The 994,015-nt window shown below is 48.2% G+C and overlaps 353 protein-coding genes and 3 non-coding genes across 356 annotated transcripts in view; 174 read left to right on the top strand and 182 right to left on the bottom strand.

Annotated features, from left to right (window-relative positions):
- Positions 1-490, bottom strand: part of EV420DRAFT_1511481 (FAD/NAD-P-binding domain-containing protein) — a 2,486-nt gene extending 1,996 nt beyond the window's left edge. Inside the window, exons 1-4 of the mRNA XM_060471577.1 lie at positions 328-490; positions 152-270; positions 90-97; positions 1-39 (exon numbers count right to left, since the gene is read on the bottom strand). The exon at positions 1-39 is cut by the window's left edge and continues 372 nt beyond it. Of these exons, the coding sequence (XP_060337230.1) occupies positions 1-39; positions 90-97; positions 152-270; positions 328-485 (324 nt within the window). The 5' untranslated portion in view covers positions 486-490. The remainder of the gene's footprint in view (positions 40-89; positions 98-151; positions 271-327) is intronic.
- Positions 491-2,773: 2,283 nt separating this feature from the next.
- EV420DRAFT_1261575 (FAD/NAD-P-binding domain-containing protein) lies at positions 2,774-5,268 on the top strand (the record flags this gene model as incomplete). The annotated part of the gene is made up of 15 exons (XM_060467078.1): positions 2,774-2,854; positions 2,905-3,047; positions 3,108-3,150; positions 3,208-3,299; positions 3,354-3,493; positions 3,540-3,806; positions 3,859-3,929; positions 3,985-4,050; positions 4,106-4,341; positions 4,400-4,523; positions 4,576-4,642; positions 4,692-4,856; positions 4,916-5,018; positions 5,075-5,124; positions 5,177-5,268. The coding sequence occupies 15 exons, from the start codon at positions 2,774-2,776 to the stop codon at positions 5,266-5,268; spliced, it is 1,740 nt and encodes a 579-aa protein (XP_060337229.1).
- A 1,225-nt stretch (positions 5,269-6,493) lies between these two features.
- Positions 6,494-10,363, top strand: EV420DRAFT_1617658 (uncharacterized protein; the record flags this gene model as incomplete). The annotated part of the gene is made up of 20 exons (XM_060475265.1): positions 6,494-6,554; positions 6,687-6,784; positions 6,838-6,855; positions 6,903-6,945; positions 7,004-7,040; positions 7,089-7,196; positions 7,400-7,534; positions 7,596-7,721; positions 7,764-7,820; positions 8,114-8,305; positions 8,380-8,383; positions 8,716-8,777; positions 8,830-8,850; positions 8,900-8,964; positions 9,020-9,107; positions 9,158-9,408; positions 9,459-9,536; positions 9,584-9,618; positions 9,665-9,924; positions 10,021-10,363. 20 exons carry the CDS (start codon positions 6,494-6,496, stop codon positions 10,361-10,363), a joined length of 2,082 nt encoding a protein of 693 aa, XP_060337228.1.
- Positions 10,364-10,475: 112 nt separating this feature from the next.
- On the top strand, positions 10,476-15,925 carry EV420DRAFT_828242 (uncharacterized protein). Its single transcript, XM_060483625.1, has 9 exons — positions 10,476-10,947; positions 11,038-11,555; positions 11,610-11,765; positions 11,824-11,926; positions 11,977-12,188; positions 12,245-12,403; positions 12,457-13,259; positions 13,310-14,805; positions 14,852-15,925. The coding sequence occupies exons 1-9, from the start codon at positions 10,754-10,756 to the stop codon at positions 15,552-15,554; spliced, it is 4,344 nt and encodes a 1,447-aa protein (XP_060337227.1). The 5' UTR covers positions 10,476-10,753; the 3' UTR covers positions 15,555-15,925.
- On the bottom strand, positions 15,750-20,801 carry EV420DRAFT_1617656 (uncharacterized protein; the record flags this gene model as incomplete). Its single annotated transcript, XM_060475264.1, has 15 exons — positions 15,750-15,861; positions 15,915-15,965; positions 16,014-16,179; positions 16,227-16,380; positions 16,433-17,302; positions 17,353-17,545; positions 17,595-17,656; positions 17,705-18,530; positions 18,587-18,792; positions 18,845-19,183; positions 19,230-19,631; positions 19,681-19,902; positions 19,952-20,350; positions 20,399-20,521; positions 20,571-20,801. The coding sequence occupies 15 exons, from the start codon at positions 20,799-20,801 to the stop codon at positions 15,750-15,752; spliced, it is 4,356 nt and encodes a 1,451-aa protein (XP_060337226.1).
- Positions 20,802-20,940: 139 nt separating this feature from the next.
- EV420DRAFT_1261275 (GHMP kinase) lies at positions 20,941-22,101 on the top strand (the record flags this gene model as incomplete). The annotated part of the gene is made up of 3 exons (XM_060467057.1): positions 20,941-21,657; positions 21,714-21,833; positions 21,886-22,101. 3 exons carry the CDS (start codon positions 20,941-20,943, stop codon positions 22,099-22,101), a joined length of 1,053 nt encoding a protein of 350 aa, XP_060337225.1.
- Positions 22,102-22,301: 200 nt separating this feature from the next.
- On the bottom strand, positions 22,302-33,661 carry EV420DRAFT_1710791 (dynein heavy chain protein 1; the record flags this gene model as incomplete). The annotated part of the gene is made up of 22 exons (XM_060479617.1): positions 22,302-22,552; positions 22,607-22,888; positions 22,941-23,133; positions 23,183-23,343; positions 23,397-24,452; positions 24,504-25,119; positions 25,151-26,912; positions 26,968-27,674; positions 27,727-29,313; positions 29,354-29,618; positions 29,671-30,126; positions 30,182-30,532; positions 30,586-30,661; positions 30,712-30,999; positions 31,052-32,164; positions 32,216-32,275; positions 32,329-32,408; positions 32,459-32,553; positions 32,601-32,685; positions 32,738-33,302; positions 33,353-33,599; positions 33,656-33,661. 22 exons carry the CDS (start codon positions 33,659-33,661, stop codon positions 22,302-22,304), a joined length of 10,302 nt encoding a protein of 3,433 aa, XP_060337224.1.
- Positions 33,662-33,722: 61 nt separating this feature from the next.
- On the top strand, positions 33,723-34,583 carry EV420DRAFT_1511413 (Sm-like ribonucleoprotein). Its single transcript, XM_060471576.1, has 5 exons — positions 33,723-33,848; positions 33,898-33,924; positions 33,980-34,042; positions 34,207-34,288; positions 34,339-34,583. Exons 1-5 carry the CDS (start codon positions 33,810-33,812, stop codon positions 34,389-34,391), a joined length of 264 nt encoding a protein of 87 aa, XP_060337223.1. The 5' UTR covers positions 33,723-33,809; the 3' UTR covers positions 34,392-34,583.
- Positions 34,446-35,687, bottom strand: EV420DRAFT_1261363 (Pex12 amino terminal region-domain-containing protein; the record flags this gene model as incomplete). The annotated part of the gene is made up of 5 exons (XM_060467063.1): positions 34,446-34,511; positions 34,562-34,981; positions 35,029-35,321; positions 35,374-35,583; positions 35,639-35,687. The coding sequence occupies 5 exons, from the start codon at positions 35,685-35,687 to the stop codon at positions 34,446-34,448; spliced, it is 1,038 nt and encodes a 345-aa protein (XP_060337222.1).
- A 32-nt stretch (positions 35,688-35,719) lies between these two features.
- On the top strand, positions 35,720-36,568 carry EV420DRAFT_1511401 (reactive mitochondrial oxygen species modulator 1-domain-containing protein). The gene is made up of 5 exons (XM_060471575.1): positions 35,720-35,836; positions 35,890-35,893; positions 35,959-36,030; positions 36,098-36,191; positions 36,247-36,568. The coding sequence occupies exons 1-5, from the start codon at positions 35,791-35,793 to the stop codon at positions 36,388-36,390; spliced, it is 360 nt and encodes a 119-aa protein (XP_060337221.1). The 5' UTR covers positions 35,720-35,790; the 3' UTR covers positions 36,391-36,568.
- Positions 36,569-36,639: 71 nt separating this feature from the next.
- On the top strand, positions 36,640-37,345 carry EV420DRAFT_1261083 (ras-domain-containing protein; the record flags this gene model as incomplete). The annotated part of the gene is made up of 2 exons (XM_060467043.1): positions 36,640-37,038; positions 37,088-37,345. 2 exons carry the CDS (start codon positions 36,640-36,642, stop codon positions 37,343-37,345), a joined length of 657 nt encoding a protein of 218 aa, XP_060337220.1.
- A 2,232-nt stretch (positions 37,346-39,577) lies between these two features.
- On the bottom strand, positions 39,578-42,501 carry EV420DRAFT_1710780 (uncharacterized protein; the record flags this gene model as incomplete). Its single annotated transcript, XM_060479616.1, has 6 exons — positions 39,578-39,900; positions 39,954-40,266; positions 40,321-40,364; positions 40,434-40,507; positions 40,559-40,767; positions 42,436-42,501. 6 exons carry the CDS (start codon positions 42,499-42,501, stop codon positions 39,578-39,580), a joined length of 1,029 nt encoding a protein of 342 aa, XP_060337219.1.
- A 4,170-nt stretch (positions 42,502-46,671) lies between these two features.
- EV420DRAFT_1511385 (uncharacterized protein) lies at positions 46,672-50,546 on the top strand. Its single transcript, XM_060471574.1, has 11 exons — positions 46,672-47,012; positions 47,064-47,150; positions 47,200-47,405; positions 47,455-47,636; positions 47,688-47,970; positions 48,018-48,117; positions 48,171-48,250; positions 48,297-49,708; positions 49,763-49,950; positions 50,001-50,146; positions 50,198-50,546. The coding sequence occupies exons 1-11, from the start codon at positions 46,883-46,885 to the stop codon at positions 50,348-50,350; spliced, it is 2,967 nt and encodes a 988-aa protein (XP_060337218.1). The 5' UTR covers positions 46,672-46,882; the 3' UTR covers positions 50,351-50,546.
- A 241-nt stretch (positions 50,547-50,787) lies between these two features.
- On the bottom strand, positions 50,788-53,370 carry EV420DRAFT_1326872 (uncharacterized protein). Its single transcript, XM_060468762.1, has 4 exons — positions 53,043-53,370; positions 52,859-52,988; positions 51,884-52,808; positions 50,788-51,829 (listed from the first exon to the last, which is right to left on the bottom strand). The coding sequence occupies exons 1-4, from the start codon at positions 53,318-53,320 to the stop codon at positions 51,000-51,002; spliced, it is 2,163 nt and encodes a 720-aa protein (XP_060337217.1). The 5' UTR covers positions 53,321-53,370; the 3' UTR covers positions 50,788-50,999.
- Positions 53,371-53,483: 113 nt separating this feature from the next.
- Positions 53,484-53,951, top strand: EV420DRAFT_1636966 (thioredoxin-like protein; the record flags this gene model as incomplete). Its single annotated transcript, XM_060476653.1, has 2 exons — positions 53,484-53,718; positions 53,767-53,951. 2 exons carry the CDS (start codon positions 53,484-53,486, stop codon positions 53,949-53,951), a joined length of 420 nt encoding a protein of 139 aa, XP_060337216.1.
- A 223-nt stretch (positions 53,952-54,174) lies between these two features.
- On the top strand, positions 54,175-56,342 carry EV420DRAFT_827659 (uncharacterized protein). Its single transcript, XM_060483623.1, has 4 exons — positions 54,175-54,351; positions 54,411-54,518; positions 54,568-54,765; positions 54,815-56,342. Exons 1-4 carry the CDS (start codon positions 54,343-54,345, stop codon positions 56,222-56,224), a joined length of 1,725 nt encoding a protein of 574 aa, XP_060337215.1. The 5' UTR covers positions 54,175-54,342; the 3' UTR covers positions 56,225-56,342.
- A 7-nt stretch (positions 56,343-56,349) lies between these two features.
- On the bottom strand, positions 56,350-57,338 carry EV420DRAFT_1511377 (RNA polymerase Rpb4-domain-containing protein). Its single transcript, XM_060471573.1, has 4 exons — positions 57,245-57,338; positions 56,989-57,198; positions 56,778-56,936; positions 56,350-56,721 (listed from the first exon to the last, which is right to left on the bottom strand). The coding sequence occupies exons 1-4, from the start codon at positions 57,248-57,250 to the stop codon at positions 56,461-56,463; spliced, it is 636 nt and encodes a 211-aa protein (XP_060337214.1). The 5' UTR covers positions 57,251-57,338; the 3' UTR covers positions 56,350-56,460.
- A 12-nt stretch (positions 57,339-57,350) lies between these two features.
- On the bottom strand, positions 57,351-59,878 carry EV420DRAFT_827679 (uncharacterized protein). Its single transcript, XM_060483624.1, has 3 exons — positions 59,682-59,878; positions 58,183-59,619; positions 57,351-58,131 (listed from the first exon to the last, which is right to left on the bottom strand). Exons 2-3 carry the CDS (start codon positions 59,606-59,608, stop codon positions 57,656-57,658), a joined length of 1,902 nt encoding a protein of 633 aa, XP_060337213.1. The 5' UTR covers positions 59,609-59,619; positions 59,682-59,878; the 3' UTR covers positions 57,351-57,655.
- Positions 59,879-60,927: 1,049 nt separating this feature from the next.
- On the top strand, positions 60,928-62,450 carry EV420DRAFT_1261532 (AtMMH-1; the record flags this gene model as incomplete). Its single annotated transcript, XM_060467072.1, has 8 exons — positions 60,928-61,041; positions 61,100-61,145; positions 61,204-61,280; positions 61,345-61,422; positions 61,487-61,751; positions 61,804-61,973; positions 62,033-62,104; positions 62,127-62,450. Coding segments are annotated over 8 exons (1,146 nt in total), but the record flags the coding sequence as incomplete, so codon positions are not given.
- Positions 62,451-62,541: 91 nt separating this feature from the next.
- EV420DRAFT_1617644 (WD40-repeat-containing domain protein) lies at positions 62,542-64,981 on the bottom strand (the record flags this gene model as incomplete). Its single annotated transcript, XM_060475263.1, has 5 exons — positions 62,542-62,982; positions 63,039-63,156; positions 63,188-63,600; positions 63,653-63,736; positions 63,791-64,981. The coding sequence occupies 5 exons, from the start codon at positions 64,979-64,981 to the stop codon at positions 62,542-62,544; spliced, it is 2,247 nt and encodes a 748-aa protein (XP_060337211.1).
- A 318-nt stretch (positions 64,982-65,299) lies between these two features.
- Positions 65,300-66,678, top strand: EV420DRAFT_1261889 (kinase-like domain-containing protein; the record flags this gene model as incomplete). The annotated part of the gene is made up of 5 exons (XM_060467100.1): positions 65,300-65,371; positions 65,420-65,845; positions 65,891-66,106; positions 66,154-66,232; positions 66,284-66,678. 5 exons carry the CDS (start codon positions 65,300-65,302, stop codon positions 66,676-66,678), a joined length of 1,188 nt encoding a protein of 395 aa, XP_060337210.1.
- A 503-nt stretch (positions 66,679-67,181) lies between these two features.
- Positions 67,182-76,931, bottom strand: EV420DRAFT_1636960 (uncharacterized protein; the record flags this gene model as incomplete). The annotated part of the gene is made up of 59 exons (XM_060476652.1): positions 67,182-67,269; positions 67,318-67,372; positions 67,425-67,517; positions 67,567-68,089; positions 68,141-68,375; positions 68,426-68,552; positions 68,608-68,640; positions 68,686-68,764; positions 68,812-68,823; positions 68,874-68,908; positions 68,964-69,006; positions 69,053-69,090; positions 69,147-69,211; positions 69,262-69,314; positions 69,366-69,712; positions 69,765-69,823; positions 69,872-69,947; positions 69,994-70,020; positions 70,071-70,390; positions 70,446-70,546; positions 70,598-70,649; positions 70,697-70,761; positions 70,815-70,863; positions 70,912-71,046; positions 71,101-71,186; positions 71,239-71,254; positions 71,316-71,460; positions 71,512-71,569; positions 71,605-71,654; positions 71,705-71,766; positions 71,820-71,933; positions 71,982-72,078; positions 72,125-72,174; positions 72,224-72,243; positions 72,299-72,675; positions 72,729-72,745; positions 72,795-72,895; positions 72,951-73,055; positions 73,097-73,165; positions 73,223-73,499; positions 73,550-73,693; positions 73,745-73,776; positions 73,834-74,056; positions 74,112-74,143; positions 74,196-74,241; positions 74,289-74,596; positions 74,645-74,706; positions 74,756-74,802; positions 74,853-75,183; positions 75,237-75,276; positions 75,329-75,352; positions 75,402-75,443; positions 75,497-75,619; positions 75,759-76,072; positions 76,135-76,157; positions 76,211-76,252; positions 76,307-76,597; positions 76,647-76,783; positions 76,839-76,931. 59 exons carry the CDS (start codon positions 76,929-76,931, stop codon positions 67,182-67,184), a joined length of 6,708 nt encoding a protein of 2,235 aa, XP_060337209.1.
- A 169-nt stretch (positions 76,932-77,100) lies between these two features.
- On the bottom strand, positions 77,101-79,429 carry EV420DRAFT_1511346 (P-loop containing nucleoside triphosphate hydrolase protein). The gene is made up of 9 exons (XM_060471572.1): positions 79,188-79,429; positions 79,056-79,123; positions 78,592-79,002; positions 78,131-78,249; positions 77,949-78,080; positions 77,791-77,900; positions 77,591-77,740; positions 77,397-77,539; positions 77,101-77,339 (listed from the first exon to the last, which is right to left on the bottom strand). The coding sequence occupies exons 1-9, from the start codon at positions 79,352-79,354 to the stop codon at positions 77,329-77,331; spliced, it is 1,311 nt and encodes a 436-aa protein (XP_060337208.1). The 5' UTR covers positions 79,355-79,429; the 3' UTR covers positions 77,101-77,328.
- Positions 79,430-79,490: 61 nt separating this feature from the next.
- EV420DRAFT_1511341 (von Willebrand factor type A domain-containing protein) lies at positions 79,491-82,704 on the bottom strand. Its single transcript, XM_060471571.1, has 6 exons — positions 82,390-82,704; positions 82,101-82,340; positions 81,991-82,049; positions 81,299-81,937; positions 81,120-81,245; positions 79,491-81,068 (listed from the first exon to the last, which is right to left on the bottom strand). The coding sequence occupies exons 1-6, from the start codon at positions 82,487-82,489 to the stop codon at positions 79,590-79,592; spliced, it is 2,643 nt and encodes an 880-aa protein (XP_060337207.1). The 5' UTR covers positions 82,490-82,704; the 3' UTR covers positions 79,491-79,589.
- Positions 82,705-82,772: 68 nt separating this feature from the next.
- EV420DRAFT_1511338 (ATP synthase) lies at positions 82,773-83,941 on the top strand. The gene is made up of 4 exons (XM_060471570.1): positions 82,773-83,114; positions 83,170-83,340; positions 83,394-83,616; positions 83,690-83,941. Exons 1-4 carry the CDS (start codon positions 82,818-82,820, stop codon positions 83,713-83,715), a joined length of 717 nt encoding a protein of 238 aa, XP_060337206.1. The 5' UTR covers positions 82,773-82,817; the 3' UTR covers positions 83,716-83,941.
- An 86-nt stretch (positions 83,942-84,027) lies between these two features.
- Positions 84,028-85,750, top strand: EV420DRAFT_1511336 (mitochondrial carrier domain-containing protein). Its single transcript, XM_060471569.1, has 12 exons — positions 84,028-84,195; positions 84,254-84,261; positions 84,331-84,345; positions 84,397-84,436; positions 84,492-84,763; positions 84,811-84,953; positions 85,007-85,027; positions 85,082-85,098; positions 85,153-85,271; positions 85,324-85,370; positions 85,421-85,555; positions 85,606-85,750. Exons 1-12 carry the CDS (start codon positions 84,173-84,175, stop codon positions 85,639-85,641), a joined length of 876 nt encoding a protein of 291 aa, XP_060337205.1. The 5' UTR covers positions 84,028-84,172; the 3' UTR covers positions 85,642-85,750.
- EV420DRAFT_1710741 (galactan 1,3-beta-galactosidase) lies at positions 85,606-87,995 on the bottom strand (the record flags this gene model as incomplete). The annotated part of the gene is made up of 16 exons (XM_060479615.1): positions 85,606-85,900; positions 85,955-86,085; positions 86,146-86,176; positions 86,223-86,300; positions 86,363-86,479; positions 86,533-86,764; positions 86,827-86,895; positions 86,941-86,981; positions 87,041-87,145; positions 87,197-87,202; positions 87,249-87,367; positions 87,420-87,460; positions 87,517-87,533; positions 87,583-87,679; positions 87,729-87,806; positions 87,861-87,995. The coding sequence occupies 16 exons, from the start codon at positions 87,993-87,995 to the stop codon at positions 85,854-85,856; spliced, it is 1,344 nt and encodes a 447-aa protein (XP_060337204.1). The 3' UTR covers positions 85,606-85,853.
- A 445-nt stretch (positions 87,996-88,440) lies between these two features.
- Positions 88,441-90,584, top strand: EV420DRAFT_1261194 (P-loop containing nucleoside triphosphate hydrolase protein; the record flags this gene model as incomplete). The annotated part of the gene is made up of 8 exons (XM_060467053.1): positions 88,441-88,962; positions 89,017-89,293; positions 89,349-89,415; positions 89,472-89,666; positions 89,722-90,089; positions 90,136-90,211; positions 90,267-90,428; positions 90,485-90,584. The coding sequence occupies 8 exons, from the start codon at positions 88,441-88,443 to the stop codon at positions 90,582-90,584; spliced, it is 1,767 nt and encodes a 588-aa protein (XP_060337203.1).
- Positions 90,585-90,899: 315 nt separating this feature from the next.
- EV420DRAFT_1261865 (uncharacterized protein) lies at positions 90,900-92,960 on the bottom strand (the record flags this gene model as incomplete). Its single annotated transcript, XM_060467099.1, has 9 exons — positions 90,900-91,103; positions 91,160-91,260; positions 91,314-91,439; positions 91,491-91,958; positions 92,003-92,066; positions 92,114-92,278; positions 92,331-92,432; positions 92,483-92,734; positions 92,781-92,960. The coding sequence occupies 9 exons, from the start codon at positions 92,958-92,960 to the stop codon at positions 90,900-90,902; spliced, it is 1,662 nt and encodes a 553-aa protein (XP_060337202.1).
- A 115-nt stretch (positions 92,961-93,075) lies between these two features.
- Positions 93,076-96,001, top strand: EV420DRAFT_1511291 (armadillo-type protein). Its single transcript, XM_060471568.1, has 12 exons — positions 93,076-93,254; positions 93,326-93,380; positions 93,433-93,669; positions 93,722-93,779; positions 93,805-93,845; positions 93,902-94,024; positions 94,072-94,194; positions 94,245-94,373; positions 94,430-94,804; positions 94,855-94,977; positions 95,033-95,191; positions 95,243-96,001. Exons 1-12 carry the CDS (start codon positions 93,213-93,215, stop codon positions 95,578-95,580), a joined length of 1,803 nt encoding a protein of 600 aa, XP_060337201.1. The 5' UTR covers positions 93,076-93,212; the 3' UTR covers positions 95,581-96,001.
- Positions 96,002-96,020: 19 nt separating this feature from the next.
- Positions 96,021-98,013, top strand: EV420DRAFT_1626809 (glycoside hydrolase family 16 protein). Its single transcript, XM_060476018.1, has 10 exons — positions 96,021-96,552; positions 96,605-96,662; positions 96,720-96,751; positions 96,805-96,980; positions 97,036-97,052; positions 97,103-97,132; positions 97,188-97,419; positions 97,445-97,648; positions 97,698-97,828; positions 97,880-98,013. The coding sequence occupies exons 1-10, from the start codon at positions 96,184-96,186 to the stop codon at positions 97,915-97,917; spliced, it is 1,287 nt and encodes a 428-aa protein (XP_060337200.1). The 5' UTR covers positions 96,021-96,183; the 3' UTR covers positions 97,918-98,013.
- Positions 98,014-98,479: 466 nt separating this feature from the next.
- EV420DRAFT_1511280 (uncharacterized protein) lies at positions 98,480-100,627 on the top strand. Its single transcript, XM_060471567.1, has 2 exons — positions 98,480-99,285; positions 99,340-100,627. Exons 1-2 carry the CDS (start codon positions 98,593-98,595, stop codon positions 100,399-100,401), a joined length of 1,755 nt encoding a protein of 584 aa, XP_060337199.1. The 5' UTR covers positions 98,480-98,592; the 3' UTR covers positions 100,402-100,627.
- A 3,424-nt stretch (positions 100,628-104,051) lies between these two features.
- EV420DRAFT_826857 (uncharacterized protein) lies at positions 104,052-104,687 on the bottom strand. Its single transcript, XM_060483622.1, has one exon. The coding sequence runs from the start codon at positions 104,587-104,589 to the stop codon at positions 104,158-104,160; it is 432 nt and encodes a 143-aa protein (XP_060337198.1). The 5' UTR covers positions 104,590-104,687; the 3' UTR covers positions 104,052-104,157.
- A 104-nt stretch (positions 104,688-104,791) lies between these two features.
- EV420DRAFT_1636948 (acetyl-coenzyme A transporter 1-domain-containing protein) lies at positions 104,792-107,024 on the bottom strand (the record flags this gene model as incomplete). The annotated part of the gene is made up of 15 exons (XM_060476651.1): positions 104,792-104,826; positions 104,883-105,044; positions 105,091-105,156; positions 105,203-105,260; positions 105,309-105,384; positions 105,440-105,776; positions 105,829-105,907; positions 105,956-106,058; positions 106,107-106,233; positions 106,285-106,299; positions 106,355-106,421; positions 106,469-106,692; positions 106,744-106,759; positions 106,821-106,840; positions 106,895-107,024. The coding sequence occupies 15 exons, from the start codon at positions 107,022-107,024 to the stop codon at positions 104,792-104,794; spliced, it is 1,515 nt and encodes a 504-aa protein (XP_060337197.1).
- A 1,460-nt stretch (positions 107,025-108,484) lies between these two features.
- On the top strand, positions 108,485-110,470 carry EV420DRAFT_1710711 (cytochrome P450; the record flags this gene model as incomplete). The annotated part of the gene is made up of 10 exons (XM_060479614.1): positions 108,485-108,727; positions 108,787-108,922; positions 108,973-109,021; positions 109,073-109,210; positions 109,265-109,548; positions 109,603-109,709; positions 109,775-109,948; positions 110,003-110,226; positions 110,281-110,348; positions 110,379-110,470. The coding sequence occupies 10 exons, from the start codon at positions 108,485-108,487 to the stop codon at positions 110,468-110,470; spliced, it is 1,515 nt and encodes a 504-aa protein (XP_060337196.1).
- Positions 110,471-111,162: 692 nt separating this feature from the next.
- EV420DRAFT_1475092 (cytochrome P450) lies at positions 111,163-112,962 on the bottom strand (the record flags this gene model as incomplete). Its single annotated transcript, XM_060469265.1, has 6 exons — positions 111,163-111,229; positions 111,280-111,599; positions 111,650-112,313; positions 112,363-112,437; positions 112,488-112,601; positions 112,649-112,962. The coding sequence occupies 6 exons, from the start codon at positions 112,960-112,962 to the stop codon at positions 111,163-111,165; spliced, it is 1,554 nt and encodes a 517-aa protein (XP_060337195.1).
- A 1,336-nt stretch (positions 112,963-114,298) lies between these two features.
- Positions 114,299-115,467, top strand: EV420DRAFT_826384 (uncharacterized protein). The gene is made up of 4 exons (XM_060483621.1): positions 114,299-114,898; positions 114,950-115,016; positions 115,066-115,321; positions 115,370-115,467. Exons 1-4 carry the CDS (start codon positions 114,686-114,688, stop codon positions 115,383-115,385), a joined length of 552 nt encoding a protein of 183 aa, XP_060337194.1. The 5' UTR covers positions 114,299-114,685; the 3' UTR covers positions 115,386-115,467.
- A 1,534-nt stretch (positions 115,468-117,001) lies between these two features.
- On the top strand, positions 117,002-117,674 carry EV420DRAFT_1511258 (uncharacterized protein). Its single transcript, XM_060471566.1, has 4 exons — positions 117,002-117,165; positions 117,211-117,292; positions 117,341-117,411; positions 117,477-117,674. Exons 1-4 carry the CDS (start codon positions 117,040-117,042, stop codon positions 117,531-117,533), a joined length of 336 nt encoding a protein of 111 aa, XP_060337193.1. The 5' UTR covers positions 117,002-117,039; the 3' UTR covers positions 117,534-117,674.
- Positions 117,670-119,847, top strand: EV420DRAFT_1759551 (pre-mRNA splicing factor; the record flags this gene model as incomplete). The annotated part of the gene is made up of 8 exons (XM_060480591.1): positions 117,670-117,927; positions 117,977-118,771; positions 118,820-119,083; positions 119,129-119,160; positions 119,219-119,340; positions 119,388-119,656; positions 119,709-119,753; positions 119,824-119,847. The coding sequence occupies exons 1-8, from the start codon at positions 117,766-117,768 to the stop codon at positions 119,845-119,847; spliced, it is 1,713 nt and encodes a 570-aa protein (XP_060337192.1). The 5' UTR covers positions 117,670-117,765.
- A 1,873-nt stretch (positions 119,848-121,720) lies between these two features.
- Positions 121,721-125,794, top strand: EV420DRAFT_826072 (uncharacterized protein). The gene is made up of 12 exons (XM_060483619.1): positions 121,721-121,828; positions 121,882-123,173; positions 123,224-123,753; positions 123,807-123,878; positions 123,928-123,958; positions 124,011-124,120; positions 124,173-124,346; positions 124,397-124,505; positions 124,558-124,588; positions 124,640-125,173; positions 125,226-125,551; positions 125,605-125,794. The coding sequence occupies exons 2-12, from the start codon at positions 121,969-121,971 to the stop codon at positions 125,726-125,728; spliced, it is 3,246 nt and encodes a 1,081-aa protein (XP_060337191.1). The 5' UTR covers positions 121,721-121,828; positions 121,882-121,968; the 3' UTR covers positions 125,729-125,794.
- A 425-nt stretch (positions 125,795-126,219) lies between these two features.
- Positions 126,220-127,423, top strand: EV420DRAFT_1511239 (RmlC-like cupin domain-containing protein). Its single transcript, XM_060471565.1, has 6 exons — positions 126,220-126,334; positions 126,406-126,605; positions 126,662-126,714; positions 126,767-126,856; positions 126,912-127,130; positions 127,182-127,423. Exons 2-6 carry the CDS (start codon positions 126,542-126,544, stop codon positions 127,311-127,313), a joined length of 558 nt encoding a protein of 185 aa, XP_060337190.1. The 5' UTR covers positions 126,220-126,334; positions 126,406-126,541; the 3' UTR covers positions 127,314-127,423.
- A 157-nt stretch (positions 127,424-127,580) lies between these two features.
- Positions 127,581-131,812, bottom strand: EV420DRAFT_1261217 (uncharacterized protein; the record flags this gene model as incomplete). Its single annotated transcript, XM_060467056.1, has 11 exons — positions 127,581-128,004; positions 128,059-128,147; positions 128,200-128,807; positions 129,325-129,682; positions 129,732-129,812; positions 129,869-129,932; positions 129,984-130,320; positions 130,368-130,510; positions 130,766-130,839; positions 130,897-131,661; positions 131,717-131,812. 11 exons carry the CDS (start codon positions 131,810-131,812, stop codon positions 127,581-127,583), a joined length of 3,039 nt encoding a protein of 1,012 aa, XP_060337189.1.
- Positions 131,813-133,727: 1,915 nt separating this feature from the next.
- EV420DRAFT_826015 (aminotransferase) lies at positions 133,728-134,803 on the top strand. The gene is made up of 2 exons (XM_060483618.1): positions 133,728-134,155; positions 134,204-134,803. Exons 1-2 carry the CDS (start codon positions 133,907-133,909, stop codon positions 134,735-134,737), a joined length of 783 nt encoding a protein of 260 aa, XP_060337188.1. The 5' UTR covers positions 133,728-133,906; the 3' UTR covers positions 134,738-134,803.
- Positions 134,804-137,808, bottom strand: EV420DRAFT_826011 (U3 small nucleolar RNA-associated protein). Its single transcript, XM_060483617.1, has 6 exons — positions 137,748-137,808; positions 137,553-137,700; positions 136,667-137,505; positions 135,639-136,617; positions 135,447-135,583; positions 134,804-135,395 (listed from the first exon to the last, which is right to left on the bottom strand). Exons 1-6 carry the CDS (start codon positions 137,786-137,788, stop codon positions 134,870-134,872), a joined length of 2,670 nt encoding a protein of 889 aa, XP_060337187.1. The 5' UTR covers positions 137,789-137,808; the 3' UTR covers positions 134,804-134,869.
- Positions 137,809-138,616: 808 nt separating this feature from the next.
- EV420DRAFT_1475085 (uncharacterized protein) lies at positions 138,617-139,836 on the bottom strand (the record flags this gene model as incomplete). Its single annotated transcript, XM_060469264.1, has 3 exons — positions 138,617-139,321; positions 139,374-139,728; positions 139,781-139,836. 3 exons carry the CDS (start codon positions 139,834-139,836, stop codon positions 138,617-138,619), a joined length of 1,116 nt encoding a protein of 371 aa, XP_060337186.1.
- An 88-nt stretch (positions 139,837-139,924) lies between these two features.
- On the bottom strand, positions 139,925-144,239 carry EV420DRAFT_1511232 (fungal-specific transcription factor domain-containing protein). Its single transcript, XM_060471564.1, has 23 exons — positions 144,020-144,239; positions 143,877-143,966; positions 143,809-143,823; positions 143,571-143,758; positions 143,361-143,514; positions 143,061-143,303; positions 142,934-143,007; positions 142,798-142,880; positions 142,552-142,743; positions 142,228-142,502; positions 142,072-142,176; positions 141,997-142,013; positions 141,826-141,947; positions 141,758-141,777; positions 141,648-141,706; positions 141,481-141,589; positions 141,202-141,430; positions 141,127-141,144; positions 140,986-141,071; positions 140,859-140,931; positions 140,788-140,807; positions 140,652-140,725; positions 139,925-140,590 (listed from the first exon to the last, which is right to left on the bottom strand). Exons 1-23 carry the CDS (start codon positions 144,099-144,101, stop codon positions 140,069-140,071), a joined length of 2,850 nt encoding a protein of 949 aa, XP_060337185.1. The 5' UTR covers positions 144,102-144,239; the 3' UTR covers positions 139,925-140,068.
- Positions 144,240-144,604: 365 nt separating this feature from the next.
- On the bottom strand, positions 144,605-145,665 carry EV420DRAFT_1636935 (uncharacterized protein; the record flags this gene model as incomplete). Its single annotated transcript, XM_060476650.1, has 7 exons — positions 144,605-144,673; positions 144,731-144,803; positions 144,856-144,957; positions 145,018-145,187; positions 145,243-145,405; positions 145,456-145,501; positions 145,551-145,665. 7 exons carry the CDS (start codon positions 145,663-145,665, stop codon positions 144,605-144,607), a joined length of 738 nt encoding a protein of 245 aa, XP_060337184.1.
- A 275-nt stretch (positions 145,666-145,940) lies between these two features.
- Positions 145,941-147,730, bottom strand: EV420DRAFT_1261735 (uncharacterized protein; the record flags this gene model as incomplete). Its single annotated transcript, XM_060467091.1, has 6 exons — positions 145,941-146,168; positions 146,222-146,376; positions 146,428-146,752; positions 146,810-147,193; positions 147,248-147,364; positions 147,422-147,730. The coding sequence occupies 6 exons, from the start codon at positions 147,728-147,730 to the stop codon at positions 145,941-145,943; spliced, it is 1,518 nt and encodes a 505-aa protein (XP_060337183.1).
- A 60-nt stretch (positions 147,731-147,790) lies between these two features.
- EV420DRAFT_1301213 (molybdenum cofactor biosynthesis prote) lies at positions 147,791-150,080 on the top strand (the record flags this gene model as incomplete). Its single annotated transcript, XM_060468397.1, has 8 exons — positions 147,791-147,998; positions 148,047-148,161; positions 148,211-148,378; positions 148,428-148,548; positions 148,603-148,829; positions 148,881-149,104; positions 149,157-149,328; positions 149,356-150,080. The coding sequence occupies exons 1-8, from the start codon at positions 147,897-147,899 to the stop codon at positions 150,078-150,080; spliced, it is 1,854 nt and encodes a 617-aa protein (XP_060337182.1). The 5' UTR covers positions 147,791-147,896.
- A 27-nt stretch (positions 150,081-150,107) lies between these two features.
- EV420DRAFT_1511202 (uncharacterized protein) lies at positions 150,108-150,976 on the bottom strand. The gene is made up of 4 exons (XM_060471563.1): positions 150,734-150,976; positions 150,567-150,648; positions 150,428-150,506; positions 150,108-150,364 (listed from the first exon to the last, which is right to left on the bottom strand). Exons 1-4 carry the CDS (start codon positions 150,825-150,827, stop codon positions 150,293-150,295), a joined length of 327 nt encoding a protein of 108 aa, XP_060337181.1. The 5' UTR covers positions 150,828-150,976; the 3' UTR covers positions 150,108-150,292.
- Positions 150,955-152,857, bottom strand: EV420DRAFT_1710665 (uncharacterized protein; the record flags this gene model as incomplete). The annotated part of the gene is made up of 7 exons (XM_060479613.1): positions 150,955-151,641; positions 151,690-151,788; positions 151,817-151,870; positions 151,921-152,274; positions 152,324-152,429; positions 152,481-152,509; positions 152,594-152,857. The coding sequence occupies 7 exons, from the start codon at positions 152,855-152,857 to the stop codon at positions 151,306-151,308; spliced, it is 1,242 nt and encodes a 413-aa protein (XP_060337180.1). The 3' UTR covers positions 150,955-151,305.
- Positions 152,858-153,345: 488 nt separating this feature from the next.
- Positions 153,346-156,436, bottom strand: EV420DRAFT_1617617 (mitochondrial carrier domain-containing protein; the record flags this gene model as incomplete). Its single annotated transcript, XM_060475262.1, has 17 exons — positions 153,346-153,504; positions 153,631-153,740; positions 153,794-153,877; positions 153,928-153,962; positions 154,025-154,276; positions 154,336-154,361; positions 154,418-154,545; positions 154,604-154,734; positions 154,897-154,948; positions 154,998-155,290; positions 155,409-155,533; positions 155,589-155,710; positions 155,767-155,819; positions 155,870-155,959; positions 156,009-156,145; positions 156,192-156,213; positions 156,267-156,436. The coding sequence occupies 17 exons, from the start codon at positions 156,434-156,436 to the stop codon at positions 153,346-153,348; spliced, it is 1,989 nt and encodes a 662-aa protein (XP_060337179.1).
- Positions 156,437-156,666: 230 nt separating this feature from the next.
- EV420DRAFT_824299 (Met-10+ like-protein-domain-containing protein) lies at positions 156,667-159,097 on the bottom strand. Its single transcript, XM_060483613.1, has 9 exons — positions 158,509-159,097; positions 158,362-158,456; positions 158,214-158,309; positions 158,087-158,164; positions 157,970-158,034; positions 157,804-157,914; positions 157,517-157,753; positions 157,088-157,468; positions 156,667-157,036 (listed from the first exon to the last, which is right to left on the bottom strand). Exons 1-9 carry the CDS (start codon positions 158,730-158,732, stop codon positions 156,893-156,895), a joined length of 1,431 nt encoding a protein of 476 aa, XP_060337178.1. The 5' UTR covers positions 158,733-159,097; the 3' UTR covers positions 156,667-156,892.
- Positions 158,747-160,492, top strand: EV420DRAFT_1511196 (TatD DNase family Scn1). The gene is made up of 5 exons (XM_060471562.1): positions 158,747-158,852; positions 158,901-159,096; positions 159,154-159,641; positions 159,698-160,286; positions 160,338-160,492. The coding sequence occupies exons 1-4, from the start codon at positions 158,844-158,846 to the stop codon at positions 160,055-160,057; spliced, it is 1,053 nt and encodes a 350-aa protein (XP_060337177.1). The 5' UTR covers positions 158,747-158,843; the 3' UTR covers positions 160,058-160,286; positions 160,338-160,492.
- EV420DRAFT_824274 (uncharacterized protein) lies at positions 160,111-161,178 on the bottom strand. Its single transcript, XM_060483612.1, has 6 exons — positions 160,910-161,178; positions 160,727-160,858; positions 160,611-160,672; positions 160,470-160,556; positions 160,338-160,420; positions 160,111-160,286 (listed from the first exon to the last, which is right to left on the bottom strand). Exons 1-6 carry the CDS (start codon positions 161,090-161,092, stop codon positions 160,165-160,167), a joined length of 669 nt encoding a protein of 222 aa, XP_060337176.1. The 5' UTR covers positions 161,093-161,178; the 3' UTR covers positions 160,111-160,164.
- A 23-nt stretch (positions 161,179-161,201) lies between these two features.
- EV420DRAFT_1511181 (WD40 containing snare-dependent exocytosis protein) lies at positions 161,202-165,497 on the bottom strand. Its single transcript, XM_060471561.1, has 17 exons — positions 165,319-165,497; positions 165,139-165,264; positions 164,991-165,075; positions 164,909-164,939; positions 164,704-164,855; positions 164,520-164,562; positions 164,393-164,470; positions 163,417-164,331; positions 162,914-163,367; positions 162,797-162,864; positions 162,678-162,759; positions 162,261-162,626; positions 162,103-162,205; positions 161,796-162,052; positions 161,576-161,735; positions 161,455-161,524; positions 161,202-161,401 (listed from the first exon to the last, which is right to left on the bottom strand). The coding sequence occupies exons 1-17, from the start codon at positions 165,476-165,478 to the stop codon at positions 161,351-161,353; spliced, it is 3,201 nt and encodes a 1,066-aa protein (XP_060337175.1). The 5' UTR covers positions 165,479-165,497; the 3' UTR covers positions 161,202-161,350.
- A 17-nt stretch (positions 165,498-165,514) lies between these two features.
- EV420DRAFT_1759537 (uncharacterized protein) lies at positions 165,515-170,614 on the bottom strand. Its single transcript, XM_060480590.1, has 6 exons — positions 170,503-170,614; positions 170,362-170,453; positions 169,429-170,198; positions 167,020-169,374; positions 166,688-166,966; positions 165,515-166,636 (listed from the first exon to the last, which is right to left on the bottom strand). The coding sequence occupies exons 1-6, from the start codon at positions 170,549-170,551 to the stop codon at positions 165,664-165,666; spliced, it is 4,518 nt and encodes a 1,505-aa protein (XP_060337174.1). The 5' UTR covers positions 170,552-170,614; the 3' UTR covers positions 165,515-165,663.
- Positions 170,615-170,753: 139 nt separating this feature from the next.
- On the top strand, positions 170,754-172,452 carry EV420DRAFT_1511174 (uncharacterized protein). The gene is made up of 6 exons (XM_060471560.1): positions 170,754-171,258; positions 171,313-171,558; positions 171,611-171,642; positions 171,696-171,896; positions 171,950-172,234; positions 172,285-172,452. Exons 1-6 carry the CDS (start codon positions 171,021-171,023, stop codon positions 172,402-172,404), a joined length of 1,122 nt encoding a protein of 373 aa, XP_060337173.1. The 5' UTR covers positions 170,754-171,020; the 3' UTR covers positions 172,405-172,452.
- Positions 172,438-173,030, bottom strand: EV420DRAFT_1511172 (Mss4-like protein). Its single transcript, XM_060471559.1, has 2 exons — positions 172,889-173,030; positions 172,438-172,835 (listed from the first exon to the last, which is right to left on the bottom strand). Exons 1-2 carry the CDS (start codon positions 173,004-173,006, stop codon positions 172,495-172,497), a joined length of 459 nt encoding a protein of 152 aa, XP_060337172.1. The 5' UTR covers positions 173,007-173,030; the 3' UTR covers positions 172,438-172,494.
- A 450-nt stretch (positions 173,031-173,480) lies between these two features.
- On the bottom strand, positions 173,481-174,857 carry EV420DRAFT_1511168 (uncharacterized protein). The gene is made up of 6 exons (XM_060471558.1): positions 174,313-174,857; positions 174,169-174,284; positions 174,077-174,109; positions 173,974-174,054; positions 173,767-173,914; positions 173,481-173,707 (listed from the first exon to the last, which is right to left on the bottom strand). Exons 1-5 carry the CDS (start codon positions 174,488-174,490, stop codon positions 173,789-173,791), a joined length of 534 nt encoding a protein of 177 aa, XP_060337171.1. The 5' UTR covers positions 174,491-174,857; the 3' UTR covers positions 173,481-173,707; positions 173,767-173,788.
- A 303-nt stretch (positions 174,858-175,160) lies between these two features.
- Positions 175,161-177,036, top strand: EV420DRAFT_1511166 (S-adenosylmethionine synthetase). The gene is given in 9 exon segments (XM_060471557.1): positions 175,161-175,487; positions 175,537-175,685; positions 175,705-175,752; positions 175,796-175,916; positions 175,958-176,143; positions 176,197-176,371; positions 176,424-176,600; positions 176,653-176,712; positions 176,765-177,036. The coding sequence occupies 8 exon segments, from the start codon at positions 175,603-175,605 to the stop codon at positions 176,809-176,811; spliced, it is 897 nt and encodes a 298-aa protein (XP_060337170.1). The 5' UTR covers positions 175,161-175,487; positions 175,537-175,602; the 3' UTR covers positions 176,812-177,036.
- Positions 177,037-177,310: 274 nt separating this feature from the next.
- EV420DRAFT_1617609 (ribosomal protein L1-like protein) lies at positions 177,311-178,234 on the bottom strand (the record flags this gene model as incomplete). The annotated part of the gene is made up of 5 exons (XM_060475261.1): positions 177,311-177,378; positions 177,437-177,554; positions 177,601-177,822; positions 177,871-178,089; positions 178,142-178,234. The coding sequence occupies 5 exons, from the start codon at positions 178,232-178,234 to the stop codon at positions 177,311-177,313; spliced, it is 720 nt and encodes a 239-aa protein (XP_060337169.1).
- Positions 178,235-178,398: 164 nt separating this feature from the next.
- EV420DRAFT_1511162 (cwf18 pre-mRNA splicing factor-domain-containing protein) lies at positions 178,399-179,082 on the top strand. Its single transcript, XM_060471556.1, has 4 exons — positions 178,399-178,506; positions 178,623-178,722; positions 178,770-178,921; positions 178,969-179,082. Exons 1-4 carry the CDS (start codon positions 178,427-178,429, stop codon positions 179,042-179,044), a joined length of 408 nt encoding a protein of 135 aa, XP_060337168.1. The 5' UTR covers positions 178,399-178,426; the 3' UTR covers positions 179,045-179,082.
- On the bottom strand, positions 179,069-179,918 carry EV420DRAFT_1511161 (uncharacterized protein). Its single transcript, XM_060471555.1, has 3 exons — positions 179,473-179,918; positions 179,300-179,417; positions 179,069-179,251 (listed from the first exon to the last, which is right to left on the bottom strand). The coding sequence occupies exons 1-3, from the start codon at positions 179,888-179,890 to the stop codon at positions 179,107-179,109; spliced, it is 681 nt and encodes a 226-aa protein (XP_060337167.1). The 5' UTR covers positions 179,891-179,918; the 3' UTR covers positions 179,069-179,106.
- Positions 179,919-182,519: 2,601 nt separating this feature from the next.
- EV420DRAFT_1511156 (uncharacterized protein) lies at positions 182,520-183,543 on the bottom strand. Its single transcript, XM_060471554.1, has 4 exons — positions 183,284-183,543; positions 183,154-183,233; positions 183,032-183,107; positions 182,520-182,980 (listed from the first exon to the last, which is right to left on the bottom strand). The coding sequence occupies exons 1-4, from the start codon at positions 183,468-183,470 to the stop codon at positions 182,676-182,678; spliced, it is 648 nt and encodes a 215-aa protein (XP_060337166.1). The 5' UTR covers positions 183,471-183,543; the 3' UTR covers positions 182,520-182,675.
- On the top strand, positions 183,544-184,393 carry EV420DRAFT_1511152 (uncharacterized protein). The gene has a single exon (XM_060471553.1). It carries the CDS (start codon positions 183,573-183,575, stop codon positions 184,170-184,172), a length of 600 nt encoding a protein of 199 aa, XP_060337165.1. The 5' UTR covers positions 183,544-183,572; the 3' UTR covers positions 184,173-184,393.
- A 2,567-nt stretch (positions 184,394-186,960) lies between these two features.
- EV420DRAFT_1511146 (isocitrate lyase) lies at positions 186,961-189,464 on the top strand. The gene is made up of 13 exons (XM_060471552.1): positions 186,961-187,153; positions 187,190-187,471; positions 187,509-187,537; positions 187,587-187,754; positions 187,810-187,901; positions 187,925-188,224; positions 188,280-188,429; positions 188,484-188,530; positions 188,589-188,713; positions 188,765-188,824; positions 188,970-189,025; positions 189,074-189,179; positions 189,231-189,464. Exons 1-13 carry the CDS (start codon positions 187,094-187,096, stop codon positions 189,328-189,330), a joined length of 1,575 nt encoding a protein of 524 aa, XP_060337164.1. The 5' UTR covers positions 186,961-187,093; the 3' UTR covers positions 189,331-189,464.
- A 76-nt stretch (positions 189,465-189,540) lies between these two features.
- Positions 189,541-192,948, top strand: EV420DRAFT_1511144 (P-loop containing nucleoside triphosphate hydrolase protein). Its single transcript, XM_060471551.1, has 10 exons — positions 189,541-189,671; positions 189,728-189,741; positions 189,803-189,865; positions 189,924-190,124; positions 190,177-191,522; positions 191,572-192,018; positions 192,075-192,189; positions 192,240-192,467; positions 192,520-192,587; positions 192,641-192,948. The coding sequence occupies exons 1-10, from the start codon at positions 189,667-189,669 to the stop codon at positions 192,680-192,682; spliced, it is 2,529 nt and encodes an 842-aa protein (XP_060337163.1). The 5' UTR covers positions 189,541-189,666; the 3' UTR covers positions 192,683-192,948.
- A 114-nt stretch (positions 192,949-193,062) lies between these two features.
- EV420DRAFT_1261695 (kinase-like domain-containing protein) lies at positions 193,063-194,282 on the top strand (the record flags this gene model as incomplete). The annotated part of the gene is made up of 3 exons (XM_060467088.1): positions 193,063-193,311; positions 193,342-193,797; positions 193,845-194,282. The coding sequence occupies 3 exons, from the start codon at positions 193,063-193,065 to the stop codon at positions 194,280-194,282; spliced, it is 1,143 nt and encodes a 380-aa protein (XP_060337162.1).
- Positions 194,283-194,334: 52 nt separating this feature from the next.
- EV420DRAFT_1511138 (uncharacterized protein) lies at positions 194,335-197,394 on the top strand. The gene is made up of 10 exons (XM_060471550.1): positions 194,335-194,737; positions 194,794-195,234; positions 195,283-195,440; positions 195,490-195,606; positions 195,662-195,948; positions 195,998-196,087; positions 196,140-196,316; positions 196,365-196,702; positions 196,758-197,268; positions 197,321-197,394. The coding sequence occupies exons 1-9, from the start codon at positions 194,352-194,354 to the stop codon at positions 196,996-196,998; spliced, it is 2,235 nt and encodes a 744-aa protein (XP_060337161.1). The 5' UTR covers positions 194,335-194,351; the 3' UTR covers positions 196,999-197,268; positions 197,321-197,394.
- A 122-nt stretch (positions 197,395-197,516) lies between these two features.
- On the bottom strand, positions 197,517-199,301 carry EV420DRAFT_1261348 (aspartic peptidase A1; the record flags this gene model as incomplete). The annotated part of the gene is made up of 11 exons (XM_060467062.1): positions 197,517-197,753; positions 197,803-197,948; positions 198,002-198,111; positions 198,172-198,214; positions 198,281-198,424; positions 198,479-198,504; positions 198,563-198,589; positions 198,641-198,725; positions 198,785-198,815; positions 198,867-198,964; positions 199,022-199,301. 11 exons carry the CDS (start codon positions 199,299-199,301, stop codon positions 197,517-197,519), a joined length of 1,227 nt encoding a protein of 408 aa, XP_060337160.1.
- Positions 199,302-201,679: 2,378 nt separating this feature from the next.
- Positions 201,680-203,973, top strand: EV420DRAFT_1511127 (uncharacterized protein). The gene is made up of 8 exons (XM_060471549.1): positions 201,680-201,852; positions 201,914-202,059; positions 202,110-202,404; positions 202,456-202,574; positions 202,622-202,997; positions 203,044-203,234; positions 203,284-203,640; positions 203,698-203,973. Exons 2-8 carry the CDS (start codon positions 201,946-201,948, stop codon positions 203,749-203,751), a joined length of 1,506 nt encoding a protein of 501 aa, XP_060337159.1. The 5' UTR covers positions 201,680-201,852; positions 201,914-201,945; the 3' UTR covers positions 203,752-203,973.
- A 435-nt stretch (positions 203,974-204,408) lies between these two features.
- EV420DRAFT_1301176 (uncharacterized protein) lies at positions 204,409-206,940 on the bottom strand. Its single transcript, XM_060468396.1, has 10 exons — positions 206,835-206,940; positions 206,726-206,778; positions 206,602-206,611; positions 206,365-206,548; positions 206,266-206,312; positions 206,154-206,215; positions 205,305-206,104; positions 205,043-205,247; positions 204,825-204,993; positions 204,409-204,773 (listed from the first exon to the last, which is right to left on the bottom strand). Coding segments are annotated over exons 1-10 (1,587 nt in total). The 5' UTR covers positions 206,837-206,940; the 3' UTR covers positions 204,409-204,718.
- EV420DRAFT_1301173 (uncharacterized protein) lies at positions 206,941-207,794 on the top strand (the record flags this gene model as incomplete). The annotated part of the gene is made up of 1 exon (XM_060468395.1): positions 206,941-207,794. Exon 1 carries the CDS (start codon positions 206,961-206,963, stop codon positions 207,792-207,794), a length of 834 nt encoding a protein of 277 aa, XP_060337157.1. The 5' UTR covers positions 206,941-206,960.
- Positions 207,795-207,822: 28 nt separating this feature from the next.
- On the bottom strand, positions 207,823-208,872 carry EV420DRAFT_1261678 (uncharacterized protein; the record flags this gene model as incomplete). The annotated part of the gene is made up of 3 exons (XM_060467087.1): positions 207,823-208,036; positions 208,090-208,345; positions 208,404-208,872. 3 exons carry the CDS (start codon positions 208,870-208,872, stop codon positions 207,823-207,825), a joined length of 939 nt encoding a protein of 312 aa, XP_060337156.1.
- A 668-nt stretch (positions 208,873-209,540) lies between these two features.
- EV420DRAFT_1261189 (S-adenosyl-L-methionine-dependent methyltransferase) lies at positions 209,541-213,596 on the top strand (the record flags this gene model as incomplete). Its single annotated transcript, XM_060467052.1, has 16 exons — positions 209,541-209,707; positions 209,760-209,994; positions 210,049-210,567; positions 210,605-210,672; positions 210,720-210,935; positions 210,992-211,346; positions 211,398-211,804; positions 211,853-212,032; positions 212,089-212,322; positions 212,383-212,646; positions 212,702-212,902; positions 212,953-212,993; positions 213,051-213,125; positions 213,190-213,284; positions 213,338-213,430; positions 213,483-213,596. 16 exons carry the CDS (start codon positions 209,541-209,543, stop codon positions 213,594-213,596), a joined length of 3,264 nt encoding a protein of 1,087 aa, XP_060337155.1.
- On the top strand, positions 213,419-215,159 carry EV420DRAFT_823440 (ribonuclease H-like domain-containing protein). The gene is made up of 6 exons (XM_060483611.1): positions 213,419-213,430; positions 213,483-213,896; positions 213,950-214,004; positions 214,051-214,153; positions 214,213-214,472; positions 214,526-215,159. Exons 2-6 carry the CDS (start codon positions 213,781-213,783, stop codon positions 215,012-215,014), a joined length of 1,023 nt encoding a protein of 340 aa, XP_060337154.1. The 5' UTR covers positions 213,419-213,430; positions 213,483-213,780; the 3' UTR covers positions 215,015-215,159.
- A 1,254-nt stretch (positions 215,160-216,413) lies between these two features.
- On the top strand, positions 216,414-219,147 carry EV420DRAFT_1511085 (RabGAP/TBC). The gene is made up of 6 exons (XM_060471548.1): positions 216,414-217,053; positions 217,091-217,146; positions 217,196-217,596; positions 217,644-218,129; positions 218,180-218,604; positions 218,660-219,147. The coding sequence occupies exons 1-6, from the start codon at positions 216,561-216,563 to the stop codon at positions 218,860-218,862; spliced, it is 2,064 nt and encodes a 687-aa protein (XP_060337153.1). The 5' UTR covers positions 216,414-216,560; the 3' UTR covers positions 218,863-219,147.
- Positions 219,148-219,371: 224 nt separating this feature from the next.
- Positions 219,372-220,524, bottom strand: EV420DRAFT_1261831 (ribonuclease H-like domain-containing protein; the record flags this gene model as incomplete). The annotated part of the gene is made up of 5 exons (XM_060467097.1): positions 219,372-219,802; positions 219,856-219,937; positions 219,992-220,046; positions 220,104-220,395; positions 220,437-220,524. 5 exons carry the CDS (start codon positions 220,522-220,524, stop codon positions 219,372-219,374), a joined length of 948 nt encoding a protein of 315 aa, XP_060337152.1.
- Positions 220,525-222,071: 1,547 nt separating this feature from the next.
- EV420DRAFT_1511079 (uncharacterized protein) lies at positions 222,072-223,741 on the top strand. The gene is made up of 4 exons (XM_060471547.1): positions 222,072-222,735; positions 222,787-223,204; positions 223,227-223,400; positions 223,454-223,741. The coding sequence occupies exons 1-4, from the start codon at positions 222,107-222,109 to the stop codon at positions 223,601-223,603; spliced, it is 1,371 nt and encodes a 456-aa protein (XP_060337151.1). The 5' UTR covers positions 222,072-222,106; the 3' UTR covers positions 223,604-223,741.
- Positions 223,742-224,444: 703 nt separating this feature from the next.
- EV420DRAFT_1636904 (peptidase S28) lies at positions 224,445-226,660 on the top strand (the record flags this gene model as incomplete). Its single annotated transcript, XM_060476649.1, has 12 exons — positions 224,445-224,715; positions 224,768-224,812; positions 224,870-225,121; positions 225,189-225,216; positions 225,270-225,326; positions 225,385-225,569; positions 225,620-225,802; positions 225,862-225,883; positions 225,931-226,040; positions 226,094-226,107; positions 226,155-226,407; positions 226,455-226,660. The coding sequence occupies 12 exons, from the start codon at positions 224,445-224,447 to the stop codon at positions 226,658-226,660; spliced, it is 1,626 nt and encodes a 541-aa protein (XP_060337150.1).
- Positions 226,661-227,023: 363 nt separating this feature from the next.
- EV420DRAFT_1511070 (uncharacterized protein) lies at positions 227,024-228,887 on the bottom strand. The gene is made up of 8 exons (XM_060471546.1): positions 228,683-228,887; positions 228,158-228,627; positions 227,887-228,106; positions 227,777-227,830; positions 227,633-227,725; positions 227,591-227,598; positions 227,446-227,527; positions 227,024-227,388 (listed from the first exon to the last, which is right to left on the bottom strand). The coding sequence occupies exons 1-8, from the start codon at positions 228,849-228,851 to the stop codon at positions 227,351-227,353; spliced, it is 1,134 nt and encodes a 377-aa protein (XP_060337149.1). The 5' UTR covers positions 228,852-228,887; the 3' UTR covers positions 227,024-227,350.
- Positions 228,888-229,024: 137 nt separating this feature from the next.
- EV420DRAFT_1617591 (ras guanine nucleotide exchange factor domain-containing protein) lies at positions 229,025-231,332 on the bottom strand (the record flags this gene model as incomplete). The annotated part of the gene is made up of 4 exons (XM_060475260.1): positions 229,025-229,534; positions 229,588-229,908; positions 229,956-230,284; positions 230,342-231,332. The coding sequence occupies 4 exons, from the start codon at positions 231,330-231,332 to the stop codon at positions 229,025-229,027; spliced, it is 2,151 nt and encodes a 716-aa protein (XP_060337148.1).
- Positions 231,333-232,960: 1,628 nt separating this feature from the next.
- EV420DRAFT_1636901 (uncharacterized protein) lies at positions 232,961-233,482 on the top strand (the record flags this gene model as incomplete). The annotated part of the gene is made up of 4 exons (XM_060476648.1): positions 232,961-233,107; positions 233,166-233,210; positions 233,260-233,377; positions 233,436-233,482. 4 exons carry the CDS (start codon positions 232,961-232,963, stop codon positions 233,480-233,482), a joined length of 357 nt encoding a protein of 118 aa, XP_060337147.1.
- A 1,278-nt stretch (positions 233,483-234,760) lies between these two features.
- On the top strand, positions 234,761-236,029 carry EV420DRAFT_1636900 (DUF292-domain-containing protein; the record flags this gene model as incomplete). Its single annotated transcript, XM_060476647.1, has 8 exons — positions 234,761-234,837; positions 234,916-235,043; positions 235,095-235,185; positions 235,234-235,284; positions 235,341-235,375; positions 235,433-235,527; positions 235,580-235,732; positions 235,793-236,029. 8 exons carry the CDS (start codon positions 234,761-234,763, stop codon positions 236,027-236,029), a joined length of 867 nt encoding a protein of 288 aa, XP_060337146.1.
- Positions 236,030-237,639: 1,610 nt separating this feature from the next.
- Positions 237,640-239,925, top strand: EV420DRAFT_1301152 (S-adenosyl-L-methionine-dependent methyltransferase). Its single transcript, XM_060468394.1, has 7 exons — positions 237,640-238,295; positions 238,344-238,470; positions 238,521-238,592; positions 238,644-238,664; positions 238,714-238,798; positions 238,849-239,202; positions 239,252-239,925. Exons 1-7 carry the CDS (start codon positions 238,010-238,012, stop codon positions 239,519-239,521), a joined length of 1,215 nt encoding a protein of 404 aa, XP_060337145.1. The 5' UTR covers positions 237,640-238,009; the 3' UTR covers positions 239,522-239,925.
- An 88-nt stretch (positions 239,926-240,013) lies between these two features.
- EV420DRAFT_1617588 (antiviral helicase) lies at positions 240,014-244,756 on the top strand (the record flags this gene model as incomplete). The annotated part of the gene is made up of 23 exons (XM_060475259.1): positions 240,014-240,145; positions 240,208-240,324; positions 240,369-240,573; positions 240,734-240,825; positions 240,853-240,969; positions 241,045-241,190; positions 241,236-241,473; positions 241,523-241,629; positions 241,685-241,813; positions 241,867-242,125; positions 242,201-242,252; positions 242,308-242,405; positions 242,456-242,521; positions 242,575-242,748; positions 242,801-242,989; positions 243,050-243,235; positions 243,289-243,424; positions 243,471-243,601; positions 243,655-243,882; positions 243,938-244,117; positions 244,170-244,454; positions 244,508-244,676; positions 244,728-244,756. The coding sequence occupies 23 exons, from the start codon at positions 240,014-240,016 to the stop codon at positions 244,754-244,756; spliced, it is 3,465 nt and encodes a 1,154-aa protein (XP_060337144.1).
- A 137-nt stretch (positions 244,757-244,893) lies between these two features.
- On the top strand, positions 244,894-246,746 carry EV420DRAFT_822577 (uncharacterized protein). Its single transcript, XM_060483609.1, has 5 exons — positions 244,894-245,230; positions 245,290-245,442; positions 245,493-245,584; positions 245,634-246,453; positions 246,508-246,746. Coding segments are annotated over exons 1-5 (1,308 nt in total). The 5' UTR covers positions 244,894-244,989; the 3' UTR covers positions 246,510-246,746.
- A 489-nt stretch (positions 246,747-247,235) lies between these two features.
- Positions 247,236-248,247, bottom strand: EV420DRAFT_1636896 (uncharacterized protein; the record flags this gene model as incomplete). The annotated part of the gene is made up of 2 exons (XM_060476646.1): positions 247,236-248,128; positions 248,184-248,247. The coding sequence occupies 2 exons, from the start codon at positions 248,245-248,247 to the stop codon at positions 247,236-247,238; spliced, it is 957 nt and encodes a 318-aa protein (XP_060337142.1).
- A 1,194-nt stretch (positions 248,248-249,441) lies between these two features.
- On the bottom strand, positions 249,442-249,686 carry EV420DRAFT_1510992 (uncharacterized protein; the record flags this gene model as incomplete). Its single annotated transcript, XM_060471545.1, has 1 exon — positions 249,442-249,686. One exon carries the CDS (start codon positions 249,681-249,683, stop codon positions 249,453-249,455), a length of 231 nt encoding a protein of 76 aa, XP_060337141.1. The 3' UTR covers positions 249,442-249,452.
- A 719-nt stretch (positions 249,687-250,405) lies between these two features.
- On the bottom strand, positions 250,406-251,307 carry EV420DRAFT_1261149 (uncharacterized protein; the record flags this gene model as incomplete). Its single annotated transcript, XM_060467047.1, has 2 exons — positions 250,406-251,037; positions 251,118-251,307. 2 exons carry the CDS (start codon positions 251,305-251,307, stop codon positions 250,406-250,408), a joined length of 822 nt encoding a protein of 273 aa, XP_060337140.1.
- A 349-nt stretch (positions 251,308-251,656) lies between these two features.
- Positions 251,657-253,282, bottom strand: EV420DRAFT_1510985 (uncharacterized protein). The gene is made up of 4 exons (XM_060471544.1): positions 253,106-253,282; positions 252,987-253,050; positions 252,785-252,933; positions 251,657-252,731 (listed from the first exon to the last, which is right to left on the bottom strand). The coding sequence occupies exons 1-4, from the start codon at positions 253,214-253,216 to the stop codon at positions 251,871-251,873; spliced, it is 1,185 nt and encodes a 394-aa protein (XP_060337139.1). The 5' UTR covers positions 253,217-253,282; the 3' UTR covers positions 251,657-251,870.
- Positions 253,283-255,550, top strand: EV420DRAFT_1510980 (uncharacterized protein). Its single transcript, XM_060471543.1, has 5 exons — positions 253,283-253,491; positions 253,571-254,012; positions 254,155-254,571; positions 254,615-255,385; positions 255,436-255,550. The coding sequence occupies exons 2-4, from the start codon at positions 253,584-253,586 to the stop codon at positions 255,296-255,298; spliced, it is 1,530 nt and encodes a 509-aa protein (XP_060337138.1). The 5' UTR covers positions 253,283-253,491; positions 253,571-253,583; the 3' UTR covers positions 255,299-255,385; positions 255,436-255,550.
- Positions 255,551-261,267: 5,717 nt separating this feature from the next.
- On the top strand, positions 261,268-263,517 carry EV420DRAFT_821391 (uncharacterized protein). Its single transcript, XM_060483607.1, has 2 exons — positions 261,268-261,963; positions 262,015-263,517. Exons 1-2 carry the CDS (start codon positions 261,681-261,683, stop codon positions 263,433-263,435), a joined length of 1,704 nt encoding a protein of 567 aa, XP_060337137.1. The 5' UTR covers positions 261,268-261,680; the 3' UTR covers positions 263,436-263,517.
- Positions 263,518-263,607: 90 nt separating this feature from the next.
- On the top strand, positions 263,608-264,252 carry EV420DRAFT_1636890 (uncharacterized protein; the record flags this gene model as incomplete). The annotated part of the gene is made up of 1 exon (XM_060476645.1): positions 263,608-264,252. One exon carries the CDS (start codon positions 263,608-263,610, stop codon positions 264,250-264,252), a length of 645 nt encoding a protein of 214 aa, XP_060337136.1.
- Positions 264,253-265,742: 1,490 nt separating this feature from the next.
- Positions 265,743-268,168, bottom strand: EV420DRAFT_1617584 (uncharacterized protein; the record flags this gene model as incomplete). The annotated part of the gene is made up of 13 exons (XM_060475258.1): positions 265,743-265,964; positions 266,019-266,199; positions 266,224-266,228; positions 266,314-266,387; positions 266,440-266,499; positions 266,551-266,696; positions 266,757-266,980; positions 267,031-267,205; positions 267,257-267,366; positions 267,423-267,577; positions 267,630-267,738; positions 267,792-267,962; positions 268,007-268,168. The coding sequence occupies 13 exons, from the start codon at positions 268,166-268,168 to the stop codon at positions 265,743-265,745; spliced, it is 1,794 nt and encodes a 597-aa protein (XP_060337135.1).
- A 1,278-nt stretch (positions 268,169-269,446) lies between these two features.
- On the bottom strand, positions 269,447-272,909 carry EV420DRAFT_1261099 (uncharacterized protein; the record flags this gene model as incomplete). The annotated part of the gene is made up of 16 exons (XM_060467045.1): positions 269,447-269,938; positions 269,982-270,039; positions 270,092-270,267; positions 270,456-270,662; positions 270,717-270,843; positions 270,898-270,959; positions 271,014-271,087; positions 271,140-271,199; positions 271,251-271,396; positions 271,457-271,680; positions 271,731-271,905; positions 271,961-272,079; positions 272,132-272,286; positions 272,340-272,448; positions 272,502-272,675; positions 272,730-272,909. 16 exons carry the CDS (start codon positions 272,907-272,909, stop codon positions 269,447-269,449), a joined length of 2,538 nt encoding a protein of 845 aa, XP_060337134.1.
- Positions 272,910-274,153: 1,244 nt separating this feature from the next.
- EV420DRAFT_1617583 (spindle pole body protein) lies at positions 274,154-275,758 on the bottom strand (the record flags this gene model as incomplete). The annotated part of the gene is made up of 4 exons (XM_060475257.1): positions 274,154-274,177; positions 274,235-275,341; positions 275,390-275,572; positions 275,621-275,758. The coding sequence occupies 4 exons, from the start codon at positions 275,756-275,758 to the stop codon at positions 274,154-274,156; spliced, it is 1,452 nt and encodes a 483-aa protein (XP_060337133.1).
- A 285-nt stretch (positions 275,759-276,043) lies between these two features.
- On the top strand, positions 276,044-282,063 carry EV420DRAFT_1617582 (Calreticulin family-domain-containing protein; the record flags this gene model as incomplete). The annotated part of the gene is made up of 23 exons (XM_060475256.1): positions 276,044-276,233; positions 276,295-276,493; positions 276,545-276,683; positions 276,731-276,940; positions 276,995-277,161; positions 277,210-277,334; positions 277,387-277,736; positions 277,787-278,049; positions 278,099-278,536; positions 278,595-278,808; positions 278,863-278,950; positions 279,003-279,121; positions 279,174-279,432; positions 279,492-279,644; positions 280,020-280,096; positions 280,153-280,563; positions 280,617-280,735; positions 280,789-280,960; positions 281,010-281,112; positions 281,167-281,275; positions 281,326-281,473; positions 281,528-281,899; positions 281,950-282,063. The coding sequence occupies 23 exons, from the start codon at positions 276,044-276,046 to the stop codon at positions 282,061-282,063; spliced, it is 4,539 nt and encodes a 1,512-aa protein (XP_060337132.1).
- A 574-nt stretch (positions 282,064-282,637) lies between these two features.
- EV420DRAFT_821156 (uncharacterized protein) lies at positions 282,638-285,733 on the bottom strand. Its single transcript, XM_060483606.1, has 12 exons — positions 285,121-285,733; positions 284,616-284,770; positions 284,443-284,547; positions 284,327-284,392; positions 284,210-284,266; positions 284,030-284,163; positions 283,944-283,974; positions 283,774-283,886; positions 283,395-283,722; positions 283,298-283,339; positions 282,810-283,244; positions 282,638-282,757 (listed from the first exon to the last, which is right to left on the bottom strand). The coding sequence occupies exons 1-12, from the start codon at positions 285,479-285,481 to the stop codon at positions 282,737-282,739; spliced, it is 1,848 nt and encodes a 615-aa protein (XP_060337131.1). The 5' UTR covers positions 285,482-285,733; the 3' UTR covers positions 282,638-282,736.
- On the top strand, positions 285,728-286,964 carry EV420DRAFT_1510935 (GTP-binding protein RAB5). The gene is made up of 8 exons (XM_060471542.1): positions 285,728-285,834; positions 285,888-285,912; positions 285,966-286,024; positions 286,077-286,137; positions 286,197-286,224; positions 286,281-286,286; positions 286,337-286,613; positions 286,662-286,964. Exons 1-8 carry the CDS (start codon positions 285,798-285,800, stop codon positions 286,787-286,789), a joined length of 621 nt encoding a protein of 206 aa, XP_060337130.1. The 5' UTR covers positions 285,728-285,797; the 3' UTR covers positions 286,790-286,964.
- Position 286,965: 1 nt separating this feature from the next.
- EV420DRAFT_1301130 (mitochondrial small ribosomal subunit Rsm22-domain-containing protein) lies at positions 286,966-289,005 on the bottom strand. The gene is made up of 2 exons (XM_060468393.1): positions 288,630-289,005; positions 286,966-288,578 (listed from the first exon to the last, which is right to left on the bottom strand). The coding sequence occupies exons 1-2, from the start codon at positions 288,955-288,957 to the stop codon at positions 287,053-287,055; spliced, it is 1,854 nt and encodes a 617-aa protein (XP_060337129.1). The 5' UTR covers positions 288,958-289,005; the 3' UTR covers positions 286,966-287,052.
- Positions 289,006-289,788, top strand: EV420DRAFT_1510931 (Prefoldin). The gene is made up of 5 exons (XM_060471541.1): positions 289,006-289,100; positions 289,156-289,322; positions 289,379-289,469; positions 289,516-289,569; positions 289,619-289,788. The coding sequence occupies exons 1-5, from the start codon at positions 289,071-289,073 to the stop codon at positions 289,640-289,642; spliced, it is 366 nt and encodes a 121-aa protein (XP_060337128.1). The 5' UTR covers positions 289,006-289,070; the 3' UTR covers positions 289,643-289,788.
- Positions 289,691-293,370, bottom strand: EV420DRAFT_821115 (CBF/Mak21 family-domain-containing protein). Its single transcript, XM_060483605.1, has 10 exons — positions 293,144-293,370; positions 292,450-293,093; positions 292,286-292,400; positions 292,111-292,230; positions 291,438-292,060; positions 291,002-291,386; positions 290,818-290,946; positions 290,459-290,761; positions 290,206-290,406; positions 289,691-290,148 (listed from the first exon to the last, which is right to left on the bottom strand). Exons 1-10 carry the CDS (start codon positions 293,339-293,341, stop codon positions 289,768-289,770), a joined length of 3,099 nt encoding a protein of 1,032 aa, XP_060337127.1. The 5' UTR covers positions 293,342-293,370; the 3' UTR covers positions 289,691-289,767.
- Positions 293,371-296,196: 2,826 nt separating this feature from the next.
- Positions 296,197-296,771, bottom strand: EV420DRAFT_820985 (uncharacterized protein). The gene is made up of 3 exons (XM_060483603.1): positions 296,698-296,771; positions 296,596-296,641; positions 296,197-296,543 (listed from the first exon to the last, which is right to left on the bottom strand). The coding sequence occupies exons 1-3, from the start codon at positions 296,747-296,749 to the stop codon at positions 296,411-296,413; spliced, it is 231 nt and encodes a 76-aa protein (XP_060337126.1). The 5' UTR covers positions 296,750-296,771; the 3' UTR covers positions 296,197-296,410.
- A 45-nt stretch (positions 296,772-296,816) lies between these two features.
- EV420DRAFT_1510919 (uncharacterized protein) lies at positions 296,817-297,391 on the bottom strand. Its single transcript, XM_060471540.1, has 5 exons — positions 297,348-297,391; positions 297,267-297,290; positions 297,122-297,214; positions 296,989-297,068; positions 296,817-296,921 (listed from the first exon to the last, which is right to left on the bottom strand). Exons 1-5 carry the CDS (start codon positions 297,352-297,354, stop codon positions 296,904-296,906), a joined length of 222 nt encoding a protein of 73 aa, XP_060337125.1. The 5' UTR covers positions 297,355-297,391; the 3' UTR covers positions 296,817-296,903.
- A 1,096-nt stretch (positions 297,392-298,487) lies between these two features.
- EV420DRAFT_1510917 (uncharacterized protein) lies at positions 298,488-298,888 on the bottom strand. Its single transcript, XM_060471539.1, has 3 exons — positions 298,867-298,888; positions 298,712-298,804; positions 298,488-298,657 (listed from the first exon to the last, which is right to left on the bottom strand). The coding sequence occupies exons 2-3, from the start codon at positions 298,785-298,787 to the stop codon at positions 298,554-298,556; spliced, it is 180 nt and encodes a 59-aa protein (XP_060337124.1). The 5' UTR covers positions 298,788-298,804; positions 298,867-298,888; the 3' UTR covers positions 298,488-298,553.
- Positions 298,889-300,614: 1,726 nt separating this feature from the next.
- On the top strand, positions 300,615-302,677 carry EV420DRAFT_1510904 (guanine nucleotide binding protein beta subunit 2). Its single transcript, XM_060471538.1, has 6 exons — positions 300,615-300,887; positions 300,964-301,137; positions 301,193-301,676; positions 301,735-301,866; positions 301,921-302,233; positions 302,283-302,677. The coding sequence occupies exons 2-6, from the start codon at positions 301,026-301,028 to the stop codon at positions 302,292-302,294; spliced, it is 1,053 nt and encodes a 350-aa protein (XP_060337123.1). The 5' UTR covers positions 300,615-300,887; positions 300,964-301,025; the 3' UTR covers positions 302,295-302,677.
- A 170-nt stretch (positions 302,678-302,847) lies between these two features.
- On the top strand, positions 302,848-305,748 carry EV420DRAFT_1617576 (uncharacterized protein; the record flags this gene model as incomplete). Its single annotated transcript, XM_060475255.1, has 9 exons — positions 302,848-302,895; positions 302,950-303,095; positions 303,156-303,271; positions 303,410-303,637; positions 303,911-304,095; positions 304,152-304,967; positions 305,023-305,180; positions 305,299-305,416; positions 305,479-305,748. The coding sequence occupies 9 exons, from the start codon at positions 302,848-302,850 to the stop codon at positions 305,746-305,748; spliced, it is 2,085 nt and encodes a 694-aa protein (XP_060337122.1).
- Positions 305,749-305,845: 97 nt separating this feature from the next.
- Positions 305,846-307,898, bottom strand: EV420DRAFT_820664 (uncharacterized protein). Its single transcript, XM_060483601.1, has 4 exons — positions 306,907-307,898; positions 306,492-306,854; positions 306,066-306,437; positions 305,846-305,997 (listed from the first exon to the last, which is right to left on the bottom strand). The coding sequence occupies exons 1-4, from the start codon at positions 307,507-307,509 to the stop codon at positions 305,944-305,946; spliced, it is 1,392 nt and encodes a 463-aa protein (XP_060337121.1). The 5' UTR covers positions 307,510-307,898; the 3' UTR covers positions 305,846-305,943.
- Positions 307,899-307,950: 52 nt separating this feature from the next.
- On the bottom strand, positions 307,951-309,209 carry EV420DRAFT_820513 (uncharacterized protein). The gene has a single exon (XM_060483600.1). The coding sequence runs from the start codon at positions 309,036-309,038 to the stop codon at positions 308,337-308,339; it is 702 nt and encodes a 233-aa protein (XP_060337120.1). The 5' UTR covers positions 309,039-309,209; the 3' UTR covers positions 307,951-308,336.
- A 389-nt stretch (positions 309,210-309,598) lies between these two features.
- Positions 309,599-310,814, bottom strand: EV420DRAFT_820422 (uncharacterized protein). Its single transcript, XM_060483599.1, has one exon. It carries the CDS (start codon positions 310,642-310,644, stop codon positions 309,784-309,786), a length of 861 nt encoding a protein of 286 aa, XP_060337119.1. The 5' UTR covers positions 310,645-310,814; the 3' UTR covers positions 309,599-309,783.
- A 447-nt stretch (positions 310,815-311,261) lies between these two features.
- EV420DRAFT_1636873 (putative integral membrane protein conserved region-domain-containing protein) lies at positions 311,262-312,870 on the bottom strand (the record flags this gene model as incomplete). Its single annotated transcript, XM_060476644.1, has 2 exons — positions 311,262-311,420; positions 311,473-312,870. 2 exons carry the CDS (start codon positions 312,868-312,870, stop codon positions 311,262-311,264), a joined length of 1,557 nt encoding a protein of 518 aa, XP_060337118.1.
- Positions 312,871-313,038: 168 nt separating this feature from the next.
- Positions 313,039-314,267, bottom strand: EV420DRAFT_820382 (uncharacterized protein). Its single transcript, XM_060483598.1, has 4 exons — positions 314,050-314,267; positions 313,793-313,996; positions 313,633-313,740; positions 313,039-313,581 (listed from the first exon to the last, which is right to left on the bottom strand). The coding sequence occupies exons 1-4, from the start codon at positions 314,137-314,139 to the stop codon at positions 313,210-313,212; spliced, it is 774 nt and encodes a 257-aa protein (XP_060337117.1). The 5' UTR covers positions 314,140-314,267; the 3' UTR covers positions 313,039-313,209.
- Positions 314,268-314,380: 113 nt separating this feature from the next.
- On the top strand, positions 314,381-315,002 carry EV420DRAFT_1710461 (uncharacterized protein; the record flags this gene model as incomplete). The annotated part of the gene is made up of 3 exons (XM_060479612.1): positions 314,381-314,616; positions 314,671-314,804; positions 314,856-315,002. Exons 1-3 carry the CDS (start codon positions 314,598-314,600, stop codon positions 315,000-315,002), a joined length of 300 nt encoding a protein of 99 aa, XP_060337116.1. The 5' UTR covers positions 314,381-314,597.
- A 123-nt stretch (positions 315,003-315,125) lies between these two features.
- EV420DRAFT_1636870 (uncharacterized protein) lies at positions 315,126-316,927 on the top strand (the record flags this gene model as incomplete). Its single annotated transcript, XM_060476643.1, has 3 exons — positions 315,126-315,981; positions 316,037-316,357; positions 316,398-316,927. The coding sequence occupies 3 exons, from the start codon at positions 315,126-315,128 to the stop codon at positions 316,925-316,927; spliced, it is 1,707 nt and encodes a 568-aa protein (XP_060337115.1).
- Positions 316,928-317,657: 730 nt separating this feature from the next.
- On the bottom strand, positions 317,658-319,095 carry EV420DRAFT_1261576 (terpenoid synthase; the record flags this gene model as incomplete). The annotated part of the gene is made up of 3 exons (XM_060467079.1): positions 317,658-317,819; positions 317,873-318,025; positions 318,079-319,095. 3 exons carry the CDS (start codon positions 319,093-319,095, stop codon positions 317,658-317,660), a joined length of 1,332 nt encoding a protein of 443 aa, XP_060337114.1.
- A 1,034-nt stretch (positions 319,096-320,129) lies between these two features.
- EV420DRAFT_820352 (uncharacterized protein) lies at positions 320,130-321,232 on the bottom strand. The gene is made up of 3 exons (XM_060483597.1): positions 321,156-321,232; positions 320,257-321,096; positions 320,130-320,204 (listed from the first exon to the last, which is right to left on the bottom strand). The coding sequence occupies exon 2, from the start codon at positions 320,995-320,997 to the stop codon at positions 320,374-320,376; it is 624 nt and encodes a 207-aa protein (XP_060337113.1). The 5' UTR covers positions 320,998-321,096; positions 321,156-321,232; the 3' UTR covers positions 320,130-320,204; positions 320,257-320,373.
- A 25-nt stretch (positions 321,233-321,257) lies between these two features.
- On the top strand, positions 321,258-322,043 carry EV420DRAFT_1510870 (ATP synthase E chain-domain-containing protein). The gene is made up of 4 exons (XM_060471537.1): positions 321,258-321,314; positions 321,365-321,455; positions 321,518-321,704; positions 321,780-322,043. The coding sequence occupies exons 2-4, from the start codon at positions 321,435-321,437 to the stop codon at positions 321,848-321,850; spliced, it is 279 nt and encodes a 92-aa protein (XP_060337112.1). The 5' UTR covers positions 321,258-321,314; positions 321,365-321,434; the 3' UTR covers positions 321,851-322,043.
- A 132-nt stretch (positions 322,044-322,175) lies between these two features.
- EV420DRAFT_1617573 (WD40 repeat-like protein) lies at positions 322,176-324,045 on the top strand (the record flags this gene model as incomplete). Its single annotated transcript, XM_060475254.1, has 10 exons — positions 322,176-322,244; positions 322,369-322,457; positions 322,509-322,904; positions 322,957-323,031; positions 323,078-323,156; positions 323,206-323,273; positions 323,329-323,449; positions 323,500-323,725; positions 323,854-323,901; positions 323,924-324,045. The coding sequence occupies 10 exons, from the start codon at positions 322,176-322,178 to the stop codon at positions 324,043-324,045; spliced, it is 1,293 nt and encodes a 430-aa protein (XP_060337111.1).
- A 675-nt stretch (positions 324,046-324,720) lies between these two features.
- On the bottom strand, positions 324,721-326,875 carry EV420DRAFT_1617572 (glycoside hydrolase family 27 protein; the record flags this gene model as incomplete). Its single annotated transcript, XM_060475253.1, has 18 exons — positions 324,721-324,915; positions 324,967-325,053; positions 325,104-325,181; positions 325,265-325,351; positions 325,399-325,407; positions 325,460-325,546; positions 325,598-325,652; positions 325,698-325,750; positions 325,805-325,849; positions 325,903-325,991; positions 326,050-326,088; positions 326,138-326,154; positions 326,207-326,251; positions 326,304-326,365; positions 326,474-326,538; positions 326,594-326,672; positions 326,719-326,798; positions 326,851-326,875. 18 exons carry the CDS (start codon positions 326,873-326,875, stop codon positions 324,721-324,723), a joined length of 1,197 nt encoding a protein of 398 aa, XP_060337110.1.
- Positions 326,876-327,551: 676 nt separating this feature from the next.
- On the top strand, positions 327,552-329,106 carry EV420DRAFT_1510867 (uncharacterized protein). The gene is made up of 4 exons (XM_060471536.1): positions 327,552-327,991; positions 328,045-328,183; positions 328,234-328,286; positions 328,335-329,106. Exons 1-4 carry the CDS (start codon positions 327,616-327,618, stop codon positions 328,898-328,900), a joined length of 1,134 nt encoding a protein of 377 aa, XP_060337109.1. The 5' UTR covers positions 327,552-327,615; the 3' UTR covers positions 328,901-329,106.
- On the top strand, positions 329,107-335,936 carry EV420DRAFT_1759481 (Dopey, N-terminal-domain-containing protein; the record flags this gene model as incomplete). Its single annotated transcript, XM_060480589.1, has 29 exons — positions 329,107-329,270; positions 329,327-329,460; positions 329,508-329,654; positions 329,703-329,783; positions 329,833-329,961; positions 330,010-330,160; positions 330,214-330,536; positions 330,585-330,755; positions 330,806-330,916; positions 330,965-331,069; positions 331,123-331,578; positions 331,634-331,943; positions 331,994-332,126; positions 332,176-332,242; positions 332,319-332,427; positions 332,481-332,538; positions 332,588-333,383; positions 333,430-333,660; positions 333,710-333,861; positions 333,913-334,065; positions 334,118-334,193; positions 334,241-334,373; positions 334,428-334,516; positions 334,569-334,699; positions 334,746-334,951; positions 335,010-335,293; positions 335,341-335,465; positions 335,520-335,631; positions 335,691-335,936. The coding sequence occupies exons 1-29, from the start codon at positions 329,189-329,191 to the stop codon at positions 335,934-335,936; spliced, it is 5,301 nt and encodes a 1,766-aa protein (XP_060337108.1). The 5' UTR covers positions 329,107-329,188.
- Positions 335,937-336,111: 175 nt separating this feature from the next.
- On the bottom strand, positions 336,112-337,434 carry EV420DRAFT_1636864 (precursor to secretory protein Ssp120; the record flags this gene model as incomplete). The annotated part of the gene is made up of 8 exons (XM_060476642.1): positions 336,112-336,156; positions 336,204-336,222; positions 336,272-336,731; positions 336,787-336,961; positions 337,014-337,089; positions 337,141-337,188; positions 337,245-337,264; positions 337,318-337,434. The coding sequence occupies 8 exons, from the start codon at positions 337,432-337,434 to the stop codon at positions 336,112-336,114; spliced, it is 960 nt and encodes a 319-aa protein (XP_060337107.1).
- A 660-nt stretch (positions 337,435-338,094) lies between these two features.
- Positions 338,095-343,917, top strand: EV420DRAFT_819027 (ABC-2 type transporter-domain-containing protein). The gene is made up of 24 exons (XM_060483594.1): positions 338,095-338,468; positions 338,521-338,580; positions 338,635-338,656; positions 338,707-338,809; positions 338,863-339,059; positions 339,114-339,171; positions 339,222-339,550; positions 339,609-340,087; positions 340,142-340,306; positions 340,361-340,626; positions 340,682-340,742; positions 340,799-340,823; positions 340,877-340,917; positions 340,968-341,026; positions 341,085-341,280; positions 341,335-341,498; positions 341,546-341,808; positions 341,860-342,537; positions 342,592-342,775; positions 342,826-342,893; positions 342,944-343,355; positions 343,406-343,644; positions 343,700-343,723; positions 343,775-343,917. The coding sequence occupies exons 1-24, from the start codon at positions 338,148-338,150 to the stop codon at positions 343,807-343,809; spliced, it is 4,449 nt and encodes a 1,482-aa protein (XP_060337106.1). The 5' UTR covers positions 338,095-338,147; the 3' UTR covers positions 343,810-343,917.
- A 3-nt stretch (positions 343,918-343,920) lies between these two features.
- On the bottom strand, positions 343,921-345,481 carry EV420DRAFT_1510853 (cytochrome-b5 reductase). Its single transcript, XM_060471535.1, has 7 exons — positions 345,355-345,481; positions 345,222-345,299; positions 344,959-345,173; positions 344,687-344,906; positions 344,585-344,636; positions 344,492-344,537; positions 343,921-344,418 (listed from the first exon to the last, which is right to left on the bottom strand). Exons 2-7 carry the CDS (start codon positions 345,261-345,263, stop codon positions 344,025-344,027), a joined length of 969 nt encoding a protein of 322 aa, XP_060337105.1. The 5' UTR covers positions 345,264-345,299; positions 345,355-345,481; the 3' UTR covers positions 343,921-344,024.
- Positions 345,482-346,336: 855 nt separating this feature from the next.
- EV420DRAFT_1261791 (mitogen-activated protein kinase HOG1) lies at positions 346,337-348,155 on the top strand (the record flags this gene model as incomplete). The annotated part of the gene is made up of 13 exons (XM_060467093.1): positions 346,337-346,378; positions 346,436-346,475; positions 346,533-346,551; positions 346,628-346,757; positions 346,816-346,859; positions 346,922-347,021; positions 347,073-347,120; positions 347,178-347,242; positions 347,300-347,463; positions 347,515-347,594; positions 347,662-347,740; positions 347,795-347,995; positions 348,049-348,155. The coding sequence occupies 13 exons, from the start codon at positions 346,337-346,339 to the stop codon at positions 348,153-348,155; spliced, it is 1,119 nt and encodes a 372-aa protein (XP_060337104.1).
- A 344-nt stretch (positions 348,156-348,499) lies between these two features.
- On the bottom strand, positions 348,500-348,976 carry EV420DRAFT_1636860 (uncharacterized protein; the record flags this gene model as incomplete). The annotated part of the gene is made up of 2 exons (XM_060476641.1): positions 348,500-348,559; positions 348,752-348,976. 2 exons carry the CDS (start codon positions 348,974-348,976, stop codon positions 348,500-348,502), a joined length of 285 nt encoding a protein of 94 aa, XP_060337103.1.
- A 38-nt stretch (positions 348,977-349,014) lies between these two features.
- EV420DRAFT_1261129 (THO complex subunit 1 transcription elongation factor-domain-containing protein) lies at positions 349,015-353,247 on the top strand (the record flags this gene model as incomplete). Its single annotated transcript, XM_060467046.1, has 14 exons — positions 349,015-349,200; positions 349,254-349,347; positions 349,401-349,841; positions 349,897-350,177; positions 350,226-350,710; positions 350,757-351,147; positions 351,209-351,394; positions 351,812-351,845; positions 351,913-352,172; positions 352,225-352,474; positions 352,531-352,573; positions 352,625-352,768; positions 352,817-353,044; positions 353,103-353,247. The coding sequence occupies 14 exons, from the start codon at positions 349,015-349,017 to the stop codon at positions 353,245-353,247; spliced, it is 3,168 nt and encodes a 1,055-aa protein (XP_060337102.1).
- Positions 353,248-354,039: 792 nt separating this feature from the next.
- EV420DRAFT_1617565 (uncharacterized protein) lies at positions 354,040-355,997 on the bottom strand (the record flags this gene model as incomplete). The annotated part of the gene is made up of 6 exons (XM_060475252.1): positions 354,040-354,218; positions 354,342-354,602; positions 354,699-355,465; positions 355,518-355,579; positions 355,632-355,801; positions 355,931-355,997. The coding sequence occupies 6 exons, from the start codon at positions 355,995-355,997 to the stop codon at positions 354,040-354,042; spliced, it is 1,506 nt and encodes a 501-aa protein (XP_060337101.1).
- On the top strand, positions 355,987-357,012 carry EV420DRAFT_1744051 (rotamase-domain-containing protein). Its single transcript, XM_060480097.1, has 3 exons — positions 355,987-356,126; positions 356,181-356,403; positions 356,458-357,012. The coding sequence occupies exons 2-3, from the start codon at positions 356,230-356,232 to the stop codon at positions 356,722-356,724; spliced, it is 441 nt and encodes a 146-aa protein (XP_060337100.1). The 5' UTR covers positions 355,987-356,126; positions 356,181-356,229; the 3' UTR covers positions 356,725-357,012.
- A 166-nt stretch (positions 357,013-357,178) lies between these two features.
- EV420DRAFT_1510834 (uncharacterized protein) lies at positions 357,179-357,954 on the bottom strand. Its single transcript, XM_060471534.1, has 2 exons — positions 357,557-357,954; positions 357,179-357,503 (listed from the first exon to the last, which is right to left on the bottom strand). The coding sequence occupies exons 1-2, from the start codon at positions 357,864-357,866 to the stop codon at positions 357,259-357,261; spliced, it is 555 nt and encodes a 184-aa protein (XP_060337099.1). The 5' UTR covers positions 357,867-357,954; the 3' UTR covers positions 357,179-357,258.
- A 520-nt stretch (positions 357,955-358,474) lies between these two features.
- On the top strand, positions 358,475-358,899 carry EV420DRAFT_1510828 (uncharacterized protein). The gene has a single exon (XM_060471533.1). The coding sequence runs from the start codon at positions 358,590-358,592 to the stop codon at positions 358,743-358,745; it is 156 nt and encodes a 51-aa protein (XP_060337098.1). The 5' UTR covers positions 358,475-358,589; the 3' UTR covers positions 358,746-358,899.
- On the top strand, positions 358,853-361,060 carry EV420DRAFT_1510809 (MOSC N-terminal beta barrel domain-containing protein). Its single transcript, XM_060471532.1, has 7 exons — positions 358,853-359,519; positions 359,589-359,642; positions 359,709-359,777; positions 359,828-359,973; positions 360,041-360,370; positions 360,503-360,635; positions 360,713-361,060. Exons 1-7 carry the CDS (start codon positions 359,247-359,249, stop codon positions 360,932-360,934), a joined length of 1,227 nt encoding a protein of 408 aa, XP_060337097.1. The 5' UTR covers positions 358,853-359,246; the 3' UTR covers positions 360,935-361,060.
- Positions 361,061-361,426: 366 nt separating this feature from the next.
- EV420DRAFT_1510807 (uncharacterized protein) lies at positions 361,427-365,106 on the top strand. The gene is made up of 9 exons (XM_060471531.1): positions 361,427-361,654; positions 361,744-362,067; positions 362,105-362,231; positions 362,295-362,455; positions 362,509-362,669; positions 362,720-362,917; positions 362,970-363,211; positions 363,264-364,344; positions 364,394-365,106. The coding sequence occupies exons 1-9, from the start codon at positions 361,529-361,531 to the stop codon at positions 364,710-364,712; spliced, it is 2,739 nt and encodes a 912-aa protein (XP_060337096.1). The 5' UTR covers positions 361,427-361,528; the 3' UTR covers positions 364,713-365,106.
- A 386-nt stretch (positions 365,107-365,492) lies between these two features.
- EV420DRAFT_1261605 (DNA glycosylase) lies at positions 365,493-367,173 on the top strand (the record flags this gene model as incomplete). Its single annotated transcript, XM_060467081.1, has 8 exons — positions 365,493-365,648; positions 365,699-365,775; positions 365,827-365,848; positions 365,899-366,114; positions 366,170-366,281; positions 366,347-366,504; positions 366,561-366,759; positions 366,815-367,173. Coding segments are annotated over 8 exons (1,299 nt in total), but the record flags the coding sequence as incomplete, so codon positions are not given.
- A 141-nt stretch (positions 367,174-367,314) lies between these two features.
- On the bottom strand, positions 367,315-369,351 carry EV420DRAFT_1636851 (uncharacterized protein; the record flags this gene model as incomplete). The annotated part of the gene is made up of 4 exons (XM_060476640.1): positions 367,315-368,154; positions 368,211-368,517; positions 368,574-369,055; positions 369,106-369,351. The coding sequence occupies 4 exons, from the start codon at positions 369,349-369,351 to the stop codon at positions 367,315-367,317; spliced, it is 1,875 nt and encodes a 624-aa protein (XP_060337094.1).
- Positions 369,352-369,782: 431 nt separating this feature from the next.
- EV420DRAFT_1636850 (aryl-alcohol oxidase) lies at positions 369,783-372,096 on the bottom strand (the record flags this gene model as incomplete). The annotated part of the gene is made up of 10 exons (XM_060476639.1): positions 369,783-369,884; positions 369,951-370,300; positions 370,354-370,438; positions 370,493-370,908; positions 370,960-371,142; positions 371,200-371,404; positions 371,465-371,571; positions 371,618-371,775; positions 371,837-371,915; positions 371,976-372,096. 10 exons carry the CDS (start codon positions 372,094-372,096, stop codon positions 369,783-369,785), a joined length of 1,806 nt encoding a protein of 601 aa, XP_060337093.1.
- Positions 372,097-372,627: 531 nt separating this feature from the next.
- On the bottom strand, positions 372,628-373,712 carry EV420DRAFT_1636849 (uncharacterized protein; the record flags this gene model as incomplete). Its single annotated transcript, XM_060476638.1, has 5 exons — positions 372,628-372,659; positions 372,714-372,769; positions 372,831-373,155; positions 373,418-373,439; positions 373,485-373,712. The coding sequence occupies 5 exons, from the start codon at positions 373,710-373,712 to the stop codon at positions 372,628-372,630; spliced, it is 663 nt and encodes a 220-aa protein (XP_060337092.1).
- Positions 373,713-374,178: 466 nt separating this feature from the next.
- EV420DRAFT_1759466 (WD40 repeat-like protein) lies at positions 374,179-376,532 on the top strand (the record flags this gene model as incomplete). Its single annotated transcript, XM_060480588.1, has 7 exons — positions 374,179-374,201; positions 374,257-374,525; positions 374,583-374,623; positions 374,671-375,075; positions 375,130-375,303; positions 375,344-375,685; positions 375,747-376,532. 7 exons carry the CDS (start codon positions 374,179-374,181, stop codon positions 376,038-376,040), a joined length of 1,548 nt encoding a protein of 515 aa, XP_060337091.1. The 3' UTR covers positions 376,041-376,532.
- A 1,435-nt stretch (positions 376,533-377,967) lies between these two features.
- On the top strand, positions 377,968-379,248 carry EV420DRAFT_1626737 (ceramidase; the record flags this gene model as incomplete). The annotated part of the gene is made up of 6 exons (XM_060476017.1): positions 377,968-378,111; positions 378,201-378,348; positions 378,382-378,678; positions 378,764-378,789; positions 378,845-378,885; positions 378,997-379,248. The coding sequence occupies 6 exons, from the start codon at positions 377,968-377,970 to the stop codon at positions 379,085-379,087; spliced, it is 747 nt and encodes a 248-aa protein (XP_060337090.1). The 3' UTR covers positions 379,088-379,248.
- An 867-nt stretch (positions 379,249-380,115) lies between these two features.
- EV420DRAFT_1475024 (uncharacterized protein) lies at positions 380,116-382,184 on the top strand (the record flags this gene model as incomplete). Its single annotated transcript, XM_060469263.1, has 3 exons — positions 380,116-381,383; positions 381,442-381,582; positions 381,635-382,184. The coding sequence occupies 3 exons, from the start codon at positions 380,116-380,118 to the stop codon at positions 382,182-382,184; spliced, it is 1,959 nt and encodes a 652-aa protein (XP_060337089.1).
- Positions 382,185-383,090: 906 nt separating this feature from the next.
- Positions 383,091-384,755, top strand: EV420DRAFT_1261507 (uncharacterized protein; the record flags this gene model as incomplete). Its single annotated transcript, XM_060467070.1, has 3 exons — positions 383,091-384,254; positions 384,311-384,516; positions 384,566-384,755. The coding sequence occupies 3 exons, from the start codon at positions 383,091-383,093 to the stop codon at positions 384,753-384,755; spliced, it is 1,560 nt and encodes a 519-aa protein (XP_060337088.1).
- Positions 384,756-384,990: 235 nt separating this feature from the next.
- On the top strand, positions 384,991-389,183 carry EV420DRAFT_818490 (armadillo-type protein). The gene is made up of 17 exons (XM_060483593.1): positions 384,991-385,148; positions 385,214-385,275; positions 385,341-385,427; positions 385,483-385,554; positions 385,606-385,827; positions 385,879-386,103; positions 386,155-386,463; positions 386,513-386,611; positions 386,668-386,929; positions 386,980-387,142; positions 387,199-387,419; positions 387,473-387,753; positions 387,809-388,081; positions 388,134-388,395; positions 388,462-388,700; positions 388,752-388,919; positions 388,973-389,183. Exons 1-17 carry the CDS (start codon positions 385,040-385,042, stop codon positions 389,111-389,113), a joined length of 3,195 nt encoding a protein of 1,064 aa, XP_060337087.1. The 5' UTR covers positions 384,991-385,039; the 3' UTR covers positions 389,114-389,183.
- Positions 389,184-389,252: 69 nt separating this feature from the next.
- EV420DRAFT_1475022 (uncharacterized protein) lies at positions 389,253-390,789 on the bottom strand (the record flags this gene model as incomplete). Its single annotated transcript, XM_060469262.1, has 2 exons — positions 389,253-390,546; positions 390,599-390,789. 2 exons carry the CDS (start codon positions 390,787-390,789, stop codon positions 389,253-389,255), a joined length of 1,485 nt encoding a protein of 494 aa, XP_060337086.1.
- Positions 390,790-391,069: 280 nt separating this feature from the next.
- Positions 391,070-392,929, bottom strand: EV420DRAFT_1710288 (uncharacterized protein; the record flags this gene model as incomplete). Its single annotated transcript, XM_060479611.1, has 4 exons — positions 391,070-391,551; positions 391,610-392,064; positions 392,114-392,816; positions 392,870-392,929. 4 exons carry the CDS (start codon positions 392,927-392,929, stop codon positions 391,435-391,437), a joined length of 1,335 nt encoding a protein of 444 aa, XP_060337085.1. The 3' UTR covers positions 391,070-391,434.
- A 3,227-nt stretch (positions 392,930-396,156) lies between these two features.
- Positions 396,157-396,766, bottom strand: EV420DRAFT_1510775 (ubiquitin-like protein). The gene is made up of 4 exons (XM_060471530.1): positions 396,703-396,766; positions 396,621-396,651; positions 396,465-396,564; positions 396,157-396,413 (listed from the first exon to the last, which is right to left on the bottom strand). The coding sequence occupies exons 1-4, from the start codon at positions 396,715-396,717 to the stop codon at positions 396,338-396,340; spliced, it is 222 nt and encodes a 73-aa protein (XP_060337084.1). The 5' UTR covers positions 396,718-396,766; the 3' UTR covers positions 396,157-396,337.
- A 1-nt stretch (position 396,767) lies between these two features.
- Positions 396,768-398,730, top strand: EV420DRAFT_1326681 (Dor1-like family-domain-containing protein). The gene is made up of 2 exons (XM_060468761.1): positions 396,768-396,830; positions 396,881-398,730. Exon 2 carries the CDS (start codon positions 396,899-396,901, stop codon positions 398,675-398,677), a length of 1,779 nt encoding a protein of 592 aa, XP_060337083.1. The 5' UTR covers positions 396,768-396,830; positions 396,881-396,898; the 3' UTR covers positions 398,678-398,730.
- Positions 398,731-398,869: 139 nt separating this feature from the next.
- On the bottom strand, positions 398,870-400,167 carry EV420DRAFT_818394 (uncharacterized protein). Its single transcript, XM_060483592.1, has 3 exons — positions 400,126-400,167; positions 399,195-400,066; positions 398,870-399,146 (listed from the first exon to the last, which is right to left on the bottom strand). The coding sequence occupies exons 2-3, from the start codon at positions 400,025-400,027 to the stop codon at positions 399,062-399,064; spliced, it is 918 nt and encodes a 305-aa protein (XP_060337082.1). The 5' UTR covers positions 400,028-400,066; positions 400,126-400,167; the 3' UTR covers positions 398,870-399,061.
- A 1,696-nt stretch (positions 400,168-401,863) lies between these two features.
- On the bottom strand, positions 401,864-403,301 carry EV420DRAFT_818246 (uncharacterized protein). The gene is made up of 3 exons (XM_060483591.1): positions 403,002-403,301; positions 402,809-402,951; positions 401,864-402,757 (listed from the first exon to the last, which is right to left on the bottom strand). The coding sequence occupies exons 1-3, from the start codon at positions 403,165-403,167 to the stop codon at positions 402,053-402,055; spliced, it is 1,014 nt and encodes a 337-aa protein (XP_060337081.1). The 5' UTR covers positions 403,168-403,301; the 3' UTR covers positions 401,864-402,052.
- A 290-nt stretch (positions 403,302-403,591) lies between these two features.
- Positions 403,592-405,492, bottom strand: EV420DRAFT_1759456 (uncharacterized protein). The gene is made up of 3 exons (XM_060480587.1): positions 404,976-405,492; positions 404,783-404,925; positions 403,592-404,732 (listed from the first exon to the last, which is right to left on the bottom strand). The coding sequence occupies exons 1-3, from the start codon at positions 405,139-405,141 to the stop codon at positions 403,905-403,907; spliced, it is 1,137 nt and encodes a 378-aa protein (XP_060337080.1). The 5' UTR covers positions 405,142-405,492; the 3' UTR covers positions 403,592-403,904.
- An 89-nt stretch (positions 405,493-405,581) lies between these two features.
- On the top strand, positions 405,582-406,605 carry EV420DRAFT_817960 (uncharacterized protein). The gene is made up of 2 exons (XM_060483589.1): positions 405,582-406,070; positions 406,121-406,605. Exons 1-2 carry the CDS (start codon positions 405,705-405,707, stop codon positions 406,124-406,126), a joined length of 372 nt encoding a protein of 123 aa, XP_060337079.1. The 5' UTR covers positions 405,582-405,704; the 3' UTR covers positions 406,127-406,605.
- Positions 406,267-408,881, bottom strand: EV420DRAFT_1710264 (FAD/NAD-binding domain-containing protein; the record flags this gene model as incomplete). The annotated part of the gene is made up of 15 exons (XM_060479610.1): positions 406,267-406,367; positions 406,421-406,555; positions 406,603-406,678; positions 406,725-406,739; positions 406,796-407,188; positions 407,246-407,322; positions 407,373-407,484; positions 407,541-407,626; positions 407,683-407,851; positions 407,883-408,290; positions 408,346-408,369; positions 408,427-408,456; positions 408,510-408,597; positions 408,653-408,671; positions 408,725-408,881. The coding sequence occupies 15 exons, from the start codon at positions 408,879-408,881 to the stop codon at positions 406,267-406,269; spliced, it is 1,890 nt and encodes a 629-aa protein (XP_060337078.1).
- Positions 408,882-409,191: 310 nt separating this feature from the next.
- Positions 409,192-411,834, bottom strand: EV420DRAFT_818035 (uncharacterized protein). Its single transcript, XM_060483590.1, has 5 exons — positions 411,718-411,834; positions 411,548-411,666; positions 410,832-411,483; positions 409,633-410,782; positions 409,192-409,575 (listed from the first exon to the last, which is right to left on the bottom strand). The coding sequence occupies exons 3-5, from the start codon at positions 411,435-411,437 to the stop codon at positions 409,433-409,435; spliced, it is 1,899 nt and encodes a 632-aa protein (XP_060337077.1). The 5' UTR covers positions 411,438-411,483; positions 411,548-411,666; positions 411,718-411,834; the 3' UTR covers positions 409,192-409,432.
- Positions 411,835-412,835: 1,001 nt separating this feature from the next.
- EV420DRAFT_1510743 (carbamoyl-phosphate synthase L chain, ATP binding domain-containing protein) lies at positions 412,836-416,108 on the bottom strand. Its single transcript, XM_060471529.1, has 13 exons — positions 415,896-416,108; positions 415,787-415,841; positions 415,630-415,732; positions 415,528-415,575; positions 415,439-415,478; positions 415,200-415,317; positions 414,929-414,951; positions 414,521-414,876; positions 414,324-414,469; positions 414,199-414,274; positions 413,707-414,150; positions 413,250-413,654; positions 412,836-413,227 (listed from the first exon to the last, which is right to left on the bottom strand). The coding sequence occupies exons 1-13, from the start codon at positions 416,077-416,079 to the stop codon at positions 412,898-412,900; spliced, it is 2,328 nt and encodes a 775-aa protein (XP_060337076.1). The 5' UTR covers positions 416,080-416,108; the 3' UTR covers positions 412,836-412,897.
- A 43-nt stretch (positions 416,109-416,151) lies between these two features.
- On the bottom strand, positions 416,152-418,528 carry EV420DRAFT_1510737 (NUC091 domain-containing protein). Its single transcript, XM_060471528.1, has 7 exons — positions 418,251-418,528; positions 418,054-418,202; positions 417,847-418,003; positions 417,534-417,796; positions 416,534-417,485; positions 416,418-416,479; positions 416,152-416,363 (listed from the first exon to the last, which is right to left on the bottom strand). The coding sequence occupies exons 1-7, from the start codon at positions 418,498-418,500 to the stop codon at positions 416,247-416,249; spliced, it is 1,950 nt and encodes a 649-aa protein (XP_060337075.1). The 5' UTR covers positions 418,501-418,528; the 3' UTR covers positions 416,152-416,246.
- Positions 418,529-418,966: 438 nt separating this feature from the next.
- Positions 418,967-419,951, top strand: EV420DRAFT_1301072 (mitochondrial ribosomal protein S15). Its single transcript, XM_060468392.1, has 3 exons — positions 418,967-419,019; positions 419,075-419,653; positions 419,702-419,951. The coding sequence occupies exons 1-3, from the start codon at positions 418,995-418,997 to the stop codon at positions 419,917-419,919; spliced, it is 822 nt and encodes a 273-aa protein (XP_060337074.1). The 5' UTR covers positions 418,967-418,994; the 3' UTR covers positions 419,920-419,951.
- A 743-nt stretch (positions 419,952-420,694) lies between these two features.
- On the top strand, positions 420,695-422,636 carry EV420DRAFT_1510732 (Enolase, C-terminal TIM barrel domain-containing protein). Its single transcript, XM_060471527.1, has 8 exons — positions 420,695-420,789; positions 420,847-420,901; positions 420,958-421,053; positions 421,109-421,540; positions 421,599-422,020; positions 422,071-422,108; positions 422,161-422,334; positions 422,388-422,636. The coding sequence occupies exons 1-8, from the start codon at positions 420,760-420,762 to the stop codon at positions 422,473-422,475; spliced, it is 1,335 nt and encodes a 444-aa protein (XP_060337073.1). The 5' UTR covers positions 420,695-420,759; the 3' UTR covers positions 422,476-422,636.
- On the bottom strand, positions 422,637-427,426 carry EV420DRAFT_1510728 (dynactin). The gene is made up of 18 exons (XM_060471526.1): positions 427,114-427,426; positions 426,613-427,065; positions 426,169-426,565; positions 426,021-426,120; positions 425,883-425,974; positions 425,697-425,833; positions 425,523-425,634; positions 425,355-425,472; positions 425,107-425,302; positions 424,885-425,058; positions 424,631-424,830; positions 424,398-424,567; positions 424,245-424,344; positions 424,074-424,194; positions 423,791-424,019; positions 423,373-423,735; positions 423,246-423,322; positions 422,637-423,189 (listed from the first exon to the last, which is right to left on the bottom strand). The coding sequence occupies exons 1-18, from the start codon at positions 427,369-427,371 to the stop codon at positions 422,746-422,748; spliced, it is 3,741 nt and encodes a 1,246-aa protein (XP_060337072.1). The 5' UTR covers positions 427,372-427,426; the 3' UTR covers positions 422,637-422,745.
- Positions 427,427-427,454: 28 nt separating this feature from the next.
- Positions 427,455-432,814, top strand: EV420DRAFT_1510722 (raptor N-terminal caspase like domain-containing protein). Its single transcript, XM_060471525.1, has 10 exons — positions 427,455-427,596; positions 427,645-431,036; positions 431,093-431,201; positions 431,253-431,370; positions 431,420-431,544; positions 431,596-431,813; positions 431,867-432,087; positions 432,142-432,264; positions 432,315-432,526; positions 432,580-432,814. Exons 1-10 carry the CDS (start codon positions 427,551-427,553, stop codon positions 432,624-432,626), a joined length of 4,611 nt encoding a protein of 1,536 aa, XP_060337071.1. The 5' UTR covers positions 427,455-427,550; the 3' UTR covers positions 432,627-432,814.
- EV420DRAFT_1510720 (uncharacterized protein) lies at positions 432,815-434,875 on the top strand. Its single transcript, XM_060471524.1, has 10 exons — positions 432,815-433,000; positions 433,063-433,232; positions 433,280-433,313; positions 433,369-433,400; positions 433,449-433,648; positions 433,700-434,392; positions 434,444-434,460; positions 434,515-434,625; positions 434,675-434,752; positions 434,810-434,875. Exons 1-8 carry the CDS (start codon positions 432,974-432,976, stop codon positions 434,542-434,544), a joined length of 1,203 nt encoding a protein of 400 aa, XP_060337070.1. The 5' UTR covers positions 432,815-432,973; the 3' UTR covers positions 434,545-434,625; positions 434,675-434,752; positions 434,810-434,875.
- On the bottom strand, positions 434,876-436,316 carry EV420DRAFT_1510715 (Ribokinase-like protein). Its single transcript, XM_060471523.1, has 5 exons — positions 436,138-436,316; positions 436,014-436,092; positions 435,785-435,951; positions 435,118-435,730; positions 434,876-435,069 (listed from the first exon to the last, which is right to left on the bottom strand). Exons 1-5 carry the CDS (start codon positions 436,275-436,277, stop codon positions 435,028-435,030), a joined length of 1,041 nt encoding a protein of 346 aa, XP_060337069.1. The 5' UTR covers positions 436,278-436,316; the 3' UTR covers positions 434,876-435,027.
- Positions 436,317-436,332: 16 nt separating this feature from the next.
- Positions 436,333-437,636, top strand: EV420DRAFT_817458 (regulator of chromosome condensation 1/beta-lactamase-inhibitor protein II). The gene has a single exon (XM_060483588.1). The coding sequence runs from the start codon at positions 436,359-436,361 to the stop codon at positions 437,448-437,450; it is 1,092 nt and encodes a 363-aa protein (XP_060337068.1). The 5' UTR covers positions 436,333-436,358; the 3' UTR covers positions 437,451-437,636.
- On the bottom strand, positions 437,637-438,324 carry EV420DRAFT_817457 (DNA repair protein). Its single transcript, XM_060483587.1, has 5 exons — positions 438,254-438,324; positions 438,139-438,200; positions 438,004-438,085; positions 437,940-437,954; positions 437,637-437,891 (listed from the first exon to the last, which is right to left on the bottom strand). The coding sequence occupies exons 1-5, from the start codon at positions 438,275-438,277 to the stop codon at positions 437,823-437,825; spliced, it is 252 nt and encodes an 83-aa protein (XP_060337067.1). The 5' UTR covers positions 438,278-438,324; the 3' UTR covers positions 437,637-437,822.
- A 192-nt stretch (positions 438,325-438,516) lies between these two features.
- EV420DRAFT_1710236 (uncharacterized protein) lies at positions 438,517-444,631 on the top strand (the record flags this gene model as incomplete). The annotated part of the gene is made up of 19 exons (XM_060479609.1): positions 438,517-438,591; positions 438,650-438,736; positions 438,783-439,178; positions 439,226-439,325; positions 439,384-439,423; positions 439,477-439,593; positions 439,647-440,064; positions 440,114-440,367; positions 440,419-440,776; positions 440,876-440,968; positions 441,027-442,121; positions 442,171-442,380; positions 442,429-442,551; positions 442,603-442,716; positions 442,776-443,199; positions 443,319-443,558; positions 443,671-443,727; positions 443,784-443,846; positions 443,894-444,631. The coding sequence occupies 19 exons, from the start codon at positions 438,517-438,519 to the stop codon at positions 444,226-444,228; spliced, it is 4,599 nt and encodes a 1,532-aa protein (XP_060337066.1). The 3' UTR covers positions 444,229-444,631.
- EV420DRAFT_1617537 (glycosyltransferase family 32 protein) lies at positions 444,359-446,735 on the bottom strand (the record flags this gene model as incomplete). The annotated part of the gene is made up of 5 exons (XM_060475251.1): positions 444,359-444,617; positions 444,678-444,785; positions 444,842-445,980; positions 446,028-446,263; positions 446,321-446,735. 5 exons carry the CDS (start codon positions 446,733-446,735, stop codon positions 444,359-444,361), a joined length of 2,157 nt encoding a protein of 718 aa, XP_060337065.1.
- Positions 446,736-446,861: 126 nt separating this feature from the next.
- Positions 446,862-449,002, bottom strand: EV420DRAFT_1510697 (cytochrome P450). The gene is made up of 5 exons (XM_060471522.1): positions 448,338-449,002; positions 448,243-448,272; positions 447,694-448,191; positions 447,149-447,642; positions 446,862-447,095 (listed from the first exon to the last, which is right to left on the bottom strand). The coding sequence occupies exons 1-5, from the start codon at positions 448,611-448,613 to the stop codon at positions 446,915-446,917; spliced, it is 1,479 nt and encodes a 492-aa protein (XP_060337064.1). The 5' UTR covers positions 448,614-449,002; the 3' UTR covers positions 446,862-446,914.
- A 66-nt stretch (positions 449,003-449,068) lies between these two features.
- EV420DRAFT_817267 (uncharacterized protein) lies at positions 449,069-450,858 on the bottom strand. Its single transcript, XM_060483586.1, has 2 exons — positions 450,514-450,858; positions 449,069-450,459 (listed from the first exon to the last, which is right to left on the bottom strand). Exons 1-2 carry the CDS (start codon positions 450,736-450,738, stop codon positions 449,101-449,103), a joined length of 1,584 nt encoding a protein of 527 aa, XP_060337063.1. The 5' UTR covers positions 450,739-450,858; the 3' UTR covers positions 449,069-449,100.
- Positions 450,859-452,924: 2,066 nt separating this feature from the next.
- Positions 452,925-453,029, bottom strand: EV420DRAFT_t63. The gene has a single exon. It is a non-coding gene; the product is annotated as a tRNA-Lys (tRNA).
- A 589-nt stretch (positions 453,030-453,618) lies between these two features.
- On the bottom strand, positions 453,619-454,664 carry EV420DRAFT_817094 (ubiquitin carboxyl-terminal hydrolase). The gene is made up of 2 exons (XM_060483585.1): positions 454,201-454,664; positions 453,619-454,150 (listed from the first exon to the last, which is right to left on the bottom strand). Exons 1-2 carry the CDS (start codon positions 454,562-454,564, stop codon positions 453,768-453,770), a joined length of 747 nt encoding a protein of 248 aa, XP_060337062.1. The 5' UTR covers positions 454,565-454,664; the 3' UTR covers positions 453,619-453,767.
- A 121-nt stretch (positions 454,665-454,785) lies between these two features.
- EV420DRAFT_1261562 (Endoribonuclease L-PSP/chorismate mutase-like protein) lies at positions 454,786-455,292 on the top strand (the record flags this gene model as incomplete). The annotated part of the gene is made up of 3 exons (XM_060467075.1): positions 454,786-454,831; positions 454,890-455,092; positions 455,140-455,292. 3 exons carry the CDS (start codon positions 454,786-454,788, stop codon positions 455,290-455,292), a joined length of 402 nt encoding a protein of 133 aa, XP_060337061.1.
- A 238-nt stretch (positions 455,293-455,530) lies between these two features.
- Positions 455,531-457,361, top strand: EV420DRAFT_817057 (uncharacterized protein). The gene is made up of 7 exons (XM_060483584.1): positions 455,531-455,930; positions 455,976-456,052; positions 456,101-456,213; positions 456,265-456,385; positions 456,441-456,624; positions 456,678-456,864; positions 456,916-457,361. Exons 1-7 carry the CDS (start codon positions 455,716-455,718, stop codon positions 456,991-456,993), a joined length of 975 nt encoding a protein of 324 aa, XP_060337060.1. The 5' UTR covers positions 455,531-455,715; the 3' UTR covers positions 456,994-457,361.
- Positions 457,238-457,661, top strand: EV420DRAFT_1636819 (uncharacterized protein; the record flags this gene model as incomplete). The annotated part of the gene is made up of 3 exons (XM_060476637.1): positions 457,238-457,371; positions 457,424-457,490; positions 457,545-457,661. 3 exons carry the CDS (start codon positions 457,238-457,240, stop codon positions 457,659-457,661), a joined length of 318 nt encoding a protein of 105 aa, XP_060337059.1.
- Positions 457,662-458,734: 1,073 nt separating this feature from the next.
- Positions 458,735-460,838, top strand: EV420DRAFT_817045 (uncharacterized protein). Its single transcript, XM_060483583.1, has 2 exons — positions 458,735-460,577; positions 460,628-460,838. The coding sequence occupies exon 1, from the start codon at positions 458,953-458,955 to the stop codon at positions 460,573-460,575; it is 1,623 nt and encodes a 540-aa protein (XP_060337058.1). The 5' UTR covers positions 458,735-458,952; the 3' UTR covers positions 460,576-460,577; positions 460,628-460,838.
- Positions 460,839-460,843: 5 nt separating this feature from the next.
- Positions 460,844-463,260, bottom strand: EV420DRAFT_1510676 (ribonuclease H). The gene is made up of 8 exons (XM_060471521.1): positions 463,079-463,260; positions 462,955-463,023; positions 462,838-462,903; positions 462,478-462,787; positions 462,213-462,430; positions 462,043-462,161; positions 461,366-461,994; positions 460,844-461,316 (listed from the first exon to the last, which is right to left on the bottom strand). Exons 1-8 carry the CDS (start codon positions 463,253-463,255, stop codon positions 460,970-460,972), a joined length of 1,935 nt encoding a protein of 644 aa, XP_060337057.1. The 5' UTR covers positions 463,256-463,260; the 3' UTR covers positions 460,844-460,969.
- A 100-nt stretch (positions 463,261-463,360) lies between these two features.
- On the top strand, positions 463,361-464,434 carry EV420DRAFT_1510671 (uncharacterized protein). Its single transcript, XM_060471520.1, has 6 exons — positions 463,361-463,451; positions 463,499-463,530; positions 463,580-463,648; positions 463,694-463,855; positions 463,905-464,317; positions 464,372-464,434. The coding sequence occupies exons 1-5, from the start codon at positions 463,366-463,368 to the stop codon at positions 464,168-464,170; spliced, it is 615 nt and encodes a 204-aa protein (XP_060337056.1). The 5' UTR covers positions 463,361-463,365; the 3' UTR covers positions 464,171-464,317; positions 464,372-464,434.
- A 1,908-nt stretch (positions 464,435-466,342) lies between these two features.
- Positions 466,343-468,074, bottom strand: EV420DRAFT_816960 (uncharacterized protein). The gene is made up of 3 exons (XM_060483582.1): positions 467,848-468,074; positions 467,298-467,798; positions 466,343-467,242 (listed from the first exon to the last, which is right to left on the bottom strand). Exons 1-3 carry the CDS (start codon positions 467,919-467,921, stop codon positions 466,690-466,692), a joined length of 1,128 nt encoding a protein of 375 aa, XP_060337055.1. The 5' UTR covers positions 467,922-468,074; the 3' UTR covers positions 466,343-466,689.
- A 648-nt stretch (positions 468,075-468,722) lies between these two features.
- Positions 468,723-471,499, top strand: EV420DRAFT_816895 (guanine nucleotide binding protein, alpha subunit). Its single transcript, XM_060483581.1, has 10 exons — positions 468,723-469,184; positions 469,435-469,528; positions 469,588-470,232; positions 470,283-470,335; positions 470,387-470,539; positions 470,600-470,655; positions 470,712-470,828; positions 470,885-470,969; positions 471,026-471,205; positions 471,266-471,499. Exons 1-10 carry the CDS (start codon positions 468,926-468,928, stop codon positions 471,313-471,315), a joined length of 1,692 nt encoding a protein of 563 aa, XP_060337054.1. The 5' UTR covers positions 468,723-468,925; the 3' UTR covers positions 471,316-471,499.
- Positions 471,500-471,587: 88 nt separating this feature from the next.
- Positions 471,588-472,728, bottom strand: EV420DRAFT_816800 (uncharacterized protein). The gene is made up of 5 exons (XM_060483580.1): positions 472,348-472,728; positions 472,247-472,296; positions 472,105-472,192; positions 471,973-472,051; positions 471,588-471,904 (listed from the first exon to the last, which is right to left on the bottom strand). Exons 1-5 carry the CDS (start codon positions 472,524-472,526, stop codon positions 471,683-471,685), a joined length of 618 nt encoding a protein of 205 aa, XP_060337053.1. The 5' UTR covers positions 472,527-472,728; the 3' UTR covers positions 471,588-471,682.
- A 174-nt stretch (positions 472,729-472,902) lies between these two features.
- EV420DRAFT_1617528 (eukaryotic translation initiation factor SUI1 family protein) lies at positions 472,903-474,977 on the bottom strand (the record flags this gene model as incomplete). Its single annotated transcript, XM_060475250.1, has 6 exons — positions 472,903-473,048; positions 473,099-473,247; positions 473,301-473,582; positions 473,634-474,525; positions 474,577-474,754; positions 474,801-474,977. The coding sequence occupies 6 exons, from the start codon at positions 474,975-474,977 to the stop codon at positions 472,903-472,905; spliced, it is 1,824 nt and encodes a 607-aa protein (XP_060337052.1).
- Positions 474,978-475,065: 88 nt separating this feature from the next.
- On the bottom strand, positions 475,066-476,218 carry EV420DRAFT_1510630 (uncharacterized protein). The gene is made up of 2 exons (XM_060471519.1): positions 475,339-476,218; positions 475,066-475,286 (listed from the first exon to the last, which is right to left on the bottom strand). The coding sequence occupies exons 1-2, from the start codon at positions 476,087-476,089 to the stop codon at positions 475,171-475,173; spliced, it is 867 nt and encodes a 288-aa protein (XP_060337051.1). The 5' UTR covers positions 476,090-476,218; the 3' UTR covers positions 475,066-475,170.
- A 451-nt stretch (positions 476,219-476,669) lies between these two features.
- Positions 476,670-476,958, bottom strand: EV420DRAFT_1510629 (uncharacterized protein; the record flags this gene model as incomplete). Its single annotated transcript, XM_060471518.1, has 1 exon — positions 476,670-476,958. The coding sequence occupies one exon, from the start codon at positions 476,953-476,955 to the stop codon at positions 476,725-476,727; it is 231 nt and encodes a 76-aa protein (XP_060337050.1). The 3' UTR covers positions 476,670-476,724.
- Positions 476,959-477,273: 315 nt separating this feature from the next.
- EV420DRAFT_1261173 (uncharacterized protein) lies at positions 477,274-478,436 on the bottom strand (the record flags this gene model as incomplete). The annotated part of the gene is made up of 3 exons (XM_060467051.1): positions 477,274-477,846; positions 477,869-478,086; positions 478,139-478,436. Coding segments are annotated over 3 exons (1,089 nt in total), but the record flags the coding sequence as incomplete, so codon positions are not given.
- A 1,761-nt stretch (positions 478,437-480,197) lies between these two features.
- Positions 480,198-483,487, top strand: EV420DRAFT_1510623 (growth factor receptor domain-containing protein). Its single transcript, XM_060471517.1, has 6 exons — positions 480,198-480,427; positions 480,478-480,546; positions 480,596-481,375; positions 481,428-481,766; positions 481,817-481,990; positions 482,043-483,487. The coding sequence occupies exons 1-6, from the start codon at positions 480,379-480,381 to the stop codon at positions 483,257-483,259; spliced, it is 2,628 nt and encodes an 875-aa protein (XP_060337048.1). The 5' UTR covers positions 480,198-480,378; the 3' UTR covers positions 483,260-483,487.
- A 614-nt stretch (positions 483,488-484,101) lies between these two features.
- EV420DRAFT_1759430 (Mss4-like protein) lies at positions 484,102-484,840 on the top strand. The gene is made up of 2 exons (XM_060480586.1): positions 484,102-484,408; positions 484,462-484,840. The coding sequence occupies exons 1-2, from the start codon at positions 484,291-484,293 to the stop codon at positions 484,809-484,811; spliced, it is 468 nt and encodes a 155-aa protein (XP_060337047.1). The 5' UTR covers positions 484,102-484,290; the 3' UTR covers positions 484,812-484,840.
- On the bottom strand, positions 484,690-485,197 carry EV420DRAFT_1510619 (uncharacterized protein). Its single transcript, XM_060471516.1, has 2 exons — positions 485,076-485,197; positions 484,690-485,025 (listed from the first exon to the last, which is right to left on the bottom strand). Exons 1-2 carry the CDS (start codon positions 485,184-485,186, stop codon positions 484,960-484,962), a joined length of 177 nt encoding a protein of 58 aa, XP_060337046.1. The 5' UTR covers positions 485,187-485,197; the 3' UTR covers positions 484,690-484,959.
- A 1,871-nt stretch (positions 485,198-487,068) lies between these two features.
- EV420DRAFT_1636808 (uncharacterized protein) lies at positions 487,069-488,331 on the top strand (the record flags this gene model as incomplete). Its single annotated transcript, XM_060476636.1, has 3 exons — positions 487,069-487,581; positions 487,641-488,097; positions 488,153-488,331. 3 exons carry the CDS (start codon positions 487,069-487,071, stop codon positions 488,329-488,331), a joined length of 1,149 nt encoding a protein of 382 aa, XP_060337045.1.
- Positions 488,332-488,668: 337 nt separating this feature from the next.
- EV420DRAFT_1617524 (uncharacterized protein) lies at positions 488,669-491,019 on the bottom strand (the record flags this gene model as incomplete). Its single annotated transcript, XM_060475249.1, has 10 exons — positions 488,669-488,815; positions 488,869-489,080; positions 489,130-489,180; positions 489,207-489,227; positions 489,250-489,282; positions 489,315-489,463; positions 489,569-489,662; positions 489,713-489,744; positions 489,822-490,305; positions 490,362-491,019. The coding sequence occupies 10 exons, from the start codon at positions 491,017-491,019 to the stop codon at positions 488,669-488,671; spliced, it is 1,881 nt and encodes a 626-aa protein (XP_060337044.1).
- Positions 491,020-491,312: 293 nt separating this feature from the next.
- On the bottom strand, positions 491,313-493,106 carry EV420DRAFT_816754 (uncharacterized protein). Its single transcript, XM_060483579.1, has 4 exons — positions 492,904-493,106; positions 492,720-492,856; positions 492,596-492,669; positions 491,313-492,543 (listed from the first exon to the last, which is right to left on the bottom strand). The coding sequence occupies exons 1-4, from the start codon at positions 493,067-493,069 to the stop codon at positions 491,529-491,531; spliced, it is 1,392 nt and encodes a 463-aa protein (XP_060337043.1). The 5' UTR covers positions 493,070-493,106; the 3' UTR covers positions 491,313-491,528.
- Positions 493,107-493,137: 31 nt separating this feature from the next.
- Positions 493,138-495,005, bottom strand: EV420DRAFT_816688 (uncharacterized protein). Its single transcript, XM_060483578.1, has 4 exons — positions 494,702-495,005; positions 494,516-494,652; positions 494,384-494,457; positions 493,138-494,324 (listed from the first exon to the last, which is right to left on the bottom strand). The coding sequence occupies exons 1-4, from the start codon at positions 494,868-494,870 to the stop codon at positions 493,274-493,276; spliced, it is 1,431 nt and encodes a 476-aa protein (XP_060337042.1). The 5' UTR covers positions 494,871-495,005; the 3' UTR covers positions 493,138-493,273.
- Positions 495,006-495,147: 142 nt separating this feature from the next.
- EV420DRAFT_1710182 (uncharacterized protein) lies at positions 495,148-500,021 on the bottom strand (the record flags this gene model as incomplete). Its single annotated transcript, XM_060479608.1, has 15 exons — positions 495,148-495,219; positions 495,276-495,671; positions 495,726-495,911; positions 495,960-496,182; positions 496,241-496,364; positions 496,416-496,940; positions 496,996-497,146; positions 497,200-497,288; positions 497,337-497,445; positions 497,499-498,004; positions 498,059-498,160; positions 498,211-498,312; positions 498,365-498,534; positions 498,589-498,681; positions 498,730-500,021. Coding segments are annotated over 15 exons (4,140 nt in total), but the record flags the coding sequence as incomplete, so codon positions are not given.
- Positions 500,022-500,396: 375 nt separating this feature from the next.
- EV420DRAFT_1510609 (uncharacterized protein) lies at positions 500,397-502,043 on the bottom strand. Its single transcript, XM_060471515.1, has 7 exons — positions 501,851-502,043; positions 501,727-501,801; positions 501,633-501,673; positions 501,432-501,579; positions 500,987-501,381; positions 500,798-500,926; positions 500,397-500,746 (listed from the first exon to the last, which is right to left on the bottom strand). The coding sequence occupies exons 1-7, from the start codon at positions 501,992-501,994 to the stop codon at positions 500,551-500,553; spliced, it is 1,128 nt and encodes a 375-aa protein (XP_060337040.1). The 5' UTR covers positions 501,995-502,043; the 3' UTR covers positions 500,397-500,550.
- A 1,176-nt stretch (positions 502,044-503,219) lies between these two features.
- EV420DRAFT_816637 (ribonucleotide reductase small subunit) lies at positions 503,220-505,060 on the top strand. The gene is made up of 5 exons (XM_060483577.1): positions 503,220-503,415; positions 503,472-503,780; positions 503,844-504,495; positions 504,547-504,793; positions 504,844-505,060. Exons 1-5 carry the CDS (start codon positions 503,314-503,316, stop codon positions 504,863-504,865), a joined length of 1,332 nt encoding a protein of 443 aa, XP_060337039.1. The 5' UTR covers positions 503,220-503,313; the 3' UTR covers positions 504,866-505,060.
- Positions 505,061-505,250: 190 nt separating this feature from the next.
- EV420DRAFT_816421 (uncharacterized protein) lies at positions 505,251-506,388 on the top strand. Its single transcript, XM_060483576.1, has one exon. The coding sequence runs from the start codon at positions 505,312-505,314 to the stop codon at positions 506,014-506,016; it is 705 nt and encodes a 234-aa protein (XP_060337038.1). The 5' UTR covers positions 505,251-505,311; the 3' UTR covers positions 506,017-506,388.
- A 157-nt stretch (positions 506,389-506,545) lies between these two features.
- Positions 506,546-509,385, bottom strand: EV420DRAFT_1510595 (uncharacterized protein). Its single transcript, XM_060471514.1, is given in 14 exon segments — positions 506,546-506,593; positions 506,605-506,779; positions 506,837-506,954; positions 507,014-507,063; positions 507,116-507,176; positions 507,232-507,260; positions 507,319-507,408; positions 507,468-507,655; positions 507,707-507,808; positions 507,862-507,996; positions 508,049-508,106; positions 508,158-508,217; positions 508,280-508,671; positions 508,722-509,385. The coding sequence occupies 13 exon segments, from the start codon at positions 509,293-509,295 to the stop codon at positions 506,762-506,764; spliced, it is 1,875 nt and encodes a 624-aa protein (XP_060337037.1). The 5' UTR covers positions 509,296-509,385; the 3' UTR covers positions 506,546-506,593; positions 506,605-506,761.
- Positions 509,386-510,674: 1,289 nt separating this feature from the next.
- Positions 510,675-513,506, top strand: EV420DRAFT_1617518 (copper amine oxidase; the record flags this gene model as incomplete). The annotated part of the gene is made up of 13 exons (XM_060475248.1): positions 510,675-510,779; positions 510,828-511,016; positions 511,082-511,101; positions 511,158-511,324; positions 511,375-511,511; positions 511,562-511,610; positions 511,657-511,938; positions 511,993-512,146; positions 512,195-512,270; positions 512,321-512,498; positions 512,554-513,204; positions 513,262-513,298; positions 513,347-513,506. 13 exons carry the CDS (start codon positions 510,675-510,677, stop codon positions 513,504-513,506), a joined length of 2,205 nt encoding a protein of 734 aa, XP_060337036.1.
- A 203-nt stretch (positions 513,507-513,709) lies between these two features.
- EV420DRAFT_1474985 (uncharacterized protein) lies at positions 513,710-514,450 on the bottom strand (the record flags this gene model as incomplete). The annotated part of the gene is made up of 4 exons (XM_060469261.1): positions 513,710-513,769; positions 513,830-514,012; positions 514,063-514,129; positions 514,179-514,450. 4 exons carry the CDS (start codon positions 514,448-514,450, stop codon positions 513,710-513,712), a joined length of 582 nt encoding a protein of 193 aa, XP_060337035.1.
- Positions 514,451-515,456: 1,006 nt separating this feature from the next.
- Positions 515,457-517,112, bottom strand: EV420DRAFT_1510584 (uncharacterized protein). Its single transcript, XM_060471513.1, has 6 exons — positions 517,045-517,112; positions 516,622-516,994; positions 516,057-516,563; positions 515,903-516,004; positions 515,803-515,824; positions 515,457-515,507 (listed from the first exon to the last, which is right to left on the bottom strand). The coding sequence occupies exons 2-5, from the start codon at positions 516,981-516,983 to the stop codon at positions 515,815-515,817; spliced, it is 981 nt and encodes a 326-aa protein (XP_060337034.1). The 5' UTR covers positions 516,984-516,994; positions 517,045-517,112; the 3' UTR covers positions 515,457-515,507; positions 515,803-515,814.
- A 2,750-nt stretch (positions 517,113-519,862) lies between these two features.
- EV420DRAFT_1301017 (t-SNARE) lies at positions 519,863-521,285 on the top strand. Its single transcript, XM_060468391.1, has 7 exons — positions 519,863-519,977; positions 520,033-520,131; positions 520,185-520,400; positions 520,450-520,558; positions 520,607-520,803; positions 520,855-520,972; positions 521,032-521,285. The coding sequence occupies exons 1-7, from the start codon at positions 519,951-519,953 to the stop codon at positions 521,130-521,132; spliced, it is 867 nt and encodes a 288-aa protein (XP_060337033.1). The 5' UTR covers positions 519,863-519,950; the 3' UTR covers positions 521,133-521,285.
- EV420DRAFT_1510562 (uncharacterized protein) lies at positions 521,286-522,823 on the top strand. The gene has a single exon (XM_060471512.1). The coding sequence runs from the start codon at positions 521,648-521,650 to the stop codon at positions 522,392-522,394; it is 747 nt and encodes a 248-aa protein (XP_060337032.1). The 5' UTR covers positions 521,286-521,647; the 3' UTR covers positions 522,395-522,823.
- Positions 522,824-523,813: 990 nt separating this feature from the next.
- Positions 523,814-526,194, top strand: EV420DRAFT_1636798 (uncharacterized protein; the record flags this gene model as incomplete). Its single annotated transcript, XM_060476635.1, has 5 exons — positions 523,814-524,059; positions 524,108-525,149; positions 525,202-525,393; positions 525,447-525,628; positions 525,679-526,194. 5 exons carry the CDS (start codon positions 523,814-523,816, stop codon positions 526,192-526,194), a joined length of 2,178 nt encoding a protein of 725 aa, XP_060337031.1.
- A 1,047-nt stretch (positions 526,195-527,241) lies between these two features.
- Positions 527,242-529,560, top strand: EV420DRAFT_1636797 (aryl-alcohol oxidase; the record flags this gene model as incomplete). Its single annotated transcript, XM_060476634.1, has 10 exons — positions 527,242-527,362; positions 527,423-527,501; positions 527,552-527,709; positions 527,765-527,871; positions 527,934-528,138; positions 528,198-528,380; positions 528,439-528,854; positions 528,909-528,993; positions 529,050-529,399; positions 529,459-529,560. The coding sequence occupies 10 exons, from the start codon at positions 527,242-527,244 to the stop codon at positions 529,558-529,560; spliced, it is 1,806 nt and encodes a 601-aa protein (XP_060337030.1).
- Positions 529,561-530,412: 852 nt separating this feature from the next.
- Positions 530,413-531,482, top strand: EV420DRAFT_816234 (uncharacterized protein). The gene is made up of 3 exons (XM_060483575.1): positions 530,413-530,606; positions 530,666-531,259; positions 531,310-531,482. The coding sequence occupies exons 1-3, from the start codon at positions 530,553-530,555 to the stop codon at positions 531,421-531,423; spliced, it is 762 nt and encodes a 253-aa protein (XP_060337029.1). The 5' UTR covers positions 530,413-530,552; the 3' UTR covers positions 531,424-531,482.
- A 2,114-nt stretch (positions 531,483-533,596) lies between these two features.
- EV420DRAFT_1474979 (chaperonin 10-like protein) lies at positions 533,597-534,863 on the bottom strand (the record flags this gene model as incomplete). The annotated part of the gene is made up of 6 exons (XM_060469260.1): positions 533,597-533,797; positions 533,838-533,980; positions 534,003-534,307; positions 534,334-534,410; positions 534,474-534,554; positions 534,615-534,863. 6 exons carry the CDS (start codon positions 534,861-534,863, stop codon positions 533,597-533,599), a joined length of 1,056 nt encoding a protein of 351 aa, XP_060337028.1.
- Positions 534,864-536,422: 1,559 nt separating this feature from the next.
- EV420DRAFT_1510504 (general substrate transporter) lies at positions 536,423-539,199 on the bottom strand. Its single transcript, XM_060471511.1, has 18 exons — positions 539,077-539,199; positions 538,939-538,974; positions 538,756-538,884; positions 538,633-538,705; positions 538,462-538,571; positions 538,332-538,409; positions 538,144-538,278; positions 537,845-538,095; positions 537,751-537,790; positions 537,637-537,703; positions 537,555-537,584; positions 537,456-537,500; positions 537,317-537,395; positions 537,194-537,260; positions 537,015-537,137; positions 536,916-536,962; positions 536,807-536,862; positions 536,423-536,757 (listed from the first exon to the last, which is right to left on the bottom strand). Exons 1-18 carry the CDS (start codon positions 539,136-539,138, stop codon positions 536,635-536,637), a joined length of 1,551 nt encoding a protein of 516 aa, XP_060337027.1. The 5' UTR covers positions 539,139-539,199; the 3' UTR covers positions 536,423-536,634.
- A 421-nt stretch (positions 539,200-539,620) lies between these two features.
- EV420DRAFT_1510492 (uncharacterized protein) lies at positions 539,621-540,585 on the top strand. The gene is made up of 2 exons (XM_060471510.1): positions 539,621-539,703; positions 539,757-540,585. The coding sequence occupies exons 1-2, from the start codon at positions 539,657-539,659 to the stop codon at positions 540,346-540,348; spliced, it is 639 nt and encodes a 212-aa protein (XP_060337026.1). The 5' UTR covers positions 539,621-539,656; the 3' UTR covers positions 540,349-540,585.
- A 3,012-nt stretch (positions 540,586-543,597) lies between these two features.
- Positions 543,598-546,675, top strand: EV420DRAFT_1510486 (exo84 subunit/exocyst complex component). The gene is made up of 7 exons (XM_060471509.1): positions 543,598-543,999; positions 544,048-544,162; positions 544,210-544,886; positions 544,947-545,147; positions 545,196-545,537; positions 545,588-545,718; positions 545,766-546,675. Exons 1-7 carry the CDS (start codon positions 543,648-543,650, stop codon positions 546,456-546,458), a joined length of 2,511 nt encoding a protein of 836 aa, XP_060337025.1. The 5' UTR covers positions 543,598-543,647; the 3' UTR covers positions 546,459-546,675.
- Positions 546,676-546,915: 240 nt separating this feature from the next.
- On the top strand, positions 546,916-548,157 carry EV420DRAFT_1261626 (chaperonin 10-like protein; the record flags this gene model as incomplete). The annotated part of the gene is made up of 4 exons (XM_060467083.1): positions 546,916-547,149; positions 547,211-547,291; positions 547,350-547,916; positions 547,969-548,157. Coding segments are annotated over 4 exons (1,071 nt in total), but the record flags the coding sequence as incomplete, so codon positions are not given.
- Positions 548,158-549,213: 1,056 nt separating this feature from the next.
- EV420DRAFT_1636788 (uncharacterized protein) lies at positions 549,214-549,653 on the top strand (the record flags this gene model as incomplete). Its single annotated transcript, XM_060476633.1, has 3 exons — positions 549,214-549,283; positions 549,332-549,588; positions 549,639-549,653. The coding sequence occupies 3 exons, from the start codon at positions 549,214-549,216 to the stop codon at positions 549,651-549,653; spliced, it is 342 nt and encodes a 113-aa protein (XP_060337023.1).
- EV420DRAFT_1326591 (uncharacterized protein) lies at positions 549,568-551,647 on the top strand. Its single transcript, XM_060468760.1, has 4 exons — positions 549,568-549,588; positions 549,639-550,643; positions 550,695-550,885; positions 550,937-551,647. The coding sequence occupies exons 2-4, from the start codon at positions 549,935-549,937 to the stop codon at positions 551,516-551,518; spliced, it is 1,482 nt and encodes a 493-aa protein (XP_060337022.1). The 5' UTR covers positions 549,568-549,588; positions 549,639-549,934; the 3' UTR covers positions 551,519-551,647.
- A 1,367-nt stretch (positions 551,648-553,014) lies between these two features.
- EV420DRAFT_1710145 (uncharacterized protein) lies at positions 553,015-555,268 on the top strand (the record flags this gene model as incomplete). Its single annotated transcript, XM_060479607.1, has 5 exons — positions 553,015-553,185; positions 553,235-553,502; positions 553,579-554,232; positions 554,290-554,480; positions 554,528-555,268. 5 exons carry the CDS (start codon positions 553,015-553,017, stop codon positions 555,119-555,121), a joined length of 1,878 nt encoding a protein of 625 aa, XP_060337021.1. The 3' UTR covers positions 555,122-555,268.
- A 35-nt stretch (positions 555,269-555,303) lies between these two features.
- On the bottom strand, positions 555,304-556,845 carry EV420DRAFT_1510466 (uncharacterized protein; the record flags this gene model as incomplete). The annotated part of the gene is made up of 7 exons (XM_060471508.1): positions 556,539-556,845; positions 556,297-556,486; positions 556,080-556,245; positions 555,930-556,027; positions 555,737-555,882; positions 555,563-555,680; positions 555,304-555,512 (listed from the first exon to the last, which is right to left on the bottom strand). Coding segments are annotated over exons 1-6 (843 nt in total), but the record flags the coding sequence as incomplete, so codon positions are not given.
- Positions 556,794-557,698, top strand: EV420DRAFT_815476 (uncharacterized protein). Its single transcript, XM_060483572.1, has 6 exons — positions 556,794-557,101; positions 557,154-557,186; positions 557,239-557,273; positions 557,321-557,426; positions 557,475-557,553; positions 557,610-557,698. The coding sequence occupies exons 1-6, from the start codon at positions 556,888-556,890 to the stop codon at positions 557,671-557,673; spliced, it is 531 nt and encodes a 176-aa protein (XP_060337019.1). The 5' UTR covers positions 556,794-556,887; the 3' UTR covers positions 557,674-557,698.
- Positions 557,699-558,150, top strand: EV420DRAFT_815477 (uncharacterized protein; the record flags this gene model as incomplete). The annotated part of the gene is made up of 2 exons (XM_060483573.1): positions 557,699-557,731; positions 557,787-558,150. Coding segments are annotated over 2 exons (391 nt in total), but the record flags the coding sequence as incomplete, so codon positions are not given.
- A 59-nt stretch (positions 558,151-558,209) lies between these two features.
- EV420DRAFT_815525 (uncharacterized protein) lies at positions 558,210-560,348 on the bottom strand. Its single transcript, XM_060483574.1, has 3 exons — positions 560,149-560,348; positions 559,988-560,095; positions 558,210-559,933 (listed from the first exon to the last, which is right to left on the bottom strand). The coding sequence occupies exons 1-3, from the start codon at positions 560,302-560,304 to the stop codon at positions 558,275-558,277; spliced, it is 1,923 nt and encodes a 640-aa protein (XP_060337017.1). The 5' UTR covers positions 560,305-560,348; the 3' UTR covers positions 558,210-558,274.
- Positions 560,349-562,666: 2,318 nt separating this feature from the next.
- On the top strand, positions 562,667-564,870 carry EV420DRAFT_815243 (uncharacterized protein). Its single transcript, XM_060483571.1, has 5 exons — positions 562,667-562,931; positions 562,985-563,324; positions 563,371-563,599; positions 563,657-564,346; positions 564,408-564,870. The coding sequence occupies exons 1-5, from the start codon at positions 562,835-562,837 to the stop codon at positions 564,435-564,437; spliced, it is 1,386 nt and encodes a 461-aa protein (XP_060337016.1). The 5' UTR covers positions 562,667-562,834; the 3' UTR covers positions 564,438-564,870.
- Positions 564,643-566,936, top strand: EV420DRAFT_815032 (uncharacterized protein). The gene is made up of 15 exons (XM_060483570.1): positions 564,643-564,908; positions 564,964-564,997; positions 565,049-565,069; positions 565,127-565,247; positions 565,303-565,331; positions 565,385-565,398; positions 565,451-565,483; positions 565,653-565,712; positions 565,773-565,825; positions 565,877-565,946; positions 565,997-566,207; positions 566,265-566,313; positions 566,377-566,442; positions 566,497-566,615; positions 566,675-566,936. The coding sequence occupies exons 1-15, from the start codon at positions 564,848-564,850 to the stop codon at positions 566,676-566,678; spliced, it is 945 nt and encodes a 314-aa protein (XP_060337015.1). The 5' UTR covers positions 564,643-564,847; the 3' UTR covers positions 566,679-566,936.
- A 1,182-nt stretch (positions 566,937-568,118) lies between these two features.
- EV420DRAFT_1510434 (uncharacterized protein) lies at positions 568,119-569,458 on the top strand. The gene is made up of 8 exons (XM_060471507.1): positions 568,119-568,352; positions 568,413-568,498; positions 568,554-568,673; positions 568,730-568,740; positions 568,801-568,855; positions 568,908-568,969; positions 569,032-569,050; positions 569,098-569,458. The coding sequence occupies exons 1-8, from the start codon at positions 568,277-568,279 to the stop codon at positions 569,272-569,274; spliced, it is 606 nt and encodes a 201-aa protein (XP_060337014.1). The 5' UTR covers positions 568,119-568,276; the 3' UTR covers positions 569,275-569,458.
- EV420DRAFT_1510417 (glycoside hydrolase) lies at positions 569,459-572,764 on the bottom strand. The gene is made up of 19 exons (XM_060471506.1): positions 572,310-572,764; positions 572,249-572,262; positions 572,123-572,197; positions 571,922-572,070; positions 571,487-571,866; positions 571,385-571,431; positions 571,298-571,332; positions 571,210-571,232; positions 571,116-571,157; positions 571,046-571,058; positions 570,791-570,992; positions 570,724-570,739; positions 570,651-570,664; positions 570,478-570,596; positions 570,319-570,423; positions 570,128-570,268; positions 569,974-570,077; positions 569,796-569,915; positions 569,459-569,746 (listed from the first exon to the last, which is right to left on the bottom strand). The coding sequence occupies exons 1-19, from the start codon at positions 572,574-572,576 to the stop codon at positions 569,483-569,485; spliced, it is 2,130 nt and encodes a 709-aa protein (XP_060337013.1). The 5' UTR covers positions 572,577-572,764; the 3' UTR covers positions 569,459-569,482.
- A 523-nt stretch (positions 572,765-573,287) lies between these two features.
- Positions 573,288-574,756, top strand: EV420DRAFT_1617508 (uncharacterized protein; the record flags this gene model as incomplete). The annotated part of the gene is made up of 5 exons (XM_060475247.1): positions 573,288-573,411; positions 573,462-573,560; positions 573,612-574,148; positions 574,206-574,315; positions 574,370-574,756. 5 exons carry the CDS (start codon positions 573,288-573,290, stop codon positions 574,754-574,756), a joined length of 1,257 nt encoding a protein of 418 aa, XP_060337012.1.
- Positions 574,757-576,137: 1,381 nt separating this feature from the next.
- On the top strand, positions 576,138-578,023 carry EV420DRAFT_814572 (uncharacterized protein). Its single transcript, XM_060483569.1, has 3 exons — positions 576,138-576,338; positions 576,394-577,310; positions 577,367-578,023. Exons 1-3 carry the CDS (start codon positions 576,290-576,292, stop codon positions 577,898-577,900), a joined length of 1,500 nt encoding a protein of 499 aa, XP_060337011.1. The 5' UTR covers positions 576,138-576,289; the 3' UTR covers positions 577,901-578,023.
- A 105-nt stretch (positions 578,024-578,128) lies between these two features.
- EV420DRAFT_1474966 (uncharacterized protein) lies at positions 578,129-579,582 on the top strand (the record flags this gene model as incomplete). Its single annotated transcript, XM_060469259.1, has 5 exons — positions 578,129-578,171; positions 578,219-578,630; positions 578,652-578,738; positions 578,795-579,098; positions 579,205-579,582. 5 exons carry the CDS (start codon positions 578,129-578,131, stop codon positions 579,580-579,582), a joined length of 1,224 nt encoding a protein of 407 aa, XP_060337010.1.
- A 483-nt stretch (positions 579,583-580,065) lies between these two features.
- Positions 580,066-582,334, bottom strand: EV420DRAFT_1617507 (kinase-like domain-containing protein; the record flags this gene model as incomplete). Its single annotated transcript, XM_060475246.1, has 12 exons — positions 580,066-580,191; positions 580,275-580,553; positions 580,612-580,786; positions 580,841-581,097; positions 581,151-581,392; positions 581,493-581,601; positions 581,652-581,682; positions 581,876-581,923; positions 581,975-582,085; positions 582,160-582,190; positions 582,243-582,294; positions 582,329-582,334. The coding sequence occupies 12 exons, from the start codon at positions 582,332-582,334 to the stop codon at positions 580,066-580,068; spliced, it is 1,467 nt and encodes a 488-aa protein (XP_060337009.1).
- Positions 582,335-583,056: 722 nt separating this feature from the next.
- Positions 583,057-586,362, top strand: EV420DRAFT_1743995 (uncharacterized protein; the record flags this gene model as incomplete). Its single annotated transcript, XM_060480096.1, has 11 exons — positions 583,057-583,072; positions 583,122-583,248; positions 583,303-583,360; positions 583,418-583,555; positions 583,784-583,815; positions 583,995-584,477; positions 584,624-585,399; positions 585,473-585,508; positions 585,652-585,705; positions 585,760-586,297; positions 586,345-586,362. The coding sequence occupies exons 2-11, from the start codon at positions 583,159-583,161 to the stop codon at positions 586,360-586,362; spliced, it is 2,223 nt and encodes a 740-aa protein (XP_060337008.1). The 5' UTR covers positions 583,057-583,072; positions 583,122-583,158.
- Positions 586,363-586,468: 106 nt separating this feature from the next.
- On the bottom strand, positions 586,469-587,002 carry EV420DRAFT_1474963 (uncharacterized protein; the record flags this gene model as incomplete). Its single annotated transcript, XM_060469258.1, has 1 exon — positions 586,469-587,002. One exon carries the CDS (start codon positions 587,000-587,002, stop codon positions 586,469-586,471), a length of 534 nt encoding a protein of 177 aa, XP_060337007.1.
- A 441-nt stretch (positions 587,003-587,443) lies between these two features.
- On the bottom strand, positions 587,444-588,846 carry EV420DRAFT_814421 (uncharacterized protein). The gene is made up of 5 exons (XM_060483568.1): positions 588,674-588,846; positions 588,361-588,623; positions 588,210-588,311; positions 588,121-588,159; positions 587,444-588,065 (listed from the first exon to the last, which is right to left on the bottom strand). The coding sequence occupies exons 2-5, from the start codon at positions 588,558-588,560 to the stop codon at positions 587,645-587,647; spliced, it is 762 nt and encodes a 253-aa protein (XP_060337006.1). The 5' UTR covers positions 588,561-588,623; positions 588,674-588,846; the 3' UTR covers positions 587,444-587,644.
- A 3,869-nt stretch (positions 588,847-592,715) lies between these two features.
- Positions 592,716-593,470, top strand: EV420DRAFT_1510377 (uncharacterized protein; the record flags this gene model as incomplete). Its single annotated transcript, XM_060471505.1, has 3 exons — positions 592,716-593,015; positions 593,075-593,107; positions 593,161-593,470. A coding segment is annotated over exon 3 (172 nt), but the record flags the coding sequence as incomplete, so codon positions are not given.
- Positions 593,471-594,241: 771 nt separating this feature from the next.
- Positions 594,242-596,918, top strand: EV420DRAFT_1510358 (uncharacterized protein). The gene is made up of 9 exons (XM_060471504.1): positions 594,242-594,372; positions 594,435-594,607; positions 594,661-594,708; positions 594,757-594,885; positions 594,943-595,011; positions 595,061-595,177; positions 595,227-595,277; positions 595,328-595,351; positions 596,252-596,918. The coding sequence occupies exons 2-9, from the start codon at positions 594,507-594,509 to the stop codon at positions 596,727-596,729; spliced, it is 1,017 nt and encodes a 338-aa protein (XP_060337004.1). The 5' UTR covers positions 594,242-594,372; positions 594,435-594,506; the 3' UTR covers positions 596,730-596,918.
- A 1,195-nt stretch (positions 596,919-598,113) lies between these two features.
- EV420DRAFT_1636770 (caspase domain-containing protein) lies at positions 598,114-600,162 on the bottom strand (the record flags this gene model as incomplete). Its single annotated transcript, XM_060476632.1, has 15 exons — positions 598,114-598,232; positions 598,286-598,355; positions 598,407-598,425; positions 598,479-598,524; positions 598,584-598,602; positions 598,662-598,730; positions 598,779-598,945; positions 598,998-599,022; positions 599,083-599,130; positions 599,185-599,221; positions 599,298-599,473; positions 599,531-599,613; positions 599,670-599,730; positions 599,790-599,878; positions 599,928-600,162. 15 exons carry the CDS (start codon positions 600,160-600,162, stop codon positions 598,114-598,116), a joined length of 1,263 nt encoding a protein of 420 aa, XP_060337003.1.
- A 753-nt stretch (positions 600,163-600,915) lies between these two features.
- EV420DRAFT_1326574 (Transketolase, thiamine diphosphate binding domain-containing protein) lies at positions 600,916-604,123 on the bottom strand. The gene is made up of 13 exons (XM_060468759.1): positions 603,932-604,123; positions 603,820-603,882; positions 603,667-603,764; positions 603,433-603,604; positions 603,156-603,383; positions 602,998-603,102; positions 602,731-602,944; positions 602,361-602,674; positions 602,190-602,305; positions 601,998-602,141; positions 601,877-601,944; positions 601,071-601,819; positions 600,916-601,004 (listed from the first exon to the last, which is right to left on the bottom strand). Exons 1-12 carry the CDS (start codon positions 603,965-603,967, stop codon positions 601,239-601,241), a joined length of 2,139 nt encoding a protein of 712 aa, XP_060337002.1. The 5' UTR covers positions 603,968-604,123; the 3' UTR covers positions 600,916-601,004; positions 601,071-601,238.
- A 103-nt stretch (positions 604,124-604,226) lies between these two features.
- On the top strand, positions 604,227-605,863 carry EV420DRAFT_1510323 (NAD-P-binding protein). The gene is made up of 6 exons (XM_060471503.1): positions 604,227-604,520; positions 604,579-604,839; positions 605,044-605,239; positions 605,295-605,564; positions 605,624-605,639; positions 605,692-605,863. Exons 1-6 carry the CDS (start codon positions 604,394-604,396, stop codon positions 605,698-605,700), a joined length of 879 nt encoding a protein of 292 aa, XP_060337001.1. The 5' UTR covers positions 604,227-604,393; the 3' UTR covers positions 605,701-605,863.
- Positions 605,864-609,587, top strand: EV420DRAFT_1510319 (fungal-specific transcription factor domain-containing protein). The gene is made up of 15 exons (XM_060471502.1): positions 605,864-606,379; positions 606,429-606,722; positions 606,775-606,783; positions 606,834-607,084; positions 607,140-607,326; positions 607,387-607,407; positions 607,463-607,513; positions 607,566-607,637; positions 607,696-607,875; positions 607,941-608,059; positions 608,111-608,156; positions 608,214-608,606; positions 608,656-608,797; positions 608,857-608,934; positions 608,989-609,587. The coding sequence occupies exons 1-15, from the start codon at positions 606,068-606,070 to the stop codon at positions 609,093-609,095; spliced, it is 2,262 nt and encodes a 753-aa protein (XP_060337000.1). The 5' UTR covers positions 605,864-606,067; the 3' UTR covers positions 609,096-609,587.
- On the bottom strand, positions 608,828-611,332 carry EV420DRAFT_813376 (SET domain-containing protein). Its single transcript, XM_060483566.1, has 15 exons — positions 611,235-611,332; positions 611,025-611,185; positions 610,847-610,971; positions 610,674-610,790; positions 610,537-610,630; positions 610,454-610,484; positions 610,295-610,398; positions 610,113-610,242; positions 610,050-610,059; positions 609,949-609,996; positions 609,811-609,898; positions 609,565-609,750; positions 609,467-609,508; positions 609,353-609,414; positions 608,828-609,298 (listed from the first exon to the last, which is right to left on the bottom strand). Exons 2-15 carry the CDS (start codon positions 611,044-611,046, stop codon positions 609,203-609,205), a joined length of 1,155 nt encoding a protein of 384 aa, XP_060336999.1. The 5' UTR covers positions 611,047-611,185; positions 611,235-611,332; the 3' UTR covers positions 608,828-609,202.
- On the bottom strand, positions 611,219-612,168 carry EV420DRAFT_813838 (uncharacterized protein). The gene is made up of 2 exons (XM_060483567.1): positions 611,435-612,168; positions 611,219-611,379 (listed from the first exon to the last, which is right to left on the bottom strand). The coding sequence occupies exon 1, from the start codon at positions 611,941-611,943 to the stop codon at positions 611,446-611,448; it is 498 nt and encodes a 165-aa protein (XP_060336998.1). The 5' UTR covers positions 611,944-612,168; the 3' UTR covers positions 611,219-611,379; positions 611,435-611,445.
- Positions 612,169-612,360: 192 nt separating this feature from the next.
- Positions 612,361-613,699, bottom strand: EV420DRAFT_1261089 (uncharacterized protein; the record flags this gene model as incomplete). Its single annotated transcript, XM_060467044.1, has 6 exons — positions 612,361-612,624; positions 612,677-613,005; positions 613,060-613,138; positions 613,197-613,233; positions 613,290-613,536; positions 613,588-613,699. 6 exons carry the CDS (start codon positions 613,697-613,699, stop codon positions 612,361-612,363), a joined length of 1,068 nt encoding a protein of 355 aa, XP_060336997.1.
- A 1,140-nt stretch (positions 613,700-614,839) lies between these two features.
- EV420DRAFT_1510297 (uncharacterized protein) lies at positions 614,840-615,950 on the bottom strand. Its single transcript, XM_060471501.1, has 5 exons — positions 615,862-615,950; positions 615,783-615,804; positions 615,707-615,719; positions 615,239-615,657; positions 614,840-615,133 (listed from the first exon to the last, which is right to left on the bottom strand). Exons 4-5 carry the CDS (start codon positions 615,623-615,625, stop codon positions 614,951-614,953), a joined length of 570 nt encoding a protein of 189 aa, XP_060336996.1. The 5' UTR covers positions 615,626-615,657; positions 615,707-615,719; positions 615,783-615,804; positions 615,862-615,950; the 3' UTR covers positions 614,840-614,950.
- Positions 615,951-616,045: 95 nt separating this feature from the next.
- EV420DRAFT_1474954 (uncharacterized protein) lies at positions 616,046-616,681 on the top strand (the record flags this gene model as incomplete). Its single annotated transcript, XM_060469257.1, has 2 exons — positions 616,046-616,160; positions 616,212-616,681. The coding sequence occupies 2 exons, from the start codon at positions 616,046-616,048 to the stop codon at positions 616,679-616,681; spliced, it is 585 nt and encodes a 194-aa protein (XP_060336995.1).
- Positions 616,682-617,002: 321 nt separating this feature from the next.
- Positions 617,003-618,306, top strand: EV420DRAFT_813068 (uncharacterized protein). Its single transcript, XM_060483564.1, has 9 exons — positions 617,003-617,275; positions 617,326-617,337; positions 617,399-617,464; positions 617,512-617,577; positions 617,634-617,699; positions 617,765-617,830; positions 617,894-617,959; positions 618,015-618,080; positions 618,137-618,306. Exons 1-8 carry the CDS (start codon positions 617,215-617,217, stop codon positions 618,074-618,076), a joined length of 465 nt encoding a protein of 154 aa, XP_060336994.1. The 5' UTR covers positions 617,003-617,214; the 3' UTR covers positions 618,077-618,080; positions 618,137-618,306.
- A 25-nt stretch (positions 618,307-618,331) lies between these two features.
- EV420DRAFT_1261330 (amino acid/polyamine transporter I) lies at positions 618,332-620,492 on the bottom strand (the record flags this gene model as incomplete). Its single annotated transcript, XM_060467061.1, has 13 exons — positions 618,332-618,586; positions 618,638-618,928; positions 618,980-619,001; positions 619,051-619,115; positions 619,168-619,250; positions 619,301-619,408; positions 619,460-619,522; positions 619,580-619,671; positions 619,726-619,827; positions 619,878-620,001; positions 620,055-620,202; positions 620,258-620,312; positions 620,371-620,492. 13 exons carry the CDS (start codon positions 620,490-620,492, stop codon positions 618,332-618,334), a joined length of 1,530 nt encoding a protein of 509 aa, XP_060336993.1.
- Positions 620,493-621,684: 1,192 nt separating this feature from the next.
- Positions 621,685-622,978, top strand: EV420DRAFT_813154 (uncharacterized protein). The gene is made up of 7 exons (XM_060483565.1): positions 621,685-621,874; positions 621,927-621,980; positions 622,034-622,211; positions 622,262-622,337; positions 622,392-622,538; positions 622,588-622,632; positions 622,682-622,978. Exons 1-7 carry the CDS (start codon positions 621,832-621,834, stop codon positions 622,796-622,798), a joined length of 660 nt encoding a protein of 219 aa, XP_060336992.1. The 5' UTR covers positions 621,685-621,831; the 3' UTR covers positions 622,799-622,978.
- A 467-nt stretch (positions 622,979-623,445) lies between these two features.
- EV420DRAFT_1636761 (uncharacterized protein) lies at positions 623,446-624,395 on the bottom strand (the record flags this gene model as incomplete). Its single annotated transcript, XM_060476631.1, has 3 exons — positions 623,446-623,850; positions 623,903-624,252; positions 624,305-624,395. 3 exons carry the CDS (start codon positions 624,393-624,395, stop codon positions 623,446-623,448), a joined length of 846 nt encoding a protein of 281 aa, XP_060336991.1.
- A 1,519-nt stretch (positions 624,396-625,914) lies between these two features.
- EV420DRAFT_812468 (cytochrome P450) lies at positions 625,915-628,389 on the top strand. The gene is made up of 8 exons (XM_060483561.1): positions 625,915-626,522; positions 626,579-626,607; positions 626,660-626,869; positions 626,918-627,526; positions 627,583-627,693; positions 627,751-627,911; positions 627,969-628,043; positions 628,096-628,389. The coding sequence occupies exons 1-8, from the start codon at positions 626,300-626,302 to the stop codon at positions 628,181-628,183; spliced, it is 1,506 nt and encodes a 501-aa protein (XP_060336990.1). The 5' UTR covers positions 625,915-626,299; the 3' UTR covers positions 628,184-628,389.
- On the bottom strand, positions 628,317-629,103 carry EV420DRAFT_1510270 (uncharacterized protein). Its single transcript, XM_060471500.1, is given in 3 exon segments — positions 628,317-628,882; positions 628,902-629,027; positions 629,082-629,103. The coding sequence occupies 2 exon segments, from the start codon at positions 628,957-628,959 to the stop codon at positions 628,479-628,481; spliced, it is 462 nt and encodes a 153-aa protein (XP_060336989.1). The 5' UTR covers positions 628,960-629,027; positions 629,082-629,103; the 3' UTR covers positions 628,317-628,478.
- Positions 629,104-629,508: 405 nt separating this feature from the next.
- Positions 629,509-630,156, top strand: EV420DRAFT_1636759 (uncharacterized protein; the record flags this gene model as incomplete). Its single annotated transcript, XM_060476630.1, has 2 exons — positions 629,509-629,626; positions 629,678-630,156. The coding sequence occupies 2 exons, from the start codon at positions 629,509-629,511 to the stop codon at positions 630,154-630,156; spliced, it is 597 nt and encodes a 198-aa protein (XP_060336988.1).
- A 1,494-nt stretch (positions 630,157-631,650) lies between these two features.
- Positions 631,651-633,682, bottom strand: EV420DRAFT_1510226 (uncharacterized protein). The gene is made up of 8 exons (XM_060471499.1): positions 633,487-633,682; positions 633,321-633,429; positions 633,090-633,159; positions 632,799-633,043; positions 632,568-632,646; positions 632,187-632,515; positions 631,885-632,133; positions 631,651-631,829 (listed from the first exon to the last, which is right to left on the bottom strand). The coding sequence occupies exons 2-7, from the start codon at positions 633,324-633,326 to the stop codon at positions 631,903-631,905; spliced, it is 960 nt and encodes a 319-aa protein (XP_060336987.1). The 5' UTR covers positions 633,327-633,429; positions 633,487-633,682; the 3' UTR covers positions 631,651-631,829; positions 631,885-631,902.
- A 66-nt stretch (positions 633,683-633,748) lies between these two features.
- On the bottom strand, positions 633,749-634,809 carry EV420DRAFT_812674 (uncharacterized protein). Its single transcript, XM_060483562.1, has 4 exons — positions 634,723-634,809; positions 634,546-634,657; positions 633,951-634,495; positions 633,749-633,897 (listed from the first exon to the last, which is right to left on the bottom strand). The coding sequence occupies exon 3, from the start codon at positions 634,482-634,484 to the stop codon at positions 633,969-633,971; it is 516 nt and encodes a 171-aa protein (XP_060336986.1). The 5' UTR covers positions 634,485-634,495; positions 634,546-634,657; positions 634,723-634,809; the 3' UTR covers positions 633,749-633,897; positions 633,951-633,968.
- Positions 634,810-637,347: 2,538 nt separating this feature from the next.
- EV420DRAFT_1261574 (kinase-like domain-containing protein) lies at positions 637,348-638,013 on the bottom strand (the record flags this gene model as incomplete). Its single annotated transcript, XM_060467077.1, has 1 exon — positions 637,348-638,013. The coding sequence occupies one exon, from the start codon at positions 638,011-638,013 to the stop codon at positions 637,348-637,350; it is 666 nt and encodes a 221-aa protein (XP_060336985.1).
- Positions 638,014-638,250: 237 nt separating this feature from the next.
- Positions 638,251-641,790, bottom strand: EV420DRAFT_812714 (adaptin N terminal region-domain-containing protein). Its single transcript, XM_060483563.1, has 11 exons — positions 641,526-641,790; positions 641,317-641,478; positions 641,037-641,271; positions 640,840-640,979; positions 640,577-640,790; positions 640,382-640,527; positions 639,857-640,329; positions 639,565-639,805; positions 639,084-639,515; positions 638,902-639,028; positions 638,251-638,845 (listed from the first exon to the last, which is right to left on the bottom strand). Exons 1-11 carry the CDS (start codon positions 641,679-641,681, stop codon positions 638,529-638,531), a joined length of 2,643 nt encoding a protein of 880 aa, XP_060336984.1. The 5' UTR covers positions 641,682-641,790; the 3' UTR covers positions 638,251-638,528.
- Positions 641,791-641,878: 88 nt separating this feature from the next.
- On the top strand, positions 641,879-644,125 carry EV420DRAFT_1510194 (uncharacterized protein). Its single transcript, XM_060471498.1, has 12 exons — positions 641,879-642,405; positions 642,454-642,592; positions 642,640-642,800; positions 642,849-642,973; positions 643,023-643,139; positions 643,189-643,282; positions 643,335-643,374; positions 643,431-643,534; positions 643,582-643,717; positions 643,812-643,832; positions 643,943-644,006; positions 644,059-644,125. Exons 1-11 carry the CDS (start codon positions 641,928-641,930, stop codon positions 643,959-643,961), a joined length of 1,434 nt encoding a protein of 477 aa, XP_060336983.1. The 5' UTR covers positions 641,879-641,927; the 3' UTR covers positions 643,962-644,006; positions 644,059-644,125.
- A 543-nt stretch (positions 644,126-644,668) lies between these two features.
- EV420DRAFT_1636753 (uncharacterized protein) lies at positions 644,669-646,532 on the bottom strand (the record flags this gene model as incomplete). The annotated part of the gene is made up of 18 exons (XM_060476629.1): positions 644,669-644,734; positions 644,789-644,977; positions 645,028-645,115; positions 645,189-645,292; positions 645,355-645,388; positions 645,445-645,461; positions 645,512-645,523; positions 645,588-645,612; positions 645,667-645,707; positions 645,757-645,809; positions 645,862-645,879; positions 645,941-645,951; positions 646,015-646,060; positions 646,112-646,152; positions 646,204-646,217; positions 646,276-646,312; positions 646,363-646,380; positions 646,450-646,532. The coding sequence occupies 18 exons, from the start codon at positions 646,530-646,532 to the stop codon at positions 644,669-644,671; spliced, it is 897 nt and encodes a 298-aa protein (XP_060336982.1).
- A 1,367-nt stretch (positions 646,533-647,899) lies between these two features.
- EV420DRAFT_1510150 (uncharacterized protein) lies at positions 647,900-649,111 on the bottom strand. The gene is made up of 8 exons (XM_060471497.1): positions 649,058-649,111; positions 648,993-649,014; positions 648,925-648,936; positions 648,858-648,873; positions 648,619-648,807; positions 648,473-648,560; positions 648,222-648,422; positions 647,900-648,164 (listed from the first exon to the last, which is right to left on the bottom strand). Exons 5-8 carry the CDS (start codon positions 648,705-648,707, stop codon positions 648,096-648,098), a joined length of 447 nt encoding a protein of 148 aa, XP_060336981.1. The 5' UTR covers positions 648,708-648,807; positions 648,858-648,873; positions 648,925-648,936; positions 648,993-649,014; positions 649,058-649,111; the 3' UTR covers positions 647,900-648,095.
- Positions 648,702-650,436, bottom strand: EV420DRAFT_1510144 (uncharacterized protein). The gene is made up of 15 exons (XM_060471496.1): positions 650,134-650,436; positions 649,861-650,055; positions 649,784-649,801; positions 649,691-649,727; positions 649,611-649,624; positions 649,518-649,558; positions 649,420-649,465; positions 649,351-649,360; positions 649,280-649,297; positions 649,170-649,221; positions 649,071-649,111; positions 648,925-649,017; positions 648,858-648,873; positions 648,774-648,807; positions 648,702-648,722 (listed from the first exon to the last, which is right to left on the bottom strand). The coding sequence occupies exons 2-13, from the start codon at positions 649,941-649,943 to the stop codon at positions 648,865-648,867; spliced, it is 462 nt and encodes a 153-aa protein (XP_060336980.1). The 5' UTR covers positions 649,944-650,055; positions 650,134-650,436; the 3' UTR covers positions 648,702-648,722; positions 648,774-648,807; positions 648,858-648,864.
- On the bottom strand, positions 650,420-651,605 carry EV420DRAFT_812081 (uncharacterized protein). The gene is made up of 3 exons (XM_060483560.1): positions 651,258-651,605; positions 650,744-651,204; positions 650,420-650,691 (listed from the first exon to the last, which is right to left on the bottom strand). The coding sequence occupies exons 1-3, from the start codon at positions 651,484-651,486 to the stop codon at positions 650,665-650,667; spliced, it is 717 nt and encodes a 238-aa protein (XP_060336979.1). The 5' UTR covers positions 651,487-651,605; the 3' UTR covers positions 650,420-650,664.
- A 37-nt stretch (positions 651,606-651,642) lies between these two features.
- Positions 651,643-652,310, top strand: EV420DRAFT_811848 (uncharacterized protein). The gene is made up of 3 exons (XM_060483559.1): positions 651,643-651,801; positions 651,858-652,163; positions 652,293-652,310. Exons 1-2 carry the CDS (start codon positions 651,740-651,742, stop codon positions 652,051-652,053), a joined length of 258 nt encoding a protein of 85 aa, XP_060336978.1. The 5' UTR covers positions 651,643-651,739; the 3' UTR covers positions 652,054-652,163; positions 652,293-652,310.
- EV420DRAFT_1710023 (uncharacterized protein) lies at positions 652,276-653,473 on the top strand (the record flags this gene model as incomplete). The annotated part of the gene is made up of 2 exons (XM_060479606.1): positions 652,276-652,462; positions 652,518-653,473. The coding sequence occupies 2 exons, from the start codon at positions 652,276-652,278 to the stop codon at positions 653,255-653,257; spliced, it is 927 nt and encodes a 308-aa protein (XP_060336977.1). The 3' UTR covers positions 653,258-653,473.
- A 435-nt stretch (positions 653,474-653,908) lies between these two features.
- Positions 653,909-656,032, bottom strand: EV420DRAFT_1510121 (APC amino acid permease; the record flags this gene model as incomplete). Its single annotated transcript, XM_060471495.1, has 12 exons — positions 653,909-654,110; positions 654,160-654,449; positions 654,501-654,791; positions 654,848-654,869; positions 654,929-654,993; positions 655,045-655,127; positions 655,179-655,286; positions 655,340-655,402; positions 655,447-655,538; positions 655,733-655,737; positions 655,821-655,858; positions 655,908-656,032. Coding segments are annotated over 11 exons (1,126 nt in total), but the record flags the coding sequence as incomplete, so codon positions are not given.
- Positions 656,033-657,095: 1,063 nt separating this feature from the next.
- Positions 657,096-657,554, top strand: EV420DRAFT_1510113 (uncharacterized protein). The gene has a single exon (XM_060471494.1). The coding sequence runs from the start codon at positions 657,112-657,114 to the stop codon at positions 657,355-657,357; it is 246 nt and encodes an 81-aa protein (XP_060336975.1). The 5' UTR covers positions 657,096-657,111; the 3' UTR covers positions 657,358-657,554.
- Positions 657,555-658,026: 472 nt separating this feature from the next.
- EV420DRAFT_1474940 (uncharacterized protein) lies at positions 658,027-658,993 on the bottom strand (the record flags this gene model as incomplete). The annotated part of the gene is made up of 6 exons (XM_060469256.1): positions 658,027-658,137; positions 658,291-658,437; positions 658,492-658,567; positions 658,614-658,788; positions 658,842-658,895; positions 658,951-658,993. 6 exons carry the CDS (start codon positions 658,991-658,993, stop codon positions 658,027-658,029), a joined length of 606 nt encoding a protein of 201 aa, XP_060336974.1.
- Positions 658,994-659,980: 987 nt separating this feature from the next.
- On the bottom strand, positions 659,981-661,842 carry EV420DRAFT_1617498 (CDF-like metal transporter; the record flags this gene model as incomplete). The annotated part of the gene is made up of 12 exons (XM_060475245.1): positions 659,981-660,001; positions 660,055-660,216; positions 660,266-660,427; positions 660,478-660,503; positions 660,556-660,594; positions 660,645-660,752; positions 660,806-660,955; positions 661,038-661,214; positions 661,269-661,326; positions 661,381-661,458; positions 661,515-661,660; positions 661,782-661,842. 12 exons carry the CDS (start codon positions 661,840-661,842, stop codon positions 659,981-659,983), a joined length of 1,188 nt encoding a protein of 395 aa, XP_060336973.1.
- A 1,342-nt stretch (positions 661,843-663,184) lies between these two features.
- EV420DRAFT_811718 (uncharacterized protein) lies at positions 663,185-665,949 on the bottom strand. Its single transcript, XM_060483558.1, has 10 exons — positions 665,783-665,949; positions 665,458-665,735; positions 665,210-665,404; positions 665,079-665,158; positions 664,955-665,031; positions 664,770-664,906; positions 664,630-664,718; positions 664,457-664,572; positions 663,686-664,395; positions 663,185-663,633 (listed from the first exon to the last, which is right to left on the bottom strand). Exons 2-10 carry the CDS (start codon positions 665,695-665,697, stop codon positions 663,430-663,432), a joined length of 1,848 nt encoding a protein of 615 aa, XP_060336972.1. The 5' UTR covers positions 665,698-665,735; positions 665,783-665,949; the 3' UTR covers positions 663,185-663,429.
- A 382-nt stretch (positions 665,950-666,331) lies between these two features.
- EV420DRAFT_1743970 (uncharacterized protein) lies at positions 666,332-669,106 on the bottom strand. The gene is made up of 11 exons (XM_060480095.1): positions 669,017-669,106; positions 668,752-668,961; positions 668,478-668,672; positions 668,359-668,410; positions 668,034-668,158; positions 667,958-667,984; positions 667,728-667,929; positions 666,973-667,673; positions 666,809-666,915; positions 666,710-666,769; positions 666,332-666,655 (listed from the first exon to the last, which is right to left on the bottom strand). Exons 1-11 carry the CDS (start codon positions 669,044-669,046, stop codon positions 666,469-666,471), a joined length of 1,896 nt encoding a protein of 631 aa, XP_060336971.1. The 5' UTR covers positions 669,047-669,106; the 3' UTR covers positions 666,332-666,468.
- Positions 669,107-669,430: 324 nt separating this feature from the next.
- On the bottom strand, positions 669,431-671,807 carry EV420DRAFT_1510079 (dihydroxyacetone kinase). Its single transcript, XM_060471493.1, has 10 exons — positions 671,678-671,807; positions 671,516-671,623; positions 671,378-671,459; positions 671,119-671,265; positions 670,695-670,950; positions 670,592-670,642; positions 670,137-670,563; positions 670,052-670,078; positions 669,935-670,028; positions 669,431-669,878 (listed from the first exon to the last, which is right to left on the bottom strand). The coding sequence occupies exons 1-10, from the start codon at positions 671,784-671,786 to the stop codon at positions 669,521-669,523; spliced, it is 1,659 nt and encodes a 552-aa protein (XP_060336970.1). The 5' UTR covers positions 671,787-671,807; the 3' UTR covers positions 669,431-669,520.
- Positions 671,808-673,637: 1,830 nt separating this feature from the next.
- On the top strand, positions 673,638-674,418 carry EV420DRAFT_1474935 (uncharacterized protein; the record flags this gene model as incomplete). Its single annotated transcript, XM_060469255.1, has 4 exons — positions 673,638-673,654; positions 673,882-674,044; positions 674,103-674,297; positions 674,362-674,418. The coding sequence occupies 4 exons, from the start codon at positions 673,638-673,640 to the stop codon at positions 674,416-674,418; spliced, it is 432 nt and encodes a 143-aa protein (XP_060336969.1).
- A 384-nt stretch (positions 674,419-674,802) lies between these two features.
- On the top strand, positions 674,803-675,698 carry EV420DRAFT_1636744 (chromosome segregation protein Spc25-domain-containing protein; the record flags this gene model as incomplete). The annotated part of the gene is made up of 4 exons (XM_060476628.1): positions 674,803-675,070; positions 675,120-675,266; positions 675,317-675,523; positions 675,574-675,698. The coding sequence occupies 4 exons, from the start codon at positions 674,803-674,805 to the stop codon at positions 675,696-675,698; spliced, it is 747 nt and encodes a 248-aa protein (XP_060336968.1).
- A 41-nt stretch (positions 675,699-675,739) lies between these two features.
- On the bottom strand, positions 675,740-677,746 carry EV420DRAFT_811489 (uroporphyrin-III C-methyltransferase). The gene is made up of 2 exons (XM_060483557.1): positions 676,441-677,746; positions 675,740-676,392 (listed from the first exon to the last, which is right to left on the bottom strand). Exons 1-2 carry the CDS (start codon positions 677,608-677,610, stop codon positions 675,781-675,783), a joined length of 1,782 nt encoding a protein of 593 aa, XP_060336967.1. The 5' UTR covers positions 677,611-677,746; the 3' UTR covers positions 675,740-675,780.
- A 1,495-nt stretch (positions 677,747-679,241) lies between these two features.
- EV420DRAFT_811477 (uncharacterized protein) lies at positions 679,242-680,685 on the bottom strand. The gene is made up of 5 exons (XM_060483556.1): positions 680,301-680,685; positions 679,970-680,249; positions 679,840-679,917; positions 679,725-679,790; positions 679,242-679,677 (listed from the first exon to the last, which is right to left on the bottom strand). The coding sequence occupies exons 1-5, from the start codon at positions 680,452-680,454 to the stop codon at positions 679,593-679,595; spliced, it is 663 nt and encodes a 220-aa protein (XP_060336966.1). The 5' UTR covers positions 680,455-680,685; the 3' UTR covers positions 679,242-679,592.
- Positions 680,686-681,588: 903 nt separating this feature from the next.
- EV420DRAFT_1474932 (uncharacterized protein) lies at positions 681,589-682,199 on the top strand (the record flags this gene model as incomplete). The annotated part of the gene is made up of 4 exons (XM_060469254.1): positions 681,589-681,792; positions 681,852-681,900; positions 681,935-682,011; positions 682,065-682,199. The coding sequence occupies 4 exons, from the start codon at positions 681,589-681,591 to the stop codon at positions 682,197-682,199; spliced, it is 465 nt and encodes a 154-aa protein (XP_060336965.1).
- A 992-nt stretch (positions 682,200-683,191) lies between these two features.
- EV420DRAFT_1261730 (fungal-specific transcription factor domain-containing protein) lies at positions 683,192-685,350 on the top strand (the record flags this gene model as incomplete). Its single annotated transcript, XM_060467090.1, is given in 9 exon segments — positions 683,192-683,686; positions 683,734-683,856; positions 683,876-683,901; positions 683,950-684,018; positions 684,069-684,231; positions 684,279-684,393; positions 684,444-684,664; positions 684,721-684,869; positions 684,993-685,350. Coding segments are annotated over 9 exon segments (1,719 nt in total), but the record flags the coding sequence as incomplete, so codon positions are not given.
- Positions 685,351-686,763: 1,413 nt separating this feature from the next.
- EV420DRAFT_1510029 (uncharacterized protein) lies at positions 686,764-687,261 on the top strand (the record flags this gene model as incomplete). Its single annotated transcript, XM_060471492.1, has 2 exons — positions 686,764-686,826; positions 686,875-687,261. Coding segments are annotated over 2 exons (342 nt in total), but the record flags the coding sequence as incomplete, so codon positions are not given.
- Positions 687,262-689,519: 2,258 nt separating this feature from the next.
- EV420DRAFT_1510022 (uncharacterized protein) lies at positions 689,520-691,279 on the bottom strand (the record flags this gene model as incomplete). Its single annotated transcript, XM_060471491.1, has 6 exons — positions 689,520-690,215; positions 690,265-690,329; positions 690,359-690,473; positions 690,592-690,869; positions 690,924-690,998; positions 691,072-691,279. Coding segments are annotated over 6 exons (1,348 nt in total), but the record flags the coding sequence as incomplete, so codon positions are not given.
- A 134-nt stretch (positions 691,280-691,413) lies between these two features.
- EV420DRAFT_1709953 (uncharacterized protein) lies at positions 691,414-694,504 on the bottom strand (the record flags this gene model as incomplete). The annotated part of the gene is made up of 8 exons (XM_060479605.1): positions 693,723-694,504; positions 692,942-693,121; positions 692,884-692,892; positions 692,806-692,834; positions 692,657-692,750; positions 692,430-692,608; positions 691,806-692,377; positions 691,414-691,757 (listed from the first exon to the last, which is right to left on the bottom strand). The coding sequence occupies exons 1-8, from the start codon at positions 694,035-694,037 to the stop codon at positions 691,414-691,416; spliced, it is 1,722 nt and encodes a 573-aa protein (XP_060336961.1). The 5' UTR covers positions 694,038-694,504.
- Positions 694,252-695,376, top strand: EV420DRAFT_1510004 (uncharacterized protein). The gene is made up of 6 exons (XM_060471490.1): positions 694,252-694,490; positions 694,542-694,579; positions 694,633-694,826; positions 694,879-694,956; positions 695,007-695,072; positions 695,120-695,376. Exons 1-6 carry the CDS (start codon positions 694,454-694,456, stop codon positions 695,214-695,216), a joined length of 510 nt encoding a protein of 169 aa, XP_060336960.1. The 5' UTR covers positions 694,252-694,453; the 3' UTR covers positions 695,217-695,376.
- A 215-nt stretch (positions 695,377-695,591) lies between these two features.
- On the top strand, positions 695,592-696,843 carry EV420DRAFT_1474927 (uncharacterized protein; the record flags this gene model as incomplete). Its single annotated transcript, XM_060469253.1, has 4 exons — positions 695,592-695,722; positions 695,825-696,012; positions 696,109-696,356; positions 696,748-696,843. The coding sequence occupies 4 exons, from the start codon at positions 695,592-695,594 to the stop codon at positions 696,841-696,843; spliced, it is 663 nt and encodes a 220-aa protein (XP_060336959.1).
- Positions 696,844-697,125: 282 nt separating this feature from the next.
- On the top strand, positions 697,126-698,746 carry EV420DRAFT_811202 (uncharacterized protein). The gene is made up of 6 exons (XM_060483555.1): positions 697,126-697,353; positions 697,406-697,730; positions 697,790-697,868; positions 697,921-698,231; positions 698,281-698,421; positions 698,476-698,746. Exons 2-6 carry the CDS (start codon positions 697,530-697,532, stop codon positions 698,608-698,610), a joined length of 867 nt encoding a protein of 288 aa, XP_060336958.1. The 5' UTR covers positions 697,126-697,353; positions 697,406-697,529; the 3' UTR covers positions 698,611-698,746.
- A 142-nt stretch (positions 698,747-698,888) lies between these two features.
- Positions 698,889-700,654, bottom strand: EV420DRAFT_1617493 (DNA helicase; the record flags this gene model as incomplete). Its single annotated transcript, XM_060475244.1, has 9 exons — positions 698,889-699,165; positions 699,217-699,329; positions 699,370-699,456; positions 699,509-699,727; positions 699,780-699,980; positions 700,037-700,230; positions 700,283-700,480; positions 700,534-700,594; positions 700,652-700,654. The coding sequence occupies 9 exons, from the start codon at positions 700,652-700,654 to the stop codon at positions 698,889-698,891; spliced, it is 1,353 nt and encodes a 450-aa protein (XP_060336957.1).
- A 118-nt stretch (positions 700,655-700,772) lies between these two features.
- Positions 700,773-702,029, top strand: EV420DRAFT_1261327 (translation protein SH3-like domain-containing protein; the record flags this gene model as incomplete). The annotated part of the gene is made up of 2 exons (XM_060467060.1): positions 700,773-701,797; positions 701,846-702,029. 2 exons carry the CDS (start codon positions 700,773-700,775, stop codon positions 702,027-702,029), a joined length of 1,209 nt encoding a protein of 402 aa, XP_060336956.1.
- A 416-nt stretch (positions 702,030-702,445) lies between these two features.
- Positions 702,446-703,857, bottom strand: EV420DRAFT_1509982 (putative methyltransferase-domain-containing protein). Its single transcript, XM_060471489.1, is given in 3 exon segments — positions 702,446-702,968; positions 703,006-703,266; positions 703,286-703,857. 3 exon segments carry the CDS (start codon positions 703,694-703,696, stop codon positions 702,531-702,533), a joined length of 1,110 nt encoding a protein of 369 aa, XP_060336955.1. The 5' UTR covers positions 703,697-703,857; the 3' UTR covers positions 702,446-702,530.
- Positions 703,858-708,388: 4,531 nt separating this feature from the next.
- EV420DRAFT_811017 (uncharacterized protein) lies at positions 708,389-709,553 on the bottom strand. Its single transcript, XM_060483554.1, has 2 exons — positions 709,260-709,553; positions 708,389-709,202 (listed from the first exon to the last, which is right to left on the bottom strand). The coding sequence occupies exons 1-2, from the start codon at positions 709,398-709,400 to the stop codon at positions 708,630-708,632; spliced, it is 714 nt and encodes a 237-aa protein (XP_060336954.1). The 5' UTR covers positions 709,401-709,553; the 3' UTR covers positions 708,389-708,629.
- A 391-nt stretch (positions 709,554-709,944) lies between these two features.
- Positions 709,945-710,730, bottom strand: EV420DRAFT_1509969 (ubiquitin-carboxy extension protein fusion). The gene is made up of 4 exons (XM_060471488.1): positions 710,535-710,730; positions 710,371-710,481; positions 710,160-710,312; positions 709,945-710,103 (listed from the first exon to the last, which is right to left on the bottom strand). Exons 1-4 carry the CDS (start codon positions 710,636-710,638, stop codon positions 710,085-710,087), a joined length of 387 nt encoding a protein of 128 aa, XP_060336953.1. The 5' UTR covers positions 710,639-710,730; the 3' UTR covers positions 709,945-710,084.
- A 757-nt stretch (positions 710,731-711,487) lies between these two features.
- On the bottom strand, positions 711,488-714,041 carry EV420DRAFT_1509966 (uncharacterized protein). The gene is made up of 4 exons (XM_060471487.1): positions 713,445-714,041; positions 712,641-713,395; positions 711,798-712,586; positions 711,488-711,734 (listed from the first exon to the last, which is right to left on the bottom strand). The coding sequence occupies exons 1-4, from the start codon at positions 713,983-713,985 to the stop codon at positions 711,582-711,584; spliced, it is 2,238 nt and encodes a 745-aa protein (XP_060336952.1). The 5' UTR covers positions 713,986-714,041; the 3' UTR covers positions 711,488-711,581.
- A 735-nt stretch (positions 714,042-714,776) lies between these two features.
- EV420DRAFT_t62 lies at positions 714,777-714,854 on the bottom strand. The gene has a single exon. It is a non-coding gene; the product is annotated as a tRNA-Asp (tRNA).
- A 5,095-nt stretch (positions 714,855-719,949) lies between these two features.
- Positions 719,950-720,983, bottom strand: EV420DRAFT_810880 (uncharacterized protein). Its single transcript, XM_060483553.1, has 4 exons — positions 720,555-720,983; positions 720,336-720,502; positions 720,197-720,289; positions 719,950-719,971 (listed from the first exon to the last, which is right to left on the bottom strand). The coding sequence occupies exons 1-3, from the start codon at positions 720,872-720,874 to the stop codon at positions 720,276-720,278; spliced, it is 501 nt and encodes a 166-aa protein (XP_060336951.1). The 5' UTR covers positions 720,875-720,983; the 3' UTR covers positions 719,950-719,971; positions 720,197-720,275.
- Positions 720,984-723,901: 2,918 nt separating this feature from the next.
- EV420DRAFT_1256147 (fungal-specific transcription factor domain-containing protein) lies at positions 723,902-726,435 on the bottom strand (the record flags this gene model as incomplete). The annotated part of the gene is made up of 11 exons (XM_060466774.1): positions 723,902-723,947; positions 724,004-724,027; positions 724,079-724,215; positions 724,262-724,491; positions 724,548-724,662; positions 724,714-724,873; positions 724,923-724,991; positions 725,041-725,207; positions 725,256-726,114; positions 726,176-726,248; positions 726,363-726,435. Coding segments are annotated over 11 exons (1,953 nt in total), but the record flags the coding sequence as incomplete, so codon positions are not given.
- Positions 726,436-726,680: 245 nt separating this feature from the next.
- Positions 726,681-727,232, bottom strand: EV420DRAFT_1509943 (uncharacterized protein). The gene has a single exon (XM_060471485.1). The coding sequence runs from the start codon at positions 726,996-726,998 to the stop codon at positions 726,717-726,719; it is 282 nt and encodes a 93-aa protein (XP_060336949.1). The 5' UTR covers positions 726,999-727,232; the 3' UTR covers positions 726,681-726,716.
- Positions 727,230-728,427, bottom strand: EV420DRAFT_1636726 (uncharacterized protein; the record flags this gene model as incomplete). The annotated part of the gene is made up of 4 exons (XM_060476627.1): positions 727,230-727,272; positions 727,331-727,866; positions 728,004-728,234; positions 728,293-728,427. The coding sequence occupies 4 exons, from the start codon at positions 728,425-728,427 to the stop codon at positions 727,230-727,232; spliced, it is 945 nt and encodes a 314-aa protein (XP_060336948.1).
- A 1,187-nt stretch (positions 728,428-729,614) lies between these two features.
- Positions 729,615-732,646, bottom strand: EV420DRAFT_810514 (fungal-specific transcription factor domain-containing protein). The gene is made up of 15 exons (XM_060483552.1): positions 732,456-732,646; positions 732,290-732,409; positions 732,229-732,234; positions 732,094-732,176; positions 732,026-732,042; positions 731,910-731,964; positions 731,177-731,854; positions 730,962-731,128; positions 730,844-730,912; positions 730,637-730,796; positions 730,472-730,586; positions 730,193-730,422; positions 730,009-730,145; positions 729,933-729,956; positions 729,615-729,873 (listed from the first exon to the last, which is right to left on the bottom strand). Exons 2-15 carry the CDS (start codon positions 732,360-732,362, stop codon positions 729,651-729,653), a joined length of 2,037 nt encoding a protein of 678 aa, XP_060336947.1. The 5' UTR covers positions 732,363-732,409; positions 732,456-732,646; the 3' UTR covers positions 729,615-729,650.
- Positions 732,647-734,150: 1,504 nt separating this feature from the next.
- On the bottom strand, positions 734,151-735,377 carry EV420DRAFT_1509903 (uncharacterized protein). Its single transcript, XM_060471484.1, has one exon. The coding sequence runs from the start codon at positions 735,146-735,148 to the stop codon at positions 734,291-734,293; it is 858 nt and encodes a 285-aa protein (XP_060336946.1). The 5' UTR covers positions 735,149-735,377; the 3' UTR covers positions 734,151-734,290.
- Positions 735,378-736,569: 1,192 nt separating this feature from the next.
- On the top strand, positions 736,570-737,191 carry EV420DRAFT_1509895 (uncharacterized protein). Its single transcript, XM_060471483.1, has one exon. The coding sequence runs from the start codon at positions 736,679-736,681 to the stop codon at positions 736,904-736,906; it is 228 nt and encodes a 75-aa protein (XP_060336945.1). The 5' UTR covers positions 736,570-736,678; the 3' UTR covers positions 736,907-737,191.
- Positions 736,570-739,055, bottom strand: EV420DRAFT_1743952 (uncharacterized protein). Its single transcript, XM_060480094.1, has 5 exons — positions 738,175-739,055; positions 737,555-737,703; positions 737,341-737,502; positions 737,160-737,228; positions 736,570-737,108 (listed from the first exon to the last, which is right to left on the bottom strand). Exons 1-5 carry the CDS (start codon positions 738,926-738,928, stop codon positions 737,022-737,024), a joined length of 1,221 nt encoding a protein of 406 aa, XP_060336944.1. The 5' UTR covers positions 738,929-739,055; the 3' UTR covers positions 736,570-737,021.
- A 1,942-nt stretch (positions 739,056-740,997) lies between these two features.
- Positions 740,998-742,310, bottom strand: EV420DRAFT_1474914 (uncharacterized protein; the record flags this gene model as incomplete). Its single annotated transcript, XM_060469252.1, has 4 exons — positions 740,998-741,554; positions 741,630-741,689; positions 741,738-741,769; positions 741,862-742,310. 4 exons carry the CDS (start codon positions 742,308-742,310, stop codon positions 740,998-741,000), a joined length of 1,098 nt encoding a protein of 365 aa, XP_060336943.1.
- A 1,662-nt stretch (positions 742,311-743,972) lies between these two features.
- EV420DRAFT_1474913 (uncharacterized protein) lies at positions 743,973-745,692 on the bottom strand (the record flags this gene model as incomplete). The annotated part of the gene is made up of 10 exons (XM_060469251.1): positions 743,973-744,307; positions 744,360-744,383; positions 744,444-744,497; positions 744,550-744,878; positions 744,925-745,083; positions 745,170-745,268; positions 745,316-745,390; positions 745,446-745,493; positions 745,542-745,622; positions 745,670-745,692. The coding sequence occupies 10 exons, from the start codon at positions 745,690-745,692 to the stop codon at positions 743,973-743,975; spliced, it is 1,227 nt and encodes a 408-aa protein (XP_060336942.1).
- A 237-nt stretch (positions 745,693-745,929) lies between these two features.
- On the top strand, positions 745,930-746,534 carry EV420DRAFT_1636719 (uncharacterized protein; the record flags this gene model as incomplete). The annotated part of the gene is made up of 3 exons (XM_060476626.1): positions 745,930-745,940; positions 745,991-746,210; positions 746,262-746,534. The coding sequence occupies 3 exons, from the start codon at positions 745,930-745,932 to the stop codon at positions 746,532-746,534; spliced, it is 504 nt and encodes a 167-aa protein (XP_060336941.1).
- Positions 746,535-747,396: 862 nt separating this feature from the next.
- EV420DRAFT_1636718 (uncharacterized protein) lies at positions 747,397-748,130 on the top strand (the record flags this gene model as incomplete). Its single annotated transcript, XM_060476625.1, has 3 exons — positions 747,397-747,460; positions 747,509-747,728; positions 747,776-748,130. The coding sequence occupies 3 exons, from the start codon at positions 747,397-747,399 to the stop codon at positions 748,128-748,130; spliced, it is 639 nt and encodes a 212-aa protein (XP_060336940.1).
- Positions 748,131-753,520: 5,390 nt separating this feature from the next.
- Positions 753,521-753,871, bottom strand: EV420DRAFT_1216419 (uncharacterized protein; the record flags this gene model as incomplete). The annotated part of the gene is made up of 1 exon (XM_060466413.1): positions 753,521-753,871. A coding segment is annotated over one exon (351 nt), but the record flags the coding sequence as incomplete, so codon positions are not given.
- A 237-nt stretch (positions 753,872-754,108) lies between these two features.
- On the bottom strand, positions 754,109-754,996 carry EV420DRAFT_1261642 (uncharacterized protein; the record flags this gene model as incomplete). Its single annotated transcript, XM_060467084.1, has 1 exon — positions 754,109-754,996. A coding segment is annotated over one exon (888 nt), but the record flags the coding sequence as incomplete, so codon positions are not given.
- A 144-nt stretch (positions 754,997-755,140) lies between these two features.
- Positions 755,141-755,761, bottom strand: EV420DRAFT_1261422 (uncharacterized protein; the record flags this gene model as incomplete). Its single annotated transcript, XM_060467065.1, has 1 exon — positions 755,141-755,761. A coding segment is annotated over one exon (621 nt), but the record flags the coding sequence as incomplete, so codon positions are not given.
- A 1,938-nt stretch (positions 755,762-757,699) lies between these two features.
- EV420DRAFT_1743950 (uncharacterized protein) lies at positions 757,700-758,483 on the bottom strand (the record flags this gene model as incomplete). Its single annotated transcript, XM_060480093.1, has 1 exon — positions 757,700-758,483. One exon carries the CDS (start codon positions 758,481-758,483, stop codon positions 757,722-757,724), a length of 762 nt encoding a protein of 253 aa, XP_060336936.1. The 3' UTR covers positions 757,700-757,721.
- Positions 758,484-759,053: 570 nt separating this feature from the next.
- Positions 759,054-760,458, bottom strand: EV420DRAFT_1759351 (uncharacterized protein; the record flags this gene model as incomplete). Its single annotated transcript, XM_060480585.1, has 5 exons — positions 759,054-759,663; positions 759,711-759,993; positions 760,046-760,066; positions 760,122-760,151; positions 760,209-760,458. The coding sequence occupies 5 exons, from the start codon at positions 760,456-760,458 to the stop codon at positions 759,054-759,056; spliced, it is 1,194 nt and encodes a 397-aa protein (XP_060336935.1).
- Positions 760,459-761,028: 570 nt separating this feature from the next.
- EV420DRAFT_809921 (uncharacterized protein) lies at positions 761,029-762,826 on the top strand. The gene is made up of 9 exons (XM_060483551.1): positions 761,029-761,270; positions 761,321-761,390; positions 761,442-761,566; positions 761,618-761,694; positions 761,760-761,851; positions 761,905-762,032; positions 762,089-762,177; positions 762,227-762,378; positions 762,435-762,826. Exons 1-9 carry the CDS (start codon positions 761,076-761,078, stop codon positions 762,758-762,760), a joined length of 1,254 nt encoding a protein of 417 aa, XP_060336934.1. The 5' UTR covers positions 761,029-761,075; the 3' UTR covers positions 762,761-762,826.
- Positions 762,827-763,549: 723 nt separating this feature from the next.
- On the top strand, positions 763,550-765,280 carry EV420DRAFT_1626678 (TIP49 C-terminus-domain-containing protein; the record flags this gene model as incomplete). Its single annotated transcript, XM_060476016.1, has 7 exons — positions 763,550-763,816; positions 763,870-764,067; positions 764,120-764,313; positions 764,370-764,570; positions 764,623-764,841; positions 764,894-765,045; positions 765,241-765,280. Exons 1-7 carry the CDS (start codon positions 763,804-763,806, stop codon positions 765,278-765,280), a joined length of 1,017 nt encoding a protein of 338 aa, XP_060336933.1. The 5' UTR covers positions 763,550-763,803.
- Positions 765,281-765,560: 280 nt separating this feature from the next.
- On the bottom strand, positions 765,561-768,457 carry EV420DRAFT_1636713 (fungal-specific transcription factor domain-containing protein; the record flags this gene model as incomplete). The annotated part of the gene is made up of 15 exons (XM_060476624.1): positions 765,561-765,624; positions 765,680-765,997; positions 766,054-766,077; positions 766,128-766,264; positions 766,312-766,541; positions 766,598-766,712; positions 766,764-766,923; positions 766,974-767,042; positions 767,091-767,257; positions 767,306-767,986; positions 768,042-768,096; positions 768,158-768,174; positions 768,209-768,240; positions 768,303-768,381; positions 768,437-768,457. The coding sequence occupies 15 exons, from the start codon at positions 768,455-768,457 to the stop codon at positions 765,561-765,563; spliced, it is 2,169 nt and encodes a 722-aa protein (XP_060336932.1).
- Positions 768,293-769,149, bottom strand: EV420DRAFT_1743946 (uncharacterized protein). The gene is made up of 5 exons (XM_060480092.1): positions 769,023-769,149; positions 768,925-768,969; positions 768,437-768,873; positions 768,376-768,381; positions 768,293-768,323 (listed from the first exon to the last, which is right to left on the bottom strand). Exons 1-3 carry the CDS (start codon positions 769,050-769,052, stop codon positions 768,769-768,771), a joined length of 180 nt encoding a protein of 59 aa, XP_060336931.1. The 5' UTR covers positions 769,053-769,149; the 3' UTR covers positions 768,293-768,323; positions 768,376-768,381; positions 768,437-768,768.
- Positions 769,150-771,122: 1,973 nt separating this feature from the next.
- Positions 771,123-772,960, top strand: EV420DRAFT_1474904 (uncharacterized protein; the record flags this gene model as incomplete). Its single annotated transcript, XM_060469250.1, has 7 exons — positions 771,123-771,133; positions 771,265-771,333; positions 771,401-771,448; positions 771,502-771,554; positions 771,645-772,279; positions 772,328-772,457; positions 772,521-772,960. 7 exons carry the CDS (start codon positions 771,123-771,125, stop codon positions 772,958-772,960), a joined length of 1,386 nt encoding a protein of 461 aa, XP_060336930.1.
- Positions 772,961-774,095: 1,135 nt separating this feature from the next.
- EV420DRAFT_809753 (fungal-specific transcription factor domain-containing protein) lies at positions 774,096-777,166 on the bottom strand. Its single transcript, XM_060483549.1, has 14 exons — positions 777,008-777,166; positions 776,817-776,899; positions 776,749-776,765; positions 776,633-776,687; positions 775,897-776,577; positions 775,682-775,848; positions 775,564-775,632; positions 775,357-775,516; positions 775,191-775,305; positions 774,912-775,141; positions 774,728-774,864; positions 774,652-774,675; positions 774,294-774,593; positions 774,096-774,235 (listed from the first exon to the last, which is right to left on the bottom strand). The coding sequence occupies exons 1-14, from the start codon at positions 777,030-777,032 to the stop codon at positions 774,172-774,174; spliced, it is 2,127 nt and encodes a 708-aa protein (XP_060336929.1). The 5' UTR covers positions 777,033-777,166; the 3' UTR covers positions 774,096-774,171.
- A 1,739-nt stretch (positions 777,167-778,905) lies between these two features.
- Positions 778,906-781,711, top strand: EV420DRAFT_1326523 (uncharacterized protein). The gene is made up of 11 exons (XM_060468758.1): positions 778,906-779,147; positions 779,198-779,267; positions 779,319-779,443; positions 779,495-779,571; positions 779,637-779,728; positions 779,782-779,909; positions 779,965-780,053; positions 780,103-780,254; positions 780,311-781,107; positions 781,167-781,390; positions 781,441-781,711. Exons 1-11 carry the CDS (start codon positions 778,953-778,955, stop codon positions 781,562-781,564), a joined length of 2,073 nt encoding a protein of 690 aa, XP_060336928.1. The 5' UTR covers positions 778,906-778,952; the 3' UTR covers positions 781,565-781,711.
- A 41-nt stretch (positions 781,712-781,752) lies between these two features.
- Positions 781,753-783,001, top strand: EV420DRAFT_1509801 (uncharacterized protein). Its single transcript, XM_060471482.1, has 7 exons — positions 781,753-781,959; positions 782,018-782,187; positions 782,237-782,333; positions 782,389-782,451; positions 782,499-782,640; positions 782,696-782,834; positions 782,885-783,001. The coding sequence occupies exons 1-7, from the start codon at positions 781,821-781,823 to the stop codon at positions 782,903-782,905; spliced, it is 771 nt and encodes a 256-aa protein (XP_060336927.1). The 5' UTR covers positions 781,753-781,820; the 3' UTR covers positions 782,906-783,001.
- EV420DRAFT_1509799 (40S ribosomal protein S9) lies at positions 783,002-783,984 on the bottom strand. The gene is made up of 5 exons (XM_060471481.1): positions 783,911-783,984; positions 783,837-783,860; positions 783,695-783,749; positions 783,325-783,641; positions 783,002-783,274 (listed from the first exon to the last, which is right to left on the bottom strand). The coding sequence occupies exons 1-5, from the start codon at positions 783,916-783,918 to the stop codon at positions 783,097-783,099; spliced, it is 582 nt and encodes a 193-aa protein (XP_060336926.1). The 5' UTR covers positions 783,919-783,984; the 3' UTR covers positions 783,002-783,096.
- Positions 783,985-784,002: 18 nt separating this feature from the next.
- Positions 784,003-784,887, top strand: EV420DRAFT_1509797 (ribosomal protein L21e-domain-containing protein). The gene is made up of 4 exons (XM_060471480.1): positions 784,003-784,205; positions 784,263-784,377; positions 784,435-784,628; positions 784,682-784,887. Exons 1-4 carry the CDS (start codon positions 784,145-784,147, stop codon positions 784,792-784,794), a joined length of 483 nt encoding a protein of 160 aa, XP_060336925.1. The 5' UTR covers positions 784,003-784,144; the 3' UTR covers positions 784,795-784,887.
- Positions 784,888-785,399: 512 nt separating this feature from the next.
- On the bottom strand, positions 785,400-786,871 carry EV420DRAFT_1709868 (uncharacterized protein; the record flags this gene model as incomplete). Its single annotated transcript, XM_060479604.1, has 5 exons — positions 785,400-785,901; positions 785,952-786,478; positions 786,534-786,555; positions 786,603-786,637; positions 786,686-786,871. 5 exons carry the CDS (start codon positions 786,869-786,871, stop codon positions 785,751-785,753), a joined length of 921 nt encoding a protein of 306 aa, XP_060336924.1. The 3' UTR covers positions 785,400-785,750.
- A 305-nt stretch (positions 786,872-787,176) lies between these two features.
- On the top strand, positions 787,177-788,552 carry EV420DRAFT_1261169 (Metallo-dependent phosphatase-like protein; the record flags this gene model as incomplete). The annotated part of the gene is made up of 6 exons (XM_060467050.1): positions 787,177-787,388; positions 787,445-787,570; positions 787,623-787,990; positions 788,046-788,206; positions 788,261-788,306; positions 788,359-788,552. 6 exons carry the CDS (start codon positions 787,177-787,179, stop codon positions 788,550-788,552), a joined length of 1,107 nt encoding a protein of 368 aa, XP_060336923.1.
- A 720-nt stretch (positions 788,553-789,272) lies between these two features.
- Positions 789,273-789,548, bottom strand: EV420DRAFT_1223745 (uncharacterized protein; the record flags this gene model as incomplete). Its single annotated transcript, XM_060466488.1, has 1 exon — positions 789,273-789,548. A coding segment is annotated over one exon (276 nt), but the record flags the coding sequence as incomplete, so codon positions are not given.
- A 1,740-nt stretch (positions 789,549-791,288) lies between these two features.
- On the top strand, positions 791,289-792,334 carry EV420DRAFT_1509774 (uncharacterized protein). Its single transcript, XM_060471478.1, has 5 exons — positions 791,289-791,731; positions 791,766-791,815; positions 791,895-792,097; positions 792,162-792,215; positions 792,275-792,334. The coding sequence occupies exons 1-4, from the start codon at positions 791,719-791,721 to the stop codon at positions 792,193-792,195; spliced, it is 300 nt and encodes a 99-aa protein (XP_060336921.1). The 5' UTR covers positions 791,289-791,718; the 3' UTR covers positions 792,196-792,215; positions 792,275-792,334.
- Positions 792,335-792,888: 554 nt separating this feature from the next.
- Positions 792,889-795,598, top strand: EV420DRAFT_1636702 (fungal-specific transcription factor domain-containing protein; the record flags this gene model as incomplete). Its single annotated transcript, XM_060476623.1, has 11 exons — positions 792,889-793,116; positions 793,172-793,849; positions 793,897-793,956; positions 794,002-794,063; positions 794,112-794,180; positions 794,231-794,556; positions 794,607-794,836; positions 794,886-795,022; positions 795,075-795,098; positions 795,159-795,476; positions 795,535-795,598. 11 exons carry the CDS (start codon positions 792,889-792,891, stop codon positions 795,596-795,598), a joined length of 2,196 nt encoding a protein of 731 aa, XP_060336920.1.
- A 1,300-nt stretch (positions 795,599-796,898) lies between these two features.
- On the bottom strand, positions 796,899-798,122 carry EV420DRAFT_1474894 (uncharacterized protein; the record flags this gene model as incomplete). The annotated part of the gene is made up of 6 exons (XM_060469249.1): positions 796,899-797,224; positions 797,281-797,432; positions 797,482-797,549; positions 797,627-797,754; positions 797,808-797,899; positions 797,980-798,122. 6 exons carry the CDS (start codon positions 798,120-798,122, stop codon positions 796,899-796,901), a joined length of 909 nt encoding a protein of 302 aa, XP_060336919.1.
- A 213-nt stretch (positions 798,123-798,335) lies between these two features.
- Positions 798,336-799,243, bottom strand: EV420DRAFT_1326502 (uncharacterized protein). The gene is made up of 4 exons (XM_060468757.1): positions 798,999-799,243; positions 798,879-798,948; positions 798,703-798,827; positions 798,336-798,651 (listed from the first exon to the last, which is right to left on the bottom strand). Exons 1-4 carry the CDS (start codon positions 799,191-799,193, stop codon positions 798,520-798,522), a joined length of 522 nt encoding a protein of 173 aa, XP_060336918.1. The 5' UTR covers positions 799,194-799,243; the 3' UTR covers positions 798,336-798,519.
- A 561-nt stretch (positions 799,244-799,804) lies between these two features.
- Positions 799,805-802,633, top strand: EV420DRAFT_1636700 (uncharacterized protein; the record flags this gene model as incomplete). The annotated part of the gene is made up of 9 exons (XM_060476622.1): positions 799,805-800,054; positions 800,112-800,141; positions 800,179-800,208; positions 800,270-800,552; positions 800,600-801,385; positions 801,437-801,654; positions 801,707-802,362; positions 802,420-802,516; positions 802,572-802,633. The coding sequence occupies 9 exons, from the start codon at positions 799,805-799,807 to the stop codon at positions 802,631-802,633; spliced, it is 2,412 nt and encodes an 803-aa protein (XP_060336917.1).
- A 2,223-nt stretch (positions 802,634-804,856) lies between these two features.
- EV420DRAFT_1509724 (uncharacterized protein) lies at positions 804,857-805,560 on the top strand (the record flags this gene model as incomplete). The annotated part of the gene is made up of 1 exon (XM_060471477.1): positions 804,857-805,560. A coding segment is annotated over one exon (704 nt), but the record flags the coding sequence as incomplete, so codon positions are not given.
- A 763-nt stretch (positions 805,561-806,323) lies between these two features.
- On the bottom strand, positions 806,324-807,119 carry EV420DRAFT_1509718 (uncharacterized protein). Its single transcript, XM_060471476.1, has 4 exons — positions 806,958-807,119; positions 806,706-806,907; positions 806,444-806,653; positions 806,324-806,391 (listed from the first exon to the last, which is right to left on the bottom strand). The coding sequence occupies exons 1-3, from the start codon at positions 807,085-807,087 to the stop codon at positions 806,569-806,571; spliced, it is 417 nt and encodes a 138-aa protein (XP_060336915.1). The 5' UTR covers positions 807,088-807,119; the 3' UTR covers positions 806,324-806,391; positions 806,444-806,568.
- Positions 807,120-808,256: 1,137 nt separating this feature from the next.
- On the top strand, positions 808,257-810,609 carry EV420DRAFT_1617477 (MFS general substrate transporter; the record flags this gene model as incomplete). The annotated part of the gene is made up of 15 exons (XM_060475243.1): positions 808,257-808,308; positions 808,729-808,770; positions 808,822-808,880; positions 808,932-808,976; positions 809,024-809,083; positions 809,143-809,259; positions 809,313-809,391; positions 809,443-809,586; positions 809,644-809,796; positions 809,850-809,927; positions 809,985-810,028; positions 810,081-810,127; positions 810,185-810,236; positions 810,290-810,483; positions 810,540-810,609. The coding sequence occupies 15 exons, from the start codon at positions 808,257-808,259 to the stop codon at positions 810,607-810,609; spliced, it is 1,236 nt and encodes a 411-aa protein (XP_060336914.1).
- A 1,192-nt stretch (positions 810,610-811,801) lies between these two features.
- Positions 811,802-814,051, bottom strand: EV420DRAFT_1326493 (uncharacterized protein; the record flags this gene model as incomplete). The annotated part of the gene is made up of 5 exons (XM_060468756.1): positions 813,863-814,051; positions 813,026-813,801; positions 812,797-812,963; positions 812,203-812,318; positions 811,802-812,155 (listed from the first exon to the last, which is right to left on the bottom strand). Coding segments are annotated over exons 1-5 (1,548 nt in total), but the record flags the coding sequence as incomplete, so codon positions are not given.
- A 252-nt stretch (positions 814,052-814,303) lies between these two features.
- Positions 814,304-815,754, bottom strand: EV420DRAFT_809208 (uncharacterized protein). The gene is made up of 3 exons (XM_060483548.1): positions 815,392-815,754; positions 814,651-815,336; positions 814,304-814,599 (listed from the first exon to the last, which is right to left on the bottom strand). The coding sequence occupies exons 1-3, from the start codon at positions 815,524-815,526 to the stop codon at positions 814,455-814,457; spliced, it is 966 nt and encodes a 321-aa protein (XP_060336912.1). The 5' UTR covers positions 815,527-815,754; the 3' UTR covers positions 814,304-814,454.
- A 228-nt stretch (positions 815,755-815,982) lies between these two features.
- EV420DRAFT_1636694 (uncharacterized protein) lies at positions 815,983-816,546 on the bottom strand (the record flags this gene model as incomplete). Its single annotated transcript, XM_060476621.1, has 1 exon — positions 815,983-816,546. The coding sequence occupies one exon, from the start codon at positions 816,544-816,546 to the stop codon at positions 815,983-815,985; it is 564 nt and encodes a 187-aa protein (XP_060336911.1).
- A 2,094-nt stretch (positions 816,547-818,640) lies between these two features.
- Positions 818,641-819,164, top strand: EV420DRAFT_1509689 (uncharacterized protein). The gene has a single exon (XM_060471475.1). The coding sequence runs from the start codon at positions 818,733-818,735 to the stop codon at positions 818,925-818,927; it is 195 nt and encodes a 64-aa protein (XP_060336910.1). The 5' UTR covers positions 818,641-818,732; the 3' UTR covers positions 818,928-819,164.
- Positions 819,165-840,686: 21,522 nt separating this feature from the next.
- On the top strand, positions 840,687-842,891 carry EV420DRAFT_1261456 (APC amino acid permease; the record flags this gene model as incomplete). The annotated part of the gene is made up of 13 exons (XM_060467067.1): positions 840,687-840,782; positions 840,835-840,937; positions 840,987-841,139; positions 841,193-841,319; positions 841,375-841,476; positions 841,544-841,635; positions 841,697-841,759; positions 841,815-841,922; positions 841,973-842,114; positions 842,176-842,197; positions 842,247-842,292; positions 842,348-842,592; positions 842,652-842,891. 13 exons carry the CDS (start codon positions 840,687-840,689, stop codon positions 842,889-842,891), a joined length of 1,539 nt encoding a protein of 512 aa, XP_060336909.1.
- A 4,884-nt stretch (positions 842,892-847,775) lies between these two features.
- On the top strand, positions 847,776-849,474 carry EV420DRAFT_1636686 (uncharacterized protein; the record flags this gene model as incomplete). Its single annotated transcript, XM_060476620.1, has 14 exons — positions 847,776-847,927; positions 847,984-848,012; positions 848,064-848,290; positions 848,337-848,395; positions 848,453-848,459; positions 848,520-848,550; positions 848,611-848,675; positions 848,730-848,774; positions 848,828-848,850; positions 848,931-848,937; positions 848,994-849,016; positions 849,084-849,123; positions 849,194-849,249; positions 849,303-849,474. The coding sequence occupies 14 exons, from the start codon at positions 847,776-847,778 to the stop codon at positions 849,472-849,474; spliced, it is 936 nt and encodes a 311-aa protein (XP_060336908.1).
- Positions 849,475-850,111: 637 nt separating this feature from the next.
- EV420DRAFT_1709835 (MFS general substrate transporter) lies at positions 850,112-852,908 on the top strand (the record flags this gene model as incomplete). Its single annotated transcript, XM_060479603.1, has 16 exons — positions 850,112-850,257; positions 850,308-850,345; positions 850,401-850,410; positions 850,475-850,528; positions 850,584-850,610; positions 850,660-850,809; positions 850,862-851,043; positions 851,096-851,113; positions 851,163-851,235; positions 851,290-851,340; positions 851,390-851,468; positions 851,521-851,950; positions 852,003-852,023; positions 852,070-852,205; positions 852,259-852,448; positions 852,510-852,908. 16 exons carry the CDS (start codon positions 850,112-850,114, stop codon positions 852,561-852,563), a joined length of 1,659 nt encoding a protein of 552 aa, XP_060336907.1. The 3' UTR covers positions 852,564-852,908.
- Positions 852,909-853,674: 766 nt separating this feature from the next.
- Positions 853,675-855,287, top strand: EV420DRAFT_1709831 (uncharacterized protein; the record flags this gene model as incomplete). Its single annotated transcript, XM_060479602.1, has 3 exons — positions 853,675-853,812; positions 853,870-854,708; positions 854,761-855,287. The coding sequence occupies 3 exons, from the start codon at positions 853,675-853,677 to the stop codon at positions 854,942-854,944; spliced, it is 1,161 nt and encodes a 386-aa protein (XP_060336906.1). The 3' UTR covers positions 854,945-855,287.
- Positions 855,288-855,332: 45 nt separating this feature from the next.
- EV420DRAFT_1743923 (kinase-like domain-containing protein) lies at positions 855,333-857,302 on the bottom strand (the record flags this gene model as incomplete). The annotated part of the gene is made up of 6 exons (XM_060480091.1): positions 855,333-855,766; positions 855,827-856,183; positions 856,238-856,267; positions 856,323-856,559; positions 856,610-856,956; positions 857,013-857,302. The coding sequence occupies 6 exons, from the start codon at positions 857,300-857,302 to the stop codon at positions 855,456-855,458; spliced, it is 1,572 nt and encodes a 523-aa protein (XP_060336905.1). The 3' UTR covers positions 855,333-855,455.
- Positions 857,303-858,471: 1,169 nt separating this feature from the next.
- Positions 858,472-859,526, top strand: EV420DRAFT_1509643 (glycopeptide). Its single transcript, XM_060471474.1, has 7 exons — positions 858,472-858,660; positions 858,713-858,728; positions 858,784-858,863; positions 858,924-859,040; positions 859,093-859,157; positions 859,205-859,287; positions 859,339-859,526. The coding sequence occupies exons 1-7, from the start codon at positions 858,566-858,568 to the stop codon at positions 859,363-859,365; spliced, it is 483 nt and encodes a 160-aa protein (XP_060336904.1). The 5' UTR covers positions 858,472-858,565; the 3' UTR covers positions 859,366-859,526.
- Positions 859,527-861,132: 1,606 nt separating this feature from the next.
- Positions 861,133-864,045, top strand: EV420DRAFT_1474879 (uncharacterized protein; the record flags this gene model as incomplete). Its single annotated transcript, XM_060469248.1, has 6 exons — positions 861,133-861,819; positions 861,878-862,204; positions 862,370-862,905; positions 862,957-863,231; positions 863,265-863,404; positions 863,455-864,045. The coding sequence occupies 6 exons, from the start codon at positions 861,133-861,135 to the stop codon at positions 864,043-864,045; spliced, it is 2,556 nt and encodes an 851-aa protein (XP_060336903.1).
- Positions 864,046-865,482: 1,437 nt separating this feature from the next.
- On the bottom strand, positions 865,483-866,576 carry EV420DRAFT_1219245 (P-loop containing nucleoside triphosphate hydrolase protein; the record flags this gene model as incomplete). The annotated part of the gene is made up of 2 exons (XM_060466437.1): positions 865,483-866,334; positions 866,388-866,576. Coding segments are annotated over 2 exons (1,041 nt in total), but the record flags the coding sequence as incomplete, so codon positions are not given.
- A 1,729-nt stretch (positions 866,577-868,305) lies between these two features.
- Positions 868,306-869,001, top strand: EV420DRAFT_808776 (uncharacterized protein). The gene is made up of 2 exons (XM_060483547.1): positions 868,306-868,598; positions 868,656-869,001. Exons 1-2 carry the CDS (start codon positions 868,464-868,466, stop codon positions 868,974-868,976), a joined length of 456 nt encoding a protein of 151 aa, XP_060336901.1. The 5' UTR covers positions 868,306-868,463; the 3' UTR covers positions 868,977-869,001.
- A 930-nt stretch (positions 869,002-869,931) lies between these two features.
- EV420DRAFT_1759323 (uncharacterized protein) lies at positions 869,932-871,184 on the bottom strand. Its single transcript, XM_060480584.1, has 4 exons — positions 870,357-871,184; positions 870,216-870,293; positions 870,129-870,161; positions 869,932-870,076 (listed from the first exon to the last, which is right to left on the bottom strand). The coding sequence occupies exons 1-4, from the start codon at positions 871,032-871,034 to the stop codon at positions 869,987-869,989; spliced, it is 879 nt and encodes a 292-aa protein (XP_060336900.1). The 5' UTR covers positions 871,035-871,184; the 3' UTR covers positions 869,932-869,986.
- Positions 871,185-871,260: 76 nt separating this feature from the next.
- EV420DRAFT_1709827 (uncharacterized protein) lies at positions 871,261-872,666 on the top strand (the record flags this gene model as incomplete). The annotated part of the gene is made up of 4 exons (XM_060479601.1): positions 871,261-871,555; positions 871,628-872,372; positions 872,428-872,585; positions 872,641-872,666. Exons 1-4 carry the CDS (start codon positions 871,420-871,422, stop codon positions 872,664-872,666), a joined length of 1,065 nt encoding a protein of 354 aa, XP_060336899.1. The 5' UTR covers positions 871,261-871,419.
- Positions 872,667-873,035: 369 nt separating this feature from the next.
- On the top strand, positions 873,036-873,916 carry EV420DRAFT_808749 (uncharacterized protein). The gene is made up of 3 exons (XM_060483546.1): positions 873,036-873,345; positions 873,394-873,427; positions 873,496-873,916. Exons 1-3 carry the CDS (start codon positions 873,175-873,177, stop codon positions 873,684-873,686), a joined length of 396 nt encoding a protein of 131 aa, XP_060336898.1. The 5' UTR covers positions 873,036-873,174; the 3' UTR covers positions 873,687-873,916.
- Positions 873,447-875,076, bottom strand: EV420DRAFT_1509627 (uncharacterized protein). The gene is made up of 4 exons (XM_060471473.1): positions 874,152-875,076; positions 874,010-874,087; positions 873,920-873,955; positions 873,447-873,864 (listed from the first exon to the last, which is right to left on the bottom strand). Exons 1-4 carry the CDS (start codon positions 874,848-874,850, stop codon positions 873,778-873,780), a joined length of 900 nt encoding a protein of 299 aa, XP_060336897.1. The 5' UTR covers positions 874,851-875,076; the 3' UTR covers positions 873,447-873,777.
- Positions 875,077-875,155: 79 nt separating this feature from the next.
- On the top strand, positions 875,156-876,942 carry EV420DRAFT_1743917 (uncharacterized protein). The gene is made up of 4 exons (XM_060480090.1): positions 875,156-875,514; positions 875,574-876,412; positions 876,466-876,632; positions 876,693-876,942. Exons 1-4 carry the CDS (start codon positions 875,374-875,376, stop codon positions 876,716-876,718), a joined length of 1,173 nt encoding a protein of 390 aa, XP_060336896.1. The 5' UTR covers positions 875,156-875,373; the 3' UTR covers positions 876,719-876,942.
- A 304-nt stretch (positions 876,943-877,246) lies between these two features.
- On the top strand, positions 877,247-878,521 carry EV420DRAFT_1636673 (uncharacterized protein; the record flags this gene model as incomplete). The annotated part of the gene is made up of 6 exons (XM_060476619.1): positions 877,247-877,384; positions 877,443-877,857; positions 877,928-878,142; positions 878,204-878,220; positions 878,277-878,440; positions 878,487-878,521. The coding sequence occupies 6 exons, from the start codon at positions 877,247-877,249 to the stop codon at positions 878,519-878,521; spliced, it is 984 nt and encodes a 327-aa protein (XP_060336895.1).
- Positions 878,522-878,838: 317 nt separating this feature from the next.
- Positions 878,839-880,141, top strand: EV420DRAFT_1636672 (uncharacterized protein; the record flags this gene model as incomplete). Its single annotated transcript, XM_060476618.1, has 4 exons — positions 878,839-878,973; positions 879,029-879,852; positions 879,909-880,063; positions 880,116-880,141. The coding sequence occupies 4 exons, from the start codon at positions 878,839-878,841 to the stop codon at positions 880,139-880,141; spliced, it is 1,140 nt and encodes a 379-aa protein (XP_060336894.1).
- A 236-nt stretch (positions 880,142-880,377) lies between these two features.
- EV420DRAFT_1709820 (copper amine oxidase) lies at positions 880,378-883,196 on the bottom strand (the record flags this gene model as incomplete). Its single annotated transcript, XM_060479600.1, has 13 exons — positions 880,378-880,528; positions 880,580-880,616; positions 880,672-881,322; positions 881,379-881,556; positions 881,612-881,687; positions 881,738-881,891; positions 881,943-882,224; positions 882,275-882,323; positions 882,375-882,511; positions 882,563-882,729; positions 882,780-882,799; positions 882,848-883,036; positions 883,092-883,196. The coding sequence occupies 13 exons, from the start codon at positions 883,194-883,196 to the stop codon at positions 880,378-880,380; spliced, it is 2,196 nt and encodes a 731-aa protein (XP_060336893.1).
- A 986-nt stretch (positions 883,197-884,182) lies between these two features.
- On the top strand, positions 884,183-886,671 carry EV420DRAFT_1709816 (amino acid/polyamine transporter I; the record flags this gene model as incomplete). The annotated part of the gene is made up of 13 exons (XM_060479599.1): positions 884,183-884,269; positions 884,322-884,423; positions 884,478-884,625; positions 884,679-884,819; positions 884,876-884,963; positions 885,031-885,122; positions 885,184-885,246; positions 885,302-885,409; positions 885,462-885,603; positions 885,665-885,686; positions 885,737-885,782; positions 885,838-886,082; positions 886,142-886,671. Coding segments are annotated over 13 exons (1,566 nt in total), but the record flags the coding sequence as incomplete, so codon positions are not given.
- Positions 886,672-887,537: 866 nt separating this feature from the next.
- EV420DRAFT_1743914 (uncharacterized protein) lies at positions 887,538-889,222 on the top strand. Its single transcript, XM_060480089.1, has 5 exons — positions 887,538-887,721; positions 887,772-888,058; positions 888,122-888,190; positions 888,246-888,731; positions 888,793-889,222. Exons 2-5 carry the CDS (start codon positions 887,777-887,779, stop codon positions 888,988-888,990), a joined length of 1,035 nt encoding a protein of 344 aa, XP_060336891.1. The 5' UTR covers positions 887,538-887,721; positions 887,772-887,776; the 3' UTR covers positions 888,991-889,222.
- Positions 889,223-889,807: 585 nt separating this feature from the next.
- Positions 889,808-890,614, bottom strand: EV420DRAFT_1709804 (uncharacterized protein; the record flags this gene model as incomplete). The annotated part of the gene is made up of 2 exons (XM_060479598.1): positions 889,991-890,614; positions 889,808-889,939 (listed from the first exon to the last, which is right to left on the bottom strand). The coding sequence occupies exons 1-2, from the start codon at positions 890,444-890,446 to the stop codon at positions 889,808-889,810; spliced, it is 588 nt and encodes a 195-aa protein (XP_060336890.1). The 5' UTR covers positions 890,447-890,614.
- A 375-nt stretch (positions 890,615-890,989) lies between these two features.
- Positions 890,990-891,071, bottom strand: EV420DRAFT_t61. Its single transcript has one exon. It is a non-coding gene; the product is annotated as a tRNA-Phe (tRNA).
- A 166-nt stretch (positions 891,072-891,237) lies between these two features.
- On the bottom strand, positions 891,238-892,272 carry EV420DRAFT_1509612 (uncharacterized protein). Its single transcript, XM_060471472.1, has 4 exons — positions 892,124-892,272; positions 891,945-892,077; positions 891,815-891,897; positions 891,238-891,770 (listed from the first exon to the last, which is right to left on the bottom strand). The coding sequence occupies exons 1-4, from the start codon at positions 892,259-892,261 to the stop codon at positions 891,459-891,461; spliced, it is 666 nt and encodes a 221-aa protein (XP_060336889.1). The 5' UTR covers positions 892,262-892,272; the 3' UTR covers positions 891,238-891,458.
- Positions 892,273-892,776: 504 nt separating this feature from the next.
- On the top strand, positions 892,777-893,556 carry EV420DRAFT_1636666 (uncharacterized protein; the record flags this gene model as incomplete). Its single annotated transcript, XM_060476617.1, has 6 exons — positions 892,777-892,914; positions 892,963-892,991; positions 893,047-893,060; positions 893,112-893,349; positions 893,402-893,476; positions 893,529-893,556. The coding sequence occupies 6 exons, from the start codon at positions 892,777-892,779 to the stop codon at positions 893,554-893,556; spliced, it is 522 nt and encodes a 173-aa protein (XP_060336888.1).
- A 261-nt stretch (positions 893,557-893,817) lies between these two features.
- EV420DRAFT_808597 (uncharacterized protein) lies at positions 893,818-895,547 on the top strand. The gene is made up of 5 exons (XM_060483544.1): positions 893,818-894,371; positions 894,428-894,803; positions 894,857-894,874; positions 894,929-895,405; positions 895,456-895,547. Exons 1-5 carry the CDS (start codon positions 894,140-894,142, stop codon positions 895,505-895,507), a joined length of 1,155 nt encoding a protein of 384 aa, XP_060336887.1. The 5' UTR covers positions 893,818-894,139; the 3' UTR covers positions 895,508-895,547.
- Positions 895,548-897,558: 2,011 nt separating this feature from the next.
- On the top strand, positions 897,559-898,540 carry EV420DRAFT_1509603 (uncharacterized protein). The gene is made up of 2 exons (XM_060471471.1): positions 897,559-898,033; positions 898,090-898,540. Exons 1-2 carry the CDS (start codon positions 897,677-897,679, stop codon positions 898,357-898,359), a joined length of 627 nt encoding a protein of 208 aa, XP_060336886.1. The 5' UTR covers positions 897,559-897,676; the 3' UTR covers positions 898,360-898,540.
- Positions 898,541-898,618: 78 nt separating this feature from the next.
- On the bottom strand, positions 898,619-900,047 carry EV420DRAFT_808464 (uncharacterized protein). Its single transcript, XM_060483543.1, has 5 exons — positions 899,998-900,047; positions 899,713-899,945; positions 899,579-899,657; positions 899,224-899,519; positions 898,619-899,166 (listed from the first exon to the last, which is right to left on the bottom strand). Exons 2-5 carry the CDS (start codon positions 899,911-899,913, stop codon positions 898,879-898,881), a joined length of 864 nt encoding a protein of 287 aa, XP_060336885.1. The 5' UTR covers positions 899,914-899,945; positions 899,998-900,047; the 3' UTR covers positions 898,619-898,878.
- Positions 900,048-902,043: 1,996 nt separating this feature from the next.
- EV420DRAFT_1617470 (heme peroxidase) lies at positions 902,044-907,942 on the bottom strand (the record flags this gene model as incomplete). Its single annotated transcript, XM_060475242.1, has 20 exons — positions 902,044-902,058; positions 902,112-902,180; positions 902,232-902,438; positions 902,493-902,761; positions 902,825-902,922; positions 903,021-903,271; positions 903,324-903,408; positions 903,461-903,558; positions 903,679-904,055; positions 904,112-904,231; positions 905,844-906,142; positions 906,198-906,370; positions 906,421-906,501; positions 906,558-906,654; positions 906,714-906,835; positions 906,897-907,181; positions 907,239-907,308; positions 907,408-907,592; positions 907,646-907,840; positions 907,898-907,942. The coding sequence occupies 20 exons, from the start codon at positions 907,940-907,942 to the stop codon at positions 902,044-902,046; spliced, it is 3,141 nt and encodes a 1,046-aa protein (XP_060336884.1).
- A 1,818-nt stretch (positions 907,943-909,760) lies between these two features.
- Positions 909,761-912,215, top strand: EV420DRAFT_1709788 (uncharacterized protein; the record flags this gene model as incomplete). The annotated part of the gene is made up of 15 exons (XM_060479597.1): positions 909,761-909,832; positions 909,870-909,948; positions 910,009-910,028; positions 910,079-910,140; positions 910,203-910,312; positions 910,368-910,394; positions 910,452-910,482; positions 910,545-910,563; positions 910,616-910,643; positions 910,691-910,700; positions 910,762-910,909; positions 910,969-911,305; positions 911,361-911,590; positions 911,646-911,737; positions 911,793-912,215. 15 exons carry the CDS (start codon positions 909,761-909,763, stop codon positions 911,944-911,946), a joined length of 1,419 nt encoding a protein of 472 aa, XP_060336883.1. The 3' UTR covers positions 911,947-912,215.
- A 25,943-nt stretch (positions 912,216-938,158) lies between these two features.
- On the top strand, positions 938,159-939,417 carry EV420DRAFT_1636651 (uncharacterized protein; the record flags this gene model as incomplete). Its single annotated transcript, XM_060476616.1, has 5 exons — positions 938,159-938,260; positions 938,308-938,576; positions 938,863-939,151; positions 939,205-939,276; positions 939,328-939,417. The coding sequence occupies 5 exons, from the start codon at positions 938,159-938,161 to the stop codon at positions 939,415-939,417; spliced, it is 822 nt and encodes a 273-aa protein (XP_060336882.1).
- A 949-nt stretch (positions 939,418-940,366) lies between these two features.
- Positions 940,367-942,345, top strand: EV420DRAFT_1636650 (uncharacterized protein; the record flags this gene model as incomplete). Its single annotated transcript, XM_060476615.1, has 7 exons — positions 940,367-940,418; positions 940,471-940,515; positions 940,588-940,698; positions 940,765-941,062; positions 941,125-941,261; positions 941,327-941,507; positions 941,679-942,345. 7 exons carry the CDS (start codon positions 940,367-940,369, stop codon positions 942,343-942,345), a joined length of 1,491 nt encoding a protein of 496 aa, XP_060336881.1.
- Positions 942,346-951,395: 9,050 nt separating this feature from the next.
- On the bottom strand, positions 951,396-952,874 carry EV420DRAFT_1474859 (uncharacterized protein; the record flags this gene model as incomplete). The annotated part of the gene is made up of 3 exons (XM_060469247.1): positions 951,396-951,858; positions 951,887-952,550; positions 952,604-952,874. 3 exons carry the CDS (start codon positions 952,872-952,874, stop codon positions 951,396-951,398), a joined length of 1,398 nt encoding a protein of 465 aa, XP_060336880.1.
- A 5,186-nt stretch (positions 952,875-958,060) lies between these two features.
- Positions 958,061-958,255, top strand: EV420DRAFT_1261279 (uncharacterized protein; the record flags this gene model as incomplete). Its single annotated transcript, XM_060467058.1, has 1 exon — positions 958,061-958,255. A coding segment is annotated over one exon (195 nt), but the record flags the coding sequence as incomplete, so codon positions are not given.
- A 23,755-nt stretch (positions 958,256-982,010) lies between these two features.
- On the top strand, positions 982,011-983,012 carry EV420DRAFT_1636642 (uncharacterized protein; the record flags this gene model as incomplete). The annotated part of the gene is made up of 1 exon (XM_060476614.1): positions 982,011-983,012. One exon carries the CDS (start codon positions 982,011-982,013, stop codon positions 983,010-983,012), a length of 1,002 nt encoding a protein of 333 aa, XP_060336878.1.
- Between the last annotated feature and the right edge of the window lie 11,003 nt (positions 983,013-994,015).

The following is a 994,015-nucleotide window of genomic DNA, read 5'->3' as shown; positions in this document are numbered from 1 at the left end:
ACGCGTTACGTGCTTCATGACCTCGACCATTCCAAGGCCCTATATACACCTACATCAATTCTATGATAGATACACTCCACGGTACATACCGTTGCGCCTGATGCTACGGGTCAGCTTCCGGTGGGTAAGAATGTGAATGTGAAAGACTTACGGAAACCGCCAGGTCCGGCCCCGACAGACGGATCGTCCATGAACATTTTCTCAGCTTGTCCATCATCGTCCAATAACATTTGTTTCCATGAATTGTTGGTGATGAGGCCGTCATAAACACTAAAGATACTGTGTTTAGCTGCGCACTGACAAATGATCATGACAAGATGTCCGTACCTTGAGGGTGACCACGTACCACCTGGTGCTGGATTCCTGTCATACAAAATGATATCCGCGTTCTTTCCTGTACGTTTGGCTGTCTTCGCGATGTTATATGCTGAGGTTAGACCACAGATGCCGGCTCCAACGATGGCGATAGACAACGTGCCGGACATTGGTACAAGGGACAGAAAAAGAGAAAGGCGGCAGAAACACGTACAAAACAATTGAAGTCCATCTTGCTTATTTAAGTATACAAGTGCCTGCCGCGTGCCGAGGCGAGTACGACCTTGCTGAATCTTGTCCTTGAACCCTATTGCTGTCTCTTTCGAGTCGACCTTTTCATTGGCAATGCTCCCGACTCAAAACATGTAAGGAAACACTGAAAGCGACGATTCCTCGTCGGGTTGATCTACGTAAGTCATACCAATATGTTACGAAGTGTTTGCGTGGCACGTCTGCTTCTTTGAACACCGATATACCAGTCGTATACCTCGCAGATCATTTGTACATTGAAAAATCCACACTGCATAGTGCCAAACCATCTCTAATAAGAGTCCCCGAACTCAGACCCATAATCTATTCCAAAATTCCGACCGGTGTCACGACGCCGTGCGCTCGTTCGCCAGATGTCGATACGTCATGTCCGCGCAAAAGTCGTCGTCCAGGGAGAGGCTGGGGTGCGAGGTGTACAATAACAGCTAGACGCAAAGGATCTCGATCAGTAACGAAGACAGTCGACATCGTGCGACGTGCGTACTATGTCCAGTTTACCCTAGCCCTATACTCCTTGTATCCCCAACAATACCCCGACGCCATGCTCTCGCTTGCCGGACGTCGATACATGGCGTCGAGGTAAAACCAGTCCCTCCTAAGACTACCTGCCGTCCCTACCCTATGCGAAGTTTCGCCGTGAGTGTGTTCACCGGTTTTGAATACATCGTCTAGGCGCAGATGTCTTGCTTGCCGGAAGACGATCCATTGTCTCCAGCCAAAACTCGGACACCTGTACACCAGGATGGGGTGGGGTCATATTTCGCGCAGTCTCCAGGCATACTAACTCCCTCCTCGCACCAGACAGGAGGCAACGTCCTCTTCTACTTTCCAACAACGCACGTTACTAGCCATTGAAAGACCAGCGCAGCGGGAACAGGTAGACGTCGTTGAGTGGTAGGGGATGACGCAATATCGGAAGGGAATGTCCGACTGAAGGAGGGTCGTGGGGATGGGTCGTTGGGTTGGGGTTGATGTCGATTTGTCATAGTGTGGTGGATACGTGGCAAGTGGGAGGAGAGAATAGCAGAATCTAGTGAACGGATAAGGATCAATGGCGTAGAGCACTAACAGATGTACTCACCAGTATCATATTGGACTGCGTGCATCATGCGCAAACCTGAATATAATATATCGATGGCGGCTGAAAGCTTCATCAGGACCATGAACAGTAGATGGGCGAGCTCATTCCCATATAGGCTTACGAGATAGGTGGTCCAGGCGATCACACCTAGCTCCGCGGTCCTGGTCATCCTTGGCTATTCCCTCTGCCAGAAAAGCATTCAGTTTCCACTCTGCCTCGCCTTTTCCTGTATTTTCCCCCTGGACGAGCTCCTTTAGTACCTCGACTATCACCTTGTGGTCCTTTTACAAGCTTGTACCGATCCTCGTCTTGCGGGCTGATATACGTGATAATGATCTTGTTGGGTACAATGTTCTCGTGTATTGAGCATGGGATGCCAAAGGGAGACTTTCCCTCTGCAAGTGTCCAGAGACGAAGTTAGAAAGTGTGCTTCTTGTTGGTGGCAAGAAGGACAGATGCAGTGTTAATTGTGCTAGGACAGCACAGCGAGTAGTACTAGTCCTCGTAAGTGGAACAGACTGTAAAGTGCGACGCATGAGCATCAGCGAAGGGAAATACGGAGAAGGTATTAGTCACTCACGATCCAATTCTTAAGCAATTCCCCAGATGTTCAGGTTCAAACGTTCAATATTCAATGTGCGAGGCGACTTTTTGAAGCTAGTGCTGCAGGTGCGATAGAGTCGAGATGGTAAACGGCTGAGTACTGAGTACTGAGTCTTGACATGCTGCACGGCTACGTTGTATTTGTTTGGTTTTGGCAGATGCGAGAGTAGGAAGAGGACTGCTGGATTGAGCACAGCCACCTATTTGTACTTAATTGCTTTTGGCAGACGACGGAAAAGGAAACTTTATGACTGTGGGTTGACCTTGCTTTTCAGCAAGGTAATGTCTCCGAGTACAGTAAATCTAGAATTTGAAGAGGGTTACCCGTAGTAATGGCGAGTCCTTCAGTCATGTGTTGTTTCGCTCCGAAGTCCGGAAAGCGGACCGATAAGCGATCGGAAGGCTCTCCCCCGACTCTCACGGTCAGACTGCCCACCAACCTATTTCGCTCATAAGGGAATAAATGCAAGCTTTCCCTCCGCTTTGCTTTCAGTGTTCTTTGGAATGTCCAGTAACGAACCTGAGCGGCCGTGGCCCTCCGTGAACGCTAGGGGTTATCGAATTCCTGAACAACTCTTCGGTGATGTGCGCCTCCTAGTAATGCTTCAGTAAGGACGTGACCATATTCTTTCTAGATTAAACCTATCAAAGTTATCGCTATTGGCGCTGGCATATCTGGCATCTGTATCGCTCATGATGTCCAAGAGCGCGGCAAGAATATTGACTTAACAATCTATGAGATGGGTTCAGATGTCGGTGGGACTTGGTTTTGGAATCGGTAAGTTTTCAACCTTCAATCTTGTCCTATAGAGATCCGGGCCTGATTTTATGCTCAAAGTTACCCCGGATGTCGTTGCGATATACCTTCAGTAAATTACCAGGTCATTGACTTCGTTTCGTATTGTTGACTATGCTGATTGGGGACGGTGAAAGTGTAGATGTCGTGGTGTCCAAATCCCAATTGGAAAGAATTTTACGGCACAGCAGAAGACATTCGATTGTACTACAAAGGGCTTGTAGACAAGTACATGTCTTTGTCTCTCCTCGACTTATACTTAGTTAACTTGCACAAATTCAGGTTTAGCTTAGGAAAGTACATTAACCTAAACCACGAAGTCATACGCGCTGAATGGCTCGACGACACGAAGAAGTGGAAACTTCGTATCCGGGGTCCAGACGCGAAAGAATTCGAAAATCAATGTGATGTTTTCATTAATGCTGGCGGTAAGCGTCGATGCTTCTCATCGAACAAAGGTCTTGACGATTTAAGCAGGCGTTCTAAATGCCTGGAAATGGCCTAACATTGAAGGTCTATATGACTTCAAGGGAGTTCTTTGTCACACCGCACGTTGGCCCAAGGACCTAGACTACAAAGGCAAGCGCATTGCTGTCATTGGATCCGGAAGCTCTGGAATACAGGTTTTGGCTACGATGCAACCTGACGCTAAGCAAGTATACCATTGGATTCGCTCACCAACGTGGATCACTCCCGCTTTTGCCCAGCAATACGCAGGCCCTGGTGGTATGAACTTCAAATGTCAGAAGCATCTTGGTTCTTAAAAATTTCCCTACTAATGTCAGTATGTCAGACACCGAAGAGCAGAAGAAACGCTTCGCTGAGGACCCAATTCATTCATTAAAATATAGGAAGATGATTGAAGTACGGTTTGTTTTATTACGTTGACATTGGTGCTCAAAAATCTTTCCGCTGATAGTCGGACCTCAATCAACGATTCAAATTTATTGTAATCGGCACGCCCGAGCAGAAAGCCGTACTTACGGTAGGCTCTTCTTACATTATTACATGTTTATAACCAACCTTTGTTTCAATTTTAGTATGCTGACGCTGACATGCGTAGACGCCTTCAAGGTGATGAACGTTTGATCGATGCCATCGTTCCCAAAAACTTCATTGTAGGATGTCGGAGACCTACACCCGGAAATGGTTACCTTGAAGCTCTCCTTCAACCCAATGTTTGTGTAGACACGAAAATGTTCCAGAAGATAACCGAGAATGGTTTTATAGACTCTGGCGGGAACGAAGTTGAGGTCGACATCATCGTATGCGCTACGTGCGTCGTTCATTTCATATATCAGTCAACAACGCTGACCTTTTCAATATCTTCACAGAGGATTTGATACGAGCTTCATTCCCCGCTTCCCGCTGATCGCCAGAGGTCGAAATGTTCAAGATCGCTGGGCTCAGTATCCCGTCGACGTGTACATGTCTCTTGCTATCAAAGATGTTCCGAACGTAAGTAGCGCTCATGTCTTTTTCGGGTTGCTCAACATTTTGATTTACACAGTACCTGATGTACTACGGACCTCATGGCCCTACCGGTCATGGATCTGGGGCTCCCATGATCGAAGCGCGTGAGTCGAACTCACGGTCCGTGCCACTGTATTCAAGAGTAATTTACAGTGACCGGCTGCTTCATGAAAATTCTCAAGAAGATGCAAATGGAGAACATCACGACCATGACGATAAACAGCAAGGCCGTCGATGACTTTAACGAACATCGTGAGCTATATCTGAAGCGCACGGCGTGGTCAGGCCAGTGCAGCTCTTGGTTTAAACCCGGACCGGGTGGCAAGTCGTCCGCTGCAGCTTGCCCATCTCTTATCTGAACTTTTTCCCCTTTCTAGCTTCCCCTATTATGTTCCCCGGGAATCGTGTCCTGTTTATTGAGCTGCTTACCAACCCTCGCTTCGAGGACTGGGACTATGAGTATGATTCTGCCAACAACAGGTGAGCCGCCACGTCAGAATGACTTCACCAATCAGGGTATCTCACGTTGAATTCAGGTTCGGGTATCTCGGAGGTGGGTTTACTATCCGTGAACATGACGGCAGAGGTAGGATGACTATATTCTATATGGGTTTCTCAAGACTGATACCCTCGGGAAGACACCACGTTCTATTACGGTTTGTTGGATGGAAAGGATGAGCAACCAGACTATTCCGACCTTCGGGCAATGTACGTGCGTTCGGATATGTAGACCGCAGTAGCATTTCGTAAACCAGAATTTCTGGAACGTACAACATTCATGTACCACATTCTGATAAACATTATTCAAATTTGGTTTACCTTGCAAAGTTATCCAGGCATATAGAGGAAGCAAGGGCAACTTACGCATATATTCAACATAAATCAAGTATGTGTACATGGCCCGTGCAACGAAAGCATGACGATAACGGGAGAAATCTAGGAATAATGAGAAGTGATCATATGGATGTCATGCCACGGTAAAAAAGAACTTGTTACGGTTGTCAGAAAGTCGACTCTTTTCTCGTTCAGAACCTCTTAGGAGATTTCTGTTTCTCTGGAGATGTCTTCGTTTTCAGACAGTGGCCGCGTAAACGCCTAGGCAACATAATCAATAATTGCTGCGAAATGTCATCCCCGTTGTAATCTTATTGGCGAGAGGAGCACGGGCCGCTAGGCTGCTTCTTTTCCTCAGGATCTTCTGATCATACAAAGATGGCATCGTCATGCCGAAAGCGTTTGAAAGGGCGTTATCCGGTCGTGGAAGTAGTAGAAGGCATTGAAATAGAGGTACGCGAGCAGGGAACTGAAACGCCGGTTGATGTGGGAGACGTTTGCTAGGGGTGCATATAATTCTCTGAGCGCTGTAGCAGCGAAGAAGGCGAGGTATTTACGACCTGGCTTCCAGAACAAACAGGAATTGTGGTCAGTGGCCAACGATTGTGACGGCCGCGTGGGACGTTGACAATGAGGGAGCTGCGTAGAGAGGGAATAAGAAGGACCAGCATTGAATGACAAAGGAAAATGGAGTAACGTCCGGGGAGAATTCGACAGCCGTTTTGACTTTTGCGAATGACGACGGCGGGATCAACGCGATGTCCGCGTTTCAAGGCAAATATATTGGGTGGTAGTGCAGTTCTTGGAAAAGAGAAAAGGAATCAGAGAAGAGACGAGAACCCAAGAAAGCTCGTTGTACAGGCCGGTGAGTCGCTTCCAATTCCGAGTTCCTTGAGGCCTTTTTCAGAGCTGCGTTGGAAGCCGACATCGGTGATGTCCTGGATAGCTTCCAGGGGTTTTGGGGGCCATTTGACAATGAAGAATACTGATGCAATCCTGGATGTAGAATGGAGGTTGAAAGCAGTAAAAAATCAACTTCGCCCCAGGTCTGTCAGATAATCAGGCTTACGCGACGCAATTACTTAGTACTTTGTCGAAGAGTAAATACCTGTGCCATCAACATGAGCCAGGAAAGCATGATGCACCTTGCGTTGGTACACGTCCTCTGTTCGGCCGTGCCAAGTGAGCGTATGTTATCTCAGGTCGGAATTTGAAATGGTACTCGGAGTTATCTTCTGAGGGAAGGGACATTCGCGACTATTTACTCCTCTCCCAACAGAACGTCGACCGTTGGTACAATTCAACCTTCAGAAGCTTTGACCCCTGCAGGTGGTACCGCCTCAGCTCAGCTATCGTTCCCTAGGCTGAGAACAAGAGTATGGCGTGCATGTGAAATATGCCGAAAGCGCAAGGTACGGTCGACGTGATCTCGTGAGGGGAATATTTACTGACCCGAGTCGAACAGATCAAATGCGATGGCCAGGCAAGTGTCTACGCATTCTTTCAGAATTTATGCCAACTCGTTCCTAGGATCCATGTGCTTTTTGTTCTACGAACAAGAAGGATTGTACATGTATGCATTCTGTTAAACGGAGAGCTTTCGGTCTCATGGCAGCCACTTTCACATACAGTCAAAGAAATAACGGATTATGCTTCTGGAAGTCGCCAGTATGAACATTTTTTGATTCATTTCAAGCCAAGCTTGATATTTCCCAGGATAACAAACAATTTTGAAACCCGACTAGCGCAGCTGGAGAAGATCGTTATGCCGATGACGACCGTTTTCGAAAAATGGGCCAAGGAGAACATACCGGAAATGATCATGTACGTCCAAGAATGAACACCATCACTACGCAACGCCCTAAGCACACTGGTTCAGTTCCAGTACGACTAGCATACCAAAATCCTCTGATGATAATGAACCTCCTTCAGTATCCAGCTCGTCTAGCGATGCTTTCTCGTCAGCACATCCAGCACTGTTCACCCTATGTTCCCTCCGTGTCTATTAAAAACATGCTACAGTCAAGATTACCCAGTGAACCAGACGCGCTGACGGAGCCGATATCTTCGCCCGAGACTGCTTTCGAAAGCGGGGAACAAGAAGAACATACATTGACGGACCGATTTTCCCACTTGACAAGGGATTCATTGGGTAACCTGCGGTATGTTAACTTTATCAAGCTGCGCTGATGTTCATAAACGACAAATGTTCAAATTTCCCAGCTTCATAGGCGGCGCGTCGTCCCTAGTTTTAGTAGAGGCGCTGCGGTCATTGCGAGCTTCCCAGACCCCCGATACTTCACCAGTTTCTCTTCAATCCGAAACCGTGAGTAAAAGCACTGAAAACTTGTGAGTCCTATTGCATCCACGTAATGCATCCCTATTCACTAGCCCAAGGGAACTACCGTTCTTTCGACCAAATGTGCATTTTCGACGATTCGATGTCCTGTAAGTAGGTAGTATATCGTACACTTAGGATTTACTTATCCATCACTTAGACCCCCTCCGGAAGACACAGTATTTCCTCCAGCTGATATTGCAGACAAGTTGGTGAGTGACAAGCCTATAAATATAAGTAGGATACTGATGTATGGGTAGGTTGAGACTTATTTCAATAAGATACACTATACTTTTCCGATCTTACACAAACAGACGTCTGTGTTCTACCAGGCTAAAACAATGTATATAAGAACCGATTTCTCATATCCTAGATCTATTTCCCGGTATACTGACGTTATGAGGGCGGCCCACTCAGGAAAACCATCAGGCGATCATGCCTTTCTTTCATCCTTGTTCGCGGTCTTTGCCTGTGCACAGAGCTTGTCTGCTGAGAAAGCTCCAGCTCCGGCATCAGAACAAGGCTGGAAATGGACGGTACCGTCTGAATACGCAGGGCTCGAGTTAGTTTGGACTTATCACTATAACTTGGGACCGTTAACATGTTCTATCAGGTTTTATGAACGGAGTATGGTTCTGTTCTGGATGGGGAGTCGGCTCAATTCCTTAGAGAAGTGTGTAATGATTATGGAAGCTTGGCTCTGCTCATCGATTCTAAATTTCAAGCGTCCAATGTTTGGCGTTACTGGCTATATGATGCGCCGGTTGGAATAGTGAGTTCGCTCTACTGCCAATCCACGTCTCTGTCACTCATCGGTACCAGACCTATCATAGAGTTGGCTTCTTGCTGGACAAGCGTGAGTCACCTGTAGTCAGTCCTTGCGTTTGCTTCTGCTGCTCAAAACCTCTCCTCAGAATCCGCGCAGCTCAAGATCTAGGCCTCCATGTGAGTTGACGATTGGGCTAAGCATGAACTGTGCTAGTATCTGATAGCTTGTACTGACAGCGATCGCCAAAACGACTTCGATTTTCTGAAATTGCAAAAGAACAGAGAAGGAGAATTTGGTGGTATGTTTTAAATTGCTCTACAGGACACTCGCCTCCCAATAAGCATTCATAGGTGTGTATACGGTTTAGATAGGTGCGTAAAGATGTAATTCGGAACGACGACTACAACAATGTTCATGTAGGGTGCTCTCTATTTCCCTTGGGCGTCCCGGAGCAACAAACGAAGACGACTGCGATGTCGAATATCGTCAGTTATAGCGGTTTAATTTTCTTCGCTCCGCTAATTTATCGGAGTGTCACAGCCTCCCAGGTTGACGATGATGACCTCGAAGCATATTGCAGGGGTCAAATCAAAGAATCGCAAACGTCATACATGTGCGGTTTCGTGGCGTAAGCACGTTTTTTATTTACATGACTGTTTCATTAATTGCTTGATATAGCCTGCTCAAGATATACGTTGTCGCTGGAAAGATTGTCCGTTCTGCGCACTCTTTGCAGCTCTTACGAGAGATGGACGGGACAAAAGCCCAGATACCTCAGGTTATACATCATCTAGATGTCATGTTAGAGGATTGGATTGAGTCTCTGCCTCCAAACGTCAAGTATGCTGCGAACGAAGCAGGGAATCCTAAAATGCTCACGCTGTGTTTGATTGCTTTCTTCGTATATTACTCTGCGACCATTAATTTCCGTAAGTGTCACGGCTTTTCCGTGCTCTGTTTATGACGCCGAGGTCTACAGATCGGCCGTTCATTCCCTATCCGAAAGAGGTCCATCCGACTAGCGAAGCCTCGTTGACGAAGTGTGTGAGCGCAGCACGTAAGTTCATGTAATAGGACATTGAAAACTTCTGAATATCATATCAGGCGCTTGTATAAGAATTGGAGATATGGTGAAGGGTGTAGGTGACTTGCAAATCTTTCATTTCATCGCTGATTATCCATTAGACACTCCCTACTTCTCACCATTTGGCATACGCAGTACAACAGGTGTGCATTTCCGGGGTAATACTGTTACGGGTAGTAACCCAAGTGACCGACTCTGTGCTTGTCAACGTTATTCTTGTTGATGCGGAGAAGTGTTGCAGTATGCTGAAAGGCATGCAGGACGTGTGGTCAGGTGCAAAGCGCTGCAAGGAGATTGTCGCGGAACTTCTCAACGTAGTGAAAGCAAAATGGGATCAGATCAAGCATACTTTTACGGTCGAGTAAGTCTTTGGCTATTCTGTGGAACCCGGACCGGAATACTGATGGCGGGATAGCTCCCAACCTCTAGTAATAGCTGACAATGGGAGATTTCAAAGGAAAAGGAAAGCTGAGGATAAAGGATCGTCAAGGGAAACCCGGATGCGCCTGGATCTGCTGGGGACAGATGTATTCACAGCAGAAGATCACGCAATGGAGGAAACGCGGATATCAAACTCCGGTGCGCCACACGCTACCGACGGGCTGCCTGGAGAGTTTGAGCGTGACATGTCTCTGCTGGATCCTGGGGCCTTAAATCCGTCTTTTTACGGTTATGATTTTTTGGGTAACGACTTGGAAGTGATACTGGGACATGTCCTCGGAGAGGATGAGGCCCAAAGCAGTATTTACGATGCTCAGATGCTGTGGGAAGCGTGGGAAGGAGAAAGCTCGTTGTCATGAGAGATGGTGGATAGTACCTAGTACTACGGAGGATTACCTTCTAGGACTAGATGATATGTCTGCAGTCAAGACTTGCGTGCCTGAATGAAAATTGATTTCGTCAAGGATGATGGCAAACAAAGGCAAAGTAGGTTGTTGCAGCCATCACGGACGGAGGTAGTTGAAGTCGAGCTATTCTACCCTCCATTAGTTGTTGGGTCCTGCCCATTTTCCAGGCAGGCCTGCTCACCCTTTCCTTTCTACCACCATTATCACCATTATCGCCATTCTTTGACGCCTAATTCGTCTGTTGCACTCTGCCGCCTTGGACGCCGCACCACCATCACTTAATTCTGTAACCACGTCCAATTTTTCGCCATACCGTCCCTCCTAGGAACCAGGACCCGCAGAATGTCCTTCTTCTCAAGGAAGAAGCATGCGCCTCCCCCGGCGCCGGCCACTGTCTCTGTAGCGCAGACGCCGAGTCAAGCACTGGCCCAGATGTCTTCAGTCGTACCTGCCAGCAAAGATAGCAGTGTTGCTCAACAGCATCACCACCACCAGCAGGCTGCAGGAAATAAGAGGTTGGATGGTCCCCATGATGTGTATGTGGTCGTTTCCCTTACCTGTTCCGAATAACTTATTCCAGAACATGACTTGTGCACCCATTGCTTAATATTTCATCATTTCCCCAGTCCTTCCTCAGGCTCGCAAATCCAGCATCAACGCTCGCAACAGGGCTCAGGCGCTCTGCACGCCCCATCACAATCACAATCGCAACAGCAACAGCAACCCGCCCCACAGCAACAGCAACAGCCACCACGACCGTCTTTCCCATGGTCCGCCAAACGCCTTGCACTTGCCCCGCCTATCGTCTTCAACAAGCCAGGTATTGCCCCGCCTACCTCCCTCTCCCCATCACCCTTCCCTCGATATGGTCATGCCCTTCCCACGACTTCTACCAGCAATGGAGACCTGTATCTCTTCGGCGGCCTTGTTCGTGAAACGCCAAAGAACGACCTTTATTTCTTTAACACTCGTGATTATGTTGCTTCCTTGGTTCAAACCGAAGGAGACATCCCTTCTCCTCGAGTTGGGCATGCCAGTGCTATTATCAGCAATGTCCTGATTGTTTGGGGAGGAGATACGAAAACGGATCCCAGAGCACGGTATCCCGACAGACAGGACGATGGCCTTTACTTGTTTAATCTAGGTAAATCGAATTTCCTGGTCTGTTTCACACCTCGCTTGCTCAATTGATATCTAGTTTCCCGAAAATGGACTCTTCTTACAATGCAGGGACCAGCACCTGTTGGCAGATACGGCCACGCAGTTACAATGGCTGGAACGCGATTCATCGTTTTTGGTGGACAGGTTGACGGAGAATTTTTGAACGATATATGGTCATTTGATCTCAGTACATGTGAGCTTTTCTTTCACTGCTTCTATCAGCGCAGCCTTGAACGTCAAGCCCTACCCAGTAAAAACGGGAACAGTATGGGATTATTTGGAGCCTACCACACCGGAACGACCAGCACGGCGTACGGGTCATATCTGTATGACATACGGTGATCGAATATTTATGTAGGTGGTACGAGTCTGCAACATGTGCACTACCTGATGCATGTCATTAGTTTCGGTGGAACTGATGGTCAGTATCATTACAATGACACTTGGACATTCGATCTTAGCACGAGGTCGTGGTCGGAATTGACTTGCATCGGCTACATACCTTCTCCAAGGGAGGGTCATGCCGCCGCTCTCGTCGACGATGTGATCTACATCTTTGGAGGTAGAGGTGTGGACGGAAAAGATCTATCGGACCTCGCTGCCTTCAAAATATCTAGTCAGTCTCCCCGTCCAGCAAGTGGATCTTACTTATTAATCTGTTCATTGATCCAGATCAAAGATGGTACATGTTCCAAAACATGGGCCCTCAGCCTAGTGGTCGATCAGGTCACGCTATGGCTGCTGTAGGACCAAAGGTGTTGGTTCTTGGAGGCGAATCGTCCTCGCTGTCCAAAGTGGATGACCCGAGTCTAATACATGTCTTGGATACCAGTGCGTCTATTTCTCATGGCAAGGTAATCTTATCTAATTAGGACATCTACTAGAGCATATCAAGTATCCTGATGCCAGTAAAAGCCCGCCTCCGCAGAACCCTGCTCGAAAGTCCTCCATCCCTCCTCAAGCAAGTCAACCTACGAAACTTTCCTCTTCTCCCTCAGGTCATGTTCTCAATGGTTCTCGTTCGGTATCTCCTTTGCAGAGTGACGCCGAAGACCGCCGTGCATTGTCGCCAAATGACTCTAACAAACCAGTGAATGGTGTCGTTCCGCCTTCAGGTGCTACCAAAACACCGATGCGGCCAAGACGGGAAGATGATCACGTCGATCTTACCGAACTGCCAACGAAAGAAACGCTGTCGACACGCGCGCGGGCTACATCTCCTGAGCAGCCGCTTCAAGACCGAGCCAAGAGCCCACATACTGTCGGGAGCCGGGCAGTTTCACCTACCGGAACAGATATCGGACAAGCGCCAAACATGGCATCAATGACGATGAATGGATTGGGTGGCCGCGTATCACCCATTATTGATAGGTCTAAACCTCCACCCGATGGTTTTTATCCTACCGGCGGATCTCCCACTGTCAATGGATTTACACATCATCAGTCTTCTTCTCGGCAAGGCTCGGTCAGTAATGTGACTGCAGATTTACTTCGAGATCTCAAAGCCAAAGAAGTCGAACTTGAGGGAGTACGACGGCAAATGATTTGGATGAAGGAGGCTCTTGTCAAGGCATCTCGTTCAGGTTATGTTTACACTGACAAGGATGGAAGTCAATTTGAGGACACCGTTGAGAGTCAGAATACGGAGCTTCTACTGCAGTTCAAGCAATTCAAGGCGCAGATGCAGGTCAGTTAGCAGCCCACTAGAAGTATTCTTTTCATTGATTATGTATTTAGACGGCATTGATGGAACAAGCACAGCGGGCTTCAGAGCACGTCGCTGACGCAGAGCGCGTGAAAGTTAGCGCATCGCAAGAAGCCGCTTACTATCGCGCGAAGCTTGCTGCGTTAGAGTCCGCGAATGAGTCGGAGGTCCTGCAGCTAGAGAAGCGAAGGGTTGCGGAGCTGGAGAGTGACTTGTCTACCCTGATCAATGAGCGACGAATACAGGACCAAAAGATCAATGAGCTTAGCGACTCGCTTGCAGTACAGACAACCCTTTGTGAGCAAGCCGAAGCCCGGGCAGCCGATGCCACGAAAACCGCTGAACAGGAGCTTGATGCCCATAACCGCATTAAACAGCGACACCTTGATCTCGAAAATCGTTACACCACATTGGAAACGCAGTCTCGAGATCGTGCAGATACGTTACTATCGCAAACATCGGCTTTGGAGCAGAGCAGAGCAGAGGAAAATGCCCTTCGCGAACAAGTTGAACAGCTTGTGCACTCGCGCGAGCAGCATGTCCGTGCGCTGGAGCAAGCCCGGGATGCAGTTGAGGCTGCGTCTTCACGCGCAAATGAGCTGGACGTACAGTATAAACATGCGCGCGAGAAGATCGACAACTTGGAGGCTGATGTAGCGGACCTTCGGGGCGAACTCGAAACTCGTAATACCGAAGTCGAGGCAACCCGCACCCGCCTAACAGATGTCGAAAATTCGTGGGCGCAGTCCAGACAAGAGGCCGATTCGTACAGGGCATTGACGACTGGTAGCTTAGGCGAACTACTTGACACCCATCGAAACATGAAATCTGACGAGGATCGATTCGCGAGAGGACATGCCGAGAAGATCATGGCTATAGAGAACGAGTCTGCGTCTTTGCGCAATATGTTACGGGAGACCAACCAAGCTGCAGAAGACGCACAGCGGCAACTAACCGACGAGCGCCGACGGGCATCAGCCTTCGAATCTGAGCATTCCCTCCTACGCTCACAGATCTCAGGTCTTCGCGCTAAGCTTTCTGCTACTGTCGCCGAATCTTCACGTCTTCGGAGAGATGTCGCTGACAGAGAGGAAACCCTGCGCGGGAAATCCAAAGAAGTTGCAGATGCACAAGTGCGGCTGGGAATGCTTCGTAACTATTTCGCAGAAAATGGCGTCGAGGTTGATGAAGACGATCTTCCTTCCAGATCCAAGGTTAACGGCACCTCGTCGACCACTGCTGCAGATCTGGACCACAAACTCGCCGAACAGCAAGCTCTGCGCGAAGAGACTGAGCAAGAATTATCTCAAGCTCTTCATCGAACCAAAGAGCTTGAGAACCGTATTGGTCAACTCACGTCTCAGCTTGACCATGTGCGCTCAACCCAGGCCCCTTCACGAGGGGACGATATTGCCGCTGAAGCTCGTCTCATTCAAGCCGAACGTAGGTTTGAGGAAACTGAGAAGAGCTACAAGGAGCGTATGGCTCAGATGGAGGATGACTACCAAGTTGCCGTTCATTATGTCAAGTGCGTTGTTGGTCGTTTTCTTTAATCTTTCTTAACATCTCTCTAGGGGTACTGAGAAAATGATGCGACGTATGAAGGACGAGCTAACCAAACAGAAGAACATGAACACAACTCTTCAATCCGAGTTTGATGCCATTCGATCCGGAAAGTCACCTATCGATCCTCGTTTACGCGGTGTAAATGGACGAAGCACGCCCTCAGACGAGGGCAATGATCAGATGCGTGCTCAACTTGTGGAAGCGCAGCGACAGTTGCAGCGGTTGCACAATGAGAACAAGGATCTGCGTACGCGACTGGAGTCGATGGAGAGAGAGCTGGAGGTGTTACGGGAAAACTTGGTGTCATCTCGGCGAGAGTCAGATGATCGTCTTGTCCAGATGGAAGAGCTTCAGCATGAAGTCGACAGATTACAGTCTTCCCTGGTTATAGCACGAGGCGGTAACCAGGAGACACTGCTCGAGAAACTCAGCAACGAGAACGTCACACTTAGACGCGACAACGAGCAGCTGACGCATAAAATTGGTCTCCTTCTCGAGGTGGATCAACCGACATTTGGCCAGGGAAGACCAATGTCAGGGGTGTCCGTTCGTCGAACCAGTACGTCAAGTTCAGAGAATGCGTTGGCGTTTGAGCATCTTTCCAGCGAACTTGATGACTGGCAACGGCAACTAGCCAGCTCCATGAGCAATCGACGACCGTTGAGCGGCTTCGATGCAGAGCCAGAGAGGACACGATCACCGCGGTCATGACATTTCTTTTTTGTTTCATCTATTTGCTATGCATATACCACTCTTCGGCTTTTGGTCGTTTCGCTTGGATTCATTCACACTCTAACTTACATACTTCTTCGTGCTTTGTCTGATGTTATTAGCTTCGCTTCGCCTACTTATATATTTCATGAGCAGTATATGTGCTGATGTGATCCATATATGATGAATATTATATTATGATGGATTGGCTCTTTGGGTCCATTCGACTGCTTTCTGTTTCACCATCGTAGCCCCGTCCTCATCTCCCAAGCGCCGTTCCAGTTCGAGCCATTTCTTGAAAAACGACCTGTAGGTAATTGATAAGAGATAGTTGAACGTTCTGAGGAAATTGGTACGTACTTCGCTTTGTGGCTAGTCATTTTGAAAGTTAAAACACGATCAAACAGTGATCTGAGAATGGCTTAGTCTTTGCTCATCAAATATCAACGCTGGGCTCACCGCAGACTCTGAATGTTGCGTTGTCCCGCTTCCATATCCATATATATTGACCATATATCCCAACGCTTAGGGTGTGAATCGACGATACCCTCAAAAAGGGTTTTTCCCCGTTCAGGGTCGCCCAACTTGTATTCTAGTTGAGCGAACCTTGAGATCGTTTTAAGATCTAGAACTACTAAGTTTATAAGCGAAAGTGAGAAATGTCACACTTACGTTTCCGCTTTTCTAGACTTTGAAGACTACGTGGGAGCAAATTCCGCGAGTTCTCAATATTGTCATGGCGAAGATAGAAATCGGCGAATAAGGTCCAGACTTTTGAACTGCGACCGAATTTCTTGCAGGTCCTTTTATACTGGTCTTCAGTTTGCTGTAGGAGATGCTGATGAGTCATCGATTCAGAAGAGCTAGTTGCATCCCACCTGGAATTTTTCCGACGCATCAAAAATAGATGCTAGACGAAGATGGATCGTCTTGGAATCGTTTGCTCGGGCAGCTTCTTTGAAAGTTTCTTCCAGCGTCTCGTCGGTTCCATACAAATTTTCTATATTGAGCAGTGCAATCCACACATTAAGCTTCTCCTGTTCTTCACGGAAGTTGATGGTTTTCAGAGCCCGCCTTGCTGTTTCCCGCGCCTTGTCGATCTCGGAAAGTTGCACAAGGAACGCCATGTATTGAACCCACAAGTAGGACGAGTTCGGAGAGCCCAGTAGCAAGCGTTCGAAATCCGCAGTAGATTCCGGTGCCTTGGTGTGCATGTCGGCAGTAAGATCTTGCTCAATCTCCTTGCGTTTGCGTTTCCGCTTTTTGCTGGGCTGATCCTCATCGTCGGTATCTTCAGATGCATCAGATGCGTCATCTGACGGTTCTGAGGGTGCCTCTTTGGCGTACCACTCAAACTCGGTGTCCAATTTCAATGTCACAGATTCCGAGATGGTTGCTTTGGGGGCTGATGAGGGCTGCTGGTACTGCGGTTGTGAGGGGGCCAAATCAACATCCATCACATCATGGTCACTGTCGTCAGAAGAATCATCGACTTCATGAGGAGCGAGGCCGTCTTGACCATCATCTTGCTCATCGTCATCTGCATCTTTATCGATGACACCTAGTTCCTCCACAGCTTCCGCCTCATCAGAATCCTGATCAGCGAAGTCCTCTTCTGAGAAATGTGATGGCTTGCAGCTCAGAGAAATTCGTCGATTTGTAACATCGAGGATGACGGCTTTGACGCGATCACCTTCACGGAAACTACCCAGCGCCACGGTAACATCCGCGTCCTTGTTGTCCGAAAGCTATTTTTTCGTGTGAGAGCGGTCGTATAGGAAAAAAGCAAGGAGGAGACCTCTGATTTATGACATAGACCACTGAGCTTTGAACTTTCGATCTGGATGAACAAGCCGTACTCTTCAATCTTTTTGATCGTTCCGCTAATTTTTTGACCTTTCTGCAGATCCCCGTAGCTCAAAGACGACGATTTTCTTGACAGATCATTCGAGCGGAATGTCATCTCGACCTTTTTGGTGTTTGTATCAATGCTAAAAACCATGAGTGCAATCTTCAACCAATTGTTGACCAAATGATCACCTTAAGATGCGCCCTTTGACGACCTGGTCAGTGTGAAATCGTTCCTGCCAATCTTTGACATACTAAACACAATCAGTTACAAAACCGGTAAGAAGAGGTGAGATGCTAACGTCGTCGAAAAGTTCACGAATCTGCACTCGAGCATCTACATCCCGTGAAATGGTAACGAACAGACCGTGGTCTGTTACGCTCTTGATGAAACCGCGCAACGTTTCACCGACGTGTATATCATTTATGCCATCAATGACACGGTCGGCGACTGGCCTTAATTCGTCCGGATACATCTTTGAAGGCCGTGTTGAGAGGGAAAGCTGCTTCTTGGAGACATCAATCCCTATAACGGTAGCCTTCAACACAGAGTCGATGGCCGGGAAGGGTGTTCCCGTCTCATAATCATCAGTAGCATCCGTCGGATGCAGTAGGCCACCAATACGCGAAGGTAATTTGATAAGAGTACCTTGTCGCACTCTTCGGGTGACACGTCCACTGACTACCTGCCCAATGGTCACTTTGTCCATGGACAAGGAGCCCTTCACGTTCGCCTTCCCTTTCGGCTTCGTCGCGACGATCACAAAGTTCTTCTCAGTGTTCCTAGTCACAACGACGAGCTCCTCTAGCTTGTCGTCGACAGAGAGGTCTACACGCAGCTGGGCCAGTGATACACCACGGTGATTGGCTAGATTGTTAAGCGACAAGAGCGCGCGCACTTCGGAAGGCTGCAAAGCGAGGACAGCATTTTCGCCATGAATTTCCGAGAGGGTACCGTTGACGATATCACCGATTCCGACCCCGCTTATATCGGTATTGAAGGACTGTGAGGCGGAGGATTTTTTGATGCTCGCCACGATCCGGCCATGTTCTTCGTTAACATCGATAATTCGTACCTTGACAATCTTTCCCACGGAGAAAGCGTCGGACAACTTGACTGGGACTTCGCTGCAGGGAAGTGTAAAAGCTCCCGGCTTGCAAATCGATCCTAGAGCATGACTTACCTAACTTCTCGTATTGGAACGGTAGCCTTTACATTGTTGTAGAATTCTACCATGAGATGCTTGGGCAACACTTTGAAGACAACAGCATAGGTCACCAAGCCAATTTTGGCATCTTCGATGGAAGAGACAATCGGTAATGTGGACTCCAAGAGTGTCTTCTTGTGAGTGAGAGACAGTCGCTTCCGTACAGTATCCACGACAAGAACCTTGTGAAAATGTCAGCATTCAGGCGATGTTATAGTCGCCTTCCGATCTTACCCGGCATTTGATACTGGCCCCAACTTTAAACCTCTTCGTCGGATGCTTAAGCATGATGTCTGCATAGTGGTTAGGCCACACTACACCATCTATGTTCCCCGACAGCGACACGAAGAGCCCGTTGTCGGCAATTTTCTTGACTGTACCTTTAACGATTTCACCCACTTTGATATCATCGACTCGGAAGAATTGTTGGTCTAGAACAGAAGGCTTAAGTGAGAGTTGTAGGACATCATCGAAGGGGAAGTATCCTATGACGCGAGCTCTGTGTATTGAATCGGGCTTCCAAGGATCAGAAGCAGACACGACGGGCAAATGTTCATCGGAAATGTGAGAGATCTATACGGGATGAAGTAAGACTTATAGGAACTGGCAAGTGACTTACATGTGCGAAGCCCTCCAGTCCATCTTCCACTTCAACGTCCACCCCACGCTCAGGCTCAACTCTGAGAATCTTCGCGCCCTCGATAATCTTGCCAACGGGATAGGCCTCTTGAATACTAACTCCCGACACGGTTTGCGACGTTCCAAGTTCAACGATGTGCTCGTTGAGTGCTAATGCAAATCGTGGGGGTGTCGTCGAATAATCATATAACACCCTTGCTTTAACCTTTTTGCCCACTTTATGGGTCTTTTCTGAGATATGCCGAGGAAGGTGAAGTCGATCAATGGTGCCGTCAAAAAAACCAAGAACTTGGACGTTGAAGCCTGTAGCATGTATTGACGTTATGAGAACCTGAACTGACGTCCCGGGAAGCACCGACGTGACACTTGTTATTTCAGTCAGCTAGAAAAGATTCAGAAGTCCGTGACTGAAGAAAGGCTACTTCACTTACTGAAGAAGAGGAAAACAGGTTAGGATCATTGGTGACATGACATGTCCTGCCATTAGGCGACTGTTTTTGTACTGTAACGTCGACCAATTGTCCCACAATCGGTGCTTTATCATCGCTCAGGCCCTTTGTATCTTTGAAAGTGAGAATACCTGCCATGTCCGGCACACCCAAGTTAAGTTGGTATCCGTGGTCCTCAACACTTCTCACTTCGGCCGTCAGAGTCTACGTGAAACAATGAGGAGCCATTAGGAAATGCAAAAGGAAGACCTACAAATCCCGGGATCAAGTCGGTCTTCTTTACCCCAACGTTGACTTTTTCCGGGTAGAGGGATAGTTCGACTCTCTTGCTAGCCCTGACTGCGTCGTCTCGCGTCCGTCCTATGCCGACGATGTCGGTATGCCCTGGGGCATGGAGTGCAGTAACCACTGCTCGGACATACTGCCCTTCGTGAAAGATGTCAGATAGGCTGGGAACTCGAATTCCATTTTCAGAGTTGGATTCTTCGTCTTCCTCGTCTTCGTCCTCTGTCTTCTCCAAGAGACTCGTGAGTTGTGAGGAGACATTGGTTATTGGAACGTGTCCAAATAGTTGATTGGGAAGAGACACAATAAGGGCGAAGGGTTGGATAGACATGATTTGACCAAAAATCTTCATGCCCACATTCATTCTCTGGAGGGACGTCAAGACCCCGTGTGAGAAAACCGAAGTGCGACGTACCTTATAGTTCAAATGTTCTATCCGTATTCTCTCGCTTTTTCCTGTCTTAGATTCATCGGTGGATGGTCCAGCTTCAGACTTTCTCTTCCGCTTCTTGGATTTCTTGGATTCATCTTGCGCCTCCTACGACGGCGTAAGCAATAGATCATTAATATAGGAAAGAGAAACCGACCTTAAACAACTCTCTATCTGCTTCCTTCAAAGCCTCTGCTCTGATTGTCTTAACCTCCAAGGGCGTATAGCTTGTCCCACCACCACGAGGAAAGTCGATGTCGTCTGCCGTGAGAGTAGAGGCGGCTGGTGGGACATTCTGAGGCTTTTCAGACGTCGAGTCCGATGCCTTTAATTTTTTTGATTTATGGGAGGAAGGAGCGTTGTCGAGAGACCGTTTTTGTGCCGCCATGGCGTTGAGAGCAAGGACAGATTTTTTTTGAATCAAATTTGGACGGAAAAGGAAAGCACGTGGTTATCTAATCTCTGATTCTCCGAAACATTTTTGACGAAAACAGTCATTCAGCAAGTTTTTTGGAAGTTTGCCAAAAATGACTTCGTCGTTTAGAATTAGAGTGCCTGCGACATCTGCAAATATCGGTCCAGGCTTCGATGTCGTTGGTTTGTCCCTGTCCCTCTACCTTACCCTTGCCGTCTCTGTTCCCCAAGTCCCCCCATCCTCCTACGCGCCTCCACTTATCACCTATTCTGGCGAAGGCGCCGATGAAGTCCCTCTGGATGCCTACAAAAATCTCACCACTCGCGTCGCCCTATACGTCTTACGATGTCACGACATTCGCTCCTTCCCCTCGGGTCTCAAGATCCATGCGAACAATGAAATCCCTTTCGGACGGGGCCTTGGATCGTCAGGCGCAGCGGTAATCGCCGGTGTGCTACTTGGAAACCAATTGGGGAACCTCAGGCTTCCAAGGGAACGATTACTAGACTTTGCCTTGATGGTCGAGCGGCATCCAGACAATGTCACAGCTGCCCTGGTGGGAGGATTCGTCGGGTCCTATTTGAGGGAACTGGATGAGGCCGCGACAGAGGCAGCCAGTGTGCCTTTGAGCGAAGTCTTGCCGGAGTACCCACCGGATGCATCTGAGGATTGGGGCCTCAACCCTCCCGCCCCCCCGAGTGGTATAGGCCACTTTGTACGATTCGGCTGGTCCGAGAGCATCAAGGCCGTAGCTATTGTCCCTAGATTCGAGCTTAGTACTGCCAAGGCTAGAGAAGTCCTTCCAACTTCTTATTCTCGCAAAGATCTTGTGCGTTTCTCCTTGCAGCGCAGTGTGGGAAACGTTTCGTTTAACGTATTTTTCAGGTCTTCAATCTGCAGCGCCTGGCGGTTTTGACTACAGCACTAGCTCAGTCACCGCCAGATCCCGATCTCATCTACGAAGCCATGAAGGATAGAGTCCATCAACCATACCGAAAAACTTTGGTCAGTTCCTATACCTTCTGGTAAATGACTTGGATATTCATATTTATTGTAGATACCTGGCCTGCCTGAAGTTACATCAATGATCACCCCTTCAAGCCATCCTGGCTTGCTAGGTATTTGCTTGTCTGGAGCAGGTCCAACGATCTTAGCTCTTGCAACACATGGTTTCGAAGCTATTGCGGAAGATGCACGAGCAATCTTCAAAAAGACTGGTGTAGAGATCGATTGGAACGTATTGACAGTCGTAGGCGGGAGCTCAGTTAAATGATTCGTCCTATTTCCTCTGGTTCATTACAAAACAAGATCATGAGAATACGTGAAATACATGACTAGATGGATAGCTGAGGCATATACGAGTACTATGTTGGGTATTGAGCATTATGTAGCGTACGCAACGGTTGATGTCTAGCTTTCTCGGGGTATCAGTATATAACAAAAGCAAAACAATAACACGTGATAAAACAGCAACTAAGCACTGGCCGTCAGGCATACTGCTCTCATCGAAACGAGAGGACCTGCACTAGTATCGAATGGAAGATTGACAGTAAACATGACGTCGCTACGGTCACCGTTCAGGTATACCGGCAGGTTCACCAAGTTCTGCCTGCTTGAGTCATCCGACTGGACCCAGCGAATTTGTGAAGCATTCAGCCGAACGACTTCTCCGTCATTAAGCACAAGTTTGTCGGTCGCCCATGATGCACCTTCCAATGCAAGCCCTGTGGTCAACAGCGTCAACCTTTGAGTTCTTCTCACGAGAGTAGAGAACGTACCGTCAACAATAAACGCCTCGGGGTCGTTCACTTTTTCAATATCGAGCCGCAAGCTAAGGGTTTCTAAGCTCCATCTTTTCCGGTGTGCAACAGCTTGCCGAGTTGCCGTGATATACGCTTCGGGGAAGAAGAGTCCGCCAAGCCAAACTTCGACATCATTCAGGTTCTGAAGCTCAGCGACACTATCAAGTTGATTCAATCGTCGAGCAAAGTTAGCAATCCATCCAGAGGCACCCATTGCCTTGGGTACTTTGTACTGCCGCCAGTGATTGGGAATAGTAGCTATGCTGGGTATCAAAAGAATTTCAGTCTCTAATTGAACAGAGTTCCGTACCTTTGGTTAAGGAGCTCATAAGGCTTCGCAAATGGTTGGTTTGTTTCAACTCTCCTTGACAGACCTTGACAACGTCAGTAAGATCCCTGCGAACTTGCGTCAACAAGCGGCGACCAATTTCGCCCTCTCTAGAGAAGAGGCGATACAATGGGTCTTGGCTATCATTGCCTTGCTGAGGAAGAGTATTGAATTTCTAAGAGAAGATCAGCACACGGGCGAATAGAAACTAGAAGTGTACTCACAGAAGGCAACTGAGAAAGCCACTCTTTGCAACGGTCAAGAAGAGACCGCATCCAGGCCGGTTGTTGGGATGTTTGAGATTTGGTTGACGCAGCGGGAGTAACATCATCATCATCGTCTGCTAGCATTCGCATCTTCCTCAGCTTGCCGAGCAGCTCGTTTCCTATGTATATGGGTGTCAATATTTATCTATCTTCCGGAGAACAACCATCGCACCTTGAGCAATAGCAATCACACGTTCTGCGCTTGGGGGAAGACTAAGCCAAGAAGGAGGTTCACGATCAGGTAATCCCTGTGCCCAAGATAAGAAGTGCTCCATCTTGGTGCCATCAGGAACACCTAGAACCTGTCTACCGCCTATGCTTGGAACCAAATCAAAGTCGACGTTATACGCAGCCGGGGTGAATAATCCGTCAACGAATGAATCCAATATTCTCTGGTCGAAGTCACTGTCAACTCGACCGCCATACACAGATTGTTTGACTAATGTACGCAAAGCATCCCAGGGTATTGTAACGGGATCAATGTTTGTACGGCCCTTTGAGACGCTGGACAGCCAAGTGTCGATCACAGTGAACGCAGACGACATATCAGAATCGTTGAAGTCGTAGGTTTTACTCCAACCAAGAGGAACATAGCGCAAGCGTTCTTGGACAATGGCATGGAACCAAGCCAAGAGGAAATAGAGTCGAATCTTCTCAGCGGGCCCTTGAGATAAACGAGAGGATGATATGCTGCGAAGAGAGTCGAGGATATTGGCTTTGATACCCGGAGGAGGTTCGTTCATAATTAAACGGGATTGACGTAGAAGATTGACTGGGATGGATGGATTGGCTTCCATCGTGAGGAAAAGGCGGAAGTTGCGGTTTGGATTTAGTGTCTGCAGTTTCTTCTCCAGCTGTCCCAACCACGAAGGAGCAAGATGGACATTCTTCAGGAGAACCCAGGAACCTTGCCGAGCTGCCGCCGCAATCGCTTGGTCTGCCAGGCCAAAACCTTCTTGAGAACCCATTGCGACGGAAGAAGATCGAGCACCCGTGTTCTTTATCAAGTTCTCTACGCGGTAACTGGCATCATATCCGGGGACAGAAATCAATGCAAGCGGCGTCGCAGCTGGAACTTCGTCATTGACCATGGTACCAAGGTCATAATCAGACTCCGAAGACAACTCGGTGTTGAATACAAGGCGGACAAATCGAGCAGTTGCTTGCAAGAGGCGGTCAGGTCGCAGACATTTGATGATCAGCATGGATCGAATGGCTTCCACGGCCGCTAGTTCCGAAATCAGTCCTAGATACTTAAATTAACAGGAATAAAACCTACGTGTGCTAGGTTCCCAGGGAGTGGGAACAGACAGCTCTGGTTCAGGAGACCGCAAGAATGGCAACCAGTCGCCTTCGTGCTCAATGATATGGTTTTGGACGGGCTTGAAGATAGACTGCTTAGCATAGTTTTCCAGGCGCAATGTTTGGTCGGCAGAAAGGATGGTGCTTGAAGTGGCACCTGTAATGACGTTGACTGAAGCGATAACATTGTCCGCACTTTCCAACAAGAACTCCATCTCGTCCGTAATTTCTTCTACGCCTCGTAGCTTGACTTGAGCCAAAAGGACTGCAAGCATGACGTGGTCACGGTAGAGAAGGGCCCGGGAGGTCCTCTTGTACACCACTAAGAAAAGATCGTTGAGAAGAATATCCCGACGCTGGCTATGATCCGTCACATTCTTCAGATTGGGGTTGTGGTGAAGGATATAATCAAAGATGTCAAGGAAAAAGCGCAACGAGAATTGGTAGAAGTGGTTGACAAGATTTAGCTGCTCCAATACGAAGAAAACTGCACTGCAAGCTTGCGCCAAAGGCAGATATTCTGCAGTGACTTCTTCCACCTCCTTCATGACAACGTCGGTCTCTTCGACCTTGGAGGTAATGTCGGCAGGCCTCTCGTTTTAAAGTCTCCAGAGTGTCAATAACTTTGTCATCGTCAAGAATGTTCCCCGATGACTCATTGAGCGCCTGAAGCAGCAATTTCTCCAGTGTTCGAAGTCGGAGACGGAATTCGCCTTGAATCTTCATCAAGTCAGTGCGTTTTCGTTCTGTATCGGGGCGTTCAACTTTGAGGACCTGGTCCAAGGATTGACTTTGGAGACTGCTACGAGTCATGGTGAAATTGACAAAGGTGACGCGACTGCAGATGTCAGGAGAAAATTCGACAGAGGGGTCTCGCGTCGACAGAAACATGGTGAATGAGGGCGAGAAATCGATGTCCTGACTTCCCAGACGAATGAGCACTCGCCCTCCGGTGCGCCTAATTTCCTTATTAAGAACGGCGTTGAGGATGGGATCGAGGTGTTCCACATCTTGTATAAGAAGTGGGTTTCCGAATCGAAGGGCGCTTTCCAGGACTTTGAGGAATGCTTCGTCCAAGAAGCTAGTCACTGTGATCTTCCGTTCCTTGTACTCGTTCAAGAGGAAAGTAGTTGCTTGCCCCGTAGGATCTATGATCAAAGGATAACGATTGAAGCGTTTCAGCATGACAGCATTCTCCGTAGTGAGATTGTCTGCGGGCAGTGCCTTCGATTGCCAGCTCAATCGGTCATCTGCAGTTGAGAGATACTCTGTGAGCGAAAGCTCTGGCTTGAACTTGATGTTAGCGTCGGTAAGGTGGTTAGACCATTCTTGCCACATGACTTCACGGTAATGTTGATCAAAAAATCCTCCGTAAGCCAAAAATGCCGCAGAGAGAAGAACATCGCCAACAATAGTCGACATTTCGGCATCGAATGCACGACTGCCGCCTTCCCATCGACCACGTTCCGACGACAGGCTCTCCAGTAACTTCATGCTACGGTCGACCTTGCTTTGTACCCGCTCCATCTCTGACTTGATGGCCTGTGTCTCGCTGATCAACAATGCATACTCCTCTTTGTATCGCGCAATCTTCGCCTCCAGCTCTGCAATCATCTGAATAATTGCGCTGGCCTGCTTTTTCGTTGTCTCTGCCTGTTTCTCTAGTGACTGCACCTCATTACGGAGTGGCTCAACGCGATCGAGAATTTCAGAGAAGTGAACCTGGGCCAAAGCCCACTTGACTAGGGGACCGCATGCTTTACTGGCACGTTGCACGGTCTCGAAGTTGTACGAGGGGCGACTGAGGAACTCTCTCTTCATGATATCTCGAAGATGCTTGGTCATCTGGGTAGTAGTGTCAAAGTTGACAATGCGCTGGATAAAGTCATCCCGACGGATGATTCCTTGCACAGTACGCCAGCTGTCAATCTTGTGACCAAGAATTGTGCAAACGGATTCCATCGCCAGCTTGACGGCTTCCGGTGGATTGGCCATGGTTCGAACTTCCTGTAGATGCTGCCGCTTGATATTACTGACGGCGGCCTGCGCATCAAGCACCGCAGGTTCTGCATTAGCCAGATCTGCTGTTGCGATGGCACGACGTTGCTCGATGTGCTTATCCTGCTCGACCAGGGCAGCTTGAATTTCAATGGAAGCGGCCTTCTTCTGCTCAGCCTCCTGCTGGTCTGATACCATGCGTTTAAGCTTTTCATTGGCTTCCGCATCTTTAGCCTCAAGTTGAGACCGTTTGATAGCAAGACTTTTGCGCAGCTCCTCGACTTGCGTGACGGTATCTCTGAGCTTGTCAAGACCCACGTGGAGGTGGCGCTGCTGTTCTTCCAGTTCGTCGCGTTTTTCAGTGTATAGGCGGACATAGTGGTTAATGCTAGTTAGAAACAAGGGTTAGGCTGGGACGTGGAACGAAATTGACTAAAACATACAAGTCGAGATAATGACGAGGCGTGACATAATTGTATCGACCTTGACGGCGGGACAAGCGTTGATTGATTTGGTGGAGAGAAGAATGTACATGGACCAAGGCATTTACAACCGCGGTGCGATGAATTGGGGGCATAGAGAGACCGCGGTAGGCGATCGGGAAATGAGCCGGAGGTGTATATGTTGAAAGATCGAGGTCCAAATTGTGGGTAAACTCCATACCCACTTGATAGAACGCCTGATCTGACCAATCTCCAAACCAGTCCAGGACGCAACGATTGAACAGGGCGGGAGAGGTGGCAGCTCTAGACGCCAAACCGTTCTCGGGAGGATTCATGGTAAACACGACGTGAAGGTTTCGGGCAACTTGCTGGGTAAACCAACGATACAGTTCCTCATGAGAGTCCAGCATTAGGCCATCGCGTTGGGATCCTTCTTTGCAAGCGGTCATCAGGGCTGCATGCTCATCGCCTTCGAAAAGACCTGGTACTTCGGCATTGGCCAGAAGCGTGTTCATCCTTTCCAAAAACCCGGAATCCAAGACATTGGACTCGTCCATGATGAAACAGATTTTTTCACCTTTGCATCCAGCCCGGCGAAGAACGACTCGAAGGTCTTCGTCGAAGTCATCGCCTGTATACTTGTTAGACACCTTGATCTGGAAGATGCTTAGACCATTCATCCAAGCAACGAAACGTGATAATGTAGTCTACACCAAGAATAAGATAGTGTTTTGATCGACAAAAACGGCGGATAAATACCTTTCCACTTCCGCTAACTCCAATAAGCAAGAGATGTCCTTGAATTTGACGGAAAACTCGGTCGATACGGAGAACATGATCCAACACATCATTGAACAGGACGAGAGGGACATCGAGCTCTTCTTCGTAGAAAACCCTCAGACGGGCTTTAGTATATTCACGGAGTGTATCTCGATCCACGGGAATATAATCTTTGGAGGTCCAATTCGAGAAGAGGATTGGACGGGTCAGAGCTTCTTCGCGGTTGATAGTAGGGAAGTGTTCCATAGCCGCTGCATCGATATTTTCATCCGTCCATAGCCGCTCTTCCTCGGTGACTAGACGATCTTGGAACAGCCGTAAGGCTTCATGGGCCCACACACGCACTAGTCCTTCGACTGACAGTATTTCCAGAGGTCGAATGGCCTCGTATATGCCTCGTACCCATCGTGTCAGCTCACGAGGACTGTACACATAGTGGGCTTGGATGTCGGTGGTGAATCGTTTTTGAGAAGCCAAATAGAACGCCACCATGGCGTCGGTAAGAGGGTCCGCGTACGCGCGTAAATTTGGGACAACTTTGAGAGCTGCGCGATTGTAAGTGCCATAGATTTGCTTTAAGGACACTTCACCAGGATAATCCACCATGACTAATGGTGCATGACGTAAGAATCGGTGACTGAGGGGAACTCGTCCGGGATCAGTCGGAGGATTGCAGGCACCAACAAATTGGATACGTTCAAGTTTCACCCAACACATATCACTGGCACGCCAGTAGCCCCCACTTTCAACCAGCTGACGGATGAAAGAGATGACACGCTGAGTGCCATATTTGTCAGCCGCCGGTAGATTGATTTCGTCGCAGAATACAACCAGCCATCGACCAATCTGCACAGGTGCCAAAATGACACCATTGGGGGTTTTTCGATACTCGCAATATTGCTCGAATGTTTTGAGGATAAGTTCTGGAGTTGTTGCGCTGGAGAAGTTCAGGCCCACAACTTCCATGTCGGGAAGCTTTCTCAACGCGCTGAAAAGGGTCATGGTTTTTCCGGATCCGGGAGGTCCGCAAAGCATCAGAGGTTTGTGCTCTGATAGCCAGGAATATAGCACTTCTTCATGGCGAACGGTGTCCATAGTGGGAACAACCTGGTCTGATGCGGTTACGGCATGGGCCTCAATTTCTATGACGGGAACTCGAGACTGCCAAGCAACCCATTCACCATTGGCCACCTGGACATCGAAGTCTATGAGGGAGCTACCAGGTCCGAGAGGAGGTAGATCAATGCCGGTTTGGTTTCTGAGATAATCACCCATTTCAGCACGCAAATCTAGCTTCGCATCCCCAGAGAATGCCCAGATGATGCTGACGAGTAAGCGCTTCGTGACGTATTGCTCTATACGTTCCAAGGACAAGGGGAAGTCAGAGTGCTGGAAGTTGTACTCGATGATGTTTCGGACAGTCTTGTTGAGAAGGGAAAAGAGTGTGTTAAGAGCGCGGGTGACCGTATAGTCCATGATGTGCTCGATGGATTCGGCAAATTTGAGTGCTGAACTGACGAGATCTCCTTCGGCAAAATAGCGCTCCAAAATAGAGGCAACCTGCTTCTGTGTAACCAAATTTGCAGCAGCGGCATTGTCGGAATACTGGAATCTCACTGCGTCGTGTAAGCAAATCGCCAGCCTCATCATCATCTGCGTCAAGAGCAACAGACGACAGTGTGGTAAGGTAATGACGATAGACCATAGAAGGTTCTACGACATCGTCCGAGAACCAAATCATGCCGCAGCGGCTGACTGTAGCAAGTGTCGCGTACTTGAGGTGCTCTACCTCGAACATGATCCTCACGTTTGGAGGTAGATTGAGTCGTTCTCCATTCGGCAACGTAAGCAGCTTGTTGTCATCGAGTACACTACGGAAATATATTAATTAGTTTGAGCAATGCCGTGGATTATTAGACCGACCTGTTCAGATTCTCCACCCATTCGGGATCTACATCACCATCAAAGATAATCCAATGTCTCTTGCCGCTCTCCCCACGCACGTCGTCCACAATCTTGCGAAGAATGTGGGTAAAGAGACCATCATTCCACTCGCGGGTGGTCGCATCCAAGGTACCGTATAAAGTATCCTTATGCATGGCTTTCGGATCAATGACATAGGAAACTCCTTCGATACCATCAAGTCTCTCCAGAGCTGCGAGCAAGACTTGCCAAGCATTGGTTTTGCCACTACCTGAGGGCCCCACCATCATCAGTCCATGCTGAATTTTTTGAATTTGATAGAGTTGCAGAATTTTGGAAACCCATAGATCACCATCAACAAGACGTCGTTCAGAACACACTTTTAGGATCTGTTCCCGTAAAGCGTCCAGATCAACAGGCATATAGTCAACGCCGGGGAAGACATCGGCCAAAAGGCTACAGAATAATTAAAATGTCGAACTGAAACTGCAGTCATAAGAGACGGGCTTACTTGGTAAGAAGAGGGACATCGTCAGCAACCAGCTTAGGTACTATAGTCTCTGTGACACTTTGAATTAAGATGATCTGCTCTGAGATTGCGTCCGATAGGCCGACCGCCTCAGAATCGTCCTCCGATACACGGACTGATTGCAGACGTTCTCGTTTGAGAATACCCGCACTAGCGAGAACTGCTTTGAGTGCGCGCAATCCAAAGTCATAATGAGGTTGCGGAGACAGCTGCTCATCACAAAGATTGAAGAATGGCACAATCTTAGATGCCAAAGATTCCGCGGTACGGAAACCTTGAGAAAACAGCATGACTTGAGCAATCAGCTCTCGATCTGGCCGGGTCATTGCCATTCTAGAAAGAAACGCTTCAGGACAGTAGGTCGCTATCAGAAAACTGGAACCTACGGCCGGAAAAGCTTCGTCAAATTAGGGGGAAGCTGAGAACGGCCAGCATAGTTGGGATTCGTCGTGATGAAGATACCTACAGACAATATAGCGATTATGGCTACGCCCCATTTTAAAGCCACTCACCGATGTTCTTGTTGATCTTGAGGTTTTTCCCGACCAGTTCTATCTCTGTATTTGGGTTCTTGACCAAAGACGCCAACCCTTGCTGGATACTCTGAACTTGCTGCGAGACAGCACTAAGAATTCGCTCCTCCAAACGATTGAACTCATCAAAGCAACCCCAGGCGCCGACTTGACACAGACCAACAAAAATTCGACCCATTGCCTGGAAATCGAAAGTCTCGTCGCAGCAAAAAACAAGCACGAAGCGACCCAGCTGCACGCCCAACGCCTTAACGGACTCTGTTTTACCTAGTATTGACAATTAAATCTCCCCATAAATAACATCGGGACAGGAGCATACCTGTGCCAGCTGGACCAAATGGAGCGCCACCAAGTTGGTTGTCCAGCGCCTGTGTCAGAGTGAGGTAGACGCGATCGGTAAGCGGTGTTTGAACAAGTCGATCGGGAACACCAAGGTACTCCCAGCCGTAAGGGAAAGAAGCATCAGCAGCCTTGATTGAAAGTCTTTCTAGGGGATTCTCGATGGCCCTGTCAAGGTAAAAGCGCATCTGATACAGCCATATGAAGCCTTTCGGGTCGAGCACATTCTGCTGGATAAGCGAACGGGTGACATCTCGCTGGTGAACCAGCTCTGTGATAAGATGTTCACATTTTCGTCGAGTGACAGGGCTCAATTCCTGCAAAACGATGTCGGCAAGTAGGTCTAATGCCTGGTGTACAGTGTCCAATGGAGCGTCTGGAGCAGCCCCCGACTCCAAGGCATCTTCAACAGATGATGTCCATGCAACTTGTACCGCAAGCGTGACAAGTTGAGCAGGATACTTCTCCATCCAGGCCATCAGTGGTTCCATAAGTAACTTGGAGCCAGAGCCGTAGAACGTTTGCAGTTCAATAACGGCATCCGTGAGTAGGTTGGCCAGTGACAGCCTCATCATAGCCTCTATCCTTGCCAGCCAATCGTTGATCTTGGGATAGTCGGCCAACAAAATCGGCTCCGTGAACTTGACCTCTTCTCCCTCCCTAGATGCCATCCCTTGTATCTGGCTTAACTCCTCGTCAAGCTTGATGGTAGAAATACCGGCAAACATCTTCTTCAAGTGCTTCATGATCCGAAGAATATCTTTACTGTTACCAATAATCTCGAGTAAATCTTCGTCGCCAACGAAGTAGAAGCGGGGAAAGGATGAACGCTCCCGCTCCAAGTACTCTCCAAGGGCCTTCTGGATCTTGTTCAGCAGGTCTGCCAGACGTTCCAAACTTTTCTGGATGCCTTGAATGTTCATGACATCGATGACGAAAGGTGACTTGTAGACCTTCTTCATCACGGTAAGAAACTCGGAGTTGATATTCTGGAATCGAGCGCTCTCGACAGGAAGAAGGTGCTTGATATCAGCGCTGCCTGAAAATATGCCTTCAAGATAAACCCATTGACGTTGAACATCGATCCAGACATCTATATAGAGCATGAAAAGGCGAAGAAGCTACCTGGTCAAAATATACGCACCGAAGAGAACGTGGATTCGATTGAGCTTTTCCTCCCAAGAACCAGCCTCCTCTTCGAAGACTGCACGTAGCATTAGCGACCAGTCCACTGGAAAATGCTGAAGATCTTCTCACCTTTATAATATGGGGACAACTTCATTGCAGTCAGAGAATTTAGGTTTTCACTGCACTTATTGAAAAGATCATCCCATCCTCTGTACAAGACGATCAACGTCTGACATTTCAATCAAAAAAATGCACGCACCTGATCAAGCGGCATTTATTCTGGTAATTGACAAGGTCAAGAGTGTAGTTGGTCCATATTTCTTTGACTTGCTTGATGTATTCTTCGAGAGCCATCTGATCATTCGTGAAGACAATATCATGAGGATGATAGCTAAGCTTACCTCTCCTTGGGCCTGGATGATGACCTCTTTAATGACCGTTTCGTTCTTTTTGAGGTCCAAGTCGTAAACATGACCGAGTGTCATCCTAGATAATGAATGAGTGATATAGAAGCAGAAATACTTTGAGGTAGGCGTACAGAGTCAGGCTAATCTGCGCTGGGAGCCTCAGCACCTTGAACAACTGCTTCCAATGCCTGTCCTTCAGCGCCTCTGATTTCAGCTCTGACACGATGGAATTGGACTTTAGCAGTCCCCTCAAAACATCCTGGACGTATTCAAAAGCAGCATACTGCCTCATCCTCGTGGGCATCTCCTTCGTAGAGGACAGCAGTCCGTCTATATGCTGCCTCAACTTGCGCGGCTGCACCGTAGCCCATGCCATATCACGGAGCTCAGATATTTGGCTCCAAATGCCAGACAACGCTGTCCATACCGCCTTGAGATCGCGTAACTCCTCGAAAACAGGCTCTAGTCGCGTGTGTCGTGTCAGTTCCAGGTCCAACGCCTCCTTTGCCCTGCAAACGAGGTCGTACTCCTCCTGAACGCGAGTTAATTTGTTCTCAAAGACGCTGATAGCATTCATGGCGGTATCGGCGCGCATATTCCCCTGCACGGGTCGTGTCTGTTCCCATTCGACTAGAATGTCATTGATCTTGTTCTCGACGATCTTGTCTTGGGCAACAATCTTCAGCTGCAATCCAGCTAAGGAGAAAGATGAGGGAAGACGAAGGATTTAGTGGCAATAAATGTACCCAGCTGCTCTTGAATGGAATCATTCTTCCGTTTCAATATCTCATTGTATGCGCTCCACTCTCCTCTAAGTTGGTCGCTGTAAAGCCAGTCGTCAGGAAACTGGTATCTGAATCGTTCTAAGGTCTTCTCTCCATTAGCACAAAGTTCTATCATGGGACCCCATGTTTTAGTTTTCTTCTTGAGGTCTTGCACGAAGGTGATGAATGTGACAGCCGCCGCGGTCGACGAATTCGCTGGAGTGAAAGCCTGAAAGGAAGATTAGCCTGAGCAGAAGTGCTGCAATGCCTGGGGCGAGTACTGACCTCCATGCTGGGAAGGTGTTGACGCGTCCGGCTACTTAAGTGAAGGGAAAAGTGCGACTGCCACAACTGGCCCTGCTGGCTTTGGCCTTGTTGGCACGTGAAGCACTTGCCTCCAGCATCCACCACCTCCGTCTTTGCTCCATTTTCATCCATTATGTCTGGTCGCCAGCAGCGTGTGATGGTACAGCCCATCGTGAGTTTCTCGCTGTAATTTTGTACGACTGCTGACAGCAGTTCCCCAGAATGTAATTTTCAAAAATCTTCAACAGGTGCGTTGCAACCGTGTCTTTAAGCACCTCTATTAACCTCGGAATGTTGGCACAGCGAACAAAAGTTGTCATCTGGTTATACGATAATATTGACATGCGGATTGAGGGTCGAATTATTGTGCGTCTGGGTCATATTTCGTCTTACTCGTCAGTTGTGTGTTGAACATTCCCGCAAGGGCGATGAATAACGCGCTCTTTGCTGGACTGAGCCCCTTGTGCACACCTTTATACACTTTTGTCACGATTGTGATGAGTCCAAGCTCACTGCCCTTCTTTCTACAGGGTTTCGATGAGTTCATGAACCTCGTCATCGATGAGGCCGCAGAAGTTTTCGTGAAAGGTGCACAGCCTCGGAAAGAGCTCGGTTCGTCTTTTTTCCCCTTCTCGCATTAGAGTCTCTCACCTCGATCACAGGGCGTATTCTACTCAAAGGAGACAACATCACGTTGATCCAGCAGGTGGTATGAATGGTGTTGTAATACTTCCTTGCCTGTATTATATATCTATAGCTTTACAAAAATTTACAAGTTGTAGATGGGAAGCAGGTGCGACAAATTCAGAGATTGACGACAGAGAGGACATTCAGCCTAGAGACGTATTTAGGATATCACATTTTGTCGTCATGCAGTGAACGTACCTTTTCTCTCCCCCAGCCAACAATGCAAGTCCAACAAAACAAATGCCCGCATTCTGTAGCGCAGCTATCGGTTCTCTCTTCGAGACAGAGTGTACAATTTCTCCCAACCCTCAACGTATCGGGTATTGACGATATGTCTAAAGCTGTCCCTCCGTCATCTTCAGCCGGCTTTGAGACGTCTGCTTCAGGATCAGCGGGCCCAATAAGAGTCGATACAGCACGGTCATCCAGGAAACTTTCCCGTGAACTTGAAGTACCCGCACCCGCTGGTTCCTTTTCCTTCTGCGCAGATGGCTCTTCTGATGCATATCGCTGCTTCAGAGACGTCGCCAAACGGTGAAGAAGTCTGATTCCTAGCAATATACCCAGAAGAGAGTATGACGGCGGTTGAATATCAGGATTGTCAGGTATGGATGATAGCTGAAACCCATCGTCAGCAAGAAAATAGGACAACGGCAATCACTTACATGTTTGACACGCAGAATTCGTTTCACAAGACTGTAGTATGTCGCAGAAACGTAGAATATGGCCAGATTGACTTCGGTTAGCACCCCCAGCATCGAAGGGAGACTCTTAAGTATGGAAGTCAATGTGGGATGGTTTGACATTGACACAATTTCTGTGGCTCGGGAGAGAATGTACGGAGGAATCGTCGGTATGAGTATCAAAGCTAAACGCAACCATTGAGATGGCGGAGAATGTCCAGTGAAAGCAGAGTACTGCCATATATTGGTATACTCCTCCCCTAATGTCTGAATCCCTTGGCACATTGTGCATTCAGCAAGAAGATATGGCAGGCGCTGGAGACGTACCACGACCCACAGTCATTCCGTAATACACAAACTTCACAAAGAGGTCTACTTCTCTGTCTCGCCTTGCCAACCATCGTGTCCCTAATCCAACGTGAGATTGAGGTTTCCTGTCGGTAAAAAATGGGACATGCCAAGCCATGACCGTAGAACAGGTGTCGGTTTGCTCCCTTAGTGACGAGACATGGTAGAGATCTCGCTGGTGCGCACGAACTGGAGCCAAGTATTATTGGAAGAGACTAGATTGTTAAGAAGCTCTGCCACGAACTGATTTGGGCCTGCTGGGCATCGGGAAAGGTGGGGATGCCAGTTGACATGGCAGTTCCAACAAGGTCCAGGCGCGTGACATCTTTTGAACCCGGACCACCACCTTTTACTTGGGGCATCTAACTTATCCAGCAGTGAAACGCTTTTGTCGAAATGTCTCAATTTCAACGACGCAACGAGCCATCAGTATGGGATAAAAGTTAGTTTTTCCTACTTTTTGGTCAGTAGAGCGTTGTTTCATTTTTTTCCCAGTGAAGTACGATCCTTTCCTGCCGGCGGATGCTGCATAAATTTATCTGCCATTTCACCTTAATTATTTAGAATGGGCGCCGTCATGGGTGCTGGCGTGGGTCTGACCATCGGTTTCATCTTTGGGTCGTGGAGCATCTTCCGGTATGTTGGTCCTTGGAACACACTGAAGACATCATGGCTCATTACTTATTCCCTGAAATACCTGCAGATATGGAGCAGGAACTCGAGGGACGCTCTCCACCCTTTCGATGTACATGTTGAACAGCGCGGCCACATTTTCGTTCTTCCTTTCCATCGGATCTGTCTGTTTTCCTACCCAGGCCTGGCATTGGATACCACTGACTAACCACTAAACAGGTCATTCGTAATGATTCTACGATCCCGCCTCACCTGGAGGCCCAGCTTACGGCTCCAGCCATGATGCTTCGTTCCCGGAACGAGGGCTTGCGGATGATGAAAGCGCGATGGGAGGAAGAGCGCAGGCGTCAAATTAACGCCTGAAATATTCCTTATGTCTTTTGTTGTCATTTTGCGGCATTATGACAGAGTATTGCTGAGACGGTCAGTTCTGAACCGTAAATTTTCTTGTATGAATATGCGACATTCAAATTATGCGTATACACTGAATTTCGATAAAATTTCGACTTTGTGAACTTTGTCAAGAAGCCCCTATCGTTTCACGTGCATGACGTCAGTATCCGCTTTCGTTAATCCCTCGTTGCAGAGGACCACCACCTTGCCAGTGCCACCATGCCGCCGCCTCCAAATCCGCCGACGAATGTGAAGCTGTTGCTCATTGGCAACTCTTCTGTTGGAAAATCGTCACTTCTTCTTCGATTCTCTGATGAAACTTGGCTACCAGAGGATGAAGCCTCCGCCACCATTGGTGTCGATTTCCGTGTACACCGTCTCACACTTCGCAACGGTAAACAGGTCAAGCTCAGTATATGGGACACAGCTGGACAAGAGCGATTTCGGACCATTACTGCAAGCTACTACAGGGGCGCGCAAGGGGTGGTGCTGGTGTATGATGTCAGCAGTAGGGAGAGTTTTGAGGCACTACCGAGGTGGGTAGGGGAGATGGAAACGTATCTCGGCAATGTGGCCGAAGGGCCTGTCAGGGTGGTAGTAGGCAATAAGGTTGATAAAGTGCGTAAATATAACTTACTATTTTGTACTTATACTGACGTTACTACAGGAATTTTCGCGTGAGGTGTCCACTGCCGAAGGTCGCGCCTTCGCTGAACGTATAGGATCCCTGTTTGTGGAAGCCTCAGCGAAGACGTCTGTTGGCGTAAATGAGGCGTTTACGGAAGTTGTCGAACGCATCATAGAACAAGGTGTTAGTGGAAGTTCACCGCAACGGACCGACGGCGGCCAAGGAGGCGTCCCAGGTGGCGTGCAGCTCGTTGGTGGAACTGCGAAGGAACAGGATGCTGGAGGATGCGCTTGTTAATGATGACATCCATGTCTCCCGTACCATTGACAGGCGCGCTGGTAAGTACATCAGGAACTATGACTGGATTTGTAACTACACTTTTCATAGTTTCTCAGATATCTCTATATGTTCATTTTGGCCATATTATACCATAATCCTCTCTATTTTCGGACAGGTCTTTGCTCCAATGAAGATAAGCGCACGTAAGTATTCGCCTGTCTGTCATTGTTCGCATAGCTGTTAATAACGAGGTGGCTTACCCACTTCACCAGAATTTACCCTCTGATCGGTCGCGTCGCCTAGACATTTCGCTACAATATCCTCCTGCAACACGGGTGGAGAATCACAAGTATATTGATATCATCGTTCATAGATGACGGATCATCATTAGCCATCAACAACACACTTTGAACCGAATAGGTCCATTTATTAAGGTTCCATCTCAAAAGTCACACCAAGAACATCAAGAATCTCTCTTCGCATGCGCCTCAGAATACCCAGAAGGCCAAATTTGGGTTCCGAACGACAACGACAACGTGTTCCTTCTGTGTCAATATCTGTCGGTGTGTCGCGAGTTGGACCACCATTTATAGGGTTAACCGGAGAATGCTTCAATTTATGGGTGAGACTCCTAAAAAACTTGAAGATGAGTAGAGACGCGCTAAGCTTGACGAAAGTGCAATGCTCCAAGTTTTAGGATACACCATCAATATCGTGAACTGTGAGTTTGCAATAAAAGAGGTTAACCGCCACAAAGTGCCCAAGGACAGCGCCGCAGTTTGCGGCGGGGCATTTATTCAGTCATACATAGTCTCAAGAAGATTAATGCAATGTCACCGAGCAGCGCGATTAGCTAGGCTCTACGAAGGACACGATACTACACCATGTATAAGTCCGTTACTATATGATGCACTGCACGCCGCCAGAACGGATGAAACCTAGATTCATGAAGGGAAGGTGTAGACAGTAGCACACTACCTCCACCGCGTCTTAGTGGACACTGCACAGGTGGCGGCTAATAAGTGTAGAATAAAAAAGCCGGGCATCGTTACACCTACGAATCCTACCAATAATTTTCCCTGTCAGTGTCATAGCATAATACACGATGTAATACTCAAACTCCAGGTACTTTCAGACTGTCGTACTAGGGTTTGAAGACGCCTGCGCAGGTGTCCAGAGCTGGGTGAAGAAGACTGCTAATTTGTAACGTTGTCGTAAGTTGGGAGTAGATACTACTGTTAAGTTGAACGGATATTGCAAGTTTCAATAAGTAGTGCGTGCCAACAAGTATCCGACATCGTAGTTCTCTCAATCTTTAAAGGTCCTCTGTATCATTCATGGAAATGCTGGTTCAATTGTGTTGGTCCACGTTGGTAGAGCAAAATATTGCGAAGGTTTCGTACATGACAGTCGCCGTGTCGAATAATAAGCACTTAGTAGACGCTAGGCAAGTACTGTCTGCTTCACATCCAGTAGCGGCAGTTGCCGGGTCCCCGATTCTTTCCTTTCGTACGAAGAAACGGCCGCGGCAAGTTGTATCCTTTTTGTAAGTCTGTGTGAACGTGCTTGTTCAGGCCGAAATATATAATACAGCTTGCTGCTTGATTTGAATTAACTGGAAATGTGGTGGTGCAAAAAGCTCGCTCGGCAGCTCCCATTTTGCAGTCTAACATCTAATCCGAGCTGCAGATATGCTATGCTTTTACTCTCCATTCAAGTTTCTGTACATCCCTGCATGTGCATTAGGTCTTGAAAATGAAAAATATTCCCTACTGCATACATTGTACCATGCAATCAAGTGGGTGGCTGTTGCAATCGTGGCAAGTCCAAATCCTCAATCAATTTCATGAATTCAAAAATATCATACATGTAGATGGATGAAAGGTAGCTAAAGGTACACATGCGGCGTGTAGCCGGCGCCGTAGCAACCCTCGCCTCTGCATCCCACCTCAGACATCGACACCACTCTGAATATCTTGCCTAACCCGCATGCACTCAAAGGTAACTCTACTCCATGCTCCCTGCATGCTAAAATGCTAGTCTTAGCTAAGTAGACCATCAGTAACGACCTATCGTCGCAGGTCAGGATTGACGACACCCCAGCCTGCATTACGAGGAGACATGCTTGCTGTACCAACAGGGTGCCAGAGCATGTCGGCTCCTTCGCGAATGGCGGCTTCGGTAGTGTTTGACGCGAACTCGAGGATGTATCTATCCCAGCGGGGGCAGTGACGGATCTCTCAGATGCGTTTATGGCGGCTTGCATATAGTCAAGTCCTGGGGTGCCGAGAGGTTGGGGTTGATGAGCGGAGGGTCGAGAGGGTTCGTGCTGTTAATAGTGATGTCTCCGGCCTGGTATGTCCCTTGTGAGATGAGAGGAAAAGAGGAAGGAGTTGAGACATACGCGCTAGAGGGCAGACTACTATCACTAGTATCATGAAGTAGTTGCCAGTGGGTGGGATGGGCTCTGGAGGGATACCATTCTATACTCGCCTTCAATAACGGAATGCAATGAAAGCCGAGAGAATAGTTACTCGCCGAGAAAATCAGCTCAAAGTGTGCCGTCTCATCACCTGAACATGGCTCATCATCCAGCAGACCTTCAGGTACCCTCAGGAAACCTAACTGATTCCCTGAAGTACTCGCGATATATCCTGTACGGTTTGCCTCCCATTCGGCGAGTGCCTCCTCTGGAATGTCTCGTTTCGCAAGTAAACGTTCTCGATGGTGTCCGTGCTATTGACGGTCCAAGCTAAAGCGTACCTCAGGTGATCAGTGAGGTTCTTCCTGATATCAGGGAGATGTACAGTAGGAGTGATGCCAATGGAACTGAGTTCATCGGCGTCGCCGATACCTGAGTAGAGAAGGATATACGGTGTCCCGATAGATCCAGCAGAGGGAGAGGATTTCTTTAATAGGCGAAAGGGTATATATTGTTTCTTGTGACGGATGGTCAGATTTCGGTTAGAATAGTATAGAGAGTCATTGCTTACTCCAGCATCTTGGGTAAATTCCATGGTATCGAAGGTCTTCACACCTTTAGTAGTGCAGTTGGATTCGAGGATTCAGGTCACGTAGCTGTGGATGACGTGCAAGTTCGGCCTACTCAGGTATTTCGGTCCAAGGAACACGGTTTCTGAGCTACTTCGAGTGCCATTGTGAACTGTCGATTGTTCCAACCTGTAGAGCACGTAAAATCAAACTATGGAGCGTTCTAGGGAGAATTGACACCTATCAATACCCATATGGTAGCCAGAGTTATAATCTTCGTTGAAGGGGAATTCGTCCGGCAGATCCGTCGTAGCCTGGATCATACGCAAGTCCATAGCCCGAGGGTATCCTGGAAGTGTAACAGAGAGAAGCCCGTCGAAACCGTGATCCTCTGGGATAAACTCCCCGGCGATATTATGGTGGTCAATCGGAGTGGTAAATTGTTCCGACTACACATATGACGAAATTAATTATGGACCAACAAGCTACGCGTAAAGCTGGACTGACCTTGAGAATATATGGTTCCAGCTCCAGCCATCATATCAGGTTCTTGATCGTTGTGTGCCTGCGCAAATATCACTACAACAAACTGATTAACAGGAAACAACGTACTTGAGCGATACAAGACACGAAGTCAAATCACATTCTGGAACCGAACCTAAAAAGAAAAAGAATCATGCTAAAGGATGGCAGTGAAAGGAAAGAACAGGAAAGGCATCTGCGAACACCAGTTCGTCGACCAATAGGGGGAAGTCGGAAAGACAGAGTTTTTCAGCCACAGCGGCAATCACTTTCAGCCACCCGGCATTCCAGCCGTAGCGTGCCGCATGCTCGCCAATCACCGCAAATTAGCTAAGCCAACCCGGAGTATAGCCCCTGTCCAGACAGTCTGCTTTCTTCGCAAGCAATCAAGGGGATAGCCCAAATACCGAGCTTGCATCCGCAAGCTCCATCACATTGCGGGAAGCGGTAGGTGACGTACACAGTACACTAAATGATACACTATAATACACTATAATAACATGATCCGGGAGTGGAGGGAGGGTGAACGAAAAAGCGAAACGGTGAAAACTTCTGATGGCTAGTTAAGATCACCGGATTTGCAAAGCTAGGGAAGAGGCGGAGCCTCACCAGGCACACGGGGGCTGATTAAAGGCTTGTAGAGTAAGAGGATAAATAAGTAGGCAAAGCCTACTGTGCAACCTGGTATGAAGGGTTTGTAATGAGTGTAAAGCTGAGGGAGCGAGCGAAGCTCAGCTCACCTTGGATTGCGGGGAGAAGAATGGGTGCAAGTGAGACAACTGCCCCGATGTCTCTCAGTTTTTCGACCTCCGCCAGAATTTCTGGCACCGAAAACTGAGACAGAGCAAAGGCCTCACTCTCCCGGATGAAGCGGCGCTTCTAGCGGAGCCTAAAGGTGACGTGGCGATGCCAGTTAGCCTTGACGAGCCTGCAGAGGCCTACGAAAACGCTCCTTACCCTTGGAACCCGCGTTTACGACGACCTCTGCTTTCTTCGCAAGCAATCAAGGGGATAGCCCAAATACCGAGCTTGCATCCGCAAGCTCCATCACATTGCGGGAAGCGGTAGGCTAAGAAAGGATGCTGAGGATGAGTGTTGTGGGGGGTGGTGGAGGTTCAGAAGTGATGAGCGAACCGCAAGGTCAGAGAGGCAGGTGGTTGAGTACGTCGTAAGGCTGCCAATTCAAATTCGGCACGAATAGCAGGATGTTCCCGCACATATAGAGTCCATGCCTTGGAAGACCACCGACCCAAGGCCTGGATAATGGCCTCTGACAGTCCGAGCGATGCGTAGAATGTAGCTCCACCCGCTCGCAATGAGTGACCACCGAAATCTTTTCCCATAAATGTGAAGAATTTTTTGTCAAACCAAGAGCGAGTTGGGATAGAGCCATCCTCGCAAGAAAACAGAGGAGACCGTGGGCCATGATGGGAGTCCCGTAAGACCACATAATCGTATAGGAGTTTAACGGGGTCAGCACGTCTTGGTGCGTGAATAAGACATCAGACCCGTGATAGAAAGGGTCTGATTTGTGATAGGGCAGATTGATATTGTACGCGGCCATTGTCAAAGAGAAGTGAAGAGCGCTTGATCACCTTGCGATAATCCTGGAGCTGTTTATCATTATTCCAGACCAGTTCTTCCGGATCGATGACAGCCATAGAAGCCACATGAAAGAATAGTGATGAACAGGAGATCGTCGTAAGAACCTGACATTTTGAGCCAAGAGTTGAAAAGTAGCGAGATGTGATTGGCGGAGGGGGAGCTTCCTCTGAACGGGGTCCGCCCGGACCTTTTTTGATCCTCGTATCGTCGCTTGTACTAGGGGAGAACGTCGACTGTCGTCAAAGTAGGATAAATGTCTCGAAGAAAGTGTCGGACTCCTGAAAGATATTTCGGGCTGGAGGGCAATGAATTGTGACGTGTATGCGATTGTAACGGCTAAGCGTTTAAGGGTGTTGGGTCAAGGGGAAGATGGTGGGAAATACAAAAGCGTGCATAGTCCCTTGCACCGTAGCATAACCTTTAATTGATGCCAATTCGAGAGCATGGAGCTGAAGGAAGAGAGCCCGTTCGTCAATAAATGACAACGAGTGGGCCTGGGCGAGCTGTGCGTGGAGCACGCTCAACCCAGGGCAGTTAAAAGCACTCTCTCCATCGCGCCGGCAGAAGCTCCCTTGTGGAGTGAACGTGCGGACGCGGTCTGCAGGGAATTCAGATGGTATTCGTATACAAAAGACGAGAGAGAAGCTCAGCACGGATATGTTCTTGCCTTCAATATGCCGAACTCGGATGTCTATTCCTGACTTCAGGATGAGGGACGCAACAGACTGGAGGGGCGCATGTATGCATAGATTGTGCCACCGCTAAGGAATTGAATGCCGCGACGGGAGTCCAGGCTATCGGTGAAGAGAAGCAACCGGCGGGGTGGTTAGGAAGGAGGTGGCATAGTGAATGGCGGCAAGGATAGCCATGAGCTCCAGGAAAAAGATGTCGATAATGGTACCAGGAGGTGGAGGGTGGAGTTGATACACCAAAGCCATTGCCAGCGAACACAAAGGAAAGCCCCAACCTGAGAGCAGCATCAGTCCAGATGATCATCTCGGCTTGACTATCCATCCAATGTGTAGAGTCAACGAAACGAACGCCAACTGCGTCAGGAATCGTCATCGACAACCATGTCAGATCTTCACGGACTGCCTTGCGTTGATAAAGATCTTCGTAAATCTGAATGATTTTCCTGCCATCTTCCTATATAGCTCGGATAGGGCAGGATGCCCCCAAGGAAAGACATTCAGAGCCCAATTGAGGTAGCCAGCAATGCGTTGCCACTTTATGAGTATAGGAGCACGACCGGGTGTTGCGAGGAAGGACTCGATGTCGGAGACAAGATGGTCGATGGAAGTTTGATCCAAAGAGATGCTTCCTTTATTGGCATCGACCCAGAATCCTATAATTTTCAATGTTCGGCCATGTAGCTGCTTCGGATCGTCAAAGGGGCAGGAGATAAACTCCCAGAAAATCAGTAATTGAACCTGTCGGCTAGGGCGGAGCAGGCCCTCGATAGAACACGAGGTTATTTGCGAAGTCCCATCCGAAAAAATCATCCATATAAACATGGAGGTCCGGAATGTTCAACTTATAGATTCCGATCCAGCAAAGCAGACCGGACACTGAGCACCAGATGCGAGGTGATGCCCGGTTACCGAAGACTAGTCGTCGAACAATGTGATACCGGCCGTCGACAATGACAACCTGTCGGATTTGCCAGAGAGGATGTGCTGGCAGATTCAGGAAGGCTTTTGCGACGTCACTCTTGTAAAGGATGAAGTCTGCATCAGGATAACGCTGTCCGAGCATTATGCAGTGCATTATGCAGTGCTTCTCAAAAGGGTGCATGTCGTCGTATTTCACATGAGCTTCTTCAGGAGGAATTCCAGCATTGAGACCAGAGGCCGGGTATGGTCAGTAACCACCCTTGGCTTTCCCTCTTGCCACACTCCGAACATTGGTGAGACTTTCATCCGGGCAAGAGTTGGAAATTAGCGGTAGCGCAGGGGGACCATCGGCCGGCAGCAACCCTCGCGATCTCTAAATGCTCGAATCTCTGCAAGATCCGCAGGGTCTGATGCATAGTTTTCTGAGTTATCCCTGCTAGACTCCTCCCATTCTCCAAGGTCAAGAGGCCAGAAGCCATCTCGAAGGCCTCTGATAACTGAATCGACAAAAGGTTTATTAGGGTGTAGCGAGAGAATGTTCTCAAGCCGGTCAACGTTAAAGGGAGTATCAACAAGTATATAATCTTTGAGAGCGGCCAAGGGTAGACTGTATAGTTGCGGATCGTTAAGCAACTGTTCAGGGGGTGATGGTAGAGGAGATGCAGACTCAGTAGAGGCTGCCGCTGGGGAAAACAGGCTGCATAGGTGAAGAGGATGATGATTCGGACCATATATAACCACGCTTGAAGCGAGGACCCGCAATTTGATTATCTTGCTTACGCTTCGTCCCTGCCAGCGATTTAGGACCTTCCGCTGCTGCTGCTACCCTACGATGCTACCTGTTCCTCTTCCAAACCTTGTACGACGGCGGGCCTGGAGGAGGGAGGCACAATCGCTGTTGTCTTTTGCTCGGTGGTTAGCTCCACACTCACTACAGGTGCCATGGCGACGACGATTCGTGCACGGCTCCAATGTGCAATACCCCAGGTTCCAATTCTCGCAAGGTACTGCCGCACGCTTCGGATTTGGGAAGGAGGAAGAGGAGGGGCGCTTCGTATTGCGCTGCGTAATCTCTGGGCGGAAGATCTGAGATAGCAACGGGATCTGGACCTCATTCTTGAGATCCATCCTGAAAGGGCGTTTTGCATAGCGTGACCGAATATCTTCATCAAAGCGAATCGCAATTGCTGGGTCATGCGGGACAGCCCTAAAGAGTTCGACAACAGTCTCACGATAAGTGCTAAGCTCAGCCTCTCGATGAGGGTAGAGGGACACAACACCCTTCGACCAGGCGTCAAAAACACGATACCAGTCCGCCTCGGACGTAACTGGTCGTTTTGCAGATGAGGTGTCCTTTTTAACGATCGCAAAACCTGCAAATAATTCCTTAGCATCCTCATTGTGGTCGTAGCCTCGATCCATGGAGGCGAAGAACTTCGGGAAGTCAACGTAGTGGTCCTGGATGATAAGACGCCAGAATGGGCGAGCAATGGGCTCCTTGAGAGGAAGGGCCTGAAGGAAGGCGATAAGGTTGTCGAAAGACTTCTCAGTGGCATAGAGTTGGCGGAGACGGAACGTCTCCGCAATATGTGGGTCAGAGATGCCAGATGAGACAAGTGTCGCAATGTGCGGTGCTTGCGCGAGAACAGTAGAAGAGATTGAAGTTGACTTCTGAGCAGAGAATGTGTCGAGACCAAGAAGACCGGCAAGTAAGCTTGTGGCATCTGTGCCAGGCTTCGCCAGCGATCCTGCAGTCTTGAGTGTGCGGAGCTTCGCATGCAGACTTGCCCAGGCCGCGTCTTCGACCGCACGCAGTCTATTAGCCTCTCGCTCCTTTGCCTCCATGGCCAACCTCTGTTCTCGTTCCCTCCGGAAATTTTCGACTTGTTCTGCGGTGAGACCTGCTGGTGTCCTCCCTCGTTCTGGCGTGTCAGCGTCATCTTCGTCACCATTGCCCTCATCGTCGTCGTCTTGCCAATTGTCTCCTGATCTTTTGGGACCAGCTTGTGTGAGACGCTGCTGCAGTTGCTGGACATAGTCGGCCGCGACCTCGGGAGTGATCCCCAAAGCCCGAAGCTTGAGGGCAAAGTCTTCGACATCGAAATCTCCGTTGACGCAACCTTTGAGAAGATCTTCACATTTCTTAGCAAGTGCAGCAACATTATCAGTGCTTCGTTCGTCCGGCATGAATGATATTTAGATTTCGAAGGAGAAATGAACGAAAAAGCGAAACGGTGAAAACTTCTGATGGCTAGTTAAGATCACCGGATTGAAAGCTAGGGAAGAGGCGGAGCCTCACCAGGCACACGGGGGCTGATTAAAGGCTTGTAGAGTAAGAGGATAAATAAGTAGGCAAAGCCTACTGTGCAACCTGGTATGAAGGGTTTGTAATGAGTGTAAAGCTGAGGGAGCGAGCGAAGCTCAGCTCACCTTGGATTGCGGGGAGAAGAATGGGTGCAAGTGAGACAAACTGCCCCGATGTCTCTCAGTTTTTCGACCTCCGCCAGAATTCTGGCACCGAAAACTGAGACAGAGCAAAGGCCTCACTCTCCCGGATGAAGCGGCGCTTCTAGGCGGAGCCTAAAGGTGACGTGGCGATGCCAGTTAGCCTTGACGAGCCTGCAGAGGCCTACGAAAACGCTCCTTACCCTTGGAACCCGCGTTTACGACGAACTCACGACCAGTTACGGCTTTCTATAACCCTCTGTCGTTTCCTCATTCTTCGGAAAGAATCGGGGATGACCGTGAGGGGCTCGGCACCCGTCTCGGCATCAAAGCTTGTCGCGCTCATTCACTGGACCACCCAGGAAAGCCCACAAGGGCAATGCCAACGATTACCGCTCTTCCCACCGCGTCAATACACCAGATTACCTCAAACCAAGTCGTTACCTCCCTCGAGACAGCCGTGAAAGAACTTGTAGAGAACAGTCTCGATGCTGGAGCAGGAAGTATAGGTTAACTTCAGGCACTTCTGCCGTCACGCGACATTAATTTCTTATCCACAGAGGTCAAGTTCAAAAATTATGGAATCAAGAGTGTGGAGGTTATCGATAATGGATCCGGAGTGGCAGAGGATGACTGGGAGAGTATTGGTGAGTATGTCTCCTCTTCATCAATATCAGAGTGTCATCGATATTGCAGGTCTAAAGCACCACACCTCAAAACTTTCTTCGTTTGATGAGCTTTCAACTGTATCATCATTTGGTTTTCGTGGAGAGGCCGTGTCATCCTTGTGTGCGATGTGTGAGAGTGTGACCGTAACGACGCGTGCGGACGATCCTATAGGCGTCATCCTTGACCTTGATAAGACTGGAAAAATCAAATCAAAGAAAAGGGCTGCGAGGCAGGTGTGTCTATTTTTCCTCTTAAACGACCATCTCCATTCATTCTTTATAGCGCGGAACGACAATAACACTTCTCAATCTCTTTGCCCCACTACCAGTTCGGCGAAAGGAATTCGAGCGAAACGCCAAACGAGAATACGGTAAAGCGTTATCCCTCCTCCAGGCATACGCATTAGTTCCGTGCGCAAAGCAGAATGGCGTCAGACTTCTCGTCAGTAACCAAATAGATAAAGGGTAGGCGTTCATGTTATGCACATTGCGGTAACGTTTTGACGCGAACTTTAGACAGAAGTCTACTCCCATTCAAACTCAAGGCTTACCATCGTTACGAGCGTCTGTGATTGCTCTCTGGGGCAGCAAGTCTCTTGACGGTGTACAAGACTTAGACGTGTCATATTCAATTCCCCGCGTTCAGATTCGCAGACATGGAAAAACAAAGGAAACTGATTCAAGGACGAGCGAGGTCGAAGTCCACATTCGTGGTCTAATCTCAGCCCCTGGGTGTGGCAGGAGTAGCACTGACAGGCAGTTCCTCTATGTCAATGGACGTCCCTGTGGATTGGCCAAAGTATATATGCGTCTTTGCCATTGTCCTCCTCTTATTTTCTCTTCCAGATGCAGAAAACGATCAATGAAGTTTATCGCTCATTTACCCCCAATCATAATACCGCCTCCCAGGCTCCTTTTGTTGTGGCTGATTTCGAGATACCCACTGGTATACTTAGCGTTCTACCTGTTCTATGTGATATCACTCACTTTCAATCTAAGATACCTATGACGTGAATGTGACCCCTGATAAGAGAACACTCTTCCTGCATAATGAAGTCGCTATATTGGAAGGCCTGAAGGTGATTTCCTCTCTCCGTTTGTCCGTTCCGTCTAATATTTCTGTAGTCAAAGCTACAAACATTCTTCACATCTGGAAGTTCTACGTACGAGGTCGGGAGCTCACAACAAATTCGATCTAACACCGGATCATTAGCGCAGAGAGGCAACTCGCAACGGCATGAGTCTATTGCGGAAATGCAGGGCCTATTGAGCACCAAAAAGCGAGGGAGGACGATATCACTAGAGGATACCGAAATCGAGAGACGCAGGACAAGGTCACGAACGGTAACTTCTGAACAGGGTTTCTCACCAGATGTCGGCATCAGCGAAACAACATCTTCAGTTCTTAGCTCAAGTTCTCATTCTCAGCCTCCTACCTTCTCAGCTATGAATGAGATGAATGCGGATAGCGAGGTGGAATGCCAGAGTATACTCTCGTTGACTGACGTGGAAACTTCTCCATCCGGATGTCCCTCTTCTGTTTCCAGGCCCTCGTCGACCGAAATTGCACCTCCGCAAAGAATCATTTTGGATGTCGAACCATCCTCAGCGCCTTCCTCGAAAAGTGTACCATACCTGGCGGTGCCGTCGGTCACAAGTCGGAAAGGCCAAGACAAAGAGGTGGTCATAAACACGTTGTTCGCATCATGGGCCCGAGGGGCTGGTAAAATTTCAGAGAACACTGACGATCAACCTGGATCGGTAAAGAGCGTTCCCTCCGCATCATTGACCACCGATCAAAATAAGCTCAAAACAAAGGCGGTCGAGGCCAAGAAGGAGGAAGAAAAGAAGAGCAAACAGGCTATGTTGACCTTCCGAAGCATGCTTGTCGGATTTGCTCGAAGCGGAAGCGTAGTAACACAAGCCACGGAGGAGGTTGAAGAAGACGCAGTGGATGATTCCGAGGACAATGTTAAAGCTACAGATGCGGGTCAAGGCGATGAGGGTGATGTTACACCAATTGCACGGGTAAAAGACATTGGCGAGACGACGAATGATATAATGACTACAAGTGACTCTCAAGCCATCGATCTCGTCTCTGACGATGAGGATATAGCTCCGATGGAAGTGATGACCCCTTCATCTTCACAGGAGTCCCGGCCCATCTCCCGCCCGGAAGTTGTTCGAACATCACAAGATGGAGAGGGTGATATGGGACTTCGATTTGACCTTTCTGGTGTAGCCGAGCGATGGAAAGCGGCCTCGAACTGCTCTCGTGATTCGATATCTTCCTTAACGAAGAAAGGTGAGTTCGACAACAACGATGAGGCCGCTCTATCCCGCGTCATATCCAAGTCCGACTTTTCCGAAATGGACATAGTGGGGCAGTTTAATCTCGGATTCATTGTGACCCGGAGACGGAAGGGTGAAGATGGGATGGATGACCTTTTCATCGTGGATCAGCATGCTGCTGATGAAAAATACAACTTCGAAACGCTTCAAGAGACGACGAAAATTAGATCGCAGAAGTTGTTTAGGTGGCTTTCCCCTCTATTACTACAATGCTACTGCTTATAATTACTGTGACGTAGGCCTCAACCGCTAGAGCTCACAGCGGCCGATGAACTTCTCGCGTTAGAGCATCTGGACATACTAAAGCAAAATGGGTTCGAGGTCGAGGGAGGCGACCAATATGAAAACGTAGAAGACGTAGGGGGTGACTCAAAACTTCGTCTGATAGCGCAACCTGTGAGCAAGAGCACCGTTTTCAATATGAAAGGTGAGTCACTTTCTGAGCCTCCGCTCGTGCCTAACACAAGTTCTTCCTAGACCTCGAAGAACTTATTCACCTCATGCATGATCGTCCTTCAGGGACGATGGTCCGCTGCTCTAAGGCACGAGCAATATTTGCTATGCGAGCTTGTCGCAAGAGTGTTATGGTCGGGATGCCTCTCACGAAAGGCCAGATGACGACTGTGCGTGCTCATTTGACGTTTGCTTCGTTTCAGCCTGACCATTGCTTTCAGATCATACACCACATGGGCACGATGGATCAACCGTGGAATTGTCCTCACGGACGACCTACGATGCGGCATCTGTGTGACTTGGCACCGAATGTCCATGAGCAGGCAAGGCGAGACTCCGGAAGGAAGATTAATTGGTCTACTCTCGTACCATAATATTCGTTCCTTTTGCTTCATATTCTTTTATACACGTACTAATAGAGTCAGTTCCTGGTTAGTTTTTGTAACTTCCCACTTCACTAGATTGCCCAGTTGTATTTACCGAAGCGTTTGACACATGACATCATTCATCAGGCCATCAGGGCCTTTATAAAGCAGTTTTTTTTCCAACTCGCTTCTTTTCCCAACGCACTCTCGTCCATCCTAGATCCGCCGTTATCTATACCATCTTGACGGTCGGCGCTTAGCTTGGGCTACACTTTCCTCTTCTTGAGGACGTTAACTCCAAGGAAGCGAAGAGGTGGTTTTGTGTGCTAGAGAGACTTGACGCTGAGGTGTCTGATTCACCTTTTCTTGGCTGTACGCGGAACTAGGCGGCGTCGAACATCTTCCATTGTACTATCAGTCTCAATCTATAACTCATAGTGTTATAATGTAACGTCTAGGAGCAGCGCGTAATTCGTATTTTGTATAATGCAAGTACAGTATGTTATTTCGGTTCTATTCGTCAAACGAGTGCTGTCAAGAAGCGAAAATTATCTTCTTCAAGTGAAAATATAAATATATCAAGGCAGAAGCGGCAGTTATTAAAACCACGACATACATAACTTTGAAGCATCTCAGGGAGCCTCAAGTTCCAGCCTGGTCATCTAGTAGCTGCGCTTGCCTGATATGTCCCTCCATTCTGTGCGGTCCTCATATGTAACGGCAACATCGGCGCTTGTTGTGCGTACCCAGCAGCCCACTGTGCCTGTTTCGCACCAACGACCGTATTGGCCACCGCGGGCGTCCGTGGTGGTGGTGTCGCAGCGGCAGTACCCGTATGAGTCGCGGCAAAAAATGATCCATAAGTACTAGGCATTGCTGCTGCACTTGTGGCCGGTTGCGGCGTGCCTCTTCCAGAAGTGGTTCCTCCTGTATTCGGTTGAAAGCTCGAGAACCAGCCTGTGTAGGCATATGGCTGGTGACCAGTAGCTTGTATAGCAGCATAAGCCTGTGCGCTATAATATGCGTTCTGACCTCCTTGTGCCGGCTGCTGGTATTGCGAGGATGGATAATAAGGTGTTGCGGAACCCGGTCGATATGTAGCGGTGTAGGCGGTTGTACCAGGTGCACGGTACTGACCTTGCTGGGGTGCGGCGTACTGATAGTTGAAACCGGAAAATGACGTGGATGGTGTAACAGTAGCTGCTGTTGCTGTTGCTGTTGCTGTTGCTGGTGCTGGTGCTGCCGATGTCGTTATTGCCGGTACTGAAGCGGTAGCTCCTGCTCGGTATTTGATTGTCGAATCGTCACGAAGGGCAACGGCTTGTGCCGCAGGAAGGGTTCCATTCCAGCCGGCAGGGTCTGTCAAAGGCAAGGTACGCTGAAGTGAATGAAGGACTTCTGCGGTGGGCATGAGAGTAGAAGGTTCGCAGTCAGAAGCGCGCGGTCGTAGTGATGCTAAAACAGTCAGAGAATCCAAGATACTTTGCGCTAAACGAAACGTTAAATAAAATGAAGTCAGAAAGATCAGAACCTGATGCGGACCTGTTTCCCATTCTTCCGATCCTTCTTCGGCAACACTCACACCTCCATCCTCTTTCTGAAGTCGCAGGAGCTGGAGTTCTTCGAGCCGATTCAAAGCCTTCCGGTTTCGCTCTAGAAGCTCCTCCACCGAACTTTGCATTTCCAAGCTGTTCAGGGCAGCTTTGACATTCTCCACTTCTTCCGGAGGGAGAATATCCTTGAGTTCACTCTCCACATCAACCGCGACCGATCCACTCTCCTTGATCTTTTCCACTTCATCCATGGCGTGATCCTCTTGGTGCATTCTCTTAACAGCTAGAAGCAGCTTATTTCGCCTTTCTTCAGCGGCCTTCCTCCTCATTTCTTGGCCATAATAAACTTGACCAAGCTGATGTCTGCCAATCTCGGCATACTCAAGCTCAAATGTAGGCGCGAAGCTTCCCCAGACGCCGTAGTCAAGAAAGTTGCCTTTAGTGGCACGTCTCTGCATAGGCATCTTCTGCTTTTGTGATGGTATCACTTTTTTGTGATATGAACCAAGACTTGGCGGTGTTGTACGGGTAAGGGGGTATTGGTAAGGAAATATGGACACCAGCTCTGCATATCCAGTGGGTAGATCCTTCAGCTCGCGAGTATCCCCAGAGGACGGAGTGGGTAAAGTCGAATTCAGAGAAGACCAATAGTCGCCTTGAGGAAGATGCTGTATAAGTGCATACTTGCGCGAGGGTTGGTTAACAGAGGCTGACGTTGCAGGTAACTCGTCATGTAGTGATTCTGCATCTGCTGGGAAAATGGAGTCAGCCTCCAACGGAAATTGCAGGGAACGGGTGGAAGCTTCATCCAGGAGAGAGAGGGCGAGATTACAGAACTGAATCTGCCGCGATGCAGGGGAAGATGGTAGTGCTCGAGACTTGGAGGAGATAGGAAATAGGTTGTGTACAGCCGACTATAAAGTGTGTGAGCAGAAACAAAAACTGAGGAGGACTGGCAACACACTCGGAGAAGAGACAGGGGATGATGTGGCGAATTCTGTAGCAAGAATCTGAGCGAATATGAAGGATTTGAAGAAGATGAAGGATCGTTCGGAAGAGGAAAGAGGCGGTCGAGCAAGCCCTGTGTATCGGTCCTGCACATTGACGACAGTGAGCTCCATGGCTTCATGAGTAGAAAGAAAACAAACATTTTCAAGACATCGAGAATCTTGGCAGCATCCTCCGACCCAAGAGGCACCTCTCCAACATCTTTGAGGGATAGCGGTGATGGCAAAGGCATCTGTTCTTTTTCAGAAAGCTCGGTCCGAGATTGTTTGGCCACTGGTTGGGCGTCATTTTCTGGTGAATTTGAGCGACGTTTTCGTTTCTTAAGAACGGCAGCCGATGATGTGGCAGATAGTTGGGTGGTAGTTGCGGCGTCGTCGAGCCTGTCGGTGGAAGCAGAGGATCGAGTAGCGCGAGCCATGTACGCGCGCGTCGCGTCTTGATGTTTTTGGATTTCCCAGCTGGTACGTGCTAAGGAGAACCGGTGTCTCAATCTATCAAAACTCCGACTATACCTATTCAAACTCCGACACTCACCCGCAACATCGAGCCCACCATTGCGCCCGTCGCCCTCGTCGTCCACCATGGTCGCCGTGCTCCTCCGGGGACAGTTGAGGTCGTACCCTGCCAATGGCCATGGAATATTTCTCCCACAAATTCGGAAGCTTGTCTTCGAGTACTGTGACAAATGGCCTTCCTCTGCAAATACTCGCACATACATTCTCAATCACCTTGAATCTTTGGCGTGCGCCAACCCCCATGTAGAGGTCGTGGTCAGGCAACGCACTTACAAGGAGCCCATTGTTCGTGGGTACTACGGTATGTTATGTTCTTTTTCCGAGATTCTCTCCGTGATCATACTCGCAGTCAACAATCGCGACAAAGTCATCCCGCTGAATGGCTTCGAAGTCACCGGCATTGAAAAAAAAGTAGAGCTTCTCCTCGATTCATCGGGCGCCAAGATCAGAGCCCTGAAGAAACCGGTGGAAAGCTCGACGGAAGCCACCAGGGGCATCTGGAGTGGACTCCATGCCGAACGTCCCAGACTGTAATGGTGCGGATTCTGTAGGCATTTACCTCACGGTGCATCGCTGCATCTACGGCTGAGAATATTCCTAGTCGTCCTCCTTTTTTTCCCCGCGGTGTATGACTCCTCAAAGTACACATGATATAGACATCTTATACACCCTTTACTTCCTATTTGGCATCGTGTTCGACATGCGTCTGATCCATCTAATCGCCTCGCTCTTTACTCCATACGCGAGGTTCTATTACCCTTGCACACGTGTAAATCGCAAGGTTTAGGTATGTCTACTTATATATCGACCCTTTGTCCCTCTCTTCAGCATTGCTGTCGCACCTGTCTGTGAGCCAACTTCCTTCGTTCACTGTTTGTTTTACGCCGCTCTCTTTCTTTCGCTCCGGTCACCGAACATTGCGTTCATGTTCAAGGTGCGGGGTATCCGGCTATGTGGTGGTCGATGTGTCCCACTGACCCTTACCGTTAATAGGACAACAACTCGCGAAGTTCCATTACCAGCGACGAAATTAGATGGCTTGCTGCCTGTTCTACTTTTACCCAAGACACTTTACCCAGTCCTACCTCCCCAATCCCTATCGTAAGGATACCTCTTTTTCCTCGTTCCGTTATTGAGTGTGTCAATACAGCCATCCAAGCGGTCCCGTTCACCGCCACCGGCTCCCGTTGGCATCAACGATTCCCTTACCCTGCTAAGAGCAAGGGGTATGCCGCGTCGTAATTACCAGAGATCGACCAAGTGCAGCAGAGGCAAAGCGATCCCGAAACTTAACGAAGATGCTTATCAAGCAGCAGATCCAGACTGTTCTAGTCTGGAATATGCGGTTGTAAGTTTGGAATCCATCAAAATTCATAGTTTGACATACCTGTGGACAGGCGCCACCAAGTCTTTCCACACCTCTTGCGGCTGCCTCGTCATCTTCTCCATACCTCAGGGCCGGTTCTCCCGCGTCTTCGCGAACGAAGGTGCCAAGAAACGGACGTACGACTCACGCTCTTCTCCTTGCTAACAGACCGATTGAAGTTGACTTATTTCCAAATGTCAATTCAACGCCCCCACGGAAGCAGGCATCGAAACATCGAGAATGGATATACCGTAGCCCGAAGTCTTCATCTGATTCTCCGAAATTTCAATCGCGTATTAACGTTAACCCTCGACCGCATTCGCCTCTTCCGTCCCCTACATCCGGACGTCCCGGGCCTTGTCTAGAACACAGGCTCCCTTCCGGCTGTCATTCAAATTATCGAGCTTCGAACAGGGACACCAGATTTTCGCCTCCCTCCCCGCCTTCCTCTTTCTGGTCTCCGCACCACTTACGTTCTCGTATATCTGAGGACGACGCGCTTGTGACCAGCAACAACGGCTACCCCCAGTGGGACAACTCTGATTCTCGTCCATCATCCCCGCTTTCATCCAAGTTGTCCTCTGGGTCTCATCACACTACCGCAACAGAGCCGTTGCAAAGCCGGTCAGCGTCCTCGTCAACGATATCTACATCATCCTCGTCACGCCCACCCACGCCCATAACTCCCACGTCTTTATATTCTTCATCACCTTTGGATATGATGCAAAACCCATACCCTCCGAGATCTATCCTGACGACGAGCTCATCTTCCACGTCCACCGATAAACACTCGACATCGGTCATGGTCTCGCGACCACATCAGAGTCGAAAACGGAGCGGAAGTAGCAATAAATCAGTCAAGTTTGTGGACATGCCTACTGTTCACTATGCTAGTATCTGTCATTCGGAATTAAATTGGGACTGGGCGACACCGGACGAGAACAGTGATGCAGACGAGACGGAATCGGAGACCGAGGAGGGAGGAGCATACTCACCTATGTTGGGGAGGATTCTTGGGTTTGACCAAGAGGACGATGATGCTGAAGGCACAGAGTCTGAGTCCGTAACGGATCATGGATGCCTCGAAGAAAGGAAAGACGAGACAGGGTCCCTGAGGCGGCTAGTCAGTCTGAAGCGTAGTTCTTCGTCGGCGTCTTCACGGTCCATCAAAGCTCGTCCCTCGATTTCTGGTCCTTTTGTGCTGGGATCTCCACCTTCGGTATCTACTATACCTTCGCCGCCCGCGACATTAACCAGGGCCGCATCGATTTCTCACTTGCGAAGCGCGCCTTCGTATGAAAGCTTCCGGAGTGCCAGGAGCAGCGGCGGGAAGAGCGTTCTCAGTGCCAAGAGTCTGAGAAGCATATCCGGCAGCATAAAAAGTAGTGCACGAGAGTTTCGCAATTGGTTCAAGGTCAGGAGAATGGCGGTCGTTGCGTAGCCCTTTTTTCCTTGGGTCGGTGGATTTTTGGGCTCCCCCTCTATTTTTATGATTTTAGAAGTATGCAATGTACGGCTTATTATCGGTGAATGACGCGCTTGCTGTACTTTCCTCTTGCTTGATGCAAGGTCCTGTGTTATAACAGCGCTGTATTACATATTATGGAGGAAATGGGACAGATGCTTGTCTAACTGATACATATGAAGGGACAAGATACAAGAGAAATATGCTCTCACTTAGTCGTCTTCGACATCAAGATCGCCCTCGACTCCAGCACCTTCTCCCGTATCATCAAACTGTATCTCAGTATCGACGTCGCCTTCAGCATCCCAGAACGACGTGTCTTCCTCGTTTGCTGGCTCAAACTCCTCATGGACAGTAGATGGATATGAATTCATTTCCGTCGTCGTGCTCGCCGAGGAAGATAACGAAGACTGAACGTTCGCAAGGATTTCTTCCATGGATTCTCCTAACCGATCCTCGAGGTCTTCTACAATCTTTGAGGAGACAGATTCAATACAGAAGCATCGTACAGAAAATCTTGAGAACACACCACGTAGAGCTCCACGGGTAAAGTGGGAGCGAGATTTACCACCTGCAATTTCTCTGCTTTCGTCAAGGAGTACTTATCGAGGTCCTTTACAACCCGCGTGATGCCTTGCTCCGTCTGGGACTTGGTGGGCTGATATTCTGCAGATAGGTACTGGATTGCCTGGAAATACAGTCAGAGGGAACGCAGGGGGGAAAAGGCCGTCCAAGCGCACCTCAACTTCGATTGTCCGCAGATTATGAATGACTTCAACATTACTTGGGTGTTTCTCCCCTGGTACGATCGAAGAAACAACACCAGCAGCTTCTTCCTCCTTTTTTATTCGCAAGGCAGTTTTCGTGCGTGCAAGATGGTCGTTCTCGAGTTCGCGTAACAAAGATAGTACTTCAAAGTTTGACAATAGGGCCGACCGCGTGTTTACCACCTAACTTGAGTGCTGTGAGTAATCCTTTCAGAGAACTCTATCATACCTCCATGAAGCAATGAAAAAACAGTGATCGGAGTGGACGGCCCGCTGCGGTCGACAGTAGGGACAGTAGGGCGCGTGACTCAAGGCTTGCCTGCCTTGCCTTTCCTTCCTTGCCTAGAGACCTCAAGGCGACTCAGGCACCTCAGGCAAATGAAGAAAATGTATGATCATTGGAATACAATGCTCAAACCTTACACATGTAACAGTAACCAATGATGATAGGAAGTAAGTATATGCGAAGTCGATTGAATGGAAGAAGAAAACACCGTAACTGCAAATGAAACTAAGCTTAATGAACGGAACGGATTCAATGTTTCCAACGAAAGAATGTGTACATGATGCATATGTACCGAGAAAGAACAGTCTGAGTAAATAAGTTAGAGGTGTCAGGAGGGAAACAGGTCATGCAATGTTATCTCCCTGCAAGGCTGGCGTTCTTATGAACTCGAACGGCGCTCTTCTTTCGTCGCAACGACGGAGACGAAACCATTTCCGATAGAGGCATGGGTAAAGGGTCGACATAGAACGGGACATCTGAACCATAATACTCCGGACCCTCATTCGAAGGCGCGGTATGCCGGCTAGGATAGAGATAATCGTATTGGCCAGGCGAAAGGTCTAGAGATGTCCGATTATATTCAAAAGGATCGCCACCTTCTAGACGACCAAGCCTGACACGAGGCCGTCGATAGATAGTGGCATCCTCGTCGGCATAAATGGACGTCTGAGTAACGGGAATCAGATCAGATAGTCGTTGTGAAGAAGGCTCGATGATTGGCTGTGTCGTCAAACGACGTTCGTGTGTTCGAAGGCGTTGGTGGAGACGATTACGCTCGATCTCCTCTTCCTCGTCATAAGGAATCTCATTACCATCTGCATCAAGGCGCGCTTGAAAGGCAAGTTAGTGCTTGAATAGAGATAGTCAAGTGGTTGGCTCACCCCAATGACGCCGATGAGTTGTAGGTTCCGGTGGGGGAGACGTTGTCATCCTTGGACCAATGATAGTACCATCCCTAGGTCGACGGGTATGAATCCGACTTTGTGCCGATTGATCCTGCTGAAGCCGATCTCTTGTGGGCATCAACCAAGCCATGGCATCATCGGACCAATCAACCTGAACATTGTGTACATGTTCTTGTCCTTCTGAATTGAGTCGTCGACTAATGTAGTATCCTCTTCTGTCCTGGTCCTCCATCCCATCTCGATCCAATACATTACGTGACTGGGAGTTGGAATCTGATGGTTGGACATAACTTAAGGGCTCGTCGAATAGAATGGGCGGATGTGTGAGAATGGAAGACGTTGGAGTCGGCAGATTTTGGATGGAGAAGTTTGATAACAACGATAATCTGTCTGAGGAGGGAGACACTGGGGACTGCATAGATGTTGGTCGTGAATATCTAAACCTACGAGAGCCATAAGAGGTTCTCGGAGTGGGGTTTGATGTATTCTGGCTTCCATTTCTTGCGTTAGGTGTGTCCAAGCTCCGAGTAGGTCGGTCGCCATTTGTCCGACGGATATTTTCAAGTAGCAAGTCTACTCTGGCCGATACACCCGGATCAGAACGACGCTGGCGCACAATTGAACGTAAATGTTCAAAATCACGCTCGGCAGAAAGAGGTAATGACAAAGACTCGTCGGACGCTGATATCGCAACGGGTGAATCGGCATAGTTACTTGAACCTGCCGCTTCAAGAGCCGCAACACGACGGCCAGTGGTTGTACTAGGGTCGTCACTGAGTTCCCGACGACGTAGCAGGCCCGATTCAAGCAATGACCTTCGTGGCAAACGAGGAGGGCTGATAGGCGAATTCAGGATGAGCGGAGGAGGTGCCGGTGCCGGTGGCGGAGTCGTGCTCTCTGAAATGGAGCCCAGCGGCGCGAGGGGAAGACGACTATAACGGGAAGGGACGTCTGGTATGTCATTTTCGCGAACAAAATCAAAATACAGGTTTGACCGCGCTGGTTCAGATTGTCGCCCAATGTCCCGACCCTCCATCGCAGGCAAGGCGTCTCGAAGTCTGTCGACTTCAAAGGGCTCATCTGAGGATTCGCCGGAATCATCGAACATGGAGCCTGTAAGCATGATAGCATCGTGTCTGGGCCTCAGTTCAGAGTCGCCTTCGACTCTGTTTTCCCAATCGCGAGTGGGAATGGCGTCCGACAGCTCCAGTAGGCTTCTCCTCACTTGTCGGATTCGGCGGTATGCTGCTTGCAATGCCGTAGATGCGTGCTGAAGGTTTGACTGCGTTTGATAATGATCTGGCGCTCGAGACGTGGTTGCTGGAGGTTGCGCCACTAGCGCCGGCTCAACATTGGACTGTGTTGCCGACGATGCTGGTGAGGGGTATGTGTTTGCACTCATCTCTCTAGTAACTAGCAAATGCATTGGTTGATGGAAACAATGGTAAAACAAATGACAGAAGGATTGGACGTACCTGGTGAACACCGACGGACGTACTCCGAAAGGGCTTTCAACTCCCTGGCAGCGCTAGACGACCTTGGAACACTTGAATATCAATGCCAAAGTTATCTACCGAAAACGTCTGGGTCTATCCTACACAGAGGAGCGACAATGAGTGGAGAGGCAAAAGGAAAGGTAACCTGGGAAAGCAATCAAAACCGTAACTAGCCGGCGGAGATCCTCAAGTCCGAGGTCCGCTTCATTGGGCCCGAAGTGGCTGTCCGGGAAGCACCCATTATTAATATTATATCGCAGGACGGCAGTTATTTATTCGACAGGACATCTTACATATCGTAGGCGTTGACATTGGTAGCTATAATTACGGTAAATTATCGCTATGTCAAGTGCATTTTCTCGACGGAAAGGGAAGGAGTAGCTGGGCTTTTCTATGAGTAAAATAGATACCAGAACTTAACCAGAACCACAAAAGTTATAGATCCGGTCTTTTCCAATTACCCCAATTACTTACTGGCGACGCCACGGTGCTACCGAGACGCGTCGACCGTCGACGGCCAACTAGACTGACCGGGGTTCGGTTCGGTGCAGGTTCGGTTCGGTGCGATCATGTGACCGAACCCGCGGGTTCAGGTGCGGTTCAAGGTGCACCGGGTTTGCACCTCCCGATGCAGCAGCAGACAGAAAGTCGAGGCTGGATGCTGTACAGCAGGGCGGGATAGTTCTAGCAATGTCTATTATACTGTATATTTATTCAACTTATAGTATATCACCCAATAAATGTCATTTAAGGCCAGATATGAGTGAACTCATCAATGAGTATGACATCACCAACGCTAACCATGACTCAATTCCATCGCAAACGTGGCCAAAGGAGGTGCAAAGTAGAAAAGATGCACCAGAAATAGACCTAAATGATAAATAGTACAGAAAGGCATCTCAAAGATATGTATAAAAGTCCTAATAAGAGCAGTTAAAAATGTATAGTGGTTCGGGGTTCAGGTTCGGGTGCACCCATCTGGCCTTGTTCGAACCTCGAACCTGCACCCACGTAGCTACAGCGAACCTGAACCTGCACCGCACCTGAACCTGAAGGTGCGGTTCGGGTTCGAACCGGGTTCACGAGGTTCTGCACCGAACCGCGGTCAGACTACGGCCAACTCCGAAACCGACTCCGCCCCAGGCCACCCCAGACGCTATGCCAGAACTTCCAGGTGCGTAGTGGATTTGCTTTCACACCTGTATCACATTATCAGTCAAAATCAGAAGTAGAAAGAGCATCCAAGCTTTTCAAGACCGTTGGTCTGGGCAAGAAAATAGCCCGAGTCGAATCATTCGAGGATGACATCGTATACTCCGGTACTACTCACGCAGAATTCGTGAGCTTTGATCTACCATGTGCATGTGGTTTTGACTGATATTTAAAACAACACCAAGGCTCGTGAATTGACTGGAAGAACGATAGATAATGTCGGACGTTACGGTGCCCAAGTTCATCTCTCCCTTCAGCAGTGTGCGATACTTAACAGTAAATCTACTAGGAAAAGTTTTCTATCTCGAATTGAGCGGTGAAGGTCGAATGCCCGTCATGCACTTTGGCATGACAGGAATGCTGCAGGTGAGTCAAGGCTTTGTGCCCCTGTAGACGTACTTGTTGACTTTGGCACCATCGTACTCTCAAGGTCAAAGGACAAATGGCGACATATTATAGAGAAACACCAAGGACGGCTTCGACAGACTGGCCTCCCCGTTTCGTCAAAGTGCGCATAGCTTCAGCATAGTTCTCGGCCACAATTGAGTCCTCATGATCATTCATATATATAGTTCATACTACACCTAGAAACCGTGTCTGATGCCAGTCCGACAGATGTCATAGAGCTAGCTTTCCTAGATGCTCGTAGGCTGGGTCGAATCCGTCTATGTTCCTCGCCAACAAAAGAACCGCCAATCTCTGAGCTGGGATTCGACCCAATTCTGTCTATGCCACCCCTGGAAGAATTCCTCAGGCTTGTTGTGAAACGATCTTGCCCAATCAAAGCGCTGCTTCTGGACCAATCCTTTAGCGCCGGCGTTGGTAACTGGGTAGCTGGTATGTACAGGCAACTGCTGCGTTGATACACGAATGACGCAGCTTCGTCCAGATGAGATACTTTATCATTCTCACGTCCACCCAGAGCAAAGGTGCAACACCTTGACGAAGGAGCAAGTGATGGCACTGCGTGAAAAGATGTCTTATGTTTGTGAAACAGCAGTCGAAGCGAACGCAGATGACACAAAATTTCCTGATAATTGGCTTTTTAAACATCGTTGGGTAGGATGACATCCTATGCATCGTCACAAGCTGATGCTAACAGTTAGTTTGTGTCGCAGGGTAAAGGCAAGAAAGTTTCTCATAATTTGGCACTGGTAGGCCTAGAACTCCTATGTTGCAAATACAATCATGTTTATCATTGGCTCCAAATAGCCGTCTGGTGAACCTGCCACAATCAAATGGATAACGGTAGGTGGTCGCACTTCCGCATTTGTGCTTGAACTTCAGAATGTTCCTTCTGGACTTGCGACAAGCAGGAAGAGAGCCCAAAGACGGGAAAAAGTTCGTGCATGCCCTTGCGTCACTTGTGATGTGTTCACCTTTTTATCTATCCAGAAAACGAAGGTGGAGGATGACAGCGACTTGCCCCCCTTAACAGAATCAGAGTCTGAAGAGCCTCCAACGAAACGTTTGGTATGCTATATTCGTCGTAATGTGAATGATGCTAACACCGTCTTATTAGACTCGATCTCGTAACCAGAAAGCCGAAGCTTCTTCACCGCGGAAGGGGAATCTTTCAAGAGCATCGAAGAAGCGTGAGGAATTGCCAAAGTAGATACACACATAACTATTCACTGTCTGATTCCTCGTCGCTATATTCCTCTGCCTCATCATCGATGAATCCGTTAACTACAAGGGCATCCTCGTCCTCGTCTTCTTCATCATCCCCAGTGTCTTCAGCTTCTTCCTCTTCTTCCGATTCATCACTACTACCCCCCAACTCCACATCCTCAATACTAGTAGCATCGTCATCACTGTCAACTTCGATTTCTATATCCATCTCCTCTTCTTCATCTTCGCTTTCACCCTCGACATATCTTTTAACGTCCTTGTCCTTGACTGCTTTCTTCTTAGGGACAAGAGGAGCAGGCGCTACAGATGAACGCATCTCGATCTGAGATAGGACCATGTCTAGTCGCCCGCTTAGGGACAACAAGCTCTCCTGTAGCGCTATCCGAGCAGTGAGTGTAGCATGAAGACCAGAAAGCCGTGCCACGAGATCAGGTATCTAAAGCAATAGGTTAGGGCGGCCACGACATAAGCGATTCAATTGAGATAACCTACTGTCATCAAATGTCCGCTATGCACGGCCAGCACAGTTTTCACCCACGCAATTAGAGTTGTACCGCGTTGGGAGCTTGCACCACCTCCGCCACCTTTCATGTTGCTCGCCCTTGCACCTCTCCCTAGTCGTTCCATGCAAGGCCGTCAACAACGGAACAGCCAACTGAGGTGGTAGAGCCTTCACTGTATTACGTATCAAGACAGGATCGGAATGTGCCAGACATGTCTCCATAAGCTTTGAATCTGACGAGTGTAAAGCTTGGAGTAACGTCCGCGTTAAGGAAGCAGCTGGGACAACGGATATATCATTTTGTACCTTTTTCCCTGAGGGTTTACGGCGCTTGGAAGAAGAGGCTTCTTCATCGTCACTACCCTCAGGTCGGACATTGGCACCGGAGAGTGCTGTTAATCGTTGACCGAGACTGAGCTCAGCAAGGTCAACATCCAGTTCGCCTTCGGGATGCTCAAAGGCCAAGTCATCCAGGTCCGGATCATGCCCAAGTGCAACCCCAGAGCCAACCGCCATTGAAGACGACTCATTGTATCGCCTGCTTGGTTCCATCTATGAGGTATGAAAATCAGCAAAAATAATACGGCATACAAATGTTGCGAACCATGGCTGTTTCAGTAACGAGGCTGGCGGAAACGTCGCCAATTGAAACATCTTTAATGAATGCGCCAGAATCATCCAAATATGACTGCATGTAAAGAGTTAATTATCAAGTACGGGTAGAAGAAAATTTAACACGTACAACAAGGTCAAACACTGGTCGCACACCACCCACAACTCTTGCTATGCGGATTTGACCAGGATGTCCTTGAACAAACGATGCCGCCAAAAGCTGGGCACCGGATGAGTTTTTGGCAGAGGGTACTGCGAGTGTGGAGCGTGGAAGTAGTGTCGACACTTTGTGAGAAGAGTTGGTAGGAGGCGACAATTCGGTCGGGATGGGGAAAACAGATATTCTCCCGGATGCGGCAAGCGTCAAGAGAACCTGGTTGAGAGAAGCAGCGACGTGAAGAAGAGAAATGGCTCTGGCATCAGAGTCGAGTTGTATTGAAGCAGCGAGCTTTCCCTCCGTTGCGTCTCCTGTAGGTACGGCCCATACCGATACTACTCTATCTGCTTCTGCCATAGAAATGAAACGGTCAGATCGCGTTTGAGAAGCATCCCACTGTACGGCTTTGACGGCTGAAGCATGCCCTGAGAAGGATGCTAGCTGATTGGGTTTTTGTGAATCAACGTCATCAAAAGATAACAGTCGAAGGGAGTGGTTTGCAACGAGGATCTGCTGTTCATTTTCTTTACCGGATGGTCGAAGAGCCATGGCTGAGTAGGGTACTCGGTCGCCCGATTTCCATGAACCAAGCACACCGTTGGTTTGTAAATCCCACTTCCGTACAAACCCGTCGACACTCGAAGTCCATATGTTAGAGGTATTGTCCGCGTTCTCTACGGCAATTGCTGATAATATAGCAACTGTACTTTGAGAATCGGAGAGGGTTCGTATAACCCGGCCGTGAGTGGGAGAGAAGAGAACCAAAGTACCGTCAGAGAGACCCAGGATGACGACCTCTACCATCTTTACCTGTACCGTATCCACGCCTTTCTTCCGCTTCTTTTTGCTGGGTGGTTGGTCCGTGCCGTTTGGCTTGTCTGTGTCGGACAATTTCAGCTGTGCCCATACCAGCGCAGTAGCCCTGGTTGCCTCGAAAAGATGCTCTGCAACGGACTGGCCTGTAGCAGTGTTATAAACGCGTAAACGATGCTTGTCAACAGCCAGGGAGAGGTAGGCGAAAAGATTTCCGTTGGGAGAGAAAGCAGGAAGGGCAGTAGTGGTGGTGGCATCCTGCACCGCAGGTTGAGAAATGGCAGAGTTGGCGGTTGGACGACCGCGAGGCGGTTTCGACTTGGACTTTTTTGATTTTTCTGGAGACGCCATGCAGAAGTTGTCGAGTCGAGAATTTTTTTTGGCGTTGACCACGTGCTCGAAGCATCCTGATTTGGATAGTCGGATTCGAAACGAGATGAGCGCCGTAATCCATCTGGCATAGCTCTCTCTGTTACCACCACCATCACTCTTCCTCTCTTTGTACTTTTAGCACACCTCGCTCTTCAGGCTTTGTATTTCTTCTCTCTATCTCCCATAATTTCGCTGGGCCAGTTCCTATGAATTACATACAGGTGTGTTACAGCTTTTCTGCCAACCGTGAGCTAGACACTTAATTCCCTTCTTGTAGCTTGAGAAACTAGGCGAGTAATGCCGCTACATCTCTCTTGTTTGCCGCTGATACGTACCACAGGAGAAGGCACTTACGCCACAGTATACAAGGTATGACTCCGCCATCATTTCTGGTCCATACATTACAATCCTGCCCAGGGTCGATCGAGAACCACCAATGAGATTGTAGCACTCAAGGAAATCCACCTCGATGCTGAAGAAGGAACCCCATCGACCGCCATCCGAGAAATCTCGCTCATGAAGGAGCTCAAGCATGTCAACATCGTCCGCCTCCATGATGTTATCCACACTGAGACGAAACTCGTTCTCATTTTCGAGTACTGCGAACAGGACCTGAAGAAGTACATGGACAAGAATGGCGATCGGGGCGCGCTTGATCCAAATACCGTGCGGAGTTTCATGTACCAGCTTTTGAAGGGGACCGCGTTTTGTCACGAGAACCAGGTCCTTCATCGTGATCTTAAGCCGCAAAATCTCTTGATCAATCGAAAAGGGGAGCTGAAGCTTGGTGATTTTGGATTGGCGCGGGCGTTTGGTGTTCCAGTTAATACGTTTTCAAACGAAGTGCGTTGTCTTTGGCTTCCCCGGCAACTTTGCTGAAGTTTGCAGGTTGTCACCCTCTGGTACAGAGCTCCTGATGTACTCCTCGGCTCACGGACATACAGCACATCCATCGATGTGTGGTCTTGCGGCTGCATCTTTGCCGAAATGATATCTGGTGTTCCTTTGTTTCGAGGTAGAGACAATCAGGACCAACTTTTGCATATCATACGGGTTATTGGCACCCCGTCAGAACAGCAGATTAAGACCATATTCAAAGACGCAGTACGTCACATACTCTGGGTGCGGTATCCTTGCTGACGCACACTCAGCCCGATATTGCCAACAAACAATTTCCTCGGTATCCGAAGATGAATTTACAGCAGGTCATTCCCAAAGCATCGCCTCATGGTATGGCTTTTCGCTATCTGCCGTATTATGATATTGATGTGTAACGTCTAGCCCTCGACCTTCTCGAGCGCCTCTTGAAGTTCGACCCGTCTGAACGCATATCAGCAGCCGAGGCGCTTTCCCACCCTTACTTCACTTCCACAGCAACGGCTTCTCCTTTCCCTATGGGTGCTCCTCCCGGCTCTATGCCACCCCCCTCATTCAACTTCCCTCATCCTCACGGCCTTGCGCCTCCCCAGCACCAACAACAGCAGATGCAACAACAGATCACTGCTCAGGCGTACCAGAGGCAGGCGCAGAACATCCCCATCTTTGGTCAGCACAGTGCTACAGCAATACCCGTCCATGCACAACAACAAGCACCGCATGTACAGAACCAAGTAACCTTGACACAAGGCGGGTTTGGTGCAATGCAATATCCCGCCCAGTATGGTCACGGGCGGTAACGATTATACCTCTTCTGAACGATATTTGTAGGCGTGTATAATAGAAAATGAGCTAAGACTATACATGCACGACGATGTATTGTATTATCGATTTGGACATTCATAATTTCTCTTCAACCACCTTTCCAAGAGAAGAGTTGCGATTAGCAGTTGCATGGTTCGTGATAGCTACGTGTACAGACAGGTATGCAAGATGAATGCGTATGTTCAAAGCAGATGCGGATATAGTATTATATGACGAAATAAATGGTCCCCGCCTTCTATGTCACTGGTTGTGATGGCCCAAACATCGATAATAATGATATTAGATCCGCTGCCGAGGCAATATTGAGTTACTCATCAAGGACAACCAAATTAACTTACCCTTCTTCAGTGGTTTACTAAAGAATGCGTTCATGCCTGCACTCAAACACAGCTGCTTCGTCGATTCCTGGCAATCGGCACTCAACGCCACAACTGGGGGTGGATTAAGAAGACGAGGTCGTAATGAAAGATATTATATCTTACTTGGTAGCATGACGGGACACTTCCGCTTGTTCTCTAGCATCCGTATCCGCTTGGCCGCCTCCACACCGTCGCATATAGGCATATCTGAAAGAGAACGGTCAATGCAACAGTGAGCCGTACACAAGACTCTACTTGCGATGATCAAAGAGCGCTACTGTGAAATATCCAGGATCCCGTGATTCCCATTCTGTAAAAAAGCTCGCTCAATATAGACAGAGACAGAATCAAATTGAATCTACCTGAAATGGCTTCGTTTCCATTAGATGTTGCTGTGACGTTGAGTTGATACCGTTGCAGTTGCTTGACGAGGAGTTGCTGCGCGATAGGGTTGTCTAAGCGGGTCTTCAGTTGATACATCAATCCCAAGGAATGCCCACTCACCTTCCGCGATGAGGACGTTGCCATACAGAGTACGTTGTGCCGCGGCGACGTTCTGCACAGCTTTAGAAACTTCGGTGGGCGGAACACTCGGAATAGCATTGGGAAGGTTCTTCAAGCCAGCAAGCGTCTGCAGGAGTCTGGCTTGGCGGGGTGGTTTTGTCATTTTAACAACACCTGGAGTGCTGGTTCCGAAAATTGACTGTCGAGATAAGTTTGTTGTAGGAGTGTACAGGTGAATGATTTTTGTGTCTTGCAAAGCGTTGACATGAAGCGAACGCAGAAAATGTGCAAGTTCACTAGCGTGCTCGTCCGACTGATCATCCAGAATGATGAAATCAAGCGGTGCATGGAGGTTGCTAAAGCTTCGAAGAAACATTTCTGCGTCTTGCATGTTTGATATGAGCGTCACGGTAAAACCAGTAAAGAAGGTTTTCAGCAAAGCTAATGTAACAGTGGACCCCGAGCAAACAAGAATTTGAGGCTGCTGCAAACTCGCCCTGAGGTTTTGGATGTCCAATAAAGACTGAACAGTGTCATGAGATGCGGAGAACATATGAAGGAAAACAAAACGTACCCGTTTCGACTCTTCCGAATGGAAGATTTTGACGGGAATTGTGAACCAGAACATTGAACCTGCATGCAGTTCTGACTGTACCCCAATAGCACCATTCATAAGTTTGACCAGTTGTCTCGAAATGGACAGGCCTAAACCGGTACCGCCGAAACGCCGAGTCGAAGAATTGTCGGCCTGCTGGAAAGGTACAAACAGCAGTTCGACGTCGCTTGGCGAGAGTCCTATACCGCTATCCCTGATATATCGTCAGTAAGGGAAACAATGCAGACAGAATCGCACCCTTACTGGATAACAAATTTAAGATTTACTTCATCAGAAGAGGACGCGGATGCAGGGTTCGCAACCGAGCAGGATACTTGGACATAACCCTTTTCCGTGAACTTGACGGCATTGCCAATTAGGTTCATGAGCACTGAAAAGAATATTGAGTACTTGATCGTAGCCAGTAAGCAAGCACCGTTCATTACCTTGGCGGATGCGGGCATCGTCGGCATAAACCCCTGAAAACATTAACGATGAGCTACTGGACATTCGAATAGGCTTACATGGCGGTACATCGGGCTCGATATTGAAAGAGAGGTCCAGTTTTTTTGCTGCTACGGGAAGCAACAATTCCATACAATCCTAAAAGAATAAATGCCAGACCACACTATGATCCGGTGTCGGCTTACCGCTATAATGTTCTACACTTATGAGTCAGCAACCCAGGTGAAAAAGTGACATCGAAACTTACTTCCACCAAAAATCCGCACGGTTCAAGCTTCAGGGCTGATAGTAGAGCTTCATGTCATTGGTTGTCCGCAGAGTGGAATAAGCAGCTAACCTGAGGCTTCGAGCTTGCTGTAGTCGAGGATAGAATCAATGATCTACGGCAAGTCAAGATCGTTGCTTGAGAACAAGGAACAAGCATACCTTCAACAGTAGCTCGCAGGATTGTTTTGCCGTTTGAACTGATAGCAGATGCATAAGTGATCTTGATGAGTAGCAATGTAGGTTCGAATCTCACCAATTTCGCTTTGGCCGGGATTCAGCTCAGTTCCGCTCAGTAGATCAAGAAGACCGTAAAAAGAGCTAAACAAAACCGATGAGTTGTCAACGGCAGGCCAGGAAAACAACCAAACCTGAACGGGGTTCGTAACTCGTGGCTCATTGATGCCAAAAAGTTGCTCTTAATCTGGACACAAAGGTCAACAATAGGTCAAGCTTGATGATCGAACGGAAGCACCTTCGTGGCCTTGAGGGCATCTTCTCGACTCTTACGGGCAGTTTCTAGAGCATCTCGCTGAGCAGCAATCATTTTCAGATTCTCTCTGGTGCTTGCTTGAACAGAACGAAATAGAAGCGCATTAGATATACTGATGCTCGCCTGTTGACATAGAAGTGTCAACATTATCACAATGTTCTGTGAAAACGAGTACTTCGAGGACACATAAACTGTCCCGAACGTTTGACCACGGTTGCTGAAGATAGGTAAACATATGACGGATCGATAGACTGTCTGACGGGCTTCTGCTGCGAATCGAGAGTCAGACGCAGCATCGTCGAACAGAAGTCGCTCCTTCGAGTTGATGGCTGTGATAGATATTAGATCCAATGAGATAGCCTTCATATCTTCACGACATACTGTGCTGAATTATCGCTTTTTGCAAGGGATTTGCAAGGCTTCTGACCGGCCGTGGGTGCCTGTGATAAGTTGAGCTAAATGGCGAAAAAAAAAATTGCAGAACGCACTCATATACTTGGCACTGCTCAGGTGGTGTCATGCTCGTTGCGACAGTATAGTCTCCATCTTCTCGTGTAATAACCACTAAGAGATGTCAGTACACCTTCATAAGGCCAAGTTCTTCGCATACCGCAGGTATTTTGGGAACCCGAAGTTTCTCCAATGTAAGTCAGTATAAGTTACAATATCCTCCTTCCAGAAACTTACCGGTTGCAATCTCTGTCAACCTTTGTAACGCTATAGACGTATTGTCAGAGTACTCTACAACGCGCAATTGAGGTGAAATCCGACCTGAAAACAGGTTGATGTCACTCGAAATATCCTTACTCCATTTCAAGATGGACGCAAGATCAGAGGCACTCAGTGTTGATTCCTGCTCGTCACTCATAGTGGTTTTTGTCTGACCGTAAGGGAAATTCGGATCGTCCACGGTGGCACTCTCGGTTTGAACAGCAACATCAGACATGAATATAGGTCGCTTCAGAGGATACTGAGGCCGGCTTCCCACCACCGTATTGAGATAATTCCTAGTGTATGATGTTATATAGATTCTGTGGGAGGAAACGGAAATACATTGCTTACACGATGCCTTGAGCTCCCCACTGTGAATGTCGAGATATGCCGCGACGTTGTAATTCGCTTCCCAGCCCTTCGACACCTGTGCGTACGAAATGACACCCTTGCTAAATCAATGTGAGCGGAGCAGCAAACTCAAGGGAAAAAAAACGACAAACAAGATAAAGACCCCATCCTTCTTCCAAAAGCCAGTCATGGTTCACTGCTAACCTTGAAACGATCAATACGGCATGATATTGAGCTGGACCGAAACTTACTTGACAGCAGTGTCGTACTGCTTGTTAGCGCTTGGTTTGTTCAACAGCGAAGACAATTCGGCGTCCTGGACAAAATCTTATTAAGCACTCCATGACAAAGAAATTATGTTCGATGTACCACGAGAGCTACCCATGTACTGGTATTCACTGGACTCGGAGATAACCACCTGGTAGAAAATAAGGATGCGATCGATGGTAGATGCAGAGTAATATACTTCTTGATAAACCTCTGATTGAGTTCGATCTGTTTTAAGTAACGGATGCGTGTCTCTTCAGTAACGTTGCGCTTTCTCATGCTAGATATCATGGCCAGGCTGTGGAAAAACAGACCATATCGGACGTGTCGGTGACTGAGACCCTTTATGTCAAGGCAAGCTTTGAAAAGAACCGAGATATATACTGACTTTGGGTGCCTATCTCTGGCATCATAGACGGAGAAACCGAGTTCGGCGGCTTCGTCAAAAAAACCCAAGCAGTAGAAGCCAACAATCTGGTGTTGTTCGCTCAATTACCATAAACGGAGAAAGTCGCGATGCTATCACCTTAAAGGCATTGTACCTTTAAAGAGAGGAAGATAAGAGTCAAATGGCAGTGAAAGTACTCTGATTGACGGTCTCACCAACTGAACGCAAGAGTCGGATTTCCTGACTGCTCTCGTAACTGTGTCAGGTACTCAGCCTCGTTGAATGCATCTGTGTCGAAAGCAGTATCGGCAGAACGAGCATAGGTGTAGCCTCCCAGAGCACGGATCACGTTGAGACAGCCTGACAGACTTGAGATGTGACTACTAGTTTGGATGAGTAGAATCCGCGTACTTTGGGCTAATGCGATGATATCGGCTCCGCTGGCTGCCTGTTTGATTTCGTTGACACACTAAACATTTTCTGTTAGCGATGAGTGTATCATACGAACAATCGTTTAAGACATGCATCTTCCGCCGCAGTGACCAGTTCGTTTACTAAAGCACTTAAGTCTGATTTACAGTCTTGATACGGAACCAATGCTCACTGTGTTCGCAAACGAAAAGGCGCGTTATGATCGCATGGACTCGCGCGAACGCGGTGTAGACCCTAGGCGAAGCCATCAGAACCGAGAACAAGAACTGATGACCGATAAATCTCACCGGTCTCCTGCACTATTGCCGTACTGAATTGCCTCCTCTAAACGGGGGATCATTGTGCTGATGTGCATACTGTCATATCCAGATACCATGCTACAATAGAGCACCTGCGCACGACTGCAGAAAGAGTTGAAACTTATATCCAGCTAAAGAAAAACGGCAAACCATTTTTCACTGCTAGAACCATGTCGTTCTGCTATGCGTAAAGCTAGTCTAGCAAGATCAGCAGAAAATCGATACAACTCTCGTTGCTCTGCGGCACCTACAACGCTTAAGAAGACATAAAGTATAGCATAGCCGCGACGTACCTCCAAGTGCCCAGAAGAAGCCTAGAGCAGTGCCCGGAGCCATTCCATTCCTGATGGCTGCGTTCATCATCAACCCATTAGACAAATCTAGCCACTGACCGTAAGGCTTGTTGGATAGTCTGGAAACAAGGTCACATTCCATTAAGGGTCAAGGGATCTGCCAGTCGTACTCACAGTCAATCCAATGACATCTGCAAAAGCAGGAGATGTACTCCAATATGCATTCATGCCAGCATCATTTAACAGCTCGACGGCTAATAGATGTCTTGGGTCTGTAGTGCGCGGGATAGAGAGAATCTCATCAAAGCCAACAGCTAGAATCTCATTCTTTACTTCTTCGAACATTCTATCGGCCTTTCTTCTGGTCGGAGCAGGATCAATCTCCACGCCAAGAATTTTCAACGCTAGTAAATTGTCACTTAAGGCATCCTTGAAATTTCCTCGCATCCAGTGATTACGGGATCTAAGCCGCAGGAGAAACCCTGTTTGCTCTGGCCGTTGAGCATGCAGCATACAATCTTGGACTAAGTCATTTGAAGTGTTGAAATCCCCTGGAAGGAGCCTTTTAGTGACAGACGACAAGGTCGTTTGAGAGACGTTTTACCTGCCCAGTTTGCTAGCCTGATACTTTTAATCAGCTAAAGACTTGGCAAGGAGGCAGGATACTCACGATGCAATACGAGAAAAAAGGTGGAAAGTTCGTTGGGGATGTTCTGACCACGGATCGCCTCGAAGAAGCGCGCGTGCGCTATGGAAAGATCGGATAGCAAGCTAGGCAAAGGATCATCAATCCCTGCAACCATCTAAGATGACGTCTTCTAAGTACCTCGTGGGCGCCCCTGGTCCACGCAGCCTCGCCGGCTTCAATGAGAACAGACAAAAGTTCGTCTCTTTTGGGATGGTCGTGCAAAAGGGTAAGGCATCTAGAATCCTACGGTTGGCACATGGCATTGGAAAACATATGGAAGATACTTGCCGTTTGGCGTGCTCCGCAATTCGGTAAACATCTACCGGTGTCTCGTGTAACATCATCAGGACGATCTAGGTGGCAGAGAGTGCCTCAGGGTGATGCAGACAAGTGTTCTAAAACTAACGTACTCTGAAAGACATCTTTGCAGCCACGTCCTCCGGCAGATTGGCTGCTTCAGCTTGTGCTGCTTGACGGTATCGATCATGAGCGAAACTGCACATATCCCTAGCTCGCTGGATAAGCCATCCTTCATCAAGCGCTTTTTGAAGCCCTAGAATTGACTTTCGAGGACTATTAGTTGTGTCCATTCTATGAAAGGTCAAATAATCTTCGTGTTCGTCTTCGCTGCTGCTGCCGCTTGCATCCTCCAAATGCATCATCAAGGCAACTTCAGTAACTTTGAATCTATATGAAGAGGTGAAATGATGTCACGCGATGTTCTCGAGAAAACGTACGATTCTCCAAATAACGCAGCCCAAATCAAGTATTTCCTAGCTTCTTCAGGAAGTTCCCTGAGCTGCGATACGAGAAATGTGAGATCTGTAGGATCCAAAGTTTTTTCAGTATCAAGGCTCGACTCAATGGCAGCCATGTCATATCTATAGGGTCGTTAGACACAGAGATCAAGCCAGCCGTAGTTGGAGACGTACTGCCAAGAATTGCGTTCCCAATTGAATGTGATCTGTCCGACACTGCTATTAGTGGGAAATCTACAGGAGCGAGATGAGTGTCATCGTACGAAGTTATGCCGGTGAAATGCGTTCAAAATACTGCGTGCCGAAAAGGCGTTTCCTGAAGAAGCCGAGTAGATAACGCGAGACAGCGGCGCACAATCTTCTTTGGCCCGGTGGAGCGTTTTAGAGACCAGGGACGAGATTGCATTGTACGATAGCGGTTCCAAGGTGATCCAAGTTGGCTTGGAGCGACTACTGAACATGGACCGGACTCGCTCAACGACGTCACTAAATATATAATTAGCATAAAGCAGACAATGTAACACGATGTGGATAAGCCCACCCTTTATCTGAGCGGATTGTGGTAAAGATGAGCTGTTAGACTGTTGAGACAAGGAGGCAAACTATATAACGTATTCAACCGTACCATTCTACTCTTTGAGTTGATGAATGAAGACACAAGATCAAGAGTTCTGTCAAGCCATTAGTCCCTTACAAGGAGCAAAAAGGAAAGGCGTACGATTCATCTGCTTCATGTAAATCATCAAGAAAAAGAGCGAACAATCGCGTCTCAGCAACGACAGTAAAGACATTCTCCACCAAGGTTTGGAACCGAGCACGCAACTCGCGACTTGACAAGCGTTCCTTCGGAGTATCAAGGTGAATATCTAGGAGCGCCAAAACATCCCTGAGCTCCGGGGTTCCTTCATACAAAAGGGGCGCATTTTGAATTTGAGGGCCCAAACGCTCCTTCAGAGCCGTGACAAATCGATGCACATCCGTATGAAAGACCATCAATTGCCGAAGGACGGAAGAGAGACAGCTAAGCTACGCTTCGTTCATAAGATGTATCGGGTGAGGACAGATATGGCTCACTAATGCCGAGAACGGCGCCGAATCGACGTTCTGAAATTTGGCATGGCCCCATAGTCCATGTGCTAGGCAACCTGATCAGTCAGTAGTAATAAATCTAGAAAGATGACGCACATCGCCATTTAGCTTGATTGATCAGTATCATGGAGCTTTTTCCGATACTGGACGGACGTTAACCTATTACCATAACCAGAAAGCGGAGTTCACTAACCCGGGAGGTCCAGCAACTACCACCACCTGAGCTCGAGCCGTTCGGGGTCTTGAACGTAATGAAGTCCTGAGTAGACCGTCACTTGTTTGTAATGACGAAGTGATGCTCGGCGACACGGAGCTTTGGTCGTAAGGTGTGCTTCTCGACACGGATCTGGTCACTTCAGTATTCATTACGTTGGACTTAGATGATACACCACTGCCCGAGGACCTGGAATCGGTGTGATCCTCGCCGTTGCCTGTTCCTGTACCCTGGCTCCCAGAAGATGATATCGATATGTATCCTTTTGATGCAGAAAAATGACGCGAGAAGCTGGTGGACGTATTTCGGACTTGATTCTCAACTTCAATCGACGATTCTTACGAAACAACAAAGTGCACTTACTAACGTTCCTGATGAGCTCTAACTCTTTGTCGCGTCCGAACTGAAATATATTTAGTGAGCCAATAGTGACGTCAGCGCTAATTAAATCGTACCAAAGCCAAAGGTAAAGTGAATTCCTGTCCAAAACGTAAATCAACGCATATCAACGAAAGGCTGCTCGCGTACCATAAACCTGTCCTGTAACGCAATGTCGAAGTGAGGTATGAGCTACAACCGAGATTAGTATACAAATACACCAAGTACAACCATCTCGTACTGACTTCGGTAGCAGAAGTATCAGCAGATGCGGACACCGACACGAGTAGTCGTCTCTGACACTCGATCAGGTCGGTTTTGAGACCATAGGCGCTCTGATATCGTGAATCTGGATGTTTGGCCAGAAGCTGAGACGATAAGAGTAGTGTCATTGTCATTAAATGACCAGAAATGTGAAAAGTTGAGACATGCCTTATCAATTATAGAAGCGAGAACTTGAGGCACATCGCGTCGCACGTCGTGTACAGGCATTGGTCTCTTCTGTACAATGGAATGTAAGAGCTCAAGCGGTCCGCCTTCAAAAGGCATTTGGCCTCGTCCGACGAGCAAAGTCCAAAACAGTATCCCAAGGGAGTATAAATCCGTCCTGTGGTCTTGGGTCGTGGTTTCGATGCCGCCTGTTTGCTCCGGAGCAAGATAACACAGGGCTTCTTTCACTTTAACTTTCTCGGATTCGTCGAAGGCTTTGAGCACGAGTGAGGACGGAGAACCGGACTTTTCTAATGAGATAGCTCGGTTTCCAAAGTGAACAAAGCGAACATTTCCAGAATGTGCGTTGAGATGAAAGGCATTAGCGCGGACTTGCGGAGGTAAAACACCGGTTAGTAATAAACCTACTGGGAATGAAGGACGTGTCCGTTACCTTCGCGGTGTATTATGCTGGCCCTTGATGTAACATTATTGAGACCTATATTTTGGAAACATAGAAAATAACGTACTTGTGCAGGCTCTCTAAGCAATGCGTTGCTTGGATAGCAAACCTGTAACGTCAATTCGAAAGGCCGAACATGAATCGCAAACGACCATGAACTTACTCTAGAAATGAGGCCAAATCCATGATATCAAAAGCTTCCATTTCCTCGGTGAAATCGGGCTCCTCAATCCCAAGCATATAGATGTCCCCATGGGACGACGATGGCCGGACACGCGACATATCAGCCAGAAGTAACTCGTTTATTTTGGATGGGGGTAGATAGCGTCCGAGCAAGTTCGGCCCAGGGTGAAACAGCAGTAGCACGACGACATCGCCGTTTTCCTTGGGTATACTGATGAAATCTATCATGCGCAAAGCAGGATTGTCAGACGATAATGCCATTCTCCCAAGACTAAATGTTTGTTTTAGTTTTTTCTGCGAAGAAGTATACTATGACACACATGTGAGCCTCCCTCTCCAAACACATTGAACCGTTGGACTGGGCTGGAGAAATCTTTGCTAGGACGTTCGAGCTGTCCTTCAGACTGCTACCCTCCGCGAGATAAGTCATGCTACCAGTGTCCTCCCATGGCATGGCCTAGATAAATACCGTGTTTGCTGAGTCTGTCATCATGAAGGGGCGATCCACACACCTTCTCGAACGTGTATCCAGGAACAGAGAGTATGCCATCTGCCGGCCTAAAGTAGAGGTTGGGCAGTGTTGGAAGGCCAAATTTTCTGCGCATAGGTCTCCTAGAGTCAGCAGGAAGCCTTGATGGCAGACGTCCCTCCTCTATGAAGTCGGACAAAATCGTGATTGGTCGTGTACGAAGGCAAGAAAAGCTGCTCTGACTGGCGAGCACACAACAGTACGATGCAGAGTCAGCGAGGTCTAGCCAGGTCCAAATACCGTTACGGGGCAAATATGGCAATATTGACATTCACCGTACGTCATTATAACCTTAATCCTTAGGCGCAGTTCTAACTTCTTACTTGGTACCTTTCGGTCAATAAATGTTCGCGTTATACTCTACTGGAGAGAAGTGTTTATTCGTGAAACATTTAGAGTAGTTTTACAGCGAAAAAAAAAGTACCGAAGGACAAAGTAGACAAAAGGATAACAAGAATACAAACATAATCACCCTAAGATGTCACTAAGAGCAGTCGGCAGTCAGCAAATGTAGGAGGTTCCGTTTATCGAAAGCACTCACTATAGCTAGCGGGGTCAATGTGGTCTGGCAACTCAGGTATAGCCACCTCAAACCTTGACTGTATGGATTCCAACACCTGCTGATCACTGTCGGAAGAAACAAACGAAACAGCAAGACCCTTAGTCCCAAACCGACCAGCACGGCTAGAACCTCACGTCAGTGTCATCCACTTGATCTGACAATATGACACGTACCCAACACGATGCAAATAACTGTCGGCATCAGGTGGACAATCGTAATTGACGACGATGTTTACTCGCTCAACATCTATACCACGACCAAAGATGTCAGTAGCGACAAGAATGCGCTTCTCGAATGCTTTGAAAGCGGAGTATCGGTTGATGCTGCAATTTCATTGATGCGGCTATTAAAGATGAAGGTGAAAGCCACTAACCGCTCCTCCTGCTGAAGACCAGAATGGATACTGATGCTAGGAAAATTGCACGACACAAGCAGTTTGTCAAGCTCGATTGCACGGGCAACAGACTTCACGAAAATGACAACCTAAAAAATATTAGACAAGGGGATGTCAATAACAAATGATGTACTCGCTTGGTTGAATTCTAACGTATCCAGCAAGTCGTTCAACTTCCTGTTCTTCCCACTCTCCTCCAATTTGACGTAATGCTGTTGTAAACCATGCAGGGTAAGTTTTGTCTCGTCATCAACAAAAATTTCAAGGGGCTAGAACAAACTAATCAATAATCGCGATTACGCAGAGAAATGAGGCTTACGTTCGCCATGAATTTTTTGCAAGTGACCCGTATCTCCTTCGCCAGTGTCGCGCTGAACATCATGACTTGCTTGTGGTGAGGCGTAGCTCGGAAAATTTCTTGGACGTCTCGTCGCATGTCTAATGGGTGGTGTCGCAATTAGATGAAATGGTCCATACGGTGTGCAAACGAAAAAAGGAATCGAAAAGAAAAAGGCGCCCAGACTCTTCGGTAACGGCGACATCCTCGAGTGCTCGATCGAAACCTCCTCTGACTCTCTTTATCTCGGCGAACCAGAATTCGCACAACCCTCAACTAGTCAACGACTATTCCCGAATCCTGCCCATAGCTACTCGGGATCGAAGGTAGGGGACAAGTCCCATGTGCGCCAACGAAGGTCGAAGCCATGCCCATTAAGGTGCTCGGCAAAGACGAGACAAAAGGATGATGGATGATGTGGGTCCGAAATTCGTATGACTAACCAAGCTGTTCCAGCATTTTATCACACTCGTCCAAGACGAAGTGCTTCACGTTTTTAGCATCCAACACTTTATCCCTCGCAAGGGCATTCAAACGACCAGGGGTGGCAACGACGATGTGAGGGCACTTGTTCTTGTCGCGAAGGGTCTCGGCGTCTTTGGAAACTGGAGTGCCGCCATAGAAAGTGCTGACTCGAACTTCGGGCATGTACTTGGCGAACCGGGTGTATTCGTTTTTAATCTGGAAGGCAAGTTCACGGGTGTGGCACAGAACGAGAACTGAGATTTGTCCGTTGACAGCTTCCAGTTGCTGGAGGGTGGCAAGGACGAAAACAGCCGTTTTGCCGTGGCCAGATTTGGCTTGACACAAGACATCCATTCCAAGGACTGCCTGAGGAATACACTCTTGTTGTACTGTGGTTGAAAATGTCAGTAAAAAAGACTGCATTTCAGGTAGATTCACGTACCCTCTGAGGGGTGCTCGAAACCAAGGTCACTGATGGCACGAAGAAGTTCAGGCTTCAGCAAGAAGTCTCTACGCAAAAAGTGTGATTAAGCATGAAAAGAATCTCTTCTCAGTAAGAAAAGATGTAGCTTACCTGAACCCTGTAGAATGGATGCCAGAAAAGTTTTTCTTGTCGTCTCCATCAGCTCCTGCACCACCTGTGGCTGCCCCGTTGGTGGCTGCCGCTGCCGCTGAGCCATTGGGAACAATGTCATGCTCATCTTCGTAGTCGATAAGGTCTTCGTTATCGTTAGCACTCATGTTGTTATGGAAGTTGATAAAGCAAGGAGAAAAGGTGATGAAGAGACGAGACAAGGAAGGTTGGAAACGTCGTGCACTAGTTAGCTAAGCAGTGCCAAACACAGCCATGCGGCGACGCACGGACCACATGCCCCTTGATTTGCTTTTGATCAATCGTCGTCGTAAATTTTGAGGGCGCATACCTATTTAAAATCAAAGTAATTGTACAGTGGGACCTATGTGCTACGTTAAACATTCAAGCAATAAGATTCTTCGCCCTTTCTACCAAACCAACGACATCCGGTTCGTCCTTCAGGAATTCACGAGCTTTCATCAAGAGATCATCCCGTAGCTCTTTCTGGTCGTCCATGTGTTTCATCAAAAAGGCAACATACAACACCGTCGCCCATGTCTTTTCATCGATTGGTGACAACTCCACTTCGCGAACGGCGCGTTCCCCAAGTATTTTCCGGAAAGGATCATCCAGCCTGAAAGATCCATCACACTGCTGCAACCGCATCAGGTCAATAACGTTCGGTGGTACGAGGGGAGGTGCATCTGGTGGAGGTGCAGGATGTTTAGGACGCAGAATATTATGGTGTTCTGCTTCCGAAGCCAAGCTCACGTGCTCATACTGCGGAGACGGGCTTCGCTGGAGGCGCGCATCCTCTTCAGACATTGGTGGAATATCACTCCATTCTGACCACTCTGAGCTCGAACTTTCGAGAGAGCTCATGGTTGAGTACGTCTCGTACCCATCATCCTCTGACGGACCAGGGCGGTCATTAGAGGATGTCCTTGAACTCGGGAGTGAGGTAACCGAAGGCGATTCGTTGGGCCAAGCGCCGGGTACAATTCGATTGTTTCTAGGTGTAGAACTCGAAAGAGCATTCCAAAAACCAGAAAGAATATTCGTGATTCCAGACGATAAATTTTGAACATTGGATATCCTACCATCAGTTGCGGTACGCGCATTGTTAGCAACGGTTCGGTCAGAAGAGTCTCGTCGAGGTCTCTCGTTATCAGGATCAACAGCGACAAAGGATGTGTGTCGGCTGGTAAGCTGATAGTCCGTTCCAAGTCTGATGATGGCGGCTTTTCGTATGTCCGAGTCAGAAACATTTCGGTCGAACGGAATGGGAAGTGGTGCAATTTCAGCTTCGTGCTCTTGAATCAACCACCAAGCAGCTAGAGTATGCACCATGGGATGTCCCTGATCGGGATCGACAAGCTGAACGAGACGTATGGGAACTGAAAGCTCAAATGGTTCACTGGTATCGTGCCTGCGCCCACGAAGGGTCACTACTCTAGGAGCGACAGCCCCTTTAACTTGTATGATAGCGTAAACGACAAGACGGACTCCGGCGTGTATATTGCTGATAACGGTGGGTGCCTGTTGAAGCATGGGCGGAGGGCGTAGGACCACTGAATGTGCATCCAGCGTAGAAAAATTGACAGATACAGGGGATGCTGACGGCTGGTCCGGAATGCCCCAATCTATTTCAACGTCTTGTACCAACGATGATCGACCCGCCCGAACGAGACGCGCACATTTCCCCATGATGTCCTCCGCCGCTGTTGCAAACAGGCACACACCGTTACCGGCTCGAGCGATGCCTTCGCACATTGCAGAGGAAACAGTTGACCCTATTCCTAGAGTATACACTCGGAGCGGAGAAGGAGAGCTTTGGACGGTGTCACGAATCAACTGCATTGTTTCATCGATGTCATAGGCCTACAAGATATTGTCAGTGCCCAGATACTAACATGGTCAAACACGACAAACCTCTCCATCTGTCAGAACAAAGATTGCAGTTGGGTACTGACGCTGGCGGGACTCCAAGGTGAATTTCAAAGCTTGACGAATCTCCGTGCCCCCATAGTTGGCATCCATTCTGTCAATGTGTGTCGTCTGTAAAGCAAGATAACTGAGATCATTACAATTCGGAAGAGATTAGAACTTACGGCATCGTCAAGTGTACGTTGACTATAAGCCTGACTTATGGCCCATAATCCATCGACGCTGCTACCAAAGCTCATAATATTAAATGTTGTGCCCTGCGGCGGGAGAACCCTCAACAGCAATGCCAACGTATCCTTTGCGGTTGCAATTCGTTCGTTCTCCATACTGCCACTCCTATCCACGAGAAATAGATATTCCTGAGCACTGATGGGAGGTAAATTGAATTTGGGTACTATCGCGAACTGCAGAGCAAGGGTGTCACTCTGCCGTCTGCCGCGACCTCGACTAACCTCAGCGAAGCAGCGTGGCGCATCAAGCTTATCTGCTTGTACGATGAGGACAAAATCCTTTGAAAGAAACGTCTTGGAGCGGAACCTGACCGTTGACCTACGACGAGATGGACGACCGCGATCGCTAACATACTTCGTCTCGGAAATTTCATCCGGATGCGTTGGGCTAACGATTTGTCGGATCTCACCACTGGTCTGAACGTCAACTTTGACACGAATGCGTGTGGTTGCGGAAGCTGTCGCTGCAGAGACCAGGTCTGGAGGTAGCAGCCCATATCTTTCACCAACACACATGGGGAGTTGGAAGCGGATCGAATCTTCGCGGGAATCGTTCATGAGACTCATAACAAACTGCATGCGACGATCAGCCCACACAACCCCACGCGGTCAAGGTGAATACATACAACCAATTTAATTACGGCCGTCTCCCTTGGTAGAATGGAACCGATGGATATCGTGAAGACTAAGCGAACAGTCAACGTCAGTTAATATTTCATCGCTTGTGTTACCGTACTATCGTCTGAGACCCATTCCACCAATGCAGTAGAACGCCCGCTGGCAACTGCTTGTTCATGCTCTTCGCGAGCCTGTAACTTCTCTTTCGCGATACCAGTGATAACCTGGCCCCTGGATGTTCGCATTTCGAAGGAGCATATTGCGGCACTGGCGGGTACGGGGAAGTAATACCGTGCCTTACTGGTAGGATGGTCTGAAGGGTTGACGTAGGTTTGGCTTAGGGTCACTCTGCTGCTCACTGCTGAAGATTAATAAATGCTCATAAATACCGATAAAGCTGTACAAACCATCAAGAATCAGGACCTTGGCAGACATCTCTTCGAGAGGCAGGTGAATCGTATCTTTTGGAACGCCGCCATTGTGTACTATTCCACTGAACGGTTCCATGATTGATGTGGGCAGTGGCTAGAAGAGTCCCCCCTATGTCCTGCTTTGCATCCATCGATAGCAAGAAGCTTAAAACACGAGTCCACGGTCACGTTTGGATCCGGAATAAGCGCCTGGGCACACGCGGTATATTTTGCGCCGCTTTCTCCCGTTTACCACAGAATGCATAGACATTAAGCAATCATTCTGATGATGGTGGTGAATAAGAGCTCAAGTAGTAGTATTCAGGTTAAGTCCGACAGTTCTGTCTATGGGCTTTCAGTCCAAACAGCGCCAAAGCATCCCTTCCGGGAACTCCCTTCATTACTCTGCGCTAACATTCACCGTCATGGCCATGGCATCCCGTCTAGCTCTTCGCGCTCTGGCCCGCCCCCATCCCCGTATCATTTCATCTATTCCTACTGCATCCCGGTCACTCGCGACTCAGCCACCCAAAGACCCAGATGCGAAAGCGAGCGAAATCATCAACAAGCTCCCTTCCGCGCCCGGTCTGCTCACGAAGACTGGTACGGCCATTCTAGGTACCGGTTTGACGGCTGCAGCAATCTCGCAGGAGCTTTATGTCGTTAATGAGGAAACTGTGCTACTTGTGGGATCTGCCATTTTCTTCACGTTCTTGGTAAAGGTACGGGACTTTTTTCTACGTCGCAACAGGATCGTAACGGCATCGTGAATTTTAGGCCATCAAAGAGCCCTATGTGAACTGGGCAGAGGGACACATTAGTCGTATCAAGAAAGTTTTGGACAGTGCGCGGGCCGAGCATACGCAGGCCGTCAAGGAGCGTATCGACTCCGTTGGCCAAATGAAGGACGTCGTGCAGCTTACGCAAGGCCTCTTTTCACTGTCAAAGGTGTGTTCCTATCTGAACATGAATACTTGTGTGTTTACGTATTTTTCTTCCAGGAAACTGTGACACTGGAAGCATCCACCTTTGCTCTCAAACAACAAACTGTACTCGCTGCCGAGCTTAAGTCGGTGTTGGACTCGTGGGTCAGATATGAGCAGCAACAGAAGGAGAGCGAGCAAGCAGAGTTGACCAAGACAGTCATTGACAACGTGATGAAGAGCATCAGCGATCCCAAGGTACAAAAGGATGTTTTGACTGAGGCCGTTGCAGAGATCGAGAGTGAGTTCATTTCAACATGCACTTACTCGTTTCAGTTTCTCGCTTGCTGATGCGTGTGTTCTCTTCCTTCCAGGGTTGGTCAAGGCAAAAGCTGTTTAGACTAGTACACACAAATAAGCAGAGCTGTAGCAGGATGTATATGATCAATGACGTCCACTACATTTTGAGCTGTCATACATGCGACTATTTGTAAGTTAAATGATTTGTGATATCGTCCAGGACACGAAGCTATAGGCTCTTGAGTGTTTTTTCATTGTTTCCAACTATCAAATAGAATGTGGACCACTGGTGTTGTGAATGGAGGAAATTTGGAAATTGAGCCCAATGTGATTGGTTCGGCCGAAGGGCTCCGACGGGCCGTTGCCGAAAAAAGTGCGCGACCCTGAGTAGTAGATGATGGGCTCGGTCATTCCATACTAGGACAGTGTGCCAGTACCAATACGAATACCCTTGAAGGCAGGCCCCAGCTTCGTCGGGCAGGAACGGACAGGTCTCCATTCGCGAGATATTCCTGCGCGAGTCGTTTCTGCTTAGTTCATTCTACCGCTTTCTCCCCATGGCCAACAGTTATCCATTCTGGTAAGTGTACGGCTGTTCCGTTTCTGCGCGGTCAGGATGCTGACTCTGCTTTGCTTAGGCTTGGAGGTACATACGGTTTCTGTATTTTGTGAGGATCTGGCAACTGATGGTTCAAATGTTTTCTCTGAATGTCAGGTGTTGCCGCGTCCAGTGCGTGAAATCTTCATGTCGTCTGAATCCTGCTAATGCTGTTTTTATCAGTGGCCGCCAGCTGCACCCATCCCTTGGATGTTACGAAAGTGTGCGTTCTTTCCAACTCTGTAATACTGCAATCGTCGTTCATCTTCGAATTCAAGGCGAATGCAGACAACGATCAACGAAGCTGGGTCCAAACGTCCTTCTGCATTTTCCGTAATACGCGCCAATGTCGCTAGTCATGGTATTCGTAGCATGTACCAAGGCTTGACTGCTTCACTACTTCGGCAAATGACCTATTCTATGGTGCGCATCGGAGCCTATGAAGATTTCAAACGTCGTCTATCAAAGAACGGCCGTCCCTCTACGATACAGCTCCTCATGGCTGCTACTGTCGCCGGCGCTCTCGGTGGTATCTCGGGAAATCCAGCGGGTTGCGTGCTTTCCGTCCCAGTGTCGAATGTAACTGATGATTGTCAGATATATTATTCGTTCGAATGACTAGCGATATCACTAAGCCGCCGGAGAAACGTTATGGTTATTCCAATGCACTCAGTGGACTAGTCAGACTTGTGAAGGAAGAAGGCCTCAAAGGACTGACAAGAGGATTGGGTACTAACACAGTTTCGTCCTTCCTATGTCCATCGAAGCCGCTCGCTGACGAATTTACTTTTAGACGAGGGCAGTACTTATGAACGTACGTGTTATTTCCCTTGACTTGAGACGTTTGTAATTCTATTTTCCCCACTAGTCATCTCAGGTGTGGTCGTAAGTTGTCGTCACCTCTAACAGGCTCAGTCTACATTGACCTACTCGTAACAGATATGATTTTTTCAAGACATCCTTGTTGCGGCACCCCATACCTATGACAAGTTATCAATTCCAAGACAACCTCGGAGTCCATGTTGCAGCTAGTATCCTTGCAGGCACATTTGCCACCAGTATGTACACTTGCTTTGACGCTGATTGTATTTCTAACACCTGCTGGTGAAGCCGTCTGTTCCCCTGCTGATGTTATACGATCACGCATTATGTCATCCGTATGTTATACATTTTTGATAAAGTACTGAACTCATATTTTCTGTACCAGTCTTCCGGAGACACGTTCCTTCATGTATTGACAACTTCTCTTCGGAACGAAGGGCCAAGGTTTCTATTTATGGGCTGGACTCCTGCATTTATTCGTCTCGGACCCAATACCGTCTTGCTCTTCGTTTTCTTCGAGGTACAGGTTCTTCTGTTAGGACGATAACTCGTACTGAACTCGTTATCTAGCAACTGAAAAAAGGATGGAGCACGCTTGCATCATAACACACTCCTTGGCTTGTACGGAAAGCATAACACGCGTAATTCATACTATCCTTCCGTCGCACATATTCACCCTAGACGTATATAGACAAAATATGACTTATTTACCGTAGATAGTTTAAGGCCTGTCGTACCCCAATTCATAATGTTATTCACCTCTGTAATGATAACGTAAAACGTTGTTGTGCTAAAACAAAACCGAAGCTACCAAAAAACTACGTTGCTGTATACACAATAATCTTATCCAAGTCTCCTGCATAGTCTATCACCTATTCGTTAGTACTGTGCATATACTGAATAGTTCACAGGCACTGACTGATTTGACCAGAACCAAAGGTCAACGAATTCACACCACTTCGGAGGGTGAGTTGGACGGGGACAGACAAAATGACATGTCCGCCGCCTGTATCTGGCTGATCCACATAAACGCCCGTGCCGCCATTAACACTGGTCACAATGTACTTGCATCAACGAGATTGCCTGCGTAGGAGAAACAGAAAATCCGACCTGACAGTAACATTGCGCCACGAACTATCGCCTATCCAAATGTTAGTAATAACATCATAGATTGGTGAAGGCATTACCATTGGCATAATACAAAGAGATCCATTGAGGAGAGCCGGTTCCCTGGACATTGTTGATAGTGACCGTCCCACCATTACCTTGAGACCATGTTGAAAGGATCAGACAGAAACGTGGAATGGAAGGTTAGGATCTAACGAACCCAGCCACCCCACTCCACCACCCGCAGAAAAAGCTGAATCACTAATTAGTGTGGCAGCTCCACTTCTAGTTCCGGCTTCAGCCTCGTAAGTTGTGCCAGTAGCTACAGTGTAAGTTCCTAACGCAAATTCAGCGTCGTTATATATCCATAAGGATTCACTGCGAGCACACCTGCAGCAAGATTCACACTCCAAACGTCCGCAGCGACTATTTGTGGAGATCCAGACGACCACGATAATGGGAACCACATATAACGACTGCTTCCAAGCAAGGATGGCCTCCATCGGTCGCCCATGTATATCGCATCCGATCCCAAAGGAAAGTCATACGCGTTCTGTGAAAAGTATGTTCGAACAGCTTGAGGTGCTATATCAGCCTGGGATGACCATGGCCCTGACAATGACTTTTATAATGCCAAGTAGTGAGAAGCACTCTTTAGTCGATGATAAGAATAGAGGAACTCACCGTTGCAGAAAAATATTTGTTCGGGTTGGGAGCCCATCCAGACGTGTGAGAGGCAAAAAGATAATATACCTGTCAACTATGAGTCTTCGTAGAGACGATCAAAACAAACTATACTCCGTTGCGCTTGATGATACCAGGAGACTCCAGAGTAGAACCTATCCGATAAGGAGTTTTAAGCAAGTCAAAATGATGGAGTAGCCTGAGTCATGCATACCAGAAAGGACGCTAACTTGTGCAGACACATTGTGATAATCGGTAGTCAACCGGGAGATCTTGAAATTCTGATTGTTATCCGATGCATATAGCAGATAGGCAGTCGCTGATACATAAAAATCAGTTCAAGATTCAGTTGCGCCTTCAAGACACATACAATTATCTGATTATGATTAGGATAAATTTATCAGAAGGAACACGAGACATACCGTCGACGAACAGTCCCATGTCCCTAGAATCGGCTCCGAGCGGTTTCCAGCTTGATCTGTACGTATAAGGGCCACACGGTGTGGTAGCGGTTGCGACGCCGACCATGGCGGCGCCGTAACTGGTTCAAATCAGGGAGTGCTCGTGTCTGAAATTCGAAGGGGTGTAATCACTTAGACGAATCAGAGTGGAACCACATAACATATTCGGAGTTCTTAATACGGGGTCAGCGAGAAGGAACGCTACGAACAAAACTAGCGTGTACGATACCTGGGCATTATAGATGACTAGTACTGGTAGTGAGCAGAGATCAAGGATAGTATCGATACAGCAGACCTTTTGGACGTTCAACTATATTCGAAGTCGATATATCCGTACCGGATATGGGAGAAAGAGCATCATTTTGACGGGACCACGTCATAAGATCACTAGACTATTTTCTGTTAGTTCCATGGACCAAACAACGGATGGAATCATGTAACCGTGTAGCATGACACTGCTTTGAACAAAGCACTGTTGTGAGACTTGTCCTCTCCAAACCAGTAGTATGTAGATCCGACCTGATATGCATGGTCTCAATGAGATGGCTACTTTGGGATGGACATGTAACCAACTTTCAAAAATCCGCCTCCGTGCGCCTGTATGACCGCTCCAGAAGTATCAGTCCATGTGGCACCAGGGACAATAACCGCTGCGCGCGCAGTGAAAAGGGAAAAAAGAGAGAACACGGGCAGAAGCCAAGTCTTCATCGTTAGGGTGGAGACACAGAGCGGCAGATCCTAAGAATGCCCCTTTTATGTTTAATCATTGAGGGGGTCAATACGGCGCGTGAATGCCGGAGAGAAGCATATATATCACGAGAAGATGCCCAGCAATAACATCGGAAAGTGCAACAATGTCGCGGGTGGGCATATGCCCCCAGTGTTTAGCCGTCTGACTGTCTATCGGCCCGTTGTCGCATGTGGTTCTAATGAGAGCGATGCGAATCTCGCTCTCATCCGGCCAAGAACACACTTGCAAGTTCCTGCATGACATAGTAGAATAGAGAGTCCCTCCTGCGGGCCGTAGCAAACCAGAGTCACCGGGCTGGGATGCGTGTGCGTGGGAACATCAACTTGGAAAATCATTGAAGATCTAATCTACATCTCTTATCTAATCTATTTTTTTGTTCTCATTCTCTTTCCACCATCCTTCATGGAGGCTTTCCAGTTGTTGTCTAGAGGCGGCGCACAGTTCAACAAGAAGCGTTTTCAAAATGATGTGCAAAGGTTCAACGTGCGTTTCCTTAATCTTGCAGATTCCTCATGTCGCTCAATGGTCAATCAGTCCAAGACAGCATCCAGTTCTTCAAGGAAAGAAGGAAACTCGCCGCTTCCCACTGAGCTTGATTTCTTCAAGTATGCGCAAGGAGGAACCGGAAAGCGCAAGACCAATGTTGCCTCTGACGGGAGGCAAACCAAGAAGCGGAAAGTTGAAGATGCCATTGAGGAAGGCAATGACGACGAAGAGCCTACGCAACCCAGCAATGTCTCGAAATCACCAATACATCGGCATCGTGTTACAAGCAAAGGAGAAGATGTACCAGAGCCTGCCGATAGCTTCGAACAACTGGCAGAACGCTACAATATACCTTCCCTTCTTGAGGTCAATCTGACAAAAAGTGGTTTTATAGAGCCCACTGGTATACAAGCTCACGGAATGCCAATATTACTCGAGGTACGTATTCTATACTGGAATCTACTGCATTGATATGCAACATGAAGGTAACAGTCTCGAGATCTTGCTGCCATATCGCCGACCGGAACCGGAAAAACATTATCATACCTTCTCCCTGTGATATCCTCTCTTGGTGCACCAATATCTGCTACGGAAAATGAAGAATATGGTTTCGGAGTCAGAGCTGTTGTTCTTGCTCCGACAAAAGAATTAGCGCATCAGATTCACAACGAATGCCTGAAGTTATGCCATGGACGAAAATGGCGAGTCATCCTGTTCAGCAAAGCAACCGCGAACACGCTATCCGACAAGCGCGCTAGGGACAAAGTCGGTGCGTCTAAACGCGCTAACCATAAAGTTTCGTAGCTGAAATCTTTTTGCTGCAGATATCATCATTAGTACCCCATTACGATTGGTATCCTCCCTGAAATCTGGAAGCATGGAGCTAAACAAGTACGCTTCTCTGTTCGCCTTCCATTCAAATTGAAGAATAATACCGGCATTTCCAGTGTCCGTTTTCTTATTCTCGACGAAGCCGATCGAATGCTAGATGCAGAGTTTTTGCCGCAAATTCAAGAAATTGTCGCCGCTTGTACTCACTCAAACTTGCAAAAGGCAGTCTTTAGTGCGACGCTTCCTGCTGGTGCTGAAAAAACCGCCATGGAAATGCTTCACAACCCCGTCAGGATAGTCGTGGGTCTTAAGTATGTGCATCGGCTTTAGTTTCAATGTCAGTAACAAACTCAGATTCCTCCGCAGGGACACGCCACTTCCTCTAATTGCACAATCTCTCACATACGTTGCCGATGATCCCTCCAAGCTACCCAGTCTTCTAACCTATCTTGCTCAACCATACAACCCTCCCGTTTTGATCTTTACGTCGACACAGCCCCGAGCGACTTCACTTGCAGAAGAACTAGTCCTCAATAGTGTACCAAACGTCGACTGTCTTCATGCCGGAATGTCAGACAAGGAGCGTGAAGATGCCATCACCCGTATGCGGCAAGGCCAAAGCTGGGTAATGGTATCGACCGAAGTCATGGCCCGTGGAATGGACTTCAAAGGAGTTCGTGAAGTCATCAACTACGATTTTCCTACCAGTGTGCAGAGTTATATACATCGGATAGGTACGTCGGTCTGTCCGGCTGCAATCATATTCCTAATCCCTTCTAGGTCGAACTGGACGAGCTGGCAGAGAAGGGAAAGCGGTAACCTTCTTCACTGACGAAGATGCGCCGTATCTAAAATCGTGGGGATCTCTTTTGAAGTAATACGAAAACCCGACTGATTTCAATCCTGATAAGTATTGCAAACGTATTATTGCAATCTGGTTCTCCAGTGCCAGAGTGGATAACGAAACTACCTAAACCTTCCAAGCTCAAGCGAAGGCAGATGGGAAAAGTGGCGCGGGCTGAAGTGGTCAACGCGGCTCGTAGAATAGGCCGCCAAGCCGCGATCAAGAAAAGGTAAAGAAATTTGGCTTGAAGTTGACATTATAACGGCCATTTAATCCTTCTATTAGGGATATGATTGCCGGATCCAAGAGACGGAAAGCGAAAACCGAGGCAGAGGCAAGAGACAAAGGTTCTAAGGAAGGCGGCGGAGATACGTCAGATGAATAATTAGGGATGAGAACACTGTCCCCGTCTTCTATCACACACGAGGACCCCGCAGAATGACAGATAAGGATCACAATTTTATCTTACAAAATGGAATCAGACCAACAGTGAGTAATGCGAGGGTTAAATAAGGAAGGCTGTTATGCTTCAGTATCTACTCCCAGCATCTCCCCAAGCTCAGCAGTCCCATACGACTAGTAACGGTCCAACACACTTCTTCCTTCCTTCACTGCACCCCTCATCTTTTACCCCTTTTGTTGTGGTTAAAACTATATGGCATAACTCTCACTGTAAAATTGCTGCTCTATCGCATTTTCTTCAAGCTGTTCTTGCTTTTTTCCGAAGGGGTTCTCCAGAGAAATCGGTTCGAACCAGACCCATTGAATGTGCATGCGTTAGCCATGCTGTGCAATCTTCCTTCGTCTGCTCTGGATGTTCGAGTTGCCATTCCATCACTTGTGTAAGGACCTGCCCCGTCCAGGGGCCAGGTTTAGCATCAAGGATCTTCACAACGTCTCGTCCCTGGGATGATATGTGTCATATGTCAAGTATACTTTTTTCAGTAATAGGTAACTTACATCTAGAAGCGTCCTTGCATCTGCAGCCCCCAACAAGTCAAGCTCTTCGATTCGAGCTAGAAACTTATTGTAGATATATATTATTCTCTCGGCTTCCTCTGCTGAAAGAAAGTCAGTTCAAACGAGGGGCACTGCATACTGTGAATTCGATCACCGTCTATAATATCTGACGAGGGATCATACAGAGGCCCCAGTTCTCGTACGAGAGAAAACAGTATTGAGCTAGTCCAGTGTGACCCCGTGCTCGGATTGTGAATCGGCTTCTGACGCAGTAACATACCTACCAATGACCTGTTGAGTACATACAGAGAAGGCTGCTGACGGTACTGACCAATTGCCACTCTCTCAGGCTTTGTCTTGAACCGTTCATCATCTAAGCTCAGAGACTTCAAGAGATCTGAGGCAGCGAAAAGCGCAGGTATGCCATCTGAGTAATGATTTTGTGTCCCTAATTTGAGCGAATCATGGATGACAGAGAACGCGGCTGGATAAGTCTTCTTCTTCTTATCTTCGTAGGTAATACCGATATATGGTGCGATGGCACAAGCAAGGTACAATCGACTTTTGCAGGTCACGTCGTTATTTACTGCCGTTAGTAATGTTCGGTGTAAAGGAGGTAGAGGAGACGACTCGGGGTGCTCTATGAGAGCTCGCAATACGGCTGTACACTGTAACGACAGTATAACCTTTTCAGGAGTACGAGAAAAAGCGTGTTTGATTTCCCGCGGTACTGCAGAAAATATAGAGTCGTAAAGCTCAAAGTCGTTAATAAGCTGAATTGCATGGAGAGGCGAGTGTCCTAAGAAGCATGAGATTGCATGGCGTGATGACGGAAAGGTATACCTTTCATCATTTTCGAAACTTCTTCTCCTACGCGTTCCCGTGACACCTTCGACACAAGAGCATTCTGGAACAGAATTAAGTCAGTTGACTTTGATGGTGGGAGACGCGCACATGTATTTGTGTCTTTTTAAGACACTCCCCAACTTCTGGGACTGTTTCAAAGCCGAATCTACTGGCAAACCTTATGCACCGCAAGGCGCGCAAGGGATCATCCAAAAATGTTTCCTGAGGCGGAAGAGGGGTGCGAATAGTGCCTTGACGGAGATCATCTAGGCCCTGACCAAGAATTATATTTTGCTACGCTACTAACAAACAGTAAAACACGTACCCGTCCCGTGAAATCTTCAACGGAACGACTGTGAACATTGTAGAACAGTGCGTTTATAGTGATATCACGTCGCAAGGCATCTTGCAGAGGAGTCCCGAAGGCCTGGGACAGAGTGAACAAGGCATATAGTTGTACTATCCTGCGATGCTTACCACACCGGTAGGTATTCGACTGTTGGTGGCATACTCCTCGCTCCTGAGGTTGACAAGGTCGAGCTCCAGGCCTAGTATTTTCAGGGTCGCCGTTTCGAGATGTTTCGACTGATCAGGATTCTGTGCAATTTTACTGATACTTCCGGTTTCGATGCCACGACTATTGGCGAATGCGGCGAGATGCTCAGCAAAAGGATATCCCATCATGTCCATTAGGGCAATATCTATGTCATTGCTTTGGGAACCAAGCAACTTGAATGCTAATGAGAACGCGACAGTGATAAAGAGAGAACCTCACTTTATCTCGTACCCAGCCACCTGCTATCCGGCACGATGTGCTGATGCCTTTTTCCGCCTTCAGATACTGAGTGCATTCGTCAAGTAGTGTGCATAATCGGTCTTCCCCTTCGGTCAGCTCAACCTTGAAATCCGCTGGCAGTTGAACACGGCGAGGAGGCGCGACATTGAGATGGACCATCGTTGAGAGACGTCGAATCGATGCTGCCCCGCGTCTGAGTAGAGTCATTTGCCGCATTTACGCGCCGACTGCCGGACCCAAATAGGAAGCGTGACAGTTGCGTATGTGACAGTCACGGGAATTGCCGGTTCGGTTGAGACTCGAGAGACGGTGTCCATAATTTTGAACAGCCAGGTCTTCTCCCCCTTCCCTCCCTTTCTTGACTACCCTCCCTCCTCCCTTAAGCCTGTATACTTCGTCGTCCTTGTCGATATGGGCAATGCATTCAGCTGCTGCGACACCTGTTGTAAGGCTGTTTTCAATGCTCCCTGACACGACTAACCACCTGACAGTCCACTCGCGCAAGTCGCAAGCATACGAGCCAGCTGCTCTTGGAGAATGAGCGAGAGGCTGTAGCAGATCTCCTTCAGTACCTTGAGAGTGTGTCTATCTTCTGTCCACACAAATTGCATATTGAACGCAGTATCCGCAGACCGCACTACCACCAACTTTTTTACTGGCTCGCCTCTTAATGCGTTGACAACACTTTCGTTTTCTGACAATGTTGATCTGCAAAGGAGTGCGGCTCTCGCGTTCGCAGAGATCACTGAGAAGGAAGTGAGGCCCGTTGGCCGAGACACTCTAGATCCCATTCTTTTCCTGTTGAGCAGTCACGACACAGAAGTGCAGCGGGCTGCCAGCGCTGCGCTTGGAAACCTTGCAGTCAACAGTGAGTCAAACTTTTGAGCGTTATGTTGACGGAGTTAATGGACGCCTTCTAGCCGATAACAAGCTTCTCATCGTCAAACTCGGTGGCTTAGAACCTTTGATTCGCCAAATGTTAAGCCCCAACGTCGAAGTACAGTGCAACTGCCGTTGGATGTGTAACAAATTTGGCTACTCATGGTGTGCCTTTTCATAAAGTTACCCCTTTTACGAATAGTGAACCTCTTCTTCGCCAGATGACAACAAGACCAAGATTGCGAAATCTGGTGCTCTTGTTCCTTTGACACGCTTGGCTCGTTCGAAAGATATGCGTGTTCAAAGGAACGCCACTGGTGCCCTACTAAATATGACACATTCTGGTAAGTTGGCATAATCTCAATCCGACAAATCTAACATAGCATTCTAGACGAGAACCGGCAGCAGCTTGTCAACGCAGGCGCTATCCCGGTGCTTGTCAGTCTCTTGAACTCGCCTGATACTGACGTTCAATACTATTGCACAACTGCCTTGAGCAACATTGCCGTAGATGGTACGTTATATCGGCTTTGAGGAAGTTCCAAATCGAATTAATGCTTGCAGGTGCCAACCGGAAGAAGTTGGCTCAGAGCGAACCCAAGCTCGTCGCTAGTTTGGTCATGCTCATGGACAGCTCCAGCTTGAAGGTTCAATGCCAAGCAGCTCTAGCGCTTAGGAACTTGGCGAGCGATGGTAAGTCGGTCATTTTATCTTTGCCCAGTCGGAGTAATGTGAAAATTTTTTTACAGAGAAGTATCAATTGGAGATTGTCAAATCAGACGGGTTGGCATCACTACTTCGGCTCCTACAGTCCACATATCTCCCTTTGATCCTGTCTTCGGCAGCTTGTGTGCGAAATGTGTCCATCCATCCGCAGAACGAATCGCCAATAATTGAATCCGGCTTTTTGCAACCTTTGATCAACCTCCTTTCGTTCAAGGACAACGAAGAGGTGCAATGCCACGCTATCTCAACTCTGCGAAACTTAGCCGCTAGTTCGGAGAAGAACAAGACAGCGATCGTGAAAGCCGGTGCGGTGGAGTCAATCAAGGAGCTTGTTTTGGAGGTTCCAATCAATGTACAGAGTGAGATGACGGCGTGCGTAGCAGTCCTGGCGTTGAGTGGTTCGTCATGAGCTTTTTTTTCCTTTTCGGTCACTGATGCCTCCCTATAGATGAACTCAAAGGGCGACTGCTAGAAATGGGCATCTGTGAAGTTTTGATTCCTCTCACCAATTCACCCAGCTCTGAAGTGCAAGGAAACAGTGCTGCAGCTCTAGGCAACCTCTCATCTAAGGGTGAGTGACCCTTATTGCCACTTTTAGTTCGGGGACTCATTGTCGTGGGTGTTAGATGGCCGGTCGTCCACAGATGACTACTCCGCTTTCAATGACGTCTGGGACAAACCTGACGGCGGGATGCACAAGTATCTGTACAGATTCTTGACGAGTCCTGACGCAACCTTCCAACACATCGCCGTCTGGACGATTGTGCAGCTCCTCGAATCTAACGGTATGGAACGATTATTTAGTAACTGTGAATGTAATCTGATATCTCGTTTAGACCCGCAATTGATCAGCAGTATTCGAAGTTCCCCTCTGCTGTTACCCAACATTCGAAATCTCGCGAACTCGGGAGCATCATCACCTTCGGAGTCCGTTGACTCCCGTCACTCGCACAACCAAATGTATGATGACGAGACAGATACTGGTGATGGCCAAGGTGAAATCCAGCTGCTCTCGCGAAGAATCCTTGAATTCGTCGAAGGAGATGAAGGGATGCTATCGTCGAGTGTGCCCGGGTCGCATATACAGCCTGGATCATCCGTGGGCAGCTCCCGTGAGCACGAAGAGCTTCGTCGAAGTGTTCGGGAGGCGTTTGCGCCGGGTTCGCATCGCTAGTCGTTCTTGGCAGGTCTTTTTGGTTGATGAATGGATGCGTGCATCTTGGGACTCCGGGCTGTCGTTCTTACGCAGGTCGGCAAATGGACAGTTTGTTTTCGTTACTATAATCTTTATGTCTACACCGCTGGTGGCTGACTCGTCGTTGTTCGATTGTAACATCTTCTACATACCATACCTATTATGAAGAACGCTCCTTTCGGTTGATTTTATGCTACGAGGTGTTTATGTATTAGAGCTATGAATATTACTTATGACCTGTTATTAGGATTTTTGGTTGTGATTGATCGGTATGCGCAGTGAGCAAGGATCCATGCAGAATCTGTTGTGCAATTGTAGCAGGACAGTTGCACAGGAGAACGGAACGGGCATGAGAACAGATGACCTCGTGGACGAGGAGCTTGATCAGATCAAACTTTCCTTTCGGGGTCTGCTTATTCTTGGTGCCCGCATTGTCCCTTTTATATTTGTTGTCCAGGTTGTTCTGCGAACAGGTGCCGGTTGTCTTTCTTTACCACCACATCCTACATTACATCCCTTTCCTTTCGCCTCTTAATTCTATTATACCTCCTTCAACAACTATAGACAGGCCCTGCTTTCTAGATGCTCCTTCTCAATGTGCTACCTGTGTACCTCGTCGTCCTCATCGTCTTCCATGACGTCTCAGCAAGTCTCGTCTCCCGTGTCCATGATGTTGCCCTTCGACACACCAAGAGCATAGCACGCGACCTTCGCCTGGCCTTTGGCTCGGTCCTTGTCTCCCAACAGTCCCTGGTCAACCCGCAAACGCGTTTGACTTACTGCAAAGCTGGATCGTCAAACAACAATAACACTGGTAGTGGTGGTGGTAGTGGGAGCGGCAGCGGCAGTAGTAGCCACTCCGGGACAAGCAGCACAAGGACTGCATCCACGTCCGGTGCTTCTGCCACTGCTTCCTCTTTTTCGTCCCCGTATAATTTGGTAGAGTCTCATGTGCGTTGCCATCTTGATCAGCGTGAAGTATGTCTTTATATGTAACACATAGGCTGGCACAGACTTTTTTAATGGCTGGACCTTCTGGACGACTTCGGATCCTACTCATGGTGAGTTTTGCCAGGTTTACCAGTTTGGTCCGTGCATATCATTGAGCAACTTTGTAGGCATTGTAGATTATGTTGATGAGAGCACGGGTGTATGTCTTCCAGTGTGGCGGCTTGTGTTTGTTCTAACGGTGAAAAAAAACAGAGATCAAATGGGTTAGTGGAGGTGAACTCGGATGGTAATGCTATTATGCGTGTCGAGACAACGGGAACTGTCTCTGGGAATCGTCAAAGCATTCGTATCACCACGGAGAGTACATACGATGGTGTATTGGTGATCATGGATTCTGTGCACATGCCAACGGGCTGTGGGACGTGGCCGTGAGTCCTGTTGTTCCCTATATTCGATGGTGGCACTGATTCTTTTGTCACGCAGTGCATGGTGGTCGAACGGTAAGATATACGCCATTTATCTGCCTGTTTCTTCTGAGACCTTTTTATAGGACCTAATTGGCCCATTGGTGGGGAAATAGGTTCGCCGTGTCTAGACTGTTCTTTTATTGTATTATTGATCTTATTGCGCCATAGACATCGTGGAGGGTGTAAATGACTACACGAACAACCAGGCAACAGTTCACACTGATGTCGGATGTTCCTTGACATCTTCGAATGCGAACGTGCTTAATATCACAGGAACTATAGTTGGCGGGACCAACTGTGCAGCTTCCGAGACGAGCAATCAGGGCTGTGGGGTACGCTCTGCTTCTGACGTTTCGTTCGGTGCCGCTTTCAATGAGAACGGCTGGTGGAGTATATGCCAGTAAGTATGATTTTTTTGACAACAGCCTACGCTCATTGGCTGTAGTGAAATGGGACGATGAGGGCATCAAGATCTACTTCTGGCCCCAGGGCTCCGTTCCGTCTGACGTTGATGCTGGGACGCCCGTTCCCGACAGATGGGAGACACCATTAGCGAACTGGCCTTCATCGGCTTGCAATTCCAGCAAGTATTTCTACCAGCATTCATTTATCTTTGACACGACTTTATGGTGAGTCATTTTTGTTTCCGGACGGATCAAAAGAGCTGATTGGGGTCAGCGGTGACTGGGCCGGTGGAGTATGGAATAGCTCGGGAATACCAGGTCAAGAACAAAGCTGTGCTGCTCGGACAGGATACTCAAGCTGTGAAGACTTTGTCCGTGCAAAAGGAGCGTCGTTTGACGAAGCTTGTGAGTGGCATCTTATATTACTATGTTTCTTGCGAGTTTATCCCGCCGCAGACTGGGAAATCAAGAGTGTCAAATTTTACGAACTCTAGTATTTTCTACATATCAATGCAACCGGATCTGGGGATTTATTGTGTACATATCTAGACATACATAGTTGAATTTGCAAAGAGTAAAGACACCGCCACTGCTGCTGAGTCAGATAACGCGAGTCGGAGTCAGCGGCTGACTAGCCCGACTCTGCCACGGAAAATGCTCGAAAACTCTAGTCGCGACGCGCGTATACGGACGCGCGGCCTTGACTTATTCAGCCACTTTCCTGTTCTCTATAAAAGCCATGCCCGCCTTCCCCTTGTCTTCATTATCCCCTCATCTTATCAACAACCATGTTCCATTACAACACACTCTACCCTACCCAGTCTTCGCTCAGTCTCAGAGACAAGTATTTGGCTGCCCTTGCTATGGCTAAAGAAGCCGAGGAAGAATACTTGTCCGCTGAAGCTGCCGTTGAAAACGAGGAGTTCGCACTTCGTCGTCGTCTTGAGGAACTAGAACTCCAGAAGCGTCGTCTCCGCGGCACTGAACGCTACCCCTCGTACGGATATTACGACCGTTCTGCCCCACTACGCCGTCAGCTCGAGGAAGAACAGCGTCTCAAGGTGCTGGAGGAACAGACCTTAGCACGAAGAGCCCTTGCGCTGAAGATTGAACAAGAAAAACACGAGAGGCGCCAACGTGAGTATTACAAGCTCATTTCGGGGGGCCATATGGCGGCACTGGAAGCAGAGGCAGCCCACCACCGCGCTCAACTAGCCAATGTCGCGTCCATCCGGGTACGTTGCCAGGTCGATCTGCACCAATCATTTCGTTCTCATTATCCCTTTCAGTCGCGTCCTGATTACCCATCGGTTGGCCCTGATAGCATTTTCCCAGAGGAATCCAAGGTTCGTTACCCAGGCTCTCGAAGTATCCGCTGTCCTCATATTTGCCTCCAGAGGCCTCTATCATTCGGAGGTTATGCCAACGTTGTGGCAACCCTAGCTGCAAAGGATAAAGCAGTTAGGCATTGTCCTTATGTCGGCAAGATTCAAGTCAAGCGCGATGATGCCAAAAAGCCTCTTTCCAGCGCTCTGTCCGGAAAAGCCGAGACTGTTTTGTTGTCCCGTGCCAACGACACTGACGAAGCGCCTGTACGTAACGGCATTGTTGAGCTGCTAAAAGCCATTCTTGGTGACGCAGCCGAGGTGAAGACTTCCCCTGTGGCATCTCCTTCGCCAGCTCCGTCTACTTCCAAATCCTCCGAGATTGTTCCCAAGAGATCCGAAGTCGAGCCCCGGCAATTGTCGCACACAACCGTTGAAGAATGTTTAGGTGCAATGCTCGGCCATTTTGCACAGAAAGTAGAAGCACCAGCATCTCGCGCAGGTGCCGCGACATCCGGATCCAAGCCTGTGGAGAAGGTACGCTTCAGTTATGGTGGAGCCTTTAGCTATGAGCTTATTCGTTCTTTTCAGAAGGCCTCTGCGATTGAATCTTCTTTGAAGGCCGAGCTTGAAGCACGCTTGAACAATGATCAATCCAACGAAATCAAGGACACCATCCATGCCATCTTCGCGTCACTCAACAGTCAGACTTCGAATGTTCCTTCACCAGCTAGCGTCAAAGGCAAGGAGAAGGCCCATTCCATCAGCACCGAGGACGCCACCTCCAAAGACGTCGTATCATCCATGGAAGCTGTCCGAAATGTCGAAGCGGCCTTCCATACCCTCGAGTCGGAGTTCGTCTTCCCTGTCCAGTTGGATTTCACCCCTGCTCCATCTCCAGCCTCATCAGACTCTGAGTCGTCTCTTACGGGGAGATTGGCTTACACCTCCCGTAACGCACCCGTGCGATATTATGAACAGTCCTTGAGTGGGCTGTTGGCCCAGTTGGATTCGGTGGAAAGTTTCGGGAACGAAGCATTAAGAAGTGTTAGGAAAGAAGTTGTTGGAAAGGTGGAGAGTGCGCTCGAAGAGCTAGAGCGAGAGGTTGAAGGTCGGTGGCGGAGCAAGACTGCCAAGGAAAGCAAGGTAACAGAGAAGCAGGGCCTCGTTGGTGCACAGGCTGCTGAAAAGGTGGCTTCTGAAGTCGCCTCAGAGGGCATTGCACCAGCTGAAGAGGGGAAGAACGATGAGCCTGTTGTAGTTGATGCACTAGCTCCTGCTGAAGCTGTTGCTGTTCACGAAGACGAGGCCGTTGCTGTTGATACGACACTTCCGACAACTGCTCTCGTTACACCTCAACCTGAATCAACTGTATTGGTTGTCTCTGACAGTATTTCCGAGGCATCGGCTGACAAGAGTAGTGTCATCGAGGACAAGGAGCTGGACACCGAACTACCACTTCAAGCATCCGCCTATCCTCCGTCCTCGGCTTCCATCGACACAGTCCGACCGTACAACGTAGAGCCTCAGCCTTCTGAGGATCCTCGAGAGTCCTTCCTCCTCTCAGAGGGGAACTCCGCGGACCAGGAGACTGCCACGAAAAAGAAAGTAGATGACGACACGGGAAGTGATTGGTCAGAGGTCGAAGCATAATCCCGAATTGATAATACTGGACTCGATTAATACATGTATACTACTACTTTCCCTTCATCTATGCGTATGGATCTGTATTTTGCATTATAACACGTTTGAACTTATCGTTCTATGTCGTGACTAAGATTCCTTAGATCGGCTCTGACTCTCGTGCAAGAGTAACTTGTGTGTTCCTGTATATTGAACGAACGACGCAAGGTTGTGTATGTTGGTTGAATTCAAAGATGGGTGCAATATTATCAGGAATCAGGCAAACGAAGCAACATCATCGTTTGTGGTAAACTAAAATCATATATGTAGCACATATCCATGTACAGAACATTACAACAACAATAGCGTGGTACTTATTAGCGACGCCCCACGCTTTAGAGATCAGAAACTCCAAGTTCAAGGAAGACTTATTAGATGGCCTGCGCTGCTTTAATTTACCAACCGCCAAGCTGCAGATCATATTACGATCTGCCACCCTTCTTTTTCTTGTTGACCACTTTGAACCCACCCCATTCGGACGCTTGAGGTTTCGGTTGCGCCTTGACTACCTCGGCAATAGACACAGTTTTGTTCGTCCCAGCCGCGGAGGACGCTGATCCCTTTCGCACAGCAGCGTCGGCTTTGCGCTTGCTCACAAACTCCGATGCGAATCGTCGACCGTCCAGTATCGTACTGTTGGAATATATCAAATCCGAAATTAACTCCACGGTTGATGGATCGGGGTCCATCGAGAAGGACAAGAGCATCTGCATGATCTCCTCGACTAGAAGATAAGGAAAAAATAAGAGAATGCAAGTAGCGTCATCTTGGAACACACACCATTGACAGAACTGTTGAGTCCTTTCAGGGATTCATTAAGCCACTTCAGAAATTCGTGCGATGGTGCGACCGGGTAATCATCCACCTTGCCTCCGGTCGCGGGTTTAGCAGGTGCCGGGGTCGGTGCGGGTCGAATCGCAGCTGGAGTGCCATTGGCTCGAGGAACAGCTGCTGATGAGGATGTCGCCAAGGATACAGCTGGTCGAACGGAAGCAGCCGGAGAGGTAGATTTACCGCTGGGTCCCACGGTTGTCCAAGCTCCCCCACCTACGGTCATGGTAACAGGACTCTTTGCAAGGTATAAGCGTATACAAAATCGTAGAGATATATCACTCACCTTGACGGTGGTTTCCGCGTAAGCCCTTCGGGAAGCTACAGAAGCTACTGTCTCCTTTGCGGCCATCTTCCTGCGTTTCTCTTCCTCTTCCTGAATCTCCTTCATTGTTTTCTTGGTTGTGGGAGTCTTTGTAGTTGTTGTCCAAACGGGTTGTGCTGCAGTTGGTGCCGGAACTGATGCAGAAGGCGTTTCTTTGATCTGAATAGTGTTTGCGCGCGAACCAGCCTGAGACGTAGGAAGTCCCCAAGAAGCAACAAATGGCTGAATCTCATCGTTGGCGGCTGAAGCGGATGCCGCAGCACGGGCTCGTTCTCGTTCTCGTTCGATAGCTTTGCGTGCCTCTGCCTGCTTGGCTTCTGCCTCTTGGATTTCACGCAAACTCAATGAAACGCCCGAGAGTTTGCCAGCATCATCATCTTTGACCCAGGCAGGTTTGTGAACTGGAATAGAGGAAGAAGCCGCAGGAGACGGAGGCCGTGGAGAAGGCTGAATAACACTTTGCTTAGAAGACACCGACACTTTGGTTCCCCTAGACTTCTTGTTAGAAGATGCAAGGAGAGTATCTGCCTGCATTTCTGCAGGAGTTGGCTCTGTTGACTGCGCGATGGCTTGAGGGACGGTACTTTCAGCATTCGATGACTGATTCTGCCTGAAATCGTCTTTCGGAAGACTCTGGGGAACAAAGACATCCTCCTGTCTATTTTCCGTAGCGGGTCGCACAGGTGCGGGCCAGGAAGAGGAGTCCATAGCCTTGGAGATGCCTGCTCGCGGCAACGACCCAGACGTACCCCAGGGTGAAGGACTGATTGTCTGTTCAAGCAGTGAAGGATTAGTCGATACGGGATGGTTCAGGTCGAATGGGCCCCCGCGTCGAGGCGCAGAGGCCGGCACATTTTGAACATTTCCCCATGGCGAAACGGGAGCAGGAGAACCACTGTCTGGTATCGGCTGTTGGGGTATGCGGGTGGCGACAGGTTCAGATGGTTGTTGGATGAATGGCTGATTAGGGAATGCATTGTAAGTGTTAAACGTCGATGGAGAGGAAGCATCTGGGATAGGATCCAGCGAGCGGAAGTCAGTACCCACAAAAGTACTAGTGGTATGCGGATTATCTTGGGACGCGACAGGCACAAAACCGCCGGGTAAAGAGGATCCTAGTCCGTTGTTGTGGAATGATGACGGTAACGGAGAGAGTTCCGCTGACGCTCGCCCCGAGTCGAAGCCAGAACCGATGGCGGCGGCATTGCCGGTGGAACTTGGCCATGGGTTGGAAGCGAACGATCCGTTGACTGAGTATGTGTTATCCACAGTGGAGCTTCTATTTGGTGTAAATTGTCCGTATAATCTGTGATCCATGCCGCCATCGACAAAATTATTTCTTCGCCCTGACACACTCGGGTCGGGTGGGATGAAATTTCCTGCACGCCCTCCGAAAGCACTGGGATCCGGAGATCCGTTACTGTATCGGCCCGCTCCAAGTGACGAAGCGGGGGACTCCGATACGCTCGAACTCCCCAAATAACTGTCCAGGGTCGAACTGCGCAATGAACGGATGGGTGCAGGCTGGAACGGAACATTGAATTGATCTTGGGGAATGGCGTATATATGCTGAGGAGAGTCGACATGACGAGATAAACCAGGAGGGAGAGTGGGGATTATTGGAGTTAGGAATATCTGGGGACCACCAACACGACGAATTAGTTCGCCCACGGATGTCCAGTCGGTGTCGAGGTGTGTACGTCTCATGAGTAGATCGGCGGTAAAGTATCCTTCGTCATGCCATTTTTGCATTACATTCGCACGGAAAGGACCTGTAAACAAAGGTTGAGCAATTCAAAAAAAGGGAAAGGCAAAACATACCTTGGACTTGCCCTTGAGGGTCCAGGTAAGACCATTCAACGTTAGATACATCCGTAAGACCCGGAGGAGGATATCCTGTACTACTGTTGGCGGGTGATGCAGAAGTACTATGTCCATTGTCGTTTCCCAAGGACATCTGAGCGACGCTTGCGTCGAGATTCTGAGTTTGGGAATGGGACGCTTCAGCAGCTACCGTAGTCTCACCATCAGCGCTATGAGAAATCAATCCATCCGGATGAGGGTCAGGATCTGTGACCTGCACCGCGCTCTCGTCCTCTTCCTTAATCTCTGAGCTCTTCCCATCTGGTTGATATTCACCGCCAGGATCCCGTGTCGTTCCTCCACCAGACTTCACTGGGCCCTCTGAGGCCCGCCGTCGAGCCATCCACGAATCTCCACCATTCAACACACCGTCAAAGCCTGTCCCCATGCGAGAAAGACGAGGAGACGGAAGACCTGTATCACGAGGAGACATTGGCGATTGCATAGAGGACAAGGAAAGCTTGCGAGGTATAGTAATTTGATCTGCAAACGCATCGGCATTAATTCCATCTAAGAAAAAAATAAAGTCTGACCGCCAGTACTATCACCTCTCCTTCTACCAGCTAAAGAACTGAAACGTTCTCGAAGAGGACTAGCGGCTCCCGTAGCTGAGTTTACGTGGGCCAACCTAGGTCTGTCTGCTCCAGAATTCTGGCCGGACGAGGCAGGAAGGTAGTCGGTGGACTGGCGACGGCGTAAATCTGAGTTCAAGGAGACCGAAAAGAGCTGCAGGACATGAGGCCCCAGTCAGCAGACGAAAACGCGACAGTACGGACTGAACATCTTGGGGCTGCACTCACCTTCTTTTCGGCCTCTCCCATTTCGCGTAGGGATGTAGGCTCTGTTCCTATTTCACGAACGACACCTTCCCAGCGCTCGACTTCCAGGCCCAAGCCACCCTGTCCACCTCCATCACGGAAAATTTGAAGGAGCTCCTCTTTGGAATACCTGAAAGGGTGGGCCTCATCTCGGCTATCGGAGAGTGGTGGTGGTGCAGAAGAGACAAGAGCAGAATATGTGGACGCGTATGAAGCCGGAGCACTTGCTGGCGGTGGTGGAGTCGGCTCGGCCTGCATCCGAAATGCTGGTTGCTTGGTGCGCATCCATTCGGGGCCAAAATGCATCGTGCTGGTCGACATTTTGTGATAATTTGCGTTGAGAGTGTGTAAACTCGAAGTCACGAAACAATTGAGTTCGCGGCTTTTTTCAGAAATTTAAGATGTCTTTCTCACGTGGTAAGTAGACCTTTCGGGTACTAGTAGGTCTTTAGGGCAGGCGCAAGTCTAGTCAATTATGTATGGCAATGATAGTAGTCTACAGTAGCGGCATCCCTCAATATGATCACAACTTTACACGCCATACTGACGAAGGGAGTTCTGTAGCACAATATCGTCAGCGGCTGATTAGCTCAAGTCTGTCAATCAGTTCTGACCTTGTAGCTTACGCGCCGTAGGCATGATGAAACCTAACAGGAACAGTATACCAAACGTCATACAGACAATAGAGACGATATAGTATCCATCAGTCTCTGTGATGCATTCCCCGTTGATGTCTTTACACATCGCTTTTCCGTAGTCGGAAACACATTCCGTCGCTTGCCAAACGTCAGGAAATTTTTCTTACAGAAAAGAATAATTTACCTCTGACAGCGATTTCAGTGCCAGCATCTGTTACCTTGCATGTGGCCACACTGAAGAGATCAACACCTAGGCTTTCGGTGAGCAGTGAAGGAATCAGGAAAATCAATCTTACCTTTCAAAACGAACCATTTGGGCCATGTGCCCCCAAGGTTCGTAAATGTGTTCAATAACTTGACTGAGGTAAGAGCAATACAGGGTGAGAAGATTCTGGGACTTACCGTCATGTAGGTACCTCCGATTAGAGGATCTGACACCCGAGTGTGAAAAGCCGAAATACCAACAAACTGCACAGTGCTTTATACAAAGTTGAATCGGTGCACGCTACGGTTCGTATTGAACGTATACTGACCTTGAAAACGACGCCAGTACGGTTTGCACTATCAGGAAGACAAAGAAACCCCCTGATATCGGTGGTGTTGGGAACCAATACACGATCAGCGTGCCCGCGAGACAAAAGAATAGCCGCGGCACAAAGGCTATGACCCAAGGACGGAGAGGTCGATCACCCCGAGACCAACGTGCAGCCAGCCATCCGCCAGCAATTTGGAAAGGAAAGTCGATGAGGACCGCGACGGCAAGTTCTTCGCGCCTGAATCCCTTTTCGACCATTTTTAAAGAGGTAGCCGCATCATTGGCGGCAAAGCCTAGTTTGGCAAAGAAATGCATTATAATGAGCTGTTGGATGTCTAGATACGCGCATCATGTCACTGTTCAGAAAGACCATAAGAATAATCATACGCTTGAGTTTGCAAATTGACCATATGGTCTTGTAAACACCGGTTATGCTCATGTCAGCCTCGTTGGCAGGCTCTTTGTCCTAAAATCAGGGATCAGAACTGTATTTACATGGTTTTGAAGTACTGACCTCCTTCTTGAAGAAGAGAAGCCACATAGTCACTAAGTAACTGGCCACACCCCAGAACTTCAAGTACGCACTCAAGGAGAGATGCGGCAACCCCCATTGGTCGCTGAAAAGAGATGTCGAGAGCGTCAAAATGAGAAGGAGGGAAACGTACGTGAACTCTCTGCTGTTGAAAGCGAGGAAGACTGTGAATGAGGCAAAATAACCAGTATTGAGGCCAATTGTTTGGCACGTAGATGCATATGACAAGTTCTCGTGTGAGAGAAGGGTCAAAGCCCAACCTACAGCCGCTTCAATGACACAGGAAGAATTCACGTCCGAAAATAACATACCATCAACGGCGATGTCTGAAAATCAAAAGAAGTCAGATTTAATATAGAATAAACAGCTCCGCAACAGCACCTTGAGTGGCTGAAATGAACACGAGTGATGTAAAAACAAACGTGAGTTCATAAACATACTCGGCCGCCTGTAGATCAATCAGCAAAGAAGCCAGGCGGTACGAGAAAGGCGGACATCATCCATAAGCCTTTGGACGTTGAATGATATGTACAACATCAAGGTCCCAACGATGAGTTGCATCGGTATAATCCATGATTTTCTGCGGCCTATGGAAACAAAGAAGACAGAGTCGACTACGGGGGACCAAAGAAGCTTGAGAGAATAAGGATAGCTAGACAAAGCGAATGTTGCTAGCTGAGAATATGACAGATGATCCTTGAGAAGGAAGGGAACAGAGCCTAAGGCCAATTAGGATTAGGAGAACTCGATGAGGAAGAAATGCAACAGACCTAAAGCGAGCCCTAGCTGAGTAATATGATTCAATATGGTCTTAGTGCAACTCTCGGAGGATCATAGCAAGGCATACCGGGACACCCTGGATTAGATCTGGTCGGAAGGTGAGTTTGGCTGACCTTGAGCGCTAACGGCATAGAAGCTCACACAAGACACAAAGCAGGACCATTGCCCGCTTATCCTTGGCGGACATGGGATGTTTGAGACCGTCATCGGAAGCATCCTCATCAACATCGCGCGCAGCCTGTCGCCGCTCTTCCTCACCAAGCAAACTCATTTCGAGTCCTTCCTCCGCGTCATTCTCCATTTCCTCGCGGGTACTGTGGTGGGATCTAGATACAATTGGCGTTCTTGGAGTGACATGTATACTATGCAGTGACGAAGACCGTGCCATGGAATCCTTTGTCGAAGCTTTCGTTGGCATATCCTCGTCGGCCCGGTGAATTTTGGTGGAAGCCCTCCGAGAAGACGTTCTTGCTCCCGGAGATTTTTTGCGGCGTGTTGGCATGCACTGGATGGATCAGAGGCTGTCGATGCGATACTGAAGTATGTGGGGAAAAGGAATTAAGGCTGAGTGGATACGTGGTGGTCGGACATGTGACACGTGCCCCGATCGAGGTTACGATGCCGACTTTGATCGCAGTCGGCATCTGGCCGCAGTGTTTCCTAAATTCTATCTTATCCAGTCCCGTCCCCTGCACCAATCCTCGCTTGGATATACGTGCCTTATGATTTATTTTATATACAGAGAAAATTATACCGTTGCTGGACATAATCTTCCCCGGTGCCTCACTATCCGGGATCGTCAGTCGTTCTACGTTCTACAACCGCAACTACAGGTCCCGATGCCGCTCTGCGCGTTTTCTAACAGACGGAGCGCGCTCCGCCTGTATTGTTCGAGTACTGGCACTTCTTTAAATATTTCGTAGCACCCATCGACTGACGCTCATCGGCTCGGCTTCATCGTGGCGGCTTTTCACAAGGTCAGAGGACTAGTTTCTTTCGTACTGATCCCTTCACTGACGCGTGCTGGCGTTTCTGTTTTTCGGGTGGAATAAAAACTGTCATTCCATTTATATCTTTGATCCGTGGCTCTCTGCGTTATCAAAGAGTTCAGCATTACTCGATACGGAGTTCCAACGATGAAGCGCTTTTAAATGTGGCTGCCCGCAACGTTAATTCCCGCGGTGACGAGCATAAGGGGCGCCCCTTGGCCATCTGGCGTGCAAGTCGTGTCCACCTGTTTGCAAGGTAGTGCTTCCCCGCCCGCATTTGGCAGCCAAACCAGGGACCGTTTACGAAGTACGTACGTATTTCACGCGTTCTGGAAAGAGCCTCATCAAGTTGAATACCAGGGTAACTCATTTTTTGTAAGATAGCCAGTAACAAATCTCGATCCGTAGAAATATCTGTGAGTTCATAACAATTTGTACAATACAATTGGACGCGACGGGCACTCCATTTATTTCCTATTGCGGCTAATAAATGGGCTGCAAGCGACGAAACTACGAATCACGGTAAACAAGCCACAAGTTCGAGATCCAAAACGCGATGTTGATTCTCAGGAGTGTATTGACGTGGAAATGCTTTCTCATCCAGATTCCGGTTTGACACAATTCATACATGCATCATCGGAGCAAAGTTAACTGCTCGGGCGTTTACAGTCTGACATATAAAGGGGTCTTGCCCAGCAGCAGCCGCAGTCAATTTTGAATCTCCCTCCGGCTTGTATTCACGATGGCGTTGACTATTTTCACCAAAGCTATCGCTCTCTACCTCGGTTGTCTTGTCGCATTACTTCTGCGATACAGCATCCACCTTTTCACTGCTCGCCGGTCATTGAGACATGTCCCTGGTCCTCGATCATCGTCGTTGTTCTGGGGCGAGGAATGGCTCCTATACCACGCCCTGCCAGGCTCGCACTATGTTCGATGGCACCAGCGTTTCGGAAAAATTGTCAAATTTACCGGAGCCTTCGGGGTAAGATCTTTCAATGCACCGTCGGACATAGCATGAACTGACTATTTTTACTCTGCCAGCATCAAGTTCTTTCCATAACCGACCCCCGCGCTATATCGTACATACTTGGAGAAGGGATCTACAACTTCCCCAAACCCAATGGAGTTCGGGAGTGGTTCAAGGCGACCCTCGGGGAAGGCATCCTCTGGGTGGAAGGTATCCGTCTTCATTATTTGCATGTGATCCATCCTCAGTCTATGTCGTAGGGAAAGATGCACATGAAAAGCAGAAGCGATCACTTGCACCGGCTCTCAGGTATCTCCTTGTTAACGACATACATCGCGGGGTCTTCTGACATTCAACTAGTCAGCAGTCAGTCAGGATCATGGCTCCGATATTCTACGAAACTTCCGCTAAGCTCGCCGGTCAATGGTCCAAACTTTTCGATCAAAGCACCAGCGAGGACGTTGAGATTGAGATGACGAACTGGGCCGGCCGTTTCGCGTTTGTCCATTTCCAACGATAGCAGATGTGGTACTCACACGCCCTTACTTTTAGCCTTGACACCGTTGGGCGCGCCGCGTTCTCCTATGATTTTGGGTGCCTTTCCGGTGAACCGCATGCCCTCGCAGAAGCTCTGGATGGCCTCACCAACAATGAGAACAAGCTGTCGTCCTTCTACATGCGAGCTCTCTTTTGGATTTTCCCGTCCATTTTGTCTGTCGGGACCAAAGGCGAAATGATCCGAAAAACGAAGCAAGAACTAGGTTCCATTGCCTCGAAGATGTGGAAGGACGCCAAGGTTGTCGGTGCTGATGGAAGGAACATACTTGCTGTCATGTGTATGCCTTGTCTTTATCATGCGGTGGCCTTCTCCTGCTGATTAATATTAATAGTGGAAGTTAATTCTACTGATGGGACAATGTTTGGAGAAGAGTATATCGTTTCGCAGATGCGAACGGTCATTTCCGCAGGATACGAACCCGTATCCGCCCTTATCGCGGTATGTGTCTGTTATATATAGTGATGTCGGTGTTTGATTGCTCATTACGGTCATATCCTTACCAGTGGATTCTGTATGAACTCGCGTCAAATGAGCGTCTTCAACAAGAACTTCGAGAAGAGATATGGACCGCGGGAGATGCATCATTTGACGAACTGAATACGAAGTACCCCCTCCTTGACGCTGTTTTCAAAGAGACGCTGCGAATGCATCCACCAATCTTAGAAAATCACCACGAGGTAAAACCGCTGTAACCTTTCCGTCCGTTGTTTGGTTCATGAACGTTATTCCAGGCAGCCGAGACCATCGCGGTGCCCTTATCTGAGCCCCTTCCGGGAACTTCAGAATGTTATCTCATCATACCAAAAGGAACTATTCTGGAGATTCCCGTGAACGTCGTCCAGACCGATCCAACAATATGGGGATCTGACGCGGAACATTTCCGCCCCGAACGTTGGCTGGAGCGTAAAAGAGAAGGTATCAGACATGGGCGAGAAATTTTTGCTTTCAGTGAGGGGTAGGTCTCATCCGCTTTCAAACAATAGTAGCGTGCTTCTGATCGCAATCACAGCCCTCGCTCGTGTATCGGGAAGGCATTCGCGATGTGTGAGATTAAGGAAAGTTTGATGCCCTCGTTCGGTTTGCTTTATCATGCTGACACCACAATAGGTTCTGATGGTCACGCTGCTTCGCCAATTTTCGTTTACCTGTTCCTACGAGATCGAACCTTTCCAGAGCTTCGTCATTCGTCCTCGTATTAAGGGCCAAGGACCAAGTTCTTTGCCGCTCAGAGTTCGCAAGCTCTGAAGACAGAGCAAAATAGAAACTTGAGGAAACTTGATATTCTATGTACCTGGATATACTGTTCATTTTATTAGGATAGAACGTAATTACTGAAGATGATTCAGGTCGATTTGAAATTGCTCTGCATCTACTGTACCATTTCGTTCAATTCGAACGTCACGCGTCACAGCCAAAAAATCTGAGAACGGAAATGATTTTTTCTCGATTATTCCGATTTCTTTTGGAATTTTTTTCGCCGAAATTTCATGGATCGCGTTCGAATTGATCGAAATAGTACAGTATTAAGTATCTTCCTGCAACTTAATGGATCCGTGGTGTCCTATCTACGACTTATATAGTTTATATAGCACTTGGAACAGAACGAAAAGAGCGCATAGATACTGATGTATTGATCTTCAAGGTCTTTCAGTCAATGCCGTGATAAAACCAGCCCCTGAGGGCGATCAATATGTGTAAGCTACGATCGGTCAGTTGGTATCCATATGGACCCATAGCTAAAACAAGGTCCCCCCCCTGGTGCCCGGCTGCGATATCTATAACACCGAATAATCTAACGTAAATGCCAAGTCGAAAAGGGACCTAAACGAGTATTTATATCGACAGACTGCTAGGTGAAAGCGCATCATAGCTACTCAAGTACTGACAACAATTATACATATGTGCGCGGCGTCAATTTAAGTCTGCAACCGTCCTTGGGGAATAGCGTTGCGATAATCCTGTGAAAGAAAAGTCAGCGTCATTGAGGAACTAAAAAGATTACACTCACTCGACCTGTTCGCTCTTGGGCGTTATGTCATGCTCCCAATCAAACATTACAGCAGCAGTCCCCAACACAAGCGCAATGTTCATCATAGCATATTCTAAACCAATACACTTATGCGGGCCAGCACCAAAGACAAGGTAGTTCTTTGGATTGGTATTGGCAGAGCTTTGGGGGTCAAGCCAGCGTTCAGGCTGGAGGGCATCGGGATCGGGGAAAATTTCTGGGTCATGTAGGGCATTGTAAAATGACGGGATGATCATGCTGCCTGCAGGCACGGTGTAGTCACTAGCAATAGGGAAAGCTTTAGTCGTTTTATAAGGGACCTTGGAATTGCCGATGAGAGAGTAAGAGTCACGTAGAGAGGGAGGCATACCATGGTAACCGGAGGCTTGATTCTCATGCTTTCCTTGACGAAGGCTTGGAGGTAAGGCATTTCATCCATCATCTCGATCGTGAGAGGAGCATCATAGTTTCCTTGACGAACACGCTCCTGCTCCTCTCTGACCTTTGCTAAAATATCCGGACGATCGGCAAGGTGCTGGAATCCGTAGATTAATCCACTGCTCATAGCATCTTGAGAAGCGAAAAGGAAAGAGAAGACAACCATGGCCATCTCATGGTCGCTAAAGTCACGTCTGCCTTTCCAGCTGGGATCCTGTAGGATGCGGACCCATTCATCAAGCAAACAAGCAGGTTCGCCGCCCTTGGCCATCGCAGCCTTGCTACTAGCTGCTGCGAGTTCAAGCCAGTACATGGCCACCTTCCTGGACTGGATGGCTTTGTAGACCTTGGTTCCGGGAAGTGCGAGGGGGAAGTTGACAAGTTCGAGGGCCAAAGTGATGGCCCAATATTTTTCGCTGATTTCCCGAGTAGCATGATCTGGAATATAGTTACCACAGAAAACGCGCAGGGAAGTATCCATATTAAGATGACGAGCGGTCATCATGATAGGCTTGGGAGATGGATCCTTGGCAGCCTCAGCGAGCCAGCCCTTGAAATGTCGTCGAGTAATGACATCCTGAATAGCGACATACATCCTGAAGGTGATGATTAAGAGATGAAAATGAAATTGCTGGGGTGACTAACCCAATGGCTTTCCGCGTAAATAAGGCGTTAAGACTTCGTCGGTAGTCAACGTGTTCTTTGCCCGTCAAAAATACCCTAGTTACGCATAAGACAAGTGGCGTAGCACAGAACCTGGGTATGCATACCAGTTGTTCGGGAGAAGGACTTGTTTTGCCGAGTGCACAAGACAAGGCTCAGCGTAGGTAGGCGAGTTGAGAATCTTGCGAGCGTACTCCGTCGATGATGCCATCACAATGAAGCTTGCCAGAGTCAACGACGCGTCAATATATTTGCAGACGCCTCTTACATATTAAAGACGCTGATAGCACTAAGGGCGCCAGAATTCCATTGTTTCATGTAGCCCTCCATGGATGGCTTCATGGAATCCGCAAACTTGCCAATAATAGGAATTGTCCATTTATCACCAGGCAGATGGCGTTTTTTATATCGATATACCGACTGCTCGAGGATCAACAAGGAAACCAAGATGGCCGTCGTGGTGACAAGCCATGTGGTGGACTGGCTCGAAGGGAAGGAAAACCCGGACGGAAAGGAGTCGAGGGACGCGCCGGATGTGGAGGACGAGATGGAGGCAGACCGGGAAGAATCGTTGAGTGCCATGGTGGAAGACAAAAGACAAGGAGAGGTCCAGTGTATAAGTACGACTGGGCAGCCTGGGCAGTTGTCTGCCCAGAACGGAAACTCACTATGGCACGATAACTTTTTTCTCTCCGTAAAGCCGGCAACGAGCCGGCCAATCACGTAGCCGTTTTAACTTTTCACGCCGTTTCAATGCACGTGACGAATTCCAGATCATCGATTCATTGTCAGGTCATTTTTGTTGAGTGGGCCGCACGAAATGTACAACGTTTGCGTGCAGCCCACCCAAGCGTACGTCACATCCATTTCTTTGCAGATAACTCATCTGCAGTTGAATCCATTATACGTCCCAAACGTAGACCAGGCCAAAAGCATGCAACATTGTTCTTCAAGATAGCCACAAAGATCCTGGAGGATGACGAAGAAACAACGCTAGAGATAGCATGGGCGCCAGGACACCAAGACATACCTGGAAACGAAAAAGCAGATGCTTTGGCAAAGGAAGCGTGCACGATGCATCACCTACAGCGCACATATGCAAACTCACGTAGGCGAATGAGGGAACGAACAAGGGAAGTGGGTACAGGAGTGGGAGAAGACAAACCCAACTGGACGCTTTGGACTCGCAAACCGTCTCGAACCAAAACTCAGACCGACGCAGAGATTTAAGGACACACCACGTGAGGTGTTTGGGAGACTTGTACAGTGCAGAACGGGACATGCACACATAGGCGAGTACTACGAACTTTTCAACATTCCAGAGGCAACTGACTGCGAATGTGGCGAGCGATTACAAACACGAGAACATATCATACGAACGTGCCCAAGATACAGCGATTATCGACACATCCTACGGGAAGGGTCACAGAACCTAATCATGTGCGACCTCTTGGGTACAAAAGAAGGCATCGAAGCAGTGGCGAGCTTCCTAGCAGAGTCAGGAGCCTTCACGAAGACCGGAAATCCGAGGCAAGAAGTGGGCATGCCGCTATGGGAAGACGAGCCCGAGCCGCATGAACCAGAAGACGAAGAGTGATAGAACCGACGCAGCGTCAACTAGGCCTGAGCAAGGCCCATCTCCCACCCAACTTATTTATTTTTCTCCCCCTCAGTAGTTAGAGTACCCATACAACGGAAACAACGAGACCACAAAAAAAGTTACGTAGAATTTTACCAGATAGTTATACAGTCCATAGAGCCGAAAAGTAGAAGAGCATTCAAACGAGTAGCGGTATAGGCTTACATTACAGTAGCGTACTATACCCCCGTCTTCGCCCATTACGAGGCGTGTTGCGGGTAACCAATCCAGATCATCATCATCATCATCATTTTTGTTGATTATAAATCACCGCATGCTGATGCGATAAAGTGATCATCAGTTACTAGTCGACACCCTTCGACAGCACCATAATCTACAGGCGGTTGTTCAAGCAGCGACGTGGTGGGAGACTCAACTAAGCTTCATTCTTATCGTGTCATCGCTCCATATGTTTGCAAGCTGCTTGAACAAAGTTCACGAACCCCCCCAAGGCTATATCCCATACCCAGGCTCGTCCTGATATCCCCTGGTAACCAAGTATCAGAAGGATGAGCACTGATGAACACTGGATCGTGATCCGCATTTAGCTTCGGACCCAAATGTGGACCTGCGGCCTTAGACTGCTTTGATGGTTTCAGCCTTCGTTCACTTATAATTACTCGTTCATGATATGCTACATCTTCCTTCTTCGTCCACCCTCCAGCAATGAAACGTTTGGACCTGTTCTTAGTCCTCTTTTACCTTCATTCACTCGGATTTCTGGTCGAAGCAAAGCTCGTAAATGTCACCATCGACGATCAGAGTGCTGGGTGGATTTTCTCTCCTGCGGAGGCATGGAATGATGGCGCATCGTGCCAAGGTTGTACTGCACACCCTGAGGCCTCGCTAGCAGTTGATGGAACATGGCATGATTCTACGGTGAATGCGACACTATCACTCAAATACTTGTCACTCATACGGAATGAGCAGTTTAATAAGGATACTGGCAGTAATGACTATCCCAATCAAGTGCTCAATGCATCTATTTCATTCAACGGTGAGCTTCGCTTCCTCGTGCATGGGCATTTGGCTCAGTTTTGGGCAAGGTACGGCTATCTATGTGATATGTATCCTGGCCAAGACCACATCCTCCCCAACTGGAAACTCTGATATGAGCTTCTATATCGACAACGATCTTGTTGGGGAGTTCTATCAAACCGCTCCTGGTGAATCTGGCTATCAATACAACTTTACCGTATATTCCAACAATTCCATTCCCGATGGCCTTCATACTTTTAAACTTCAAAATGGTCACGTTGATGGAATAAAAGCCCTAGTCATCCTTGACGCCATCATCTACTCGTATGTCCTTCGTCATTTGCGGTTACCACAACTTTCTATTCACTCCAGTAAAAAGATACGATGATGGTCAGTCTGACACTCCGAGCACCATAGCCGGTGTTTCCGATTCGAGCGCGACAAGTACATCTACCTCTATCGCATCCTCCTCGACTACATCCACTTCAGCTGCGAACATTGGTTCTATCGTGGGACCTGCCGTTGCCGTTCCTCTTGCCGTGATCATAGGGATGGTTGCGTTTTTCTTATTTTGGCGTAGAAAACACCATGCGAAGCCTGAGAACGAGGTTGAATCCTTCGTTGTCCCTGGTTGGAATTCGGAACATGCGGCTCCAGCATTACTGACCCCATCACGGCCGCTGACGAACCCTACTCAATCAACAACACCATTCTTTATGGATGATGGTCGTACGACAATTAGTGCTGCTGCTACGTCCTCTGTTGCAGCTAGTAGTCAATCTGACTCGCGATACATGACCGAATGGAGTCCATATTCTGAGGACACACTACTGCGTGACCAGGCTACCGCCTATAGTAGCAGGCCTACTCCACCTGCCACGCGTCCGGATTCCAAAGAAGCGCCTCCATCGTATAACGAGGCCCAAGCCACTGCGTCCATAATTATGGGTAGTAGGGATGGTCAGTCGTCACAATCCTGATCATAAACCGTTGTCTTGAGCTGTTTTCATAGGATAAATACCCGAGGGTTTTGCGGTCTTTTCCCTTGCTGATCTTTCGTCACGAATCACGATCTTTGATCGTTCTTTGACAACATTTGTGCTCCTTGGACTACTATCTACGTCTGTGGCAGTGGTGGAGCCTTAGCAGCTAGCTATAACTGCACCTATATGTATCACCTTGTGATACAAGCATTCTGTATCATACGACACAAACGGCAGGCCCACCAAAAATGTTTTAGTGGTCTTCGTACCACAATGTGAGAAATAATACTGCCGATATTCTACGAGGAAGGTACCGCGAAATTTGAACCGTGATTCGAATGTGTAACCCAATTGCATCGTGGGTAGGAACAACGTTGCTCAAAAAACTCAGGTGTTACATAAATGATACGAGCCACCCTCGTGGCGCGTCATAGCTGTATTGGTCACCTTCTACACTATTCTCACTCATAAGACATTCTATATATACATGGCACAACTTGTCGATATATCCTGGATTCGAGACAAGCTTAGAGCGTCTGAAAAACGTATAGATACAACTTGGTATAAGTATGTGATAGTGGCCCGAACTTCACTGTCTCCGGCATGCCGTTGCAAGGTCCTTGAATTTGGTTGTTTACAGTTCTTTTCATGCTCTCGATAAGCTTGCCCAATTTTCGGACTTCGTCGAGATGGTGAGAGAAAATTTGAGCTTGCGAGTGGAGAGAAATATAGGTGCGACCTGCTCATGAGCCTGTTTGACATCACGATGATTCCCCGCATGCTTGCTAGCCGACCTTTTGGGACAATTTTTGACCTGGATGTACTTCCGGCTGACGAGTTCTGCTTATTTATTTAGATTGCCTCCTGTTCTCGATCACGATCTGTTTGGGGAGCAGGTATAAAAATACCATTACATCAAGAACACGTAGACGTCATGACGCGCCTGAATACGTCATAGACCCGCCAATCCAGCGCATATAAAGGTGGTTCGGACGGCGTCATGAATTCTTCCATTCTGTTAGCATACATCCGCCTCCCGCTTTATCCGAAATCTCTATCATGTATCGAGCATCCAGACTCATCCTTTCCGCGGCTCAAGCACGCCCATCTGGGTCCTGCCTCTTGCATACGACGTCTGTGACACGCAAGTCAATGACGGAGAAAGTTTCTGATGTTGCCGACACAGTACGCCAGTACAAAACTGCTCGCATAGATGCTTACTCCTCACAGGTAAACAAAAAACTCGGCAAAGGTTTGGCTTCTGCTATAGAAGGAGGTGAGAAAGCGGCCACCGCTACCAAAGATACATTATGTATGGACATACCAGTTTCCTTCTCTCCCGTGCTGATGATCGTATCAGCTTCAGTAACAAACACGACGAAGGAAAAAGCCAGCGAGACCTCGAAAGTAGCCGGCCAAAAAATTAATCAGGTACGGCAATACATTAACGTTTAACTCTTTTCACGTCTATTGCTTGATACATAAATAATTCTCAGGCCGAATCCGGAGCTCGCGAGGCGAAGGAAGATGTGGAAAAGAAATTGCGAAAATAGTCAGTATAGGTTGAGGACAATGTCAATGTATCAGTAGTCGCCCCAGGATAATGTAGAACTATAATTTCCGTGGCATTGGCAATCGATGAATATTAGCAGCTGGTATAAAAAGAAATGTCAGGAGTAAGTAGACGGGGAGGCGGTGATTCTAGTTTTAAGTCGAGCGGAGCGTTCGGCCCGATAATCCGAGTGACCATGACTGTCACGGTCACACATTCTGCTCTCTGCCATCATGTCTCTTGTCCAAGGCTATTCTTCCGGGGAGGACGACGACATTGACGTTTCAAAGGATGTATTTGGTCTCTCTTCAATACCTCATGCGAAGAAAATGCGCACAGACGAGCCCCCCAGGACGCCGCTTGTGGTTCAGGCCGCGCCTCACGTTTTGTCAGAGGTTGGTTTTCAAGCAATAACTGTTCAATCGTCCTTAAATTTCATGCTAGGATCCTCTACACCAAACGTCTCTTATTACGCGACCAACAGACACGCAAATGAACGTGAATATTCCCTTCAGCGACATGACTTTACCGATTCAAGGCCCGGAGAATCCGTTTGGCGACAGAAACCGATTCATCAACCAAAATGCTCTTGCGGGACATGTTGAGGAGCAGTCAATGACAGAGCATGCCTTTCGTTCTCAACATCTAACACATTCAATTCTGGGTTATTCCGCCAACCCTTCTATAGATCCCAACGCCCCCGCACTCCTAGGCTCAGTAGACAAAGCCCAAGCTAATGGTTTTGCCACTATTGATTCCCTACGGGCATCCAAGCGCCAAAGGAATGAATTGAAGCGGAAGCGAAAACAGAAGGGCGATCTAGAGATCGTAGAAGGTGATGGGGCATATGTTGGACCTTGGGCTGATTGGGAAGGTGACGAACCAGAAAGTACGTTCCTTGCTGGTGTTGAGGCACCTGAGGATGGTGAGGAGGAGGAGGAGGAGGAAGAGGAGGAGCCGTTTAAAATCAAAAAGGCCAAGAACAAGCGGGGCGGTTACGGTCAAGAGTATTCCGTTTTCCACGGCAAGTCTATGACAGACTACCAAGGCCGCACATACATGTCGCCTCCTCTTGCGGATGCGCCTCAACTTGCGGCTGAGGCAGGTTCTCAGGACTGCTTTATTCCAAAAGTATGCGTGCACACATTCACCGGACACAATCAAGGTGTTTCAGTACTTCGTCTTTTCCCTCAGACCGGTCATATGTTCTTGAGCGGATCCATGGATACCAAAATAAAAGTACGCGATCCATTTTGTGCAGATGAATCGCTATTCACTTCCGTGCAGCTTTGGGATCTCTATACAACGCAAAATTGTTTACGGACGTTCCATGGCCACACGAAGCACGTCAAAGATGTTTCATTCTCGAATGATGGACGGCGCTTTTTGTCTTGCAGCTATGATCGTCAGATGAAATTGTGGGATACAGAGACTGGACAGTGCATAAAGCGTTTTAGCAACGGCAAAATACCTTATGTCATCAAGTTCCACCCCGATGAAGACAAGCAAAACATATTCCTCGCAGGCATGTCGGACAAGAAAATCATCCAGGTATGCTGGTGTCGTGTTGTCCAATGTTTCTCTAACATCTTTCAGTATGACATCAACTCTGGGGAAATCACTCAGGAGTACGATCAACATCCTTGGGCCTGTGAACACGATCACCTTCGTCGATGAGAACCGGAGGTTCGTGACGACGTCGGACGATAAGACTATCAGGGCCTGGGACTTTGATATACCAGTGGTCATCAAGTACATTGCTGAACCGCATATGCATTCCATGCCCGCCGTTACCCTTCATCCTTCGAGTAAGTCATGGAACATTTCTGCTCAACCTGTACTAAAAGTTGCCCAGATAAATATTTTGCCGCACAATCTCTTGACAATCAGATTCTCGTCTACAGCACAGATAATTTCCGGCAAAACCGCAAAAAACGTTTCGCGGGTCATTCTGTGGCAGGTTACGCGTGTCAAGTGGGTTTCTCTCCCGATGGAAAGTGGATAAGCAGTGGGGATGGGGAAGGAAATGTCGTGTTCTGGGACTGGAAGACCGGTCGTATCAAGTCAAGACTGAAAGCTCACAACAAGGTGGTCATTGCTCATGAATGGCTCCCTCACGAGACCGTACGTTTCCATTGTTAATCTATCATGTTCACGCGCTCACAAGAAGACACAGTCAAAAGTTTTGACCGGTTCTTGGGACGGCAACATCAAGCTTTGGGTATGTTATATCATCTGGCAATATGGTATATACTTATTGACGTGACTTCTTAGGATTGAACTCAACCTAGTCGATATCGATCTGTACTGCGTAGGGCGAGGCGTTATATTATTGCATAGATCAGGGTTAGTTGTAATATATTGAATTTCGCCATCTCAAAGGAAGACTGCTACAGATACGTTGGCAGTGATTCTGTTCAACATGCGTGCACTTTTTGCTTTATTGGAGATTCTTTGGCCAGAGCTAGCGATCATCTAGACACTTCTCTTGACGGTCAGCATCCAGCACCTGAAGTGTCTATCGGTGGCATCCGGAATGATATATTGCATTATATAGTGAACAGTAACAGCTGCTTCCCCTCGGCGTTAGGAATCTGTGTCTTGACTTTTATCTATCTATTCCCCACCGCTAGACTCTCAACTGCCTATCTGGATCCTTGACGTTGCAGGAAAGAAAGACAGCGCCGTCGCAGCTATATGTTTCCTCTAGTCCTGAAGTTTGATCCCCCGAGTCTTAGCCTAGAATTAACCAGGGCATCATTCGTGAAAAGATAGTTTGGGCCAGCAATCAAAATAAAGGCATAACCATGATAGTATGTACTACATGAATCCCAATACAATCAGCATGAATCAACTGGCAGGTCGAAAGATCTTACTGCCTCAATTAAAGTTTCGCTTTCACCATTTCTTCAAGGGCAGGGGTCTTGAAATCCTCGGTCACTTCTTCTCCGCGATCCCAGTCGTAGCAAAACATAATTGGACCAAAGGCCATCGGAACCCCGCCAAACAATTCTCGCGAATCAGCCGTCTTTACCCTGCAGGTTCGCGGTTTGGGATGCTGGTCGAGAATGGGTAAGGGAGAAGGCTGACGAGTTAAGGAGTGGAGATCGAACTGCTGCGATGGTGGAAGGCTCGAGAAAAACTGAAAATCGGAGTCCAGTGAATCAACTGAAATTTGCTTGTCCAGTAACGATGTCATGGTTGTTGGTTAGGAGCTGTTAGGAGGCTGGACTCGGGACAACCTGGAATCACGAACGATCGGCCCTGACTCGAAGGGCAGTGCTCGACTAGCACTACGTGAACTTGATTCCCGACCATTGCATAAATATGCAGGCGCTACGAATGAGTAAGGGATTCGTGCGTGTTGAGTGGTTGGTGGGCAATCACTCGATGAGTTCACTGAATCAAGACGAAGGGTGCAATACTTGTATACTACCAGCACCATTCTAGGTTATTACACAGAAATTCTGCAGAAAAATATGCCCTCTTTAGGTTCCGTCGGTGCTTTCTTGAATGTGGTAGCATCATCGAAGATCGCAGATATTCCCCCCCGCGAGTACACCTGACGAGTACTTACGCGAACGCCGTCTCTTTGTAATAGAGGCGACGAAAAACCAAAGCCAACTGCCCAAGGCAGCGATACAACGATGCTGAAACTAATGCCGGGATCTGACATAGGCCAAACCCGGATTCATATATCTGTAGACATCGCTCAGTGAACGATACTGTAGCTCACTGTATAAGTTATTTTTTACAGATGAATTTGATCTCGTTGGCCAGTGGTATGGATCTCAGGGCAACAGCAACTAGGTGCAAATGGAACAGGGTGGCTTCGTTTGTATTGATTCGACGAGACCGAGCTTAAGCGAAGTGTAGGTAGAATTTCATTGTCATTACAGCTGTGGCCAATGTAATTGTAATCTTGTACGCAGCTTTACATGTTGTAGACAGCTTAAAAACGAGACCGCTTCCACAAACGATGGCAGACAATAACCACTGCACAAAACTGACTCCAAAAATATCTAGATATCCAAGTCAATACGTCGTACAACAAGCAAGTGCTCATTGAATTCCAAGACCAAATTGGTATAGGAGTCAATTCGCGTCATCGAGTCGCAGTGAACACGGCGATACGATTGTGATGGTTCACAAAAGACATCTCCGCATTTCACACGCCGTCAACGTTGGCTCCTGCCACCATCGTCTTCCTACCCCTTCTGTCCACCGTTCCTTCGCTGCTCAGCATCGGCGGGACGCGTACCATTACGCGTGTCTTGGGTCGATATCCATTTCTCGGCAAGTGTTATTCTAATGTGCTGCACAACAAAGCTTGACTTTCGAATCTTCAGCAACTTTTTAGTGATACCAGTACCGCCGTTATACCAATCTTTATTTTCCAGCTTAACACTTAATATTTGTCTTTATCATGAACTCCAATGCATCGACGACGTCCCGCTCGCCCGCAAAACCGCCTAGTGTGGCAGCACCCAGGACGGCCAAACGATCTTCCATTCCTTCATTATCGTCTAATTCTGCCATTAAGGACAGACGTATATCAGCACCTCCTGGAGAGAGCGTTATCAAAGTATTGGCGTCACCATCATCCATCGCTTGCCACACCAACATCACCTACTCCCAACGGCGGACGCGCACCGACAGGCGGAGGCATACCACGGCCTAGAGCCACCCCATCTATTGTTTCGACGAAACGTTCCCTGGTTAGGACAATCTACGCTCCTTCGAGTACATCTCCCCAAGCCCGTGTTACAAACGAAACTTCAACTTCGACAACTACTCCACCACGTGCCCAGCTCAGTCCACTGGCCACACCACCCTCACGCACACGCAAAACACCCGCATTCTCCCCTGAACAGAGCCTTTCGCCTTCTAGCCATCTTACCTCACCTACTCCCCAAACGACACCAAGATCTCTTCTCGATAGGCCCCCCTCGACTCCCAAGGCTACCCCATCGCGTTCGATGCTCGGACACAGCCCGTTATCCAAGAGCAGTACTCCAAATTCCACACACCGTTCTCCCATAGTGCTGTCCACACCGATTCTAGAGCAGCCAAAGTTATTGTCCCAATCTGCTGCTCTGCTTTCTCTCACTGAAAATAGCACCAGCTACGGAAGCCCTGAAAACCACTTCTTTTCCACCTCGGCCGTGATTCCTTCTTCCTGGGCTATCGATGACGATAATGCGACTCTGGACATGATTACAGAGGACGGAGACGAGCACGAAGGTGACGAAGAGCTTGCAGGTCTTTTGAGCCAAATCTCGACTCTTCATTCGCGCAAGATCACATCATATAAGAGATTATTGGAGCGCGCGCAGCTTTCGTCGGCAGCTCAATTGCATGCACTGCAAGCGGAGATCCAGGTTCTCAAGGAGCAATTACAAAATGGACGTGGGCATGCTCACAATCCAGTGCCCATGATATCCGGCGAAGGTTTATGTCGACAGTGCCGGAGGAAGAAAGGATACTGGGACGGATACAGAGGAGTCGAAGATGATGAGGACGACGAAGGAGTTGAAGATGATCTTGCAGTCATTTTGAAAGGGAAAGGGAAGTCCAATTTCGACGAGAATGCAGTGCGGAGGATAGTTCGACACATGGGGCGGGAAGCCAGAGGTCGATTGTATGTGTCCTCGACCTCGCCTTTACACCTTTATCCTAACAGTTTGTTAGAATTGGTATCATATTAGAAGCATGTCACCCTGGCGATATCCCACTTCAGATTCTTCTCCTCCAACGCTACCTAAAATCGACATACGATGTCCTTGGGAATCTCTCCCCAGAATTGTCTCTTCGGATTCTAAAGGAGTTTAGCGTGTCACAGATGCTTGGACTTACGACAGTCTCCAAGAAGTGGTACGCGACGGTACATCATCCATCTGTGTGGAGGTATCATTGTCTGCGAGTAACGGTGAACGATCCTGTCCCGCTTAAATGGCCTGACGATGATGCGGGTTGGTTCCCGCTCTATCGCTCACTCCACCACCTCCACTCTAACCTTGCCAATGCACTTCCTCAATCGATCTTGTTTTTGAATGGGCATACTAACTTTGTGACGACCCTCATATTGAAGGGGAGGCGGTTGGTTAGTGGGAGTTACGATGAGACGATCCGGTTTTGGGAGTTGCCGGAGAGAGGTGTTGGGGTAGGAATGAATGCGGCTGCCACCAGTGTGTCTGGTGGGAGTCAAGTGGATGTAGCCGGTAAGTTTACTGAGTTAGATAAGATGGTATCGTGGACTAATGGTTTACCTCAGGTCTCGCCCAATGTAAAAAAGTATTGAGAGTTGGAAAAGTTGTTAGTTGTATCGATTGGCTAATCGAAGAAGGCAAGCTCTTCAGTTCTTTACACTTCCGATCACCTAACATGTACCGCAGAGGTATTTGTAGTCGGGTTCCATGACGTTGGGTGAGTCTCAAATGGACTAAGATCAATCAATACTGACCGCATTCGCCGTTAGACGCGTTCATCTATTCTCTTCCTTGACATACACACCTCTTCAACAGCTTGCTGGACATCTCAATGGTATCCGCGCTGTGGCGCTGAGCTCCAAGAATTTGGTTTCGGCAGGTGAGGTGGCTACGAGCTCCTGAAATGTTTTATTGTTGATATTTTCATCAAGGTGCCGATAAGGCGCTCGTTTGCTGGGATTGGCGTGCGGGGACGAAAATTGTTCGCTTTGGGCAGCAGACTACGATCAATATTGGCGTCCAGATCATCGCTGGCTCGACGAGTAACGAGGGTGAGCGGGTTGTCAGCGTCACCATTGATGGAGTTGTACGGGTGTTCAGTATTCGTAAGTGCCATTGGCATCCTTTTTTGGTTGACAACTAAGGAGCTTCTCAGAGCGGAGAGAGATGATGTCACAATTCAAGTTATCTGATCTCGGTGGTACTGATCCTGTACTGAACGCAAAATTGCATAACGTTGGCGCTGCCCCTAACAACATGTTACAGTATGTGAATGAATGCATAGGGTTCATGGTTATAGACCTGATATATCGGCAGATGGTTCGCTGCCAAAGGCACGCAGATGACCGTACGTTTCATTTTGTGTCTGTTTGGCGTGATCGCTCACGATATCTTGCAGTGTGCCACCAAGTCAATCATCATGCATCTCCAATGGCAAGAGGAATCTGAAGACGCTAGTACGAAACCTACACCCACGTCCAGCAAATTAATGGGGCCGCCTTCTCCAAAGGTCACCTCTCCGATATCATTGTCTACAAGCCTGAATACAGTTCCGGCTGCTCCTCGCGCTCGTACAGTTTCATCTCTGGCCCGTTCTACATCATCTGTCATATCCAGCTCGCAATCTTCCTCTCGGCGTACATCTCTGATAGCTAGCGTTTCGAGTGTCTCTACTGCTAAAAGCAGATTAAGTATGAACTCTACCACGCGGGCTAGGACACCTAGTACATCTATCAGCCCCACGTCGACAAGGACCGGGACACCCGCAGGGTTGTTCCCCATCAGATTCGGAAGAGCGGCGATATTAACTGCGCCACCAAAATTAGTTGCAATGGTGGAGACGCCCGACGTAGCTATGGGAGCGGTCGACCCAAGGAAAAAGAGAGTCGTGACTGCTACGAGATTCAGTTCTCGGGCGGGTGCCGATAGAAGGGTAAGGGGGTGCCTTTTCTAATCTGTTCTCTGTTGATGTGCATTCTGGCTAGATGTTCATGTCTATTCATGAAGATGCTAAGGAGCAGCCCCATGCCGGAAACGACTCTTTGGAAGCTGATGCGGACCTCGATTTAGTTCTAGGGATTTCATCCAGGAACTCTTCGCCTTCAGTGGATATAGATACCACTGTGACCCCCGTTACGGGAGCGTGGGCTGCTTTGGCCAATGCTGACAACGCGACTGGTGTCGGGGTAAAGGGCTTGATCGGACCTCTGCCTCCTAAATTCCAAGGATTGGCAACGCCTGAGAAAAATCCAATGTCAATGCAGTTAAGTCATGAAGAGGTTGTGATAGGGTGTGCAGATGGGACTATATAGTACGTTGTTTCCTCTCGGCTTTCGTAACACCACTGAGTCAACCTTCAATAAGTGTCATGAACTTTGTTGGTTATGAGTATCAGAAGCCCAGACAGCGGCCAGAGACTGTCGAGGTGTCTGTTGACGATGTCGATGACGAAAGCATCAGTGCATCAGATCAAAGCTCTGGTATCTAAAAGGACGTAGTGGAACCTTCCCGTGTCGCTTCAGCACTTTATGGGCATCTCTATACACTACTTGTCTAATGGACATTTGAATACCTATGGTTTGTCGCAGTTATGCTAGAGCTTACTCAAAGCAACGATCTTTTAATGCGAAGCAAAGAATGTCACAATCACGAGGCCTACGACGTCATAAATACCGCTCGGCGTCCGCCGCAGTGCGGACTGCGATTGTAACTTCAATCCAAGCTGGAGGATAGAATAGTCCTTACAAGTTTGACCTTGATGTTCCAGACTTTTTTCTTTTCCCTCTGAACCTACCATTGCCAAGTGATATCCATCCAAAGCTACCTCACAGCGGTTTAGTGCACTTGACCGGAGTCTTCGTCCCTTTCTCGATCTGCCACAGACATGCTGAAGGACAAAGATCACCTCTGTCGATTCTATCGGACCCATCCCTTGTCCCCTATACTACGAGATCGGGTGGTAAAGCCCTCGGGATATTCACTAAGCAGCATCTTTGGGACGCCTCGAGTCAATGAATTTGTGTCTCCCCCGGCTTTCCTTGACGATAATTAACAGTGACTACCTTGCCTGTATTCTGACTCATGTCCATCCTGGGTATCACCGCTTTTCAATAGTCTCGCAGTAAAACTCGGACACTGATTCAGGCTCTCTCGATGCCGTCGCAGGTCTGGAACAATTACGATTGAGAATCACTAATGCTCTCCTATATATTCACGGGCGCTGGTGGTGATATAGTATCCGCTTATCAAGCCTTAGATTTATAAAGGCCAGCGCCAAAACCTATTGCGACCGATTTCCCCGATGACTTCTACCCCTACCCATGAGCTTATCGACAAGCTTCACCTCGTCAAGCATCCCGAAGGCGGTGAGCAGTTTATTCTCTAGACCTAGCAGGCTTGACTGGATATCAAATTTTGGTAGGCTACTATGTCGAGACGGATCGGCAGGAAGGCAAAGTACCGTCTCCGTTCGCCTGGTAAGTAATCCCTCTGGTAGTCGAGGCCTTTATCAATAACACTTATCCCAGATAACGCCCCTCGATCACTCTCCACCTCGATCTACTACCTCCTCACAGCCGACAGTTCCGAAGGCGTCATCCACATGAATAAATCCGTGGCATGTATCAAAACCCTAAATTAAACTATATATGCCCACTAAGCCAATAAAACAGACATATCATGTCCTGCATCAAGGACGCGCAGAGTATACTCTCATCACGCCTCGTCCAGGCGCGCCTCCGAAGATAGAAACAGCAATTATGGGCACGGATGCAGATAAGGGAGAAACTAGGCTCCTCCTTGTGGGCTCAGGAGTTTGGAAAATGTCGCGTCTCCTTCCCGAAGACGTTGAAGATAAGGAAAAGGCCAGAGTAGGTTGCTTGATTACAGAGGTAGGTTGGTCATGACAATTCCGCTTGACACTTCTGCATTAATATAAACAGGTCGTAGTTCCCGGGTTTCACTGGGAGGATCACAAATTTCTGACCATGGACGGCCTCATGGGTCTATGCAAGGGTTTCGACATAGATAAGGAGCTTATGAGCCGTTTAGCGAGGTCTGTAAGAAGGGCATGAAAGGTACAACGATCATTGATTCCACCCAATTTACATACCCTTCATACCTTTTGTCGGTTCAAAACTTAGTCTGACTTAGAAAGCACAAGTGTTAATAATAATACTGAACGAAGTCTCATATACTATCCAATCGTCGTATATATTCTGCAAATAAATCTTTGTACAAAGTCACAAGTTACATCATAGTAGTACAAGAATCCTCCAAAGGATCCCAAGCGATCACACGTTCCAGCTATTCTACTTTCGGTAAAGCTTCTTTCTTGAGCTTTAAGCATCATCCTCCGATGAAGAATTCTCATCGTACAACACCACGTAGTCCAAAGCATTCGCTCTTGGCGGGACAGCGGTGCGTTGACTATCCGCAGTTGACGCGTTCATCCGGCTATCTTCCCAGAGTTCCTCATCAGACGAATCCGACGAAGGGGCGCTAATTAAAGACGCGCCAGAGAAGGATTCGTCGGACCCAGCAATAGAGACAACGTCCACAGACGACGGTGCGATCACCGGAGAAGCAGGGTTTGAGTTAGAAAGGCTCAGTCGCTCGAGTTGTTGTTGAGTGACTTCCAGCGGTGGTTGCAGGCTCGCAGGTGCGTTAGGCATAACAATCACGGACGAGGATGTCATCGAAGAGGGTGCTTCAGAAGCCGCATTCGTATTCATCTGTTGACGATAAGGCTCTGCAACAACGACACTAGAGACAGCATTAATAAATTATGATGATCAGGACACAAGTTGTAAAACTTACTCGATCCAAATGCTCTCGCCAAACAACAGGCCAGTCGAGCCATTCTTCAAGCGCCAGTAGCCAATATATCTTCCAGGAACCTCAGGGGCCTGTCAAAATCATCAGGTCAGCTCCTTTTGGTTCCATTTCTCTCAAACATACCTTCAATTCCCCGGTCCAAACATCGACCTCATCACCAGCATCCACAGGTCCGACATGCATAACATATGATCCCGAATCACGGATAAACGACTCTCCCGCTACGAACACTAGTTGCGTGTTTTCTTCCCAGTTGTTCAAACCGCTGTTCTTCATGCGCCAGCACTTCATAAACTCAGCACCCGGGGGAAAGACTTGACCATCCGGTGCGGTAACATCTCCGACGAAGTCAGCTTCGGCCTCAACGATAGCGGGTAGGGTGTCATCAGAAAATACGCTGAGACTCTTTTCTTTGTTGGGTGTCACAGTTTCAGACGCGAGTGATTCCTGAGATGATATGAGCAAGTCCGGGATACTGAGATGCCGAGAGGTAGGTGGCGGTAGAGGAGGAAGTGAAGGAGAATCATCCTTCACAGACTTTACGACTGGAGAGACAGATGATTTAGCCTCCGCAACATCGACGTTAGGAATATTCGAGGGCTGATTAACAGGCGTCATAAAGGTCTCCGGGGTTGGGCTAGTTGGCGAGGCAGGTTCCATCAGATTGATCAATTCGGGAAACGACAATCGCGGGTATGGCCGAGAAGCTTTATTCGACTTAGTTAAGGGCTCTCTGGTCAGCGGAATCGTGTAGTGGTTGTCGTCAGGGAATAGACCATGAGATGCGTAGTCGTCACCGTCGATGTAGAACCTCTGACGGAATTGCTCAAAGAGCGAGGGCAAGTGGGAAGAGCTGTTGGGAACGACATCAGGATATTGCACGGAACGAACTTCACCATCAGTTGCCGAGATGGTTGAGGAACCCGCCATGGACTGGAAAGGAGAAGACGGAATGGGGGTTTGAGCCAAACTCGGAAGGGAAACTACATTTGTATCCGGAAGGGGAAGTCTCTCATTGAAAGCTGGGTGGTAAGGCGGAGATGGCGACCTGGTCATGTATGTGGGGTTGTAGCCCGGTGTCGTGAAAGGAGACCGCTCTACTGGGGTGATACAAGGAGGAATGTACGGCGCAGGGGAAAGGAGGGGAGAATTAGCTTCAGGTAGAGGAGTCGGTAAATTCAGCGACAGGAATAGGAATAGATGTAGGAGGCATAAGAGGAGACATGGGAGTAAATGCCGGGAGTGCACCAGGGATTGTCATAGGAGGGGAAGGGTGAGGAGATGGGGTCCTCAACGCGAATGGGTAAGCCCCAGAGTGAGGAGGTGCCTTCTCCCAAGACGGATTCCGAAGGACACCGCGGTCATAAGAGTGGGAGCGGGAACGCGACCGAGTCACATAAGACAGGGGAGTACTCAACCTGAGAGGAGAGCGACCTCGGCCTGCATCGACATCAATCAACGTGGTTTGGCCGACGTGGTAAACTGTAGGAATAACAGTATTTGCCGACTTCATCTTCAGAAGAGGGTGGTTGGGAGGATGGACAGAAATCGGCATAGCTTCACAGCGTTCGCAAAGGTCAAAATCGGGGCATTCGTGGTGCATGCACTACGAGCTAGTGAGAAGATGTACAACCGTTACTGTACCGTGTACTGACCTTGTATCGTACGCCGAAGATGCTTCTGTTACAAGCGTTGCAAACCGCCATATGCATGGCACCTAAGGGCTCATTGGAACGCTGCGATGGTGGTCAGACATTGAAGGTGATATGAGCAAGTAACAACCAAAACGTACCAAGTAATCAGCGGGGTTGGAAATCTTGACGAACGTATGATGAGGGTGTTGTTCCTTGGTAATACTACAAACATTACATTAGCACCAAAACCGACATATGAGCAGAAGGACATACGCGTAGCACGAGCCGCAAGTGTCGAAATCCGGGCAGTTAACACATTTCTGAGAGCGAACAGTGAGTACGGGGCAAGGCTTTCTTGAGCACAAGGTACTCACATAACGGTCACCTCGAATGCGAGAGTCACAGAGATTACAAGTCGCACCATGAACAGCAGGAGTAACGGCTGGCGTGGGAGCCTGCGGCGCGGGTGCCGGAGTAGGTACCGGTGACGCAGTACTTCCGATACGGGAAATGATGACGCGGCTTGGTTCAGTGACCTCCCAAAACTCGTGGAAGGGGTCATGTTGCTCAGCACCACCCGTAGTAATGCATTTAGTGCATAGATCGTAATCTAGACAAATGTTAGGTAGAGAATAAAAAGTAGGGTAAAATGCATACCGGAGCAGTCTAAGCACTTGTGTCTAATTCCCTCAATCTGCTTCGAGCAACAGTCACACATAACACCGTGGTGGATGATTGGCGGTGCAGAAGGTGTCCCTACCGGTTTCGGAGACTCTATGACACGAGGCCCTGGGGCGAGACTGGGTTGGACAGTCGCAGGAGTCTCAGGAACCATGGGAGGGATAAATGGTGTCACGGGAGTCATATTGTTGAAGGTGTAGAAGGGCTGCATTGGCTGTGCGAAAGGATTGGGAATTGCTGGAAGGGGTGGAGGCGGCGGCGGCGGAAGAGGTGGGAACGATACCGGCGCGAATGATTGCACAGGTGGAAAGGGATCCAGAAGATCGAACGGCTGCCAATCTTTAGGGCATGCGGCGCATCGTTCCAGCTTGTACGGGTGGCGACCAAGGGTTTCAACGCAAGGGCTCTCGAGCAGAGAGGAGTTGGGATGCTGGTAGCATTCGTTGCACTACACAGAGGGATAAATACAGTCAGATGACGTAACATGCGGCAATGACATGCGTACCACAATACGGGCACACTTTTGGCAGGCCTGCCACGGTCCTTGGAAGAGCTTGAAACACTTGGCACATGTATGGTACATACAAGCCATTGGTGGAATGAAGGGCCTTCCAAAGACGCTCTGAGGAGGCTGAGAAAACATGTTCTGTTCCAAAAAGTTGTCACCAAAGGTACCCTTGAGGATTCGGTCAAGGTCCCTCTTAAAGGTGTCCATGAGGGTACGAATTTCATCTTTGGCCTGGTCGACGGCGCAGCACGAAGTCTGCTTCTGTGACTGGGTGGCCCACTGCGACTGGGACCGTGGCTGCGGGGACGGGGATCGAGTCGAGAATGGCTGTGGAGGTACGGCAAACTGATCGATATCCATAGGCGCCAGTGTCTGAGGTCTGGGCGGCGAGGAGAAGAGGATCGGCGGCGGGGGAATGCCGGCAAAGTTGGGCGGGGGCTGTGCTGGCGGCAGTGACGAACAAAGCGGGTCAAGGGAGAGGCGGAGTCTGGGCGAGTCGTACTCCCGGGCGGGAACACCCCAATGAATCCGTCCCGAGTCTCCGGCAAACGGCGGCTTGTGCGGTGACTGGTCGAACACGCTAAACTTGAGCATCGGACTGGGCCACCTGCCCACTAGACTGGGATTTGAAATAGCCGACTTGTACTCGTCGGCACTGTGCACCTCTCGGGCGACCAAAATGCGAGACGCTGAAGAATTGGGAGAGAAGAGAAGCTTGGAAAGAAAGTAACTATGGCTGAGATGGGGAAAAACACGGTAGAGCTGTCGAGACAAGATAAGCGCCACCGACGAGGTTGCGTGGACGGCGAGTACTCACCTGGTTGTACAGTTGAAGGAAGGAAGGGAAGGCATGAGTATCAGCAAAGGTAAACTTACGGGTTTCCCCGCGGTAGGTGGCTTTGACGGTGAACATATTGGTTGGCTAGTAGTCGTAGGCAACCAAGACGATGATAGGGACCCCGCAGCCGAATGACTAGTTATACTCATCGGCTCTGCACGTGCCCCACCGTCCGGCCGACCCTCCGCCGCACTCCTTTTTGGGCGCCCCCTCCTCTATTATGACGTCCTCATGACGATTCACCTGCTACACGCAAGCCATTCTGGGTAATTGACGCGAACGATTCTTCTTCGGACGCAATAGTAATGTTACTTACAACACGACGCGAACGCGTGGACACGATTAACTGGTTATCCCTTCACCCCCTGGTCTTTGACAATGACAGCGGTCACCAAGACACGGCACCGCGATAGCATCATGGTCGGCTGTACAGTGACTGAGTCAGATTAGTGATGAATACGGCGTCTATCCGTCAAAAACAATGGGTTAAATAAACTTCCAGAGTATACCATATTACACACACAAGCGCACAGAAAGGTATCTATGAGAGCTTCAAAGCAGCACAAGATCAAAGACGAACAAGGACTAGAACCCACATAGTCTCTTCACCTGTTCACTGCAGTTAATCACCATCATAAACCTTCCGACTACGTCGGACCACCCCGAATCAAGTCGGCCATCAAAACTACAGATTGTAGTCGTAGCCAGATACAGGGATATTCATCTAGACCGCGCCTAACGTTACAGTAAACAGCTTGACAATGATCGCCTGCGCTTAACGCCACACCAGATATGTGGAAGCATCTGAACCTATGGAAATGTTCAGACAGCAAGTATACGCGCTCAACGCAGTCTTGTGAGTCGTTACAGGCACTTGAAGTGTAATAAATTATATACCTACCCCAAGTAGTTTGAGTTCACAAAGATATAAGCCAGCCGATAAATTACATCAAACTTCAACTCCCATATATGAAGATCAAAAACTTAACATCACTCAGCACTCATTCCCCCAATATCAGACTCGGTAACCTCACTGCCGAGCCTATCAACATCTGACCACTCCAGCGCCGATGAGATTAACTCAGGTCATACAATGATGCGAAAGACAAATCATGGACGTAATATTCTGTTCTCATACACACCAGGTACGCAGGGTAGCATGCTCTGTCGGCATAACAGGCACTTCGAACACATTCTCCTTCAGTCAGTAGAGGTCTAATTGATCATAGCCCATTTTATCCTGTTTTCACTCCCTAAAAAGCTAAGAATCAAATCCATCAAAAATCAGTGGAAACCCGTCCTTCCAACCACTTACCAAGCTTATCTCACTATGAAGATGAGCGTCTATAGTGGCATTCAAGAATAGCGCTTGACTATGTTGACAGTATTAACCAGGCAAGCAGCAATTTAACGTCGAAGGGCAACTGCCGACTCAGCCGCCTCGCTTTACTTCGCGCTCGAAATGACGTCATCTGGCGTCCATTTCCTCTTTCGGCCTCCGAAGATAAGAAAGCGCTACGTCCAGGCCTTCCTGTTTATCGGGATTTGCGCACCATTACATAATTAGTATGTACAAGGCACCAAAATCTGTTTTGAGAACGCATGGAAAGCGCTGGGTTACAGTATAGAACTCGTTACGAAGCACCCAAACAAAGCAACGTGTAGGGTCTTGACAGCGACTCAAGGCGAGAATGTCGTTATCCTCGATTTTTTTCTCACACTGACGACAAGTGTGGCGTTTGTCGGCGGACCAAGTACTTTGAAGGGAAAAAAGCTGCCCGAAACCGGGATCTCTGGTAGTGCTTGCCATTCTTCTTCAAGTACATGATTTATATGTGGCGGTGGGTTCTTGGTGTGGCGCTACGATATCTGTGTTTCAGTCATATTAATATTAAAAGGATCTGTCAGTAGTAGGAATAGCAAACGCAAAAATAACTCTAGAGTGTTGTTGACATGCCCGATCTGCTCCCTCGCGTACATTGTTGCCCGAAGACCCCGAGGAACGGGTCCTTGGCGAGAATCTTCCCCCCAAGAAATGGATCTTCCAACGTGAAAGAGAAAGGCGGAATTACGGCCAGCGTGAACCGGGGGGAGTAATTAATATCAAAAGCTTGTTAAAAGGGTGACAAGTCACCGCGTAGTACTTTGCGTGTGACAACTTACTTAGCAATGACCACCGCAGACTACGAGCTGCTACTGGCAACGCGATACGACCCACTGCTAGAGCGGCTGGGATGGAACTACGACGAGTTGCAACCGTCCCCATTTCTGCTCCTGCGATATCACTACGATCGCCTTGTTGCTGCTGCAGAGCAGCACGGCTGGACAGAGGCTGTGAACCTCTCATATGCTGCATTGAAGACGGCGGCGGAGGAGGCGGTAAATAACGCAGCAGACAAGTCAGCAAGGGCATACAAGGTGAAATATTCTTGGCTCGTTGTCGGTATAGAAACTGACTCGAACAAGGTGCGCGTAACCCTCTCAGAGTCGGGTGCCCTCACAGCCTCTGCGACACCCACTCCGCCACTGGCTTACGATCCGACGTCGCCTGCGTTCTTCAAGCCCAATTCGGACAGCGGCACCCTCTATGGCCAGGTCTTCGCCGTCACCCTTGACACCCAGCCCACGCCCACTTCTCTCTTCACATCGACCAAGACAACCCGTCGTCAGGTCTACGACGACGCCAGATCGCGTGCTGCCCTCCCGCCAGTCGGTACCTTGTCAGCCCTCTCAGAGGTCATCCTCCACAACGAGCACGGCGACATCACCGAGGCATCTGTGTCCAACGTTGCTTTCTACCGCTCCCCTCATTGGATAACACCTCGACTCAGCACGGGTTGTCTTCCCGGTGTCCTCAGGCGGTGGATGCTTGAGCAGGGCCGCATAAGAGAGGCCCCAGATGACCATGCATTCACCCTTGACAACGTCAAGCCTGGTGACTGGGTGCTCGTCCTTAACAGTGTCTTCGGTTGCCGCGTCGGCAGGATACAGGAGGGCTGACTGTTCTCCTGTACAATATTCTGGGCTTTGGGTTTGGGTCCTAGAACATTTTGGGCTCACTAGATGGGGACTTTGATTTTTGAACAGAAATATATCTACTGTGTATCAAATACAATATTTTTAGTGGCACCGTTATACATACAACGATTCGTCGACTTCCATGCTACCATCATCTCCGTCGAACATCCCATCATCCATCTCGCCCAAGATGTAATCCACCATGTAGCTCTCTTGCACCAGCCTCTCCGTTCGCGAAAGGTGTCGCTCCGTATACGGTATCAGCGCATCAATCAGCTCCTTCAGGGCCGAGCTGCCCTTCTCACCCTCTTGCCCAAAGTTCACCTGGAATGCCTTGCTCACGTCCTCCGGTGACCTCAGCTTGACAATGGCAAACAGCACTCCTTGCGCTACCGCACTCGTCTTCGCATTTGCATTCCAGTCCCGAACGTACCGCAGCAGCTTGGCGAGATCTGGCCCATGCAACGTCCGGATCACCTGGTCCAATGAGGCATTGCCCGAAACCGAACCTGTTTCATCTTGAGATGATCGCACGTCCCTGAACAATGACAGCAATCGACCGGGTTGCTCCATCGCCAGGGCGAGCTCAATGGCCCGGCGGTAGTCTTTCAGGGATATGTAGTTGGTAAAATCCTGTTCCCTATTTTTATATCAGCACACAGCAGACCAAAAAATAGAAGAAAAAATTCACTTTAAGACTAGGTCGGCCTTCTTTGACTCCTTCGCTTCGTCTTCCTCCTGAGTGCTATCTTGCCAAAAGGTAATGACAGAATCTGCGGCACCGGAAACGATAGTTTGGTCGTCGGCGCTTACGGCTAAAGCCCAGACCTGGAAGAAGCGTCAGTCACAAGACCGTAAAGCACCCAAACGAGGCACAAAATACCTTATCTTCATGATTATCCAAAGTCACCATACATTCCTCTTCCCTCACGTTCCACACCTTCACCAATCCGTCCGACCCTGCACTGACCAGCTGCATTCCCAAGTTTAGGAAATCGACCCTCAAAACAGAATTCGTATGACCCTCAAAAGTTTTGACGCATGAAAAATCGTCCAAATTCCATAGCTTGACGGTCTTGTCCCCGCTCCCTGTAGCCAGCACCCTCTCGGCCCGGCCAAACTTGACACTCCACACGCCCCGCTTGTGACCCTTGCACGTGCCCAAGAGCTTCAGCTCCCCGTTTGCACCACTGTACTCAATGGCATACACCTTAGCGGTACGATCCTGCGACCCCGACACAAGCATACAATCATTCGGAGCTACATCCAGAGAATTGATGTCCTTCTCATGCGCTTTCAGCGTCAACAGACTCTTGCACCGAACGACATCCGAACCCTCCGTGTATGTGGACGGTACCGTGGAAAGATCCCACATTTTTATGGTCCGGTCTTGACTGCCTGTGAACATGAATCGCAGCTTGGTGGGAGAGTTGGTTTCATCAGCCTTGCGAGACATGGCGATAGCCCCAACGCTTTCAGCGTGGCCTTCACACAGGCCAACACAGCGGTAGGCCTCATCTGATGCGCTGGGCGCCCATATCCTTGCAGAACGATCTTTGCTTCCGCTGCCTAATACACGCCCGTCGGCACTGTGGTCAACCGACAGAACGATTTCTTTGTGCCCTTCGAGCAGACGAGCATCGAGAGACGAGGTTGAATACACTCGAACGAGGGACGAATTAGTTGCAATGGCCAGGTGTGAGTCTCTGGAGGACGCTCCAAGGGGTGAAAGGAATGTTGCGTCGACAATTTCGTCATTGTATCCAATGAGTTGACGGGTGAGAGAATGCGAGGTGAGAGAGTGGAACAAGATATTTTGATCAGCATGAACAGATACGAGGGTTGATGTTGCCGCATTATATCTGGCAATGCTATCAGCACACTGTCGAGTTATCAGAGTGAGTAGCTTACTGAACATCAACAATCTGGCGCTGCTCTTCTTGGTCAGCCGAAATTTGAGAATGCTCGGTCCCGAGAGTGAACAGCACGTTGCCTTCCCTTGCATCCCAAATCTTTACGACACCATTCTCTCCTCCAGTATAGAAGCGTACATTCTTCGGGTCTGACGAAGTACCTGTTAAATCCTCATCATGCAACAGTCCCACCGCTTCCACTCTTTCCAGAATCGGAATCGTCTTCAGCAATCGGGGAGCAGTTTCCTTGCTCTTCCCCTTTCGTTTGGCACTAGAGTGGACAAGACTCAACGATGAGAGGTCCCATAAAAGAACGACTGAGTCTCGCCCTCCACTAACCAACCACTTCCCATCCAAAGACACGTCCAGACCCCGAGGGACAGAAACATGTCCTTCAAGCACAGCACCCGGTTTGCTAGTTGCTCGGGATGCCTCTGAGAGCTCAAAAATCCGTATACGAGTGTCTACGGATGCAGTAATAAGCTGCATTTGGGTTCTTTGGCTTACAGACGAGTCCTGGGGATAGTTGAACGTCAAAGCGCTCACTACGCCCCCGTGACCCTTGAACACATGCGTCACATATCCACGAAGGATATCCCATACTTTGACGACACCATCCGCAGAGCCAGAAGCGAGGTAGGTGGACGTAGGATCAGTTTTACAAACGTGGACCGGGGCGTCGTGGGCTTTGGCTATCACGCGGATCGGCTGTATCGGTTTTTCGAGGGAATCTAGCGACCGTGGAAGTTCAAAGATACGAAGGGAAAGCGAAGAAGTAAAAACGAGAAGGTGTGTCGAGGAAGGGGAAACACATATTGATGTTACCGATTGTGTGTCCTATGCACATGTTAGTGTCAAGTCAAAAAATAGTACCAGATACTCACACCCGCAAAGGTGCATATTTGGGTGCCCGTCGACACCTCAGTCAATAACAACTCTTCTCCAGTGCAAGTCACGAGTCTCTGTCCATCTGGAAGGACTGCAACGGGTCCTCCCGTGTACAGCGGGGGAACCGTACGCGCTTTTTTGAATCTGTATTCATTTCAGCAGATGTAACACAATCACTGAAAAATACGTACGCGGTCTTGAGCTTCGGACGCCCCGCAGTGGGAATGGCCATCGTCGAACAGAAAAAAGCTGAATGAGTTCGGAGTTACCCGATAGTGTGACTCTCATAAGTCGGTGATTTCGAAATAATTGTCACATCACCTACTTGCCTTTTTCGACGGCAGTGTAACAAACAGCTATTTCTGGCTGGGGCGCTCGCTCAAAATGATTTTGGCTGATGTTTGGTTGGTTCTCTTTCCCATGTCGCCGGTCCAAAGGAACTTTCGAACTCCAATATGGTATTCATTAATATATATCCGCTGGCTAGCGTGAGTTTGGCCACTTTATTGTTTCATCAAATGCCCTAGTACGGAGTACCGGCGGAGTCACCAGCTGAGAGCGCATGGTTTCCAGAGTCAGGATGTATCAGAATGTATCACTGTCTCATTCGTGTACCCACATCACCCACTGCTAGCGTGTCCGGAGACCGCAGGACTGGATCATCATTCCTTTGTTCCACCTCAAATGCCATATGCAGCATTGGTAGCACACCTTTCCCAGTCATCTATTCAAGAAGGGTGGTGATCTACAGATATAGTCCTAGGCCTTATCGGAGTTTCCCCCATCGGATTCCATGCCCAAGAGTCACTACGTTCCTTGACTCACCAAAAGCGATAAGTGATCAAGGCACTTGAGTGGATATCTGCGCCGTACGTGTATTGACCGATATTGACCGAACATTGCGGGACACAGGTGTAAAAAATACAAAAACACACAACTTGTGTGACACCTGTAGAAAGGAAAAAAGCCATAAGGTCCCCTGGACTCCGAAATAAGCTGAAAACCTATAGTGATAAAATTAATTGAATAATGCTTCTGGTCGACTGCTCCGCGTTCACCGTTACGAAGGTCGTGATGCACTCGACCAACGCATGCGAAGTGAGTCCAGTTGCTCCTCTGCTTGACGCCTTAATTCTGCCTCCTCGTCTGCGTCCCTCTCTGCTTCTCTTCTCTTCCTCGACTCTTCTTCCAACATGGCCTCCACCGTCCGCAACGTAGACTTGGACCGGGACGCCTCCGCCTGTGCTTGGGCGAGCTGGTCAGTGAGTCTTATGGATAGGGACACAGCCTCTGCAGACTGGCGTCTAAGCCCGGCCACCTCGATTTGCAGTCGCTCGATGATGTTTTTAGCTTCGTCGTTTTGTTCGGGGAATGGATTCCGAGACGAGGAGGTAGAGGGTAGCGGATAATGGGTCGAGCCGGCAAGAGATGGACGTCGCTCGTATGAATGCATAACGTCATCTTCGCTTTCGAATTCATCTTCATCCGAAACCTGGCCGTCCTCTTCATAATCATCATCGTCATGCATAGATCGGTCTGCGTGAGTGGATTCGGAATACGGACCATCTTTACGAGGCCTTCCTCTTTTCTTGGCCTGATTCTCTGCTTCTTTGTCCTTGTTGGGCCTACCCCGCTTTCGCGGTCGCTTCGTACCCGGCGGAGCCAAAAGATTTACAGTCCAATATGAGCCGAAACCAGGGTCAGTTACGGGGCGGGGTTGGCGTTCAAATAGACGATTCAACGATAGATGATGTCGAACGGATTGCTAAAAACAAATATAAGATCTACTGTGGCACGGCAAGGGGGAAATCACGTACTTTCCACGTCGGACCCGCCGTTTTATAATAGGCGTACTTCCCCTCCATCGCGGCATAAATTTCCCTTATGGTGAGACGCTTGCGTGGGCTACCCAAAATGGCACATCGCAAGATGACGGGGAGAGTATGCTGAGGGCGTCCATCTGTATCAGGCAAACAGTCGAGCGTGTCGGGGCAATTGGGGTGCGGTTCGTGGTCTTGGTACTGCCATGGCGGCATCTCGGGTTCGGGATCCAGCTGATCCACGTCTCCAACATCGCCTAGGGCGTCAACTGTATGTGCACTAGCTACTGAGGCGGGCGAGGATGGCAGCTCCAGGGCGGACGGCGAGTGAGCCTCGCCGTCTATGTGAAGTCTAGAATGGTGAGTAAGGGCGGTGCACGGCGAGCACGACGGCGGCCGCCTACCTAGACGACGCCTGTCTTGAATCGTCGGGATTGAGTATGCTACGGAGACTCGCCATGGAGGGGGATGAAGAAGCTCCTTTGAGATAAGGGTAAGCTGGACCAAACTGGACCCATAAGCCCACCCACGGCTTATATAATATGCCCCATAGATCTCGATCTCTCCGATCAGATTCGTCTTCGGCTGAGTCACACCGCCTATTCTCGTAGAAATACAATGTGACAAGAAAATACATAGGACAACACAACTCACAACAAGCAGCTACTGTATATTACAGCGCGTCTAGGGGTCTATAGACCATACTGATTAAAATTATATGGATACGGGAGCCCCCCTGCCCCTACATTACTTTGCAGCCACTCATCGCCCTGTCGCGAGTCTCCTCCTCCAAAGTCTAACTCATTCAGCGGCGGAACCACGGGATTCGCATCCACTGTGGGCCCTTGCGCTACTACAGGAGACATGGGCTGCGAGCCCTGACTCTGCCCGTTCCGGGGCCACCATTCATAGCCCGGATAAAACGATGTGGAGGGTTCGATTCCCGGTATATCCAGGCCTAGCATGTGTGCCATGATCCGCGTGCTCAGGTCTTGCACCCCTGTTTCTGCCTGCTCTTGCTGCGGGGGTCCATTGAGATCTCCAAACGCCTCTCGTTGCAAATAGTCAGACGACTTTTCCTGAGCGAACGCGATGTCTGCTTGTCGCTTATGTCGCCCAGGAGAGTTTGAGTCCTCCGATGTCTGAGCATTGTCGAAGGTCAGCTGTACCCCATTTAGTAGATCCCATGCGCGTGAGGCACTGGGCCAAACCACCTATTATAAGAATATTATAAGCCCCGCATTGATTCGTATCACGGCTCTTGCCTAAACATACCTCCATGTCCTTCAGTGCTGCCATACATTGACGCAAGCCCAGAGATGCCTGGACATTCGACGGCCGTAGAGTTACTAGTAAAGGAAAGATCAGCCCTTTAATCACCCAGTGAAAATTGAATATGTAATGAACGAACATGTCAAAACATGCATGATGCTGCCATTGTGATAAGCGCTAGTAAACAATCTCATTCGCGAAAAGACGTACCCAGCGCTGAATATGTACGATGTAAGGAACGGGGAACAGCGTTTGAGTGTAAACGTTTCCCGGTATACCGTGACTGGCGAGTGGGAAGTTTGAATAGCCAGAATTGCCGACTGCACGGCACACTTACCGATGGAACCAATATGGCTAGCGGCGCCTTGCGCTAGGTCAAATGCCTTCAACTCCAATGTGGAATGTCGGGAAGTGAATTCTCCGCTGGAAAACAAGGTCAGTAACGCTATCCAAACTCATACAATAACGAAATAATCACCCTTTCCAGTTAGGAATGCTAGCCGGGAAAAGTGAATGGACGTTTCTTAACAGAAACAATACAGATATGGCTTACAACGCTCGGTTGAGTAACAGGACGGACCCCCAATACCTGATGTGCAAGAAAAGAATGTGCGGCGGCGGGACTTTACGCCGATTGGCAGTATCGTATCGCAGATGTTCAGGTAAACTGATGTACCATTGATCCAGCTGGGACTCAAAGCTAGACAACAAGGCACGACGAGAGACCCCTGGTGTGGCGCGTACAGGATAGATTTTGGATATTATGGCACCTAAAATAACGCCTAGAAGTCTCTGTTAGTAGCCGCGAATATCATTTTGCAGGAACGGTTACAGAGGGTGGCGGTGGCGCGGAAACAGTACATCACCGCATTGGGAGTGGGGGGATAGGCAGCACTTGTCGAATCTGATGGTAGCGGTCGCCAAGGTTGTTGCTCATCAGCCTGATCATGAAGTGATATGTCAAACGTTCATTGTGTTACCCCTGAAATTCAGACTCACTTGGTTCACCTCCGGTAAGGGAGTATCAAAGTCATCATCTCTGATAATAATTGGACGCCCTATTGAATTGGTAAGTTCCGAGAGAGATTCAAACAAAGATATTTCCTTACCCATGTATATTGAACCATACCTGTATCATGTCAATCTTTGTTTAAAATGCCGAGGAACTATGGCCCACCTGTCCGCAAGTGTACATACCCACCAGATCTGTCGTCGAGTCTGGGTCTCTTCGGGCGAGAACATGTCTTCGCCGTGAATTTTCCAATGATCGGAGTTACGATTTAGTCCCAAATCAATCGCCTGTCGGCACCGTAAGTGTCTATTCTTGTGACAAGCTATCATAATATACCATGCGTATGGCCATGCCTGTATTATCGAGGTCAACTGCTGTCTGTCCATGATCAGCCAAAAATAAGAAACATACCAATATATATCCATCCTTGCTCCATACTGCCGATGCCAAACTCACGATATCCCAATAGAAGAAGAGCCTGAACGGTAGTAGGTCGTGACCGGTGGAAGATTTTGGCTATTCGCTTATATGAGAAATAAGCCGTCGCTGCAGAAACCCCTAACTCACTGAGTATGTTCTTGGCCGATTCCTGATAATTACGGCCAGCTTCCCACATCTTTCCGTTCGTAGGGAGGGGCATGTCTTGATCAGAAAATCGAGCAGTGATAGCGAACATGGATAGAAGAAGCAACGCGGACAGTTTCTGAGTAGCTTCTGGTTTTGGCGATGATCCAGTCTCTGACGGCTTCGGACTATCTTGTTGCAACGATTCGCTGTTAGAGTAAGTCAGAAACCAGTCACTGTTTTCGTGCAATTGCGTCCATCTTGCATACCCTTGTCTCCTGGGAATATTTGAGCGCAGTTTCTCCAATCAGAAATTATGGCACCTACAAGGCACGATACTCCCGTAAAAAGCGACCTTTATGTATAAGGGGAAACACGGGATGAATGTACACGAAGTACAGTTCGATGAGCCGATCTTGGATGTGCGAAGGAGGCAGCTGCACTTCGATATCTTCTTCTTGAATGAGGTGTAGTATATGATCCTTAGACGGTGGCCAGACCCTTGCCATAGGCAATTTCCTACGTCAAGTTTGTTTTAGTTCGGACTAGTTCCTTGAGATTGATGGCTCTCACCATACGCCTCCGTCGTTTCGATCATCGGTCCGCGAGTTCCTGCTAAGAAGATGAAGACCGCTCGCTTTGCCATGATATCGAAGCTTGATAAAAAGCACATATTAACTCTGCAACGTAAACACGGATAAACCGGTACCTCTTGGTTTTCGTCCAAAGATAATTGGCCCATATGTTCCGTGGCGTCTTTCAATGATTCACGGTCTTCGCTTTCTATAAGTGAACGATCAGAACTTGCCCTGGGTTCAACGTAACCGCATGCTTGCCGGATAACGGTTCCATAGTGTACATCCGACTCCAATCGGGATTCGCAACACGAGACTCAGTAGAGGCAACATTCAGTCGACGCCTCTGGGTGGCCGGCTCCGTGCCATCAATAGAACTGGAGGAACCAGAGGGCGCTCCATAAATAGATGGCGTAGATGCCGACGAGGATGCCAACCCAGAAGCTAGCCGGGCGGCAAGGTTATCCTGCCATTCTTGGGTGGGGACTACAGAAAGTCCTCTATCTGCAGTTATGACGAATTACAACTGTCATGGATCTGAGACAGACTGGGAGGACTTGCCTTGAGCTGAGGAGACTTTTTCTCTCGATACCCTAGATTGTCTTCGCGACCTTGAAGGATCCCGCGCAGGAGACGTCTCGTTACTTCTCAGGACAGACGCAAAAAAGTCCTCTTTGGTTGCACCTGAGCGTTGATTTCGACGACCGGAAGGACCCTACAGATATTGACAGTAGGTTCGGCAGGAGCTGAGTGAAGAAACCCGAGGCTCACATAAGGACCTGAATCAACCCTTCCTAGAATTTCCCGAGCGAGGTCATCTTGGCGCAAATCGGTAACGATGCTCTGCACACGAGGGTCGTTGCATTGCATGAGCGCGCCTAAGAGGGACTCGACTTGGTGCCATCGCTGCTCAATGGCATGGATATACCCCTTCGGCGGTCCCCGCTTATAGCTCGGGCCTAAGAAAAAAGTAAAAAAGCATCGATGACTGAATTATGTAGGAACGTACCAAGAAATGTACAAGCTGCTCAAAAACCAAGATAAGTCTTCACACACAACGTAGAGACTGATATTGACCTGTTCCTGCCTGCGCGCAGCTTTTACACTGAGTAGAGTCTGCAGCACCTCTTTCACATTTACTCTTTGTCTTTCTGCACTGGTCGCAGGCTGCGAAAAAAAGAGGTCAGGGGACTCCTAACTCAGATCGCCGAGTCATATACCTCTACTGCTCCTCTTTCTGGAGGCTGCCTGGGAGTCGTGGTTGACTTCGTCGTCAGAGGGGTCGGAATCATGCCAGTCCATGTTGGGAAAGACGGGAAGGTGATGGTGGTGTCAAGAAAAGAAAGCTAGAGCCGGTTATTAATGGACATTAACATCGAATAGGATGTCGATCCCGACAAGTGTCTCTCTTCAAAACTCACGTGCCCAACGTAACATGGGGCTTGACAAGCCAATCAGCGTGAACTCCGGTCCGACGTGAGCCGATCGGGCGACGTGTCCGAGCACTGAGCCTGTGACGTATTTTCCGTCCTGACCATGAACCGAATGGACTCTTGCAATCACCGTCGGCTCCCGTGTTGCTCGACGGCAGAACATGGTTGCCACTCGGTGCCTTCTGGCGTCACTTCGCTTCATTGTCAGTCCTAAAAAGAGATGTATATTCACATATTGCCGTCGTAACGCATGCTAATACAAGTGGGTCCACATTTGTCTTATCCCATATCGTGTTCAGCGCACAGCCAGCCACCGCCCAGAGATCCATGACAGTTCATTCATTACGCGTTGGTTCCTGTCTGTTTCGACCCTTACTTCAATGGGCTATACGGCAAAGGGGCGAGAATGAACGAATCCATGAACTTGGCCAATTGCGACGTCTGAAATAGCTGTTTGAGCGGAATTACACAACTAAATTCAAATCGATCAAAACGCACTTTGTCTACCGTTTCTGCCCACCCATCAATTTGCCACGCATTCTCTCTTGTCTCTTTCCGAGTCTCCAGATTTCTGCGCCAAGAGAGATAAGTGTCGGTCCCGAAGCTATATGAGTGACACTCACGGATACTGCCACATATGGTGGACCTGGTTGAGTCTTCCGACCTGCGAAAACCATGCACCAACTGGAGCGACGTGCTTGCGCCGGGCCTCGATGCCCCTTCGCCTAATAAATACACGTCAATTTTCATTCCGAATAGAAACAGGTGGACCGCTGGCAACGGACCAGGTATGTTCCCATTCCAACAGAGTGCCTGCTTTGAGCTGATACGTTCGCAACTCGAAAATACCACCTTGGGCACGCGGTGGAGCGGTCGGGAAGAATGCAAACTCCTGGTTTAGCTGAGAGGAGCGTGAATTGATGAACGGCAACATCGCTCGATACGCTTTCAAGTGCTGTGAACATCCTTCATGATTTCCGAGACATCACGTTGAATCAACAGACAGATACCTCAGACGTCCGCGCCAGTGCACTCGATTTGTCATATCCACCATAGTTCTCATACTCGAGGATGTGAAAGAACGTGTCTTGTTCCCCGACGAGGGTCTCCCAGCTACCGGTCAGTTTGACCTTCATTTCTGGGTCTTTGAGAAGACCAGTGTAATATCTCTCGCTACTCGGAAGTCAAAATAGGGTATTGGTGAGTGTCAAGGCTTTACTTACGCTGCAACTTTGTATTCCTCTGTTTTGTCGGACTTGACGCGGTGTACTAGTGGATTCCAGACACGTCACCATTTGGGAAACGACAAGAGACTTACCTTCAAAACCGTGAACATACTTGCCGCGACCAACAAGACGGGAATGCTGGAGAATGTCAACCTCACCAGCCTTCTTGGCCTCTGGGGACCCGTGTAACAAAGACTGCGTTGCCATGAGGTTGAAATCTTCAGAACATTCATCTAACGATGGATAGCTACCTGGACTGAGATGGATCGACGCGTTGCAGCAAGAGAAGACGCTGCTCTGGAAGCTGTAGTGCAATACATCGTGGTAGAAGTCAAGAGACGTATGAGTGAAACCCCGCTATAACTCCAATCAGTTCGTGACGTATTTCCGCAAGAGTAAGGTTAGGGTTACGCGCGATCTATTATCCATAGTACTTTCTTGGTACTTTCCACGTTCTCGAAGCAAGTATTTAGCATGTTCTACTACTGCTTGGCAATACCACGCATCCATATCTCGTAGATACACCACTTTTCTGAATCATCCATGTCATCTGAAAGCATAACTCTGAAAGAATGCCCATTGACCTCGTATAAATGCCTCTTGTCGCTGAATTCTGGTGACGACATACGGATACTACACTCTCTCATAGCCGCTGGGGCGTATGTTCTGCCTGCTATGTCGACGCAGGACATATTATGGATTGTAGACACCTGACCTTTCGCAATTAATGACACCGGCTAGTACAATGATGAAAATGCAGTACCCATGACTTGGTGAAAGGGGAGTACATTTCAAAATGCGACTTATGAAGAATCGCCACCGTAGCATTATCCGTCAAAATCACCATGTGAATTTCTGTCCAGGCACTATCCAGGTCTCGTAGCATATCTAGAGATATTGCATCCCCTTTTTTTCCACCTAAGGACTAGCTCAATTCATTGAATTTTAATGTCCGGGACGGTACTTCACCTGTTAAGCTGCGGAAAGCGGTATCCGCTCGAGTATCAACTGCATGAGACAGAGGGTAGAGCAGATAGTGCTTTGTATCTTCTTCCAACAAGAGACTGCTGTCTTCTCGAGTGAAGACGTCCGCAGAAGATACATCGACTATCTCAGGAAGAAGTCTGATTGAGGTTTCTAGAACACAAGGCAGTCCCCTGCAAGACGTGCGAGAGACAGATGTCCTTGGCAAAGACGGTAAACTGTACTGAATATACGGAATATCTCCAACACCGGGTAGACAGGGAGTCCTCTCGCAGGCAATAATCGAGGAAAGCAACTCCGTAGCCCTGTTCTGAGAGTCAAAAAATCAGCTGAACAGCTGATATTAGGTACAACGACGGTAACTTACGATATGTTTTCGATTACGTTCGTTCCCTTCGGTGCCTACAGTAAATGGCTTGCCGCCCTGGAGTTCAATACCCTGATCAAACCAGACTTCTGGATACTCATTGCGTAAGATTGTAAAGTAATTGTCCACCATCTTCATTTCATCTTCTGTGAGATGAAGAAGCCTCAAAAGAGATAAGAAATCCACAGCAAGGGATCGAGGAAATATTGCTCCATGGCCGAGCCAAGCGAAGGATGTGTGGATGCTTGATCCGACGTCAAGTCTTCGCAGTTGACTTGATAGTAATTCGTGTGCAGGCAGCAAATGTATACCTGTCTTCGATGACGAAGACATACGTGCGCGCATCGCAAGGATGACTTCCGGTAATACTATGTAGTCATCATCCTAGAAATTTGGCTTGGGTGACCGACCCCACCGGACGGTACGAATCCCACGCACCTGAACAAAACAAAAAGGTGTCGAGACTTGAGCACATGCCATAAATCTGGCTTGGAAATACAGATTATCAGGTGCATTGTACACCCTTAGCCTACTCCCTGTACATGGAGCGAAGTCCTATTACGAAGACGTGACTTTTGAGAGAATGTAAGAACAAACACAAAAAAGGCAAACAAATTCGAAGATTTGATTCGGACTGTTGTTCCACACAAATACGGTATGGATTGTATTTTCAAGAGAAGGACCACAAAGCAGAGAAACTATTTTGACGACGTTGGTAAACCGAGACCAGTTCAGAATCACCGCGGTGGTATCAGGGTGTCCGTTTGGATCAGGATCAGGAAATCCAACCCGTTCAAAAGAACCGTTCACTCCGCTCTCGACGTATGTCGCAGGAAATGACGGTGCGACGTCTAACCGAAAAGAACCCAGCAGAAGCGATAGCAGAAGAAAGACCAGTGGCCAGAAAAAAAATCCCGACATGATGATGGTACAGGACACGCCCCTATGGAAGCTTTGTGGCTGCTTACGTTCGCGTGGACCTTGATAGCTTCTTACTGCCACGACCAGCGAGGCTGCCCGTGCTAGCTATCAATGCCGTCTCCATAATCTCTGGACATCAGGAATAGCGTGCTCACTTATCGCGACGATGCAATGGAGCAGAATCCGTTCGGTGTCCCTTTGGACCGCTCATCGGCGCACCCTTATGACCTCGTTGTGTTTGCAATCGGATCTCAAGGCTCAAGCACAGGTAATATTAGGACCTGGATGATCGCTGTCTTTACTGACAATTGTATAGGCCAGAATATCCCACGTCGACGCCGTCTCTCCCTTTTCGCCCGCATTAATTGACACTTTCCGCCGACGACACGACTATCTACGTATCTCTCTGACGGAGAGGTGCAATTTGCGATGTACGTTATATTCGGCCTCATATATGGAATCGTGTCTCAACGGACTCAGGTTTTTACTGCATGCCTGAGGAAGGAATCGAATTGTCCCCTGAAAGTCATCTTCTCACAAACGAAGAAGTTCTTCGTCTTGCGGCGTTATTTGTTAAAAGTGGTGTTACAAAGATACGATTGACCGGCGGAGAACCAACAGTCCGAAAAGGTTTGAATGAGATCATTGGTGTGTTCTAAGTTCTCATCACTATAGCTCCTTCATTAATCTGGGCTAGGTGGTCTGAATGAACTGCGCCCATATGGTTTACGATCCATAGCTATGACTACAAATGGACTCGCTCTTCCAAGAAGACTTCCGGCCTTGATTGACCAGGGTTTAACCCATCTTAATTTAAGGTAAGAGACGTCCTGCGTTGTTAAGTTATGCGTATGGAATCTGAGTGTTCCAAGCCTGGATACTTTGGACCCGTATAAGTTTGAGTTCATGACTCGCCGAAGAGGCCACGAGGCCGTTCTGAAAGCTTTGGATGTTGCCCTCGCCTCACGGGTACTTGTTTCTGTAAAGCTGAACGTTGTTGTCATCAAGGGCCTCAATGATTCGGAGGTACTCGACTTCATTGAAATGACAAAAGAGCGATTGCTGTCTGTCCGATTTATTGAATTTATGCCATTCACAGGTCCGTGTAACTCTGCATATGACCTGAGGCATATTTGATATCGGTGCATAGGCAATGCTTGGGATAAACACAAGATGGTTCCGTCAAATGTACTTCTCGATAAAATCATCTTGCGTCATCCCGATATCGAGAGAGTTTCCGACGATGCGAACGACACTGCACGTTCATGGCGAGTACCTGGTTACAAGGGAACCTTTGGCTTCATCAGTAGCATGTCAGACCACTTTTGTTCCTCCTGTAATCGCCTGAGGATAACTGCAGACGGTCAGATCAAGGTCAATGAGTGGATCTTTGTTATTACCAGTGTAATTTTGACCTTCTTTGTAGGTTTGCCTCTTTGATGCGAAGGAAATATCTCTTAGAGATGCGATGCGAGACGGCGCCACCGACAACGAACTCCTTCAGGTGATCGGCAAAGCAGTATCTGGCAAACAGGAAAAACATGCAAATATGGAAGATATTGATGTAATTACGAATCGCCCGATGATTCTGATAGGTGGTTGAGTGCCCATTCATTGTTCAGTAGACAAGTCTTTGATGGATTTGGCCATGTTTCTGATTTTATACCCACTGTCAGGTCCGTCTGCCTTTTCCTTTCCCCGTCTGTCAAGTCGGAAGGTCAACCTTAAACTGCATGGTCTTCGATGTCGGCACTACAGTTCCCCGGTCCCTCCATCACTACCTCGTCTCACTCACATCAATGACCAGGGACGTACCAGCATGGTCGATGTGTCCTCGAAGGAAGTTACACAGCGTACTGCCACAGCAACCGGGCGTATTTTCATCCCTCTCGTTGCTTACGAACTCCTAACTTCGACGTACCCGGGCGGCGAAGAACCTTCGGCGGTCTTGGAGAAGGCAAAACAGAAAGTTCGCCGGAAAGGCGACACGCTTACTGTCGCACAGCTTGCAGCTATAATGGGGTCCAAGAAAACATCAGACCTCATCCCGCTTTGTCATCCCCTTCAATTGTCCAACGTTTCCGTATCGCTGACACCCGAGTCACCATCGCACGACATCCAACGTCATAGTGTTTTGTGTCGTGCGACGGTATGTTGTGATGGCAAAACTGGCGTAGAAATGGAAGCTCTAACTGCTGTGTCAGTTGGATTGCTGACTGTATGGGACATGCTGAAGGCTGTGGCCGGGAAGGAGATGGAGATCGGAGAAATCGTTGTTATGGAGAAGTCAGGTGGAAAGAGCGGGGATTTCGTTCGAAATGTAGATACTCATCATGCACTGTCTAAATGACCCTTTAGTCTTCAGTTACATATGTATGTAGAATCAGACTGATCGTCATAAACATATGGTATTCCCTACAGGTCCTAGAGATTGTGCTAAGATCGTCAGGATTAACCAGTAAAATATAGACAGCTCTGTCATATATAATATTCTCCTGTGACTAAGGGATGATGGACATGACGCTAATAGTCAAAATACGACTTTTCATCGTGGTACTTGGCTCAGGCGGACTGAATAAATTCTTGGAGACCCGCCGAAATTTCACTATCCACGAGGCGCGACGCCTCGATGCCCTGCAAAGATATAGATATTGACTCAACGTACAACACAAAGAAAAGAGGACTGGAACAACATACATCTTTCAATTTAACGATCGTAGGGATGGACTCTATTTTCCAAGGATCTCCACGAAACTCGTTGGCTGGAGTTTTCCACCTAGCGACCAATGGCTATGAGCACGGATGTATTCCCATTGCTCTGGAAAACAAGACAAACGTTGGTCTGTCTCCAACATAGATGATCAATGCGCTCGGAGACTGATCTGATCCAAAGGTATCTTTAATGAGCCCATCGACGACTCGACAGTCCTGTAGTCAGGGTGTTAGCGCTCAATCTCAAACGTGCCAAGACATCTTTACCGGGCACCAGAGCTGACCATCAACTGATGGAGGAGTAGAAGATCAAGTAATCGTGCTTGATCTCTTCTGGCTTTGGTGTGGATCCTGTGAAGGTATCGTCGGCAATATGAAGAGGCATTTTTGCGATCGACTTGACGGGAAGATAAGTGCTGTGCACGGACCGTTACACAGTAAGTACTTCAGTCTAAATAAGTGTAGGCAAATGTCGACAGGTGTCGCAAGCAAGGCACGACATGTCGTGACCTAGCCTTTGTGACCAAGACCATATGCTATTAAGAAGAGGAAGAAGAGATATGAATGCAACGCGCTTCTCAAAGCATTCCATTTTCCCATCAGTATAACGAAAGTAAATACAGTGCAAGCTAAGTAATCGAAGCAAACGAGGAATCGACCCTATGAAACCCTTTGCGAAACGACAGAATACGAATTAAGCGTCGTAATACTGTTAAAAGCAGTCAAAAAATCAGAAATCGATGGTATAGATAGAGTCCATGGTGTATAAAGGTTGGTTGTGTAAGCCAAAGCGAATCAAAATTCTCTACAGACGTGAATTGGAGACGTGATAGCAATGCAAATGCAATTGGATGGGAAATGGCTTAGTATCCGCCATACGAGCCGCCGTATGAATTACCGGATGAACCATACGTGGCTTGTGCAGCAGCCGCACTTGAACTTGACTTATCCCAGGACACCGACGACGTAGCAGCAGAACCATACGTGTTGTATGGATTACTGTTGCCTGTGGTGAGTGACCAAGACGACTTGCACTTGCCCAAACAATCAGCGAGACCGGTATTGTAAACTTGCTGTGTCGTAGTAGCTGTGGCAGTCTCTGTCTGAGTCGCAGTCGCAGTCGCAGTTGCCGTGGAGGTTTGGAGAACTGTCATCTGGTCTGTAACAGTCGCGGTTTGGGTTTGCAGAACAGTTTTAGTCTACGAAGAATCAGTGTCTTGTCTTCAAGGAAGCGATAATAGACATACGTTGTCAATGACCTGGGTACTGACCCACACACTAGTGTACGTGGTGGGATATACGACAGTCGACACTTCAGTTTGAGTGACAACAGCTGTTTCTGTCTGCTTCAGCGTAGCGGTTGCAGGTTTGAACAACAGTCATCTGATCAGTGACGGTGGCAGTTTGGGTCTGTAGTACGGTCTGGGTCTGCACGGGGAAATCAGTCTACTATTAGGATGGTAGTCACCTATACTCACATTGTCAATGACTTGAGTGCTAACCCAAACACTGGTGTACGTGGTGGGGTACACAACAGTCGACACTTCAGTCTTGGTGACAAAGTCTGTTTCAGTCTCCTTTTGAGTTTCAGTCGCAGTAGCAGTCTGGACTTCAGTCTGGGTGTAGACGTTGGTCTGAGTCTGAGTCTCTGTAGCCGTAAGAGTGTGCTCTTCCACTGAGGTTTTGTCGATGGTTTCTGTCGACACCCAGACGCGCGTAGTCGGGACCATCTCAACTGAGGTAACGACGGCAGTCTGCGTCACCATTTGGACGTCGGTCTGCGTTTGTGTAACATATTGAACGACCGTAGTTGGGACGACTTGTGTCTCGGTCTGCTCAGTATGAGACGATAGGCCACCAGAAAGGATAATGAATACATACTGCCGTATAAGTCACAGTGTTATACGCTGTCTCAGTCACAGTCTGAGTAACTGTTGAGGCATATTGATTGCAATCCGATTGGTAGCCATATCCTCCTCCACCGTTGCTAAAATCAATATAAGAGAAGCACAAGAAGTGAAAGGTTTAGCTGACGTACTTAATGATGATAGTGGTGGCGTAACATCCCTGCACCGCAGTGCTATCATACTTAAATTGATAATGAATTTTAGACTTTTGACCTTGGAGCATCAAAGAAAAAAAAATACGAACCCACGATTCAGTCTGACAGGAACCATCGCCACCTTTGTAATAACCATATCCACACTGCAGTGATTTGTAGCCCCCGCTCGTGTACGAATCATAGGGCATCACATCATAAAAGCCGGAAGAGGAAGGAGCTGCAGTAGGAGCAGAGTACGCGGCAGCACCATTATCGACCGGAGTTGGGGTTGCAGGAACCATGGACACTCCACCATTCACCACCTGAGCGACGGCAGTGCTTGCCAGAGCTAGACCAAAGATAATTGACTTCATGATGAAAAGAGTGAACTGCGAAGGGGCCGGTGTGGTATTCAAACGAAATGCGAATTTGGAGAACGAAAAAGCGGTCTACGCGCTGTCAACTGTCTTGCAGTGAAAATGGGAAAATGTGCGGAAAGCTTGAGACCAAGCGCTCTGTGGATCAGCGCGTCAGATCATGGTGCACGGATACCGCAATAGATGCGACGACCTACCACTAAAAAACGAAAGAAGGGGGGAGAGAAAACGAAAACGAAACCAAAAAGAACGAAAGGTGAGAAAAAGGGTGAGAGAATAGGGTATCGTGGACGGCGGTATTTGAGGCGCTCCCGGGCAGGAGTCCCACACGATCTATCTGATGGATCGGATTCGGCACTGCCCATCATGCTGGCCATCTCGGTGTCTCCAGGGCCCCAACATGTTCAACATCATTCCCTTCCCTCGGGTCTCGCTTCACTATTGGTCAACCGCGGTAGCCAGTCATAATCAATATATTGGCGGGTCTATCTACCTTCTACCTTGAGTGCTGATGCACGTCTACCAAAGTCTCCATTTACATCCAAGAGAATTTTCAGGGCATTACGCGCCCGTATCCTAGACAGTTCGTCGCGACGGGACGTCAGGACGGTCTCAACCTTCGGGGGTGCTTCCGCCCATGGATACTGCAAAGGGGTCGTTGTTAGCCAATCAAGTTTAGCGCACGCCAAGGAATTACTCACGGGCAACTAGAGTAAATAGGTCCATCACGTCAGAATACCCGGTTAGATGTGTACCGTGGATTCACTCACCGATTTCTTGAGTTCCTCGTAAGCCAATAGCGTGAACCCAAACTGAGGACTACTCCGAAGAATACGAGCTGGACCTCCTTTGAACAAGGCTTTAAAGCCTTCCTCTCGATCTTGGATACGAAAGTTAACGATCAGCCACGTGCATGAGAAGAAAATGACACACAGATCTTTACAAACGCATCTTGAAGCCCCTTGTAGTGTGTTTGTCCTTTTCTGGCCTCAACTTGAAGACGAGTCTTTACGACGTCTAAATTTAGATCAGACGCGAAGGTGCATAGCTTCATAGAAGTTCTATACCTGCAGGTGTCGTGAAATACGCCGCTGGCATACCGCTGTTTCATCCGCATATGCATCGATCAATGAAGTGTCAATCAGTGGCAATGAAGATGCTCACGCAATCCCAGCAGCACTTAATGTCTCCAAAAACGACAGCTGTTTGCCATTATATCCTTCATTGAACACGTCCGACTTCAAGTGACCATACGCAGGAAAGTAAATCGCGGAAAAAGGAATGTCGCGCATTAAGCATGCGCTGGCTCCCTTGTATAAACCGAGGACACCAAGTTGCCGAATGATGTGAACCGCACCCTTCGGGACTGCTCCTTCAAGCTTAGCAGTCTCACCTTGAACTTGGAGTCGGATCTTTCTGTGTGCACGTCATCTCAGTTGGATTGAACACTCCTAAAAGGGCTTATTTGTACGAACACAATCTCCAAAGGGTTGGTGAAAACCTGATTGATGGCCGAAATCAATCATTCCATCCATTGAATCAAGACATTGCACGTACCACTTGGCATCCTCCGGCAGTACCACCAGCCACTAGCTCCCAAATTAACTTGATACGTCCCGTCTCGGGATCCATAGTCTTGGAACGGACAAGGTCATTGACAGTTAACTTGATGGCCTTCTCTGGTGCTACACCCTATAACAAAAATTAAAATCGCATTCCATGCAAATAGAAATACCACGCTACATACGATAAGTTGAGGTCCAAGACCACGGTAAAATCCGAGGAACCCTTCGTTACGGAATATCTTTTGCGCACAATCAATGCTGTTTTTATAAAGAAGTTGTCCGACAACAGTGCTTCGTTGATTTTGCATGCTGATGATGTCATTTAAATCCTGCCATCATTGTATGAAACCCATATTTTGCTTACCGCGTCTAAAGAAAAGATCAATAAAGTTAACTGGAGCAAAACTGGAGTACGTGTACCTTAACTAAACAAAGCGTGAGTGGTGTGAAGGACTCAAAAAGTTAAGGGACTTACCCATATCGATAGGGTATACAATCGTTGCACCAAATGCACCAGCCACGCCTATGCAGTATGAGTGAATGAACTACCGTAGAAGGACCATTTCACAGACCGCCCAATACAAAATTGTACGAGGAATGGAGCACTGAATTGAGGAAAGATTCGGTATGAGGAGCTTTAGCTTCCACTTCTTCGCGAGGGGCCTTCCACCTTGGGTCAAGTAATTGAGCGAAATCAATCAATGCCAGACGTTGAGTACTACTTCCACGACCTGCGAAGTGGAAGATGATGGAGGCCTCCATTGGAGTAAACAGAGAGTAACGAGAACTTGACGCGGAATAGTTGAGGAAATCTGATTGGTCGATCCTCCCATCTTTGCTCTTCGCAGTAGCCTCACGAATAATGCTGTATACAGCGTGAGAATAAATACGATTGACACTAGTGAAGACACATCATACCGTTCCACCATATCCATTTCTAGTGACACGGTCTTAGTACATGCTTTGAGGCAGTATGGAATGACAAACCTCTAATAACATTATGGAAGGCGATTACTTCCGAATAAGATATACGTTGTCCTGGAGTAAGTGTGCAAAGGGTCGGGAGCCTGTCTATAACTGCATCCGACAATTTATGTCCAGCAATTTCCTGCAATAGAGTTGTTCAGAAGTCCCATTATACGAACACGAACCATAAAACGTACTAGAATGATCTGCTTAAACTGTTCGGGCCGAATAAATCCGTCCTGGTCGGTGTCTAAAAATCTAAAGGCTTGTCGAAGACGTTCGCCTTGCAAACCCTTCATAAGTTGTGTAAACTCGTTATCTGTACGAAACGTGACATTAATGATGGTGGAATTCGAGGAGGTCCTGGGTGCTTACATCCCAATACACGTGTCCCGTTCTTTTTCCCGAGATAGAGTTTAACCCAGTCACTGGTTATGAGTAAATAAATTTGACATGGTGGACATAGAAAATATCGCACCAATTGAAGTCGAATGGAATCGAGCCTGGGGGGATATTGGCACTGTAGACGGTCTTGAATTCGTCAAAGTCGATGAAACCGGAGCCGTCGCTACGAACATATGAGCAGTAGTTCGGATACGGACTACCAGAATACTGACACGTCAAAGTACTGGAATGCCATCCAGTAGTCAGCGTCCGGGCGCTTCAAACCGGTTTGGAAGACCACAAAGTCCTCCCAAGAAACCAATCCCCGTTTTGCAGTGTCCGCCACACGGAAAAAGAATAGAAAACTGGGCTCGACCAATTTTTGACGAGTCATCTCTTGGCGCAATAGCGTTGACGAAGCTTTCGGGATCCAAGTACCTGACGGGTGCAACGTCACACAAGGCATGTCTCTGGCGAGACGAAGAACTTACTTGTCACCGCCGACCTCCTTCGAGTTGACATCGAATGTTCGCCGCCATCGTCTAAGCTCGGACTCTGGCACGGCTACCGCGGTTCGAACAGAGTTGAGAGCGCTAGCAGCAAGCGAAGACGGGTGGGCATTGTCGCAGTGAGCAATTGGAAAAATTGAAGGGAACACCATGCTGGCCGTTGTCTAAGGTAGGGAAGGAGAGGGTATCGTGGAAGGGAACGACGGTGGAGGTAGAGAGGAGAGAAATTTACGCTGTGATCGTGTTTTCTGTGGGCTCCAGAGTCGGACCGAAAATAGAGATGCGGGGTTAACTCCTAACTCAAGCCATGTGACTTGTGTCAAAATGCGAACGGAACAATGGACGGAACAAAGCGGCTGCCTCTTCCTCCAAATATTTTCAGAGCAATTCCCTTTCGTCGGTATTTTTTTGCATACAACAAAATATGAGACCCTTTTCTTGTATTTCCGCTCAATTTTGGACCTTTTCACCATGGCCAGAGTTCAGAAAACCTCTCCGTGAATCAGCGAAAGCATACCGGTATCTTCCGGATACCTCCGTCCATCTCCCGTTATCCAAAGCATTCAACGTATTCGAAATTCTTATCTACACGAGTAGCGACACGCTTCTTAGGACTCCGCTACCTCGCCCAGGGCCACTTCCCGAGGCAGCCTGAAGCTGATGCAGTACATCTCCTTACCTGGTGCTACGGATCGTATGTGCACGATGCAAACATCTTCTGATACAGAATGGCCAAGGACCTGCTCAACTCGCTGTAGGCAAGAGTCAGGTACGCGGAGGCCGAGTATTAAGGAAATTCCCACCTTGAGAATGTCGACTCGGGCATTGTCTTCCTCGAGCTCCCGAGTAAAACAATGGCAATGCACCATGGGCATTCTCGTGTAATGCTCGGTAAGGACTGGCGTGGAGAGCACCCCCCGGAAGGCATCCAAAAAGCTTATGGCTGAATCTGGCAAATTCATCACCAAATGAGTGATTGTTCGACGTAGTGGCAACACAAGACGATCGCTTTGATTTTGGGGGGTCGACGAGTTCTTGGCGGCTTGCTTCTGCAGCTTGCGTTCCAGTGTCTTGCTCTTCCGGGGACCGGTATACGGCTGAAATGGATTTTCTATGGGTCGCATGAAAACATCTCGAATAAAGGTTCGACCATCCTCGCAGGACACTCGTACAAGGTCTTCCACCTATGGCGTGTATAAGCCATCGTTTGTTTGGGTTGCATCAATGCTCACGTTATTATTAACGACGTTCTGAGTCAAATATTTTGCACTGTTCGGATTGAGATCGTTGGCAAAGATACCACATCCAAGTTTAGCAGCTGGTATAGCAAAGGGACCGACACCCGCGAAGACGTCTGCCAATATGTCTGAAGGGTCCAACAGTTTTACAATTCGGTCGTGCTCCGGATGCAATCGGGAATTCCAATATACTTGAGAGAAATCAAACGTAAAGCGACAATTCGACTCGTGCTGGGGTACGAAATGAGCTGAGAACAAGAAGTGATAACATTTGGACCAACATGTGTGACAACATAATCGGGTTTCCCTGCTAGGAGTTCCATCCGAAAGAATCGAAATTGGGTGTCAATTTCATGAAGCTTATTGACGACGGTCTCGATTTGCTTGTTTTTCTACGTGTGATCCGCTTAGAGGGGGAACAAGAATGAAAAAGGGCACACAACGTACATCAAGGAACACTTGACCAATTGCGTACTTGTATGGCAAGTACTCATCATTTAAATTGAAGTGCGCTGCGAGAAAGAATAAATGAAATCTCCCCTGAATATATTGAACACGGCGTACCGACATGACCTGTTGCCGCAAAACCAACAGGTGACCCTTCTACTAGCTCCTCGGGGAGGACCGCGGCAAGAATTTCGCCTTGAAGAGTTTAGAGGGGTACGCCCAAAGCAGGAAACGGGGCACGTACTTGCGGTCCAATAGTCGTAATCAAGGTCCACCGTGTAATCGGCAAATCCAATGCAATCACGGTCGACAATTTCTTGTGCCTCAGGGGAAAGCTGAGCTGGCTTGTGGTTGTTGAATCAAACTATACGCAGCTCTGGATGAGATTATACCTTTTTCTGTGATTCTGAGTAACACTAATCGATCACCGTCGGGATTGGATGGGTCCTTGACCACGGGACTAAGTTTCGGCGCTCCGACGAGGAACCTAGATGGTGTGTGTGTAAGCACTGCGCTCCGTCTACTGATCAAGAGCGTACCTCCTCAGCGCTGTCGATTTTATGATGCTGTTCGTCTTATTTGGAGGTACACGAAGGGCAAGAACTGAAATGCGTTTTCGGAATGCATCCTTGTCAAGTGGATGTAGAGAGCCGTGGTATCTTGGCGGTGTGGTGTCAATCGGGGGGATGGAATGCATGGAACGAAAAACAGAAAATTGAATGAATAGTGAGTTTCTCTTGAAACAGCTCGTCGCTGCAAGCATCAAGGAACTTTTTCGACATTGATTCGGACCGGAGCCGCCAACGCCCTCCAGATCAAATATGCATCAATATGTGCGTCATCTTCTGTAACTCGAGTCTTATCGCTTGATATCATGTCTGGGGTTAGCAGTTTAATATTCAAAAAACCAATTCTGCTTACCACTTTTTAGGCCTCCCTCCCTGATGAATCTGTACTACAGCATATTGTGGATGCGCACTGCCATCCTACAGATGCCCCATCAATATCCGCCGAATCCATGGATAAACTCCAGATTACTGTATGTGCAATGGGGTCGAGAACATCAGACCAAGTCCTTGTAAAAAATTTGGCCTCTTCGTATCCGCAGAAAGTTATTCCTTGCTTTGGTGAGCGGTCCTCACGATGTGTTCGACAGTTATTCTGATTCGATCACTGTATTATAGGATATCATCCATGGTTTACTCACTGTATCGCTCTACACTCTGGCGTGTCTAAGGATGAACACTACAGAGACCTGTTCACCATCAAAAACCTCGATGAGTATCAAGCCATATATGACCTTCTTCCAGAGCCAGTGCCTCTCGCCGACGTCATTGCGGATGTGCAGGCCAATCTAGAAGCCTTTCCGAACGCGATGCTTGGAGAAGTCGGACTTGACAGAGCTTTCCGTATTCCCTATGATTTCGCCGCGTTCCCTCGAGAATTGACCTCTTTTACGGTTCCTATTGACCATCAACTTGCCATCCTTGAAGCCCAGGTCGACTTGGCCATTAGACTACGGCGTAATATCAGTCTTCATAGCGTCAAAGCACAAATGAACACCATGGACCTTCTCAACAAAATGAAGCAAAGACATAGCGAAAACTGGAGTAAGATTAGTATAGATTTGCATAGTTGTGGGTTGAGCCCCCAGCTATGGCGCGACATAGAGGTACGAGTTTTAAAATTTGCGACTGAACTGTGCGAAAAGCTGACCTTTCTACACAGAAAAAGCACAACAACGTTTTCCTCTCTCTGTCTACGGTCATTAACGGTCGCTCGTCGAATCACATTTCCTTAATCCAGGCCTGCTCGCCGAATAGAATTCTCGTCGAGTCTGATTTTCATGATGTAGACATGTGCACCCAACGGACTTGGGATATAGTTCTAACCGTAGCTCGTACAAAGGGCTGGCCAGTGGAAGAAGTTTGGGTCGACGAAGTAGATCCGGAAAAATGGGGTGTAGTTCGAAGGCTGGAGGAGAACTGGCGGTGCTTTAGCGCAGGCAATCACCAAGCGCCTGAGTCGTCGAAGAAAAAGAAAAAGAAAGTCGAAGAGTGGATAAGCGATTCAGAGACAGATTTCTGAATGGAACGTAACACGTCCTTGGTGCAAGAACCGAAATATTGAAATCCAAACATCCTTGCAAAATGGATCCAAGATATGACATGAGAAAAATGGGCAACGTCCCGCGACTACCAAAGATATGACAGGATAAGAATAATGCATATACCGATAATAACACCTAATATGACGGAATCTCGTCTTCGTCGTGACTTGATCATGGAAACGATATTGTTTATGCCGGGCATCGTGTCTAGAGGAACGCGTCAGCAACAAATAGTGTGACAAGTCTCCAACAGCTCACTGATGACGTTAACCATTCGCGTATTGATGCCCGCCAGAGACGAACGCTGACGGGCAAACTCTGAACGTGTCTCGTATGCTTGGCTGCAATTATATGTGAGCAACAAGCATTCCAGTTCACGAGGGGACTAACTCTATCATATCGTCCGTCATGCGGTGCGAACCATCAATCCTTCCCCTTTCCGCTAGAAGAGAATCCGCCGCCGATGACTTGTAGGCACTAGTAAAACAATGAGGAATAATATTTCCTGGAGGTGCTGCGGAGAGTTCTCACTCTATATCGTTGCGAACGCCGCTCAGTAGGTTAGCTTGCTCCATGGCTTGCTTGACACTGGCCTTTTTAAGGACGTTAATCGTTAATGCACAGCAGAAAGAAAGGTGGATATTCACTTTCGTTCTCTTCACTTCCCGTACATTGTCCTGGAATAATTCCCGATGTCTCTGAATCGCACGTAGCATTGACTGAGACACGATATCAGGCTCATTGGCTAGGGCTCCGAGTTTCTCATTCGTTTCTTCAAGCTAGCATGCTGTCAATGGGCAAGGCCTGCGTAGAACCTGACGAATACGTACCTTCTCTAGCAGATCGTCCACCTCAAGCTCCAGGTCTTTCCACCGCTCCGATGAGCCGTTCGCCTCGACGTCCTCATTAGGCCTTGAAAGTGCAGAAACGAGCTGAGAGTACGAAGTGAGCTTGGAATCGAAGAGGCTCTCCAAAGTACGGCATTGTCTGTGCAACTGTTCGTAGTTCGCCATATGACGATGAAAGCGTTGGTTAGCGGCAGGGTTCCGAATCGGCAGTTGCCGAGCTACCTGAGGCACCGCTTTCTGCACGTACTGACGTGTAGATCTGGAATCAACTTAAATCATTCTACTGGATTTCCACTCAGGTATTTACGACATTAGATAGTAAAATAGGGATCATCAAAAAGACTACTACAAACCGGACCTCACAATGCTGGGTATCGTAAGCAAGCGCCAACAGTCTATATCTCACTGGAGTTGACGAAGGTATCAAAACCGAAACCATTGCTTTGCGGTCTGCTCAGCAGCCAACCGCTTCGCCTACCAGAGATCATCAGTCAAACATCCACAATGAGCAAAGAATATCTTGTCACCTGCGCTGCCATGTTTCTACTACCTTGTTCGAGGGAATTGAAGCTGTCCTCCAAGTTACCCAGCATCTGCCTATAACGCATATGTCAATAGCCTGCCAGCAATAGTTGGAAACGATATCACCCTCGGTCATTGAGAGCAGATGATAAGCGCTCGTATAAGCTACTCTGAGTTGCGGTTGCAGAAGCAGCTATTGCAGAGGCGCCTTGTGATATTCCCTCATAGGAAACCCCTGCAGATGGTTCGGTTTTTGGCTGCGGAATAGGCCTATTTGGACCACCCACTGGTAATCAGTGTAAGTAAGAGTGGAATATAGCCTTCTAGCGCGTTCATCGGTGCTCACATAGTTCATCAGCCTGGTCCCCGGTTATGGACTGATTCCCATAAGTCAACCAAGATCCTAGAAAAGACGTCGGCCCCATAGACACTGGCTGCGGCTGAGCAGGAACCGGGACTTTAGTACTTGTCAGATCAATATCCGGCAGGGGAATGGAGCGTCGCATGTCGAACAAAGTGCCGTATACAGCGCGTCGCATTAAACTAGAGCGAGAATGGCACTGCCATCCAATAAAATCCCCGGTTTCATCAACCGTAATGGTTCTGAGGCAAAAGTCATTCACGCAGGGTTCCGGACAACGTGACTGACGTACGAAAATGTCAGAGGTAGCGGGAAAGCGTTGATGAATTCCAAATGAGGAATGGAGTATACTAGCGCTTCTTGCTTGTCCGTGAATGCAACAAGGGCGCAGGAGCCTGTAACTTTCGAGTCAGCTAAATCCTCAACAGTAGAGATATTTCGGATTATCACCGAGCTTTTCTACGACTTTGACCTCTTGTACCGTACCAGACTTGCTGTTCCAATCAACCTTGCCTATACGATCGCCATCAATGTCTATATAGCATCTTGCTCCTTTGATGCCCGTAGTGACGAAGTATACGTGCCCTTGTACTGAAGATGAATTGAAAGCATCGCTCAAACCCCGCCGAGTAGCATTGCGGTGAGTGCCTGTTTTAGCATCCACTATATATGTGCCCTCGGGAAACGGATCGCTTACACCATCCACTTTGACAAATTCTTCACTGCATCTCCACGACGAGCTCACTCGGGATATCGTATACACTTCGCAAACCCCTGATTTTCTGATAGCAATGAGCCGAACACCATTATGATTATCTGTGCATTCAATCAATCAAGGATGCAACGCGAACGTTGATGGATGCAAACCTGATTTCAGTGCGCTTATTGTCCAGGTCAAAGAAACAAAGGGTTCCAAAGCGTGGCCACTTAGATGTAGACCGATAGAATGCTTATTCCTCGCTTTGCTTTCAGGTTTAAGATGGAACAGGATTTCTTGGTTCGCGCAGGTCGATAATATACAATGATCCGTCCCCATATGCCACAGATAGAAACCCTATCATAGGTTATTATTGCAACAGCAAGAACCATGATACTTTGCGTACCGATATCTGATATTGCGCAAGCAGTCACTGGTCCTTTATTTGGCGATAGAATGGCATAGGGTGCATACTTGTAGCCAGCGGAGATGCTAAGATGCTCCAAACATGTGAGTTCTCGGTCTTCGCATTCCCGGTACGGCGGAGCGTTACGTTGCCCATCCTGTAATCGAAACACCAGTACGTTGCCAGTTGAGAGGACAATTGCAGGCTCCAGAGACTCCGACGAAAACAGGATTGATTGTATAGACAATGGTGCTGCTGTTGTCGTCGATATTTGCTTGGATACCAGTGGATCCAGTAAGAGCAAAGACAAGTTCATTGTCAGATGAGGCAGCGGAGTCGGGAAATCGTATTGGATAGGATCCGGCCTGACAGCAATAAGCAATTGGACGCTCATGTCATAAAATCGTATGGAGAGATCTTGATGGCAAGTAATCAATATACGATTTGTTTGGAACTTAATGAAAGGTAAGTGACTTGGCATACGAAGGCAAAGAAATGAATACTTTAGATGATTTCATGTCATTCGATTCATCATTCCACGCATAACCACCTTTCAGCGGTAGTGCCTTTTCAGCTAGTGGCTCAGTAGCAGTAACCAGTTTCTGGTATGTATCACGATCAACTACGCCGAGTCGGCCATGCAATAGCTCACTGCACAAGGACCAGGGAAGCTGCAACCGTAGAGGGTCACTACTCATCTGCAAGGATTTGAGTGTAGCCGTTAACTCGTCCAGAGTATCCTCGTTTTTATCATCCTCTGAAGCATCGGAACTGGCCTCTTCTTGGGTTGAAAAAGATGGAGGGGGAAACTCGTACGCCTCGAGTGCTCGCGTATCATCCGTCGATTCGGATAGTATCAATATAGATACGGGATCAAAGGCACCTGATAAATGGGGACTGTTCCGAGGAATGAGTAAGTAGTCTTGTACTGTGTTATTACTAGAATAGAAGTAAGATCGCGTGGGGACAAGAGAATCCCGCATAGAAGATCTGTAGAATGGATGCAGTGCTCCTTCGGTAACCGGCGTTGGCGGTTCGGGTGGATTAAAGGCAGGAAGCCAAAGCACGCTAATTCCGGGGGGTTCCCCAAAAAACAAACCTCCAAGGACTGTCAGAGTTGTGCATCCTCCCCTAGGTTCCGAAGAATCCGAAAACGAGCTCCACGAAAGCTTGAATATCGGTTCTCTCTGCAAAGACGGCGGTGCTTGATTGTTGGGTTTAGCCAGGTGCTCCTCAAGCTGATGGCCATCGACTACATTGACGTCTATTAAGTCAAGTGTTCGCACCATGAGAGGTTGATCTTCATCTTCCACAGCCCAGTAGGCAATAATGCCGTCTGTATAGCCAACGGCAAAGAAGTGTCCTGCCGGATGGATAGCTAGACATGTAACTTCTGGCCTTCTGTGCGTTAGGATGTCCTGTAGGAAATATTTTTTATGGTAAATAATTATGAAACCATCGACGAAGACATGATCATACTTCAGCACCATATCCAGTTCCACCGGGAGCTCCAGGAGGTAGTACAAGGTCATAGACTCGTAGCGTATTTCGTTGCGTCTGCCACAAAAGATTAACGACACGTTGAAGACCAGAGAGACCGACAAACGAGATCAGATAGGACTATCCCTCCTGGAATCCCAGTTAGCAGGCTCTGGAGTTTTGCAATCCAAATGAAACAGACCTGCATATGCTACGAGCAGAAGATTTAAATTCCGAGGGTGTATAACAGCATCAATCGCCAAAGAGCTGTTAAATCAATGAGAGCAGTTCAAATTATTAAGTAGAAAGACTTGTACGAGCCCGCATTTGTTACTTCAGGCATCTTGCTAGAAGCCAACTTGTCCTCATAGAGCTTCCACATGTTCGGTATCGTGTAAGGTGACTTCCGATGACAGATTAGGTCGTACGTTCGAACTTCTCCTGATTGCAAAACGAGGAAAGCCTAGTGCGATCGTCTAAGGAAAGGGCACGAAGATAGAGAAGATGATTACACACATGGGAGTGGGAAGGCGACAATGTCATGGCGCTGAACCATGATAGTTAAATACAATCCTCGTGTTCATCACCGAAAGCTCACTTTGTCTGATCAAACAATGCTGAACAGACGTATTTGGGGTATCCATAGTTTGAGAGATCCCAGACGTGTAGGCGATTCGTGTTATCTTGAGGCGGAATATTATTCAATGATGGAGCGATAATGCGTATTAAGGATGAATAGAGCATACCCAGACAAACGATTTGGAACGTTGAGACTGAAAATTGAACAAACTTGGCACCTATTCGCTCCGGAATCGACAGTTTAATCTCGACACCAGGTTTTCCCCATATAAATAGGAGACCATCGGCAGTACCTTGGGGTGTTTATGGTCATTATCTAGCCATCCAACGGCAAATAGACTCCATACCAGCTGCTAGAAGACCTGACAACGGGTCCACGGCAAGAGCGGACACCTCGATGGCAAAATCAAAAGATCTCAACTCTGCCGGTTTCCAGTCTTCTCTTTCGCGTACATCAGAGGAAAGGTCGGGGAAATTAACGTCATATCGCTTGAGGAATCTGCTCATGACTGTTGGTGAGGAGGGTTCCCTAATTTGTCAATGACGCGACTGAATTTCGACGGTGGCAGTGCTGGCTATTCACAAGCGAAATGATTAATGGATACATATTATACGAATAATGGTATACACGCAGATAATAGATGAACAAATCAAATGGCTAACAATACACGTATGAGAGATAACAAAACCAATTAATAACGTTCGTGTGAAGGCCCCGTTCTCTCAGTTGTCTGTGCAGAAGATGCACCTCTAATCCTCCCTAGCCAGCTCGATTTAAGAGGCTTATCCTCAGAATCTGGCCGCGAAATAAGGTGTGGATTATTGGTCACGTCAGACATGAAGGGTGAAGGCTTTGCTATTGCTCTACGCTTTGGGGACCGTTTCGGTGATAGAGAAATGATTGGACGGCTGAGCTGGTGACGCACAGGTGTGAACCCTGAATTGATGCTGTTCATTACTTTACGCAGGCGAGGCGTTCCCGTTTCGATGCGATCTCCTGGAAGACTGTCAACGGTGAAACCTTGAGGTGGAACAGCATCACAGTCGGCAAAGTCATCGGGAGCTGCTCTCTTCTTGCCGATTGCCGAGTTCGTCACTGTGTCGGGAACATCAAAGCGTCTGTTAGGCGTTAGAGGCTGGGATTCCATTCGTGATGCTGCGTGTCTTTCAGGCGTTTTCGGACGGGGCAGGGAAGACTGACCCGATGCCGTACGGCTCAAAGAGCGTGGTGTGGAAGGTATGTTGACTGGGGAGGGAATCGCTGAATCGAAGAGGGCAGCGGCTCGGGTTCGAGAGGTTAATGACCGGGAAACAGGGGGAGGAACGACTTGTGAAGAGGATGAGGACGCGGAGAAGGTACGGCCGGTGGGCGTAGACACGGTATTGGAACGAGCGCGAGGGAAGGAGGATTGTGGAGGCGAGACTCTTGATGAACTAGGGAGAGCCGAAGGTCCGACGCTATGTGAAACTGAAAGTGGTCTGGACGAGGATTGAGTGGGGGGAGGTGATACGCGAGAATGGGCCGGAGCCTGAGACACTGCAGGTTCCGTGGTGTCAACTTTGGTCGCCGATGCCTTTGCTGCAGCCAATTTGGCCTGCAAATTTTGTACCTTGCGACTCAAAGACTCAACCTTCGAAGTAAGCTTCTTGTTTTCTTTCAACAGACTGCAGAGGAACGTTAAGTTGTGCACTGCCTTAGTAGGTAAAGCCACTCACTCGAGCGTACGATCGTCGTTCTCTTCAATCTCTGCACACTTGGCTCTGAGCAACTCTTCCATCTCATTGTTACGTTCTTCAAGGCCAGCAATGACCGTGTCAAGGTTAGGTTTTGCCTTGAGAGCTGCTAGTTCACGCTGCATTTCCGCAATCTCACGTTTGTGATGCGAATTTTGCATGCTAAGACTGACTTCCGCGGTACTCGCGGCCTTCTCAGCGCGTGTGAGCAAGGCCCGACATCTTTCATTGTCCGTCTCGAGCGTCTTGACGGTTTGCTCCCTAGTCGCAGCATGAATATCAAGGCTACACTAAGAATGATTTCGAACACGTACAATTCTTTGACTTGGCTTTCCAGATAACGAATGAGAGATAAGCTTCGTTGATTCTCAGCTTCCAAACCGGTGTTATCCTGCTGATAGTTCGTGTTTTCAGTCTGCAGACTCTCAACCTGGGTTCGAACATCCGCAAGTTCCTTTCGCACGGAAGCGACCTCTTCTTTGAGCTCTTCGACCAACTCCTCCGCCTGACTATATCGTTCGTTGATGGACTTCAGCTCCTTAGAACGAGCTTCTTGCTCGGAAGTATGATTCCTTGCATCGACGATCAACTTGGAGCGTAGTTCCTCAGCTTCGCGAGTCGTTGAGTCGTGTTTCTGCTTTTGCTCTTCAAGGTTCGAACGGAGCTCAGTCAACTGTTGGTCAAGTTGGTGGAGACGGGCTTCGTTTTCTGTCTGGCTTTGAGAAATTTCCGTCTGATAACGAGCATCCAGCGCGTCTCGGGCCACCTTGGCGGTGCGGAGCTCTTCCTTGGCCGCCTCTAGATCTTTGTTCAGCTGACTCCTCTCGTTATCCCCATCCTTTTTGACCTTCTCCAATTCATGAGAGATCTCTCGATACCTTCGGAGCCCACTCTCTACTGCGAGGAGTTGCTTCTCAACCTCGGCCCGAGACTCCGTTAGCTCTTCCACACACGCAACGCGAGCGGCCTCAGCAGCTTCTTGACGAGTCTTGGTCTCCTCAAGCTCGCTAGTAAGCTGGACAAGACGCGATTGAAGACGTCCCATCTCCTCCACATGTTTAACCTTGAGGTTCACGAGTTGCTCGTGCTCGACATTGGTGTCCATGAGAAGCTTGTCCTTCAACACCAGCTGGTTTTGCAGGTCTTTCAACGCGATTTGATGACTAGACTCCATAACAGTCATGGCGTCTTCGACGGACTGCACCTGAGTCTGCAGTTCTGCCATTTGAGATCTGCTGGTTATCTCGGCGTGGGAAGCAGAGGCTTGAACATCGCGTAGTTCATTAGCAAGGGCGTCCTTCTCGGCAAGATGTTTGGCAAGCCCATCCTGTAGCTCACGTAGACGAGCTTCGAAGTTGGCTTTGGCCTCATCTAAGGAATGACCAGACGAGGCGAGGCGCTGCACTTCGGTCTGGGAATTTGCCAGTGCAAGGGTCGTTTGGTGTATGGCCTCCTGGGACGACGCAAGGGTCGCTTGGGCTTCAAGCAAGGAAGCGTTAGCCTGTTCAGCTTGCTGTATGGCATGAAGACGATCCGCTGCCAGACGCTCGACTTCCTTCTCGGCGAGTTGCGTCCTTTCCATGGACGCCTTCACGGTAGATCTTGCGTTCCCTGCCACCCCAAAGATCACCTTTATCAGAGCTTCCGTTGCTACGGCTTCTTCGCGGAGCGCTTCCACCTCTATCTCGATTGCCTCAAACTTGGCAACAGCATCATCCCGGGCTTCCCTTGCGTCGGCGCAGTCTTCAACCATGGCATCCTTCTGACTCGCGAGCAGCTCCAGCTCTGCCGTTAGTTCGCCAATCCGCTCCTCTTGAAGCCGCATGTTTGTCTCCAACCTTTTGATGTCGTGTTGATGGATGCCAATCTGCTCTGTGCGACGCATCACACGCCTCTCCAGCTCTTCAATTTGACCACTTAGCGTGCGAGTAGCCTCATTCGAAGACATATTGGAGAGTTGATGGAACTGCAGCGAGCTATAACGTCTTTCTGCCTCGCTGAGATCGGCTTGTGCTGTAGCAAGATCGTTCGTCAGGTTGGCCACTTGCACAGCGAGGGAATCCCGTTCGCATTCCACCTCTTCGAAAGTAGCCGACACCTCGGTGAGATGAGCGTCGAGTCGATCCAGAGAATCTTTCGTTTCCTCGTGCGCAGCCTTCACTTCCTCCAACTCCTTCATCCATGCTGCTTCGCTAGATTCGAATTGCTTCTCCAGTTCGTCGCGATGAAGAGAAATATCCTCTAGAGTCTGTGTTGCAATGGCGAGCTCAATCTCGCTGCTCCTCAATTTCTCCCGGACTGCTTGCATATCTGCGTCCTTGGAGGCGAAAGTTACCGCCCAGACATCATCCTGCTCTGCCAAATATCCTACGACGATGCTGAGGGCGCTAACACTAAGGTTCGCCCGTGCTATTTGTTCGCGGTGCTTGGAGGAATCGACCACAGTCCAAGCTTCGGAGTGCCTCTTCGCTTCAAGAGCTTCCGCAGTGAATCTGCTCTCCGTTTCCAAGAAACGAAGTTTGCGGCGGAGGTCATCCCGCTCATTTCGCAGGCGGTTAACAGCCGAAAGCAGTCGTTCAATATCTTCTACTGTTTGTTGCGTAGACATCGAAAAGCGCCGGTCAGATCCTTCCGACGCTGCAACTTGGGCTCGAAGGTCGGATACTTCCCTGTAGAATACTATCAGCTCTGAATACAACGATGATACTTCTCGACAGACGAACCTTTTCAGGGCATCAACATGCGCCTCCCTCACATGAACAGTCTGTTCAAGGAATGCCACCCTCTCTCTCACCTCTTCTAGTTCATCTAGAGCTTCCTCTTTCTCCTGTACGAGTTGCACTTGTCTGCTTGTGCATTCAAAGGCCTTCTGCATCTCCGTCTGAAGTCGATGCTCGGCGACCTTCAGCTTCTCGGCAAGCACCTTCACGTCCTCGACATCTCCTAACAGGAGTTCCAAAGCCTCAATCTTAGCGCCATCCTCTTCAATCCGTCGTAGTAAGTCTTCTTCCCTCTCACTGCCGCCACTCGAGCCACCGCGCAAGAAGTCCAACTCCTCCTCCCTCTCCTCTAGAAGGGCCTGCATCTCGTCCAATTGTTTCTGCACGGCTCTCTCCATAGCAATCTTCTCATTCTCAACCTTCATCGCCTCATTGCCAACTTTCTGACTCAACACCCGAACCTCGCCTTCCTTCTCAGCGAGAGCCGCCTTTGCATCTGCAAGTTCTATTTCCAAACTGGATATCTTCAGGTTCGAAAGCGAAGATGACCGACCACGGTGTAGAGAACGTTGTCGAGTGGGCGGCGACACCGGTGTCGAACTCAGCTCCTGCAGTCGGGTTTCCAGCTCCCTCATCCGTGCTTCCAGGGTGTTTTTCTCCTTCTCCATCTTCGTAGCGCGTACAGCGTGTCCGTCAGACTGACGTGAAAGATGATCGAGGTTGGATAGCAGTTCTTTGTTCTCCAGTTCCTTCTCCTTGACCTGTTCGCTTTGCTGCAAGAAGCGAGTTAGCTGCATTTTGCGACGTCAGCTTTTCGTTGCGTAAGTCATCGTTGCACCGTGAAAGGTCAGATTCAAGTAGTAAAGCCCGATCGGTTTCTGTGCTTAGCTGCTGAAGTGGTTAGTCTGTTTCATGTCGGACGGCGTAGGCACGCACTTTGTACAAAGCATCATGCAGGGAAGCCCTTAAGTCATCCAACTCCTTCGTTTGCTTTAATAGTTGTGTCTGTTGAGCGGCAATTTGACTATCTAGAGAGCAAAATGCGTCACTAAGTTCCCCGATAAAAAGATGACGTACCTTTGCTTGCCAGCTTGTTGCGATACATTTGTGTTTCCTTCTGATACATCGTCGGCGCCGATGTTCCAATGCGACATGCTTGGAGCGGAGGACGTTCGTCGACGTCAAGGTGGAGGTGGCAGGCTAGAGAGTAAACAAAGTTTGTTACACGAACGCGTATGCACGTGACCGTATTGTAGACCGGAACTCGGGCCGCTAAGCGAGCTTAGTCATCGCAAGCAGACTTTTGCGACCTTGATAGCAACGCCGGTCTAAGAGTTCCATCTGATGAGCTTTATCGCACGAAATCAACTATTTTCGATCCCTGAAGCCTGAGCTGATATATCAGCTAGATATGGTCCCGCGGGTCAGCAGGAATTACGATCTCTTACCAAGATCAGTTTGGCTTATGCAAGACGGCGTAATATGTGCTGACGCAATCCAGGGGCTTCGCTTTCTTGAACGCGAAGCTATAAAATGCTGCTTCATCACACCACTATGTCCCTGCTTTCCCTCTCAACCTCCTCTCTCTCCCAAAAATGTCGAAGAAAACTGAAGACAAACTCAACGTCGTCGTCGTCGGTGGTGGTTACGGCGCTACTGCCGCCCGTCAACTCTCCGCAAAGCTAGATGCCTCGAAATACAACCTCATTCTCATCAACTCTCGTCCATACCGCTTCCATCTACCTGCCTTCATTCGGCTGGTCGTCTCCGATGTCGACAACCTCGAAAAGACCGCCATGGCAGGTTACGAGAAGCTGTTCCACAACAACAACGGTATGCCTTCTTAAATGCGCTGTCAGTACAGCCCTTTCTGACTGCGTTTTCCAGGTACTTTTATCCAGGCTTCGGTAACTGGTATCCAGAAGTCAGAGACTGTCGGCGGCAGCGTTATCCTTGACAACGGCGAAAAAGTGCCCTTCCATGTTTTGATTCTAGCGACTGGATCGACGTGGAGCGGACCCTTGGATTTCCCAAATTCCAAAGGCGACATCTCCGCCTTCTTGACGAGTGAACGCTCCAGATTCCAGGATGCCAACGACATCGTTCTCGTTGGAGGTGGCTCTGTCGGTATTGGTGCGTATTCGTATCTCCTCCGCTCGAATATCATACTGACCTCGTTACCCAGAGTATGCGGGCGAAATTAAGGACATCTGGCCCGTGAGTACTTAACTTTGATTGACACCATTCGGCTGTCTTGACCCTGCTTCCAGAACAAGAAAGTCACCATAATACATGGCGGAAGCAAGCTGTTGAACGACACATACCCAGATCGATTCCGGAACAAGATGGAGAATGGAATGAAATCCCGCGGTGTGGAAATTGTGTACAACGACTATCTCGACGACATACCGACCTCGGGTGCTGAAAGTGTCACCACTCGGAAAGGAAAGACCATCAAGGGTGATCTCTTCGTACGCTCGCTTATTTCCGCCAGTCAAATTATCTTTCTAATTTCGCCTTTCAGGTTCCAGCTTGGGGTCCCAAACCCAACACGGGTTTCATTGCCTCGTCTCTCCCGGGCGCCGTCACAGACAAAGGGTTCGTGAAGATCAAGCCCACCCTGCAATTCGCTTCTTACCCGGAAATATTCGCTCTGGGTGATATTCTGGATTGGAAGGAACAGAAGCAAGCTGCCAAGGCGAATGCCCATGCAGCTTTGATTAGCACTAATGTTCTGAACTACCTCGATGGAAAACCTTTGAAGGAATACAAGGGAAGCTACGAGCTAATTTTGGTTACGAACGGAAAGGTGCGATCATCTGAATTTCCCTGCACATCGGACACTTACCCCGGCTATAGAATGGTGGTGCCGCCTACTTCGGTGTACTTTGGGGCATTGTTTTGGGAGATTGGGCTGCGAGATTGACCAAGTCCAAGACCCTGCTCATACCCATGTTCCAGGCTGCTCAAGGATTGTAAGACGTAGATTATTTTTTCCATACTTAAATTATTGGTTTAGATATCACATACTAGAATGATGGCGTAATGGTATTTCTTTGTTATCTCGGATTACATGGGAAGTCTGTTTGATAAACCTTCGTATCCGTCCCATTTGCCCAAGTCATCAGCAATGTCGACCATCCTGGTTTCGTAGAAAATATGGGCAGTCGGTTTCAACAGCTCCCAGTTCTTTCTCTTCCCTGCATCGTCTCTGTCCAGCTGAGCACCCCAAACGCTCCATTCATCTTTCTTCGTGTTAAATGAGGCGACTGTGCAACCGCAGTTTGCACAACGATGACGCCTTTTCCATGGTTTATCCGCGACTTCGTAGATATGGACTTTGTCCTCTTCGAATCGTGTCCAGGAGAATGCCGCACTCGAGAAATGGATGGTGTGAATGAACACTGCAGCTGTGGTGAAATTTAATTAGCTAGTGCTCGTGGCTCGTGATCTCACAGCGTACAGTTGAACCTCTGGCAAAGTGTACAGTGACAAAAGGCGCTTAGAAGAGGTAGACCTCTGACTGTGTAGCGCAGCTGTCCGCAGTAGCACCCGCCACTGGTTTCAATATCTTCACCCATGGGAGTGTGATGATAAGCCTGAAGGCTATCACGTGAGAGGCACAATGCGCCAAATTTATACGAAGTGATCACATTCCAGGTATGCATGAGTATTGCATACTCTAAAAAAAGAATTGGCACGAAAGGATAACTATAAGGGCGTAAATCCCCGCGATGCCCGGTCCTGACTTTGGGACTGATAAAATTAGACAACAGCAAACCCCGAGGAGCCCGCTGGTCCGTGCGCAGCTACCACCGTATAAAAGGAAGGATCCGACATCCGAAACCCCTCATACTTACCTTGATGGCACAAGCCCCTTCATGTACCCGGGTTTGTGGGCCGTGGAGATCCTTCATAGCACGGCGACCCTTGTCCCCAGAGGGTGTCTGCGGCTTGTATAGGCTCAGGCTTATGCACCGTCTAAATATTTCCCTGTCCCACTTTGGCCACTCTGGCTGGGTGGGCCTCCTTTTTCTTTGCTGTTGACGAATGAAGACTTCCATTTGGCGGTTTTCGAGTTGCAGCAAACAATTGGGAGCTAATTTAGGTAGTATTTTGTTCATTCTACTTATGAGATTGCTCTAATGGAAATGTGCATATTTCCATGGAGTTGGCTACATGAACTATAGTTAATCTTTCTACGCGCAGAGGTGATAGATGTGGGTATCCATGCAGTATTGGTGATGATGTACATATCAGTATTTTCAAGAAGTATAATGCACTGGAATAAAGATAAGTATCATCAATATATACGAGCGTTCGTGAGATGAAGTCTCCTACAAAAATCATACAACATCGCACCCTAAGTTCGGACAGGCGCAGGTGAAGCTATAGCTGATGTAGTCGGCGGCGTCGAAGGTTTCCGTACGACAAGAAATTCGCGATACTTGCTCAGCGACCTCGCAAGATGACTAGCAACAAGTTTTCCCTACAAAGAGATCCATCAGAACAGCGGTATAACGCAAAAACGCCACATCCACCACGCACCTTGGCTTGCAACTCCGTCCATTCCATGGACTCATTCGAATTGAGAGCAATCAGCATCAACGGCAACGGATCCTCCGCTGTCTGACCCCGGCTTCCTCTCCACGTCCTCCACAGGCACAACGACGATACGACCTAGCTTGATGGGGACCACTTCAGCGTGCGCCCTACAAACAAGATCCCAGGGGACATATATACCTCGCTATCAACCATCCCGTACCCTTGCTCGCGCGTTTCCTGCCATACTTCGCCGCTCAATCCTACGATAATCCGGACTTCGTCCTTGGGGCGTATGGGCTCGGAGACAAAGGTGACTAGTTGGCCAGCGGGGGTGAAGAGTACAGGCTGTGTGGAGGGCGGGGAGGGAGAGGATCTGGGAGAGGAGGTTCGTTAGGTTGGAGAGGACGAGCATGGATGGATGGGTGTGGATGAGATTTTTGGGCGGAACGGGATATCGATCCGGATGGGAATTCCGAGGACCGACAGAGCCGACGGGACGGCTATTTAAGCTGAGGTCCATATTTCACCGATGTTGACTTGGAACTCTGGCTGCTGCTAATATATCTTGGTGTTGTCAGTTCCTGATTGCTTTGGTTCAGCGGTACGGATCATAATTGCTCATTGCCTATACTACATGGGGACACGGACTCGGAGTGGGGGATATCCATATATGTTTGGAATAATTTATTCGTACAACGTAAACGCTTCGACTGCAAGGTACGTTCAATAACGCCCATCTCGGTGATTTTTCATTGAATCTGGCCATGTTTTTTTGGGATACTGCATTTTATTAACTGCTACAATTACACTAGCGTGGTACCGTGGAGGTACCCTTGATGAGTTTAGTTTTCTCTAGCGTAGTGTGGTTTTGCATCCTTCAGTGTAGGGTCTCTCTGACAGTTGACACACCATTTCGTAGTTCATGAACGTTAAGCTATATACCTGTCCACGTTATTCAAATCGACTTTCGGCCGTAAAACAACTAACAGGGTAACTTCATTTTAATTGGCTGTCCAAAACGGTCTACCCAGAAAGCAGCTTTCACACGATTTGAAACTCGACGCGGGAGTCTGAACTAGATTTTATCGTTCGATGCTATATATTTATATATACCAGTAGCTGTACATTCAACATCCTGGGTGAGTAACTCGGGGCGTCTTCGTTACGTGCGACTTGCAACTTGATGACAGGATGGCGTGATAACACGTATTATGTAATCACGCGACTGTCAATAAATTTGAAAGAATCCAAATTTCCTTCCCTCCCTATCCCTTTCTTCCCCACCTTCCTCCGTAGGACTCTTTCCCCTTTCCCTTTTATCTCTAGATTTCCCGTCATGTCTGCTAACGGACACGCTATTCGTCCTGCCTTGGCTCCTGGTCACTTCTTAGTTCACCTCTGAGTCTGTTGGTGAAGGTCATCCTGGTGCGTCGCTAAGAGAAGAAAAATATCGATAATCCTATCATAAACTGACTGCGCGTACAGATAAAATCTGTGATCAAGTCTCTGATGCTATCGTGAGCCCATCGCCTCTCCCAATAGCAAGCGCTAAAATTTTCTCCCCAGCTCGACGCCTGCCTCGCCCAAGACCCATGGTCCAAAGTCGGCTGCGAAACCGCCTCCAAGACAGGAATGATCATGGTCTTTGGTGAAATCTCCACCACCGCCCAGCTGGACTACCAAAAAATCATCCGCAACACCATCAAGGAAATCGGGTACGACTCGTCCGAGAAGGGTTTTCGATTACAAGACTTGCAACATCCTCGTCGCTATCGAGCAGCAGTCGCCTGATATCGCACAGGGGCTTGACCATGGGGATTTGGAGAGCCATGGAGGCGGGTGATCAGGGTATCATGTTTGGGTATGCGACAGATGAGACGGAGGAGCTTATGCCTCTTACTATTGTCCTCGCGCACAAGCTGAACCAGGCTAATGGCCTGCCGCTCGTCGTTCGGGCCTGCTCCCCTGGCTCCGCCCCGATACCAAGACCCAGGTGACCATCGAGTACAAGAAGGACGGTGGAGCCACTATCCCCCTCCGTGTGGACACCATCGTCGTTTCGGCGCAGCACGCCGAAGAGATCGCACTCGCTGATTTGCAAAAGGATATCCTCGAAAAGGTTATCAAGCAAGTCATCCCTGCGAACCTTCTTGACGAACGGACTATCTACCACGTTCGTTGCATATCACCTGCGCATTTGTTATTTTTAACTTATCAAGATTACAGATCAACCCCACGGGTCGGTTCGTCATTGGTGGACCCCAGGGCGATGCGGGTTTGACGGGTCGTAAGATTATCGTTGACAGCTATGGAGGATGGGGAGCTCATGGAGGAGGGGCTTTCTCTGGAAAGGACTTTTCCAAGGTCGATCGCTCGGCTGCGTATACCGCTCGCTGGATTGGTGCGTGTAGCCGTCATCTTTATCACCCCTCTTGCTTATTAGATGGTTGTAGCCAAGTCGTTGGTTGCGGCTGGAATCGCTCGTCGTGCTCTTGTCCAGCTCTCCTACGCTATCGGTGTAGCTGAGCCTCTGTCGATCTACGTCGACACCTACGGCACAGGAAAGATCTCGGAAGAGGAGATTGTTGAGCTCATCCGTAAGAACTGGGACCTCCGGCCTGGTATCATGGGTACGTGTTATGTGTTTTATCAAACACCCAATGAGACTGACCACTATCGTAGTTCGTGAACTGAGCCTCCAGAAGCCTCAGTACCGCAAGACAGCTTGCTACGGCCACTTTGGTAGGACTTCAAACCCATTCCCACATTTTCCCCTACTCACGCACCTTCTTAGGTAACCCCGACTACAGCTGGGAGAAGCCCAAAAAGCTCGTACTCTAAGCTCCCTATCCTCTCTTTTCGTTTTTTTAATACCCCCATTACGTTTACGCTATCTCGCATGGGAAGTTCATCCTTCCCCTCATTGTTTATCATCGCATCGCATTGTTATATTACTATCACTGCTCTGGATTGTAGAAAGTTTCCTTTAGGGACGCAGTTGTGCTAAAAAAAACGTAGATAATAGTTAGTAAACCAGAGAATCTATCGCGCTCAACCGCGGAGTTTTCTGTATTTTTGGGTGGTGGTTTTGAGTAACTTTTCTGGTGCGATTGCTTTCGGCTTTTTGATACGGTGAACTTGCAGCGTTATCGGGAAATTCGATTTGAACGACGCTCCGCATACCACAGAGTTCATAAGGGAGCGCCAGTTTTCTGCACTTTCCGTCTTGAAAGCCGTATCTCAATGATAGTGCATCCAAGTTTAAGAAGGCCTGCCGTTCTGAATGAGTACGATAGATCTTATTCAACGATCCGTTTCAAAACTGGACTTTCATTCGAGACTAAAAGTTCGATATTCTAATCCCCGGACCCTGTGTCGCGCTGAGCATGACTTTTGTAATCGGCGCCGCTGTAAAAAGAAAGCACTGAGTCTACAGACGCGCACAACGGAAGAAAGTTGAACCTACAATGACTCCCCACACTCGCCTTCCCGCCCTCCTTGACACTCAAATTCCCCGTAGCTCTCTTTACCGAAGTCATCACATGCTCGAAGTTTTTCACAACGTCTTCTGCCGTCCAATCCGTCTGCACTGTGGTAAATATGAGAACTAGAAATGCTCAATGAACACACCTTTGCTATAGGAAGCCTAATAACCCCCTGCTTATCCGCCTTCCACTCTGTCGTACCCACCAGTTTGCGTATATACCCCCCGACATCATCCGTAACAGTCCCCCTCCTCTCACTAGGCATCAGGCCCTTCGGACCCAGGACCCTGCCCAGCCTCGGGGTGATAGCCTTGATGAGCGAGGTCGTGCACAGGAAGGTCGTCGCTCGTATCCTATTCGACACGATCTACACAGCATTAGGGTCAGATGGAAATGGAAGGGACATGGAACGCACCCCCTCGATGAGCTCAATCCCCCCAACGATATGCGCCCCAGCGCGCTTAGCCTCATCCGCCTGCCGGCCCTCCGCAAACACGCACACGATATCCTCCGCTGCGTTCGTAGCCTCCCTCGGGAGCTTATACCTCCCCCTCGGGACAGCTATACCCGTCCCGAGCTTCGTCTTGACTAGGAGGGACACCGTCGATGCGCGGGGGGAGGGTACACTCACTGCCTACCCAAAAAATCAATCAATTCCCCATCACCGCCCAAAAAAACAAGCATACCTTCAACACGCCCACAGCATCCTGCAGGGTAAGCCTAGTGCTCGTATCCTTGGCGGCGGCAGCGGCGGCTTTCCGCTTGAGTTTAGCAGCCATGGCGCGTTTAGAGGGCGTCCGGATCTGGGAGACGAGGCCTTTTCGGGCGCGGTAGGAGACGGCGGCATTGGGTGTTGAGTGGAAGGAGCGAGTGGCGGGGAGGGTTTGGCGTAGGCATGATTGCGCCCACACCCGTAGCATGGTAAGAAGCAAAAGCAGTGCTTAGTCAGCAACACTCTCCTTCAACTTAAGATGGCATTGGCAGAGGCCTCGGAAGCGCGCAAGGCGCGTCTTTTGGCGTTGAAGAGACGCAAGGATGGGGAACCTAATGGGTATGGTTGTTCTCTGTGTTGATTACTGTCTATACTAACGCTCTTGGACTTGCAGTGATGTAATAAAAAATCCGCAACTTTGATCCCGAATCTCGTACGCTCAAAAAACGAGCAAGGCAAGAAGACGTAGAGATGGAGGACACGGTGGAGAAGAACGTGGAGGGTGTAGCTGAGAAGATCATTGCAGAGGATGAGCAGAGGAGGGCTCAAGAACTCGTGAGTTTGTGTTTTGGTTATGAAATCACTGTTCATAGCGGGTGTAGGACGTGTTCAACATTGCGCCGAAAAGACCGAATTGGGATCTTAAACGTGAGACGGACAAGAAGCTGGCCAAGTTGGAGAGGAAGACGCAGGAGGCGATACATACGCTGATACGTGAGTTGTTTGGCTTGGGTATTGGTAGTGATACTGATGGGTTACTGTAGGGACAACGGTTAGCGGCTGAGAAGGGTGGTCAGGAAGGATATCGTTCGGTGCGATGCGAGCGCAGGAGAAGGTGCAGCAGTCTGGAGACTTGTCTGATGAGGAGGATGAATAGACTCGTGAGTCTGCAGCCATGGATTTCTCTATGTTATTGTATTATAGAAAATGCGACCTCTTTTACAGAGAAGATGTCACCAGATGTTCAACGTAAAACCTCCACAACTTGTGCAGCTGGCGTCCAGTCAACTCTTTGAACATCTTCTCGTTCCACTCCCGATCCTTCATCACAGCATTAAGCTCCCTGACCGTCCCCTTTCCATACCTATCTCACCGTCAGCCCCATCCCATCCAAAGCAAAACACACACGCACCTATTCTCCAGCCAATCAAGGAAATACGCCGTATGCTGATACCCAGCATCCCACTTATCCGGCACAGAACCCGGCGACCAATGCGGCGGCGCAAGATCAGCATTCAACCGCACAAAATCTACATCCTTCCTTTCAGAAAAGCAACCACACAACCCAACCCAACCAAGACTCACCCGCAATACCCTCCACCAACCCCCCCGGACACGTCCCCCTCCCATTATACTGATAACAATGCACCATCTCATGCGTCAACACTCCCATAATCTCCCTCCCCACCTCCTCCCCGTCCTGCTCCCCCTTCTTCGTGATATAATCCACACTCAGATGAATCTCCTTGTGCGTCTCGCTCCCCGTCGTATGCGCCACCCCATCCATGCTCCGCAGCACTAAGAGGACGCTCCCCACCGTCTGTGGGACGTCGGGGTTCGCAGGAGTGTGGTATAGGTGCGTGAGGGTCGATTCGACGGCGAGGGTGAGGGCGGTGTGCGGGTCTAGAAGGCGGAAGAAGGTGTGTACGCCGGGGTGGGAGAGGTCGGGGATCCGGAGGGAGAGGGTGGGGTACGGCCAGGTGGAGGGGGGTGTTGGCGCCATGGTGGATGAATGTCGATGAGATTCGGAGTATCGGTCCGGTTTACCGGGTTTGTTCTTGCCTACCTTCGCTCGCCAAACTCTATCGAGAACTGAAATACCTTGTTCTGGAGAATGTGGAACCTTTCTCAGGTATTCAAATATTCAAGTCGAAACATCTCTTTGCGTCTTGTTCAATGTTCGTCTGCGCGCGTCTCGGAGGCTTCTCAGGCTGTATAGAACAGTGCTGGTGCTTTGAAATATTCCTTGCTCGTAGAAGAATTAGTACAACCGTACCTGTCTACTGAGTATAAAGTCAACAGTCTCACAGCGAGAATCTCACCTTCCAAGTCACTTATCCTCTTGGGTTCTCCGCCTTCTTTGTGCTCCCTTTGATCATCGTCTCCCTCACTCCAGTCCCGGATTCCTTTTGCATCAAGGCACGTTGTCATTCCCCAAAGCCCCATTGCTCGAAAGTTACGTTCAACCTCCAGTGGTACGGTGGCTGCATTTCGATCTCGTGCGAAGAATATGACCAGACGCGCTAAGGACGTAGATAACGTTGCCGTTCCATTGGAGTTGGGAGTCCGGACCTGAGATACTAGATGACAATATGCTAAGCTAACTAGACGAGCTGATGATTGACATCGGCAGTTCGAATACCTGGGTTGGTGCAAGGACCAAATACGCACTACAAACGGGTGTATCTTCCTCTGCTTCCTGATACGAGTCTTTAAGCTATAAGCTTCAATCTTGACGCCCGTCCAGTCACCTAATCTGTTTATTCTCGGGTAAGTCCCAGGTCGATCTTTACCTGCCCATCTTTCTAGATGATAATGAAAATGATAGAATCAGTCCCGTGGAGCTCACTATATCTCATCGTCTCACGTCTCATTGGGACAAGTTCCGGGGGAGGGACTAGATCTTATCGGCGGCTGTACCTTCTTGGAGCGCCCTTACACGATTTTCGATATAGACATTCGATCGGGGATTGAGTTATCTGCTACGACGCTGACACCATGCTACTTCGAGTCAATCATCGATAAAGAGAGAATGATGACCCCTCGGGACAAGAACGACCCCTTCGACAAGCTCCGCAGAGCACTTTACGCCAAAAGCACACGCTGGTCTCCACACTTTAGACGATGAACTTCTTGACAGCCTCTCTCCCTATTAGGTTCACATTCCTCAGCATCCCGTCCCCCTACACACCGTTCCAATTCCCAGCCTCGCGGAGCACCGGCTCGCTCCCATCAAACGTCAAGTAAACTACTCAAGTACCCCGGGTAACCGAAAATACCAAAGGATACGCATACCTAGGTTGGTGGAAGGCACTACAGTCGGTGTAGCTTCCTGATACAAGTCTTTTAATCTTGACGCCTACCCACGATCACCTAATCCTTTGACGGTATTCTGGGCGATCATTACCTGCCTATCTTTCTAGATGATAGAATCGGACCCGTTGAGCTCACTGAGGGTAAGTTCTTATTCATTCAAGTCACATAGGCACCTTGTCTCCGGCTCTCCACCGCGTCGAGTTCCGAGGGAGGACTAGATCTTATCACTAAGTATACTTTCTTGGAGCGCCACTACACAGAGGATTGAGTTTACGCTGACACGTGCTACTACGAACCAATCGTCGAGGAAGAGAGAACGGTGACCCCATTCGACCACCTCTCAATACGCCAAAAAGTACACACCAATGACATTGAAATTGTTGACTGCGGGAGCACCGGCCCTTTCCCCCATCAAAAAGTCAAGTAACCAGCAAGAACCGTACAAGTGTCCGTGTCCGTCGCTCAGGCTCGTTCCCAGAAGTAAACCGAATACCTCCCCTAAACGGTGCTCGGCAAAAGTTGACGTTGAGGTGCTACGGGGACTCGGCCATTTGAAATAAAATATTAAAAAAACTTTTTGCTACGAATCAGTCAATGAAGAGAGAATGGTGATCCCTCTAAACTAAACACGAACGGCCCCTTCGACAAGCTCCGTGCACCAAAAGTACGCGCAAGTTTCCACACTTTAGACAGCCTCCCCGTTAGGACTTTGTCCCCCACTATCTCGTCCCCCTCCCCAATCTTTCATGGAACACCGGCCCGCCTCCATCAAACGTCAACTAACCTACCCCGGGTAACCGAAAATACCAAAGATTACCTCCCCTAAACGATCCCGGCAAAGTTGAAGGAGAAAACGCCTCCGCTACCGGGACTCGGCCATTTGAAATATAAACATTAAAATCTTTGCATTTTATTGCCGACCGGAGGGATGCCTGCTGCGCCACAATCGGTCAACGGCCTGGGTCCCGAGTGCCGGGGGACGAAACTCGAAAGGTGTCGGAAGAGCGATGAATTGAGAATCGCATGGACTTGAAACTAACGTGTGGGAGTCGAGGCCTCTCAATTGAGAACTGTTCCTGGTGCGTAATGAATGAACAGGAAGACGAAAAGTCGAGATTGTGCTGTTCTCAAACCTAACAACGCAGTGACTGCATTGGGTGGAATCTATACGCCGAGAAATGGCGCGTGGGTAAACGATACGAGGCGTATGGAGGTGAAACCGAGGCGCGAGCTCACAATTGAATTGTAGTACTGAAAGTTCGTGTGTTAGAGTTGGAAATCAGAGCTGGGATGGAAACCATCAGACCTGGAATGGCGTCCCTGGTGTGTGAATATAAACTTGAAGTTGAGTGACCGTCTCAGTTTATACGCCGAGCGGATAAGCAGCCGGTGAGAGTACTACGAACAATGTTTCGGAGACAGGAAAAGCGTAACATAAACGGTACTCAAAAATATACAGAATATTCATACAATTACACCAAAGCCTCGCCAACAGTAAAATGCACATGGTCCCCCTCACCCAAAGTGAGCCTAACAGGCAAACGAGGATCAATCCTAACCGGAGCACTGCTTCCAACGTAAAAATCGCCTCTGCTAAAATTGCGGGTGATGGCGGCAGCTTCTTCCTCTGTGAGGTTGCGAGGGCGCTTTGATGGACGGAAAGTGGAGGAAGAAGCGCCGGTAAAGGCGCCGTTGTAGTCGTAGTACTGGGTGTGGTTGAGGTTTGGGGTGGGGGCGTAGATGGGGGGCGGGGCGTTGAAGGCGGGGGTGGCCGCCGCTGGAGAGGTGTGAGCGGCGAGCAGCGGGGATGGGATAGGGGTGAACATACGGGGAGGGTGGCTGTGGTCTTGGGCGTCGGGATCAGGGTACGCGCATGTTGCCCCAAGACCGCGCTTCAAGCAAGACTGCAAGTCGTCAGTAGACAGTTTAAGATATATGATAAGCAGCTACCTGGCAAGGCAATACTTCGCTACATCTGGTCTTTCCAGTATGGCAGGCAACACAAGCCCGTCGAACAGACGGGGCCTTGGCTACGGGGGAAAAGAGTTAGATGAGATGCTGCGTCGGTAAGATAACACACGTTTTCTGGGGGTGTCAGAAGCTGAACCGGATTGTTGCTGGGGCTGGACTTGCTGTATGTTCTGCTGCTGCTGGATATCCAGGGAAGCGTCGATTTCGTCGGTCGGGATGGCTGACATATCGGGTCGTGCGGACGGTCGACGGGGGGGTCGCGGACGGGCGGAAGGAAAAGAGAACAGGGTCCCCATCAAACCACGGGCTCGGCTTATGTCAGCATCACGGCACAGAATAACCCGGAGCCGGTCATATATAAACCTCGACCACCACCACTACTCTCCCCAGTCAATGTCATGGACGAGTTTGAGTTTACGTTTGACCATGCACATCTCCTCCCGACTCCCCCGCCTCTCCCGCCCTCTGCAGATCTATTCAGTCCCGCCGAGACTACAGACCTCCTCGGCTTCCTCGACAATTTTACTGCTTGGGACACATCTACCCAATTCGACACTTCCTTTCTCGATAATATGATGCCGCCATACACGCCTATAGTCCCTACACATCCTATGCACCCTTCCTCACCTGTACCCCCAACGCCTAAATCAGCGCCCCCTTCAGTACCTCCACAACCAGTACCCCGTGCCAAACCACTCCTCAGCACACCCCAGAAACGCCTAAACCATATCATGTCAGAGCAGAAGCGCCGTAATGCCATACGGGATGGGTACGCCCAGCTCATCACCCTCCTCGCACCAGAGGGCTCAGAGCCTACGATACCCATGCCGTCCCGGGGTAGACCCAAGGGGAGCGGCGCACGTGGAGGTGCAAAGGGCAAAGGCAAGAGCGGTGTCCTCTTCCGTGCTGTCGAGTATGTGCAATGGCTTGAAGAGGGTCGGGATGCACTAAAGGAGGAGGTCGCTAGAGTGGAAGCTGCAGCTGGAGTGCAGGCGTGAATATTACATTTTTTATCGGTTAATTGTTTTTTTTGTGATACCCTGTTCTGTCTTTTACTCGAGGAGTGTACTTTATCATGTGAATTCCCCACAATCATACAAGGACCCACAAACTAGCATGTGAATTCTGTCCTCTTCGTTTAAGACAGTTAGGGGTAGATCTCCAGACATTGTCCGCACACTTATTGTTCATGCGACCATTCACTAGCCTCGAATTCATGTGGTGCTTGTTCAACAAGCTCGGATCCATCGCGGCTTGCCGGTCCGCCACTTCACGATAGCACTGGGTGGCGTAGTCTCATACGACTGAGCTCGACGAGAATGTCCACTGTTGATGGTCTCGCTCTGCATAATTGCCGGCCTTCCATTCGCTCTTCACTACTGCCGGAGCTTCCATCTTTCCACAGCCTGGCATCTTTCTCTTTGCCCTTACTTCCTTCCACCGGATCCACTCCGAGCTTGCCAGATGTCCTTTGGCCACTTGACTTTCAAATATATACCCAAGGACGTGCCTGGATCTATTTTCCACCTGGGATTGAGTCCGTCCATCTTCTCGCGCGAGAGCTACATTTCTATCCGCGAGCTAGGTGTGCCGGACCGGCCGCTCCATATTCAACTCTAAACTCCTACTCCAGTCCCTTTCGCGGGATACTCGAGTCCATCCATTCCGTAATGCCCAATTATACGAGATTGATACCAATGGACCGAAGCCGAAATACTTAATAACCTCCACCGTCTTCCTAATTTCCACCGGTCTCTTGCTTCCCCCGGGAGACCGGCGATTCAATACTCGACATTTCACCCAGGCGCCCAGATTCAATATTCAAGATCTGCATTCCCGAAATTACGAGTCCTAAGAAACAAAGAGGTCGTAACCACCACCACCTGCTCCGGAATGATCGCAAAACGCAAGTTTACGCTTTCCTTATGCAGCCTCCTTGCGTCTCCTCCATCCGATTAAGCTTAATGAACACGCGCTCATGGGACCGTTGTGCTGTAATGAAGGGACCGGATCGACGTTGTCGTACACCGGAGGAGATAACTGTTTAGCTTCGCGTGCTGAACTCGACGAGAATGTTGTGTGCCTGTATTTGAGTGAGGAGAGTAGGACAATTGTTCAGGCGCGGAAGTCCATCTGTGCAGGGGGTGGGATGGCGAGTCTAGGTTCGTTACGACCTTGCTTGTGGTGGTCACCTGCGTGGGTTGAGCGTGAACGCTTGCTTTGCCTGGGTGTTGCGATTCTCCATCTGTGAACGCGAGAGAACTTGCCCTATCGCGAAGTGAATTGTCATGACGGCACGCGTCTTATCTGCTTGATACTCTCTGGTTTGGTGGCTCGGGCTTTGTAGGAAGACGTACCCTATGTGCTAGGACAGATAAGCCTAAATCTCGCGTACGGGAAGGGAATGACTTGGGGTTTAGTCCTAGCCTGGGGTGTGTCACTGCTGCTGTATCTGCCTCAGCAGTTGAGACGCGTCGAGGGTGGTGATTTCGCGTATGTATATGATGCATGTGGTTATTTATTCCTCATTCCGAGGTCACGAGAAAGGCAAGGAAACGTACATACAGCAGGGCAATCGTTGAGGTGCTTTGAAATCAAGTACATAGGTACAATCGACTTCGGAAAGTAGGTTGTATCATGATGAACTACTGTTCACGCTCTACGGGGGGGAGCCTTTGCGCCAGCCTCTGTTCAGAGCACCGACCAACATTTCCATTGCCTCTTCGCGAGTCTTTTCCTTGTTGACAATCGGAACCTTCATCCCGTGTGGGCCAGCAACCCAGATCCCGTCCAAGTCATTCTCCAGGCCATAAAACGTCTCCTTAGATGAGAAGTCGCTGGTATGACTTTCACAGGAAGTTTGATAAAAGGCAGGGTGAAACTTACGAAACGGAATGCATCATGAGCCTTTGAAGTTACGTTACCATTCACCTTTATATTCAGCCAGGGGCCACAAAGAGTGAATAATTGTTCTTGATGAGCCGACCATAGATAGAGAACGCAAGCATTCGCTTTGCCTGGATGACAAGGTCTAAGGTAGTCGCATCCACTTGTCGATGAAACGTCCTAGGGCTTCACCGACTCGCTACGGAGAAGTGTAACATTTACTAGTGAGAAGCAACCACCGCGGAGACACATCTACACGATGCTTTCTTGTGGATACGTGGAACGATAACATGTAGGATCCAGCTGGCAGGCACGTTCACTTCAGAACGGTAGCGAAAGCTAAGCTGCCGAGGGGGAAACTTTTTTGCCTTGTAAGTATGTAGGGTTTGATTAAGTACAAAAATTGTACCGCGTAATTTGAAGATGTAGTATATCCACTTGACAGAAATATCTGGGATTTCTCAGAGATCTTGTTCGGTTGGGGGATCGCTAAGAAAGCCTGAGTTCGTGAAACGGAGAAGAGTGTGAGGCCCAGTCGAAGCTCAGAGATTTGGACATGCTCATAAGATGGTTGTAGGACGCTGTGCGCGAAAGATGAGAGGTAAGCTCAGGATCGTTTGATTCCTGCTGCCAAGTTGTCGTCGCGTTTCGTCTGAAACTGCATCTTTCGGACCAGTTGAACCGAGCCATACATTGTCCTAACCTTCACCTTCAATCGTAGCGAGCCCACTGACACAAGAATGCAAGCATGAACACGCTTTTCGCGACGTGTTGAGATGAAAGATCAAACTTGAACGCGACCGCAAGCCATCCGGTATCCGGCATACATTCTGGGAGTTGCTAGCCGGAAATGAAATTGTCCCCAAATTACCCCGCTTCTGTCATGGTTGTCTGTTTTGGACCTCCTCCCCGGATTGTCTATGAACCGGGACACCTATATCGGATCCACCTTGGCCCTAAACCGATTATAAAGGCATGTTCGTCTCGTGCTCATAGGGAGGCCATGTATTTCACCTTTGAACAGTGAACACGAATGCTCTGTTCTCGCACCTTACCCCGCTACCTACCCGTAGGTCGCGTCGCGCGCGCCTATGTCTTACTATCACCCCGTTATCCCTCGACCCTCCAGTCTCTCGACCAGGAATCCGCCCTGTTCGACCAGCGGGTATCCGAGATGGAGGAGTTCTTCGCCCAGCCCCGGTTTGCTGATATCAAGCGGCCGTATACGGCTGCGTCTGTTGCGTCGAAGCAGGGGTCGTTGCCTGTGGTGCCCCTCCCGTCGTCGTTGTTGGCTGACAAGCTCTTTGCTGTTTTGAAGCGGGCTGCGGATGCCAAGAAACCGGTGCATACTATGGGGGCTATCGACCCTGTGCAGATGACCCAGATGGCGAGGTATCAGGAGATTGTGTATGTGTCTGGTTGGGCGGCGTCGAGTGTCTTGACGACAGGGGAATAATGAAGTGGGACCGGACCTTGGGTGCGTTTGGTCTCTTTGTTTAATGGGGCGTGGTGCTGATTGTACGTAGCGACTATCCGTATACTACGGTTCCGAATCAAGTTCATCGTATTTTCCGTGCTCAACAGTTACATGATAAAAAGCATTATGACGAGCGTATGACAGCTACGCCCGAAGCGAGGGCAAAGATGGAATACATCGATTACCTCCGTCCCATTGTCGCAGACGCTGATACCGGGTGCGTACCCTTCTCTTAACTCTCAATTGGTTCCATTTATTAATTCGTCAATCAGACATGGTGGTCTATCTGCAGTCATGAAGCTCACTAAACTCTTTACTGAATCCGGTGCATCGGGTATTCATCTAGAAGACCAACTGCACGGTGGTAAAAATGTGGACATCTGGGAGGAAAAGTGCTCGTACCGACGTCAACTCACGTCTCGCGCCTTATTTCAGCCCGGTTCCAGTTGGACCTTATGAAGTCTACGATGTTGCTTATTGCTCGTACTGACTCTGAATCTGGGAAACTGTTATCCTCAAACATTGATGTTGCCGACCATGAGTATCTTTTGGGTACTACTACTGAGGATAGCAAGTCTATGGCACAGGTTCTCGCTGAGGCTGAGGCTTCCGGTGCATCTGGGGCTGAGATCGACGGTCTTGAGCAGCAGTGGACGAAGGACCATGTGATGTGTACTTTCAACGAAGGTGGGTTTTTGCTTTGGAGATGAGGTAGCACGGCTGACTTGATTTCGTGCTTTAGCGGTCGAGAAGGCCATCAACGAATCAGCTATCGAGGACAAGGCATCTGCGTACCAGTCGTACCTCATTGCGGTGGAAGGCAAGTCGACCAATGAGGCACGCGATATTGCCAAGGATATTCTAGGCAAGGCCGTCTTCTGGGATGCTGATCGTGCGTGCATTTTATGATCCCTACTTCAGTATCTCTGAGTTTTTTTCCCTATAGTGCCACGAACAAGAGAAGGGTACTACCACTTCACGGGCGGTGTCGAGGTGCGATATCATAACATGTTGTTGGTGGGCTCTTTGTGCTAACCGATTTATACGACAGGCGGCTATAAAGCGATCGATGACCTTTGCTCCGTATGCGGACCTGATCTGGCTGGAGACAAAGACGCCCGATCTCGAACAGGCACGGTATTTCTCTCGGAAGATTCGTGAAAAATATCCTGGAAAGTGAGTCTGGGCTCTGGAGTGTGATGTTACACGTAAGTTAATTTGCTCCAGGTGGTTCGTCTACAACTTGAGCCCAAGCTTTAACTGGTCTGCCCATGGTTTCACTGGTTCGTAATGCCTTCCTCTGATGAGGGGTATCACCCTGACAAATTTTAACTTAGATGCTGATCTCAAAAACTTTGTTTGGGAGCTCGCAAAGGAAGGGTATGAGGTCTATTTTTGTTATGCTCAACGAATGCTTATGCTTGCTCTGTAGATTTGTCCTTCAGTTGATCTCCTTGGCTGGTCTTCACAGTGGTGCTGTAACAACAGGTATGTGGCCTTCCGTTGGTTGCACGGATTAATCTAAATATGCTATAGCTGAGCTCGCGGCCCGTTACAAGGATGATGGTATGTTGGCGTACGTGGAACTCATCCAGCGCAAAGAAAAGGAAATTGGTTGCGACGTCCTCACACACCAGAAGTGGTAAGAATGTTTTATGACTGCTGTCTTGGTCAAATCCTCACCCTGTGTTAGGAGTGGCGCCAATTACATAGATCGCATTCTCCAGACCGTCTCATCCGGATCTTCCAGTACCTCGTCGACAGGGAAAGACTCAACTGAGCACTCTTTCTAATTGAGTAGTACCTTTCTTGCTCCCGAAACTGACTTGGATATGACTACGAATGATTTGTCGCGTCTTGTACTAGTATTGAGTAGAAACCAATGAATACATCGCGCTTCCGCATGCGGATTTGTTTTGACTCTGGAACGGCACCGTTCATCACGTGATACGTTATCGGCCTGCCCTAAAGCTGATCGATAAGACAGGCTTGGTAACGGAAGTGAAGAACAACCCTCCCAACAGCTCTCACAGTCGCATCACAGGCTTGTACGACTTTTGACGACATCCTTCCTTCAGAGGTTGTTCTGTACTCATATTCTCATCTGACAATTGTAAAATTTAGACGCCATGGTGTATGTGGTCCATTTCGCTCGCATTATTGGCGCTCATTAAATTTTCTTCATGGCAGTAACTTCACAGTAGGCTAGTGCTCTCGTTCTGTTCTCCTTTGCTCCTTCATGACCTTCATTTTCCTCTCACCCAGATCAAATCCGTGGCCTCATGGACCGGCCGACAAATATCCGTAACATGAGTGTCATCGCTCATGGTGAGTCCTATCAGTAGCGACTCCCTCAGAGCTAGGCTGACACTCAGTGTTTCGGTAGTCGATCACGGAAAGTCCACCCTCACGGACTCTCTGGTATCGAAAGCGGGTATCATTGCGTCGTCCAAGGCCGGCGACATGCGGTTTACGGATACGAGAGACGATGAAAAAGAACGTGGTATCACTATCAAATCCACGGCCATCTCCATGTATTTCGAGGTGGACAAGGAGGAATTGCCTTCCATCAAGCAAAAGACTGAGGGTGCGTTGATGTGGCTAATTTTCGTGAAGTTTTGATGCGAATGTGTGTACAGGCAACGAGTTCTTGATCAACTTGATTGACTCCCCCGGGCACGTCGATTTCTCATCCGAGGTCACGGCAGCCCTCCGTGTCACCGACGGTGCTCTCGTCGTCGTCGATTGCATTGAAGGTGTCTGTGTCCAGACTGAGACAGTTCTGCGACAGGCCCTAACGGAGCGTATCAAACCCGTCGTTGTTATCAACAAAGTTGATCGTGCCCTGCTCGAACTGCAAGTTGACAAGGAATCCCTCTTCCAGTCCTTCTCGCGTACCGTTGAGAGTGTGAACGTTATCATCTCCACGTACCATGACGAAGCCCTCGGTGACGTCCAGGTCTACCCCGACAAGGGTACCGTCGCCTTCGGTTCTGGACTCCACGGATGGGGTTTCACCCTCCGACAATTCGCTGCCCGATACGCCAAGAAGTTCGGTGTGGACAAGGAAAAGATGATGGCCAAGCTGTGGGGTGATAACTTCTTCAACCCTGCTACGCGCAAATGGACCACCAAACCTACTGGTGCTGATGGAAAGCCCCTCGAACGTGCTTTCAACATGTTCGTTCTCGATCCCATCTTCAAGATCTTCGATTCCGTGATGAACTTCAAGAAGGACGCTATTGGTCCCATGTTGGAGAAGCTCGATATCAAGCTTGCTCAGGATGAGCGTGATCTTGAGGGTAAAGCTCTCCTTAAGGTCGTCATGCGAAAATTCCTTCCCGCTGGTGATTCTCTCTTGGAGATGATAGTCATCAACCTTCCTTCGCCCGCTACCGCGCAGCGCTACCGTGTGGAGACCCTCTACGAAGGTCCTATGGATGACGAGTCCGCCATCGGTATCCGCGACTGTGACCCCAAGGGTCCTCTCGTCCTCTACGTCTCCAAGATGGTGCCCACCTCCGATAAGGGCCGATTCTACGCCTTTGGTCGTGTCTTCTCTGGAACTGTCCGCTCAGGACCCAAAATCCGTATCCAGGGACCCAACTATCTCCCCGGAAAGAAGGACGACTTGTTCATCAAGTCCATCCAGCGTACAATTTTGATGATGGGTCGTTACATTGAGCCTATTGAGGATTGCCCAGCTGGAAACATTGTCGGTCTCGTTGGTATCGATCAGTTTTTGTTGAAGAGCGGTACCCTGACGACGTCAGAAACTGCGCACAACATGAAGGTCATGAGGTTCTCCGTCTCCCCTGTCGTCCAGGTTGCTGTTGAGGTCAAGAACGCTGCTGACCTTCCCAAGCTTGTCGAAGGTCTTAAGCGTCTCTCTAAATCCGACCCTTGTGTCCAGGCTTGGATTTCTGAGACTGGCGAGCACATCGTTGCTGGTGCTGGTGAGTTGCACTTGGAAATCTGTCTCAAGGTATGTACTGTTGTCCTAAAAAATGATGTGGTGCTCATTTAGAGTGTAGGATCTCCAAGAAGACCACGCCGGTGTTCCTCTCAAGATCTCCGACCCTGTTGTGCCTTATCGTGAGACCGTGAAGGCCGAGTCCACCATCGTTGCTTTGTCCAAGTCCCAGAATAAGCACAACCGTTTATATGTCAAGGCTATGCCCATCGACGAGGAGCTTACGAAAGCTATCGAGGAGGGTAAAGTCAGCTCTCGTGATGATTTCAAGGCTCGCGCCCGTGTCCTCGCTGACGAGTACGGCTGGGATGTCACCGATGCCAGGAAGATTTGGTGTTTCGGTCCTGATACCACTGGACCCAACTTGATGGTCGATGTCACCAAGGGTGTGCAGTACCTCAACGAAATCAAGGATTCTTGTGTTGCTGCCTTCCAGTGGGCGACCAAGGAAGGTGTTTGCGCCGAAGAGAACATGCGTGGTGTTCGTTTCAACATTCTTGATGTGACGGTAAGCTGATAGTCACTACAAACGTTGGGAATAGTGCTCATAATCCTCTTTTACAGCTCCATGCCGATGCTATTCACCGTGGTGGAGGACAGATCATCCCTACGTGTCGTCGTGCCTGTTATGCTGCTTGCTTGCTCGCAACTCCTGGTCTCCAAGAGCCTGTCTACCTTGGTACGTTGTTTTAATCTTACATAATTCAATTCTAACGTTTGTCACTTTAGTGGAGATCCAGTGTCCCGAGAACGCCATCGGTGGTATCTACAGTTGCTTGAACAAGAGGCGTGGCCAGGTCTTCAGTGAAGAGCAGAGGCCAGGAACACCCATGTTCACCGTCAAGGCTTATCTCCCTGTCTCCGAGTCCTTCGGCTTCAATGGTGAGCTTCGCTCGCATACGGCTGGACAGGCCTTCCCCCAGTGTGTGTTCGATCACTGGGAAATCATGAGCGGATGTGAGTATTTCGGATTGGTCGCTTTTTTTGCAGCTGTTAAACATCTTTTTAGCTCCCCTTGACAAGGGCTCCAACATCGAGAAAATCGTTCACCAAATCCGAACACGCAAGGGTCTCAAGGTTGGTTGTCTGAGTCTGTGGCTATTCTTTCCTTCACTGATTACCGTTTACAGATGGAGATTCCTCCCCTCGATACTTACTACGACAAGCTGTAAATGTCCAACTTGTACTTTTCATCTTTTTCCCATTTGTACACCGTGGAGTATCGAGCTGCCAGTAGTTGAATTTCTTTGTACTGTGACATGAAACAATCAATCGCACTGATATCTGTTCCGTCAACAAATTAACGTGAGCAGGGCATTCATTGAATGATAAGCTAGAGTGCGTTTACATTGAGTAGACTGTTCCATCTGATTTCGAACAATCACAATTGTCATTTGAATCATCGACACTTGAATATACATGCAGGTCGAGTGTTGCCAAGTGTATGGCCAGCAAATATGACTCCTTCATGGTCACCGGTACCGAAAGTGTCAATGTTATATACTTTAGTTGTTTTGTTCTAGCCAACTACCCACTACTCGAGCGCTTAGCCATGCCCCCCCAGGGCTCGGATCTCTCAAAAATCCCTGATATACAAACCTACCTGTCTGGTACTCCTTTCGATGCGGTGCATATCGAATCATTACCGGGCGGATATGGCAACTCTACCTTCCGATTACACTTGGCACAGGTGTATAAAGGACAGTCAACCGTAATTCTTAAGCATGGCAAGCCTTATGTTGGCTCGGGTGAAGGAAGGTTACCCTTTGGTTTGGATCGCCAGGCGAGTGCAAATTTCAATGTGAGAGTCAAACCCTAAATGCGCACGCAGACGTTCGAAGTGAGAGCAATGGGATGGATCACCAGCTGGCTTCCCGAAGATTCGCCCGTGACTGTCCCGCGTGTCCACTTCTTTGACGACGAGGCGAACGTGATTGTCATGGATGATTGTGGCCTGGGGACCGTTACGCTAAAGAAATTGTTCACCGATGGGAACTATTCTCCCGCCGCGGCAAAGATGATCGGGGAGGCATTAGGTCATTTCATCAAGCTGGTTCATACAAACGGGAATGCGGACAAGCGTATCCTGGACCTGTTCAAAACGAACGTTCAGGCCAAACAGATATCGGCGTACGTCACGTATGGGCGGCTAGTGTCGACGCTCAGTGGGCAGGATCGGTTACCTGCTTTGTCAGATCCTCCCCTTGATATCGAAGCAAAGGACTTGGAGGTGGTAAAGGATGTAGCATCAAAAATGCAGAGCGAAATTATGTCTGCCGAGAGTTCAGTGAGTCCAAATTTGCTATGCAAGGCCTTGTACTTATCACTGCGCAGTTCGTCATGGGGGACTTTTGGCCTGGAAACGTCCTGGTGAGCCTGGATGAAGACTCCAACATAAAAAGTATATCAGTCATCGACCGGGAGCTCGCAAAGACAGGCCTGCCTGGACACGACTTGGGCCAGTTCTGCGCAGAGTTACGTTTGTTAGGGCATTTCTACCCGACGTGTGCGCTTGCGACTTACGACATGACCCACTCGTTTCTGAAAGCGTACTCTCCGTCTAAGGACATACCATTGGCTCGGTATGTCATTACGCATATGGGAGCGCATCTTGTGGCTTGGACTCCCAGGATTCCCTGGGGTAGTAATGAAAAGACAAAAATTGTTGTAAAAGAAGGCGTGGGATATATAGTTGGGGTCGATTCTGATGATGAAAAGCTGGATAAATGGTTCTCAGAAACCCCGATTATTGCTCTTACAACCAATAGGTGATAACTTATGAATCGTAGTAGACGAACGCAGTATGTTGAGAAGAAAGCCAGGAAGCTGGCAAGAAACTTCATGATCCGGCAAAGCGGGCCTTTGCACTCCGAATCCGCCACCACCATGACGGAAGAAACACCCACTGAAATCTTTCTCCCGCCTTCATTTCCATACCCAATCAAGATATCCTCTATTGACGCGCCCACAGCGAGCACCGTTCAGCGTGGAGTCCGTCTGCTGAGCTATTCCTTCCTGTCCACCCCTCAAGGTGGCCACCCAGAGACTCGGTTTGGGACCTGGGACTGTGCTATCGATGGGGACATTCAATCATGGAATATCAAGGCTGGAGATGTCATTACTGCAGCAAGGGCGAGAGATAAGCCTGTTGTGGTAATACAGGAACCATGCAAACACGGGATGCAGCTTGGTGGACTGTGTGTTTTGTGCGGCAAGGACATGACCAAGTGAGTCCCATGTTCCATCAATAGTAGGCACAGGCGGTCCTGAGATCCCATGCTAGTTCTGATTATATCGGATTCTCGGACACTTCACGCGCTTCTATTCAAATGACACATTCTGCTAATGGCCCTACTGTGTCCTTCGAGGAGGCTCAGCGCATCGAACGCGAGACAGCAGACCGCTTGATCAAAGCGCGCAAGCTGTCGCTTATCGTGGATCTCGACCAGACAATCGTACATGCGACTGTGGACCCCACTGTTGGGGAGTGGATAGCAGAAGGTGAGGCTTGGGAGGAGAAACATCAACAGAAGAATGGGAACGGTGTACAGCCGGACGAGGAATCTTCTGATACCGACGATGAGGAGTGTAATCCCAACTGGGAGGCCCTCAAGGACGTCAAGAAGTTCAAACTGGGGCCTGAATCATTCGGGGCACCGTATGAAGTCAAGGGCAAGGGCAAGTCCATTGAACAGGACGGATGCATGTACTACATTAAGCCTCGGTTCGTTTCTCATTTGCCTCTTTTTCTTTCGCTCACTTTCGCATGTAGACCTGGGTGGGAAAACTTCCTGCAACAAGTCGCGGCCAAATACGAGATGCACGTATACACTATGGGCACGCGTGCTTACGCTGAACAAGTGTGTGCAGCTATTGACCCGGACGGCAACCTTTTCGGTGGAAGGCTGCTCAGTCGAGATGAGAGCGGGAGTGCGTCCCAAGCCAATTACTATCATATTTCTTATTTACATGGGAGTAGGCCTAACACAGAAAAGTCTACAACGACTGTTCCCTTGTGACACATCCATGGTAGTGATCATTGATGATCGAGGGGATGTATGGGAATGGAGTCCCAACCTTATCAAAGTTGTTCCCTGTATGTTGTACCCGTCTTCCCACCCTGTACCACTTATCTCATGGTTTTTCCCCAGACGACTTTTTCGTGGGTATTGGAGACATCAACTCTGCATTCCTTCCCAAAGTACCAAGTTCTGCCCTCGCGTCCTCGTCCACCCAAGCGCTGATAACACAGAATTCGATCGCACTTGAAGCTCAGGTAGAAGGAAGGCCACTAGCAAAGATGCAAGAGCAACTCGCAGACAGTGACGACACAGCCAAAGAAAAGGAGGTCAGTCCAACACACGATCACAAACAGACCAGTCACCACAAAAAAGCTTTGTTGAAAAGTCAAGACAACGAATTGGAGCGTGTTCTAAAAGTAAGGTTTCCGCACGAAGAGATAATTCAAACGTCTGACGAGGTATAAGCTACTTGACGAAGTCCACCAACGTTTCTTTGATGCCCATGACGCTTTGTTGAGCAAACAAAAACGCGAGGAGGATGAACGGGATGTAACGGTAGGGAGAGTGAGACATACATCGGCTTGCACTAAACCCTTCCCTTCGACAGAAAATTATACCCAGCATACGGTGTAAAGTTCTTCAAGGAGTGCATATTGTATTCTCTAGTCTCTTCCCGATGGATACGAAACCCGAATCGTCTGAAGTGTGGAAAATGGCGCGCACGTTTGGCGCAAAGTGCTCTGCGGAGCTTGTCGAAGGTGTCACCCATGTCGTCGCGGCCAAGGTCATCCTTTTCTCTTCCTTGTCCCCATGACACTGAACAATCCCATAGCCTGGCACGGACAAAGTGAATCACGGCTCAAAACGACCGGGAGTCAAAGTCGTCTGGGCCCAATGGCTCACTGATTGTATAACGCTTTGGCAGCGGGTGGACGAAACTCCGTACCTGATGGATCCTGGGGTGGATAGAGAAAGTGTCCTCACGCATGGCGTCGTCGTGCGGGATAAGGATAAACACCACCATGAGGTGGGAACTGAGCTGGAGATTGGTGAGATTGATTGGAATGATATCAATGACGAGGTTGACGCTGCCATGAATGAGAGCGATGATGACGAGGATGAAGATACACAGAGAGAGGGATATAGGGTCTGGGACCCAGATGACGAGAGGTATGTGTGCCTTATTGTTGCTTGGCTTTCGCAGGGGGATGACAAGGGATCGTAGCGCACCAAATACACCAAGGAAACGAACAAGGTCGAGAAGTGCGACACCATCGACATCTGGTGACGGAGGCAGTCCGGAGTCGAAAAAAAGGAAGCTCGAGGGATCCTCATTAAAGGAGACGGTAAGCGCTACGAACTTGACAGAAGCGGAAGAAGACGAAGAGGATGACGATGAAGAGGAAGAAGAGGTCGAGGTCGATGACGATTTCCTAGCCAAAGAACTGGAAGAGGACTGGGGATAACAGACATTCCCTTCTTTTGATATGGCTTTCATACTTGTCGGGTGCATCGCTAATTTCCTTCTGTCATTGCTCCTGTATCTATTAGCTGCGGGTATGGTTTTCTTGGTGCCAAGAACTGGTCTGTATAATCTACTTTCTTTATGATCTCTTTATTACGCATAATTCCATCCAGGTACATGGATGATAGCTGTATAGTATTTCAGAGTAAATCAAAAAACCGAAGGCACACGATGGTTGAGTAGTGGATAACTAAGTGCAAATCGGGACTTGGTTGGTAACATCGCATTGACGATCGCCATGGTGTTACTGAAACCTCCATCAGTATATCACCATATGAGCGGTGTACACTGCACAAGACAGCGACTCTTGGATATTAACTCTGGTCAAGCAAAGCATCGCAGTCAGCTCGCGAAATCAGATGTGACATTCCCTATTTGTAAGACCGCATAATCACGACAATATTTAAATATTCATTGGATTTAGATAGAGGCTGCCTTAGAATATGCACTCGTGTCTCCCTAATTCGTAGTAGCATCGGTCTGTGACGTCGCTGCAAACCCGACCCTCGAGTTTGCTGTGTCAAAAATCGTGTAGTAACGCTCCAAGAAAGTGTATCCGTTGATGAAATCGAGACCTTCTCCGGTATTCGTGCCAATGTCGTTGACGATCAGATAGACGGCACTGGAACTGCCACCGATAGCCGTGTTCAGCGAACGAGGCCAGATTTGAGCATTGGGTGTGAGCTCGTACGATACCTGAGGGCAAAATTAGCCACGGCTGACCAAAAATCGGTACAAAACTTACACCGTTGATATGGAAGAAGAGACTGGAAAGGCTGGCGTACTGAGCGGTGGTGATACGAAGAAGACCTGTGGTACTGTCCAGGGTTGCCCCAGTGGCCGTCCTGTACCGTGCGAATGCATCAGAAGCGATGTAGACGAGGGTAGTTCCTACGTTCAACTCAGTTAGAACGTAACAGGAAGGCCGATTTGAAGATTCTTACCGGTATCGACAATACCAGCAGTGGAAGTCAAGATTGATGTCGAGGTTCCATACGTAATGGACTCGTCAATACCCCAGTATACGCTTGCGGGGTAGGTAGATGTAACTGGTCTGTTGTATGAACGGCCCTCAACATGAAGCCAAATATCCCACCGAGATAAAAATACGTACGCATAGCCAATACTGCCGGTAATTTTGGAACTATCCGAGCCACCTAGAATAGAATCGAAATCAGTATGCGACAGAAACTATGTGCTACAGCAAAATTTTAGATACAGACCCCAGGAAAGTTCTCCGTTGACGACCTCCTCTTGTGTCGTAGGCGCAAAGTACACGCCAATTTCATCATTTGTGATTGAGCCCTGACTGTAGAGATTATCGGTGACAGTGGATATGAGTGTAGTGGTAGCCGGAGACAACGTGCCTAGAACAAACTTAGACCAGAGCACATGAACAACGTGGTAGAACAATAACTTACCCTCAGTGAGCGCCACGGGTCCGATTCTATCATTTGCAAATCATTCAGGAAGATCGGCATTGCAATGACCGATCCGTGACTTACCCAAGAATACCGTCAAAGCCAGAAAAGCTATAATAAGATCAGTAGGTGCTTGTGGGCGCCAAGATTCAAGACTCTTACCCGGAAGAAGTGGAAGCCACACCGATTGACTGCGATTCGATGATCAAGTCTGAGGTGATAGTAACTCGGTCGATGTATTCCCTCCCTGGAGAAAACATATGATTAGCAGAGATAACAAGTGTGTACTTAGTAGTTATCAATCACCAGAGAATGATCCGGAACCATAGGTAACAGACTGCGTAGATACCATCAGAAGGTTGAAGAAGATGAATATGAGACCACTTACGACTCGATTGGAGGTCTGGGTACTGGTGGATGTCTGTACGTAGCTAGTCCCTGCACCAACCCAAGTATTTGAGCTGCCGGTGTCAATGAGCAAGTCGTCTAGTATATGTACGGTTAGTATGCGAAGGAGTTAGCGGCGGAGGGGGAAATGCGCACAGGATGTGGCAGGGCTACCAACACCAACAGAAGCTGAGTAGACAACGGCAACGTTATCTACGTCCTCATTAACGACAGCACGTCTCGTCACATTCCTTGCCCCATCTGCGCGGGATCGGAGTGCAGCCACTCGTGCCCGATCTCGTTCTACGATGGTGCTCGTCCCATTGAAGTTGAATTTCCTCACAATGGGAAGGGTTACCGGGCTTCGGGGAATGACGACAGGGCTTGAAAGCCCGGCGACGATGAGCGAGGAGAGCACGAAGAAGGCAGAGAGCATCTTCAAGTGAGGAGAGAACCCAAGAGGATAGGTGACTTCAAGGGTGGGATTCTAGCTGTAATACCATTAACTTTATACTCAGAAGACCGATAAGCGACTGTCGGAAGAAGAGATGCACCATACGATCTGAACACAAGGTACGGTTGCACCATCTGTTTTGTTTCTTTTATGAGTAAGTGCCATTTCTATGCACCGGTACTTTTCTATGCATGAGAATCATCAGATATGAGAGGTCACAGTATTTTTAGCACGCAATCTATTTCAACGCCATAATGATGCGCGTCACTGCAAGCAGAAGTTCACGAGTAGCATCAGCTTCTTGAGTACCGTGATATGAGGACGGCAGCCAGAGAGAGATAGCGATAGCAAGAATAGAACAAGACCATGAAATGTCTGCAAAACCGAGAGGTCTAGGATCCATGTATGCACGCGTACCAGCATGGCAGTCGGTTTCATACCCTTGATGATTCAGGTGAAGCATTGGTCTGCTTGGGGGCCAGACATACTTCTGTTGCACGCGTTATACAGAGCAATGATGTCGACAACTGAGTCTATTCGCTAGCTGCTAAATCAAACAAATCAGTAGGTAGGGGTCCGTACTGAATAACTCATTATTTACCGCTGTACCACGAATAATGCGTAGAGATTTCACTGTTATGTCAGAAACTCTCATTGAAAGTTCGCTCACAGCTTCCATTCTACGGCATCGCAGACGTCATTGATTCGAGCCACTGGACGCGACGAGCGCTAAATACTTTGAATCCAATGGTATTAGACCGCACACTTACAATGACGAAACGGTAGTAAAACGAAGAACCAAGCAACTGGACGTTAGGATATGAAACGGCAGGTACTTTACCAATGGTTCCCGATTAACCCCGTCAAGTTGAGGACGAAGGAATAGCTCTGAGCTAGTAGGTGTTGGTCCATTAGAAGGGCACGTGAGCTTCGCGTGAAAGGTACTACCGGCCCTAATTCCATCTAATCTGCACGGGTTCGCCCTTCTTTAAGGCACGCTACTCCCCGGTACCATTAGTGGCAGCCGCACGACGGTTTTGCACAAAATTGACATTATGTTGCAATCATGTAACGTTAGAGCACATGTAGAGCCATATGGTTAGAGGTCAGTACTTGCCGACATGGATATTCTATATACCCCAGGTCTTACGGTAAATACACTCCAGATATCATACCCTATCATACCCTAGCCGATACCTCGCATGTTCCCCTCAACCACAGCACGATTTCTTCCCATGATTCCTAGTCTAGCGAATCCGTGACGAGGAGTACTTCCGACAAATATCCAAGGTTATAGAAAACCGACAGTAGTGCACTGATAGTGACAATGCGCAGTCCTACCCTCTACGTTCTGTTCATGATTTGTGATGGTGCACGGGTTTTATTTTTCCATGTTCTGGGAGAGTTCGAGAGTCTTTGTTCCTGTTTCTCAAATCAGAAAGGCAGGCGCGCACTAAATGAGGAGCCTTCGTATATGGCTTTGCAGCAGAGTCAAAGACTAAGCCAACCTTCAGGCATAAATCCTATTATTTCTCTTACAACTGAAGCGAAGGACGAACCTTTGTTTCATGGACTGGAGGACACGAATTAGTGCACTCCCTGGGTATTCCGTATCAGATAACTGAGATTTATATACGTGGTCGAAGCGCATGCTATTAAGGATGGTCGTAGTCGATGTTACAACGAGAGGCCTTGAGATGGAGAACTGCCAAGATAATCAGAGTCGAAGAGTCGAAGATAGATATGACTAATCGATAGTTCTTCTGTCAAGTACGTACAGAAAGAAAGCCGAATCGCGCCGTAGCCAGGTTCGTTACAAGACAATCAAACCTCGGCCAGTACCTTGCCTTGCAAACGTTTGATCAGCGACAATATATAGACCTGTGAGGAGTGGCGATGCTGATTCACAACGAAGCTTCAGGTAGGAAACGAATAAAGCCTGGCTGGCCCTGCCACGTCAAAATGGTGTTCGAATGAAGAAGCATCGATAAGGCCAGCGGGACGGAACAGGAACTAAGTATGCGAATTGGAATTTATCCATTATACGACGCCAGAATCGGGAGAAAATGAGGAACGTTTGATGGATTGTTGAGGATACGTCAACAAAGATGACACCGCTACTACCATAAGTAGGAGGAGAAGGGCTTCCGATGATATCTTCTCCTTAATATCTGTTTAATATCTGTACTATATTGGCACCAAAAGGAAAAGAACCACTCAACTATCACTACGTAGAACTCTTATACGGATGGAAGGTTCAAATTTAAATGGGCTCAAGGTTTCTTTGGAGCGCCGCCGCGTGGGAGTCGATGACGTCAGGGGTGAACCCGGAAAGATTCAAACGCGCCCAGAAAGTTGACAGTTTCGTCCAACTCGGAAGGCGGACAACGGCTATAAAGCAAAACAACACACCATCTCGCCTTTCTCTTCCATACCACCACCATCCCGTTTCATCGTCTGCACGACGCCGCTTGTCGTCTCCACAGCAATACATCACCATCATCCAGCTGCATCGACAGTCTTTCAGTATATAGTAAGCATCGTTCTGCTGGATCCCCTCTACCATCAGTCATTGACTTTGTCGCCTTTCACAGTCTGTTTGCTTTCATAGTGCTCATCATTCATCATGGCCACCGCGAACCCCTCGTCCTCTGCAGCGCCTTCACGAGTAACTCTCTCGCTCGGCCATCTGCCTAGCAAGAAAGATATCAAAGCGCCTTGGCCCAGAACCCCGACCCGCGTAAGCACTTACTATCGTATGGTAACACTTGTATTCTTATCGTGTCTTAGGTCGACCCGAACAACCCTCCTTGGCCCGCCTACCGTGGATATCACGAATACTCTTTTGCCCATGCTACTATGCAGTCCCGTTTGCCGACTATCCTCGGAAAGGCAATCGAGGATGCTACTCGCACTCTTAACGAGCAGTCGTCCGAAGAAAAGATTATCGACCTTGTTCAATGCATAGAACGCATGGAAGCCCTCATGGTTGACCTCAGTGGCAACAAGAAGCTTCGTCCTATTATAGACGATAACGAGGCCGATGTCGCTCTTTGGAACAAGGAGATTGCCAAATACTTTCAGGGTTTGTCATTGTCGCTCCTAAGTTTTCAACTATTCACATACATCACCGCAGGCAAGGACTTCATGAATGCGCCTTGGCTATTCGCTGAGGCATATAAATACCGAAGGTTACGCGAATGCTTCAGCATCAGTAAATTCTGGTCCGATTATGATGTCTTTTATAGGCAGAAGGCACGTTATTTCTGGCTCTATTGAACAGCTTTTAATGAATCACATAGTGTGATACATTCTCCCGTTCCGCAGAAGCCGTGTTTGAATTATCCATGCGCTTCGCTGAACCTTTTACACTCTCCGAGAACCTTACGGCCGCTGAAAAGCTCGAAGCGGAGCGTCATATGTTCCTCGAATTGACTCAGGTCTGCTTATGGGGCAATTCCACGGACCTTTCCTTGCTCATCAATATGACGGAAGAACAAATTAAGGCGTTACAATCTACGGGAGGCGATCATCTTGCAGCAACCGAGAAGAACATCCTCGGAAATCACCTCAACGAGCTCTGGGATGTTGTTAAGCAGTCTCGTGACAATACGGGAGGTAGATTTGACTTCGTCCTTGATAATGCAGGTTTCGAGTTGTACTGCGATTGTGTTTATGGTTCGGTTCTATTTTCCTGACTGGTGTCATACTCACAGTTCCTTAGCCGACTTTTTGTTGCAAAGTGGGTTAGCCAAGCAGGTACACTTCCATGGGAAACGATACCCTTGGTTCGTGTCAGATGTAACACGGAAAGATTGGGACTGGCTGCTCAACTCTATGGTTTATGGCCAACTTTTCCCGAAGGCATCTGATGTAGAGATAGAGTCTCTTCGAAGGCTGGGTCAGCGTTGGAAGGTACGTCCTTTCATTCCTATTGTCTAGCATAGACTGAACAATCATGCAGCGCTACGAGAAAGAAGGAAAGTGGGTATACGAACAGCATCCCTTCTGGTGCACCGGATACACTTTCTGGGATCTTCACTCCGAGGCTCCCGATCTCTTCCTCCATCTGTCGCGATCAGATCTCGTCGTCTTCAAGGGAGACCTGAACCACAGAAAGTTGACCTACGACTGTGCGGCGCCTGCTAGTACACCCTTTGACGTTGCTATTGGTTCGATGGCTAGCGCAGCCGGGGCCCCTCGCGTGGCCAGTCTTCGAACAATCAAATCTGATGTCGTTGTGGGTCTCGGCGTTGATGGTGACGAGATTGCGGAGAAGCTGGATAACGACGAACCAGGCTGGAAAATCAGTGGAAAATACGTGAGTCTCTTGTTTTTTTTGTGTGTGTATTTTTCGCAATCTCATAACTGCACCTAGGCTGTTGTACTTCTGTCAGAAGGTCGTCCCGGAGAGAAAGTTCGCTTTGCTTAGTGGGAATTGGATTGAAGTTGTACTTTATAGATTGTCATTGTTTAAACGTTTACCGCTCAGCACTGCATTGTAGGATTCTTCACCGCATGTCATGTACTTAGTCTTCCTATTGGGACACACATGCTGGGACTAAATATTCAAAGCTCGGGGCAGAAGTTTACCGGGTTTCTACAAAATAATGAAAATCGATCGAACTTTTTTTCGGCTGCCCAATATAGTAATTCATAGGTACCGGTTTTCTTTCAACAGCGACTCAACACCAAGAGCAACAGTAATGATAGAATAAATGGTTTAGAATTGATTCCCGAAGCAGTACACAATGTTTTGGTGCCATCAAGTCATGCAATGGAGCCTGCAGTGATGAAGAAAATACCGCTGATTTGGGATTTGACAGACCAGATTAGCGGATTCATGAGGATCACAAACCAAAGGCCCGGGTGGTGATATCAGAGCCTTTGATGGATAATTCGGAGGAATATAGCCCAGTTGTACGTCAGGAAGGTATAATTCGCAGTGCTTATGCATTTGGTGGAATCCAAGATGGGGAATTACTATATTGGGCAGCCGAAAAAAAGTTCGATCGATTCTCATTATTTTGTAGAAACCCGGTAATATGACCGAACAACATGGTGATTTGTCTTGCAATTGACTTCGGGTAGTAATAGCTAAGAATGCATTCATGCTAATCTCTACTACATACCCAAGTAAGCAAAGCGCTGACTATTTTTGACCGTAATCTTGTTTTTTGAAGCTTCGGTAATTGGTGAGGAGCAATGACAATATCGTACCCAATGAAGTCCATTGCCTATATGCTAAATTTTGTGACGATACGAGAGGAGGGGTTGAAGACAAAGGGGAAAGAGGGCACCCAGGGTCTCATCTGTACCATCAGTGGCCCGTTCAGTTAATCATCGAACGCAGGTGCATTCATATTATGATAAAAAAAATACATGAGATGAAACACAGATCAGCGTCGCTTCGAGCTTCGACCGTCATCCAATCCTGGAGAGCTCCTGCGTTTTCTGTAACAATATATGAGAACTTGTTTACACTATAGCTATTAGCGTACATACCGACTCGAACCTTTATCTTCAGGCTCCCCGCTCCCGGTCCGGCCACTGGTCCCTCCATAATCCAATCCGTCAACGGCCGGGGCATTTCCGTCGCGATCTTTGTACTTATTTTGATTCCTGGGCCCGGTAGGGACCCCAGGGGGCAAAGGAGATGCAGGACGGACTGTTCCTGAACAATCATTCGACAAGCTAACGCGAATATAGGCTATTGTACGCACCAACTCCCTCATATCCTCCGCGTCCTCTTCCTCTGACAGGAAACCCTCTTCCACGAGGGCCAGTAGCCAAACCACGGCGGGGATACTGTATAGGTGTTGCAGCCTTTGGCCCGCCAGGAGGTTGAGCGGGTGCAGGTGGCTCCATGACAGGATACATCTGTTGCTGTTGCTGCTGCTGCTGCTGTTGAGCCATTTGGGCTTGCTCCTACAAGCACCCTTTAACACACGACCGACTGAACGTAGGTAGGTAACTCGTGCTGACCTGCATGCCATATTCCCCAGTCATCATCATCCCCGGACCGCCATATCCTTCCTGCATCATCGCGACTCCTGGTTCCGGAGTGCCATTTGCACCAACCACAGGTACACCCTGCGTTGGCGTACCATCTGGCATCATACCCATGGCTCTCCCGTCTACTGGCATCATGCCCATATCCCCATTCATGCCCATTGCCATAGGGTTCATCATCCCAGACATATCCATCATCACTCCCGGACCCATCATACCAGGATTGGGACCCCCACTGGTCAACATCGCGTTTGTTCCAGTCATAACCATCTGCCTAACTTCGGGTGGAAGGGCGGTTAGTTGGTCTTCGGGCATGCCCGAAAAGTTCAGTACGCTCGTCTTGAGCACATTGGCGAGCTCGCCAAGGTCTCTTCTACGGTAACAATACGCCTCCCAGGAGATTTCATCGAAACCGTAGTTGAACCAGTCGCTAATGTCGGAGCCAGGTTTACGCCATGGCTTGTCCGACATAGCCGCGATGTCGACGTCCAGGATAGAGCGACCGTCCAGTGTACCCACAGCTGATGGGTCGATGGTGGGATGGGAAGGCGGGGCTGTCGCTGGAGGTAACGTCGAAGTGTCTATGCCATCGTCGAGGGCGGGCGTCTCCTCTGTCTTCGGCGCAGCTACAGAAGCCTCCAAGGGTTTTATTAACTGGGGCGCGGGTACTACTGGCTGGCTTTGTGATGGAGGTGGTCCGCCTATTGAAGCATTGGAAGCGCCTCGAGATATGGGAGTATATTCGGTCGTTAATGACGGACCAGAGGTTGGCGCTGGTGAGAATATAAACAAAAAAGAACCAGAAAGTAGCATACTACAAACGTTTTGGGGCTGGAGGTTGCGAAGAACTCCCTCCACTTCGAGTCAATGATGGTCGACCTTGCCTAATAGAATGTGCATCCGTGCCCGGAAACAAAACAAAGGAACTACTTACCTGAGATCAAGTGTCCGTGACGGTTGATCCATGATGAACTCGATATCCTGCAGCGACGATATGAGTAGAGAAAGGCATGAAAAACGCGAATGAACACACATCGTCGTCGTCACTTTCCTCTTCCTCTTCAACTTCCTCAGTTGCCTCGTCTGCCTGTGGCACCTCTGTATTATCCTCTTCCACGGGCGGTGTGATTTGCAATGGCACATTGGTTGTATTTTCGGCTTCAGCTTCCAAATGAGATACGACGCTGTTGGACACTCGACCGGTGTCTAATGGGGCCCTACCATAGAAGATTCAACGACAGTCAACAGGACAGCATTGAACAAGACTCACGGCTGGGACACTAACAAATCACGCGCAATGCAAAGTTAAGACCATGTTATTAACACGAGAGTATAGAGAGACAAGAGAGGAATACAGGTGCTGACGCATGCTGAAAACAAGGATAGGCTCTTACCAGGAATGCCTTCCGCAGCGGAACTCCCGTAAAGAAACTCATCATCATCATCCCTGCAGTAAAAACAGCCGGTGAGTAAAAGTCAAGGACAGTAATCGTAGAGACAAACATGTCTTCGTGGTTGGAAAGTTAAGGTGAAAGCCAAGAGCTGCGCGTGACAATAGGTCACATAGAGGTCACGTCGTTCCAATTATGCGTAATTTCCTAATTTGCTCCCTTTACAATCATCCTCAAAATGTTTTCGCTGGGCCATATACGGCATCGAATACCCCATCTGTCTCGAGGGTATGCTATGTCTTTGCAGCCAGGACGGCCACTGCCAGGTCAGACAGCTCCCCGCGTCTTTTCGGGAAGAAAAGGCTTCCAGTACAACAATTACATGCAAATCCTCAAAACGACTCATACCTCTCCTCTCATCTTCCTCAGTCGCGAAGATTTTTCCGCAGAACGGCTGAAAAAGCTACGCATTGACCTCCTGGTTGCCTCCAGTCGAGTACCACCACCGAAAGACTCCCAGCCCATCCCTAGTCCCACTTTGACTGTTATTCACAGTGGTGTTTTTGGTGCCGCTCTACGCGATTTCCCTGGTATTAACATCGCGGAAGCCGAGAAAATGATAGAGGGTGTTACTGGGGGATATGCCATTCTTTCGATTCCCATGTTCCATCCGCCATATCTTAGCGCTATTCTACGCGCTCTTGACCGGAGCGTTCCGCCGCGGCCCAAAAAGACAGAAGAGGAGATTGCGAAGCAGTTGGCAGCGAAGAATGCTGATCCTGCGACACCAGGAAGGAGGATGAAGCGACAGCGGGCAGTACTGGTGCCGGAGATGAATGTCCTGGGAGCTCTCATTGAGGGGAAGATTCTCCTTCCGCCGACAGTGAAGGATGTCGCCAATTTGCCAACATTGGACACGCTCAGATCGCAGATAGTGGGCTTGTTGAGTACACCAGCGACTCAACTGGCGGCAGTGTTGGGTGAAGCGAGTGGTGGTAGACTGGCAAGGACATTGGAGGGATACAGGCAGGCGCTAGAAAAAGCAGAATCATTGGATGATGCTTCATCATGATATCTACTACATCTAATACTATCTCTATTCAATCCTTAAGGCAGAATTCCCAAGTACGATCCTCGCCTCCTTCTCCAGTTTTACCCGTGCCATGAGCTCGTTCGCCCTTCGTCATTCGGTGTTCGTAACCTTTCCAAATGTCACGATGAAAGACGAAAGACCTTAGAATTATGTACGCAGGATTTGGTGGTGTACTCCCCGACGTTGGTGGAGGCGGATGCTTCGCCAGCTTGGGAATCTCCCTGGACCGTTACAATCAGCACAGAACACGCATACAGATTATATATAAACTTACCAAAGAGTATAGGGTGGAACGTTCCGTAGTGTTATAAGGATTGTGCCCCTGGTGCCAGTTTCCACAGATTTATCCTCATCTGCGTCCTCCACTTCTTCGTCGTCGTCGTCGTCGTCGTTCGCGCGTTTTTTCTTCTTGGAACCAGTAACAGAAGGCATCGGTCCGATTTTCAGCAAGCTGGCAGCTGCCCTCAAAAAGTTCAAAACAAGGACCTGGTTGGATAGAATATTCCTGTCCTGGTCAGTGATGCCTTTACCTGTCATCTCAAGAAGCAGTCAGCGTTGAAAGAATATGTTTGAGAGTAGTATACTCACCAGCATGAGGGAAATTCCAACATATCCTGTCCCATCGTCGTCCTTTCAACAATGCTATTTTATCCAACTTCGACGCATCCACACCGAAATGAACCTCGACACCCCGCTCTCGCAAGAGAGCAACAATCTCTTGAGCATCTAGGTACTTTGAATAGCACTCCTCCTCAGAGTCATACGCCGTTGCGGTGATGTTACCGGGTGGAATGTGAGTCAATGGTAGAGGAGCATCTTGGATTAAAGCGCGCGCGAATGAAAAGTTTCCTTCCCCGATGAGCAGAATCGTATCTGTTGCAGAGAACGGTATTGTTGGCTTGGACGTCGAAGGAGCAAGAACTTTTCGTTTTCTAGGCTGTTTTGTACTGTTCGCTTTTTGTTCCGATAGCCGAGCAGCTTTTGTTATCTGCTCCTTGTGCTTTTGGCGTGATTGCTGGGACTGGAGAGCGGATTTCAGCGATTTTCCTTTGCCCATGATCGCAAAGGGTGAACTGGATGCACAGCCACGCAGGACCCACCTCGATCGATTATTCACGGCGGTCAGCCTTGAAGCTTGACCTCGTACACAGTACCGCATGGCATTACATTAACCGAACTGTTCAACATGCCGCCCAAATCCAACAGGCCTAATGCTTTCGAAGTGTCTTTTCCTGATGAGGCTTGCTGCCATTCGACGAGAAGAACAGGCGCGTCTCACAGCCAAATTCGCACCGACGCTCCAGACATTAAAGAGACCGGCAAATGCTAATCAGCGAAAAAGGAAGGACGAAGAGCGACGTCCTCTGGTGCAGGTTCAAGGAGCTTCCAGATCTGTTGAAGCACCGGTATGTTGGATATAATGGCATATGATCCCTTAATCAACTCTTGTATTCAGCCTCCCAAGAGGCGAAAGCGCAATCTTGCTCCCAGTAAATTCTATCAGTATATCCGGAACTTTACATCTCTTGACTCAGGCATGCAGTTGAACATCCAGTGTACTACGAACCACCTGCCGGCATCCAGACATTCGAGGAGACAAGACGCTTGGTGCTTCCTGGAGAAGACCCCGAACAAGTCGACAACGAGCTCAAAATCATAAGATACCTCACCAACTTTGCGTTCTATGACGATAGCAACGGCAAGGCCCTCGTTCCACTGTCTCTAATGGAGGAAAACGATGGGGTGGCCCGGATCTTTCGTGCATCGGGTTTCGTCAGACCAACCTTCGTCAACGATGAAGACGAGGGACAAGAAGACGGAATGGATGAGGACGCGTATCTTCACCTTAACTCTATCATAACGTTCAGTTATAATTACACTAAAATGGATGAGTATGACACTTCTCGTCTGTGGAGTTTCACCTTGGCTGACTTACCTACCAAGTCCCGTATACCTTGAAACAGAATATGGTTGGTATCGCCTTGAACGCCCTTCTCCCAAGTATCAGCCATTTTTCGAGAGATTTATAGTCCCGCGTCGAATAGCGCAGTTTGTTATCTCTTCAGCTGTAGCTCGCCGACCTCCAGCCACTCGCCAGGAATTCCTTAGACTCTTGGAGGACCAGAATGATGCTTTTGGTGGTAAGTTAACCAGAGATGATTTGACAGAACCGGCGACGGTACGTTCTCATACCTGGATTACGTGCGTTCTTGACTCCCTACCCCTTCCTTAGATATCCCAAATTGAAGAGGCTTTGGATGAGCATGAGCGTGGAGAGGAGCTTCGCCGTCTCCCCTTTATTAGGGCGATCTTTCCGAATACGGACGTATCTGCGGCCAAGAGGAAGCGCAAGACTAAACGGCATCTTCTCAACCATCGTCCCCCCGAGATACCAGAAATCGCAGGCTTAGATCTTGATACCGCCGTACTCCAGCCTAAGAATCAGACACCTACCCATGCTACGCCTGCTATTGCCACCCTGGCAAAAGATCTATTTCGCGAAGATCTACAAGTCCTCGGCGCTCCTCCTCCTCCAGTCGACGAGGAAAAGAAATGTCGGGAACAGCAAGAAAACCGCGACATTCTGGAGGTTCTCATTAGACGCGCCAACCGCCGCCACAAGAAGACTGATTGGCGTCGCGATCAACGACTTTCTACTAGCTCAAGGTATCTGAAAAGCGTTTCAATAGACGATGTGACAATTCGCGTGGGTCCCCTTGTTCGTATTTGTTCTGCTAGTCTCATAGGACGTGTAGATCGATGATGATGTTGTAATCTTGTCCGAAGAGAATCGCGAATGTTTCCCAGAGAAGATTGCGGACGTTGTGTTTGGTAATGGCATTGCAGAGTACTTTCGGTGGGTCTGCAGTTTAGTCTGAGTGTCTCGTAACTCATTGTTGGAAGGTTCGCAAAGGTATTATTCATTGACTTCGAATCAAATCAGGCGCATGTCCTTTGGTATGATCATGGATCCAGTACCATCTTGGGGGAGCTTGCGCATCCCCAGGAATTGTTTGTGCTCGATCATTGCACGAGCATCCCACTTGCCTCGATATGTGGAACCGTAAAAGTGCATCATTCACCAGAAGGATCTGTGCCTTCAAATGACTTTTACTGCCGGTAGCATCCAAACCTGTTCTTAACCGATAACCGTTCACTTACAGTACACATCCTAGGTTCAAATACGACAAGGCAACCGCGGCTTTCGTGAACCCCGATCTTGAAGCCTCAGAAACGGCCTCGACACTCCAACCGCCGAACAATTGTCCCAACTGTCTATTACGGGATCAACGTGAGCAAGAAAAATCTGCTGTCAAGATAGCGGACGGTATCGCATCTGGTGGAATTCATTATCACATCGACGACTTCGTACTTTATGCATCCTCCGGTGGACCTGCTGCCATTGGTCAAGTCATTGATATCAAGACCTCTGATCGTCATACGGCCTCAGCTCAATCGAGCGTCAGTGTGAGGCCAGTAGGTCGGATCAGCGACCTTGACGTTCTACCTGAATCGGAAATAAGAGATGAGGTGTGATTGTCTTGTACTCTAGCAAGTTGTTCCTGACCCAGTCCCGTGTAGCGGCATGTCTTCCTCACCAGTTCGAAGAACTTGGTGTCCGTTGATGCAGCGGATCTGCTACGCGTTTGCTTCGTTTTTCCGTATACACATATGACAGAGGAAGATGATTGGCTAGCTATGTCCGCCGATCATTTCTACGCGAAATATACATTTCCCTCTCTCAAAGTAACTTCTTGGAATGCCAAGACGGTCATCGACCCGTTTGACGTGCCCGTATGCAAATCCTGTACAGCACTAGAACTCAAGCGGTTCCAGGATATCAAGGACATCCATGAACGGGTGAAACTTCCTACTCTGGATATCTTCGGTGGTGTTGGAGCATTTGCCTCGGGAATGGCTGAGGGATGTCAAAGTATGAAGGTTACCCATGCAATCGAGATTGCACCATCACCTGCGGAGACATATAAGTGCGTGTGAGGTTCTTGTCTGGTTGATTCCACTGACACAACACGTAGGCGCAATTTCCCTAGTACAACGGTCTATAACCAATGTGCAAATACCATGCTCAAATACATGGTCAAGCATCACCATCGGCCAGGTCAGATGAACCCTCCCCTCCAAATTTACAACAAGAAGCCTGTGCCTTTACCTCCTTCCCCGGGCCAGATCAAAGTTATTGTCGCTGGCTTTCCCTGGTGAGACTTCGTTGAGTTCCTCCTGACTGTTCATTCTCAACCTCTTCCTTCCCTAGTCAATCACACTCAGCTCTGAACATGTACAAACACGAGCACGATAAGAAGAGTAATCTTATTCTTACAACACTGTCGATGATGGATTTTCTTCGGCCAGAGTATGGCTTCTTTGAAAACGTACCCGGATTTATCGATTACAGGCCCGATGCATCCCAGTTTGGACCGCACAAGCTTCAAGGTGGCATGGAGCAGGGTGGGCTCAAGTTCATCCTCCGTGCTTTGATAGACATGAAGTGAGCTCCCTATTCGTCAACTCAATAATAATTTCTTATGAGTGAACGTGCTTTTACAAGATATCAAGCCCGTTTTGGCATCTTAGATGCAGCTCATTATGGGACTCCGCAGCGGCGAAAGCGGTTCGTCATGTGCGTGGCGCAGCAAAACCAAAAGCTACCGTCCCTTCCACAGCCGACGCATGACTTCCCCAACACGGAGAAATTAATTATTAAGCTGTCCAATGGCGATTCTATCACCCCGATTCGAACGACCAATGGAACTGCGTCGCATCGATGCGTCACTATTGGTGATGCTATTAGTGATCTGCCAAGATATGACTAGTGAGTCTCTCCTATTAAACTGATACTGTTTTACAGGCTAATGCATTGAAAATAGCAAGCATCCAATTCCAGGAAAGCACGTTGACCGGGGAATCAAGAGTCTCCACTGCAAGTCCACAGATGCTCGGTGTGGTTATGAAGGCAAAATTCCTTATCATCACGCGCCATCTACCCGGTACCAGAAGGAAGCAAGAAAGAACGCAACATCAAATCTCCAACATTTTACAAGGCCTTTGAAGGAGAAGATAGTGGAACGGTATATTCAATTGTTTACGCCTTTTTCATGGGCTAATGAACCTTCAACAGGATAGTCAATATTCCTTTGAGCGCTAATGCTGATTATCGTTGTACGTATCTTGCTATAGGCACACAACCTCTGTTTGCAGTCTGACATTAGCCATCAGCTTTACCGGGTGATCTCCATGAGTATCAAACAGTGAATCCAAGGTCTGCGAACGCGAGAGCAGGGTTCCGTCCTGGTATGTTCCTGAGCTTTGTCCGGCGGAATGTTGTAAATTCCGAACTCATTTCTTCCATTTTCAGGCATGTACGGCCGTCTAGATGCTAACGATGTTTTCCCAACAACTGTTACGAATGTCTACGTCACTGCGAAGCAAAGTCGAGTACTCAATCCCTGGGTATTCTATTCTTTATCCTGTAAAGCTTCGGTGTACTGACTGTGGTTGTACAGTGTCATCGAATGGTGACAGTCAGGGAGTTGGCTCGTTCGCAAGGATTCCGCGACGACTTTGTGTTTGAATCGCTGTACAACAATGTTGTTACGGTATGTTTAAAGGCACCATTTACGAAGTACGTACTAATGCGATGCTCCTTAGATCCACAGGCAGATAGGGAATGCGGTGCCCTGGCCTGTGGCTACGGCCCTAGGACGGGAGCTACAAGCCGCCGTCCTTGAAGATCCAAAGTACAAAGTTATTAATATAACATAAAGTGTTTTTATTGCAATGCATAGTCAGCATTATTTCTCGTTTCCAGACGGCCTCTATGGAATTCCTCCTAGAATCACTCATGCCGGCTGTCGCACACCGTATCAAACAACCCTGACACGTCTTGAACCGAACGCGTTTGCATTCTGTCAAGCTTGAAAACCGCGCGTCAACATCTGTTTCCATTATGTCTGAGGGGTCCGCAGACCCAACCATCGTATTCTTTAGCGGTTCCTGCAGGAACAATGGCCTCGTCGACGGTGCTGCCGGTTCAGGTGTTTGGTGGGGTACCGAACAGCCCAAGTCAGTCTTTTCCCGATTTATTGCCGACGACATCCAACTTTTTTTTTTTGCAGGAACCTAGCTATTCGCACACCAGGAAAACAGACCAACAACTGCTCCGAGCTATTCGTTGGTATCTTTCAAAGTGCCTGAACACTCTTGACATATTCATCAGGGCCTGCTGAGCGTACTGGAACAAATACGGCGAGACGATCTAGAAAACGCGAACAATTCAGACGCGTTTCTCATAAATACGGATCGAAAGTATACGTTCGATTGTAAGCCATGCCTGACCAGGTCACTTTCAGCTGCTAAAGACGCGTATTTTGTCATCCAGGCTTCACCAAATACCTCCCAAATTGGAGAGTAAACAATTTCAGCAAACCCAGTGGGAAGGGATCCATTCAAAATGTCGAACTCATTCGCTATATTGCTGCTCTTCTCGAGTACGTGTCGTTGAGACATGATGTAAAGCTCGCATTGGTATCTTCGAGTGAAAATCGTCAGGCGCGCCTCTTGGCGGAGCAAGCAGTGAATTTGGAGAAAGTGCAGGAGGTTGTATGGTCGGATTGCAGGAAGGAAGTTGAGAAAAAGCTGGTTCGAATTGTTCATCTTCGCGCTCTTGTTTCTCGACTGATGAGGGAAAATAGGCACTAGCTCGTGAAGAAATTAAGCATAAAAAGGCGCAGATGGGACGTGAAGCGTTTAACAAAGAAGAAGAAGCTCCAGAATCCTCGAAGAAACGCAAGAAGGAGACAAAGAAAAAGAAGGTCGCTCAGGAAGTGTCAGTGATAGCACCAGATAAAGCGGACGAGGGTCAGGGCGGACGGCCTAAGAAAGATAAGAAGCTCAAGAGGAAGGCCAAAGATATGGACGTTGGCCAGCAGCAGGAAGTGGTTATACGAGTCGAGGAGGAAAGACCAAAGAAAAGAACGAAAAGGAAATACGACGCAGAGGAAACAGAGCTGGAAATCGAGAGTAATCCTGCCCGGCCTCCGAAACCAGAGAAGAAGAAACGATCAAAGAAGGCGGCAAAAGTGGTGGTTGTGTTGAAAATTCAGGTGGAGACCAAGGAAAAGAAACATCGACGAAAGGAGGGGCGGGAAGGGAAGCGGCGTCGGCATGATCAGACTGAGTAGTTTCATGTAGGATATGAACATTGGGACGCCCTTGTTTGACTTTTCTTATTAACCTACGCATATCTCGACTTGTAGCAAGACCTTCGGGAATGGATCGGGGGAGGTTTGCTTGATAATACCTTGGCTTCATTCAAGTCGGGGAACTCGGTGACAGGATTGCCTTGTAACCATCCATCATTGCACTTTCAACGACGTCTGATTTTCCCTTGTGGGTAGTAATTGTCTCAAGTAGGGAATTTCTGATGTACATGCACTGCAGGTCCTGCTGTTGCAAAGCAATAACTGGACCATGGTGATTGCTTTGAATGATGCAGCACGTCTGTGGATCAGTCTCGTTAATCATAGACTCGAGCACTCGACCCACCGGTTCCCAGCTCGACGACAGTGGAATATCCAAGTTGCATCAACCGCCCGTAAGGTTGGTTCGAGTCCAGGAGAGAACAGATTGAAAATAGTGACAGATTTCGCGATTGGCCTATGATGGAGATTATTTTGTCTCTCTGCCAAGTCGTAAGGACTGATGGGCTAATTTCTCGGAGAGCACTCAGTATGCAGGCTGACTTGCTCCATCCCCCAAGCTCCCTAGAACCAGATTTAGCATCGATAAATCGATAAGAGTCCGAACCCGCCTAGAGTTTTACATGGATCTTGCTCCATTCAATACAGCAAGGTGCGACTGCTCGACGTCGACGGTGGCAGGCAAAGTGCGACTCGCTTCTGAACGCTAGCATGCTACTTAACTTTCTACGCCATGTGTTCTAGTCGACGTTGGTACCATTTGACTTGGCAACCCCGAGATGTCACGGTAATTCACGACAAAAATCCGAGTTTTATGGATTCTCCTTCCAAATTCGTTGTCCTCTTTGCATCCGGCCGCGGTACATCATGTATGTCACTAAGCTGACGTGCTTAATTGCCACACGATTCGGCTTCCCTATCATTCTCAAGGAACCTCGACGTGTTAACACCGGCAATTGTTGTTTCCACCGAACCCTATGCATGTGTTGGGTGTACTGCTCCTGCGCTGGTACGGGCGAAGAGCGGGATATGTTGAGTCACCTGCCATGCTGTCCAGTCGCATCCGTGTCGGAAACCCGCAAACGATTAATGGTACGTACATATTTGCGGTCACCGTTGAAACACTGCGACGAGATAGTAGTGTTGAGAAAGAGAAGACAGAAACTGTATGGGTAAGGATCCGGGAGTGGAGTAATTATTCTAGCGTTGAGATGATACAATTACTACGGACTTGAGATTTATAGATGAAACGAGCAATAAATGCAATTTGGTTTGCCAGCGGTAGCATCTGACAATCCACATTTAGACGGTGGAAGATAATGTGGGTTCAGTACGTGGCCGATAAAACGCCCGTGAGAGCATGCAGCAATCGGCGAATAAACCGGCGCCCACAAGCTCCCGACGGTAACTCCCAAAGAGATCAAAGAAATCAGAAACAATTCTTAATAATATTCCCGCCACCGACGAAGCTTGTCTTCTTACCACCATCTTCGCTATCCTTCACTCTCCTCTTTTATCTTTTCTTTTCATGGAGGCCCCCGCGGTGGTGCTGGCATCATCGTCCAAGCATCATTCAGCGACCCTCGCACCTTCACCTTTCTCTTCTGCCACCACCTCCTCCAGGACTTCTTCCTTCGCTGATTCTCGGTATTCCACCGTAAAGGCATCCCGCCAGTCCTCGGAGACTGCCATCGTCTCCATCTATTCCATGTACGGCGATGACCACGGCAGAAACAGTTGGGCCGCCTCTCACGCGCTTTCTACCGATATGGCCAAGACCATGATTCCTCAGGTCACCCTGGCTCTCCCTGAAGACACTCTGGACGATGATTTTGACACTGAACTCGCCTACTATAATACAGACAGACCACCATTAATAGATCTCACAGACGTCGCACCCAAGGCCAATGGTTCGCCCATCACGCATTCCTCTTATTCGCGCCCTGTATCCAGCTCTGCGACGCCTTCCTCCTTCATGTCAGAGTATAGCAGCCGACGTGGCTCGTCCGGGCATTTTCGTAGTAGCGATGTCACCGACTTCTCCTTGCCTTCGACCAGTGTCCCAGTCGGACGAACACTATCCTTCATCTCCCAACTCCAGGTGCCTATCTGGCGTTTCGTATAATTCGCCAAATCGAAAATCCACGACTTTCCGCTCGCGAGACCCTCTCTCCTAAACCTACCTCAGCCTCTTCTTCACCATCCCAGTCGTCAGAAAGGGCAATAACTCCGGTACCAGTACCAGCAGATCGACTTACGGCTAACATGATTTCTCCTATGTTACCTCTCAAACATCCACTGGAAACGACTCTGCAAAGCAAAACCTCACTTGTTCCGTCAGAAGGCGAAGACATGGATGCGTTCCATGTACGTAACACCTACGCGCAGTTGGACATGTCGGGAGTAAAAGGCGATGGCTATGAGGAAGGAGTTGAGCGGACACGAGCTCGGATAGGCGCGAGCCGTGCGAGCCAGCTTTGTGCAGAGGCAGCCTTGGGTGATGGGACGGAAAAGTCGAAGGAGTTGGATGAACAAGAAATACAGACGTTAGCCAACGTTGACCGGTGCGTACATTCCTCCTCTATCTGCTACCCTTCTCACCGTGTTCTAGCTATGGGTTTTTTAATGTCCCATCGCATGACCGGTTAATTTTGCTGCCTGCCGCACCTTTACTGAAACGGCTTAGCCGGACAACTGCGGGCCCACCCTCCGCTTCCACGTCTGCAACTTCCCTAGATTCATTACCACCTACTCCCACCCCTGTTAAAGAGGCTTCTCGTATCGCTAAGTGGAACCGAATGTTAGAACCCGAACAACGCGACGAAGGCGCCAACGTCCAAATATGGCGGGTGAAGCCTTCTAAGGGACTGAAATTGTCAGAACGCACGTACAAAGGCATTCCTGACCGGTGGCGTTCTGCTGCATGGGAGTTACTCTTGAGGAGATTTTCGAGGACCGGGAACGCAGAAACGACCAAGTTATGCCAGGACTATCGCAACGCTCTGGACAAGCCATCGAGTTACGATATCCAGATCGATTTGGATGTTCCACGGACAATTGGAGGGCACATAATGTTTCGAACAAGATACGGCGCAGGGTGAGTCATCTCTCTCGCTTACTGTCCTCGTTTTTCTAATCTTTGACCAGGCAACGATCACTCTTCCATGTCCTTCACTGCTTCTCATTACGTTGTTCGCAATGCGGCTACGTCCAGGGCATGGGTCCCATTGCTGCTACATTGCTATGTTATTTCGATCCTGAACGCGTCTACGCCTCGTTGGTCCGTTTGCACGATTCGTATACGCTGCATAACATCTTCAGCCCCGGGTTCCCTGGTCTACTGGAAGCAATATATGTTCAAGAGAGAATAACAGAACACATGATGCCTGATGTTTATGCCGCTTTCAAAAAGCATATGATCTCAACCACGTCCTACGGTACGAAATGGTATATCACGCTCTTCGCCAACTCGGTTCCTTTTCAGACACAGCTGCGACTATGGGATGTTTTTTTATTAGAAGGACAAGACCTTTTCATTGCTGTGGCCGTGTGTATCGTCTGGGTATATCGGGGTACGGGTCTTTCCGTGCCATTCTCAGGTTCATCTCTTAATGCTACCTTTGGCAGATCATATCACATCGTCCAACGCCAACTTCGAAACTGTGCTATCGCTTCTATCGTCCTTCTTTGTTCCCGAAGACGAAAACGCTGTTCTATTCTGGATAGAAAAGACCCTTGGGGACAAGAAGCTGCGATCGAACATGGCCAAGTGGAGATTGGATTGGCGAAGGCTGGTTGCAGAGGGCAAGGATGCCAGCGCGCTGCTTTGAGGAGTCCGTTTCTTCTTATCCATTATTAAGTATCCTTATCGCACTTCTTTCGTATCTCGTCTGCATTCACAACTGCATCGTTTCATCCTCATGCATTCATGTACATACATACACTCCGCAAACACATACGTATACCTTAACCTTACTACTCTCGTTTCGTTTTTTCAGGTCCTGGGTTCGTTCTTTCTGCAGTCGCATGTTTTCTGATTTACTATCTGTTTGATTGCTTTGCTGTTCTACTTAATCTTGGTAGCATGCATCTGTACAACTGCGCAATGAGATCATCATCGCATTATTAGGGCTTCAGTCGCCGGTATATACACAATGTACTACTAAAAGTACACGGGTGTGAGAAAACATACACAAGATATAATACATTCACAAAGTTCAAAGTCAGCACGAAGTGCATCAGAGGAGATCCAGCTCAATGTCATCGTCGTCTAAGAGCCCATCAGCGTAGAAGGCTGCCTCCTGAATTGAAAAATGTCAAAGTCTAACTCTTCTTTGACCTAAGAAGTACTCACTTCTTCAGTCAAACGTGGGGCGGGCGTTGTTGTTGTTGTCTTCATCGGTGAGGACTGTTGCACGGGCTTCGGAATAGGATTCTCCTTACGAGATGGAGTGGCGGGTTGTTCTGATCGACGCTTCATGTTCTTCAACTCGGTGTTCATTTTATTTGTCAAGACTTTCTCCAGATTCTCCCAGTTGCGTTCTGGAACCTCCGGAAGTGTAGCACCAATGTTTGCTTGACGGTCTGCTGCTTCATTCCCCTCGATACCCATATGTCCCTGAACATACTCAAGGTTAATCTTTCGTCCTAGCCGATCCGATCGTTCAAGAAGTCTTGCAAGGTATCTGATGAGAGGCGCATTCTCTACTGGCGTGCCTTTGGCAGTCATGAAGTCGTTGACCACCCATTTCTGTAACCATTGTGTCACGCCTAGAGAACCCAGATAAGTAAGGGTGTCAAACAAGTTTCGAAAAGGCCTATACAGTTTATTGAGTATCTGGAATCAGTTTTGATGCGAAGAGGATTGGTTTCAGTCTGAGATTGTTCGAGTACCCGCACAATAGCCTGCATATTTCAGTTTGAGCGACAATCGCTGATAGCTGAGAAAAAGATACTAACGATAAGCTCTGCGCGATTGTTGGTCTGTTTGCCTGGACAGCGTTCTGCCAAGTTCCTATGTCGGACAACCGCTATCAAGCACCATAAAGCACATTAGATACGTATCACTTACCTGGGATCGTTATGACCCCACCACACCCCGACTCCTGCCACGGCTCCGGTCTTGCCGTTGCCTTTACACGCACCGTCCGAGAAGACGGTAATTTCACCAGGAATGTTGGCAACCTGAGATGTATCCGAAGTTGATGGTACTGATTTTGATCCATTTGTGGCAGTTGAGGTGGTCTGCGCTGATGAAGGAACGATGTTGGTTGATCCTCCTGACGTGCCAGTGATGAACTCTTGTGCCAATTGCGCCGTCGGAAGTTTCTTGTATTTGGCTCCGGGAAAGCCTTTAATTTGTTCTTCGCACTCGTCCCTAGAATGTCTCAGTTCGAAGCTGGACCGAGCTGGGTCATGAGAATGTACCAGGTGGAGTATATGCCAGGACTACGTCCAACTCTTACGGCGTAGAATGCTGGACCTTTGGCCATTGATGCAGGGGTAATTGAGATGGGGAACGGAGGCCTGCGTGGGAGAGCACGAGAACAAGTCGGAGGTGGCTGCGAGTCAGTGCAGGAAGTCAGACGCGTGTATCGCGGCCGCGAATATTGAACCGCGCAGCACGTGATGTGAATCTTGCGAAAATATTTGATGACATCCCAATATGGAATTCGCTTATGACAGGCTATGACTCTCTTGTCGAAGCAAGTAGACCGTATAGCCCGTGAAACGGAAGAGGCTCTGCTTTGTTCTACGTTTTCAGCAAGGTTTGGCCATTGAGACTGGCCATTGTCCTCCGTTCTGGTCGCGGCTGTCACTTCGAGGCAATACTATCGGCTGTAAAGCGCTTCTCTTTCCTGGTCGTCTGTACTCCCCAAGTATGAAATACCTCGTCAGAGACGGGATTATCCTGGCCCTTATTCTATCTCAAGCGGTGATGGAACCGGATGTAGAAGGATTCGTACGCTTTCGAGCACAGCCCTGATTTCTCGGTCAGCGCTTCTCTTTTCGACGACAAGAACAGCTGCATGTCTTGTTCCCAACTCGGAATACAACGACTTGGTTACGCAACACTCTAACCAAGCTTGGAGTCACCCTGAGCTGTATGACATTAAACTTGCTGTACTTACCATTCGTAGACAAGGACACTTCCTAATTTGGGCTTTGCCTTGTCTTTCCTCTATAGGTCCAGAATTTCATGGAGTATCTCTCCATTGCTATATAACAGAGCGCCAACGCTTGAGTTTCTTCAACAGCACCGACTGGTCGATTGGAAGGGAACCGACCATCCACACCATCACTTGTGCAGGACATCTCTTGCCAAGTCCTTCGTTTGACGTTAAAGTTCGCAAGCACATCGGTATCTCATATTGAAACGACCATTCTATCCTTCCCATCCTTTACGGTCTCAGTCTCCCACACGCACCGTACTATTCTTGCCTCTGCCCACGCAGTGCTCTTTCTCTGACGCTTTAACGACACCACATTCAATGATGTCCTTCTCTTCGTCGCCTTCATCGCCTTCCTTCTTCCCTACCGGCTCAACGTCTCCAAACGCATTCTCATCCTTCTACCAGTCTCCACGAGACGCACATGCCATGTACGCCTCCCTGTCTAGCAAGGGGTCTAAAGGCCAGGCGAGAGGAGCGTCACAAAACCGGACTCATGGGGTCCCAAGTGGGTTGAAGAAGTTGGTGTGCTGCAGGAAATGATTGGCGGAGAAATGAAGAAGCCGCGATACCATTGGAACATATGGATTGTAGAAGCCCTTGCTTGGGCGCATTTGGAGATTTCATTGTCAAGTAGCACTTGAGGGAGGTTCACGGAGGTTGCCGGCTGCAGGACAGGAAAACGAACGAGACGCCACGATCATCACATATTTGTAGCTGCTAGCATTTTCATTCGACCTTCATCGTAGCATATTTTTTGATTGTATTTTTAAATAATACTTGCCTTGCTTTCGCGAAATCTTCGGGGCGCCGGACCGGGTCTGCCGACCGGTCTTTGTTGTGGTCAACAAATGTAATGGCCTTTTTAGCGCTGGCCACAACGTCGTGCACGACATCCCTAACGATGCCTCAGCAATCTCGCTCTGCAGTGATGTCCTCGAATTCACACATCGATACGGCATACTCTCTTTCTCTGCTCTCCGAGTATAACCACACACTCGACTCTTTACCACTCGACCTCTCACGCAATTTTGCGGACCTTCGGGAACTCGATGCCGTCCTCTCCACTGCCATGGCATCTATAACAACCAAAATCCACAATCTTACGCAGATGATAGAAGACGGCAAAGGCAAAGAAGAGCGCCTTTGGTTGTTGTCCGAGATTGCAGAGGAGGCGAGAACCCTCAAACCGGGGGGTGAGGATAAGATTCGTGTCGCCTGCCAGGCTGCGGATAATCTCAAGTCCCATATGAGTCACCTCCGTACTTTGGCAGAGCACATCCCCGGCTTCGATGCTTCCATTCTCAATCGACAAACCACCTACCCACATGTGGCGAGCAAGACCTTTATGCCGGTCACGATGACAGAAGGTGGAAGAAGACGACGAGGCAACTATGGCTCTCTGTTGACGAGCGCGACGGACCCTAGTCCTGTCAAACGAAAAAGAGCCCCGCGAGACGATGATGGGACTCCGAGAAAAGAGCGAGCAGTAGACGGACCAAGCAGGCCGCGTAATGGCGGTCGAGGACGCAGGTACGCCGGAAAATTCTGTCTTAAACATATGGTTTTCATTACTTTCTACAGAAACGAACGTGCCGGTTCTCCAGCTGACTCGGTCCTTTCTGTCACTTCGTATATGCCGCCCCAACCACCCCAGGCATCTTCGCGTGGAGGTTCGACACATGGACGAACGAACGGCACCGGTCATACTCACGGTGGCAACAGGAGGTCGCGTACTGCTGCTAATAGCCACCGTGGTGGATCGCCTCAGAACGAACATTACCCTAACGGCACGTACGATCACGGTCTGCCCAACCACGGATCGCGTCGAGAAGCTTTCAATGTCCCGCCCTCAGCATCGCATCCATCTCTTCCCCTTCCGTATCATACCAATGGCAATCCCCATCCCTTTGAGCTTCATATACCGAACGGTGGCCCCCTGGGAGGTGTAGTTGCAGGCCCGGGCGAGTGGCCCATGCCCAGACAGCTAGAGGGCCCCGGAGTGCCTGTTCCAAGGAATCCAGCAAGCCTACTCTGAGGCTGGTATGCCAATGAATGTTGGCTCAGGTGCAGAGGACGAGGGTACTGTAGAGCAAGACGGCGAAGCAGATGGCGACAATCGCAGATACTGTGTCTGTGACGGGTACAGCTACGGTGACATGATAGCATGCGATGACTCGAATTGTGAAAGAGAATGGGTAAATCATTTGTTATCCCTGATGAACGAAAGGCTAATAATTTTTTCCCCAAGTTCCATTTGACCTGCATCGGTCTAGAGGTACCCCCCGAAGGAAAATGGTATTGCGATAATTGCTCAAACAAGAAGCCGGTAAAGCGCCCGGGCCGCGGAGGTAAGCGGCGGGGTGGACATCGTGCAGGCGCTGGGCGAGGGACTACATAGGGCAATCAACTGCAATATATCATGAATATACGATAGAGTCGGACTTGTGATGACGTTATTTATTTGCCTTTACCCCCAGGGACAAATTGTCATGCTTAAAACGTTTTCCAAATTCGAATTGATGGTCAATCAAGGCAATATCTCATCCTCTGCTGGATCATTCATACACCGCCTGCCAGCCTCCTAACTGTCCCGCCTCAATCTGCATGTTGTTGGAGAAAATGACTTTTGATTCGCCATGCTGTTTCTTCGGTCCGAGTCCGGTATCGACTTCGAATTTTCTCAGGAATCTGATCCTTAAAATTTTCGTTCTGGACCAGCTGGGACTTGGTACTTGCTCTGCCAGCTCAAGTGATCTGGCGTTCCGTACTGGTTTAGTTGCATACGCAGCCATACAAACCATGTGAGGGCCATAATTGCTCACAGTTCGCGAAGCCGCTATCTTCGATGCATTATTGTATCCAAGGACGCTGTTGAACGGTTACTACATCAAGAACGCCTGGCTCAATTGGTCCCGTCTGGTCTGTTCCGCTGATTTCGAAAATCGCGGCTCGAAGCTCATTCAGTTGCTGGACATATGCGGCGGCGCAGCGCGCGATTATGACCGATTCTCTGACTCGGAGATGATGGAAGCACACCGCCCAGAAACTACGTCTACATCAGTTATAGGTTCCATCACGATGTTTCTGACTCGACCAAAGGAACCCTGAGCTTCCTCAGACCGGTTTGCTTGGTTCTACAGCCCCTTGACCATACGACGCCGCCAAGGCTTAATGAGTATTTAAAGGTCGAGTAATACGACTAGTATCTTCGCCCCAGAGTTAGTTCTCAATTCTCCGCTATGCGTTCGATCCCACTCGCTCTCGCTCCTCTATCATGCTTGCTTGGACTTGCATCTGCTATACTCAAGGACGGCCGTCCTCATGCAAATATGATGCCTATGCCCATATTTCCCTCAGTTGAAGCCCCGTACCTCGCTTCGACCGCTCAGGCGAAGGCCACTGTTGCCTACGACACCGTGTACTACTTTGACCAGTTGATCGACCATAATAACGCGTCTCTGGGGACGTTTCAGCAACGTTATTGGCATACTTCCGAGTATTATGAATCCGGTTCGTGTGGCGTGTTTTTCTCCGCGCCGATCTGCTGACCCGCACCATTTAGGCGGTCCGATCATCCTGCTTACTCCCGGGGAAAACAATGCTGAGAGTGCGCCGTTTTCATTTCTTGCATGCTTCTGTAATTAACGGTTATCACATCTGTCAGCGTACTACCCTTTTCTTACCAATATCTCAATCTTTGGCCAGATCGCACAACAGCAGCATGGAGCGGTTGTGATCCTGGAGCACCGTTTCTACGGTGCAAGTAACCCATACCCAGACCTTTCATCGCAGAGCCTTAAAGTGCTCACCATTCCCCAAGCCATTAACGATTTCGTCTACTTTGCTAAGAATGTTAAATTGCCAATGACAAATGGAGATCAACTGGGTCCTGATAAAGCACCTTGGATCTTGGCTGGTGGAAGCTACTCCTGGTCGGTGTCTTTTCTGTTCTGATTGAAGACTATAGATCTGATCTAGAATAGGTGCCTTGGTGAGCTGGACTATGGTAAAGTGAGTAAATCGGCTTGGTTTTGAAACAAATTTTGTTAATGGTTCACCACTAGCAACCCCGGATTGTTTTATGCCGGTTATGCGTCATCTGCAGTAGTGGAAGCAATAACGTAGGATCCACAAAATTCCGTACAGCCTCGTGCTCATTGAAATGGACGGCTTTTACAGGGATTTCTGGCAATATTACGAGCCTATCCGCCAGTACATGCCTGCCAATTGTTCCGCCGATGTGGCTGCCGTGATTGCCTATGTGGATGAAGTTTTCACTGGCGATAATACCACGGCCATTGACTCCGTCAAGGAGACTTTTGGCATGAGCAATCTTACTCATCTTGATGATGCTGCGGGTGCCCGTACGTCTGTATCCGGTATACGCGTGCTCACAAACTTATTTCGGAGTTAGTACGAAACAATCTCTGGGATTGGCAGTCTCTTCAGCCTACGTCAGGGCCAGATGCACTATTTTACCAGTTCTGTGATGCACTAGAAGTAAAAGATGGTATCAGCGCCCCTGCAGAGGGCTGGGGCCTTGAACACGCCCTGGCCTCCTGGGGCGCTTACTTTAAGGGCGAGTACCTTGAACATCGTAAGTGCTTACTTCTGGTCCGTGTTGTTCTATTGATTTATCGGTGTTCCGTTCATTAGTGTGCGGTGATGTTAGCGTAGTGTAAGTGACTGATGATCTTGTACTTCTGGCACTGACATCCAAGACAGAGAATGTTTGGGCACTTACGATGGGACCCTGGATTATTATACCAATACTTGCGGTGGGCAACTCTTACCGTTCCTGGATGTGGACCGTGTAGGTTTTCCTGGCGCCACTTGTGAAAATGATTGCATCTTTATCTAATGATTCTTCTATTCAGATGCAATGAAGTCGGCTGGTACCAGGTAAGGGCGCTTTGTTCAACTTTTCGTTCGACTGACACCGTGTTTAGGGCGGGCCCCCAGAAGGCCACCCCGCAATTGTCTCAAGACTAGTTAATGCCGATACTTTGTATGCTCAGGTCGGTCACTTGATCTCTCTGATGTCGCTGGTTTTCATGCCTGTGTTCCTTTCCAGCGTCAATGTGTTCTCATGTTTCCAGACGCGTTCTCGGAACCGTCCTGAACCCTCGGTCGCTAATGTCAACTCACGGTACACCGGTTGGGCCGTACAGGCCGATCGATTGTTCTTTGCCAATGCGAACCGTAAGTTAACCCCCCTTAGCCATGTTGTTGTTTCTTATGCATTCCAGGCGACCCATGGAGAGGTGCCACCATGTCCGCTGACGGTTTAGACATCCTAGGAACGCTGCTGCAGCCCATCTTCGTGGGTGATGGCTTTCATTGCTCGGACCTGAAAGTTGCAAATGCGGAAGCAGACAGCTCCATTGCCGAAGTCCAGACTCAAGCTCTGTTATCCATGAGCTCCTGGCTTGGAAGCTGGGCAGCTTCAATCTAAACATAAACATTATTTATTTGTAGTTAAACAAACATTGTTCAGTTATTATAAATCAATTCTCAAGTTCGCTTGTTTTTCACCGTGCCAATTTGCGAAGGACGTTCAGAATGCAGCCAATACCGGTAATATCTTTGAATCAGTATTCTCGAGACAGATGAATGAAGATTGATGCAGACCGCCCTGCGTTTCAGCCGCCCCCATCCCCATCGCTGGCCCCACTGCACTATATCAAACTCGATACTTTCCGAGTCTCTGGACGTTGACAATATCCATGGAGATAGCCCTCTTATGGAGATGACTCGCTGCCGCTCTACCATATGAGCCTATAGTAATGCGACTGATGCAATCCGTTCAAAGTCCTTCAGAGTAAGTGCCTTCGTCCTTATTCCTGGGTTGGGTTTCCAATAATAGATATCTATAATTATCACACTTATGACACTCTTTTTCCGACGTTATTGACTCGGAGATCTTTGTTTCTGGAAAACGACCAATGTGAAAAGTGAACCGTCCTGGGAACGGTTCGGAGTGTTAAAGAGCTACCTTCTTCTTCTTCCTCCCTCGAGTTCCCATGGGTGGCGATGTTTGTCATGAGGAAATGATTTATTTTGTGTTTGAGAGCCCTGCCCCTGCGGTTCCTCTTTACAATACGGCAGACCGGATAGTGATGCTCTTGTTCCCCCAAAGGCTTTCTCAGATCGTACATACGGTAAGCCCAGGAGAACCCAGACCTGCGACGATCGCGTGTTAGATAGAACCAATGAAATTTTCAATACAATGGACTTTACCATGGAGGTACAGTCGACCGCGTCGAGAGTCATAGGCTGCCGTACTAATGAAAGAAGCCAAGCTTCCATCGTCTTCCAGCACCTAAAATCAGATATGAAGCACAAGGATTAAACTTTAGGACCACGTTCAAGGTTTTGTCCGTACCTTCTCTCCTTTGTAGTTTCTCGCCGAAGAACGAAGACGGACCGGTGTTTATAGAAAACCTGTAAACTGAGACAGGACATGGGGTTGTGAACAGGTTCATCATTGCTTTGAGTGCATCCTGCGCTCTCGGAATACCTGGATCCGACGCGTCAGATCAAAGCCAAACGGGTACGTTCGGAAACTAACCAGCCGCCCACACAGCCCCAGTTTCATCCATGGACAAATTATCGATGATAGTTTCTGGTTCGTCTTGTTAGCAACCGTGGGTAGAATTGAAAAGAGCAAGAAATCTTCACCGGAGGGGATCACGTCTGTTAGAACGAGTGTATTGTCTTCCTGCTTCTCTAACACGCGTATTCCACTCGAGAGGGTGCTGGAGACATAAATGGTTCCGTTGTCAGCTTGGACGATACCGTTGTTATTGAGCATTCCAGATATCGATGTCTTGCAGCCTTCTTCGACGTGACAGTAGCCAACAGACGAAGATGGCCTCAAGAACTCGTACAAATCTCGTGTCTAACCCCTCGTTGAATTGCGGTAAATGGGTGAAGCAATGTCTAAACTCACAAGGCCGGTTTTTGGTCCCCCTCGATCATTGGTGAAGAAGAAGCTCTTGCCATCGGCGGAGCCAATAACGTCGTTGGGGGAATAAATAATGTGGTGTTCAACGGTTCGTAGATGTGTCAAAATTGTGTTTCCAACGGAAGTTTTGAATATTTCAATTGAGGAGTCGTAGCCCACTCGTGCAGGGTCTTGAAAGCCCAGAGGCAGACGGTGGTGCACGAGATATACAAAGAGTTCTTGAGTATTAGTGGATGATGGAACGACGTCCATGCCGTGGAATACGACAGTGCGAGACATGTCAAAATTTTGTAGGGAGAGACGGGTAATACGTCCGTCTGGACTATACATCGCAAAGTAGTTGGTTTCAGAGCTCGGTATAGTAGCTTCTTTTGATGGATGCAACGCATGGAATCGTTGTTTCAGTGTCGAGCAGGCCATATACACATTTCCAGTTGCATGGTGAAGCACTATCTCTGTAAACGAGAGCCCAGTTAATGACTATACAAAAGAAAAAAGACAATGGTTCACTTTCACACCCTTCTACCTCAAGAATGGTTTTACATCGCCCATTATGTTCGTATGGCCCGACAGTTCGACCGATGCCAAATGTTGTCAGCGTGGGACTTAGATAAACTTGATAAAATATAGCGAGAACGAGAACAAAGATCACAGTCGTTGTAGCCAGAAGGCCTGCCATGTCTTAAGCAGTCGTGGCAGAAAGCAAGAATGATCGTGACTTTCAGGGTCCATAGTTAGGGGCTATACAGCCCTATGTTGAATATTGAATACCTGTCCGCTATATACGCATGCATAAATCCAAAAGCATTAAAAAAACACAAGAAAGCAAAGTTGAGAAAGCAAAGATGAAAACTAAAAGCCAGCAGCCTCCAACCCCCTACGGATATCTGCGTGTTCCAGCTCCGAACGCTGTACGTCTTGACTTTTTGCCCAAGCCAAACTCCAGTCCTTCGTACCAGTTGTCCGTAGATTTAAAGAAATAAAGCCCCGAATAGACATACTCTCTCCAATATTATACGGTTTCGACTGGTGCCGTAGCATCTGTGTTATAGTCTCATACCACCGCTGCCGCTTGATAAACACAATTCGGCCATCATCCTCGACGTCCTCAAACTGATCCTTGGTGTGGGCAATATCGGTAAGGTACATCCCTACAAAAGGTACGCAGGGACCCTCGGCGTTACTTTGAAGATTTCGAAATGCGGCGAAGCCTCCGGAAGGTTCGTTATATTTCAACAGCGCGTCAAGATTCGTCTTTCGCCCCACATGGGCCCATGTGAGATGCAACCGCGTGATGACAACACTGCTGAGCGCTGTAATAAGCGCGCTCATAGATGCGAAGTTATTCATATTTCGGCATTTCTAGGGCGGCGATCAGAGTGATTTCTGTGGTGAAGATAGCAATGAAGTCATACCTCGGCGACCTTGATCCAGAGGTCAATAGTATCCGCCCGTTTTCCTAGTGCTTCGTTGTTCAGGATACTGAAGGTTACCCAGGACGCCAGTTTATCATGGGTGGCGCAGAAAGTGTTGAGATTCGGGGCCAATTGAGGCGACTTTGCATACAACAAACAATCTTGAGGAGTTATCTTGTTGTAGAGAGTATACTCAAATAGGGACAGCTGTTCGGCCAAATCTGTGGGATCAAGGCGGAGAAGGTCGCCCTTATGATCGCGAGATTTTTTTCTCCGACGAGGGGATACTACGGGCGATTCCACGTAGGGACTAGCAAATGTCTGAAGGATCTGAGTGCCGTGAAAGAGTCCGATTTTGATATACTCACCAGCCGCTCGATAGATTTGACAATTAATTTAGCCGTCACGGCAAGGGGAGGGGTTACGTCGTTGAGGAAATCAGTGAGGTGCTGGGCTATGTGTGGCTCTTCCTCAAGTAACCGGTGATCTTCAAGCCACATAGTAAAGACAGTCAGCACTATGCGTTGTGTAGGGAGAGAGCATTTCTCCCTCCATTCTTCATATTCTGGATCCGTTATCTTGCTAGGGTATTCCATAGCATAAATACCCACAAGTGCGGTGAACAGCTGATCGGCGGTCATGAACGTCCGGAATGTCATCAGAAATGCGTTCCGAAACGTGTTTTCCTGTGCGGCCTCTGTAGAGGTAGTTATGAATTAGTAGATGGCGGATATGCAGGATAGTTAAATCTTACTGATAACATCTTTGGAGGTTTCCGACGTGAGTTTCTCCACCAAAGCCTCTGTGGTCCCGGAGCGGACCTGGCCTTCGCTGTCAATCCTTAGCTGATCTGAGTGCCGTGACTTCATATACCATGGGGAATTGGCCTGAGCTTGGACAGTGCTGATGAACGAGACCGCTTCCTCGCTTCCCGTAAGCTGCTTAATCTTTTCCAAACGGCGTCTGTCAGAGGCAGATGGAGATTCAGCGTCTGAGTCATGTTCCGAAGCCAAAGGAGAATAATGGCGCCGTGGGGGATTTCGGAGAGGTGAGAGTGGCTCGAGGGTGGCGAGCTTATCCCTGCATGAGATCTCGGACATGCTGCAAGGGTTCCTTAGCTTGCGTCTGACAGGCACGGTTATCAAAGGAGGATGGGGTACTGGCGTCTTGGGAGAGGGAGGGTGGTGTGGTCTCTGGTGGGTCTCCGGCGAAGACCATGGCGACCGAGCAGATACATGTTTTTCTGCCTCAATAAGTAAAGGAGACTCGAGGACACTAGATATCTGTGAAGTAGGTGCAGAGTTGTAGAGCTGCTCAGCGTCATATTCAAAGACGCGAAGTTCTTCCAGAATACTGCGCAGTCTCTCCGCCATTTCCCACGAAAGCGGGCGCACAAAGGCTTGTGGTATCCAGCCAACGACATTGCCTCCACGTCGCATTGCTGCCCACCATCCGGTGGCTTCCTGTGTGATGATATCGAGCATTTCGTTCCTGCGAAAGGATAGGTGAATTGGATTGTCCGACTGGAAATCATACATGCACAACACTGTGCATATGATGCTGCTTGGTTCGGAGACAGAAGAAGGTGGAGAGCTCTCCATGGTCTCTGAGCTGGTCATTGCAGAATCCGAGGATGATGTATTTGAATCCGATGATGAGGCACGAAAGTGGTGGTAAGGCGATGGGTCTATGGACAGATGAAGAGACTGGCGAACTCTGGTGGTGTGAGAGAGGGTCGTGCTCATCGTGGCGGCAAAAGAGCAGAATAGAGATGGCGTCGAGTCAGAAGATGCAGAGAACCGAAAGCAGTACTAACAGAACGGTCACTTCATCATGGATGTATTGGATCCATAAGCGGCAACCGTCATCCAAACAACCATCACAGGGGCACGATCAGATCACCCCGCTTTCTGCCTCCGTAAGGACCACTAACAGTAAATATATTGCGACACGGATCCTTTTCCTAGTACAATTGAATATCCTGGAATATCCTCGTAGGAGCTTTCAGCTCAATTCACCGTTATTGTTATCATATCCTTGCCGTCACACTGCACATGCTGTCCAACTGATGTTAGAGTACAGCATTGAGTATTTGCTTCTGCTTCTTGTTGACTAACAGGACGGCGAGCAGCATAAATCAGAACCCGGAACACCGAATTACGGTTAGGATATCAGATGGTCAGAGTTCAAGACATACCAGGATTATTTAAACGCTGCTTTAAACATGGTGTTTTTTGGGTGTTTTGATCGAGCTTTTATAGTTAACCTAACCGAGGGCTGGCAGGTTGTATTAGTGTGGTGGTGCTTCACATTACTTCCCGGACGCCCATTTTTCAGATCTGTCTGAGACCTTTGTTAAATGCAGCTGGTTCCAAGTGTCACTCTGGACTTTAACGGTTGAAAATGAATGACTGGAAAGGCCATAGATCAACAGTAGATTGATCTTCTTGTCCTCAACGGTGGGTTAGCGCCGACGGATGTTAAGGATGACGTGGTTGGCGTATCGGTTGAACCGGTCAGAGCGATACCATATACACAGGACGAGTACTATGTTTGGGACGGTGGCACTGGGCAGGTAATAGTAATGCTGCCGTCGATTTCATCATGGGTGGATTTATGGGTAGCATAGGCAAAGTAGTGAAATGGATGAGAATAGGTAATGCTGGGTCAATTTATAAAGATAGATGTTCGGAACCAGAGGAGACCAGTTGGATGCGACACTGTGGAATCGACAAAGGTGGTTCGGTTATCGGCATCGGTCATTCCCAACGCAAAACTGTGTACTGCTATGCCATTGTTGGGAAAGGTTTTACACAACCGGAGGCGGTACGAAGAATCCGAGGACCCCAAGACTCTGAGAATAAGCCCTCACAAGAAGCCTCGTCGAAATCTTCAGAAGCTAAGGTTCCAAGTCAGAAACGGGTACGGGCGTGGTTCGATGTTAAATATGTTCTTTAAGAAATCGCTCAGGGAGGTGAACGTCTTCGCAGACTAGACGGCGTTCACAATTTTAGAGAGATCGTTGAAATGGGATAATGGCCTAATCAATGCAAGAATTAGCTGGGAAAGTCAGGAGCGACGAGTATTCGGCACATACGGCAGGCGGCTAGAAGCCATGGATGGGTCACTATGGCTGACATGTGCGTTTGAAGGGTACTAGCAGTTGGTCCGTGGTTCAAGGCAAAGAGAAGGGCTCTACTTCCATTTCTTCCTGAGTAGAGTTCTTCAGCGATTTTGAGAGTTTTGAGGTAAATTCGTAAGGCAGATTTGGGCGGATATAAAAACGGTGAGACAGTGGGGCTGCCGATCGAGACAATCAAAAGCCATGTTCAAAATCCTCGGGTCAGTTCCAGGTTTCCATTTCTCAACCATCATGCCGCATTCAGAACCAGATCCATGCGCCTCCTCTATGGGCTCTATATTGAATCCCACTACCCGCTCAAATTCCAATTCGAGTGCTTTATTTGCAGCGGCGATGTTGGAGAAGCATCCAATTCTTATAGAATTAGAAAAGTGGAGGGTATGTAACACCGGCTTCAGCAACGCCAGATTCTGTCATTCTGATGCCATCTTTCCAGGAGCGTCTCTTTCCCCCTTCTCCTAGAGATCTATTCGATGAATCAGTAAGATTCATACTTAACATCTCACCTTTTGACGTTGACGATTCTCTAGGTAGACGAAGCCACGCGGCAAGCTCGTCAGCAAGCGTATGCAGCCAAGAAGGATGCTGTGAGGAAGGATGTCCTTGAGGAATATAAGAAATGGTGGGTTGACAACGCGGAAGCACTTGGTCCGTTTTCATGGCTTTACCCCTTTCAACCCGCAGTTTCTGATGATTGTCTGATTAGAAGAATGGCTTGATAGCGGTGAGGAAAATGAGGGACCGTGTTTTTGAGGGACCTCTGTTTTCGTCAATTACACGAATTGTATTCGTGGACTTGAATTACTACCACATCTTCGTCTTTCCGGGTCGCTTGGTTTTGCTTGTCCATACTATCGTATCAGCCCCTATCTTCCGGCTTGCGACCCGATCGTAAAGTTGCGCGCGAGCGGGCCCAAATATGCGTCCAGGTGATTTTCGATACACCATCCATCGGAGTAAACATGTCTCCGGTGCGTGTTCGCCTTTCAAGCGAGTATTCTCGATGAGCTTAACAGCTCAAGGCATTCTGACAGCCATCCCGGGCCGTATTGTCTGGAAGTTTGCGATGCGAGCCAGCTTGGCTGTGCAAATCCAGTTAACCAGAATTCTGAGTTGTAAAGATCGATGACCGTACATTCCTCTGGTCGGACACTTTTGTGGTGGCCGCCCACCTCATATACCGGCAATCCGCATATGCTCACTTGTGGTGGCAGTCGAAGTTATGAGTCCGATATTAAATCGCCAGATGTCTACTAGCGAAGCAATTTTAGGTCTGTCTGATTGGGAACCTGTCACCGTCAAGTGCCTTTGTAAGAAACCTTAGCTACACCGAAGAGCATGAAAGACATTGTAGAGACAACCTCGAGTACGTATAAGCAACTTCAGTATACATGTGAACCAGTTGCGACCTCTTATTAGCGTGACTTCGTCCGCGGCATCCCTAAAAACTAGTGGACCAGGCAATAACCATATGGGATGTAACAGCCATAGGCACCCAGCTAAGATTTACAGGAGCCGGAAGTTGTTGTACCAAGTTATTTCAAGGATTCAGCGCGACGAACAGCCAGACGTGACAAGCGGGGCAGCCGTGAGTACTTTCCGGTTGCAAACCGCAGAAAGAAAGTGGGGAAAGAAAGGGGAACGAAGATCTGGAAGCAGGAGCCGTTTATCCAGGCGAGGGTGGTCGTACAGTGGCCGCATGCGTCATAGAATTCGAACATCATCAGTGCCGGTACAATCAATATTCATCACCGTCCGGCCTGCCGATGCAGGTGCGTAGAGGCACATATCAATTATTCGCTTTTACCCTTTAAGATGATTATTTACCCTCTCGCCTAAAATCTTGGGCAGGGCAGAAAATCTTACCCTGTCTCCATCCCCATTGACACGGTCAATAGTCGAGTAGTCAAGGAAAGAAGTACGGAAGCAAGTTCCGATATACGGTTACCCTTGGCTTTATTATGCGGAGTAGACTTAGCACCCCATAAACAAACAGAATCCACGTGCCTTGTACCTTCACCATCATCCGACATGATTCCTTGGAATTCTACCAAAGCCAAGGTAGATCCAGTTCAAACCATCGTTTATCCGTCGTCGACTCACTTCTTGTAAGGTGCAGCTCCGGTAATGATCGACTGTAATTACTGGAGTTAATGATCCTCCATTTACACGCCCTCTGTCAACAGCATATCCGTACAACGACTCAGGACTTTACAAGAGAAGAAGGGGGCCCAGGCCAAGGCTTCGCGTCGAGACATTGCCACTCTAATTGAGCGGGGAAAGCTTGAGACCGCCAGGGTTAAAGTGGAGACCAGTATGTCCCGCATTTCAACCTCCTTGTTATTATTGAACCGGATATTCGTAGTAATCAATGAAGACATCCATATCGAGCTTCTGGAACTGCTTGAGCTTTACTGCGAACTTCTCATAGCTCGCTTTGGGCTTCTAGACATAAAGTAAGCGAGCGAAAATCTGTGGCGTCCGCCGCGGTTGATTGACACCAGTCATTCAAGTTCCCGAGAACCCGATCCGGCGATCAGTGAAGGCGTTTGTTCGTAAGTAAGGGTCTTGCCCCACCACTCTTTCTTCTAATCTAGGCTTGCTGATCCAGGATAATATTTTCTGCACCCCGAACCGAAGTCAAAGGTATATACCAAAACCCTCTTCACCATGTCAACTGCTTTCTCAAACATACACTTCCAGAACTTCATGTACTACGCGACATTCTCATGCACAAGTACGGTAGAGAGTTCTCTATCGCCGTCATGGAGAACCGTGATGGACGTGTCAGTGACCGCGTAAGATTTCTCATTTACGTTTGAGTATGCCTACAGACGTATTCGTGCGCAGGTCGTTCGAAAGTTGGACATTAATATGCCTTCCCCAGAGCTCGTCAATGCTTATTTGGCGGAAATAGCGAAGGCATATGGGGTTTCCTGGACGTCTCCGAATACCCCAAGTTCGGACGATAACATAGACGACGGCTCTAACGGAGATGAAAAGGTCGGTATTCTACGCTAGCTTTAAATGTCGTGTGGGAGACTCCATTGCTTTATGTTATAGCAAACGGCCGCAGGTGAGGCAAATTCTCCACCTGCGTATAGACCAGAATCCGCGGCAGAGCCCGGTCCTACACTCCCTGCGATTCCACCGAGCAACATTGATGGTCCAGGCAACAAGAAATCAAAACCGGAAGATTCGACAACACCCGTTTCAAAAGCCCCACCGGCGGTAACGGACACGGTAGAGGACGAGTTTGAGGCATTGAATAGACGGTTTGCGGCGCTGAAGAAGAAATAGCGGTAGTAGGTAAGTTGTGCTGTGAACATGTATGTAACGTGCAGGCCAGGCATGCTGTATTTGAATATTTGGTGCCGCATGCTGCGAAGTTCCTATGTGGCGAATATCATCGTCACTAATTCTGTTCTTCGGTTGAATCCCTCAACCTATCGCTTTGCCGGATTCGCAACCCTGTCCTTCACGGACATAAGCATGATACCGACACTGTGTGATTGTCCTCAGCATGTTCCTACCGTGCCTCGCCCGGTGTTCGAACGAGCGTTAATATTGTAGGATTATTGACCCTTCTCCGCCGTGATCTTGCAAGTTTGCTTCCATACTGTAAGGGGACTTCCGAGAACGAGGGCTGCTCACACCTGCAACACCCAAGGCCCACCGACGCCAATATCACCGGGGAAAGTCTACCCTTACCTCACCTACCCTGTCGTGATTTGCTTCCCTTTGTGCATAATGTCAATAATAGACCCTCTCGGCTATTCTGGTCTACGTACGGCGGTACTGGAGTGCTCTCCGATGCTTGATAGGGGATGAGCGACACATAGTAGTTGGGACTCAAGTTTTGGCGTCAGGCTGGTCTTGAACAGTAATACTATCCCTAGAGGCGGGATTCGAGGACGACTCCGAGGATATAACGCCCATCGTCGGGATTTACCTCCCTCACCTGATGAACATGCGTATCCAAAGGGATTAGTATCTATAGATGGAAAAGATCAGGGCAGTATACATACTTATGTAGAGGAATCTCTGATGTCGCCGGTCTCATGCTGGCTTTTCAGCATATGGGTACATGAAGGCCGGTAGGGTCTCAGCGAATTGGATGCGCTCTGTTACTCCCTATGTGTAGCATCATCAGAGAACTGTCATTGCGGCATCTGAATTGTATGCACGGAGGCGAAGCCGCTCGAAGAAGTACTATAGAATTTGAAGGCACTACTGAGAGTTCCGAAGATTCTAAGCTCTCCGTGGGCTGGAACACTGATAAGATTAAAGGCGGCTTCGGCTGGCCTATCATGAGACCTAAAGGCGCAAAATAACCGTACATGGATTCGTGACCGCGCATGCATGCGGAAGAGGTCAGAAGCGCTCGGACCCCTAGTTATAAACGTAGTCGCAGTCGGCGGTCGTGGCGTACCGAGGTAATGGGGCAGCAATATGAGGGGCTTAACTTCTTGTAACCCAGCGAACGGGTCTCAGAAGTCAAAAAGAACGGGAAGATGTCCGGTGACCATTGAGTGAACGACGCGTAGCACAGGGCAAGCGCGTTTTGGGAAATTGAAACCAATTGCTACTCCGAGTCGGAGATGATGACATCGATTCCAGATGGTCTTGGCAGTTACACCAGATTTTTTCGAGAAATTCTTTCGAGTCCCAAGGAATCATGCAGGAAATCTGAGGTCGGTAACTAATTGTCGATGTCATGATTGCCGCTCTACGGGGTTTCTTGTTGTCATCGGAGAGGTCAACCGACGACGACGTGAAGCCTGTGAACCTGAGAAAGGAAGGCATGCCGTTCAGGCGGAGTTGGTGATGAGAAAGCTGAGTTGAATCTGAGGGCTAAATATGGACATATATGAATATCTGTCTCCGACAGGGTACGCCTTAGGTAGCTCCCCATCTCTAATTTGTGCTATGCTCTCCCTCCTCGCAACTTTTGAAATGCTTGTGCTGTATATTTTTCGTATCTTCTGTATTATTTTATTGCTCTGAGTATATCGATTCCTATTTTGCAGGTATTTTCCCCGAAAAATAAATAAGTATTTTACCTATTTATTCAAAGCGGAAGGGGCTCGGAAGAAGTTTGGATGCCATCGGAATGGCTGGTTGATGTCCGCCGTACGCCTGAAAGGCTACGATCTCACGATCGCACCGGGTCTATCAGCCTGAGGGTTATAAAGGGGTATTATATTTACTAACTGATGTTTATTTCATCGCGATTATTTTTCGACTCTCTCCATTCCGTCGTCAACCGTCCACCCCGCCATGGTTTCTCATACGTTCCCCAAGCCTCTCGACGGCGACAGTGACGATGATAGCGACGTCTGCTCAATTTCCTCAATACCGCCTTTCAGTCCCGCTCCGAGTGTGGGAGGGAGTTCATTTACTTCGTACGATGCTTCAATGCGCTCGCTATCACCTACGCCTTCAGTATGGTCCATGACGAGCTCCCTACGCGCCGAGGCATACAAGCAGGAATTTGGGCGTGGCCTCAACAACTACTCGGAAATATATCGGTTGCCCGCCGATGCTGAAGAGTTGGATCGTCTTGGTGCGTCGTCACAGTCTCGGTCGCGGACACTACTGACCTGCTTTTTAGACCTTCAGCATAACATGTTCATTGAAATTATGGGCAAATACATCCCACCACTTCCGGAGGTCATGGCAGACGATGTACCTGGGGAACAAAAGGCCGTCCTGGATTTAGGCTGTGGCAGCGGGCGTTGGTTAGTCCCTTCCATATTTCGCTAGCCGGTTCGCTAACGCATAAGTACAGGATCATGGAAGCGGCGCTTGACTTTCCACATTGTAGTGCCGTTGCCGTTGATCTTGTTCCTATGCAATCTCCGTAAGCCTTGCTATCTATATTCAATCTACCATAATATAACCTCGTCCATAGGTACATGCCGCCAAACTGCAGGTTCGTCTCTATATGATCTTAATATCCCGGTCGCTGAAACTCAGGCCAGGAGTGAAGTTGATGATATCAATCTTGGCTTGGAACATTTTTATGGTGACTTCAACGTTGTCCACTGTCGCCTTATCTCCTCCGGTGTAAGATAAGATGCATTTCCCGAAAGTGTTGCCTCTCATTACTACAACAGATTCGAGATTACGCACATCTCATCGATCAAATAAGTCGTGTTCTACGGACGGGAGGCCTCATTGACCTAATGGAATTCGATTTCCATTGCTACGATGAGAACTATCATCGAATAAACTTGGATACATCGACCTTAGCCTCTCCATGGTGGCCAAGGTGGTTATCGTTCCTGGAAATGGCAGCACGAAACCGAGGCGGCGATGTCGATGCAGCAACACATCTTCATGATTGGGTTTCAAATCATCAGTCCTTTGAAAATGTTGCTTACAACCAATACTGGATTCCTGTAACACCTTGGCGGACTGATAGCGCATTCGACATGCGGATAGGAACGGCGATGAGAGATGATATATTCGTGCGTAGCCTTGCTTTTTTATATCGTTTCATGCTTAAAGTCCTTTTAGTCATTTCTGAAATCAGGACGACCGTTGCTATTAGGAAGCGGAGTTCCTGAGCAACTCGTGAACGAACTCGAAACGAATGCTTACAAGGAGCTAATGGAAGGGAATATGCGTCACTATATTCGAGTGCAGTGTGTTTACGCCTCACAAACGACAACCGCGAAATCGCCAAAATCCAAACCCCGCGAACTGATCCCACAACTTTCCCTGGACTGCTCTTCTCTCGTTTTATCTCGCAATGTTCTTAGCATCACATCATCATCCTGCATTTAGTTTTCTGTACTGATACCTTAGCATATACAATACTGACCTTCTGACCTACTTAATGGATTTAGTACCCCAAGAAGCCGCGGAGATTCGGAGTTTGAGAGTTTTTCTCCTGGGTACATTTGAAATACTGGATCCTGTCTTAACCCTTTATGTTGTTGTGGGTCCACCCGCACCTAGCGGCATCTTTAGAGAGGAAACGATGTTACGGCTCCGGGAGAGGGAATGCGGCTTTGCAAACTCGAATGCTTGGCACGAGAGCAAAGAGGCTTGCAGACTGTCCTGGAGTTCACCCCGGTCCCGATTACACACTAACTTTAAGGTACCCCCTTGTATTTCTGGAAAGTCCGAGGTCGGACATTCGAATCAGGGCTGTTGCGGTGTGTTTGCTTCTGAAGGCTTTCATTGCCTGTTTAGTTTTTGAACTCCATCGTCGTTCCATGGATCCAGATGCTTATGTCGACATTGTCGACCAGATCCTTCATCCACAACGCGAAAATGCTGCTCGAATCTTGGAAGAGCTTGGCCTTTCCCAACCGCCTACGCAGGGAGCACGTCCATAAAGCCTTAGAAGTAAAAATCCTTGAGCCAGAGGATCGACTACCATCGCATTGGCTTCCGACTTACCAAGTGTAATTGAATGACTCTGTACGATCGACGTGGGTTTTTATGATTTACCAGGCATTGGAAAGATTCCGCTTTCAATCCCATCGCTACTCAAGTCCTCCCCTTCACCACCGCCGACGGGTCTGACATTTGTGAGGACCGGGTTAGAAGGTCGGGTTACGGGATATATTGAAGTCAGTCAGGTCAGCAAAATTGTTGGGGCGATAATAAATGATTTTTTTGTTAGACTCCCAACCCCCGAGTCACCACAGGAGTAACATCCACATCGCTGGAACGTGCACCTGGCCCCAGCACTAGCTTTGTCCGAGGAAAGTCGGGCCATGTTCCATTTTGGCCCGGGGGATTAGATATCTTGCTTGACCCTGACGCGTCGCTTGACTTGACTACAAGCAAAAAGGGATTGCGGACCGTGCCGCCTGGATTCAATAGAGGTTTACGTCTCGCGGGCGAGGAACTAGACGACGATTGCGCTCCTTGCCTTCGATGAATTGACGCCGACGAAGTCGTCGACAGACGAAGATTCTACGGTACTCTATATAGTCATTTCATCAACGTTATTCACATTGAACGCGTTTCAGCTCTCCGATGAAGATGACCAAGATTCTAATCTTCCATCCTCTCCCAATAACATTGCGGAAATTGATGAATTACTGCCTTCCACTGTAAGCTCAGGCATTTCCGATGTTTCTTGACCTTGACATGAATACCAGAGATCACATTTGCGACCAGCGAAGGCTCCTAAGAGGAGTCGAGCCCCACATTTGCAGAAACGCGATTGGGCTCATGTCATTGATGTCAATACGCCTCTCAGGAACTTCCACGAGCTGGTACCAGATATGGCTGCATAAGGTTTGTATTCTAATCTCAGTCATAGAGTGTCCAGCTCTGAGAAGCGTGCGCAGTATCCGTTCGAATTAGATACGTTCCAAAAACAAGCTGTCTATCATCTTGAAATGGGCGATTCGGTCTTTGTAGCTGCGCACACATCCGCTGGGAAAACCGTAGTCGCAGAGTATGCAATAGCTCTGGCGGAGAAACATATGACACGGTAAGTTAATTTTAATAGCACCGGCTATCGCTTATCCTGCTGTAGGGCTATCTATACATCGCCTATCAAGGCGCTTTCTAACCAGAAATTTCGCGATTTCAAGCAAACATTCGCGTCAAACGCCGTGGGGATCCTAACTGGCGATGTCCAAATCAATCCTGAAGCGAGCTGTCTCATTATGACCACGGAAATCCTCCGGAGTATGCTCTATAAAGGTGCTGATCTTATTCGAGATGTAGAGTTTGTTATTTTCGATGAAGTGCACTATGTTAATGATGCGGAGGTACGCGTATTGCGTCTTTCAGATCAAATGATTCATTAAAGTTTTTTAGAGAGGGGTCGTGTGGGAGGAAGTAATTATAATGCTTCCAGATCATGTTACCATAATCTTATTGTCAGCGACGGTTCCGAATACTAAAGAATTCGCGGACTGGGTTGGGTGAACGCACCTTTTACCTGGTGTCACATATCTTTACTCATACCACTATCTATAGGCGCACGAAGAAGAAGGATATCTATGTCATTTCCACAGCCCAGCGGCCCGTACCTCTCGAGCATTATCTTTGGGCCGGGCGTGATATGTTCAAGATCGTGGATGCACAAAGGAATTTCTTAGGCCAGGGGTGGGCATTCTTTGAACTTTCGTTCTTGCTTCTCATAGAGTCGGTTGCCACAGATACAAAGATGCTGGCGAGGCCGTAAGACGGAAGCAAGACAAAGAGCGAGAGGCGGCCGGTCTGCCGCCTGTGCAACGTGTGGGTGCTCGCGGCGGAGCTGCGCAGAGAGGACAGCAGCGTGGCGGTCGTGGTGTATCAACTCCACCGCGAGTCTCACGGGGGGGAGGCTCCTCCCATAGGACCATACACACCGCGGACAAGAATCTCTATGTGCATCTACTAGGACATCTCCGGAAGAAGTCTTTGCTCCCGGTGGTTGTGTTTACTCTGTCGAAGAAACGCTGCGAAGAAATGCTTCCACTCTTACCAATGCCGATCTATGTACCTCTGTAGAGAAGAGTGAGGGTACATGTCGCTATCGAGAAGGCGTTATCCCGATTGAAAGGTGTGAATGAAGGCTCGACTTGTCCCTGGAGCTTTCTCTGATGCTCACATGCTAGGTTCTGATAAGAAACTCCCACAAATTCGTCGCATGCGTGACCTTCTCAGCCGTGGGATTGGGATCCATCACGGCGGTCTTCTACCAATTGTTAAGGAGGTAGATTGACCATTTCGTGGTTTTTTCTTCTATCTCACTCGCGATGCAAGCTTGTAGAAATATTGTTCGCAAGAGGATTGGTCAAGATCTTGTTTGCGACCGAAACTTTCGCCATGGTGCGCAGGTTTTTTTTTGGCTTCATGCGACTCCGACCCACTCCTTATTATAGGGCGTTAACATGCCCGCAAAATGTGTCGTATTCTCCAGCATTCGCAAGCATGATGGCCGGAGTTTCCGTGATATCCTTCCCGGAGAATATACACAGATGGCCGGTCGTGCTGGCCGTCGTGGTCTTGATCCCATCGGAACAGTAATCGTCGTAGCCGGTGATTCATTACCTGAGGTGAGTCTTTGGACTTCTTCCAGAATATGTCAGAAACTTGACCCTTTTGCAGCAAGGGGCGCTCCACACCATGATGTTAGGAAAGCCTGGGAAACTTTCGTCTCAATTTAGGCTCACTTACAACATGATTCTGAACCTACTTCGAGTGGAAGCCTTGAAGGTCGAGGAAATGATTAAGAGGAGCTTCTCGGAAAACGCATCCCAGAGACTGTTACCAGATCAACAGAGAAAAGTGACAGAGGTGTGGCGCTGTCAGCCGATTATGTTCAGGGTGGAATTGCTGATATCTTCCGTGTTCTAGAATGAAAAAATGCTCTCGGCTATGGACAAGCTCCAATGTGATATATGCGACGCAGACATCGAGTTATTCTATGACACGTCTCGTTCTATTGTAGAATTTAACGAACAACTGCTGTCTATGGCAACAAATAGTCCGCACGGACAAAAGGTAATGTCACCTGGACGAGTAGTGATCCTACGCGACCACGTAAGCACATGTGTACCCTTGAACCACTGGAATGATGCTGATTCCTATACTAGCATTTTAAGACGAACAACGTTGCAATTCTGCTCAAGCAAACACCGATACAAGCATCTGACCCCGGAAAAGCAGACGAAGTTAAGAGGTATTTCGTCCTTGCCCTTGTGGATGAGGCCACCAAAGATAAGAAAAACGGTAGGGCCTTAATGCTTCACACCCACTTTTGCTGAACATTTCCAAGACCTTTCTCTTCAAGGTATCACCCCTCAATGGCCGCCATTACCTGGCACATTAGCTGTGAATAACTGGACATATGAACTAACTTCCGTCCCGCTGACAAGTATCTGCTTGGTAACTACACGCACTGCAAAAGTAAGTCATACTATGTCATCGTTTTCTGTGAAGCTCAATTCCAATTCGGCAAGGTCGATGTAAGCACTATTGTCGATCGGCATATTATCTCCGCCATGCGTGAAGGAGTGGCAGCCCTGGCCTCCATGGTTAGCGAATGGTCTAGTTCCGGGAACATTCCTGAAGTAGAGTGGAGTAAAATGCGTTCTCTTGACTTCCAGGAAGTCTTGAGAAGTCGTAGTGCCTACGTCCAGAGGATCCAGAATCGAGCGTGTCTCCTTTGCGAAAAATTTGAGGATCATGTGGGTAGTTATTTTCCCTCCATTTGCCAAGAGCGAGCATCCTTAATGATTCTAGTATTCCAAAATACACACGGAGAAAGTTTTACGAGCAAACATCGAGGATTTGAAGCTTGCTATCTCAGACCAAAATTTGGAGCTCATTCCTGATTACGAGCAGCGGATAGAAGTACTCAAAGACCTTAAGTTTATCGACGCCAATTCCACTGTTTTGCTCAAAGGCCGTGTAGCTTGCGAGGTGCGTGATCCTCGCTGCCTATCGTTGACTCGTTAGATAAATCTGGTGATAGATCAATTCCGCCAGTGAACTAGTGCTCACAGAGTTAATTCTTGATAACACGTTGGCCGGTTACGAACCCGAGGAGGTTGTGGCATTGTTATCATGTTTTGTCTTCCAGGAGAAGACGGACATCGAACCTGTCATTCCGAAAAAGCTGGAGGAAGGCAGGGATGCCATTTTGGCAATCAGCGAACGCATTGAACGGCTGCAGGATAAACATAAAGTCCCGGTCGAAGACTTCCGTAAGCTCAAATTTGGGCTAGTAGAGGTGGTTTACGAGTGGGCGAAAGGGATGGTGCGCTTTGACTGACATCTCATATGCTAAAAACCCTTACACTACCGCCGCAGCCATTTGAACAAATTACGGCCCTGACAGATGTTGCTGAAGGAAGCATTGTTCGAGTCATCACGCGTTTGGATGAAACATGTCGTGAAGTACGGGATGCAGCTAGAGTAATCGGGGATGCAGAACTGTTCAAGAAGATGGAAGAATCACAGATCAAGATAAAACGAGATAGTACGTGTCCCTGGTTAAACTCAGTCCCATATGCTCACTATTTTTTCAAAGTTGTATTTGCCGCAAGTTTGTATTTTTAGCATTACTGTACTACTGGATTTCCATTTCCATCTTAATGTGCATTCAACGTCTCTGTCAATCAAACAACCTGTTTCTTCTGTTCTTGCTGTTCATAGAGAAGACGTCGCTTCTGTCAATTCGCTGTCAGGTAGAAGGTGGTGAACCTGGCATCACCTCTTCCGACCTCAGATTCCGAAATAGGCAACTCTTCTTTCACGTGGTCTGCATACCTCTACGCGACGCGTCTTAGTCTATGACGTCACCTGTCCTCTTTTCACATTGGACTACGATGCAAGCGAAACCCGACGGCCCACGATCTACCTCACGAATCACCAACAACTCATCCCAGATGGGTGATTTCTGCACTGTACAACCCACAGCCTGCAAAAAACGAAAACGAACATCAGGACAGAACGAATCTCCAGGAACTGTCGAAGTGCTACTTCCGGATGGCGCTGATGACAATACTAAGCCAAGAAGGGTCAATCCTCTCCGTATATGCGCTATTTCTTCTATTTTATAGCTATATGCTAACGCTACAATCGTCTTGTAGATCTGGCTGCTCGGCTTGGACCTGACCTTGTTCGCGAAATGGAAGTACACATCAAACCGGGCGCATATATGCCATCTTTTTCAATCAGGAAGGACCTTCAAGAGCGTTACAACGTTGACCGTCGTCATTTATATGATTACTTCCATTCAAGAGGTACGTTTTAGGCGTTGGTAGTTGCGGAACATTGTCTCATTTATATTTAGGTCTTCGGGTCGCTAAAGAGGAGAGATTCAACAATCTCACTAGAAGTAGGATGCAGAAGGCTCAGCTTGCTGCTTCTGGGGCACAGGTAGAGGTTTGTAGCCTTGCTCCCATCTTTGATTGTTCGCTGATCGTTTTGCAAGAACTCGGCTTCCACCCGACCAGCGAAGACAAACCGGAAGCGACCCGTCAAGGCGAAACGTACAGCCTTAGCTCCCATGACTACGAACGCTCCTGCATCGGCTCCGAACGCGACAGCAAATACCGACTCTGCTGGCGCGCAACATTGCTCTGCTTCTCCTGGTCGTCCTTTGAAAAAGTCTCGCCTTCCTAATTCTCCTATATCGACTCATCATATTAATGCATCTCCGCTGCGTTCCCTTAATATCGCCGATGTTTACACGCCTCAGCCGGACACGTCCTATAACCCTAGCGATGCACCTGAACCATCTTCCCTTCAATGCGAAAAACCTGCCTCTTCCTCGGCGCTATCCAATCCTAGCGAAACATTTGATTCTTCTCTGTCTCGTCGCGAAAGATCTTTCCCACCTGCTGCACTGTCATACCCTAAATTATCGGAGCTAAGCACCGCAGTACCCTCCCTCGACTCCTCATTCGAAACATCTTCCGTATCCTGTGACACACTAGGCGACTCCGGCACCTTCATCCCTCCGTCAGACGATTATTTCTCTCCTTTCGATTCCGTCATTGAGATAGATACGACTGACTACCTGGCACCATATGATTACGATACGTTCTCCCCTTGTGATGAGAAGGACTATTTGATGCCGCCTGAAAGCCAGCTTCTCGAGCCAGAACAGCAAGCGAACATCTACGAGTTGATTAACCAGGCTGCAAAACTCTCCCTGAAGGCGCAGGAATCACTTGGCTCGTATAAAGCATACATGGAGCTACGGAGGCGTGTTTACTACGACGCGTTGGTTCCAGGAGACGAACAGTATTGTGAAGATCAAAGTGAAAGCGTCGGAAATAGCGTTGACTTTTTCAATTTTACAGAAGTTGACCTCGGGAATTGGATCCATGCGGCATTCATTGACGACCCACTTCGTGTAACTGCCAGCCCTCATCATCCCTCGACTGCCTATGGTCGCACCACCCCGGGCTTCGCTTCCCGTTTAACCATTCCAGACGCTATGGCCTCGCCCGCTTGCATCCCTTTTCACTCATTTACCAAGCAAGGTTTACCTGGGTACATCTCTTCGTCAGACACCATTGAGACCGAAAAACGGCATCAATCTGCACTGCATCGACGATTCGCATGGCCAGATATTTTCTCCGTCGGCTCTGGCTATCGAAGCAGACCGATGAGAGCCAGATCTATGTCTACCGGCGGTGGTATTTGAACGAGGTAGTAATGTTCTCCTTACAATGCACATAACCTTTTCTGTCGATAGGCGCCGATATGGCTTCTTGGTGTAACTCCGTTGCTCACGATATCCGCATGCGATCCCCGTTTTACCTCTATATACACAATGTCTCTCGCTCGGAACTTGTCAAGGACACATGGTTCTCCGGAATATTGTAGACACCTCGCTACGTTTACGACAGGTAGAACTATATTACTGTACATACTATATCATCATTCATGTGACGGGAATCAATCAATACAGCAAAGGGTGATGATTATATGCTACATGACATGGTCCGAACTGAAAACCAGGCGTGTTCTTGAAAGATGCTATGCGAAAAGTTGATGGAAAGAAGAAAGACATGAGAATGAAAGACTAACAGCGCCCCATGCCGTCACGGTCGACAGAGTGAGTCATGGGTAAATCAGACTGTGGATGATGACTCGATGAACCCTGCCAAGGAACAGGATCACAATGGGAAGAAGAGCCGACAGCCGCCTCTAGCGACGCAGCAAACTCCATCATGCGAAAATTAGGTTTACGGATAGGACGCGGTTGATGAATGGGAATAGATAACGGAACGGTGAAGGATAAAGGTGGCGCCTGTTGTGCTTGTTGTTGTTGTAGGAATGGAGGCTGGTAGACAGTCCGCCAGTCAGATGGATCCGGCAGATTATAATCCATCGATGTCAACGGCGAAGGAGTGACATCCGAAGGAGAAATCTCAGCGTGGTCATCACGCTCGAAAATGATGGGCGGTGCACACCGAGTATCGATGATGAGGTCCTGGTAAAGGCCCTGCTCCTCGGAAAGGACCGAATGAATGCCATGCTCGTAATCGTGAACGTAGAGTGGCTCGAATGGAGCGAGCTTGTCTCTGAAGAAGGGCTCCTGGGAATCATGACCAAGTGATTCGAATGATGAGCATGGCGAGTCCGTCATTGGGGAGTAAGCCCATTCTGTCTGTCTATCGTGCGCCTGGGTGCTGTTATGTGACGTCGATGCCATACAGGCGTAGTCATCCTCCATCTCCTCGTCCACACCGTCCAGCCCCATGGGTCCTGACGAGAATACCGTGCCCGACGTCATGCATGATGAGGTGGGTGAATAGAAATCTGTGTAGTATGATGGGTGATGGTTCATTGAAGACGAGGAACCCTGGTCCTGTGGCCGCGAGCTTATGTTTAGAGAGTCAGGAACCGCATAAACTGCACTGCTACCGGCTAGGGGGTCAGTCTGTGGTTGCCAATAGTCTGGCATATGATGCCCTGGAATGAAAATGTGAGGACCGGGTCTGGAGAAGGACAAAGGGCATGAACATACCTGAAGGAGAGAGGCGGGACGCATGCCGTGAGTTCTCGGGAGGATAGGGATAATAGTGGAGCATCTGCGGATGAGTGAGAACGGGTCCTGGGTTGAAAAGAAACAACCGTGAAACCTTGACGGATAGGACTTTATAGTGACGCGGCGTTTCAACGCCTTAATTATACATTCGAAAACCTTCCGCGTCTTCGTTGGGACACATATTGTGGCGCTGATCAGGGATGAACATTGAACAATGGGAAATCAGGCAACCACGTTGTGTGCGCGGCAGAGTGAAAGTTTAAATGGGAGTCCGCTGATGAGTTCCGGGGAGGTTACCGATTCTGAGACGCCTGGGCAAGTGTGTTTGAATGACATGTTCAGATTACAGGCGACAACAGAGGGAGCCATATCGGGGAAATCACTGGAGACGTAGTATGATGGAGCGGGGTACTAGTACCGAAAGGCTATGAGTGCCATACTATTAGGGTCACACAGAAGGAACAAAGGCTCACCAAAGGGCGGATTCGCGGAAGAAACGATACCAACTGATTGACGTAATGTATAATTATAGTTGAAGAACCATTCCACCAGAATCCGATGCCGTTCACAAGTCGCAGCTCTTGTTCTGTCCCACCTCAAAACATTTGATCACAAGTGTAGCTTCTCCTATAGCATCCTTGACGACGAACCCTACGTCAGACAATGGCCCTTGTCTTCAACATGCCGCTGAGTACAATCGAATCCATCGACCTCTGCGATGCGTGCTGATCCTGTCTCCTGTCGCTGTCATGCCCTGAGATAGGTCAGCACTGCGGAAAACGGTGTTAACCATCAATTACCTAGCCCGCGAGCAGCGTCAGCCAGTGACAGAATATTGCATGTCATGTCCCCGGTAGCCCCGGGACCGTAGCTCCCCCATCTTTACCCTGAGAGATACCAAAATTTAGTACTTCCACGGAAAAGGACAGAATAAGTATATGGAGATAGTGTGTTGCTACGACTCTTAGTCCGCTTATGTAACAACTATCGTGGCATTATTTCGATCCAATTCACTCGCAGACTTCCATCTCGAACGTCGAACAGGAACGGAGTTACTATACTTATTTACGGTCAGAACTGGATATTACTGTAGTTCCAATTGGTTGGATTGACTAGGTTTGACGAAAACGTGTATTTGCAACAATAGAACAGTAAAAAAGATGCTCAAAGGGCGGGTATACAAGTCCACTTTCATTATTGTGGCTGGGACTTTTGGGTCATGAACACGCCCATGTACAACCTCATTAGTCAGCAACTTGGAATCACTCGAGTGCTATAAGAAAGCGAGATCTCCTTTCCAGTCTCCCTCTGATATACAGCCTCGAAATCTTTGCAGATTTTTCTTGCATCTTTCTGAGGAGCACCGGGTAGTTTGGCAAGCTCATTCTTGTGTGCAATGACTGCCTTTTCCATTAGCTGGTCATGGCATTTGCGAGTAATCTGGCACTTTTTCAAGTTTGATTTAGCATGTCCAGGCATAGTAAAAAATTGAGCAAGAGGAGAAATAAAATTTGGAGGCAATGGGGCAATAATAGGCGCATTGGACTGTCAGACTGTCCATCAAAGGCAATAGCTTGGCAGAACCACACTTTTATCTATGCCCTAGACTCCTCGGATAATAGGCACCTGGTCTCAAACTTGTCATACAGGTTCTTCAGAAGGTCATTAACATTATTGAGGCCTTTGTGGGTGATTACATTCAGATGGAGGACACACATTTCTGGGTCAGATTTTGAGTTCATGAGAAAATAGATATTTTTAGAACAGAAGCCTCAATTTCTTGGAATATTATCCATGTCACATATGAAGAACTACTGTAGAACATGAAGATACAATACACATCAGCAATGTAATACAAATTAATGATGAAGGATGAAGGGAGGGAGAGCAAGAGGCTAAGTGTTTCATTGAACCATGGTGTTGCAATGACCGGTAAATAACTGTAATTCGATAAAAAGCAATTATTTGAACGAGAAAAGGAATGAGTGGTTGCGAGTCAACATTATTATCGCTTGTCAGCACCGTCAACTCCCAAATAATACCGCCGGAACTCCACAAAAAGACAGCCCCACGCCATTTCCAGTTAAAAAAGTGGGAAACATTCGGAATAAAACCTCCGCAAACGACATCTTATCTTACAAAAAAAAAGCAGAAGCGCGAAAGGGATTTGGGAGAAAAAGTGAACGTTGCACACTTGCTGCTCACTCAGCCACTACCAATCCTCCCATAGCTCTGTTAACATCACCCATGACGTTGTCGACGCCGCCTTTCGCACCACCATTGGCGGCGCTACCTCCATTCACAACCCTCGGTCCCAAAGCTGGATGCCTAACGCCCAGCGCAGCACCCAGCATCCTCTTTCCAGGGTTCCCAATCCTTGGACCTCCCGCAAGACCATTCATATCTGGGTTCAAGCTCGTCGCAAGAATAGCCGGATCCGATGGGGGATTGACATTCTTCACAGCCTCACCCAAAGATGAGCTAATCAGGGAGTTGAGCGTTGGATGGCTGGGAAGACTGGGCAAGGTAGGCGACGGCTGATCGCGCCCATTCTGTTGCGACTGAAACTCCGGAATACTGACGTTCTGCACGTTGCCGGGACGATAACCGGTATTGGCGGAGATGGAACCTCGGTTGGGAAAGACGGAGATGGAGGCTGAACGGTTATTATGACGAGATGGGTTGTTGGGATTGTGCTGGCCGCGCGAGTTGACGTTTTGGATAACGGTCTGGGCGTCTGCGCCATCGTATGGCCTTACGCTGGCGCTGACCCCGTTCGGTGATGTGAGAATGCGAGGTGGGAATGCAAGGGTCTGGAGATACGCCCGCTTAGCTGAAGGAAAGAGAATATCAGTGTACAGCGGAAGAAAAAAGATGTAAAACGGGAGCAACGGGTAGGGACCGGTGACTCACCGGTTGGTGCATCCTGGAAGACAATCAACAAACTGGTATCGTCAAGCCACTTGATCTTGAAGCCACCACTGACGCCCTCCCAATCCGAGAAGGCACTCTGGATGTCCTTCGTCTTCAGCTCTTTGGGGAAGCCACTGAGATAGAGAATACGCGTGACTGAGGCGGAGAGTCCTGCTAGTGCGGCAGCCATGGGAAATGATAGGACTTGATAACTATTAAAAACGTCGAAAGCGAAGGGGCGAAAGGCGAGGAATAATGGGCTCCCCGACAGCGGCTGGTTCTAGTGAGCTTTCAAGTGAATAAGCGGTTCAATGAAGCGCTGGACGTTATGTAGGTTCCGATAGAGCTTGCGCACAAGCGCGAGGCCGAAATAAAAGGGCAGATAAGGGTAAGCTGGTAGAAAAATGACCTGGTGAAAGCGAGTGGGAGGTTTTGAAAGTTGCGAATGTTTTACAAGGAGGCGATTTGTCTCAAGCCCCTCCACATCAAAAGTATGTAATACAAACTTTCCCACGAGCCTATTCCAGGGGTGGCATTTTCCTCACACCAAGAATACTTGTAAATTATTCTCGGCGACGTGTCCACGACAGAGGGGACATAGAAAGGCTACGCAAATGATAATATCTGCAATCATAGCAAAAATAACAATCTCTATCCAAGTACACGTGTCCCTGTCTACATAAATTAAACTGCATGATCCCGTCGTACAATCCAAAATGAAACAAAAAAATATAACCATAAAACGAACGACTTTCATCTGCTCAGGTCAAGCGTCGATCCACCTTGTGATGGCCAAAGGCGATCAGATATGACGGGTGGTGCAGGCGATGGAGGTTGATTGGACCAGAGGCTTTGAGGCGGGGGCGGCGGGGCACCGCCTATAGCACCTCGACCCAATCCCCCTCGCTGTCCAGTAGTACCAAACATTCCTGGACGTCTGCCTTGAGTACCAGTTCGCATGCCGGGGAAATCCAAGGCTCTCTGGAGCCTTGTACCCACATCATTTGTTTGTCCCGGCTGGGGTGTGGTAGAGGCCTGGTACGGCTGCGGCTGCTGGCTGGCGCTATTAGTTGGCCAGTAGACATCACCGCTGTCCTCTCTACCATGCCCACCCGCCCTCTGGCGCTGCGAAAGCTCCGGATGCCTCCGCCGTTCCATTCTCTCCACCTCTGCGTCCATATCGATGCCAGTCTCCGCCATACTTGAAGGGTCGATACCTAGCATTCTCCTCAACTCGCCGTTCTCCCGCTCCAACCGTGCAATCTCGCATTCGCGTTCTATGGCCCAATCTTCCCTCCCAGCAGCATTTGTGTAAGTTGCATGCTCGTCCAACGCATCCAGAAGTGACTGGAGTTCGACGGGATCAATGAGCTGGTCCGAGGAGCCATCTTCATATTCAGCCTCGGACTGGGACCGCAGATGATGGGGTTCTGCATCAGGGTTCTCCCCGGCCATGGAGCGAAGTAGATTCCGGAGGTTGTGTGATAATCGCTGAAGTGATCGTGCCATGTTAGTCGATGAGGACAGGTCTGCAGATAACGTCTGATTTTCACGAGCCATAAGCAGGCCTTCATAGTGTCTCGTAAGCGTCAGCTCATGTTGTTGAGCTGCCAACTGCAAAATTGTGGTTAAACGAATGATATAGAAAGACATGAAACAGGACTTGCAGCATGGTTTCTGAACTTGGTCATGACAGTGTCCATCGTGCCTTCATACTCCTTGAGCAGCATGCTCAGTTGCTTGTTCTCGTGTAACAGTGTCTGATTTTCGATGATGATTTGCGCGTTCATTCTCTCCAACTCAGACTCGAATACCTCTGTGGTGCCGTCTGAACACCACCCCCGCAGAATCATGATAAACCTAACACACCTTTTGTAATATCCGTATTAAAGCGTCTCAGAACGAAACCACTGCTATTGTGAGAGGCCTGGGTCTGGAAAAAAAAGCGTTACGGGCATGGCGGTGACGCTTTTTACAGATCAACGCACCTGAAGAGCTCTAGCCTGAGACTGGAGAGTCGCAGTAAGCTTTTGGTTGTGCGCGAGCTGCTCGCTGAGTTCGTGGACGAGCTGCCATACGCGCAAGAGCTCGCCATCCATCTTGTCGTCGAAAGAGTGAGGCCGGAGGGTACGAAAGGTGACGAAAGAGGAAGGCAAGACCCCCGGTGTCAAACTCGAGACAACATCACGTATTGGTGGCATCTTAGTGCCCCTAGGGATTCGGTCCTAGTGCTAACCTCTAGGTATTGGAACAAGTCGTCTGTTTAAATGCTGTAGACGCTTATTCTTTGCTGCGAACTCGGCGGAACTATTTATCGAGTTCGACAGCTTGAACAGCCAATCATACTTCGATTCTGGAACGCAGAAGGAACCAGGTAAGCAATTTTTTTCAAGGGATGCTGGTACCCTTTCTTTCTATCTGTATTAATTTGCTACCACGTTCGTTTGCTCTAGATCCTTACCACACATGTCTCTTTTCCCTACCCTTCCCGCAGAACTTTACGCGGACATTCTCTCCCACGTACCGGAGCTGTTGCTCCAGAAGACTATCTTGTCACTGTCTCGCGCCCTCCCTCATTCACCCGTACCTCTTCACGATATTTTCAGAAACATCAGGCTCCATCATCCTGACCGAGTCCTCCAATTATACCGCCGTTTACGCACAACCACCACAAATGATGACAACTCTACAAGTGTAATTATTGATCCTGCGGCGTCATGGGTCCGTAGCTTCTCACTGGAAACTTGGGTTGCTGATGCAAACATTGTAATAAATGTCGTTGGCCTCTTGACAGAGATCACGAAACTGACTTTATGGGTCGGCCCCATGAATTTTGCCCCAGAAGATCTAGAAGAGCTGGTAACCAAACTGAAAAGGGATATGAGACAGCTCAGGGTGCTTGAGTTCCGATTCAGACCTTAGTAAGTTGCTAGGGGCACGCTGTCTTTTCAGATCACTAAATCCCAACTTGCAGCGTACAAAAGGCTTCATACCTTCAGTTCTTGAAGGTGGGCTGGATATTACTGTCTGGACTCAGCACTCAGCATCCAATATTCGTTTCATTCAGGGTTCATATTTCGACAGTACGCTCTTGGCTCTTGCGCTCTGGCCTCACGCATCTCTACACTCCCTTTCCATAGTCCAAGATCCCTTAGATGTGATTCAACTACAGGTTGCGCCTGGACAGTCGTTTGCTCAACCGATCGTCTTCTTTCGTCTCGACCATACTTTCTCTTCGCTTCTCCTTTGCCCTCACATCAGCGCCTTGCGGTTTCGTCTTCCTTCACGGGCATTGATTCGCGCGGTCACAAACAACTTGCCACGCACCTTTTCTCATACTCGCGTTCTGGACTTGTCTACGACCAGCACCTATGACGCGGATATCGATACGATAGTTAGCAGATTCTCCAAACTAGAACATCTTGTATTGGATGGATGCTCTACACTTCATAGTGTCCCTAGGCGGCCCGACCTTGGAAGGACCTAGTGTGCGTGAGGAGTGGTATGACCTTGGTAAGCGATGCGCTCTTGGGGGTGCACGACGTGCCAAAGAGCGAGAAAAAGTGGTTAAGCAGTGGCTGGAAGCCAACTGGGGAGAAGAACAGAGAGCATTAGCCGCGTCAACCGCAAAGAAATCAGGAAAGGGTAGGAAAGGGTTAGCCACGGCTACCATATCTCTCCGGTCCGCGCCACCATCTCCGTCCCAAGTTCCAGGGCCTTCGAGATTATCATCGACAGTTGATCTTCCCCAGAAAGTCCGCATAATTCCGTCTGCGCCGACACTCAGATCGCTCTCAATTGCCCTCCCTAATGCTCCGGTAAACCTCCATGAAGATATTCTCTCCGCGTTTGAGCTTGGCTGGAAAGATGGTCTTGCTCAGCTTGCAACTACAAGACGGAGAATGCTGCATGTGTGGGTGCGAAGGAACAGAGAAACCGAGGAGGACAAGGAGGACAAGATCGATACCAAAGTTGCCAAGTTTGATGACGACGAGGATGAATGGGATGGATTAAACGGGCTAGAAGACGTGGAGTTGGGGGATTTAGAGGTTGAGGATCGATTTGTGGAGGAATGCGGGGTTCCGGTGCTGTGCTTGCTTGGCCCTGACTCGGAAGATAGTCATCAAACGGGATGCGGACATCGAATGTCGACTTTGGCAGAGCTTGCTAGCATGACTTAGGTTCACTCCTTACATATATAGGCTCGCTCTAAGTGCCTTGTCCTACATAGTGCCCGCAGCTTTCAGTTCTGGAAGCAACTGTAAACGGTTGGTCTTTCCGGCCTATTATAAGTTTCAAGTGCTTCATCAAAGATAGCCTTATTCTTGCACAGAAACGCCGTTCTCAGCGGCCCGTCCTCTACAGTTATTTACCGGTCAATGAAACAGCAAAATTGAATATTCGCTGTAAGTTCCAATTGGTTTGGAATTATGGCTATATTTGAATGTAGAAATATGTAATGCTATGCAACAACAAGATACAGTAAAGAAAGGATGCTCGAAGGTGCAGGTACAAGTCCGTTTTCGCAGCATTATTGTGGCGTGGGTATTCTGGACCATTTTGAGTCATTGAAACGGTCCGGCCCGCGTACCCAGGCATCATTGGTCAGCTACTCGGAGTCGCTCTGATCGCTATCAGATCCCCCTTCTCCGTCGTCGTTGTCATCCTCCACTGCCGTAGCTGCTGGCTTGGGTATAGGACCAGCTAGTGGGCCCCTCACAGGTCTCTTTAATGTGAACTTTTCCCCCCTGGACCTTGCCTCTGCCTTCTGCTCCTGCCATCTCTTCAATGCTGTCTGGTAAAGTGCTGTTTTCGTCTTGTTTGCTTGCTTTCTCTTTTCATCCTGCTTTTTCCAGACCTCTAGAGCTTCAGATCTAGCTTCCCTAGCAGCTTTACGAGCTCGCTTCTCTTGCTCCGCCACCCTCTGCCTCTCTTCATGGTCGCAAACAAGCTCATAGAACACGTCACTTGACAACAACCGTGGCAGTCCATCCCCCACTAGCATTCCAGATTTCTTCGCCTGTTGCTTCTTCTTATCGTAATTTGCCAGATGGGTCCTCAGCACTTTGCAGTACATCTCATTTAGCACGTTAGCTGCCTGCATGGACACCAGGCGCTGTCGCAATGCCTCTGCTTCAGCCTGGACCTCTCGTAGTGAAGCCAGGAGCTCTAGCTCTGTCGCGGTTTGTGGATGAACACCATCAAGACAGTGTGACGTTGCGATAAGAGAACGAGCTCGGAGATCGAGTGGCGAGTTTGGGGGTGGAATGTCATTGGAGATGAGGTATGCAAGTGACGTTTCGTTTAGCTCTTTCAATGTCTCATCGAAGGAAGCCGGCAGAGATTCTTGAGTTGTATCATGATCGATGGCACCAGTGGGTTCTTCAGCCTCTTCAACGCTTTCCTTGATGCTTAATTTTTGCAGCAGCTTCGCAACAGTGCGTACCGGTGTGGCAGGTGGAACTGGGAGGTGACTTTCGCAAGACGTGGTTCGGCTCGGAGCAAAGGACTCTTCAGGAAGAATGTTCGGGTTGAATGGACATACGCCTGTCTTTCTGAATGCCGCCTTGATATTCACGGGTGTGAGAGCACGGAGGTGAGCTTTTCCGTAAACTGTCAGAAAGTTCCTCTTATCAACCTTCTCCCCTCTCTCCCTTTCCCAGGTATCCCTTTCGTCACTCCAGTATAGCTTCAGTGGACTGAATATGACCACATCGAGCCCTTGGTATACGTGCGTCGTGTGAGATGGGTAGCAAAGGACACGGATATTGTGAGTGCGTGCATATTGCAGAAACCCCCTGGTGTAATGACTATTGTGTCCATCAACTAGTAAGAGGCGGCGACGGCCATTTGCTTTCCTCGACGTTTGGCGATCAAAATCCTTGATCCATTCGACGCCAATTTCTCTGTCGGTCCAGCCTTTTTTAGAGTAGCCCAGACTATCAATGCTATTAATATATGTAGGAGGAACATGTATTCATTTGTACTCACGATGCGTTGGCGGGATTGTCCTGCTGCCATTTGACTTGGTATGCCTGTCCCTTGAAGATTACAGCCGGTGCGGTCGAAGTGCCATCAGCACAAATAGTTACAAGAACGGTGGTGTTCTCGCGACTACCATCACGCTGCTGATATTGACGTCCGCCTTTCTGTCCACCAATCACCCTCTCTCTCTGTCCGCCTGATGGCTGAATGCCAATCTCGTCAACTGCATATATGCAGTCCTCGTCAACACCTTTCAACACCTCTCCCAGCAATTCAAACCATGCATCATTGTTTGTATGGTTCACGGCACGGCCCCGTTTATTTTCGAGTGGCGTTGACCATGCCGTCTTCAAGCAGGTCGGAATGCTTCTCTACAAAGCGTTGTGTGAACTGTTTTCCAACACCGGGAAATTCAGGACCAAGTCGTGCTTGTAATACTTCATTGATGTGTTCCTTTAGACGTCGGTGGCTGAGAGGGAAGCCTTCGGAGGCTACAGCCAGAACAAAATCAACAATATTGTTGGCCTCGGCAGGGAAAAGATGGCTCTTCATTGCGTTTGATTGTGCCTTCGTTTTGCCACCATTGGCTAGGCGGATAAGAGTGCTATAAGAAAGTGAGATCTCCTTTCCAGTCTCCCTCTGATATACAGCCTCGAAATCTTTGCAGATTTTTCTTGCACCTTTCCGAGGAGCACCGGGTAATTTGGCAAGCTCGTTCTTGTAAGCAATGACTGCCTTTTCCATTAGCTGGTCATGGCATTTGCGAGCAATCTGGCACTTTTTTGAGTTTGATTTAGCACGTCCAGGCATAGTAAAAAATTGAGCAAGAGGAAAAATAAAATTCGGAGGCAACGGGGAAATAATAGGCACATTGGACTGTCAGACTGTCCATCAAAGGCAATGGCTTGACAGAACTGCACTTTTATTTATGCCCTAGACTCCTCAGATAATGGCTGTCTGGTCTCAAACTTGTCATACAGGTTCTTCAGAAGGTCATCAACATTGTTGAGGCCTTTGTGGGTGATTACAATGAGATGGAGGACACACGTTGCTGGGACAGATTTTGAGTTCGTGAGAAAATAGATATTTTTAGAACAGAAGCCTCAATTTCTCGGAATATTATTCGCATCACATATAAAGAATCACTGCAGAACATGAAGATACAATACACATTAGCAATGTAATACAAGTTGACGATGAAGGATGAACAGAGGGAGAGCAAGAGGCTAAATGTTTCATTGAACCATGGTGTTGCAATGACCGGTAAATAACTGTACCATTTGACTCTATTACCGCGCGTCAAGGTTCAAGCTTGACGCGGACGTTTACAGCCGCTCTCCGCTAGAAGTTTCCAGAAGTAGTGAGCCACCGGCCAAGGCCAATTATTTCTGACGCGAAACTTCAAATATTCGGAATTTCGGACCTCACTTTGAGTGCTAACCGTTTATCGTATTCATTATCTAGTATTATCCCGGCTACGGGCAGCCGAGCCACGGCTCCTTCCGTCGCGGCGACGACGTGGCGGAACAACACGACGCGGTGTACAACAGAAATGCCGAACATTCAAATGTCAGTTATCTGCTTCTTGGACCGACGACCTGGAACTTCATTTTCAAGGATGTGCTTCCCTCAATTCTTCCGGGAGAGAAAATTCAGTTTAGATGATCATCTGTTGATTATGAGGATTACTTCTACGAGGGAACGGTACTTACTGATTTTCCGAGGTGGAAGCGCCGGACCGGCCGGCTCGGGGAGGCGAATTTGAAAGTTCGACATGGCGACGTTGTACAGTATTGTTTCCCGGTTCATGGTGACAATCATAAACTGTCTGAGTTTGAGGGTGCACTGCAAGTCACTACATAATGCCTCTGCGTGTGGCGTCCGTCGACGTCCGCAGGCCAACAATATTCTATCCTTCTTGGATGACATCAGGCGTTCTCAAAGATGTTCATGGTTCTCCTGTGGTTCTTAACACGAAAGCGGTAGATGGTGTCTTGGCTTGGGCTTGGGTCCGACGCCGAGGAAATTATGTACGACTTCAGCTTCACTGCCCCCAAGACCAGTCGAAGCCGCACCCTGCTTCATCAGTTCTCAGTTCGATGTCCAACAAGACTGCGGCAGTTACGTTTGCAGGTTATCTAGGGAATACAATTATGGTTAGTACGAGTCCTAGCGCCCACTCTCAACTCAATACAGGAGCTTAACCACTGTTCGACACCTATACTCACTATACACACTTGGCACGGGCGTTAAAAGCCCGAATATCGTTCTTCTAGTTCTTACCAGCTTTGGTCGGCCATCTCGTCCTGCCTTTGACGCTATTGTTGTAACAATATCACTATCAGCTTCCTGGCTTCACGGACCATAAGCCACATAACCATCTAGCGAAACGTTCCCACCGCAATCCGCTCTTCCGGGAGGATATGACTAGTCTAAGACTCGGATTTAATATCACTAAGCCAATAGCCGCACTGTCGTCGCATCTTGGGAACGTTCTGTTGTTTTCTATCTTTCATATGGGTTTTTCACATGTCGTATTGGAGGACTGTACATTGGGCTATCTTTAGGTTGTACATCTTTGTTGTGATAATGACGTCGATGATAATTGGTTGTTCAGTAGTGTTGTAAATATGGTTATCTAGGTACCCTCAACTCTTCGTGCACGGGGGATAGCCTACGGCTTCATTTCCGAGTACATTCGTGATATCAAGGTCCATCCGTTGACAGAGATGGGGGGATGGTGATCATAGTAAGTATTCTATAGCGACCCGGACACTCGTACTAGATCCCTCTCGTTGGCAGGGCAGTGAACGTGGGGGTGATGAGGAAGCCGCAAGGCACTGGCAGTCAAGGAGAGGATACCTTTCTCTTTTGCGTCGTGTTTGAGAATTGCTCGTAAGATATTGCAACATGTTCTGCCTCGAGGCCTGCTAGTTTACCTGAAGACACCTCTTTTTGGATGCGGGTTTCGCATAGGTTTGGATATCTGGCCAGGGTGGACTTGACGAGCCATAGCATGGGGTTACGATCATTATCGATTTTTTGACACAAGGACGCATGCTGACTGGAGGTTGAATGTTTGTGACGAGCACAAGGACGATGTGCTCATCTTTCAGTGACGACAAAATGACGATCCGGAAATATTTACCTGAGGTGGGCTCGGAGATCAGCGAGAGAATACATTAGTAGATAGGCGAGATAGGTGGCGTTATTCTGTTGTTCCGCGTAGGAGATGTCGGAGATTCTTGTGCGCCGTACCATGCCGTGAAGGTGCGCTGTATCATGATGCTGTCCCGTCGCTGACTGAGGCTGTAAGAGATGAACAGCCAGGGCTGTTTACTATGTGCCGTTAAGAAGGGAGTCCAAATGTAGGCGGCGCTAGGTAACACGAGAAGGAGTAGTGGAAGTAGGGTGGTGAGAATAAACGACAGTTCCTCGTTCGACGTAACAGCAGGGTCAATTTAAGCTCTGGCGCTGAGAAAATGCGTTCTATTTTTCGAAGTACGGACTTGGCTAGCCTTCAAGTCGGTCGAATGAGATGATAACAGCCAATATAATATCCCTGATGTGGCGGGCCTCGAGTGTTGATAGCATTGATGCGGATCGTAAGAGAGGCATACGGCGTATTAAGAGATAAGGAGGTGGATACAGGCCATCTGTCGGATACGAGAGTGGCATCCATTAGGGAATGGCCGACCGTAAGGAACACTGACGGGGCCATATGGAGGTCCAGAAGCACTCGTGGGCACATCTTGGGACTCAGAAGCTCTATTATGAGACAGAGTCACACTGACAGCATCAGGCCCGAAAGTTAACTCAAAGAGAAGAGAAAAGGGCGGACACCAACTGAAAAAAAAAACTGGGAGGGACTAGCAATACAGGGACCAATCTTTCGGTGAGACAATGTGATGAGATTTGAATAGCCCTGAATCCGTATCATGACTCAATGTCCGTGGCGCTATGAAGAATAGACAGAGACAAAACGAGACCGCGTAAGGAGCGAAACGGTCGGTAAACGATGGAACATTAATATAGACCGGAAGAGAGAAACAAGAGAGAAAAAGGAAAGAGGAAGAAACCAGCTGTGGGTCCATGTATTCTGAGCGGACACGGTCCGATTGGCAGATAAGGAGACTTCTATTTGTGTCGTCAGACAATAGTAACCCTGGGCAATTGCGCTAGAAATTGGTCGTCGTTGGATACGACCAGGAGGAATGACCGACTCGGGTCTGGCCAAGAATATCGGCAAGGGCGGACATAGTAGGCGTCGATAGATATGGGCGTAAAAGAAGAGATAATGTCGAATAAAGTTTGCTTCCGAGTAGGGGACAAGATAGCGGGGACTGATGCCGGAGTAAAAATACAAATTAAAGGTTCCTAAATAATGAGTATTCATAGGTCTCATCAGGCGCCGTGTTGTCGGCCTCGAGGCTGATAATCAGTGTGATTGAACGTGGCATCCCTGTTGGTTCCCTGAATTTCCTGCCGGGTTCCCAAGGCTATATCTGTGCCTTTGTATCTTTCGTCATCTTTTTCCACCCATTCCCATCCCGCCGTCACTCCCGCGTCCCTCTTCCCATGATAGCGCGCGGTCGTTCTCGCGAGGTTTCGCGAGCAGCGCTGGCCAGGAAGTCCTCTGAAGAGAGGCTTTCTCGTGCCCATGAGGTAAACTTCCGTCAGCATTCCGGGGGGATCCCGGGGCATGCGACCACGAGAAGGTCACCACCCAAGTTGGACATACCTCACCAGCTTTTCGTCGCACCGGCAGCACACGCACCGCAACCTTTGGGCTCAGTAATAATCCGAAATTCCGAGGTTAAACAGCCTCTCGCCCCGGCCGAGGTCGTTCCGACGCTCATAGGTAAGCACAGCCACATGTTATGCAGCATATGCTCAATATCATAAGTGGCAGAACCTATGCCCGTCGCATCGTTTCCACCGTCTCGTGTACCGTCACCATCCACGTCAGCATCGGAACCCATGTCTCCTCAGCCGTCGTCCAACGACCCTGACTATTACGACTATTTCTACTGCGACTCGCCCCCTTCACCCCCTCACACGATCGAGGACCAACTACACGTTGCTTACGCACACGATGACATTCATCTCGCCAAGATTCTGCTTCTCAAATTAAGAGGCATCGAAGTCACGTCCGATGATGACCCTCGCATAGCCGCGGTACAGGACGAAGATTTTGACGAGTGCTTCATTCCAAATGGTATGTTGCTGTTGACGGAAGAGGAGGAGAAGAGAGTAAAGGAGGCACAACGATTAGAGGCTGAGAGGATACAGATGGAATTGGAGAGGAGAGCACTGAGAGAAAGAGAGCGCAAACGCGAGCTCTGGGAGAAACGGTGCGAGAAGATTTGGGAGAACGAGAAGCTACGTTTGCGGGAGGAGAAAGCACGGATAAAGTTGGCAAGGCTGAGGCAGGAGGAACAGCGCAAAGCTCAGCAGCAACAATTCGAGTCGCGTCGACCAGTCACGCTCAGCAGGTCGCGCAAGCCAAAGCTATCATACAGTTCATTATCGCAAACTCGCGCTTCGTCGGCCTCGTCAACATCAGAAGCATCATCCTCTGGCTACGCTTACAGCTTTGTGGTCACTCCAGCCTTGCAGATGCCTCCGTCGCGTCACAGGAAGATGAGGGCCGGTTCGTCTTGTTTATCCGAGTCAAAGGCGCGCCGAGAACACCTCTCTTCTACCTCAGACTACAGTACTGATACCGCAAGTGACGACACCGGATTCGACGCGTCAGGACCTTCAGTGTCGTTCAAGGAAGTGATTACGGCCATGAACGGTTCTCTCTTTCCTCTTACCGCGTCTGAGCGCACGCATTCACTGTCGAGGTCGTCCAAGTCCGTCTCTACTTTGAAGTGTCATAAATTGGACCCACTGGACGTGCTTTTGGATTCTGAGGTAACTAGCTGGGCACCCGAGGAGAGACTACGGAGAAGGCTCGATAAAGCGCCTCAAAGAGATGATAATCAGCCTTCCGGGTGGAGCAAGAAAGGTCTATGTACCATATGCCGGACGAATTCGTCGTCTAGCTCAATATCATCTCCAACATCGACTACCTCCGATAACAGCGACCTATCGAGCTTCTCATCGTTTACGTCGACGATGACTGACTTCACGACTCCACCGGCATCACCACCTCCCTCTTCTGATATACTTCTCGTAAAGTCACTTGCTGACGCCATGCAGCCATTTACTCTGATACCAGACCCTGGCCCCTCATCATGTCGATGTATTCGGCCCGTTTCGCGTCTAATCGCGATACATCCATCCCAGGACCCGCTCTTCGTACCCCCTACTTCCTGCCAAGTCTGAGATCTTATCATCTCCGAAGTCTGTATCTCCCCAACGACTTCCAAAGACTCGCAAAGCATCGATATCATCGATATCATCTATCATCTCCACACGATCCAATTCAAAGTTGGGCCAACACGTGAGCAGATTTATTCAGCTTGCGAAGGGTTTTCAGAACGCGTATATGCACGCGATGGTATATTCGGTTATTCCGAATTGCGATGATTCCTACCGTGATGACCCGATCCAAACATCCGCGAAGATGAAGAAGATGCGGCTAATGCCGGATGGCTATCGCGCTAGTAAAGAGCAGGTTGCGATGTTCTTATGCAACGTTAATGTTGACGCTTTGGAAGAATCTTCTTCGACACCTCCGACGTTTATCGCACTCGGGAACGGAGCAGATGCGCCACAGCACACTGTCCTCAAACATCCACTTCCCTATCAGACGCCGTTCAAGCGCGGCCTGGAGCCTTTTATATCACCCTTCTTACGAGCACATCAGCAGGAGCATGTGGCTAAATCCCGGATCCGGAGGAATGAACCAATGCTGGACCCGCGGGACGACAGCGAGTTTCGCCGAGTGATATCGCGGAGTAGATCTATGTCACCGGACCTAGGACCGAGGAAGAGATTTATCATGAATCCGGTGTATCTGAGGATGCAGGCGGTACAGGGTGCTGTGTGGGAGCGGGGTGGGGTGTGGGACACTCCGAGGGTGAGGGCTGGCAGGTTGGGTTGTGCAAAGGAGAAGATCCTTGTTTACACGACGGCGTTCGTAGGTGATAGTCCATTAGGCAATCATCATCGACACCGGAAAGATATGGACTGGGACTGAGGGTTCAATTTGGATTGTTGTTATGTACATTTATTGCTGTCGCGTTATCATTTTTTTTGCTATTTTGTTATCTACGTTCGTATAAATACTTCTAGTTCTACAAAGTAATCAGACATGCTTTTTGAAAAGTTTGAAGTCGCTTTATGTTTGAGCATCAAGTAGCAGTCACTGCAGCTCCTTAAAGTTTGACTTTCATCGCCGTGGCAAGCTTGATGGATGTGTTATTACTCGATATTGAACGTGTGTATAAATAAATAACAAAGAAGCTACACTGGTACAATAGCAATGGTCCCGCAAAGAAAAGAATGATGGATACAAAGGATATTACAAGGCTTCATGTGTACTGTGGTGGAGGCTCATAGAGTCCCCTCGCCCGCATCTCTTCCATTTCTCTGCGTAGATTCTCCACCTCATTCCGAAGCTGGACCGTAGCAGTATTATCCGAATCGGATCCCCCGCTCCGACTCCCACCAGATGATCCCGGGCCAGAGGTTGTCGTAGGTGCCACATCTGTTGGTCCAGAAGTCGGTGTTGACATTATGATTGGTGGCCCTCGTTTGCCCGAACGTTGCTCAGGTTGGGGATAGGAATCTACCAATGCATTCTGCTGTCCGGGACGCAATGGCTGTAAAGGGTGCTGTGACGGATAAGAACTTGTATGGGTCAAATGGCTGGGGAGTAACCGGCTCTGACAAAATAGGATTGCTGTTGTCAATCATCGTGTTTTGGAGATCCCCGTCTGCGAAAGATGCCCATGAAAAAGGAAGCATCACTGGTGGAAGAGGACCAGCCATATCGCTGGTTATACATGCCCTGCTTTCGCCGTTGCCGTCTTCGATACAGGAAAGAATCCGCAAACGAGAAGTGTAAGAACGGCGAGTCCGCCGACTACGCCACCCGCAATTGCACCGGCATTCGACGAGCTTGAGGATGAGGAAGTTTGATCATTATTACTAGATGAACCGTCCCCGCCGGAGACGATTTGATTCTGAAGACTAAAGACGAGACTGCCTAAGTGACGAATTAGGGACATATGATAACCTAACACACCTCAAAGCCATTAATGAAAACATGGCCCCTTGGACCAGGACTGATCAGGAATTCGTTAACGTCTGTGCTTTGCAAGGATTGATGCTGCATACCTTGCTTGGCCGCTAGTCGTACTGCCATTATTAGGATTGTATGTCAAAGGAAAAACACCAGCAGATACATTCGAGCCTGCTTTCGTGTGAACTAATGATATAAGGGTATCCCGCACGGCGGTATCATTCGAAGCTCCAGCAGCAAACATAGTCCAGTCTAAGAAGCCATTTTGAGATTCCAAAAGAGGAAGAAAATAAACTGGAACATACGAGATTTGGCTTCGTCGGTAACGCTGCTGTCATACTGTATCCCATATACATCGGCTTAACTACGATTGAGACGCGACGAAACAGGTTAGAACGCCAAACTTACATATACCGGCCTCACGGGAGTAGAAGGTATCTTGGTTAGTATAGATCTATAAGGGAGATTAGTGATATAGATATGGTACTATTCTTGTTCGCACTGACACTCGAGTCGACAAGTGACGTTCCTAATAACTTGTCCGCAAAAAGATTATATACAAGAGACCAAGATGTCGAGTCCGCTGTTGGTCCGTACGTAGAGAGCAGGTGGCCCGTCGAGCCTGCCGAGATCTGCCATTGCTCAACATACGATTGGGCTTTGGACTATTAATGAATCAGCACAGGACTAACGAAATCATAGTCATCGAAGTGGCGCACCGAGTATGTTTCAGCATCCTGGCTTCTCCCTAACGCTTGACTGATTTCTGACATAGCCTTGATGCCAATGATGCCCTTGATGGCTAAGTTGGTCATGTTCGTGTTGTCTAACCCATCTGCATCCGTGCTAGAAGAATGATGCCGATAAGAGTGGAGAGCGGTTGGAGTTGTGTACGACGCACTAGCCAGTCTGGTTCAATGTGACTGAAACTAGGTAGTCAGCCCATTGCTTATACAGATCATACTTTGCACTGCGTTAGTCTTGACAATCAGATGAGAGTGGAGTGTAACGCACATATCGTGATATCATTGAACCATCGCCAGAAAATCTAGCATGAGCCCAGCCCATGATGAGCATGTCTCCTGAATCTGCAATCTCCATCAGGTGAATTCAGCGATTTGGAGACGTGGCGTGGCTTACCCTCTATTGCTCCGGATATTGATGGACTATTGTTTCCTTTGGCATTTGGATATGACGAGCCTTGAGACGAGTATCAGAACATATCTCAAGTAACCTTAGAAAAGAACAAACCGAGATCTGGAGCGGCGTAGGTTTTCGTATACTGCGAAGACTGTTGATATCGTAGCAGTGGCTCGAGAAGATATCCAGCCCATGTTGTATTAAAATAGAGATAGGCCGGGAAGGATGCATATAATATTTCGACGGGATTGACGCGACTAAAAGGCATAAGCAAACCTGCTTACTGACAAGATATGTCCTAATTTCGAATTACTCACCGGGAATCACCCATGTCCCTCATGAAAGACATAACATCCGACGTATTCCACTGTCCATTACTGTCTCTGGATACTGTGATATCTACGGCCAAGGCCTGACGGGCTGCGAGGGCGACAAGATCCGCATAATTATCAGAGACCCGACGGGCATCGGACATGATCTTATTATCGAGGTCAATAGCTCTCTGCTTAGCATTGGAAAAATCATCGAGAAAGAAGTCGATCTAGGTGGTACGTCAGTCTGGAAACTATATCTTAGCAAAAATTTACATACCGCATCGTTGACAGTATTGAATGTGGTCCAAAAGTATGAACTACGACTGCTATTTGTGGTCGTCGAGTAAAGACTAATTACTGGATCACGGACAAGCCCTATTGCCCAGACAACCGACGATGTTGTACTAGCAATGTTACTGAGATTGACGGCATGACCGAACACAACAAAGTGGCTGAACAAAGACATCAATGAACGTATATGTGTGTAAAATGAAGCAGCTTACTCTTGAATTGCACGGAAATTTGTGTCTAAACTGCCGAACAAAGTACCGTTTCTTGTAAAATTACCCCGAACATCGGCGTCAATACCGGACTCATACGTCGCATCGTTGCTCTGCAAAATATCCCTGTCATTAGTCTCTAGGTAGAAGATTATAAGAACACACGTACGATAGGAAAAGCGTAATACACCGTCGCGTCCTCAGCCAAATTATTTATTTCTGCCATCGATAAAGGCGACTGTCTATCAGCTTCGTGGATTGTTGAAGAGCCTGTTCTAGAGGTATTCCACTTGGCCAAAGAATTCGAATCACCAGAGATCCATTCTGTATAGCAAAGGGTCAGCGAACATAGCAGTCGTGCATATAGTATATGTACCGGCACTAATATCCGAATAGAGCTGTATTGAATGCTCTTGTCCATCGTTCGACTCTACATCAATATAAACGTACGAAAAGGGCAGTGACTGAAGAACTAAATTTGTCGGCTATACCTGTAACTTAGTAAAAACAAAGGATGTATGAACCGTAAGGAGCTCACCTCTATCGGACCCAAAAATGTCACATTCACATTCGTTGTGTTGGCATGTATGGATAAAATGGTGCGAGTGGGAGTAACCTCGAAGCTAGTTAAGTTCGTGGCAGTCCCGGATTGTCCCCACAATTGGAAGGTTGAGCCGTCGATGCGAATCCATCCACTCCAACCCAAAATCTTGAAATAATCAGACGGTATGCACAGGAGGAAATACGACATACAAGAGCGTACCCTACTCTCAGTCCAGAACTGGGGCCATTGGTTATTAACATTGTTACCAGCGCGAGTGTCGGCGTAGCATTGGAAATATGGGGAGCGAACAGCCAATGGAAGGGCAGCCGGGAAAAAGGCTGAGCGGACAAGAGTCGGATAGGGCGAAGCATACAACCAAAAAAAGGGCGGAGAGCAGCATAACCAGTAGGCCCTAGTAAGAAAAACGAGAGACTTCGTGCTGCAGTTGGTCCCGACGTAAGCGGGGGTGGCCTAGGCTTTCGCCCAGTGAGAATGTCGCAAGGGTTACGGAAAGATCGAAAGGACAGGAAAGGACCCTGAGTTTTCTGGGCATCAAAACCATCAGTTTTATTCAAAATGAATTTGATGACTGTGACCGTGGCTAGCGATCCACTGTACTTACATATGCTCTGGCCTTGGAGAGATAGTGCAAAGAGATGAACACACTGCGTGAGGAGTGTTGTAGAGATTGTTGAATCCATTGTTACCGTGAATTTTGTGGTCACCGCCTATCAGCTGATCCCTGCCCTACCCGTCACAAAAGATGATCAGTGACAATTAGTAACAGAGTACTTGTAACTAGATTCGGGTGCCCTCAAACCCGAACTAATTCAACGGCGCCTATATTTATTATTCATCCAGCAGTTGATTGATATCAGTATGGATGTTAGTACTTACTTAATAACTCACGGAGCCATTTAAAAAGTTATGGCGCAGGGCTCGCTCTCTTCCAGGTTCTGGCTGACACCGGTGAATGTCTATATGAAGGGGATACTTAATCGCCTTGTTCAGACAGTAGGGCGAAGGGCAGTCTCCCGCTTTAATGACGGTGAATCGAATGGAGCGGGCCGCGATCAAGCGTTGTCATGGTAGCCATAGGAGGCTACCGAACTTTGTCCGGATTTTAGGATATATCCAGCTTCGATAATTTCGTAGCATACTATGGGTGGTGGCTGTGGATGGCGAGCCTAGAACGACTCTCTGAAGAACTTCCCAATGAAAGTTGCGGTAAAAACCACGAGAACTTCAAAGTGGGAACGAGCATATTTCATCACTTAAACGTTGAGAATTCCTTATAGTTTACCTTCGTAAGAGTTCTGGGGGCCTAGAAATTTATGAGGATGGATGATGGTCAGTACAGATTGATTGTAGACCCGTTACATGCACCTGTAGGGCTATACATTGTCCTCCTTCACCAAATTGCGAATGGGGCACCTGTTTTGTAGTCTCTTTAATCTGCAGCTCAAGGCGGCTAACTAGGCTCTGCAGATCGTTTAACATTGGAAATTGTTCTAATTAAGCGATGACTCGCCAATATGAGGTGAGATGATTGGAGTGATATCCGACAACGCACACTAGATTTACAAGGAAAATTGCACCGGTACAGCCGCAAAGAAAAGAGGGATAACGGATACAAAGGATCTTACACTTCACGTGTATTCCGGTGGAGGCTCGTACATTCTCGCCCGTATTTCGTCTACTTCTCTCCGTAGGTTCTCCATCTCGCTCCGGAGCTGGACCGAAGTGTTATTATCCGAGTTCGATCCCCCACTCCCGTTCGCATTTGGTGATCCATTGGCTGTCGTAGATGCTTCAGCTGTTGGCACAAAAGTCGGGTTTGACAATATCATTGGTCGCCCTCCCTTGCCGGATGGCTGCCCACCATAAGAACCGTTGTATGGTTGGGAGACAAAAAAGGGAGTATAGCTGGTAGAGGAAGACCAGTCAGATCGTTGGTTATACATGCCCGGCTTTCGCCGTTGCCGTCTTCCATACAGGAAGAATCCGCAAAAGAGAAGTGCAAGAGTGGCAAATCCGCCGACTACGCCACCCGCAATTGCACCGGCATTGGACGAACTTGAAGATGAAGACGTTTGATTATTACTACTAGATGAACCATCTCCACTGGAGACGGTTCGATTCTGAAGACTAAAGACGGGACTGCGTAAGTGACAAATTAGGGACATATGATAACCTAACACACCTCAAAGCCATTAATGAAAACATAGCCCCTTGACCAGGGCTGATCAATCATCCGTTAATGTCTGCGCTTTGCAAGGATTAATGTTGCGTACCTTGCCTGGCCATTAATCGTACTCCCATTATTAGGATTGTACGTCAAAGGAAAGACACCAGCAGATACATTCGAGCCTGCTTTCGTGTGAACTAATGATATAAGGGTATCTCGTACGGTGGTATCATTCGAAGCCCCAGCAGCAAACATTGTCCAGTCTAAGAAGACATTTTGAGACTCCAAAACAGGAAGAAAATGAGCCAGAACATACGAGATTTGGCTTCGTCGGGAATATTGCTGTCATACGGTATCCCATATCCGCTGGCTTAACCTCGATTGAGACACGATGAAACAGTTTAGAAACGCTAAACTTACATATACCGGCCTCATGGGAGTAGAAGGTATCTTGGTGAGTATAGATCTACAAGGGAGATTAGTGATATAGATGGGGTAGCATTCTCGTTAGTACTGACGCTCGAGTCGACAAGTGACGTTCCTAATAACTTGTCCGCAAAAAGATTATATACAAGAGACCAAGATGTCGAGTCCGCTGTTGGTCCGTACGTAGAGAGCAGGTGGCCCGTCGAGCCAGCCGAGATCTGCCATTGCTCAACATACGATTGGGCTTTGGACTATTAATGAATCAGCACAGGAGTAACGAAATCATAGCCATCGAAGTGGCGCACCGAGTATGTTTCAGCATCCTGGCTTCTCCCTAACGCTTGACTGATTTCTGACATAGCCTTGATGCCAATGATGCCCTTGATGGCTAAGTTGGTCATGTTCGTGTTGTCTAACCCATCTGCATCCGTACTAGAAGAATGATGCCGATAAGAGTGGAGAGCGGTTGGAGTCGCTAGGACGCACTAGCCAGTCTGGTTCAATGTGACTGAAACTAGGTAGTCAGCCCATTGCTTATACAGATCATACTTTGCACTGCGTTAGTCTTGACAGTCCGATGAGAGTGGAGGAGTGTAACGTACATATCTTGATATCATTGAACCATCGCCAGAAAATCTAGCATGAGCCCAGCCCATGATGAGCATGTCTCCTGAATCTGCAATCTCCATCAGGTGAGTTCAGCGATTTGGAAACGTGGCGTGGCTTACCCTCTATTGCCCCGGATATTGATGGACTATTGTTTCCTTCGGCATTTGGATATGACGAGCCTTGAGACGAGTATCAGAACATATCTCAAGTAACCTTAGAAAAGAACAAACCGAGATCTGGAGCGGCGTAGGTTTTCGTATACTGCGAAGACTGTTGATATCGTAGTAGTGGCTCGAGAAGATATCCAGCCCATGTTGTATTAAAATAGAGATAGGCGGGGAAAGATGCATATAATATTTCGACGGGATTGACGCGACTAAAAGGCATAAGCAAACCTGCTTACTGACAAGATATGTCCTAATTTCGAATTACTCACCGGGAATCACCCATGTCCCTCATGAAAGACATAACATCCGACGTATTCCACTGTCCATTACTGTCTCTGGATACTGTGATATCTACGGCCAAGGCCTGACGGGCTGCGAGGGCGACAAGATCCGCATAATTATCAGAGACCCGACGGGTATCGGACATGATCTTATTATCGAGGTCGATAGCTCTTTGCTTGGCATTGGAGAAATCGTTGAGAAACGAATCGATCTAGGGGGTATACGAGTCCGGGAAATCTATGCGAGTAGAGTTTTACATACCGCATCGCTGTCCGTATTGAATGCGGTCCAAAAATATGAACTACGAGTGCTATTTGTGGTCGTCGAGTAAAGACTAATTACTGGATCACGGACAAGCCCTATTGCCCAGACAACTGACGATGTTGTACTGGCAATGTTACTGAGATTGACGGCATGACCGAGGACAACAAAGTGGCTAACAAAAGATGTTGCTTAATAGACCCATACACATAGAAACCACAGTAGCTTACTTGTCAATTGCACGCATATCTATGTCTCCTCTATTGTCCAAAGTACCCCTTGTTATAAACTCAGCCCGAACAACGGTGTCATTACCAGTCTCATAAGTTGTATTGTCCCATGTGTTTCTCTGCAATAAATCCTTGTCAGAAGTGTCAGGAAGATTCTCCAAATAGGCCTACTTTAGGAAAGGCGTAATAAACCTTTGCGTCCTCAGCCAAATTATTCATCTCTGTCATCGAATAAGGCAACTGTCTATAAGCTTTATGGATTGCCGAAGAATCTGTTGTAATGGTGGTCCACTCGGCCAAAGAATTCGAATCACCAGAGATCCATTCTACACAGCGAAGGGTCGGCAAACACAGGCAGTCGTGCATATAGCACATGTACCAGCGCTAATATCCGAATAGAGCTGTAATGAATGCTCTTGTCCATTGTTCGACTCTACATCAATATAAACGTATGAAAAGGGCAGTGACTGAAGAACTAAATTTGTCGGCTATACCTGTAACTTAGTAAAAACAAAGGATGTATGAACCGTAAGGAGCTCACCTCTATCGGACCCAAAAATGTCACATTCACATTCGTTGTGTTGGCATGTATGGATAAAATGGTGCGAGTGGGAGTAACCTCGAAGCTAGTCAAGTTCGTGGCAGTCCCAGGGGAATCTCCCCACAATTGGAAGGTCGAGCCGTCGATGCGAATCCATCCACTCCAGCCCAAAATCTTGAAATAATCAGACGGTATGTAGAGAAGGGAATATGACATACAAGAGCGTACCCTACTCTCAGTCCAGAACTGGGGCCATTGGTTATTAACATTGTTACCAGCGCGAGTGTCGGCGTAGCATTGGAAGTATGGGGAGCGAACAGCCAATGGAAGGGCAGCTGGGAAAAAGGCAGAGCGGACAAGAGTCGGATAGGCGAAGCAAACAATCAAGAAGAGCGCAAATAGTAGCATAACCAATACTCCCTGGAAGAAAAACGAGATACTTGGTGCTGGACTTGGTCGATCTGAGTGAGGCCTTGGTCCGCGAGATGATAGTTGTGGTCTAGGTTATAACCCCCTGTGAGAATAACGAGAAGGTTACGAAAGTATCGAAAGGACAAGAATCCTTGAGTTTTCTGGGCATCAAAACCATCAATTTGAATTCGATGGCCATGGTTGTGGCTAGCGATTCTGCTGTACTTACATACACTGTAGCCTTGAGGAGATAGTACAAAGAGATGAGAGCACCGCTTGAGAGTCGTACCGTGCAGTTGAATCCAAGTTACTGCCCGAATTTGCGCTTTAGGTCCGTCACCTATCTGATCGTAGCCCTTCAAACAAGATGATCAGTGGCAGTAGCTGTATTCCCAACCCCCGAGTTAAATTTAAGCGCGCCTATATCTTCATCCTGCAGTTGATTGATATCAGTACTGGGAAGTTACTACTTATTAAATCATTTTGTCTAAAGGAATTCTACGGCACAAGGCTCCTTGTCTTCCAGGTTCTGGGGGACACTTTTGGATGTCTACATGGAAAGCGTACTCACCTTAATCGCCTTGTTCGGACATGTTGTAGTCTCCGGCAGTCTCAGCAGGTCTTCAGCCTTCTGTGGCGGCTTGATGATGTCCGGACAATGTGATCGAGCGAGCCGCGATCACCTGTAACACAAGGAAGTAGTAGTAATAGTCGTCTCACGCTCCCATCTCTTCTGCGGCAGAATCCTCCCATCGCATTCCAACGTCAGACTGAGTTACGGATAGCCGATAGACAGTACCTGAATGCTGTATAAGATCGGGCCTGTCATATGCACTACTCATTAGCAAGAGGCTCCAGTGTTGTGCCGTTCACCGACTAGTCACAAAGTCTGATGCAAGTCATAAGTCAGCGAAAGGCAGCACTTTTTGACCTGACCTTCCTTATGTCTGTCCGGTTCTCGACCGACCGCAATAATTGTGGAACGTTGGGAACAACATCAAGTGATGACATTCCTTGGCCGTATGACAGTCGTCGAGGCAGCGACTTGGGATTTGTGGTCCATGCCCTTCCAATGCTGCTGAGTAGACTCTACCAGCCATTTATTGGAAGCTTTTCCGATCGAGCAATGAGCCGATATGAGGTAAGATGAACGGAGTGGAGTGACAACACTTACTATAATCGCGCATTAGACTTGCAAGCGAAGCTAATATTATTGAAGAAGAAAGGATACAACATGTCAGCTACTCTTTCCGTCTTTCCCAAATCTACGAGAAAAGATCAGGCACTTTATCATACAAACTTGTAGACATGATTTTTCTCACCTGTAACACCGTCTCACCCAAAAAGATCATCTCTTTTCTCGTTTCCTCCACGATCAGATCCTGGATCTGGTACCATCTCTCTCCAGCACGAACGTGAACCTTCCATACCGTATTGATTTTGTCCCGCGTCGTGCCCGCGACGGATTCATGAGTCACATTGGCAACGAGATCGTACAACAGAGGTGTTGGTGAAGGGGTGGAAAGGTACTCCTTCATGTCCAATCCGTTTAGCGGGAAATTGACGATGGTTGGGTTTTTCTCTTCCACAAAGGCGTTCTTGGTGAACCTTTTGAAGTGAAGAATAACATATGGTGGCAAGGATTGACACTGGTATCTTCGCAAATTTCCCAGAGACTCTTGCGCTGTCTTTCCGTCATACTTTGCCAAGACCGACTGGAGTGAGACCTGTGGAATGATGTTTTTCTCTATGGCATCCTGGAATAGGGGAGGTGGGGGGAGGTCTATGGAAAGGAAGAGGAATGGCGAAATAGTGGACTTTATTTCTCGGTCGATGTCGAAGCGCGGCTTTGCCTCTCCGTCTCCAGAAACCACGACTTGCTGCGTATCGACACGTAGCTGACCCTGGAATGTGGAGAATATGATACTAGAATTCTTCTTCTTCGTACCCCCCAAGTCTTTATGTAAACGGTTCAAGAGCCAACCCAGAAAATCGACTGGATCACCCCGCTGTTCCAGTCGGAACTTGCCACCACTCGCACGATTCACCTCTTGGAGAAATTCATGAGGAGAGACCTGGGATTTGAATAGACGAGGGTTCCAAAGCTTTTTCGCTAGAGCTGAAAACCGCCTGGTCAGCTCTGTTCCACTCTTCGAGTTGATAGAAGACAGAAGTAACGTGTCGCGGAGGGGTGGTATGTGCAGAAGAGCATGTATGATGACGTTCATGTGGTCATTGTGCTTAATGTTGTTAAGACCAACGTATCCGGGAACGTATGCATTAGAGGCCAAGTCATAAGCTGGTTTGGCAGGAGGCGGTTGTGAAGGAGTGGGTGGCAGATTGGATTTTGTGAACGTTGGGTGCAGGACGTAGGCAATATCGTCTAGAGATGGGTCGGAGACTGGATAACCATCTGGAAGCACATATACCTACACAAAATCAGCAGATAAAAGGAAAGAATACGACAAGCATCGTACTTTTGTCGTCTCTAGGTTGATGAATACATGGTGATCATCATGGATGGAATGCGAATAAGCGTATGATTTCCGTCCGCGTCCTTGGAAGTATTTTCCGCATACAAGACAGCCATAGATGTTGATGTTGGAGGTAGATACTGAGCACACTTTTTCGAAGTCAAAATCCAAGGCAGCACGGTTAATCTACCAGAGTGGTCAGACGAGGGCCATTTCATACACAGGGAAACATACTGTGTCCAGATACAAATCCGAGGCGCGTACTGGCTCGTCCATCACCGAATCCTCTTCCTCTTCTTCCTCTTCCTCTCGGTTGTTCTCTTCTATCTTGGCTCTCTTCGCAGGTCGTTCGTCTGTAGATGTCTCGGCCATGCTAGTTCGAAGACAGGAAGTAAAGTATAATTCTGGAGCTATTCAAGGAGTTGCTTATGATAAAAGCCGATGGCCTTATGAGACGCGAACCAGAAGAGGCAAAAGCCACTTGACGTGCGAAGAAAGACGAACAGAGGATATGTGGCTGTGCCCTCCTTGTCTGGTCCGTCTCTCACTTCTCAACGCTCGACAACGCAGGGAAACCTATACGTTCTACCTTTTCTTCAACAGAACAAAACGTAGAGCTTTTTTAGCTCCTGCTCACAAAATCACACGCGTCTTTCCATGGCTTCTCTCGACGATTATGATGAATTTGGGAACTACATTGGAGCCGACCTCGACTCCGACGATGAGGACGATGTACCCCAAATTCCTTCGTATGCTCAGCCTTCTGGAAGCGCCGCACCATTAGAAGGATATGATGAGGACGTGCAGATGCCAGGACCAGATGAAAATGCGCTGATGGAGATTGACGGTTCGTGTTTTCATCTTTCCAACATTATGCTTGCCTCGTTGACCAACCTTTCTTTGAATAGAACCTGTGCACAATGCCGTTGTTCTACATGAAGACAAGCAGTACTATCCTTCCGCGTCAGATGTCTATGGCCCCGACGTCGAAACTATGGTTCAAGAAGAAGACGCCCAGCCTCTCTCAGAACCCATCATTGCCCCCGTAAAAGTGCGAAAATGGACAGTAGAAGAGAAAGACATGCCTGAAACAAGGTTTGACAAAGGGTGAGTCTTCGTGTAATAATGTTAATGGTGAGAGTCCAATCGAGTTTGCAGGTTTTTGTTGAATATGACCGCTTTTCCGGATATGATTCGTAACGTGGCAGTCGTTGGACATCTACACCATGGAAAAACGGCATTGATGGATATGCTTGTGTTTGAGACGCACAAACTCATTTGGGATTCTGACCACCCGGTGCGTTTCTTGTATCGATACCTAGGTGATTTCTCATCAGATTTCAGACCCGGTATACAGATACCCATGTCCTTTCTCGTGCCAGGGAGGTTTCCATAAAATCATCTCCAATGTCTCTCGTTCTTTCTACGACAAGTGGGAAGTCCCATCTTATTCATATGATTGACACACCTGGTCATGTCAATTTTGTCGACGAAGTTGCCTCGGCTATCCGTCTTGTTGACGGCATATTGTTGGTAGTCGATGTTGTTGAAGGCGTGAGCAATCCCTTGTAAACTTTTATCTAAGCAGATTCTGACTTTTTGAGGCAGCTTATGGTAGGCGCTGAATCGATTATCCGACATGCTATTCAGGAAAATATTAAAATCACGCTTGTCGTGAACAAAGTTGACCGATTGATTCTTGAACTGAGAATAAAACCTCAAGATGCTTACTACAAGATCAAGCACACGATAGAGGAGATAAATACATTTATCAGGTGCCGTCATTTGTAGCAAACCTTTTCTTTTCTGACCTTGTCTTCTAGTAACATTGATCCCGATCCTGAACTCCGCCTTAGTCCAGAACACGGCAATGTAGCCTTTGCCAGCACTGACATGAGTTGGTGCTTTACCCTGCGTTCATTCGCGCAGATGTACGCAGATGCGTTTGGTCCGTTACTCTTTCCGCGAATCCTCGTGTATTCTGATGAATCTTCAAAAAGGCAAACTTGACGTTAATGCATTTGCTGACCGATTGTGGGGCGACATCTACTTTGACTCAGAAACCCGGAAGTTCACTCGGAAGCCCAAAGATCCTGAGCACAGCCGGAGCTTTGTGCATTTCATTTTGGAACCCTTGTACAAGTTGTACTCCCAAGTGCTCAGTGAGGACACTGAAACTCTGAAAGAGACGCTTCAAGGCTTGGGAATTCAGCTGAAGCCGGTCATGTACAAGATGGATGTCCGACCATTATTGAAAGCTGTTCTTGATCAATTTTTTGGTCCTGCGACTGGTCTGGTTGATGTAATTGTGGATCACATTCCTTCTCCTATCGAAGGCGCAGCGAACAAGGTATATCATCATTACAGTTTGTTGATAATGCATAGCTAACGATGGATCAGGTTGAAGGCACGTATAGTGGCTCTCAAACTTCAAGCCTAGCCAGTTCAATGAAGGCTTGTGATGCTGATGGCCCTGTGATGGTTCAAGTTTCCAAACTGTATCACACAACAGACGCCCAATCTTTCCGCGCCTTTGGCCGAGTGATGAGCGGTACGCTGCGCAAGGGTATGAGCATCAAAGTGTTAGGAGAAGGGTATTCTCCTGAAGATGAAGAAGACATGGTAACAGCCACCATCGATGATATTTGGATCAGCGAGGCCCGGTATGTTCCCCTGCCACATATTCAATGTGGTACTTATCCATCGATTCAGATACTTTATTTCCGCTGAAGAAGTTTCTGCCGGGAATTTGGTTCTAATAGGCGGCGTGGATACTTCAATATCAAAGACGGCAACGTTGGCTGCCGCCGATATTGAAGAAGACTTGCACATCTTCCGGCCAATCAAGCATATGACGCAGTCCGTCTTGAAAATTGCCATTGAGCCAATAGCCCCATCGGAATTGCCGAAGATGCTGTCAGGTCTACGCTCAATCAATAAATCATATCCATTGGTATCCACCAAAGTCGAGGAGAGCGGCGAACATGTTGTCATCGGGACGGGAGAGCTGTACTTGGATTGCGTGATGCATGACCTGAGAAAACTGTTCTCAGAAATCGAGATCAAGGTTTCAGATCCGGTGACCAAGTTCTGTGAAACGGTCCTAGAAACAAGCGCTCTCAAGTGTTATGCAGATACACCGAACAAGAAGTAAGAAATGCCCGTCTCATAAATATCGCAGCATAATAATCAGGTTTTGACTTTTTAGGAACAAGATCACTATGATTGCGGAACCTCTTGAACGGGGCATTGCAGAGGATATTGAACGAGGACGTGTTCATATGCGCATGACTGCAAAAGAACGGGGGACGTTCTTCCAGGAGAAGTACCAGTGGGATCTTTTGGCGTCACGGTCAATATGGGCTTTCGGTCCGGATGAAAACGGACCGAACATTTTGCTGGATGACACGTTACCGTCCCAGGCAAGTACACCTATCTTTTCACCGGCTATCTTGTTCATCTGGGAAATTTTTCAGGTCGATAAGAAACTCCTGGGTACGGTTAAGGAGCACATCAAGCAAGGATTCCAATGGGGCGCCCGAGAAGGTCCGCTTTGCGATGAACGTAGGTGCCCAAAACGATTCCTTCAATCTTCAGACTCACAATTACTTGACAGCCATGCGAAATGTGAAATTCCGGGTGCTGGATGCCAGCCTAGCTCAAGAGCCAATCTATCGTGGAGGAGGTCAAATTGTACCCACGGCGCGGCGAGTCTGTTATTCGTCGTTTTTGATGGTGATTATTTTTCTTTCAAGTAGAGATCCTCATGCTTATCACTACTCATAAGGCGACACCTCGTCTGATGGAGCCCATATATTACGTGGAAGTTCAGACCCCCGCTGACTGTATATCAGCCGTGTACACAGTCCTGGCTCGGCGTCGTGGTCATGTAACGCAAGACACACCGAAAGCTGGATCACCGCTGTATACAGTGAAAGCTCTCATTCCGGTCATTGATGCCAACGGGTTCGAAACGGATTTGAGAACTTCTACCCAAGGGCAGGCATTCTGCCTACAAGTCTTTGATCATTGGTCAATAGTTCCAGGTAAGATTGGTTAATTGTCCCCGTGGATATCGACATGGTTCCAACGAAGTATTCTGCAGGTGATCCCACGGATACAAGCATCAAACTGCGGCCACTCGAACCTGCATCAGGCCAAGCGCTGGCCCGTGATCTCGTACTGAAAACACGCCGGCGAAAAGGTCTCGGTGATCAGATTGCCGTGTCCAAGTATCTGGATGACGAGTTTGTGGTGAGTACTATTCGGTTCGTACCTTTGATCTGGCGTGTTGAATATAACTGTTCGCGTCGTAGTTGGCTCTTTCGGCCTCAGGACATGCTGATCTTTTAGGTTGACGGAGTAAATGTTGTAGTAATGTAGAGCTGTCGTACGGTACTTGAGGAGTATGACCCACGTTCCGGAAGTAGGGAAATTCATTAATGTCAACGTGGAATTTGATCACGTGGAAAGAGAGTACGTGGCCACAACCATAAAAGGTTCCTGCCCCTCCGGAATTCGTATTTAGGACCACGCAGGTACACTTGCAACTTTCCAGCTGATCCCTCCCTCCTTTCCTTCCCCTTGTATACGGTTATCTTCCTTGACCTTCGTATCACTATGCGAAGCGTAGCGTATTCTGTGCTTGCTCTTGCAGCAACCACTGCCCTGGCCCAAACAGACTCAGACGAACCGAAGCCTTCCTTTACTGTGAGTTTCCTTCCTTCTGTACCTTTCTCGCATGCTCAACTAATCTTGTATCATAGCCTACTGAAATCAAAGCCCCCTTCATCGAACAATTCACGGAAGATTGGTCTGGACGGTGGACACCCTCGGAGGCGACGAAGAAGACGCCCGTTGGCGGAGAGACCTTTAGCTATGTCGGCCAGTGGGAAGTTGAAGAACCTTCCATCTCTGTCATCGATGGAGACCTAGGTCTTGTTGCTAAGACTAAGGCTGCGCACCACGCTATCTCAGCACCCTTTGCCGAACCTGTTGACTTCAAGACTGAGCCTCTTGTTGTTCAGTACGAAGTGAAGTACCAGAAGGGAGGCAACTGTGGCGGCGGTTACCTCAAGCTTCTCGAAGATGGTTTCCAAACCAGCGGCAAGGAGTTCTCTGACACCACGCCTTGGGTTGTTATGTTTGGACCTGATCTTACGTGTCCTGGAACCAAGGTGAGAGGAATATGTACTTGAATGTGTCACCAGCTGCTTAACCTTCGGCGTAGGTTCACTTTATCTTCCGTCATACGAACCCCAAGACTGGTGAGACCGAAGAGAAGCATCTTAAGCTTCCCCCCAAGCCCTCAATTGAGAAGAAGACCAACTTGTATACCCTCGTTATCAAGTATGTGTCTTCTCATGTTCTTATACTTTGGCTTATTCATGCTCGAAAATTAGCCCCGACAATACCTACGAAGTTTTCTTCAACGGAGAGAGTCAGAAATCAGGTTCCCTACTTGAAGACTTCGAGCCTCCTGTTAACCCGCCCAAGGAAATCGACGATCCCGAGGACACCAAACCAGAGGACTGGGTTGACACCAAAAGGATTGCTGACCCTGATGCCACGAAGGTAGAGTCTTCGCTACTTTCTTTCTGCCACGTCACTCACAACATCCTAGCCTGATGACTGGGATGAAGAGGCCCCCTACGAAATTCCTGACGAAGAGGCAGAGAAACCTGAAGGCTGGCTTGATAATGAACCTTTGACCATCCCTGACCCTGGTATGTATCGTTTCGTTTCGTTGTGAAGTAAGCTAACACCCTTCTCTATTGTAGATGCTGAGAAGCCCGAGGAGTGGGATGACGAGGAAGATGGTGACTGGATTGCACCCACCGTTGCCAACCCGGTCTGCGCTGAGGCTCCTGGTTGCGGCGAATGGAAACGGTGAGTCGCTTTCGTCCTGTTCAATGGAGATATCTAATAAACGCCCGCAGTCCATCTAAGGCCAACCCTGCATACAAGGGCAAGTGGTATGCACCAATGATCGACAACCCTGCATACATTGGTGAATGGGCTCCTCGCAAGATTCCTAACCCCGACTTCTTTGAAGACGCGACTCCGGTTAAGTCTCTTGCAAAGATTGTAAGTCATTACATCCTCAAATTTGGTCCTGGCTTATTCAATGATGTGCGTCAGGGCGGTGTTGGAATTGAATTGTGGACCATGACCGAAGATATTCTATTCGATAACCTCTACGTCGGACACTCGCTCGAGGATGCAAAGGCTTTGGCCGCTGAGACTTTCGACATTAAGAAGCCTCTCGAGGTTGCCGTTAGCAAACCCAAGGATGATGCCGATGAGGATGAGCTCACGTTCCGTGAGGATCCCGTTGGCTACTTGCGTGAAAAGGTTTTCGACTTCATCGACCTTGCCAAATTGGATGTCCTTCTCGCTTTCAAGACCCACCCTGAGACCGGTGCTGCACTTGCCGCCGCTCTGCTCACGTTCTTCGGCATGGTTGGCACTCTCTTGGGTCTCATTGGCGGTCAACAAAAGCGCGTCGTTAAGGTATGTTATCATGATCGGTTTGGTTCTGCGTCATGCTCATGTTTCACTAGTCCTCGAAAAAGACTGATGCTCCTACTCCCGACGACAAGAAGACCGAAACGGCTCCCGTTGCCCCTGCTGGCGGTGAAAAGAAGGAGGAGGGTGGTGCCAAGAAGCGGAAGTAAACGATTGCATGGTCAGGCTGCTGACTACGTACGCTACATGCTCGCTCCGCTTTGTTCATCTCACATTGTTTTCAATGTCTGCTATTGGTATTACAAGGTATCTCGATAACTACCGACATATGGGGAGCCCGTCAGGTTGTAAAAAGTACTGGAAATATATTTTCATTCTTCTATTCCCTGTGGTTGAGTCGGTCATAAGTCCTCTATATCCGAATGTTGATCCTCGATCCCTCTTCTGTTATCTGTAGGCCGTCATTGGCTAAGCTTCGTAATCATTTGGCCTGAAAGTGGAGTTGGTGGGAGTTTTTACGGCACCATGTCTGGCGCTTATGTGGAACGGATGCGCCTGTATCCACTCTCTTCTTCCGCAATACGGTGGTATGCCTGTATGAATCGATGAGAATCTGAGCTATGAAATGCCACTACGCTTACCTGTTCTTCAGTCCACAGGTAATCTGCGACGCGAAAACAATCATATTTCACAAAGGTAAGAGTCCTCGGCTTACTACTCTATAATACTACTACTAAAGTCAATTACGACGACAGTTTGGTATTACTGATAGCAAACCTCCAAGTAGCGTAATCCGCTATTTTTTTCGTACAATAAAGCAAGAGTGATACAACTACAGTATGTATGGTCACCACGCTGATATGTACAGTCACATGAGAACGTTTAGGAACGTTTCGCCGTTTGCTAAGTGGACGCCTATTTAGGATTTAACAGAAAAAAGACATGTAACACTCACAAGATAAGACATAAGTTGTTGATAACTTGCATTAGCATTTGCTGCAGCAGATTGGGCAGTAGGCATCATTGCCCCTGGTGGCGGCATACCATACAGAGGAGCACCACCAGCGGGTGGTGGTGTTTGTGTTTGTGCTTGTTGCTGAGCCGACTGCAGAAGGGCCAGGACATTCGGAGGGAGGCTGCTTAGAGGATTAGCAGCGGGGGGCGGTACGGAACCAGTGGGCTGCGAAGGAGGCGGGAGATAGGAAGCTGCCGGAGGTGCAGCCGGGACACTAGACGGAGGAGGAGGGTAGAAGCCAGGACTGGGACCAGAGCTATGCTGTTGCTGCATCGGCGGTGGGGGCAACGGCGGCATATTCGACGGAGGAGCCGCAGGCCTGTTCGCCGCTGGGGGAGGTGTATTGCCGGCAGGTTGTTTGAGTGCGGCAAGCAGCTAATAAGGATTAAAGTTTAGAAAGAAAAACAAGATACAAGATAGATTCTTACCTGCTGGACTTTTCGTGCTTGCTCGAGACGATCGTCAGAGACCTAGTATAATCGAAAGTGAGTTACAGTAATTGACTCGTCAAGGAAGGCGACTAACCGGCGGTGGAGGTGGTGGTGCTTCACTGTAGGAAGACACCGAACCATTAGGGTAGGATTGAGGCGGACCATATCCTCCTCCGCCTCCTCCACGGTGATCTTCATAGCGATCATTGTACCCACCTCTGCCACCACCACGTCCTCCGGAGTGATCATCGTCGTATCGGGCACCTCCGCCACGGCCGCCCCTATCACGATCTCGCCCATAGTCGTTGCGGCGGTCAAAGTCATCATCATGACCGCCTCGGCCGCGGCCGCGACCACGCCCACGCCCACGTCCACGCGAACGGGCCCCGGCTCCTTCATCCCACTGATCACGCCCGCCATCCCTAACAGGTTTGTTACTACAAGCGTTGACACGCTAGGATGATAACATTTACCTGCCACCGCCGCTGTGAGGACCATCGCTGTTAATATCCCACGCAAAAACAATATCCATCACTCCGTCTTGAAGGCCTTGATGGCGTAATCGATCATGGGCTTCGAAGCATGCCTTCACACATTACTGTGTGAGCGGGGACGCGAAACGGTACTGAAGAAATGGGCTTACTCGAGTGTCATAGAATTCAACATACCGAGAACTGGGTGTTGATTAGCGACCTTGCCGAGACGAATCGCGAACACACGGGTACTTACTCGATTCTTTCGCCTACAGGTCTCACAGATTTCACATCACCGAACTGCTGAAATTTCCGCCGCACTTCGTTGTCATCAATTGGCTGACCTGACGGCGAACTTCTGAGAGTCACTTGTAAACATCCTTGCATTTCCTGGGATACAGTCAGATAGTGCAAACGCAGATGTCAGCCAGCATACGTTATTTTTGGCATCCTTCGCATTGTCGTCGCGGGGAAGAGAATAATGAACATCAATCTAGAATGTGGACTCATCAGACCGAGAGGAGAGATATAAGTCATCATTATAGGAACTAACCGGGCGTCCGCTGATTTCAGATCCTTGTAGACGTTCTCGGGCACGCTCTGCGGCACGTAGATCATACTATAACCCCAGGACTCAGTTGAGGTTCATGATTACGTCAAGAAACTCACGTATGACACAAAAACCATCCCTCGTGTTGATATCAAGTCAAAGAAGGTCTTAATATCACCATGTTCCTCAAACGAGCGTCGTACATCATTGCTATTGGTTTCATACTAGAACGATATTAGTCACGGTCTGATAACGCCCGACTCTTACGAGAGTGGGCCGCGTGTAGACTTGCCTTAATGTTACGAATGAACAAGGTCCTACAGGGACGTTCGCGCTGAATTCGCTCTTCAATGATGGAATCGTGAACTTTGTCATCTCTTTCCTTGCGAGGGGGTGGGGGACGTCGCCCGCGACCATAAGCATCATCATCGAAAGCACCTGGAGCGTCTGACAACGGAATGATAGACAAAGTGAGATTTACATCCAAAATTCACGGAAGACAGACAAAGGCAGTATCCAAAAGGCTTGGGCACGCGGACGCACACGACGGCGCTTAGGACCTCAGGATTCCCATGGATAAATTATTGGGCATATTCAGCGCCTTCCTGGTTTGCAAGCTAGATAGCATGTGCTCATCGGCGTGGTCATGCTTAGCGTGGCAAAGAACAGATTCGCCTTAAGAGATAACGGGCTCAAGCGATTCGCCGGATTTCCGTGTGCCTTAACTTTACAAGCCGGACATGAAAAGGTGCGAGCTGCCACAGCGATAACATTCAGTCTCAGATTTTCTAGCGCACCTTCATATTTAGGATAGCCCTGACTATAGCCTGCTGAAGGAGTAGCAGGGTACGAAGCTGACGAACCGGCGTCATAGTTGCTTTGGTAGTACGGGTCTTGGGGAGCGTTTCCATAGCTGCCATATCCCAGGTCGCCTTGAGGTGGTCCTTGATCATAGGCACCATAGTTCATGTTGTCATAGTATCCCCCGCCTCCTCCAGGCCCACCGCCGCTGCCACGACCACGACCATATCCTCTCCCACGCCCAGGGGGCCCACCTCTGTAATCCGAAAATCGGTGCGACCGCTCAGGCCCTGGGCCAGGTGGAGATCCTCCACGGCGCCCTATAGGACTGTCTCCGTACGGATGATGACGATTCATGGCTTCTTCAGAACGTTGCGATGCAAGATTTGGCTCAGTGACGTGGATGATGCTGAGAGACGAGTGGTGCAAAGATACAGTGATAATGGATCGCTATGACGAGGATATAGAGCGCAATGCCAATGCAACTCAACTCAAAGATAGGCGACGAGCAAGTCAGACGCTGCTGGCTGAAGCTGGCTGATAGTAAAAAGACAAAGCTGATTCAATCTCCGGCGTGGTGAAAATTCACCCTCGGCCGTTGCCGCGTCACTGCGGTCCCTGAACACCACTTTGGTATCGTACGTACGTATCCTACTATCAAACGGCCACAACTATGTCCAAGCAATTCCAGTTCAAGCTTGTTCTACTGGGTCGGCTATATCCTGCTAGCTTTATTCACAACTGACATGCTTCGCGTTGCCAGGGGAGTCTGCTGTCGGCAAGTCAAGGTAAGCACTTCCACCGCATACATGGCCTCATGTCAACCTTGTGACGGGTCTAGTCTCGTGCTACGTTTCGTGAAGGATCAGTTCGACGATTACCGGGAGAGTACGATTGGAGGTGTGCCCCTTCGCTGTATAGTGTCTGCTACACTGGGCTGATGTCGTTACAGCTGCGTTTCTGACGCAAACGGTGACTCTAGAGGACCAAACGATCGTCAAATTTGAGATATGGCAAGTCGGTTGGAATCTTTCATCAAAAGAGACTAACTTCGTCGTCGTCGTCTCGGCAGGGATACCGCTGGCCAAGAACGGTACAAGGTGAGCACAACAGCTATCGAGCAGTAGCCTGATAACTCATTTCTATCAACATCCAGTCTCTCGTGCGTCTTTCGGTTCTCCAGATATCTATCACTCGTTGACACCGTGCTAGGCGCCAATGTACTACCGTAATGCCAACTGTGCCGTCGTCGTTTATGACATAACGCAATCAGCATCACTCGAAAAGGCACGCACATGGATCCGGGAACTACAACGTCAAGCAGACCCTTCGATAGTTATCGCGCTTTGTGGCAACAAGACAGATCTTTCGGCGCGCAGGCAGGTCACAGAAGAGGAAGCGAAGAAGTATGCCGACGAGGAGGGTTTGATGTGGGGCGAGACAAGTGCTAAGACGGGCGAGGGTGTTTCGGATATCTTTATGGCCATCGGTTGGTCGTCGTTTCTATATTTTATCCTGCTGCTCAACTCTTTCACAGCTAAGAAACTTCCGCTGACGGCGCCTCCAAGAGCGGGAGCAAGCCGTACAGCCCCCGGTGGACGAGCAGGAGTCAATTTGAATCAACAGTCCGGTTCGGCAGGTCAGAATGATAATTGCAATTGCTAATTTCGTTACGACACCATCACCCTTATATTCCTTGTCTCGCATGTTATGTTTCGCCTGTAATTTACCTTTAGCTTTTACTTTCGGACTAAGTATGGGATGCATCTTCACTTGATCCAAAGTCCCGTTACACCCCTCAAGACGAAGACGTTGCCTTTCTCAATCACTGATACGTGCTTCTTTCAATAAAAGTGAAGGGAGTTGAATTAACAGGGGTACTGAGTGGCGCGACGAAACATGTACACTACTTTTAATAGTTATATCCATTAATACGTGCTTACCACAGGCTCACCATCAACGTCTTTGGCTGCGCCTCTCGCTCGTCGGAAACCCCGCTCCTTCTTTCGGTCTTCCTTCAAACGCTCTTGCAATTTCTCATATCCAACCGACCCCTTCGAGCTCTTCCCCTTCCGCTCCTTGCTACGACCCTTTCCTATGTCTGCTCCTTCTACCACCGGACCCTCCTTCCTAGCCCGCTTGGGTTGGAACCGCTCCTGGCCCGGTTTCTTGGGCTCATGCGGAAAAACATCACCCCAAGCTGACTTGCGTGCATCGTAATACTCCTGCTTCCCCTGCGACCTCGGGACGGTCATTCGCACGATTTTCCCTTCCTGAGTGCACCCGTCGAGAATGATATGACCACCTTTTTTTAACGGAGGAAAGACAAGTCGTGGCCAGGAATAAGATTCCTCTCGAAGAGCAGCTACGAGATCCTCGTGTGGTTCTTCGTCAGGTAGCTCTGCTTGCGGCTCGAGCTCTCCAAACCCTTCACTGAGAACAACTTCTCGGACCTCGTTAGCTTCTTCCTCAGCCTCCTGCCGTCCAACGCTGCCCATCCGACCCACACCCTCGTTCAACGGAACTCTCTGAGGCCTTGGTCCACGGCGGATAATAACATAAGCATATCCCACATCCTCGTGCCCACGGCCTGAATGCTTTGTCTTCCTCACGAATGCCGGTCTCTGAAGTCGCTGCTCAAACATACAGTGGAGCTTCGTGCCGAGTAGAGGACACTCTTTATCGTGGGCACACGGTGCAACGACATGTGCGCCTTCCCCAACCTTTCCAGAACCTTCACCTCTCAGCACTTCGTGCTCCCAGTCGAATACGGAGTCACTTCCAACCCTGGACATACGAAGCAAGGCTTCACGCCCTTCTGCGACGGCAGTAAAGCCGTCCCTCGTCCCATGGTCAATAAGTATAATCGTCTCTGCACCAGAATCCCACATCTCCTTGACCATTTTCTTCCGGAGGAGGGGAGTAGATTGTGCAGAGAGCGTGAAAGCACTGATGGCTAGTGTATTTGGAACTTTGTCGAGCGAGGGGTAGGGTAGACCTCGTCGAAATGAGATATCGGACATTGGTGGTACAGGTATCCCATGCAAGATTCGCTTGCCCATTTCGACTAGCCCGTCGCGTTTGTCGATTCCAAGGTAAGAATCAAGTGTCGAGTCAGCCGCCTTGAGCTCCTCGACGGGCTTTTCGATATCTGACTTTTGAAAGACATGAAGGGCGGCCCATAGGGCGCTTCCAGTTCCCGCACCCCAATCAACAACTCGTTCAACAAGCCATTCTGGACCCATCCTATGTTTCGCGTGAGACAGGACGGCTGTAATGGCACTGTAGTGGGCAGGAAGCGCAACGCTCGCAAAGGCTGTTCCATCCCGCTCCGAGTGACGCATACGGTGCTCCCACGATTTGTATTTTTCGTCGTATTCTGTGTCCCACTTGTGGGTGTCGGGATTAAGGAAGAGACGTTTTGCATCTTCGTGTAGTCTGTGCTTGTCAGCATCTAGGAAATTTTAGCGTTTAATAAACTTAGAGTTGATGTGGGGGTCCGTACCTTCAATCAAGGCCGTTATAGCATTCTGCAGTTCCAAGGGAAGTATCACTGCGCCAATTTGCTTGCTGCCAAACGTAGCGGCGGGTGATTTTCGAGTGGACTTTTCACTGGGCAGCTCATCTTCTTCGTAGTCCAGCGAAGGGTCGGCTTCTTGAACGACTTCTAGTTCTTTGTGCACCAGCTGGTCCTGTACCTTGTGGTTGAGCAAAGTGATGTCGACGTCGTTGAGAAGGGCCTGAAGACTGGGATCAAGGCTGAGACGAGGATTAGGACCACGATGAGAAACACAAGTGCTAGCAAAGGATCTCCGAAGGATGTGACGGAACATAAAGACCTTGCAAGGCCGCCTCCGTGGTGTCCAATATAAGACGCGCTCCAATATTTTTTGAACTCCGTCACGCACCTCCGTCTTGCGAGCCGCCACTACCGCGACAAACGACAATGTCATTGTCAGACGATACCTTGAGAAAGGCTTGTCTATTCCGTTGCTATCGACAATACTGGATTAATACTCCCAATTCTTCAGATCCTGGTTCAAATCCAGCAAACGGCTGTTCAATCACAAAGAGCATTGAGTCTATCCCAGCAACAAACCCAAGCAAAGGAACGAGACAGGCGGAAGATCCAATTGACGATAAAGGAGCTTGAGACCATCGAAGGCGACGTGAATACGTATAAGGGTGTCGGGAAGATGTGCGTACGCTTTCCACATTACGAGGGGTGCATATTTCGACACTCTTCTTGTCTAGGTTCATGATGGTCCCTCGCAAGGAAATGGAGAACGATTTGAAGGCTCAAGAGAAAGAGCTGAGTGATGATATCAGCAGTCTTAATAAAAAGGTTCATTGCGTCTCATTCGTTACTTATTCGCTAATACCGTTGACAGTCAAAATATCTCGAGAAACAATTCAACGATGCGCAGGCTCAGTTGCGCGACATCGTACGTCCGTCGACCTGCTAACCACCCTTTCTATTGACCGTTAAACCAGTTCCACCATTCACCGAAGCAATAGGATGTCTCTATCTTTCCGGTCTCTTTCTAGCAATGTACCATTACAATACGACATTTTACGTCCTCACTGAGATTCCGCTGGAAACAGATATACCAGAGCAGTTGTATTGGTCGACTCTACAGATCTTATATATCATCTTCTGGACCATCCTCGATCATCTTCGCATAATCCTCATAACTGGCAAAGGTGGGCAACGACTTGAACTTCTTCCGCTTCTCCTTGGTCTCTTCCGTTCGTTTTCGTTTCCCATTTCCAGAATCGATACCTCCCCACTCTTCTTCCTCGCCGGACCCATCGTATTCAATCAGGCCCTCAGGCATATCACCATCCAGTGAAATTAGATCGTCATTGTCGGAGCCTTCAGCTAACGAAAGACCATCATCGTCAGGTTCGTCGTCGTCGTCTTCATCGGCGTCAAAGTCCGATGGTAAGTCATCTTCGTCGATGTCGCTATCTTCCATGAGATCGTCATCGCCTTCCGCCTTTGGCATGCTAGCTTTCATAGCCTGATTTAATGAATTAAGTATACTGCTGCTGCTATTCGAAGGTAGCAGAAGTCTTACCTTCCAGACTTCTTCCTCATCCTCGCTCTCACTGTCCTCAGCAATTTGTTCTCCGGCAGCCGCAGCCTCATCACCGGTAAGATCCATCTCCTCCCCGCTTCCATCATCTCCTTCATCTTCGTCTTCATCTTCACTGGCATCTTTTTCGACTTTTGATTGATTCCTTTCATTCTTTCGGGCGAAGAATTTGTGAAAGAACATCTGAATCATAAAATTGTTGGTATGTATCCAGAAAAAGGAAGTGATGACAAACCTCGTCCACAGGAACATCCTGTATTCTCATTTTCATAAATGCCGCATCGTTTACCAGAACGTTCCCGCTTGTGTCACCTTTCATCAACTTGACGCCGGTTCCATCAAGCCCGCTTGCAGCAGGCTGCATTGCACTGGCACCCTTCGTGGTCGCGGATTTCTTGGGATTCTTGTACACAAATCGGTCCAAGAAATGCGAGAGGGTATTCAGCGACAGATCGGCACTGGCCGTCAATGGCTGCGAAGAAAGAATTTGACGTGCATGCAGAGATATCGTTGGATGATAGTGGTGCAACAAGGGAGTCTGAGGGACGCTGAATTCAGCATTTCAGAGTCAAGGACCATATAATGGCAACCTACCAGTTCCCAAAGCGGCGAAGAGGACGCGTGAGCATATTGTGGGTCCCTTTTGCGAGGGTCATAAGCTTCAGCATCTGTTTTGGGAGGATCATATATCATCTCCTTCAAGCCGGGTGTAGTGCTGAACAACTGAACAACCGATGGGTTTCAGTGTCTGGAATGGGGAAGAAAAAGAGAAATTTACCTCTCCCAACAAGAAGAGCCCTCCAGCAACAAACTCCGTAGCACCGTTACCACCTGAGACCAAGACTTGGACAAAACGTCGTACTAAAGCCTTGACGCGCTCTCCCTCGACCTTTCCCACATCCGCTTTGATGGACTTGAACAAAAGATTCAAGTACATGGCTTGTTTTGAAGATGATGCCAAGCGTGCATCGTGAAGAGAGTCGTACAGGGTGCGGTAGAATCGATCAATGATTGACTTCGACAGAGCGGATGATGAGGAAGAGGAAGCTTTGACTGTGGATAAGGAAGCTGCAATCTGCTGAATGAGCACCAAGGCCTGCAACGAGATATTAAACGTTGAAGTATGCGTGATCAAGAACAAGGTGTCGATATGTTTTGAAAGTCTATTGTGATGATTAGCGTTATGACCATGTTGAGTGATAGTGAGGCTTTACCTAGCATCCCCAACATCCATTTTCGCGAAAGGTAATGCGCGATTTACCCCAGTCAGAATAGCAGAGATGAGTTTTGAGTTTGCATCTTCGACTTCTGTAAAGCCAGCAGCACCTCGTATCTCTGCCATCTTCCCTTTCCCCTTGCCCTTTCCCTTGAGCTTACCTTTTCCGCGCTTGCCATCAATGAGCCGACCTGATTTGTCTTTTACTACCTCTTTCTCCTCAGGATCATCATGGTCTGCCCCGCCATCATGATCGCCTTCCCCAAGCAGCTCTTTGAAGATCTCGAAATATAGATCGATCAGTTTAAGTGCCACTTCCCGGTCATCAGGAGTAAGCACGATCTGGTTGAACGTGATCGTCGCATAATACCGGGCATGCGGGTTTCCTACTTTCTTCTCGGTGCTGGGTTTTGGTTTTGGTTTCTCTGCCTCGTTGAATCGTATGCGGCGGTTCGCCACTTCAGCTGGTGTGGTTGATGATGATGTAGGGGGTGGAGCAATGGGGCGCAGAACGAAGGACGTGATCTCGTTTACAATCACCGATTTCATTGACGGGTGAGTTTGGAGCAGTTGAAGAATATGATGGGATGCTCGTGAGCAGATAGCCTTGTCTGTATCACCCTAGTTAAAGTATGAGTGCGGTGGCAACAAGATAAAAGGAAAGTGCGCACGAGCTTGTTGACAAGCAGTCGAAGTAGATTCTGCTCCTGCTCAGGTTTATCACGTAACAAGGTAGAGATGAGATTCAGGGACTGTGTTCGGACATAAGGCAAGGGGTCCAATGACAGCGTCTAAATCGCAGTATATTAGTCACTTCTTTTTCTGTAGTCCATCGTACGAACATACCTCTAAAATCTGGAGAACGGAGAAGAAGTACTTCTTCAGCCAATCCTCAAAGTACCACAGTAACAGATGCTGGTCTGTTACAGATGGATGTCGAACTGGTCGGTCCCGAAAATACCTGAATTACAGTAAGTTTCGAAGAGGGTACAGTCTCACGAAAAACGAACTTCAACTTCCGGTTTGGTGCACCACCACCAACCCACCAGTCAACGATGCATCGCAATGCCTTCAAGCTCTCTTCTCTTCCGCCTTTGCCTTTACCGCGTTCCGCCATGCTCTTCAGCGTCTCCAATGCCTTGACATTATGTATCGGTCCACTCTGAACAAGTAGCGTCAAGGCACTTAAACGATCAGATAGTGTACCGGATTGTATGATCTTGGACAGGAAGCTCGCTTCCGAAGTCTGAGAGGATGATGAGGATTTGAAAGTTTCGATGTCGCGAGAATGCAATGATGCGGCGTGGGACGTTTGAGACCCAATATCAGCAGAAGAAGGAAGTGAAGACGTTGCTGGTATTGCCGGGAGGTCCAGAGAATACCACTGAGGAGCAGGCTGGATAATAAACGCGCTTTTCGAACTGAAGGTGATCTTTTTCGGCAGTTGGGATATTTCAGAAACTTCAGCCTGAGGAGGTGCATGATTCTCCACTGGAGGAACCTTCTTTTCGGTACCGACACTCTTCTTTTTCTTCGACTTTTGAGTGGGTTTTTCTTCTTTCTTTTGACGTTCCGTAGATTTGACTTTGCCGCTAGTCTTCACTCCAGTTTTCAAGTCCTGGAGGAAGGAAGAAACATCCTTTGCTAGCTTTGGCTACAGGCAATGGTTTGATCAAGGAGAAAGAGTAGAAAACAGCTACTCACGTCTACTGGGACCGACCCCGTCACGGATACAGGTCCCACATTCTTCACCAAATCATAATCGTCCGCTGTTCCACCCAGGGCAGAAATTTGCTGTTGTAGGACGTTGTGTTTGTCCTTTTTGGCGGTAGAGTCTTGCTTGGTAGACGTCTTGCTATGACCCTTAGATGGGCCCGCCTTGTCCTTTCGAACGCGAACCATTTTGGAAAAGTGAAATTTGAGCAGGAACGGAAAAAGTTAGCTGTGGCTGTGACGTTTAGTTGCTCATGCTTGCCATGATGCAAGTTCAACTTCAACTTCGAGTTAAGGCATATCACCGTTCTCCAATTCTTGGAAGGCTGACATTCCAAGTTAGAGCTTAAAATATCGCCAGGACTCGAAGCTCTTTTTGATCAACCCGTGTAAACCCGGGCCCTAAGCGGGCACGGTGCTTGATACCTATCCTTCGAATGATGCGAGAACCTGTCCCTTGGTTTTGGCGGCTTTCTGTGACCTGTGCTGTCACTGAGAATTGTATATATCTCCGCTTTCAAGCTATTCTTGGCGATAAACATGGTCTGCGACTGGTCCGATTCGCACTTTCTTGGACCAACACGGGCTGCTTCCTTGCGAGTTCGGAACTGGACTGCGAGCCGAAATAGTTGGACCTATCTAGCTCGCTTGTTCTGGCTGTACCTTTGCGACCATCAGCATCTCGGAAGGTCTCTAAAGGAGTTACAGACTGACGGCGCGCCGATATTGGTATCTTAACTCCCTGATTTCGAAAACCAGATCTTTCTCTTGTTTTCATGTACGTGAGTTCCGTTCTCACTGTCGAATTTTAAGGATCCGAGGCTTTCGCGGCCGCTTCTATTGTAACAGATAGGAACCGTATTTGCTTTACACGTCTTGTCTGGTTATCAATATCTTGGATTCCCGTCTCCATCACCTGTCGTCCTTTTCAAGAAGCAGATGTTAACATGGATATCTCCTGGGCCCCTGAAGACTTGTCCCAATCTCCCCTGCGGAGAACAGCCGTTCACTCTTACTTCCATCTGTGCATTACTGAGGAAATTCTCATTTCCCATATGTGGCGTCCCGCAAATAATATCAACGTAGCACGAAGTATCTGATACACCCTTCTGGGGTTAACATTCAGTACTAGCTGCCGCTGCATTGCCTGATAGCCAGTCATAACCTGTTCCCCGATATGCTCTTGTCCTAGCTTGGTTTGGAGCTGGAGATGACCTCCATTTGGTGACGGCCTCTTTACCGTACCCGAAATCGGACAAACCGACACTTGCTATCCGAGTCCGAACCTTCCAGTTCGTCTTGTTCTTACTTCTTTCCTCAACACCGACAGCGTCGAACGGGCTAGCGATTGGGCTTAGGATGGTCGTTTAAAGCTGTAATGCCCCAAACATAAGGTATGCCTCAAGCGGAACCAGGGACACCGCGTGGCGTCCGGCATCGTATTTATGGGCGTGTAGAGGCAAAATCTCCAAAATGGCGTCTGAGGCATTGTTCCAAATAACAATTGGGAGGATGCCTCGGAGCTATTTCCCCCCAAAATGCCCTCCCGCTACTGCTGATAGCAAGCCGACTTCTACGTGGTGTCAAGGAATCCGCTTGAGGCATACCTTATAAAACGACAGCTGCTTAGAAGCTGTATGGAGGAAACTCTAGGTGTGTACGTCCCGGTCGTTCGGTGGTTTCGTCATTGTTCGATGAACCAGCACTGGGCCGGGCTCTGTCAAGGACACGAATAGGTCTATACATGTTCGCGGCAAAATGGGGTGATACAATTTGGCATGTCATTTTTGTTTATCATGCACTGATCACGGTACAATAGGCGCCATTGTGTTACAAAATCCCAGCCTGCTTATGCACTGTGACATGTCGAGTTTCAGTTCTCAAGTGATTTGAAGGACATACCTCGTATCCTTACTTCGGTACCTGTTGCTAGCGCGATCAAAAAAATACGGTGGAATACAGGCCACGGTCCAACGATCATAGCAACGGTTTTTATTGCCGGCTTTTGATTTGGCCCGGAAAGCATCGCGCAAGATATTTTTCTGGCAGGTATAGCGTACCTAATGAACATAATACACTCGGGCAACTTCTATGTTTTCTCGCTTTCTGAGCTCTACCTGGGTAGAGCGGTGCTCTATGCATGAAGTCTTGACGCAGAAAATCTCGACTAAATGAAACTGGACAGATCCATGTCTTTCGGGCCACCCGTGCGTAGCCCTTTTGAAAACAGTTTTGTATTAAAAGCTTTCATGCTCACGGTTGAAATTACTCAAAGATAACAGCCTTCCAAGGACGAGTCACGTCCCGATACTCCATTCTTTGTTTCCAATAAGACAACTACAACACTCGTCACTCGTGTTTTATCTCCCACCCGGCCTGTGCCTATTCTCAGGTGTGTAATGGATCGTAGGACAGCCCTCATTCTTATAATTATTGCTCTAGGCCAAGCAGCATTGATCAACACTTTGTTTGAGAGGTGTGTAAGTGCGAAAGCGAACCATGACCAAATGTTGCATAATTCTCGTCCTCCTTGGGTCAACTCCGAGATCCGTCCTTATCGCTAGGATGCTTACCGCGACGCGACTTAGCCCTAATCCAAACATTGACTTGCATAAAGTAATAATGCATTCACATCGTCTTAGGCTCGATCAAGCAACTATGATTGCTCAGTATTCTATTTTGTTTATAATTTCTTCATCAAGGAACGTGCTTTCATCCAAATTGAAACACGCAGACCCCAGAAAATGATCATACTTCACTAGGAAATAATGTCTCCAGTCTGTGGTTCCAGAAGCAATATAATCATGTAATCACCAGGTCCGAGTCCCTGAGGTGTTCATAACGAATTAGAGGATCTCTTGTATCTCTTTGAGTGATGTTCGTGAGGCCAAATAGATCAATTCCATCAGATTAATGAAACGGGCGCCGAAGAGTAACATCTGAGGTTACCTGAGAAAGGCCAGAACTGTTATTGCGAAAAGCATTGGTAATTATTTGAATGGGGTTGGCAATATCAAGAAAGAATAGCTTTCTTGCTAGCCAAAACACGCCGTCGACGGTTTATACCTAATGAACATCATGCCAACGGAATAATTGACCAGTGTCCTACATAATACATGTCGTGTCATCCGCATCTTGTTGCAACATTTGAATGGACTAGGGATTGTCCTTGGAGCCTGGCCTATTGATAGAACAGGGTCTTGGATAGTAGCGAAGTTCGAGACATTTAAGCATGTGCACAGGCCCTTCCACTGCACATCATTTAGATTTGCTATCTCCCTGTTTCTCGCTATTGCTGCTCGGGGTTGCGGACTTATGATCTGATATAGCGTCTACTTGAACGGTCACAGGATCAGGGAAGCTCTTGGCTTTCGTGTGCGATTGGCTTGCTCTTAAGAGCATCAATGAGTTAATGGTAATAGCTCGTAGCTTTCCTGACTTACGCGTCTTTGATCAATGGTTCGAATATGTACATCCCAGAAACGACCCCTGGAAACAAAGCCTGTCAGCAGATGAAAGATGTCCTTGTATGGAATCCACAATACCTACGGCTGCCGCTCCAAGAGTCAAAACAAAGTTCAAAGATCGAGGCGCCATGTTGAAAGTAGAAACTTAAAAGTGCTCGATTACGTAAAGTGCAGTCACCACGGAAAATCATTGAATCGCCGAGGATAAACACAGGTATTATTGTAACGAAGCCCGTACATAGATTATTTATACAGTCAAAAAGTTCCTATTAGACGCAGGCTGATTAAGCTACACCGAGGCCCTAGAAAGAAGGATAGCAATATTCATCGGTCAAAGTTAAATCGTGGGAAGAGGGGTGATAACCTCACATGAAGCGCTTGCTTAGCTGCCATTTCCTTAGCAGCAGATTTGGAAGGAGCCACGCCTATCCCTTTGATTTCACCAGATACTAATTGCACCGTCATGAGCTCGGTGTGGCTTAAAGAAAGAGAGAGCCCCTGCCTTTGCAAACAACAGTCCACTCGGCCCTGTCGGAGGGCCCGACGACCGACTCTTGATAACTTAGAACACTGGTATCGCCCCGAGCCTGGAAGTCTAAGGAATCATGGTGAGCATCGAGGCGGGCATTTCAGTCAAGACGGCTTGCAATTGTTAAGCTGGGTGACGAATTCTACCCACACCCCAGCAGGTGAGCCGTTGAACAAAATAGCATACTCTGACCACTTACTAGGCATAATATCACTCTGATAGAGAAATGAAAGAATAGTAGCTCTGTGTTTCGAGCCCTATACCTGACCCTTTATACGATAAGACTCAGGCTGTCTCCCAAAGTGGCGAAAAAGTGACCTCTATCGTAAACAGATAGCATCAGCCGCCGAAGGACAGAAATGTGCTTATCTCCTTCTCCCACATCCCAGTAGTAAGGAACCGCCGATTTATCTCAAACACGGATATGTATCAACTCCTCTAGATTGGTGCCGGGGACAAAGGAGTGCGTTACCAGAGACCCTTGACTGAGAAATGAGAAATCAAACTGACGGCCAGGTTCACAGCCGTGGTTCGTAACTGGTCCATTGGAGCTGGTTGTAACATTTATTACGGATCATCGGTCACAGACACGCCAGTTGAATTGGATTGACAGGTAGACCCTATGCCAACAGTACCGCTGAAAAATCCGCAAAGATGGCGCGGAGGACATAGATACAGCGGGCCTGCGTTATACGAAGACAAATGGAGCGCCCCACGTTGTAAGCGAAGAAACTGCCTGCTTCTCTTCTCTGGGCCAGATTTAACCAAGGGATCGGACTTTGACCGTCGGCTAGATGTAGACACAGTTCAGTTTATATTTTTTATTTTGTTTATGGACCGCTATACCGTATTTCAAACCGTTAGCCTGGTTTTTAGCGGTTCGAGCTGGACATGATCCTTGATAGCAACACTAGGGCATCAAATGCGAACTCGGAGGTGCCTAGTCATTAAGCAGCCAATCAGCAATAGCACGAGAGCACAATAGGACGCACCAAACCAGTTCTTATAACCTACCTGGAACGAACGAACGAACGGTTTGTCGGCCGGGATACGGCCTGGCTGTGATGTTACCAATAAATGATCCTTTGTGAGCTTTCGGGCTCTCTTGCTTTCAAGCCAGTGTTGAGCTGTGCTCCGAACAGCGCCCTGGTAGCACTTAGAGTCATCAAAATTTTCACACATGCCTTACATACAAAACGTGCAAATCCTTGCTTTTGGGATTGAGTCTTCTTCGCCATCATAGCTAATGTCAACGAGGATCGGTCAGGCTCGCTATCGGGAACGAAACCACGGAGTAGATGCACCTCTGATCTGGTGCTTCATTGAGTCGATGGAAGAGGCTCAGGTAAACAAATAAATTTCGGGATATCTGCACTAACCACAGTCTGATGAAAGTTAACCATCTCTATTGATGGCCTTCAATCAATGCGTCTAACGCCTGGCTCGCGGCAATGTCCCTGGCGACATGCTTCTGAGCTCCTGTACCAATCCCACGGACTTGTCCATCTACTGAAACGAAAGTGAAAAGAATCCGATCTGAAAAATGGAGATGCCTAGACGTACTTTTGCATATACATGTCCAAGTTGGTCCATAGAGAGGGCCTGATGTTGACTCGATCCAGCTCAATGATGCTAACATTCCCTTGCTCTGTAGATCTACATGGACGGCGTTTGTTAGCCCGCGGAGGTGCCAGCCGGAACCACGGGAAAGCGCATACAGTTGTTGAGCCCAACGGTACCTTAGGTAAATAAATCAGAGACGAAGGCGTCAAGGTAAAGAAATGAGGACATACCGCGGTTACTCGGCATATGTAATAACGTGCGCAACGATGCGTTACTGAGGTAGGGAAAGTCTCTTAGACATGGAAGAATCCTGTGACTCTACCATAGCGAGATCAAGTGTAAGGAAACCGATTGGTCAGGCATTGTCCGTTCTCTGCTGCTTGTGATCATTCTCCTGCGTGGTTGGACCAAAAACATACCATAGAACCACCGAGCCAAGGAAGAATGTAGATCCGAGCACTTCTGAAGTATAAGAGAAATTTGAATGGGAACGAAGAGGTGAAAGAACAAGCCAAATATATCGATTTCATCAGCATTGAACACACGAGGTGCAGCAGCGGTCGAAGCTCGTCGCGGCTGTTCAGTGGGAACTACGCGGGAGTCGAGTCTTGCAGCAACTTGAGAGAAGACGAAACTTGGTCTCTGTCTTTGGTCAGTCACGCCATGAGGCGACTTGGACGGAACGCGCGAAGCATCTGCAGTGTCACAGGCCAAGAAGAAGGAAGACGGTACAAAGTGAAGCCTGTTAGAAGAGAATAAGCATCCAAAATAGGTTTCACTTGGGGTCAGATAACAATGTGAAGCACAGGCGTAAGCGAGGTAATCCAAGTAAGCCGGTTGCCTCGCCAGACTCGAGCAACAACTGCGAACCTGGATCGTCGCACATCACGTGAATATCACGACCGCAGTTCAGTACTAGTAAGCTTACTCTGTAAGCCAGCACTGAACATGTAGGTCAGTTTGCGGTCGAGTTGATCTGTTAATAACAAAGAAACAGAGAAAATACTTATCATGATCTGTGTAATCCATACTCAGACTGCAGGAAAGTTCTACGCTCTCGGGAGAGTTGAAATCGGGCTCCTCCGGCTTGATGGATCCACCAGGGCAATGATAATAGATCCACACGACAATTCCGGGACGAAAGCAGTGATTTCCATAGCCAGTGTACGATATGGATCCTGGCTTGATCCCCGTCAGTTGCTTCTATACGTGCCTTGGTCACTAACCGGCATACTCCGCAAAGAACCAAAGTAGCTGTGCAGTGGAGCTTCGTATAATGTGAGCTTCCGACATATATAGTTTGGAGATCAAGAATACAAAAGTATACGGTTCTGACACAAAGAAGTACGCTCGAGGTGCATCGGTACCTTGCCAGGGGTTGCAGATATCGGGTCACAGATCGTATGCAGATCAAAAAGCCTGTAAAAAGTACGAAATTTACAGGAAGGGGACCAAGTTCTGTTGATAAGGATAGCATGCATGATCCGTCATGATGGTGAAGCGAAATCAATCAATCCTCATGATTCACCACGCCCAACGCTGTGCATTTGGACCAAGCTACAAGTAGTATTGAGACTTCAGTTAACTTTAGAACACCAATAGTAACTTGCGAAGCAAACTTTGCTGTCGGAAGCCACCATATTTCTAGCGCTGCATCGAATGTTGCTGCCCATCGAAGAATGCCGACGTTTTTTTTGGGATAAGCCGCAGGCCACATGTTCCTTGAGGGTCCAGATCACCACGACGCAGTCAAGGATAAATATGTGAAGGGAAAACTGCGTCCTCTCGAACCAGTCGGTTGAATAAATTGTAGCTGTCAGGCGGTTAAAATATATTGATATCCAACAATTTAGGGGAATATGTGCGGCGCTGACGATTGACGTTCGATTAGAAGGGGAGGACAGGAACGGAATAAATTGAAACTCCGCCTGACGGAGCCTGTAATTTCCTGGTGCTCACTCAGATCATTCCATCAACTGTGTCTCCCGTAAGGACGCTGCCCTCAACCCTTACTTCATCTTTATCTTTCTGGTCGCTGTACTCGGCAGTGCTGTCGTTGCGGGTACCGCCTCTCGCTGTCTGCGTCGACGTACAACCCCTTGACCGACTACACCCCTCTTTCTCACATATTCTCGGCCCCTCGCCCATCTTTTTAGGCGATTTTCTCGTATCAAGCGTGAGTGACGGTCCAGCGGTCTCTCTTATCTACCATCTTAGTCTGCAAGCATTGAAGACCCTGCTTTTTTATCCAGCGCCGACTTAACTCATTCGTGCCAAGTCTGACTTTACTTCTGACGTTTCCAAATATCGAACCATGTCTCAAAATCAGGGTGACATCCAGGAGAGGATTGCTGCTGCTCGTAGGGAGGCGGAGAGCTTGAAGGAAAAGATTCGTGCAAAGAAGGAGTCGTCAGCAGATACCAGCTGTGAGTTGCTACCCCTTTTCTTCGGCCGCTATCAGTGACCCTAATTCAATTTCAGTGCGTGCTATGGCCGCAGAAGTTGATGCACTTCCCCGAATCGTGATGCGTCCGCGTCGCGCACTGAGAGGTCACCTTGCTAAGATATACGCCATGCATTGGGCAACGGACCGGAGACATCTCGTATCTGCCTCGCAAGATGGAAAACTGATTGTCTGGGACGCTTACACGACGAACAAAGTGCATGCCATTCCGTTACGATCAAGCTGGGTGATGACCTGCGCATATGCCCCATCTGGAAACTACGTCGCTTGTGGCGGTCTTGACAACATTTGCTCCATTTACAATCTCAACAGTAAAGAAGGCGGCGCCAGCGTCAAGGGCGCTCGCGAGCTCAGCGCTCACTCAGGATATCTCAGCTGCTGCAGATTTATCAACGACCGACAGATTGTTACCAGCTCTGGTGACATGACTTGCATGTTGTGGGACATCGAGGCGGGTGTCAGGGTGGTTGAGTTTAGTGATCACACGGGCGATGTCATGAGGTCTGTGTTGTCGTTTCTGCGAGTTTTAAGAATTGCTAAGAGGTTGCTTTATCATAAGCTTGTCATTGGGCCCGAATCAGAACGTATTCGTTTCCGGCGCCTGTGACGCCACAGCCAAGCTGTGGGATATTCGGAGTGGCCGTGCGACCCAGACGTTTACCGGTCACGAATCAGATATCAATGCAGTCCAGTCCGTATCGTTTTAACACAGGCGCTTTTGTTCTTACCAATCCCTTGCTTATAGATTCTTCCCTAACGGTGATGCGTTTGCCACCGGCTCCGATGACGCCTCTTGCCGTTTGTTTGACATTCGTGCTGACCGGGAACTGAACACTTTTACACATGATAACATTCTATGCGGTATCACCTCTGTCGCTTTCTCAATCTCTGGACGTATTCTATTTGGAGGTTATGATGATTGGACATGCAACGTCTGGGACACCCTGAAGGGTGAACGTGTTGGCGTGCTAACAGGGCACGAGAACCGGGTCAGCTGTTTAGGTGTCAGCACTGATGGCATGGCACTTTGCACTGGTAGTTGGGACAGTACGCTCAGGGTGAGTAGTTTGTGATATTGATTTCTGCTTTGTTTGATACTGGTTCCAGGTCTGGGCATAACGTACTGTACATAGTTTCCCTCTCCCGGATACCCCCTGCCGCTTGTGGCCTTGTGTCTCTACACGAAAAGTTTCATTGCGCCTCTGATGTGTTTTTCATGGCACGGTATCTGATCCTTTATATGTTCATCCTATACCCTTAACCGCGCTCCATCGTAACTGTCGGAATGGACGCCTCGAGTCATTCGTTAGATGCTTTGCTGCCCGCAATTTTCACAGCCACGGTCTGGCCTTTCTCACTTGTGGTTTACATATATCTCCCTGCTATCCAGTTTGCCTCTGTTTCATTTTCCCTCTCTCTCTGCCTCTCCTACTTTTAGGTCTTATATATTGTGAATTCATAAATTTCTCTTCTCGTACATGGAATTTGGAATAAATACACATGCTTGTGTTCAAACCACTGACAGTGAGGATCACGTTTGACAATTGCTTCCGTCCAAATGCCGGTTCATACTAATTTGGTTCACGTCCACTGAGTGGTCTTCACTTTACTCCCAATTATCTCGCCACTGGCTCGCTGCTAGGTATTGTTTTTGGAATTCACTGCGGACACCATGTCGGAAGACGATAGAGCTGCTAAGGCAGCGAGAGCTAAAGCCATGGTATGTATCTGGCACCTTGACTACATTGAACCCGCCGCAACTTAACTCTCATAGCTCAAGAAACGACAGCAAAAGAAAGTGCATGGTGCATCCATTACACCAGAAGTTGCCTCTCCTTCTCCACCATCTTCACGACCATTTTCTCCTGCTATTCCAGAACCTGCACCAGTTGAGGATGAGAAACGAGACGTGGCTGACCTGTAGGTGATTTCACCTTCATTGCAATGAATGTCTGTCAATTTGGATTTATCGACTGCCAGTTTCACGACAAAGGAATCAAATGACACGTCATGGATATCTTCCTTGCCTCCTGCTGCGCCTCCACCAGCTTCAAGCCCATCCAATCTCATTTCCTCTCCGCCGCTCAAGCCTAGTGGTCAGCCTACAAGCTTCTGCAAGCTCGAATACAGATGGGAGTGCTCTTAAGGCGCGCATAGATGTGCTTGAATCAGAGAATGCGTCGTTGAGTGGTAGGATGCAAGAACTGCAGGCGTCCGAGGATAGTGCGTGGTAGCCTGGTGTCAGAAACGTGTCTTTACTCATGGTCTTACAGAACTTCGGGAAACTGAAGCCATATTGGGTGAAGAGCGAGAGCGTTCGCAGCAGCTGTCCCAAGACCTGCAGCAACTACAGGCTGAACGGGAGGCATTCATGCGGAATGAGCAACAGACCATATCCTTACTGGTCTCCGAGAAGGCATCTCTGGCTTCGGAGCTGCAACGATTAGAGGGTCTCGAGTCTGGTATGGATTCCCTCAGTGGATCGTGATTGCTTACTGACATCGCTTAGAGGCGCAGTCAACAAAAAGTCAGCTTGAGGAAGAACGGAATCAATCCTCAATTCTCCGAGGTCGTCTTGAGAAACTCGAATTGGATCTCCATGAATCATCTCATCACAACGAGCAGCTGCGGGCCAAGGACAAGGACCTAACCTGAGAAAAATCGGGAACAGGTACGTTGCTAATGATATTACAGTTCCTTCGTTAATTGAAGCCGGCTCGTCATGCAGGAACGAGAGCTGCAGCTATCCCATGCTGCTTCTAGTAATCTCCAGAAGGAGGTTGATGACTACAAGCGCCGATTGCGTGAACTGGAAGAGCAAATACAAAGCGATGACCGTGCCGAAAAGTTGGAGATTACTCTGAAGAACACGCAAGACCGCAGTGATGAACTCGAATTCCAGCTCTCGAAGCTCAAACAGGTACCTGGTGCCTTACTTCATTATATTTAGCCTTGGGAACTAACGAAATGCGTTAGGCACATGCCACACTAAAGGACGATCGCGACCGGACTGATGCTGAATTGAAACAACATCGTGATGACGCAGAGGTGTGGAAGTCAAAGTACTCCACCCTAGAAGCCGAACACGAAGCCATTCAAAAGCTCCTGGCATCTAACGAAACGGAAAAGACTGCCCTGAACCACGAGACTGTCGCGCTACGCTCCGAAATAGATTCTACCCAAAGGGACATTGCGCTTCTTCAGGAGAAACTTACTCAGGCGGCCGTGGAGCTCGCATCTAGCAACCGTCAATTACAGGCTGCCCAGAATGAGCTGAAAAATGCCAAACGTCGTGCAGAGGAAGCCGAACGAATACAGACTGATCTTCAATCAGAAGGCACGAATCTTATGCAGTCACTCGCTGAAATGCGGCCTAAGATAGTGGAGCTTACGGGGGCAAAGCTCGAGTTGAGTGATAAAGTGGATAGCCTAGAGGCCACTTTACGAAGTCGTGACGCTACTATCGCGCAACTCGAAGCTACTCTGGACGAGGGTCAAGACCAAAAAGAGCAAGCCGAGCTGAAATGGAGCGAAGTTCTAGCCCGTCATGAAAAGGAGCGTCTCTCAGAGCAAGAAGCGGCTAACAAGATACAAAAAACCTTTACGGAGTTGCAGGATGAGCTAGAGAGCGCATTTGCCAGTATACGGGCGCTCGAAGCGGAACGTTCCGGTTATCACCACGATACCACGCGCCAGCTGCAGGAGATCGAACATTTGAACCAGTCAACTGTCGCGCAAGCGCAAGAACTGGCGGCATTACGGCAAGAGATTGCGGAGCGCAATAATGTCCGGGTTCGTAAACCAATTCAGTTTTGTGGTGGCTTCATCTCAATTGATTGCTTTATAGGAAGACGAAGAGGAGTTTATATCGCAGGCCCAGAGTGAAATCGAGGACCTCCGACAGGCAATTGAGACTAAAGACGAGGAGATTGAGCGTCTCCTCGCTGCCGCGAATTCCTCATCAGGACCCGAGGGCCCTCGCTCGCTTGACGACGAGATAGTTGGGTGCGATTAAGCAGCAGCATTCTCTCGAGCTCTCCGCGTCGCAATCAAAGATCCGGTCACTAGAGACGTCGCTTTTCGAGGCTGATGCCCGCGCTCACGCATTACAGAAACAGATCAGTGCTTTAGAGGATCAGCTGGGCCTCCGTCCGCGGTCGTTCTCTCCGATTCCGTCGAGACCATCGAGTCGCGGGTCGGCTATCGACCCTGCACCGAGCGTCTTTCAGCTCGCACCGAGGGTACTACACTTCCGCCATCCCTCTCTCGGGCCGCGGTGACTCGTACAGCCGTTCTGGACCAGGGCTTATCCCCCGAGACTAGACATAAACGCAAAGTCAGTTTGAGCATGCTCAAAGCACGAATCGAGAGTGAGAGCGCAGCCGGGCTATTTCACCCCGCTTCTCGTAATCTGTCACCAGTCCCATCGGAATCTAGCCATGGACGAGACTCTCAGCCCTCATCACCTCCACCCAATCATCCACATCACCATCCCACACCCAGACCTCAGTTCCTTGATGATTCGCACGTTTTCTGGTGTCACTCGTGCCGTGGGGATCTGGTAATACTCTGAGTCTGAATTATGCAGCAAAGCCACTTGTACGAATACGGAGTGATTTAGCGAAGTGTTGCAACAGCCCTAGGGTTTATAGTACAATTGAGGGAGATGGAAACGAGAGATAAAAACGATAAGATGGAATGAAAGATGATGTGTCATGAGATACCGTCCGTGTACTGGAGGAAGGTGCATAGAAGAGATCATTAGCAGTCAAAAGATACCATCACGCTTCGTCTTGATTTCGCGGAGTTTTTGTAGCAAGTCCTATGAAGAGAACAAAGTGTTTCAGCGCAGTTCGAGCAAACAACGATGAAAAAAGATGATCGCTGTACCTCTGCTTCTTCAGGGTTGATAGTACCCCTCTTCCTTTCGTGTTCTAAACCGTTCTCGATACTATCCAAAACATCCCTGATGAGATCACGGTAGTCCACCCCGAAAAAGTTTGTCAGTTTCGCGGCTCTGCGACGACGGAGCTGGAAATCTGTTACTTCTGGTTTGGGGGAAGCGATGGTAGCGGATATGCTGTACTCTGATGCGAGTGAGGTCATCGAAGTACGAGTAGGGAGGGAGCGTCGTCGCTCCGATTTGATGGAGGCGATCGACGTGCGACGGTCCCTGGTGAGAGTAAACTCCTTCAAGGGGGGAGAAGGCGACTCGCTGCCGTTAAGGTATTCATGTAACTCTGCAAGAGATTCTCTATCATCCTAAACATAGAATGAGGAGAAGATCACGAGGCAGATGGGTAACAAAGGACGTACCCTGTCAATGATATCGACCAACGAGTTGAGAGAGTGTTGGTAATGGGTATAGACGAGTGAACCGCTTCTGCCACGAAGTCTGATGCGACTTGAGGGACCTTCGTTGACATCGAACTGGTCGCTGCCTTTGGAGAGAAGATGCGTAAGAGATTCGGAGGAGCCGGGCCGATCCTCCTTCCTAGTCTTATTCTTGTAGGGGGATTGGTTCATATTCTTCGGGGATGAGGGTGGAGAGGCCATTGGACTAGAGCCTGGGATGGCTGGACGTGGCTTTGGTGGGGCACCTAGGCCTACAAGGGATCCAGAGGGGGAAGCACCGTGTCGGGTATGATACAGCGTTTGGGGCGGTGCAACGCCGAACATCTAAGGAGATGTAAGTTTGGACGGTCAACAACGTGAGGAAGCATGGGCGGACCTTTTCCATTTTCTGTGCTCGACGTACGTTGATCGCCTTCTCCTTGTCGTTGAGGTCCTCTTTGACCCGGTCATGATCGTCGGACCAGTTGGGGGGGAAGGCTGCAACGGAGCTGCTCCTACGTCTTCTGAGCCAAGCCTTGCGAGTGACTTCGTCTGTAGAATCCATTTGAACGTCGAGAGGAGGTGGTAAGGAAAGGAAAGGGTCCTCTAAACCAAGAACGAGGTCTGTAGGAATGCGAGAGCCTAAAAAGCGATGGAGCTTCGCAAGCTTCTCCCTGTTACGTCTTCTGAGGTCTTCAGCCTGCTCCTCCGGTGATAAGTGCTCGAATTGAAACAGGGAGCGAGTTGAAGGTGATGGAGACCGGTCCTTGCTCGGAGTGGTATGTGAGATGATGGCCGAAATATCATCATCAGGCAACTCTTCCTCAGATAGGTCGATGAAAGATTTGGTGTCGTCTCCATTAGGCCGGTCGCTACGAGCATCAGTTGATGGTTCTCCTTCCTGAGATCCAACTTGGATGATATACTCTTGCCTCGAATAGCAGCTGGATCTGTAGTCGCTTCCGGCATCATGGAGGAAGGAAAACTCGTCCGGTGTCATAGGCGTTGAATGGCGCCGACCTGAAGGCCGTGAGGTACTGGGTTACCTTCAGGAGGCGGCCAGACGGGAAGAGGTACAGGTACAGGTACAGGCGGGTTTGAAACAGAGGCGGACCCACGAAGGTGACGACCCAAAGGCAAGTCGAGGAAACTGACCCATGAATCCTGCTGCGGCATAACACCGGCTCCAGGCGTCTGTCCAAACACCTGGGCCAGTTTCCGTGACTTGCGAATGAGGTCCGCCCGTTCTTCCGCTTTGAGATAGTTGGTTGTCGGTGGGAGGTCATTACTATTATTATCACTGGCGTTGTGTCGAGTGAAATCTGGTTTGGGAGTAGTGGGGATAGGGGGTTTGGGCGAGCGAGCGCGTGATCCGTCCTCGGCGCTAATACTAATAGGCAGCGAGCATTCGTCAGGTCGTCGAGGTCATCACTTTCAACTTGGGTGTCGGTAAAAGGTCGATAAAGGAGCTTCGATCATTCCCTGTGCGGCCGCCTCCTTCTATCAGTGCACCTGTAAAGGTTCGAATGCGACATCTCGGAGGATCCCTCGTACGCCTGTGCTCGATATGCTGATTCGTGTGTCCTCAGTGGTGGAGGCTGGATAGAGGGATGGTTCAGTCTCTGTCGAGCTCGACGATGATGATGACGACGACGACAGCGACGACCCCGTTCGGGCGTGAGAAAGAAAGGGTCGCGGCTTGACAACATCAGGGTCCAATTCCAGTCGCGGTGCTTTGTCTTGCCGTCGAATATCTAACACTGGAAGCTCTGCTGTTGTCATCGCGTCGGAATCTTTGTCTCTTCTCAGTTATTTACCTCAAAATCATCAAATTTTAGAACCCACCTGCTCTGCCCTTCTTACTACTCCGTCCTCGTCCCCGTCTCGCAAGGTAACCGTAGGCACACTGAAAGACCTTCTCTGCGAACCTGCATGTCCCTCGTCGTCTTTAAGTCTCTCGCCATCAACCTGAAACCGGAAAACAGATTCCAGAAATTTACTTGGACTGAACACCTCCGATGAGACCTCAGGCGATGATCTCGACTGATGATGATGCTCTACCCGTTGCTGGGAATTTTCATCCACCATCAATACCCTGCTATCACCTCTTGATGCATTACCGGCACCCTTCCCTCTGCTCGGCCCCCTTCCAACTGCGTGGTCCCGCTTTCCCTCCATGCTAGTATCGGTATTGAGAAGAAGAGGCCCGTATTCGAACTCTTCTCGTATCTTTGGCAACAAATCAACCCCGGCGCGAGAAGTGTTTTCCTCCAGGAGGCCGTGCAAACTCGCCTTAGATGGCCAGGCGCCACCGCGAATCGAGATCTCCTGTCCTTGATCTTGGGGAGGTCTGCTCGTCAAAGTCTTGCGGACCCGCGGAGGCGGCGGCGACAAGGGGATTATTCTCCCCTCTTCGCTGGGAGCAGGTGGAACGGTAAACTCCATAATAGGTGCAGGTCTTCGCCATGATATCGCTTCGAGCTCGGATATCGGGGTTTGGGTATTTAAAGCCCTCGGTATCGATGGCATATAACGTCCTGAAGGGGGAGGGAAGGTCAACGAACGACCCCAAACAGAGATCCTGGCTTACTTATCCTTTCCGAGTCCGTTCAAGCTGTATAATGCAACAGCAATCAAGTTTTTCTTTTCCTCCTCGTGCTTTACAGCAGGCTATTTAGTGTGAGATAAACAAATAATATCACAAAGGCTAATAAAGTCGTCAAGACGACGATTCCCACTACCTGGTCGAGGCTATGTTTCATTTCGACAGGACGACCGATTGCACTCTCTGGCTGTCATGATCAAGGTTAAAATAAAACACCATCACTAATTTCTCAACCGGCACCCCGGCGTATAGAATACGAAGGAGAATGCCGTTCGTACGAGTACGAGGATCCCCGCTAGCGCTGGTGATCGACTGCCGTGATATATGTACAGCCGATAATAACTACTTAGTAGGCGGAAACTTCCCAACTACATCACGGAAAGAAGCACAAGCGAAACAGGGAATGATAGAAAAATGCACCGGATTGGACGCTCTAGCTTATACTTGGAAGAGCCGAAAAAGTTGGAATGGAAAACAGTGCATAGAAGCACCCTTGCGAAAATAAAATTCCATATGCATCACACCGTAGAAACTCAATCGTGCGCATGAAATACCATGTTACAGCAAAAATAACGACCGACCGACCAACTATGCGTAATATACAAATGTGTGCTGGAATAATTATTGAACAGTAGCGATATAGACGTGTATAGTGTCAAAAAGCCTCTCTCATGAAGAAGCGATCTCGATTTGCGATAATGATATTGTTTCAGTGACGTTTGGATCCGGGTTGGGAGGAGGAGGAGGAGGAGGAGGAGGAGTCGGGTCAGATATCGAAGGCCGTCCAGTCCGTTTCTCCTCCTTGTCTACAATAGACTTGAGGCTATCTGACGCGGACTGGGCTGAAGGATCCGATGCAACTCTAGTATGCTGTACCGGTGGCCGTGTAACCGAAGGTCGAGGAGGCAGAGCAGGAGGAGGAGGCCGAGGAATAGGCACATTATTCAGAGGAGGCGCAGGCTCAAGAGACTCGACACTCTTATTTCCCTCCGGCAGAGACATCGCAACCGAGCTGTCCGTAGAACCAGACAGAACCGGGCTCTTCCACAGACGGAGGACCGGGTTCTTCTTGCTCTCAGGCGGCGGGGATACTGGTGGAGCTACATATCCCATCGACATCACATTTCCCCTGTGGCTAGCGTGTATCCCCGGGATGGACATCGTTTTAGCTTGGGGCTGGACGTGTATTGGGTTTTCGGGAGCGTCGTCAGGAGGTAGGACATTGTCGGATATATCGGGTTCATGGTCTCTTCGGGAGGAAGACTGGGCGGGGCTTAGCATTGAAGATGAAACCGTCCGCGTACGAGACAAGGTATCTGGTGCAGAGGACGGCCTGGGCTCTTCCCCGCCCCTCAGTCGCTCCGCTACAGCCGCTCGGACCTCCGCATAGCTCGTTCGAGCTTTATGCGACAGGCTGCTAGTACTCGCGGGTCTTTCCTGAGAGTCGATTGGTCCATGATCTGGCATTTCGTCACCGCTCCCCGTGGTACCCTTACGCAGATTACTCCAATTGACACCCCACTTCCTCATAGTCTCCTTTGCTGAGTTGCTGAGGGCCTGTTTATCTCCCGCTTTGGACTTTAAGTGTAGACAGGAATGAAGAAGTGGCAGCTGGGGGATGCAGGAGGTACTCGAGCAGGTTCTGGAGACGGAGATGGTGGTACGTCCTTATGCGACCGTGAAGAGGATCGAGAGACAGAAGGGAGGTCCATTTCCTTGATTATCCGAGGTAGACGAATGCTCGCGAGGGCGAGCGACGGCCATCATTTACTAAGAGATGACTCTGTGGGTTACTGCCGGAAGTCATCATCGGAACCATCTCCAATGCGATTGACCTCCGGTTCACCAGGTGCCGAATGCGATCTGGCCAATGTAATCTTTCCAACATCCACCGAACGACCACGAGCCTCATCATCTTTTGCAGTTGAGTTTTCACGATCATCGGACAGCAGCTTCTCATCATTTCGGGAAGTCGAGAACCATGTTCGCCGTCGGTTTAGAGGAGAAGATTCTTCAGAAAAACTTGGCTCTGTTGATGAAAGTGTCATAAGTGGGGGCTCGGTCGACGACGTTGTCCGTTCCTGTAAAGACAGTTGCCTTCTGAAGCAACGGCACTTGTTCCGTTTCTGTGGGTGCCTCAACTGCTGTCAATTTCCTGTGCCTGTGTCTTTCGAGGATTGATCGGGGACACGCTGAGGGCCGACACGCCTAGCGGCATCTGGCCAAATACCCCCTCGATGCTGATGTGATAGACTTTCAAAGAACGCTATGTCATCCATGTTGGGAAGTACTACACTTTCTTGTATCTGTGCAATCATGAATCACTGTCCACGGTCGATAGATGGATATGAAACTCACGACTTCCTTAAGTCTCGATTCAATTGTGCTGAGAACCATAGTCCATGTTATCTGACGGTCGCTGACGATAGGCTCGACCTCCAAAACCATCCGAGGCATCTGCGTGAAGGCATACCATATGCGATTGCTTGGTGGACGTTTCACTTTAAATAGTAGATTTCCCTCTATCTCCTTCAAGACGACCGCCAGAACGAGCTTGACATTATAGGACTTGAATGTGCCCAAATTGATGTTCGCGGTGGCTTCAACAGTAAGGCGTACTTCGCCCTTGTATAGCAGATGAATCTCCAAAGACGCGTCTCCTTCTTTGGTCAGTTCTTTGAGCATGGGTTTACTGAAGGTAGGCGCCGCGTTTCCTACGGACACCTGTGTGACGACGATATCAGCAAGAAAGGTGGGCCTTTTGATCTTTGACAGCTTCTTCATGAGACGCCCAATGATAAACGCCTCGAGAAGGTGTGTCTTGTAAAAGCTGTAGAAGATGCGACCAACAAGGGCGTTGAGCCAACGCATGGGAATCACATCGGGCTGTTCATCGAGAGTTGTGACAAGAAGATTCATGTCGGAGGGAAGAAATATTGCTTGGAGTGGAGAAAGATGGTGTGTCTGTGCAGGATGATCCGACGCGTGAATTAGTGACAGATACCAGTCCTCCATCTCAACATTGGATCGAACGAAGATGAACCAAGGGGTATTTGAATCAATTGCTTCCTCCTTTGCAGCGAGAGTTTTCAGCTTTTCAGCCTCTGTCGCTGTCTCCACCGCTTTTGTGCTGGTCTCTGCATCCTCCGATCCCTTTCCTACATCATCTTCGTCCAGCTTCATGGCTTTTGTCACGCTCGGCATGCCATTGTCTGCGTTGGAGCCCTTGGGCTGGAGGCAAATAGCATTCCGTTTCGTAAACAATTCGCCATCCAAAAGGCCTTCTGGATAGATGATGACGTCGTGTGCTCCCAATTGAATCACCGCCTCGCATTCCGTCATGCCCTCATCCTCGTAGAGATAGAGGATCTTCCCCTTCAAGACAACATACCACATGTCTTTGGGTCGCGAGCGTTTCGGGTCCTTGGATCTAGCATCCAAGAATGACCGGACAAGCGTGACATATCCACCGTCGAAGGCAGACTCTTCAAACGTCCTCCGCATCGTCAACCATCCCTTCCGAGTCTTGGGCAGGTCATTGATGTCGCCTATTGTCAGAGCTGCCAATTCAGGAGCGGTGTCTGCGTCTTCCTCCTGTAATCTCCCCTCCAAGACGCTCTTGCGCTTCTTGGAAACATCCAGGTCACCTACAGGAACCGAGGTGTAGATGGTGAAGAGAATAAGAGATGCAAGGAGCAATGGAATGAATGTTAATCCTCCAAGAACATAAGCATATAGGATAGCCTTGAAGGTCATTTCCAGTGGGTGATGGATATGAAAGGGTGACTGCAGCCAGAGGGACGCGCGTCACTGCGATCCGGGAGATTTGCCTTTTGCGAAACAGCAGCAGATAGATGATGGTGATAGTACAGGAAGCAGACGAAGCGAGGACGTGCCCACTTGGATTGTGATGTAAGTGCCGTTCACCCACGTGTCAGACGTGTCTCCTAAAGGGGCTTCTGATTGGTTGCCACACATAGCCGGTACCGGCAAAAAGTTCTGACTAGAAATCCTAGTTTGAAAGTACTCAATACATCTTCGAAAGGTATCTACTAATACACAGGATCCCTCAGATAACACGGATGCATTCTGGAGTCATGAGCGGTGATGTCCGCATGAATGGTGCAAAGCTCGCTGAGGAATATTGCAGCACGTCCGGCATCGCGACGCCCTCCGTCTGACATTCGACGACGGACGCGAAAACATCCCTCGTCTGGCCTGTTCATCCAAGTCAGGGAGGATCGCTTGCCAATGCCCATCTCGCCATACCCAATCTTTTACTGACTTTACAGGAGGCGACCGTGCGCGCATTGGAGGGAAGACACTGTTGACTGTGGTGTGCGTAGGGACCGTAAGGCGTTGATTGTAGGCACTGTCTTGTATCGGAACGCGGCACGAAACTTCGTGAGGTTGTGAAGGACATAGAGTTAGGACAATTTTCGGAACTTGAAAGTTGGGTGGCGAAGGCTGGTACATGTCAAACGCGGAACCAAAAGAGATACTAGCGGTTTGACTCACCGAACAGGACCGTCGCCGCTGACTCCGGGACGTGGAGGCATCATTAGAAGAGTCACGATAGATGTCTGGCGTTAGGTTCATGGGACACGGGGGATCCAAATCAGAAGCCTTGAAAAACTGCCGTCAGTGAAGGAGCCAAGAATATGCGAGTCGCTCGCACTGAAGGATCAACGTCGTCATCATCGTCATCGTGTGTCTCCAAATTAAGGAAGAGCTTTTCCATTCGCTCAACATCGTCGCTGAGCATGGTCCGAAGGTTGCTGCATGCAGGATGTATGGACTCCCCGTAGAGCGCTGCCACGCGTCGCCACACGTCTGGTACTTGCAAAGACAGGTCCTGCAGTAGAACTTCGAGGTTTATGACCTAGAAGAACGTTATTATTTGAATTCCTTCAAGGCGTGCAAGCAACAACCCACCAGTCGTTGATCTTCATCATCATCGCCCCCTGTTAACCGAGAAGAAAGTTCTAATACTTGTTTTGCGCCAACAGAGAGCTGTGCTAGCATTTTGGGCCCTCGAAACGAAGGGAGAATAGTCTGAGTGGGAGGTTTGGGAAGAAAGCCGTGCTTCTTCGGTAAGGGACTGTAAAAGTACAGAAACACGGGCACCCGTGATCATTTCCCGGCTATAGATCGTATCCGGGCCGAGCCGAAGGCTATTTCAGCTTACCCCGCAATCCCCCAGAATCATGTGCACACCGACATTTCACCAAGGGAGATAGAACGGGATTGTTCTTTACTTGGAAGTAACAGCTCTAGTCCAGGTCACTTCTTAAGAAGAAAAACCAGAAAAAGGTAGCGTTGGCTCATCATGACCATTGGAATTCAGGTCCATCAGAAAGCTTTACGTTTCCTGCCAAGTACAGCATTGATGCATCCCTGGCAATTGAAGACGATGATGAGCATAGCAATCCTTCTCGTCTTTCCTTTTCTCTCTTCTTCGCTACTCGAAGGGAATTGCAGCTATGATGAGTGCTTCAGGAGGTACGCAGTCGGCGTGATACTCTGCCCGTTCCAGTTTCTGACTCTAAAGCACAGATGATCACATGAAATCGCCCCGCTACGAAGATCCATCAGCAAAGCTCTGGTATTCCTATCTCACAGAAGCAGAAAAGCACGATCGCGCACTAGCGCACAACTGGAAGGGCGACATGGACTCAATTCTGATATTTGTAGGCCGACGCCATCGCTTTATCGAATCACCTTTAATAATCAAATTGCAGGCTGGTCTGTTTTCTGCTAGCGTGACTGCATTCATTATAGAAAGCTACAAGTCACTGTTACCCAATACAGATGACAAGGTCATATTCCTGCTTGCCCACATTTCCGATCAGCTAGGTGTCCGTGTCCAACGGGTCGCACCCAGCTAACGTACCAGACCTTCTCGATGCGAAATTCACACCAACGGCATCCGCACTAGTCTGTAATACTCTATAGTTTCTCAGCCTTGGCTTCAGTCTCATCTGTGCCTTGTCGGCCACGCTAGTTCAGCAATGGACCAGGAATTACATCCAGGCGACGGAGAACCGATCTACACCGCAAAGGCGTGCGAGAATATCCGCATTTCTATACCAAGGACTCAACAGGTTCAAGATAGCTGCTCTAGTCGAAATAATACCATTGTTACTCCATATTTCTCTCTTACTCTTCTTGGCCGGATTATTCGCGTATCTGCTATCCGTGAACTAATGCTTTGGCGTATCTCATTCTTGCCGACCACCATCCTCTGTGGGACACTATATGCTCTCATCACTTTTCTTCCCGTATTCCATTATGACTGTCCTTACCGCACACCTCTCTCCCTCTTATCCTGGAGAATTCTTTGCAGTCTCCGACTGCTTCGACGTCGAGACTCCCTCGGCGTTTTACAACCTATTGTCTGTGGAATGTCGGAAGCCCAGGAGACCGCCGCTGTAGAAATATCACCACAGCGCGATGCACGAGATTTCGATGCAATGTGCTGGGCTATTGAGCTACTACGCGTCGACAACGAGTTGGAACCTTTCATCGAGGTTATACCCAACGTCGTCGCCTGTAGCGATTTGAGCGCCAAGCTGCTGCTGTACAGGTTGCTTAATCACGACGCGGTGACGATACGCCTGGGATATCGTATTCAACGCCTTCTCGTGACATGCACCCAGAGCGAGCTCGCACCAGCAACAGTGCAGAAGCGGGCTATAACATGCCTTAGTGCAATATGGTCCTTAACAATGATGTCCCTCCCAGCGTCACCTGTTACAACAACTTCTGCGACATATCGTTCACGGGAAACACTCCACTTTGACGAACAAACGCTGAAATACATAAACCTTGTACAAAGCAGCATACCAAGTGTATCAGATTATTCCGGTCAGTAGAAGCGAACAACAGGACATACCCCGGAATACTCATGATTTACTCCCAGTGTCCGCTCTCACCGTCGTATCCAGGAATCTACTCGATATGTATGTCGATCAAATTCTCAAGCTAGAAACAGAGATTGGGGGGTTTGTCATGACTGGAAAGTGGTGCCATCGTCAACTTCAAGTTGACTTGACCCACCGTCATTCCGACCTCGTGCTCAAGAGATTGCATCAGCAGCTTGATGAGCTGGAAGAGCATCTTTTCTGCTCCCATCAAAAATTCGTTCTGCCCTGCACGACGATGGAGGCTGTTCATTGGCACTTGGAGGAGCTCATCAATACCGGCGGCCTCCACGTCCGACATCAGGATCACAGAGAGCCTTGTAGAACTGAGTTTCAAGTATATTAACCGATTTCGACCAGCTCTCAATCAAGCAGGATTTTCCCTGACGACTGAATTCATCGCATATCTACTAAAGAGTCCGTCCCTTCCTTACGAGGCATCGAACACCCTCCGCCGGCTCTTCCTGGCCATCGATTATGATATCCCTCTTTCGCTGGAGTCTCAGAGTCTCTTTGTTGAACAGCTTGATGAGGCTCTCGAGCCTCACCCATTGCTCACAGGATCACGATTACCAGAAAGTATAATTAACATTCTGCAAGGAATGGTTCCAGCCGTCACCGAAGCGTCCTGTAAACTGAAGGCTATGAGGACTCTCCACCTTTACAGAAACCGTTTCCCATCGAATGATGCCGCGTCAAAGGCGTTGATACATCTCCAAGGAGACCTTCCGAGTCCACATCTGCCATCTCCCCCGTTGGATCTATTTGGGTCACACATGTATACAAACACCAAGCTGGACAAACCGGTCACTTTGACCAGAATACTGGGTGAGAGTAGGGATGCCGCAGGTTTGGATGTTGTCCTGCAAGGACCATCAATAACACGGTAAGATGTCATCACGAGTTGCTAACTATGACTTGGGTTGACATGAAATGTACAGCCTACCGCTTCTCAGAGTAAAGCATTGGCCAGATGCACAGTAGGAATACCGGAGAAGCTCGATTTGTGGCTTTCTCTACTACATTAGCGGTGCCGATAATATTCCTGCCCCTCCGCTCACCTTCATTCACCAACAATTGACCCTTAACTACACACACTGATCCTACGATCTCTCTATACTCATTTTCGACGGGAAGAAGATAATGATTGCCCGCTGTGTTCACATCACAATCTCGTTCCACCACGACGTGACTTTCTCTCCATATACTACCCTTCATTGCAAACCTCTCGCAGCTACTTTCATCTTGGTATCTGTTTTTAGTGAGCTGCAACTCATTCCTTGAGGCACACTCGGCGTTCATTGATTCCTCGGCCATGCGTCTTCATGGCGGCGTGGTGGTGCCCCAGAACTGGTACCCTCGATCCAATCTCGGGGCTTCGGTCCTCTACCAATGCAGCGCTTTCGCCGCCTCCCGCTATTCCTAATTCCGTATAAGAATTCTCTCCAAGTGCCTCCTCGCAGTTCAGACCGGCGCGTGTACATCATGTTTGATACGTTGCTTCTTGTTCTATTGTACCCTCAGCGAGCACCCCAGACGATATTCGTAGGATTTGTCTCTCGACTGCGGTAACTATACATCATCCTAACACGTTTAAGAGTTCGTGCATGAAAAAGCTAATCACGGCGTCTGTTCCGCTATGCGTTGTGTAAATAAGTCTAGTGCCAGCCTCGTATCGCTATCCGGTAGATATCGAAGAAGATTGCTGGCCCTGTTAACGTAGTCACGGACGAGTTCCCATGTCCTCTCGATGCCACAAGACCTGCGCACCAGGTCATTTGCCTGATAATATCATAAGTTGGAGGTATCACAATTCGGACCACGTTTTAGCTTACCACTGCAGCGTCTTCTGGTTCACTAAACCCGCGTTCTATTAGAGGTCCCAAAGCAGGATGCTCCTCCCATGCAAATAAGATGGGACTTGTTGCAGTTCTGGGTCGCGTACTGGTTGACATGCAAGACTCATGTTCTCTGGTATCATCAACCAACTGTACAAGACAGATATAGTTAGCAATGAATGATTGGTAGATAGATATCCTACCTGAAGTGCAATACCAATATTCCGCCCGAACGCGTACGCGACCTCTTTCCAAATCTCGTTCCTACATCCACCTAGTATCACGGCAGAGCGTGCACCATTCGCCAATAAACTCCCAGTCTTCAGGTATGTAGTTTTGAAGTAGGTATGCCAAGCATCTTGGGGGGTGAGAGGGGAAGATGCATACTCGGTCTTGAGTTCTATCACCCGGCCCTCTACTAAGTTTGAGATAACACTCGCGACAAGTTCAACCACCTCACTGTCGCCTAGTCGGGAGAGAGCGGCACTGGCACGTCCGAGCAGGAAATCGCCACCAAGAATGGCAAGTTTGTTGCCGAATACGGGCTGTGAACTCTGTGGTGAGGGCGACGAGGTGGCCGTCACGGATACTTCGTCGTGAAGCATCGAGGCAACCTGAATCATCTCGACTATTTGGGCGACGCGTATTTGTGTTGGTAGGAGATACGGGCGAGTGGAAGGAAGGTTCGACGAAAGGGATTGAGGAGAAGGTGGAAACGGCGTTGGTGTTTGTAAAGGAAATATAGAGTCGAACGATTCAGCATGATCAGGCATGCTGGGATTCCAGTAGTGCAGGACGTCGCTACGCGTCAACGGCTGCTCGAACTCTTCAGTCCTTCCCGACGCAGCCTCCCTTGCTGCATTCCACTCCATCGCCTCCCAGTCCTCTCCCAGTCCATTTGTCGCGCGTGCAAAGAGTAGAATAACGAGTGAACGTACAAGTTTTGTCGGGTCGAGAAAGTAGCATTGTGCCAGGTCTTTAAGACCTGGATGAGCTGAGCCAAGGAGAGTTAAGAGGTTTCCACGTAGCTGGGAAAGCTCAGAAGCGAGAATAACATATGGATCTGGTCTTCTGGAGAGTATTATCGGTGGAGGATGTATCTGGGATCGTTCTACTGGGGTATGCTCGATTTTTTGGGCCAAGGCGCTGTGTCTCCGGCAAAAAGTTGTAAAATTGGGGAATGAGTGCAAAAACTTTCTACGGACTGGCCATCGTCGCATGCTCTACTCGTATCTTTGGTCTGGGGCCAAAGATTGAGTGAAAATTCAAAAATTCTTGTTGACGGAGGAGAGGAAGCGGTGGTAAGGGCGCGAGCTTACTGACGTACGTTCGTCATCAGTAACCGATCCAACCCGGCGTACGTTTGCCGGTTCCTTCTATCGCATTGCGTGAAATTCCCACCAGAATTAATATTTCTGATGTCGGATACAGATTACAGGGGACACCGGCAATATATATTTCTGCTTTCATATTTCTGGTGGTGGTACTAGGTGGTACTGCGCGCCGGCTGTGCCCCGTCATTAGCCGTGATAGTTCCATGCTTTACCATACGCCTGCAAATGGACAGCCATAATGCAGTCGTACCTCACCGGCGATCAGGAAAGGAGGCAAAAACTAGGCTTGGGACACTGTTCACTTTCACCTCACTTACAACGCGTCGCTTCTTTTTTTTAAATAGCTGATTTCATTTTTAACTCTACAATTTTGCAAGCGAAGGCAAAAAAGATGATGCATGGCTCGAAAGGAAGCCATACGAGAAACACGCCTGAAAATATTCTTCTTCCAGTTCTCAGTCATAGTCGTCCGACAAGGCATCCTGGATTCTCAGATCGATAGAAATAGACGAAAGTAAAATACTCACGAGCATGAGGCGGGCACGAGACCATCCCGGTGTTTTAAAGATCACTTGCACTGTTACACCTTGGCTCTCTAATGTCGCGAGTTTGCCCTCAATACAGTCGTACATGGAGCAACACACGGATGAAGATGGAACGGGCCGCAGACCAACGCCTGCACTGTGTTCAATACGAATTTCAGCCTTGAGTGAACGAAGAACGGGCATCCGAGGTTTCGACAAGGCATGAGCTACTCTATCCCACACTGCTTCATGCTCGGGATTATGCTGCACATATTGCAGATAGTCATCTTGTTCTGCGTGCACAAGAAAGTGGATACCTGTAAGAAAACAATTCCCGTCTGCGCTTTCGAGGTTGGAAATCCACCAATCGAGGGGCTGAGTACCTCTAGAATGGTATGGGGGCAGTTTTGACCGTAAGCTTTCTTAGGTGCGAAATAGGGAGGGGGGAGACCGTCGCCAAGGGCACTGGGGCTATGCATCAGTTGGTGAGAGTGTCCATTTCAAAAACATTATTACGACATACCACTACCAGAGTGCCTGAATGTTAGCTCTTCTAGTTTGGTTGCTCTTTTGTATAAACTTTGGAATAGGGAGAAATAATCTCTGCCACAGGGGATGGATCTCCAAAGTTCTGAGTTCTTCAATGGATACCGGGCATTGACGTGAATGAATAGCCACTCAAAAGATGATACAGACAGCCATCGAGGTCAAACAATATCAGGTGATCGACTGGCGGTCCCGGAGATGGATGCTGGTGAGTACAGGAGGAAGGGTCGGTATCACGGAAACAAGGCTCATATTTGTATACTGCCAACCTTTCCAGATGCGTGGAGTTGGCAAGCAAAGATGCCAGTTCGGAAAAAGAGGTGAATTTAGAATCAGACAGAACGATTGACGCGTATGCTCTGGAGTGAAGAGCCTGGAGAAATTGTTCCGGCAGATCGCCCCATTTCCTCCACGATATCACTAGATGAATCGGGTTAACCAATAGTTCGATGATAGCTATGAGTGCCGAGTCATATGAGCAAAGGTATAAGAAACGAAGTCTTCTGATATGAACGATGAGGGAAGGGGAGGATCGAAGAAGATCCAGCATTCCCTCATTCCACTGAGCTTCCCCTGGAGTGATGGAGTAGAAGAGATGGACCCTCGTGCGAGGTGTAAAGCAGCGCGATATCAGTGAAAGCGCTTTCAAGGCAGGCTTGTCATCTTTCAACAAGTCTACAACAGCATCCAAAATTTCCTGAGGAACACGTTGATCCATCTGGTCAAGATAAATCAGAGGAAAATCGGGGCGACAGTAATAATATCACTTGGATCAGATAAGATTCTCAAGTGTTTGCGTGTCGGGTGGATATAAGTCCTTCAAGACCATTCCTCTGTTAATAAATGTCACGGAAGGAATGGTGATCACCTACAGACAAGAGAAACTCAAAGGCACTGTACAATTGCGAGAAAAAAATAAGTTGGAAAAAGGAAGGTGGTCGGTGAAGACAGGGAGCAATGCTGACTAATACAGCGGATTGCCATTGCCGAGATCATCCGCCAACGAGCACTTCCAACTCGCTCTCTATAATTCCAGTCAGTCCGGTTGTGTCTTTCTCTTTCCTCTCATTGACAGACGCCAGCAGCGCTCACTTGAAGCTATAGGTTTTTAGCCTTCACCTGTTGCGCGGCCGGTCGAGAAAATAAGGCAATACCATGGTTTCACCTACTGTGAATGTGCGCTGTCGTTTCTCCTATTTTTCTTTCGTCTGTCGCTAATTCTTCGCCAAAATGAACAGGTTGCCCGATACACGGCTCTCTTTTCTGGTGTTGTCTATGGCTGGTACCACCGTCGATCCCTACAAGCAGCACACAATGTGCACAAAACTCAGCATGCGGAGCACGAGCGAGAGCGGTTGATTGCAGAGGCAAAGGAGGCATGGAAGAAGAAACAAGAGACAGCAAAGGCTGCTACTACGGATTCCCGTGAGTGCTTCTGCTCGTCGCCATCACTGGGCGCGTTGTTGCTGCCCGCAGTGCTGACAATTGTGGTTCCTTCAGTCATCACAGATCCAGAAGACCCACGGTTCGACCTGGAGAAGCTGATTGCAAAGTGGGAGAAGGCAGCATAACAGTGTTACCCTTGTTCGTCCATGGATTGCTTATAGACATGTTAAGCCGCCAACAAAAGACGCATAATATTGACCCTGGCAGTATACCTTGTCTGACTTGCAAACGTTGAATATGTTCGTAAATACAAGTATTTTGTTCGATTCGTCTTGGCGTATACTCGTATACAAAAAATCAAGAAAGTTTATGCCTCCGTACGACGTCTCCTTTGTGGCTGTTTGTGAGCGTGGGAAAGATTTCAAACGCGTCGCGTCTTTTCTTCTTGCCACCACCTTCAACGACGGTAATTCCTTTTACTTTGTATCTATACCAGCTTCCGAGTCGAAAATGAAGCCGCAAGTCGAGGAGATAGAGGATGATTTTGCGGCAGAGGAGGAGAACAAGTTGATCAATGAGGTGCATCCTTTACTATAGTGCTGGCCATTCTTTCTGACACTGCAAGCCCATGAACAGGAATACAAAACATGGCAAGCTTGTTTTTCCATTTTATGCTACCTTTCACTGACATATTATCAGGAAGAAGAATGCGCCATATCTCTATGACCTCGTTATCACGCACGCGCTCGACTGGCCCAGCTTGACTTGTCAATGGTTCCCCGACAAAGAATCGTGCGTCACTATCCAGCATTTCACTTCGCTCGACCTTACGTAGCCACATAGTCCACCCAACAAGCCCTATTCCATCCACCGCCTCCTCCTTGGGACCCATACCTCCGGCCAAGCACAAGACTACCTCCAAATTGCTACCGTCTCAATCCCCAAGCGTGACAACTCCCCAGGCTCCGACAAGTTGGACCGCAGTGACTACGATGACGAGCGTGGTGAGCTCGGAGGTCACACAATCCCATCTGCGCCCCGCATCCAGGTTATTCAGAGGATCAACCATGCCGGGGAGGTCAACCGAGCGCGATACATGCCTCAGAATCCTGATTTGATCGCGACCAAGGCCGTGACGGGAGAGGTGTTGGTATTTGATCGTACGAAACATTCGAGCGAGCCTGAAAGAGGTGGGGTGTGTAAACCCGATATACGACTGGTGGGACAGACAAAGGAAGGGTGAGTGTACGCAATCTTAGACCTTACAGTCGTTTGCTGAAATCTCTCCTAGTTTTGGTTTGGCCTGGAACCCAGTCAAGGCTGGTAACGTGCTTGGCGCCTCTGAGGACATGACCGTTTGCCACTGGTAGGATCATTGTCCTTTTCAGAAGACGAGGATTAACGCAATTTAGGGATGTAAACTCATATCAAAAGGGACAGTCAACAATCCAACCGACCGCAGTCTACAAGGGCCATACTTCCGTTGTCGGAGTTAGTGTATATTGCTTCTGGCTACTTTCTGCTATTGACAACTGTGCAGGACGTAGACTGGCATGCGACAAAGGAAACTGTATTTGCCAGCGTTGGCGACGATAAGATGCTTATGCTGTGAGTGAGAAGCGCATTCAATTCCTGGCCTGTTGACATTTGATATTACATCAAGGTGGGATACGAGGACACCCGCAGAACCAACAACCAAAATACAAGCCCATGACCGTGAAATTCTGGCAGTATCATTCAGTCCGGCAAGCGAGCACCTACTGGTTACAGGGAGCGCTGATAAAGTTTGTTTCTTGCACTTTCAGAGTTTCCTGGTTTGCTCATTTGGTGGTAGACCGTAGTACTCCACGACACGCGAAACCCGACGAAAAAACTGCATACATTTGAATCTCATACAGATGACGTTCTACATCTCGCCTGGTCGCCACACAGCCCTACAATTTTTGCTTCCGCTTCCAGCGACCGCCGTATAAACATCTGGGACTTATCCTTGATAGGTTCTGAACAGACACCCGATGACCAAGAGGATGGACCGCCCGAGCTGTTGTTCATCCACGGAGGTAAACATTCCTTCGCCTTGCATATTTGTATCCTGTCTTAATGCGCGTACAGGACACACATCCCGACCATCCGACTTCTGTTGGGCCCCTGGCAAAATGGAGAACTGGACCTGCTGCTAGCACGTCAGAGGACAACGTGGTCATGGTCTGGCAGCCGACCATGCGAGTGTGGGCTGGTGATGAGGTCAAGGATTGAAGAGAAGGAACTGGAAAGCGACGCTATGGAGGGTATCGAGGAAAGTGCTGCGAGTGGGTCCAAGGCGAAGGCTAGCGGAAGTATGAGCAGCAAGAGCATGAGTGTCAGCCCCACCAGCGACTGACGCGTTGATGAACATGCTTGTATTTTTGCTTTTGATTATTGATAAATGCGCTCGAGTCAATATAAGACGAAACCGTGATGATGTACAATGCGCTCCAGGCCAAAAAAAAACTAATGATAAGGATGTGCTCCGGTGCATGTTCAGTTACAGGAATAGAAGCCTCGCCAGCTCGAAGAGTACTGTCGGGAAGAATTAAGTACGTTGGAAGAGATAGATGGAATATAACGTACCTCCGCCCATGACAACAAATACGACGACAGCCAAAACCCAAATGTTTACCGGGCTTCGTTTTGCGAGCTTCTCTTGCCGCGACAAATGTGTTGGCTTTTTGCCCGATCGCGCGTCTTTGGCGAACTTTTCGTTCCGTTGACGCATTTCAAAAGCGGTAGGCTGCAGCCGTAATAGAGCATTCCGTGGATGAGATAACGATAGCTGAGAAACGCACCATTTTGAAGTATAGGTGTTAATGAGTGGCTTGGGTTACACGTAGGTATGATTGTCGCGGTCGGGTTTAAGTATCGGAAATGTACAAACGTGGCAGTTTGGATCGATGATGTGGTTTGTTAGAGTTGCATGTCGTCGACATCGAGGACAAACTAACCAGCAAATCTCGTACTAGCGAGCTATATAATATTCGTGCATACTACTGGCAGAGTCTATAGAGTCCTTTGCTACTCAAGGTACATGAGTACCGTTCTGATCGGTACACCAATTATCTGACCAAGGTTCCATCGCAGCACATTTTGGGATCAACCCTTCAGGCTCGTTACCGGCATCCTTCAGCAACAGTGCTACGACACTGTGAGGTGGAACCGCACGGGCAGTAAAGTTGCGGACAGCGGTTCCATTATCAGTGTGGGTCCAGAGATCCTGTGAAAATCAGCGCAAGAACGGCAACGTGTACTGTAAATCGTAACTTACTCGCACAGCGTATTGTCTCCCTGAGCGTATCCACGGGGATTCGGTCAAGTTGAAGAACATGTCAGCTGGTTCGTCGAGGGTGTTGATCTAGCCAGAATGTAAGTCGCATACAAGCGTACTTCCATATACTACTTCACCAACATAAAAATTGTTCCGTTTTGACTGTCCCCACTCCAGTACTGGGCCGGATGGGTTTTGTTGAAAGACCAATTAGGCTATTTTTTGAAAAGTGAGACAAGCTACGAAAAGTGTAATGAAAAAGATTGCTTGCATTGAGACCCCATCTGAAAGGCGTCACACCAGGACCGACGACTGGGTCTTGATTAATTGCGATGACTTCGATATTCTTGAAGATACTCAGCGTTTCTTGGGAGATCGAAGCAAGCTGCTCTAAACGTTAGACAAGGCGAAAAAAGGGCATATAAAACCCACATGGGTCCCCTATATAAAAAGAAACTTAGTGAACTGACGTCAATCACGAAGTGATACTCACGATAAGTAGAGGTGACTTCATGAGGCTCCAGGCCGTGAAATGGGTCTTGGATTCTTCATATGTGAGGTCACCGTTTCCAACTTCAAGCTGTACATCTTTGTCAATGCGTATAGCAACGGTGCGCCTTTCACAACTCACGACATCCATATCGTTATGGCCATAAAAATCTGAAGCCCATGCATAGAAGGAGTTTCTAGGTATCGTTAGCCCATGATCTGACTGAAATTATTGGACCCACTGGTTGATGATACTGGCGATGGACGGCCAGTTGGCACCTATATCATCCGTTGTCTATAAAAGCGAGTGAATTCAAACCCCGGACCAGGGATGCGTGAAACGACCCACTCTCCAGGTTGGAGCTAGGTTACGTGCCCACAGCCAGGGTTCAAGCTGCGACGATAAATATTAAAATAGGTTTGACTTTACAGCACAAAAGGACCTACACGACCCCACTGACACAAAGAAAAGAGCATTGGCGGCTTTCCAGTTGACTTGGCCAGGTCCTTGATCGCGTTGGCCATAACAGTGAACTCTTACAAAAAAAGACGATGGTATCGCGAACCTTCAGAATAGTAGAAAAAGAAACTTACTGCCAATCATGCCCTCTCGAATAATCTCATCGTAAGGTACTGGCACAAATGTTCAGTCATTGGAGTAGGGCATCAGATGATGCAATACCTGCACAATTGTCATACCTGACAGTAATATATCAGCATTGGACATGAAGTAGATTGCAAAGAGACTTACTTCAATAAGTCAAATCCCCAATCTTCATGGAACAACTTTGCATCCCTATTGATGTAGGCTGAATGTTTAAAGGTGTGAATGACTCAAAGCATCGAACCTTGCTTCATTCTGGAACGAGCCTGGGTAATATTGACAAGTATACCAACCGGAATCCCCATACTGTAAAGAAGTTAATATATTTCGAAATTTCACGAAATTTCTCGTACAATTCCGGCTTTCCTAGATGGTTGTTAGTGGATAAGAATGAGGTGAGAACATCGAAAATACTGACATTCCAAGGCCATGGATATGATCAGTCAAGGACCTCATTCCAGAAGGAAAGCGCTCTTTGTCTGGAAGCAGAGGTCACTTTGATGAAGGCGTAATGAGCATAAGAGAATCACGGACGGGCAATGATGTCCCCGTTTTCATTTCGTTTCTTCTCCGAATAACAGTCATCAAGGTTTACGTACTCGTAACCTACATCCTGCACATGGGTAAGCGCAGAATCATAGCGAAGAGATCAGACTTACCCTCAAACCAAGAGAGACCATGAGGTCGGCAGTTTCAAGGATTAGTGTCTCGTTGATGTTGCACCAGTATGCATTCCAGGCTAGTTGGCACGTCAATGCTATATGCGAACTCCATTACTTGGTACGACGCACTGTTGTATCCCATAACTAGCCACATATTTCAGCACGCGCAAATTGTTAAAGACGAAGCAAACGCACATGGTAGTTTTCCAACTCTCAGTTCTTCAGCATCCTTTACAGGCGCTGTCCTTGTGGCGTACAAAACGAGCGCAACAGCGATTGAGACGGTGAGTATGAATATGCCCCATATAGCGGTGGCCGTGTTCGACTTCCAGGTGCGATCGTAGCGACGATCTAACAAGTCCGTAGTTGACCCGCCATCGAGAAAGGCGGTTGTCTCGTAGTCGTCTGGGGGCTATTAAGTTTGGAGAAGTATTTGCTTCCGGTTGCAACATACCCGCATTTTCATCTACTCCGTGAGCAATCAAACGATGGTAAGTAGATTATTTACCTAGTGAAGGAGCTGGGTACGTCAGTAACGGAGGGTTATATCAGTAAGAGACTGCCTTACCCATACCGAATCCCTCCAGACGTACGTCTTCTCTGCTTTCAGACAGATTGTATCCGGTTTAATAAGTCGTTTGTTAGAAAATTTGAGCCTTAGCTTCAGACCTCGATATTCTAGTTGAAGTCTTGCAGGCGTTATTTAGATGGAGATCGATGTTGATGGTTGCAATAATGAAGGCGTTACCCCATTTTATGCCCGGCTTCGCACATTACGTCATGAGACAATTTACAAGCGTGAGAAGTTCAAACATTGACGCGTGCCGTTGTGGCCGTGTCAGCTTTGCTGTTTCCTATATTTTTCTACATCATTATCAAACGTCGCACTTCGCCATGGATGAGGACGTGGACATGGATGCGCCTCAGATTTCAACACTCAGGGAAGAGGTTACGCCCCCACCTCCTCAGCGTACGGGTATTCGTGTCAAGCTCGTCGTAGGCAAGAAAAGCGCGGGTCCGACTGTTACGGTACCATCGAAACGGTCGCACACAGAAGACGAAGCTGACGAAGATGAAGACCAAGAAGACCAGCTCATCGATGATGATGACGACGTCAGCGCTAAACCATCAAAAGTGCCCGCGCGCCCCGTAGAAGCGACGCCTAAGCGCAAGGCTCCGGTGAAGAGAAAGGCGAAGAAGACAGAGAAAAAGAGCTCAGAGGAGAAGCAGGAAAAACCGATACCCCCGCCTCCAGCGTCTTCGTTGCCAGGTATGTCCTTCCATGTATCACTGCAAACAGCCAATCTAACAACTGGTATGTAGAGGAAGGATTTGACCCAAATCACATATCTTTGACTGTCGCCCCTCCAGTAGAGCCAGCACCTGCTCCTGCCAAGGTAGTGAAGAAGAAACCTGCAGCGAAGAAGGCCCCTGCGAAACCAAAAGTTACTAAACCACCAAAGTCCTTATTTCATATTTCCATTCTACGTTCTTCGCTAATGGCATGTTTAGGGCGAAGAATGTCCTGCCTCAACTTGCTGACGATGCCAGTGTGCTGAGCGAAGGTGCGTAACAAGACTACTTGTACTGAAATATATGCTGATTGGATATAGGGGGGTTTACCGGCACTGCTGCTTCATCACCCGTAACAACTCATTTCGCCAATAGTCCTGAGCCAGAACTTGGCGATGCGCCTGCCGAAGAAATCAACATCGAGGCCCTCCTTCTCCCAGTATACCCGCTTCCGACAAAACCATTCCCTGTCCAACCTCCTCCCAAAATTAGTTCCGGGTTTGCTCCTGTCATGCCGCTGGACAGAAGCGGCAAAAAAGTGCGGTGTTGGCGTGTAGCCAACAGAGAAATTCGAGGAATTGCTGGAGGTCGCTGGTTTGCCCACGCATGGGTCGGGGAAAAAGATTCGGAATACTCTGGTTCCAAAGCCGGCGAAGGCGCGTTGACTATTCCGAAGCTACCGGCCATGCTTTCGGCATCAGGAAAGGGTAAAGGAAAAGTCAATAAAGCACTTTCTTTGACAGGAACTTCGCGGTCAGGATCACTTGTTCCTGAGGGGCCAACTCTTCCCGGAGTCCGTAATCTCACAAAGATGCGGAATAGCATGCAGTTCCCGCCACCGCCATCTTCCGAAGCGGGAGATTCTGATATGATGGGGCCAAGCTGATGGCCTGTTACCATGTTTATAGTATCACGTATATATTTTCGTACAGCTAGCTATTCATTCGTTCCGGGGACTGTCGTTACCTTGTTATCTATGCACTATATAATTTATTACAGACTACTACTATTACTATCTCTGCATGACGTCGCGGCGCAGTTAGTTTGAGGTCACGGTGTGACGGTAATCGACTTTTGCTTTTGCTAGTTTCTCCGTCAAGTCCAACGCTCTCAACAACGTCGACCACCCCATATCCAACGACGAGGGCGCGACGCTCTGTTCTCTCTCGCTGCCATGGCATCGACGGATTCCACAGAAGCAGGCACGGCACCGAAGAAAGGCTCCACGTGGATCTCTGAGAGAACGAGTGAACGTGGTGCGTCAGGCCTTCGCCGACTTTGCTAATCCGGAGGTGCTAAATGACACCATCAGCTGCTGCCCAACAAGCATATGAATCGGATCCCAAATACAAGAAATACACCCAGCAGGTCGAGAAGTGCCTCAATTCGTTCGATAATGTACACGAATGGGCGGATTGTATCGCGTTTTTGAAGCAGTTGCTCAAGGTGCGCTTATGTGTCGCCTCTATCTACCGTGTATTCACTGCGAACAGACCTTCCAATCGTACATGCAGTTCAAGGAGATCCCACGCAAGCTGATTGTTGCAAAACGGCTGTCTCAGTGCTTGAATCCCGCTCTACCTACGGGGGTGCACCAGCGGGCACTGGATGTCTATGCTCATATTCTCGCAGTATTGGGGGTGAGTGCACCTTGGCCTGGTATAGCGTTCCTCTAATGGCGTATCCAGTCGGAAGGACTCAGGCGCGACCTCGCACTCTGGTCATCTGGTCTTTTTCCCTTCTTCGAATACGCCGCGACATCCGTCAAGGTATGCTCTACAATCTTTCGCTGCGCATCCATCAGTAACGTTTATTAAGCCTACTCTTCTGAACCTATACGACACACATTATCTGCCCTTGCAAGGGGGCCTGCGTCCCGTAATGAAATCATTCATAATAGCGCTGTTGCCCGGGTTGGAGGAGGAGACTGGGGAATTCTTTGAAAAGGTACGTTTATTTCCACTGGCAATTCGATAGGATCTCATTCATGAATAGGTACTGAGTTTACTGGATCGTCTGTCTGGGGCCGTATCAATGTCGTTCTTCTTCCAAAATATCTGGCTGGTCATGCTAACAACGCCAGCTGCCCGTGGAACATCCCTCAATCTTCTTTCACGTCGACTCCCGCGATTAATGGACGATGAAGGTGCGATATGTCCTCCGCAGCTCTGTGACTACTAGATGTCTAACTTGTATCAGATATATTGTCCATCATTGGCCGAGACATCGGTTTGATGATTCGCGCCTTTGCTGCTGCCTTGGAGGATGAGAATCTTCTTGTACGAAGAGGAGCCTTGGACCTTCTACTGCAGTCTATGCGTTTGGATAGCGCGGCTCTACACAAAGCCCAAGGAGAAGATCGCACAATCTTGATGAGGGCAGCAGTGTCTGTTGTCCTACGACGCGATCTCTCCCTGAACCGGCGGCTATACACTTGGTTACTTGGTCCTGATGAAAAACCGGATCATCAAATTACTTACCTACGGACAAATGCGTTGAATCTGCTTAGCTCCACCTTGAAAGTAAGTACTGTCACGAGCTTCATACTGACAGAACTGACGGTACGGCAGGAGGAGATGACATCGCCTTCCAGTGAATATTCCGAGTCAAGGCCATTCAAGATTTTCATCTCTCTTCTTGATAAGTGGGAGATAGGTGCACCACTAACGGATGTGCTTGTATTCGATTCTTTCAAAGCTCTTAAAGCTCTGGTCTTGGCGAGCACTGATAGCAGCGAAGATGTTAGAACCCCTCTCTTGTTCTCAACTGGACACTTATCGTTGCATTCTAGGTGACTATGACAGCTAGCACTCTGTACGAAGCGGTGGAGCCAGGCATCATATGGAAGCAGCTACTCCAAGCAGTATTTGATGAAATCATCAAGGATGAAGAGAAATGCGAAGTAGGCTCTCCGTACCAAGTCTTCTGATAGAATTTTAACCATTTCTAGGCAATTTCCATGGTCCAATTCATCCTCAAGACATTCTCTCAGGACGAGGAGATTCAGACCATTCATCTACCTGTAATATTTGCAGCTATCGTTGATCTTTTGCATGCAAGCCAGTCACTTTCTCTCAATATTATCTATGCTGACTGAGGTTTGTCCAGTTTCGATTGAGTACGACAGAGTCTCCGCCTTTGTCCATCACCACTAAGGAAACTCTTTCGCTCTTGGAGACCATACTGCACCAGGTTCCTCATGTTGCTCTTATGCAGCGGCCGGAAGCAAGCGAAGGGGACACCTCTGCGAGGGATTCACAACGGCCATACATCTTTGCTTGCACAGTTTACGGAATTGGACCTCTTGCAATCGAGCCTGCCCCCTCTTCTAGGTCTTTCAGGATCCCTTTCGCATCATCTTTCGAGAGCTTGGTGTCCCTGAGCTCCATCTTTTCTCATGCATTGGTTTCAGCCGCAGACAAGGTCGTCGCACTCCGTGAAGCGCTCTGTCAGACCCTTCTTCTCCTTGATACGCTGGTCGGCAGACTTGGTACCTCTACGATAAAGGTTACGTGGCATCCTTCGCACTGGCTATCAGTGGTTCTCGATTGCATCAGTCACGGGGTGAGATTTACTTGTGGGTATGGCAAAACTAAACTGACCGGCGTTGATTTGCTAGTCTGCCAATTTCACAACCGTAGATCGCGCCGTGAGCCTTGTCGTTGCGCTGCATCATGCCTCAGGGATGGAACCCAAAGTGCACATTGATGAACGCCCTACGATGTACAAAATGATGACCAAACTTCTTCGTTATCTTCGCTCGGATTGCGCAGCATATCATGTACGGGCGGTTAATCTCATTTGGGCATTAGAAGCTGCCACTAAGAGACCCCACGTCGAGTCGATCCTGGCTCAAACTATGAACTCACCCGAGTCTCGGAACGTGCAAGAATCGTATGAAGCATTTGGTGTTCTGTGGAGATTAACAGGTTCGATCGCAAAGACTTCAGGCACGGTAAATGCTGATTCTTTCATCCAGAGGACAATCTCCTTCCTGGTTTCCGGTTCAAGGTTCCTATGATGATAGTTCTGGATACACTGAAAAACGATGACCCCAGTCTTCGACGGATTGGCGAAACGTGGATGCGTTGTAGTCTCAAGTCTTATTTGAGGTAAGCATCTAGACAGTTAGAATTTCTGTATTACTAACGTCATCTTCAGAGTACTGGACCCGATCATCTTCGAACTGTTAGATCCATCCATTCGCAGAATACCCAGCACCACAAAAGTTCGAGGGAAAGGAACTGCAAGGATTCGTTTATGGGCGCCCCTTCGATCAACGTTACGTCCAACATTTGCTTGAGATGTTACTGTCTGTAATACGATTTGGCGGACAAGGATTTGCTAAGACTGCACGGAACACATCCATCAAGCGTGCACAGCATTCGGGGCTTGTTCAAAGGGTTCAATCTGGTATGGTAATTTCAATACTATTCTCCCGCATCGCGGGCTGACATCTTAATAAGGGGGTTTTCCTGAGCAAGACGTCACATATATGGAAGTTCTTGTGGAACTGTTGCTTCGGTACGCGAAATAGTTATCTTACTGGTGCTTGGGTCTAACAGGCCTTCAGTTTCCTGCAATCTGAGCCTAGTGTGCCTTGGGCTCCCGCGATGCGACCTCAGAATGCAGTGATACATTCAACCACTGTCGAGCTTCTTCAGACTATCGTTGCTCGCGGCGAAATAGAGCTTGCCGTGGTTGAATCTATTGAAGCAATAGTCGTCGGAAAGCTCTATTATTGCATTCACACGAACAGACTGGATCTGCAGAACAAGCTGCTTCACCTCCTCCATTCAGTGATCTCTGCATCCACCGCCGATGATCTTGTCAGGCCATTCGCTGGCAAGCATAGGCAAGGTGAACGGCCTCCGGAGACCTTAACAACTTTTGACAGCACCCAGGAAATACAACCCAGAGCATATGCCGTCAATCCTCTACTCATTCAGACCCTAATGGATGGTATATCTGTCCCAGCCAATCGGCCTGTTCTACAGCACTGGCTGGACTTTGTCCTCATGGCCGTCCCTCAGTTCCAGCCGGCTTTACACGCAGTTGTTGCCCCGCTAAATGAATGCATATGTCGCCAGCTTCAAACGTCTCTTGATAATGTCTTAAAGGCGTCAAGTCATGATGACACATTTAGCGATGATACAGGTTCCACGATCACCGACGCAGAGTTCATCATGCTGCTGAATGGTCTTGAACGTCTCGTACTACTTAGTCTTGCGTATACATCAGAACCGCAAAGCCCGGAGGAGGATCAAAGCGGGGTAGAGAAATCTGCTGAGTCTGGAGGCCTTTTTGGTTACGTTTCCACCGTCTTTAGCTCTGAAAACACGCTGCAAAACGTGGATGAACAGTTGACGGTTCGTCTCTGGCTGAAAATTTCCGCAATGGCTGACCTTCTCTCAGGTTCGATCACAAGGGTACCGCTCGCTACGAGATTCAGTGCAGGTTCTGTATTCGATATGGGGTTTGCTATGTTGGACAGATCCTGAAATACGTGCTCCGAAAGATGAATCAACATCTCTCATCTACAATCGCGTACGCCTCCGGAGTCGCAGGGTGCTGGAGCACCTGTTCCGAGTGCAGTCTTCTGAGGTTTTTGAAGCTATTGTAGATTGCTGGAATAGAGATACTGGGGTACGCCTCATCACTATCACTTATTGCTTAAGCTCTAAAACTCATCTAGATTACTGTGGCCACGTCGAACTCGGCATTTGAGTTGACAGATGTATTAATAGCGAACGCGCAGAGCGCAGTCCAGATGATATGTGACAGTATCTCAGGTCGCATCTCAGGTCTGTTGGAGAAAACGAGGAAGCAGACAATGAATCCTGAACTGTAGGCTCCCTTTTCCCTGCTCTTTGGGAAAACATACTGATGTCGACATAGAACCGATGGCGTGCTGTTCAAGTTCCTTGAGCAATACCTACAGCGTCTTGAGGGTCCTCTGGCCGTGCAAGTCTGGGGCCGTTTTCTTCAATTGACGAAGGAAGTCATCGGCGGTGGAAAGGACTATAGATTGCAGAGCTTCCCGACCCTGAGGTGTGTCATCATGATTGCCCAAGTGGCCCGTATGATAGAAGCCATATTCTAGATGCTTGACCGTCTTAGCGGATAAGTTAACTCAAACGACGGCCATAGAAGACAGGCGCATACGCAAGGACCTTCAGGTAAGAGGTTTCCCCTTCCCGAGAGGCTCTGTTAAAATTCAAAATAGGAAACTTTTGGAAAACTTCTCGACTCGTGTGTGGTTTATGTTGGCCGATCATTCGATCAAGGTTCCTGGATTCGGCGGACTACCAAAGAGGCTCTGACCACCAATGGCAGAGAATCCCCAGCTCCACGTAATGGTGAGACTCGAAATCACAGATTTCCGACCTTGAGGTCTTAAGTGTCAACTACAGAAGCAAAGATTGATGAAAAGTTCAATTCAAGTAGCACCTCATTAACGCCGGAAACACCCAAACCTGCTTCTAACGAAGTCATGATTCAGGTAAGACGAAGCATGTAGTTATATGAAGTGCTTGAACTTAACGCGTATGTAGATTAATGACTTCATCGCGAAAACCATACTTCCAAACCTGCGGCGTTTCCTTGTGGACAACGACAAGGTTGCGGCAGCATGCAGCAATATCGTGTATTACATCGTCAACCCAGCCATGAAGGGCAAAGCTAAGTAAGTAGAATGTTTCAGATAGGTTACGTTGTTAACTCTTCTGCAGGCCAATGGAAGTGGATGCTACCACTGTTTCCATCCTACATCAAATGTCCAGGCTTCCAGCAGCCCTGAAAGCGTGGCGAGCACCGATAGCAGAGTTGTTGAACGATAACAGGGTATTCAATAGTACTGCGGAGGCCGCTGAGCTATGGAAACCTATAGTCAAAGCTCTCTTCGATGTTGACAAAACTGCATTTCCCGAGTTACTTGGTACGTTTCAGATCCACGTTTGCGTTTAATACAGCTCACAGACGTCACCAATTCACAGGCAAGGTGGCCACCGCACCATCCACGAATATTTTTACAAATAGGGAATACGAAATGTTGTTACGGTCGCTCAACCTTCGTAGACTATCTTTCGTGTTGTTCACTGGGGATAAGAATCATTTCCTAACGCAACTACCATCGATACAGGAGAAACTGGTGGATATTCTTCGTAATGTGTCAGCCCCAAATGTCCAGAGTGACGTTTACCTCTGCATACGCGTCCTATTGTGCCGTCTATCGCCCCACAACCTCACCAGCTTCTGGCCGGTGATTCTCACAGAATTAGTATGGTTCTTTCCATCCTGAAACAGTAGTCCGCTGACTGTGCCTAGTATCGTCTCTTTGAACAAGTCATGTCCACGTTACCGTCGGATGGATCGGATGATCTACAACTGATATTGTCTGTGTGCAAGTTCCTAGATCTTCTGCTTGTCCTACAAACTGAAGAATTTCAAATGTATGTATTTATCTGTCCGGCCCGAATTCCAACTTACTTCGTGCCTCGTTCTAGTCATCAATGGATCTTCATAACCGATACTGTGGATGCGATATACCGACCAAATGATTGGTACCCGGAAGCGATGTTTGACCAGTTGGCTGAGATTGTTGGTAATCTACCCAGCGTATGTTCTTCCTTTCTTTTGCTCCGTGATGCGGCTTAATTTTTTCGACGGCATCGTAGAATCCTACTTCGCAAAACGGATCAAACGTCCTAGACACTGGTGGGGCGTCGTCATTTAGTTCCCAGAGGGTGATGCGGCGTCCTTTGTTGAACGGGATCCATCAGATAGATAGTATCCGTGATTTGGTCCCCTTCTTTTCTAGCGTGAGCATATCATCTTACGAGAGTGTCTACGCAAGTGGTGGTATTGTGGATTGGGAGGCAATAGAGAAAGGGTTGATGAACGATATGTTTGACGGACGGTAATTATTTAACAGGCTACTACATGTACTGATACCTCCCACTTTGCTTGTGATACCTTAATTCTACGTCTCTTCGGATATCTTACGACTATCAACTTACGCAGTGGATTGACAATGAAATCCGAAAACAAGAATAATATAACAGTGGTATATGGGAATGAAAAGTTACATCGTGGTAGCTAGAAATCATTCCAATTGCGTTTGAACTTGTACTGCATCCGATTCTGGTCAACCTCAGCGTGTTTGTAGGACGAAGGATAAACTGCTTTACCTTGTAGGGCATATTTTTACTGTCGCCAAGATAAGTAAACGTGGAATGACCGCAACAAGCTGACTCACCGCATTTTGTCACCAGCATTTGATGGAGGCAAGTATCCTTCCTCCCCAGATCCCCACGCCCCCTTCTTATCACCCTCCGACTTGGCTCCACGGAATCTGACATCGGGGTCTTGCTTTTCCGGCGGCGTCACTCTTGTAATTTTAGGGTTGGGAGGTTCGGCTAAGGGAGTGGCTTTTTCGCGTTGCTCGTCATGAGGATGGGCTGCAGCCAACGGTTCTTGATCCGTGCCTTGCAATTGGACGTGTTGATCTTCAGGATGTGCACCTTCGGGAGGGGGCTCGTGGGACCGCAAAACTTCCTCAACCGTGATTCCTTGGTAAGCCGCCTCCTTCTCCGCTTCTTTAAGTTCGATGTCCTCATGGTGGGCAAAGTGTTCAATGTCTTCCGGATGAATATATGCTTCATCACCTTGAGTTTCGGGAGTATTATGAAACTCTTCCTCGTGGTGCAGGAAAAACTCTTTGGACGTATACTCTTAGAAATGAAATGGTGACGGGATAGCATTGGGGCTTACCGCTTTCAACGTCGTAATGGTGACCTTCAGCGCCCAGGTCGTCGAAACTTGGCAAACCGCTAAGCCCGGCGTCTGCAAGCTCCCTCGCGGTGACCCTTCCGTCCCCATCCTTATCAAGCTTTTCGAGTACGACCTTTACTATGTGGTCGGCCTTTTGCTGATGCTCTATGTCATCCTATGATGCAGATGTAGGTCATACGGCCCGCCTATGCTCGGTATACACGTACCTTGGACTTCTTTTGAGAATAGACATGATGAACACCGTAAATAGCTTGAATCTCATCCTTGTTCCAGTACCCATCCCTGAGAAATACAATTCAATACCGTATCGTGAAGGCAAGTGGATGGGCATACCGGTCGAGGTCGTGGATCTGGAAGAAACTGTTCGAATCAAAAGACTCTCTGCAAGGGAACGTTCTAGACTTCAACTTAGTATAGAATGAATAAGACTGATTCACATATGGTGCTCCTTGGCCATCTGGAATAAAATCAGTGCAACTACCCTACATTGACAATCCAGTGAGAACATACGTGTCTCTGCGCATACTCCTGCAGAGTCTCGCCATCAGAAGGACCGTCGTGACTGTGTCCATGTCCAAGGACACTGAGGGAGGAGAATATTAGGGAAAGAAAAAGCGAGGTCTTCATCGCGACAGTGAAACTCTGCAGCAGCATGTGCTTCTTGATGCGGCAATGCTTAGTCAGTACTCTCACGACCCTAATATGGACCAGTCATTTCGTGGCCGACTAGAAGTTCACTCGACCACCGTGAAAGCCCTCCAACAGCGTTCTTTGACTTGGCATTTCCAGATATAGATATCTTGCTGGAAAATCTAACAAACCGTGGGCCCGTGGCGCTGAAAACATGTTTGCTTCGTAAGCATTTCCCTATGATTTCGGGACTTGGAAGTCGCCCCGTTTACGACGTTGGTTTTACGTGCATAGGCCGCGTTTTCCCGCGTTCTCGGTGGAAAAAAATCGTACGAACGTCGCAGTCATGCCGTGACATGGATATATCGGCGGCCGGCAGCGAAATTTTTTGACTCTGGCACCGCGTCCGAGTCCGTTCTGACTCAGTCACTATCGTTGCGCCACCTTCCAAAAGGATTCCCCCAGCTGTTATGGTGGCACGCTAATACAATTCCTGGTACACGCCCTTTTGAGTCGGACTTGCTTACTCTCCAATTGACGCCAAGGATCAACCACCGAGTCAGACCTGACAAGGGTGCCGCAACATGGCCGCAACTGCCGGACCGGACCTCAGGCTTCTCTTGCGAATCCCGCGATTGTCCCTTACCTGAGAAAATATTATAAATATGTAGGTTTATCAGCCAACAGCTCCCTGCTCTCCTCCTTCCTCCATGTCCTCTTCATTTCTTCACCCCGGCGGATCGCCAGCAGACGGGGTCACCTTGAACGAGGCAGAAACTCAGCCTCCTAGTCGCGACGAAATCGAAACACATGTCGATGTTGACAGAGCCGAGCAGGAGTTTAATGCCCTTTCACGACAACTGACTATTCGTTCTGAGGGCGGCGCCGAAAATAACAAATGGAAGACCGCATCTGTGAAGGACCTTGAAAAAGGCGTCAACGAAGCCATCGACGAAGAATCCGGGTTTGACCTACGCGAATACTTAACCTCTTCCAATGATGCCAACCAGAATGCCGGAATAAAACACAAAGTTTGTCTCTGGTTTCCTCACTTTCCTAGATTGACTAAATCAGGCATAATAGCACGTCGGTGTTACGTGGGAAGACCTCCAGGTCGACGTTATCGGCGGTGTTGATAGCAAGGTCTGTTAGCAGAAGTTCGATAATTTTCTAACGCTTTCTAACTGTCTTTCGTAGATATACGTGGGAACTTTCGGAGGTTTGCTTATTCCCTTACTCTTTTGGCGATAAGTACTCATGTTAAGCAAGGTGCAATCGTCTCTTTCTTTCTCACGCCTTTTCTATGGATATGGTCTCTGTTTGCGCCGCTTTTTCCTTCCAAGAAAGTTCCAACGCGCACCATTCTTCACAAGTGGGTCTACTTTCATCATACCAACTCGCTAGTCTGACAGCTTGCTTTGGTAGGTCCTCGGGTGTCATAAAACCCGGAGAAATGTGTCTGGTGCTTGGTTGTCCTGGTTCCGGTTGCAGCACATTCCTTAAAACTATTGCTAATTGTCGAGATGAGTATGCAAGCGTTTCCGGGGAAGTTCTTTACGCAGGCATGTCCGCCCAAGAAATGGGTAAATACTACAAAGGCGAGGTTGTATACAACGAAGAAGGTACGCTATCAGTGATTACACGTATTTTCATACTGGTTCTTACATTTGTCCAAGATGATCGTCACATTGCAACCCTGACTGTTGCCCAGACCCTTTCTTTCGCGCTGTCTACGTGAGTATTCGGTTTACGGCTCATTCAGTGTTTGCTGAATGTTATTTTAGCAAGACGCCTGGTCCCAATGGCCGCCTTCCTGGCGTAACGCGTAAAGAGTTTGATCAAGAAGTTCAAGATACGCTTCTCCGAATGCTGAACATTTCCCATACCAAACAGACATTGGTTGGAGACGAGTTCGTACGCGGTGTGTCTGGAGGTGAACGCAAGCGAGTCAGTATCGCTGAAATGATGGCGACTCGTGCCCGAGTCCAGTCCTGGGACAATTCCACTCGTGGCTTGGATGCTTCAACTGCCCTTGACTTCTCTAAAAGCTTACGGATAATGACTGATGTTTTGGGCCAAACCACATTTGTGTCCCTCTATCAAGCTGGCGAAGGTTGGTAATTCTTGGAATCATTATTTTCCGCTTTCCATTATTGATTGCTCTATTTTAGGCATCTACGACCTCTTCGACAAAGTTATGGTACTAGATAAAGGACGGCAGGTATTCTTCGGGCCTCCGGCTGAAGCTCGTGCTTATTTCGAGAGCCTTGGGTACAAGTCTCTTCCCCGACAAAGCACTCCGGATTACCTCACGGGCTGTACAGACCCTAACGAACGCCAGTTCGCAGCTGGACGCTCTGCGCGTGACGTTCCGTCTACTCCTGAAGCTTTAGAGGCCGCTTTTCGTTCTTCCGTTTACGGTCAAGCTCTCGATGATTCTTTGTGGAAATACAAGTTGCACCAAGCTACCGAGAAAGCAGACCAGGATGCTTTCCGTGCGGCTGTATTGGCGGATAAGAAGAGGGGCGTGTCGAAGAAGAGCCCTTACACTCTTGGTCTGATTGGGCAGGTTCGCGCGCTAGCAGTCAGAGCATTCCAGATGAGGTTGCAAGACAGGTTCCAACTGATTACTAGCATGTCGCTGTCGACGGTGAGTTCTCATGCATGTGCCCTCGGTGCCCATTAACCTGACTTGTGTACTCAGATCTTGGCCCTTGTCATCGGTGGAGCCTACTGGAGTCAACAACTGACTGCGGCTGGCGCGTTTACCCGCGGCGGTCTGATCTTCGCGGCTTTGCTGACCACATGCCTTGATGCTTTTGGAGAACTGCCGATGCAAATGTTAGGAAGACCCATCCTCCGGAAACAGGTCCGTTAAAAGCGCGCTAGAAGCCATTAATTTATCTCACTAACTTGGATTTAGACCAGCTACAGCATGTACCGACCTTCGGCTACTGCATTGGCAAACACTATTGCCGACCTCCCTTTCTCCGCTGTTCGGGTGCTGATCTTCAACATAATCGTGTATTTCATGACAAACCTGAACCGCTCTGCTGGTGGATTTTTCACTTTTCACCTATTCAATTATGTGGCCTATTTGAGCATGCAGGGGTTCTTTAGAACCTTCGGATTGTTATGCAAGAATTTCGATGTTGCGTTCCGGTTGGGCACATTCTTCATTCCCAATTTGTGAGCCTTTACTTGCACCCTCTGAGTATTCAGTTTTTTCTGACAAGTGATGTAGCATCGAATATAGCGGGTACCTGATCCCTGTACCAAGTATGAAGCGATGGTTGTTCTGGATCGTAAGTGTGATACTCCGTCCTGCGTTAGAAGGGGTTTATTTACTTTCGCTCCATAGTACTACATTAACCCGATTTCATACGGTACGTACCTTGTAATAACCTCTCTATCCCGCCTTCTCAGCTTCCATCAACAGCGTGGCAGGGCTCTATTGAGAATGAATTCATGCGTATCAACGTGAGGCCTCTCTTCACCTCCATTTTACGTATCTCATGCGATCTTGACAGCTGCTTTGCGACGGAAATTATGTGGTTCCTAGAAATGCGCCCGGAATGACGAAGTATCCGTAAGTAATGAACACTCATCGAGGTTCCTGCGAGCACTAACACTAAGCCGACCACTAGCACTGAACTAGGTCCTAACCAAGCTTGCACTATCTTCGGAGCTGTCAGCGGGAACGATATCGTTCGAGGCGACGATTATATTAGCGCTGGGTATGGACTGGATTCCAAGGATATATGGCGGCGCTGCCTTCTCGTCCTCATCGGGTTTATGATCGCGTTTCAGATAACCCAGGTTATTGCATTGGAGTACTTCCCCGTGGGTAATTTTCAGTTGACCATGAAATGGGGGTACTGATTAGTTGTGTTATAGCAATACAATGTTAGCTTGTCGGTCAACATCTTCGCCAAGGAGGATCAAGAGACCAAAAAGCTTAACGCTGTTCTTCGTGAGAAGAAAGCCGCCCAGGCCAAAGCGAAGGAGATCGACAGCAAGGAACACGACGTAGAACAAACCAACCAGAAACCGGAGAATGGGTATGTGTTTCAAAGCTCGACGCTTCCGGTCGCTCACCTGTGAATAGAACTATGCGTCACAAGAAGACGTTCACTTGGGAAAAACTCAATTATGTGGTTCCTGTTCCCGGCGGGACGCGCCGTCTTTTGCACGATGTCTATGGGTACGTTAAGCCGGGAACTCTGACGGCGCTTATGGGTGCGTCGGGCGCTGGAAAAACTACGTGTCTGGATGTCCTTGCTCAACGAAAAAATATTGGTGTCATTACCGGAGACGTTTTGGTTGATGGACGTCCTCTTACTTCGGACTTTGCCCGGGGTACTGCTTACGGTCCGTCAGTTTCTCCTTGTTTATTCCTTAGTTTGACACGGTCGTGCCCAGCCGAACAAATGGACGTCCACGAGGGTACCGCGACTGTCCGTGAGGCTATGCGCTTCTCCGCATACCTGCGTCAGCCCGCTGAGATTCCCGAATCCGAAAAAGACGCATACGTCGAGGAGATCATCGAGCTTCTGGAGCTCCAAGACTTGTCCGAAGCTCTGGTGTTCAGTCTTGGCGTCGAAGCACGTAAGCGGCTTACTATCGGTGTCGAGCTCGCCAGTAAACCTGAGCTCCTCCTTTTCCTGGACGAGCCCACGTCTGGTTTGGACGGCCAAAGCGCATGGAATTTGGTTCGGTTCCTCCGTAAGCTCGCTGACCAAGGCCAAGCTATTCTCTGTACCATCCATCAACCGTCTTCGCTTCTCTTTGAGAGCTTCGATCGCTTGCTGCTTCTCGAGACAGGCGGCGAGACCGTCTACTTTGGCGATATCGGAGCAGATTCGCACATCATTCGAAACTACTTTGGTCGTCACGGTGCACTTTGCCCTGCTAATGTCAACCCGGCCGAGTTCATGCTGGATGCCATAGGTGCGGGTGTCAGCCCCAGGATTGGCGACCGCGATTGGAAAGATATCTGGTTGGATTCACCGGAGTATCAAAATGTCCGCAGCGAGATTGACACGATCAAAGCCAAGGCCCTCGCTTTACCGGAGACTGACAAAAAGACGCTTACTACTTGTGAGTTGACTGTCTTTGAGTTTTCAAACTAAGGTTTACGCTCAACGTTTTCAGATGCGACATCTTTCTTTTACCAGTTGCGCATGGTCGTCAAGAGGAACAACCTTGCACTTTGGAGGTCTCCGGATTACATCTTCACTCGTCTTTTCGTGGTCACTTTCATTTCGCTCTTTGTTTCTTTGTCCTTCTTGCAACTAGGCAACAGTACTCGTGACTTGCAGTTCCGCGTTTTCTGCATGTAGGTCCTTCTCTTCACCTGGGATTCCCTATCTGACTTGATGGTCAAAGTTTCTGGGTTCCTATCCTTCCCGCTATCGTCATGGCCCAAATAGAACCCTTGTTCATCGCCAACCGAAGTAAGGACATCCATATTATCACCTGTATTGTTTGCTCACTTGTTTGTTAGGAATATTCATCAGGGAGTCCTCTAGTCGCATATACTCTCCCTACGTCTTCGCGATCGGACAATTGATCGGCGAACTCCCATACAACATCTTGTGTGGTATCGTCTACTGGGTGCTCATGGTCTACCCCACGGGTTTCGGAAACGGCAGTGCGGGACTCAACGGTACTGGTTTCCAACTATTGGTGATCCTGTTCTTCCTGGCCTTTGGTGTATCGTTGGGGCAGCTGGTCGCGGCGATCTCCCCCAGTATACAGGTTGCGGTGCTGTTCAATCCTTTCATTTCGTTGGTCCTGATCACGTTCTGTGGTGTCACTATCCCGTACCCCACGATGATCAAGTTCTGGAGGAGCTGGATGTATTATATCAGCCCTTACACGTGGAGCATCTCCGCTATGGTTGCTACCGAGCTTCAGTAGGTTTTGCGTCGCCTCGGTTGATATGTTATTGACAATCGGTGTGTAGTGGTCTTGAAATCCGGTGCAAGAGTGATGAATTCTCGGTGTTCAATCCACCTTCGGGTGAGACTTGTTATTCTTGGGCCAATGACTTTGTGAATGCATTCGGTGGGTACCTCGATAACCCCAACTCTACGGATACATGCCGCTATTGTCAATACTCTGTTGGTGACGAGTTCTATACGCCCCTCAATATGAGCTATTCGGACAGATGGAGGAACGTGTTCATTCTGTTTGCCTTCTTCGGTGAGTGTGGTTCTATTGCCTCCTGCGTTTGCATACTGAAGAAGGATGCCCCTAGTGTTCAATGTTTTGGCTACGATAGGTGAGAAAATTTGTGCCTTCCATAAAGCACGAGTTCTAACGGTTTTTGTAGTTGCATCACGTTTCTTACGATACGCAAAACGCTAACGAGTGTTGAATGAGTGCATGCCTAGAAATACATAGAATCATGAACACATACCTACCATACACTAATAGCTTTATCAATGTTCCGGTGCCGTACCGATATGATATAATGTTGGAATTCAATCCCAAGATTTTGAATGTGTAAACAAATTGTTTTATAACTTCAGCAAGTATAAAGATTTCTGTATCTACTCAAGATAGTCCACAGGTTCATCCATCTAGAATTTGAATACCTGATCCTCGGTGTATCCTAACTCCTTGAGAGCACCGCCCAGCTCACCCTGTTTATACCCATCCTTCTTCCCCGCCACCGCAGCAACCTGACCAGGAGGCCCGCACACGAACACCTTCACTTTCTCATTCAAACTCGCGGGTGCGACATACTTCTTCAGCAAATCCTTGCTGATGAATCCAGTCGGTCCGGTCCACCCAGCAGGGGGCTTATCAAGCGCGTAAACAATCTCGAGCTTGTTAGGGTACTTCTTCTGCAGGGTATCTAGCTCGGGCCGCAAGAGGATATCGGCTTCCGTGACGTTTGAGTACACAAGGGTGAACTTGGTGCGGTTTGCCGGGTCAGGAAGGGCGTGACTGATGACTTGGTACAGGGGGGTGCTGACAGAGAGGAATTGTTGGTTAGTAAGTGGGATGACATGAGAATTAGTAAGGGAGGGTATTTTTTGCTTACATTCCACTGCCTCCGCCAATGAGGGCGACTTCGTCAAACTCATTGTCTGAGGAGGAGTTAGAGGGAGAGGTGGAGGGAAAAGATGGGACGTACGCTTGTAAGGCCACTTGGGAATGGGGCCTTTGACGGCAAGGGTATCTCCCTCCTGTATATAGTATAAGGCTAATGAGCGCCTTGATTGACGCTAGCACGTACCTTGAGGGAATGGATGTGTTTCGACGCGTTACCATTCTCGTATTTCTTGACAAGGAGAGAAAGAATGCCCTTTTCGTCAGGCTGGGAGATAGGAGTGTAGGGGCGGATAATGGGATTGCCCTTGGCGTCTACAAGCGCAGCGGGGTCGGAGGACTTGACGACGAGGCATGAAGTGACGGGAAGAAGAGAAGCTTCGTCGTTGGGGAGCTCAAAGATGAAGCTACGTTGGTTTTAGATGAGTAAACTCTCAATGGCGAGGCAGCAGTACGTACGTAGAAGTATTGTGGTTGTAAGGAATAATCTTCTTGAGCTTGAAGTCCACAAAGTTGTTGGGGTCTAGGGGACTCTTTTCCTGAGTCGACATTGTTGCTTGCGATTGGTTCAGGTAGAAATATGTACCCAGTCCGACTACACCCGCACCAAGAAAGTAGTAGGGCGAACTGGAGGATTTCTCGGCTGAGGCACCGGTAGAATACGCTCGACGCGTCTTAATACTAGTTAGTATCAGAGTAATAGTACACAGAAAAAGCCTCACAAGGAAACGGGCAGAGGCAGAAGCGGATCTGAGGAACGACATTTTATTTGAGGCTTAAGTAGCTTTTTCAAATTATTTCTAAGCAAATGATGGCGTCATCCAAAGTGAAGTGTTGCAAGAAAGAGCTGCATACCCTGGGTATTGATTCCCTGTATATTTTCCAGATATCTAGGCTGCTCGTCGTGGTGAACAGCGTTGAGCAAACGATGGTGATGGGTGTGAAGACAGAAATTGGCGCAGCGATGCCGTGTCCAGCCGCGGCCCGGAACGGATGCTATCCCGATTAGCCGCAGCCTGCTAACGACCACCAGTCGAGCACATCGCTGCCCCCATCTAGCTGGCTGCGCAGTTTGGTGCGCTCAGGACTCATTCTGGATTGCACAGACCGTTGTGCAGTAAATGAACGTTGTCTGGGCGAGATAGAAGCTCTTTATCTCGTCTTCTCTGGCAGCAAAAATGGTTTTCATTCGGCACCGATAGCAATACCATGGCTCTGGAGCATCGTATCTTACTATCAAGGGAATCCGCTTGCCTCGGTTATTTTAGAAACGTTTGAACGAGGCAAGACAGCTGCAAATCATGTCGAGAAGGAGCCCTCGGCACGTGCAACGGACTCGGCAGCACCCCAAAGGCTAAGCTCAACAAAAGTAGCCGCTACCGAGCGGCTCCGCATGCACCAAGAATTGTTGAATTCGCCTTGATGGACAGCTCAATGTGCTCCCATTCAAGTCAAGAGAGATTCCACGAAATGCCAGCCGGTGGATTCAGGCTCGAACTGATGCATGAAGTCACCATCCGACACGCGCTCAACTTTGTGGAGTTCCCCTGCGATGTCAGTATCTAAGCGAGCATCAGTTGCGTCATACCATGGCTTCTGTGACAATGAAAAAAAGGAGAGAAATGAAAGAAAACATAGAACTTCGCGTTGAAAGCGTCGACCTAGGCCTGCAATGCGTGTAAAGAACCAGAGATGAGGTACAGGCGGAAGCGAAGGCAAACTGGGTGAGTCTTCGTCGATCGAATGCGGTAATCATACCTTTTACGGTCACGGACCCACTACACCTCTTTACAACAGGCGTCCATCATCCTGCCCTTTTTCCCGCCCAGTCATGTCCATGTCCTTTGTTAAGCTTTCAATCTTCGGGACTTCCTTTGAGGTCAGTGCTCGTCGTTCACGACAGTGTAGACCCTCTTGACCTTCATCGATGCCATAGGTTACTACCCGTTATGTCGACTTGCAGCCCGTTGGAATGGGTGAGTCTTCTTTACTTGTGCTATCGCCCTTCTCACCGTCTGACTCTTCCTCTTCAGGTGCATTTGGGCTGGTCTGGTACGTTTATCCGTACTCGAGGGGCCAAGTCGAGCTACCATAAAGTGAAAGGATATCATTAACGCTGGTTCCACAGTTCTGCCAAGGATCAGCTTACAGGGTCATCCGTGGCGATAAAAAAGATAATGAAGCCGTTCAGTACGCCCGTGTTGAGCAAGAGGACCTATCGAGAATTGAAACTCTTAAAGCACATCCAGCACGAGAACGTACGTCAGCCGCTCCGTCTCACACCGCACTGATTCCAAGCTCCACTGCATCTTACAGATCATCAGCCTGAGCGATGTTTTCATTTCTCCCCTTGAAGATTTGTGCGTCACGCTTGTGTCTTTCAAGTTCTTGTTCTACATGATAGACCCTATCTCTTGCGCAGATATTTCGTGACGGAGCTTTTAGGCACCGATCTTCATCGACTACTAACCTCACGGCCCTTGGAGAAGCAGTTTATCCAATATTTCCTGTACCAGATTCTCGTGCGTCTTTATCCTTGTCGCGATTTTCCTCGCCTAACCCGATTTCCACAGCGTGGCCTTAAGTACGTGCATTCTGCCGGTGTGGTCCATCGAGACCTCGTGCGTGTTTCCCACCGGAATGATCTGTGCTCTATCTGATGACGTCGTGATGGATAGAAACCAAGTAATATCCTCGTGAACGAGAACTGTGACCTCAAGGCATTTATCTCACGGCTTCTACCGTCGCGCTATTCGCTAACGCCAATGGTAATATAGATCTGCGACTTTGGTCTCGCCAGAATTCAAGACCCTCAAATGACGGGCTACGTGTCTACTCGGTACTATCGGGCTCCTGAGATAATGTTGACTTGGCAAAAGTACGACGTTGCGGTCGACATCTGGAGTACAGGGTGTATTTTTGCAGAGATGCTGGAAGGAAAGCCGCTGTTCCCGGGGAAGGATCGTAAGTCCTAACGTATCTGGGCTCCATGCACATGCTTATAAGTATTCTTAGACGTGAACCAATTCTCGATTATCACAGAGCTTCTTGGGACCCCTCCCGATGATGTCATTGAAACTATCGCCAGTGAAAACGTGTGGTACCTTGTCCTGTCGTAATGCTTACATGCTGATGGATAGATTTCCCCGTTTGGTTTTGCAGACACTGCGATTTGTACAGAGCCTACCCAAGCGAGAACGAGTACCCTTCAGCTCGAAGCTCAGAACGACAGATCCAGATGGTGAGTCCGGACATGTCAATACGAGAATATCGCGTGTAACGCGAATTGTTTTAGCTATTGACCTTCTCGAAAAAATGCTTGTCTTCGACCCGCGAAAACGGATAGACGCGACTGAGTCGTTGGCTCACGAATACGTCGCGCCTTACCATGACCCTAGTGATGAGCCCGTAGCAGCAGACAAGTTCGACTGGAGTTTCAATGACGCCGACCTACCAGTTGATACATGGAAAGTCATGATGTACGCTGAAATTTTAGGTATATTTTACTGGATATTTAACGTATTCTATGCGCTAATCGTTCTGTGATAGATTTCCATCAAGTCCCGGACTCCGGCCCTTCAGGTGTACCGGAAGGCGCGTTAGCAGGACCAGACGTTCCGATACCAACAGGGGAGGCTTCTACCGCAACGGATTAAGTTAGTTCCTCTTCCGTCATTGTGTGCCGTCCTTGTTCTCTCTAGAAGATGCCTTTATATCCTTACTTTCCCTGTACACGGACCGGGATTTACGTGCAGTTCCTTCACTTGGCCATACCTTATTGCCTTGATGGAAAGTTTACTCTAGTTTTATGTACGAGCTTTTTTGAGTAGGAAAGAGGTTGAAGAAGCAGAGAAATGTATCTCGTACTTGCCATGAAGAAGAATACAGTATGCTACACGTACATTTAGTATTGAATACGAGCTTTTAAGTACATGTTGAGAAACGTAATAAAGGAACCGAGGACATTCGAAATGCGAAATGACCGTATCATGCTTTTCTCTTAATTGATATCTATTGGCGGAGGTTGGTAATCGTTCAGAATACTGTTCTGAGGTTGAGGCTGGATTCATTATCAAAGATCCGTAGCGTACCCAAGTGCTCCGTCTGCATTGCCGGCAAAGCTAAGATATGTAGGGTATTCTTCACTGAGATATTAGTGACGCCTTCAGTGACACTGGTTAATTTTCTCAACATAAGGATATAAGATACGACACCTGTATCAGACCGATTCTCCGTTTTTGTCACCGCTTACTTCTTCCTGCTTCTCCACAGGCTCATTCTTCTCGAGGACAGCAAGAAGGGTATCCAAATTCCCCAATAAATCATCCAGCTTACTCTCCATGCCCTTGGCTACCCCATCGGCACTTTCCAGACGTTGCATGAGCTCTGCAATACTAGCCTCATCCGACTCATCGAGGTTATCCTGAGACAACAGGGAATTCAACAGAGAGATATCGTCGTCGAGAGACCGCGTCATGGAGGGGCAGAACGAAACGCGCTTCGGCATCTGCCGTAATGGTTTCTCTCCAGCCCACCCTCACTGCCCTGCTCAAATCCCTACCGCCTCCTCCCGTCAAACCGGATGTCATTAAAGACAATATACTAAAGGCTATCAAGAGCGAGAAGCAGGTGAAGATATCGGCGGAGAATAAACGGGTGCAGTGGGAGTACTTGTTGAAGAATGAGATATTCAAGCTGGCTGTATGTCTAACTTTTTCTGTGCTTGCCTGGCGGTATTTTTGACGACGTAGTAGGAAACGGAGGGCAAGGCTTCGAAGGAGGATGCTACGGCGTACTATACCCAGTTGCAGCACTGGCTTGACTTGGTCTTGACATTTAGTGACCTTGGTTCGTTAGCTTCACAAACGACTAATGAAGGCTCTCTTATTCGTCTCTGACAGAAATATGCGACCCGACATTCACATTTATCATCCTTCAAGACCTCTTAGAGACGCAGACCATTACCTCGTGCTCGCATATATTCTCTTGGATAGAGTCCCGCGCGCCTCGGCTCACTGCAGGCATGGTGCCCCAGAAGGGCAAGTCGCTCTACCTGCTGAGGACTCTGAACGACCTGCTTCGGCGCCTGTCGAAGATGGGGTCCACAACGATGTTTTGTGGGCGGATATTGACGTTCTTGAGTGGCGCGTTTCCGTTGAGTGAGCGGAGTGGCGTTAACCTGAGGGGAGAGTATGGGCCGACGTGGGAGGGTGTGAAGGATATGTCGAAGCGTGAGGAGAAGGAGAAGGAGGGTAACGGGGAGACGAAGGATGAGAAAACGGATGAAGACGACAAAATGCAAGTTGATGATGACAAGCCTGCATCGACGACGCAGGCAGACGGTAAGTATATTCAATCACCTTTACACGAAGACTAAACCAAATTTTATATGCCTAGACTTCTATCAAACATTCTGGTCTTTGCAACTTCCTTTCTCCAAACCACCGCTATTCTCCGACCCCTCGACTTTTCCCGCATTCAAGGATTCTGTGGACAAGGTCCTGCCTGTCCTCAAGGAGGCTACTGCGAAGGAACGCGTAATGATGGGCAGCAGAACGGCTTCCGGTGGTGCAGGCTCGCTTAAACGAAAGCGGGAGCCACAGGATATTGGAGAAGAAACAGTTACAGACTACTTTTTCGCCAAATTCTTGACGAGTCCCGATCTCCTTGATCTTGAGGTGAGCATCGACCACATTGGCTGTTCATAAGTTACTGACCATTTCTAGCTAAAAGATACACACTTCCGACGTCAATTCCTCTTCCAGCTTCTCATACTCCTCAGCCATCTGCTTACATTCGTCAAATCTACCAAAGAAAAGTGGGCGACGGTGCGCAATCGGTCGCTACACATGGATTTTACACTTGAAGCTGCCGACATCCAATGGGTCCAGGAAACCTTTAACAAGACAATGGAGGAACTTCGGCAGACTACCCCCAATGGTCGTGCGTTTGCAGACACCGTTAGTGTCATACTTGATCGCGAGAAGAACTGGATCAAATGGAAAAATGAGCTGTGTGCTCCATTCGACAAGGCGCCGTGGTCCACAGAGGTCAATGGAGCGACGGCTGGGTTTGAAGAGGCCACGAAGCTATTATGGCAAAAGATGAGAGAACCGCCTGAAGATTGGAAGTGGAAATATGGTAGCGAGTACTTGACGGATGTCTGGGAGATGGGGTACAGAGACCTGGACGACTTGGCTTTCCCTTTCAAGTTGAGTGTCCGATTCATCATCTTTCATATGCTTATACCTTTTTAGACCGGGAGAGGTTAAAGATTTTGTTAAACGACTGAAATTCGAAGATGTGCAGATTGAGAGACGTAAGAGACAACTTGCCCAACAGGCTGAACGGGCCGCTGCACTTGCTGCAAGTCAGCCAACACCGGCTCCAGTGCCACCCAAAACGCCCGAGACAGCACCTGTCTCTGGTACCGAATCGACCCTGCGTCCAGCACCAGTTGCTACTCCCACAAACTCGTCACTTCATCCGTCTCTCCCCGCAAAACCCGTGGCTACTCCAACACCGAAACCTGCTCAAGATCCGCAACCAGCACCGGTATCAATTCCTGAGCCCTCGCCCGTTCCACCCCCTACTGTATACACTAGACCCAGTCCACCAACTGATCCCAAGATCATCAAATATGAAGAAGTGCGATATTTTTCCGTTATCGCTTGTCTCGACCTCACTAACCCATGTAAATTATCCCCAGAACAAGCAGAGAATCGCATGGCTCGCGCTCCGGGCGGCCCGCGAACAGCATTTGAATCTGTTCGGAAAGATTGGAACCGGAGACATCGAGCTTTTGGTTGAAGAGATTGAAGCCGCTAAACAAAAAGAGACAGTTCAGCTCCTCAGGGATGTCCCGCCGGAAGATACCGGGTCGGCAAGTCCACTGGTCGCTGTACCAACTGCAGCAGAAGACTCGAAACCGGTCGAAAAGGTTGACGGAGAGGGGGATGTCAAAATGGACGGTGAACGGTAGCATACCGGTGGAAGCAAATGTAATGTAGGAGAGGTATCTAGGCGTCGTCGAGCAACCTGGAATCGTAATTTTTTGGAGTACCGAGTGTGAAAGTATCACACGGAATACGGATCATGGTGGAGGTGCCCCTAAATATAGACACGGCCCAACGGTAACTCGCGTGATCCTCTCAATAGTACGATCGATAAAAGGACTCGACTTTTTTCCTTCCACTCCCTTTAACTTGATTTTTACTTTTCTTCGATACGACTCCCTTACGACCATGTCTACACCTCTCAAAGTATGCAGATGCTGTTATCGTCGTGTTGCGTTTAATAATTCGTGTTTCAGAACGTGCTCGTTACGGGAGGAGCAGGTTACATCGGTTAGTCCTCCTCCTTTTTCCTATTTTTTTTTTTCTATTCCGACCATCTATTTTTCTTTTTCTTTAGGATCACATGTTGTCTACTGCCTACAGAAGACTCGGCGATACAAAGTTATTTCTATAGATAATGGCCACAATTCACTGCCCGAGGCTCTCGTTCGAGTTGGACAGCTATCTAGAGAAGAGTTACCTCCAGATGCCTCCGAACAGGATATCCAGTCCACTGAAATCGATATACACAACGTCGATCTGACGAAGGCGGAGGAGGTTCGAGCAGTGTTTGAGAAATATGGCAAAGGTGGAATCTGGGGAGTGATACATATAGCGGTGAGTTAGAGGCAGTATCATTCTGCTGCAGGGCTCTAACTATCCTTTGTAGGCATATAAAGCCGTCGGAGAATCCACTGAAATTCCTCTCACCTATTATCAAAATAATGTTTCCGCGACCATCTCACTTCTTCAAATCATGTCAGAATTCGAATGCTACCGGCTGGTCTACTCATCATCTGCTACGGTGTATGGCACTCCTCCCATCGTACCTATCCCAGAAACCACTCGGTTACAAGCACATAGTCCTTATGGAAAGACAAAAGTAATGGCCGAGACAATAATTGACGACCTATGTCACGGTGCGTCGCGTTTCTCCCCTCCTCAACCGCTCCATCTGATCCCCAATGAACCCTAGCTGAACCCGAGAAATGGCAGGCCCTTTCTCTTCGCTACTTCAAGTAAGCATCCCCAATATATCAACTTTGAGGCTTCTCATCGATACTCTTTAGCCCCGCTGGCGCACACCCCTCAGGTCGGATCGGCGAAGATCCCAAAGGCCGACCTGGAAACCTACTACCACTTCTTGCCCATATGGCCGTAGGGCGCGTCAAGGAATCTGTCCTAAAGGTCTTTGGAAATGATTATCCCACTCGGTGTGTGGTGTCTTCTCTGCATCCGTGTCCCGCTAATACATGTTAAAGCGATGGAACATGCGTTCGGGATTATCTCCACGTCTTAGATCTCGCTTCCGGTCACCTCTTAGCCCTTGACACCCTCAACGGCAATAGTCAGGTTTTCCATGACCGACCCAACGGCCGTTTTAAAGCATACAACCTTGGCAAAGGCAGAGGGATGAGTGTACTGGAGATCGTTGAAGCTATGAGAGCTGCCACCGGGTTCAACTACCAAACCGAGATCATAGGAAGACGGTGAGTTTCTGATATATCTGTTCCGCTTTTATGTATTCTAACTTTAAATCTGAATAAGACGCGGTGACGTTCCGGACCTTACTGCTGATCCAAGCCTTGCCGAAAAGGAACTAGGCTTCAAAGCTCCTCAGGACCTTGAGACTATGTGCCGGGACCTGTGGAATTGGCAGAGCAAGAACCCGCAAGGGTACGGAGAACAGTAGACCTCGCTGATTTAAATTCATTCTGGACGCGTTAAATGTAATTATCTATCTGCACTGTTTGTATATCCTACGTGGTACGACCTTGTAGAGTTTTCCGTTCGCCCTTGTGTATTGCTGGATAGATCTTACTACCACGTCGTTTGGGACCAGGGCCCTGTTCGTCTTGATTTCGGTTATTTGACCCCATTACTACCCTGCATAACATAGAAATTATCTCCCTTCGAACGTTTACCTTCTTTTTTAAAGTTTCTTCCTAGCTCTGCTTATTTGCTGTAACCGCATAGATTTAATGATGAATACCCTGCTAGGCAAACCAAGTGCTAACCTTTTGAAGTTTAGTTTTCTTGATATTAGAACTGTTTCAGCCAACGAGAAGCTGTTCGTTTCATCTTATCTTTGACTTTATGTGGGGTAACAACCACTACAGTATAGACTGAGGAGACTCCAATCTAGTCCAGACGCGACTTACCATTGCACGTGACCCTAATTTGTGCTTTTGGGCTCATGTCAACTCCCGGGGATAGACTGCGTTAAACGTTGGTGTGAATGCGAGCTTGTGTAAAACCAGATCATTTGGAAAGACCAGCCCCAGGAAGCCTAGGACTTGAAGATGGTTACAGATGAATTTGGAGCGTCCATTCTAAACTTTTGAAATACAGTTGCTGAGCTTCTGAGGCAATTGCGAATACCACAAGGAGCTCCGAAACGCTCCGATGAATTTCAGTGCGAGGTGCATCCATTCTGACGACAAGGGTCATCTTTCGTGTCGTTGAAGTTGATGAAGCAACGATCCTATGGATATAGGAGAACCTCTGGACCATTAAAAACATCAAAAGGTATTGAAAAATAATGGTCGTCGTTGTTCGAAACGAACTCCCGCCGCTCCTGCAACATCTCCTCTCGGAGACGCGCCATCTCATCTTCATCTACGAGCCAATCCACGTGCTCCATTATCCTCGCCACGACTTCCTCTGGGAAGCGCACGTCAAGAAAATCATCCTAACGCTTCTCGGATCCACGCCTTCTGTTGTGGCGGGACGCTCGAGGTGGACGGGATCGGCGGGATGTCAGGGATCAACTAAAAGGAATGAAACCATACGTCTGTGACCCTGGTTTCCTTGGGTCAGCTAGTTGAATTGGTGTATGTCGGTACTGGTAGATGTTTGGGAAGACTATAGCTGTTCCTTGACGGATGGACACGTCGCCTATGAATTGGTGGCACGGAGCAGCATCTCGCATACCCCAGGTTCGAAAAGTGGCGCCGTTGTCACCGGCGTTGAAGCCTCTGGGGTAGGTAACGGCCATACGAAATTCAATAGAGCTGTTTACTACGTTCTCCTGGATTAGGTGCGTGACTTGAATACGGGACCCTCTGACAAATGAGTATCACGTACCACGGATGTATAGAAGAATCCACAAGCGACGATTCGCTCATTTTTCATACCCTCGACTCTCCACGGCTCGATGGTGCCGTGATGACCTTGCCCAGGAGTCTGGGTGTTGACCAACTTCAGTAACGTGCCCGCCAAGCAAACAAGAGTGACTACGCACAAGCCGCGTTTCCGAAGCACCTATGACAACTTGTAGTCTTCTACCTCCGAGCTTTACGACGTGCTTTCTCTCTTCCAGGCCACCCTGATAACCATCTTTTGGAACGTCAGGTAAATTGATGGGTCTGTGAGACATCCAGTGCCACATGTCAAGCTCGTATAGAGCCCAGCCCTCTTCATCATCAGAGAACTCCGGTGGCTCCGGTTCGGTCCATTGGCTGTACCACGAGCGACCGGGTATGCGCTGAGGTAAAGGATTATTTCGGTGGAGATCGCTAAGAGTATGTTCAAATAATGGAATAAAGGCTGATAGGGTTGTGCTGAGGAGGCCATAAAGGGATGTGTGCCTGGGATGAAGGTCGTTGATGTAATACAAGAGTTCCAGGTGGTTGGAAGCAGTCAGCTGGACGTCTGTGGGCAATAACGCGAATTTGCGAGACACAGAGTATGTGGTATCGGCAGGAGGCGAGATGGGAGTAGGATTACCTTGAAGGTCAGCGGATATCGATCTGTCGTAAACGAGGGGACATGTGTAGGGATTGATTAGCTTCGCAGTCCCTTTGGTGGAATTCGGTGCCAGAGAATAAAGCTCATGGTCAAGCGAAGAGACAATGGAGTGCTCTAGAAGAGATTCTGATTCCCATATGCGCTCGAAACAAGAAACCTGGCTAGAACCTTTTCAGAGTAGGATTAAGATTGACAGACTGGGGTAGTGATTACCACTTGTTCGCTTGATCGCGAAGTAAGGCGTACCCTTCTAGCTCTTCAAGAACATATTCGGCCTTGTTGGCAGATGAAACAAACTGAAAATAACTGAAGAAAATTTGCACGCGCCTGTCTTTCTGATAATTTTACCTTGCTGTGTTCTCCACAAGGCAGAGGGATTTCCCACACGCGATCACATGCTTTTTGTATCCAGTCGCTTTTGAATGTCTTTTGACGGTAAGATAACCACCAATCCTTTTGACGACGAATGGTAGCAGAAAGGCGACTCATGGCCAGGTCTGCAAGCTAATAAGATTATCGTTCTTCCGATGTTCATCTAAGTAGTTGGCACTGAACCCACAGTTCGAGGGTTATCTGAGTCATTGAAAAGATAAGATTATAAAGTATAAACATTCAAAGTATCTCACCGCCGACGCCACCTAGATAGTGGGTGCAGTCGTTGAAAGGATGGCGATAACCACGAGAATCCGACATACTGTGCCTCAGTCGTACTGGGGGTCGTCACGAAAGGTTGATTGCCGCCGGCAATTACCGGAGACGGTTTAATCGTTCACTGCATCAGCAACGTCAGCTTCAGTGTGAACATACTAGAATAACACTATGGTACGTACCATATCTTCGACACTATCATGGTCAACTGACTACGATCTTGCTTAGGCTTGGCAGGTCAGAATGTCCAACTCACGGGGCAAGCCCTACTTCTTCGATGCGGAAACCCAACAATCGTCGTGGGATCCGCCTGCTGGCCTTACACAGGAGCAAATTCAGCAGCTCCCGGGCGCTAAGCTATCTCACCCAAGATAATGTCAGTGACAGAGTCAGAGCTAGCCACTTGCTGGTGAAGCACAGCGGTAGCAGGCGTCCATCCAGCTGGAAGGAAGTAAGTTGATGTTTAAGCCATCCAGTCCAAATATTGATATGAATTTGGTGACAGGCGAACATAACGCGCTCAAAAGAAGAGGCGATTGAAATCCTGAAGACGTATCAGGACGTCATTGGCGATTCTGCAGACAAGTTTGCACAGCTTGCGACAAAACATTCCGACTGTTCCTCTCATGAGAAGGGCGGTGACCTTGGATACTTTGGGCGCGGTCAGATGCAGAAGCCGTTCGAGGATACTGCCTTTAGTCTCAAGGTTGGAGAGATCAGTGATATTATCAGCACGGACAGTGGCGTCCATTTGGTGCTGAGAACTGCATAGGGCGACGCTAGGGACGGAAGTCAAGGAAGAACAAATTGTACAATATTTTACGGAGAGCAAAGAATAACTTAACATATGGTCCGTTCTTCTATAGACTGCCTAAGCTTTCCTTACGGGAGCTGCAGTACTTTTTCTCATTCTCTATCGTTCTATTTCCTTCTCGCTTCTGATATCAAAGGCCACAATAGTAAGACTTACTCCGGTCAACTACCGTACAAAGAGTGTCTGGTTTAAGGATGTCTTTGTGTATGTCTTACCCGACGACTAATAAAACCTACTTCCTTCCTTCCTTACGGGAAGTGTGAGCTGATGTATTCATCATGGTTGTGGCTTGCTGATCAATAGGAACATTATATCGGAACAGACAAAGTCTTTCCAATCCCGTGGTAACTTCTCTCCCTCGATTCCTCTGGCAATTATCCATTTCAATTAATGGATGCTTGGGACCATGCATGCGAGTTAGCAATTATACTGCATTGGAAAAGTGTCGCGATGTCTCAAGCTAATATACAATAAACACGACCGTTGAGCAAATCACAACAGCTTTGCACATTCCTCCTTTATCTCTTCAACAATGCTACGAAACCTTTTCTCTCCTTCGGCATCTAGGACATCACAGTTCCACCTCTTCTCTGGTGCAGTGTCGTTTACCCTCGTAGGATGCCGAGGAATGGCAAGTGGCTTGATCTCCGCCTCCTCGTCTGCGGTGTCCAGTTGATAAAAGCAAAGTCGTGTCCCAATAGCGCTAACTGCGTGCAACGTTGATATGGGGCAATAGGCTGCATGCTTTGGTGTGTATTCAATAAAATTCAAGGAGTGACATGATACTGACGACGTAAATCACTAATTCTCCGCCTGATTTGGTCGTCAGCCTCTCCACGCGATGAAACAAATTTTAAAGCCTCCGGATTTTTCAGTTCCAAGATGAACACGGGCCGGTTGTCGAAGACTATTTCGAACGTCATTATCCAGCCAGATGAGTCCCGAGAGCCAGGTTTCAAATACTGCGGGACAACGGTGTAGGGACTATCAAATGGGAAAAGGCAATAGAGGAGCTTGTTGTAGGACCCATGAAAATCGTTTTCGGCAGGAGTAGGTGGAACGGATTGAAATTGGCGGAGCACCGGGTCTGGCCAGGTCATGGTTTACGCGTACGTTCCAAGCATGGTTGGTATGTTCCAAGTTCAAGTTCCAACGCCTTCGGCTTCAAATTCAAACTCCGGACACGCGTCGGCTTCAAGTATTTTAGTCTCCGCTATCGTCATTCTTTCAATCGTTACTTTTAGCAAATAGTTGGCCATGGATAATAGTAAAACCTGGGTTATGCCAGATTATTCCCTGTAAGCTACCTCGTGGTATCGAATTTCTATGTCTGGGTGCCTATCGACATCATTCATCATAAGATTCCACTCCCAAGCGCTGCGTATACCTTTATCTGAGTGAAATCTGTGCTTCACCGTTCTCATGCCCCAGATTTTTTGGCCTCATTCCGGCCACTCAGGGGGAGATCAGAACGCTCACATAGTAATTGACACTGAACTTACAGTTCGAGGGTTATCTGAATCGTGCACTAAAGGATAGTATAACCATGCAAGGTATCTTACCGCCGACGCCACCTAACTAAATAAATAGTAGGTGCAATCGAAGAATAGCAACCCGACGTAAGTACTGTGCCCGTACTGGGGGTCGTCACGAAAGGTTTGCCGCCGGCAAATACTGGAAGCGGTTTAATTATTCACTGCATCAGTAACATCAGCTTCAATGTAAACGTACTAGAATAACACTATAGTACGTGCCCGGTGCCGTATCTTCGACGTTGTTATTATTGACCGGCTTTGATCTTGCTTCAGGCTTGGTAGGTTAGAATGACCAACTCACAGGGCAAGCCCTATTTTTACGACGCGAACACCCAACAATCACCGTGGGATCCGCCTGCTGGCCTTGCGCAGGAGCAGATGCAGCTTCTGGGTTACTTCCCCACAATGTCAGTGACAAAGTCGGAGCCAGTCATTTGCTGGTGAAGCATAGCGGTAGCAGGCCCGATATGAATTTGTTTCGCGACAGGCAAACATAACGCGCTCAGAAGAGGCAATCGAAAGAAACTCTGAAGATGTATCAGGACCTTATCGACATCAACAATAACTTTGGCGAATCAGCAGACAAATTTATATAACTTACGGCGAAACATTCCGACTGTTCCTCTCATGAAAAAGGCAGCGCCCTTGGATTCTTTGGACGCGGTCAGATGCAGAGGCCGTACGAGGATAAGTACTACTTTTAGCCTCAAGGTTGGAGATCAGTGATATCACCAGCGGCATCCATCTGGTGTTGAGAACTGTATAGGGCGACGCTGGGGATGGAAGTGAAGGAAGAAACCACTTGTACAATATTTTTTGGAGGGGAAATAACTTGACCGTCAAATAACAGGCGATTATGTAAAGTCCCGCTACGCCAGGCACGCTTCTCAGTCAGGACTTGCACTTGTTCAAACTTCACAGACCAAACTTCTTGTGACCACCACTATGCTGGACCCTTTCTTCGATAGACTGTCTTTAGACGGAACTATAGGAACCGAGACTCGCCTGACCTTCCTCGTGGGAGCTGCAGTACTTTTTCTCGTCCTCTATCGCTCTATTCCCCTCTCGCTTCTGATACCAAAGGCCACAATGCAACGGCCCCCAGTGTTAACGGTTCCGGTACAAGGTCGAGAAATAACCATAGACTCATCTCGCCTGCACAAGCCAAACTTTGGCTACAATGTGACTGTTTCGAAACTGTTGATCCACCCGATCAAGGTGAATATCCTCGTTTTTCTGCATTGTTCCCTCTTTCTGGTAGCGTAGCGTGCTCACGGCCGCGACCAGAGCTGCCGAGGACTGTCTGTTACAAATGCTCGGTATACCCCTGAGGGTCTAGAGGTGAGTCATCTTCTTCGGCCGTGGTGCGCCGTCCTGCAGAGGAAAAAGACGAATTACCTTTCATAGAACGATCGGCAATGGTCCATCGTGGACGCGGTAACTAAAAGCGTTATAACGGCGCGTGAAGTGTCAAAAGTAGGTTTAGTAGGCTTGCGGGCGGATATCAAGATCTTACGAATCTCCAGATGGTGCTAATCACACCGCAGATTGAAACAGACGATAATTCACCATACGGTGGGGTATTGCATGTTTCCTTTCCTGAGGACTCGAGGTGCGACTCATTTGACGTGCCGTTACGTCCATCCAAGGAGATGTTGAAGACTTGGCAATCGTATGAACCGAAGCTTCTCCTCTTGACATGTAATAATGATATGGTTTGTCCTCTCGAACCTTCACAGGTTTGATGTCGCGATGTGGGGGTCCGACATAGATAGCCATGTCTGTGAAGCCGTCTCGCTACCGCCCGAGCCCTCGAAATCGCCATCAGCCATCCTTTCATCATACTTCGAAAAGCCTGTACACCTGGTGTTCAAGGGAAAGCGACCGCGGAACTGTGCCCCAACTGCGGCATTCCCAGAACTTAAAGCCACAGCGGTGTACCAGGATGGATACCCTCTTCTTGTGTTGTCTCAAGAAAGCATGAATGTATTGGAGGAAGAGCTACGCAATCAGGTGGGTAAACAAGGGATTGATGAACACTGGAGAACAGATAAATTGATGATAGAGAGGTCGGTGTCTTTAAAACAATTCTTCCTTGCAACATGTGGGCACTGGCTTGTATTGAATGCGTTCAAATTGCTGCGCGGTGTTTCATTGATGGTGGTGCTTTGTTCCGTCAGCTGATAAAGCGTGCTTTTCAGGTTTAGACCCAATATCGTTTTCAAAGGCGCAGGTCCGTTTGCGGAGGACATGTGGGAGGAGATTGCTATCGAGTCCGGGCCGGTTTCAGATGCACCTGGGATTCTCGTTGTATCGAAATGTGTTCGATGCCTGGTAGGTGCCACCACTCCTGGAAATATCACTACGTCACCTGGGTGCCTGTCCTTCCGATCGCTGACTATTTTACCTAGTTGCCCAATGTTTCTCCAGACACGGGTGTCAGGGATAAAGCTGTTCCGTATAAGGTTCTCATGAAGGTCAGAACCGGTATTGATCCTGCGAACAAGATGAAACCTTGTGTTGGATGCAATGGGGTTCCCTTGGGAGAGGGTGTGATAAGGCTGGGTGATAAAGTGGTTATCAAACGGATGGTGGGGAACGTTGGAAACGGTGTTGATACTAATAGCTCCTAGATAAGGATATGCCGATTATAACACTAATCATTCCTTACAGTTGTGCCTAAAGGCGTAATCAATTTGCACAAGATTTATAGGGTCTCAAGCGTGCCTACGATGGATCTTGAGATACAGTTATAGAGATTAATCATCCTCGTTCACTCAGCTCCGCGTTCTGGAGGGCTGCGGGAAAGGTATCTGGGATAAAATGAAATGGCAGCAACCCGATCCGGAAGAGGATCCGAGAGTGCGGACCGGAAATTATCAGGAAGAGTATCAGGAAGAAAGGCGTCCAGGGATGTCGAACCTCTCCAGGTCCTGCTTTCGGGCCTGCCGACAATTAACCTGCACCTGACTTTGAGGTGCGAGCGACAAGAACTAGACTGGACCATGTGGCATGTGGAAGGGGAAATGGGGACGATGTGATCGGGATCAGTGCATCACGTGCTTCGTGCTCCGAATTTAGAAAAGCTGTGCCTGACCAGGCCAAAGCCGTAATTCTAAGTGCCTCTGGATCATTTCTAACATCAACGTCCAGACGACGACTGTCCAACGACGAGCAGCGTCGCGCTCGCGCCTCCCCCCGTTGGGTACATAACTTTGCTACTTAGCATGGCAAGAGCAAGAGCGAAATGGATTTTTGGTACTCAGCAAACCCCGTCCCAAAGAGACAGCTCGAAGCCCATACCTATTCCGACGACATGCTCTGCCGATGGCAAGAAATTTGGCCTGGAGAACGTACGTGGCATACCTTTCGCTCTTTAATTAGCGCTCATTCCAGCTCTCTAATGACTGCAGTTTGGCAATACTTGGTAAGTAATGTCCAGCATTCTGTGGGATACCACTTACGACATCATTGCAGTTATGCCAACTCGGTAGTGCAGGCTCTGTACTTCTGCACTCCCTTCAGAGACCTTCTCTTGCAGTCAGAGGAGCATTCCGTCGCCCAAGGATCCCAGGACGCTCTCTCCGGATCCCCGGCTCTTGTACCAGTTCGTCGACCCTCCGTGTCTGGCAGCGCAGACCACCCGATCGCGAACGGAATTCATCCGCACGAATCTCATACCATTCCTTCTTCTCCCCCTACCCTTTTCTCCGCACTCCGTTCGCTTTATTTTTACATCTCCACCAATCCATCCGACAGCGGTACCGTCGCTCCGCGCGCCTTCATCGACAAGGTCAAGCAAGGCAACTGATATATTTCGTTCTACTATGCATCAGGATGCACACGAATTTCTTAATTATCTCCTTAATAAGATCGTAGAGGAAATAGAAGAGGAGAAGAAATTGCAGAACGACGCTATGGGTGAAGACTGTGAGTCGTCTCGCTGTCATTCCCCGTGTCCGCTCATCCATATGGTCATTTTTGCCTCGTCAGTGTCCAACTCGGTCGCCACCTTATCATCAAAATCACCCCCTACAATTATAACCGCCACTACGAGCTCTAATTCTGGTACATCACCGCAAGATGCAACTTTAGTTCATAAGCTTTTCGAAGGTGTTTTGACTAGCGAAACCCGTTGCCTCACCTGCGAAACGGTTGGTTACCTCCGTCTGCGTAATTCCCTAGCCTTATTTACCCGGTACATTAGGTTTCGGCCCGCGACGAGTCCTTTCTGGATCTTTCAATTGATATTGAGCAGAACTCCAGTGTCACTGCATGTTTACGCCAATTTAGCGCCAGCGAAATGCTCTGTCAGAAGAACAAGTTTTTCTGCGACGCTTGTTGTGACCTGCAGGAGGCGGAGAAACGGTAATGTGTATCAGGTACCCTCGGCCGGCATTACTCATACGTTACTATAGAATGAAGATCAAGAAACTACCCAATGTCTTGGCTTTGCACTTGAAGCGGTTCAAGTATCAAGAGGACCTGCAAAAGTACATCAAGCTAGCCTATCGGGTAGCTTTTCCCATCGAACTTCGGCTGTTCAATACTGTTGACGACACGGAGGACGCGGACCGACTGTACAACCTATTTGGAATTGTTGTACACATTGGAACGTGAGTATCGTCGCTTCAATGTAGTGCTCGTGTTGATGAGCTTTTTTTGCAGCGGCCCACATCATGGACACTACATCTCCATCATCAAGACTGGCGGGTCATGGCTTGTTTTTGATGACGATAATGTCTACCCATTACCCGAAGGCGATATCTCCAAGTACTTTGGGGATTCCCCCGCTGGCTCCGCCTACGTACTCTATTATCAGGCTGCCGACATCGATTTGCCGGCCCTTGGACTACGTAACCCCTCACCAGCGCCGCCTGAGATATCCGAACAAGCGCTCTCTCCGACTGGTTCCATTGAGGCGTCACCTGTTCTACCAATAAACCCCCCCTCTACCCCCAGGACTTGCGGAAGAAGGTGACTCTTCAGACATCAGCGATCCGCCTTTTCCAATTACGCCGTCGCAATCCTCATCACCTTCACTCCATCCAACCGATAAGAAATCATCTCGACAAACGCTTGATGTCAAGATTCCGGTATTGGACGAAGCTTCGTCCCCACCCAACCCGTCCATTGCATCCTCTCCTGCGATTACGCCCACTACCTCCAGTAATACCCGGAGCAAGGGGTTCTTTACTAGACGCAGACCCTCAACGTCAGCGGGGGCCTTGCACGGGCCGGATTTCCGCCAGTCTTCCGAGAGGTTCACTGCGCCTTCGTCGTTACTTTCTACGGCAAGCTCGGACGAGCCGAATCACAAAGCGCCAACACCACCACCTTTACCAACAAGTCCGGATCCTGGTGTGAACGTTCCTGAAAACGGACATCATGACCATCCGCATCCTCACCCCGAGCGTAAACCAAGTACATGGTTTAAACGGAAGTCGTTTAGATTGGGAGATAAGTCGCGACCAGCCAGCCAGGCTGGACTGCCTCAAATTCCTCAATCTCCGACAGTTCCCTCGAGCTCAAAGGAAGAAGGTTCTTCACAGTGGTTCAAGACCTCAGGCCCCCCGTCGCCTCAAGAGAGGAGGCGGCGTCCATCGGAACCTGGCATGTTCGATGCGTCCGCATTTCATAATCTAAGTTCAACGTCACGTCCGAAGACTTCGGGTGGTAGCCTTAGTGTCAACGCTAACCACCATCATAGGCATATTCATGATTATGAGAGTTCCTCGCCTGTGTCTCCATCATCTTCTCTAGGCTCAAACTCACATCTTCTACCTCCTCTCCCTGCGACTCCATCATCCCATGCGCCATCCTCCTCTTCGCCTTCATCTCCTTCGCGGAAGTCTCTGGAAAAACATTCTTCGCCGACCAAGGCCCCTGAGCACAAGAAGTCGTTGTCAAGTTTGATCCATCATAAGGACAAAGCACGAGATCACTCCTCACTGCGCGCTTCGCCCCCTCCGCGACCTTCCACTGCTATCGGCAACGGCCATGCGACTTCACTGCGGCAACTACCCCCTGTTCCTCCTCTACCGTCCTTCGTTTGCTGCTCCAAATTCCCCTGTGCGGACTATGTACGCAAGCAATGGTCATGCCTCAGTCGATCATGTTGTAATGACCAATGACAAAGGCAAGATGAAGTCGGAACATCCTGATACCGATGAACACCCTAATGGATGGGGTACGTTCCCTGATGCGAACCATAGTTCTGTCAGCACATCCAGTAGCAGTAACGCCAGCTCGCATTGGAAGCGAACAAGTAGGAAGCTGAGTCTCGCTGTGCCCCTCCTTCATTTCGGCAGGAAGAAAGAGAAGGATAAAGATAAGGACCGAGACAGGGATAAGGAAGGCAAGGGCGCTCCAAGCTCGTTCCCTCATTTTTCTATGCCCTCGAAACACTGATCGTGTGTACAATTTCAAGGCAGGATGGACGGTTCTTTATTTTTCTTTGTAACATTTCATCCGTGAGTAGGTGGGTGCCGGCGTATGGCCATCTATCGTCCTTTGATGTCGACCGTGTATTGCTTTGTTTCGTTAGTCCCCGTCAGGGTGACTGATACACTAATCCAGTATTCCTACTATTACTACATACCACAAATGCAGTTGTATAATATCAATACCATTACTCCTCAGCTCTTTAGGGCTAATTCGAGACTACTTTGCGACTGTCGCTGATAGCAGCTGCCAACTGTCTTCTAACCGCAACGTTATAAAGATACATCTCACTGCAGGTAGTCTGGGACCATAGACTCTTCTTAGGAATCACCCAATTTTTGTATTCTTCCATAAATCTGGGAAATATTCAATTCGCCGGAATTTTTATGTGCAACATCTGCGTCTGTTGATTAAACGATGCCTATTATCAAACTCTTTACTGTATGCTACACTGAGCTGAACCGTCAGCTTGTACGCGATGTGATTATCATCCCACGCCACTGGGTGGACCGGTCCGAGAATCACAGAATTGGTTGTCAATGCCATTCATCTCCTTTTGCTTTGCGCCATCATGGCCAAACGTAGACGCGTCGAATCCGACGAGGACGACGACTCCGAATTTCTGCAGGACGAAAGCGACGATGACTATGGCTCGAAAGTGAAGAAACGCAAGGCGGTGATACCCAAGCCAAAAGAAAGCTGCCTGCCAGAGTATCGGAGCCATCTAGTGCTGAATATTGCAACGACCACTCCAAATCTCAGCATGTCATCAGTAATGCGGACGATACCTGCGATGCACTCTTGCTGTGGTATTCTGGTGTTCATGCGACGCGTGGTATGCCGTGGCGGAAGGAGTACAATCCCAATTTAGGGCGAGAGGAACGCGCACAGAGGGCCTACGAAGTAAGGTTTTTCTAACGTGTATTCGTCGCGTTTCAATGCTTATATCGTAGGTCCTTGTATCAGAAATCATGTTGCAACAAACTCAAGTTATCACTGTCATCCCGTACTACGAGTCTTGGATGTCTAGGTGAGTCCAATGTTACGGTACTCAGACTCAAACCGTAACTCATTTTTATAGTTTCCCGACTATACATGACCTTGTATATTCCTCTTTCTTGCAAATTTCGATCCATTTATGCTATTTATTCAGGCTGCTGCGACCATTGATGATGTTAATGCCTTGTGGAAGGGCCTCGGATACTATAGACGTGCCAGTCGCCTACTCACAGCATCTCAGATCGCCGTTACGAAGTTAAAAGGGATGCTACCAGACAACGCGCGCGACCTGGAAGCAAAAATACCAGGGGTTGGGCGATATACAGCAGGCGCTGTCTGTTCTATCGCCTACGGAGAGCGCGTTCCTGTCGTGAGTTTCAGGGTATCTACGCGTGGAAATAATTAACCGTACATTGAGCTTATAGCTGGACGGCAATGTGCACAGACTACTTAGTCGGCTCCTGGCGCTCCATGCCCCTCCTAAAGCGGCGGCTACCCTTAATATTCTATGGGCAGCGGCGACTGCACTGGTTCAGAGTGAAAACCGAGGCAAGATTCTTCAGTTCTTAGCTAAATGTGAACCATTGATTAAGACTGCATAGGCAAGGGCCAAGAATCTGATGATTCTATGGTACGCAATCGTTACCCAGGAGATATCAATCAGGCTTTAATCGAGTTGGGAAGCACGGTTTGCAGAGTTCATACTCCCGACTGCGAGCAGTGCCCTTTAAAGTCACATTGTGCAGCGTATCAGAGTGAAGTGAAGGCATGTTGGCGCTTTCTTTCCTGTATGCTGGATTCTGACACAGCGCGCAGTCAGCTCCACTTCAGCAAGATATCGAGGACCTCTGTACTTTGTGTGAGCCACGCTCCGAACGTGGCGTCATCGGTTATCCTATGAAGGCAGAGCGAAGCAAGCCACGAGTGGAACTTGACCTTGTGAACGTCATTGAATGGCGCTCCAAATCGGATCCTGAGAACAGGCAATTCCTTCTCGTTCGCCGGCCGAGTGAAGGTTCGCAGTGCTTGAAGAAGGCCGTTGTCTCATATCTAACCGATTACTATGATAGGATTGCTAGCCGGACTGTATGAGTTCCCCACAGAAGCCAATATTTCTGAAACAGCGTCAGATACTCGCCTTGTGGAAATTCTTCGGGCGCAGCTCTCTTCTTTGTTGCAGTCGCCTATTCGGGTCCCAGAGTCCACTGACAAGAAGCGATCTGATGCATCGTGCACAGTGGTCAAAATTAAGTCCGCAGGCGATGTCTCCCATGTCTTCTCCCACATCAGAAAAACATACAGGGTACAATGGGTCATCATCGAAGGGGGAGATGAACCACCAGAAACTGCAGCGCCACAGGGGCCCCATAACGGTCGTTTTAAGGATAGAATGTGGAAGTCTTTGAATGAGATATCTACTTCAAAGTAAGTACAAGTACCACGCAGCCATGATCCCTCTGACTCTCCATCAGCGTTGGAAAGAGCACCAGTAAGATATGGGACCAGGTGAAGACGTTGTGGACGATTGAATCGTGACTGTCATATCAATTTAGGTTGTATCTCATAGTTATTACATACATCGGCCTGATCTGCTACTCAGACTATCTACTGACATGCCTGTGGCCACTTGATCTAGAAATTCAACCGTTTCATTCGCCGGAAGGGCTCTCCCCATGTCCAAAATTACAACTTTCCCGTCCCGCGAACTAATGCACACACGTCCCGTGCCCTCGTCCCAAGTAATTGTACCCATGCCTACCGTTCTTATCCGTTGCAGAATCTCGTTCGGTAAGGTAATGGATAAGTAAACGGGGATCGGCCTCCAGGTCTCCATTGCATATCTGCGCAGTAAAGGCTCCCTCACTTCTCGAAAGCCGGAAATATACGCCGGGTGAGGCCTTTTCTTGTTCAAATAGCGTCGCAGCTCCACGATACCCTGTGTTTGAGTGGAGTCATCGTAAATAGTCTTGTAGACTAGAGCACGATGTATGCCAGGCAGGACGTCGTACTGTTCCTTATTGTTACGAGACTGCTGATTGAACGATTTTCCTTCTACAGTGTAGTAGACATCGTCGGCTCGGTCGCTCATAGGCATCATCGTATAATGAAGCAAGCCGGGCGGATCGTTCGTCTGCACAAAGATGGAGATGGGCGGAGGATCGTAATTCAAGCTCTGGAAATAGTTCGGATGGCCGGGGATGTAATCCATGGATTGGTAATTATCCGATATCTGAAAAGAGGGAATAAAACCGTGAATGTCCAGGATCCGTGTCTCGTCAGGCTCTTGATTGTGTTTGCCGAATTTTGGCATGCGATAGAGCTGGGCCAAATGTTCGTTTTCAAGAGAGGTTTGAATCACCAAGAACTGGTTCTGTCTAGGGATGACACGGAGAGCTCGGATGCGAAGGTGCTAGATATAGATATAAATTAGTTCAGAAGTCATCAGGTAAGGAGAGAAACACTCACTTGCATAGTGTTGGAAGCCTTGCAGACCGCTATGTGTGGCAGCGCTTCGCCTTCCGCTAGTAGGTTGGTAAAAACGACTGTGTGCGGCGCTTGAACAAATGCAACGAGAGGTACGTCGTTGATCGCAAAAAAGCCTACGTCAAAAATGGGAGACTCGCACGCGTACCAGTCGGTCCACGTCAGCGTCAGCGGTGGCTGGCTTGTAGTGTCCTTCAGCTGGTCCATTTTGATATACGACCATCGCCAAATATATCGGACAGATGAGTTGCCAGGTGTACAATTATAATCGATCTCAGACAAATCAACGCTGTCATCCAAGGTTAAGGCGGTCTTCAGCATGCCATTACCAACTTTAGTTCTTACCTGTTATTGGTATGCCCCAGGCTATAAGCTCGATAGACATATCCAATGAATATACATGAATCATTTTTGAAGGGCATGAATCTAGTTTGAAGCTGGAAAGCGCGATGATGGAGATTGGTGGAAGAGATGAGCTTGAAGACCATGTGGTCGGGACGATCTCCGTAAAGTTCGAACACTGCGATAACATGTGTCGCACTCGCACCCTTCGCTGCGACGACGAGGTATTTTCCTCCTGGTAGTAGCTTCATGTCGTACACTATTGCGTCGAGGAACATCGTGTTTGCGTGGAAAGCTCTCGTAAAGTCACATCTCCAGTTATCATCGGCCGACGATGTCTGGGCTAGTAGGCGTTCTGGCTCAAAGTCTCGAGGACCGAAACTGAACCGCTTGTCATTAAAGTATGGAACGGGCCTTTGGAGACAGTTCAAAAAGCGTTTCCAGATCATGGATTCGTGAGTCAGGACGAAGAAGGCTCTATTAAGCTGCGAGGCGGTGAGTAAATGAGGAGTGATATATGGCGAGAAATAAGCACACCCTGCGTAGACGGATGATGTCTGCCACGGACAAGTATATAAAAATGTGGTCCACCAGAAGGTCGAAAGGTAGTCGACTTATAAAGCATTGGGGGATTCTTTCGAAAACCCAAGTTTAAGCATGGTGATGAAGTCGACCAAACTCCGGGCACTATTTCGGCCTTGGAAGGCTTTGAGGTGCTGGGAGTCGGGGCCAACTCAAGTGGGCGCATCCGCATAGTCAGTCCTCTTCCGGTTCGTGGCATGAGAGTAAGAGTAGGAAGGAGCAGAAGTTGAGTGTGAGAGATCCCCTGCAGAAATCTATTGGCATCCTACTTGAGGGACCGACGCCTAGCAACCTTGTCCCAATACTTACAAGGAAACTTCAACTTCAACGTTTACCTTTTTGGGTGTTTACTTTCTTGATCAAAACTCCGATCAACACCGTTCTATCTCGCCTTGTACTTTTGTACTACAAGTTCCTTGTACTCACAATTTGGGCTCTTCTCACGGGTATAGGTATAATAGCCGCCCTCAAGCAACAAAGTAGCTTCGGAAATTAAGAAAGCTAGAAAATGACATTTGGCTCCACTTGAAAAAAAAATGGATCGCAGTTGGCATGGAAGTAAGTACTTGATACAAAACAGAGTCTCCGAGAGAGAGATCGTAACGAACCTCATCCTGATGTAGGTTGTCTTCACAGATTGCGTTGCTGTGTCCACTTTGACTTGATGAAATCTGCTGCACGTTCCGCTATTATATACGTTGGAACCTGGGTATGACCAGCGGGAACGAATGGCTGTGATGGTTTGAAGACGCTCAATATCAGCAAAAAGATGGGTGACAGTGGGTCCCAATAACCTACAAAGATAGATGCGTCGACGACACGCAACCCAGAGACGCCCTTTACAAGCAGGTCTGGATCTACAACGCCGTAATCTGCAGACTTTGGGGACATACTGGCGGTCCCAACGGGGTGAGCAGCCGAGCCTGCATTGTTTCTGACATACTGTTCCAGTGCTTCGTCTGTCGTTGCCTGTGCTAATTCACCGTATGGCTCCAGAACATAGTCATTCCACGCCGACGCCGACACAAACCGCAGAGCGCTTTTTACTGCTTCTACCAACGTGAAAACGTCGAATTCACTCGATAGATATCCTGGATCGATGAGTGGAGGGCCCAGAGGATCGGAAGAATTGAGTTTGACCGATCCACCTAGATGGTTTAGGCAGTCAGATATATGGGTGGGTTCGAGCCGTCTTACGCACGCGAGGTTGGGGATACAACACAGGTTGCTATGCTCATGAAGTATCCGGATTCTGGGATAGTAGTAGCTGGCAAACCCCATCCATTCTACACCGCTTTGCATGAGCCCGACTAGTTCTTCACACATAAAAGCGAACTTACTTGGATGCCTAGTTCAATATGGGGCGTGTTCAACCCAGCTGCTGGATCAGCAAACCGCTCAAAAATTGGCGAATCGTTTGGGAGACGAGACCACATGATATGACTCTGCAATGTGTCCACCAAGGGTCCCATCTGCGTTTCATTCCACTGAGCCACGAATTCATTCCGGTACGTCAGGTTCCGGAGAATGTCGTCCCAGGTATTCGTAGTGTCGACATACCATTTGTTCCAAAATTTAGGCTGGTCAGACAAATTTTTTCCGACATCAGGAAGATCGACAACAACTTGTACCCCAGCTTCAGAAAGTTCCGCGGCGTCACCGATCCCAGAATTGAGCAGTATGTGGGGCGTTCCTATTGTACCAGCTGAAAGGATTATTTCTTTGACCGCTGTAACGTTGAAGAGGCGTGTTGATCCTACGAAGGGTTTTCATCAATGGATGCTTGTACAGGGAGAAGGATGTATACCCTCGGAGAACGCAGAAAATTCTACGACATCGAAGTTAAGCTCGGCCCTGTTGCTCCTGAGAATTCTGGTCACTTGTGCATTGAGCAACACGTGCAGATTTGTCCTATTGATAAATTCCGGACCCAGATACGATACGGCGGAACTACTTCTCCTGCCGCCGTCGATGGTGGCTTGCATGTATCCTGTGGTATGACAGTAAGGAACAGAGTTGCAATGTAAATGCGAGTGTAGTGGTGCACCTATACCGTGGGGTACCCCAGAGTTAACATCAAGCAGAAGCGGAAATTCGTCAGGGAATTCGGATGTTGTTCTCAAAACCCGTTTATCAGTAGGGTGGGGATAGCCCGCTAGGCTGACAGCATTCATGCCGTCCAAGCTATGTATAGCTGGGTCATATTGTCCGGTAGTATTGTGACTATCGGCAGGTGGAGTCCATCTTTCATTCTGGGAAAAGAAGAATATTAACCAATGAGGTTACAAATACCAAAATTACAGGTGGCTGACCTTGAAGACATACGGCTTAAGGTTCTCCCAAGACCAGCCTTGATCTCCTGTAAAGTTTGCGTAACGGTCGTAATCCTCTGGAGAAGCGCGAGTATATATCATCGAATCTGCAAGCCAATGAGAATTGAATCTACAAAAATCAGTAAAACATACTAATGGACGTGCTCCCTCCAAGCACATGGCCTCTTGGAAAAGCAATGGCCTTGTTGTTGAATCCAGGCTGCACTACGGTCGTGTAATTCCAATCGTATGGGGTATTTCCTAATAATCCCACCAGCCACGGTATTTCAATCGACAGCACACTGTGGTCGCTGGGAAGCAAAGAGGCGGGCATTAGAATAATCTGCATGACTGTTCTTTTTTAATACTTACGATGGACCAGCCTCAAGAACAAGAACCGAAAAGTCTTCCTCAGTCAACCGATTGGCCACAACCGCGCCTGCCGCTCCGCCTTTAAGTACGTTCAAGATCCAAATAAGTCGGTGACGGAATCAGATAGGAAAGGACGTACCGCCAACGACCAGAAAGTCGAACTCAGTACCGGGGAGTTCAGCTGCATCCTGGTATATTGCGCCGTAGCAAGAAAGTGCGCTGAGCAAAAGGCTGTACAGTACGATTAAGCTGAGGCGCATTTTCATAACATTCAAGGAGGGTTTCGCATATCGGCTGAGACTTCATAAACGATATCACCTGAACAGCGAAGCAGTCAGAATATAGCCCGAGCTTGGGAATCGAAGTCCTTACAGCTACCACGGAAACAGTTCACCGCGTATATCGCTATGGATGTCGCAACGTCCCTTATGATCTGAGCTCACGATTGACAAAACAACCGGGAAACTTTGTCACCTTGATAGACAGAAGGGTACGTACTTCATTTCACAGCGCAAAACAAAAGCTGTTCAAGTCGATACGTTACATTTAGAAGCAGAATTGTCATGGGTGGTTGAGAATAGAACGTCACAGTCAGAACGTCCCATACAAGGAAGGAAGATGATCAAATGAGCAGACGGCGGGCCGAGTCCCCGAGCCCTGGTTAAGGATGATACTCTCAGTCATCTCGAATCAAAGAGTAGGCTTGATATTATAATTTAGCACATAAAGCAGAAGTTCAATCTTAAAGACTGGCACGAGATAGATACCGAGTAACCAGTCGTGTGAAAACTTTAGTATCGTTCTAGTTTATTGACTTCTTTTTCTAAAGTCATCACGATTAATGGATGTAATCTGTATACTTTAGGCTAGGGCTCACCACGCGGAGACGCATTTGATTCGACTTGTCCATTCTGATATGATTGTTGAATAGATCTGCATAAGGCAAAAGTTGAATAATGTTTGGAAAAACTAAGTCCAGACCAAAATCACTTACTCTCTAAGTGTCTCCGCTTGCATGGGGTGCTCGCTATCACCTAGCATTGATGACCTGAATTTGATTGTTCCCTTCTCCTTGACATAGTTCAACATGCCCCAAGGAATCTCCATGGTCTTGGAAACTTCACCCTGTGCTCCTCCGCCGTCCTCGGTCGTAAACCAAACAGTAATAACGGGCATAGATCCTTTGTAGGATTGCCGAAAGGAAGTATCGCCTTTCTGGGTTCTCTCCGGCGTGTCTTCTCTAGGAATTTTCTCGATTTTACTGTACGCGACCATTTGCTCGGGATTTTCATCCTCTGATCCGCCAGGAGAGGAGTCCGCTGCAAGTATGAGCTAATATCGGCGGGTTGCAAGGGTGCAATGAACGTGGATGAAGTGTGTCCCTGCGTTCTCTGGTGCTGTTACGAGGTCAAGGTGGAGAATTGCAGGCAAATATGAGGTATTCCATGAGGGTTGGGAACTGCAAGGGAGCGTTCGGCCAGTTTGAGGGTTGTACAGTGTCCAGGTCCACAATTAGCTTTATGCTTGCGCCAGTCGGACTTCTGGCATTCAGGAGAGCAATAACGCGCCTGGTTATCGTACCATGACTTAATATACCATCTCGCTATAGAAATGTATTAAAACTCACATTTTTGCAACGCGAGCACACCTTGATGTCAGCGCGACGTAAGGTTTTTTCGCAATTATCACAGGACACAGTGACATTGTCCAAGTTCTCTCGACGTTCCTTCTTTGTGGGGACCGAGTCGTCGTACATGTCCTTGATCTTGGAGTCTTCGAACGACCAGAAGGCACGGGTATTACCATCTTTACCGACCACTGGCTTGACAGTAATTTTGGTCTGTCCATCCTCTGGCTTGTCGTCGCGTGAGTCCATCGTGTTTCAACGCGTTCGTGGTCGTCTTGAGATGCTGGAAAAGCGACAGGGTCTGAGAAACTTCTATTTTCATCGAAGTCGGCAGCGACGGCACGCTGCGGGCCCAGTCAGCCCTGCCTTGTATATTTTATCCCAGACCTGCCAAGGTCTAACAAGTCAAGCAACCATACCCCTATGACAGCCAGTCGTGTAGTCTGTTGATAGCGCCAAGTCTTATGTCATGAACGGGGTCCTGTCATGTCGTCGGGACCGGAGCAGGGAGATTGAGGGCGCAGTCAGGGCAAAGCCAGGGGTTTTCCGATGCGCCGGGGCGGCGGGGGGCGCGCCGAGTCGGCATATCAAAGCGGAGTTTAATTCAACAAAAGCTCGTTCAACCCCGACAGGTGCCGCAAGCACGTGCCACTTGTTTGTCTGGCGGTTGCGCGTCGGACTCGAAAGGCGCTCTCCGTTCGCACTTACTCCCACTATGTCAGGGCTCAAAAACTCGCCGTTCGGCAAGCGTTTACGAGCGCAACAACCCGACGGTGACGACGAAGCTCCCTAGACGAAACCGTCCTCGGTTCAATCCGATATTTGGCACTTCCGATTTATCTTCAACCCCTTCTTTGGATTCGAGGCCGACGACAAGTGAAAGCAGTGGTGCACCAGAAACGCCTGTTGACTATCCAAGGCATTCAAGGGATTATGGTGATAGATTTGTGCCAACGCGAGACGGTGGTGATATGCGGACGTCGTACCATTTGATGGACCATGGCCCGGCCACTCCTTCAAAGAAAAACAGGATAATACCTTCGGAATTGGACGCGTTGAAAGGTGCGTTGGTGTCTTCCTCAACATTTTTCGAGTATTGACCCCCTTTCTAACTGGCAGAACAAGCCAACCATCTTTTTACCGACATTCTCCATAACGAAGTATCACCAGCCATCGCCTCAACGACCTGCTTTCTCCAACGCGCCAGCCAACGGCCTCCACATCCACTCTTCCTGCAACACCATCTCGGAAGCGCTTGTTCACGTACCATTCTCCATCTATTTCTAACCCATCCACCCCTACCCGTCGTCTCGACTCACCCAACGATGAAGCCTATTCTATGAGCCCAGTGCGCGCTGAGAGCCGACATCTTCTAGAAAGCCCACGCAGAAAGCTCCGGAGCGTATGCAAAACCCCTTACCGTGTTCTGGATGCTCCAGAGCTGGCCGAGGACTTCTATCTCAACCTCGTCGACTGGTCAAGCACCAATGTCCTAGGTGTTGGCTTGGGCTCTTGTGTGTATCTATGGACCGCCCACAATGCCGTCGTATCGAAACTTTGCGATCTTACCAACACGACTGATGTCATTAGCTCGGTCTCTTGGGTACAAAAAGTAAGGTTATCAAGCTATAACAGCGAGCTTCCATATCTTATTGTCTTTTGACAGGGATCGACACTAGCCATTGGTACACTATCTGGCCGCCTCCATATCTACGACGCGGTAGCACTCAAGCTCTTACGCACCTACCAGGAGGCGCACACCCAACGGATAGGTGCCCTTGCTTGGAATGCTCATGTCCTCTCGTCCGGTTCTCGAGACCGTTCGGTTCACCATCGAGATGTACGCGATCCCACCTTGAATCCCTTCAAGCGATGCACAGGTCACCGACAGGAAGTTTGCGGCTTTGAAATGGAGCGCGAACGCTGGACCCATGGAAGCCAACCTTGCTAGCGGTGGTAACGACAACAAGGTGTGCATCTGGGATTTGCGAGGGTCCAGGCGAGCCGCTACTTCGAGAAATCCGACTAATGCGGATGACTCGATGTCCGGAGATGCGCCGCTGTGGAAATTCCATGAACATACTGCTGCGGTCAAGGCTCTGGCGTGGGATCCTCATATTCCCGGGGTTCTTGCAACAGGTGGCGGAACTCAGGACAAGCATATCCGATTCTGGAATACGATCAATGGTACCATGTTGAATGAGCTTGATACTGGTAGTCAGGTAACATCCCTTTCCAGTTTCTCTTGTATTCATCGTTCATCACTAATTTGTTCTGTTTCAGGTGTGCAACCTCATATGGTCTTTGACGTCGCATGAACTTGTGTCCACCCACGGCTTTTCGTCGACCACCGCCCAGAACCAGATCTGTATATGGAAATATCCAGCCCTTAGCATGGTTGCGTCGTTGACAGGGCATACCAATCGTGTCTTGTACCTGGCCATGAGTCCGGACGGTGAAACAATTGTCACGGGTGCTGGTGACGAGACGCTGAGATTCTGGAATGCTTTCCCCAAGAAAGAGTCCAGCAGGCCCGACGTGGACAGTGTCCTAGACTATGGCAAGCTCATTCGATAACCCTATGATTCGATTTCGGTTCTCCTCGTGCTGCTCGCATTTCATTATATCCCCTACTGCAAACTTTGCTTCCATCTACGTATTACACTGCATATTTCACTCTCTACGCTCGCATCCATCATCGCATATCAACCTGCACAACTACATATATGCCTCGTTCTAACAGAAAACCGATGTATTACCGATCCCATAGTCCAGTAAATAGGTCCTTTTAAACAGTATTCCCCTTCGTTATGCTCCTTTCCTCTCTTGTCATGTTGTGATTTTTCTATTGGCTTGTAGGCTTAGTTTTGCGTATTATAGTTATGTCTCTTTGGTCTTTTCTTATGTTATGTTGGTTCTGTACTGAAATTTCGTTGCTCCAAGTTTGGTTCGTCTGAAGGTAAGGGCACTCATTGTACACACCAGCGGGTCGAAAGAGTCCCTTTCGCAACTTGATAATTGTACCATCGACTATGGAGTTTCAAAGGAACCCATTTGAGTCTACATTCCTTGTTCTTGGCGAATCCCCGGCTGATAGTATTCTATAATCTTTCAACAAATGTCCCCAAGTTTCCCCCCTTCAACGCACTTACAATGCCTCGACATAAGGACCGCAAACTCCATCATTCAGAGTTCAGGACAAAGTCGACATGTTATTCATGTACAGAAGAACTACCTCGAACATCCGAGTTAGTTTCAAAGGTTACCCAACCTTCGATATATCGATTTACCAAGCTACCAAAGCTTTACACTATGTAAGTAATGAATCTTCCAAACTCCAAAATGTTTGCTGCAACTCAAAGACCGCCAAAGGGAAGTCCTCGTTCGTGAACAGCAAAGAAAAAGGAGGCCCACCCAGCCAGAGTGGCCAAAGTGGGGACAGGAAAATATTTAGACGGTGCATAAGCCTGAGCCTATACAAGCCGCAGACACCCTCTGGGGACAGGGTCGCCGTGCTATGAAGGATCCCCACGGCCCACAAACCCGTGTACGTGAAGGGGCTCGTGCCATCAAGGTAAGTATGAGGTATTCGGATGTCGGATCTTGCCTTTTATACTGCGGAGGCTGCGCACGAACCAATACTGGAAGAGGTTCGCTCCTCGATTGATCGATCTCACTTCGACTTCGCTTCGACTTTGCTTAACTTGGATTCTGCGACTAAGTACCAGCGAGGTTCATAGTAGAAGAAGCGGACTGCTACTGTGATAGGATCTTATATGCCATATCCACTGTAATGCCAAGGGGATTTAATTTTTGCCTAGTTTTCTGGAGCATCGAAACGAGACCCACCTGTCGCGCTGCAGCTGTTACTTTGAGTCATACCGTCCAGTTTCCTGGCCCTTCGTTTACTGGTCCCACAGCGCAGCCATGGGTGTGTAACATGCAACTGTATGCGGAGAATGTAAAGTCTATGGCGGCCGAATCAAGAGCCGGAAGGATCATCGATTCGGGAGCTTCTAGTAGCAGCTTCTGAAGCCCACTTTCCATGACACTTGGCGACGCTTAGCGTCTCGATGGTTTGGGCAAATTGGTTGTGTATCAGAATAGTTCGAACAGACGCTGATGGCTCCTGTAGTCTACGCAGCTGTCGGTTTAGATATATCCGCTGTCTAGTCAGACCATTTCCCCCTGCATTCGTGGAATCTAGCGGACCTTCAACCCTCTCTGATGATCACATAATATACTGTCAATTACCCTTCACGAATAGTTTGTTTCACTTCATGGTACAAGCAATCGTTTGGTTTCAGACTTATGTCTTGAGCACTGGGCCCCTCATATAAACTCCCTGTGCTCTGGCATCGACACCCCACAAGTATGATCCCCCATTCCAGCAACTGTCCGGAATTTCGAAGGTTATCATGGGCCAGTCACCGCGACTCTCGACTGGTGTGAGGTAGGCTACTTAGTCCCTCCCTATCATCCTGGTAAGCATTGAACGAGTTTCATGCAGGCTAACTACCGATTCTCCCATTACATCGCCGAGTTTGCCAATACGCTCTCCACCACGATTTTCTTGATTCTTGCTGCTTACGGGACCTTTAGAGCTCGCCGTGAATCTCTCCCGACGAGATACGTGCTCAGTTATGCCGTACGTCAAAAGCGGAAAGTGAAGCATGCCACTCTGATGAACCCCCACTTGGTAGTGCTATGCTCTAGTTGGAATCGGGAGTATGGCAGTTTCACGCAACCCTGCTGTTTCATTTCCAGCTCGCAGATGAGCTACCTATGATATATCTCGTCTCCATCAGTTGCTGGTTCCTTTATGACCGCATTCCTGGTTATAGGATATCCTCGGCTGCAAACCCTCTCCTCCCTCTTAATCGTGGTAGCCTTCAATGTCTATTTCACATCAAGCTAGTATGTATTCTCATATTCCATCCGGCGGTTGACAGTATCACTGACATCCTTGCAAGTATCGCCAATCGTAATCCCATTTATTTTCAATGGGTTTTTGCAATCCTGTGTATCGCCAAAGTCGCCCTCATTACACACCTTCTAATGTGGTCTAAAGAACATTTAGCTATCTCGGAAGATGCAAAATACAGCATTGCGAGCATCTTCAGCATCGGAGCCGTCCTTTTTGTTATTGGCTTCGTTATCTGGAACATTGATGGTCTGTGCTGTGATTATTTGACTGACTGGAAGTCACCGGTGGGTTGGCCCGTTAGCTTTTTTACTGGAAGGCAAGTTGATTTTATCTAACTTGTTCTTGTTGCTGTTTGTTCTGATATGACTGTCAGGGCACGCATGGTGGCATCTGTTCTCGGTGATTAATGAGTTTCTCGCGCGAAATTTTTCATTATTAATGAGCCATCGTAAAGGGATTTGGTGTATATTTCATGTTTGTCGGAACACATTGTGAGCACATCTTTTCTGCGCTCAGCATTCTACCGTTTCTCACGCTACGATCTTTAGTTGCGTGAGTACTTAGTCTGTGTATTACCAAACTGCTCCCTAATCCTCTCCCCTCGAGTTCACTTTGTGTCAAGGACCATCACAAAAATTATGCAGTTGAATATCGTTATGGAATCCCATTCATCGGGCACGTACATAAGGAAGAATAGTGATATACTTCGATCTGCTATCATGGTGTACCGCCAGCGTTGAGCAGAGATGAAAAACACATGAATTAAATTAGTCGCTACATTGCGAAGGTATATCTGTTCTTAACTTTCTAGTAGAAGTGACCGGCATAGACTTCGAAAGAGCAATCACACTCTACAAGATACCTGATTTCGGTGTTAACGATGCGTGTGGGAATATCTTATGTTCTTGTTCGAACCATCATCGCTGTCGTCTACTCAAGCTAGTACCTCATGACCCATGGAGCCCTCTGATGCAATTGGCTCTGTTTAATGAACATTCAGTGACAGTGATGATTGTTGTTGCCCTTCTCGCACTATTCCTGCACGTTGCCATGCATTTGACCGCTCGGGACCAACAAATCTTGCTGGAACGATTCTCTCGAGGACTCCCTCAGCTCGCCTTGTTCTTTGACTTTCTTGTTCACCGTTACTTGCGATGATTCCAGATCTCTATCGCTGCTGAAGATGCGCTAAACACCTCTCAGGTGGTCCGGGTTCAAGTTGGGTTGATCTCCCCTTTGTTGTCAACAATGGTAATACAATATGCCGCAGGACATCAGGATACTCACAGCTCTATGGGAAAAGTTGATCATATGGCAGTGTATCCTTGTATCCTTGAGGGTGTGACACCTTACTGATCTGAGCTGGACTCGTACTTCAATACCCACTTTTCTCTCGTTCTTTACTTCCTTTTTTCATCACGCTCATTTCAAAGGTCTACGTTCTATCTGGAAATGCTTCGAAGACAAAACAAATGTCTCGAAGCTCTTAGAGGTGAGCTTTTTTCTCGATCAGCGTCGACTCGTGTTCTCAGCGCAAACTTTTATGCCAGTGGCACGCCCGTTCAACTTGCAGTCAGAATATTCTGGAAATACTTCTCTTAGTATCAGTGGACGCGGTGAACCAGGTGCGTTCGTTTTAAAAGCGTAGAAAAAGTTACCAGGGTTTAAGGTTCAGATTCGCAAACAGGTCCAGTGAGCGACTCGATATCCAAGGGAGAATCGAATATGGCATTTTCCTCCTCGAATGGTGACAGTGGTAATCCAAGTGCCGCTGATAGAGGCTCTCTCAGCTCTTGGGTTGATCACTGCATTTTGCTTGATGGTGGAGTCAAGGCAGACGGAGATGACATTGGCATCAGTATTGGAATCAGTTCCGCCAAGGACGTAGGATCGCAGGAGCAAGGTGGCACCGACGATGATGGGATTCAAGGTGGCGTCAACATTGAAGGCGAGGCAAAATGCTCGTATGGAGACGGAAATATCTCGAAGTTCTCCGGGGACAGTGGGACCGCTATCCCATGTAGCGGAGACGGGAATTGCACTGAGAAGAATCCCCACAACGTCGACAGCCTTGCGACATCCCACAACAGTCAGAACCTGTTGCCCAGTCATACCAACGACGATGCTTCTGGTAATGGTCTTAATTCCGATTACATTGGGAGCACCGGTGCTGGTAATTTGTTTGACGGGATGAATGTCGGTGTTCACACAGGCCCTCCGATCCACACCCAGAACCAGAATCATAACAAGAACTCACCTCGGGATACAAAACTCGGGGATCCATTGAGCAATCAGGGTTCACAGAGAAATAGAGGCGGTGATCAATTTGATGTCGACCAGAATACATCTCTCGATGATTCTAGCAGCAATGCCCCAGGCCTCGGTTCTGATAATTCAGCCAAAGCCAGAGGACTTATCGATCATATCCCCCAACCAATCAAGAGTATACTTGGCTTGGATAACGGCGATGACCGCAACTCAGGAGGGAACTCCGGCGGTTCTTCTACAACCGGACATCATCATGACCAAGGTTCTGGCGACAAGACGAGCTCAGGTGGTACTAGGCCGAGCAATACAAGTCCTCCATCGCCCCAACAAGGGGGAGGTAAATCCAATAATCCAGAACCTGGATCGAGTCCAGGAAATGGCGGCGATGGTGACTCGGGACCTCACAATGCAGGAAGCTCCGGAGGCGCCGCAGGTCAAACTGGCAAAGGTTCTCAAAATGGACCAGGGGATGACGGTGGGAATAACAATGAGGGCGGCGGAGGTGGCTCTCCGCGTAGTTCTGGTTCGCCTTCTCAAACAATTCCACCCATCTCTCGTACTCAACCTTCTGCATCAACGTCTACTGCCGACGTCGGATCTCCGGTGAATACCGGAGATTCTTCTCAATCTGAAACTTCAATCTTGACGAGTCCCCAGTCTTCGAATTCCGCAACGGAAGCCGCTGATAGTATGGATACTGGAAGTTCTGCCAGTGTCGTTGGCGTGTGCGTATCGTTTATAATTTTTATGGACTATAAAACTTACGCTAACATAATGCGGTAGATCCTCGGCTTCAGTCTTCACTTCGACGGTTACAAAAACTTATGCCGGGTCGATCAGCGGAAGCCCTACTACGGTCAGCGTCTTCACAACTACAGGTATAGCCACCATGATCAGTCCATCTGAGACCAGAAATAGTATTAAGTATGTACCCATCCCTGATATTCTTCCGAATCCTGAGGTTTTGTGGTTATAGCATGCCAACAAGCTCGCGCCCTTTGATTGGCGGGATTATCGGGGGTATAATCGCCTTCCTGGCCCTTTCCGCCCTACTGTTATTCTTATTCATCCGCAAACGACGGCGCTTGAGAATAGCCAGTAGTTTATTCAACTTTGATACGGAGAACTTCGTCGGGGTCAAACGCTCTGCGGAGTCTACTCTCGAAGCTTCTGTTTCTACGCCAGCGACTCATATGGGTTCTCCCACCGTGGACAGGAGGAAGTCTACTTTTGGATGGGAGGACGATAAATTCCATGACCACGAAGTGTCCGAGCCAAGGCAGACATCTCGAGACAATACTGAGAATCCATTCAGAGACGCAAGCCCTGTTGCGCATGCTCGAATGTCGATCATTTCCAACCCTTTTGCTGACCCCGTTCCTGTCGTTGAAGATCCCTTTCGCGACCCTGCTCGGAGGTCCAAGCTTACTCTCCGCGATTCCGAGACTGGCTCTCTCGTGTCTTTTGAGGAAAGTACAGTGCAGAAAGCCTCTCGGGTACCAATTGTGTCACCTCGAAGGCTTTGAAGGTAATGCAGTTTGTGGAGGTCCATGTTAAATCGATGGCTAATTTCGATGCTAGGGTTTTGCCGAATATATGATATGGTTACGATACATTCCGGTGTTGGTGATACCTAGAGATATTCGCAGAATTTTTCCCGGCATGATTGTTTAATTAAATTCGAAGATGCGCGTACTTCGTAGCATTTCAGGGTCTAGATAGAGCAATGTTATCTTGTCATTAGCTGGACGTAGCAACGGTACCACCTCCTGTTACCAACGGTTGGAGCTTCAAATACGACAGTTACAAGTTCTAAATACATCATGATTTAATTATTGAAAGACGACCGTATGATAGATTGTAACGAAGGAAGGTGTTAGGTTGTTTGTAATGTTAGGTTCATCTCCACACATCCTTGAGACTTGGTATCCACTACGGGGTTCAATACATATTTAGAGTTTGCTTCGTTAGGACACGGATGTACGGCAGTAACCAAAGTCTTGGCAAAATCACTCCAGAAAATTTCGCTGGACGAGACAGTACGACACAGGTTTGGCCTAGAGAACCGACATTTCATACGTGAGGTACAGATGGAATGTTCTCGTTTCTCGAAGCTGAAAAACAGGTAAGTATGGGTTACTCGGAGGAAGAAAGTTCTTCAGAAAATGGTTGCCAAGACTTTCATTACAATTGAAACATGGTTCGCACATCGTCATTTATTGTTACATTCGCCGTAGAGCATTTTCAGTACAGAATTGGGGGCTATGGACCAGAATTGCAGCGCTTTGCACCAAAAAGCGGGTGATTGTTCAATTTTGTTGGAGAGCGATCGTGCGGAGATGTCATGACCTAATATGGTCAACGCAGTGATGCCAACGACCGAGATCACGCCCTTGACCGGGATCCACCACCCCTCATCTCGGTCGGTGACGATGTACTCGACCCAACAGCAGCAGCGGCCATCGTCACAGTACACGCAACCGGACCAAGCGTACCTACAGAATGACAGCCAAACAGATTCCCCGTACAGCTCAGTACGGTCAAGGGCCACTTCTCAACAGCCTACACCACAGACCAACGGGGAGGAGCAAGAGTTTGACGATATTGATGATGAGCGCGAGTATACTCCACCCCAGGACCAGGACACGGATCCAGACGATTTCTACAATGGTGATAATAATAACAGCCATCCTCCTTCGACATATATGCCTGACCAATACGCTCCACGGTCCGTGGCGACGCAGTCTATTCGTGCTCCCTCTCCCCCTCCGGGACCTCTTCTCGACCATTCACATCTTCGTCCCGGCAACCAAGCCGCCTTGCTTTCCCATGAACGTACTCTTGAACTCTACCGCGCAAACGCCAAGAAAACGCAAGACCCAGATCTCCAATTCGAATTCGCTGTTTTCATGATAGACGCCTCCAAATCTTTGCCGATACCAGAAAATATACCAGGAAATCTTCTGCAGGTGGAGAAGGCGATGGAAAAACGTGAAGATCTCGTAAAGGAAGCGACTGGCTTGCTAAAACGCCTCGCGGATCGTGGTCATTCTCCTTCACAATATTTCTTGGCAGACTGCTTCGCGAATGGCATTGGGACAGTGAAGGGAAAGCAAGATTTCGATCGAGCATATCCTCTATTTGTTCTCGCTGCGAAGCATGGCCATGCAGACGCGGCTTACCGTGCCGGGACGTGCTGTGAAAACGGCTGGGGATGCAGACGGGAATCGGCAAAGGCGGTCACTTTCTTCCGGAAAGCAGCAGCAGCATTGCATCCTGGCGCGATGTATCGGTTGGGCATCGCTGAGCTCAATGGGGAGCTCGGCTTGTCACGGAGTCCCAAGGAAGGAGTCAAGTGGCTAAAGAGGAGCGCGGAGCAAGCTACGGCCGAGTTTCCTCATGCTTTGCATGAGTTAGCGTTGCTACACGAGCGGGGAATCGACAATGTGGTTTTCGTGGATTATGAATACTCCATCGAGCTGCTAGCACAAGCTGCTGAGCTCGGGTATGCGCCGAGCGCTTATCGACTCGGTGAATGCTACGAGTATGGGAAAAACGGTTGCCCGAGTGATCCAGCATTATCTATTCATTATTATGTGCGTCCTTTTCCCTTTTCCCTTCATTTTTCGTCATGTGCTGAGGTATCTCTTAGAACATTGCTGCACAACAAAATCATCGGGATGCTTGTTTTGCGCTGACCGCATGGTATCTTGTCGGATCGCCTGGCGTGTTGCCCCAATCAGACACAGAGGCATTTCTGTGGGCTCAAAAGGCTGCAGAAGCCGGCCTCGCTAAAGCGATGTATGCCGTTGGATACTTCACTGAGGTGGGAATAGGGACACAAGCCGATATGTCACAGTACGTATTCCCCTTCCTTGACTACTGTTACCTTTTAACGTCATTATAGGGCTGTATCGTGGTACAAGAAGGCGGCAGAACTTGGTGATAAGCGAGCGGCGCAACGGTTAAAGGCCTCTACGAATTCACCGATGCCTCAGCCTGGAGGTCCCGGTTCCGTCTTAAATCGTGGAGCCTTCGACTCGAGCGATAATGGTAGCTCGGGCAAGGGGAAAGACAAGGAGTGCGTGATAATGTAAGGGAGCAGTGTGTATGCGCTCATCCCCTTGGGACACTTTTAATTTTGGCGAACGATGTAGTTATAATATTATGCTTTCGGGACCCCATTTCTAGATTAGTATAGTATACGCATCCCTATTCTAAATCCTTCATTTTTTCACGTTCGGATGGATTTAACTTATTCCTGTAGTATAGGATTTGTGCAAATTGACGCACAGGCCTTATATTGGTCCCACACGTGAACGCGCTCTTTACATATGTTTGTCCGGATTCCCGGTCGCGCCCTTCGGACGCTCTTTGTACTATGGCTTCCACGACCCAGATTTCCGAATGCCTTGCTGCGACACTGAGCCCGAATGCCAACGAGCGGATGTCCGCAGAGCTCAAGCTCATCGAGTATTTCTCACAGCCAGGCGCGTTTTTATCGATTTGATATGAAAATTGACGTCTGACCTGTTGACACTTGTTCGTTCGACAGGGACATCTCTGGCTTTATCAGAGCTCATCGCATCTCCAAATGTCGACATGCCACTACGCCAGATAAGTTGGCCGCGTTTTTCTCGGTTTTTGACGCGTCTTGATGGCTTTCTTGTTGGTCCAAGCACTCTGCAAGCATCGTCTTGAGGAAGTATGTGAGAGAGAGGTGGTCGCCGTTCTTCCAGGGATTTAAGGGAGCGGCGCCTCCCCCAGAGGTGTGTTGCCTACTTGTCTGCGCGGTTGTAGTGGCTGAGACCAGGAACCCACCAGATCAAAAGCCGAGTGCGACAAGCTGTATTCCAAGGCCTTTCAGACCCCAATCGAAAAATTCGGTCTCTTTGTGTGCGTCTATGCTTGTTCTGATGACGGTGCGATTGAAGACAATCCAATCAGGCCCACACTCTGACATCCATTGCCAACTCCGATTGGCCTGATGAATATCCCGAGCTCTTGAATGACTTGATCAACCTGCTATCTTCAGGGTCTCCAGGCTCTGTTCACGGAGCCATGCAAGTCTTTACTGAGTTCATCAAGGCAGATTTGACAGAAGATCAAATATTACCAGTTTTACGAGACTTACTGCCCTCTCTGCTCTCAATCTTGGGTGCCACTGAAGTAGGTATTTCGTGGTGACAGCAGGTGGCGTGACTACTAACGTCGTTCAAGCAACATTTGCCTTTGACGCGCGCTAGGACGATTTCAGTGTTTCGCCAATGCACAATATCATTGTTCATGGTGAAGGACCAATACCCTCAGGCAGTGAAAGAAGCCATTGCCTCGGTTCTTCCTGTGTGGCTTGAAGCATTTAAAGTTCTCTTGAACATGGATCCTCAACACGACGCGAACAGCTCCAACTGGGATGGTCTTGCTATTCGTATCCAAATCTTCAAGGTGATCTTTGCTACCAGGCGTTGTTTGGTTCAAACATTTATTCTTTCCTAGACCCTCGAAACCATCCACACGAGTTTCCCTAGAGCTCTGGTGCCCTACTTTGGCGATCTTCTTAACACTTCTATCAATCATTTAAACTTACTATATCCAACGTTTGATCGATATTATCTCACGTCCAGCGAGCCTATTCCTTCGTCCTCTGAAGATGATCCGGTGCATCTGTCTCACCTTATCAGCTCTATCCTAGATTTCGTTGCTACTGTTATACGAGGAGGAAAAGCCAAGCAGTGGTTCACACCTGAACACTCGACTGCTTTAATCGCCGCAGTTTTCAATTATGCGCAAATGACCGATGAAGACGTAAGTGTCGGAGACCCTGTTTATTATGTTATCACAATATTTATCATAGGAAGACACTTGGGGATCCAATGCTAATACATTCGTAGCACAAGAGGATGACGAAACTCAGGATTACAGCGTCCGAGTTGCTGGATTTGATCTGCTGGGAGTAGGTACCCATCTTCTACAACGTAAGTGTCAATGCTAATACGGCGGTATTTTCAGGCAATCATTGACCGAGCCACGGTTCAAATCATCGCAACTTTCCATACTGTTATACAACAAGTAATACAATCGTCGGGACAGGCACGCAATGGCGGCAAAGAAGACTGGTGGCGGCCACTAGAGGCTGGCCTAGCTGCTATTGGTTCACAAGCCGAGTCTATCCAAGACTGTCTTGAAGATGAAGATGACTCGGGACGACCCAAACCTATTGACATTGAGAACCTACTCCGGGATGTGATTCCCTCAGTTCTAGGTCTTTCCGGTTCGTGGCATTAGTCTCCTTATGTTTTAATTACTTATCTCGTCCCATAGAATTCCCTTTCTTGCAAGGTCGTGGTTTCGTCTTTGCAAGCCAATATGCCAAGCTGTTGCCTATACAGTTAGCGGGCCAATATATCAATGCGGCTGTTCAGGTAATCGAGTCAAATGAAGGCAGTATCCCTGTAAAAATATCAGCGGTCAGAGCGGTCCACAAGTAAGTCTTTTCCCGAAGCGACCCTGTTGATATTAAATTAATATTTTGCTGCTCAGCTTCTGTAATGGCACGGATGACGCGGCATTGACGCCTTTCATGTCCCGTATTGCCAAAGATATGGGTCCGTTCCTGCTGCACACATCCGAGGACACTCTCTCCCTTGTTCTCGAAACTTTATCTGTCATCGTCGGCGTAGATGAAGGTAAATGGATGACTCCAGAGTTGGCAGACTCCCTGGTTCTGGCCATTCTGGAAGTGTGGGCTAAGAATAACAAAGGTTCGGCAAAAAGTTGATTGATTAAAATTGATCTCAATTAGAGAATGTCATAGATCCTATCCTTCTGTCGATCTTCCCTGATATTCTGGAGTCATTGGCATCGGCTTCTGCGCCAGCCATCTACGAGGTGGTCGTAAAGCAGGCGCTTCCTTCGTTATGTAACTCTATATCGTCTGCGTCAATTGACGAGTCCTGGATCACCAGTTCGGCCATTGACCTTGTCAACAGTCTCATCAATGGTTCGAAAAATGGACTCGGTGACGGATTCTTTGCTCTTCTTGCTCCTCACCTATTCAAATGCCTTGGCGAGGCAGAAGACCGGGATGTGTTACAGGTGCGCCTTGTCCACATGGCGCATGTCTCATTTTCTAATGATATCTTTACGGTAGAATGGAATCATTTGCCTAACACTTATTGTCCGGAAAGACTGTAAACAGTTATTGTCATGGTCCGACAATAATGGGCGTTCGGGCTTAGATTATGTATTAACCCTTGTTGCGAAAGTGCTACAGGGCGAGGATGAATCTGCCGGCCTAACAATTGGTGATCTGATCATCCATTTACTCCGGAGAGCAGGCGATGCTGTTCTTCCGGTGCTACCTGACCTCCTCCAAGCTATGGTGAACCGTATGGTCACAGCCAAAACAGCGTCCTTTGTCCAGGTACGATCTCAGTTTCAGGACCGTTTTGAACCATACTAAATAGCAGGATCAGAGTCTTGTCATCCCGTTTGCATTTTTGATAACACATCAGCGGGATACAGTGTTGTCTTTGCTTGAATCGACAAACGCACAAGGCCGTTCGGGTTTGGAGGTCTTAATTCATACATGGTGTGAAAATGCGGAAACATTTCAGGGTTTCTGGCCGTCACGGATCAGCACCATGGCCCTTTCGCAACTTTTCGTCTGTGAAAGGCCGTCGCTTCAGAATCTCATGGTGAAGGGCGACCTTATCGTTAAACCGGAAACAAGAAATGGTTAGTGTCTTTCATCGACTTGTCGTCGGTCCGGTGCGCTGAGGTTCATTTGTTTTAATCACAAAGTCATCATGACACGATCACGTACAAGGACGAGTGCGCGCATTCTCCCTTCCTCCATCAGGACGAATGCTAGTAAACATTCTGCTGACTCGTCTCCTTCCGCAGCGCCCACCGAGTTCACATCCATCGCTTTCCCGGTCAAAGCACTCAAAATTTTGATTCACGACCTTCAATCCAGCGGCGAATCAGCTACGTTTGCTGCCTCTGGCGGCAACCTACCAGATGCCGACGATGACGATGGTGTACGCACTTTGGTTTGCCTAGTCTCCGAAAACGATCTAACCCAAATATAGGACGAGGACTGGAGTGATCAAGGGGATGGCAGCAAAAGGGACGCCGAGCTGCAATATCTGTCAGATCTCATCGGACCCAAGGGATTGGCTTTCGACAATGATGATATTTTCGAGGATAATGACGATGAAGATCTGAAAACTGATCCAATATCGCAGATGGATATGCAGGTGGGTCTCTTTATTATTGTCCCCCTCGGTAGCGCTGTACTGATATAATTAAGGAACATCTCACCTCATTCCTGCGAGAATGCGCTTCCAGGAACACGTCCAATTTTTCTACGCTAGTAGAACAATTAAGCGCGGAGGAAATGGCAGTAGTTCAGGCTGTTGTCTCCCAGCAATGGATCCCCAATAGCAGCTAACGTAGATCTACCGAGTTTGTTTAAAATAATGCCTCTATGTATTCATGACCATGATGATGAACGATATGCGTGTGCTCAATAATGCTACAAACTTGAGATATCCAGAAAAAAAGATAATCAAAGTGAAAGATGCGTGACTCTACATGGTATCTTTTCCCAGATCCCACTCCCTTACCGTTCCCCGTTTCTTGTATTCGATGTCCATGGCGCTTGCACCACCAGAATTCCACCTGTCGCCCACGGCTTTCGAGGAAGAGATCTCTTTCTTGATCTGCTCCTTGCTCAAACCCATCCTCTCCAGTCTCTTTTTCTCCTCCTTGTCCTCCCTTCTTACCCGGATGAGCTCCAGCATAGCATCCCAACCCTCAAATTCAGCATTATCGATGAGACCTGTAGCCGGGACCTTGGGGGCACTAAGAGGCGCAACGTCCAGGCGGGGATCATACGATTCTTCAAAATACTTGTCCATCTTTGAAGGTAGCTGAACCGGAGGCTCCGGCCCAGGGGAAGCAGAAGGAGATATCGACATAGGCGAAGACAATGTCGACTCCACAGATGGAGCGCGAGTCTTCTGTCGCTTGGAAGGTGGTGTTAGGGATCTACGGCGACTTTCGCTCTCAGGTAACTTGGCAGCAATCGAAGGTGCTTTATCCTTTGACGCCCTGAGCTTCTGCCGTAGTTCAGCTTCCTTCGACAGGTTACGCGAATCAGATAGGTTACGGGCATCAGAGGGTGATTGGTCGCGTGCGCGCTCTGACCGCGACGAAGACCGGGATCGTTTCCACCTGGAACTTTCCCTTATTGACGAAGGACTGCGGGTACGTGAACGCGAGCTGCGTCGACGTCTTGACTTGGAATGATGGTGTCTGCGGGTATGTCTGTGTCTGTGTCCATCAGAAGACCACGACCTGCTTCGGGAACGGCGTGACGTGTGTCTTGTTGAACGGCGGGATCGATGAGAACGGGTCGTATGCTTGGAGTCGTGGTCGTCCTGATCGCTGGAGCTTCGACTGCGACTACGCCGCGACTTGCGTCTCGGCTCGTCCCGACTGGCGGAACGACGCCGTCTGCCACGATGCTCATCGCGCGATGATGACCGCCGTCGCCGTCGTCGCTGCCTGTCCTCATCCGAATCGTCCCCATTCCACGTTTCCCACTCCCTATGCTTCCTCTTTCTATCTCCTGTCCGCCCATCCCACCTGTCCCAACTCTCTTTCTCAGCAGACTTTCGACTGTCCATCTTAGTTCGCCGGGCAGCAACCGCCTCCTCCGCACGCGCGCGACGTTGCTTCCTCTGTAACTCCTCTTTCTCCCTCTGTATCTCCTGAGCGGAAAGAGCCTGCGCTTTTAGAATGGTCTTGTTGTGTTCATCCGTGCTTCGAATGATAGAGGACAGGAATCGCTTGTTAGTCTTTGGGGCATTACTATCTGAACTGTAATTTTATGTCAATATTGAAGTCCCCGAACAAGGTTCTTACGACTTACAGTTGGCTGGAAAGGTAGGCGCGGATACCTTGTTGGCCGTACCGTTCAGCCCTCTTCTTGGCATCTTTAATCAATAATTCGGCAACATGGCGGTCCAAGTCTTCGTCAGTCACCGTGGGCGACACAGAGGTGCCCATAGAGGCCCTCACAAGATTTGACACAACCGAGGATAGCGACGACGACGACGCCATCGTGAACGTTGACTCCAAGTACGAAAGTGGCAACAGTCCAATTAGTCGGTGTTTGGCTTTGTTTGCGAAATGTGGCGACTAACTTTTATGACTTAGAACCGTCAATTACAAGTCCCCACGCTCATATATTAAATCTATCGAGGCACCGACGGTACTAGTGCTGTTCCGCTCAAAATGAACGGGAACTAAGCTCTATGGTTATAATCCACTCTCGCGTAACTTCCGCCATGCCCAATCACCAGTCGAATCTGCCTTACGCCAAAAATCATTCCCCTTCAGCCTGAGTTAACGGTGATGACTTTAATGTATTGAATGGTAACTACTTAGTACCTAACACTGGCTATAAGAGTAACAAAGCGAATATAACTAAATCCATGATATGCTAAACTGATTGTATAGTTTGAACGAAAATGTAGTAGAATCCTCCGATGTATGTAGTATCCAAACGAGCCTTTTGAGAATTATTGGCTAGTAATGAATGAAGCAGTGGTGGCGGGCCCATAACAGTGAACATATCGAAGGATGACAATGCTGCGTGACTCGAGACTTGCATTATAAGATAATGATGCGGGTGATGTACAAGTGATGATGTATCGTAACGGTCATGATAGGGCGTCGTGGCACAGTTAAGACGGTGTGCCATCCTTAGTGGAATGATACATGTGGTCCGGATGCATGGAGAGAAGATTGTGCGCGCATAGCATATAGATTGGAAAGTGTTTTCCCGCGGGGATAAGTCTGCTGTTCGATTGGGTCACCTCGCTAAAAAAGAAAAAAACTTTAGAAAATGTGGCGTTTTCCATAGGATTAAGCGACGTACCATCCATGTACGGAACACCCTAATATCCGGCGTTATTCGAAGCTCAAGGCCCCGGTAGGCGCAGGCCATCTGCAGGGATGGAAAAAGCGGGTGCTGTTCACCACCCCAAAGATGAACCGTGACAGCCTTGAGGGACTTCTGAGTTTTGACAGTCTCGATGACTGATTGCAGCGCAGTCATCTTATTAAGCCCAAACGCTATGTGCTCCAGACGCTCTGAGACTTTTTTGAAGAGAAGGGGTGATACGAGTGGTCTTTCCACGCTGATCTGCCGTAAATGCGGGCAACGATGCAGGGAACGGGCCGTATCTTGCCAACAGACAGGAAGCGAGACGGATTCCAGAGTGTTTCCGTACGTGTCGACAAAATACTCGAGCAGCTGCATGGACGGTTCTTGAGCGATGCCGAGCACGCGGAGACTGCCGACGGAATGATGTAGTAGCCAATCCATGAAATCTAGTGAAGGGAAATGCTTGGAAGTTCATGTGAAGCTCATGGAGGGCACAGGGGAAAGGGGAGAGCGTGTCAGATGGTAACTCTGGGGCATTGCCACTAAGAGCCAAAGATTTCAGCGACGGCCATACGCTGAGCAACTGGGAAATGGAGTGGCTATTTTCAGACCAGTTGGAGAACTGGAGGGCGGAGATGGAAGGACCGCATCGGAGAAGGGATAAGGTGCTCTCGTCAAAGGAAGGAGCTGGGCGTCGCATGCGAAGGGAGTCCGGAGAGCCAATGATATCCTTGCCGGGTGACACAGAACCATACAGAGCCAAGTTTAGCTCGAACAGGTTCGGGCAGAGGACGACCGCCTGGGCAAATGACTGCTCGGCAATTCCAAAAGGTTGGTTGTGATCCAGTATGACTCGCATTCGGACAACAGCTTCACCTAACATGCGACCTTGTTCCGTGATGGGGTCAACTGCGCTCTGGAAGGAGAGACAAGCCGACTGGGTGCGCAGTGTAACGTTATGGAATAAGAGCCTCTGGGCAGCTGCAGACCATTCCCTGCAAACGAGAGAGCAGGCCTTGAGCAACGAATAATCGATATCGAAGGTCTCATCATAGAACGCCATCTCCATAATAGTCATGACGATTTCTAGTGGCATTCGCGACTTGGGGGGGCGCGACATGTAGGGAGCGGGAGTGGTACGTGAAGAACGGGAAGACTGGGCAAGGGCGATGTCGAAGGAGATGTCGTGTTCAAGGACCTAGTAGGAAAGTGGTTAGATCGTGAAAATAAAAATATTCGAACGCAACTCACTCGTTGCTGAGCACCCGTGAAGATGTTCAAGGTGGGGAGAAAGGCAAATCCCATACCCATGTCGGTAAGTCAGGCGTGAAACAAGAAGGTAGTTCGTTCAGATTCGTCGGCGAGCCAACGTCGGCCTAGAGAGCTGTAGGCAGAGGCAGAAAGCGCGACAGAAGGAAGGGGCCGCTTATATAGAAAGTGAACGACTCCTTGTCAGCGCAAGACAAGTACCGAATTTAGATTATGACCGTGAAACAACAAAAGGAAGAAGACGCCGCCGAAATCAAGCCTATGAATAGATATGGATCGTTTTTCGATCGTGTGAACTATCCGGATCCTTGGGTCGCACTTTCCCCTTTTGACGCGCCACGGCGATCTATCCTATGAACCCAATCTCCGGCCACGCGCTCGCTCCAAGTGGTCGACGAGGCCATTCAAGCGAGTAATCCATTTGCCACTGTCTATCCCCAGCATCCAAGCACTTCCCCCCGAATGAAGAGCCTCTTTGAGCACGGATCTTACGTTTCTCTGTCTTGCCGTCCTTTACGACATCCTCGACACAGCTGTAGACACGCAGCATCTCAGTGCCGAGCCTCTGACTCGCTCGTCTCCCACTTGGGATGAACCATAATGAACCGTATATTCTACTCAGAAAACACGCGCCTGGAAAAAAAGTGGCTTCTCTAATTACCGCCATTTCCTGATTGGCTGCAGGGTCCTAAAACATATCACCCCGTCTTAAATCATCCCGGATTGGAATGTCATAACGACGGCGCCCCGAGGTTTCTACATTCTCCGTCGAACTCAGATGATATCTCCATCTGTCCAGAGCCATCATGATTTTCCCGTCATGCACAGCATTGTCCCTGTATTTCTTGTCCCACCCCGTCGGACACACACGAATGGATTTGTACACTCATTTCCCGGACTAGCCCCGTCTGCCACCGAGTTCTGCCACCGAACTCTAGATGGATCGATAAGTAGTAATCCAAGGAACGACTACGAGGAATAACAGGGATCCCGCGATACTTTACCGGATAGTCTAAAACTCCCTTCGATTGTCTTGGGGGTCGCCCACGGTCCTTGTGCTGCCTACCTTTCATCCCGAATCCCGACGTAATTGAGGCCTCCACTCAACGATTGTGTCGGACATTAACTCGAGGTTATCAAGATTCCTGGCCCCAAGGGTAGTAATACCCACCTTTATGCTCTTTTCCAAGAAACGACAGCACCGTGCGTACGGATGTGGCGCATTCTATACATTCCACTTGGAATCTTGGGGTCGACCTTTATCCAACCAACATTTGTCCTTCCCGTCAACGCACCTGTCCTCGAAGAGGCACAATGCACCCGGGCCTCGCAACCAGTCTGTCTTCGTTGTCAACTTGTTTCTCACAGACGGGTTCTGACGGATGGAAACTTTTTGGAAAGTCAGCCCACCCTGGATCTGAAATTCCAGGTCGGTCCCGGTAGTTGTCTACCATCATGTCGCTCGTACCTTTCATTACCCTTTCTCTTCCTTAGATAGACGTGTGCACCCATCTAAACCTTTTGACATTTGAATACACTGACCCGATGTGTATCATCCTGTGACAAGCGCATCGCGGTCCGCCACATTCGCTAAGACACTATTCAAGGACCATATCTCGACAGAAACCATAACTTCCATCATTCACTAACGTCCAGAGCGTATAAGTAAGCTCTTTCTCACTGCGAATGCGCAGGAATAGTACGCCACAGCCTCTAGAACCTCTTCGCGGGGGATCATATCCGTCTGTTGGTTCTCAGTAACTTACCGAGGACGAATAGCGTACCATTGTTCCCAATAAACCCAGGGACCTTTATCACTTTTTGGGGTGTGGGCGAAGAACTCGGAGGAGACTGCGCTTTGGGAGAAACTGAGTACCAGCGATGCGGCTCCAAACTCAAACCCAGACCTGAGAGCATGGTGCAGAATTCCACTGAGATCATGCCTTCCTCCGTGAACCGAATAAATGTGGCGCAAGAAAGTCCAAGTGCCTCAGTGCCTGCATCAAATTCCACATTCCATGCCTTCATGCAGGGCGACATGGAAAAAAAAGACACGACCATATCGTTGACAAGAGAGGTCTTAGTAGCGTGCCTAAGTATGTTGTTGGTCGTATCCGAGAAGTTAAGCTCATGAATACCAGTAGCAACCTCTCCCGTTAATGGAGAGGATCTGACTGCACCCGAGTCACCGATGGATGGCCGGAAATCGAAGAAGAGAGATACAGCTCTGCGCGGTTCGATAGCCGCTCGTCTCGGCGTCCCTGTGGGCTCTGTGCAGATTGTGCGCCCGACAGACTCGGTGCCCCCCGCAGTGCTCAGAGACTAGAACCCGGACTAGAAGGCAACACGCAGACGCCGTTTCAACAACCTGACATTATTTTCCGTGACAATGGGGCGGCGTTGGAGCGATGAGAGAAAGAGGGCCGCCGAGGAAAATCAACTGCTGGCGATCCTATGTATGCCGACGGTTCAAGGGAAGAGCGCTGAATATGTTTCGCGGCTGGCAATCCGTTCTCAATGTGGAGCGTCCCACGGGACTAGGCCTAGATGCAGAAAAGGAAGTGCGCGCTACCGAATGATCTTTGGCTGACTGACAGACAATACAACCTTCGTAGGTAGGCAAGGACCGAGGGATCAATGTCTTATGGAAGAGTTACTTCCAAACGTGAAGGGACTATCACATTTCGGGTAGGAGTCGCCAAAAGATTCCCATACGGCTGGTTGGACACCGCAAGACAACAAAGGCAAGGTGTATGCTGGACCGATGATAGCTCAATCAGTTGGACGAACGTTGACAGACGATATCATTACCCCACCACCTGGCCGGCCACAGTACGGATAAGAACGAGTTCATAAATACATAGACGTGTGCACAGTAGAGATCGCAACAAGATGCATAGCAAGCGTTGCTGAGAAAGAGACTTCTAGACATTATCTGGGGTAAGGAGGATCAAACCAAGAACAGAACCAGAGTTAACAATGAATCTGTGTCTTGAAGGAGAGTAAAGCTTGACGCGATGATGATGTCCTGCAGTGATAACGATCGATTAGAGCCTTTCATTGAAGATACTCTAAGCATATACCCACAACTAAAGGTACGGCTGCCTGAAAAGGCGAGTTCCATTGCTCGCAACGCCGCAAACGCATGTAGATGCCTGCATGCATTCTCTTCCCTCGAGAACCCAATGCAGACATCGCGATGAGATAGGAATAGCGCTCGGTGACTCAAAATTTAGAATGCCCGAGCGAAGTGAGAGTGAAGTATTGAACGGCATTCAGCGATGACAGCATGACTGTATGCATAGGGATAAGAGCGGATCGCCTGGAGATCGCATTTCTAAAACTTACTTGCGTTCCAATCAGTTATCGAAGAAATGTTTACAATACATGTACACGCCATAATACACGTTCATCCTTAGCAAATGAAGAGTCTAGTAGTCTTATCGACATTCAGTACATCTCCAAGCTCATTCCGTCGTTAATCTCGTAGTCAGAGAGGGTAATGTGGTCCTTGTAGATGGTGTACCTGCTCGAGAGATGAGTTCCGATCCGGGGTGCAGGAAGAGAACGAGCGCACCATTTCTTCAACTGGATCTTGGTGTAATCAGTTCCGGTTTGAGCAGCAATTAGTTTCTTGAGGTCCCCAACGGTGTCATCGGGGCTACACTTGACGCGAACTGCAGAATGCAGTCAGATGGAATGATTTAGGATACGTTCTGCGGTGACGGCTGACCTTTGCGTCCAAGACGGTCGTTGGCGATAACCTGCAGGCGTCGTCAGCACCCGTTACAGCAGGGATATTACCGAAGGCGTACCTCAATCAAGGCCATGTCGGGCGGGGTAGGTTAGATGATGGATGTTGAGGAACAAGCACTGTTGTCGTCGCTCAACAGCCGTCAACAACGCTATATTTGCTTCCACGACGATCATGGCATAGGGCAAGGTGAGTAATCCCTCGTGTTCACTGTTGAATATGCTCAGAATTGTTGCCAGATAGCGACGACAATAAGAATGGAGGAACCAGAGCAGCAGACAAGCCAAGATCTCGACGGAACGCAGACCACGTTGCCCGAGTTGCTGGGTGGCCCAGAGCTCACTTCTGCGTCGTCACAGGCATACTTGTCGTACTTGACGACCCTTTCCTTGCCAAATCTACTCGCAGAGCCGACGTTGTTGCAGACGCAGTCACATCACCTTACCTCAAGCCTCACTTCGTTAACGCATACTTCTTACCCGACCTTTCTCACCTTACACAGTACCACATCCTCGCTTTCCGAGTCTCTAGATACCCTCTCTGCGTCTCTCGATGCCCTGGTCAATGAAAGCTTGCCAGCTTTGGAGGAGAGCGCGTCCAATTGGCACGACAGAACAGACACAGTTCTCACCGAACGGAACAAAGCGCGCGTCGTGCTAGAGCAGCATGATAAAATACGTGATTTACTCGATATCCCCGTCCTTATCGACACCTGCGTGCGCAATGGTTACTTTGCCGAAGCGCTGTCTCTTGCATCCCACACAAACTCCTTATACTCCTCGTCCAGCTCACCTCCGTTGATCCTCACCTCTATAATATCTGAAGTCCGCAATTCCATAACGCAGATGCTTTTCTCGTTGCTCTCTACGTTGCACGAGCCGAACCGGAAACTACCCGCATTATGGAAAGCAGTTAATTTTCTTCGGAAAATGAACGTTTTTGATCCGGAAGATGGAGTCGAGTCAGAGGAACAAATCGCATTGGCGTTCCTCGGTGGTAGAGAGGTGTGCTTGAAGGCCTCGTTGGAGGGTTGCAATCGTGACATTCAACGTCTCGCCGGTTTGAGCTCTGCCGAAGTAAGGGAGAAGGATAAAGAGGACTTGACGCGGTACCTCAAAAAATATATCGATATATGGAGAGAAGGCGTCCATGATATTATCACGCAATTTTCGACAATTTTTCTTGAACGACCAACATCCACCGCGACTTCTCCAGCTCCAGCTCCACCACTACGTTCCTTATTGGTCAGCTACGCGTCCCATTCTCTCCATAGACATCTTCTTCCCCTCCTTCGAATTACATTACCTCGTATACCCCTGCCCTCCCTATCCTCTCTACTGACACAACTGACGTATTGTGCAACGGCGTTCGCTCGTGTCGGCTTCGACTTCCGAGGTGTTCTTGGCGATTTGTTCTCGGACGCTGTCTTGAGCTCTGTCACCGAAGAACTCCAAGCGGCTACCTCTAAGTGGGTGACTCTGTTTAAACAGAAAATGGGCCGGCCGGTATCCACCACATCAACACATACGAAAAATATGGTTCCACCTTCTGAATGGCTCGTGTTACCAGCAGCTGTTGCCTCCCAACCAACATCTTCCCCGTCCTATTTGAAGGCCCCAGCACACGTGCCTCCACATATATTAGTGTCGTACCCACCGCTGGCGCAGTATACGAATGCACTATTGTCCACTCTCAATAGTCTTCGCCTACTGGCGCCGACGTCTATAATGCTGCCCCTCCTAGCCAAGCTGGAGGACTTCCTGTCCGAGGGTGGCGAAGTGTTTCTGCGATACGCCAAGAATGCCGCTGGGCTCCAGGGTCAAGAGGTGAAAATAACTGAGGCAGTCGGTGACGTCTACTTCAACACCTTTGTGCGGTTCATGAGGCGTGCTCTGGGTGAAGGTGTATATGGCTTAGCCGTAGATAATTGCGAAGCTTTAAGAAGGGATGTGGAAAAAACGGAAGGTGGATCTCTGGATAAGGTGATCAGGGATTGGGAAGGTTGGTTGGAGAGCAGAAAGACCAACGTAGAATAGTAGCTCGTTCTAATTTATTCTTGGATGGAAACACTTCTGAATACTGAAAGTTAACTTCATTTATAAAGGTGAGTGTATTAAGCAAGGCAGTTTACATGAAGCAGCTGTCGTTCATGTAGATATTGAAAGCATGTATTCGCTGCTTGAATAAACCCCTCCGGTATCTGAGAGCTCCATATCACGAAGATCAAATTGACTTTCTTCAGAGTAGCTGCCAGACCTATCGCCGCGGTCCTCAGCGCTTCCGCTAACGAGCACCATAATGTGTTGGAGAAGTCCATGAGGTCAAGACGAGACGAATAAAACTTGAGGGTAATCTCCTCAATGCACCTGTCGCCAGAATTCAAAGTCTGAGCGAATAATTCCTCTAAAGCCTCCAATTGGCTAATGCATTGTTGCTCGGCTGGAAGCGACAGCGCAAATGCGAGAGACCGTAAATTGCGGGATAGAACCACATCTTCTAGACCCTCTGTTTCTGTGATTAGTTAAATATATTTGGAGATTGATAACTGATTACCCACTTGAAAAATCAATAAAGCCGATATCTAGATAATCCAACTTATCTATGGTCGTTTTGAATAATGTATGGAGAGTCCAGGAATCTAACTTGCTGGATTTAAGGCGCAAGGACTCTAGCTTTCTCAGATCTACATAGTCAAGAAGAAATTCTAGTAGAACCTCCATGACCATAGGGAACACGACCATTGAAAGCGAGCGAAGCTGGGGCCGACAATGAGAAGGTATTGGAGCGACACGCGGGGGAAATTCGGGCCGTGAAGGGAAGTCAACGAATGAGATATCCAGAGTCTCCAACGCGATACAATCACCGATAACGGAGAAAAACTCTGCGAAATTGGCGACAGCAATGTGCATGGCTTCCATTGTCAAGCAGGTCACGCTAGGAAGTCGGAATGAATTATACATTGCTTGGCGAATAGAAATTGGCATAGTTTGCCAGGCGAAGAAATGGCTACCATTGATAGCGATGTGCCTCAGGTTCGTCATGGCATGGAACACGCTGACAGAGGCAGGCTCATCCCACTGGATCATTCCTTCATCACCCAGCGCGGTGCTTTTTACACGCACTTCAACCTTCTCCACGCAGGGACCCAGGAAGGCATATTTTTCCAATAATAGGTGCAGCCCGTGTACGGACTTTGGAACGAAGGGATTATCGCGCCGTTCTGATGAAGCACTATACTGAATTGTGATGGCGGAGAACAAGTGGGGCAGAGCGAGTCGGTGCCATGCCTGGCAGACACGGGTGCAAGATGATAGAGTTGGACGGTCAAGTGCTTTGTCTAATTTGCCGAAGACACAGTCCACAAGTTCCGGAGGCACGGATGTCATGATAATTGAGTGGCACTTCGACGTCAAAAGACACCGAGCCTATTTTAATAAAGGAAAACGTTAGAATGACGATAGATAATCAACGTGAGAAGACTGACTGGAACAAATAGATAGCTCGCTTCGAGTTCTGACTTTGCTGCTGGCGTCGATGGAAGGGGGGTCGTGAGAGTCAGCGCATCATTTTAACGGACAATGTGTCCGTCGGCGATTACCGCCACGACCCTAGCTCGACTATCAAGTACTCAGCGCCATCGGATCCCTGCCAAGAAACGCCCTCACCCTAGGGTACCGCTTGCGTAGGATCAGTCTCTTTTGGTAGGAAAGGGTTACGCGCTCTGATTCGCGCTCGAAGGGATGTCTTAGGTCGTCGTGATTGAACCTGCCCGCCCAGATCCGCCTTCTGCTCCATCTTGGCGATTCGCAAACTACACATCCGTCCGAAATCATATGGACGACGGAAGTTTGGGCGCCGATCGTGCTGATTAGTACGCTGTTATTTGATCTCGACGAGTTTTTCAGCACATTCTAGAATTGCCCAAATTAGTAGCACCTCACCAGAGCTACACACATTACGCTTGAACAAGCTGGAAAAAAAAACTGTCCTCGCTTATCCTTGCCTCGTCTAATTTTCTTGGGTTTGACTCTTCCTCCTCGTCGCAGCTGCTCCATGACTACCGATCGTCGTCGTCGTGCGGAAGTGAGTGCCCGATCGTTTGTCAATGGCTCCTTTCCGTAGAGCAGCCTCCTATGTCAAATTTTGTCGAAGATACAAAAGTGGTACTGCCCTGCTCCAGACAAAATTCAAGGTTTGCTTCGTTCCCTTCCTTTCCTTACCCCCAGGCAGTTGCAATGAATCTTTTATCCGTACTCACATTCTGCGCCGTTGCTTTTACCGCTGTGTCTGCGGCCCCCGCCGAGACCAATGCGCGCCGCATGGCTGAGGGACTCCCTCCCATGAAACCTCGTGCTCTATACGGTACTTTTCTCCTGCATTTCTCTTCATGCTATTCTAGTGCTGATCATTCTCTAGAGCGGGAGGATCACTTCCACTTCCGACCCCGTCCTTCATTCCATCCATTCCATTAAGCGTGAGTTTTTGGCATGTGCATGCATGCATTGTAACCGTCTAATATATGCGACTGCCAGATGAGGTGGTGGTCATCAGACCTCTGTCACCTAGCTATCGCCCGCGTTGCCCCATTCACGCTCGTTATAACATTATCAACGGTTCCCCCACCGATACCCATCCCTCGATTCCACGCTCGTTAAAATCCATGCTTCCTGCACCCACAGTCCTTGAGCCCTAATCGGCTCGATCTCTAGACCCTTTCGATCAAAGCTCCTCGCTTTCCATGAGGATCTCGATCTTGTACTTTCTACCCTTCCGCGTCACCAGATTTTCTAGAATCCTTTGTTCAATATCCGCTACCTACCAACGTTCAACTTCTTGTTGTATTGATAAATACGATATATACCTACGTTCTTTTAAACAGAGCATGCTCTGTGACAATATGCACACCTTGTTCGTCCTGAAACTGTAGGGTAGCTTCAAGGCGGCCCGGGTCGGCGGCCTGTGAAATGCAACAACTTCGCGAGCAATCCACGCACGGGTACAGCAAGGCTTAGCACGGTACCGCACTAGGGCCATGGAAGCGGATTGTATTCTGTGACATCTGCATTTCAGGTGTTTCTCTTCATGTTCCTGCAGCCTAAAAGAGCCGCGGCACTCATGATTAGCAGCTGACGGCGGGCCTGTCACTTGAGAATGTTATCACCCGCCAACCTGCAGCCTGAGATCGATGGGTATAGATAACCAAGATGTGTGAACTGCTATTAAGAATAAAGAACAAAGCAATAGACCCATTAAATCAAGCCCGTGAACAAAGGAATCCCACACTGTTGCGAAACATCAGAATCCTCGGACCTTGGATGGAGGGTGTGATATCGAAGGTTTACCACCGGTACTCACAGGTTTGCCTTCATCCGATGAAGAACTTCAAGCATCAAGTCTAGGCGTTGTCTGAGTCAGCTCTCACGGATTCCTCGCCAGTCACCGCTGAAGATCTCCTCATACTCAGGCGGGAGCGTTGCAAGGCTATTGCCACCATCACCATCCGTGTCTATCCGACCTGCATCAGTCTCCCGTCGCGGTGGATGTTCGCGGGAAACCAGGTGTGACGTAGATGTAGCTTCGAGGGGGAAAGCTGGACTATGGTTTGCCCTCTGCGACATGTCACCATGATTGTTTGCACTCGTAGTATCCGTATCCTCGTGCTCTGGTTCAGTTCCGCCACGCCAACGAAGATGCTTCAACAAGTATATAACCAAGCATAATGAAATGGCCACCAGGCCTCCCATAACTCCACCTACAATGGCGCCTACGGGGGGTGGGGAGGCCGAAGAGGTAGCCGCGGATGGTTCCGATGATGGTCTCAAGGCTAACGTGGATAATGAGGTTGTGGGCGAAGCTGAGGCTCGCTCGGATGCTGATGCGGAAGTTGAGGTCGGAACTGCGCTGCTCAAGTTGGATGCCAAAGTACTAGTAGAGGTCAAGGTCGAAGCGCTCGACGTAGATGTCGCTGACCCTGATTGAGTAGCATGAGAATCCTCAACCTGGAGCTCGAAACGATCCAGAGTTATCTGTGACTTCCCATAGCGAATGTCATTGTGGTTAGCCAGGGTGACATTATGTATCCCTAGTTTATCAAAATTCTTGGAGTATAGAATGACCTAGCAACGGTGTAGGGATAACAACTCAGATGCGCATAAATTTCTACTCACCGGCGGGTTTTTGCCATCGTCCGTGGAGTTCACCGCATCTATGACCTCGAAGTTAGGATCATCGGGGTTGCAGTCGATACATATAGTGTAGTTTCCCCCACAGCAACGGCGAATACCGTAGTAATAAAATGCATTGGCTGGGTCTGAAGATGGTCGGGATCGTAAACTGGAAGGGACGCTGGTAGAGACTCACCAGGGAAAGTGAATGTCATGCGAGCACTCAAGCTGTTTGCAGAAGTCAGCGTACCAGCTTCTCCAGTACTACTGGCATTATAGAATCCTCTGGTGAACCACTGATTGTTGTATTTGAGTACATCGGTGCGCCTGTCATCGTAAGAAATGTTTTGGAAGCCTGCCATTGTAAAGAATGGATTAACGCCAGTGACGATACGCAGCACAAACAGCTTGAAGACATGGCAACAGGGCGTCGCTGTTTTTCATGGGCAAATAGAGCAATGTCTGAGGATCATCTTAGTTGAGCGTCGCCTGTAACTCAAATGGACGGGTTCTCGGACCGGAGTTGCGGACCGGTCATGAAGCGCAGGTTGGAAGAAGCTTTAAGTCATCGAGGAAAAGAGGGATTCAGAGAACTTGTTTACTTGTAATCTCGTTGCCCCAAGTTTTTTCGACCCTTCCTCGGTGCTCGCATCCCTTTCTAGTCTCAGTTACGAAGGGTAGGTCATCGGGGTCTGTCGTCTCTGAATCTCAGTTGCGAGAAGCGTATATAAGCAGCTCTCTCCCATGGTGACTTGTACTCAGTGTCATCAATATGTTCAATTGTCGGTCGCAGTATCCGTGATACAAATAGCTTTCCGAAACCCTCTGATCAGATGCCTCGGCATGCACGGGCAAAGCTAGCAACCAAGCCACTGAACAGCGTAGTGGTAATTGAAGCTTAATTCCCGAGTAAATATCATATTCTGTACATGCTCTACATCAAAATGCAAGTCGGAGTGTCGGAGAACTGATGGAAAACAACAACTTTCTGGAAGCTTAAGATAGATACTATAGAAGTGGAAATTCCAAAATAACTAACAAAAGGTTGTCCCCATCAAACTGGACAAGTTCGCGATGGAGTCTAACTCGACAACATACATCAGAACTTGGATGGTTGTGATGGAGGTTGCCCAGAAGGTGAGGGAAGAGGCCTTTGAGGCTCAGGTCTAGGCAACCTGCGGCTCGGTCCTCTGGTGACAGACTCGGATTGTTCGCCATTAAGGCGTCCACCGCTGAAAATGTCCTCGTACCCAGGCGGGAGCGTTCCGAAATCGTCGTCGTCATCAACGTCTATTCGACCTGCATCAGTTTCTCGCCGTGGCAGGCGTTCACTGGAGGCCATACGTGATGAAGAAGGGTGTATACGTCCCGACGATGGATCCGAAACTGATGGACCTCCAACTAGGGAAGCCCTGTTCGTTCTCCGTGACGTGTACTCAGAGGTGGCGTCCGTCACGGTGTAGGCGGTGGGGGTCTGCGTATTCGCGCGAGGTACAATGAAAGGGGAATATTGATTGGGACTGGTATAGAAACTTGTATTCGTGTTGTTGTGTTCTGGTTGGGTGCTGTGCTGGGTGTGATGACGACGTCGCATAAAAAACCATATAATCAAGCAGAGTGAGATAGCCGCGATGCCCCCCAAAACTCCTCCGACGATAGCACCTATAGGCGGTTTGGAGGCGGGAGATGAAGTTGTGGTCGACTGGGATGCCTCCGGGGCAATCAATGAGGTTGCAGGGATGAAGGAGGATGCTCCAGATGTCGACGTCGAGGATATTGAAGCGGAACTGCTGTTATCTTCAACCTGAATCACAAAACGGTCCAGTGTTAATTGCGAATTTCCGCCGGGAAATCGTGTGTCGTTCTGGTTGGTTAAGGTAATCTTATGTACTCCTGGTGTATCGAAGGTTTTAGAGTACAAGACGACCTGCCAAGTGGTGAGAACGATAATGCAGACGGATGGATGCTTGTACTCACTGGAGGATTTTTACCATCGTCAGTTCTATTGACAGCATCGACGGGCTCAGTGTTAAGGCTGTCGAAATCGCAATCGATACATATTGCATACAACCCCCCACAGCACCGAGGAATGCCATAGTAGTAGAATGCATTAGCTGACTCTAAAAAAAGGGTAAGTGCCATTTTCGCAAGGAATATGTAGCAATCTCACCAGGGAAGATGAAGGTTACGTTGGCTGTTGGGTCCTTCGTAGAAGATAGCGTCCCGGTTTCACCAACACTAGTAGCATTATATGACCCATTGTTAGTCCACGATCCCGCATATTTGAGAACATCGAATCGAGTGTCATCATAGGTTATGTTCCTATAGCCGGCCATGACGAAGTTGCATTGCGAGGCTGCGAGAGTGAGGCAAAGAGCAAGGCCAGCGACCGACGATGGAGAGCAAGAACTTTTGGAAATGGCAACACAGCATCTTTGGATTGAACAGGGTGAATGCTAAGCGGCCTGAATATCGTTGACATGATTGTAACCAGGGGCAAGTAAATGATGGACTTGTAATGTCCGGTGTTCAAGGTTTGAAACAGCCTGGTATGTACAAGCCAGGTATTACAAGCAAGAAACCACATAGTCCTTCAACATAATTCATGACAGAAGTTCGCGAGTACCCAAGGATATTTGCGCGTCTCGCAGTACATGTAAGTAAACTTGAAGGGAATCCCAAGATTGAAACTTGATTGAAACGACGATCGAGATCATCTGATGACAACCAAGGCCGGAGATTCAATTCGGAGATTCAATTGGGTTGTTCGGCATGGAGGCACAACTTATTCCTTCTCAGTATCGTCAAGCTGGAGTCCTCGCGAGATGTGGATTTTTATCAAGTTCTCTCCATATCTCGGTCGGCGCCGCTCTCAGAAATAAAGGCTGCATACCACAAAATGCTTCTACAGCACCACCCAGACAAGAGCACCCTTCGCAAGGAAGGCCAGACCCAAATAGATGTCACGGTAATCAAGGAGGCGTACTTTATCCTGTCAGATCCTGTTTCACGGCACAGGTATGATGTGGAGATCCTTCAGAAACGAATCAGGGGACCACGTCCGGCACAGGTCATCTCATTGGATGATTTCGATGAGCAACCGTCGATAAATGATTCGGACCATTCGGTCTGGACGTACAAATGTCGCTGCAGCGGTGTCTACACAATAACAGACGGAGAAATGGAACTCGGACATCATTCTATCGCTTGCAGCAACTGCTCCGAGGTCATATGGGTTGGATACGAGCTTGCAGGGCAGGAAGAGGTCAGTAGAGCGTCTTTCACGGTAACTTTCTGTAGGCTTATGTCACACAGGCTTGAAGGGTGGATCACTACCAATTGCAGTACTAGTTTAGTTCTGTATTGTTGGTTGTTACTTGACGTTAAGGTCTGGGAAGTCCCTTTGTAACGAAGTTTGTGACTAATGTGCAAAAAATAGCAGCCCAAATTCTAGATGGGTACTAAACAGCGGGAGTCCATCGGCGAATTGCTCTAATGACTAGACTGCGTATGCACTCACTAAGCGGATAGTCTATTTCTTCATCACTGAGGTACCACGTTTCTACAAATGATCCTATCACACCGTCATTCTCAAAGACCATATTAAAAACTCACTGTCACTTCCTGGTGTCTTATCTGCAACCGTGTTGCCATCTCCAAGCCAATGAAGCCGGTTTGGGTCTAATCGCTCGTAGTTGAAGTCTTCCCACCGAGGATGCTTCAGGGCCTTTGTCGCATGTAAAGTAGAGCCTTACGCGGATCAGCAGAATTTCAGCAGTTTGTTCTAATCTTCTTACCTGGCCACAGCGCGGAAACGCGTCCCTCCTCTCGTCCAGCTTTATACCACGATCTACATTTTTCGCCAAATACGGTCTGCGAAATCTACTAGCATCCCACGATGACTGATTGGCAGACTCACCGTGGGGAAATAGCTCTGGGAATTAAAAACGTAGTGAGTCTCGTCAATCACGTTTTGGAAAAGCTACTGACCATTAAATACTCATCAAAGTCATCCACGGCCTTGGATTTGACCTCGATGCTCTTCAATCTTTCTCTCTGCACTTTCAAGGTCGCTGCAACGGCATAATCAACTTGTCGTTCCATCAGCAGTAAAAGCGAGCCAGCCCCAACGCCACTGTTTGGGCCCAAAGATTGAAACCAGTTTGGGAACCCATCGACGGCCACGGAGAGGTATGTTCTCGGATGAGAAGCGAACTTGTCAGAAAGGTCGATCCCATTTCGCCCAATGAAAGGGAAAGGGAGGTGCCAAGAAGTATCGAATCCTGTGGCACAGACGATCACATCCAATTCCTTGTGATCCCCATCCTCGGTTTCGATGCCTGTTGGTGTAATTTTCTTGATAGGTGAGGGAACAAAGTCAACCTGGTGCAAGTATATTGGTTTCCACCTTTACGCCTTTCACAGAGAAGAATTACGTACATTCTCTTCACAGAGCGCTTCCAAGTATCCAGGTCCTGGGGTCAACCGTCGACATGCGACTCCAAAGTTCGGAATTACTGAGGAGTATTATGCGAATCAATCATGCAGAATGCATTGTAAGACTCACGGTGATCTGCAATCCACGACTTTTTCGCCAGTCGTTGGACCATGATTTCTTTGAACGCCGTTTTTGCCATATCTTGGAGGGGATGGCCGCGAATCGTGGCGGCGTGAGCATCCTACGTCCATCTCGTCTTGGTTTGTATACCAAAGGTTACGATTGAAATATACGTACGTTCAGTCCTGATTCAAGGTCTCGCCTGAATTTCTTGTAGTACACAGGATCTTGGAACCTCTTCTTATCATCTTCAGTGAAATCATCTGTTAACACGCGCTTAGCGAAATCGTGGTGGGTATGTATCAGGAAGCGTGCTCACAGTTCTCAGCATCTTCTCTCCCGGACAATTGTACGAGGGGTTCACGTACAAAGATGGATGCTATCCACGTTTTTCCACGAACATAGTTAACGACCTGAGCTACTTTTGGCTGGATAGCGGGAACGATCTGTATTGCCGAAGATCCCTTGAAGAACAGCGTTGGTGCCATCTGCAACCTCCCGTTAAAACGTAACACTCACCACACCAATAACGCCGACTCTTTTGTTTCCCCAACTTTTAACCGTGTCTTCCCAAGGAGCATCAGGACCGCCTTCCCCTGTCTCCCACTGCGCACTATGGATTACTTTGCCTTGGAATTCTTCCAACCCTGGTATTTCTGGCCAGTTCCATCTGCTAAGAACTCCTATTCCGGTGAATAAGACGTCGCATGTGTCCTCAAATTTTTCAAATCGTATGGCCGTTTCTCCCGGGCTTAGTTCGGCGGGCCGCTGGATGGTAACGATCCATTTGCCATCAGATTCAGAGTATCGCGCTTTGGTCATTCGGTGTTGAAGTTTGATGTATGGCATGAGCTTGTATTTGTCGACGATGGAGTCGAGATAAGCACGAATTTCAGGACCGGAGGCATAGAAGGACGACCAGTTGGGCTAGCGCGGATTTAACTGCAGATTCGTCAAGCAGGAGAGGTAGGATGATGCGTACATTCTCCTCGAAAGTGAGTTGGTACTGAACGAGGTAGATCAGATGGACGTATCAGAGGAGGCTACCCGAAACCACACTCACAGAATGCGAGGGTATATCGCATTTCAAACCCTAGGACGGCTGTTAGAGTTCACATGAATTTGCACAAGATAATGCCGTCTTACAGGGTATTTATTTACGAGCCAGGTTCCACCGATGCCTCGTTCAGCTTCGTATATTGTCAAGGTCAGATTAGGAACTCGTTGAAGGTATCTGGATTGATTTTTGTAAATCAGTATTCCTAGTAAAGTATGAGTATGGCACTCACCTGATTCCAGCTACGATACCTGAAAACACTGTTATCGGCTTTGAAACGGTCTAATGCTATTCCACGACGTACCACTGTAACCGGCGCCAATGACAATGACTTTAATTGGCCGTGCCTCGTCGATAGAAAAGTTTCCGAGCTTGAATGTGTTGCTCCCATCTCCATTTGTTAGGCCGTTAAGACGGTGTTCGACCTCTGTTGCTTTATGCTCTTGAGAGTGTGAAGACATGACTTTGTTCTGGGGATCAGTCAGACGACTAGCGGTGCGACTGACTATTTATTACGAGAGTAGATGGTGGAAGGCTTACTTATTACGCGACTACAGTTTCAAATTTCGAGACGAGCTGAGAAAGCAATGATGTTCTGTGAGAAGGCCATGGCATGCTAGGCGATAAAAGAAGAAGAACTCGGCCTATACATGGCCACAATTTCCTCTATGCGATCACTAGATCCATTAGTTTCCCACCTTTACTGGAACGGTATAAGGGAATTACTGCATCTCGCAGCAGTCTGATGACGACCAGAAACCTGCTGACTTGTCAATGGTGCTCCAAATACAGATAATCCTTCCCATCCGGCCACCGACATGATAGCATGGAAGTGTCTATAGTAAGTTGATCATATATGTCTACTGATTACTAGTACAAGTACTACATCGATGGCTATTAACAACGTTTAGCGAAGAATACAAATGAAATCCAACTCCTCCGAGGCCCCAAATGGAAAAAAAAGCATTGGTACATAAAAAATAATTAAATAGCCGGGTATCCAGCCCAGCGCTCATTTGTTTTTTGTGGGTTTGTGCAGGAACGCGGCATTTCCCTGAGCTCTATCACATTTCTGGGCAAGAGAAATAGCGGCGCTCATTGCCTTTTCTACACCGTCGCGAGAAGAGTTGCCGACGGGGGTATGTGAATATAAATCTTGTAGCGAGCGTCAGTCTTTCGGCAATTGCTTAGCGAGTGTCCGTTACAACACACCTTTGAATAGCAAAGTGTATCGCATGACACGCTGGGTAGGTAGAATGGCCAAATCTCGAACGGATGGCCGACCTCGTTCCCGTTTTGAGGGCAACTTGGTTGACTCCAGGGAGGGGGTGGGAGGAGCGCTGCCTCCAAGAGCTTTAAAAGAGTTGATCCTTTTGCCCCAAGAGTTCACTCGACGTTTGATAGTACTGTTGGCTGCATCTGCATCCACTTTTCGCGTTGTAGCACTGCTTGCACGCTCTCGCTTTGCCACTCCTTCGTCAGCACCAACGAAAAATCCCCCAACGACGCCGCACCATCCAACCAACGCCGCATCTAGTTTATCTTCGCAGGAAAGAAAAGCATTAGCAACACCTTGTGCGCTCGGATTCGCTTCCAGCCCCTTCAGGAGCTCCTCGCTAGCTTCTAGGAGAGCCGGTAGGTAGGTGAGCATTAGAGCCGGAGGTGAGGTCAAGGTATCACCGGATGAGAGCCTACGAATGGCCAATAGATAGTGTCGCTCGGTGCGAACAAATTCCCTACAAATGAGCAATGCTCGTCGGGCACTTTGCCAAACCGCGCTAAGAGCTGGATCGGACAAACAAGGCAAAGAAGGTTTGAGCGTAGCATGTTCATCGTGCGAGGCATCGATCAGAGGCATCCTTGGATCAGCAGTAGAGACAGTGGATGTCGTGGAAGGAGTCATGACGTTCCTTCGCCACTCCCACTGCCACATCTTCTCTACAGTCCTCATTCTTTCCAATTCGTCCATCAACATTTCGTCGGAAATTCCATCGTCTGTGATTGCCATTGCCAGGGTCCAGCGCCTACGATGACCCTTGGTAGGCTCTCCTCGATATTGCGGGGACAGAAGAGGGACGGCAACTGGCGGCGACATAACCACCATGTCGTTGTCTTCTGTGGTATCATCCCAATCATCCGCCCGCTCCCCGGAGAAACTCCATGTCGATTTCCATCCATTTTTGAGGGATGTGGTGGCAATACCCATTGAAGAATAGAAGAACGTGTCGCCCATGCTTGACTTTGCGTTCACAGACGCAGAGGATGGGAATTCGCCGGTCCAAGCAAGGGACACGAGTGCATCAGTGCTGGCATTCCTGTTTGGATAGGGAGAACGGGCACGCCGACGGTGAGAGCAACGGGACTGATTATCAATTAGCAAACGACAGATGAACGGATGAATGATGTCTCACATTCTCGTGAAGGGGAGATTGAAACTTGACAGCCCTCTCGTTCGCACGAGTTCGGACATTGTGATTATGGATAGGGAATGTAGAAGCAGAGGGAATGCTGGGCAGTGAACTGCGACGAGTCCTGTAAGATGGTTTTATGGGCGCATAGCCTGTTGCCCTACGGAGAAGGCCGACTGGTCGTGAAAAGAAGGAGGGTGAAGATGGCGCTGAATCGTCAGAATCCGAAAAGGTACGCCTGGGCTTTTGCAGCTTTCGCGGGCGACTGTACGTGGGAGAGGAAGGGAGAGAGTCCACAAGAGGCAGAGGAGCCGGTCTGCGAGGAGGAACTCTGGGTCGGGTATTTTTCCCAACGCGAAATACTTTCTCTGGAGAGGTATACTGGATGTTCATGGTTGGAAACTCTAGGGCTATAGGAGACTTTGTCTTTGAGCTGATATGAACGGAGATATCAGTCATGACATCAGGTGTCTCATCAGAGGAGGAGAGGGCGGAAAAGAAGGCGCCATCGTTCGATGATTCAGAGTCGGAGGCGGGTGGAGACAATTCGGGAGTGGAAAGGTCACTTGAGTCAACAAGAGTGGGTGCCGTGCTGCATTCGTCAGACATGTCGCTGGTGTCTAAACTTGTAGTCTGTGGATGGGTGGTGTTCACACTGACGGCGTTGCAGCGACCGCACATTTGTATAGTCCTGTAGTTATGAGCACTGCTGAACGAACCATTATGCGATCAATTAAGTTGCGTAGCACCGGGATGCTAAGTCTGCCGCGGGAGTAGGAGACATAAGCGCCCCGATTGCTGAGTGACATCAGATTTGATCCAATCACAAAGATTGTTACTACATTTCGAAGTAAGCATCAGAGATATAAAACGGCTAAACGAAGCTTACGAGCGACAAGACCAATTGCGTGTCTTGGAGGTAGGCATTTGAGTGTGATTAGACGTTGGGATTGGAGGATAAGTGAACCGTTAGCATCGGGGTCTTTGACTTAGTCCGTTAGGTCCGCTTATTCTTGATGCGAAATCCGGGAATCATAATGCTTCGACGAAGAACTTATCCTCACTTTGGTGAACATAAGCTTATAGGAGGCGGCAGAAACAAAGGTCCGTAGAAACGTAGCATCCCGAAGGTCATCTCAAGAAAGGCTTCGAGTACTGCCGATTACTAGGACTACGACAACAGCGCAAAGAAGAATTGTTCGATGATATTTCTATGCCACCCTATCACTGCAAACTTGGTCGGTCGTAGATCATCATCCGTATACATTCGTAACAATGTTAGGATGTGTTAGGTTGTCGGTAGGTTGTAGCGCTCTCGATAATCCAGCGTTAGGTGTGGACAGACGTCCAGGCTGAAGACCAAGTCCTTTCCTGTCGAGTTCATCGGATCAGGCTAGCAGTTCTTTAGACCTAGTTTAGAGCCTTTTAAAAAAACGACACATTCACTATGAAATGAGTCTTCCCGAAGACACCAGAAGGCAGATCACACAGTGAGTAGTCCGAAGGCTATGGAGAAAAGTAAGCAACGGTTATCGGCATCGTCCCGAAGTGATTGGATCACTTAACAGTACAACTAGCGTCGCAGAGTTCCGCCAACATTTTTACTAAGGCAGCGTATGTGCATCAGGGCATAGACCCGCGATGTGAGAGTGCACGATGGGCCGAAAAATCAATGGGGCCCCCAGCATCTGGATTCCGCAGCCAGGAGAACGGCGAACTTGAAATGCCACGCTGGCAGGGCTGAAGGTAGTGAAACATCGGTGAATCCCAATTTACACAACATTTAAGGGAAGACGAGAGCACCTTGAAAATGTCGTACGCTACAGGCTGCTTAGTCGGTAAGTACTAGGCGAAGGAAGTCGGGATTTGAAAGGATGCGAACGAGTCGCGTGTCGTCGGAAGGGTGCCGACATCAACCGCGGCCCGACCGGCATCCATTCCGCGTCCAGTTTCCGTTAGACCTTGCCGAAATCCCTTGACACGCGTCGTCTTCTTCTTTAGTCGTTAGGAATCTCAACGGAAATAATTTCATCCTTAACAGAAAGATACAGATAATTCTGCTAAAGTAGCTATGCAACTGTTACCGTCTCTGCTTCAACATCTACCAATTCCCTGCCCTCTTCAACCATTTCTCCATTCTTACAACTCACCATCTTGACGATACCAGCAACATCAGTCCTCATCACCGTTTCCGTCTTCATGCTTTCCAAAATCATAACGGCCTGTCCCTTCTCAACGCGATCGCCGACTTTGACTTTAATTTCAACAACCAAACTAGGCATGGGGGCCTTCAATGCTCCCTTGGTTGCAGCGAGCACGTCACCCCCAAGGTCAAGAAGCCATTTAGGCGACGGCAATACAAGGGTCGTCTTCGAGCCGCCACTGAAGACATGCAAGCGCTCCATAGTGTTATGAGAAGACGAAGCCGGTACTGCCCCCCGGCGGCGGTTGGGAAACAACGGTGGTTTTACAATTAGTCGAATTTAAAGTCGCAGAGAGCTTTGTTGGAGAAAGTAGCTGAGCAGGCACAGACAAAAATTCGGTGCCAGAAGCGGAGCCAGTGCGGAGGAGTACGTCGAAACGCCCTGGCGTCGTTGATTTCACCGAAACGCCTACAGGTTGGCTCTTTCCAGAATCATCTTGTAGAGTGATGAGCCGCTCGTATGTATCTCCGCCGAAACGACGAGAGGACAAAGTAGTCCATGGTGTCGGATCCGAAGGACCATTTGCAATGGGATGGTCACGAAGAACGACATAAAGGGCTGCCAACGCTAGTGTTTCTGCGGAAGGTTCTGCGATTGGCGGGAAGAGTTCATTGAAATGTCTCTGGATAAAATGGAGTTAAATCCAACTCCATATTTATGGTGAAAAACTATACCGGAATGAACCCTGTTTCTAATTCTTGGTCTATGAAGGCTTGATTTCCGGCAAGGGTTCTCAGAAACTCTACGTTTGTTGACACTCCAACAACATGATATTCGTCCAAAGCCTTCCGTAGAATCCGTAGAGCTTCGGTACGGTCCCTACCGTGACTGATAAGCTTAGCAATCATAGGATCATAAAACACGCCAATCTGTGATCCCTGAGCAAAGCCTTGCTCCAGTCGAAGCGACGGAGTTATGTTAACGGGACTGAATTCCGAATGTGGCGCATAAGAATCGGCGAAAACATGCGTAGGCGTTGGAGTAGAAAGGTAGAGCAGAGGCCCAGAATCCGGAAGAAATTGATTGCGTGGATTCTCTGCATATATTCGGGCTTCAAATGCATGACCAACGAGTGGAATTGAAGATTGGTCTAGAGGAAGGGGATTCCCTGCAGCAATCTGTCCCGGGTGCGTCAACGATCACGGAAAGAAGAAAACGTGGCCTACCTCAAGTTGCCATTCAACCAAATCGAGTCCAGTTACCATTTCTGTTACAGGGTGTTCGACCTGAAGACGAGTATTCCTGTAGGGGACGTAAGAAGACTTTCAAAATCGATAGACATGTACCCCACATTTCCATAAAATAAAAATCCAGTGTGTCATTGTCAAAGATAAACTCGACAGTTCCGGCCCCGACATAGTGAACAGCGCGTGCAGCTGCCACTGCCTTCTCACCAAGATCCGCACGTAACTCTGGAGACAAGCCAGGCGCTGGTGCCTGTAAATGTGGTTAAGTACAAGATATGTGTAATGAATCAAACATAATCACCTCCTCGATGATCTTCTGATTTCTCCGTTGTACAGAGCAATCTCGTTCCCAAAGACTGACGGCACCTCCATGTGTATCAGCAAAAACTTGAACTTCTACATGCCGTGGTCTCTCGATATACTTTTCTATGAGTACCACGTCATTTCCAAAAGCCTTCAAGGATTCTCTCTTCGCAGAAGAAAGGGCTTCGTAGAACGCCTCAGCAGAGGGGGTGGCTACGGTGCGCATGCCCTTGCCACCGCCGCCGTGAATTGCCTTGATAAGTACTGGGAATCCAATATGTTTCGCCTGTTCATACAGAAACTCGGGATCTTGGTTCTTTCCATGATATCCAGGCACACAAGGCACCCCCGCAGCTGAACCAAAGCTTAAGACTAGGTTTGGTACCGTAAAGAGTGGTCCGCATACCGGTCATGATATGCTTTGATTCACTAAATGAATAACGATGAGTGAATATGACCTTGTGAAGTCTACACCCGAACCGGAAGGTGGACGAAAAAGACAATCATGAAGATGGCATTTCTTCGCTTAGATTACGCCCTTAATGAAGAAGATTTCAACGGCAAGTAAACTGTGCCAAGTGGGTAGTCCCCTGGGAAGCAGCAAAGACATGCAACTTTCTGATTGCTTTTTCGTCCCCGAAAGGCCCAGCCATAGACGTCCATTGTGAAAGACGAACCTTTTCGAGCCCATACTAACAATAGCACTAGAGGGAGGTCCGATGAAAACAATCCCTTCTTGATCCAAGCGTTCAGCAAAGGTTGCATTTTCGCTTAGAAAGCCATATCTACAATGGCCTGTTAGCTCATGATCCATACCCAGGTCATCTTATTCACCCGGGATGAACGGCCTACTCAAAGAAGGGCAAAGTTGAGAAAACGGTAACCGGATACGACGTTAAGATTGATACCTGAGCACCGCTGCGATGACATATATCAATAATCTTGTCCATTCGCAGCTGCGGGCAGACATGAGAACAAGAAGTTGTGATCAATTTCACAGCGCACATAGCTTTCCGCGGAGGGAGCTGGACCTATACAATAAGCTTCATCGGCCTGCAAGGTGGCTTGAAACACGCGTCAGGAAGCAGAGACATGACGGAAACACACCATCTGTACATGCAAAGAGTCCTTGTCCGCATCGCTGTAGACCGCAACGGTCTTGATTCCGAGCTTCTTTGCCGTACGAATTACACGACATACTATTTCACCTCTGATATCAAGAGATGAGTCGAGCCCTCCCTCCATCAGAAATCGATCGTCACACCTGTTCGCAACCAGAATCTTATCAAAATGAGGTTTCCGTGAAGCAGAGATGACTGCTGGGAGGTCCGGTGAGCAACACGACTATGGTTACAGCATAGATTGGAGCAGACCTGTTGCAAAACTATGTCTGGAAGATGCTATCCTGTTGGGTAGAGGGGCCGACGGTGCTTGTCGACCATGGCCTGTTGACGACACAGGTCTGGAGGTAGCTTTGTGGAATCTGGAAACGGCAATTCTGTTGATAGTTCGTGTCTTTACACATCGCGACGCTAGGGAACGGTTGGATTGAAGCATAGCGCGTCGTTGTCGTGGTTCACTGCCAAGCTCCGGATTGCGGGGTTCGATCATTATTAGACCTCACGTGTTGCGGGGCAGACAGGTAGAATTATGATACCTTGTAAACGGCTAGTCTAGATATAGATCTATAGCGGATATACACTAGAAACGTGGTCTGATTCATCTCATCTACGACGATGGCCAGATGCCTTTTTGCCAACAGGCAATGACCTAAGCAGTGCGGCCTTTTCACGGTTTTTATTTTTGACATTCGCGTTTGAGTAGAAATTCGTGGCCTTGTGCTATTTGAAAGACAAAACATAAGTATTGAAAGCAACATGGAACGGTACACATACTTTGTTTGTTTTCATGCGGGCCTCTTTCTTGGGTGCAGGAGGCTCTTTATTTTCTACAGAAGCTGAAATTGATATAGCATTAGCATGCAGCAAAGAAGTCGAACAGAAAACTTCACCTTCAGGTTCCACTTGTTCCTCTGGAGACTCCTTGATACCTTCAAACACGTCATCCCAGGTAAGATCTTCTTCTTCCTCTTCTTCAGCTTCGTCCTTCTGTTCTTCCTCTGCATCTTCACTGCTGTCTACTTGAACTTCCACATCATCCTGGGCTGCATCTTCTGGCTCAAGAGCCCTGACGTCCTCCGCCAAGAATGAATTCTTTTGCATAATCGATCCCAGATTCTGCTTCACCCCTGGAACAACAGTATCCTCAGCCTCAGCCTCCACGGCCTTGCCCTTGCCCTTCCTCTTCTTCGCTTCGGCCTTGTTCAGCTCCTCCGAGCGTTCAGGAGGAGGAACAAAGAACGGTATCCTTCCCCGCACCCAGTCACTCAGAACGATTTTGGCAACAGAATCCACATCAGGCTCTCCCTGCTTCAGGAGTCGTCCCTTCATACGCGCTAGTTTATCTAGGAAAACTTCTGGCTCCCAGGCTTGCGTCGGGTCGTCCTCGTTAGGGAGGGGGACACCGTACGTCCTGGAGAGATACAAAGGCTTCACTCGCTCCATCAAAGCCGGGATATGCTCCGACGGGGTGGCCAAAGCCTCCACACGCACAACACCCTTCAAAACGGTAGACGTCTGGCTGTCATGCGCAGACGTTGGCACGATCCCAGGACAATCGATCAAGTAAATCCTCCGTGTAAGCGTAATGTATTGCCAGACCTTGGTTTCGCCCGGAACAGGTGCAACCTTGCATACTTTGCCGCTTTTGAGGGTGTTGATGACACTGCTTTTGCCTACGTTCGGGTAGCCGACGAAGCCGACAGAAATTTGTTTCTTGTCAGAATGCAGTTGGGAGAATTGACGCAGAAGTTGAATGAGGGAGCCTTTGCCAAAGGAGTGGTTAGGGGAGGCATGAAAGGCGATGGTAGGATATCGGGGAGTGAGGTGCTGGATATACCGAGCCTAAAACCGGATGAGACGGATAGAGAGAAAAAATGCAAATGCACGTACTGTGACCCAATTGGGTACCAAATCGCACTTGTTTATGATCAAAACGACTTGTTTATGGGCTTTCTCCTTCTTGATAAATTCTAGCACAGATTCGCATAATGTACCCAGCGGGTCCCGAGCGTCGAGGATATGTAGAATGACATCTGAAGAATCGATAACCTTGTAGAGTTCTCCATATATTCGTCGTGAGGTTCCTTTTGCGTAGATAGGTTCATTGTAGTCGGCATGTGTTTGCACCTCAGTAATAGAGGATGCCAGCGGTTCTGAAACAAGGAAATAAGAAAGATAAAAATGCATGGAGGACGTTCCACACCTATAACAGTTTCGCTTCCCGCTGCAGCTTCGTCCACGGCCGCGGCACCAATCTTACTGAGCTCTTCAAAGTTTCCAGCATCGATCCTCGGTCGCTTCCTCTGTGCTTTTGGTCCAAAGGTCTCCTTGAATGGTTCGGTTTCCACTATATGCGGCCTCTTGGAGTGTGTATAAGCGGCAGTATGTGGGTAAACTTTGGTACACATACTTTCCGCAAATTGGGATTGGCGGCATCGTCCAACAGCGCCATAGGAAGCTTATTCCGCCGCAACAAGACAGAGTAGGGATCATCTTTCTTGGATGAGAGACTTGTACGGAAGTGGTCAAGGGCAGTTTGCGATATAACCCGTGTATTTCCTGTTAGAATGATGAGTGGAATATACAAGGAAATGGTTCTTCACACACCAAACCACCGCCTGTCGGGCTGCACCCTTCCTGGTTTTGTCTCGTCTTCACCCTTCTGAAACGCAGCGGCTTGGATGATCTTTCCGTCCTTGTCTCGTACAGGCTTGCCGCCGTTGAGCATCTTTAGTCGGGCAACTTGTTTCGCATTTCGATAGAAGTTTTCGCCTTTGACTTTGGCTAGGGTGACCTTTGAGGACGAAGAAGAAGATCTTGTCTTGGGCACTGGCCCTGCCTTTTTTGTGGGTGCCATGGCGGTGACCGTCGAGGTATGGGTTATACGGGAGTAAAAAAAAAGTAGATATATTCCCACGGTTTGAAATACCTTGCTCACCGCTCGCGATATTGACAAGGATTGTTGTATCGGACAAAGGCACTGATCAAGTTGGTATAAAATTATATTTTATTGGCAAGAATACAACTGTACAAAGCTACGACAGAACGAGAAAAAAATGCGTGTACCAGGAAAAAATCGACATGCCGTTTCCTTCATGCGTCAAAACGACACTTCCTAGACTGGGTTGATCTTGGGACTACAGGACGAGCTGAAAAACAAGTCTCTGGCACTGCATTGACGGTCGAGCGCACTACATCGAGCAGCGTGGCATGATCCCTTGGAAGAAAAGCAAAAGAGTAAAATTGGGCCTTATATATGCTCACCGGAGCATTCCCACAGTCGCGTGACTGCAGGACTTCCGTTTCCGACTTCAGCCTTGCTCAAAAAATATCTCGTCGACGAGGGAAGTCATGTTCAGGGCGTGTCTGGCACAAGGTCACTTCGGTTTATCTACTTTCATTCTTATTGTCTGACAATTACTGTGCTTTAGTCTCCCGGGCTGGCGCGTCGACCAGTTCCTCAAGTAGCTCCTTCATCCATACATCCTCAGTCCTCTTCGCCAAGCAGAAACTCACGAAAAAAGCCAGAAACGTAAAGAAGGTCGAGAAACGAGAGCGGGAAATTGCCAACCGACCGAGTCCCATCTTAGGCTACCGGCCAGGCCAGGAAGAGAAGTGGATCAACTGCGCCTTGGCAAAAGTCTTGTTAGACGAAGATGAGCTTGCATCGCCCCCGGTCTACGATAAAACAACCCATCCTGTCGGGACAGTAGATATGCCACAGAAGTTGGCGTATGGTGTGACAGACAAGGAAGCGCGCCTTCTGTTCGACGAGCTTCCGTCAAAATCTTCGGAACGTGATGCTATGGGCATCACCCACGCCCCAGGGATTCTGTCAAGTCTGAACGTGGGAGTTGAGAAGGAGTTGAGGAAGACGAATATGTTCGCGAAAGTTGTGGACCTGCGTAATGCCAATGCTGCTGGTATTGCCTATGAGAACAAGCGGAGGATTATCATCGAATTCTCGACACCTGAAAATCCTTGGGATCCTGGTCGCACCGAAGTTCAAGGTACGTGCTTTATGCAAAGTTTTTCATTCTCTGACCATTCTTGTGTAGCTGCCATTTTGACATACCGAATCCGAAATATGTGGAAACACCTGGCAAGTCCGCGGCACAAGAAAGATGTAGCTGGGAAACGTGCCCTGAAGATGTTGGTTTACCAGAGGGCAAGAACGTTGAAGTACCTTAAACGGACGGATCGTGTGCGCTATGATATTGTACTGGAACGGCTGGGGTTGGAGCCAGAGAGTGTAGAAGGTGAACTGATGGTTTAATTCGACCGCATTTCTAATTCAATTTTCATTCCATATACAACTTTTGAACGGGTGTTGCATCCAAGCCATTTACGGGTCTCATTTTTCCAGCTCACTACAGAAATCGTCAAGGCAGACTGTGGAGGATGTTCAGGATATATCTGCGCGTTCTTGATATCGAGTACCACGCGAAACACGACGGGATCTGGAAGGCATAGATACTTTTGGACCAGTCAGCCTCGGCCTACAATCTTTCATTTCAATGGCTCGGTTTCTAGCTCCAGATGGAGCAATCGCCATGGGAAGGGTAAAGGAGTCTCGCTATACGATTACAACGCACTTTCTGGTAAGCAATCCCCGACCCCGTACCCTTCTAGCCTCGATACAACTCACGACAGGGCAGGCACTGAGGCCTGAGGCCTGAGACTAGGTAAAAATTTCTCTATGTTTCCATAAGCTCAATCATTGGTCCAGAGGGGTCCCGGTTATCATCGGAGAAAAGAAATCAGGAGAAGGACCTTAGAGATAATCCTTGCATTTCTCCAAGACGTCAACATTCCGTAGATGCCCGTATCTGATCATTACACTTCCTCGGAACGCTGGGGACTGACGGTGCTCCGTGTCGCGCTGCACTGAGCGCTGGACAATTACCGAACTCTGAGCAACATAATATGTAGTCTACTCTGTGCCTCAATGGCCCTTGGGAATGAGCACACGCAGGCCTAGTCGCGAAGCAATCCAGAACGCCTGTCGAATGCTGGAGTCGAGCCATCAGTAATGCGTGGGAAATACCGGATGACTTCATTAAGGCGGTCAAATCGATGACCTGCTCTTGCTCCTGAACCACCACCATCTCTCATCATGTCCATCACTAAAATCCACGCTCGCCAGGTAAGGCTACATATATATATCATTCTACTCTATCAGGTAACATCGTCCGTCGCGTAGATCTTTGACTCCCGAGGCAACCCTACCGTTGAGGTCGACCTCTATACCGCCAAGGGTGCCGTATTCATTGCATATATGTGCGGTTTTCTGGCTCATCTAACTTCTTTGTAGGCCGCTTCCGTGCTGCAGTGCCCTCTGGTGCGTCCACTGGTATTCATGAGGCCGTAGAGCTTCGTGATGGCGACAAGAGCAACTATGTCGGAAAGGGTATGTGCTCTCTTTTCTTCCTTACCTCTTCCATATCTCTTACACATGTGTTCAGGTGTCTCCAAGGCTGTTGCCAATGTTAACGACACCATCGCCCCCGAGCTCATCAAGTCCGGCCTTCCGGTCACCTCTCAGAAGGACATCGACGATTTCCTCATCAAGCTCGACGGTACCCCCAACAAGGGCAAGCTCGGTGCAAATGCCATCCTTGGTGTTTCCATTGCTGTCGCTGAGGCTGCTGCCGCGGAGAAGGGCGTTCCTCTCTACCAGCATCTTGCTGATCTCGCCGGCGTTAAGCCTCCATTCGTCCTCCCGTGCCCCGCATTCAATGTTATCAATGGTGGTTCCCACGCCGGAAACAAGCTCGCTTTCCAGGAGTTCATGTTGATGCCAACTGGCGCCACCTCGTTTACCGAGGCCATGAAGATCGGCACGGAGACTTACCACACATTGAAGAAAGTCATCAGCGCCAAGTACGGTATTGACGGTATGTCACCATCAAATTGGAGTTATCACTCAGCACTTACGTGCGCGCCTTCATCAAGCCGTCAACGTTGGTGACGAGGGTGGTTTTGCTCCCAACGTTTCTGGTGCCGAGGAGTCTCTTGAGCTCCTTTCAGAGGCCATCAAGAAGGCCGGATACGAGGGTAAGATCAAAATCGCCCTAGATGTTGCGTCGTCCGAGTTTTACAAGGAGGGCAAGTACGATCTTGACTTCAAGAACCCCAACTCGGATCCCAGCAAGTGGATTTCCGGTGTTGAGCTTGCTGACTTGTACTTGGGATACGTCAAGAAGTACCCCATTGTCTCGATCGAAGACCCCTTCGACCAGGATGACTGGGAAGCTTGGACACACTTCACTGCCAACAGCGGTATCCAGATCGTCGGTGATGATTTGACGGTGACCAACCCCCTGCGAATCAAGACCGCCATCGAGAAAAAGGCTTGCAACGGTCTCCTCTTGAAGGTATTTCAGTAGCCATTTCTGTTGATATACTTTGTTCATTGTGTTGACAGGTCAACCAAATTGGTACCATCTCGGAGTCAATTCAAGCGTTTGTACCCTTCTCTCAATTCAATGCGCACGTTGGTTGAAACGTGTTTTAGTGCTCAGCTTTCGCAATCTGATGGTTGGGGTGTTATGATCTCTCACCGCAGTGGTGAGACCGAGAACACTGTTATCGCGGATCTCGCCGTTGCCCTGGGTGTCGGCCAGATCAAGACTGGTGCTCCTGCTCGTAGCGAACGCGTTGCCAAGTACAACGCGCTTCTTCGCATTGAGTATGTTTGGCCTGAGGCTCTTTTCCCATACTTTTACTAATGCAACTCTCAAGGGAGGAGATCTTGTCTTCTGGTGCCACCTATGCGGGTGACAAGGGTCTGTCTGCTGGTCACACCGCCCCCGCTCTGCTCAAGAAATAAAGAGGAAGTACTCAAAAGAAGAAGATAGTTGTAACAAATAGACATTGCTCATCTCTCACGCATCATGTATCATGAAAATACGACAAGCTAAATGCCCATGTACGCTTTTGACAGAAGGGTCGGCATTCTTTGGAGGTACGTGTCTAACGTCGTCCCTGACTTGTTTAGAGTGAGTCTAAGTTATCCAATATGCATATCATGACAATAGATCCAGTAACGAGTGTGGTATGTATCATATGCGAGGGTATCATGAGCATAACTTGGAGGCTGTCATAATCCTGATACGGCACTGGCCCTATCCAGAAGACCCATCATACGTCTACTCAAGCGCTCCGCCTCTAACTTACGCTCCAGCACCTGGTGAGCAGGTGTTTTCTTCTTGGGGAGCCATACTTTACCGCTCTTGGTTTCCGCGCGCAGCGCATTGATGGCGGACAGGTCTACCACGCGAGGCGAGGTCGAGAACTTGATCACATCTCGATACAACAATTTCGTCTCCGTCGTGAGAGAGCGTAGCGTTGGAGGTGAAGGAGACCGGTCCGAGTCTGAATCGTCCGTATCAGAGAATCCGGATGGGTCGAGGGGTGGCGTTGGCGAGCGCACAAATGGTTCCGGGAGCGGCGGGAGCGTCTCGATCTCGCGTAGCAGGTCCTGTCCCTTGAGATAAGAGTTCTCCGTCCTGAGGAATCGGACCGTTCCTCGAAGAGCCTCGATCTAGGCGAAAATTTGTATTGGTCTGTTTTATTTTTAAGGAGAGACGGCCGCCTTACCTGCTCCAACAAATAGGACGTCTCCAGGCTTCCTTCGACGGCCATAGGTTCAGCTTCCACCGGTTGGACTCCCAGGACTATGGGAAGTGAATCATATTTCTTTGATAAAAGAAGGAATAGAGAGTACCTTGACGGTCATGACCAGCTGTCATGGTCTTCAGCTTGGCGTTGTCTTGCTCTAGGGCATCCAAGTCGGCTTGGAGTTGCTCCATAGCTTCTTCATAGGCGCGCTCTTGCTTATGAGCCTTGGCCAGCTCGCCTTCAAGATCAGCGATCGTATCTGCCTGTTTCTTGACCGCCTCTATTCGTCGTTGCATGAGCTCGATCTTGACACCTGACTCTTGGATATTTTGGTCCTTGGTCTTCAAGCTCCGGACAAGCCCTTGAATCTCGTCGTTCAGTTGCGCGACTTTCCTCTCCGCTTCGATATTGACTGCTAAAGTGGCCTTTATCTCGTCAACCCGAGTCACCCATGGTGCTATGCTCGATGCTGGAAAATGGAAGGATTCAAGATGCATTAACATAGAGAAAAGCGCATTACTCACACTTTGCAACATTTTCGGTTTCCATAATTAGTGGTAGGAGCTTCCCACCCTCTTGTACGAGCTGGTTGAGAGAAGCTCCGATAGGCTCCCAGAAAGAAGCATCTATCTTCGCATCCATACCCACAGTCGTGGTAGTCGCCTGCTTAACATAACCGAGAATCGTGTTAAGCTGGAAGGGTGTCTTCGCACTTCTCACATCACTCAGATGGGGCATTATCTGTTTCGCCAACTGAAGAGGACAGATTAGATGATGCGGTTGGTGATAAAAGGAATTGAAACTTACAGTGATTGCGAAATTGACAGGCTCTTGTACAGCATTGCTTAGAGATTGCATATGGGGCACGACGTGCGACTTAAGATGTGCAGATTCTTTAACTAACTCCTCCGTCCGCTTGGTCAATTTCCTGGAAAAGATAAGTTGAAAACTTCATAGGCAACAGAAAGTTTCAGATACCTAGACAGGCTCTTAGCGCTCTTGCACTGATCTAAGAGCTTCTGCAATGGCTCAAATAGATCGGTATCGATATTCAAACCACCCATATCCAGAATAGCATCTGTCCAAAAGGCATGTAAGTGGCAACAGTTGAATCAGAAATGCCTAGTTGACCTTCATCCTTGAGAATGGCTTCTACAGATGTTTTCGTAAGACCAATGGCAGCAGCAAAGATATCAAGGTCAAGATCAAAAGCCGTAACATATCCTTGCTCCCGCTCTCCCAAGTCATAATCAAAGCCATCGAAATATTTGTCGGCGAGATGATCAAATTGTGCTTGGATCCTGAAGTCAGAGATGTACAGATAAGCTATCTCTTCTTCATGTACAAAGTGAAATAAAACTGACTTTTCAATATCACTAGCACATTCCATTTCCCGGAACGCATCTCGTCGCAAAAGATCGATATGCATGTCAATCCGCTTTTCCATCGGTGCAATCTCGGGATATATCCGGCCTTTGTTCAAGAAGGTTTCCACGTCGCATTTGCGCAATATAGCGGCAAAACGCTTGCAGAGAATGGATACAGCGGAAATTCGACCACGGAGCTGTTAACGCATAATTTCAGTATTGCACAGAGGAATTATCGGACGCTTGCTCACATCGCAGATACCGACGAGGACATCGGAACCTGGTCCATTGAGTGATTCAGGTAACCCATGCGCCTGAGCGACGACGGTATTTATTAAGTCTGCTTTGTATGCTAGGCGCTGGAAGAACAGATAACAACTAGTTGCATCACTATCTGTCTCGAGATACAATTGAGGCAAGTAGGGCTGTCATGAACTCAGCGATAGGTAACACATATCCAACAAGATACTTGCCTGGACGATACTCAGTAATTCTCTGCTTTCTCTTGCTTCCAGTTGTTTCAGCTCCAGATCAATATTCCTAGCCTGGTTCTTAGAAGCTGAGGATTGGAGCTTCAGGTTCAAGGATATCATAGCAGCCGTTTGGGATGCCGCTGTGGCGGACTCGCTTTGGGCAGTCTGCGTTTGTAACCGGAGAGCGTCAAGCTCCCTATACAAAGCATTCTCAGCATACAGTTGCAAATTTCAAGTATGATACTCACGTCTGAAGCTGGAGAACGAGTTCTCTGAATTGAAGAATGGTACCTTCTAAGTCAAGAGTAGCTTCCTCTAGGGCCTCGACCTTTCGAACGTGTTCTTGAATTTGCATGTCCTTCGATTCTGCGAGAATGTAAGGCACACTTGAAACTTCACGAGGTCGAAAAACATACGTAGGTCTTCATGGAGGGCCTTCTCAGTCTCAACGTGGTTTTCTTCAAGCTCGTCGCTAAGTTCCTTTAATGCCTCGAGATCTTCGATCGTAATCCGCATTTCTTCAATTTTCTTGTAATAACAAAAGAATTGGTAAACGGTCGGAGTTAGACTTGAAAATAATAACAACCTACCTCGCCAAGCATGAGATTGCGCTCTGTCAGCTGAACGAGCATCTCTTCTACGCCCAAAGCATCGTCAAGTTGTAGCTTGAGGTCTTCGATCTGGACTTCTGCATTAGATAATTTGATAACGACGGAGTCGTACTGGGCTAGAGGACCATGAATCAGGGAGCTAAGTGGGTTTAACGAAGTACGCACACTGAAGATCTTCAATCCCCCCGACGTCCTTTTCCATCTCCGATATCTTCCTCCTTTGTTCCATTTCTGTTTCCTGTGTCATATCGCGTAGCCTAAAGCAAATGAGACCGAGTGATTGAGGGGTACGATAAAGGGTACCTGACTAAAGCTTCTTTAAGTCGTTCATTCTGCTTCTCAAGGTGGAGATATGCCACGGAATCTTTGCCGGCATTACTGCTTTCTTCATCGATGGAGATATCTGCACTTTATGAGAGAGTGGAAGGAGCGCGAAGGCGTAAAAACAGACCTGCGTGCTCTTCCTTGTAGACTTCCAGTTCTACCTCAGCGAGAGACAACCGATCCTTGAGTTCCTCCAGCTCTGCCTCTGCCATCTCCGCTCTTTCCTCAGCAACTTCTTTATCCAACATCGCCATCTCTAATAGCTCTTGACCATCGAGAAGGCGCGTCTCGGACAACTGCGCCAACTGTTGAGCATCGGCGAGTTCGCGTTTAGTGGCTATGAGATCAGTTTGAAGAGAACTGAGTTTTGCTTGGAGCTTGGGACGTAGAGCGACAAATGACTCTGCTTCAGAAAGTCGCGTTTCTAGTTCACGGACATGCCTTGCGTCATCAGCACGTTTGGCCTCCAAGACGCGTACCTTGGCGCGCAGCTCATGCAGTTCTTGCTCGTCTGGAGGTGGTGGCTGCAAAGAAGGTTATCGGAGACCTTTCGGTAGAGAACTAAACGTACAAGTGGAACCAAAGGAGAAGGCGCCCTCGCGGAATGATGCAAAAGTTGAGGTGACGGAGGCGTAGCTGGTTGAGATGGAGAGTGAGAAAGGGGAGAAGAGACGCGTGGAATTGTTGTGCCATTCGGCGGGGATGTCTGTTTCTGTATAGGTGATGGGCCATTCCGTAGCAATGTCTTTGTTGAAGGTCTTGAAGGAGTTGCTGTCTCCGGCGGGCTGGATCGTACACTGAGTGACTTACGGACTTGCAGGGTGGTTGGAGGCTGCCTCTTCGTCGGTGACGGCTGTCCTAATCGACTTGTTCGTGAAACGGGCGTTGCCACAGGTTTCACTGGACTATTTGACCGCACTGACGAGGCTGGTGAAGCCGTCCGTACCGAATTTGACCGAGGCACTCCAACACTGGGAGTTCGCTGGTGGCCAAATGACGGCCTAGTTGCAATCGGTGCCGGTCGCTGCGACGTTCGTCAAGCCAGAATGCATACAAGGAGGCAGCTACGCACACTTGGTCCCGCTACTGGCTGCTGTTCCATACCATGCGTTCCTTTTATCTGTACAGGCCTCACGAATAAGCCGTAATTCATCCTACATTTGAAGTACGCCTGGCCCTCGAAGGTCCCATCATTCTTCCCATTGGGCTCGTACAATTCGATACCGAAGAACTTCCCTGGCTTCCCACTTAACGATCCATTCCATCGAATTACCCCGCGTCCGACGGGGACGTCGACGATGGTCCCAATAGGAAGATTAACTGCACTCATCGTGTCGGACAACGTCCAAAGACATTGGCAGTGGTTGACGCGAGAGGAAAGGGTGTCACAGGTGTGACCTTAGCTCCTTCCATCCGCCCAGTGGGGCCTCCATTGTATTAATCGGTCCGACTCCAAGCGCCGGCGCTCCTTTGCTGACTTGGAAGCGTTCTGCTAAGATTTGCAGAACGATGCACGACCACGTACCTTCGAGGCCGCCACCAAAATTCCACACCGGTACGACTTTTGCCTATCCAGACGTTTTGTGCTAACGCGTAATGTCAGGCCTCAATTCGGACTCGGAGAGCGAAACAGATTCGAGTAGGAAGCAGTCTCATTCAAGGACGAGGACAGAAAATCATCTTTCTCATCGCGGGGCGTCGCTCGAAACGTCCGTGGATGCAGCCGCCCCTCCGATTCCGTACTGGTCAGCAAAACGGCATCTAACATGTGGCAATCCTACCCCTCAGCCTCCGTGGTCCGCTCAGCTCACTCCCTGGCGCAATTCTGCCCTAGGAAAGCTCAAAACGGCCAATGCAGCATTGATTCTCTGCCTCAACATCGATGTCGACCCACCCGACGTTGTCAAGACTCAGCCCTGTGCTGCTTTGGAATGTTGGGTCGACCCTAGGCTCCTTCCCTCGAACCGTGCAGTCGAGGCTATTGGCGCAAATCTGAAGTCCCAGTATGAAGGTCTCAGTCTCAAGATCCAGTATAAACCAATACTCGACCCTTCGCAGGAAGACATCCGGAAATGTTGTCAACAGCTCCGCCGACAGGCCAAGGATGACGCCGTGTTATTTCATTATAATGGACACGGAGTTCCCAAGCCTACATCCAGCGGAGAGTTGTGGTGTTTCAACCGGAACTACACTCAGTACATTCCGGTGTCTCTTCAGGACATACAAAATTGGCTGGGATCTCCTGGCGTGTATATATGGGACTGCTCTGCTGCGGGCCATCTTCTGCAGAATTTCAACACGTTCGCGGAGCGCCGCGACAGCGATGCAACTATGTCACATGGTGGCTACGCGCCGGAACGTACACCATACTTGCAGTCGATACAGCTAGCTGCGTGTGCCGCGAATGAGCAATTACCCTCGTGCCCAGAGCTACCTGCCGATGTTTTTACGTCATGCCTTACCTCTCCCATTGACATGGCGCTTCGATATTTTGTCCTTAACCAAAAGTTACCAGATGGCGTCGAGCAAGATATGATCATGCAGCTTCCAGGTGATCTTAAAGATCGTCGTACCCCTTTGGGAGAATTGAACTGGATCTTCATCGCCATCACCGATACCATTGCATGGACTTCGTTTTCCCGAGAGACATTCTCACGATTATATCGGTGTGACCTCCTGGTTGCATCACTTTTCCGCAACTTCCTGCTCGCAGAGCGTATCCTGAAGAATTACGGCTGCACTCCACATACATACCCTCCCCTTCCCGCCACTAATACACATCCTCTGTGGGCAACGTGGGACCTAGCTGTGGACGCATGTCTGCGACAGCTCCCTGATCTTCTTCGTAATAAAGCGCCCGCGAAAGCTAAGAATTCCGCGACAGGACAGCCACCAGCGCCTACGACAGTGATCACAGATGAGAACGAAGTCTTACCTGGTCGCATTGGGAGTCTCCGCCATGTGACTAAAGACGAAGACGCTTCGCAGATCCCACCATATACCTATATCCCTAGTCGGTTCTTTGCAGACCAGCTCACTGCATTTGAAGTATGGATATCTCGAGGTGGTTCTGCCCTGACGAGACGTGGTCCTATGTCCATGCCAATCTCAAAAGAGAAGGGACTAGAGGAGAACGGAACCACTGTTGACGGTGTAACCGAGGACAAACTTGTTCCTCGGAAACCGCCAGATCAGCTGCCCATTGTTCTCCAAGTCCTGCTTTCCCAGCCACATCGCCTACGCGCACTTATTCTTCTCTCTCAATTCGTAGATTTGGGACCATGGGCTGTTAACATGGTCCTTTCTATCGGCATATTCCCCTACATGGCGAAGCTTCTGCAGGCTGCCGGGCAGGACCTCCGTCCGGTGCTCATCTTCATATGGACCCGCATTCTGGCTGTTGATCCATCCGTACAAGTCGACTTATATAACAACGCCCAAGGATACCGTTATTTCTCCAAAATTCTTGCGATGCCTGATGACGGCGTTCTGCCAAACTCATCCGAGCACCAGGCGATGGTTTGCTTCATTCTCGCATCCCTTTCCCGCGACTTTCCCAATGGACAATCTGCATGCTGGGATGAACGAGTCTTTGATGCTTGTCTTAACAAGCTGGATGATCCTGATTTTTTGCTCCGCCAATGGGCTGCCCTATGTATTGCCCAACTTTGGGATTCAAATGACAAGGGTAGAAGGGACGCTATACAACGTACGACCACCGATAAGCTCAATAATATGCTTAATGACGAGTCTGTGGAAGTACGTTGTGCTGTGCTCTACGCCATGCAGACATTCATGGGAGCCAGTGGCTCGTTAGATCCAAATAAGAGAGGAGGCGGAGGCACCGGAAATTTGATGGGATTGTTTGAAATGGAGGAAAACTTCCACATGCGTCTAGAGGTCTCTTTGGTCATGGGCGCCACTTTCATCATCAAGGATGATGCAAGTCCCATGGCACGGAAGGAGCTTTTGGTCTTGATTAGCTGTCTGGTAAGGGAATGGAGAGGTCACTTTGTTGTCTGTGCGTGGTTGTACTGGGAACAGGACCAACGCTGGCGCACGAAGGGCCCTGGTCCCTATTCACCGATTGACGACATCAGCGGGCAGGCAATCGAAGAATGGATAGAAAGTTTCGATTTTGCCAGCCAAGAAGATAATCGAGTCATCTTGTCATCTTTCTTCACAATCTTTGTTGTTCTCCTCGACCTTTCGGAGGACCCTTATTCTGAGGTTGCTGCTAATGCCCAGACGGTCGTGGACTATATCATGGCTCTTCTTTTGGATTCACCGTTCAGTCAGCATGATGCGACTAGTCTCAGACGGCAACCCGCTGTATCTCCCGACTACCGACCACCAGTCATTGAGACTGTACCTCGATCAAGAGTACCTTCCAGTCATTCTCCTCTCGCGTCCACCCCGCCATCTCCAAAACCACCTCGTCCAGCGTTCCCTCGTACTGATACGATGTCCTCGATGACTACGTCTGTATCGAACACCCTCCGGCGTACGTCCTCCTTTGCTAACGCTCTGAAGACCTTCGCGAACGGTGTCACTTTTCCTTCTCTGGAAGATGGGCATTCTGCACTGTTTGGATCATCGCGTTCAGACTTTGACATATCCCGACCACCCTCCCCTAACCTGAACCTAGCGCGGTACACACCGCCTTACTATCGCACGTCGCTACCCATCTATCATCAAAACGGACATCCATCTTCACCATCATCTCAACAACCGTCTGTACTGGACTACACTCCAAAAGATGTCATGGAGGCGCTGATGCTAGAGGATATGGAGCGATTGAGAACGCGACATAGAAAACACCGACGTGGCGGTGGTTCCATGCCCAGCCCAAGTAATAGTACCTTTTCTACTGAATCTTCGGCCAGCAGTTTGATGTTGGGGCTGGGAACAGGTATGGGACTACGGGACGTGCTTCCGCTGAAGAGCACGTACTTTGATTGGTGCACGGAGTACTTTACGGAACCACAAATGAGGGTGTGTGCTACATTTTACACGTATTTGACTTTATTAAACTGATGTTGTTCTTGTAGCAAACGGAAGCGGATGAACCAGGCAGTATACAATACAATCATCAAGTCTGGAGACAACGGCGAAACGAGAAGGTTGAGGTTGAGACCCGTTCTCAAGCAGAAGTAGCGCGTAGGTCTATCGCTATTGTATGACCCGATTGATAACCAACTTATCCACTAGCATGTCACCGATGGGACAGACCAGTAGCAACGTTACAATCCATTGGACACCCGATGACCATGGCATTCCATTCTTATGACCAACATCTTGTAGTCGCCAACGACCACGATATTGTCGCGTAGGCTTTCCTGCCAAGTTGTTTGATTTTTCGGCTAATCGTGTTGCAGAGTTTGGGACTGGTCGCAGAAAAAGAAATTGAATCAGTTCTGCAACGGTAATCCCAGAGGAACTTCGATTACTTCTATGCATATCATTAACCAGGATGTTGGCGGTATCATAATGACCGGGTCCGGTGCGTGTCCTTGATTTAGATGCTAACATCGTACTGAATTGCTCCAACCAGATGACGGTATTGTGCGACTCTTTCGCAATTATGATCCTACCCTAGAACAAGGACCCATACAGCTGGTCAGTGCGTTCCGCGGCCTGCAAGAGGTAATATCCATCAAACGCGGGTCTGGCCTTGTCATGGATTGGAAAGCCGCTAACGGAACTCTGCTTATTGGCGGAGATTCCCGCATCATCAAAAGCTGGGATGCTCAGACAGAGTCTCAGGGAATGGTAAGTGGATATACCGCGATGCGTCATCTCCAGCAACTTGAATATTCAAATAGGACATCTTGACCGATTCCGAAAGTCCGGTTACAGCTATTGCCTCGGATCGCCATGGTTACTCTGAAGTCTTTGCTGTCAGTTTTGCCAATGGTGCTGTAAAGCTTTTCGATGCCCGAATCGATGACGAGGAGCCTGTGATCATGACATTCCCCGGCCACACGACATGGGTTCAGAATATTTGTCCGCATCCGGCATCGGGCTTTCAATTCCTGTCCGCTGGGTATGTCTAACCTTTCGGTGTCTTCATTTTTGTACCTTATGCATGAATGTGTAGCGTGGACGGTGTTGTCAAGCTTTGGGATCTCCGAAATGAAAGGCAGGCCGCCGAAACATGGGATCTGAACTCAAGGGGACTATCCACCTTCGATGTCCATCGCACTACTGAAGTTTTCGCTGGGTAAGTGGTGATAGCCTCAGAGCTCATTCCGCCATTGACCACTGTATAAGATCTTCCGCTATAACGCCTCACCAATGGAAGGAGCAGAAGATAACGGTGCAATCTATCAAAGGACAGATGCCGCCTTCCAGCGTTTCGGTTCCTACTGGGCACGTTCTTCAACCGCCTCGCGTCCCGGCGTCGCCCTTTTCGCACCGACTGACGTCTTTGGTGTTCCACCCTACGGAAATGTTGTACGGTGTTGGAGAACCCGATGGTACCGGTAAGCTTTTCGTTATTTACCTGTGTCGTACAAGGCTGAGACTGTATCGGCAGTCCGAATCCTGGGGTGCAATTTAACGTCGGACCCGTCCTCCAACTGATCGGGAACCGCATTTGGTGGAATATATCTACGTTTATCGTCTCGTAAAATTATTCTTGCTTTGCTTTCACGCATAATACTGTATAGTAGAATCTGTCGCAATAATGTATTCGCTTAGCTGTGATATTGTACCAGTAGAAAATGTAATGTACATGTCTTGTCCAAGCCTAGGGCTAGACAGATCGGAGGCTTGTTTACTTAAGGGGGCTCTTGCGTTATTACCACTACTAGCACCGACATCGGCACCTAGGATCTGCTCCCCTTCTGCCTTTTCCCTACGGTGTATTCCATCTAACAAGACCCTTTGGCATGTGCTCATAGAGTACAGACACATTCTGGCAGTGAAATATGGTAAAAGCAATCACAGACGAGCAGGTGAGACCTCGGTTCTTCTCGAAACCCCACAACTGACCGGTATCTACCCCTTGCACCTCCAGCCGCCGTCCGAACGGAAGGACACGACGAAGAAGAAGGTTACAGCAAAGAAGAAGAATGTAGCTACAGGAGTATGGCCTTGCAAGATCAACGGATGCAACAAGCAGTTCGCGCGGGAGGCAGACTTGAAGAGACATCAGAGGACAACGAAACTGCATTCGATGCCCGGATTGTGCGTGTATGTGCTCTATAAATCGCGTCTATACTAACATTCTGCAGCTCATGTCCCCAATGCGACGCTACCTTCACCCGAGTGAGTACATTCACGTCGTATTTTCCAGTACCGAGGTTACTTACTCCGGCGCTAGACTGATGCTCTACGGCGCCATCAGAAGTCAAGGTCGTTCCGTTTCAGTCTTTCTACGTGCAGTTGCTGAGGGCATCGTAGACATAATGGCATCGTGATCGAGGCAATGGAACAGGAGCTATTGAACGAGGGTCCTTCAAGGAGTAGCAGTATTGCACCGTCCCTCAAAGGCAAGGAACCCATGTTAGCGACGTCACATTCCGCTCAAGGGAAATCTGTGGTGTCTGGACCAGCTACTGGCCATTCCAGCTATTATCGTCAACACACAGCCCATTCAAGCAGTATCCTTCTTTTTCCTCTTCCGATGAGCGTTGTCTAATCAGTTGTACCAGCGTATGTACCTGAATATACACAGGTAGGCTTGCCGACGTCTGCAACCCGGCTTAACGGCGCGACGAATTGGGCTCAGTCACAGCCATGGCCTGAGGGTTTACCACCGCCTGCCGCTATTGGATACCCTATATACTACACACCCTCTCCATATTACCGTCAGAACGGAGTTTCCCCAGCTCCTCAGCATCAGCATCAACCTTCGACCGAAACAGAGTACCGCGCAGGATCCTCATCGAGAACCCAATCACCCCATCATACCACCCAATCCCGCTTGGGGACTCCCCAAAACGATTCAAATTCCTCTCCGTCTGGGCCAGAAACTCCCGATGGCGATCAACAAATGTCAACCTCGCGCGAGCCAGCTGCGGTGAACCCTTCAGATGTCGACACTCTTACAGAGGAGGAGATGAAGGTTCTGTCAATGCAGCTCACCCATGCAGCAATGGAGGTCGTACTCAACAACGCAAAGTACCCGCGGCGGGAAAGTTTGCATGGTGTCAATTTGGAGGATATTAATTCACGGTGGTCAAGTCCAAATCAGCCGGAGAGTGATCTGGACCACGGCGAGGATGCAAGGATGTCTCCCGATGAGCGTACGGGGTCGGGTTTGCTCTCGTATGGGACGCCTCTCGATCGTCCTGAACCCATGGAGCATATGCTAACAGAGGATGGCGAGCCGATGCTTAACCCTGGTATGTTTTTGACAATATCCATGGTCCTGTCCGACTGACGGCTGTATACAGCGGAACTCCTGACACAGGTAAGAATCAGTTAGAGGCATCCATGTTGAAACCAGCGTCTGATGTTTTAAAAGGAATCCCTTGCTTCTCCCCCTCCTTCATGACTGCACGATTGGTTGGACATGTAGTGAATTTAACGCTTTACGATATCTGTATAACACTATTTCCTTCCCTGCGTCGAGCATGTAAGCTTTTTTTGTTACTTTAGTATCGGCGTAGTCGATTTTTTGTTAGGTTCCGTGTTATGGTAGCCTTTGGTGATTTTGGTCAGACTCATGTACAACAGTATGAAGCGTATCGCTCTACATTATTGTGAGTGTTTGTATTCTCGTGACCCACACTAGATCTAACCCGATATGATATGTTCAGGGTTATAATGTGTAACGGACTGATTAATAACTAAGACGTCTTCCAAATATGCTCCCAGACGAAACACCTAAGGCACGCAAAAATACAGATTCATTTGTTGATGTACTATATGCTACAGATTAAAGCTGTGGAGAGCCAAAATTGCGCAAAGGTATAGGCTCATCGTTACCATCTGTTGAAAGAGAGACGACAAGCAATGCACTATGTGAAGTTTTACATTACAAGATTTGTACTTTGGGCCATTTGAACTGTGGTCCGACCTATGAACATGGATCAGTATTATTCGGTACAAAGCAAGATAGACATACCTCTTGGATGCTCAAAGACGCGAGTTTGTGTCCAGCCTCAACAGATTCTTCCAAGGACTTGCCAGCGACGTAGGCACCCAAGAAACCGCCAGCAAAGGCATCCCCAGCTCCATTGGTGTCCACGATTTCCTCATCTTTAAGAACATGGACAGCAAAGGTCTTGGGGCTATCAGGTTCCGCAAAGCTTACAAGGACTGTCGACTCGGCACCGTGAGTAATGACAACGATACGGGGTCGCGACGCGTTAGACTTGGGCAACATAGCAATAGCCTTGCCTACAGCGGCGAGATCAGTAGGTGCGGGGTGCCCATTGGCGCTCGCCCAGGCCTCCGCCTCTGCCTCGTTACAGATGACGATGTCGGTGTGTGGGAGGACGGTTTGCAGGGCGGCGTTGAAGAATTGGGGGATAAAAGGCGCCGAAAAGTTGAGGACGGAGACTTTGCCGGAAGCACTGACTTCTTTGCTGAGGTCGCTGATGATGGACGCGCCGTGTGTGAGGAAGTAGCCCTCAAAGTAGAAGACTTTGGCGCCGGCGACTAGGGGGGCGACTTCAGGGGAGGAGAGATGAAACTGGTCGTATTTCTCGGCGACGCGTAGGGTTGTCACCAACGATCTATCTCGCTATTTAAAAAAAAAAAGATATTTGGAGGCAGGGACGGCACCATACCGATGGTGTCCGGTAATGACGACGGCACAAGCACCAGTTTTTTCGCCTTTCTTCACCTGGTAGGCCTCGAGTAGTCCTTCCCTCTTATTGGCAGCTTTAAGCTGCTCAGCAAGATCGTCGTCGCCGACGCATCCGGTGTAGACAACCGAGTTTGGAGGGAGAATATACTGGGCAAAGGTAGATGATATTCAGTTTGCGGTTCCCCGATTTTGGCGGTTGGAATGCTCACCGCAGCTCCACGAGCAGCATTCTGTGCTGCACCTCCGGCAACGTAGGTCACCTTGTAGTTCTTTACGATGTCTTCGTATCTGTGCAAATGTCAGACAGAAGGCGAGGTAAATTTTTGGTCGTACATGGGAGCCTGCTTCTCCTCAGCGAGGATGGCATCGTTCGCCTTCAGCCCATACTTGGTCAATAGCTCTTCGCCATTCGTGACCTGCATGTCAAGCAGGGGGTTACCCATACAGAAGAGGGCGGGAGTCGTCGAGGCCATGGTGGAAGAAAGGAAGAAGGATAATCGATGATCAGATCAGGCCATACAATTACGGATGTCATCCAGTACGTCCACTACGTTATGCCCTGTCTCGTGTCTGCTGGCTCGAATGCTCATGGACAGCTTGCCAATGGAACAATAGATGATTCTCATGCATTTGCGACGTGTATATTCAATGATCTACCTCCCGACTGCCAGATTGTCGACCTCTGCTGTGGTGCCAACCATACCTTGCTCCTCCTCGAGAATAGGGAGGGGATACACGAGCTCTGGGGGTGTGGAGACGGGCGTGCAGGCCAGTTAGGACCAGACTGGGTCGAGCCGGGCATCTCATTTCATCCTATCATGCTCAACCGCGATGGATACATCCCCAAAATGATATCGGCATCCTGGGAAACGTCGTACATTGTTCTGACGCGTCTTGGGCAGCGGGATGTGCTGATCTCGATGGGCGCCGATGACTTTGGCGATCTGGGAGTAGGGACGTCTCATTCAGCTGCGGGTACCCATACCGTTGAGCTGCCCTGCGAAGGAGAGATCATCACTGCGCTGTATGCGGGCCAGCATCATGTTGTCATCCAAGTAGATGGAACTCATTTAGTGGGTTGGGGTCTATCTCGGCATGGGCAGCTGGGAGAACCCAAGTCTAAGGTCGCAATACCACGAATAATACCCATTGAAGGCCAGATCGTGTCAATTGCCCTTGGCGCTCAGCACACTGCCCTCCTTCTCACCTCTGGTCATGTCATAGGGCTAGGATCCAATCGGAAAGAGCAGTTGCACGGGCTGGAGATAATCAGTAACGTTCGGATGGTGGGTTGTACGTGGAATGGCACGTATGCGGTCGTAGATGACCGGATATGTTCCACGGGGAGCCATTCCAAAGGACAGCTTGGTAGGAGTCTGACTGGTCCGTATGTCGAGTTCCCACATAACCATCATCTGAAGAAGCTGGCATGTGGTACGGAGCATGTCCTTGTTCTATTTGACGTCGTCGAAGGGGAACCTGAGGTATGGGGTTGGGGGTGGAACGAGCACGGGAATCTCGGTCTTGGTACAACAGAGGATATACCGCGTCCTGTGAAACTCTGGCCTCGAGACTCGGTGCCTAGTTCAGGGAAAGCTGTGGACATCTGGGCAGGCTCCGGCACATCTTGGATATATGTCCGATGAGATGGTCAATTGCTTTCTTTTCTTTTCCATTAGGTGTAGGACAGCCTTGAGTCAGTTTACATATCTCGGAAATCGTTGGTCGGCAGAACCTCGCTTACCGACCAATACTCCCAATATCGAGCCTATCATTGTTCAAGGCTGTTCGATGCGCTTGGTCTTGACGACGTTGGGCCTGGCTAGCAACTGGATCTACCAAATGACACGGGGGCGAGTTCACCGAGTGACTGTTGACTAAGTTCAAGTACGTAGTCGAAGTCATGCGTTGACTATTCACAGAAGAATAGGTTCTATGAAGATCGGCGGACGAGGGACCAAGATAATACCGTAGCAGCAATAGTTACAACAGCATACATGCATGTCGCGGTATTGATATTAATCTCCGGTAGGCAAATCCAAATCCACATGGATTTGAGTGATGGTCACCTCTTTCAGAAGGGCAAGCTAAAATATGGTGAGGTCAAGTTACCAAGAAAGATTTGTATAGCGTACCTTTCCGATAAGTATCTGGGCATCCCTTCAGTACCTATTTAACATGGAGAGGTGGATTAAATACCTGTGCAGCGTCCTTCGATTCGTTGTATTGATGCAGTAGCTTTATATGCCTTTTAACAATGCTGTCGGCATCCTCATTTTCCCTGTAGAAATTTCAGCGGAGAATCCTCCATAGAAATGAAATATCGGAGTTTACCCCAACTCCCGTTTCAAGTTCTCCACTTCGGCCTCTAGAGCGGTTATGCGGGCTTCCTGTTTCTGCCAAATATTTAAAACAGATGGAATAAAAAAAAAGAGGCAGTAGGCTTGACCTTTGCTGAAAAAGCTACGTGCATGGTGGTATTGGGAAGACAGTGTGAGCACTGAGCAATGCCACTGGTCACTATCACGCGTTATTTACGCGTTGTTTGGTAAGTGACGTCATGCACACGCCATTCTCGGCGAATTGCGATCACCACGGTCACTGCGCCGTATTATTAACCATCTAACCGTTATTTTATTTAAATTCCTGATGCCGGCCTCGAAAGCCCCTTGGCCCTGTATCTTTCTTCAATCCGACTCTCAGCATTGAACAATGAAAAGCGTTCTCTGGCGGCAGTTTACCATTCTCTTCTGGAAGAACTGGATCGTTTTGTTCAAGCACCCATTCGTGCGTGTTCAAAACGTTGCCGACCTGGGAGCTGACGTTTATGTTCTTAATCGTGTAGCTGAATTTCCTTCGGTGCTTCGCCTTGCCTATCGGATTTGGGATATTTCTTGCAGTTGCGCAGTTATTCCTAACAAAACCCAGCAACGTACGTGCCTTCCGTTTGGTCTTTTCTTCTTACTGACCACCAGTAGTTTGGCATAGGAAATCCCATATCCATATATTCTCTGACACAGGCGCTTAAACCTGACTACGCATTGCTATGGGCTGATGGCACGGACGGAACTAGTGACCCTTCGCCAGCAAGTATCATCGCTCGAATCACACAGAATTTTACGACATCACAGTTAGCAGCCGTTCGACAGCTAGATTCTCCGGACGACATTCCCTCTGCATGTCCTCAAAACTTCAATCTATTCTCGGAGTGTTTTGCCGCCATCGCATTCTATGACATCCCTGCTAACGGAAACGCTACGAATCCTATCAACTACACTATCCGTGCCGACGCTGGGCTTGCTCATATAGACGTCGTCAAGCACTCGAGTGATTTTGAGGAGCGCATCCTTCCCTTACAGTGGGCAATAGACCAAGTAAGCTGATTGTTATCAAGGCCACACCACATGCTCATCAAATCTAGGCTATCATTGAACTCAAGACCGGTGAACGAGCTCCTACCCCCATTCAGTGGCCTTTCACCCAGGAAACTAACGAGGAACGAGATACACGTACTCGTCTGAGTGCGTTGCCGTGTACGGCGGTCTATGTCCGTCGTTATTGACATGCCATCCGTTCTAGGTTACATTCGTGGGCTCCGAACGCTACTTGTATTACTACTGTGAGTTTCTATCAAAGTTCAGTAATGCTTCCGGTGTGAATATGATTCTATAGGTTTATATGTTTTGTTGGGATATCCTATCAGCTGCCTGGTGCTGTTACTGCAGAGCGCGCTAATCTTGTCACTGCGCATATGAAGGCTATGGGTCTCCTAGACTTGGCCAGAATCTTGTAGGGTTATTCCAATTCGACTCTTACCCTCTAACCTCATCTCATATTCCTAGATCTTGGCATATAAGCCTCTCCCTAGCGTATCTTCCAGCATGGGTCATTGTATCTTTGATCTGGCACTACCGGATTTTCTCAAAGACCAACGCCGGATTGGTAGTCGTTGTTCACCTTCTCCTTGGCCTGTCATTAGCTAGCTGGTCCTTCTTCGTTGCAGCACCATTCGGGAAGAGTCCTCAACTAGCTGCAGTGGCATCGACATTTTTGGCCATCCTCTTTGCCATAATAGCTCTGGTACTTAGCCACGCCGGTAATGTGGCGGGGTTCATCTTCACTATACTTTTCCCACCCGGATACTACATTTTTGCCATACGAGCTATGTGTGGATTTGAGAATAACATGCTCGCAACAAACGTACTGCAGGGCGACCCAGATAATGGTCTTCTCCTACTGCCTCTTCTTATTGCGGCTATCGTGAGCGTATTCACAATGCTCTAAACCTTTCTAACGAAAACCTTGGCAGGTTAACATAGTTTTGTGGCCTATACTCGCTGCTCTCCTCGAAAGACGGCTATACGATGCTCGAAACCCTTCGAAGCCAAAAGATGTCGAAGAAAAGCATTCTATTCCCGACAACGTAGCAGTCTCTATCAAGAATCTTGGCAAGACATTTTCGGCATCTCTGCTTAGGCCCAAGAAGGACATTGTCACCGCGGTCGACGACCTGACCCTTGACATACCAAAGCATGGCATTTTTGTTCTTTTGGGATCTAACGGGTGCGTGTATCCGCTATTCTACAGTTCCCGCTCTACATGATGATCACTCAGGGCCGGGAAATCAACAGTGCTTTCCATACTGGGAGGGCTTACAGGTCGTACCCGGGGTTCCATGCTTTTTGAGGGTGCAGTTCAGCGTCCGCGGCCTGGGACAATTGGCATAGTTTCCCAGAAGAATGTCCTCTTCCCAGAGCTTACGTGTTACCAAACCCTACGTGTTTGGCGGGCAGTAAAATGGTCGGGTGACAACTCCGGTGACGAAGATATTGAACAGCTATTGAAAGATTGTGACCTGGAGCAGAAGATCCATGCAAATGCGAGCACCCTGTCCGGCGGACAGAAACGAAAACTGCAACTGGCCATTGGTCTTATCGGAAGCTCTAAAGGTAGTCACAGTTTATGTTTGTGTGTAACTAATCTTAATTTCTCTCCTACAAGTCGTTCTTGTCGACGAGGTATTTACCCACATATTCATGTTTCGCTAACAAATGTACTGATACTTCAATAGTGTACCTCCGGGGTTGATCCTCTGTCGCGCAGAGCACTTTGGAGGACTCTGACTTCTTTTCGGCAAGAGCGGACTATCATATTCACCACTCACGTATGTCGATTCATCCGAAGCCTGTTATTAAGTTCCTCCAACTTACTATACAAGATAGTTTTTAGATGAAGCGGATCTATTGGCGGACAACATTGCCATCCTCGCAGCACCAGGAAAACTGGTCGCGAATGGTTCCCCGGTATCTCTCAAACGCGACCTTGGCGAAGGGTATGTCATCCAAGTAACATTCCGTTCGTCTCCGAAAGGAGAAGAATCGCAAGTATCGACCCATTTGCTCCATCAAATCCGCAATGATGTCCCGTCCGCATATTTGTCCACGCCAGCCCCCAATCAGGTATCATATCACCTGAAGTCCAAACATTCAAGCGACGTCGAAAAGGTACTCCAGATCCTCGAAAATGAAAAGGATGTGTTGAACATCGCATCGTACGATGTCACAGGAACCACCATTGAAGACATATTCCTCGACCTTATGGCAAAAAACGACCCTCAAGCATTCGACGAAAAGTGTACACACCACAGCATGCCCTCCTCTTTTTATGTAGAGGATCTACCTTCCTTGCAGCTTTCAAATGGACGTCGCATGTCTCCACTTCAACAGGCCAAGACGATATTTGTCAAGAGGACACTGATCGCTCGAAGAAGCTGGCTGGTTCCGACATTGTCTGTCCTCGTGGCTATCGCAGCGTCAACCATTCCCTTGGTGTTCATCCGTGGACGGCAACCTTCATGCGTAAAAATGTTCTCCAATTCGACCAGCATCCCACTGTATCTTCCGATATCTCCTATGGCATCTGTGATTAGTCTCGGTGCTCAGGTTCTGAACGCACCTCCCGGTCTTATTTCCACCCTGGGGAATAGCACGTTTAGTCTATCTGCGGCGGACATTCTCGACAACAGTACGTTCGTTGACACAATTCGCCAAAATTATCGTGCTTTAGCCTTGGGCGGGGTATCTATGAACTTGAGTACGGGATCATCGCTACTTGCTTGGGAAGCAACACAGCCCGGCCTCACAGGTACTGCTATGCTTAACCTTGTGAGCAACATCCTGTATAACAACGCGTTGAACTCCACCGGCCAAAGCGCCAGCTTCCCGACGATCATACAAGCGAGCTACGAGAGTTTCCCAGCGATCGCAGCTGGAACACTCGTTGCTCTCAAGTGGGTCGCGTTCTTCGGTGCTGCTATGGTACGCGATGCGCTCATTTCTTTTTATGATATTGACTTTCTGGGTCGAGTCTGTGTATCCAGCTTTCTACGCCTTGTATGTATCAAGAGAACGCCGTTCAGCTGTTCAGGCGATGCAATTTTCCAATGGGCTATCAGACCCTGTGGGTCTTTGGATAGGCCACCTTCTTTTCGATACCATTTTCGCTGTCATCTCTTCTACAATTATCATTATTATCTTTGCAGCTGCTTCGGACCAGTTCCATGGATTGGGATTATTAGTAAGTGCTATTGGTGTCAACCGTTGAGTGAAGCTGATATCTTGTTAGTGGCTTGTCATGGTATTGTACGGCATCGCAGCGACCTTGTTCGCATACTGTGTATCCTTGGTGGTGGCCACACCACTAGCTGCTTTTGCTGCTGTAGCCGCTTACGAAATTATCGTGTTTGTGGTGCGTACCTAGCATAGATAGCAAGTCCTTCGTTGACCTGTCATCTATCAGCTGTATCTGGCCGGTTATCTACTGACCCTCACCTATGCCAAAACGTCTGAGGCCAATAATATCATTACGATCATCCACTTCACCCTCTCGGTGTTGTCACCAATCGCTAGTGTGGTGAGTTTTCCTATTTTTTTTTCCCTTGTATTGTCAATACAAACTTTGCCCCAACTTAGACTCGAGCTGCGCTGGTATCCGTCAATCTCTTCTCGCTGCTTTGTACAGGCAGCGGGACCGTGTCTGCATCGCATATGGCGACTATCATGCGATATGGAGGACCTATCGTCTACTTGATTGTGTATATCTTTGTTCTTCTCGGCATTCTGGTATGGGTGGATTCCGGCTCATCGCTACCTCGAATCTGGTCTCGAAAAGCCTTTCAAAGAAAAACCTCGGTCCCCCTGAGCCAACAGCTAGACGTTCTCGCTGAAGCGGATCACGCTGCATCTTCCAGCGACCTCCTTCGCGTTCTTGGGATTACTAAAACATTTGGTGATAGCAAAGTTGTAGATGATGTCACTTTGAGCGCCTCCCCTGATACGGTTTTTGCGCTTCTCGGACCGAATGGCGCTGGTAAGACAACAGCTTTCAATGTCATCCGTTAGTGTGTCCATGAATATATGTATCCATTTGAACTGACTATTCCATGAAGGTGGGGACGTGACGCCCGACAGAGGTGACGTTTATATAGCTGGAGAATCAATCGTTCATCATCCGAGGAAGAGCGCGATTTTCTCTGGGTGTTTGTCCTCAATTTACCGCTATAGACTCTCAGCTCACTGTCAGGGAACACCTGGAGATATATGGAAGATTGAAAGGTTTAGGAAAAGAAACAGAACTTCTTAGTAACGTGGACTCGTTGCTTAAGGCGACCGCTCTTGCCGCATATGCAGATCGGCTAGCCAGTAAACTTTCAGGCGGAAACCAAAGGAAACTGTCTCTTGCAATTGCTTTGATTGGTATGTCTACTACCGATTAAAAGGCCACTTGTCATGACATTTCTTTAGGCAATCCCCTCTGTTATTCTCATTGATGAGTTTTCATCTGGTGTTGACGCAAAGATGAAACGAGACATGTGGAAGACTCTTAGGAACGTCGTCGTAGGTAAAGCAGTCATGATCACTACGCGTAAGTAACATCATAGTCTCACGGTATGATGTGCCTTTTGATTGATTTTGTGTCAGATTCGATGGAAGAGGCATCTGCTTTGGCAAATAAGGTTGGCATACTGGCGAAGCGCCTTCTCGGCGAGTCTCTTCTTGTGTCACCTTCATACACACTAACGCCACTTTAGCTGTCGGCACTACGGAATCCCTATCAGCGCGCTATCCCACATACGAAGTCCACTTCACCTGTCGAACGCGTGAAGAGATTACCAAAGCTCAAATTCTAATGGCGCATATACCCGGGACACGTATGGCCGATGATGTCGCCACCCGATTCGAGGTTCCTATAAGTGATGGCTTCTCACTTGCCCAGCTATTCCAAGTCTTATCCAGACACGGAGACTTCTCCGAATATACGGTGGAGAGGGCAACTCTGGAGAGCGTTTTTCTAAAAGTTATTCGAGAGAATAACGTGTCGGAGGAGGATCATGTTCGACAGCGTAGACGATGGTGGTTCCCATGATCGTTTTACAATAGCAAGCAATAATATTAACAAATCCTGGCGTATATCTAGTGATGGTATGTGCATGCCCTATAGATGTTCCGAATACTTACATGTGGTACGTCCCAACAACATACATAAATTACCATCTCTACCACTGAAGCCACTCTCCATACATGTTCGGCCGCTCGCCTCGAATGTACGACTCGAAAGTTCTTTTAATGACTGTCGCCCAGTCCAAATCCCGTTTATCCTCCGCCACCTTGTCCTGCCACGGTTCCTCATTTGTATCCGTCGTTGATGTTGGCATCGCCGATTCACTATTTAGAGCTCGTCGGGCCTGCTCTTCGACCGCCTTGAACCGTGGTCCGAGATCAGGCCAGTTTCGTGAGGGATCAAAGGGTCGCCACCTTTTCAACGAAATGAAATCAATCTCTTCTCAGCACGGCGACGGAGGTAGAGATGCTTACCATTGATTATGATAATGGTACGAGTACGCGCCCGAAAAGAAACCTTCGAAACCCACTGCTTGGGGTGCAGCACTACTCACTGTAGGAGTCTCAAAGAAGTCGGAAAACCTGGTAATAAGCTCAGCCTCGGCTCATGTGTGGTATGATGAACGCATCCAACGTACTCTGTAAAGTAAGGTTGTGGAGGCCTATCTCGTTGGAATTCTTCTGTATTCAGCCATGCCGAATCAAACAACGCGTCCGGTAAGCGCAGCAATAGTCCATTCATCGCGGCCTCGTTCATATACTTCGTAATTGTCATCGGATGGAAGTCCAGCCCGTTATTGAGCGCCATGCGGAAGAGAAAAGTCCCTAGAGCCGACCCCTTGCTCATGTGAAGCACCGCAGTGTTGTAGTTCGGTAGCCGTGACCAGCGGTAAGCAAATGCACCCTTCCACCCAAACAGCTCTTCCCAGTCGCGAAGCAGGATCGTGTCCGCGTCAAGATACACCCCACCAAAACGATGACAGAGGATAAACCGCGCCATGTCAGAGAGGATAACAGACAAACGGTCGTACTCTGACGACGATTTCGACCCAAGTCGGTTAATCATCGGGTCGCCCGCCGCTTTCTTTGTGGCCAACGCAGTTGCATTCGCCGATACCTGAGGCTCGTCCTGTGGAACATGCACCACGTGGGCGCCCGACTTAAAAAGCGTTTCCATCGAACGCCATTCGTTCTTCAGCTCCGGAACCCCATCCAGTTGCTCCGTGGTATTCCATAGTTTAAACTGAATGACATCTTTAAATCGCGGGTGGAGGAACGGAGAGGCCCATGGGTTGGACTTGAGTTCCTCGTACATGTCATGGAGGGCAGATGGGTTGGGAACGGCTGCAGCTGGACCAGGATTAACCCAAAGCCAAAACTGAGCGCGACAGGCTGAAGTTTCGGGGTAATTCTTGACGTAAAGACCCGTATTCTGAGTGAAGAGGAAGGAGAGGAGGACCATATAAGGTTTGTCCGTAATCGGACCAGCCCAGAACATGTGGAATATACGAGGATTTTCGGGATCACAAGGGGACTCAAGGGTGGAGTATGGGCGGTATTCAGCGGGCGGAGGTAACGTCAAGGTTTCCCATTCCCTGGAAGTAGTCGTATCGTCATCAAATGTGGGTGTCGTGGCAACTCGTGGGGGAACGGTAGGAGATATCTCGCCCTCTTCTAGAAAAATGTATTTCCAGTCATCCATGGTGCCACGACGTACACGTTTGCCATTGTCCAAGCCAGCTCCTACGCGAAGAACCTCCAGGCAGTCGCGGACATACTGTTCCAGCCGTTAGACAAATACCAATGAAGAGCAGGGTAACTCACTTTTTTCTTATCGAAATCACAATGGTCCATAATGACGTCCAAGTCGGCTATACTCCCTGGTACAGGCCTGGGTGGGTACGAGATATCTGGTGGACGGCTTTGTATGTCAAGGTAAACACGTCGAGGTCCGATACCATTCGTCGTTGGGGAATACGGAACCAGCGAACCCGGATTTTTTCGTGAAGGAGGCAGAGCAGGATTGACAGGTGGTTCCACGAATCGCAAAGTGTCCGGCACTAGATAAAAATCTATAAGAGCTTGCGAAAAAAAAAGAAAGAAATCTCGACACGCACATTTCCGCCGACTAGGATAATGACCGCTCTGTATCTCCCACTCCCATATTCTCTGCAAGTCCTCTGGCTTGTAAACAACGCTATTCCGCTGGGTCGACTCTGTCGGCCACGAAGGCGGTGTCCAAGGCTTGTAGTCATCTTTGGGCCGTGGATGAAAAATGGCGTATATCACCATCACTAACACCACAAAGAGAATAAATGCACTGCGCCTACGTCCCAGACGAGGATTCAGTATCCATACCGGTATTGCACGTCGAGGTACCCCAGGAATGGGTATCGAAACTCGGACGAACCACGGACTCGGTGGTCGATGCCCTCCAAGACGAAGTTTTTCCTCGACGGCAGAGGTATAGGCAGGCAGCCCGATAGAAAGACGGGTTTTCTGCTGGCCATAGTACCTAGGCGGAAAGGCCATGAAGGTGGGAAGTGAGAACAAATGGTAAAGAAGAGAAAAGGCCGAAGTGTATGTAATTACTGAATGATGGCATTGTAAAGCGGGGAAACTGCGCGTGGCTCTGCTGATCGCGACATAAAAATTCCAAGTTGCCACGTATCCATGGTTGAAAGATTTAAATAAATAAAACATTCTCTTTGCTACACTGTCCGTGGTCGAATAATTACGTTCAAATCTCCTTTAGGGGGCATCGCACCCACTCCCATTCGATCTGTGCAAAGTTCGACGGCAGGCTGCGGTCCCCTCTCGGAGTCTATCTCTATCTTTGTATGCATCAGTAGCAGCGTTAACATTATTTTTAGTTCTGTCAATGCGAAATGCCTAGCCGGTCGTCAGCAACTGTACATACCTTAAAGTCGAGTAGAAACACCGACCTGCCCTCGCATATAGAAACACCACCCCCGAAAGGCATCGAATGGTCCCTAATCTCTTTACCACCTTTGAACAGCCTCTGACCTGCGTCAATTTTCATATACCGATCAGGGATGAACCTGTGTGCGTCCTCGTGGATCTCTTCGTCCATATGCACCGCCCTTGTCACACAGATCACTCGTGAATCCTCCTCGAGCTCATACCCAGCAAAAACCGTATCCTTGGTGACTCTCCGGATGGAGAACGTCGAAGTGGTCAGCCGCAATGTTTCCTTGATGGTGGAGATAAGCAAGGGCATAGATGCGGTTATTATCCAGTCATTATTCTCTGGATGTGCTGGACGAGCCTTGTCAATTTCAGCAACGAGAGGTTCCAGACCGAGTCCGTCTGGATGTTGCTGCAGCGAGAGCACAATCACCCAAAACGCCACCACTATTGCGTTAGCTTCCAGTGCCCATAACTCTGTACCCAAGGCACTGGCAACATCCTTCCTACTCTATGTTTTACGCTCAGCACTGTGAACCCGAGCGCATACTGAAACACTTACCCAGCCAGCTCCTTCAGCACGCGTCGATAGCCAATCAATCAACTCATAGGCGTCTTCATGTGGCCCCTGCGCCAAGTACTTGTCGATGATATCCACAACACCTTCCCAAGCCTTTCTCGCATCCTTTACTAAAAAGTATGGCATCTCGCCCGCAATGAGATGGAATTTATTGTCAAACGTGCGAAAACCTGGGTAAGTCTCCTTCGCCGGGAACTTGGTTCCGAAGAACGCATACGCCGCCGCATCATACGATGCCAACAGAATGAATTCGCTCAGCAGCGCCTTTCCCTTGGCCGTCCTCGTCGTGAGGGACTCGATAATGGACTTTTCTGCGAGTTCAGCGTAACGGGAGAGAAGAGGAGGGATAGCGGTTTGCGAAAGGAGTCGATGGTGCATAGGAAAATATTCCTGCTGCATGAATCCATTATAGACCGCTTCGTGGGACATTTCGAACACCGTTATGGACATTTCCTTGCGGATGGGTGCGAATTCGAAAGTCTGTTTACTGCGTAAGCCAGGATATAGCAGTATGAATGCAAATCTGCGTACCTTTGAATCACGATAGATCGCACTGATAAGCTATATGAACGCCAGCGAAACGACGTTTAGTTGGGGGGTCGTAGACAAGTAATGAACATACGCACATTAGATGAAGTGATATAAGTCATCGTCCTGCCAGCGGCCACCACACGAAACACAGGCCCAAAGCGCGCAGTACAATCCGCAAAGAAAGCGTCAGGGTTCTTGCCCATACTGATAGCAGAGCCCAACCATGGTATGATATACGGGACCGTGGGAGCCTGTGAGGACCGAGACCATTGCGACCTTCGGTAGAGAACAAGAAAGACGAGAACGACTGGTATTCCTGAGAGCAGTAAAGGCCTTTCTTGCCAGATATCTTGGAGGAAGTAGTAGAACATGACACCCAAGCCGTAACGGTGATTTCAAAATGGAATTTCGGAAACATTAGTAGCCCTGAGTGTCAATAAAGGTTTATTTGGCTGTCCGTAATCTTAGGAACAGCGACCAGTATAAAAACACCTTCCTTTCAGCATGATGGTCACACCACTGGAAACGAGTCAAAAACATCAATCGTGGAACTCATGAGACTTTTGTGCAGTAAAGGGAGTTGAAAGGGAGGAACGGACGAGATGTCCCCACGCAGAGGCCATGCCCGGCTCTGCGGCCCGTATCCCTTTACAAAGCGAGGCTACCAGGCCGTTACCTGAGTGGGACCTTGTGCCGGTACCAACACTAACACCAGCCTTAGCTCTGAATGCCATTACTGAACGTTGCCTCAATTTTTTCGATGTAAGAGCTGCGTGCTCTCCCTGTTGCGAATGAATCTCGAACACTAACATGCCTTTTGCGCAAAGAGGTTTTGAAAGAAATACAAAAAAGCCAGCATCAAGACGCCAGCAGCGCTTCCAACTCCATTACTCGCCCCTCCAGCTCCTTCCTGGCCTCACGCTCCTCTTCCCGGACCTCCTGGAATGCTGAAACAAACGGGACAATCCGGTTCCACGTAACATAGGTCGCCCCCACCGGGGTTGGAATGATTGTACAACCTGAGGGCAGGATGTAACTCAAAAATCGTGCCTCGTTATGTGTGCCTCTGATTTCAGATGTGCCAACATAAAGTTGATCCAATCGAGCAAACGGGTAAGCATCCTTGTTATTAGGAATGTCCACCAATCCGTTCATGTAAAGACCAAGGGTACGAAGGTTACTTCCATACCAAGCAAACGTGGCAAGAGTCTTCCATTCGGGCAAGGGAAGGTTAATTTCCCGTGGAGGCAATGATAGAGGACAACTGTTGAGATTAAGAACCTTCAACGCAGGCCACTTTGTCAAAAGAGTCTGGATATCAGGATTGGATAAGAGCAACGGAAATGCATGCTCAATGGTAAATTCTTCCATCGCAGAGCAGGAAAACAAGGGTGCGATATCAGCAATGGCAATACAATCGGGTATGTTTCCGGTGAATCCCTGCGATGCCCCTTGTGAATTCAGCTGAAGCTCACGAACATTGTGACAACTCTGTGATATGACCTTGGTCAGGCGATGCACCGTTGGAGGAGCCTCGCACTGTCCTGATTGCAGAAAGATATCCAAGAGGTTTGGTAAATCTGTATGGAACAATCTTGTGGCATCTTTGAAAGCCATAGAGACGTGAAGTGTCCCCAATTGAGAAGGCAGAGTACACGGAAGTCCTGACGGGAGGAGGGGTGTATGCACAGGATACGATGAGCTGTCTTCGACAAAGATAGTCGTAATGTGTGGAAGGGTAGACGTTGCGGAGAGGATAGAAAAGGTGTTAACGAACGGAGGGAAACGGATGGTTTTGAGACTGGTTAGCTTCGAAACGAGAAGCTCCAGTGCTGAACCAAGTTGCGAGATGTTAGGATCTCTGTGCCGCATCGTGTCAATATGGAGGTATTCAAGACATGGCAATCGAGCAGCGATAAAACTAAAATACTGGACCATGTGTGTATGTCCGTCTTTGTAGAGGTCCCATGGGATATAAAGGAGGAAAGTGGTGATACCCTCGTGCATCATGAATACAGAAGATTTCCAACTATCTCTTTCACAGTTAGACCACTCGAGCTCTTTGAGTCTAGGCAGAAACACCTTGCCAGACCGCAACATGGCAACGTCATTTAGTGCAGGCTGAAAGTCGATGACTGATCCGCCAAGAGAAAGAACTCGGACGTGACGGCTGTAGAAATCAAATCTGCTCCAGTCTTCATACAGAGAACTAAATTCCTGATGTACATTGTTAAACCAGGGAAAGAACTGATAATAAGGAAGCAAACATACACAGATCTCGGAAAAATCACTTTCTCGTTCTGGATGGTCGTTCAACTTGATTTCGCCAATAAGACGCAACAAAGGCCTGAGATCATCCAGTTTATACCAAATGATCTCAGCGCTGACGTCGCTCCATAGTTTACTGACAGTGTTGACACCGAAAGCGAGGACGCTGGGGCTGACATGGAGGAGGATTTTATGTATAAGCTCGGGAATTGTGAGTGCATGGTGCATTTTCTATGCCGGTACTTTTTTTGGTAGTGGGCGTCGAATGGCTGGGAAAATGAAGGAAACAACCCACAAAACGAGAACGAAGGATGGATAAGGCGTGTATTTGAATTGTGCGGCCCGGGCCGATGGTGCTATCTCTCAGAATTTACATAACGTTCTGCCAGTTATGTACGTCGTCGTAAACAATCGGGATAGATGTGAGAAAATCGTAATAACCTGTAATTCGACGCTTCAAAGCTTCACGGCTCAATTTATATTCAACAAGAGAGTTAAGTCAGTGCCACGTCTGTTCAAGTACTTGCAGCATTAAAACGGCCATCGATGATCAGTCATTTTATAGTCTCCAAGAATTCTACATAAGAACCGCTTTCTCGGCTCCGTTATGCTTCCCTCTCCAGGTGGCTGTAAGCCTCACACTCTTATGCCTGGACCTGTTGGAATTCTGAAAGAGCGGAGTCATCCCATGCTGCATCGATTCGCACCTGTGCTGTCGAAACCGTATATTCCAAAGGCAGGATGTAGCTCATGAAGCGAGCATTTGAATGGGCGCCTCTGGTTTGGGAAGTATCGGCATTTTAATTTCTCCAACTGGTTTAATAGACAGGCTTCTCTGCTTTCAGGAACACTGTGCATCCATGTAGAGACTATTTCATTGCGCCTCTGGCGAAATATCTATTTGGTAGGTGTTGTAAGCCGAAGAAAATTTTTCCTTCAAAAGAGAAACCCCTGCCAGAGTTATCCACCCAGGCAAGAAAACGGTGATTTCTTACGCATGTGGCGATGAAGGGGCTATTGAGGTGGAGACTCCAGCTCAGGCCAACTCACCAATAACATTTGGATGTCAGGACTGAAGAAGCGACGGGTGAGCATGCTCGATGGCAAAACCTATCATTGCAGAGAACGAGAACGAGGGTACGATATCGGCAATTGCAACGCAATTATCAGTGGTGTCTATAACTCTAGATGGTGTTGCAGCAGAAGATAGATGCAGGTCATAGACCTCAGTTCTGCAGTCCTGGTGAGGTGGCTGATAGTCAACGAGCATCGGCCCGCTATGATATGAGTTCGATCTCTGAGAGATAGGGCAAGGCCGCGTGGAAAATTCTCGTTGCACATCTGAAGGCCATGTGGACGTGGAGTATCTCGAGTCGGGAGGGCAGGATATATGGAGGTTCTGAGGGAAGAAGAGGTGTATTTGAAGAGTCATAGCCGTAATCAGTGAAGATAAGGCAGAATGACGGTGCCAGAACGTAATCAAGGCAGGCCTATAGTTTGACCGATTCGCCAAGGATATACTAGACTGTCTGGCCAAGTATTCAGTACGGCAATGGGAAGGCCACCTGAATGCTGACGTGTATTGGTTGGTTGTCGAACGACGAGGGCCTGGAAAGGCCGCGAGTTTCTCTGGGTTGTTGTCAGAGAAGGGGAGGCCGATTCAAGCTGTAAGTCAGTGGGTGAGAATGCAGCCCGACGACATAGAAACCCAAATATGACCCAAGCCTTGAGCGTCCGGGACCAGAAGAGTGAGAGGAAGCTGAATATAGTACTATAGGGAGTAGGTGGGTGGGACGAAAGAAAGAAGAATACGGCCTAATACTAGCCCGAGGGAGGCAGACGGCGTTGGAGAAATTATTCTATGTGACTGCTATAGAAGTCAAATCTAACCCAGTCCTTATGCAGCGAATGAAATTTCTAATGTTCAGTGTCTAGGCGGAGAAAACACAGCTAGTAAAGAAAGCGGACGCACGAAGATGTCATTTCAGGCAGTGCATAATCTTCCAGGTTAACCTTGCCTATAAGGTGCAGCCAAGGAGTGAGGTCATACAGTATTCACCAGATGATCTCAGTGCTGACGTCGAGCCAGTGTTCGCAAACGGCAGGCAACCAAGGACATTGATGCAAGAGTTCACGAGCTCAGGGATTGTAACGTGCGATACATTGTTGGCTGTCATTTATCATACGAATTTCTTCAAGACCATCCAAGGAAGAGGGAAAGTGATGTGTCAGGGCAAAAGGGTGGGAGGAGGTGTAAAGGTTACTGCACGTCCATGCACAAAGATCTACGCAAGTTACAACAAGTTATAAAGGAATGACCGGACTTAGTACCAGTTACGGACCTTGGAAGTTGGAAGTTTGCAAGCTTGCAAAAAAGGCTGAGAAAAAGAAAACATACAAAGTAAAACTAAACTAGCCCACCGCGAGGGTCGAACTCGCAGCCTTCAGATATTATGTAATCGCAGGGTTCAACCCTCGCCTTAAAAGTCTGACGCTCTATCCGATTGAGCTAGGCGGGCTTGTGGAATTATTATTACTATGTAACTAGACTAGAAACAACGCCAGAGAGAACCTTCGCTTCTGCTATCACAAAGTTATCACATCAGCTGTGTTCCGAAGGGGCTCAACAAGGATTCGGAGAATTATTAGAGGTTGCATTAAATCTCCGATATGCAGCCATATTCCTTACGATGGGAAGTTTGCCTTCATACATGCGTCTCCAGTGCACATTGACGATGTCGATATCCCCAAGCTCTTGACGGAATGGACCTTTCGAAAGCCGTCACACTCGACGAATCTCCTCCTTCATTGTCTGCAGTACCTGATTTCCCGTTGCCTAGATGGACATCGCTCGCATTGTCTTCATATGGGACAAAATCTTCAGGCCCTTGCTCTCTGCACGATAGGATTGGTAGATGTACCCGTTGGAATTGAGAACATTCGCGAGGCAGTTTTATGACAGTAGTAGTCATACTGAAGGTACTCATTCGAAAGATCGGAGCCATATCCTACCCTTAGAGTGTAAAATCCTCTCAGGATCACCAAAGATACAAAGGTACCCAGGGTGGGGACTGGACTAGTACAGCCGTAGAGGAAGGTCACTGCTTAGGATTGCCAGATCGAAGAAAATGGAGAGGCAAACATGAGTGTTTGAGGTGCTGCAGGATTTAGTTCATTTGCATGTAAAGGAACAACTTGCTTTTGATCACCATTGACATTCGCTTCGTCATATCGTACACACGTCCTGTGGCATTATTTCAAACGGGACTTCCTGCAGGAACGAGTGCCATCAAACTGAAGTTGGGATTTCCGTCCTGCTCCCGTTTGATGAATTCCTTCACCAAGCTCAGACCACCTTCGCTGAATAGGTCCTCATCTCCCTTCAGCTTTATGCCCTTGTCAACGGGACCCTTCTTTCGACCATCCATCTCGTACAATCGATTGTTCTTGTGCGACTTGACGAAAGCCACATAATGATAATCAACTTCATCATTGGCATTGGGTGCTGCGGTCGAACCCTGAGCCGCTGCGCGCGCATGGGCTTCTTCGAGCTCTTTAGAATCTTCAAGAGCGCGCGCACGCTCGACAGGATCCAACGGGACGACTTTGTCAAGCAACGCAGCCAATTTTGAAGATGATGCTGTAAAGACATCAGTGGGAGTGTACGCATAGACATTTAGGAAAACGCACGAATCATATTCTTCGCGTCCCCATTGCAAACAGAATGAAGGATCGCATACAGCCCACAGGCGTTGTTGATCGTCTGCCTGAACCAGACGACATCCTCCCCATCGCCCTTCCCAGCGTACGCTGATCGCGTCGCTTCGTCTGCCTTCTTTTGATTTTCGTATGCGTCGCTAGTTGGGAATACCAGCACAAGCGCATAGACAGGTCGGGGCACCATTGCCATTAGATCAGGCTCCTCGACGGAATAGACATCCTGAAACTGGAAGACGTCGACGCCGAGATTTTGGATGAGCTCAGTGAAGACCTCCGGGTTCGACTCGAGGGGAACGTAATGTTTGCGGTACTCTTCTTTTTCTTCGGTCGCCATTGGAGATGGAGGTGAAGAGAGCCATGATGATGGGGTTTCAGTGCTGTTTCAGTGAGCATCCGGGCCGTCTGAAGTTGATATCGGCTTCGGAACCAAATAGTCTGCCGAACTTTCGCCGCGGCCTGGCTCGGCCTCAATAAATGTCTTCCACTTTACTACGGACAAGCAGGTTACTCATTCGTCCCACCGTTACCTTCAGATCACCTGTTTACCGTCACCAAATGTCTGCTTCGACCCACCCATCCTTGACCACGGTCTCCACTGCTAGTGCGTCGCGTCGCGCCGCGCTGGATGAGTTACTGACCTACTTACCTGTCAATGTTAGATGCACCTGCTGCTATAGGCCCCTACTCCCAGGCCATCGAGGCGGGTGACCTGCTCTTCTGCTCTGGATGCATCCCTCTGGACCCGACATCTATGCAAGTAGTCGAAGGAGGAATCGAAGCACAGACAAAACAGGCGCTGAAGAATCTGACCTCTGTGGTTGAAGCTGGTGGATCAGAGCTAGGAAAGGTCGTCAAGACGACTGTGAGTGCTCGATGCTCAGTATATGCGCTCTTATTGAGGACATGCAGGTCTTCTTGAAATCGATGAATGACTTTGTCGCCGTCAACGGCATTTACGAGGCGACTTTTGGCTCCCACAAGCCTGCACGGTCTGCTGTTGAGGTGGCGAGGCTACCAAAGGACGTATTGGTTGAGGTTGAGTGCATCGCTAGGTGCGTCTGACCTCCCTGTCGACCTCTGATCAATATTTGATGCCATTTTGTAGCCTGAAATAAATGTACTGATAAGAAGAGAATTTAAAAAACCTGATGATTGGATATCAACCTAATGCCGTGCACAGGGAGATAACAAGTGATACTACGACCATCATATTAGCCAGTGAGAAGAACAGTTTGGATGTGGTCTACGTCGCCACTTCTCCATAGAAATGTCCGACTCCCGTCTTGTCTGATTTACGTAGGTAGAGTAATCAGTGCATACACCTCTTGATCACCTACCACCACCATCCCAACTGCCTACACTGTACCCACACATCCTTGAGCACGCCATGCACGTTCATAGTTACGGCAAGGATCGCATCGGACGAACGTGGATTATCATCGATGTCATCTATTATCGATCATTAGTATCCAATCTCCTACAGCCATGTCAGAGCTTGACCTCCAGTCCATTCTCAAATTCACCGTTGCTCTTGCCTACGAGGCAGGCCATGTTATTCGCCAAGGCTCAGAAGCAATCCAGCTGGCTGGATCTAACGTAGACGAGAAGAAAAATTCGGTAGATCTCGTTACAGAGTACGATGTCAAGGTCGAGGAGCTTGTAAAGAAGAAGATCAGTGAGACGTATCCTTCGTTCAAATTGTGAGTGCTACATCTTCTGGTGTGCTGAAACTGACGATATTTCAGTATCGGAGAAGAAACCTACGCTGCAGGATTGCGGCCAGAATGGACAGATGAGCCCACGTTCTGCGTTGACCCCATCGGTATATAGTCCCGAATGTCCTCGTCTACAGGAACTCATGCTTGAACAGACGGAACGACAAACTTTGTTCATGGTTTTCCTTGGGTCTGCATCTCTATTGGGCTAATTTACAAGCGCCACTCCGTCTTGGGCGTCATTTACAACCCCTTCCTCGACCTTCTTGTCAGCCCCGATTTGCTTTGCTGCGAGAAGATGTACTTACGATAGTTCTAGTATACCGGCGTCAAAGGATCCGGTTCCTACGTTACACACAGCGGTCCTAACGGTATCCCACGCAAGCTCCCATTTGCCAGTTCACCCAAACCCCTCGCCTCGTTAAGCCAGGCCCAAATAGGTCGGTACTATTCTACCTTTACCCGAAATAGCTGAATCCGAACGTGTACGACTAGCTGTTGAATGGGGTAATGACCGCGCCTCGAAACCACTCACCTCTCGCTCGGAAAGCTTCCATCTTATTGCAGGAGACCCTTCGAACGGTGTCGTCGGAGGCCGAATGGCGCACTCGCTGCGGTCTCTAGGGAGCTCGGCAATGAACTTTGCTATGGTTGCCCAGGGTGGACTGGATATGTACTGGTGCGTAGTTCTAACCTATTCTAGGCTCGCATCCTCAAGCTTTATGTGTGTAGGGAAATTGGATGCTGGCCCTGGGATGTGAGCGCTGGGGTTTTGATAGCCCAGGAAGCGGGCGGACTAGTAACAGGATCGCATAAAGTGTATGCTGAGACGAAAGATACGCCGGCGTTTGGCGATGTTGGTGAAGCTATCCTGACGGGACGAAAATACATCGTTGTTCGTGCGATCGGGGACACCGAGGTGAGCTGGTTCCTTTACTTATTTCGTACATCGGTCTCATTCTATTGTTAGAAGGAGACAGGACGTGAGGCGCAGAAAAGGATCATTGGCGAATTCTACGATACTGTACAAGACTACGACGCATTGTAAAGATGACCCTCTAGAGAACCCTAGCAACTAAGAAAGCTAATGCCACAAACCCTCATCTTCGGAGGGTGCTCCATTCCAAATAGCGCAGCCTCCGATAACATCAGACACAAGGAACGTCAACACAGGGTATGATTCGATGTTCCGAACATGTTTTAGGACCTTTACAAATACCGGTGGATATATAATAACACGGCTGGAGCCCTGCGCATTACTCTTTCTTTCGTTCATCTACGACCTTGTTATTATGAAGCTCACCTTCGTTCTCACATTCGCTGCTGCCGCTTTTGCCATCGTTGGAGCTGCTTCTCTTGAAGGAAGCACAAATGCTGCTAGGATGGCGCGTGGATTACCGCCGAACCCTCCTGCGTTCATGAGTGAGTGTGTTTAGATTTCAGATCGCCAGGTCTAATATCGACGTTTACTTCTCTAGAGCGCGTTGTACAAGCCCGCGCATCGCCAACATACCATCCGTAAGAGGTGTCGTGTTGTATCTGCTGGTAAGTCGATCTCGATTCCGTAGAGCGCGCGCGCGTATTGATTTCCAAAGATAGTTAAAGTCATCTAGACTCCCGTCCTCCTCCACTATAGACATTTTCACCCTCCCTTATCTACCTATCATCGTTTTTGCGATGACCGCCCACTTTCCTTTCTTTCTCCTTGTACCTTAGGACCTTTATTTCGTGATGCCTTGAAGGCTGTGATCATCTCGGTGTGGTGCATGTGAAACATTGATTTCGAAAACGATATACAAATGAGGCGGGACTTTCGAGTTGCACTGGTCACTAAGCAAGGCGGTGCATGAGCGTTTGAGATCGCCAGCGCTTCAATTTACCTGGATCCTGGACCGCTCGAACATCTCAGTGATTGCTTTGTTCCATGGAAAAAGATGGCTGTGATGATCATCTTTGTTTTTGGATACTGCCCGAGTTATCATCAAGTAAATGAACCAGGAGCAAGCACGCTGTTTAATAACCGTTTGAGAACAAGGATTCGTTTGCCAACTATGAATGATACGTATGCATTTCGGATGACTTTTCGTTACTGGACACGAAAATTTCCCATCAGAGTGCGCCAGCTCTCTTTCGTGGATCCAAGGCTTAGGATACCATCAAAAATAGCGCTGCATGTTTATTTGCGGTGCTGGGGCTCGGGGCTGGAAGCCTGAAGCCCAAAGGAAAGCTATGTTTTTTATTGGTTCATAAATCACTGCTCCGCGAGATTGTCTGTATCGTGAACATGGGAGAAGGAGGGAAGCTGCTTATACGCCTGTAGCGAGAGAGATTCTAGAGGAATAAGATGTCAGACTTCCCTTTATCAAATAATTATAAGACTTGAATGGGCTAGTCGGGAAGGTCTAAAATCGGTAGTGATGATGTTCAAGTCACTAGTTCCTCTATCGACATCCTTTGAGCGCCTTATCCCGGTTCGGTTGACCGGGCCGGATTGGGACAGCCTTTTGACTTCTAATTCCATGAGGACCTATACGCCATTCCTACATGTCCGAGTAATTCCAGTTCATTAGAGCCATATTATGAAAACAGGAACAGCACAAGCCCCGTGGCCGAGTTCCCAGGCTGTACGGCACTTTCTACGTACACGAAAAGGAATTAGGTGAATACATTTCTATCTTTAATTTTTTTCCTGCCCGCTCATCAAACGCTGTACGAAAGAAACTATATGATAGTCAAGGGAGTTGTGATACTACATTCAATTGGTAGTTAAGCAAGTTGCGTTATTCCACGAGAACAGGGCTCTTTGGCAGGCGTTAGACTCAAAAAAGGATCCATTCGTGGTGTATTCCTTCCTCATTCGAGCCTCGAAGCACCAGGATGACGATGATATGGAGTTCTGCTGCCCAATTTATTACCTCTCTTACGACCTCCATTTCGTGGCAGGGGAGAGAACTCACTCATCCGTCCTTGCTCCAGTGCGTGACACGCAAGATTCCTTTGTCGCACTATGCTGAGCAAGTATCTTGAGCGACGCGACTACCCTCTTTATGTCTCTGTTTATGCCTCTGGCTTCTCCACAGAGACTTCTCTTGTGACGAACTTTATTTGGGGGAGCAATCAGCACGGAAATTATCCGTCTACTGGGCCATCGACATCGGCTACTACGACCTCAGTTCCCACAGTTACACCCGACAGTGGGAGCAAGGTCAGTCCAGACAGCATGACAGATGCAGGTGGTAGCTTCACAGGATCAAATACCGGAGCTTCGAGCACTGGTCCATCGTACAAATCAGTCACCTATGCATCGACGAGCATTCGGGGAGGTGTTTCTAGCACCACTCAGAACTGCGAGCATGGTAGTTCTTCGTCGTCCACCGGGAGCGGCAGCTCGCCAGCGAATACCTTGAGCGCAACGTCTAGTACTGTGTTCCGCCCTACCCCCGTAACCACCTCAGATACTACCTCCGAGCCAGCTTCCTACTATTCAGCACCTGGCAGTAACTGTATCCTAACTACGACCACCTACAGTGTTGTTAACGGCATTCCCGTGACAACATTGATGTCTAATGTGCTGTCGAGTTCGACCTTGAATCGACCCAACGGGCAGAATACAGGAGGTTCTCCTACCTCTCCTCCAGCAGGCTCACCAGAAACTCCCGCAGTGACGGGTGATGGTTTCCTTCCGAGCTCATCTGATGTTAATCAACTAGGGAGGATTTCTTCGGGTGCAGTTGCCGTGGTCTCGGTAATTGGTGCAGTCATCCTAGCAATACTCCTTCTACTTCTCATTCGACGATATCACCGGGTCAGACGGCAATGGCGGCTTGCCCATATTCGTCGCGCGGGGTGGAATACTACTTTTAGTTCAGGAGGTAGAACTGACGACGTTTCTGCCGTCACCTCCTATGTAAACAGGACACCTCTGTCCTTTACGGACCCTGTGCCCCCTCCCATGGCAGAAATCCGTGATGATCATGGGCTGTCGACGCACAACTCTGGCAAACCACGATACTCCACGCACCCTCCACGACCCCTTCTCCTCGACGTAAAGGTTTCTTCCCATTCAGACACTCGCGGCGCTCACTCAAATGCCATTCCAAGCAACTTCGACTCATCTTATCTTGTGATGCCTGACGGCCTTGCCCAATTGCAACCAGAGATTGCAACACCCATGTCTGTCCGTCCTTTCACTCCTTCAGAATCCTTCTCGTTTCCTAAGCCACCTTCAAATGGGGAGTGGATTAAAATTCCAAACAGAGATAGTCATGGCACGGCCCTCAGCTCGAGCACCGAGATGTATCCTCCGAGTCTCACAAATCCCTCCTCTGGGCCTGAGTCGCCCATAACCTCTGGATTCTGCCCAGTAGAAATGATCCACCGGACATTCGTACCCTCACGTTATGACGAAATGTCTGTGTCCATCGGGGACCGTGTCAAGATCTTAGAAGTCTTTGACGATGGCTGGGCTATGGTGGAAAAGGTTCCCGAGGGAAATGGTAAAGGGAAGGATGTGGACCTAGAGCCTGGGTTAATCCCCATTGATTGTCTAAGGATGACGGGCGATCCTCTCCCGCCTTTTTTGGCTGCGAAGAGGATCAGTAGTCAGATATCGCCAGACGTTGCTGTTTGAAAGTGAGGGTGATTTCCTATTAGTCTATTCATGGCCTCACTGTTTCTAACAGATTTTCGCTTTCGGGTTTCACGGATACGCACCGTTTGAAATGATTGCATTTATTCCTTTTTATACCATAATTCTAATTTCATCCGAGTCATCGCTGCAGGCTCAGCGCCGACTTTATCAGTGCTTTCCACTCTGCTTTCGACAGCAGTTTGTATTTACACCAACAAAATACCACTTCGGAATCATATAAGCGCCTGAACTTGGAGCTCTAACCATGCGGCGTCTTAGGAATTTCAGGCGTGGCACAACACGCAGGGCCGTTCCTTCGCAATAATTTTCGCAATAATTTCAGCATATCAAAAGCAGGGCTCAAGCATTAAGTCAAACCAGTCAAAACATACAACTAGGGTTTTACACCCAAAAATAACAGCCCACGCTTCGTCACCTCAACAGCTGACTCTAGCTCTCTTACATGCGCTGCCGTCCACCGCTCTTCGGGTTGCAGCCCATCGCTGAGCTTGCCACTCCGTATGGCAGTCTCAAAAGCTGCTTTTTGTGCATTTAGCGCGGCCATACGACGTGGATCGGAGTGACCAGTGAAGATTATTAACGCTGTTCGCGAAGGAAGCGCACCGTGGAGCGTCTTAAGGTGCGCATTGAGGACATCTAAGACCGCGCCGAGTTGCTCGGCTGACGGTGGTGGTGCTGGCTCTGAAGGTGGGGAATCAGGAGATTGTTTCGGCGTAGTCCCTACATCATTATTAGAGTAAGCTCGAAAAACAAACTGGGTGTTACTCACACCCTAGTATATTAGCCAATGCCATGAACCTCGCAAATACGAAATGATGCGATGGGACAACCTCTAGCAGGGCTTTGAGCACCTCATCGTCGTCCTTGCACCCTATACTTGTTGTGGCCTTATTTCCGTGCATCACACTCGGATTCCCATGGTCAATCACAGCACCTTTGATGCTACCTATTGGTCCTCCTGCCCTCCGTTTTGACCTCGCCAATCGTTCAAAGATCGATTCATAATCAGTCTTGAATTCACCAAACGAGGGGCCGTTGTCTAACTTTTTCTTCAGCAAATCTACGCACGCGCCCGCATCTTCTTCCGGATCATGTCCACCCTCACCGTGCGTTTGGATTTCGCGTCCGCACCACTTTTTAGTGAGCCAAGCTAAGCCGGGTTTTAGAGGGCGGCCACGAGGGTGGTGGAATATAACAGCTGTGTCAATGCAGAAAGGGTGGCAGAGCTTAAGCGCTCGTAGATCCGACTCGAGAGAATGACCAAGAAGGATGGGGGTTAGGAACGGAGTTGATGAAGGGTCGGTGGCTGATGGGCTCAGGATGCGGAGAAGGTGCGCTTGGACTTGCGACAGCGTCGTCGTCACGGGAGCCAAAGCTTCGGCTGTGATACCTGACCATCTACCGGGATGTCAGTTAAATTCTTTTAGTGCCGTAAAACCATCCTACCGTGTCAGGTAGTCCGTGATAGGTTTGGAAGGCTTGACTAGTTGGTCATATATCACGGTTCCGGAGCGGAAATCGATGATGCAAACTCTCGCTAGCTCTTTACCGTCTTCTGTCATGCACTATATCAACATGGATCAATAATGGATGGATCAAGGGAATGCAGACTCTACCATTTCACAATCTAGGGAATATATTTTTCGAGCAAGCTGCTTCTTCTGATCTGGTGCTGTCAAGAGGCTTTCCCGGGGCTCTTCCGGTGTTTCCAGCCAGGTATCATCCGGCTTCTGGAATACGTCTGCCATATATGATGGCAGAGGGTAGTCATGCTCAATCATCTGCTCTTTGGTTAATAGATACTGCGCAGGGTCATTGATTTGTAGATATTCTGCTGCAGCTATGCGTCAGAAGGATGAAAACAAGGAAAGTGAGAATTACATTTTGCTTTTTGCTCCTCCCGCTTCTTCTTCTCCGTCGCGCTGATCGGTACAGTAAAGAATGTGTTCAAAACGCTATGCATGCGGGTCTGGTCACCAGGTGCACGAGTTGGACAGGCATGGCTAAATGTAGAAGCAATGAAAGGGACATTGGTAGTCGGACCTCCAGACACGACCTTGGGTGGTAAGGGTATCGGTATGGGAACGTTGGGATTGACTAGGGGAGACGTTGGAAATGGAGGTAACGAGAGAAGTTCCGTGGTAAGTCCTGGAATGAGGAGGACAATAATCTTTGGAATCAAGGGTGCATTCTGCATCAAATATGTGAACATGGATCCACCGTTTACGACGACAAACTCACGTCTATTCGTAACCAGTTCGGCGGTGGCGCATCCGCAATAATGTGCAAAGAAAGATCGCGAATTTCCTGTTATCTAAATATGAAAAAGTATCAACAACGTGAACCGGTAAAACTCACCTCTATCCCTACGGCACGGTGTCGCTGAGTGATATCCGCATTCGAGTACATGAATCGCGGTACTGTCATCTGTACACGTGCAAGGATAAGTCCTGGAACTAATCGTAGAAGAACTTCCACGTACATCCATCTTCACCGCTGTTTTCTTGGCCTTCTTGTGTTTTCTCCTCTCCACCTTTGTCCATTCGCCGTCGTCCTCCACGGCAACATCATTCACCACCTGCTCCGCAACTGCTGTCGACACTTTGGCCTTCTTTAGCTTGGGTTCTGCCCTATTCGGCGAGAGTTGGGCCCTTTTCATGAGAGTTTAGAGGAGTTGAATTCGAAATTATTTTACGGATTGTTTCTGTTTGCCATCAGCGTGGGATTTCTGCCGTAAAAGGCATTCAACGCCAAATTGAAATCTCTCTCATGTCGCGCTCAACTCGACGTCCGGTATGTCAGATCTGCTCTTCCAATGAGTCCAAGTACACATGCTCCGGGTGCCGTGTTGTGTAGTAAGTATTTTTAAAATATTTAATGACACTCGCTTATTCCTTCGAAGCTGCTCGGTCCCTTGTTATAAGGAACATAAAGGTGTCCATACTTAGCTTTGCTTCCGTTTTCAAAGTTGACATTTTTCAAGCTTCGTCATGTGGTACTTCTGTCGCGTCTACCGCTACCGAAAATGTTACCCCTCTTGAATCATTGACGCGTAAGGTCTATCTGACGGAAATCAACAATGTTTAACGCCTTCCAGCACCGGCCGCAAAAGACATATCTGCAGATATTGAAGATCCAAAACCGTTGCGCTCCCTGTCTTCGCTTAATTGGCCTTACGTCCCAAAACAAAGTGCATATCCCGACCCGTTGCAAAGAGATGACCCTAAACCTCTTCAATTGCATCAATACGAAGCTATAGGTGCGAATTCACCTCCCTCATCAGAACCCCACAATGAAATATTGAATAGCAACGTCTCCGGAGATTCGCAAAGTGCTATCAGCTCACTCAAACCTCCCTGCCCTCCTGACATCGATCGACAATCTCCGCGGCCAGAACCGGGACATTGCCCTCCAGCGTGCTCTCGGTGTCACGGATCCTCAGTTTGTTGACAGAACACGCCCAGTGCAATTAGAAGAAGATGTTCTCGCTTTAAGAGCTCTCGCGGAAGCCGTAGAGGACGCGGTTAGAGGGGAACAGAAAGATGCACTAGGCCTCAACTGGGGGGACGACTGATCCTTTAAGACGACATATCCACCATAGTCGTTCTTGTATGGAAGAACTCGGCTATCTCTACAGCCCTGTCGTACAATCTTCTCAGTGGCCATAGTAAGGGACCTGGCTTATGGACCGCTAAACCCGTTAAAATACATGGTCCGAAAGGTCAGTGATCCAAGGATATCATGTTCTGAGATGGGTTAATTTCGTGCGCTCTAGGACATATATAGATTCTTGTATATAATGAATAACACAATTATTCATGCTTGATCTAATCCCACTGTCATCAGAAATGGAGTATACGCGCATCATGAATCCTTCATTTATCAACCTCTGGGAATGTGGAGACCGGTTGTGTGCCTATCGTGCCTATCCGTTTATCCAGCCCTTGATGAACGAAGATTCATCCTTCATCTCTGAGTCGCGACTGGAGGGGAGATCTCTCGGACATTATAGAAGATCTGGCGTCCAAATGACGTTTCGTCATATGGTGTGTGCCTCTCGCTAGATTTGGGGTCCGTTTTCTCTAATCATACAAGACGTATCCTCTAGCAGGCTTTGTAGATTTATTTGCATGGATGAATGCTATGCGCTCGATGAACTATGAGGATGCCGAGGTCTTCCGAATGCACTCGTAATATACTGAAAACTATGGATGCATCTTAAGGGTCCTCACCTTGCTTCCATCCTAAGCACATTCGGGTCTATCTTCGAAGTAGTACCGCAGCGGATAGATTGGTTCATCGGCGGTACGTATATGCATACCATCTACTTGATGTTGATCAAAGCACCTGCAGCAAGATTTCTTTGCCCACGGGGAAAGACGTACGGACGGAATAATACTCTGCGCCGTTGACTATGCATCGGGGAATGGTTTTGTTCATCTCCGGGAGTCCTGTCATAAACATCCTTCGCGGACCGTAGGTTGTCAAGGCCTACTTTCTAGATACGTACGCATCCGAAAGGTCATGGCGTGGGACTCAGCAACACGAGGCTTATATGCGCAGGTGGTCTGTGGCGCCACGTATTTGACAACTACTTGCTTTGCTGGGACAACAATCTGACAATCGGCACGACTTAGGGTTTGGAATGCTCGGATAGTCTAGACTTGGTCTCGAGTACTTGTCCATTGGTTGTTGGGTTTACATCTGGAACGTTTCGTGCCCTCCACTACATCCGGATTTTAGTTTCCCGTAGCCATGCGCTTCGCTTAGGTGTCGTTACGCTGAAGCCGCACATTCTTCCGCGAAGACCTGCGAGCGAAGCATCGATCTTCGTCGGTAAAAATCTACGCATGCAACACTATACTTTCCATCTACGAGTACGTCCAATAAAGTTACAGCGCGTGCCTCAAGTCAATGCACTGCTCGTTTATTAGCACCGTCTGTGCCCATTATGGCTTTCATAAAACTCAAAAACTGTTTCTGACGTGCTTCTATATACTGATTATGGTAGACCGCTTGGTGGATATTATGCTATCTGTGTTACGGCCCTTGCACGCTTTCCATCTGGGAAAATAAAGATGCCTGCGCTTGTAGTCACGGCCGCCAGTATACTTATCGAAACTTATCTCTCTTGCCGCTCGCACTTACCGCGCCTGATGTAATATATCTCATCTTAGATAGTCTATAGGTATGTTCCATGCCATACGATGCGCGTATTAACCGGAGGTGCTCAGGTGGTAACAGTACTTATATAACCACACTTAAGATACTCTGCACCAAGTGAGGATTTCTGGGTGGATCGTAGCTTCATTCTGCACATGACTGAGCATTGTGTCTTGGGTAGAATTATACCAACTTCCTGGTGGGCACTTACCGGCTCGCCTTCAAGTTATGCTGACGTAGACCATGGATAGTATCAATCTGACTCGTGGGGCAGTCTTTTCTGTAACAAGACTGTTGTATCGTGATCGGATACTCTTGTGGGAGATAATAACATGGTTATCGCAGATACTCATCATGTTGAGCGGGCATCGTGTACTTACTTACGTGCTTATGTGCATGCGCAGCTTCGCCTCATGATCATGATTCCGTCATGCTCCCGACGACATGATAATATTCGTCAATTTGTAAGATCAGGTTGCCGCGGGTATGAGGACCCATGGCAGCATATACACCTAGATGCGTCAAAATATTCGCAGCAGAAAGAAAAGAACTCCTGCTGGAATTCGACACTATTTCGGAGTTTCCGAGCATTTGTGTGACGTTAGTTCTATAATTTCTCTGGCACAAATCTGACAAATCTGGCGTCTTGTACGCTCGTATATTCTAATTTAGGTGATAACACGTCCGTCGGAGCAAGCTAGGGCTCCACAGGGTCCCACCTATCGATACGCAGTTCAATAGTGTGAAGTTATGACATGATGAGGTACGAAGCTGTACGAAGACAAGTTAAGTTACCCCTGGAATTTATTGCCTGAAAACAGACATAAGATCATAAATTCAAATTCGTTATGAAGCGCGAAAATTAATTCCCGGAAATATCCTAGTATAGGCATGGACGCCGATCTCGATCCTCGGCTGTGGGTACATATGCTAACAATTTGAAGCAGTACTCTTTCTACGGTCGAATCCCCTAATGCGAAAGACAGACCATAAGCTCTTTTTCCTGGTGGTGCTGAGCTGTCCCGACGAGACTGTAGGGTCCGAAAACCTACTCCGTGGCGTACTGGCCTCTCTCGAGTCCATACCCTGTCTTCTTAACCCATAAGTCCATTCCATGTCTAACGGACCAGCAAAAGTGTTATTAGAAGGTCTGTATTCTGCTTCTGATGGGCCTAACGGTAGATCACCATTTGGAATCATCGAGACACGGCTCCTAGTACCATCATGTCTGATGGTTCTTGGATACGGATCGTCACGGCTTCTCACGGAAGCCATGAATGTCGATGAAGAAGGGCTGTCGTGTGAGCGAGATAGACGGGACACTGGCGAAGGTGGGATGTTCGACACGTCAGAAGCTCCCCGGTTTTTGCGTCGCCGAAATAGGTATCGACACAGAAGAACGAGCAGAATGATAAGGTCCAGGATTACTAGCACGATACCGGAGATACCTCCAGCAACAAGTATCTTACTGACAGAGTCTTTTCTGAAACGGGGCTTCAGAACGCATGGACGTTCCACGCGAAGACATGATGGCTTACTGTGGAGAGGTAGATTTTGTTGGTGGTGTTGCTGTCTCAGTTTGGGTGATGGTCGTTGTTTTAGTCTCCGTAGATTGAATCAGTATGATTTCGGTCTGTGTTGTGGGAGGGAGCGTCGTCGTAAGGCGAGCTGTTTCAGTAATGGTCGCTGTTATGGGGGGCAGTGTTGCGGTTATGACCAGAGTCTTGGTACGAGTCACAGGAGGCTCAGTAACGGTGATAGTTCGGAAAATAACATTCGTCGGAGAAAGTGGTGAGGGTGCAGAAAGTGGCGTGTTCCGCGAGGACGATGATATGGAGGTTGCACTGGTACGGTGGGGGGGAGGGAGGGCGAAAGGCGTTGGAAAGATAGGCGAAGAAGGAGACGGGCTTCTTATTGATCTTGCGGAAGAAGTATCTGTATCATGATGTTCGAAAGAGGGACGTGCAGAAGTGAGTGATAAAGATGAAGGGAGAGATGAATGACATTTTGGACTCCTGGTTTTGGGATGTCCTTGACCACTGACTCCAATGATTAACCATGATTGAAACTCGCGGGAAAATGACTCACAACGGACTCGCAGAGAAGGATAAGTCAACTATCCCTTTGGGCCTGCCTTCTTCTGTGGTACTAGGATCGCACATAGAAGAGAAAATAAAAAGGAGTGGCTAAGGAATAGATCCTAACGTCGTAGTACCAGACTAAGCGTCTCGGCACTGCAACTAGCCATCGTGTAACGACGAGGCAACGAGATCATAGGATGAACAGATTGAGTCGTCAATAGCGGTACAAGCGCATCGACCGGCGGTAGAAGGAACAGTCAACGCAGCCGACAAAGCGAGGGTTACAAAGATCTCTGTTCGGAAAGTTGCTGATCGTTCATTATATGGGCCTGTCATAAACAGTGATGCAGATTGGCGTAGATCTGTAGGAGATAGATAGACGTAGGAATGGGAAATCAAGGAGGACAAACCCGGAGGAATCCCGAAAGCTCTTCAATCATCCACGATTGGTCCGAAGAGAGTTGTCGGGGTAAATGCCAGGAAGACCTTGAACCCGAGTCAAATACACATGCATGTATTTCCACCATGCGAATAGAAAAGAAACTCGTGTCTAGCACGTCGAGGCAAGTCCAAATGTTAATTTCTGAAGTGAAGGCCATCTGAAGTTGTCTGTCCCGGCCTCCGAGAACTGGCGCCACAACTCGTGCGGGAGCTGCTAGACTTCATACTACCACGTAGTACTAACGAAAATGTGCACCAGAGCATCGTGTACTGAGCACTTCTTTGTACCATCCTCATATAGTTAGCGTCGGAAGATATTTGGGATGCTTACGGAACCCAACTGAGTACTGAAGGAAAAAAACAGGTGACCCTAGATAGTACCGGTGGTAGGATCATGTTAAAATGTTACCCAGGCGACGAACACACCAATAAGAACTTTTACGAGTTTATTTATTTATTTTCACCGCTTGGTTATAATAAGAAAACCTAGATTAGGCAAATTAACGATCCTTCGAAAGAAGTAAGATCGGTAGATTCTGTTTAGCTCCTTCTAGGTCGCTTCTCTACCTTAGAAAGCCTCGAAATCCGCCACACCATTCTTGTCTACAAACCACCACCATCCCCTCGCCTCGCTGCTGCTCACCATGGCGAAGAACAGAACAGAGGCCCCGAACCGTCGACGCTCGCTTTCCGATCCCCTGGCAGCGGCCCTGTTGCCTCCAGCAAACGAGACACCCGCCGAGAAGGAACTCAGGCTAAAGCGGGAGACAGAGGCCAAGCAAGTCAGTGACCACATCGATGAGATGATCAGGCAGGAGCGAATACATCGCAAGAAGACACGGGCGGAGGTGAACGTGCTGCTCTTGGGACAGTCGGAGTCGGGAAAAAGCACGACGCTTAAGCGTAAGTATCGCTTATTCTATATTCTGCTACGCAGTGTCCTGGCTCTGGTGGCTCTCGACATAGCGTTTGGCGTGTGATGCTGTGGGTAAATGCTCTCTATTGTTACGACAGCTCCACTCTCCCCGACGGATCGCGGGCCAACGGAATCTATCTTCCGCCGGATGAAAATCACGCTTTACAGTCGATGTCGATGAGCCCTGAGCGGGACATAGCGTCGAAGATATATGCCATCACTAACGCCTTCCACTAGAATTCCAATTATTACACACCCCAGCTGCATTTCACGCCGAACGAATTGCCTGGCGCGCGGTCATATACCTCAATCTTGTGCGCTCAATTAAAAGGTACGATGCGTAGGCCTTCGCGACTGATACCTCTCATTTTTCACCATGTGTTGACACAGGATACTAGACGCGTTATCGCCTGAAAGTGAAATCGTCGAGGACCACGATGATGTCGACTCCCTTGAGATGGCTTCTGTTATCATCTCATCGAACGGGCGTCCGCCGTCGGCAATCTCAGGCACTAAAGTGCCCAATTACGAGATATATCGGAGTCGGCTGGAACCTTTGACCGAGTTGGAAGAACGACTGATCCGCCTTCTTTCTTCTCCAGATGAGGATGAAGCAACGCACCTTGCTTGGCAGCCCTTTCCCAAAAGCTCCCCTCCATCCAGTTATCCTTCCATTGGCAATGGCCGGCCCGCGCCTACCATTGCTATACCGCAGATCAAACCGTCCGTATCGTCCCCGGTGTCTCCGGTGGGGGACATCAGCCCTGGTGGCTCCAGCGGGTCACAACCATCAAAGGGCAAGGAAGTTTCTGTACATACATCCACCAACTGGAAAAAGGCTTTTGCCCTAGGTGGCAAGTCCAAGAGCCCGAAAAGTGCGCATTCCGGGGAGATTGAGGGGTGGTGGGAAGATCCCGAAGACCCTGTTCATGCCCTGAACGCTTGCGCGCCCGCGATGCAAGAGCTTTGGAAAGATCCTAAGGTACGGCAGAGGCTACAAGAGAAGCGACTTCGATTGGAGGAGAGCAGTGGATTGTATGTACTCTGTCCTTGTTCTTGTATCTCTTCGGTTGACCATTCGACAGCTATCTCGACGAGATCCCCAGAATAACTGCGAAGAAATACATACCTACTGATGGTACGTGTATTTACTGTCCGAAAGAGCATGTTCACTTAACTTGGTCCGCAGCGGACGTGCTCAAGGCCCGACTCAAGACGATGGGTGTCGTAGAACATACTTTCCTCATCCAGTCCGGGAGTAACCGCGGTGTTGAATGGCGGATATATGACGTTGGCGGGGCCAGAAACCAACGACAGGCGTGGGCACCGTATTTTGAGGACGGTCAGTTTGTCTTCTCATCACGTCCCGTAACCAACTGACATCCGATCCATCGGTTTACAGTGAATGCTATAATATTTCTCGCGCCAATCTCGGCCTTCGACCAAGTTTTGACAGAGGTGCGTGGGCTATTATCAGGAAGCTTCTTCGCCGAACTCTTTCCATTTGGGCGTAGGACCCACGCGTTAACAGACTTGAAGATTCGCTATTATTATGGCAGGCCGTGACCTCGAATAAACTTTTGGCCAAAGTCAACATAGTACTTTTTTTGAACAAATGTGATCTTCTTCAGGTATGCGGAACCTTGACCTTACTTTGGGTCAACGACTGACGGATAACAATTCCTAGGCCAAACTTGACGCCGGCGTAAGATTAAACCATCATATGACATCCTACGGCGACAGACCTAACGACTACGATTCCGTGTCGAAATGCACGTCTCCGTTCTTTACATGGAAATCCCCCTGGACTCTAACAACATCTTCATAGATTTCCGTAACAAGTTTGGTGCTATCCATCATTCGGCCACTCCTAATAAAGAACGGGAGTTGTATAGTAAGTTCCGGTCATTGAGGTATTCATTAGTGATTCCTCATGATTGTTTTCCTTTCGTAGTACATTTTACTGCCGTCACGGACACACGTCGTACGGTTACTATAATATCGACCGGTGAGTCCTTCGGACTTCTCGGAAAAATGTACACTAGTGTGCTCACGAGACGCTTTGCAGTAAGGGACATCATTATCAAGGGCAATCTCAGGAACCTCAAACTTGTGTGAGGATCCTTGTTCTCCGCGAACCGCAGATATTTCCTCAGTACTCGTCGAATCGTCGCAATTATTTTCACCTTTCGCAAACTCATTAAGTTCCGTTGCATAAGTCTTCCATACACCAAGGCTCGATGTCTGTCTGTAGTATCTACTTTCTCCGTTGCATTTGTCGCTTTTTATTTGCATGTTCTGAAATTCCGAAATTATGCTTTATGTCCATACATACATATAATACCTTACAATGACAGCATACTTATATCCATTTGTAATTACTTCGAGATACCTTGCATTGTTTACTATAATCACAAGTCAGGACAAATGAAAAAGTAAAAATACCAGGTCTATTAGGGAGGTGCTAGACTGCGTCCAGAATTAATCAATCGCTCTTCCGGTGCGGACCGGTGTCGTACAAACCACTGTCGCTTTCCCAATTCTCCGCTGCATTGTCAGTCGCGGATCTAACTGACCGCTTCTGCTGCATGCCTGATATGCCAAGCACGTAAGCAACTGTAGCACACATGTTCGACATGGTGCTTGCAGCGCCCAATGCTAATCGCACCAGGGGAGCCAAAGGCGGAACAACGAGCGACATGAGGTCCTGATAGGGATTCGATAGGAGACGTCAGTCATCTTGGCACGAAGGGTGAAAGGAAGAATTTTCCTTACATCAGGATGATAAAAGTCTTCTTGGAATGCGATATAGTAGAGCCTATCAACTTCTTTAAGTGTTAAACGAACAACGAGGCTAAAAGCAATTCCTTTAGCCACGCAGCATGGTACACGTACGAGCAAACTTACCGTGAAGGAGCGGGCTTAAATGGCGATAGTCGAATGTGGAAAGACTGAACTACCTCCAAGATAAGTATTCCTTGTTCCTTGTCATATACTATCCGAGAAGGATCCATCAGAAGAACCCCACTGGGTGGGACGGCTCGCTTACCGACGCTTTTTACATCTAGTTCAACTTTAGGAGACATGACCCGGTACCACCTGGTCTGGGGTCAGACGAGCGCCGAAGAAGGAAGACCCTGGACAACGAACTGATATATCCCAAGAACACGCTCCCGCGAGCCTGGCCCCGGGCTCACTGCACATAACGGGTGTCGGAGGCCAGCATCAGGCGTAAAGTACCGTTGAATACCGGCCTTCTGTATTTCCGGTGCCACGGCAGTCGTGATTAACGACACGACAGAAGATATTTCGTGTGCCGGGTGCTGCATCTTGGTTGATACCAGTCGAACTTGCGGTTCGATCACGATGATGGAATCATGACGTCGTTGGGGGGAAAATTTTGCAAATATTACAATCTTGATATATTTTATTTGTAAAAAGGATCAATGATCCATGGCTTATTCCGAGATTTTTTTTTGTCGGCGGATCTCAAAAGAGATGTTGAATCTTTGCTTCAAGGGAAAAGGGAATCTGGGCCCTTGCTGGAAGCCGTTGAGTGGTTAACGTTGACTTCCTTTCTTCTCCCCAAGGCCACCGCTACCGAAAGACTTGCCAGGAAGAGTCTCAGCTTCGTCCAGAAGCCTATTTACAGCAGCGCTTCGAGAAGAGATAATGCTTCGACCGGTTATACTCGTGTCTGATACATTATTTCTTGCCCGCCGCCTCTTTCACTTCTATCCACCTTTTAGGGACGCCCTTTCCAACAAGGTAGTCCGTAACCGCCTTTGACTGTTTCCCCTGCACAAGAACTTCCAAGCCGGCATTGGCTCCTTTACCCTGGATCGGCGTGACTGAATACCAGCATCAGCCCTACATCTTGAGAAAAGCGGCCTGTACGTACCAGACGTCGCCCCTGCACAAGTTTTTCTCAGCTCATCAGCCATCTCATCAGCATTGATCAAGAAAGGCTCGAATCCTGTGATAAATGTCGACGCTTTTCGTCCTTGTCTGACCTTGGTTTCAACATGAATCGGCACCAGTTTTCCTTTCCTGGATGGAGAAATGAGCGGTTGCAAACGCTTAACAAACGGTGGAGTTCTTACTTGACGACGGGATCTTTCCCTTCGGCGCGAACCTCGTACCAGCTTTGCATCCGTTCCAATACTTTCTTGTACAGCTCGTCCCGTCTCATAAACTCGTGAGACTGCTGGGGAGGCTCCGGTTCTTTGCCCTTCTTCGACAAAGGCGCTTTAGCCACAACGCATGAGCGAAGGAGATCATCGAGGTTGATGTATGCCCGATCATGTTGGTTTATGATGTCCTTCGACGTGATGTAGTTGTTTAACAACGTCCGAATCTCCGGGATTGAGTAGAGATCTGATGTACTGCAATACACTTGAGTTCAGTTTGACAACCTTTGAATATATCAAGTTCACCTCGCGCCCATGACTTTGAATAGATCAGCGGTGACTAGATGAGGCTTCCATAGTTCGCAGACACCCAGTTCGTGGTGGGCAAGGGCTTCCCTCTCTTGTTCCTCCTCTTCTCGCTGGGTCTTCTTCGCTGCCTTGAGCTCCAAGTCTCTAAGAGTTACGAAAGGTTTATGTTGCTGTACGGAGGGATGACTTCCATTGACACCCGTCACGACGGCTTCATTCTGCTGAGCGTGCTTCTGCGGAGCCTTAGTAGCCAGAAGCGAGGCCTTCTCTGCCACTTTGAGGAACGCGGTGAATGATTTGTGTGTCGAGGCCTTGATGGTGACATCTTCGGGATTTGGCTTACCGTTCGGACATGTAGATGGAGGAAGTACCAGGGCTGGGAAAACGGGACGATATGGAAGAATGTAGGCCGTATGGAAGGTGCTTATCGGTATGGGAAAGGATGAAGTTGGTAACGATTTCAGAGTTGTTTCGATAGCTTGCAAAAGCGACATGTGTAGAAGCAGAGAGACTTCTTCCCGTGTATATGTTGCTTCTTGCAGCGGCGGTTCTGAAGGTGGTGGCCCATCGACAAGTGGTGGTGCAGGCTCTGGCTCTGGCTCGGGGGACTGTTCTTCATCTTCCTCTGGTACATCTGCATTCGACATTCCGATAGGAATAGGTTCTGCAGGTTCTCCTTTAGATCCCATGTCCCATAGATGATCCTTCCAGGTATGAATGACAAGCGCAGCCTTGCCTTTCTCCTTGCCTCCCTCATTTAGTTGATCACTAGACACCGCCATTCGGCCAACAGCTAGAGGGGCAGACATCGTGGGGACACCGTCTCGTCGCTGATATTGGCATACGGCGACCAGCTGTCCTTCGACAAGCGATGAACTGTGATACATCACTACCATTCAAAATGATATAGAAACAGCAGGGAGACGACATGATAACACACCCCCCGGGATCATCAAATCTGCGCCTCCGACCAATATTGGGATTACTGCGGCTGGTGTGCAGAGGAATAGCAGCAGTCCGGGTTTCTTCCATAGCGTGTATATCGTTGGGATGAGTTCATCGGATCCCTTGCCCAGTGTTATCCATAGAGGATCGCCATCTGACGACAGGTAAGCGACCTAGGGACATGTAAAGACCTGCAGATGCCACCAATAATGAACGTACCCCAGGCAAATCTAGATGAGTACTAAATTTTGCAGTCAAGATGCCCTCAGGAACGAGCAGGTCGCCATCTTCTGGCGAGACTGAAAAGGCTGCGACAACGCGTTGCTTGAGTTTTCGTCTGTCTGAGCTGCGAATTGGCGCAGAATTCTTGAGTCCTCCGAGTGGCTTTTTGAACATGGAAGACAGTGGAAGAAAAGGTAATGCAAACGGTCGAGAGTTGAGATTTGAAATACTAGTCAGAAGACGCAGGCGATCAAACGACCGCTTTGTTTCTCATCTGTATTGTTCATCACGTCGCTGCAAAATTGAAAAGAGTAGATTGTCCTGTCCATGATGATACTACTACATGCAAGCTGGAACGTATACCAGATCAACCTCCTACTGTCCCCCAAAAGTGGTCGTAGCAGGGTGAGTACAGAACAGGTAAAGACCACTGCGACAGATGATATTTCAAGTAATAGAAGGGGCTAGCAAGACACCTGAATCCTAGAAAAACCGATGTTAGACAAATTACTTGAACGGTGATCTGTCCACGAACCGTGGACTTGTTTGGCAGCCATCCACAAGTGTAGATTAATACCTTCCAGATCTCCCTTCGATTGATGTACGTAGACGGTCTGACGGAAATGTAATGCACCGCTCTTGGCATGACCATCGTACGGTAAAACTGAGGAAACCAGTTTCGGAGGGATACAGATTGTGCGCAATGCAAGGAACGTGGAAGACCAATTGCTGCGGTACAACCTGGAAAAAGGATCTGGGTCTGTGATAGAAACACACACGTCTAGCCGAACTTCCTCGTTTTTTTGCGTAGATTTAGATAGGTACCGACAGCAACGAAGGTGAATGGGAAGATCGTACACTTCTAGTTCATCATTTGCCAGTCGTGTACCGCCGATCCATCTGAGCTCGAAGAAAATCAATTCAGCGAGCGGGAAAAGCGCCCTGAAGCCCACGTCGTTAGGTAGATTTGCCAGAATGCTGAAAACCTTGTCGTCTCCAAATTCCTCTTGTAGGAGATCCACGAAACAAGTGATGGTACGGGTTTGTCGGGAGAGATCATCGTAGATAATGGAGTTTCTGCAGCGAGCTACGTCGCATAGGTAGTATAGATATCCAAGGTTGGTGATGTACATATCTCGAGAAGCAATAGACGCAAAAATGTCTTTCCACGTTCGGTTAATCTGTGGGCAAGTCGTCATGAAAGACTGGCGGCACCATGAAAGCATTTCGGAGTGCCATATATCATAGATAATCAGTTCTACAAGCTCTGGAGGAAGCGTGCTCATGGTGGAAGAAATAGAGCGAGACGCCACTGCGTCAATAAAAAGGAGATGGAAGATGTTTCACTCCGCAGAGACATCCAGAGGGGTTAGACGGAAACAATGGATCAACTAACCGGTCAGTAGCATGAGGCTTCACTTGAACTAATGAACTGAACAAGGCTGGATATTTTAACAGTCTAGAATACTTTCAACGCCTATCAGTATGAACAGGGGTTTGTAAGAACAAAAACGCGCCCTAAGTGGCAGCTACATGTGTGGACTTCTGCCTGTTCTGATCATCGTCCTCGCAGGGTCGTTTGGTTCCACCTCCAGTTATGAGCTGTTCCTTCGGACCATCATTTGAGGGCCATCCATCCATATTTAACGCTTTCTGCAAGTAGGCCTCGAAACTATTACAGTTATTTACCGGTCAATGAAACAGCAAAATTGGATATTTACTGTAGGTTCCAATTGGTTGGGAATTTTGACTAGGTTTGAATGTAAGAATGTGTAATACTATGCAACAATAAGATACAGTAAAAAAAAGATGCTCAAAGGTGCAGGTACAAGTCCGCTTTCACAGCATTATTGTGGCGTGGGTATTCTGGGCTATTTTGAGTCATTGAAACAGTCCGGCCCATGTACCCAAACCTCATTAGTCAGCAACTTGGAATCACTCGAGTGCTATAAGAAAGCGAGATCTCCTTTCCAGTCTCCCTCTGATATACAGCCTCGAAATCTTTGCAGATTTTTCTTGCATCTTTCTGAGGAGCACTGGGTAGTTTGGCAAGCTCATTCTTGTGTGCAATGACTGCCTTTTCCATTAGCTGGTCATGGCATTTGCAAGTAATCTGGCACTTTTTCAAGTTTGATTTAGCATGTCCAGGCATAGTAAAAAATTGAGCAAGAGGAGAAATAAAATTCGGAGGCAATGGGGCAATAATAGGCACATTGGACTGTCAGACTGTCCATCAAAGGCAATAGCTTGGCAGAACCACACTTTTATCTATGCCCTAGACTCCTCAGATAATGGGCGCCTGGTCTCAAACTTGTCATACAGGTTCTTCAGAAGGTCATTAACATTATTGAGGCCTTTGTGGGTGATTACATTCAGATGGAGGACACACATTTCTGGGTCAGATTTTGAGTTCATGAGAAAATAGATATTTTTAGAACAGAAGCCTCAATTTCTCGGAATATTATCCATGTCACATATGAAGAATTACTGTAGAACATGAAGATACAATACACATCAGCAATGTAATACAAATTAATGATGAAGGATGAAAGGAGGGAGAGCAAGAGGCTAAGTGTTTCATTGAACCATGGTGTTGCAATGACCGGTAAATAACTGTATGATCGCAGAAAACTAGCGTTGATGGGGCTCGTTGGAATAAGAATGTGAACTCTTTGAGCTCTTCCTCCAGTGTGTATGTTTCTGACTCATAGTAGTCGCGCCATTGGCGGATGGAAGCGATTCCTCCCCCGATGCAACGGTTGATAGGCTCACACTCAAATCGAAAGTCCTTGCCCAAAACTCCCCAACCACACGCGAGACTAAGCTTTGGGGCACCTCTGTACCACGTACCATCACACCTGTGTATGCTGTAGTCGAAGATATAGGTCATAAGGTTCGGGAGAGCGGGGCCAACCTTGCTGTGCTGCAAGTAGCGGAGGCTGTAATACAGCATCACATATATGAAAGATTCGAAATCGTCTTGAGGTTGATGTATCTTCGTCCCGTTTCCAAGAAGTCCAATGGGCATAAACTGCCATGTACCCTTTGCGTTCATGAGGAAGGACAAAAGTTCCAGTAAGATGAGCACTAATCATGGGTTTGCCTTGCGACTCTGCTTTGTCTAAGTCGTCTGTGTGTATAGCTAGATCCCAGTCGTTCAGCAAACCGCGACCTCCACCATCATGGTTATCGTTTGGCGCCTTGTCATCGTACACGATCAAGATGTTCCCGCCGCTAACATCACGATGAAGAATTTTGCATAATGTGAAGGCATCTTCGTGAGCTAGGTAGGAAATGAGATTAGGAAAAGATCAAAGATCAATATTTTCACTCACCTAAAAATGCCTCGTATACGATTCTGGTAAGTTGCTTTGAGGACTTGAGATAATCCAGAGGTTGTCCGATTTCTTCTGTCAGGATCCGTTGATGTTCACGAATACAGAAGACCGACGGGCATGCTCCGAGGTTCCAGTCTTCGTTGATATACTTGTTGGAGGTAGTTATCTGGCCGGGAACGACGCCACCACAGATGAAAGTTGGGACGTTCCAGACACCAGCATTATTGAGCGTTCTCAGCGTCTCAAATTCTTTAGGCAGATTGGCGTCTCGCCAAGTATCCTTAAGGAACCCAAGACTGAGTATTCACATCATATACAGGAAGCCCCAAAGTAGCTCGCCCTGAGATGGTTGTTGGCATAGCGATAGCGGGACCAGCAATAACCTCCCTTTCGCCGTCACCGTCAGGTACACGAATCTTCACAAACGCACGTTGATACTTCCCATCCATCCAGGGCTTCAAGAACGGCTTTGCCAGAGACGCTTCCTCTTCCGTAGCAAGTGTTACTGTCTTGTCGATGCCTCGGTCGCTATCCGTCAGAGTAGAAAACCAATAGAGAAACTCGATTAGGTATTTGCCGTCTGTCGATAGTATAAGTTCTCTCCCATTTGAAGAAGCGGACGCCGTCCGGTCCAAGACTAAGTGAGAACAGGTGTTGGCGATATTGCGCATTCAGTATACGAGCAGCAGAATCTGCAAGTCGATCCCGGTAGGCAATCGAATGTTCTGTCGGCACCACCCATTCATCAGAGCTGTCATCATCCTTGAATCCGGAAAGAGAGGGAGCATTTCTGAATTCCAGCCAGAGATCTGCTCTATCCCGTTGAGTGGGACTAGTTGGTGTGTCGACGTCGGAGTTGTAGACAAAAGCGTCGGTGACATTGCCCAAGGTAGTATCAATGTTGGTAGTGATGGTGTCCCTGTACTCCTTTCCCAGAGCCAGTTTCAAGCTGGACGTGAGCTCCGAAGTTTTGGCTTTGATTATGCTGACCTGGAAAGCGTCATCAAAACTTAGTCACAGACAAACCACAATCAGTAAACTCGCAGCCGCTTTCGCGTACTCTCTATCACTGGAGTAATCTTCGGGTGATTTAATCGACACGAAGCTGTCGTGAAGGTGATTAGGAGAACGCAGCGTGAATGGATCCTCCGGCGATCCCAGAAGGTCGCGAAGAAATAGCTCGACAGGCATAGGTCCAATCCAATGGTCTTCCATTTCTTTCTGTTCTTTTTGTTGAAGTGTTTCGTTGGGATCTGGTGGCAAATGAAGAAGTTATTCCTCTGGTGCTTGATAGGGAAACCTGAACAAATATCAGCCGCAACATCCACCACCAGGCAAGACACATGTACCGGTTCTTGACTGCTGTCCGACATAAAGGGTGTTCTACTATGGACTCAATAGATGTAAGTGTTTATACGGCGACAGCACAAGAAAATGTGGGTTCTTTGTACGAACGAAGTAGTAGTACAAACAGTTGACAACTGCGAGTCGGTTAGGCGGGTCACGTGTCATCATAAGGGCAGGCCATCTGGCGTTATATACCCAGGCCTATACTCGGACTCGTAACTCTGTACTATATTGCCATGCTCCATTCGAGTTCAAAAAATCTCGCTTGCCCGTCGCCCACAAATTGCCATGGCGACGGGATCCAAGAAATCTAGTATTAACTTCTCTGAAGATGATCGATGAAGGGTTAGTCGAATCCTAAAAATTACAATATGCATAGGCGACCGTTGAGAAAGCCTCTTTATTAGATACCCAATTTATATTCGTAAACCTTCAGTACGGAGGACTGGTCTCTGCTAACGACAAATTCGGTGTGCGTGAAGGCTAATGGTACGTTACTGTGTATGTGATTTTTCTGACTCGAAGATCCAGCCGATGCACGCTTCAATGTCAACAGGAGGCTTACTGGAATGTTAGTAACGATGGCAGTCATAAATTCAACGAATTTGAAACCGAAATTCATTTCTAGACTGTATGCACATACCGGAGCATGATGCTATGGAGATGCCGGTGATGCCGTTCATTTGTAGCCAAACATGGCACAACAAGTCCTTTTCAAATTCCTTATTCTCTTTCAACGTTATTGTTCGCATCGGCGACAAGAAGGAGAACAATGACCATCAGAACCAAGACAACAAGGCCCGACTCCGGGCCCTGCGCTTTTCTGGGATCCGTCGCGTCGTCGTTTCTTCTATTCCTGCATCCACCACCACTTTCCTTTGGCTGAAGCCATGTTGGCTCTTCCCATTTTTTTGTTTATTTTTTCCGTCGCGTCTGTGGGTAAGTAGGTTGTACGTCATGGCCGCTCGATATCTGAAAATTTTTTCCAGTCGCGGCATCCAACTCTTCTGTAGTTTGTATTGCGGGGCAATGTTTGCAGGGCACTTCCAACACTACCCGTGCGTCACAACCATTTTACTATTTTTTCTGCCACTAACTCTCGCCTAGTTGGTGTCACACTATCTGCTGACGGAGAATCGACAAGTCTCCTACTCCTTCCTGGCCAATATTCGGCGACGACGAACCCACAGCTTTTACACAATCTGCTCACGTCTAAATCCGCATCTCTTTCTCCTTCACCGGGCTTTGAGAACTCCTCTAAATCCCTTAATCTTCCTTTGAACGTGGCGCTCTCGTCTGGAATGGCCATTTACTCTGAATCCCTTTATTCCGGCTCCGCCGGGTTCACCGCTCTCCCGTCAACTCCTCCATCCAACTCAACGACGTCTTTGTCCGCAGCGTCACTCTCACTATCGTCCAGTGTGTGGGCAGCCATTAATGTCGGGGACCACCGTGTAGTATTCTGGGATTCCGTGCCAGACTTTGGGCAATTGCCGCTTTCTGGCTCCCTTGCCCTCGCCGACCTTCAGTCATCTGCATGTTCTCCAAGTTGTTCGAGTTCTGGAGTGTGTTCTGCTGCGGGCAACTGTACTTGTCCAACGGGGTTTACGGGGGAGTCATGTGAATCTTGCGCATCAGGCTTTTTTGGTCCCAGTTGCCAGGCTTGTCCGTCTAATTGTACGAAATGTGATGAGGGGATTTCGGGGACCGGGAGGTGTTTAGTCACGCAAGTTGCTAATGCTCCGTCGACATGCAACTGTATCAACGGTGAATGCGGTTCTAATGGTGTATGCACCTGTACCGAAGGCTTCACGACGGCCAGTAATGGGACTGCGTGTGCAAAATGTGCATCTGGATTCTTCCTTACATCCACAGGCGATTGCAAACGTGCGTATTAATCGTCTTTTGTTGTTCATTCACGTCCTGACTCCGAGCCTAGTCTGCGAGTTGGGTTGTTCGTCGTGTGCGGATTCAACAGGTGTCTGTCTTACGTGCAAAACTGGCTTTACCCAAGATGCGAATGATAAAACCAAGTGCGACGCGCCTCAATCAACGACATCGTCGGGCACTGTGTGCCCCGACGGCAGCTTCAGCAGCGGGACGAATTGTACCGCATGTTCGTCTGCTTGTCAGACGTGTACTGGTGCTACGTCGAACGATTGTACGCTTTGTGCCTCTGGTTCCTACACGTTCAATGGTAGTTGTGTTTCTGCCTCCTCCACCGGCGTTTGCGAAGGCACGGGTCTTATTGCGGATAACAACAAGCATGTTTGTGATGGTCAGTTTATCTGTTACAAATTCGGTCTCTAATGCTGATGAAACCAATAGCCTGTGGCGCCAAATGTACTTCATGTGAAATCCAGAACTTTAGCATTGCTTCTACAGTTGATGAGCTGAAATGCACCGGTTGCATTCCTGGCTCGTTTCTTTCTAACGGGCAGTGTATCGACAGCTGTCCTACTGGCACCTTTGTGTCTCCTAAGGACAATGTTACCTGTACTAGTGAGCCAATCATTTCTTTACTCCACAGTTCAATTTGTTAACGTTTTGACAGGTTGCGATTCATCCTGTTCTACCTGTTCGGGATCGTCGACTTTTTGCCTGACTTGCCCTAATAACCAACTCGCCTCCGACGGCAGCTGCGTTAGCTCGTGTCCGTCTGGCACCTTTTCATCCTCTGGCACCTGCCTAACCTGCCATCCCGACTGCGCCACTTGTTCGGGATCATCGTTCAACCAATGTTCCTCCTGTCCTTCCAACCGTCCCGTTCTCAATAACGGGCGATGTCTCCCTACATGCAGCAAGTCCCAGTATTTCGACAGCACTTCTTCGTCATGCATATCATGTCATTCATCCTGCTCCACATGCTCTGGCTCCAATGAAAACGAATGCTTGTCATGTTCTAGCTCCGGTCAATACCTGAGATCCGGTACCTGCGTGAATGCAAACTGTACCAGCTCGACAAGTATCGTTTCTGGACTAGGGGTCTGCCTGTCAGACCTTGTGCTCGTAGCTTCATCGACTAGTAGTTCTGGCAGTCCGGTGCCTTCCATCACGGGGGTTTCAGATCCTACAGTCGTGAGAACCACCACGAACAAGCTGACATGGTGGCAGATCCTGCTCATGGCATTGGGATGTGCATTCATATTCCTAGTCATAGTCTGTTGGTGGCGCCAGCGGGCCCGTAAGCGGCGAGCCAAACAGACTGCTTTATTCGCATCTGCGAAAAAACTGGATCGTAGCTCGAACTGGCGGTGGCGACTAGTCAAGAAGGTGTTTGGCCATTGGCCGAATCATCGAGCCCAGCGCTCTGACCCAGATAGCGACGTGATCAAGCTTGTTCAGTTGCGTGACGCTGAAGAGGCACGACATCATGACGAGATTAACAAGCTAATCGGATCCTACGCAGATCCTATGTACGACCATTCTCGGAAGACGCCTTCATCAACCGTGCGCAGTCGTAATCCGTCGAGGGCCGGGCATCGTACGCCAGATAACCCCAGTCGGCTCTCTGGATCTTCAATATACTCACAAGTCACTGGTATGCCGAGACGAACACCAGAAGTCCGGCAGCCTGTGAAGAAGGACCATATGGAGAGATTTTCAGCGAGCACGTTTAGTAACTCGCTGAACTCTCGTGATCGTGATTTGCTACCCCCGCCTGCGCGATCCGACGCACAGGCGTATGCTCATGCCGTTCGTGTAGATTCCCCGAATGATAGGCTGAAGCCGAATTATACTGGGGGTTCACGAAATCCTTTCTGGAGATGAGCGACACATCCAGCATTAGACTATCCTTATACTTGTGCTTCTCTTTCATCTGGGACAGTAAATTATCTACTCTACTCTTGTATGTTTATCCGCACACGAACTCGTCTCATTCATTTGGTTATGACGTTTGATACTTATACCATCTTATTATCTGTAGAATCTCTGTAGCAAGTAGTACTAGGTGTAGATGTGATACGGTGCTGAAATATCAAAACCCAGGCTTGGTCAATGTGTAGACCGTAAGATGTTCGGTGCAAGGGGAGAAATTTGGCTCCGACATGCACCTTGTAAATTACTACCAATCATATTTGTATTTGAGGGTATGCCAGTCAATACTGAACATGCCTACAAGTAAAGGTGTAACAGTGATACTTGGATTATGCCAGTTACCTTGCCTATCATCCACTTGAGTCTCACATCTTTCCAATCCTCCAAATTACTAGTTACCATCATCAAATTGTGAACATTTGAACAAGCGACAGTCTGCTGAAAGTTACAATCTACAAGACAAAGTTGCACTCCAAAATGTTTGCTGCAACGCGAAAGACCACCAAATGGAAGTCCTCGTTCGTAAACAGCAAAGAAAAAGGAGGCCCACCCAGCCAGAGTGGCCAAAATGGGACAGGAAAATATTTAGACGGTGCATAAGCCTGAGCCTATACAAGCCGCAGACACCCTCTGGGGACAGGGTCGCCGTGCTATGAAGGATCTCCACAGCCCACAAACCCGGTTACGTGAAAGGGCTTGTGCCATCAAGGTAAGTATGAGGTGTTCGGATGTCGGATCCTTCCTTTTATACCGCGGTGGCTGCGCACGGACCAGCGGGCTCCTCGGGGTTTGCTGTTGTCTAATTTTATCAGCCACCAAAGTCAGGACCGGGCATCGCGGGGATTTACGCCCTTATAATTATCCTTTCGTGCTAATCCTTTTTTTAGAGCATGCAATACCCATGCACCTGGAATGTGATCACTTCGTGAATTTGGCGCATTGTGCTTTTCACGCGATAGCCTCAGGCTTATCATCGCACTCCCATGAGTGAAGATATTGAAACCAGCGGCGGGTGTTACTGCGGACAGCTGCGCTACACAGTCAGAGGTCTACCTCTTCTAAGCGCCTTTTGTCACTGCACACTTTGCCAGAGGTGTAACGGTACGCTGTGAGACCACGAGCCACGAACAATAGCTAATTAACTTCCAACACAGCTGCACCGTTCATTCACACCATCCATTTCTCCAGCGCAGCCTTCTCCTGGACGCGATTCGAAGAGAGCAAAGTCCACATCTTCGAAGTTACCGATAACTTGGATAAACCTTGGAAAAGGCGTCATCGTTGTGCGAACTGCGGTTGCACAGTCGCCGCATTTAACATAAAGAAAGATAAATGGAGCGTTTGGGGTGCTCAGCTGGACAGAGATGATGCAGGGAAGAGAAAGAACTGGGAGCTGTTGAAACCGACTGCCCATAATTTCTACGAGACCAGGATGATTGACATTGCTGATGACTTGGGCAAATGGGATGGATACGAAGGTTTATCAAATAGACTTCTCATGTAATCCGAGAAAACGAAGAAATACCATTACGCCACGATTCCAGTAATGTGATATCTATGTAGATCAATAGTTCAGGCACCGAAAAAATAATCTGCATTTTACAATCCTTGAGCAGCCTGGAACATGGGTACGAGTAAGGTCTTGGACTTGATCAATCTCGCATCCCAATCTCCCAAGACAATACCCCAGAGTACACAAAGTAGGTGGCACCATCATTCTATAGCCGGGATAAGTGTCCGACGCGAAGGGAATTTCGGATGACCGCACCTTTCCGTTCGTAACCAAAATTAGCTCATAGCTTCCCTTGTATTCCTTCAGAGGTTTGCCATCGAGGTAACTCAGAACATTAGCGCTAATTAAAGCTGCATGGGAGTCCATGGCCAAGTCCATGCCGGCCGGAACTTACTGGCGCCTTTGACGCACGAACCATGTCCGAATATGGACATCACCGCCGCCAGTGCTTAGTACCACTGGAATCTTTCGATCGATTCCGATCAGCGCTACGTCAAGAAAAATTCAGGTACTATCGTCTGGGAGTCGAAGGACCATCCTTGGTGGATCTCTTCATCAGTCATCAACAATAACCGCCAGTATCCCACGTCGAGTTGATACTACCTTTCGTGATATCATATCATTGTCTACTTTCCCTTTCATAGTTGAGCTACTAATGAATCATTTCAAACTCTGTCAAAGACGCAATAGTATCTTAAAAGGTCAGAACAAACAACGAACCTGGTATTGCATCTTCCCCGACAAGTTCGCCTAGCGCAAATGCTCTTCCTCGAAATTTCCAAAACAGATTTTTATGCGACGACTTTTTTTGTAAGTCTCAGTAAATTCGCAACAACATTTTATGTGTTTAAATTTGGAGAACATGAACATGATTGGCATTAAATAGAGCACCGTGACCCCCTTAGCGATGGCGCTGCCCCTTCCTTCAATCTCTACCTCTACCACAGACAACACCTACACGGAAATTAACTCACGGGGTATCAACAGAGCGGGAGAAGGCGCTAAATGAGACGGGGGGGAGCGTTGTCAAGGATGTAGAGTTGAACAAATGGTGTAGGTTGTAATCCGAAAGAAAGCTCGTGATATGATGGTATCGTGTTTACTTACTCGAGCAAGTTCCGTCACGGTTTCATTGATCGAGCGTTAGTTCCGCCAGTTGGGTATCAGTTGCTGTACGAAAATGGGATGCTCTGAGTAGAAGTGTAACATTGGACGCTGTCACCGTTCAGGTTGTCGGGCTGGAAAGTGAACCGATGAGGCCTGCGAAAGAAGGGTGAACTCCAGCCACGGCACCTAGAGTCATCTTGACTGCCCATTTAGGTGATCATCGTTTCATCACAAGAAACCGTGCTCAGCGTAGGAAGAAATGCAGATCAGATACGGATCATGACTGGTTATTGATTCTCGTCGAAGATATGGGAGTCACTACGCGACTTCACCGTGGCCCCCGATTGAATCATGATGTGCTTCGCTGGTAGATGAAAACTGCCCATCAGCAAGAGAAGATGCTACGGGCTGCCTGCCATTCGACTCGAAGATGGTCTGTTCGAGATCAGTGCGTGGAAGTCCAGTATATCGTCCGAATGATCTCGAGCCGGCTCTGGTTATGTGGCCAAAGCGTTCCAGCTAATCCAAGGACCGGACTAGAAGTAGATGGATCCGGATCCATACCAGTGACGAACATGCTGTTCTCATCAACACCAGTGAACGCGATTAATTGAGTTGGTTTCTCAACAGCTACCCTAGGATGAATGGAAAAAAATTAGCCTTGCTTGATCGTGTAAGTTTTTCGGTGATGGAACGTTTGAATAAATCAAATTCACGCCGCCGCCGCGGATGACCCTGTTCCTGCACTATCGCACATCCAAACTGAGCATAATGATATGGCTGCCCAAATCTTGTAGGTTGAGGGCCAATGGAGGGTATTCCTACTATTCAAGCGGATTGAACACGTGGACTAATGCTCGGTATCAAAATTCCCAAATTTCTCATCGTGTTTCCCCTTTGAAGCAGCCGTTTGATGCAGTTGACGGCTGTGCCCTGAGCGCTGATATCTCTGGACCTGTAGCAACGGTAACGCCATCGATGCAAAAAAACCAGAGATGGGCAACTAGTAGTACCCCTCAACCCAAATATAAAGACAATCGTAGAAAGATAGATGGTTTCCCACGTAATCGAGGGGTGAAAATACAAAGTCCGCTGGAAGACACCTTGGCAATCTACCACCATCATCCTGGGCCATTGTTCCATGCCTTCCCACTATTCCCGTCTCCCCAATCCCTCTCTTGACGCTGAGCGTGAGCTCGAAGATGCTTTCGAATCTGAAAACGAGGACGATGGGTTCAGTCACTCGGAACGGACTCCCCTGAATAATAGTTCGAGCAATGTCGTAGTACCCGGTGCTTACGACTTTGAAAGAGACTACGACTACCCACCCCCGGGTTCACCACCGGGCCCGTCGGCCTTTGCACTACCCAACGATTTTGGCAATACGAATGGTCAGATACCAGCTTCCCCAGTAGAGACCCGTTCTGCGCCACGACAACCTTCGTTTTTTCGAAGGGTGGTGGGCGCCGTGCTACCTACACACTACGTTCGTGTCCCTACACAACCAGCAGCACCTTCAGTCAGAGGCGGTGGCACAGAGAATGATGGCGTGTTCGCAAATGTGATGGCAAAGCCTGGGAGACAGCGGGTGGTCCGGGCGCATGATGGAAACGTGCATATGGTCCCTGAAGATATTCAAAAGGAACCTCCACCAGTGTGTTTGCCTTTCGTTTCTTTTCTCGCTCACATTCGTTGACTTCTCTTCCCAAAAAGTCGTACAATGAAGCCCAAGCTGATGCCGTCCCACCTTACTGGGAAACCACCGTTCACGCACCAGCGGGCCCCGAATCAGGTTCTGATATGATCATCGACGACCTTCCTTCGGGCTCTGTCTGGATGTTCTTTGTCAACATTTTCATCTCGTTCTTCTTCCAGATTATTGGGTTCATTCTTACGCATTTACTGCACACGTCCCATGCTGCAAAGTTCGGGTCGCGAGTCGGTTTGGGCCTTACGCTCATTCAATACGGCTTTTATTATCGTTCGATGGAATCGGACGACGCGACGGGAGGAGGGGGAGGGGATGATGCGATAACGTGGCCTCCTATTCCTGTTGAGACACCCGATAATACGGATGCCTCAAAGATGGCTGTAACAAACCCTGATGATGTCCAAGTTATATCCGGTCTGTCGATGAGAGATTGGATTTCCTTTATACTCATGACCGTTGGTAAGTGATCCTCGTCTTATTCCTCATGAACCAGCTACTTAGACCTGCAAAACAGGTTGGTTCCTTGTACTATCATCCACCGTTGGTTTCTGGCGCGTTAAGCGCTGGGAAACCTCTATCCGTTCTACTACCACCCCCCCTGAGCGCCCTCAAGTCACCACTCGTGAGGAAGTCGAGCGTGATATCGCTGTTCGTCGGAATCTGGAGTCTGTGTTTGGGGTGGCGTTTGACTGACAGTGATGCTATGCGCCAGCCCAATCCTCGGATGGTCCATATGGATGAGAACTGGTCATGTTATCGTGATTCCTGCGGCAGAAGCGCTGGAAGAAGCCAGGCTAGCGAGGGATCTGAGGGCTGCAGGTTTACTGTAGCGTTTTACTGACATTTACGTGAAGCTGATGCCTTTTTATTTATTTATGGAGGATATTTACTAGTCCTATTTAGTTTGCTTCATCCGTCCCTTCACTTTGTTTTTTTTTTTAATTTTGGTTTTAGGCTAGATCAGAATGGTTGGATGGTGGAGTAACGTTAAATGAATAACTGCTGTACAGACAGCATGTACCTTTACTAATTAACTTGAACAACTGCACTGGAACCCGAGCATGCTCTTGTCTCCTAGACCACAGTATCTTCGTTCTTCCCGTTCTTCGGCACTGAGCTCTTCATCTGGTCGCGGGTCGTCTTCTGCGCCCCAGGGGTCAAACGGACTGCATGCCATCTAGGAGCAAATTAACATAAAACGAAACCAATAGTATCTGATATCCACCGCACCTGTAAAACCTTCGCCATTACTCTCTTTCCCATATCAGGGTCCTTCTCCACCTTTGCAATAACCTCCTCCAACACCCACTGCCTCAGAACAAACCTCGGGTTTGCCTTTTTCATCTCTTCCAGCCTCTCTGCCCGACTGGACCACTCATCCTTCTCACTCTCAACCCGAGCCTCATACGTCCCTACCCAGTCCTTCCCAGTCCTTCCTGAACCTATCATCCTTATTCGGACCAAGCAGCTCCTCAACCACAGCGCCCCTACTCAGTGCCCTAAACGTCCCGTGAAAGTCAAGAAGCCTGGTCCTCCATAATCCTGAAGCAGCGGTCGAATAATCGTACTCTCGTCGGACTCAGTCTTGCCTGCGGAGCCCTAGGCGTCGACGCATGAACCGGACATATTCTTCAGATATGACAGCTTGTGTAATACGCTCCTAGGTCGTCTTTCACTGGCGTTAATGCCCTGCTCTTTCCATGCAGCGATTTGATCTTTCGATACTTCGGACCAGCCTGGAGAGACAGCCTTGGGAGGACTTGAGGACTGCTCAGCGCCAATTAGTGGTGCAAGCGCGTTCAAGAGAGCACGGAGAGCGTAGATGCTACGGGTAATCAGAGAGGTGTAAACGAGGTAGATAGGTACACTGACATCATGTCGGGTTGGCTCTTTTCGATGCGAGATGAGTGACTCGGCTCAATAGATGTACAGAAGGGAACTCACTTTGTAGGAATAACGACCTTCGCTATCCGTATGGTTGCAGATGTGGAATGGGTCAAAGATGTCCATGAAAGCATAAGGACCTGACGTGAAATCAGAAAAAAGAGAACTTCATCTCTGAGAAGAACATTACCATAGTCGATAGACAACCCCAAGACCGAAACACTAGAACAGAGTTAGTCACACCTGAACTGGAAAACAGCGACAGCATACTTGTCCGTATTGATAACCCCATGCATAACCCATAAGCTTGCCATGAGGCTACCATCTTCGCATTGCGTTCAGCCACATCAAGAACCAACTTCTTCCCCCAAGCTTCTCCATCTTCCAACTCAAGCCTCAAGACACTCTTACTAACCCACTCTCCAAGAATCCTCAATGCTTCATAATTCGGCGGTTGCTGTCCTCCGCCAAAAAACATGATATTCTGTGGACCGTTCAGCGCCTCGAATGATCCAATGCGAAGGAATGAAGGAGCCATGCGTGTTAAGATACATGCAGATTCCTTTCGTTCCCGATAGACCGGCACATCGGGAAGAGAAATAAGCGCGAGGGATCGCGACGTAGGAATGGAAAGTGCTTGCATTGCCTCGGAGCAGAGGAACTCGCGAATGGATGAACGCACGACAGCAAGACCATCTGCGCTACGGGAATACGGAGTGCGTCCGGCACCCTTTAATTGGAGCTCGTACATGAGCGATGGGTCGTCAGGGTGCTGGGCTACCACTGTTGAGCAAGTATTGTTAGTTTGTGCAAAGTGGGAGGGCAGCGGAGAAACGTACAAATAGTCACCGCACGTCCGTCACCCAGCTGACCGGCCCAAGTGCCAAATTGGTGTCCACTATAGCGAAGTGACCAAGGAGCAAAATCATCCGACATAAGAACAGCATGTCCACCTAAAATATCTACAAGATTCTTTCTTGCTGATACGTCCGAGTCAGACGCAGGAGACGTCTCGGACTGTAAATCATTCTCCTGGCTGACCGCCAAGGCAGGTCTCCCTAGAAGATTAAACGCGTCTCCGACGTCTAGTTGTGGAACACAGTCTCTTATACCCGTCTCCGAGAGGCCAATAAGCGTTCTAGTCTGCTCCCTATTCCCGGGGATATACTTCTTTAAAGCTGTATTGCTCTGTAACGGAACCTCCTGAATAGCTTCTCTACGGGAGAGCCATTTTTCAACGACAGCAGCCTTGTCGGTGATGGTATCCGATGGATCCGGTTCAATCTCATACGGAAATGACAGAGGAAACGGAGAGACGTAGGAAAAGTGGGCTTGACTGTCAACTAGCCTGGCCCGGCGCTGGATACTGGGTGATTCGGCGAGGACTTTACGAAAAGCAATTGGAGAGGGTGTCTTGAGATCTGCCGTCAAGTTGTGGTTCAGTAGTTGCGTAGGTGGTGGTATAGAGAATGACGAAAGTGGAATCTTTGAAGTCATGGTGTGTAATAGCGACCTCAGCTGCATACAGAGCTGAAATGAATAAGATTGTGTCACGGGGCTCGTATGGTGACGGTTGCTATTACCTAGCGGGGTACCCTTTGAGTTTAGCGTCAGTTATCAAGCATAAGGTATTTTCTGCGTTGGGGTTGTCTGTGGTGGAGGTAGAGAAGGAAGGGGTAGCGTCATTGCTAAGGAGGTCACGGTGCTCTGACAAACGCCAATCATGACATAATCGTTCTCCAAAAATTAAATCAAGGCACGAAATGTTGTTGCGAATTTACAGAGATTTACAGAATTCCTAAAGATCTGTTCCGGAATTCTCGATTTACTTTTATCCACGGCGTCCTTCATCGTCTCCAGTTGGATATCATGACAGATGTAGATTACAACAAGAAACCATTGCCAATTTTCAATGCCGTCTTCAATATTTATTCCAGTAATTATCGCTTCACCGTCAGTAGTGCTTAAATCTGTATCGTCGAGAATCACAGCAAGGTATTATTCATTTAGACCCGTCCTTGAATAATGAAGCGAAACTGGTTAGAGTAAGTAAACACAATACTGTCAAGCGTTGACCTTTCCTTTGGAACAGTTGGACTGAGCCCCTGCCACTTATTCAGCTCCGTACTCCTAACGACGCGCGCTCCCGTATCCTTCATCGTCTTCTCCTCCCATTCCGCTTCCATCTGCGAGTACGCAGTGAACAGCGCTGGTTTCCCACTATCCAAGATCACCCGCAACGAAGCCTGCCAGCCCCCCGTTTCCATCTCCGTAAACCCCGAATTAAGAACCGCGATGAGATCCGGAGGATGCGCTTCATCGTCAAAATCTGCATAAGACCCTTCGTGGAATACAGAGGTACGCGACCAGCCACGGTTCTGACATTTGACGCAAGCCAGATTTTGGGGACTTGGGGGGAGTGTGATCTCTGGACCGGTATAGACCACTGTAACATGCTCCAAGCAGGGGAGGAAATGCAGCAGTTCTTCCATCAGGCCCGAACAGGTCAGCTCCCTATGCGCCGCACCGGCTATATGGATACAAAGACGCGTACGACGAGACAAGTCCGGTACAGTGTCCTCAAGTGCAGCGAGAATAGTGAGCGTCACGCTAGCCGCTTCCTTAGCCATCAAAGCAATGGCCTTCTCAGCACTAGGATGAACGTGCTGGAACTCCCTAGCGTTCATATGCACGGAATACTCAAAATCAGGGAACAAACGGCCATATTCTGCCCAGCCGCGAAGCTCCGAAAGAGGGAGGTACGAACTCCTGGGGACGTGGCTTCGTTGCATGAATTGTCTGCTGGTACGACGAGCGAGAGCGTAGGCGATGGTGAGGTGCTCGACGGCTTCGACGTCGCTCATGTGAGCGCAAAGTTTCGGGGTGTGGTATACGGAGAATTGCTCGCCGCACTCTGGCGAACACCACCAAGCCAGTTTACACGTCGGACAGGAGTTCATGTTGAAGTAAACCTCGCTGTGAAATGGGGTCCGTAAGCAGACAGCGCATTTTATCTCCTGACTGTAATCGATGGTGAATGCAATACATAGAAAAAAATGAAAAAATCGCTCACGATATGTATGCAAGAGGAAACGTCCCATATTCATCATTAATAGTGGGAATCGAAAAGGCGTTTGAACAAATGTCCTAACCAATCATGACTATAGGATCGAGTTAAAGGTGTCGCAACCACTCACCCTGCAGAACATGCGCTCCTTTCGGGTCGCTGACGCGTCATGTCCCATAGTACGATCCCTCTTGTTCGCACCTTGGAAAGCTTTGCAAAGAGCTTTATGTTCTATTCTCCAATCATTCTTCTGACACTCTTTGCTACCTGATGCGCCGTAAGTAACGACAACAAAACAAGAGGTATTTACTCACAATACCAAGCACGCTTGCAACCAGAGCAGGTAGCTCGATTCAACCTGGATTGACCAGTAGACAAGTCTGTAAAAGGACGCAGACAATACCAACAAATATGCCCTGCAATTAGTATAGAGGGAGAGATGTGACTGAGGAATGATCTGGGAGATACGGCTGCGTCCATGGATACACCTTTTGGGATAGAAAGAACCTTTTAGAATTATATAACTAACGCGACAAAGGAAGCGTCGTGCCATATTTAGATCATCGACCCTGACAAAATGTACAGCTATTTCGGCTTAGGGGCTTTGATCCTCAGCGTCCTTTGTCGTCTCTAGGTTGGATATCGCGAGAGAAGTAGATTTCAACAAGAAACCGTTGTCAATTTTCAGGTTAACGAAACACCGTCCTGCCCCACACGACCTTGAACAATCAGGCGGTACTGACTAGAATAAGTATACACGATACCCTCGACAATAGACCTCTCCCTCGGACACGTGGGACTCAGCCCTCGCCACTTATTCAACTCCACATCCTGGATCACACGTGCACCCATGTCCCTCAGCGCCTTCTCCTCCCATTCAGCCTCTATCCGCGACTCCGCAGTGAACACCGCCGGTCTACCGCTGTCCAGGATCACCTCCAACGAAGACTGCCAGCCTGCCGTTTGCATCTCCGTGAACCCAGAGTTGAGGACGGCGATCAGGTCTGGTGGGTGCGATTCGTCAGCGTCAGCATATGGACCGACGCGGGACACAGAGGTACGCGATCGGCCACGGTACTGGCACTCGGCGCAAGCTAGGTTTGATTGGCCTCGTCCAGGTGCAGGTGGCTCGACGGATGGACCAGCGTATACCACTACGATATCTTGCAGGTCGGGGAGGAAATGCAAGAACTCCTCCATCAACCTCGTACAGGACAGCTCCCTGTGCGCCGCACCCACTACGTGAACACACAGTCGCTTCTTCTGGGCCAAGTCCGGAATAGTATCTTCCAGCGCAGCCAGGATGGTGAGAGTCACACTAGCCTCTTCTTTAGCCATGATAGCGATGGCCTTCTCTGCATCAGGATGAGCATGCCGGAATTGCTTTGCACTCTCATGTACGAGGCGGTCGAAATCCGGGAATAGGTGTCCATATTCCGCCCACCCACGGAGGCTCGACAAAGAGAGATGGGAACTCCGGGGTTGCTCGGTTCGGAGCGTAAATTGACGTCTACTCTGACGAGCAAGGGCATAGGCAGTTGTGACATGCTCGACGGCACCAACGTCGTGCATATGAGCACAACGTCGCGGGGTGTGGAACTGGTAAAATCCTTCAGCACACTCCGGTGAACACCACCAAGCTAATTTGCACGTCGGACATGGGGTCATGTTGTGGTACGTCGCACTCTGAAACGGTGTGCGTAAGCAGACAGTGCATTTTATCTCGTTGCTGCATCGACAATCATGAAACCAGTGAGTCTAGTTGTTTTTCCAAAGATAAAACGAGGTGCTCACAATATGAATCCGAGAGGAAATGTGCCGTATTCACATTTATCACTGGGTTTTGAGAACGCGTTTGCACATATATCCTGTTGTGATATACATACGATCAACAGATCCCCTTTCAGAATAATGAACATCGCTCACCCGATATAAGATTTGCTTTTCCCGCGTGGCCGACGCATCGTGTCCCATCATCCTGTCTCTTTTGTTCGCTTCTCTGAAAGCCATACAAAGAATTTTGTGCCCGATTTGCCAATCTTCGTTCTGACACTCTGTACTACCTGAAACTCTGTAAGTATTACAGACAAGATAAGAGAAACCTGAGCTCACAATACCAAGCACGCTTGCAACCCGAACAGCGATTCTGTTCGAATCTTTTTTTGCCAGTGGCCATGTCCACGAAGGAGCGCAGACAGTACCAGCAAACATGACCCGCATTCAGGATACAGAGGGTATCATAGCTGAGAAAGTCCCTGGGATGCATATGTTGTGCAGCCATAGTTTTAGTAGCCTCTAAAGGAGGGCGTAAATGAAAGAGGAAAACTGACCAAAACCGCCTATATATACACGGCGAAGACGGCGAACTTTACATAAAAGAACCTTGAGTTTACCGTTGTAATATACAGTCGCAGAGTGCTGATTACATCGATAAGACGATTGAGTTCGAACCACGCATTTTAAGTTGAGACCAGAGAAAAAAATGTGTTGTGATGGCCATATGATACAATTGCATGCCGTGAGATTCGTATCAGATATCCAATGGGTTAGTACTACTCTTCAATCAAGCTCGAAGGGTCAAATCGCTTGACGGTATCAACCACCTCGCTGCCCTTTCGGGTATAAACCAGCTAACATGAAAACGAATCAACTTCACATCGACCTACCAAGAGAATTATAGACGTACCAGGTAAGGATTAGCGGTGGAGCCAGTCGTGTCCGCCAAAACTTCTTCCTTAGGTATAACCGACACGTCCGAATCGTTGTATCTGAACCACTCATCCGGACTATCAGGAAGATGTCGTGAATAGAAGAAATAATGCCCAAAGGTCGGCGTCGACCCCCGGTGGATGAACACCGACGTAAGCTCGTATGCCACCTCAGTTTCATCCTGCCAAATCGCCTCGAGATCCGCTTTAAGGATCTGGATGCGCGCCTGAAGGCCATCGATTTCGGCTTTCAGGTGGGCTTCCTCTTCATTAAGCATTGTGATCATCTCATCATCGACGTCTGGAAGAGAGACACTATCCTGCTTGGAAAGGAAATCACGGGTGTTGTCCATAGCAGTAGCAAAGGCACCATTCTGATAGGAATCACAAGTCAGCATGGCGAGCAGATGTCAAATCATTCAACTGACTTTGCCTTGAAGTAATATTCGTAGACGCTCTCGACAGATGTTGAGCTCATCTTCTATAATACGTGACTGAGCCTTTTTCTGCGGATTCACGTCGTCCATGAATCGGTCCATGTACAAGGTTTCTCCAAACTTCACATAAGCTTGAGACTTCCAGGACTGACACAATTCTCGGTCGAATTGAACCCTCTAATTGAATGGTCAAAAACGAGAATCGCATGATGGCTCCAGACCTACCTGGAGCTGGATGTGAAGCAGTGGTGGTAGCGATACAAGAGACAGCTGCATCGGGACTTTCTGACTCTTGTAATCAACAACATCGTAAAAGTACCGGCCAAGACCATCGTAGATGTCAAAGCCCTCGTCTGCGACGTTGACAGGGAGATGCGAGAACAAATCCTCTTTCTCGTGCGTTTGATCAACTGTAACAACATTCTGACGAATTTTGCCATAAAACAACCTTGTAGGAAGGGTCAGAATTCAGTTAATGATACAAAGGGAAAGAACAATCTACTTACCGTTTGACGACACTAGTCTTGTCTTCGTCGCTCTGGGACCCGATCATGGAATCAAACTTCAACAAAGCAGTTTCAATCTGGAACATGCAGTTGTCCATACACTCCGCGACGTCATGCTGTTTTCCTACAGAGCTGATGAGAAACATAACAATAAAAAAGGGATACACATATTTACCGAACATCATCTCGGAACTGGGTGAGTCGATCGGTTTCCGAGGAGGAAGCGGAGGAGGATTGTTTGAACTAGAGACAGCTTGCATCTCAACATCCTCATCTTTGGAACCTGACGTTGAAGCTTCTGGATAATTCAGGGGTATCAAAGGTGGAGGACTATCATCATCGGACGATCTAGGCGAAGGCTCTGAGGAGTGGCCCTCTTTTGGGGAGTATGATGGGGTATCAACTTCCATTTCGCTGGGCTGTCGAGGAATATCGCGGGCGCGCTTTCCTAAAATGGAGCCGGGAGAGCGTGAGGGAGACTTGGGCGACGATGGGGGTTCAGTAGGATACCGAACAGGTCCATCATCGACCAAGGTGGCATCTGTATCATTGGAAGAATCCGTCCCACCTTTATCTACTTCATCCTCCTCCTCATCCCTGGACGTCACCAGAGCAAGTTTGGCTAACTCGATGGTAGGAGTCACAGCTGGGTTGTCGGCATACTCCATATTCCAGAATAGGTCGGCTAATTGACTGACAACTGCAGGCTTCGTCAACAAGAAAACAGTGATACAAGTGTGTGGGAAGCAACTCACATTTCTTTGACCTCACGATTTCACGACGCGTCACCAAGCGTCCACCAACCCTATGTCGTTTCAGGTCGTCGTCGCTTAGTTTTTCATCATCATCCAGTCCCTTCTTCCCTGCTGAGACTGCATCTCTAAGATCCTTAATAGTATAGAAATACTAGAGAGCAAGTTCGTGAACACAGACAACTACTGATGGAAGAGGTGATATACCTGCAATAATGAGTTCAGATAGCATGTGTTGCCTAGCTGATTGAGACCCCTTGGCCAGTCAGGACGAGTAGGCGCCGTAATCTCGCCGGCTAGATCTCACTAAATATATGATGCTCGCAAGTAAACAAACAACTTACGATCAGATCCCAACTCCATGAACTTGCGCAGCCGCTCGCTATCTCGAGACTCGGCGATAACCAACAGCGCTTCACGCATCTTGTCCAGCTGCGAAGGCTGCTCTTCGAGCTGCGGATAATGTTCAATTCCCGATATACAGCCGAGGGGGTTAGGGCGCTTACCCGCATATTGAAGACAGTGATCAACATCGAATCATCCACGTCCTGAGGGATCTCCAGAGTCAGATAGGCGCGATCAGGAGTCATCAGACTGTCTTTCGAAGCCTCCCAACACCCCCGAAGATACACGCTCCCTCTCGCTTCGGCAAGAACTTTCAGAGCATCGGTGGCCTCTCTTTGAAAATCGCTGCCCCCAGTCGGCATTCGGAATGACTCCTTAACGCGCGCCTTCCAGGCATTCTCGATGAACTGATCATCAATATCATTTTCAGAGTATTCCACCCGCAAAATGTTCTCGGAGCCGAAACCGAGAACTTCCACACTGTCGTCTATGTCCCTTTGAGTGATCCTTCCACGAGACCGTTCAACGGCAAGCAGTTCCTCGAGTGGTTGCGGGCAAAGTTGGAAGTTCTGCATTTCGCTGACAGCATCGGACAAATGCGTGAAATATTGCAGAGTATGAATTGGGTCACAACGGCATTGCGCCAAGTACGCAAACTCGATTAGCTCTAAGAGGATGCGGCGTCAACTCTGCGCGGGCCCCTGATGTAAGAAAAGCTCACCGGTGGAGGCCGTCGTTCGTGTTAGCCCCAAGTCGGGCCAAAACGTGCTAGGCAAACTATTCAGGGTCATCTGGATAGTTTCGGGCAACTCGTTACGGGGTACTATTGCCGACATTGAGATATAGCGACACGGGAAATAGATTTGCTCTTACTTTGATCAGGATGAGAACCGATGGCATTTTGATACATCTCTCTGGCACTATTAACCTTCACCGATAGGGGATTGATCGGAGTGTATTCCTTGAAAGCATTCGCTGTGATAGAAAGTGAGATGAACCCCAACGCTATAGACATGAATGCACCCACGATGGACGCGTTTGAAATCAGCCAACCAAGCCCCAATCTCGACCCAACCTCGCAGTAGCTTAGCGCGAGCCAATCGTCCTCTAGGAGAAGAATCCAGGGAAGGCGATTGAAGAAACACATCATTTGGTTGTTCATCCCACGCGAACCCAAGGGACTCAAAGATTTGTTTCCTGGGGGGGGACTGTCGATCAGTACTCTTTCTCAAATACTGTGCAAAGACTAACACGTTGTCGTTATTTCCGATTTTCGTTCGGAAACTTGAGCCACTGGCGCGCAAACTACGATTATCCAATCTCCATAGCTTGTTCTCTAGAGCTCTTCAATCAACAGTTTAGCACTGTCAAGCGGACAAAAAGAGAGCCTACATGAGAGTTGTCTCTACTGCGGTAGCGACACTGTGTTCTTTTGTTTTCCCTAGAAGAGGATTCGACCATCTGTCGTCGATGAAATGGTACCACAAGGTTCGTGATATTACCGCGGGTATGATCTTGGAAGCAACGCAGTAAAAGGAGCATTGGCAACAGACATAGAGATCGAGGGGGATGCCGGTCTCGTCCAAATCCTGGTCCATCTTCTCATCATCTTGCATCTTCGCTAGTTGGAGCTCTCCTTGTATGATCGTCCCGGCACGCCGTTTTTGCTTCAGCCCGTCTATTCCATCCAACCCACGGTAGGCAGGTGTGAGCTGACTAGAATCAACCGCATTTTGATATCGATGGAAGTGGTGAGTCTTATTGGCGGCACCAAAGATGTTATCGTCTGGGGAAAGGCAGTTGGAATTCTTTTGTCTGAAACTTTGGTCAGGAAGCGTGTGCTCTTTTCGGCCACTACGCGACAAAGGCGGAGGTACAGACGATGACTTCCAACTGAGCAGCATCCAGCCGTTGTCCTTTGGACAGAAGTATGCATTAGGATGGGGGATGGCTCTTCGAACTTCTTCTTCCGTAGGCGGCATGTGAGAGGACCTCTGAGGGGCTGACCGCTGAGATGACGAAGATGCCTGCGCAGGATCCCGTTCAGCGGGAGGAGGGATATTAGGAGTGATATCCGGCGCGGATGCAGCAACGGAAAGTAGGGAATGTTCAGTGTTGTGCAGATAAGTCTCCAATACTGGCGGAAGAAATCCTCGACCAGGCCGCTTCTTAGCCTCTCTGTCCCACCAACACAACTCTTCTACATCATCTCTGTTCCCAACTGGCACCGACGAGCTAGTTCTATCGCCCGTAGCCAACATGTTGTTTTGCCAGGCAGCGTCACTATTGCCCCAGGTGCCTTCCCACGACTTGAAGCCCTCAGGGTCTGTCAGTGCTGGATCCCATGCCGAACCAGACCAGGTCGGAGAGGCCCTTTGCGTAACGGTAGGGTGGCCATCGTCAATCATGATGTCTTCGGTCACTAGACGTGACTCTGGCTCGCGATATTCCGGTGCGCTAGGACCAGAGGTGGCCGAATAGGTTGGAGGCTCTTCAATGGTTTGAAATGAGGTGCGATTCGACCCTACGCCGCGGAGTCTATGGGGCAATGGTGGCGGATTGGAGCCGTAGAACCTGGCAGGCGGTATCGGCGAACTTGTTGGAACTGGGGTATTGGGCCGCTGAGCAGGAGGCGAACCGGGCATTGGAAGTGGTCTTCGTGGCTTCTGTACATCTTTATTATTCATTATTGCGCCTAGAAAATATCAGAAAAAACATACAGATAGATGTCGTTTGCTACACGAACTGGTGATGTTCTCAATCTTATGCAAACTGATGTCGGCAGATGTCAGCAAACGCCACTGAGCACACAACGGAGAAAGAGAAGCCTCGAGGGTGACGACCAGAACGAAGATGAAGCCCTCAAAGGATTGTGTCCTTTGAGGTGGTGGAGATGGAAACGGCGACAGTGGCTTGTTGACGCAGTACTGAAGGTATTAGGTAAGCATCGTGGGCAGTGCGTCATTACAGCGCGTACCGACGGTAGTAACCGTAAAGCGCGTAAAGGTGCGCGTTAATCAGCAGAAATAATGGACTTTCAGAATTCTTAACCAGTACTGCTCGAAGAAACAGAGGTAGAAACGGACGGATCCCGGAAAATGAATAGCTATCTTAAAGGTACCGTGGAAATCACCGCGTCTCATAAGGCAGTACAATCAAAACTAGGATTTACATTGCAGTGGTAGTGCTACTGTCCACATGTTCTTAATTTTACTACGCTCGTGCATCGATCACCAGCTTTCCAGTGGTCTTTCCTCCCGTTAGATCCTTCTGTGCTTGCTGAACAGCCTCAGCCGTGAAGGGGTACACCTTGTAGATGTTGATCTTCAGAATGCCCTTCGAAATGAGGTCGAACACTTCAGTGACATAGTAGTTCGACTCTTCCGGGGTGACCAAGTAATTGGGCATCCTGTCATGTCATTTAGTATTGATTTTCAAGGTACCAATAACAACAACTTACGAAGGCCGGAGGAATTTGAGGTTCTTCTCAACTAACTTGAGAGGAGAGAACGGAGCAATAGGCCCTGAAGCATTTCCAAGGCTGACAAAAGTACCCTTTCGTCTCAACAGCTTGAAGTTATCTTCGAATCTGACAGGTACGGCATGATCAGTTACGATATCTGATATAGTGACACAAAAATAGACATACGTATCCTTTCCGACGCCGTCAAAGACAGCGTGCACACCCTCTCCATTAGTGAGTTCCAAAACTCTTTCCGCGGTGTTTTCGGAGGTATATAGAATGACATGGTCGGCACCGTTCGCCTTTGCTATCTCTGCTTTCTCTTTGGTCGAGGTCGTTCCGATGACCGTAGCGCCCCGGTACTTTCCAAGCTGGGCCATTAGAAGACCGAGACCACCTGCTACAGTGTGAATCAGAATAACGTCTCCTTGCTTGACATTATATGCTTCAGTGAAAAAGGACAGTGCGGTAAGAGCCTGAAGGCCAGCTGCCGCCGCTATCTTGGTGTCAACGGATGCGGGAACGGGGGGTGCTTTTAACCAAGGAATAGAAATGTAGGTTTGATGGACACCCATGTTGTTCTGCTTGCGGGATGAGCTCATACATTAGGCAGATAAACATAGATACTTACGGCGATGACCTTGCTTCCAATCGTGTAATTCCTCTTCTTGAAATCCGGATCGTTCAATACTTTCTCATCGGTGGGAAGCGCGACAACAGTTCCTGCCGCTTCCATTCCCAAGACGGCGGGAAATTCTTTGAGGGGATACAATCCCTTCCTGTTGGCGCCGTGATCAGATCGGAAACAATTCTCAGGTGCAAGGGTGCTCACCGGAAGTATGTATCAATAAAGTTGACGCCGAAATAGTCCACCTTGGTTGAAACTATTCACTGATGACCACGATCATAGTACTCTATGTTCATACCTTTACGACGAGGTTACCGGGAACATGCTTAGGAAATGGCAGCGTTGCCTTTTCGATAACATCAAAGTCACCAGTCTAGAGGCGACGGTCAGACCAGCTCTACACCAATCAAATAGACCCGCACCTTCTGAATGCTAACAGCCTGAACGGTAGAGGGTAGACCGGCCATATTACTCGAATATGTCGCAGAGAAATGCCGGTAGATTTGGGTAGCACGAAGAGCAGAGATGGTCTTGATAAGAGCAGAAGGGAGGGTAGGGAACATCATTAGATCAGTGGACTCCTTTTATCCGTCAGAATAGCGCTTGCATTACTCACGATGGCAGTCGATGTCAAATGCTATAAACGGCCGACCCACCAACTGTCCGATGACCTATTTGTTTTCCAAGTACAGCTAGAAGTCTTCTGCCAACAGTTTCCGTGGCGCAATTAGCACCAAAATACCCAGCATTTGGTACATCAAGGTAAAAATATATCCTAACCAGCCTTCTGGACGGATCCCTTTGTGGGTCAAATGGATTGGTCAGGCAAGTGCTTTGTAATTGTCGAAATTACGCAGCCAAGGGGCCAGATCACTCCGGGAATGCAGAAATTTGAGAGAGTCTGATTTACTTGCCTATACCTAAGATTTCATGTGAAAAACAGGACTTACTGATACTGGTAGCCATACTAAAGGTTCAAGAAGGCTTTGAATCATCCCCGGAATGTAAGATATCGGATTTGAATCCAGGCTGCCGTAATCGAGTTCTGAAAGCAAAGATTCAGGAATTCCCTGAACTAGTGACGAAAGCCTCCGTTCAGGACAAAGTTTCGGCAGATGGTAAACCTAAGGTTTGCGGGGTCCCGGAACGCATGCCTAGACCTTTAGTTCCCGTGCCGACATCGAGTATACTAAAATTAGGTTTTGGGACCCCGTTCCGGCCGAGGACCCCCCAAACCTTAGTTTCGGCTTTGCCTAACACGGATACCGAAATAAAGTATTCCAGACGGGATTTCGGTAGCACTCACATTTTCGGTACTGGTCTTGCCGAAATATGTACCGAAACAGATGCTTTCGGCATTGATTCAGGGTAACTGGGAACAATTAGCTTCGGCTCGAGTACCGGAATCTCATGATCCATTCCTGGTTTTTTTGATTTGAGATAAATTTCACGGTGTCTTGGAACTTTTGATATCGGACAAAATTTCAGCAAGTCTCATTCACTTTCCGAAAACTTAGGTATAGGTACTATAGTCAGGATGTCCTAAATTTCTAGATTTCCGGTGTGGATGGTTCAATGGTTGTCTGTCTGGTTCTGGCCTCTGGGTAAATCTGGAGGTCCTGGGAGCGTGTCATGTGCGAGTTCGAACCCCAGTGAAAAACAGCCTATCTTTGGGAGGTTTAGTGGGTATTACATAATGTTGAGTCCCACACTGTTCAACTGATGTTGTTCGTGCGTAAATGCATTCCTACCCTGTAATGGGCATGCTCCTTACCCAAGCGAGTATTCTGGGTTGACTTGGTCAGTTGCAGTCTACTACGTACAAAAAGTACACGCTCTACCAAAAAGAAAAAAAAAAATTACGCAGCCAGACTCCCATCACGTGATGGTGTCGCGAAAAAACTTCTCAATAATTCCGCCTTCTACCACGAAGCTTGGGCCACCTAGCATGCCGGCGTTGTCAAGGGAGCATTCACTTACAGTAGAGGTGCATCACTACTCCCATCGCATGATTTTCCAACTTCATCTTTTCCCGGTTTTTAGGTAGCTGAGTCATTTGGCTCTGCACTCACACTGACTCCTTTGACGAACGCAGCAAGTACTTCAAAGGACATTGGTACTGCGAAAAATGTAAACGGGTCTTCCAAATTCAGCAATAGCGATAAGCCTGATACCGACTCGTATCTGGATGTCCTCCGGCGAAGATATGTTGGCGAGGTGGATCTTCCCGAATGTCAGCATGGCTTTTCCGTACCATCATATCATCAACAGACTCATCATCATCTAGCCGAAGAGCCCTTATTAAAAAAGTCCAAACGCCGTTTTGTTCTTTTCCCTATTCAATACCCCGAGGTACGTACTATGCAGCTCCCTCCAATCTCGATTTCTCTTTCCCAATCCCCTTCCCTTTTCAAGATATGGCAAATGTACAAGAAATCTGAGGCCTCATTCTGGACCGCCGAGGAAATGGACCTACAAATGGACCTCTACGACTGGAACAACAAACTAAACGAAAACGAACGACACTTCATCTCCCACGTCCTCGCATTTTTCGCAGCATCCGATGGCATCGTTAACGAAAACCTAGTGGAACGCTTTTCAAAGGAAGTGCAGGCAGCCGAGGCGCGTTGCTTTTACGGCTTCCAAATCATGATGGAGAATATCCACTCTGAGACATATTCCCTCCTGATTGATACTTACATCAAGGACCCTGCACGGCGAGAGTACCTGTTCGATGCAATCGAAACAATACCATGCATAAAACTCAAGGCTGACTGGGCTTTACGTTGGATATCCGACCACCGCTCCACCTTTGCGGAGCGGTTAGTCGCTTTTGCTGCCGTAGAGGGTATCTTCTTTTCTGGATCGTTTGCGTCCATCTTTTGGTTAAAGAAGCGGGGACTGATGCCTGGTCTGACTTTTTCCAATGAGCTCATTAGTCGTGATGAGGGCATGCACACTGACTTTGCATGTCTGCTGTTCAGTCACCTGAAACGTCGTCCGCACCCAGAAGTTGTAGAGCGTATCATCGTAGAGGCTGTGAACATAGAACAAGAGTTCTTAACAGGTCCGCTCTGTCTTTCCTAAGCTCTTTGTCACTCAGTTTCCCAAAACGCAGATGCTCTCCCTGTCGGTCTCATAGGAATGAACGCAAAACTTATGTGCCAGTACATAGAGTTCGTTGCTGACCGTCTTCTTGTCGCCCTCGGAAACAAAAAAGTGTACAACTCAACCAACCCATTCGACTTTATGGACATGATATCCTTGCAGGGCAAGACTAATTTCTTCGAGAAGCGGGTGTCGGACTACTCAAAGGCTAATATCAATATGTCGGGAACTGCGGAGAATGCTCCGACGAAAACCTTGTATGTTCTAGACTGTTGACAGTGATTCATCAAGGCTAACATCATCTCAGTTCTACTGATGAGGATTTTTGATCCGTCCTTATCTATGGATGCTTGTTCGCATTTGTATCGATATGCTGTAAATTATCTCACCTACCTGCATTCCACCCTTCACTCCTGCTCTTCTTTATGATCCTGATAACCCTACTCAACAATATCATCTTTGTATATTATTCATAACTTACAAACCTCCCCGCTCACTACTTGATTTAACATTATGAACGCAACCATTAAAACCTATTGTGAAATTTCAAATCAAACCAACGACGAGAGCACGACATTCCCAAACGGTGTGTTTGCCAAAGCTCTGCGTCGAACTGCCAACGTAGACCTTAGTTTTAGTTATTCAAATATTCAATATTCAAGGGCCCACGCATGTAAGCTTGCCCTCATCTTGTCAGAGTAACGTTCTGAATAGCATCCGCACAGGCTTGAGCGTTTCGCTTTTTATCTCGTGGCCGCCGCCCTGACTGTCTTGGATGGCCCGTTTTGGGTGTATGACTTGCTTCGTCGAGCACCTATCCGAGTGCGTTACCACTCAGGCTCAGCCCTATACTAATGCATTGGGGCAGTTCTCAGAATCCAATACCTGGACAGACGAGGAGATAATCCGCGCTGTTGAATCTGCGCCATATCTCGAGGGCTCAGACGACAAGCTTGTCCAAATCTCAGAAGACACAGTCGTGAAATTGGGCCACGACTGGGACTCTACCACCTCTGAAGCGCTCGCCATGGAACTCGTCCTCAAGCAAACACGGATTGCCGTCCCACGTATGAGACGCGCCATACGTTATCATCACCCAGAAGGAAACGGCCTGATTGTCATGGACTTTGTGCCAAACAGCCGGCAGCTCCGGGTGGCCTGGCCCTCATTGTCCGTCTTGAGGAAGCTCAGAGTCGTTTTGACAATGCGCCTTTACCTCCGCCAGCTTCGACGCGTCCAGCACTCTTCGTCCAACAACACACCCGGTCCGCTGGGTCCGACGCCCTTACCTTGCAACGGCCTTCAGTTCGGCTACGATGCCAAAGGTCCATTCCCAACCATCTCCGCACTCGAGACTTATTTCCGAAAAGAACATAACGCTGCTGAAGACCGTGCCTCTCGAGGTTGGGCACCTTCTCCAAATTGCAACCACTCGATGCTTCCGCGTTTGCCTCCTTGGTTTTTACGCATAACGTCCTGAACATGCGCAACTTGCTGCTGGATAATCACCGTGTGCTGTGGGTCGTTGACTGGGGTTTTTCAGGGTTTTATTCACCGTAGTTTGAGTATCTTGGGATGAGATACGCCGCGCAGAAGGATAAGGATCCGGAGAGCTGGCAGAAATGTATCAGATATATGGCAGATCCGGCATTTGAGGTTGAAGAGTGGATGAAAGGATAGGCTATGACTTCACCGACCTGCCGCAGTGACACAGTTGTAGAGTCAGGTAGTCTTATCTTACAGACTATGCAAAAAGGGCGAAAGTGTTCATAGATTCCTCAGGACCCGAGAAGCTCCTGCACTTCAGAAGGCAGAGAATCGCCTCAGGCAGGAGGGAGAAAGTCAGGATGAAGGCCCTGAAGAAGTCGGGGATACCGTCCCCAAGGCCGGGAAGCATTTTGGCGTTCTCCCGAAGAGGCTCGGTTGGGGTGGAGAAATGGGACAAAGTTCCCATTAGCAGCGTTGAAGAGAAGGATAACGCCCACCTGGTGCTTAAATAACCCATTTTGATTTTCAAAGTAAAATCAACGACGAGAGCACAGCGAACAGCACGCGATCCTATAAAATAAAACCCAATGGAATAAAAGATGTCCTTAAAGAACCTAAAGAAATAGAGGTGTACGAGATATGTGGATGCAACTATGATCATGAGGACGTGTCTAAATATATGGTATGGGGTATATAGATGCAAGTGAGATGAGAGCTAGGTAAGCATAACGGTTGAACTATCGCCGACGATATCTCTGAGGAACAAACCAATATTAGAACAATACACATTCAGACATCGGACCAAAACAAACCTTTACGGCTTGACGAGTTAGCATTTTCTTCTTCACGTAATGCACCATTCTCATAAGGTCCGGCCAGATGGCGAGAGGTATAACGAGGCACATAACGGGGATAGCAATCTCCCAGAATCTATTAATTACCCCTCATCAGTATGCTGGTGAGATGGAAGAAATATGGGGGTGACGTACAGACTGTCCGAGTTGTTTTGGACCGACCACATGACGTTGAAGTTCATTCCCTACAAACACACTGTAAGCATTCAAGAAAAGCGAAACAAGACAACAACGTACAAAGTAACCCGTGAGCAGTGTCAGCGGGAGACAGATGATGGTCGCTATCGTCAATCGACGCCTGCGAGATAAGTCACATCAGAAACGCGGCAAAGCTTTACGAAAGTGATACATGCATGATTTCATTCATCTCATAGGAGGTCATCTATTGTTCATCGAGGTGTTAGCTCCGTTATCATCAACACGAGTAGAAACGCACTGACATTGAACGTGTAGTCGATCAGATTTTGCGTAATTCCTGCAAACATGTCCAGGCTTGACAGGATATACTCCACATGGTCGTACACATCGGCCTGTACGATAAAGGTCGTAAACAAGATGGCGCAATAAGAAGAAATAATGTGCTAATCACCAGATAGATTTTGGATTTGTGGGACATGAAACCAACAACCTTGACGTTTCCGTTTGCCGTCTCAAGCTTCGATTCGTCGATGAGAGCGGCGCATCGGTCGACGTCGTACCGTCGTAGACCGTATACCACAGTCTTAATTGGTTCCATGGTACGTTTGTGGAGAATGAGATCCTCATTAAGAAGATGCACTAATCCAGGAGTGAGCGAACAGCATGATAAGCAAGAAGCCGAAGACCTACAGTTCCGTACTGTCTTAATTTTAGGTTTATAGAGAATAGCACGTTCGAACTTCTGGATTTTGGCGTGGTAAACATCAATGACTTCTAGTGCCTTGTCAACAGCTAATTGGAGAAACCGTGTGAGCACGTATATGCTTGAAGGCGGAACCGCCTACTCAAGTCCAACAAACTCTGAACCAGCAGAGAAGGATCAGCCGATGCCCTAAGCCCGGTATCACGCTGATGAAGCCGATTGGCGATGGGCTGAGTGAGTTCAAGCGATGCGTTTCCGTGCATCGATATAACCGTGCCTTGGAGGAACGAGGTTACCACAGCTATGATGAATCCACTACAAGAACGTACCATCTCGGAACAGAAAGATGTGCAGAGGGTAGACCTTGACATTTACCCGGTCACCGTCCTGCAAGGGGTACATCAGCTATCATTGATCGCCGACAATTGAATGTCAAACCTTCTTCAAGGCCTGAAGCGCGATTTCCTCTTCCGCCTGCCGCTTAAGGGCTTCTTCCTCCTGTCAAAGTGTGCAAGTTAGACTCTGGTGGAAAGAAAACGCGATGTAAATGCAGTTCTTACAGCGTCAAGCATGCCGAGTTTGCTCAATCTGCTGAACTTGGAGCTTCCCTTTTCCGGATCTGCCGACTTGAAGGTACTGCGGCCCTTTCTGTTCCTCATGGTAGACATGGGTGTGATCTCTCCATACACCGTTCGATCATCTTCAGCAAAGCCGCTGTCCTTCATCTCGATGCTATCACCGTCTTCGAAGGGTGATGGAGATGAAGACCGTGGCAGACCCGTGAGAGTAGAGCCATAAGCTGCAGTCGCATGTAAGGGCGTGGGAGTGTCGTCAGGGTCGCCTATCTCGTGGACAAGGATACGGAGGAAGAGGTGCTTGAGGTAGTAGTCAACCTTGGAACGTGTTTGACTCCGTGTATGGAACACGTCTTCAAGAGCCAAAGGATGGAGATCTAACCAGATTGTTGAAGATATGACAGAATTAAGAGTCGAATACACGTACCGTACTTGAGCGACACGGCCTTGATGACGTCCCAGCTCATGCCTCCAATGTTGATCCATCTAACCTTCACCCATGGCTCTGGCTTGCTCGCGCCGGGGTCATCAAGAAAATTGATGAATTCCTTGTTCGTCATGCGCCCAAAACTGTGACGAACGGACGAATAGTCAAAGAGCTCGATGACACAGTTCTGCCTGATACTGCCGTACTGAATGTCGGCAGAGGCGCGACGAGGATCCACACCCGGCTCAGCGCCCACCCTTCCTCGCGTCGTTATCATGCTCGTGCCTCGATGCATGGCAATGATTTTGCGAACGGCCGTTCGAAACCTGTCCTTGGGCTCCACTTTTCTTCGACTACGCGTGGTTTTTCGAGAATGAAGGGAATGTGTTGAAGGCGAGGCCAGCAAGCCATGGGAATAAGCGTGCTCTTGCGACGGTGGCTCAGCGAGGAATGGCGGTCGAACTGAATAGGTCGGTGAGATGGGCGGGGCGCCTCCATTTGCCTCCTCTTCTTCTGAGAGGTCTGGCGTCAAGGAACGACCTTCAGAGTCGGAGAAGCTGTTTTCGCGAGGCATGGCTGTCGCTGTCGTCGACGGCAGCGGTGAAGATTGTGGTTACGACGACGACAAGGTCGAATTTGGAAACTGATGGGTGCCCAAAAATACATTTTCAGCCTCGAGGCGAATAGTTCCCTACGGCTCATTTTCCGATAGCCGGCAATCACTGGCCTCTCTCCCCTCTATGCTCCCTCCTTTCTACTTGCTCAATCACCACATGCTCCTGATCTTTCTTTTTATATTGATACAAAACTTAGAGTGAGAAAAACGGCTTACTGGTCGATTGCTGGCCTCCTTTCACCAATAGCCGCCCACCTGAATGTCAGAAACTCAGGCAGTGCTACGGGCGGCTATGTGACTGCCTGCATGGTCGAGGCCCTGATGTTGAAGAATGAAAACATACTACCCCGCGAACACCGCTTTTTCGTTGAGTGAGTCGGTTAAGTATTGTACCAAGTTCGAATTTCTCACCCTAATAGTGTCGCCCTTAATCTTTGATATAGTTTTCATCTTCTCTCGCAGCTCTTCGTCTCTAGGCCTGGAGTGGAGTATCAGAACTCAGTGTAAGAAGTAGAAGGTCATTTCCGACGCACAATCGTCGCGGCAAATTTCACTTCGAAGTCGTGGCAGCTATACCTCCTTGGCGTGGCGTGCTATTATGTGGCCTCATTTGCTTTCAAGATAGCAGGCTAATACTAGCTGACTGTTCACGGGGATCCACGTCAAGAAAACGCGTGCATCACCGCGAATATCGTTCGATAAATTTGAACTGCGTAGCACCAACTGGGTAGGTGCAAAAATGGCTCTCCGTATCCTTGCCGTTACTAATCCGAATCGCTCCTATTGTGCCAAGAGGTCGCCGCGGCACAAAAGAAACAACTCGAATATAGTTACCGCAACCGATCATGACCGATCCTCGTGCAGACCATTAGAACACTTGTAGGCGCCGGCTACGCCAAGGCCACTACCAAGTCACCCAATATTGAGGGAACCACAAGCCATGGTGAGTTAACCGTCAAACTCACGTCTTGGCTCGAAACCCCATTTATCTACGACCACACCCATGATCAACTGCAGATCATCAGGTTGTGTGTCTCGGGGTATAACGAGAGCCCGCCGCGGCGTGTATTGCTTCAGCTTTGAGCCTTTTTCTGACATTCACGCATAGATAGCAGGGCTCATTTACCTCTAAAGTCGCAAATGCACGTCAACACCCGCTTCGACATACGCCTGGAACCCGAACGATAGGTTCACACAAGCTTACAATCCATGCGTTCCCGTCAGGTGACCTTCTAATGATCTTATCTCCTTGCCGTGATTTATGTGTCATGGCCCGGAAGACCAAGTATTTAAAGGCCTCAAGAAGAGGAGCCATTTAACCTACCCGTGTCCCAAATATGGCTTCGACTGTAATCCCCAGTACTGCAACCGAAATTCAGACTTCTCCTCATGTCCTTCCGCCAGAGTTCAAGCATCCTTTGGACCCGTTGACCCCTGACGAAGTCTGTGACGATGTTATGATGCATTATGCTCCTGCTGACCATCTCCAGATCACAGCCGTCACCTTTACTGTTCGCAGTCATGTCGCCACCAAGACTGAAATCAAGGCAATCAAGTTCATAACCTGCAGCCTCCTTCCGGCGCCTAAGAAGGCGGTCCTTGCTTATCTCGGCATTCCGCTGACTCCGGGAGGAAAACCAGAAGCCCCCACCCCCATCGTTAGGAAGGCAGAAGTCGATGTACGTACTAAGACTTCGGCCCGTTCACATTAAAGTCAGATGGGCTAATATAACGCGTATTTCAGTTCCTCGACGTTGTTAACGGGTGTGTATTCCATCGCTGCTAGTACCAACCATTGGTCTTATTGTCCGAGAGTGCAGACATTCGTACAATGTGCTCCTCGCTCTCGGCGACGGGAAATGGAGTATTCAGGCCTTTGAACGTCTTCCGGAAGGCGTACAGCCCCAGATATCGGTTGAAGAACTCGTCGACTGCGAGAAAGTCGTGAAGAATGATCCTAGAGTCCAGCAATTGGCCAAGGAAGTTGGTAAGATGATCCTGTTTACACGTAGGCAGTTGACTTAATGTACTTGTTAGGTGTTCTCCCCGAGCAAATCTTCTGTGACGGCTGGGCCATTGGTTATGATGACCGTTTCCCTCACACTCGTCGTGTCCAGCAGGCTTTTGTGTTTGCAAGATATTCGGAGCATGAGAACCTGTATGCTCATCCATTGGTATGCAAACGATTGGTGTACGAAAATGAGGCTTATTCTTGTATTTCCAGGACTTCATTCCCGTCATTGATTCAAATACTGACAAAGTAATCCATATTGGTACGTATGAATGTCTTAGCGCAACGTGTCCTAACGTTTTCCCCAGATTTTCCTTATCAATACAAGCCCGCCGACGAAGGTGGCGCTCTCAGTGCTCCAAGTACCAAATTCCCGGAGCTCTCCGAAGACTCCTTTACGGTAGCAAACCGACCTCGTATCCCTCCTCCCAAGAAGTCCTTTGATTTCCTCCCTGACCTCATGAAGAAGAACGAAGGGGGTTACAAGCCCAGAGATGACATCAAGCCCCTGCATATCGTGCAACCCGAGGGCGTCAGTTTCAAGATGAACGGACACGAGTTGGAATGGCAAAATTGGAAGATGCATATTTGTAAGGAGGAGCTTTTTGAATTTCACAGACGTCATACTGATCAGGCACTCTTAGCATTTACTCACCGTGAGGGTATTGCTCTTTCGACTATCACATACAATGATAACGGCGAAATAAGGCCCATCTTGTATCGTTTATCGTTGGCTGAGATGGTTGTACCTTACGGTGCCCCGGAATACCCTCATCCTAGAAAATTTGCTTTTGATTCGTACGTCCGTTCTCTATCCCAATCAACATGATCTCATAAGTCCAACAGAGGTGAGTATGGGATGGGAACGATGGCGAATGAACTATCATTAGGATGTGATTGTGTCGGTCAGATTCACTATCTGGTATGTAGAAGCGCGCCAAGTATCATCCTGGTGTCTGACAATGCTCATAGCCCGGTTCGTATGTCGCACACGATGGGAGTGCTGTCACAGTAAAGAACGTCATTTGCATCCACGAGGAGGATAGCGGTGTGCTATGGAAGCACACCGACTACCGCCCCGGAGGCCGCGGGCAAACCGTCCGCCGCCGCCGTTTAGTCGTCAGCATGGTCTGCACGCTCGCTAACTACGGTGCGTCTCAAATACCCAACGCCACGTCTTAGCTCATTCTCACCACTTGCTCCAGAGTACATCTGGAATTACCAGTTCTACCAAGACGGTACCATCGAACTCGAAGCTCGCCTAACAGGTATTCTCCAGGTCTACGTCGCCCAAGACGGCGAGAAGAGCAAATACGGAACCCTCGTCGCGCCAAACGTCAACGCCCAGTACCACCAGCACCTCTTCTCCATCCGTGTCGACCCCATGATCGACGGTATCAACAACACCGTCATTGAATCCGACGTCCTCCCCATCCCCGACGCAGGGACCGGCTCCACGGAGAACTTTGCCGGGAACGGGTTCCTCACACAGGAAACCGTGTTGAATAAAGAGGCTGGGAGGCCGTATGATTGGGAGAAGGAGCGGAGGTGGAGGATCGTCAATACCGCGAGGAAGCATTATAGTAGTGGGAAAGACGTCGGGTACGTTGTCGCCATGAAGGGCGGGATCACGCCCATGTTCGCGAGGAAGGACGGGTGGGCGCTGAAGAGGGCTGCGTTTTGTAATTATCCCATTTGGGTGTGCAAGGACGTTGAAGATGAGCAGGGTAGTAGGATGTGGCCTGCGGGTAAGTTCGTACCTCAGACCAGGGACAGTCCGGCAGATGCGATCGACTCGTGGGTCAAGGGAGAGAAGAATATCGAAAATGAGGATATTTTGGTGTATCTCACAGTCGGTGCGTCTTTTCTCATGCTTATTTGGGTTTCAGAATGATTGAGCGCGTTTTTCTTAGGAACGACGCATATTCCCCGTCCGGAAGATTGGCCTGTGTACGTCTTTATTATTTTCCTGGGTCATCATCGCTAACGTTTGAGTAGGATGCCCGTGGAGCACTTGAGTGTCACGCTAAAACCTCAGTCGTTCTTCACTATGAATCCAAGTATGGACGTCCCTGGTACTCGGGATCCGAGAAGTGTTGCTGCCTTCTCTCAAGATTCTTCAAATACTGAGGGCCAGTCAAATTGTCATTGTAACTGAGGGTCACCGGATGCAAAGGGTCAATTGCCGACATATGTAACTTGTAGTTAAATGCGAATTCAGAAGCTTGTGTAGAGCACAGCTAACGCGATCGAATAATTCTGTCTTGAAACAGAAGTAATTCAGCCATTGTTCAGGGAGCTATGGTCCGAAGTGTACACAATGTCATTCATTCTGAATATCTGGAAGTATCCTTAGTAGGTTTATAATATCACGATGCATATAGCCACCTTGATCAACGCTCCAATAGTCAAGCGCCACTTCTAACAAGTGCAAAGATGAAGTCAGTTACTTTCAGACGAAGCCGGAAATAAGCAACTCACGCGTGAACTCTTAATCCTTCGCGCCTCCGAGTATAACAATAAGAGGAATACGAAAGCAGCTTGGTCTGAATAGAGGTCCTGAACCCATACCCGACACACAGCTGGCTCGGATTTGCTAAACAGGTGCGAGTCCCGAGGGACCAAGGTTCCCACGAGTCGGAAGTCTGACTGCATTTCAGTCACCTAGAGAGGGGAGTTATATGGATTTCTAAAACCTGGAACGTTGCACTTACGACCCATCCGACCTTCTTCCTATATGTCACAACATACTGCCTTCCAGCCCACTGCCACACACGAGGTCTACCGAACATATTCAGTTTCAGGCAGGTCAAAAAGTGGATAAAAAGACCTTTTACGAAACACCGAGTTACCCTCCTTCTCTACTTTCATCCAGTCCCACGGAACACTCTGTCCATTGATCACAAAGGACTTGTCCCGCCAACGTATCTCTGCCCAACCCGCCTTCTTCCGAGTCTCGTCCTCATAAACAGAGGTAAGGACCTTGCGCATATGTTTTCGCTCAGTCGATAGCGCATACACGGTTTGGTTCCTCTCATCCACTACGGCTGTGTCAAGAAACTTGCTTGCGACGAATGTGAGGGTGTGTTCCTGAAGTGCCATTGGGTATTTGGGGAGGGGAAATACTTGCAGAGCATCGTTTTATGTGCTCTTAAAAGCAGCCAGGACTCGCTTTCCCAAGGAAGTACGCCTGTGTTCACTCGTGGTCTTGTCCGACGGGCCGTCGGAGGGTGTGCTGCGAATGGATCCTCGGCTACAGCAAATTATATATGTTTGCAGGTATACGTTCCGCTGGAGGATTGTGGGGTAGACCGAGACAAACAGCAGATAACAGACAGATATTAGAAGATGGAGGAGGATGAGGTCATCCAAGTCCTCGGTCCATGCAGTTAAGCGAGAGGTCCGGGGTACCAGAATTCAGCGAGAAGTGTATAAAATTCGTTGTAGCTGCATGCTAATCTGAGAACTTGTAAAGCCTGCTCTGAGAAAAAGACAAGCACGGCTTCGACAATGGATATGACCGCAACCCAACTAACATGAAAAGTGAGTGTGGCCGGAATTCAGTCCAACACAGTATCCGTTTCATGCAGTCCAAGAGCGGCCTCTACTTTGACCACGGCCTTTCGACGGTTGGACCTTTGAATAAGACTGTAGTTGGTCAGAAGGGCGACAGTGTGCACGGACTAGACCTGTAACCGGTCGTCTTCTATATATGGGAGCAAGCTCACGATATATAAATATATGGGAGCAAGCATCGTGAGCTTGCTCCCATATATAGAAGACGACCGGTTACAGGTCTATGCACGGACCATCACCGCGTCTGGCCTAATCGAGTCATGTCACGTGAATCTCCCGATATAAAAACCGAGCAAATTTTTTTCTCGTCTCCATCTTCCTGCTCCCTCGTTCATTGCAAGGTGTGTACCCTTCTATACTGCATCTTTATGATGACTTTATTCTCTTCCCCGTCTTACACGACCATGCCGAGGAATAGAGCTTGTTTGTTCGCAACAGACATGCGTCCTACGGGGCGCCAGTGTACTTGCCAGTGCCATTTCGTCTGATCTCTTCTCTTCTACCGTTTCTTTTGTGAACATTGTACTCATCTTTCACTCCTAGTTTGTCGTTGTTACCCTTAACTTCAGGATCTCTTATCATGGTGAGCATTCCATCCACTTATCTTCTTTCCGACACGCTCTCTGTCGCACGATGAAAAATTTCCGTACATTCGCAGTTTCCACTCTAGCGCCCATTTGAGTACTCCCCCAATGTGAAACGTTTATATTCCTCCTCCATACCATGTTGAACCCATTAACATGCGTCGAGTGTGGGCCGCCCTTTGGGTGCGCTGGCGCGGATCGAGGGTCGGCGCGATGCGAGTTGTAATGACCTTCCTTTGGATGTCTGATTCTTCTCCCAGTCGTCGCTGAATTTGTATGCTGACTTTCATCCAGGCGTTCTTTGTACTAGCTTCTGGTAAGTATTATCTGCGGCAATCAATATTGTTATTCTTTCAATTGTACAACACATAAGGATTCTGAGTATGAATAATAGGTATGATTGAGGAATGGAGGCGTAGGTGGGGGCCAGGCTTCTGAACGCAGCGATATGTTGCGTTGTTGGAAAAATGTGGTCGGATATCGTCTAGAAATATTTGTGAGTTTCGTCGCGTTCAAGTGCCGCATATATGGACATACCTCTTCAGTAGGTCAACGTCTTCATCTTCAATAAGTCATTCAGCGTGTTCTGTACGACTTTGAACCTCGATACACCACACTTCTCGCTCTCGATGTGCTGCAACAACGCACTCAATGTCGTGAATCTAGTCCTGCAAGATGGCAAAGGACAGATATACACCTTCTCTTGGTGTTTGGGACTGGTGAGATGTTGGTTCAGCGCGCGCAGAGTACTGGCCATCTGGTGGCACAAATAGCACTCGTACGCATATCCATTCCACGCGTTGTCGTTGGCGGAGTAGACGATCTCGTCACGCGGCGCACCGCCAGGACCAGTGAGCATACGCGAAGGGTCAGTGATGATGTTCTGTCTGTCGTACTCGCGCACGTAGCGGTTAACAGCGGCACGGTCGGCCCCCGAAACGCAACCGCCAGATTCGAGATGGAGGACGACAGCCGAACGAGAGACAAAGGCCTCGTTACACCTGGCGCCAGGGCATTTGAAAGCCTTGGGCATGTGGATGGAAGAACGGCGGTGCTGTTACATGACGACGCGTCAGCGTATATATGATCAAGAAAGGACGATAATCATTCACCGAATCGAGATTACTCTCACTGAGGAAGTCACGCTTGCACAAGGCGCAGTAGTGATGAGACGGAGATTGCCTGCAATGCTCGTGCAACCCATACTCGTTCTTGAACAACTTGCTGCATTTCCCACAGTAGGAGTGCTCATCATCGTAGTGCTCCTCGAGGTCCTCGTCGTAACTGAAACGAAGGTCGCAGTACTGGCAATAGGCGTGGTTCGGGCTCTGGACGTAGTGCTCTTTGAGGCCCACCCAAGTGGAGAAGTCGATATCGCAGTCGTCACAGATGTTATGACTGGAGGAATTGCTTTCATGTTGGCGAAGAGCCGTCATGTGCTTGAAGTAACGGTCGCAGCGGTCGCAGTAGGCCATTGTTAGATCTGAAAGAAAAGGATTAGATAGCTTTTACGGTAAGAGAACTGAAGACGACCTGCAGGCTGTCGACGTGGGTGGTGGTGGTCGAAGTGAAAGAAGGGAACCCCTGACTTGCGAATATTTAAGGCTGTCAATTGTCATATCGGCACGGAGACAAAGTCCCGAGTCCTATTATTCGCGACTAGGGCGATACTTCCTTTGCATTGTTATCAATTGTACTTCGAAAAGGGTGCCAACAGTAGTTCTTCTGGGAAGACACGAGTATTACAGCAGGAAAACGCGCTTTAAGACTTAACGCTCGTGTGAATAGGGTTCTGCCAACTTCGGAAGTCAATACTCCTAGGCTTCACCATACCTGATATTCACAATGTCAACGTTCACGCATCCGAAGTATATCCTTACTTAGATACGCCTTGAGTCAGGTCTTATTAATATCTCGCTTCGAAAACGTGAGGATCCAATATCCATAATTGTAGCTATATTGTTCATGCTTAAATTGTTCTAGCACGTTGAGATAGTTACTAGCTACGTGCGAGTCCTTGTTTTCAAGTCACTATCCTTTAAAAGTTCATCATTCTGTGACAGGTTGTCATCCCTACATGCACGGAGAATGCTGCCTGTCTATAGGGATGTGGATGTTCAAGTCAATAAATAATAAGTCCGATATCTTGCGCGAACAGAAGTTCGTGTCCGTCCTTCTCACTTCCCCTGGGAAAGTTCGGCCAAAGTTTCTCCCCTCATCCTTCCCTCCCCTTCCTTGGACGTCTGGGTGCCTGCAATGTCGTAACTTGATGCTACAAAGCAATTCTTTATGCCTCCCTTCGATGGTGCCAGTAATGCATCAGTCAGTGAAATAGACCCAATGACTGAATGCACTTAACCGAATAATACGAGGTCAGCTAATGGTAGGACTTGCGCTTAACAAGCCCCATCTTATCAAGAAATTTCTCCCATTTCCTCCAGGCCTCATGGTCTCTCATCAGGGGCACACCTTCTTTGTCCCCAGTCTCCATATGCTGCGCCAGCCCACTGAGCGTCGAGAAGCGCGAGCCGCACCCAGCCACAGGGCACATCAATAACCTAGGCTGGTGCACCGGGCTCGCGCGGTGTCGATTCAGTGCGTCGACATCGTCGAATGTTTTTCTACAGGTGGCGCAGCGAGTACCTTTGTACCAAGATGGTACGCGCTTGAATTTCGACACCTCAATATCAGGATCGACGAAGTCGTTGCCTTTGTCAATGATTTTGGCTTGTCGGAGGATCGACCTCCAGGTTATGGGTTTGCATCCGCCCATGTCAAGGTGCAATAGCACATTATGAGTTGAATTGAATTGTTGGCCGCACAGAACGCACAGGGCAGCGTCATACTCCCGGTGGACAGCGGCTTGCCTCAGATGCTCTCTCAAGCCGTTCGGCGAGCGGAAACCTCTTCCCCTACACCTGATATCTTTACAGACGTAAAGATGATCATGGAAAGATACTTTATGTTTATTGAGGCTAAATTTGTCTATGAAGCACATACGACAGAGCGCGCAGCGCCAGTGATAATCGCAGGTCGATCGCCTACAGTTTATGATTGTCGTTGAATCAGAATGATTCATGGTTGTTGAATGTTAACGTTGGGTGGTGATGATAGTGGCGGTGTAGTGGTGGGTTTGGTGTAAGTTTGTTAGTTGTAGCTACGTGAAGGTTACGTGTCCTTATATAGCAGCAGAATTCGTGACATACGTGGACATACGTGGAGTCGGGATTTTGCTAGAAAGTTCTAGAAGAGGCAATTCGGCATCATGCCGAGAGTCGAGAGGAAGGAGAAAGTAAGTACTGTACCATTTCAACAAAGTGCGGTTCTACGCCTTAAGCATCGTTCTTCCTCTTTATGAGATAGCCGAATATCCAGGGGGGCAATTGAGCCGCTCCCGAAATTGAATTTCGGCAGTCCGGAACCGGCCCGTTGTGGGCTAATTCAAGGTTCGACCTTACGCGGATGTGAGAGCGAAGACCAGTGGGACGAAGATGGCGAAAAGATCTACGGCGAGGGAAAGGCCTTGGTCAGAGTTTTGGCCAGTCGTATTTATACATGTAAGTAGGGAGCAAAGGAATTACCATTTGTTTCTGTAAAGTTGGAACAAATCTTGGATTAGAAGTAGGCAGGACTGACTGTGTAAGAGCGGTATGCAGAAAAATACCCTAAGGTGGGCTGTTTGAGGTACCAGACTGCCAGGAGGAGTCAAGATTGATTACGTTACCCACCACTAGCCAATCGCGGTCTCACTATGGCAATCTTCGAGCAAGCGAATAAAGTAGGTATCCTTGACATCAGAATCACATGCCGAAAAGGTGGTCAGTACTCCAGTCTCGGCGTGAGGATAGTCCTGGTAAATATTGAGAACGTAGACATGAATGGAGACCTGAACTAGGTTAAAGCGTTGATGATGGAAACAGCATGTCCAGAGATACATTGTGGGCTTCATCGTCTTAAATCGATCCACAAGAAATTGTTAAGGAGCCATAGAACAGCGGAGCACCGTAGACTCAAGACAGTGGTACGTAGCTGCGTAAGGATAGGTGTCACTTTTCGACAGGAGTTCGTAAAATCACAGGCAGAGATAATAGTGAAAACGCGAGGTGACCACCTTGTTAGTGACGTCCACCCTTCTTCTGATAGTCAAAATAAACGTTTCCGAGGTGAAGCGCGAGACCGCAAGCAAGATTCGAGCCTTTGAGCCTCCCAGAGTGCCAATAAAGGAAAAGATGAGCAAGATAAAATCAGCCATATGGACACCTTGGAAGCCGCAGACAATGCACGAAGAGAGGGAGCCCAGCAAGACATGGTGGTATCAAGTCAGCCGGGTCTGACATCCGGTAATAACGTCATCCATACATACCTAGATCTCACAGCCACCTGTGTTTCAACCCGCGTTCAGTTGCGGCAGGTCCAATGGCCCTGGTCCTCTACAAACGTCCATGACTGACCGTCTGGCAGCCTATCGTGTCCGTGTATCTTGCCCGTCGCCTCCCCCGTCTATCTGATATTGTTCTACCACAGTCGCAGCACCCCGAGCCAGCCCATGAGCTCACCAATTTGCCTGCGAACGGCTCCGGTTCTGGCACCGCGGCTTCAAGCAGAGCGGATTTCTTGAGTGAGGTGAGGTCCCTGAGTAGTCGATTCGCTGCGTTCTTTTCTGACGTGACGGTTAGATATCCTCACTGCAAGATGCGATAAACAGCTTGACGAACAATATACGCTACATTTCGACGCTTCACACGCGCTCGTTGAACTCTGCGTCAGAGGATGAGACTATCACCAGGGAGCTGGGCATTATCAAGGAAGAGACGAGGAAACTTCAGAATGATATACGGGATAGGATAACGTATCTGGCTAACCAGCCTGGGGATGACATGAGGGTTAACCAGGTGCGTTTGGCCGCCTTCGGGGTCTCAGAGAACTGAATGTCCTGCATAGACGAAACTCATACGGAAAAGGTTCATGGATGTCCTCCAAGACTACCGACGCGCCGAGCAAGACTTTACCAATAGGTCGAAGCAGCGTGTCGGACGTCAGTTCAGAATTGGTGCGCTCGTTACGATGTGTCAGTATTCGTTTCTCACTCTATTTCCAGTAAAACCCGATGCGACAGACGATGAAGTCAAGCAAGTCATCGATGCCAGCGCGGCCGGGACGCAAATATTCTCGGAAGCCGTTCTCTCCTCATCGTATGGTGAGGCACGCTCGGCCTATCGCGAAGTACAGTCCCGTCACCAGGATCTCGTCCAAATGGAAAGGACTATGGCTGAATTGGCGCAGCTTTTCAATGATGTAGGATTCCCTGGCTGCGGTGACACTTTTACCATCCTGATGACCTGTTAGATGCAAGCAATCGTCGAACAACATGATGATCAAATCAAAGAGATTGAGCACACGGCGCAGGAAGTGAACGTTAACACTGAGAGGGGGCTGAACCTTACGGAAGACGCTGTACGGATTGGTACGCTCTCGCTCCTTGACTATTATCATTTTCCTTCTGACGAATGATTCTGGGAACAGCGCGCAGCATCCGCAAGAAGAAGTGGATGTGCTTCTGGATCTGCGTTTGCATCATCGCTATCCTCGCTCTCATTCTCGGCCTATACTTTGGTTTGAGGTGAAGATTCGTTGTCAAGAACATTGTATTTGTTCCCTTGGCTAAGTTCCTATCTGTATCTATATATGCCATAACACTTATAATACTAGTAACACGTCTTTTTCATTCCGGGCCCGTTGCATGTGATTGATTTTAATTTCGACGTCGATACCTCCGCATTATTCCTTTGCGGCACCGCAAGTCTTCAGCAATCGGCGGTACTTTGTTCTTCGGTGCTGCGTTCCATATCTAGACTCTCGTCTCCATTGATCGGCGACACTATTTTTCCCAAGTCAAAGTTCTGGATCATTGCACTCTCAATTGTTAATTTCATCAATTCACGCTTGAGTTCCTGGCCATCGCACATCATGCACATGGATCAAATATCATCCGATCAGCCTATTCTCACGTCTATTGTCCATGCTACTGTCTCTTATTCCGTTTCCACTTTCGTCTTCTCTTTCGCAGCCGTGAAATCGAAGCGACAAACAATGACTCGAATCTTCGGGAATGTCCGAATTACAGGGTATATAAAGAGGTATGGCAGTGTTGCGCAGCCTCAAAATCCATCCGTCAACTCAATCGACAACCTATCGACATCTAACCAAGCATCCAACATCCACAATGATTCAACACAATTCTACCCCTGGCAGCTGGCTCTGCCGATCTTGTGACATGTGTTTCACAGACAAATACAGTCTTTTTGAACACAACCAATCCTCGAGGCATTTCGTGTGTGGGGATAGTAGGTGCAAGGGCAGGGCCTTCCGCTCAGCTCTAGGCTTGAGGGAGCATCTTCGGCAGGCTGCCGTGCACCGCGAATACGACCACGCTCAATGCAAGAGGTGCGATCGACAATTCACCTCGACCCATTGTGTGCTCTTGCACCTCGACATGGGCGGCTGCAGATCCGTTAACTGGGAGTGGGTCCTTAAACGAGTCAAGCGCCGGGATCGACGTAATATCTATGTCGATCCCGATGTTGACTTCGAGGCTGCATCGTGTTCGGGAACGGGTACCTACTGCACCACGTGTAGACGGCCCTTCAAGAACCCGTTTGCTCTCAAGCAGCATCTCACAAGCCCTGCACACCAGCCGAGGGTACTCAAGTGCCCTGTGGCTGGGTGTGGATCACGATTTGCAACACTTAGTGCTCTGGCTCAGCATATTGAGACAGGGACCAAGTGTGCAAAGAGAGATAATAAGGCTTTGAGAGAGTGGAAGAAGTTTGTTGGTAAGATTGGCCTTGTTGCTAAGGTCACTCCTGCACGTCCGTCGACTCTGTAGTGGTCTTTTTGACTACCTGGACGCGGGCGTGCAGGTATTCTCCTCACATATGTATAACATTTCCATGCCTTTGATGATGATTTATGCAAAACACTGTCATTGATATCTACTGATGACAATTCATCTCCATTTCATACCCTTCACTTCCTACATCTATACCTCATTTCATTTCCCCATTCCTTTCATGATGCCCTCATCATCTTTCTATTGGACTTGTTGCCACATAGAGTAGCTACCCATGTGGTGGAAAGACTGGTGCATTCCGTAGCTTAAGACAGTCATTTTTACCTAGTATACAGTCACTCCCAACTCTTTGTATTTCTAGGCTCGAGTCAGTCCCCGTTTCTGACGATGATGATAATCCATCAACTCGGGCAGGACTGGTTCGAGTCTATTGTATGTATTTCGTCCAAGCAATATGACACGTTTACATGTAATAACCGCGGCGCGCTGCTGCAGACTTCGGCAACCACCTGACTAAGCAAAGGCGTTTCCTCTCACCACCATGGACGTTCTGCGTTTGCATGCTGTGACGGCCAAGTCCCATTTTCCTTATGCGATTCACCTCTCAGCCATTCGAACATAGTCTGATGGCAGGGGCCAAGCAGAATCAACCCCACGCAATTCTTCCAAACCTCCGAACAGCTTTATAACGCCGGTATAAGTGACCATTGAATAGAGGGTCCAGGAGCATATATGCCAAGAAATCACATAAGGATGGAGCTTGGAGGAACTGGTGAGCATACTTCATCAGTGTCAGGTGATATAGAGCTGGTATATTCGTTTGCGATGTAAAGGAACTTTTAGGCGCTAACCTCGTGGCCTTGAACATAGATGGTATAATCGGAAAAGCCAAAAACGCGTTGGTATCGAATTTTATCTGTCACTTGTATCAATGTGTATTCGTGTCGTGGGACCGTGACGAGAAAATCCATTAAATCTTCCATCAAATCGAGAACGATGCATCTCACACTATGCAGTCTTTCCTGCGCACTTCTTCTTGCTACGGCGTGATTTATGATGGAATAGCGATCTTCCTGGCACTGAATTTGACTTTGTGGTCGTTGGTGGTACATTCGCTGCCTCTTAATCCACATGCACTTTAAAGTGGTGCAGGAGGCGCAGTGGTAGCCAGTCGGCTGACTGAGGAAGACTTTTCCCTCTCGAAGCTGACTCACCGTGAGTGTTCAAGAAACAGAGTATCCATCTCATTTTGACACCGTTTCTCTCAGCGATGCCGTCGATTGAAATACCATATCATAATGTAGGAACGCGTGTATGACTTCATTGAATGTGAATTTCCTTTCTCGTCTCTGGGTCTCACTTCACCTCCTCTTCACCTCATATCCGCAGCGCCAGGACCACTCTCACACAGTAAAGCATCATTCATTGGCCTCGAAGACAACGAGCACAACGATAATGTCGTCAGACGATTCTATGTCAACAGTAACTGACGACCTAGAGGCCCGGAATCTTCTCCTCGGACAGGAGATGGTTCATCACACTCTCGGAAGAATGCCTGTCGATGATTTTCTCGATACATCTCTGCCTGAATGCTTCGAGCATCCGGACGAGAATATGCCCAGCTGTAATAATGCGTTCGACGCGATTCCCAAGCCAAGGAAAAACAGGACATTCCGCGAGACCTCCATGTATAGAAAGATCGTATGTCTCGTCTATATCTCATTTCTATGATATAACTCATTCCCTTAGACCGAAGCCTTCAACGCGGGAGAGACGAATGAAAGCAAACGTTGTCCTAGTATCACCTTCTTTGATACCTCCACTCAGCCGGGGCCGGGACCTTTCTGCACCAAGGTTGATGTTAGCGGCTATGCTACAAAGCATGAAAATGCTGGCATTACCATCCCCGATCCCAGCCTGTGGCAGATGTTTTGGGAAGGAAAGATCGTGGATTTCGCCAGCGACGAAGGAAACGACTTTCTCTTCGAGCACATTACCGACCAAGAGCAGAAAGAGCGAGCTATAGTAGATTTTGGTCAGATGTCTTTCTACGCCTTCCAAATGCTCAATATGCAGTTCAGAGACTTTGCGTTCTCTGTTTCTATGACCCCACACACCGCGCGCCTCCTTCGGTGGGATCGGTCCGGCGTGATTGTGTCGCGTGCGATCGACTATCGCAGGAATCCTCGACCACTCTGTCTCTTCCTTTGGCGCTTTGGGTACGCTACGGATGCGCAGCGAGGAATCGATGTCTCCGTCCACAAGGCCACAGGAGAGCAGGAAGCACTCTTTGAAAGCCTCATCAAAAAGCATGTCATCCTCCAGGAGAGCTTGGCGGAAGACTCAGAGGCAGTGAAAGATCGCCTAGATAGGCACTACGAAGCAGGAAATGTGTTTCTGGTGGATGTCTTTGATGAAGGGTCGGATACTGGGACAGAGGAGCTCTTGGAACCTGGCAAGATGACGGAGTCAAAGCAGGAAGCGTCCGACGTGTTTTCCACGGCACCGATGCCAAGCTATCCATCCGCGGCTGCACAGGAAGCAACGAGAAAACACCAATTTCTGGTTTCAAGACCGGTTACTTTACCACGATTGCTGACCTCGCGTTCGACGAAGGGATATTGGGCTGTCGACGTCCAAAGGTCCAAGGTCGTGTTTCTAAAGGATTGTTGGCGGTTTTCAGTCCCTGGTATGACGAAAGAGGGCAATACTCTGGCATTTCTACGGGAAAAAGGTGTGACGACCGGCATACCAACTGTCATTTGCCACGGCGATGTTCAGCCTGTTGATGGTGCGCTATCCCGAATGCTTTACTAATAGCACACCTCATCGTAAATTTTCAGCGTCTTCCATGGTGACTTCAAGCTACGTCGACAGCCGCTGGTGCCAAGAGTATATGGTTCATGCCCCCAATCGCTGTCACATCATGCCCAGAGTTCATTATCGCCTTGTCAGTAGTGAGGTAGGATATACACTTGATGAGTCGGTCGCAGGGACAAAGGAGCTCGTCAAGAGCTGTCAGTCCGTGTTCGATGGTATGTCCTATATTCCATTCATCTTTTTTTCTCCCGCCAACAGGTTCATTTAGTTTTGTGTGCCGCTGAACAGAAAGCGGGAATCATCCACTACGACATCTCTGCCAGCAACATATTTCTTGTTGCTAGTGACAAGAATACCTCCTTTGGCGCACGTGAAGCAGTTTTGATAAACTGGGAATCTGCAGGCCCAGAGGGACGCAATGATGGTCATATTATAAAACGGGGGCGAACTGTATGGTATATCCTTTCTCACTGTTTATCTGCTGAAATCCATCGCTATAGGAAAGCGCTGCATTCAGGTGCATTGCGTCGCTTCCGTCAGTAATGGGCAATCCGGGTGAACTACGACACTATAGTCATCTCCTTGTCCACGATATCGAGTCGCTGGTCTACGTGGCATTGTACTGCGGACTCTTGCGCCTCCCATGGAATTATTCGCCTACGGCATCCTTACACTGGCTTCAAGGATTTTTCAGTCTCAACACTGGACAAGTTTGGAAAATGTCATACGTACGGAATACGAAGGAGGCCCGAAGTATTTGGAATGTGGTCTTTGCTGACTTGGTTTTCAACTCGTGGATTCAGAATGCTGTGGGGCTTGTCACTGAATGGTACCCGCCCCAGATTACTTTGCCGGCTCCTCAGACTGTCTATGATTTGTTCCACCGGGAAGTCCGGGTCGATCCTGACCTCTGTCGACGAGATGATCGTGTTCAACATCGGAAGGCCATATCAGATGCGTTGGAAAGCAACACATGTCCCTGGACGGGTGACAGAGCAGATGAAATTCACATCTGACCTGTAGACACCTTTGCCGGAATAGATGTAACATCTCGATGTTGACTTTTTGAGGCCCTAAGACACGAGCCACATTGGGAGAACCGGTACTCGCTGTACCACTGGCACGTGTGAACGTTCCTTCAATTCAGGCGCTCTCAACCAACCCTGCGAGGGTACTCAAGTGTCCCGTGGCTGGGTGTGGCTCACGATTTGCGATACTTTGTGGTCTGGTTCAACATATTGAGGCAGGGATCAAGTGCGCAAAGAGAGATAATAAGGCTTTGCGACATGATGCTCTCATCATCTAGACCTGTGACCGGTCCCCACAATGACTCACATCGACGCTTGCTCATTGTGGGGACCGGTCACAGGTCTACTCATCATCTCTCTGTCGGGACTTGTCGCCACGTGGTTGAAAGGCTATTGCATTCCATAGCAAAAAACTTTCATGTTTTTTTTTCCCTATACAGTCACCCCCAGCTCATTGTATTTCGTTCAAGCAATCCGACGCGCTTACTAATGCCATGCTACGTTGCAGCGCTGCCGTAGACATTCGGCACCGATTCTGACAACTTGATGACAATCTTTTCTGCCGTCACCGCCATCATGGACGTCTGCGTTTCCATACTGTGACGGCCAAGTTCTATTTTCTTCCATACGATTTAGGATGTCAGCAAGCCAAGCAAAGTCCAATACGTCGGAATGAGATGGCCTACGCGAGAAAGTGAACAGCTTTATAAGGCACGGGTATAAATGACCAAAGAGATTGCTGATATACATGCCAAAGCGGTGGATAGAAGGGTAGAACTCGGAGAAATAGAGGGAGTCCCGAGAACGTATCAGCAGGTCAGGTACGTTCGTTTACGACGTAAAGAACTTATGAGCGCTAAAGTCTTCTAAGACTTGGCTGATACATCTTCCATCAAATTACACTCCACAGCGCTGCGTTAATTCTCTCAGGCTGATAGTCTTGGCTATAATACCTTTGTCCAGATGATCTTTAGGCCGATGTTGAAATTTGTGCGCTATTTAAGGAGTGTCAATGCCGTTTTGAAAGCTGCAGCGATGCACCTCCATGCACCTCTACTGTTCAGCCTTTTCCTGTGCGCTTCTATTTGCTACGGCGCAATCTATGAGAGCGTAGCTGATCTTCCTGGTACGGAATTTGACTTTGTGGTCATTGGCGGTACGTTTGCTTTGCCCTTAATTCTCCGTAAATCGATCTTAACACAACACGTACTTCAAGGTGGTGCAGGCGGCGCTGTTGTAGCTAATCGGTTGACTGAGGAAGACTTTTCCGTCCTTATTCTTGAAGCTGGACCATCGTGAGTGTCAAGAAACAGAGGATCCATCATATTCTGACATTGTTTCTTAGCGATCGTGACCTGCTGTCGATTGAAATACCATATCTAGTGGGGTTATTAGGGAACGACCCATACTATTGGAATTACTCGACTACCGTGCAACCTGGCCTCAACAACAGGACTACTACCTTTCCAAGAGGTCATGTGCTCGGCGGAAGTACTTCTATCAGTGCGTTGTTATTGTCATTGGATTTGCTTGGAATTAATATTCCATCAATCTATAGATGCCATGATTTATACCCGCTGCTCTCCAGAGGATTACGACCGGTACGCAAATTTCACCGGGGACCCAGGCTGGTCTTGGGAGAGTCTCAAGCCTTATGTCTCCAAGGTTGGTATCTCCAAACCTTCCGTAAATGTCGCGAGGTTCATATTCATCGGCGCTCGTCGTAGAATGAAAAATGGGTACCGCCTGCCGACAGTCACGACACTACCGGACAATACGACCCAGCTATACATAGCTTAGACGGCATAAACGCAGTCAGCCTTCCAGGTTACCCTCAACCCACTGATGAACGAGTCTTACGAACAACATCCGAGTTACCCGACGAGTTTCCCCTTCTACTCGACGTCAATTCAGGGATGCCTACTGGCGTAGGTGCGCTAACATTACCTCCACACTCAATACATGTAACGCACCTCACGTCACTTCCACAGGATATATGCAAGCCACAATCAATGACGGCAAAAGAAGTAGCTCTGCTGTATCGTACTTAGGTCCCGATTTTATCAACAGAGCGAATCTTCACGTGTTGCTCGGTGCTCAAGTGACCAAGGTCATTCAGAGTGACGAGGCCGAGCTCAATTTCGATATTGTGGAATTTTCCGCCTCTTCAGAGGGTACGTGTCCTACTTTCCGCGTGCCTACCCAGTCCCAGATTGACAAAATTCCGTGTAGGATCGACGCAGCTTTTCACTGTTACAGCAGCCAAGGAAATCATCCTTTCTGCAGGAGCCATAGGAACGCCGCATATTCTTCTCAATTCCGGCATCGGCGGTGCAGTAGAACTTTCGGAGGTTGGCATACAGGCCATTGTCGACTTGCCGGATGTAGGCAAGAACCTGTCTGACCAGCCGATACTCTGGAACAAATGGTACGTTAATGATACCAACACCTGGGACGACATCTTCCGAAATCTGACGTACCGAAACGAACTGGTGACGCAATGGAACGAGACGAGGACAGGGCCGTTAGTGGACACGCTTCTCAGTCATATCGCATGGTCACGTCTTCCCGACAATTCGCCGATCTTTGAAAGGGTCAACGATCCGGCGGCCGGACGAAACACTCCTCATACCGAGCTTGAAATTCAAGTATGGAGTTCCCATCCGGCGATGCTTGAATGTGGCTGATCTCCCGCCTGGTAGAATGCATGGAGCATACCAGTCTCTGGTATTCCAGACACTGGAAACTTTATGAGCATAGCGACTTGCGTTGTATCACCGGCTTCACGTACGTGAAATCCCTGTCATGCCTGTTTGCAAGTCACATCTGATTGAACTATCCAGGCGGAACAGTCAAATTAAACTCTTCGAATCCATTAGATCCTCCACTGATCGACCCAGCCTATCTCGCAAGTGAATTTGACGTTTTCGCTATGATAGAAGCAGTGAAAAGCGCTAAACGATTTCTGTCCGCGCCAGCGTGGGAGGGTTATGTCCTAGAGGCGTATGGTGGATTGGTCAACGCGACAACGGACGAAGCTCTAGAGGAGTATGTGCGCGAAAACGTTGGGACGGCTGCTCACCCTGTGGGTACTGCTAGTATGTCCCCGAGGTTTGCAGATTATGGTGTCGTAGATCCAGATTTGGTCGTGAAAGGCGTATCTGGGTTACGCGTGGTTGACGCGTCTATCTTTGTGGGTTGTCCGGATTTATTCTATCTAAGTGTTGGACTGATGCTGGGGTAATGCTGCAGCCCTTTGTGCCGGCTGGTCATACTCAGGTTCCAACGTATATCATAGCGGAGCGCGCGGCAGATCTCATCAAGGCGAAGTGGTTGGAAAACACTAGCTTTTGATATTGCGCGTCCTTCAGGGGGTAACAGGTTACCGTTACAAAATTCCTTGCCGTGCAACCGTCAAGGGTAGGATTCACTGCAGCAAGATAATTGTTTGCTGATAGCGTCTGTGGCACCTAATCATGAGGGTTGTCATCCTTGAAACCGTAGAAGAAGGAAGCTTTCTTGAACTCCAACCAGAGCTCCGCTTTGTTCCATTGAGTGGGACTATTCGTAGTGTCGACATCGGAGGCATACACGAATGCGTCGGTGACAACGCTGGTGGCTGAATTACCGTCCTTGAACTAGTTTCAATCCGGGAATGAGCTCTGACGCTACATCTTGAATCGCGCTCTCCTATAAAGCATCATAAAAACGTTGTAGACCGATCACAAGACAAACTCACGACGGCGTCCGCGTACTCCTTTTCATTGCCACACTTTGCCGGTGATTGGATCGACTCGAAGATGCCGTGAAGATGGCTCGGTGAGAGATGCGTCAATTGACTGGCACCAGGCGTGCCCATAAGCCCGTGAAGTAAGAGCTCGACCGACATGGGCCCAATCCAGTGACTGTCCATTTCTTTCGATCTGTCTTGTCGAAGTCGCGTCGGGGGGATCCTGACCGAAGTAAACTGATTGTAAGTCTGGTGTTTGATAGGAGAGCCTAAGTATACGTCAGCCGCTGATCCCACCGTCGCCCAAGAAATGCGTACCAGTCGTCGGCTGTTCATGTTTGCTCTGATTGGTTCCACTACGAAGATTGTGAGTATCCGAGGGCGGCATGGCAGAGAGTGAGGAACTCACAGAGGTCAAGGTACCGCAGATATTATACGGCAGCAGAACATCCAATCTTGGGCTCTACTTTGTCATGGCCGCCACAGACATTTACGGACTTTGCCGGTGTCCAAATTAGGGAGGTGTTTCTGGATTTGGGTTTTGGTGTAGCTACGATCATTTGAAGTACATTGCTTTCACGTCGGGTTAGAGGGCTTGGTTATCAGGCTACTAGGAATGGTCGTCCTCATCCTAGGCCTGATAGTACTTTTGATCCTGCCAATACTCTTTGTAAGCACGCTCGTCGCGTACATCCAAACCTCGTTTTTAACATGTTTACTGTTTCACAGTTGTTTTGGAACATATCCCCCAGGTATCTCGGGCGCCATCCCCTTCAAAACCCGACTCACCGAGGAGGACACCCCGGCATGAGTATCAACCCCGAAATAGGAAAGCTGTCCAAGTCAGTGGTTGACCGAATCCCTCTCGCTACGTACATCCCACCACCTCCGAAACCCAAGGTTCCCAGAGCGATATGTAACATCTGTCCTCCGCCTCCCCCAGGTTCCAGTACTACCGCTTCATCAAAACAGCGATCTAGATTCCTCAAAATCAAAAAGAAAACAGCCGGTAAACCTCCAAATAAACCGTCCACTCCAAGTAAAAGCAAAGGTAAGAAGCCTGATGCTTCTGAGACATGGGAAGACCACTGGGAGCAAGGGGGATACCCTTTTGTCGTTTTGGAAGGCAATCGTGCTACCTGCGCCATTTGCTTAATGGACTTTGAAGAGCCAAAACAAGTAGTAAGCACGTCGGAGAAAGACAAGGGGTTGTCACTCAAGGCGGGACGCTCACCTACACATGGCAATGCCGAGTTGAAGTTAGAAGATGCCGGAGATGGTGCGCAACCATTAAGGCTCTTAGCATGTGGACATGTATTTCACGTACGTGCCTACGTTCTCGTCGTTTTGTGATAGAAACTTACTCTTAGTAGCCGACTTGTCTGGACCCCTGGTTAACTGGCGTCTCTGGTCGTTGTCCTGTTTGCCAAAGGGCCGTAAAACTTCCTGGACCTTCATCAAAAAAGAAGAAGCGCAGCGGCTACTAATGAATTACTATCTGTATTGTACTGTATCATATATGTACTATCAAGTTGCGACTGTGAGGATCTAAGATTCCGTAACATATACTCGATTCTGAGTTTTGATTCGGGGTCGATGGGCGTTAAGTAGTCCCATTTATAGACCTGGAACATTATGTGCATATGTATTATGGGCACGCAGCCCCATTTTACAACACTTCACGGGTCCTCTGGACCATCCTACTTAAACCACTGACCATGCATTCGGCTTGTCGCGCCGCTTTATCCAAGTCGGCAGTGTGTACACCCGTATCCCAATCGTCCAACAAGCCACGACCTCTGCCATCATGGTTATTTTTCGACGCCTTCTCGTTGTATACGATCAAAATATTCCCGCCATTGGCATTACGATGAAGAATGTTGCATCTTGTGAAGGCATCTTCATGAGCTACATTCGGGGTTAGATTAACAAATGTGACAATCAAATATTAATATCATCGCTCACCCAAAAAAGCCTCATAGACCACTCTCGTAAACTGCTTCTAGGATTTGAAGCCCTTTACAGGTTGTCCAACCCGTACCGTCAACAAATGCTGGTGCTTACGGATACAGGTGAGCGGCAGAGGTGCTCCGAGGTTCCAATCGTTGTCAATATATTGGTAGGACGTAGTTTTCTGGCTAGAAACGACACTACCGCAGACAAAAGTCAGAACATTGCGGTCGCCAACTGCATTGACGAATCTTCAGCATCACGGATTCCTCCTGCAAGTTATCCTTAAGGAACTGGAGGCTTTTAGTCTTCACGTCGTATACTGGAAGACGCAACATCGCTCTACCCAGGATACTTTATGGAACAGCAATGGCCGGACCAGCAAGGTCTTCCCTTTCGCTGTCACCATCAAGCACTCGAGTCTTCACAAATGAACGCCGGTATTTGTCGTCCAAGGCTTCAAGAGAGGCTCTACCAAAGACATTTCTTCCTCTGTGGCCAGTGTTACCGTGTCATCTTTCCCTCGATCGCTATCAGAAAACCGATACAGAAACTCGACGAGGCATTTGCCTCCGGTCGGAAGATCGAAGCGATACGATCGTGTACGCCCTCTCCGACTTGATGAACCGTGACTTAAGACTAAGTGTGAACAGGTGTCGTCGATACTGCGCATTCAGAGTCTCCTCAGCAAGCTGACCACGATCTGAGAGCGTCTGCGACACCCAATCATGAGGGTTGGCTGGGCCATCCTTAAAACCGTAGAAGAAGAAAGCTCTCTTGAACTCCAACCAGTTCCACTTTGTTCCAGTCGTAGTGTTGACGTCGGAGGCGTACACGAATGTGTCAGTAACAGTGTTGGCGGCCAAGTTAGCGACCTTGAATTCGTCGCCTTGAACAAAATTCAATCTGGGAACGGGCTCTGACGCTACTTCTTGAATCACGCTCTCCTTCAAAGTACCATCAAGACAACCATAAGACATAAACTCACGATGGTGTTCGCGTATTCCTTTGCACTGCCATATTCCGTCGGTAGTTCAATCGGCTCGAAGATGTCGTGAAGATACCCAGGAGATATAAGCGTGAATGGATCACCAGATGCGCCCATAATCTCGTGAAGAAAGAGTTCGATCGGCATAGACCCAATCCAGTGTGCAGCTATTTTTTTCGATCTGAATATTCGCAGCTACTTCGTGTCAGTGGGGGGGCTTGAAGCAAAGTGAGCCGATTTTAATTCTGGCGTTTTATAGGAGAACCTAAACGGATATCAATAACTGATCCACCGTCGCCCAAGAAACTCGTACCAGTTGGTGGCTGCGGTTCTGCTAGGAAGATTGTGAGAATCCGACGGCGGCAGGGCAGAGAATTAGGAACTCACAGCGGTCAGGGTGCAGATTTATACGGCGGCGAAACAACAGACGCCACTCGCTCTACTTTGTACACAATTTGGAACAAGATCAAAAGAATAATTTCAATTCGCAACTGTTAATGCGGTCACGTGCTGACATAAGGGCAGGCCATGTGGCGTTTGCCGTCATTCGAACAGACTGAGCTGACAACCTCAAGCAATATTCATCGATCTCATTATAATTTCCGAGGATTCTGAATTTCTCCCACTCATGAGGTCATTTAAGCATCCTTGACGCACTTCCGATAATAAATGAAATACTATTGTCTACTTGCTAAGTTGCATTTTCGCATACGAACGGGGTATTAAACCTCAATCTTGACTACCAATTTCTCCCCACTGACTTTGTTATGTCTCAATAAGTCTAAGCCTACAGCTACCCTATCCTTGAAGCTGCCTTCATCAAGTAAATGAACCCGATTAGGCTGTATAATTCCCTTCTCCAGTAATTCAGGAAGAATCTTAGGCATCACATTCTCTTTCTGAAACCCATTCTTCACAAACAGCTTTCAATAAAGGTTTGACAATAAACGGAAAAGAACTCACTTCTTGGTAGAGGAACGTGCGCACACCACAAACATTCACACTTTTCGGAAACGGATTCCGGCCTTCAGGTATTTCCATATACATCTGGGACTCTCCCTCCCCTCGAACGTTGTTTCCCTCCTTCACAGGTAAAAGCAACGCCACTGTACCTGTCGGGCTTATCACCTTCAGCAACTTCAGCTATCGTTCCTTCAGCAGTGATACAATCCACAGCAAGCATGACTTTTCCATCGCCCCCAGCTGCCTTCGCGATGTCCTCGGCAAGCGAAGGACTATGGTAGTCGATGGTTGCAGTAGCACCGAGCGAGGTCAGATATGCATGATGCTTCGAGGAGGCAGTGACAATGACATTTTTATACCCGGCGGTATGAAGAAGTTGGAATAACATATTGACCGGTTGTAGATCCAGCGCCATAGATCCAGAATTGGAGCAGAAGAAAGAGGGAGGAGATTCGACAGGCGGGAAATGTCTTTGGGACAGGAAGTCCAAGTTCACTTGAAGAGTGTATGGAACGCCGCTACAAAATGATCTGGTATCGTAGCCGCGGCAGCTAACGGCATAGAATCGGGTACCTAAAATTCAGTTACAAGCTCTGTCATAGCCGACATGAATTCAGCAACTGAGCTGAGCGATACCTTTGCACAGACTGTCCGCGATTGGATTGAGTATTCCTGCATAGCCTTGGACCTGGAACCCTGGTATGCGAATGCAGTGACCTGTATACATTCCAGAAATTTTGAGTAAAGAAAATGCCTCGCATATTAGTTAAAGCATACCCTGTCCCCGACTTTAAGATCATCGACACTGGGGCCAAGCTCGACGATGGTTCCCGCGGCACTGGATCCAAGAACAACGGGGAACGTGTCGGTTGCGTATCCGAGATCCGTAACATACGTGTCGAAAGCGACCATCGACGCATATTCTGCCTTCAAAAGAACCTCCCCTTGTTGAGGTTTCTGAGTTGGAACATGTACTTCGTCGAATTGACCTTTCGCGACTGCAGCGATAGCGACGTGGGTAGACATCTTATTCCGGGATGGGATAGAAACGTTTTAGACCCGCCCTTTTTCAAGTGTAGGTGAATTTCCCCGTTCTTTGTCATCAAATGGGTTACTAAGTGGGGTGGTACTGATTAAGCAAGATATGAAACGAAGCACCGCCACAAGTCTGTGGAAAGTATGACGCATTGCCACGGAAGCATCAATCCAATACAAGCTGTACAGAGACGCACACCCAACCTAAAAGACTGTGGACCGTGCAAAATAATGATCCTGACCTGAGACGAGGGCAATAACAGGTTAGGAACGAGAGCAGCTCAGTGTAAGCAATCATCCAGAGGAAGTAAGTAGAAGACCGATAGCTCTGTCATGGCTGAACTTGCGCTTGGCACAGGAGAACCTCTGACCGACGGAGGATGTGAGTGAATGGGACGGTCTGCACGAGGACTTGAACAACTAGAATTACCTTGCTTGCCCGGAAGGTCTCTCCAGGTCTATTACCCGTGCTTATTAATCGGGAGATATCACGTGCGACGGAATCACCCGATACTAGCCGATAACACATGTAGACTGTAGTCGTCAGTCCTGTCTTCGTGAGCCAGCGGGTATTGGTGTACTACTTCCTCAGTAATTATGATACCTCACTACAAGATGCCTTCAGGGCAAAAGGTGTCCATGTCTATAGCATCGTTAGCAAAGACATTGTCAAACAACTACCAGGGATTATCCTAAATTTCCTCATTGAAACACAAACAAAAGGTATGATTCATATCACTCCATCGTCGATGCTTTTTCTTCAAAGCTTCGTAGAAACTATCCAGGGCAGACAGAAGGATATCTACAAATTATCTTTGGCCCTCGGAACCAGGAACATCCACATCCTTCAACTTATCCATGAACACTGATTGCATACCTGGGCTATCACGAACCGATCTTTTGTGATAGTATAAATGTCTGTACTGGGGCCTTACCGGTGGAAATGATTTTCAACCAGCACCAGGGAGGTAAGTATGTGTACTTGCAATTGACTTGCAAATATTATAAATGTCCTACCAATTCAACATGAATTTGAAGTGCAAGAGCCTCTTTGATAACCGCTAAAGCAAGGTATCAAAGTCGTCAAACGACGACCGCTAGTTTTCAACTCCGAGTCTCCGACCTGCGAGCGGTGAAGCGATCACGTGATAACATAAGGGCAGGCAAATTGAAAGTGGCGTTGGCAATCCAGGCAATTCAACTTGCAGTTGCTGCCTCGGTCACACACGAGATTCAGTAACCTTGAACGCAGTAGCAGTGGGCATATGTACTGAATAATACAATGCGATTTCTTTGGTTATATTGAGACTCGCGGCAACCAGAAAGTTGCATAAGACGCGGTAGCATTGACACCCGCCGTTGCACCGTTCGCACCTGGGGAGTAGTTGCGAGTCTACTTCTCCCGACATTGTCTGACTAAACCACTCGTTTCTGTTTTTCTCTACTTCCAAAAACTCTTTCGCTGTTGAAATACCAAATGCGCCGCGCTTCCGACGGCCACCCCTCCTTTCCGTAGTATATTTTCTAAATTTAGCATTAGTATATAAAGTAGGATACCTTGTAATCGAGCCCCTCGCGCGTTTGCGAGGGTTCCCTGCTAATCCCGGAGTCCCGCTTATCTGAGCTGAACAGCGTACTCCAACATTCGCTTCAAAGAGAAGGGCCAGGGCAGGGGCAGAAGAGAAGACACAAGGCCCTGGCTCACAATGAATGTCACGATGTTTATATTCATTGAAATGTATTATACTGCGATAGCCATTTCTTAAGCTGAGTCCTTCTCATCAACCTTAACTTCGGCCTGGGCAGCATGCATGTGGTCAAGTAGATGGGGTTTCCAGGATGGACTGTTCCACGGCTTAACACCAGAGCGGTACATCTCATCAACCTAAAGGCAATGATCAAAATAATCCTCACGGTGATGTGTAACCATTTACCTCTTCCAGACTGAGGCCCTCGGTCTCTGGAATGAATAAATATACGTATGCATATCCTGAACAAACATAATGACTCTTTGACGAATATCATAGTACAATATATACGTACCGAAGACCAACATCCCGAAAAATATCAGCAGGATGAGAGGGCCAATGCTGGCGGACAACAATTTTAGATATGCTCGCAAATAGATGAATCAGCACCTACTCATTCGCAATTCGTGGCGAGAAGAATGAGAGCAAGAAGTTCCATAGCCAATTCGTGGCACTTCCGAGTGCTATGGCTTTGGGCCGAACTCGAAGGGGGAAAGATTCACCGAGGTATACCCACCTAGTAAATGGCAGGTCATGTCTCTGTCTAATATCGTCATAGAATTCTAAACGTACGGAACTGGTCCCCAGAAGATGGCGTAGGAGAAGACATGTAGAACTGCGAATGCGATTAGTGCATCGCCTGTAAAGTTAAGTTTCAAGAGTGGACGGCGACAGGACAAATAAAAGAGGCGTTACCTCCTTGTTTATTACGCTGAGTTAACTGGTTTGCGGGGGTCCCTGATGGTGCGAGAGTGAAGTGGCCAACGAGTCCCGCCTAAGAGGGATCGGATGTGAGTTGGTTTCTCATTGCTCGCGGCTAAAAAGATATGCGAACTATGAGGGAACAGATTGCTTCCAACACGGAACCAACAAGAAGAGACTATCAGGCGAATATCAGTATTTCGTTTCACAGATGAAATCACATATAACTCACACGACGGCGACCCCACGCTTCAATTAGATACTGCGTGTTCAAGCGTTTCAGAGCATGTGAATGGACAAGGCCGAGAACTCACCAAAGCGGGAACGGTACCTGCAACGGAGACCGCTCCCAGGATAGTTTGAATAACATAAGGTGAGAGCCTAGGCAATGTAAGGCTGAACCCAATACTAAAATAATCTTCTCGTACTCAGTTCCGGCACTCTGGAAAAATGTATCTCCGTAGTAATCTATAGATAGTAAATCAGGTCAGCTCCCTCGTAGACCGGAAAACGAAACCTTACAGTAAAAGTTCTGTCCATTGAGCTGCTGAATAAATTGCAGCATCATGCCATTAATTGTACGTTTCCATAACGCGTTCCTCGTTGAGAAACATTCGAGCCATGTTGCCTTTCCGTTCTCATTCTCGGCTCTAATGCTGAACATTAGTTCTTCGACAGTCTCTTCGGTAAGAGGATCGTCTAAGGGAACGCCATTTAGCTCAGCAATAACTTTCCGAGCTTCCTCCATTCGATCTGTACCCAAAAGATGCCGACTAAAGGAGATCAGTACCGCTTATCTGATTCTAGTGACACAGACGCACGGTGACTCTGGTAGGAAGAAGATTCCAGACAAGATAATCAGACCCCAAAGCATCTGCAGTCCGACGGGGATTCGCCAAGATGCGGAACCAGAAATCGTATGTGTCCCGAGATCGATGATGTAGCTGATGAATATACTGGAAGTAGGTGATTCAAGACATGGGAGGAATAAAATAGTGCAGTGACCTACCCCATAATGATTTGGAGTTGATATAACACCAAGAGCATCCCTCGCAATGCCTTGGGAGCCGTCTCTCCATTATACAATCTTTATCCCACTAGTATATAAGATCGCACTGTTAAAAATGCGAGGAACGTACGGGACAATAGCTGACATAGCCCCGACACCAAGACCTGCAATAAAGCGGCCAATCGAAATTTGGGCGATAGACGTTGTCGTCCCAGTTTGTATGGCGGTCCCGGCCGTGAACTGGGAAAGAGCGAGCAAACCATTAGTATTATGTACAGGGCATCGCTAGATGGAATTTTACAATGGCAGCCCAGATAAGGATAGAACCACGGCGGCCGAATCTATCAGATGTGAAAGCTTGCGCCAAGGCACCGCTACAAATGCATTAGTAGTACACTGAGCGGTAGCATACAATAAACCCTACACGAATGTTCCTGCTGACAGAAGGGATGTGATAATAGACTGCCGATTGCTGTCTAAGATATATTCTCCAGGCTTTGTGGTATCGGGATTACCAAAACGACGTATAAAATCAGGCATGATTAGACATCCTCTGTAACGACGTAACATGTTAGTTCGATTATTGTTGTACCCGAGGAACACTCACGAGATGACTCCGATATCGTATCCGAATAGAAATCCTAGCAAAGAAAGTCATTCATGGTTCCTACTTGAGGTATAAGTATCGACTTACCTCCTATATGATCATCAGTAGGTACGAGCCTCGAAACAAGGAGTGCACATACCAAAGGCAACGAAAATGGCGAGCAGAATAGCACGCTTGGTGGTTGGCACCGTTCTAGCCATGAAATAATTTCGTTAGACAGAACGCTAGGGGAAAGAAGGATCATGAGAACCTAGATTTATAATGTTCGCGAAGACTGGGTCCGGTGCCAATAAGTGATACCGGTCTCGCAGAAGTTCGGTTGTTGTACTGAAGAACCAAAGTCATCTGATGGTGTGGCATACACACGGTCCGCCTGACGGTCCGTTCTCTGTACATTTGTAGTGATCTAAAATGTTTTTTTAACTCCGTAACACCACTTCCACCACGCGGGGGTAACGAAAGAAGCAAACCTGATTGAAAATGGTATCATATGGCCAATCCAGAGCTAAAAGAAGATTTCTTTCAAGTCAGATGAGCAAATTAGCATCATTTTCCGTCGGTATAGTGCGCTGCCTGGACAAAGCAGGCATGCGAACATTGCGAGCCCTGAGGCCTGAGGGCGAGGGACTCGGGTGAGGCGAAGGTGATGGCATGCACAGCCACAGCATGACGTCTGTAGGGCGCATGGTTTTGGATTTTCTCCACATCGTCACTTACAATGCTTCTTCCATTTTTCCTCATCTATCCGTTTATTTTTCTATACAGGTACAAATATTCTGTTGACAGAAAAGAATTAACTGACACGATATCCATATAAGCCTATGGTATAAATATGTCAGCAGCAACTGGTTGGAAATCACCATTGCTAAGATATATTTTGCCGGACATTTTCCAAGACTTTCAAATCCTAGAATAGGATTACTGAAGATCCTTGGCTACGAATATCGGGATGATGCTTGTCATGTCTCTATCGCTGAGCTAGACATCACCCTCTGGATCCTTCCGCAGTCGTTACGCTTTACGTCTGGTTCTCTCGCAACCGTGGAGATACATGATTTCCGGGTCCGCGTTTTCTCATCCTCAAAAACACCAATATGGCTGCAGAAGCTGCGTCGAAACCTCGTTTTCACTGTTCTTAATTGCCACACCATCCGTCTCGACGACCTTCTCACCGAAGTCGTTCTCAACGACGAAAGTGATGAAACCAGAATATCAGGCTATTCTAACCAATGGCATATCCATAACGTATATAATCAACGGATGTATGCTTTTGGACGGCTGGACGCCCAATTGCGGCGTAATTGGCTCGATGATCATGGATCATTGGCATTCATCGCGAAGGAATGTCGGTGGATCAAGCTTCCTACATTGCAGCAAAGCGAGTCTCGTTGGCAGTTGAGCCCCTTCTAACACCCGAATTTTAACCATCCTGAATAATCATTGTCTAGGTATTTGCCTTATCGCACCATCTCTTTGTTTCCCAAGATCTTTGACCCAATATCCACGGTCGATATCTATATATCGCGGACGGACATCACTTTCGATTATTTCCGTGTACGAGATGTCGGGTTGTTCCGTCAAGGAGCCGTGATGTTCAAGCTGAAGATTGAGAAGCTGCGGCAAAGAGGATCACTGGAGAGTTTTACTTGGGACGCTTTTATGGATACTCTAGTTCGAAACTGTACGTGATAGACGATACAACAGTAATTACGGAAATAGTACGAACTCTATAATACATTAGATAAATAATAGAAAGATAGAAAATAAAAGTTAAATACATAAGGTCCCACGAGTTCAAAAAGTAGAGTGGTATGCTGCCAGCGGCAGACGGGGCGTTGTGGAATGCCCGACCCGCTAGCAATGGAGTATCAAAATAGCTCACTTGGCGCCTTAGGCCCGCAGAATTCAAACCATGTCATTTCTCCGACACGCTTTACCTCGGCTGCCCTGTCAGATATGTACCTGCGTTGTTTGAGCTCCCCACATCGACTGGATGCAGTTCCAGACTGAGTTTCTGAAGAGGACTGTCTTTCATCGCTGAATGACGAGACATCGTCTTCCTATCGGTCCAGCTGGAGAATCGATTCGGATCTTCCTGTGGTGATAGTTCAGCAGAGGCGGTCATAGAGAGTCGATTTTCGGGCGGAGACGAGACAAGTGGGGTTGAACGACGCCTTTCTGAGATTGTTGTACCTGGTAGTAGTGAAGACACTCGCTCTAAAGGCGATGAAAGGGTGTGGGTATTAGCAGAAGGATCCACCGGATCGTCAAATGGGTTTGATCTCATGGTTTCTTCTATTACTCCAGTCCCCCCCTGCAGTGTAGGATGGACAGAGACATAGCTCAACCAAGAGACTCGAGAACTCGCAAAAGAAGTAGTCTCGGCAAAGGGATTGTGAATAGGAGTTTGAGCGCGGCTCTCCGCAGGACGTGCAAAGGGCCGAGGGCGTATGAGAAGGGACGATACTCGATGGAAGATACGCATCATGGGCGGCGGAAGAATCTGTGACGGGGCATCGCCATTCTGGCTACTTGGTGCTTTTTCGTCTTTGAACGAGTTGTACGGAGCGAAGCCAGAGTCCACCTTGGCACAGTGCCTCTGTCGCCGTCGACGAAGGCAAAAGAGTATGACAAGAAGTACCGCAGAAACGGCGACCACGGCACCTACAATCCCACCAATTATGGGTACAAAAGACGTGCGTGACAAGCTAGAAAAAAGAGTTTTCGTTAGAACGGGAGCAATGCATATGAAAAAGACGGCATTACTCAGAAGACGGGGAACTGGGATTACTAGGTGATATGGGGACTGCGGTGAGTGTTGGCGCTAAACTCGTAACGGCGATGGGCGCCGACGTCACTGTTGACAGTGGAGTGATAAAGGTTGAGGAGGCGGATATCGTGGAGGGAACTGTAAAGGTCGGTGATGATACAACCACCCGGACAGGAGTTGATGAAGATGAACTCGAAGAAGTGATAGTAAGTTCAGTAGAGTTTGCCGTAACGGAGACTAGGTCGGCGGAGGTACTGGTCGGCACAATATCGGATGTAATGGATGATAGCGATGAGGAAGACTGGGACTCGGATGCTACGGAGGACGACTGGGATAATACGGAGGAAGACTGCAATGATTGTGACGTGCTTTCACTAGTGGCGGGACCAGGGGTTGTTTCAGCAATGCCGACGGAACTACTGCCGGTAGTAGATGACGCCGCGTTTCCTCCCCCAGTCGCGCTTCCTCCATCGTTGGAGGAATTATCACTGGTCTGAGGATCCGGGTTGCTGGAGTTGTCGCTCCCGTTACCATCGTTGCCGCCATTGTTGGGTGCTCCACCATTCCCGCTTTCAATGCCATATCCGCTTCCATGGGAAGCAGACTTTGAGCTGCCACCGCGACCAGACTTCTTGCCATCACTATCATCACCGTCGTCGTCATCGCTGTCCGAGTCATCATCTTCACTGTCGTCGCCGTGGTGGCTGCCATCGTCATCATCGTCGTTTCTCTGGTGACCAGAGCCTAGATAGTGATGTCGCCCGCCATCGTCGTCCGCAGCGCCTTTCTTATGGTTCACTTGTCCGTCGGCTTTGTGTTTGCCATCTAAATGAAAGGTGAGAGGATCGTCATAAGTTCAGAACGGGGATACTCGCTCTGTTCTTGAAGTCCACGGCGCAGACGCTGATGGGATTCGCTCAAACCGCGCTGATGAGAAGGGAAGGTGGGTTGAAACCTTGACCCATCAAGCTGCAGCTTCGACCGTGATGATTTGTTGGAAAAGCCTGGGGAGATATGTCAGTATAGAACTGACGGAGCCGTAATGGAACATACCTGAAGGAAGACCTTTCCCTGAGGCATTACCACCAGAGGTGGATGGTTTCTGGCGCCTCCAGGGCATCTGAAAAGGGACCCGTAGGGCCACACAAAAATTAGAAAGGAGAGTGGGGGGAGAAAGAGTGTCGTGGTGGTAGAAGACCAAGAACTTTGGAAGAAGCGTAAAACATAAATGGCATCTATGACATCCTCATGATTGGTTTTGACGGATCCTTGTTGACCATATGTGGGAACATGCCCTAAACTACCATAAATGTCACCGTACCACGGTGAGTGACGTGTTGGTAACCGGGGCGCAGATCAACGAAGAGGCCTCAGTTTAATGGCGCTTAACTTCTGCATAAATAAAAACGTAAGATGCAATGCATACACAATTTGAGATGGGAAATCAGCTCATCACATCGGCAGTACAGCGATGCTTGAAGTATTATCGAGTTATCGAGGGCAACATAGATCACACGCTGTGGCCCGTTCCCTCGGAAGGTTCACTGTGACTTGAGGTCATCAGGAAGTTATCATATCCCGAGTACGCCAGAAGGGGAGGGCATTCATATATTCATGTATCAAGCCTGTGCCTCAGTACGAGAACCTTTGAAACGGCAGCTACGTACACACGATTCAGTAAGTAACAGAAAGAAGAAAGATCGGGGTAAAACAGCCGACCTTATATCCTGTTTATTCCCAGCAAATGTCGGCCAAAGAAGAGAAAAAAGATTGACAGAGCCGGTGCTCGCAGTTCGTTGGAATTCAAATTGCGGCGTTGAGATCGAAACAAGAGGCGGATCAGGGTTCGGATTTAACGGACCAATATTGAATCTCCGAAACTCCGGCATGTGTGCCGTCTCAAGCCGTTCCTTCGCTCTACCACCACCTTCAATAAGCAATGCAGTCGCTACGGACGCGACGCTCTCAAGCGCCGGCGCGTAAAGTGCAGCGCTCTGGAACGAAACTTTCCAAGATTGCCCAAGGTGTAACACCCCGCCCTCGCGATGCCCGAAAATCTCGTGTCGATGACAAGATTAAGAAACGCATGTCGATGCGCTATGCCGACATTTCAGGACCTACAGAGCTTAATGTACCCCCAATGCCCAGCATCCCTACTGTTGGAGTAATCACGGATGGATTTCAGAATGAAGTCGTTGGGGAGAAGATTGGCACTCGGGATGATGGAGCGGCGGTGGCGGCAGAGAACGATAAGAAACTGTTGGACAAGGATGATTTTGACCCGGATGCCTGTGAGCGCAACGATTTTGGACTATGGAAACATTTCTTACTTTGTATAGACTTGAAGCTTAAGCTGGCGAACTCGACGGAAGCAGAAGTCAAGTCCCTACAATCGTCTCTACGCGGAGCCAAAGATGATACGGCTACTGATCTCCAGAAGAACGTTTTTCAAAAGTAACTAGAAATATTTCTACTCCTCATTCTTGCTAACGGGCTTGCAGTTATGCAGAATTCGTGCTGATCTCCAAGGAAATCTCGACTCTGGAGAATGAGATGATTGAATTGAAGGAATCCCTCTCGGAATACAAATCCATGCCGTCCTTGCTTCACATTCCTGACCCCACTTCAACATCATCTTCAACTATGACTTCGTATCGACGCTCCTCCGTTGCCGACCTACGCATCATGTATTTCAACCAGATGCAGGCATTGCATACTCAGATCGAGGGATCCGCCAAATTCGCGCCTACTACACCAGGAAGACATGTCGTAGGCGAAGTGGAGGGTGTGTTATCATTGAATGCGGCAACATACAAGGTCGTCGGCAAGGTGAAGTTTGTTGTCTTGGACGACGCTGTGTTGGTCGCCAGGAGACGACGCCGCAACGGTGGTCCCGATTCCCGTAGTGGTGGCAGTGTTAGCGAAGGCAAGCTAGTTGCGGAGCGATGTTGGCCATTGAGTGAAATGCTGGTGTTGGACACCAAGGACTCCCCCAGTATGACAAATGTCTTCAAGATCAGGCACGGCAAGGAAACACACGTCTACCGGACAGAGTCTCCAGCAGACAAGAAGTCGCTTCTTCAGCAACTACGTCATGTTGCCGAAGAGCTAGCTGCTAAGAAGCGCAAAGAACGTGAAGGCGAGCATGAAAGGAGGAAGAGTTTATGGCAAGGCGCCGGTGATGTAAGCTCCACTTCTGTGGGCGCGAACTGGTTGCTAAATGGTATTTGTTATAGAGGTCATCTGGATACAATGCGGAACTGCATGCCTCAAACTGAATGGATGAGGGAGCTCGCTGCAAAAGCGGGAGAAGCTCCTGGCGTTGATGCTAAGGAGAAACTCGAGCGCGATGCTCGTTGGACCAGCGAATGGGCGGACGATCTAACTGTTGCAATTGCTTTACGGGAATGGGAAAAAGCTACGAGGCTTGTCGAAGAAGGTCAACTCAACCTCTTCTTTGCTTCGATCTATACTGATACCCCGTTAGGTAAAGCGAAGTTGGCTGCAGTTCCTCCTCTGGCACCAAAGCTCCCTGGTTTGACCTCGCAGCTGATTGCGGCTCTCTTGTCTTCTTTGTCTTTGGTCTCGAACAAGAAGTCTACTGTTATTTCACTGATCTCGCTTCTTTTGCGTCTCAACGCCGGCCCTGCCGCTCGCGCAACGTTCCTCAAAATGCGTACTCAGGTCATCAAGAATTTTGTCAGAAAAATCAAATTCGAAGGACACATTGGTACATATATTGCTGACTTGGCTATTGTGACTTTCACTGCCATCAAGCATACCGCCGATTGGTTTTTGGCGAGCTTTAAGGAGAATGAAGTCGCTAGTGGTATGTTCAAAAGGTTACATCCGTTGAACTGTATTGACACAACAGTTTAGCTTTCATTGATTGGGCGAAAAGTCAGATCGAGAATTACGCAGATGTGTTCCGAAGACAGGTCTTTAGCTCGGATGTCGATCCGAAGGTAGTCGAAGAAGCTCTGAAAATCACATACTCCCAGAGCAAGAAGGCAAGGATGCCGATTACATGAATGCTCCCATCTAATATTTCTCGCAGTTACTTGAAGACTATGGACTTGACTTCCGTTTCTTACTAGAGGAGTTGTTAGCAGAAAACGTTCAAGAGTCGGAGACCACCACCAAACCCGCTAAGCTGGACCTGCAAGATATACGCATAACAGCACCTAAATTATCAAAATCATCCTCTAAACTATCCCATTCACTCACATCCTCTGTCAGCCGGCGTTCTCCTACGCCAAGCGCAAGTTCAGCCATGACGCAGTCATCATCTTCTACTTCCTCTGGTGCGACTACCACAGCAGCCGGCGCCACGCCGACTGCGTTGTCCTCAGCGCCACCTTCGGGTTACTCATCAGCTTCATTTTACACCCCAACACCCGCCACTGGCATGTTCCCTCCGTCTCAGACCCAAATGCCTCCTGTACCCGCTCTTCGCCGTGCTCGTACTCCCTTGTCATCGGCAATGCCTACATATGGTACCAGCACGCCGCCGCTCTCTGCTCCAGTTCCCCCCGTCCCTTTAGCGTCCCCACTTCCCAGGCGGACAAGGTCTCCGCCTCCCAGTGCATCCCCTTTGCGACCAGGTACATCGAATAGCATAAGGGACAGACCACCTCGGTCGGCTAAGGCCAGTCCGGCCCCGCCCCCTCGGTCAACGAACCGACCTGGCAGCTCGGCAGGCCATAGGCCTCCGCCCGTTGCTGTTCCATCTCGAGAGGGTATGATCTAGAAACGCATATATCGTCGCGTTTCTTCACGTTGGATTCTTCATAGTTAACTTATTTCCTTGTATTTTGCGTTTCCGATTTGTGGATGTCATCGTCTACAGAGTTGTCGTCTGTACCGGTAATTGAATTGTTTAACTGCTTTTCCCTAGAGAAGTTCATTTGAGTTGCTCTCATCCTGAATCCGACTTTTTACTGCTGTTGCTACAGGTCAAGACCATTGTTTGGTACGGTCCATGCTCTTTTCAGTTGAACAGACTTCTGACTGCAAGTGCAGTTCAATACTTCGGTCATGCGTCATATTTTACGCGGACTTGTGGCGGTGCTTCGTTTCACATCTTGCTTAATCAGTACTTAACTTAGTAACACATTCGATGACAAAGAGTGGGCAAATTCACCCATACTTGAAAGGACAGGTCTAGGACCCGTTCCTACCTCATCCCATGATGTCTACCCACAGTCGCTATCGCTGCAGTTGCGAAAGGTCAATTCGACGAAATACGTGTTCCAACTGAGAAACCTCAGCATGGGGAGGTTCTTTTGAAGGTAGAATATGCGTCGATGATCGCCTTCGACACGTATGTTACAGACCTGGGATATGCAACTGACACTTTCCCCACGGTTCTTGGTTTCAATGCCGCAGGGACTGTCGTCGAGCTTGGACCAGGTGTTGATGATCTCAAAATCGGGGACAGGGTAGGCTTTAATTAAGACGTGGTGCTTTGGTATCTACTAAAGTTATCTGAAATGTATACAGGTCACTGCATTTGCTTACCAGGGCTCCCGATCCAAAGCCATGCAACAGTATTCTATTCAGTCCCGAACAGTCTGCGCAAAGGTATCGCCTACTCCAATCCTCCCAGATCGGTGCGAAAGAGCTTGAAATTCAATTTCAGGTGCCTGACTCTATGTTGTTGGCGGCCGCCGCTACGATACCAGATAACTTTGTCACGGCGTTCCATACACTCTTCAACGAACTTGGACTTCCTGTCCCAAAGACATTTCCCGCCCTCGAATCTCCTCCTCTTTCTTCTGCTCCAATTCTGATCTATGGTGCTGGATCTACGGCTGGCCAGTATGCCATCCAACTTCTTCATTCCGCCGGGTATAAAAACGTCATTGTCACTGCCTCCTCGAAGCACCATGAATATCTGACCTCGCTCGGTGCTACTGCAACCGTCGACTACCATAGTCCTTCGCTTGCCGAGGACATCGCGAAAGCAGCTGGGGGCGATGGAAAAGTCATGCTTGCCGTAGATTGTATTACTGCTGAGGGAACGATAGCTGAAGTTGCGAAGGTGATAAGCTCGACAGGTACGGTGGCCTTGCTTTTACCTGTGAAGGAGGGAAACAATGTTCGAGGGGAGGGAGGTTCCCAGATGTATATGGAAATACCTGAAGGCCGGAATCCGTTTCCGAAAAGCGTGAATGTTCGTGGTGTGCGCACGTTCCTATACCAAGAAGTGAGTTCTTTTCCGTTTATTGTCAAACCTTTACTGAAAGCCGTTTGTGAAGAATGTGTTCCAGAAAGAGAATGTGATGCCTAAGATTCTTCCTGAATTACTGGAGAAAGGAATCATACAGCCTAATCGGGTTCATTTACTTGATCAAGGCAGTTTCAAGGATAGGGTAGCTGTGGGATTGGAGCTATTGAGACATAACAAAGTCAGTGGAGAGAAAGTGGTGGTTAAGATTGACGTTTAAGCCTTATGTTTTGAGGAGATGAAGGTACTTCCACTCAAGATGAATATTGTATTACTTATTAGTCGATGCAGTAGTGTGTTGCCAAAATTTCATCATTAGGAAGGATCCCTAACTTAGGAAGCGTATCGTCGAGCCAAATGTCAAGGGGATTTCGGGGCAGGATAGCGAGAAACGTTTATAAGATTTCGAAAGGCTCTACAACGTTGACTTTCTCAAGGGTTTACTCCGCTCAGCAGATAAAAGCATTACATTCATTATCGGATATGCGTAAAGGATAAATGCTTTTCTAAGTGAGGAGGACCAAGAGATTCGGAAATTATGATAAGTAAGAGCGATGAATATTGTTTGAGGTTGTCAAGCCAATTGAGTTCTTGTCCTATTTATCGGAATTCTGTCCAGTAGTATTATTGAGTCATGATAATTAAGTGTTGCTATTCGGAAAAAAATCCGCGAAGAGAGAGTGAGATGTTAAGGTTCATCCCGGTTTTGGAAGCCTGGGGCTTTTGCCGTTGGTTAAGACGACGCCGCGCATGGTCCGGACATTCCTGATGCGATTTTAGTGACGACGCCAGTTAGCGCGGCGTTCTCCAGGGTGATCTTAAGTACAGTTCACCCTGACTTTGTCGACGAGCTTCACAAGGAAAGGACCCTAGAAGCGGTAGCAATGCCATGCCAAACAATGCCTCTGAGGAGACGTGGCAAAAATAATGGTAGAGACTTCGATGGTCCCGATAGAACCGACTGATTATCATGCTGTGATTATGGGTCGAGTATATTTCGTAACACGCCCTCTCTTTGGCATGTCCTATTGTCACAATTCCCTTGCACGTTGTTCATTAAAATTCTCGAATAAAGCTGAATAAAGGCAAACGCCACATGGCCTGCCCTCACGTCAGCACGTGACCGCATTCACCATCACGAATTCAAATTCTTCTTTCGATCTCGTTCTACATTGTCTGTACAAAGTAGAGCCCAAGATTGTACAGTGGCGTCTGTTGTTCTGCTGCTGTATAAATTTGCAGCACCCTGACCTCTGTGAGTTCTTCATTCCCTGCCATGTCGCCCTCGGATACTCACAATCCTCATAGTGGAACCAATCAAAGCAACCAGGAGAAGCTACCGACTAGTACGTGTTTGTTGGTCGACGTTTGATCAGCTACTGATATCTAATTAGGCTCTCCTATCAAACGCCAGACTAACGGCCAGTTCACGTCGGTTAAGCCCTCCCCAACGCAGCTTCGAAAAGACAGATCGAACGAAATGGACGGTCATTGGACTGGGCCCATGCCGGTCGAACTCTTTCTTCACGAACTCATGGGCGCGTCTGGGGATGAATTCACGCATCTGTCTCCCAGCCATCTTCACGACATATTCGAGTCGATCCAATCACCGGCGAAATATAGCAATGAGAAGGAGTACGCGAACGCAGTCGTGAGTTTATGTCTTATGGTTGTCTACAACGTCTTGATGGTGTTCTGCAGACGAGCGCAATTTAAGCCGTGGCCTCAGATCTCATTCCCGGATTGAAACTAGTCCACGGAAACAAGTTAAGGACGCTGATTCGGCCACCAACACCGTTACTGATGCATTTGTGTATGTCTCAGACGTCGACACTACGAAAATTCCCACCCAATGGAACAAGGCGGAGCTCTAGTTGGAGTTCAAGAGAGATTCCTCCTATTACGGTTTCAAGGATGACAAGCCTCGTGAATGGGTGGTAATGACACAATCATCAAATAATTATCGTGGTCAGCTTGCGTGATACGCTGGGGAGACCATGAATGCGCAGCATCGACGACACTTGTTCACACTTAGTCTTGGGCCAGACGGTGTTCGGTTCTTCAAGTGGGAGAGGACTTATACGATCGTATCGCGTGCTTTTAATCTTTCGACAGAAGGCAAATACCTCGTCGAATTTCTGTATCGGTTTTCAGCTCTCACGGACAGCGATCGAGGGAAAGACGACACAGTGACCCTAGCCACAGAGGATGAAATATCTCTGGCAAAACCGCTCTTGAAGCCCTGGATTCACTCGGACGACAAGGATCGGCGTTCATTTGTGAAGATTAGGGTACCTGATGGAGACAGCGAAAGGGAGGTCCTTGCCGGTCCTGCCATTGCTACGCCACATAGCATTTCGGGTAGAGCGACGTTGGGTCTTCCTGTATACGATATGAAGACCCAGAGTCTCCAGTTCCTCAAAGATAGCTGGCGGGATGTCGAACTCCCTGAGGAATCCGCGATGCTGCAGACTCTGAATGAGGCTGGCGTCCGCAACGTTCCTACTTTTGTCTGCGGTGGTGTGGTTTCTGGTCAGGAAACTACCTCCCATAAGTATCTCGACAAAGACAGGAACCTTGGGCCGCGTCTGCCGATCACTTGTGTCCGAGTACACCAACGAACACTGACTGAAGAAGTTGGACAACCTTTGAAGCGGTTCAAGTCGTCGAGGCAGCTTACGAGAGTGGTCTACGAAGCTTTTTTAGGTGTGTGACAATATTGACCTTTGAACTTTAACTAATCTCATTTTCCACTAGCTCATGAAGACGCCTACACGTTATGCCAAATTCTTCATCGTGATGTCAGCGGTGGGAATATCTTGATTGTATACGATGACAAAGCGTCAAAGGATAACCGTGATGGAGGAGGTCGTGGCTTGTTGAACGACTGGGATATGGCGTTACACACGGACCGCTTAGAAAAGGCAGCACGACAGGCTGAGCGTACAGTGAGTACTTGCATTTTTCCATTGCTTCCATTGTTTCTCATCAAAGCGCAGGGCACATGGCAATTTATGTCCATCGGGCTTCTCAGAGATAGAACAAAGATTCATGAACTTCAAGACGATTTCGAATCTTTCGTATATGTCATGCTCTACCACGGCCTCCGCTACTTGCGCCACAGCAAAGTCGGCTCCGGTCTCCAGTTCACCATGGACCGCATCTTTGACAGCATCGTTGACAATGGTGATGGGACGTGGAGTGGCGGTGACGCGAAGACCTCCTTGGCATATGAAATGGGTCCTCTGGGTGTCGATTTTCGGTTTGATAGTATCCCTCTCACTGCATGGATACACCGGGCACTTGCAGGCATCGGTGAATGGCGCCACTCTTTAACTCAGAAGGCGCTGTTCAAAGCACTTGGAGGTGCCCCACCCATTACAAATCCCTCGGCCTTGCTGTTCCGTGATCACACAGAGTTGAAAGGACTCTGGAAGTGGGCCCTTGACATGGATAGTTGGCCGTCAAATGACCAGGCCAGATATCAGCTCGAACCCACTGGTACGAAGCGGAACCGCGAGGACGACCCCCAGCCGACACAGAAGAGGCAGAAGTCAGGACGTTCCGCAGCTCGAGCATAGGCCTCGATACCTTGTTTGGGTAAACATTTCCGGACATGGGCGATCATCGTAGTTCACCGTGCTCTTAACATGTCTGGTGATGTATCTTAGAGCAACGCCCTCTGGTACCTTTGCAATGTCTATCTTCCATGTTATTCTCCTTCATATGATAATAAGTTATCGATCTTGTTGGAAAGTGTAGTCGCAGATTTAATAAGAACCTTAGAAAAGGTAAGGCTTTTGAAGACAAAAGTAGGTAGTATTGGCAGTATTACACAAATGCAGACGACTATTCAAGTCATGCGTGAGACAGCTGCAATCAAGTCTTTCCTGCTTTGAAATAAGCTGCTGGCCTCCATGGTCAGGATTAGGGAGCATGCAGATATGGGAACGATGAGAAGCATCCAATACATACCGTACGTCGTAGACGAACATTTCATCGGTACATATAACTTGATGGATACCTCGATGTACCGTCGTGAACCAAATAAATTCAGTATCCAGAGTTGATCTCTTAACGCGGGCAAGAAAATGACAGCTCGACTTATGACTGAAGAATATGGAAGTTGGACGCTGAATTCATCCTCAGAGGAGAACGATGGATCGATAGAAGAGTGTAAATTACGAAACAGAGCCAAAGGATGTCGATGATGTCGGGTACAACGGAAGTCCGAACATACACACATAATAACAATTCAGGATATTCCTTAGCTTTTGGTCAGTTCCTGTGAATGAGGTCAGTAACAAAGAGGTCACTGGGAAAAAGGGGCATACAAGTAAGGTCGATTACTTCTCCTGACGTGATATTGGGCTCCAATTTCACCTCTCTCTTGATGCGTTTCTCCGGCCTGACTCTCTTGGTCTCTTATCAGGCCACTATTTGAATCCTTGTCCTAGTGATCAGGGATTTGTCCGTAGTAGCCAGATTAAATTTTGCCGTCCAGGAGAAAATCTGTGAGGAAAAGAGCACGCTTAGTGTTTAGATGTCGCGGTTCAAACTTCATACTGACAAGATGATAGATTTTGACACGATGTTTTTTTGTCCAGAAGTCAGCGCACAGGTTTAGACAGTTCTGAGCAGTTCAAACATTTCTAAATCGACTTTTACAGTGCTAGTTAAGATCGTTCTTTAGTAAAGCGGAGAAAGAATTCTCCACTATTCTCCAACTAATGCCACCTGACTTGCCATTAAGTTATCACGTGATCGTGTCTCTTCAGCCACACTGACAGTTATTTATACTTACTGACTCCTTGTGTTCAAACCAACAGCCATCCCGGCTTCGACGCGACGCCTTTCATTTGCTGCTATAAACTACGGTATTCTCCCCTCTGTAAGTCCCTTCTTTCTTCCTTGTTTCCCTCGGATACTCACCGGCACTCCACAGCAGTCACCGACTGGTACGCGTTTCTTAGATCAGCTACTAATATCCATTCAAGCTTTCCTATAAAAATCCAGATTTACAGTTCACTTCGCTTCAGGCCCCGCCAAGTAGCTGCGAATACTCAGATCGAAAGAAATGACTGCACACTGGATTGGGCCCATGCCGGTCGAACTCTTTCTTCACGAACTTATGGGCACATCTGGTAATCAATTCACGCTTATCTCTCCCGGAAATTTTCACCATATCTTCGAATCAATTGAACTACCAGCGAAATATGTCAATGAAAAAGAGTACGCGATCGCCGTCGTGAGTTTATTCTTGTGGCTGTCTTTAACGTTTTGATGGTGCTTTGAAGCAGAGCATGATTCAAGACGTGGCGTCAGAGCTCATTCCCGGATTAAAATTTGTTCAGGACGACGAATTCAAAGACGCTAACTCGGCTGCCAATACTGTTCCTGACACATTCGTGTATGCCTCCGACGTCAACACTACGACAAGTACCACTCGATGGAACAAAGCGGAGCTCTGGTTGGAGTTCAAGAGAGCTTTCTCCTTCCACAGTTTTAAGGATGGCAACCCTCATGATTGGGTGTCGCAGAGGCTCTCAGCAAAAAATTACCGTGGTCAGCTTGCTGGATATGCCGAGGAAACTGAATGCGCAACATCGACAACACTTGTTCACGCTTAGTCTTGGATCAGATGGTGTTCCGTTCTTCAAATGGGAGAGGACTTACACGATCGTATCGCGTGCTTTTAATCTTTCGACAGAAGGCAAATACCTCGTCGAGTTTCTGTATCGGTTTTCCGCTCTCACGGATCGTGACCGAGGGAAAGACGACGCAGTGACACCTGCCACAGACGAAGAAATATCTTTGGTCGGGCCGCTCTCGAAGCCCTGGATATCTGGAAAGTACCCACATGCATTTGTGAAGATTCGCGTGCCTAATGGTGACGGCGAAACGGAGGTCCTTGCTGGTCCGATGATTGCTACACCACAAAGCGTCCTGGGTCGAGCGACGTTCGTTCTTTCTGTGTACAATGGGAACACTGACAGCCTGAGATTTCTTAAGAAGAACTGGCAGGATGCTGATCTGCCTCAGGAATCCGTGATCCTTAAGGCTCTCAACGTAGCTGGTGTCTGCAGCGTTCCTACTTTTATCTGTGGTAGTATCGTTTCCGGCCAGAAGATCGCTTCCCGCAAATATATCGACAAAGACTGGAACCTTGGAACACATCCGCCGCTCACTTGTATCCGTGAGCACCGGCAAGTACGGTTGATAGAAGTTGGACAACCTTTGAACAAGTTCAAGTCCTCGGAGCAGCTTACGAGAGTTGTCTACGAGGCGTTTTTGGGTCAGTGGTGATAATTCATGTCTGAGCTTGATATTATTGATCTAATTCTGAACGTAGCTCACGAAGCCGCCTTCACAACATGCAACATTCTTCATCGCGACATTAGCTGCGGGAACATCTTGATCGCATATGATGACAAGGCGCCGAAAGATAATTATGATGGTGGAGGTCGTGGCTTGTTGAACGATTGGGATATAGCTATGCATACGGACAACTTGGAGAAAGTGACGCGGGGCTGCGAGCGCATGGTCAGTGCTCACGTTCTAATATTATATCCTGTCTCATTCACGCGCAGGGCACATGGCAATTTATGTCCATCGGGCTTCTCAGAGATAGAACAAAGGAGCATGAACCTCGAGACGATTTCGAATCCTTCGTATACGTTATGCTATATCACGGCCTCTGCTACTTGCGCCATAGCAAAGTCGGCCCTGGTCTTCAGAACATGATTGCCCGTATCTTCGCCGACAACGTAGACAACGGTAATGGGACATGGAGCGGTGGTGACACGAAGACTACCTTGACGCAGCGGGATAGAGGACGTCTAGGGTCCAATTTTCGGTTTGACTGTCGCCCTCTCAACTCGTGGATCAGGAAAGCGCTTATGGCCATTGGCGAGTGGCGGAACTTTTCACCTTCGGAACCACAGTCCGATTCAGACAAACCGGGCAGCGACGTCCTGCCGGCCATCGATCCCCAAACCTCGCTGTTCCACGACCACACAGGACAGAACTCGCTCTGGAAGTCGGTGCTTCGGATGGATGGATGGCCCTCCAATGATCAGGCCAAGTATCAGCTCGAACCCACTGGTACGAAGCAGACCCGCGAGGACGACACTCAGCCTACGCAGAAGAGGCAGAAGTCTACCCATTCCGTGAACCCAGTATAAGACTAGGGTTCCTATTGTCGCTAGAGTAGATAATTCCAGACATACGTGTATGATATTGCTTTAGCCACCACACTCTTCATATGTCAGGCGATGTATCTTAGAGTAGACGAACATTGCACCGGTACATATAACTCGATGGATACCTGGATGTACTGTCGTGAACCAGATAGATTCGGTATCCAGAGTGAATTTCTTCAATAATGCGAGCAGCTCGACTTATGACTGAAGGATATGACGCTGAATTGACCCTCAGGAGAACAAGGGATCGACGAAAGAGAGTAAATTATTCACTAAACAGAGCCACAAGATGTCGATGATGTCGGGTACGATGGAAGCCCGAGCATACATATATAATTACAATTCAAGATATTCCGTAGCTTGTGGTCCGTTTCTGCGAACGGAGATTAGTAACAAAGAGGTCACTTGGAAAAACCGGCGTACAAGTAAGGTCGATTACTTCTCCTGACGTGATGTTGGGCTCCAATTTCACCTCTCTTTTGATGCGTTTCTCCGGCCTGACTCTCTTGGCATCTCGTTTCCTCAACTGAATCAACTCCTCCTTATATGCGCGCATCAACAGTGAAATCATTCATCATATGGAACAAGGAAGGTTACCTCTAATTTCGCGATCCTAGAAGAGTTGTCTTCTTGATCGGAATCATCGTCAGATATATCAACTACATCATGCGGAGAGGCAGCGCGTTTACGACTCGCTGGAGTGGGCTCGGGTGGAGGTGCGATGTCGTTGGCTTGCAGTATTCCTATGCATAGTTGAGCGACGTGACTCATCCCGTTACAAGAAGCTCACCGAGAGGTCGGTATCGGAATGTAAAGGTGACTAGGTGGTTCACCTTCTTCACGTCGCTGAAAGTCTGAGGCTTGGTGGTGGGAATTTCATCGCCAGCCCTATGCATATATGCTGAGAACGACACGTATGGCACGGATGGAAAACCCTCACTTAGCACAATGCGTTATAGCTTTCTTAGAACGCTCGTGGATCTTCCCCACCTCACCAAAGTCTGGGGCTCGGAATGGTATAGATGCTAGCTTTTGGACATACCAAATGTCAATCTTTATCTCGCCCAACTCTGACAACGTTGAATTATGTAGGAGCTCTTCGTCGTCTACATCTGACGTTCAGAAACTACAACAAGGACTCAAGGAGTGTACTGCACCAGTCAATTCTAGGCTCGTAAACATTATCGGCCGCACAGTTACAGCTGAAGTACAGACGCCTGTCACGCAGACATCGTTTCGTCCGGGACCGGAAACCCTTCCTGCGACAAATTTGCCGTCGGTGTATACCCATCCAGTTGCAAAGTCGACCCGAAACGAATCTTCGTATTTCCAGTTGATGCAGAATCTCTTGCATAAATTTTGAGAGAGAATCACTATTTCGTGTAGGAAGAGGTCGCACCTTGCCAGTTTCTGAAGGAATCCAACACGCCACTTTCCTGTCGGCGTTGAACACCTCTTCGCCAAACTCTGGTAGTGGCACGTCGTCCACTGATATCCACGCTGAAACGGAAGCAAATCTTACCATCCCAAGCTCGGTGCAAGGTCTTCAAATGATGAATCACGCGTCAAAGGATGGAGTGACACGAGAAAGAAAAGGAGGTATGAACGATTTGAAATGAGAAACATCATGCACGTGCGATCGTGGGAAACATCCTATGTCAGTTTGAAATTGAAATTGAAAATAGATCTTCTGAGAAGACTCGAGATGACGGAGATGATCAGGTTTGCTCATAACCGCAACCGCCATCATGAATTCAGGAGATAATCTAACCTGGTACAACGTCGGCCTGGCATTTTCTTTCATCCTGTTGAATGCGGCCATATCCAAAGTATTCAACCTGAAAATTGGTGTTTCTCTGGTGACTGCTGCGGTGCGCTGTATCTTACAGCTAGCATTCGTTGCTACTCTTCTGCAAAGTGTATTCGAGACGGATAACCCATGGGCAGTTGCGGCAATAGCATGTGAGCTGCTCTTTGTTTTATGACTCGTAGCGATTTTCTTAGCACGTTGCAGTCTTGCTTAATGTCATGGGGACCTTTGAGACAGGTGAGCATCGGGACATTTCCTTTGATGCGCTGCCTGGCTGACCTTTTCGAAGTGGTTAACAAGGCAAAGCGCCGTCATGAAAGAATGGTACCATTGATGTATCTTTCAGCTTATCCTGTCCTGACTTTCGCAAGTTCCGGTCGGTATTATTCGGCTTTATAGGCTCTACCATCCCTGTCTCGATTATTGGCGCTCGATATGCCATGTCAGTGAAGCCATTCTGGGAACCGTCGCAATACAGTATGATCTCTCCTTTCATGACTGCATGCTTGTCTTAAACTGTACTAGTTCCAATTGTTGGAATGATGTGTGGAAGCACTATATCTGGAGTTGTAATCTCGCTGAACTACGCTCTAAAAGAGTTACAGTGAGTCATCATCTATTCATAGTCATCACCGCTTTCAATTACTATCGTTTCCTCAGGGAAAATCGCCGACAAGGTGGAGATCTACCTAGCTTTTGGTGCATCCAGAATGGAAGCGTGTAAACCAATTGCCATAGACTGCCCTCATTATGGCACTCACACCTCCCATCAATCAGATGAGGTTCGTCTCAGTACACAATTCGCCGATGTTCTCGACTAATTTGACCTGATTTAAGTGTCCTTGGAATAATCTCAATACCAGGGATGATGACTGGCGCCATACTCGGTGGCTCATCTGTGCAGCAGGGGGCAAAAATGCAGATGATTATAATGTTCATGATCTGTGCCAGCACCGCGCTTGCGTCTATCTTTACTACGGCATATGCTATCAGCGTCGTGGTAGATGAAGAGCACCGGATTCGGTTGGACCGCATTGATTCGGAACAACTGGCGTTATGGAAAGCCAGGTCGGCCATTGTTGAATATATGAATGGGTCTGTCCAACGCGGCTATCTCTGGGTGCGAGGTTGGAGGAGCCACATGGAAAGCCCCACCCAAGAAGAAGGGGATGTGTTGCTGGAGACAAGGCATTGAATGGCAAGATCTTTGCAAGCAAAAAAATGATCTTCTGGACACGAGAAATACAGTGTAGTTTACACAGCATGTACCACGTAGTCAAAACAGTAGCAGCAAACTATGATATCTTAAGCTAAATCTTACACATCTACCTCCTCGACCACGGTGTCGGACTCGCTTCTACTTGCCCCAGCTGTTCCGTTAACCCACCTGTATCGCCATCTACAAATAACTGATTTCCATGCAACACCAAGTCATTATTATCCGCATCTATTATCTGCCGCATCCGTTGAGCAGGGGGCACACCAAATAGTGTCTCCTCTTCTGGCTCTCCATCGTCATCGTTGAATGAATCATCGAACGAATCCTCAAACGCCCGGTTCAGATTGATACCGGCAAACGGATGGATGGGACCGCCTTCAACTTCGATATCCTCACGGTCTAACGAATCAATTGAAGATTCCGTTGAAGCAAACGAATCATCCATCGCACCACTCCCTTGCATGAGAAGTTTGAACGCGGAAGATGGATGAGCGGTGTTGTTCACTTCGTCGTCAGCAAACGAGTCAGCGAAGGAATCATCGTCTCCCTCGTCAGCGTTTCCAGACGTGACGAATTGTCCCACAACAGCGTCGCCGTAAGTGTCGGTAGTGAAACCACGGTCGTCAGCATGCTGGGGAGACAGCGGCGGTGGAGAGGGTTTAGGGATCGCAGGCGTACGAGTTTTCGGTCGCAGTCGCAAACCTGGCGTGGTAGCGATGTTGGCCATCCCTAGATCTGCCCTGTGCATCATGCTCTCCAGACTGGATTCTCCGACGATGCTACTGCTGGTATCTGTCCCTCCTTTGTACCGTGACAGTGACGGAGGAGTGGGGACGGTGCTTGACTCTGTGCTGTACCCGTGGAACATATGCCGACTGTCTCCGCGACGATGTGACTGGATGTCCTGGACTAAGTCTTTTGTAATCCTGGCGGCAGCTTCTCCGGTTGGTGCTCGAGTAAGTATCGTCTTTCGGGTTGATTTGGGTAGACGGGCAGGGGACATAAGGACCGGTGGTGACATGCCTGGTGGGAGGCCGTCAAAGGAATCATCGTCAGAATCGTCAGCGGGAGTACTAGGCCCGGCGCGCCTCTGAGTGTATCCGAATCGCTTTCCACGCTGGGGCGTTGTTGTAGAAGGATCCCGCAGATCGACAACGCCATTCCACTGTGAGGGCTCAGTGTTGGAAGGAAGGTATGGATTGAGGGTTTTAGGAATGGGAGTTTTTATCTTCCTTCTGGATTTTATCGGTGAAAGTGCTGGTGAACGGGTAATGGTAGAATCTTCACTGATAGAATACATATTCTGTCGAAGAACATTTCGGAGAAGTGGCTGGGGTTCTTCCCTGGACTTTCCTTTGTTCGAAGGTGGTGGTCGGTCGCGCGACCGCTCTGGTGGGAGGACAGATGGTTCGTCTCTCGAGAACTTTTGAAATTCTCTGTCCAGACGAACCAGAGGAGATTCAACTGAAGCAGACCAAGATGCTTCTGATTCCTGGCTGGAAAGGGTATTGAATGTCGTCGATGGTCTGGCAGGCGTCGATGAGAACGCTGCTTGGCCGGGATGGAATGAGCTTTCAGTTGATGCGATGCTAGTCTCGAAAGGACGTGCTGTAGCATTGCTGGCCTCTGCCTGAGAGTCCGCTGTCGCATGAGAGTCTGTTTGAGAACCAGATTCGTGCTCAGAGGTCTGTTCGTTGACGGTTGAATAGTCGTCGGCAGTGGGTATGCGAATCTGCGCTGCTTGCTCATAGAAAGACGTCCAGAACTGAGGCCAGATAGATGAGCACCTCGATTCGCTTGACAGTAAACAACCGCGTACCTGCGCCGCCTCCCTCACCGGTTCCGTCGCCACCGCGTAACGCTTCACAGCAGGCAAAATCTTATTCGCAAGCACATTGTGGATCTTGGAGAAGTTTTCGTCAATCGTCTGAGTCCGCCCGGCGTTAGGTTACTGTAATCTTGAAGTACCGGGCGACGCACCTGCAGTTTGATAGTGATGAGTTGCTCTATCTGGTCAATCTGGTCGTTCACTGAGGCTGTTGTATCCAGCCCGGGAACTTCGATGGACGCGGGATCCGGATTCGGCTGCCATCTTGGTGGGTGAGGCGGTATCGGTCGGCGTTGGTGCTCTGACATGGGGTAAATGTCGGAGTGGCGGTGAATATCGACGCGCTCACGCGTCCAGTTACCACGGTCATTTTCTCACGTTCGAACTACCATCACCTCCGACAGCGTATCTGGTAATACGATTCCTTCTACCATCATACGAGGCTCTGGCTTTAAGAGAAGATATTATAGGGCCCAGCCTTGCTGTGTTCATTCGTTCGTCTGCTGGTGAGTGGAGAGTTATCGACGAAAAACATAGGTCTAAATCAATCTTCCAAGGACATAATTAAATACAGCTAGTATTGGCCAACAATAAATTAATAACAGCCTTTCAATAAGGATAAGCGTGTTTGTAGGGAGTTATGCAAGAATACGCGAGACCAGTCCTGCGCGGCCCGACTAAACCGTGGACTTTTCCGACACCGACACAATGTAGGCTGTCATCAAATGATGAGTAGCCTCGGAAGGACATATATTACAGCAACTGTAAGCACTTTTTATCCTTTCAGGCAGTCGATGACAAAACTTGCCCAGGAATGTAGGAACACGGAGTTATCACATCACATTGACAGACTGAAATAGTATCGATGACGGTGCATGCCTCAGTATTGGAGTATTCAAATGCTTCGTGACCAAGTTGATCGGACAGGACGGCCGTCCATAGCTTGATAAAGTCGACGATATCAAGATTTACATCCGTGAAAGTCGTCGCATCGTTTATACCCTCGAATAGTTCCCGCTTCTACGCCTCGCCTTCTTCGCTCACGTTATCTCTCCAATAATTATCGACGATGAGGATGTTCTTGGTGTATAGCGGTAAAGTTTTTAACTCCATTAGTTCAAAGATGACAGTAGCTGCTATGTCAGGTCGTCCGAACTTCGAAGTTGTTTAGTGTCAACGGCGGTTTACCCTGACGAACACGATGCGCCATCGGCTTTGGTGAAGTCCCTTTGAGATACAAGTGAGTACAGCGCCTATGTGCATCGCGTATATGGACTTAACCCATACCCACAAAGATGACATACAGCGTTGTACCCAGAATATATTTGCCCACCTCATCCATGACGAAGTTGGCCAATTTTACGAGTCAGCACAGACTATGTCGCGTTAAAAACGATGTCCCAGATCGGTATAGAAAATTCCTTTTGTCAAGAAATTTTAACATTGGATACCGCGTCTTGTCCACTACTGATCTTATGCTTTGTGAGTCCCCGATGCGCATGCTGAAAATTAATTTACAATATAATCCTTCAGCGTGGCTCCCATGTAGAAGGACAGGTCTTCAACCCAAATGGGACCATTGGATATCCGTCCACCAGCTTTGGGGTCTGTCCCGATCTGTTGAGCTAAAGCGCTACCGTTCTTCCTTTCGGCTTCAGTGTATTCATCCTGTCAAATGTTAAGTAGAATGGGACCATTCAAACTCCGGCATGACACTGACTCAGAAGGCGACGACAGTGGTCTAAGAGCCTAAATCGAGAACAGCGTTCATATCTGCAATGCTTCCAGACAAAGTCGCACAGGGCGAGACAATAGCTAGCTGGACGCCAACTGCGAGTGACACGAAATAACAGCAAAGGGAACAGTAGAATTCTCTGGGAATCCGTTGTTTTCCCAGTTCTAAGGCCGGTTCTTACATCACAACATGTTGGCTCTGCGACTTCTTCAGCAAATCCAAATAGGTGTATCCTTTGACGAGCTTCCAAGAAGTTGTTGCTTACGTCTGTAAGTCCAGGCAAATGTCAGTTCCATATTGTTTAATCATGATGTCTCTAACGAATTGGCGAAGTTACATCCTTGTTCGAGGCCGCTACTCTCCGTCAGCAATAACTAACGCCTCAGCGAGCCCATTGTGCCTATATTCACGGACCTCTCCATAATAACAGCGGAGCCCCCGATCATCGTTAGACGGCGGGTAGAATCCCCCGACGGTAGCCTCGCATATGCAGATGGCTAGAAACAACTGGGCTGCTTGGTTCGTGAGCGCTGCGTATGGTGCGTATACGTACAGCAAGGCTGGGTGCTGCGGTCTGAACTTATGACTTTCAGGTACAGCGAGTTGTCCAAGACCTGAGAATTCTGGGAGCGAATCGCGCTCCGCAGGCTGAGGCTGCGTGCATACTCGCTTAATGGATCTAGGAGGAATATTCTCGTTAGCCTTGGCTGGATGTATGCCCCTTGGCATCGGTACCGAAGCCCGTTCGGCTGCGAGGGAATACTTGAGAACGTCCACTCGGACGCTTCCCAATCGAGTGTCCTTCATTGACCTGAGGAGGACGGATTTTTGATATTTATTCTGATCGATGTCCCTGAGAAGGCAACAGACCGTCGCAAATACATATGCAGACTGATAATTTTCAAATAAAATAATTTTGAGTAACCAAAATAACAGTCAATTCCTCGACGCGATTCATGGTCGCCGCGCCAATCGTCGTCGGTTGAGTCCGTTTATTTCTCTGCGATCAATGGGGAGATTACGTAAGTACGAATAGAAGTGGCGTCCTGTCCAATACCATCACCAGTGAGCTGATTTCGTTTTTTTCAAGCTGAACCACCATCATGTCTCTCGACTACAGTCACGGCGTCGAATATGCCCCATCCACCGTGTCCGCTGCGACGGCCCTCAAGGCTGAAGATCTAGAATACTTAGGCATAGGTAAGAGCCATGCTTAATCCTAGGGAACTCCAGCCTAATCGGGTCTCATCAAGCCTATGTTCGTCTAACATGGATCGACCTTACCAGCGTTATCAGATACAGGGTTATCCCCATCGCTTACTTCCTCAAAATGCTCAAATCCCGGCGACCCGGCGTCGCCACGGCTAAGGCTGCCTTCGGCCTGGTATATCTGAACATGGCGGACGAGTTTATACCTATGGGTGAATATCTTTACGTGATTGACCTTTCTACCTTGAGGCTCTGCCCGTATGAGGAAGGAACGGCTAGCGTTATGGGCTGGTTCCAGGAAAAGGCCCCCGTTACCGGTGCAGATGGTCAACCTACCGTCGAAGTCAGTGTCTGTCCTCGGGGCACCCTGCGCCGTGTCGTTGAGTAAGTAATCATCTGTTGACACCTGCCGTAATCTCATTCCCCGCAGACAAGCCAGGAAAGACGCCGCCGTCGAGTTCCTTGTCGGGTTTGAAACCGAATTTATCCTCTTGAAGTCGACGAAACCTGTTGAAGCTGTCAACTATCATCATTGGAGTGCCTCTGGTGGCCTTCCCTCTGGATGTGTCGAGACCAAAGTCCTTCGTGAAATTTCAGATTCTCTGATCAAGGCTGGAGTCGATGTTACGATGTACCACCCTGAAGCGGCGCCTGGTCAGGTTTGTACCTCCGCGGTTATTGATCCGAGTAATACCTGACCATAATCACTATGCCAGTACGAGGTTGTCACTGGACCCTTGCAGCCGTTGGAGGCCGCTGATGCGCTCGTCTATACCCGCGAAACTATCATCAACGTGGCTGCAAAGCACGGACTCCGAGCTACATTTGCCCCTCGTGTCTATATGAACAGTACGGGCAGTTCTGCCCACGTTCATGTCTCCGTCCACCCTATCAATGGGCCCAAAAAGACCGCTAATGCGCTTTCCCCCGCCGAGTCTTCCTTCATTGCCGGAATTCTGAAGGAAATGCCCTCCATGGCTGCTGTCACTCTTCCAACTCCAGCATCATACAAGCGCGTCGTTGATGGCGTTTGGTCTGGAGGAACTTACGTTTGCTGGGGTACAGAAAACCGCGAGGCGCCTATCAGGTTGACCAACCCCAAATCGCCATCTTCGCGCAACTTTGAGCTTCGTTTCCTCGATGGCACCTGCAATCCATACCTCGCTCTGGCTCTTGTTTTGGCGTCTGGAACGACTGCGATCTTGAGTCAGGAGGCGTTGACCCTAATAGATTGCCCTGGACCGCTGACTGCTGCACAAATGAGTGCGGAAGAGCGCGAGGCACATGGTATCACGAATCGCTTGCCCTTAGATTGGGACTCTGCTAGGGGATTATTTGCATCTTCGAAGTTGGCAGACAATGTCTTTGGCAAAGAGCTCAAGGTCAAGTACCTCTCTGTGAACAAGGTACGTTCCAACTGGTGCCTCCGGTGGTCATAATCGATTGATCGGTATTTTTTCCCTTTAGCTGCTTGGACAGATGTTTAGAACAAGATAAGGAAGAATCAGACAGGCTGACGCGCATGGTAGAATTCTATTGAATAAGTATATCACATTTTGCCCGCGGCCATGCTGGCCGATTGTAATGCTATTCATATTGTGTGCTGATGATTATTGGCTGTGAAGTAAACGCCGATCCTCCTTTCTGTCGGGAATGAGAGCAAGCGCCGCTCTTTCGCAGCTACATGCCGATAGTCAGCCGCGCTTTTAGCCTCGGGTAAAGGCCAATTATTCTGATGCCGGCAAGCGCATCATTGAGGGGGGGTAAACAATGCTTACTGTTATTACACTCATAACCTTTCCCAGGTACCTAAGGGTCGACGCACCTTGCTGTTGGATACCAACTTATTGCTCAATATGCGTTGCTAAACACTCTTAATTCCCTTCTTGCAGCCTCCTTTCTCTGGAATGCCATCTTTTGATGGTGCAGAGTATTGGGTGGAGGCGAGAGCAGAGCAGAATGCTTATGGTAGGACATGCTTCTCTATATCAGGGATTCCTGTGCTAACGGTGCTTCATATCAGTTGCATGTGCCTGCACTGATCGTATACGAATACTGTAAGGACCCTGCACCATTCCATGTTGGTAAATGAAAAATTCTCCGCACAGTTCTCCAGCTTCGAAGCGGAGGCATGTCATTCATTAACCATCAAAGGGATCGCTTATTGAACGGATTCTATTGATCAGGTTGATTTCTTCTGGGTACAGAAATCTTCGGTCTCAAACTGGTCCGGCGTTCTGCCCTTACTCACTCGTTCGTATTCTACAGCAACGACGATGGTCTCTGGTGAAGATATTATTTTTATGGGTACTGTAATTGTTCATCTCCGAATATTTCGCATTCTCACCGTTGGGGAATGCAGAGCCGATATTACGGCGTTGCCTTTAATGTGTGCGTATTCCCGACAGTCAAGAGGCCATGGCTGAGTACAGACCCACGTGCAGGTCAAATGCTGTTAGTACGTGCATTTGTGGTCCTGAATCCGCCGAATATTTGAATTTTGTTATCAGTTTATCTCTATTTGTATCCTTCTTTGAATGTCAGTCGATTCCAAAGGGATTTCTGCGGCCTACTGATTTCTTTGCAGCTGTACGTATCTCCTTGCTAACTACGATGGCACAAGGCCTTACCGTGATCCGGTGTCTCCCCAGATGCGAGTCCCATCATTTTAATATTCCATCAGTTCTTTTGATCCGAAGCCGGCCCGTCTAGGTTCTACATTCTTCTATTGGCAGAATACCGGTGCTAGCTTACAAGTCATTACTTCCCATGGTAAACAGAAATACCTGGATTTATCTCCATGGACTCAACGAAGCATTCTAGTTATCTTAGAGCTACGGCTGTATGCAATGTACGGAAATTCTTGCAAGATACTCGGATTATTTGTATGATTCATTTTTATCTTCTGTTTCACACGTGTTCTTGACATCTTCTAGGTCGTAATGACCGTGCTAGAATGCTTAACAATGGGTCTCATATTCGGCCTGCCAGGATCCGGAACAATAGGTGTGGATTGACTTGGTGTCGCTGAAGGAGTACTTATGAGCATTGTATAGGCACAAATGAGCCAATCCCCGGTTTGTTCATGTGCGCTGACGCGGATCCTCCGGACCACCACTGGATCGTGTATTACTGGGTCGCTGTCTTAATAATCGAGAGCATCTTACTCTCTCTTGCACTCCGACAAGCATGGCTACATCGGCCATCTGCGTCAGGCAGTGACTTGATGCGGAAATTAACACGCGATTCCGTTATTTATTTCCTTGTGTAAGTAGGGCCTGCTACTTGTGTTTTATTATTATATTTTCCTTACGTGCATCATAGGCTTTTCGGGATATACTTGACGAATCTCATATTCTGGATTAGGAATCGCGTGCGCTGGCCATTCCGGTATACTCGGCCTTAGGAATACTGTCACTGACTATGCTCTTCTCAGATTACTCTCAATGAATTTGGGACAGCCTTTGCCTTCGTCATCTCCTCTCTCTTTGCCAACAGACTAGTAATATCTGTTCGCCGGGCTCATTACATGTCCTTGTTTGAGCAGGAATCACAGCTTTCGGAGGTAACCACTGAGATACGATTTAGAAGGGAGACGGTGACTGGGGATGTCGATGATTATGATACCATGGAACTACGGAATATCACGAGGGACTTTAACGAGGTTGTGGGCGTGTAAGTAACAACCTCATAGCTCCTGTATCTTCTGGCTGAATGAATCCTTGGGAATGCAGATGATTGTATAACCCGCCAGTGCGGTTTCTCCGGCCCAGGGTATCCTTTTCTGAAACATCTTTTTCACACGTTGAAAATTCATATGTTACTGTTCGTCGCTTCCGAAGTCCTGCCTTCACGAAGCTAGATACCTCGTCTTTTTTTTACCCATGCCTGCGACAGTGGCGAGGTTATTAGCTCTAATTCAACGGAAGGATCTATCACACGTCGTTGGGTTGTCGCTAGCCTAATGATGCTGCAGATAAATCAATCACTGCCCATGTAAGATCCAATTATACGACACCCGATTGCGTCGCTGGCTTATGGCCGTAGCATCTTTGGAGCAACTTTCATGATCACATTCACCCGCCTAGCTCGGCTAATACAGGAGCAGATCGATACATCAAAGCGCCTATGTGTGGCTTTGCTGCAGCATAGACCCACCCAAGTATCTCCAGTAAGCGGATCTTTCCACGGCCTCAGTTTCATACCGCTCCATATAGCCTTTCTTTTACCGAAGCCCCGGTTGTCAATGATTCGATCAGTGCCTGAGACCCTTCCTTTTCATTATTTCATCGCGGACCAGAATCAGAAGAGACCTAGAAAGAGCATTTTTGCTACCCTATGGCAGTATCTATCAGCCCGAGGATGAAACGGAAGGAAAAGATCTAATCATTTTTTGTCCATGCGGACATTCGAGTCTATATCGTTTCACCGTTCCGGGCAACTTAAGTGCTGTATTCTTGCGTAGCAACAGCCTCGACGAGCGTGCCACTCCACCCATCAATTCAATCACGGGCGTGTATGACCATAAGGTCCTCAAACAGGATTTCCTCTGTCGGCTGCGTACCCGACAGGATTCCCTCTGATCTCGGGTCAACTGACTGGTCGAGCTCTCGGGAAATACTGGCTATACCCAGGAGTTCTTGCACTTCGACTCATTAGGACATCCCGATCGCATGATTGCTCCCGTCATTGGTCAACGAGCTACGCCACTTCGCATTCGCCTTATTCCCTGTAGCGACGTCCATTGATTACCCGATAATGATATCTTTATCTGGACCGCAAGGTGCATGATGCCGTTGCAGCTTCTCTCATAGCTTAAATACTCGCAACCCAACACATTACCTCTCCAGCTTCCCTCCATTCGTTCAACGACCACATCGAAGCTTTCTCTACCACTCTTTTTAACAAATACCCATCATGCTCTTTACTCTGTCGTCCATCGCACTCTTCGTTTCCGCAGTTCATGCTGGAAAACGCGGCCTAGCATGGCCCTACTGTACGTTAAATTTCTAGTCCATCGAAATATGCCTGACAGCCTTCTCCTTCGTCGACAGACAACAGCCCCTTGTACGGTTAACAATGCCCTCTACATGTCCCTAAACTTCATTATCTTTCACAGAAATCCTGGAAAGTTCAACACCGGGAACGGGAAGGCGAGTTTATGACCACAATTTTTGGCGTTGCTTCAACCCTATCTAATCATTTCATGCAGGTTGTCGCAATGTCCGTCAAATTTTACTCCTTGCTTTCAATAATCTCACATCGTACATAGCTATGATTGGGAAACTTACGCCCCCCCTTCCACCAATGGTAACGGCGGGTTGGGATTTATCGGCATGCAGCGTTGCATGGATTGTGATTCAAGCCCCATCGCGCAACTGTCTGCCCGACATGCCGCTCAAGGCTGGGCTAGTACGTCCTTTTAGTTGCTGGAATTGCTCGCACTGCCGTCTAAGATCCCTTCGACATTAGCCGTATTCTCCCTGAACGAACCTGACGTTTCCGGGATCAGTGCAAGTGATGCTGCGGCTTGGTACATTACCTATATCAACCCGCTGGTGAGTGTATAATTTCACACGTTCTTGGAAACCAGAGGTTAACTGCGCAATTTAGTCCATTAAGAAGGCCTTTCCCGCGGTTACCTCTAGTTCCTCTTCTGGTCAAGGTCTAGATTGGCTTGCGCAGATGATTAGCGCCTGTGCTGGTCGGTGTTATGCTGATTACATTAACCTGGTATGTTTGGAACTCTCGTTTCCGCATTCTTCGATCTAAATTGAAGCTTACGTTAGCATTGGTATGGGTGAGTTGATTTCGTTAATCGTGTCGTCGGGCATGCTCTCACGCAGCACGAACCCTACAGCACGAGCTTTTCTGATTTCCAGAGCTACGTCCAGAAGGCCCGCGCGAAGTTCCCCGTTAGTCCTTATCGGTTATCATGCAAATAAGCGACTTACGGTACATCCCCAGAGCTACGGCATCGTTATCACCGAATTCGCTCTAACGAACCCGTCCGGTGGAGCGTCTGCTCAGTAAGGCACAGTCATCTGGATTTCTCCTAAGCGATTGACTTCTTTTCTGCTCTTCTCTCAAGGGTGTCATTCTTCACTCAAGTAAGCAGACCGCGATTGTACAAGAGGTATAGCTAAACGTATGACAGGCATTCTCTTGGCTTGACTCTCAAGACTACGTCATCTTGTACTTCCCCTTCGTTGCAACATCACCCTCACTCTTGTCCTCCTCCGACCCAAGTGCTGCTTCTTACGTCGGCACCGGATCGTGCCTCTACAACAACGACGGTTCACTCTCGACGCTTGGCAACCTTATGTTGTCCTAAGTTGTCAGTATTTTTTTATCTACTTATGTACTTACAAAGAGGCCATCGGTCAAGATTTTTCCGAGCCAAACCGTTTGTACATGGTCAGAATATTTCGTGGTCAACTCATGTACATACTTATAGTATATAGTACATACATCATCATTCATATTCTATAAAATGAACTGGACCTTCTTTCGATCGTTCGATCATCAGGAACGACTCTCGATCAAAGTCCATCGGATGCCTGTAGAGAGACAACGGCTACACTCATAGCTGGGAAGGTATAGTTGAATCTCCCCAGTTCGGGTATGGCAAAACTCGAAGCAACGGGTATAATAAGATCAGGCTCATCGAGGGTATTCGCTGTATCGAACTGTCCACTAATGGGGCTTAAAGCGGGAGTGCTGATGGAAATCGCGGTACCGAATAACGTAAAGGAGAAATCCAAGTAGACATGAGCCACCAAGTCAGTGGTACCCGCATTCGCGACCTTCAAGAAAATTGCTAAGATCAGAAAAGAAGCTATGTGGACTTCATACCTTCAAGAAGACAACTTGGGTTTCGTTGTTGTAGCTTGCCACCCAGAACAAGGGTTCTGTTTCGTTAGTTGACGCGGGAGATGTCTCTAAAACATGCGTTCCTCGGTTGACGCTGAACATCTATATGTACCGATAATTAAGAGCAACACCGATGACAGAATGCCGAATAATAACCTACCTGTTGCACATAGTAAGACGTAGACTTGACGACGCGGCTTGAGTCATATGTCAAGATGTCTGGCGTCCATTGATAGTTCCTAATGTGCTGTAATGATGGTGCATCTGAACATCCGAGTGAGGCCGCAGTCTCGAGAAGGCTAAAACTTGCGTACAAGCACTGGCAAAGACAACATCACAGTTGCGTTCTAGTCCAGTCATAAAAGCTGCTTCTGCAACAGCGCCTCGAAGACTGGGGTAGGGTAAGCGGCCATTGGGAATAGTGCCTAGGAAGTCGGAACTATTTGTCGAAGTAACTGGTTCCTTGTTACCGGAAACGAAGACACGGCGTAGGCACTCAACGCACCAGCATACTCTCCAATAAAATATTTGGTGCCGTTACGCGGGTAGTCATCAAACATGAAAGCATGGGTTGTGAACCAACTCGGGTCGGCGTATTCGTGGAAATCAACTTGGGGGTTATGTTTGTCAAAGTTTGGGACATCGCATAGCAATGTTAACTCACTCTTGAGATACGCCGGATTGAGTTCTGTCGAAGGATACGTCGTCGCAATGAATTCAAATTGTCCGGGATATCGTTCTTCTATAGCGGAGACAAACGAATTCCAGCGGTATCCAGCGTATCTGGGAGTAAAAATTGCGTGAGCAGGTATTTGGGCATCAATCGACAAAACACACGATTCTGGTTGGAACTACGGAACGTGACATCAAATGAGGTGGTTAGCAATACAAGGTTCATGGAATTCCCTACCTGGTCCTCGTTTCCTCTGGAAATGTTATTCAGCACGATATAGAAACCGAGCGGAGAAACCACGTACACTTCAATCAATCGGAGCTGGTAAGGCTCCGTCCTCCCTAGGCTAGCTCGGAACTTTCCCCACACAGTCGTCTCTGCGTCGCCAACAATGAATTCAAGCTCGTTCAAAACATCATCTATGTATGGTTGAAGGTCCTCTTCAGGTACGATCGGCCAGGTTGAAAGATCAGAGTAATTAGATATTGAGATGCCGCTCCAGATGCCTTCGAAACAGGCCATTAAACTGAAATCATTATATCACACCGATACTACGCACCAAGGATGGGCTCCTGTAGCAGATAAGAGGTCAGTGCAACCGACAGTATAACCCTCAGTAAAACTCTTACTGCACCGAGGTCCTCGGCCCAGTTCAAGTACTCCAGGAGACCCTGATTGCCAATGCTTAACTCGATTTGATGTACCACGAACGGCTCTGCCTACCAGTCCATCCGTATTGGGATAACCTGTGGAATGCACATTAGCAGGATTAATTAATACTATCGTATCAGACACGAGAAGTTGCACATACCCCAATCGCCAATGCGACCAGGACGTTCTTCAAGACTAAAGGCGATATCAGCACCGAAGAAGGGAAAGTATCAGATCTGATACTAACGGTCCTAGCGTCTCGTTCCATTTCCAACGTGTATCAAAGCTTGCTCCCTGAACATGATCCATCAGCACAACACTCAGAGCTGGCCGCATCTTAATGGCGTACTTCAAGATTATTGCCTCCTGGAAACCTCCAAACAGAGGGATGGGTGGCAGCCATGGCCTCCGCCAAGTCAATTCGCATACCGTTTTCACGCCCTCTAAAAGTCGGCGGGAACAGCGAGAACAGGCCAAAGAATATCGTTTGCCCTGCGGCTTCGCTTCCATTGAGGACAACACTGAATACGTTGTCATCACTCGGGGCAGAGACATCAGGCTGTAATTCAAAAGTAAGCTTCTGCCATTCCGAGGATACTCCGCCCAATGTTTTTGACGCATATATTGTGCCTTGAACAGACTTCAAGGCCACTGTTAATGACCTGGTGAAAGTGCTTGACTTCACATAGAAGGATCCTTTATAAGTCCATCCTGCTTGGACCTTGATACCTTGCAGACGATTGTAAGCTAAGTATACGAGACGATCGGTGACAAGCGAACCTACCCCAATAGCCAGTATTTTCGAACCCAATATCTCCGAAAACTACTTTGGGTATCTGGACTTGCAGACTATTCGGTAGAGAAGATGATACGCCGTCGGTTTTGGAAGTGACCGACAACCGTGCACCGTTATATGGCTGCCATGCATTTAACCTGGAGATCATTCAATTATAAATACGATGGTCCGGAGGTCGGATGCGCTGACGCATTTAGGGTACCCGGGATAACGCCTTGGAATGCCCTATTCTGCAGCAGTTCACCGTACAGACCACCGTCCCCACTAATAGGCGTATATCAGACAGGAACTTGAAAGACTGATGGCGGAACAGACCTGTGGTTTATATCCTGCACGAGATGTAGATGAGTAGAGGTGATGAATGAATATGACTTACTTCCCACATGTATCCGTATAGTGTTGATGGAATTTTGTGGACAAGGTTCGTCGTAATCGTCAGATCAAGAGCATTAGGAGCAACCAAAGTAGATAGAGCCGGGAGAGCAGAGAGTACGACAAGCGTTAGGCTGGCCAGATACATGTTGCGAGCGTTTGGATGACCTCTGAAGTGATGGAAAGACTTCTCATTATAAACACAGCGACATTGGACACGGACCGCTCGAAGTAATATGGGACTTCTATGATCAAATAAAATCAATCTCATGACCGCAGATATTGGTGATAGTTCGCCCAAGTCCCGAACAGCTGAGCACCCAGAAGATCACTGAAAGCCTCTGGGGCTTCTCCGGACCGTATTTTGAAGAAAACATCGTCTTCTTAGATGCCCTGAAGTGAGGACTGGACGCCAGTGTCCTTGCCAAGAAAAAGAAGCTTGGTGTTGACAAAGAACACTGCCCTGGCTGAGTTCACCAGCTGGACAACAGCCCAAGTCAAATTAAGGATTTACCATATCTCAGCCAGAATTGGCGGAAAGAGGAGCGTAGCGCTGCTATTCACGAAGTGCGACTTTTCATGATGGTGGTCGAATCGCAAGTTACCGAAGTTGGCCGGATATACGGTCCATGATCCGATGTAGTGTTGCCGCGGCTCAGCTTATCTCGGCTTAACGCCGAAGTCGGTTTTGAGCCGTTTGCTCTGACTGCACCAACGTGCAAAATGACAGGCGTTTTGATGTTTTCATTCACTCAGGAGACTTATTGGTATTAACCGAAACTGTGTTCTTGTTCCTCCAGTACCCTTCTATCCTCGGCGGCTCAAAACCGACTTCGGCGTTAAGCCGAGATAAGCTGAGCCGCGGCAACACTAATCCGACGAGTGGCTGTGCAAGTGTTGACTAATGCCAAATAATATTTGACTCTTGCTCTCTCCCTCCTTGATGAAAAAAAGGACGAGCGTTTGCCGCATCGTCTTCAACATGTCACGACGAGCTCATTCCACTTCTCCGCCTAGAAATGCAAAACGCGCTAAAATAGAGCATTTGACATCCGATGACTTCAAGAATGGCATTTTTCTGGCACCAATGGTGCGCTCTGGTGCTCGTATGTTCACTTGACAATGGTTTCGAGGATATACTTACCTTTTATCACAGTTCCTACCCGTTTATTTGCGCTGAAGCATGGTGCTACTTTAGTATGGGGACCAGAAACCGTGGACAAAGCTATTCTTCATGCGACAAGAAACGTTGATCGTATGTACCACCTCTCTATGCTTCTTACTTCCTTCTTGAAATTATTTTCAGCTGTCACTGGCGTTATAACGTACGACGGGAAATCCAAGGCTATTTTCTCCACCCACCCAATCGAAAAGCCCTACTTGATCTACCAGATTGGATCATCGGACCCTGAATATGCTGTCAAGGCAGCCCAGACTGTCATGAACGATGTTTCCGGTATAGACCTCAACTGTGGATGCCCCAAGCCATTCTCCACCCACGCCGGAATGGGAGCCGCTCTCCTCACCAACCCTGATCTCCTATGCTCGATATTAACGGCACTGCGGACCGTTATGCCCCCGGAAATCACAGTCTCCGCCAAAATCCGCCTATTGCCTTCTCAAGAAGAGACGCTGAAGTTGGTGGAACGGATAGTTAACACTGGTGTTTCCGCGCTGACGGTTCATTGCCGGACGAGGAATATGAGGGATAGGGACGCGGCTCTGATTGAAAGGCTGAAGGAAATTGTTAATTTTGTTGAGGGATTGGGTAAAGGCATTGCAGTCATAGAGAACGGCGATTGCCTTAGCGCTGAAGATGCAAAGAGAGTAAGAGAAACTACAGGTTCGTCAGCTTTTCATGCTCGTAGAGGATCTAAATCGAGTGTCGTTTTTGTTTCAGGTGCTCACTCAGTGATGATTGCACGAGCCGCAGAAGCTAACCCCACATGTTTCTCGAATACTCCATTAACTGACGTGGAACAGACCTTGGTCCCGGATTACCTTCGTCTTGTAGGTTTTTTGAATCCTTTTAGTGTATCCGGTGTATTCTGATATATTTTCCAGTCGCGATACCTTAATAACCATTGGAGCCTGACAAAATTTTGTGTTTCTCAATTTAAAGGCCACCACGTCAACTACACCAAGAAGCAGGAACATGCCTTACGGGAAGCCATTGTCAAAAGCCGTAGCTTCGATGAGGTCGAGAATATCGTTGGGTCCTGGACTGGAGAACAAGTATTCCAGGACATTGCAGCTGCTATCGAGGCGCGTCCATCAAGACGGGTCGAACACGAGACCGAGATAGATGGAGATGTCACACCGCAAGGCACGCAGAATCCCGAACCCCCCACATCGAAGGCTCCATTCATGACTGAGTTCATTCGCACCGCCCTCCCAGCCCTGATATCTGGTAGAGATCCGCTTACACCAACGCCCGGTGTCACATCGTGAACTTGCTGTCTGGGATATAGGGGGTAGCTTTTCCTGCCATTACTGCCCTTGTCACGGGCCAATATGTCCTTCGGCGTACCATAGAGGTCGGAACATCTGCCCAGCTTTCTTCTCCGAGTCCTGGGAAGGGTTATCTTGTGATCGTATTAACAACGATAGTGATAATAACATTGGAGGGGATGGCGATAAGAGGCGGGAGGTGGGACTATTGAGCGCATTATGTAGAGCTATTCTAAACGACTGACGAGATTGTAACTCGGCGCAGGAATGGGCCAGGAGAATTTTGCGAGCGACACTTGCGAGCTTGCGTTCAACTGCGTTCATTTGCGTTCAACTCAACTTGAACTGCGTTCGCTTGCGTTTAAATTGCATGCATTTGCGCGCATATGGATACCTTTGTTTGTGTTTCATACAAATACTTAGTTCTGTTTTAAAGTCATTAGTAAAGTGTGTCTTATCTTGAACATTTACTTACTCTTTCCGAGTTCCTGGATATGTCCCACCAGGTTAATGTCACTTACTATGACTCAGGGAAGCCGTTGAATAATATTTTAATGCTAGAAAGGTATCTGTGTTCACTACAAAAAAAGCTCCCTCCATCACAGCGATATTTCACTTCGAAATGACTATGAGATCTGACCTTTTTTTGAACTTGGCAGGATGAACAGGTTCTCAAATGAATAAACCTTGCTTACGTATCTCACAAAGATGTCACGCATGCATCCCAAAGTCGAACGCAAGCCTTAAGAAGATGCACGCATGTGTTCTCCAAAATAACGCATGCGATTGGAAATTAAACGCATGCGAGCGGTAGCGGCTCGCAGTTGACTCGCAAGTGTGATGGATGTGTGACATCGTGTAACATTTGCGTTCGACTCGAGTTGAACCGTCTTAACTGTTGGTCGCTTCTCATATTTCTGCGGCATGTGCTTCCTGTCATTATATCTTGGTTCTTTTGATATTTTTATGATGCTTACTGTATTGAACTTAACCTTCTCTGGCCCACGACCACTGTTTGGGTTCTCTTCTTTGGGCAGTCTTGAACTCCTTCCTGTGAGTCTGTCCGCATTGTACCTCAATTTTCTTCGGATTATACTCTACATCTGGACACATCTGGAATGTATTATTGATCTACTAGAATCTCGAGTTGAATAATTACTCTGGAACTCGATGTTTTGGCTCTTGATTTTGGACTTTGAACTTTGAGGGAGGATTACCTCAAAAGAACCTTCAACGTTGTAATCGTCGGCAAAGGGTATTATATCATCTTCATCTAGAAACACTGGCTAACGTCTGCCACTATTTTTAGATAAGAAATTCCGAGACAGTTCCTTGTCACGCTCGCAAACGCAAACGCAAGTGTGACAACGCATGCGAGAGAACGCCAACGCACGCTCGCAAGTGTGCTCGCAAAATTCTACGTGCCCCGCAGGAATAGTCTCCATTTCTGTAGCAAGACTTTCCAAAACGGGAGATCCCATTTTGAAACAGCTTTCACAACCACTACTACTGAGTATTCCGCGATAATTGGCTATGCCTATCAAGAAGGTTCTTATCAGCCAAGATTGCCTACTGATCACTCGTAGGTGCTATATTTCGCAAGTTCGAACTGAAATATTCAAATCATAATGGGATAGGTCTTCCTGAGGAACCGCATGAAACTAAACGACATATCGCTGAAAATATTGAACACGTCACAGAAGAAAATGAGCAGTATATCAGGAGTTATCATCCTGCCTTCGAAGATGCGAACTCCGTCATTGTCTACTGCAACCCATCGAGTATCAACGAGTCTGTGTGGATGATTCACCCTACAATTGCACAAACGAACGCTTTCCTGCTGGACAATCTCTCCGTCGCAGGTCGAGAAGTTCATCCTTTTGAATACATCCCGCCGTGGCCACCACGGATGGTGATCTACCCGCGTCACATAGAAGATCCACTGCGAGGCAAAAGTCTGAATCCCCGTGTCCCACTATCAGACGATGATTTATCGGTTTTGAGACAGTGGTGGCCCAACATAATTGGAGTCCGAATGTACGTGTGCGGTGTTATTAGTCTCCTTCTGCACCAGTGGGCCGACTGGCGACAGGTTGCAGCGTATGGATGGTCATGGACAATAGGGGGATTGCGTGCTCAAATTGAATCCGTCCAAGCTATCGAGCCTTCGGTTGACAGGACGCCTTACGGACTGCAGGATGGTACTCGGCGATATTCACAGACTGGCACAAAACAAATTGGGTCGACTGGGCTTCGGATTCGAGGTCGATTTGGGCCAGACAAGAGCACTGTATCGGATGCGATAACGACTAACACGCATTCCTTCGTTTACACACCATGCGGCATGTCTATGCACTCTTCACTCACGGATGTTCCTATACGAGAGATTCTGTTTGACATAGTACACGACATAATCATGCTGGTCAAATATCGCATCGCGGCAACAAAGACTTACCGTACACTATGTGATTCGCCTCCCGTATTCCGGGCCTTGACTCGAGTAGTAGGCGACACTTCTCCCCTTGAAAAAGAGGTACGCATGGGAAGTCGGAAGGCAAGTCTTGTCATCGCACTTTCCTCCCAGCATGCACTAAATCGCACGAAATACAGGTTGGCAAAATAACCAAATGCTACGACTTTCCCTCCTTTGTGTTTATGTATCCTTTCGGATATCGACATGATTTGTCGCTGATCACAGATGCAGCACTACCACAAGTTACGGTGCCTCCAGGGCTGCCAATCATCACCGGCTTTGAACCTACATTCGACGCCGCGCTTCGTCCTGGATGTCCCCTTTTTACAGCAAGATATTGCTTAGATACGCAGACGGCAGAACAACCGGTTCCGGTGCAGGCGGTAGCCACACAGTATACTTGGGAGCCCGAACCTGGATCCAGTGCCATTTCTCGCTGCTTACTGTGGAGATCAAGCAATCAAAGCGATACTACGGGTTCTGTGCTCTGCTTGGGTTCACCAGGAGACCATGAGACGCGGGCAGTTGTGTTTCAAAATTTCGAGGCAAAGATTCGGCATACTCAAATGGCCACGACTTCGGTGAAAAGTTATTCAAAATACAAGGGCGGTTTTGCATTGCCAAAGGAAGTTCTTGAATCTGAGGTTGTGATGCAACGACTGAGAACATGATAAACGAAAAGAGCCCATTCCATTGTTCTCGTGGAATCAACACGCCTCATCACGATACTATCGTCGCTATACCATGTACATAATACAGCCCTTAGCAATAACTTGGAGCCCATGGTAGGTTATGGGGAGGACTATTCACGAACTCCTATAACTGCCCGGAATTACCCGGGGTTTTGCCTGCCGGTCACACATGACGAACATTGATTGCAACTACTACTCTACTTCGTTATGTCTAGAGGGAGCGTTCATAAGGATTGGCTGTTGGTCCCTCGTAAGTTTTGTATTTCACAAGTTTGGACTGAAAATATTCCGCAACAGGGCTTCCTGAGGAGGTTGATGAAGTCAAGCAACATATTGCTGAAAATGTCAAGCATGTTACCGACGAAAATGAGCGGTATATCAGGAGTTACCACTCCGCTTTCAAAGATGCAGACTTTGTCTTCGTCTACTGCAACCCGTCGAGTCTCAGCGAGTCTGTGTGGATCGTTCACCCTGCATTTGCACAAAGGAATGCTTTCTTGCTGAACAGTCTTTCTGTCGCAGGTCGAGAGGTTCATCCTTTCGAATACATCCCGCCGCCATTGGGGGATGGCACGCTGTCGATAGGGCGCTCGAGTTACTATCGTTACATAGACGATCCACTGCTGCGAAATCTGAACGTTAACCCCCGTGTCCCACTCTCAGACGACGACATCAGAGGATATTGGCCGAACATGATTGGAGTCCGAATGTATGTGTGCGGTGTCATTAGTCTCCTCGTACACCAGTCGACCGACCGTCTGGAGGTTACAACATATGGATGGTCAAGCAAAATAGGGGGATTGCGCGCTCAAATTGAGTCCGTTGAGGATATTGAACCTTCCGTGGATAAGACACCTTTTGGGTTTCACGAAGGTACTCGACGACATTCCAATACTGCCAGCACAAAACAAATTGGGTCGACTTGACTTCGGATCCGAGGGCGATTTGGACCAGACAAGACTCATATCATATCGGATGCGATAACGACCAGCACGCATTCCTTCGTTTACGCACCACGCGGCGTGGTCACGTACTATCCACTGACAAATGTGCCGATGCGAAAAATACTATTCGACTTAACACACGAGATATTTACAACGATCAAATTTTACGTCGCGTCGACAAGGGCGTCCCGTACACTATGCGGTTGGCCATCAGTATCTTGGGCATTGACTTGGTTAGTAGGAGATACCTCTCCGCTAGGAAAGGAAGTATACGCAGGAAGTCAGAAGGCAAGCTTCATCGCTCTGTCCTCATGCGCGCTAAATCTTTCAAAACAATAGGTCGGCAAAATAACCAAATGCTATGACTCACCTTCCTTAGTGTTTTTGTATCCCTTTGGATATCGGCATGATTTATCGCTCATAACAGACGTAGCACTACCGCCAGTTACGGTTCCTCCAGGGCTGCCAATCATCACCGGCTTTGAGCCTATATTCGATGCTGCACTTCGTCCTGGATGTCCTCTTTTTACAGCAAGGTATTGTTTAGATGCGCAGGCGGTAGAACAACCGGTCCTGGTACAGGCGGTAGCCACACAGTATACTTGGAAACCCGAACCTGGAGCCAGCGCCATTTCTCGCTGTTTACTGTGGAGATCAAAGCAACCAAAGCGATACTACGGGTTCTGTGCTTTGCTTGGGCTCACCAGGAGACCATGAGACGCGGGCAGTTGTGTTTCAAAATTTCGAGGCAAAGATGCGGCATACTCAGAGGGGCTGCGACTTCGGTGAAAAGTTATTCAAGATGCAAAGGCGGTTTTACATTGCCGAAGGAAGTTCTTGAATCTGAAGTTGTGATGCAGTGAACATGATGGAAGGAATAGGTTCACTTAGGCCATCTCGTGGACTCAACTTTTCATGATTGAATGTCAGGCCCTGACTGCGTCACTATGCCATTAACACAACTGTCTATATCTTTGTTTGCTTCCCTTATTAGAGATCGCTCAACATGACGTCTCTGAACCCGACGGCAACGAGGTCTGATCGTATATATTTTGTTTGTACATACATTGTCCCTCACGATATCAAGGTACAGATCGAATTATATATGCCCGGGCTAGCTATAGGTTTGCAAGATTGATGTAGGTGTGGAAAAAAAGATGGTGCTAGCAAGAGAAAAGAAAGACCTGCACTACGATTAGATTATCTGTCATCATCAACATGCTCAACGGAATCGACGATCTCGTTCACGAGCTCCATCGTCATTCCAGGTATGACTCTCTCTGCATGGGTAAATGCTCGCTGGAGGGCACTCAGAGCGACTCGAGCCTCTTGGGAAGGTTACTCGGGGGAACAGCTACACAGAAAATATAGTTAGTAATAATAATGCAAGAAAAATCCATCGGACTAACCGAAGCGATAGCCGGTAAGATTACAGAATCCAACATGGTCGTATCCGGCACGTCATCCTCCAACTGAGCCTGGGCCAGCTTCTCCTCTATCACATCGGGTTCACTATTGGCATAAGATGCATATTGACTATCTTGATCATCGTCGTATTCATCCGAGGGCTCGCGTTGCACAGGGTGATGAGCCAACTTGGATCCATTCTCCGGTGGAGGCGGAGGTGCGTGACGCACGGTAGCTTGCCGGTCATACTTACGCTGCGTATGAGGAGTATTAGGAAGTGGCTTTGTGGCGGCGGCGGTTACCGTGAGCGTGGAAGACGTATGATTGGATGAGTCCGACGATCCCAGACCTACGGCTGAAAGAGGATTCAGCATCAGACCGTACTGAGCCATCATTCTCCCAGGTCAGAGGCGGGCCTGAGTTGGGTATTGCCCGTCCTATGGTGGCAGGGCGTCCACTTGCATGCCGAACGGTGCCGAAGTCCCACAGATCCTCGGGGTCGCCGCTTGTTGGCCTGATTAATGCAGCACATCAGAAGAAGGGTAAACTACAAGCAGTCCACACTTACAGATCAGGAACCATATCTTGTTCTTCGTCATCCATGCGGCCACCTCCATCAGCCCTCCATCGTTCGTGGCGCTCAATGAGTTCTGTCAGATAGCTAGTTTTCTTCGCCATTCGAACGAACTTGTGCTTCAAGAGGTCACGAGCAGAGGGCCGGTGCTGAGGGTCCCGCTGGAGACAAAATGAAACGAATTCCCGAAACGGCTTGGAGAAATTGCCTTCCAACATTGGCGGTGGATTTTTTGGAATTAAGAAAAGGACCTGTATTGAGAGATAAGAAAGAACGGGTGTCATCATGGGCACTGAGGTTGTACCTTCATCGGATGCAACTCTGCATAGGGTGGTTCTCCCTTAGCTAATTCAATTGCGGTGATACCAAGACTCCAGATGTCCGCTTTGTGGTCATATCCACTCTGCTTGATGACTTCCGGGGACATCCAGTATGGCGTACCTACGAAGGTATTTTTCTTCGCGGAGAGCGTTCCTGACAGCTGACCGGAAACCCCAAAATCGGCGAGTTTGACTTCGCCACCCGCGGACAGAAGGATATTGGCAGCTACACGGTCAGTGTGTAGTAGTAATTGAGAACAGTTCATAAAAGGAAAAAATCGCACAATTCAGAAGTAGTCGTAGAAACTATTAGGACGTTCGCGTACCTTTAATGTCACGATGGAGTTTACCCTCACTATGAAGATACTCTAACCCTCGAAGAAGTTCGCGCACAATGATGGCAATATATTCTTCTCGGAATACGCCCGGTTTCATCTGAAACAAGGAAGTTAGATTATCGTCAGAGGAAGCTGATGAACATGTACCAGGTCAGAACACGATCCTCCAGAACAATACCTGACACAGAACATTGATTAATACAAGCAAATGATCAACATGGGAATGCATCCCCAGGCGCCTCGTGAGCACCGTTAATAAATTTCAAGAAAATCGCTTCCCCCGTTCTTCGATTTTCTTCAAAGTTGCCAACGGGCCCAGAGTTGAAGGTCCGTTCCACGACGTGAATAGAGAGAGAAAGGATTGTACATACTCCATGACAATCCAGAGATTAGATCCTTTTAGATAAGATCCGTGGTATCTAGGAGACATTGACACGATGGAATCAACCACTTGAGCGGGCGGAACGCACTTTGTGACATGCGGCGAGTCGAGCTGGGAGAGTATTTGGATCTCCTGCTGTATGTCTTCAATCTCATCCTCTGCGCTTTCGAGATCAATTATCTTGATTGCCACCGGTCTTCTGGGTCCGTTTGTCGTAGCTGGAGACGACTGTAGGTTGAACCGCAGTCAATAGGAGTCCATTGAAGACCGTACCCTTTGTAAACCTCGCCAAAGGATCCCTTTCCTAAAGAAACAAAGGTTACTAAGGTGGCGAGAAAGAAAGTTTAGCTGCGCACCTATCCTGTCCTGCTTAACATAGAACTCCTCTGGGTCTTGGTGGTGTGCATCCTGTCATCGCAGAAGGTGCTTGCATGAGATCCACAGCCATCGCGCAAAAAAGAAGAATTCACCATGCCACTGCGTTGCTGGTTAAACACGGTCTATCGTTGTGAATGTTCGTGTCGCGTCGTAAGGTATAACGTTAAAGGTTGGATTCTCAGCTTGAGAGCCCGGCTGTGCTTTGATCCTAAAAGAAGGCAATGATGATGGAAAATCTGAAGGTATTACAAGATTTGACAAAACGAAAAGGCGAGAAATGAAGAACGATGGTAGGAGTAGGTCGAAGCTGTCATTTACTGCCACCTCCTGGTAACGGTAATCCAATCGGGAAATGCCGCTCGGCTCTACACCAGGTACGTCGACCTCGAGGATTTTGCCGCTGACTGACGTCCTTGAAAACTACTGAGAAGGGTATCGGGCAATTATTCAACTAATTTTTCCTTGGGATCGTTGGTTCGAACTGAGGCAGAACCGTGAGGAAGAATAACAACTATCATCTCGAACAGTGGTCACCTGTTTGCCGTCAATCAGCCATGATCCCCACGGCTGTAAGCATTCCCGTTGGTTACAGCTATAGATTTTTCACAGCCTTTTCATCTCAGTTATCATTAAAGAAAGGCACAGGATAATGCCAGTTCTTTGACGATCAACAACAAATTGAAAGTCAGACTTGTTACGACGCGATCAACTTCCAAGTTGACTGTTTATAAGAACGGAGATTGCGAGCCATGTCGTGCCCCTTCCGTTCGTTAAATGTTTCTTTACCATAAACTCGGCCCTCCTAATTGTAAGCTTGTATAATTTCAGCTGATCTGGTGTTCACACCACTTTTACAGCCCGAAGTACGACGCTTGATGTCTAAACTGCGTCTACATGTTTAACTGGTTCATAGGATCAGAAGGAGCCAATAATTTTCAACACAAGAAGGCCTTCGCAATAGCTGAAGAGTACGTTTCCGAGAAGGTAAGGTTACCTTTATGATCACCTTTAAGTTACATCAACCTTATGCTATTCCAGACAATTGATGAAGTTCGGCAAGGGGCCAGCGTTGTGTCTGTATCACCTAGCGGAAGAAGTGATGATTTCCATCGCATTATCAGGAATTTGATACCGTATGGTAAAACAGATACAGGTGAGAGCACTCCACCAACCACTGCCACCACCGCCACACCAGATTTCCCATCCACAGAGGACTCGCCGACTGGACACAGCAGTATCATGGACAGTCAGACTTCCATCCACCGACCGTTCGAGCACTTCAGAGATGTCGGTTGTATCAACTCCTACGACGTCTCTCATTTCGACAGACAGCTCGATTACACCACCTTCTATCGCTTCAGCTACCGACGCGGCTACTTCCACTACCAACTCATCCTCAAATTTTGAGCCTACAAGTTCAAGCTCGTCGCGGGCGACATTCTCTTCTTCTGATGCCGTCCCGACACCATTCCCCGGCAGCTCGGCAGCTCCCTTAACCTCGGACTTATCTTCTAACCAGGACGCGTCTACATCACCACCCGGCCTCCTCAAGTGAGTCTTCGGCAACAGCTTCCGCTGTCACCGCCTCGCCGTCTTTGGGTCCAAGTACTTCGCCTGCCGACGTCACGTCATCGCAGACTACAGTTACCTCAGATATATTCACCTCTTCACCCACAGAAACTGTATCGCAAACCTCGTTTTCTGATGCATCAACTATCGATTCATCACAGGCGGAGGCATCATCCAGTTCAGCTACGTCTAATCCGTCGGATAGTGCATCTTTAGACGCGAGTATTTCATCAATCAGGACCGCTACAACATCGTCGCCCACCACGGCTGTTCCAGAGACGACGTCGACTACTACCCCCGCCCCCGTCTCCCAGGGTCCTAACAATGGAATCACGTCGCAGACAGCATCATCTCTTGCTCATACTCGTTCATCGGGCCCTCCAGCTTCTTTTCATCATACTAGTCAGGATACAGGCGGAGATACAACTTCCACCATCACTTCGACCCACACAAGTTCAACTTCCACTACTTCCAATAAAGAAAACCATAGAAATGGTAACAAGGGAGCGCAGTCTCAAACATTAGGCGTGGCGACTGACACCAATTTTGGGTCTTCTCAGTCGGTTCATGGAACTCCTACACGAGAGCCGTTGCTACCGATTCTGTTCTCCGGCACTTTCGGTTTACCTCATGGATCAATAGGAGTACCGGTTGCAACCCCCACTGCAACTGCAAGCTCCATCTTTTACCCCTTCTGATCCTGGAACCGGTAAACATCGTCCCTTCAATGGAGAAGGGCATACTTCAAAGCAAGACGTAGCAACTGACACCAACTTTGAGTTGCTTCAAGGAACATCTACACAAGAGACATCGCCTGGGGTCGCAACCTCAGACCTCCACCGTTACTACACCTCCTCAGGGACAAACGGAAGTTCTAACTACTACTGCTTCCCCATCTCCTACTCCTTCCGATCAGGAAACAAATAACAATGACTCCCCCGATTCGGGAGGGCAGTCTCCAACTGATAACTCTTCTCAGTCGCCTCAAGGGTCACCTACACAAGAGCCGCTTCAGTCCTCTGCTTTCACCTCTTTGCCTCAGCAATCAACCGAAGAAGTGAAAACTACATCCGCCACTGCAGCTGCTTCCCCATCTTCTAATCCTTCCGGTAAAGGAGACAATAATGATGGATCCTCCTCTGGTGAACAGCCCCCACCCGTTGGTAATAGCGATCCGGGTAATACAGGATCCCCATCCACTCCCATTGTTCCTGGCTCTTCCTCCACTCCTGTCCCTCCTAAAGAGCATCAGCCTGATGGCGGATCACCGTCGGTACACGACCCTAACTCTACCGACTCGTCCCTTCCCCCTGCCCATAATTCCGACGGTAACAGTTCGACCTTAAATGGGACTCCTCCCCTTACACATCAACAAGGTCCCACTTCCACACCCGCAGGAGCGACCAGTACAACTCCCAGTGGCACAGGTCCAACTGATGGACGTGGTTCGGTGGCAACTCAAGTCCCACATCCCTCCAGCACCCAGTCGCAAGAACAACCCGCGAGCAAAGATGATGGGCTTATCAGCCCCACCCCCACTGGTTCAGATACAAGTCTCAGCTCACCGTAGTGCTACAGCTGAATCAGATATATCAACATCTGCCCCTCTGTATGTTCTTCATTTGTTGGTTTTTGTCAGGCGACTAAATACCTCCGAACAGCGTCCGGCTAGGAGGTACGGTGGACTGGTATGGGGGACGATGATCTTAGTACTTATACGACTACTTACACAACCTTGGAAACCCTCTATGAGTTAACGACCATAACTACTTCGCCGCCTCCTACAACCATGACAACATCCACACCATACACAACCAGAACGGAGATTATTACGGCTACGGTTACAACGTCCGTTGCAGGTGCTCCTTTTCGGTATGCTTTCCATGTCACTGTGTGCAACCCATGTATCTTACCTTTGTCTCCAAGACCTTCGAAAGGCCAGATTGGCGGCATAATTGCAGGAACCCTAGGCTTCTTCGCTTTATTCATAGCCATCCTGATCTACCTCATCCGGCGAAAACGCAAAAGGATGGACTTCGTCCTTGTCTCCCCACACGATAGTCGTTATATCGAGTCTGACGCCGAAATGGTTGAAACTGGCGATGGCCATGATGTACTGCGGTCGACGACTCAGACTCTACCTGGCAAGGCTAGTGCCTCTGACAGCTTTTCATCTCTTCCCTCTCAAGGGATCCTCGGCTATGATACCCCGAAAATCTCCAACAATCCTTCCACTCTCAGCTTTCAGCCTCCATCGCGTAGGATGACAATTAACTCGGTGGATGACGTGGAGACTGTGTATTGGAGGTCATACTCTATTGATACCGCCGACTATTCCGAGGAAGGACACAGTGTTGAGTCGGAAAACCCTCGAAAGACGCACCACGGGGATGTTCCTTTCCAACCGGTTTTGTGTAAATCACCGACAGTCATAAGCCGTAACGGCGATACTTCAGACCACAGAGTAAGTTTTGTGTTTCATCGTGAATCTCACTGATGACTCTTGTCTAGTATGGTTACGCCGTTTGAGACGGTTAACAATATCTATGTAGCGCAGGGACACTGCATTAAATCGAAACAATACCATATTGACCCGAACTTTTGAGATACATTTTATATACCATATGGGAAAATATCACACTCTTTCCACCTCTTTCATATTATCGAACGTCAGAGTGAGCGACGGCAAGGACTGCAGGTGACAAAGTGAAAGCTCCGGCGGATCGTCAGGAATTTTGACCAACACAAATGTCGATTCTGCTTCTTCGTTCAACCTGAGCTCCTCCAGTTGCGACTTTGATAGACCGTCAAATCCAAACCCAGGACCAGGATCAGGATGGGTATCTTCTGTTGGAGCTGGTGCAGTCACTGCGGCTTTCTGGCGACGATGTCGAGCTCGGATTCTAGTTATGTTCGACCTAATTTTATGGCAAAGAGACGGTCCAAAGTAGTAAATGGTAAAGACCATTGCAGAGAGCAGGATAAGAGAAATGACGGCGATGATTGAAGATAGATCAATGTGTCGTGCTGGTCGATCCCGAATTTCCAAGAGCAGGTTGTTATCGGTGTTGGATTGGTGGGCCAAATCGCCTTGAGAAGGAAGAGCTCGGACGCAACACAACCCAGAAAGAGAAGCCAAAAGGGCGAGGCAGCTAGGCTCAAACTGCATGCCACGGAAACGGACTAGAGCCAGTTGCGAAACGACTGGATATCCCTACTGAAATCATCAGAACGCGTTGCCTCAGTCAACTTCTTCGCTCACCACAACGGCCCTAAGAATTCGGAACTGGCGGGGTAAATTGTGCGAGGGTATTATGTGCAAGGCGCGGAAAGAAAAAATACGTAGATAAGCCGCAAAAATTCACGCTGTTCTATGTCCTGCACGAATGATCCACGGAACCGGCTCGGATCTACCGGAGATGAAACCAGACAACTAACAAAACAAAAATAAGAACCACAGCGAAGATATGATATCAGCGGACTATTATGGCGGGATGTCCACGTAATAAATGGAAGATATACGCCTTCATCCTGGGGGCTCCTGGGGTGCAATAGAGAAAAAGGAGAATGACTGGCTACTTCGCATCCGACTTATCCAAAGGTTCGCTTTCTCATTCTTATTTTTATTTCATTTCACTAGTTTGCTACGTTCAACAAGAATTGTGCACCTAGTATAAAACAACTATCAATACTATCGAGCATCCGCAAATTTTTCATTAATGGATCCCAAACCCGGGCCGGAGCTGCCAAAGCATAAAACACATGACTAGCGGTACCATCAACTAATGAACTATTCGAGCTAAAAAAAAAATCAAATTTTTGGCCGTAGAACCCTACAAACCGCGAAATGCCTGTACAAGTGGTCGACCCTCGTCTGCCGACCCAGACAAAATGGACACAATGAATGCGCAAGAGAATGCATCACCATGAAATGCTTCAGGAAATATCTCTCTTGAACAACGTTCTTAGGGGGGCACTTGCTCTTTGAGTGGGACTGCGTGCGGCAACATATATCTTTTCGGCTACGGCTGTTGATATTAGGATGAAACCTTCCAAGATGAGCCTTGATAGACTGTCCGATAAACCGTTGCCCACAATTCAGTGGACAGGTATGGTCGTCACGGTCTTCGTCTCTCCAGTAATAAAAGACGTGGTGAGCGGGAATATCGTAGTCTCGAATAAGTTTTTCGACCATTTCTGAGGGAAAGGATCTTTTCCGGTATCCGGGAGGGCTGGGAAGTATATCAATTTTAGCGAGGCTTATGATACTTACAAAGCGACACATACCAACATTGTGGGCGAATAGTATCCATACAACAAGTAGAACTACATCACAGTAAGAAATCTGAGATTTAATCGAGAAGAATGTCACTTACAGTTCTTCTCGAATGCTTTCGCTTGAAGTATTATCGCGAGTCATGTTTTCATCATACGTGATTGGGCCAAGGGACTTTTGTGGAAGTAGAGCATTGTGTGTGCTGAATGACCGCATCAGAAAAATGAGTGAAACTTAGCATACTGACGTACCAAGGGGTTTCCGTCGTCATATCTGGTTGCGACGCGACATTTGACGCGATCGCTAGACATTCAGAAGAAATGGGCGGCCCTTCTGACACGGGTGTGCTTCTCATAATCGAAGGAGGACTCCCACTACAAAATAAATTCCAAGGAGGCCTTCGAATAAGAAAGCACATACAACGAAGGGGAAAAGGCCATTTTATCTGCATCGTCAGCGAGGTCGTTCACACTGAGGCACGACGCTGGCATAGGGATGATAACAAGCATCGTTTCTGTTGTTGTTCAAATATTGAGATAATGCACTTAAGCAGATTACACACACCTCTCTTTCAGGCATTTGTGTCCAACCGTTGAACTCCTGGCGCAACCTCTACCAGCAATTCCATTTGTATGGGGTAGAGGGGCCTCTAGGTCCGTGATCCACTCGGTCCAGCTCGGCCAGACTGAATCTAGGTCAAAGCTGTCCACGGACGGACGGTTGATTTCTTTGTAGAAGAAATCTGGGGGATCTCCGAGATCTCCAATACTAATCACGAGGTGAGATGAGGATAGTGACGAGCTCAGCGATAGACCTGAACACACCTGCAGCCATATATGCCAGTACTGTCAGAAGAATCGGCATAGTGGCGCGAGGAGGCATAAAGGTTCGGGAAGCTCTGCCAATGAGGCATGTTAGAAAGTGTAGAGGATGGAATTGAACAAGATGGTTCGTATGGCCTGTATTTAAGGATCAGGACGACGAATGGTGCTAGCCGCTGACATAGGTGTCTAGTTTCATCGACCAAGTTATGAAAGGAAATATGCCACGGGTTGCCGCAATGATTCTTCGTCGACAACTTTGAGGGGTTTCCATCACGCAACGCCGCAAGTTCGGATGGAGATATGAAGCTTACAAGAAGGTCGACAAACTTGTGGGCAAAGATGGATGGCATTGCTTACGGCAGTCGACAACTTTGCGGAATGAATTGAATCTACAATGTTGTCGATCGTGTCCTATCACCACGCGCTCTGAAAGCGAATCAATTTTGCAATGATGTTGATCGTGTCCTATTGGCACCACGCGCTTAGGACTCGGAGGAACATCCTATATCAGTTTCATCAGTCGACCATTCAGGGTACGAAAATGGAGCATGCCCTTAGATTTCACGGTTGTCGGTTTAGTCGGGATGTTTTCGTGAGCCGCTTTTGTAGCACAAAATTGGACGTTTATTTGTAGCATATTCAGTATACAAGGAAAAACGAACGCAACAAACTGACATAGACAACGATGTGCGGTCACGGAAATGAAAAAGCGACACTGAGCTCGAAGGCGATTTGGACTCAAGGTAGCGGCAGGTTCTGCTTATCCTCCGACAAGGGTGCAAGTCAGTCGTAGGCGAGTCGGTAGACTGGATCAGGGCTATCTGCAGAACGGGATCGAGGTTGACAACGAGGAAGCCTGGGCTGTCTTTAGAACTGTAACAGGAGGTGGGAAATGAGGGCATCTCATCCTGGTCCTTGCTATAGGCGCCGCGGGTAATGCATTGATAGGCGAACTTGATAACGAGACCGCATAAAAAAAAGGTAAAGACCAGGCGTTCATTAATGTTGACCAGCTGACTGTTGACATGGACAAGGGTTAGTCTCGTTACCATCCTGTATATGAAGCAAGCTGTCGTCACTTGGCACATAGGAGGACTACAAGGGAGCGACGTGGTAGGCCCGACATGCAAGTTACAACTTCCCAATTTGGAATAGACCAAAAATCTTGTATCAAATTAATCAAATTACCCACTTCAATACCGAACACACCAAGCTAGTGAATCTGGACTAGCGAGCTGCACTTATACAACCATCTTTCAGCTTGTTTTTCTGAACTCAATGATCTTTACGAAAGTTTAAAATTCGGCCCCAGTAGTGAATTCCTTTCAAACACGTGTGTCTATTTTATTACAGCATCAAATGGTACCGTGTCGTGTATGTAGCGTCTGTCTACGAGAGACTAACCACAACCAGCCCTGCCAACAGTGTTGTGTTCTTTTTACACTCCATGCGACTCGGAAACATCATAGTGCTACTTAAGGAATGGCAGGTTTCAGCTCAGGAGATCGCTATTTCGTTCACTTTCTGAAGTCAGCCTGCTGCATGAAATAGATGGAACTCACGCTAGGATACTCAAGCTCGTTGGTGGTCGTCTTCTTTGACTTTGTATATTTGCACTGACATGCCTTTCATACTAGGATCTTTTCTACGGTGCTAGCATCGTGTTGTGTTCAGGTGTCCTAAAATCTTCAGCCAGACTACGCTCTTCTTCGCCCGCCTTTCTCAACAGTTGCCGACATTGGCAACTTGGCATAATACTACATACGAACAGGTGGTAAATTTCCTTCTCGATCTCGTTCTACCGTGTCCTTGCCGTTTCTCAGTCAACTTATTAAATTCATTCTCTAGGACTAAGGTTGGTCAAGTTACTTGGTGCTTGTTTCGACAAAGTATTATCATTGACGGGTCCGGCACTCTTTTGTCCTCAATGTTGACGCATGCTCTTAGCGAGTGCTGATCTTTGGTTGACTTACGGGAATTGGTAGAAAGGACCCTAGTAAAGCATCCAGCCGCATGACTTGCTTCGCGCGCTTATATATTGTAGCAGCCCTTAAAACTTCGAGCGCGGGAACAAAGCCAAGACTCTTGGTATGACATCAAGAAGTTACTACTTTGCCCTTACTAAAATTCAGGTGCAAATTCAGCCGCCTGAAGATATGGGTCTTATCTCGTGGTCTGTTGACGATGGGGTAGATCGTGCATCAACACAATAGAGAAAGGCAACCCACTGCCAGGCTGCCGGTCCAAGGCTTGTGGGAATCGAAAAATAGAAAGATATATAGGCGCGCCGGTCAAGGTAACGAATCTGGCGCTAATCTTCGCAACCTGCAAGCTCCGGTAATTGAATTGACTTGACTATGGCTTCTTATCCACTGTGAGCTCCGCGCCTCCCAATATAAATTATCCCGCCACTTGCACAGATGGTAACAGTCAGTCGCATTGTGCGAGACCAGTGGTTCAATTGCAGTTGTGGCCTACACGTACATTTTGTATAGACGTATGTCCTTTCTTTTCTCCCTAAGGCCCTCCCCTTGGTTTCTATTCTCGCTGGTGCAAAACTCAGAAACTCAAAAAACTTCTCATGTTCGTAATATTCTGTGCAGGTTCTTTCCGCCCTTCAATTATGCACCGGGGTTAGGACCATTCTTGTTTTAACGCCCCAGAGCTTTGACCATGGCGGTGACTTCTCATCACGTCATTGTGTAGCGCCCATGATAGTTGACAGCCTTATTTATTTTCCTGACAGGGCAAGGGATAGAACTACTAGAAGACAGCAGAGTACTATTGAATCAAGCGAAACTTTCCTGCCTCATTGCAGTGCTAGGCCTCTTGATTCACATTCTCCTCTGTCTCTTTCTGCTTATGTGGGGAGACGTATCGGCGATTTCCCCCGGGTAGCCAGAAGTATGAGTATTTCCGCTTACTTACGCCTGTTCTAATGAACTATGTTTATAGGTAATCGCTTGGAGGCATTTAGCGATTTCGACCTGCGTTTGTGAGTCTTAGCGTTGCCAACACTCACACCTGATTTTATGCGTCTGCTGATTATTAGCCACAGTTTAGAAACCGATGACTGTAACACGAATTGTTGAGATCCGCAACACAGGCTTGCTCGCCTATCTATCACCCTTCTATCCTGATAGGTCGGGCATTCCGCTACTTTAAATATATATCAATCAGAGGTGCGTTATTGCGAGTACTGGCCGTCATATTACAATGGCTCCTCAGTCCTGCTTCTCCCTCGTTGTTCGTGTTCAGTGGCACCATGTACAATCAGTTACTCTCGGTCTCTAGGCGTAGGCAACATCAGGAAAAACCCTTTTGCTACGTATCTGCCACTCAGATATACGTAGCTTATGTATCGCCAGTAGTGATGGTAGAGGGTGCACAGCACTAGGTAGGGTAGGTAGCATTCTGTATATACCACCGGTAGCTATGTACACATCTGTATACTTGAGTGAAACCTACTGAATGCTACAATATTGGTCAGTATTGTCTCTTTTTTTGGGTCTTCGATAGTGGCTGATGGTATAAGTCGAGTGTCAGCTAAAAGAGAATATTGAGTCTGACTGAAATAGGGACTTGAATAAGGATAGGAAAGTAACGCGAAGACGAACTCAGTACATCGGAAGGTAATTAGAACGATATATGCCTTGTGAAGTATGGAGAGCTACAATGGCAGTGCGACGAGCCGGGGGGAGTTCTGCTAAGTTCGTTTGAAACTCCGATACAGAGTCCGTCCATCACGTGCATAATCAACCAAGATCACGCCATCGGATTCCGACTAAATCCAACCACCCTTGCTTCCTTTCCTCCATCAACGTTTCGGCCCACTTTTCTCGTTCCTCTTCACGCATTGCTGTTTATGGTTCTATTTTCCTTCTGGCTTACCGGTGTGGACAACCTATATTCCCTTCAGATGATCCTCTTCGCCATTCGTGCGCTCCTTGGATATGCGTCCCTTATGCTTTGAATGCTAAAGTTACTGTTCATTGTGCGTGTTCTTTCTATCTCTTCCACTTGATCTCACATGGCCTCGTTTCACAGCACTTGGATGAGATGTCTTGTACTCAAGGCTGCCGGTGAGTACCCAAACTGCAACCCCGTGTTTTTTTGCTTACTTGCCTCGTGTTTTTTATAGGAATAGTGTTCTAAGGGTATTTTGTACTGGAATGTATGTAACTTGAATTGTTTTGACATTCGTCATATTTATACCATAGCACTTAGGACTCGGAACAACCCATGAACTGTGATGGTGCCGAAGACCAGGTGCGACAACTGCGGTTATTGCACCGTCCTTATATTTCTCATTTTCGTAGCAACGCGATCAGTTGTAAGTGCTGTAGCCTTCTTCCTATCGGCTACTATTGATCTCGCTGCTGTTCTGCTAGGATTTCAGTCTGTTTTGGTGTACTTTGTGATGACATGATGGACCACGATGCTACTCACAGTTCAGATGTTGGAGGTGGTCTAGTGCATACGATGTCGTACAGCTATATTGGTGTAGTAGCCAGTAGTAATATATTGATTCCATTCATTTCATGGTCTGCCCTCTTCTGTGTTCGTCAGAATATGTCTTCGTAGGTATCGATACGATGCCCGCTACTGTAGTGATACAATAGTTCGGGTGGGGTGCTATCACTTGATACAGACTACTACGTACTCTTAGTGGTGTGCTACAAACTGCTACATATGGGGGACTGTGCTACGGCGCTACAAGTGCTACATAGACTACATACTGCGATGTAGCAAAGTAGTTTTTTCCTGATGAAGGCTACGCGTTCCGCTTCGTCCGCTATTAGGGCTGCGCACCGTACCGTATACGGTATACGGCCGTAAAGCCAATGTCCCAGACGGTCACGGAACTATCCGTATACCGTGCCGTATGATCAGTTTGAATGCCTTGTCGGCGTCGGTACGGGTACCTTACGGCCGTCTACGGTCGTTGACGACCGTGCGCCTGAGTATGAAATTGATTTGCTCATAAAGAAGTTAGTCAGATGCCTTTAAGATTGCCAAAAATCTGTAAAATGCACCTGGTTTTATAATCAGCTATGCCGCATTGAGCAGGGCTAGAGATATCGAAGACTTAAGATAAAGTCATGTATATTGTCTTGAATGTGTATGAAAAATTGACAAGACAGCTAAAAGAGCAAGTTAATAAAGCTACGAAATTGAATGATGGCTATTTTGTGTCATAGACTTACCCTAAAAAGGACTCTTGGCTGAGTCAAAAGTAAGATTAAGCAATAAGCCGTATTACGACGTTGTACGGCCGTCTGTGAGAGGTCTTGACGGTGACGGAACAACCGTACACCGTACCGTACAAATGGTCATTGGGGTGCGTTCGGCTTCGGTTCGTATTCCGTATAACGGTTACCGAAAACCGTATAATACGGTGACGGCGCGCAGCCCTATCCGCTATGTGAAGACCCATAAGTCCGTAAACCCGCGTTGATGGATCTCTTTCTGGCAAGTCGCTGAATGGCAGAACTCCAAAGGACGTTGCGTAGAGACGTGTTGCGTGTCTGCTGGATGATTTAAACCCCCTTGCTCTCAATGTCACTTCAGAAATGTATCGCCCTGAAAGTGGTCACTCCTCCTACACTTATCCTTTAGCAAATGACGCTGACCCCGGCTACCATGGATCTACTAGCGTCGAAGAGTATAACAGGTGCGCCCTATTATCTAGCCGAACCCTCATCGCCAATCGCAACACCGTTATAGCCGATACTCGATGATAATGGGGCCCCAGGGAGTTTTGCAGGCGACCCCGTAAGTCTCTCTTTGACGATGTCCTGACAATGCCGACACAGTGCGCAGATGGAACCACCCAACCGAATACTACGAGAACCTGCTGTCGCCCTTGTACAATCATGGCGTTCCGCCGATGGCAGTTGAAAACGGTGGCTACAGTAGCCATCCGCAAGGATCCTGGGTGCCAGAGCTAAGGTAACATGTGTCGTTGCCTTTGTCATTTTTTCGATTTCAATGAATATATGTATACAGCAGCCTTTATGGGGCGGAGGGTCGTTTTTTTCCCGCCTTCGTCGGGGAAGACTTTGAGGCCACTCTTGCGTAAGTGCTTTTACTCAGACGTTCACTTTAATAAATTTTGGTATTGCAGTCCTCCCGTTCAACCTGGGGACGGAACGCGCGCGCGTGCGCCAGTAGCCCCCAGCAATCTGGTTCACGTCGTTCCTCCGATAGAATCGCCTTCAAGGATAGCAACGTCGCCCCCGCCGTGTGTTGTTCCTGGTTACTTTCTCACGGATCTATTAACTCAGAAATAGATTCCATGACGCTCCAGATTCGTCTTACCATGCCAATAGCAAATTAGAAACGTACGCAGCCTTATAATTAGTCCATCTTCAAGTAACTCATAGAGATGCAGTGCTATCCGCGGCCATTACTCCTGGTACGCATTAGGGCTTCGCACCGTCCCGTATACGGTATACGGCCGTATAGCCACGGTACAGTGACGGGCGACGGCTGGTCCGTATACCGTACCGTCAAGGCTCTTAGAACTAGGTTGACGGTACGGTACGGGTATATAGACGGCCGTGCCGGTCGTCAATACGGCCGTTGAATAATACATACCTGATATTTCAGGCTTCGGAGCAGCTTCAGGTCCTTCCATGGGCACGTCGTCATCTGCATCGTGATAAACATTGACTTTCGAGGAGGATTTCAAGTTTCCGTTGGCATCGAGGGCGCACTGATCTGTCATGATGCCCAGAATGTGGTCGTAAGTCTGCCCAAAAAAGGACAGGACCATTATATAGTAGATAGTCTTTCGTGAACTTCTCTGGCTTAAATTCAGCCATATTTGAAAGGTGCACAGACCAGCGGAGGCCAAATTATTGCGCAACATGTGCTTGTAGTCAAAGGATGAAACGGGAGTAGAATAGAAGCAGCAGAAGCAGGAAATAGAAAGTATTCTATGCTGGTAAGGATTAGAGCTTGAGTAGAGCGAGTGAAAAAAGATCGGGTGGTAGCATTGAAGAGCTTGCGGTGCCAGCACATCGTGGTACAATGTTAAGTGTATGGCAAACACGCGTGCAGCGTGATCTGATGACGGTTATTTTTAGATACATACACGGCCGTTGATTACCGTATGACGGCCGTGTTTATACGGTTGCTAACGGGATACGGGATGTCCGTATACCGTCCGTCTCTGGGCAAATTATTTCGCCAGACGGAACGGGTACGGTACCCGTACGACGGCACCCGTATAACCGTACTATACGGTAACGGTGCGAAGCCCTAGTACGCATCCTTTGTTCGTTATAATTGCAGTCCACTGAATACTCCACAGCGCTGCCGGGTACGTAGAGAGAAAGTTCAACGACGAAACAAAGAGCAAGTTCGGCAGTGAGGCAGTCCAACAAATCGCTCAGAAATTCGGCATCGCTTATGAAGACCTCTTTTACTACCATCGAGTCGTTGGTGAAATTGACTGCATCTGTCCTATCGCCGACTGCCAGTCAGGGCAGACTACGTTCAAGGGATACGCCATTAAGTCCCACATCAAGAGCTACCACCCGAAGGTTATTTCTAGTAGGGAGAAGGTAGTATGTGCCAGGATGTCGAACAAGGGTAGCAGATGCCCGGCTGATCATGAAGTTCAGGGAAAGCACTTTGTGACGCATTTCTTGGGACGTCATCTTAATGCTCATCAGAGGTGCCCGTTTTGCGATGTTCAAGTGGGGAGGGTTCAGAACTTTGTGGCGCATTTTGATGTGTGCCGAAAAATTGAGGTGCCTAAGAAACATGTATCGAAGAAGGGTGTGTAGATATAACTTGCAATGTCTCGTGTGTAAGCAAACAATTTTGGTTGAATATGAATATGAATGAGAAGAAATAGGTTAAAGGGATGAGAAAAACATTTATTAGATGTTAAGTAGAAATATTCAGGGTGTTGTGGCGAGGAAGTATGGAACAACATAGACGAACGGAAGGTAACACTGGTACGTCGATAAGCGCATAGTAAGCGCAAAGTAACCGGCGATCTTGAAACGAGAAGGCCCTGTGACGTCATGTGAAATCCCCAGCCAATCAGAAAGCCCGGTGAGGCCGAATATGATATTAAGGACAATTTAGTCGAAATCTGAACTGGGCTCAGGGTTCGTAGGGTATTGTCTGGGGTCCTATGGTATATCACGAATTGATTACGAGCAACTTTGCACGTTGGCCAGTGCACTGAATGGAGGAAACCGCGGGATGCGCGCGAACGGTCTGACCGGAGTAAGTAGTCTCGTAAACCAGACTCAACGAGACTCAACGATTCGTATGAAGATAAGTCGTTCAATGAATGTAGCGGAGAAAGCCTGAGAGGCCTTTCAGTATGAGGTCTCCTTCGCCTTATATCTGTGAAGGGTCGGGCAGCGATTTCATCTTACCGCCACAAGTAACACAACCTAGCTACTCCGTCTGTGGGCGCCAATTTTTGAACTCCGTGTGTAAAAGTACCATGAGCCAGGTGGTAGCAGCTATTATAGTATCAAAGTACGTGTTATGGATATCGGGTATTTACCAGTCTGTGTACGAGTCAACACATACCTGCCCTCGGTCTTCTTTGTCTTGACCTCGGCCTATTAGTACTCAAGTACTTTCTCCATTCAAGTTCTTGCCGATGCTAGAAAACTACGGAACCTTGTATAATAATAATGACACAAGTCCTTGCTAGTAGTATATAAATTTGCTCATCTTCGAACGTCCACTGAATTGTGTGAACTAAGCAGCCCTGATCGGTTACGCCTAGCGCTTGCAGACGCCCTCGTTAACGATGCCTACCGCTTGTTAGCGCCCCCACGAATCCCCCTTGGTGATCGGAACTCGGCTTTCGGACATAGTCCTCGCTACGACTCAGGCTTTCTTCGAGTATTTAACAACTCGTATATTAGCCCAAATATTTATATTCTTAGCAGTACGCGGACTGTTCGAATGAGTCGAAGAAACCAAGAATGATACGCTGTTCAAGTTGTGAAGGTGGATAAGCATAAATATTAAACGTCCGAGCTAAGACACTCTATTGTCAAATACCCAGGAGCAGCTAACTGCTAAGGCGAGGACACAACGCGGGTCACTGGTCACTTGCGATGAGGTCAATGCTGTCTCGTTCCTCCTCCCCTTGCCGGTCCCAACAAATCACAAGGATAGGCACGGAGCAAAACGGTTTCAATGGGTATGATTGTCCGGAATAGGCTTTTCAGGAAAATCGAGGGAAAAATCAAACCAGAAAGGTAAAACGGACATCAAGGGATCTGCTCCTGAAGATCGAAAGCCTTGCTCATGTTCTAAGCGTACACCATAAGTTGATGACACTGATCAGAGAAAACGTCAGATGTACTAAGGGACATATACTCGAGAACTACTGCCACATTAAGATGTAAGCCACCCTGAGAGAGTGAGATACAGACCTGGGGTTTTTGCGAAGCATTCTTGAATTTAAGTCTCACCGACCTACGTACCAGCGAATAGACACTAGCGCTTCAAGAATAAGAAATAAGGTGGAGCATAATTTAGACCAGAACGGAGCATACCTGATACTTCGGTACAAGACCTTGAGGACCGGATGGGGGTCTTTCTCTGGAGAGGACAAGGGTATTAATTGAAAACGCTGAAATAAATCCGAAATTGGGGCCTACTGAGTGTTGTAACAAGTGCCTTGAAAGAATCATGATAAGTTGACTATTTGTATCTCTATCAGGAATAACAAGACTTACCCGCGTCAGCGATCCGCCCTCGATATTTCCAAAGGCGAGTTGCGAATCTTTGCATGCGGAAATACAAAGCTACCGGTGACTGATAAGCATGATCCAAGAGGACAGAAATAGACCCACCACGTTCCCTCCTTCAGGACGATTGATCCTGGGACAGTAGCCGTCACAAAATTCCGTATGCTTCATCGGGTCCGGGATGGAAATTTGGAGCCATTCCAAAGCCAACGCCGTCCACGGCTCGATGAGAGCCCGAACTGTCTTACCGGATTCTGGGAAAGCCTCCCTGACTGGCGAATATAGTATTTAATAAGCCGCGTCCAAGATCCTGTGAGGGTGAACCTGCGTCTTCTGCGCACACGACGGTCTATAAGTTAATAATAAGTCGTTGATAGATCCACGCGTATAATAGAGATCTGCAACGCACATCTGCTCTTGAAGCTGTAAGTTCTGTTACATCGGTGGTGGCAAAGATCTGTGGCATTGTCCTATCAGACCGTGCTCTTGAAGGAACGGGAAGACATCATACCCAAAACTGTTCCGCTATGACAGCAATCAAACACCGCCTGTAATAGATCAGTTAAATGAGACCTAGATCTATTATTAGAATAAATAACTCACGGTTAATCTAGCTTTCAGAACTTTGGCGATGGGGTCGACAAGGAGGGACTTTCACTACCTAGAAGCCAAGAGATTTTGAATTCCGGGATATGGACGAGTGGACTTAGCAGCCCTACATCATCAACGATGAAATTCTCCTCGATCGAAACAATTAGTTCCTGATTCTTGGTGGCGTACTGCATCCATCGGAACCAGACCTAGGAGAGGAAGAAACCGATCAGTAAGGCCTCGACAAAGAACAGCCAGATCGATACGTTACACTCATTCAGCCGATCTTCTTCTTCGTAATCACCTGTTTCACTCTCAGGTTCCTCGAGTTGCTCACAGTGCCCCGAAACTATGTATGTACCGCCATGAGATTGATAGGAATGCAAAATGATCAAGAAAACTCACAGAAGACAAAGTAAGCCCCGCCAGGTTCTGCATCCCGGACCAGCGCACCTAGTTCTCGCATCTGCGAAAAGAAATTAGTGACCAGGCCAAACAGCGCGAGGAACTTGAGAAACTACATACGATATTTTCTCTTGTAGGCTTGAGTCTGTCTTCAACGCTGTCATGATCCATGAGAACGGTGATACCCTCTGATGGGAATCCGTATGTCTCTGAGATGTTGCCGGTCAGCCAGGGCGTTGAACTGCCAGTCGTACGCACTGGTCAGCAACTCTTTCGTTGCGCGGACGTCCTCATGCGCCCCAGCGACGCGCAACGACCGGGGACCATGCGCGTACTTGATACCAATAAGGACGGCCTTCCGAGCGGAAGAGACTGCGTGGAGGTTGTCCTGCTTCTCCACACTTGGCCGTGAATCAGGCCGTTTTGAACTGTGGGAGGGAGCCAGTGGACAAGACGGGCTGCTGAAAGCCTGCACGATGATAGGAAACCGCATTGGTGGGTAGTGACGATGGGTAGGAGTGTATGGACCCAAAGGTCATCTTTTATTGCGGTCGAAGAGCAAAGGAGCGGGAATCAATGGAGGCGCTGCTGGGGGATGCACTGGCATGGACTCGGATGCCTGACATATGCACCGTTTTGGTTTTCTGAGGCTCAGTGAAAGGACATGGGCTGTAGGATTTTTACAGCAGGTATACGGTGAAATCAGTTCCGGTGGGGCTTTCGGGTTTGAAGGAAATGGGTGCGTGAAAATCCGAGAGACCAAAGAGATGCAGCTAGTTGGGAGGGGAGGAGAGGGGGTTGAACGAAGAGATGGAAAATCGCCTTGAAGAATGGTACCTGTCAATCAGTTAACCTCTTTAATTCGCACGCTAACTCGTGGTATGATGCAGGCCATCATATGTAAACACATCAGACGACACGAAGTTGTGTATGAGAACTGAATCCGTTGTCGTCGCAACTTGCTAATAGAATCAGAGCAAGTCGCGGACTGATGAGGATACGTCAGACAGCAGACGAGGCACGAATTACAGCCGCTTGCATACATGTTATTCAAAAGTGATGATTTTGCAGACGAGAAAAGAAGCATCGAACTTCGTCATGAACCGAGATTTTGGGTGTAAAAGGCACCCCGATATTGTTGACATAGTCTCAAGCCACCGAAAACTCGTGTTGCGTTGTTAACGTTTGCAGAACCTGGAATTATGACAAAGTTAAGACCTCTCTTTCCACTCACAGAAAAGTATGTCACTGTAAGCTATGCAAACAGCTGTATTTTCAATCTCTGGTCTCGCAACAAAGCTCGAGCTCACTGCAACTGTACTCTCAACTTAGAGTGTAGACGGCAACGATAATCTGGAGTTTCAGTCAGATTACCGTTGCCGTCCGCACTCTTAGAGAAAAGCGACAGAGTAGTACAAGATGGGCACCGAGCGCAAAAAGGTAGACATTTCAAGAAGACTTACCTAAACTCACTCTATCGACGATATATAATTTATTAGAGGTACAAACATGATGATACATTCCGTAGGGAAATTCCCAGATGGATCTATACGAATCCGTTCTTCAACCTTAATGCTTGTGAGGATCCACATAACCTAAAAGCAGTTCCTCAAATTGGCCCAACCTCGGTAGCACAATTTCCCCGTTCACCATCTTGCTTTCTACCCACGCCTTCACCTTCGCCACAATATTATCGATACCAAATCCAAAGATTTCATACAGCGTGGCCTGGGGTGCGCTCTGCCCAAAGGTGTGCATGCTAAGGGATGCATGCGCATAGCGCGCCCATCCATATGATGACCAAGCCTCGATGGCCACCACGAGTGCTTCGCCGTTCCCAAGTACGGAATCACGGTACTCATACGACTGCTTGTCAAAGTGCGCTTGACTCGGCATCGACACAACGCGTATACGGAGATTTAATTCATCGCTAAGACGCTTAGCCGCTTCGATGGAGCGTGTGACCTCGGAGCCAGAGGATACGATGATGAGCTGCGGATGGGAATCGTCGGAAGACGTGGAGAAGATGGAATACGCGCCAAGCTTGACCTTAGATCGGTCAGAGTTTTTGTGTAGGGGAACGGGCTGACGAGAAAGAGCGAAGAGAGAAGGGGTATGTAGAGAATCTAGGGCGATTTCCCAAGCACCCACTGTGAAGAAGATTCATTGGTGAGAACAACAGAACGTAGAATATCCTTAGCACATACTGCATTCCTCAGCATCTGCTGGTCGAATAAAGTTAAAGTTGGGAAGACCACGGTAGAATGAAGCCAGTCTGACACATTGTTGAGGAAGCGATGCGATGCATACTAATATAATGGGACATACGCAATAGGCTGATGCGTAGGACCATCCTCACCGATACCAATGGAATCATGAGTACCAATTCCAATGATCCGGAGACCTTGAAGCGCTGACATACGAGCCGCTGGAGCAGCATAGAGCCAGAATTGGAAGAAAGTCGAGCAGATACTGGGGATATTATGAGAACATTTGACTCGGAATCACACGTCGACGTACGGGATAAACATGCCATTCTGATATGCGCTTATACCGTTGGCTAGGCCAATCATAGCGAACTCCCGAATCCCATATCGTATCTGGCGACCGGAATAGTCGCCTAAGGCTGTATCAGGCTGTTAACAGATGGTTTTTCAGTTCAGAGTATTATGAAAGAGGCGGGAAGCTGACGTGCTGGAATTCGACTTGGTTCGGGAAGCTGACGAACGTGGACTCCAGCAGATCAGCGGACCCAGCAACAAAATGTTTAAACTTGGGAACCAGCGTAGTGACTGCGATACCTGACGATTTTCGCGTGGGCTGCTCCGTCGTGGGAAGCTTTGACTTGGGAGGAAGGAGTTCCCGCCAGCCGTCAGGAAGGTTTCCAGTCAAACGCTGCTGTAATTCAGCATATTCTGCGGGATAGGCCTTAGCGTAGTTCCTGTACAGAGCCTTCCATTGTTCCTCGTCCTCATGACCGCGAGCAACGACAGGGCGGAAATATTCTAGACACCGGTTAGTTCTTAATTTAGATCACATTGAAAAAAAAGTGAGGACGGACCATAGACTTCATCTGGAATGTGACATTTGATTCTGGGATCAAAACCGAAGACGCCCTTCACGTATTCGACTTCTTCGATGCCAAGAGGCTGTCCGTGAGCCGCACCCGTATTAGCACGGTGGCTTCCGTACCCAATTACTGTGCGGATGTGGACGAAGACAGGCTTGCCTTCGATGGTCTTGGCTTCATTGAAAGCCTCTAAGATTGCGGGGAGCTAAATATGACTGAGCCAAGGAAAAGTCAAATTCGGACCATAGGAAGGCATACGTCGTTCGTGCCATCTTGCACGTCAACGATGTGGAATCCGTTAGCAGCGATCTTGGCGGAAGAGTTATCAGTAAAACAGTTAGCAATGCTGCCATCGACGGTGACCTAAACGTCAATATTCAAGAGTTGCTGTATACACTGAAGGGCCCAAGGTGCACCTGATTGTCATCGTAGACAAGAATGAAATTGTCTAACCGAAGGTGCCCTGCGAGAGACAGCGCTTCTTGGCCTACCCCTTCTTGTAAACAACCGTCACCGGTAAAACACCATATCTTGTTATCCACGATATCGAACCCAGGTTTATTATACGTGGCTGCTAAATTTTTTGCGGCGATAGCAAGGCCAACAGCATTGGCGATTCCCTGGCCAAGAGGTCCAGTGGTGACCTGGAGCGGTCTACATTCATCGCTTCAATTCAATGGACTGCAATCCCACCTCAATTCCAGGGAACTCGATTTCGGGATGTCCCGCTGCCATGCCAAAGTTCGGGTTATGATACGTCTTGAGCTGATCAGCAGTCCATGCATCGTAACCGGCCAAGTGAAGATGAATGTATTGAAACAGACAGGCGTGTCCGGCACTAAGAACGAACCGATCACGATTGAACCTGGGGAAACCGTATCAGTCTGACAGAGAACTGCGGGGTACGCAGGCCTCCGGATCACATACCAGTCAGGATCCTTAGGATTGTACCTCATCGCAAAACGCCATAAAGCAACGCCGATGGCGGCAGCACCCATGACCGTGCCAGGATGACCGCCTGTGTGCTAAGTAATGCGCATATAGTGAGCCGATACTGAAACGCGACATCGAGATGCGTACCTCCTGTGTCAAGTCCGCACCTAGGCATCGTATGGTATTGATAACGAGTTTCTCGATTGAGTCCTAAGAGATATAATAAGAACTGTGAGAAAACAACCGATACCGCGCATACATTGATAACTCTGTTCACAGCAGCAGATTGGGTCATGATACGTAGTTCCAAACGAAATGGCTGAAGACAAGAGCTGCTAAGTAGCTCGGGGTAGCAGAACAGAACTCCATTTCTCCGAGGCGTGAGGAATTACGGGCGCCGTAGACGTTAACGAGAAGGAAAGATGACGGAGAAAGACAAGATGTGTCCCCGGGCCGGCACAATGGACGGATCTTGTGACCCTGAGCACGTGCACGGATCTTGAATGCCATCAAAAATGACATAACTCCGATGCTGAATGCCGCCGCGCTCTCGTTTTTCCCATTACCCCGCCGGCCCCATATCGTCTACCCCGCAAAAATTAAGTAATGTATTTATGGCCGGGTGTTGAGATAAATTGGCGGGATTGTAACAGTCTTGCTTCAGCATTCTTTCCCTCTCTCACCCTCTACCTCGTTTTTGCATTTCTTAATTTTTACAATAATGGCTCCTATGGCTTCCTCTGGTATCGTTGCGCACCACACCATTCTCCAAGCGCCGGTAGTCGCACCTATATTACAAGACCCTACGGTTTCTCAGCTATTCACGCTGGGCGGCCGAACGGCTGTTGGTACGCGTAGCTGTTAATCTTTGACCTTGAAATTCTGGACTGACCGCGCTTTTGATAGTTACTGGTGCCGCTCGCGGCCTCGGAATAACTATTGCTGCAGCCCTGTTAGAAGCAGGTGCTCATGTTTACTGTCTCGACATTCTACCGGAACCGTCTCCGAAGGAATGGGCCGCTCTCGTCGTAAAGTCCAAAGAACATAACCTAACCGTCAACTATCGCCAAGTCGACGTCACGAAATCTGACATGGTCAAGTCAGTTTTCGAATCTATAGCCGCAGAGGCTCCTTGTCCCGTCCGTGTGTTGGTCGCCGCTGCTGGAGGTAAGTCTCGTGGTCACGTTCTACACCCACGGGGATAAGGCGTCCTCACTTAACTTGGACCGAATGCAAGCTCCTTGGATGCGCTTGCCGTGCTCGTTGTTGCCAAGCGCCTCCAAGAGGGTTCGTGCTTGGGTCCAAATTCCAGTTGACCTCAGAAGTTCTTCTCCGTGTGATGAAACCATTACTCAATCCTTTTTTGTACAGTTCAACAGGAGTGCCCCGCGATTGACTTCAAGACCGAGGACATGCGACGAATAATGGACATCAATGTTGTCGGCACGTTCAACACCGCCCAAGCGGCTGCCATCACCATGTTCAAGCATGGCCTCGGTGGATCCATCGTGATGATCGCATCTATGAGTGGCACCGTGGCCAACAAGGGGCTGTTCTGTACTCCATAGTACGTGTATCCATTCATACGCGCCACAGAGTAGTTACTAATATTCGAACCATAGCAACTCGTCTAAGGCGGCCGTCTTGCAGATGTGCCGTTCATTATCCATGGAATGGGCTGGGCATGGAGTTCGTGTCAACACGATAAGCCCCGGATACATCAAGACGGCAATGACGGAGATGAGCTTGGCAGCAAAGCCAGAGCTAGGGAAGCAGTGGGCAGATGACAACCCCCTTCATCGTATCTCCCTTCCCTGGGAATACAAAGGCTCCGTAATCTTCCTTGCATCTGATGCGAGTTCTTTTTGTACTGGGGCCGACTTGCGGGTTGAGTGAGTAATCTTCGCCGCTCTCATGATCCGTCGCTCACATGGTTATTCACACGTTTCAGCGGCGGTCACTCTGGTGAGTACAAGTCCCGTTCAACACGCGTTCCTGCATCTCATCCAATCATTCTTAGCGTGGTAGCATTCTCGTTTCTTTTCATTTTCTTTGGGTCTTCTGGGATCATGGGACTAGCGTACATTCTCTGTAATTCATTACCACTGTTCCTTGATATAGAATGCCGCAAAAAAGCCGATACTTTTTTAAGCGTTTCGCTGCCTTGATGGGGTCTCGATCGTAATACACGTCATGTGGCAAAAATTTATATGCAAGCCGTTCTCATCTGCGACCGGGACAACCCTACCCCACTATTTCTTTACCCCAACCTTACCCCACCTTTTTCTCTTCTACTTATTACTTCCTCTCTAATATCCTGTCATTTCGATATCTCAACATCACTTCCTTCGACATTTGGAGCCCTTTTAAGGCAACAAAATTGTCGTATTTAGACATGGAGACACAAGCAGCGCCCACCGACGGCCCTTCTCCGCAGTCGGTCAATGGATCATCGTGCCCAGCAGAGGCCCACCAGTCGCAACCACGGTTTCTTGCCTGCCTTCGATGCAGAGCAAAGAAGGCGAAATGCGACAACATTCAGCCTGTATGCGGAACATGCGCCAAGGTCAACGCAGAATGCCTCAGACCGAGCGGGCGGCGGCGAAAGCGCACTCGGAAAGAGATGGAGGAGGCTGAGCGGGAGGATCCGTCCTTGAAGCGGTCGCGAAGCGCATATAATGGCCAGAGCTTCAAGCAATTATCCACGGTGAGTAGCTCGTTCAGTATTTGCTTCCGGGCACTGATTTCTGCAGCAGCAGCAGCAGCACGGCAATGTGATTCAACAAATACAGTATCCTATCCCCTTCACATCGGCGCCTGCGATGTTCTCCCAGCCCCGCCCTCCACCATCGTTGCAGCATGGGCAGGACTTCTCGCAACCATTACTCCCGAAGCATGAACAGGATACTCAGGGCTCTGCGTCACCGCCAGCCACTTACGCGACCGCTGCAGCGCATCCGGACGCTGACAAAATGGTAGAAGCTCTCAGCCGCCCAATGGCATACCTGGAAGGCGATCCTGGAGAGAGCAAAACGCTCAAAGTTCGCTATGTGTGTCCCCTCCTTTCTTCTATTGCCTCGTCACTCATATCTTCGGATCTAGTTTCGCTTCGTATGTCTTTGACATTTTTATTTTACGTGATTCTAACGACGATGCCGCAGTCTGGGTGTACGGCAATCCATCCTGGGTTCAACGAGATAGTTATTAAGCTCCGGAGCTCGGCAGCAGGGTCGCACTCAAACTCACCATCCGGGAGAACCACAGGGCTAGACCATCTTTCTCCCGCGGAGCCTATACTTGAAGATATATCGTCTTTACCTCCGGATGTCTCACTGATTGATACGTTTTTCGACCATTTCTGGCAGCACTGGCCCTTCCTTCGGAGAGAGAAAGTAGAGGAGCGCATTAAGAGGTGAGGTTCATATCCTCAATGTTTGCTTCATCCTCATATTGACTATAACATGCAGTGGGACAATGTCAGCTTTCTTGCTGCACGCAATGAACGCGCTAGCTGTCCGATTTGCGCCTCATCCTTCGCGTAAAGCGTCCCAGTACATCGAGGCTGCCTGGAGCTTAGTTCCGCCGCTTCTGCGATTGCCGTCAACTGATGTCGTGGGCGGCTTGATACTGCTGTCGTGGGCTGAGTTTGGCGAGGCGAGCGCATTTGTCATGAATGCTGCATTTTCATCTTTAGCTGATCTCGTTTGAATTCAGAATTCGGAGAGTGGTCTCTGGGTAAGTCAAGACTGCATAAGGTGTGATGATTTTTTGTAACACCTCGAGTGTGCAGAATTTTTCGGGACTAGCCATGAGAATGGCCGTTGATCTAGGACTTCATAAGGTTGGGGTTTACGCTATGGATTACTTGCTTTGTATGCTGACACGTTTTGTAGACCGATATCGAATCACCGGATGACGAGGATGTGTGCAACGGGAAGATATTGTTCTGGTGTCTTTTCGTAATGGTAGGCTCCCAGTCAATAATTTCATGCCCTTACTGAATGCCTAATCTTCTCATTCCAGGACCGAGTGTTGGCGTTCGGAACTGGTCGATCTGTAACCATTAGCGAAGATATAATTGAGATCCCTCTACCCACAGAGAGCGATTTCCTTCCTTCCAGTTCCTCGGCACCTTCAGTCTTGTCCCCGTTTGTCGGCATCGTTAGGCTGTTCGCCCTAGCCGGACGGATAGCTGACGTGATGGTACGAGTTTTTTTTTCTTGTTTCGAACACATTTTCTCAGCGGCCATTTTATCCCATCCGTCCAGAACGGGAGTAGATGCCCTCGTACGTTGGTGTCAAACCCGGTCGTGCATAGCCCCGAAAGCTTGCAGGAATTGCAGAACCAGCTAGTCGAATTCCTCGGAACCTTGCCGCCGGGGCTAAGGTTTGTCCAAGTTTTCTAAGCTAGATCTTCAACTAATCACGTACGTCTCAGCTGGTCGGTCGATAATTTCCGAGCACAATCTGCTCGACATCAGGGCGTTAGTCACAACATTTTCTCCGATTGCTTTGACACTGATGGCGGGCCGCGCTTGCAGGGCAGCTTTCTCTTTTTACACCTTTGGGCAAATGCCGTTCTGGCGTTAATACATCACCCTAATCTGGGACATAGCCTTAGCGGTCAAGAGACCCCCATTTCAGCCGGTGTTAAACGGTCTATAAAGCTGTCTCTGGCTTCTTCACGTCAGATCGCAGACTGTCTTGTTTTTGCGGATCTATTCGATGCGGCGTCCTATTGTGCCAACCCGTTCCTTAATCAGTGTATTTTTATTGCTGGTGTCGCGTTCATTCATGATGCACAGTCTGAGGATCTCACGGTTGGTGCACATTCAACGTTTCTTAATGGGTTGGTGAAGCAGAATCTATCGGCTCTGTTGAAAGCTTTGAAGAGGATGGAGGTGTATTGGAATGGACTCGGATATGTCATTAGTGTACGTCTTCGATGTTTGTTTGAAGTAAGATGTGACTCATGTTCTGCAGGTCTTGGAGCAACGGGCCAGCGGTCGTGGATGGTCAAAGGTTGATTTTTCGATCACTTCCGATAAGGCTGATAATTTTATTTCTCTCCCGGATGCTGGTCTTCTGCGGAGACTCACTCGTGTGAAGGAGCTGTCGTCTAGTAGTACGTTGTTCTTTTCTCTTCTTCGATGATGGAGATTGATTTGATTGTCTCTACAACAGGCAATAGTCCTCGAGACGATATAACTCCCACCGATAGTATTCCGCAAGTCCAGTTGTTGGCACCCCCCGAATCGACCAGTTACGCCTCTCTTTTACAATGCACATTCTAAATGGACTGACCTCTCAATGTAGATTGGTCATTCGAGTCTCTGCTTTCTTCCTACCAGGTTGAAGAGGTGACTGCTTCGGACACCGGATATGATTTCTCTGATATTTTTCCTGAGGGCTTTGCATGGTAGATCGGTAGATTATTTCTTTTTTTATGGGTTTATACATGGTTTATAATGTGATTCTTGTATGTATATTCGCTTTTTAATTCTCGGATAATCTTCTGTGGACAAGGTCCCTAGATATATTCTAGGTCGTCCTCCTCCGGTTCTCCTTTGCCGTCTTGCCTGTCTTCCTCCACCGGATCTTCAGGGATTGACGAACTGTTTCCATACTAATAGATACGTTCAGTCGGTATTTGCGGCTCAGTGGATGCTACCGAGCTCACCTGCTGCCAGTATCTGGGCCCATAGTCTAGAAAGAGTTCTTCCCCCTTGTCGACGTTTTCGCCTACATTCAGTCAGGACAAACATGGAATAGCCTAGGCAGGAAGAATACGAACAGGTGAAGATAGCAATGCGATGTTCGTCGTTGACATTCTTCACTGCGTATGAATGCGATAAGCATCATTCATTAGTCTATGCTAGGCGCAAGACGGACCAATGACATCACAGTTAGGCTTGTCTGAATGGTTGAGATATCTCGTTTCGTTACCCCGACGAGCAGCGTCCAATGTTAGCGATGAATTTAGCTCAAAGTTATAATTGAGCCCTGTGTACTTGTTGAGAATATTGGACCTCTGAGAGCTTTCCTCCGAGCTGAGATTCCGGATCTCGCCAACGTACTCTGGAGGGTGGAAGTGTGCGTGTTAAGAATCTACTCGAAAACGGGGTCATTTGACCATACCGCCGATGTAGGTCCAGGCTCTCAGTTCCCTTGTCGCAAAAGCGCCGAGTCCGTACTTCGCAGGCTTGGTAGGTTGAATCTTGATATGCTAGGAGGAATCAGTAGAACAAACGAACATACGATGCCCCGAATTCTTACTTGAGTTTGGTTTCTTTGTATCCTCGTATTTTGACACTTGTTCTTATGCTTTGCTCCTACAGGAAAGGAGAAATTATTCAAGTACTTTCTCACCGACATACCGGCTGACCTCTGAGGCAATCAATTAGTACGCGTGAAGTGCCAGGAGGCAAACCAGGACTGACCGGGCATCACATTTAACACACAGCTCTGGATCGCATTCCCTGCCTGCCTCGATGCAAGGGCAATCAGCTGTTAAACAGTGATCCATGACTCGTTCATGGGAACATTTACAACCCTTTCTTCGACGGGGACCTTCAGTTGATCAGCCCTGCTTTGACATTCCACCAATTGAGATTTATCTTACATTTCAAGCTGCAACGACAGCTCCGCTTGCAATGGTGGGATTTCAGGTGACATTGGCATTCAGACGTTTGGTCGCATGGTCCGTTATGTGAACATGGAGGGAGGCTGAGAACCGCTATTTAGAGATGTGAAGAAGTTATTAAGGGAGAGTGGCACGCACGGCGTAAAATTGCAAGCACCCCCGTCATCCACTAGGAATCTCAGTTAAAGAGTGTATGAATATCTATGAGAAGAATAACTTACCGAAAACTAGGGGCGCGTGTCGATGCTTTTCCTCGATGATTTGTTCTTTCAGAATTTTCTCATCGGGAAACATTCTTGTCCGGTAAATGAATACCTTTAACAAGTTAGCAGCATTTAATAACGAATCGGGAGCCAACCTCTAGGCACGGCTTGCGACAGATGATAGCAAGGGCACAAGGTGACATGTCGGCGTCAACCTTGAGGACGCTCTCCAAGAATTCCACATCGGCAGGATCATTCCAATGTACGCCTTCCTGTATCAGGTTCAGTCTATACACAAAGTGCGGATATGCAGAAAGACATGATATACCATAACTCCGTCCAGCGTTTCGTCAAAACTTCGAAAACAAAGCTCGCCGCAGGGTTCTCCATCTTTTAGCTTGAAGCCTGCTTTAGTAAGTGAAGGCTTGGAGACTTCGAGTAGAGGAACTGTGTCTATGTACTCAAGGTTATCAACAGAGAAGGCAAAACGCATTAGGATAACTCACAGCTGTGTACCCTGCAGTTCATGACAAGGCAATTGATGTGCGAGCAAAATCGTGAACTAGAGAGATTGATTTCATGATGAATATTATCCTTCTCGAACAACCTCTCTAGACTGAGGGTGGGAAGATTGGTCAAGGCGCTACCTGGCCAAAATGGGATATCTCTAAACAAGGGGGTGGTTCAGTGATTACGGGACGAGACCCAAGTCAGACCTTTGAGACGTCTCCCAGAGAAAACCTGCGGGACCCGAAGCTTCGACTTTATTATGGAGGATTCCAAGGGTGTCTATGCTAGAGAAAGAAAGTCTCAGGTCACCATAATGAAGTCGCCTCGCCACTTCAAGCTCGATAACATCAACTGAATGGGATTCAATCAGAGACAAGGTTTTCTCAAGACAGATTTCCATACATACCATCAGGGTCTCTAAACTCTTCTGTCTGCCATGCAAAATTCCGAAACGGCCTCAAGTTTTCCTGGATTCAAAAACTCCTCTAACGGAAAGGCCTCATCGTCTGCATAAGGAATGAAGTGAAGAACCTCATCAGAATTGAAAGAAGTGGATTGTCCAGCATTCCTCGAGTCCGGGGTGCACATCTCGTACTTCAACGGATGCTGAAACTCGAGGGGGATCTGCGCTTGAATTTCAACACACGGAACTTTATAGCGATCTCGAATCGATCCGTCGGGATCGAACGATCGTATCAGGAAACTCCGATCGTCATTATCGTCGCCTTCATCCATTACGGAAGATAACTGGTCGTCGACCTTGAAGAAATTATCATCCCATTCTTCACCGTCGTCCGATTCCGCATCAGCGGCGAGGTACTGGATGTAGGTCCGAGTATCGTCTTGCTCCCAAGCGTAAAACTCGTCAAAAACTTGTTTAAAGACGCTCAGAGCAGTGTCGAGGTGGTCGTCCATCAAGTGAAGACGAGTTCGACGGTGGAGAACAAGGTTAAAGTTTCGAGTTCCCACGCGCGCAAGGCCTTGATCTCTCCAGCGGACACTGGCGAACCGTGATTACGGCGTTAAGGCGCTTAGCAACAGATTTCTAGCTACCCGAGAGCGAATTACTGTGGGGCTCCCGCCAATACCGGGCTCAATCATCGGACGCAAAAGGTGGGAGCAGGATTCGATATCCATGTCTCTGATTGAGTTCGAAGGTATTCAGTGTGCGGGCGGTTCAGTATCCGTATGGACAATGGAAAATCATGCTGACTTTTAATGTTTTACATGTCTGTGTGAACTGTCATACAACCGAATAAATCAAGTGTGGTATCGCGATTGTTCCATCAACTAAACATACAAATACAGTGCGCTCCAAACGTCCCCGACCTGCTATCTGGTATTGGCCTCTATGTCCTGGTTTGCGGCAGGAACGGCTTTATATATGTCAGATTCATTGGAAATCGTAGGGATGGCACTCGTCTCAGCCGTCCACCGGGAGCAGGACGACAGATGGTTCAATGGAACGACATTACTGGGCCCACTCCTTTGGTAAGATGCTGGTCTAAACTGCATTGATGATGTATTGAGGTCTGTGCTTTTACTCCAAGCCCTTCCACTGACAACCCTCATGATGATAAGCAAAGGCGCAATACCCTGTACAGCCATTAATAAAGAAGACTCGGAAGCGACTCACAGAGGAACGAACCTGTATCTGACCCAGAGGAGGAAGTAATATGTTCTGAACCCAACTGTCACGAGCGTAAGTGATCAGAAACGCCAGCGCCCACGCAGAATACAGCGAAGCAGACTCGACCAGGATCGCGACGATAGAAGTGTAGTGTGTTCCATGGCTGGAACCTATGATAGCTTTAACTTGTCTGCGTATTATGAGAAGTCGGATGATGATCAGGCAGGTAAAAATGATGTTGAGAGACGCAGATATCGCCCAGTATGCAATACCAAAGCGGACGGTCGTATGCGCCCAAAAGCTCTCCTCGGCTTTGGAGAGGGAAACAAGGAGACCGACAGAGGTACCTGCAGATCGAAGGTTCAGCACTTAAGTATACGCCCCGAGAATGCATAACGAACCTATTCCGGCCAAGAAAAGGATAGCGGGAATGATGGCAACCCAGATACTGCGGTTATATATGACGAAAAATCGATATAGCTATGGTCAAGACAAGTTCAGTCAGTGCGCATTGGATCCGCCAGGTGTAAGCACGTACGACAAGGCCATCGGCAAACCAGCCCAAAGAGGTATAACTGTTCCAAGTATCACTACAGAGCCATATGCATGCATTATAATGAAAATGACAGACCAAATGAAACCCATTAAATTTACAGGTGTTGCGTAAAAGTCGACAGTAAAAGCGTTGGGACCGCCAGGGTAGTTCCGGTAATCGATGAATGTCATTTGAATGAATTTCTGGTTCCCTCCAACCCCCACAGTCGCTAGCACCAAAACAGTGGTGACGTATATCCATAACCACCATTGCGTCGTTCCCCGCCGTGCACGCATAGATAAAAGACCGGAATAACATTGGATAGCCATAGTGAAGAGAATCCCTAGGTATCGGTCACATATGATTGGCTAATAGGGCGGAGAAACTGCTTTACCGTAAGCAACTAAGGAAAGCGCCATGCCATTAAGATTGGACCGCTCCACCCATAAATCAGCCGTCGATTCTCCGGCGGGCGCGTAAGACGGCTCAAGGCGGGGACCCGTCATAGTCGTTGAAAATATCTAGGTAATGGAAGAAAGGACCGAATTGTCGAAGCTTCAAGCTCCGAAAGAGATATAAGTGGTGCGCGAATAGCGACTGGACGGACGATGGCCAGGTCGATGTCCAGCTATCAGATGAGTATTTCGAAGAGAAGACCAGGACGAGAGATATTCACTGGAGTGGCATCGAACCGTGTGACGTGTCTTCAACATGTGGAATTGGCCTTGTCGATATAAGAAGAGCCCCAGACGGAACGTAACGGTCCAGCCAACTTCTGACCGAGCGGCGTTGACATCATATCCAAAAGTCATCACCGTCAAGCATACTGATATAGAATCCCTTCCAATGTCTGCCATGGTAAAGTCACTACGATTATCTTCGATTTTGCGATAGCCATTACGCTGGCTGTGGGTCTACAGCAGCTGAACGTGTTCCAAAAGCATACGAGGTTACCGTTGTGTCTATTGTCCTATTCGGGGCGTCGTGCGTTCTAGTAGATGATGGGCAAGTGTAATCTGTCAAACGATAGATGTATGATTACCGGAAGATGGCCCAATCACTGGTCCCCAAAGAGATATCAAAACGTGACCTGATCTATCCCGCCGCATCCTCATTTGAGGAGGAAATATAATGGTTCCGAGCCGGATATTATTGTTGAATGATTAATTTCCATCCATGCCTGTGGTTGCGAGCGTAGGACCCAGAGTGCGCCACAGATGAATGATAGGTATTTGAACGTTCCATGTAGCCTAGGGGTTCCGCAGAAATGGGTTTCCTTGGCTCCCGCCAGCCCTGGTGAGCTCTGCCACTAAATTCAGGGCGCTCAGGGAGTGCAAGATAAGTGGCTTCCAATGCCGCCGTCTTCGGTTAGTGATACCCGGGGATATTTTGTGGATAAATTAGGATGCCGTTATACGGGTGGCACGACAGTGGGGATGTCTAGGGATGTCCGCCATGACAGTCCACCTTCCAGTCGAAGAGTGATGTTGATGGGGCAAGACCCTGCTGCGATATTCGGAAGCCCTCAGGGCTTCATTGCGGCAAGGAACGGCTTTTATGAAAAACCATAGATGCAAAATCAGAGCAGTGCACCAGTCGTCTTCCATTGCGTCCTTTCGTTAGGCACTCAGGCGCTTAGAAAAAGTTGAGGGTTATGTAGGAAGTTCAAGTACAAGGTCCGAGCGTCAAAAAAAGAAACTAATCGATCGAATGTTCGGGAAATCCCGATCCCCCTTCACAGCCACTGATCACTTTTCTCACTGCTGCGAGTCTGAATCTCGACTCGTCGTCGCATTCACGTTTCTTTCCATCTCCTCGTACACCCTTGACCAGTCTTTGCAGACATGTGTAGCTCCCACCCGCTTGATTTCGTAGTTTCGGGTTAACATATCTGCCGGCTCCAGCGTAAGGTCGGGATTGCAAAGAATCATTTGTCGGATGTAGGTGAGACAGTGCTGCATGTGCCCTCGCATTCCTGCATCATGATGCCCCTCCATGGCCAACCGTATCGTTCGCAAACAATGTAGCTGATGCCACATCGACAGCGCAAATCGCCTTTTCTCCTCACCGAGGCGTAAATACCCAAAACCGTACGCAGCGGAAGACGCCCACTCTTCACGGTCATCAAGTCCTGAAATCCCGTAGTGTCGGCTCTCCTCCATCGTGAGGAAGACGTCAGGAAGGTCGATCGGCATCAGTTCTGGGAAGTCGTTGTCTATGAAGGCTTTGACGCGTCCCGGGTTAGGGTAGTCCTCTGCGGCACATACAAATGGATACTTACTGTAGGTTGGGTTATCAGAACTCTCTTCTATCGAGAAAACATGAGTCGAGACGCTGTGAAAGACTGTAGCCATCGAGAAAAGAAGAGTAAAGGTGCTGGCTGCGAACATAGCCATGTATCTCCATCTTTGCGACTGCAACATCATGGGCATAGGTCCTCATTCGAAGACCTTGGAGCTCAATGGTAAATACTAATTGAATCGATCAAAGCTCGTGTTGAATCTTCTTAACAGATCCAACAATAAGGTCTAATTACGGTCCTTGACATTCATTCCAAGGCCCGTATTCTGATGTTAACCTGTTTGCCAGGATTCACTATATCAGGAAACCAGTTTAATTCTTTTCGTTGTCTCGACCACAAAATATTGACACAATGCTTCCGCTGTAGCGAACATTGGGACGCTCAGTCTACTGCATGTCGACAAAGCGGTCAGGAACCGAAAGGAAGCAAACGAAGTGGCAGGGGAATTTTTTACGACATATCAAGTATAAGCCGCTGAGTGAGGAGTCTTGACAAACCTTTCAAACTTACCTTCGTACTTATTCCATTCTTCGACTCTCGACCGGTAGTCATGCGGAGTCAGTACAAAGCGTTAATCGCTATCATACCAGCATCTATCTGCGCGTATCTTTTGATGGGAGGTGCCTTTGCGACATCTCAGAAACCTGATCTCTCAGCAGATTCCTGTAAGTTACATTTCCTTCGTCCAGTACGATGAATGTTTAACAGGGTCACAGGGAAAGTTTTGACCGACTCCGTTGCTGTTTGGGACATCGGTCCTCTTCCATCCGTCATTATGGATCTTGAGAACACAATCAATTACCAGCTGAACTCGACAGCATATAACAATGCGCAATGGTCAGCTCTAGCACCGGGCGGAGGAATCGTCTATCTCGGTCCCAATCACACTCCCTACCTTCCATCCTTCTTCCACCAACTTCGTTGTCTTGATATTATTCGATTGTTCTATGTCGCACAAGAGCAGGGCGTGGACAACCAGGACGCCAAGGAAGCCGCGGCGGCCAGACACTGTCTGAATTACCTTCGTCAGATGCTCTTCTGCCGCTCCGATCTCAATCTCGAAAGCGTCATTTCAGGCGACCCTGAACATCATGCCGTTGCCGGTCGTCGTACTCAAACCTGTCGGGATTGGAGGGTTGTATATGAGGCGTTGGAAAAGAATCAAGTGATTGGAGGAAGCGTATAGCACGTACTAAACAGGCAACGACGGGAGAAGAGCGCCCACAATTCGTCTCATTCTTTTCTTGAACCCACGCCGCAATAACATTTGACTTCATGATTGTCAGCTTGTCCTAAAGTTATGAAAAGTGAAATATATGTGTGAGTTTCTGCTTATTCTTCTCGCGGCATTGACACGCGGTCCTCCTTTTTTTAGAATCTTTCATTGCGTCGCGATCGACAAGGTAAATTTTGTGATTGCTTAAACAATTTGACGGTCCGGAACGCCGATGCCCAGTATTCGACTTTCCATCGATATGGATACTACAACCTCGGTGGCAACATACGTACTGGCAGGCGCTTCTTAACACGATTGTCCAGCGAATACGGTCTAATAATAATATTCCGGAAAGTTCATTCATTACTCGGACATACCATTTTTATATTACCGAAATATCCCTCAGGAAAGGATAAAAGGCGTAGCATCACCTGGTCGATATTCATTCACCACTCCTCTACAACACAATTACTGGCTCTTTATTCTTCTCATTGTGTATCAACATGAAGCTGTCCTTGATCAACGCCGTCGTCTTGTTAGCTGCCTTCGTACATGCTGCGCCCGGTAAGTTTACAGTTTAATGATGAGTCGCCATGCTGACATAGTTTTCTTAGCACCCAGTTCCAGTAAGCAGACCGCGTAAATCAAGTGCCCGTCCGAACTGACCAAACCTCTATCTCACTATAGGCGTCGATGTCCCCACTTCGATGGAAGGGCTGACCGCGGCGTCCCCCGATACTGCCTTTAGACGAAGTGAGTAGCTCAAATAATTTCAAAGACTGACTTATCATTTATCGCAGGCGTCGATGTTCCCGCTTCGATGGAAGGGCTCACCGGTGCATCTCCCGATACTGCCTTTAGACGAAGTAAGTGTCCTAAATTTGGAACCTGTTCTTCAAAAAGAGTGACTTATCATTTGTAGGTGTAGACGTTCCCGCCTCTATGGAAGGACTTACTGGGGCTTCGCCCGACACTGCGTTTAGACGAGGTCAGAGTGACCCGAATTTGGAAACCTGCGCTTCGACTGACTGACTGACTGCTTCTTGAACATAGATGTTGACGTTCCTAGCTCGATGGCAGGGCTCACGGGAGAAACCCCAGAAGTGGCATTCAAGCGAGGTGAGTACCCCAAATTGGGGAAATGAATATTGGAGTTCAGGACTGACGGACAATCTATCACAGGTATCGACGTGCCCGCCTCAATGGAAGGCCTTACCGGGGCCTCTCCAGAGACTGCTTTCAAACGAGGTCAGCCGCCTAATTTTGGCAATTGTGTTTTCCAAGAGACTGAACTACGTCGTAGGTATTGATGTCCCCGCTTCAATGGAAGATCTTACCGCTGTGAATCCGGATACTGCCTTCTAGGGAGGTCAGTAGGAACAGTTTGATGCATAGCTCAACGTTGACCAAATTATGTTGTCACAGGTTGCGGTCTTTCTGATGTCTACAACTGAAATATCATGATGTCCCTTCAAAACGTAGAGAGCCTAGAGTAGAAACATGATCATTACTATAGTACCTCGATAATATATAAGTGTTCAACAACTGGTACATGACCTGGCTTCTGCTAATGTTTCGGAGAAGCTTAGCAATATGGAGGTAGAGGAAAGACTCTGAATTTCATCTAGACGCTTGACTTGAAGTTCCTACGCTGACGCGCTTCTCCATGCACTCATCTTGAACAGTTGTTACAGGCCCAGTAAACCAGAACTGCCCACTAACAAAGTAATACATCGACGCCAGTACGATGGTTCCCCCGACAACTACGCTAGAGTAGTTCATATCTTGAGCAAGAGGCGCCGGTGTAGATGGGAAACACAACACGATTATCATGAATATCATGAAAATCGATGCCATAAATGAGACAGGACCGCTCTGTATCAATGACCTCGTAAGAACCCGTAGAAATAAGTAGAAAGTCCATACCGCTTTGCCGAGGTTGAAAGGGCCAGGGGTGAACGTTTGTCCGCCAAGGAAGCGGGCGACGACGGGAGTGCAGTAGCAGATGTATTGACATGCTACGCCCATGGTAAAGATGGCTCCGATTGCTGCCGAACCTGCAAACGATAAAAGGCCCAACGTGGCGGCAATAAACGCGCAAACACAGACGCAATTCGTAGGCGTGCCTGTGTGAGAATTTATCCGGTACAAGACTGCCGACAAGGGAAGAGCGCCATCGCGGGAGAAAGCGAAGGTTTGTCGGGAAGCAGAAATGAGCTACGATCATTGTCAGCAACCGGATCACTGGAAGCAATCATGGATACGTACGAGGTCCATTGACGCCATATACCTAAAGAACGAATGAGAGTGATCCTAATTAATTCTTTATGAAGTCTTACAAGGTCATGATGATGAATACCCAGAACGCGATTGTACCCCTGGTCCCTAGACTATTGAAAAGAATCTGACGTATGTTAAGTACATCTGAGGAATCATGATGAACTGGTTGTACTCACGGCTGCCATCGGCTGTCCTATGGGACTAGCAATGATGGATACCAAATCTGTACCCATGTTTAAGACCAAACAGATGTTAACAGCTGTAATGTCCGGGTAAACAGGATGAATTCAGGGCAGAAGATGGTCTAACCAAAACCAAGAATGCATCCAAGGCCAGTGGCGCTCATGATTGCGAACGGTACGGCAGTACGTGCATTCTTTGCTTCTTCAGATATATGCACGGGAGCATCAAAGCCACCTGGACGTGTTCTTAGGTCTAACGTGTTCATTAAGAAGAAACGACAGTTACCTATTGTCCAAAGGGGCGCCAAGAAGCTCATGAAGAACGCAAATCCGTTGGGATATCCGGAAACTACGGAAGACATCAGCCCACCGAAGACATGACGTCAACAGGGACGAAGAAACCCACGATTTTCAAAGTGACCAAATGCATATTTTGCGTCGTTCTTGAATTCTACGGGTGTAGCCGCTGGAATAGCGATAACGATGGCAAAGAACACCCTAGAAAGACTTCATGAGAAGGAATTCTTCAGCCCAAAAGAGAAGGGAGCTGACGCAATATTGAGCAAGACATAAACGAGCTGTAGCCTAGCTATGACCTTTGTTGCGAGACTGGCCAGAAGCGCATGAGAAGCTAGCAAAGCGCAAAATACCCCGCTGGAAAAGTGGACTTAGAAGCGACTTGAAATGAAAAGAATGACACTTACTAGATTTGAGCGGTCGTCGGTGCGTACGTACCATTCGAGCCTAGAGTGGCCGCTGTTAATATCGCTACAGCGCAGCTGTAATCTGTACCAGCTACACCGGCTATATATCCAATCGTATTCACGTCTAATACGAGTGCTCGTGAGTGACAGCCTTATAAAGAGAACCTAGCTGCTTACAGCCAATGAGCCAGGAAAAAAATTTACGATAACGCGGGGACGAGTACTTAAAGGTCCAATAGTATAGGCCACCGGAGGTAGGCGCAGACGATCCAAGCTCTGAAATGGCGAGAGCGATGCAGATTATAAAAGTGGATCCGGCTACCCACTGGGGAAGGCATGAGCTGGCAGATCTTTACTGTGAAGAATATTGAGAGCGTTACCCCCCAGATCATGGAGACAGGACCTCCATACGGAATCGAATAGGAAAGTATGGAGCTATATGACGAGAGCTGAACTGAGTACCTCGCTACACCCGACGGACCATGAAACCTACGCGATCGACTGGACGATGCCCATGATACTGAATGACAGCCCGAAGAGCTCGAAGCGAGAGAAGTCTCTCTTGAACTCTTGTCTGTAGCCCAGATCAGCAAGGACGGTTTCGTCAGATGACATGGTAAAGCAACGATGAGCAGTCGGGGAATTCGTTATCGCGAACGTCTGGATTAGTACGAAGATTTTTCGAACATCAAACTGCCGCGAGGTGCTTGCTGCAGAAGTCTTCGCAGCCCTGCTATATATACATGCACAGGAACCTTGCATATCAAAGAGGGTGATGGCGTGGCGATCGATGATGTATCAATACTTCTCCTTTGGTAATGCTACTTTGTCTATCGAAAGATCCTCCAGTTTGTGGAATCTGTGCGGCCGCCGTCTGCATAAAGTGGTATTCTCGAGGCACCAGAGCAGCAGTATAGAAGGGCACGCCGAGTGCAAGAAGTCTAGAGAACTAGTTTCTTCGGATAGAAAGCGTTTATGTTGTCATCGGTGGCGTAAAAGGGACCAATGAGCTGCGAATCCTTTCGAGATGAGTGCATCCCCAACTGAAGATTCTCCGCTGTATCTCGAATGGGGTCTCACAGCATATCGCGTTTCACAGTGACCCAGCTGTACAGAATTCGAGTTCCTGACAATAGGCAACCAAGGACCGAGAAAGCGACACAGATTGCTCGGCGTTACGTAGAAGCGGAGTGAGAATAACTGGGTTCGTGTCAATGCTTATCTTTGCGACCATGCACTTGCCTTGCGGTGTGGGGTGGATGGTGGCTGGTAGGGCAACACGAGTGTTATTCATGACTATCACCTAGGTCACTGACAACTTTGAAGAGCGGCGAAATGTTCTAGATAGCGGCAGCCCACAATGAGGTAATTCGAGAACTATCCTCTATTCTTAGGTCATTGGCAGCAAGCAAAGGCAGGCAGTCGCGTGCGACGGATCTACAGGAGGACCTGTCATGACCGGGGAAGAGCTGTTATGTTATCCCTGTTATGTTGTCAAGGGCTGCCTAATTCAACGTCAGACTTCCAAAAAAAACGCGGTCAGGGACAGAAAATTCCCAGCTTGAGGTACTTTGTCCCGGAGACTATAAGTAGTTTCCTGTGGGTTTTTCAAGGCCACCCTATTTCATCGCATTATTCGGAGCAACCCCAGGGTAAATGATCCGACTGAATGAATCTACTTCGGCCATATTGACCAAATGTTTGTCGACCCATGTAAAATGCGAGATTCCGAGATGAACGAATGTTCCTAGAATATACATTCGCAGGGTTGGACGTCGGATGCCCGAACTGGAGTATTTGTCAAGACTTGTTTCACGCCTCCTCCTGAAGCGTGCTACGGAGCCGAGTGATTAGACCGTAAATTTAGGACTTCTCCCGAATCAAGACAAAAAGGCCCGGGCGGGAAATCGCATATATAGCGGTGAGGACAATTTTTAATGTCTGCTTTGCACCCATGTCGCCAAGCTTTGCAGTCAGAAGATTTACTGGGGCGCCAGGTACCAGTTAAATTATCCGATTTGGGCGTCACTGACAGTCGATAATGCGTAGGCTCAGCGAAGTTCAACGAGGTCGTAGAATGCTTTAAACAAGCATACTCGGATGGTACTAACGTCATGCGAAACCACTTGGTGTCGTACTGAAGCCATTTACGACAGATCATTTCGCTCGTAGCGTGACTGGGGGGAAGGCCGAGATATATCATCGCCTCAACTACTCCGTCCTTCTTTCTGGTATCCTGTCTGGCGAAGTGTATATCATTGAAGAGGTTTCAAACGGGAACAAAGTTGTGGCCGCCGCTGTCTGGTTCCCTCCAAATCGCGAGCTGTTCGAGGAGTTAGTGTCCCTTTTTTTAGACATCACTGCTTTACTTACCGACATTGTAGGAGCGAACAAGGCAGGGCAGTCGGGCCGTTCATGGCCAGTCTATTCCCCGAACTTGGACAGTGGTGGGGGACAAGAGTAAGTTATGCGAACTATGTCGGTTTCGTATAACTCTGACACCATCCGGTTTAGTTCCTTCCAGAATATAACGATTTCGCCAGGACCAAATTTGGAGAGGGCGTCAGGAAAGCGGCCTGGCATCTCCAGTGGATAGGAACCCTTAGATCGTATCGTCGCAGAGGTTTGGGAACGATGTTGATTGATGTGATTCGCGACAAGGTTCCTTCCATATACCTATTCCGTAGCAAAGTCTGACACATTTTCACAGAAGAAGGACAGGAAAATGTGTCTCGAGGTGGAAAAGCCAGAAAATGTGCGTCCCCCTAAAGCATTAGTACGCCTGATCCTAACTTTGCGTATAGCTTAAATTCTATCACAAGTGCGGTTTCAAGGCGATAGACCAGAAAGCACAACACTTTGAGTGTTACAACGTTCATCAGGAGCCTGGTTTTGTTATGTGGGCAATGTTCTCTGATTGAAGAACAAGCCGTCGTCATCTGGTACCTATAATAGTCATGTAATCTTAAATATATGCCATGTATAATGTTCGAAGCTAAACATTGGAATAAAATCAGTGAACCAATAATTTGCGAGAACATTGGCGATGTCACCGCAATTACTCTGCGCCAACCGGACGTCGATGTGAAGAGAAAATTGGAGACGAGCGGTCATAAAAACAAGGCAGTTAAGCATGTAGTAAGCGCGTCTTCTCAAACGCCATCTGTAACATAGGAATAGAAGAGACTTTGATGGCCTCCAGAACGTGTCGTAGGTCTACGGCTGTCGGGGCCGCCTAGACGCCTGCGACGCTCTACATGAAAAATATTGACGTGTATGAATGCATATCGATAACGTTATTCATATAGAGACATTTCGGCCTGGTGAGAGCATAAGGAAAGGAAGAGACGTCGAGATAATTGTAGACAATGATGGTGGTCGCTCGCCAAAAGAAAAGTTCTCACGGTACCAAGATAGGGGCACATTCAATAAACATCTTATTGCAAGTACGTATTCTCATGCTTCCTCGAACGAAAGTCTCGCTAGATCCTATATACCTCGATCTGTATTCCTGATGCTCGATGCTTGAGATATAAAAGCGGCTGGATGGAGAAGAGACTTCAGCATATCATGCAAACAGAATAGAAATATAAAGCGGACCCATGGTTGGTTCATCTTCGTCTTGCTTGAAATGGAGATAACACTCAGGTTCCGTGCAAACAAATTCGACAGTAAGCAGGGATCTCGACGGGCATTCAAAGGTATCGGATATCTGCACCCTTTGGTCCATTGTCGCCCCCCAAACGCCCGCCAGGGCCTTCCGACGGGGCCGATTCGAATAAGAAAGTGTCTCGGCATTTAGTTGGACATCGTTGTCGTCAAGGAACCAGGCCTCCAATTTCGCAGCCTCACTGGAAACGACCGGAACCGACTTTGCAGAGCGCTCTAGGTCTGCGGCGCTTGGAATGGCGCCCATCAAAGTACAACGTTCCATGCCGAAGTCCATGACACGAAACTGGAGAATCATCGATACCTATGTGTGACGGTCAATCGCGTGCAATACAAGCTCGATAGATCTAAATCACCCCAGAAGACACCGTAAAGTTAGTCTCTCTTGGATAAACCGTACCGTATGGCGTTTTCAAACTCGGAACATCGAAGTAGACCTTGTTTACTTCCTCCGAATTGACCTGGGCCGCAAGAATTGGAAAGTTTATGATGGGCCGTGGCTCTGGGGACAACGGGTTGAGGGTCGCCCGTTCTAAGCCGATGTAAGGGTTGGGTCTCGGTAGATCATGCAGTAGTCGTGGTATTGGTGTAGACCCTCGGGCGCTATAGATCCACAAAATGGTGATGTTGCATATCCCCGACAATACTGCAACGACTGAAGCTACAATGACGAATTTACACGCGAGAACTTCTACGCTCTTGGGCCCTAATAGATGTGAGGCGTGAGCACAATATCAACAAGGGAGGATCTTTTTCACCTAGCTGATCCGAACATTTCTCCTGGTCGTCGGAGCCCACGGAAGGATCCTGGGAAGACAAAACAGTATACCCGTCGTGGCCTTCTGGCATACTCACGATAGTGACAAGGAAGATATAGACGGAGAAACGTTCGGGGCGACGATAAAGCAGAAAGCTATGAAATATGGATTAGTTCATGATACGTTCTTCCGCCCATCTTGGCGCCGGACGTAGTCTGATTGATTGAGATCACGAGCGCGACTGAACCGATCCTTTTGATCAAACGCCATCGGTAGCGTTCCATCGCCATGTCGTGGCTCCACGGGGATCCGAACCCTTCGAGGACTTGCCAGAAGGGTGGATATTCCAAAGAACTTGCGGACCGCAAAGTGGCGTGGAATGATACCTAGTGAATGGAGCTATTTCAAATGAACCTTGAAAGGCAAAGAACGTTAAATACTCAGGCTGATTTATGAGATGATCGCACTGTGCATCGTTATTTGAGCTATATGTAGATTTATACTCTCGTCTTGAGGCGTTGGGATTAATTCGGCATCTTAAACAACACCGTTATCGATATCATACCCAGAGGAAGGAGAGAAAACCAATGATAGGTTGTTCTGACAGAATAATGGCGTTGCATGATGTTGAATGCCTGTGATGTCTATCAGTAAGTTACGCGACAGTTCATAAAATGGAATGTTTAACAGAAAAACACCGCGGCATCGGCTCCAAGCTGGTACATATTTTTCGAGAATTCGCCTCGTGTTTGCTGTCTCACGGCCCGTGCTTTTCCAAGGGCGGCGGTGGCGGCGACATCTCGAGCTCAAAAAATGTCAAGATTGGACCCGATTCTCAGCTGTCTTCCTTGTTCTTCCCTAGGGGATTGGTGGAAAAAACCCAGTTTTGCCACTGCTACCTTTCTAAACACACATGGATTTAATTAGTAGACGGTCAGGGCAGGTACAGGCAAATCCCTACCTCGAGGAGGTCCCTGAAAGCGCCGCTCGAAGCAGACTCTTATTCAGTCACCATGCGCTTTCCCATCGACTTTCACAGGGCCACATCTACAACAAGTTAGCTCCAAATTGTTCGCCTGCGAATGCCGTCTTGGTGTACGATTGACGCCCAGGGACCGATATCGCCGATGTACACGAGAAAGAAAAGTCTTTTTTTATGATACGAGAGTGCTACAACCGATTCAACGACCTTGTTCGCATTTCTATTGTGATGTACAGATTCCAGGCCAGACAGTCACAATGTAATGTCCATCAAATTCTATAAAAATGGTGTAGCGTGAGAGTTGGAAGTTAATAGAACAGAGGAGAAAGAATTTCCGGTTGTTGAACAGATAACGTTGTTCGACGCGGTGCGGACTCCGTAACGATAGATTCGACGTATGACCGGTACCATTGACGATTGACGAGTGACAGGGGAGAATTGAGCCAAGCAATAGCATAACAGTTGAATTTTCAAAGAAGCTTAGCGGCGTCGATAGTCGGTCCATACTTTGATTGGATTGATTGTGTTGGACTGTGACGCATCAGATTCAGAATCAGAGCTGAGAGCGGCAGGCAATCCACGTGGTCCTCAGAGTACTTAATTTGGTCGGCGGCTATTGCCGAGCGTCCTCAAACGAAATCCTTCAGCTTCAACTCGTAGATTCCTGTTTTAAGCTTCAAAATCCAACTTGGGCGAATTTCTCTGTTATTCAACGAAATAATATCCATCATCCTTCTCAGTGTTCCCGACATCACCGGTAATGTGTGCGGCTTCTCGAGAACCCAACATTTCGTTACTATGGAGCCCTTCGTGGGCCCTTTGGCCACACTTTGGCTACTTCGACGTGCAGATGAAAATGCGGCAATCCTTCGTACTCAAGACGTTGTGGGGTTTCGACGGCCCCGGATATATCTACATCTTGACGTGAAATGTTCATTGCTGGGATCAGAGATTAGGTATTTTCAGAGACAAAATATAACTGATACCTTGAGGAATGCTCTTACAGCAACCTCATGATGCAGTTTCAGTCAATGACTGCACAGGCAATCCTAGTGCTTGGTATTTGCTCTATCTTGTCAGCGTTGTGGACTGCGTGGCAGAGGCTCTACCGACATCCTTTATCCAAGGTTCCCGGCCCGAAGCTAGCAGCGCTAACTTGGTGGTATACAACATACTTCGATGTGTGCAAAGACGGCGGGCTTCTCGAGCAGCTGGAAATACTTCATCGGATCTACGGTAAATGGTTCAGCCATAGTCACTGAACAGTCCTGATTTCGCGACCTTTGGTGTAGGTCCAGTCGTCAGAATCGGTCCAGAAGAAGTAAGTCATGCTCTACTATGATGACGGAAATCGAAGTGTTAATGATTCTTAGCTCCACTTCAGTCGTATTTCTGACTACAATGAAATTTACGTCCAAAATATTAGATTTCCAAAGGATCCTAGGTTTTACAATGCCTTACACGAAGACGAGTCCTCCTTTGGATTTTGTGATCTCAAAGAAGCGAAGATTCGAAAGGACGTCCTCAGTCCAATGTTTTCTCGCAAGTCGATTCTCAAGTTGGAGAACGTTGTACAGGAGACGGTAAGCGATCGCCGGCATAAAGGCACTCTATCTTACGCTTGCATTCAGGTCGATACTCTTATAAAACGAATTCTTTCCTACAGCAATCAGCCAGCCGATATGCAAAGAGCGATACGATCGGCATCCTTAGAGATTATTGTATCATACTGCTTTGCTCGACATTACAACACTCTAGACGTTCCTGACTTCAAGCACCCCATCCTACTTGCCTTTGAGCAGTCCTTTCCTTTTTGTCTCGCCTTAAAACATTTTCCGTACCTTTTCGATATCCTTACCTTCGTCGACCGATTAGTCTCCTGGTTTAATCCGCCTGTAGCAGGGGACGCCTTCGCTGCGATGAATCGCCAGATCGACGAGCTTCTTGAAAATCCCCTTCTTATGGAGAACGACGAGCATGAAACGATTTATAACCATCTAATGACGCCGCACCCGGTTAAGGGACAGTACACTACGCCCTCGCGCAAGTCTCTCGTCGAAGAGGCTATCAATCTCCTTGCCGCTGGAAGTTTTACTGTAGGGAATGCAGCCATGGTTGGGACATTCTACGTCCTCAATGATCCTGCGGTATACAACACATTAATTCAGGAACTGAGGGACGCTTGGCCTAATAAAGACGAACGTCTCTCTCTAGCGCGGCTGGAGAAGCTACCTTACCTGGTTCGTCCAGCTCGGTCTTGAATAGGTTTAGTCTTTACTCACTTTGTCACCTTTAGACCGCCGTGATTAAGGAATCCTTGCGTCTGTCTCACGGAGTTGTGCTCCCCTTGCCAAGAATTGTTGGACCAGTGGACACGAAGATCGGGGGTATCCGTGTTCCCGCCGGGGTTTGTCCGTTCAATCTTTCTAAATTTATCCCTCACCCTAATCTGTGATAACTGAAGACTGTCGTGTCGATGGGTGTCACCTTCGTTCATTACAACCCGGACATTTTCCCCGAGCCTTTCAAGTTCCAGCCGCAGCGATGGATCGGTCCTGATGTTCGCGGGCTGGACAATTTTTTGCTGTCGTTCGGTAAAGGTCCGAGAAGCTGTCTTGGTGTCAAGTACGTCTACCCTTCTTACTCTTGTTGTGCTCTATCGTAATCGCGACCCTCATCTAGCCTTGCCTGGTGCGAATTGTATATAATGCTAGGCAATATTTTTAGACGTATCGACATGCAATTGGATGATATGAAGTGGGTTCCATCATCTTTTTCCATATCATTTTGATTCTATTTTTCTCGATAGAGTAGAGGACCTTGCGTTCAGGTGCCACCTGACGCCAACATACCGAGGCAAGCGCTTGAGCGTGCGAGCAAAGCCCATTGCAACGTGATACTTTCTGTCGCAACACGACGACGCGCATGTAACCTTTGTTTTACTCAGTCTTCAAGTTCATACTCGAATTTGAAAGGCGTATGTGTAGCCTCCCTGAAATCACGATAATCCGCCGTTACTTTGTATACCAGATCTTCCTTGCGTTCGCATCAACTCTTTGGGCGAATATCGTTTCAATTGAAGACAGAAATATATTGTTGTTCATATAAATCCTCCAAACCGGATCCCTTCCCAGACAATTCATCGAATATCGGCCATCATGGCCATCATGCTACCTTCCAGCTCTCCGCCTCTCAACCACCTTGAATACCCTGCACCTTTCTATGTATAGTATCGTTATAATTTTCTTCCATCGCATTGTACACTTTTGACCAATCTTTACAGACATACGTAGCACCCTTTCGTCTGATCTCATAGTTCCGAGTGAGTACATCCGCCGGCTCGAGCGTCAGGTCGGGATTACAGAGGATCATCTGCCGGAGGTATGTGAGACAGTGCTGCATATGCCCTCGAACGCCTTCATCATGATCTCCGTCCAAGGCCATCCGCATCAGCCGCAGGCAGTGGAGCTGATGCCACATTGATAGCGCAAAGCGTCTTTGCTCCTGGCCCAGACGCAGGTATCCAAATCCGTAAGTTGCAGTTGTCGCCCACTCTTCACCGTCCTCAGGTCCTGAAATCCCATAATGTGAGCTTTCTTCCATCGTCATGAGGACTGTCGGGAAGGTCGAGCAGCAAGTGTTCCGGGAAGTCATTGCCTATGAAGGCTTTCATGACGGATGGATTAAGGAAATCAGTCGAAGCCAAAAAAAGTGGTTACTCACAATACATTGCCTCGCTCGGCACGTTCAGTTCTTTGCGTGTGATAGTCAAGATGGTGTTCACGAACGTCGCAGCCGACAATGCGAGTATGAAGATACCCGACGCTAACATGGCTACGGTTCCCTGTCGAATGTGCCTCTGTAGCATCTGGTAAAAAAAGAGGAAAGTATCAGTGGAACAACCTTAGCCTCGAGAATCTTATGCTGATTTCCGCCCACAGAATTAATTATAGAACGGACGATTCCTTGCACCGCTAATATTCTCGTTCCTGCTGGTCAGTCTGGCTTCATCGCAAGGCCCCCTCAGCGACGCTCGTCTTGAAAGTCCGTGCATCGAGAACGTGGTGTTAGCATCAAATTTCTAGGTCCGCTTTTGCTCTGGCGGGTTTTCGCTAGCTTCAAGAATCTGTAGATTTCATGGCCGCTTTACCGCGGACATGCAAAGTCGGAACTCACCCAAGGTGGGCTGAATTTCCTACGGCTCTCCTCTCAGCACTTGTACATGCACAACTGGGACCGGCAAGCAACTCTTGCTATCTTGCTAACAACTGTTGGCTTGTATCCTTTCGTAAGGGACACAATCACCACAGCTCGACATGGTAGTAGTCCGGAAAGACGTTGTGCGTCGTTCATTCCTTCGTTACCCGTTCAAGTTATTAAAAATTCCTCAGGGAAATTTGTGGCGGGCTCCGTCGCCGTATGGGACATTGGCCCACTTCCTCTCGTTTTGATGGACGTCGAGGATACAGTCAATTATCAGCTCAACTCAACGGACCACAATAATGCACAATGGTCAGCTCTTGCTCCAGGAGAAGGGATCGTCTACCTCGACCCAGACCACACTCCCTACCTTCCGTCCTTTTTCCATCAGCTTCGTTGCCTAGACATCCTTCGATCAGCGTACACTGCTCAAGAGGTGGACATGGGCAAGCAAGACGTCAGGGAAGCAACAGTGGCTAGGCATTGTCTGAATTACCTTCGACAGGTGTTATTCTGTCGCTCCGATTTGAACCTCGAGAGTGTTGTCTCGATAGAACATGGCCACCACGCAGTTGGTAGACGACGCACACAGACATGTCAGGATTGGAGAGTGGTGTACAAGGAGCTTGAAAGAAATCAAGGTCATGACTTAGCGCGAAGTGCTATGTAGCTGGCATTTACTACAGAATAATATGACAATTAAGCTTCAGAGGTGCCTAGTGAATTCGTGCGTCGAATCAGACATGGTATCCGCTAAAAACTCCGTATCTTTCAATCCCGCGATATCGTGCACTGTCCCAGCATTCATGGCACCACGATCTCAGATTTGGACGGACCAACTAGCTCCGTCACTAGCCCTTGCGACCAATGGGAAGAGGGTCACAAGACTGTTCGGTGGTAGATTGCGCACATTCGTGAAAGCGATGACAATACGAAACCCGGTGAACCAGGAACAATGGACCGCGGTGGGCTGCTCTTTCCGCATGAAACGCCATTAGAATGCCTTTTGTGAGCGGACAGGAGAATTCAACTTTGATAACAGTCACCGAATCTGCCGTATGGGAGAGGATAAAAGACAACCCGCTTCCACTAGGCCTATCCATCTCATGAAGATGCAGCTGCCTTTCATCGTAATTCTGTCCGCTACATTCGCTCTGGCTGGACCTGGTCAGTCCCAATTATTCAAAGTAGTTGTCTGGAACTGACTTGACAGCGTCTAAAGTACCCAGTAAATTGAACGGACGAATGCCAATCGCTAAGCCACACGTTGAAGGTTTCATTGGGTCAAGGAACTCGGTCGCGATGCCCTTGCCATTGAAACGAGAATTTGATAGTAAACTCCTGGTCCCGTTTAAAAGAATAATTCGCTGACCAAAAAATTCTAGTTGATGTACCTGCTGCAATGGAAAAGCTGACTGATAGTGGAGCGGTGGCATACTCTTTCAAGTAGAGCCAAGATAAGAAGCATCTACCTGGTAAGTCTGCAATGACACCTGCTTAATTCTGGATACCAAAAAATGTCGTATTAGCTCAACTGTTGTTTTGGCTTGCCTCTACAGTCGATTGTTAGAAAAGCGCACTGATTGTGATAGATTGGTTCCGTTTACGCTAGATCCCTACGTTATATTTTAAAATACAGCTGTTTTCCAAGAAAATGCCCTCAGTGATAAATTTTTCATCAAATTAAATCCTGCTCACTCAACGTAGTGGAAATACGATTTGGACTTGGTTTGAAGCAATCTAAAAATCAACAGCAAGCTACAGCGAGCTGCTTTCGAGTGGGTCGCTGTGACGTGTTCCTGCCAAGTCACAAATTAACACTCAGAGCGCTCTGCATGACGGTGTAGTATACTTATGCGATACCGATGATGGCATCGATGGATTTGGGAGACGGAAGGGTTGTCGCCAAGTTGCCGCAGTGCCGCGGTAGGTATTTTCTCACAGTTTTGATTTGGGTCGATCTAAAAATAGGAGTGTGTCGGTCCGACATCAGCTAAGGGCTCTCATGTCCTCTGGTAGTAATCATTCGATTCGTTGAGAATTTCTGGAGGCGACATCCAGATAAACAACCACAGTTACATCCGAGTCATGCTGGTTCTGGATGCAGGAGAAAGTTGCATACCCTTCCGTTAGCTTGTTGAAGCGTTGCCAAAATAGAAATTGGCGTGTGTTCTACACAGTCTATTTAGAATCACCAATCAACATCGTCCCATTGGCAGAAGATATTATCCCGGCTTGCTTTATTACGCGTACAATTAGCATTTTGGTAGCAGTATAACTCTATTTTCTTTTCTTGAGTCGGTTTTGCACAATGCGTAACTTCGTTCCTGATACGGTGTCCACCTGTTTGAAGAGGAATCTTAGCATTGAACCATGTATAAAGTTCGAGTTTGTATACCAAAGCTTCGCGCGCGCACTATTCATGGAGTGGCGTCAATTTACCGGTATCTCTTCGGGGATTCTCAGTGGGAAGGCTTGTTGGGGTCGAGCCCCGAGAAGCAGGGAAGTCCTTCAAGGGATTCTCATAGTGTTCCGTTTCAGTGCGCCCATAGAGAGACTTGGCCTTATATCGCGAAGGGGCTACAGTGGTCGAATTCCAGGCTCTTCCCCTGGTAACCCTCAGGATAATGAGCAACGGTGCGATTCCCTACAAGTTTACCCTTCAGGAACTCGCTCTTAAGAAAATGAAAGAACACAGACCTCTATCTGACCGAGCGGCGGAAGTAGTATGTTCTGAACAGGATCGTTACGGGCGTATGTAATGAGGAATACCAGAGCCCACAGTGAGTACAACGCAGCCGATTCAACCATGATTGTGACTACAGAAGTGTAATGTGATCCGTGGCTGGGTCCTAGAACTGCGTCAGCCCTCCGACGGAGGAGGAGAAGGCGGGAGGCAATCAGGCAGGTAAAAATTATGTTGAGACCTGCAGATATTGACCAAAATGCGATTCCAAGACGTACAGACGTCGTAGCCCAAAAGCTATCTTGGGACCGAGCGATTGAGATCGCTAAACCCAAGCCAGAGCCTGGAAGGAGGTCTATCAACGTTACGAGAATCAAGGGATGGAAAGCCAATACCTATATCCCCAAGATAGACGATAGCAAGAGCTATAACTGCCCAGAGATTACGGTCGTATATGATAAAGAATCGGTACAACTGCGCGTATCAGGAAGCGTTGAACAAACATGGACGATCGGACACATAGTAGACTAGCTTACAACGAGCCCGTCGGCAAGCCATCCAAGGATGATATATCTGCAGAATACCGTAAGAAAGAAAGAAAAAGTGCTATAAAAGGGAAAAATGACGGACGCGATAAAAGACATCAGATTAGAAGTCGTCGCGTAAAAGGAGAGCGTAAAAGCGTTGGGGCCACCAGGATAATCACGATAATCGATGTAAGTCATTTGAATGAACCTTTGGTTCCCTGCGATGCCGATAGTCGCCAGGACCAAAACCGCACTGACGTAGATCCACATCCACCATTGTTTTTCCTGTCTCCTAAGAGCAAAGAGACCCTGATAACATTGTAGGACCATACTGAGGAGGATACCTGCACATTATGAACAATTGATGAAGCCTGAACAAAGGTGAAGTACCGTAAGCAATCAAGGCAAGCGCCATTCCGTTCAAATTTGTTTTTTCTACCCAGAGATCATGGGTTCGATTCTCCAGAAGGCGCGTATGCCGGACTGAGGGAGGGTCCCTGCCATAATGGTAAGAAGCCAAAGGAAAAATCCGAGGAGTGTACTCTGACCAGGACGTCAGAAGCTGATCACTATGGTCTCTGTACTGGCGTTGTGCCACCGTCGGAAAATACAATGAGGTACGGTCATGCCGCGACTTCGACGGCGATCCCTTCCAGAAGTCGTGTCTCCGGTAGTGATGCGTTGGATCCTCGAGGTCCTCTGCATTGTTACCAATGTGTCGATTGCTACGCTAGAACAGGCAAATAAATCAAACTTCTGGGTAGTGAATATACCATGGAAGACGTACAGAAATCGACGGGCGTAAACGCCATTCCCGAACCAAGCTCACCTGATAATATTACGCCTTTTCTTCGCATTATGGCCATCGTTTTGATTCTCTGAAAATAATAATAAGTAGGCTAGCGAAGATATGCTGACGCACGTCAATAACGCCGATCCGCCAGGTGTCACTTAAAATATCGTCTCAGCGGCTTCATACTCATTTGATGCGACGTCGTACACGGAACCATCGGCCGCTGACAAACCAGAGGTATGTACAGCGGTGGCTAGGTCTGCGTGGCGTTTTGATTCTCGATGTATAGGCCTTCTTGGGAAGGCGAACCTTTCGTTGAGTTCAGTGCTTTGTGTGAAAAAATAAAATGGCATTTTCGTAAGCATCGTGTTCACAAACATTTGAAAAAAAAATCGTCCAAAGTATCTGTGCGACGGATAAGCAAGCAAACCAAGCGGGAGAGAAGAGCATACCGAAACCTAAAAAAACTAAAAACATTACTCTTCACCTCCCTTCCTTGCCCAGGCAACGGCGGCGGTCCATTCATTATTCGTAACAAGACCCGCCTGCTCCGCCTTCTTCAGGACAGTGATTATCCAATCTTGGCAGTTCCACTCCCCATTGGGCTCCTCCACCCTAACCCCCGCTGCAATTCTCTCCAGCTCTTGTCGCTGGGAGAGACTCATCGTAGTGACGGCCTTTCGAGGCTTGTTCCTATGACTATTATGCGTCTCCACCTGGGTGATGGCGCCCCAGTTGGTAAGGTAGTTATACCCAATCTCCTGGACGACCTCCAAGAGTCGACGGTAGACGTGCTTTACGCCACCTTTCTCTTCCGTCTTTACCACCCAAAAGAGTTTCCAGTGAAGATCTCGTAGATCGGCCACGATAGGAATGCGAGTGACCATTATTTGAACTGTGAGGTCTGCGTCAGGATCTGGGTACCAGCGTTTAAGATCGATCGGTGGTAGGCGACCAGAGGGACGGCCCATCTCGTTAGGAAGGATAGGCATATTATATTATCCTATAAATTATCGTATCATCATCTCATCGCTGAATCGACAAGAAAAATACCTGGTAGGCGTTTGAAAGAGTAGTTGGACCCGGCTGATAGTGCTGTTCTATCACATGGACTCCATCGATATCCAGCGGGGCGACTGATACAGACAAGAATTCAAAGTCAGCCAGAAACCCCAGAGGGAAATTGTCACTTCATTCTGCGGACATAGACGACGATGAATCAAATCTTACCTTTTTATATTCAGGTCATCAAGAACCGGCTGACTGTCGTGTAATAGATTCTCTCTGGTTCAAGATTATGGCAGAACCACGGCTTGGCTGGCATCCCACCAAGGCCGGATCTACACAAGTTACTGTCCCAGAATCGCGGCCACACTGAGTTCAAAACAACACATCACAGTCCAAAATAGCCGTCGTGAGTTGCCGACAACTGCATTGCATCATGAAGAACAGTACGTATCAGAACGATTTAGACAGATAGGCCCTGGACCTGATCGTTAGAGGGCAGAAGCATCGTATCGTGTCCAGACGAACATACTAGCAGATACGAAAGTGCCGGATGGACCCTTAGCTCCTTTACGACCATTAGAATTTCCGGAAACGCCAGCTTGGAGTATGTCGTACAGTAAGACCTTATGACCAAGAGCATAGTGATTCAATGCACGAGACATGGGTACGAAATAGGTATCCGAGCAATTCCCCGGACGGTCGACGCGTCAGAATCTTCCACATAAGAGCTTCGGCCATTGACTCTGTTCCTGACAGCATATTAGTGATAAAAGTCCCAGTGAACACGGGGAATGAAAACGGTGGTATAATGCTGTCGCGAATGCGTATTCCAGACGTGTAGAACACCGAAAAATAAATAAAAAAAGACAGTCGCGTGTCATCGAGATAAATACTGTCCTCGTGATCGAAATAAATGTCTCTTGTAAGAGTTTTGTTTTGGGAAAGCTGAGAATTTTGTCAGAATCCCGATCATAGTGGCAAAGATTATCAAAAGACGCCGTACCTTGGGGGCACGTGCCATGAAGAGCAGGCGTTCTTCAGATATTTTAGCATTGCATAAAGGGGCGAGGATGACAGCAATAACCGGAGACTTGAAGCCTTGAAGAATGATAGAAACTTGTCGCTGCCAGTAGTACTAAATACGCGTCTGGCAAGCAGCGTCCGGCGAACAGATATTTAAAACCCCGCTTACGAGAAAGCGGATCGCATTCCGGAATCAATACCAAGACTCCAACTTCTGCTTGTACTGATCACAGTAAGATTACGAGTAGATGAATACTTGAAGGCAAGCATGATTCATAGATGCTCAGTGAGAATACCGGAAGTTTGAGCCGATTCCTAAGAGGGATCCGTGAGTGGGATTAACCAGTGCGTAGTACTTCGAGAAGGAAATAGACAGCCCCTAACCAATCAGAGATGCGTAGTTATTCACATGCAGTAACGGAAATCTGAAGCTTAGCTGACTGCATAGCACATCGGCATGTAGTACATTTACGGTACTGAGTCTTCTACTAGATATGCGAGAAATCTAGAGAAGAAAGAAATATCGAGCAATTTTATAACTATGTCGGGAGGACGAGAGACGAGGGGAAGTGAAGGGCCTGGTCATCATCCACATCACTGATCTTGGATCAGTCTTCCCTAGCTTTAGGACATCCATGACGGATTTACGTATTAGTGAGTGTGTCCGCAGAAAGGAATGCTATATCAGGGAAATGAAATGTTCGGGAATGTAATATATCTAGACGGGATCCCACAAAGCTGTACAAACCATAGAGTCACACCTGAATGAGGACTGGAAGGAGTATCGAAGAATATAACGTCCGAGTGAGAAAGAAAGACATCATATCGACTTTAATGTAATGCAACAGCAATGGATCCGGGTGCTGAAAGTGTACGACTTGCTACTAGGTTGAGTATTCAATGAGATCTGTCGAGACATCGAAGGGAAAAGACATACAGAAATGAATCATGCAAAAATATGCATTCCTAAGCCAAGCACATGTTAGCATTCTCCTCCGTTCCTGGCCCAGGTGACGGCCGCCATCCACTCATTCTTGGTGAGGAGGCCCGCTTGCTCCGCTTTCTGAAGCACGGCTACAACCCAGTCTTGGCAATTCCACACTCCATTCGGCTCCTCAACTCTAACCTGCGCTGCCAGCCTCTCCAGCTCTTTTCGTTGGGCGAGACTCATCGTCTTGATCACCTTCCGCGGGTTAAACCTTTTGCTGGTCGCGGTCTCTACCTGTGTGACTGCGCCCCAGTTTGTAAGATGGTTACACCCAGCCTCCTGCACCACCTCCAGCCGTCGATGGAAGATCTGAACATCCCCGTCTTTCTCTACTATTTTCACCGCCCACACCAACTTCCAGTGCAAATCTCTAAGATCGGTGAAGCCGGATATACGCGTAACCATGATGTGAACCGGGACTTCGGCGTCGGGGTCAGGGTTCCAATAATTAAGGTCGATCGGCGGCAGACGACCGAAAGGGCGCCCCATCTCGTTAGGTAGGATAGATCTTCGCGTCATACTTGTATATGTTATCTCAGTATCGGGTGGTGATAGCACAAACTATAAGTACCTGTGTGGAGTGGGAGAGAGAAGGTGCTAGAACCTGCCGACACTATCCCACCCACTTATCAGCGGCCCACATGGATGAACATGGACGTCATCGCTTTGACCCCGTGGCAGTCCCGTGGATAGGTAATTCACGTACCATCTATAGAATGGGCGGGAAACCTCACGGCTGGGGCGGTACAAGTACAAGTGGAGATCCTGAACTAATACACCGGTTGTCAGACACTTGCATCGAGCAGTCTTAGATAAAAACTACCGTATCACTTAATTCATCCCATGGACCAGAACCGGCCCAATGCCGCGGAGTAGCTTCTTTCTGGCTCCACCATCTCGCCCCACACAAAAAAAATGACCTCAGACCAAGGCCGTGACCATACGGCCCCCGAGCGCAATAAGAGACTATCCCAGAAGCGCGGGTACCACCCAAATGTCTCCCAATCCAAAATGGCGGTAATGATTCCGTTATCAACCATTATATTTTGGTCATTGAGATCGGCGTGCATCAGCACTATATCCGCCGCGGGGCCGTTCAGGCTATCTTCGGGAGGCAGCAGCACCGCACCATGACCTAAACGAACGTGCCAATAGTTGTGAAAGTCCACAACTGACTGAAAATCACCTGGCTCCTCTATTCCCAGCATGGTTTCCTGGAGCGCAGGCTTGAAATATGAATTTCGATAAGGGCCCTCTGGCCAAGACCCCAGGGATTGGCGTGAAGTGCCAAGAGTTTCCAGCTGGCGCTGGTAGGAGTTGATTGACTGAGCAATATTACGGAGGGTCGCTGGGTCAGAAATCTTGGAGACGCGAAGAGTTTGACCCTTGACTCTATCCATAACGATGTAACACCTGCTGTCGCGCACAAAAGCCCAGTGGACACGAGGAATAGGAATGGTGGTGAGCTGGCGCACGTGTTCCATGGCTCTGGCTTCGCGCATAGAACAACGGAAGCGCTTCAACACTCTCGTGTCATCGAGGTAAATGATAGATGCCCATTGTAAGGAGGGATTTCCCTGCACGATTTCCTCCAGAGAGCGAAGAATTTCGTCAACGACAGAGTCGGGTGGGTTGAAAATATCAAGTGAGGGTGTGGTGGGTGCTGATTTATGCAAAGCAAAGCGAAGAGGGCCCCGTAAAGCAGAGAATAGTGAAAAAATATGACCAAGAGCTGTGAACAGATATCGCTGCGAATGGTACAATGCCATGTTGTATTTCTGTCCTTTGCTCGGCATGGAGTTCCGCTTCGGAGTTTGCCGGATCAATGACCGTGGCCGGGACCCTGTATCATGGCGTGCCTCTTTTATCCTCGAATTGTATCAAACTCGTGAAGCGGTCCCATTTAGCACTTGGCACGGCATGATAGACATCATCTTACGAGCCAGGGGGGCTTGGTTTTGTCTTGGTTATGTACCACACTAGGTCTGTGATATGTAAAGATTACAGTCCAATTGTATCAAGACTGTTCAGATATTACTTGCGTCCGTTTCTTCTTCCCCGTTCCCGCCTTCTTCTTCTTTGACCTCGTAACCTTTATAGGTTCCGGGGCGCTTGTCTGAGGATCATCCTCCGGCACATCATATTGAGCGAAAGATGATGTCGGTGGCGGCGGTGTGCCCCGCGAAGGTGTTGATATGTTTCTGGGAGTTGGCGGTGTTGATTTCACCACAGCACCCTGAGGCATTTCGCCATCTTTGTCGATGACGATCGGTTCCAAGGATACTTCAGATATGGTGCGAAGTGTGGGTATCAACGGATCAACAATGTCTGGTTCTGTCGCGAAGAGTAGGTCGGCAAGGAGTCGTGGGTAACCGTGTGAATATACTTACCTGCCAGGGATGGCATCCCCTCAAGTTGAACGACGGGTATTAACTCTACATCATCAGGGGGAGTAGGTTGGTCTTCAATGATGTAGTACGGGTCATCTTTGAGCTGCTTCAGTCTCTCCGCCTTGCGCTATAAAACGAAATACGTCAACGAAGTTGGTATAAGTACAAAAAGAGGGAAATACCCGTTCTCGTTCTGCACGATCCTCCGCGGTCTCCTCAATAACAGCAGGAGTCAACACGTCCTCATACAATAGGCCGTCGCCCTCCCTCCGCTTCTTCTTACTCCTTGCACCGTTCGTCTCTTTTTCCTTTCCCTTCTTGCTCTTCCTTACTTTACCGTTGAGCTCGTCATTAGGCTTTGGCGGCGGCGGAACGATCCACGCATCCAGATCCAAACCCTCCGGTACTGGGACGCTTTCCTGCGCTGCGGTACCGACTGGGTTGAGTTGATACGTGCTGAAGAGAGGCTGGATGAGGTAAAGACTCTTAGGAAAACGAGGCTCGGCAATAGGATCGAATGACGAGCTGGCCTCGCCAAATGACGTCTCCGGTATCGGATGGTGTGAGTCAAGGTCCGCTTGTATGAAGCGGAAGAGCTGTATAGTATTCGCTGCCTGGAATATCATCAGAACGAAGTGAAATGAGAGTGTGATGAATTCGCACCCGTTCTTGCACCTCTATATGAGGACTGCTGACAAACTCGCTTCCTCGACTTATAAAAGTCGCAACAAGGTCTTTCACCTCGGGCAGATCGTCCTCAGTCCAACGCTGCGCAACTTCAGTGGCCCAAAATCCAAAGATCTTTGTTGCTGCTTGAATATAAACAGCGATGATATCGGGCGACAAACGCGATATATCGGGCTGCAACAGATAGGGAAGCAGCTTCTGGGGTTCAGCCAGCTCACTAAATTCTATTGTCAACGAGAACGCGACATTGATTAGAGAAAACGCAAACCTGCAGTATTCACCACATATCCAAGCAGCTGCCCATAGTACCTCAGAGCAACTACCCTCATCGTAAGCATTCCGAAGCATCGTATCGTCGATAAGCAGTGTGTACATGAGCTTCACAGCATATCGCCGTGCTGCTCGAACACGTCCCACCACATCAACCAGCTGGTCTCGAATTTGGGATCCAACATCGACATTGGCGACATGGGCCAAATCGACGAGGACTGACAGGTACCATTCAAAGTTTGTGACATTATCGTATGTGTCCTGAGAGCACATGGTGAGGATTCGTTGTGAAAGGACAAGTCGATACGCCTTGGACTGTGATGGTAGAATGTGAGGTCTGGCGCTCTGTGGAGACAAAGGTATTAGGTGCTGAGCAAGAGACTGCGAGGCAGTTGGTATTGGCGTTGTTGTGTCGGATACTAGATGCGAGAGAACTTGCTGCACGATCGATTGAAGGTTATCTCGATTGACCTACAGTTTATGCATGAGCCTCTGACCGCCTCTAATGACAAGGACTAATTACCATGGCCGATACCAAGTCAAGAGCACGCATGCGGATACTGATATCCTGGTCGCTCACGCTTGCTAGAATAGTGTCTTGGTATTCAGCCACTAGGTAGGGGTGAGAAGGGACGATCTTGACCATTGCAAGGAGAGCAATGTACTTCACTATTACGCCATTAGGTATCTATAATATGCCTGCATCGCGGACACGTACGGTTCTGATCCGCGTCTTGAATGAATGTTGCGAGCTTGGAAACACACAATCGAGCTAGAGAATCACCAGAAGGCCCTCTGAGCATTCCTCCAATGATGCACGTATGCACGCATTCGTAAAGTAAAGAGATGGCCGACGTTGTCGATATGAGCTCCGTTATGGGCGGTTGCAGCTTGCGGACTAGGCGAGGTTCGTGAGGAGAAAGGGAACCAAACTAAAGACGGGAATCAGAGTAAGAAAGAAATGCGTGACATGGTAATTACTAGTTTAATGATTTTGATCAGCATCCAGTTGTTAGATGAAGTAGTCATTAGATGAAACAGGACAGGCGCCAAAGTAAGATAATCCTGGGGATTCCTTCGCGCTAGTTCACAGAGTACGTTCACAGTTGCAGCAACGACACCTGACAATGTTATTACAAAACTATTTAAGCCCGTAGCAGTTACCGGATGATGCTTACTGGGATCTGCATCCTCTAATCGTTCCTTTAGCTTCGATATTCCCTGGGTTGATATCTCTGGATATTTAAGCATTGCCTTAAACAACGCGACGACTGCGCGTTTTCGAATATTCGGGCGTGAATGGCTCAGCATTTTGATGAGCTCTGGCGCAAGATCTCGGGCCAGATCCGGAGTAGCAATATGAGAGATTCCATTCAAAGTTACTGCGATATCAGCTGGCGTTGAAATCAAGTCCTAGGGCGTGTCAGGGAGGCAAATGAAACATGCCGTACAGCATACCTTCTTCAGCAAATTCGTCGTCAGCATCAGGACGTCAGTATCTTGGTCAAACGACTGGACGGCTGCGAGATATCCAACACTTTTGAGATGAAATCTGGGCGATGACATGACTTCTACAACGTGGAATGAGGCCCAGCTCATGTCATGACCGAGCATATCAAGCTATGAGACGTCAGATTCGGTCCATCGACAAGGATAAAGACACTCACGTAGGTGAGCTTCAGTACTGCACCAGCCTTGAGCTCCATATCCTCGCTCTTGATTTCACGTCTTATCTCCTCGACGGCCTTGGCAATGAACTTGGCCTCATCCTTCTTGTTGGCTCGAAGCCCTCGAATGAGATCCTGCAGCGTGCGCTCCCACATCCGTAGTTCTGGCACCCGCGAATACACCTTGCAAGCGTAGCAGATGAGGAAGAAGGTGAATGGTTCTCACAAGACGCGTATAGACAGTAAATGCCCGAGATGGGTCAATATCGAGGCAAAACTATAAAATAAAAAATAAAATACACAAAATCCCAGAAAGGAAGGCAGTGCCAAGTTCGAACTTTGTCCTTTTGTTTCCCACTTCCATCTTTCTATACCTTCGGTACCTTACATAGGACGTGTCAAATGCATATAGACCGCGACGTTGCCATATCCACGCGCAACGACGTATTCGAACAGTTTTATGCTTGGGAGCAAGAAGATGCCCGTGCTCGCATCTTGTCTCTCGCTGTCGATACCGACAGCGATGATGATGACGAATTTGATGTTAGCTTTGAAAACAGCGCGCAGACATCTAATGCTGACTTGGAGGCGACTGGGGAAGCGTTCTTAGTGTGGTCTTACGATGAGGGGGGAGTGCGAACTCTCAGTGGCACTGTCTCTTGCATAGAAATCCCGGTGCCAGTGGATTTTGAACCACATCCCCCATATGTGTCATGCACACCTGCCTCGAGAAGCGCAGAGAAAGAAACTTTTGATTTGACGCTTTCTGCTGAATCTCTTCCTTTCATTCCTTTCGCTGATAATCCCAAGTTCCCGTTGGCGGAGTACTTGGCTTACTACGAATCTTTCGAATGGCAGGTCGATTTCGTGGATCCAGATGGTGAGCTTTTCTTGCACTGTTTTCAGATCTAACACGTTCCCCTTGCAGCTGAGGTCATAGAGATCGAAGTCGCTCGGCGATTGCATTGTGACCTTGGTTTGTCATTAGATGCAATAGACGAGCTGAAGGTCTTAAGACCCATGAGACTCTCGCATGATTCAGGGTTGATCTGGGATACCTTTCAGAGGTTGGCGGATGAATAGTGCCTTGCGATCTTCGTTAACTTTCTTGCAGAGACATACCAGATCTCCCATGGTTGGACGAACCTGTCATCATGACCCTACCGCCCCGAAAGTTACCGAGTGAAAATGATTTGTTAAACGATATCAACAGATTCAGGCCACAGCTCTGTCCAAATATGAATTGTATCCACCTCGCCTGCAAGATTCATCAATGTGGGTTTTTTTTTCGATGTTTGAATCATTCTAACAGGCGCTAACCAGTTGAGTACCCACCAATCAACCCTGTCACTCCGACAAAAACAAACCAAAACCTCAAACTACGACAGGGAGCTCCCTGTGGGCCAGACTGTTACTTTCACCTCGATGAAAACCATGATGGCATGATAGTAAATTTCCCACCAATAGATCCTTGGTAATCCACTGATCTCTCTCCAGGAAGGCGTCCAGTGGACGAATCCAGAAGACGAAGAGTTTCTTCATGGTGTATTGAAGCTCGACCCAGACATTTCGCCCTGTGCTTTGGCTGTCATCTGTCGAAAGAGATGTTTTGAAGTATGTTCTTTTCTGTCTGTTACCTTCCTCTGCTTATCCTGGATATGAGGTCTACATTTACCGCACTCGGCTCATTCCCGATGAAAAGGTCTTCGTAACTGACCCGGAAGAACAACTACAGAGACAATCTCAACTGGTGTTTTGTATGAAAAACAAAGTTGGCCATGCTAACGAGACCCTGATATCTTTCTACAGATGACGACGATGCTACTGATGATTCATTGACATTTATCCCGTCAGTCAACGTTTATCCCAGTCATAGCTGATAGTACCTGATATTAGTGCTGATAGCATACCACCTTGTGGCCATCCTGGACCATGTGACGCGAGTAATAATTGTCAATGCTATTTTAAGTCCTACCACTGTCAAAGAAATTGTAGATGTGGCTTAACATGTGAGTACATCGATATCTCAAAAGTCTTTTCGTGAACTTCAGTATAGGTCCGCGTCGCAGGAAAGGCTGTGATTGTACCCACGAGAAAAAGAAGACTGGACTTTGCGAGGATGAAAAGAAATGTATTTGTGTAGCCAGTGGAAGAGAATGCGACCCAGAGCTCTGTCTGGGTTGCGATGCACGGTACGTGTTTCTGTTGTTGAGGGGAAAGTCCGCTAAGCATTGGCTTAGAGGTATGTTCTCCATGATTAGAATCATACAATAATCCTCACTATCTAGGCGTCAAATATCAAAATAAGTGCGAAAACGTCCCCTTTCTGAGGCAGAGATATGCTGTTCGTACTGCGTAGCTCTTCATCCGAATTATATCATCATATTCACTTCGCTTCCCAGCAACTTGAAATAAAGCGAGGTGCATACGGCCTAGGTGCCTTCACGAAAAGGGAAATTAAGCGCGGGACAAACATCGGCGGTGGGTGGACCGTCTTCGATTTCCACAATGCTACTAACGTCACTGTTGTAAGAGTATGTTGGAGAAATTCTCTACCTTGGTTTCGACGGCGCTCTCGATCTGACTGAGCTAATCCACGACCATACGGGTGTCAACTATGCATTTGATGCAAACGCAGGTGACAACGTCCGTACCATTGATGCAGGTCGACTCGGAAACGAAACTCGATACCTCAATCATTCAAAGAGGCCGAACTGTAGTACTAGTCGTGTGTCGTCTACTTCCCAAACCTTACGCTGAAACTCACCTCTTTCCTGGGAAAATAGTCAGATTGGTCAACGGAGAGTATCGACTACTACTCACCGCGCGTCAGTATCCTTTCTTTTCCTCTTATGATGAAGATATACAGACCCCGGGATCGCAGACAAGAATGTGAAAAAGGATCAGGAACTTTTCTTAGACTACGGGAAAGCCTACTGGAAAGGAGTACGAGTCTTTCCTTGTTTATACGTCCTTACACATCTAACACCGACATCCTCAGAACGAACCCGATGCAGAAGAAACTGAGGATGAAATCGAAGATTGAGCACCGCGCTATGTGAATGATTTAGGAAGCAAAAGAAAGCATATTCGTAACCGTGGATAAATATCATACATAAGATCACCAATTAGTATTTGACAGTCTACACTAGACCGTCTGAGGCGTTGCCAAATTTGCGAGAGGCAAACTGGTCATTTAGAGGAATCGACTGCACAAGCTGAGATCAGTGGGCCGCTATGTGAATTGGAGTAAAGAAACATACTTCGCAGCGACTCGTAGTATGAGTGTCAAGCTGAAGGACAGACGTTGTCCCGGCTCCCTTGTTGCTCGGGAAAATCCCTTGTCGAATGTAATCGCGCGTATTCAGGTTAGCGAGAAGAGTGTTACAGTACAAGGGACACGTGATGAAGGAAAGGGCAGCGTAAATATCCTGCTCTTCCCAGATTACAAGCTAAGGATATCGAATTAGCAGGGGGAGACGAAAAAAAGCAATTGCCATACGCCGAGGAGAGTCAATAGTGTCACCAAGGAGGTCCACAAACCCGTATTCACAATAAGAATGGAGAGGCGGTGGAGTATCTGGGTTGTGCTGATGTACGCAGTTCAGTATTTTAGTGTTCGTCCAAGTTTCATAATTTCCCTTGTACAGGATGGAATCTTACCTTCTTAATGCGTCCTTTCTTCCTATCCATAGTATCGAGAGAAGGGAAGCAGATATTAGTATATCTACTGCGGCGCTAATCGCCCATACTGATTCAAGGAGTTTCTGCGGATGATGATACGTCCGAGAATTAGTAAATGAGTAAGACATAATGCTCGGATACGCACCGTTACTGAGGACATCGTCGACCCTGGATCCTGGCTGTATAGAGTGTATTGACTACCAGACCGAATATCTATAGATAGATGATAGCATACCAGACGATCACTAAAGGCTTGTGTGCGTAGGTTAGTACAGGGTTGAATATGCAACAGAAATCCTCACCGATTGTTGCAGCTGAAAAGCAGTCAATGACGAACGTAAGAGAATCCCCGATCAAATAATGGATGAATGATCTCACGAAGGGTATAGAAAGAAGCCGGAACCTGATGCACCGCGTCAATTCGATATTAACATCATAGATGTGATGGCGGACTCACGAATAGCAGGATAGCGGGTCTCCAACGGGATTCAGAGCAGACTGACCAACATCTTCAGAGAGTTATCGGCGAAGGCTTTTGGACACCTACATCGCCAAATTCTCCACGTGAAAAAGAGCTGCGTAGTGGAGGCAACGAACTGCCTATCAATCAAACGAGTTAGCTGCAGTTTAAGACCGAATCGTCTTTGCCTACCGTAGGAATTGATGTATACTGGATTTTACATAAATCAGTTGGGTACGCGATGAATTTGAGTGGAAAAGGGAGCACTTACCTAGGTACCAGCTTCGTAGGAAGATGACTTTGAGAACGGTTCCACGTGATAGTACGACTAGAAATGGCACTTACACTTCAATGGTAACTGGAGAAACGTTGTTGTCTATGACTCTCCAAACTGTACGTAGGCGTTGAGCATGGAAATTCATTGAAAAACCGGGTATCTCACATCCGTGGCTCAGGAACGCCGTGTGTAGCGTGTCAACAATCCTGAAAATAGAACTGAGTGAGAACTCTCCCGCCGACAAGGAAACAGCTGACCAAAGGAAGATAACCTAACATATGGAGAAAATTCTCATGAAGAGATAGAACATCATAGAAAAAAAGATTAACCAGTAGCTTGAGTGAAGGGTGATCACGACGGTGGTGACTGCATAGGTGCTCAGTGTTGAGGGTCCATTCTAGAATACCGAAGCTCACTAAACAAAATATTGGAAACTAAATGACCCAACGTATGCGGGTTCGAGTCAGTGCAGGGTTCGCTGTTATTTGTGACGGAATACACACGTTTGGACGCAGGTCAAACCCCACAGTGCAGCGGTTATCACGACACTGATATACTCGATGTATATACCGAGAGGGTGATTCATGGAGGGTACTTGGGAGAAGTATCTGATGGCACCATGCTTATATGGGGATCCTAAAGCTAGTGCTTTCGAAGCGGAGCTACCCCGCACCGAACATGATGGATCAGTGTCAGGTTGATCCAAGAATGGCACTACGCATAAAAGTGCCGGTCCAGATCTTGATTACATGGCCAGTAAAGCAATAAAAAGTAAGGCATGAAAAGCTCGAGGATTGTTGACGATGATCATGGCCATGTTGAACTTTGTGGTCTAGCATTAAGCAAGCGCTTTGTACGAAGACGAAGGATAGTGTCGATAAAAAACAAGTGCACATTCGGACGACTCCAACTTGAATTGATAGCTCCATCACTCTGACAGCATGTTCTAGAGCTAGATACAAATGACCAAAACCATCAGGTAGTGATGTACCTCTCACCTGGGACGATAGTACCGCAACGCATGACCCTATATCGTGGATGAAAACTACATCTGACCTGAGTATCTGTGTCTTCGATCGTCTGCTGTCACCGTTCATGCCGAGGACTATGATGGCAAATGTGAAACCTCGAAAACTTCGTCTTCGAGGCTAATTCTCAGGCTGTACCTTGTGCATTGATGTCTGTTCTGATTTAAGAATTGATGGTGATTAATGCTCGCTCTAACCGTCTCATTGATTGATATCTTTCATGCTTTGAATACACTTGCACCGCCGAAACTTGATGAATACACGCGGACGGGCTTAAATGAAGACTACCACCGGCGCTGAGCACTGCTTGGCAGAGAGGGCCGATATGCGACGATCCATGCATCGTTCCGTATTTCTCTGAGTAGAAATAAATTGCAGCAGACTTGAGAAAACCAAAGTAAGCGGGACGAGCGAGATAGATATACTAGAGCACTTACCGGATCCCATGATGGACGTAAAGAAGACCTAGAATGAAGAAAGGACATTGAGGAACGCACAAGCACTGCTCGTCAGTTCCCACGGCTGGCAAATCATGCACAGAAAAAGGTGGTTACAGCCCCTCGATGGATATTCAGATGCCGAGAAAGCGCGCGCGCGAGATCTACGCCTCCGGCTACAACATTTCCGCAAACTGTTTGGAGATCAGACTGTTCGATGCAGGTTGGTACCGGGGTCTGGCACATTGTACAACTTCGAGTTGTGTTCCTAAAATATCGGAACGATCACGTGAACATTTAGGGCAGGTTGACAACCCATCGCGCCAAACCATCTCCCGTTACGATAACTTCCAACGGAAGCAATGTCGAGACAAAGATTCCACAGTTAAAACAAAGACGAATAGGAAATCCAGCTCGTGGTGCAATGCATGAAGGGTTCTTCGGTTCATGCTAACAGGTCGATTATGAAAGCATGTTTGCGATCAACAAGTCACCTCACATGCTAAGAGTAAGTAGTTAAGGGACCTTCAGTGAAACTTGCATAGAAGACGTCAGAACTCCGTTCAACTCGCCACTGTGCCTGGTATCAGCAGGAAATTGAATTTTGGATATGAAATAAGCATGCTCCACCACGGTACGAATCATAAATGGTATAACCACAATGGTTCACTAGCATCCATGCTTTCACGCTATTACGTTACTGACCTCAACTTTACTGGGGTCCCACTGGTCATTTGTTTCTAGGGGATTCGACTGAAGTTCAAACAAGATCACTAGGTTGAAGACAGATAATGAGCGAAGGAAACGTACAGTTTGACAACTCCTAAAAGAGTCAAACTGGACGAAAGAAACCCTCTCCGTCCTGATAGTAGTGGCGTCTTGAGGCCGACCCCCATGTCGGATGTAATCGCGGATGTTCAGGTTAGCGAGAAGAGTATTGCAATACAGGGGGCATGTAATGAATGAAAGAGCAGCATAAATATCCTGCTCTTCCAGAATGACAACTTGAAGCTAAGGAGTGCGATCAGTACCATAAAAGGATGGAAGGAAGGCAGCCTTACACCAATCAAGGTAAGAACGGTTATGAGAGATGTCCATAGCCCGGTATTGACGATAAGGATGGAAAGGCGATTGAGTATCTGAGTCGTGCTGAGATACACTCAGTATCTTCCGTTTCACATATTCGAACAGGGACCGAAACGCCTACTCTTTGAACACATTGTGTCTTCTTGTCCACAACATCGCAAGTAGAGACGCCGAAATCAGTATGTCGACTGCAGCGCTAACGGCCCACATTGATTCAAGAAGTGCCTATAGGCATGCTAATTTGACCAATAAGTAGGGAAGAGGGTTGGGACGCACTGTCATTGGATAGATAGTCGAGCCTGGCCTCTGGCTGTATACGCTGGTATTATTTCGACGGAGATGATCATGTAATTTACCTACCAGACAATTACAAACGCTGTGTAAGAACGCATCAGAAATTTGAGACTGTAAACGGTAGAAATCATACCAAGAATGGCGGCTGGAAATTAGCACGAATGAGAAGTTGTACGTCAGGTCCCATAATACTAGTCTCGCGAAAGGAATACAGAGAAGCAGGGACCTAGCATAGTCGTCAGCTCACTAGAGATTCATGCATGCGAAATCTCGCCTCACGAATAGCAGAATGGTGTACCTCCAACCAGATCCGGAGCAAACTACGTATACATATTTCAGTTATTTTCAATGCCAGCTTGCTGGATTTGAGAAACTCACATCGCCAAATACGCCAGGTGAAAAAGTGCTGTGTTGTCGACGCGACGATTCCCTAATGACAGATTAGCGACTGTGTAACTTTCTTCTAAGACTCGGTTATTTCTGCGTACAGTAGGGATTGACGCGTACTACAGTCAAGTCAGTGACGCAGTTAGGGAATGGCATGGGTGGAGTGTCTTACCAGATACCAACTTCATGAGGAAGGGATAATGAATACTAGGAACAGTTGTAGGATTCGGACGATACTTACACTTCGATCATAGTCGGAGAAGAATTGTACTGAAGGACTCTCCAGACTGTTGTAGAGTATCAAGTTTCGAGCCGAGCGGAGCCCGAGAGAGCACCTACACCCATGACTAAGGAGCACAATATGTAAACTGTCAGCAACCCTGCAAAGCTGCTCAGCGAGAATGTTTAAGTTGCAGTAAATACTAAATATACCAGAGGAAGATGACCTAGGAAGTCAAGAAAAAAATCAGTCAGCTTGGATAGGACTATCAAATTAGCATGAATGGACTGACCAGCAGCTCGAGGAAAGCATTATCACGTTGATGGTGACTAAACAAGACAACTTATTAGCGAAGATCATGTCGTCACCCAAGACTTCAGCTTACTAGACGAAATATTGAAAGCTGGTGGCGTAAAGTTCAAGGACAAGCGTAGGAAATCCACTAAGAAAGAGAATGCGTACGTTTGGACACAGGTAAAACCCCACAACGCAGCGGTGATAACAACACTGACATACTCGATATGAATGCTGACTGAGAGTTCCATGGGGATGTTGTGGAGACCTTTCCGGCCAATGGCATACTTATATGAGGATCCGGGAAGGTTTGATGCGATGATCAGGATAAAATTTGGATCAGTATCCTGATAGAGCGGGGAACTTGAAAAAATCGCCGGTCGATGATGCGCGTCAGCATCAATCAGCATCTGTAGAGCATTTAAGCGAAGATAAACGAACCTGGATGTGTAGTCCGAGATCTGTACATTGAGCTGCTCTATCTGAACGTGAAAGGAGACTACATCTGACTTGTCGAATAATCAACTATGTACATCTTTTCTTCCTCGTGGTGATATCTGTATATCGCGTCCCAAAATTGGATGTAAGGCAAACGTAAGAAAAAGACCGAAACGCATCAGAAAATGATACATCGCTCACTTGTGATCGTCTTTATATTAGTTGAGTAAAATGGGACAGTCGGTGAGTCTAGCCTAGGTAGTTATGTGCGACCTCACGCACCTGCAAACGCGTAATTCCGTGGGGCGCGTATTCAACGAGATACCGGTATTCTGTTGAAAGAGACTCGAACCATTGGGCCCATCGGAAACATATACAAAGCAAAGAATGTATAGGTAAAATCGGAACAGTGCATCAACGCAAGTGGATGCGCGTTTCAAGACATCGTTTACGGTGATAGACCCGATGATTCGGTGTGCACACATATAGACCTCGATCAAGATAGATGAGCATCGCATGACGGGGACTTGGAGCTCACCTGTTGTGCGCGCTGCCAGCAATCTGGTATCGACGTCAAAGCAAGGACACGAGGAAGGTCAAGACAAGACGCTACCGTTAAGGCATAGGCGGGTGAAAGGCAAAGTTCATCAGCCCTTGAGACGCTGTTCCGCCGGCTCGAGTCCATCATTCGCATCAGGAGATCGGATGGTTTCCAGTGATCCTCGTCGTGAACATTCCGGAATGCGGCCGTGACGACGAGACCGATGAAGCTGACTAGAATAGCAGCTAATATGCTGGAGTTGGATCGCAGGATATATCTTTCTTGACTTTCTATGACAAGAGGGATATGATCCTTGGCCATGCACAGAACTGTGCTATCCACGCGGGGATTTATGCGGTTCACGATAATCCATGATATAGACCACGGAGAGATGGTTCGGGGCGAGTAGACGACTGGATACGCACCTCTGGTCACTGAAAAAAATACCATATCTTGTAGATGATTCAGTTGACGGAGACGTATAACGCCTCCGGCTACACCATTTCCACAATAGTTTTGGAAGCTAGACTTTGCTACGAAAAATCAGCATAGCATACGGAAGCAATGTTAAGACAAAATAGTCTACCGTCAACGCAAAGCAGAGTGAGCAGAGTGAAAGGAAAAATACACCAGCTCTTGCAGCGTTGCTCCCCTACATTCGCATAAGGTCGGGAGGATTCCAGAAATCTTTGTAGTTTAAGGGCGCGGTGCATAGTCAGAACACGAAGAAACCAATCATCTTGGACGCTATGGCGGAAAAGCCGGCTGGTAAATCTAGATCTGAAAAACGGAAGATAGAGCCTCAGAACATACATTCGCGAATTGTGCTGCGACCGCAATAATACAGGCAGCCACAAAACGTCCGCTGTTCCAATACTAGTAAGCTGCGTTCCTTCACTTTACATGCAAGCCAACTCCCACACTGGCAGGGAAGCGGTGGCAGAGTCCGATCGGATATTTCGGACCGGTCCAGCGATTGCTCATCAGAGGGACTCCGGCCACCTCTAGCTCAGCACCGCAATCTTCACGCCTCTTGGTCGTTGATTTGATTCCCTCAAGTGCTCAACCATGGAAGCAGATGAAAGTCTAGCAGCTTTGATGCCTCTGATCTACGTCCTTGTCTTCTTAATGTAATGGCCTTCTCTCTTGCGAAATTTGCATTCTGTCGACTGACCGGATCTACTAGTACCGCATCCATCTTCTGGTGCTTCCTGTCGTCCTGTATGGGCCTGTCTCTCCGTCAATTTGGCGCCAATCTCTGGGAGTACTGCGTTTTGAGCTCAAGGACTGCAGCGGGTGGACCACAGAGCATGAGGCGACGCAATCACGCCTTTGGTGAAGAAGAGCTCTGGGAGATGGAGTACAGGGGGCGGGGTGGATGATTTTGGACATTATCGTGTTCAAAAACCCGTCAAAGAGGGATATATTATTTGACCAGGATCTGCGTGCATTCTCCGATTGGTTCTGTTTGGTCCCTGGGGTATAAATACGAGTACGTGTTGGTTTGCCCGCCTTTACGCGTCTTTGACACGAACCACCACATCCATCCTATTGTTTCTTCATTGCTATCACCTCGCCTTTGCTATTACTCTGCGTATACAATCATGAAAATTTCATCCAGTTCATCGCTTCTCTTTGCTACTCTCGCCATTTCGTCGTCGTCGTCGAGTCTCGCTGCGCCTACTGGTGATACTTCCCAGGCTGAAACTTCACTCCCATCGTCCTCGAGCAACCACCATATAGCGTCGCGGCGCGGCTCTTTCAATATGGCTAGGTCAGACGCGGAAAGTGGTGTGTAGTCTTCGCATATCTGAGTATATGCGCGTTTTTTGATTCGTCTCAACAGCAAGAAATGTTGTACAGAAGCGCGACAATATTATCGGCACCATCCTTTGTCCCGTAGAAGGCCTTCTTCCTCTCGTTGGTTCACTTCTCGATCCAATTATCGGAAATCCCTGTTCCTTGAATGGTGCCGCATCAGCAAAAACGGTGGAGGATTCAGCAGTCAACGGGCAGTCTCCGTTGGGCGCTTGGGACAAGGCAGCTTCGAGCGCACCTTCAACGCCATCACCGCCAGCGCCGCCTAACACGCCAAAGCCTCCTATAGACGCTACGGTGCCCGCGTCTTCGCCCTCTTCTCCCAGTCCGCCCTCCCAGCGGCGAGATGTTTATGGTCGCTCGTTGCCGCCAAGGGCTGTTTCTGCAGACGCCGACCAGAAGCCATCGGATCCCGCTTCATCCGCCCCTCCTGCGACAGAGCCATCCAATACGGAAGATGGTCCTACTGAAGACAATTCAAACCAACCGTCCGCTGGCGCGCCCACCGCCGAGACTGCAGGAGCGTCTGTCAACCCTCCCAATCCTCCAGAAACACCCGCTGGCGCCCCTGTCAAACCCAACGCACCGGTCGACTCTTCCAAAGCCAAAGCGCCGGTTGGCCCTTCGGAAGCCAACCCTCCTGTTAAACCTTCACCGCCAGGCCAGGTACCGGTACCAGAACCAGCACAAGGCAAAATTCCGAACTCACCAGCTGGAACGCCGGGTCCTGCGCCTTCGAAGCGGGACAGTGGTGTGCCTGAGTGGTGAGACGTTTAGCTGGGAATTTTCGTACGACGCTATCATTGTATCTGTATTGTCTTAGCTGGACAGACGCTCGTTATTTTACATACCCTAACTAAATTTAATGTTGTTCTTTGTGTAGCACATGAGGTACATGTCCCTTCCAGAAAACGTCGCATCACACAAGCTTGGCGTTCAGCTTCTCATCGTTCTATGGACGTAATAGCGTGTAAAAAATCACGTAGGCGCAAGTCGTGTTTTTTCCGGTCGCAAGTTTGTTATCACTGTCCAAGTTCGCTGGAAGCTTCTCACAAGCTAAGTTTGTTTTTCGACAAAAGTTGGCTATTGGCGACAGTCTGACCTAGGCCGCGATATTTGAATATGGTACTATATGGCGCTTATGCCGTTCAGCTAGCCATATTACGAAGTTTGACCTCTCCAGAAATTAGAATTTCGTTCTCACCGCGGCTCACCAAGCTCAATCTTCATGGGCTCGCAGTATGCAGACCATAGAGCATTTGGATCCAGAGCTGAGCGCTGATTGTCTGGATGATGTCGATATATATGCCAGTTCTCAAACGGCACAAACAGCATGCCCACCTTTACTTCGAAGCATCGAGGATAGCCAGCTACTCGGAATAACTTCATATCCTGGAAATCAAATGCTGAAGGGCAATAAATCTGGATTCATTGCGTGAAACAGTGATGGGAAATAGGTAAAGCAGATGAATAAGAAGATGAAGGAATGCGGGCCACCACGGCAATGGAGGAAAACACTTTGGAAATACTAACCACTGAAATAATGTCAGCCCGCCGCTGAACCACCTCGTCCCGCTCCCCAGATCTTCAAGATCCAGACATCGATGGCTAGTAACTGGCGCTGACGAGAGTCACCTAACTTACAGGGAGATGCGGACTTACGTACTCACAGTGACTTGCAACCGGGAAAAGACAACTTGGACCGGCCTAAATTTTTACACGCAAGTTATACACCCATATCGCTCTTTTCCACAAAGCCGTCCGCAAGAGTGATAACAGGGCCGGTGAACCAGAAACGGCCACTGATCAGGTAGTACCCTGTGGCAAGGGTGATTATCCCTCCAATAACAACGACAGTATAGTTCATGCTTTGGGCGACAGGCGCGGGCGCGGCGGGGAAAAGAAATACAACCATCATGAGAATCATGAATGTGGTAGCGACAGAGGCCACAGGGCCGCTCTAAAAAACCGGTTGGTTCGAGTTTTGCAAGCAAGTAAGCGAATGACATACAGCTTTTCCTAGGCTGAATGGCCCTGGTGCGAGTGGCTGCCCTCCGAAGAAGCGCGCAATGATGGGTGTACAGTAGCAGAGATACGGACAGAACACGCTCATGGTGAATATCGCCCCAATAGCTGCGCTTCCTGCAAAGGAAAGAAGTCCAAGAAGTCCGGCAACAAAGACGCACATGCATACGGCGTTGGCTGGTGTACCGGAGTAAGGATTGATGCTGTAAAAGAGGGAGGAGAGGGGTAGGGCGCCGTCTCGGGAGAAAGCGAAGACTCGTCTTGAGGATGCTATGAGCTGGGATGATGCTAGTCAGGATGGGAGAGGTGAGGGCGGTTGGGTTGGGTACGTACGACGTCCATTCCGGCGATGAACCTGGAAGGAAGGAAGGGTGAGTGAATATACAATGGAGTGTGTTGCGTTATGGGTCTTACAGAAGGATCGCTACAAATACCCAGAAGGTTATCGTTCCACCGGTTCCCAAGCTGTTTGCGAGTATCTATCGGGTGTTGAGTAATGGCGCTCTTGGAAAACTTCAATTGGTACTCACGACAGCCATAGGCTGTTCTATTGGACTGGAAAGGAGGGCGGTGAGGTCAGTGCCCATGTTGAAGACTAGACATATGTTGACGGCTGTTACATCTGTAAGGAATGCGTAAGTGAAGAACATGCAAAAAACCTCACCTAATCCGAGAACGTATCCAAGACCGATGGAGCTCAGGATGGCGAATGGGACGGCAGTAGGCGCGTCCCGAGCCTCTTCGGACGTGTGTATGCTGGAATCGAAACCGCCTTTGAAAAGAGTTAAAGACATGAGAGCAATAATGAGATACATGCAAACTCACATATCGTCCAGCATGGAGCGAGCAAGCTCAGGATAAAAGCGAATCCATCACTATAATCCGAGACTACGCAAGTCGGTAACTACTATAAAGACAGTCTGAGCACGCACGATTCTCAAAGTGGCCCAAGGCATACTTGGCGGTGTTCTTGTACTCCGAAGGTGTAGCTATTGGGAGAGCGACGATGAACGCGACGAAAACACTGTTAAGGATTTATTGGGAATGAAAGTAGCAGGATGGACGAGAGACATACGCGATATTAAGGAAGTTGAAGGCGGGCAATGATTTTCGTCGCCAGGCTCGCTAATACTGCGTGAGAGGACCAGAACGGCGCAGAAGGTGCCACTATGCAAGTATTTTTAGAGTTGCGCAGTATTTGTGAGCAACGGGACATACTATATCTGCCCCGAGGTTGCCTATATAAGCCCCATCTGTGCCCAGGGTGAGGGTTGTTAGTATCGTGAGGGCGCAGCTATAGTCCTACTGCTGCGACTGCTGCTATGTATCCAATGGTATTGACATCTAGAAATTGCACATCAGCGGAGCAAAGGGAAGAAGGTAGGGAACTCACATCCGATAAGCCATGCAAGATATCTACGGCACGAAGGAGGGAAGAATTTAAAAGTCCAGTAATACAAAGCGCCAGAGGTGGGTGCGGATGAGCCCATTTCTGCCATTGTGAGTGCGATACACATGAGAAAGACGCAGCCGGTTAGGTACTGCTTTGATTATCGAATCAGGCGCCAATGGGAGAGGATGATAGACTTACACCCCAGACCATCGATACGGGGCCGCCGTAGGGGATTGAATAAACGAGTATAGATCTTGAAGAAATGGTTAATCTGGAAGTATACGAGGAAGGACAGTAGAAGCTCACGCAATACCCTAGACGACACCGTTAACACTGAAAGCCAAGCCGAACAGTTCATAACGGGAGAAATCACGTTTGAATTCCTGCTTGTATCCCAGGTGTGCAAGGACGGACTCGTCGGATTCCATAGGGACGAGAACGGGAAGACGATGAAGAGGCAGGAGCGAGGGGTCGTATTTAAGCCTGTGACTGTTATCAGTTCTTATTTTGTTTATAGTAATGAGAAGGCCACGCGGTGACGTGAATAAACCCGCAGCTTACTTCGCTATCTCGAGAAACTGACCGAGTATTAGGTGCGGGGCCGTTTAACCGCGTCGGTGATTCCAAAGAGGTCACCGACATGCTTGAGAAGGGAATACCGACGCTGATACAGAGTCAGCATTTATCACACGTGGATAGAAGTATAGGGGTCAGCAGATGTCGTTGCTTGATGGAGGGGTAGAATCACGGTAAGTAGCGTTACCGATGAGTCCGTTCTTGAAGCAAGAAGAAGAGGAATAGACGTCTATTGGTGCATATCTGCACCACTCACTTGTAAGAGAATGTATTAGTGACCGCTGCTAGAGCGAGCGGGGCATTATTTCGCCATTAATGCTGTGATGGACGAAGCTCTAGTATTTTTCAAGCTGTCAGGATCAATCCCCATTAGCGCCTAACCATTTAAGATTTTATAGGAACCGACGTACAGCTGATTCTACTTATCGGTCGACCATTGTTGGCTTGGCAAGGTCAGCGGCATCTTTACCGTGCAGATAACAAATTCGTTGAATCGACATGACCGTTACTATTCAGGCGAACTCGATGTCCATATTCGGACATGGTCCGTGCGTAAGTGGCGCAGGTATAAAAGGCCAGATCCGACATCCGAACACCTCATACTTACCTTGATGGCACAAGCCCCTTCATGTACCCGGGTTTGTGGGCCGTGGAGATCCTTCATAGCACGGCGACCCTGTCCCCAGAGGGTGTCTGCGGCTTGTATAGGCTCAGGCTTATGCACCGTCTAAATATTTTCCTGTCCCACTTTGGCCACTCTGGCTGGGTGGGCCTCCTTTTTCTTTGCTGTTTACGAACGAGGACTTCCATTTGGTGGTTTTCGAGTTGCAGCAAATATTTTGGAGTTCGGAAGATTCATTTTATTACTTTCTAACGTCCTAAAGGTAGTCTGCAATTTGATTGATTTACTGGTGTATTCTTTTATGGCTTGCAGAGATTTAATACTTGGTTTCCATGTCGGTAAAGATTCTTAACAATGACTTGGTTACATGAACATTGTTGTTTTATTGCTCGAAAGGTGAATGTATCTTGTAGATGTGTGAACCTGATTCTTATGTGTCCAAGTTATATATCACTGTTTTGTCTGCGCATAAGCGTTCGAATCATTTGCAATTTGCGGGAATAGTGCTTATCTTTCGTGACGTTGGCGTATCGACCTACGCGTCAATTCGAGCTGATCAATGCAGCTCTTCTCTACTACATGAAGCAGTTAAACTCCGTGGCTAAGAAGAAAGGCACAAGAAGACTAATGCTTGGTGTAACCGACGCCCTTCCTAGTAGGCGTACTTGAGGGCTTACGGACAATGTTGACGATCATTACTTGGGGCGGGCTCCGATGACAGATTGAATTTACGCTCCAGAATCGGTATGGCCTTTTCTATCGATACGGCAGGCGGATATCGATTGGATACTCATGGGAACGCGAAGGAGACATTCTTTGTTGCTGCGGCGAAAACGGCTCAACTTCATCGATGTATACCGGGTTAACCTGGCGTTTCCTCATAAAATAACGGCTATTAATTACAAAGGAATGGCCGTTTCTTCAGTCAGACATCATCGCCCACATGGGAAAGCCAGACTTTCCATTGTAGCCTTCGAAGTAATGTGCTTCCTCACTCAACGTCTCAAATCCACACTTCTGATAAAATCCAAGCTGGACAGACATTCATGCATCATGAGCAGCTATCGTGATCTTCTTTAAGGCGAACGTACATTCTCTGGGTTTTCCCACCTCAAGACACATCTTCGCTTTATCCTTCTATGGACCGCTTAGAACATGACAGATAATCACAAACGCGTATAATACCTTGTCCCGAATCACGTCTATTAGCATGGTTGCCAGACCTCGATGACGATACGATTTGCGGGTTCCTATCCACTGAAGATGCCAGGTCGCTTTCTTTGTCCCCTCTCCGAATTCATTCGCCGCAAAGTCATTATATTCTGGGAGGAACTTGTACCAAAGGACTTCACAATTGCAATAAATCCGACATATTTTGTGACTTACCCTAGTGCGCCACCATTCGCCAAGCATAGGGCACAGACTGGCCATGAAGGGGTTTACTGCCTTGCCTTTCTCAGTGCTAACATAGTGAGTGAGGTACTGGCATATAAAGAGGAGACGCTTACTCTTCATATAGCTCACGACTTGGAGGGAACCAAACCGCGCTGGCTATGACCTTGCCTTTCGTAGCCTCTTCAACGACGTAGACCTCGCCTGAGAGAAACCCAGAAACAACGACAGAACGATTTAGATGATGATATACATCCGTCTTTCCTCCAGTAAGAGTACGGGCAAAGTCATCTATCGCAGATTCATCTTCTAACACGATAGAATATTACGGGTGACGCGAGTACCTTCCGAGAATGCGTCCTTGAAGCATTCTACGACTTCATTGAACTTAACAGACTCTGTATAAAATATAAAATCAGCGACGACTCGAATGCAAACGGATAAAACTGGGACCTGGCGCCTCGGTTAGCCTTCTGACTGCAAAGCTCGACGACATGGAATCAACGCGGGGCTTTCAACCCGACGTCTCTGCTATATATGCCCCCACGCCTCGTGGGATACATTTGATTAGAAGGGCATGAGTCTCGCCGATCCCCTTCACCGTGCATTTGCCTGTGGCGCCCATACCTAAAAATGGAGTATACGGTTATTGATTCGCTTCATCATGGTCGCTCTTTTCGGGAAGCTGCCCGTACCAGCCCGATTTTAATTGTCCTCTCAAAACGTAATGCCTAATCTCTGGGCCAAGCGATGCTCCGAATCTTAAAAACTGCTGTGTTCGGACTACTCGCATATCTAAATTCCTCCAGGAAATGAAAGAAATCGACGCTGTACCCACTACTCCTCCGTGATAGAAGGACAACGTTCGTAAACAAATTCACTTCCACTGCTGATTTTCACGTAAATCTTGTCAATTCCACTGTGTCTCGTGGTTGATCGTCAGGACCTCAATCAGGATATCATCCTTCGCGATGCGCCACTGTAGTTTACCAGCAAGCACCTCATGGTAGGGAGCCTCCCCGCTTCCGAGTCGCGATAGCTTCGCTATGCGCTTCCACCGTCTTCATACCGTGGCATTTCGGAAATTCGAACACCAGTCTCTACCTCCGATCGTCCGTAGATTCCTCGTCGCGTCACCTTGGACTTGCTGATACCATACTGCGATAACAGCCAGCGGCCTCTTGACATCCTAGCGGTTTATGTCATGACTTGCTTGCACGCAATCCACTACCGACAAATATTTAGGTCAGCAATTGCTTCCTAGATAAGATGGCCTCCGTTGCGAAATGATTAAACGTTATTTTCCCCCTAACCAGTTCTGTTCCCCAATGACGATATGTCAGGAATAGCTCGGGTAGCTTGGTACAGTAACGTTCTCATTATTCAATAAATAGGTTACCCAACCTTTAGATCATGGAGTCCTTTCCTAGATACCAGCACTAGAGATAGGACAACGCATTAGTGGCATTCATCTCATCGCGGATCATGAATGCTTTCGATGTTCCTGAAATGGGCATGAGACCTATCTTCTTGCACACCAAGTCAGGGCAGACTCACCGGTGTATGTGTCGTTTCATAGTCAACGTGGACAAAAGCCCTTTCGACATCAGGCAGCTCCTCGATCTTGTCTTGCAGTTGTTGACTAACGTCGTGTGCTTTGTACAACGGGGTTGTCGCGTCCATGACAATATCAATCTCGACGAAATAATCCGGGCCACTCTATGAGTCCGGTAAGTCAAAAGCCGAAGTCGGTTTTCAAGGAGCTCACATGATACGCCCGGACGGTATCTATTTTCTGAATATCCTCGTTGAACGTCATCGAATTGTATATCAACAGCTGCAGAAACTCGCGTGGTGCTGATTTTCCAGCTAACAGTTCGAATTGCCCGTATATTGTTCTTGACCATGAAATGATGATGCCAAGTCCGATCTAATCCAGAAATCAATAGCCGCGAGCGTCAATCGTGTAACACCGCTTACGATGATGGCACCCATGGGATCAAGGTCTGTTCAAATAAATCAAAACGTACCCAGCACCATGAGAAAAAGGACACGAACACCATCTTAATTTGCTACCGCCGGTAGACATGAGAATACCTTTAGGAACATGGTCTCGCATCGCAGTCGGATGAAGAAGACCAACGCACCAAATGTATTAATCCACAAGTCGTTACGGTGGTCTTCCCAGAGCACTCGTACTTGGCTTGAGTTCTGGCGGAACGGATAGCATAACAGAAATAACAGAAACTTCACGCCTAATCTTCCCAGTCAGCTCGCGGTTATATGAGAGAGCGAATATGCGGCGCACCTAGGGCGGAGGCCACTGCAATAATGGAAGGCAGATGGAACGCTTTCAAATCACCGTTTGACTGTGATATAAGCGACCGGACGGCTTCCACGACAACAATAAGATTTACACAAGCCATTCTGCACCGCGTTAGAAAATTCCCGGACACGGCTGAAGAGACAGACGTCGTACAAAGAACCTGCTCGGAATGATCAGAACAACGACCGTTGATGAAGATTTCACGAGGACCAACCATATACGATATTCCCTATGTTTTCTAGCCGGGCACCGCCTACAGGCCATTTACTGCTATCGAGCCTTTCGGCCTTCCGATGTAGCCAGAACAGAAGAATATTGCTGCCAATGTCAAACACGGAGTCTATTCCGGTAGCCAGAAGCGACAAAGAAAGCGACGAGACAGCAGCATACACTGCCAAGGTAGTTTTGGGTCAATAGAAATGCATTGCAATGTGTTTGGACCTACTCTGAATGACGCACAGCGCGAGATTCGAGAGCAGACTTGCCCATACTGCTATCTTGACCTGCAAAAAGTAAGCGTAAGCTTGCAAGTTCCAATGACATGCACGGGGACAGACGAAAAGTCGTGCTGAGTCCTCCTCGTCCTTTGCTTCAATAGTGTGCTTTTCCATAGGTTTCAGCAAATAAGAGATAAGCTAAAAACACCAGACGGTCAGACGACGACAAGGAAGCGCGTGGACTTCGAACTGACATCATTCTGCTTATTCTGATACTTCACGATCGCCTTGCCCTTTTTCCTATGTCGAATTTCCTCCAGTTGTGAATGGGTCCTTAGGCCTTCTCGCAGGTTATATGGGTCAGTCACCAGCTCCGTCGACGATGCCCGCTCCACGTCGGCTTGAAATCCGTCCTCGCTGCTCAAATTCGACTTCTGATCGGTGCCCAGCGTATTGGGATCCTAGACAGTGGGCGGACCCGTAAGTTCGGGTTAGCGCTACGACATATGATGCGCTCACACTCGATGCCGACAGGCTCCTTGTAGGCGTCGGGGACTCTGAGATCTTTGAATCAATGAGCATAAGTGCATGAGAGAAAAGATAACAGGAGAGACAGCTTACTGTAAAGTACAGTGGGAAACCGGGACAAAACCGAAACAGTGGATCCTAGCTGACAGCAAGCGAAATCTGATCAATGAAATCTGAGTTACCGTACCATTGGATCCTATCTCAAATTCAACGATGCCAAGATACAGAAGACGAGGGCGACAGTCTATGTCTGCCAGATCAGTCGCCGGGGTAGAGAAAAAAGAGATAGCTTTCGGCTTGATGGCAAATTTTCGTTCTCCGTCCAAATTGTGCCTTGAAGCAACCTCACACAGGTTTCTCGTTGTTGTCCCATGGTCGCTAGGCGTAAATTACAAGATGATTGATTGTCCATTATCAAGGCGAAAACAAAACACTTAGACTCAAACGATTTTCTCCAATGACCTATACAGTTATTTACCAGTCAATGAAACAGCAAAATTGGATATTTACTGTAGGTTCCAATTGGTTGGGAATTTTGACTAGGTTTGAATGTAAGAATGTGTAATACTATGCAACAATAAGATACAGTAAAAAAAAGATGCTCAAAGGTGCGGGTACAAGTCCACTTTCACAGCATTATTGTGGCGTGGGTATTCTGGGCTATTTTGAGTCATTGAAACAGTCCGGCCCATGTACCCAAACCTCATTAGTCAGCAACTTGGAATCACTCGAGTGCTATAAGAAAGCGAGATCTCCTTTCCAGTCTCCCTCTGATATACAGCCTCAAAATCTTTGCAGATTTTTCTTGCATCTTTCTAAGGAGCACTGGGTAGTTTGGCAAGCTCATTCTTGTGTGCAATGACTGCCTTTTCCATTAGCTGGTCATGGCATTTGCGAGTAATCTGGCACTTTTTCAAGTTTGATTTAGCATGTCCAGGCATAGTAAAAAATTGAGCAAGAGGAGAAATAAAATTCGGAGGCAATGGGGCAATAATAGGTGCATTGGACTGTCAGACTGTCCATCAAAGGCAATAGCTTGGCAGAATCACACTTTTATCTATGCCCTAGACTCCTCAGATAATGGGCACCTGGTCTCAAACTTGTCATACAGGTTCTTCAGAAGGTCATTAACATTATTGAAGCCTTTGTAGGTGATTACATTCAGATGGAGGACACACATTTCTGGGTCAGATTTTGAGTTCATGAGAAAATAGATATTTTTAGAACAGAAGCCTCAATTTCTCAGAATATTATCCATGTCACATATGAAGAATTACTGTAGAACATGAAGATACAATACACATCAGCAATGTAATACAAATTAATGATGAAGGATGAAGGGAGGGAGAGCAAGAGGCTAAGTGTTTCATTGAACCATGGTGTTGCAATGACCGGTAAATAACTGTATAGCCACATCCGACAACGTCTCATCAGCATCCACAGTGTCCCCTTTGACTTCCTCGACAACTCCATCGCTCCCGTTTTGGCCATCGGATTTTTCTTCAGTAGTTAGATGCAAGACTACACCCCTCCGACCTCTGTAGTCCGTCGTGTTTACGGGCCACTCCCAATCGTCAGCGGAAATCTGGCTTATCAGGTGACTGAACGTGATCAGAAAAGGTCAGGTAACTACGCGAGCACTCACGCTTCAAGCAGATGATCCTCCAGATCACGACCTCTAGACCTCAGAACATTACAGTGACTGCAAGCAAAATTCTCCGACGAATAGCAGTGGTACCCACGCTCCTTCTCTGACTTTTCGAGAATTTTGACTCGCTTGATCTCTTCAGGATCCTCGAGGAGCGTCCAACCGTTTTCATTAGCATTTGTGTATCCAAAATGGCACTTTCAGGAGAAGTCAGACTGTGGCACGCGGTTTCTGAGAAGAAGAACTCACCGCTGCGTTTTGCCATCGCATGACATACTTATACTTGGAGCCATCTATGCTACTGATGCTGCAATGGTTGCATATTACACGGCAATCTAGAGCGTTCATATCCTCCTGCGTCGCAGTTTCTGGGTCTAAGCCGCAAGTCTTGATAAGATACTCCACCTTCTTGATTGATTCTTCATTGGTCGTGAACAGGGTTGCGGACCAAGCCACGCCAGAGGATATATACCTCAACGCGTAGGGCTTCCAGTCTTCAGGATTTAAATCTTTATAGGGTTGCCAGAACGAGCAGTTATGTGCCAAGACATAAGGATATTGGAAGATCTGGCGGCAATTGGTGCAGGTGAAGACGGTTGTGGCAAGGTTGATGTCAAGTTTCAGACCGGCTTCTTGCATCAGTTTCAGGAGTTCGGCAGTTTGGACCTCTCGCCATTTGGACGCAACACCTGGAAGATGGACCCACATAGCCTGCAGTGAATCGGCGATAGACAAATTTAGTGGTGTATCGAAGAAAAGTGTAGAAAAGGGTTCCTGGATCACTACCGACTCCGCTTTAGGGAAGATAGGAAGTAGGGGTTCGTCTCGCGTAACGTCAGAGTAGGCATCTGCAAACAAATCGGCCCTTCCTTCAACTGCGCGAATCATCTCCTTCTTTAGTCTATCGGACTTGTGCCACTTTGCTAGAGCAATGATATCATCTGACATATTGGACCAAGCTTCCCCACCAAGCCTCTGAGTCAGCGTTCAAGTGCATGGGAGGGTAAACAAGAGGCCTACCTCGTTCAGTCAATGCCCTTGGATGGCGCATACTTTTCTTTGAACGCAATTTGTCGATGAAATCAGGATTTTTCACCTCGTCGTCCCATCCTAAGGCGGTCAAGCGTTCAACGACTCTTAAAGCAGGAAGTTAGACAGGGAGGTAACCAAAAGCAACAGAGATTTGGAGATACCCTTCAAGCCTCTGGACACGAGCATTTTCAAGCTCATTGCTACGATCTTCTGCACGTCTCTCAGTCCAAATTTCACATTGCCGCGCGTGCTACGATTGTTGGTAACATGAAGAAAATGAAAATATCGCAAAAGGACGTACAGAAAGCAGTTTTTTGTAGGCCTTCTCCCTTTCCGCTCTCCAGACCATCCGCTTGATCCTGTCCTCGCCGAAAGAATCGGATTGCTCGCGCAGAGATTTGAGAGCTGGCGCATAGGCATAACAGTAGTACCGACGTCCTGCAATGAATAAGTCCGAGTGGGGACGCTAATATACAGAAGGCTTACGTCCGGAGGCACACCTAAACTCGAAACGGGGAAGAAAACCTCTAAATTCGCCGTATGGGTCGAACGTCGTGACGAAACTACGAAAGTTGATAAGAGAAATAGGACAAAACAAAGGTATACGGACAGATCTGAAGTCTCCAGACATTTTCGGCAATATTTGGTCCTTGCCTCCCACTGCACAAATTTCGTCGGGTGTAAACAGTTCTGTCAATGATGTGAGATTGATGAGAAAGATACATGAGACGAGTTTCTTACACTACAGGTTTTATCAAAGGCCAAATGAGCAAACTTTGGTTCACTCAGATCGTCTGGCAACGGTGGCAACCCTTCAACATTTTGTCGCGCTCTCTTCCAAACAAAAGAGGAAGTGCGTTGAAGGAGAAGTGCGCGGAGGTCTTTGGTGGTGCGAGACAGTCGGAGGAGGTCGAGGGGGTCGAGGTTGGAGAAGATCTAGAGAAAAGTAATTGTGACTTAGCTGTGGCGCAACACGACGCTAGACCTGCCTCGAAAAGTACATCCAAAGGTGTTTCTGCAACTTTTTGGAGGAGTCCACGTAGTCGACGACGCTTCGGAACAGCCTGGGTGACATTTTCCGCGTCTTGGCTGACTTCTTTGACGCGAGCCTTCTTCTTGATAGGGGCGTTGCCTGTATAATCTTTGCTGTGGTCGTCTTCCGGTTCGGAGTCGATGCTCTTGTAGGTCCTCTTGGTTGCTGAACGCTGAGACCGGCGCAAGGGGGCCATGATAGACAATGGGAACAAGGTGGACACTGCAAAACCGACTCAACACAAATTACTAATTAGAAATGAAACCGTTGACTCCACGTACACGTGATCGTAGCCGCGTTATCGTTGGTCCAAAAAGGTAAGGTGGCAATCTCCGGACCGGTTCTCCGAGATCCTCCAGATAATATCTAAGAAATAAATCACGATTACATATTCAGTATTGGGCTTTTTCACCAGTATATGAATGCCTGTTGTAGCCGCACGCATAGAAAAGAAGAAAGCGGCGTATTGCACCATACATGATCTTACGGAAGAGGCGCCCGGTGAGCGCAGTGAAAAAAGTTCCGTGACGGACGTCAGAGAAGCAGGTTTTGGGATTGAATATTGAATCCCTAGGACTTGCATCAGATGCGAATGCGTATGATCACTGTTCACGCTGTATAAATCGTGTTGCACTGTGAAACCTGAGTCTTTGCTAGTTACTCTGGCAAGGGGGAGAGTATAGGGGATGGACGACGGGTCTCTGTCACTGAATCTGTCAGTGATGGACACAATCTGAGTTGGCATACCGTGATCCATTTCCACATGAATCTATCGTAGAAATGCGATATAGAGATTCGAACTTGTCGGCAAATTGGAAATAGAGGAAGGCATTGGCGCCGGCTTTTCATATTTTCATTCTCCGACCAAATACAGTTCTCCCGCAAGTTTATTTATGTGGCTACAGCCATCATCCAATAAGTCCGAACACAGTCTCTAATTAGCGCTAGCACCAGTGGAAGCGTCGGACTAGGAATCGGTGGCCACACTGGAATTCGCAGCTGTAACCCCATCCGTTTCTTCGGATACTGTGGATGGCTTTTGCTCTTCAACGCGTGGGGAAAGATATATGCCTTGACTTCCTGCATTGGTACCGGGGCATCTCGTGTTCACAGGCCGGTCCCAATCATATGAAGACACTGTTTTTATGTTGTGCCTGTGAAGGGACAGATCGTATCAGGAAAACGCGGAAGTGTATTGCGGCACTTACACTTCACGCAAATGCTCTTCCAGCTCGCTACCTCTTCTTCCGATCAGAACTTTGCAATGGCTGCATACAAATGGTTCCAAATAATGTCCGAAAGCGTACTGCATTCCTTTTTTCTCTCTCTCAAGACTTTTGACACGTTCTAGTTCCTTTCCGTCGTCGAGTAATCTCCACGAATGTGGACCGACACTCGAGTGGTCTTGGTGACACTGTTGAAGCACGATCATTACAAATGGCACGGCCCCACTAATAGCAAGAGAACCTACCGCAGCATTGTTCCACTGCATGACGAACTTACTCGTGTTACTGCAATGGTTACATATTACACGGCATTCCAGCGAGTCCATATCTTCGCGCGTCGCAGTGTCAGGGTTTAGGCAACATGTTCGAATGATATCCTGCACCCTTGTGAGCGCTTCTCCGTTGACCGTGAAGTGACTCGCTGACCAGGCCACGCATGGGTCAGGCGAAATACGTGTCAGTGCATAGGTTGTCCAGTCTTTAGGGTCGAAGGCGTCCCCAGATGTATACTGCAACGCACAGCGATGGGCCAAGACATAAGGATATTGGAAGAGGTGATGGCAACAGTTACAGTCGAAAAAAGACGTAGCCAGATTGAGATCGGGTTTGAAACCTGCCTTCTCCAGCAGTCCTTTAAGCCCGGAAGCTTGGGTCTCCCGCCACTCGGCTGCAACTTCAGGAAGATCGACCAGTGCTGCTTTCAAAGATTCGGTGATATCCTGGTCCAACGGTGTGGCAAACATTATTTTTGAGAAAGGGTTCAACAATGCCGCATCCACCGCTTTTGGAAACATAGGAAGCAGGGGAATATCGCGTGTAGCATCTGAGTAGGTACTAGCGAATAAGCGAGCCCTTTTGTGGATGGTCCAAACCATATCCCGCTTGACTCTGTTGGCTTTATGCTCTTCAGCTAGGGAGATCAGTGTATCGGACATGGCGGACCAGGCTTAAACAACGAGCTTCAGTCAGCAAGCATCACTGAAGAAGATATGAGCCATACCTCGCTCTGTCAAAAGTCGCGGCTGCCACACTAATTTGTGATTGCGCAGCTCATACTTAAGCTCACAACGTTGCACTTCCTCGCCCCATCCCAGGGCAGTTAGGCGTTCAATGACTCTGAAATGCTCGAAGTGAGTTTGCAGGACAATCGAAGCAAAGGTGTAGTTACGCTGCGAGCCTCTGGGAGCGGAGGTTGTGGAGGTCTTCGGATCGATCTGCTACGCGCCTTACGAACCAATTGTTGCATATTCGCGCATTCTGAAAACCCATCACATAAAAGCAACGGCAATTGCACAGATGGACATACAGATTGTAAGGTTCTATACGCGGCCCGTTTGCTCGATACCCAACTATCCAGCGCTTGATCGCGCAATGACTTGGATTCTTCGCGCAGAGCATTGATGGCCGGTTCATAATAATAGCGAGTGTATACTGCAATGGATATGTCCAAACATAATATCAGTGTTATGGAACGTGCTCATGTCTTCTCGAATACGGGAGTTCAACGACAGGAACATAATCCGTAAAAGGGTCGGGTTTGCGGGTGGTAAAACTACAACACCTGCATCAGGTAAATAGAGGCGGAAAGGCGGAAAGGACATACTCGCTATAACTTTGTAGACATTTCACACAATATTTGGTCCTTGATTCCCATTGAACATGTGTCGTGTGGCGCAAACAATTCTGCCAAGAACGCGAGATCGTTGAGAGAGAAAAACAGGAGAGAAAAACAGGAGACGACTTCGCTTACCGTGCAATGGTTATCAAACGCCAAATAGGCGTACTTAGGCTCACTCAGGTCGTCTGGCAATGGCGGCAGCCCTTCAATATTTTGTCGCGCTCTCTTCCAGACAAAAGTGGCAGAGCGTCGAAGCAGAACTGCGCGAAGGTCTTTCGTAGTACGAGAAAGTTGGAGGAGGTCGAGGAGATCGAGATTGGAGAAAATCTGGAGATAAAGTAATTGTGGCTTAAGCCTTAGCTGTGGTGCAACACTGCGTGGTCGTCAGACGTGCCTCAAAAAGTACGTCCAGAGGTGTTTTCGAGACCCTTTCAAGGAACCCACGTAGTCGACGACGCTTTGGAGGCACTTGAATGTCATTTTCCGCGTCTTGGCTGATTTTCTTGACGCGAGGCTTCTTCTTGACAGGGGCCTTGCCTGTAGAATCTTTCCCGTGGTCGTCTTCAGGCTTCAAGTTGGATTTGATGACCTTGTAGGTCTTCTTGGTTGCTGAATGCTGAGAGCGACGCGATGAAGCCGTGGCGGACAGAAGTTGGATGTTGTTGGTTTACTGTAAGATGCAGAGAATTGGAAATGAACATGGCTTTACGCGACACGTGATCGCTCCTGCTCTATCGTTGTACTAAAAAGGTAACATCAAGGTGAAAGTCCAAAGACACAAAAGGAGAAACCAATTCAGGATACTGTAGCGTCTGTCTACCAACGAGATGGTGGAAGTTCAAAGTTGAACAGAACGAGCATTCCTAGTACACCGGAAAATTCTTAGAAAATTCCGGATTTCTTTCCCCATCATCGTCTTTTCCGAAATTTGGATTAAGTATGGGTACATATATTTATTTCATGCTGTTCGTAAACGTATCCAGGAATCTTCGAGACACGCATATTATTCTTTTGGGGGTCGGTTCGTCAAATGTGTTGACTGTGACCTGCCATGGCTTAGTTTCTTGAGCTGACACCATTCAATATTCCTATCAGAGAGCTCTGCTGATTTCACAAAGAATACATCTTGGATACAAATACAACTACTTTCCGTCTTTGATATCGGGGGTACACATCTACAAAAACAAGGCCTGCAGAATAGCACGAACGCCCCACGCTCCAGGATCAGGCACTTGTTCCTTCGTCAACAAATTGCTATCGACATATGCGCTCCTTCCTGCCTTCGCCTTGACGTTTTTCGTATACTCTGCAGCGTCCGAAGCTTCCTTCACCGCAGATGGGAATCCTTGACCCACATTGGTGATGAACGCCGCAAGGGGATCGATGAGGGTACGCGAAGGAGGACGAGCACGGGTGTAGGTGTAGAGCTTCGCCAAAGCATCCGACAATGCCAACTTCCATATGTCGTCTGTCACAGTGGTAGAGGAACCAGCATTGGCTTGGAGCCCTTGCGCCAAGCCAGAGAAGAATATCCTTCGTCGAAGGTAACACGTTATCACGGCAAAGGAAATCAAGGGAAGACAACATACGAATAGAGGGCACCACTAGTTCCACCCATCTTCTTTTCGGCGACTTTGGCAATGTCAACGATGTCGTTGACAAGATCAATTCCTTTGATGTTGCCTGCAGCGATTCTTCGCTGACACCTTCAGAGCCGGCTTTCAATGTAAGTCCTGCAGAAAACCATAAGTTCCATCCAATGTACTGCAGCTACAGTCAGAAAGGGCGTACCACAGTCTCCATCTCCAGCAATAGTGTCCATTCGAGTAATTTCAGGTTCCTCCTTTACCACAGCTTGGCAAGCGCGTTTGATGGCCTCGATGAACGCTTTGGGATCTGCCGCTGAAAGGCTGCCAGCTTCTGTTGATTTGGTGGCAGCTTTTGTCTTGAGGTCCTTATCCAACGTGAAGGATGCGTTGGGCTTTGAAGTCGACGTCCATTTCCACCCCGGAGTCTCAGCCTTCGCATCGAGAAGGGAAAGGATCTTCGAAGCCTTTGGCGCACCCGAGTCTTCATCCCGTGGAAGGAGGACAAGGGAAATCGAGAACCCAGGCATGTTCAGACTGGTCATGAAGGTGCCTGAGATGATTCGTGATACAACGACTTTGCGGGTCTTCAGTTCTTCATTGGCAGCGTGTGCGATACCACCCAGTTCGAGCTCACTTAAGGCCTCCGAGATTATTGACAAGAAGTACAACTTCATCTTTGCCGTCGTTCTTGAATGGAAGGAAGGAACGCTCTGTGTCGGTTGTGGACATAATGAGATCAAGTAATTGCGGGATAAGGTACCTTCAAAGGCGGGACAGGCTTGATACGCTTGTTTCCCGACTCATTGTGGATCCCGAGTCCGATCTCGATCTCATCCGCGGACAAATGAGTTTCACCCGTGGCCGTACCTGGGACATGACAGTGCTCGAGGCCGACCCCAATGGTTCCGATGCGGGAAGAGACATATTGGGCGATGCTGTATACTTCATCGAGGCTGCCGCCCTGAGCTGCCAGAGCACCGGCAATCTTGTAGACGAGGACAACGCCAGCGAGACCCCTGGAAGTCACATTAGTACGTTTCGTTACAAATCCTCAGAGAACGGCGGAGAGAATAGGCGTCACTACGTTCGTAAGCAATAACAGATACCTGGCCATAATCCCAAATGGAGAGATTTTGGAAGGCCGACGACAACATGGAATGACAAGGGCCTCGGATGCAATTCACCTTCGACCGACAATGTCTCCTTGCGTTTTCCCGACTGCAACGTCGTCACCGACAACTAAGAACTTGACTTGATTCGGTTTCTTGCCATGCTCAGCTGCATATTGTTCCTTCGCTAAGCCGAAGTTCAGCACGTCACCGGTGTAATTCCTGCGTCATTGAGATACGGAAGATCCTTAAGTGGAAGTATGATACGTACTTGACGACAATGAGGGTCCTGGATCGACGTTAGCACACAATTATGCGGTCCACCGCGACTCACCTGGCATCGTTCTCAACGAGGTCAATTCCACGACGGACCTGGCTAGCGTTCGGGGATGCAAAGACACTTCCACAGACAGCCGCTGCACGTGCTGTCAGTCTCGGTTCACAATCGGGTTATCATCCTGTCATTACATACCGCTCAGTATACCCTCTCCAACGAAGCCAGCATGCGACGGCTCATGTCCTGAGCCTCCACCACATATAACGGCTACTTTGGATGGATCAATAGTTCTTTTGTAGACGACTAGGCAATAATTCTGTATTGTGAATCAAATACCATTCAACTGATATCACTTGCCTTGATTCTCCGGGTCGTATGCGAGCTGGGGATTAACCGCACAGAGGCCCTGTAAAGACTCTGATACCAGCGTTGCGGGGGCGTTCAAGAGGTGCTTCTGCAAGGACATGGTGCAGGTTCAAGTTCAAACAGGTCCCGAGTGCATTATTTCACCTGATGGGAGGACGGTGGCGTTCCGGCCCGGTGAAGGAACCTCGGTCCGGGATGTTTTTTGAAGTCCGTGATATCTATGCAGCGTAACCTTATATTTTCTGTGCATTCTTCCTGTCGATTCTCGAAACATTTTGTATCATCACCCAATCGTGCTTGAGTTGCCCTACACAATTTGATTTTGAGAACGCCGCAATGATGATCACGTGCGCGGGAAGATCAAATTCAGAATCATTCATTTGACATTTACTCCTTGTACCACAACCACGAGTACTTCGCTCGCCTCCATGGAGGTACCACGACATCCTCGATATCCAGAAAGTGATCCCAGTCCCAACTATAAGGCCCCTCGCGCAGCCAAGACCAAGAAAAAGTAACTCGCCAAGGAATCTCATTCCAAAGTACCAGATGAATGCCAAGTATTTCGAAAGCGAGTTCGTGGGAGAAAAGGATTGCTTCAGAAAGTTGCAGAAGCGCCTCTGGAGCTGGTGCCTGAAGTCAGTTCTTCCTTGAGCCTCCGGGTCTTTATGTACTTGCCTCTAACGACCCGTTAGATCTTCAGCTATTTGGATCCTATTAATCTCGTACGACTAAGGACATCCGTTCCCTTCTTCTACGGCGTTCGTCCGGGTTCGTTTGGAAGAACATCCACGAAAACGTCACGGGTTTACCTCCACTGCCGAGTTACATGAGCGAATCATTTAGTATGCCAACCTGGTTTTCGACACTCATTGCCATGTAAAATGTTACTTTTGTTTATCGCCTGCCTGTTAACTGAGCATATACTCATAGTGTTGCTCGCAACCTACAACAATCGTACAGTGGGAGGCCGGCGTGAGATAGTAGAGGATGTCTAGAATATTCCGGAACGTACGTCGATTTTGATGAAATTCACGCATTTTGCTCATGCGTGTACAGTTTTACGACGCATTATCCGGACCTGTGGGACGGTCTCCTCCAATTAGTGCCTCACTTTGAACAAAGTGTCTCGGTTGGACGCTGTGCGATTGTCCGTCTATCTGACCCTCGTACGCTTGTGTTAACATTGTTGTCTTTTTTACCAGACTCTGACAGAATTCGCACTTGGCTGCACGTTCCGTTAATACGTCTCTTAAAAGAAGAGTCTCGCGAGGGTTTCGATAATTCCTGGCTGATGCGCAAGAAAGAAGAGCATTTGTCACGCGTTACTGTAAGATCCTCGATCTCATAGCTTCATCTAAACGTGAAGAATTTTATCACCCCTAGAAGGCCCGAGCTCTCGAACAGTAGGCCAGAGAGCGAACTTCCGATCGTTCATCTGAATTGGAATCCGCCCGATGCGAGAGATTCAAAGGGTGTACATGATATTCTGTGCATAACCATGTATATGATCATACCTAACTTCTATCTAGAGTCACGGATCGCCTGACCACTTGTCGACATGTTAAAATATCACAAGCTTGTGTGGCAGCCGAAGCCTCTCACCGAAAGAAGTACGTCGCGTGTTATAATGGTTTTGACAATGGCTAATCCGTCTGCGGAGAGTCTGGTCCAATATATAGGCAGATCTTGTCTTTCATATGAGAAGCCTCAAAGAGATGTGAATCGAAAACGGGAAACGTACTGCGATTGATCGACGGTGCAAGTTGTTTTTATCGATGTATCGAAAGCTCGTTTCTGCGCTCCCCGATATTCCTGTAATTCCGAAGTCAGCAGACGTTCCTCTAAGCAAACCTTTTTCTGTTGTCATACTGAACACGCCTCTGTTGGAAGCCGTGACGGAAGAAAACTTAAAGGAACCTTTTTCATGCCTTGAGGAAATCGCCGTTTGATGGCGAGAGAAGAATCGTGAGCTACAGGAGGTGATGAAGAAATGCAGCGTTGAACCCAACCTTAATCTGGCGACGACTTTTTTTTACCTGCGAGTCGTGCGATTATCGACTCGCCTATCCTGACGTTCTGGGACACCACTGCTGCACCAAACCGCCATGGAACAACAATCTCGACCTGAAAAAGAATCGAGACAAGGCTTTGTATAATCTGCCATGTCATACATGACACGCGGACAAATTGAGGTTCGACCGAGTCGGTTTCTACGAGGCTGCCGTCGCAGTCAAGCTTTCTGGGCTCGATACTGAGATCGCAACAGCACAAGATAGGGACGATACGGATCCTCGATTCATATGCTTACGGTGTTCGATCGACCGACGCAGTGTCATCGGTTGGCGGGCGGCGATGGTCAGTGACTTTGCTTTGATCTCACAGCTGGAATATGCGTTAATATGTGACTCCGTAGGTAATGCATTGTCATGCAATACCTGACAACTGGGTACTTCTTTCAGAAGAATCCGACATCCAGTTGGCTCTCGAGCTAGAGAAGCAGGCAAAGATCTGCATGTTCCAAGACCACTGGTCATACGACATCAAGTGTACCTATTGCTCACTTATCAAGAAAAAATCGGAATTTCTACCACACCTAAGTAGTTTCAGAGTGCGTATTGCCATGAGGGGCGGCAACCTCCTTAATCTCACAAAATCTTCAGACATAATATCAGCGAAGTATCCCCAGAGGATTGGACGTGGCCGCTAGCTTCCGGACACCAATACTGTAAAGTTATGCTTCCGTCGACGATGGAAACACAGAATCAGCGGTTGTAACGAAGCCTGGAAGTGAAGATGTGTTGACTATCTAGGAAGAGTAACGTCTGTTGTATCTGGAAGGGTGCTTTCGATAGGAAGGAAGCAGTACGATCAGCCAACACTTTATAATTCGCGACTGGGTAAATAAATGTTCTGTCTTGTATAAAGTATGAGCTATGGATGAACCTTACAATACATCATAAGCGAAAATGTAGTAGTAAGTTGAACGTAGGGGGATTGCTGGGGATTGCCTCTGTTTATTGTTGCAACTCAAGCGCAAAATAGGATTCCCATGTCACGTGTTCGTGTTTGCGTCGTTCTAGTTGGATGACACCTGTTTCTTTCACTCGCCCACCATGGCCACCGGATTTCGCGTCCCACAAATCGATCTATCCACCGTTCTGCAAGCAGATCACCCTATAATCGATCTCAGACTAGAATCTTATGAAGATGAGACGCGCAATTTTCTCAAAGACCTCACCGGATTCAAGGAACTGGTCATAACGCAGGAGACAGAGGGACGGGCTGCGTTTGCAGCCGAAATGAAGAGGCTAGCAGAGAAGAGCAAGGAGATAGAGGCAGAGACGAACCAGTGCAAGGTTCGCGAGATTGAGCTGCTTGCAGGTGCGTTCCTTACCTGCTGAAGGCTGTTCATGCATGACCTTTCTCTTAGATCTTGACAGGGAAGCTCAAGAGAGGAAAGACGCAGAATATTCTGTTGCCACTTTCAGACGCCAGCTCGCGTCTCTTAAGGAGAAATGTGCAGCCATTGACGGCGAGCTTGAAGAGTATCGTGCTATCACGGCCAATCTAGAGCGAGGTAGGCTCGTTTATGGTTGCATGGGCTCTACCGATACCCACTGTTTGCAGAACGGGAGAAGGAAAGGTCTACGTTGCAAGCTCATGCCTCAAGCGTACAGCCTGACTACCAGACACTCGAACGAATATTGGGTCTGACGATAGAGGGCATCGACAAGGAGCAGCAGCAGCTTCTTGTGCGATTTAGGCGTATTGATCTCGATGATCTCGAGAAAGAATTCAGTTTCGTGTTGGACGTCTCCGGTCCTGGATATAAAGGTACTTACCCATCGGTTTGCCCCGGGAGGAATGCTGATTTGGAAGCTCAGTTCTTACTTCATCGCCACCTTTGCCTCAACTTCCTTTCCTTGTGGAAGAGCTTAACCTTACCAAGGACATCTTTGCGTTTATACATGCTATAAGACAAGCTTACGTCAAACTAGTAAGAGGTTGAGGTGTGCGCGTGAGTGGCAGGCTTCTCAATTTTTTATTTTATTAAATATATCTGTATCACTGCTTCGTAAATGTATGCTATGCTACAATCCGTCATCCCATTCATTCTGCAGCCCTTCTCGCACTCTCCAGCTGTCCTGACCCAACCATTTAGCAATCCGACCCTCGTCCAAGTCAGCACTTTCTTCCAAAACTTCAACGTCCCCCTTCCCCCAGAGCGCTGGTACAGCCCATCCAACGACGAGCATACCTGGTGGTCTCTGTTCGCCAACGCTATCAAGTGCTCTGACAATGTCCTTGAGCGTAGAGTCGACGACACGCTGGTCTGGCATCGATGCTCGCTCAATGAGGGCAATCGGAGTGTAGGAGGGGTAGGCGGGACCGTTGCGTCGTGCACACTCGGCATCAATAAGGATACTGACGACTTGGGGTAACCGAGCTACGCCCATGAGTATGATCAACGTCCTCCCTCGCTCATACCCAGGCAGCTGGACTTGTTTTCCTTTTCTCCCAACTCCTGTGCACACGATGAAAGACTCAGCTGCACCACGTTGTGTTATCGGAATTCCTGCAAATGTGGGTCCTGCCAGCGCCGAGCTAACACCTGGAACGACGACAGGCTCGAAGCCGTGTGAGCGGAAGTAGAGAACCTCCTCCCCAGCGCGTCCATATACTACAGGATCACCTTGCTTGAGCTACTCACAGTCAGTCCCTGCTATACCCTACGGCGAAGAGCCACTTACCCGTACTACAGTCAACCCCTTTCGAGCAGCCTCAACCGCAGCCTCCATCATCTCATTTTGCGCACCATCTGCGTTCCCCGGGAATTTTTTGGCAATTCGCACTTCCACTCCCGACGGAATAAGAGCCAGGACTGCGTCGGGAACAAGCTTGTCAGATAGGACAAGATCGGTGAGCTTCGTAAGTGCGTTGTGGGTCGCTTGTGTGAGCAATGATGGATGCCCAGGCCCTGACCCCACCAGAAGAATTCGACCTGGTCGCCGGATGTCCAACGAATGTAATGATGGAGTGTTCACTGCTACGGACCCTTCCTGGTTCTCTCCCGACAGTACCTGCTCCATATCCTTTTCTGTCAAGCTCGCAAGCTTAGACAATGGCCAATACTCGCTGACCTGCGCCACCCACTTCATCCTCCTCCTCGCACTCTCCACAGCAGTCTCTAACGAACTCCGTTGTGGAACCGGTCGATTTGGTGTCGACACGCCACTATCATCAAAACAATCCTCATATACAGCACTATCACTCGATTTCGCCAGAGATCTGAGCTTTCCAACATTTTCAACCGCCAATCCTACTTCCTTTGGCAGCTTCGCTACGATCTCCCTCCTCAACCTCCCTGCCAACCGGCACCCCTGCCCATTCGTGGTTACCCCGATTTGGAGAGGTGTGCGTTCCCCCGATGGATCCTCAAATCGATATGACGAGGTGAAGGAAAAGTCGCATAAGTGCGGCATGTCGGTAGTGTTGACGGGAATGTTTCGCGATGCGCAAGCTTGGTAGATGCGTTCAGCTGAGGAGCCGGGCCGTCGTAGGGCTTCATCGTTCAGGATAGTATCAGTGATGACGACAAAAGCAATTCCAGGAGTCGAGTCTAAGAAGCCCTCGAGGGCTTGGACGTCGTCATCGTCATCGTCCGTTTTGGAGGAACCTGGAAGGGATTCCCAGTCTACGAATGCGACTTGACCATGCTCGACCCGCCACTGGATTTCATCACATGCCGTCTTCAGGCCTCCATTTGCTAGTACGACAACCTTGGAGTCAGCTTCGAGTGCTGCGAAAGCTCTCGAGGCTGCTAATGAGCCGGAACCGAGTATCAGGGTCGTTTTCTGCTCTAAGCGAAAGGAGAGGACTAGGGAGGCGCCGCCTTTGGGGCATGGGTACGATGTCTGCATGATAAAGGAGGGAAGCGTATGAGAGTCATCGAATTTTTTGGCGAGTTTGAAGTAAAGTTGCAAAGATGAGCAATCATGAGCAATTTTTGTCGGCCCGGAATTCCGGGCCAATAGTTAATGCCCGATTTGCAGGGTTAGGGTTACTCCTTCCTGCACCCGGATTCCCACATACAAGCAGGCCCCGGCTTAAGATGCGTTGTATGCTTTGGGGTGGGTAATCCTCAGAATCGGTCGGCAATACATCGATACTAGGTTTTGTACGCACATTACGCTATGATTCTTGGTTTAATTTCTCAGTCTGCAGCGTATCTTACAGCGCTTTGTGAAAAGCTTGGCATAAACTTCGCGAACAAAACATTTTGCGAAATTCTGGTTCAGGGGTTGGTGTGGTTTATGAGCGCGTTATGGCGGGCTTCTGCCGAGTTGCCGGGCCCCGATCCAGTCCCAGCAGGCCAACATCAACGAACGAAATTTTACGAAATGTTTTTGATTCGGAAAGGTGATGCCAGCCTTTTCGCGAAGAGCTGTAAAGTGTACGTGCTGGATACAAACTAACGTCGAGCTAGTGCCTTGTGCTATTCGGAACACCGTGTCCAAAAATCTAATAGGCACAAGTCTTGAATTATTGCGGGTGTTAGCGAACATACATTGACTATACACGAGGCCCGGCCAAATTCATTCGCCAAGCACGAACTTCAACAAACACATGCGGGGCAGATTCAAGTTTCCGCCTCCCCTGGAATCGTCTTTTTTTGCTCGCCTCTTCTTCAATTCTTTAGGGATTCCTTATTAGTGCGAGATCCAGGTGGTGAAATGGAGTATCTATCGCTGTGCGGTCTCGACGAGCGTTTTCAAGTTTATCACTGCTGGCTTGTTCTTTTCTGTTTCTGCCACTGTGTTACAAGAACACAACAGTCGGTCCCATAAGAACCTCTCATATACCGAATGCTAACGCTCGCTCCTGTGGGTTCCCCATTATTCATATTATAATACAAACACTCGTAGCAACATCCAGTTAAGCATTGATCACCCATTTAAACGCTTGCCTGAGGACGATCCCACCATACGTATACATGTAGGATAAAGTACATATAGTACAAACATGGAACCAAAAAGAAAAAAAGAACCCTTGCCTATTAATATTCTACCTCGAGAAAGCCAAAAGACGGTAACCTGTTGATCATTATTTTACAAAAATAACCGCATAACAGACGAACGGGCCCTAAGTGTTGTAACTATTATCTTACAATTCAAGTTGCATATCGTTCCCAACGGAAAAAGACTGGAAGACTGGAGCGGGAGGGCGAGGCTGAAATAAGAAGTCCGGTACACTGTCCGACCGGCTGTCCGGGTCCGATTGTCCGGCTATACCAAAAGTCCTTGTTCTTGTCAGCGTTGGTTTATCTTGCTATTACGTTTACAGTATTTGCTACTTGTATATCTTCAGAGGAAGTATAAGCGGGTTTTTGACCCCAGTAACCAGTGCGAAAAGCACTGGTGCCGGCGGCACCAAATTTGACAGTTGGCATCTCGGCATCTCAACAATGTTCGAAGTACTCTCAAGCATGAAAAATGCCCTCAGACCACTTTATGCTGCACATTTGAGATATTTCATAAGAACTATAAGTATCTGTAATATTTCGGAGTCAATCCTCAAGTATTGCTTACGTTAGAAGGGCTAAACGGAAATGATTGTGGCTGTGAGGCTCCTTTGCCGGGTGTTCGGCAGTGAAACAGGACAGGTGTCCTTTTTCAAGAAATCGGCATTCCCTCCCCAGCTGCATAACATACAAGGTACATAAAAGATGTAAAACTTCTCAGTTATTCATCTAAATACAATTATCCCACCCGGACAGGTTGGGTTCGGACGGTATCCCGGACTAGTCATTTCGGCCCCGTTCCGCTGGAGCGGTAAAGTTCGACCGGCAATTGCCGCAGAACTTTCTGGGTTGCGTTAGCAGACGGCGTGCCTACTTATACGCTTACAAGACCTCCTCGGCGGTCACCTTCACCGCTGGCCTGAATGCCTGGAATATCATGATAAAGACAGCCAAAGTAACCAATATCCTGTATTTATGTTAGAATCGGGTGCATCTGGGCGTATAAATGCCTACCATTCTATCCAACAGAATGCCTCAAGCGCATTGAGTTGACCACAATAAACGAATACATCCTGAGTTCTGCGAGAACACGTGAGACCTCGAATAGCATATAAGGCAGCTAACTCACTTGCAGTTCAAACCTCCTCCAAGCATCTGGGTTACAGCGGCTGCAGCTGCGATCCAGATAACCCATGTAAGGAAAAGGCTGGATGTATCCTGATGAGCATGTATACAGCGGTGACGCAAATGGCATGTACAAGATGAGGTGAGACGCGATGCTAGTAAGCACTGATCCTGTAGTGGAATACAAGAATAGAACCAAGTAGAATGTGCAGAATACGACAGTCCACATTGAGGCGAACAAGACGTATCGGACACGGTCCCTTTGGGTTATTCCGTTCTGATGTCCATGCTTATTGAATTGGGAAGTTAACCACGCAGATATTGAGAGCTGCGAGGGGTAAAAAAGATGTGCCCAGCGTCGAATAGATATGCTTACTGTGATGATTCCGGACCAAATGAGGAGACGGAAGACGACTACAAAATCGATGTCAGTGGGCACGCAGAAGCGAGAAGCTGTCGATGTACTCAGATGACTGAATTGTACAAGCGAACTGAGTGACATTTCAAAGGCGTTACTGTAGATATTTCGTTTGTTGTAAAAAGAAGGAGTAGACGGCGCAGGACGTAATAGTGGTGATGGGAAATGCCCCCGAGGGCGTGTGTATATCATTCCTGGCATGTGACTCACACGCGCTGTTCAAAATGCAACAAGAACGATTGAAATATAGATGAAAATTTGGCAGTCCTTTGACCACAAGTTATCAGACTTTGGCAGGGAGAATTCTGTTTTCGACAAGTCCGAAACTGTATATGGAAAACTTCTCAGTGCTACTGCACATTTCCTTCACGTAGAAACTTGGACGTGACAGGAGTGATTAAGAACGAAAAGCTTGGCCGACTCGCAACGGTGGTGATTATGCAGGGGTTGCACAGCCATGTGCCCACTTAAGGGCCGGACACGTGGCGTTTTCTTGGCATTTTCCCTCGAGCGATCTGCTTGAATTTTTGAAATCGCTAGCCAGTGGCGTCGTCAGGGCTAGCAAAGAAACCACAATCTAGTAAACTCACGGGTGATTGGATTGGAAGATTGTTGTGAAGATGGACAAGAGAGTTACGAGCAAATTTATCACCACGGGCAGGCATTCCTAAAGTAAAATACTGAATGCTTAGGTAACCGATGCCGCTTGGAACAGGACTTAAGTGAACTGACACTAATACCAACACCAACACTTACTGCCCACACGACCGTCGCGAAGAAGACGAGTCGTCGCTTTACTACCGGACTGTATAGGCTCTCATTGCACCAAATTTCTCAGGATGCCTTCCTTACGCCCTCTAGTGATGATACTTCACTCCGACCTTCACATATGCGAGCAAATTTTTACAATCATCTGGTGTTACAGACAAAATACTGACTGGGTTAGGAACATCATTTACCAGTCCGTGGTTCCTACTTCACCCTAAAATTCGGATTCCTCAGCATGTCATAGAAGCGACGTTACGACAAAGCTTTATGAATCAGAGATGGACTCGATAACAACCTCCGCGAATGGCGGTACTGCGTTGTCACGTCTGGGAAACCATAAATGGATGAATGTAATAGGCGGCTGGAGGTAATACTACTTGTTCCATGTTTGAGTCGCGTTTTCTTATGTCACATTTTCCAGATAAGTATATCCCTGCGAGATCGAGACCTTTGGCACCGTCGAGAAATTCTTTCCACGGGCTGGCCAGGACGTTCTTGGGCAGTAAATTACACTAGAGTCTCCCGAGTTCCTCTTCATCCTGCAGTGCCTTGGGTCCACCGAACACAATGTATCCTCCAACTTCGTCAAGTCCAGATCGTTCTCCCATTCTGCGGTATCGTTGGTCCCACGGAGGCTTATCTCCAACATCCCACGGTCTATCGCCATTCCCTTCATACATCAATTCCTCTCTGATTCTCTCCGGAGAAAGCTTCAATTCAGGGGACAGCCTGAACCGCACCTGCCCGGTCCATATGTCGGACTTCCTCCTGGTCAGTATTTACAGTGCACAGAATCATAATGGTTATAAGTAGCTGACTGTTAACATTAGGTACCCGTCCTGAGGAAGCGGAGCTGTATAGCTCTAATGGTTACCCGTGGTATCGAGGCTTGGCGAATGGAACCGAATACAAGCGTGCAAAGATATCGAAGCCGCCCTTGAGAAGACCGGGACTCGTAGAATGATTATGGGACATACACCAGACTTCGAAGTAAGCGTTCCCTTCGACCATTATTGAAAGCGTTGACATACCATCTTTTGTAGAATAACAAGTCCTATTGCGGTGAAAAGATCGTCATCATTATCGACACTAGTATGTCTGAATCTCAAAACACGTTTATCTCTGGTAATGACATTCTCCCAGGCATTTCACGTCAATACGTTACCGGGCCTGTGTAACGGTCAAGTTGCCGCAAATCTTGCCCTAGGACTAAACATTTTTCTCGAATTGTATTGTATTGAACATGCGCCATACATCTTCGCATATTTGATCACTATCATTACACGACACGGAACTCTTGTTCCAAGTACATAATAGGCCCTTGTCACCATCGACGAATTGAAAAGACTTCTTGACCCGCTGCACATCGAATAGGTCCCGTAACCGTCCAATACTTATTAGCTTCGAACATCCATGACTTCCTAGTAGCCCTGACTTTGACTCTGTCTCGAGCTATCATCTAGAGTCCATAAAAATGGAAAAACACGCTGCGGAAAATGGCAAGAAAAATGCGTTGTAGCCTGCGATGTCTGCAGACGCAGGAAGAGTACGTCCCATTCTCTACTATTTGCTCCTCGAAGGGCCTCATATTTCATTTCCAGCTCGGTGTAGGGCGCACTGGTCTTCACCGTATCTACAAAGCTGAGGTTGTATCATCAGGTGACGGGAATCGGATATCTGGTAGGCGATGCTCAAAGTGCATCGCATGCAAGTTGGACTGTACATACATCGAGTCCATCAAGGCAAGTATGATGAACTCGGTGACACTGACGTTTCCACTAACATTGCAGCCTAGGTCGCTGCCATCGCAGCGGTTCGTTCCTGCTACTCTCACATTCTCCAACGTATGACTCAACAGTTCGACTTTACCAGTCCAGCTACGTCAGGAGCTTGGAGGACAAGGTAGAAAAGATGGAAGACCTTCTTCGCAAGGTTCGTACCGACGTTTTTTCCATGTGGTGGAAGAGATATCAACCGACCCTCGCAGATCCTTCCTCCGAAAGCAGATTTAACGGAGGAGCTTGAAGCCATTCAGCCACTCACAGAGGACGCCCCGAGCTTGTTATCCGCTTGCGTACGCTTGCTGAGCCTCGAAGCACCCGAAGTAGAGGATCGTGACAATGCACTGGAAAGCAACCTTGAAGAATTCAAAGACTACGTCCTTGGTTATCGGTATCACGGGAAGTCAAGCTCTTTCCAATTCATTCAAGAAGCCTTGGATACCAAAGCGGGGCAACCGGGAACGCTGTACCATGTCACAGATTTCACTTCTCTGCGAGCCGAGTTTTGGGATTTCCGTCCGTGGAACAATCCCCACCGCTATGTTCCGCAAGGAATGCACTTCAGATTTCCACCTGGGGAACTTATGCCGACGCTCATCGACGTGTACTTTATGTACATTAATCCGTTTCTTCCCATCCTCCATCGACCGACGTTTGATAAATCTTTGAAGGAGGGGCTGCACTACAAAAATTACCAGTTCGGAGGAGTCGTTCTGGTCGTCTGTGCCCTCGGGTCCAAACACGTAGATGATCCTCGAGTCCTCATGGAAGGTGAGCAGTCAAAGTGGTCGAATGGGTGGAAGTGGGCAGCTCAGGCCACAAGTCGGCGTCGTGCGTTTCCTTCCTTGGATCCTCCAAACTTGTATGACATACAGGCCTGCTGTGTAAACCCGATATTCCCTCTTCACTATACGAGCTGATGAACTGACAGCTTCTCTCTGAATTTTACCTGAGTTCCTCAGCACCGCAGCAATCCTGGACCATGGTAGACGTCGGCCTGCGGATTGCGCAAGATACAGGAGCTCACCGAAAGAAGACAACACGTAACAGTCGGGTGAAAAATACTGTGGAAGGCCGAACTGTGGAAACACGCATTTTGGTACTTTTCCATAGACTCGGCCTTCAGTCTTTGTTTACCTCCTGTCAGGTGTCTTGTATGTATAGATAGTCTCCTTAGCTCGGCATTGGGTCGAGTGTGTACCATATATGATGAAGAGTGCGTGTAATCTCCCTCTTTACTGAAGCTTGAGCTAATCACTCCCATAGCATTGACATTGACCTGCCCACAGAGTGTGACGATGAGTGTTGGGAACATCCTGACCCCCAACAGGCTTTTAAGCAGCCTCCCGGGAAACCGTCAAACGTGTCGTACTTCAATTGTACCCTGCGGTTGACACGGCTGATTATGATGTGCTGCGCACTATTGTACGTCCCTCAGCAGCGCTTTCCTAGATGTCCTTTGCTTACTGGATGTAGTACTCAATCCATAAATCAAAAGTCCTTTTTGTCCTCAAGAAAGACTGGGAACAGCAAATAGTCGTCGAGCTTGACTCTGCGTTGGACAAATGGGTAGACTCTATTCCAGAGCATTGTATACCTTGTCATTTTTCCTACTTCCTCACGCTGATCATATTTATCCAGTACGATGGGATCCCGACCGTGCTGACTTGTTGCATTTCCATCAATCCGCATACCTTCTATTGTTATACTACCATCTTCGAATGTTCATTCACCTGCCCTTTATCACGGCTCCAAGCAGCGGCTTTGATTCCCCCTCCCTATCTATATGCACAAATGCCGCACGCTCGTGTACTCGCATCGCAGAGCTACCAATTCAGAGGAAAAACAATCACTTTCCCTCTGTACCTAGTGTAAGGTTATTCATTAGCCTGTGAATTATATTCATTTTGGTGTGCAGGTGTTGTCCTTCAATGCGGCAATTGTTCTCCTGATAAATATCTGGGGCCGACGGCGGGCAGGGTTGGGCATTGACGTCGATAAAGAGATGGAGGGCGTGCATAAGTGCATGCGAGTACTTGCAGATCTAGAGATACGGTACGTATATATGTATTGTGTTCGACTTCATTGGCTAATTACAAATGTACAGGTATCAATATGCTGGTGTATTATGGTATGTCTTTCTCTCTGAACTTCTGGTTGGTTACGAACAAAAAATTTTTCATTCTCCAGGGACATTTTATACGAGCTAGTGTCCGCTGATGATCTTCCGCTTCCTGGCTCTAGAGAAAAAGATGTAGCCGAATCCTCCGAACTTGCAGAGTTTGCCGACCAGAAGCCGTACCCTGATCCTCAACAGTCACTATACACCCTACCGATAAATGACACCCACCTTGAACGAATGCCTCTCCACGGACAGGTTGATCTGTCAGATCACCCCTCTGATTGGTCCAACGCTAATCCGTACAACTGGTCCGCGGCTCCCGTTACTGCCAGCCAAGTTGATGATGTCATGAGGGCGATATGGGATAGGGCACCCAGCGGATTAGAGTACGTTCTCGTTCCTCTTACGTTGGATAGGGTGAACTGATCTTGGGTGTACGTATAGACCAGATTACTGGAGGGATTATGCCGAGTTTTCTGAAAGTCATGCTACGGGAAGGGAGTATTAGAGGTGGTTTTATCACGGATATTTTTGGTGGCATGAGCAGGATTGGTGCAAAGCGTGACATATCAATGGTCTTGGATAATTGTATCATTACAACGTACGAACTTAGTTGTATTTTTCGAATAAAATAGGGTTTTGGGATCTAGAATCAACGGAACCATAGGCAGTTTGACTAGTTGCTTAGCGCTCCACAGTCCCAGGATTTTAGATGACGCGGCGCGTCAGCGTCTGTACATCACTCCACGGTCACTCGAGAGCCCGAGAACATGATGATATCGAGCACTGGTTGAAAGACCGAAAATGCGTTCCGTTCATTTTCCAGGATGATCCTCTCTGCTTCGGCTGCGTTTTCGTCGAAAATTGAAGGATTCTAATGGTCATGGTACTCTGTTCTTTCTCTAGGATAGAACTGACTATGTCTCTACAGCTAGACTAAGAAGTAGCTGACACAAATTAAGAATGGCAGACTGCACCTGATCGTTGTCTACAGCGGTACCAAAGATATGAAAGACATAAGAAAGGGTCGCCTTGGATTTGTGACGGAGGCAGAGTCAAATGTTGTCATATATAGTTGATGAAACGGCATCGTTGAAGATTCAAAGATGGAAAAAACATCGCCATAGAGTGGTTCGACGGGATTTTTGGCGGAAGAGTCGTCCCGAGGAATGATGAACACGGAAAACGGCAGGAATGGGCGACGATGGCTAGAAAATAAATCATAAGGTAGCTTTTAATGAGACCAGATTTTGTATACACAGAAGGGTAGGTACACAAATTTGAAATGATGGTCTTCGCGACGGGGATGAAAAGAATTCAACAAGAATTCTGGGTAGCGTACAGGTTGTTTCTATCTGGAAATCAGATTTTAGCAAGGAAAATTCTGTTTCCGACAAGTCGAAAACTGTACATGGAAAATTTCCAGTGCTACTGCACATTTCCTTCACGTAGAAACTTGGAAGTGACAAGAGCGATTAAGAACGAAAAGCTTGGTCGCGACGCGTGGGAATATCAGAGCCGCCGACCACGTGGAACTTTCCGCCTCTTGTCCTGCTACCACTGTGTTCGATGCAGCATGCAGCTGGTGGACAACGACAAAGCAAGTATTTTCTGCTTTCATTGCGGATCTTTCTGATACTCTTTCCAGTTTCTCCAAAAGCTTTCTGAATTGTTCGAATCGTCGAAGGACAAAGGATCGATATGGCTTACGCATAAACGACGTACGTGTTGGATCAGTCCGTCCGCTACCAAGTCAACCTGAGGAACGCGTTCTTTGTTTTTTAGTTACACACGATGGTGAAGATTCCGCGATGAAATATGAGGAGGGTGAGGAAAGATGTGCGAGAATATCCATGTCTCGTTCGCCTGTCCGACGGCGGCAAATTCAAATTTTCGACCAGGGTGCGTGGTCTCCAGTATCTTCACAGCGTAAACTGACAGCGTATTCAGGTGTCCTCTGGAGATCTTCATAAATTTCACAGCGCGTATGGTTCCTTGCTGAAGGCGTCAATGACGACCCTACGGAAAAGAGACAAAAAGCGGGAGAAACAGCGCGCGGAGGAGGCTGCTCGCCGGAAAAAGAAGCTTTCCGAGCCCATCGTCGTTGAGGGTAAAAAGCGAGGGAACGGTCGACGGAAACGGCAGAGGAAGATGAAGGCTGCCATTAAGCAGCAGACATCGATTCAGAAACTCCAGGAGAGAGAGGAGGCGAAGGCGAAGGCTTCGTAGTCCTTATTTTTGTTGTGTATATGTCGCGTTGTATGTATTCTATTGTTGTTCACATAATGGATATATTGATAGCAATCCGATACAGTTACATTTTGCCGCCTTTCCCAAGTATGCTCTGAAGTAGCCTTCTATACTCCATAACTTCAGACCAGCGTACACGTGCCCATCATGGCGTAGGTTTCTGCAAGCGCCATCAGGTAGAATGATATGTGTCGGAGGAAACTTTTTCAGCTCGGCAAACAATGTGCTGACATCTCGCAAGGGCTGATTCCGGAGTGACGTCCAGACAGGATGTTTAGCGTGCGAGCCGGAAAGACACACAGGAACGCTCGTTATACTTGTCTAGATCCTAAATCCAATGGTCGCGAGCTTGGGCAAAGTTATCTGTTTGAATATTGTGCCTAAGAGGAAGATTAGAAGCACTTCGAAAGCGGATTATTTGCATGTACTGTTCAAGCAGCTGGGTCTCGACTATTAAAATATTCAGTCTTCAAGTTTCACCTCGCGCTGAATAGACGAGAGTGCGACTCTGAGACTTGGGGTAGATCTGGATACTGCCTGTGCGCAATTTCGACAAGACATGCAAATTTCTGACACGGCTCCTGCTACAGAACGTACCGGGCACTGTCATGCTTTGTATTCTTGCCAATTAACTCCGTTGAATAACAATTGCGCATAAGGACACGGGTATATATCAATTGAGAACTACAGATCGAACAGTCAAAGGCTAAGGCTTCTGTATCAAGATTGAAACTAACGTTCAAATTCGCGAGTAGAGTTTGAAGTTCAAAGATCTTGACTTTCTGCCGATCTGCGAAAATGTCTTCGGTGTGCGTCCCACATCATTTTGCTTTCAATGATTCCATCAATTCAATCATAGCTGGTTCTATCGTAGCCCAGTCTAGGAATAGACACGAGAGAATTAGTTTCAAAACGCGTCAGAAAGCAAGACCTACTTCGATCAGTAAGTGGCTTGACTTGCCAGACCAACTTGTGACGGCGCAGCACATTCTCGTCGTCCATTTCTTCAATCTCTTTACCCCAACCAAGGGCTGTTAAGCGTTCGACCACACTGTTTGACTAGATGAGCGGTATAATCTGCACAAGCGACAGACGACTTACCTATCAGCTCTTGCAGCACGAAGTGACTGGAGCTTGTCTGCATGTTCAGCAGCCCGGTCAGACATCCACTTCTCGCAGGCATCCGAATGCTGGAAATTTATGTTTTCAGTGTCTCGTCGTAGGACAGAGATCTCATCATCCTACTTTAGCAAGTCTCCGATGAGAAGTTTCTATGCGGTCGAACCATCTTCCACGACCATGACAGAGGCCTTCCTCTAGTTCATTGATGGATGGCGTATGGTAAAATGTCTCGCAACGTTGTCGGTCTATTACATATCGTCAGCTTTTGCCAGGTGATGGAATGTCCATACTCACGGCCTATCTTCTTATTCAATTGGAAACGAGGAACACACTGTAATAACTCGTAAGGAAGTTCGCGGGGGTCCGTGGTGCTGAGAGTGTATGCTGAGAGTGTACAGATAAATGCGAAGATGGGCAAGTATAGCCGACTCCTGGCATAAATTTGTTGGACGTACATATCATTGTTCCAATACAAGCATGTCCTGCAGATCCGCATCCTAAACTGCCATTGGACGAGTTTTGTTGCTTTAAAACAGTTCTGACATTGGTGTAAGCAGTGAAACATATCAGAAAAAGGACCACATACTTGACAGTAGTTGTCAAAGGCCAGGCTCGCATACTGCGGCTCGGTCATATCGTCTGGTAACAGAGGTAAGTTGACATTTTCGCGAGCGCCTTTCCAGATGAAACTGGATGAACGCTGGAGAAGAATGGCGCGGAGGTCTTTCGTCGTTTGGCTCAGATGAAGAAGATCAAGGGGCTCGAGATGCCGAAAGATCTAAGCCAATTTTTAGTTAATGGGTCGTGCTGCTACTCTGGTCTTTCGTCGTAGCTCACCTCAAAGAGTACATCAAGCGGAGTCTCAGCAAAATTTCCAAAGAGTCCCTTTCGTCGACGGGTTGATTTCTGCTGGCCCGAATCCGAGTCATCTTTCAGCTGAGACTTCGGCTTTTCAGCACGCTGCTTCTTGGTCCTGGTCCTATGCTTGACTAGAACCAGGGGGATTGGCTCTGGATTGTCCTTAACTTCTGGAGTTGGCTTTCTTTCAATTAGGTTTCGAGCGTCTTGAAGAAATCATAGGGAACAGACAAGAAACCAGTCTCTTGTTATCGTCGTGGTGGTACCAATTCAAGGGGTTAATCCCACATGACGTAACTTATGGTCATACACGATCACATGACTTCCCCGAATTGCCCAAGTTAAAGTAAAGAATGAACTTGTTTTGGACATCCTGTTTACAGGCAAGCTATATATTCAATTCATTGTACATCTGTTACTATATCTTCTCTACTCAATTTTTATATTACAAAAATCAATCCAACTCTTCCAGACCCTCTTGTTCCACAGCTCCAAGTTCACTTCCAGATTCGACATCAACATCCTCCTTCCAAACTACTAGCGTAAACCCATTCACCACATTAGGCAAACGGTACATCGGTATACCCCGCTGACCCGGCGTCTGGAACGGGTTCAGCGCAATCTCATACTCCTTCCTCGCAGGCACACGAGGTCCTAGCATCCGCGGAATCGTAGAACGCTGTTGTTCACAGGACTGTTCCGCGTATTCCGTGACAGCAAAAGGAATCGACGCCAGATGCGCCGCCTGGATGACGGGAATCCATTCTCGGTACGACGCAAGCCCGGCGTTAAATGCGATGATCGCGTCAGGGCGTCCAGAGCTGGAACCCATCAGGTCTGGAGACCAGGTAGGCGAATCTCCGTGCAGGAATATCTCGATGGAACCGCTCCCGCATTCCTTCGGAGTTTTATACGCAAAGACTGGCGAAGAAGTATTCGATTTGGCGACAAGGGATTGTGGATGGGATTTCTTCGCCTCTTTGACGAGTTTCTCGACGCTCTGACCAAAGAGCACAAGCTTGATATCATGATACGGCAACAAGAGTGCTATTTCAGAAAACCTATTCAAATATCGTCAGTCCTCGCTTGATGAATAAATATTCGACTCACAATGGAAGATAGTTCAACTCCACTTCGGCACCAATCGCATGGATGCGAAGCTGTACTCTCTTTCCCTGCACTCCCTGCAGTAGGGACGTGTCACCTTCAAACAATGCACAATCAACCAATACGCGCTCAGAGGAAAGCTCATAAGCAGCGCAGCGGGGGATTCCTTGGGAAGCCTCCGCCATTCGTGCCACGCGTCCCAACCAATCCATCTCCCGCCCCCAGTCCGTCACCAACCTGAGGCCTCTTATCCACAGATTCAAAATGCCGATACGGAATCAAGTCTATCAGGTAACTTCCATCCCTCAGCATCAGTGAGGTGCTTGGTACCCAAGAGGTCTTTCCCATCCGAGATGGTCGAATTTCCCGAGCATGGATTTAAGCATAGAAGCATAGGGCGATCCCTCGGCCAAAGATTTTCCGAGCTCTCCCATGTTCTGGTGGGGAATCGGTCCGCCTCTGTGACTCCAGAAACCAAAGCCGGACCCTCCGAGTACGTCGAAGCGGCCCCGGGCGATGCTGTCGTTAAATGTGCCATCTGTTTCGAGACGGCCCCAAGGAAAGGAGGTTAGGATCGCTTGAGTTTCTGGGAGACGTAGCATGTGTCTCTATTGTATGAACAATCATGAATAAATAGGTTTTTGAAGATGGTTTTCTTTCACCTTATTGTCAGGACATAGCTGCTTGTGCGTAAAGAACTTTAGCCCTGTTCCGTTGTTCCAGTCTTGCTTGCTACACTGCAGACAATGAATAATTCGTAGCCCAAGACAGATTCGAAATAGCACAAATCTCTTTGCTACAATATATAACTGCCTTGCACGCCGTGCATCGCAAAGGTTTCTTTGGCGGAATGATGTTCTGCTTGCACGACGCGCAAACAGGCATGACACCAAAATCAAGGTCATCAGGGATATGGCCCTTCTTTTCAGCAGCCATGAGCTTCTTTGCTCCCTTTGTGAGATCTCCAAAGAAATCCATATTCCCCATCATGCTCAGCATCTGGCCCATGCTCGCCATGGTTGAAGTCAAAGGAGTAATCCAATTCGAATTTGCAAAGACCACGCGACGCGACAATAATTAGGGCCGGCTGCGGCCAAAGTGAATTGTTTCGTTTGCCAGTGCGAACTACTCATACTGCTACTACTAGTCTAATTACACAACTTCCTCTGGTCTAGGCTTCTCCATGCTTATCGTACACATATTCCAGCATATACATGGCTCCCACAACTTTGCCTTTGCCTTATCTCGCACTTCCTCCTTCGACCAATCAACACCCGCACTCCCCTCTTCGATGCCCTGCTCAGCGACAGCGACAGCCACCTCAAAATTCACCTGAGGCGCGTCTCCAAAGTCAGGCAAAAGTGCATCGTCTGGATCTTTCAGTGCCGGGGACAGAGACGCCAGTCTACGTGCGCCTGCAATGATCATCGTGTCTGTCATCTTGCGAGACTGACAAAGCATAGCGCCAAACCCAAGTCCAGGATAAATCAGCGCATCTAGGATCATCAGAGCCAAAGTAGAGGAAACGAGAAAAACAGACGTACTGTTACACTCGGCAATGATATAATCCTTCCCATTCGGCATCTTAGCCGGAGGGAATGGACTACCCGTAGCCAACAACGCCTTCCCACCCGTCCACTCATTCGCATCGCTCGGATCGACCTCAATCAATCGACTCGGGTTCGACAGAGGCAGGATGATCGGTCTCTCACAGTGTGCCGCCATCGTCTTCACAACCTCTTCCGTGAAAGCACCCGCGTGAGTCGAGCACCCAATCAACACCGTCGGTTTTACTTGCTTAACTACATCCAGGAGACCGACCTCACCGGTGAACGATGCCCATTCTTCGTCCGATCGAATGAATGCGTGAAGGTCCTTGCGAACGTCAGGTGTGCTCTGTTTGATGAGCCCGTGCTTGTCAACGAGCCAGAATTTGGCATTAGCCTCTTCTTCTGAAGTGCCATCTGTAGCGACCATGGCATCACGTAGCTGTTTCGTGATGCCCAGTCCGGCGGAGCCGGCACCGTAGACGATGAATCGTTGATCACAAAGTTTGGTCTTCGTTATGCCAATTGCAGACATGACACAAGAGAGAGTAACTGCACCAGTTCCTTGACTAAATAGAAGAATGGTCAAAATTGATAACATCAGTGACCCGGCCCTCTTACATATCATCGTTGAATACTGAATGAGTGTCCCGATAGCGTTCGAGGATACGTTGGGCATTCGTCACACCAAAGTCCTCGAAGTGGAGTAGGCAATGAGGGAAGTACTTTCGAACAAGCTGCACAAACTTGTCGATAAACTGGTCGTATTGCTCTCCACGGATACGTTTGTTGGGCCAGCCCTAACATCATAATGAGTTTTCGTTGAAGTTTGAAAACGGTATACTTACCACGTAAAGCTCGTCATTGAGAAGATTCTCGTTGTCTGTCCCGACGTCAAGCGTAACGGCAAGAGCTCTAGAAGGATCGATGCCTCCTATGAGTCTAATATCATAATCAATCGAACTGTTCACTATTTCGATGATGGTAGTCGACGCACGTGTATATCACCGACTTGGCCGCAGAAATCTGTAGAACAGATAAATCATATTATTTGAACTATGTCTCAGACACCTACCCCGATTCCCTGCAACAAAATCAGCACGATGATAGAGCAAACAGGCGGTGAAGCATACCCCAACACCTTGATCACCAATGCCCAGAATAGCCTCCGCATCGGAGCATACAATGAGATCAATGCTTCGACCTCTGATCTGTTCGAGAAAGTCTTGCTCCATCGTGTCTTGATCAGGAAAGGTCAGATACAATCCCTCGCTCCTCCGGAAGAGATGGGAATAGTTGGCGATCGCATCAGCCTGTTAGAGAAATGTTAGTTGTCTGTGTATGGGCTTGCCACCGCCGCGGATAACCAACGTGAACGCGAGGCGAATGTAGAATGAACGGTGCATAGCACTAGTTTACGAAATGGCGACGATAGGTGTTACCGGTGTAGCCCGAGAAGATTAAAAGAAGACGTCACTCCTGGGAGGCAACCGGCCAAAATGCAAGGGAAACAATTGGAACACAGATAATGTGTCGGTTACCATTAAGGGGAACCCCGATTCATTTTGCTATGACCGAAAGCCTTGATCAGAACTTGATCAGTTGTCCATCCATTTTCACAGGCTTTTGTCCAGTTTGAAACAGTCGCTTACCAGGAGTGCATAGTATGCAGAATTTCCTGCCGCAAGAGACGCTCATAGACTGAATAGGGCCGCATCATTACATGCTCGCTTGTTGCCCTGAGTTCGCTGAAAGCAGAAAGTTGAACGTGTCTCTGAGGCCGGAACGCCCACTGACAGAAGATTGCCGGTTGCGTGGGTGATATTGATGACCAAACAAGACCAGGTTTATCGCTGTTCCCGCGTATCGAGACGACGTGGCAAGCCCACTAGTGAACAAGTCTGGAACACTCACCTCGGTGGGGGTATAGATGATAGGCACGAGTTCTCTGAGATGCCTCGATAGCAACGCAAAGTAAAGCACCCAGTTCTGGTCCTTTAAGCTCTGCAAGAAGGAATTCTTGCGTATAGGTGAGTCCCGAGACTGTAGTTGGTCGTAGGCGCGTTCGCATTGCTCGTCAAGAGTATTGACGCGATACGGCAATCGCCCTGTGAGACCAAAAGCCTTGCGCTCAGCAAGGGAAAAGGCAGTGCCCTTGTTCCATCGGGAGCTGGTGAGTATCGCGTCTCCCCGAAGAGAGACATTGTACTGTGTCTTGGAGGAGGTCATGGTGGATGAACACCAAGGACAATGACCGAATTTCAACTAAGTACTCCATCGGAAGTATTTTTAGCGTTCCTGTTTATGATCCACCGCGGCCCGAGGGGATATTTGAATTGCTTTACTCTGGTTCCCTTGCCAGGCTCTCCGTCAGAGACCGGACTGGCCATCGTTTCTTCGAGAGACAGGTGCTCCGTGGTTTCCGAGATGGAAGAAGAGAACAAACAAAGAGGGACCGTCGTCACTCCGGAGGAGTTTCTCCATGATCTATAGTCACGTGTCGGTGCCGGATATCTCGGTGACGTCATGTTGAAATTGCGATCTCACCACTTGGCTTCATAAAAGTCTGACGTTTTCTATTACGCCCCACGCCATCTGTTCCTCCTTTCTACGACATACGAAATATCCTCAGTAACGTTTTCGAAATGCCGCTCGATACTCATGTACGACGGGGTCATCCGGGTACGTTGACAGCTTCTCGCTTCTGCACGCCCACTAACGCCGTTTTTGCAGTTGTCTTCGGTCTCCTCATTCTCTTCGGAATCATCACAGTGAGCATATCTCTTCGACATCGCATACACAGTTCTTATACACATTCTCACAGCTCTCAATATCCGCGTGGTTAACTTCGCAATTCAATAAGCATGGACATCAGAACGGAATATCCCAAAGGGACCGTGTCCGATACGTCTTGTTCGCCTCAACGTGGACTGTCGTATTCTGCATATTCTACATGGTTCTATTCTTGCATTCAGCCACAGGATCAGTGCTCACTAGCATCGCGTCTCACCTCATTTTGTACGTGCCGTTTGCGTCACCGTCGTATATCTGCTCATCAGGGTACCTCCAGCCTTTTCCTTACATGGGTTATCTGGACCGCAGCCGCAGCCGCCATAACCCAAAACCTCGGAGGAGGCTTGAACTGCAAGTGAGTTAGTTGTTGCACATACTCTTTCGAGGCCTCACAGATTCTCGCAGAACTCAGGATGTGTTCATTTACTGTGGTCAACTCAATGCACTTGAAGCATTCTGTTGGATAGAATGGTGCGTATATTTGCGCATATATGCGTCTAGTTCTGACATAAATTTAGGATATTGGTTACCTTGGCCGTCTTTTTCGTAATTTTCCGAGGCATTCAGGCCGCCCGACGCGGCGATGGGTACCGAGGAGGTCTTGTTAGCGTATAAGCAGGTACACGGTCATTTTACGCAAGCCATTCTTGGATAAAAATGATGCGTCTATGCGATTGTACGATAATATTTATGACACATATTCACCTTATTCAGTTATGTGGTTATTCCTGTTCAATAATGATCAACTGGTGGCCGTATTTTGGCTTTCTCGGGGTAGAGAACGTTCAAATGAGCGGTTGATGTTTACCTGGACGTTTCCACGAGCACTTGTACATAATATAAGTCCTGCGTAGGTGTTTACCCTGATCCCGCACAAACCGTGCATGAGCCATCGGCTTAGCACTGCGGGCCGACTGAGATTGGTCATCGTTGTTTCTTGACCTTAAACTGTGATGACTCTCGTATTCTTTCCTTCCCTATAATGCACCCATGCCCCAAACGCGGCGCCTCCCTAGTCTTCTCCTTTCGATTGGAGCAGAAAATGACCCTGATACTCGTCTCCGGCTCATTAGCGGCCTCTGGACTCTCGGACTTTTTCAGCACTTGAAGCTGACTCGAAGGTTGTTGTCTTAGCAAAGAGATGCATGAAGACGGCTTACGATGAATATGATGGAGGGACAAGTATGGACAGGTCTCTTTCGTAGACTGCGATTCCCTTCTAGGTTCCTCCAGACCGACGACGACGTCCAAGCACTCGAGGGATTCTTAGATTCGACTCCTGGGTTGCCTTTTGCCGTCACCACCGATAGCATCCTGAACAATGAAGCTCAACTGCGACCGCATTCACAGCTGAATGCATCTGCCAAGCTTGCGCATCACGCAACATCCCTGTCAGCACTACTGGCATGCAGTATCGGCGCGACTTTTTTTTTCACTATACCGGTCTGGGCCATCTAGGGAATGAAATTGGGTTCCGGCTAACTAGTAGCCTCTCGGGCTTTCTCAGCATTCACGACTAACCCGAAAGTCGTGGTACTAGTAAAGGGAAGCTCGAAGACGGTGGTGGGGCAAGGTGTTTTCCATAAACAGGGGCTCTCTGGGACCTTCCGAATGGCCGATGATGACGACATTGAGGCCTTCGAGGACTTCTTAGAATCGACTCCTGGATTTGTTTTTGTTGATGGCAATGCCGCAAGGCTCAGCGGACGTATGGATGTAGGCGGTGAGAAATACCTTTCGGGATACTGGGAGCAGGTGTGAATGATCTCTGAGGTGGATAAGTTGACGTGATGAGCTCAAATCAGCATGCTTGGTATGCTATTTCTCTTCGTTCGTCAGAAGCCGACTCCCGATAGCGTTTGAGTTTATAGATCCGAGAGCCTTAACTCTGGCATCGGTTTCCATGGACCCGAGACTGATTCGAAGGATACTGCGAGTGGAGTTCTTCCCATTTCGGCGTGAAGCAGCTATATATTCCTCCTCCAATTCATCAGGTAGGCAGTGCGCTTTTCTGGCTCCGTGTTGTATCTATCAATGGAGGTGATCCAGTGCTACGGCCAATATACATTGTGTCCTAAGCTAGCTAGGATAGGTATAGAGACGATGACTATGCCTGTGCTTGCTGATAATTTTAAGTCATCCACAGTCGCCGCGAGACCCGTGGCTATTCCAGGATAGTTTTACAATTCCGCCATCTAGGAGAATGATTTACGGCATTAATGAGCATTTGATGTCGCAATGAGGTCTCGCTCCAATGAAGGTGGTCGTTTCAGCGCCCCTTTGAGGCTTTGCCAAACATGGAGTACATATCACTCTCATTCAGTGTATTGCATAGAGGATTTCTTGTGCTTGGTGACGGGCATTGGGTATGTTGAACTCCTTTGCAACTCCTTTGTCACAACAATGATGCTCAAAAGAATCAGCTGGGTAGTCGGGCTCAGTATACACCAATGCCTATTTATTGATGCTGTAAGATACCAAAGATTCTCCAAAAATAAACCATGATAGTTTCAATACTTGAGGCTATTTGCTGTGTTGCCATAGCCTACACACTATATAGCAAAGGGTGGTTTCCACCCTCAAGTCTTACATCCTCAGGACCCCCTTGCTCATCATTCTACCTTTACTCAGACTTCCTCAATGGCTATTCAGACTGATATTCCTGCAAATCTCACCAATGCTGACAGGACTTTTATATTCCAAGAACTTGATGGTGAATTGAATTCAAGGATCCTCTATGCTCTATTGCAAGGTCTGCTTGTTTATTTTTTCAGATATTTATAAGCATTTAACTATGCACAAAGGCATATATACAGGAATCATTGCTATCACACTATGGAATGCCTGTGAGAGGAATATCCTTATCTTTTTGTCAATGCTGAAGTGAATGGCATAGTTACAAGCAAGTTCCATCCAGTTGGATGGGCTATGGTCATTGTCATAACTCTCCTCTATATTGTGACCACTATCAACTTTGCCCTTGCTTGGCTATCCATCTGCTCTTTATATATCAACCATGGCCAGAGTATTTGGACAAAGTATCAGTTTTATACTATTCCTACTGCTTTAGTAACACTGGGGTCTGGTATCTCAGCCACTATCTGCACTATTCTTGCAGATTCTACCATAGTGTGTGACATTTTATTAGAAATTTCTACCACAGATTCAAGCTGCTAACTAAACTGTAGATTTGGCGTTGTTGGATGGTCTGTGGACAGCAGTGGCTGACTATTTTGCTTCCTGTCCTTTTTCTTATTTCTGCAACTGGTAAGCTCACCTACATCTCTCAGCTGGATGATTTACTCAAGCCTTAGTACAGCATGCAACACAGTTGTTGTGTACAAAAATTGGACCACTCCTTTCAAGCCATACATTCTTGGAAACATACTTTATTCATCATTCATTCTTGCCACAACTTTATGGTGCACCTTACTCGTCATCTACCATATTGTCACTGTTACACAAGCAGGAAACAATATGGGAGGTGGACTTAGAACTTATCGCCATGTTATTGAGCTTTTGGTTGAATCAGCAGCTCTTCATGCTGTATTCTCCATCTTATTTACAGTCCTCTATGCTTGTAGTAGTCCTGCATTCTGGTACTTTAGTGTACTTGCTGGAGTTGCAAAGGTATGCTCATATTCTTCCCCTGTCTTTGGATTTAACAGACATCATATAGGGAGTTGCACCAACACTCCTTGTTGGGCGCATTGCAGCAGGTCATGCCCGCCCAGATGACTCTTGGCAGGGAAGCATGATATCAGGCTCACTTCACTTCAGGACACGCTCTGGAGGTCAGAATTCGCAGCAGGATTCTATGGTGAGTGAGGACTTCAAAAGCTAGCATGAATATTGCATGTTGACAGGCACCCAGGATGATACTGGTGTCGAGACTGGCATCTATGAGACTACCCCCATGACCCAGCTGGAGGATGATCATTGCGATAATAAGAAAGTTGACAATCCAAGGGAGGACATCCAAGTCGAGGTTAGACTGAATGATGATTGATGATCCCGATGCGACAATTGTATGAGCTGTGAAGCTTGCTAACGAGGCTTCTGACCTGTACTAGAAAGTACGCATGCTTTATCTACTTATGACAAAATATGAAGTTCCATCTTTGCGACTGCCAACGAAGTCTTACTCATTCAATTACCTCTGACCGAACTTACCGAGTCCTGAATTTTCCCTAGAGCTGTTGTTCCCATGGTGCGAAGTAAAACAATGACTAGTCATATCATAGAAGAACACAAGAAAGATCAGAGTATACGCAGCTAGGAATAGTATCATGAGCTGTCCATGTATTCGCTGGCCGTTGGTATCTCCTCGAATACAAGCGACCCTTGCTGCTCCTTCAACCACTGAACACTTCGTTTCTCGTCCATGAAATACGTATATGCTCTCCGCAGATCCTCCACACCCACTTGCTCCGCCTTTCGTTTCCGAGCTAGCATCTGAGCGCATGAAATGAGGTTGAGCGAGTACCGCAGCGTCGTTTGCATGGCCATAGATGTCAAGACACTAGTAGCTTCCGAAGTAAGCGTGACATCCTCCTCTTGGCATCTGTGTTCTCGTCAGACCTGCGCGTAAAAAAGGCAACTCGCATTTCCGTACCGTATTTGTATGATTTGCTCGATGTCTTCTTCGCTGTACGGCTTGGTGCTGACAATGAGGACACGATCGAGAAGATCCACAGGTAGCCCATGGGGGACTGCGGAAAGTTGTCCCTCGGATACGAGCCATGCCTCGATTAGAAGCCATAATGACCAAAGGAGCTAGATCATTTTCCAAGGCGCGGTTCAAGAATGAGAAGCATTCAATGTCGAGCATGTGAACCTCGTCGATGAAAAGGACCTGCATAGTACTCTTGTTAGCGCAGATATTTTGATGCAAGGCGCGTACGTACACCTGGTATGATCTCAGCCTTGCCCTCCTCGCGCCACTCCGCCACCTTGGTGTTGATCTGATTCCGTAGCTCTGGCTTGATTTCACCTGTGTCGCCTGCAAACAAAGCTAGGAAGCCCTGCGTCCTACTGTTGATGACGTCTATTTCGTGCAAAGACACCGTATGCACGACCTCTCTCCGTTTTTGTATTTCACCTTCGGGGCATTGAACGAATTTAGTCTGCACATCGTTGGTCAGTCCAACGATCTTGCCGGGAAAAAATAGAACATACATCAGCGCCCATAGCATCATAATCTCTAGACCGTGCAAACGAACGGCCGAGTTTAGTGATTTTACCAGACGTCTTGTCGATGGTAATGATGTCTCCTGCAAGGACTTTTTCCTTCGAGAGAGCGTCGATCATTTTAGTACCCAAGTCATAGATAGTCTCCATGTCGGTAGTTTTGATAGTGAGTTTTCCTGTTTTCGTAGCCTAGAAGGTGATACCTGTCAGCGCCTAAACTTGGCTAACAGAAAGTTCGTGCGTACGCCAGTCAGACTCCGGTCGATTTGGATCTCGACGACCTCCCCTTCGACGAGTTCTGTCTCTTCCTTGATGCGTATTCCAATGCTCCGTCGGAATGCCTGGGTCAACGCCTCAGTCTTTGACATCGATAGCGAGAATACCTCGCTGGCGGCAATCATGGTGAAGGGCACGTCTGGACCCAGCGTCTGTGCCATACCTATATCTCGCATTCAAGACGAAGTAAGTAGTATAATGTAGCAGAGACGCACCCAATGCAATAGCAGTCTTTCCCGTCGACGGAGGCCCAGCAAACAACATCGCTCGTCCTGCTATCCGTCCTTCCTGCACCATCTTGAGAATCATTCCAGCAGCCTTCCTAGCCTTGGCCTGCCCAACCATTCCCTGCGAATTAGCCCTTGGCTCTAACCGGTCGTCGAGTCCCAGTCCATGGATGTGCGAATGAACGCCTGCAAATCCTGGTGAGAGAAATTTCCCAAACAAACGCGTCAAATAACCCGACCTATGCGCTCCATCTTGGTGATATCCCGAAGTTCGGACGTCCCGGTCGTGATTTGGGTGGTCTGAACAGGAGTGAGCACTTCATTTTTGTGAGTTAGAAGGGAGAAATGGGTGCATACCATGATGGAAAAGTACAAGTGCCGTCGCGTCTTTGTTTGCGGGAAACATGCTTGCCAAACAGTGCTCAATTTCTTACTTTTGACTTTACCTCCTTTATCTCGCGTACTTGGGCGTCAATCCATGTTTGCCTCGACAAGGGCGAGCAATGGGCTCCTACGAACGCTGTTGACGGCCACTATCCCGCCTTCTTCTACCCTTTGTCGTAGCAGTCTACCTTTATGGATTCAACGTAGCTCGTACGCTACTGTTGTCGACAAAGTCACCGCCGCAGCGAAAAAGAAAGAGAGGGAAGCCTTTGTTCAAACATCTTCGTCGCTTTTCAAGACATACAAACCCATCACGCCCGGTACTCGTCACCTTCGACGACCTTTAACACCCGACCTGTACGAAGGACGACCCGTACGGGCCCTTACAGTCGCAAAGCGCAAAACTGGCGGTCGTAATAGGACAGGCCGGATCACCTGCAGACACCGTGGAGGAGGCCACAAGCAGCGGATACGCCTGCTCGATTTTCGTCGCGAGCAACCGGGTGTACACGATGTAGTCCGTGTCGAATATGACCCCGGCCGTTCCTCCCATATTGCGCTGTTGAAAAATCGTGACCCCAGGGCAGAGGGAAAGGCAAAATGGAGTTATATCCTGGCGACGGATGGGATGCGTGCTGGGGACACGGTGCAGAGCTTCAGGTCGGGAATTCCGGACGGACTCGTCCCAGGGTTCGACCTCAAGGCACTGAACAAGAAAAAGCCTGAAGGAGCCTCGGAAGAGGAAGTAGCTGCGTACGAGTCTTCTCAGTCACTCGCACTCGGTGTTTTCCGTTCCATGACCCTCAAGTCGGGCAATGTTCTTCCCTTGCGACTTATTCCTCCCGGCACCATCATCCATAATATCACACTCTCACCTCAAGGCCCCGCTATCCTTGTACGCTCTGCGGGTACATCTGGGCAGGTCATGGCCCATGAAGACTCAGGCCGGTACACCCAAGTCCGGTTGCAGAGTGGTGAAGTGCGCAAGGTTCTGCAGGATTGCTGCGCGACGATTGGAAAAGTGTCGAACCCCCTTTGGAAGCACAGGAGCCTCGGAAAGGCTGGGAGGCGGCGTTGGCTAGGCTGGAGGCCAGAGGTCCGTGGTGTTGCAATGAACAAGTACGTCTTTTCAATTTTACAGTTGTATTGTACTGACTTATTCTCTAGATCTGACCATCCTCACGGTGGTGGACGTGGAAAGTCAAAATCGAACAAGCATCCTGTCTCGATATGGGGCTGGGGTACAAAGGGTACAAGGACGAGGAAGCCAGGTCCCAAGGGTCCCAAGAACAGTAACAAGATGGTTATACGCGAGCGCCCGAGAGGCGTTGAGAAACGGGGCGCTGTATAATAGCATCCTGATATTTTATTACGCTAATCCTATCCCATCAGAATCAGACCTAGAACGTTCATTGAGGTCCAGAATTTACCTGGTTACTCTTCTTCTTCCTCTTCCTCTTCTCCTTCCTCTTCTTCTTTCAATGCTTTCTTCGTCTCCTTGTTTAGCTCTGCCTTTCCTACTGCATCTCTCCAGGCCGTAAGTTCGTCGCCAAGCTGGTTCCTTGCCAATTGTATGGCATCCTTCAGCGCGGCATAGTAAGCCTTCTGCCCGTCTGCAGGTGTCTTTTTGAGGTTGAATGTCGCATGTTTGGATTCTACCAGCGTAGGTGCATCCACCTCTTCAGGCGGGTTGAGATCATAACTCACGGTGATGGAGGTTGACATGAAAGCGTTATTTATGTTTGCTGTGCACCGTCGTCACGGACCTTCAAAAACAGAAAAAAATCTAACTCGCGATTAGTAAAAAGACAGACATTATGGCTGTAAGCATTAGTAGTCTACGTGTCTAACTCTATATTGCCCACCCAATCTTGAAGAGCTTATAGCCTCCTTCGTCAGCTCTCCCGACACCTCCTTGCCTCCCGATGGTTTCCTTCTCCAAAACAACCAGCCCAGAAGTCATCTCAGACTCTGGAAAAACAGCCTCGACTGTATGGTCCATACCCTCATGTCTTCCCGTCGAGCGGAGGGGGATCATGAGCCAGAACGTCCCGTTCAGCGCCAGAAGCTGCTCAACACATCCCTTTATCCATTCCGCATGCTTGGCATGGTAAATCACGTCGGCGGCCAGAATGATATCGAAGGGCTTATCCATAGGATGGTTAAAATCTGGAGACTCCCAGTCGAAGCGTCGGACATCGATTGTAGATGATGAGCAAGGAAAATTGGTCTGTACGTTGGCGCTAAGATTGGCGAGGACGTCTGGGTGATAGTCTGTGGCGACAATGGTCTGTGGAATGGATAGCCTCCGAGAGCTTGGCAACGACGATGCTCAACAAGCCCGTGCCGGCGCCCAGCTCCAAGACGCGCAAAGGCCGCGACATGTCCAACCCGAAGGCTCCCGGCGATGCGCACATCTTCTCTGCTAGCAAGATCGAGCTAGCCCAGCTCTGAAGGCCGACGGACGTATGATCCTCGCTGGACAATGGGGCGTCATTCAGCTCTACTTCGACGGATCCGCTGAACTCGAAAGTCCTGGTAACAGCGCATTCGGTCTCCTCGTCGTCGCCTGCAAAGGCAGAAACAATCTGTGCAGGCTTCTTCCACCAAATCCCGTCTTGTCTCTGCCTCCGCCTCATCCAGCGTATCCTCGATCCAGATATCGGAGCGCGAGATAAAGCCTGTGATCCACTTGATAGCGAACTCACGTTCGAAAGGATCTGCACGTAGGACATCCTCGTCTTCATCTGTCAGATAATCACTCTCCTCTCCTCCTCCTCCTCCTCCTCCTTCCTCTTCATCGTCATCTTCCTCAGCCGAAGCATATCCCGAATCCGGTACAGACTGATCATGTATCCGGGTACTGGCTTTGCGTACAGGTACCGTCAACCTCGAAGGAACCGAAGGCCAATAAAAGTCTCTTAGCAAGCGAAGAGAGGCCGATACGTGCGCTCCAGAAAAAGTCCTCAGTCGGGCGAGAGGCGGCAAGAAAGCGGTGGGCAAAATTATGTGGGACATAATTGACGTTCTAATGGGTATCGTCTAGGTCGAGAAATTCTTAAAGCAGTAGTAGATTTCTATGGGGTTGGCAGCGTAGGTTGTTGGGCCCACGCTGCTAGCGTGCAAGGACAGGCATCGTGAAGGTGGTGGTAAGAGTCAGAGAGGCAGCCACCGAAAGGAACGCAAATTAATCAACTCAAAAGTTCCCACGGTCCCTGCATAGCGCTTGCGCCGTACTTTACTACTTGCTGTCGTGACTGCAACTTATGCTCGTCAACTTGGGGGCGGAAATCATATTTCAAACCAGTGGTACTTGTATGCATATTACTGGAAGAATTTCTAATAGCAAAGATAGTGTGTTCAAGGTATTTAAGTACCAATGTTTTTTGTTACATTTCCTCGAGTTTTCAAATCGTAATTACAACAACAGCCTATAGCTGTTAAAGAATTTAGTATCACTGCGCTGAATAGGTCCTTTGACAGAGTCTGGTGAAGCACGCGGAATAAGAAAATTTTTTGGACACCCGGCCCGTTAGTGACCCAAATCTCAGTACGTGTCGCCTACAAACTTAGACTGAGCTGAAATATATGTCGGCGTTTCAGAAGGCTAGCAAGCACGACACGTATACAAGTAACAGAAAATCTGTCAGAATCCACTGCTACCAAATAGAGCAATTTCTGAATGTAGCTTGTTGCCTTATTGTTTTCGAACCATGTTCTTTCACGCCAACGCCCCTCTCGTATTTTTGGTAACACAGACACCGCGTTCCAGGCCATGGAACTACAAACCCATCTCCGCCAAAGTTTTAAACTTCCGTCGGATATTGACCGCACAGAAGGAGCGGCATCATTATGGTGGAGACCTATAGATTTGGTAGAGAGATCCGTCCGGAAAGAGCGACACATGGGACTTACGTCTCTTTCAATTGGTTCGCAGCGTATGGGAATTTGAATGCACGGCGATCTTCAGTATACTTATGGAATAAGACTACCTGAGCTTTGACGAAGATTTCGCAGTGGGCTAGTAGAATGGCCACGGTATCGCTTCTGTGCCTGCAATCATCGAAACATAGAGGCTAATCGTATATGTCGCCAAGTTCCAGGACGAGTGTCCCCGCGAAAGTTTTAACCTTTTGTCGCGCACGGAGGGTGCGGAATCAGTATGGCGTTAACCTATAATATAGGCGGTAAGACGGTCCGGAGGGAGAAGAGTATCTCCTTCGAATGTCATTTGAATGCATGTGATCGTCACAGTGGTGATTTGCTAATATGGGATAGAATTCATTGAACCTCGACAAAGGGTCCACGATGGGTTAGCACCAACACTCGAAAGTCCCATAGCCTTCCGTGTGGGCGTTCATTAACATATGGAGGTGGGGGCTAGAAGGAGAGGGTGGGAAACCTGATGCCCAGTCATCCACTCGATCACAGGCCAGGGGCCTGTAGTAGAAAGGCAGTCGAATGATTTTTGGTTTTCCCAACAAAGATCATTCACATTCAAATTTAGACGTGCCCTGAAACTGAAAAACATTACTGACGATCGTACCGGTCAAAAAGCAACCCCGTAACAACCTTTGCAGATGGTCAAGTTGACAAGTGACCACAGGCGAGTACGGGTGCCAGTCGAGTTTGTAATTTCACCTATAGTCATGCTTCGCGGAACCCTCAAGATTCAAATCAGATCCATATACCCACGTCCGCTCTATCCTCCATCCCGAAACAGGGACGAAATTGAAAGCCCCGATCCTAGTTTGAAGACTCATTCCACTATTCAGACGAGTGAAAGAAGCGTCAACATGACCTATGAAAGGCTTCCCGGATTTTTGGTCCAATAAAAGACGCCAAGCCCCTAACCCTAAGACTACGGACTCATTTCCGCGAAAGTTTTTACTTTTCATCGGGCATTGCCCGCATGTAAGGGGCGGCATCATTGTGTGACCTATAGATTCAAAGAAAAATTGGTTCGGAAAGCGCTCGGAGGCATGGGAAGAGATGTCTCTTTGCGAGGCCCGCAGTTCATGGAAAGGTATGCGCTTGGATGCACCGCAATCTTCTTCCACAGGCAGAATGGTGCTTGACCGATATGGGATAAGAATATTTAGGACCCGACAGAAAGATATTCCGCGATGAGGCACAACGATCCCATGCAGGCCATAGATGCTGGACTCCTGGAGCAGAGGGCAGGAACTTTGATATCATAGCTGTAGGCTCAACTGAGGTGGCCGACTGTTCTTCGGATGTCCGAACGAAAGTCAAGCACTCACCGAAACGGAAGACGATCTTCTAGAAGTCCGTTAATGGCCCAAAATTCACTGCTTATTTACCGCCCACCCGTTTACCCTGAGCTGGAGTATATGTCGGCATTTTAGAAAGCCAGAAAAGCACGGCACACGTCCAAGGAGCAGGAGACCTGTCAGTATCCACCGCCACCGCTCGTAAGTAATAGAGAAACGAACCTCTGTCTTTCACACGGATGTCCTCTCGTATTTTTGGACGCCGAGGTACAAAGGGACTACCCCCGTCTCCGTGAACGTTTTGACCATTTATCGGGTACTGACCTCACGAAAAGAGCGGTACTGGTGTCGACTGATAGATTCAGAGACCGGCCCGGCGGAAAATCAAGACACATGGGATCCTGAATCCGCCCTGCATGGAAGATTTGAATGCATGGCGTCGTCAGAGTGGTGTTTCGAGACATAGGTTCCGCGATAGGTTAATAGAAGTTCCATAGGCAGAGTATTTTTTCCGTGCGTCCATCGATACATAGAGGGGCTGGATTGTATGTAGGAAATGCTGGCGCCAGTCACAAGCAGCCCACCGATTTTCGAATTTAGGAACAGACAGACAAATTCAAAGAGATCGTGTTGAGCTGTCGCACCGGTCAAAACGCGACCCCATAACAACCCGATAAATAGTCGAGTTAACAAACCACATGAAAGGATGAGCGGTGGGGGGTGTTGTAATTCATGAAGTGAGTGGATCTTCAATATCTCCCATGCCAAGGCCCTCTCGTATTTTTAGTTCAACACGAGATGCCGAGATGACCCGTCTCCGCGAAAGTTTTAAGCATTCATCGGGTATTGACCGCACGGAAAGAGCACATCTCTATAGATTCATAGAGATGTGAGCGGCACTTCGATCCGGAAGGGCGGTCTCTTTTAATTTACAAGGCCCACGCTGCAGGAACGTTTGAATACGTGGAAATCTTTCACTACAGGCAGAATGGTGTGTTGCCAGTATGTGATAAGATCACTTCAATCTTGGCAAAGCGTTAACATGACTGAGGACTAACGCCAGGAGATGAGTCCCATGACAATAGTAGCACGTCAAGCTTGGCCTGGCAGCTTGAAAGTTTAAGGATAGGCAGAACTTCGTACCACAATCCTTCGCATTTCTAAATGACAGACATTCGACTTATTGGTTTTAACGACTCGAAGTTCCGAAAGCGACTCTCCGCAGACATTCAAATTGACGGAACATGCTGGTGAGCGGTCGAGTTCGTAATTTGAACTACCGTCATACGCTCATGTTGAACCTAGAACTTTCAAGTTAGATCAATACCACAGCAAGAATTCCACATACGGTCCATACGTCCACTCTTCTCGTCACCGTTACTACCTATCCCCCGTTCCTTAAGTAAATGGTCTCTTTCTGGGTGAACGTTTGAGCCTTTCATCGGGTGCTAATCGGTGTCATTCCACAGCCGTCTCTGCAATGGACCACGTCGTGTAATATGATGATGATGATTCCTATAGATTTAAAGAGATGTAGGCGGCAACTCGGTCCGGAAAAGGCACGACATGGGAAGAAACGTCTCTTTACAAGGCCGGCACTGGTTGAAAAGGCGTGCTTTTGAATGCACGGCAATCTCAATAGAGATTTTGTGACGGCCTCAGAGCGACCCCAAGTGGGTTATATTGACATATAGACACTACTGAAATCTTGAGGCACAATGCAGGATCGTTGATACGGTAACCACGGCCTCCACCCAGGCAGCCGAGGAAAAGGTAAGCAAGCGCGGAAATAGAAAAATGCTACTTAGCGCTGAGGAGCGGACAGGTCAGGACAGGCGCTGAGGTGCCGTACTGGTCCAAAAGCGACCCCGTAACAACCCCGGCAGATAGTCAAGTTGACGAACCGCAAGCAAGTACGTGCGGTCGAGTTTGCAATTCGAGCTGTAGTCACACGCCTGTGTCGAATCTGGAACCCTCAGGGCTCAGGAATCAAGTCAGACCCATATGTCCATACGTCCACACTTCTCTCGTCATCCTCCGCTCCCGAAAACAGAAGAAAATTAGGAAGACAGTGTGAGATTTTTTGAAAAGTATCACAATGTTGTAGAAAACATCAACATGTGCGATTAACTTCACGACATTCTCGGTTGCAATCCAATAAGACAGCTTCCGTGAAGAAATCTCCGTCGCAGCAAGAGGGTACAGAGCGCCCCAGGGCCTAACCAAGGTAAGCATCAACTGTCCTCAAGTCGTAAGGATTTCAGGGGCAGGTTGCCAGGCCAAAGTCATCGAACCGAAAAAGAACTGCCAAATTCCTCATCGTATTCAGTTTGACTATGCAACATTGAATAGATCATAGCCAACAAGAATGTACACCGTCCAATGGTCCTTTTGGAGATTCTATAGGCAGACTAAGCCCTTTTCTGGATTCTGAGGCGTGGAAGGAAGCGAGGGCGTGTAATTTTTTCCGACAAGAGCGTACGACTTGCTTGAAGCGAAGAGAGTTGTCTGAATCGAGGTATTAGAAGAGAATCGAAGAATGAACAAGACACAGACCTTTTTCAAGCGACGAGGCGCGGTGCTTCAGTATTATCCGTTCCGCGAGCTCGCTATCAAGTTTTATAGCCTTCTCTATAGCTAGTCTGTGTCGTTTCTTGTGGTCATATACAAGCCTGTAAAAAATCATCAGATATGGAAACTTTCTCAGCAGATTATGCTCACCTCTCCAGAGCTTGCACCTCCTCGAAAAACTCCCAAGGATCATTGACCACGTCCACTGATTCCAGATCGATCGACATCTCGACCACAGGAACAATCTCGGTTAGAGAACCATGCCCCGCGACAGAGTCCGTGCACACCGTCTCATCCACGCTCCATCCGGCGTCGCTGCTCGCAAGAGCCGTACATGAAGACGACGTCGCGCTCTCACAATCAACAGCTTCAGCTTTTTGACGCGCTCGTACCAGATCCTCTCTCCTGCACTCGTCCACCTCCTGGCCTAGCAAAAGTTCGTACCGTTCGCTAATGCTCAAAGCATGCGGCGATTGCTTTCCATCTGCAGGGACATTTCGGAAGCGAATCTTCGCCACCGCCTGCGTCTGCTGGTACAGATCTGGCCATGGCAGCGGCTCCTTGGGATCGAGCGGCTCGCGAGACTCGGGATGAAACGTGTTCGGTAGAATGGGCAAGCTCATTGCCGGGGTAACATCCTCGATGGGATTTCCCGAGGTGAGGCCTTGAGAGACGAAGCAGACGGTCCCAGATAGGTATTTGCTCGTTGATGGAAGCGCCTACGACGGCTGTCTGTCAGGAAACGTCGTGAATAGATCAGTTAAATGAACACGCACCCAGGTAAGACAGGCTACATATTTCTTGTTCCTCATCGCCTGGCATGCTCGGATTACCTCTGGATCGTACAGCGACGACGACTCGAGCGAGGTAAAAGGATCGATTTGAATGACCACGTATTCGCCCATGCAAGGATTCATGGTGACAGACGGTGTTGACGAGGTTCTCGCCCGACCGATATATAGAGAAAAGAAAGAGCCACAGATGTCATTGTTGTCGTAAATGACCAAAAACAAAGGGTACGAAGAACGTAGCGACGTCAAGAAAACGTGGTGGGAGTACGGAAGAAAGAAGTTTCGGCCACCGCCACTGGCACGGGACCTTTCCCTTTCGTTCGTCTCGCATGAAATAGAGAGCAATTTCAGCTGTACTTTTGCTTCTAATCTAACTTCGTCTCAGCGTGCTTATCTCTAGGGTCCTTCAATGTTGAAATACTTCGAACATTGCTATCTTCGAAGGACTTCGAGCACAGCATGTCCTTTCAAAAAGCGACGCTTCTACTTCTCTCATCTAACTGGTTACGAATGGCCTTGAGCTTTACTTGCAGGGACTGAAGAAACATGCAAACATCAGTACACGTCGAACTGTACAGCAAAAGTACGTACCATATTCAACCAACCCTGACAATGTCGTGATTAGCAGTCAGCTCCTTACTGATAACTGTCCATCTTCATCTTCACATTTTCACGACAGGAAATAAACGCGCATGTTCGACAAGACATTAGCATACAAACGGCATATGCATAAATTCTGTGAAAGCATATTCCCAACAACCCCTTGCATGCTCTGATCTTTCCAACACAAAATCGCCCAAAGTGAATGGACTACTTCAGTTTCTTCTTGCTAAACACCCAGCATACAATCAGCCTCACAGCAAAGAAAAATATCGAGAAACTCACGGGCGGAGCTGCGACGAGTGGCCACAGGAGCGCTTCCTGCAGTTAGTCGCACGAGGGGGCAGCCGTGCGTAGCACTTTCGGCAAATCTGCTTGTCGCAGTTGTATTTTGAGGCCAATACCTTGAGCGAGGGCTCGATGATTCCACCACGGAGACTGCACAAAATAGCTATCAGTAAGACCAAAACATATACGCCAGAAAGAACAGACGGACCGGAGAACCAAGTGGAGAGTCGATTCCTTCTGGATGTTGTAGTCGCTCAAGGTACGGCCATCCTCGAGCTGCTTGCCGGCGAAGATGAGACGTTGCTGGTCAGGAGGAATACTAGTAGCAAAAAATCAGTTAACAACCTTCTCACTCAATCCAGCAGTTCTTACCCTTCCTTGTCCTGAATCTTGGCCTTGACATTGTCGATGGTGTCCGAAGACTCAACCTCGAGGGTAATCGTCTTACCCGTAAGGGTCTTGACGAAAATCTGCATCTAGAAGAATAGAAAAGGACCCCAGTCAGGCAGGACGACGAGATAGAAATTTGCGAGCCTCCCACTCACGGTGCTGGTTAAAGGTTATCCTGGGAAAAACCTGACCAACTGTACAGTTTGTCGTTGGTGGAGTCACTGTCACTGTCACGGTGGCTGACTTGAGGGCCGGAGATCACGTGGAGATACGATGACGTCAGGGTTAATATTACTGACAGTGGTTAAAACTTTACTTTAAAGTTCTGTCTGGGTTCGTTTGCTTTCATGTTGTCGCGTAACCCTGCAGGTCCAATGTGGCGCTCACTGCATGCAGTTTACGTCCATGTCCGGATCACCCACTCTTACTAGGCCATTCAATACTCGAAAACTCCTTTAGAAGTTGAGGAATACGAACCTAGCCGAAAGGATTTCGTGCTCAGCGACGCCTAGGGTCGGGATTCGGGCGGGTCGATTTCGGCATCCATACATACTGAGTGAGATTTCGGGAAACGTGGGTAGCTTGCCTGCACTCTGTTTCACGTCTTGAATACGTTTACACGACGTCGCCGCTCTCCTCCCGTACTTTCATGAATCTATACATAACTCTCTTCCATTTTCGCCTGAGCTTGATTCCCATTCTGCGCCACCGCCACAGCATCATATCTCCGTTGAAGAAAGGGTAGAGATCTTACAATACATTGAGTTGTGTTCGCCGTCGATGAGGTCGCCGCTCTGGCGCTAAGAATACGAACGCTGAGGGGGATTGGCGATCTTCATATCTTCATATCTTCATCTATGTCCCTAGATCTTCATTAAATATGTATGAAATGATAAGTATTGTACAGAATGCGACTATTAAATTAATTAGATGTAATGCCATATAACCTCCAGTCCGGTCCAAAATACATGCGAGTACATACATTTTCCAAGATATCACCAAAAAAAGCAGAGTCAGTTAGTATCATGATCAAGCGTTGTTCTCCGTCACCTTCGAGAGCGTGAATGGACCCTCCCAGGCTGGCATACCGGGGTCTTCATGCGTTATCCTCCAATTCCCAACAAAATTCTTCCCATCGACAATGTATCCATAGAAGAACAAGTTCCCCAAACGACGGTCGCGCTGCGAAGGAAACACACAGTATGAGAACCCACAGAATGGAAAAGAGAAGAACAAAGCACCCACCGCGACCCTAAGAATGCCAATCATCCCATCCCAACGCCTGACCCGGCCATAATACGTGTAATGATTCCACGCTTGACCATGCCTATCGTCAGTCTTTCCCGTAATGATCACATCCTGTACACCGGTGCACGGCGGAAAAGGAACATTATCCAGAGGCGCATCCTCATCGTTTACTGCCGCATCAGCACCCGCTTCCCGCCGTTTCCTCGCCTGCTTCTCCCGCATCGCACAACCCATGCATGTCTCTCGGTCATGAAACCTCCCTTTTGTCTTCGTCTTCGACTCGCTTCCATTCCAATTTTCGTACACGTATTCCTGCTCCCGAGCCGTCACCCGTATACCATTCCCGTCAGCAGTGTCTTGGAAAGCGACACCTTCGGGGAAATAAGCGTTACGCATGCCTTGATCAAATTCGTCAAGGAGATATTGCCCGTCGATCTCGGGTCGGTCTTGCTCCTCGTCCACGGGTATATCGTCGTCCTCCAGCTCGCTCTCACTAGCCATTTCCACATCATAAAGGCTCTCCGCGTCGTCCTCGTCCATGTTATCCTCTTCCTCCTCGGCGTCCTCGTAACACAAGGGTACAAGTCCCTCTGCATTAATAGGAATGATGTCTCCGCCCGCATAAGATACGTGCTCTCGTAGGCGCATATATACAGGCGCGCTTATGAGCCCGAGGTAATCCTCGCTAAACCCCTGGGGCAACGGTACCGGGTTGTCGTTTTGAGGTTGTTGGGCGATATTTTGGTTCGCGATCAAGAGCTGCAATAGTTGATGTTCGCCAGGTATCTGGAGCGGGGAACTCAATGAGAATGATCTAAGGCAATTGGGGAAATAACCTACAGCCATACGACCGGCCCACAAACCGGTGAGGGATCCCAAGACGTACATCTCGGCTTGACGAAATCTGAGCTCGCGTACCTCATGGGCCGCAGTCTTGACTCTCATCCGTTTGTCCAACTTGGCTCGCCGCCAGGTCTCATCATCGTCACCAAGATCATCAGCCCACGCATCCGTGCAGAGCCGAAGTCTGTACCACTCCGAATCGTAGGCCTTGCTTATGTCTGGCACCTCATCCGAGGAATCTGGAGCGACCGTCGGAAGCTTCGTGCCCCCATACTTACCGTCAGGGCCGCCGAGACGGTGCAGATTCATCTCTTCGATGTCCTCCTGCGTCGGGGTAATCTGTCCGCCTAGGCCTCTGGCTATAGCCTCAGACCTGTTCCTAGGAAGGCTATAGTTCATGCCAAATGGATACAGCTCCCTGCGTGAGAAGAAGAGGAGTTTAGCAGCGGTAGTGACAAGGGGACACGTTAAACTGATACACCGTGAGAAATGAACCTGTGACCAGACACGAGAAGGAGAAAGGTACACTGGATAAGGGCCGTGGGGTGTAGTCACAGAGAGGAAATGAGCCCGTGTGCGAGAAGGGACTCGAGATGATGTGCTGGAAAAGTTATAGGCTTTGGAGTGGAGGGGTAGGACAAAGTGGTTCGGCGGTGCAAAGGCAGAGGCGTACCGAAAAGGTACCGTAACGAAAGGTAGAATCAATTGAATGATATGTTCGGACATCTCGTCTGTTTCGGAAAGCAACGACACTACGGTTAAGTTCAAACATGAGATCATCACATCAGGACGACAACGTACATTTTGTGGAAAGTCTCCAGAAGATCCATAATGCCAATGCATTCACATAGTTGTCGAGCGGCCAGCCGCCGTTATCGCTTGCTCCGTCATATAGGCGCAGGGTCACGAAGTCGTGGATCCACTCGTACGCGCCTACCGCGGTTAGCTGCCGCAGATTGTAGCCGTCGTCGTCGAGGCACATAAAATACACGATCCAGAGAACGTCGGAAACATCGACGTCATACGTGCTCCTCAGCTCGTGCTCCCCATCCAGTCCCCGTCGCTCAAGAATGAACCGAAGCGTCTTGCGATAACAGCACAGCTGGTGCTTCAAGTCCCGCGACGTTAGTTCGAATGCACGGCGACTGACAGCACCGTAACTGTACTTGTAGATGAATATTTGGCGATAAACGGCATGGGATTCATGGAGGTAGTTGCCAATGGCGCGGCAGGTGAGAATGAAGGGTAACAGGGAGCTGGGAAGGCCGTCTCGAGTCGGACAGGCGACGTAGAACGCTATGAGGTCGATTGTCTCTACGGGCAGGGAGAGGAGCGAGGGCATGGCAGAGGACAGACAAGGACGAACAGCACGTCGGATTCATCGCGAGTGTAGTCTATATAAACTAGGTGGGAAACTAATCTCCGATGCTTCAGAGAAAGTGAATCATGCCCGGATATAGCCGTGTTTTATCCCCGATCGTTCACCCCATATTTGTCCTATTTTTCCTTCTTTTCCATACCTTTTCCAGCCCTTTTCTTTTCCAGTTTCTGATAAAATCGCGGCTACCCGGCAATTTACCTTCATACACACTGCTTTTCATACTTTCGCAAATATCCATGCACCGAAGCACCCCAAAACGGAAGTTTTCCTTTTGTTCTTGATCGCCGCCTTGATCTGTCACCATTTACATAAGTATGTATCACCGCGACTTTGCGCTGCCCAGACTTGCAAACTCGCACGACCTTTCCATCAGCTCTCAGGCCTTCCCCTTTGTGATGTGACAAGTCCCAAATCTCTCCCACCTGATCTCAAGTCTATACTCAGCGGCGCTCTTCTTCTGCCCTTCGGTCATGTCCGACTCTTTTCAGGACTTCGACATATCGACCCTGCACAAGGATGAGACTGGCCGCCTACTATTGGTGTAAGTAGGAAGCGGAGAGCAGACGATGACATCCATTCCTTTAATACCTGTAACATAGAATACACGTATGATCCGACTACTGAACTGGAGGAAAGGCAAAAAACTTCAAAAAGTTCGGACGCAAGACTCAATGTTCTTTGACGGATGAATATTTGAATCATTGAAATGGTTCAAAAAAAGGACAAAATGACAAGAGTGGACTGCCGACACACTCTCTGACTGGGAGTCGAACCCAGCTTTCGCGCGTTCTGATGACAGGCGCGTGTACTAACCGATATACTATCAGAGACAGCTTTTACTCAACTATTATATTATAAATCCTTTCGCTTTCACTCCCTGGTAGCACGCCGTTGACCGCCCTAAACCATCATCATTAATTCGAATCCCAACAAAATCGTAACCTCTTCGTTTCTCGCATCTGGAAGAAACCGTTCCCACACCAATTTATCCTCCCTGGATACTCAGCGGTAACCTAGGCCTGGAACTTCCCGCCGGTAGCGCCCCCGCGGCCCACAAATCTTCGGCACAAGTATTTCCAAACATTGTAGACTACAAATTCGAAACTTGGAAAGCCCCACGTCACTTCAGAACTAGTAACTTATCCCTAGATCATTAACCCGGGACATGGCCCATGGGGTCATTAACATTTCGACTCCGCGAGTATGCCTTCAAGTGGTCTCCGTCTCTTCTTTTCGTGGCCGTATCTCCTTGGATAATTTTTGTTCCACAAACCTGGCACGGTCCAGTTATGGTACCTCAGAATTTCTGATTGATGCCCACTATGACGATCGGGTCGCAAATACCGATCAACGAGTCCTGCGAACACAAGAGTAACATGAATATTAATATACGAAAAAGCTGGAACAACATGAATGAACCTGCATTGTCAGTTCACCTCGATCCTCCTGCAAGACAGGTTGGAGGAGGACGTCGCGACTCGAGTGAAATGAAAATGGACCGCCATGGCGGCGATGATGACACCCTCATCTTCCATTTCTCACTCCCACCGTAGTCCAACGAGTAATACCGGCGACGGCGGCTATCTCCTCGAACGGTCTCGGATTTATGTGCTATCAGAAAATTTCTCGTAATGACTTTTCTCATCGTCAAGCCACTATCATTCCTCACACTCATGTATTCTCAAGAACAGCGGCTCGTCATTTCCGTGGAGTAACCCGTTCATATAACTCTAATAACAACTGTATCATCATGGATGTCATCCTCGAGCTTCATAGCGATGAAGAAGTTTGGTATTTCTACCGCTTCTGTCTTCTGCATGCGGAGCCTCTCGAAGCAGCGACCCGTGTGCACCGATACCCATCCAATCACACACCAAGCCCATAGGTGTTCTATCGCTACGGATGTGATGTTTCCTTTGTCACAAGGACAATGAAATCTTTCCTCCTCTCCCGCCCCTCCGGATAGCCGCCTGTCTTCGATTTCGCACGTCCTCTCCCACCATCATCATTGCCATTGGAATTTATTTGTGAGTCCGCGAAGCCTGCTTCCTGCCAGTAACACAAATCTACAGCGGCTTTGTGTTCCGATAGTCGTGGTCTTTTCGTCTTTGCTGCTCTAAGTACAACTCCCACATTGTGGAGGTTGTGGGAAGGTCGGTTTGACGGGGATCATTCTGGGGTACCACTCCACTTTCCGAATTCTTAGGCTTGGGGTCCTTGATGGGTGCGCCGTTGTCCCCTACTGCTACTTGTTTCACCATATCTATTCTTTCGCTATGAGGGGAAGGATGATGTTCGCGCCTCGGAACTGGAGCAATTCCGGTATCTGTACTCGCCTGGACTCGAATCCCGGAACACACTAGGAATACAATCCAAGGATCATATTCAGTCTTCTATGATTTAAAAGCACTGCGACCTGCGAGCGACGTTGAGTGTGAAACGCTAAAGTGTTGCTCTACGTAGTTATTTAACGTCCCTATACAATTGCGGGGAGTCGCCCCCGTCAACATAGCAGCTAGTCCTTGAAGGCTTTAGTTCGATATTAATAGCATTTAGGTGTCTCCCTCGCTCTAATTGGTCCCTCCAATCAATTCTAGGCCTAAGAGAATCCCAGAACTACAGGCGTGGCCCGCGAGAACATATATGTTTAATTAGACCAGCATTTGCATACATCCATGGTGGCGCAATTCATCGGGATCATCTCAGATCACACGCGCTCTAACAGTGATCATTTTGTGAAAATATAAAACACAAAGACGGCGACATGCAGAAAAAAAATAACCGCCCCGGAGCGGCCCTCGGAACTCGTCGGACGGCGCATCAAAGGTCTATACCCGCCCTCTGGCAACTTGCCTTTCGAGGATGATAGTAAGAACCTTCTTCTGCAACGAGCGATCACACCCTTGGGCTGGGCATGTCACGACCTGATTCCAGAGCCCTGTGGGAATTGAAACCTCGCTCGCGGAGTCTGGATTTTGGAACACGAAATATAGGAAGGTCTTGTGTTGTATTTTTTGAAGGACGGTATCAAAGATGGACGCTGTTAGCTTGTTTCCTTTGGAGGAAAGAAGCTGGCTGTAAGTGCCACGACCTCGCCGTCTGACGCGGTGCGAAGTTCTTATTTATGTTACTGCCTATAAACTGTTTGAGATAAGGCTCTAGCGGTGTCAGTAGGAACTCGTATTTCATCAGAGAGAAACATTAGATCATCTCTCCTCTTGAGAATGTTTGAAACGTCGCGTGTTCAGTCCAAGTCTGAGGAATCATCACCAAATGTCAAGAAGAGAAAATTTTCAAGGTCGATCACAACGGAAGCCTCAGGATGGGAGATTACAGTTCAGGTCCGTCGAGGCAAGGCGTCTTTCAATCACCACCTGCCTTCGTGCATGTTGACATCCCTTCTATTCCACTAAACATCGTCAGATTGAATTACTTCAGAGAACAAATGAAGCCCTGCCTTTTTCTTCGCCTCAGGCTGTCCCCTACCGAATGTACAGCGACCCTGACCATAAGCAAGGACTAACGCATGCCGTTTGTGCGAATAAATGTAAGGGAACGGCCTCATTCCCGTCGCCATCGCCATCGTAGACTTATCCACCTGAGCAAAAGTACGTTGCAATATGCGACCCTTGATAGGAAGGTACGAAGGTTCAGATAGCAAGCCTTGCGGCATATGTGTAGACCCGCCCTCAAAGTAAGATCTAACGAACCGCAGTCAGAAGACTCTGCATCATATTCCGGAGTACAATCTGGACAAAGGACAGAATCTTCCTAGTACCAACGGTAATAACATAAAGGGAGAAACGACGGTGGAAATACACCGCTCACAAGGCCACATTGTGGAAGCTGACGGCATAAACTTGGGTGAATCCGACGTGACAATTGATCCCAAACCTAAGGTAGAGCCTTTTTCCTGAACCTTTCGACGGTTCCACTGGCATATCCGTTCGACAAGAAGCAAGTGGGAGTGTGAGTCAGCTTGCGCCCATTTATCCCCCCGCTTAAAAGTTTCGAGACCACGAACTTCGACTCATACCATTATCCGAGCCCAGGTCGAATGATAACGGTCTGAAAAGGCTTCAGACTCTCCACGGGAACTTTGAGCCAGACCGTGTCTAATTTTCCGGAGTGGGGAAAGCGGCTAGTGCAGAGGCCGCGTATCCTTGACGTCCTTTCTAGAAAAGATTAGGAACGATTGCTGTTCAATACAAACAGGAAGATGCGCACGCCCAGTCTGGAGATAAGCATCAAAGTAAGTGAACGCCGAAAACCCGCCAACTTAGTTTGGTGCAGAACATTAAGAGAAATTGAGACTGCGGAAGCTCATCAAGCGATTTGACAGCGGCAGCGGACGTTCGCGTTCAAATTACTACACTTAATTTTTAGCACTTATATCGAATACACAGGTGAGCCACCTACAGCGAACCTCGAGAGCTATGAAAAAAAAAACCGTTGAAACTTCATAGGTAGGAAGCGTATGGTTTAATTAGAATGGGAGGTCCAATATACTGATACTTGGCCTATCTCTATTTATCAACTTCTTCACCTTACGAAGATCGGAATCCACGTTAAATCGCTGCACCCTTGAAGTTTACAGAAGCGATAAGCCTCAGACGAGCTCGCATCCACCTCGGGCGGGGAGTCATGCTTGGGCGTTTGTGGCCGGAGTCGGGCGTGGAGTTCTTCGTCCTTTTCCGTCTCCGTTCAATGTCAGCTCGATCTTTTGCCTTGACACGTTCCTGATGCCCTGCTTCGATTCTACGGAAGTCGAACGGGTCAAAATAGGTGACCAATGACTGACATACCTTATACCGCGTTGACTTCCGCGAGTGAAGTCCTATGGATCGTTAATTTATGTGCCTGACTCCATGCGTTTGAGGAGGAGGGAGGGGGGGGTTCATTCTGATCGATGAGAGTCCAGAGTGACCATTGGGTGTCATCATACAAGTCCACTTATAAATAGAGGACACGAGGAGCTTGAGGAAGCAATCGTCAAAGGAACGACAGCAGAACCGAAGGCCACTTTAATGCTATCGACTTTTCTCGGTGGTTTCATTAACCTTAACTTTCCAATCAACCGTCCTGGGTTGTTGCACTGAACAGAAGCGAAGGTTCGAGGTTCGCCCATCTGATCGTCGGGGACATCGCCGCTAGCAGCGTTAGGCACAGATGAAGGCTCTTTTCGATTACCCTGCGGCTATCGTCCTCCCTGCCAGAGCCCTGGCTCAGGAGAAAATGTTCTCGGCCATTCAACTGGTATTTAGGGTCTCGCCGATAGTGACGTCGTTTCGAATGCGGCATATCGCGACAGCCTGCATTAGTTCGGCCATGGAAGAGGCATAGTAGGCACCCGGCCGACATGTCGGGCATGACGAGGTATTCAGTACTTTGACAGGGCAGGCCTTGTGAAAGCAGGAGATGCGCTCGACGCGAGGTCAGATGGCGGAGAGAAGCTGGAAACACCGGTCGTCAGCGATATGAATGCCCCTAAAGACATTTGCCCTACGTAGCTGAAGCGGACGGCATACTTGCTCCTTGAGGCAAAAGCTCTACAGGCTCCGGTCACCTCAGGATTGTCTAGAATCTTCAGGGGGAACCAAGGTCAATATATTCTCCAAACCGATGCAACATGGTAGAGAAGGGTAGGGTAGTCCCCTCAGGGCTTGTTTATCGACTCCTCAGATCACCGTGTCCAAGTGGACAGAGCAAGGAGAAAGGAACAAAGTGAATAAAAGGTAAGCCGACTGCGGTATCTGCCGAACCAGGGCAGTGACCCCGGAACGTGCACTGGCTCAAAGCCGAGATACAACAACCTTCAGTATATGAGTCCTTCGCTTTCCAATATGACAAGAATGGATGTTTGTCGTTGAAGAATAATCATTTGCGACGCTGCAAAGTCACTGAAAGCCTCTATTGCAGCGCAGGCCCGTCGATACCTGTTTCGAATCTATGAAAGTAGCCCGAGTCAGTCCGGAAGAGCACGAGAATTATGATAATGCGTGAAGGGAAGAAAATGCCATGGTGGAGCGAGGAGAGCTACGATTCTTCCGGTATTGTCCGGGACCCGGCCCGGAAGCAAATTAAAGCGGCCTGTGGCTGCTCGCACAATTGCAGGATCAAGTAAAGGAGGTTATGTACTCAAGATGAGGGTTTCAGATATATTCACACGTACTTATCGTGATTACTGTACAGTAGCTCAGAATCCTCCAAGGTCCATTTCGATCAGGTGGTATCTAACTTGTATTTTGAGGCTACAATATATAGACTATATATTTGATTCAGAAATCTTTTACTGCGCAATATTGACATACCTGTTGTACCCGAAGCAAAGGGTTGTACTCTTGTCTCCTCTGGCGTAGAGACACGTTTCGGCATTTTCGAATGAAGTCGAGCATGGAGCGCTTCGTCTTTTTGGCGGGCACGTTCAATTGCGGCTTGGGTTTTTGCCTTCATTCTTTCTTTGAAATCTTCCTCGTTTCTACGAAATCAAGCGATCAATGAGGCTTTTTGATGAGGAGGAAGGTACATACCTTTTCAAAGCTTCCAGTTCTTTGAAAGATGCCCAAGGATCATTGATATCTTCCAGCTTTATTGACTCAAGATCATCTAACAGAATGATTACTGATATAGTGTCTAGCGGTCGTTTGCCGAACATGGGGTGCGACCAGATTGGGTCGGAAGGAGATACCGAGGCCACTTCTTCGTCATCATAGAGGTCTGCTCGCAAACATGGTACACAAGGAAAACATTTAGCGAGGAAGGAGCGAAGGGGGACGCGATAACAGGTGTTGGCCGGGCTTCGGCTGTTGCGCTGGCCGAAACGAAAATTTGATTGGAGGTATCTGAACATCCACTCCCGGCCACGCTGACGGATGGAGCGTATCCACTTTGAGCTCCATTGACTGAAGGGCAGTACCGGCCCTCAGCATCCTGCTCAGGAGGGCGAGTAATTGAAGAAGCTTTCGGACACTCTTCTGGCATATCGGTAGACACATCATTACCTGCAGCATCTGTAGATGCTTCGGGGGGTTCTTGTTCTCGTTTATGACCCCCCCTAAGTTCGCTGTCCTCAGAGAAATAGGTCTGCCAGGAGAATCTGATCCCAGCCAGTCAATCGGTATTTAGGATCCGGCCGGGCACCACCAATCACGGCGTCGTTCCGCATTCGACATCTCGTCATTGCTTGAGTGGGATGGTAGCAGTCGGGCCAAGGGAGAGGGGTGGTGGGCTGTAGCGGAGGTTGCGATAGTGGGTTAGAAGTGTTGGGCAGGACGGGCACCGACATGTCCGATGCTATAAAGGCATCTACCACATCATTGGGAAGACCCCTTGCGAGCAAAATCATGTTCCCGTATATGTATTCGACGCCAGGCAGCGGAAACGACAGAAGCTAGTGAACAGCGGTATTCAGCAAAAGGCAAGATTTCATACAAGCAATGAACACACATAAGTTACACAGGAAACATAAGCTTTACCGCTCTCCAAAGCTTCGCATGCTTTAGTTACGTCAGGATCATGAAGTGCTTCGAGAGAAGCAACAGGTCGAGCTTGAAAGCAGCGTATTTCCCGAACCGAGGAAGCATGAGACAGAGCGCAAGTGAGATGCCGGCGCCAAATCCAGACTTATATTCCGAAATGAAAGTCCTGCCACATCTCTTTGCATTGTTTTTGAACAAAGGCACGACGGACAAGAGTGTAGATCACAAACCGCTTCCGGAACTTACCGTGATCGGCGCACCTTTGATCTTGGTGCCGAACAACCCAACGAACCATACAAAGATGGAACTGCAATTCAACTTTTTCCGTTTTACAAAGTGAATGGGATGCTCACGTCCATTTATTTGTGGCATTTTTCTTGGTCTATTGTTCTCTCGGGCGGCAGCTTTGTGCGACATATAAGTTATGGTGAGGCTCCAAAGCTTTTTGGCTACGTCCCATTTCCTTCGCAGCGTCGTGCCATTTTCTGTGATCGTCATTCCAAGGAATGACCCAGCCCCCAAGAAACCACCCCACGCCATGGCCAAATTTTTGCTGTCCATGAATCTCTGACCCATCTATTCCATCAAATGTGCATGGCAGCGCTACAATCTATCTCCGCCAAAATGACTCCCGCCTGCCGAAAAATTGTTGAGAGTATCTGCTCTTCTCGCTGCTCCAAGACAAACCGTTGTGCGTGGCAAAGTACGACTAGGAATTCTATGTCCTCCACCGATGGCGAAAGCGATCGCTAACCATGGCTCTATCTAATGGGGACCTTTGACGGAGAAGATGAGAACTCACTACCCCAAGTTTATAAAGAGTTCTCAGTCATTTTTGCCACAGGGCCCCTCTACTGAGGAGGGAAATTTTACTATTCGCACTGTTCCGGAATAACAGACCTCTTCGCCAGACAAGACCCAGTTTCTCGTAACAATCTATTCGACCCCACCAAGCGGGAAGTTTCCCACTGAATTCTGGATAGCTTCCGGACATTACAACTAGCCTATTCTTATCGAGCTACTAGTGATAATATCTTGGCACTCTTTACGTACCCCAGAAACTGAGAACTTTTGTTGCCCTTCTGCCATGCGTTGACCCCCTTGACTTTGAGGAAACATCCATCTTTAAAGCATGTGAGTTACAAGTGCTACACATATAGACAGCAGGAGGTGTCGTCTTATTCATCAGGTAACAAACCGTGTCACCGATATTCGCGCCTACAGTCTGACATGAAGCTCTTCATCCTTTCCCCTCGCACATTCAATGACTGTTTGAGTCTTAACCTTAATGTTCTCACGTAATAGTCCTCCCCAATTCTACGCAAGTCAAAAGAAATTGAAATGGCAGTAAATGAATGACGAACTTCAAGTTTTCGGAAATCCTATGGGTCATTTGCTCTGCTCTATTAACTCCAAAGATGACCATGACCGTGTCATCCGTGCAATTCTTGATTCCGCACTGGAGGGATTGATACTGGTCTCGAAAGAACAAACAGTAGTGGATTTTATGGATGAGAAGCGAAAGCGTTCACCGGTCAGAGCAGTGAATGAGCAGCAAAGATCAGTCGTATTCGAGGAATACTAACAATCAGCGGGATCCTCAATCATAGTTCATACCGCTCCTAGCTGCGTATATTATGGTCTTCTTCGTCTTCTATGATCTGACTAGTCATTGTGTACTCCGAAACCCGCAAAGACAGCTCCAAAGGAATTTAGGATCCAGCAGGTCGGGTAAGAGTCGGTTGAATGAGTAAGACTTTGCTGCATCAGATAGCTTTGGCGACGGTAAAGATGAGCCTTCATATGTCATAGACAAATAAAGCTCTCGTCGTTGTTACAGACCGGACGTATCTCCCAGTGATGAATCTAGGTCTATAATAATAGTACAATATTAGTACACTGCAACTCATACAATCAATCAAGACCGTCCAACAATTCAATGTCGCGCTCCCGTGGCAACAGAGTAAAAGTTGTTCGTAATAAAACCAAACCTAGATGTCCGTTCTCATAGCTTGACTCTGCGCAAACTCCAAATAACTCTTCCAATCACTCGGCCTATATAAACACCGAAGATCAGTTTATCCAATCCCAAGTGGAGATAACAAAAACACAAATTACTCCAATCCGCTTGGCGCCCCATCCCATATCGTAAACAGAGCGCTACTAATATCGTGTTCGCTACCAGTTGTCGCAGAAGCCGTAGCCCAATTGTACGGATTAGCGTTGTACCAATCAGTAGTATCATCTGCCAGATCAACGTGTCCACGGTAAGGCGTTCGTCCGAGATCGGCGCTGTTGACTGGCAGGCCGTATAGGTGTTGTTGAGGATCCGTGTATGGCATCTGGTCTGTATTATCTAGAATTTCGAGGGACTCGGTCACCTCCTTTTCTATAGAACCAGGAAGCGGAAGATCACCAGCAGATGCTAGCTCGTATAAGACATCCCTTGAGAATAGAAAATTACTCGTTGGTGAACAAGTAAAAGATCGGAGAACGCATACCATAGTACGCCGGCATATTGATACCTTCCATTATAATCAGCCACGAAGTCAAATGCATGGTGCATGTATACGCACCGCGTCTCCAGACGTGCGAGGACCCGCATGCACTTGTGCACGTCCTCCATCTCTTTGTCGATATCAAGGTTCAACCCTGCCCGTCGTCCGCCCCAGATGTTTACGAGGAGAACAATTGCTGCATTGAAGGACAGCACCTACGCGCCAAATAAATAGAACTCATACATGAATGAAAAACCTTACACCGGATAAAGGAGGAAAATATTCGCCTTTCCTTTGAATTTGGAGCTCTGCGATATGTGAACATGAGCGCGCAGCATTGGTGCATATAGCGAGGGAGGGGGAACATAAGTCACTGCGTGGAGACGAGATAAAAGGTCGGTGAATGAGGATTTGAAGGTGATTATACACCAGCAGGAGGGATGCTGATTGATGAAAATGTACTAGATCAGCGCGGTTGGGGTCCCATCGCACTGGACTGGACCAGTCAGCCATGAGTAGAGAGAAGGCAAAAAGACCATGTGCCTACGGTGCTCGGGTATAGAGTCAACCCATTTGTTCAACGCTGAGTCAAGTTCGACAACTATTTGCTGTTCCCAGTCCTTCTTGAGGACATAAAGAACTTTCGATTTATGAATTGAATACTGTATCCGGTAAGCCAAGGATATCCGGTAAAGTGCTGCCGAGGGACATACGATGGTCCGCATGCATATCATAATCAGCCGTGTCAGCCGCAGGTGACAATTCAAGTATGACACGTCTGACGGTTTTCCGGGAGGCTGCTTAAAGGCTTGTTGAGGATCGGGATGTTCCCAATACTCATCGTCGCACTCGGTAGGTAGGTCGCTATCAATACTAGCAGAGCAATTAGGTCAAGTCTCATTAAAGATGGGAATGCACGAACTCTTCATCGTATAAGGCACAAGACCGACCAAATGCTGAGCTAAGGACCCTATCCAGAGCTACAAGAGACCTAGGCGAAGGTAAACAAAGATCGAGAGAACGAATGCGCGGGTATATACCAAAATACGCGTCTCCACAGTTCGGCGTCCACGGTATTTTGCACTGGGCTATTACCCGATGACTTTTTTCGGTGAGCTCCTGCATCTTGTGCAATCCGCAAACCAACGCCCGCCATGGTCCAGGATTGCTGCGGGACTGAAGAGCCTAGGTAAAATTCAGATAGAAGCTGTTACTTTTATCAGTTGACATACAGAAACAGGAATAGCAAGCTTACACAACAGAGCTGCGCATCATACAAGTTTGGAGGATCCAAAGAAGGAAACGCACGACGCCGACTTACAACCTGAAATATCCACTTCCACCCACTGGACCACTTTGACTGCTCGCCTTCAATGAGGACACGCGGATCATCTACGTGCCTAGACCCAAGAGCACAGACAACCAGAACGACCGCCCCGAACAAGGGACTTCTGTAATGCAATCCTTCCTTCAAAGATTTATCGAATGTTGGCCGATGGAGGACAGGAAGAAATGTATTCAGGTACATGAAGTACGCGTCGATTAGCTTCGGCATCAAATCCGCTGTCGGGAATATGAAGCCCATTGGTTGCGAAGCATAGCGGTAGGGATTGTTCCATGGACGGAATTCCCAAAACTCGGGACGCAGATGTTGGAAACTCGTGACATTGTACAGCGTTCCAGGTTGCCCCGCTTTGGCATCCAAGGCTTCTTGGAGGAACTGAACGGAACTTGACTTCCCGTGATATCGATAACCGAGGACGTAGTCTTTGAATTCCTCAAGGTTGCTTTCCAGTGCATGGTCACGGTCTTCTACTTCGGGTTCTTCGAGGCTCAGCGAGTGGACCAAGGCAGATAACAAACTCGGGGCGTCCTCTGGGAGTGTCTGAACAGCCTCAAGCTCCTCCTCTAAATCTGCCTCCGGAGGAAGGATCTGCGAGGGTCGGTTGATGTATTTGCCACCACATGGGAAAACTTCGGAACGTACCTTGCGAAGAAGGTTCTCCATCTTTTCTACCTTATCCTCCAAGCTCCTGACATAGCTAAACAGCGAAATCCCTGAGCAATATGTTAGAATGTCAAGGAAGAAAAACGAACCGCTTTGACGGTGCGCCCTAGGTTGCCGTTTTAGTGGGAAATAGTGTCTCGGAGCCGCCGTCACTCACTTTTATGGACTCGATGTACGTACAGTTCAACTTGCCCGTGGCACACGTTGAACATCGCTTACCCGATGTCCGAGCCCCGTCACCTGATGATACGACTCAGCGTTGTGTAGACACGATGAAGATAAAAGCGCTTTACATCGAACTGAAAACTAATATGAGAACTTGTTAAAAACAAAGAACAGAGAACAGAGACGTACTCTTTCTGCGTCTACAAACATCGCAAGCCCTCTGTCCAACACGCTTTTTCTTATTGCCGTTTGCTGAGGCGCTTTTCCCTGTTTCCATGAGCTCTAGATGATAGTTAGAGTCAAAGTCGGAGCAGGTAGAAATCCATGGGAGTTCGAAGCCAAGTACTGAACGGGATGCATCAATGTCGTAAACATAGGTGTGATAGGTCACGAGTATTTCAAATCATTGACGACCAGGGTCTATTTGGTCCATTTGTTGCCCTTGATGTGTTACCAACTTGCCCGTGTCTCTACATATCAGCGTCTGCCATGTAGTGGTTTTCCCGGGCCGCAGATCCAGATCGAATCGCGCTGAACTCCAAACTAGTCAATATATAGATACCTGGGCAGCCGCATACTACTGGAGCGGCAACTGTAAGCTGATAAGATCGTTACGTTAAGTTGACTATCGACGTCAGGATGTCGAAATGATGTAAACAAGGCCTCTTTCTTGCTTAGCTTCACTCTACTTGCTGGCGTTCCTTCCTCTTGTATGAAGGCACCGGCTTCCGTGCCGGACGTGACGAGGTAAGCATTACGACGCAACCGTAGGAGATGGGATGTCATTAAAGGGAGCACAATTAGTATAAATACCAGCATAGTCATCGCAAGTAGAGCTTCTCTGCAAGGTCTGGCTTGATCAAGGGGATTTGGGTACTATAATGTATGGTCAACTTCAGAAATATTGTTCTACAATAATGTTGACATACCTTCTGCATCAGTAATAATGGGTTTTGCTGCCGCTGTCTCTTCTGGCGGGGAGGCACATTTTGGCATTTTTGATTGAAGTTGAACATGGAGGGCCTCGTCCTTCTGCCGCACGCGCTCTATCGCAGCTCAGGTTTTTGCCTTCATTCGCTCCTTGAAACCTTCCTCGATTCTAAGCGCAAGCTAATGGTCAGATAGTGCATTTAAACGACGAGAACTGAGGGACGTACTTTTTCAAAGCATCAATTTCCCCAAAGAAATCCCACGGATCATTGATCTGCTCTGCTTTTAGTGACTCGAGATCGCCCAATACGACCATGACAGGCAAGGTATCCGGAGGACATGCGCCGAATATGGGGTGGGACCAAACTGGGTCCGAAGGAGAAATCGATGCTACTTCGTCGTCATCGTCATGGAAGTCTACTCGAAGACACGGTAAACAAGGAAGCAGCTTCTCAAATAGCGATCGAAAGAAGGAGGAAGAAGCAGGCGTTGCTGCGGGGGCATGACCCTCGCTGGCTTCGCTGATTGAATGCGAATACCCAGTTTCAGCACCGCCTGCATATTGAGCGTACTGACTCTCAGCCTCGTTGGCGGGGCGAGAATGTTCACTGCCGGCATCAGATGCTGAACGAGAGCATTCACTGAGGGGACGGCAGTCCTCGCTTTCTGCATCGTGCTCAGAGAGAGGCAAGGTAGCCGAAGACGCCTTGCCTTCGTCTGATTGATTTAGCGCAACGTCGACATCCGTAGCAGACTGAGGAAGCTATTGCTCTCTCCTCAGGACCTCCCTGCGATTGGAATCCGTGCCATGATACCTTCGGTCAAGGAGAATCTGATCATGGCTGTTTAACTGATACTTGGGTTAGGCCAATCTCCGCCAATGGTGACATCGTGCCGTACGCGACATTTCACCCTTGCCTGGGTTGGGTGGTAGCAGTCAGGCCAAGGAAGAGATGTGGATAGCTCCAGAGGTGGTCGCGACTGCGAGTCAGAGCTCGAGGTATTTGGTAAGACTGGTACAGACATATCCGACGTGATGAAGCGATCAGGATCAGCATTGGGAAGGCCTTTTGAAAGAAGAGTCATCGATACTGAGACGTATTTGACACCAGGGAAAGGAAATGAGAGAAGCTGGTATACGGTAGGAGTCAGTTAGAATGGTCGTGGCCCACAGTAATATTCTACGCACGTAGGTTACACAGGAAACGTATGTCTTGCTTTCTAGAGCTTCGCAAGCTTTGGCGACCTCAGGATCATCGAGCGCTTTGAGGGACGCGACTGGGTCGAGCTTGAAAGCAACATATTCTCCAAAGTGAGGGAGCATAGGAATATCCTGAAGCTGATCGCTGGAACGGTCAAACGGGGAGGTTTGGTTTAAATAATACCTTTCAGTCTTACATGCTGCCATCTTTCGTTTCATTGTTCAAGAAAACAAAGGAACCAGACTTGACCGCCACACGCGTGATGGTTGGGAGTCAACACCGCCACCGGGACTTACCGAGATCGCCACGCAGCCCTTACTGTACGCTACCCAGGGGCCAGAATTCTTGTCGAATTCTTTTCATCCCCGTCGCGAAGACCATCATTTCAAATTTGTGTATCTACTGTTCTGTGTATATAAAATCTGGTCTCACTAAACGCTACCTTATGATTTATTTCCTAGCCGTCGGCCCCTATTTATGGTTCACTTCCGCCAAAAATCCCGTCAAACCACTCTATGGCGATGTTTTTTCCATCTTTGAATCTTTAACAATGCCGTTTCATCAACTATACATGACAGCACTTGACTCTGCCTCTGTCACAAATCCAAGGCGACCCTTTCCTATGTCTTTCATGTCTTTGATACTGCTGTAGATAACGCTCTGAAGCAGCCTGCCATTCGTAATGTGTGCCATCTACTTCTCAATCTAGCTGTAGAGACATAATCAGTTCTATCTAGAGAAAGAACAATACACATACCTTCCAGAGTAAGTACCATGACCATTAGAATACTTCAATTTTTGACGAAAACGAAGCATAGACCTCCTGAGGATCATCCTGGAAAATGCGAACGCCTTTTGGGTCCTTCAACCAGTGCTCGATATCATCATGTTCTCGAGCTCTCGAGTGGCTGTGGAGTGATGTACAGACGCTGACGCATCGTGTCGTCAAAAATCCTGGGAGTGTGGTGCGCTAGACAAAGTCAAACTGCTATGGTTCCGTTGATTCTAGATCCCAAAACCCTATTTTGTTCCAAGAATACAACTACAAAGTTCGCACGTTGTAATGATCAATTATCCAAGACCAATAGGTCGCGCTTCGCAGCAATCCTGCTCGCGCCACCAAAAATATCTATGATTAAACCACCTCTAAAACTCCCTTCCCGTAGCGTGGACCCCAGAAAACTCCGCATAATCCCTCCGGTAATCCGGACTATAAGTGCACCCAAGATCAGTTTACCCGATCCAACGTAAGAAGAACGAGAACGTACTCTAATCCGCTGGGTGCCCTATCCCATATCGCCCTCACGACATTATCAACTTGGCTGACAGTAGCGGGAGCCGCAGCCTAGTTGTATGGATTAATGTTGCGCCGATCAGAGAAATGGTCTGACATATCAACCTGTCCGTGGAGAGGCATTCGTTCAAGGTGGGTATTGTTTATCGGTAGGGTGTGTAGTGACTGTTGAGAATCGTCGTACGGCTTCGGGCCGGCATACTCTGCAAGTTTGGAGGATTCGGCTCCAGAAAGGGGGAGATCACCAGCGGACGCTAGCTCGTTTAAAGTGTCCCTGGAGAAGGTAAAATTTTGTGTTCGTAGCCAACCAGAAGTTCAGAGAGAATGACATACCATAATACACCAGCATATTGATACCTATACATTTGTAATTAGTCAATGAAGTCAAACACAATACATGTATACGTGCCGTATCTTTAGATCTGCAAGTACTCGCATGCACTTATGCACGCCCTCCATCTCTTTATCGACGTCAATGCCCAACCCTGCCCGCCGTCGGCCCCAGATATTTATCAGGAGAACAATTGCCGCATTGAAGGACAGCTCCTAGACATTAAAATAAACATAATTCACAGGCTAATGAAGAACCTTACACTGATTACAGAAGGCAAGTAATTGTTCTTCCTCTGGATTTGTAGTTCTGCGATGTGAGAACACGAATGTGCGGCATTTGTGCATATAGATAGGGAAGGGGAATCAAAGTCGCTGCTTGGAGACTTGATAAAGGGACGATGAATGAGCATTTGAAGATGGTAGTATAACAGTAGAAGGGTTGCGGACTGATGGAAATGCAACAAGTCAGCACGATCGGGATTCCATCGTACTGGATGAATGTGATCAGCGTGAGGAGTAGGAGAAATGACAAGGCCTACAATGCTCTGGAATAGAGTCTACCCATTTGTCCAATGCAGAGTCAAGCTCGACGACTATTTGCTGTTCCCAGTCTTTCTTGAGGACAAAAAGGACTTTGGATTTATGGATTGAGTACTGTATCCGTAAGCAAATATCATCTGAGAAGGCACTGTCGAGGGACGTACAATGGTGCGCATGCATATCATAATCAACCGTGTCAACCGCAGGGCACAATTGAAGCACGACACGTTTGACGGTTTCTCGGGAGGCTGCTTAAAGGCCTGTTGGGGGTCAGGATGTTCCCAATACTCATCGTCACACTCTGTGGGTAGATCGATGTCAATGCTGTGGGAATAATCAGCTCAAGCTTCAGTAAAGGAGATAAGACGCACTCTTCATCATATATGGCACACGCTCGACCCAATGCCGAGCTAAGGAAACTATCGATACCTACAAGACACCTGACAGGAGGTCAACAAAGACCAAGGGCCGAGTTTTTGGAAAATTTACCAAAATACGCGTTTCCACAGTTCAGCCTCCACTGTATTTTTCACAGGACTGTTATGTGTTGTCGTCTTTCGGTGGGCTCCTGCATCTTGCGCAATCCGCAAGCCAGCGCCTACTATGATCCAGGACTGCTGCGGTGCAGAGGAAGTCAGGTAAAATTCAGCGAGAAGCTGTCACTTTCATCAGCTCGTATAGTGAAGAAGGAATATTGGGCTTACACAGCAGACTTGTGTGTCATACAAGTTTGGAGGATCCAAAGAAGGAAACGCACGACTCCGACTTGTGACCTGAGCTACCCACTTCCACCCATTCGACCACTTTGACTGTTCATCTTCCATGAGGACTCGAGGATCATCTACGTATTTGGAACCGAGCGCACAGACGGTCAAAACAACTCCCCCGAACCGGTGATTTCTGTAGTGTAGCTCCTCCCTCAAAAATTTATCAAACGTCGGCCGGTGGAGGATGGGAAGAAACGTATTAAAGTACGTAAAGTACGAGTCGATGAGCGTCGGAATAAGATCTCCGGGTGGAAATCTGAAGTCCATCCCTTGCGGAACATAGCGATGGGGATTGTTCCACGGGCGAATTTCCCAAAACTCGGCTCGCAGAGAAGTGAATTTCGTGACATGGTACAGCGTTCCCGGTTGCTCCGCTTTGGCATCCAAGGCTTCTTGGACGAATTGAGCACAACTTGACTTCCCGTGGTACCGATAACCAAAGATATAGTCTTTGAATTCACCGAGATTTCTTTCCAGTGCGTGGTCACGATCTTCTATTTCGGGTTCTTCGAGTCTCAGCGAGTGTACCCAGGTAGATAACATGCTCGGGGCGTCCTCTGGGTGTGTCTGAATGGTCTCAAGCACCTCCTTTAGATCTGCTTTCGGAGGAAGGATCTGCGAGGGTCGGTTGATATCTCTTCCTCCACATGGGAAAAACATCGGTACGAACCTTGCGAAGAAGGTCTTCCATCTTTTCTACCTTGTGCTCCAAGCTCCTGACGTAGCTGGACGGTAAAGTCGAACGTTGAGTCATATGTTAGAGAATGTGAGAGTAGCAGAACGGACCGCTGCGATGGCGCGACCTAGGCTGCAATGTTAGTGGAAACGTGGTATCACCGAGTCATCATACTTGCCTTGATGGACTCGATGTATATACAGTCCAACTTGCATGCGATGCATGTTGAGCATCGCCCACCAGATATCCGATTCCCGTCACCTGATGATACAACCTCAGCTGTGTAGATACGGTGAAGAACAACGCGCCCTACATCGAGCTGGAGAGAAATATGAGGACCTTCGAGGAGCAAAAAGTAGAGAATGGAGACGTACTCTTCTTGTATCTGCAGACATCGCAAGCTACAAGACATTTTTTCTTGCCATTTGCTGCAGCGTATTTTTCCATTTGTGAACTTGAGATGATAGCTCGAGACAGAATCGAAGTCGGGGCAACTGGGAAGTCATGAACATTCGAAGCCAATAAGTACTGAACGGTTACGGGCTATTCGGTGTGCAGCGGGTTAAAGTTTTCGACTCGATGATGGCAAAGATCAATTATGTACTTGAAACGAGAGTTGCCACGTCGTGTAACGACGGTGATCAAATGAGCGAAGATGTACCGCGCGTGGTCAATACAATGGAGTTCGATAAAAACGTTTAGCCCTGGGACAAGATTTGCAGGAACTTGATCGTTATGCAAGCCCGATAACATACTGATTTCTCCCTCTGACAAGCGACAAAAACACTGTTGATACGCGTAAAAACATATTTCCGAGTTCCAGAGCAATGCAATAAGAAATGAAAGAGATACGACGCGACGAAACGGCGAGGACGACATCAAGACTGTTATCTGGGACTGTCACATTGTATAAATGGACTCCGAGGCACTATAATGGATATCACCGTCATCATGCTACACCGCACGGGACTGGAATCTCACGTTAGTCCATTTGTATCAGGATCATCTGCCGTATCAATGGGCTTCGAGTCGAGTGTATAATGAATGGACAAAGCGGAAAGAGCACCGCCATACGCGCGCGAAATGCCTGGGAGAATGTCATCACCAATAAACGCGTTTTGAGATTCAGACATACCAGCGTCGATGATCGATAATGGCCGGAGGGAACGCTTACTTCAAAGTCTGGTGTGTCCCATAGTCATTCCACGAGTTCTAGTCTTCTCAAGGACAGCTTCGACATCTTTGCACACTTGTATTCGGTTCATGTCGCCCAGCCTCGATACTACAGAGGACCATTAGAGCTATACCACTCCGCTTCCTCAGGACGGGTACCTAATGTTAACAGTCAGCTACTTATCACTATCATGATTCTGTGCACTAAATACTGACCAGGAGGAAGTCCGACGTATGGACCGGGCGGATGCGGTTTGCCCGGAATTGAAGCTTTCTCAGGAAAGAATCAGAGAGGGAATTGATGTATGAGGGGAATGGCGACAGACCGTGGGATGTCGGAGATAAGCCTCCATGGGACAAACAATATCGCAGAATGGGAGAACGGTCCGGACTTGACGAAGTTGGAGGGTACATCGTGTTCGGTGGACCCAAGACACTGCAGGATGAAGAGGAATCCAGGAGGCTCTAGTGTGATTTACCGCCCAGGAACGTCCTAGCCAGTCCGTGGAAAGAATTTCTCGACGGTGCCAAAGGTCTTGATCTTGCAGGGATATGCTTATCTGGAAAATGTGACATAAGAAAACGCGACTCAAACACGGAACAAGTAGCATTACCTCCAGCCGCCTATTATATTCATCCATTCATGGTTTTCCAGATGTGACAACGCAGTACCGCCATTCGCGGAGGTTGTTATTGAGACCGTCACTGATTCATAAAGGGCCTGGCCTTTGGCCTTCATAAAGCCTTGTCGTAACGTTGCTTCTGTAACATGCTCATGAATTCGAATTTTAGGGTCAAGTAGGAACCATGGACTGACTGGTAAATGATATCCCCAGTCTGTAGGGAAAGTTGGAGTGCGTTCTCCCCTGATATCGGGACTCCCGGCATAAATGAAGAGAACCGCAATCGCAGGTGACTTGCAAGGGAAATATTCATCTTGATAGATAAACGGTAGTTGGATACCAGTCATACGATACAGGCTGTTGGAGCCGGGCAAGAAACAGAAGAAAAATGTGGCAGCAAACATGTATATTTACCATGCAGAATAAATACACAAGGCTAACTCATCCGTGTAGAGACTCGATGTTGGGCTATCATAACCCTCATTAGCAGCGTCCTCCTCAGACTGGTAAGTATCGTTCACCAAGCCCTCGTAGCAGTTGTCGTATGCATCGTAACCGGCCGAATAACCCTCGGCGTCATCACCTGATTCCTCCAGCGGCGAGTCGTTGTCTTGCTGGCTCTCTCGATCCATTCCGCATATCCGTGGTCAAAGGGTTCATCGTTGATGACAAACTCCTCCCCGTCAGACAAATCCAGATCGTCACTCGGGGAGAGTTTGACGACAAGGTCTGCGTAAGGAAAACTTCACGGGAAAACTGGGCGAAAGTTGTAGCATCGAGAGTAGGGAGCGATACCCCTTCATCCGGTAAAGGGAGATCCTCTCTTCGCTCAGAAGGACCTTGCGAGGTTTTGATGCACAGAACAGCAGAGATCTGAGTGTCGGGATGCTGCACGTGAGGGAAAAGGGCCGGAGGCCTGAGCATTGGATGAGGTCGCATAGAGGATGTTAACAACGCAGTAGAATAAGGCCCTATGTCACCGGCTGAAGTGGAATCTCGCGCCTGCACTGATGAACAGTTAGAAGAAGATATCGACATTGATGGCGAGACAACCATCGGTGAGGGAGGAGGCGTGAGGAGAGAGTATAGAGCACCAATATGTCGAGGAACCCAATCTGTGTTCCCCCAGTTGAAACGGGTTGCTTGCGACGCCCTCTGCCCAAAACGATTCTTCATCAGCGATAACTCCGCCTCATCCGGCACGCGTCCAGCCTTCCCAAGCTTCAGAAGCGACGTCGTCAGCTTTGGTGCATGAGATCGAGCACATCGGGTAAGGTCTTGCGTGGTGGTTTGCGTAAGGCCTGAAGAGAGTTGCGGGGCAGACGATGTGGCCGGTGTTGGACTCGCACCGTCGGAAAACATAGCATGAGCCTCCTCGGTGTTGATGACGCGTATATCTGATTCTGAAGATGTCAGAACGACAGAGGAAGGGAACATCATTGGGAAGCCCCATCTGTGCTCCCTGAGTCGAAATGGGCTATCTTCAACGCCCTCTACCTATAAGGGCCCTCCATCAGCGATATCAGTGTCGTATCTTGTACGCATCCACTCGTCCTAGACTCCAGAAGAGTTGTCTTCCGCTCTTGAGCGCGAGATCGGGTCCATCGCGTTGAATCTTGCTGCGAAATCCCGGGATTGCGGATGGTTGATGCATTCTGGGGGAGCGCAGGAACTGCTGGAATGGTCGCGACAGCAGGTTTTCGATAATTGCTAGCAATATCGCGAGAGGTGAGATAAAAGTGAGCAGAGAATGAGGGAGAGTCGCTGGCGGGAGAATGAGACGTATTTGACGTTGCCAGCATGCTTGGCAACAGTCGTTTCGTTACCGGCCGGTTATCTATGTCGGTAGCGGCGCAAGCGCCGGGTCCCCGATTCTTTCCGATTCCGTTGGTACTAATCACTGATTCCTTCATTTTATGTAGCTCTGCCCGGAACGGTTACTCAAAATTCTGCTTCGGTTGTACTGTAGTATTTCAATGAGGGGAGTAAACAACTCAGGGACTTGTACTTCTGCTGCGAATCGCTGTACAGGTTTTCTCCTACGATGGAGTTGGCAGTGGCGAAAAAAGCCAGTATATTCTTGAACGCGCGCGCGCATATTAGCGATGTCGTGACATCACGAAGAAGTTACATTTATCCAAACCGGAAATACAGGTACATTTAGATATTAATTACAAACGCATTGCCATTCTGTACGCCATGTAAGGTAGCGCGTACGCAAAAAATAAGAGCTTACCTGGAGCATTACGGTAAATGTCCATAAATCCGTCATCTGAGAACCAGTGAACAGTCAAACGACGCAGAGCGACAAGGTGATAAAGACGTCCATATATTATGCCTCCGTAAACTTCGTGCATTTCTTGTTGCTGAGAGCCGGAAGGGCAGATAAGATGAATGTGTACTGTGCGACTGTTGTGAAGCACGCCTTGTTTTGCGGCTTCATTGAGAGTGTGAAGAGCTGAGAAAGACAGACTTAATGATGTTAAAGGAATATAGATATGGAGTTGTTCGAAGGTGGGGGTTGAGATTGAGCGAAACGACTCGGTGACGTCGGCTACACGGGAGTCAATGCATAGGACGTCGAGGCGTCGTAAGTTCTGTAGGTACATGAGGTTGAGGTAGGCACTGCCGACATGAGTTTCTGAAGGACGAAAGGTCAGTTAGTTGCGAGGCGCTAAAAATATCAACAAACCGAAGAAGAAAAGCTTTAAATTCCGAGTCCTATGTATATAGGATTCTTGGTCATTATGCAGGTGGAATTGGCCATGGGAAAATCTATTCGAGGTATCAAACCTTAACGGACTTTGCCGATTTCCCTACCTGAGCTTTCCGTGGGAATTTTTTTATTCAACCCCGCTTTCGTCCGTGTCCTTGTCCGTTGTTTTCCGCTTCACTTCTCGTCCACTTTTCTCTCTCCTCATTATCTTTCCGTGCGCTTCTCCTGCTTGTTTCCTTCGTACCTACTTTATGTTTCTCCATTTTTTGTCTTCTCTTTCTTCCTCTTCATCGTCTCCCTACCCGTCTTCGCCTTCCTCCCCACTCCTGGAGCTCTCCTCTCTTGCGCTTGCGCTTTGTCCCACTTTCATTTTCTTCGTATTCGAATCCTACGTGGTGCTTCAAGCTTCATTGATCATCCTCAGGGTGTGTAGTGTGCCCTTTTTACCCACAGTACTCTTATTCTTTGCCGCATTCTAAAATACATCGCGTTTGTTATTCCTTTCTCGTCAATTGTTTGATCGTTGCTTACCATTGTGTGTGGTCACAGTTCACAGGTGCAAGTGCCCTCAATACCATGTTCATCTTTACACTTCTACTTCTGCATTTTACGAATACCACTGAACATTGTGTCTCGACGATATTCCCTATCCTGAACATGCGTGGTCTCCCTTTCGCATATCTGTTGGTATCCATCAGATGGTGTTCACGGCGCTTCGAATACAGCACTCACTTTTACTTGCCTCCCTCGATTTTCCTCTAAATGCTTGACTTCGTAGTCCTCAGTGTGCCGTATTTGTCCCTGCCAGTATCTTCGGAGTCCTTTTGGGGTGGGTACTTACACTGACCTTGTCTCCCTCATGTGGCTATCACTTCCTTGGGCTGGGGGTGTGAGTTCGGGAACTCCACCACACTGTACTCTTGTGCTTTGTAGGCATCCAATCCTGCAATTGACCCTGCCAGAACTCTATCTCTCTCTCTCTCTCTCTCAGCGCAATCATTCTACCGAATCCCTGGCTGCTCAGACTGGACAGTGTCACCGACTCGCTGAGAAAATGATCTCGTCTCTCATTCCCCTTGAAAAGGTATAGTTATTTATTCACCTCATGTCAACATGTGGGCGCTCACGGAGACTCTTTCACGATTGGCGGCAGATCCAATGCCACTATTACGCCGGTGGTGGTGAAAATCATTTTGTCCATTGCATCTGCACTCTCGCCATGACAACACTGCATCATCATCGATACGAGCTCTGCTTATTCCAACATCGTTGTATCCTATGGTTCCGTTAGTACCAATCAATAAAGCTGTCTGTTCATGTTCATCTACCCATCTGCGCGAGATGCTGAGGTTCTTCCTTCATCCTGTCTTCGATGAGTGTGTCAATGGTGCTTTCTGTTTTTCTTTTGCTAGAACAGGAAGGTTGCCGTGGTCCACGATGCACTGGTTCTTTGATAATCCATTGTGCACACCATTATTGATCTTTGGCCGATGATGTGACGGAGTTTCGGTTAGTGGATATTATGCACTACTATGGCTCGCAACGCTTCAGCGTGTGGACCCATACAAATGGTTTAAGGATACTGGGAAGATAGGCATTGCAAGAAGGACTGCTCGACAACGTCAACGTGACGCGAGACAAGATGGGAAAAGATCATGATATGTTCATACATAGGCAGGCTATTATATGATCGGATGCTTATTTCTGACATGAACAACAGATTACAAAAAAAACATAGGACTCGGACCTGCCACGCGGATGCGTCGGCCCTCACCCCACTGGTGAGTCAGGGTTGCTTCGCCCAGAGATATAATTTTTCTCGGTATCCGAACATCGTTTGTGAATACCTTACACTCGAAAACTTTGATCGCTATCGGGCCTTTGAGGCAAGCGAGCCAGGACAGCATTCGTGGCCTAAGTGGGTTCCTCAATGGGTTACCTTCCCAGCTCACTATTGCGCATACGTTCAGGTGCAAGTACTGCAAAGTAGGAGGGAAGGAAGGAGGAGGAACAGCGAAATCATGAGATGCGTCTGAATCTTCTTCTACTCGTGATTGTTCTCCGCCGAATGCAAAGTGGGTTAACGTAGTGGTGCTCCGTACAAGCAAATATAAACCCTGAGGAGATGCGCGACTGTTCCATACGCATAGCCGCTGCAAGTCGTCGAGATTGTACTCAAGGTTTTTGGGGGGTTTGATAGCAACCGAGTTAAGCTGAAGGGTGTGCAGGGATGGCAGCGGCGAAGTCAAATGATGGAGGGGACAATCGTCATCTAGGTTGTGATAGTCGCCGTGAACGACCAAGTGAGTGACTTGGGAGTCTTCTTCGTCTTCTTCATCGTCGTCGTCGGCGATATCTATCGGATTCAAGTCCGGCCAAGTAATCAAAGCTGCTGCTGCCATGAAATCGGCGTTAATGAGGGGACGACAAGGATGGACGGTAATATCACGGCAATGATGCCGCATATTTAGAGATACATGGTCGTGAGATACTGTTATCATCTTTGGTGGTGTTGAGGGGGACGCATCGACAAAGAAAGTTCTCGCATGCAGCCTGAGTCATGGGTGTCAGCATGACGTAGCGTATACGTTGTAAAATGACGATGATGACATCACCATACGTTTCGATGATGAAAATTTTTTTTTTCAAAACATTCCCTAAAGTACACTAAAGTACACTATTGTTATGCTAATTTACACTATTGTTACACTAATTTACACTAGGTGACACTATTGTTACACTATTGTTATGTTGGAATGTCAAGTGTCGCACATCATGGTGCAGTCGACGTCGGGATCTTCAGTAGGAAGCACCGTTCATCTGTTCTCCTCCTCGGCTTTCCTTATTACATCATATTGCTTCTATTAGTGTACACGGCATGTAGATAAATAGGTAGACGAACGACGATGACCCTCGCCTGTTTGCGAGGGTTCCCTGCTATATCCGGGTGAGCGGCTGGAGAATTACCGCTTATCTCAACACAAACAGGCAGCATAACCCACAGTCCTTGTCGCTCTCGTTCTCTGTGCTGACTCTCGAGACTATCGCTACACCGCCACCCCGACACTGGTGTCGAGATCACCTTTGTCACTTGCTAGACCACGAGACGGTCTGGTCGTTCGCTTTGCTGGTCCACGAGACGGTCCGGCTGTTCGCTTTTCTGGTCCACGAGACGGTCCAGTTGTTCGTTTTTTGCTCTCCACATTCGTTGTTTGCCGCGTCGAGATCGCCTATAGAGCAAAATGTCGGACGAGTTGTTTGGTGCGCGTTTTCCCAAGTTATCGGTCGGAAACTTTGCGGAATGGCGAGTGATGATGGAGGCCGAGCTCACGCGTCGGAAGCTCTGGACCGACATTGTCGAGATTGAGGTTGATGGAGATGGGAAGTCGGAGTCAGAGATCTTGGTGGAGATCACGACGAAGTTGAAGGCACGGGATAAGCAGAAGATGGCGGAGGCTAGGGCCGAGATGATTTTGAGGGTGGATGTCGGGCAGCTGGCGCACATGGACTCGAAGGACCCACGGGAGATTTGGGGGAACTTGCAGACTGTGCATCGTGCACAGGGCTTTGCAACGAGCTTGTCTTTGCGAAGGAAGTTCTTGACGGCGAAGATGCTTGAGGGCCAGGGCATGGAGGCTTGGGTTGGAAAGATCAGGCGAATGGCGAAGGCGATGGAACTAGCCGGTATCGACGTCAGCGACCAAGATCTAATCCTCGCACTCACCATGGGACTCCCCCCTTCCTACGAAAATGTCATTATCAACTTTGATGCGACCCCTCCCGACCAGCTCACACTCTCGAACGTGATTATTCGCTTGCTGAACGAAGAAACGCGCCAAGCGTCGCTTGCTCCTGAACGTTCGGAGAAGGATAAGGATGGGATAGGTGATGATGATGAAGTTGCGGCAGTCGCCTTTCGCGGTGGCAAGGCATCCAGGGGCCTGAAGGGAAACAGTCAAGTCGAGCTCACTTGCTTTTTCTGCGATAAGGCCGGGCATTTGAAGGCGGATTGTGAGGAGAGGGCGAAGTGGCGGAAGTCGAAGAAAGGGAAGACTGTGGCGGCGGACTTCGCCGGGTTGGCTTATGAGAGTGACTCCGATGTCACTTTCTAGGTTACTCTTTCCCACCACGGTGTTCACCTTCCGGGGGTGTACATTGTATGTTTTCTCCTCTCATTTTTCTCTTCTTTTCTTGGTATTGATGCACGAACTTGCGGGGGTGTGTTGGAATGTCAAGTGTCGCACATCATGGTGCAGTCGACGTCGGGATCTTCAGTAGGAAGCACCGTTCATCTGTTCTCCTCCTCGGCTTTCCTTATTACATCATATTGCTTCTATTAGTGTACACGGCATGTAGATAAATAGGTAGACGAACGACGATGACCCTCGCCTGTTTGCGAGGGTTCCCTGCTATATCCGGGTGAGCGGCTGGAGAATTACCGCTTATCTCAACATGTTACGCTAATTTACACTATTGTTACACTAATTTACACTAGGCGACACTATTTCATACTAATGTACAGTTACAATAAGAGAATATCAGTAGTTACATATGACAGTTCTGATTATACCTACATGGGAAGCGACCAAACAGAATAGAGCATATCAACAGTCAAGTCTTGAAGAGCTTTATCCGGAGTAGCAGTCTCGAGCTGGCCAGCGACGTAGCGGAGAGTCGTAGCTAGTACACCACGATTGGTAGTGATAGGGAATTGAGATGTGACTCCGGAAGAAACTGAAGCGTTAGAGCAAGGGACGTTGGCCAGCACGCATTGACGGCACTTCGGAGGAAGTGTATCAGGATTTGTGAAGTAACATATGGTTGCATGGCGACGGCAATAATCACACTTAAACCAGTTAGCAACAGTACGTGTGATGAACATGCTTCGTACTCTGGGTGCCATTGGAACTGGCCACACTGTCCAGTCGGTCATATCGCCTAACCTATCGGCATAATCATGGATTCTCCTATGGCCGTCTGCGAATCCTAAGTTGCACAGCAATATTCTCGATCGTGCAACCTGAGGACAAACCACATCAGTGAGATGACGTTCTTGTGGACCCATATCCAGCAAAAGCTGATAAAGGTTCAATAGCCACTCGGACGTCGTTACTGTTGATGTACCGCCTTGATATTGCGAGGACAGTTCATGGAACTAAGCACCGTTAGCGAACGAGTTATTCATCTACAGCATTTACGTACCTGTGCTAGCAGTAAGGAGCGATACACTCGCTGCCGTGCTCTCACGCTCACTCGTGGAACCTTGCGTCATTGTTAGCCAGAGTAGACGGTATGCTGTACGATACTCACATTCGTTACCTTGGATTTCCAGTGGTATATCCCTTGTATAGGGTCGAAGGCAGTCAGCTGATGGTCCGCAAGGTTCACGCACCATGTTTCAGAGGAATTTCTGGCACATGCCAAATCGACGTACCCAGCTGCTTCAGCTGCAGCAACGAAGTCATAGTCTTCCTCGTTGCTGACATTGAAGTGGCTAGGTTCATCACCAGCCAACGGGTAGTCGCTTGCGACAACTGCTGTCTGTGGTTTCACCCAGGAGAGTCTGGAGCTCGCAGTTCGGGTGTTGGTGCAAGCAGTTCCAGGGGTAATGGTTGGCTGGGTTCCGTCTGTGTGCATGTGCGGTTCATCGATTGACTGTGGTTGGATGGTGTTCCATGGGGAGTGAGCAGTCGGCGTCCCTAGGAATGGTGCTGCAGTCCCAGATAAAGGTCGAAGAGGAGACAGCAGCAGAGGGTCGTGGTCTGAAGCAAATGTAGTATCAATATCAGTCAGAGCCGCTGCGAGAATGGACTCTGAAGACATTATGTTGTCAAAGTCGGTTGAGGAGATGGAGCAATCAGTTTCGTCTGAATCTGAGGCCATGATTGTTCGAGAAGGAATGGTGATGCATGTCTAAGACCACAGGGGGGGTTTTAAGGCTATTTACCTGTAGCAACGTGGTATTCGCGTGGCACCAGTCCGCATAATGGACTGACATCTTTGTCAGGATTCCGTGCCCTCTTGTCCTCAACCTCATCCGTACGTTTATCTTCTGGAATGCTCTGTTCGCTCTTTGCTGAAGATATGAATCAGATGTCTATAAAGTCATTGCCGAATAGACCCGGTGACTGTCAGTGTCATATGTTACGTTTGCCTACAGAAGTGAGAGATATTATAATTGACATTGTCTGTGGATATTCGAAGACAGATGCACAGTCTTTGAGTTTGGTCTGCAGGTCATTGCAAATGAAGGCACAAGGGTGGTTGGTCAAAGTTGTTCGACTGTATTCGTGGAGCGGAGGCCACCGTTCAGCAGAGTTTTTGGTTGATGCTCCTCACTTGTTGCGCTACGTTGAAGAAATCCATTTGTGGGGTCCAAAGAAGTATTGGGATACTGACTGGAAGTGAACTGTGAAGATGTGTACGAGTTGTGGGCGGTTCCTCAAATTTACAGGAGAAAGCCTAGCTTTACAGGAGCTAGTGAACGAAGAAGCAAGTTGGGACGTGTTTTCAGCTTGTGAATTTATCAGCTGTTCGTATATGGCAGCTGATATCCTTGTTTGGTTCACCCTCGTTCCGAGGTTATCAACATTGTCGTTTTCGAAGGAGAGACTGTGCACTCTGTTATCACCTGGATCTCAATCGTCATCGTTTTCTTCGAAGGAAAGCATTTGCCTCACACGCCTGTTATCTCCGTCCTTGTCTCCATACTCGAGGACTTCATTGAAGGAGTTCACTTTTCATCATGAAGACAGTGCAAAGTCGCTACTAGACGACAGCACTTTCATGGAGACTTGCGTGACCAGAATGAGCAGCCTCGTCCGGTTGGAGGTATCGATAATGAGCTGCTGCTGGCATGAAGCAATACGCTTGCTTTCTATTTGCCAGGAAAGTCTGAAGTACTTCGAGGCAATGTTTCATCATTGTAAGTTCTCCTATTAATGATATCACGAGCGTGTTCTTATGAAGATTGAAAGGGCATGGAGAAGATCAGTATCCGGTGATATCTTTAGAGCACTGTGAAAGCCTGGAGGAAGTGCGCTTTACATTTCTTAACTCGCTCTCCAAGGGTGTTCTCGACTCTATTTTCACTATCCCAAAAGGCAGTCGAATTACCAGCATTCAGCTTGACATCGGCATCGTGGGTTTCCATCGAACAAATTGGTCGGTGCTTGTAAAATACCTCCAAGACGTCGACACACTACCAAAGCTAAGAACTTGCCATTTACTTTTCCACGTGTTCGGTGAGGATCAACAAGAACTCGTCAATTTCATGAGCAGTGCGACTGCAGAGATACATTCTCTGTTTAGTATACACGATACCGCAAGTCTTCAATATTTCGTTCACGAGCAAGTTCACCCAATCTTTCGTGATCGATATTCTCCATTTCCGTTTGATCAATTTCGCAGACGAATGTTAAGTTTCGATTGAGCGATAGGTTAAAAGGTAGCACCACTACTACATAATAATACACTAAAAGTACACTACTATACAACTTACAGGAATCAGTACATATTATACACTAATATACAAGTTACATGAATTCAATACGACGCTTCTGCAGGATCTACTGCTTCGTTCTCCGGTGGAATAAAGTCATCTGCACCTTCATCGCTTCCACAAACTCCTATAGGTTCCAGAGCCGATAAATTCGCTGATAGAGGATTACGAGCTGGCTCCCCATCACCTTCTGTGGGCGAATTCGTCAGCTTCAAGATGACCTGAATGTTGTAAGAAGCGACTTTATAGCTCAGCTCCTTATAGCGTCCAAGGGTGAAGATGATGAGAACAATACTGCCGTTCTCTGGATCTTCGGTATATTTCGGAGCTGTGTTGTAGGTCGACAATTTGAAGCGCGAACGGCAGTCAAATATGGGAACTGATGAGAGTCTGAGCAGCGTCGAAAAGACATACGAGGGCTTGAAGCTTACCAGGTTCATTCCAGGGTCTGATGGCTATCAGGAATGGCAGCGATAAGCAGAAATGCGAGCATTGATATTCAGAACGAGACGTACTTGGTCCGTGCCATCGTCTGTTGACAGGAAAGGACTTAGCACTAGATGACTTGTCTAACCAATAACAATAAGGAACGTCCATGAACCAGTAGCGAGGATGACTTACTACGATCCCCCTTCAGCCAGGATGAGAACGATAATCCACCTTGAAAGCCGTTGTTGAGTAATACAGATCCCGGAGAAACATCGAATATCCGCCCGATAACTGCAGCCACACGGGGCCAAAGAAAATGAAGTGGCTGTATACAAATCTGCTTAGTGTTACCGACATTAAAGAGGTCGCTGTAGACAACGGAACCGATGATGAAGAAGCTTTGAGCTACGAGAGTGGTGTGCACAACTCGCTCGCTATGAAGGGCGAATTCCATCGGATCAATGAGTGCGAGGTTCACTAAGTTTTCCTTTGAAGGTGCAAAGGCGAGGTGTATTACGTGCCTGCGTTACATCAGTACACATAGCAGGAAGAAGAAGATAAACGTACTGAACAACGGGTAAGTTACTACTAAAGAGATGTCCGATGTTGACAGTAGGAACTCTCTCTGGCATCTCCCTCGATTTGATGTAGTCTTGAATGCGTGGCAATGGAACAAGAGTGTTAACGATGCATTGGTAAGGGCCCACAAGAGCTTCATGTGTATGACTGTGGATGGACGTTAATATGGGAGGCGTTATGCGAAATAGTCCGGTAGCATTAGTAAGTATAGGAATTAAAAGCGTTGAACTCACTTGTTTCCAGCCGTATGTTCAGCAACAGAGGGTTCACCGCTTGCGTCTTTGCTTGTACCATCCGTAAGGGGAACGCCGTCTCCATCGTGCGAAGCCTCCCTACCAGTAGCTTTAGTAAGCATAGGTATCGAAAGAGTTGAACTCACTGAGACTGTCCAGTGTTCCCAACCGTACGTTCAGCAACAACGGGTTCACTTTTTGCATCTTTCGAAGGCTCCCTACTAGTAGCACTTGTAATCATATGGTAAAAAATAAAATAAAAAATGCTGTACTCACTGTGATTCTCCAGAGTTCAGCGTACTTGTTGTGGACAAAGGAGATTCCCTTCATAGGTGTACTTCAGTATAACCTCATGTGCGTAGGCTGGAATACATGAACTCTTTCGTCTCCTTGCATACACGCTTAGCTTTTACTGGACTGTCCTCGGCTGGAGAGAGATCCCTCTTTGAAGCACTGCAGGAGCATCAGATTAAGGTCCAAACGAAAGCACGGTGACCTACTTAGAACGATGTGCTGCTGGCATGGAGAATGTTTGATTTGTGGCAAAGGTCGGCACGCGGATTCATATTTTAGGTTAATGTACGTGGACGCTGGCAAAACTGACATCAGCTATATGCATCACTCGACATCTAGTATGACCATGTCTCGAGTTGATATCACTATGACATCATGGGAACATTAAGCCAAAACAGCTGTTTCAGCCCGTTATTGATTGTATCAGCTGTTTACAGCGAACAATCATCGAGTACTCAAACGAGAAATGGAGAGACTGTGCGTGGACCACACAACTACTAATGTTACATAACTTACGAGATTTCAAGGCCTGCGGAGCTCAAGGACGAAGTTTTTAGTCATCTTGGGGTAGGAGACGTTGTCCGGTATTCCGCGACTTCGCGTCGTTGCTTCGAATACGTCGCAGACTACATTTCTCGACGGTTTTCCGTATTATCACTTCTACGGCGTTTCTTCTCGACAGATGCCACCCTGAAATTATTCTGTCGCGTGCAAAGAGATCTTGGTGTCCTAGTATCAGGATCACAGGTGAGTAGTTGCTCTGTTCTGAAAGTAATCTTCTCTGTTCATTTTTCGCAGGTCACTGGTCTGTTTACTCGTAAGGAGCATCTCTTTGGCAGCAGCGATTTGGACGTCTATGTCAATACGAAGAACGAACGTGCTTTTGTTTCTGTCCTCGGAAAGGCCGGGTACCGATTATTCGTGGACCTTACCAAGCCAGTGTTTTTCGTAGACAGCGACGACAACGACGAAGACAAAGTGCTGACGGTAATGATCCCCAATGAAATGGTCTTTCGGAGCAAATACGTCGACAGTGCGATCGCGTCTGTAAAAGAATATCGTAATGACTGAGGAAAAATCGTGCAAGTGATAGCGTCTCATGGACCTCCTATGGATATCATACTTGGCTTTCACTCCAGTACGAGGACGTCTATTCTTTCATGGTTCAAGAAACTAACGGTGGTCCAGCATGTGTAATGAATGTTATCAGCTATCAATATGCCTACTGTTTGTACCCTTGAGCGACAGCGGTAGAGAACATGGCGGTGGCTCACGTTGGAAATGACATCAATTCTATTTGAGCCCACGAGAAGTGGATCGGGAGAGGTTGGCAAATGCTGATGCAGAGCACGTCAGACGTGAGGCTGGACCTTCACAAAGTGAACCGCTTCGTCGGCGACTGCCACTCTTGGTGTATTCCTTGTGAAGGACCACTCACGATCTCGGATATAGTGGAGAGAAGTGTCAATAAAGTGGATGTTATTGCAGGACACAGCTGGTGATTACTCTACTCTCCGGAATCAGACAAGGGCTTTTACGCCATTTACGCGTGGCTCCAACTACCCAAGTTTTCCGACTACGTGTGTATTTCCAACAAGATTATGCGCAACCTCAAGCCGGTGATGCTTACTTGGTGAGCATGATATATTTCACATCTGTAGTGAGCTGACGGCTGCGTATTCAGGTCAGAAGACAAATTCGTTCGATTTGTAAAGAAAACACTGTATGATAATTGAACTCTGTTACTGGATGTACTGTAGGTCCTCAGTAAATGAAATTTATTATTATTATTTTTTTTTTGCCCTCAAGCCGCGCGTCAGATGAGAAATAATGACGTCTCACTGTTCGACGATGACGAACATCACACATCAATGTACGTCACACCTATTATTCGCATCTTGGAAGTCCGTGGTGCTTCACAAGTCACTCAACAATGTCTCTTCCTTTATATCGAGCAAACGAAAGCATTATCGCAGCCCTTCGAGGAGATGATTTCAGTCAGTGGTTTATGAAGACGCATAATAGATTTTCTCAACACATTACAGAAAGAGGATACAGAGAGGTTGTCTCCAAGTTGAAGGATACGCCGTCACGCCTGTCGCGTTACAACTCAACGGAGATCATCATGGACAATTTCACTGTGGACTATCGCTCGTCGGATGACTTTGCCTTCGTTGCTAATGGGGAAACAGGAGAAGAGGAAGTCTTCGATGTATCTGGAGTGATTTCGGAGGCAAGGTTACCTCCTGTTTTGAAGAGCCACCGGTATAATTGGATATTCAAGTCGAAATGCTTATGCTGACGATGATCAGGGTCAGTATGAATGAGCTTATGCAAACAGTGAAGCTCGTTGGCCCGGAGGACGATCAAGATTTCCATATGGCAGGCTACGCCATGTCTCACATGATCGAATTTCTACAACAATCCGTAGGAACTCCCGTTCAAGCTCTGTACGGTATTCAACACAGTACTGCCCGTGAATTCACCTTCACTAATCGTCTGTTAATGCCCGCACACTCAGCATTTCCTGAGGACATCGTGGTTCTTCCATCGTCCTACAATCCGAGCGAGACTCTTCAAAGCGCTATTGGTGAGGGGAAGTTTGCGTACACCAAGGACAATCAAGTTTCCTATGAGAAGTTCAGTGTAACCGATGAGAACGAGTAAGAATGTTCTTCTCCAATGTTCACAGGTATTTATCTCATCTGTAGAGCATGACGCATCGTGGGCATTAAGCCTGGGATATTTTGACCTGGTCAAATCGTCAATGTAGGCTTCTCCTTCCGATTGATTAAAGCTAAATCGGAGGCTTCTCCTTCGATGCGTTTTGCTGCTCATCTCAATTCGGTGTCGTTATTATCATGGGGAGTGAGAAAGGTGAGTCTTTCCTGTCCACCATACATGCTACGACATTCACAAAACATATCTTAGATTCTGGATGAACGCCGTTTTCAAAAGAAGCATCCCACTCAAGCTTTGCCGGCGAAGTGTCGCCTCTGGTGTTCATCGTCGTCAAACGGAAGCAAGGTAGCCAGTTCAAGCATGATAACTGAGGACTAATATGTAATGAATTAATGTATTTAGTACTGTATACAAAGTATTTTTTCATTTTGTATTCCTGCGAGAGCTATGTTTAGAGTAATTCACATGATGGCATCATATTTTTCGGGGAAAGTTCGGCTATGAGTTGCAACTTACTACAACAACACATTTGAACTACTTCACTCATGGATCTGTTTCAAGCCTTGCGAAGGGGAACGAGTATCAAAGTTGTTCATGACATTCGGCAGAGTACGGGCCCAAAATGTACTACTATTTTTTATTTTTTATTTTTTTCACTAACTCATCCACTTATTTGCAGCTGCAGGGCTTTTGTAAGCCCCACAGGAGCCTGCCTCGATGAATCTGTCACCCAAAGATACTTTTGCTTGCCTTAGAAAACCCGAATCCAATATGAGGACGTGTTATTTTGTCTGCCTTTTCGTTTAGTGACTGCATGTCTCCATACACCCATTTGCGTCCCATGCCGTACGAAGTCACTACATGGATTGAAGAGAATTTGTTCAACTCAGTCGTCTGATGATAGGCCTCATCGTATGTTTCTGTGTAGCGCAGCGCGGCCGATATGCGCTGGATAGCGATCCTCGACTTTACCTCCATCTGTCGATCTCAAAATCTGCAAACGCATCGTTCAAGACGACTCATTCCATGAATGCGACACCCCATGCCCTGACATTGAGGGATTCAAGATAATTGAGCGGTTCAGAGTGTATGACCACAACTCAAAGTACTGGCGGAGCGGTAACAAGACCCGACGGGAAGGAAGACGAGTAGCTAGCTGGTCAGCTTATGGATACTCGTGGTACATGAGCCCCATTCACTGTGCAATGGTAGATAATGGTATTTGAACAATTTTGTGCAGATTACGTTCCATACGGACTGTATTACCTGCCAACCAGACATCTGGATGCGCTCTATTCTACAAGACTGACACCGACGCTGCAACTCATCGTTGCTGCTAATGCTACGCTGCATAAATGGTGCTCGGAGTAAATACAGAGTGCAGAAGACGGTACACTTTATATCAAAGCACTTCATAACTAGGATTATGGTACATGATAATATGCTGCGATGTGTGCACGTCCTGATTTGAAGTGAGTCAGGTCTACTCCAAGGAGATCTATGGTAGTAAGCGATCCTCCGTTCACTTGGCTATCGTATTCATATATCTGGTTCAGTAGGAATATCCTAGCCGTGAAATGGCTACCCATATAATATATGATGAATGCCAGCCAGTAAAAGCAGTTTTCGGTTGAAGTGCGTGTCAATAATTCCAACGCAATTGCCGTCGTCAGTGCGTACTCAGGATACAACTGCAGGTAAAGCAGAGAAGGCGGTCGAGCAAAAGCGATAGTCCACTGAGCGTAAGCTCCACATGTGCGAGCGTGTTCAGTACTTTCACGATGCAACGTACGGGACGCAACAGTGTAGCCTTGCATGCATGCATTCAACCACTGTTGTGTCATCGCAGTAGGTGCTCCTACCATAGACTCGCTGAAAGTCGACCAGATGTTGGGGCTGCAGATTCCAGAAAAAACTGCCTTTGATTCCGGGAACTGTTTCTGGCATCCAAGAGCGCAAGTATATGCAGGTAGAAGCATATTATCATCCGACTCCGTTAACAGATCCAACAGATCTGTCGCTGCAATCATCTTTTCGCCATAGCATGGAAAGTTAACAGGAGCTACCTGAGAAAGAATGTCCCATACATCGTCTCGAAGTCTATTAAGGGCCTGACTGCTAACATGCGTATCATTTTCTGGAACCGTTCTGAAGAACTGACACAAGATTCGGCCGAAATCAGTGCTCTGGGCGAACTGTTCCTGCCAGTCACTCCCGTTAGAATGATATAGTAAATGGAGAGATGTCAATATTGAATCATATGTGCAGGACCAATTTTGATTATCCCAGCTGCATCCGAAACGAAATATTCTCTGTCGGAGATCCGACCCAGCCAGACGTCTTTTCTTTGGATGTTCCTCAGACGTCTCTTCCCGCTGTGTCGGTTCTATCTTCCGTTTTCGTGGATTGGTGCCTGACGTACATCGCAGCTTTTTCGGAGAGGGTTCTTCATGCAGTGTCGATCCTTCGTCATCTCTTTCACGCTTCCGGTCTTTGAACACCTCAAATTCTACGGGGTAGGGAACTTCAGGAGCAGGTACATCTAACAGCACGCCTTGCTCGAATCCATGAGTGACCGAAGTGTTCCAAGCAATAGACTCGATTTTACGCATCTCTTCCACTAAGTCAAATGGCAACGGCTTATTCAGATCAGTAATCCGTACTCTGTTAGCTAAGAAAAGAGCCTGATGACATGTTGCTCTAGATGCTGCAACATACGTGGCAAACCCGCCTTCATCAATGAAAGCTAGAACGCTCGTCATCGTTTGTCCCTGAGCGACTTGACCAGTGCAAGCGAAGCCACCCTGAAACGGCATTTGCTCGTGTGCAATGGAAATATTGACGGTTTTTCCTTGCTCATCTACAATGGGATGTTTAAATGTCCAGATAACAGGTGAAATCGGAAAGCATCCTTGTGGCAGCCCGTTAAGCTTAACATTCGATCCAGGAAACTCAACCACAGCGTACTTTGCATACGTATATCCATACCTGTCCACATCAACCTCGACATGGCGAAGAAATCCTTGCGCTCTGTTAGTAACCTTTAAATCAGTAGATAAATTTTTTGAACGGAGGATGACAGGCATACCTATGTAGAAGGACAATCTTCCGGGCAAAGCTCCTTTGTTCATAAGACTTGACACATCTCGGTCTAACAAATCTCTTCGATTGTGGTCAGACAGAATGCCTCCTCGAATGTTATCGACAGTGCAGCAAGTAATCAGCCTCTTCCCGCAAGTGTTACTCTTCGCTTTATAGGAATTTATCGTGTGGCGTAACAAATTTGTGCGAACGACTGCCACTGCTTCCATGCCTTCCATATCAATACCATTCAGTTCTTCCAACGATTTGACGACTCTACTATTGAACAATTCGACGTCCCCATCAGTACATTGACGCAAACGAAGATGTTTTACTGCCGCGGCGTATTCTGGATCTTTCTCCATTCTCTTCTGCCTATATAAGCATACAGCGTCTGTCAAAGAGTTCCAAACCATTCGACCCAACTGTTTGCTTAGGTTATGATCATTGACTGGGGTTCTTTCCTTGATCCTTGAATAAACAGGAGTACCACGGACAGGCGGATACTGATATAGATCTCCTGTAAATATAACCATCATTCCGCCGAACCACCAATGTGGCTTATCCTTAGCGTATTTGCAACAAGCGTCGATGTCTGGTAGCAATGCTTGATCGAGCAGTGAAACTTCATCAATAACTAAAACCTGTACGTCCTTAAAGTTCTGGCGAAGAGCCTTATGGGCCTTAACAGACATAGTAGACATGAAGGTCTCTTTGCCTTCGACGGATCGTGTCGTATGTTTGGACGCCTTATCAGACACTCTGAGACCGAACGCTTTGTGGATCGTCATACCATCATTGATAGCTGCAGCTGAACCAGTAGGCGCCAAGAATCGCAAAGCATGACCATCACCGCAATGTTCCATTATGGATATCAGTGCTTTGATAACGTGAGTTTTGCCCGTACCTCCCGGACCCATGAGAAACATCCGCATCGGATACGGTTCAGGAGCATGGCTGTCTTCAGAAGGAGGGAAAGTCTTCCGGTAAACGTAATTTTTCGCCATTATCCTGAATGCCATATCTTGCTCACGATTTAGCTTGAAAGCCTTTGACGTCCGTGAAATCAGGAGTCCAATATCACTGGTTTCTCCAACATTTGTCTTGGTATCCTTCGGAAGACCATTCGCTCCGAAGTTCCATGTACGACAATCAAGTCCAGATGCTGTAGTCGTCGTCGTCGGAGCATCGGTTTGCACCTGATGAGATGCATCAGCAGCATTCAAACGTGATGCCGAGATTATGTTCTCGTGTTCTCGAATCTCAGCTTGCCATCTCGACATCATTGTAGAAGTAACGCACATTTCCTTGAACAGCGGGTCCTGAGGATTTACAATCTTCTCTGTAGGATGAAACCATCCAGACTCAGTCAGATGAATGAGGTCATGAGTAGCTTTGGCTTCGACAGAGACATCACGTTTCCCAGGTACAGGCAATTCCAGCAAGTTATCCAGATTATTGTCGAAAACTCTTTCTAATAGAGCAGAATCTCTCAACAAAGACTGTCGCTTCCTCAACCTGTCCGCGTCTCGCTCATCCTCGCATTCATTCATAGCTTCCCAGTTCTTCATGCACTCCTTCGCTTGTTTACTGAACCTGTAAGAATCAAAGCATTCAGTGATTGATTGCCCTTCATTAACAAGAGGTACAGTCCTATGAAAAGGCTTAAAATGAGCAAGCATAAATGCTTTATAGCACCGATCGTGAGCTCGAGGTAAGTGGTAACCAACGCTTCGAGGTACCATCTTTGACATGTACTCTGCTTCCTCTAGGCTAGTATGCTCAGCAATTTCATGCGTGTCGAACAGTTCAAATCCAGGCGAAAACGGAAAACGATTCATCTTATCAATCCTATCGCCGGTAACATAGTTGGACAATACTTCCTCGTCCTTCGTACCCTTGCGAACAACTTTGAAATGATGAACAAACTCATAGAACGAGATCGGAAGCAGCTCGAGCGATCGATTCAAGTATTCGGCAACTTGACATCGCCAAACAAGTGATCCTCTCTTGTTTAAACGAACAGCAAGATACACATCTTCACTCTCCTCTGTCTCATCCTCTTCACTGAAAGGCCACCGCTTCTGAACGTACTTCATCAAAAATCCGGATGTCATCAGTACCATTTCATGTGAACAAAAGACTTCTCGCTGGCCACGAAGTACTCTCGCTGCTTGCTGCGCATGTACCTGCTGCATTTTCACAAATTGAGCAAGACATTTATGCAGAACGGTGCGTGCCTCCAGCTGTTCGCCTTCAAGAAGTGAGGTATGCGCATTCATCAATGCATCTGCCATTAAGGAAAGCATTTCGTAAGTCTTCACACTCATTTTGGTGATATAATCAGTGATATAGAACATTGCAGCCTTGCAGGATTTTCCAGACAAAATGCATCTCATATCATGGTTGTGTCTGCAGTAAACTAACACAAAGTCATTGAAGTAATTAACAAGAATGTCTCGACAGGCTGCAACAACCGAACGAGTTTCCTTCTCGTAGTGCGAATGCGCTACATACTCGTGCGGAAACTGAAAGCGACAAGTTTTATGACCGTACTTATAACAAACATCATGATGAGAATGACGTTGTAACAGTTCCCCACAGTACTTAACCTCTTGCTCAAAGCGCATCAAAAAATCTCTAATTTCTTGTGGCTGGGCGTCTTCATCGGGTGGTTGTGGAGGCCTCTCCGTTTTCGGTTTCCCGAGCTTATCAAAAGCGATATCTTCAGGCAAATCGTGTCTGATTATATCATCATAAAACTCAAAAAATCTGTCCTGAAATTCCTCTGATTGCTCTAGACGACGATGCATTTCTTCAGGATTCAAGCCCCCCATTAAAATGATGAGGAAGTGTACGTGGTACGAACCGCGTTCGGTGAGTTCAGTCGTTCCATAAAATGCTTTCAAATGTCCTAAAATTCCGCCTTCTCTTGAAGATCTCCTCTTTTTAAAATCCCATCCAAAAAGGCAACACATCATAGCCTTACAAGAAAAATTGAAGAAATCCAAAGCTGCCACAGGATCGTCCGCTAACCTAGTACAACGTTTTACATAATCTGCCATCTTTGGAAAACGCTCATCGAGATTGATAGCAGTGTCTCTGCACATCAACTGAAAAACAGGACTGTTCTGTGGAGACGGATTAGCAGTGAAAAATATATGAGGTATGCCAAAATGTCCACAGTACGACCTTATCTCGTTTCGATAAGTAATCTTTGAAGCTTCTGATCCAGTTACTTTCGCAGCGATCGTCTTCACCTTAGACAAAAGCGTGAACACCTTCTTCTCTTCTGCTGTCAAGTCAGCAACCTTCCCTTCTTCCTCGAGATGCTTTGCCACCACCGCCTTTAACGTCGCCGGCTTTATACCTTCGATGACATCTGATACAGCATCAAAGTTTGCTGAATTGACGGTGAAATGTGTATGCAGATGAGCCTGACGCCGCTGAATAATGTTCATAGCAACGAAGATGAAGGAGTTATGACACCAGAACGATCGGTCTCCAATATCAAGAAAGTAATTCGCGTGCGTATCAAAGGCAACAGTAACTTTCCGTTGTGGTTCTTCAAAGCCTCCTTTGCCAAAAGGAAATAAAGTAGGAAACATACCCTTCATCAAATCGGGATTGTTGTATTCACCTATAGCTTCTGATCCAGAAAAGATTGTCAGATCTGGCTTCTCATCGGGTGGACGTATTAAATTTCTCAATGCAGCGGCTTCAAACGTTCGTCCCTGTATCTTTACAGATTCAACATCTGAGACTCCCATTCTCTCCAACAACGGCATACGATTATCGTCCTGATCACCGTCTACACGTTCTTGACTGTCGTTCGATAAATCCATCACAAAGTGTGGCTCTAATCCTGCTGTTTCCTCTGCGAAAATCTCGTGAACGGAAGACGGGTCGACTTCGATGAGACGTGCATCTAACCCTGGTATCTCGTCGTTCTCATACAACTCCAGGTGAGCCCTCGAAAGCCTGATCTTCTTGTACAACGGATTATTTTCGGACAACCATTGTAAGAAATCCCAAACTTTGTCCTTTCGAATACGATACATTGGTTTCAGACAATCTTTATTGCTCTGTTTTGGACCGAGGAACACGACACTTAACATTCCCTTCAAGTCAGCGGGAACCCGTGGCAAAACCGATGCGGTGGAGACAAAGTTCAAATCGTGTGCGCATGTATTACCATGAGATACGCGTGGCTGGTCTTCAGCACCACTGTGAAATAAACACGTAACATGGCAGGTACATCGATAGATTCCACAAGCCATTTCTTCGACCCAGGTCAGATCCCTGAAACATTCCGGCAACGAACCTCTGTATAAATCATTTCGCAGCGAATACATAGGAAGACGACCACCTCTGAGACGTGAATCACATGTATGACATATATTTAGTAAACCATTTTCAAACCCTCGAGGATCTAGCAGATACTCACTCAAAAGGGGATGCTGAACGATATCCTCTTCCGGGCGCCGATCATCATCAGTTGCAGACAAGATACTGAAATGAAGCGCCTTAAACATTCCCTCGAAAGATTTTTCGTCGTACCGCTTCACCAAAAGCGGCTCTCCACCTTCCAGTTCTCTGCCACAAACAGAACAGATATGTGTTTTCGGCCATTTCGTTCGTTCCATGTATTGACGTGCGCACTCCAATTTCGTATCCAAGGGAACTACCTGAGGCCACGATTCTGTTACATCTTTGTATACATCAGCTAAACGAGCACTGCTGTCCATACGATGGCTTCTCCGAACCGTCTGGCGTGAGATTCTACGATGCTGTGCACGCATGGGAGCGACGAATTTGTTGCATACGCCTGAACCATACTCGTATTCAAGCAAGTCAAGGACTCCGAACTTACTATGCAATATGACAGAATTAGTATACGCGTTCATCAAGTCTCCGATAACCGATGGCGGAAGGTAAACAAGTTCGTTCCATCTGGAGCACATACTGCGGCGCAGCGCTTCCAACTTATCCGCTCGTCTATCAGTCAATGAACAGTAACGCCGCGAGTGATGTACACGCAGGAGTGTTTTGTTTAGAAGCTCTGTCGACAAGCTCCTGGCTCTTGCTCGAAAATGAGGTCCATCAAGTTCCGGATCCAATGCTCGAAGTAAACCACTTCCGCTTCAAGGTACATTCAAGTAGGTACGCACACGAGGCCTTATAATCTTTGGAAATATCTTATCGCTGAACCTACTTCGGAAGATCTCGAAGCACATCCACCTTCTGCTGTTGACTTCCGGACAACCATCGATAGCTTTCTCCTTGCACAAGCGAAGAAGACAGTCATCATCAGACAATAGTACATTACGTGCAAGCAATAAAAACTCATTAGTGACAGCCTCGATCACACACTCGCGATTCTTCACTTTATGCCAGTCTCCAAGGACGCGGCCCATGTCTTTCACAGTAATACCATCGAAGCAATCCCGGATTTCGTCCGCAGTTCTGTACAACCACGAAGGATTACAGCTTAAAATGGAGGCACCGACGCGATAAAAGTTACGGGGATGAAAGTATTCATTCTCGATATCCTGCGGCGTAACGAACATTTGAATGTCGCACGATACATCTTCCACAATGAAACAGCCATTGGAAAAACTCACTTCAACTCCTTCCCAACCACTCTCAGCCGAGAACGCATGCTGAAGCCATGAACCGATGCTCTCGGCATCACGAAAAACAGGTAAGTTGAAACCCGGAAAGTACAAAGGATCATAATACTGAGGAAATTCTTCAACGGAATGTTCCACACCATCAGGCGGCAACAGACACTCATCCAGAACTCGAGTACACTTACATGGCAGCTTCCAAACTGGAAAAGTCATCGCGACGATAACAAGCCAAGCGTTTATAGTCCAATCAAAAAACTCCCAAGGAGCAGTTAACGCACGCAGAGCGTAGTCACCGAGTGACGTCCCCTTAGCAAATGCTTCAAGGAGACCGTGTGGCGAAGATTATCACCACAATAATTAAGTGTTATTTCGTTCTTTATCTGTGGTAGGAACGCAATCCGGGACCATAAGAAAGGGCGCATATGAAGAACAAGTCAGAAAGTTACGAACATTTCGAATAGGCATCCCTACATCCAGAAAGCCGTTACTTACGCCGCTAAGCACAATACTGATATGCATACCTTGTTCGATCAATCAAGCTATAGACCTCGCAGCAGCAGCCGTCGTTAAACGACCAGTATGAGCAGTGTAAGTGTTTTATAAGTCAGGTAGCTCAGTTATGCCTGCGAGAACGGACGCCGACGACAAGTCAGAAGCTGAAATTGAACATGCTGACCAACGTCTTCCCAGAAAGTGCACGTCTCGGAACCACCGTGAGAACAGTGGTGAGACCGCTCCACATTTTATCTTATCAGTGGAGCATTATGTCCACGAGGACTCACATGACGAGCATTTATGGTATAAATTCTGACTAAGATAGCCCCTAATTTGACGAGTTGGCAGGAGGATGGTCGTTATCCATCTATGTAGGGCCCTCTGTCGTTTCCTCCTTATCTCGGAAAGAATCGGGGATCGGACCGGTAGGCATCGGACCGATAACCGGCGCTGAGTGTCGTCCTCTTTCCACCAAGCCCCCACTCTCTCGATTCCGAGGCTTGCCCGTGGCAAAGTCCGTTCCCTTTGTCCCTTCGGAATGCCTCGTTATCGGACACAGAGGACCAGCCTTGCCCTTCAACATGTGCGCTCGAACTCTGAAAGGGTCTCGTTTCAGATTTTGGAGTGGATAACTCGGATTTTTGGGGGTGGACAATTCAGAGGAATAGGTGGATGACTCAGTGAGACCTGCTGGGTGATGGGGAAGCGAGGTGCGTAGAGTCACAGCTCTTTTCGGCTGTGTCGTACTGACGTCGTGGGCTGCGTTAGTGTTCCGATGTACTACAACAGGCGGGTTCGAGCTGGCAGTAGCGTCTTCGTCACTAGGTGCATAGGCACCTAGACTGAAGTAAAATTCCTGTAGCTTCTGTATGCAATATACCTCGTTCAAATTCCGATACGCCCTAAAGCGGGGCATAACCTGCAAAACTGGCAACAGACAAGCAGCGAACAACCAGGCCACACCTAGATGCAGATACATTCGGCAAATGTCCCACCTTTCTTCAATCTGCACCCATGTATTAGCCCTCCTCAAGCACTCTATGAGTATTACACCATCACTTTCGAGATCCAGCACCCTTAGCTCTTCGCGGACAGCCCCAACTTGCCAATGACCATGCAGGCGGCACATGGCGGAGATAGTCACCACGCTACCCAGGTATAGCAAAATTCAAACAGAATGAGCGAGCACAAATGACGCATCACAAGCGAGACTGTCCGTGGGCATAGCGGTGACAACAAGCCAAATCCTAATACAGCAGTTACAGCCTTGGCATGTCAGTCTAGACCTCACCGAGCAACTTGCACGGCCTCCTCTTTATTGACACCCGAGTCAATGGTCGTATATCAGAAACTACGAGTGCAGGCATAGTGCACAGCGAGTTGACCGGGACTTTCATGAGCAGTAAGCAGTGAGGACTCCGCTCTGAGTTGCAGCCAAGTACATCTCTAGCAACCTCGCAATAAGTCGTGGTCTGGACACCAGTAAGCTGACAAAATTCGATAGTAGCATATCAGTGACTCGCCGAGGAAATAGCCACATCTTGATTCTTTCAAGAAGCCTAGGAGGCACCACTTTCAGATGACGGAGAATATACTCTTCCAAATTATCACTCTGGAGACGCCGGGTATTCGTTGCGTAGCTCAAGCCCACTAATCCCGGGTACAGTGAACCGATATTCAGCATATTAAGGGAAATCTTTCATGCCGCACACACGACCGTCCTTGGGTGCAAAGAGAAATCCATCATCTCGAGCATCCGTGGAAGGATTGAACATCTTTGGGAGAGCCAAGGATCACGAGTGGCAATGTGCACTTCATCAAAGGTGACATGTATCCGCAGTGAGTCGTTGGTGCCGTGCACGATTTTCTTGATGGAGTCACGAAACTTATCCAAGAATTTCCTAGCGGCACGGCGGAGTGTGTCGCCATCAAACGTCTGAGCTACTTTTGCGATGTGGACGAAGATATCCTCTGAGTTCGCGAGGTATGGTGGACAGGCTTGGAGAAGCAAGAGGCGGCGGCGGGCATCGAAAGGGGCCGGGTTTTGTGATAAAACTAGGTCCAGGAAGGAGGCGAGAACGTACATCCTTGTGTAGACAAGGACGTAGAATGCTCTCCGCACTGCCTTCGAACCCTCATGCGTGCTTTTTGAAGTCGTGTTAACGGTTTCCACCACCCACTGTACATCACCTGATCCCGTTGTCCAAGTCGCTTCCTCCCTAGAGCAAGTGAAATATATCAGAAAATACTTCGCAACTGCTTCAAAGAGCAGTCTGGTCTTTCCGTATCCAGGTAAATCGATGACGGTCCTAGATATGATTAGGAAGAGGGTAGAGGAAGGAGGAAAGAGAACTACGTTGAACAAGATTCTCGCATATCTTCCTCGTTACAGCGATGAAATACGTCTTCCCAGCTGGTGAGGCTTTCGTTGGGATCACCGAGGCCGGCAAGGAGGAGGTGGACCCTGTCCGCGTCCGGATGATGGACATTGGCGTGGGGTCCTTTTCCGTCGTGTTTCGAGGAAAAATGATAATCAAGGCCTCCTTTAGCATAGTCCTGCAGGACATCAGAGAAAGTGTCGATGACTTTCTTGGACACGCTCTCGAGCTCTTCCACGTCAATTCTATTCTTAGTAGTTCCTTGAAAAACAATGAGTTATAGGTCAATAATAGTGAGATTAGTGGGATGTACGTTCTAAACCATTATTAATTTCTGTGGTGACCGTAGACGACGAGCCAATGGAAAAATTTCAGAACTTAGGACGTACCCGGCTTCAGATTTCTACCGAAAAACCATGCTGCAAGAAACGATATGAGCGCATATAAGAGGTCCAGAAATGAAAGCGAAACTCAACGGTGATTCAGTAGCTCCCTATAATTCCCATCTATCCTTCCTTGTTCTGTGAGCTCATACAGTTTTTCTGGTTCGTCCGCAAGGGGAACCCTTGGCTCGAAGAGAAGATCCTCTATTAGTGCGAACAGCCTTATAGCGGACACCCTTGTGTGTATGCCAGTTTCCTTGGCTATAAGTAGATTGTCGAGGAACATCCTATTTAAGAATTCTCTCTGGTCTTCTTCGAGAGGTGCGCCCTCTTGTGCGGCCATTGTCAAACGGTCAACATACTGTATTAGGAAGAATGTAAGGACGTACCGAGTACACATTCTCTATCCATTCTGTTCACTGTCAGTCAGTACTTCAACTGCGACTAGAGGGTTGATAATCCGAAGGATCCTCTGCAATATTAATGTATCCAGACAACTTTGAGATCTGATGAAGTTGGGTGGAACGTGCGAGCTACCTGCCATTGTCTTAGAATCTGTCTAGCATTATTCGCAGTTGCCAATACAGTTCCGAGCAGTATCTGAGTTCGATCAGTGCTAGTATGTAACACGACGCCTGGCGTTGAAGGATCCGAATCGTAGGTCTCGACGATTCAGGCCTAACTGCGAATGATGACCATCAAATAACCGTTGCGATTTCCAGTCGGTATCAGCTGGTCAAAACGGCGACGTGTGGACTTAGAACGTTAATGTGATAGGAACACTTGGAAGTCCAAAATCATGTAGACACTGTACCAGGTAACAGAAGATTTTCAAAATCAGACTTGATAGAATCGGGACAACCCGGCTTACATAAAAGTCCAAGCAGTCGAACGCGACAGGTCACACTTGTGACACCTCGCGTTCTTCTCCGTCTCTTGTCCTCTTGGGTCCTATCAAAAATGTCGACATTGCCGACGGAAAAAAATTCCGAGATCGACTCCTCCTCACCTCCAGCGCACAAAAAGGTCAAAATGACTTCTTCAAATGGCCATGAAGTGGTGTACAGGCAGACCTCGACGTGTCGCGTCGTCAATCTTAAACGACGAGCAAAACTATCGATGCTTCCTACTCTGCCTCTGGACATCTTATTTGAGGTACGTTATTCGTCTTTCTTCATTGTGACATGTTCATATAGGATGTTCAGATATTCGGTCATCTTAATCCATTAGATTTGCTCCATCTGACACGGACGACGAAGGAGTTTCGGCGCGTCCGTGCGTGATTTTTCATACTTTCCACGACCTCCTTTTAATGAGCGTTTGCAGTCACCCACAGATCATCGACGACTGTCTGGAAATCTTCGTTGGCCAATGTTCCCGGATTACCACCATGCCCAGAGGACATGTCCCACCCTGCCTGGTCTAGCCTAGTCTTTGACCACTTTTGCCATGTACGTATCCCTCAAAATCTATCCGCACACTTCACTGAACAGATAACACAGGAATGTTTTGCGTCGAATATTCGCAACATCGACTGGTGCATACGTGTCCGGTTATGCTCAAAGTGCGCTAAAACCTGGTAACGTCACCGGTCTTGTTCCGTTTATGGTATCCTCATTGCTCCATTGTTTCCTTGTCCCTTAGTCTATTGTCCGAATCTGGATTTGATGAGAGTAACAAGAGCGACAAGATCATCCTTCGTTCTGTCCCATTCCATAGCTGGCCTGGCCGTCATCGTAGGTGGTATTATATCTGCGCAATGACCTTGGGGCTGATAAACAATCGCCAGCGAAAGAAAAATTCTGCTTCGTCAAAGAAAAGGACGGTTTCGTGAAGGCCTTCAACGCCTGTCAAGGGAAAGACTCAAGGAAGGAATTTTTGGCGAAGAGAAAAGCGGGCATAAAGGCTCGTAAAGACGTAAGCATGCCCCCTCCTGAATTCCCTCTCGCTACTGACAAAAAGACACAACCAAGCATGCGAAAAAATGTGCACAGTGGGCTGATTCCGTGAGCGAAAGCCGTAGCAAAGAGCTCGAGGACATTCGAAAACAGAGGAGCCAAGCGTGAGTGGGTCAAGATTTACGTCCGAGTAGTTTATTGACATCCTGCCAGTATCGAGAGTAGACTGACGTCTCTGGGGCATGGCCAAGAGATTGCATATCTCAAGGATCTCGAAAAAACCGGTTCGTTGTCTGAACGGAGAGGACTGATTCTTTTCTCCGACCAGTGGGAGGTGAAGCAGTCCAAACCTCTCACTGACAAAAGTAAGTCTGCTCATCCTTTTCCCCAAGAGTCACCACCAATACTTAACTTCTCCCAGACTGGAACTTTATCGAAGGCACTATGCTAGAATACATGCAGGACGTCAAGACGCACCGCCTCAAGAAAGAACGGAACGAACTCCTCAGCGCGCGCCGGTCCCTCATTGCAGATGAATGGCGTTCATGTCGCTCTCCGTCAAACGAGTTCCAACCAAGCCTACTGGACGTATGGCTATGGAAGGAAATGAAATACTTCATCGACCTCCCGCCGAGCGTCACCGTAACTACAGAAATGGTCAGGGATGCTATGACGTCGCGCCTTCCTGCCTTCATTACTTCGTGGCGTGACGAGCGGTTGCTAGAGATGTCATGTACGATGGGTTGAGAAGTCCGCGGGGGAAATATGAGTCACCTGCATCAGGCGACGTGCGTTCTTGTGTGTACGAAATCGTTCGCTGCCCAGAATTCCGTTCTCTGATGACACTTTGCCATGAACAAGCAGCTGGGACAATCATGTCAATATTCCTCTACGCATGTCCTTTCCATTGTGTAATGCCCTTCGTCGCGTAAATGGTGACCAGTGCACGTGAACGTTACCCTGATGGTGACTGCAAAAGTCTTATCGGTTGGACTGTGACGCGCGTTTTTTCTCCGTCGCTTCTCAGTGTGAGCAACTGTCCTCTGGCCATCTATATTCTTGCCTCGCGATATGGATCAGTCTGTAGGTCAAATAAATAATTCCATTGTTATGTGGTGTTCTATCCTCATTGCTTATCAGGTCGGTTTTCATGATGGACACCGGTTCCGAGAACAGGGCGCGTGAGCTGACCAGCCCACCCTTCTCCGTTTTCGTTTACGTATCATCTATACCAACGCCTTTTCCTTAACCCACTTTGGTCTGAAAAATACGACATGAAGGAGATCAGTGGATTTTCCTACGTTCACTCGTGTCCTTGGCAGGCCCAGGCCGAACTCATGTTTTTCATTTCGAACAACTTAATTGCTCGCGCTGATCCTGAATTGCTTGAAAAGGCCAATCAGCTTATCCCTTTCCCACTGTACCAATAAAAACCATCGATCATTGTTGCTTGTCGGCACTTGATAGTCTACATCGAGGTATTATCGAACTCAATTTTTATTGACCAGACCAACAGACGACAGGAAAACCGTAAACAATCTACATGCAGGTGTAAAGACCAGCTGATTTTTCATGGCCAGCCGGTCCGACAGCGGCTCTATAAGTTTGCAGAAATATTTTGCCGTCTCAGCTGCTGGTCATTTTTCCCCCTTACCTCATGTCACCCTTCTCTGTAGCCGTCAAGCCGTTCTTGGTCTTCTTGGTTCTTGCGATATGCCCTTTGTCTATCAAAAATACCGAAATCGACTTCTCACATCCAATGCACACAAAAAGTTAAAACGGCCTCTTCGATGGAGCGCATAGGTTAGGATATTTGACGTGTTTGTTTGGGAAAATTCTCTCACCAGGATTTGCAGGCGTTCATTCGCATATCCACGGGCTGGGACTCGACGACCGGTTAGAGCCAAGGGCTAATTCGCAGGGAATGGTTGGGCAGGCCAAGGCTAGGAAGGCTGCTGGTATGATTCTCAAGATAGTGCAGGAAGGTCGCATAGTAGGGCGAGCAATCTTGTTTGCTGGGCCTCCGTCGACGGGAAAGACCGCTATTGCATTGGGTGCGTCTCTGCTACATTATACTACTTACTTCGTCTTGAATGCGAGATATAGGTATGGCACAGACGCTGGGTCCGGACGTACCTTTCACCATGATTGCCGCCAGCGAGGTATTCTCACTATCGATGTCAAAGACCGAGGCGTTGACCCAGGCATTCCGACGGAGCATTGGCATACGCACCAAGGAAGAGACAGAACTCGTCGAAGGGGAGGTCGTCGAGATCCAAATCGACCGGAGTCTGACTGGCGTACGCACGAACTTTCTGTTAGCCAAGTTTAGGTGCTGACAGGTATCACCTTTTAGGCTACGAAAACAGGAAAACTCACTATCAAAACTACGGACATGGAGACTATCTATGACTTGGGTACAAAAATGATTGACGCTCTCTCGAAGGAGAAAGTCCTAGCAGGAGACGTTATCACCATCGACAAGACGTCTGGTAAAATCACTAAACTCGGCCGTTCGTTCGCACGGTCGAGAGATTATGATGCTATGGGCGCTGATGTATGTTCTATTTTTTCCCGGCAAGATCATTGGACTGACCAACGATGTGCAGACTAAATTCGTTCAATGCCCCGAAGGTGAAATACAAAAACGGAGAGAGGTCGTGCATACGGTGTCTTTGCACGAAATAGACGTCATCAACAGTAGGACGCAGGGCTTCCTAGCTTTGTTTGCAGGCGACACAGGTGAAATCAAGCCAGAGCTACGGAATCAGATCAACACCAAGGTGGCGGAGTGGCGCGAGGAGGGCAAGGCTGAGATCATACCAGGTGTACGTGCGCGCCTTGCATCAAAATATCTGCGCTAACAAGAGTAATATGCAGGTCCCTTTCATCGACGAGGTTCACATGCTCGACATTGAATGCTTCTCATTCTTGAACCGCGCCTTGGAAAATGATCTAGCTCCCTTGGTTATTATGGCTTCTAATCGAGGCAGGGCTCGTATCCGAGGGACAACTTTCCGCAGTCCTCATGGGTTACGTGGAAGATCTGCGGAGAGCATATACGTATTTCATGGACGAGAAACGAAGTGTTCAGTGGTTGAAGGAGCAGCAAGGGTCGCTTGTATTCGAGGAGATACCGACGACCAGCGAATACATGGACAGTTCATGATACTATTCCTAGCTGCGTATACTCTGATCTTTCTTGTGTTCTTCTATGATATGACTAGTCATTTTTTTTACTTCGCACCATGGGAACAACAGCTCTAGGGAAATTCAGGACCCGGTAAGTTCGGTCAGAGGTAATTATGTACAGGCAGACTTCGGCGTGTCGCGTCGCCACAACCAGGCTCGTTAGAGCCGCTTGACAAAAGTCAAACCGCCTTTGGTTCCGTTGATTCTAAATCCCAGAAACATATCTTGTTCGGAGAATACAGAGTCGATAGTACTACAAAGTTCGTACATTGTAATGACACGATTGTCCAAGACCAATAGGTCGCGCCGCAGCAACCCTGCTCACGCCACAAAAATACCCGTGATCAAACCATCTCTAAAACTCCCTTCCCGTAGGGTGACTCTCAGAAAACTCCGCATAATCCCTCCAGTAATCTGGTCTTTACATGAACCCAAGATCAGTTCATCCTATCCAATGTAAGAACAAGAACGTACTCTAATCCACTGGGTGCCCTATCCCATATCGCCCTCATGACATTATCAACTTGGCTGGCAGTAGCGGGAGCCGCAGACCAGTTGTACGGATTAGCGTTGTACCAATCAGAGATATGATCTGACAGATCAACCTGTCCGTGGAGAGGCATTTGTCCAAAGTCGGTATTATTTATGGGTAGGGTGAATAGTGATTGTTGAGGATCGGCGAACGGCCTCTGGTCGGCATTCTCTGAAAGTTTGAAGGATTCGACTATATCTTTCTCTCTAGAATCGGGAAGCGGAAGATCACCAGCGGACGCTAGTTCATATAGAATGTCCCTGGAGAATTGATTTTCTTGGTTAGTAACCTACCAGAAGTTCGGAGAAAGATGTACCATAGTACACCAGCAAATTGATACCTATCTGTCTGTCATTGGGACGAAGTCGAGCACAATACATGCTTACGCACCGTATCTCTGCGTTTGCAAGTACTCGCATGCACCTATGCACGTCCTCCATCTCTGTATCAACATTGATGCCCTGCCCTGTCCGCCGTCCACCCCAGATATTTATCAGGAGAACAACTGCTGCATGGAAGGACAACACCTACACGCCAAAATAAATATAATCCACAGGTTAATGAAGAACCTTACACTGGATACAGAAGGAAAATAATCGTCTTTCCTCTGAATTTGTAGCTCTGTGATGTGAGAACACGAGCGTGCGGCACTCGTACATATGGATAGGGAGGGGGAATCAAAGTCGCTGCTTGGGGCAGTGATAAAGGGCAGATGAATGAACATTTGAAGATGGTAGCATAGCAATAGAAGGAATGCGGACTGATGGAAATGCAACGAGTCAGCACGATCGGGATCCCATCGTACTGGATAAATGAGATCAGTGTAAGGAGTAGAAAAAATGACAAGGCCGTGCGCGTACGATGCTCTGGAATGGAGTCTACCCATTTGTCCAGCGCCGAGTCAAGCTCGACAACTATTTGCTGTTCCCAGTCTTTCTTGAGGACATAAAGAACTTTCGATTTATGGGTTAAGTACTGCATCTGGTAAGCAAAGGACATCTGGGAAAGCGCTGCCGAAGGACGTACGATGGTCCGCATGCATATCATAATCAACCGTGTCAGTCGTAGGAGACAATTGAAGTATGACACGTTTGACGGTTTCCCGGGAGGTTGCTTAAAGGCCTGTTGGGGGTCAAGATGTTCCCAATACTCATCGTCACATTCAGCAGGTAGGTCGACATCAATACTATAGGAGTGATTAACTCAAGCTTCAGCAAAGAGGGAGATTACACGCACTCTTCATCACGTATAGCACACGCTCGACCTAATGCTGAGCTAAAGAAACTATCTATACATACAAGACACCTGACAGGAGGTCAACAAAGACCGAGAGCCGAGTCTATGGAAAAGTACCAAAATGCGCGTTTCCACAGTTCGGCCTCCACGGTATTTTTCACAGGACTGTTACGTGTTGTCTTCTTTCGGTGAGCTCCTGCATCTTGCGCAATCCGCAGACCGATGCCTACTATGGTCCAGGATTGCTGCGGTGATGAGGAACATATGTAAAATTCAGAGAGAAGCTGTCACTTTCATCAGCTCGTATAGTGAAGAAGGAATATCGGGCTTACACAGCACAGTTGTGTGTAATACAAGTCTGGAGGAGCCAAGGAAGGAAACGCACGACTCCGACTTGTGACCTGAGCGGCCCACTTCCACCCATTCGACCATTTTGACTGCTCACCTTCCATGAGGACTCGAGGATCATCTACGTATTTGGAACCGAGCGCACAGACGATCAGAACGACTCCCCCGAACTGGTAATTTTTGTAGTGCAGCCCCTCCCTCAAGGATTTATCAAACGTCGGCCGGTGGAGGATGGGAAGAAACGTATTAAAATGCATAAAGTATGAGTCAATGAGCGTCGGAATAAGATCTCCGGGTGGAAATCTGAAGTGCGTCCCTTGCGGAACATAGCGATGGGGATTGTTCCATGGGCGGATTTCCCAAAACTCGGCTCGCAGAGAAGTGAAATTCGTGACTGTATTGTACAGCGTTCCTGGTTGCCCCGCTTTGGTATCCAAGGCTTCTTGGACGAATTGAACAGAACTTGACTTCCCGTGATACCTATGAGCAAGGATGTAGTCTTTGAATTCATCAAGGTTTCTTTCCATTGCGTGATCACGATCTTCTATTTCGGGTTCTTCAAGGTTCAGCGAGTGTACCCAGGCAGATAATAAGCTCGGGGCGTCCTCTGGAAGTGCCTGAATGGCCTCAAGCTCCTCCGTTAAATCTGCTTTTGGAGGAAGGATCTGCGGGGGTCGGTTGGTGTCTCTTCCACCACATGGGAAAAACATCGGTACGAACCTTGCGAAGAAGGTCTTCCATTTTTTCTACCTTGTGCTCCAAGCTCCTGACGTAGCTGGACGGTAAAGTCAAACGTTGAGTCATATGTTGGAGAATGTGAGAGTAGCAGAACCAACCGCTGCGACGGCGCGACCTAGGTTGCAATGTTAGTGAAAACGTCATATCACCGAGTTGTCATGCTTGCCTTTGTCATGCTTGCCTTGATGGACTCAATGTATGTACAGTCCAACTTGCATGCGATACACATTGAGCATCGCCTACCAGATATCCGATTCCCGTTACCTGATGATGCAACCTCAGCTTTGTAGATACGGTGAAGACCAGTGCGCCCTACATCGAGCTGGAAAGAAATATGAGGACCTTCGAGGAGCAAAAAGTAAAGAATGGAGACGTACTCTTCCTGCGTCTGCAGACATCGCAGGCTACAACACATTTTTTCTTGCCACTTGCTGCAGCGGAATTTGGCATTTCTATGAACTCCAGATGAAAGCTCGAGACAGAGTCAAAGTAGGGGCTACTAAGAAGTCATGGATGTTCGAAGCCAATAAGTATTGAATAGCTACGGGACCTATTCGGCATGCAGATGGTCAAAAAGTGATTTCAATATGTCGATGATGACAAGGATCCATTATGCACTTGAAACAAGTCGCCGCGTCGTGCAATGATGGTGATGAAATGAGCGAAGATGTATGGCGCATGTTCAATACAATGGAGTTTGATAAAAATGTTAGTCCACTTTTATCAGGATCATCCGCCGTATCAATTGGTTCCTAGTCGAGTGTATAATCAATCCACAAAGCCGGAGGAGCACCGCCATACGTGTGTGAAATGCCTAGGAGAATGTTCACACCAGAAATAAACGCGTTTTGGGATTCAGACATACCAGCGTGATGATGATTATCTTTCCACCACAACGGGACTTGATATTCTACAAAGGACGGTATGTCAACGCTCTCAACAATGGCCGAAGGGAACACTTACTTCAAAGTCTGGTGTATGTCCCATAGTCATTCTACGAGTTCCGGTCTTCTCAAGGACAGCTTCGACATCTTTGCACGCTTGTATTCGGTTCCATTCGCCAAGCCTCGATACCACGGGTAACCATTAGAGCTATACAGCTCCGCTTCCTCAGGACGGGTACCTAACGTTAACAGTCAGCTGCTTACAACTATCATGATTCTGTGCACTATAGATACTGACCAGGAGGAAGTCCGACATATGGATGCGTTGTACCCGGAATTGAAGCTTTCTCAGGAGAAATTCAGAGAGGGAATTGATGTACTTATGAGGGGAATGGCGATAGACCGCGAGATGTCGGAGATAATCCTCCATAGGACAAACGATGTCGCAGAATGGGAGAACGATCCGGACTTGACGAAGTTGAAGGGTACATCGTGTTCGGTGGACCCGACGCACTGTAGGATGAAGAGGAATCCAGGAGGCTCTAGTGTGATTTACCGCCCAAGAACGTCTTAGCCAGCCCGTGGAAAGAATTTCTCGACGGTGCCAAAGGTCTTGATCTTGCAGGGATATGCTTTTCTGGAAAATGTGTCATAGTGGAAACCATGGACTGACTGGTAAACGATGTCCCCAGTCTGAACAAAGACGTCAACGTCCCCAACCCAGTGCCCAGTGGTTATTTTGTCTGTAACACCAGATATAATTGCAAAAGTTCGTTGGCATATGTGAAGGTCGGAGTGAATGATGAAGAAATAGACGAAGATGGCCATAAGGTATCATCGCTAGAGGGCGTAAGGAAGGCATCCTGAGAAATTTGGTGCAATGAGAGCCTAGGTGGTCCAGTAGTAATGAAGTGGTGGGCCATTGCGAGGCGTGGCATATCCGAGTCCTGTGCGAAGAGCGGGAAATACTTGAGTAACAAAACCTGGTAATATTACAAATAACATGTCTAGTTCGTATTCGAGGTTCGCCGGGGGCTCAAGGATTTTTTGGCGAAAAATCGCCCAACAGGGCCTACGATTACAACCCTAGGCGCCTTCGTGTATGAGCACTAATAGGGTATTTCGGAGTTTGGGAGATGGCTGACACGATACAGGAACAAAGACCTGGCAAGATGAGGAGAGCGTTGAAGGGGCTCATCATCTGTACCAGGTTTATGAGGGAAATTACCTTGCTTGTCAAGGTCTCTCTAGGTCTAAAATCTTCGCTTACACAAGCCAGGGTCTTCCCGTGATATGACATCATTCTCCACACGTAATCAAAATCCTTGCCGCTGACGATTTCACCCTTTCCATCACGCATTGAATGTCTTTTCACAACGGATATCAAATCGCCAACATATTAAATCCTCTAGATCTACCGGTCATTGTAGATATAGTATAGCGTTACGGGGTAGGTACATTAAGTCAAATAAAACTGTATGTTCACTCGGTGTGTACTCAGATCAATGTGTCAACGGTGATATCCTGTCATCGAAGTGCAGTGTATTGTTTCATTGAACAATGCAATATTCCTCTTCAAGATAGCATCCAACGGGTAGCTCTGCAAGGATCTAACCGAATCAATGAAAATTGTGGACATTGAAAGAGGTGAGGCGAAGAAAGTTCGTGCTTAAATGTAATGAGTTCAGGTAACTAACAGTTCGATTCTCTTAAAGGCATGTATGTATTATTATGGCGGTGTATGATTATTTTCAAAGTGTGCCTGACATAAATTGGATTCTGCAAATTTGGGATGGGGATGAACTGTTTGATATTCGAGCTCACATTGTCACCAAGCGACAGCGCTGATCATTAACTGTCGAGGTGCTCGTCATTCCAGTTGCCGCTTGTTATTATTCTCTCATTAGTTCTACGTATTCGTTGCTTATACCCGTGGCCTTTAGTTAGAACTGTCGTATAAAGGGGCTGTACTCACGTAGTATCCACCATCTCGTTTGCAACGGATATATACTCCCTTTTCTCTCGCTCATTTCGCTGTCCTGAGCCTCGCGATTCCAATATGAACACCGCTTAAGCAAGGTATGATAGTCGTCGACCGACGACCGCTAGTGTGAAACTATGACGAAGACCTGAGACTTTAGCAAGCGTGCTAAGGACAGAAATCCGACACTCACATGACATGAAAGAAAGGTCAGCCCTCAGCGGAGGTCTGAGTACGCGCTAGACAGCGGATATGCGGCAGACGTGAGAGAAGAAAGAGAGCAATTACGAAACTCTCACCAATTAGCCTTGCATAATCATTTTAAACCCGATGAACATAGGGAAAGTTGGAGTGCGTTCTCCCCTGATATCGGGACTCCCGGAATAAATGAGGAGAACCGCAATCGCAGGTGACTTGCAAGGGAAGTATTCATCTTGATAGATAAACGGTAGTTGGATACCAGTCATACGATACAGGCTGTTGGAGCCGGGCAAGAATCAGAAGAAAAATGTGGCAGCAAACATGTATATTTGCCATGCAGAATAAATACACAAGGCTAACTCACTCATCCGTGTAGAGACCCGGTGTTGGGCTATCGTAACCCTCATCAGCAGCGTCCTCCTGGGACTAGTAAGTATCGTTCACCAAACCCTCGTAGCAGTTGTCGTATGCATTGTAACCAGCCGAATAATCCTCGGGTACATTGGAACACTAACGCAGCCCACGACGTCAGTACGACACAGCCGAAAAGAGCTGTGACTCTACGCACCTCACATCCCCATTACCTAGCAGGTCTCGCCGAGTCATCCACCCATTCCTCTGAATTGTCCACCCTCAAAAATCCGAGTTATCCACTCCAAAATCTGAAACGAGACCCTTTCAGAGTTCGAACACACATGTTGAAGGGCAAGGCTGGTCCTCTGTGTCCGATAACGAGGCATTCCGAAGGGACAAAGGGAACGGACTTTGCCACGGGCAAGCCTCGGAATCGAGAGAGTGGGGGCTTGGTGGAAAGAGGACGACACCCAGCGCCGGTTATCGGTCCGATGCCTACCGGTCCGATAGATAACCGGCCGGTAACGAAACGGCTGTTGCCAAGCATGCTGGCAACGTCAAATACTCCCGTCAGCGACTCTCCCTCATTCTCTGCTCGCTTTTATCTCACCTCTCGCGACGTCGCTAGCAATTATCGACACCCCGCTATCACGACCATTCCAACAGTTCCTGCCTCGCTCTCTCAAAATGCATCAACCATCCGCAATCCCGGGATTTCGCAGCAAGATTCAACGCGATGGACCCGATCTCGCGCTCAAGAGCGGAAGACAACTCTTCTGGAGTCTAGGACGAGTGGATGCGTACCAGATACGACACTGATATCGCTGATGGAGGGCCCTTATAGGTAGAGGGCGTCGAAGATAGCCCATTTCGACTCCGGGAGCACAGATGGGGCTTCCCAATGTATGTTCCCTTCCTCTGGCATTCTGACAACCTCAGAATCAGATATACGCGTCATCAACACCGAGGAGGCTCATGGTATGTTTTCCGACGGTGCGAGTCCAACACCGGCCACATCGTCTGCCCTGCAACTCTCTCCAGGTCTTGCACAAACCACCACGCAAGACCTTACCCGATGTGCTCGATCTCATGCGCAAAAGCTGACGACGCCGCTTCTGAAGCTTGGGAAGGCTGTACGCGTGCCGGATGAGACGAAGTTATCGCTGATGAAGAATCGTTTTGGGCAGAGGGCGTCGCAAGCAACCCGTTTCGACTGGGGTATCGCTCCCTACTCTCGATGCTACAACTTTCGCCCAGTTTTCCCGTGCGGTTTTCCTTACGCAGACCTTGTCGTCAAATTCTCCCCGAGTAACGATCTGGATTTGACTGACGGGGGGGAGTCTGTCATCAACGATGAACCCTTTGACCACGGATATGCGGAATGGATCGAGAGCCAACAAAACAACAACTCGCCACTGGAGGAATCAGGTCGGGTTCGAGCTGGCAGCAGCGTCTTCGTCACTAAGCGCATAGGCACCTAGACTGAAGTAAAACTCCTGTAGCTTCTGTATGCAATTATACCTCGTTCAAATTCCGATACGCCCTAAACCGGGCATAACCTGCAAAACTGGCAACAGACAAGCAGCGAACAACCAGGCCACACCTAGATGCAGATACATTCGGCAAATGTCCCACCTTTCTTCAATCTGCACCCATGTATTGGCCCTCCTCAAGCACTCTATGAGTATTATGCCATCACTTTCGAGATCCAGCACCCTTAGCTCTTCGCGGACAGCCCCGACTTGCCAATGACCATGCGGGCGGCACATGGCGGAGATAGTCACCACGCCACCCAGGTATAGCGAAATTCAAACAGAATGAGCGAGCGCCCGCCAGAAGCAAAATGGTTATGCAGCTGTTCGGAGAACGGCCAAGTCCCAGATACAACAGCTTGAAGAAGGAATGAAGGTGGGTTTTTGAACTTCATGGTTTTCCCCTACCGTTGAATTGGTATTCTAGTTGATTAGATTGAATGACTCCACGAACTCGGTGAAAGTAAGTCAAATTCTCATCCATCAGCAAGCTTCATCCCTGACTCCTCTGTACTAGGGTCGTATCTCAAATAACCATGCAAGGGGACATTCTTCGTCGCAAAAGAAGCTCGCACCTTCTGCATGTAGCAAACTGTCAGCCCGTGTGTTACTCTAGTCAGGGATTTGTCAGGGAACATAAGACGTCGTAACTTCTGGTTCTATCGGATTTTATGATCGGATTAGGACGCATACTTGATTCTTTACGAACCAAATTCAGACTTGATTTCGAGACAACCCGGCTTGAACGCAACCCCGAACGAACGCGACAGGTAGGCCTCGACAGTTCACACATTTGTAATGCTTCGCGTTCTTGATCTTCTTGGTTCTTGCGATATGCCCTTTGTCTATCAAAAATGCCGAAATCGACTTCTCACATCCAATGCACACGAAAAGTTAAAACGGCCTCTTCGAATAGCCAATGGAATAATGTACAGGCAGACTTCGACGTGTCGTGTCGTCAAAGCCAGGCTCGGTAGAGCCACTGGACAAAAGTCAAACTGCCTATAGTTCCGTTGATTCTAGATCCCAAAACCCTATTTTGTTCGAAGAATACAACTATAAAGTTCGTACATTGTAATGATACAATTATCCAAGACCAATAGGTCGCGCTTCGCAGCAACCCTGCTCACGCCACAAAAATATCCATGATTAAACTACCTCTAAAACCCCCTTCCCGTAACATGACTGTCAGAAAACTCCGCATAATCCCTCCAGTAATCTGGACTATACGTACACCCAAGATCAGTTCACCCTATCCAATGTAAGAAGAACAAGAACATACTCTAATCCGCTGGGTGCCTTATCCCATATCGCCCTCATGACATTATCAACTTGGCTGGCAGTAGCGGGAGCCGCAGCCAAGTTGTACGGATTAGCGTTGTACCAATCAGAGATATGATCTGATGAATCAACCTGTCCGTGGAGAGGCATTCGTTCAAGGTTGGTATTGTTTATCGGTAGGGTGTGTAGTGACCGTTGAGGATGGGCGTACGGCTTCTGGTCGGCATACTCTGCAAGTTTGGAAGATTCGGCTCCAGGAAGCAGAAGATCACCAGCGGACGCTAGCTCGTATAAAATGTCCCTAGAGAATGTAAATTTTTTGTTCGTAACCAACCAGAAGTTCAGAGAGAAAGACATACCATAATACACCAGCATATTGATACCTGTACATTCGTAATTAGCCAATGAAGTCGAACGCGATACATGTATACGTGCCGTATCTCTAGATCTGCAAGTACTCGCATGCACTTATGCACGCCCTCCATCTCTTTATCGACGTCAATGCCCAACCCTGCCCGCCGTCGGCCCCAGATATTTATCAGGAGAACAATTGCCGCATTGAAGGACAGCTCCTACACATTAAAATAAATATAATTCACAGGCTAATGAATAACCTTACACTGGTTACAGAAGGCAAGTAATTGTTCTTCCTCTGGATTTGTAGTTCTGCGATGTGAGAACACGAATGTGCGGCATTTGTGCATATAGATAGGGAAGGGGAATCAAAGTCGCTGCTTGGAGACTTGATAAAGGGACGATGGATGAGCATTCGAAGATGGTGGTATAACAGTAGAAGGGTTGCGGACTGATGGAAATGCAACGAGTCAGCACGATCGGGATTCCATCGTACTGGATGAATGTGATCAGCGTGAGGAGTAGGAGAGATGACGAGGCCTACAATGCTCTGGAATAGAGTCTACCCATTTGTCCAATGCAGAATCAAGCTCGACAACTATTTGCTGTTCCCAGTCTTTCTTGAGGACAAAAAGGCCTTTTGGTTTATGGATTGAGTACTGCATCCGGTAAGCAAAGGACATCTGGGAAAGCGCTGCCGAGGGACGTACGATGGTCCGCATGCATATCATAATCAGCCGTGTCAGCCGCAGGGCACAATTGAAGTATGACACTTTTGACGGTTTCCCGGGAGGCTGCTTAAAGGCCTGTTGGGGGTCAGGATGTTCCCAATACTCATCGTCACACTCGGTGGGTAGATCAATGTCAATGCTATAGAAGTAATTAGCTCAAGCTTCAGCAAAGGAGATAAGACGCGCTCTTCATCATATATAGCACACGCTCGACCCAATGCCGAGCTAAGGGCCCTATCTATACCTACAAGACACCTGACAGGAGGTCAACAAAGACCGAGAGCCGAGTTTTTGGAAAATTTACCAAAATACGCGTTTCCACAGTTCAGCCTCCACTGTATTTTTCACAGGACTGTTACGTGTTGTCTTCTTTCGGTGAGCTCCTGCTTCTTGCGCAATCCGCAGACCAACGCCGACTATGGTCCAGGATTGCTGCGGTACTGAGGAACTCAGGTAAAATTCAGAGAGAAGCTGTCACTTTCATCAGCTCGTATAGTAAAGAAGGAATATCGGGCTTACACAGCAGAGTTGGGCGTCATACAAGTTTGGAGGATCCAAGGAAGGAAACGCACGACGCCGACTTGTGACCTGAGCTACCCACTTCCACCCATTCGACCACTTTGACTGTTCATTTTCCATGAGGACTCGAGGATCATCTACGTATTTGGAACCGAGCGCACAGACGGTCAAAACAACTCCCCCGAACCGGTGATTTCTGTAGTGTAGCTCCTCCCTCAAGGATTTATCAAACGTCGGCCGGTGGAGAATGGGAAGAAACGTATTAAAGTACGTAAAGTACGAGTCGATGAGCGTCGGAATAAGATCTTCGGGTGGAAATCTGAAGTGCGTCCCTTGCGGAACATAGCGATGGGGATTGTTCCATGGGCGGATTTCCCAAAACTCGGCTCGCAGAGAAGTGAAATTCGTGGCTGTATTGTACAGCGTTCCTGGTTGCCCCGCTTTGGTATCCAAAGCTTCTTGGACGAATTGAAGAGAACTTGACTTTCCGTGATACCGATAAGCAAGGATGTAGTCTTTGAATTCTTCGACGTTTCTTTCCATTGCGTGATCACGATCTTCTATTTCGGGTTCTTCAAGGTTCAGCGAGTGTACCCAGGTAGATAATAAGCTCGGGGCGTCCTCTGGAAGTGCCTGAATGGCCTCAAGCTCATCCGTTAAATCTGCTTTTGGAGGAAGGATCTGCAGGGGTCGGTTGGTATCTCTTCCACCACACGGGAAAAACATCGGTACGAACCTTGCGAAGAAGGTCTTCCATCTTTTCTATCTTGTGCTCCAAGCTCCTGACGTAGCTGGACGGTAAAGTCAAACGTTGAGTCATGTGTTGGAGAATGTGAGAGTAGCAGAACGAACCGCTGCGATGGCGCGACCTAGGTTGCAATGTTAGTGGAAACGTCATCTCACCGATTTGTCATACTTGCCTTGATGGACTCAATGTATGTACAGTCTAACTTGCATGCGATACACATTGAGCATCGCCTACCAGATATCCGATTCCCGTTACCTGATGATGCAACCTCAGCTTTGTAGATACGGTGAAACCAGTGCGCCCTACATCGAGCTGGAAAGAAATATGAGGCCCTTCGAGGAGCAAAAAGTAGAGAATGGAGACGTACTCTTCCTGCGTCTGCAGACATCGCAGGCTACAACACATTTTTTCTTGCCACTTGCTGCAGCAAATTTTTGCATTTCTATGAACTCCAGATGATAGCTCGAGACAGAGTCAAAGTTGGGGCCACTGGGAAGTCATGGATGTTCGAAGCTAAGAAGTATTGAATAGCTACGGGACCTATTCAGCATGCAGATGGTCAAAAAGTGATTTCAATTCGTCGATGATGACAAGGATCCATTATGCACTTGAAACAAGTCGCCGCATCGTGCAATGATGGTGATGAAATGAGCGAAGATGTATGGCGCGTGTTCAATACAATGGAGTTTGATAAAAATGTTAGTCCACTTTTATCAGGATCATCCGCCGTATCAATTGGTTCCTAGTCGAGTGTATAATGAATCAACAAAGCCGGAGGAACACCGCCATACGCGCGTGCAATGCCTAGGAGAATGTTCACACCAGAAATAAACGCGTTTTGGGATTCAGACATACCAGCGTGATGATGATTATCTTTCCACCACAACGGGACTTGATATTCTACAAAGGACGGTATGTGAACGCTCTCAACAATGGTCGAAGGGAACACTTACTTCAAAGTCTGTTGTATGTCCCATATCATTCTACGAGTTCCAGTCTTCTTAAGGACAGCTTCGACATCTTTACACACTTGTATTCGGTTCCATTCGCCAAGCCTCGATACCACGGGTAACCATTAGAACTATACAGCTCCGCTTCCTCAGGACGGGTACCTAACGTTAACAGTCAGCTGCTTACAACCCTCATGATTCTGTGCACTATAGATATTGACCAGGAGGAAGCCCGACATATGGATGCGTTCTACCCGGAATTGAAGCTTTCTCAGGAAAAATTCAGAGGGAATTGATGTACTTATGAGGGGAATGGCGATAGACCGTGGGATGTCGGAGATAATCCTCCATGGAACAAAGGATGTCGCAGAATGGGAGAACGGTCTGAACTTGACAAAGTTAAAGGGTACATCGTGTTCAGTGGACCCAAGGCACTGTAGGATGAAGAGGAATCCAGGAGGCTCTAGTGTGATTTACCGCCCAAGAACGTCTTAGCCAGCGCGCGGAAGAATTTCTCGACGGCGCCAAGGGTCTTGATCTCGCAGCGATATGCTTTCTGGAAAATGTGTCATAAGAAAACGCAAGGAACATTACCTCCAGCCGCCTACTACATCATTCTATTCGCGGTTTCCTAGATCTGACAACTTGAACGCAGTACCGCCATTCGCGGAGGTTGTTATGGAGCCCGTCTGTCACTGGTTCATAAAGCTTTATCGTAACGTCGCTTCTGTAACATGCTCATGAATTCTAATTTTAGGGTCAAGTGGAAACCATGGACTGACTGGTAAATGATATCCCCAGTCTGAACAAAGATGTCAACGTCCCCAACCCAGTGGTTATTTTGTCTGTAAGACCAGATATAATTGCAAAAGTTTGTTGGCATATGTGAAGGTCGGAGTGAATGATGAAGACATAGACGAAGATGGCCATAAGGTATCATCGCTAGAGGGCGTAAGGAAGACATCCTGAGAAATTTGGTGCAATGAGAGCCTAGGTGGTCCAGTAGTAATGAAGTGGTGGGCCATTGCGAGGCGTGGCATATCAGAGTCCTGTGCGAAGAGTGGGAAATGCTTTAGGTCTCGATGTCCCAGGCCTAACTGCGAATGATGACCGTTGCGATTTCCAGTCAGTATCAGCTGGTCAAAATGGCGACGTTTGGGCTTAGAACGTCAATAATAGGAACACTTGGAAGTTCAAAATCATGTAGACACTGTACCAGGTAACAGAAGATATTCAAAATCAGACTTGATAGAATCGGGACAACCCGGCTTAAAAGTCCAAGCAGTCGAACGCGACAGGTCACACTTGTGACACCTCGCGTTCTTCTCCGCCTCTTGTCCTCTTGGGTCCTATCAAAAATGTCGACATTGCCGACGGAAAAAAATTCCGAGATCGACTCCTCCTCACCTCCAGCGCACAAAAAGGTCAAAATGACTTCTTCAAATGGCCATGAAGTGGTGTACAGGCAGACCTCGACGCGTCGCGTCGTCAATCTTAAACGACGAGCAAAACTATCGATGCTTCCTACTCTGCCTCTGGACATTTTATTTGAGGTACGTTATTCGTCTTTCTTCATTGTGACATGTTCACATAGGATGTTCAGATATTCGGTCACCTTAATCCTCTGGATTTGCTCAATCTGACCCGGACAACGAAGGAGTTTCGACGCGTCCGTGCGTGATTTTTCATACTTTCCACGACTTCCTTTTAATGAGCGTTTGCAGTCACCCACAGATCATCGACGACTGTCTGGAAATCTTCGTTGGCTAATGTTCCCGGATTGCCACCATGCCCAGAGGACATGTCCCACCCTGCTTGGTCTAGCCTAGTCTTTGACCACTTTTGCCATGTACGTCTTCCTCAAAATCTATCCGCACACTTCACTGAACAGATAACACAGGAATGTTTTGCGTCGAATATTCGCAACGTCGACTGGTGCATACGTGTCCGGTTATGCTCAAAGTGCGCTAAAACCTGGTAACGTTACCGCTCTTGTTCCGTTTATGGTATCCTCATTGTTCCATTGTTTCCTTGTCCCTTAGTCTATTATCCGAATCCGGATTTGATGAGAGTAACAAGAGCGACAAGATCATCCTTCGTTCTGTCCCATTCCATAGCTGGCCTGGCCGTCATCGTAGGTGGTATTATATCTGCGCAATGACCTTGGTGCTGATAAGCAATCGCTAGCAAAAGAAAAATTCTGCTTCGTCAAAGAAAAGGACTGTTTCGTGAAGGCCTTCAACGCCTGTCAAGGGAAAGACGCAAGGAAGGAATTTTTGGCGAAGAGAAAAGCGGGCATAAAGGCTCGTAAAGACGTAAGCATGCCCCCTCCTGAATTCCCTCCCGCTACTGACAAAAGACACAACCAAGCATGCGAAAAAATGTGCACAGTGGGCTGATTCCTTGAGCGAAAACCGTAGCAAAGAGCTCGAGGACATTCGAAAACAGAGGAGCAAAGCGTGAGTGGGTCAAGATTTATGTCCGAGTAATTTATTGACATCCTGTCAGCATCGAGACTAGACTGACGTCTCTGGGGCATGGCCAAGAGATTGCATATCTCAAGGATCTCGAAAAAACCGGCTCATGGTCTGAAAGGAGAGAGTTGACTCTCTTCTCCGACCAGTTGGAGGTGAAGCAGCCCAAACCTCTCACCGACAGAAGTAAGTCTGCTTCATCCTTTTCCCGAGAGTCACCACCAATCCTTGACTTCTTCCAGATTGGAACTCTATCGAAGGCACCATGCTGGAGTACATGCAAGACGTCAAGACGCACCGCCTCAAAAAAGAACGAACTGAATTGCTCAGCGCGCGACGATCCCTCATTGCAGCTGAATGGCATTCATGTCGTTCTCCGCCGAATGAGTTCCAACCAGGCCTGGTGGACGTATGGCTATGGAAGGAAATGAAATACTTCATCGACCTCCCGTCGTGCATCACCGTAACTACAGAGATGGTCAGGAGCGCTATGACGTCGCGCCTTCCCGCTTTCATCACTTCGTGGCGCGATGAAAGGTTGCTCGAGATGTGGTGTATGATGGATTGGGAAGTCCGCGGGGGAAATATGAGTCATCTGCAGCTGGCGACGTGCGTGTTTGTGTGTACGGATCGACGGGGGCTGCACCGTGATATGGGTGCGGCGGGGTCCGATACAGCTGGGTGCAGTATGTGGTTCCCTGAGTATCTGCATCACCCTTGCAATTCGAGGTGCACGGTCTTTGAAGAGAGTGACGAGAGTAGGATTGGGAAAGGGATGTGCGACCATAAAGAGCTGGGGCTGACGCACGATTCGGAGACACGCATGACGCGCAGGAGGGAATGGTCGACGGACTCGTTGGTGTTCGACTTCAAGGCTTCGCGCGTCGTACGGAAGATCCTTGATACGTGCAACTTGAACCCAAAGATTACAGTGGAAGAATTGGACAAAGTCGATCCACGGGTGGTCTGTCTCAAGTGCAGTTTTGGTGCCAAGTGTGATGGGGGGAGGATATTCCCCGTTCTTACTTGGAGGACCGCGGTAGGTCACCAACGTGGACCATGGAAGACGTATCTGATCTTTTTGTTTTTTGGATATAGGTCCACCATTGCATGAGGAAACATTGGGGAGACTTGGGAGTCACATGGCAAAAGATTTCTGACGAAGAGGCGGAGGTAGCGAGGGAGCTAGAGCAAAAAGAACCGCAGAGACGAGGTATACAGCCACAGGCTAAGAAAATTTGGCGCTGCTCAACGTGCATGGGAACGTCGCTGGACAATGGACGCCTGACTTTGGTGGATATCAAGGCACATCTAGCCAACGAGTGAGTCTCTTGATGTCATGAGCTCGAAAGTCGATTCAAATTTGGTCTAGACACGATGCAGATACTCCGGTAGAAGGTGTCGACTACTTCCGTGCGCTTGACTTGCCTCCAGAGCAACCTTTGATTGCGAGAATGGTTCCCAAAGCTCAAGCCGTAACTTCAAGTTCAGAGTAAATAGGGTTCCCTGTCTTCATGAACGGTCTTGAACACTAATACCATCATTGGACCTGTATATGCCACACATGTTATGCTATGCATCAAATATTCCTTCACAATGTATTTACTTACCGGGCGCTTGACAATAAAAGTTGGAAGTGACTCAAAACGTAACGTCAACGATTTGGGTCGAAGTTGCCGAGCCCCGAAACAAACAGATACAAACCTTCCTCCTTCCTCCTTCCTAACTCTACATCCTCTATTTCGATTCGACATGGCCGACGTAGCGACCCAACCACCGCCCACCGACACTATGGAAGGTATCGACGCTGTCCCTATTCCCACCGAGCCACCAAAACCCAAATGCGAAACCCTCTACATTCAGAACCTCAACGAAAAGATAAAGATTGACGGTACTATGCCATTCACTTCTTGCAAAGGAGTGCTTTGCTTACATAGAAGGATATTCAGTGATGAAATCTTCGCTACGGGGTCTCTTCAAGCCGTACGGCGTACTGGACGTGGTGGCGCATAGCAATCTCCGGATGCGAGGGCAAGCATTCGTGTCGTTTGAGACACCAGAACAAGCTGAGAAGGCGATGAATGACGTTCGTGGGTTCCCTTTGTACTCCAAGTCCATGGTGTGTTATTCTCGTTTCAAAAGTGTTTCCACATACTGATGTCTGCCAGCAAATATCATTTGCACGGACACGGGCCGACGCAGTGGTGAAAAAGCTGGATGAGGAGCATTTTGAGGAACACAAGGCGCAGAGGGCGGAGCATAAGAGTGCGTTGCGTTGTTGTTTCTATGTTGATGTCGTTGGCTGACTGGTAGATGACAGAAGCGACGCGGTACAATAACCCGCTCAAGCAGAAGTTCAAAGCAAAACGGATGGCGGCCGAAAGTATGTGTTTCCAAAGTTTACCTTTATAATGTGCTAATGGCTTCCAGTCGACGGTGGTGCTGCTCTACCTATATCGAAACGTCCCAATGTCCAAATGCCGGACGAGTACCTGCCGCCCAACAAAATCCTCTTCTTGCAAAATCTTCCCGAAAGTGTTACGAAAGAGCAGCTCGTCAGCTTGTTCTCACAGTGCGTTGCTGTCTTGATGGATATATGCATACATGTTACTAATCCTATGCTACAGATACCCCAATCTACATGAAGTTCGTCTTATCCCTTCAAAGAAGGACATTGCGTTTGTGGAATACCTGGACGAGGGAAGTTCGGGCGTTGCAAAGGATGCTTTGCACAACTACAAGCTCGATGGAGAGAACAAAATCAAGGTCCGTCCAGTGCTCATTTCTTCAAACACAATTAACAGTCTTTTTGGCAGATTACCTTTGCTCGGAAGTAGGCTACTGCGCACAGTTTATCTTATTCTGTTCGGATTGCACTCACTACTGTATCAATACTTTGATTTTTAATGATGTATGTTCAATTGAGGCAGACATCAGATACAGCAATGAGGATAGCTCGAAAGGTTTCGATTGCATGATAACATAGCGACGACATATATAACGAGCATAGGAGTAGGGATGTATACATCTACTCGTCCTCCTCATCGTCACCACCCTCCTCCTTCTTGGCAGCGGCAGCGGCACGCTTCCGCTTAACGCGACCAGGGCGACCTCCACCATAAGGCGAGGTGAGGGCAAAGTCGATGTGCTTCTGGGAGTCCAGACGCACAACAAAGGAGGGAACGTTGACAATCTGCTTGCCAACACTAGAGAACCATAAGAATGATAAAATATACAATATGTTGCGAAAACATACCGAATGTGCCGTTGCCTAATCAAAACCCGTGCATGATGAATGCTTTTAGCCAAACCAAGCTTGAAAACTTGGGTCTGGAGACGCCTCTCCAAGAAATCCTCAATCTTCAGAGCCAACACGTAATCGAGACGCATGCGAGCCTCGTCGAGTACACCGATACGAACGAGACGACGGATAAGGGCGTTACCCTCGAAAAGACGCTTGGGGTCCTTGTCATCGAGCTTGAGCAGCTCACGGGCAGCACGACGAATCTTGGAGAGGGTGAGGGCGATACGCCAGATCTCGCGCTTGTTACGGAGACCGTATTCACCGGCGAGCTGGATGAAAGATGTCAGAACATATTAGACATATACAAGAGAGATAATCCAACCTTCAGCTCGGCATCGAGACGAGCTGATTCGAATGGTCGACGAGGGACCTTATAGCTGTAAAAAGCAACATGGGGCACGGCTTGATCAGCACACTGCAACCCTCCACACAAAGGTGGATCTTGAGGAAAACTAGATGCTCACGTCTTGCTGTGGTTCCGAGGGGCCCTACACAGAGAAAATCAACAACAAATCACAAGCAAAAAGCAGAGCATTACCTCGGCATTTTGTTTCTTGAGGCGGTAGTGGTGGAAAGGAACGAGAGAAAGATTAATACCGACGAGGGTGAAGTGTACGAAGCGTGACATGTCACAACTGTAAAGTTGTTACTCAGCCACCCAGTGACGGTACGGCAACACCCGAGAAAAAGTCCTTACTGACCACCGACAGCACTGTGCGTAACTTGTAATAACTCTTAAGGGCACCCGACTCACCTACCGACAGTCCTCAAGATGCCTCACTCTTTCGGTTACCGAGCCCGTACGCGGCACATGTTCAAGAGGGGATTCAAGGGTACGTCTTGCACGTATCGCTAGTCTGTAATAAAGATCCAACCGTTAATTCTCGCAGAACATGGTGCTATTAAATTGTCGACGTATTTGATCAACTACCGTGTCGGTGACATTGTCGACATCAAGGCCAACGCGGCCCAGCAAAAGGGTATGCCCCACAAATACTACCATGGGTGCGTAGTGTATTTTGCAATTTGGGCGGTGGTGCTAAAGAGATTCTCTCGATGCAGACGAACAGGCATCGTGTACAACGTCACCCCCAACGCCGTCGGTGTCATCGTATACAAGGTCGTCGGCAACCGATACATCGAAAAGCGTGTGAACCTCCGTGTTGAGCACATCCGGCACTCAGGGTGCCGCCAGGAGTTCTTGGACAGGGTGAAGCGCAACGGTGAGGCTCACAAGGAAGCCAAGGAGAAGGGCGGTATGTGTTTTATTTTACTTTTTGCTTTGCTTTTATCTTACAGATAATCTCAGAACGTGTTGAATTGAAGAGAATCCCCGCACTTCCTCGGGAATCTCGCACCGTGTCGGTCTCTGGCAATGCGCCCCAGACTATCACGCCTGTTCGCTACGAGACGTTCATTTAATGGATTGGATTGTATTGCGTCGTTTTTGCATGTCTTTACTGCTTGCCCATGCCTACATGCCGTCTGAAAATATGAAACCCTTTAAAAACATCCATTGGTGCCAGCCCTAAGGCCGATAATTAACGTTAACAAGTTCGCCGTTGGCATATTTATATTTTCGCGAGGAATTAGAGTGGACTTTCGAGTTGTGGCGGCGAGCGCGCTCCAATCATCGCTTCCGCTTGTAGCTGAGAAAATAAGAATAACCAATGACGCGCGACGGCAACAAGGCTACTTAAGTTTGCGGCTAGGCCGACCTAGAGTACTCAGATCATGTCGACCGCCATCAGAGTCACTTCTTCATTTCGTGGAAGAAGACTGTTGACCTTGATCTCCAAAGTCCTCGTCCCAGTACGCTTGCAGGATTCTATATCTCTCAATGACTGCTGAATCCTTTCTCTCTTCTCAGACAGTACCTCGTCGTCGAATGGCCCAAGACACAGACCGCGCTTCGGTCGCAGCCACAGTGGTAAGAGCGGCTTTTGACGCTCTGTCAAGTCCAATAGCTGATCATGGAATGGTAACAGCGAGAAGGTTATTATGAAGACAACCAGAGCGAGGTTGAGACACTTCGAGTTGCGCACAAGATTATTTCATTGCGTGTGGAGAATTGACAAAGGACTTCTTAGGAGGACACAAGACCGGTGCAGGCGCAGGTCCTAGATAGAGAAGACCAAGCTTGGGATGCTCCGGACTGCCCCTGGTGTGGCATGTTCCAGCGATGGAGGCTCTGTTCTTCCTCGAAGAGACATATCTCACATTCGAGGCCCAGGGCTGCTCCTCGTAGTAGAGGCGTAAAAGTAAGTCGTTATTGCCCTTGAGCGGGAGACGGACGATGACGAGGAATATTTCCACAGCCGGAGCTTCTGGATCCCGACGACCGCGCCTGGTGAAAGCACAAATTCCATTAACGTACATCATCCAAACCGCTGTTTAGCCAGCTGCTGGAACATAGACATCGTAGCGCTTTCTTTCTCCTTTATAGCTGTAGCTCGTTCGCGCATAGCTGCGGCCTTCTCTTCTTGTGCTTGTTGATACCTCTTCTTGCCAGCATCACGTCTGGCAATCCTGTATAATATTATTTTCAGTTTGACCCTTTAAGGTAGCAGTAAACATACCGAGCTTGAAAGCTATCGCCACCAAACAGCGCTGATTCATCGAGCTCCACTGCGTCATCACCTTTCTCGCGGAAAGACTTATCCGCTTCCCTCCTAGCACGTTTCTTCTCCAACATCCCTTCCCTTCCGACCTCCCTTGGCCCGACCATCTCCTCAATACGGTCCTTATCCTCTGCGCGCTCCCTCTTACGCTTATACTTCCGCTCCTCATCACGGTGCTCTGCATCCATTTCTCTCGCTAGGACCAAATCAGCCGCAGAAGGAAGCGTCGGCCCTTGTACACGCCCTGCACCGGAGGATTCTGGAAGCGCGCGGCTTTGCGTGGCAACCCCGACGGACTCTCGCGCCGCACGGAGAGCCTCTCCGTCAGATTTGGAAGCGAAAGACCACTTGTATGACGTTTGTGAGGTAGCGGGTATGGAAGAGCTGTCTACGCCAGCATAGAGTTTTTCTGAGACGGGTGTCAGTTGGATGTCAGCGGGAATGGTAGGAACGTATTTACTCGATAGTTTCCCTCGATTCCAAGCCTAGGTTATGTTTGGTTTAGTGTGTTACAGAACGTAAGGAAAGGAAGTATTGTACCTTTACAAACTTGCGGAAATAGCTGTGTTACATATAAGATTGCATCGAACGAACGTGGAGATGACTAACCTTCGGGCCCTCTCTCCAGATAGCTCATCAAAGTACTAGATGCTTATTAGCATATATCCACACAGAGAGAAGGGTTAGGGTACCTTTCCCTTCTCGTCCTTTAGCCAAATCCTGAATTCGTCGCTCTTTTGGAAGTAATCCGACTCTGATATTGGCGAAGCATTGTGTGGTAGACGACGTTCCTCGTCTTCTGAGTACGAGCGAGACCGCTCTCTTCTTCTTGAACGTCCAGGGGAGCGTGAACGCGAACGCGAACGGCGAGAAGTCATTGGAACTGAGTAAGAGGTCTCTTGGATTGACGCGCAGCTGTCGAAAGAGCGGTAAATGCCGAGTGCTTACGTACTGTCCTTTCTTTGGACCACGACTACGATCTACCGCCAACGCGACGAGGACGAGTCGTCACTTTGCTGCTGGCACCGCCTAGGCCTTCATCTCACCAAATTACACTCTCAAGATGCCTTCCTTGCGTCCTCTAGCTATGATACCTATCGCCATCTTCGTCTACTTCATCATTCACCTCGACCTTCACATACAACTCGTCAAAGCGTTCTCTCAAAATGACGATACTCGGGATATGATTCCCTTCTCTGTTCAAGGGGAAGGAATTCATCACTTGAATGACGTAACACCGAAAACGTTCTCTCGTCATATAGTAGCAGTCGGAGACCTTCACGGTGACTACCCTAGCGCGAGCAAAGTCTTGCAATTCTCTGGTGTTACAGACGAAAACGATGACTGGGCTGGGGGCGTAGACTTCTTTGTTCAGACTGGGGACATCATCGACCGGTTCGTGCTTCCTGCTTTCAACTTGAAATTCGAATTGCCGAACATGTTCCATCCAGAGGCGACGATACGACGAAGCTTTTCAAACTGATGGACAAACTTCGAGAACAAGCCCCTCAGAAAGGTGGTACTGTTCTTTCGCATCTTGGGAACCATGAATGGATGAATGTGATAGGCGACTGGAGGTATACTACTTGCTCCAGATTTGAATAGCTTTTCTTTCAACTCGCTTTCTAGATATGTATATCCCAGTGAGATCAAGACCTTTGGAACTGTCAAGAACCGGCAAGAAATTCTCTCTACGGGCTGGCTAGGACGTTCTTGGGCGGCAAATTATACTACAGCCTCTCGACTTCCCCTTCATCCTGTCTTGGGTCCACCAAACACGCCCTACCCTCCACCCTCATCAAGCTCATCTGAAGCCTCCGGTTCTCTCTCTCATTCCGCATTATCGTTTGTCCATGGCGGTCTATCTCCGACATACCACGGTCTATCACCATTCCCTTCATACATTAACACCCTCTCCGATTCTCTCCTGAGAAAACTTCAATTTCGGGTACAGCCTAAACCGCATCCGCCCGGTCCATACGTCGGACTTCCTCCTGGTCAGTATTCATAGTGCACAGAATCATGATGGTTGTAGTTAACTGTTAATATTAGACGCCACGCCGGAAGAAGCGGAGCTCTATAGCTCTAATGGACCTCTGTGGTATCGAGGCTGGGCGACAGGAACCGAGGAACAAGTGTGCAAAGATGTCGAAGCCGTCCTTGAGAAGACGGGGACTCGTAGAATGATTATGGGACATACACCAGACTTCGAAGTAAGTGTTCCATCCCACCGTTGTGTATTGGCGGTGACATACTTTCTCTTGTAGAATATCAAGTCCCGTTGTGGTGGAAAAATTATCGTCATAGACACAGGTATGTCTTGACCTCGATGGGCGCTTCCTTCTATTAATGACCTTCTCACAAGGCATTTCTCGCGCATATGGTGGTGCTCTTTCGGCTCTGTCCATTCATTATACACTCGAACCGATCGGAACGGCAGATGATCCTGAGAAACAACAGTGGGAAGAACGTGAAATAGTGGAAGCCTTGTACGCTGATAGAAAGGAACTCATCTCAGATGATAGAAGAGAAATTGCTGGCGATTTCCACTTGCGATGATATGTATTTATTCGGAACGTTGTAAATTATAATATTGAATAATAGCTTGTAAATAACTGGGTGCTCTTCATAGCCGTATTTGTTGATGTAGACATGATGATATCGCCCGTTTAGACTTCGTATACCTCCCGTCCCATGTTAAGATACGAATGCCGGCGGAGGCCGAGGGTTATTATTAAACGATTGGGACCTCGCCGAAGCGGCGCGGCAAGCCGGATGCATGGTCAGTGCAGAATATGTACTCGATACTTCATCCTTTCTCATCAATACACAGGGCATATTGCAATTTATGTCCATCGCGCTTCTCACAGACAGAACGAAAAAGCATGAACCCCAAGATAACTTCGAATCCTTTATATATGTTATGCTCTCCTACGGCCTCTCTTACTCGCACCATTGCCGAGTCGGCCTTGGTCTCAAGAGTATGATAGCTCGGATCTTCGACGACCGCGTAGACAATGGTGATGAAGGATTTCACATTTTGTGAAGGCATCTTCATGAGCTAGGGTTGAAAGGAGATCAATAGACGAGGAAATGAAAGATAATTCTCATCACTTACCGCAAAAAAGCCTCGTAGACAGCTCTTGTGAGCTGCTTCGAGGATTTGAACCTCTACAAAAGCTGTCCAACCTCTTCCGTCAATGTTCAATGGTGCTTGTGGATACACACGATGGGGGGGGGGGGGGCTCCGAAAGTCCAGACGTGGTTGATACACGTGTCAGAGATAGTCATCTGGTCGGGGACGACACCACCACATACGAAAGTAGGGACATTGTGCACTCCAGCCTTATTGAAAATCTCTGGTTCCCGAGGAAGATTACCATCTCGCCAAATATCCTCGAGGAACCTGAGACTGTTCGTCTCTACGTCATACGCAGGGAGACCCGATATCGCTCGACCCGGAATGCTTCGAGGTGTAGTAATCGCGGGACCAGCAATGACTTCCCTTTCGCCGGTACCATCAGGTACACGGATCTTCACAAACGGTCGCTTATCCTTCTTCTTGGGATAGATCCAGGACTTCAAGAGCGGCTTTACCAGAGGTATATCCACTTCCGTGGACAGGGTCAATGCCTCGTCACTGCATCGATTGCCGACCGTCAGAGTACAAAAATGGTAGAGGAATTCGACCACGTATTTGCCATCTGTCGACAGGTCGAATCCATGCGATACGATGGTTTATGTCCTTTCCCATTTGAAGAACCGGACCCCCTCTGGACCAAGGTTAAGCGAGGATAAGTGCTTGCGATGTTGTGCGTTCATGGTATGGGCAGCACAAACAACAAGCTGAACACGACAGTCTTTTCACGATTTAGTTTGCGACACCCATTCCTCGGCACTGTCATGCTTGAAACCATAGAAAGAGGAAAGTCTCTTGAATTACACCCAAAGAACTGCTTTGTCCAGGACTAGACTGCGTATCGACATCGGAGGTATACATGAAAGCATCGGCGACTATCTTGGTGGTCCAGTTAGCATCCTTGCACTCCTTTCTAAGAATAAATTTGAAGCTTGGTATGCTTAGCACTGGTGCTACAGCTCGAATGGCGATATTCTGTTGAGCATCATCAGGACTCGCTGAGAAACCACAATCTAGTAAACTCACAAAGGCTTCCGCATACTTCCTCTGACTGGCGTACTGTGGGAGTGACTGAATTGAGTGGAAGATGTCCCGAAGATGATTAGGAGCCCGAAACGTAAATTCGCTACCAGGTACCCCCAAAAAGTCGTTGAGAAAACGTTCGAAGGGCATAGGCCTAATCCAATGACTCTCCATTTCTTCTAATCTATCTTTCGAAGCTCTGGTTTGCTGAACAATGGTAAAAAGGTCAAACAGTGAAATTGGTAGTGAAGGAAGGGCTGCACGACCACGTGCTGACTTAAGGGTGGGTCGCCTGGCGTTTCCTTGGCATTTTCTCCGAATGCCAGGTCGTGCCCTGCGCCGCAGTTTTCGCGGCTGAAGAATGTGCAGACTTTTGCCACTTCGAAGCCGGCTGCATAAGGCTACTTGTGCCTTTGTATTCGCTATGATACTGTGCTGCGTCGTTGGAGGGCGATGTAGTCTCAGACTCAGAGTAGTCTCAGCCCTTTATTATCCAGCGAGAAAACCAAGTTGGTGGGATCGACCGGTAGTTTGAGGGCAGCACTCGTCTTTGCAGCCCTGTGTACCGTTCCAGGCAAAACGCTCCGCCACTCCTCCATGGCGAGGAGAGCGGGCTCAATCCAGACCGACCAACACCAACACCTAGTACTAGAAGACGAGTTGTCGCTTTACTACTGGACTGCCTAGGCTCACGTTCTCACAGCACCAAATTTCTCAGTATGCCTTCTTTACGCCCCCAAGCAATGATACCTTATGGCCCTCTTCGTCTTTCTCCATCATCCACTCCGACCTTCACATATGCGAAAAAAGTTTGCCATTATCTGGCGTTACAGACAAAATAATCACTGGGTTGGGAACGTTGACCTCTTTGTTCAGAATGGGGACATCATTTACCAGTCAGTCCATGGTTCCTACTTGACCTTAAAATTCGAATTCATGAGCATGTTACAGAAGCGATGTTACGACAAAGCTTTATGAATCAGTGACGGACTCAATAACAACCTCCGCGAATGGCGGTACTGCGTTGTCACATCTGGGAAACCATGAATGGATGAATGTAATAGGCGGTTGGAGGTAATGCTGCTTGCGTTTTCTTATGACACATTTTCCAGATAATCATATCCCTGTGAGATCAAGACCTTTGGGCACCATCGAGAACTTCTTTCCGCGGGCTCGCTAGGACGTTCTTGGGCGGTAAATTACACTAGAACCTCCCGAGCTCTTCTTCATCCTACAGTGCCTTGGGTTCACCGAACACGATGTACCCTCCAACTTTGTCAAGTCCGAATCGTTCTCCCATTCTGCGATATCGTTTGTCTCATGGAGGATTATCTCCAACATCCCACGGTCTATCGTCATTCCTCTCATAAGTACATCAATTCTCTCTCTGATTCTATCCTGAGAAAGCTTCAATTCTAGGTACAGCCTAAGCCGTACCCGTCGGGTCCATATATCGGACTTCTTCCTGGTCAGTATCTATAGTACACAGAATCATGATGGTTGTAAGTAGCTGACTGTTAACATTAGGTACCGGTCCTGAAGGAGCGGAGCTGTATAGCTCTAATGGTCCCCTGTGGTATCGAGGCTTGGCGAACGGAACCGAATACAAGTGTGCAAAGATGTCGAAGCTGTCCTTGAGAAGACCGGAACTCGTAGAATGGTATGGGACATACAACAAACTTTGAAGTAAGTGTTCCCTTCGACCATTATTGAGAGCGTTGACATACCGTCTTTTGTAGAATATCAAGTCCCATTGTGGTGGAAAGATAATCATCATTGACGCTGGTATATCTGAATCCCAAAATGCGCTCATTTCTGGTGATCACGTTCTCCTACACCTTTCACACGCGTATGGCGGTGCTCCTTCGGCTATGTGGATTCGTGATACACTTGACTCGGAACCGATTGATACGGCGGATGATCCTAATATAAATGGACTAACGTGAGATTCCAGTCCTGTCTAGTCCTGTGCGGTGTAGCATGGTGATGATGATATCCATTACTAGTACAGTGCCTCGGACTCCATCTATGCAAATGTGACAGTCCCAGATAACAGTTTTGGTTCATCCTCGCCGTTTCGCCGTGTCGTATCTCTTTCATTTCTTATTGCGTCGCTCTGGAACTCAGAAATGTGTTTTCACGCGTATCAATTATGTTTTTATTGCTTTTCAGTAGGGGGAAATCAGAACGTTATCGGGCTTGCCTAACGATCAAGTTCCTGCAAATCTTTCCCCAGGGCTAAATCTTTTTCTCGAACTGTATTATGTTGAACACGGGCCGTACATCTTCGCTCATTTGATCACCATCATTACACGACTCGGACGCGGCAACGCTCGTTTCAAGTACATAATGGATCCTTGTCATCATCGACGAATCGAAAAGACTTTTTGACCCACTGCATGCCGAATAGATCCCGTAGCCGTTCAATATTTATTAGCTTCGAACATCCATGACTTCCCAGTGGTCCCGACTTTGACTCTGTCTCGAGCCATCATCTCAAGTTTATAGAAATGGAAAAATACGCTGCAGCAAATGGGAAGAAAAAATGCCTTGTAGCCTGCGATTTCTGCAGACGCAGGAAGAGTACGCTTCCATTCTCTAATTTTTGCTCCTCGAAGGTCCTCATATTTCCTTCCAGCTCGATGTAGGGCGCACTGGTCTTCACCGTATCTACAGAGCTGAGGTTGTATCATCAGGTGACGGGAATCGGATATCTGGTAGGCGATGCTCAACATGCATCGCATGCAAGTTGGACTGTACATACGTCGAGTCCATCAAGGCAAGTATGACGACTCTGATACAACATTACCACTAACATTGCAACCTAGATCGCGCCATCGCAGCGGTTCGTTCTGCTACTCTCACATTCTCCAACATATCACTCAGCGTTCGACTTTACCGTCCAGCTACATCAGGAGCTTGGAGCACAAGGTAAAACAGATGGAAGACCTTCTTCGCAAGGTTCGTACCGATGTTTTTCCCATGTGGTGGAAGAGATATCAACCGACCCTCGCAGATCCTTCCTCCGAAAGCAGATTTAAAGGAGGAGCTTGAGGCCATTCAAGCACTTCCAGGGCACGCCCCGAGCATGTTATCTGCCCTGGTCCACTCGCTGAGCGTCGAAGTACCAGAAGTAGAAGACCGTGACCATGCACTGGAAAGCAACCTTGAGGAATTCAAAGACTACATCCTTGGTTATCGGTATCATGGGAAGTCAAGCTCTTTCCAATTCATCCAAGAAGCCTTAGATACCAAAGCGGGGCAATCGGGAACCCTGTACCATGTCACGAATTTCACTTCTCTGCGAGCCGAGTTTTGGGATTTCCGCCCGTGGCACAATCCCCACCGCTATGTTCCGCAAGGGATGGACTTCAAATTTCCACCCGGAGATCTTATTCCGACGCTCATCGACTCGTACTTTATGTACTTTAATACGTTTCTTCCCATCCTCCACCGGCCGACGTTTGATAAATCCTTGAAGGAGGGGCTACACTACAAAAATTACCAGTTCGGGGGAGTCGTTCTGATCGTCTGTGCGCTCGGTTCCAAATACGTAGATGATCCTCGAGTCCTCATGGAAGGTGAGCAGTCAAAATGGTCGAATGGGTGGAAGTGGGTAGCTCAGGTCACAAGTCGGCGTCGGGCGTTTCCTTCCTTGGATCCTCCAAACTTGTATGACACACAATCTTGCTGTGTAAGCCCGACATTCCTTCTTCACTATACGAGCTGATGAAGTGACAGCTTCTTTCTGAATTTTACCTGAGCTCCTCAGCACCGCAGCAATCCTGGACCATAGTGGGCGTTGGTCTGCGGATTGCGCAAGATGCAGGAGCTCACTGAAAGAAGACAACACGTAACAGCCCGGTGAAAAATACCGTGGAGGCCGAACTGTGGAAACGCGCATTTTGGTACTTTTCCATTGACTCGGCTTTCGGTCTTTGTTTACCTCCTGTCAGGGGTCTTGTATGTATAGATAGTGTCCTTAGCTCGGCATTGGGTCGAGCGTGCGCCATATATGATGAAGAGTGCGTGTAATCTCCCTCTTTACTGAAGCTTGAGTTAATCACACCTATAGCATTGATGTCGACCTACCCGCTGAATGTGACGATGAGTATTGGGAACATCCTGACCCTCAACAGGCATTTAGGCAGCCTCCCGGGAAACCGACAAACGTGTCATACTTGAATTGTCTCCTACGACTGACACGGTTGATTATGATATGCATGCGGACCATCGTGCGTCCCCCGGAATTGCTTTCCCAGATATTCTTGGCTTACCGGATGCAGTACTCATGCCATAAATCAAAAGTCCTTTTTGTCCTCAAGAAAGACTGGGAACAGCAAATAGTCGTCGAGCTTGACTCTGCATTGGACAAATGGGTAGACTCTATTCCAGAGCATCGTAGGCACATGACCTTGTCATTTTTTTACTCACTGATCTCATTTATCCAGTACGATGGGATCCTGACCGTGCTGACTTGTTGCATTTCCATCAATCCGCGTCCCTTCTATTGTTATATTACCATCTTCAAATGTTCATTCACCTGCCCTTTATCACGGCTCCAAGCAGCGGCTTTGATTCCCCCTCCCTATCTATATGTGCAAATGCCGCACGCTCGTGTTCTCACATCACAGAACTACAAATTCAGAGGAAGAACAGTTACTTTCCATTTGTATCCAGTGTAAGGTGTTATTCTTTAACCTGTGGATTATATTTATTTTGGTGTGCAGGTGCTGTCCTTCAATGCGGCAGCTGTTCTCCTGATAAATATCTGGGGCGCACGGCGGACAGGGATGGGCGTTGACGTTGATAAAGAGATGGAGGGCGTGCATAAGTGCATGCGAGTACTTGCAGATCTAGAGATATGGTACGTATACATATATTGTGTTCGACTTCATTGGCTAATTACAAATGTACAGTTATCAGTATGCTGGTGTATTATGGTATGTCTTTCTCTCTGAACTTCTGGTTGTTACTACGAACAAAAAATTTCCATTCTCCAGGGATATTCTATACGAGCTAGCGTCCACTGGTGATCTTCCGCTTCCCAATTCTAGAGAGAGAGATATAGTCGAGTCCTTCAAACTTTCAGAGAATGCCGACCAGAGGCCGTACGCCGATCCTCAACAATCACTATTCACCCTACCGATAAATAATACGAACCTTGGACGAATGCCTCTCCACGGGCAGGTTGATCCGTCAGATCATATCTCTGATTGGTACAACGCTAATCCGTACAACTGGGCTGCGGTTCCCGCTACTGTCAGCCAAGTTGATAATGTCATGAGGGCGATATGGGATAGGGCACCTAGCGGAGTAGAGTACGTTCTTTTTCTTCTTACATTGGATAGGATGAACTGATCTTGGGTGCACGTAAAGACCAGATTGCTGGAGGGATCATGCGGAGTTTTCTGAGAGTCACCCTACGGGAAGGGAGTTTTAGAGATGGTTTGATCACGGATATTTTTGTGGCGTGAGCAGGGTTGCTGCGGCACGACCTATTGGTCTTGGACAATCGTGTCATTACAATGTATGAACTTTGTAGTACTATCGACTCTGTATTCTCCGAACAAGATAGGTTTCTGGGATTTAGAATCAACGGAACCATATGCGGTTTGACTTTTGTCCAGTAGCTTTACCGAGCCTGGTTGTGGCGACGCGACACGCCGAAGTCTGTCTGTACACTATTCCATGGCTATTCGAAGAGGCCGTTTTAACTTTTTGTGTGCATTGGATGTGAGAAGTCGATTTCGGCATTTTTGATAGACAAAGGGCATATCGCAAGAACCAAGAAGACCAAGAACGGCTTGACGGCTACGGAGAAGGGTGACATGAGGTAGGGGGGAAAATGACCAGCAGCTGAGACGGCAAAATGTTTCTGCAAACTTATAGAGCCACTATCGGACCGGCTGGCCATGAAAAATCAGCTGGTCTTTAGTCCTGCACGTAGATTGTTTACGCTTTTCCTGTCGTCTGTTGCTCTGGTCAATAAAAATGGTTCAATAATGCCTTGATGTAGACCATCAAGTGCCGACAAGCAACAATAATTGGTGGTTTTTATTGGTACAGTGGGAAAGGGATAAGCTGATTGGCCTTTTCAAGCAATTCAGGATCAGCGCGAGCAATTAAGTTGTTCGAAATGAAAAACATGAGTTCGGCCCGGCCCTGCCAAGGACATGGGTGAACGTAGGAAAATCTACTGACCTCTTTCATGTCGTATTTTTCAGACCAAAGTGGGTTAAAGAAAAGGCGTTGGTATAGATGATACGTAAACGAAAACGGAGAAGGGGGTACTGCTCAGCTCACGCGCCCTGTTCTAGGAACCGGTGCCCATCATGAAAAACGACCTGATAAGCAATAAGTATAGAACACCACATAACAATGGAATTATTTAATGACCTACAGACTGATCCATATCGCGAGGCAAGAATATATATGGCCAGAGGACAGTTGCTTGCACTGAAAAGCGACGGAGAAAAAACGCGTGTCACAGTCCAACCGATAAGACTTTTGCAGAGAGTCACTATCAGGGTAACGTTCACGTGCACTGGTCACCATTTACGCGACGAGGGGCATTACACAATGGAAAGGACATGCGTAGAGGAATATTGACATGATTGTCCCAGCTGCTTGTTCATGGCAAAGTGTCATCAGAGAACGGAATTCTTGTCAGCGAACGATTTCGTACACACAAGCACGCACGTCGCCTGATGCAGATGACTCATATTTCCCCCGCGGACTTCTCAACCCATCGTACATGACATCTCTAGCAACCGCTCGTCACGCCACGAAGTAATGAAGGCAGGAAGGCGCAACGTCATAGCATCCCTGACCATTTCTGTGGTTACGGTGATGCTTGGTGGGAGGTCAATGAAGTATTTCATCTCCTTCCATAGCCATATGTCCAGTAGGCTTGGTTGGAACTCGTTTGACGGAGAGCGACATGAACGCCATTCATCTGCAATGAGGGACCGGCGTGCGCTGAGGAGTTCGTTCCGTTCTTTCTTGAGGCGGTGCGTCTTGACGTCCTGCATGTATTCTAGCATAGTGCCTTCGATGGAGTTCCAGTCTGGGAGAAGTTAAGTATTGGTGGTGACTCTTGGGGAAAAGGATGTGCAGACTTACTTTTGTCAGTGAGAGGTTTGGACTGCTTCACCTCCCACTGGTCGGAGAAGAGAATCAGTCCTCTTCGTTCAGACAATGAACCGGTTTTTTCGAGATCCTTGAGATATTCAATCTCTTTGCCATGCCCCAGAGACGTCAGTCTACTCTCGATGCTGACAGGATGTCAATAAACTACTCGAACATAAATCTTGACCCACTCACGCTTTGCTCCTCTGTTTTCGAATGTCCTCGAGCTCTTTGCTACGATTTTCGCTCACGGAATCAGCCCACTGTGCACATTTTTTCGCATGCTTGGTTGTGTCTTTTTGTCAGTAGCGGGAGGGAATTCAGGAGGGGGCATGCTTACGTCTTTACGAGCCTTTACGCCCGCTTTTCTCTTCGCCAAAAATTCCTTCCTTGTGTCTTTCCCTTGACAGGCGTTGAAGGCCTGAACGAAACCGTCCTTTTCTTTGACGAAGCAGAATTTTTCTTTAGCTAGCAATTGTTTATCAGCACCAAGGTCTTTGCGCAGAAATAATACCACCTACGACGACGGCCAGGCCAGCTATGGAATGGGACAGAACGAAGGATGATCTTGTCGCTCTTGTTACTCTCATCAAATCCAGATTCGGACAATAGACTAAGGGACAAGGAAACAATGGAACAATGAGGATACCATAAACGGAACAAGAACAGTGACGTTACCAGGTTTTAGCGCACTTTGAGCATAACCGGACACGTATGCACCAGTCGATGTTGCACTGCTGGGGTGTGCCGGTCTTTTGACCCGAAAACCAGCATGCAAAAACCGGTACTGTTTTGGACGTGTCTTTGGCCCAGAAGATTTGGTGCCGAAAGACCATGACAAATATAACACACTTTGTACTTAATTTTTTGTATCTGTATTATAACCAAAAAAGAGCAAATGGAAAACATGCGGTCTTTGGACAGATCTTCGATCCAGTGGTCTTTGGAAACCAAAAACCTCCGATCTGATTACTGGTTTTTGGTTCGGTCTTTTGATCGGTTTTTGTATTGGTCTTTGGATCACTTCCTTTGTTCTTTCCTTTGTTCCTCTGGTCTTTTTGCCCAAAAGACCGGTTCCAAAGACCAAACCAAAGACCAGTAATCAGATCGGAGGTCTTTGGTTTCCAAAGACCACTGGATCGAAGATCTGTCCAAAGACCACATGTTTTCCATTTGCTCTTTTTTGGTTATAATACAGATACAAAAAATTAAGTACAAAGTGTGTTATATTTGTCATGGTCTTTCGGCACCAAATCTTCTGGGCCAAAGACACGTCCAAAACAGTACCGGTTTTTGCATGCTGGTTTTCGGGTCAAAAGACCGGCACACCCCAGCAGTGTTGCGAATATTCGACGCAAAACATTCCTGCGTTATCTGTTCACTGAAGCGTGCGGATAGATTTTGAGGAAGACGTACATGGCAAAAGTGGTCAAAGACTAGGCTAGACCAAGCAGGGTGGGACATATCCTCTGGACATGGTGGCAATCCGGGAACATTGGCCAACGAAGACTTCCAGACAGTCGTTGATGATCTGTGGGTAACTGCAAACGCTCATTCAGAGGAAGTCGTGGAAAATATGAAAAATCACGCACGGACGCGCCGGAACTCCTTCGTCGTCCGGGTCAGATATAGCAAATCCAATGGATTAAGATGACCGAATATCTGAACATCCTATATGAACATGTCCTAACAAAGAAAGACGAATAACATACCTCAAATAAAATGTCCAGAGGCAGAGTAGGAAGCATCGATAGTTTGGCTCGTCGTTTAAGGTTGACGACGCGACGCGTCGAGGTCTGCCTATACACCACTTCATGGCCGTTTGAAGAAGTTATTTTGACCTTTTTGTGCGCTGGAGGTGAGGAGGAGTCGATCTCGGAATTCTTTTCCGTCGGCAATGTCGACATTTTTGATAGGACCCGAGATGACAAGAGGCGGAGAAGAAGAACGCGAAGTGTCACAAGTGTGACCTGTCGCGTTCGACTGCTTGGACCTTTAAGCCGGGTTGTCCCGATTTTATCAAATTTCGAATATCTTCTGTTACCTGGTACAGTGCCTACACGATTTTGGACTTCAAAGTTTTCTTATCATATTAACATTCTAAGTCCACACGTCGCCATTTTGACCAGCTGATACCGACTGGAAATTGCAACGGTTATTTGATGCTCATCATTCGCAGTTAGACCTGGATCGTCGAGACCGAAGACTCGGATTCTTCATCGTCAGGCGGTCGTGGTAACATGCTAGCACTGATCGATCTCAGATACTGCTCGGAACTGTATTAGCAACTGCGGGTAGTGCTAGACAGATTCTAAGACAATTGCAGATACCTCGCACGTATATCTACTCTATTTTTCAACTTGACCAGATCTCAAAGTTGCCTGTATACATTAATATTGCAGGATCCTCTGGATTCTAGGCACTCGAAGCACTGACTGACAGTGAACAGAATGGATCGAGAATATGTACTTGGTACGTCGTTACATTCTTCCTAATGCCGTATGTTAACCGTTTGACAATGGCCGCACAAGAGGGCGCACCTCTCGAAGAAGACCAGGTCGAATTCCTAAATAGGATGATTCTCGACAATCTACCGACAGCCAAGGAAACTGGCATAGACACAATGGTGTCCACTAAAACTCTGCTCACACTGATAGAGAATCTTCTCTTCGAGTCAAGGGTTTCCCTTGCGAACGAACCAGAAAAACTGTTTGAGCTTACAGAACAGGGAAGGATAGTTGGGAATTATAAGGAGCTACTGAACCACCGTTGAGTTTCGCTTTCATTTCTGGTCACCGTATATGCGCTCATATCGTTTCTTGCAGCATGGTTTTTCGGTAGAAATCTGAAGCCGGGTACGTCCTAAGTTCTGATATTTTTCCATTGGCTCAGCGTCTACGGTCACCACAGAAGTTAATAATGGTTTAGAACGTACCTCCCACTAATCTCACTATTATTGACCTATAACTCATTGTTTTTCAAGGAACTACTAAGAATAGAATTGACGTGGAAAAGCTCGAGAGCGTGTCCAAGAAAGTCATGGACACTTTCTCTGATGTCCTGCAGGACTATGCTAAAGGAGGCCTTGATTATAATTTCTCCTCGCAGCACTACGGAAAAGGACCCCACGCCAATGTCCATCATCCGGACGCGGATAGGGTTCACCTCCTCCTTGCCGGCCTCGGTGACCCTAACGAAACTCTCACCAGCTGGGATGACGTATTTCATCGCTGTGACGAGGAAGATATGCGGGAATCTTTTGCAACGTACTGCTCTTTCCTCTTCTCTCTACCCTTGTCCTTATGATACTTAGGACCGTCATCGATTTACCTGGATACGGAAAGACCAGATTGCTCTTTGAAGCAGTTGCGAAGTATTTTCTGATATATTTCACTTGCTCTACGGAGGAAGCGACTTGGACAACGGGATCAGGTGATGTCCAGTGGGTGGTGGAAACCGTTAACACGACTTCAGAAAGCACGGATGAGGGTTGGAAGGTAGCACAGAGAGCGTTCTACGTTCTCGTCTACACGAGGATGTACGTTCTCGCCTACTTCCTGGACCTAGTTTTATCACAAAATCCGACCCCTCTCGATGCACGCCGCCGCCTCTTACTTCTCCAAGCCTGTCCACCATACCTCACGAACTCAGAGGATATCTTCGTCCACATCGCAAAAGTAGCTCAGTCGTTTGATGACGACACACTCCGCTGTACCGCTGGGAAATTCTTGGATAAGTTTCGTGACTCCATCAGGAAAATCGTGCACGGCACCAACGACTCACCGCGGATACATATTACTTTCGATGAAGTGCACATCGCCACTCGTGATCCTTGGCTCTCCGAAAGATGCTCAATCTTTCCCTGGATGCTCGAGATGATGGATTTCGCTTTGCGCCCGAGGACGGTCGTGTGTGCAGCATCAAAGATTTACCTTAATATGCTGAATATCGGTTCACTGGGCCCGGAATTAGTGGGCTTGAGCTATGCATCGAATACCCGGCGTCTCCAGAGTGATAATTTGGAAGAATATATTCTCCGTCATCTGAAAGTGGTACCTCCTAGACTTCTTGAGAGAATCAAGATGTGGCTATTTCCTCGGTGAGTCATTGATGTGCTACTATCGAATTTTGTCAGCTTATTGGTGTCCAGACCACGACTTATTGCGAGGTTGTTAGAAATGTACTTGGCTGCAACTCGGAGCGGAATCAAACAAATACCATATCACAGGATTTTACCCAGTGCATTCGAAGTATCGACTGGATATCGGCCTCTGGATGCTATGGATCTGGAAGCACAGGAGGAGATACCCAAGTTCATCGTTGGTCAGTCCTTTGGGTGTGGCGTCTTGGACCGTAGCATCCTTAATGGTATACGCACACAACCGTGTTTCATTACTGATTTTTGCTGACGGTCATATAGATCCTACATTCATGAGGACCGTCTTCAGGCTCCTCTATCGGTGGATGCTTAACGACTCTAAGACTCTGACTCTCAAGCGGTACGAATCGCCCAAACTCATTGAACTAGGAGTCACCCCTCTCCCTTGCTTCGACCTTCAATCGCCGAGTTACTTTACGTGCAAAGTGGGCGACAACGTGTCTTTGACAGAGGCTTACGGCGCAGCATCATTAATGGCCCTTCTTGGATCTCCTGCCGTTGACATCTTCAAGGATCGTATAAAAGAAGCCATGACTATGGACGCATTGACTCAGAAGGACATATTCGAAAGATCCATGATATGGACACTCATGAACAATCTGGGAAAAGGGGATGGATGTGTACTGGAGTATATCTTTCACTTTCCCGATGATGCTCCTCCGTGGACCAAGCAGCCTTATCGGTTGATCTCATTTACGAGAGAGAACAATGCCCCTGTCCCTGTTACGTGGAAGTCAGGAGCTTCACCTCGACTTGGCTTTAGAGCCCGAGGACCTGGTGATATCAAGAACTGGTTGAAGGACCCAAAAGGGGTTCCGTTCATCTTCAAGGATGATCATCACTGCCTTGCTTTCGTCGAGAATCGAAGGACTCTGGAACAGTTGGTGCTGATAGCCCACGGTGGCCTGGAATGTAATGTGCGTGGATTGTTTCTTCCTTTGAGACGAAACTGACTCGGATGCCGATTCCTACAGTGCGAGTTGGAGAAACAGATAGCAGATATGAAGAATGGCGTGCAACACCAGCGCGTCGTCTACAGCGGTATCAATGACTTGCAAGGCATAGGCGAGGGTCAAATTGGCTTATTCGTGTTGTCGTAACTCGGTTGACTATTATTAACATCTAGTCTTGTTCCCCCAATCAAGAGCGGTTGGAGGAGAGTGGATACTCAGCGACAATGACTCGTAGCCATTTTCGTTCCGACCGATGCTCACTCAGATAGTACTCGGAACTGTATTGGCAACTGCGGATAGTGCTAGACACATTCTAAGACAATGGCAGATGGTGGGATTCTGAATCATGGTTTGAACGTAAATGCACATCTTCCTCCTACGTCGTCCGAATGATATTATCAGTTCACAGACAAGCTTTCCGAGTTTCTCCACCACTGTCGCGTCGGAAAGTCAGTATGGCAGAGATCGAAATGCAAGACGCAGAAGGTGCGCCGCTTCATTCCAGACACACATATACTTAGCAACGTATGCTTTCTCCAAAGGCCTCCCAGCATTGGCGGCGAACAGAACGAACGAAGAGGACAACGTCGATATGGAAGACGTACAAAGCAGGTCAATCCATTTCCCCTCAAGTGACATGGAAATAGCTGCCCAGGAGGGCGTGTCTTTTGATGAAGGAGAGATAGAGCGCCTAAACAGCATAATTCTAGACCGTTTACCGTCGGCGAAGGAATCTGGGACACGCACAAGCTCATACGATATACGGCTGCTCATAAGAATCGAGGAACTCTTGTTCAAGCCAAGCGATTATCATGAGGATTTACCGGAAGAACTGTATACCCTCGTAGAGAAAGGAAGGATGGAGAGGAATTTTGGCGAACTGATAAAAACTTGTTGAGTTTCGTTTTCATTTCTGGTCCTCATATATGCGCTCATATTTTCTCTTGCAGTACGGTCTACCGGCCGAAGATTGAAGTCCGGTACGTCTTAAGCTCTGGTCTTTTTTCTCTCGCTCACTGTCTGCCTCTACAGACATACAGGATATCATTTTGGAAATACCGAAAAGTATCTCCCACCAATATCGCCGATGTTGACCTATCACTCATTTCGTTTTCCAGGAGAACTCGAGAGGATGTCCAAGCAAGTTATAGATGCTTTCTCCGATGCTCTGCAGGACTATGCAACGGGTCGTCTCGATTACCACTTTTCGTCACGGCACGACGGGAAAGGACCCCACGCCAATGTCCATCATCCGGACGCGGACAGGGTCCACCTCGTCCTTGCCGGCCTCGGTGACCCCAACGAAAGCCTCACCAGCTGGGAAGAGGTATTTCATTCCAACGAGGAAGAAGTGCAGGATTCCTTTGCCACGTAATCTTTCTTTCATCCTCCCCTTTCCCCTCATTCTGATGATATTCAGGACGGTCATCGATTTAGCCGGATATGGCAAGACCAGACTGCTATTTGAAGCAGTTGAAAAGTATTTTTTGGTCCATTTTACGTGTTCTAAGGAGAAAGCGACTTGGGCAACGGGGTCAGGTGATGTCCAGTGGGTAGTGGAAACCGTTAACATGACCTCGAAAAGTACGCATGAAGGTCAGGCAGCACAGAGTGTTCCATATCCTCATCTACACGAGGATGTACGTTCTTGCCACCTTCCTGGATCTGGTTTTATCACACAACCTGTCCCCTTTTGATGCCCGCCGCCGCCTCTTGCTGCTCCAGGCCTGTCCACCAAACCTCGCGAACTCAGAGGATATCTTCGTCCACATCGCAAAAATAGCGCAGTCATTTAATGACGAAATACTTGGCAGTGCCACAGTGCAATACTTGGAAAAATTTTGTCACTCCATCAGGGAAATCCTGCACGGCACCAACGACTCACCGCTTATACACGTCACCTTTGATGAAGCGCACATTGCCACTCATGATCCTTGGCTCTCCCAAAGATACCCAATCCTTCCCCGGATGCTAGAGATAATGAAGTTCTCGTTGCAGTCGAGGGCGATTGTGTGTGCGGCATCGCAACTTTCCGTTAATATGCTGCTGTGCATAGGGTCGGGGAGGTTGAGCTATGCGTCGAATACCCGGCGTCTCCAGAGTGATAATTTGGAAGAGTATATTCTCCGTCATCTGAGAGTGGTGCCTCCTAGGCTCCTTGAAAGAATCAAAGTGTGGTTGTTTCCTCGGTGAGTCACTGATGTGCTACTATCGAACTTTGTCAACTTACTGGTGTCCAGACCACGACTTATTGCGAGGCTGCTAGAGATGTACCTGGCTGCAACCCAGGGCGGAATCAAACAAGTACCATACCACAGGATTTTATCTAGTGCATTCGAATTATCGACCGGGTATCGGCCTCTGGATGCTATGGATTTGGAAGCGCAGGAGGAGGAGATACCCAAGTTCATCCTTGATCAATCCTTTGGGTGCGGCGTCTTGGACAGTAGTAGTCTTAATGGTATACACACACAACCGTGTTTCATTTCTGACTTTCGCTGACGGTCATATAGATCCTACATTCATGAGGACCGTCTTCAGGCTCCTCTATCGGTGGATGCTTAACGACTCTAAGACTCTGAGGCTTGAGCGGCACGAATCCGCCAAACTCATTGAACTAGGAGTCATCCCTCTCCCTTCTCTCGACCTTCTACCACCGAGTTACTTTACGTGCCAAGTGGGCGACGATATGTCTTTGACAGAGGCATATGGCGCAGCATCATTGATGGCGCTCCTTGGGTCTCCTGGCGCCGATATCTTCAAGGATCGTATGAAAGAGGCCATGACTGTGGATGCATTGACTCAGAAGGACATTTTCGAAAGATTCATGATATGGACACTCATGAACAATCTGGGAAAAGAGGACGGGTGTGTATTGGAGGATATCTTTCACTTTCCCGATGATGCTCCTCCGTGGACCAAGCAGCCTTATCGGTTGATCTCATTTACGAGAGAGAACAATGTCCCTGTCCCTGTTACGTGGAAGTCGGGAGCTTCACGTCGACTTGGCTTTAGAGCCCGAGAACCGGCTGATATCGAGAACTGGTTGAAGGACCCGAAAGGTGTTCCATTCATTTTCAAGGATGATCATCACTGCCTGGCTTTCATCGAGAATCGAATGACCCTAGAACGGTCGGTGCTTGTGGTCCATGGTGCCCCGGAGGGTGATGTTCGTGTATTGTTTCTTCTTTTGAGACAGTATTGACCCGCGCGCCAATTTCTATAGTGCGAAATCGAGCAACAGTTGACAAGCATGAATGCGCTTGGTAAAACGGTTGGCACAACTTTCACGATCAAAACCTTCTGCGAAATTTTAGTTCTGCTAGGCTGGTTCATGAGTGGGTTATGGCTAATTTGCATGGTTGCTACCGAGCTGCTAGTCCATGATCAAGCCGCAACGGGGCAACTACCGACCCAAGAAATTTCGCAAAATGTTTTGATCCGGAAAAGCGATGCCAATCATTCTAAAAAGCGCCCTAAGGAGAACGTTCAGCACCAACGTGTTGTCTATGACGGTATCACAGACTCGAAAGGCATACGAAAGGCGAAAGGCATAGGAAAGGGTCACATTGGGCTATTCGTGTTGCCGTAGCTGACTCGACTGATCGCTCTGTATATCATAATTCATTGTAATATGTATTGACGAGTTTCACCGAAAGCTACGTAGCTCACAGCGTACGGTCCCATCATCACTGACAACGAACATATACGGAAGTCTTTCATGCACTGAGCGACCTTGAATTGTGGGACGGACGATGCTAGGGTTTGTACTAAATCATACGCAATCTTAAGCAGCAGCACTTGCTTCAATTCAGCGCTTCAGCGTTCGTGATGAGTCGTCGTCAGTTGTATACCATTTCGTAACCATATGGATAATTTGAAGCTATTATGAATTTTTCTAGAACACCCATCCCGCTGTTTTGGGGTCGGTATTGACAGGTTTGACCAACAACGTGATCATTTGATTCATGACCATCCTCAACCGCTAATATCCTATTCTCAGAGCGTATGTAGAAAAGGCGTCGATACGTTCTTTCACACAGACCTTGACGAGTCCTGCTTCATGTATAGCCGGGGAAGCGTAAAAATGTGTCATAAAGACAGAATCATAGAAGCAGAAGCCAAGCTTGAGCGAGGAAGTCGAGCGAATAAATGTAGAAGTCTAGCTAATTACATCAGTGTTTCTTCCGTATTTTCTAATACTTGTCGTATCTCTTCATCCGTCACCGGCCGGGGGAACGACGTTCGAGGCTCCCTGGATAACGCCACGGTAAATTTGCGATTTAGAGGTAGAGGAATAAACGAACGTTCGCATGGCCCATACATCCTCACTGCTCTTATCCAACCTTCTCTTCGCCCACCATTCTGCCCGTCTATTAATCCATGCATCGTACCGCTGGTCGCTCTCCATCCATTTCATGCTCAGGCAGAACTTGAAGTCATCGTGCTTGTGCGCGCATCGTGCGGATTCGCCGTGCCGGTACCAAGATTTCACCTGGGAACGAATACCTGCTACGGTTCAGCTTGGCTGGTCAACAGGCGTCGAAGAAGGACCATACCATGGCAGCCCATTGCGAGCTCCATTAACCTGAAGCATGAGGGAGTATCATTTGATGTTGGATGCACGAGACGAAGATAGGCAGCCTCTTGCTTGACAGCAGTCGCAAAATCGATGCCAGTCTGCGACATAGGGAAGAAGGAAAGGAAAAGCACAGCCACACAGATATCTTCTCTGTGTGTAACCATCACCTATGCTTTGGACTTTTCACGCTTAAACCCGTTTTGCTAGCTCGAGTACTTGAATCACTCCTTACAGATATTCCAGCTTCCAGTACGGTACTGAATATAGGTTTGCTTCTCAAAGTACATATTGTCTGAATGAAAGTTTCTCTGACGTCCCTCCCGTAGTGCTTATATCGAAAGATGGACAAGAACCACTGCAGTCGAATGATGTCTAATGTTGAACACCGGACATGAATCCTAATACCTCAAGTTACCAACAAAGTTACGGGAATCCGAAGATCCATTTATCTAAGCTCGATCTTTGCTTTGACATACCTGGCCCTGAAGATCTGGACCAACGGAATAGAAAATCGTTTGCTTAACAGAACTCCGTTCTCTGTTGACACTTAGGGCTGGGACAATCATGTCAATATTCCTCTACGCATGTCGTTTCTATTGTGTAATGTCCCTCGTCGCGTAAACGGTGACCAGTGCACGTGAGCGTTAACCCTAACGATGTCTCTTTGCAAAAGTCTTGTCGGTTGGACTGTGGCACCCATTTTTTTTTCTCCGTTGTTTTTCAGTGCGAGCAACTGTCCTCTGGCGGCTGGCCACAAGTATTCTTGCCTCGCGATATGGATCAGTCTGTAGGTCATTCCATTCTGATGTGGTGCTCTATCCTTATTACTTATGTATCAGGTCGGTTTTCATGATGGGCCCCGGTTCCGAGAACAGGGCGAGTGAGCTGAGCAGCGCACCCTTACTTCGTTTCCGTTTACGTATCGCTCATACAACGCCTTTTTCTTAACCCAACTTGGTCTGAAAAATACATGAAGGAGATCAGTAGTTTTTCCGATGTTCACCCATGACCTTGGCAGGCCCGGGCCGACCAATCAGCTTATCCCTTTCCCACTGTACCAAAAAAGCCACCAATCATCGTCGCTTGATAGTCTACATCGAGGCATCATCGAACCCACTTTTATTGACCAGACCAGACGACAGGGAAACTGCAAACAATCCACGTACAGGGATAAAGACCAGCTGATTTTTCATGGCCAGCTGGTCTGATAGCGGCTTTATAAGCTTGCAGAAAGATTTTGCCGTCTCAGCTGCTGGTCATTTTTCTTCCCCACCTCATGTCATCCTTCTCTGTAGCCGCCAAGTCTATGGTCGAGCAACCCAGCTATCGTGAGTTATTGATTCTTCATTACTTACCCAACGAAGACTGAGCATTTTTTTTGCTAGTAACGGCGGATGAGGAAGCTGTTGATCTTAGCGAGTCGGTCGATTATACAATTACCGCTCCACCTGGTCGCCAGGCTCACAGGATCCCTACTAGCACGGACAATGGAGGAACCTACGAACTGCGTACCCTTCCAGAATACTTTACTGAGCGCGCCAGGAGACCTTCGGTCCTCCGTAGCGGCTCCATTGTGGATACCATCACTCTCAAGGATCTCGTCCCTGAGCAGTCCCTGCCAGCCCTCGAAGATGCACACCTCAAGTCACGTACCGCGACTACGACGAGCCCGGGAGCGGTGACCCCGACTATTTGCCATCGAGCGCAGACCATCGAATCTGAAAGGTCAAAGAGCTACAAAATACAAGCAAACCTTCAGTTCGCCGCCGTCTGTTGGTGTTTTTTCTTGGGTATGATGCTACAATGGATGGTTCTTTAATCTGCAAGCTGAGCCTTTTCAGAGGGATGGAACGATGGAACGACGGGTCCACTGATCCCTGTCATTCAAGAGTCTTACCATGTTTGTCTGCTCCTCAGTATCACTGGACGATGCTTTAATTGAGGAGTATAGATCAACTTCGCCATCGTTTCTTTACTCTTCGTTTTCAACTGCATTGTGAGCGTGCCCTACTAAGTCGGCAATATGACCTCAATCTAAAACAGGGCTTTATCGTTGGTGCTGGAGCGAACGTATATCTTAATGAAAGATATGGCTTAGGGAAGGTACGATCTTTCCCATTCCCCATTCTCGTTCGTCGAGCTTGAAAACATACCATGGGCAGGTCATGTTCATTGGTTCACTGTTTCAAGTCGTGTCATACGCGCTGGAGAGCCCACAACCACCCTTCCCGGTTATGGTCCTGGCGTACATTTTGGCTGGTTTCGGCATATCATTACAAGTAACTATCTACGAAAAATGTCTCTTTTTGTACGCTTACCCTCGTTTGATTAGAATGCTCAAGGTAACGGCTTCGTTGGTAGTCTTAAAGAACATAAAACGACGAAACTCAATATGCTTCATGCTGCATACGGTGAAAATCCTATAATTGATAGTGACGGCCATACATTTACAGACCTCTCAGGCATGGGCGCGTTCGTTTCTCCATTAGTTGCAACCCAGTTTTCATATGAACGTCACTGGTCGTATCACTTCCTCATCTCCACCGGCATCGCGGTCTCGAATTCGGTTGTCCTCGCATTGGTATTCCGCTTCAAGACGCAAGAGGGTGAGCTGCCATCGTCCGAGATTTGAATCCAGAACTGACTCGGAGTTATATCTCCAGTTCTCCTCGCGGAGGCGGGCCAGGAGCCTGGTGAGTCTGATGCTGCAGGATCACGGGGCACAAACTTGTACAGATCGATCCTTAACATCAAAGCCGTACATTTCCTTGCCATTTTTGCCCTCATCTATATCGGCACTGAGGTTACTCTGGGTGGTTGGTGGATTCGCGCATGCGATGCTCCGCTAGTGCTCACATGGTTTTATCAGGCTGGATTGTTACGTTTGTTATCAATGAAAGAGAAGGTGGCAAGAACGCGGGATACGTCTCATCTGGTTTCTTTGGTGGTGAGCAACGTTCGTACCGTTTTGGTTGGTATTTGACTAAATATATTCTTCTTTTAGGACTGACTCTGGGCCGATTGTGCCTTATATGGTTCAGCAAGAAGGTTCGTATCTGGAATCTCCAGGAGCCAAGGCATGTTTAAGTTTCTTGACCAGGTTGGAGAGCATCGCGTCGTCTTTGTGTATACTCTACTCGCCATAGCGTAAGCCAAGTCACGACCTATACGTGCTTTACTCAGTTTAATTAATTTTACATCCAGACTGGAATTGACCGTGTGGTTTGTTCCTTCCATCATCGAGAACGGAGTTGCAGTAAGACCGTTGCATCCCTACCCATGATATCGCTCATTTAAACGTGCCTCTAGATCTCCTTTGTCGGTTTACTACTAGGGCCCATGTTCCCGATACTCGTCTGTCACGCGGCACGGATCTTACCCGCGTGGCTGCTGACTGAAAGTGTCGGGTGGATCACCGGGGTCGGTATGTCGGGATCGGCGGCCCTGCCTTTCTTCACGGGTTTATTAGCATCTCGTTATGGAATTCGGTCATTACAGCCATTGTAAGCTCCAAGTAGTCTCGGGTGTGAGAACCCTTTGATCTGAAATTTGTGTTTAGAGTCGTTTCGATGATGTGCACGCTGGTGGGCGTCTGGGCACTTGTACCGAGGACAAGACGCATAGACTGAGCGCTATGGCAGCAAGAATGTAGGAAACTCATATGCATTTTAGTTATTACATTGACACACAGTGTACAGTGACGGTTGCCGTCCGCTGTAACCAGAACGTCGTTTACTGCTCTGTTATATATATTCTGTCCCCTCTTCAGCTTCGGTCTGATTTTACTACGAGTCCCTATGGTGGATACATCTGCAATCGGTGTCCTACTACTACTACTATTACTACATCTGATTCTGAAACATATTCTCCGATATGCTACAAGAGCGTAAATTTCTAGAGCAAAAAACTGACATCACAATTATTTGATCTCATAGCATATATCTTAGGATTAGAACAGGACACTATCATATATCTATCACATAGTCGTTAACGAAGACCCTATAGCTTCCCCATGCAACGACAAGATACAAAGGGATTACGCTTCAGAACTTGTATTTCCACCTATGAAACGATCGGCATCGGCAAGGGGAAAGGACGCGCCAGACCCGTACCTAGAGATGCAAGAATATCAGACGTTTCGACTTTCTCCTCGCGTGTACAAAGCTGTTCAGGTGCACGTTCGACAGGATCTTCACTTTGTGCCTTCACTTCCGTCTTGAGCCTGAATTTGGGCATCTTTGACTGGAGTCGGGCGTGTAGTTCCTCGTCCCTTTGCCGCGTCCGTTCAATGTCGGCTTGAACTTTGGCCTTGATGCGTTCGTAATAGTCTGTTTCGATTCTACAAATGCCGAAGTGGTTAAGAATGCATATATTTGAGAGTGAAAGAATGCCATACTTTTTCAGCGCGTCGACTTCATGATAGAAGTCCCATGGGTCGTTGATTTCAGTCACAGACTCTAGATCGTCCGACACTACCATCACAGGCATGATATTTGGAGGTGCTCTGCCAAAAATGTTCAGAGCCCACAGTGGGTCGTCGGAAAAGTCCTTGTCGTCTTCGCAGTCGAATCGTACACAGGAAACACACGGAAGCGTCTTTGCGAGGAGACGGCGTAAGAAATTTGTTACAGCGGAAGATTTTCTCGAGGTAGTCATCTGCATCTCGTCGACATGGTCGACTTCGTAGGCTGAATGGCTTTCTTGGCTATCTGTGTCATCTTCAGAGCGAGGTAGAGTCACTGCAGAGGTATTATCTTCGCCTGGCTGATCCCCAGAGTGGTCGGAACCAGTAGCATCAGGCATGGCTGGGGCCTTCTGCTCTTCCTTCATAGCTGCCCTGCGATCCCCATCCTCTCTACAATAGCCCTGGCTCAAGAGAAACAGTTCTCTGCCTTTAAGTTGGTACTTAGGATTGGGCCATGGCTTCCCAATGGTGAGGTCACTCCGAATACGACATGTAGCCACAGCTTGAGTGGAGTGGTAGCAGTCCGACCATGGCAGAGGCGTCGTCGGCATCAGTGGCGGCCTTGAAAGTTGATTGGAGATGTTGGGTAGAACGGGAACAGACATATCGGGCGTGACGAGGTACTCTTGGTGTTCTTTAGATAGGCCTTGTGAAAGCAGTGTCATGTTGACGGATACATATTCGACGCCAGGCAAAGAGAAGGAGAGAAGCTGGAAAAAGTCAGAGCGTAATTGTGCACACAAGTTGAGCGACGCACATAGGTGACACAGGCAACATAATTCTTGGTCTCTAGAGCTTGACAGGCTTTGGTTGCCTCAGGATCGTTCAGTGACTCCAAGGAAGCAACGGGGTCGAGTTTGAGAACAACGTATTCTCCAAAGTGGGGTAGCATGTCGACGATATCGAGAAGTGGCGATCCAGTGCAGTTCGAACGCCAGAGGTAAAGCCTAAGAAAAGAAACACCGCTGATTTTCGCTTCAGCGTTTTCGAACAAAGGAATGACAAGCGGATTAGGAACATAATGGCAACAGTCGAAGCCACTGGCGGCATTTGCCGGTGGGCAACCCAACTTGGCTTGACCAAAACTGGCACTTGCTACTACTACGCGTGACGGACTTACTGGAAGGTCGAATAAGCAAAGAGCAAAGAATACTGAACGATCGTTTACTAGTACAGTAAGGACAGTGTTGCGCAACGATACCATGGGAATTATGATATATGAATACTGTAGTATCTTGGTAGTTATTTCAGCAGGCAGCACCACGTTGTATCAAACGTCAATGCTGGTTGTTGAGTCTGCGAGGAGAAAGTCAGTATTAAAGAGTAACAGAACGGTTTTAATCTTCCCTACCTTTCGCAGCAGAGACTGGGAGAACCGTGTCTCCCTCGTTGGGAGATGAACCACGATTTGGCATTTTCGATTGAAGTCGGGCATGGAGGTCTTCGTCCTTTTGTCGTGCACGTCCGATATCAGCTTGTACTTTCGCCTTGACCCGTTCGTGATATTCTTCCTCAATTCTGTTCCCAAGATACGTAATCAGTACATGGGGCACCATTGCAGCGCTGGTTGTTTTGCGTACTTTTGCAGGGCCTTCACTTCATAAATAAAGCCCCAAGGATCGTTTATAGGCAGCACGACCGATGTCAGATCATCCGAGACGTTAACCACGGGCATAGTATCCGGAGGGGAGTTGCCAAAGATATTGAGAGAGAAAATGGGATCGGAAGACCAGACCGAAGCGTTGTCGTCGTCGTCGACAAAGTCTGCACGTAAACAAGGGACAAAAGACAGAGCCTTCGCTAGTAGCCCGCCAAGAAGAGATGACAGCGAGGAAAATCGTTTAGGGCGAGATATTGGAGCATCTTTCTCTGATTGACAATATCGGCTTTCAGCATCTTGAGTCGAGGGCGCGATAGATGGTTCACGCTGTTCGTCCACGTCAACTCCAGCATCGTCTGTTCGAGACGGGGACTCCTTCAAAGGTGCTCCAGCTGGCCCCTGCGCCTGTGCATAGACTTCCCTGCGTTCTGAATCCTCTCTAAAATATTTCTCAAGAACAATCTGATCATGGCTATCCAGCTGATACGGCGAGTCCGGCCACGGATCACCGATGGTGAAATCGTTTTTGACGCGGCATCTTGCGGTACCCAGTGAGGGGTGGAAACAGTCTGGCCATGGCAGGGGGGTGCCGGGTTTGACTGACCGTCGCGAAAGCGGGTGGGCTGTTGTGGGAAAGATGGGGACAGACATGTCGGCCATAGTAAAGCCGTAGGGACCCGGTTCTGGAAGCCCTTGAGAGACTAGGTGCAATCCGACGGATATCCAATCAACCCCGGGCAAAGGGAACGAGAAAAGCTGTATGGAATAGGGTCATAGTGTCAGAATGGATACGCGTCTCAATTTCCCGTCGACGTACATAGGTAGCACAAGCAACATAGGTCTTGGCTTCCAATACTGAGCATGCCTTGGTGACCTCCTCGTCGTTCAGAGACTGGAGAGACGCGACTGGGTCGAGCTTGATGGTGATGTATTCTCCAAAGTGAGGAATCATGATGGCGATAGGTGGGTATCTGTCTGGCGCAGAGAGCCAAGTCCTGATATACAGAAAACAGTCGAAATTCGTGCCATTGTTCTCGCACAAAGGAAGTAAACAAAGTAAAGTTGGGAAGTAGTAGTAACGCTCCTACGGCATTTGCCGACGCTCATCTGAGGCTACCAGTGGCGTTATTTCCCCGGGCCTTCTTTTAACCCTTCCCTGACTACGTAGGCTTTATAGACGCACTTGATTCCTTCAGCCTAAGCAGTTCATGAGTAGAAAAACGTGTTTCATTAGGTGGACAGAATAATAAAAATATAAAAGAAAGACACCGGCCAGCGACGACTATGGACTTCACTGTCAGTTAATGTCGTTGTAGAAAGGATGCCGAAATCTGGACTTCAGCCATTGGATGTGCCCTTTCGAGAAATTTGACTTTGTGGGAGCTACAGAAATAAGGTCAGCATAAAAATCAGTTTAGAATCTTTAGATGGCCGACAGACGAACTTGGCTTGGAGTCTGGTCTTGTCGCAACAAATGGTTTGTCAAGAGCCGTGTCCAGCGCCTGTGGTTTCTCTCTAGCTGCTCTCGTTCGTGCGTAATGCTCTTCCTCGATTCTGTTCGGTTATAGATGAGAAATGCATAGGGACGCGACTTGAAAGGCATACCTCTTCAATGTTTCCCCCTCACGGTTGAAATCCCAAGGGTCACCGATTTCTTCTGCTGGGAGGGAAGCGAGATCATTTGACAGAATGGCGACGGGCATGGTATCCGAAGGAGGCTTGTTAAATGCATAGATACCGTTCTTCAAGTTATCGTCTGAGCATTCTGAGCAGTTATCATCACTGTGGAGTGATACAGAGTCGGAAGTGCAAGGAAAGAGGTCAAGGAAGCTGCTCATAAATGACCGAGTCCTTGATGGCGGATCTTGAACATCGTCGGAGACATGGTCTTGAAATTCGTGGCCAGCATCGTGGGATGTAATATTCCTTTCTTTACAATCCTCCTGAACGAGCCGTAACCTCCATGCACCATCCTCAGACGATAGCATCTGCAACTTCGCAGCATCTTTCGCCGGAAGCTCGTACTTTGCGGGTAGTACAGGCCTACCAGCTTCTCTCACATTTCGCCACCTCACCTGACCCCCGAGTTGCGTCGTCTGATAACACTGTGGCCAAGGTATCTCTTTCGATGGTCTAAACGGCGGTCGTGAGAGCGGGTGTTGCGTGTTCGGGTAAATGGGGACAGTCATTTCTGGTAGTAGGTGCTCCGCCAGATGAGCTCTACTGACACCATTGGACACAAATTTCAAAGACACAGATATATATTCGGTGTCAAGGATCAATGGTTGCATCTTTCCCTGGGTATTAGCCTAATGCTAGGACATTGATGAAGACTGTGTAACTCACCCATGTTATACACGCCACATACTTTTTCGCCACCAGAGTTTCACATGCCCTCGTAACCTCTAGATCATTGAGCCTCTTGAGAGAAGTTACTGGGTCGAGTTGAACGATCACGTATTCGTCAATGTGGGGGACCATTTAGTAGTAGTAGTCGTTGCAGCTTCTCGAGAGGGGCATTTCCTATTAAATAACAGCTGCAGGAAGTGCCTGGAAACCCAGAGAACAAGACGTTCATTCAGACAGAAACAAGGCAAAAGTGGTCGATGTGCCACGAAAGGGAAGGATGTTATTGTTATCGACGTTCACACCAAAATCGATCAGTGGTGGCTGTGCGAGGCAAAGGCCTTTTTATTCTCTTCAAGACATTTTCACGACGGTGTTAGATATCTAGGCATCGATGCTCGATGGATAGCCAACTAGACTTTATGTGGTGGCCCATGATAAATATTCAATACACTTGATCTTCCAGATACAACTAGAAATGCAAGTACTAATCAGACTACTCAGATTCATTCGACAATTATGCAGCATACGTACAGGTAAAACGCCGAGGTTGCTAAAATTGACGCTGCTTCTCACGATGTATCCTGCGAATTACCACCACCGACAAGAGACATCCAAATATGACCTATGCAGCCAAGGATTCCATTCGAGATCCAAAGAATCCGGATCACACTCTCTTGTATCTGGGACACATTTCCCACTATCGGATATCATCCACCAACGCTTGGACGGTTGATCAGGGCGAGTGTAGACCACTGTTAATTCTGGCGCCTGGCAGTACACCCTAAACACTGATGCTGCATATGGAACGTGATCGATATCTTCATCATCATCCGACTCATGGGCCAGGTATGGCAGCACGGACTCATTATGATCCTGAATGTCCTGACCTTCGAGCAGTAGCAGCGACCACGGTGTTACAACCCCCTCGTGATATGGATAGTTCCATTCAAAATGCCGCAGCTTGGTGAACTGCGCGAAAGGAGGCGCGTAAACCCATATTGGATCAGGCCAAATGCAATGTGTACTGATCCTTTGATTCGAGCCGCCACGGAGGAAGAGGATTAGTACCAATAGGTCTGGAAGTCGCTGGGCGACAGTGTCGATGACGGTGGGATATCCTTCGAGCAACCCGTCGAGGACCGGTGCTTCCATCGGATATGACTGTAGTGCATCCAGCAGGACAATCACGTCGTCATCTAGGATGGGCGCATAGAATTACAATTTAAGGTGTGTTGGCAGTCGACGGGCATCAGATGAAGGTTAAATAAGAAGCAAGTCTTCTACAACATCGACCCATATACGAGGAAGACGGGAGAGAGAGATTCGCTCCATAGCGCACATGTTCGGGATCGGAGCCAGAGTATACGCAGGTGGATAGAAGATGAACAAATTCTTCAGTGAATCCACCCAAATTGCATATATAAGGTAGCTGACTCAGTAAGGCCTGCGCATACTGTCCAGCCGTTTTGCTACGACACACGTTAAATGGCAGTGATCGTCGGAACCTACATCCGAGTCGAAGACCAGAAGTAGATTCGAGTTTCGGCTATGCGCCTCATACTCTACGGGATGAGGGCGGGGTGTCAATGAAGCCGCAGAAACAGGGATCAGCACTTTGGAGACTCTTTTCCGTCGAAGACGGTAGTGCTGAGGTGAAGACGCTGAGCATCAATGTGAGTGATAGAGAACAGAAAATATAACATACTCGGTTCTTCTCTAGCTTCAGAGCGCTACATTGAACAAGGGAAATGATGCACCGTCCGCAAAGCCTGCCGTCACAAGTTCTTCGTGTGCATTGCAAGTTCGATTTTTAGAGATCACCAGGTAACAACGTTGGGCTTCCGTTCAGTTCCGAGTCCTATGTATATAGGATACTCGGTCATTATGCTGTCCTGAAGGATGCGTGGGAAAATCTATTTGGGGTATCAATTCATCACGGAATTTGCCGGCCTGGCTATCTCAGAGTACCGTGGGAATAATTCTATTCGTTGACGGCCTTTGCCGAACGGTCTGTCTACCTGACGCTGTCGCGTGTTTTTCGTTCCCCGTTGTCGCCGTCGTGTTCTGTTGCGGTTTGACTATCTCTTTCTTTTCCCCTGGTTTCATTCCCTCTTCTCCCTGTTTCTGTTTTCTGTGGACATTCTCAGTGTCTCTGTCTCCGTCATTCTACGTCCAAACTTCTTTTATGAACAGGCGCAGGAACTATATGATGCTATAGCAAAACCAGGTCAGCTTTGGCGAGCACAGATGTCGGGAGCTACCAGTCGAAATGGCACTTTGGAGTAGCTGCTTGAAGAGCAATTAATCAGACGGCGTTGATGGGATTGGCGGTGAGTATCGCTTCGGCCAGTACGCCTTCACCTGCTAAGTTACAGCTAACAGTTGGCTAACAGCGACCCTCAGCCCGATAACTTTCTTCTCTTACCACTACTGCTCTACTCGGAAATTCAGAAGACAAACACGAAGATATTGCAAGCATGCCCTTCTTCACCAAGGATCACCTGACATTATCTTCTCGTCACGAATTCCTCTTCTTCACAACTCAGGCATCACACAAGGTGGCGCTATGGTCAGGGTAGTTAGTCAGTACCCATATCGTTCAACAGCCTTCTCGGTTCATTTTTGACTCATACACCCCCAGAATCCAAAGGCGTACTAGACGAATATCTCTATCATCGTTCGCTAAATTCTTCTGAAATGGTCCGCATCTCCTCCGTAAAAATACCGCCCCAGAGCTACATTCCTTTGGTAGCAGAACCGCTGCAAATCAAGCATACCCACCCTCACCAGCTACCCATTCGCGAATCCTCTCGCAATGAACGTAGCCTTTTATCAAGAAGAATTTGGATTCTCTGCCAAAAGTCTTAAAAAACTCCGAAGGTCGTACATCGACATCCTATACGTTCACCAGTGGGACTACGAGACGTCAATTCCAGAAGTCATGGACAGCCTTCAGATCTAATCTTGTCGCAGCTCGGAGGGTTCTCGACCTCGAGATCTCTGATACCCCCGCATGGGTCATTTCTCATGCCAACCAATACGCCATGGACCAGGGCAAGACGCCGTTCATCATCTATCAAAGTAAATGGAGCATCTTGGAGCGCTCGATCATTTCCATGGCAAAATCTCTAGGCATGGTGCTCTCTCCATAGAGAAGGGACATACGGCGAGGGGCCCGAATTGGGAACACACAGAGGTGGACGTGAGGGTGTCTGGGGCATTGGAGAAGGTAGCGACCGAGGTTGCTGTAGGGATCAATGTCACCACGGGTGAGTTGGAAATATCTTCATTCATGACTTGAATTTCTGACGAGTGTGTGGGTAGTTGCGATCGCATACATGATGCAGAGGGCACTGTATGTTTTCCCAATCATCGGAGGCCGGAAAGTAGAACACCTTCAAGCGAACTTAGCGGCGCTGGACATTTCGTTGTTGAAGGATCAGATGAAATACCTGGAAAGCATCATGCCTTTCGATTCTGGGTACAACAATGATTGTGAGCTTTGGTTTACCCAATTCTTTTTGGTGTTTTGATCCGATGAGCAATGTAGGGCGACGGGACCAGCCATAATATATTCCTTGCCTGACTGCGAAGATGGCAAAGCAGCCCGCTTTGCAGCCTATCATGGTCTGACTGAATGTAACTTCAATTCTAACGAGTTACAGGTATCTTGCAGCTAAACGAATCGATTGTATCTAGTTTTTTAATTAAAAAAATACATAGGACTCGGACCTGCCACGCGGATGCGCTGGCCCTCTTCAACTAGTTAAGTACTATTATCTGATAGCTGAGCTACTGATTTTGGGGCGACGAATTGCATCAAGAAACACAATGATGGCAAGTGCAGGAGGATATGGGGGCAGTTGGACGTTCTAAGAATATATGAGGCACGAGTAAGGTCTTAGAACAGGGTTTGCGTACGAGACAGTGACTGAGTGACATAACGATTTTCTTCCGTTACCTTATCTCGCTTCAACGCCTCAAAGATTTGAAGCGCAGACTGAACGACTGAATGCTCGACAAGCTTAGTTTTCGGAAAAACAGGCATAGCCCGGCAAAGACCATGCGCGAATAGAAAAAAATCCCACGGGATGAACCCAGACCGAGACTGATGATTGGTAGGCTCATTTACCAGCCGGCGTTTCGCCCACGCAGCTGCGCTATCACGTTCGCAAGCTCACCTCTTCACGTCAAAACATGTCAAACCATACCAAACAACCAAACAACCATATATCCCTGTAGCGGCGGTTCCACGCCGGTCCCCGATTCTTTCCTTTGCTTCCGTTTTGCTCCGCCACCATTCTTATTTATTTCCAGACCTTCAGAGATGTGTTACACTTGGATTTGAGATCACGAGGCACCCTGGGTTCTTAAGGGCGGTCGCCGTTTGATGTAAGATCTCAATTAGTATCAGTGCTTGCACTTAAAACAAGACAAGCATTGAGTACAGTGTCCTCAATCACAAAATAGCCATTGATATATAATGCGTGTGCGTGTACCCAGCCTGCATACAGCGCAAATGATCGCTTCAACCACTTACACACCACTTTCGAGGAAGAAAACACATTATCATGCAGTTCTGGGTAGTACAATGCATTATAGTAAACCGGAACGTCAGAAACACTATGTTCAACATCACAAGGAGGATGGTCTTCCTCTGCGAGAACGTGGGTAACATGACACGGACGTTTATACAAAAACATGTTGCCAACCAAGCAGTGTACACGAGATATAAAAGGACAAGCGCAGAAACACTAGGAGCATCGAGCAGAAACACTGAGAGTGCCGAGCGCAACAAATAGAGTAGAATGGCTTCAAATAGATGCTGCCCTTAAATCCCCAACAAACAGATCAAGCATGCCTATAGTTGCCAGTAAGTGTCAAACATAGATCTGTTGAAATAATCCTAGCGGGTATGTTACGGTTTATTCTTTTCTTTTTCTTTTCTTACATATTCACGCTTACTCTATGCTGCAATTCTGATCGGACGTTCTCACAGTACTATTTTTAGTCTACTCAACATGTATTTAAGTAAAGCCTCAGCTGGCCTAAACCCCAGCTTCGGCTAAGGTTTAATCTACCTATCTCAAAGCTCCCTGTTTCGTGACTATCTAAGTTCGCGACTGGCTCTCTTCCATCTACTTTGACCCCTCTTGTATCGTCCACCGAAGTGCGAGTGGCGATCTTGAGTTGATCTAAGTCGATAAGAGTTAGTGGCTAACATTTAGCCGAAGCTCGCTCTACGTTGCTCAGCGCTACTTCCGAGAAAGAACGCTGCCCAACTCTCTTACAGATGATCCCAGACTACTTGACCAGAGAGGTCATCGCCTTGCGTTCGTGAGGGCAATCTTGTGATTGCTAGCGTACCGCGAGTGGACCAATGGACAAGTACTCACCATTATACTCCCTAGTTGACCAAAACGGTCGCTAGTGGCACTTGACGCTTCGTCGGTGCCATCGTTCCATCAAGATTCATCCGATACATCTCCTTGTCGCAGTAGCCCTCTGGGTTACTCCCATCGACCTGCTGTTACAAGCCGCCGTAATCGCGTGGATCTTACCCCACATCATCAACGACCCTATCTTTGCAGTTCTAGTAACTGTTCTCCTCACCCTTGCTCTCGTCCGAGTCTGTATCGCCGCACCGCTTCTGGCAGGATTGCTAGTTGCTTTGTACGGTGCATACGTACCCCTGGTCTGAGACACCATGAACATCTTAAACCTATTTTTAAAGTCAGCCTCACTGTTAGCAGTCATCCTGCTGACCTTGACTGACCCCTCTTTCGACGACGAAATCCCATTGATGACCGGCTCCAACTACGAAGCCGACCTCAACCTGATCATCGCGACCCTCGCTGCATTAACCATCCTTGCTCTGACCGTCGTATGGTCCATCCTTACCGCCGGCCCTCTCAGAAGATAAGCCAACGGACGGATGCCCTTATCCGACGCCATTCCCGTAATCTCCGCCGTTTCTACCGCCTTTTTCTTGTTCATTTGCTTGTATTACCTTCAGCGGTGTTGCCGCGAACAAAGACGAGTACGAGCCCAGCTTCCGTTTCATTACGTGCCAGCAACCCCGGCGTATCCGCCACCCATAATCTTCATTCCCGCAGCGTCGCAGCAAACCCTTCACAATGGCAGACCCATCACACCCAGGGGACCTGGAGAGTCCCTCTACGGGTCGTCGCAGTCCAGCTCGGGATCCTCAGGATCGAGCACCGACTCCTACAGAAGCGCCACCGCCAAGTCCGACGAGTCTGTCGACATCACCGATACCCGGGGGGTATTCCTCGACTGAGGAGACTCGCCCCTACCAGGCCTCTTCGCTCAGTCTCCAGTCGCAGGCCAGTCAGGAGAAGAAGGAAGGAATTTGGAGTCGGGCGAAGAAGAGGATGTCGATACCGAGTACGAAGGGGATGAGCTCACCGAGCTCGAAAGAATCCGACTCGAAGACCTCTACCCGAACGAGGAGGAAGATGCTACCTATACCGGAGACAACTGGAGTGGACGCTCCCAGAACAAGTGGGTCGAGTCGGAGTGGGGAACCACATGGGAGCGGGCTCGAGACAGGAGGATCGCAGCGGACGACGCACGAGACCGAGCCCGACTTGCCGCATCCCGAGAGCGGAGACCCCGAGACGATTTCGACGAAGACTCTGGGGAGCTTAGCCTCGGAGCCTCCGCGGCTACCACCAGTACAGCTAGCCCACACCTTGTTTCAGGCTCCTGGCCATCCGATCGAGGAGAGCCAGTCGCCTGGCACCCTCGCACCAGCTGGGTCTACGCCGACCCCAGGGAAGAAACTCCTATGGCCGGAGTCTCGCCCCGACCGGAGTCCGACACAGTCTCTGACCGGTCTGAGACACCCACGGCAACTCCCGCCGTCCCCGCGCACGAGCCGACGGATGGGGAGCTTTGGAGCGAGTATGGCGAGTACGACACCGAAGACCTTGGAACAGTTACTGTTTCCGAGCGTCTCGCCGGAGTCTCTAACTGGGAGCCGTCAGTCCCGTCGAGAGCCTTCGCCGACCCCGTCCCTCTCTCTCAGCGTCCGTGGCCGCTCCTATATCACACGTACGTCGAGTCCCTCGGAGTCCCTCGAGCTGCCCGGGAGTCCCCAGAAATCGAGGCCCGCATGGACCGAGGAAGAGCACATGATGCACGCATCCGTCGAGCAGAAGAAGACGCGCTCCAAGGACCCGGAGGCTGGTGGGACCTACCCGTCGAGCCCGATGCCACAAATGCCGAGATCGAAAACAGGATACGAGCCGCCGCAGTACGATACACCGGCGCCGTCAGAAGAGCAGGTGCCGATCTGGAGGCCAGAGGGAGAGCCTGGAGAGTCTACCAGGAAGAGATCAGTAACGAGGACTCCGATATCGGGCGGTGGAGAAGAAATAAAGAGATCGACCGACTTGCCAGAGAGAGGGCGGAGGCAAAGGATGCCAAGCCACCCCCCAAACCAGGCCCTCGAGCCGACGGTAATGGCGGCGGTGAAGCAGGTCCTTCTTAATGGGCCGCACCCGAGGCCCGCCATCTTCGACCTCCTACCATGGCACGGTCTATATGAAATAATGATGGAGGACATGGAGAAAGACCTGCAGTGGCTGTTCACGGAGGCGGGGGAGGATTATCGACATGCTAAAAGCATGGGCGATGTATACCTCATGAAGAACATTCTAGAAGTGGAAACGTGGCACTGGGCGGCGCTCGTATGGAACGCGGTACGTCCCGAGGTACCTCAGCCTGGATGCGAACCGTATCGAAGACCCCAACCGATGCCCCCTCCCGCGGACATGGGGGGGTTCCTCCCCGAAGGGTTCCTCGGTGGAGCTGGGGAGGATGATGAAGACTACGCGGATCAGGGCGCAGGACCCTCTCGCCCTGACAAAGGAAAGGGCTCGACGGTACCCCCGCTACCACCGTCAGCACCACCACCGTCAGGACCGCCGCCGCGCCCCAACTATGGGGGTTACCCCCCTCCGGGCGACAACCGCAACTTGAGGTCCTTATCAAGGCCACCGAAGCCGCCCATACCGCCAACGCCCCCCTCCCCGCCAGACCCCATTGACCCATGGGTCCTAGCGCCGGGGGCGGCTAATAACCCGTGGAATGACGTAAAACCTAAGCTGATCACTCAGCCCAAGTACTTCACAGGGGTGTCTTCGGACATCACACGGTTCCTCCATCATTGTGAAGTTTACTTCCAGGTCTTTCCCATGTACTACACGATGAACGGTGAGGGGCAGAACCCCTATCGTATCACGTTCGCGCAAGGATACCTACGAGGGGAGGCGCAACAGTGGTGGGTCGATCAATACTATAGGTATCGGGATCCACGAGGTCACTGGAGATTCCCCACTTGGGCAGAGTTCTCCCATGACCTCACCGTCCAATTCCACGAAGTAGCAGAATTGACCATATGGAAGGCGGAGTGGAAAAAGGTCCGGCAGTCGGACTTTAAGTCAGCTGTCGAGTTCTTTGTGAAGTTCGAGCGGCTGGCTCACAAGTGCGAGGAGTTCGGAGACGAGAAGCAGATGTTCGAGGCTGTCGAAGCGGCGATACGCCCAACGGTGCGCAACATGGTTATGCATGGGGACAATGAGCGCCCCACAACCTACGCCGAGTGGAAGGCACGAGTGTTGCGTATCGACGCCAATTATCGTTACGGAGTAGCCCAAGGACTGGGCAGTAAGTCCTCCCAGAACCAAGGCAGTTCCGGTCGAGGCAATCAAGCATCACAGAAGGGGGGTGGGCAGGGTTCTAGTGGCGATAAGAAGGATGCCACGGGGACAACCTATGGAGGTGCCAGTCAGCCGATGGAGATCGACAAGCTGCGAAGCGATAAGCGATGCTTCAAGTGCGGCAATACCGGGTGGAGCTGGGACCATAAATGCCCGACGGACAAGTCCAAGTGGCTTCCCATCAAACTTCCACCTCGCAAGAAAATCCCCGCTCAACGACTTCGCCAATTACTCACAGAGGCCGAGAAGGAGGAAAATGGCAAGGACACGAAGATCGAGGAGGTTAAGGGAGATGAGAAGTCATCAAAAGACGAGCCGGCGTCGAAATAAGCGATTCGACGACGTCGGCTAAGGACTTAGTTTCTACTGGTGCGCACTCATGTACTTCTAGCCGGACTTATACTACATATGTAGGTACTCCGTACGAACAATATACCAATTTTTTCGCCGCGTTACCAGTTGAAGAAACTAAGGAAAGTGAATCGCCCAACCACCACGGCGTAGGAGGGGATTTCCGCCACTCCGCGCAGCCTGCGCTCAGTACTGAACCCCTAGGGGCTGTCCGAGCTCAGGAACCCCCAGCTCACCGCACAGGGAAAGCCCCTCGAGGGCAGAGCCCCCTAGGTCAAGTCACGACTGCACCCCAGACGTGGGGAGGTCACCCCGGAGGGGGAGAAAGGTCGACAACCCAGCCCGCTGGGCCTGCGTCTTCGTCTGTGGAGCCGTCTGTTCCAGCGGGATGCGTCGAAAAAGCAGCTGAGGCGATGAACTCAGGCGACCACCCTCACCCAGTAGCCCTTACATCGGCAAACAGTGAGGACCTCTTGAGGGAGCCAATATGTGTGCCCCCGCGAAGGGTTACCCGAAGTACCGCCGGGTCCAGGAAGAGCAGTAAGTACGGATCCGCAGTGGAGGTTACAACGCCGCGCACAAGCGCCCATGGCCAGGGCCGAACACAGGGCAGCGAGCCCTCCTCCACCACCTCGACTTTCAAAGGCGCCCAAGTGCCGCCTCGGGACCTCTCTTGTCCCGGTGACCAAATGCCACTTCGAGGGAAGACCCCATCGGTCTCATTGGAAGAAGTAGAAGACGAAGAAGCCTACTTACGGTCCGATATCCCGGTCACACCACCCAAGGGGACGTCCCATGTGACCCCCAGGGAAGTCGACAAAGGACTATCCCCGCAGGAGGACAACACTCCCTGTTACACCATCCAGGACATGTACTATGAGCCTCATAGCGTGCTTTGGACCCGTCGGGCTCTACGCATCGCCAGAGGGGACGCGGCGGCCCGAGCCGTCCTCAACGGATGGGTACACCCCCGACGTCGGGAAGAGGTGACGGATCAGTTATGTTACCAACTAGAGGAGCAGACGGAGACGGCTGCCCAAGCCAGAGAAAGGTGGCAATGGATGGAAGATTTACAAAAGCCCCCAATGTATATACGAGGAAGGAAGGGGCGTAACGTTTCGATAAAAGTGCAATTAGAAACGTTGGACACCAGGGAAACCCACGCCGTGAACGCTTTAGTGGACAGTGGGGCCACCGGTAGTTCAATTGACCGCGCCTGGGCTCGGGCCCACGACCTCAACCTTAAAAAGGCTGCCCGACCCGTTCCGGTCTATAATGCCGACGGCACCCGCAACAAAGGAGGGGATATCACCGAGTATGCCGAAGTACGGCTGCGCATAGGAGACCATGTGGAACGGATCGAACTAGCCGTAGTCGACCTAGGTTCCACCCCTCTGTTCCTGGGGCATGACTGGCTGCAACGCCACAACCCACTCATTGACTGGGATACCGGGGCGGTTACCTTGGCCCGATGCACGTGCAGGAAAATCCTCTTTTCCCTTCCCGACACTGATCCCTCGGCACGATGGGACAAGTACGAAGAAGGGGATACCATTCTGGTAATAGACTTTGAAGAAGCCTTCCACGTGCAGGCTATGGGGACTAAAGCCAACGAACTAGCCGCCCGAGCAAATGCCAAGAAGGACACCAAATCGTTCGAAGAAATAGTGCCCGAAGAATATCGGGACTTCAAGGATATCTTCGATAAGGAAAACTTCGACGAACTTCCCCCTCGTAAACCCTGGGACCACGCCATCGAGTTGATCCCCAATGCTAATGCCAATCTGGACTGTAAGGTCTACCCGCTCAACCCGACGGAGCAGGAAGAGTTGGACAAGTTTTTAGACGAGAACTTATCCACCAGGCGCATTCAGGCCTCGAAATCCCCAATGGCCTCTCCGTTCTTCTTCGTTAAAAAGAAGGATGGGAAATTACGACCCGTCCAAGACTACCGTAAACTTAACGAGATGACCATCAAGAACCGTTATCCGTTACCGCTTATCGGGGAGCTAATGGACCGGCTGAAGAGGGCCAAGTACTTCACCAAGCTAGACGTACGGTGGGGTTACAACAACGTACGAATCAAAAAGGGGGACGAATGGAAAGCCGCCTTTCGAACCAACCGTGGTCTCTATGAGCCCCTCGTCATGTTCTTTGGGCTCACCAACTCTCCAGCGACATTCCAGTGGATGATGAACGACATTTTCAAGGATCTCATCACTGCCGGCGAAGTGTCGGTATACCTGGACGACATCCTCATTGCCTCCAAGACCAAGGCGGAGCACAAGAGGATCGTACGAGAAGTCCTCCAGATATTACGAGAGAATAACCTGTTCCTAAAGGCGGAAAAGTGTGAGTTCGAGGTGGAAGAAACCGAGTACTTGGGGGTCATAATCAGCGAAGGGAGGATCCGTATGGACCCCGTCAAGATTGCGGGCCTACTTGATTGGCCGACTCCCCGTCGTAAACAAGAATTGCAATCCTTTCTCGGGTTTTGTAACTTCTATCGACGGTTCATTCGGGACTATAGCAAGCACATCAAACCACTTACGTCCCTCATGTTAGCCACTAACTCAAATCGACTTAGATCGTGTTAGGATCGCTACTCGCACTTCGGTAGACGATACACCAACAGGTCAAAGGCAACGTAAGTCGATGGGGCACTTAGACAGAAGAACGGAGTTCGATGTTAGGTAGAATAAACCTTAGCCGAAGCTGGGGTTCAGACCAGCTGAGGCTCTACTTAAATACACGTAAGTATTCTAAAAATACTACTGCGCAGTCCGTCCGTGATGATCGCGCGTTGCGTAATCCGGCTGACTAAAGAAAGGAAAAGAAAAGAAAAGAAAAGGAAAAGAAAAAGAAAAGAATAACCGTAACATTACCCCCTCCTTAAGACTCATTCGTCCCGAATGAGAATATCTCCTCCCTTCCGCACCAGCGAATTGAGGGGCTCCCTTCTGCTTTAAAACAGGATCGATTGGACCTCCGCTACCCCATAAAAAGTCACAACAGTGGGTTCGGCCTCAGACCCTCTCTCCCCCTGGACTCAGGTCCCAAAACTTCCTGAGCCACTTTGCGCCGGTTAAGCCTCAATTGTCTGTCGGGATCCGCGATCCCTAAGGGTTCAGTACTCGTGATTGAGCGGTGGAAATCCCCTTCTACACCGTAAAGAAGGCCTCTTTAGGCCGCGCTCGTCTGGAATGAATCGTTGGAGTCAGCTCCTCCGCTTGAGGTGGATTGTCGTGACTCCGAGTAGAACGACCAGGTATCATCATCATCATCGTTGTCATCATCTTCGGAGTCGAAGTCCCAGTTTTCATACACCCGTTGCAGGTTTTCAAGGTCCAGTTTGGAGTCCTCGTCCAAACCGTCTTCCACGATTGGTATTCCGTCTGCTTCTTCCTGTGTAACGACTTCTCGTACTGCTATCGATGATGGTGAAGTAGAGTGTCGTGGGTTCGTGCACTCGGAGGAATAGGTCGTCTCGATGTCTGTGACACATGGGGTATCCGGATCATGGTAGACCAATCCCACGCCTGGGGGTATTTTGTCATCTCGTCCGACTGTCTTCCCGTGTTTATCGACCTCCCAGTGAATCCGTTGGAGACGCGCTTCGTACTCGTTTACGAGCTCCTCTGCGTTCGCCATGTCTGACCGTTTGACCCAGGAATTCTCCTCTCTCGGGTACCCTCTCCACTTCACTAGATATTCAGTTATCGCGCGACGAGTTCGTCCGCGACCTACCACTTTGTCCCGTTGTTCCACTATCTCCTCGATTTCGTATTCCTCTTCGTCATCAATTAGTTCTGGGGGTGGACGTTCGGGACGTGGCTGACTTGGAAATGCAGGGGCGACGTAAGGAGTAAGGAGCGATTCATTGAATCGATTGTGAATTCTCCATCGTGCGGGTAGCTTTAACTCGTAGGCGGAGATCCCTTTCTTAGCGATAATGTCAAAAGGGCCGACTCGTCGATCTCCGAGTTTCTTGGTGGGTCGCGGCAGGTTAAGGTTGGTTGTGTCGAGCCATACCTTATCCCCCGGTCGGTATTCGACTGCCGCGCCCCTGTGCTTGTCATAGCTCCTCTTCATTGCCTCCGCCGCCTTTTCCAGAGAGTCCCTTGCTTCTTTTTGGGTTTTTTCAATTTCTTCTACCAGTTTCCCCGCCGCTGGGACTGCCGCTGCCTTTTGAGGTTTCTTAATAACCTCTCCGTCTCGTCCGAAGATAACTCGGTACGGGGAGTATCCCGTGGATGCATGTTGGCGATTATTATGGGTGAACGCCGCAAGTGGTAACCAATCGCTCCAGTCATCTTGTCGATCATTAACGAACATCTTGAGATACTTTTCGATCTCCTGGTTTACCCTTTCAGTCTGGCCGTCTGTCTGCGGGTGGTATGCTGTAGAAGGGTTCCCCTCGACATGGAGCAGTCGGTAGAATTCCTTCATAAACTTGGAAACAAAAACCGACCCTCGGTCGGAGATCACCTTTTCAGGCATTACACCGTAGGGTACGTAGACGTAGTCTCTTAGGATTTTAGCGAATCCGAGGGAAGTAAGCTCTTCGGTGCAGGCAATAGGGATGATGGCTTTAGAAAATCGGTCGACGATAACGAGGATTGAGTCGTAGCCTTTGGAATTCGGGAGTTTGGTGATCATGTCGACCGAAATGTGGGTCCATGGGCGTACGGGTATTTCGTTAGGATGCAAAGGGGCCCGTTTCGGGCGACGGTCCGCCTTGGTTCGCTGGCAGACTTCGCACCCTTTTACATAGGCTTCTATGTCTCGACGCATCCGGGGCCACCAGTAATCGCGAAGTACCAACTCTTTGGTCTTCTCAATTCCTGGGTGTCCAGCTGTGACGTGGTCGTGCTTGAGGGCGATGATTTGCCCTCGAAGATCCCGATCTACTGGCACGTAAATGCGTCCGTCATACCAGAGTAGGTCCTGCTCACGGGACACCCCTTTTTCGTGGTTGAGGGAGTCCGAAATGCCCTTGTCCCAATGGCGGGGATCGTGCGTAGCGGCTTTGATCCTTTCGTGCAAGTCCTCCGTGGTCGGCATTATCAGGGCCCTAAAGTGTTCCGCTTTAAGGACCACAACGTCCCGATTGTCCCCCTTTCCCTGGTCGTGATCTGCCCTCCTTGATAGAAGGTCGGCTTTGCGATTTTGTGCCCCGGGTTTGTGGTGCAAGGTGAACTGGTACTCCGCCAGCTCAGTTACCCACCGTGCTTGTCGTCGGTTGAGTTTCTGAGGCTTGCGGAAGTACTGGAGATTGGAGTGGTCCGTCCAAATCTCAAAGTCTTCCCTTGCTCCCATGAGGTACTGTCGCCACTCCTCGAGGGCGATCATTATGGCTAAGAGCTCCTTGTCATAGATTTCGTAGTTTCGTTCTGTGATTGACAAGGCCCGGGAGAGGAAGGCTACTGGCCTCCATTTCTCGTCCTGCCACTGGGAGAGTACCGCCCCTACCGCTCCCTCGCTGGAATCCGCCTCTACCCGGAATCGTCCCTGATCCAGTGGAATGGCAAGTACCACGTCCTCCCGGAATAACTCCTTTAGTTTCCGGAAAGCTTCTTCTTGGGCTTTTCCCCAGTTCCATTCTTGTTTGCCGGTGAGAGACGTAAGTGGTCGAACGTGACGGCTGTAATCTCGAATGAATCGTCGGTAGAAGTTACAAAATCCGAGAAAGGATTGTAACTCCTGTTTACGACGGGGAGTTGGCCAGTCAAGTAGGCCCGCAATCTTGACGGGGTCCATACGGATCTTCCCTTCGCTAATGATAACCCCTAAATATTCGGTTTCCTCCACCTCGAATTCGCACTTCTCTGCCTTCAGGAACAGGTTGTTTTCTCGTAATATTTGGAGGACTTTCCGTACAATCCTCTTATGCTCCGCCTTGGTCTTGGAGGCAATGAGAATATCATCCAAGTATACCGACACTTCCCCAGCAGTGATGAGATCCTTGAAAATATCGTTCATCATCCATTGGAAGGTGGCGGGAGAGTTGGTGAGCCCGAAGAACATGACGAGGGGCTCGTAGAGGCCGCGATTGGTTCGAAAAGCGGCCTTCCACTCGTCTCCCTTCTTGATTCGCACGTTGTTGTAGCCCCACCGGACGTCCAGCTTGGTAAAGTACTTGGCCTTCTTTAGTCGGTCCATGAGCTCTCCGATAAGCGGTAACGGATAACGGTTCTTGATGGTCATCTCGTTAAGCTTTCGATAGTCCTGGACGGGTCGTAGCTTCCCATCCTTCTTTTTAACGAAAAAGAACGGAGAGGCCATTGGAGATTTCGAGGCCTGGATCCGTCCGGTGGCTAAGTTTTCATCCAGGAACTTGTCCAGTTCCTCCTGTTCCACCGGATTGAGCGGGTAGACTTTACAGTCGAGGTTGGCGTTAGCGTTAGGGATTAGCTCAATGGCATGATCCCAGGGTTTACGAGGGGGAAGTTCATCGAAGTTCTCTTTGTCGAAGATATCTTTGAAGTCCCGATACTCCTCGGGTACTATTTCCTCAAATGACTTGGCGTCCTTTTTGGCGTTGGCTTGGGCGGCTAGCTCGTTGGCCCTAGTCCCCATAGCCCTGACGTGGAATGCTTCTTCGAAATCGATTACTAGAATAGTGTCCCCTTCCTCGTATTCGTCCCATCGTGCTGACGGGTCGGTGTCGGGCAGGGAAAAGGGAATCTTCCTGCACGTACACCGGGCCAATGTAACTGCTCCGGTGTCCCAATCAATGAGCGGGTTATGACGTTGTAACCAGTCATGCCCCAGGAACAAGGGGGTGGAACCGAGGTCGACTACGGCCAGTTCTATTCGTTCCACGTGGTCTCCTATCCGTAGCCGTACTTCGGCATACTCGGTGATATCTCCTCCTTTGTTACGGGTGCCGTCGGCATTGTAGACCGGGACGGGTCGGGCCGCTTTCTTCAGGTTGAGATCGTGGGCCTGGGCCCAGGCGCGATCGATTGAGCTTCCGGTGGCTCCACTGTCAACTAGGGCAGACACCGCGTGGACTTCCCGAGTATCGAGTGTTTCCAACTGTACTTTTATTGAGACATTCCGCCCCTTCCTTCCTCGTATGTACATTGGTGGCTTCTGTAAATCCTCCATCCATTGCCACCGCTCTCTGGCCTGCGCCGCTGTTTCCGTCTGCTCCTCCAGCTGATGACATAGTTGGTCCGTCACTTCCTCGCGTCGTCGCGGGTGTACCCATCCGTTGAGAACGGCGCGAGCTGCCGCATCTCCTCGAGCAATCCGTAAGGCCCGACGGGTCCACAGGATGCCGTGGGGCTCGTAATACATCGCCGCAAATACCTTCTGGTCGTTGGCATTCGCGGTGAGAGACACGGCGGGGGACGAGGGCCTCCTCGGGGTTACGACCGGTATGTCGGACCGTAGGTGGGCTTCTTCGTCTTCCACTTCTTCCACGGATACCTGGGGTCTTGTACTCGTGCGCGGCAGTTGGTCGCCGGGCCGGTCGGGAAGGCCCCTCGGTGGCATTTGGTCACCTTCCGACGAGTCGGTAGAGGAGGGCGCTCTGCCCTTTCTTCGGCCCTGGCCTCGGGCGTTTGTGCTCGGCGTTGTAACCTCTACGGTCATCCTAGACTTACTGCTCTTCCTAGACCCGGCGGTACTTCGGGTTGCCCTTCGCGGACGCACACATGTTGGCTCCCCCGAGGGGTCTGCACTGTTTGCCGTCGGGTGTCCCTTGGCTACTAGGGGCAGGTGGTCCTTCGAGTTCCTCGCCTCAGCTGCTTTTCCGACGCTTCCCGCTGGAACAGACGCCTTCACAGGCGAAGACGCAGGCCCAGCCGGCTGGGCTGACGACCTTTCTCCCTCTCCGGGCTGACCTCCCTTCGTCAAGGGTGCAGTCGAGACTCGACCTAGGGGGCTCTGCCCTCGAGGGGCTTTCCCTGTGCGGTCGGCCGGGGGTTCCTGAGCTTGGACGGCCCCTAGGGGTTCAGTGCTTGTCGCAGACCGCGACGAGCGGCGGTAATCCCCTCCTACGCCATTGGCGCTTTGCGATTCATCGTCCTTAATTTCCTCAATTGGTAACGCGGCGAAAAAGTTGGTATATTGATCGTAGGGAGTACCTACACATACAGTTTGAGCTTTACTACAAGTACATGAGCGCGCACCAGATGAAATTAAGTCCTTAGCCGACGCCGTCGAATCGCTTATTTCGACGCCGGCTCGTCTTTTGACGACTTCTTCTCCTCTTTGACCTCCTCGACCTTGGTGTCCTTTCCTAGATCTTCCTTCTCGGCCTCAGCGAGCAATTGGCGGAGGCGGGCGACATTAGGTTTTTTGCGTGGTGGGAGTTTGACGGGGAGCCACTTGGATTTGTCGTCTGGGCACTTGTGCTTAGGGTTCCACCCCGTGTTTCCGCACTTAAAGCACCGCTTGTCGGACCGCAGCTTGTCGATCTCCATTGGCTGCCCTGCTCCACCGTATGTTGTTCCCGTGGCGTCCTTCTTATCGCCCCCGGAACCGCTTCCCTTCGATTGATTGCCTCGACCCGAACCGCCTTGGTTCGAGGAGGACTTACTGCCCAGCCCTTGGGCGACCCCGTATCGATAATTCGCGTCAATACGCAATACTCGTGCCTTCCACTGGGCATAGGTTGTGGGGCGCTCATTGTCCCCATGCATAACCGTATTGCGTACCGTCGGCCTGATTGCCGCTTCCACTGCCTCGAACATCTGCTTCTCGTCTCCGAACTCCTCGCACTTGTGGGCCAGCCGCTCGAACTTGGCAAAGAACTCGACTGCGGACTTGAAGTCCGCCTGTCGGATCTTTTTCCATTTGGCTTTCCATATTGTTAACTCCGCTACTTCGCGGAACTCGCGCTTGAGGTCCTCGGAGAATTCCGCCCAGGTGGGGAATCTCCAATGACCTTGCGGGTCCCGATACCGGTAGTACTGGTCGACCCACCATTGTTGCGCGTCCCCTCGTAGGTACCCTTGAGCGAATGTAATGCGGTAGGGGTTATGCCCCTGGTCGTTCATGGAGTAATACATGGGAAACACCGCGAAGTAAACTTCGCAGTGATGTAGGAAGCGCGTGATGTCCGAGGAAACCCCGGTGAAGTACTCGGGCTGAGTAACGAGTTTGGGTTTAACGTCATTCCAGGGATTGTTAACGGCTCCCGGCGCGAGTTGCCAGGGAGGGATTGGATCAGGAGGGGATGGTACGTGCGGCGGTACCGGCGGTTTAGGCGGTCGCGATACCGACCGCAAATTTCGATTTTCCCCCGGGGGAGGGTATCCCGCGGGGTTTGGGTATCGCGGCGGCTTTGGCGGAAACGGGGGTACCGTGGACCCCTTTCCTTTGTCTTGTGTGGACGGCCCAGCGCCTGGGTCGTCCATATCGTCATCGTCTTCTCCCGCTCCTCCGAAGAAGCCTTCGGGGAAGAAGTCCGAGGGGTCCGTGGGATGAGGCATCGGTTGAGGCCTCCTGTACGCTTCACACCCCCGCTGTGGTGCATTGGGGTTCACCAGGTTCCAGACGATAGCCGCCCGGTGCCAGGTCTCTACTTCGAGGATGTTCTTCATTAGATATACATCCCCCATTTGTTTCGCGTGGCGGTAGTCTTCGCCCGCCTCGGAGAAGAGCCACTGCGGGTCTCTCTCCATATCTTCCATCATGATCTCATACAACCCGTGCCAGGGTAATAACTCGAAGATGCCCGGCCTAGGCACTGGTCCCTGAAGAAGAACCTGCTTCACCGCCGCCATTACCGTCGGTTCCAGGGCTTGGTTTGGGGGCCGACTTGGCATCCTCTGCCTCCTTCCTCTCTCGGGCGATTCGGTCAATTTCTTTGTTTCGCCTCCACCTCCCGATGTCGGAGTCCTCGTTGGAGATCTCCTCCTGATAGACTCTCCATGCTCGGGCTCTGGCCTCGAGATCTGTTCCTGCCCTCCGGGCGTATCCGGTGTAGCGAACGGCAGCGGCTCGTATCCGGTTGTCGATTTCGGCGGGAGTGGCGTCGGGCTCGACGGGTAAGTCCCAGAAGCCATCGGGCCCATAGAGGGCGTCCTCTTCGGCGCGTCGGATGCGTGCATCGTGCGCTCGGCCTCGCTCCATTCTGGCCTGGACCTCTGGGGACTCCCTGGCAGCTCGATTGAGTCGGAGGGACTCGACGTACGTGTGATAAAGGAGTGGCCATGGGCACTGGGCGAGGGGGACGGGATCGGCGAAGGCTCGCGACGGGACGGACGGTTCCCAGTCGGAGACTCCGGCGAGGCGCTCGGCGGCGGTAACTGTCCCAAGTTCCTCGGCGTCGAGATCTGGGAACTCGCTCCAAAGCTCCCCACTCGTCGGCTCGATCGAGGGGACGGGGGCAGGGAGCGTTGGTGCCTCGGACCTTTCAGGGATCGGGTCGGGCTCTCTTCTGGTCGCGACTCTGGCCACAGGAGTCTCTTCCCTGTCGTCGGCATAGACCCAGCTGGTGTCGGGGTACCAGGCGACTGGGGGGCCTCTATCGGTTGGCCAGGCCCTTGGAAGAGACTGTGAGTGAGTTGTACTGGTGGAAGCCGCGGAGGCTCCGAGGCCAAGCTCTCCGGAATCGGCGTCGTAGTCGTCCTTTTGCCTCTGTATAAACCTTCGGCGCTCTGCTCCGAGGTCGGAATCTCCCCACTGGGCCTCGACCCACTTTGTGGACGACCTTCCGGACCAGTTGTCTCCGGTATAGGTCGCATCCTCCTCCGTATTCGGGTAGAGGTCGTCGAGGATGGCGTCGAGGCGGGTTCTTTCCCACTCGGTGAGCTCGTCCCCTTCGAACTCGGTGTCAGAGCCTTCTTCGCCCGCGACCAGATGCCTGGTGCCTTGTCCTCGGCTTCCGTCGGGGCTTGACTCGCCCTCGACTGGAGACTGGTCGAAGAGACCTGGTAGGGGCGAGTCTCCTCTGTCGAGGAGTACGCCCCTGGTATCGGCGATGTCGACGGAGTCGGTTGACTCGTCGGTGGCGCTTCTGTAGGAGTCGGTGCTCGACTCTGAGGATCGCGAGCTGGGTCGCGACGATCCGTAGAGGGACTCTCCATAGAGAGAGTGTAGTTCTAGCCGAGGGGTTTCTGGAACTGGGAGTGTTTGTTGTGAGGCCGCGGGGATATCTATCACCTGCGGGGGATACGCGGGTACGCTGGGCACGTAGTGAAAAGGGAGCTGAGGTCGAACCCTTCTCTGTTGTCGGCAGCAGCGGAGTGTGTAGTATAAAGAAATGGACAAGAAAAAGGCGGTAAAAGTTACGAAGATTGCAGGAATGGCGTCGGACCAGGGCATCCGTATAGAGATCTATCCTTGGCGTAGGTCGACGATTGACCATGCAAGCTGGTATACCGCGAGAATGGTGAGAACGATGAGAAGTGCGATAATCAAGCTAAGGTCGTTTTCGTAGTTGGAAACGTTCATTAACGAGATTTCGCAGGTTTCGTCAGCGGGAGAGCTCGTCACTATTAACAACACGATTGTCAATAGGGAAGCGAGCTGAAGGGCGAGAATGAAAGGTTTAATGTTGGGATACGTGATTCCTAAACGAGGCGGGGATATAGCGAGTACAGGGCGACTAGCAGACCTGCTAGCAACGCTGCCGATATTCCGAGTCCGATTAGGACGAAGGTGAGGAGTATTGTGGTGACGACTCCAAGAAGGTAGTCGTCGAAGAGGATTGATTCAACAATCAACCGGGTTACTAACAACAGAAGAAGTAGCCGAGGGGGTATTAGCCACAAGGCTAGTGCAACGAGGTAGTGTATCGGATGAATGGTGACGGTGAGTGCTTTTCCGTTGGTCCACTCGCTGTACGTTGACAAGCACCGGGTTGTCCACACGAACGTAGGCGATGACCTCTCTGGTCAAGCAGGGTAATTTCTCGTAAAAGAGTTGGGCAGCGCTCTTTCTCGGAAGTGACGCTGAGCAATGTAGATCGAGCTTCGGCTAAATGTTAGCCACTAACTCAAATCGACTTAGATCGTGTTAGGATCGCTACTCGCACTTCGGTAGACGATACACCAACAGGTCAAAGGCAACGTAAGTCGATGGGGCACTTAGACAGAAGAACGGAGTTCGATGTTAGGTAGAATAAACCTTAGCCGAAGCTGGGGTTCAGACCAGCTGAGGCTCTACTTAAATACACGTAAGTATTCTAAAAATACTACTGCGCAGTCCGTCCGTGATGATCGCGCGTTGCGTAATCCGGCTGACTAAAGAAAGGAAAAGAAAAGAAAAGAAAAGGAAAAGAAAAAGAAAAGAATAACCGTAACACCTCACCGGCAAACAAGAATGGAAGTGGGGGGAGGCCCAAGAGGGAGCATTTAGGAAACTCAAGGAGTTGTTCCGGGAGGACGTGGTGCTTGCCGTCCCGCTCGACCAAGGACGATTCAGGGTGGAGGCAGACTCCAGTGAAGGGGCAATAGGGGCGGTGCTTTCCCAATGGCAAGACGAAAAGTGGAGACCAGTGGCCTTCCTTTCCAGAGCCTTATCCGTCACGGAGCGGAACTACGAGATCTACGATAAGGAACTCCTAGCCATCATGATCGCTCTCGAAGAATGGCGCCAGTACCTGATGGGGGCGAGGGAGGACTTTGAGATCTGGACGGACCACTCCAATCTCCAGTACTTCCGTAAGCCCCAGAAGCTCAATCGACGACAAGCGCGGTGGGTAACGGAACTGGCGGAGTACCAGTTCACGTTGCACCACAAACCGGGGGCGCAAAACCGCAAAGCAGACCTCCTGTCGAGGAGGGCGGACCACGACCAAGGCAAGGAAGACAATCGAGATGTCGTAGTACTCAAGGCAGAGCATTTTAGGGCCTTAATCATGCCCACGGCCGAGGAACTGCACGAGCGGATCAAAGCAGCAACGTACGACCCCCGCCGCTGGGATAGAGGGATATCCGATTCCCTCAACCATGAAAAGGGTGTCTCTCAGGAGCAGGACTTGTTATGGTATGACGGACGGATCTACGTACCAGTAGACCACGATCTGCGGGGACAGATCATAGCCCTGAAGCATGATCATGTCACCGCTGGACATCCTGGCATCGAGAAGACCAAGGAACTGATCCTTCGGGATTACTGGTGGCCGCGAATGCGTCGGGATGTAGAAGCCTATGTGAAAGGGTGTGAGGTTTGTCAGCAGACTAAGGTCGACCGTCGCCCCAAGAAGGCTCTGTTACATCCCAACGAGATCCCAGTTCGACCATGGACTCACATCTCGGTCGACATGATCACCAAACTCCCGAACTCCAGAGGGTTCGACTCTGTCCTAGTCATCGTAGACCGGTTTTCAAAAGCTATCATCCCCATCGCATGCATGGAGGCACTCACCTCCCTGGGCTTCGTGAAGATCCTGAGAGATTACGTCTACATCCCCTACGGGGTCATGCCGGAAAAAGTAATCTCGGATCGAGGCTCGGTATTCGTCTCAAAATTCATGAAAGAATTTTACCGACTCCTCCATATCAAAGGAAACCCATCAACTGCCTACCACCCTCAGACGGACGGGCAGACCGAGAGAGTTAACCAAGAGATCGAGAAGTATCTCAAAATGTTCGTCCATGACAGGCAGGACGATTGGAGCGAGTGGCTCCCCTTGGCGGCGTTCACACATAACAATCGCCAACACTCCGCAACGGGGTACTCCCCCTACAAAGTCATCTTTGGAAGGGATGGGAAAGTTATTAAAAAGCCTCAAAGGATGGCCACAGTCCCGGCGGCGGGAAGACTAGTGGAAGAGATAGAAAGAGCGCAAGGCGAGGCAAAGAAGTCATTGGAGAAGGCGGCGGAGACGATGAAGAAGGCCTACGACAAACACAAGGACCCCGCGATCGAATACAAGGTGGGGGACAAGGTGTGGCTCGATGCGACCAATCTTCACCTCCCTCGCCCAACCAAAAAGCTCAGGGACCGTCAAGTAGGCCCCTTCGTCATTGTCTCGAAAAAGGGAGTTTCAGCGTACGAACTGAAACTACCCACGGGCTGGAAGATTCACAATCACTTCAACGAATCTCTTCTGACCCCATACGTCCTTCCCGCCTTTCCCAATCAACCGTACCCTGAGCGACCGCCCCCGGAGTTGATTGATGACGAAGAAGAGTATGAGATCGAAGAGATAGTGGAACAACGAGACAAAGTAATCGGGCGAGGAAGGAACAGACGAACGATCACAGAATACCTGGTGAAATGGAAGGGTTACCCGATGGAGGAGAACTCTTGGGTAAAACGTTCCAGCATGGCTAACGCCGAGGAGCTAGTCAACGAATACGAGGCTCGCATCCAGCGAATTCAATGGGAAGTCGACAAACATGGAAAGACGGTCAGGAGAGATACGAAAATACCCCCTGGCATGGGAATGGTATATCACGACCCAGACACCCCTTGTGTAACCGACATCGAAACCGTCTACTCCTCCGAGTGTACAAACCCACGGCACTCGGATACCCAAGAAGACTCGTACCCATCTTCGGTATCTTCGTACTACAATCAACTGGAGGTTACCGACGAGGAATCCGAAACCAACCTCGAGTGCCTGCAACGCGTCCATGAAAACTGGGACTTTGACTCCGATGATGACAACGACGATGATTCGCTATCCTTCTACAGCGAATCAGTACAGAGCAACGAGGGAAGCGCGGGCTCATTCGGGATGAATGAGTCTTAGAGAGGGGGTAATGTTACGGTTTATTCTTTTCTTTTTCTTTTCTTACATATTCACGCTTACTCTATGCTGCGATTCTGATCGGACATTCTCACAGTACTATTTTTAGTCTACTCAACATGTATTTAAGTAAAGCCTCAGCTGGCCTAAACCCCAGCTTCGGCTAAGGTTTAATCTACCTATCTCAAAGCTCCCTGTTTCGTGACTATCTAAGTTCGTGACTGGCTCTCTTCCATCTACTTTGACCCCTCTTGTATCATCCACCGAAGTGCGAGTGGCGATCTTGAGTTGATCTAAGTCGATAAGAGTTAGTGGCTAACAGGGTATGAGGGATCAGGATATGAATACAGGATTGATGCAGTACATGAGCAGTGAGTATGTAGTCAATCGAGTAAAGAGAGAAGCGTAGCTACGAAAATTTACTGGTATGTACATGTGACTGATTACCAATAAACACACGAGCCACGAGCTTGATATCCAACAAGATCCAATTGGAAAGCCTTACCTTCAACTGTACACGTCACGTAATATCAGATGACATAGATGTGTTATACAATGTTCCGGACTGAATGAAAAAGATCAACAGGAGACAGCAAGCAAAAAACATGGTCTGTTAGACGCCTACAACAGATTATCTGGGGGATGAAACTACTCTGAGCATAGCACATTTATTTAAAAACGAGTGACGTACATGCGAACTACAAGGCGGTGGAGACATTGTAAACGGGCGAACCAAAATGACTGAGCAGACGAAACCAATTTTACAAACATGACTCAAACTCGGCACGACGATCTCATCCTATTGGCCAGAGTTCTCAGAAAAGGTATTTGTTCGACAACATCTTGCACGCATCAGCAAACTTTGACCAAATAGCCCCTGCCCACACCCTACAGTGGGCAAAACATTGTTTTCAATTTGACAAAGCCCTCTCTTCTCCTCATTACATTCGGAAAGAATCAGGGAAGGAATTAGCATCACGAGGTGTCAGCTTGCGAACGTTGACTGGCTAGTGAGTCTAGATGATTGGAAAACGCCGTGCACGAATAGAAAATTCCCATAGGGAACCCGAGATAGCTGGCAAACACCAAGAGCAATTGACTTCACGAATAGATTTTCCCACAGGCCTTTCCTAACTGCATAATGACCGATTACCTATATTCATAGGACTTGGAATTGTTGACATGGCAAATAAGTTTTGATGCCCGGCTGAAAGTTGCCGGTGGCTGTACAACAATAGTTGCAAGGTACTTGTTTTCTCAATGTTTTCTTCAAAACATACTTAATTTCCTTCATTCCTCTCACACACTTGATTTTTCCACCCTTGCAGAGCATGAGGTCCTTGGATCATGATCTTCTCGGTGCCAGTCCAGTAGTATCCTTATCTGTACCCATAAGTCGAACGTGACTCTTGCCGCTGTGCTTCTATCTCTCAGGCAGTTCGCTTGGTAGAAACGAGACGTGATCGGCCTCTTTGAATCCAAGTACATATATTTCCACCCAATGCGACACCATTCCGACTCATTTCCCCTTCGACATGTCTTCAAAAAATGCCATAAATGCAGCGGACGAGGCACGATTGGCGGCTCTTGGCTATAAGCAAGAGTTCAAGCGTGCATTTTCCCCTCTTGAGGTTTGTCTTCTTTCCCTCCTTGAAATAAGCCTATCCACCAACCTCATTGCAGGTTTTTGGGATTGCATTCTCGATCATCGGTCTGGTGCCCTCGATATCGTCAGTACTTTTTTATGCGATTCCCAACGGAGGAGGACCGGCCATGGTTTGGGGGGGTAAGCTCATCTCATTTCGCTTCCTTGATGAGCCAGGCTGACAGAGAAGTGAAGTGGGCGGTTGCAAGTATTTTCATACTATGTGTTGCTCTGGTAATGGCTGAACTAGCCAGTTCCGCTCCTACTTCTGGAGGATTATACTATTGGACCTACTCATTCTCGTCACCCCATTGGCGCAATCTACTCTGCTGGATAGTCGGATGTCAGTTTCTACACATGCTTTCATGACAGCATACCCTTACACACTCAACTTAGACATGAACACAATTGGATATATAGCTGGTGTAGCTTCGATTAACTGGGGATGCACTGTTCAAGTCATGGCTGCAGTCAAGATTGGATCTCATAACCAAAGCTTTGACCCAACAAACGCCCAGCTTTTGTGCGTTACCTTCGTTCCGTTTCGTTTTCTTGTCATCTCAATTCAACTTTGTCAGTGGCATATACGTAGCTATAATCCTCACCCAAGTCGTAGGATGCTGCCTGGGCACAACTGTTCTAGCAAGGCTGCAATCGGTGTATGTTGCCCTTAATGTCCTGTACGTACTCTTAGCTATTGATGGCGCCTTTCGTTATTCTGATGTTCCAATATGATAATGTTGATAGACTATGCTTTGGTATTATCATCGCCTTACCCATCGTCACTCCGTCAGAATTCAAGAACACCACACACTTTGCGTTAGGCGAATTTGTCAACTGTGTGTTGTTTCTGCCCGTCAGGGATTGATCTTCATATAGCGCTTATCATTCTCTACATAGTCAATGGATGGACAGATGGCTTTGCATTCATACTGAGCTTTTTGGCACCACTTTGGACTATTGGTATGCTTGTATCATCATGACAATATGACACAAGGCCTCAATAACTATGTTGTAGGTTCGTTCGATTCCAGTGTTCACATAAGTGAGGAAGCTTCAAATGCTACTACTGTCGTTCCTTGGGCAATCGTACTGGCTGTGGGGATTGCCGGAGCCTTGGGCTGGGGTATGTAAACTCGATAATATCAATTATTCATTCTGACGTTAATTCTACAGCAATCAACATGACTCTTGCTTTCTGTATGGGGACCAACCTGCAGGCAATACATAACAGTGTCCAGCCCATGGCGCAGATTCTGTTCAACGGGTTTGGGCAGAAAGGAACGCTGGGTATCTGGGCAATTATTGTATTAGTACAGTGCATCGACCTTTTCATCTCCTCGTCGCCGTTGATCATAATATTGACTTTGCTTTGGCAGATATATGATGGGTTCTAGTATTGTAAGCTCATCATTGGTCATGGGGACCATTTTCTAATATCCTCCATTAGCTTCTAGCCGTCAGCAGGCAGACATATGCGTTTAGCAGAGATCGAGGTACCATATTCTCTTTCATGACTATCTGAGATTAAATACTCATATCATATACTAGCCCTTCCATTCTCCAACTGGTTGTATCGAATGAATAGCTACACGGAAACACCGGTTAACACTGTCATTTTTGACACTGGTTTTGCAATATTACTAGGACTACTATCCTTTGCCGGAACGAATGCCATCAACGCCGTATTTTCTATATCCATCATTTCATTGTATGTCGCATACAGCATCCCGATCGCTGCCCGCTTTATTGGAGAGAACGACTTCAAGCCTGGACCATTTTGTCTTGGGATTTTTGTTAGTCCCCATGAATTGTGTTCGCTCATACACATCTCTGATGATGGTTTCTTATACAGAGCTTTCCGATTGCACTGATAGCTGTTCTGTTCATGATCTTCACGAGCATAGTGTTCATGTTCCCTACGACTCCTCAAACGACTGTTCAAGACATGAACTACACCGTAGTCGTGCTGGGAGGCGTGGCAATTTTCTCGTTGATATGGTACTACTTCCCAATATATGGAGGCTATACCATCCATTCTGTGCACAGAATCCCTGTAACTACAGGGGAGCGCCCTGTGCACAATTCCCTGTAACTACAGGGATCCACTCCTGTGCACTTTTCAGGGATTAGGTCCTGTGCAAATTTTGCACAGCGGCTTGTACCTGTCACGTCTGGCATCCCTGCCAAGTATCCCCCCGTATGCTCCGGTGCCCCCTTGCTCATCATTACCTGACTTTGCGCCTCTTTCCTTCTATCAGAATCTATCTACTATTTTTGTCTTCAATCGCAGTATCTAGAATCAGGTTGATCGGATCTTTGAGACTGATGGGCATGTGGTCGTCATCCACTTCTGATCTTAAAGCCCAATTCTGTACCTCGTTCCATACATCTCCTGCCGCTAGATCCCTTGTCTTTAGACTCGTCCCTCCCGTGGAGAAGATATTCGAACTCCCGCATGAGGCTCCTAGCATCAGCACCGATTTTGAGGAATGGATCAGGTGGAGGAAGGGGTACTAGTAGTGGCACTGCGACAGGCCTATTATCCATTCCATTTAGCGCTCTTGGAATACGTACAGCGACTCACACTGAGACGATCTCACAATGGTTAGAATTCGCTATTCTTTTGCGCTGTGCAACCATCTGTACTACAGAACCCGAAGGCGTATGCGTAGAGGCTATGACAGTCCTGGACGTTGACTGGTTCACGGTGCTTCTAATAATCATGAGCAAGGGGTACACAGACTCTGGATAATCAATTGAAATTACGCTTGAGCTTGTGCCCGATATGCAGCCTTGCACTTAAGGGATATCTCCGGCATATGTCTGACACGAAACAAATTTGTTCAGAAAAGTCCGAAAAGCAGTAATGTCAAGCACTTACTTTGCTGTTTACTCTTATTACAGATGGCCTGTCATTTATCTTCAAGCAAATGATAATTTTTGCACGGAGCCATGAGGGTATGGGAGCAAGCATACAAGACTTGCACTTTTGGGCAATTAAGTTGATCCCGTACCAATTTGGTATTTTCGTCTGATTCGTCTCACCCTATCGTTTCTCTCACTCTCTCTGTGCTCTGTTCATCTCTAGACCTCACAAAATCTTTCTGAATGGAAAGTGTGACATCTATTTAACAAATGCCCGAAATAAAACTCCAGACAAACTAATTGGTTTGTACCACCGACTAGATTTTCCACCGAACGGCTGTCTTTGTGTCTCATTGCGACTCGTCAGCTTACACTCTTGGGAAGAATCAACTACATGAATTCAGCGTCATTATATTAAAAGCACGAATCTTTCAGTTACTACCTGGCAATGCGCATTGTGCATGCCACAAGAAAGCTCCCAATATTCAATACTATAAAGCGGAAAAATTGAGAACACAAGATTCGAACCAACGATGAACACCAATTCGACAAGTACATGGCTTACGCGCTTGACAATAGTAGTCTTAGACTGCGTGCAGATATTAATAATAAGGTGTTAATTCATACATCTCATCTGTAGGGAAGGATGCTCTACTGCTGCATCTACATGTACACTCCAGCACATTGAGTTGTGAACCAGGCTGTGTACTCTACCATCTTCGACTGTTCAGACCGTTACATCGTTGAAGGGTTCGGGGAAATAGGTTTGCATTGAATAACAGTTTTTAGGGACACGGCAGAAAACATAAGTTATGCCAACACTGCCGAAACGTGCAATCCCGATTCCCGATGGCCGTTCGTCCAACCTGCCATTGACTCGGAGTTCGATCGCGAATGGATCTTCTTACAACAATCTTGATAGAGCAGATCTCGCGTTTTCGACGGCTCTATCATAAACTAGGCAGGCCTTGGGAGACCTAGACTTCCCCATCGAGTATGGCGTTAAAGGGCATTGAGCTGGGCATCGAGGGCAACGAGGAGCTCGACCCAATCACAAACAGTCACAAGGTGGTCACAGTCTACTGGATAGTACTGCTGGACAGGTATGGTCCCAGTGCACAGGACCATTTGCTGAAGAGTACACATGAATTGATCCCCTGTAGTAACAGGGAATTGTGTACAATTGGTTCCCCTGTAACTACAGGGAATTATGTACAGGACGGACGGCATAGGTTGATATATGGTGGGGTTTACTGGTTCACGGGTCCTGTTTCTACACTGGATCCCATGAGGCCGGCATCAGAGGACCTCAGCGAAAAGGAACCAGCCAACATGATTGCAGAGCTAGTTGTAGAATAGTTGATACTGGATTGAGATACTGTTTGATTTCGCCCTCGTTATCTTGTTTAACTTGGGACATTATGAAATCAAGTATTAGTTCCGACCATTGCGCTATACCAATTGCGATTTTGTCTCAGATTGGAGATAATACATATAGTGGGCTTATGGATCAGTTTTCGTGAGACGTGAGTAGGCATACCATAGCAAGGTACTGTACAATTTCGACCTTACCTTCACGGTTTGTGACATGTTATGCCACATCTTCAGCCGGACAGATCTTCGCAGATGGCTGTGACAGGGTATGGTCATCTTCATGTTGTAGGTTCTTCATCACTGTTGTCTTGTGGTTATACGCTGCAACTGAGCAACTAGGTTGTGAGTTCAATCCTTCTTAAATGTACTTTTTCACTCCCAGTGGTGACATCGTGGATCGCTGGATTCACCAGACGGGCCGAATGTTGGCAAGAGAACAGGTCACGGTAGCGCTGCGCACGGAACCTCCAGGGGGGGTAAGATACGGTTTTATACCAACCCCTCCCCAAGGGGGGTGTTTTGATGACCAAGACAAAGTAGGTACGTATTTTCACAAATACTTCGTCTTGAGCCCTTAGGCCTTAAATCTGGACACATTTCGGGCTGGATAGAGAAAAACGGCAAAAAGAAGTATGGTGGTGGTACCGGCGAAAGAGGAAGTTGATCGGATCCTTGGAAGCGGCACTTTGCTTTCGCAACTGGTGAATATCACAGCGGCACGGTGCTGCTATGGTCTGTGACACGTTTCGTGGCGGCACAGAACCCCGGTGTTCTTTATTGGGACCGCATACCGGTTTTCTAAACTCTAAACTCTTACCGCTTACTACTTGCATCCGAATTCCCGTTGGCCCCCATCCTCCAAACGTTTGTCGTATCATTCGCTCAGTGTCACAGTGATATCTAAATGCGCATTCAATAGTCCTCATTGGAATTAATCCGTGTGTTGACGCGTTTCCTTAGGCTTCATCCGTGCTCAACATGACTTCGACAGCTCCCTGAACCCTGCACGACGCGCCACTCACTAACGAGATTCACCCACATGCCAGTTAATTAACGAGGGACTTCGGACCGACTCACCGTACACGTCGAGATCATGATGTTGAGCAGCAGCCCTGAAGATGAACAGGAGCATAACGTCCTCAGGCACGTTCTCTATTTTCCTGGCGTTTTCAGAATTCGAAATGGATGAACATTTCACAGGAAGATGATGCTTACTCGAATTCCGTTCAAGCTTCCCAGGACGGGGTCCATGGCGGTAGTTTTATTCCTCCGACTTTTAATAGAAGCGAGGTCGTGAGTTCTCCCATTCGATATCCCATTCATCTGTAGCTCAGGGAAGCCCATAGAATGTATATCTACTATTCTGCATCAAAATATCTCTTCCGTAACCGTTGAGATGGTCGCTATGCCGGACGAATCAATGTAAGAAAGTTTCGGCTGTCTAGTAAGTTTAACAAAATTCTACATTTCATCTGCTTTATGTTTACGCAGGCGGCGTAGTCAGGGCCATATCAGTAATACCTCCGATATTCGTGCACCTCATCGCAACCATTTGAATCCTGGAACTCTGGCAAGTCCTCCTTGCCCTCCTCCTCCCTAAACAAACCTCGCCGGTTTTCAGCAATAAAATGCAAGATAATAGGACTAGCTGGTGTGAGGGAGGGACCCCCACATTTTGTCTATGTCAGGGTTGATTTTCGCACGCAATATCGGCAGAAGTAAGCCTGCTATTCAACGGGGATCTCATCCCAGCTCTTCTGAATATTTCACCAAATTTCCGAATTTCAGAGTACTGGAAATTTTAGGGACGATCGAACCGTGTTCGCTTCGGAATATTCACATCATGTTTCATATTTCCGTGGGGTCGAGACCCATCGCAAGTGGGTATTTAAACGAGAGCATACCATCGACATTTCTTCATTCCCTTCATTCCCATTCCTCCCTCTCCTCCCACCTCTCTTAGCTCTCGGGCTCTTATACAGCCTCCATCACCTCCATATTGTCATCGAGCGTCTCTTTGGAGAGGCTATCCCTTCGTTAAACGCGTCCCCGACGCTGTCGATGGCTAAGATCCCGTGATCGCCGTCATTGCATTTTCGGACTTGGCCGTGAGTTCATCTTCTGACTTTATCCCTTGACGACGACCACGACGTCGAGCTCACTGGCAACGATGGTGAGCTTGTACTTTCCCTCTTGTATCTCCCATGTTCCTCGTGTTCTTTAAGTTCACTTTTGTGCTCACTTCCTCGACCAGTTCACAGCCGGATCAGTGTGAATTCCCCTATTTAGGTTCACTTAAGGTTTCTGGATCTTCAGCCAAATCGTCAGTGTCTCGTCACCAGACATATAGCAGCTCGAACGAGGCACTTTCGCTTATGGCTTTGGCGGGAAGAAAGGTGTAAAATATGATTTTATTTGTAGTTAACAAAACACTTTTTTAATAATCGAAGTATCCATGTACTAAAGGTAAGCACGGTTTTTCCGCCGTTAGTAGTTACTCAACGAATTTCTTCCAGGTCTAATATTGCGCATCCCCGCCGTCCTTTAGCAAGTCTGTCCAGCCTCAATATACGCAAGGTAAGTCAGGCGGCCCTCTATTCGTTTAGATGAGACGTCTCGCAGGATTAAGTCATGACGGAAATAGGGATTTACTCGAGGTGCGTTTCGTTCTGTTTTCTTTGATCTCGCTAAGATGGTAGCTGTTTTGCCGCCGTGCTAGGATTTACTACTTGCAAGCATGGAGCACGATTGTGAAAATAGCGCATGCTACCAGGTATCGCCTCAATACTGCATGGTAGATGGCATCGCCGATGTGAGCGTTCGTGAGAGGCCGAATAGAGGCTTTCACCAAGGGCATTCGCAGACGGAAAAGGTGCTCGTAAAGTCACGGTAAGCATCTCGTCTTCGATTTCTCATCCCGTTTTGTTGACTCACGTCGTTTACAGGCTTAGACTGTGTATCTCCCGCTTACTAGGTACGTGTCGTCACCTACGGTTTTGATTATAATACTAAACGCCCGCCTCAGCTGCCGAAACAATACACACTTTCTTTCAAAGGTATGTTTATCCTCTTTTCTCATCATCCCACTCATCCCTTTCCTCCCCGTCCTCCCCGTCCTCCCCCTTTTCTACTGCCTCGCCTCTCTTCAAGCACGTCTTCGATGGGATCCTCGCTGTTGTACACCCCTCTCTCTACAGTCGATACGATGGTACGCCTTTTGTTAAACTTTGTTCGTTGATTTACGATGACACGGTGAGTTCGTTTCCTCGTGGTCTGGATTTGTTCTGACGATGTGCAGACAAGCTCAAAGTCAGGGCCGAACATGAAGCAAACTGGTTGTTCTTTAATTGATCCAAGGTAAAGTTTTGTAGTTAATCTCTAATTTCTTTGTTGATACCTTTCCTGGATGGCTAGGTCTGTGGTAAAGCTATCCCATTCTCCTGCTGTTTTGTACTAAACTGCGCTTTCTTCAGCCCTCCAGCGACCATTTTATTGCAGTGGCAATACACTAGGTACGCAGGCTACGCCGTATTCTCTTTTTCCTCACTGATACTGCCCTTCACTCTATATAGGATCCGCAAACACCGGAAAGGATACCGACGACAGTACCCTTCGGAAACTTGATTCATGCTTTACGGTACGTCGCCCTCGTTTCATCGTGGTTCACTAACTGACGCGCTGTTTGGTGTAGCGGGACGTAGCGTTCATTCACGAGGGTTCGCCATCGACCGCAATGGTGAGCTGGTTCATTCCATTTCTCCATGTTTCTAACATGGTCTCGACAGATAGCTATTATCTCGGAGCAGCGAGATGTACGTACCCAAGTAAAGGCCACCTAGTGAAGGAGGAAGGCTGTTGTCGGTTTCCCCTCCCGTTTCACTCCATCCCGTAGATCTATGGTAAGTTTTCATTTCTGCTGGTTGGCACAGTCCGTGCTAACCATGATCTGGGGTAGCAGAACCTTGACTTCAGTTTCAGGTACGTATATTGGGGTACGCTTGCCGTTCTCGAAGCTGACGACCTTGGTTTAGTTGTATCAAGGTAGTGTTCTTGACGACCACCTCGGGAACGAGAGTGTGCGGGTGGTAGGTTGATCTTACGTCCTCTAGACACCATGCCCGTTATCGTTGTGCTAGATGACTTGAGGCGATAAAGCCCGAACAGATCACTGATCCATGGAATTTCTTTCGAGAGCTAGAGGCTTTGAAGAGGTATGAGTGTCGTGTTATGTTACGAGAGTTTCATTGACCATTCTGATTCGTAGGATCGAGGAAGACTATAAAGCGCGAGTGAAAGCAAAAACACAAGCTGGATTGACCGTGCACGTCAAAGAGACGAAGAGCTCAGCAAAAATGCCTAAGCATGTTTCTCCGCCCGCGGGGGCGGCAAAACTACCTGTTGCATCCGATTCGATAGGTGCGAAAATACCGCTGTAACGGACTTCGCTGGAACCGATGGTGTCATAGACTAAAGGGTTATAGTGATGCTTGACTGGGGAAACGGTGGACTAATCTCATATGTCGTCAGTATATTGAGCTATGCATCCTACTTGGTCTCTTTGTTTTATTGAAATAATCACCTATAAGTCAGCTTCTTGGGTTGCACGGGTTTTACTGTAAGTGGAACGTTCGATGGTCGGAGACGAATCTAGCAAGCTGCGGGAGTCACCTGTCTTGGATCGGAATTTTGGACCATGCGGACATGGAATGGTTCTTGGTCTCCATCGCAGCTTCAGCAAATCCTTCAGGGTGGCAGTGGATCACAATTCAAACGAATCCGGGTATTGGCCGATTCAACTATCTCATCTCATCATTAAACGGTACGGAATAATCTGCTGTTGACCTTCATCCAATCTTAGGCTACCGAGTTACTACCGGGGCGAGACTGCAACTCACAAGTCGTGGGCCGTCTTCTTGATCTTCTTAGATCAACGATACTCAACTCTCGCTACCTTTGAGATGGGAGACTGCCGATTGGATCCCTTCTCGGTACTATCGGGCGCATTATTAACACTATATATATGATGACTGCTGTTCTGCCGTACGTTCTTATCCCTTACCACCTTCCCCGATGATGTCGGCAAGCGATGTAAAACTCTCGACAGAAGCGAAGAGTAATCCTCGTCTCATGGAGCTCTCTGTCAATCAAGTAGATACTGGTGCGGCTCTCGTGGTAGGTAAAACTGGGCAATTGAGCCGTTCGGAGGCGACAAGAATCAGGTATATCATGTCCACTCACTCTCCAGCGGTGTCTAACATTAGAACAACAGGAGGAAAATCGACCGTCATATCGTTCCACTAATGTGTTGTGAGTCTCATCGTTACTGGTCAGGCAATGACTATAATGGCGATATCCTAACTAGTGCTGTATGCGTGAGTGGTAGTAATGGCTATAGCAGAGTGGCGGTCATATTCACCACCGTCTCTCGTTGCCTAGAATCCAGTACATGGATAAAGCCACGCTGGGGAACGCCGCCGTCCTAGGTCTCCTGTAAGCCCGCTATCTGTATCGGTTACATTCTAAATATATCTGACCTCGCGTATAGTGAAGATACACATCTAAACGCTGACCAGTGAGTCTTGCATACCTTCAGTGCTTTCTTACTCAACTCTTTCACGAAGATATAACTGGTTTGGCATTCAATTCTATGATTCGTTTCTTCCGCTTAGTGAGAGCCTCAGGCTTAGTACCATCTTTTATCTCGGCTATCTCGTCTTCGAGTTCCCGCAGAATCTGTGTCTGCAACGCCTCCCTGTTGGGAAATGGCTGAGGTATGTTGTTCTCCGAATTAGTTGTCCTTGAACTTTAAATCATTCCACGTAGTTTCAATATTTTGGTCTGGGCCATAGCATTATGTACGCATGCAGCGTGCAAGAATTTCGCCGGTCTCTTTGTCGTCCGAATGATCCTGGGTATGTCCGAGGGTTGTATCACCACAGGATTCATGATTGTCACGTCCATGTTCTACACACGAACGGAGCAGACTTTGAGAGTCGGGTACTGGTGTAAGGGTATAAATTGATCATCTCGCACATTTGCCGCTGACTCCTTGGGTAGTCTTGATGGACGGCACTGGTAAGTATTCGTTCTTTCCTACACACTTAAGTTAACCAATCGGTGTTAGCACAAGTAATCTCCGGATTCATTAGCTTCGGTACCTTGCATATGAAAACCAATACATTGACAGCCTGGCAATGGTGCGAAGCCTTTTCGTATTGATCTCTTTTTATGATCCAATAATTGCTCCCTAGGCTTATGATAATTTTGGGCATGCTGACCATGGTAACTGCGATCGCTTTCTGGTACTCTGCTTTTTCTTTGCGCTTTACAGGGTAGCTGATGTTGATCCAGGTTCCTGTTTCCAGATTCCCCTACGAACGCTTGGTTCCTCACCCCGGAAGAACGCTCCTCTGCGGTTCAGCGATTAAAGGTCATTCGATATTGCTGCCCTCACACGGTTATAATAACCCTCTTCACAATAGGAAAATCAAACAGGTGTCGAGAACAAACACTTTAAAAAAGAACAGTACGGAATCCTGGTTTTTTACCCTTGTCCTACTTCTACTCAAGCGCCGAACCCCAGGATGGTAGAAGCCCTAACTGACATCAAAACATGGCTGTTCGCTCTCTTCTCCGTGTTAGCCAACATCCCGAATTCACTCGCTAATCAGCGACAATTAATTATCTTGTCGTTCGGTTTCTCCAATCTCAACACCACTCTCCTGGGTTGCGTTCCCGGTGTTGTAGCAGTCCTGGCGGTTTGGAGTGGCACGACCATAGCAGCACGGGTACCAAACAGCCAAGCGTGGGTTGGTGTGGCGTACCTGATTCCCAATCTTGTTGCCGTCTTCTTGATGCTCTTTCTGAGCTGGGACGACAAGGTTGGTTTATTAGTGACATTGTTCTTCGCTGGTGAGATACTTCCGCCTTTTCGGCTTTATTGTACCGCTTATCATCGGTGTAGGCCTCGGGGTCACCGCTTTCGGTATGCCTAGATTCTCTACTCGCCGCCAGTCTTGACACCATTGCAGTTCTTTCCCTTTCTTGGTTGTCGAGCACTACGGCCGGACATACGAAGAGAATAACTGTCAATACGATTATGCTGTCCGCATATTGCATCGGTAACGCGGTAGGTCCTCTAATGTGGAGAGAGAAGTACAAGCCTCGGTGCGGGTTCCTCCAAGCTTTTGTTCTTTGTGCTAATGAACGCGTCGAACCAGCAATCGCGTACCTTGGATAATCATCGGAGTTTGCGTCGTTTTTCGGATTATGACCCTGCTTGCAATTCGGTATCTGCTATCGGCTGAAAATCGACGCAGGGATGCTGAGCCCGTTGACACTGTCTATGACGACGTGTACATCGAGCAGTTGAAAGAGGATGGTGTTATGGAGAAGGCTCACGTCGATAAGGTCTGTCTGATTCTTTTCTGTGCAGTGTGTACATGTCGTGGGCTTTCTGACAGCCCTACAGGAGTTTTTGGATTTGACAGACAAGCAGAATCGAGATTTTAGATATGTTCTCTGACGGTTAACATTCCAGCACTGTTTATGTGTCAGATGACTCTGAATTTATGGCTTGTGACGGAGGTTAGCGGAATGAAAAGAATAATTTACAGACAGTAGGCGGATGTAAAGAGCTAGTTCGCTTCTGGAATTGTGAAAATCCTGCATGCCTTTCATCGTTCGAGGGGCAAGGCAATAAAACAAAGGCCGGAATAAAACGAGCTTGGAAGCTATGGTATAGGGACCAGCAGCAAGGTGGGCTCGCCAATAATAGCCCGATCAACATTTTCTCTCCTCACGGTCCTCTGAGTTCATTGTAGGCTTGATGGTACATCACCATCGGGAGCATTTGCCAAATGAGAGCGAGACAGTCTAGCTTTGAAAGACCTAAGTCCTTTCCTCCTTAGGCCAAAAAGACTTCCGACGGGACATTCTACGTCCCTTTCATTGCACCTGCAGTTTCGTGAGCTCAAGAACGATTAAGACCACGTGTACATACCCGCTGCAGTAGATCCAGCTTCAGGTACAGAACTTGGAGTTCGAGCCTTTGACGTGACTTAATCGTAAAGAGCATCATCTAATTCCCGTATTCGTTCTATAGCCCTTTTGGTTCGTTCATGATCTTTCTCAATCCTTCAAGTTCTCAGAAATCGGTCAATGCATACCGACGACGAAGCAATCATAGGTACCTTTTTAATGCTTCAAGTTTATCATAAAACATCAATGGATCACCAATCTCTTCGGCCGGGAGAGACCGCAAGTCGTTTGAGAATACCAATAAATTGGTAGTGAAGGGAGGCTGCACGACCACGTGCCAACTTAAGGGCAGGTCGAGTGGCGTTTCCTTGGCATTTTTAAGTTCGTAAGCTTGAGAACTTGACATCAAGCACCTTTACCTGGCAAGGGGTACGCAATCTTGCAGAACTTGCAAACTTGGAGTGTGCCTCGTCATGAAATTCGCCAGCTTTGTCTTCCCAATCCCCAGGAGAGGACTTCGGGTGTTCCTGGGCTACCGCTGAGCCTTTGTCTCTTGCTTTGTTCGCTCTCAACTACTTGAGAACAAAGGAAGGGCACCCATATAAGCGGTCAAATGTGGGCTTCAATACTTGATCTTTCTTTCTCATGCCATCATCATGCTTCCTCAGTTCGGAGAATACTTTACCTTCACACTGGATCCGGTGGCCTCCCTGAAATCACTGAATGACGACGAGGTAAACGAAGCATGCAAAGCTTTGGGCACTGGCAAAACATATGTTGCCTCGGTCATCAATGTATGTCTCCACAGCTGCGATATTTTCGTGTTTACTAAATTTTTATTCACTCCTTAGCTCCTCTCCTTCCCCGTTCCCGGTGCTGAATATGTGTCTGTGGCTCTGACGCTGGTGTCAAAGGGTCTTCCAGAAGCTTTGCCAGATTCCTTTATAACGCCTGATATGTCGGTAGCCATTCTACCAAACACGTCTAACCCGCTGTCTCGACCCCCGCTGGAGCCTTCTGTCCCTCTGCCTTGGTCTGACTGCTACCATCCCACACAGTCCATGATGACGTGCCGAGTCAAAAACAACATCACCCTTGGGCAACCGTGGCCCACTCCTAAATACTGCATCGACGGTCACGCACAGAACCTCCTTGGTGGGACATACTTCTACGAGGATGCTGAGCGGAGGGAGGTCTTGAGGAAAGCTCGAGAGCAACCATCCACCAGCAGCCAGTCAGAAGAACATGAAGCATCTTCAGTTATCTCACCTCTTCCCGAGTCTGAACCGGACGCCCACAGCGACTACGAACCTTCGCTTAAGGACCCTGAAGACGAAGACGATACGCCAACCTTTGACGTGCAAAGCCAGTGTTCCGATTCACCCAGCATGGCGAGCGAGGTTTCCGAACCGCAGGAGCCTGGTCACAAGCGACGTTTTTCTTTCAAGTCATTCTTCCGTAGACTATTTCGCAAAATTTTGCCTTGTGTTCCATGCTTGCGGGGAAGTTCCTGCGATGACGACAGCTCCTCAATGTCACCATCCTTCGACCCATATGCAGTCATTGCCAGGCTATTCGGTCCTCCACTCGAGGATACGATGCCGGTGATAGTCGTGTCAAAAGACTTGAAGTCAGTACAGGAGATCAACAATCCTTGGGACTTTTTTCGTGAATTGGCCCCCCTCAAAAGGTTTGTGACTCCATTCACGATCATGCATGCGCTTATCGTCTGCTTGAACTAGAATTGAGGAGCAATATCATGAGCGCGTCAAAGTGAAAACTCAAGCTGCTATTGAACGTGCGTGCCAAAAGAATGAGCAACTAAATCAACTTCAAGAAAGAATGCTTCAACACAAGTCTCCACCTGAAGAGACGGTAGAGACCTCTGTTTCTCCTGCTACAACAGGCGCGTACTTCAAATATTAGCTCATTGTTTTTACTTTTTAGCAACCTCAAAATCAAGACTCAGTGACCACTGACAAGTGCATAAGAATGTTTAATGTTGTTGATGATTAAAAATATCGTGGAATCGGTCGAGGGTTCAGACTCGACACTCGGATCCTGAATTTTGAAAGTTAGTTCGGACTCGTCGCTCGGGCCTCGTTATTAAATAAACAAGCCGATCATAAAAAATACTGTTCTGCCTTGTGCGGATGTGCACTTACTCCGATAAAACTCTCAACTGGTACGCTTCGTACTGATAACTTAGGTCTTCAGACCTGTATATTTATGGTACCTCTCCTTTCTGCCACCGTTGTCCAACCCGCAGGAATGGTCAGTCTGCGAAACACAGTTCTTTTAGACATCACATTTGCTTCAAAATCCATGCTTGTTAATTCACTTCTGTTTACGGACAGGTTGTAACATAGGATGAAGGGCGTCTTGTTCAAAGTACGGGTTCAAGGTATGGAGGATTAGAGAAACAACCACATCGAATTCACTCAGAGCCTTCTGCCCTGGATACAAGGTGATGGATAAAACCGTCACCGTCACCATCATCATTAACAGAACGCTTGAAGAAGTCATGCTGTAACAACTCCTTTGCACTCGGGCTCTCCTTAGGATCCAACGTAAAGCACTGTTCGATGATCCCCACCAAGTCTTTATCCACGCCGACCATGAGGGCCTGAGTAGACAGAATTTCGTGGCCGACGATCTCTGTCGCTATCACATTTTTCGTCATGTGTTGGACGGTCTGTACAAGCTCCTCCGGGAGCACAGATTTCCAGGATCCGGATTTCAGCTTCCCTAGGAACGCATAGCATATCAGTGCCACCTACGAGAGGAAGATGCTGCGAAGTAACGTACCGTCAGCACTGAAATACTCCTTACCCTTGGGTGACGCCTCAATCATCCACCGGGGAAACTGTTTGTCCTCTCCGCTGAAAAGCGTCATGGCAAAGAGATGGTCCTGGACATTATACTTTTCTGCCTCTTCCATGGTCTTTTTGTTTGTAAACGATTGGAATCTATCGAACGGTCCGCGGAATACGGGCCTATACGTTAGGGTCTCAAGCATCTGAACCGCATGTGAGTGATCTTGTATGAATATAAAAGTTATAGGACTTGCTATAATTCCCAGTGTCCAAATATCGATTTTCTCGTCCCAAGGAAGACCTAGAACGAGTTCTGGGGCTCGACGACGCAGGGATGTGGTGGGAACGGCTGCAAGCAAAGCGAGTGTGTATGTATGAATCAAGAAAGATCGAATTTGCTTACATGTAGGACTATCCTTATAGATGGGGTGGCCTGAGGAGGCGGTGAGATGCATAGAGAGAGAAAGAGGAGGACACCCGACACTCACAAGCCCCGAAATCACATAATTTGAAGCTCATAGAAGGATCCAATTGCGTCATTAAAGGCATTTGCATGGGTTGCTGAACCTTGTGGTACACGCTGGAGGTATCCTTGAAATCGCGGTTGTACAAGTTGTCACGAAACGTTGTCGATTCGCCGAACTCAATCGGTTCCTTGTCCAACAATTCCTTTAACTGGTCGTCATCCAATGCATTGTCTGCCAATATGTCGTCCCCCTTGATATCTACACGAGACTTAACGCGACTTTTCCGAGATAAAACGCGTACAGCGTACCTCCATGGACAAGGCCGCACCCGGAGTGAAGAAAATCGAGAGCGAGCAGCATGTCACGAAAAAGTTTCTGCCATACATTTACGGGCCATCGTTGTTTTGTTCCCTGGTCGCCTAGGAGATGCAACTGAGTGAGGCACGCCCCACAAAGGTCCATGACAGAGACGAGGCGACTGAACGGTTCCGCCAACACCACGCTCCAGCAATTGAGGGCAATGTGTCGCGATCCTGGATGACTGCCCGTTTTCCTCTTCATTATCTCGTGCCTTCTCAGTTCGTGCTGCCCGACATCAAGGGAGCCCTGTATTGAAAAGACCTTGACAGCGAAATACTGACTCCCGTTCTCGTTCCTTATTCCTGAAACAGTGAGCAGCGCAGATACGCTTGGGATAACAAGTATACGCACTTCCACTGGTCCGAACGCCCAAGCCAAACACTGGCGTGGTGCCCAATGCCCAACTTGTGGAGTATCTTGACACTCAAGTAGTCGTTATGGTCCACTCGAAACGTCGTCTCATCTTCTCGTGGAATCACCTGGCCGATGCGTACATTAAGGAAGTCGGGTCCATAAGGAATGGGTACACTGAGGAGCTCTTCGCCGTGGGCTGGTCGAGGGGTAACTTTGCGGTCGGCGCCTTCAGTTATAATACGAATCCCCTGGCCTTCGTTGCCTCTGAGACGGACGACTCGCGACATTTGCCGTGTATACCATCGCTGAGACGAAAGTCGCCAGCAAAGTTGGCGTGAGCAATGGAGCATGCAGCGAGAAAAATGTTATTGACGACGTTGTGTATCGGTATTGGTATTGGTACCGACACTAAGTCCCAATAAAGAACCACAAGGAACTTCGGCATTTACCGCAACGAACTTGGATCTAACATTTTGTTCACCCAGAAACAAAATACAGAACATATGCACCTGAACGTATTTGCCTCTCAAATTAATAATGATTCGCCTAATTTCTCTCGTCTATCCCTTCACTCGGCACCTCTGCACAGGAACCGCCGTGGCTGACTCGTGGCGGCGTCAGCCCGCCACATGAGGTAAAGTACATATGCTCATCGAGTGAAATGTTTTTAACCAGACCTCTCTAGATTATTTAAATAACGGGCCGCGTTTTGCAAAGGGCCGCCACTACCTGAGAACTAAATATCCGAGAAGCAGTACATGATGCGCATCAAGATACGGGAGCACAGCATACTCCCGTGGAACGAACGAGCTCCACCGGGGTAAGATAATACGTTGTTTATAGTGCTTTTTCCCACTAAGCCTCTTCTTCGATTCCCGTTGAGCTGCCGGTAGGTATATTTATCGTACTCGCCGAGCTGGACGGCTTTTTTGACTACTGGATTTCTAGATGAATCTGCAGCGTTAGTATATATGCGGCTTCAAGGAAGTTGTTAGGATCCGAGAACTGAGTCAATGTATTCGAGAAGCACGCACGCTCCACCGGGGTGCCAAAGGACGCCGCTACTGTCCAACACAATGCGTTTCGCGCTAGTGTCTTGTTCGATTCCTGTTGATCTCCGGCAAGTACGCATGCTCGTCGAGAGTGATGTATCTTTGACCAGACCTCTCTAGATGACTTTGCAACGTTTGAAAGTTGTCGCAACGCGTCGCGATCTAGAGAGTGAATAAGTGTACTCGAGAATTAATTCATTCCTCGAGCCGCCATCAGAGTACGGGATGCTAGCCGCTCGCACTTGCACCGGTGTATCAAAAAGCGCCGCTGCTGTTTCATACCAAACTTCTTATTCGAATCCCGTGAGCTACCATCTCATTTTTACAGGGGCATGACTGTTCAATTTGCCTTCCGTCGCATGCTCGATGCTCACGGCGTTTCACACTAATCAATGTGATAATAGGTCCTTGCGGTGCTCATTCATTCGCTGTGGTATAAAAGGACGCGCCTCTTCAGCAAAAGCTCCATCGTACTCTGTCCGATCTTTCCTTGCAGATATGTTCTCCAAGATCATTTCCCTCGCTGCTGTCGTCTTTGTCTCTTGTGTTACTCTTGCCCGTGCGGAGTCGCATACTGTTAGATTTGTTAACAGGTCAGTATGACGCCAAGTGACAGACAACTCTGAATGCTGACCGATCTTCTAGGTGCGGTCGTGGGACTGTATGTTATTGTCTTCTTGCGCTACTACGGACCATGGCCGATCCTTCTATTATAGCCCACACTCAGCCAAAACTTCAATACCTTGTCGACCGGTAGTGACTACACCGCAGGTGGGCCCTTTGTGGCTGCTGTTGCGTGAGTGGCCCCTTCGCGTTCCCGCTCGCGCAATACGTTATTCACATCAAAATGTTTTAGCTGGCTCGACACGGGTTGCGGTTTCCAGGGTTCAGGATGTACTCTCGTAGAGTTGACCTTGAAGAATCCTACCTCGCCGGGAGCTGGTTCCAGCGTAGACATTTCGCTCATCCCTCCGTGAGCAGCTACTGATCATGTCCGATCGCGACGATTGATCTATTCCATATAGGCATACGTTCAATGTCCCGGCGTCGTTTTCGTACTTCAATGGATGTGACGGCCAGGGAAAATCTTGTATGTTTATTAATTTGTCGTCTGAGGAGATCTAAACATGCTTGCAGGCTCCAATGCTAACTGTCCCCCCACGGACGCCTTCCACGTCACTACTGACTACGGTGCCCAAGTCCAGTGCGAAGCGAATAATGTGAGCGGGCCTAATTAACCGATCATTTTGTTAATCCTGATCCTTTTTCAGGTCGGATTGACGATTACTTTCTGCTGAATATAAAATTCAGTACCTCCCCAATAGTTATCGTCTATTTAGTGGTGATGCGAATTAATAGCGATTCCCCAAGGTATCTTAACCGATACCATAGCTTTACTCTTTAGAAAAATTTGGTTGATTGTTCAAACATTGATTGATCGACACTGTCATTAAGTGATAAATTGACGGTCTAGACCGCTAAGATACTCTGAGCTGCAAAAAAGAGCTGATGAAGGATGGAAACCAATCCCAAATTCCCCTGAGATGCCAATAGAGTCGCGACGCCGCCTTATAGACGGGTCAATGGGAGACGAGCGAGAGAACACGATATGTTCCGATTCAATCACGTTGATGATTCGCTGCCTGAGCGTTTTTACGCGCAGCGAGCTTGGGAACGCCAGACAACGCGGAGATGGCTGTATAGCGAGTTAACCGGAGCAGACAGTTTAGCGCCAAGCCTCCACATATCCTTAGCGCGTGAAACAGACTCGAACTAAAATAGGCGGAAGACAGGTGGGGCGTAAATCCCCGCAATGGTGAAGAGCGCTCGGACTGAAAAATACAAAACGGAGTTCCTCTAGGGATTACAAGATGACCGAAAAGGGCACGGCGGAAGGGCGAGTGGATGCTTCGTGTGTAATTCCCAGAGCAAAAACGATGTCGTTTATGATGAACTTCGGTATTGTGGAAGACGGAACTCCGATTTCTCCCGAGAAAGCAAGCGTCACCCGTAGTTGGAGTATGATTCCTTTCTATCAGACGAATAGAAAAACACATTGACAGCGACGTCTGGTGAGAGACGGAAAAAAAACCAGCCGTTCATCACCTGAATGTGGAAGAATACTTATGAAACAATATAAGCCGGGAAAAAAAGCCCACAGGACACACCTAAGCCCCACTGAGATCACAGTAATAGAGATCCTTGATCCATATGGTCCGAGACTTGAGAAAAAAAAGGGGAATACATGTAAAAACACAAAACGACGAATAAATAGCACGACTGATCAGAGAAGTCGACCGCTGAATAATATGAAATTGCCCCAGACAGCATTCATTGGGGTAGAGTTGGGGTAGACCGGCGAAGCTTTGTCTACCCCACACAGGGCAATGGACCCTCTGGCACCTCCGAGTGTGAATAGCCCCGAAAAACACCGGTCGTGTGCGCCCAAAGATACGTTGGGAGTGGTTCAATACAATGTTCGGTGTCTGTTGACACCTGTTACATCCGAAAGGTGAACAAATAACACCAAAGGTCTGGTTCAGTGTGCCTCTGCCCTAGGTTCGGAGCAAGCCCGCTCCGTGCCGTGCCGGCAACCTCGCATGAGGGGCTTGCCGCAAAGTGATCAGAAACCATAGGGTCATTCAATCTCACCTAGTTAATCAAACTCGCGCCTTCCGGCCTTGATATATAGATACAATATGTATATAATAGTGTGAAGTATGCACTAGACCAATTTTTCCTGCAGTCGTAGTCAATGCAGCACCCGCAAATGCCTGGCTTTCCGTGTCACAGGCCTGTTTGGACTGCTGACCTTCATAAAGCGATAGAAAAAAATGGAAGGATCCTGAAGGATAATCCTCTTGAAGGGAGCACATCTGGGATCCATTAAACACATTCTACCAATAAAAATGATACCAGATGAAGGTTGGCACTTTTAAATGACCGGTCAAGGATAAGATGGCCCTTTCTTGTTCCATGTCACATTGTGTGACCAATGTCACTCTGCTCGTCAAGAACGTCGCAAATGTCTGAGACAAGGTACACTACCCACTCAGTGACACTCCATGGCCAGTGCGGATTCCCTACAATATGACAATGACTTCTGGCAGGACAGACTTGGTCCTGCCTCACAATTCTCAACGGAAAAGAAGTGTCACCTTGTGTTCTCGCTCTTGATATTCTTGATGCTCAGTCTTGCCAATCTCCTTGAATTCATCTTCTCCAGCAAGCTCGTAATTGTCAAGCAAAGAGTTGGGAAATTTATGGCATATTCATCCATGGGTACCACAGATGATACACGGTTTCCTCCTGCAATGATCTTCCGGCTATGGCATGAAAACTACCCCAAGTCTCGTCGCTGGCTTCATGACATGGTAATCCTGGGATGTGCAAAGGAAATAGTACTGGAGGAGAGCAATAAACTCATCAATGATGGCAATCTTCGAATCAAGCTCAGTGATCTTACCATGGAAAAGATTTGGGAGCTTCTCAAGCCGGAAAGCATAGCAGCAAAGTATAAGGAGGCAGCTCCATTTCTCTGGGGCATTTTGCACACCTTTGCTGCATCTCCCAACCGTTATAGACATCAGAATCTACCCCGGACAACAGGCGAGGAGACTGAGATTGTAACTGGAGAAGACTTCCAAGGCACGGAAGATTTGAATGTAATGGATGACCTGCAAGAGGATCCTGAGAGAGGATCAGCCAGGTTTGCAGCATTACCACCAGGCTTTCTGCAGTCACCAGAATTTGTAAGTCTTCTAGTATAGTGCGAGGAGCACTAAGCATTGACTTACAATACATAAATAGGCCATTATCATGACAATATCCATGCTGATCTTCATCTGCAATCGTGCTACAAATATTTTGCCCATCATGCTCGGACTGTTCTTCAAAATTAATGGAACAAGCTCACGCGTTTTAACTATGCTGAGCAATGTCGGTGTATGTGTATCTGAGGACACAGTTGAGCAGGTGAAAAAGAGACTTTCCGAGGATGCCATCAACCTTGCGGTCCAGGTCATGACCAGCGACAAGCTTTATGCTGTAATCTTTGATAACATCAACATATATCTTCGAAAGTTCCAGCAAAGGGTTACGAACCACCACTCTATGATCAATGCGACGAATGCGGCTGTGATTGAGATTGATGAAGAAGGGATTGACAAGATGGCTGCCCAAGACTTGGATGCAAAGCTCAAGCGATGAGGCAATCGCAAGCATGCAAAAGCAGACGACATACTTCCTACACAGGAGGATGGAAATCATATGCTCTCAGCGTTTGAGGCACACATTGCACAGCTTATAACACGATACTGTCCTGGCAATGAAAATTGGGACAAGCGCACCGAGATACTCACCGATGTTGGTAAAATGATGCCAGAGGATCATCCATTACAACCAAAGAAGACCAAGGCATATCCATTGGGTGTTTTCGACAAGAACGAGGGGTCTAAAAAAGGGATTGTCGGAGTCTTGACAGCTATTAAAGATCGGTCGACCTTGACTGCAATGAAATGGGCCTCAAAGGTTCGCACGTTGCTTGGAGACTGGCTCACCTCAAACAATTTCCATGGTGCTCGAAGGGATCGCATGGATGATGTTAATGATATGGAGCGGCTGGCATATGGGCAAGAACTCAGTACTCTCTGGCATTATGCACTACAGGCGACACACATGATTATGCGGGTGCACTTTGGCTTTTCCACAGACCTGACATCCTTGGCTGCTCACAAAACCCTTCTTGGTCGTTCATGGGATGTTAAAAAGCCAAATTATGCAGCCGCAAAATCACTCATTCGACATTCATTGATAGCGAGACTCCTACACATGACAATGTGAGTATAATGGCCGCTTCTGTGTACATTGGTCAACTCACACTACCTTAGGATCTGTGTGGGCTTTTCAACTTGGACAGAACTTAGCGGTTGGCAACCTACAGCAGCAGACATCAAGAATACGGCTCATGAAATAAGCCTTCAGTATGTCAGTCCAAAAAGCACTGAAGAGGCGCAAACTGCTGGTGATGATTGGCTTGCCCATAGTATCTACTTCGTCCGGGACAGCCTCTTATTCTGTGAATTTGAGGATGCTGTGGCCTATGCTGATGCTGGTCGTGTTCTTCGAGTCATGAAGTTTTGGTGTCTAGCTTATCAAGGCTCTCGTCAGCACAATTATGCATGAGAATGTGTTGAAGTCCTTCTCACATGGCAATATGAACTCAACGATGCTCTTCGTGCCACTCTGGAATGTGCTTGGTTCTACAATCGGTGGGGACTACCAGGAAGATTCATTGCAACAGATCTATACATGGAACAACTGAACTACTGGGTCAAAGTCAGTGATGATTCCATGTGCAAGGTGTCTGACTTACATTTTCACACCAGCGAGGCTTCATTGCACAGGGAAGTGGCATGACCATTCAATACATCATTGAGAAGGGTTCCACATGCGTTGAAGCATTTCGTGATGTCAGTCATCGAGTCGCAAACTTTTTTGGGGATTCCGATCGAGCACGCCGGTCCAAGGAGTCCTCATTCAAGGAAGATCTAAAAAGACTCGTTGATGAGATGGTGAGGCTGAAGCTACATAACACTGATGAACCGGAGCAGCATCTGGTGCCTGCCACAGTCAGGACCTCAACAAGATCTAACAGGAAGGATAAGGAGAAGTCAGCGATTGTGGATGTTCAGGTTGTGGGAGCAGAAATTTGGAACGATGGAAAATTTGCAGACTTCCTAAAGAGGACAACATATGACCCCACCGTAGGCTACCCAATCAGTGGTGGGGATAGTCACGATGCCGAAAGTTTGGATGATACAGACCCATTCATCACAGGAACTACTTCATTCGATGATCCTAACATCAATCCTCTGGTCCACGACTCATTCAACGACCTGCATGGTGATGAGGTAATAGGACTCGGTTCGTTAGGTGGTGGTGGGGAGTACTACAATGGCCCAGAGGGTCTGAGCTGATGTCGCAGGGTGGAATTATGGATGTAAGCTATAGGTGGTGGTGCTCGTGATGGTGTAGCAGTAGTCGGCCAAAATTGAGACATATATCTTGGATCTGTAAGATGCGCATATGGATTAAATGAAGGGAATGGGCTTCCGGGTGGAGTCGCAAATGTGGTTGGCAATGAGAGGTTCGGTTGCCGTGAGAGAGGAGTCTCGGATTGGATGCTTGACCCCGCCAGAGCCTGATAGTTTGCGGAAGAAGCATGCAGTGGTGCTGGCCTTTTCTTTGGCAGCCACCAGGGAATGGATGACTGTGGTGTCGGCAGTGGCATTACACTTTGATTATGGGGATGGGGGGTAGATGGATCCATGACGGAGCTTGAGCTCGCATGAGGCATGAAGACATCTTCTGGATTGGTCTCCTGAACTGCGAGGAAGATATTAATACAACATTGAGCACAACAACATCCTAAGACTCACTACCAGTGAGCGGTTCACGTGGGCTTGCAGTAGAGGTGCTTGTTCTAAATACTGGCTGGGATAGTTTAGGACTTGGCTCAGTACAAATCTTTTTGCATGTCCTCCGCTGAGCCTTGGGCATTGTCAACGCCATTATTGCTCCCACTCGCCATGCTGCTATCACATCAGCAACCTCCTGAACATCTAGTGGCATGGCCAGGTCCCATCGTACCACACTTAGGATCAGATCTGGTGTAACTGTGGTGAACTGAAAATACCGATGAGCAGAAGCAACCAATGTCTCCAGTTGTTTTGGAGGCAATGCAATCTTGCTTGAAAGCATCAGAGTGCCTCGTTTCTGATGCCGCTCTTCCTGCCATCGCACTAAGCTCTTGCGAAGATGATCAAGTTCTTCCCGTGGCACATCTCTCTTCCCCCGCACTGCAACAATATCACTTGATTGGGATGTGTTTGAAGCGTGAGAGTCAGGACATGGTGCTAAGGCTGCCGACCCCAAAGGATAGAAAAATTCCTTCACAAAATGAGTAAGGCGTGCATCATCTGGCTCGGTGGGTCCAAACGGGACCACCAGGCTGGGATTGCAATGGCTACAGCATCGTGTTTTCGGGGCATGTCTTCCGGGAAGATCCAGTACTGTCCAGGTCATTTCAAAAGGTGATGACACAGTACAAGCACCTGCTCGTTGGGGAATTAGTGTCCCCTCCAGATCTTCACAGATAGTCAGTTGAGTTTGGGGGCAGAATGACCACTGAACAAACTCATGTAGGCACTCTAAAGAGAATGTTAGTTGACTCAGCACCAAAATAAAGCCAAAAAGATACCTTCGGAATTTATATTGATGAATGCTTCAAGACATGGATCAAGCTTCGCTCTGCGTATGATGTTGTCCTTTAACTCAGCAGGGTTCTTGACCCTCTTCCCCTGAAGCTGCTGCACAATGGGAGCCAACATGGAATTCTCCAGTCGTAATGACCATGGCGGTACTAGAAGGATGCAGACACCCTCAGTGACTCGATCCCGTCCTGCACGACCCCAGTGCTGAGCCACAGCTGCAAACGAATGTGGACAACCAAAAACGACACAAAATCTTATGTTGTCAATGCTACAGCCCATCCCGGCAGCATCTGTCACCACAATGATTCGGAAATCCTCAGTAGTAAACTTATCCCAGCATTGCTGTTTTGCCTCCTCTGACAAGTCAGATGAAAATGCATGCACGCAGGTGCGGAGGTGTTTGGGTAGGCATTTATGTAGGGACTGTACCAAGGAACAGCATCCTGCTTCGGAGTCAAGGTACAGCAATGTCTTAGGAAGGTCTTCACGATGAGTGTCGGGGCCAAGATCAGGCGGTAATATATTGAGAATATCAAGAACAGGATTGTCAGGGTATTGCTGAAGGCGTGTGAGATAAAGAAGGTTGTGGCGATCGGTCCCAACATCGATGCCCCAGAATGGACGATGGCCGTAACCTAACGACGACCATATCATGTCGAACATAGTGGTCTGACATGTCACAGTACATGCAACAAATGGGATATCTGACCCAGTGAAGCCATGCAAGGCCTCACCCAGCTTTCGATACATCGGATGGAATGCATCATCCCCCCACTCGTCTATGCAATGAGCCTCGTCTACCACGATTGTGGTCAGATGTGCCCGAAACTTGGAATCCTTCCATAGCTTCATGAAACTGTCTGACAGTGCCATCTCAGGAGAGAGATAGACCATCTGAGCCATTGTCCGGACCCATGCCCAGAGTTTCGCGGTCTTGTAAGTGTCTTCATTGATGGCGAATGCATCTAGGCCTTTCTGTGTTGCTTGTTTGATCTATGATACATCCTCCATGAAAGGAATACCCATTATCAACCACAAGAACATACCTGGTCCCACTCGAGAGCCTTAAGTGGGGATATCACCATCACCAGCTTCCCTTTCCCTCTCAAAGCCGCCAAACCTTCGAAAATCAAACTCTTGCCATAGCCAGTACCTGCACAGAAGATACTGTCATATCCCTGCAGTATTCTGTGTATGAGATGGGCCTGCCAATCGTCCGGATGATACGACAGCTTGAACCTCTGCTTGAGATGCGATTTGATGGCATCCATGTTGAGATTCTTCAGCATTTTTGTCTTTATGCCCTGTAAACGATTTGTTCGAGGGTATTTGCGACGTCGAGGTGTCCCCGGGGTCCTAGGTAGGGTGGAAGATGGATTGGGACGCTGAGGCTGGGGTGGGGTGGTAGGAGGCATCGATGTGACGCGTCGCTGAGCTTCAAGCAAACAAAGAAACCAGGAAAATCGGAGCTAGAAATGTTTTTTGAGCTCCAAGCATTGTGTTTCAGGCCGAAATTTGGGACTTACCATGTGGTGAAAGGAGTAAGAGCCTTGTGAACAAAGAGTGGTTGTCCAGCAGTTTAGACCAAGCTTCCGAGCATGTTATCTTGATAATTACTTGAAATTGGGATATAAAGAGTGTGTGATATTATGCATCAAGCTAAGATGGAGAGCTTTCACACTCAGACTGAGATACAAGGAGTGTCAGGGAAGGTGGTGGAGGCTCGACGACAACCCCTTCGATCACGTCACTCTGTGGCAAGCCCCTTCGCGATGGCTCGCCCGAAAATATCCACAACAAATATAAACAGAGCCAAAGCGAAAGGGGCTTGGAATAGGATCACAGGAAAAACCTTGATGACGATTGGTCCCCAGTAAGTTACCAAGGGACTCATTGGGGGGGTTTTTCTCCACGTAATTTACCTGGTAATTTACCGAGTCATGTGGCAATACCAGCATTTTTTTTTTCCGGCTTCGCTTCATCAGCAGCGAAGCCTACTACACTACCAAATGATACATTAGTCGCTCAGCTAGAACTCTACTTCATAATTCTCATCGTTTCATCAACTTCCTCCATGGCCACCTCTTTTCCTTTTCCTGCACGCTTGGTCACCTTCGACTGTTCTGCCAGCATACTACAGACTTATCCCTTGTGTCTTCATACAAAGTAAAAGACGAATCGGGAGAACAATAATTTGATATTACACCTTACTTTGCAACTTGTCTTGCCTGAGAAGCAAATTTCATAGACGCGCCTCGCGTGTCGCTCTCATCATGACCACATGCAAGGTAACTAACCTACCGACTTGAGTCTAGATACCCTTCCTGGTAAATTACCGGGTAAATTACTAGTAAATTACTTAGAAAAACTATTTTCGTGAAAAACCTGGGCTTTTTCGCGCAACCCTAGCTTGGAACGAACCTAGGGATCTGCGGTCACACCGTTTTGTTTGTTCTTGATGGGCAATCGCTGGCTCAAATGTTTTTGGATTCAGGCAATGGAAGAATACCGACGGCAAATGCCGGTGTCTTTCTCTTGTTGCCCTTCTCGAGCTTCTCAAATTCAAATGACGCAACCTGCAAATATTCATCTTTTTGAACCCAACGTTACTCAAGGACGAAAATCTGAAAGGTCGCCTCTCCAGGCTATAATGACCCCTATCTGGGGAAACGAGATGCCATGGCTAACAGTCAATCAGACATCCAAAGGGAGGGTCGCAAGGCACTCGAAAACAAGATATCAGTTATGCAGCGTGCTGGCGTCGAGAATCCACATGCAATCACTTTTTGCCGACCATCGTTCCTAGTTTTACTCACCAGTGACCTTGCCTGGATACCAAGGCTTCACAACGTCCGACGCGTCCTTGTCAGTCAAGCTATCCACCGTTTCCTTTATTGATATTACAGCGACACACGGCTCCAAGAATTTCAGTCCAGGCTGACGCGCCGCAGTGCCTCAAGCTGCCTCAAGGTCGGCAAATGCCGCCGTTTCTTTCAAACTGGGCCAGCATGCCTTTGCCACTTGGCTTTGTTCTCTCTAATAGTGTTCAAACAAAAGGAGGGTGTCCATATAAACCAGCGAACATGCATTGCAATGCTTAACCTTTCCTCTTTACCATTCTCATGCTTCCTCACTTCGGAGAATACGTCGTTCTCAAACTCGATCTTGTGGCTTCCCTCAAGTCGTTGAACGATCCTGAGGTATCGAAGGCCTGCAGAAAATTGCAGAGCAAGACTTATGTTGCCTGTGTCATCAATGTACGTTTATTGCCTGCTTGAGCGCGTTCATCAGTGCCTAACATCAATGTACATTAGCTCTTCTCTTTTCCCTTGCCTGGTGCCGAATACGTATCCGTTACAGCGACTCTAGTTTCCAAAGGTCTTCCTAGCAGTGATCCTGGACGCTCTATAACGTCTGACATATCGGTGCCAATATTTCCAAGCACCCGCCATCCACTTTCGCGACCACCGATGAAACCTTCCAATCCTCTTCCTTGGTCGGACTGTTACCACCCAACACAGGCAACAATAAAATGTCGTATTCAGAACGACACCAACATCGGGGATCCATGGCCAGAACCGAAATACAAATTGGACGTTGCTGCTGATTCGCCTTCGCCTTGCTCAGTATTTTAGCGAGGATACCGACCGTAGGGACGTGCTGCGATCTCAACAAGATGGTTCATTCAGCGGCGACACCGTCGCTGCTGGAAGAGCGTCTCACAGTGATGAGCTAGAAGAAGATAGAAGATCCAACGATACATTTCCTGTTTGGTTTGAACAGGACACTGGGAGCGAGTGCTACCGATGGGCCAAAGAAGGACACAATGGGATCGCTCATCCAGGCAAGAACGCTGGTAAATCTCGGTTATCGACCCCATCTCAAAAACCTTTCACCATCTCGTCTTTCCTTCGTCGACTATTCGCGAAGGTTCCACGCCTATCTCATTCCCCGGCCAATCCCTATGACGACGGCGATGATATCTCGGCATTAACATTCGATCCGGTCGTAGCCGTTGACAGCACATCTCGTCGGTCCCCTGCGGATAGTATGCCTGTGGTGATTGTATCAAATGATCTGGGATCGGTTCAACAAGTCAACGATCCTTGGGAGTTCTTTCGTGAACTTGATGCTTTGAAGAAGTAGGTCAACCATTTAGCATTGCTGGAATATGTAGAATCTGACCATTTGTCATTTTTAGAATCGAGGAAGAGTACTACGAACGAGTAAAAGCAAAGACGTGTTGATATTGAACTCGTGCGACAAAAGGCTCAAGAGCCACATGTTCAGCTAATTCCATACAATCCGATTGCTGAGGATGCTTACTTATGGTTAATGTTATATCGTGCTCCCATCATTCTACCTGTTTCTCCGGACTGAGAAGTTCGTAAACCGTAGATGAAGTCTCTGACCACTTAAACATATACCTCCACTCTCAACTGGTTCTGTGATCTAAACACGTGCATTCAATGTTACGGGGATATTGTTCTGATAACCGTAGGCGCTGGATAGTGAAATAATGAGCATATTCTTCGGTCTCACACGGCAGTCCAGAAAACGAAAATTCGGAATGAATAGTCTTTGTAACACAGGACATTAACATATAGATAATAATAAATTATGAGACGGCCTTGGGGCCACGAAATTAAAGGACCAGCCACGTGGACGCTTTGCTATACACAGACGCGGCAGGCTTCTTGCTAGGAGGTGAGCGCAGCTGCACAGATGCGCGGTCCTACGGGAGGAGTCAGATTGAACTGTGGAAAATGAAGATGTCGACTAACAACACCCATATTGGTCGAGTCGGTGAGTTGCATCGACTGACATAGGACGTGATTAAAAGGAATACCAGCACATGAAGCCGTAACACGAACCTGCATTTCCAGCTGCAGACGCTGCATTTGAGAAGACTTACGACTAGAAGCATATTGACGTTGCTTCTGAGCGCGATACTACATGAAAGTATAGTGAAAGTATAGTTATAGTTTCCACAGAAAGTAACGAGAAGTACCGACCTTGAGCTCGTGCATCTGGATATCTTTAGCGATCCTTGTGAGGTAGTTTTCGTCCCCCATAATCCTTCCAGTAAACTCTTTCAGTTTTCCTCTGCTGTAATTCGTGAGCTTAGCGAATTCAGATGGCTCCATCGTATACGGTATGTTTTGATCGCCGAAGCACATCCATCGCTCGACCGGAAGCTTTCCGCTCTGTGGCGACATGGGTATCACGACAACCCATTGGGTCTTCTTCGGTGAGTACATGCGCCAGTTCGGGGACGTTCGGATGGTGAACTTGCCTTCCTCATCTTTGGTTGCGTTAGTACAGACAGTGATCGCGAAGTCTTGGTATATCTGGGGAAGATTAATTTCGTCGTGGCCGTCAAAGGTCCCCATGAGAAATAACCAGGGTCGGGTGTCGCCCTCAGCTCCAAGTGGAGCGCGGCATAGGATTCCAGGACGTCGGCGACCCGACTTCTCCGATAAACGCGAGGAAGAACAGATAGTTTCAACGATTCTACGACAGGCAGGGGTGACTGCTGTTTTGATGGAGGCGGTCTTCATTGCTACTGCAAGTAGTTTGTGGAATGGCATCGTCAGAGATTCTTCAACAACGAAGATGTCCCCGTAGCGCGGTTTCGTCAGAGTTTTAGCGGGAGGGTCACTCCGAGGTATAATGGTGATAGAGGACGGCATGCTGGGACTCGGAAACGGAAGATGTAGTGGGTGGCAAGCATAGAATGGACAAAGCCATGCCTGCGCATACTTATATATATCAGACTGAGTAACCTTGTCAGGAGAACAATTCAACTAAAGAAAGGACAAAATGAAGGGCCATTGAATATGTTGGGTTGAGGACAATACTGTACATGATCGAGATCGTTTGTTCGATGGTTGGTGCCAGGATCGGCAGTTGCCGGATGCCCTTGACCTCCCTCGTTATCCTTGTCTTATTCGCGTGTCGTGCCTTTGTTTCAAGAACAATGCAGAAACTCAGTGGCATTCATATTTTGGGACTTAAAATCAAATTCGAAACTCGCAGAACGAATATCTAACCATCTCACCCTACTCGTTCGCGGTCATGATCCCTCACTTTGGAGAATACATCGCCTTCAAGCTCAACCCAGTCGCCTCTCTCGAATATTTGAAGGATCCTGAGGTAGTAAAAAGCTTGCGAAGCTCTGGAGACGAAGACCTATGTTGCCTGTGTCACCTATGTGCGTTCATTGGCGTTGTTGATACGTCCGTTTTCCTGACAGCTATCTTTCCATAGCTTTTATGTTTTCCAGTTCCCGGCGTCGAGTACATACAGGTTGCCATGACCTTACTCGCCCAAGGTCTTTCTCCTGGCCAGCCCGATCGTTTTATTCTACCAGACATGGCCGTAGCGGTCCTTCCAAACACATCCAACCCATTATCGCGCGCGCCACTCAATCCTACTGTGCCTCTCCCTTGGCCGGACTGCTTTCACCCGACCCAAGCTACAACAAGATGTCGCATTCGAAACGACTTTACCATTGGAAATCCGTGGCCAGAACCCAAGTATCTATTGGAAACAGAAGATGGTCTTCTTGAAGAATACTGCTGGAAGGATGCTGAACGCAAGCAGGCTCTTCAAGAGGCACAGCAGCCGCTATCTGTGGATGGAGGTGCTGCCGACGGCCCCCCGGACGAGCGTGACGCTTCTGTGGTTACTTTACCGCTTCCTTCTGAGCATGACGGTGAAAGCCATCATTCTCGTCCAGCCAGCATCGTGGATGTACCTCTAACGACCGCGCCAAGCTGGTTTTCAAAGGTCTCTAACCTCTTTCGCGGACTCGTCAAGAAGGTCTCGCGGTGTGTGCCTTGTATACACGCACCTTTGGACGATGATGACGTCAAGGACTTTTCGGACGACCCAATCTGGGGTCTCAGTTTATTCGGCACCCTTCCTCCAGACACCATGCCAGTCATAGAGGTTTTGGACGATCTGGAATCAGTGAAGCAGGTTAACGACCCGTGGGACTTCTTTCGCGAGCTCGATGCCCTGAAGAAGTACGTAAACTACCATTTGCTGTTGAATCACTATGCTGGTTGTCTGCTTTTGTAGGATTCAAGCAGAGTCTCATGAACGAATGAAGGCAAAACTTCGAGTTGACATCGATCGTACGCGCCAAAAGGATCAGGAGCTCCACGCCCGACTTGAGTCAAAAATGCCAAAACGTGAACCTTCATCCGAGGATACAATATCGTCTTCCGTCAAAGAAGGTATGTGCTGAAAATATCCCTTACGCCTTTCCTGAGACTGATTACGCTATTGAAGATGTAAAGCCTGGTGCTGATGCTTAATCTGTTTCTAATTCTACTCGGGCTCTCGCCTCCCGAACCATTCGTTTTGTGTTACCGTCCACGCCCTTTCATTCCACCGCGTAGCATAGTTTATCTTATCTTAATTTCTTATTGCATTTTTCTTTCACCTACACCGACTGTATGTAGTCTTAATCAACCATTCACATGTACTCAGAATTGACTATCCTTCTAAGGTACTTGCACCTTTATCTGACACTATGGCGATGTAGCCTTGGCAGAGTCGACGGCTTCAATTCTGGGGCATTGAGGCTGGCAAACGTTTCTAGAGGTTTACCGACCCATACACTGGGACAGAGAGAAGATACCGGCAAATGCCGGCGTCTCTTAAAACGAACAAGGAACCGAAGAAACCACTGCGCCCTTCAGAAAACAAGGATAACGTGGGAGGTCAAGCTTCAAGCTTCAAGGCCAGTCCAGGAATTGCCGATCCTGGCGCCAACCATCGAATGAAGTCGGGCAAGCGATCTCCATCGTATAGTCCTCGACCATGAAGGATACCACAAGGCGCCTCCTCTTGTTGAGCTTCTCGTTGTGTTCCGTTGATTCTTTTTGCCAGAATCCACACTTCCTTCCCACTAAATTAGAAGATTCTGCCTACTCAAATAAGCCATTCCACTCCTCTGGTCTCAATCTCTACCACGAGAAGCCGCTGTCAAACGTGATTTCATGACTGGCGACTTTTCTTAGTCTGACTTGCCCGTAACAGCATCGTGGTCGTTTCATTTTCCTTGTCCTAACTTGCGAGTTGTGTCTTTGTTACAGCGAGTAAAAGCAAAGACGTGCTGATGTTGAAATTGCGTAACAAAAGATTGGAGAACTACATGCTTAACCAATTCCATGAAGTCCTTTGAAAAGCTATATCATGCTCCCGCGCTTCCACCTAGTTCGTTAAATCGAGAAGCTGGCCAAAAGTTGGCATCTAACGGATGCGTTGACCATTTGAACATGCAGTCTGCCAGGCGGCGGTCCCGAGAGGAGATGCAAAGAAGAGCACCGTGAGCTGGCACCCAACGTATCAACAGAAGAATCGTGCTGTACATGCACTTTATAGATATAAATAAGTTACGAAAGGACATGTTTCGAGGCTCGATCACAGAACCACGCGCGCGGAGGCCTTACTATAAACCGAGGGTGCAGGTTTCTTGGAAGGTGACGACCGATTCATCGGGGCACGGTCCTATGAGAAAAGTCAGCCTAAACATATCTTCTAGAGACAGAAAGTGAACACTAACAAAGCCGGTATTAGTCGAGTCGGCGAGTTGCATCGACTGAAATAGAGGTAATTTACTGAACAGAATGCGTGGATGCACTGCCAGACGTACCTGCATGCCCCGCTCCAGCTGCTGCATGTTGAAGGATTTGCGACTGGCGGCGTATTTGAGTTTCTTTTGGGCACGATACTAGTACAAGGGTACAGTAAGTATCACTGGAGACTGGAGTAGGCCGCCTAAATCGTGTGCTCACCTGCCGTTCGTGCCTATCGAGTTCGTTCGCGACTTTGACGAGATACTTCGGGTTTGAACTGAGCTTCTCGAAAAAATCGCCCAACTTTACCGTGCTAAGGCTCACAAGCCGAGCCAAGTCCGCAGAAACCACGCGATACGTTCCGTTGCGAGTCCCGAACGCTACCCAATGATCTTCAGGAGGTACCCCACTTTCCGGAGTCACAGGTATCACCACAACATGTTGAGTTTTTCCCGGGGAAGATGTTCGCCATTCTGGAATGGTTCTGATGCAGAATGTGCCATCCTTGTTGGGGGGTCCGGTGCGGACAGTGATCGAAAAGTCCTTGTAGATCTGAGGAAGAGTCGTCGCATCTTGGCCACCGAAGGTTCCCATGAGAAATAACCATGGCTCGTTTGCGCGATGCGGTAAGCCGGCCGGGGCAGGACAAAGAATTGCAGGTCTTTCCTTTCCTCGTCCACCTATGCCAGGCTTGGTGGATAGATTCGAAGAAGAGCATATGCTTTCTATGATCCTTCGGCAGGCAGGACTAGTCTTGATAGAGGTATTGTCGAGTGCCGCCATGCATAGTTGATGGAACGGATGGAGCAAAGATTCGTAGACGCGGTAGATTTCACCGTGCGATGATGCATTGGGGGATTCATGAGTTTCATGGGTGGCTGGAGCAGGGCGGGGAATAACAACCACAGACGATGGCATAGGTGGCAGAGTAGAGCGAACTCGAAATTGTCTGGAGCGTTTCGCACTCAAGCTTTAAAGGACTGGGAGGATGACGCGTTACGAGAAACAAGGTGTAGCTCCGGAGAACAATAATGACAGAGAAAGCTGAAATGTATGTATTGAATGTTGAATGGCCATTGATACATACAGCCATAATAACAATGGAGAGGTGGCAGGACGTAGCACAACGATGTAGCAAGGAGAGATGTTGAATGATGCCGATCTAATGCCAATCGGCGATCAGTATTTAGTCGGATCTCGGCAACTTTGCCATCTGGGTGTCAGTGGCTCTGACCAGGGCGGCCACTTTGTTCAATGTTTCCTTTGTTTTACTTATTCTTGTCTGGTTTCCTTGTTTCTTTTTCCAAAGAACAAAGAAACAAAGAACCCACTGCGTCCTTCGGCGCTTCATTATCCCAGCGTTTAAAATGGACCTGGGCGAGGAAATAACGCCCAAATTTTCCCTACTACCTCTAAAGCTCCCACTGTCAGGCTCTACATCATGATGCTTCCTCAGTTTGGCGAGTACTTTACCTTCAGACTGGACCCTGTTGCCTCCCTCAAATCACTGAATGACGACGAGGTAAATGAAGCATGTAAAGCTTTGGGTAGTGGTAAAACATACGTTGCCTCAGTCATCAACGTACGTCTGCCTACCGCTTCGATATCTTCGTGTTCACTGAGACTTTTTTCATTCCTTAGCTGCTCTCATTCCCCGTTCCTGGTACTGAATATCTGTCCGTGGCTCTTACGCTAGTATCACAGGGTCTCCCAGAAGGTTTACCAGAGTCCGACATAATGCCTGAGATGTCGGTAGCGATCCTACCAAACACATCCAACCCACTGTCGCGACCACCACTGGAGCCTTCTACCCCCCTGCCTTGGTCTGACTGCTACCATCCTACACAATCCATGACGACGTGCCGAATAAAAAACGACATCATCCTTGGGAAACCATGGCCCACTCCTAAATGCCGCATCGATGGTCACGCACGGAACCTTCTTGGTGGAACATACTACTACGAGGATGCTGAGCGGAGGGAGGTCTTGAGGAAAGCTCGAGAGCAACCACCCACCAGCAGCCAGCCAGAAGAACATGAAGCATTTTCAGTTATCTCACCTCTTCCAGAGTCTCAGCCGGACACCCACAGCGACTACGAACCTTCGCTTAAGGACCCTGAAGATGAAGACGATACGCCAGCGTTTGACATGCAAAGCCAATGTTCCGAGTCACCCAGCATGACGAGCGAGGTTTCCGAACTGCAGGAGCCTGGTCACAGGCGACGTTTTTCTTTCAAGTCATTCTTCCGTAGACTATTTCGCAAAATTTTGCCTTGTGTTCCATGCTTGCGGGGAAATTTCTGTGATGACGACAGCTCCTCAATGTCACCGTCCTTCGACCCATACGCAGTCATTGCCGGCCTATTCGGACCTCCACCCGAAGACACGATGCCGGTGATAGTCGTATCGAAAGACTTAAAGTCGGTACAGGAAATCAGCAACCCTTGGGACTTTTTCCGTGAACTGGACACTCTGAAGAAGTGAGTAGTTTCGTTCGAACATCTTAGCTACGCTTATGAACTTCCCGACGCAGAATCGAAGAACAGTATCACGAGCGTGTCAAAGCCAAAACTCAAGCTGCTATTGAAAGCGCCCGACAAAAGGATGAACAGTTACATGCTCGTCTACAAGAAAAAATGCCCCGTAGTGGGTCTGTGACTGGAGATACTTCAAAGGCCTCCGCTTCCTCTGTTTCACGAGGTGTGTATGACAGACGCTGACCCTCCCCTCCATACTAAAATTGTTATTTACGGATTGTAGATGCAACGCCAGGTGCCGATGCTTGATCTCTCGTCTTCAACAAAACGTTCTGTCCACTATATCATCTTTGCATCACAACCATTCGTTTAACTGTTTTCTTGACACTCCTTCGTTGTTATCTACAGCATTTAGCATACAGTTTTTGAATCTTAATCTATTGCGATCCTTCTTTGTGTCACTAGGATCAGTCCTCCATCATTATCATCAGGTTCATCAACAGGCATATGTATCCTTGCTCTCAACTTCGCACTTTGCTGCTGAAACTTGAACGTTGAAACGTTAAACCCTAGATAATTGAAATAAACAAGCCAGACTTGGGCTGAGGCCAGTTTTTACTTTCAAGTGAGTGGTGCCGCAATCTCGGCAATTGCCACTTGACCTGCCGTCACCATCGGTTTTGTTCTTCTTGTTGGATTCGTTTCCATGCCTTGTCCTTCGGAGAACAACACAAACAGATTTGATGTCGACCCGTCCCTATTTCTCAGGATACAAAAGGTGAACCCAGAGGACTCGTACTTTGAAACATTTTACCCCCACTCTCAGGCTGCAATATCATGGTCGTTCCTCATTTCGGTGATTATATAGCTTTCAAGCTCGACCCAGTCGCTTCCCTCTGTTCTCTCAAGGATCCAGAGGTTACCAAATTCTGCGAAGCCTTAATGACCAAAGTCTATGTTGCTTGTGTCACCCATGTACGTTAACTGCCAACTTGAAGAAGTTTATATTCAGCCAACTTTTACCGCCTTCCAGCTCTTCTCTTTTCCCTTGCCTGGGGTGGAATACATATCAGTGTCCATGACCTTGGTCTCTCAAGGCCTTTCTGATGGCCAGCCAGATCGATTGATACTGCCGGACATGGCTGTCCCAATTTTGCCTAATACTTCCAACCCCCTTTCGCGACCGCCACTTAACCCTACGCTGCCTCTTCCCTGGCCAGACTGTTATTCACCCTACCCTGACTATGACGCACTTGTCGTATTCGAAACGACTTTCACTATTGGAGACCCATGGCCCGATCCTAAATATCAATTGAGGCACCAAGAGCGGCTTCTGGAGATCTACCACTTCGAAGATGTGGCGCGTAGGGATGCACTTCAGAAGGAACAAGAAGCTTTACGCGTGGGCGATGGTGCTGGCGATGTCGACGGTGACCAGCCAGACCAGCGTCAAGCATCTAGGGTCACTTTACCTCTTCCATTCCGAACACGACGCTGAAAGCAAATACGGTGGTTCAGTTCATGAATCTATGGAATCTAGTGGAACTCCGATCGTGTTAACACGTCCTTTCAAACTGACGTCTTTCCTTCGCTCGCTGCTTGGCAAAGTCCTGCGGTGGGTACCCTGTGTGCACACAGATCTCGATTACTATGACAGAGACTTCTCGGACGACCCTTTGCATGGTTTCGATCTTTTCGGCGCCACTCCTCCAGATACTATGCCTGTTATAGAGGTAATAAATGATATAGAATCCGTAAAACAGATTCAATGATCCATGGGACTTCTTTCGGGAGCTCGACGCTTTGGAAAGGTACGCAACTCGTATCCATAATTAAAATTCTCCTCTTGACTCCTTGAATTTCGTAGCATTGAAGCAGATTATCACAAGCGAATGGAAATCAAAGTCCAAGCTGATATTGAAGGAGCTCGCGAAAAGGACGAAGTACTTCATGCTCAACTGCAGTCAAAAATGCCAAAACGTGAACCTTCGCCTGTGGAGACGGTAGCTGTGTCTGCTTCTGTTACAGAAGGTATGTACTAGAAATATTTTTACACCCTTTCTGACGCTGATCACAGTTATAGCAGATGCTAAGTCCAGCGCTAATGCTTAATCCATTCACCCTCGTTTTTTTGTATCACCAGAAACCCTGGACTTCGTAGCTTAACCTATCAATCTCATTCGTTTCGTGTTTGACCTACACTCTTTGTTAGCATAGTCTGTCTAATCACCGCAAGCATGCAACTTGTTAGTGCGAAATGACCCATGATTCTAGCAACTAGCGGATTGGATTCGGCAATTTCCGGAAATTCTAGCCTCTGCCTTTGTTCTATTTCTCTTCGTTTCCTCACAAGAATAATGGAAGAAAGTCTAGCGCCTTTCTACATTTCAAGGCCTTCGTATGGATCGCGCATCGTACTTCTCGCCACCATGCTCCCTCATTTTGGAGAATACATCGTTCTCAAACTCGACCCAGTTGCTTCCCTCAAGCATCTGGACGATCCCGAGGTGACGGAGGCTTGCGAAGCCTTGGAGAGCAAGAGTTATGTTGCATGCGTAATTAACGTACGTTGATGTGCCCTATAACGCGTTCATTTCACTAATTTCCACCTTTTATCAGCTCCTCTCTTTCCCTTTGCCTGGTGTAGAATACATCAACATTGCCGTGACCCTCGTCTCGCAAGGCCTCCCCAACAGCGACTTGGATCGTTTTATTTTACCCGAGATGTCGGCCCCCATCCTGCCCAACACTTCTCACCCACTTTTGCGTCCTCCAATGAAGCCTAGCAACCCTCTTCCTTGGTCGGGCTGTTATCACCCCACGCAGGCCATGACACGATGTCGCATCCGAAACGATACCAACATCGGAGACTCGTGGCCTGAGCCCAAGTACAAATTAAACGTCCCCGACCGTCTTCGTCTAAGCCAGCAGTACTTCAACGAGGATGCTGACCGCAGAACTGCTCTGCAACGGGAGAAAACACCTGCGTCGGTCCCTGATGGTGTCGAGGATGACGCTAGCCTTGGCCAGCCTGACGAGCGCCAAGCTTCTGCAGTTAATTCACCTCCCCCCCTGGCGCAGGAGACTGAAAGTCACTCTATTTGGGGAGTTGATACCAAGTCCCTTCAATCGGCCGCTGAAGTTGAAAATCGACATTTTGGGGAGGCCAACGGAGCGCAACGTAAAGGATCTCTCAACGTCTCGTCCTTCCTTCGCTCCGCCTTTGAGAAGGTTCTTCCCTGTATACCGCGTCTACGCACAGGTCTCTATGACGACGACGATAATGTCTCGACGTTATCTTTTGACCCTGCTGTAGCCCTCAGCATGTTCAGTCGGCCCTCCACGGACTTAAGTCCCGTGATAGTTGTATCAAATCATCTCGAATCGGTGCAACAGATAAACGACCCGTGGGACTTCTTCCGCGAGCTAGAAGCTTTGAAAAAGTATGCTGGTTAACTATTATCCCCTAGATGCATATTGATGATCCCGACTTTCGTAGAATTGAAGCAGAATACCACGAACGCATCAATGCTAAGATCCAGAACGATATTGGACGCACACGCCAAAAGGACGAAGAGCTCCATGTCCGACTTCAGTCTAAACTGCCGAAAGCCCTCCCAGAGGCGGTAGTAGTTCCCGCCTCTTCTGCTGCAGGTATGTATACTGTCAATGTTGTCATATGTCCCTTACTAAACCTATCTTCCAGATGCAATGCCTTGTTCTGATGCCTAATCTAGGTGTCTTCAGCGCAGATACTATGTGTATCGTCCATTTGTTTCTCTGATATCACTGTAGCACACCTTACTGAACTTCTTAATCGCACACTTTATCAATACTATTCCTATTACCTTTCAAGAACACGCCAAGGGACGTTGTTTTGTCTAAACCTGGAAATCATTCACTGTTTTACATTATAATTTCTACGACATAGACCCTGAAATAGACCTTGAATACATTGGTTTGAGATTTCAATGGCACCCAGCGTGCCCATTGGGTGTAGATCCTTGAGAGAACGCGGCAACACTCTTCGGATCTCTAGTCCCCGGAACATCCATGCTGGGATTCATAGTAAAGAACGACTGAGGCTTGAGAGTGACGCTTAGATGTTCAACAGGCATCCTATAAGACATGTAAGCCACAGTTCTGATAACATCAAACAGAAATACATACACTGGCCAGTCTTCCGGACGAGGGATATGCGTTGTTCCTATTCACCAGCGTCAGTATAAATGTACCTCAGAGTTGACGCAGAAGATACTCACCGACGGTCAGATATACCAAGATATCCTCATTCTCAATGTTCTGCTCCCCCTTCACCCACGTACCGATCGAATCTTCGGGACTCTCCCTGGTCTGCGGGACATACTTCCCAGCAGGCCACATCCTGCTCCCCTTCGCGCCCTCAACATCCCTGCACACCCAAATAGGGTAGTTCACGAACTGCGCCCTCTTCAACGCCCAACTGTCTTTCCTCGCCATCATCGGCGTAACACCACCCTTGATCCCGACAACGTAGCCGACATCCTTACCGCTACTATAGTGCTTCCTAGCGGGGTTGACAATCTTCCACTTCCGCTCCTTCTCCCAATCCCAGAGTCTTCCGGCCTCTTTCTTCAGCACCGTATCCTCTTGAATAAACGCGTTTCCAGCAAAGTTGAGGTCAGAGCCGGTTCCGGCGTTGGGGAGGGGGATGACGTCGGATTCGACAACAGAGTTGTTGAGACCGTCGATCATAGGGTCCACACGGATCGAGAAGAGATGCTGGTGATACTGGGCATTGACGTTAGGCGCAACTTTGGTGCCGAACTTGACGGGTTCGTCAGTCTCCGAGACGTAGACTTGAAGGATACCAGTCAGGCGAACTTCGAGCTCGATACTACCGTCCTGATAGAAATGGTAGTTCCAAATGTATTCTGTAGGACATTGATATCAATCTCAGTCTTTGTGGTAGTGAGAATATGGAACGGACCATAGTTGGCCAGCGTGCAGACCATGCTGATAACAAGACGTCTTCTGCGAACCGTTTGTGTACGGCCACCAGGGCGGTAATCGGTGTGCCTCCAGAGAACACCATTATCCTCTTCATGGATGCAGATGGCATTCTTGACGATGACCGCATTTCCATCATGTCCGACGTATGCACCAGGCTAGACCCATTGTCAGACATCGCTCTTCCATGGGATCTAGCGACACTCAACGTACCAAGTAGTGGATTTGTCCAACACAGTCGCACCCCAAGGATAGCTCATTGGCCATTGTTCCCATTCCATATTCACCTCTGTTTCGGTCAGATATTATGGTTAATGAAGTGAATCAAAGACAACTCACGAATCAAAGGCGAACTTCCGAGGATGCGGGTATTCTGGGGCTCCGTAAGGAACAACCATTTCAGCCAGCGACAGACGGTATATGATTGGACGTATTTCGCCGTTGTCGTTGTAAGTGATCGTGGAAAGGGCTATACCCTCGCGATGAGTGAAGGCTAATGTCGCATGATTAGTAGGGTGAGACCGAGAGTATCATGGCAACTTACATATATGCATCTTCCAGTTCTGCCACTCTAATTCATTACCATCAAGTTTAAAGCTGACACCCTCAGGTTGGACAATGTGCAGAGGCTTGATGTCATTTCTAGGCTTGAAATTCTCCTCGCTCTTCTCCATAAGATCGGGAAGGAAGTCAAACGGTTTGAGGGGAGGAGGAATGCGCGGTCGACTCGTCGCGGCAAACGCGTCTTCAGAGAGTTCAGGGAACTTGGTGCTGGGAGCGCTGAGTACCGCGCCGTTAGGAGTATTCTTGTAATGAGGAGGAAAATCTGAACTGAAGTGTCAGGAATAGAATGAAAACTTAAAGACGGGCCGGTACCTATATGTAGGACCTCTTCAGCATTCGCGTCTACGACGGCAATGAAATCCTAGGAAAATGATTTGAACATGATTCATTACAGCTGCAACTATGCGCTTACCATGGGATGTGCGTATAGATTCTCATGCTCCGAAAGCCGAGCAAATAGCAACGCTTGTTGGACACGGCGCTTCTGTGGGAAACGGTCGTCGTAGCCGATAGACCAACCATCACAGACTATCTGTTCGGGAAGAACACCTATGGAAAAGTGAGATATGTGACTATCCAGACATGGACTAGTCTACTTACCGACTTCTTTCGCCAATTGCTGCACCCGGGCATCGCTCTTCACAATCTTTTCGCACGCAACGAGTTCTTGGACAGAAATCTGGGGCTGAGCACCTTCTGGAAGCTTCTCGATGCTCTCAATACCCCATTTCCCATCGTCGAGAGCGAGGATAACATTATAGGCATCACTGTATCCATAAATCAGGTCTTTGTAGGTACCCAACCGGAGTTTACGCACCCGTTCACGACATCGAGAAACTGTCAGACTATTAGCTTCATCTCGTGAGTAAAGGTCATAGCACGTACATCAACCTCCGCTTTCCGAGTAATTGGGGTAGGCGCCTCAGGCTTTCCGCCAGGAGTCAAAGGAATCCCAAGGTAGGCAAGAACTGCTTTCTTGGGGGGAGGTAAAAGGTATGTAGTGATAAACTTGACGGCCTTGATGTCTGTCTTGCTCGCGATGTGGTGTCGGACTGACAGTGATACAGCGGCTATCTGAGGGTAATGTTTATCAAAACGTAGAATATGGGCGCGTTCGAGTTATACACACCTCGTCAGGAGTCAATGGGTCCAAAGGATGCTTGAAAGCAGTCGGTACGACGTGAGGGGAACTCAGAACCTCCGTTGCTGTGCTAGGAACCGTGGTGGAAGCCATTGACAATGTGGGAACATTCTATCACGGTACATTGGCTCCTGAAATAGTCCTGCTCACGATGAATGACTGAGCAGTAATGGAAAGATCACCTGACGAGAACGCGAGATACTAAGATAAATGGATTCCGCCCAAATTCCGGTCCTTAAAAGTGTAGCTTGCCTCTCCTTAGCTTCCAATCATATCGGGACATTGGTTACGGGAATTTGATCATGAGATAGGGGACAATGCGGCACCAATTGAGTCCTTTGTGCCCGTGACTTTCTTATCACTGCTCGCCGCGGCAGTTTTCACTGGCGTTTGGCTGGAATTTCGAAGACGGTTAACGGGAAGTAAAGGGTTAAATGCACCAAGTGCTCACCGGTACTGATCATCAGTTCGTTGTCATTGGATGGAAGTGAGGAGGTCCGCCATGTATCCGCAATGCGCATGTAAAACCGCTCTCTGCCTAGCCACGGCACGGCTGAGGTCTCAACCGGTAGGCGGAGCGAGTCGGACAATTACGGGCGGTCACGAACGACATTGATTCTCTGCTTCGAATACAGCCAAGAGAAAATTTGGAGGATGAGAGGATGCAGTGGATATCGAATACGGTTGTGTTCAAGTTATTGTTGACACGGCAAATAAGTTTTGATGCCCGAAAGTTGCCGGTGGCTGTACAACTACATTTTAGCTAGTTGCGACGTTTACTTGCTTTCTCAATGCTTTCTTCAAAAATATACTTAACTTCCTTCCTTCCTCTCACGCGCTTGATTTCTCCACCCTTGCGGAGAGAATGAGGTCCTTGGATCACGATTCTCTCGGTGCCAATCTGGGGTAGCATCCTTATCGGTACCCGTAACTCGAACGTGACTCTTGTCTCTATGCTTCTATCTCTCAGGCGGCTCGCTTGGTAGAAACGATACGTAATCGGACTCTTTGAGCCTATATACATACAGTACACCCAATGCGATGCAATTCCAACTCTTTTTCCTTTCGACATGCCTTCGAAAGATGCCATAAATGCAGCGGACGAGGCACGATTGGCGGCTCTCGGCTATAAGCAAGAGTTTAAGCGTGCATTTTCCCCTCTTGAGGTTTGCCTTCTTTGCCTCTTTGGCACAAGCGTATTCACTGATCTTATCGCAGGTTTTTAGGATTGCGTTCTCGATCATCGGTCTGGTGCCCTCAATATCTTCAGTTCTTTTTTATGCGATTCCTAACGGAGGAGGGCCGGCCATGGTTTGGGGGGTACGCTCGTCTCATTTCACTCCCTTAATGAGCTGGGCTGACAGAAATGCGAAGTGGGCCGTTGCAAGTATCTTTATCCTATGTGTGGCTCTGGCGATGGCCGAACTAGCCAGTTCCGCTCCTACCTCTGGGGGATTGTACTATTGGACCTACTCATTCTCATCACCCCGTTGGCGCAATCTACTCTGCTGGATAGTCGGATGTCAGTTTCTACACATGCTTTCACGACAGCGTACCCTTACACACTCAACTTAGACATGAACACAATTGGATCTATAGCCGGTGTAGCTTCGATTAACTGGGGATGCGCCGTTCAAGTCATGGCTGCAGTCAAGATTGGATCTCATAACCAAAGCTTTGAACCAACGAACGCCCTAGCTTTTGTGCGTTACCTTCGTTTTGTTCCATTTTCTCGCCATCCCAATTAAACCTTTTCAGTGGTGTATACGTAGCTATAAGTCTCACTCACGTCTTAGGATGCTGCCTGGGCACAACCGTTCTAGCAAGGCTGCAGTCGGTGTATGTTACCCTGAACGTCCTGTACGTACTCTTATCTATTGATGGCGCCTTTAATTGTTCTGATGTTCCAATACGATAATGTTGATAGGCTATGCTTCGGGATTATTATCGCCTTACCTATCGTCACTCCGTCGGAATTCAAGAACACCGCACACTTTGCGTTAGGCGAATTTGTCAACCGTGCGTTGTTTCCGCCCGTCAGATATTCATCTTTATATAGCGCTTATCATTCTCTACATAGTCAACGGATGGACAGATGGCTTCGCATTCATACTGAGCTTTTTGGCACCACTCTGGACTATTGGTACGTCGGTAGTACTACGAATATATGAAATAATATATCAATAACCGTGCTGTAGGTTCATTCGATTCCAGCGTTCACATAAGTGAGGAAGCCTCAAATGCTACTACCGTCGTTCCTTGGGCAATCGTATTGGCGGTGGGCATTGCCGGGGCGTTGGGCTGGGGTATGTGTTCTTCGCTTATACCAACAAGTTCATACTAACTTTGAATTTACAGCAATCAACATGACTCTTGCTTTCTGTATGGGGACCGACCTGCAGGCAATATATAACAGTGCCCAGCCTATGGCGCAGATTCTGTTTAACGGGTTTGGGCAGAAAGGAACCCTGGGTATCTGGGCGATTATTGTATTAGTACAGTGCGTTGATCTTTCCATCTCCTCGTCGCTGCGGTTCATAATATTGGCTTCGCCTTGACAGATACATGATGGGTTCTAGTATCGTAAGCTCATCCTTGGTCACAGGGACTATTATATAATACCCTTCTATCAGCTTCTAGCTGCCAGCAGGCAGACATACGCGTTTAGCAGAGATCGAGGTACCATATTCTCTTTTATGACTATCTGAGATTAAATGCTCATATCATATACCAGCCCTTCCATTCTCTAACTGGTTGTATCGAATGAATAGCTACACGGAAACACCAGTTAACACTGTCATTTTCGACGCCGGTTTCGCAATATTACTAGGACTACTATCCTTTGCCGGAACGAACGCCATCAACGCCGTATTTTCCATATCCGTCATTTCATTGTACGTCGCATACAGCATCCCGATCGCTGCCCGCTTTATCGGAGAGAACGACTTCAAGCCTGGACCATTTTGTCTTGGGATTTTTGTTCGTTCCCGTGAATCGTGTTTACTCATACACATCTCTAACAGCTGTTTCTTGTACAGAGCTTTCCGATTGCGCTGATAGCTGTCCTGTTCATGACCTTCACGAGCATAGTGTTCATGTTTCCTACGACTCCTCAAACGACTGTTCAAGACATGAACTACTCCGTAGTAGTGCTAGGAGGCGTGACGATTTTCTCGTTGATATGGTACTACTTCCCAACGTATGGTGGAGTTTACTGGTTCACGGGTCCCATTCCTACGCTGGATCCCATGAGTCCGGCATCAGAGGATCTCAGCAAAAAGGAGCCAGCCAACATAGTTGCAGAGCTAGTTGTAGAATAATTGATAATGGATTGAAACACTACTTGCTTTCGCCTTCATTATCTTGTTCAACTTAGGACTTTAAGGAATCAAGTATTGGTTCCGACCATTTCGCTATGCCCTTGTTGCAATTTCTGTTTTAGGTCGGAGAGGTTGAACAAATAGTGGGTCTGTGAATCAGTTTCCGAGTCGTGACTAGGCATACTATAGAAAGGTGTTCCTTGACTACTATGCATAGATGAATTTAAAACCCACAGACTATTAGTATACCGTAATAATTACTCAAGGCTGAGAACATTGAACAGGTTTGGAGAGCAGGCAGGGGCGGCTGCGCCACAGACGCGTGCTTGCAGTCGGATCTGATCGGCCCGGGGCCGAGCAACTTGATCAACAACTACGACATCCACGTACGCAAAACAGCTGATGAAGAGTCAATGGCAAAGCATCTAGCTCAGAAACACGGAGGCAGGCCAGTCTTTTGGATGTAAATTAGGGCCTAATCGGTTAAAGCTATCAATGTCTCTTAGCTTATTATATCTCCTTTGGCGCTCAAAAGCTGGAGTCTGATATCCATCAAACTCAGCAATGCAGTCCTGGGTGGTCTTTCAACGATATTATAGCGAATTTTTCGAAAATTGGCCCGCGTTGATTCTTGAAGGTGTTCGTGTTACCACAGGGTTCGCTTATATTGCTTGGGAACGAGGACCCACTTCGCCGAGAACACCTTGCTATCACCGCCAACACCTTGTGGGATCCACTTCGGCAAGTAGATGGTGTACCTTTTGATATAGTATTGAATAGGTCCCGCCGGGCCACGATTTCTATACCCCGAATCATTTATATTCAATCCCTTCTTCTCCTCAAGCCGCTCCCTGGCTTAGCCTGCTCTTCCACTGTACACGACAAACTCCAATGTCTACTCCAAAGATAATTACTATCACAGGAAGGTACAGATATGGCTATGCTCTCCGGCACCTCGGCGATGTACATATACACCAACTAACACCAACAACTTCGTCTATCTCTGGGAAGTGTTGCCTCGTGTCCTTCCCATCAACTTCTTTATGGGGCATATTTTCGCCCAGCTTATCAAGCAAAACTGCTCGGAGCCAATCGTCGGATATCGGTGCAAAACCAATTCGCAAACATAGCCATGTATGGAGGGCCTAAAATGCATGGGTCATATCGCTATAAAAGCCAGGTGTGAGAGCACGGTATGTCCTCAACAGTGGTCCCACAACACCGCTCCAGCATCTCCTACTCCTCTGCTCTCTTCTCCAAATCTCTTCTCTTACATTCAGCCTTGCACGGACATCATTGTACGTGTCTGCGCATCCATATACACATCTGACTGAAGCTTTGATACCAGGAACCATGTATTCCGGATATCCTGCTTCTCATCTCCAATTTATGACCCCCTATGGCGGCTCCAGGTCCCGTCATCCTCCCATTCCTCGTTCTTACGCGAGGTCGGGAGAAGAGGAGGACCAACCGTACATGCCTCACTACGGCGGAGGTATCAAAGTTCAGGATCGTGACTCGCCTGCGTTGAGATCACCGATTTTGGCGCCGTCCCCCGGTCAAGAGATCTCGTTATTAGATCAAGAGGCGTCTGAATCACGCAGTCCCGAGATGTGGGCGCGCTCTCCCAACCCTGTACGCGTATCTTTGTAATAGGCGCCCGGAAACTGTCAGGCTTACGCGATAATACTATTCTAGGGTTATGAACACGGAGGACAACCCGGACCAGCGCGTCCTTTTGACGCTTCGGGACGCTCCCATGCTTCGGTGAGTACACACAGCTTTGGACGAATATTAAGCTTATTTTGAATAATAATTTCAGGGCTACGGGTCTGCCACTTCCCAGCGCGGATCGAACTCTCCTCCCGGCGGATACCCCTCGACCTCAGCTACAGCCTATCCCCCGAGATACGCGACCTCAGTAACCGGTCTTCCATCTCCTTTCGCGTCCTTGGATCCCGGACCGCGCTACTACCGTCGACACACCCTCGAACAGTCTCCCCAAGGTGACCCTAAACCCGAATCCCCAGACCTTACACCCTTCTTAGCAAGGGCAGACACCCAATACGACTTACCCGAACCCGGCGATTACCTACGACAATTCCTCAATCTCCCACGCGGGGCCCCAGTCCGCCTCGAGTCTCTCACCAATCCACGCGATAGAGATGGAAGGCCTCCTTACACCATCATCCAATTAGCTGCAGCCGCGATCTACAGTCACCCCCACCAAAAAGCTTCCACGGCTGAAATCAGAGCTGCAATCCTCGCGCGCTTTGAATATTTCCGACAGAATGAGGGTACCTTGAAGGTTCGTCGAGGTGTTCCTGCTGTTGACGGCTGCATCTTACTGACGACGCATTCATTGACAGGAAACACTCAAACATGCCTTGTCCTCTCATGACCTTTTCAAGAATATGGGACGTACTACGACCGAACCTGGGAGAGGCGGTCTTTGGGCTATTGATATTACTAACCCTGAAGGAAGGCGTCCTCGCAAACGTAGGAGCACTCGGTCTCCCGAAGATGGGGGTTCCCCATCCAGCAGCCATAGCAGTGGCTCTGCTTAATCCAATTGGGCATCCACCGGTGCCATCTTGTTTTGAATAGAATCTCCTCTATGCCATCCCATTTTTTCATCTTCCTATATCACGACTTGTACTTCCACGATTTCTCTTTTATAGCTCTTGTAAACGCTATACTGTTGTATATGTCCTGTACTGCTCGAATACCACTTCATTCTTCTACACTCCTCTTGTAAAATCCATACTCTTGCAAATGTCCTGTATTACTCAAATACCGCACTGTTCCTCCAACTCCTAAAATAGGCATACTTTTCAAGAAATACCATTCGACTTATTTTTGTACTCGGCGTACGACCTCAACATTGGATTTGAGAGAACGTCCGGTTGGAATGTGTGACAAAGCCTACAATAATCAAGACCTTCGAAAATGAATGGTCAATAAATAATCGGTTACAAACTACGCTTATCGCAACCCTTCTCGGTGCTGGCGGTCCAGGCTCCTGGACTGAGGGATATGTACTACGGCGCCGGCGCCGGCGTAGGTAACCCTACCGAATTGAATTGTTATAGTCTATCCAGCGGAACCAAGTTGCTATGAAAGTGAAGATCTTTGATGCCTACGAACAAATAACTTGAACATGATATTTGACACGAAGGTGGAAAACACGCAAGATCGAGTTCCTGACAGGAGAGACTGGTAAGAAATTGGCAGAGACGCCTAATATGATTATGTCTAGACTCTGAAAGCGTTGGGCAAATTGGTATCTATGACAGTATGATCGGCAGCTTCAGCCTTCATTCAAGTCTTAGTCCGTTGTAGGGTAGCGCACGAAACCTAGGTCGAGGTTTATTACGGGTAAACTTACCGGTGGGTTACCCCATCGCTGGGGGGAGGGTCGGTAATAAGCCGTAACTTAGTCCCCTTGGAGGTTTCGTGCGCTACGCCGATAGTAATGCCAATGATGCCACTGTAGATTAGGGTAGCGCACGAAACCTAGGTTTCGATACACTTGGGTTTATTACCGGTAAGTTACTGGTAACTTACACCCCCCTCGCTGGGGTATAGCCGCTCACTAATGTATGATGACTCATAGCTGCAATTGACCGAAATTGGTGCTGCCTCATCTTCACCCTCGCCACGGACAATACCGGACAACTCAACGATGGTGAAAACAGCCAGGATAGTGACATGGCTATTTCCGATGATGAACGCCTGTCTGAAACGACTCAAGCAGGTCAAACATCGCATGCGATGCTTCACTGGGCTGGATTCGGCTTGTTTTTGGAGCTCCTGTAGCGCTATCATATATCCAGAGAAATATGTCGTCTTGCCACCAGTCTTGACAACAGAAATGAGATGGGTGCCATCTAAAGCCTTGCAGATGCCCTCAAGCACATAATCATGGATGTCGTGGGGTAGCCGAGGCCGAATAAGCTGTCGTACAAGTGCCTGGCCCACCGGCGAGCATAATCCGTCATTTGCGACATCTTCATCGGACATAGAAGGCAGTATAGGCGAGCGTAGAGGAAGCGTTGATCAACGCAAACGAGCCACGATCGCGCTACGCGTGGGGCACGTGCCGGCTTCATGGCGGCATCCTTTCGGAGTTCGAAAATCGCTGAGATTGGAGGGTTCCTCTGTGGACCCCCGCCCCGGGTCCCAGGCTAGGCTTTTGTCGAGGTAACTTACCTGTCATGTGACAGGTTGTTGAGCAGAATAATTTGGTACTATTACGTGTATATTTCAATTTAGGTTGTCTATTCACGATGAGTGGTCTTTACAAATGAACCACCTTTCCTTACATCAAGAAAATGTATAAAAACACGAAAACAAAGGTTGTGGAACATTTTGGGCAATGCGGCGCGTCAGGCATGTGATAGTGCACATGATGAGGTAAGTAACGGTAACTTACCGTAGCAAAACCAACCCCTTGGGGAGGGGTCGGTAACAAACGGTTACTTACCCCCCTTGGAGGTTTCGTGCGCTACCCTACTCCATTGTTCAAGAATTAAGGCGGTCGTTCTGAAAGAGATGCAAAAGATTTGGGGGCACCCGGGATCGAACCGGGGACCTCCAGAAATCGTATGACTTCAGTCTGTTGCTCTCCCAGCTGAGCTATGCCCCCATATCATAGAGTATTTATATACATAACCCAAGACCTAACGTAGCAGCACGTTTCCACTCCAGTTTACTACGATAGTAGAAAGTTCACGACGTCGCACCCGCAACCTCGCCCTCTCGTTACCTTGAAACGATGCTACACTTACACAATAACGAAGGACAGTAATGCTCTAGAGAAGACTGAGGTTTCTGCGCGTGTTCAGGTAGAAAATGACTATGAATCTTGACGAACTGCAAGCGTTGTGAGATATAACACTGAACAGATTATGAAAGTCTATTAAATATTACAGAGAACGAGCATGCAAATAAGCTACAGAAATACCAATATGACAGAGATACGCGTCCATCCATCCATCCACGAAATGTCCCACAATATATATCCTCCCTTTGCCTACTTACTGTCTCCAGGCAAACAAACCGTCGTTCCAGGCATCAACACCTCACACTCAACCTTCGGGTTCCACTGCCGCAGCTGCTCAAGCGTATACCCATGGCTATCCGCAATTTCCCAACAGGAATCGCCCGCCTGGACCCAGTACGCCTGCATACCCTCCGAGCAAGGGCTCTTGGGCACAGACAAGCCGGGTGAGAGGATGAGGCGCCATACAAGTAGGAGAACGACGGCGATTATTAGGAAGAAGGGGAAGAGAGTGCGGTAAGCGCCGGGCTGGGGAGTGTAGGTCGTTGGGACCATAGGGCGATCCTGGAATAATGAGGAAAGGATGTAGAATGATGAGAAGAACGTACGAGGTCAGTAGCGAGCTCCTGGTACCCGTCTGTGCGACGAGGGGCAGCTTCGATATCTTCCGTGCTTGATGAAGCGTCGGATACTGTAGCTTCTTAGCTAGTACAGTGCATGCATCTTAATAGTACACACCACGGGTCATTTCGCTATATTCAGCTCCTTCAGCACCCTTCCACGTGTCTCCATTCGCATCGCGGTAAAAGTACGTTTGGGTGTCCGAGTCGTAGCCAATGCGTTCCATGCCTTCTGGGAGGCGGTATGAGTCCTAGCAGAGTTTAGCATGAGGTAAATACATGAAGCAAGTTACTTGCTTCATCGTATTGCGTCCAGCGGCCCATCCTAACTTTAAGATCAAAGAAGTCGTCGTAGTCGTCGTGTGGCAAGATACTTGCACTGCCACCCGCGGTTAGAATTGGAATTTGGTAGTGTGCTGAGGTAACCAGGAACATCACTAGCCACGCCACGAGGCTCTCGTTTCCAACGTCCACCATGTCCTGCTGTGTCCCTACGCATTTCGGCCTTCCAACGTCTGTAGCCAGCGGAATCCGTTAGAAATGCGAGGTTCAGCACTGGAGAGGTGGAGAAAATAGCTTGCTTCTGCTGCGGATGCAATGAGGCGCCAACGACGAGATATTCAAGCGCATATACCCTGATCTCCATCGAAATGAACGAAATCGTAAGTGAATCCTTTCAGGAATATTAACGGTGATTAACTGTTAACACGTGCAGCCGTGATACAACAAGATTTGCTGCCGTATTTCTTCCGGCGTGCTGCACATGCGTCTCTGGGCTTCTCAGTACCGGTTCTAACTTCTCAACGATCCACATCCTCAGAAAAATACACGGTCCACACGATTTCGTGTCATCTGACGATTTCACATGGTTTCGTCGCGTCATACGGGCATTTCTGCTGCCTATAAGTAACTTGGATGCCTCCAACACAAGCCTCTCTCGTCCGCGCGTGATGTTGCTCGGTCTTCAAGTTTTCTTCCTCTTGGCTGCCTTGGTCAGTGGTGCCCCCGCTTCGACGGATCTTTCAATTGGGGATATCATCAACGGCCTTGGGATTGGCTTAGTGTCGAACATTACCGTGACCATAACTGTACGTTCTTTTATTGTCAACCTCGTCGACAACTGACGTTCTTGTTAGCTGGAATCACTCGTTACGAACCTCGTCGAGTATGCTGTCTCTTCCCTCTTCCATACTTAACTGACCTCCATCGAACGAACATAGCGTCGCATTCACCGGTAAGCCCCAGTCAACTCCCTTCCTTCCCACCTAACATCCCACGTCAACAGTGAAGAATCCCCTCCCCATCGAGCTCACCCTCGAGCGCGTCTCAAGCTCCGCCGGAATCAACTCCACCGAATACGCCTCCTTCGACCACACCTTCCTCGAACCCCTCGTCGTACCCATCCTTGGCACCGCGGATTCCGGCGTGATAGAGAACGTGTTGCTCACCCAAGGCGCGTTGGCCTCGCTCGATATCATCCCATTGGGGTTCCTCGATTTGCTCAACACCGATGTGAACTTGCGGTGAGTTTGGTGAGCGCTGATGATTGGCCTGGGGGATGCTGATGGTATGCAGGGCCGCCACGATTTTTGGGAAATTGGGTATCCCGCTAAACATCACGGGGCTCAAGCAGGAGAAGGTCCCAACGGCGTATGTGTATCCGTGTTTTTCTCTGGTTGTAGTGTCTAATGTTTGTGGACAGCTACGAGCTTTCCCTGGGTTCTTCATAAGTGTCCTCCCTGTTAAGCATACCCACGTTTGAGTCGCACTTCCGTGTATACATGTATATGTCTGTGATCCGAATGAGTCATTGCTTTGCACCACCATCGATTCTCGTTGGTGCAGTTTTCTGACCCCTCTCACGCGAATGGCCTCTGAGTATGTCTGGCGATGCCACACATACTTCAAGGAGCCCTTATTCTGGTGGGTGGTGTGCATATTGTGCGAGCTATGTGGGGGATGTCCTAGTGGAAATAGGGGCTGCGTCGTTTCTCTGTGGCTTTGCTCCAAGCGTCGACACACGCTAGTGCTCCATAGCCTCTGTGAAATGGTGTTCAACTTCCTGGTGCTACCATGGAGAGCTGCCACGAAGCCTCCATGTCGCAGTTACCACCACCTCTCCCTGGTTTGCCCCTATACTCATAGCCGCATACTCTGTCGTTCACCACCAGGGCACTGTCTAGCGACGATGCTGGATTCCGTTGATACCATGGGTGATATCTCTGTTTCTTCCCTTGCTACTGATAATACTATACTCCGGATGGTTTAACATGACATCTCCTGCGCGCTCCGCTTCATTTGATTTTCCACAAAATGATTCTTATATCTATACTTATGCGGAGGCCATCCTGCCGTATTCGTAGCGTGAGACCTTCTCACGTGATCGCGAGGATAAATTACGCGTCGGACATTTTCCAACTTGGACACCAACCACTTACTTTTGTTACTCTTCGACATAATTACCATGTCGTATCAAAGCGTCTACGTTCCATCGAACCACATTTCAGTCGCGCCTGCCGGTGGCCGTCGCCCAACTACTTTTCATGTATGTCAAAGCAGCTTTTTCCCTTCCTGTCTGGTTTCATCGCATTTGATAGGAAGCATTCAGTAAAGCCATGAGCTATTTCATGCTCAGTGGAAACTACGCGTGCAGTGAAACCTTCCGACAGACACCTACCCCCAACCTTGTTGTTGATGGGATCGGACCCATCAGTTTACCCCTTAGCACGCGCGACGCGCGTCTAATAATCAGCAACGCGTCCCGGGCGCCTTACGGCCACAATCAGCAGACGATCGTGAATACCAGCGTTCGTGATACCTGGGAAATCAACGCTGCTAGGATCACTTTCCGGAATCTGAGCTGGCAGACTTTTGTCCAAGGCACGGTGTTGCCGTCCGTTCTGCAGAAACTTGGAATGCAAGTGACAGCACCGAGATGTGAGCTGCATAAGCTGCTTCTTTATCAGGAAGGGTCTCAGTGCGTATTTTTGAGTACCTGTTGGCGGGAGAGTCACTAATAGAGATCATTAGCTTTGCTAGACACCAAGAGTGCGTCTTCACAGCTTGTCAGGGTGTCCTGTGATCTAAATCTCGTTTGTATAGCACCGCAAGAACCCCCGGGATGTTCGCCACAATTGTTATCATCCTCCCATCTCGTTACGAAGGCGGAGCAGTTGAAGTCTCCCATGCAGGTTCCTCCCGATCTCTGACGTTCGACTTTGCCTCGCAGTCTCAAACGTCGACGACCGTGCTTGCCTGGTACAGCGATGTCCACCACGAAATCCAACGGGTCACGTCTGGTTACCGCCTTGCCCTCACCTACAATGTCATTCGACCACCATCTCGAGGGACAGTTGAACCCCTGCCTTCTGTTCCTGACGTGTTGACTTTTGCAGTCGACAACCTGCGGAGTATCCTTCAGCGGTGGGCTGAGTTGCCCAATCGGCGCCGCACGTTCTTCGCGTACATGTTGTCACATCAGTACAGCATCGATGACCTGGAGGACGACGGGATCCAGGCACTCAAAGGAGACGATAAGCATAAAGTCGGATATGCTCGTGATATCGCGGAGCAACTGGGGTATGTGCTGCGTCTTGCGAGCATCGAGTATCACGAGCTGGGGGCACCAGATATCGGAGTATTGGCAGACGAAGTGCACAGGTACAAGCGCAGGCGGGGTGAGGATTTTGAGTACGCATCACGCAGGGATGACAGACTTGAGGAGGACGAGATTCCGGAGATGGATGAGGTCATAGTAACGTCAATGCAGGTTGACAACGTCGTCGACCTGGAAGGTAGATCCGTCGATGATCATTTTGATATGAAGACGGGGGATTTGGTTCCGGCTAGTCCAAATCAGGGCTTGAATCCAGTTAAAGGCATGAAGCCAGATGAAACTGACTATGAGGGCTACATGAGCAATGTATGTAATCTTCCTTCTGTTGATGATATGGCTGTAACTTGATGCTGCTTTTTTCTTCTAGTATGGTGCCGAACTCAACTACTGTGCGTATTTTATTTTATTCTGCTTGATTCTGGCTTTTTCCGATATGAAGCGATTTTAGACTATCACAGGACGGTTCTTATCTTTGCTCACGACGTCCCAAGCTAAAAGTTGTGAGCCTTGAGATGCATGCGGGACTTGTCCCATATTGCTTGATAACATTGAGATGAAATGACTTCAAGCTTTGTCCTAGGCCTCGTATTTATGCACTTATATAGCCAAAATTATGACTAGCGCTGGTCTTCACCTGCTACCCAATTCCGGGGCGAGTGAATAGACCTTTTCTTTTCGCGTGTTCTTGACGACTGTCTTTTGTTCAGCCTCTATCCCTGACCAACGCACACGTATGGAGGATTTTCATGTGAAATCTAGACATATTATCATACAGAGGGGGAGCAGGATATTTAGGAGGGCTAATAGTAAAAAACGAATACAACAAAAACACTTCAACGCCTCGGCTCAACGATAGCTTCTTCCGGCTGATTCTCCGTTTATCACTACTACCCTCCGAATCCCCCTGTTGGCTTCCACGAGCTTCAACATCTTCCCCAAATCCAAAACCCGTCAGCATGGAATCTTGCAGGGAATTCTTCCCCGTCTTATCCTGCCCAAAGCACAGCGACGAAGTCATCACACTCCCCTTCCACGATTCCTCCGCACGCGTATGGCACGTTGCAACACGGAGCAACGCCGGTGCAATACCCTACACCGACCACAATACATCAATACAATAACCCACCAAGTTCCACCAGAGGAAGGTAACGTACCCTCGTAATCTCAGCAATAGGATGAGTCAAAATAATGGAGCACGTTGCTACCTGCGTAAAAAAAGCACCATCCCGGTAGCGGCCAGATTCTTTCCTTTGAACCTGTTTCCTTCAGAGACGCAGATTCACGCACATGCAATCTCTGTGTATGATGTGACGCCAGTGTTTGATACCACGTACTTCACAGGGGTTCAGGTAGGTTTTAAGGGCGGTGGCTGCTCAAGCTAAGATTCGGAACTCCACGCAATATGCTCTCGTCCACTCACTCAGGTGCAGGCAGGCAGGAAGGAAGTAGATTTTATTAGTCGTCGGTGCTCCTGCCAACCAGAAACGTAAGAGGGACCTGGTGACAGTCAGTTCAAAGGAAATGAGTGTAAGGTTAGCATAATTTCGGTTGACTGAAAGAAACATCAGTATTAAGTAAGGAAATGAGAACTGTACAACGGCATACTCATGTTCAACCCAAACACTTGTTGAGATAAGCGGTAATTCTCCAGCCGCTCACCCAGATATAGCAGGGAACCCTCGCAAACAGGCGAGGGTTATCGTTGTTCGTCTAGCTATTTATCTACGATGTACACCTAATAGAAGTAATACTACGTAGTAAACAAGGCCGAGGAGAAGAACAAGCTGCCTTGCCTGACAACCGATGATCCCGACGTCAAACGCGCTGTGATGCGCGACACTTGATACTCCAACAACACTTTGACTGCCTGCCCTAGTTTGAGAGCATCTGAGCACGGGAGAGGGTTTACACAACGTTAGCAAAAAGAAAAAGCGAAAGGAACTCGTTGGTAGAGTTTCCTCGGCATGACTCCATTGGTGGTGGCACAAATCCGAAACAAGACCCACTGACTCGGAGAGTCGGCCTGAGACCTCCTGACTCAGACACCATCTAGGTTATGTCACGTGATCGCTGGATGTACATAAGTGCACGAGTCGATCAGCCCTCTCCAGCAACTCTCCCTCTTCCCACTTGGCCAAACGTCCGTCCTCCACAAGCAAGATAATTCGATACTGAGTTCTTCCCCCTTCTGTTGTTATTGTGATATTCCAGATTGTGGATGATACACAGATACGATGACATCAGCACCCCAAGACGTTGGAAATACCCAGAGGGTACGCTCAGGTCCCGCTGCCAGCCATATACCCGATCCCGGCGATATGGCTCTCCAGGTTCAACAAGCTACAGCCGTGTTCAATACCAGTCCGAACGAGGAGGCTATCGATGTTGCGACGTGTGCGGACACTATCGGACGAGACAAATATCAAGTCTCAGGGCAGCGGGAGAAGCTCGAGGATCCGACGCCGGGAGACGACAGAGACCAGATCCTGGAATCGATGAAGAAACAGATCGCGGAACTTGAACGTGGATGCGAAGCCAAAGACCGGAAAATAGTGGGGATGAAGACAAAGACTCGGATAAGCGCAGTTGCCGTGAGTGTATTTCATCTTCTTATTATATACCTGCTAACTAATCCCTTACTTTTTAGATGGACACCATGAACCGTATCGGTACTCAATATATACTAGACTGCGCCCAAGCGCGACTTGCGCTCTCTGCTGGCCTGGTCAGCCACCCTCTTCAATCCGCCAAACAGGGGTCCACCGCCCTTCGCAGTTACCTTGAAAAGTGGACTAACCCTCAGGACCGACTAGCTGCGGTGCGGGATCTCCTCGCCAAGTGTGACGACGATGAAGAGAGTAGGACTATGTCCGAGGATTTGTTCGGTTATCTAACTGTCGATCTGAACGTCACGTAGCGAAGGCGGATGATTACTTTTCGAGTTGTCAGTTGGTCGTCGCTTTTCGTTGACCCCTGTTTACTTGTAGTACTCTACGATTATAGGTTTGGCTCCACCTGTTCATTTCGGTTATTTTCAATTTATTTCACCACTTCTTGGAAAGTCGAATAAGTTGTCCATTCTAAACCTTGCAAGTTTAACGCATCTTGCGACTTCCTTCCTTCCTTCCCTACATTCTGCGGTTTGTATTGTTTACGAGTTTGCGATGTTAAGTGCCAATCTTTCTTTCACTTATTTTTGTCCGTGTCTCATGTGTTACATTTCCGCGTCGTTTCCGGGGGTACCAGAATTCAGATAAAGAGTGATATAAGAATTACCTTGCTTGTCAAGGTGTCTTTCCCCTTTAATCTGTCGCACTTTTCATAGCATCCGGTAACATCCCCGTAGCGGCGGTTCCACACCGGTCACTGATTCTTTCCTCTAATATTCGTGTAGTTCCGAGGCTGGCTAAAAAAATACAAATACAACAAAACCACTTCAACGCCTCAGTTCAACGATAGCTTCTTCCGACTGATTCTCCATTTTATCACTACTGCCCTCCTCTCGTTCGTCCCCACCACTCCCACTTTCCCTCTCTGGCCGAGCTTCGAGGTCATCCTCAAATCCATAGCCCGTCCGCGTCACCACAGAATCTTGCTGGGAGCTGTTCCCCGTCTTATCCTGCCCAAAGCGCAGTGGGGAAGTCATCACACTACCATGCCATGAATCGTCTGCGCGTGCATGACCCGCCGCAACGCGCCCCACAAGCAGCGTCGGGGCGATACCCTACCAATAAAATAAGTTATCGCCACCTTTAAATTTCGACTCAGAGAGAAAACCCACCCGCGTGATCCCAGCAATAGGATCAAGGTAATAGAACGCATTACTACCACGCGCGAACACCGCCACGTATAAAACCAGCGACACCGCATACAAAGCTGAAGACTCCACCAAGACTTCAATAACATGTCGATACGCCCCCGCGCCTTCTGCTCCTTGCGTAACGGTCAAGACTCGGTAGATCAAAAGCAAGGTGCACCACAGCGTCGTGGCGAGAGTGAGTGAGGCGTAGAGGAGTAGATAGCGAAAGTCGCTTTTTAGTTGGGAGTATTGTTGGGAGGTTACGTACATTTTTAGGGCTGTGGTGGGTATATAATAGGTGAGAGAGAGGGGATGATAGTGGAAGAAAAGTTGTTACCTGGAGCGGCGATGAGACAGAGGGTAGGGAGAAGGACGACTTGCCAGCGTCGTCCCCAGACCAACCAGCACCTCCAGATCTTGAACCACATAAGCTAAAAAAAACGCCAACCAAGAGACGTTGCCGGCGCTCACCATAGTAGCATCAACAAGCACAGTGCACACCGCGCCAATAACACCCGTCACAACAGTTATCCACCTCAGAGGATTCTCAAAATTTGCAAATTTCGTCATGAGGTTCTTCCCGTTGCTAACCAGTGCGGTGCGCACGATCAACCAATCGAGGGATAAGTTCGCACAGGTTGTTATATAGAGGACGATGATGACGATGATCATAGATGGTCCGATCGGTCGGGATTTGTGCAGATCTGCCGCTGTAAGTAAGGAGGGGGTATATGTGCGGGGAGAGGTTATCCTCACAAATATTCCACAGGGCGACGGCGATGATACCGGTGTACAAGCCTGCCGCGAGTTCGATTTAGATTTGAAGAATTGGAGGACGCGTGCGTACCTTGTAAGAGAGAGGCGAGGATCACTCTGTCCATCTCGGAGCCAAGATAAGAGAGTATCTTTGCTTTTTCGGCGTCGGTAAGACCTGGTGGTAGACTTGACTGCATAGTGAAGGAAGGAGGGATGGCTCGTGAAGATCTTTCTGTGTGATCTCAATTATATAAACCGTCTCGCGGTCCATATGTTCGGCGGTGATTACCAGTCGTCCTGCTCTTGATGAATGCAAATATATGACCAGCAGCAGAAATCCCTCGGTAGCGAGCAGGGGATCATTCAATGCAGATGGTTGTCCATCCCAATCATGATGAACACGTAGATCAGGGGACGTCAATCTACCCTTCCTAAATGATGGTGCGAATCATTTCTGGTCCAGCTAATCCGGATGTTCCTTGCTCTCATCAGCGACTCGAAAAGATACACCAGTATCCGGTTCGTTTGGAATGAGGATGAGGAGGTTGAAAGAGCCTGGGACATCGACTTAGCGTCAATCAATCCTGATTCACGTGTACATGTTGGTGGCGACATACATTTTGACTGGGCATCTCTACCTCATGGTGTTCTGCATGACAATCAGGATGAAATAAATACAGATGCATACCGCTGCACGCTCACTTCTCGACGTGCGCTTGAGCCTCAGCACTCGCACGAAACAGACTCATCGGCTTTGAGAGTTTCCTGCAAAGGTAAAGGTAAATAGTAAGTATCCTGCTTGCTTGGAAAGGGGACGTGCTTGCATGGGTGACATCGAGTATGGACACAGATGCTTACCACTCCAATGCTCACTAGCACTTCCAGACATACATCCGAGCCACACACACCACGCCCATACAAACCACGCCTTTGCAGTTCCTATGGAACACCTATTCGCTGCTTGGCCAAGCGCTGCGACGGAGGGTGGTGGTAATCGAGCTTGAAAACTTGGCACGAGTGAGAGAAGATCTGTCAATGGTGATTGTTCAAACAAGACCCAGGCCCAACCCGAGGTTCGCTGAAGTCGAATCTTTGGCAGGCCGTTGTTTGTGGGACCATAGAGATGAACGAGGTGTGATAAGGAGGTCAGTCACTGGGCCCGAGTGTTTCAGGACTCGGAGATGCAAAGCCGATGTATAGGCTGTATACGGAATACGTAAACGACGTCTGTGCACGGAAAGAAATAGTTATCATCATAATGAATCCAGCTTGTCAAACGAAGTATCGTAGCTGCCAGAGAGAGAGCGAGAAATAAGATAGTGTCAGATGAAAGGAAAGATTTGCTCGACGCACGTAGTGGGAACGTCCTCCTGCCCAAGTCCCGTTGCCTTCACCGCCTCTCTACGTATTACACACACAACCCAACTCGTACATCAACAACACTAACGGCCTAGTGAGCATCACTCGAAGAGAAGAAAAGAGAACGGGTTGCTGAGAGTCGGTTGTCTGGACGGATGATGGCGCTGTGTCATTTTGTCGGCGCCCTCTAGTCTGACGTTCAAATGTGTTAATAGTCGGGACCGACGACGATTGACTGAGCTAGTCCGTCGTGTATAGAGGGACGAACGCGTACTGCCTCGAGGGAAGAGGTAGGATCATCATCGTGCACTGCCCACAGATGGTGCACCCAAATAATCTGTCGAATTTCTGTAAGACACGCTCTCCCACTAAGCCCTCGATTTCTGTGGAATGGCCTATATGTTCGTCTTCTCCTGCTGATCCTCATTTGCACGGGCTTGTACCACCTTGGTCTGGGAAGTCACTTGTGAACCTCAATGAAACCCAAGAGTAGAGAGGCGTTCATCTTTCCCTCTCCTTCTTGCTTTCGGATCCGAGTCGTCGATGATCTAGCAACTAAAGATGAAAGAGAAGTATCGAAGAAAACAAGTTCTTGTAATAAATTTGATTGCTAGATCACATAACAGTAACGACTCGAACAGCTTTTCTCAAGCCTGTGAATTCTATCACGGACCAACCCACGATCCTTCAAGCATCATCATACTGTAGAACAACACATCAGCCACCAGCACGAACAAAAAAGTCATCATACGCACTATGATCTCTAACGAACCCGGCCAAGGACCCCACTGCCCAGTCGATGAGATATACATCTTATTATCAGTCTACCCCCAACAGAATCAGCATCAATACACAGAACGAACGATCACCCATACCTCAAACTGATTCAAAGTAAACCCAGCAAGCTGTCCACTAGACGCACGTCGGATACCAGGGAGGGTGAAAATAACCTTCATCATAGCCGGCACTGCCTCTTGCACGAACGCCACCCCAGGACACCCATGGAACCCGCATCCCTGCAACTCGTAGTTGTCCAATGGACGAGTAGGATCCACCTTCAGCGGATCTGGGAAGTCATCCACCTGGAACAATCCGAGTCAGCGAGGAAAAGGCCAGACAAAAACAAACCAACATACATTCCGATGCGCACTCTTAAAGCTCGCAAAAACGATATCACCCGGCCGCACATTAACATCCGAGAGCCCATGTCCCTGCGGAATCACATCATCCTTCACCGCATACCTGAAGAGTCCCCCAAACTGCGGGTTGAGCCGCATGGCCTCGCGGACGTAGCCCTTGAGCAACTCGGCGCTCTTCGCATCATCGCGCTTGCACACCTCGATGAGCGCGGCTCGCTCTTCTTCACGGCTGTCGTCCAAGTAAAAGTCGACGATGTGTGCGACGGCTGTGAGGAAGGAATAGATAATTCAGTCGACGACTCGAGCCAAGACGGGTTGAGCTGGCGTACCTTGGGAGTAGTTGACGGAACTGCCGACTGATAAGCCAGTGACGATAGCCGCAAGGTCGCGCGTCGGTCTCCCAGATGCTGCTAGGTTCGTAAGGAAACTAGGACAGCCCGAGTCCTGTTGCGCTTGCGGCTTGATAAGCTTGTGGGCGATCTTGACGCCAACAAGAGCGTTCTATCATTTCCATAAGGAAGGGACAGTGAGAACTTTGAGAACCCCAGAAAGAGGGTACTTACAGTTGCATTTTGAGCAGAAGCATTGGCAATGCCCTGTTCGATCAACCCCGTCATGACCTCACTAACCTTCAACGCACCAGAGCGGAGCGCCCACCAGTGCTCCGAGTCGATGTTGATGAAGACACAGGTGAAGAGAAGCGCCAACATCTGATAAAACTCCTGTTCGGTGAGTACTCCCGATGGGGTTTCCTTCGTTTTCAATTGGAAGCCAATCTATTCGTAGCAATGATGAAGCAGTTCGACAAGACCAAATATAGATGCGCACCAAGTTTTCAGAGACCCAATGTGCGCTAACGAGATTGATGACATCCCTGACAATGTCAACGCGGTTTCCTGGCAGACCAGTGTATCTGCAGAAGATGTTAGTGAGTAGAAGAATATACGAGCAGGATCAGATCGTACTTGAAGGATTTCTTCTTGAGAAGCTTAATCGTCTTGGCCCGATACCAGTCGACATATTTTGTCTTCGCTTGTTGGTCAGGGAAAAGAGCTTTGAGAGTCTGCAGTACCAATGAAAGAGCGTTATCAGAGCAGAACCATGTCTACTCACCATCATACGATCATTGTCATGTTTCTCCTTCTCATCAAACGAGAGCATGAACCTTCAAAGAAATCATTACCACAAAACGACGACATCCACCAAGAACAAGCACGTACCCATGACCCTGCGTCAGCAACTCCATATCAGCCGTATACGTCTGTTTATAGATCTCAAAATCATTGAAAACATGACGGATAGCCGAGATCGTCTTGATCACAATGGGTATCGGCTTCGGCTTTGGCCTCTCAAAGTTATAATTCGATAAATCAAACCCGAGATTCTTGAGGTTCTCTTTCACAGCCGCAGGGGTGAAGAAGGGGAAGAGACCGTAGGCACTGTTACCGGGATAGTGCCGGGGAAGATGGCGGAAGAGGAGCTTGGGTAGGGCCGCACCAAAAGCGCCATTGTCCGTGTTGCGAGCGCAATCTTGGATACCCCATGTGGTGAGGTTCGCAGCTACACGTACACGGTCAACAAAAAAAGCTATCATGTAAAGAGCAGATAGCACTCACGAGTATAATCTGTAGTATAAAACCGATCACCACGCACCAACGCTATCGCATCAGCCAGGATCGCCCTCGTCATCGTGTATCCACAACAAATCCCACTCCCGGGTCCTAAATCCATACAGTCTCATCAGCAAAACCCAGAATTAGTCTTTCCGGGCTTGGTCTTTTTCTAGCCCTCTTTCTGCCTCTTTTTCTTGGGTGATCGAGTCTTGGTCTTGGCAAACCGGTTCTTCTGCGGCTTTCTGATCTTATTGATTGGGGCGGTCTTCGAATGACCTTGCAGTTGGTATGTATATGGATTGAAGTTAAATATTGCAATATTGAAGCCCATGCACATCCGTCACGGTGATGTTGCAGCGTCGCAGCAGTGCAGCCACTTGCAGATGGCGCACGGAATGGCAGGGAATGGCGGAAGAGCAATAAGAAATCTTCTAAGTTCTTTCAAACTCCGCCCGGGCATGTCCGGAACATGTCAACGTCATGTTGGACTTGAACTCGGAGTCTGAATTGATTATTCCCTCCCTCCTCTCTCCCTCACTTTACTGCAACTCGATACCGGCGATGGGGCCATTGGGCATGTACTGGTGGTACGAGGGCAAAGGTATGGGTGTCTCTCATTGAACTGACTATATCTGATTCTCGCATTTCCTTCCGGGCTGCCGTCATTTAGGGATGTGCACCGTATCCGTAGTACGGTGGTTACGTACGGTGTATACGGATACGGGTCCGTACCGTGGACGACTTTAACGACCCAAAATACGGCCGTATTCATACGGTTTGAATACGGTCATTGAGGGAGGGACAGAGAACTATCTTATTCCATAAAGGTCAGTACCTATGACCTAAAAGAAGCATATAGTACTCACACTTTGGCACCAGATATCCATCGTCGTCGTCAAAGTGTCCGTATACGGACAACGGTACGGACACGGTACGGATATGACATCAACCGTACCGTACCGTGGCCAATAATTTTTATACGGTCTACGGTCGTATTGCTACGGTCGTATCCGTAACGGTACGGTGCACATCCCTACCGTCATTGCCAACAGGTGAGAAAAGAAACGGTACGACCCAACACCTCATCATCACTCGCTGCTGAACTGACCAGAGCTGTAGATGGATGTGTGCAGACCAAGGAGAGGGCTGTTGTGAAGACTAGGATGGTGGCCATCCAGGAAGGGATGTGCCGGAGGGTGCGTGCTTCTTCCATTCCCCCATATAATTATTCACATTGTATTTTGTGTCGGTTAGACTGCTTAGCTGTTCTCCCTTCTGCGGTGTGTTTTATTTTGACAATCTGATGCAATACTGATATATTCGTAGCACTGTCATGCCATCGAAATCACATTCTTATCCTTCCTATAGGCGCCCATTCTTGCAACATCTCTCTCGTTATGTCACGGCTTCATTTCTATCTCTGAGGCAGAAAGGGTCGTAGTGTTAGCGTTATGTGCTATAGTTCATTGTCATAGATAGAAATCAATATACTAGAATTTCTATATCCTCCAAAGCCATCGGAACACGAAAGAGAAAGAAACAAAAGACAGGAAGATGTTCTCTTCCTAAGACAGTGATAGATCTTGCCAAGACAAAATCCTTCTTGACGAGAATATGTACCTTACTTGGTAAAGACCCTTGATCTTCTTGTCTTTGCCGTCTTTTTGGTCTTGTGCAAGACTGAAAAGACACAAAAGACAACTTCTGGGTTTTGCTGATGCTTCAGCCTGCAAACCAGGATAAAGCTCGAGGTTATCAATGTGCCCATACAGGTGCTCTGCCGTGCGTGCAACATCAGGATTGCTAGACCACTCCGAGAAAGACTTGAACCGAGCCAGCCCGAGGAACTCGCGGAACTCATTCATGGTGCAGCATCCCCACTCACGCGCCTGTTCCATGCCCATGATCTCGATCGTACGAAGTGCGGCTGGGGTCCCCCGAGCGCGATATGCCCCAGCTGCTTTGTCAGTTGCGTCCTGAAGGATCCGGGCGAGGTCGTCGTCTTTAAACTTGCCGTCTGCCTGACGCTCAATGCTGTCGACAAGTAATAATTAGCAACACACGATGAAGAGAAATTGCTTTAACGTACCCTCCAAACACCCGCGTTCTCGGTTCCGGATCGATCTGTCCAAATGCACTACGTGCAGCGACCCTGAAATCCCCGAGGGTGACCTGGTCGGGTGATTTTCCTGTCACACTGAAAAGGGTGCTGAACTGGTCCTCCGTCCATTTGATATCTTCCTTCGCAATCGTCGCGTGCCACTAGAAGGTGCGTGAGCTGTAATGTATTTTTTAAAACAAGGCGATCCTACACGGTAGAGGAGGTTGAACTCCACGGAGACTTGGTTTCCCTCGCCTCGGGGAACTTTCTCCCCTTTCTTTGTCGTAATGGGCTGAAAACATGGATCAGTTCTGACAACACTACCCACTATAAAAAAAACGGACGTACGTCGAACGGATTCATGCTCCACGAGTTCCCTTCACGTGGGAGTCCGAGAAAACCTGCGACGTAGTCGCCAAAGATGGCAGAGATGAAATGCCCACAACTGATCGTGTGGTCAGCTAGGGTGAAAATCGCGAGGATTTTGAGAAAGGATGAACTGACTTGACATGTCGCGCCGTCTGGAAGATCTCCTCATCTTGCTGGGCACGCTGTTTGGGGTCCGCAGGCGGTGGGTCGCTCCATCGCCCCCGTTCGTTGATTTTCAGTAGTATTTCCGCAATATACTGCAGAGAGCCGTCAGAATGTCATCGTCCAAACGAGATAAGGAGAGAATATACGACGTACATTGTGGTTTCGGCTGAATATGACAAGCAGCGCAGACGCCGCTGATGGCGTAAAGATCAGCCGTTCCTCACTGAACGTGTCGGGGTAGAGGAGCCCACGTCCCTTCGTCTTATCTCGCACCTGGTCCTGAGTAGCCTGGTTGTACCCATACAAAGGCGAGAGATCAAGGTACGACGACGTATTGTTGCGTGTGCAATCGTGAGGATCTGTCCTGAAGAGCGAATGGGTGACGATTGACGCGAAGGCAAAGGTCAACGAGGAGTTCTTTCCAGGATGTTGCTGCCACTGTCGTATCATCCGTAATTCAGTAAACCTTGTTCCAGGTACAGAAGGGAAACTCACATCACGCGCACAGAGTAGCGTATCGAAAACCAAACCGGGATCTGGCAGTGAGGTAATCGGAAGCGAATGCCTTCCCTGGAACGCTACGAGCATACGGCGTTCCTGCCCTGTCCAAGTTCGGGGAAATGAATATTGTTCCCAGATCCGTCTGCGCTCCTCCATTGGCTACTTAGGGCCGAGGTACGTCGCTGGCGGGTGAGGTACCGTATCATACAACAAAGCTATAGCCTCATCGTTGAGCTGGTCTTGTAACGCTCCTGGGGGAAGCCTCGTGATAGCCGCCAAAGCGGTAGTGAAGATTCCTTTCCGGTCGTCTATCGCGTCGGGATTATTCACAACATCCAGAATACCTTGCTATAGTATCCATGAGAAGTCTGCTTGTGAGAGAATATCGATTATGAACTTACCGCCGCCTTCACGGTGTCTGGGATTACTGGTCCGCGCTTCACGCCCTGCTGGACGGAATTGACAACGTTGTAGAGAACCGAGTGATGGTCGTCCTTTCCATTCTTCTCGTTCTGCGCGGCAGCCTGCGAGTCGTACAAGCCATCAGGCGCTGTCGGAGCGGGTCTGTCCTTGAAATACTGGTATTCTACAGCAGACTGTATGTCAAAAAGTCAGTGACATGTCCACCACCGTTAGTACCACAGACAACGCACGACGAGGAAAGTTTTGGTCAGGTCAGGCCTCAAATTTAGCGGCATTGTGAAAGTTGGTGAGAGGGAATATGGGTCGAGACATCCTGTTAGAGTTTATAGGAAATCGCAGAATGCGCCTCGTGTTGTGTCCAATATTATTCCCTCGGTCAGCAGGTCCCGGTTCGATGGATCTACGATCACCAAAAGCGAAATCCGAGACGTTGACGTTTACATGTGCGCATACAGATTGGCAGCAAGAAACTTCTTTTGCGGGCGGAGAGCCTGAGAGCGAACAAATTTACAAACCTGGTGCAGAAGAAGATTTTGGGAAGTTCGGAGACCTCGGAGTAGTGAGTTAATCGGAGTTGAACATTCCTTCTCTCATTCACAATTAAGCTACGAAGTTGGGGTGTTGTGTCAAAGCTTGGCGGCTGGTGACCTCCCTTCTCGTCGCTGTTTGAAAATTAGCCTGGAATTAGCCTGGAAAGCCGCTTTATTAAATACACACCGAAAATCCAGAAAGTTAGGGATACCCTAGCTATAGCACCCAGCCTATACCTAAGTTTTCGGATCGTGATTCTTGAATGAGACTTGCTGTAACTTCCGTCCGATACCAAATCAAAGAAACCATGCGACACAAATTTGACATGAGGAACGAACGGATCAAATTCTGTGACTGGCCAAGTAAAGCGTAGGGGAACAGAGATCATTGTTTTGCTCAGATGTTTGGCTTAACGGAGGGATGCCAAACAACGCGATCGTCTTCCGTATTTTCAACTCCATCTCTCTCACCTAAGTCACTCCGTCGCTTCTTCGCTCTCGTTTGACCTACCTACCTACTCCTTTCTTTGTTTGGGTAGCGTCTGGTCTGACGTAGCAGCTAGGTTTTTTCAGCTGCTCCGGTTTCCCGAAGTTTGAACAACTGATTTCTCGGCTTCCACTTGGCACTGTTATGAGTTTGAGCTTCCGGCGTCTCTTCATCCCGGGCCTCTTTTATTGCCGCTCTCCCCTCTTCCCAACTCACAGTCCTCTCGAAACCGAGTTCTCTCCCCTCAAACCCAAGGGATCAAGGATTGCTTGCCTCGTATCTCAAACTTCATCCTGAATTCATTTGAATACTTGTTTACATTTTTATTCCGATCTCTCGTCTCAATTCCGCAGCTTCACTTGGGGAATGGATCACAGGTTCTAGGCGCCGATCAGCCGAGTCAGATTCGCATGGGCCAATCAAGCACCTAATTAGTGGAATCAAGCTCAATAATCACGTACTTGTTGAAGACTTCAATTTCGAAATCTCAGAGCGCCTGTTTGGACTTCGGCTTGCGAAGCGACTGTCAATCTGTAGCGCGAACAACGGCAGTTATGAATCGTATTCATTCTATCCACTCGGCAATAGAACTTTAACGTCGGAGCTAGATCTAGAGACTGCATGCAGGGTTGGTACGCTGGTCGAACTTTTCCGTCGGTGACCTAATTGAATTTTATTCAGAAGGATCTGGAGAAGTTTACGCGAGCGCTCTTCCATCCTTATTATGTACACCCTTCTTCGTGAATTCCAACAGCTTCTTGTGACGCAAGAGTACGAAACAATGAAGGTCACCAGCTGCTCGTACTTGGCTTCTCTTTCGACAGACGTCTCTATGATTAAGCGACCTGATGGCTTGGTACCTGATCTTAGTCTTGGAATATTTTGCCTGTCATTCGATGGACCTTCTGTTGGCTGTTGGACGCTCGGAATGATTACGTGCTAAATTGAATGGACTTGATAGGCTGTTGATCTCGCCCGAGGAATTTGCGCGTTAAATCGAGGAATCTAACCCTTCCCAAGACATAAAAGCCGGCTGACCTCGTCTCAGCTGTAGGATCCCCATTTTTCTTCCCTCCATGTCTGCCTCTGACGCTGGTCACTCTCGGTCGAATACTGTCGTTGCCGACGACTACCCTGACTTCCCAAAGGTTATCTCTCCGGGTTCAGGTAGTGATCCGTTCCAAGGACCCGCGCTTGAGGAGAACGATCCCTCCGAACAACACAGATAGGGCTCGGACGCTGGTCTTATGTTTTGACGGAACCGGTAAGGCTTGTCGCCGTCGGAGCTGTGAAATAACGCGACTGACTTTTTCATGAATATTAGGGGATCAATTCGACAGTGATGTACGTCCACCCGACCCTTGCGCAGCTCAGGAGCTCACGCGTCGATGTAGAACTCCAACGTCGTCAACTTCTTCTCGCTGCTCAAGAAGGATGACCCCAGAGCACAGCTCGTGTATTACCAGGTAATTGTTTTATTTTCTGCCTCTCTGTCTATTGACTGACAGGTCCTTGAAGGCCGGTATCGGGACCGTATTGCATTCCCGACGTGGCTTCGCCTCTAGCAGCAAAGATCAGCAGAATGATCGACAGCATGATCGGTATTCACCTCGACGCGCATGTTATGGGTAAGTTGAGTGACTTCTTCCAGTAAACCTGTATTCGCTGACCCACCCTTTCTAGGTGGATACGAATTCCTTATGCAAAATTGTATGCGTAATTTTCTACGGTTCCGTTTACCCTGTTAATCACACGGCGTCTCCATAGACGAAGCTGGGGATAAGATCTGTATTTTCGGGTACGTTTTCTATTGCCATTCAATGCGCGCCGTCACATACTTATCAATTGAAATGAACTTAGATTCTCCCGTGGTGCCTATGTCAGTACCTATTTGATGCGCGCTTCCATCCGTTTCTGACTCATATGTCTAGACGGCCCGAGCGCTTCGCAGGGATGTAAGTCGGCGTTATTACCTCTTAGATCCATTCTAATCTCGAAATCCACAGGATTCATAAGGTATGATAATTCATTCCGGAACCGAACATCTACCATATCCCAACTCAATTAACTCGAATAGATCGGCCTTCTCCCTCGATGCAATCACCAAGCAAGTCCCCTTCGCCTACCGCATGTACTCGCGCGAAGACGAACTCGGCTGGGCCCAAAGCGCAGCTTTCAAAAAAGCTTTCTCCATCGATGTCGATATCGACTTTCCTAGGCGTATGGTACGAAACCTTCTTCTCCCTCTTACCTTCCACCCAAAGCTAATCTCATACCCCGACAGGGACACCGTCGATTCAGTAGGGATCATCCCCCGTCGACTCCCCTTCACGGTTTCGAATACGCACGTGACGGCACTTCCGCCATGCGCTTAGCCTTGGATGAGCGTCGCGTCCGGTTCAGGCCCTCCTTATGGCACCGTGCTCGTCACGATGTGGAACCGATGGGTGTGAAGCCTGGTGAGATGCCCAAGCCGAAGCGTCACAACTCTTCGAAACCACACCCACACCGCGAGAAGACTCTCCCCCAGCGTGAGCGAGAGTACGACTCTACATACTCAAGTTGCCATGTGGATACACCGACGGATGTGGAGGAAGTCTGGTTCGCGGGATGTCATTGCGGTTCGTACTCCACTTTTAATTTTCAAAAGCGCAATAATAATCCAAGCCATTTCAGACGTCGGCGGAGGATCTGTAGCCAACGATGTCACTAACAACTTGGCACGTATCCCTTTCCGCTGGATGATTCGGCAATGCTTCCTCGTCAACACGGGCATCATGTTCCACCGCGAACTGCTCAGACAGTTTGGACTAGAACCCTCGATGCTCTACCCAGTCGTGAAGCCTCGTCCTCCACCGATTACGGACCTCCCGCACCCGTCAGAGTCGTCGTCTAGCAGCGGCACTGTCTGCGAAGAAACCGAAGATCTTCGCGATGCCATCTGCCCCGATGTTCGACCAGCTCGCCCTCGCACCCATGTGGTGGATTCTGGAACTGCTGCCCGCCAAGGTTAGGTACCAGAAGAAGGATGACACCTGGGGCAAGACTATCACGTATGTTTTGCGTGTCGCCTGATGGAATGTGTAGTTCTAACTGTCGCCGATGTAGCATGAACAAGGGCCAGCCGAGGCATATCCCGCGTCAACGCAAGCAGGGAATCAAGGTCCATCGTACGGTCAAGTTGAGGATGGAGTCCAAGCATGTTGAAGGGGGATACGAGCCGAAGGCTGGTTGGATCGTGGAGCCGACTTGGGTTGATTGAAAACCTTGGACTTACCTTACTTGATATGTGAGCTATGGTTATGAGTTTCTTATTATACTACTATGATAATGTAATAGCGCCGGCAAGCGGCAGAGCCCGCTACCTTGATCTCCCTTATCACGAAAGATTTACGAAAGATGATACTTGTACAAGTGGTCTCATGTTGGACCAGAGAATAGGTACATATACAGAAACAAAACTCGCTCGGTGTCGGCCTTCGGCCGCCGCCAGCTCTCATTTTGCTCACACCGGCTCGCTCTTCAAAAGCCTCCAGTAAAAAGTGTGGTGAACAACCGCTAATGCATGATAGCTGCCCATAAATGTGCTTCCCCACGGCTTTGCGTTGATACATGTCGAAGTTGATGGCCATCGACAAGGTGTAATGATGGACGTGATGCAGATATTTGGCCTTTTCATCACGATGTTATTTAGCACTACGGGACGGTTGCATATCATTTTCAGCATGCAGCTCCATCAGATTGTGCCCATGACCAGACCTCAAGGATACTTCTGCATCCAAATCTGAGACAGCAATAAGAGAAATTCGACTTTCCCAATATCCTTCTCGTGTAACCAGACGTATCTGGAATTTGCCGAACTGGCAATAACAAGACAAAGACTATGAAGATGAGAAAGCGAACAGGAAGACGTTACAACTTTGCTGTTCAGTGTACAAGTAGACAGGAGCATAGGACAAGGAGGAAAATCAAGCGAGCTTGCGGAAGCATTCCAAACTAGTGGAGGTATAAGAACATCTGGAAATTGCCATGACCGTCTAAAGGCGGAAACTTCAGGAATGCTTATTGCTGAAACATGAGTAGAGAAAACCAAGGGTACAGTGGGTTTTGCCAGGTACCGGACCCTTACCCGGTGGGTATGGGTATGGGTTGCCTTTGCTGGATGGTGGCTGTACCTGTGCCATGATCCTGGGCTTTTTGGGGGGTATTTTCATCATAGATCACCTGTAAATGATTGATTAGATTGAAATAAACAATTTCGGATGCCATCAAAAAATGTGTGACTGTGCCATGACTCCGACCCATGCTGAAACCTGTGCAGGTCCCAGGTATGGGTCAGCCGGGTATGGGTACAGGTCGGCTTCACAGCACCTGTGGGTTACTCATGGTGAACCCTAAACATGAGCAGATAAAGAATACAAAGTACCTCAAAATGAACAAAAAACTCTATGCCATTGAATATCAAAGATGGGAGTGATGCAACTGAATTAGACTTAGTTGAATCTACCATTAAAAATGCTGTCATTTTGCAATGGTAAGAACCCACTACTAAGGTAGCAGGAATACTGCAACAATTTACAAATCACTCAAGTTTCATACATGTTCAGTCAGACCCTCAAAATACAAATGAATAACAATTAAGTATCTCTTCAACAAGTTGATGCACATACCACATGGTATATTGGCTTGTCATGTGCTTTTCAAAGTAAGGCATAGTTTAGGTAATCTAGGATGCACCAGTTAGCATCCCTGCAACTATATTGGTTGTCATGGTCACCTCTATAGTACTAGAATATGGTCATCATTTAATTTGGCATACTTATACAAGATGTGGCTGATATTACAAATATATAAGTAGATAGGGAACTGGAATAAGATACACATGGATCTCACCTCAGTCTCATACACTACAAGGTGTAGATGGACTAAGGGTGTAAGATACATGATTGAGAGAGTAGTGGTCAATGATGACAAAAGAAGGATTCTCAACATCTTTTGAAATCTGAATATCATCAAATCCCAATACTCAACAAGGGCTCTTTGTTATGAGACATCTCACATCTCTATATCTAGATTATGTGCCTCTTCTTTTGGCTACAATCAACACTGTTGGATCTCAAATGATCTAATAATAGGACTGGAGTCATTAGGATATTAAAGTGATCTCCACTCACTGCCAGATCTGTTTCAACAATATAAGGATGTTTCAGCAGTACACTGACATCCTATATTATAAGGAGTATCATAGGTAGTATGCTCACAAGTACATCCCCCATTCAGAATTACCTTTCCTTTGCAAGTCTCCAATGGCTACTCAAACCAACTCTGGCATTTCAGCATCACTTACTGACAGTGATGTAGCTTCCTTGATAAAATACTTTGATGCTGTATTGAATTCAGACATACTCTTTGCTCTACTGTTTGGTAAGTGTGTTTATTGAAGTGGGGAATCCAGGGATCTCAGTGTCTAATCCTGAACATATAGGTATATACACAGGTATTCTTGCTATCACAATGTGGAATATCTGTGAGTGTGTGTCATGTCTATTGTATTATTGGGATTGAAATGAATGACCCAGCTATTTACAAGTCTCAGAACACTGGACAGACTACAGTTGTGGTCTTTATCATCCTTTACATTGTGACTTTCATTAGTTCTGTCATAAAATAGATAAAACATCTGAACTAAATATCTGGAGAATACCAACAATAATTTACTAGGAGTAATATAGACAGGGATTGCAGATATTATTGGTACTATTCTTGTTGACTCTACTATGGCATGTGTGATTTGAATAATGAAAATCTTGGTTATAGCTTGTTATTCAAATTCCAGATTTAGTGTTGCTGGATAATCTGAGGACAGCACTGGCTAATCATTGTACTTCCCACTCTTTGTCTAGTCTCTGGTGGTGTAACAAGCATGCCAATAGAATCCTGACTTCCAACTCAACTTCAACAAAATCACATTTCAGAATCCTACAGATTCCAATTCCTAGTTTCTATTTTCATATTCCATTTCATATTTTATCTCTCCATTATAATTTATCAATAGCCTGACATCGGTAGCAAATATGTCATCAGACTCCATCAGCTACCAGCCAGTAGACTACAACCTCTGACCACTCTAGAATATAGACCATTCTGAGTAGGAACTAGATTGGACTCCTAACTAGTATATAAACCTTAGAATTACACTGTAGATACTCAGTTCAAATATCAACTTGGTTCAGCCCAAACACTCTCTGACTTTCAGTCAAAATTCTCATTCTTCAGTCTATGAAACTCTGATCCATTGGACTTATCTCTTATCTCTTACCTCATCTGTGTCACTCCATGGACTTCCATCCATATTCATCTTAGGGCCTCAGCTCAGGGGTGACATTGCTAATAGCTTTGCCTATGCCTGATGCATCCCATGGCTTTTCACTATGTGCAATCTCTGCCACATTCCTATTGACATGATCCTAACAGTATATTCGAACTCAAATCCTTGAGTTGAAATTTTCTTCTAAAATCATATCTTCTACTTTCACCCTTCCTCCAGAAACTAACTGCAACTCCATGGCCAATAACTGAACCTACACCATGGAAGTCTGAAGATATTCCTGCCTCTGCCTCAAAAGAGGGTCATCTTTCTTTTGGATCAGATTCCGCCCCTTTCCAACACTCCTGTAGGGAAACCTACCTGCACAGTGGTTTCATGGCCTGCCAATCTGACACTAACAGATTGCTTAACCCCTTCTTAGCCAGCAATCAGAGTTTAATAGCTGGGGTGAGTACCAGAATGATCCTCTATGGAATCCACCTACATCCTTGTTTGATAACATCCCAGGTTGAAATGAGAAAGATGACCAAGGCTTGGAAGATGGGGACTTCATTCCCCAATGAATGGCCAAGGATGCTCATTAGGAAATCCTGGTGATGGCCCACCCAATCCTGGTAACAATTCTAACCCCCCTAATAACGATACTCAAATTCTTATTCAACTCATAAATGTTCTCTGCAGTGTCTCTGATGCCATTAATGGCAACCATCAGCAGGCTGTATGCACCAAGGTTAAAGAACCAGATACCTTTGATGGCTCAGACTTTCAAAAACTCAAAGCCTTCATTGTCTCCCTCCAATTGAACTTCAATGAATGTCCTAATATATTTCTATGGAATACAAGACTGGTATGCTCAATTTCAAATGAGATCAGTGCCTTAATACCCTGGATACCTCTATATTACTTCATATAGAGATATATTTTTTATATATAATCAATATTACTATTTTAAGATACCTCTTTGTATATTTAAATATAGTTGTTATATATAATAAGACACTGCTCTGGAGAGGGCAGATGGTGTAGTGGTTACCTCTGCCTGCTTGATTATACCTCATTCTGCACAAAAAATATTTATTTTTGCACTCATAAGTTTGAGCCCCTCACCCTCCAGAAAGTAACACTCTAGACACTTTCTGGGTTTTATCACTTCTGATATCTGAATCATGTGAAATACAGCCTTCCTTTCTAAATATGATCAAGTCACACATATTACCCCCTCTAAAATCATATGATAAATCTTATTTCTCCTTGCTATTCTGGGCATCAGTTTGAGGCCCTTCCAGTGATCTTTCGAATAAGACAGAAAAACAAAGTCGCATGCTACAAGGCTGCCACCTGGTTGAGATCCAGGTGTAACAAAATAGAGTGGTGATCCAAGCACACTCCGGCCCAGCATATTGCCCCTGCATCAATTGATCACACTATGTTGGTGATCTTGGCCAAGTAAGGCAGGTTTGAGAAAGAGAGATCAGAAAAGGACTGGGATTAATGGAGTTTGGTGGAAAGTAGGATTAGGCTATGAGAAGGGTTTGGTGAAGAAACAATGGTGATGGATAGATTGTGGTCATTTCTTAGCAGAGGTCAGGATTTCCCAAAGTGAAAAAAGATGACAGTGCCTGAGTTACACCAAGTTATCGAGAGCAAGGAATAATTTCATGCTATAACATAAGTGCATAGCTTGTTAAGCTGACTTAATCAATGACATCATACACACAGTAACACAAGTAGCTAAATTGGACCATACACTTGTGTAACCAATATACTTAGGATTTGTTTATAAAAAAAAAGACACTGCTCTGCTAGAATACTGAATAATGTTAGGAATATACCAAAATCTGAATATATGAATATAAGATGAAGAGTATTGATTAAAATACAGTAAGATTGAAAAGAAAGCATGTATGTTATTATAAAACACTACTGTTTCAACCAGATATTCACATAACATACAATAAGGTCTTTTTGAACTTTTTTGTCTCTAGAATTTATTAATATATATACTATACTGTATTCATATTTTATCTCATATATAGGATTATAAAAGATGGTCATATTCTACATCAACTTTGTTTTATAGTGAAAATAACACATTGCATTGATTTACTTTATTACATATCAAAATAAATAGATATCTATGTAGATTTAACCTACTTGTATAGAACTCATATAAATATGACCACAAAATTTATATTCCAAGCCTTTAACAGTATTGTACAGGCTCATATATATGGTATTCATATTTGCTATATATACAGATATAGTGGCTATTCTTATATGCAGTGTTTATATACTAAATATCTGGCTACACTTATTATTTTGTAAAATTTGTTACAAAAAACTCTGCTCAATGTGACAAAGTTCATCCAGCTGGATAGGCTGTATCACATCACACCTTATTGAAATTCAATTTAAGAAATTTAACTTCATATCTCAGTTTGCTATACTTGTTATAAATGTTTGAGATATGATTGTGTTTATAATCAAAGTTTTATCTAAGCTGTAATAGCTATTTAAAGCCATTTAAACTATCACTGCATAGAGAATTTAGCATTGTAGCCTAAAATATTGAATTTTATAATCATTTACTTGTTTAATATTAGACTAGAATGCTCAGATAATATTTTTGTAGTACTTGGAAGATTTCTAGTATCTCTTGTTGAGATATCAAATATGCTGCACTTTCAATAGCCATTATTTATTATTCCACCCCTTTTTATAGTATAATTCTATTTTTAGTAGTATATAAGGTAGTGTACCTTGCAATTGAGCCCCTCACATGTTTGTGAGGGTTCTCTGCTTATCTCAGAGTCTCCATTACACTGTATGATGGTCTCAATAATTGAGTCTGAAATAATGAATTTGAAAGATATTTATTTTATTGGGTTTAAAGAAAGGTTATTTACACTAGTCTAATTGGCATCTGAGTCGGCTGCTCCCTCAGCGCGTAACTGTCCATATTCATCATATGCGGTCTCAGCCTCCCCATGGGAGCCCCCTCATCCGTCTCACCAGTGAGTACACAGCACAATACAGACACAGCGGAATCTAACGGGCTTCTAGTTTCCTCACCGTGTCTCTCATTTCTTCTGAGCTATATCTACCTGGCGGTCTCAGTGGGAATGCTTATCGCTCTCTCTGAATCGCCAGGTATGTCTCTTTCTTCTCGTAGTGGTTTCCCTTCAGCTTACAGGTCACTCTCGTCGAATTGACAGAGCTTTTGTGTTTTATGACCGCTGGAGCCTGACGCACACCCAGTCAGGAAGGCTCACCTGCTAGACCGGATGCTCCCCAGGTGCAGGTCACCATTCAGTGTGATGCTATCATCGAGACTTTCCGCACTGGTACCAACACTTCTAAGCCGGATGTCCTCACCCAAATCCTCCGTGTCTTGTCTGAGTTCTTCAACGCCTGGCCAGGACATGATGACGACTTCAATAACGCCCTCTGCATCTATGTTGAGATGCTCGACAACTGTGAGAATGAACAATGAGAGCTCATCCATGAAGGTGAAGGCCAAGTCCGAGCCAGAGCTTGCAATCAAGAGGAAGAGGGATGACTGGGATGACCACAGGCCACTGACTTCCATGAAGAAGAGAATGACGAAGAAGCCAGAGATGGAGGAGGATCTGATCCTGGAGGAAACTCTGATGAGGAAGATCACAACGAGGAAGGAAGGAGACCAGCAAAACGGCCTCGGATCGACGAGTCCCAATTCCCATGGGCACCTGTTGGAGAGATTAGACGAGCACTCCTCCATCCAGAACTCCAACGCACCCTCACACTCATTGAAAACTACACCCTCGACCTCAAGGCAGCCAGGCGTAGCATCACCAATTCCCCTGAGTGTCCTGAATTCCCCGAGGAGCAATGGCTCTCTCTCTTGGCTGGAAAAGCAGTCAACCTCAATGTCATCTTTGCCTCCACGCACTCCACTTCAATCAACAAAGTACAAACTCATGAAATATCTGAAGGGGTTGCTCTCCGATTCTCAGAGAACACCTCAAACCCTGCGGAGCAGAAAAGAAATATCAAAGCTGCCGACGAGTGGACGACAACCTGGCACACCTATACATAAGCCATCCTCATTGCTTTCCCGCATCGCTACCGGGAACTCTCTCTCTACCAACAGTACATGTCATCACTGTTCAGAACCGTCGCTGTCCCGCTCCACAACCATGTCTTCATCCTCGATCGTGCCATCCGCAGCCACGTCGGACGGTGCAGGAATATTCTCCTCTCCGAGACAGACAAGTTCAGAGATCTTGAGTGCTCCCACATCTCTACCTCGGGAACTGGTTACTGGGAATTTGAAGAGAGTCATGCAGAGGGATGATCTAGAAAGCGAGTCAGCAAGCGTGCGCAAAACCTCGAGGCTTGTTGGAGATGGAACACGGGAGTTTGCCCATCTGCCGATGGAAAATGCAGATATCGACATGTCTGCTCAAGCTGCAAGGGAGGACACCTCGTCTCCGCTTGCCTGAGCAGAGCGTAAGGAGAGGGTGGAGGCATTGGAAGGAAGGGGGAGGTTCGAGAGGAAGATGAAGGGAGGGGAATGGGAAGGAGAAGGAACAGGGTTTGCTCCATGCTACCGGCATGGTTTTATTTTCTCAGAGACAAGCACCGGGAAGAGCCGGACTGCCAGCTGCATGGAGTTTGAGTTACCAGTGCCATGACCTCCTGTGAAGGAATACGAGAATGCGGAGGCAGTCAAAACAATCAAGGAGTATCCTCACTTGTTCAAAGTCACGACACCGATCAACATTGACGAGTTCGAAAAATCCTTGCAGTCTCATCCTAATCAGGAATTCATGCAATCAGTGGTAATGGCGCTGAAGGAGGGTTTTTGGCCGTGGGCAGATACTCAACCTTCAGGAGAATTTCCACTCACTTGGGACAATGCAAGAATGAGTCCTCGATCTGCAATGGAACAGGAGTTCATTCACAGATACCGGGATGAAGAAATAGCTGCTGGATGATTCTCTGAACCTTTTGGTCCCGATCTCCTGCCGGGAATGTACAGCACTCCGGTTCACGCGGTGCCGATGCCTCACTCTGAGGATCTCAGGATGGTATCCAACATGTTGGCAGGAACCTATGCTCCCAATCGAATGATTCGGCATGCAGACATAGCTGGTTCCAGACTCGACAGCCTGCACACACTCTTCTCTGCAATACTACGTTTCAAACAGAGGTCTCCAGAAAACGCCTGCAAAGTGCTTGTCGTCTTTAAGTCCGACGTCTCCAAGGCATATCGGCTCTGTCCTATGCATCTGCTTTGGCAACTGAAGCAAGCGGTGACGACTGGATACCTAACCAGTGAGCAGAAAGCTGCTGGGGAGGTGGAAAAACTTGTCAGGACGGTGGATTGCAACAATAACTTTGGTGGGAGGGGTTCCTACTGAGTTTGGTACAGCGTCAATGGCCTTGTCACCTGGGTAGCCATTAATGTTGAGAAGATTGAGGATCTAGGCTGCTATGTTGATGACGACTTTGGATTTGATGAATAGGAAAAACTTTGTTAGCCACTAACTCTCAAAACTCAGATCAACTAGGGATCGCCACTCGCACTTCGGTGGATGATACGATAGAGGTCAAAGTTCGGATGAATGAGCAGTGATGAGACAGGTAGTCACGAAGATGGGAGCTTTGAGTTAGGTAGATTAAACCTTAGCCGAAGCTGGGGTTTAGACCAGCTGAGGCTCTACTTAAATACAAGTGAATATGCTAATAATAGTACTGTGAGAGTGCATCCGTTGTTCTTGCACAAGGCATAAGCAGGAGCACGTAAGAAAAGAAAATAAAAATGAAAAGAAAACGAATAAATCATAACATTACCCCCTCTCTAAGACTTGTTCATCCCGAATGAGTCATCAGACTCCTCTCCTCCTGATTCATATGACCAAACATCGGAAGTGCGGTCATCATCGTTCCAGTTCTCGGTTACTTTCTGGAGTAGGTCTACATTGGTTTCCTCATTGGTGGGGGGATTGAACAGAATGGGAGGGTTTTTGTATGGGCGTTGCTCGATTCATGAGGCGTTGATTTCAATTTCGTGCCTTTTTAAATATGAGTCCCATACACAGGGGTCCCCGAGTCTGGGATCTATTTGTCACCGAGGACGTGATACGATGGGTTCATTTTGTTCACTAGGGTGGTCATGGAGGTATTTTTCATTCTCCTCCAAAAGTGCTTTGTCCATTGACTGGGAGATATCGATTATCAGTCGGCGGAACGAGGAGGTGGTTGAGGTGACCTTGTCCCTTCTTCCTGCGTTCAATGCGTATGCCTCACCTACTGCGTTGATATCCTCAGAGTGTCTCGAGGCTGAGCATTGGGAGGAGGGAACTGTGATGATATTGGTGACGCAGGGAGTGTCTGGATCATGGTATTTTGCCAGGGTATTGGGTGGAATTTTGTCATCTATCCCGACCGTCTGCCCTCTATTGTTCACCCTCCAGGTAATCTTTTGGACGTGGGCCTCATAGTCATTTACGAGTTCCTCCGCATTGGCCATGTCTGAACGTTTCACCCAGGAGTTTTCCTCCATTGGGTACCCCTTCCATTTCACTAGGTATTCAGTTATGGTTCAGCGGGTTTGTCCGTGACCAACGATTTTATCTCGTTCGTCAACGATTTCCTCTATCTCGTATTCTTCTTCATCCTCAATCAACTCCGGTGGTGGTCTCTCAGGATGTGGCTGGTCCGGGAATTTGGGGGCATGATACGTAGTCAACAGAGATTTGTTGAACCGATTGTGAATTTTCCAGGCCGCCGGGAGTTTGAGCTCATATGCGGACAAGCCTTTCTTTGCCACAATGGTAAAGGGTCCTACGCGTCGGTCTCCGAGCTTTTTGGTTGGTCGTGGAAGGTTTAGGTTGGTAGAATCCAACCACACCTTATCCCCTATTCGATATTCCAGTGCGTCACCCTTACGCTTGTCGTAAGTCCTTTTCATCGTCTCCGCCGCCCTCTCCAGGGATTCCTTCGCCTTCTCTTGGACCTCTTTGATGCCTTGGACTAGCTTGGATGCGGCAGGTACGACATCCGGGCATTGGGTCATTTTGATGACCTGCCCATCTCGTCCGAAAACTACCTTGTAGGGCGAGAAACCAGTAGCGGAGTGCTTCCGGTTGTTATGGGTGAAGGCGGCTAGTGCTAACCACTCGTTCCAATCGTTCTGTCGATAGTTAACAAACATCTTGAGATATTTTTCGATTTCTTGGTTGACCCACTCTGTCTGTCCATCCGTCTGTGGGTGATAGGCTGTAGATGGATTTCCTTCAACGTGTATCAACCGGTAGAATTCCCTCATGAACTTTGACACGAAAATGGTTCCTCTGTCTGAGATGACCTTTTCAGGCATTACCCCATAGAGAACGTAGATGTGGTCCTGAAGGATCTTAGCGAACTCTAAGGAAGTGAGTTCCTCGGTACAGGCAATCGGAATGATTGTTTTGGAAAACCGATCGACAATTACTAGGATGGAGTTGAACCCTTTAGCATTCGGAAGTTTGGTGATCATGTCAACTGAAATGTGGGTCCAAGGACAGCTGGGTATTTCATTCGGATGAAGGGGTGCTCTTTTGGGGCGACGATCTGCCTTTGGTCATTGACATACTTCGCATCCCTTCATGTATGCTTCCACCTCCCGACGCATGCGGGGCCACCAGTAGTCCCGAAGGATGAGCTCTTTTGTCTTCTCTACCCCAGGGTGCCCTGCCATTACATGATCGTGGCAGAGGGCTATGATCTTGCCACAGAGCCTCTTGTCCGCAGGGACATAGACACGTCCATCGTACCAGAGCAAGTCTTGATTCCTAGAGACCCCCTTTTCATGATTGAGGGAGTCGGAAATCCCTCGGTCCCATTTCTAGGGATCGTGAGTGGCTAGTTTAATCTCTTCATGTAGCTCTTTCTGCGTCGGCATGATTAGGGCCCTAAAGTGTTTGGCCTTCAAGACGACCATGTCCTTATTGTCCTCTTTCCCTTGGTCATGGTCTGCCCATTGAGACAATAGATCAGCCTTGCGGTTTTGTGCCCCCGGCTTATGATGTAGCATGAACTGGTATTCCGCCAGTTCCGTCACCCATCGAGCTTGTCGTCAATTGAGCTTCTGAGGCTTACGGAAGTATTGGAGGTTGGAGTGATCTGTCCAGATCTCGAAATCCTCTCGGGTGCCCATGAGGTATTGGTGCCATTCCTCCAAGGCGATCATAATAGCCAGGAGCTCTTTATTGTAGATTTCATAATTTCGCTCCATCATGGCTAGGGCCTTCGAAAGGAAGGTGACGGGGCACCACTTGTCATCTTGCAATTGGGATAATACGGCCCCTACCGTTCCCTCGCTCGAGTCTGCCTCAACCCGAAATTTCCCTTCGTCAAGTGGTATCGCCAATACCACATCCTCCCGGAATAATGCTTTGAGCTTGTCAAAAGCCTCCTGTTGGGTTCTTCCCCAATTCCACTCTACCTTGCCCGTGAGCATCGTTAGCAGCTGGACGTGTTTACTGTAATCACGTATGAATTGTCGGTAGAAGTTACAGAAGCCTAGGAAAGATTGCAGTTCCTGTTTCTTGTGGGGAACCGGCCAATCTAACAGGCCTGCAATTTTAATGGGATCCATATGAATCTTTCCTTCGCTAATGATTACCCCCAGGTATTCGGTCTCTTCTACCTCAAATTCGCATTTTTTGGCTTTTAAGAACAAGTTGTTGTCTTGAAGTATCTTTAGCACCCTTTGAACGATACGTTTGTGATCCTCCTTTGTTCGGGACATGATGAGTATGTCGTCTAGGTACACTGATACTTCTCCGGCCGCTATGAGATCTTTGAAAAGGTCGTTCATCATCCACTGGAAGGTAGCCGGTGAGTTGGTTAGTCTGAAGAACATTACCAGGGGCTCATAAAGCCCGCGGTTCGTATGGAAGGCAGCCTTCCATTCATCTCCCTGTTTAATTCGGACATTATTGTACCCCCATCGTACGTCCAGTTTGGTGAAGTATTTGGCCTTCTTTAGCCGGTCCATCAGTTCTCCAATTAGTGGCAACGAATAGCGGTTTTTAATCGTCATCTCGTTGAGTTTTCGGTAATCTTGGACTGGCCGAAGTTTTCCATCTTTCTTTTTGACAAAGAAAAAAGGAGAGGCCATCGGGGACTTTGAGGGTTGAATTCGTCCCGTGGATAGATTTTCGTCGAGGAATCTATCCAACTCTTCTTGCTCGGAGGGGTTGAGAGGGTAGACCTTACAGTCTAGATTGGCGTTGGCGTTAGGGATTAATTCGATAGCGTGGTCCCACGGCTTTCATGGGGGTAGCTCATCGAAGTTTTCTTTGTCGAAGACGTCTTGGAAGTCCCTATACTCCTCTGGTACTATCTCTTTGAAGGATTTCACTGCCTTTTTTGAGTTAGCCTGGGTGGCCAGTTCATTGGCTTTAGTGCCCATTGCTCGAATATGAAAGGCCTCCTCAAAGTCTATTACCAGGATGGTATCCCCTTCTTCATATTCATCCCAACGAGCCGAGGGGTCTGTGTCTGGTAGTGAAAAGGGAATCTTACGACAGGCACAGTGGGCGAGAGTAACTGCGCTGGTGTCCCAGTCGATCAACGGGTTGTGTCTTTGCAGCCAATCATGGCCAAGGAAAAGGGGCGTGGTGCCAAGATCTACCACAGCCAGTTTGATTCTTTCCACGTGATCCCCAATTCGTAATCGTACCTCAGCATATTCCGTGATGTCCCCTCCTTTGTTCCTGGTGCTGTCGGCATTATAGACAGGAGTGGGGCGCGCCGCCTGTTTGAGGTTAAGGGCATGATTTCTGGCCCAAGCGTGATCGATAGAACTGCCGGTGGCCCCACTGTCTACTAACGCTTTTAGGGCATACACTTCCTGGGTGTCTAGCGTTTCCAACTGCACGTTGATTGATACGTTATGCCCCTTCCTTCCTCGTATGTACATAGGCGGCTTCTTTAGGTCCTCCATCCATTCCCACTTGTCCCTGGCTTCCCTGGTGGTCTTGGGTTGCTCCTTGAGTGCCTCCCACAAGTCAATTGTTACTTCCCCAGTTCTGTGAGGGTGTACCCACTGCTTGAGGGTAGAGAAGGCGGCCACCTCATCCTTGGCGAGTCGTAGCGTCCTGCGAGTCCAATGCATTCTGAAGGGTTCGTAGTACGTGTCTAAGACCGCCTTTTTGATTTCGGGTGTTAACTCGGGGTCAGGGGTCACTGAAGACTTCCCCTTGGGCGTGGCAGTCGGGATATCAGATCGTAAGTATGCTTCTTCGTCTTCGACTTCTTCCAGCAACACAGGGGGGTTCTTGCCTCAAGGTAGCAGTTGGTCACTGGGCCGGTTGGTAAGGCCCCTCGGCAGCATTTGGTCACCTTCCGTCGAGTTGGTAGAGGGGGGCTCTCTGCCCGGTATTCGGCCCTGGCCAAGGGCACTTGTGCGCGGCATTGTAACCTCTACACAGATCCGATACTTATCCTCATTCCTAACCCTGACGGTACTCTCGGAAACTTGAGGCAGACGCACACATATTGGCTCGCTAAGGGGGTCAGCATCGTTGGTGGATGAGGCCACTACTAAATGCAGATGGTCCCCTTGGTTCTCAGCCTCAGCTGCTTTTCTGCCACTGATGGGGGAAACAACCTGTGGGGAAGGCTCACCCGTCGGATTCATCAGCCGATTCTCCCTGTCGGGGCGACGACCACCACGTCTGGCATCCATCTTGTCCTGACCTGAGGCGCTTGCTGGGTGCTCCAGACTTTTCCCCATTCGGTCAGGTGGGGGTGTCAGAGGTGGACCGGCCCCTAGGGGTTCATTGCTTGACGCAGACTGCATTGAGCGGCGGAAATCCCCTCCTACGCCATGGTCGTTTTGCGATTCTTCATTCTTAGTTCCTTCGACTGGTAACACGGCGAAAAGATGGGTATATTGGTCATACAGAGTACCTACATTTGTAGCATGAGTCCGACTATTATTACATGATCGCGCACCAGATGAAACTAAGTCCTTGGCCGATGTCGTCGAATCGCTTATTTCGACGCCGGCTCGTCTTTTGACGACTTCTCCTCCTTTACCTCCTCGACTTTCGTATCCTTCCCTAAGTCCTCCTTCTCGGCTTCTGCAAGTAGCTGGCAGAGGCGTTGGATATTGGGTTTCTTGCGAGGTGGGAGCTTGATGGGGAGCCACTTGGACTTGTCCATTGGGCATTTATGGTCTTGGCTCCACCCGGTGTTCCCACACTTGAAGCACCGCTTGTCGGACCGTAGCTTGTCGATCTCCATCGGCTGCCCTGCCCCTCCATAAGTTGTTCCAGTAGCGTCCTTCTTATCGCTACTGGGGGCCTGTCCCCCACTCTTCGATTGATTGCCTCGACCCGAACCGCCTTGGTTCGGGGAGGTCTTACTGCCCAACCCCTGGGCCACGTCGTATCGGTAATTGGCGTCGATCCTGAGGACTCGCGCCTTCCATTGCGCATAGGTTGTGGGGCGCTCATTGTCCCCATGCATAACTGTTTTGCGGACTGTCAGCCTTATCGCCGCTTCTACCGCCTTGAACATCTGCTTTTCGTCTCCGAACTCCTCACACTTGTGAGCTAATCTCTCGAACTTCGCGAAGAACTCCACCGCGGATTTATAGTCCAACTGTCGCACCTTCTTCCACTCTTGCTTCCAGATGGTTAATTCAGCCACTTCTCGGAACTGGATGGTTAAGTTGTGTGAGAACTCGTCCCACATTGAAAACCTCCAGTGTCCTTGTGGAGTCCGATACCGGTAGTATTGGTCGCCCCACCACTGTTGGGCTTCCCCACAGAGATATCCTTGTGCGAATGTAATTCGGTAGGGGTTCTGCCCTTGTTCGTTCATGGTGTAGTAAAGGGGAAACACCTGAAAATAAACTTCGCAGTGATGGAGGAAGTGGTTGATGTCCAAAGACACCCCGGTAAAATATTCCAGTTGCGTGATTAATTTTGGCTTTACATCGTTCCAGGGGTTATTGACCATGCCTGGAGCTAGTTGCCAAGGTGGAATGGGATCCGGTGGAGGCGGTACTACAGGCGGTACCGGCGGTTTTGGCGGTTGGGATAGTGATCGCAAGTGCGGATTGTCGGCGGGCAGCGGGTATCCCTCGGGGTATTTCGGTGGCAGCGCTGGTGGTTGTCTTGGCATGGTGGACTCCTTGCCTTTCCTCGATGGTCCGGCGCTTGGGTCATCCCAGCCATCATCACCTTCATTGTCTCCGCCTCCTGCACCGGCCATAAACTCCATTGTTTCCAATGGGTTGGGCATCGGTTGAGGGTGGCGATAAGGTTCGCATTCTCGTTGGGCCGCTTCAGGATGTACCTGATTCCATACTAGAGCCACGCGATGCCAGGTTTCGACTTCTAGAATGTTCTTCATGAGGTACACATCCCCCGTGTACCTCGTGCTTCAATAATCCTCCCCTGCCTCGGTGAAGAGCCACTGGGGGTCCTTCTCCATGTCCTCCATCATAATTTCGTATAATCCTTCCCATGGAAGGATGTTGAATATTGCAGGGAGAGCTGCCCCGGGCCTGGTGAGGACCGTCCTGACGGCATCCATCACCTGCTTTTCCAACATCACATTGGGGGGCCTCGAGGTCTGTCCCGGCACGTTCAACCCTTCTGGAGTATCGAAGGGCGGCGGCTCGTTGTTGGTTCTCGACTTTGGCAGGAGTGGCGTCTGGCTCAAGGGGTAGGTTGTGATAATTGGGTCCGAGAAGGGCGGCGATTTCTGCCCTTCGAGTGCGTGTGTCAGACACTCTTGCGGCGTCCATTCTGGCCTCAGCTTCTGGGGAGAGCCGGGCATCTCGGGGGTAGTCGAGTGACTCGACGAGGGTGCTATAGAGGTGCGTCCAAGGATGCTGGTAGCGAGGGACGGGGTTGGTGAATGCTCTTCCCGTGACCGATGGGGTAAAAGCGGGCTCGGGGGTGAGGTCCCCGGCCCTGGCAATTGCTCCAAGTTCCTTGGTGCTGTATTCCGGGAACTCCGACCAGAGCTGCTGATCCGTCGGTTCAGCCCTGGTGACGAGGGTAGCGGGCGGACTGGTTTCTGGTACGGGAGGGAGGGGCCGCTCGGTCTGCTCTCCGGCCACAGGAGTTTCTTGCCCGTCGTCGGCGTAGACCCAGCTAGTGTTTGGGTACCAGGCGATGGGGGGACCCCTGTTAGTGGGCCAAACACGTCCATGGGGCCTTGCTCCATCTGAACTGGGGGTAGTCGTGGCGGAGGCCCCAAGGCTAAGCTCTCCGGGATCTTTGTCGGAGTCGTCTCCTGACCTGTCTCTTTCATATCTCCTTCGCTTGCTGCTCCAGTCGGCGTCCATCCACTTTGTCTGAGAGCGTCTGCTCCAGTTATCTCCGGTATGGGTTGCATCTTCCTCCTCGTTCGGGTAGAGGTCATCGAGGAGGTCTTCGAGTCGGGTCCTTTCGAGGTCGGTGAGCTCGTCCCCTTCGAACTCGGTATCAACGCCTTCTTCGCCCTCGTCCACAGGCCTGCCATCTTGTCCTCGGGCTCCGTCGGCGCTTGACTCGCCTTGGACTGGAGACTGGTCGAAGAGGCCCGGTAGGGGTGAGTCTCCTCGGTCGAGGAATACGCCCCTGGTATCTGTGATGTCGACTGAGTCGACTGACTCTGCTGTAGCGCTTCTGTAGGAGTTGGTGCTCGACTCTGAGGATCGCGAGCTGGACTGCGACGATCCGTAGAGGGACTCGCCAGGTCCTCTGGATGTGATGGGTCTGCCATCGTGTAGTGTTTGTTGGGACGCCGCAGGGATGAAGATTACCGGCGGAGGGTATGCGGGGGTGCTGGGCATGTAATGGAAGGGTAACTGTGTGCGGACCCTTCTCTGTTGTCGGCAACAGCGGTATATCTGGTACAAAGAAATGGACAAGAAAAAGAGTATAAAAATTGCGGAGATTGCGGGAATGGCATCAGACAAGGGCATCAGTACGTGAATCTATCCTTCGTATAGACCGACGGTTACGATTAACCATGCGACTGTCAGTACCGGGTAGAGTTCGCTGGTCGTTATCAGCACAATCACGGCTGATATTACGACTGCTTGTACGATGATGATGAACAGCGTCAGTTTAAGGGTACGAGGTGGTTAAAGTCGGATAATCCCAATGTAGAGTCCTATAAGGTAGGCCGCAAGGAGAGGGGCCGGAATATAGAATCGACACAGGATAATGGTGATTGCTACCCGGATTAATACAAAGGTCAACGGGTCTCGCAATATGAAGGGCAGGACCCAGAGGGCACCTGCAATGAGTAGAAGAGTTGGATAAATGTTGGGTAGCGTTTTACGCTGGGCAACAGTGAGTGAGCTTCGGCTAAATGTTAGCCACTAACTCTCAAAACTCAGATCAACTAGGGATCGCCACTAGCACTTTGGTGGACGATACGATGATGTGCGCGGTAACGGGCAGCGCGCAAATGAAACTAGCGTCTAGATCGTCAATCTAGATACTAAATCACACACACACACACACAATCACCAATGTATATAAGTTCGAGGGTGAGTACGATAGAAGCACTCGCAATGTACTTAGATTTAGATAATCTAGTGGGGTTTTGCCTGAAAACAACTTCAATTCTTCTTTCGATGTGTTTTACACAAAGTACACTAGTCCGCGATAGCGGGGTTTTATGAACTTGTTTTGTAAGGTATAGTCGAGCAAGTTATGCTCGTTTCGACGTCGTCTAGAAGAACTTCTAGCGGACACTTCAAATAATCAAACAACCAAAGACTCCGAGGTCTACAAAGAGTGCAAAATCACTCTACAAAGAACGCTCAGGTTCTGACTTCAAGTACAAGACTTGCAAAGAGTACACAGACTCTGGAGTTCCTTGAACTCGACGATTGTTCGAACTTAAAGCGTTCTAGGGCTTATTTTACTTCAACTAGATGAGGTCTTTTGATTTAAAGTCGACTCAGCACGCCTAGATCGCTAATCTCAGAGAGAGAGAACACGAGGCCTTTGTCCGCAGAGCAGTTCAATTAACTAGCAAGGTGCAAACACGGGGACGGCTCTACTTCCTACTTAACTCTTATAGATTACTGTAGTCGCCCTTATGGGTTGACTTTGGTAACTTAATTCACTTCAGTCGAGGATATGCAATAAAAACCAGTGATTGATTAGGTAGCTATACAGGCTACTAGCACAAACGCGGGGGGAATGCTTTCCTGCCGTTATGCGTCTAGTCGCTGCTAATTTATACGATTCATGTTTTAGGTATAGGAGCCCGTATCTACAGTAATTATGGTACGAGCTTTGGAATTAATACAAACAGTGAGTCACTATCCTACAAGTATCGCGCCATTCCGTAGTTTCTATTCAGTTCGATGCGACTGCGCCGGGTTATTCTGTTGCCGAGGAGTGCCCTACTAGTCCGTGGGTGCTCCTTCTTCCGTCTGCAAGGCCTGCCGTGCACCGTATGTATTGAATACTGCGGTATGCGCAGGATCTCGAGGATGTAACCACCGATCATGATCGACTGCAGGTCCGAGATTGTATTCTGTTGATCACTGCGCGATCAAAGTCAGTCATCTCGGTACCCAACGCGGCTATTCATTCTTCCAAGGTTATTCCTTTCCTAGCCTGAGTTGATCTCGAAAGCTGATCTGTTTCTCGACTTGACAATTTTTCCTGACAGGTTCTTTCTACTCGTCGAGGCGACGAGGCATCTAGTTCGTTCCATTCTTCAACTTCTTGGTTTTTATACTCCATACAGACGAGTCCCCGAGATTTGACTGTAATAGTCTTGTTTAGGTAGGGCTTAGCTTGGCGTGTTGACGGCTGGTAGAATTGACTCTTCGAGATGTCGTTTCTAAGTCCGTTCTGTACTGCCGTGCTTTCATTCTTTATGTAGTATTTAGCTACCAGCGCGAAGCCTCCACTGTAGCCCTCTGTACCGCTTGTAGATTGCATAAACTGATGTAAAATCGCAAAATCTATGGGTAGCCTGATACCAGGCATATCAACGATAGAGGTCAAAGTTCGGATGAATGAGCAGTGACGAGACAGGTAGTCACGAAGATGGGAGCTTTGAGTTAGGTAGATTAAACCTTAGCCGAAGCTGGGGTTTAGATCAGCTGAGGCTCTACTTAAATACAAGTGAATATGCTAATAATAGTACTGTGAGAGTGTGTCCATTGTTCTCGCACAAGGCATAAGTGGGAGCACGTAAGAAAAGAAAATAAAAATGAAAAGAAAACGAATAAATCGTAACAAACTTGAATACTACGAGCCTTACGATGAGTTCTATCCCTCAAATCAGACAAAGTTACTCAAGCTATGGGACCGCCTTGGAGTGCCGCACAGCAAGCCCAAACAGCTCTTTGGCCTGCAGCTCGCAGTCATAGGGTTTGACGTTGATCCAAACGCGATGACAGCTACCATGCCGGAAGACTCAAAGGCTGAGCTAGTCCTGGGACTCCGACACTTCGCTGCGTCAAACCATCGAAGCTTGCAAGAGTTTCAGCAGATCTCTGGATGGTCCAACTGGTCATTCAACATGTTCCCTCTCCTCAAACCGGGCCTGTGCAACGTGTATGCAAAGATGGAAGGAAAAACCAACCCTTTTGCTGGAATAGCCATCAGTACCGCCGTGAAGGATGATGTCAAATGGCTTGCAGATCATATTGAGATGTCTACGGGCATATGCTGTTATGATTCGATAGACTGGGACCCAATAGTGGATGCGACGGTCACTATTCTCTGCGACGCCTGCTTAGGTGGGATGGGGTTCTGGGTCCCGAAAATTGCCTCAGGTTTTGTGTGCCCAACATCTGACATGCCAGATGGTGATGAAATCATTTTCTTCTTCGAGGCCTTGTGTGTCTGCATGGCAATACACTGGGTAGCATGCACGCTGTCCCCCAAGTTACGAAAGCGAGTAACAATATTGACAGACAACACCAACACAGTTGACATCTTCAACTCGCTGAAAGCTTCTCCAACTTATAACCCCATCCTTAAGTCTGCCGTCGACATGATGATAAGTCATAGCATCGATCTGCGTGTACTTCATATTCTGGGCTCTGAGAATGATGTCGCAGACGCTCTGTCACAATCACAGTTCTCGAGGGCCCAAGATCTTGTGCCCAATCTGATAATACTGCCATTCACACCCTCTCGCGATGCGCTGGGGGCATCAAAATGTTGATTGAGTTAACTCCCGGGTCTAGACAAAAGGTTCATGAGCCTTGGACCCTGGAGAGGCTACATCATGAGAGGTGCCTAGCTCTAGGCTCTGCTATTGACACATCAACACTAGGGCCCTATAACTCTGCCCTGAATTCGTACATCACCTTCTGCAAGATCCACAACTTCCCCGTCAAACCCACTGAGGATACCCTCAGCTACTACGTCGTCTTCATGTCTGCCCATATCAAACCAGACTCCGTCAGCACTTATCTCTCTGGGATATGCAACAGACTCAAGAACTTTTTCCCTGACATCTGCGAAATCAGGAACTCTGCATTCGTCAGTCGCACCCTGAAGGGGTGTAAACGGCTCAGAGGCTCAGAGATCAAGCAGAAGTCACCTCTATCCAGAGAGGACATCTGCCATGCAATTAATGTGCTTGGCCAATCATCTGACCATGATGACAGCCTTTTCTTAGCGATCCTCGTCATGGGTTTTCATGGCCTCCTTCATCTCGCAGAGCTGAGCATGCCTGATAAGAAGAAAGCTCGAAATTGGAGAAAGATAGTCCACCGAACAACAGTCGAATGGCTCCCCGAAGGCTACGCATTTTTCCTGCCTGCACACAAGGCCAACACTTCGTTTGAAGGGAATAAAGTCATCATCCCAACCAACGACGACCAAGGTTTCGATCCTCTCCCCATATTTTGACGATACCTTGCTCGCAGAGACAGCTGACACCTTGTCCATCCAGCATTATGGGTAATGTCTGCTGGCTCTGTACCTACTCGCTCCTGGTTCATGAAGAGACTTTGCCAACTCTTCCCCAGCATGAAAATCATGGGACAGTCAATGCGAGCAGGTGGAGCGACATACCTAGCCAAAGAAGGTGTCCTACCTTATCTCATACAAGCACGCAGTCGTTGGTCTTCACGCGCATTCAAAATATACATTCGGAAGAACCCCGTCCTTCTAGAGGCCATGATCAACACTCGAGCCCCTGCTATATAACACACCACCACGCACATGCTCCCATAGCACTTCTTGCTCTATTACCCTTTAGCACTCGCACACATGTGGAGCTGGCATCTCAAATTGGACTAGTGCCCAAAGGGCAATTTTTCGGTAAACTCGTATGATCGGTCAGACACTCGTCGACCAATTAGTTGGGTTTAAAGAAAGGTTATTTACACTAGTCTAATTGGCGTCCGAGTCAGCCGCTCCCTCAGCACGTAACTGTCCATATCCATCATATGCGGTCTCAGCCTCCCCACGGGAGCCCCCTCATCTGTCTCACCAGTGAGTATGCGGCACAATACAGACACAGCGGAATCTAACGGGCTTCTATTTTCCTCGCCGTGTCTCTCATTTCTTCCGAGCTATATCTACCTGGCGGTCTCAGTGGGAACACTTATCGCTCTCTCTGAATCACCAGGTATGTCTCTTTCTTCTTGTAGTGGTTTCCCTTCAGCTTACAGGTCACTCTCGTTGAATTGACAGAGCTTTCATGTTTTTGAGCACCCTCCCTGGACAGTACTCTTAGCTTTCATTCAGACTATTTGGACTATCATTGCTATGGACTATCATTACCATGGACTTCTTCATAGTTGATGGACACACTTATTGGACTTGCTTAGTTTACAAACCGATGTACAGTACTGTCTCCCTCCCAGTGCTCGCACACACGCAGAGCTGGCGTCTCAAATTGGACTAGTGCCCAAAGGGCAATTTTTCGGTAAACTCGTACAATTGGTCGGACACTCGTCGACCAATTAGATGATATTTGAATCAAAAATACAGTAAGAAAACTTTGGATATAGCTTTTATATTTGGGGAAATTGCCTCAAAACTCAAAGAAATCATGAATATTGAAAACATATTTCGACTATTTCTTAGATATTTTAGGTTCAGATATTGCTAAAAATAAATATCTTTTGATTTCAATATTTTAGCATTAAATATTGAAGCTACCATGCAGTGCTAGTCACCAACTCAAGTCATTTGTACTTAGCATACTCCAACATCTCTCAATAAAGTAGATTGTTAAAACAATATTACAGCTATCTTATAATGTTTTTTAATGTTTACTGAAGCTGCAAACTTTATTTATAAGGTGTATACAGATCTACATCAATAACATATTTGTTAAAGATATTCATCCAAATTTTAGTGATTGGTATTTATAATAATTGTTTCATATATATATTAAAATAGCACAACTAATGTGTCTGAGATTCTATTACTATGTATAGTAGATATAAATAGATACAAATACTAGTTATTGTCATAATTGAAGCATACCAGTCTTGTATTCCATACATTCCAATCAGATATGGTAAAGATCAACTATGCTATCTTCTTTCTTTCTGGTATCACCCTTGACTGGTTCAAGCTGGATATCCTTTATTCTAACCACCACAACTCTCCTGCCTGGGTATACTCCTATGCCACCTTTCTTTTAGAACTCTGAATCAACTTCGGCCTCTTTGACACTGTTAGTAATGCTGAAGATGAACTCAAAAACCTTTGGATGCATGATAGAGACCACATCATGAAGTATATTGTCAAATTCAATCAGTATGCTGCCATTATTGGCTACAGTGACAACTCCCTTCATCACACTTTCTACTGTGGTCTTTGCTCCTGCATCAAGGATGATGTGGCTTATCATGGAAAATCTGATAATCTCCATGATATGCGGAATTTTGCTTGAGAGCTTGATGCTCACTACTGGACTTGGAGAGCCGAAATCTCCTGAGAAAATCTCAGCAATCTCTCCTCTAACAATGGCAACAAGTTGAAGAGTACTAACTCTTTGCCTTCCAACTCCAACTCCACAGGCCAAAAGTCCTCTAATTTGAACTCTATGGGATCTTCTTCCTCTTTCTCCAACAACTCTTCCTCTTCCAACCCCAAGCCCTATGCTGGCAAGCTAGGCAAGGATGGCTGTCTTACTCAAGAAGAAAAGGATTGCTGTCAGAAGAATAACCTCTGCATGTTCTGTGGAGGTAAGCACAAAACTGAAGACTGCAACAAACGCAAAGTCATGGCCTCTGCTCATGGTCATGCTGCTGCCATTTATTCCACTCCCAAGTCCACCACCTCTATTGAACCAGTTCCTTCAGAATTGAAAACTAGAGAGTAATCCTGTATCCTCTGCACTAGGGCAGGATTGTGTTGACTGTCATTGTGCAGTGGAGATCATAACCCTCAATGCTGCTGCTCTTTCTAATCATTCTCTGACTGTCTCCCTCTCCTCTGAAATCAGCTCTGGATCAGAGTCTGACAGTTCACTTATTTCTATTATTCTTCATTTTCTTGCTCTTGTTGATTCTGGCTCTAGCCACTGCTTTGTTGATTTGAAGTACATTAAGGATCACAATCTCCCTATAAGATCCATTCCTCCTGTCCAACTTCAGCTTCTTGATGGCTCTGTCAGATCTCACATTTCCCAATCTATTTGCCTTCCAATCTGTTTCCCTTTCAGAGACATTCTCCCTATTGACTTCTATGTCACTCATCTAGATTCATCTTGTAATGTTATTCTGGGATACAACTGGCTCTCCTGCTACAATTCATTGATTGACTGGGTAAAGCACAGTATCACTTTCTGTTCACCACTATCAGTTGTTTTTTCTCCAAGTGCTTCCACAGCTGCTGACACACATGTGCCAGTCTGCTTGGACTCTTCCAGTCCAATCCTCATCTTCCACTCCAAAATTGAGATCCCAACAGGCTCCACCACCTTATGAGCCTATCTATTCCTATCCTACCATTCCTTCCTTTGGTGCTTCAGCTGCCCCCAAGATATCTATTATTTTGGCTGCCACTTTTGTCTGAGCTTGTGCAGAAGAAGGGGCTCAGCAGTTCACATTGCAGCCTTCTATGCTTAGTGTTAGTGGCAAGGCTACTTTTATGGCTCCCGCTGATTTATCTGATGTCCCACCAGAGTATCATGAATTTGTTGATGTATTCAGTGATTCCCTTTCCAAAAAACTCCCTGAGCATTGCCCTTACAACCTCAAGATCAATATTGAGGAGGGTTCCACTCCTCTGCTCAGTCCCATTTATTTCCTTTCTGAATCCAAACTAAAAGCCTTACGTGAGTTTATCGACGATAACATCCATAATGGTTTTATCACTCATTCTTATTCTCCACACAGTGATGAGCCTAAACTTCTGTGGTAATGGCAAAAACCAAAACTCTAGAGGAGTTCACAGCAAATGGTGTATAGCAGCAATAAAGGCTTTGTTGTTGTGCAAGTGTTTCAGTGCATCTCCATGTGATGAATTTCTCAAGAATGCAAGTATACACTGTGACTTTTCAGTCAGAGAAGTAGTACACTTAACAAACAAGTACTAGAAAGTGTTGGCTATAAGCTGGGAAGGGTCTCGATGTACAAGAAGGAATGGAATCCAGTATAACTGGGAATACCAGCAAACCATGAGCGAAGTGGTGGCAATTGACTAGTAAATGCCATGAGCAATGTTAGCAGAATTAGAGAAAATACCATCAAAAGAGAATACTGTGTGCAAGATAACAAATACTGTGATGGCAAGAGACAAAGACTGTAGTCAAGAAACTGGCAGTAAAATGAAGAGAGACTGGCTGGCAGAAATATGAAGAAGGAACTAGCAGTGGCAAATGATGAAGGGAATTGAGCAATAATGAAAACTAAAACTGGACTGAGGTTAACTGCAGTAAAACAAAACTGATACTGATCCTGAGTCTCCATGGAGACTATCCTATTCTGAAACTGACAGCAAGATACTAAATGCCATGACTGATGATCCTATGTTGTTGACCAAAATTCTGTGACAGACACTGCTGGCAGCAATAACAATCCTAATCTGGGTCCACACAAGGATGTAACTGTACTGAGCTGAGCTTGGGTAAAATAATGGCAATATAGAAAGTGAAAGCTGGTTGAATGATGCTGGCTGGTGAAAGTGAAATGATGCCTGTGGAATAAAAGATAAAAGTGAGTTGTGGACATGAAATTCCATGTATTGGCACAATATGGGTGTACACCAATACCATTAGAAGAAAAGCCATGACAGAGAGTATAACTCAGAGTGACTATGTTGTTATTGTCTGTCTCCTAGTGGGTATAAGAGATAGTGGTCATAGCAACTTAGTTTCTTGTTTTGTTCCCCAAAACTGCTATTTTCTGTGGTGTATACTAGCTTTTATACTATAAGTCCAGAATAAATTTAGAATACTTGAAGCAAGTCCTTAGTAAGTCTGTAGTATATAGATTGGTAAGAAATGATACAAAACACATGTTCTCAAGGTTCTAAAGTAACAGCACCCATATGGATTTACCACATATAGATGAAGTGATTAGTAAGAATGCCACTGATCTCTGAAGTTTTGAGCTGCTGTGTTGCTGCAGCAAAGTACATTGAAGCAATTGTACTGAAGTAGATGCTTGTGGCAATCTCTTGGCAGTATAACAGCCTTAGTAAAGACTGTGGAAAGATCACAGCATTAGAGCTAATATCCTGGAATTGCTATTTGAGCTGTAGAATTGTGGCTGTGCTGCAGAATTGCAGCTGTGCTAGGCAATCAGATGGGATTCTGAATCTGTGAGATTGACAATCAGGTGCCTGGCAGAATTAATGAAAGGGGTGCATAATTGATGTGGGGTACAAGTGAGGAAGGATAATTGATGGCATTAAGCAATATTGCCAGGATTGAAAGAGTATATACAATAGTAGTAAGATTCGAGTCAGAGTTTCGAGTCAAGATTCAACTCAGATCTGTAATCTGATTCGATTACTGTCAATCTGATTGAAGGCCTCCACTGACTTTCCCGCCTCCTGCCCTTGTTCAGTGTCACCATTGAGTCGTGCCACCCCGCCATTTGATATCTAGACCACATTGTTCTTTTGTTTAGCATGCCACCCTCAATTCTAGAATTGAATATCATGTTTTTCTTTTCTTTGCCCTCATTCCACCTTTTGCTACTGCCAGGATGACTAGCAAGGTGCCATCTAGCACTGAGCAGCTGCGTTCTCTACTTCGTATCATTCCACATTATGCCCTGGAGGAGTATCGTCATTTCATAAGAGAACATGTCCGTGATTTCTTGAGCCTATCATTAATTTCTCTCGTTCTTTACAGGCTCTGGAACCAGCACTGGTAGCACTTCTCCCGGATATCTACAGCATCAACAATGCGATAAACTGGGCTTCTCTTCAAGACCTAGCAACATGGTATGGTCACTTTGCACAACGACAAGCAGTCCAGAAACTCTCGCAAGCAGAAGCAGAAGTCACATTGAGCTTGCCTGCTTCCATCAGCCAAAGTATAAGAATTAACGCATCAAGCCAGCCGAATCAAGTCAGTTCTGGTCATATACAAGCTCAGACTAGTACTTCTGTGACTCCCAGGTATGCATTTATACTAATCATCTAGATTTTCAATATTGACATGTCGCTCAAACTCTAGCTCTATTAAACGGGAACACCTTGCAGATTCTGACTGGTCTCTACCTCCAATCACCCCGCACACCCTCACAATGAAGAGAAAATGAACCTTTGCTCTATCTTCTCCTGTACTGGCTGGTTTATCTCCAAGTTTCTCTGGTCCTGTTTCGAGCCTGCTTACTGCCACATGCCTTGACTCTCATGAAGTCATTGATATTTCTGATGATGATCAGCTGACAAACACTCCCAGCAAGGCATGCAGTCAACGACCACACAAGAAAGCACGAAATAATGACAAACCGATCAATGATAGTGTTTCAAAGAGCGACACAGCATCACAGGGTCAGAAGATATCGATAACAAGAGAGAAGTCATCAGCTGTCGATAAAATCATCGATATTGACTCTGTTCCTCCGACGTTTGATGTTCCCAGTCATGGAACATGTGCCTATCATATCAATCTCCAGAATTTCGAAGGACAATGGCCTTTGGATGTGAATGGAAAGCCCAAGTCCATGGCTGCATTTATCAAGGGAGAAGTATGTACTGGTCTTCATCTTTCTTTTTGTGAATATAACTCCTTGTTGCTTAGGATCAAGATAGCTGGGGCAGAGGGTCAGCCGGTTCTCTCAAGGATGGCCCCAAAGTTGTTTCACTGGGCGGTGTGCCTTGCTCTGTATTGTGGCAGAACTGTCAAGGTTACTGATCATGCAAGCGCATATCCAGAGATTTGATTGAGGGTATTGAACACTATGATGCCCAGTCCTCCCAGGAGTTTGCACAACAGTGGTTTGATGCAGAATGAAATTTGAATGAAGCTCAAGGTGACAATCCGCTGGTTCTTGCTGCTGCATACATTAGAACATTTCTTCGCTATAATGGCCCGTATTAATAATTTGATGGGATAGATTGTACCTTGAAGTACATCTCAGTGAATGCTATTACCGAGATGATTCAGGAAAACAGTGTAGTGGTGTTCCAGTCTTGCACTCGCTCAAGCAGGTATAATTTTTTTTAATCCAGATTTATTTCACCAGAAACTTATGCTTTCTTAGGCTAATTTCGATGGAAAGGAGTACTTTATTGGATGCAGCAGCTGGAAGTATCTTGCTGATGGCACTCACCCACCGACTCATGCTCATTGATTGCAAAGTATTCCTCCAGCTGTCCAAGAGACCCTCATTGTAGAGCTGTTTAGCAATAAGGGTAGATTCACTCAGGCAACACTGGACAAGTATGAGAATTTCATACAGTCTGAAAGCTGTGCATATACGCTTCTTCCCCGCAATCACAGAAGAGATGATCAGAAATGCCGTGCATTTGCTATTTCCATGATGATTGTCTCACTGCTCATCCATCAACTGTAGCTTATTTCCATTTGAAGGATGGACAGCCATATCAGGCACTGCTGATTCAGCACCAATGCCACTCACAGATTATCATCTATTCGCCTCTCGATTGCAATGACCATCGAGCAATCGTTGTAGTCAAGAATGCTCACTGTCATTCTCCCCCACCAAGACAGAAGGTTTCGATGAAAGGAAAGGCTTTGTATATTGAGGCAGCTAAAGAGCAAGGACTTGTGAGACTTACAGTTGCTAAATTGGATTCTGGTAATGTTACCTCTTGAAATATACACATATGAATTATTCCAACGTTTAAGTTGTTCCGAAGGACCATCCATTTGACAGTGCTTTGGTGGTGACCCTGCTGAAGTTGATCCAGCACTTGGCAACTCACGGCACAGGTGTACTATGCTTGCCAAACTTAAAAAAGTGGAACATCCTCATGGAACTGATATTAACGGTAGGTCTACATTTTTAATGTTAGATCCCTCATACTCAAGAAGTTTGGGTAGGAGTATTTGACATGAAATTGCAAGAGGAGAGTACAGTGGAACCTGGTGAATGATATATCCATGAGATATCTACTTCTGCTGACAAGCGGGGCAGTATTATTGTCACGATGTTGCCAGATCTTGCTGAGCTTATCCACAGTGCCTTGACAACACTCCATGACAATACGTACAAACGTGTGAAAGGCTCAGCATGGAAGGAGTGGGAGGTGGTTGTTTGGGATTCTCGTCGTAATATGCATATGTCAATCCATCCTACAGGGAGTATCTTATACTGATACTTCTCTTAAATTCTAGGTGTAACCGTGGCTCGAATTTATATGACTCGGGAAACATGTGAAGCCTTTTCTGCTGTCTGGACATATTTCTTTGACGTTGTCAAATGGGTTACAGGATGTCCAGTTCTTGTGAAATTTCTTCACAGGCAGGGACTATCAACAATCCTGGTTGATGGAAGCCAACCCCAAATTGAAGGGTGCGGTGATGCATTGATGACCATACATAATCATCTTCCTGCAAAAAAGCAAATTGCTGGTGTGAATTCCCTAAATATTGTGGAGTACATCATGCAATGCTGCCTTGTGCATTTGAATCGGTATGTGATATACTTTGCAAAGCATGGACAATGATGACAAGGACTTCCTCTTTCATATCTAGAGACTTTGATAAACTTGTACCTTATATCACAGCCGAAGAGAATAATTATATTCGTTCTGTTTGCTATCTCAAGACTAACGAAGAGATCGAGACACTTTGGCACTGGTGCGAGCATAGCAGTAATCAAAAGATTCTCAGTGAGCTACTTTATCTGTCTTTCTATATTTTTTCCCCTTCTGATATGCATGGGGTTCCCTTGCAGACTGGTACAATGATAAAAAAGGTAAACCATGGTTTATTGCACTCATTAATGAGCACCACAGCCATATTCTGATTGATGACTGGTATAAAAGTCCTGGAAATACAAATCTGAATGAGAGCGCACACCCATTTATGAACATTCACACTGGAATAGGGCTATCTCTCATAGAAGCAATTAAAACGTACGTGATTCTTCACTATGGCCAACCAGCACTGTGATAACATGCTTACAGCATGAAAACACTGGACACAATGATGCAGAACTGAAAAAACCTCATCGATGACAATAGGCAACTTACCAACCATCGCAATACCATCTCGCACCACTTCCATATTAATGGCAACCGATCTAGAAACAAGGCACAGAAAGCGGCACAATGCAAGACTAACATTGATGAGCTGCTTCACCTTGATGAAAAAATCACACAGGCAACGATCTACCACAAGGAACTGGTCACCCAGAAGCATGAACTTGAAGCTAAATGCAAGGCAATGGTGCTACTACGTGGAGCTCACTGCAACATCGATGACCAAATCCGATCAGTGGATTCTGACCACAAAGAAGCATACACGGTTCTGCAAGACTTGCGTGCTCAGAAATATGACCTAGAGATGTCCTCTCCTACTCCGACAAAAGGACTGAGGAAGCAACTTCGAAATGGACGTGCCATCAAGGGAAAGTCTACACTTTCAGATGCAGCATACGAAGACCTCAACCTCAAATCAGAGAATAATGAAGCAGAACCTGTGTTGGAGGATGACATACCCTGTGCAAATGTTATCGATGTGACTGGGCCCTCCCTGACAGCCACGACGACTCAAGTTAACACAAGTCTGGAGTTCAAAGCTGATGCTGACACCCAGACTACTTGTGAGGACAACCCAAGTCCTTTCTTGTGGTTACACCCAAATGCAGCCTCAGGAGAAGTTTTATATGATCCTCAGGTGGCTATCGACATTGGAGAAGCTGATGCCTTGGATATGTGGATGGTATGGAATGGAGGGGCTTTTGTAGCATAGACACATCACATAAAACAATGTTGAGGAATTTATTGAAAATTGGTTGATGTCTTTGCACACTACTAAACTAAGTAGGTGAGTGGCGGAGTGCAGGGGCAGGATATGGGCTAACCACAGTCCAATTGAACGACTCGGACAAGGTCGAGTCATACTTGGACTTTGCTGGAGTCTGACTCAGATAGCTCAGCCCAAGTTGAATCTGACCAGTTTGGTCAACACTCAGATTGAAATAGTATGTTGGTGTGGTGGCTGGGGAATTAGCTATCTGGTAAAATCTGTGAATTCTGAGTGTATAGAGCCTGGAGGCTCATCACCAATCCATTGGACTTACCTCTTACCTCTCATCTCTTATCTCTTACCTCATCTCTGTCACTCCACAGACTTCCATCTGTATTCATCTTAGGGCTTCAGCCCAGGAGTGATGTTGCTAATAGCTTTACCTATGCCCAATGCATCCCACAGCTTTCCACTACATGCAATCTCTGGCACATTCCTATTGGCACAATCCTAACAGGTGGTGTTGGTAAAGTCATCCACTTCTTCTGTTGCTTCCTTTAATCCACATTTAATCTAGTGTTCAAAATTATAGCTACACATCTACTCTTTATAGATAACACTGCTGCCAATTCTGCTAATCTGATACTTTATGCATCATTCAGTCTGGCTACAACATTGTGGTGCACTGTGCTCATCATCTACCATATTCTAAGTGTAGAACAAGCAAACAATGGAATCAGGGGTACACTCAGAACTTACCAACATGTCATTAAAGTCCTGGTGGAATCTTCTGCTCTCTATTCTGTATGTTTGATCATCTATGTAGTGTGCTATGCTACCAATAGCTGGGAAGAAACCTACCTTGATATTATAGCAACAACTGCAATGGTATCAAAATATTTACTTTTTCTTCAATATTTTTATTTGAATAACACTCTATGTCAGGGCATTGCACCAACACTCCTCATTGGACATGTTGCTGCAAGCCATGCTCATTCTAATGATTCATGGGATGAAAGCATCATGTCTTCACTCCACTTTAGGCAAGGTCAGAGTTAGACAAGTACCTAAGAGAATTTCATGATCAGTATCAATCTTGAAGCTCAGACAGATCAAGCAGATGAGCCTGAGCATGCTCAGTAGAGCTCTCAGAGGGTGAATAGTAATGATGTAGAGGCTCAGTTAAAGGAAATTGAGATTACTTAGTCAGGTTACTTCCTTCTTTCAACAGTGCCATAGCAGTCATCAGTGACCATCTGAGCAAAGTCCTGATCTACTGTCATCCACTTGTCTCTCACACTCTCTTGGTTTTTATCCCTAACATAACCTACATTTTATATCCACTATACATTCCTTGTTAGCCAAGATCTCTTCTCCATGTCATTCACATTTCTTATCCACCACAGTAGAAGTTTCTTTAGATACACATTGTTTCTTTGTTCTTTTTCTACCATTGGTTATTGATTGTTTGAAGTCTCTTGCAAAAGCTTGTCTGACTCCTTGTCTCCTTAGGATGTATGAAATTTATCATCCTAATATTAGCAGATAATTAGTACCTTATACATCTAATATATACAATACAGTGGACATATACCCACTACATTCCCAGCATCTCAATATTACTACCAATACATGCATCAAATACACAGCTCAGTTATTTACTCTCTTTAGTCATCACTGTATTCAATGACAACTCTCTCTCCAAAAGTGCCCTCCTCAGCTCATTCTCCCTCTGTATCATCATCCCATCAGAATAGTCCTTCTCTGGCCTGATTCTTGATGGATGCTGATTCCATATCTTCTTCAACTCATTTACTGACACCCAGAATTGGGCTATAATATCTAGCATCCTGCAAACAGTAAGTCCAGGGTGCTGAGAGAGATGTTGCAATGCAGAGTTGAGGTATATTGTGAGGATGAGTGAAATACTCAGTGGTAAACCTATCTTTCAGTCTACTACCTTAGTGATGGTTGAGTATGAAGGAATTATTATTCTACTGGGCCAAAACTCTGGCCTTATATACTACACAATATATCTAGAATGTTCTACTATTTTACTTATTGTTGGGATTTTGCTGGAAAGTTCTAGAAGGAGCAATCTGGCATCATGCTGAGAGTTGCTGAGTAAGCACAAGACTAGTAAAAAGTTGTAGTATATTCTAGATTACAGTGCGAAGTAGTATAAATACAGGCTCTGTAGGAGCCATAGAATAATAAGTTCATATCAACTGGCCTTACCAGCCAGGAGTCTACCCTGTGCAACACCGAGGATTCCAACACTTATGTTTATATCTACTCAAGGATTCCAGTAAGTAAGAGTATGAGAGGAGAAACATTTAGCAAGAGCAATGATGCTCAAATATTCCGAATGTTGCCAGATTGCTGACACTGCATGGTAGCTTTAATATTTAATGTTAAAATATTGAAATCAAAAGATATTTATTTTTAGCAACATCAGAACCTAAAATATTTAAGAAATAGTCAAAATATATTTTCAATATTTATGATTTCTTTGAGTTTTGAGGCAATTTTTCTAAATATAAAAACTATATTCAAAGTTTTCTTACTGTATTTTAGACTTAAATATCATTAATATAAATATCTTTCAAATTCAATCTTCCAGACTCAATTATTAAGACCATCATGCAGTGTGAAACATGGTGAAGAGGCTGGCTGTGGGCATCTGTGGAATAGTGAGTAGGCTAAAAGGTGAACCTCAAAAACCCACACACACACTCACACACACTCACACAAACTACACAAAAATACAATCACCCTTATAAGTTCTAGGAGGAGCAATTGTGATCCACTAGTACAACAAACAAGATCAAACTTGTGATGTGACTCGCACTTTGATCAAGCGTACAATGAGCAGGCTCAAGTAGTCTGATAGCGAATGACTTAGACAGCCTAGCCGAGGGCGATAGAGTCGATAACTAGGTATATAAACCTTAGCCAAAGCTGGGGCTTAAGGCCACAGCTTGGCTTGTTTAAATACAGGAGTGTAGTTCTAAAAATGGTACTAATGAGTCCACATATCGTATGATGAGCTGGCAGCATAGTCCGAATAGAAGCATAGAGGCGACGTCCAGGCATCATAGTACTAAGCATGTATGAGTCAATAGGATATGAAGTAAGGAAAGAAGTAGGAATTAAAGGGAAATCCATAACATTACCCCCTCCTTAAGACTCAGTCGTCCTGACTGAGTCCGCGTCCCCATCCTCATCGCTGCTGTCCCCGTCTGCCTCTTCCGTGGTATAGTTGTATTCTATATCTGAGTCCTCCGTGTATTCGTTCTCAAGGTTATTGATGGTCTCCCCTATCCTTGCTTTGTAGTCAAGTACGAGTTTCTCAGCATTGGTGAGGTTGGCTCTGGTGACCCAAGAGTTTTCTTCTGGGCCATATCTCTTTCATTTGACTAGGAAATCGGTGACCTCCTTCTGACGTCTCCCCCTACCAGTCCAGCAGTTTCGGTGGTTGAGTAATTCTTCGATCTCGTATTCTTCCTCTGCGTCGATGAGTTCTGGAGGTGGAGGTGGAGGACATTGCTGGTTGGGAAATTTGGGCTCATGGAAGGGAGAGAGTAAGGATTCGTTAAATCAGTTGTAAACCTGCCAGGTTGGTGGTAGTGCGAGTTCATAGGCACTGGCTCCCTTCTTGGCGGTGATTTCAAACGGCCCTACCTGTTTGTTGTCGAGTTTCGTTTTGGGTCGGGGTAGGTGTAGGTTCCTCGTGTTGAGCCATACCTTTTGGCCTATCTGGTACTCCTGACTGGGCCCTCGGTGTCGGTCATAGCTTCGTTTCATGACCATGACCACCTCTCGAAGGGCATTCCTTGTGTCGTCATGGATTTTGGCAATATGGTCTATGAAATCTTGGGCGGCAGGTACGTTGCTCCTACTCGAGCGGGTATTAGGAAATAAGTCTCCGTCCCTTCCGAACGTGGCTTTGAAGGGGGAAAGTCTGGTGGCCAAATGCTGCCAGTTGTTGTGGGTGAAAGCGGTGAGGGGTAGCCACTCACTCCAGTCGTCCTGTCGGTACGAGATGAAAATCCTCAGGTACTTTTCGACCTCTTGATTGGCCCTCTCCATCTGACCATCCATCTGTGGGTGGTACGCCGTTGATGGGTTGCCTTGGATGCCTAGTAGTCGGTACAGTTCCTTGGTGAATTTTGCAATGAACTGTGGCCCCTGGTCCGAGATGATCTTGGCAGGTATATGCCCATACTTGCACACTACTTTGTCTCTCAGAATCTTTGCCCACCCCTTTGCTGACAATTCCTTGGAACAGGGGATGGGGATGAGTGTTTTGGAGCATCGGTCGATGATGTTGAGGATCACGTTGTGACCGTTCAATTCTGGTAGGTCGGTGATTAGGTCCATGGTGATAATGTCCCATGGTTTGTCCAGGATTTCATTAGGGTACAGTGGTGCACTCTTTGCATGGGTGGAGGTCTTGGTGTGTTGGCAGACTTCGCATCCCTGTACATACGCTTCCATGTCCTTCCGCATTTTCAGCCACCAGTAGTTGTGCAGCACTAACTCTTTTGTCTTTTCTATCCCTGGATGTCCTGGGAGTATGTGATCGTGATGTCAGGCTATCACTTCTCCATGTAACATGGGGTCACGAGGAATGTAGATACAATTGTTGTGGATTAGCAGTCCCTCTTCCCTCATAATTCCCTCATCATGGTTGAGGGATGTGGCTATGCCTTGGTCCCACATATGTGGGTCCACCGTCGCTCTGCGAATTCGCATTTGGATTTCCTCTTCCAATGGCATTTCCAATGCTCGGAAATGTTCCGGGGTGAGGACGACTATATTTTGGTTGTTGTCCTTCTCTTGCTTGTGGTCAGCTCGGTGACTGAGGAGGTCGGCCTTCTTGTTGGACATTCCTGGTTTGTGATGTAGGCTGAAGTGGTACTCGGCTAGCTCAGTGACCCACCTGGCCTGTCAGCAGTTTAGTTTCTGGGGTTTCTGGAAGTATTGCAAGTTCTGGTGATTGCTCCAGATCTTGAAGTCCCGCTGGGCTCCCAACAGGTAGTGCCGCCACTCGGACAGGGCTAGCATTATGGCCAGTAGTTCTTTGTCGTATATCTCATAGTTATGCTCTGTGGTCATGAGTGCCTTAGAGAGGAATGCCAGTGGTCTCCAGCGCCCCCTCTCGTCTTCCTGAGATAATACTGCTCCAATGGCCCCGTCGCTGGAATCTGCCTCAAGTCGGAAAGATTTGGTGATGTCAGCCATCCCCAATACTACTCCCCTCATGAAGCATTGCTTGATCTCGAGGAATGCTTCATGCTGCGCCTTTCCCCATTCCCATGGTACTTTGCCCGTTAGACATGTGAGTGGTCACACTTTATCGCTGTAGTGCTTGATGAAGCACCAGTAGAAATTGGTGAACCCAAGGAATGACTGTAGTTCCTGCTTCTTGGTAGGCTCCGGCCACTCCATGATACCTGCGATCTTGACGGGATCCATGCATACACTCCCTTTGCTAATGATCATGCCTAGGTACTCCACTTCGAGTGCCTTGAATTCGCACTTTGATGCTTTCAGGAATAGTCTGTGCTCACGTAAGAGCTGCAGTACTCATCTGGTTACCTGGCGGTGTTCGGTGAGGGTCTTGGTGAAGATGAGGATATCATCAAGGTATACTGTAACCTTTCTTTCAGTGATCAATTCCTTGAATATGTCATTCATCATCCATTGGAACGTGGCTGAGGAGTTGGTAAGTCCGAAGAACATGACCAGGGATTCGAACAGCCCCTGATTGGTGCAGAATGTGGCTTTCCACTCGTCTCCTTCCTGGATCCTAACGTTGTTGTATCCCCATCGTACATCCAGCTTGGTGAAGTATTGGGCTCCCTGAAGTTGGTCCATCAGCTCCTCTATGAGTGGTAAGGGGTACTGGTTCTTGATCATCATTTTGTTGAGCTTTCGGTAGTCCTGAACGGGCCTTAACTTTCCATCTTTCTTCTTGACGAAGAAGAACAGCGAAGCCATTGGGGATTTAGATGGGCGGATCCTTCCACTGTCCAGGTTTTCGGCAAGAAATGCGTCGAGCTCCTTCTGCTCTTGCGGGTTGAGCAGGTATACCTTGCAGTCTAGGCTGGCCTTCGCATTGGGAATCAATTCGATCGCATGATCCCAGGGTTTGTGTGGGGGTAGGTCATTGAAGTTTTCTTTTGTGAAGACATCATAGTAATCTTGGTAGTCTACCAGTACGATTTCTTCGAACGTGCGATCCGGCTTTTCTCGGTTGGCTTGAGTGGCCAGATCGTTAGATTGTGTCCCTGTGGCCCAGAGATGTACCTCGCGCTCCATGTCAACCATCAGGATTCGGTCACCTTCCTTGTACTCTGTCCAACATAGGGAGTCTTCATCTGGTAGATGGAATGGTATCGGTCTACAGTCACACCATGCTAAGGTTACTGCCCTGGTGGTCCAGTCGATTATCGGGTTATGCCGTTGTAGCCAGTCATACCCTAGGAATAGGGGTGTGGTTCCCAGGTCTACTATGGCTAATTAGATGCATTCCTCATGGTCCCTGATTACTAGTCGAACTTCTGCATACTCCATGATATCCCTGCCTTTGTTGCGAGTGCCATCTGCGTTGTACACCGGGGTGGGACACGCAGTCAGTCATAATTGAAGGTCGTGGTTCTGGGCCCATGTTTGGTCTATGGTGCTCCTGGTGCACCCACTATCCACCAGGGCCGTTACTTGATAGGGGGTTCATGTGTCCAATGTCTCTAACCATAGTTTGATGGTTACATGGCGCCCTTTGCCTCTGCATATGTACTGTGGAGGGGCCCATAGCTCCTCTAGTTCGTCTAGCCCCTGGGTTGCTCAGTCCTGGCTCTCCCCTTCTTCCTCCATGAGACGCCAAATGGTCTCTGCCACCACTTCCTTGGCTTTCGATGGGTGTACCCATCGTTTCAGTATCTCCTTCTGTTCCCCTAGGGTTCATGCATTCTTCAACCCCCTACGTACCCACTCTGGCCTGTCCTGATGTGGGTGGTAGGCTTGTGGACACTTGGTTCCCATGCGCCGAGGGTACTCCATGATTTTGGCTCAGGTCTTCTCCTCAGCATATGCTTCCTTTGGATGCAGGTAGCTGTAGTTGTCGTCCTCATTGGGTATTTCTTCAATGGTGACTGGTCAGTGGGGCAATGCTTGCGATGGCATTTGGTCATCAGGCCATGATGGACCCTGGGGCAGGATTTGGTCACTCTTCATGGTTTTGCAAGGGTCGACCCTGGTTGAGGCAGCCATGCATTGTGAATGCTGTTTTGCTGCCGCACATGCATCCCATGCTACTCCAGTCTGTTCATCAATTGGCTTACCGGGTTTCCCGCTGGCTTGGGTTTGGGGTTCAGTGCTGATACAGGTGGTGGTAATCCCCTGTACACCTGGTTTCAGCAAGGCTGGGGGTCTCTCTTCTGCTTTAGAACAGTTCGGCACTGGGTCCGCTGGGCCTCGAGTACTGCCGTTGGCCTCCTCCCTTGCCTCACCTGGGCTCCAGGTCCCGTAGATTCCAGGAGTCACCTTGTGCCGATATGGCCTCAGCCTGTCTGTCAGACCCAAGGGTCCTAGGGGTTCATTGTCCAAAGGACGGCAGCAATCCCCTTCTATGCCATTCTTGCTGTGTGATTCTGACTTAGTTTCTGTAGTATTTAATGGCAATGGGGGTATATTCGAATGCACTGAAGTACACACATAGCTGATAGAAACTGAAGTCCTTGCTGACGTGACTGAATCACTTACTTCCTCGTCAGCTCGTCTTTTACCTCCTCAACCTGCATGGAATCGGTCAAGTCTTCTGGTCGGTTGGGGTCATCTAGCATCGCGTGAATCATTGATTTGGATAGTTTGTACTGCCCGGCCTTAGGGTTAGGTTTCGGCTTGATCTTCCATTTGGATGGGTCGGGATCGCACTTATTGTCCCTCACCATGTGGCCTGGGCCACCATACTGAAAGCATAGTCCATCCTTCTTCAGGTGGTCCACCTCCATTGGGAGTCCCTGGCCTCTGTATGTGGATCTGGTGGCATCCTTCCTATGGTCGATTGTGCCCGGATTACTAGCCTTTGGGGTTGCCACCTTTGGGGTTGGCCATTTATCTCCTTCTTCGGCTTGGTGGACGTGGTAGTTTTCATCGATCCGCTTTACCCTTCACTTCCATTCTTCATAGTTATGGGGCCGATTGTTATCCCCATGCATGATGATGTCCTTCATCCAAGTATGGATGGCCTTCTTTACTGTATCCGTCATTTCTTCCTCATTCCCAAACTTTTCAGCTTCAATGATGAGCATCTCAAAGTCTTGGAAGAATTCAATGGCGTTTTTGTAGTTCGATTGTCATAATGCCTTCCATTTGACTTTCTTTAGCTCAATTTCAGCCACCTCTCTGAACCTTTCTCGTAGCTCTGCGTCGAAGTTGGGCCAGGTGGGGTACCGGGTGTGGCGATGTACAGAGTCGTACAGGTGCTCTCTTTTCTGTATCCACCACTCTAACGTCTTCCCTTCCATCAGTGAGGTAGCGAACACTATTCTGGATGGTGCATACCCCCTGGTGCTCATTGGAAATTTTCTGGGAAATATATTGAAGTAGTCTTTGCACCTGGATAAGAACCTTTTCACGTCACTAGAAGCTCCAGTAAATGAGGCTGGGGTCTTCATCATTTTGGGCCTAACGGCTCCCCATGGAAGTTCGCCTGATTCTAATTCCCATGGTTCCAGGTTATCCGGTGGGGGTCCTGGCAGTTCAGGGGGTAGTTCCAGGTCTACTAACTCCGGTAGCGACCATAGTTCGTAGTCGTGATGCAGGTTGTATGGTGGCATGGGAGGTGACAGGGGAGGCAGTGGAGCTCGCTTCGGACAAGTTGCCTTTGTGTGCTGGGATGGCTGCTCGACGGGGTTTTCCGCTTCCTGTTCTTCTTCGTCTGCCAGCATTCTCCCCAATAGTCTGCTTCTCAGAGGTAGAGTGGGTTCAGGTTCCCGAGGAATCACTGCCCAATGGTACGGTGGGTAGCTTCTTTGTTCGAACGGTCATAATACATCCGCCTTGTCATTATGTAACTGGTTCCATAGCTTCGCAGCATGGTAGTGTACCTCATCCTCGTATATTGCATTCCTAACCATATTCGGTAGCTGTGGTTGGTACATTAATTTAGTGGCTTCTGTGATGATCCATGACCCCTCATTGGCCAGGGATCCCTTCTGCCATTCCAGTAGCTCTTCCCAATCCATCTCAATCACTGCCTTCTTCCTTGCAGGGTTCGGGGGTTGATCGGGGATAGGGCGTGGACTCCTCTGTGTCTGGCTCTGCGATCCAGTAGCGGTAGTCGGTGAGGGCAGCATGCTCCCATGGGTACCAGCAGTTCCAGATCCTGGTCTGAGTATCTCTAGGCCAGAAATAGAGGGGCTGGTCCTTGGGTCATGGTAGTAGGGGGAGTTCTTGTCTCTCTGGTACGTGGGCGCCTCCCCTTCATGCAAGGGCCCAATTTCAGTTCTGTATTCCCTGGGTGAAGTCCTGGAACCTTCTATAGAGTACGTCCCACTCCGAATGGACTGGGTTGTCGAAGAAGAAGTTGGCCAATTCTGGCTCAGCTCCATACTCTCTGAGGGTCCACTTGACGTATGATACAAGGGGCTCAGGGGTCTCCCAGTCCCTTCTTCGGTCTTCAGCAATGGCTTGAAGCCAGTGGCATATATCTCCATGGCACTCTCCATAGGGGCTGAGGTGGTGGTCAGCAAGCTCATCTCGGACTGCGTACAGGTTGTGTTCTTTGTTGTCAGTGACCCAGGAGTTGTAGGGGTCTGAGATGTCAGATCCTGTACTTCTCCTGGTCACAGCGTTGCTTCTCCCAGTGGTGATGCTGAGGTCTGGATAGCCAGGGATAGTGGGTGAGTCTGGGTACTGGAGATCGAACTCTGGTCTCTCCCCATCCTCGAGTGGGGGGAGCTGGTTGGCTTGGTGCCATGTGTCCATGAGCGCCCAGTCATGCTGGTAGGTGTCAAACTCTTCTGGCTCAGGGATCTCGTCGGGGTCAGGGGCGCAGGGGGAGAATCTGTGGTAGGCCATAATAGCTTCTTCCCTGCCGCTTGTCCTAAGGTAGAGGCAGGTGGAATGGGGACGAGTTCCTGGGCCAATGATGACTCCTCCTGTGCTGGGGTCAATCCTTGTTTCAGCAATCCCGTATTCTTCATCCAAGGGGTCCGCAGATGCCTGAAGAACCCTGTCTGTGAGGACTCACTGCTCCCTTCTGTCGGCGTCGTCTTGCTCTTCGACTCCACCAACCCAAACCTCTCCTTCCAGGTCTTCTTCGTCTCACTGGACTGGGATGTCGGTGTGGACATCCTCGTCCCTTGATGCTGCAGCGCTGTGCTGGAATCGGAAGGTGCTGGCGTTTCGATAGTGGAATGGGGTGTGTCTAGGTTGTCCGTTGAGCCTGTAGTATACTCTCCCGGGAGCAGGGGTCTGCGGGACTCTGGCATGGTGTCATCACTTGTACCAGAGGTATCCATATAGGAAGCAGAATACCAGTATGATGATAGCGGTTAGGAGACTGGCGAAGACGTTAAAGGTGTTAGACACTGTACTGCTCATAGGTGAAGTTCACTGTCATGGTTGACAATGAAGGTCCTTGAGAGAAGCTTTGGCTAAATGTGATCCACTAGTACGACAAACAAGGTCAAACTTGTGATGTGACTTGCACTTTGGTCAAGCGTACAATGAGCAGGCTCAAGTAGTCTGATAGCGAATGACTTAGACAGCCTAGCCGAGGGCGATAGAGTCGATAACTAGGTATATAAACCTTAGCCAAAGCTGGGGCTTAAGGCCACAGCTTGGCTTGTTTAAATACAGGAGTGTAGTTCTAAAAATGGTACTAATGAGTCCACATATCGTATGATGAGCTGGCAGCATAGTCCGAATAGAAGTATAGAGGCGATGTCCAGGCATCATAGTACTAAGCATGTATGAGTCAATAGGATATGAAGTAAGGAAAGAAGTAGGAATTAAAGGGAAATCCATAATAGCAATTATTTCTAATGTGATCCAACTATACTTCAGTATCTCAAAGAGTTTCTCTTATTCTCAATGCTTCTAGTGAAGCTAAGCTTTCTCAAATGAATTCCTAAGTCTAGGAACTTTTACAGGAAGGTTGTTCACTGGCATGACACAACCTTCAAGATAGATTCAAGTTAAAATACACAAGGGACACTGATCCTGACAGAAACAGAGACAATACACATTGAAACAATAGTGAGCTCACTAAAAGAATACCACAGGCAAGCACTTCAGACTTAGTCCACTCACTACACAACTATATGTAGAAGTTCTCCAACTAACTCCAGCAGATTATCTCAACTCAAGAACACTTCAGAAGCACTCAGAGACATATTCAGAAATGGAACTTTGAACAGAACTGACACAGAACAGACTGGAACAGAACAAAACTCAGATTTTCACTTCAACACATTCTCTGAACAGACTTATCACACTTAACAGAACAGAAACAGCATCACTGATTCATATTCACTCTGACCAAGTTCTCAAAAGTCTTATCAAAAGGGTATCTTGTATTTCTCTGAGTGAGCTCACTAATTCTATGCAAAGCTTGAAGTCACAAACTGATCCTTTGTCACAGCACTGCCTTCAACATGTGTGCTGGAACTTGGGAGCTTAAAACTTGCTTCTATCTACTAGGGCTGGCCTACTTATACTACAGAGAATTAGAATTACAAACATTGCACAGTACCCAGACTCCTACATGCATAGTCAACTGCCACCACCATCTTACTGAGCATCTAAGTTGGACTCTCCAGTTTTAGTCTCTTTTCTATAGTGAGCCTGCTAAATGTGTGCCAAAAGGTGCTCTCCTAACATCTGCAGGCTTGTTCTCTGATGACCAACAGGTCTAGGTGCATGGAACTATCAGTTCTGGTATATGTCTTTCAAGGCTTCTTGCTTGGATTCACAGAGGCTTCTCATAAATATGGCAACAAATGAGTCTTTGAACAATGGGACTCAGGACAATGGGATTTAGGCTCTTGGATTTCAGCTGAAACCCACTGTCCAAGTTTGTGCTAGTGATATCTGTCATCTTGCATAAGAATTTTCCTGGATTTTCAGGCATGATGCATCATAGTTAGTGAGCTCACTAAACATCATCCATCATTAAGCAATCTGAGTTAGTTTCTTAGCTCCCATGATAGTGAGCTCTAGTCTTATCATACAGCAACTGGGTTTATAGTGTGGCCTTCCTGTCAAGCATGTCCATCAGATACAATGCTATGGCTAAGTCCTGTTAATGTTCTCATACTTCTTATGATATAACCAACTATCATCTCCATACATTGCATAGTTTCAGTGCTAATGTGTCCATTTAGTCTGCTGATGAGCCTCAATGCTCTGTACACTCAGAATTTATGAATTTTGCATTATAATAAATGTCTTGTCCACTTAGCCGACTTTCTCTAAGTAGTGATGACACTGGCTTAGCTAAAGTGGACAAGCTAACTGAGCTGAGCTGCCATTTTCTGAGCCACACTCAAAACCCTAGCTCAAAGCTTTGTGCTGCTCAGCTTCTTATTCTAGCAGCTTGATTTCAGCTTAAGCTAAGCTGAGAGCTTGTTTTCTAATTGGGATGCTGACATGTTTCTTCTCCCTCCCATCATCACTACCTTCATAGAGTACATGCTCTGACAGCAGGGGCCTCTGCTTTGGTCTTCATCTTCACAGACATATATCTAAAGACTATTCTCATGCTAATATAGCCAGTTTCACCAAAACCTGAGTGATTATGATTAGATTTTCTGACCTTTTTGCTAGATAACTGCTAGATTGATCTTCAAGATATCATCTTCAACATTTCTGGAGTATTTATCTCATATATCCTCACCCTGGAGCCTTAAATCATCAGAGCATTGACAATACTGAAGCTTGAAGACCCAAAAAGTGGTAAATGAAAGGATATAGCAGACTGGCTGTCCGACTTCACATCCTCTTTGCTTATGTGATGTCTCTAGCTAGCAACACTGTCTATTCCAGTGCCACTGTCTCAATGTTTAGCAATAGTCAATGTCTGTGTTTTCACTGGCAGCAAAAACCTGACCAAATTTTCTACAAAATTCTCTGCTGTGTTTGTATAAAAACCTATGGACATTCTTTGACTTAGCACCAGCATATGATGGCACCACACCATACAGGAACTAATACGATACCCCCTCATGAAGGTGTTCTTGAGGTTGAAGGCTTTGAAATAGAGGGTATGTGTTGCAACTGGATCTTGATACCATTTAGCTGATATAGCTATGGATGAGGATCAACATAGCAGGTCCTAGGTAAAGTAAAAGAATGGCTGTGGCTTCACTAAAACAAGGTTTGGGCTTGCACTTACTAGTCCTGAATGCTGCTCATGATTATGTAGCAGCAACACTGAAACAACCAACACAGGGCAAGACAACTTCAAACAGCTTTAAGCCCCAATTATCACAGCCTATAAACAAGCAAGGTCCTTCAGATATATTATGCTGGATGGTACCTTAAGAGTGCATCTGATTCCTAGTTTGCAGAACCTCATTCTAAAACTTGTGCAATAGGGAAGAGTCATAAAAAAGGAGGAGTAAAGGCATCAACAGATGTAGTCACCGAAGGATCTGAAGGTAGCCCCTGTCATGGTCAACCACATCACCAAGAAGACCCTCCCGAGCTTGCAAAACCAGATGCCTGAGTGTGTAGACCTGTGTCTCAACATACATAAAACAGTCTCTTGAACAAAAAATGGTTTAACACATATATTAGGCATAACAACTGTACAGGATGATGATGATGAATTAAATCCCTTTGCATCTACCCTTCCACCTTCATCACCACACATACTTGAGAGTCCATATGACTTTGTCTCACCACTGTCAACTCCCTCCCATTCACATTCTGCTTCACCACTCTCTTGTTGATCTGCAAATGGTGCGATAACATATAGGTTTGTTTATTTTGAGGAGCCATCTATCACACCATCATTACCAGAGGATTCACTCTCATCACTATTGCCTTTGTTGGCATCACCTCTGTCATCTCCTGCATCAGTATTGGTGTCACCTCTATCATCAGCAAAGGAGTACCATGATGCAGACAATGTGTGGCTATTTTACATAGAAGGTGATCACCAGATTTGTAAACTATATTGGTGAGTATGACTCCTTGTACTATTATGGGTTATGGCTTGTGACAGACTCAGCACTTCGATCAAGGGCAATGAGACAAAAGCTGCTGAGAAGTTTTGGAAAGCAAATAGTATAACAATGCTCTCAGGTGCCTTATGTAGTGACACTTCATCTATTCCAAAATTCTCTCATGATGCATTTATCAATGCTATCATTGAATGGATTATTGCCAATGATCAGGTATGTAATTTTATCGCATGACTATATAACATGTACTGACTTTTTCTGAGTCAATCAATGTTATCAAGTGCCCACAACTCTGCCAAATATTTTTCATGCTTCGTGACAAACTAAATGATACAGATATTCTGCACTGTACATTTATATAGACTCAGGTTATTGAGACATGGGAGAGGTATATTCAAACCCTCAAGGGAGAAATGGAGGCAAGTCTTCATTTTCTTTGTTTCATTGTGATTTTAATTCTCTGGCAACTTCAGCATTCTATGAGTAGCATCTCCCTTACTATAGATCTCTCTGATGACCTTAACTTAGTGAACTACATGGCTGTCACTGCACACTGGATGGAGCCTGTTGGTGTTGATGCTAATGGCTATACAACTGTTTGTCTATGTTCTGACCTTATTGGGTATCATTGCATTCCTGGTCACCATGAGGGTGAACATCTCTCTGCAGCTGTTCTCTACACCACTGATTGTGTTGGCATTACAAGTAAAGATCGCAAGCATCAACTGAAGGTAGGAAAACTGTTATGCCAGAACATCTAAGCATTGACTCTCTATAACTTGGTTGGATTATGATGGATAACACAGCTAATAACAGGACATTTATGGTTTTTCTAGAATAAGATTTACTGTGCCATGGATTTTGTTTCTGCACTGTTGAGAAGCGAATAAGGTAAATAATTTTAAATCTCATAATATCTCATGTTGACTCAACTCTAGATGTTTTGCCCATATTATGAATCTTGCTGCAAAGGCAGTTATATCTGCTATTACAGCCTTGAACACTGTTCTTCTGGAAGATATGTATGTATTCAGAATGTTAAGGATGATCTTTATCTGCATTTCAGAGAGCATAGACATTATCCAGGATTCTGTAACTGCTGTTAGGGCTCTTGTATGTGTGGTGAGATTGAGCATCCTTTTGTCTTGGATAAAATTGAACTTATTGGAGTAGATTTGGGGATCATCACTCCACCGACACAGTTTTTTGTTGGTTCTCAAGACACTTGATAAAAAAGTGCTTCAACTAGTTCTTGATGTTGATATTCAGTGGTTATCAACTGATATAATGATTGAGCATGCAATTGAACTCTAGGAGGTAAGAGACCATATTTGTATTATACTTATTGCTTATCAATCATTAAGGAATTGAAGTATTCTTGGATAAGAGGGATTTCACTGATCTTCATAGGTATCAACTCTCTGAAGAGGAATGGAAAGCATTGAATATTATCCATCAGATTTTGGCAGTACATACACATCTTTTCTCAGCATAACTCTGGTTAATTGCCTTGCTAAGTGCCACATGCATTTCAACAAAAGTTATCAGCTGACAAGACTCTGACTCTCTCATTGGCAATTCCAAGTTTCCAATGTATGATACAAATCTGGCAGAATATGAAGGAGACCTTCCCTCCAGCAGCATCAGCCCTTGATGATGGACTTGCCAAACTTGAGACCTACTGTGAGCAACTGGATGTTGTTCCAGCATAGACACTAGTAACAAGTATGTTAATGTGACAAGCTCCTTTGTGATATACTGATTATATCACTTCAATCCTCAACCTTAATGCAAAACTATAATGGTTCAGTCATCACATGCCAGCAGAGGAGGATGAGGCTTAGCGATTATTTTTATACAAGGTTTGTCTTGAGCACTCCTTGTTTCTTTTTCTAATATGTACTGTATAGCTTCAAGAGTACCAGTCTTTAACCTCAATCCCATCAACACCTGCACAGTCGCAAATATCAGATCCACATAGAAGTCACTGGGTAGATGATCTACTTGGTGACAATCTCTTTGATACTGTAATGCATCCACAAAGTCTCAAGGCTGAAGTTAATGCCTACTTATTTGACGTCAAGACTAGTCATGATATTGTAAAATATTGGCAGGTAAGCTTGTATGTCTAGGTTCTTCAACATCTCATTGCTCATCAGTTTTAGGATAATCAACTTATTTATCCAACAATATTTGTGATGGCTATGAACATTCTCCCGATTCAGAGAACATCAGTACCTTGCAAACATGTCTTTTTCTCAGGAAAGAAAACTGCTACAGTATGATGGAACCAGCTATCACCCAAGTTGATGGAAGCTCTTCAGATGTTGAAGTGTGCTTTGAAATGGGGTCAATTTCTTAACTTTACAGAAGGAACATCTAAGGAGGCTGAAGTTATTGCTTTATAAGCTTTACTTGCAGAGCAGGATAGAGTATCAGAGGATGTAACTGCTTTTATTAAGCAGCTTTGCACTGCAAATTAAAATTTACATTTTCATTACTTATTTTGGTATCAAGCACAGCACTTAGCAGAAGCTGAGCTGAGCTGACAAATTTATACACAGCTTGGCCCAGCTAAAAGCTATATAAGAGCATAATCTGGGAAAAGCTGACTGGAGCTGAGTTTAGCCAAGCAGCGGCAACACTATCCCTAAGTCAACAATTACAATCATGGCAGTACCCACTTTTACTGCCAAATACCCTTCCCAGCTCGTATTCTGCATCAATATGCATCACTTCATTAATGCTGCCAGACACTTGATTGCAGATCTCATGGAATTAAGATTATCATTGATTGCTCAGCACAGCCATCGCTAACATCAGCATCAAGCATCACTTAATAGAATACTGCAGTCAAAATACCTATTCCACAGCAAAAGACTTAATACCATGACCTCTCCTCCCACTTTACTAAGGCTGTTATAATGCCAAGACAATGCTGCATGCATCTACTTCAGTGCACTAGCTTCAATGTACTTTGCCACAGCAACACAGCAGCCCAAAAGTCCATATGTCAGCAGAATTCTTTCTAATCAATAAGTCTATACATAGTAAAACCATGTGGGTGCTGTTACTTTAGAACTCTGAGAGCATGTGTTTTGCATCATTTCTTACTAATTGATGTACTAAAGACTTACTAAGGACTTATTTCAAGTATTCTAATTTTATTCCACACTTGTAGTATAAAAGCTAGTGTAGTAGTAATTTTGGAAAACAAGTAACTAGGTTGCTACAACTACTATCTCTTGTACCCACTAGGAGACAGACAATAACAACATAGTCACTCTGAGTTATACTCTCTGTTACGGCTTTTCTTCTAATGGTATTGGTGTACACTCATATTGCACCAATACATGGAATTTCATGTCCACAACTCACTTTTATCTTTTATTCCACCAGCACCATTTTACTTTCAGCAGCCAGCATTGTTTAACCAGCTTTTACTTTCTACATTGCCATTATTTTACCCCAGTTCAGCTCAGTACAGTTATGTCCCCATGTGGACACAGATTAAAATCATTATTGCCATCAGCAGTGTCTGTCACAGAATTTTGGTCAACAATATAGGATTGTCAGTCATGGCATTTGGTATCTTGCTGTCAGTTTCAGAATAGGATAGTCTCCATATAGACTCAGGATCAGGATCTGTTTTGTTTTACCACAGTTAACCTCGGTCCAGTTTTAGTTTTCATCATTGCTTAGTTCCCTTTATCATTTTCTGCCACTAGTTTCCTCTTCATATTTCTGCCAGCCAGTCTCTTTCTGTTTTACTGCCAGTTTCTTGACTACAGTCTTCATCTATTGCTGTCATGGTATTTGTTATCTTGCACACAGTATTTCTTTTTGACAGCATTTTCTCTCATTCCGCTAACATCACCCATGGCATTTACTAGTCAATTGCTGCCACTTCATTCATGGCTTGCTGGTATTTCCAGTTATACTAGATTCTGTTTCTTCTCATATATCAAGACCCTTCCTGGTGAAGAGGTGTTACAGTTTATTCATTTCTTTTCCTTTTCCTTCGTATTACTCAACCTGATTACTCGCTTGCGATCATGACAGACGCATTCTCACAGTACTATTTTTAGTTTACCAACGTGTATTTAAGTAGAGCCTCAGCTGGTCTAAACCCCAGCTTCGGCTAAGGTTTAATCTACCTAACATCGAACTCCGTCCTTCGTGACTATCTGTCCCATCAACTTTCATCGCCTTTGACTTGCTAGAGTGTCTCCTACCGAAGTGCGAGTAGGGATCCTAGTACGATCTAAGTCGATAGAGTTAGTGGCTAACATTTAGCCGAAGCTCGTCCTACGTTGCTCAGCGCCACGTCAGCGAACGAACGCTGCCCAACGATCTCGAAACATTGCATTCCCTAGTTAGACCGAACTGGTCGCTAGCGGCACTTTGACGCTTCATCGGTGCCATCTACCTTTCAGAACATCAACATTTATCTCTTCATTATCCTTCTCGTGGTAGCCGATTGGATTCTTCCACTCGTACTACCCGACCCAATCCTTACTGCCGTCCTTATAGTCCTCGTGACTACCCTTTTCGTTCTAGTGACCATCCCAGCACCACTACTAGCAGCTCTGCTCGTAGTGGCATACGTTGGTCTCCTACGAATCTAAAAAACACGAACCTCTTCTCCCTACTCTTTCGACTCGCTTCTTTGTTAACGATCCTGTTGTTAACATTAACGAGCACCTCCGAAACCAGCGAAATTCTGTTGATGAACGGCTCAAACTACGAGACCGACCTCAGCCTAATTATCGCGATCCTTATTGTCCTAACCATATTGGCTGTCTATCAGCTTGCATGGTCACTCGTCGACTTACACCAAGGATAGATCCACTTACGGATGCCCTGGTCCGACGCCATTCCCGCCGTCTTCGCGACTTTTATACTCTTTTTCTTGTCCATTATTTTGTACTGACTACACCGCTGTTTCCGACAACAGAGGCGAGTCCGTGCACAACTCCTGTTTCACTATGTTCCCAGCACTCCCGCTTACCCTCCACCAATAATCCACATCCCCACAGCGTCTCAACAGACGATACAAGATGTCGAATCCAACGCCTCCAGGGAACCTGGAGGATCCCTCTACGGATCGTCGCGACCCAGCTCGCGATACTCAGGATTGAGCACCGACTCCTACAGAAGCGCTACCAACGAGTCAGTCGACTCAGTCAACATCACCGATACCAGGGGCGTACTCCTCGACAGAGGAGACTCGCCCGTACCAGGTCTCTTCGACCAGTCTCCAGTCCAAGGCGAGCCAGGTGCCGACCGAAACCGAAGACAAGACACCAGGCCTCTGGATGAGGGCGAAGAAAGCCCTGACACCGAGTACGAAGGGGACGAGCTCAGTGAGTGGGAGAGGACTAGACTCGACGACCTCTACCCGAACACGGAGGAAGATGCAACCTATACCGGAGACAACTACAGCGGAAGGTCAGGGACAAGGTGGACAGATGCAGTCTGGCAAAGCGAGAGCAGGAGATACAGAGTCGCCCAGGAGGACGACTACGACAGTGATTCCAGAGAGCTTGGCCTTGGGGCCTCCACCACAACTACCGCCAGTGCAGATGGAACAAGATCCATTCTTCCAAACTGGCCGACGAACAGAGGCCCTCCAATCGGCTGGCACCCCAGCACCGGCTGGGTCTATGCAGAGCCCGGGGAAGAAACTCCTATGGCCCGAGTCCCATCCCCGAGGAGCCTCCCTGTCCCTGAGCACTCAGAGACCCCAACGCCCGCTCCCGCCGTCGCCAGGGCTGAGCCGACGGATCAGCAGCTCTGGGAGGAGTTCCCGAGCTACAGTCCGGAGGAGCTTGGAACAATTGCCGGGGCCGGAGACCTCGCCCCTGTCCCCTTTACACCATCGGTTGCGGGGCGAGCATTCGCTGACCCCGTCCCTATCCTCCAGCGTCCATGGACGCTACTCTACCACACGCTCGTCGAGTCGCTCGAGCTCCCTCGAGATGCCCGGGAGTCCCCAGAAGTCGAGGCCCGAATGGACCGAGCAAGAGCGGCAGACTTACGCACCCGACGTGCCGAGATCGCCGCCCTCCTCGGGCCCGACGGTTTCTATGACCTTCCCGTCGAACCTGATGCCACCCACGCCGAAGTCGAGAACCGACAACGAGCCGCCGCCCTCCGATACTCCGGGCGCGCGGAATGAGCCGGAACCGATCTCGAGGCCTGACGAAGGGCCTGGCAGGCCTACGAGTCAGAGATCAGCGACCCCGACTCCGACCTCAGAAGGTGGAAGAGGAACAAGGAGATCGACCGACTTGCCCGAGAGAGGAAGGAGGCAAAGGATGCCGAGTCGACCACCAAACAGTTCCCTCGAGGCAGAGGTGATGGAGGCGGTCCGGGCGATCCTGGTCAGACCCACGGCTCCCCTACCAACAATCTTTAACATGCTACCGTGGCAAGGCTTATACGAAATAATGATGGAGGATATGGAGAAGGACTCCCAGTGGCTCCTCACGGAGGCGGGAGAAGACTACTTATACGCGAAGTCCATGGGGGACGTATACCTCATGAAAAACATCCTAGAAGTGGAGACGTGGCACAGGGCTGCCATGGTATGGAATCAAGTGCACCCGATGCCCAACAATGGGGTTGCGAACCCTACCGCTGACCTCAGCCGATGCCCAACCTGCTCGAAACGGAAACGTTTTGGGCAGGCACGGGGCCCGACGATGACGAAATGGATGATCCGGGCGCTGGACCCTCGGACAAAGGGAAAAAGTCTACGGTCCCGCCTCAACCGCCATCCCAACCGCCGCGCCAACCCACGTACCCGGGCGATTACCCTCCGCCCGGGGAAAACTATCGGTTGCGGTCACTACCGAGACCCCCGAATCCTCCAGTACCACCTAGGGCACCGTCGCCCCCGGATCCAATACCACCGTGGACGTTAGCATCGGGAAAGGACAACAACCCCTGGAATGACGTGAAGCCCAAATTAATCACGCAGCCTGAATACTTCACAGGGGAAGCCACGGACATCAATCGCTTCCTCCACCATTGTGAAATGTATTTCCAGGTGTTCCCGCTGCACTTCACCATGAATGACCAGGGCCAAAACCCCTACCGTATAACCTTCGTGCAGGGGTACTTACGGGACAAGGCCAAGGAGTGGTGGGGTGACCAATACTATCGATACCGGGATGAGCAGGGGCATTGGAGGTTCCCCACATGGGCCAAATTCTCCCATGACCTCTCAACAGAGTTCCGAGAAGTAGCAGAACTCGCGATCTGGAAGGCGGAGTGGAAGAAGGTCCGGCAGTCGGAATTCAAGTCCGCGGTCGAGTTCTTCGCCAGATTTGAACGATTAGCCCACAAGTGCAGGGAGTTTGGTGACGAGAAACAGATGTTCAAAGCAGTAGAAGCAGCAATCAGGCCGACGGTGCGCAAGATGGTTATGCATGGGGACAACGAGCGCCCCACAACCTACGCACAGTGGAAGGCGCGAATCCTAAGGATCGACGCCAACTACCGGTATGACGTGGCCCAGGGCCTCGCCAGTAAGACCTCCCCGAACCAAGGCGGCTCGGGTCGAGGCAATCAAAACCAATTGAAAGGGAGTGGCCCTAGTGGCGATAAGAAGGACGCCACAGGGACTACGTATGGAGGCGCAGGTCAGCCGATGGAGATCGATAAGCTCCAGTCCGACAAGCGGTGCTTCAAGTGTGGGAATACCGGGTGGAGCTGAACCCATAAATGCCCGACGGACAAGGCGAAGTGGCTCCCCGTCAAACTCCCACCTCGCAAAAAGCCCAACATCGCTCGCCTCCGCCAACTGCTCGCTGAAGCCGAAAAGGAAGAATTAGGAAAGGACACGAAGGTCGAGGAAGTGAAGGAGGAGAAGTCGTCAAAAGACGAGCCGGCGTCGAAATAAGCGATTCGACAGCGTCGGCTAAGGACTTAGTTTCTACGGGTGCGCGCTCATGTACTTCTAGTCGGACTTATACTACGTATGTAGGTACTCCGTTTGAACAATATACCAATCTATTCACCGCGTTACCAGTTGAAGAAACTAAGGATGAAGAATCGCAGAATGCCAATGGCATAGGAGGGGATTTCCGCTGTCCTACGCAGCCAGCGATGGACAATGAACCCCTAGGGGCCGGTCCACCTCAGACACCCCCGCCTGACCGAACGGGGAAAGTTCTGGAGAACCCAGCGAGCGCCTCAGGTCAGGACAAGATGGACGCCAGACGTGGTGGTCGTCGCCCCGGCAGGGAGAATCGGCCGACGGCTCCGACAGGTGGGCCTTCCTGCCAACATGTAGGCCAGGTTGTTCCTCCTGTCAATGGCGGAAAAGCAGCTGAGGCCGGGAACCAAGGGGACCACCTACATTTAGTAGTGGCCTCATCCGCAAACGATGCTGACCCCCTTGGGGAGCCAATACGTGTGCGTCTGCCTAGGGCTTCCGAGAGTACCGCCGGCGTTAGGAATGAGGATAAGTATAGGATTACAGTGGAGGTTACAACGCCGAGCACAAGCGCCCTTGGCCAGGGCTGAACACAGGGCAGCGAGCCCTCCTCCACCAACTCGATGGAAGGTGACCAAGTGCCGCCGAGGGGCCTTATCGACCGGCCCGGTGACCAACTGCCACCTCGAGGCAAGAAACCCCAAGTTTCGTTGGAAGAAGTAGAGGACGAAGAAGCCCATTTACGGTCCGACATTCCGACTGTCGAACGGAAGGGGAAGTCCCCTATGACCCCCGAGCCTACATCAAAGCATGAGGATCGGAAACCCGTCCCGGATACGTACTACGAACCCTTCGGTCTGCACTGGACCCGAAGAGCACTACGACTTGCTACCAATGAGTCGGTCGCCTTCGCCACTCTCAACCGATGGATACACCCTCGCCATACGGGAGAAGTGACGGTGGAACTGTGGGAGGCGCTCAAGGAGCAACCCGAGACCGCCACGGAAGCCAGGAGTAAATGGGAGTGGATGGAGGATCTCACGAAACTGCCCATGTACATACGAGGGAGAAAAGGGTGCAATGTATCAATTACCGTGCAGCTGGAAACCTTAGACACACGAGAGGTGCATTCAGTAAAGGCGCTAGTGGATAGCGGGGCCACCGGTAGTTCCATAGACCGCACCTGGGCCCAGCGCCATGCCCTTAATCTCAAAAAGGCGGCCCGGCCGGTCCCGGTTTATAACGCCGATGGTACTCGGAATAAGGGCGGTGACATCACTGAATATGCCGAGGTACGGCTACGCATTGGGGATCACGTGGAGCGGATCGAACTAGCTGTGGTGGATCTAGGTACTACCTCCCTGTTTCTCGGACACGACTGGCTGCAGAGACATAACCCCCTAATCGACTGGGATACTGGGGCAGTCACCTTGGCCCATTGCGCCTGCCGCAAGATTCCGTTTTCTCTTCCCGACACGGACCCTACGTCCAGATGGGACGAGTATGAAGAAGGGGACACCATCTTGGTTATTGACTTCGAGGAGGCATTTCATGTACGAGCCATGGGTACTAAAGCCAATGAATTAGCCACCCGTGCCCATGCTGGTAAAGAGGCAAAGACCTTTGAGGAGGTAGTACCAGCCGAATACAGGGAGTTCGAAGATGTCTTTGCGAAAGAAAACTTCGACGAACTGCCCTCGTGGAAACCGTGGGACCACGCCATTGAGCTAATCCCCAACGCCAATGCCAACCTGGACTGCAAAGTCTATCCCCTTAACCCTGCGGAACAAGAGGAACTAGATAAGTTTTTAGACGAAAACTTATCCACCGGACGCATTCAGGCATCCAAATCCCCGATGGCATCCCCGTTCTTCTTTGTCAAAAAGAAGGACGGTAAACTCCGCCCAGTTCAGGACTACCGTAAACTCAATGAAATGACCATCAAGAATCGGTACCCGTTACCCCTCATTGGAGAGCTTATGGATCGGTTGAAGAAAGCCAAATACTTCACCAAGCTGGACGTACGGTGGGGGTACAACAATGTCAGGATAAAGCAGGGGGACGAGTGGAAGGCCGCTTTTCGAACCAATCGCGGCCTTTATGAACCGCTAGTAATGTTCTTCGGGCTCACGAATTCACCGGCTACTTTTCAGTGGATGATGAACGACATATTCAAGGACCTCATCACCGCTGGAGAAGTATCGGTCTACCTTGATGACATACTTATCGCCTCCAAAACCAAGGAGGACCATAGGTGCATAGTACGAGAGGTACTCCGAATCCTCCGCGAAAACAAGCTCTTCCTCAAGGCGGAGAAATGCGAATTCGAAGTAGAGGAAACAGAATACTTGGGCGTACTCATCAGCGAGGGGAAAATCCGCATGGATCCCGTGAAAATCGCTGGTCTTCTAGAGTGGCCCGTACCGACAAAGAAGCAGGAACTACAGTCCTTCTTGGGCTTCTGTAACTTTTACCGACGGTTCATCCGCGATTATAGCAAGCACGTTAAACCCCTCATGACCCTCACGGGGAAGGTAGAATGGAGGTGGGGCGAGGCCCAACAAGTGGCGTTCGAAAAGATTAAAGAGTTATTCCGCGAGGATGTAGTCCTGGCCATTCCGCTGGACGAAGGGAAATTCTGAGTAGAGGCGGACTCTAGTGAGGGAGCGATAGGTGCGGTATTATCCCAGTGGCAAGAAGAGAAGTGGTGGCCGGTGGCCTTCCTTTCCAAAGCCCTGTCGGTCACAGAACGCAATTATGAGATTTATGACAAGGAACTCCTTGCCATCATGATTGCGTTGGAAGAATGGCGACAATACCTCATGGGGGCTCGGGAAAATTTCGAGATCTGGACGGATCACTCCAATCTTCAATACTTTCGGAAACCCCAAAAACTCAATCGACGACAAGCTCGGTGGGTAACTGAACTGGCCGAATACCAGTTCACCCTACACCACAAACCTGGGGCCCAGAATCGTAAGGCTGACTTACTATCCAGGCGTGCAGATCACGATCAGGGGAAGGATGACAACCAGGACGTGACCGTCCTGAAGCCGGCTCACTTCCGCGCCCTTATCATGCCCACCATAGAGGAACTACACGAAAAGATCAGAGTAGCCACTCATGACCCGCGCAAGTGGGACCGAGGCATCTCCAACTCCCTTAACCACGAAAAAGGGATCTCACGAGACCAAGGATTGCTGTGGTATGATGGACGCATTTACGTACCCAGAGACAGTTGGCTGCGGGGTGAAGTCATCGCCTTATGCCATGATCACATAACGGCGGGACACCCAGGGATAGAGAAGACGAAGGAGCTCATTTTGCGGGACTATTGGTGGCCTCGAATGCGCTCAGAGGTAGAAGCCTATATAAGAGGGTGCGAGGTTTGCCAAAGGACCAAGGCGGATCGTCGCCCCAAAAGGGCGCCCCTCCACCCGAACGAGGTCCCGAATCGACCATGGACGCATGTCTCAGTGGACATGATTACAAAGCTCCCCGACTCAAAAGGGAACAATTCCATCCTCGTTCTGGTCGACAGGTTCTCTAAAACTATCATACCCATTGCGTGCACCGAGGAGCTGTCGTCCCTAGGCTTTGCCAAAATCTTACGGGACTACATCTATGTACCGTACGGCGTGATGCCAGAAAAGGTCATCTCGGACAGGGGTGCCATTTTTGTATCGAAGTTCATGAAAGAATTCTACGTGCTCATTCAGGTGATGGGGAACCCCTCGACGGCCTATCACCCTCAGACGGACAGACAGACAGAGAGGGTCAACCAGGAGATTGAGAAGTACCTCAAAATGTTTGTCAATTACCGCCAAGATGACTGGAGTGAATGGTTACCACTCGCCGCGTTCACTCACAATAATCGGAAACACTCCGCCACAGGCTTCTCACCATACAAGGTAGTCTTTGGACGCAACGGACAAGTTATCAAGACTACCCAACGCCGGGACGCCGTACCGGCCGCATCGAAATTGGTACAGGGGATCCAAGAAGTACAAGAGAAGGCAAAACAGTCCCTCGAGCGAGCGGCTGCGTCGATGAAGAAAACCTATGACAAGCGCAAGGGAAAGGCGTTGGAGTACCAAGCCAGGGACAAGGTGTGGCTAGACTCCACCAACCTGAACCTCCCACGACCGACGAAGAAACTAGGGGATAGGCGAGTAGGGCCCTTCACCATCGTAGCAAAGAAGGGGGCATCAGCTTATGAGCTGAAACTCCCGGCGAAATGGCGAATCCATAATCGATTCAACGAATCCTTACTCACTCCGTATCATGCCCCCGAATTCCCAAATCAGCCGCGCCCCGAACGACCACCCCCGGAGCTAATTGACGATGAAGAGGAATACGAGGTCGAAGAGATAGTAGGAGAAAGGGATCGCGTTGTCAGCCGTGGACAAACCCGCCACACCATTACCAAGTACTTGGTAAAATGGAAGGGATACCCGCCGGAGGAAAACTCATGGGTCAAACGTTCGGACATGGCCAATGCCGAGGAACTCGTTAACAACTACGAGTCACATATCCAGAAGGTATGGTGGACGGTTAACAAACAAGGAAAGACGGTGGGAATTGACGATAATATACCCCGGGATCTCCCTATTCAATATCATGAACCGGACACGCCCTGTGTAACCGATATCATCAGCATTCCATCCTCCCAGTGTACCACGTCAAGACACTCCGAAAAGCTCAACCTGGTAGGGGAAGTAGATGGCTCGGATGCAGGCCGAAATGTGGGACCAGTATCAGTCCCCTCTTCATTCCAAAAATTAATCGTCGATATTTCCGAATCCATGGACAGAGCGCTCCTAGAAAAAAATAAAAAATATATCCAAGATCATCCTAGCAAAGCAGGTTCCATCGTGCCATATCCCCGACACCATCTAGAGCATAAACTCTATGATCCCCGGGTGCGAGACTCCTACCTAAAGAGGCAAAAGCTTGAAATCGAAGCTTCACGACGAGAGGATCGACCATACCAAAATCCTCCCATCCTTCTTGACCCTCTGTCTGACGACGAAACCGACATAAACCTTCTCCAGAAGGTAACGGAGAACTGGAATGACAATGAACGTACCTCAGAGATCGAGTCGTATGAGACAGACGGGGAGGAATCAAATGACTCATTCAGGACGAATGAGTCCTGAAAGCTTATTTATGGTGTAGAAGGGGATTTCCACCGCTCGACCACGAGCATTGAACCCTTAGGGACAGGGAGTCCCGACAGACAGCGAGAGGCCGTACCGGCGCATGGTGGTCCTGGATATCCACGGGTACCAGGATCCAGGTGAAGCTAAGGATGAGGCCGATGGCAGTACTCGAGGCCCAGCGGACCCAATGCTAAACTGTTTTAAAGCAGAAGGGAGACCCTCTTGCTCGCTCATGAGGAAGGAAGGGGACATATTCTCATTCGGGATGAATGAGTCTTAAGGAGGGGGTAATGTTACAGTTTATTCATTTCTTTTCCTTTTCCTTCGTATTACTCAACCTGATTACTCGCTTGCGATCATGACGGACGCATTCTCATAGTACTATTTTTAGTTTACCAACGTGTATTTAAGTAGAGCCTCAGCTGGTCTAAACCCCAGCTTCGGCTAAGGTTTAATCTACCTAACATCGAACTCCGTCCTTCGTGACTATCTGTCCCATCAACTTTCATCGCCTTTGACTTGCTAGAGTGTCTCCTACCGAAGTGTGAGTAGGGATCCTAGTACGATCTAAGTCGATAGAGTTAGTGGCTAACAAGAGGCTGGCTGTGGGCACCTGCGGAATAGTGAGTGGGCTAAAAGGTGAACCTCAAAAACCCACACACACACTCACACAACTACACAAACTACAAACACCCTCATAAGTTCTAGGGGGAGCAATTATTTCTAATGTGATCTGACTATACTTCAGTATCTCGAAGAGTTTCTCTTATTCTCAGTGCTCTTAGCAAAGCTAAGCTTTCTCTAATGAATTCCTAAGTCTAGGAACTTTTACAGGAAGGTTGTTCACTGGCGCAACACAACCTTCAAGGCAGATTTGAGTTAAAATACACAAGGGACACTGATCCCAACAGAAACAGAGGCAATACACATTGAAACAATAGTGAGCTCACTAAAAGAATACCACAGGCAAGCACTTCAGACTTAGTCCACTCACTACACAACTATATGTAGAAGTTCTCCAACTAACTCCAGCAGATTATCTCAACTCAAGAACACTTCAGAAGCACTCAGAAACATATTCAGAAATGGAACTTTGAACAGAACTGACACAGAACAGACTGGAACAGAACAGAACTCAGATTTTCACTTCAACACATTCTCTGAACAGACTTATCACACTTAACAGAACAGAAACAGCCATCACTGATTCATATTCACTCTGACCAAGTTCTCAAAAGTCTTATCAAAAGGGTATCTTGTATTTCTCTGAGTGAGCTCACTAATTCTATGCAAAGCTTGAAGTCACAAACTGATCCTTTGTTACAGTACCACCTTCAATGCATGCACAGGAACTTGGGGGGCTCAAAACTTGGCTTCTGCCTACTGTAACCAGCCTACTTATACTACAGGAGAATTAGAATTATAAACATCGCACAGTACCCAGACTCCTACATGCATAGCACATTGCCACCACCACCTTACTGAGCATCCGGGTCAGACTTCCCAGTTTTAGTCTCATTTCTATAATGAGCTCACTAAATGCATGCCAAGAGGTGCTCTCCCGACACCTGTGGGCTTGTTCTCTAGTGACCAACAGGTCTAGGCACATGAAACTATCAGTCCTGGCATATGTCATTCAAGACTTCTTTCTTGGATTCACAGAGGCTTCTCGTAGACATGGCAACAAGTGAGTCTTTTAACAATGGGACTCAGAACAATGGGATGTGGGCTTGTGGACTTTGGCTGAAGCCCATTGCCCAAGTTCATGCTGGTGATATCTGTCATCTTGCTTAAGGATTTCCCCGGATTTTCAGGTATGACGTGTCACAGTTAGCAAGCATGCTAAGTATTCTCAGTGTCACTGCAATCTTTAAGGTTTTATCTAGCTCCTGCGAGCATGCTTGTAAGTTAAAGCCTAAGGCATTGGGTATAGGGTTTGGCCTTCTCATCACGCATGCCCATCAGGTACAGTGCTGTGACTAAGTCCTGTTTAGAATCTCATTGCTTCTTATGCTATAAGTTATATTCCATATCATTGCACTGCGTAGCATTAGTGTCGATGCGTAGTTTTAGTCTGCTCACTCACTATATCTCAGTATGCATGTAAAACATGTTAGATTGCAAAATTCCATGCGTAAATAGGCTGCAGTCACAACACCGGCTTACAGCCAACACTTTCTAGTACTTGTTTGTTAAGGGTACTACTTCACTGACTGAAAAGTCACAGTGTATACTTGCATTCTTGAGGAATTCATCACACAAAGGTGCACCAAAACACTTGCACAACAACAAAGCCTTTATTGCTGCTATGTGCCATTTGCCATGAACTCCTCTAGAGTTTTGGTTTTTGCTATTGCCATGGAAGTTTATGCTCATCACTGCTCACTCACTGTATCTTTGTATGCATGCATAATGTGTCAGATTGCAAAATTACATGCATAAACAGGCTGCAGGTGCAACAGCGGATTCTAGTGAGAGGGCAATCAGTACTATTTTATCCCAAAAACAGGAGGGAAAGTGGCACCTGGTTGCATTTTTATCAAAATCTCTGTCAGCAACAGAACAAAATTATGAGATTTACAATAAAGAGTTATTAGCAATAATGATTGCTTTAGAAGAATGGTGACATTATCTTATGGGCATCTGGCAAGATTTTGAGATTTGGACTGACCATTCAAACTTGCAGTATTTAAACCTCAAAAACTCAATCACAGACAAGTGCAATGGGTCACTGAGCTAGCAGAGTACCATTTCAATCTGCATTATAAACTAGGGGCATTCAATAAGAAGGCCAACCTTCTTAGCTGATGGTCAGACCATGACCAAGGCAAGAAGGATAATGATGATGTCATACTTCTAAAACTGGAATTGTTCAGAACATTAATAATGCCAACTGAGGAAGAAGTTCATAACAAGATCAAGAGAGCAACAAGGGACCAACAATGCTGGGACAGAGACATCTCAGACTTTTATCATGAAAAGGGAGTCACTGAGAAAGATCATCTCCTGTTCTACAATGGTTACATCTATGTACCTTGAGATCATATGTTATGAGGGAAACTTATCTCTCATTGTCATGATCACATCTTAGCAGGACATCCCAAGATCAAAAAGACAAAGGAGTTAGTACTAAGGGAGTACTGGTGGCTGAAAATAAGAAAAGACATGGAAAAGTATGTGAAAGGATGTGAAGTTTATCAAAGGATAAAAGTAGACAACAAGCAGAAGGCAGCACTGCTACACTCAAATGCTGTACCATCCTGATCATGGGAACACATTTCAGTCAACATGATCACTGGGTTCCCACAGTCCAAAGGCTACAATGCAGTACTTGTCATTGTGGACCAATTCTCCAAGTACATCATGCTAGTTCCCTGCACCAAAGAACTTTCATCTAGCAGATAGGCAAAAATCTTGTGTGATGAAATCATCTGTCAGTTTGGTGTTACCCCTTCCAAGGTCATTTTGGATTGGGGACCCCAATTTGTCTCCAAGTTTATAAAGGAGTTATATGCAATGATAAAAATTCAAGGAAACCCATCAACTGCATACCACTCTCAGATGGATAGACAGACTGAACAAGTCAACCAGGAGCTAGAAAAATACCTCCAAGTTTTTGTCAACCACAAACAAGAGGACTGGAGTGAGTGGCTACTGTGGGCAGCCTATGTACATAATAATTGCTAACACTCAGCCACTGGCTTCTCTCCAATCAAGGTCAATTTTGGATAGGACAGACAGGTATGACCAATGGTTCCCAGACAAGTGGAAACCCTGATGTTTACCAAGTTTGTCAAAAACCTCCAGGATGTATGAGAGATGGTGGAAAAGTCATTAGAAAAGGCAGCAGAGACAATGAAGAAGGCTTATGATAAGCATACCCATACTCCAGAGGAATACCAACTGGGCGATAAGGTTTGGCTAGACTCCACAAACCTCCACCTACCCTGACCTGCTAAAAAACTTAGCGACAAGCATTGTTGTGCCTGCAGCCTGTTTATGCATGTAATTTTGCAATCTGACACATTATACATGCATACTGAGATACAGTGAGTGAGTGGGTTAAATGGATGCATTGACACTGAAACTATGCAATGTATAGAGATGATAGCTGGTTATTGTTGTAAAATAAAGTGGAATAAAAGTGATAAATGCAGTGGTAAACCAAGAGACTCAACCATTTGAGAGAGATTGTGTTAGGAAGTTGTTAAAGCAATGTGTATTGGGGGCTGAGATCCCCGGTATATACTACAAGATAAGTACTTCCAGAACATACTACTACCTACCAGTGTCTATGTCTGACTCATTGCTGAGTGAGCAGACAAATGAATGACTTGAGGAGAAGAGATGCAAAGATTCTCACATGGCTTCAATTATAATTCAATTGCCAGATTGCCAGATGCGGCTGGCACATCTTCAACACTCCCCCTCAAGACAGCAATAGGCCCAGTTCACAAATGAACTTCTCATGCTTAGGCCTCAGCAACATCTTCGTAAAAATATCAGCAACCATTTCATTAGTTGGGCAATACAACAACTTGATCACTTGAGACTCGATTTTTTCACACACAAAATGATTTTGGACACTGAAATGTTTGGATCTCATGTGATATTGTGGGTCTCTCATGATAGCGATGGCAGATTGATTATCCTCGAATATCAGGGTAGATTCTTTCTGGATAAATCCTAATTCCACTAAGAAGTTGTGGTTCCAGATGGCTTGACATGTTGCATGTGCTAACGTGGTGTACTCTGCTTCTGTGGATGACAAAGCCACAGTTGACTGCTTCTTGGATGACCAGGCAAACACTGCACCACCTAGGAGGTATGCATAGCCAGAAGTAAACCACCGGTCATCAGGATTGGATGCATAGTCAGCATCTGTGTAGCCAGCACTGAGAACTTCGTGTTCTTCATTAGCTCAGAAGGTGAGTTTCAAGTTCTTTGTTCTGGATAGGTACCTAAACACTCACTTTACAGCTGCCCAGTGTTCAGGACCTGGGTTGTTTGAGAACTGGCTCAATAACTGCATGGCATATGCAATGTCCAGACATGTGCAAATCGCAGCATACATCAGTGAACCAATCGCAGATTGGTAGCCATTGCAGATATTAGGGTCAACTTCTTTGTCGACACGTTGCTTGCATAGGATAACATTCGGGTTGAGTGGAGTTGTGATGGGTGATGCATTGTGAAGACCGAAATGTGTAAGTATTCCATTGATATATTGCTGCTGGGATAATGAGATCGTTGATGAGCCTCTAGGCTCTGTGCGCTCAGAATTCGTGGATTTATCAGGCTTTTCTACATCAGAGCACAGCCATTGATCTTCAGGCACTTTGATTGCAGATCCTGATTGATCAAATCCCATCATTGATCCCAGCACATAGCCACCCCACCTGAAATAACTCAGTCCTACCTGATGACGAGTTAGAGAATTATTTAATTCGCAACAGTCAGCAATGGTTTAGAACTTACTAAGACTGTTTAATTCACTAAGCAAATCCCTTGGATTGCTTGGTAAACTTGTTACAAAGCTTGCTTACTTGCGGTGCAATGCACAGTAATGCACAGTCCTTGTAGCCTGCGGATTTAACTGTGCTCAACTCAGCATTGGTAAGGAAGGGTTAATCATGTCTTATTACTCAGTAATTAGTTCGCTTGTGTTATAAATCAACACAGCAAGGAATACTGTAGCTTACAAACCTTTAATTCACAAACTAGTATAAAAAGTAGCTAACTAATTAGTTAAAAGAGGAATAAGGGAGACCCCAGATTATTCTCTACACTTACCTTCGATCTCTAACACCTACACCATACAACATACACCCTTGAAGTAGCGCAATAAAGACATTTTGCTGCTAGAACTTTGTCTCGAACCTTTATTTCTCTAAGCAATGGTGAACCTTTAACAGTTACTTGTGCTTACAACACATCCCTCTCTTCTACACAAAGTAATTAGGAGTCCCACCACTAGGAAACTCTTTTATTGCTTTGCTTCACAAACAAATTCGCTTGCTTCCACAGCTAGGAGACAGCGTTTTCATCCCTCCCATCAATGCCTTCGCTTTCTCATGGCCAGAGAAAGTCTCGTCGAGTATCAGACTGATCCTCATCACCTCGATTCAACCTTACCGTGCAAGTTTAATAATTTGCTACAGCCTCAGAGTTCGCAGCTAGAACTTGGACAGTCTCTTTAGAGCTCTTATTCGTTGCACTCGCAGCTAGAGTTGCAACAGGAACAAGGTATAGTCCTTGTACGTTTACTGATTTGTTTTAGGGCCTCTTCTAGGATCCCTTTCCCAATTACTTCCCTTCCTGTGAATTTTATAGTTTGCTACCGTCCTCTACGCTACTAGTAGAGAAATTTCTTTATCTTTCTGAACTTAGGAGGCTTTAGTCACCACACGGAGGTGCCCGACTAGACTCGCTAGAACCATCCTTCAGATTCCATGTCTGTCAGCACATACTGCACCTAGGTTTTGTGTTTCTGCCCACGGGAGTCTATAGGTTTATCATCGTGCCATTATCACAGTCCCTCTCTGTTTTGATCCCAATGATCTTCTTTGGCTTTCCCATGTCCTTGACATCAAAAAGCCCTGCTAACTCCCTTTTTATTCTGTCTAGATCCTCGGATGTTTCAGCAAAGATCAACAAGTCATCGACCCATACAGTCAGAAACACTGTCCTGCTGTCTCGGACACATTTATAGACACAGTGATTGACTTCAAGCTTTGAGAATCCAATAGAGGTGAGTTTCCTATCAAATTCGCAGTTTCACTCGCATCCTGACTGTTTTAGTCTGTACAGGATCTTGTACAATCTGCAGACATGTCCAGATCCACCATCGTAGCCTGGAGGCTGGTGCATGTATATTTATTCCTCTAGTTCTCCATTAAGGTAAGCCCCTTTAATGTCCATCTGACCAATTTCAAGGTCATTGATGGCAGCTATACCTAGCACGGCACGAACAACTGGTGCAAATGTTTCAGTAAAATTGACTCCAGGGATCTGTGAGTAGCCTTGTGCTATGAGATGGGCTTTATAGCATGACATGTTCCCATGCTCATCATATTTCTTTGTGTAGGTCCATCTGCAGCCTACAGTCTCATGTCCCTCTGGTAGATCCTCAAGCTTGTAAGTTTCCATCTCTCCAATCATTGACATTTCCTCATCCATAGCCTTTTTCCATTCAGACCATTCTGCTGATGCTTGTGCCTCTGCAAGGCTTTGTGGGTAGTCATCATGATTAATGTGCTCACCATTGCCAGCAAAATAACTTTGGATTATGGCAACATTTGCTGATTCTGAGGGATGTTCAGATGGGATCAATGGAGTTCTTGATGGTGCCACTTTGCATGCATTAGGGTTATTAAGCTTGTGATAGTTGTGATCCTCAGTGATATGTGAGCTTCATCGTAGTGCTGGCATGGGGGTATTATCTGGTGGTGCTTGCTGACTTGTTTCTTCAGCCCCTTTCAGTGATTGTAGATTGACATCTGATGGCTCCCCCTCGATCTGCACATCACTGATGGGCTTGATATCAACAATAGGTGATGGTTCTACCCATGTGTAGTTTTGTGACTCCTGAATGTCACGCAGGTGCACGTCATAGTACTTGATGACAATGGGATCATCTGTGAATCCCACAAAGGTATGTTTCTCTGCCTTTGTCTGATCTCCTCCAAGTTTTGATAGGTTTTTCCCTTCTCTTTTCACCCAGACTTCACATCCAAACTCCCGGAGATGTGCAACACTAGGCTTAATGCCTGTCCATGCTTCTTCCAGAGTTTTTTCAGCAAGGGCTCATGTTGGTGCTCAATTTCGGATGTAGGCAGCATACTTGATGGCTGACTGCCATAGGAATGATGGCAGGTTCCTGCCTATCAATATGGCCCTGGCAAGTTCAATGAGTGTTCAATTGAATTGCTCTGCTACTCCATTCAACGAGTGTGCATATGGCACTGATGTTTATAAGCGAATCCTCTTCTGCTTCAACCATCCTCTGACTTCCTCACTTGTTAGCTCCTTCACATTATCAACACACAGTACCTTTGGTGTTCGCTTTAGCTGTGTTTCCACCAAGGTAATGTACTCCTTGATCTTCTTGAATCCTTCTGACTGAAGTTTCATGAATTCAGATGTACAGCGGCATGTCACGTCATCAGTAAACATGATATTGTACTTTGATTTCTGCAGGGACTTGATGCGGGCTGGGCCCCAGATGTCTCCATGGGCTAATTCTTTTAGCTCCTCTCATTGATGCTGTGCCTCCTGCAGATATGGGCAAAGAGTCATTTTTGCCTGGATACAGGCATTACATTGGCTGAGTGATGGTGAATCCTTTGCAATAGTGAGTCCTTCCACAAGTCCTTCCTTCTCAAGTCTTTCTAACCCTGCCATTCCTAGGTGTCCCATCTTCTTGTGCCATGTGTCCCACGTATTCTCACTGGTGTCTGCTGCAACATTAGATTGTTCAGGGACTATGTTGCATGCACATGCATCCATCAAGTACAGGTGATGTGACTTCTTCCCTTCTGATATGACTGTCCCATTCTTCTTCTTGAATTGGATCTTGCCATTACTGAATGATACTTCCATTCTAGTATTGTCCAGTCTACTGATGGAGATAAGGTTGTTGATGGCTTTCAGGGCATATAAAGTGTCCTTGAGCTGGTGAGTGATGGTCTTTCCATTGACTTTGCAGTCTAACATCACCGTTCCTCTTCCTAGCACATGCACTGATGCACTTCTGATACCTGCAATGGATGTGGACTCAAGTGGCTTGAAGTCAGAGAAGGTTTTGCATCAGTTGGATATGTGAGATGTGGTTCCAGAGTCTGCAAGCCAGCTGTAACATGAGAAATGTGGATCAAATTGAGGTGTTTCTGCATGGTATGCTACTTCCACTATGTTGTCCTTGATGTCTCCTGACTCCTTTGCCTGATTAGCTCATTCCTTCTTCTTCCATCCTTTATTGCTCCTGCCTGGTCTCTTTCCTTCCTGACTGCCATCCTTTGACCAACACTGGGCTGCGGTGTGGCCTCTCTTGTGACAATTATAGCACTCAATGTCATCAGAACTCTTTCCTGATGATGAGTGGTTATGTCCACTCCTGCTACCTGTCCTCCTGCTATGTCCATACATGGCAGATTTGCCTCCACTGGATTTCTCTTTACATCGACGGTTTTCCTCAAGGATGGTGGCTATGAACTTGTGTGACATGATGGTCGAGTTGTTTCCAGTTGATCCAAGGTATGCTGATGTGAACTGGTCCCAGGATTCTGGTAGTGACAATACAAGCAGCATCAGAAGTCTTCATCGGTGACAATACTCTCCAACATGCCAAGCTCTTCCTGAATCTGGCACATCTCTGTGGTGTGCTCAACAATGTCTGTTGACTCATCAGCAATGGTGCAGTAAAGTTGGCGGTGGTGTGCTAGTATTCCTAATTTTCCTCTAGCTTCCTTTACTAGTTTAAGCTGCGTCCACATCTCAGCCAACATCTTTGCTCCTGCAATGTGTATCATCTGTGAGTCACTCAACATGAGCACAATTTGGGCCTGCACTTGTCCATCTCCTTCTTCCCACTTTGTGATCTTCTCTGATTCTTCAGCTGTTGGTGCTTTGGCATCTGCCAGAATCAGTTTTTTTGATGTTCCATCAGCGTACTTCAACAGGGCTCATTCTTGCAGGATCTCAGTAATGCGATGCTTTCACAGAACCCAGTTATGCTCCTGGAGTAGCTCGATGCAGAATAATGACAAGGGTGTGGTGTCAGACATGATGTATAGGGATGGTTTGTAATTTGGCAAGGTAATTGATTATGGTGAGTCTTCTGTAGTTTAGTTAGGACTGGGGCCCATAACCTGTTGTAAAATAAAGTGGAATAAAAGTGATAAACACAGTGGTAAACAGAGAGACTTGACCATTTGAGAGAGATTGTGTTAGGAAGTTGTTAAAGCAATGTGTATTGGGGGCTGAGATCCCCAGTATATATACTACAAGGTAAGTACTTCCAGAACATACTACTACCTACCAGTGTCCATGTCTGACTCATTGCTGAGTGAGCAGATGAACAAATGACTCGAGGAGAAGAGACACGAAGATTCTCATGTGGCTTCAATTATAGTCTGATTGCCAGATTGCCAAATGTGGCTGGTGCATCTTTGACAGTCATATCATAAGAAGTATGGGAACATTAACAGGACTTAGCCATAGCATTGTATCTGATGGACATGCTTGACAGGAAGGCCACACTATAAACCCAGTTGCTGTATGATAAGACTAGAGCTCACTATCATGGGAGCTAAGAAACTAACTCAGATTGCTTAATGATGGATGATGTTTAGTGAGCTCACTAACTATGATGCATCATGCCTGAAAATCCAGGAAAATTCTTATGCAAGATGACAGATATCACTAGCACAAACTTGGACAGTGGGTTTCAGCTGAAATCCAAGAGCCTAAATCCCATTGTCCTGAGTCCCATTGTTCAAAGACTCATTTGTTGCCATATTTATGAGAAGCCTCTGTGAATCCAAGCAAGAAGCCTTGAAAGACATATACCAGAACTGATAGTTCCATGCACCTAGACCTGTTGGTCATCAGAGAACAAGCCTGCAGATGTTAGGAGAGCACCTTTTGGCACACATTTAGCAGGCTCACTATAGAAAAGAGACTAAAACTGGAGAGTCCAACTTAGATGCTCAGTAAGATGGTGGTGGCAGTTGACTATGCATGTAGGAGTCTGGGTACTGTGCAATGTTTGTAATTCTAATTCTCTGTAGTATAAGTAGGCCAGCCCTAGTAGATAGAAGCAAGTTTTAAGCTCCCAAGTTCCAGCACACATGTTGAAGGCAGTGCTGTGACAAAGGATCAGTTTGTGACTTCAAGCTTTGCATAGAATTAGTGAGCTCACTCAGAGAAATACAAGATACCCTTTTGATAAGACTTTTGAGAACTTGGTCAGAGTGAATATGAATCAGTGATGCTGTTTCTGTTCTGTTAAGTGTGATAAGTCTGTTCAGAGAATGTGTTGAAGTGAAAATCTGAGTTTTGTTCTGTTCCAGTCTGTTCTGTGTCAGTTCTGTTCAAAGTTCCATTTCTGAATATGTCTCTGAGTGCTTCTGAAGTGTTCTTGAGTTGAGATAATCTGCTGGAGTTAGTTGGAGAACTTCTACATATAGTTGTGTAGTGAGTGGACTAAGTCTGAAGTGCTTGCCTGTGGTATTCTTTTAGTGAGCTCACTATTGTTTCAATGTGTATTGTCTCTGTTTCTGTCAGGATCAGTGTCCCTTGTGTATTTTAACTTGAATCTATCTTGAAGGTTGTGTCATGCCAGTGAACAACCTTCCTGTAAAAGTTCCTAGACTTAGGAATTCATTTGAGAAAGCTTAGCTTCACTAGAAGCATTGAGAATAAGAGAAACTCTTTGAGATACTGAAGTATAGTTGGATCACATTAGAAATAATTGCTCCCCCTAGAACTTATAAGGGTGATTGTATTTTTGTGTAGTTTGTGTGAGTGTGTGTGTGGGTTTTTGAGGTTCACCTTTTAGCCTACTCACTATTCCACAGATGCCCACAGCCAGCCTCTTCACCATGTGGGACCATTCAAGGTAGTCTCCAAGAAAGGTGCCTTGGCCTATGAACTCAAGCTACCCATTGGTTGGAAAATTCACAATCACTTCAATGAGTGACTCCTCACTTCATACATTCCTCTGGAATTCCCTAACCAACAACAACCTTCCCTGCCTGAACCTGAACTAGTGGATGGCAAGAAGGAATACAAGATTGAGGAGTGATTGGAGGACTGAGAATACACCTGCAGATGTGGAGCTCACTGACACATGGAAACTGAATACCTTGTCAAGTGGAAAGATTATCCAATTGAGGAAGCAACTTGAGTCAAGTGAAGTCACCTCACCAATGTAGAGGAACTGGTCAATTATTATGAGGGACAGTACAGCATCAACAAGGTTGTTGTTCCACTCCTTCCCAAAGAAATACCTATGATGGAAGACACTATGGTGTTAGCAGACAGAATTTCACCTCTGGTAGCCCTTGGTGGAATCTCAGCAAATTGTAACCAGGGACTTCAGTTACTCACCAGCTACTTCCGGGATACTCAGATAGGCAGTAGCATACGGTTCTCTCTCTCTAGCTTACCATCACCTGTCTCATCTCGATGTCCTTACAGAGCTCATTCCTTGCACTTCATGTGATTGAGTTCTCTAGTGTTGCTCTGTGGCTACAAGCCTACACTTTTTTTTTGTGACCTTCGCGCTCTGCTGTCTTTTGCTTTCCTTCTTTCACTCTGGACAACACCACATCATCACCTCATTTCACATGTCAGACCATGCAGCGCTTCAATCTCCCGATTCTTGAACCTCTTGAGAGGCCAAATTCATGGTACCAGCCCACTACACCAATGCCTGTTGCACCCAGTCATGCGCCGACTCCTATTGATGACAACCTTGACCGCCAACCCTCACCTAGCTCCTACTCTTCACCTATCCCTGCCCGCCCTGTACCAATGTCATCAAAACTCGACCTGCCAACTCTCACATCCATCACCTCCACAGATGTCCTTATATGGCTCACGTGCTGCGCAGATTCTTTCGAGGCCTGGTCAGCACTGAACAATGACAAGAAACTCAAACCTGAAACTCAGATTCTGGTTGCTGGACTCAAGATGGAGCATGCTGAGGCAATGGCTTGGTGGAATGAGAATCGTGAGGCGCTGAAGAAAATTACATCATGGGATGATTTTTCTGCAAAGGTGAAGGATCGTTTTGTGCCATCGAATTGGTGCTTGGATGCTCTTGCTGCCTTCTACGCAGTGAAACATGCTGCAGGTGCTGACTTCCAAATGTATGCATCAGACCTTCAGACAGCCCGCAATGCACTTGCTTCAGCTGGAGCTGGCTATACCATCTCAGATTCCATCGTCAAGAACCATCTTCTCTTTGGTGCCCACCCTATCCTCTCCCTTCGTGTTCATGGCACATCATCCTTTTCTACATTCTATGGCACTATGAAGCTCAACGTACTGATCAACCTGATGTCGACAACTTGGGCAAGCCTTGTCGCAGAAGGTGTCGTTTGCCTCAGGCCAGCTGTACCTGCAACTCAGTTGCTGCCCAGCTCTGTTACTAGCCATTCTACACCACAATCTAATAGTACAACACCTACGTCAGTGCACCGCTATCCTCTTCTGGATCTGACGTATGCTGAAAGAGAAGCCCTTCATGTGGCAGGTGGTTGTTTTCATTGCCGAAAGACCCCCAAATCACCTGATTGGAACCACCATACAGCTCACAATTGTCCTGGTGATCCAGCAGCAGGTATTGCCCCCTGAGCCCTTTGTCCTGCTCCAATGCACCAGATCGCTGGTATCATGGTTGATGGTGTGGAGATTGAAGAAATGCCTGGTTTCTTTGTGATTGATGGCCCAGATATTACGATTTCGCGCTCTATCTTATCTTATCGGCTCATTCATAATCTCGCTATGCTAATTCTCCGGACTTGATCGCATTCTACCATGCGGGTTCAGTATGTTTACCATACTGTTGCAGACAGTTGTAGTATATTTAGCACGACCCAAACTGTATTTAAGTAGCTCAACTGCAGGTCTTAAACCTCAGTCTCGAACTAAAGTTTATTCACCCAATAACTTAGTCTGAACTCACTCTCGCTCAACTAAGCGATAGCTCCCTGCACGCAAACCTGCGAGCAACATAAAGCGCCTGACCGAAGTGCGAGTCACGCTTAGTTGTTTAATCTTGTTTGTGTAATCGGTCGCTAACAATTAGTTCGAGACTTTCTTACTCTTCATCAACAACCCCGTTGACGAACAGTAACGAATGAACCCTATCGAACAAGCCCTCACTGACCTCATCAGACTACAAGGCTTTATTGCCATAGCCTACCTCACATTCCTCTATGGATACGAATACCGAAGAACCCAGGAGCCAGTCTCTGAAGAAGCTGTCCCCGTCGAAGCCCCCAACCCGGAGGCTAGACGACCAGACACACCCCCCCCTGAATATGTCGACGACAGACCTGAACCCGTCATCCACTTCATCTTTATCAACAATGATGAGTGGATCACAGAAACAGACTCCGACTCAGACGAGTCCAACAAGTCCGACTCTGAGGTGGAAGGATGGCCCGCACAAAGAGGCCCAGTCATTGAAGAAGAAGAAGAGCGAGGAGTCTACGAGCAAGGGGTGGACCAGCGTATTCTCTCTCCCATTACCGAAGAAGAAAGCGAAGGGGAAAGCGAAGGAAGTGACCCCTGGAACGCCCCTTCCCCAACCTCAACCGAAAACTCAGCTGCCAACCCTGGATATGATTCATACGGATGGCGCCTCTATCAAAGAGGGCTTAGACATAATCTGGGAGAAAGAGGAGAGGCTGAAGATGGAGCTGGAAGCAGTCCAGATGAAGAAAGCAGCGATTCAGAGGAGGACAGTGACAACAACGAGCTCACAGGGTCGAGCAACGGGTCCCCTCCAAGGCTGGACTCAAGAGGAGAAACGTGGGGCAACCAGTACCCCCACGACGACTCCTCAAACGAAGAAAGCAGTTATCTCAACCTCATCACCCGCCCGAACACCCCGATCATCATCAACGATCGTGCCGGGGAAGCCACTACCGAGCTCGACCAGTGCGAGCCCACATATGACGCCGACGCCAGCTGCAATATATGCAGACAAGCACAGGACTACGCCGATGTGTGGCTCATGTATGGAGGAATCGAACCTCCCTCTTCCGTCGTCCCCTATGCAATTTACCCCCTTGCGCCCGAACACCCCCTCGCAGCCCCCATTCCCTACATCGCACCCTGGGTATGGGACCGACCCCGAAGACCCGACTTCGATCAGGTCATTCTCAGGGTCAACGAGTGGGCCCGAATCATTAGAAACTGGAACCGAATCATCACGGGAAGCCCAGAACCCTTCGAGCGAGTCCGACCAATCAGACTTAGAAGAAGGAGAAATCTACGAGAACCCTGGAACCGTGCTGCCTTCGATCTGGAGCGGCTACACCGGGCAGGGGAGTATGGAGACGAAGATGTCATACCAGAATTCGTGGAAGGATCTAGCTTGGGAGCCTACTGAGGCCGAGCTCATCAATATGACTTATTTGGAGATGTTGCATTGGACAGAAAAGAAGTTGCCACGAGAAATCTCGTGGAACGGATCGTTGCAAGGAAGATACTTCCAAAAGGAAAAAGACTTGCCAATCGGAGGCCAGGTGCTTTACCGGGAAACGATCTTCCACACGAACATTCTGTGGAGCCGAATACATCCAGACGATTATACAGAACCAGGAGAACGGTACCCGGTACCTGACCCCTCGGAAACATCAAGCGAAGAAACGGTGGACCTAAGCCACCTATCTATCCTTAGGAGAACAGGCTACGTCGACCCGAGCAGGCTGTTTGCAGCTGCAGGAACTCCAGGGAATGCAGACGCTGCAGCAACAGTGCCAGCCCAACCTGCGGCACCAATCCCTGCACCACAGGGTCCCCTATCCCCACATCACAACCCTGCATTATGATCGCTACCCCGTCCCACGGCAATTCCCATTCCCACAGACCCAGTACAACCACCAAACACACCACCTCCATTCATCGTCGGAGTGGCGAACACGAACCCGTGGGGACAGGTAAAACCGCAATTAGCAGAACCTCCCGAAAAGTTCAAAGGAGAGTCAAGCGACGTAGACTGATTCCTAAATCAGTGTGAGGATTACTTTCAAGTATTCCTGCAGCAGTTCACCATGAATGCGCACGGACAAAGCCCTAATCGGGTAGTGTTTTGCACGTTCCGATTTGCGGACAAAGCCTTACACTGGTGGAATCACGCCAGAGACGAATACTATGACGAAACGTGCGGATACCTGAGATACCCCGCATGGCAGACATTCCGACAACTCGTCGAGGACCAATTCCGGACAGATGCGGAAGTAGAACTCAAGCTACAGGAGTTCAAATGCATCCGGCAGAACACGTACAAGTCGGCTAAGGAGTTCTTCCGAGACTTCGAACGACTAGCCAAAGAGTCTGGAAAACGTCACAATGAGGAGTATATGATCGAAATCCTCAAACCGGCGATTTGGAAAAACGTAAAAACGGCCATACATGCCACCGGCACAGCCCTACCACAGACCTATGCGGAATGGAAGTTCCAGGTAGAACAAATGGACTACAATTACTGAGTAGGGCTAGCAGAAGACGCCGGCAGAAATCAGGGGACACAGGGACAGCAGAGCAAGGGAACGGGAAAAGCCAGAAGTTCTGGGAATTCCCAGGGAGACAAGAAGACGGGAACGGGCACCACATACGGGAGGCAAGGACAACCGATGGAAATAGACCGACTGCGGAAAGAAGGAAGATGCTTCCACTGCGGTCACAAGGGACATCGGAAGCAAGACAACAAGTGCCCCAAAGACGAGAGTACGTGGTTGGTCAAGCACCAGCCCAAATTCTCCCAAGCTCAAATCCGCGCTATGTATCAACAAGTACTGAAGGACGAAGAAGGAGAAGCCTCCACATTGAAGGTCGAGGAGGTAAAAGATGAGCCGGCGGCGTAAGCGACAAACGCACGTCGGCTAAGGACACAATTTCATTTAGTGGTGCATCACAGAACCCCGCCGGTCGGACTAATGTACCGCATGTAGTACCTCGAGGCAATAATATCAATTTCATGCATTCACAAAAAGAAATTACCAAGTCGCATAAAAAGAACGGTGTACAGAGGATTACCACCATGCTCGAAGAAGAACCCCACTCAAGATCCTTGGCCACCGGTGCGAAAGCACAAGCGGCTAACGCTGCGCAAGGCGGCGGGACACTCGGGATCAACCTCACTCCATCGGGGGCAGGTGACGGCGCGGGGAACAGAGGAAGAGCGGCCGAGCCCAAGGCGAGCAGTGAAGAACCCCACTCAGGGGCGGAATGTACACGCCAGCCACGAGTGACTGACTGCCCCCATCGTGGAACGGAGCCGCAAAAGGGAACGTGAATCCCCAGCAAGAAAACCGCTGCCCCGCAAAGAACAGTCCAGACAACCGGGGACCCCATCCCTTTACAGCCCTTCACAGTATGTTTACTCCCTTCGTCACTAACACATAATGGCACCGGGGGCTCGTGTTCCCCGGTGGGCGGGTCGGTGGGACCATTATGTGCAGTTCCTATTACGAATAAAAAATCTGTTTTGCTTGAAGAAGTGCCCGATGGGGAAGATGATTACAGTTACCAACAAAGCCTCAAAGCATGACCAAAAGGGGAAGACCCGGTGACTCACACCGTGGAGTACCCAGAAGACTATGAGGTAACGGAGCTGGAGGAAGAATATTATAACGACAAGTGGGACAAGGGATGGCTCAAACCGCACAGTGCTGAGTGGGTATGAAGAAAGATGAGACAGGAAAAAAGCATGGAGGGAAGGCTCGCTACCCTACGCATGTGGGTACACCCCCGAAGGCTAATCGAGGTAGACGAAGACCTTGTATTAGATCTCATCGGATCTTCAAAAGAAAGTTATCGACAACGAGAACAGTGCCTGCAAAACATGGAAGGACTACGAGTTCCCCCACAATACATTCGAGGAGGAAAGGGAAGGAGTGTCAACATCCACGTACAACTCGAAACCTTGGATACCAGCCAGGTATGAGCCGTCGACGCCCTGGTCGACAGCGGATGCACTGGCAGCTGCATAAATCGGACGTTCGTACAAGAACATCAAATAAACACGGTGAAGCTACCCAAAGCACAAGCAGTGTATAACGCCGATGGCAGTAGGAACAAAGGAGGAGACATTACGGAAATAGTGGAATTGCGCATGACCATCGGAGATCATCACGAAAAGATAGATCTAGCGGTCATAGACTTAGGGAACGTGCCATTGTTCCTAGGACACGACTGGCTCAAATGCCACAACCCCATCATCGACTGGCGGACTGGAGCCATAACCCTAGCCCGATGTACATGTCGCAAGATACCCTTCCTACTACCAGATGAAGACCCTGAACAAGCCTGGGAACGGAGGTAGAAGAGGGAGACACCATACTCATAATAGACTTTGAGGAAGCACTCCACATACGAGCCATGGGAAGCAAGGCGAATGAATTGGCAGCCCAGGCCAACGAGGGAAAAGAGACAAAAACATTCAAAGAAATAGTACCGGAACCATATCGGGACTTCGAAGATGTGTTTTCCAAAGAAAACTTTGATGAACTACCCCCGCGTAAACCTTGGGATCATGCCATTGAACTCGTACCAAATGCCAATGCAAGCCTGGACTGCAAAGTATATCCCCTAAATCCTATCGAACAAGAGGAGCTAGACAAATTCCTGGACGAGAACCTAGAGTCCGGAAGAATTTGTCCATCCAAATCCCCTATGGCTTCACCCTTCTTCTTTGTCAAGAAGAAGGATGGAAAACTTCGTCCTGTACAGGATTACCGAAAGCTAAACGAGATAACCATCAAGAACCGTTACCCACTTCCCTTGATTGGAGAATTGATGGACCAGTTAAAGGACGCCAAGTATTTCACTAAGCTAGACGTGAGATGGGGGTACAACAACGTGTGCATCAAAGGAGGAGATGAGTGGAAGGCCACCTTCAGGACCAATCGGGGATTATTCGAACCCATGGTGATGTTCTTCGGACTCACCAATTCACCAGCCACCTTTCAGTGGATGATGAACGATTTGTTCAAGGAACAGATCGCCAGAGGGGATGTCACGGTGTATCTGGATGATATCCTGATCTGCACCAAGGACAAGGAAAAACATCACACTGTAGTACGAGAAGTACTGGCCATTCTCCGGGCTAATAACCTTTTCCTCAAAGCCGAAAAATGCGAATTCGAGGTATTGGAAACCGAATACCTTGGAGTGATCATCAGTCAAGGATCAATTCGCATGGATCCAGTAAAGGTTAAAGGAATAACGGAGTGGCCTCAACCAACCAAGAAACGAGAGTTACAATCCTTCCTGGGATTTACCAACTTCTACCGAAGGTTCATCCGCGACTATAGCAAGCATGTACGACCCTTGACTCAACTCACGGGAAAGGCGAAATGGACATGGGGAAGCGTTCAGGAAAGCGCGTTCAAGGAGATCAAAAGAAAATTGGCTGAGGAAGTAGTGCTGGCGATACCCACCCGCACAGGAAAATACCGAGTAGAAGCAGATGCAAGTGAAGGGGCCATAGGAGCAGTTTTATCCCAAGAACAAGAAGGAAAGTGGAGGCCGGTGGCATTCCTATCCAAGGCCTTAACAGTCACGGAACGGAACTACGAAATTTATGACAAGGAACTACTGGCGATCATGTTAGCCCTCGAAGACTGGAGGCATTATCTGATGGGCGCTCATCAGGAGATCGAAATCTGGACAGATCACCAAAATCTCCAGTACTTTCGAAAACCTCAGAAGCTCAATCACAGACAAGCACGATGGGTAACCGAGTTAGCGGAATACCATTTCATGCTACATCATAAACCCGGAACGGCCAACAAGAAGGCCGACCTATTATCTAGAAGGGCGGACCACGATCAGGGAGGAGAAGACAATTGGGAAGTATTAATGCTGAAACCGGAAATGTTCCGAGCATTAATAATGCCAGGAGAAGAGGAGATTCACAAATGCATCCGAACAGCATTGAGGGATGTTACCAAGTGGGACAAAGGGATCGAAGCATCCCTTTACCACCCCAGGGGGATAACTCAAGAAGATGGGTTAATGCATTATGACGGACAGCTATACGTGCCCCGAGACGCGAAGTTACGAGGAGAGCTGATCGCCATTCACCACGATCACATCACAGCTGGACACCCCGGAATTGAAAAGACCAAGGAGCTGGTGCAAAGAGAGTATTGGTGGCCAAAACTCAAGAATGACATGGAACGGTATGTGAAAGGCTGCGAAGCCTGCCAAAGGACCAAGACGAGCACTCAGAAGAAATGAGCGCCTTTACACCCACACGCCGTACCCACACGACCATGGGAACACATCACTGTAGACATGATCGGCAAACTACCCGACTCAAATGGGTACAACGCTATCCTCATGATCGTGGATCAATTCTCCAAAGAAGTCATCCCTGTGCCATGCTCAACTGAAACTGACCTCGGCAGGATGGGCCAAGATCCTTAGAGATCACGTTTGGGCCAAACACGGGATGCCTCAAAAGGTAATCTTGGACAGGGGACCCCAATTCGTGTCCAAATTCATGAAAGAACTTTACGAAATGCTGCATATCCAAGGCAATCCGTCCACAGCGTATCACCCACAAACCGATGGGCAAACGGAGAGGGCCAACCAAGAGATCGAAAAGTACCTCCGTATCTTTATCAATCATAGACAAAACGATTGGAGCGAATGGCTACCGCTTGCGGCTTTCCAGTACAACAACCGAAAGCACTCCGCGACGGGTTACTCCCCATTTGAAATAAACCACAGACAGAAGCCACATCTCGCCCCACTCTCGGTGAAAGAAGGAACCAACCCAGCGGCCAGAGAATTCGTGGCGGATATACAAAAGGTTCACGAACAGACTGCTAAAGCGTTGGAAAAAGCGGCAGAAACCATGAAAAAACAATATGACAAACACCAGCGGTCGGCAGTAGAGTACCAACCAGGAGACAAGGTATGGTTGGACTCCACAAACCTACATCTTCCACGACCAATGAAGAAGCTGGGCGACAAACGCATCGGACTGTTTGAAGTATTATCAAAGCATGGTGCCTCCGCATATAAATTACACCTTCCTTCTGCGTGGAAAATCCATGACCGATTCAATGAAAATCTCCTTACTCCGTATCATCCGCCGGAGTTCCCAATCCAGGTACAACCCCCAGCTCCCCCGCCGGATCTCATAGACGGACAAGAGCAGTATGAAGTGGAGGAAATAGTAGATCAAAGGGAAAGAGCCCGAGGAAGAGGAAGAAAACGAGGCACCAGAATCGAATACCTCATAAAGTGGAAGGGATATCTGCGAGAGGAAAACTCCTGGGTAGACGAACAGGACTTGGACAACGCTAGGGACGCTATCGAAGACTTTGAACAAGTCTCCTTCATTACCCGACCACCAACAGATTGGTGGGAGGAAGGTGACGAATCCGACTCTTGGTCAGAAACAGAGTCGGTAACCGAATCCGAAGTCGACCACCCCTTGGTACAGGCAATTCAAGAGTACCTGGTGAAACCAAATACCCCCTCTCTCGTAGGAGCCTATCCTCCAAAATCAAGTCACATCGCAGTCAGGACGACTGCCTTAACAGGGGGGTAATATTACGATTTCGCGCTCTATCTTATCTTATCGGCTCATTCATAATCTCGCTATGCTAATTCTCCGGACTTGATCGCATTCTACCATGTGGGTTCAGTATGTTTACCGTACTGTTGCAGACAGTTGTAGTATATTTAGCACGACCCAAACTGTATTTAAGTAGCTCGACTGCAGGTCTTAAACCTCAGTCTCAAACTAAAGTTTATTCACCCAATAACTTAGTCTGAACTCACTCTCGCTCAACTAAGCGATAGCTCCCTGCACGCAAACCTGCGAGCAACATAAAGCGCCTGACCGAAGTGCGAGTCACGCTTAGTTGTTTAATCTTGTTTGTGTAATCGGTCGCTAACACCAGACTCCTCTGACTCTGACTATGAATTGGATCATGACTTTGATTGATTGGACTACTATTCCCTGTTATGCCTGTTATCGCTCTCTTCGCTTTTCTTTGATGGCTATCAACTTCAGCCAAGTTGCAATATTCTGGTCTTGTGTATCCTTATGTTTGCACCCATGAGGGATTGAATCTTTCCTTGTTTGTTTCATCTATGGTATTGGTCTTTATCTTCAACAACCCCCTTTTTTGTCACAATGTTTGCGGTGATTATATGGACCTGTATGTTATGTTTTTAAAGTGGGGAGGGGTGTAACCAGAGACTCCGGTTACTCACTGGCTACTTCCGGGATACTCAGATAGGCAGTAGCATACGATTCTCTCTCTCTAGCTTACCATCACCTATCTCGTCTCGACATCCTTGCAGAGCTCGTTCCTTGCACTTCGTGTGATTGAGTTCTCTAGTGTTGCTCCATGGCTATGAGCCTACACAAATGATCTCACCCTGTGGGAGCTAGAGAAGCTGCATGAAACCTTCAGTGACCTGGAAGACCTCTCTGACATGGAGACCTGGTTCTCTAATGACGACTCAGTAACAAGCAGTGGAACAGAAGAGTATGATTTAGACACAGACTCTACTGACTCCATGGACTTGGGAGCGGGTATACTTAATGACTGTCAGGACGACAGTCTTAGTTGAGGAGTAATATTATGGTTTTCTTTCCTTTATCTTATCTTCAGCATTTATCTTCATCTTATCTTATTGCCAGGACTCTTCATAATATTCATTACTCATCACCATGCAGCTACTGAACAACTCTGGCACTTCTGCTGTAACTTGTTGTTACTCATCACTTTACTTATAGTTACCATCTGTCTTACTGGTTATAGTATACTATTATTAGCATAGTCTAACATGTATTTAAATAGCCTTCATTGTCGTCTTAAGCCCCAGCTTCAGCTAAAGTTATATATTCTCAACTTTACTTGAACTCCCTGCTTAAGACTAAACATATTTTGCTAACTACTCATTGCAACTTTGTCTACACTTGTACAGACTCACCAAACGTGAGTGACTGTCCTGTGTTTGACATTGTTTGTACAGTTGGTGTATTACACCCTTTTCCGATTACTTCCCTTCTTGTGAATTTTATAGTTCACTGATGAGCCTAAACTTCTGTGGCAACAGCAAAAACCAAAACTCTAGAGGAGTTCATAGTGAATGGCATGTAGCAGCAATAAAGATGATGTTGTTGTGCAAGTGTTTCAGTGCACCTCCATGTGATGAATTTCTCAAGAATGCAAGTATACACTGTAACTTTTCAGTCAGCGAAGTAGTACTCTTAACAAACAAGTATTAGAAAGCATTGGCTGTAAGCTGGGAAGGGTCTTGATATATGAGAAGGAATGGAATCTGGTATAACTAGGAATACCAGCAAGCTATGAACAAAGTGGTGGCAATTGACTAGTAAATGCCATGGGTGATGTTGGCAGAATTAGAGAAAATGCTGTCAAAAGAAAATACCATGTGCAAGATAACAAATACCATGACAGCAATAGATGAAGACTATAGTCAAGAAACTGGCAGTAAAACAGAAAGAGACTGGCTGGCAGAAATATGAAGAGGGAACTAGCAATGGCAAATGATGAAGGGAACTGAGTGATAATGAAAACTAAAACTGGACTGAGATTAACTGCAGTAAAACAAAACTGATCCTGATCCTGAGTCTACATGGAGACTATCCTATTCTGAAACTGACAGCAAGATACCAAATGCCATGACTGATAATCCTATGTTGTTGACCAAAATTCCATAACAAACATTGCTGACAGCAATAACGATTCTAATCTGGGTTCACATGGGGACATAACTGCACTGAGCTGAACTGGGGTAAAACAATGGCAACATAGAAAGTGAAAGCTGGTTAAATGATGCTGGCTGGTGAAAGTAAAATAGTGCTGGCAGAATAAAAGATAAAAGTGAGTTGTGTACATGAAATTCCATGTATTAGTGCAATATGAGCATACACCAATATTGTTAGAAGAAAAGTCATAACAGAGAGTATAACTCAGAGTGACTATGCTGTTATTGTCTGTCTCCTAGTGAGTACAAGAGATAGTAGTTGTAGCAACCTAGTTACTTGTTTTCCAAAACTACTACTACACTAGCTTTTATACTACAAGTCTGAAATAAAATTAGAATACTTGAAATAAGTCCTTAGTAAGTCTTTAGTACATCAATTAGTAAGAAATGATACAAAACACATGCTCTCAGAGTTCTAAAGTAACAGCACCCACATGGTTTTACTGTGTATAGACTTAGTGATTAAAAAGAATTCCACCGACATATGGATTCTTGTGCTGTTGTGGCAAAGTACATTGAAGATAGTACACTGAAGTAGATACATGTGGCATTGTCTTGGCATTGTAACAGTCTTAGTAAAGCTGGTGGAAAGGTCATGATATTAAGTCTTTTACCATGGAATCGGTATTTTTGGCTGCAGCATTCTACTAGTGATGCTTGATGCTGACATCAGTGATGGCTGTACTAGGCAATCAATGATAGTCCTAATTCTGTGAGATCTGCAATCAGGTGTCTGGCAGCAATAATGAAGTGGTGCATATTGATGTGGAATACAAGTTGGGATGGATAGTTAGCAGTAAATGTGAATATTGCCATGATTGCAATTGTTGACTTAGGGAAAGTCTACTAAGGGGACAAGG

The sequence above is a fragment of the Desarmillaria tabescens genome (assembly GCF_030435595.1).
Source record: "Desarmillaria tabescens strain CCBAS 213 chromosome Unknown EV420scaffold_4, whole genome shotgun sequence".
Taxonomy (NCBI): domain Eukaryota; kingdom Fungi; phylum Basidiomycota; class Agaricomycetes; order Agaricales; family Physalacriaceae; genus Desarmillaria; species Desarmillaria tabescens.
The sequence above is the reverse complement of the archived record's forward strand: the minus strand, read 5'-3'. Positions and strand labels throughout refer to the sequence as shown.

Bases quoted from the DNA above. Each gene is read 5' to 3' on its own strand.
- EV420DRAFT_828242 (XM_060483625.1), top strand. From the start codon at position 10,754: ATGTCCTTCTTCTCAAGGAAGAAGCATGCGCCTCCCCCGGCGCCGGCC. The intron at 11,927-11,976 runs GTAGGTGGTACG...GCATGTCATTAG, and splicing joins TACGGTGATCGAATATTTAT to TTTCGGTGGAACTGATGGTC. The intron at 14,806-14,851 runs GTGCGTTGTTGG...ACATCTCTCTAG, and splicing joins GTTGCCGTTCATTATGTCAA to GGGTACTGAGAAAATGATGC.
- EV420DRAFT_1511413 (XM_060471576.1), top strand. From the start codon at position 33,810: ATGTCTGGTCGCCAGCAGCGTGTGATGGTACAGCCCATC. The intron at 33,849-33,897 runs GTGAGTTTCTCG...GCAGTTCCCCAG, and splicing joins GTGTGATGGTACAGCCCATC to AATGTAATTTTCAAAAATCT. The intron at 34,043-34,206 runs GTGCGTCTGGGT...TTCTTTCTACAG, and splicing joins GGATTGAGGGTCGAATTATT to GGTTTCGATGAGTTCATGAA.
- EV420DRAFT_1511401 (XM_060471575.1), top strand. From the start codon at position 35,791: ATGTCTCAATTTCAACGACGCAACGAGCCATCAGTATGGGATAAAA. The intron at 36,031-36,097 runs GTATGTTGGTCC...AAATACCTGCAG, and splicing joins GGGTCGTGGAGCATCTTCCG to ATATGGAGCAGGAACTCGAG. The intron at 36,192-36,246 runs GTCTGTTTTCCT...ACCACTAAACAG, and splicing joins TCTTCCTTTCCATCGGATCT to GTCATTCGTAATGATTCTAC.
- EV420DRAFT_1511385 (XM_060471574.1), top strand. From the start codon at position 46,883: ATGCCAACGATTACCGCTCTTCCCACCGCGTCAATACACCAGATTACC. The intron at 48,251-48,296 runs GTGATTTCCTCT...ATATTTCTGTAG, and splicing joins CTATATTGGAAGGCCTGAAG to TCAAAGCTACAAACATTCTT. The intron at 49,709-49,762 runs GTGGCTTTCCCC...ACTGTGACGTAG, and splicing joins AGATCGCAGAAGTTGTTTAG to GCCTCAACCGCTAGAGCTCA.
- EV420DRAFT_1326872 (XM_060468762.1), bottom strand. From the start codon at position 53,320: ATGGCTCGCGCTACTCGATCCTCTGCTTCCACCGACAGGCTCGACGAC. The intron at 52,809-52,858 runs GTGTGTTGCCAG...CACACTTTATAG, and splicing joins ATCCCCTGTCTCTTCTCCGA to TCGGCTGTACACAACCTATT. The intron at 51,830-51,883 runs GTCCGCATCAGG...CGTTTCGTTTAG, and splicing joins ATCGGAAGAATGGGAAACAG to CGCAAAGTATCTTGGATTCT.
- EV420DRAFT_827659 (XM_060483623.1), top strand. The intron at 54,519-54,567 runs GTAAGGATACCT...GTGTCAATACAG, and splicing joins CTACCTCCCCAATCCCTATC to CCATCCAAGCGGTCCCGTTC. The intron at 54,766-54,814 runs GTAAGTTTGGAA...ACCTGTGGACAG, and splicing joins CTAGTCTGGAATATGCGGTT to GCGCCACCAAGTCTTTCCAC.
- EV420DRAFT_1511377 (XM_060471573.1), bottom strand. The intron at 56,937-56,988 runs GTGCGCTTGGAC...CTGTATTTCCAG, and splicing joins TGCGGACAATCGAAGTTGAG to GCAATCCAGTACCTATCTGC. The intron at 56,722-56,777 runs GTGTGTTCTCAA...GTCTCCTCAAAG, and splicing joins TACCCGTGGAGCTCTACGTG to ATTGTAGAAGACCTCGAGGA.
- EV420DRAFT_827679 (XM_060483624.1), bottom strand. From the start codon at position 59,608: ATGAGTGCAAACACATACCCCTCACCAGCATCGTCGGCAACACAGTCC. The intron at 58,132-58,182 runs GTGAGCCAACCA...TTGCCTTTCAAG, and splicing joins AACTCATCGGCGTCATTGGG to CGCGCCTTGATGCAGATGGT.
- EV420DRAFT_1511346 (XM_060471572.1), bottom strand. From the start codon at position 79,354: ATGAGTGCTAACGATAACGAAGACCTTATCGACTACGAAGATGAGCAT. The intron at 79,003-79,055 runs GTACGTGAATCT...TTTCAACCACAG, and splicing joins TTTCGAGCACCCCTCAGAGG to TACAACAAGAGTGTATTCCT. The intron at 77,540-77,590 runs GTACGTGTCATA...GTGAGGTTCTAG, and splicing joins AGTTATTTGCATCGTGTTGG to CCGTGCTGGTCGGTTTGGGA.
- EV420DRAFT_1511341 (XM_060471571.1), bottom strand. From the start codon at position 82,489: ATGGAACCGTTCAGTGGAATAGTACACAATGGCGGCGTTCCAAAAGAT. The intron at 81,938-81,990 runs GTATGTATTCAC...CGTCGCATGCAG, and splicing joins CGGCCGTAATTAAATTGGTT to TTTGTTATGAGTCTCATGAA. The intron at 81,069-81,119 runs GTTTGTCGTGTT...AATATCTTGTAG, and splicing joins TTGTTCTGACAGATGGAGAG to GCCTATGACATCGATGAAAC.
- EV420DRAFT_1511338 (XM_060471570.1), top strand. From the start codon at position 82,818: ATGGCCATGGCATCCCGTCTAGCTCTTCGCGCTCTGGCCCGCCCCCAT. The intron at 83,115-83,169 runs GTACGGGACTTT...CGTGAATTTTAG, and splicing joins TCTTCACGTTCTTGGTAAAG to GCCATCAAAGAGCCCTATGT. The intron at 83,617-83,689 runs GTGAGTTCATTT...TCTTCCTTCCAG, and splicing joins GGCCGTTGCAGAGATCGAGA to GGTTGGTCAAGGCAAAAGCT.
- EV420DRAFT_1511336 (XM_060471569.1), top strand. From the start codon at position 84,173: ATGGCCAACAGTTATCCATTCTG. The intron at 84,764-84,810 runs GTTGCGTGCTTT...GATGATTGTCAG, and splicing joins TATCTCGGGAAATCCAGCGG to ATATATTATTCGTTCGAATG. The intron at 85,556-85,605 runs GTACAGGTTCTT...CTCGTTATCTAG, and splicing joins TGCTCTTCGTTTTCTTCGAG to CAACTGAAAAAAGGATGGAG.
- EV420DRAFT_1511291 (XM_060471568.1), top strand. From the start codon at position 93,213: ATGGGCAATGCATTCAGCTGCTGCGACACCTGTTGTAAGGCT. The intron at 93,846-93,901 runs GTGTGCCTTTTC...CTTCTTCGCCAG, and splicing joins AACAAATTTGGCTACTCATG to ATGACAACAAGACCAAGATT. The intron at 94,978-95,032 runs GTGAGTGACCCT...CGTGGGTGTTAG, and splicing joins AGGCAACCTCTCATCTAAGG to ATGGCCGGTCGTCCACAGAT.
- EV420DRAFT_1626809 (XM_060476018.1), top strand. From the start codon at position 96,184: ATGCTCCTTCTCAATGTGCTACCTGTGTACCTCGTCGTCCTCATCGTC. The intron at 97,133-97,187 runs GTTCGCCGTGTC...ATTGCGCCATAG, and splicing joins GCCCATTGGTGGGGAAATAG to ACATCGTGGAGGGTGTAAAT. The intron at 97,420-97,444 runs GTAAGTATGATT...TTTTGACAACAG, and splicing joins GGCTGGTGGAGTATATGCCA to CCTACGCTCATTGGCTGTAG.
- EV420DRAFT_1511280 (XM_060471567.1), top strand. From the start codon at position 98,593: ATGGCGGCACTGGAAGCAGAGGCAGCCCACCACCGCGCTCAACTAGCC. The intron at 99,286-99,339 runs GTACGCTTCAGT...CGTTCTTTTCAG, and splicing joins GATCCAAGCCTGTGGAGAAG to AAGGCCTCTGCGATTGAATC.
- EV420DRAFT_826857 (XM_060483622.1), bottom strand. From the start codon at position 104,589: ATGTCGACCAGCACGATGCATTTTGGCCCCGAATGGATGCGCACCAAG.
- EV420DRAFT_826384 (XM_060483621.1), top strand. From the start codon at position 114,686: ATGAAACGTTTGGACCTGTTCTTAGTCCTCTTTTACCTTCATTCACTC. The intron at 114,899-114,949 runs GTGAATGCGACA...CGGAATGAGCAG, and splicing joins GAACATGGCATGATTCTACG to TTTAATAAGGATACTGGCAG. The intron at 115,017-115,065 runs GTGAGCTTCGCT...GTTTTGGGCAAG, and splicing joins TGCATCTATTTCATTCAACG to GTACGGCTATCTATGTGATA.
- EV420DRAFT_1511258 (XM_060471566.1), top strand. From the start codon at position 117,040: ATGTATCGAGCATCCAGACTCATCCTTTCCGCGGCTCAAGCACGCCCA. The intron at 117,166-117,210 runs GTACGCCAGTAC...TACTCCTCACAG, and splicing joins TTTCTGATGTTGCCGACACA to GTAAACAAAAAACTCGGCAA. The intron at 117,412-117,476 runs GTACGGCAATAC...AATAATTCTCAG, and splicing joins CCGGCCAAAAAATTAATCAG to GCCGAATCCGGAGCTCGCGA.
- EV420DRAFT_826072 (XM_060483619.1), top strand. From the start codon at position 121,969: ATGCATCGACGACGTCCCGCTCGCCCGCAAAACCGCCTAGTGTGGCAG. The intron at 124,347-124,396 runs GTAAGTGCCATT...GGAGCTTCTCAG, and splicing joins TGTACGGGTGTTCAGTATTC to AGCGGAGAGAGATGATGTCA. The intron at 124,589-124,639 runs GTACGTTTCATT...GATATCTTGCAG, and splicing joins CCAAAGGCACGCAGATGACC to TGTGCCACCAAGTCAATCAT.
- EV420DRAFT_1511239 (XM_060471565.1), top strand. From the start codon at position 126,542: ATGACTTCTACCCCTACCCATGAGCTTATCGACAAGCTTCACCTCGTC. The intron at 126,715-126,766 runs TGGTAAGTAATC...ACACTTATCCCA, and splicing joins AAGTACCGTCTCCGTTCGCC to GATAACGCCCCTCGATCACT. The intron at 127,131-127,181 runs GTAGGTTGGTCA...TAATATAAACAG, and splicing joins TAGGTTGCTTGATTACAGAG to GTCGTAGTTCCCGGGTTTCA.
- EV420DRAFT_826015 (XM_060483618.1), top strand. From the start codon at position 133,907: ATGACCACCGCAGACTACGAGCTGCTACTGGCAACGCGATACGACCCA. The intron at 134,156-134,203 runs GTGAAATATTCT...GACTCGAACAAG, and splicing joins AGTCAGCAAGGGCATACAAG to GTGCGCGTAACCCTCTCAGA.
- EV420DRAFT_826011 (XM_060483617.1), bottom strand. From the start codon at position 137,788: ATGGCCATTCCCACTGCGGGGCGTCCGAAGCTCAAGACCGC. The intron at 137,701-137,747 runs GTACGTATTTTT...AAATGAATACAG, and splicing joins CGTCCGAAGCTCAAGACCGC to ATTCAAAAAAGCGCGTACGG. The intron at 135,584-135,638 runs GTATTTTGTGCC...CGCTTCTTCCAG, and splicing joins TGGATAATCATGAAGATAAG to GTCTGGGCTTTAGCCGTAAG.
- EV420DRAFT_1511232 (XM_060471564.1), bottom strand. From the start codon at position 144,101: ATGGACTGGCATGATTCCGACCCCTCTGACGACGAAGTCAACCACGAC. The intron at 141,707-141,757 runs GTAAGGAAATAT...CCAATTCAATAG, and splicing joins GTATGGTTCAATATACATGG to GGCGTCCAATTATTATCAGA. The intron at 141,431-141,480 runs GTAACCGTTCCT...AGAGACTTCTAG, and splicing joins CCGCGCCACCGCCACCCTCT to GCGTTATTTTAGGTGCCATA.
- EV420DRAFT_1511202 (XM_060471563.1), bottom strand. From the start codon at position 150,827: ATGCCTCTTCATATTGCCGACGATACCTTCACAGGATCCACACCAAAG. The intron at 150,507-150,566 runs GTTTGTCTTGTT...ATTGGTCGCTAG, and splicing joins TATGTTGGAGACAGACCAAC to GTGGAAAACTCCAGCCAACG. The intron at 150,365-150,427 runs GTATGTTGTTCC...ATATCTTTGCAG, and splicing joins CGATCGTTAAATTGAAAGAT to GGCATCGAGGCGTCGCGCCT.
- EV420DRAFT_824299 (XM_060483613.1), bottom strand. From the start codon at position 158,732: ATGCTTGCAGCGACGAGCTGTTTCAAGAGAAACTCACTATTCATTCAA. The intron at 158,035-158,086 runs GTACGCCGTGTT...TCTTTCTCGCAG, and splicing joins TGCGGCAACAGGTCATGTCG to CGCACTTCAATTTAAATGAT. The intron at 157,037-157,087 runs GTGGGAATTTCC...TCTTGCCTACAG, and splicing joins CCCGAGTCGACATTCTCAAG to CGAGTTGAGCAGGTCCTTGG.
- EV420DRAFT_1511196 (XM_060471562.1), top strand. The intron at 159,097-159,153 runs GTGAGCGGTCCT...ACTGTATTATAG, and splicing joins GAAAGTTATTCCTTGCTTTG to GATATCATCCATGGTTTACT. The intron at 159,642-159,697 runs GTACGAGTTTTA...CTTTCTACACAG, and splicing joins AGCTATGGCGCGACATAGAG to AAAAAGCACAACAACGTTTT.
- EV420DRAFT_824274 (XM_060483612.1), bottom strand. From the start codon at position 161,092: ATGGCGAACTACGAACAGTTGCACAGACAATGCCGTACTTTGGAGAGC. The intron at 160,557-160,610 runs GTGAGAACTCTC...TTGTTTTACTAG, and splicing joins GGCGTTCGCAACGATATAGA to TGCCTACAAGTCATCGGCGG. The intron at 160,421-160,469 runs GTTAGTCCCCTC...ATATAATTGCAG, and splicing joins ATGACGGACGATATGATAGA to CCAAGCATACGAGACACGTT.
- EV420DRAFT_1511181 (XM_060471561.1), bottom strand. From the start codon at position 165,478: ATGAGCAGATTCCTCAAGCGATATGACGTTAATTTCCCCGACCTTTCC. The intron at 165,265-165,318 runs GTATGGAGTCTA...AAACACCCCAAG, and splicing joins GTCAGGTCTTCTAGCAGCTG to GTACTGCCGATGGTCTCCTA. The intron at 162,053-162,102 runs GTACGTCAGTCA...CTTTTGCCTCAG, and splicing joins CCGCTACCTCTGACATTTTC to AACCATTACGGTTGATGAAA.
- EV420DRAFT_1759537 (XM_060480590.1), bottom strand. From the start codon at position 170,551: ATGTATCAGAAGGAAACACAAATGTATCGCAACAAGCTGGCAAGCAAA. The intron at 170,454-170,502 runs GTACGTCATCTT...TTTGCTCTCTAG, and splicing joins CAACAAGCTGGCAAGCAAAG to ATAGTCAAATTGCCGCTCAA. The intron at 166,967-167,019 runs GTACGTGTTCGA...TGCTGCGACTAG, and splicing joins GAAAGCCAAGTCAAAGAATT to GGAGCAAACCGTCAAGACGC.
- EV420DRAFT_1511174 (XM_060471560.1), top strand. From the start codon at position 171,021: ATGTCGAAGAAAACTGAAGACAAACTCAACGTCGTCGTCGTCGGTGGT. The intron at 171,559-171,610 runs GTGCGTATTCGT...CTCGTTACCCAG, and splicing joins AGGTGGCTCTGTCGGTATTG to AGTATGCGGGCGAAATTAAG. The intron at 172,235-172,284 runs GTGCGATCATCT...CCCCGGCTATAG, and splicing joins TTTTGGTTACGAACGGAAAG to AATGGTGGTGCCGCCTACTT.
- EV420DRAFT_1511172 (XM_060471559.1), bottom strand. From the start codon at position 173,006: ATGGGTGAAGATATTGAAACCAGTGGCGGGTGCTACTGCGGACAGCTG. The intron at 172,836-172,888 runs GTACGCTGTGAG...ATTTCACCACAG, and splicing joins ACTTTGCCAGAGGTTCAACT to CTGCAGTGTTCATTCACACC.
- EV420DRAFT_1511168 (XM_060471558.1), bottom strand. From the start codon at position 174,490: ATGGACCTCAGCTTAAATAGCCGTCCCGTCGGCTCTGTCGGTCCTCGG. The intron at 174,285-174,312 runs GTACTCTTCACC...CTGGCCAACTAG, and splicing joins CCCCGCCCTCCACACAGCCT to TCACCTTTGTCTCCGAGCCC. The intron at 173,915-173,973 runs GTGCGTGGTGGA...ATCTCTTTGTAG, and splicing joins GGACGGAGTTGCAAGCCAAG to GGAAAACTTGTTGCTAGTCA.
- EV420DRAFT_1511166 (XM_060471557.1), top strand. From the start codon at position 175,603: ATGATCATGGTCTTTGGTGAAATCTCCACCACCGCCCAGCTGGACTAC. The intron at 175,917-175,957 runs GTCGTTCGGGCC...CCCGATACCAAG, and splicing joins AGGCTAATGGCCTGCCGCTC to ACCCAGGTGACCATCGAGTA. The intron at 176,601-176,652 runs GTACGTGTTATG...CCACTATCGTAG, and splicing joins CCTCCGGCCTGGTATCATGG to TTCGTGAACTGAGCCTCCAG.
- EV420DRAFT_1511162 (XM_060471556.1), top strand. From the start codon at position 178,427: ATGGCATTGGCAGAGGCCTCGGAAGCGCGCAAGGCGCGTCTTTTGGCG. The intron at 178,507-178,622 runs GTATGGTTGTTC...AAAACGAGCAAG, and splicing joins AAGGATGGGGAACCTAATGG to GCAAGAAGACGTAGAGATGG. The intron at 178,922-178,968 runs GTTACTGTAGGG...GTGGTCAGGAAG, and splicing joins ATTGGTAGTGATACTGATGG to GATATCGTTCGGTGCGATGC.
- EV420DRAFT_1511161 (XM_060471555.1), bottom strand. From the start codon at position 179,890: ATGGCGCCAACACCCCCCTCCACCTGGCCGTACCCCACCCTCTCCCTC. The intron at 179,418-179,472 runs GTGAGTCTTGGT...GGAAGGATGTAG, and splicing joins GTTGGTGGAGGGTATTGCGG to ATTTTGTGCGGTTGAATGCT. The intron at 179,252-179,299 runs GTGCGTGTGTGT...ACGGTGAGATAG, and splicing joins CTTGATTGGCTGGAGAATAG to GTATGGAAAGGGGACGGTCA.
- EV420DRAFT_1511156 (XM_060471554.1), bottom strand. From the start codon at position 183,470: ATGGGGACCCTGTTCTCTTTTCCTTCCGCCCGTCCGCGACCCCCCCGT. The intron at 183,234-183,283 runs GTGTGTTATCTT...TTTCCCCCGTAG, and splicing joins TTCTGACACCCCCAGAAAAC to CCAAGGCCCCGTCTGTTCGA. The intron at 183,108-183,153 runs GTAGCTGCTTAT...GACGACTTGCAG, and splicing joins GCGAAGTATTGCCTTGCCAG to TCTTGCTTGAAGCGCGGTCT.
- EV420DRAFT_1511152 (XM_060471553.1), top strand. From the start codon at position 183,573: ATGGACGAGTTTGAGTTTACGTTTGACCATGCACATCTCCTCCCGACT.
- EV420DRAFT_1511146 (XM_060471552.1), top strand. From the start codon at position 187,094: ATGCTCTGTTCTCGCACCTTACCCCGCTACCTACCCGTAGGTCGCGTC. The intron at 187,154-187,189 runs GTCTTACTATCA...TCGACCCTCCAG, and splicing joins GTCGCGTCGCGCGCGCCTAT to TCTCTCGACCAGGAATCCGC. The intron at 187,538-187,586 runs GTGCGTTTGGTC...GATTGTACGTAG, and splicing joins GAAGTGGGACCGGACCTTGG to CGACTATCCGTATACTACGG.
- EV420DRAFT_1511144 (XM_060471551.1), top strand. The intron at 191,523-191,571 runs GTATGTACTGTT...TTTAGAGTGTAG, and splicing joins ACTTGGAAATCTGTCTCAAG to GATCTCCAAGAAGACCACGC. The intron at 192,019-192,074 runs GTAAGCTGATAG...CCTCTTTTACAG, and splicing joins TCAACATTCTTGATGTGACG to CTCCATGCCGATGCTATTCA.
- EV420DRAFT_1511138 (XM_060471550.1), top strand. From the start codon at position 194,352: ATGATCCGGCAAAGCGGGCCTTTGCACTCCGAATCCGCCACCACCATG. The intron at 195,235-195,282 runs GTTCGTTTCTCA...TTTCGCATGTAG, and splicing joins ATGTACTACATTAAGCCTCG to ACCTGGGTGGGAAAACTTCC. The intron at 195,949-195,997 runs GTAAGGTTTCCG...ACGAGGTATAAG, and splicing joins AATTGGAGCGTGTTCTAAAA to CTACTTGACGAAGTCCACCA.
- EV420DRAFT_1511127 (XM_060471549.1), top strand. From the start codon at position 201,946: ATGGCCACCGCGAACCCCTCGTCCTCTGCAGCGCCTTCACGAGTAACT. The intron at 202,060-202,109 runs GTAAGCACTTAC...ATCGTGTCTTAG, and splicing joins GGCCCAGAACCCCGACCCGC to GTCGACCCGAACAACCCTCC. The intron at 202,575-202,621 runs GCACGTTATTTC...TGAATCACATAG, and splicing joins ATGTCTTTTATAGGCAGAAG to TGTGATACATTCTCCCGTTC.
- EV420DRAFT_1301176 (XM_060468396.1), bottom strand. The intron at 206,216-206,265 runs GTAAGTAGTTCC...ACATTCTATTAG, and splicing joins TCACGGACACTTGATCTCAG to GCAAGGTCGACCATCATTGA. The intron at 205,248-205,304 runs GTCAGCACGAGT...GGGTGCTTGTAG, and splicing joins CTGGGGAATATGGCATGCAG to GAGCAAGCCCAAATGGCTCA.
- EV420DRAFT_823440 (XM_060483611.1), top strand. From the start codon at position 213,781: ATGTCTGAGGGGTCCGCAGACCCAACCATCGTATTCTTTAGCGGTTCC. The intron at 214,005-214,050 runs GTTGGTATCTTT...CATATTCATCAG, and splicing joins ACAACTGCTCCGAGCTATTC to GGCCTGCTGAGCGTACTGGA. The intron at 214,154-214,212 runs GTAAGCCATGCC...TTTGTCATCCAG, and splicing joins TCGAAAGTATACGTTCGATT to GCTTCACCAAATACCTCCCA.
- EV420DRAFT_1511085 (XM_060471548.1), top strand. From the start codon at position 216,561: ATGGAGGCCCCCGCGGTGGTGCTGGCATCATCGTCCAAGCATCATTCA. The intron at 217,147-217,195 runs GTTTCGTATAAT...TCCGCTCGCGAG, and splicing joins ACTCCAGGTGCCTATCTGGC to ACCCTCTCTCCTAAACCTAC. The intron at 218,605-218,659 runs GTACGGGTCTTT...TACCTTTGGCAG, and splicing joins TATCGTCTGGGTATATCGGG to ATCATATCACATCGTCCAAC.
- EV420DRAFT_1511079 (XM_060471547.1), top strand. From the start codon at position 222,107: ATGCCTCAGCAATCTCGCTCTGCAGTGATGTCCTCGAATTCACACATC. The intron at 222,736-222,786 runs GTACGCCGGAAA...TACTTTCTACAG, and splicing joins AATGGCGGTCGAGGACGCAG to AAACGAACGTGCCGGTTCTC. The intron at 223,401-223,453 runs GTAAATCATTTG...TTTTTCCCCAAG, and splicing joins CGAATTGTGAAAGAGAATGG to TTCCATTTGACCTGCATCGG.
- EV420DRAFT_1511070 (XM_060471546.1), bottom strand. From the start codon at position 228,851: ATGGCAGGCCTTCTGGCTACAACGACTGTGATCTTTGTTCTCGTTCTC. The intron at 227,831-227,886 runs GTGAAGATTTCT...AAGACGAACCAG, and splicing joins AACAGACGTGATCCCCTCCG to AAACTATCATCGATAATTTG. The intron at 227,389-227,445 runs GTAAAGTCCATT...CGATCGTCGCAG, and splicing joins CGGTCGACTGTACCTCCATG to GTCTGGGTTCTCCTGGGCTT.
- EV420DRAFT_1301152 (XM_060468394.1), top strand. From the start codon at position 238,010: ATGGTTTCTCATACGTTCCCCAAGCCTCTCGACGGCGACAGTGACGAT. The intron at 238,471-238,520 runs GTTAGTCCCTTC...GCATAAGTACAG, and splicing joins GGCTGTGGCAGCGGGCGTTG to GATCATGGAAGCGGCGCTTG. The intron at 239,203-239,251 runs GTGCGTAGCCTT...AAGTCCTTTTAG, and splicing joins CGATGAGAGATGATATATTC to TCATTTCTGAAATCAGGACG.
- EV420DRAFT_822577 (XM_060483609.1), top strand. From the start codon at position 244,990: ATGACGTCACCTGTCCTCTTTTCACATTGGACTACGATGCAAGCGAAA. The intron at 245,231-245,289 runs GTATATGCGCTA...ATCGTCTTGTAG, and splicing joins AAGAAGGGTCAATCCTCTCC to ATCTGGCTGCTCGGCTTGGA. The intron at 245,585-245,633 runs GTTTGTAGCCTT...TCGTTTTGCAAG, and splicing joins CTTCTGGGGCACAGGTAGAG to AACTCGGCTTCCACCCGACC.
- EV420DRAFT_1510985 (XM_060471544.1), bottom strand. From the start codon at position 253,216: ATGGATGGCGAGCTCTTGCGCGTATGGCAGCTCGTCCACGAACTCAGC. The intron at 252,934-252,986 runs GTGTGTTAGGTT...ACGGCACCACAG, and splicing joins TAATACGGATATTACAAAAG to AGGTATTCGAGTCTGAGTTG. The intron at 252,732-252,784 runs GCAAGTCCTGTT...ACAATTTTGCAG, and splicing joins CCAAGTTCAGAAACCATGCT to TTGGCAGCTCAACAACATGA.
- EV420DRAFT_1510980 (XM_060471543.1), top strand. From the start codon at position 253,584: ATGTCTCTTTTCCCTACCCTTCCCGCAGAACTTTACGCGGACATTCTC. The intron at 254,013-254,154 runs GTGCTTGAGTTC...GTCTGGACTCAG, and splicing joins GGGATATGAGACAGCTCAGG to CACTCAGCATCCAATATTCG. The intron at 254,572-254,614 runs GTCCCTAGGCGG...AGTGTGCGTGAG, and splicing joins GATGCTCTACACTTCATAGT to GAGTGGTATGACCTTGGTAA.
- EV420DRAFT_821391 (XM_060483607.1), top strand. From the start codon at position 261,681: ATGATAGCGCGCGGTCGTTCTCGCGAGGTTTCGCGAGCAGCGCTGGCC. The intron at 261,964-262,014 runs GTAAGCACAGCC...CATAAGTGGCAG, and splicing joins GGTCGTTCCGACGCTCATAG to AACCTATGCCCGTCGCATCG.
- EV420DRAFT_821156 (XM_060483606.1), bottom strand. From the start codon at position 285,481: ATGAATCGTCATCATCCGTACGGAGACAGTCCTATAGGGCGCCGTGGA. The intron at 284,548-284,615 runs GCAAGTCTACAC...ATATCGTTCTAG, and splicing joins TGTTCATTCGTAACATTAAG to TATGAAACCAATAGCAATGA. The intron at 283,723-283,773 runs GTAAATGTTATC...CAAACCTGTTAG, and splicing joins CCTCACAGCGGCGGTGGCAG to GGATGGCGGGCGTGATCAGT.
- EV420DRAFT_1510935 (XM_060471542.1), top strand. From the start codon at position 285,798: ATGTCCAAGCAATTCCAGTTCAAGCTTGTTCTACTGG. The intron at 285,913-285,965 runs GTAAGCACTTCC...TGACGGGTCTAG, and splicing joins TCTGCTGTCGGCAAGTCAAG to TCTCGTGCTACGTTTCGTGA. The intron at 286,614-286,661 runs GTTGGTCGTCGT...ACTCTTTCACAG, and splicing joins GGATATCTTTATGGCCATCG to CTAAGAAACTTCCGCTGACG.
- EV420DRAFT_1301130 (XM_060468393.1), bottom strand. From the start codon at position 288,957: ATGTTCCGTCACATCCTTCGGAGATCCTTTGCTAGCACTTGTGTTTCT. The intron at 288,579-288,629 runs GTACGGACCCCC...AAAATTTCCTAG, and splicing joins TATAACGGCCTTGATTGAAG to ATGCTGACAAGCACAGACTA.
- EV420DRAFT_1510931 (XM_060471541.1), top strand. From the start codon at position 289,071: ATGTCATTGTCAGACGATACCTTGAGAAAG. The intron at 289,470-289,515 runs GTTCATTGCGTC...TACCGTTGACAG, and splicing joins TCAGCAGTCTTAATAAAAAG to TCAAAATATCTCGAGAAACA. The intron at 289,570-289,618 runs GTACGTCCGTCG...CCGTTAAACCAG, and splicing joins AGGCTCAGTTGCGCGACATC to TTCCACCATTCACCGAAGCA.
- EV420DRAFT_821115 (XM_060483605.1), bottom strand. From the start codon at position 293,341: ATGGTTCGCGTTCGAAAGGACAAGGCGGGCCCATCTAAGGGTCATAGC. The intron at 293,094-293,143 runs GTGAGTAGCTGT...CATTGCCTGTAG, and splicing joins CGGGGTCGGTCCCAGTAGAC to CCAAAGCTAGCAAAGGATGT. The intron at 290,149-290,205 runs GTAAGACTTCTG...TCATTAAATCAG, and splicing joins ATGAGGAAGAAGTCTGGAAG to GCTATGAAAGCTAGCATGCC.
- EV420DRAFT_820985 (XM_060483603.1), bottom strand. From the start codon at position 296,749: ATGGCGCCTCGATCTTTGAACTTTGTTTTGACTCTTGGAGCGGCAGCC. The intron at 296,642-296,697 runs GTATTGTGGATT...CTTTGTTTCCAG, and splicing joins TCTTGGAGCGGCAGCCGTAG to GGGTCGTTTCTGGGATGTAC. The intron at 296,544-296,595 runs GTAAGTCAGGAA...GATGCTCTTAAG, and splicing joins GAACCATTGATCAAAGACGC to AGCAAGCCAATCGCACACGA.
- EV420DRAFT_1510919 (XM_060471540.1), bottom strand. The intron at 297,215-297,266 runs GCAAGCCGTCTT...ATGATTCCTTAG, and splicing joins CGTCACCCAGCTTAACAATT to ACTTCCAGGCTCGGGGCGAT. The intron at 297,069-297,121 runs GCAGGGGCTCTC...CGGTGCAATTAG, and splicing joins GTGGACTGTTGTTTGCAAAG to TATCTGGTGAAATCAAAGGG.
- EV420DRAFT_1510917 (XM_060471539.1), bottom strand. From the start codon at position 298,787: ATGTTAGCATCATTGAGCTGGATCGAGTCAACATCAGGCCCTCTCTAT. The intron at 298,658-298,711 runs GTACGTCTAGGC...CTTTCGTTTCAG, and splicing joins TTGGACATGTATATGCAAAA to TAGATGGACAAGTCCGTGGG.
- EV420DRAFT_1510904 (XM_060471538.1), top strand. From the start codon at position 301,026: ATGTCTCAAAATCAGGGTGACATCCAGGAGAGGATTGCTGCTGCTCGT. The intron at 301,677-301,734 runs GTCTGTGTTGTC...CTTTATCATAAG, and splicing joins CACACGGGCGATGTCATGAG to CTTGTCATTGGGCCCGAATC. The intron at 301,867-301,920 runs GTCCGTATCGTT...CCTTGCTTATAG, and splicing joins TCAGATATCAATGCAGTCCA to ATTCTTCCCTAACGGTGATG.
- EV420DRAFT_820664 (XM_060483601.1), bottom strand. From the start codon at position 307,509: ATGACACCGGACGAGTTTTCCTTCCTCCATGATGCCGGAAGCGACTAC. The intron at 306,855-306,906 runs GTCCGCCCATGC...ACATCTCCTTAG, and splicing joins GAGCACAGAAAATGGAAAAG to ATGTTCGGCGTTGCACCGCC. The intron at 306,438-306,491 runs GTACGTCCTTTG...TTCTATGTTTAG, and splicing joins TGGTCGATATCATTGACAGG to GATGATAGAGAATCTCTTGC.
- EV420DRAFT_820513 (XM_060483600.1), bottom strand. From the start codon at position 309,038: ATGCCATCGATACCGAGGGCTTTAAATACCCAAACCCCGATATCCGAG.
- EV420DRAFT_820422 (XM_060483599.1), bottom strand. From the start codon at position 310,644: ATGAGGAAGTGGGGTGTCAATTGGAGTAATCTGCGTAAGGGTACCACG.
- EV420DRAFT_820382 (XM_060483598.1), bottom strand. From the start codon at position 314,139: ATGCTAGCACAGCTCTCTGTTGGCGCAAAACAAGTATTAGAACTTTCT. The intron at 313,741-313,792 runs GTGCGAGCGACT...CAGTTTTTCAAG, and splicing joins ATGACGACGTTGATCCTTCA to GCTTCTGATTTGGATCCCCC. The intron at 313,582-313,632 runs GTGAGTCAAACC...GACATGTACCAG, and splicing joins AGCGGCGACGGTCCTGTTCG to CCTTCGCCACCCAACTTTCA.
- EV420DRAFT_820352 (XM_060483597.1), bottom strand. From the start codon at position 320,997: ATGGATCAACGTGTTCCTCAGGAAATTTTGGATGCTGTTGTAGACTTG.
- EV420DRAFT_1510870 (XM_060471537.1), top strand. From the start codon at position 321,435: ATGGTTTCACCTACTGTGAAT. The intron at 321,456-321,517 runs GTGCGCTGTCGT...CAAAATGAACAG, and splicing joins TGGTTTCACCTACTGTGAAT to GTTGCCCGATACACGGCTCT. The intron at 321,705-321,779 runs GTGAGTGCTTCT...TGGTTCCTTCAG, and splicing joins GGCTGCTACTACGGATTCCC to TCATCACAGATCCAGAAGAC.
- EV420DRAFT_1510867 (XM_060471536.1), top strand. From the start codon at position 327,616: ATGGATGAGGACGTGGACATGGATGCGCCTCAGATTTCAACACTCAGG. The intron at 327,992-328,044 runs GTATGTCCTTCC...ACTGGTATGTAG, and splicing joins TCCAGCGTCTTCGTTGCCAG to AGGAAGGATTTGACCCAAAT. The intron at 328,184-328,233 runs GTCCTTATTTCA...TGGCATGTTTAG, and splicing joins AAAGTTACTAAACCACCAAA to GGCGAAGAATGTCCTGCCTC.
- EV420DRAFT_819027 (XM_060483594.1), top strand. From the start codon at position 338,148: ATGTCCTCTTCATTTCTTCACCCCGGCGGATCGCCAGCAGACGGGGTC. The intron at 339,551-339,608 runs GTTGGTAATTCT...GCTCTATTTTAG, and splicing joins CCTCTATCAAGCTGGCGAAG to GCATCTACGACCTCTTCGAC. The intron at 340,743-340,798 runs GTAAGTGTGATA...TTCGCTCCATAG, and splicing joins AGCGATGGTTGTTCTGGATC to TACTACATTAACCCGATTTC.
- EV420DRAFT_1510853 (XM_060471535.1), bottom strand. From the start codon at position 345,263: ATGTCGTTCCTCAGATCCGCTTCTGCCTCTGCCCGTTTCCTT. The intron at 345,174-345,221 runs GTGAGGCTTTTT...ACTAGTATTAAG, and splicing joins CTGCCTCTGCCCGTTTCCTT to ACGCGTCGAGCGTATTCTAC. The intron at 344,907-344,958 runs GTACGTACTGCT...AAACCAACGTAG, and splicing joins TACAACCACAATACTTCTAC to CTTCATCTTTGAGCTCCCCA.
- EV420DRAFT_1744051 (XM_060480097.1), top strand. From the start codon at position 356,230: ATGCGGAAACCCAACAATCGTCGTGGGATCCGCCTGCTGGCCTTACAC. The intron at 356,404-356,457 runs GTAAGTTGATGT...ATTTGGTGACAG, and splicing joins GTCCATCCAGCTGGAAGGAA to GCGAACATAACGCGCTCAAA.
- EV420DRAFT_1510834 (XM_060471534.1), bottom strand. From the start codon at position 357,866: ATGACCTGGCCAGACCCGGTGCTCCGCCAATTTCAATCCGTTCCACCT. The intron at 357,504-357,556 runs GTCAGTATCATG...CAAAGCATGCAG, and splicing joins GAGAATTAGTGATTTACGTC to CCTATTGCCCCATATCAACG.
- EV420DRAFT_1510828 (XM_060471533.1), top strand. From the start codon at position 358,590: ATGACCAACTCACAGGGCAAGCCCTATTTTTACGACGCGAACACCCAA.
- EV420DRAFT_1510809 (XM_060471532.1), top strand. From the start codon at position 359,247: ATGCTGGACCCTTTCTTCGATAGACTGTCTTTAGACGGAACTATAGGA. The intron at 359,643-359,708 runs GTGAGTCATCTT...TACCTTTCATAG, and splicing joins ATACCCCTGAGGGTCTAGAG to AACGATCGGCAATGGTCCAT. The intron at 359,974-360,040 runs GTATGAACCGAA...GAACCTTCACAG, and splicing joins ATGTTGAAGACTTGGCAATC to GTTTGATGTCGCGATGTGGG.
- EV420DRAFT_1510807 (XM_060471531.1), top strand. From the start codon at position 361,529: ATGGCAAGAGCAAGAGCGAAATGGATTTTTGGTACTCAGCAAACCCCG. The intron at 362,918-362,969 runs GTGAGTATCGTC...CTTTTTTTGCAG, and splicing joins ATTGTTGTACACATTGGAAC to CGGCCCACATCATGGACACT. The intron at 363,212-363,263 runs GTTCCATTGAGG...CTCTACCCCCAG, and splicing joins ACAAGCGCTCTCTCCGACTG to GACTTGCGGAAGAAGGTGAC.
- EV420DRAFT_818490 (XM_060483593.1), top strand. From the start codon at position 385,040: ATGGCTTCCACGACCCAGATTTCCGAATGCCTTGCTGCGACACTGAGC. The intron at 385,428-385,482 runs GTGTGTTGCCTA...GGAACCCACCAG, and splicing joins GAGCGGCGCCTCCCCCAGAG to ATCAAAAGCCGAGTGCGACA. The intron at 385,555-385,605 runs GTGCGTCTATGC...CAATCCAATCAG, and splicing joins GAAAAATTCGGTCTCTTTGT to GCCCACACTCTGACATCCAT.
- EV420DRAFT_1510775 (XM_060471530.1), bottom strand. The intron at 396,565-396,620 runs GTCAGCCGTCAC...TGCATTCTGCAG, and splicing joins CGACCGTCTTGGACGCAAAG to TTCGCGTCAAGTGTAGCCCC. The intron at 396,414-396,464 runs GTGCGCTCGTTC...TCTCTCGAGCAG, and splicing joins AAGATCCAGTTGAAGAAATG to GTACACCATCTACAAGGACC.
- EV420DRAFT_1326681 (XM_060468761.1), top strand. From the start codon at position 396,899: ATGGAGGAACCAGAGCAGCAGACAAGCCAAGATCTCGACGGAACGCAG.
- EV420DRAFT_818394 (XM_060483592.1), bottom strand. From the start codon at position 400,027: ATGACATCCGTGCCTCCGGAACTTGTGGACTGTGTCTTCGGCAAATTA. The intron at 399,147-399,194 runs GTAATCAGTTAT...TCACAGAAACAG, and splicing joins TTTATTGATTTTTCAAGTGG to AGGGTCTAGAAGATGTGGTT.
- EV420DRAFT_818246 (XM_060483591.1), bottom strand. From the start codon at position 403,167: ATGGCAGGCTTCCAAAACATTTCTTACGATGACAGGCGCACCGATGTA. The intron at 402,952-403,001 runs GTGAGTCTCTAC...GACCATCTTCAG, and splicing joins CATGACATTCACTTTCCCTG to ACCCAGCCAATGCATTTTAT. The intron at 402,758-402,808 runs GTGAGTAGAAAT...CACCGTTGCTAG, and splicing joins ACGATGGCAAAAACCCGCCG to GTCATTCTATACTCCAAGAA.
- EV420DRAFT_1759456 (XM_060480587.1), bottom strand. From the start codon at position 405,141: ATGGCCGGCTATAGGAACATAACCTATGATGACACTCGATTCGATGTT. The intron at 404,926-404,975 runs GTGAGATTGCTA...CCCTTTTTTTAG, and splicing joins CGTAACCTTCATCTTCCCTG to AGTCAGCTAATGCATTCTAC. The intron at 404,733-404,782 runs GTGAGTACAAGC...ACCACTTGGCAG, and splicing joins ACGATGGTAAAAATCCTCCA to GTCGTCTTGTACTCTAAAAC.
- EV420DRAFT_817960 (XM_060483589.1), top strand. From the start codon at position 405,705: ATGCTTCTACAGCACCACCCAGACAAGAGCACCCTTCGCAAGGAAGGC.
- EV420DRAFT_818035 (XM_060483590.1), bottom strand. From the start codon at position 411,437: ATGTCTGACGAATGCAGCACGGCACCCACTCTTGTTGACTCAAGTGAC. The intron at 410,783-410,831 runs GTGAGACATCAT...ATTGATAATCAG, and splicing joins AATCTCCCCTTCACGAGAAT to TCCCGTTGCTCTCACCGTCG. The intron at 409,576-409,632 runs GTGTGTTGTAAC...GCTCGCTACAAG, and splicing joins ATACACTTTGCTATTCAAAG to ATTTATATTCACATACCCCC.
- EV420DRAFT_1510743 (XM_060471529.1), bottom strand. From the start codon at position 416,079: ATGCTTCAATCCAACCGTTCCCTAGCGTCGCGATGTGTAAAGACACGA. The intron at 415,479-415,527 runs GTGCGCTGTGAA...GTCTGCCCGCAG, and splicing joins CTCCCTCCGCGGAAAGCTAT to CTGCGAATGGACAAGATTAT. The intron at 414,151-414,198 runs GTAGGCCACGTT...CACCCGGGACAG, and splicing joins TGGTTGAATGGCAACTTGAG to ATTGCTGCAGGGAATCCCCT.
- EV420DRAFT_1510737 (XM_060471528.1), bottom strand. From the start codon at position 418,500: ATGGCACCCACAAAAAAGGCAGGGCCAGTGCCCAAGACAAGATCTTCT. The intron at 416,480-416,533 runs GTGAAGTTTTCT...TATCAATTTCAG, and splicing joins GGAACAAGTGGAACCTGAAG to CTTCTGTAGAAAATAAAGAG. The intron at 416,364-416,417 runs GTATGTGTACCG...TCTTTCAAATAG, and splicing joins CCCGCATGAAAACAAACAAA to CACAAGGCCACGAATTTCTA.
- EV420DRAFT_1301072 (XM_060468392.1), top strand. From the start codon at position 418,995: ATGTTCAGGGCGTGTCTGGCACAAG. The intron at 419,020-419,074 runs GTCACTTCGGTT...ACTGTGCTTTAG, and splicing joins CAGGGCGTGTCTGGCACAAG to TCTCCCGGGCTGGCGCGTCG. The intron at 419,654-419,701 runs GTACGTGCTTTA...ATTCTTGTGTAG, and splicing joins TGGTCGCACCGAAGTTCAAG to CTGCCATTTTGACATACCGA.
- EV420DRAFT_1510732 (XM_060471527.1), top strand. From the start codon at position 420,760: ATGTCCATCACTAAAATCCACGCTCGCCAG. The intron at 420,790-420,846 runs GTAAGGCTACAT...TCCGTCGCGTAG, and splicing joins CTAAAATCCACGCTCGCCAG to ATCTTTGACTCCCGAGGCAA. The intron at 421,541-421,598 runs GTATGTCACCAT...GCCTTCATCAAG, and splicing joins CGCCAAGTACGGTATTGACG to CCGTCAACGTTGGTGACGAG.
- EV420DRAFT_1510728 (XM_060471526.1), bottom strand. From the start codon at position 427,371: ATGAGTGCAGTTAATCTTCCTATTGGGACCATCGTCGACGTCCCCGTC. The intron at 427,066-427,113 runs GTGCGTAGCTGC...CGAACGTCGCAG, and splicing joins AGCCAGTAGCGGGACCAAGT to CGACCGGCACCGATTGCAAC. The intron at 423,190-423,245 runs GTAAGGCGGCCG...ATTTTCGCCTAG, and splicing joins CGTCCTATTTGTTGGAGCAG to ATCGAGGCTCTTCGAGGAAC.
- EV420DRAFT_1510722 (XM_060471525.1), top strand. From the start codon at position 427,551: ATGCACGACCACGTACCTTCGAGGCCGCCACCAAAATTCCACACCG. The intron at 431,202-431,252 runs GTAGGTCTATCG...CTTATCCACTAG, and splicing joins TTCTCAAGCAGAAGTAGCGC to CATGTCACCGATGGGACAGA. The intron at 432,088-432,141 runs GTATGTCTAACC...ATGAATGTGTAG, and splicing joins TTTCAATTCCTGTCCGCTGG to CGTGGACGGTGTTGTCAAGC.
- EV420DRAFT_1510720 (XM_060471524.1), top strand. From the start codon at position 432,974: ATGGTAAAAGCAATCACAGACGAGCAG. The intron at 433,233-433,279 runs GTGCGTGTATGT...AACATTCTGCAG, and splicing joins CTGCATTCGATGCCCGGATT to CTCATGTCCCCAATGCGACG. The intron at 433,649-433,699 runs GTATCCTTCTTT...CAGTTGTACCAG, and splicing joins ACACACAGCCCATTCAAGCA to CGTATGTACCTGAATATACA.
- EV420DRAFT_1510715 (XM_060471523.1), bottom strand. From the start codon at position 436,277: ATGGCCTCGACGACTCCCGCCCTCTTCTGTATGGGTAACCCCCTGCTT. The intron at 435,952-436,013 runs GTGAGCATTCCA...ACCTTTGCCCAG, and splicing joins ATGCTGCTCGTGGAGCTGCG to TATATTCTCCCTCCAAACTC. The intron at 435,070-435,117 runs GTATGTCTATCT...CCATGTTCATAG, and splicing joins CGTCTTTGAGCATCCAAGAG to GTCGGACCACAGTTCAAATG.
- EV420DRAFT_817458 (XM_060483588.1), top strand. From the start codon at position 436,359: ATGCCCTGTCTCGTGTCTGCTGGCTCGAATGCTCATGGACAGCTTGCC.
- EV420DRAFT_817457 (XM_060483587.1), bottom strand. From the start codon at position 438,277: ATGCACGTAGCTTTTTCAGCAAAG. The intron at 438,201-438,253 runs GTCAAGCCTACT...AATATTTGGCAG, and splicing joins ACGTAGCTTTTTCAGCAAAG to AAACAGGAAGCCCGCATAAC. The intron at 438,086-438,138 runs GTAAACTCCGAT...AAATTTCTACAG, and splicing joins AACTTGAAACGGGAGTTGGG to GGAAAATGAGGATGCCGACA.
- EV420DRAFT_1510697 (XM_060471522.1), bottom strand. From the start codon at position 448,613: ATGTTCTACTACTTCCTCCAAGATATCTGGCAAGAAAGGCCTTTACTG. The intron at 448,273-448,337 runs GTGCGTATGTTC...GCGTTCATATAG, and splicing joins CTTATATCACTTCATCTAAT to CTTATCAGTGCGATCTATCG. The intron at 447,096-447,148 runs GTCGGTGTTTCT...ACGACCGGCTAG, and splicing joins GTTTCTATATGCGAGGGCAG to GCATTTCGCATTGACAGAAC.
- EV420DRAFT_817267 (XM_060483586.1), bottom strand. From the start codon at position 450,738: ATGCACCATGCACTCACAATTCCCGAGCTTATACATAAAATCCTCCTC. The intron at 450,460-450,513 runs GTATGTTTGCTT...AATGTACATCAG, and splicing joins GTGATTTTTCCGAGATCTGT to GAATTTAGTTCTCTGTATGA.
- EV420DRAFT_817094 (XM_060483585.1), bottom strand. From the start codon at position 454,564: ATGGCGACCGAAGAAAAAGAAGAGTACCGCAAACATTACGTTCCCCTC. The intron at 454,151-454,200 runs GTGCGTTTTCCT...ATGTCTTTACAG, and splicing joins GGACGCGAAGAATATGATTC to CATCATCTTCAAAATTGGCT.
- EV420DRAFT_817057 (XM_060483584.1), top strand. From the start codon at position 455,716: ATGTCAGAGCTTGACCTCCAGTCCATTCTCAAATTCACCGTTGCTCTT. The intron at 455,931-455,975 runs GTGAGTGCTACA...ACGATATTTCAG, and splicing joins ACGTATCCTTCGTTCAAATT to TATCGGAGAAGAAACCTACG. The intron at 456,386-456,440 runs GTCGGTACTATT...GTGTACGACTAG, and splicing joins GTTAAGCCAGGCCCAAATAG to CTGTTGAATGGGGTAATGAC.
- EV420DRAFT_817045 (XM_060483583.1), top strand. From the start codon at position 458,953: ATGCTGAGCAAGTATCTTGAGCGACGCGACTACCCTCTTTATGTCTCT.
- EV420DRAFT_1510676 (XM_060471521.1), bottom strand. From the start codon at position 463,255: ATGAAAAGGGCCCAACTCTCGCCGAATAGGGCAGAACCCAAGCTAAAG. The intron at 462,162-462,212 runs GTAGAGTCTGCA...ATGTTGATATAG, and splicing joins ATTCCCTAGATTGTGAAATG to TGCATGACAGAAGACGGTAA. The intron at 461,317-461,365 runs GTGAGTAACACC...ATAATGATGTAG, and splicing joins ATTGGCTAATATACTAGGGT to GGACTACGCCGAAACAATCT.
- EV420DRAFT_1510671 (XM_060471520.1), top strand. From the start codon at position 463,366: ATGTCGCGCTCAACTCGACGTCCGGTATGTCAGATCTGCTCTTCCAAT. The intron at 463,452-463,498 runs GTAAGTATTTTT...ATTCCTTCGAAG, and splicing joins TCCGGGTGCCGTGTTGTGTA to CTGCTCGGTCCCTTGTTATA. The intron at 463,531-463,579 runs GTGTCCATACTT...ACATTTTTCAAG, and splicing joins TTGTTATAAGGAACATAAAG to CTTCGTCATGTGGTACTTCT.
- EV420DRAFT_816960 (XM_060483582.1), bottom strand. From the start codon at position 467,921: ATGTGCGATCCTAGTACCACAGAAGAAGGCAGGCCCAAAGGGATAGTT. The intron at 467,799-467,847 runs GTGAGTCATTTT...CATTGGAGTCAG, and splicing joins TCCTTCTCTGCGAGTCCGTT to TGGTCAAGGACATCCCAAAA. The intron at 467,243-467,297 runs GTAAGCCATCAT...GCCCCGTTTCAG, and splicing joins ACAAAATCTACCTCTCCACA to AAAAGACTCTGTCAGTAAGA.
- EV420DRAFT_816895 (XM_060483581.1), top strand. From the start codon at position 468,926: ATGGCGAAGAACAGAACAGAGGCCCCGAACCGTCGACGCTCGCTTTCC. The intron at 469,529-469,587 runs GTACGATGCGTA...GTGTTGACACAG, and splicing joins CTTGTGCGCTCAATTAAAAG to GATACTAGACGCGTTATCGC. The intron at 470,336-470,386 runs GTACGTGTATTT...CTTGGTCCGCAG, and splicing joins GAAATACATACCTACTGATG to CGGACGTGCTCAAGGCCCGA.
- EV420DRAFT_816800 (XM_060483580.1), bottom strand. From the start codon at position 472,526: ATGCAGCACCCGGCACACGAAATATCTTCTGTCGTGTCGTTAATCACG. The intron at 472,297-472,347 runs GTTCGTTGTCCA...ACCCCAGACCAG, and splicing joins CGTGTTCTTGGGATATATCA to GTGGTACCGGGTCATGTCTC. The intron at 471,905-471,972 runs GTAAGGAAAATT...AATCCCTATCAG, and splicing joins AAGACTTTTATCATCCTGAT to GACCTCATGTCGCTCGTTGT.
- EV420DRAFT_1510630 (XM_060471519.1), bottom strand. From the start codon at position 476,089: ATGAGCACGCTTCCTCCAGAGCTTGTAGAACTGATTATCTATGATATA. The intron at 475,287-475,338 runs GTTCGTGGACAG...CGGTTTTTCTAG, and splicing joins GGCTGCCAAACAAGTCCACG to GATTCAGGTGTCTTGCTAGC.
- EV420DRAFT_1510623 (XM_060471517.1), top strand. From the start codon at position 480,379: ATGTTGGCTCTTCCCATTTTTTTGTTTATTTTTTCCGTCGCGTCTGTG. The intron at 481,376-481,427 runs GTGCGTATTAAT...CTCCGAGCCTAG, and splicing joins ATCCACAGGCGATTGCAAAC to TCTGCGAGTTGGGTTGTTCG. The intron at 481,991-482,042 runs GTGAGCCAATCA...ACGTTTTGACAG, and splicing joins GGACAATGTTACCTGTACTA to GTTGCGATTCATCCTGTTCT.
- EV420DRAFT_1759430 (XM_060480586.1), top strand. From the start codon at position 484,291: ATGAGTGAAGATATTGAAACCAGCGGCGGGTGTTACTGCGGACAGCTG. The intron at 484,409-484,461 runs GTACGCTGTGAG...CTTCCAACACAG, and splicing joins ACTTTGCCAGAGGTGTAACG to CTGCACCGTTCATTCACACC.
- EV420DRAFT_1510619 (XM_060471516.1), bottom strand. From the start codon at position 485,186: ATGGACTCCCATGCAGCTTTAATTAGCGCTAATGTTCTGAGTTACCTC. The intron at 485,026-485,075 runs GTGCGGTCATCC...TCCCGGCTATAG, and splicing joins TTTTGGTTACGAACGGAAAG to AATGATGGTGCCACCTACTT.
- EV420DRAFT_816754 (XM_060483579.1), bottom strand. From the start codon at position 493,069: ATGGACGCAGCCGTATCTCCCAGATCATTCCTCAGTCACATCTCTCCC. The intron at 492,670-492,719 runs GTGAGTGGTTGC...ATGATTGGTTAG, and splicing joins AGGAGCGCATGTTCTGCAGG to GACATTTGTTCAAACGCCTT. The intron at 492,544-492,595 runs GTGAGCGATTTT...CATCGATTACAG, and splicing joins TTTCCTCTTGCATACATATC to TCAGGAGATAAAATGCGCTG.
- EV420DRAFT_816688 (XM_060483578.1), bottom strand. From the start codon at position 494,870: ATGGCTGCACAACATATGCATCCCAGGGACTTTCTCAGCTATGATACC. The intron at 494,653-494,701 runs GTGAGCTCAGGT...ACAGAGTTTCAG, and splicing joins TTGCAAGCGTGCTTGGTATT to GTAGTACAGAGTGTCAGAAC. The intron at 494,458-494,515 runs GTGAGCGATGTT...ATATCACAACAG, and splicing joins AAAAGCAAATCTTATATCGG to GATATATGTGCAAACGCGTT.
- EV420DRAFT_1510609 (XM_060471515.1), bottom strand. From the start codon at position 501,994: ATGATGTTCCCTACCCTCCCTTCTGCTCTTATCAAGACCATCTCTGCT. The intron at 501,674-501,726 runs GTATGAACATAG...GTTTCAACCAAG, and splicing joins CCGGTAACCTCGTCGTAAAG to GTGGACTATTTCGGCGTCAA. The intron at 500,747-500,797 runs GTAAGTTGTTGT...ATGACATGACAG, and splicing joins CTCAAATTCCTCCGGCCTTC to GATGCCCAATTACTTGGTCA.
- EV420DRAFT_816637 (XM_060483577.1), top strand. From the start codon at position 503,314: ATGGTGTCGCGAAAAAACTTCTCAATAATTCCGCCTTCTACCACGAAG. The intron at 503,416-503,471 runs GTGCATCACTAC...CCCGGTTTTTAG, and splicing joins AGCATTCACTTACAGTAGAG to GTAGCTGAGTCATTTGGCTC. The intron at 504,794-504,843 runs GTATGTTCTAGA...ACATCATCTCAG, and splicing joins AATGCTCCGACGAAAACCTT to TTCTACTGATGAGGATTTTT.
- EV420DRAFT_816421 (XM_060483576.1), top strand. From the start codon at position 505,312: ATGGCCCGTTTTGGGTGTATGACTTGCTTCGTCGAGCACCTATCCGAG.
- EV420DRAFT_1510595 (XM_060471514.1), bottom strand. From the start codon at position 509,295: ATGCCTCGCGAAAACAGCTTCTCCGACTCTGAAGGTCGTTCCTTGACG. The intron at 508,672-508,721 runs GTACGTGTATTC...CAATCTGGTTAG, and splicing joins GGCCGTGTCGCTCAAGTACG to ATCTCCATCCTTTGGCTCTT. The intron at 507,997-508,048 runs GTACGTTCTTGT...CGTTCCTCCAAG, and splicing joins CATCTTTCTGTTCCGAGATG to GCACGGTTATATCGATGCAC.
- EV420DRAFT_1510584 (XM_060471513.1), bottom strand. From the start codon at position 516,983: ATGGCCTACTGCGACCGCTGCGACCGTTACTTCAAGCACATGACGGCT. The intron at 516,564-516,621 runs GGTGAATGATTA...CGTCATGTAACA, and splicing joins AGTGAGAGTAATCTCGATTC to GCACCGCCGTTCTTCCATCC. The intron at 516,005-516,056 runs CTACTGAAGAGG...GACGAAACTCAC, and splicing joins TTGAAGATGAAGACGTTGAC to AAATATTTCTAGACGATATC.
- EV420DRAFT_1301017 (XM_060468391.1), top strand. From the start codon at position 519,951: ATGACTGACCGTCTGGCAGCCTATCGT. The intron at 519,978-520,032 runs GTCCGTGTATCT...GTTCTACCACAG, and splicing joins ACCGTCTGGCAGCCTATCGT to TCGCAGCACCCCGAGCCAGC. The intron at 520,132-520,184 runs GTGAGGTCCCTG...CGTGACGGTTAG, and splicing joins GAGCGGATTTCTTGAGTGAG to ATATCCTCACTGCAAGATGC.
- EV420DRAFT_1510562 (XM_060471512.1), top strand. From the start codon at position 521,648: ATGGCAGTGTTGCGCAGCCTCAAAATCCATCCGTCAACTCAATCGACA.
- EV420DRAFT_816234 (XM_060483575.1), top strand. From the start codon at position 530,553: ATGGTCGTCCTCATCCTAGGCCTGATAGTACTTTTGATCCTGCCAATA. The intron at 530,607-530,665 runs GTAAGCACGCTC...ACTGTTTCACAG, and splicing joins TGATCCTGCCAATACTCTTT to TTGTTTTGGAACATATCCCC. The intron at 531,260-531,309 runs GTACGTGCCTAC...TACTCTTAGTAG, and splicing joins CATGTGGACATGTATTTCAC to CCGACTTGTCTGGACCCCTG.
- EV420DRAFT_1510504 (XM_060471511.1), bottom strand. From the start codon at position 539,138: ATGGCTAGAACGGTGCCAACCACCAAGCGTGCTATTCTGCTCGCCATT. The intron at 537,396-537,455 runs GTTCGCATATCT...GATCCCTCTTAG, and splicing joins AAGCAATCTGTTCCCTCATA to GCGGGACTCGTTGGCCACTT. The intron at 537,138-537,193 runs GTACGTTTAGAA...GCCATTTACTAG, and splicing joins ATCTTCTGGGGACCAGTTCC to GTGGGTATACCTCGGTGAAT.
- EV420DRAFT_1510492 (XM_060471510.1), top strand. From the start codon at position 539,657: ATGCTTCTTCCATTTTTCCTCATCTATCCGTTTATTTTTCTATACAG. The intron at 539,704-539,756 runs GTACAAATATTC...TATCCATATAAG, and splicing joins CCGTTTATTTTTCTATACAG to CCTATGGTATAAATATGTCA.
- EV420DRAFT_1510486 (XM_060471509.1), top strand. From the start codon at position 543,648: ATGCAGTCGCTACGGACGCGACGCTCTCAAGCGCCGGCGCGTAAAGTG. The intron at 544,000-544,047 runs GTGAGCGCAACG...TACTTTGTATAG, and splicing joins TGATTTTGACCCGGATGCCT to ACTTGAAGCTTAAGCTGGCG. The intron at 544,887-544,946 runs GTGATGTAAGCT...TTTGTTATAGAG, and splicing joins GAGTTTATGGCAAGGCGCCG to GTCATCTGGATACAATGCGG.
- EV420DRAFT_1326591 (XM_060468760.1), top strand. From the start codon at position 549,935: ATGAATGCGCAGCATCGACGACACTTGTTCACACTTAGTCTTGGGCCA. The intron at 550,644-550,694 runs GTGTGTGACAAT...ATTTTCCACTAG, and splicing joins GGTCTACGAAGCTTTTTTAG to CTCATGAAGACGCCTACACG. The intron at 550,886-550,936 runs GTGAGTACTTGC...ATCAAAGCGCAG, and splicing joins CACGACAGGCTGAGCGTACA to GGCACATGGCAATTTATGTC.
- EV420DRAFT_815476 (XM_060483572.1), top strand. From the start codon at position 556,888: ATGAATTCAGGAGATAATCTAACCTGGTACAACGTCGGCCTGGCATTT. The intron at 557,427-557,474 runs GTATGATCTCTC...AAACTGTACTAG, and splicing joins CTGGGAACCGTCGCAATACA to TTCCAATTGTTGGAATGATG. The intron at 557,554-557,609 runs GTGAGTCATCAT...TCGTTTCCTCAG, and splicing joins TACGCTCTAAAAGAGTTACA to GGAAAATCGCCGACAAGGTG.
- EV420DRAFT_815525 (XM_060483574.1), bottom strand. From the start codon at position 560,304: ATGTCAGAGCACCAACGCCGACCGATACCGCCTCACCCACCAAGATGG. The intron at 560,096-560,148 runs GTGCGTCGCCCG...GGGCGGACTCAG, and splicing joins TCATCACTATCAAACTGCAG to ACGATTGACGAAAACTTCTC. The intron at 559,934-559,987 runs GTACGCGGTTGT...ATCTGGCCTCAG, and splicing joins CGGTGAGGGAGGCGGCGCAG to TTCTGGACGTCTTTCTATGA.
- EV420DRAFT_815243 (XM_060483571.1), top strand. From the start codon at position 562,835: ATGTCTCTCGACTACAGTCACGGCGTCGAATATGCCCCATCCACCGTG. The intron at 562,932-562,984 runs GTAAGAGCCATG...GGTCTCATCAAG, and splicing joins TCTAGAATACTTAGGCATAG to CCTATGTTCGTCTAACATGG. The intron at 563,600-563,656 runs GTTTGTACCTCC...TCACTATGCCAG, and splicing joins CTGAAGCGGCGCCTGGTCAG to TACGAGGTTGTCACTGGACC.
- EV420DRAFT_815032 (XM_060483570.1), top strand. From the start codon at position 564,848: ATGCCATCTTTTGATGGTGCAGAGTATTGGGTGGAGGCGAGAGCAGAG. The intron at 565,070-565,126 runs GCATGTCATTCA...TCTATTGATCAG, and splicing joins TCTCCAGCTTCGAAGCGGAG to GTTGATTTCTTCTGGGTACA. The intron at 565,826-565,876 runs GTATGATTCATT...GACATCTTCTAG, and splicing joins GCAAGATACTCGGATTATTT to GTCGTAATGACCGTGCTAGA.
- EV420DRAFT_1510434 (XM_060471507.1), top strand. From the start codon at position 568,277: ATGCAGCGTTGCATGGATTGTGATTCAAGCCCCATCGCGCAACTGTCT. The intron at 568,499-568,553 runs GTGAGTGTATAA...TGCGCAATTTAG, and splicing joins TTACCTATATCAACCCGCTG to TCCATTAAGAAGGCCTTTCC. The intron at 568,856-568,907 runs GTTAGTCCTTAT...GTACATCCCCAG, and splicing joins AGGCCCGCGCGAAGTTCCCC to AGCTACGGCATCGTTATCAC.
- EV420DRAFT_1510417 (XM_060471506.1), bottom strand. From the start codon at position 572,576: ATGAGATTGATTTTATTTGATCATAGAAGTCCCATATTACTTCGAGCG. The intron at 570,078-570,127 runs GTACGCAAGTTT...TCGGATGTTCAG, and splicing joins TGTTGTCTTTGCCAGTGCTT to ATGCACCATCATTACAGCAC. The intron at 569,747-569,795 runs GTATGAAGTCCA...ATTTTCTTGAAG, and splicing joins CCCAAGTTGTCTTCTTGAAG to GTCGCGAATGCGGGTACCAC.
- EV420DRAFT_814572 (XM_060483569.1), top strand. From the start codon at position 576,290: ATGCCTATCAAGAAGGTTCTTATCAGCCAAGATTGCCTACTGATCACT. The intron at 576,339-576,393 runs GTAGGTGCTATA...ATAATGGGATAG, and splicing joins AGATTGCCTACTGATCACTC to GTCTTCCTGAGGAACCGCAT. The intron at 577,311-577,366 runs GCAAGTCTTGTC...CACGAAATACAG, and splicing joins TACGCATGGGAAGTCGGAAG to GTTGGCAAAATAACCAAATG.
- EV420DRAFT_814421 (XM_060483568.1), bottom strand. From the start codon at position 588,560: ATGCAGATAAAATGGCCTTTTCCCCTTCGTTGTATGTGCTTTCTTATT. The intron at 588,312-588,360 runs GTACGTCAGTAT...GCGGTCATTCAG, and splicing joins ATGACGACGGAAACCCCTTG to CACACACAATGCTCTACTTC. The intron at 588,066-588,120 runs GTATGTGTCGCT...TATACTTCCCAG, and splicing joins ACTATTCGCCCACAATGTTG to CCCTCCCGGATACCGGAAAA.
- EV420DRAFT_1510358 (XM_060471504.1), top strand. From the start codon at position 594,507: ATGTATCGCCCTGAAAGTGGTCACTCCTCCTACACTTATCCTTTAGCA. The intron at 595,012-595,060 runs GTAAGTGCTTTT...TTGGTATTGCAG, and splicing joins GACTTTGAGGCCACTCTTGC to TCCTCCCGTTCAACCTGGGG. The intron at 595,178-595,226 runs GTGTGTTGTTCC...ACTCAGAAATAG, and splicing joins ATAGCAACGTCGCCCCCGCC to ATTCCATGACGCTCCAGATT.
- EV420DRAFT_1326574 (XM_060468759.1), bottom strand. From the start codon at position 603,967: ATGACCCAATCTGCTGCTGTGAACAGAGTTATCAAT. The intron at 603,765-603,819 runs GTACGCATCTCG...CGCATTACTTAG, and splicing joins GTGCGGACTTGACACAGGAG to CACACAGGCGGTCATCCTGG. The intron at 601,945-601,997 runs GTATGTCCCATT...ACAATGTGTCAG, and splicing joins CCTACGCATCAGCCTATTGC to ACTGGCTTCATTCTACCGTG.
- EV420DRAFT_1510323 (XM_060471503.1), top strand. From the start codon at position 604,394: ATGGCTCCTATGGCTTCCTCTGGTATCGTTGCGCACCACACCATTCTC. The intron at 604,521-604,578 runs GTACGCGTAGCT...CGCTTTTGATAG, and splicing joins GGGCGGCCGAACGGCTGTTG to TTACTGGTGCCGCTCGCGGC. The intron at 605,240-605,294 runs GTACGTGTATCC...TTCGAACCATAG, and splicing joins GGGCTGTTCTGTACTCCATA to CAACTCGTCTAAGGCGGCCG.
- EV420DRAFT_1510319 (XM_060471502.1), top strand. From the start codon at position 606,068: ATGGAGACACAAGCAGCGCCCACCGACGGCCCTTCTCCGCAGTCGGTC. The intron at 607,638-607,695 runs GTAGGCTCCCAG...TTCTCATTCCAG, and splicing joins TCTGGTGTCTTTTCGTAATG to GACCGAGTGTTGGCGTTCGG. The intron at 607,876-607,940 runs GTACGAGTTTTT...CCATCCGTCCAG, and splicing joins GACGGATAGCTGACGTGATG to AACGGGAGTAGATGCCCTCG.
- EV420DRAFT_813376 (XM_060483566.1), bottom strand. From the start codon at position 611,046: ATGAACTGCAGGGTACACAGCT. The intron at 610,791-610,846 runs GTATATCATGTC...AACCTGATACAG, and splicing joins AAACGCTGGACGGAGTTATG to GAAGGCGTACATTGGAATGA. The intron at 609,415-609,466 runs GTTCGTATTCTT...GACTGAATGTAG, and splicing joins TCGCATTGCTATCTTCACCT to GCGAAAACGTCGACAAGGGG.
- EV420DRAFT_813838 (XM_060483567.1), bottom strand. From the start codon at position 611,943: ATGGACGACCACCTCGACACTGCTCTGAGCGTCTTTAAACAAGTTTTT.
- EV420DRAFT_1510297 (XM_060471501.1), bottom strand. From the start codon at position 615,625: ATGCCCATGATGTTGCAGTCGCAAAGATGGAGATACATGGCTATGTTC. The intron at 615,134-615,238 runs CTGTCGATGTGG...TGTCTCACCTAC, and splicing joins AGGAGAAAAGGCGATTTGCG to ATCCGACAAATGATTCTTTG.
- EV420DRAFT_813068 (XM_060483564.1), top strand. From the start codon at position 617,215: ATGAAGCTGTCCTTGATCAACGCCGTCGTCTTGTTAGCTGCCTTCGTA. The intron at 617,831-617,893 runs GTGAGTACCCCA...AATCTATCACAG, and splicing joins AGAAGTGGCATTCAAGCGAG to GTATCGACGTGCCCGCCTCA. The intron at 617,960-618,014 runs GTCAGCCGCCTA...ACTACGTCGTAG, and splicing joins AGAGACTGCTTTCAAACGAG to GTATTGATGTCCCCGCTTCA.
- EV420DRAFT_813154 (XM_060483565.1), top strand. From the start codon at position 621,832: ATGTCGCCAAGCTTTGCAGTCAGAAGATTTACTGGGGCGCCAG. The intron at 621,875-621,926 runs GTACCAGTTAAA...GATAATGCGTAG, and splicing joins AAGATTTACTGGGGCGCCAG to GCTCAGCGAAGTTCAACGAG. The intron at 622,633-622,681 runs GTGCGTCCCCCT...CTTTGCGTATAG, and splicing joins AGGTGGAAAAGCCAGAAAAT to CTTAAATTCTATCACAAGTG.
- EV420DRAFT_812468 (XM_060483561.1), top strand. From the start codon at position 626,300: ATGATGCAGTTTCAGTCAATGACTGCACAGGCAATCCTAGTGCTTGGT. The intron at 626,870-626,917 runs GTAAGCGATCGC...GCTTGCATTCAG, and splicing joins AGAACGTTGTACAGGAGACG to GTCGATACTCTTATAAAACG. The intron at 627,527-627,582 runs GTTCGTCCAGCT...TGTCACCTTTAG, and splicing joins TGGAGAAGCTACCTTACCTG to ACCGCCGTGATTAAGGAATC.
- EV420DRAFT_1510270 (XM_060471500.1), bottom strand. From the start codon at position 628,959: ATGAAAGCCTTCATAGGCAATGACTTCCCGGAACACTTGCTGCTCGAC.
- EV420DRAFT_1510226 (XM_060471499.1), bottom strand. The intron at 633,044-633,089 runs GTACTTCACCTT...CATAATGTGCAG, and splicing joins GCTTGCCTTGATTGCTTACG to GTATCCTCCTCAGTATGGTC. The intron at 632,134-632,186 runs GTCTGTGTTCTT...GTAAACTTGTAG, and splicing joins CGCCGCTCGGTCAGATAGAG to GGAATCGCACCGTTGCTCAT.
- EV420DRAFT_812674 (XM_060483562.1), bottom strand. From the start codon at position 634,484: ATGCCTATCCTTCCTAACGAGATGGGCCGTCCCTCTGGTCGCCTACCA.
- EV420DRAFT_812714 (XM_060483563.1), bottom strand. From the start codon at position 641,681: ATGTGGGAGCGCACGCTGCAGGATCTCATTCGAGGGCTTCGAGCCAAC. The intron at 640,791-640,839 runs GTAATTACCATG...TCCCGTCTTTAG, and splicing joins TGATCAAAATCATTAAACTA to TTTGGTTCCCTTTCTCCTCA. The intron at 639,516-639,564 runs GTGCGAATTCAT...ATGATATTCCAG, and splicing joins ATATAGAGGTGCAAGAACGG to GCAGCGAATACTATACAGCT.
- EV420DRAFT_1510194 (XM_060471498.1), top strand. From the start codon at position 641,928: ATGCATATAGACCGCGACGTTGCCATATCCACGCGCAACGACGTATTC. The intron at 642,974-643,022 runs GTAAATTTCCCA...ATCTCTCTCCAG, and splicing joins AAAACCATGATGGCATGATA to GAAGGCGTCCAGTGGACGAA. The intron at 643,140-643,188 runs GTATGTTCTTTT...CCTGGATATGAG, and splicing joins GTCGAAAGAGATGTTTTGAA to GTCTACATTTACCGCACTCG.
- EV420DRAFT_1510150 (XM_060471497.1), bottom strand. From the start codon at position 648,707: ATGTGGGCCGTTAGCGCTGCAGTCGACATACTGATTTCGGCGTCTCTA. The intron at 648,423-648,472 runs GTAAGGCTGCCT...CGCACTCCTTAG, and splicing joins CCGTTCTTACCTTGATTGGT to CTTCAAGTTGTCATTCTGGA. The intron at 648,165-648,221 runs GTACGTTTCCTT...TTTGAACTTCAG, and splicing joins CTTTTAGGAGTTGTCAAACT to TCGAATCCCCTAGAAACAAA.
- EV420DRAFT_1510144 (XM_060471496.1), bottom strand. From the start codon at position 649,943: ATGGAACTCTCAGTCAGCATTCATATCGAGTATGTCAGTGTTGTTATC. The intron at 649,466-649,517 runs GTAGGTGCTCTC...ACTCTACAACAG, and splicing joins TGTGCTCCTTAGTCATGGGT to TCTGGAGAGTCCTTCAGTAC. The intron at 649,112-649,169 runs GTGAGTTTCTCA...ATGTATACGTAG, and splicing joins CACCTGGCGTATTTGGCGAT to TTTGCTCCGGATCTGGTTGG.
- EV420DRAFT_812081 (XM_060483560.1), bottom strand. From the start codon at position 651,486: ATGTATGTTCTGAGGCTCTATCTTCCGTTTTTCAGATCTAGATTTACC. The intron at 651,205-651,257 runs GTAGACTATTTT...GATTTTTCGTAG, and splicing joins CACTCTGCTTTGCGTTGACG to CAAAGTCTAGCTTCCAAAAC. The intron at 650,692-650,743 runs GTAGCGTCTTGT...CGTCGATACCAG, and splicing joins CACCCGCCTATGCCTTAACG to ATTGCTGGCAGCGCGCACAA.
- EV420DRAFT_811848 (XM_060483559.1), top strand. From the start codon at position 651,740: ATGGAAGCAGATGAAAGTCTAGCAGCTTTGATGCCTCTGATCTACGTC. The intron at 651,802-651,857 runs GTAATGGCCTTC...CGGATCTACTAG, and splicing joins TACGTCCTTGTCTTCTTAAT to TACCGCATCCATCTTCTGGT.
- EV420DRAFT_1510113 (XM_060471494.1), top strand. From the start codon at position 657,112: ATGTACCCGGGTTTGTGGGCCGTGGAGATCCTTCATAGCACGGCGACC.
- EV420DRAFT_811718 (XM_060483558.1), bottom strand. From the start codon at position 665,697: ATGGCCCCCTTGCGCCGGTCTCAGCGTTCAGCAACCAAGAGGACCTAC. The intron at 665,159-665,209 runs GTAAGAAACTCG...CATCATTGACAG, and splicing joins CCTTTGATAAAACCTGTAGT to AACTGTTTACACCCGACGAA. The intron at 664,719-664,769 runs GTACGTCCTTTT...CAACAATCGTAG, and splicing joins CCTACAAAAAACTGCTTTCT to CACGCGCGGCAATGTGAAAT.
- EV420DRAFT_1743970 (XM_060480095.1), bottom strand. From the start codon at position 669,046: ATGTTCATTTCCAATTCTCTGCATCTTACA. The intron at 668,411-668,477 runs GTAAGCGAAGTC...CGTTCTTGGCAG, and splicing joins CGTTTGATAACCATTGCACG to AATTGTTTGCGCCACACGAC. The intron at 666,656-666,709 runs GTAAGTGCCGCA...GTCCCTTCACAG, and splicing joins GAAGAGCATTTGCGTGAAGT to GCACAACATAAAAACAGTGT.
- EV420DRAFT_1510079 (XM_060471493.1), bottom strand. From the start codon at position 671,786: ATGTCCTTGCAGAAGCACCTCTTGAACGCCCCCGCAACGCTGGTATCA. The intron at 670,079-670,136 runs GTACGCCCTTTC...GGTTTTCTGCAG, and splicing joins TGCTGGAGATGGAGACTGTG to GACTTACATTGAAAGCCGGC. The intron at 669,879-669,934 runs GTATGTTGTCTT...CCTTCGACGAAG, and splicing joins ACTAGTGGTGCCCTCTATTC to GATATTCTTCTCTGGCTTGG.
- EV420DRAFT_811489 (XM_060483557.1), bottom strand. From the start codon at position 677,610: ATGCAGACATCGTACCCATGCCCCAAAGGCGGCGCCTCCCTAGTCCTC. The intron at 676,393-676,440 runs GTAAGTGGCTCT...GACTGTGAGTAG, and splicing joins AGGGGTTGACTGTAGTACGG to CTCAAGCAAGGTGATCCTGT.
- EV420DRAFT_811477 (XM_060483556.1), bottom strand. From the start codon at position 680,454: ATGCCAGGAATGATATACACACGCCCTCGGGGGCATTTCCCATCACCA. The intron at 680,250-680,300 runs GTACATCGACAG...TCGATTTTGTAG, and splicing joins TGTACAATTCAGTCATCTGA to TCGTCTTCCGTCTCCTCATT. The intron at 679,918-679,969 runs GTACATGCCATT...GGATACATCCAG, and splicing joins ATCGCGTCTCACCTCATCTT to CCTTTTCCTTACATGGGTTA.
- EV420DRAFT_1510004 (XM_060471490.1), top strand. From the start codon at position 694,454: ATGCCGCTCGATACTCATGTACGACGGGGTCATCCGG. The intron at 694,580-694,632 runs GTGAGCATATCT...ACATTCTCACAG, and splicing joins TTCTCTTCGGAATCATCACA to CTCTCAATATCCGCGTGGTT. The intron at 694,957-695,006 runs GTGAGTTAGTTG...AGATTCTCGCAG, and splicing joins GGAGGAGGCTTGAACTGCAA to AACTCAGGATGTGTTCATTT.
- EV420DRAFT_811202 (XM_060483555.1), top strand. From the start codon at position 697,530: ATGGTCATTGTCATAACTCTCCTCTATATTGTGACCACTATCAACTTT. The intron at 697,869-697,920 runs GTAAGCTCACCT...GCCTTAGTACAG, and splicing joins TTTTCTTATTTCTGCAACTG to CATGCAACACAGTTGTTGTG. The intron at 698,232-698,280 runs GTATGCTCATAT...GACATCATATAG, and splicing joins TACTTGCTGGAGTTGCAAAG to GGAGTTGCACCAACACTCCT.
- EV420DRAFT_1509982 (XM_060471489.1), bottom strand. From the start codon at position 703,696: ATGTCCCACATAATTTTGCCCACCGCTTTCTTGCCGCCTCTCGCCCGA. The intron at 702,969-703,005 runs GTCGTTGCCAAG...TCCATTCCACAG, and splicing joins GCACGGGCTTGTTGAGCATC to ACCATTGTCGCCACAGACTA.
- EV420DRAFT_811017 (XM_060483554.1), bottom strand. From the start codon at position 709,400: ATGAATCCTTGCATGGGCGAATACGTGGTCATTCAAATCGATCCTTTT. The intron at 709,203-709,259 runs GTGCGTGTTCAT...CAGCCGTCGTAG, and splicing joins ATGTAGCCTGTCTTACCTGG to GCGCTTCCATCAACGAGCAA.
- EV420DRAFT_1509969 (XM_060471488.1), bottom strand. From the start codon at position 710,638: ATGCAGATTTTCGTCAAGACCCTTACGGGTAAGACGATTACCCTCGAG. The intron at 710,482-710,534 runs GTAAGAACTGCT...TTTTGCTACTAG, and splicing joins AAGATTCAGGACAAGGAAGG to TATTCCTCCTGACCAGCAAC. The intron at 710,313-710,370 runs GTCCGTCTGTTC...TATTTTGTGCAG, and splicing joins ACTCTCCACTTGGTTCTCCG to TCTCCGTGGTGGAATCATCG.
- EV420DRAFT_1509966 (XM_060471487.1), bottom strand. From the start codon at position 713,985: ATGCCCTCGCTCCTCTCCCTGCCCGTAGAGACAATCGACCTCATAGCG. The intron at 713,396-713,444 runs GTACGTTGTCGT...ACTTAACCGTAG, and splicing joins CTGGAGACTTTCCACAAAAT to TGTCGTTGCTTTCCGAAACA. The intron at 712,587-712,640 runs GTAGGTTATTTC...TCCCCGCTCCAG, and splicing joins TGTGGGCCGGTCGTATGGCT to ATACCTGGCGAACATCAACT.
- EV420DRAFT_810880 (XM_060483553.1), bottom strand. From the start codon at position 720,874: ATGTTCAGATACCTCCAATCAAATTTTCGTTTCGGCCAGCGCAACAGC. The intron at 720,503-720,554 runs GTATGTACCTTC...TTGATTTCGTAG, and splicing joins GAACTGGAAGCTTTGAAAAG to AAACGAGGAAGATTTCAAAG.
- EV420DRAFT_1509943 (XM_060471485.1), bottom strand. From the start codon at position 726,998: ATGACTATGCTGGTATTTATACTAATTGTGCTCCCTTTAATGACATCC.
- EV420DRAFT_810514 (XM_060483552.1), bottom strand. From the start codon at position 732,362: ATGGAAAAATACGCTGCAGCAAATGGCAAGAAAAAATGTCTTGTAGCT. The intron at 730,587-730,636 runs GTACGTCCCTCG...TTACGGATACAG, and splicing joins TGATATGCATGCGCACCATT to TACTCAATCCATAAATCCAA. The intron at 729,874-729,932 runs GTATGTCATTCT...TACCTTCTCCAG, and splicing joins CAATATGCTGGTGTATTATG to GGACACTTTAAACGAGCTAG.
- EV420DRAFT_1509903 (XM_060471484.1), bottom strand. From the start codon at position 735,148: ATGTTCCCTTCCTCTGTCGTTCTGACATCTTCAGAATCAGATATACGC.
- EV420DRAFT_1509895 (XM_060471483.1), top strand. From the start codon at position 736,679: ATGTTTCTCCATTTTTTGTCTTCTCTTTCTTCCTCTTCATCGTCTCCC.
- EV420DRAFT_1743952 (XM_060480094.1), bottom strand. From the start codon at position 738,928: ATGATAACAGTATCTCACGACCATGTATCTCTAAATATGCGGCATCAT. The intron at 737,704-738,174 runs GTCCGAGTCCTA...ACGGAACCATAG, and splicing joins CCGACGCATCCGCGTGGCAG to GATACAACGATGTTGGAATA. The intron at 737,109-737,159 runs GTGAGTGCTGTA...GGATACCAACAG, and splicing joins ATCGAGGGAGGCAAGTAAAA to ATATGCGAAAGGGAGACCAC.
- EV420DRAFT_809921 (XM_060483551.1), top strand. From the start codon at position 761,076: ATGTCGACATTGCCGACGGAAAAAAATTCCGAGATCGACTCCTCCTCA. The intron at 761,567-761,617 runs GTACGTATCCCT...CAGATAACACAG, and splicing joins TCTTTGACCACTTTTGCCAT to GAATGTTTTGCGTCGAATAT. The intron at 762,178-762,226 runs GTGAGTGGGTCA...ACATCCTGCCAG, and splicing joins CGAAAACAGAGGAGCCAAGC to TATCGAGAGTAGACTGACGT.
- EV420DRAFT_1743946 (XM_060480092.1), bottom strand. From the start codon at position 769,052: ATGACTATGGGACATACACCAGACTTTGAA. The intron at 768,970-769,022 runs GTAAGTGTTCCC...CGTCCTTTGTAG, and splicing joins GACATACACCAGACTTTGAA to AATATCAAGTCCCGTTGTGG. The intron at 768,874-768,924 runs GTATGTCTGAAT...ACATTCTCCTAG, and splicing joins AGATAATCATCATCACGCTG to GCATTTCACACACGTATGGC.
- EV420DRAFT_809753 (XM_060483549.1), bottom strand. From the start codon at position 777,032: ATGTCTGCAGACGCAGGAAGAGTAC. The intron at 775,633-775,681 runs GTAAATTTTCCA...ACCTCCTGTCAG, and splicing joins CTGTGGAAACGCGTATTTTG to GTGTCTTGTAGGTATAGATA. The intron at 774,865-774,911 runs GTAAGGTTATTC...TTTAATGTGTAG, and splicing joins ACTTGCCTTCTGTAACCAGT to GAGCTGTCCTTCAATGCGGC.
- EV420DRAFT_1326523 (XM_060468758.1), top strand. From the start codon at position 778,953: ATGTCGACATTGCCGACGGAAAAAAATTCCGAGATCGACTCCTCCTCA. The intron at 779,729-779,781 runs GTAGGTGGTATT...AGCAATCGCTAG, and splicing joins TAGCTGGCCTGGCCGTCATC to CAAAAGAAAAATTCTGCTTC. The intron at 780,054-780,102 runs GTGAGTGGGTCA...ACATCCTGTCAG, and splicing joins CGAAAACAGAGGAGCAAAGC to CATCGAGACTAGACTGACGT.
- EV420DRAFT_1509801 (XM_060471482.1), top strand. From the start codon at position 781,821: ATGGCCGACGTAGCGACCCAACCACCGCCCACCGACACTATGGAAGGT. The intron at 782,334-782,388 runs GTGCGTTGCGTT...GGTAGATGACAG, and splicing joins GCAGAGGGCGGAGCATAAGA to AAGCGACGCGGTACAATAAC. The intron at 782,452-782,498 runs GTATGTGTTTCC...AATGGCTTCCAG, and splicing joins AAAACGGATGGCGGCCGAAA to TCGACGGTGGTGCTGCTCTA.
- EV420DRAFT_1509799 (XM_060471481.1), bottom strand. The intron at 783,642-783,694 runs GTTGGATTATCT...TCTTTCATCCAG, and splicing joins GTCTCGATGCCGAGCTGAAG to CTCGCCGGTGAATACGGTCT. The intron at 783,275-783,324 runs GTATGTTTTCGC...ATGGTTCTCTAG, and splicing joins ATTAGGCAACGGCACATTCG to TGTTGGCAAGCAGATTGTCA.
- EV420DRAFT_1509797 (XM_060471480.1), top strand. From the start codon at position 784,145: ATGCCTCACTCTTTCGGTTACCGAGCCCGTACGCGGCACATGTTCAAG. The intron at 784,378-784,434 runs GTGCGTAGTGTA...CTCTCGATGCAG, and splicing joins CCCCACAAATACTACCATGG to ACGAACAGGCATCGTGTACA. The intron at 784,629-784,681 runs GTATGTGTTTTA...AGATAATCTCAG, and splicing joins GGAAGCCAAGGAGAAGGGCG to AACGTGTTGAATTGAAGAGA.
- EV420DRAFT_1509774 (XM_060471478.1), top strand. The intron at 791,816-791,894 runs GTATGGGACATA...CGTCTTTTGTAG, and splicing joins AGACCGGAACTCGTAGAATG to AATATCAAGTCCCATTGTGG. The intron at 792,098-792,161 runs GTGAGATTCCAG...ATCCATTACTAG, and splicing joins CCTAATATAAATGGACTAAC to TACAGTGCCTCGGACTCCAT.
- EV420DRAFT_1326502 (XM_060468757.1), bottom strand. From the start codon at position 799,193: ATGTCGACATTGCCGACGGAAAAGAATTCCGAGATCGACTCCTCCTCA. The intron at 798,949-798,998 runs GTATGTTATTCG...TAGGATGTTCAG, and splicing joins CTCTGGACATTTTATTTGAG to ATATTCGGTCATCTTAATCC. The intron at 798,652-798,702 runs GTACGTCTTCCT...CAGATAACGCAG, and splicing joins TCTTTGACCACTTTTGCCAT to GAATGTTTTGCGTCGAATAT.
- EV420DRAFT_1509718 (XM_060471476.1), bottom strand. From the start codon at position 807,087: ATGTCGCAGACTGGCATCGATTTTGCGACTGCTGTCAAGCAAGAGGCT. The intron at 806,908-806,957 runs GTATGGTCCTTC...GAACCGTAGCAG, and splicing joins GCTCGCAATGGGCTGCCATG to GTATTCGTTCCCAGGTGAAA. The intron at 806,654-806,705 runs GTTCGTTTATTC...GGCGTTATCCAG, and splicing joins GATGTATGGGCCATGCGAAC to GGAGCCTCGAACGTCGTTCC.
- EV420DRAFT_809208 (XM_060483548.1), bottom strand. From the start codon at position 815,526: ATGGTCCCCCACATTGACGAATACGTGATCGTTCAACTCGACCCAGTA. The intron at 815,337-815,391 runs GTGAGTTACACA...ACCCAGGGAAAG, and splicing joins ATGTGGCGTGTATAACATGG to ATGCAACCATTGATCCTTGA. The intron at 814,600-814,650 runs GTATGCCTTTCA...ATAACCGAACAG, and splicing joins GAGGGGGAAACATTGAAGAG to AATCGAGGAAGAGCATTACG.
- EV420DRAFT_1509689 (XM_060471475.1), top strand. From the start codon at position 818,733: ATGATGCAGAGGGCACTGTATGTTTTCCCAATCATCGGAGGCCGGAAA.
- EV420DRAFT_1509643 (XM_060471474.1), top strand. From the start codon at position 858,566: ATGTTCTCCAAGATCATTTCCCTCGCTGCTGTCGTCTTTGTCTCTTGT. The intron at 858,864-858,923 runs GTGAGTGGCCCC...AAAATGTTTTAG, and splicing joins CCCTTTGTGGCTGCTGTTGC to CTGGCTCGACACGGGTTGCG. The intron at 859,041-859,092 runs GTGAGCAGCTAC...TATTCCATATAG, and splicing joins GACATTTCGCTCATCCCTCC to GCATACGTTCAATGTCCCGG.
- EV420DRAFT_808776 (XM_060483547.1), top strand. From the start codon at position 868,464: ATGCTTCCTCACTTCGGAGAATACGTCGTTCTCAAACTCGATCTTGTG. The intron at 868,599-868,655 runs GTACGTTTATTG...AATGTACATTAG, and splicing joins ATGTTGCCTGTGTCATCAAT to CTCTTCTCTTTTCCCTTGCC.
- EV420DRAFT_1759323 (XM_060480584.1), bottom strand. From the start codon at position 871,034: ATGCCGTCCTCTATCACCATTATACCTCGGAGTGACCCTCCCGCTAAA. The intron at 870,294-870,356 runs GTCGGTACTTCT...ACTTTCATGTAG, and splicing joins TCCAGATGCACGAGCTCAAG to TATCGCGCTCAGAAGCAACG. The intron at 870,162-870,215 runs GTTCGTGTTACG...GTCCTATGTCAG, and splicing joins GTCTGCAGCTGGAAATGCAG to TCGATGCAACTCACCGACTC.
- EV420DRAFT_808749 (XM_060483546.1), top strand. From the start codon at position 873,175: ATGAAGGATACCACAAGGCGCCTCCTCTTGTTGAGCTTCTCGTTGTGT. The intron at 873,346-873,393 runs GTGATTTCATGA...TGCCCGTAACAG, and splicing joins ACGAGAAGCCGCTGTCAAAC to CATCGTGGTCGTTTCATTTT. The intron at 873,428-873,495 runs GCGAGTTGTGTC...GCGTAACAAAAG, and splicing joins CATTTTCCTTGTCCTAACTT to ATTGGAGAACTACATGCTTA.
- EV420DRAFT_1509627 (XM_060471473.1), bottom strand. From the start codon at position 874,850: ATGCCATCGTCTGTGGTTGTTATTCCCCGCCCTGCTCCAGCCACCCAT. The intron at 874,088-874,151 runs GTGAGCACACGA...CCCTTGTACTAG, and splicing joins TCGATAGGCACGAACGGCAG to TATCGTGCCCAAAAGAAACT. The intron at 873,956-874,009 runs GTACGTCTGGCA...CCTCTATTTCAG, and splicing joins AGCTGGAGCGGGGCATGCAG to TCGATGCAACTCGCCGACTC.
- EV420DRAFT_1743917 (XM_060480090.1), top strand. From the start codon at position 875,374: ATGATGCTTCCTCAGTTTGGCGAGTACTTTACCTTCAGACTGGACCCT. The intron at 875,515-875,573 runs GTACGTCTGCCT...TTCATTCCTTAG, and splicing joins ACGTTGCCTCAGTCATCAAC to CTGCTCTCATTCCCCGTTCC. The intron at 876,413-876,465 runs GTGAGTAGTTTC...TTCCCGACGCAG, and splicing joins GAACTGGACACTCTGAAGAA to AATCGAAGAACAGTATCACG.
- EV420DRAFT_1743914 (XM_060480089.1), top strand. From the start codon at position 887,777: ATGTATTCCGGATATCCTGCTTCTCATCTCCAATTTATGACCCCCTAT. The intron at 888,059-888,121 runs GTACGCGTATCT...ATACTATTCTAG, and splicing joins GGGCGCGCTCTCCCAACCCT to GGTTATGAACACGGAGGACA. The intron at 888,191-888,245 runs GTGAGTACACAC...TAATAATTTCAG, and splicing joins CGGGACGCTCCCATGCTTCG to GGCTACGGGTCTGCCACTTC.
- EV420DRAFT_1509612 (XM_060471472.1), bottom strand. From the start codon at position 892,261: ATGTTCCTGGTTACCTCAGCACACTACCAAATTCCAATTCTAACCGCG. The intron at 892,078-892,123 runs GCAAGTAACTTG...AAACTCTGCTAG, and splicing joins GCTGGACGCAATACGATGAA to GACTCATACCGCCTCCCAGA. The intron at 891,898-891,944 runs GTGTGTACTATT...AAGAAGCTACAG, and splicing joins ATATAGCGAAATGACCCGTG to TATCCGACGCTTCATCAAGC.
- EV420DRAFT_808597 (XM_060483544.1), top strand. From the start codon at position 894,140: ATGATTCTTATATCTATACTTATGCGGAGGCCATCCTGCCGTATTCGT. The intron at 894,372-894,427 runs GTATGTCAAAGC...TTTGATAGGAAG, and splicing joins GTCGCCCAACTACTTTTCAT to CATTCAGTAAAGCCATGAGC. The intron at 895,406-895,455 runs GTATGTGCTGCG...TGGGGGCACCAG, and splicing joins GATATCGCGGAGCAACTGGG to ATATCGGAGTATTGGCAGAC.
- EV420DRAFT_1509603 (XM_060471471.1), top strand. From the start codon at position 897,677: ATGACATCAGCACCCCAAGACGTTGGAAATACCCAGAGGGTACGCTCA. The intron at 898,034-898,089 runs GTGAGTGTATTT...CTTACTTTTTAG, and splicing joins CTCGGATAAGCGCAGTTGCC to ATGGACACCATGAACCGTAT.
- EV420DRAFT_808464 (XM_060483543.1), bottom strand. From the start codon at position 899,913: ATGATCATCGTCATCATCGTCCTCTATATAACAACCTGTGCGAACTTA. The intron at 899,658-899,712 runs GTGAGCGCCGGC...ATGTGGTTCAAG, and splicing joins TGCTTGTTGATGCTACTATG to ATCTGGAGGTGCTGGTTGGT. The intron at 899,520-899,578 runs GTAACAACTTTT...TACCCACCACAG, and splicing joins CTGTCTCATCGCCGCTCCAG to CCCTAAAAATGTACGTAACC.